Source organism: Neurospora hispaniola, assembly GCF_033458365.1.
Source record: "Neurospora hispaniola strain FGSC 10403 chromosome Unknown B0T23scaffold_7, whole genome shotgun sequence".
Classification (NCBI taxonomy): Eukaryota; Fungi; Ascomycota; class Sordariomycetes; order Sordariales; family Sordariaceae; genus Neurospora; species Neurospora hispaniola.
Genome location: NW_026944412.1, coordinates 1 through 863,425, shown reverse-complemented (window position 1 = coordinate 863,425; position 863,425 = coordinate 1). Strand labels below are relative to the sequence as shown.

Sequence of the window (863,425 nt, the reverse complement as noted above, 5' to 3'; positions counted from 1 at the left end):
GTATATTATAATTCTAAACCAATCGTCGGCCGAATACCCTAATTAAATATCCTTAGTTAATAAATCTATAACCTTCGCGAACCGTAGCGCGCCGCCGCCTTTAATACTCAATTAAAATATACAAAAATATATAAGCTAAATAGCGAAGGTAATCGCCTTAAGGTATATTATATTATATTTCTATACTGATTTATCTATTTTCTTAGCGAAATCGTTATAACGAATAGCTATAGTATAAGAAGGAATATTCTTCGCCTCTACGAAGGTTCGGAAGATATATTTATATATTTTATTATCCGTTGTGTAAGGAATAATATTTCTCTATAATCTTTATAAATTAATTATAGAACTACCCTACAAATCCTTTTTAAACTCCTAAAACGTTTTTAAATATTTTAACGGGCTAAAAATTAAAGAGACTATAATACAGTTAACAAATGTTTAAAGTAAATTTAAATCCTATAGGGGGTAATATAATTCTATTCGAATCCCCCTATAGGATTTAAATAAGGGTTATATTTATAATTGCAATTTAAGTATTGAATTAGGGCTTTAATATTTACGTACCCTAGGATACCGGCTATATAGTTTCCTAGAGGAAGAATACTATAGTTAATCCACTAAATAATCGTCTACCCTAATAATATTATACCTTTACTTTTTTTCTCTACCTACCTCTTCTAATATACGTTACTTATAAATAATATTTCAATTTTAATTCGCTTAAAAACATTATTACTTTTAATTTACTATATTATATTAAGCCCTTCTATTAACTCCCGTACTTCTCGGATATCGTATACCCTTATATAAGAGGGATAATAATATTTGAATAAAATATTATTAGTCTATTCCTCTCTAAGGGTTTTTAATTTTATATTACCTTTTTTATTATTTATAATCTTATATTATTCTAGCGGTAGATAGTATAATCGTTATAAGGTACTTATATTATATTTATCGAAATAAGTATTATCTACCTTAGAATTTGGGTTATATATTGGCTTTGTAATATTAGTCTTTTCTAATACTATTTAAATAAATTAGAAGAATATTTTTTATTAACTAATAAGAGGGCGGGAGATATATTTTACCTTAATTATAATTAGATTTAAATTTAATAGGGGGATAATAAATTACTTTTAATCGAAACTAAACCCGATTTCAGTAAAGATAATCCGGTAAACCGGATCTAAATCCGATAGGGGGGAGTTATAATAAATTATAAAATTAGATATAAATCCTATGGGGTGTAAAAACGATTTGTAAAATTAAATTTAAATTTAATAAGGGTAAAAGAAGGTATAACTAATTTGTAAAAAGAAGGAAGGATAAATTCGTTCTAGAAAAACAAGAATTCTTATACCTTAAAAATATATACTTCTAAATTTAGGGTAGGTTTTAAAATTCTTATTTAAGTTTAGAATAGGTTTTAAAATTCTTATTTAATTATATCATCCCTTATTTACCCTTATAAAATTTAAATAAAAGTATAATAAACTTCGTTTAAATATTCGTCGGGATTCTAAAACGCCTAGTACTTACAATTACCTCTTCCTTTTTTATAATATAGTATTAATTTTCGCCCTTTTAACGGGTAGGCTTATATTTACGTATATACCCGCGGGAAGAGCCGTATACGGGGTTAGACCTATAATATTCAAACTATTACCCGTACCTCCAATTATTTTTAAACGCTATACTTTTTCTAATTTAACTAATCTCCTCTTTCCCGCGCTCGCCTAATTACGAATAATCCGTTTTAAATTAATAGTAAACGCCTCCAACGCAATAGGTATAATACGCATACACTCTACAATTAATATTGATTTGGGGTGGTACATAGGAATATATATATTAGTTTTCAGTAGTGATTTTTTTTCAAAAATTTTCAAAGTATATAGGATTAGGGAAGTACTTTCTAGATTGAGTAAACCTGGATAGTTAGTGTGGAAAAAGAATAGGAAAAAGAAAGAGATTGAATATGAAGAAATAGGAGGGGAGAGAAACGGAATATTAACCTTTTGTTAAGTTGAATGATTAGTTTCTAGCTCTTTAGTAATTTTTAGTTATATAAGATTAGTTTTTGATAGTTGCTAATTATTTGTCTTTATTTGTTTAGTATATTGAGTGATCCTTTATCCTTCTTAGGGAAATGCTTATTCGTATCCCTATTTATATTTGAAAGAAAGATATAAAAAGATTTAATAGTTACCTTTGTTTTCCGGTGAAAATTGAATATTAAGCCATTTAATAAATGTATAATTCTAATAAGTTGTATTTAGTTTAATGTTTCCTATTTCGATTATTTGAAAAGATTTGAAAATTATTTACTATTTTACTTCATTAGATAGTTAAGAATTATAGTCCTTATATATTATATTGGTCGTAGTAGTGTTGGTGTTGTTATTGTGGTTTTTTCGTTATTTTAAATTAGTGATAAGGATGAGATAGGTATTAAAATTTTGCGTTAAATTGGCTAAAACGAATATAGGGAATTTATAATTTCCTATTCTTGTTAAGGTTTGCTTAATATTTATTAATGATATTTAATTAATTGTTATAAAAAGGTTTGAATAGCTTTATTTTAGAAAAGAATAAAGATTTTTAATACCGGATGTTTATTACGGTTTAGGGCCCTCGATAGTAGCCGATATACAATTATATTAGTGGCCGTACTATAATCGGTAATAATATGATTGATTAGTAATTACCTAATTATTGTTCGGATATAACGTTGGAGTACGAATAATAATATGATTAATTAATAAGAAAGATATATAAATGAATATTTAAGCGATAATGATTGAATGTAAGTAAGTATAGACGATAGATAAGTTGTTAAATAGTAGTAGCTTAATTATATAATCCGATAAATGAATGAATATTTAATTGATAGTATTTAAATAATAATAAGAATAAACGATTAATAAGCTATTTGAGCGGTAGTTTAATTAAAAGACTATTTGAGAATAATAAGTAATAAAAAAATCTATTAATAATTAAGGTAGGTATTAATATTAAGCCTTTAAGGATTATTATTTTTAAATTAGTAGTGTATAGCTCCTACCTAAGTGTAAAAAGATTAAATAGCCCTTAGACCCTTTTTTTTAAAAATTTGTAATTAATTCTTTAAAGGGAAGGGTATTAACTATTATTTCCGAATTCCTCCTTCGTAGAATATATTAATTATTACTATTAATAGATTTTTAGAATTGTAATTATTATTATTATTACGTTTTAGAGAACCGAGAGGAAGTAATTAGTTGCTATAAGTCTTTATTAGAAGGGTTTTGACGACGATATTATTAATATAAATAGGAATTGCTTTTTATTAATATTAATAATAGAAGTAGTAAGAAGGAAAAGAATAGAAAATAAGAACCGAAGAAATTCCTTTTACTTAGGAAAAGAAAGAAAAAAGGGATATTAGAAGGATAAGAAGAGGAATGTTGATAAGAGATCTTTAATTAGAAAAGGTATATAAATATTTTATTAGAAGAGAAATAATTAAAAAAGGAATAAAAATCTTTAACCGAGAAAAAGAAATGAAGGAGGAGGGGAGGACGAAAGATATAACGAAGATAAATATGTAAATAGTATAAATAATATTAATAAAATTTAGAATAACCGGAATATTTTTATAGTTTTAACTTCGGATACTAATTAGAGAGTGTTAAATTAGGTTCCTATATTAGTACTAAAATTATTTTTATTATTTTTCCTGAATTTTACTTTTCCTTCCTCTATTCTTATATTAGAAATTACCTTTTTTCCTTTTCTAAAACTTAATTAATTTCCGACGCCTTTACCTATCCTATTAAAAAACTTATCGCTAATCCCTTTAGAAAATCCTTTACCTAGCCTAAATAGAGAAGACTACTATTAGATCCCTTACTATAGGGATAATAGTGGATATAATTAATTTATTATTTAGAACCTACTACTAAATCTATCCGGTTCTATTCGTACCTTATATTTATATATTTTATTTATCCTTCCGCCTAGTATTCGAACCTAGCCTCCGCCTCTTTATATTATTTTTTTACAATTTATCTAATCGCCTTTGGGACTTTATCGTACTAAATTAGAGACTAATTATTCCTAAAGCTTTGAATTTGAATAGTATTTTCCGAACCCCTAAAAGTATTATTCTATTACCCCTATTTCTACCCTTTTTAGTAGTTATTAATATCCTTCTTTAGGATTGTTAGGACTAAGTATTATAATGTTTAAATAGTCCGAATAGCTGTAAGAGCCTAAATATAAATTATAGTAAAATTTAGGTATAAATTTATTTAAAGGTTTATTTAATGCGTATTTAGTATAAATATTAATAAGTAAGATTTTTATAATTTCTTTCGTAAAGGATTGTACGTTTAATATACGATTTAAAGGGAAGAATATATTTATATATTTAGAGGAATTCGATAATAGGGTTTAAAGCTATTGCCTCTCTAACGAAGCTAAGTTGAATGTTTAGTACTAGTAATATATATTGGATGTTCGAAAGATTTGTAGAGAAATAGCGAAGGATGCTATTAATAAGGGTATTTGGATATAGAAAGAATTTTATTATTTTTTAAAACGAGAATTTTTAGTATTGGACCCTAATTAGATAGATAATAAAGTTACTTTGCTAAAAGTCTTCTATAGTAAATTAATTCCTTATAATAGAGAGAAGATTATTAAAGTAGTACTTCGGTATTTAATACTTTTAATAAAATAACCGGATAAAAAAAAGGATTTTGTTTAGTCTATAGTAGTATGTAATTTCTATAAGAAATTTGCGAAGAGGATTAGGCGAATGATTATAATAATTATAGGTTTTAAAGAAAAAGTCTATTAAATAACTTAGTTATAGTTCTATACCGAAGTAACTAAGGCTATTTACAAGTACTTTAATTTCGAAAATAATATTTGTACTAATAATAAAGTAGCTATTTTATTAGACGATAGCCTTAATATAGATTGGACTAAGAAGAAGGTATTAATAATTATTAAAAAGAGAGGTAGCCTAATTAGATTAGATAACGATTCCGACTAACCTTCTTATAAAAAAATTCCTTTAGTAAATTAAATTACTATTTTAGCGCCTACTATTTCCTATTTAATTGAAAAATCGGATATCGATAAGATAATTGAAGAATTTAGTTAAATAAAATTTATATAATCCTAATTCAATAAAAAATTGGTAAAGAAATAAAAGGAGGAAGTTTAAGTTAATTATTTATTAATAATTAATTAGGGAAACGCTACTAATAAAGGAGGAGGATATATAGGCGGCTCCTTTATAAGAGGTAGATGGAGAGGCGGTAAAGGAGGGAATTAAAATTGTAGAGACTCTTACTAGATTTGTTACTATTAGTATGGTAGTAATTATTATTAGAATTAGTATTAAGAGATAATAGATAATATTTAGAAGGGTAAATTAATAGTCTTTTAATTTCGGAATTTTATATATATTTTTTAAATAATTATTGCTATTGGTAATAAAGAGGATTATAACGACTTTATTCCTAATAAGTTATTAATTTTAACTATTAAAGATAGGAAGTTAGGACTTCTAATGTAATTTTGGATGGTAATTTACGGGATATCTCCCGAATATAAGGCTATCTTCGATTATTGGGAGAAGAATATTTAAATATTAAAAAAAAAATGCTATTTCGAATTAGAGTTTTCCTTACTACTTAATAATACCCGCGGCCGATAGTAATAATAGAGTAATAGTATAAATGTTTCTATAAATATAATGGGTATTAATTTGTTAAATTATTATTATATAACTAATAAATTAAATATTACTTAAGGGGTATACCGGAGATCTCCAACCGAGTATGAAATTATTATAATTTATTAAACGCTTGTAGAATATTTTTAAAATTTTAGTAGTTACTTTATAGGCTAATCCTATATTATTAAAGATTATCTAATTTAATTATTATTTAAAGGATAAGTATTTAAGGAAATAGGGAATATATTAGAAGAATTTAATCCTATTATTATAGGGCTATTATTACCTCTAATTAATAATTTACTAAATACGTTCTCTAAAGATATATTAAAATTGGAAAGCGATATTATATTTACTAGATAAATGCTTTCTTCCTTACGCTATATAGAAGTCCTTATAAATTCTTCCGTATAATTTAAATATTGAGATCCTTTTATAATTTTTGTAAAAATACTATGTAAATTTAGGGTAGATTAAATATAATTCCTTTAAAGAATATAATTTTTAAATTATAAAATTAAAAATACCCGTTAGAGGATAATTAATATTATAATTAATTTGAGGCTATTTAATTAAAATATTAATATAAGAGGGTTTAATAAGTAAATTATAAGCCTTACAGGAGAAGTATCCTTCCTTAATTGTTTAATTAAATAGCTATAGTAATTGGATATTATTAATAATAGTACTACTATATTTAAAAATAATCTGCCCTAACCCCCTTCCTTAAAAATTAATTAGATACCTCCGGTAAACCGGTTAATAAAGATTTTTAAGCCGATTGTAGAAGATAAAGTAATTAATTTGCTAACCCCTAATTTTAATAAGAAAAATGTAAAACCTGATGTTTTATTTGTAAAGTTTATTAAAGTGATTGATATTAATACTATTACGAAGGAGGCTATTTAATGGGTGAAAGAGTAATACCCTTTCGTCTTTAAAATTATCGATTATAATATTCTTTATTGAATTGGGGAATTATATTGTATAGATTAATAATTTGTAATTGTATTTATTATTCTAATTTAATATAAAGTTAGTCTAAATAAAGAGAATGTTATTAGAATTTCCTATAAAGGTAGTGCGATAGTTAATTAGTTTAAAGAAGTGAATTAGGTTATTCCTTTAACCTAATACGAAATTAATAATATATTTATTATAAGAAATTTAAATAATAGTATAGAAAATCCGGATTCTACCGAAACCTCTATTTACTACTTAGATTAAAGATTAGATGGTACAATTAAATTTATTTGGAAGGATATATTAAAATTTACTTTTAATTGTATAATAAAAGTAATTACTCTTATATAATTATATATTTATTTATACAAATTCTCCTACCTATTGTATTTAAAGAATGTAATTAGGATATTTATTCTACTAATTTTATTTATTTCCCTATAGTAAAGAGGGTTAAAAATTAAAGCCCTCTTTAATACTGGCGTAGAGGTAAATACAATTATTTATAATTTAGTTAAGGAATATAGATTAATTATTATTAGTACTGGAGTATTAAATATAGATAGTAATAACGGTAGATAGAATTTCGTTAGGGAAGTATATAATTAAGTGTAGTTAATTAATATTCTACAGGAAGTATATTTCTTTATTACTACTATTTGCCTACCGTATTATAATATTATATTTAGGTAGCCCTTCTTTAAAAATGTTTAAGTAAAATTGAATTATTTAATTAATAGTATTAAATTAGTAAATGTATTAATAGAGGAAATAATTATTAAAGTCGCTTTGGTTCCGAAAGAAAGAGTGAGGCTAGGTGTATAGGTATTATTGTATACTTAGGAATTCGCTGAGTAGCCGTTTCCCTTAAATAGGCTCGCTAATTATTTAGGGATTAATTTTAAAATTAATATATTAATTCCTATTTAGTATAATAGCGAAGCTTAAGACGATATCCTTAAATCGATAGATAATTCGATAATTAATAAATTATTAAAATATTTATAGTATATTTAAAAAAGACGTTATTCGTTAAGAAAGGCCGTTTTAGGATTCTTCTAAGAGTTTTTATAGGACGAATTATTTGATATTAAACGATTCGAAAGACTTTTATTTAGGGATTTTAATAATATTAACTATAATGAATTAGGTAATGTATTTAGTATAATAACTATAGGGAGTGCTCCCTAATTTATAATTAAAGAAAAGAAGCTTATAGTGGAGTTTAAAAGGTAAGTATATAATTTTATTTGGTATTAGGCGTCGGTGTAACGGTTAAGGCGTATAGACTAAAGGAAGAAAACTTATAAAAATAATAAATTTATACTTACTAATAGGAAGGCTAATAAATTACTACTAAATAATATAATACCTTCTAAGAATTTTATTACTTATATTATATATAAGCGAAAAGATTAGAAGGTATTATTAATCGATAATGTACTTTCTAATAAATTAAAATTAGAAGGAAACTTAGAATAGAAATTGTAGTGTTTTATAATTTTGAAAAATAGATTAAAATAACGAAAGAAGACTTATTTGTCGCTATAGGATAAAATTATTATACTATATTTTTCGAAAATACTTAAAGGAGAATGGCTAACCCTGGAACGCTTTTAAATTATATTTAATAATTTGTATAATAATTTAATTAAGGAGGAATAAGAAATATTTATTTATATTCTTTATAATTGTAAAGTAGTTCTTATTTAGGATTTTAGCTACGTAGGGAAAATTGAACCCGACGTTTTCCCTCCCCAAAAAATTAGAATAGTCTTATATTTAGTATAGTAATGTAAATTAATTCTAATACTAAAGGCTAATTATTAGAAAGTTTGTAAATTATTAAAGGATTAAATTTAGCGAAGAACGTTAGAAGATAGCTATACTGCTTATTAGAATAATTAGTTCCTAATTTCTAAGAAAGATAGTGGTTTTCAATTGATTAATAATGTTTAATAGATTAATACTATAATTTTACGGGATTTTAATATCCTTCCTAATTATAAAGAATTTAGTAAAAAATTCGGAGAATTTAAAATATTTTCCTTCTTCGACCTTTTTTCTAAATATAATTAAATCCCTTTTAATAAAAAGAGTAGGGATATAATTACTTTCTAAAATATAATAGGTATAAAGAGAATAATTATATTACCTTAAGGAGGAACGAACTTTATTATTTAATTTTTAAAAATAATAATTAGGGTATTGTATAATTTAATTCCAACTATCTATCGGCCCTACCTAAATAATATTTATATTAAATTAATAATTATAGATTATAATGGATTTAAGGTTAGATTTAGACTACGAAAGTATATTTTTAATTATTTAGTTAATATTAATAAAGTTTTAGTTAATATCGAGTTTAGTAGTTATATTATTATAATTAGAAAATTTAAATAGTATTAGCCGGAAATTGAATTCGTAGGATACTTCTATTTAGAGAATAATCGACGACCTTCTCTTTTTAAAATATTTAAAATCTTTTAGTAGGAGGATTGTAAGTTTATTAAATAGAAGGGTAAAGAATTCTAATAATTAAAAATTTTCTTAGGGATTATTAGGTATTATTAAATTTAGATTAAGGATTTTAATACTATCGTTCAATCTTTGTACGCCCTATTTAAAAAAATAATAAATAGTAATAGATTGAGAATAAGTAGTTTACTTTAGAATATTTACAATATAAAGTTTTGTTTACTCTTTATTTTATACCTATTATTTATAATAATGCCTGCTATAGTGAGATTTTCCTTATAGTGGACGTATTATTAATCGGTTGGGGAGTGGTCCTTAAATAAATTAGTCTAAATAGCTAATATTACCCTTATTAATTTGAGAGTAGTATTTAGTTAAATGCTGAGAAAAAATATAATGCTATTAAGCGAGAATTTTGAAGGTTGTTTTATACTTTAAAGCGGTTGAAGCACTATTTATTCGGTATTTACTTTATTATTAAAATTAATATGTAAATTATAGTATATTAATTAAACGGTGCGGCGTTTAATATTTTAATAGTAATAATTATACGTTGGATTACTTAAATTCGATTATTTAATTTCGAAGTTAGATATATCCCTAGGAAAAAGAATATCGTTGCTGATAGCCTTTCCTATATACCTCCTTCGGTAGTAGATTAGTAGGATAAGGCTGATGAAGAAGATATTAATAATTATATAGATTAATAGATTTATATAGTTAAGTTTAATGGAATATTAGATTAAGGGAAGAAAATTTAGGAACCTTTAAAGGGTTATTAAATTTATAATTTTTAATAGATTATTAAATACCTTTAAACGCTAGAATTACTTACTAATTTAACTATTAAATAGGAATAATAATACTTTAAAATAAAAGTTTTAAAATTCTTCTTCTAAGAAAAAACCCTATAATTGTAATTTATATATACTAATTAAATATTATATAGATTTGTAGACGATGATATTAATTGTAATATTGTCTTTTGTAAATATTATAATAAAGTTAGTTATAAGGGAAGAGAAGTAATTTATTGTTGTATTACTAATTTTTATTAGTAGAAGGGTATTTATTCTTACGTAGAAAATTATATTAGGTCCTATTTAGATTGTTAGAAATAGAATTCTAAATAGTTTATTAATACTTTTTAATATATTAATCTGTTACTATAACTATTTTGTAAATAGACGTTGGATATTTAATATATACCGGGTAAGAATGGAAAAAGGATAAGGATTATTGAAATGCGAAATAATTTTACTAGTTATATTGAAATAAATATCCTCCTTATAATAAATTCGAAATGTATTGTTCGTTTTATTAAAGTATAAATTATTTATCGATAGGGCCTTCCCTTATTAATTATTATTAATAGCGGATCCGAATTTTATAAAGATTATAAAGAATTATTAAAGAAATTTAATATTCTTTTTATTAGGATTTTATTCTATAATTTTAAAATAAATAGAGTAAATAAAGTTAGGTATTTCCTAATTGTAGTAGTACTAATAAAGATTATAGGTAGTATAAAATTTAATTAGAAACCCTAGTTGCCTTACGTCCTATTTATAGATCGGACTATAGTTCGGGGAAATTATAATTTTATTCCCTTTTATTTTAGTTACGGATATAATCCTATTTTACTAATTGAATTTAATTTACTTTCCTAGAGAATTATACGATAGGGTAATATACGGGATAATAGATTACTAAAAGCCTAGTTCGATTTAATATTTATTAGAACCCGTTTATTCTAAAATAATAAATACAAATTTACCTTTATAGCCGAACGAATTTCTATAATATAGTAGAAGGCCGTAGAATATTATAATATAATAAATAAAGGAAAGATTAGACCTAATATTATAAAACTATGGGTAGGGGATTTTATATTAATTTACAATTGTATTCGACGAATTAATATAAGCTTAGTCCGAAAATTTATTTATTGTTGGCTTAGCCCGTTTCGTATTAGAAAAATTACTTCTAAATACGAATATTTTTTAAAAACCTTAGATGGTATTAATATTACGAACCTTTACCCGGTTGAGAGAATTAAAAAATACTTTTTATATATTAGTATATAATTGGAATTAGATTGTGATATAATTGAATAGGAGATGCTTCCTTTACTATACCCGAAGGAGACCCTAGAAGAACCTATAATTAATGAAGATACTACTAAAAAAACTATAGATTATATAATTAAATAAAATAGTAGAAGGAAAATATATTAAATAATATAATAGAATAATAGGAAATTTAAAATTATTTTGCTTAAGGGGAAGTTTAAAAATTGGAAACCAATATATAGGTTAAGAAGTAAGGAACTTTAATTAATTTGTTATTTTATATGAAAGGAACCGAGTGGATATTGTTATTCCTTTCGAAAGGAAGAGAAAGATAAAAAGGATTATATATTATTATAATATTAAGAAATATTCCCTGTATACTACTAAATTTACCTTATTCCTAATTAGTAATATACGAGAAATTAAAAAAATTAAAACGTTTAAAGACGTTTGAAATAACTGCCCCTACTGCCCTTAGAGAAAAATTTTTTGCGTATTTCCTATACTAGAATTCCCGTTCTAGAATACTGTGTAAATATATTAGTTGCCTTATTGACTTTTATATACTAGAGGAATTTAACCTTAGACCTTTAATATGCAATTCCCTTTCCTATTGAAGATATTTAATTTAAGGCCCAATTTTACCTTTAAAGAATAGTCTAGTATAAAATTATAAAGGAGGAATATTAATTATAGTTTAAACCTTCCGATTACTATACTATCCAACTTTAAATTCACTAAAATTACCTACTTTGGAAATAAGCTCTAAAAAAATAAAATTTATAGTATATTCTTTAACTATTTTATAATACTATATATAATTATTATAGATGTTATTTTTAAAGTTAGGTAATAGAAGTAAATAATATTCCGTAAAAGGACTTATAATTATAATCTATTTAAATTCGTTAGAAGTACTATAGAATATTAATATGTATTTTTTTTAGTATATTGAGACGTAATAATTATATTATAGCGAATTATTAGTATTTAGAAAAGAAAATTAGTAGAGAATTGATTAAGTGAATGGAAATATGTACTTTTTGCTAAAGATTTAAATAATTAGTGCCTTTAACCGTTTATTTCGTTGAGTTATATAATAGGTATAGCGACTAAACGGTTAACTACCCTTAGTGTTAATCTAAATTAAATTTAATATTATATTAGGGGAAGCTATTATTTATTTAATTTAATTTAGAAGTTATCCCTTAGCTCTAAAATTATTAAATATTTATAAGAATATTTCCTAACGGTTAAAGAATCCCTATAAAAGAATAAAATATAACGTTTTAAGAGGGTAGAGTACGGTATAGACTTTTAAATAAATGATAATTAATTTTATACCTTCTATTAGTATATAAATTCCCTAAATAGCATTTATAAGTAAAAATCCTAGTCTAATCTATTACTAGATTTATAAATAGAGAAATTTATAAGTTTTGGGGCGGTTATTATATTGAATTTAGTAAGAAATAGAATAGGGATAGATTGGTTTGGAAATATTATTGTGTTGCGGCTAATAAATATTATTTTTATAGGCGTTTTAACGAATATTAATTAGCTAATTAATAGTAGCGGGAGGAAGAAGTTGTATAGGATTTGTGCGTTTTTAAAATTAATTAGAATTATAAGTGGATATTTTAATAGTAAGTATTTAATATGGAAAAAAGAAAATTAATAGAATAATAGGGAATTAATTAGAAAAGGAAGGAGGTAAAAAGGGAAACCCGACCGAGGGAAATAAGTTTTTATATTCTAATAGTAAATTATTATTAATATTTAATTTATTATTTATTATTTTAAGAGAAAGTAATTGCTTAGAGAAAGTTTATTGCTTTAGGTAATTATTAAAATTATTATAACCGTTAGAAAAAGAAGAGATAAAAAATTCCTACTACTTTAAACTTTTATAATTTATTATTTTTACTATTTAAGTATTCGCTTTAAAAGAAAGGATGAATTGATTATATTAGAGGTAAATATTATAAGGTTAGGTATTGTATTGTTAGTTAGGCGAGTAGTAGCTTTAAAAAAATACTTTTAATATTTAAATTTAATAATTGGATAATCTACGAATTATTTATATAATACCCTCTTCCTCTAGCCTTTTCCCTACCTTCCTTTTCTTTTCCCTATAATAACGATATTAAAAAGCCTAAAAAACTTTTAGAACTTTTTCTTCTTTATTAAAGTAACCCTAATTTAATATAACCTATATTATTAACTCTTTTACTATATATAATTTAATATATTTTAAAATATTAAATATTAATTTTAGTTTTTTCTTCCTCTAATATTTATAGATTAATTATTTGTAATATTACTTTATTAATATATTTTCTAATAACTATACTTCTTCCTATAATAAGGCTTAGGTTATTTTAAATAATAATAATATAAATAGATCCGATAAGGCTAAAAGTAAAAAGCTTTAGACTATTTTAAACCTAATTAAGGTAATAAAATTTAATAATATTAATAATAGATAACCCTAATAGTTTATTCCTATTCGTAGCTTTTAATTTTTACGAGGGTATAGTAGAGTACTAATTTTTAATTAGTTTGATAAGCGGGTAATTGTATTATTATTAAACTTCCGATTTAAATAGATTTAGGAAATTTTTAGAATAATATTTAATTAGAATATTATTAATCGAATACTTCGATTAAATATTAATATTGCGCCCGAATTACTAAAGACTATATTTTAAGGCTTTATTAATTAATACGTTTAGGATTATTAGGGACCCTTCTTTAATTTATTGAAAATAATTAATGGATGGTTAAATATTATAAAAATAAATTAATTGTGTAGTTGGATACTAAAGTATAATAATAAATATAGGGTTTATAAAATATATTTTAACCCCCTTCGAAATCCGAAATTAAAGAATAGGTATATATTTTTTAATTATCTTTAATTAAGTAGTATTTAATTAAATTAGTATTTTGATTTTAATTTACCTTATAATGAATTGGATATTGACGAGTTATTCGGTAAATTTTTCTATTTTAAATTATAATTTAATTAAGTAGGCGCCTTCCTACTAAATAAGAATAGGTTTTATAATTAGAAGCGATTTGTGGTACGCTTAGTTAATTTTTAGTATAGTATTGATAAATATACTTTTACTTATATTAATAATTTAATTGCCCTATTTCTATAGGTAATTAAAAAGGGGTTAAGAATAATCTTTGTATTAAATGAGTGTATTTAATTAAATAACGTTAATAAGACTTTAAAATATATAATTAATTTGAATGATATTAAGTTACTTATAAGGGAAAAAAGGTTTTAGGTAATCTTTATATACTTATAAAATATATATTTTTTGGTAACTATTTTTAATTAGTTAGTAGGTTAATAGGATTATTATAATTCTAATTTATATAGTTCTATATTAAAAAATATAAAGTTAATTTTGGTTTTGTTATTTTAAAAATTTAGCGTTTGGAGGGTAATAAAGTTTAATTTAGGTTTTTTTATTCGTTAAATTAATTTTATTATTTAAAAATCCGATTGGATTTATAGATTAATAGTAGTAGAAGTTGTACGAATAAGATTGGTAGAATGTGATTTAAATTTTTGGATGTTTGTACCTAAAATTTAGAAGTAGAATATAGTATTAAAGGAATATATAATATTTAAATAAGAATAGAAAGAGAATATTATAGTATAATAGTATTAAAAAATAATTTATAATATTTTATAAATAAAGTAATAATAACTTAAAGGCTTATTTAGGAATCCTTTAGGGGAAGTATTATTTATAGTTAATAATAGATTTAATAATATTCTCTCCTAATAAAATAAATATATATACGGTACTAGAAAAAAGCCTTAGCGTTTTATATAATTTAAGGATTATATTATTTAGATTGAAGAGAACCGATTATAAGGGTTTGGAGGTATAGAGATTTTTCTTTGCTATTAATTATATAATAGTTTTAATGCTATAATTGACTTTCCTTTATTCTAATATATATTAATTAAATTTATTAAGGAAAATAATAGTGAAAGTTCTTTATTATTTAATTCTTTATTATTTAATTCTTCCTTTCCTATTTTTATAGTATAATGAAGAGAGGTTAGAAGATTAATCTCTTTTTTAAGCGATATTTATTTGCCCTTAAATTCTTCCCGAAATTTAATTCTAATCCTAATTCCGCTTTGATAAATTATAATTCGTTCTTAGAATTTAAGGATAATAAATTAGTTATCCTCTACTCCAATTTCGTTTTGTTTAGTAGTATTATTACTTCTCAATCCTTATTCAATTAGGAGATGAAGTGCTTTTATTTAGTTGATTATTGATAATTAAATACGCCGGAATTTAATATTAATTATATTTAACCCTCCTAGGGAAATTAAAACTCTTTCTATTAATATTCTAATAAATTATATATAATTATAAATTCCTCTTCCGCCTAAAAATATAAAAACTTTTAAACTATTATCAAAAAATAGAATTCTATTAATTCTAAGAAGTATTAGCCTACTAAGTGCCTTAGAATTACCTATAAATTTAATATAAATATTTATTTAAATAAAGAAGATTAATTAATTACTAATCCCTTTAAATCTTAGGAGGCCTTCGAATCCGTCTATTCCCTCTAATTCCTCTTAACACAAGCGTATACTATCAAACCCTATACCTATATTGTAATAAGGATTATCCTTAATATTCGGATTTGAGAATTTTTATTTAGTTAGAGAAATATTTATTACTAGTTAAAGCTTAATAATTAATTAGCTATAGGTGGTAATACTACTTAATTTTAATTCTTATAAATTTATAGTAAATTTTTCAATTTATTATATTTGTTATATAGAGCGTAATTTAGATAACCTTCCTAAATATAATTCTAATAACCCTTCTTAAATTATAATAGAATTTGAAGAAAGATTTAATTTAAATATTCATTTAAAACTATAGGGACTTTTATAATTTATTAGAACGACCTAGGACGATATTATTCGGAGAATAAATAATTATCTCTTTATTAAAGGTATTGGAGAAAGATATTTAATTACTAAAGGTGAGAGAAGATATAGGGGTAATAGAAATAATAAAAGAAGGTACTAATTATATATATATATATATATAAAAGTAAGTTTATTTAGGGGATTTATTGTAAATTTAAAGGGAAGATTTAATTTGGGGTGGTATATAGGAATATATATATTAGTTTTTAGTAGTGATTTTTTTTTAAAAATTTTTAAAGTATATAGGATTAGGGAAATACTTTCTAGATTAAATAAACTTAAATAATTAATATAGAAAAAGAATAGGAAAAAGAAGGAGATTAAATATAAAGAAATAAGAGGGGAGAGAAATAGAATATTAATTTTTTATTAAATTGAATAATTAATTTTTAGTTCTTTAGTAATTTTTAATTATATAAGATTAGTTTTTAATAGTTGTTAATTATTTATCTTTGTTTGTTTAGTATGTTGAGTGATCCTTTATCCTTCTTAGGGAAATGTTTATTCGTATCCCTATTTATATCCGAAAGAAAGATGTAGAAAGATCCGATAATTACCCTCGTTTTCCGGCGAAAACTGAATATTAAGCCATTCAATAAATGCGTGATTCCAATGAGTCGTATTTAGTTTAATACCTCCTATTTCGACTATCCGAAAAGACTTGAAAATCATTTACCACTCTACTTAATTAGATAGCTAAGAATTACAGTCCTTATGTATCGTGCTGGTCGTAGTAGTGTTAGTGTTGTTGTTGTGGTTTTCTCGCCATTTCAATATATTGCTATAATCTCCCAATTACTTTTATACCTTAAATTTTAAAATAATAGTAAGGAGATTTTATAATATACGAATAAATATCTATCCGCTAAATTTATATATAAGTACGTATATAAAATCTAAAGATATAAAAGTTTCCTTAGGTAAATTAAAGAGCCTAGAGATATTAGGATAGAGAATTTTAATTATAATAGTTATAAAGCGGTCTAATTAAATTAAAATAAAGCTAGCCTTAAATAGTTTTATTAGATAATTAAAAATAGCTTTAAACTTTTTTTTTAGGACGGGTAGTAGGAGACCTAGGGGGGGGTGGCACTTATTATAATATTACGAAGGATAGACTATAATAGGAGTAGTACTAAGGTATTAAATATCGAAGTTTATTATATAATTATACGACTCCCCTAATATAGAGGTCGGGTACAGCCCAAACTCTTATAGTAACTTTTTAATATATAGTCTAAAGTACAATATATTAATAAAATTGTACATTTCTTTATACTTCTTTATAATTTTAATACGCACCGCTTTTTCTATATTATTCCAAATATAAAACTATTAATAGCTATCGCTTATACCCAAGTCCTATAGGACTTATTTAATAACTATAGCATCTTTGTTTTCCGACGATTCTTTATTAAATAAGCCTTCTTTGTCCGAAGTATTATCTCTATCCAAAGTAGAAGTATCCCTATTTATTGGATTAAATAATTAAATTAATTCCTTAATTAAAATAAAATTTAAAGTAGTATATTATAATACAATATTAATAAATGGAGGAGGTAGTATGTATTAAACTTTAAGTATTAAAATAGCAGGATAGTAGTATAATTTATTACTGCTAAAATATATATTAATCTCCTCCGTAGTAGGTTTATATAATTAATTAAAATAGTTAAATTAATAATAAAAGATAAAATAAATCCCTATACTATATATAGTAGGATCCGTACGGACGGCGCGTCCGAAGCGTTAAATTAAGTCTGTAACGTTATTTAACTTTACTATACCGTACTATATTACGCACTATACATCCGGAATATTTATACTTATACCGAACGAAATAATAGTAAATATTATTTAGTATATAGAATTAAGCCGCTTAAAATCCTTATATATAAACTTTTAATTTATAGAATAGATATTAGTATTGTATTTACGAATTACCTTTATAATATAAAAAAGTTTATAACCGGAGGTTATAAAATACTATAAAAAATACAATCGAATAGAGAAAAGTTATAGTTTATTATTAATATAAATAATAATTTTCAAAATATAATAGATTTTAAGCTGGGGGTCGCTAAGCGTTATCGTACTAAAAATGAATTTAAATTGCCGGTAGTCTTTAAATATATTTAATAGAATTAGCTAAAGTATTATTATAATATTAAATTAATTGATAAAAGTATAAATAATAGAGAATTTACCTAAATTATAACCTTCTAATTAGAAACTACTATATTTATATATATATAATTATATTTCATATATAAGGGTAGCCGTACACCCGAACTAAGGAATATTAAATAGGATAGTAGTCCTAATAGTATAAATATTTATAAATTGCGTCCGAAAGGTATACTATTAGAATATAATATATAATTCGTCTATAATGATAAATATAATATACTAATTAAATAAAGCCGTACGTAATAACTCTATAAACTTTACGTATATAATTTATTCTAAACCGAAGAGAATATATATATAATTTCTAAATTCTAAATCTAACTAGAAGTGAAGGTATTAGTATATAATTAACGTACATTTATTTAAATCTAATAAAGGGAATTTTTAAAAAAACTCCCCCTATCGGATTTAAACTAAGAATAAATAGGTTCTCACCTTTATAGTTAATTAATTAATTAAAATAAATTAAGTACTAGGAAATTTAATAATAGTATCCCGCTATTCTTTGCTAAATTAATTAAATAATATAATTTAAATAGTAATTTAATTAATTAAAATAATAAATATTATTTAAAAGACAATACTCTTACTATATCCTGTACGAGTAATCAAAATCGTATCGCTATATTAGTAGATAATATAATAAATAAACTCAATTTAACTAAATCTTATATAGTATTAATCCGAACCTATAAGTAACCCTTAATTTAATAAATAAATAGTAACTATATTAATAAAATAATATTATATACTTTTATTATTAATAAATACCGTATAATACAATCCCTAAACAATCCAATCTTAAAGAGTTAACTCAAGAGGTAAAAACGTATTAAATTACTAAAAATTAGTAATATAATAAAATAACTCTATCATTTCGTCGGTATTAAATTTATAGCCTTCTATTATATATACGAAGTTTCGCGTATATACAACGTAAAATTATAGAAAAATAATATACAATCCTTCAGAATATAATTCTACGCACAATAAAAACTACCCCTATAGTATTAATAAATAATAAAAATATTATAGAAATATAATTTGAAGTTTAAAGAAATTAATATACTATTCGTCCTATCCTCAAACAATTTATTTAATCGAAATTATAGTTTTTATAGTAGTATAATTATTGAATATTAGTATTGAGATAGGACATTTCTTACATACATTGAGCACTTTCGTCCAAGCTGTGTATAGACGTGATCTTAATATTATACTATTTGGCCCTATAGGTCTAAAATAACTATGTTACGGGGTGGCGGGGAAGTGGATAGGGGCTAACTAAGGTTAAACGTCTGTTATAAGAGACTACTATTAATACCGTTGAGAGGGTATTTGAACGTTGTAATAATAATATGTGTCTTGATTAAGTATGTGTAAAGTGATGCTCCAGGAAGAATCCTGAGTAGGAAGCTTGCGTACAGTTGAATAACTTAAGGCACGCAAGCCTTATCTAATTTATAGGACCTACATATATAGGTGGGCTCCCGTGGGAGTGGTTTATTCAATTGAATGAACCCGACCGACCGGGCTGCGCTATCCAGTTAGGTGATCTGACATGTAATAACGCCAGCGATACCGTTCCGGTATCAACTATAGAATAGTAATAGAATGCTTTAAATTTTGTAATAGGCTTGGACTTATTTTAAAGGGCGGGTTTAGTAGTTAGTGTAGTAATTAGAGGGTTAATTCTAGCCGGGCTAAAATTAGGGGGAATATTTTTAAATATTTGTTAATTGGGTTTAATAGAAGTTAGAACTTTAATAGTAATAAAATTTAGGAATTCTATAGAGTTATTAAATTAATTAATTTTTAAGTTATACTTTCGTAATTAAAGGAGGCCGAAGATTATATTTAGACCGCCGAGTAATTATATAAATAAGGCTAAACGGTTTGTAAATAAATTTAAAAAATAAAATAGGATATAAACGTATAAAATTTTATTACCCTCCCGGCTATTAGTTAAATAAAGAGTATATAACCGAGGGAGTAGCGTAGTAGGAATATTATAGTAGTATACGAATAAAGAATTAATAAAACTTATTGGGGAGTAACTAGAATTAATTATAATAAAATAAAGGACTAACGAACTGGTATTAAAATAAAGGGAGTTCGAAAAAGATAAATTAATATTAAGTCCTATAAAATATAAATATAAATCTTCTAATTCCCTCGAATTTTGCCTCTAATAACGATTTATATTAGAAATTAAACTTTTCCTATATTTTAAGGAAGTATAGAAATAGTAGTGAAGTTAGTAGGCTTCGGCTTAACCTTTATTATATAAGCTATTATATAATAGTTAAGGGTACTATAGTATATATATAAATTAAATTTCCGGCGGCGATCCTTCTCAATTTAGGAAATCGGTCCCTTCTAAGGGGCGCTAACCTTATTAAGAACTATAGGGTCGTTAGTATTACCGGTTAGAAGTAACGGGCGGAATAGGGCCGAAGAATTATTATTCTAATAGCGGTAATTATTAATGTTATTAATTAAAACCCGAAGGAATTTAATCTACGTATTAAAATTGTCGGCCGCTAATTGTATAATAATATTAATTAAAATATTTTAGAGGGCGTTATTAATTTTAAATTTAAAGGTATTAATATAGTGCCGTCTATTAGATTCATACTAATTAGCTAATTCAATAAAAATAGTAATAAAATTAGTGAAGGGGGTATTATCCTATTTAAAACGGTCTATTTCCTATACCGCTTTAATATAAATATTTAAAGTAATATAATAAGGGTCGAAGTAAGTAAAAATATCCTAGAAATCGGAGAGTCCGATTAGTTAAACCGAAATATTATAAAAGTTAAGAATAACGATATCGACTTTAACCCGAATGTATATATAAATATCGTTAGAAAGGTATTAAAAAATATAAAGAATATAGTTGGTTAGAATTAGGTATATAATAAGGTCGAATACTAATTTAGCGATTAATTAGGACTATTAATTAATATATTCTTCCTAATATTTAAATAAGGACGTTTCGGCGCTATTAAATATAGGGGGCTTAGTATTGCGTAGATAGGTAACGTTGGTAATTAGGGTAATTATAGTTAGTACTATTATTATATTAGTATTCTATTACCAAGCCCGGTCTTCAGTTATAATAAATTATTACTATGCTTATTAGGCCTATATAATTGCAATGGCGGCTTCGGCCGTAACCCTAGTGAAATCCTACTATATTTAGAAGGTTATAATAAAGTTCTAGGTAGTAGTTTACTAAGTTTAATTAGCCGCTTATTAGGTATTTAAGGCTTCCTATTGGGTAGTATAAAATTCGTTATAAGCCTGGCTAAAATAGTTTTTAATAATAGTAAAATAGAATTAGAATTAAATAAGGATATTGGGGTCCGCTTCTAAAGTAGAAACGAAATTAAAGAAATCTTCCTATAAACTTTTAATTATTTTATAAATAAAGGGGAGGGTATCCGGGCGGAAAAGAATTTAAATAGTAATTTCGTAGGTAAGTATAATACTAGAGCCGGGGGTAGGTACGCTTAATGAATTTGTAAAATTGTTTATAATTTAACGCGGGGGTTTTAGTAATAGAACGTTAATAATATATTATATAAGGAAAAGGAAGTAAAGTATTATAAGTAGTTAGGGTACGTAGTATAATAATAATAGAATATAGTAGTAAAAATAAAATTATTGGTCTGGGGTGTTTTTTAAGGGGGAGTTTTAGCGAAGTATAATTAGGTTGTATATATAGTATAATAGAATTAGGACTAGGGGATTAGGAAAAATTAGTATTAATTTTAAAGTAAATTGAAGCGAAATAATAAGGAGGTTGTCGGGCCGTTAATTTAATAGAAAAGGTATAATATACTATTATAATATTAATTAGGAAGAATTTAGAGAAGACGTAATATTGTACGAAGAGGAGAAGATTAGAAGAGAGTAGCGAAAATTCTACTCCCAGACTATATATATAAACTAAGTGGAGATTCGATAGAGCTAATTAAAGGACGGTTGGGTTGCGGTAGCGGAACGCCGAGAGGGACGGGACTATGTTATATGGTGCCGTGACACCTACCTTATACTTGGTTCTTCTCCAAATTTTTGAGTTGGGGTAAGGTGGCAATACAAATAGATCCCTCCCCCCCCCCCCCCCCCCCCCTCTCTTCCGGCCTGGGCTAAAAAGAAAAGAAGAAATAGAAAAAGAAAAGAAGATAATAAAGATGAGAAAGGGAAAGAGAGAGAAAAAGGAAGAGGAAAAAGAGAGAAGAGGAAAAAGAGAGAAAAAGGAAAAGAAAGAAGAAAGGAAAGAAGCTAGAAAGGTTGAAAAAGTTCAAGGTCTGGGCATGAGTGTTAAATCTTGTAAGTGAGGTAGAGGCGTTAATATAAAATGGCCGTCACCTGGCTACAGATGGGAGCTTGGACCAGTTTTATAAACGACCTAAGTCACACTTGGGCCACCGTAGTGACCCACGGGTTCAATATATGTACCGATCCATTCCACCACAGTAGTGTATATCGGTTGTCTGATCACTTATAATACTTTTTCGGAGAAAGGTCAGACATTGATAAACTCCCAGGACTTCGTTTAAAGGTAGAGGTACCCCTGTCCCACTCATTGTGTAGCTTCACTAGTATGGTGAAATGGGAACCACAGTACGTATCTTGATTCTGAACGACATTCATTCACTTTCCATTCCTGTTCCCCCCCATGTTTCTTTTCTTGGATATCCTGTGTAGCACAAACCACGATTACTCGGTGTTGTGCTTTTTACTCCATCGGACGGAGACCAGATCGGTTATCGTATCGGTGCCACCACCACGCAGCAACACGCGCGCTGTGGCAGTGCGGTAGCTTGGGTGCATCTGCACAATGCTGCAATGTAACGACATTCAAAGCGGTGCAGATTTCTTCACCGCATTCCGCCGCCCAGACGTCGCATTGACAAGATCAAAGAACACAGCTGGCTATTAATGAGACAGCAGCTGCTGAACGCATAGGAATTGACCGACACTCCGCTGATCAATGACAAGTTTGATGTCGCGGAAGATGCAAGAAGCAAAAATAAAGTGGCGCTAAGTACTACCGTCTCAACATCCCGTATTAACGTTAAGGAAAGCCTGTTGTTGAGTGAGGCCTCGGGTTTTCGGCTGTTAATGCGCTGGACTATAGGTGCCATCAAGAGGCTTGTATGCACATGGCATTATCGAGGCTTTTGTCTAATGGCTATGTGTTTTCTATATGTATTTGTTTAAGATGTTAATCCATCAAGATATGCCACCGGCACCTAATTGGACCCTGTAGTCCAGACCATGTCATAGGGTATGTTCTCCTAAGTGCTGGTTTTGTGGAACGCTAAAACAAAATCGATAAGTGCGTTGTACTGTAATATATAAAAGTTCGTCATCCACAAGTCTCCTTCCAATCGTCTTTACTGTATCATGAAACCCTTGAGGCTCGCCGTAATGGTCATTTAATGAGCAGTCCATCGCCGTCCAGGACTACTACTAAGAGAGCGAAACGTCGCCCAGTGTTGTAGACTGCTGCGACTGCATAGCAATCACGAGCTCCGTCAACCGGTCAATCTTGGCTGCCAAATCTGCAATCCGGACCTCGACATCCGTCGCTCGCTCCGCATAAGTCGAATCCTCTTGGGCTTCCTCGGCCTGCCGCGCCTGATGGGCAGAGATGCGCCGCTCCATCGACGACATACCCAGCCGGCTCTGCGCCGCCTGGTCGCTCTGCAGAGACGTGACCGACCTACGGCCACGCATCTCGCGTCGCGGACCCGCGAGCTTCCTCATCATGGCCGGGCTGGCAATGGGCGCCCCATGCGGCGGCGCCTTGACTGCGCTATATGTGGCGCCCCTGAGAGAGGTTCCCCTAATCCACTCGTACATGGCGATGATGAAGACGATGGGTAGGTGGGTCGCCTTGAGAAGGATGATGCGAGCTCGACGGAACTTATCGTCAGAGGGCAAGAATAGGCGGAGCGGTCGGAAAATGACAAGGGCCAGCAAGTTGAAGGGCGGGTAAAAGTGCGTGAGTCGGTTGCTAGTCGATGCTTCGAGCACGTAGATACTGTAGACGAAGAGGTACTCCTCCCGGGCATGCGTGATGACGCGAGAGAAGCTGTTGGACAGCATGCCGGTAAGGGAACCCATCAGCAAGATGGAGCTGAGCATAACGAAGAGAATCATGAGTGGCGGTCCGAAGACGGGATCGATCTGGCGCATGATGTCGAACCCTATAAAGGTCGAGCCGAAGAAAATCTTGGTGAGAAACCAGGTCATGTCCCTCAGTGGGAACGAGTCGCGCCCGACGAGGGAGAAGGTCGTGAGGAAGCCGAGATAGATAATGACAACCAGAACCATGAACTTGATAAAATCCTTTGCCATCTCCTTGAGGCAAGGGATAAGAGTACCCCAGTACGGGCTCAAGCTGAGGATAGAGCAGACGCGAGGGACCATAAGTAGTGCTTCCAGTGCCAGTACGTCGAACGCCAGATCTATTAGCTCTGCATTTTGCGTTTCGAGGCCAATAATTCCTGTAGCAATGAGTAATAAGCAAGCCGCGTTCAAGGACCTTGGGGGTAATTCGACTTACGCAACACCATAAAAGTGAAACCTATAGCCATGATTGCCATATCGAATATGTTCTGCCAGACACAGTTAGCACATACACGCATACCGAACAAGTCTGAGAGGAAATGACAGAGCATTACACTCACCCAAATATCAGCAGCGTAGAAGATGGATCCAGCGTCAATCCATTCACTCAACTCGTCGTAAGAAAAGGCAGCCAGCCACAGGTAGAGAAAGATTTCGAGGGGGGTGATTCGGGTCGGATTTCGTTCAACAAGGACGGCGTAGTAGAGAAACAGAAAACTGGCAAAGAAGACGACCTCGAAGGACTTGAGATATTTGGGAACCCGAAGACGTGAAAAGGGATCGGCCGTGCGGGGGTTGTAAAACCGCGGCTTCTTTTCGGTGTGAACGGATAAGTTGTCCCAGAATATAATATCGCCATTCCATATGCCGGTGATGATTTTCTGAACGACATTCTGACTAAGGAATCGTTTGGCGTCTGCAATGGCGGCAATCTCCAGGGCGTTCAAGTTGATGAACGGAGCAGTCGGGTCATCCTCTTCCTCGCCGTCGTCGTCGACCTCGCCGGTCATACTCATGGTGAGGCGTGTGAGAGATTGAAGCAAGAGGTTCCTCCGGTTATCACCCGTTGGATTAGGGAACTCATGCTTGCGTCTTGGATTTGCCACAGATTCAGTCCATGCGCGCGCAAGTAGAGGACTATGCTCGTTGACTTGCGATGTTTCCTCTTCATCGCTTTGGCGGTTAGCCTCCAGCGCTGGGTCTGGGATCTCGTAAAGACAATAGTCAACAGCCTCTCGCTCGGAAAGGTGAGTGAGAAGACGCCAAGCAGCAATCTCGCAACCGCTGGCTCTGGCATCATTCAGGCCCTTATCCTCAGTGATGGCGCCATAGTGCCATTTTAGTGCGCTGTAGTGACCATATTAGCTGATGTCCTTGGGTAGATGGGTACCTTGTAGAGGATATCACATACAGTAAAGCATTCACAATGGCTGGATGGTCGCAGTTGAGAACCAAGTGGTCGACAAGGTGCCGCAAACAGTCTCCAGCAGCCGTAGTACGGAGTTGCTCAAACGTTGACGGCAACCGAATATTCTCGGCGATATATCTGAAGACGATCTCCCTGTCAGCTACCCCACCGATGGTGTTCATAAGGCATGTTGGCTCACAAGGAAAGTTTCTTAATGAGGAGCCGAAAACTGTCATCAGGCCCAATATCGGGCATGTCCGGGAGTTCTGGGATCGAGCTTGTCATGGCAAGTGGGCTTTTGAACTTGTACGGCGATGGAGTCCGAATCCCTTCTTCCCCTCCAGGCGGGGCCACGCGCAGCGACCTGACGCGGAGGACGGGCATCTACCACTACCGACAAACGCTCTATTCTAGCAAGCCAAAGAATATGCGCAAAGTTCAAGCCGAGATATCAGGAAGGTATGAGGCAATAAGTACCAAAGGAAGAGAAGAATATACTGAGGGTGTATGAGAGCAAGATAAGAGGACTGAGATCTGAGGAGGGGAAGGTGAGGGACGTTGAGGTTGTGTGGAGGTGAAGACGGAGAGTTCCACCCATTCATGACGATTTAGCGGGAGATGTTCCAGGTCCGCCGAGGTGGGCGAGCCCGGAGGAGGAGAGTTCGAGGGCTGGCTGGGATGGGGAGGCGCCCGACCTGGCGGCTGCCGTGGGGGGATCACGGTTCCAAATAGGCTCTAGAGATAGGTATGTAGAGGTAGGTACCTGATCTGTAACCGAAGTCGCTCCCAAATAGCGGGGTACAGGCCGGGCAGTTCCTTCTGGGCTCTGTACGGCGGCAGCGAACAGCCCTGTAAGCTCCCGTTGTATCGTGGTGCCCTGGTCCCTTGCAGCCCGCTCGCTTCCACTTGCAGTGTCTTCTTTTGTCCTTCCCATCACCTCCGCGTGATTCGACCTTTCTTCGAACAAATCAACGTCGACCGCCGGACACCATGGACAACACCTAACGGAACACACGACGGGCATCAACCAACCTATCTCGATTGGGCGCACCCGTTTCATCGTCATGAAGGAACCGAATCATGACATGATGGACGCCTCCTGACTCAAACAGGACACCAGCTGACTTCTGTGGTCGTACAATGTCATCATGGCACAAAGACATCGACAAGAAAGTCATCTCTGGAGATTCTTGCGAGACCTTTGACGTCGCCCAACGGCATCGATATTGTTTCCCCGCGAAGGATTAGATTGTGCCCGTGAGCATGGCGCAAACGCTGGACGATCGCTTGGCATGGGCATGCCCTGGCTGAACTGTGACCGGCATCATTTGGATCATTAAGCCGCTCTATTACTGCTACCCCTTTATTTGTGTCACGTCACCAGCAGCTTTTGTTTACTTTCGCCCCAACTGAGATCCGGGCATCCCTCCTCCGGCCTCAACGCACCATAACATATGGCGATGATCGACTTTCACCTTGACATCCGTGAATACGCTCGATAGACATCACGTTCCAAGATGATTCGGTGCCACTCCTCAGAAAATATCATGGACCTTGCAGAAAATGATGGATAAAAAAAGACAAAACGTGGTCTGCGGTTGGCACACGTTTCTCAGTTGACGGCGAAACGCGGTCTTCACCGGTACTAAGCTGTACTGTATCGGTTTCCTAACCAACAACGCCGATGTTGACACTATTCTAGACCACATCTCCCCCTCGATTCAAGAACCTGCGCATATAAAGATTCAACGATGTCACTCGCAAGCCAGCTTCCGGCGCTGTGTGGTACCACCTTCTCTCCTCATCCTATCAACAGATCGACAACAGCCCCGATGGCCTGCAGCGCCTGGTCCGCCGAGAAACGAGGGGTTCAAGCTTATCATAAACTTTGTCAACAACTGGAGCGACTACGGTGGCATACCGGTATGCATGACTGCCTTCGGAGGCTCCAGAGACAACTGGTACACCAACAGTTGGGCACAATCGCAGTACAAGGCCTACGAAGCTGCTGTTGTCAATGCTATATCAACGCATGTCTTTGTATGGGAACTGGCGAACGAGCCGTGCTGCAAGGGATGTATTACGGATGTTGTCTAAAAGTGGGCAACTGACATTCCGGCCTATGTCCGGCAGCTTGGAATCACCCTTGGAGATGAAGGGTTTGGACTTCCTGGCGCGACAAGCTACCCGTATCAAACCAGCGAAGGCGTAGATTTCGCCAGAAACCTGGACTTCAATGATTTGGATTTTGGACCTTTCCACTTCTGTCCGCAAAGCTGTTCGTGGCTTTGAACTCGTCTGGTCTGGGAATTAACACTGAATGAGTCTTTTTTTAGAGGATCTGGGCAATTCCGCTGGTGCAGCTTAGATCAAAGACCATACTTTGGCCTGCAAGAAAGCCGGAAAGCCTTATCTCTTCGAGGAGTGTAAGTGGAATGCGACTCTGGCAGTAAGCCTCCTTGCAAGCTGCTACGGAGGGCATGGCAGCTGACCTGTTTTGGCAATGAAGAGATAAGCTGAGCGCCGGGCAGGCGCACATTAAGAAGAACACAATCTACTCTGAATCAGCCGATGCCATCTGCTTGGTCATCGAGTATGTCAGGGCCATCAACTCCTCCTAGACGGGCAGGTGTGGTCGTGCAAAACAGACCAGCCCCTGTTTCTCCGCGAGAATGTTGCGGTTGATGGTAGAGGGGTTTCAAGAAGACGCGCCTTTAGCAGGAAATCAGCCGTGACTACCTCTACCGAGGCTATTCGCTCGCCTTGCTTGGCTGGACCAATGATTAATGGAGGATCGATGAATGAGCATTCCTCAGAGGGTGAGACGGCTGTGAGCCAGGAATGTTGTCAAGATTTGATACTCGTTCTGGCCATCCAATCTATTCTGTGACTGCATTGTTGATAGGCGTAAGCTTATCATCCCACGATGTTGCCCTCACCTGCGTGTGCCTATATAAGCACCAAGTTCGTGATGGGGACGGCCACCTCAACTCAGCAACTCGGACAGATCCAAACCGCCTCGTCCCATATCTCTAACCAGAAAAGTCAACATGGTAGCGACCATCCGACTTCTCAGCGGCCTTGTAGGCTCGCTCAGCTTCCTTTCTCTCGCCTCGGCTGAGCCACAAGTCCGAGATGATGTCCGCATCATGGCCCTGGGTGATTCCATCACTGGCAATCCAGTTAGTTCCCTCCCCTACCTGTGCCATTCTTCAACCACAAACATACTGACCAAAACCCCCAGGGCTGCTGGCGCGCCCTCCTTTCCCGCAAGCTCAACGCCACCAACATCACCCCACCCCTTCCCTACTCCCAAATCCGCTTCGTCGGCACCCAATCCCGCACCTACTGCGGCTACGGCTCCGCCTACGACTGGCCGCACGAAGGGCACGGCGGATATCTCGCAACGGACATTGCCCAAGACACCGTTCCCATTCTCGGCAGTCCAGTCTCGCAGCCTCTCCTCCAGTCCTGGCTCACCGCCCCCGGCGTCGCCCCCGTGGACATCATCCTCATGCACCTAGGCACCAACGACATCTGGCAAAATCGCACCGCCATCCAAATCATCAACGCCTACGGCCAGCTGTTGGATCAGATGCGCGCCGTCAACCCTAACATTCGCCTTCTTGTCGCCCAGATCTTGCCCATGGAGCCGGCGAATTGCCCCGAGTGCGCGGCGAAGGTCAGGATGCTGAATAGGTATATTTCGATCTGGGCGCAGTATGTTACTCGCCAACAGAGTCCGGTGGTGGCAGTTGATCTGTATTCGGGTTTCAATGCGACGAGGTATACCACGGATGGAGTCCACCCGAATGCGAGGGGTGATGAGGCGATTGCGACGGGGTGGGTGGGGGCGGTTATACGGTCTGTTCGGGACGTGTTGGCTCAGAGAGATGTAAGGGTTTGACGGGTTAATATTCGAGAAGTGGCTGATGGAGGATGTGTGAGTTGGGAAGATAGAACAAAGAGAGGAAGGATTTGGTCTAGGGATTTGGCGGTAGCTGGTCTGGTCCGATAACCTAGCTTGTGGAAAATGGCGATTCTGTTCCTTCAGCATCTGATGTTTTTGCTTCTTCGAAGGGGGTGGAAGTATGATCCTTATTTTTTGTTTTGTTTGCACAATAAAGCAGGTTTCGATTTGGGGATAAAGAAGAAGAGGAGATTAAGGCAACCGCCTCCTTCCCAGGGAGCCATTGATATCGCTGTCCAGGTCTCTTAATTCTTGAAAACCCGTTTTGGATGAACGATATTCATTCAAAAGCTCACGGTCATAGTTCATCTGAAGTCTACACCATTGGAACGAAGGAGCGCGCGCGAATGAGGTTGTAGCATGGCCGTCGTTGCGCAGAGAATCCCTGTTATTTTGTTCAAAGCGCAAACGGAGCTTGGCACGACCAAAAGAGCGGCGCGACAGACAGCCGCCAAGCGATTCTCAACATTGCTGGCTGTTGCAACTATTCAGGTGTATTTGCAAAATACCAGGTACAATGGAAGAAAAAATGAGGATTAATCTAAAGAAAGGAAACTGGAAGAAGGGTAGCTAAGTGCTTTGTCCAAGGGTTTGAACTTCCAATGTATTAATCTGATAGAGAAGGATAGCAAGCGATGCGCCGTTGTTAGTGGCTCCTGCATTCAAATGAGTAAGGCACTATCAATTGGTTATCACCTGTCAATCAGCTGGCACACAATTAAAAGATGCAAATTGAATGGGATGTCCAAATTCAGGTTAATTACTCAGCTAATTCTATGTTTGAGCTTTCAATACTGAAATTAATATTTATTAAATATAGATGTTTTTCTGTTATTTCTATAAAACTATTGTACTTTATATTATTATACTCTAATATTTATCTACCTATGATGTTGGATATAAATTAGTAATCTACTTTCTTTTGCAATATAACATAATCTATTTGCTTAATATGATTCATATCTGACGCTCATATGCACGCGCGCAAAGCATAAGCACACAACAATCTTTCTTTATCATCTTTTACTAACATTATATCAAACACTAACGAAAATCACTCACTTCCTATCTCAAATCCGAGCTCAACATTGACAAAATACTACATACGAATACACTATAGTAAACGATCGCCCTACGTCGCAATTGAGAATATACAATAACCCAACTGGGAAGGCAGTATATCTACTATCGCTATGGCTGAAAACTTGCAATCTTCAACCTTTTCTTCTCTGAACGCGGATCCGTCCCAGATCCTGAACTTTAAAGGACTCGAGAACGTCCCTACTAGCGGGCTCGCTTTTATTCCATTATCGCCTTTCAGAGAACGCACGGCATCTTCAAATCCGGCTATTTCGGCCGCTACTACGGCTGTCCAGGCCAGCACGGATGAAAGCCAATCGCACTCGGATTCCAGCTCGGGCACCGACAGTAGTAGTGTGCGGAGCAGTGCCGAGGAGAGCAGCGCCGCCGAGGATAGTGCCGACGACGATGGCGAGGCTCTTGACAGCGAGGCGAACAGCACCGATATCGAGAACTATATACGCGAATCCATGAGCAACAATGTCGAGGGAGGTTATGGAGAACTTGGCAGCGACAGCGACAGCGGCCACGACGACGACGACGACGACGACGACGACGACGACGACGACGACGACGACGACGATAACAACGACAACAACGATGACGATGACGATGACGATGCCGATAGCGATGACATGAACGAGCTGCTGATCTTCGAGTCCGATCACGAGCCCAGTCCTGAGTACGATCGAGTGCCAAATCATGGATTCGGCCACAACACCGACGACAAGGAGCTGGAGCCAGCTCAGATCCTCAGTGACATTGTAGCTGTTCCCCAAGTGGTTGGAGACCTTAGGGTCAATACGCAACCTGCTGCTACTCCTTCCAGACTGGCCACAGCTATCGTCGCTGCTGCGCCTACGTCAATAGTGCCAACGAAACGCAAGGCTGGTGGCGAATGGGATGAAGCTCGAAGAAAACAATTTTCGGCCGTCATGAAACAACGATGGGCAGACGGCAGAATGTCCCACGTTGCAGATACCCTGAGGAAGAACAACGCCCTTAGGTTAAAAGAGGCGAAAAATGCGATACGAGGTGCTCTGGACACGCCGGCAGATCATCCATCGGCATCAAAGGCAGAAGCAAAAGAGAGTATTCCAGACACGCTAACAGGTCATCCAACAGCGTCGGAGGCAAAAGCCAAAGAGGGCGCTTATACGCCAACAGACATAGCTGCTTCAGGTCGATCCTATCGTGAATGGATTGAGAATGGCGTGCCCGGTAGTACGCATGGAGCCCTCTTGCCGGATGGGTACCAACCCGTCGATGGATTCTTCCCTTGGATATGTCCGGTTCGGAAATGTGGGAAGTCTAGTGAAACCTTACACAACCTGGGCCAACATTTTAAGGTTAGTAACATATTCAACGCACTCAAGCGTTACCGTTGCCACCGGCGAAGAATTACTTTTGGGTCGTTTGGCACCAAAACTTTCCTGTCCAGACACTAACACTGTATAGTCCGCCCACCACGGCCATATGTTTTATGACAACCAAGACGGAACCTTAACAGACTTGGGGCCTGGGTTTCAAGAAGCGACGCCCAGAGGAAAGGGCGCCATTGTCGTCTCCATGGCAAATACCTCCACGTCACTCGATGATCCCATGGCCTTGGATAAAGTCCCACGCGCCACTTCATCGTCAGAACCGGTTGGGGACAGAGCCAGTATGTGGGCATACATCGAGCCGCTCCTGGCCAAGCATAGAGGGCGGGAGATGCCCCACGGCGGCTATGTCTGGGAGCTGAGCATCCTCCCTCGGGTGCGAGACCTGAACATCAACTTCGAATGGCAGCGGACGCATCCCTTCACGGATGTTCATCCCAGGGATGTATCGGCGGTCATCATCCAACTGACGGGAGAACCCGCTGCGACACCTTGCAAAAGGTGTCAAGAGGGTAGGGGCCCTTGGAAAGGTTGTATTATGATCTCTTCCAAGGCGGACAACCGTCCTCTGGCAAATATTGTTTCCTGTGCCAATTGCTTCTACCACTTTGGTCAGACGTATTGCAGCCACAAATCTTGGGGCGTAGAGAGGTCCCGACGTATCTTGAGAACGAGGGGCAAGACGACTGACGAGATCCAAGCGTTAACGAGTCCCAACTCTGGCCAAACAAAACCGGATACAAGAACCTCAAAGTCGGTGGTAGGATATACCCCTGAGCTACAAGGCGGCTCTACTATGTCCACCCACAAGCAGGACGAAACATCTTTACAGAAATATGATAACGACAAGCCTGAGTCCGAGAGCCGGCCCCTGCCTCCAAACAACGCCCAAAGGAACTACGAACCCGCGAAATCTACCATCCCTCTGACCGATGATCAAAAGGCTCTTTGGAACTACATCAAGCCACACCTCGCCTTCACCGCAGAGGTTCCTGAAGTAGGCTACATCAAAGAGCTCCTTTCCCTCCCACGGGTTCGCGACCTCGTGCTCACCCCCGATGAGCCCTTCGCGGAGAAGCACACGCGAGACATAGCCGCCCTGATAATCCAGGTTACAGGAGACGAACTGGAGATGCCGTGCACGCGATGCCGCCGGGAGCAGGGACCATTGTTCAAGGGGGGCTGCGTCGCCATCAAGACCGACGCCCACCCGGAAGCCAGGAGGGTTTACCAAAGCTGCGCAAACTGTACCTATGACAGCAAGGGTGGCGCGTGCTCTCGCGGCAAGGGAATTCCTATGCGACCGCAGCCGCCTTTCCCGCCAAAAGTACCTGGAATCACCAAGAGTACGGATGGTGTCTGGTTGAAAAGAAGAGAGGGGGGAGGAGGATTGCCTAGACACACCACAGCAACAGCAGTCTCGCGGCCACAACGGCAGGCGGCCCTGGCTGCGGCTAGGACTTCGCTTATCTCGGCCGGCGAGGTCCAGTCGGCGGATATGTTTGATATGGAAGAGTGGGAGATGGCGCCTGGTCGAATCCTCAAATCAAACACCGACAAACCGATTAGTAAGTGACCCTCATCTCTATGATATATGACCACCCTCCGAATCGCTAACCTCTTCCTCTGCAGGCGTCGCCTATTCCAAACCCTTCCTGTCAACCGGCCATGCAGTCCCAGTCTGGAACGACGTACAGTTCCAGGTCAAGACCATCTCTACAGGCCAGACCATTACTATAGACCCGGATGACTTCCAGACGCGGCTCGTGTCAATTGGAACCGGTAAGCTCTGGGTGAAGCTCGGTGACGAACCTCAGTTCACGATCGGCCAGGACGGCATGTTCAGGGTCGAGCCCGGTATGGCGTGCACGATTGAGAACCGCGTTTATGTGGATGCTACTGTGCATATTACGCATCTTCCATGGTGAGATGGGTACGTAAAACGCGTGGGTCAGGTTGCCGACGATCTCTACTGCGTAGGAGCACCCGGATGGCCATACACTACAGAGCCACGAAACTTTGCTTGTCCTGGTCCGCGTCCGGTATCTGACAAAGCAAGGGGGGTTACCCTGGCTCGCAACCGCAATATCGGCTTCTTTCCGAGGGAGTTAAGGCGGAGTGTACCAAGGAGGCTGAAGAAGACTGAACAAGGGAGCAAAACATGTGAGGATCATGGGAGGTTTCAAGAGTTCGTTATTTGGGTCAATCCTGTTATGTTGTCATCTGATTAATTGGCAGTTTGGGGTTGAGAGCCACGGTGGGGGGAAGGTCTATCACAGGTGTACATGTGGACTCCGTTGTACCTAAAAGATTGAAAAGAAGGGAGAGAAGGCCAATAGTAATATATGTTTCTAGTTTCGTTACTTCAAGCCCTCATAATTGGTGATCGTGCGCCGTCATCGCTAAGAATAATGTCTTGCGGCCGGGAGAGTGAAGAGAGCAGATTCGAATCATGGACTCTCTAAACGCCGGCTTGCGCAGAGACACGAACATCGACCGAAGCGATGAGTCTATGAAATCCGCCAGTCTTCGTTGTTGACTGAGGTCCCGGTGCGTCATTGGGAAGTCGGACCACTGCACTGGCAAGCTTCTCAACATAAACAAACCCTACTCCAACTACATCCAAGATCATCAAGAATACGATCTCGTGATCAAGATCATATACTTACCATCGGCTAAACTCATAAACGTCCCAATAATCTTTCCAGTGATGATATTAGGTGGAGCTGGCCGACCTGGCCAGAACGGAAGTTAGGTCATCCCGCCTGCCCGCTCAGGGGTAAAATGGGGCCCCGCAACACTGGTCGGCCCACCTGCGATGTGTTGGTCAACTCACAACATGACATCATCGAGAATCATAACCTGTCACCACTTTCATTGTAAGTGTAATAGAGTAACCTGCAGAAAATGTCGTCACACACATTCGTGGAAGAAAGAAAAAATCGCCTGTATTTAAAGAGTCCGCTTGCTGCTTACCCTTTTTGAATAGGAAACTTATATTGCAGCACAACCACGTTCAACTTCACACCAAGAATAAGATCATTTGACCAACCTACAACAACAACAACAACAAACCTCAACAACACAATATGTCTTCTCAGCAGCCTACCACCTCTCAAGGCGGCCCCAAGGCCACCGGCGGCATGTCTGGGGCCACCCCCACTCCCGCAAACGCCCACCTCGGAAATCAGACTGGCGAGAAGCCCAAGGCTTTTGACTCTGAAGGTGCTATTGGCAAGCAGTTCACTGGTATGTTTTTTTTGTTTTTTTTTTTTTCTCTTGGTATCCCTTCTTTTCCCATTCCCCTCCCCTCCTTTTCCTACCCCACATTCCTCAACCTCGACCTCAATCAATATCTGATCCAATTTCTTCAAAAACAGCGACCGGCGCAATCGGCCAAATCGGCGAAGCAGTTGGCGGCCCTCTCTCCTCCTCCGGTGTGATTGGCAAGCAGTTCACCGACCAGGGCGCCATTGGCGGTACTGTTCAGGACGCTCTTGGTGGTAAAAAGTAGAGCGGGACATGTCGCTATCTCCAAGTTGGAGTAGATCTATAAAACAGAACTGGAAGAGAAGGAGCAATAATTGGGGGTGGATGCCAAGTCCCGTGAAGGGACGGGGTTGTAACATTATTATGATGATGACTTAATGACTCAATAATATACTGAACATACACACAAGCGTTCCGATGTGCGTAGGCAGGGTGTGTGTTGATGAACTTGGAAATGAATTATAGTATATGAGAAGAGGAAATAGTCACTGATGTGACTTGTGATGTTCGACCAAGAGCGGTGACACTGGAGTGTGCCGTAAAGGTACCGTCTGCTTGGCTGCTGTGTTTGTTTCTGCTTGGATGTTAGCGATGATGGTTTGGATAATGCGGGAGTTCAAACAAAGCATGAATGGTCACAAAGTCCAAGACCATCCAGACCTGACTGGACTTTAAGAACCGTGAAGGGTTGATCGGAATTGATTACAGATTCCCACACCGGCATGGTAGGTAGCCTGCGTGACGTAGGTACAGTAGGTAGTTGTAGTGTAGGGCCGCTTCAGGCCCCACAGCACCTGGTCATAGTTCGATCTGATCTGATAAAAAGTCTCGGCACACCAGGGGAAACATGGGCACGGGCATTTCATCGCATCTCGGCTGACGTTAGCCAGTCTGAGCTCAGTCCGATCTCGGGGCTTCAACCCATGCTCTGCGACCTTGAGGGCCCTGAACAGACCCTGACCAGTGCGGAGCTGTTGCAGAGAATTTGGAGATCAGACGGGCCCGTGGTCAGGCACTAGACCGGCCCAGACAGTCGAGAAGGCGGGAAGAAGCGTATGAAGCTCCGATGCGGCCGGGCCGAAGTGGAAAATCAAACGATTGTGAAAGTCGGGTGTGACCACCAGAGCACTTCTTCTACCTGCTATGTACATAGCTCCATACTCGGTACAATACACCGATATCCAGATGGTCCTCTGCCCATATTCATTCGGAAGCTGAAGTTCATGGACGACGGGAACTGCGGTGAACTGGTTCCGAGTCAACAGCCGGGCCAGCCATAACATTTATCTTGTGCCCTTCTTCTATTTCAGCCACGGTTTCTCCGTTTGTTTGAAGTGAACAATTCCGATCGGGCCCGGATCTCATCTCTTTTATCTTACTTCCCGTTCTCATCTTCAAACCACACATTTCCTACAGTTTGAAACACCTTGTCGGCCATTGTGCTCCATCTCTGCGACCACAACGCTGCTACATACACGCCAAGTTCAGCTCACTGTCGTTATCAGAACTTGAATCCATACCGTCGTCATCCGGCCCTCAACACTTTGCCACCAGTCCAGCATTAGTCATTGAGCTAAAAGTCTTCGATTCCAATTTCTTGGCTTTGTCCTCCGGGGTGTCCAATCGCGCTTCGTCTCCAATCACCAGGCCCTTCCTCGGCCCTTCTTCTCCGCATCCGCTGTCCCCGGCCCCCGCCCCGATCGCATTCGGCATCCCACACCCCGCGATCCCAGAACCTCCCCGAAACAACCCGCTGCCACCGGTGGAGAACCCTGGTTGCCGCCTCCGCCTCCGACATGAAAGAAGGCACCCCGGCCCCGGTCCCGGTCCAAGGCCCGGTCTCGGCCGCCTCGCCGTTAGATACTGCCGCCGGACTCAAGACGTCGCACTCACATCTCGCCGGCCTGGCAACACAATCACAAAAGACTCGCGCCGCACTGCTTGGGGCTGATGGCGGTGATGTCGTCGACACGAAACCAACAGCTTCGACAAGCACAACATCAAAATGGAACACCAAAAACCTCGGCCTACGACTGGGTGCTGACCTCGTCAGTGCCGCTGCGGCAGCTGTGCTTGTTGCGCCTGTTATCTCTATCATTGACCGGTACGTCTTGTTTACCCTTTTTTTTTCCCCTTTTTCTCTCCCTCAGCTCCTCCAAACCTATAACTAACTCCCTCTTCCCTCCTCTACAGCTCAATAATGGAAAATGCCTCCGGCGCCGCCCCCCTCCTCACCTCCCTCCGCCGCTCCCTGCGCTCCCTTCTCTCCTCTCCCCGGTCCACCATCCTCTCCCGTCCCTTCGGCCTCATCTTCCTCTTGTACGGCGGCACCTACCTAACCGCCAACACGCTGGACACGACCGTCGCCACTGTTCAAAACAACCCCAACCCAGCGCACGTCACCTCGGGCAGTTCCAAATTCTTCGCCTCCTCCGCCGCCAACATTGGTCTCTGCATCTACAAAGACCAAGTCTTTGTCCGCCTCTTCGGACCCCCCGGCGCTACACCCAGACCCGTGGGACTGCCAAGCTATCTCCTGTTTGCGGCCAGGGATTGCATGACGATTTTTGCGAGTTTCAATGTTCCCCCTCTGCTTGGGCCGGTGTTGACGGAGAGGTTAAGCAAGGATGCGCAGAAATGGGTCAGCGGACAGACGATGGCGCAGTTTGCGGCGCCGGCGGTGGTGCAGCTTTTCAGCACGCCCGTGCATCTGTTGGGGTTGGACATGTATAATCGCCCCTCGGGTGGTTCGGGAGCTGCGCCGAGTTGGGGAGAGAGGTGGTCGTTGGTGAAAAAGAATTGGGCGGTTAGTGTAGCGGCGAGGATATGTAGGATTGTGCCGGCTTTTGGTGTGGGTGGGGTCGTTAATATGAAGGTTAGGAAGGGTTTGATGGAGAGGTTGAGTTAGACGATGGGGGTGAGGGAGCGTGCCCCGATTGGGGATTTGAGGATGGATGGATGGTTAGATGGGCGTGTATGTGTGTTGCTGTTGCGTTTGTGAAGATGAGTATAAAGCTGCATAGAGCGGCGGCAGGTGTCGGGATAGAGGCTAGGCGTTTGGGAATGCTCTCTGGTGCTTCAATTTCATGGGTTTTGGCGTCGTCTCTTGCTTGTGGGCTTGTGGTCTTAGAAAGCCAGTTTTGGCTGTATCATATGGTGTAGAAAGAAGCGGCAACCTCTAATGGTACACGGAGAGATGACTGAGTTATGTGGAATTATGCTTTTCTGTAACGGCTACTGTCAACTTTATCGGTTCTATCATAATAGCAGACAGATCTAACGTAGAAGCCATTTCGTCATGATGCTAGGAACCCCATGGGCTGAACGGCAACGCACCTACTACTCACCTCACAAAAAGCCGCTCTCCTTCAACGCCTTCATAAGCCTCTCGTTGTCCTCCTTCACCGGATGTGGCCTAGAAGCACCTTCTCCCGTGTCAATAAAGTTTTCCCAGAACTTCAGCCCCTCGATGCCTTCCTCGCGACACAACACGCCACGCTCTTCCGCCATCTCAAGTTCCTCCTCAGCGACACCTATACTCCAACCGAACCTCTCCGCCGCATCTCTCGCGGTGACGCCACGCCCAAACTCGCGCCAGTCCCACGCCACCTCCCGGTCCGGCGGAAAATTGTGCAAATCCTGCATCCAGGCCAGCAACGCCCTGATGGTCGTCTCGTCCGTCCGGTCGCGCCCCTGAACAACCTTCACGCCCGACTTGAACGTGCGCAGCCGGACGGGCAACCCGAGCTTGTCCCACAAGTTAACCGCCTTTTCGAAATCCGCAGGGCTGACCAGCTCCACACCTCCGCGAAGCCGGTTGAACATGGCCCAGAGGTCGACAAGCGAGATGATCCCACCTGCTTTCCTCAGCACGCCTCGCGCATCGTCCGTGAGGAACTCGGCCAATGTACGGGCAAGTTCGGACAGATAGAGCGAGTCGCCGCCGCCGCCACTGCCGACAATGTCCTTGGTAGCAATGAGGCCAAGCTGGCTGGCGGACTCGGCGAGCAGCGCATTTTCGCTGCCAGAGGAGGCGCCTCCTGCACCCTTGACTTGGCGAGCAAAGGTTTCTGCCAGGGCCACAATGTCCTTGGCGGAGGCCATCAGGGCTTCGAGGTCCTCGAATGCGTTTCCGATGACGATCTCGTTATTCTTGCGCATGGATTGGCCGCGCTGTTCGAGGCCTGCGATTCCCGCGATCTTTACCCGTTCGGGCTGGCCTCCACCTGAGCCGACTCCTCCGCCTGCTCCTCCACCAGAACCAGATCCTACCCCTAACCCATTTGAAGAGGTTTTGGGAATCGGAGGTGCGCCCTGAAGCAGCCACTTGCGCTGGGTCATTGATCCCTTGAGCCTTTCGTAGAAGATCTTCTCTCCGCCTCCGCGAAAGGAAATCTTGACGCTTTCGAGGGCCTCGCTTTTGGGAGCCAGACTGCTCAGAACTGGGCCGGGCGAGTCAGTCTCCCGCCTTTGTTGCATGAGTTCAGCAGGCAAGTCGTTGGAGATGAGTGGCCCTCCGCACATCTCGCATGACATCAGCGAGGGATGGTTGAGAAAGGTGCATCTTGGACACTGGAAAGATGCGCTCGCGTCTGCTGCCTGAAAAGGCGATGGAGATGTCTGAGTCGCTGGTGCCGTTGAACCGGAACCTTGCTTGGATCGGTCAGGAAGCGGAGGGTAGATGGCAGGTCCGCCACCGGGCTGTCGACTTGTCGCATTCGAGATGGTCGCCTTGAGAATATGGGTCAAGGTAGGCTTGATACCACAAGCTAAGCAGGGAGGGAGGGACGTATGTTCACTTGCCGTCGTCGGATCGAAATTGGACGGTACTGGGTTGGAGAAGCTGCAGATGGTACATACCCATGTCGCTGAGCTCGCTGGAGGTGTATCAACGGGCGGTGCACGAAAGGGGCTGTCTACACGTTGCGCCGGTGAAGCGTTTCCATTGCGCGATGGCTGGAGGGATGCTCGCTTGTTGGCCTTGGGCACCAAGGTGATTTTGGGCGACGACTTGAGAAATCCGGCCTACATCACATGCTAGCATTTAGTTTTGATCATTCGGCATGTTCCTTGGGAAAGGCGCAATTACGTAGAACTCGTAGCGCTCAATGTCTTTGAGATCCAAAGCGGCAGAGTATTTTCTGGGCTCCGTCTTGTCGACGTAGCATATCCGGTGCGAGGTCAGGTAAACCTGGCCATTTTGTTGGTTGGGCAGCTTGTATTTGCTGATAAAGGCACGGCGAATAAGTCAGTCGAAGGGTTCACACAAACACATGAACTTTCAAGTAAACAAAGTAAAAGGCTTAAGGACTGATGGTGGCGGGAAGGAAGAGGAACTTGGGATCATATGCTCACCCCTCATACAACCCCACATTGTCCTGGACAAAGAGCAAATCTTCATCGGGCAGGTACGACGGCCGCAAGGCAGTGGTGAGGTCGAGATTCTTTAGAAACATTCGTCATAGCTGGGGGAAAGCTGTTTGGGCTTTCGAGGAGTCGGGTTATAGAAGAGTGAAAAGAGGATCGACAACTTGGAACTGAAGTGGTGGTCGGGTTGCTGAATGATGTCGGCGGGGGTTGTTGTCGACTTGGGACTAGATGGCATCTTGGCGGCGATTGCGGTAGATAGCGGCCATGTACACTATGGGGCTACCCACGTGGCTGTGATACAGCTGCACTAACACGGACTCAAGATGACAGACAGCAGGTGTTGACAGGTGCAGCATGCAGCCCGTGCGGTGGCTAGTAAGTGGAATCTGATGGCGGCCGGCTTGGTCCCGTTCACAGAATGCAACGAACCCACGCCCGATCAACTTTTGGGCCACTGCCACCCTATCGAGGTTGAACACTGTCACTTAGGTTCGTTGAAGAGAAGCCTTTTGATCAACGAAACCTTGCACGTTTCTTGTCACCGCCCACTGCATCAATTTCAGCCCATCATTAGTACCATCGGCAACCATCCCCTCACCACCGCCCACGACTATACGCTCAGTTCCATAGCTAGTTTTGAACCTTGGGTTCACACGAGTAGCACGACTTTGTTGTTTGCCAGCGAGTTCTGTTTAATCTGTTGGCATCGTCTTTTCTTGCTCCGTCGTTGTTTGTTTCGTCGTGTGCTTCAACTCTCCCTCGACAACCCCATCGATTCCAGACGAGCAACATGCAGTGGTCATCCGCTCAACCTCCTCCGCCAGGCACGCAGCCGCCGGCGGCTTATCCGTACTCTGGTATGCTTCTGCCGTGTCCTACAGATTTCATCCCATTTCTTGACTTGCGATTCACTCCTGCCGCCCCGTCCCGACACTGCTCGTGGCCGTCGCTGACGTTTGTTTCACCTCTCCTCCCCCAGCTACTACCGCGTTCACTCCAGTTCAGGTCCGCCAAACCTTCGGTCAACCTTATTCCGCCGCACCACCCGCTTCCTATCCTCCCCTACCTGCCTACGGCCCTCTTCCTATAAATCCTCCTCCTGCAACACCACTTCACACTAATCCAGCCGCGCCCTTGACTGCCGCAAGGCCCACCACAACGCAAGAGCCCGCAAAGAAAAAGATCGACTGGCCGGAATCTGTGCGCAACTACGTGCAGCGTTCTTTCCAGATCTCCAACCTAGATCCATCCGTCACCCGCGCCGAAATGGAAGCCAAGCTCAAGGAAACCATCTCGTACGCGAACGACCAGGGCCACATGTACACTGTGAACTGGGAGAAAATGCCCTTGCCGCAAGAGATGATCAAAGAAGAGCGTGCTAGAGCCAGGGCCCTTCAGCAAGCATCTCATTTCTCGGCCCTTTCCATTTCCCCATCCAGTTCCAAGAAGCGCAAGTCTACAGACTTCAGCGAGGGCGCCGCACCCCCTTGGCGGAACGGACAGAATCGCCTTGAGGACCGCATTACATTCAATGCTGATAAACGCCCAGCTCCAGTGGAGGAAGCCCAGTCGAAGACACAAAGTAAGTTCCAGAAGCAGTTGGAGAAACGTCAAAAGCGCTTCGACGGAGGTTACAAGTCGACATATCGCGAGCCGACGCCGCCTCCCAGCGACGGCCCGGTTGTCGGTACATGCGAGACCCTGGAGAAGCGCTATCTCCGTCTGACGGCGCCGCCCGTTCCGTCCGTGGTACGACCAGAGCGGGTTCTGCGCCAGACGCTCGAGCTGCTCAAGAGAAAGTGGAAGAAGGAGCAAAACTACTCGTACATCTGCGATCAGTTCAAATCCATGCGTCAGGACTTGACAGTCCAGCGCATCAAAAATGAGTTTACCGTAGAAGTCTACGAAATTCATGCTCGGATTGCCTTGGAGAAGGGGGACCTCGGTGAGTATAATCAATGTCAGACCCAGCTCAAGGCCCTCTACAAAATGGGTATCAAGGGGAAGTCGATTGAGTTCAAGGCGTATCGTATCTTGTATTTCATCCACACCGCTAACCGCACGGCGTTAAACGACGTCCTGGCGGATCTAACTGCAGCAGAGAAGGAGGAAGAAGCCATAAAGCATGCGCTTGACGTCCGATCCGCTTTGGCACTTGGCAATTACCACCGCTTTTTCCGGCTCTACAACGACACGCCCAACATGGGTGCATATCTTATGGATATGTTCGTTGGCCGTGAACGCCTTGCCGCTCTTTGCAACATCTGTAAGGCGTATGTACTTTCCGTTCCCTCCATGTACTGAGATGTGTTCCTGACTCCAATTAGGTATAAACCTGATGTGCCGCTGCGCTTCGTCACGGAAGAGCTGTACTTTGAGTCGGATGCGGATGCTGCCCAATTCATCCTCGACTACCAGGGCCAGGATCTACTGGAGGATCGCGAGGGAACTGTTATGTTCCTGACCGGAAAAGCTAAAGAGCTATTCGAGGGCCCGAGGAAGGCAGCATTTTCCAGGGTTGACATCAAAGGTCAAATCTAACAGCACTGAGTCCTTATTTCCTATCGTCGCCTCACCCGCCCACATCGTTCCCAACTCTTTCAAGACATGAGCACCGGCTGTCGACCTCATGTTTCTACTTCATCTCCGCCTTCGTAGTTTCTCACCTCGGTCACCGGGATCTGCACCCTTGCGTCGTCATGCAGTAGTTTGATATTATTGATAGCACGCCCTTCGTCGACCTAAGTTTCTGTCCAACCCCACGACATTTGCCACCTGGGCCTCTATCAGCAACACCTTATGGGGGAATTCGGCGATAGAGAATACCGACGGGTTTTCTATCTCCGTTTCTTCGTTGCCAATTCCGATGTTACTCTCTGAATAGTAACGTGGAATGCGTTAGAGGAAGCTCACGTCATGCCTTGTGGAAGAACTATTACATTGACGAAAACCACTTCTTCCTCCGAGTCGTCTCACGACCTCACGATGCGCCAGGTTGCCACTTGCAACGCAGTCCGACTTACCTTTTCAGCTAGTTCCTTCAGGACAGGCGCAGCTCCTGTTCTTCAATGTCATTTGCCGGCATCAGGTCACCCTAATTGACCTCAAACTTGGTTGAGGCGTGCAGTATACGAATCAGCCTACTCTACTCAAAAACGAAGACGTAAAATCCACCGTTTTCGGAACCCATTCTCGGTGGACAGGATGATAGATGGCGTCTTCGCATATCGACCCCCTTCTTTCCCGATCAATGTGTCTTGCCGGAGGATCTCGACGTGTCGGCTCACGGGGTCTCTTATTTTAGCAAGCATTAGGGTCACGCGGAGGTGACCTTTGGCGACGTGGAAGCAGCAGCATTAGTTGCTCTGGTGCTGTAGTGGCACCCTGCTCTCTTTACATGGGTGCTTAAAGGCACCGCTCTCTTATCCAACAATTTTTCAGTATCCCTTGCGTTCCGGTGTTGGCATCTTTGGGTGGTGGTTAGGGTCAGCGAGCATAGGGTTTTGGCGTCTCGGGGTGTCAAAACTGCTTGCATTTGTCCCTTGTCTTTTTTTTGTTCCTTCTTCATCCTAGTATAGGTAACTCAGGTGTTTGGCGTTAAGGGAACAATGTTAAGAGCAACCGGCCGATTCACTTCTGCGCCTAACAAAGTCTTGGGCAGGGAGGTTGAGTGGGCGTGTTTTACAATTAGCAAAATAAGAACGTACTTCATGACCTCCAGCACACAACACAGTCATATTGTGCGCCGTTGATATTGATGCCATTCTTGTTGTTTTTGAGTCAGAGTACGGGGAGCCGTACGCCAACATAATCGGCCGCGCATCATGATCAATGGTGGAAAAGGGTCGGGTCCTTCGACTTCTGCCCGCACTGCAAGCAAATGTTACAAACCTCCACGATACGCGTTTGCTTCTTGATACAGTTACTAACATAACCTTTGGTCGAATGGAAGCGGTGGCTGGTGAGGCGAAAGCTAGACACCATACCATGTGGAAAATCGAAAAATACCACGCTGCCTCATTGCTTACAGGTGCGCCAGCGGGCATCCCGGCCCGTCGTGTGCTCCTCGCGTCACATCCCGATTGGTCAAATCTTGTGCATGTACGCAGAAGTCGTGCATCAATAATTGAAGAGAGGGTTGAAACCATTGGGATGGAAAACATAGCAATTAGCGGCTTTTCTTGGGCGTTGTTCATATCCATATCCAATAGAGAGGATGAGGATGTCGAGTATTCGAAGGACGTCCGTCCACTTGCACTATTCTCGTGTTTATCCTTCCCTCTAGGAGCTCGCATATCATTGTTGTGGCCAGAATGAGATGAACATGATACAAAGGCCGAACACAGAAACCCCGAAATGACAAAAAGTGAGATTTGTTAAGCAAAAGAATAAGAAAAGAAAAAAAAAAAACTGGATCGGTTAATGCCCAGATTCCAAAATCGGGAGCTTTGCGGCAGAGCCCTACCAGGCCGTTACAGTGGTGTCTCTATCGAGTCTAGACACCAATGCTCCTTGTTCGCTGTTGGGTTGTTTTGATTAGTCAGGCACAGGCTACGGAGCTTCATCCGAATTACCCCGAGACCGAGGACCGATATCTACCTTCAAATTGGATCGCGATGCTTTTTGCTGCACCAATGAAGGAGATTCGGACTGTGTAGAATGAATCTACCAAACATAGGTAGATCTGAAAATCCCGAGCTAAGTCGCAATCAGAAGGACATGTCATCGTCAATCCAGTGATGCTAGTACTAGGCTTTTCCTACTATGGTAGGGGTTGCTTGTGAACCGTCTTGGAGGCCTTGCATTCTGTCGAGTCCTTCAGCTTTCAAGTCCACCGACGTTATGATGGAGCCCGATGTCAATGCATTGACAAGGTGTGGGCTTTGAACATCTCATGACGCATCGTATGAGTTGGTGCACTAACAGCAGGCATATTCCTGCCTCACAGCATCGACTTGTTGTCGACGACGACGCCTTTCAAGTCACTTGGATGGGTAGTGACGGAACAGACTCGAGAATGAAGCAATCAATCCTTCAGTTGAGGTTGGAGAAGTGAGAAAAAAATCCTCAGGTACCGTGTCCATAGCACCCTGGTCGTCGACTCGACTCAGCAAACCAACCACAGTTTCCGCTATGACAAGCGCGATCACGATGCATATGCAGTGGCTTCGAAGATATGTACAATATCATGCACACTAGCACGCACACATATCTTAGGCCAGGCAATGACAGCGACAAAGATACCGACGGAGAATACCTGAGGGAGCAGCAATCTTAGCTGTTCAATGGCCTCATTGCGCGCGGCTCATCTTTGATCAGATCTTGTAAGACTAGCAAGCTGGTTGGTTTCAGTTGAGATTTGACGTTGGCCGACTTCTTTCATTCGTTTGTCGCAAAGTTCCTGGTCGTATCGCGGTGGGCACGTCCGGAATCCCAAAGATCGAGAGCGGCCAAGAAAGTGGAGGTAAGAACGAAAGCCAATTCGAACCCACAGCCAGGTCCAGGGAGGGTGGGTCCCTCTGGACGTGAGAACCCTGGCGGCGCTCTCCAATTGCACCAACTGCAGGGCAGCAACTGCGCCAATCAACCAGGCCGGGGTGCCTTCAGGTACCTGCCCGCGCGGCCTCTGCGCTGCTGCAACGCTACAATTCCCCTCTTGAGTCGAGGTCCTTGGCCGTCCATTGTCATGCGGTTGCTAACGGCTAGATAGAGGCAGCCACCCTTTCACGCTCAGGACACGGACATAAACTAGCAGACACTAACAGACACTAGGCGAATAAGCAAGCCTGAGTGGCTGTTTTTCCAACATGTTCCATGCCGTCCGTCTCGGCTAGGCTGGTGACTTGCTTGTGACCTTCATCACACCTACCCGCCCGTCTTCGAGCCATCTCCGGCCACCACCTCCACACCCTGTCGGCTTCCACTCTGCGAGAACACACCTGGACCCGACCCTTGGTGATCACCCTTGCTGCTTCCGTTGCAAGCTTGGCTTTGGGCTGTTGCTATCTCCCTTTTTATTATTTTTTTTTAATGCTATTGCTGCCCGTCCCGAGGACTACCTAGCACGCAAGGCACGCAGGCCATATATCCCACCTGATCCTGATCCTTCCCCGCCACCGTGCAGTTTCCAGTTTCCATTCCCACCTGTTCGCTCGCTTCACAGTCATCAGTTCCAACTCTCGACAACCAACCTTCCTACTGCGACAGTCAAGTCCATCATCGCCGACAACACTCGCAACATCCAACGCAACTCCCGGCGGATTGTCCACCACTGTACTTAGACATTCCAGAAGCGCTCGCAAGACTGGGAATTGCGCATTGAGCATTGGGTCTAGGCAGTCGGCATTGCGGCTGAACAAAGGAACAAGAGAATTGCATCAACACCACACTCCCACACGCCAGGCGGCCCTGATCAGGCTCAGACAAAGACGGAAAGCCAAGATTGAGGCAAACTCGGCCAGACAGCGAACTTGGGGTCAGCTATCCACTTGGGGAACAGAAGTATTGGGGCGCGACCATTTTACACGAAACGGTCGCCGAAATTAGCTGGACAACCGCTGCTCCCAAATTACGTCTCCCTTACGTTCGCACGGTCGCAAACACTAGTGTAGCAGATAACGACCCCGTCCGCGATATCCACTCCCGTCATCGTCGCGCTGCTTTCCCGGCTCCCATCCGACCGATACATACGGCCCATTTGGATCGTTACACAGATTCCACCCAGCAACACCCTCCACGACACACACACACACACCACACACACGAGCAGAACCGCCCAGGACCAACCCCAGAGGGATCCTAGGCAAGACCTCGCGCCGTCCGTCATTTGAGTCGGCGTAACCCCAACCACGATTGCCCGCGCACGCCGACACCAGGACGCCCGCTCCAAAAGTTGTTTGCTGACGCCCCTCACCCCGTCAGCCGTTCCTGTTTCTCTCTGTGTATAGCACAATAGTTCCGGTTTTGGTTTGTGTACACATAGCTTACAAGTCGTCTGAGTATCGCTGTCGGACAAGATGAAGGTACGTCATTCCCCGCTGTTCTGTGCTCTGCCATCCCCTCTCTCTTCCCTCCTCTTTAGTCCGATCGTTTTCGCTCGTTCCCCAAAGAACAGCCCTCGTGATTGTATGGCAGAGGCTTCACTGCTATTGGGGACATGAGAGATAGGATCGGGCTACGGCTCAGGTATTCATACACCATCACATAGGCGTTCTTCTCTTGGCCAATTCGTCACGATGCAATACAGCTTGCGGGAACCGGAAGAATCCTTTTTCTTAGTGTCTGCTCCATCTACACCCACAGCACCTCTTGAATTTTCTTGGCCTAGTCGGACTACTCATTTCAATACTGCGGTTTCGTCGTTCTGGCAACTAACAATGTCACGCGGTTTCAAGGCTTTACGAAGGTCCATCAAGGGTGGAGAGAAGGACTCCAAACCTCATATTACTATTCAACCGAAATCTGCCGTCGCCATCGTCCCTCCAAAGAAGGTATGTCTCGGAACAAGGTGCCAACCACAAGGCACTTAGGCTAAACTTGTTATCACAGGTTATAAAAGCTCTTTACGATTACGAAGCACAAAATGCACAGGAGCTTAGCTTTTCACGCGGCGATTTCTTCCATGTTATCGGTCGTGAAAACGACCCAGAGTGGTACGAGGCATGCAACCCTGCGCTACCAGACGCTCGTGGTCTCGTGCCCGTCGCTTATTTCCAGGCCCTTGGACGTACGGAACGCGATAGCGGCCAGTCACAAACCGGTTCCCTGGGTTTGAAGACCGTAGATAGTGATTCGGGATACGGCGAAGGCTCGGCGGCCTCGCCTCCTGGAGCAAACGCCGCACATCGGATGTCGAAAACGCCTGGCAAGAATGGAGCCATGGTTTATGGTGTCGTTTTGTACGATTTCCAAGCCGAACGGGCAGACGAATTGGAAGCCAAGCAGGGCGAGGCCATCATTGTCATTGCCCAGTCGAACCCCGAATGGTTCGTAGCTAAGCCCATTGGAAGACTTGGCGGCCCGGGTCTAATTCCCGTATCCTTTGTTGAAATCCGGGACATGGCGAGTAACACCCCTGTCCCGAACCCCCATGATGCCGTACGAAAAGCTGGGATTCCAAAGGTCGAGGAGTGGAAGAAGATGGCTGCGGAATATAAGAACTCGAGCATAACGCTCGGCAAGTTCGATGTTGGTGGTGGCGGTGGCGGTCAACAACCACTTGACCAGGCCATGAACCGTTTAACTTTGCAAGGAAGCGCCCGGTTGAGCCAGCAGACTACTCATACCCAGGTACGTGTATTCTGTCCACATACCTTGCGTGCGTGTTTGTACTAACAGGTCTCTGCAGCAACAGATACAGGCTCAAGGACAACCCTATTCGAGGCCAGCCTCGACACTATACGCACCCATCGCAGCCAGGGTGCCGAGGTACTGCTTTGCCGAGGACAAGTACTGGTTTGTTATTGAAGCCGAACTGGAGGATGGTCGATGCTTCGAACTTTCGCGATACTACGAGGATTTCTACGACTTCCAAATCGCGCTCCTAACCGAGTTCCCTCTTGAAGCTGGAACTACAGGCGGCAAGCAGCGGACGCTACCCTACATGCCCGGTCCTGTTAATTACGTGACTGATGCGATTACGGAAGGCCGCCGCCACAACCTTGACTCTTACGTTAAAAGTCTACTGGAACAACCGCCACACATCTCCCGCTGTAACCTGGTCAAGCAGTTCTTTTCTCCTAGAGAGGGTGATTACGAGATCGACCCTAGCGTTGCTCGCGAGGAATACCGATTCTCGGGAGGCTCTGGTCCATCCTCTGACTCACCAGCCGACGGTCTTTCACTACAGAGCACATCCGGCAACAGATATTCTGCCGGCCTCGGTGTTCCTCAGAGGCAGCTGAGCATTGGCAACGGCCAACAGATTCCGGGACCTGGGCAGGCATCACAGACCTCATTGTCACCTGCTATTATGCAGGGTGGTTCACAGATGAAGGTGAAACTGCACTTCAACGGCGACATCATCGCCATCCGCGTACCCACTGATATTCCATTCCAAGCTCTCCATGACAAGATTTTGGATCGTCTCAAGATTCCTCAGGGCGAGCACGTTCAGCTAAGTTACAAGGACGACGCGAGTGGCGAGAAGCCTCCTCTGATGAACGACGAAGATCTGGATATTGCACTGCAACGGAACGAAAAGCTGCTCGTTTACGTGGAATAATGGACTGACGGACTTTGAAACCCCAACCCATACACGTTTGTTGGCCATATCCCGATACGCAGCGCATTCGGATACCATGGTCACATGCGCCATGTTTCACGAACATTTGATTCGAAGGCAGCAACTGGGTAAACTAAGCGCTCGGTCTTCAAAAGCCACGCCAGATGGCTACATACACGAGCAAGGCGAGCAACGTGGAGGGAAATACTCATTTGCGCACTCAGTTACGTACCATCTTTCTCGTCGACGGCTGCCCACAATTTGCTCTTTATCCAACACACAATGCGATATCTATACCCCACGCTATATACCCAAACGCATACGTAAATCATATAGGACTTCGCGGTTCAGTCGTTGTAATACATTTCGAATTGATCGGCTCGTCTCTCTCCACTCATTAAAATATCTGGGACGCAGATGGTCATGGGGCATTTTGGATGCGGCAGGGACTTTGGGATACGGTGATATTTTTTTTTGGAACAGCTCAGGAGAGAGTCAGGCCAAAGGAGTCTGTGACCATGGTGAGAAAAGGAAAGAAGTAGAGTTAGGGGAGGATCTGCGCGCAGTTGGAAGGCTGCGGTGGGGCCAAGTTGGGAGATGGATTCTTGGTTAGGCGTGGGGGAGGAGGGAAGAATTAAATTTGATACCAAACCACGTTGCTACTGGAGGTCGAAGACGGGTGGTGGATTAAGAAGAGGTGGTGGTGGTGGTGGTGGTGGTGGTGGTAGGGCTGAGGGTGATGACAAGGGACAAGAAGAAGAAGGGGCCCTTGTGAATGGATGATGAATGAAATGAATTTACACCCAGAGGCTTTTTGTGTTTCAAGATGTTGACCGAGATGGCGGGTGACACGGGGTATTGTTTCTGCAGTGTTGGTGAGATTCAAGTATATCCATGTGCAGACAAGGTGTTTTTGGTAATCAAAAAAATGAGAGCGAAAGATGACCGGAGAAAAGAGAGTAGTGGTGGTCTACTCGCAGCCAGTTAGTAGCATAAATCCACATTTGAAGATATCGCGACTTTCGATAATTGCATATGTGATATGCTTTACAATGTCATTGGGAGTTGAACAAATACTACATACACTATTACGGGAAATGCCAAGCCCATCAAAAACATACATCGCATACTTGTTTCGGTAAAGGAAGCCATATTAGCCATGACACCCTCACACCAATCAGTCAGAGTTCGTTACATATTTACATAGTTAGGAGTAGCGAAGTCGATGTCGTTTCGCACTACCATTGTAACACTTGTAAGTCCACCAGCCCAAAGGCCAGATCTAGCAAACTCTTTCTGGAAAAGCACATAGAAATGCAATACACGTCCCCAACTAATAACTCCAAGGCTCACGTTTCTCTTATGAAAAGTGAGTTGGGCGTACAACGAACCGTATACCGCTGATTGAAATTGACACCTAAAACGCCAGTTGCAATCCACCAGAGTCCCAAGTAGACATAGCGATACCTGGAATGCCAGGATAAACATGGCTGACTGACTGTTGCCCAACAAGACAGACATATTTAACGATGCAACAAACGAACCGAAAAAAAAGAAATAAAAAGAAGGGGAGAAAAAAAATAAGAAAAGAAAAACCGGGGAACGGGAAAGAAACTCTAAACTAAACCCATTACAAAAACAAAGAAGAAGAAGAAGAAACACGCCTCGACATCGGGAGCGAGGCAGGCATAACGCCAGTCCCAAGCAAGGGTCTCTGTCTCATTCACATCTTCCCTCAAACTACGACATGAGTACTCATATGCTCGACCGCCTCCTTGATAGTCCTCAACATCCTCTGATTCACACAAAACGGGCATCTGACCGGCCGATCCGTCAGAGATACGGGTCCTCCACTCGGAATCGGCGTCAGCGTCAACGGGTCCTCTACCCCCGTAGAACCGGGAACGAACCTCGCCCCTGTAGTAGTCCCATTAGCACCACCACCACGAGCAGGTGTCGACATGGCATTCGCATAAGCCTGTCCGGCAATCGTTCCCAACGGAGGCAGCCCCCGCTCAGCGCGCTCCCGTTCCTCGCGGGCAGCAGCGGCTTCGGCTTCAGCGTCGGCTTCTTCTTGTTGAAGAGCACGCAGGGCATTTTGCAGGACTACCTCCGGGTCGTCGTCGGGGGAAAAGCCGCCCATGGGTGTGTCGCCAACTGCGTTCAGAGCGGGATGCTGTTGCGGCTGCTGGAGTCCGGCCAGGTGTTGCTGATGCTGGTTCTGGTGGGGGTTAGGTTGCTGGTGATGGGGAGCGGGGGAAGGACCCTCCATCTTCCTGACGATTTCATCTCTCACGCGCGCGCACGTGGCTAGCGTAGGCTCGACGCCCACCACGCGCACGACCGTGTCACGGATCACCGTTGGGGAGACGTCGGCTGTGATGCTCATGAACCGGCCCACGGCGTCGACGAGGTAGGGTATGTCGTCGGCTGGGTTGGGCGCCGTGCCGTGGCGCCGCTGGCGGCGGATCAGCAGACCATAGCGCTTCTTGAAGCGATGGATCCATCCCGGACTGAACTCTGGAGCTGTTTCGTCCTTGTAGCGCGGCAATTGGGTGAAGATGTTCTTGGCCTTTTCGGCGAGTTCCTCGTTAGACGGTTGCCGGCCCGAGGCTACCATCTGCTGGTGCCAGAGCAGGACGAGCTTCTCGACGTCGGGCCAGTTGCCAAAGCGCAGGCGCGAGCCGGAGAGCTGCGGGTCGCCATCCAAACGGGCGTATTTTGGAGAAAGAGAGTGAGAGACGGTCGATTGAGAGATGGTCTGATTGTATTGCGTTTGAAACCACTCGATGCAGGCCTTGTGGCTAGGCCGGACGGTTTGCGAGTTGGCCCATCGTCGGAGGGCGCGGCGCTGGTCGAGCGTCAGCGAGTTGCGTTCGCGTTCTTTGGGCGGCGAGAGGCTGCCGTTTTGGCTGCTGTTGTTGTTTTGGTTAGATGTGGTGTTGGCATTGGTGGCAGCCTCGCTTTCGACGGCCGACATGGTCAGGTCCTCAATTAGGCAGTGGCCCGACGTTCTTCTATTAAAGCGGGCGGGCGGGCTCGGCGAACGAGAGTGGCTGCTGTCCTTCCTGACTGTCTTTGGATGGACCGGATTCCCGAATGTCAATGACCCCTACAAGAGAGTATTCGGGGTTTAGTGTAATCCACAGTAATCGGGTGTGGGAAGTGAGCGAGGTTTCGGACGGTGTTGTGATCGCTGTAAAGAGGGTTTGTGGCTGTATTCGTTCCTAAACGTTGGCGGAGGAGTTGAGAGAGTCGGGGAGTTGGCAATTCAGGAGAAGATTTGGGTCGTCTTGTGCATGCTGATAGGCTGGTGCTGCGTTGCATAACCCTAACCCGACCCGCTACCCCCGCTGATTCATCGTCAGACATGCGCGTTTGGAGCATGCTCCTCACTTGTCTCCAATGCATTGTAACGTCAATGAACATCGCCGAGGTATACCTCTACATATTCACCACAACGACGAATTCTTTGCTCGTCATCGCAGATCTTTATGCTATTGACCGGTCAAACACTTTACTTCGCTTATAAGTCCCCTTGCCTGACCCAACTGAGACCTAGAGGCAGCAAGCCAGGTCATGTTTCTTTGCCTGTCATAGCATGCATATCTGACCAACAACAAACGAAGTGAGGATGCTACGTACAACTCGAGACTTCCAAAAATCATATTTTTTGTCAAGTTTGTCCGAATACCTCTATTGTTGCTCAACCACACAATACCGTCTTCACACTTCCATGAGTTGTACCAGAGCTGCGTTGTGTTAGCTGTCAATGCAAAATCCGAATGTTTGTTTTTTTATTCTTTTATCTTTTTCTTCTGACCCGTGAACCGCATGTGTCCACAACGGGTGAACTTGACCGCAAGCACCTATCATTTACGTACACACGCTTTTGTCACCAAGCGTGATATCTCCTCTTTATATCGCGCTTTCTAAAAAGTGTACTCCATTTCCTGTTTAACCTCTAACTTCTTTACTGCAAGTATCATACCTATCATATTCGTCACGGATGTTCATACCTTACTGTTGTTGTCTTTGAGGCGATGTCTTTGTAGCATCCCACACTATTGCATCAATATGCATCAACAAGCCAACTTTCATCACCAGTCACAGAATTCAGATATGGTATCCTGTCTGAGAAATCTGCTCGCAAGTTCTTTCAGGTTTCAAGAAGTCATTGTCACACCTTAAGGCAAGAAAGGGTGCGAACATGCAGGATTTAGCAGTTATGGGCAAGTTAACTCATCCAGATTGACTCAACAGAACGATTTTACATCGATAATCATTAGTTTTAGTAGTCACGTCGCCAGTCATGAATTAAGGTGCTTGACAGTCAATATGTCCTTTTCATTCCTTCATAGAGCTTTAGTGGACGTCTACCAGGTCAGACCAGCCTCATGGTAAACTACAAACCAAGTCGGTTCCTCTTCCTCGAACCCTTCATGAATGACAAGATAAGCAGCTTGACTTTGCAAGGCAATTCTACTTTGTGAACCCTAACCAGCCAAGCGCCCATATCTTTGGACAGTTCACGCACTCCAACCCGTTACAATTGTGAAGGTCCCATGATACTGCCCATAGATCATTCTTAGTAGATCTTCCACTCGCGAGTCTGTGACCAAAGCTGCACCCAACGAATCATCAGCAATCTCACTAAATTTGGTAGAGGGATGCCGGCATACCTTGTGGAAAAATTTACCCTCGTGTCCTCTTTCCAGTACAAAGTGCATGGCGGCATTCAGATCGGCGACTGCCTGACGTGTTGCGTCGAGTTGGACCTTCAAGCCGCCCCCAAACTCATTCATCTCCTCGTATTTTCTCTTGTTCACCTTCTTTTCGGATATGTAATTCTTCTTGGCTCTCTCGGCGTTCTTTGTCATGACATCCAATTTCCTTTTGCTCTCTTCCAAAAGAGCCGCGAGATCCGCATTCTGCTTCATGAGATCCTCATTCTGCTTCATGACATCCCCGTTTTGCTTCACGAGGGCCTTGAGTTGCTCCACTAAAGCTGTGTCTTGTCCCTGACCAGGCTCTTGCTCTAGAACAGGCATGGAAGCTGTGTACTGCTCCTGAACAGGCTCGGAAGGTGGCTGTTGTCAAGTCACGGAATGATCAGCGAGATGTTCTCAACGGCTTGAACCACTGTTGACAACGTCCTTACCTGAATTTTTGCCAGTGAAGGGGCAGAAGAGTCCGCACCCGTCGAGAGCTTGCTTGGGGCCCGATCTACAGTTTTGGGTCTTTTGCGTCCTCGACAAAAACAACGCTTCTTGACGCCATCAGCACTCGATTTGCTACCGCGCCCCATCTTGCTTCAGGTAAAGGCGTCCAAGACAAGGGAGGAAGTAAGTGTGGAGAGGGAGAGCAAGTCGGCCAGAAGACTGGGGTTGGAGTGTCTTCGCGTGACACCGGAATGAAAGTAAGATTTGGCGTGAGGTGGAAAACGGAAGTCCAAGCACAAGAAACTAGACCTGCCCTGCCCTGCCTTCACTAGAATGGTCCCCGACTTCAAGGTGTCTGCGCAGCTGCCTAGACCTTTCCTGCACGGACCAAATACTCAGCGTGCCTGCCAAAAAAGGAGAACGACACGAGCAACCGAGTGAAGGCAACGCGCCCACAACGCAGGTCCCCTTCACCTACTCTCCGTAGCCCACCAACATATCCACAGGTTGACTCAGAAAGATGGGATGAATTCATGAACAAACACCATTCACCGCCCTACACAGCCAAGGTGAGACCCGAGAACCGGCAGGCAAAATCATGGCAAGTAGTCAGGTACCTACCGTATTGAAGTAGTCACTCAGTGATATGTCACTCGACAACTGACAGCCATCCTTGATAGAAAGCTCAACATCGATGTTTACAGTTTGATTTCCATCTCCTGGTCTTCCTTTCATTTATTGCTGCCAGCGTTGGTCAGGTCGTTGTGAGATTGGTTACGGGCCGTGGTTTGCGGACTCCAGTCATCAAGTATACTTCGCGGCTGCTTCATGATTTCCCAAAGACGACTTGTCAAGATTCGACGTCACCGCCTCCTGTAACTATCTCCCGCTCGTCTGATCCTTTTGGCTTGTCACCTGCCACCCTCTTGCCGAGTTGATCCGTTTGCTCCTCTCCGGTTCGGGGGGGTGGTGAAGGCCAGGCTGCCACCTGGGAGATTGCTTTTCAAGCCAGCCCGTCCACCACTCAGAGGACGCGAGAACCTTCTCCATAAGATTCCTTATCTTTCTTTCTACAGTTGAAGTTCAGACGAGACCTTTTACAGCTGAAGTTGCGGGTTGGAGTGGGTCCGCCGGCTGGCCCGACCTTCACCACAGCCCATCAAGACTCCCGTCGTCGTCCCGCCCGTCCGTGAGACCGCAACTGCAGGTGACGCGCAAACAATGCCTACCTACACTTTCATCCCAACTTGAATCTCCATTCACAGAAATTCACAATAGCAACTGGAAATTCCCAGTGGAACTGCAGCCAGAATTTGCACTCCTGCACGGACCAGCAAACTGCCCTCCTCGTCCCTATAAGAACCCCCTCCCCCACTCCTCTCCTCCTCTGATTTTGCTCCTTCTCCTTCTTCCATTTCACCTTCACAGCCACTCGGTCTTCTCGACTCGCCAGACACCTTCAAGCATACATCAGTCCTGGCAACAACGATGGTCGAGTCCCATCAAGACACGGACGTCAAGATGTCCAACACATCTTCGGTAAGTCTTTCGCATCCGGCATCACTTGTCAGCAATGGTTTCAGATTCCTGCAAGAGCTGGAATTCTCTAAGTAAAAATGTCTGCGCTGTCCTATGCACAAGAGCTGCTCCTGTTTTTCCGGGATAACCATTCGCCTGGATGAACCATGTTGAGCGCCTTGTCACTGTTGAGAGCCAGGCCGCGGCCATGGAAGCCGAGGTCCACCTTGGTACTCCCTCCATGATGCTATCGTTGTAGTTGGGGCTCTTTGGGTCCCGTTAAAAGGAGAGCTACCTCAAAAACCCGGGGGACATCAGGGTCAGTCAATGTTGTCGACTCCTGGTGGGTTCCTTCTTCGAGCGCTGGTGGTGACAGCCGCAGCTCGAAGAGATTTATCCCGTTGACGGTCGAGGATGGCGCAATGATATGAGATTCACGCATGACGAGTGATGAGACTTACCATAGTGGGTTCACTTGCTGACGGGTGCACCAGTCCTCTCAAGGCACTACCCCAGCCTTGCCATTCGCAACAGGTCCGCAACCCAAGACATGGTCGCGGTAAGTTTCCTCACACATTCGACATTGACATCTCACCCAGCCTCTTTCCCTTGCTCCCTCAACTTCCACTCACTTTTCACCTTCCATACCAAATACCCCCTTGTGATTGACCAAACATCATCTACCTATCTACCTTATCTCTATCATATACTAACCACTGCAAATATGTCACACAGGCCGACACCCGCTCCTCGAGCACTGCTGCCACGGACGTCATCTTGCACGCTGCCGCCAATGTTGACACTGATATGAGACAACTCGTCCGCGATTTGGCTCACAGCGCTGACCCCGTTGAGCTGGGCTTGACGCAGCTGCGCATCCAAGACGTCGAGGCAGCCAAGGTCGCCACTGCAGCTGCGATCTTGAAGCTCCAGGAAGACGCCGGAGCTGCCAAGCAAGATACCGACACTATCGCCCAGAACGTCGAGCATGTTAACTACGAGAACAATGTTCTTGTGGAGGCACAGCGCAACCAGGAGGGTTGGCACAACAGCGTTCGCCGCAGACACGAGCAACGCCTGGACCGGATCGAGGGCCTGCTTGACATCTTGGTGCAGGAGCATGCCATGCCCGTTATTGAGGAAACTCGGGTCTCCATCAACAAGAAGCTCGATGAGTTCGAGGAGGCCCATAAGGCAAAGTGCGCGGCGGAGGACGCGGAGATTCTGTCTCGCAAGTGATTGAGGTCACTGGGGATTACCACTGGGCTTTTTCTTGTGGAATTGCTGGGTTCTCTAGGGCGCAAGGAGTTTTTATGTTTCGCGATACCCGGGGGGATGATTCAGCATGGAGTTCCAGGAAAGGAGTGGTCACTTTGTGATTGTTGTCATTCAGCGTTGATCATTACCTACCTTGATCCATAACAAAAGACTTGATTTGTCTTGTTCGATTGCAAGCACGAAGACGTTATGATGTTGATGTGTGTTTTTGTCATGTCCCCATGTTGCTCAAAGATCGCATGCCATTCATTGTCCTTGCGAGCTACCTGGGGTCAACATGAGTCATTTCACTACAAAATTGGCCCTTTAGATTCCCGATTGCTATAATGTTTTTTGGTTTATGTTCCCTTTCAGTGTCCCGGCAGTGTTCAATACATCAGACATGTCTCCTCGACCTACCCAGGTAAAGACGCAACTTCGCTTTGCCCATGAATAGAAGATTCACACCAGCTTGGATTATGGAAAACTGTGAGTTTGTGACACTATCACAGTCGCAACACAAATCGAGAGTGTCCGATATTATGGCAGCAAAGAAAGTCCTTTGAAGATCCACAGAAGGTTTATCACAAGAAGACGTTCCAGGACAGACCAGGGATCGGCGTCTTGTCCAGTTGCATCACCAATTCCTTCAGTGCTGTCTCTCCACCCACAATGACACCCCAAATGATTCGATGGAGCTTCCATGCTACCATGACCACAGTTAGAACCACTGGGTCGACTACAACCTACCTTGGTGCGCTGTCAAGTCGGTCCTGTCAGATCCAACGACTGTCAGCTAACCATCAACACAACGTGAAATTCAAATGCTCTCCACCCTGTTAGGTCATCAACACTAAGAGAAACGGCATAGCCCGGCCTGGCCGAATCCCATTGGAAGCCTTCGCTTCTCTCCCTTTCTTAACTCCGATATGGTGCCGTGGAAAATGGTCGGTTGGAGCCGCAATGCGTAGCCGTTGGAGACTGTACCCGCTCCTGTGCCTCGACCCATCAAGACCCTTACATTAGCGCTCCGACTTAAATTCATGGGAAACACCACTCGCATACCCTTGAACACCTTGAGCTTACTCTTTGGAGATGGCAGATCCTTCATCTGAGAGGAGAAATCAACCATGAGAGCGGCCACAATGGTGAGGCACTGGAGGGTCAATTGCTACATCGAAAGTCGGTGAACACGTGAAGGAAGAGGTCATAGAGAAGCTAATCAAGTCTGATGCAACTGCGAGGTCAGGCAAAGGGCTTGCCTTCCCGTATTCATGATGTCTTCACGTCTTATGGTTTCATTATTAGCTGGTTGAGGTAGACGGCAGCCTGTTCCAAGCGAGGAGGCGGGAGTCTCTATAAAGAGGTGAACAATCCTCTTACTTTTGTCACATCACAACATCGGAACAACACCTTCCAACACTCGCCAGTCCTCTCGATTTCCCTTACACCCTCCCATAACACTCATCAACAAGATGGTCAACCTCCTCACTCTGTCCTTCGCCGCGATGGCTCTCACTCCCCTTGCCGGCGCCGTTCCCACCACCCGCGATGTAGCCTCTGCACCTGGGCCCTTCTCCTTCGCCAAATGGGTAGACGATATCATCGCCAAACCCGAAGAGGCAGCCACTCCTCAGCAGGCTCTCGACGCTTATTATGCCTATGTCAACAGCACCTCCACCGACAGTGGTGAGTACTGAGTCTCTCCGCCTCCAAAGGCATTTTGAGAAGAGAATGCGGGCAGTGAAAAAAAAAAAAAAAAACCCCCGGAGCACCGAGCTAACCTCAACCCAACAGTTCTCCCCGGAACAGCGTCCAAGATGCACAAGCGGGCCATGTGCAACACAGTCGTTGGCAAACAAGCACCGGTAAGTTTTTTCCTCACCACATACACAAAACACGTTCAATGTCTAACCGAATATGATGTCTTTTTTTTTCTTTTTTTTTTTTTTTTGAGCAATAGATCCCCGACGCAGTCGAATGCATCAACTACCTCGCCCGCCTTAACACACAGACATGCGAGGTCTACAGGGGCACGGATCACGTCTCGTTCGTCGTGCGTGGCAATGCTGAGATGATTGGCGTCAGGCCGGATACCAATGGTGCTTCGACGATCTGGTAAGTTACCCACCTATCTACCTTCCTACCTACCCAACCTGCAAAATGTGGACAACAAGGAAGAGGAATAAAAAAGAAGAAGGAAGCACGCTGACAGACACATGTCTTACAACAAAACAGCAACAACGTCGCCCGCGCCGGCGGTAAAATCATGGACGCCTGCTCCCGAGCGGACAACACGGTAGAAGGTAAGGAGATCACACCGGATGCTGCGGCGATTGCTGTGCACATTATCAAAAGGGGTGGATATTGAAGAAAGAAGGAACAAAACTCGTCTCCTTTGTTCTCTGGTGCTGTAACCAGAGAATCTGAAGATGCCTGTCATCACCAAGCGGCTGGGCGGCTCAGGTTTACTTAGGTCGTGTCAGATCGGTTGGGATGCTGGGATTGTATAGAGATCGGGGGCGCGAGGTTGCTAGGAAAGCGCAACTTGACGTATCTAGGCCTGATAGGTCCCACTACTTCTGTCGTTGTTGATGCAGAGTTCGTAGAACTAGCTGGCAGAATACAGTTCCCTGGGGCTGTTTCAATCCTTAATATACGTCCATTGATGAACACTGTGAAGAAATGAAAAGGAAAGGGTTGTCCAATGCTCGTCAGCTTCAAGACCATGATGCCCATTGCTGTGCAGTTTGCGTGTTGGCAGAAAGGGATTGAGTGAGTAAGGTAAAAGGTAAAAGCAAAGGTGAAGGTTCTATCTATCTTTTTTTTATAGCGATGTAACACAGGAAGAAGACGGAGCACGGGGAGGATATTAGTGTCCACATGTGGTGATCGATGGGGCTCGTCGTTCAGGGAATTTGTTTACATCTCCAGGGTTAGGGTTGAAGTAACCAACAATGATATTGAGTGGGAAACATCGGGCAGGATGACAAGGGGGTGTAATGGAGTTGTCAATGAGAATGAGCTGGATGAGACAGTGATGTGATGGTCAAATTTAAGCGTGACAGCGGAAATGGGTAGGAATCGATGTATTTATTGATGCTGCCCAAGTTCATTAGCTGATCGGAACTATCCGATAGCATAGGTCTTCCCATGAGATGACTCAATGACGAGAGTTACAACATTGGGCCGAATGGACAGACTCTCCATGGCAGAAAACTGTCCGGGACACGCAATTTCGAGTAAGACGGGTTCCATCTTTGTCCCAACGCTTCATTGAACAGAGCCTGTTGGGGTATGACGAAAACCACCAAACCATGTAACTCCCTCGTAGGAAAGCCTGACAACCGCGAACTATGCAATGTTGGCGTCCAAGAAGGCAAGGAGTTTCCAAGCAAAGGTACCATAAGAAACTCAGTATTTTGGTGAATGGAAGAAGGACGAAAGATAGCCCAGTGATTGTGATATCTCAGGTCACAGGACTTCGTCTTTGTGATTCCGTGCCAACCGCTTGATTGGGCAATTCCTGAAAAGGTGCTGTCGCGACGGTTTGACAATATCGTCGTGGCCACCACCCAGATATGCTGCCTCCGAAGCCATATAGTGAAACATTGTTTGGTAGGCAATGGCGAATTGGCAGGGAAATCCTGGTAAGATCGAGTATGGTCTGTACGGCGCTTCAGATGAACTGCCGAATGCGTCTTAGATACCAGCTCTAGCTTCGGGTCCATCTTTCTCTCAAACTTCGCCCAGAAGGATTGGGATTCGGATGTTGCTGGTGGTATCCGTAAAGGTTAACGATATGTAACGATGTCGGTTCCTTGACGCGATTCTCCCAGGCGAAAACTTTCCATTAACCAGTCGCTATATATGTACACAGGACAAGTCCAGTCCGCAACGCCTCGTGTCCGTTTCGATCATCATAACTGTCGTTTTCGGGCACTTTAGTGCTTGGCGGGGGCAGCAGCGGGAGCCTGCTTCTCGGTGGTCTCGGAGGTCTCGAGGAACTTCCTATCGGGGGGTTAGCGATCGTGGGCACTTGTGGTGATGCGTGATGACAATAACGAAGACGTGGGTGCTGATGCGGCCGGAGGGACGAAGAATGAAGGAGAGTCGAAGGCTTCGTACTTGATGAAGTCGGCCTCATCAGAGCTGGAAGCGTTGATGGGGGGAGTAGCAGGGGTCTTGCTGCTGCCGCCGGAAGCGAGGTAGACACCGCCGAAGAGGGAGCCGAGAACACCCATGGCAAGCTGTAGGAAGCTATTGTTAGTGGAGGCTCTTATCTATGCTATTGTTTGGGAGGGGCACTGACGTATTGGGAGGCGACCTTCTGGCCGAAAAGGTTGTAGTATTGACCCATTGTGACGGAGGCGGTTGGAAGTCCTGGCGGGGTGTTTTCGGAGCTTGGTGGTGATGGGACCGGCGTGGAGGATTCGACGGTTTGGAAAACGACGCAAAGGTGCCAGAGAAGCTCCATCGCGCAACCTGCCGAAAATTTGGCTGCCTGAGGTTGCAGCAGCCGCCAGCCAAGCCCGACCTCCCGCTGCCAAGCCGCTGCCCCGTAGCCGTCCTCGAGCCGCCCTGCACGTCCAGAACGTCAACAGTCGCGGAAGGACACACGGACCACCCACATGCCCGCCAGCCCCATCCCCGTCGCCCCGCCATGCACGCTAAGTAGTGTACTAGGTAGGTAGTAGGTAGTGTTATCGCTCGGTTATCCACTACTTATCGACCGTCGCTACGTCACTGCTCGAATTGCGCCCGGCTTATGGTCCGGAAGTGGAGGAAGCTCATCTGAAGCTCATTGATGTTAGCTTGCCAGCGCATTCTGCTTCTTGCCATCACCACATCCTAGTGTACTCCGGATCTCCTGGTGGTTTTCATTTCTACTTGTAGCTACCTTTGACGCGACATCAAAGACAACGACGACCTTATTGTTTTTATTTTCATCATAAAGATACATCACCGCGCCAGCATCGCGCAATCCGTCGCATCCGAGCAAATTCTACAATCCGCGATAGAAGCAACAATAAACCACAATGTGGCCCTTTGGCAACAGCAATAACCCGGACAAGCCGGCGCAGCCCAAGCAGTCTCCTTCAGAAACCAGCCCTATACAAGACAAGGTGGAGAAGAAGGTTGTCGATGTCAAGAATGCCGTTCATGACGAGCTCAACCCCCAGAAGCTGCCTGCGCGAAGAAAGCTCCCGGACGGTCTACAGAAGTTAGTCGACAAGACTGACAAGGAAGAATTCTATGATGATCTCTACGAGGGCTAGTACGTGTTTTGCACCGGAAAACCAACACACGAAAGAAAAAAAGAAAGGAGTTTAGGCCCAACAGTCTCACGGAGCTAACATTGGTCATGTACTCTACGACAGCATGCCTCCCTCGACCGAGTCCAACGTCCGTTACGCCGCCTACGCCTCCCGCTTCCGCACCATTCTCCTCTCCGCCCACCGCTACGTCGCCTACACCTCCGACATTGGGGAGTCCTTCCGCCCCGTCGCGCACCCGTGGCTCGTTCGTGGTGCCTACGGCGTCTCGTGGGCGTACATCCTGGGCGACGTCAGCTACGAAGGATACAAGGCATACTGGCACAACCGGCGGGTGCTGGACCCCAATGTCGAGCTAACATCGCGCCAGAAGCGCATTCTCGGCTTGATCGATGAAAACGGCACCAAGAAGATGGAAGACGACAAACCGACGCCCGGCAAAATCACGCCGCTGGAGGACTACCGAACCGTGATGCTGCAGCGCCTCATCTTCCAGAGCGTGGCCAGTATGGGACTGCCTGCGTTTACGATTCACAGTGTGGTGCGGTACAGCGGGCGCGCGATGAAGAACGTCAAGAACCAGACGATCCGGACCTGGGGTCCCATTGGTCTCGGTCTGTCGGTCGTTCCCTTCCTGCCTACTTTGTTCGACAAGCCAGTTGAGAATGCGGTCGAATGGGTGTTCCATAAGGCCTTCGAGACATTTGGCGGCAAGGAGGCTGTTGGGCATGCGCCACTTATCGGAAGAGAAAAGACGCTGAGTGAGAAGCCTACTCCTCACAAGGAGAAGAACGAGTGAGCGAAATAGAGAGATGATGGAGAGGACATGGGCTGGCCAAATATGTATGAAGGGATTGTTCCCATGCGCACTTGAAGTGTATTATAGGTACTCTACATTTATATGCTCGCTATTGAATTTATATGCTCACTATTGAATAAATTACTGATAGATTGACAAGTTGCAAAAGATTTCATTACATGCGAAGTCATCTTGGAAATGCCCCAACAACATCCCAGTCCCAGCACTTGGTATCAGGAAGTGTCCTTGAGAAATATCAAAACCCCTGAAAGCCCATCGCAATGCTCTCAGAATATATAGAGTGAAAATGCGAACCAACTCCCACTATCCCACATCCTCCAATTACCAGCCACCCTCCCTCACATCTCAATCAAATCCGGTGGCGGCCCCACCCCCCTCAACAGCACAATCGTATTCCCATTCACCAACACCTTCTCGATCTTCTCATTGAACTCCAACATCCTCCCGCCCTCCACATGAAACACCCTTAGCCGATCCTCCTCCTTGCTCGACTGATTATTGATATTCTGCACCTGCAGACTCCTAGCCGCCGCATCCAACACCCTCCCCACCACCCACTCCTTGTTGTAAAAGAACTCGCCCTTGGGGATCTTCGCCTTGGCCGTTTCGCTTTCCGCCTCCACATACAGATATATCCTCTTCTCGGGGGGATCTTGTCATCGCCCTTGGCCGTCTTCTTCAGCGTGTTGACCGCAATCACCCTTTGCGCAGCCGTGCTCGGTTTCGGTTTCGGTAGCGATCTTGCCGCCTCCTCGCGCTTCGTTTTCCCCCACAGCTTGAACCGTTCGAGCGCACTTTTGGCGCTAGCTTGCATCGCCGCAGCCGTCGCAGCGGACGCTGCTCGCGCCCCGATTGGAACCTTGGATTTACAGTCGTGGTCTTCAGCCAGCCGGTGCTTAAGGCAGTAGTCCCGGTTGCAAGAGGGGCAGTGCACGCCCGGGACTAGGGAAGTGCCAATGATGGTCTTGCAGGCGTCGTCGGCGCAGGGTTTTTGCGAAACGAGCTCGCGCATGCGTTTCCCTTCGCCAGCGGAGGGCCGGGCAAGCTGGGCAAGCCGGCGACGCTCGGCCCAAGCGCCCGCGCAGGCACAGTTGTGCGATGACTCGGACCGATGGTCGAGGCAGAAGGTCTTGTGACAGGATTGGCAGAGGAAAGGGAGAAAGTCGAGCTGATTGCAATATTCGAGCTGACAGTGTTTGCCGACTAGACTGGCGTCGGTGCCGGCGCTGGTGCCAGAGGAGGGGGAGGCAACGTCGGCGGTAGACATTTTGACGTAGCTGGTATCGGAAGAGTCGTTGTTGGACATGGTGAGAAGGAGGGTTGGCGAAGCCGAGCTTCGCGCAGTTTTATATACGGGCTTTCGATGGAGGATTGGTAATAATGAAGTGCCCCTGGATTGTGAAGGCCTCGAGGTTGTAGATGGTCACCCCTGCCAAGTCGTAAGGACGATGCTGCCTTCGCTTGTGACACAATAGCTAAAGATAGCTTAGGCGTGGCAAAGGGGTCGTTGTCGTCTGAAGATTCGCAAGCTGGTGATAGACTTTGGCTGTCACGCGACGTGCTCGTGGATGATGGATGACAAACCAGATCAAAGCAAGTACACCAAAAACGATGCCGAGGGCAAGAAGGTAGAGGTACCCTTTACAGGTAAACAGTGGCTGTCGTGACGTTGTTGTTGCCTTCGGGGGTCCATTGCACATGCATCGCCTGCCTTTCAGCGCCGTAGCGGCCCTCGCGGCCCTGTCAGCCGCCGCTGCCTTCAGCCGCCGCACGGTGGATCTGGAAGGGTCTCGAATGCACCGATGTTGTGGAGAGATCTGGTAATCAACAGGGGCAAAAACAACCCAGATTGCCTGCCGGTTGTTGACCAGAGGCACTGGTAGCGCTCCAAGTCCACTGCGAGTCCACTGCCTGCAATTCGTGGGGTAAAGTCGGGCACCTCTATCCCGTCATATGTAGGTGGTGATGTCAGTCGTTCCCCTGCCCTGAAACAAAACAATCCATCTTCACTTCCTTACCGTCTTCCATCTAGACTTAATCATCCTGCCTTGCGTCTTCTTTGGTGAACATAGTCTCTCTATAGCGAGAACCCCATCGTTGAAGCTGTATCATAATTTTGACTATACGAAGTATTCAAAAGCAACTCAGCAACGACCGATAACAAGCAAGAACCTAATTCACATCCACACAAAATTCAGGGTTAGGGTACTTGAGCTTTGTTTGCCATCCGCAAGGCCGAACGCGTCTTGTGATGACGACATAGAGGCGTTGGATGCGGTTTAATACTTTCTAATACAGCCCAAACGAACTCCAGTGACTCTCGATATGATCTGTCGTCAAGAGACGCAGCTCCTCGCCCATCATGCCTCCCTATGTACCCCGCAAGCGAGTCCGCGATGAACCTCCCCCTCCAGCCAACGACCTGAAGAACGATGCAAAGCGAAGAAAAGGAAAAGAGAACCTCAGCGCCGCCAAATTGACTGCTCCACCTCGGAAGCCGACTCTCTTCGACGCGCTCGACGCAACCGCCAGTCCCGCTTCATCTTCCAAGACCAGTCTCGCAGCATTGGCGCTTGACGAGAGCTCCGATGACGACTCCAGCGCTCTCTCATCCTTGTCCGATGGCGACTTTGAAGACGTTCCAGTCCTCAAGAAACAAAAACACAATGTTCAAGTAGGCGAGGACGAAGATGAGGATGACGACGAAGATCTTGAATTCGAAGACGTCGAACCCTACCAGCCCCAATCAACCACAGCAAACGTTCCCGAAGTACCCGCTGGCGACCTCGAACTGACTTTGATCCGCGACACGCGCATATCCCTAGCCAACGCACTAGGGAAGAAAGGACCGTCCAAGCTAGAGCGGAGGATACGAGTCTCGACTCATTGTGTGCACGTGCAGTTGCTTCTCTGGCACAACGCTGTTCGTAATACTTGGCTGTGCGACCCAGAGTTGCAAGGAATTCTTCTGTCGCATCTTCCTTCGAAACTTTGGGATGAGGTGGATCGATGGAGGCGTAGTAGTGGGTTGGAGGTGGTGGTACCTGATGGAGGTGGTACTGAGGCTTCGACTAAGAAGAAGTCGCCCGCCCAGAAGAAGACGAGGGCGCAAGTGAAAGGAAAGGCGCAGGCGAAAGGGAAAGATGCTGCCAAAGCGGACAGGTCGCGCGACTGGGGTCAAGCAGCGAAACATCTTGAAAAGGGCGCGGTGGATATGAGCCATGGCGATCCACTGTTTCGGTTGATGAAAGTCCTCAGCGCCTGGTGGAAGCAGCGGTTTCAGATCACGGCACCGGGGCTACGAAAATGGGGGTACATGACGTTGGAAAGGCTGGATCGCCTGACGAAAGCGTTCAGTCAGGAGGAACATCAACCGGAACGATTTGGAGAGCGAATTGCCTGTTTGGAAGACTTTCGCGAGTGTGCTTCGGAATGCGCTGGGAGTCGTGATGTTGGCGCTCAACTTTTTACAGCATTGTTGAGGGGACTGGGGTTGGAGGCTAGGTTGGTAGCTAGTCTACAGCCCTTGGGGTTCGGCTGGACTAAAGTGGAAGAGGCAGATCCGGAGAAGGAAGAAGATCTCAAACCGACCCCAAAAAAGAAGATCGGAGCCACTAGTATGGCTGAAGAGACCGTTACAACTCAGGCATCGGGGAGATCTACAAGACGAAGTGCAAGCCGTAAGGTAACGAAGATCCAAAGGTCTAACTCAGAGCTCATAGCAGCAGACAGTGATGACGATCTAGTCATTAGTGATCACGAGCCCGAACCAGCACCGCGAATGAAGAATAAAGTCTACGACAAGGACCTGGAGTTCCCCCATTACTGGACCGAGGTTCTCTCTCCAGTCACCAAAAAGTACCTACCAGTTGACCCCATCGTGAAATCCATCATTGGAACGAATAGGGAGTTGATCGAGTCTCTGGAGCCACGTGGTAGCAAAGCGGACAAGGCCAAGCAGGTCATGTCTTACGTCGTGGGTTACTCGCCAGACGGCACAGCAAAGGATGTCACAGTGCGCTACCTCAAGCGACAAACCTTGCCTGGGCGCACAAAAGGCATGAGGATTCCCATGGAGAAAGTTCCCGTTTACAACAAGCACGGCAAGGTAGCAAGGTACGAAATGCACGACTGGTTCCAGACCGTGATGAAAGGCTACGCTCGAGGCGGCAGGAGCAAGCCCGCCATGACCGACGTCGATCTAGATGAAAACGCGACGGACCTGAAACCAGCCAAGCCCGAGAAGAAGGAAGTCAAAGAGGGCCAAGAGACTCTACAGTACTACAAGCAATCCAAAGAGTTTGTCCTCGAGCGACACCTCAAGCGCGAGGAAGCACTCCTGCCCAACGCGCGACCAGTCAAGATGTTCAGGAACAAAGGCGGCAGCAGCATCGGCAGCAGCAAAAAAGCGGCGACCACAACGGCCGCCACCCAAGACGAGCCCGTCTACTCCCGCAAGGACGTAGTCCACGTCAAGAGCGCCGAAACTTGGCACAAGCAAGGGCGAGCTCCCCTGCCCGGCGAGCAACCGCTCAAGCGCGTCCCTTACCGAGCAGCAACGAACAACCGTCGACGAGAGATTGCGGAAGCCGAGCGGCTTACAGGCCAGAAAGTGCTGCAAGGATTATACAGCTTCGACCAGACGGATTGGATCATCCCGCCGCCCATCGAAAACGGCGTCATCCCCAAGAACGAGTACGGCAACATTGATTTATTTGCTGAGCACATGTGCCCTCAGGGAGCGGTGCACGTCCCATACCGCGGCGCGATGCGGGTGTGCAAGCGGTTGGGCATCGACTACGCGGAGGCGGTGGTGGACTTTGAGTTTGGGCACAGGATGGCGGTGCCGGTGATTCAGGGGGTTGTTATTGCCGAGGAGCATCATGATCAAGTGATGGAGGAGGTAGCCAAGGATGAGGCGGAGAAGAAGAGAAAGGAGGATGAGAAGCGACGGAAGGCGGCGTTGGGAATGTGGAGGAAGCTTTTGATGGGGATGCGGATTGTCGAGAGAATTAAACAGGATTATGGGCATGTGGGTGAGGAGGTGGAGGTCTTTGGTAGGCATGGAAGCGGAGGGGCGGAGATTCGGGAGTTATCTGAAGCCGAAGCGGAAATAGGTGAAGACGAGGAAATGGGCGGCGGTGGGTTTTTGCCCGAAGGCTTTGAGGTGGAGGATGAAGAAAGGGATAGCCATCTGAGGTCCTCTTTCTTCCCGGTGGTAGATGAGGATGATCAAGATGGGGAGGATACACTTGAGGTGGATCACGGCGAGGGAGAGGGCAACCGGGATCAACCGCCAAAGAAGAAAGAGTCCGTGGTGATGAGTACGAAACCCAAGCGCAAGGCGGCTGCTGCCAAGGCGAAGGCGAGTATTCCAGGTTCGCGAAGGAGAACCAGGCGCAATGTCACTCCGAGTGAGGACGATGACGAAGGCGATGATGAAGATTCTGAATTGTCAGATTTGGAGGATGATGAAGAGGATTTCTGAGCGGGAAGGTCATATCGTGCTACCTAGGTAGGTACCGATATGGCAGCGTTCAGAGGTAGTGGCTGAGCTGCCCTTAATGTAGATACCCACTTGTGACGAAGCTGTTAAAACATTGCCATATTAATCCTAGGCAAGTAGTGTCAGACTTTGACCACAGTTGAAATGATACTGGTTAGTGATTTAATGTGGTTCAGATGATTTAACTATGGTGACCTCGGTCTTTGTTCGCATGCAGTGTTATGAAGAGGTGGGTTGGGCGGCCTGGCTCTCAATAGCGAACCAGACCAGAAGATATGGCAATCTAGTTGCTGGTTTGAATATTAACTTGGTACCTGGGTTCTCGCGCCTGGTACACTGCACGACAAGTCTTTCGAATTGTTGGGGACGCAATTAATGACTTACGTATAATTTCGAAAAGCATTAACAAGGAACAATGTGGTGTCTGAGATTTCAGAAAAAAGCATACCCGCAGCATGATTACGCAGAGGGAAGTTGACCCAAGGTCTCGAGCTAACAATCAAACCAGTATTGGATTGTACATTACGTGTGGATTTGGGTGGTGCCCCACCACAAATTCAAGTCTAACCGGCTTGGGGTGTTTTATCTCGGCACTTTGTACGGCCTCTTGAACTGTGACTGTGTTGTTCTACAAGCTAAGGACATATACAAGTATCGATCTTACACCATAATAACAATTGTCTTTGGTCATTAAGCTTTCATCACAATTACGCAAGCTTTTACCCGGAAGCTACAGCCAGTTTAACTCACACTCAACCCAGGTTGATCGACTCCGACCGAAGTCAATGGAGTATTGGGGGTGGGAGGACGATTCTAGCCGACCCCGTTTCGCTGGCGTCCAACAACTGCACAAACTAGGCCAGGCAGCCAGGTGACCCAGGTATTCCTTCCTGGGTATTGACACACATGGACCCTACCTAAAATACTTAAGAAAGAACAGGAGGTCTGATTCTTCAAGCTGAGGGATAAGAGGCGTCAAGCATGGAGAAACGACGAGTTGGGTGGTACGTATTCACGATTTTTTTTTTGTTGGTTTAACCACCTGCAGGATGGAGCATTCAAAGTGAAGGAAGGAACCAATGCAATTCAAAGTAAAATGTGCCTGCCCTGTTCAGTTGCCGAGTCCATGTCCTCACAGGTTCCAGCTTCGCCTGTGTTTTTTTAGGCACTTCGTTGCATTCTTCAATTACTTTTTGTTTGACCCGGCAGCGTTGTATGGATTTCGGTCAATTCAGGTTGCCTTTTCTTGGCTAGCACCGTCGGGCACTTCAGCTTCATAATCTTGTCGCTTCCCGACGGGACGGGGGAGGTTAACTCGTTGGTCACTCGTTTGCCTCGGCAGCCGCATGAACGGGTGACGGTGGCCTGGCAACGTGTCGCTTGCTCACACTGTCCGATCCTGTCATCAAGGTCCACGCTCAGCACGTTCGGCAGGCGGAGACTGGGGAAGGCCTCACTCAACCCGATGTATGGGTTTGTTGGCCGCCTGCCGCTGGCGCATCTACTCCTCTCCACGACTGGCTAGATTCATCATCCATCATTTGCGACACAGCTCGCGTCCAACGCAATTGCCGCCGCATGGTTGATTTGGGCCTCGTTTAATTCCCAACTCATGAGCGACACCGTCCGACGCTTCCAGGCTTTTCAAAAAAATCCGAAGTGCCATGTCGCCTCTCTGGTGCGCCCGCTAACCAAGAGCATTCCATCTGAACCTTCGCTTCATTATATCTCCAAACAGTCGCTTGCATCCTGCTTTCCTGCCCATCATCGGACCATGGGGCTGTGATAGGACTTCGTCAACCTGTATACAAGTGTTCAACTTATGCTTTCCAAAACCTCAAACACCGAACCGGGCGGATCGTACGAGACTAACCTGCAACCTTCGACTCACCCGCCTAATCACAACATTCACGAACACCTCGGACGATCCGAGGCGACACCGACGGGATTCACTCGCAAGCCACAGGCTGGAATACATATTCAGTTCCTCGAGTTCGGGGGAGAAAATAGAACCTGCTCCACGCAAGCTGCCCGGCACATGTTCCGCCTCGCTATTCCTGCAGCTTCGCCAACTTGCGTCTTTTCGTCGTCAGCACGTATCGAACTACCTGGCGAAGCAAAGCCTGAGCCATGAGTGCCTCTAACCCGTGAGTTACTCCAATTTGTGTTCACGGACCACCATGATCTTTCCCCATCACGCCTTGTTCTTTTTCTCGTTCGTGTTCATTCTCTCTTCATGCCTTGATCATGTACCGGTGGTTTACCCACTCTCAGATCTTGGCCATGTCGAACCACCAGATCGACCTGACGTCGCTCCCGACTACCATGCATCTGACCAAGTTTTGAGCCGCATCCCCGATGTTTCATTCTCTTTGCGGGTTGGGTGGACTTCTCAACCAGATACACTTCACTTCGCGCACATTGGGAGATTCTCTCTCAGGCTTCACGTTCCATTACATGCAGAATTGGGTTCCAACGAAGCACCTCGTTGTCCTGTTCTTAGTCGGTATCTGGATCATTTTCGCCTGGTCTACTATCTTTGGGCAAGACTACGACCATCTTCTCTCCTCACCATTCATACAACACAACTTCCACATCTGGTCTCGCTATTCAAAGTGGTCAACACGCCCATCCCCCGCTCACTAATATTACCAAAAGCGCCCTTCTGCTTTCTTTTTCTTTTCTTTTCCTCGTTGTTATCACCACCGTAGGCGTAAACCACCTCGGTGCCCTTTAGCCATGTTCACATTCTTAAATCCCGTTATACTCACTCACTCGAATCAGGGCGAAAGTTCCAAGGAAAAAGCAGACGGGACAGGCTGGAGACAACCTCTTCCACATCATCATTCAGAGACATGGTTTCGTTGCGAGAGATATAAAGATACTAATTTCCTGGGCAGGGTTTTCGTCGACGACGGTTGGCCACCCCCTGCTGTACTACCGGTGCCAGAACAAGGGCCACAACGTGACCAGGACACGTTTCTGGCCACAGTTATAAGCCTTCTACCGGATGTTTGTCCAGATTACGCCAAGCAGCAGGGTCATGCATGCGGATGGGATTCAGAACTGTTCCTTAATCGTATCTTGGAGGAAGAAGGCAACGGCACCAAATATCCAAGACGCGTCAAGAAAAGAAAACGAGACGATGCGGATGTCGGCGACAACGCGAAAGAGTCGAAGCTGCAAAAATTGCACGAAAAATATGAGGGCCGTGTATCCCAACACCATAGAGACCACAATTATAGCCGCGTCTGGTGAGTCTCTCAATCGTCGCTAGACTCTGGAGACAAGTCTGGATTTTACCCATTCACACCCGAAAGTTGAAGCCATAACTAATCCTGGACCAGCCGGCTACTTCTCAGGGAAGCTTTTCCCAAAGCATATGTAGGCGACATCGAGGAAGCAATGTTAACGCACAACTCTTCGGTCTATCAAACGTACTCAGCCCTACATGAGGATTTTTCGAAACCGCATGGTGTCACCTTTCGCAGGAAATTGTATCCCAGACACAAGAACAACATCGAAGAGGTAGCAATCGATAAAGAAGATATCACTCTACCCGGCAGAGAGGCTCAGCAAGAATTTCTCGCAGCGCAGGAGGTATGTTCAGCAAAGTTAGCCAAGGACGCCGCCAAAGAAGCTCAGGAGAGGGAAGACAAGAAAAACTTCGAAAACGCAAAGGCGGAAGGTGCCATCACCGAATGCGGGTGTTGTTTTGACGAACTTCCCTACAATCGCATGGTGCACTGCGATGGTGACACTGCTCACTGGTTCTGCTATGACTGCGCTCGGCGGCAAGCGGAAAATCAGATTGGACAGCAGCGGTATCATCTAGGTTGCATGTCTATGGATGGCTGCGAAGCAACTTTTTCCAGAGATCAAAAAGACCTATTCCTGGATGACCGCCTGAAGCGTACCCTGGACCAGATCGAGCAAAATGACAGCATTCGACGTGCTGGAATCGAGGGCCTGGAGACTTGTCCATTTTGCAACTATGCTGCGGAGTATCCCCCAGTGGAGGTCAACTGGGAGTTCGAGTGCCAACAACCGGAGTGTGGGGTCAAAAGCTGCCGACGTTGCCGTCAAGAAACTCACATCGGCAAGTCTTGCGAGGAGGCCATGGCTGAAGCAGCCCGTAACAAGGGCGAGGACGCGAAGCGGAAACTCGAGGAGGCCAGATCATTGGCTATGATACGGGAGTGCTACAAATGTGAGTCCTCATTGGAATTTCCTCTAATCACCTGATTCAGGCTAACCGGCGTAGGCAATAACCGATTCATCAAAGAAAGCGGTTGCAACAAGATGACTTGTCCCAGATGCAGAGCCATGCAATGCTACGTTTGTAGGCAGCCTTGTGATTATAACCACTTTGACGATGTGAACAGAGGTGGTAGAAAGGGCAACTGCCCTCTCTTTGAACAGCAGTCGTTGGATGATATTCACGACAAGGAGGCTCGGGAAGCTGAGGAAAGGGAACGAAAGAAGCTACTGGAAGCGGACCCCAGCATTGATGCTAAGGAGCTTGAAATCAAGTTTGATGAGAAGCTTTTTCCGAAACGGCAGCAGCATGCTCATCCTAACGGTGTGCGTGTTGCTGTAGCCTACCCCGGTCAGGGTCCGGCTCGTCTTCGGCATGCGCTTGCGGGTGGTATAGTAGCGCAACCCCAAGTGGGTGGACCAAATCAGGCCCAGCCAGGCATGCCAGGAGCTGCACATGCACATGTGCAGCCCGTGGGAGGCGAAGCCGATCTTCTACAGCAGTGTCAGTATTTTGTCCTCTTCGAGACCTTGCTTCCCATCCAGCATGCGAATGCTCGACTGACTTTGCTTCTGCCATAGACGTAAGACTAGGACTGCCGCCGGGACCAGTGCGGGACCGGGTTATGGAGAGGTGGGGACGCCGATACGCACAACTGGCAGCCCAGAGGAACCGAGGACCGGTTCAGCCACAACAGGGTCAAGTGGCCAACGGCTACCCCAACCAAGGAATGAACCCAGGACGTGCAGGCCATGCTGCCCTTGGTATCCATCCCAACCCCCATGCTAATCCTGCCCTCAATCCTGCTCCCAATCCAGGTCAGGCACCACAGGCGTTTCCGGGGGTTGGAAACCAGGTCCTCCATCACAACCACAACGACCATCACTACATGCTTAACGCGCAATTCCCGGCCAATGTTCCACACTGGAATCCCGGCGGACCAGGTCTCCTCGGCCTCGGCCTTGGCCCCCTTCCCCCGAACGATGGATTTGGTCTGCCCCAAATGGCGCAACTCGCTGCGCCAAGGCTGGCCGCCCATCCTCCTCCTGTGGCCGCCAACAATATACCAAACCCGGGCGTCAACGTGCGAAGCCTTGGCCGAGCCCCGGTAGTAGCAGTTCCTTCTAGACAGCAGGTGCCTGTTGTCGATCTTACTGCTGATGAATAGGCGCCAGAGACACCGGATCACCAAGGTCAGGTAGCTGCACGGCCTCCTGAACAGCAAGTACCTGCTGGGGTCATGAACGGGGTTGACTTCGTGGAGGTGGTACATCTAGTCCATGGCATCCTTGGCTTCCGCTTCCACCTCCCCCTAATACGGGTTCGGTCCTCATAGACCCGGTTTCTGACCGGGTTGCGGAACCTAGGCCGCCTGGAATGGAGCCTGATTCCAACCGTGCAGAGGATGTTTGATCGGGTGATGTGATGCTCGCTCCGATCTTCGTAACGCTTCACCATGCCAATGATGCCGCGTTTCAGTCATGGGAAACTAGATATCGGCCTTGGCAAGCCTGATCTGGTGGATGGGGCTGGACGAGAGAAGGTATCTTGTCGGTCCAAGTTATCTTCGTTGATGACTTGTTGGTTCCTGTTTCATGCCATCTTTTTCAGACGTCAGCAATGTCGTTCATATGCTACGGTTTCTGTGAAGTCGTTGAAGCGAAATTTTCTTCCCAGCTTGTGGAAAGGTAACAAAAAGTTAAAGAGGTGGAGAGGAAGATGACGATTCACTAACACACGTTGGCATCAATGGCGTGGCGTGAGCGTTCATCTGGTATTTCCTTCTTTCAAAAGAGGCAAAACCGAAAGAGAAACGCTGGTTACATTCAGCGTCGTTGCATTGTTATTGTTTTATTTCTTTTTTTTTGAGCGAGTATAAAGCGGATTTGTTGGTATCTGATCTGCATTTCCAGACGGGAGCATCGCCAGCCATTTAGTTTGTGCTTTTTCATCTTCTCGCCCTGTAAGACATTGCACATTGCGTGGCGAAGCGTACTTGGCAGTAACATTGTAGATCTCATGATACCCCAAATAGAGTAAGATCATTGTGCGCACATAAATAGCCATGTATATAGTATGCTATATTTCAGTGATATGTCTTGTTTTGTGAGGAACATGGGTGAAAGGACGAAGATAAGTCACTGACATCGCAATCATGGTCTCTGTTAGCCTTCAGTGTATAATGTGTTGGCATTGAGGCATCAGACATACCTTCACAATATTTCGAAATCCCCATAATAGAGAGGTAACGGACAGACATGCCCATCAACTTGAGCAACTGAAGAAGGGCACTTACTAATATTCAACCAGCGTCTTCAACAACCAACCGTTTTCAGCCCTTGACTCGAACCAGAACATCTCGCTCTTGCCCTTTTTTTTAATCCAAAATCTTTTTTTTCTTCCTCCCAGGGTATCACAGGTTCTTCTCAAAACGCACCACTACCACAGCCTCCTCCCAAACGTTACAAAAACATCCACGAAACCATGGACATCACCTGTATTAACGCCCCCGTGCAAACTTCTCATGCCACTTCCCCCTCGCCTTCACAGCCGGCGCACTAGCGCCTTCCGCTTCAGGGACTAACTCGATCGTTTCATGGAGGGTAGTTAATGTTCGGAGGCCTGGGATAGGTATTTCCATCCCTTTTTCTTCTTCTTGTTGGTGTCGTTGTTCTTGTTCTTGTTCTATGTCCATCTCGTCTCCCGGTTCTGTTGTTGTCTGTTCATTATCTGGCTGTGATTGTGGTTGTGGTGCAGTTTGAGTAGTAGTAAATGGGGATAAAAGAATGAGCCCGTTGGAAGTGTTCTTTTGTCGAAGGGAGTAAGTCTTGGGAAGCCCGTTGATGGTGGTTTTGAGGAGGGCGGCGGTGGGGGAGGGGTGGAGGGTTAGACTTTTGTTGTCGGATTTGGTTTTGTTAGTTTGATGTATCTATCTGTTGTTTGGGTGTTTGGTTTTGATTTTTGGGTCTGGTGGTAATGGGGGTGGGGGATAGTTTGGTCGGTTAAAGCCGGAAGGGCGCCGTGGGCGCGAGAGAGGTGTTCAGAATTAAGGAGAAAAAGTAGAGAAGCTTACGTGGGCGGATTTTCCGATTCCAAAAGATCAACTAGCTCTGGGGGAAGTTCGAGGAGTTTGTAGCCTACGCCGTCGGGCGCGTGGGAGAGCGGGATTCCCGCGTTCAATTGGGTGGACATTGGTGCGGTTTTGGTTCTTGTGATGTTTCGACTACAATCGGTGGTGTTGATGGTTGAAAGAGTTGGTGGAAAGTGGTGGAAAGGAGCGTGTCCGGAGTCGCGTATTGGAGGTTGTGGTCTGGATGTCACCGGGAGGTTCGCCGATGACGATGCTGATAAATTGGAGAGACGCGAAAGTGTCTCGCGAATCCACGTGATGGCAGATAACCCTAACCCGCAAGTGAGCGGGTGTCCATGTGCCGCTTCGAGTAGAGAAAAGCCCCGTTTAATGCAAGCCATTTTGGATGAGTTCTCGTTTCCCACAACTATCCATGGGTGGGAAACAGCGATAGGTAGGCTCTCCAATCGTCTGGAAAAGCATGCTCCTAGTAAACATATTCAGGTAAGGAGGTGCATCAATCCTCGCACAGTGGACGGTCCGCTATATCTTAGCGCGTGTCCAATGTGTCACAGCGGCACGTCGAACACGGGCAGCCTGCCTGCCCGTTAAATGGAAGATGCGTTTTGTGGTCTTCTTTGTCGCGTCTGCTTCTGACGCCATGGGTCATCCCAACTTGAAGTTTTACTACCTCTACCTGCTCATATACCTATATCCACGATATCAATCTCCGTCTCGTTTAGTGTAGTCGGCTCAAAAGCGTTGAATTTTTGGAGTGTCTTGGGGAACTTTGATGGAACCAAACAGTGCATGAAGCTCAATCCATTGACAGAAATCGATAGTAGACCATTGCAGTGCTTTTTTTTTTTTTTTTTTTTTTTTTTTTTTTTTTTTTTTTTTTTTTTTTTTTTTTTTCTCTTTTTTTGGGTGGGGGGGGGGGGGGGGGGACGAGTTGAAAGAACAGATTCTTTTCCCATTCATGTTCAAACTGAGAAGACGAGCCAAAAGGAGATTTAAAGCTTGAAAGCGACAAGACAAGGAGATACATTGATGCCAATCTATAGTTGAAAGGAAATGTCCAAACATGAGTGTTTGAAGGATCAGCCAATTTTTCCTTTACCGGATCTTGTCCCATTTTGGCTGTAGCGAGTTATCCAGGTCGAGGTACTTTCCAAGCATCGTTCCGACGCCGACCCTTTCGTAGATATCAGTCTCATCCGTCGCCAATTCCGCGCCGTGTTCCCTCAATCTGACGATCAAGACGTAGTGAGTGCTCTTCATCGGCTTCGGGTCCCTCTGCTTCAGATTCCCGACCACGACACACCTGATGACAGCTTTTTCAATGTCAATCTCGCCAGGGATATCCCAAGTGATGTTGAAGTCTTCCGTCCCCGTTTCGCCCATCCGGAACTTCCTCGTCTTGGCGCTCAGCTCGGCCCTGTTGCTGCCTTGCCCATACCAGTTTCCCCTGATCTCTGCAACTCTCCAATCGACCCTGCCAAAGGGGGGGTCCAGATAGGCGATACCTCCCTTGTACGCCATCCAGGACCAGGTGGGCACCCTAAATAGCACCTGAGGGTGCCGGATCCTCTCTAGGGTGGGAATCGTTTCGCCTCGCTGCCAGAGAAGACTTCTCTGTAGCAGACTGCGTTGGTCATCAAAGACGCCGAATCCGCCAGAGCAGTTGAGATCATGAATAAGCCTCCTTTCGAGTCCGGCGATGGCGATGGGGCGATCACTGCTATTAGTAAGCGTGAGACGGGAGTATTGTGTGTAAAGACCCTCATAGAAGCGGATCTTTTCGCCGCGATCGCTTGTGCCATCTGAGAGTTTGGACGGGAAGTTTGGGTCGCCAAGGAAAGAGATGAGTTTGCTGATTGTCGGCTTTTGTTAGTTTGATTTGATATGCAAAAGTCGGACAGGCCGGGGAAGGAAGGGGGGGGGGGGGGGGGGGGGGGGGGGTCACGAACTTATCCATGCTGGTCAGTGTCTCACATCGTATCCCATGTCCACATTCCCAGTACGTTTGCCACTCAGTGAAGTAGATGGTTCGCCTCGCCAATGCCCTCTCCTGTAATACCCAACCACGCTCACTAAGTGGGGAGTTGACAACGTGCTTCTTGAAGTCGTCTGAGAAGGGGGTTGCGTATACTCCTATGTCGTTTTTCTTTCTCCCCAGGTTGACAACAGTTCTTGACTTTCGTGGGTTGAGAAAGCCTTCCGTCTGGCTGCGTGCGCTACTTGCCGCGAGAACACAGTAGGCGGAACTGAAGACATACTCCATCTTCTTCGCCTCCTTGTCGAAATCACCGTGATCGCCTTGGACGATACAGATGGAATCTATCCAGAGGTACTGGATACCCAGTTCACGTGTTGTTCGGATGGCATCTTGGAATGTTTTCGGGAGCTTGTCCATCGGAATGCTGTTCATGTGGTCTTTAATGTTGGACGTGGTAGTGGTGAAATGTTGGTCTTTTCCCCAACAGTGGGAAAGTGCGATATATCTGAAAGAGTCCCCTGGCCTGGTCCTGTACAGACGAACAATGTGCTCTCTTCCGGCGCCGAGGTCCAAAACTCGAGTTGGCACCGTGCTTTTTGCGTGCGGTTTACATTGATGTTGGTCGTCGCAGTCCTCAAGCCATCGGCGCATGAGCGCAAAGTGCTGATTGCTTGTTACAGTCAGGTTAGGCAGACCAATTTTGATACGGCTGGTGTTCGGCTGATTTTCAGTTGTGGATTTCCCTGCTGGAGACACTGTTAGACTAAGGAACCAATTGTCACTTGGGTAAAGCCGGTTTTTACCTGGGGCACGGCAAATCGACAATGCCGGCTCAGAGTGTTCGTTGAGGTGAAGCATCGAATCCACTCTGCCGAAGCGTATGGGACTTGTCGAGTCAAGTTTTCTATCAAGGCATGCTCGCCATCGTAGTTCGCAAAAGTCACATCTTGCTTGGTTGGTCGCAAGATCTTGCCATGTATCTTGAATGGTGAATTTCGGGGCGAAGAAATCCAGTTCCTGACATTTGACACATAGTCTTGCTTCAGCATGACTTTCGGGGAACAACCCCGCGCTGTCCATTGCTGAAATTGTCTTGTGGGCAAAGGAGTTGTCGATGAAGAATTCGGTGCGATCGAGCTGACGAAAGGAACAATTAGCAGCCATTTAGTCGACGTACGCGGTACTCGCCAACTAGTAGAGTGGCGTAGTAAAACATGCGAGTATCTTGTATGTGATCAATAAACCTTTGGTTGAAAACCGAGTTTGACGACCATCATCAGTAGTCTCGCAAAAGATCGGGAGAGGAAGCAGTATTAAAGAGAGAATTAATTACTTGTGCCTGTTGATGGAAAATGATGAGCAATGTAGCCAAACACAGGAGCCAAGCGGAGTGGAAACTCACGGCCTAGATCAACCCAGAACAGGTAATCAGTGTCTGTGACTCGCATGAACGCTCGCCAGGATCATATAGATGGACTCACATTCTGGCCACGAATATTTAAGTTAGCCTTATTTTTCGGAATATCCATCGGGGATTGGTGTATGGTATTTAGATACTTACTCGCTACAAAAACTTTTAGCAAAGGAGCTGCTTTGTCGTCATCTTGTCACATATTTCAAGGGCGAGGAGGTTACAAACATACATACTGCAGCACTATTGTTAGCCACTGGGCATGATAGCCGCTACCCTAAACTAGGATGGTATTCCGTACTTCCTAACACATTACCATAGGCCCTGTTAGCTTGCTGTCCTCATGAAAATTACTAGGGGGTCCAGAAAAGGCCTAACAAACACTCTTCCCCATTGTACAAGTTAGCATATTGACACGTCCTGTCGTCCAGGGCCACGGGGTGAATGCCTACCTGTAGAGTCACAGTCATTGTCGACGAGCTTGGAGATCCGGAGTTCAAGACGCCAGGACTTGGGGTCCCTTCGACGCCAGAGTAAGCCGGGCGACCGATCGCCTTGGATCTTGCGGCCGCTCTAGGGGACAGATAGCCCGATCCTGCAGCGGTCATGATACGAATCATGTCAAGTCTGATACCGGTGCGGTCTTTCCCAGTGAACCAATACTTCTTGTTTTGTTGGCCTTTCTTGATGATCTGTTGGAGTGCGTCATTAACATCCTTGGATTCGGCGCGTACTTTCGTGGTGCTGTCGCCATCCACTTTGTTCTCTTCGGACGCGGGAACCTGGATGGTAGGTACATGTACCTGTTCCTGTATGCTTGGGTTAGGGGTAGTATCACTGAGACCACTACAGGAACTCGGAATCTTTCGCAAAGATTTCGGAGAGCCAAGTTCAACAACTAGCAATTTGTCTCGCACGAGTTCTACCAACTCGCGTAACGCTGTTTGATCCCGGCACTCTGGATCTTCCTTCAGAATAAAGTTGATTGTGTGTTCGACAATACCATGAAGCTTTGCCGTTTTACCCTTGCCAGGTTCGATAGTTGTTGTGAACCAAGGGCATTGTTCTCCCCAGTCAGCGGTGATGATCTTCTTGTTGAAATCATCTAGTGCGTGCCAGCCATACAACAACCAGATGGAAAACTCCAGAATCACACAGCCCATTGACCAGATATCGTAGCGTCTGGACCGTGCTATCGGTTCAAACTTTTCCAGCGTGTATATCTCGGGCGGCGAATATCTAAACGTCGTTGATCGAGTGCTTGTACGATCGTTTCGAACCTCTGTTGCAACAAAATGACGCTTGGCTAATCCGAGGTCAGACATCATCAAATGACCAATGTCGAGCTGGTCTTCTGATCCGGGCTGTTTGGTGGATTCGTTGACTTTCTTTTTAGATCGGGAGAGAATATTCTGCGGTTTGACATCGCCGTGTCTCCAAGAGCTATTGGTGTCTTCACTATTTCCCCCACAGTAGTGCAATGTATCAAGTGCATCCGCAAGGCCCTGGAGCTGCCGAATTACATCTTCAACGAGCATCGACGAGAGTAAAGGACTTTTGTGTTTCTTCCATAGTGACTCGAGATTGCCTTGGTCCGCCCAACTGAAAAGAAGGTAGCGAGCCGTACCCCTCTCGATTGCGGCAATGAAATCGATAATGTGGGGGTGATGTGTGCGTTGGATTTCGGCGTGCGTTTCCACTTCCCTTGTCCATTGCTGACCCGGATTTCGCTGCGACTGTTCATCTTCGGGATTTGGATCTTTCAAACGCTTGACTGCTATGTATGAGTTCTGTATAGTCAAAGGTCAGTACCTTTCCAGCCTGATGCATGGGTCAAATGCCCGATTGGGGTTGCATGATCTCAAAGACTTCGTACCTGCAGGTGTTCCGTAAGCATGTTTGATGGGCACAGCATAACTTTGTAGACCTCCCCGAACGCGCCATGATCGACGAGTTTCGCTTCAATGAAAGGGAGAATTGTCAAGGCGTCTACCTTTAGCAGAGGTACACCGTCCCTCTCCGGTGGTGGTAGTACAGGTGCCAGAAAGGTCCATTGCTTCTCGCAAAAGTCTGCTACCGTCTGCAGGCTCCAATGTCCTTTTTTCTTGAAGAAAGGGACTTTCTCCATTTTCGTTTCGGTAATTGGCAGGAAGTCATCGGTGATGTTGTGATCTCGAAAGTCCCGGATGGCTTTACACAGCTTGTCTCCCTCAAAGTTCGAGCGAATAAGAGTTGCGAAGATCTTCCGTGCGTGGTGGACAATAAAGGTAACCAAATCATCGACATTGCTTGCAGAGGGATTGTTTTCTTCCAGCTTCTTTCGGATCGACTTCTCCGTAAGGTATTTAACCAAGAGACCCTCGGGCAAAAACTTGCGGATGCCACCACCGTCGAGTGGATTTCCTTCCTGCAAGTTGAGATAAATTAGGTCAGACAGATCCTCGCCCTCACTCTCCGTCGCCAGTTGATCTTTCTGTGTGGTCTTGGGTCCCAGCTGATTGTTAGCCCCGGATTGTGACATCTGTGCGTCACGTCCCGTTCTAAGCTTGGTCTCATCCGTGGTGTCCGCCTCAGCCTCTTTGGTTCTGACCTCTGCGTCTTGTCTATGCGCAGGTTCTGGGGGTGATCCAATGGGGATGCTGAAGAGAGAGAATTCCTGGCCAAAGGTTTTATTGCTTGAACGGGGAGTGAGTCTGGTCCATGACCGCTTTGGGCTGCGATCAGATTGTTGTTCCATCTTAGGCCGTGAATCAAGGGAATGCCGACTCTTGGTCGAGCGGGATTGTGTATTGGGATGAAGCGAGCCTTGCGAGTCCTGGCTAGATGGTGTTTTAGACTTCCGTGAAAAGAAGGATGTGAGCTTTTGCAGGCGACTGCTTGAAGTGTCGGGCTGGGGTGGGTCTGGCGCCATGATAATTGAACGTCTGTCACGACACGGCGGCATGCTCAGGCGTGACCATGGCGAAAGCTTTCGGGGCCGATATATACTGTGAAAATGTGAACTCTTGACTGGGAGACCCCGTTTTGCCGACTATGCCTCCCCTTCCCCCTCTCCTTTCCCCTCTTCCACCCCTTCCCGTTGCTCTCGCTGGAAATTACAATCTGATAGAGGAAGAAAAGGGCAGCTAGGCAACCGGGAGTCTGACAGGGGTGCTCGAGGGGGCGTTGGGTGTCAGTGGCGCATTGTTGGCTGCAGCCCGCAGCCTCACCTCCCAGCCTGCTTCGGCGATGATAGTGAGTGTCTGCCGTGGTTACGCTGGGCTGTCCCGAATGATAGCAACAACGGAAGTCATGCTGGGTGCGTGTGGTGGTCGCTCCAATTCTTGGCAATGCATTCCTGTCACATCCATTCGTTCCGAAATAAACGCCACGGCGCTTGGGCAGCCTCGCGTTGCTTGCTCCAGATAGCTACCTCTATGTATCGAATGCGGAGAATGTGGCAGTGGAAGGTGAGGAGGAAGTGGAAGGAACCCGCAGTTGGTAGGGCGCGCACCAAGGATAGAGGCAATGAATGGGATGGAGGCTCCCTTTTAGCGATCTTCATAGTCTATTTAATCATGCGACAAGCGAAAATGCAACCCAGTCCCAGCCGTGGCGCTACCTCTACTCCCTGCAAAATGCAACGATCACTCTCCGTCCAAGTATCCTCAGTCTTGGCCACCAAGTTCAAGTCCGGACTCAGCCGTAAACAGGCATCGAGGAGGGGAAAAGGCATCGATGAAACGAGAGAGAGTAAGCTGAGGTAAGGATGGAAGGCAAAGGCTGTGACCATGGCTTCATGCATCGAGCAGGTCATAAGCCCCTACAGCGTGAAATTTCTTCGACGGAGAGTTTTCGGGGAGTGCCAACACTGTAAACACTCCGAATCATCTGATTAATTAATGTGAGCTACCATGATCCATACTAATCCCGAGGAGGCAGTCATGCCTTCACAAAGACCAATTGCATGGTGTAGTGTTCATTCCTCTCCTTGGGGTACCTTACTTACCGAGACGTCGAACCTTCCAATCCCAAACTCCATTCTCAACAATGCCACCAGCTTCACGGGGTTCGTTATCCTTGCTGGAAGCTCTTGATAGACAAGATCTTGGTTATCGAGAGTGGGAAGTGAACTATCGACTGGAACCCCGGACTCGTTCACCGCGTTGGTGGCTGATCTCTCCGAGCAATTGTCGTGAATTGTCATTGTTGAAGATGTATATGGTGCTGGTGCTGGTGGTGGTGCTTGCTTCGACTAGTGTCTGGATCTCGTGCCTCGGACGTGTGGATGGGTGACAAGGCTCCTCCTAACGGACGGACTGCCGGTAAGTAAGCCGAACTTGCAATGATAATCCAATGCTCTTCAATCGTTCAACATCAAGATGAGCCCAACAGCTAAGTTCATCAATGCACCCTGTCCCCTATATATCGACACAGTCGCCTTCTGGCTGGGCGTCCTCACAGCCACCCACGGGTAGCACGAGCTGATTGAGTGCACAGACGAGCACGTACTGTACCCCCAAAGATTGGCGTTTCGGCATTTTGAGAAAAGCGTCAGGCTCTCACATGCAAGAAAATGGGGCGTGGTCACCGACAGGCTACCTCCTCTGGTCATATACTTCCACCGGGCATATTTTTACCGCAGGCATTCCGCAGCCTGTCCATGAACAGCTGTCTTCATTGGATGTCATGTCTTCGCTGTCGGGAAAGCCCACAGGTGCGCCTTGTTGGGCCGCGCGACGGGCGTGGCGAGACGAAAATGCTATCAGCCTGTTGTGGCCTCTCTTGACCGACCTGGAAAATGTAACCCACCTCATACACTCCAGGCAGATTATGCCTCCTTTACCGCAATTGCCATACCCTACCCCGGGTTGGTGTGTTGAGTTCAGCAACAGTGCTAAACTAACGTGATGGCTGCGCCTCCGAGGCACTGCGTACTCAGCACGATAGATCAGGTAACAAAGCTCCGACTAACCTTCAATTGCCATAATGTGCCATCTCAGTTGGAATTGCTTATGTATGGCTTTGCTTCATTCCAAAGGATGCTCACTTCTATCCAACTGGCTAGAATAGTGGTCACAGCGCGCTCTGGGAACAGGTTTATGGCCCGCAATAACGGACATCCAAGCAATTACCATGTCTCGCACCCATCCCGGACCAGCCAGAAACCCAATTCCCACCATCAGTATCACTCGAGCCAACAAACTCTCCCAAGCAGAACAGCCTGTCATAAACCAGCAAGGCAGCTCGGCGGATGTGCAAAGCCAAGGTTCACACAGCGTTATTGACTCCGAGGATTACGGCTCCTTTTATACCTCTAGTCCGTCCGATAACCTCAGCCTTTTGGAAGAAAACCACTGTCATCCACTTGATAATGATGGCTGGCCTACTGGCCCAACGGAAAACCTGGAACGGAAGCCAAAAATCGAGGAATCCTTTGAGGAGCTCGTAAGCTTTTCCACGTGTCAATTTCTCATGGTCAAGTTATTGATTGACCTCCCACCCCCCTGAACTGGCTCAAAAGCTAATCCCACTGGGCCTGATAGAGACTGCCAATACATGGCAAAGATGTCAACAATCAAGGCTGTGAACCGGTTGTTGAGATTCCACGTATTCTTCGAGCTTGGCCCATGAGATATCCTGAAGAGACTCTACAGGATCGGATATACAGGGCATTAGAAGGCAATGATCAAATAACCAGAGGCTTCTTCCCGGCCAAATCACTCTCACACATACTCAATGAACAAACGGTTTATATGGAGCTCCTTGGTCGCCTTTCCCTCGATATCTACGATCGAGATGAAATATGGACAACGGCACAGAAGGTCTGCGGGACATCATCTACCAGCATTCCAGGTGTATCATTTCGAAAGATATTTGCCATACTGGTTATGATCGAGAAGACGGCAGCTATCGTCAAGTTCTTGGACCAGGACGTCAATGACTCCGATCTCCCACTTGAAGCATACTATCCGCCGTCCAAGAAACTTGTTTCTGAGCTTCGACGATCGAATGCAAAAGACGGCAGAGTTGAGATCAAATTGTTCCGTGCTGGATGGACGACCGGTCAGATGATCAACTTTGAAGAGAAGCAATGGACAACACTGGCCCCTATCTTCAAGAGATCGGACGAGGACAAAATTGTGTCCCATTACACTTCATCGAGTGGCAAAATTCCCTTGCCGTTCATCAAAGGTGTGTACGGAGAAGGTGTATTTGAGTTTGAGGGTGGGGGCGGTCGTGTCTCCAAAGTCAGGATTCATCCTGATCATCATTCATTCCATTACACATATGTAGGTGGTATCTAGTCTCCCCGTATCTAGGATTTTGGCTGATAACACATGCTCCCTAGTGTCCTCTTAATGCCTCTACACCTGAAGCAAACAGATCTATCGACGCCGCCACCCATTCTATGGACATCTGCCCCTGCCACTTTGCAATCAAAAAGCTGCACTCCTCACCCGCAGTCTTCAAGCAGTTTAAAAATGAGGTTGATGTGCTCAGAAGGTTTAGCAATGAAAAGAACAAGCATCTTATCTCTTTGTTGGCCACTTATGAGCACAGTGGCAACTATTACCTGATTTTTCCACTGGCGAAGGGCAACCTGAGAACTTATTGGCAGGAAATACATCCGAACCCACGAATGAACCGCTCGACCGTATTATGGGTTGCCAAGCAATGCCAGGGAATTGCATATGGAGTATCGGCAATCCATCAGTATCGGTCGGGTAACTGGAGCAACCTTGAGGCAAGGGATTACAAAAACGCTCAGTTTGGTCATCATGGCGACATCAAACCCGAGAACATCTTGTGGTTTCAAGATGGGCACGGGAGCAGCCCTGATCCGTCGGGTTTTCAAGCGGGGACCCTCACGCTAACGGACTTCGGCCTCGCTGCTATCAACACAGACCGCACCATCTCGAGAAACCTGGTCGAGTTTCCTTGCTCGAGAGACTATTCTGCTCCCGAAGCTGACCTCATGAACTGTGGTCCTCCTGGGAGACAATACGACATGTGGACACTGGGTTGTGTTTACCTCGAGATTGTCACTTGGATGATTGGAGGATGGAGCCTTCTAGAGGAATTCACACGCAGCCGAAGTGCGACTGACCACCAACCTTTTTGGACTTCACTCGGAATCAAGACAGCCACATTTTTCGAGCTCCAATTCGAAGGTCTCGGCATAAGTCCAGCACGCATGACGGCCAGAGTAAAGCCACAAGTAACCAAGGTAACTACATCCTATAGTTCACTCATTTCCCGTCCCTCCATTTTCTCGCCAACCCATCATTTCACAAGGCCATGTGCACATGTAGTGCTAACATAACACTAGTTCATCGAAAGACTCCACTGTGACCCGAGATGCACCAGATTTCTCCACGAATTCCTTGAGATGATTCAGGATGGTTTGCTCATAGTCAGGGAGAATGGGAGCAAGGAATTCAGGTATACCAGTGAGCAAGTTCACGTAAAACTGACCAAGATGCTGGAAAGTTGCAAGAATTCAGAGCAGTACGGATGCGAACCATGCCCCTGGAAAAGCAAGTCGAGCCGGAACTGACAAGAGCCGATGCGATAACACCGGGTGGTTTGCTTTCAATCATGAATGGATGATAGATAGAGGTATGAAAAGATTGATGCTAATGTGAACGATTACTCGTGAATTAGTTCACGAGGTAAATCTTCTAAGGAGATGTCCTTGTCAATGCTTGGCTACCTCTACTGGACGTTGGCCAGTTCCTCATCTTAAGACCTTTGTCTCTGTATGAAGACCTACCAAGGGTAAAGATAATGATGAAAGTGAAAGCATATACAACCATTCTTGTATCTTTGGGTGAAGATAGGTAATCATGCGAGACGAGTGAATTTTCAATCAAGCCCTCCTTGCATAGTTGGGGAAGGCTGTCCAGTCTTTACTGGGGTTACGTTGACCTCAAACGATACCCAAAATAAAAAACAAAAGAGAGTTGAAAAGAACATGAAAAAAAGGATCATTACTACGTAAGTGACGCTTCCTTTCATTTGATGTGTCTACAAAGAGCACAATGTGCTTTTTGCTCCAAGATGTCTTTGATCTTCGAATATCCAAGTTCCTACCAGATCCAGGACGGAAAAGTGGTCCGATATATAAATCATCAATCGAACTTTCCCCCAGAACTGCATCTGAGCCTTTACATCTTAACAGCCATCCCTCCGCAAAGAATCAGGTCTGATTCAATCAGAAACGACACCAGCATGAGTGGTCCCCCCGCAGACACTTATACCGTAAAGGTAGACCTTCAAAGATCAAGACACCCCGGTCTAATCACCAACAATGATGATCACCCTCTAACCAACGGCCATCTCACGAATGGCTACCATGGCGATGAAGGCACCATAGTGCAAATGCACTTACCAGCCCACAGAGCCGCAACCAGTAGTTCTGGTCAACCCTCCACCCACACCACAACCCCAGGAGCAGGAGGAGGAACAGGAACAGGAACAGGGGGAGTCACTACCCCAAACCAGACCTACGTCACTGGAACAACCATCAACGGCACCCATATCAGAGACATTACCATAAACGGCACCCACATAACCGGGACCACCATCTCGGGAACTCACATCAGCGAAATCACAATCAACGGTACCAACATCATTCAAACAACCATCAATGGGGTTCCCATCAGCACTAGCGGCACAACCATCAACAGAACTCACAACAACAACAACAACAACAACCTGAACGGTACATCTGCCATCTCGAGAACTGCACCTCCTGTCGTCGACGAACATGAAGCCGAAGCGGAAGCAGCTTTCGCATCCACAGTCGCAGCAAGTGTAATCACCTCCAACTCTAGAGGTAGTAACGAGCGTGAAACTGCGGTTGCCATTGACGGACGAGCTGGATCCACCAGTCTTGACACTGGAATAACCATTGTTTATCCTAGAGCAATGTTCGACATCAATCCGACTAGTCTTGGAGATCTTTTGAGGAGGGAGTTTGGAGATCCTTGGGAAAGAAATCCGCCTGTTTGGGAGATTGAGGTGAGTACCTACCTACCTACCTACCTACCCGGACCTGAGGTTTTGGAGATCAAAGGGGTGGCTAAGATGGAGAGAGAAAAGAGTGAGAGAGCTATCTGAGAGTGGAGGGGAAGGTGCTTCAGAATGGGAATTTCAAGGTCACTGCGCCGAGGGCGTTGACGGGTGAGGAGGTTCTGTCTTGTGAAGGTTTTTGAACAAGTGGCAGTGTTGGACTGTTGGAAATTCGGAGCAATTGGGATAATGGACTGAGGCTGAGAGTCAGTTGAGGCTCTCGTATTCTCGTTCGAGGGAAGGGTCAAGTATCCGGCGGTTTCAAGCACAGGGACTGTAGAATTGGGCATGGATATGATGATTGCGACCGGTGCTGGCCACTAGATAGTAACCACAGCACTTTTCTATCTCTTCATTGAGTCAATTGACACACGTCAAGTGAGGATAGGAACAGGTAAAATAGGCATATTAACCTCTTGAGTAGTGAAACGTCTAGCATATGCTGCGAGATCGGAGGATCGGAGGATCGAAAGTGATGCAGGTATAGGCGACGTCAGATGCATTCCGCTGGATGACTGTTCCACGAACAATCACGGACAAGGGAATCGCCCTATTGCTTCGAGGGCCCAGCGTCTGGGAGGTCAAAAACTTGAGCAGTTTATCTTCGGCCAAGGTCTATCAAATTAACATATTCTTCCTGATATGTGAATTTCTTCGACATCGCTGTCTTTTCGATAACACCATAGAAGCCAAACGCTTCTCCTAAAAACATAACTTTCCACACGAGCATCCCATCCTTCGACGTGTAACTTCCTTCCGTGAAGGACAACAAGAAGATGCGATCGGCATTAGTCAAAACAAAAAGGAAACAACGGTAGTTGTCCTAGCGGCGCAATGAGCATTATTGTGTCGGGAGTGAGCCGTCAAGAAGCGAAGTGAGCTTGATTGGCTGCTTAAGAAAACATCACCGCACCATGAGGGGGAAACGAGTGTAAAAGCGGTAGGTTCAACCGAAGCCACCGACTTGTGCTTAACATCCCATGGCATCCATTCAGATTCTCGGCCCGAGTGCCGATCGAGGAGATGGAAGGTTCATCCCAGTCAAATGCGCTTGCCGCAGGAATCATCGAAAGAGCATAATGCGGTGACGCCAGGCAGGTGCGCGGGTCGTACGCTAAGATAGACTTGGGATACATTTTAGAGGTAAGAACGAAGCCAGTTGGCGAATTGAGCCTTCCGAACAGCGATCGTATTTGGCAGGTTCTGTGGCAAATTTCAATTCGAAAAGGACAGTTATAGAAGGAAAGGTCATTTTCACATTACTCTCAATTTCCTTTGCGCGATTTCAAAAAGAGGATGACGTTTAATACGCCGAGTGACTAACATGAGTTCTGCATGAACAAGAAATCATGTGTTAGGAGTTTAGCGTCCTGCATTGCTACTGCCCCTGAAGCGGAGCGGTAAGGCCCCTCACGCGCCTCTGTACCCAACAGTTAGGTAAGCAGCTGTGCATTGTGTGAACGACACAGTGAAGACGAGGACCGAATCATGTGGAATACGTTTATCCTCTCGTGATCTGCTTGAGATCCAATAGTAGGTAAGTAGATTGATGACGATATTTAGAAGGAGCAAATGTCGGTGGGTAGAGGTCGGTGCATCAGGACACAGATCGGTTTATCTTTGTTCAGTCAGGAGCGGAGTTCCAAGTTCGCAGCGACATGTTCTTGTGGTTGTGATGAGTGTCCTTTGATTAACTTCTTTGGTAAATGAAATCAGAGGAAAGAAAGAGGTCAAAAGGGGTCCCAGTCCTGAGTACTGATGGTTGAGTGTTGGGTGCAAAATGACTGACCACTGCAGGTTGGGGACTTGGAGAGTTGAAGTTGGGATGTCGTTCTTCGGTCCACTCCGAGGAGAAAAGGGTTAGGGTTTAAAAGGGGGGGATTTGTGGTCATCCAATGTCGGCTGGCACCGTGCAGGGCACCGCTCGGGAAGCTCGCCAAAGCCATTTCTGCCATTCAAATCGTTGCTCTCAGGGGTCACCGTTGAAATACTAAATCGAGCGCATTATCGTGGAGAGAAATGTCTCGCGTAGGGTGTTCATCCGATATTTGATGGTGGTTATAAATATCAACCATGTGAGTGCCCCTTAGCCGGTTCCGTAGCCCCTAGCCAGGAGGTCCAAAAAAGACTATGGACTGCAAGAAATACACATCGCACGACAACGATGCAGATGTGGTAGTGGTCTAGTGGATGGCCCATGGATGTCGGATTGCCAGAAATGCAAGGCTGACCAAGGCGGACGTTCCCGAATATTCGGATGGCGGGTGTGATGTCGATCATCGATAAGGAATGGCATGAAGTATCCGGGTTCAGGTTCGGGACGCGACCCAAGAAATCCAAGAATAATTCATGGCAAAGAAGAAGTCGAAGGAGGCTGAGTCGTTGGTACTAGCCCGCGCATCGGTTGATATAAGTACTATACTTCTTGACCTTAACATCGATATTATCGTGCTTGTGAATGATGGTGTTTTTTGCACAATTCCCGAACGAGAGTCAGGGGCCGGAAAATGGCCGGAAAGGAAGGGTTGGAGGTCGCGATGGTCGTCAAAACAAGGACACAATTCAAAGCCCTGGCGTTCATGCGGCGGAGTTGTGTCGTGTGCCTGGATTCGCTGAAGCTTCCATCTTCCCAGGTCTGCTGCCCGGTGTTTTGAGTGGTGGAGTTCAGGCACAAACGACCGACAGGGACCGGGAACGGAAGGGTTAAATGTCTATAATATAAAGGAGCTCGGACCACCTGCCCGACCTTCTCTCCGCCAAACCACAAATGCCAAGGCCTTTTCAGCGGGGAGCGCAATCAAACTGTTCAACAACGTTCACACTTTCAGCTTCCTTCTCTCTCTGTTCGGTGGGGTAAAATGACCCATTGGGAGAGCCAAATGCACGCCATGAGAGCGAAGCCACAAAGTTACGCAAGAGCCAAGAAAGGAATCGGAAGAAATCAAGAGACCAGGGGGATCCACTCCAACGGGCTTGTGGTGTATGTATGTAATATCCCTTTTTGGTGAACCACGGACGCGTGGGTTGACGAGCAGAAAGGCGAGAGTTCGGCGAAAAAAGGTTGACGGCGAGCGTTGGGCGGTGCATTTGCGAAAACCACAACGAAGCTATTACTGCTAATTTCCAGACGTCCGTTTTCCGCATCATTCAGTTATAGAGAGCGTCACCGCCCGGTAGCTCCGATATCTCCCCGACAAAGTGGAAGCGGTAGCGGTCGAAGGAAGCAGGGCAAGCAAGCACCCCCGGAGCCCCGGTACACGGTACATCCCGGCCACCGGCCATCGGTCAAGGAGTCTAGCTCCAGCCCAACTCCACGGCAGCTCTCCAGCTCCAGGGCAGCACCCCATGTCGCATTGCTTGACATGATCCTCCCCCCCGAGCCCGTGGCCCCCCGTTCCCCGTCCGTTCACTCAGGCCAGTTCGTTGTTGTGTCGTTTCGCTCTAATTTCCTTCCTTTTGGTCTTTCCTGTTCAACGAACCAAACTTTCAACCTCACATTCCCTCAGTCCCGACGAACCGGGCTCACGATTACGCTACGTTGCATCGTCGACCTGCGTCGTCCAGTCCAGTGGTAGTGGTACCAGTCCCGTCCATCGCTCTTGCATGTTGGGTTCCCGTCTGTAGAGGAACCATCGTCACTGCCTGCTGCTCTTTTTGCAGCTTGCGCTCGCTTTACCACCAGTCGGTCACTCACCACCAACCAACCAACCAACCAATCAACTAGTCCATCGTTTCTCTTTTCTCCCTTCTTTTGCAAATTACCATGCACCAAGCAGCACCACGTTCTACCCAGCTTTGAGTTCGTTGTACAAATCACGATTACCACAACATACATCATACATTACCTTCTATCTAATCGGCAAATATTTCCAAGACGCCAGCTGCTATATCGACGAGCCGCATACCTTAGTACCTCCACATACACCGTAATATTAGGCCCAAAAAAGGAAGAAGAGGTCCCCTGTCGCGGCTTTTGGTCCAACGCCGCCAGCGCAATCTCTCTTCACTCAACGTCCAGGTACATGGCCCTTATCCCAGCTCCATGCCCGGCCTGCTTCTGCGCTATTGTTGTTTATTTACGATTTCGTCCCCAAAAGGCGGAAATAACTTTGGCGCCACAGCTGCAGTGCAACTCTCTTAAGCTCGACCTTGTCCGCTGCTAAGTCACCGTGTCTGCAGGTCTGCACCGCCAAATCCCAACCACCACCACCACCACCACCACCACCTGCCTACCTACCTTGACCTACCCAGCCAAGGCCAGAGCCGCCAAAGACATACCGTCCCGACCTCTTCACTTAGGATACGTACCGATTCAACCTGCACCGACCCGACTGCACACGGATTAGAGACAGCGCGACCGAGAGCCTTTTCGAGACAATTTGCTCTTCCCAGGGCTTCGCTATAGCTGCCACCAAGTCGTCCTCCCTCCCTGCATACTGCCGCCGTCGATAAGCCTATAGCTCCCTGATTCCGACGACTCGATCCGTCTGTTTACTTTGCGCCTTCCCCCCTACCTCCCTGGGGCTGGTCCCGACGACAGCCTCTCACAGAGTCGACGCCGCCTATACCCCCAACACATCTCCCGCCAAGTCGCAAGTCATCAGTCGTCTGTCGCAAACCTTGTCGCCTACCTCCCCCTTCTTGCGCGACCATCTCTCCACCTTTCCCCCCCAATATCGGCCGCGAGAGCGTCATGAGCACGGCGACCAATTGAGGCCAATATGGTTCGTGTCACGGAGGAACTGGCCATCTCGCCAGAGCATGTCACACTCTACTACACCACCGACCCTTTGCTGGGCCATCTCCCGGTCCTCATCTTCCACGGCCCTTCGACGACAGCAAACTACACCCTCAACAGCTCGCGCATTCAGGTCCATGTCTATAGCCCGGCTGGGTTCATGTCCTTTCACCGTATCACCATCTCTCCCAACTCCCCCTTCTACGATGTTGTCGACTACCTGCCGCGCGAGTTTCAAGGTGACGAGATATGTAGAGGACTGGCCTTTGGCCTGTACAAGTACTTCAGCGAGCTACCAGAAGCCGTCAAAACCTACCTAAAACACCAGTATCCCTCACGAGGCCCGAGGGCTCCCGACACGGCAGCTACGTTATTCAGCCCTCAGCATGCCGCCGATCTCGCCCAGTCGGCCGTTCCCGTCGAAAACACCGCCGACGTGATTCAGACTCTCGAGGTTGCGCTACAAACACAACACATAAATAACGTGGATATCGACTTGGTATTGCCCCCAGGTTCCATCATCCCCCTTGATGACGAGGAACTTGAGGAGGTACCTGAAGACGAAGATGATATTTTGGATCCGACTCTCAGGCAGTACGGCGGCTATACTCCCTTGGTCAAGCTGTTTGGAGAGCCTGTGTTCCTTCCTACATCCAAGTTACGTCGCGCACCTTCGCGGCCCTCTTCATTGCGAAACAGGACCAAGTCGTTTTCAAGGAACCAAAAAGTGGAATTGCGCATGAAGCTGGGCGAGTTGGTCGATACCGAGGAGCGCTATGTGCTCAAGGTGAACGAATTGGTAAACCATGTGGCCGACGAATTCCGCCAAGGAGCAAAGGCACGAGCTACTGGTAGCATCAGCCCGTCAGAGGAGGATCTGGATAAGCTCTTCCCGCCATCGGCGGATGAGATACTGCAGCTCAACACGGCATTTATGCACGAGCTTCGGCGGATTATGGACGATACGGAAGAGGATGCGATTAGAGACATGGAGACCCCATTCCCAATACATAGAGAGGGCTCTGTCAAGGTCAAGGACCCCAGCGGCGCTCTGGCCATGGCCCGCCTCTTCATGGAGTGGTTCCCTAAGTTTACCGAGTGCTATCAGGACTACATCCGGGCCAGTCGGGAATTTCCCCGGCTCCTCAACCTATTTCTAGAGCAACAATCAAGCTTTCGCCAGCGGGTAGCCCAGAAAGGAGAACAAGCCGTCCGATCCCTCCTCATAGAGCCAGTCCAGCGATTGCCACGATACAGTCTTATGATCGACCAGATTGTGAACTGTCTGCCCATTACGCATCCTGCCCTGCAACTGATGCTCCGTGCAAGGGACATAATCACCAACATCTGCTCTCTAGACGAGGGCGCGGGAGACAAGCCCCACATAATCAACAGGTTACGCGCAATGGTGGAATGCTGGCCTCCAGACTTGGAGCCACAGGGAAGGTTAGCCGTGGCTGCCGACTTCATCGAGCTGTCTCCCCCTTTTGATGAGCTGCAAGAATCAGATCTCCATGAGAATGCCGGTATTTTCCTTGTGTTCTCCGACATTATCGTTATTCTCAAGAAGAAGACCGACTCAGGACTTACGGGTCGTGACCTACTGCGCGAGATCGACAAGCCATCACCCGCCGGCCTGCTCGCATCCATGACAAATGTTGCTGGAGGACCAGGAATGTGGGAGTTCGCGCTTACGGGGTGGCATAACCTTGCCGATGTTCGCTTTACAGAATCTGCTGATGGTAGGCTAATCTGGATGGCCTCGACTGCTGATATGAAGGGGTCGCATTCTGGCGAGTATTTCGGTGGCAAGGCGATTACCTCGAGGTGTTTCATACTGCAAGAAATGTATGAGGGTAGGGCTTCCAAATGGAGTGAAGAAATCGCCAAGGCCCGTATCGAGGGTCGATTTTCCGAGCAGGAGAGAGAAGACCCCACTTGGACTTTGCGTTCGGTGAGGATGGAAGACAACAATTTCCGGCTACACGCAGCCGTTTTTCAGGAGGCGGCAGATCAACTCATCGAAGGCCGACGAGAACCAGCACCTATCCGGGTTGTCCTAGATATGGACCTAGGTACCAAGAGCGCCCCAGTCGGTCATTACGGCGTAGAGGTCGTGGTCGAGATCAGTACCGCGGATCTAAGGAGGATATCGATGAATACTCTTGGCTTAAACGGCAAGAAATTCAGCGATGAAGTTGCCCTGGACGACTTTCTACCAACCCTCTCACGCAGAATTATCCAGTTGCTAAGTACCCAAACCTGTGTCGCTAACCTAAGACTCGCCCCCGCCCTTGTTCACTACTATACCAAGATCCTACGCGGCCTCCACATGGGATCAAAAGACATGGAAAAAGGCCACAAGCGCTCACAAAGCGCGTCCCCCGTCAAGTTGTTGTCGAATTTCCTCGGTGGCAGCACGCCCAGTGTTACACTCACAGAAAGTACGCCCAGTGGCTCGATAAGGGGGCACCAGCGGAATCCTAATGGGAGTGCTCCCGCTCTGCTCCCCTCGCAGATGGCCAGGACAAACAGCCGCAACGAATTGCTGTTGCTTGCGGCCCAAATTAAGGAACAACATAGTATCAAGATGGGCACTGCTGAAGACATGCGCCCCGAAAACCCACTGTTCCGTCTTGAACAGACCTTCACTGGTTTCATTGCCAATCTACAGGCTCGTAAAGGCTACTATCATGGCCGAACACTGCTTACTAGATCCATGGCAGACGAACTGTTGGTCAATGACCTCTACAACAGACTGATTGAATTTCCATTCGATTTGGAAGCCTCGGCTGAGGTGGGCACTGACATAGTGTTTGCCGCGTTCGAGAAGTTTGTGCGCATCGCATGGCGCGATCAGATAGGACCCATCATAACCATGCATGCGCTTGATGCCCTCCAGGTCCGGGCTTCCAAGAGAGTGGTGGGAGACTTTGGCGACTTTGTTCGATTCATTTTCCGAGACCTGGCCCCACAAAACCGACGGGCTTTCACCGCACTGATCAAACTACTGGCAGATTTACTAGATGGATGCTCGAATGACGGAGATCGGGGCGCCTTGACACTAGCGTTCGCAGAATTACTTGTCGACGACGGCACCGGTTCCAATTACATCAATCTCCTAGACCGCCTTGTTGAAGACTGCGACCGAATCTTCGAGGACCACAGCTTTGCCGCAACCCTACAGCTCAACAGCTCACACGACGATATTACCGCGAGTAACCGGAGCCAAAAGTCCGTTACGGGGTCAGTGACGTCCAACAGCTCGTCGCTGCGGAGAAAGTTTGGGTTCGACAACCTCCTCCGGCAAAACAGCAAAACAGATTCCGATCGTTCTTCGGTATGGCGGTCCCTCAGCAAGCACACAAGGAGCCCAGGTGAAAGTTCGAGCCTTTCCAAAGCGAGTAGGTCAAAATCAATCGATATAAGCGTTTTCTTCAACCCACCAACACCCAACAGGTCGCGACGCCCAGGGTCGCGAGACAGGCCTCCAATCGCCGGAGCTTTCGATGACATCACGCACCGTCCGTCTAGTTCAAAACGATTAGAGACGATTGGCGAGCCGGAAGATGAAGAAGCGTTTACCGAATCCAACCGGTTAAAGAAGAAACGTCGCAGCTCGTTGTCGGATCTGAAGTCGGTATTGTCGTCCACGACCCTGGTAGAATCGGTTACGAGCCCGCCCCCGGTAGACGACAAAGAGTCGCCGCTAGTCATCGACGTCGACAGCGCTGCCGTCCCTGTTCCCGCTCAGATTAACAGAAAACAGGCCTCCCAGAAGTTTCACACGGCGCCCCGTCTCCCGGCACCGACCAAGATTCCGATCAGTCCGAACTCACCCACCAAGATATCCATAAGTCCCGGTTCGGGCTATAGTGTCAGCTCTGGCGCTGAATTTGTACCACCATTGTACTCATCACGGCAGAAGGAAAGCCCAATTGTCAGTCCCTTGGCATCATCCCCGTGCACCCCACCCGATAAAAAGGCCTTTAGCTCCTCCCTCCCAATTCGGAGTCGGCCCAAGTCCCTTTCGGTCCCCCAAATTCCCACCCTCAAGCCTTCCCGGCTCCCTACGGCCGAACGCCCATCATCCAACAGCAACAGCACCAGCAATGGCGCTGCCGACACTGGCGGCAGCCTCACCAGATCCCCGAGCCGTCCTACCCTGCCCTATAACAACGGGGGGTTGAAAGTTCCAACCTCCTCCAGCGGCCGCCTCGGCCTCCGCTCCCCACAAAAGCTCCGCGAACGTCTGCAAACCGAGCTGAAAGCCGTCGAAGAAGTCGATGCCACCCTTCAGTCCGAGCTCACCCGCATCTCCGAAGACATGACCCGCATCAACGCCACGCTTCCGCGCTCCGCCTCCACGGAAATCCGCCGCCTCTCCAGCGCCGTCCGCGCCCTCGAGGAGCGCGTCCCGCATGCCATGCTCGACCTGCAGGAGCGCCAGGCGGAGATTAATCGGGAGATGGAAGCCACTTTAAGGGTCGCAGAAGCCAAAGTGAAAGCCATCGATCAGCTTTACAAGGAGGCGACGGCGGAGAACGAGTTGTTGTATGAGAAGTTCAATAGCGAATTGGGCAAGATGCTCAAGGCGCTCAAGGGTAAGGGGAGGGAGGATAAGGAGGAATTATTGGCGAAACTGAGGGAGCAGAGTGAGGAGGCTGCAAGAGTCAAGAAGGAGAATGCCAGGTTGAAGAGGGAGATGGCGAGTTTGAGGGCGCTGGTTAAGGCGGGGGTCAGCAGTACGCCGGTGGAGAGAGTGCAAGGTCTTGACGGGGTTGACGGGTCATGATTTTCAGACAGTGCCGTTTGTCTTTGGCGTGTTGATTTAATTCTCGGTCCTGGATGTGTGAAAACAAAAGGGGAGCATGGTGTCATGTTGAGGGTACTTGGCTTTTGATTGGTATGCTCTGTGTCTTCATATATGTTGGTATAGTGTGGTATAGTAGGTCGGTACCTATGTTGTGGTTGTGTTGGGGTTGCATAATAATGGCTGGTTTGCGAGAGGAGAATCGAGCATCGAGCATAAGTACAGCACAGAGCCATATGGAAGATCAAACGTAGCAGATGATGAGCCAATGCTACAGACTCATTAACAAGTCGAATTACTACCACTTTGTTCAAACTCATCATCATCAATGTTCTTCTTTTGTGACTATCGACCTCTTGCATGACCGTCGTTAAGCTATCCAATGCGGAGATGCCTGCTCTCCCCTTACATCCGAAATCGTCTTCCCAAAACTTCATAGTAAAAGATCAGACCCATCATCGTGCATGAAGCAATGAATCTCAACCACCGAGACGTGTTACAAAAATCAGAAATCCTAATTGACTGGACTATCTTGTTAGACATCTCCCCTTTGTTGATTACGCGCTGCAATTTATATAGGAATTTTCTCAATCTTTTCAGGATAAATTTCTTTCTTTTTTCTTCTTTTTCCCACCTCGAGAGTCCTCGAGGGATGACCACCTCAGCGGTCCAACCCTATTCGTCATGATACCACGGTGTGAGTCAGCATTCCCTTGAATTATCTAGATAGAAGTAGGTACCTAATATACATTGAATAGTAGAGGCATTGTTCATGTCATGATGAAAATCACCTATACTACCATGTTGTGGTATTCATAATCATTCGGTTTCCTTGGAGAACAATTTATGCAAAAAACCACCTCCGACGATCGATCTTGTCGTCCGTTGGTTGTATAAGTTATCCCAGTCGAAGAAGCCTTATGAAGATTGCCCCCTAATAAAGGCAAGTGTAAATTGAAGAATATTGAAGTGCCTACATAGATAGTATTGAGCCATGTCTAATGAGCGTGTATAGGAATTATCTCGCTTGTACGATTCATGTTTGTCCCTTTGGAAGTTGGATGTTAAACGTTCCACAAGGGTTATGTCCTAAGCTGCATTCCCTGGCCATGTTATAATTTTTTTTCCGTTCCTGGCCCGAATTTTCCATTGATTAATTATTGATGGTGTTCTGGTGACAAAAAAGCATCAAAGTTGTTCTGGCCTGCGCTAGGACGCATCCACATTTACGTCTATAATCTTCACGTTGTTGTCGAAATAACTGACAGACCTTCAAATCTGCATTGTCGACCCTCCTCATTTCCGAATCCCCTAAAATTCTTCGGTACAAGATAAAAATACCTTGCCATGGGCTCTTTGTGGTTCCGAGCGCCTTCTGGAAACAGCAACGTCTCCTCTTACATGTTTATTTATTATCTCAACCAAGTAACGATGAGTGGTGATATATGTGAATCGACACGTATGTAACTCTTTTTTTGCAATCCCAACGCTAACAGCACGCACCAAACGATCAAGCGATAATCCTCTGGATAAGAATGATAAAAGTCCAGGCGGACTTTCCCCCACTGCGAACAATGCTGCCATATCGCTTGATGCCAAAGACAGGCTAACGCAAAACCGCCGATAAGATCTGTTTCATCATTTCGTTCGTCCATATAACCTCTGTATACCTTATGCTGGCAGACGATGACCCGTTGAACACTTCACTTTGCCACACTTCTGCCTTGCCGTCGAGGACGGACATCGACCAACCTTTTTCTCGTTTATTGAGCGCTGAGTTCCCGCAGCTTCTCCTTCTCTTCCTCGTTAAGGTGCTGGTACCAGCGGTCATTGAAGTTGCCAATGTTCTCAGTTGCGACGCGGACAAAGAACCCAACCAGGTATTGGCGGGTTTCGTCATCACGATCGCGCAGGGCCTGGTTACCCTCCGCCCAGCTCATGAGCTCAGCCTTGGTGGAGCCGAGGCCGAGATCCAGAACATCGGGCTCATCCTCCCAGCCCTCGTCATCCTCATCCTCGTCTTCCTCCTCTACCTCCACGTTCTGCGCCATGGCCGCAGACCGCGCATCAGAGTGGAAACCGGCTGTGGCGCCGAGCTCGTCAACGAGCACCTTGACAATCTTGAGCGGGGCGGGGACCTGGGTGTACTGATCGGGGTCTGGAAGATGGATGGCTCAGTAAAACTGGTGGGCGAAAGTTTCCAAAACAGTAACGGGGGGACTTACTCTGCTTGGCCCTCGATCTAGTCCTAATTCTGGTATCATTGTTGATGATGAGATCACCCTTGACCAGGGTTTCATTTACACGGGCGTCATTAAGCTCATACAGCTTGGAGAGGGCAATGATGCTAGAAAACGCAAAGTCAGTAGTTACTAACAAACGACACGCATAGGGATGAGCTTACTTTTGGCGAATCTCGTCATATCCGGAGAAAATGGCCGAATTCTCGAGCCATTTGCTAAGGACAATCTGGAGTCCGTTCTGGCCGTCAATAGGAGTCTCGCTCAAGAAGTTGATGACATCCCGGGCGCCTTCCACGGTAAGAGAAAGGCGCGCAAAGACAAGGATGAGCGACTGGATGATGGCCACTTCCTGAGCGGTGTGTAGACGTGCGGCAACCGCCCTTAGGAGTTGAGCAAGGTAAGGCCCAAGCCGCTGGGGACCAGCCTTCTCGACCAGCTCTGCCGCGAGACCACCGACGTCTGAAGCAGCATTGTCCTCCATAGAAGGATCCAAAAGACGGTCGATAACCATCAAGCAGACCTCAAGACCCGAACGGCCGCTCTCGTCACTCCATGCAAACACTTGTTGGTGATCATGCATGAGCATGTTCTTGACGGCCTGCGTGCCGGGACGGAGGACCTCACCCTCGGTCGACGACATTAGAAGCCTGGCAAGCTTGGGAAGGGTGTGTTCAACGAAGCCAGCAGGAAGAGGCTCTACGCCAAACTCCACAAGGATTGATAAAAGTTCAACGGCGAGCTGTCAAGTGTCAGTACCTACAGTCAACACGACCGAAAGAAAGTGAAGAAGACAGAACATACAATGACAAGCGGATCGTCTCCAGTGACGTTGGCCACATCAAAAGCACCAGTGATAGATGGCAGGACCTTGGCGCAGAAGGCTGGATAAGCAGTCGCATCCTTCATGGCCTCGGCAATCTCCTCGAACGCCTCGCAGACGCTGATTTCTACATGATAGTTGGCGGCACCGTGCTTGCCAAGCGTGAGAAGCATGTCAAGAGCAGTGCTATCAGGTTGGAGAACTGTGCGCATGTCCACGGCAATGGCTGCCTTGAGTGTCTCAACGATGGTTACCAGAAGGTCATCCGAGTCCTCTAGCGAGGTAAGATCCAGTCCACTCAGGTAACCCTGGATAGCTTGGAGGATATGGCCTTGGTACTGCGGCTCGAGGGTGGACTGGAGGAAGCCATCCATGGCCTTAATGCAGGCGACTTGGATAAGCTCCGAGTCCGAGCTTCCAACAGTCTTGATGGTTTGTTCAAGAAGACCATACGCCGGGCTGCCGGCGGCCTGGCTTAGCGTAGCTCCAGCAAGAAATCCCCGGGCACACAAGACGGGCATATCTTGCCTGTTGACGGCGTACTGAATGATTTCTCCATAGGGTGCGGTAACCTCGACAGGAACGGTCTTCTCGCAGTCCAAAAAGTCGTTCAGGGCGCAGTTAAACAGGTAGAGCGAAGCCTCTTGCTCCCGCCAGTTGTTGGTATTGTTACCAAAGAGAGTCTTGGCAACCTCATAAAGGCCTTGGAAAACCTTGGGTCCGAGCCATTCGCCGAGCTTGACAACCACGTCGCCGCATGCCGTCCTGGCAGTGTAGTTAGCACTGACACTCGTCTCTTCGGCAAGGAACAAGGAAACATCAATGTCCCACAGGCCCTCCTCCTCTTGGGTGACCTGGGAGTACGAGACCAGCAATTGGTTGAGCTTCATGACCCAATCGATCTTGGACATGTCAGGTTGGGCCTTGATGTCGGCCTCGAGGTGCTTTTGTACAGGGCTGGCACGCAAGCACTGGTTGAGGAAGTCAAGCTCGTCCAGCACTAGGAAGTCGAGGGTATAGGGTAGGCCATCGCTGTCTTCCAGGCGGCTCTGAACTTCGTTGTTGATGAACAAGTCCTGGTAAGCGTCCTGGAGTCTCGACAGCTCTTGCCAGACGGCACTGAAGAAGGTGGGACTGTGGGGAAGAAGCAAAGAGGGGAAGACGGTCTTGATCTTGATCAGGGTCTTGACAACCTGGACCTTCAGTGTGATGGGACCGTACCAGCTTTGGGGCTGGGAACCGGCCTCTTCGCGGTCAGGAAGTGGTGAGTTGATGACAAGCTCCATGAAGGGGAGCCAGCCGGCCAAGATTTCCTGGGCGAAGCTGGTGACTTCCTTCTTGTGATCATCCTTGGCCATATCCATCAGATCGAAACAGCTGCGGAACACCACGACGGCCAGGGCACGGTGGTTCTTTTTGCGGTCGTTGTTGAGGGCGACATCGTAGCATGCCTTGATGATTTCGCGCGCGGTGCCGAAGAATTGCTCGTCAGTCAGACTTTCCTCGACGAGGTCTTGAAGAATGCGCAAGGCGCCGTGCAGCTGGTCGTCGGTCCCGGTGGGCATGACACCCAAAACACTGGGTAGCAAGGTAGGCCATCTGTCGGGGAAGTCGGCCTGAGCAATCTTGCTGACGACCAGACTGGTGGCGACCTTGACCTTTCTGTCGCCCTCGCTTCCCAGGCAGAGGGCCAGCAGCACTTCTCTGAGTTCGTGCTTGTAGTGATCGGAGATAGGATAGCGAGGGGCTTCGCCATCGTCTGGGCTCCAGTTGTCCTCGATAAACTGACGCAGGTAGGTCAAGGCAGACTGGCGAATGCTGACGGGGAACGAGGCGTTGATACCAACGCGGGCAATCGCAATTGGGAAATCGGGGTTCGCCTTGGCATGAGAGAGATCGAGCTCGGCCTGCTTGCGAGGGCCCTCGTCGGGAAGCTGCGTGTTGGCAAGCAGCTGCGCCAGTTGTTGCTCCATTTGATCCATTGTGACGGCGTTACAAGATGGGGTATAAGGAAGAGATGGTCGCGTAAAGTTGTGAGTATCGATAACGAGATCAAGGCTGTATGATCAAGTCGAAGTTCCAAAAATTCAGTCGAGGTCAGTATGAGCCTTGGTGGTCCGGTCGGGGGGGGTATATGGTATGCGACGGGATGGGATCGAAATCGGGAAAAATGTCGAGGTGCCCAAAGGACTACACAAGTCGAGAGAAGGGAGAAGTGTTGTCCTTCAAGAAAATATAAAAGGCGAAGCTGCTGAGACGGGTGCCTTTAGTTTGTCGGCAGAGTGAACAACAGGATGCGGTCAGGCACGCCTGCTGAGATACGGCTCTGGTGGTGGAGGTCGTGATAGTCCGGGACGCGAGCGGAAGCTATCTGAAGATCATGGACGAAAAGAGTGGCAGGAGGGGAGAAGCAGCTGGACTTCCAAGGGTCGAGCTTCTTTGCGAAAATGTTACAGAAATATCGGCATCGCTGACGACACTAACAAGAGCGAATGCACATATTCTGTACAGTCATCTCAGAGGGCGGGGCATTGGTGGGGCTCGTCACCTGCTTTGGCGTTGAAAAGGTTCCAGTTCCTGCCAAACGCGGTCATTGTTCTCCGCAAATCTTGCGCGTCTCATCACGCTGTCCAAAGAAATATCTTGACTTTGGGTAGGTGCAAGTGGAGAGAGATGTGATGACAACAGATGACCATCATTCCTGTTTCACACAGGATTCTCTTTTCACAAAGTCCCTTTTCTTTCGCCCCTTCCGTTGGCCTACTCAAAGCAACCTACTCGAACTAATCTAATCTTCCATGATTTTTTGTTCAAGTCATCAAAGTCAAGTGACGAAACATCTTGTCCGTACCAGTTGGATATTAACTACCACTGATAATCATGTCTTCTCCGGTCCCTTCCTCTCCTACCTCTCCCCTTCAGTCTCGGTCTAGTCAGCGACACCAATATCGCCGTCAGGAAATCTACGAAGAACCGCCCTCTCAGCCACTGCCCTATGATTCAAGTATCGTCCTGTTACAATCCTTCAACAACTTCTTCGTTGTCGCCATTCACAACATCCTCTACTACCGGGGAATCTACCCGAAACCTACCTTTCTCTCTGCTCGCGCCTATAACCTCCCGGTGCACCAGAACCGCCATCCCAAGGTCTGCTCCTGGATACGCGATGCTGTCAAAGCCGTGGCCGCTCAGATTGCAGAGGGCCGTGTATCACGCATTGCCGTCGTCATTCACTCCCCTCTCGAAGCAGAAGTGTCGTCTGATCCCACACAATCAGCATCCTCTCAGACCATCCCACCAGGTTCGGTTCTTGAACGCTGGATGTTTGACGTCAGCCGATTCCCCGCGTGGCCTGGTGGTGCCAAGCCAATGCGAGCCTTTGAAAAAGCTTTAGCGAAAGAGCACAGAAACGAAGACAGTCGAGACGACGAATACTATTTCCCCACCGCTCACACAGTGAGCTTGCCCGATCTCGACGAGCAGTTACGTGGTGCACTGCGAAGGATGGCGCATGCTGCCGAGAAGATGGATGCCCTGCCAGAGGGATGTACTTTTACCGTGGCCGTGGAGTTAAGAGATGAGGCCCTTGCTCCCATTGGGGTAGGTTGATTGTCTCCCTTGACTTGACCGACTGAGCGGTTTACGCTGACATCTGCTTATGAAATTCAGCATCCCCAAGCGTGGATTCCCTCCGAACCTAACCTTCAGCCTGCCTCTCGCTCAAAGCCGGAACCAGGCGCAGATGTTGGAGGTGTCAAGACAACTCCAATCCGGTCTGTCGAGGCAGGGGCCTTGTTCTTCGAGTGTTGGCTCGAAGAAGGCAAGGCGAAAGAAATGTTGAAGAAGTAGGCCAGCACAATCTGAACGCAGGTGACTTTATCTGTCGTAAATATGATCCTCGGCGGTGTTCTGGCCAGGCACCGCGCAAGGGGGAGAAACCAACAGAAACGCCTGTATGACCACCGTTTTGCGCTCAAGAGAAGACCGACCTCCCCGAACCTCACAAAAGCCACCTTTTTTCAGACACATTCAATGAACATCACGGAGGCTGTGGAAGCGCCATTTTTTTGTTACGGCATGAGACTGGCACAGCTGGTCCCCACAAAAGAAAATAGAAAGAGGGAAGAAACCCATGGCCGCAGCTGATTTCAAGCCCTCACGCTGTAGGCGCGCATCTGGCCATCACACTGAGGATTGCGTGTCAGTCCAAGTGTGTATGAGCATGGCTTGGCGCATACAGAAGGCAGGAAATAGCCCACTGGGTCCTGGCCCCCCAGCTGGCGCCACTTGTTACTCTCTCAGCACCAATCCTGCTGCCCGACTGGTACGTGTTGATGGGGAGGTTGACTAGGTCTGCGATATTGCTATTACCGACCTTGGTGCCTTGACCGTTTGTGGCCTCGATACCGGATACGCATGAACGCGTGATAACGAGCCTACACCATGGATCGCATCCTGCCTCAAAAACGCTGGCCGAGAGATAGTCACTGTCTCTCTATAGGGGAGGCGACGCTGATCTTATTGACTTGATGGTGTCGTCGCACGTGTTCAAGGTCCTGTAGGAGTAGCAGAGACGCCTACTTTTGTTGGCTGAGACATGTGCCGTGTTGACCAATGGAGCGCTTGAGTGCGGGATGGGTGAGGACAGTGTAGGAGGTTCCATCGGCGTTGGTGATGGTGCCCTCGATACAAGATTCGGTCTCGACCGCGGCCTAGCAGTGGTTGCAGCGTCCTTGGGGATAACGGCTCCGGAGGTGAGGGTGGTGGCGGTGAGGTCGAGAACAATGCTGAGGCGCGCAAGTCGATGGCTTGGGGGGTGGTCTTGGAAGGCTGGAGTTTTCTGGTGAAGGCTAATTGATTTGGAGAGCGACTGAAGTGGTCTTGAAGATGGATGGATGACAATCAGTATGACAGTGAGGAAACCAAAAGAAAAGACTGTGAACAGAGAGAGGCAGTGAGATCTGATGATAATAACAATTCATCAAGATGTACGGCTTGCATAGTTCCATATCCTCAATAACCTTCGCAAAACTGGAAATGCATGTGTACACCCATAGCGAGATCACGTCTAGTGTTTGAAAATTACCAACTGAACCATTTTCATTTTGATATAATACAAATGCTTATCAGTGGTCCTGCATCATACGACCCTCCATATTACCGCCCATTATCAACAGCTTGAGCTTCTCTTTTGTCAGGCCTCACTGTACCTTGTGTGTCTCATAACCGTCTACTCATCTTTCGTAAGGAAAAGGTAGCAGCACAGGATGGATTCAGCCCTGAAAGATTTCCTTGAACTCCCATGGCCACTCTTCAATCAAATGATATCCCCTCCGAAACCACCAAAGCCCCCTCCACCAAAGCCCCTCCCTCCTCCGCGTCCAGGTCTATCCCCCCCAAACCTCGGTAAACCTCCAGGACCCACTGGATCCCACCTGGCCCCCGGCGGCGCTTGGTCATCATAGCCTCCTTCTCCCTCTCCACTTCCTCCTCGCGGACCTTGGAAAAGCGGATCGTCAAAAGTCGGGTGCATACCACCCGTCCCGAACCCACCAGGTCCTCTCCCTCCGGGTCTCGGTAGTCCACCAAGCGGCGGCGCAAACGTTCCCCTGATGGGATCATCCGGTCCCAGACCGGCTGGGTAGAGATCACTTCTCCCGTAATCACTTCTTCCTCCTTGATTCGGTCCGCCCACCAAGCCCGGCAGGCCGCCGCCGCGAGGGTGGCGGTTAATCTCGTATTCGTCCTCAAAGCCCGGAGGCGGGAAGTCTCCAGTCGGAATCGGGCGACGGGCAGGCGGCTCGAGGTCGTCTGGGTAAGGGTACGGTTGAGCAGGCTCAGGCATGAGCGGATGCAAAGGCTGTTGAGGTCCGGGAGGAGGTTGACGAGAGCCGCCTGCGCGACGACCAGCTTCATCCGCATCTTGCCTTGCAGCACGGTGGTCGGGACTCTCCTCGTACCCTTCCTTCTGCAGACTGGGGACGAGGCGCTGGATGATGTTAATCTTGAGCAGCGACGCCAGGTCAGCGATGCGTTCGTCCGAGATGAACACCTTTTTAAGCTTCTCAGGGAGGTCACTCCGGTCCTCTTCGCCAGTCTCTTCAGAAATAGGAATCCGAATGGGCAGAGCAGCAGCCGACACATAATCCCTAGTCGTGATCTCAAACCGCGCAATCCGCTCGTCGCCCACACCAAGCCCGCGGATCTCAATCTTGGAGCCCATGCGGTCGACGCGAATGACGTAGCGCATCGATGATTGTTCGTGTGCGTAGACGAAGCAGTGCGAAGACAGGCTGCGGTTCCATGTGCTGGGCAGGCGCGGGGCGAGAGATTGGCATTCGGCTTGTTCTTCGGGCTTGCTGTCCTCGGAAAAGCCAATCAGGCGGAAGCCGACGGAGGTCATGGCTGCGTGCACAAAGAGGGCGACGGCATCGAGGGAGCTGCTTAGGTCCGAGGTAGTGTCGTCTTTGGCGTGCGTGGGGAGGGCGGCGGCCATGCCGTCTAGGATGGCGGCGGGGCTTAATGGGGGCGCCATCGTGGTGGTTGGCGTGGTTTGTTTCGATTAAGTTGATACGTGAGGTCCTTGAGCAGTTACACTGGATGTTGATGGCGTTGAAATTTGCGACGGATTCTGTCGATGTGGTTTGCAGAAGTGAGGTTGGGGATTTAGCTGCTGGGGTTCACGTCATCCAGCGGGGAGGGAGCTCAGTTCATGTACCCCGAGTTACCCCACACCAACCTTTAGGCAAGCAAGACGCAACGTCAATGTGACACTCCTGGGTAATTATCAACCTTTTGTCGCGTAATTTGATGAGAGGAAAATAGGTAGGTAGGCCTCCTCTCGCTAAAATGATGCCTAAACCGAGGTGGTACAGTGAGGAGAGGTGGAAAGTCGTTGATGTTCAGTATTGGTCAATGTAAATGTCCTGTAATTTATGACGCCACTTCCCCCTTTCAGCCCTACAACGGTGGAGGTGACGATCAGCACTAGGGTCGTGGCACTTCGTTATCTTATCGCACCTCCTCAGTAACCGGATCTGTTAATGGTCCGTTGTCCTTTTCAAGACACTCCTCAATTATGCAATTAAATCCGCACCAAAACACCCAATTTTACTGCGTCATAAAAAACAGTCATAAATCATTTACACAGGCATACTCGGCCCATCACCCATCGCCCTCTTGTACCGTTACATAAGAGTATTTCTGTCGTCATCGACCGACACCCTTTTAAACCACTCGGCATCAACAGGATCATTGACGACCATGGTGATGATTATAATACCCCATAGGCCAGTTCTGATCCACGATATCCGCCCGAATGTACAAAGCCGACGAGTTTAATGCATACTTTGAGTCCTCCGGATGGCGATCCAAGCAGAACTTTTTGTAACCGGGGAAGGCAGTGCTCATAGGTCGTTCGTGAGGTGGGACCGGAATAGGTTGCTGCTGATGCTGGTGTTGATGTTGGTGCTGGTGCTGGTGTTGGTGGTTTCTGCTATCAATAGTGACTGAATGTTAGCTCCACGACGACCAACAAACTTGACTAAATCGCGGAAGAGAGACTGGAAAAAACTCACAGTCCATCATCACCACCCCCTCCTCTCTGCCGACCATGTCCATGACCCCCGTCCCTCGACCCCCTCCTTCTTCCTCCTCCTCCCCCATTGATGTTCCCCTCACCAAACCGACACCCCACATCATGCCACCCATCTGTAACCTGATCCCTCCACAGTATCGCAGCCGGCTGCTTTCCATCAATCCTGACCTGCATGATCGGAATCATCTGATTCGGCGCGATCCAGAGCATCTGATGGCGATCAATCCCCTCGATATCCCTTTCCTCATTGGGAGTGTCGCTGTCAAACACAGCCACAAAAACGGTCTCGTCGTGGAAAAAATCCGACCGGCTGACTAGGTACCGCTTCTCGTCATCCGAGTAATTGGGCGTGTCGTGGAAGACAAGATGCACTTGCGAGACACCGGGCATGGAGGGGATAGGGAAGCCCCAGCCGGGGTAGATGGGGACTTCATGCTCGGGGGGTGGGTTGCCGTTGTTGCTTTCATGACCGTAGCCATGGTTGAGGCGGTGGCCGAGGTTGAGCTGGGGGGAGGTCAGAAAATGGACGAGATCGAAAGCGATTTCGTGCCGGAGCATGGCGCGCTTGTCATGGTCACGCCGGAGGGTGGAGGTGGTGGTGGGCGAGGAGGGGTCTGTGGGCGAGACGTCCCAGAAGGAACCGAGCTTGTAACAGACGATTTCGATAACGCCCCATGTGGAGAGTGGCGGGAGGAGCGGGAGGATGCGGGCGATCTTGCGGGAAATGGAATACTCTTGGAGGAGAGGCGAGTGTTGGATTTTGAGGAACTCGTTGTAGACGATGAGGGAGCGGTCCTCGCTGGACAGAGAGCTTGAGCTGTGTTGATGAGGTGTTAGCATCACTGTGGTTGCTTGGCGGTTTTCAAAGGATCAAAAACCAGGACTCACGAGTCTTCGCTGTCGCTGGACATGGTGATGCCTTTTATTCAGGGGGTCGTCAGAAAAGGTAAGTGAAAAATGATGATGATACTCTGCATGTGGAAAGAAAGAAGCGAGTGCTGATTGGTAAAAGGGAAATGTATATATGTCAACAAACAGACTCGGCTAACAAACAAAAACAAATCAACGTTTCCAAATGAGTGTTCCCACAGCAATAGACCAACGAGACTAGCAGCTAGTACTGCAGCTTCTACTGGTCCTTGTGTACTGATGAGGCTCGTGGGGAAAATGTCCAATCCTTTCCATACTTATACTTTTTTTCCATCTCCTACCCTCCCATGAACAATTACTGAGAGTAAAGCCAGGGATCTCGATCAAACATGTTATTCCCCCATGAACCCTGTATGAACTTCCTCTTCAATGTCGAGTCTGACGAACATATTTAGGCTTATGAGCCCTTGCAAGCTTTGGTTGAATCACCGGTCCTCAAGAGCTTTCCCAAGGGTATCCTCCCTTTCCTTCGCCTTGGGCTTCACCTCTTCTTCGGCTCCAGAAGCAACAGCCTTGTCCCAACCCCAACTCCAGGTCATGGCTTCCGGCATATCCAGCGAGGTATCCGTCGTTTACCTCCCGTACTACCACCGTGGGCATAAAAAATCATGTTATCATCCACAGTGTTTCCTTTTCCCTCTCCATGACCCATGAGCCCCTGGCCTTGAACCCAACAGCCCCCAGGTCATGATGTTCCACAATCCAGTACCGAAGGCGCATCTGTTGGTACCCGTGTAACCGTCGCACCAAGGAGGGAGAGAACTTGAGTGTCTGTCATACACTGTTGACTATTTTCCCCGTTATCAATTGTCCCGTTTGTTGTTGAGGTGTGTACAACGAACGTTGCCTGTGGCACCATGTAAACGTCCCTAACCACCTGCCCTCCAAACCTCGATTCGGTAACCTATTGAAGACGGTGGTCTTGGAGACACGGCAGTTTGGCCATGCATGTAATGTGTTTTGTGTTCCACATACAAATTGGTCGTACATGTTTGACACATGCATACTTGTAGGTAAATGGGTTGCAGTGGTCCATGGGAGGAAGGGGGCCCAGCATCCACCGTTCGGCCAATTTGTGGTTTTGCTGCTAGTTCCAGAAGGCTAAGTGGTCGTGGTGGTGTATTTGTGGGACCAGTCAACTTAACCTTTTATCTTGCCTGCTGGCCTGCCTGCTTGCCTGCCTGCCTGCCGGGACTTGGACAATACGAAGGTTAAGACGGGTTATGACATCTCCTGGAGCCCTTGACTTGACTTCTCCTCTCTGAGACCCTTGTTGGCTGATTCGGATGGGGGCCGTCTGCTGTCTCAAGACCATCGTGTTCACCTTCCTGCTCTACTGCTTTGAGCAGTCGCGCCCTAATGCCTGGAAGTGTTTCAAGGACGTATATAGTATCTCGGTCGATGAGGTTCAAGTCATCGTCGTGGTCAAGACCGCGGATGAGGAAGCAGTCGTTCTGTTGGGTGTTATTATGAGCCACATAGCAGAGAGCGTAGGCGAAGACAGCAAGAACGAGGAAGACAGCATACCCAATCAGACCAGGCCTTGTCCAGGTTCTTACACACATCCGTGTCCTTCAGCTTGCGCCGATTGAATACGAGATTTCCACCCCGGTGATTCCACTTGTAATGTTCTGGCTGGTACCTTTTCCCTTGCTTCGTGTTCTCTTCTGATCTTTCACCTTCTTCGACAGCTGCTTGGCAGCTGCATGGATGGCAAAGTCCAGAGGGGTGATATCCATCGAAACATTGTGCCTGCATGTCGTCGGTCAGGTAGATGGTGTGCATGATATGAGTGAGGTTGGATATCCTGTACTCCTGGTCTCTTCTTGACTCTGACATGCAGACGAGGTCCCAGGTTTGGCTTTGGGGGTCGAAATTCGCACTTTCCAGAAGCCCTGATACGATGTTCTGGTCAGTGATGTCCCAAAAGTGATAATTGCCAAAGGATGCAAAGAAGAACCACTCTTTAGGCTCTGGAATTGGCGCAGAGCATCTTAGAGCAAGGTAGGTGGTTAGGAGCTGCTCATGCTGAGGTGCTATGGTGAGCTAAAGAAAGCGACGAAAGTGAGACATGGCAGCATAAGGGGGGTCCTCACCTCTCTGTACCCTGGATCGTTCTTCTCAGAAGGACTAAATTAGCATTGCCATCACACTGACCATGGGGTACTTTTCTCCCGGTTGAGGGTTCCACAGTACATACCTCTAGAGAGCCTTGAATGTGTCTTCGCTGCAGAAACTCGTTGTCGGAATCCCACATATTTCTCGCAGGCGCTGCCACCTGTTGTGTTTTGCGTATCCAGTGCTTGTTGAACATTTCCAGACTTTCCAAGTACGCAAAGTCTCTTGCTGTGCCTGGCTCCTGATCAACACCCCAAAGGGCCTCCTCGCATAGCCACACACGGCACAGAGTCCAGACGTCCCAAACATCTGCAGCATCAAAGACAGCGCGAAGGTCCCTTTCCAGCTCAGTTCGGTCATTTTTGGGTGATTCTGTACTCGATTCTTCTGAGGGTGTTGCACATGGAATGGCGGAGAAGGCTTCACTCCACCATTCTTCGTAGAAAGGATGTTCGAACAGATCTCGTCGAACGTCCTCGTAGAACCCGGCCTTGGCTGCTGCAAAGTGTACGCCTGGCCAACGAAGGCAAGGACGGTATCTGTCTGTCACTTGGCGCGCCACCAGCCTCCATATCGGGACATCGTCCGGATGCGGAGCGATAGTAATGTCGGCCAACTCTCGACTGAGTTTCCATGGACCTTTTCTCATTCCTTCGAAAAAGTCCTCGTTGAGCTCATCATGGATCAGCTGCTCCACTCTCCTCTCGCGTCTATCACCAGGGAACCTCTCATCATGGCGTATGCTAAGTTCTTCAGCAAGAGCATCAACTTGTCCAGTATCGGCGATAACACATCCTGGAGTGTTGTGGTCAACGAACTCAATCAGGCAGGCAAGGACATTGCGGAGAACCGCATCGGCCCATGACCACCTGAGAAACAAAAGACGGCTGACCTCATCAATTTCTTGTTCGTTGTCTTTGGACAAGTCAATGTAGGGGCTGGGAGTGAGGAGGACGGCCTGGACGAGGTAGCGGTCCAGGTCGGAGAGGCGCACAAAGACGGTGTGGGTGAAACGTTGGCGGATCTCGGAGAATGAGTCAAGACACGAGATCTCATGGTGGACGTTCTGGATGAGACTCGTAATTCTGGGCGTGGTCAGTTGGAGCTGTCGGTGGAGGGAGTCGGCGGTTGTCTTCATGTCTGAGTTCAGGAAGAAGGAAAGTACCTTGACAAAAGACTGACGTTGCAAGAGCGCGGTCGGAGTTCAAGAGAAAGATGCTCCTTCCTACAACACCGTCAGGCCTCCCTTCTTCCAATTGGGCATCAATATGTCACTAAGCAAACAACGCCTAAATGATCCTTCTGTGTTACATACCTAGGTAAGTACCTAAGGACACAGGGCAGGCAGTTTGAAACACCGCGCAACTGTTTTGATTGGGTGAATGTGAATTGGCCGGCAGGCGCGACTGACATTTAGAATGCTAAGATTTAGGTGTGTTTCCCTTCCAATCTCTCCATCCCCCCTTTCCGGCCAGATTTGCTTCCTTCCTCCCAGCATCATGATGTTCATCTCCTCCGCTGGTTTAACCATCGACGCCTGCCTAGCTAGTATCAGCCATCAAGCTCTACGCGCCTTCCAATTCTCCCTATCAGTTCAATTCCATCAATTCAACTCACTGTCATCTTCAAGACGCTCTACCCGTTCGATCAGCAGCAGCCCCCCACAACTAAACTTTAACCCCCAAATCCGTCATCAACATGAAAAAGGTCACGTCATAGTTAACGATGACTTCCACCTCTGGAACGAGATTCCCAACGGTGGTCAGTCCGCGTGCATGTACAACCCTAACGCGCGAGAAGAACTCGTCAACGAGGTTTTGCGGCCCCGAAGACTTTTCCTTTCAAAGAAAATGAAATAAAATAAAGATTACTTATAATGTCCGTGAACGCATTTCTGGTGATACGAGGCTGCTTTTCCACAAGATGATGGGTTTGTGCAAAACGTGGGATGAGGCAAGGGGTTGTGGTTACTCTAATTTACGAGGGGTTGGGCAGCCGATGGTTTTGAAAGAGAAGGGAAGTGAAAGTGGGCATTTTAAGGTGGTTGGACCCGTGTTCGCGTGTTGGTCGACGGGTTTGTATACAGGGCGGGTCCTAAAGGGTTGTATGATCCGGCGAAGATGGGAGGACGTGGAGGGCTTGGAGAGTATCCTGAGTATGAATATCTGTTTTATCGCTGTGTCATGTATCTGCTCTGAGTCTGTAGCAGTGTGAAACACAAAATGCCCTATAATGGAGATGCTTTGAACGGACCTATTTTCAACCGTGTCCGTAACCCTTTCTTGATTATTTGCTCCCGAATCATTCGAATTATGCCCTCCAACCCATCCCTTAGTCTAATTGTCCCAATTCCATTAAATATTCCTCATCCCTCCCACCCCCTCACTCCGACACCTCCGCCGGCTGCCAAATCGCAGGACACAACGCCTCAATCCTCCTCGCATCCGCCACCCCAGCCGGTACACCCCCTATACTCCCTGCGCCCCCTGAACCCCATTCATCCCCCGTCGACTCAACCGGCGCAGCGACCCCATAGGTCCTAATTAACCCCTCCTCTACACTCGAATATAGAGGCCATCCTCTCGCCTCTAGCCCGTCAGCCCCGTTAGCTGCAATAGCCACCCAATCATTCTGAATCGTACGGCTCGTGGCAACTTCCAGTTTTTTGTCCGGCGGCGGCGACTGGGTCGAAGTTTCGGGAAAGATATCGTAGGTGCCAAAGATAAGGGGGAGTTCGGCGCCGTGGTAGGCACCTAGGAAGGGGAGGGGCGAAACATCGGTGAAGTTGCCAAAGTATTCGTAGCGGAAGACGGGGACGGAGGCTAGGAGGCGGTTACTGTGTGTGGTGAGAGGTTAGAGTAGGTTCTGGGCTGGGCTGGGTGATGGATACTGAGGTAAAGGGGTGAGAAATGATGTGCCATGGTTAGCTTACGTGGCCGCTTTGAAGGCTGGGCAAAAGAAGAGATCTAATGTCGCTTCGAAAACTTCGGTTTGGTTGACGGCAGTGCTGAGGATGACGAAGGCGAGGCCGTCCTGGGCGTTACTGCCGAGGATTGTGGGCTGAAACAAGTCCAGTTCTTAGTCTCTTATCCATCGTCTATTTACTTGTCTGGAAACATGATCTTTCAACAGGGAGGGAACAACTTACAACATTGGCAACCTCCCCTGCCAAGGACTTGGCCGTATAATCCGGGAATACCGTTCTATTATTCACCACCGGCGTAAAAAAGACGTACTTGGTGATGTCCGTCCCCGCCGCCTCATTGGTAGTCTGCACAGCCTTGTTGATGGCTTCTGCCGTGACACTGTCAGAGCGCATACACGCCAGCTCCTCTGCCGCCGAGAGGTTGCCGCAACCCAACTGGCCAGCGATACGAGTGAAACCGAAATGGGCAAAGTCGAGGTTTTGAGCAACCGGTGTCAGCTCGCTGCCGGAGTCCATGATGACCGCGTTCACGATTGGGTCCATAGGGTAGGCATATTGGAAGTAACCCGCGGACACGGCACCGGCACTTTGGCCCCAAAGGGTGATGCGTGTCGGGTCACCGCCAAAGGCCTCGATGTTGTCTTGGACCCATTCTACGGCGAGTCTTTGGTCGAGGAGGCCGACATTTTGCTCGTCCAGGGGAATGCCCAGGGCATTGGGGAAGCCAAAAATGTTGAGGCGGTAGTTGAAGGTGACGACGATGTGGCTTTTGGTGCGCTGTACCCAGTCCGTGGGGATCTGGACGGGGACGTCTTGACCTCCTGTGCTAAAGGCGCCGCCGTAGACGAAGACGATGACGGGGAGACTGTCGTCGGTGGTAGTTGGTGGGGCCCAGATGCTGAGAGTTAAGCAGTCCTCGCTGATATCAGGGCTGGTGGTATTGAGACCCTGGACGTTGAATTCGTTCAGGTACTGAGTATAGATGGAGGGCGGGCTTGTGGAAAGGTATTGGATGCAGCTTGGGGGAAGCTTCTTGGCATCGAGTTCACCAAACGGCTCAGCAGGCTGTGGCGGGGCAAAGCGAAGGTCTCCTACAGGGGGTTGAGCAAAAGGGATACCCAGAAACTGGCGTACACACGGATCTTCGGTCTCGTTGACAATTCCGTGAACTACGCCTCCCAGGACTGTCACTGATAGGTCAGACTGGCCCATGCAAGGAGCCAACGACGCTATCGCAGGTGCCACTCCTCCTCGAAAACCAAGGCCCAATATGGACGCTAACCAGACGTAGGATAAGCAAGCCACTCTCATGATTCCTGGATCACAGTTTGACGTGGCATAAAAGTGCGGTGCCGATGAGGTGAAATGAGTAAATGTGGTGTTGGCAAAGAGGCCAGAACCAAACTCCTGTAGAACAGGCATACTGGCGAAGTCTGACATTTTATCATCAGCTTCACTGCTTCCCTCTTACTCCTTGCTCGAGCCGCGTCATGCGAGTACGTACATCGTGAGATCCAAGGCCAAAGGGGGCCATACGGGTAGCGTGAGGCAGTTTCGGACTGCAAGCTGAAGAGTAGCGGCCACATGTTAGGGAGGGGTGCTCACTTGTTTCCCACAAATAACTTGATGATGCCAGCACCGTCCTTGTTGTCGAGTGTCGGCGATCCCCAATCTGCGTCAACTTCCAAGATCAGACACTTCTTGACGCCTCTGCGCAGGCGGATAACAGGAATACGAATACGGTTCTGGCCAAGAAAGGCCAACTTCTCGGTTTCTTGTCGAAGTGTTGGTGTGGTGCGCGGAGTATGACTGTTGCAGGGAAGCCTCCATAACAGGGCCAAGGTCTTGAGTGGCATCCTGGCCATTCTTGTATAGATATCTATTGCTGCCCACTGTTCTACATCAAGTCGACATCATCGCTGAAGGTCCAACAGTGTAAACATGAACGTAAACAAGCAGCATTACTAGTAGAGAAATCCCCGAACACCGAGCAAGCGGGTAAGTAGGGACCTTGGACATCTCAATCGGGAACAAGGGTAAGTGCCTCGCTTGCTGTCGGCTTTCAGGAACTGGAAACAGTAAAGTGCCCATTGGTGGCCCCAACTCCTTCTTTTGGTGTTTTAACACATCACAATTAGTTGGGTTGGCGTAACTACCCGATGCGGGGAACAGTCGATGATGGAGGTTTTTGTCAGTGTCTTCTCTCGTTCTTGTTGTGGGGACATGTCCTCCAACTGCGTGACTCCAACTCTCTCGGGCGAAAAGAAACAAGCAGTGGTGACGCATGGCCAGCCGAGGTACTGCACCACTGCATACCTTGCATGCTCGAAGTGCTTCGTATCGACGCAGAATACGCAGAGCTCCCGTTTTGGTGCGGTCAGAACCACATAAATCTAGGTTTCCCATCCCAGCCTAGAGGTTACTCTGATTTCCAGTGCGCAAATTCGGTCTCAAGGTGCCTCTTGAGCTCGGCAAATTTGTTGCCGAATTCCTGTCCACAGCGCCAACAAACAAATCCCTTGGCCAGGTTTCCATTCTGGAAGGATGTATTGCGTCGTTCGTCATCCTCGGCGAGCGGGCAATCCTCGAGAGGAATGAAAAAGGGCGTGTTGAAGCTGTTGTAGTGTTTCCGATGCTTGAGCTTGTCTGAATGCATGTCGCGCGATATGATGTGCACGTGAAGATGGTCCATGGAAGGATGAGCATGCACGCCGATACGGATGTCTGACAGGTAATCCCGGCCTTGCGGAAGTTGGTCGAAAGGAACTCCTTTGTCCATGGCTTCATTGCGTGCTTTGCTCGATACAGAAAAGGTTGATATATTGCGTTGGAGCTCGGCAGCAGCGAGGCGGGCGGCGCTGGCAGCTTCGTCTCGCATCATGGCAAGAAAGTCCTTATCTTGGAAAGCTTGGAGCGGATGCAGATCGTAATGATCAGGGGACCGGGGGATGAGCAGAAGATGGACGGTGGCCTTGGGGAAGCCGTCACGGATTAGCACCGTCTTGTCCGTCACGCGAATAACCTGCTGGGGAAAGCGGTCGGGATGGTCTATGTACTCGAGCAAGGCACCGCTCCATTTTGACCTTGTTGTTTTACCTCCCGAATTCTTGGTTCTCTTGTGCGCAGGGGAAGGAATGCCGGCTGGTGACCGGCTCGAGGAAGCGTCTGGCCTGGCTGCCTTGGGCTTGGGCGCCATCAGCTCAGCAAAGGCATTGCGTTTTTTGCTTTGAGGTCCGGAGGATATTTCATGCAGGTGACTGCTCGGTGCAGTCGGGGATTTGGCAAAGTCCTGTGGGTCTTCGGCAGCTTCGGCCATGGTGTGCTTGCAGACGGCAGTATTTTTTTCTCCCTCCTTGAATGAAATGGCTTGTAAAATGGACGATATGGAATTGCCAACCGGGAGCGAGCTTGATGTGCGCCGGTGTACGTCAGTGGCAATGGCCTGGAGTAGATAAGGAGACGGACAGCTATGGTTTTTCCTTGTGAGACAATGAAAAGGAAGATGGGCTTCTTCAATACTACGCATGTAGATGGGTCGGGATGACTAAGTACCGTCGAGGTTGGTGATGCTCGTGGCAAACCTCATAAAGTGGAAGTTGATGGAGGTTGGTCGACGAGTCGACGTTGGAATTGGCGGCGTGCTGGGAACGTCCTTTTTTTCGGCAACGATTGAGCGGACAGGAATCCGATATTTGTGATTGGCCAATCGCTTCATTATAGTGGGGCCTTTTCCAGCGTCTACCTGGTGCAAGATCCACCGGCACCTGGCAGCTTCTTTCTGGTGTAAGTGTTAGTGCAGCTCTGCCGGACACTCTTTGAAGGAACCCCTGAGCTACTAACAGGATGAGGAATAGGAAGGTAAACACGACTTGGACAACGGAAGACATCTATGCAGTGGATGATTGAACCTTTTCAAGCCGTGGAGAGGATCTAGACAGTTTGATGTCTCATCCTATCACATGCATAAATACCATCCATGGTGGACAGCGTCAATGGTTCATCAAGAGCATCGAACCATGTGTTCTCGTTCAGCACCTGTTAGTCGAGAGGCCTACTCATGATAGTGACGAGGTCGAGGATGACTATCCCAAATACGACCAACTATCTAGCATAAGAATATGCTGATACTCTAGGTTTTTCTTGTTCCTGTCCCCGAAGGAGTGGACATCTGCGTGCGGCGACGTTATCACAAACACCTTGAACGGAACACTACCACAGGATTTGAGACGACTCTCTGGCAATTTGGAAGAAAGACGAAGTCTACCGAACGTAGTCTTGGTATGAACAGCCTTTTCATTGAATCTCCGGAGGACAATGATGCTAGTCCGTCCACCGAAAGCAGTCTTGTCATTATCGAAGACTACTTTGACCGACCGCCCCCCTTGAGACCAGGGGAGTACTGTGGCAGCCGTGAGTGGGAGATACTCAACTCATCCAGCAAAGGTGCAAGAACAAGCCAGCTAGTCGCTGCGCTAGACATCGTCACAGACATACTCGATAAGGAAAACATCCCTTCCGCTGTCATGGGAGGTTTCTCTCTCCAACTTCGGGGAATGCAGGGTGTTCGTCAGAATGTTGACTTGGCAGTCCCGTTATCCTTGCTCAACATTGACGAGAGCGCATGGCTCGCCGTCTTCAAGGACGAGCTGAGGTAGGCATCAGCTACCCCTTTTCATCTCATCTTTGCTGCCAAGGCTGGTTGATAAGTCATGGGTTCGGACCAGGTTCTCAACAATTCAGTGGGCTCGTGGTCGAGCGGCGTGGTGGACGCATCACACCTCTCAACCCGACCGTAGGGGCTGTCAGACGTCCCCCCGCCCGGGCAATGCCTGGGTTCTGGGGAGTTGCCACCTGTCACGAGCGGGTGAACTGCCTTCTAGTACCATGTGGACTAGGACATGGTACTAGGAGGCTCGTCTGACAGCTAGTGTTACAGCTGGCGTCTTCCGGCTACGCAAATAAGGCTCTCCTACTCCTTTCCAGTTGTCTCACGTCCTACGTTCGATTCACGCCCACTCCTCTTTTTTTCCCCTTTTTTCTTCTTATTTTTTTTTCTGATTTGGGTTTGCCGCTCACTGCCTCCTGACAGGATCCTTCGGCCATCGGTGTTTCTGTCAGGTGTCAAAGATATGACACGCAAGACCCTTTTTGTGCAAGTCGGTGATCTCGATAACGACGACAACGCTGCGCATTGGGTACGAGTCGATCTCCGGTTTGTCGGCCATGAGCACTCACCCGACACGAACCTTGATCAAAGCCTTCTGCCAGTACCCGAGGAGTTTGAACAGGAAAGGGATCTCGTTTCCTCGCCCCTCTCATCCGAGAAGCAGTACAACTGCCTGAAGCTTGGATACCTCTTGCATGACAAGCTTTGCATGATCAAGAGCTCTTCCACCGAGCGAGAGCTTGCCGATGTGACATACATCCTCTCTGGACACCTGGCAGAAGTGGGTGATGTTAGGTGGATTGACATGGGGCTCCGAACAAACTTCTTGGACTGTTATGATGCCTTGTCGCCGAATGACCTCGTGACAGATTACTTTGCAAGAGCACTGTGGTTGGAAGGGGATTACCTTTGGGATAGATGGACCACCGTACAGAAGAGCGAGAAGAGCAAGCCGGTGCCTGAGAACAAGGAATGGTTTTGGACGCGGTTCTTCCGTCGATGGTCAACACCAGCGCCAAGGTAACCGTACCGAGACGTGGTGCCACAGGTAAGAAGCCATTGCTGGGCATCAACGTTGTCTTGAGGAAAGTAAAATAGAGGCTGGCCAAGGAAGGATAGGGGTATCCAGGAAAGGAAAATTCATGGAAGGTATACACAATGCAACTTAAACCCATTGGCATTACTTCATGGAGCTCTGAACAAAATTCTCGATGCGTTTCCTTTGTGCTTTTTGTGTCTTTGGTGTCTTTTGCTTACACACCTCCACCCATGGACCGAAGACAAGTTTCTTGACCAGGAGTAGTCATACTGATGTCCCGGCGATTGTTCATGATGTCTCGATGAGGATTCTACAAATGCTTCCGCCCTAGTCAACCTTACGGCAAAATCGCTACATTGTCATATGACTAAAGTAAACAATCTCCGTCATGCATGATGCAGCTCATGTCGTTGGGTTCTGCTAACTCCAGGTACAGGAAATACTCATCAAGTCGCTATCGGCAAGCTCTCTGTCTGTACGGCAATGCATCTCGGCAGCCAATATCCGAGCCCATTTTCATTTTCCAACAGTCACTTCAAACCATTTCCATCATCCTTGCATGTAATACTCGAAATATCACAACACATCAAGGAAGGTTATCCTGATCACACCGAATGTCGGCGGCGATGATCCAACCTACGCCTAGGTACCTCTACCTACCCAAGATACACTTTGTCAATTATCGATCCTTCGCCCTTTCCCTCAAGCACCCCGCTTCAGCGCGCTCCTTCAATCGCGTTCCAATCTTGAGGCGGCCTTGAATCCCGACAAGACGGCATATCTATATGGAGAGGAAAGGACGAGGGTGACTTGGTTGTCTTGCTGGAAAAAAAAGAAAGCCATGAAGGCATAAAAACCGGGTTGAAATTGATGTCCTGATTTGCAGCGGAAGCCAGACTCAAGAGCGACGGATAAACTACACTACCATGCCTCAGTGGCCACTTATCGCACAAGAGAAATTCCAGGCAATGTTTTCATTTCAACCACCATCGGCGGTACTGTCAGTAGCGAAGCGGATACATGGAATGGACTACTATGATACAAATACCGACGACGTCGAGACGGGCCACAGTTCGGCCATTTCACTACCGAGCGTTCTTTCCAGTTTCCAGAATCTGCGTCTGCTCAGCCGTCTCCCTGAACCATCTGCCTCCTGCCGCCGTTTATTAATCGGTTTCGGTCAACCAATGTCTTTAAATATGTCATCACCCAACGTGCTTACCTCTACATTCATTCCGTCGACGCCACCCAGGCAGTCCTGGCGCTGTAGAACAACCCACTCACTTTCTCTTCTCATCATCAACTAGGCCCTCTATGCGGAGGAACATAGCCGACTCTTAAAGTTCAGCTGCTTTTAGTTGGTTAAACAAGGAGACAAGCAACCCTATACCCATGCTTTGAACTATCATTCGTCGCCATTCCTGTTACTAGCACTGGGGACGAGATGCCCGAGTTCTGGATTGTCCAGTCTCGTCCCTCGTGCGCAACTACCTCTCCAACAATCCTAAGCCTCTCCGTGCTCAGAGCTACGTTATAGTTTCACCAACTGTTAAAAACTTCCATATGCCGATAAACCCACGCAACTGATTCGAAATCCCTCGCGCAGCCGGGAGTATGTTGACACCAGCAAGACCTGGGAAGCCTGTTCCAGACTCAGTGTTCCAGACGGACTCACCTCAACTGCGGTTTCTGGGGTCAATTCACATGCCATATCGTCATCTTCTGATCGTCCTCCGCCGTCTCCATTTTAATTCCTTCTTCTTATTTTTAATTTTTTTTTTTTCCATATATTGGACGTGCTTTTGGCTCCGGATTTCGCCATACCCAAACACCGAGTCCATTCTCGATACCATACATAGCATTACAGCTTAATCTGTACTTTTGATAAAGTAGGATGTACGTTCAAATTCACAATTTCGGACTTCTTCACACTTAATAGTCCACCAGAATTGCCAAAGAAGACATGACACGTTACGGATAGCATGATGCCATGATTTAGTGATCTTGATTTACGTTTCCACCACCATTCTGGCAGATATAAGTATAGGAAGGTATACTCAAATGTCCGTTCCGCCTCCAACTTTCTACCTGCATTCATGAACGTTGGTAAACTGGCCAAAATATTCCGATACATTCTCGAAACCCGACACTCACAGATATATCGCAACAGTTGTCTGCATCACTGCTGCGTATTCGTATGTCTGTCATCTAGAAGAACTTCCAATGTTGCAGACGACGTTGCGTTCTGGCTTCCCGTCACACAGACAGACCAACCATCTGTTTATGTATGTTCATCGAAATATCCTAGCCCGGATCTCCGGGACGGACGTACATTTTTTTTTTCCCCTCCATTTTATGATGATCTCTAATATCTGTAGCGCTACCGCCAGTGCGTCTAGCATATGTAATTAACATTTTTTTATACTTTGGACTCCAAAAAGTGCTTACAAAAACACATACGAGCCCTGATTCGGCTTCACCTCATGCCATCATGTTTTTGGACTTGGGTCAAAAAGGGGGTTTCATTTCGACGGGCATGAAAACTGTAGTCATGCATCAGGAACTCCGGAATATATGAACACATATTTGACCCGAAGATGCACTTATTATTGACAACCTGCGTCAAGAGGAGAACTCTTGAAGTATGGCCCAGGAATTTCCCAATTCCAGGGACCGATATAAATAATACTTAATCCCCCAGTCCTCTGTCCTCTCCTATTATCATTCTTCATCTACCTCAAGAAACATCAGGCAACAACCATACCCTTAAGCCAACAGATCGTCTAAGCTGACGGAATCAAGCCCAAGTACCACACCCTCCAATCTCCGTCTCATAGCCAGTTTATTTTTGACTCTAGCTAACTTTCTCCATCGAAAAGGCTTCGTCTTCGTTACATCCAAGCGAAGAAAACCCAACCACATTACCGACACCAGAACCTCCAGTCCGCGGTCAAGCCTCTGTCCACGCCCAAGTCACGATGGATTCAGATTCATTCTTCCTCGATTTGCTCTTCGTCGCCATAAGCCCGGCGGCTATAGTCGTGGTAATGATCCTTAGTTGCCTCATCATGTTCATCGTCTTTGGAGGTATAGGCATGATTGGGTATGGGATCGTCTCCATCTTTTCCAGCGTGCGTGAATACGTGCGTGGGCGCGGGGTGGTGGCGGCTGGCGGCGGCAACGACTACGAACTCATTGACGCCCTCGACTGGCGTTCGGCGATCAACTCGGTAGAAAACATGGAGGAGCAGCAGCAGCAAAAGTATTTGCAACAGCAAGAGGATGATGAGGAGATGGCGGAACGGCGGCGCAGAAGTAACGCGCCGACCCCGTCTTCGTCACGAGCGTCCAGTCGTACTCTTTCTCTCGCCTGATTATTCTTCTCCTCTGGTTATTCCTCTCCCCGTCAGTCTCATCATTCTTGTCCGCTTTCTTCTTCATGACCTGGGTGTGGGAGGGGTGAGACGGGTGGTACATGCCGGAGGCGGAGGACTGGGGATTTTGCAAACCTCCCACAATCTAGCAGACCGACCTGCTGGTGGTGGTGGGTCTGCGGAGTTACCTACTTGACCGGATTTAGGGAATGGAAAGCAACAATGAGGCTAGGATGGCAATTGCGGCGGAGGGAAAGGAAGACGGATTACCGGCATTCAGAAAGAAGGCAAGGCAATACATACGAGGGACTGTGCGGTTGGTTGTATCATGCGTCTCAACTTGAATGCTTCTTTATGTAGGAAGGAGTGGAAACTGAACTGGAACATCATCGTTCTTCCTCGACCCGGGAGAGATGATGGATTGGATAGATCAGGAACAAAATTGATCACCTCTCACAATCCAATCGTTCGTGAAGTTATTCCCAATCCATACATAATTGTTGTTGGGACGACAGCGTCAACCAAACGAATGTGGGCAGGGATTGAGGCAGTGGCCAGCCAAAAGGATAGGTGACCGCTACGGGGTATGACATCCATCTTCATCTGAGGAAGGTGAAGGTGTTTAACGCGGAAGTAACCAATGTATTTACCCCATAAGCTTAGTCCCGAACTCTGGCCTCCAAAACCCAGGACAGGGAAACCGGGACGTGTCCGAACGTGTCCCCATTAACCGCGTCCCAAATTCGGGGATGAACAAAAACGGGACAGCGACAGGAGGGCCGTATTAAGTAATACATGGCGACTCCTTTTCTAAATTGTGAATAAAGCGTATCGCGAAAGACGCTCTTTGTGCTCGTCGTACTTGATGTGTATCTTGTTGTTTCCATTTCCCTGAGGCTGGTCGGTATCGAGTGGAACTAAGCGGTATTATTTGTAACATTGCATAGCACAACGTTCAGATTGGATGTTTTCTTGTACAGGGGAAGAATACAACTTGATGCCCTTCTTCTTCTTCTGGACAGAAAAGAGGATGTGTCGGAAAATTCGGAAGGGAATTATGGACTCGTGACTATGGGGAGGACCAGGATGAACAGAAGCAGCATGGCTTGCATATCGTGAATTATCAGGAATTCATCTGTGTCAGTCGACCATTCCTTCCATATTGGCATTAAGTAGTTGAATGTCAAGCCCCCATCAGCCTCGCATCTTCAGCCTCGTCATCATCAGACTCCTCTTCCGATGAACTCTCTTCCTCTTCTTCATCGTCTTCCTCCTCCTCCTCCTCCTCCTCTTCTTCTTCATCATCTTCTTCTTCCTCAGTGGTTTCCTCTTCCTCATCCTCCTCTTCACTTTCCTCCACAACCTGCCGTTGCACAGGTGCTGACACTGGCACCGCCTTCTTACTGATATCCTCCTCCTCCGCAAGCCAATCATCAAGTGTCTTGGTGCCTACTCCCTCACCCAGACCATTAGCCTTCGTAGGCACTGATCTAGACGACCCACCGTCCAAAATCTCCAAAGCTGGCACGACTCTCTTCTTGCCGTACGTTGCGGTTGGTGGCACGCCTGTCTCTCTCAGTCTCGGATCCGGCTGCTTGCCCTCCTCGACCCAATCGGGCAAGTCCTCGTAGCCCCTGACGCCGTGAACACCGGCGGCATCGGCGAGGACCAGGGCTGAAGAGCCAAGGGTATACCCACGCCTCATCTCCGAGGGACTTTGCGCTTGGGGCGCAGGCTTAGGCGCGAGCAGCATGAGGGTTGCGAGCTGGGGTACGCCGAGCAAGGCTTTGTAGAGACGAGTGCGATCACGGAGATCATAAGAGGTATCGTATCGAGCCAGGAGGAGCACATAACTCCATAGCTTTGCAATTGGATGGTCGTCGTCTTCGAGAAGCTTGGGTGGAGGACCCGGTTCGCCATCGGCATTTTGTGATGCTTCAATCTGTCGGTTGAGGTAGTGTAGGTAGACTTTGGCGCCGAGAAGGATGATTTGTCGTTTGGCGATTTCGCACTCGGAGGGAAAGTCCTTGAGCAGGATCCGAAGCACATCAGGGGCGATGTTCTCTTCTCCGTTGAGACCAGAGAACTCGCCTACTAGCCAGATAATGGTGGCACGAGCGTGTGGGTCGGTGGCCGAGTCCAAGTTCTTTGCCAGCCTTACGACGGTAGCGACGTGTGCAGTCGGGTCCTGCTGGATTAGATGTCGTATCACTGTCAAGCTCTCTGCGGCCAGCGTGCCGTCCAAGCTAGTGATTTGACTGAGAAGCAACCGCAGACACCTAGGTGCAGCTGCTGTGTCTGTTACCGCGCAGCGGCCAATAGCCCTAACTGCCTCCCTAACCAGCGCCTTATCGGTTCCTCGGCTGAAGTGCTCAAGCTCGTTGAGAATAAGGCTCTTGACATGCAGAGGAGCATGTGGGAAGATGAGAGTCAAAAGCTCCAGCTTAAGTTCCCAAATGGGTTGTGTATCCGTTGCACGCACTAGGAAATGCGAGGCATAGCGCACGAAATCGGCAGGCCGGGTAAGGCAAATGGATACGATGTTGTAGAGTGCAACCTGTTGGATATCCTGAGCGCCTCGTAGCAAGGCTATCAATGGCCCAATGGCTGTCTTGACATACTCGGGCGTGCCTACCGCATCGTAACAGCGTGCTACCGAAACCACAACGCCTGAGTTTCGTGATTGGAGGAGGGGTTTGATGCTGTTGAGGAGCAGCTCAAGATCAGGGTCGAGAACAATCACCTCCTGGCCCTCGGCGTCATCATTCGAGCTGGCGGCGGCGTTATCACCGTAAAAGTCTTGAAGATCGGCCGCCTTGTCCTGGGCTTTCACAATCCGGGTTCGTCGAGGGAAGCATTTTCGCGCATAAACCGTCATAAGTCGCAGTGTCGAGAGCTGGCTCCATTCGTCCATATCCACCACCATCTTGACCAACTGCCTGTAATGCTTGTGTATCAAGTCCAGTCTGTCCGGGCAGATCTCCAGAAAGGCTGTAACGGCGGCACCTGCCACATAATATTGCTTGTCGCCCAAGAGAGTCGAGAGATATTCGAGCAGTGAGGGCATTTGGGATGGGTCGAGTCGGTAACACTTGGGGATTGCCAAGGCAGCGGCTCGGCGCACATAGGGGTTGATGTCTCCGGCGCCCTTCTTGATGGCCAACGACACAATCTGGCTGATGACGGGAACCCGTATGTTGGACATTGTTCGTAGAGCCAAGGCGCGCACTTGGGGGTTGGAATCGGAAAGCGACTTCTGGATGGTGTTGATGGAGAGCAAGGCAAGGTCGGGGTCCTCCTCGGCATGGTGGATCAGGTAGATGTAGACCAGTTTCTTGATCTCGATATTCGGGGAGGCGACGTTCTTGACGACGGAGGAGAACAGAGGGTGTGTCCTTTGCGAGCGGTACATCATCTAGGCGAGCTGTTAGCACTTGGTCCCATGGCCACCAAAGCATATGTATGGGGTGAAAACATACCGAGATGACCCGACGCAGACCGTCCAGCACTTCTCGTTCATTGCGACTGTCGAGGAGTTTCTTAACCTGAACGCGATCGAGAGGCTTGGACGAGCTGCGGGCGCTGCGGGCGGCCGAGGCGGCATCGAGGGTGAGCTCTCGGGCTGGAATCAAGACAGGCGCCGTGGTCAGCAGGAGGACACGGCGATAAGCTGAAGAGGGACTTAAGCTTACCACTTTCTAGCAGCGACGAAATCCTGGCTATCGATTCCATGTTGGGTCAGTGACTGTTATCCAGCGCACTGGGCTCGCTGTTTCGGGGAGCGCGCTTGAGTGTTGCGATGATCAGTTGGAATGGACAAAGTTAGGTAGGATCCCGGTGCCGCGCTGAGCGCCCAGCAGTGGTGAGCTCCTGTGACGTGATGCACGGACGGCCTGGAGCTGTGGTGGATTGGGGAATAGTGGGGAATTCGTAGCAGGCCTACCTCGCAGCTACCTAGGTACCTTGCTGACCACCATATCTCTCACCTACCCTCCACTTATACACCACGAGCGGGACAAACATCATCTACCTCTACGGCCTCACAACACAATGCAATCCAAAGTGGAACATTACCTGACAGACTCACATTCATCGACCCAGGCTTCCGACACGGCGACGGTCACCCAACCGTCGTTGAGCCAGCTGAAAACTCTCGACCGAAACATTTCTTTCTTACCATAGAAGATGTTTGATCCGCCCCTTTCCATATTTGACCAGCATCCGAAAAATCTTCATTCCCCATTGCAGTGTTTTTCTCCGGTAATAAGACAGGATAACGGGAGCATTCAAGTGGTGTCTTCCACGTCGAGAAAGTTCACCGTATGAATGAGGCCGACTTCAGTCTGCGAGTTATAAGATAAAGTTGGGGGGAGTGGACTAACAGTGCTCGAGCTGCTTTAATTATTAGTCGCTATGCAGGTTCCAAGCATATGCATATAGGGGTGTATTCTTTCCAATCGAATCTCCCCAGGTTTTAGCTTCTGCCGTCCGCGGGAGGACCCCTATCATCCCGGGTCCGAACGAACACCTTGACCATATGGACCGGGACGGCCACCACCGCGATACAAGTGGAACTCAGCCCTACCCGGGACTCGCGATGTGATACCTTAAAGTTAGACACAAACCTCACAAGTGGAACGCCTTTTGCAGCGTGCATGAGAGACGACAGCCTATGCATTTTCAATCCTCGAATACCAAAACCTCAAACGGAGCTCACTCCCACCACACGCACATATCTGCTGGTTGCGCAACCGCAAGTCGTGGCCAACGCCTCTTTTTTTCCCTTTTCCCTGTCGTGGAATGTGATGGACTCTTTTCAGTCTCAAGCTCAATTTCAGCCTCTCTTCTGCTCCCCGGCACTTCCCTCTGAGCTGCTCTGGTACATCATCCACCACTGCACTCATCCCACCACCTTGATCGTCTGCTCCAGCCGGGTCGCTTTTCTCACGGCTTTGGCTAGGGATATTAGGCAAAGCCAAGAAGAAGATGAGAAGTCACAAGATCAAGAGCAAGAAGAGCGGCAAAATTCACCCCAACCAGACCAAGACAAGGTACCGACAGATACAAAAAAAGACCAAAAGGAAGCCCACGAGTCGCAACAACTCCTGTGGCCCAGTCATCAACAACAACCGGCAGCAACAGCTCAGTCAACACAAGACGAACCCACCAAAACAACAAGCACCACCCCGGCCAAGATCACCCCTGGCCCCTGGGCCTGCCAACTCCTCGCCTCCCCCCTCTACCAAGTCGCCGTAGCACGACACATCCGCATAGTCTTCATCCCCACCGTGTCCCACCTGCGCGCCTTTCTCTCTGTCTTTAATACCAATAATAACAGTACCAACACCAACAAGGTTCCCACCCCTCCTCCTCCTCATCCGTCGACTTATGACCCCTTACCAAACCTGCAAAAACATCCACAATCTCAACGACTATTATTAGTCTACGGCTTTCTAGCCTCACATCGTGATTCAAGCGAGTGGAGTGTGCAAGGGCTGAACACCACGGCTGCTGTATTGCTGGAGACGGGGAGGAGGACTGGGTTGGGGGTTGTGGTTGTTGAGCCTGTTGAGGATGATGAGAGTCTGAGGAGCCTGGATGATTTGCTTGGGGAGAAGATGCCAGTTGTGAGCGGGAGTGCTTTGAGAGGCGCAGGAGGGGATCTTGAGAGAAGTGTTGGTGGTGGGTTGATTGGGAGGACGGTGGATGTTAGGAGGGTATTGGGTCGATGGTTCCAGTTTGGGGTTGGGAAGTGGGAAACGGAAAGGCAAAGAGATCGTTTGTGCAGTTGAGGATGGTTAGTCATTGCAGGAAAGGGAATATAAGGGTGGTATAGTGTTCAGGACTCAGAGCACGGCAGAAAGGAGTTTGTAATCGTAAGAATTCGTGGTCTCATTCAGTGTTACAACTTTTGATGCCTCCTAAAAGGGTATGAAAGGCAAAGATTACCACACCCAACCTTTCCAGCCTGCTGGGAACTAAACCAAAACGCCACTCCATGGTATCCATGCATGCTCCAGAAACCTCTTATGCCAAACAAAACCTCGATGCTTTACCCGTGAGCCAATGCGGTGCAGTACACTGTACGTTAAACAAGAACAAGTGTGCGAACAAAAGGGTATAAAACATATCCACCAACAAACGCTCGCTCAGATGGCCTGCTCCATCTCGGTAATGTACAGCTTGATGTGTGCCTCCATCTTGAGGTACTCGTCGTGGGCAGCGTGGACTTCGTTTTCAATGTTCTCTTTCAAGTCGAGCATCTAGTTGAGGGCACAACTGGTTAGCATCTCTCCTCATTTCTTTTCTTTCAGTCCAGCTTAAACGTACCTTCTTCTCCGTCTGCTCGATCCTCACCCTCCTTCTCTCAATATCCTTACCCTTCTCCGACCTCTCCTCGGTCAACTTCCTATGCACCGCCCTCAACTCCTCCATCTTCTCCATGGCCTTTTGCGCCTTCTCCTCGCTCTGCGTTCGCAACTGCGCCGTGCGATCAACCCACTTGGCCAATTGCCTCTTGAGCAGCGCCTCGGTACGCTCCACCTCCCTAACATTGTGTCCCCGCTCCGTAAGCGCGTCTCTCTGCCTTGCGTTCTTAACGTTCTCCTCTTCTTCCTTGGCCAGCTCGATCGCGATCTCTTCTAACAGCTTGATGCATGATGCCACGTCCGATGCCACCACGCTGAACGAGTCCGTTGACGTCTGGAGAGCTCTTGACCGCCTGTCCAGCGCATCAATGTGTGCCTTGTCGTTGTTCAACGTGTTGCTCAGCTCCGCCAAACTAGCCTGCAGCGCCGACGGGCTCTGGAGCACATAAGGCCGGAGTTTTGCACTCTCCTGCTTGAGCGCAATCTTGGTAGCCGTCTTTTCCTCCAACTCTGCCGCCAACTCGCCCTTCTTGGTCTTGGCCTCCTCCAACCTCGCGGCCACCTTCTCCTGGCTTCGCCTGAGCTCCAGCAGCCGTTTCTTGAGCTCCTCATTGCGCACCGTCTTCTCCTGAACCAGCACTTCCATTGCCCTACGATTGTGTCTCATCTCCTCCAACTGCGCCTCCATATCCTGGTTCTCAACATACAGCTGCTCGATGCGCGCCTTTGTCTGCTCAGCCTTGTTGCAATGCTCATCAATGACGCTTGTCTGGCTCTCGCGAAACCTGACAAAGTTGATGACATAACTCAACATCCTAACCAACCGGTCATGCGTCGGTTTGTAGAGGTCATTGAAGCTGAAATCATTCACTCCGCAATCCAGCATCAGCCTGCGTAGCGACACGTAAAACCCCAGCAGATTTCGCGTATCCGAAGGCATCATGGCCTCACCCAGTTCGGGCCCGCAAACATCCTCGGCGGCCGCGCGCATCGCCGGGTCGACCGTCTGACGCGTCTTGTTCATCAGCAGCTCGCCGAACCACTCGAAGATCATCTGCACCTGGATCGGATTGGGCTTCTGCAGGTCGGCCAGCGTGAAAGGGATGCCGAGCTCGTTGATGCAGCCGACGATTTCGCGGTCGGGCAGGCGCATGTTGGCATAGGCGGCTTCTTCTTCCTTTTTGCGCTGCCGCGATTGTTGCGGCTGCGGAGGTAGGATGGACATTCGTGGGTTGAAGGCCATGTTTGGCTGTGGTGTGGTGTGCTGGGGCACCAAAACGGACTCGGATGGGTTCGTGGTTCGTGGTTCGCTCGATGATTTCGCGGGTTTCCTTTGTCGTCGTGACTGTCGCGTGGATGATGAAAATCGGTATCGCGTAAGCTGTTCCAAGAAGGGTGGTTCGTTGGCGCGTGTCCAGACGCGTTGATCTCTGTCGCAACTTTTGGATGGACCGTTGGAGGTGTTGATTGAACCCCATGTCATGGTGGGGGTGGTTGCTCCGGAGACGCTACTGTGCGGCACTTACCGTCTAATTGCATATCTGTCTTATGGCGGTAACCCCGCAATGCTCTGACACTTGGTCACGACGATCGTCTCTTTGCATCTCTTCTTTTCCCTTTTCCTTCACAACTCCGGTTAATGATGAAGTGCCGTTTTCTGACTTCCCAGATGACCTTACGCATTGTCATATATTACTCCCTGGAATTGTCGTACCAAAACTCAAAGTTCGTGTGCAATACAACATAAGTCGACCATGCATTTACCGAATCAGGCTCGAACATCGACTTCACAGCTTCATGTCACGAATCTGCTATTTGAACCAGATCTTACAATACCAGACGATGGGAAAACATATCCCACGCAACAGTTACCAGAATCTTTCATTCAGACTCGAAATTGAAGCCGACTATAAAGCCAACCGCCTACCCAAACCTACACTCCCCCAGCCTATTGGGCACCCTCATCGGCCCTATAGGATATTAGACCGAGACGAACCGAACACTATCATCCATCAGGTGACAGATGGCATGTGCTCTTCGCAGCTCGGTTGGTTTGATCTGATAGATTAGAAAACCTGAGAATTTATACCGACCGACTCCGGGCATGGGACAGGATGAACATCGGGATATTACAGTACTGTGGTTGCGAACCAAAGTAAAATGCCCCCTTGTCAAGTACCAAGCACGAACCACCACAGGCAATGGAAGCTTCGTGGCTTTGTATAGGACGCTGTGTGGTCAGCGATCGTCAGCAACCTGGCCTCCCACGGGTTTTACTTACATACCCATCTCACCGTATGCATAATAGGCACGATGATCTACATATTGCATTCACGCATGTAGGAAATACGGATGCTCCCGACCGAATCGTTGGATGTTTCTTGGTGGGTCCGTCATGTACGGAAGGATCTGAAAGGGGACACTGGGGAGAGGCTCGGAAGTTCATGTAAGGTGCTGATCGGAGAACCGTTCGAGCGGGTCTGGGTTTGACCCTTACAATGGCTTTTGGTGGTGATCACAGCTCGTTGTCCGAGTGTTAGGTACCATGCCCACATATCTGGTTCTCTGGTTCACTCCGTTTTCTTCATGCATACTGAGCTCAACTATTTTCGTGACAAATGCTAAAGAGCTCCGAGGACGAATACCTTGTACAACACAATACGCAGTCAGCATGCAAGACCATCTTACTTCCGAGGTCTAGACAGACAACTCCAGGATACAATAACCAACGACCAAGTGGAGTCTATCCGGTTCCTGCATCTCTGTGCAGTAGCAGCAGCCAGTACTTTAGTCTTTCAGGACAGACGTTCAACCTTGGTCCAAAACGACTGCGCCACGGGGTGGCGGGGAAGTGGATGGGGGCTGACTACTAAGGTTGAACGTCTGTCATGAGTGACTACGTAAAACATCAGGGATCATATTTTCTGAAGCCTAAAATTGGGTTTCTGAGCACCACGTAACAACATGGACACCGGCCGGGCTTATAATGCGTCATACGAACTTTCAAATCGAGTTGTGGCGATCTCAAGGAGAACCTCTCGAATCAGGAAGAGACTCAGTTAGCTAGTACACGTCCAGATTCCCTACGCGCAACAAAGATAGTCCCCGTCAGCTTGAGACCGACGCCAGAGCCCGAGGGAGGGTCTGGTAAACGGAACGGCCCGCTCTTGCACAATCTTCTTCATCACCCCAGCGACCTTCTCCTTTTCCTCCTCGCTCCAAGACGCAAATGTCTTCAAAGCAAACTTGGTCAGAAGATCAGCAACCCCGTCGGCTGTCTCGCCGCCCATGTGCACGTCAACCGTAGTGCTGGCGTGCACGTCGAGCCCGGCACCCGACAGCACGGCTTTGGTATGCTCGGGGTCGAGCCAGATGTCCGCGACGGGCCGCTTGAACGGCGTATCGTCGGGGCGGATCTGCGCCTGGACCTCCTGAACGATCTTGAAGGGCGCCCGCATCGCCCAGCCGGTGACGACGGCCACTCCGTCGGGGTGAAGTGTGCGCGCGATCTCTTTGGCGCCCTTGTCAGCGTCGGTGAAGAACATGAGCCCGAGGTTCGTGATGGAGTGGGTGAAGGTGTCGTCGGGGAAGGCGAGTTCCTCGCCGGTCATGACGGCCGGGTGGACGTTGGGGTGGGAGGAGAACCGGCCCCTGGCGATGCTGACCATGTTCTCCGCGCAGTCGACGGCGTGAATCTCGGGCTGGATGCCGGACTGGATGATGATGTCAGTCACGATGCCGGTGCCGCATGCGTTGTCGAGGATCTTGGACTCGGACGTCAGGGGCTTCAGGCCCGCGATAAGGGAGATGGCATGCTGCGCCAGTTCGCGGGGGGCTCCGCCAGTGGTGGCCTCGTAGTTGTCGGCACTCTTGTTGAAGTGCTCGACGGCGGTCAAGTTGGGAGTGGACGGCATGGCGGCGGAGAAAATGGCTAAAGCACGGCTATGAGATGGCACCCTCAGCGTATTGTGACAGGTCCGCAGATATATATTGCACATCAGAAGACTGCACATGTTGGCAAAAGGTAGGGACACAGCCCGGAAAACAAGATCACACCGACGCGTTGGTCGCCGTGATAATCATATTCGGGAAGTCCGAGGAATAATTGTTTACTGATCATCCATTCCCGGTCAACAAGGTACGGTACGACAGAATAATCGCTGCCTTCAGGGCAGATGGGATCTTCTTCATCTCCGGGATAGCTCTGAGCTCCCAAGCGCACAGGTGCGGCAAGCTCCCCTCTTTCAGCCACAAGAGAGGAGAGTGGCACACCAGCACCACCCTGCTTCCACTTGCCCTTGCTCCCTCATCGATGACGGCGAAGGGCGATGACGTGGATATTCTCCCCCTTGGTTTTGTAGACAGTCTCCTAGTTCTTAGACGATTTGTCACTAGGAATAGCCCAATTCCCCCAGGCAATTACCACTTTAGACTTGGAGGACGTAGCCAGCAGTCCCAAAACGGCTGCAGTACCTACCAACCGGATGCCCGCTGACAGCTCGGTCTAGGGGGGTCCGAATCGACAAACATGCGAACCGCAAGGCTCCTGTAGTCGGCTGAATTGTGGTGGGCTCGGAATATCCAGTCATTCCCATCCGCTCACCCAACGCTTACGCACGCCCCCACCGCACGGCTGGTCCCGTTTCCACTCCCTTACCGAAACCCCACCCCCCCTCCCGGATGAAAACATACCGGAGGAAACGTTGCTCCCCCGCCTCCCCGGCCTCCGGAGATGGCTCGCCTCCGACTCAGCAGTACCTCTACCACCCCGACGCCGGAAAATGTGGACCCTCCCTTTTGAAGCGGACCCGGAGCTCCACTGGCTCACGCACCGACCGGCATGCCTGGCCGATCTACCCTGGTATTGGGTCCGTGACGACCAGCGAATCCCAGGTGTTATATGTCTTTTCGTCTCTTTCCATTCTTTTGCTATTCTCCTGCTCCTCTTGTTAGTTCCTTCTGGTCTCCCCTTTCTTTGTTTTTTCTTTTTTCTGTCCCTTTCTGGCCACTGCATACAGTCTGTTACCAGACCATGAGCACGAGAAATGCTGAGACTTTCAGTCAAGAAGGCGAAAAAGAGAAGAGAGGAGGGAATACGCGAGATGGCGTCAAACATGGAAAAAGGATGAAGAAGGATCAGCCACTTTTCTTCCGACACCGACGAAGGGAGGTATCCAGGTAGGCTACCATGAACAACGCTGAGGCCAGGCGATACGCCATTTCAAGCCCAGAAGAGCGTCTTCTAGGCGCCCTCTGAAAGTTTGGGGACACGGGTAACGGCAGTGCAAGCCAGCCCACACGACAAAAGAAGAAACTCGTTTTTTTCTTCCTGTTCTTCGGGCGGTTAGGTATGAAATCTCATCCACACTCGGAAGAATTCGTCCGTAATGCGTAAAAAGATATCTCCGGCATTGACTGTATACTTGTGCGTGGACGGATGTAGGAGGCGTCCAAGGAGCTGAGCACCGTATTGACCTGAATGTGAGGCGGAATGGATGGCGGACGTGGCGTGGACCACCAGGGTTCCGGGCTGCGAAACGAAAAAGAAGAAGGAAGCAAGAAGCGTGCCTCGGTGGTCACGACACCAAATAGTTCCGGGGGAGGCGTCTGCAGAGTTGCGGGAGCTGTGTATGGCGTTCTGCAAGTAAATAGGTAGAAGTATTCATTTAATAATGGAATGGGGGGAGTGGGGTTTTCGTCTTGGCTCCTGTCTCTGGTAATTGTTTGCTGTTGATTAGTCGTTGAATCGATATGATAGCGACGCAGGCATTTGCCATGACATATAAAGTTGGAAAGTTGAGTACTGTATGTACAAACGAGAGAAAGGATCGTTCAACGTGAGGTGTTGAAGAGAGATTTGAGACGGCGGCCGACGGCCCTGGGGATCACCGAGGTGAACAGCAGCAGTTCAGAGTGGAGCAAAAGACCCCTAGAATATGGTCTCTTGGCATTCGATTTTCGGAAGCATCCATCCCAGGCAATGTTTTAAACTTTTTAATACACGGCTGTCCTTCGGGCTCTTCCTTTTCTCTCTCGCTTTAGCAGTAATGTCGCCTAATGCTTCAGGTTGAGCCTGGCCCTCAGCTCAGACTGATAACACACGGCTGTCCTTCGGGCTCTTCCTTTTCTCTCTCGCTTTAGCAGTAATGTCGCCTAATGCTTCAGGTTGAGCCTGGCCCTCAGCTCGGACTGATAACAAGAATCAAAGAATAACAGAAAAGGGCTGTAAGAGTCGAAGACAAAAGGCGAGGATGACCTGGACCCTGAATGTCTGCACTTGCAAGTAATCATTCGTTCATTCAAATTCATTTCCAGGTACCGGATCAGCCCATGGAAGTTTTTTTTTTCCCTTTACCCCTGACTAGTAACATGACTGGATGGTGACACCCAAAGGAACCTAGGAACACCCTTCTCTTCCCAGAGCCCCGTGATTTGTTTGTGGTGTCATTAATCCCGTGTTGGAATGTGATAGGGCCAAAGGCCATGGCATGGTTGTTGAAAGAAAAGATCTCTTCACCATAACGGCGGGATCTTACATCAACTTGTATATTGGAATTCCTGATTCCTGCGGTTTATAAGATGAGATATGCGGTACATAGCCGCCAAAGGTAAGGACCCATCCGTCGTACTGTCGTGGGTTGTGAAGCTGGTGAAATGGCATCATCTCCTGCTTCCCGCGGCAGACGGCAGCCCGCTCTGGGGAAAATGGGCGCGATCTCACTTTTTTTTCTCCTTCTCTCCTAGACGATGACTCGAGCGGGTTGCCATGAGATAGGTACCTCGTGCATGAGCATGAAGTTGGTGGCTCATTAGTCTAGTGATCCATTGTCACTTTGCTTTTGCCTTTCTTCTTTTCTTTTTCTTCGCGCGAAGTCGAACGGCGAACAATCAAACGGCGCTCACCGTTGTCTTCGTTCCATTGCGACCACGGCCCACGGCTGATGCGCCTTATCCATTCCCCGAACCTGGCCTGCATCAATATCCATTCAGGCACGCAACAATTTTGGTGTGTTGTCAGCCAATGAAGCTAGGGTGCTTGCCCGGAATTGGGATCCTTTGTGTGACTGATTGAGTTTTCTTCCTCCTGCCACACATCATGAAATCTTAAAAAGTCGTGTGTGTCTTTCACTGTAGCGTCTTTATCTCTGTTCCCAACACAGACATAGACCTTATTTTACAAGTCAACTACGCCCGTAATCTTGTGCGCAGTCGCCGCAAGCTCCCGGGGAGTCTCTTGTGCTCTCAATTTGGCATGCTGTGGGACTTGGTGGGTGCTTGTTTGGGTCGAGCATGTGCGATGTTGAAGCCGCGGGTGTGAACGGGAAGTGCAATTGCGGTTCTCGGTTGAAATCCAGCAAGCGCCGTTCACGTGTCTATGCTGTCTGCTCCATCATCACGCATCCTGCCCATTTCCTGGATCTCTCTCTGAGATGCAGTGTCTCTTGTGCCTGGTTTGTCAGCTCGTTCGCGCTGGTGGATTCCAAGTCCCACTGTCCTACCGACGGGAGATGGCCAAGCACGGCATCACCTGCAGAATCAGGCATTCAGACTGAGTATCCATCTCGTATACATACGGTAAAGACCACCCCCAAGAGTCGTCCAAGACAGCCAGTTAGCGCACGGGGTGACCCGCTGCTGCGCAACCTACAACAACAACTCCACGCTCGCTTTTGGTGATACTTGTAGCCGCTTGCTGCTTCTGACCCTTATCGCTGTCCCTTGAGGAGAAGGGAGGCTTTTCGAAGAGAGAGACAGTTTCCCACGACCTTTGTGCTCGGACATATGGATGCTGCCGTGACTCTGGGCACTCTGGACATCTCAAGTGCAGCCGACACACGTGTCAAGCTGACAGACACCGGGCCGCGCTGTACATAGCGTAGTGTAGTTGAACGACGCCTTGCCCTGCAGAAACTATCGGCGGCTTTGTGCACTAGTTACTATTCCCAGGATTGGGCCGGCGCTACTGCATGGGGACTGCGTGTGGAACAGTGGAACTAAAGGCCGCAAATCTTTGGGTCCATTGCACTGAACACGAACCAAGCGTGGCGACGGCGACAGCGACGATGATGATGGCGGCGTTACCACCGAAAGTTGGATTCCTTTGGTATCTTCCAAGGGAAGCACTGATAATTGAATGCATCGTATGTCGTTTTTGAGCGAAGCTGGGTTTGTCGGGGCTCGCTTCTACTATGTTACACAAGAAAGACTTTTACCGAAAGACAGGATAACGCCAATTCAGATGGACTCCGATGGGCTGAAGTTTGGGAGAAGAGGGGGTTACTATGACATAATTGGCTCCAGCGCACCCCAGTTCAGCCAGATTGGAGGAGGGAAAATTGGAGTTTTCGGGGTCCGCAACGCATGTCGATACATTGTATCGTCGTTTTGGCGAAAGAACATACGGAACTCCATTTCCTGCAAGCCACGGGCAGCTTCCCGCCATCGCGAGAGGTGGGTCTGATGTTTGGGGTTTGTTACCGATACAAAAAAATACAATACCAGCATGGTACACTATAAGTAAGAGTAAACTGTTGGCCACTCATTGCAAGACCTGATGAGGATGGTAAAAAAAAACACAAAAAAACCGAAAATACCTTGAACATCTCAGTGCTCACCGGGGGGGCTGCGATTATTGTGATGAAGACGGATACGAGCGTTTCGGGCACTGTTTGCAGACGGCCACGGCAACCCCAGACTACTGTTAGTACGCAGTAGGGAGTGGCCGAGACTTTTGCGCCTATCAGTGGCTATAAAAGGCGTGGTCTGCAATGCGCGCCGACGACAGATGTATGTTGGGTGCAAATATTGGCAGCAGACATTTATGCAATGGAAGCTTTCAAGTGCAGAAATGATTGATGGAGAATTGTCAAAGCTTCTTGGACACGAAAGATAGGTACTGACGGGTCGATATCCGGAGCGCCAAGAACTCGTTGCAACCGGCTGGCCTTCGTTGTGAATCTCGATGCCGACCAAAAAAGCCCATACAAAAGCCAAGTAGGTAGGGTCATTGAGCTTTGGTGATGGAGTCTTGTTCTACAGAGAGGCCATTTTCAAAAATGACCAAGCGCATCTTCAAGGTCAGCATGTCCAGCTGATGTTCAGTTTGCCAATATGGCGTTCAAGATGCCCGATGCAAGCGGGGGGACACAGAACATCGATCCGACTCCGGACTGGGTTCCGTCGGGCTGTCTCGACGTCCTGGTCCTGGCAATCCGAGAGATGCCCGTTTCGAACGGCAACCCTTATCATGAGGGGACCTTTAGATGGGCTTTACACCACCACGTTTTCGGGGCAGTCCAATGGTTGCCGCCACTGCTTGGAGCACCTGCCATTTTCATGGCAATGGCCGGTGGGCGTGCTCGACCGTTGAACATTTTCCGTTTTCCATGTTTTCATTGGTAGCATATCGGTCGTGATGCATATGTCCGTCACTTGCGGCGTCCAGTAGGTCGTCGTCCAAGCTATCTCGTGAGAGCCTACGTGAGATGAGAGGAGAAAAGTGCGGAGATGGGTTGCGCCAGACGCAATGCGCAAAAGACAAGTCGAATTTAACAGGAGCAGTGTGGAAAAGGAGGGAGATTATTGATGGCGGGGAAGACCTAAATTTGAGGGAGGACGGGAATGATTATGTAGTTGCATCGCCCAGTGACGCCCGTGATCCACTTCATGTGCAACATTCAAGCTTCCTATAGCGCCAGCACATTACGATACGCCAATGATACGCTTGCGAAATACGGAGTACGGAGTTCCAGTGCCCTGGCTGCATGCCCTAATAGTTTAGCGCAGTCGGTAGAGCTCCACTTCAGACTTCAGACGCACACACGCACCGACGCCCGCTGTCAACTAGCGTAAGAGGGTTGCAACTGGACCTCGCAAGTCGCAGGCCCGGGCAGGACAGAGGGCGGGCAGCAGGGCAAGCACGCATTTTCAACGGCAGGGCATACCTCTATCGATGGTTTCCAGCTTACCGTCCACCCACGGCAGGAACGCCGGGGAAGCTCAGGTCCCCTTTTTTTCAATTTTATTTTTCAGCTAGATGTGATGTCCAGCCCAGGTAAGAACGTCATGGCTTCGGTTGAGGGAGTGAACCAGCTATCACTATCAGATACACAGGGACGCGATGCCCTCCACTTGAAGAGGCAATGCGTGACCTCACTCCAGAGCTGCTCCGTACTAAGTTCAATTCAAACACGAACAAAGTGCGAGGTTGAATCCTGGACGACAATAACTGAACGGTTCCGTACCTTCCAGTTCATTACTTCACCCCCCGGCTGCTCCCAAGGTAGGTACCTACCTACCTTACGTACAGGTAATTTTCTGCGTTACACTATTTTACTTTAGCTAAGCTCTACATTACTCTAGTGGTACTTGCCTCCCAGGGCACTCATTGCTCCCCACTGCGGTTCCTTCCATCCTTTCCTCTCCATGCTTCAGGTTCCTCAGATGGAAGTCACCTTGCAAAAGCGGCACTTGCCGTCTCCTCCTCCCCTCGTTCGTCGGCTGTTGATTGATTTCTTCATTCTTCTTTTCCATTTGCTGCCATTCATAATCATCTCACCTGCACCTCACCTCCAATCTCCATCCATCGTTTTCCTCTTTTCTAGGGGACCGCCCCGTCTCCCCGTCCGGCCCGCAGTCACAGTTCACAAAGGTAAAAACCCATTCTATTCCTTTCCCTAACCGTTCTCTACCTGTCCAACCCAATACACGCAGTGCACCTTCAAGTTGGAGCTGTGCCTCTCGAATACGCAAGCTATCCCCAGATCCCCTCTACCACTCGAGCTGCCAGCAAGGCGCAGGACAGTCGATAATACTTCTCTCATTGCTCCCTTCGTCACACCTTCCTCCAAGTTGATCCCACCCCACCTTATATCCTGCCCTTTTTATTTCAATCCAGCAACAGGGAAAAACTGGGTGTCGATCACTTCTACCTCTGCCCTCGCTCTCACTTTCCCTTGCCCACCACTCCAGCCAACATCCCCCTTATTTGTTGCTTGGGACCTGCTTCCACGTTGCGCTCAAACCTCCTGGTTTTGCCTCCGAGTTCCCTCAAGAGCCGAATGCTACGTCGCTTGGTTGCGTGGTGGAAGTGTGTCCGCGGAACAAAGAGGAAACACCGGGACTGCTTCACTCTCGTGCACTCTCTTCTTCAACAAAGCAAAGACACTCATTGACAATTCTACTGGTAGAACACAATCTCCTTGGCATACCTCCAAACGAATCCAAGCCAGACCCTGCATGGATATCTGAATCAGTACCTGACTACCTCGATCCTTGGAGATACCACCACACTGCCACCCCAGGTCGTCGCGACAAAAGAATCGCCACCTCGCAAACCGTCCTCAGCCGCCCCTTCCTCTGGCTTTCTACTCACTCAATCCTGCGACATATCACCGCGCCTCTCACATTGGCATATATCAAGCATGGTTTGAAAATATTGGCCCCCACATCAGATTCGTAGGCCGTCTGGGTACTCATTTTGCCTTCTTTTGGTCTACCACACCTTGGAATCATGGTCATAATGAACCGGTCGCTTCTACTACAAAACACAGACAATACTAGAAACCAGCCATACGTGCCATCTTACAGCTAGTTGCACACAACCACACAGCTTTTCCGGTTGCACCCCGACGGTTTCTTGCCAAACGTCCGTCCGAGTCATCATGGCAATCTGGCCGTTTCGGCGGAAAAGCCGTAAGAGGCGTTCTCGCCCCGCCACGACGGATTTCGATGGGCACCGAGATGCTACCCAAATAGGCCAAGCTTTGACAGCGGAACAGGCAAAGACAGGGCAGGATCGAGCGGATCCTCACAAGCTTCAACGAAGAGCACGCACCTACAGCTTCTCCCCCGGTCGCCACGATTCGATTAAACTTGGGCGGAAGACGAGCGTTGAAGGAAAATGGAGAGTCACGGGATTAGCAGCCAACTCCCAGGGGCCCACCAACACTGAACTAGGTCGGAACGTTTTCTTTCGCGTGCCCACTCTCCACAACCAACGCGACGGCGATGACCTACTACGAAAAAAATCGACCAAGAAGAGGCGGAGGGAAGATCGTGCGCGGGAGGCAGAGATCAAGGCGATGAGCACATATGTGCCTATTCGAGCAGCAACCGATGACTGGATGGCAGGACGCCCCATGAAGAAGGACAGCAAGAAAATCAAGAACGGTCTCGGATTTCGGGGTCAGAGATCCTCCGACGTGTCCTTACCCGTACGCGAATCCCTCAACTCGGCCTTTTCATCCGACTCCGAACAGATATCATACAAAGTCTCGGCACTCGAAGCACTCGCTCCCAGGCCAACCCTTCGATATGCTACACATCCGCGACAGGGCTCTTCACATGGCGAGGTTGACGCATCAGGGCTTGCCAAGAAACCTTCACAACGCCAGAAGAGGCTCGTAGAACCCATACCAGAGGCGACACTGAAGGCACATAAACGTGTTGACGACCTCGCTAATGATCTAAGCGCGAGTGATCTTCGCGAGTTGATGGAGCGAGATCGGCGACGGCGCGAACGGAGACAGCAGCGAGAACAGGAAAAGGCGCAAACGAAACTAGCCGAACGGGTCGAAAAGCAGCGCGCTGATGAGAATGACGCGCAGAAGGAAGGCAGGGAGTCTCCTCCAAACCTGGAGAGAGGCGTTCTTGGCCGTGAGGCCGTGGGTTTGGGGATCGACCCTGCGTCTGCGGTGGTAACGTCATCAAGGATTCGTAAATCGGACGAGCTTTCAAGATCAGCAAAAAAGCGATCGAGGGAAGAATTCAACGAAGGAAAAGATGAGGAAAATATGCGACCACACCCACTGAGATCTTTCCATCGCACGGAAAGCATCCCGATCGAGACTCCCACTTCCCCCCTCGGGCCAGAAGCCCCTGGTTTAGCCAATTCGCATTCAAGGGGTTTCTTCTTTAACCCGAATGGTCGATCATCTCGACAAGCCTCCTCGGCCAAAACGGAACACTCGGAACAGATGCGAAGAGGGTCGGAGACCAGCGGCTCCAGAGGACCTATATCATGGGCATCCATCTTCAGGTGGGGGAACAGAAACAGACGAAGCTCCGGTGGGCCGTCTTCGTTCTCCAACACGTCGCGCGACTCGATGCAAACGCCGCAACTACAGGTGCCAACACCACCATCCAATTTCACCCCGCGACGGGTTAGCTCGGGAGTACCGAAGCGCACGAAATCGCGCTTCCGTGAAGATCTTCCCGAGCTTCCAATCACGCCACCGGGATCTAGGATACACTTAAATGAGGGTGATTCGATTCCCCCCACGATCGCCGAGGCGTCTCCTAACCCAAACAACGATATCGATCCTCTAGGAGTAACGACATCGGAGAATGGCCCTAGATACGAGACACCAACGTCATCAGAACAGAGATCTGTGGACGCACTCCGTCATACGCCCTCCTCCTTCGGCCACCCCGATGAGCGTAATATGACACCCGAACCGCAAACCATGTCGCTTGCCTCCATAGATTCTGAGGCATCATGGCTATCCGGACGCTTTTCGGCGAAGAGGCGAAAGTCGTCAAGTCTCATGAGGTCATCAACACCATATAGGCAGCTTCCTCGGACATTAGAGCCCGATAACGAGATTCAGGATGGACATTCACCTGAGCATGAACACCTAAATGAGGAATCATCCATCGTGGATGATGATTATCTATCCCGTGTTGCACGTCCTAGTGGAGAACGTCCTGGATGGAACCGGCAGTCCAGTGGGGAGGCTCGCGCATCAAGTGATTGGGAGGATGAACCTCATTGGGGATCTGTCAGGGAAGGGCAGCCCGTTGTCATTCACGGTCATCCTGCCAATGTCCGAACGAAAAGCTTTGAAGGTTATCTCAATTTCTTGGGCGATACGCATACTCCCGAGGCAAGCCCTGAACACTCGGATACCTTGGGGGATGTGAAATACGAGGAAATTCGGCGAGCGACCAGCGTGAATCTGGGCAAGGGACACGCACGACACATCAGCGCCGGCAGCGCTCGGCTACTGTCCCTGTCCCCGCGTTCTTCCACCGATAAACGGAGGAGTCTACCGCCGAAACCCTTGGATGACTCGGCAGCGCAAGCAGCTAGAGTCGAGAAGCAGTGAGTGGGCGATATGTAGTGGTTATGACTGGCTGATCCCGCGAGATACCCCACGCTCGTTTCGATTTGTTTTGTCTTGTTCATAACATTTTGTGAAGGCGCCATCTTCTAACTTACTGATTACCTTTCACTCGTTGGAGGCGCTTTTCCTTTGTTCTTCGCACCACACCACACCACATCATAAAAAGTACCCCATTACCTTTCTGTCATTGACAGAGGAATCACAAAAATCCCAAACATATTCTCGCACAGATCAGCCATCCTCAACCCTACGTTTCGCTCACTCTTTTCTTGCTTGGCTCTGGCTTGCAATGCTTCGGTCACCATGGTGGTTTCTGAGACAAAATTAAGGTCGTGGTCACTCAATCACGCCTGCGCGTGGTCATGTATGCCATTGCTCCCCAACCATGGATGTGTTGGAATAGTCGCTTTTTAATATTGGGCATTGCTTATGTTTCTTCTCAAATACTTTTATTTCACGGAATGCTTTGTTTTTTGTTTTACTTTGATACCAGATAGGATACCCCCAAGGAAGCGCATGGAAGTCAGGCAAGCAAGGAGGGAGACCATGAAGGGAGGATATATGGCAAAACAGAACCATCTAGGAGCGTTGTATATCCAGGGGATATGGTAAGGAAAGACAGATAGATGGATGGATGGATGGATGAATAATCATCTATCGATTGCTTTCCTTGGCTCTACTCCTCCACGGTACAAGAGAGAGCTTGGCTAGATAAATAATAGACGGTCAAAAGAAGAAGCGAATGATGCTTTACTCCCATTCCCTGCTCACAAATTGATGTGATAGATGCTCTCCTTTACTGAACCTTTCGTATCGTGGTACTAGTATGTCTGCAATAACAATACATTCCTCTACTATTATTCTGCCCTCTGCCCGCCAGTCCGTCACGTTACGCTACCACATGAGGACAGGACACAAACATCCTCAATACGAAGGTTACCTTTAGCCCAAGGAAACCCAAACAACCATTAAGTCACCAGTGAGTGAGCGCTTGCTATGTTCATGTTTCTGTGGTACGATGATACCATGGTACAGAAAGAAAACAAACAGACCTGAAAAAAATTGAAAGAACGAAAGAAAGAAAGGGCGGGTTAATAAGCGTTGATGCCTTGCTTAGACTACACTAGACACACAACGGGGCGTTCGGTTCGCTGTTCAACCTGTATCTACACAAGTTTGATGGAATGTAATAAAAATACCGTAACGACGACGACCTACCCTACTGTGTATGGTAAGTTGCTTTCTTCAACCAGTTTATTGTTCTTCCTTTTTAGTCTCCAATTTTCTCTCTTTTTTTTTTTTCTTCTTCTTCTTCTTCCTCTTTTAAAACTTCTTTTAAATTTCTTTTCGATGTTACTTAGTGCATAATGCGTACAGAAGCGGTCTTGAGAACCTAAAGTCCACGACGTTAGAGGTTTCTTGACATGAGTTGATTGGTGTAAAAATGTAAGTCATCATTGTGAGGACATTTGCATTTGTTGGTTCAGTTCATGCGGACTTCGATAATTGATTTGTGACGGGTTGGTATTTGAAGGGTACCTAGATAAACCTCTCTCTATAGAGGTAGGTCGTGCGTCGGTCTGTAGCCTGATGTGATCATATTTGTTGTCTCCGAGGGTTCATCGGTGTGATTAGAGGTAAACTCGTGGTAAAAAAAAAAAAAAAAATAACTGTCCCTCTCACCCACATATCCAATATGGGTAAGGGGGGACAGTATTTTTTGACCATCACTAGGTGTACCTGGAGGTATTCTTGTCTTGAGACAGGTAGGTGTTCCTTCCTGTGGCGGCTGGAGATCTCACGTTTTCGTGGTAGCTCCTTCCTTCATTTTCTTCCTTGCTACCTTCCTTCCTTTCTCAAGGTTTGGAAAGTCTATGAGCTTTCAAATTTGAAATTGCGCATCTGGTTTGTGAGGATATCGTACGATAGGCATCTTGGGCATCACAGTTTGGACATTTGTGTCCACGATTGGAAGCAAGATATTCCCGTGCCCGGCAGATGCAATATTGTATTATGAAAAAGAAGAAAAAATGTTTTGGACGATGGTGCTGCATGAACTCAGCTTAGAGGAAATATGTCACTCCATAACACCCGCCCACCCATTCGCCTACCATCCGACAGCCACATAAACTCCATGGATGAGAAACGCCTGGTAACAACAAGCCCTAATGTAAACACAACAAAGAGGCCCTGCATTCCCTCAACGCCGGGATATGACGGATCAAAAGATAAACATCCGATTTCGTTCAAATTGTGAAGAAAAAGCAAAGAATAAGAAAAAGTAGATGTTTTGTGAGGTTCACCAACGGCGACTATCAAGCATGTTAGCGTTCATTCCCTTATATCGAAAGATATGACTGGAGTTACTCACCCAAAAGCCGCAGCAACCTTGACCCTCGGCGCAACCTTCTTGGGAACCACCTTTGACTTCACGGGCTCATTAGGCTCGTCAGTCAAACCCAGCAGCTCTTTATCCAGCGCCGTAAGGGGGGATTCGCTGCGTTCGCTTCTGCTGCGACTACGGCTCCTACTACGAGTCAAGCTACGACCACGGCTAGCAGAGCGACTGCGCTTTGCAATGCTTCTTGCTGGCGAGAGATAGGACGAAGCCGGACTACGGCTGCGGCTGGGACTGCGGCTACGTGACCGCGTCCTTTTCCTCTGCTGGTATGGCCCTGAAAGCGGTCGGTTGTCTCTGTCTCTGTCCCGATCCCTGTAATCATCGCGATACGAGGATCTCCGGGGTTTGCGCTCCTGCGAGCGGCTACGACTGCTGTGGTAGCCGCTGTCGTGGCGCATGTCCGCATACTGGGATGGTCGCTCTCTCCCTCTCTCCTTGTCTCTGTCGTCTCTGGACGACGAAGACCTATGGTCGTAGTATGTGTCCCTATTATAGCGATGGTCGGTTGATGGGACCTTCGTCTCACCAGCCTGTGGCGACCAGGGATCGGCACTGAAACTATACCTGGGATTTGGAGAGGGTCTGCGAGGAGGTGGTGGATTGGCATCACGGCCACGACCCCGGTCAGGAGTGTCCAGACTCTGTCTGAGCCGCTTTGCATCCCTGGGATCACGATCACGTCCGTCAAAAGTGTCGTCCAGAGGCCGCTTTGGGTGTTGCTGATAACATCGATGTGCTCGGTCAAATCCGGATGGTGGTTGGTCACGAGGGGCGGAACGTTTGGGCGAGAAATTACGGTGCTGGTCAGGTCGTGGGCGGTATCGGTCAATTTCCGGCGTCTCTTTTGGTTGGTTCCGAGAGATTGTGAATTTCGGTGGAAGCTTCAACTTGGCTTCTGGATGAGGAGGCGCAGATATTATATGAGTCGTGTACTCATGCTCGCCGATGCGCTTCCTGATCATCCCCGGGTAGAACTTAAAGACAGGGTCTAGCTTAAGAACAGACCAGAAAGATGTCTCCCGGACCGAGAAGGCAAACTCCTTTTCATTTTGATCGTTGAAATAAAGAGACTTGACGCATTTGGCATTGTATGCAGGCGGAATCGTGGGATCATCCGTGTAAGTCGCAGGTAGAGGAATTCCGACCGGATCCGCCGGCTTGAAGTCAAGTTCAGGAAAAATGCGCTGCAAATCCTTTTCAGATGCTGGATCCCATTCACCGTTTCCTACATCCTCCTTGGGCTCGGGAACCGCTGTCTTGGAATTGGTGGGCTTGGAAGTTCGCTCAGGCTGGACTGTTCGTGGCTCCTTTCGGCGTTCTTGTCGCCCAGGTCCGGCTCGGCCCTCTGAATCATTCACATTTCGACGCCTGTCATTCCTGTCGTTCCTCTCGGCTCTCTCGAACCTCGCGGGCCGGTCGTGCCTCTCAGGACTTTGGTTCCTATCATTTCGCTCAAAGCGATCGATTCTGTCGAGCCGTTCGCCCCTTTCAAAACCGTCATCTCGATCACGTTTGTCAAACCTGTCCGACCTATCATACCGGTCATGGCGGTCAAACCTGTCGACTCTGTCTTTCCCTTCATCTCTGTTGTGCCTGTCGTGTCTATCTCTTTGCGCATTCGAATGCTTCAGGCCTTGATTCTGTCTCTTGCCACGATGCTTGTTTGCGCCAGAATTGGATGGCGGAGGGGGCGGTAAGTGGGGAGGAGCAAATGGCGGTGGTACCCACCCGGTAGGAGGAGGATACGTAGGGTTCTGACCTGGTGAGTAATGGTATTCCGGCTGCGGTGGCCCACTGTAGCTACTAGGATAGGGAGGTGGTACAGGAGGCGGCGGCACGGGAAGCGGTGGACCTGGTTGAGAATAGGGTTGCGGAGGATAAGCCCCAGGCGGGGGAGGGGGAACGCCGTTCGGGTAGTAGTTGGATGGGGGATACGGAGGAGGATATTGCGGCTGTCCGTAAGGAGGCTGCGGTGCGTACTGCGACGGAGGCGGTGGTACAGCCGGCGGAAACTGGCCATACACAGCCGGCGGCGGGGGATGGTAACTCCCGGAATATGTTGGTAGCGGCGGTGGTGGTGGTGGTGGAAAAGAGGCCGGAGGATAAGCTTGGATCGACGGCGGCGGTGGTGCACCAGGGGGATACGCCGGTGGTTGCGGAGGACCGTATCTTGTGATGGTAGGGCCTTGGCTAGGAGGCAACGGATACCGAGTGACAACGGGCCCCTTTTTATCATGGGAGGCAGCGTTGCGATCCGACGAATGACCTTCCTGGTGCTGAGACTGCCATCGTTGAAGCCCGCTGGAAGGACTGTTAGTCACAAGGTGTAGCAAGTGCGTACCCGTTTGTTACAAAGACAGATGGGCCAAAGAGACCCAAGGTTACTCACGCAGGCACATCCCTAGTAGGCTCTGGACAAGCGACAACCCAATGGCCCCGAGTGCCGCAGTTATAACATATTGGTTCTTGTTGGGAGGAGGACTGTCCCGGAGCGGAGTCGACCGCTGCGGCGGAAGACATGGTATATACGGGTTGACCGGGGGGTGAGCAAAGAGAAATAGTGTTGGGTCACTATGATGAAGAGGAAAGATGGAAAAGAAAAAAAGAATCCCCGGCGATGGGCTGAAGGCGAGGAGGAAAAGCCACTTAGGCTGCGTATAACTGCTGAATGGAGTAGGTATTTCAGGAGTAGCCTTGTAGTCCCGTGGGTGTAAATATAAAGAGGACCTTGTAGGCGATGATGACTTGTAGCTTCGCTGATGGATGGCGAATGCCTATGATGGATCAGGTTCGCTGCGAGGACATTAGCCTGGCGAGCGACCACCGGGAAGCAAAGAGAGGGTCTCTAACAGAGAGCAGATGCAGATGTGAGCACTGGGAATGTCGCAACCTTTTGGACATGTATATCAACGGGCGCCTCGAGAGCGATGTATATCCAGGCCCGACGTATGCCAGTTGCGCGTCTGTGCCACACGATCCGATTGACCGGCAGCGGGACACTTGAATGGTTTGGGATATACTGCTGTGGCAGTCACTCTTTGTAGGGTGTCGAGGAAGCCGCCAAAAACTAACAAAGCCGCGGCGTCAAGAGATGCCGGATTGAAGATCAGAATGCAACGAAAAGTCTAGAGGCAAGGCTGCGACAAGTGGCCTGTCTGCCGGCGTGTGGTTGTGGTGTTGTGGAATCGGTCGTGGCTCGACTCTGTGAGGTTCAAATTGCGAACCAGCTGACTTCGGTTGCCCTACTGACTTCCGATGCAAGTCGCATTTTTGGAGGTTGAAGAGCGCCGCCGTCAGAAGTTCAGCCGCCACCCTCTGGGCGCAAGTGAGCGGGGGCTGACACGCACGAATCACGTGAGAAACAGCCCCTTACTGCATCGGGAATTGGGGTTCTGGCCCGGCTCCGACTCGGCAAGCTGCGTTTGCGTCCCATCGCTTTGATATGGTTGATGTTGGCTCCTTTCTTGCTTTCATGATTTGGTTTGGAGATTGATAGGTTCTAGGAGAACTAGAGGTATAGAGAATAGGACGACGCCTGCAAGAGGCAGAAGCACAGGGCTGGCCATCTATGTAATTCGACAATTACATCCACCTCAGAGGGGGTCATATAGTAAACATGGAGGACAAGGGGCCAATTCTGAGAGCTAGAATGAGGAAATGAAACGTGTTACCTTTTGAATCTTCCCGTCCCTAATCTCCCCGGTGACAGAGAAGTTGGTCCGAGTAAGGGGCTGCCAATGTTGACTGTGATCGACCTCAATAAAGATGATCGCATCGAAAGCCCTCCACTGCGTCCTCGATAAAAGCCCATAGAGGACATGACAAAGACATGTTGCGATGATATCACGCAGGATGCCCCGTCATGATCCCCATACACCGTCCCATCGTTGGCTGTCATGGTGGACAGCAAGACCATGAATGCCTTCCTCCCTGTGACCAGATACTACTCGTTGATCAACTCCTGAACTGCGATCCAAGGCAGCCAACTATGGAGCTCGATAAGCTTCAATCGAGCTTAAACGCCAGTGAAAGAGTAGGCATATGAAGCATAAAAAAAGAAATAACCTCGGGCTCAGTCCAACAGAGGCCTCGCCAGAGAGGGCAGAAACAACGCTTTCAAAGGCAGTGAAGCCTCAGACGACGCCAGAGAGCAACACTGGACTTTTGCGTCTTGGTCCTGGGAATCTGGCCAGCAATCAATAGACAGAATGAACAGAAAAAGCAGAAAAAGCCATCAGATACAAAGTGTGGACCGAAAAGCCCGGAACTATTGGCAGAAGAGCACCGAATCAAACCAATGCGTCCGTTGACACAGCTGAATGATGGGGAAATGAGTTCGCCGAGATATCTTCAGAGGTGGCCGTGGACGCAGCAAAGCAGCAGAGGTGCAAGAGAGAGGAACAGGGAAAGGAATTTGTGAGGGTCCAAGTTGGAAGAGAGGAGGGAGACCGCTGGCTTTTGTATGAACCGGCTACCAAGTGGGGCACAAGCACCCAGTCCCTTCCAGCACGTGTGAGGCCGTGAGTGATGGAGAGCCGGGGATTCAGGGCGTCAAGAGCCTGGGCCGCCGGGTGAGCTGCCGCACGGGCCTTTTCAGTGACGGGCCGGGATGACGGGCGGTTTCCAGGTTCCCAGCTGTCTGCTTTCCACTTCCATGTTGCCCAGCTGAGTGTCAAGGAACCGTCAACACTCAGCGCAGCTGGCCCGAATGAGGGCACGTCACATCGTCAGCAGCAGCCCAGGGGCACCTCCACTGCAGCTGGGAGGCAGGTGCAGCGCGTCGAGCCTCCTTGGATTCGCCAGGAAAGGCTTCAGCACTCAGGATTGCGCTTCTCCCTCGGCTTCCTCAGCAACAAAAACACCCGTCGCCTTCATTTCCACCTCAGTACAGACTGTACTGCTACAGTACCAATTTCAGACGGAAAGGTGTATTCCTGTTAGGCCGCTTGCGACTGTTCTCTCAGAATCCGTATACCACATTTCTTCCCTCCCAACTTTCAATTTTGAATTTTTTATTTTTTTTAAGCAAACTGAAGCTGAGCTGTCCCATCATCAAGTGACTGGAGGATTGCGCTCCGTCGTCTGCTGAAGCTCTTTTGCCCCGTTCGATGTGACAATAACCATCTCTCCGAACATGTTGATTCGCATCTATCCAACCACCACCACCACTGACATCGCTCGCGCTGGGAGAAGCACCAGCCTTTACCTACCAACTGCAAACGTGTCCAAGTTGTGTTTCTAGCGCCGTTCCATTGATCCTACTACACGAGAGCATCATCTCTGCCCGTCATGCCTGGCCTTCCCCGTAAGTTGGTCCATTGCACCCTTTGCGCCACCAACGTCGAAAACAGCGGACAGGTCCATGCCCCTCCTCTTCTTGCCCATCCCACGCCCCGCCAAGAAAAAAAAGACACCGACAAACACCCAACATACATCCAACGGCGAAGGCATACGACAACCGCTGATATGTGACGTACCGTATAGCTTCGGTCGACCTCGACGAGTGTATCTCGCGCCTTTACAAAAAGGAACTACTCGCTGAATCGGTTATCGAGGCGATATGCGCCAAAACAAAAGAGCTGCTAATGCGCGAGAGCAATGTCGTGCATGTTCGCGCCCCCGTTACTGTTGTCGGTGACATCCACGGCCAGTTCTATGATCTGATAGAGATATTCAGGATCGGTGGCTACTGTCCAGACACGAATTATCTATTTCTAGGTGGGTGATGATCTTGGTAGTAGTGGTGGAAGCAAGACGCGGGCGGCGCGTGCCCCCCATGCGATTGCTGCTGAAATGATCATGTTTGGCTAACCTTGGGAGAAAAACAACAGGCGACTATGTCGACCGAGGCATGTTCAGCGTCGAAACCATTTCTCTTCTTGTTTGTTTAAAACTGAGATACCCCAACCGCGTCCATTTGATTCGAGGAAACCACGAGTCCCGCGGCGTAACGCAGTCTTACGGCTTTTATACCGAGTGCTCGCGCAAGTACGGCAATGCCAATGTCTGGCATTACTTTACCGACATGTTTGATTTCCTCACATTAAGTGTGGTCATCAACGACCAAATATTCTGTGTACACGGAGGTGCGATACCCCCTTTCTGGGCGCTAGGTGTACAAGCCAGTTGCTAAACCTCTTTTTTTCCGCGCCAGGTCTCTCCCCTTCGATCCACTCTATCGACCAAATCAAAGTAATCGACCGCTTCCGAGAGATTCCTCACGAAGGCCCCATGGCCGACCTAGTATGGTCTGATCCCGATCCCGACCGCGACGAGTTCAGTTTATCACCCCGCGGCGCCGGCTACACTTTCGGAGCGCAGGTGGTCAAGAAGTTCCTGGCGGTGAACAACATGAACCACATTCTGCGCGCGCACCAGCTCTGTCAGGAAGGGTATCAGGTGCTATACGACGACCGGCTGAGCACGGTATGGAGCGCGCCCAACTACTGCTACCGGTGCGGAAACATGGCAAGTGTCTTGGAGGTCAGCGATACCGGAGAGCGCTTCTTCAATGTGTTTGCGGCCGCTCCTGAGAACGACGCCGTTAAGGATCAGCAGATGAATCAGGACAAGTCGGCGGAGGGGGGCGCATTGCCGGATTACTTTTTGTAGTAGTCGGCGAGAGACGGGAACCCCCCCTACATAGTACGCATTCAGGGCGAATGGGGATAGAGGACTGGAACAGAGAGCATGAGCGTTGCGGATGGTCTTGGCTTGAACTTGTTCGCACCAAAGAGTGTGAATACACTGCATATACCCACGCTAGCGACCGCAATGTCATAGATTAGAAGCAGGCATGAATGATAGAGGTACTCGGGACAGTTTTTTTTTTTTTTTTTCTCTACCAACAGCAAGCCCTCCGAACTTTTTCATAGCAGACAAGAGAAACCGCAACACCTGAATTGCGTATGTGAGAGTTATGTGTGTTTATACTACTAAGATAAGATATGTATGTATGTAGATAAATATAAGGAAGTTTTCTCCTCTTCCCCTTCCCTCCTGCCCGGAAAGGGGGGCGTATACCCTAAAAAGACCAAACCATCCTGTGGCTCAGATTCCATTCCGTTCCGTTCGCTTGCCTTTCCAGTCCCATACCTAGATAAGGTGAAACAGACGTCGGTGTGTTTCTACCTGCCTTTCCCTTGTCGAGTCCCGGTAGTGTAGTGTATCTTTCTCCCTGTTTCTTCACTTCCGAAACAGAGAGGAAGCGCGTGTTTAGTCTTCTTTCCTCAGTATGATTGATTCCATCTTCATCCTCTATCGAGTTCGCTCCTCGTTCGCGAATGGCGCATCCCTCTTTGCCCACGAAATCAACCGAGGGCACAGCAGTTCGTCACAGTATGCCAACAGCGAAGTGTATGTGTGTATCCGATGCGGCTGACTAGCTGGACCGAGTGACCGGCTAGCTTAGGGCGAGAAACTAGACGACGATGACGGCGATCTAAACCCGAAAGTAGTTTACCAGTCCTTGGCAATATCGAAGCTCCACTCGAACTCGAGATGGGTCTTGCCATCGTCGTCGACGAAGCGAGAGACGGCGTTGTAGTTGCCACGGGCGAGCATACCAGTGGGGGCCTCCTCCTCGGCGACTAATCGTTGCGTAAACTCGGTCAGCTATTTTCCGCCCCTATTCACAAGGACAAACAAGCGGACAGGATGTCTGTCAAAAAGAAGAAAAGAAAACAGGAAAAAAAACTCACAAGTCTTGGTGTACATGGGATTCTTATCCGTGTTGGGCGCATAACTGCCAATCATCTCACTCGTCTTGCCACCGGGGATCCTGATCTTGCCGCGCTTGACCGTCTGGACGTAGTGCAAGCCGCTCAAAATCTCGTGCTGCACCTTGAATTGGGCCTTCATGGTGAACTTGGCACCCTCCTTGATGGTGAAGGGCTTCTTCTTAAGGTCCTCCAACGACCCGGGTGTGGACAGGTCGATCACGACGGGCTCCCGGCCGGGAGACTCCATGGAGAGCGAGTGGATGATGCACACGCGCGGGTCGTTGGGGTCGGACAGGTCGTTGCCGCCGCCGAGGCCGAGGGACTCCTTGTAGCGCTTGAGGGACTCGTCGTTCTCGTCTAGGGGAGGGGGTTAGTCATGGTGGTTCTTCTTTTCATGAATGGTATCTCTTTTTCTTTGGCATCATGATATATATGTGTGTGTGTGTGTGTGTGGTTGAATGCGGTTGGGTGTTGTGTGGATGACGGTGCTGTGGTCTTCCGGTCTGCGACAGCTCTCGCGCCCCTCGTGTTCAAACCAGGGGCATGCCCTGTTGGAAGTTGTGAACGTCTGCGACGACCTTTGGCTTACTTGGCCGCCAAGTCAACAATTGCAGAGGTAGGTTTCTGCCACAGGGAAACCCACACAAGCTTTACTTTGCGCTTATAGTGGTCGTGATCTTCCCAAAGATTTGGCATGAAAGGTTGCGATGTTGTGAGGTGTTGCCATAGTCCTTTGCGCCGTGAAGCATGGGCGGTGAAAGGGGTCACCATCATGTCGTCACCGCACCCGCAGTTCCCCCTTTTTCCAAAAAGTCCCACGATCCGCACGATGCCGCAGAGAAGATGCGGGTGAAATAAGATGCATGCGATGCTGAAAAGAAAACAAACAGTAAAGACAAAGGTTGGAACATACCCATCTTGTGGTACTCAGCCAAGGACTGCTTGGGCTGAGAGAGCTTGTAGCCCGAGTTGTCCTCGGGCATCAGATCTTCGTCGTGTCCGCCGGCCATTGTGAATTATTGGGGTAGTGGTTGTTGATTAAAATAGATGAAAATCCGTCGGGATATGGAGGATATAAAGTTGCAATGAAGAGTCAAGAAAGACAGGACGGGAGAAGAGAAGAAGTCGACGACGACGGAAGCTATGATGGTATTTACGGCGCCGATCTGATGGAAGGTTTTGGAGGGGTGACGGGACAAAGCGAGGCCGGAGCTTATTTATTTGGGCGACGGGAGCACTGTGCACACCCAATCGACACCCACACAGTTCCAGATTGTCCACCCACGTTCACTGCGAGTCGCCAGGAACCACTCACAATGGAGAGCGGCTGAGCCCAGAGTCAACTGAAGAGAGACGGCGATGGAACTGACTGGCAGCAATTCTGAATGGAGGGGCTCGGCACTCTTTCAGCATGTCTTCTCTTTGGCCACAGCTCTTAAAGCTGGTGGGGCCAAGGGGGAGCTGCATCTGGCGGTTGGGGGTCTCGATGCGAGAGCAACACCAAGACGGGCCCATCATTGGATAACCATGGGCCATCTGGAACGCCGTCGACCTCGAATTTGTCCTCCCTGGTTCCCGCGTGCAGAACATATCAAGTCTGGAATCCCCCTCATCTATTGGGCTGCTGGCTGTTGATGTTTCCTTCTTCTGTGCCTCTTGACTGCCTTGCCCGTTGATGCTGTGAAATACACGGGCCTTGCGGTAGCTCCCCAACTTCTCTCCTCGAGCCTGGAGACTAAACGTACCTACCTACGTACAGTACATGGCAATAGGGAGCTGCCTGGTGGATTACCTCTAGTGTTCAAGCTACGGCGGTGATCTGATGGACTTGGACAAGTCGAGTGGTTGCACGAAACTGGCGATGTGAACAACAAGTGTCTCTGTTGTCACCGCCCCTGGAGAGAAAAGGAAAAAAGGGGTTCAGAGCTTGGAGAGAGTGTAGCGATGGTGGTGAGCGATGGTGCCAAGACCTGAGAGGGCCGATTCCGATCATTGGGGGCCTTTTTTTGGGTCGTTCACCGCTCCTTCTTTCCCCGCCAGGGACCCGTCCGCTCGAGATACTGGGGGGCTCTCTTCACCGTTGAGTCCCGGCATGTCAGATCACGGAACGGCCAGCCTTCCGGTTATTTTGATTTATACGTAGGCACCTTCGGCTAGCTAGGAAGAGCGCGATATCACCGCCCTTCAGCCTTCTTGTCGTTCGTTTCCTTCTCCTCAGCGGCTGAGACCCGTTCTCTGCCGGTTGTCTTACAACTGTTAGCACGGAATGGAGCTTGATCCAACATGAGACAAGCCGTTGAAGCATCCCGGTGTGAAACGCTTGAGGACGCCTCTGCTCTGCTTGGTGATCGCTGGTGAGCATGATGGTTCTGGTGGTGTAGAGGTCTTGGCTACCCCAGATTGACGGGTTGACGGGTTCCTGGGACGGGATGACGGGTTGACAGTTCTGTGTGCGTACCTATGCATCACCAAATCCCCTCCCCACTCGCTCACGTCGAGGCCAGCGTCAGTCCAGCAGACCCGTATGGTATCTTATCAGGAGGCCTTGTGTCGACTTCGTTGACATCCATTCGTCGCCGCATGTTGATTGTGTCCCTTGGCTGCTCCAAACACCACAAGACATCATCTGCAGCAGAGACGTGAAGAGAGTCTCACTGCGTGTGGAACATTGCTCACATTGCATCCGTGGAGGACCCTGTCTCTCCGCTTTCTGTTCTGCTGCACCGCCCGCCGCTACTCCTGCAAAAGGATGCGTCGTCGAGCTGCGGACAGCCGTCTCTGTTTCTGGTGGTATTTTATTGGTGGGGATGTTGGGAATCCAATCGGCTTGTTGAGCACACTGATCGAAGTGATGTGCTGCCACTCACAGTTGAGGTGCTGGACGGGCGCTTGGGCCACCCCACGCCAAACACCCTCCCAGAGTTCAGTTGTGACTGCCGTCACTCCAACGGGAGTCGTCTGCAGTGAGGTGGTGCAGTGGCCGCCTTCTCCGCCCAAGGGAAGCTAGCCCTGAAATAGTGCCCACAATCAAATCGAATCCCACCCAAGCTGCGTGGCCCGTGTCCCATGATCCCGCGACACGCTAAACCCTCCTCAGCGGACGACGTCGCGCTATCCTCTGCACTCTGCTCTGCACTGCTGCACCGAAGCTCTGACCCCGGTCTCCCCGTTGCCCCCATCAACCCGTCATTTGTCTCATCCTGCCTCTCCCCGTTAAGCTTCCAGTGATTCCCCAGAGTCCAATCTGCCAGATTGCGCGCGACCGACCGCACTTTTCGCACCCCCGAGCGGTCTTGATCGTCATCATCCTTCATCACACACACACACACACACACACCTTCAATCCCATCCTCCGCCGTGCTCTCCACGGGATTCCAGCGCACGGGAGCATCCATTGAATCAGCATCAATTCTAGCCAGAATCCTCTTTGGCTCAAATCGCTTTGCTAGTAGCAATTTTAATTTTGTGTTTTGGCTCGTTTTGGTTGCGTTGTCCCACCGACCATTCCGACCAAAAGGACACACTGCGAGCTGCGCGCAAAAGTCTTCGCCGTTCACGACACCAACAGGAGACCACCCATTGTGGCCATCGCCGCCTTCCCCCAATTCATCCCACAACATTTGTATAGCGGCCCAGCCATTCCCCCGCGACATCATGGCGCAAGTAGCTAGGCATCTTCCGGCCCGTCGCAATCCTCTGATGCTCGAGGATGTGCCGTCCCGTAAGCCACCGTTCACAAGTGCGTGAACGAGAACCACAAGCTGACTTGCGCAACTACAGACACAGATCTTGCAAGCCGTCGCCGCTTGGGGCAGACTCAACTGACCCCTCGCATGGTCACTGCTGTTCCGGGCGCTGAGGTTGATCCGTCGTCTCTCCTGGCGTTCGACTACGCCCACCTCAGAGCCCCTTTGCCCAAGGGTATCGTCTCGGGCATCTTCAAGTCCTCTCCTCCCAGCTACTTCCTCATGCGCCGCAGCCAGGATGGTTACATCTCGGCTACCGGCATGTTCAAGGCCACGTTCCCATATGCGTCGCAAGAAGAGGAGGAAGCGGAGCGCAAATACATCAAGTCCATTCCCACCACGAGCTCCGAGGAAACCGCCGGCAATGTCTGGATTCCCCCTGAGCAGGCTTTGATCCTCGCCGAGGAGTATCAGATCACTCCCTGGATCCGAGCCCTTCTCGATCCCTCAGATATCGCCGTCACAGCCACCGACAGCAGTGCGCCCAAGCAGATTGCTCCCCCTCCCAAGTTTTTCGGAGCCCAGCCTCCTCTTGTTGCTCCCACACCGCCTACGACTCGCAGCACGCGCAGCCGTCCTAGCAGTCGCCGTTCCTCCAGCCCCGCCAAGTCTACAACCACCAGCAAACGCGGCACCACCCCCCGCAATACCAAGCGCACGGTTACCACGGAAGCTTCTGCCACTACAGTTACTACTACCGCCACCGCTACCGCTGTCCCTTCCGCTGAAACCCCCGCCACCAGCTTCGCCGACTCCCAGGCCCCCACGCTCATCAATGGCGAGATTCCTACCTCTACCCCGATCAACACAGTTCCAGTTACCAAGATCCAAACTACCGAAGCAGAGCTCAAGGTGGAATCGATCGAGAAGGAGCCTGTCGTCGTGCTGGAACCTATTGAGGAGGAGCCCAAGATCAAGGTGCGAGTCGATGAAGACGTCAAGCTGGATAAGGATGGCGAGGAGGTGAAGCATACCAAGGTTGAGCTTGAGGTGCCTCTAATGGCGGGTGAGCCTCCGTCCAAGGAAGAGGCAAGAAAGATGATCGAGGAGGCCAAGGCGATGGTCGAGGCTGCCGTCAAGGCTGATGCTGAGGCCGCAGCTGCCCTTGTTGAGGCCTCCAAGGCTGGTGCTGAGGATGAAAAGGCTGAAGGCGAGGCCAAGGCCGAGACCGAGGCTACCAAGGAAGAGGAGGCCGATAGCAAGGGCAAGCGCAAGGCGGAGAAGATTAGCGTCGATGGGGATGAAAAGGCTGCAGATGAGGCTGAACAACCTCGGCAAGCCAAGAGGGTGAAGACCGAGGCAGAGTTGCGCAAGGATAGAATCCGGAAGCGCGCCTACCTCGGCCTCACTGCCACGTTTGCCGTAGGAGCTCTTGGGTACGTGCTGCTTTTTTCCGAGTGATGTATTGAGCGTGTGCTAACCCGTTCTGCGCAGTGCCCTTCTTCCCATAATCACACCGTATGTGGCCAACGTACTATAAACCCATGTGGGGACGTAGACACCAAATTTCTTTGTTCTGTTTAAGCCGAGTCGGCACATGACGCGATATTGAAGGAGACATGGGGCGCAGGCCGAGTTCGTTCAAGGAGTCTTCTGTGTACTAGGGATAATGGTCGTTTTGCTCTTGTAACTGGTTAACCTTGGGTCAACTCGAACTTTGTGGTTAGCTTCGGTGTGCAGCATGGTTGGACACCAGGACTTGGACGGAAATAGGATTTTCTTGAATTCAAGGTTGGTTTCATTTTCGGTTTGTTTTACGTTGCACATACCCCCCCACTTCGGCGTCTGTCGCCTGTCAATCAATGATTGAGAGTCCATGGCATGAAGGGCCGTGGCTTTGAATGGAGGTGGACCGGTCGTTTGGATGGAATCTGGTTCTCATGTAGGAACAACATAGGTATATACAATCTCTGAACACAAGGGCAGGCGGCATGCTACTCAAACTCGCTGGGATGGGAAATGAAAGTGTAAACAGCGGAGGAAGACTCCCAAGTTCGTGCCGGGCTGGGAAGCTCCTTTTGTAGATAGTAGAGCCTATTCTAGTGGACTGTGTCATGTAGTGAACAAAGCAGATCTTTCGGCAAGGGATTTTCCAGTGTCTGTCTTCGGGTGTCGGATATTCTTTGTCATGCAAGTTTGTGAGGCTGGAGTCTCGATGAGTGCAACGCCATAGTCACATTGGCAGTTCCTCATCGTTCGGCATCATCCGTTGACAACAACCACTTCCAAATGTCATAAACTCGACTTGAACGGGCCAGATGGTGGAGAGGTACCATATCGTTGAGTGTTTGCACGTTTTCGGCTTATCGCCTGCTTCAGGTGGGGGGATATGGCTGATATGAAGCTATGGGGGCTATTATCGTCGTAAACGAGCAGACTCCAATTTTGGAAGCGCACGAGTCATTTTGTTCCGCTCAACGTATCGCATATCTTTTCTTTTTTTTTTCCTCTCGCTCTCTCTCTCTCATTTTTTTTTTCTTTTCCCTTTCCCTTTCCCTTTCCCACCACACTTCAACACCACAATGATGTTTTGCGGGCTTCATTCCGGCAGTCCTTGATTGGGAACTTGCCAAAAGGGAACGCGACCTTGACGCTCATGCAGCGTCGGCCGTTACCCCTCGACCCCTCTTCTTCCATCGTTTGTTCCGAGGAGTTAGCTTCCATTGGGTTTCGCCTGGCGATCCCATGACCTGCTGCTCCAGGTCTTGGCCAAAGGCGGCAATGGTCGGCTTTACCTCCGGGTAATCACAACCACCTTCCTGTCGTCCGCCAGCATCACCTGCGCGCCTGGCTGGTCACGGTGAACATGCCTACCTACGCCGCCGAACAAGACTACGATCGTATGGTCAATCCTTCAACGATCGTGTTTCTGCGCACAACCGTTCTTCATCGAAGCGCAATACGCACTCTTTTTTACAAATTACCATGAAGGCAAACACGCGGTTGTGCAAGCAGCTGCTTGCTCAACGCCGAACTTTCTCGTCCACCGTGCGCCGGTTGGATAACTACGCCTTCATTGGCCTAGGCCAGATGGTACGTCTCCTACACCCGTGCTTCCACTCGGAATTGGTTGCTAACACTCGGATTATAGGGCTATCAGATGGCTAGAAACCTACAATCCAAGCTTCCACCAAGCGATACTATTCGCCTGTACGACATCAACCGGGGTGCGGCTGAAAAGCTCGCCCAGGAGATGTCAGTACAGCAAGCCGGAGGAGCTTCCACTCACGTGGCGGACAGTGCAGCCGATGCGTCGAGAGAAGCGGTACGTCACACTCTTGTCCTTAGCCTTCATTCCCTCTTCCCAAAAGCTTTTATGATGAGTTTGTTCCAATTCATGAGTTTTTCTAAGTTGGGCCCGGCGTTTTGCTGGGCTTTGAAGTGATTATCGTTATACAACATAAGCCAATCCTCTGAAAAAAGCCATCACCCAATTCTTTGTCATCATTCAATGTCAATGGCGACCCAAGACTAACTGGGATCTTGACATAGGACACGGTTGTAACATGCTTGCCCGAACCTCAGCATGTCAAGGCAACATACGAGTCGATCCTTAAGGATGAGCTACCTCCCCGTCCTGGTCCTCGTCTGTTCATTGACTGCTCGACCATCGACCCCACGTCCTCGCGTGAGGTTGCGGCCGCGGTAGACAAGGCTCTCCCTAACGGACAGGGTCACTTTGTCGATGCCCCCATGTCAGGCGGTGTCGTCGGAGCTACCGCTGGTACATTGACGTTTATGCTTGGTGCCCCTGACTCCCTTGTCGCGAGGTCTGAAATCGTCCTGCAGCGCATGGGCAAGCGGGTGTTGCACTGCGGTCCTCAGGGAGCGGGTCTGGCGGCGAAGCTTGCCAACAATTACCTGCTAGCAATTGAGAATATTGCTACTGCGGAGGCTATGAACCTCGGTGCCCGATGGGGCCTTGATCCGAAGGTGCTCGCCAGCGTAATAAATGTCAGTACTGGAAAGTGCTGGCCTAGTGAAGTCAACAACCCTGTGCCAGGCGTCGTAAAGACTGCCCCGGCGAATCGCGACTACCAAGGCGGTTTTGGAATAGGACTGATGCGCAAGGACCTGAGGCTGGCCATCCTGGCAGCCAAGGAAGCCGATGCTAAGCTTGTGCTAGCAGACAAGGCCTCGGAAGTGTACGAGACTGCCGAGTCTGAAGAGCGATGCAAGGGCAGAGACTTTTCGGTTGTCTACCGGTGGTTGGGCGGAAAGGAGTAGATACTAGAGAATACTAATACCGTCTGACTCTACTTTACTTGGTCTTCGATCAACCTCCGTGATTTGCTGCTTTTGTTTTTTCCCCCCAAAGCCTACCAGTTATCCTATGCAAACTGATCTGCCCTCGCGGACTAGTCATCATTAGCCGTGATCTATCCTTGCTTGTGGTTTGTTCGTGTTTATAAGTCAAGATTGTCTGTGAAGGTGGTGACGGCCAAAACTTCTTAAGAGCAGATGTCACGGAGGTACATTCATTGACCTTGAACCAGAAATAGTTACTACCACACTATTTTCCAAGACCTTCATTATTCATCCAGTAATTCCAACGCTCTAGACTAGAGCTTAGAGCCAAGCTTCAACTCACTCTTAATCTCATCCACCAGCTCCTGCACCCTAAACGCACACCCCCAGCTGCCCTGATATCCCCATCCGCCATGTCCATAGTTATGCACCACCCACGTCCCATTGATGTTCTCCTTCTCGATCCTCACGCCGCCCTCTCTATACGGCCTCAGCCCCACCGCATGCCTAATGACATCCAGCGCCTCGATGCCTTTTCCACCCGTCAACGCCGGACACGCCTCCACGGCGCGCTTCATGATCCTCGTCGCAATGTTCGGATCCGGCACGCCGTCCCAGTTACCCTTCATGTACGTACCTCCAAGAATCGTGCCCCCACCTGCAGCTCGCTGCATGATGTAGCACAACTCGTCGTCGTTCCCGTCGTCCGTGCCGCTCGTGCACACCATGTTCGGCGTCGCCTCGTTGCGGACTAGCACCACCTGTCCGCGCGCGGGCATCACTTTTTGGTCCATGACGCCGCCCAGCCGACAACTCAGCAAGCCCGTGGCGTTGATGATGATATCCGGCTTGCGCCCCGTGTGGCTCAACTTGGCGGCGTCGGAGATATGCTTGAGTACGGCCCGCTTAAACACCACGCCGCGTGCCCGGCACTGGCCCAGCAGCCAGGGCAGGTAGATGGCCGTGTTGATGCAGACCGAAGTAAACGAGGAGGCGGAGGACATGCCCTCTGGCACCTCGGAGGCTGGTAAGTCGACGTAGTCGGGCACCAGGTCTTTGTACCACGGGTTGCGCACGAAGAGGCCGTCGGACAAGGGGCCCGCGAAGCCGGCGGCTTCGTCTTGGGCGCGTCGGTAGAGGACGGCCTTTTGGAAGTGGATGCCGGCTTCGGGACAGGTCTCGGCGAGTTTTTTCAGTTCGGGCCAGGTTTCGCCTTCCCAGCGGTTGTATTCGGGGGCCATGGGCAGGACGTTGGCGCCCGCGAAGGGAGAGGTGTACTCCGGGTCATAGTCGCCGGGCATGTGCTTGGCTACTACGGTGATGGTGTTTCCTCCTTGCTTGGCTAGTTGGAGGGCGCAAGTGAGGCCGCTCACGCCGGCGCTGCGATGGACGTCATTGGGTTAGTGAGGGTGATCACGACGACAAGTGGTAGTGAAACTATTGTGTGTGTGATGTCTCGGGTACTTGAAGCTTTTCAAGCCGATACCGGGGATTGTGTCAGACATACCCTACAACAACAATCGTGGACATTGTGGATAATGTAACCAGAGGCGAAGACAAATCCTGAGGTCAACGGGGAGCATGAAATGTTTACAGAGTCGAACGAAAAGGAAATCCTCGGGTCTAATCAGCCTTTATATGTACCGACTCTTTATGTTCCTTTGGGGGATGAATCATAACATGATCAATCCTCACCTAAACCAGCAATGGGATCCCGATCTTGGTCTCTTATCTTTTCAAGGTGGGATTTACCACAGCGACCGGACGACCAGGGTACCAGAAGTTCCATAGGCCCGGTTCCAACCTTAGGTACCTCTAGCTTCATCGTCATGATAGAAAAGTTGAGACCTGTTCGCCGACATGACACTCGGCTCAAGATCTCAACCTTTTTGTTAACGGCGCGGTTCAGTAGGTATGTCCCCGCATACTGTAGCATTCACTGTACCGTTAGGGGTCTAGCCCCCCGTGGGCCGTTGTCTAAAAGGCGCGCCCTTAGTCTAGCAGATAGAGGTAGTTCTCCCACGCCGCTACGGGCAACTCTAACCGCAGCGCTCGGGTTCCATACCTATCGCTTACGGAACGCTCCCTCCCGTTTAGGTACGGCTCGTCTCAACGCCAATGTACCCGCACTCCGAGCGTGAACCCCGCTAAACTTCAACCTCACTCCTTTACGTTCTTGGCCAGCTTGGTGATACATCATCTCTCGAAGTCTTAACCCTGCTCAACTTCGAATACTATGAGGGACACAGACGGACGACGAGACACCGTAAGATACCCATGTCATCACCTGCATGGGCGACATCGGTGCCTCGACGGTGTGACTCTCACGGCGTAGGGCTGAACACGTTGGCATGTGGGACTGTTTCCCCAGATGGTACTTATTTATCCATCGCTTATTCGGTTGCCCAGCTTCGATACAAGCTCTCGTCCCGACGAACACACATGTCGAAATGATAGCCATCTTCCATTTGACAACCAAAAGCTTGAACTTGCGGCGTTCACCATCTCTGGGATTGGCTCATGAGCGAGATCGTCGGACATTCTCCTGACCAGCCACCCTCCAACAAGAAGACTGGCTCTACACCATCCTCCTCTTCCTCTCTGTGTCACACAGCCACAGTGACAACGATGATCGATATGCCCACCCAACGGCTCGAAGTCCAACTATAGAGACCCGGCCGAAACGGGGCGGCGCAACTATCTCTCAAAGGGGGCCAATGGTCTCATCCTAATATCTGACATACTACCTATGTAGATATTCTATCAATGAGTGGCAGGCCACAGCGGACAAGCCGCGTAACGCCCCGCCGTTCAGCTGGGAACAGTTGTGTGCCCCAGCACAACCACGCTCCCGAAGGCTGACGTGACCAAGCACTGGGTCTCTCTCGTCTCACTCAGTTCCATTGCGCTTCGTTGACATGGAAAAAGCCAGTGCTTACATACATTCCGATGTTTTCATCGCTTCAATGATCGACGGGTCATCATACTATACACGGGTGATCACGGTCGACTCTTCGAGTGTCTATCCTGTCCTTGCCCAACGTTTAATGTGGATTAACACCATGCAGACTAGACTACGATGAGATTTTCACCAGTGGCCCTCGTCTTCAACCGATCAATCCTCTGAAATGCCGAACACACCCGGCCAGGAAGAGGTCCATTCCTTCAGGGATTGGGCTTCTAATCCTCACACACCCACACGAGGCAGTCCCGTTCCCAACGAAACCGGGAATCACTTCTCCCAACACCACGAGCACCGACCAGATAGCGGGCCGACTGCTTACGGGAATACCCAATATCACGCCGGATACGGTGATGGACTCGCTACACCATACAGCATCTACGACGTTTCTCCGCACCCGGATGCCTCAGTTGTCCCTCCTGATTTGATCTATCAGCGGCATGATGATGAGACCAAACTCCTACAGGAAAATCAATGGCAACAGCAGGCCAAAGGCACATCCAAGCCAGTTAATTTATCAACTGTTCTTTTGACTTCACAGAGCCTGGGTTCCCCTCCTGTCATCAGGAGTTCAACAGCGCGACAGTCCCGACAAAGGCCCTCCAGTTGCGCCTGCTGGCTATGGCGATGGAGGAAATCATGGAACATGTACCTATGCCTACTCTTCGGCGTTGCATGTGCTTCTTCCCATCACTTTTATTACTGGTCTCTCGACGGGCGGCCAGCCACGGACCAAAACAAGATGATGCGCTATGGAACGATGTTAGCCTTCGGAGCAAAAGCAGGCCTAAGCGCCGCGGTCATCGTGGCTTTCAGACAGCGGGTATGGACAACGGTTCGAAAACGGTTTATGACTGTGGGCGCCTTGGATGCCTTGTTCTCGGCTACGGAGGACTTACAGGCTGTGACGAGTTGGGAGATGGTCCAAAGCGCAAAAGTGGCGGCGTTGCTAGCGGCATATGCTTGGTAAGCTTACCCCCTTTTCCTTTACCTTTGTGACAGCGTCCGAATATATTCTTACACGTGTGCAAGGCTGGCACCACTCGTGGTAGTCCTTACTTCCAACACGCTTCTTGTCGTTCCCAGGAAGATGACAATCTCAACCTCGTGTCCAGAGGTGCGGACGCTGAACCTTACATTCGAAGAGACCTACGAGTGGCGGCAACCTCCAAAGATTGACCGGCTATTTGAGATTCCCCTGTCTCTATGGAATACCACCAAGGAACCAGAGAAAGACACTCCCGGATGGTTCGACTACTACACCGCACCCAGCCCTAGTTTCCAGAATACAGCCACTATTGGCTCCTTTCTCGAAGAGGCTGTCATGAGAAGGAACGCACCTATTGAAACTTGCGGGACTGGTTGGAACTGCTCTTTCGAGATCCAATTCATTGCCCCAGCCTACAAGTGTACCGAACTGGGCAATGGGGTTGATTCCATTGTCAACAACCTAACTCAAGAGTCCGGAAGTATTGCGCCGCCCTTCAACATGGACGTCCTCCTCCCCAGGGGCAAATTCACCTACTACGCCTTCACCAGCGGCGGCGAATACTCCACCACGCAAATGAAAGAAGCCGGCATTGGCGGCCGACCAACAATGAATCCCCCCTTTCCCAAGCACCTCGGCGCCTTCCGCACCGAGCCCATCATCTGGCTCGGCTACGTCACCCTCGCCGACGCGCTGGCCAAGGCCAACGACACCAGGGGCAACCTTCCGTCGGTGCCTTCCAACCCCTCCGACCCAGCCTGGAACACGTCCTTCGTCCCGCACATCTTCGCCTGCGAGAACTACGAATCCAACTACACGGTGCGTATCAACTACACCGGTGCCGCCCAAACCACCACCGTGACCAACGTGACCTACCTCCGCCCCGTCATCAACACAACTTACACCCCGCACATCGACGCCAACGACGGCACCGCCGACAACGTCACCGCTACGCCCACCGACAACTACATCCTCCCCACTTCGATCCCGCAATACCGGCGCACAGCCGCCTACCACTCGTTGGGGTTCATGCTCCGCGACCAGATCAACGGCACGGTGGGCATCGGCGACGACCGCGACCTCGTCAACCCCATCGCCAACACCAAGGCCATCCAGACAATGCGCCTCCTCGATTTCGGAAACAACTACTTCCCGTACCCGGACATCCAACAGCGGATCCAAAAGTTTTACGAGGATATTATCCTTTCGGTATTGGGACATCCCCAGTTTGCCAGCGTGGTCTGGGCGGCGAAGCCCGGGGAACAGTCTGGCGTGACGTTTAATGCGCCGGACGCCAACCAGCCGTCGCTGTTGACAGACCAGCAGAGAGCTTATTTGTACCCTTGCACCAAGTTTCGCATGGCGCTCGTGTACAAGTTTAATGCAAGGTTGTTGTGGATCGTGTATAGCATCTCGATTGCCCTGGCGGTGATGGGCGTGGTGGTGGGGGCGCTGGCGCTGAGGGAAAATGGAGGGGTGGTGAGAGATACCAAGTTTTCGAGCATCGTGGCGGCGACGAGGGGGAGCGGGTTGGGGAGGGTGAGATGGACTGATAGTATCAATGGCGGTGCTTCGGGTGGGGGTGATACGGTGCCAGAGGAGGTTAGAGGGTGGAGGATGGGGTATGGGGTTGTTGATGCTGGAGCTGGTGATGGTCGGCTGGAGGTGGGAGACGGAGCGGGAGGGGGACGGACGGTGTATGGGTTTGGGTTTGAAGGGGATGTGAGGCAGTTGAGGAGGACGCCGAGTTTAGTACAGTTGACGACGTTGGGGAAGTAGGCTTGATAGGTACGCAAGTGTTTCCAGTACCGTTTCTAGTCTTTCGTTTTTCTCGTATCGGGCCATGAATCGGGGTTGGGTACCGGCAGCAGTCTCCATCGTGGTCGTGCTGCAATGGTAAGTTGCAGTCATGTATGTAACCATGACACTCTAACCACAGCATACCTAGCCAGACAGCCTCCCTTCCCAGCCCTGCTCACTCACATGCGCGCATGTAGGTAGGCGCTCACACAAAGTGCTGTTCCGAATTGCTTAAACTTTGCATTCCCTATCTATTTCTAGGTATCATCCTGTTGTATCTATCCCATATCTCCGCTCTTTATTCAAAGTTGCTTGGTGATGGTGGCCAGGAGAGCAGGGGGGTTGGCACCGACGAACTCGTCAGCCTTGTCGCCGTTCTTGAAGATGACGAAAGTGGGCATGGCGCGGATGCCGAGCTCCTGAGCGAGGTCGGGAAGGGCGTCGACGTCGAACTTGGCGAAATAGACGGTGTCCTTGAACTGAGGCTCCTCGGACCACCTTTTCAAGCAAAAGAGAATTAGTCAGTAAGTGCGTTGTGTTGTTTTCAGGCTAGGCGGGAATGTTTCGCTCGCGCTTGCGCGTCGTAGATCACGGTAGGGTAGAAAGGGAGTATATATGTGTGTGTATGCTGAAAGAGCACAAGGCTGGGGCTGGGGCTGGAACTATTGAAATCGGGAACGGGAACGTACTTGGCGACAGTGGGAGCGATGGCCTTGCAAGGACCGCACCAGGTAGCGAAAGCGTCAAGGACAACAATGGGGTTCTTGGCAATGGCCTCCTTGAACTCGGCGACGCTGTTGTATCGACATATTGTCAGTTCATTGGGTCATATTGGTCGACGGGAACCCATCAAGGCTGGCTAAGCTGGCTGGCGATTTTATGTATCACACAGCCTCGGGAAGGTAAAGCGACAGATAGAACTCACGTAGCAATGTTGTGGACAGTCATCTTGGGCGACGAAGTGGTGAAAAAGCGGGAAGCAATTGAAGGGGTATTGGCGATGATGGGGCGAGGAGTAGCTCTGGTAAAAGTGCTGGCGGCAGGTCTAATGAATCTGGAGGAGAACATGGTGTAGGAGAGTTGAGGGGAAGAGGGGTTTTTTACGGTAAATTCCAACAGATGGAAGGCTGAGCCTCTTTTTTTACGAGACCACCCAAAGCACTGTGACTGCACCGAGAGCCGATGGCTGCCAAAAGAAACGGTACGGTACAATCACGCAACGGCGGCACATGGGAACTGAACTGAAGCTTCCCTTGGCTGCCGCTGCTGCCCTTGTCCCGTCCGTCCACTGCGCAAAAGCTTACGGGAGCAAATCAGCAGTGGTGGAGCCTTCTCGATGTTCCCCGTCGTCCCGTTTTTGATGATGTAAGAAAAGTCTCCATTTGTCAGGTCCCGCCGATGACGCGAACGGCGACTAGGGGTCCTATTGACCCCGCCATCCACCACCATTCAGCTGAATGGATATGGTGACCTCTCGCAAGATCCTTTTCCCTTTTGTTCAGAGACTCTGGAGACTTGCGTCTGATCGTATGACAATCCCCAATGTCAATCCCATATCCTCCTGGTACTCTTCTTACAAATCGTTGTCGCCAACAACAATCAGGTTGATGCGCTTCCAACGTGTCTCAGCCCTTCCATTAATCGACAAGGCTACAACAACAGTGTCTTGGACTTGTGCATCTTGTCAGCCCAACACCAGCGCACGTCATTACACGCCATAAGCACTGTCCGCTGTTCGTTCTAGCTGCTTACTTGCATTCTGTGGCGCAGTCACCAGAACACCATCCACTCCGCTTCAGGGCTGAGGTTCTGGTGTCTTGGATACTTGCGCTTCAATCACACACGTGTATTCAAAGAGCCTTCTCATTGCTCATTTCGTTGTTAGTTGGTGATCTTTAACAAATACGTATTATAGATCGGCCGCGCGGAAATCGTGTTAATTTATACCAACTCGTGGCAGCAACAAGTCAATTGAGACAACATTGAACTTCAACAACACCATGGCCAGTGTGGCTGTACCTTGAGTTGCTGGGTGTGGATCCCTTCAGGGGTAAACAAAACATCGCGACCCATCGCCAGGGCAACCACTTCCTCTGATCCATTTTTATCCAGCCTTGCGCACCATCAACTGAACTTCCCTCAGGATATATTTTTCCGTCCTCTCCGATGATCTTTACGATAGCCATTTCTATGTGGGAACGGCAACCAGTGTCACTTTGATGCAGAATCGGTTCGGATCGGACTCTGTCGTTCATCATGGGTTAATCGATCAGCCATGTCACAGAATATCCGAGACAGAACGGCAATTGGACAGGCCGGAACTTACTTGTGTTTCCCGGAGGATAGTACCGGAACTCATGACTGTTATCGAACGATGGCCGCACACAAATCCAGCCTCCGGCCGGCGCATTCTGCTTTCCCACAAATCGCAACTCAACCTGCAAGCTGTCGGTGTCCGGATTGCAAGCGTACGTCGGCTGGAAGAGAGCTCTCGGATCGCCGCGTTCCGTCATGAACATCTTGACAGTGTCGTCGACATTGGATTCCTGTGTCCGGAGACGTCAACTCGAACTCTTACTTGGACGGACGACTTCTGCATAGGAATTGCGGCAAACTCACCTCGCCGCCAATGACAGCATTGATGGAGACCCAGTTGATCGAACCCTTGATGAGAAGCAGGTTGGTAGTAGTGTCGCCCACTTGGGGTGATCCTCCGACGTACAAGTGCCGGTCACCACCTCCGGAGACCATCAGGTTCATGTACTTGTTGTGGATTTGAGGATAGGAGGCATTTTGGACTTGGACACGGAAGTGGCTGGTGATATTGTTGGACAGTGGTGTGCTTGGGATTGTGCAAGCTGTTGCGACCGCAATGAGGGCCGTAAGGCTGAGCAAAAGCCTCATTTTGAAGCTGGGTAACTGAAGACAGGAACGAAACGAGCAAGGAAGGTACTCAGGCCCAACATCACAGTACCTAGGCGGTCGGATGGCCGGGTGTCGTTTTATAGAGGTTTTCTACAACGGGTGAGCATGTTTGCCAATCTACCCCCTTACTCTGTGTGTTTCCCATGGGGAACACAAAAGCGATATGCCAATCGTCAGCAGCATGACTTTAGTGATCCCGCCCCGGCGATGCAGACAAAACAACCCAAGATAATTCCGGGGTACCTTTGTTTTGCCTCGGATAAGAAAACAAGATTTTCTTTCCTGGCTATCTTGTTCTGTTTGGCTTGTCAACATCGCTCGTCCTGTTCGACTCCAGAGCGATAATTCAAGAGCCAGAAGCGCACCAGTCGCTTTTTCAGGTCTCGTATACATGCATGGAAATTATGCTTGGTCTATGTAAGCGATAGCCTTGTCAAGTCTCGATTGGACACTGGGCGAGAAGTGCGGTAGTAGTATTGGGAAACTAGTAGTTCGGTCTGCGTCTGTTACACCCTCTTGGAGGATTTCCGAAGTTGCAGATCTAGCTGATGGAGGAATATGGACGAGAAGATGGCACAACATGATGCTATCAAATGTTGGCAGATGACTAGCTCTGCAGAAATTGAGGTGTTGACCGGTAAAACGGAAGTGAAGGTCAGCTTTCGGGAGTCGGGTGATCACAGCACTAGTGTTTTTATATCACGCCTAGCCTAGCCACTGGGATGTTTTCTATCATGTGTCACCAGCTAGACATGCGGAGTAACGAGCATTGGTTCGTAAAGCTCCTTCCGCCATATCCAAGAGAACTAACGTGTCCGATCAATTGCAAATTTCTCGCTCTAATAAGGTCACCTGCCCCTATGCGGACGATATCTACCTAAGCCTTCTCCAGTCCGACCAATCTACTCCAATTCATGGATTTGGAGAGCCAAAAGCCGAGGACCCATCAATCGCCGCCCTCTCTTATCTGTCCATGAGAAACAACAGGCAACGACGTCCGTGATACAACATATGTTGCCTTATGCAAGATTTCCTCAGCCTCAGTCAAGGTTCCGAGACCGACAGAGAGCCTTGCGGACTGCCTAGCAACACAACGCCTTCTAATTATGGAGTGGGAGGACAGTTATGACCCATACATCTATTGTCTATAACATTCAGAAGAACAACCGCTTCCTTCTTTTGTCTTCTTCTAAGAGTTCTATCAGGAGGAAAAGTGGCATAAGTAGCCTGCTACTAACCAACCAACCAATCACTCCTGTGCGCCGTCTAGAATAGTGTCCAGAAAAAAAAAAAAAACCCTGAGCGGAAAGAAATAGAAACCAGACTGAACAGACCGACAGACGCTCGGTGGAGGGGTGGCTAGCTCATTTCCTGCCAACAGCAGCCTCCTTGACGGTCACCTTGCCCGCAACAATGTCCTTGACCACAGCGAGGATCTCGGTAAAGTCGTGGAACGTGGTGAAGGGCACGTTCTCCTTTTCGCAGTAGGTGATTAGATCTGTGTGTGTGGTGTGTCAAAGTCAGCAAATACTATGGCAATGGCAATGGCAGTGGGAATGGTAATTCATTCGAATTGCAAAACATACCCTTTCCAGCCTTTGCAAAGAGAAGGTCCGTCTCCTTGGCAGCTGAGAGATCCGAGACGCCATCGCCGGCGTAGAAGAGGACTGGCCTTTGGTCGGCAGGCAGGTTGGCGTAGGGGCGGATTTCGAGGGACTTGTCGTGGCCGAATCCACTTTGGTTTCCATGATGTGAGCGTTTGTCCTGTATCGCCAAAAACAGAAAAAAAGAAAGGGGTGACAAACCTGTCATCGTGGTAAGTGATCATCCACCCTCCCTCCTCATTCAAACTCTGCTTTCCCGGCCTAACAGCCACCTGGTTGCTAACAATCTGCAAGCTATCCGCCTCCTCCTTACCCAAGAAATGGGCCAACAACGCCCTGATGACAGGCTCCATGCCGCCACTAAGAATCACAATCGGCATGTTGATCTCCTTGGCCCAGTGGAAGAACTCCTTGAATCCAGGGTCGAGGGTGATGTTTTTGAGCAGAGTCTCGATGCACTGGTCAAAGGGCGTGCTGATGCTGTCCAGCATCTCCGAGAAGCTGTCGCGGAAGTCGCGGTGGCCGAAGAGGACGCTCTCGTTTCCCTTCTTGCGGAGTGCCGGGCCGAACCCTAGAGTGTCGGTCATGAAGTCATTGCTGTCTTGTTGGGTGATGGTGCCGTCGAAGTCGGTGAAGAAGATGAACTTGGGGTTGGTGGCCAAGGCGGGGAGGGAGGGGGAGTCGTTGGATCCCATCTTGACTGTGTTTAGTGTTTTGGGGTTGTGTTGAAGGTGATTTAGGTGAGAAGTGTACAATGAAAGGTACTAAAGAAAGAGGTGAAGTGAAAAAGTCAAGTGAAGACCGGAGGAAGTCCGAGGTCGACGGGCAACAAAGGAATGAGTCGGCGCGGGGGGGTCCCAACAGAAACGCCCCTCCCCCGGTACCGGGCCCGCGGCGGCCCAACGGCACAGCAAGCGGCGCGGCAGTGGACTGAATCCCACAGGGTTGGACCCCCATCGGCACGGTGCCTGAGACCCCGAAAGAGTTCAAACTTTGGCTTGTCTCGGCCACCGCATCGCCGATGTTAGTGGACCAATTCTGGCGGGTGCTACCCACTGTTGAGTGCTAAGGCGCCGATCCGCGGCTTAGTGAACCGCCGGAGGCGATGGGCATTCTTGGCCGTCATAGAGAAATTCTACAACTGTTGACGTTGTGCTAGGGGAAAGTTAAGTGAATATATATAGAGTATTGAAGAGGGCTATTTACAAGAGAGGTGTCTCTCATAGCCGTTGGCATCTTGAGACTTTACAGATGTCTCGTCAACGTGTAAATGCTGTGGGAGGATATGGAGATCTAAGGTACCTAGACATGATAATTTTCCAATGGACAAAATATGCATCTACCGAGATTACCCCACTTTTCTCCAAATTCCAAAAGTCCCAAAAGTTCCATCCATGATTTCATCAACCGTTGTTTCCTTTAGATTTCTGTGCTCCCCTTTCCTACGCCTGCAATCATTTTTTCTTTAGAGTATTGCGCAATACCAAAAACAACAAACAATCCAAACTATCCGCAACCATGGGCAAGCCAAAACGCCACGTTCACGCCGCCGACCAGGAGTCGCTGACCCCTCCCGACCAACTTACTGATTCGCAATCCATTGCGCGCGTTGTCAAGGCCGAGGGCAACAGCAACTATATCTGCGAGCTGCCCAACAAGAAGACCATTTTAGTCGAGCTCGAGTCTCGTTTCCGCAACACCATCTGGATCAAGCGCGGCGGTTACGTCTTGGTTGACTTGGGTTCCATGGAGGAGCGCAGCAAGACTGGTAGCAAGGTTGTAGGAGAGATCATCAATATCGTAAGGGACGAGAAGGCATGGAGGAAGGAGGCTTATTGGTATGTCATATTGTTACTTCAGTGGATTGAACGGACGAAACTGACAGACGGACGAAAACACAGGCCCAAGCAGTTCGTCAGACAAACTTACGACGAGTCCGAAGACGAGGAATCGACTGTTGGAAAGCTGCCGCCTAGCGACTCGGAAGACGAAGAGTACGGACCTTGACGAGACATTCGGAGAACAGAGATACCCAAAAATCATATTTTATTGCCAGCCAGAAATATTACAGACAGCAAAGCAACTACATCACAACATCGCCGCCTCCTCCTTTTTCGACGACGACTTCATCCCAGGCTCCCACTCCTCCCGTGCGCCGAACCACACTCCTGCGACCGTAACGGCTAATACGCCCACCACCACCGCCGAGCTCGCCGGCGTGCTAGGAAACACGTTCCACGCCCACTCCTGCACCGCCCATAGCAGGTACACCAAGACAGGGTGCAACCCCGCGCGCCAGAGGAGGAACGGAGTCGACCATGCGACATAGGCATAGAACTGGTAGTGGAGGGACCTAGCAAAGAGGAGGCCCACAGCATTGGCAGACAGGATCGTGGTCATGATGTACCTCGGCGTCACATCCCGCGCCGCAGCGCGGTGCTCGGGGACAGTTAGAGGCGGTTTACCCGCCAAGAGGACAGGAGAGATTAGCTGAACAAGAGACTTGCGCGCAGGTTTGATCCAACGGGTGGTGACGAAGATTCCCAAAACGAGAAGGTGCAAAGCGAGCAGTGTGAGCGCGAACCCCTTGCTGAGAAAGATTTCCTCGCCGACGAAGCGCCAGTTGACGGTCCATTTAAAGAAGAACTGCCGGGAGAGCTCGAAGGCCCGGGAGAGGTATTCCGTGGGGTGGTGCGCCAGGAAGGGGACGCCGATGAGGACCTGGACCAGACCCATTGTTGCTGCGAGCTGCAGAGTGGTGACAAAACTGCCACTGCCGAGGAAGAGGACAACGCCTACGGCTGGTAAGGAGAGTAGTAGCGTCATTTTGACGCCGAGGCCGAGGGTGTAGAGTAATGCGCCGGCTTGCCAGTTGCGCCGCTGGAAGAAGAAGATGGCAAGCCAGAGGAACAGGACGGCGAAGCAGTCGTTGAAGCAGCGCAGGACGAAGATGCTGTGTAGCCGTTTCGAGAGGACCAGGAGCGGGAAGAGGTATGGTGGTGCCTGTTTTTGGTTTCACCCTGTCAGCTTCTCCCCCATCCAGCATTGTCGCAAAGCCACTTGTAGAAAGATACCTTGGCCTGCCAGTAACACCCCATAACAACCGCCAGCGTAACCATATAAAGACCCGCAAATAGCTGTTGCGCAAGCAATATGTTCCTCCCCTCATCCGTCAAGTGGTATAGTCCGGTGTAGATGTAGACGTGCGCAGCCGGGTACACGAGCGGACCAGTGCCGCCGCGGATCTTGGTGTAGTTGCGCTCGCCCGAGAGGATTTGGGAGACTTGCTCCATGTAGGCCGTCCAGTCGATTTCGGTGTCTATAGTTTGGGATCGTGAGCATACGGGTAACCGTACTCTATTCCGCGGTACCTGTTACGTACAAGGCACTTTCCAGATGATCAGCCCGCAGAGGAGCGCATCGACCAGGAAGAGGGCGGGCGGGATGAGCTTCGACAGAGCATGGCGACCGTTGGCGACATCTAGGGCGAAATCAAGGGCTTGCTTGTAGAGGGGCGGATTTGATTCTGGCCTACTTGACGAATCGGCCATCTTGTCCAGGGGGGGGTGCTCGGTGAAGATACCTCTACACCTTTGTTTGGTGGAAAGGAAGCTGCTAAGTCGCAAAAGAGGACGCGTTGCGATGACTTCCATCCAATTTCATGTGCCAACAGTCGTCATTAGACAGGGGCAGCAGTGCACTAATGATACCTACGATTACAGGGGGATGATAGTGGAGCCGCTACACTGCCCCAGTTGGAGGGTTGACTGTGCAGGTTTATTTGTTTCTCCTAAGCACACACAACCCTGATGAGTTACTATAAGACTAGGGAAGGGGCAGCGAGGGCATCCAGCTTGAACTTGATATCCAAAGTTGTTTTTTCTCTAAAGGCTAACATGTGATAAATGGTCAATGGAACTTTTCATACCGGGAGATTCCCTATCCAGAAACCGGTACCCAAGAAATGGAAAACACCGACCTATCAGTACCCGTCTTCATCGTCATCCGTCCCGTTACCCTCCATGTCGTTGTCGTCTACTTTATAAGTTTCCTAGCCTTCCTCATCTTCCTTACTATCTTCGCTACGCAATCGTTCTGCGAATTTCTTGGTGGCTAAGCTCACTGTAATGGCAGAGCCAGTATATGATCAGATAACGGAGGAATGTTGTAAGATCCAGCTCGTACGGGTTGCTCTTCTCCAAAACCGAAGCCTCGGCTGACAAGTTGTTTTCACTGTCAGAAAGGCTATCCACTTGATGTGCTCCGTCGTGTTCTATGGACTGAAGTTTCTTGACGAGATAGACAAAGCATCTAGATGGCAAGAGCCGTGTTGCCATTTCAGCTCCTCTTCTCCTCGGACCTAGAGTAATCTCTTTCAGAACTCTTCAACAGGTATTCCTTGACTTGATTTTCAAGGATAAAAGCAACCTTTCTGTCCTGGATCCTGACCAAAAGACTGCACTTATTAAGTGACTGCTGGACGTCATCGATGGTTAATCCTGTGAGAATTGGCAACTCACCCAGAGTGACAGGCTCCTTGGAAAAAAGAAAGAAAAAAAAAAAAAAAAAAAAAAAAAAAAAAAAAAAAAAAAAAACGAGTGCCCGCAACATTTCTTTCACATCTTTGGTGTCAGCATCATTGGAAGCGAGTAGCTTTAATCAGATCGACTCGAGAAGTTGGCTCAAGTTTTTCCGGAATTTTAGCCAGTTCGGCACCTATTTTTTGGGCTTTTTGGTGTTGGGCGGAAGTTGGACCAAACGGAAACAGGTGATATCAATCCAGATGGAGTCCTGGGCTCCGTCTTTGGCCGACCGATAGTATCTGCAGAAAGAGATATGTAAGAGTCAAGCTGGCTGATACTGCAAAGATGAGGGAGAATGCAAGATACAAAGCTTGGAACAAATCCCCTCTTTCAGTCGCAGGTATAAAAGCATTGTGACGGACAGAGTCGCGTGTATGCCCGCTTGGTTGTGTAACCCTTTTAATGCAGGGTGGCAACCAACCGTCCAGTCTTGTCGGCTCCATCGTGAAAAGTACCTCGTCAAGACAGGGAAAACAGTGCCTCTTTGGTCCTGAAATCCCCGAAATGCTGAATGAAAGGTCTGCTCGCGAGAAAAGAGCGGTCGCCATCTCCGAGATGCAACAAATGCAGCAGCTTCCAGCAGATGAAGATGGGTACAGTCGAGGTGCCTGAGTACATTTTACATTGCAGCACTGCACGCAGCTGTCAGATCACATCTGCAAAACAGATGAGATCCCATGACAAAGCGCAATGCTGGTCCTGCAGTGATGAATAATCGAATCCATTACATACTTAGTAGCTTCACGGGTATTTTATTCAATGGGCAGCCTCTCTGGTTTTCGATATGGTCGGATGGATGAAGTAGGAATAAACAAACGTGAGAACAACTGAAGTCGAAAACCATTGGACCCCGTTCAGGGGTACAAAAGCGGAAGTGGAAGGTGCGCCGGCCCGCAAACAGCTGCAACAAAACCGATAAGATACCACTCCAGCTGACGATATGGAAATTTACCCGCAGCCGAAAGTGCAAATAGCGGTAATGCATCTAGTCACATACGAGCCGAGGCGCGTTCACGGTCTAAAGACGCATGTTCAGTGTTGTGTGATCATCCAGAGCATCGAATTGTCTTCATCGAATTGTCCCATCTCACACGATGCCTAGAGGACAGCCCAAGACGGCGGCCATGGGCCAGCACGGGCAGCATCAGCTGCAGATGACTCCTCAGCCGGCCCAACCTCAAATGCAACAGCAAATGCAGCAACAACAGCAACAATTACACCAGTTCCACAATTTCCAACCGCAAAACCCGCCCCAGGGCCAAGCGGCCAGTTCAGCTATCCATCAACACCAGCAGGCTGGATACACTCAGCAACAACTCCAACCTATCCCGAACCAAAGTGCTACTGGCACTCAGCAGGGCCAACAGCAGCAACCACAGTCCCAGCAGCAGCAGCAGCAACAACTTCATGATCAGCAAGCTCAGCAGGGCCAGCCCGGTCCGTCCGGCGGCCAAGGGCAACCACAGCCGGCCCGGCCCAACTTCCAGATGGCCCTCCTGCCCCCTCCCCAGGACCGCTTGTATCCCACCTTTGAAGCGCTCCAGACGGACCTCAAAGCCTTCACGCGGTCGCAGGGCTACGCCTGTGTGATTGTGTCCTCACTCAACCGGGACCCGGACGGCCACTACCGGAGGTACAACCTCTGCTGTTCCAAGGGCGGCAAGACGTACACCTCCCACAGCCGGGGGATTCGACAATCGCGGTCGACCAAGACAGGGTGTCCGATGAAGATGAAGGCCGTTCAGGAGAAAGCGTGGCCGTACGACGACAAGTGGCGCGTGGTCGTCCAGTGCGCCGAGCACAACCACGAACCCTTCACGGGCGAGCAGCCCGGCGTCAACGTCCCTGCCCAGTTCCGCAAGATCGAGCAGGATGGCGCCCGTTGGCTCAAGATCATGCACCGCGACGCCCAGTGCACCCTTAGGCAGCTGACGATTGGGATTCGCATCTCGTTCGGGGACAAGTACCAGTATGTCAAGAAGAGCGATGTGCGCAATATGTTAGCCAAGATCAAGAGGGAGGATGAGAGGAAGGCGGCGGCCGATGCGGCTGCTCAGGGTCTCCCAACCAACTTGCCGTATACGCTTATCCCGCCTGAACATCAGCCACCGCCGCTTCAGCCGACCAATGTGGAAATGATGCCGCCGTTGCCGTCGGACTTACAGGTGCCGGACCCGGACTTGGAGTCGGATGATGATGATGCAGAGCCTTAGTTGAAGCCGCCGTTGCCGTTAGACTTGCAGGTGCCGGACCCGGACTTGGAGTCGGATGATGATGACGATGATGCAGAGCCTTAGTATACCGAGGCCTGGTGCGGAGAACTGAGGAAAGAGCTTTGGGTTGATGTTCAAGCAGCCAAGGCAGAGCTACATGAGTTGGCAATTCTGATCGATTCGCGGTTTGATGCTGTGTTGATCGAGCTTGTGCAGAAGCAAGGACTGCAACCTTCAGTTTTGACAGTTGAGACGTGTGCGGTCTGACTAATGGTACATGACACATATGTATGAGCGCTTATGATTTACCTGTTTTGATGTTGTCCGGTGACCCTGCACCAGGGTCGAGCGGTACTATAATCAGGGTTTGTTTGTCTTGTTCTCTACTAGTTACGAGGACATTCAGGTTGCAAATAATATTTCACAGTTGAGGTGGGTAATAAAGCCTCGAAGACTATCCATGGCAGCGGAAGACCATTCTCAATGGCATTTTACATAAGGGAGGGAACAGGGAAAAGAAACGGATAATCAAATAAGAAAAGAGGTCAAAGGGGAGTCAGACGTCTCTCATCTTGAGTCGGTATAGACTGTTACAAGGCGGTCACTAGATTCTTCTGCCAGCACTTCTTGGTATCAACTTGGGTAACAAAGCCATGGCTTCAACAATTCTCTCATCATATTCATAGCGTGTAACTAACGGCAGAAGCTCCTCGGAGTTGCAACTCAGCCATCTCATGGGTGCCGTTCCGAGCCCCCTTTTAGTTCTAACTGTGCTTTTATATAAATCAAACATGCCATCAACATCACCACATCCTTACACGCTCTACCAACCCCTTCCAGCCATTCTCTCCTCGGGCTTCATACCCGCATTGCTGATACCCTTCATAGCCTCACCGTGCTCAATGCACGCCTCAACCAACGCACCGTAGTCATTCCAGTTAGCCACAGCCTTGACAACCGCCCTCGCCCTCTGCAACGCGTGCTCAGGCGTCTTGGCATCCTTGAAGATACCGCTACCCACAAACACACCATCGCACCCAAACTCCATCATGAGCGCCGCGTCCGCCGGCGTCGCCACACCTCCGGCAGCAAAGTTGACCACCGGCAGCCTTCCGAGCTCAGCAGTCTTCTTGAGGAGCTCAACATCGGCACCGATCTCCCTCGCCATCTTGGCCACCGCCAGCTCACCACCACTGGCCAACGCCGCCTTAGCCTGGGCAATCTCGGCGTTGACGGTCCTGATGTGCTTCACCGCCTCGACGACATCTCCCGTGCCGGCCTCACCCTTGGTCCTGATCATAGCCGCGCCCTCCTTGATTCTCCTGAGCGCCTCACCCAAGTTCCTGCATCCGCAGACAAAGGGGGCCTTGAACTGGTCCTTTTGCACGTGGTACGTGTCATCGGCCGGGGTCAAGACTTCGCTCTCATCGATGTAGTCGACGCCCAGCTGCTCCAGGATGCGGCACTCGACCACGTGGCCGATACGCGCCTTGGCCATGACGGGGATGGTGACCGCGGCCTGGATCTCCTTGATCATGGACGGGTTGGACATGCGCGCTACGCCGCCGGCGGCGCGAATGTCGGAGGGGATGCGCTCGAGAGCCATGACGGCGCAGGCGCCGGCCTCTTCGGCGATGCGAGCCTCGGCGGGGGTGGTGACGTCCATGATGACACCGCCCTTAAGCATCTGGGCGAGACCGGCCTTGACGGTGAAGGAGTCGCCGTTGGTGGTGGATGTGGAGGCCATTTTGAGGGTGGTAATGGTTTCTCTGTGAGGTGAGATGGATGTGTGGATAAAAGGCTCGTAACGTGAGAGAGTGGTAAGGGGAAGAGGGGAGGAGGTTCGTGGAATAGATTCAACCAGAACCACAATTGAGAGCTTAGGTTTGTTTTGTGCTTGGATACTTTTGTTTCTATCACAACAACGGATCACGGGCACAGGTCGTGGAAATAGACTTTTTGAAGCGCAATGACATTACGTGATGACTCAGATCATACCGGAGAGTGTAGGGAGGGGCTCGAGAGGGAAAAAAAGGTACCTCGGTACGTACGTACATACGATCCACTGAATGAGAAAGGAAGGTCTACCCATGTGCGGCGAAATCGGACGATCTGGACCTTCGACACCCTCGCAGTTTCCTCGCCCAGGAAAGACATCCCACATTGTTTCCCCACGGGCACTGCAGTAGTGTGGGCGACATGGCAAGTCCCGTTGTACACTACGAGAAAACAGCGTTGCAGTATGGAATAAAAAAAATGGTGTGGATTCGATCGAGAGGAGGACGTCTGAGAGCCGTTGATCCCGGTGTTGCCCGCGAGTACATAGTATTTCGCTTCGGATCCATATAGGAGTCATACTGTGTGGTATACAAGTATTAGTCATTTCTCTGGCCCAACACTCGACAAACCCGATTCTCTTTTTTGCATTTGTTTTGGCAGTCAACCTTCCAGCGTCGATCGATTTCTGTTTCATTTTGAGCTTGTTGGAAGCCAATCAAAGCGAACGGGATATCCGCTTTGGGTATCTGTCGGCCTCACATCTTCTGTCGTCTCAGCTCTGACTGACTGGCAATTGGGATAGAAGACGCAAAGTGAAGGCACAAACGTTTGAATAAGCATCGTTCCTGCATGATTAGAAAATTTTCTGTAACCCCGCGCTTATCTTCAACCTCGCTTGCTCTTCCTCGATGCTGAATGGATATTTCCCTCGAACATTCCAGGTTCCGTCGCTTATTCCTTGCTTGGAAGCTTGGCAATGGCAAGAAAAGAGCTCGCCTTGGAGGGGCAAGTGCAACCACCACATGAGAACCAGGATACCACAGACTTTCACACTCAAGTCCGATTTATCCCCATGCTTTACAGCCAATTACACCACAGAAGAACTACTAGGCCGGCACTCAACGTAGCATCCAGACACATCGAACAATACAATTCCCGTGGCTTGTAAAGTTGAAGATAAATCCCCGACATGAACGTGATTCAGCGGTATACATTCGCTGAGGCAAGTCCAAAATTTGCAATCAATACCGATCTACGCTCTCACGCAACGAGTCAGTCCCGGTTTACGGACCTCCTCCCGTGCCGATCAGACTCCCCCAGAAAACTTCCGGGTCGGGTTTCGCGTTTACGCGGAAGGTTTGGAGAAGGAGGACGGGAGATCGCGGACAATGATTGATCGGGGATCCGTGTGTGTACGACTGTGACTGCCGTGACTCCCCACCAACAGACCAGGAGATTCTCGCTCGTCCCGCTTCCCCTGGTGCGGATGCCAAACAGGCCCCCGATCATTGCACAGACCCCCCCCGAGTGGCAACACCAATTCCATTATCCCAACGATACGACCATCGCCGCCTACATTCGGCTTTGTCAACCGGGGCCCATAGGTTTGGTACACCTCGGTGATATCAACATTCCCTCGTGGCTTCTCTTTTTGTTCTTAAGTTCATTAGCGACAAAGTTACAGTAGCCGACCCAGGAACGAAGAAGAGTCATCATCAGGAAGTCCACACAAATTTCAGACTTCACTGACAAGGAACTTCCGATATCGCCCGTCTTGTACACTCGTTCACCTGGTGTAACCAAAAGACCTATCGACATCTCTCAGTCGTCACTCATCCCATTGGCCCAGAACAGAACATCACTTCGGACCAAACACCACATTACTTCGGCACACAGACACAATGACCGTCGACGCCGTAAACCCCCAACAAATAACAGTCGGCGTCCTAGCCCTCCAAGGCGGCGTGATCGAGCACATTTCCCTCCTCCAAAAGGCAGCTGCCCAACTATCGTCACGATCATCGACACCAACACCACAATTCAGCTTCATCCAAGTCCGTACCGCCGCCCAACTCTCGCAATGCGACGCTCTCATTATCCCGGGAGGAGAAAGCACAACCATGGCTATCGTGGCCAGACGCCTGGGATTGCTTGATCCGCTCCGGGAATTCGTCAAGTAAGTCTTCTCTACTCGCTCCCTTCTTTTTTTTTTCTCTTTTCCTAACCCGTCTTTCCCAATTCCCATCCCCTGACTCCCCCAATGGAAAACAAACAAACAAACAAACAAACAAACCATAGGGGGAAAAAAAGGGTAAAATCGCTAACCTCTCCCACTACCACCACAGAGTCCAACACAAACCAACATGGGGCACCTGCGCCGGCCTAGTCATGCTCGCCTCCGCTGCCTCAGCAACCAAACAAGGCGGACAAGAACTCATCGGTGGGCTGGACGTCAAAGTCCTCAGAAACCGCTACGGCACACAGCTCCAGAGTTTTGTGGGAGATTTGCGGTTGCCTTTTCTGGAAGAAGGGGAGCCCTTCAGGGGAGTGTTTATCCGCGCACCGGTTGTGGAGGAGATTATCACCACCGCTGGGGATGATGAGGTTACCAAGCTAAAGGGAAAACAGGTGGAGGTAATGGGGACTTACCCAAAGCCACAAGGGACAGGAGAAGGCGAAGACATTGTCGCCGTGCGGCAGGGGAACGTTTTCGGAACGAGTTTCCACCCCGAACTTACGGATGATGTCAGGATACATACTTGGTGGTTGAAGCAAGTTGTTGAGGGGCTGAAGTCAGGGGGAAGGGATGTCCAGGCTCAGTCTTAATAGGGTCGGACTTTCGACGTGGGTGAGCTGGGTGCATAAGGTTGAAATGACATCCTATCGCGACTTTGGAGGTCGCGGTTGGAAAGTTGAACTGCTCTGCAATGGTTTGTGTAGAGCCGAAAGAAAACTACACCAGGAGGATCTACATCATGAACTCGACATGGCAGCGTTAAATCCAGAACCCACAGTCAATGAAGGGAAGACAGACCGCGGACTTGCCTGTTACACCGCTTCACATGTCCGCGCACATCATCTTGACTACAGCAACACACCATCTTTCGACCACTGACAGTTCACACATTGATGTAAAGTAAATGCAGTTCTAATATTGCGACATCCGGCTCTGATAAGATACAACACACACTATTAGACGAAACTCGCTCGAACCAACGACACATAAATTCATTTCCAAATTTTCATCATCCAAAGAAAAACACTACAACTTCAACATCATTTACCAGGAAACTCATTACCCAGAAGCATTTCCACCGAATCCAAGAAAGCGAGCAAGCCTCGAAGCTTGTAGACGTATTGTAACGGTGGGATCCCAGTGAGAATCCATCTCCATCGCCGTCGGGCCCCCCTCCCCTCTGAGCCTTCCCTCATGCGAGACATGGACAACTTCGTGATGCAGCACCGGACTTCCCTCACGCCCAAGTCTCCCTTCATTGGGAACATGAATAAGTTCATGCGAATAGCCGCCACTCATAGGACCATGTCCGGACATCGAGGCCAGGGGCGCGAACCGGTTGGACATGGCCATCAGCCTGCTTTCATTCTTCTTTCGGCGTACTGTCAACTTCTTGCTTGTCCCTTTCCAGTGTGATCCAGCTGATACATTGTATGACCGCTCCCGAAATGAACCCTCGGCAGCTTTCTCATTGACAGTGACAATTCTCCGAAGGTCTTCGCCAAAGTGTGGCAGGCCGTACAAGCTGTCGACGAGCTGCCGAACACCTTGGTCGTCCACTACGCGGTCCGAATCGCCCCTGTCCATGGCTTCGGTGAGAACTTTGACTTTCTGGATGTGTTCTGCCTTGTACTTTTCGAGCATCTCCAGAGTGTCCTTCTTGCCTCCGCTCTTGATCTTGAGGCGTTCCTGGTTGATCAGATGATCGACATACTCAATGGTGGCATCGTTGTAGGGTTCAATGGCGTGGCGCTTGAGAAAGAAGCCGAACTGAATGGCTGCCTCTTGAACTTGAGCATACTCAAGCTTGAACTCTGCCACTGCCTCCTTGCGCATGTCGATGGCCTTTTGCTGAAGCTCAAGTCTCGTGGCCCTCTCAATCAGATCCTGTGCGATGTTTTTGTCCTTGTACTTGTAAGTCATTGATCGATAGTCGTAGTAAATGTGCATGTGATCCATGTAGTTGTGACCGCACATCTTGCAAAAATCATTCTGCATGGCCCAGCACTGCTTGAGCGCAGGATCACCCTTTGTGTTTCTCTTGACGCTGTTCCCAAGGCCACAAGGCTTGTGGCACATTTGCTTATAGACAACCACTGTCTCATCACGTCCTTGGAAGTCGCTTCGTACCTCAACGCAGTCGTGATGGGCACAAATTGTACGAGGCGCATCCACCTCGTAAGACTCGACGCTCTCTCGTTGGATATAGAGACTTTTCTCGAGTTCGTCTCTGGAAAGCTTCGCTGACTGGAGTTGTTTTATTTGATCATTATTGACCGCAATGCTACTTGCAATCTTTTGTGCAATGAGCGCCATTGGCTCTGTCAACTTGATGATCAAGTCACGGGTCTCATTAAGATTGATGGTGCTGCGGACGTTGTGAGGCGCAAGTTCCCCGACGTATTTGACGAGTCGCTTACACTCGGCGACGGAGTATTCCCAGCTTCGCATGTTGTCCTCGAGGAGACCCATGTCAATGCCTTTCTTCTGAGCAGCGAGGTAGCGAAAACTCTCCGAGTCGAAACAGTACACGTTTTGTTCATACAGACCCAGCTGAACCGTGGTGTAGCTGCTTAGAAGGGCTTCCAAAGGCTTGAAAGTGTCGCCTGGCTTGTAGTTGGAGCCACGGGTGTTGGTGAATCCGAAGACAATGTTGGTGGCTGCGTTACGATGCAGCTGGGTTAAGAGTTGTTTGATGCAGAATCGGAACATAACCGTTAGTCGCGAGGCATTTGGCTTGAGAAGAATCAAGATTCCGTGAAGTTTCTTGTATGTGCGAAGGACATGAAGAATGTCAGCCATGTTCTTGTTGTCCTGTTCCAAGCCTCTGGTATCGCCGATACCAGGCGTGTCGATGAGCCGAACTCTTGTGTTGTCAATATCAACCGTGTAGACAGCAGTTGACTGGGTGGCTGACTGCCCGCGAGCTCCGTCATGTTCACTTTTGCTTGACCCAATCTTTATATCCTTCTGAACAAACTTGCCTCTTCCGTCTGAGTCGTCTTTGAGCTGGGTACTGAAGGAGCAAGGTATCACCCACTTCAAGTCATCCGCTTGCAGCGCATCCTCGAGAGTGTCGTAGCTCAGGTAATTGACAAAGGCGTTGATCCATGTCGATTTTCCCACGCCTGTCTCCCCCAGAATCAATATGTTCAGTTCGTTGAAGGGCTTGAGGTTGGTGAGAAGCTGAGATAGCACAGGACGCTCATACCGTGTCCATCTTGGCCCATGTCTTTGATCCTGACACTTGAAGTCCCAATGATCGAAAGGAGTAGCTCCGCAGTCACAGTAAAGGCGGTCATCAACATGGCCGTACTCAACAAGTGAACGGCATAAAGCGCAAATCCACTGGCAATGCAAGGTCTGGTCACAATCTTGGTGGGGACAGGGGACCTTGACAGGACGTCGTTGAACTGGCTTAGTGTTGATGGAGCTGTCCAGCCACTCTTGGTCATATTGCATGATACAGTTGGATGCCAGAATCTTGCGATGCTCCAGTAGATCTTCGATGAAAACACGCCCGCTCCGATATTGGCAGATGTAGACCTTGTCCAAAAGGTGCCCGACAGCATCGGCGTCGACAGCAATCAGTATTGTCTGGTGACCTTTACAGGCAGAAAGTTCCTCGAAAAGGTGGATTGTCTCGTCCCACTCGCGTGAGTTTCGCAGACTACTGTTGAAATTGAGAACAAAAGCGTCGTCGTAACTCCCGCGTGAGAGAATCGTGGTTAGGGAAGTGGAGCCGTAGCCAATATAGGTCGCTCCCAGACTGCTCATCTGGTCCTTGAAATCAAGCGTGCCACGATGGTTTGCCATGGAGCGGAGTTTCTCAGGTGACAGCTCACTGCCCTCTGCCTCTACAAGCAGATTGTGAAGCCTGTCTTCGTTTGCTTTGCCGTAACGAACATCTTTCAGGGCTTCTGCAAAGCTTGCTTTAAAGGCAAACTCATCAGTCTTGACAGGGCGGAGCTTACGCACAATAAGACGTAGATGATCGGGTGGAATAGCCGTGGGGCAATTCTTGCATCGGACAACGTAATTGTTGAACTTCTGTTGTGCATCTGCCCAGTCGTCAAGGAACTGAATAAAGTACGTTAGGTAATCAATGTTGGGTTGGTGAATGACGGGCTGATGTTGGATGTCGACGAGGCGAAGCATAGAGAGCAGCGACACGGGCATAAGAATGTACTGAATAGGCTTTCCCTGGGCATCATTGGTAGCGTAGAGGCGACTGCGAAGGCCGTGGATGAAGCTAGTTGAAGATGGGGCGGCTGGCGGCCGTGGATCACCAGCGAGACCATTGTCCAGAACTGACAAAATACTGTCATGAAGGACGCTGTTACCGTCATCATACTCAAGGGCTATTTCCTTCGATGGGCCGTATTGAACTAGCTCCGTGGAAGAAAACTCGATGGCATGGGAGGCTTCGAGAGCAGCCTGTAGCAGACTTTCAAGCTCCTTGTCGAGGCATTGCTGGAGACGAGCGACATGGGTAGGGTCGTCGGCTTTGGTGCGGGCTGTGACGATGAATTGAGCACCCCAGGTGATGCCGGTGACCACGTGGGTTGCGCTGGTGCTATCAAGAACGTCGGGTATGATGAGGTCTTTCACACCACTAGCAGTGAGGTTGAGCTCCTCCTCAACCGTCGTGACTGTATAGTGCAAGGAAGACTGGGCAACATCGCCGGGGGTTTTGTGATGGTCGGCCAAGTAAAGGCCACAGCCGTCAATGGAAGAAAGCCCCGCAAGAATGCTGGCTCCGAGTTCGGTTCCAACACCCAGATCAGCAAGCTTCTGGCGGAACGTGGTCGCTTTGCTGAGTTTGGCAGTTGAACTGGCCTTTGCCTTAGAGTCAACTGCATTGGCTGGTGTCTCTTTGAAGAGCGAATGAGAGAGGAAGGTATCGCTGCGGGAGTCGTAGAGTGTTCCCAGGGCAACCTCGAAGCCCAGAGCTGGACGTGACACCACGGGCGAGGTCATCTTAGCCGTGGTGGAGATGGAAAGGATGGTGTGAACGAGATTAATGGAAGTAGTAGGTAGGTTTCGAGTAGAAGTCGGCAGGCAGGATGTGATGAAATGTGTCAGTAGAGACTGTATCGAGGCACTTCTTTCCTTGGGAGTTGCACAGCCTTTATAAAACTAAGAGGAAGGTTCAGTTCCTACAACCTTCCAAGAAAACAACCGTCACAACACGAAGGTACCTATCCCACATCCCCCCCAATTCGGTAGTCACTTCCCATCTTGGAGAGACGGATACCATCATGCCATCAACCGTTACTGGTAGGTACCTGACCGTTTCTGCTATCTGACGAGAGAATTGGTATATCTACAAGTTAACGCAGCGTGGCACACAAGCTAAGTAGGCAAGTAGGGCAAGTCGGGGTACAATGTCTTGCCTTGAGCTAGCTTGGCTTCATGTGCCAGGCTGAGTCAATGTACCTCAAGACAGCGATGAGAAGACCAAAGTCGCGTTTTCACCAAGTCCATCATAATTTTGATTTCGTTTTCATAATAGGTCATCTTGCCTTGTCTTCATCGTGTCTTCCTGCAGCAATCCATGAAATGCCGGCAATGTTCCGCTCGGGGCCGTTTGCCGATAACAATGCAAACGAAACCTGGACCACCACGGCTTGACCACGCCTCTCCACGACGGCTAAGTGACTGGGACGCGGATTCCAACCTGTCTTCAAACACTTTGCATGCGAGAGGTCGAGTGGTGGAAGATCAGGGACGTGACAAGAATCATGAGTTCTGACATGCAACATCCACGACGGCGAAGTGGTTACCGATTTGAAGTGGACTATTCAGATTGCCTTCCCAATTGTCCGTCCCGACGACGTCGAGGCATTCGACTCCGTCCTCCCAAACGTCTCCTCTGACTCCAATGTTTCGGCATCGCCCTGTGCCTCCGTCTCCAACCTCTCTATCCTATAGTAGTCTTCGACATTGCTCCATTGGCTGCACAGGCTTTCGCTTCTTTCATGCACATACCGGCGTCGCTGTGCATCCAAAGTCTCGCTCCTCCCAAATCCATCTTGACCGCCCTCACTATAGTAACTTTCCTCGCTGTCCTGGCTGTCGCTCCTCCCGAGTCCGTAACCCTCACTAACCTCTTTCCGAGTTGCCACAGAGGTAGCCATACCGCTCTCGTCCAGAACCATGGGCGCCGCCACAACAGCCAAATGCCCATTGTTCCCGTAGGAACGCTGACTTCCGCTCCCCTGGCTGTCTTCGCTCTCCTCACTGCTCTCGCTAATGGTGCTAATGGTACTGAACAGATTCACAGCTCTTCCATCCATGGGGTTTCCATGCTCCTCAGCCTGGATTTTCCCAACATCCAGCGGGACGTCATGTTCCCTCTCCAATGCTTGCTTCATCTTTTCTTCCACGCTCAGGTTTCTCTTATGCCCCTGTGCTCCGTTTTCTTCCTTCCCTGCACCACCACCCTGAATCCCCCGCGCCAATGCCGCTCGATTCTGCCGCTCCAACCGCGCATTCCGCATCCTCACGTGCCAAAGTACATAGCCAATCACTGTCATGACGGCTAACACCCCGACTACTGAGACGAGTATGATGGCAACTTTTGCTTGGGAGGAGAGGTACTCGTTGGAGGAAGGGGGGTAGGATGCAGTCTTTTCTTGCAATGAGGCGTCAATATCGGCGTTGGAGGCCATTGCAGGTTGATCGGTGGTGGTGGTAGAAGTAGTGGAGGAAAGAGATGAGGAGGGGGTTGGTGATGAGGTTGTGATTGAGGAGGTGAGAGAAGAAGATGCTGATGAGGAGGAGGAGGAGGAGGAGGAGGAGGAGGAGGAGTCCGTGGCTAATACGACAAATCCGCGAGCAGGGTCGGTCGATGATGTGATGACTGAGGAAAAGGTAATTGAAGATGCTGGGATGGCGGTTTCGGTTACTGCCGTATCGGATGGTGAGGTGCTTGTAGAGCTAGGGTTGGCGTCGGATGTTGACGTAGATAGTGATTGTATGTCTGAGACCTGAGACGAGGACTCTGCCACGGCGAGAAGAGCTGCTTCGGTGGCCTCAGTTGGAGATGGAGTTACTGTAGGTGTTTGTGCCGGGTCCTCGACGGGGATGGGAGCGAAATTTTCGTAAAACGTGGGCAGATTAGAAACAACGACGGTTGTTGTACCGATAGTGCTGCTCGGGGAAACCGAGGTGAAGACTCCGGTCGCCTCCATTGGAGGTGACGCAGCCTGCTCCAGAGACTGAACAAGAACTTCCGCAGGTGCTGTCTCTGGAACCGGTTGATTTGACTCCAGAAACTGTGGTGATCCTCCTTCAAACCCTTCATCACCTACCCCTGTAGATCCTACGGGAAGGTCGGCTTCTGGATCGGGTGGGCTAGATGTGTTCGACATAGCCGTTCCTGCTGCTGTGCGCTGGTAGACGGTAGCGGTGGGATCTGTTTTTGAAATTGTGTGCAACGAGCTGTGGTGGGTGCGCAGACTCGAAGGCGTTGTCACTGCAGGTTCTCCTTCCGCTCTTCCAGCCAAGGCATTGCCAGTGCCTCTGCTTGATGTGTCATCATCTCCAGACGCTGGAAGCTGAGCTGCGGCCAACGCGGCTTGCAGCATGAAGAAACGGGTGAACTGCATTCCCTATGTGGAAGTATGAGCAAATATCAAAGGAGAGGTTGAGAGTTCAATGATGTCCGCAAAGAGACGGAAAGGAAAACCGGATGGAAGTTGCCGAAAGAGAATTTTTTTTTCTTTCAAGCCAAGGGAAAATCCATGAGCTTTGGGTCTCTCACGCAGCAATATTGAAAGGAAGAGAAAAGCCATGATGAAGACCTCAACAACCGGGGAGTCAAGGCAGAGAGGGACGGGCGACAACTCCCGGACTACCGGGCGACGGACCCTTGGAGAATTTGAACGAGTGCATCAGACATAGAACGGAAAATGTCATTGCGAGTCGCCTTGGAGTGCAATGTCCGCATGCTGGTGATGCCGGACCCTTCCGGCGGACGAGTGTATCACGTCGACTTGGGCCCCTTGGTCATTGTCAACGACGAGGGATTCAGGGGTTTTGTTTTGGTCGTGATGCCCAAACGGGGATAGTCCCTGGGTGCTAAGGGGAACAACAAGAAAAAGGGTTAGGGTTGTCTAATGACGTTATTCCAAGACTCTCAATGTGCAAGGCGGTGAGGGGGTCTTGAGGGGATATCGAACGGCAGAATAGCCGGCGTGGTGGGGCCGATTGGGTGGAATTGGGATGGAATTGGGAGAAAGTGGGATTGACCAGTTGGAATTGGCTCGACAGCTCTCCTCCGGCTGCCGGTTCCTCCTCAAGTTGCCGGCAATCCCCCCCAAGTCCCCCAAGTCGCGCGATTGTTGGCACCACTCAACCGCAATCAACCGCCAAACATCGTTGCAACTGACCCAGATCTCCATCTCTCTCCGCCCCGTCTGGTCTGGGTTGGGCAACCGACTCTCTCTCTCTCTCTCTCTCTCTCTCTCTCTCTCTCTGACTCTCTCAAACACATACGATAGACAATGTCCTCCACTACAGCTATCCGACTAGCTGCGCGCCCTTCCTCTTGGAGGGGCACCAGCGCATTGTCATCCGGTCGTCCTCTCTCCCAACTCGCTTCCCTACCACGAAGATCGATAAACCCCTCGATAAGCGGTATGCGCCAGGGCACGCTTCGCCTATCCATCCACGACGGCCGTCTGTTCTTCTCGACCCAACCTCCCAAAGACTCCCCCGAGAATAGGAACAATAAGGAGACCGAATCCTCCAATGTCATCTTCATGCCACCACCTCCCCCGGCGCAGACCGAGGCCCCGTCGTCAGGGTCAGCCAAAGAAGACACCACCGATGCCACCAACAAGTCCGAAACAGAAACACCCACAGCTGCTTCCGAGTCCGAAACCTCCAAGTCTTCCGAGTCCGACGTGTCCAGCGCTTCCACCAGCGACAGCGCCAACTCGTCCGAGACTACTACTACATCAGAGGCCACCACAGAAAACGGCAACAATGACACAGCCCAACCCGAGCTCCCCTCCCGTACCGAAGCCCACCGCGCCCGCCTCTCCGCCCGCTTCTCCACCATAATGGACAACTTCCAGACCCGTCTCCTAACCGCCACCCAAACCCTCAACGATCTCACGGGGTACTCAGCCATTGAGCAAATCAAGCGGAAGAACGCCGAGCTCGAAGTCGCCCACGGGCAGGCTCAGTCTCGCTTGCGCGACGCCCGACACAATTACAAGAGCTTGACCATGCATCGCGCATCGACGCAGCGCGAGGTGACCACTCTTTTGGCTCGGAAGGATACGTGGAACCCACTCGACCTGGAACGCTTCACGAGCCTGTACCGCCTCGACCACGAGCTGGAAGCGCAAGTGGCACAAGCAGCGCAGGAGTTGACCGAAGCCGAAACCGAAGAGTCGCGGTTGTCCGCCGACTTGAACGCCGGGATACTCAAGCGGTACCACGAGGAACAGATCTGGAGCGATCGAATCAGGCGGCAGTCGACGTGGGGCACGTGGGGACTGATGGGGGTCAACGTTTTGCTTTTCCTGGTGCTGCAGTTCGTTGCCGAGCCGTGGCGAAGGAAGAGGTTGATGAAGGGCATTGCCGAGAACGAAAAAGGGGTGATTGACGAGGTCAGACATGAGTTGGGCCAAGTAAGGCAGGCGCTGGAGGCGAGTGGGTTGAGAGAGACGGCGCATTTGGCGAGGTTGATGGAGCAGGAGAGGGAGATTCAGGCGTTGGCATCTACTTCGTCTTCTGGGGACCCCCAGAGAGGAGGAGGAAGTGAAGGAGAAACTGAGATGGACATTGGCGCAGAGTTCATGGCCGCCGCCGCCGAGGAGGCTGCGGAAGAGGCCGCCACCGCCCAACAACAACAACACCAAACACCAGAGACACAAGAACCGCAACAACCACCATTCACATGGAAGCAAACCGCCCAAAAATGGCAACAAACGCTCTCGGACCCTCAACAAATCAAGGCTGCCGTCGTCGACCTCTACAGCGACAGGAGGATAGATCTCAAGATGCGGGACGTGTCGCTGCTGGCCCTGGAGAGCGCGGCGACGGGTGCGGCCGTGGTTGCCAGCGTTGCGTTTCTTGTTTTGCGCAGCAGTGGTAGCGGGAAGGCTTGATTTGATGTGTCTTGGTTTTCTATTTTTTTATGTCACCCTTTAACGAATAGATTAGAGCTTTTGGGGGGGTTTTCGTGTTGTCGTGTGTGTGTCTCAAAAAAGAGATTTTAGCTGCATTGGAAGGGAAGCAAGGGAGCGGGCTTTTTACTAGAACGCTGGTTGCTGATTGCGGTTGTATGTTGTTGTATGATGTTGTAAGCTGGTGTTGTTGTTGCAGCATGACTTCTTCTTTTATTTGTTTTATATCTATATGTCATATGATGAATGATGATGTATATAGACATACGTTTCTTCTTGTATACATTGATCCTCACATCGTATTTAATCGACGGCAATTTTGAGAAGACAAAGAAACGAAAAAAAAAAAGTGGTGAGGGTTTAGACTGAAGAGGAAGACAAGCAAAGCTACCACTACCTACTCTTCTAGTGTACAATACACACCGAACAACCCCTTAATAGCAAACTCTTCCATCATGGTATCTCAAACAACGCTGACTTCAAGATCTAAATAAAAGCCCGAACCAGTGTTCAACCAAAGTGAAAAGCAACTAAACCTTCTCTTTCGTGCACCCTCGAGTCTAAACTTCCAAACACCCCCCCCGAATCGAAAGGCTTTATCATTTCGCTTGTTCTTCTTTCTCTTTCTATAGGTTAAGTATTGTTCAATAACTATTAGATCTTTCCAGCCTTCAACCCACACCACAACCATGGTGTCGCCTTGTGGTTTCAATTCTTCTCCTTTTTATAGCATCACCACACTACGTTGCTCGCCACGCACCCGACTTTGGTACGTGTTCATCATCCTCCAACAATACTAGCACACCGCCAATCGACTTGAACAAACGAGCCAATGCTAGGTTGTTTACTCAAAGTCGGCCGTGTACGAGAAGCCTCTGAACTCTTCTTGCATGGCTTGAGAGAGGACTATACAAACGGACAGGGTTAGTTACGAGAAAGTTGCCTAGTTGGGTTCAGATGTGATCAAACTTACCTGACTGAACGGGTGTGAGCACCGGAGTGACACTAGTAAACTCGCTATCGAAGTTGCTCGTATCCGTCGCGCTCTTGATCTGGGGCAGGAAGGGCGGCTGCACCCGCTTGTGGTAGATGTCGTCCCAGTTGATGTTCCTGAAGAAGGGCTGCGACATGATCTCCTGGGCGTCGGTTGGGCCGCTACCCAGACGCTGGTCAGGCTCGCGCGTGAGGAGCTTCTGCAGAATCGACACGCTGTCTCTGGGCATGTGAATAGGGTAAAGCGGCTCGTCGGCCAGAATGGCATCGTAGATTTCGTCCTCGTCTTCACCACGGAATGGGGACTGCTGGAGAAGCATCTGATAGATCAGAACGCCAAATGCCCACCAGTCAACCGCCCTGCCGTACTTCTTGTCCAGGAGAATCTCGGGCGCCATAAATTCGGGAGTACCGCAGAAGGTGCTCGTGGTCGAACCGTACCACATGTCCTCCTTGCACAGACCGTAGTCGGCAATCTTGATGTGTCCGTCAAGAGTCAAGAGAATGTTGTCGAGCTTCAGATCACGATAGATGACACCGTTCTCGTGGAAATACTTGAGTGCCAAGCAGACCTCAGCGGCGTAGAATCTGGAACGAGTTAGTCACTGCTGTAACTCCAAAAGATATACAGAAGAACTTACTGAGCACGCTTGGTGCCAAACATTCCACGCTGAATGTGCAACATCAAATCACCACCGCTGATATACTCCATGACAAAGTAGACCCTTGTCTCAGTCTGGAAGCAGGCATGGAGGTTTGTCAGGAAGGGGTGACGCTCGCGGTTGGCAATCAGGAAGACGCGCTTCTCCGACCTGATGCTTTCCACTTCGTCATTCTCGATGATAAACTCCTTCTTCAACACCTTGATGGCATACAACTTCCGGCTCTTCTTGGTCTCCGCAAGCATGACCTTGCCGAAGTTACCCTTACCAAGCACAGCGAGGAAGTTGAAATGGTCGAGACCGATTCTCATACCCGTGCCGGGGTCAGTGGCCGATGGTAGCGGCTTCTTAGTCGGAACTGGCACTCCGGAGGCGGACGGTACCACCTGGTTATCATAGGATGGCGCCACAGGCTGAGGCTTGCTAATAGGCGTCTGAGGATTCTGCTGATACATTGGTGAGACCTGCTGAGATGTCTGTTGTTGCTGCTGCTGTTGCTGTTGGGGACGAGCCTGAGGTGGGCTTGAGTAGGCGTCGATGTTGGCATAGTCCGCCGGGTTATACTTCCGTTGCTGCGGCGAGCCATATCCCTGCTGCTGCTGGGCGGAGTACTCGTCGTCCCGAGAATCCGGTCGTCCATAGCCCGGGGAACCACCAAAGTCGGGTATCGAACCGGCTTGCGAAGGCTGAGAGCTATGCTTTGGTGCCATGGCCGCAGCCGCAGCCGCCGAGGCGGTTGTTGAGCTGGTAGAGGTCCTGTCGGGGCCACCTGGCCTGGGCGTTGTCTGGCTGTACATGAGCTTGGCAGCCTCAGTTGCCTCAGGCGAAGCGATTGACGTATACGCAGTCGAACCGCTATACGTCGATGTCTGAGCGATCGATCCGGACGAGATGGAAGTTTTGCTTCCCGGCCTAAGAGTACGCTCACTCATCGAGGACGCCTTATCCTTATGAGTCTTCTTCTGCGTTCGCATACCCTCCAAGATCTGGTTGGCGACAGCCATGGACATGCCACAGAAGTCAGGAACAAGATGCACGCATTGCGCGTGGGCTGTAAGAGCACATTCTGTCATAATTGTCAGCATATCAGCCTCCAACACAGGGGCGAACTAAACATACCTGAGCATTTCCTCGAGTTCTTCTTGGATCCAATTGGTAGCATGTAACCGCAATGGCAGCACCAGTTGGCGGTAAGGTTGGAGAAAGGAATGAAGCGATGGGGGATGCGGTGATTGATCTTTTCCTCGTCAGGATCAGTCTCGGCATTACTCTTGCTGATACACTTGGTGACAACGCTGGTGTAGCACTTGGTGTGGCAAGTGTACTTGCAATCCTCGCACTGCATACCAGCGGAGTACTTGAGGAAATCGCCGCATAGCGCACAGCGCATAATGTTGTAGAACTGCTTCTGGACAAACTTGTGTCCATACATCTCGTGGACTTCCTCCTTGCGCTGGCGGACGGCACCCTTGCGACCCAGCCTGTCCATGCCCTGAGGACGAGCCCCCTTGATGAAGTTGAAACTGAGGTGGATCTGGCCATAAGGCTCCAGGTTGAACCAACCGTCTACAGGCTGTGAAACAACTTGGGATGGCGGAGGCGCCTGGGGTGGAATCATGGTGTTTTGCTCCTGTGATCCAGGGGATGTTGGCGGTGCCGCAAACTGAGGACTCTGGGCGCCCATTGGGAATTGCGGCGGAGGAGCTCTGGAGCCAACGCGGTCTGCCGAAACCCAACCTGCGGACGTCATTTCGGCTTCGATCTTCTTTCGGCGAAGTTCCTCAACGATGTCCGAAATTCGGACCCAGAGCATGGCGATAGGCACGGGATGCTCGGCGGGCTTATCATAAACCGTAAACTCGATTTCGTTCGTCTTATCGACCGGGAAAGTGTGGAATTCGGCTTCCCACTTGTCGTTTCGCGAAGGCTTCGTGCGCGCAACAACTATATCTTCGGCCTTAACGGCGATGAATGTTTCGGGGGAGCGAGCGAAACGACCGAGGGGCGCATGGTCGACATCCTTTACAGCCAGAATACGAATAGAAAGAGTACCGCTCAGGGGTTTCCTAAGGGCTGGCAGGTTGATGCTGTCGTCTATAGTTGAAATAAAAATTAGTAAAAGGAGTACTGGTGAAAGCAGCATGGGGGGAAGGATTCTACCATCTGGACCATCAACATCAATGTCGATGTGCAACTCTTCATATCTCTTGAGTGCCTGCTTCAAGAGGACAATCTTTTGTTTACTTTCGACCCGTTTGGCGGCAGCGTCAAGCTTGCTCTTCTTATCACCTTCCATCTGATAGAGCTGCACCATCTTCTCAATGCCCTTTAGGTACTGTTCTTCCACGTTGAGCTTGAACTGAATTTGGGACAACATCAGCTGGATGCGAGGTCCAAGATGTGGGGTATCGAACTTGATTAGATCTGTAGTTCCCTCAACGTCAGTTACACGGAATATATCTAAAAAGGAGACTGGTCCAAGGAAGATGTTCAACTTACCGAGCCTCGTGTAATTAGGACGCGCCCGCGGAACAGTAGAATCAGGAGGACCACCGGGATAAGGAGCAGAGGTGGGCATCAGAGGACCGCTGCCCTGACTCTGGTGAGAGCTGTGGCCGCGTACGTCCTCCTTGGGAGGAGGAGAGGGGGCGCCGTAGCCCTCGAAGTCGTCGACGGACTGTCGGTGGGAGCCGGACATTGGGCTGGCACCGAGCGACATGTTGTCGACGCCATGGCCGAGTCTCCTCATCTGCAGTTCGCGCAGCTTCTCCTCGAAAAACTCGAGATTCCTCCTCCCTTCGCGCATCTGGGTGTCGAGCTTGGAGCGGACCTGCTCATTGTTTGTCTGCTGGCGCATGGCCTGCGCAGCATTGATCAGAGCCTTTTCGCGCTCGATCTTCTTGGAGATGTCGTGGACCTTGTCTTCGTCGTTCATGGTGGCGGTATTGGGCCCGGCGGACCGATGGCGACGGTGGGAGATGGATCACTTGGAGAGGATGAAAGGTAAAGATGCTCCTGGCAATACTAATGTCCGACGGTGACGGTGTCGGAGTCGGTGTCGGCTGTGGGAGAGCGGGGGAGGGGGGGAGGAGGGAGAGGGAGGACGACGGGATGTGATCCGGACGACTAAAATGCTGCTGGCATGCCAGTATGACATGCAACGGATGCGTCGTGGTGGTTGTTGATGGACGGTTGAGCACTTCCCGGGTGGAAGGCGAGGCGAGCCAGGAAGGCAACTTGGCAGCGAGGACGGATAAGGAGGTCCAGCCAGGAGGGATGGATGGAGGTCGAGGGTACCTCTAGGTGCTATGGACACTTTATAAGGCAGACACTGATTGGAGTGCTACGCTGCTGGCCCGGACCTCGGGTAGGTAGGCAGGTAATGGAGGAGAGAGTGGCGGCGGGGCAGCAATTAGCATTAACAGAGAGAAAAGGCGGGTTTTGCCTTTTTCGACTGAACGAGGAGGCTTCAACGTGCAAAGAAGGCTCAGATTAGCAGGTACTGCAGAGAGAGGTATGATGCTAACGATGGCGGGGTTTTGTGTGTTTCGCATAGGTTTGGCGGCGGCGGCCCTTGTCGATTCGACGAGCCAAACAGCCAGTGGGCATCCAGATGGCAGACGACGATGCCTGGTACTGCACGCTGAGCGGTCGAAGTACGCACAGGCAGTTCGGGGCAAAGGCGGGCAGGTCACTTCCTTGTTAGCAACGTCCACTTTTCCCCTTGAAGAGGCGGGGATCGCGTGGTTTTGGTCCAACACTTCAATTTGTCGACTGGACTTCCGGTTCCCAGTCAGGTACCTCGCCCGCTAGGCGTCTTTCATTCTTCAGTATTTCCATTATCAGGTCACCGTTTGTTCTTTGAATTTACGCGCAACGAGCCCATTCCATGCAGTGTTCTTCACCATCCCATCCAAAGGGGGGTGGTTCTTGGGAACTAACAAAAATCTACCATAGCCTCGTCTTGGCATCAGATGGTTCCGAATCGGCGCATTTTCCAACAGTCAACAACACTAACAGCGACGACCCTCTTGGAATGGAACCCTTTTGTTTGCATGTCACGCACAGCTCACACAGACAGACTGTTGGGCAGCCACAGGCAATGACTACCCGAACAGGAGATGGGCACCTCCACACATCGATACCTATACGACACCGTCACGACGGGAGTGGATGGCCTGGTCTGCCTGGTGCGCCGATACCGTACCGTAGGACTGTTGAACTGGTGGTGCAGGGCGCTGGTAGGACTTCCCTTCCGCACTTGGGACATGGGATTGGAAGCCCGGAGACCGAGGGGTGTCAGTGGGCGCAGTATCGAAACGGGTGCGTGCACAAGAGTTCAGTTGGTGGCGCACCTTGAACCGCTTGAGTTTGGAGGGCTGTGATTGGGCATACCGAATCACACTTTGGGGACCTTGATCACGCAGTCGACTTTCTTTCACCACAGTCATTTAAGTGAACGAACATGCTGTTAACAGTTCACCCTCGAAAGGTTTGTTAGCATGGCAATTTCAAAGTCTTTCACCACTTTCAAGATGGCTAGAGGCAGGCGCCATTCCTGCTTATTGCTCGCTACAAGTACAGTTTTCGTTCGATATGTATGGGACACCATTGATTGTTGTTCATAGCTACCTGACTCTAGCTCGGTTTGGACCAATAGAACCGCCGGAAAATCATGTCCTCTTTCTGCCTTGTCAGAAGACGTTGTAAGTTTCGCACTAACAACTCTCAAAGGTTGGTCTGTATATAGGCCTCACATGTTAACCGCCTGACTTTTGAAAACACCATCACCCGAAAAGTCCTGATGTGCAAGTATTTAGGCAATGATGACGGCGACTTGAGACAGAGGAGACAAACCCCATTTGGAGTCTCGACAGGAAAGGCGGTCACGGTGTGCCCATCCATGTCTTAGGATGCATACCTACACTACACTAATGTGATGGGTTGCGGGTTAGGGATAAATAAGCTGGAAATTGTCTAAGCCGAAGAAGCTGGATTTTCGTCCCAAGACCCGACTGGTTTCCTACCCGAATGACACAGTAGAGATTCGATACTTGTAGTGAACGAAGCTTTGGAAAATCATGACTGAAGTCAGGTCTGAGAATGCAGGGATGTAGGACCCTAGGGTTGGGCCAACCAGCCGGTTTATAAACCGGAAAGAGTTGTAGACGAGGAGTTCGAATATCAAGAGTCCCGTCAACTTTCCATCGGCTTCGTCCTCGGTTATCCTCGAGTGGAATCACTTTGAAGACTAGTTGCGCGCGCCAAAGGCATGTCAGTGTCCGTAGGCACATATCGCAGGATGGATGACAGCAAACGAGCGTCAGGTAAGTACTTGTTGCATGTGTTGACGGGTGATAACAGCATTGTGGATGTTGGGTTCGATCAAAGTCCCATGTCTCATGGACATTGCCAGCCAGATCAATGTACGACGGACCATCGCATCTCGCACGGCTCCCAGGTCATGTAAAGAAAACCGAAAAATCAAGAAAATCAGAAAGAAACCGGAATGAGTGACCGAAAAAAAATGGCTTGCTGAATATTCTAGATCATGACAAGGTGCTTCCTGCCCCTTTTGAAATTCGGCATCCCCTTAACTCCATGATATCATAACCAATATGTACATGCACACCCTTATATAACACTACCATCAAAACACACATCGACAGTCAACCCGCTATCTTAAGCAGTGTACTGCTTCTGGAGGGTCTTGGCAATAGTGTTGAGCTGGATGTTGCTGGTACCCTCGTAAATGGCACCGATCTTGCTGTCACGGAAGAACTTTTCAGCAAGACCCTCACGGACGAAGCCCATGCCACCCATCCACTCGACAGCGAGACCGGAGACGCGGCCGGCAACCTGGGAAGCGTAGAGCTTGGCCATAGCGGCATCCATGACGAAATCCTCGCCGGCCTCCTTCTTTCGGGCGGCGTTGTAGACGAGCGCGCGCGCGGCGGCGATCTCGGTGTAGGACTGGGCGATCTGGTGCTGCATGCCCTGGAACTCGCCGACGAGCTGGCCGAACTGCTTGCGGTCGTTCCACACGTACTTGACCGCGTTCTCCCACGCACCGAGCGCGAGACCGGTCATCTGGGCGCCGATGCCGATGCGGCCCTCGTTGAGGATGCCAATGGCGTACTTGTAGCCCTCGCCGACCTTGCCGAGAATGTTCTCCTTGGGGACCTCGACGTCGTCAAAGTTGAGCACGCACGTGCTGGAGGCCTTGATGCCGAGCTTCTTCTCCTTCTTGGCGATGCTGAAGCCCTTCATGCCCTTCTCGACGATGAAGGCGGTAATACCGCGGTAGCCCTTGCTGGGGTCGACATTGGCGAAGACAATAAAGAAGTCGGCCTCCATACTGTTGGTGATCCACATCTTGCTGCCGTTGATCTTGTAGCCGTTCTCGGTCTCGACGGCGCGGGTGGCGAGGGCAAAGGCATCAGAGCCGGAGACGGGCTCGGACAAGCAGAAGGAACCGACGGTGTTGGTGGCCAGCTTGGGGAGGTACTTCTTCTTGAGCGCCTCGCTACCCCAGCGAATGACGGCGGTATTGACAAGGGTGTTGTGGACGTCAACCATGACGGATACCGAGGGGTCGATGCGGGCGAGCTCCTCAATACAAACAATGGCGGCGGTGAAGTTCATGCCGGCACCGCCGTATTCCTCGGGAATCTCGACACCCATAATACCCTGCTCGAAAAGCTGCTCGACAATGGCGGGGTCCATAGCCTCGGCCTCATCCATATCGCGAACCTTGGGGAGAATGACATCGTTGGCAAACTTCTGGACAGTCTCGGCCATGGCGGTCTCAACCTCGGAGAAGTGGGTGATGGGGGTTGGCGGCAGATCGGTCATGTCCCGGCGAGGGGAGGTGGTGGAAAGAGTGCGAGCGCTGTATCGGGAAACCAAGTATTAGCATATCGCCTTCTCCCTCTTCCAGCCCATCTCTTTCGAGACCAGACCAGGCATGAGACGAGATGGCAAAACTTACCATTGGACGACAGGAGTTCTGGAAAGTCTGGGAGCGGAAACAGCCTGAGCCCTGCGGACGGCGGGACGCAAAACCCTAGTGAACGACTTCATTGTGGCTGGTGCGTGTGTGTTTTGATTAAAGAACCGATCGGAAACCTGGCGCGAGTGCTGTCTAAGAAGAACGAAGAGGATAGAAATAATGGAAGAATAGAAGGCGGAAAGGGTATCAAATGCTTGGGGAAGGAGAACTGGAGGTGTGATGGAACGAGCTTCGGGTACTTATAAGTCGCGGGACACGGTACAGCGGAGCTAACACTAACGACCAGATGAAAGATGTACTTATGTAGCTCCGTAACGATGATCCGTGGAGTATTGGATGGAAGGCAACAATGACAGCGTGGGCTCAAAATAAGGTGAAGAGAGTCCCGACTTCTCTTGACCTTTGCATCGTATGCATCTCCTACACCTTCGATGTGTCAAACCTGTCACTATGCATTCAATATACAGAACAGATCATTATCGCAGAAGCCCACGCGGTATTCGAGGAGATAGGTGCGTACACCTTGATAGCAGGATACCTACGGGCAACCGGGACAAGAGCTCTGCTGTTAGCTCTCTCCATCCCTCTCTCTCTCAGTAGTGTAATTCAAAAGCCAAGCCAGCGGGTAACAAAGGTCAATGGCATTGGCCGGCACACGGCCGATATGCTGTGAACAGCTGGGTCAAGTGTCTCCCCTCTGCCGAGGTAAGTTCTCCACCATTCACAAAGCTCCGAACCGGTCCTGCTCAGAGGTCATTTTCCCCACAAAGATTTTCTTGGCCGGGGTAAACGGTGGCCACGACAGGGATGCATTTGGGGGAGACACGGTAGAGACGGGACATCGGAGGAGGGGCACTCTCTCTCTCGAATGGACCTTGATGATGGCCGGGCACGGGGCGCGGCGAGCGGTGACCATTGTTGCTGGATCGTGGATCGTGGATCGTGAATCGCAAATCATGGATCGTGAACGAGAAGGGAAAACAGAGCCAGACGAGCGATACAAATGGAATGACGAGGTGCCAACGAACGAGTTCAATGAAACGAACGGGAATGGAAAACAAATGCCATGTGACTGTCAGTTTGTCGCAGGCTCACAGCTAACCGATGATTGCCGCACACGAGCTTTACCCAATGGCTTCCGTCCCTCCCTCGAGCAGTGCTTACCTCTAGGTACGTACCTTCTTGGTCCAGCTTATCTCCACGTGCCTCATCCCGTGACGCAAAAAAGTTCCCACACTGGTACCGCCCGCCGCCGCCGGCCCTGCGTGCGCCTGCCGGGCCTGGGGAACCGCTATCCCGTACTGTACCGCGTCCTGTTGCGCGCCGCGACCGACCGAACTTGACGATTTCGGAGCCGGGTTCGTTGTTCATCCCGCCATCAGCAAGATCCACAAGATCACAAGATGGCGACGACTTTCTTGCGGAACTTGTTTTCGCAGGCGCAGCCGTCGCTGCTACGGCGGCCGCTGATGCCATCGTCCTCTTCCATCCTTCCTGCTGCTGCGCGGTTGTTCTCCAGCACTCCGGCGCAGAATGCCACTCTTAACCAGGTCATGAGGGTAAGTGATGATGAGGCTATCCCCAACCCGCCTACCTACCTACCTACCTACCTATGTACCTATCACCACTTTGGTTCCCATGCTACTACCACAGCCCTACGTCCTGTGTCCAATTCAATCCGATCAAAAGCTAACCACTCTTATCTTCATTTCTCCAGGGTTGCCGTAAGCCCCAACGTGCCCGCCACGCCGTCTCCCCTGCCCTGTCCTCCATCAAATCTCCCGCGCTCAAGGGTGTGTGTGTCAAAGTCGGCATCACGCGTCCCAAGAAGCCCAACTCGGGCGAACGCAAGACTGCCCGTGTCCGTCTTTCCACGGGTAAGGTCATCACGGCCTACATCCCCGGCGAGGGCCACAACATCTCGCAGCACAGTGTCGTGCTCGTGCGTGGCGGTAGAGCCCAGGATTGTCCTGGTGTGAGGTATCATCTTGTTAGAGGTGCTTTGGATTTGGTAAGTCTTTCCCTGAGAAGAAAAATCCCTAGTATGGAGACCCCTGGATGGAGGGAGGGAGAGAAGGAGGAAAGAAAAGGGGAAGATGGGTGTTTAGTTGGTGAAAATGATGTGCTGACAAAGGATGGTGATAAAACAGGCCGGTGTTGCTACTCGTATGTCTAGTCGTAGCAAGTACGGTACCAAGAAGCCCAAGAAGGCCTCTGTTGGTTAAGCAGCTAGCACAACAGAGCACAATTGAGATGATACCCCCCTGGTTACATGGCAATAGGATGGAGATGATGTGATGTGAGCGTGGTGGAGGTGGTTAAGCTTCATCCATGTAGTTCATCATTCCGCATCCTAAACTATGTGTCCGTGTACTATAAGGAAATAAAAGGTGCATGACAGGATATCGGCTTCCATATTCCTTGTATTACGACTGTCGAAGACTGCCCATATTCAACTTGTTACAACACCGAAGACAAAATAATGGATCGACTGGCAGCTTCGGGGAAGGACGGAGACACTAGACCAACCGTTTTGCTGTCAACTTGCCTTTTCACACCTGGCAATACCAGGGTTATCTCAGCAGTAACAACCTAACACTAAGTGATTGTGTTATGATTTCCTTAACGCCCCTTATAGCCCTTCCCTGTCCATCAAAACGCACAGAAAACGCAGCTTCGTTTTTGCCCAGCCTTTCCCATTTATAGGTCCATGTTTCTAGGCAATTGGGTTGTACCACCAATTGAGAACGAAAAAGTCATTATAACGATAATACATTCTAGGGAATGTCCGCTTTTGTTTTTATTTGCAGACCTGTTTCCCCAACATAAAGCCTTAATCCCCACACCCTCAGAACTGTTTCTTCTTCGCCTCCTTCTAATCTGACTGGTCTTGCCAGCCCTCTGGCTTCGGAAGACCATTAAGCTCGTAGTACCTCGAAGTGCCTGATAAGTGATTGGGGTCAGTCGACGGCTCAGTAAGAGAAGGGAACTTCCGGGTAAGGCTTACAAGAATACCCCTTCCAGTCAAAGTTCTCCTTGGGGTTGCAGTGACACTTGCGGTCGAGACGGAACTGCTCTCCAGTGGGGCAGTGAGTGAAGGGAACGTGATAGTAGGCAATGTCATTGAAGAAGTGAATCTCCTCCTTCTTCAACATCAAGCCGGCGGCAATAGAGTGGACCGGAGCATCACCCCAGCGCTCATAAAAGAAACCACCATCCTGATCCAGAGACTCGAAGTAGTCGGTGTAGGCCTTGGAGCGAAGCCAGTTGAGGCTACCAATCTCGAAGTTGGACCACTATAATGTTGTTAGACTAAACTTGTCACAAGCTGTGAATCCTCACGGAGAATACTTACAAAGTGGCACTTGTTGTAGGTCTTGCCACCATCGTCACTGAGGAAAGCCATGGAGTTGCCCTCAGCAATGTGTTCGGGGTGGTTCTTGATGAACTTGGTAACGCTGTCCCAGAGGGTCGGGATAGTCTCGAAGTACTCGTAAAGGCTGAGCACGAAGCTGTACTTCTTGTTGTTCTCGTGCATGAAGCGGAAAGGATCGTAGTGGATGTCGCAGTGGAACTCGACGCTCGGCTCGACGCGCCAGTAGTAGTCGTAGTTCATCATGAGGGGCTGGCGGAAGAAGAAGCCGGACTCAAAACGGCACATGTGGCGGTAGCTGATACTGTCACCGTAAATGATCTTGCGCTGTCTCATGTCCTCGCGAACCTTTTTGGCCTTCTCCTGGTCGATGTGAGGCGGGAACGACCAGTGCTCGGTCGGAATCTCGCCATAGTACGTCTTGCCGGAGACAAGCGAGGAGGTAACCTTCTTGAAGGTTTCGTCAAACGGCTTGTCGTTGAGGAAGACCCAGTCGTAGTTGTAGCGGCGGTTGAAACGGTCCTCGACTGAGCGGATCGACTTTGCAATTTCCCATACATCGGCGTTGCGAGCCAAGGTGACAAAGGTCGCGTTCATGCGAGGGCCGCCCTTAACGCCAGATAAGTCGTTCCAGCCCGGGTCATTCGGAGTCATGGCCAACGGGTACTGGGCAGGATCGTAGTCGGCGCCATTGCTCTTAGTGGGTGTCTTCTCATCGTGGGCAACTTCGGTGGTGCCTCCGGTGGTACTTCCGGTAGTACTTCCAGTCGATGGCTTCGAGTTTCCGGTGGATTGTTGGAATTTGCCAAAGTTATCTTTTAGGGGGGTCACGACGGATGTCGGGGTAGAGATGAAGTAAAGAACGGCGATAACCTAACGTCATGGTTAGTGGGGTACCGGGAAAGCGAACAGGTACTGTTAAGTGCAGAGCATTGAGCCAAGAAGAGTACCAGAGATGATCAGACTTACAAAAAAGGCAAGGAGGATGTAGCGCACGTAGCGTGCGCTGCCCGCCGCCATGTTGAAGGAATATGGACTAAAACGAGCCCAAAGTTAAAGTTTGTCGAGTGCAGTGGTGATTGTGTTTCCGAACGTTCGTGTTCACAGGTCCTGTGGGACAGGATGGACAACGGCTGAAGGCGAGCCACGGAAGGAAGCGACCCGAATCCCTCGTGAATCGCTGCTGCACGACAAGTCTTGAAATGTCCGGATCCCGGGGAGATGTCCGAGATGGAACTGCAGATGGCGTATACGGCCTCGGTGGTTGAAAGAGACAAATCAACCAGGAGAGAAGATGGCCAGACCTGGATCCTGAAAAAGAAGTGCAGTTGAAGGAGGAAGAAGTTCCCTTGGAGGCGGGACGGGAGCCAAGTGTTGTTAGCTGTCAGGGTTCGAAGGCTCGGGCGCAGTCCTGCTAGGGCAGCCCACTGCAGCTTCGTATTGCCTGGTATTGTATGGATATAATGCGGAGGTTTGCAGGCACACTAATTGGTAGAGGTACCTAGAGGGGTGCCACGTCCGCGTATGCAAAGGGGTACCCGGGCCGTTGGTTGAGAAGAGTCTGGCACTTTTCTAGACTTTCAATACCCCTGGATACTTTTTTCTGATACTTGGGGACTTGGATATTAGAGGAATGTCTAGCATGGAGATGCTGGTATCTCAAGTGTTGTTCATGTTTCGGCCTCTCTAGTTAGGTACGAACCAGCCTGTAATGAAAACATTCCAAAAATGTCGGTATCTACAACATCTTCAGCAACGTCCGCAAGTGGCCTGAATAATGTCTACATACCGGAAGCTATCGCATTCCATCCCCGTTCCTGATGGTCGCTTGCGGTGCATTCCCCTGAGCACCTCAATGTTTCCGTCCGGCCAGGACCAAAAGATTGGCCGCGGGGGTAGGCGGCAGGGAAAGACATTAGGGTGCCCTCGGTGCCCCCACAGCTTCGTCGTCACCTGTATCCGCAGGTACCCCATTATTGCGGGCCGTGACGGTTCTAGCGTGGCCTTGTTAGTAAGGGACAAAAACCCCCTTGAGACGGGAGTCGTCAACTTCCAGGGGCACTGCCCACAACCACTTCAGTTCACATGTCGCATCCGTCAACGGAGGGGTATGTCTTGAGCTGCTTGATCTTTTTACCATGCTGAGAAGTGGCCGATTAGCTCTTACCATGACATTTTGGTTAATATGATCTGCTGCCGGCCTGCTCCTTCCGCATTGCTCCTCCGATCGGAGTAGTTCTTCAAGATGGCGAAGAACACTTGAGTCGTGGCCGGGCATGATACCTCCCTCTCAAAAGGAACAACAGGGAAATACTAGGCCCCTGATACAATTCGACTGCATACTATGTACAGTACAGTCACCTGTCAAGAAAACAGCCTCAAGATAGCCATGCCATGTTTGCCTCCGTCCATGTCCGCGCTTCCGCTTGACCTGCATCGGAATGGCGAATTCGCATAGGTAGAAGCACTGTCTGAACAGCTGCGTTTAGTCGCGGATGTCACGGCAGAAGAATGGATGCCTGAGCTACTGTCCTTGTCCTTCAGCTTTCTTGCCAAAATCGATATCTCGAGCTTGAAATTTGGTTGTCGGCTTGGCGTTAAATTATGATGTTGACCATGAGGTTGCCGTCCCGTCCGGGTCTCATGTTGTAGCCTTCTATCGATCACTGTTACGCATCACCCAGGTCTTCAAATCCAATTAGCGGGCGGGTATCGCCGATTGGCTCATCGGATAAACGACTTGCAAGACTGGAAGGATGGAATGGACGGGCATTCTTGCGGTTGAGGATCCCACAGCCCGGCAGGCAATGGGCCTCTGGTTGCCGCCCAACCGTGGCAATCACTCCCCCGGCCGCGGCCTTGGGAGTCCCATCGTCAGTCAACAGGCACCGGCAAGGCAGGAGGGTGGTGTGTCAAAGCGTCAGGCCTACCGCCGCCCGCCCACCTCGGGCTGTTGGCTCCATTGGCCCTCGGGGGCGATTGGCCCACAGCTCCCTAATCTGGCTTCAGTTCTGAGTTGGAGTTGGCCTGACTTCATCCATCTCCGTTGGTCTCTTGTCGCCTTTTGCGCTGCCATCAAGCTACCACTCCGAGCAACCGCATCCACCTCTTCACCGCGGCGCACCCAGTTGCGCTTTCGGTCGTTAGTTCACAACCTTCTTTGCTTCTCTGTTTTAATATTTCCAGCCTGAGCGCTGAGTGTTTGTTGCCGCCCTGACAAGCTCTGCTCCGCTCCTTTGCACGAGTCGCACCGCCGTCGACACGTCTCCTTTCCCTTCACGTCGCGCATCGCAGCATCATGGTGCTTGACCAAACCGATCATACCAACATCTTTACATATCGTTCTGTATGTTGTTCTTTCTTTCCTCTACAGCGTGCTTGCAGCCTCAGGTTGGCAAGGTCATGGGATGAAAGTTGGGCTCCCATGTCCCAATTCTCGATCTTGTTGTTGTTGTTGCCCCGCGCTTCAAGAGACAGCTCACCACCCTCAGCTAGTGGAACATCCATCGAGTCGCCCCTCTGCTTGGCTCGGGATGTTTGAAGACTAGTGTAGACCTTCAAGCCCTGCCTGTTCCCCCTTTCACCCAGAACTTCGTGAACCTGCGTCACGGCTGTTCCTTCTCTATACTTTTCGTCCCTCTCACCAACCAGGGTCTTGTCTTTTCCCTTGCTTTCTTTGCCCCTCATTTTCCTCTGTGCCCTTGCCAATCAGCCAAAGCTCAACATCGCGCCCCGATTTGCGCCGCAACGATCTTTCTTCGTTCAACGTATACTGACCCTACAATAGTGATACCTCCATAGAATTTCCCCATAAACCCAACAAGCATCGCCAACATGTCCTTCTTCAACTTCGACCAATCTCGCCATAATACCGCCGCTCCCGGCTTCTCCCAGGCTCACGATCCCTTTGCCAGCCTAGCCAACCGGGACGAGGAAGCCGAAGAGATCGATTTCGAGGATACTTATGACGGCTTGGGTGACCAGCTGGATGAGACCGACGATGCCTTCAATGATGATACTTTTGGTGGCGATACTGGCGAGCCGGGTCCTGTAGGCAAAGACTTTGACTTCTTTGGCCAGACCGCCAAGGTCGCGAACGTCATTGAAGAGGAAAATGTTCGTTTCAACCGCCAACAACCAGCTGCCAAGGCTCCCCAGCCTGTCGCGCAGCCATCGGCCTATACGTCCATCGCCGGACCCTCGTACAACTATTTCGCGCAGGCTCCAGGTAGACCTGCCAGGACCGGCTATGAAAAATACCACGAGCAGCCGATTGAGGATCTTCAGGTTGACGCTGCTCTCTGGGGTGTCGCACCCAAGAAGCAACCGCCGCCGCCTGCTCAACCTGCCGTTCCTAGCGCGCCGTCTGGGGGCCGCAAGATGCTGAGTCTCGAGGAGGTTGAGGCTCAGATGCGCGCCCAGGCTAAGGCGGCCACCCCATCTCCCGCTCCTCAGCATCAGCCCCATCAAATTCCACATGAACAGGCTTACCTCTACCAGCACCAAGCTCAGAACCAGCCGCAGGCCCACTTCCAAGCCGGTGTCGTTGAACCTCTGTACCATCAACCGCAAGGACATCCCATGACAATTCTCCAGCGGCCTCACTCGAAACCTCCTACGCCAGCTCAACCCTCTTCCCAACCGCCCGCTATCCAACAGCATCAGCAACCCGCTGTTCCTCAGCAGCCTACTCAGATCCTGCAGAACCCCAACCGTCTTTCAGGCGACGCGGCTAAGATCGGGCTGCCTGTTCACCCTACGCCTCCGTCCGGTCCTCAGTCCGCTCACCAGGGCCACAGGCAACAAGGCTCTCTTCCGCGACAGCCCCCTATGATTCTTCATCCTGCCCAGCTGGCTCAGCTCTCGGAGGAGGAAAAGGCTGCGTATCTTGAACAGGAAGCTAAGCGCGCCAAGCGCAACCACAAGATCTTCCAAATGTCTCGCGACAATGGTATCATGACGCCACAGGACAAGAACTTCATCACCCGGATCCAGCTTCAGCAGCTTGTTGCAGCCACTGGAAATCCCAATGAACACGGCACAGACGAGTCACTCGCCGAGGACTTTTACTATCAAGTTCATAGTCAGATCCAGGCTGGCCATCGTCAGCACCCCAGCCAGCCTCTGAACCAGTTCGCTCAGACCTATCTGTTTCAGACAGGAAGCCGCCAAGGAGGTATGCGCCGCCATAACAGGGGTCCTGAAAACCATATGCAGAGGATGGAACAACAGGTCCAGCGTGCTGTTGAGGCGGCCAAGAACAAGCCCAAGAATAAGCAGCTTGTTATTGAAGGTAGCTTGGGCAAGATATCCTTCAGCAACGCCAAGACCCCGAAGCCGCTTCTCAACATCAAGCGTAACGACAGCGCCAACGATGTGAAGAAGGCACCGCATCCTGTTAATGGCCGGGACAAGAAGGACGAACTGAGGGCCCTCGAGCTGGTATACACTACACTTATGAAGATGGAAGACCACGAACGCAACATGCCTATGGCGCCTGCCGAGGACGATCAAGAAGCGCTTGCCAAGGTCTTTGCATGGAGTAACGAGGGACAAGCATTGAATGAGCAGCTTTGGAAGGCTCTGAGGGTGCAGGATCACGACCAGCCAGGCCGTATCCACCCCTTCATGGCCCTTCTTAGTTACAGCAAGGGCAAGAAAGCCATACCGCGCATCTTCCGTCACACGAACCACGAGCAAAGGATTACCATTTTCACGCGCATTGTCGTGAATCTCGACCAACTCGACGTTGTCCGAGAAGCTCAGGTTACAACTGATGACATCCAGTTCAACGCCGCTATGCGTGAGAACATCGAGCTGTTCTCGGCTGCTATAGTAACCACGTTGTTTACGTTTATGAACGAACTCGGCCTTGATCTTGTTGCCGCCATCCTTGGTCTTGTGTGCACGCGCAACGTGGACGTCATCGCCAAGAGCAGAATTGGCGCGTCGATGCTTACCATGATTCTCAGTCGGGCGGAGCTTATCAAGCATAATGGCGGAGGCAGTGAACAGGATTGGCGTTCTTGGTAAGTTCCTCTATATTCATGGTTTCATGAGAGATGAATCAGATGCTAATCATTTCCACAGGGACATGACCTACACTCAGTTCTTCAACATCCTCGAGCCCACTCTTCCGTACATTTTCCCTGGTAGCATTGCCACCGATCAGGATACCTACGTCTGGCAGCTTCTCGCCGCTATCGGTATTGGTGCCAGCCCTGACCAGCAGCAAAGACTTGTCATTGCTGTCAAGGATCGTGTCATGGACACCGTCAGCCTCGCCAAGACCTTGCCTCCAGCACTCGCAGCCGACCGTCTGCAGAACGTCAACCTCTTCATGCGGTCGATCGGCCTCGACGTTGAGCTGCTCCAGTAAGCAACTCGGCAATAACCCTACACACATTGACTTTGAAAGTCCGTTGCAAAAACTATCTGGGCGGGTGGTTTAAGCAACGACGATCATTATTATCATTATCGAAAAAACGGAAAAGTTGCGTAGATTGCATCGCATTTGGTCAGCGATTGTTCTTGAAGAGTCCCTCGCATATATCGAGAGACTCGCTCATACTTTTGAGGCGGATCAAAAAAGCAGCTTGGTGGAGGAACAGGAACCATGTGTATGGGCCATTTCACAAGGAATTGTTTACCTTAATAAACATTTTGGCTTACCTACTACTGGAAGGTAAACTCCTTGGGCGGGAAGCAGGAGGAGTTTCTTCTTACCTACATTGCATCGCTGGGGAAAAGAAAAGAACTTGGCGGTTGGTTTCTATATAACTCGGCATTGCTGTATGGATGGATGGATGGATGGATGGAGACACCTGTAGAATAGGGACCAAAAGAGCGGTCGGTCAGGTTGGGTTTTGCGAGGTCAAACATCATTGATCATTGTTCGCCACACCTGTCACCATAACGATCTGTTTTCAGGGGCAAGCCTGTGAGGAAGAAGGCGGGAAAGAATGGGAGTCAGTCGTAGGGTATCGTATTTTTCTTAAAGATGAGAAGGGAATCTATCAGTTAACCAAAGGGTAGTAGCCGCTGACCCTCTATAATGGGGCTCCCGCTTCGGAAAGGCTCACATATGATATGTGCTCAGCTTTCGCTCCCACTCCCTTTGCCTTTACCGCTTCAAGCGTGAGGTCCTTCTCTTAGCGCCGACAGTCTCTGACTCCTAGTCAAGCTGCATGGCATTCGACGAAGAAGATGTTGCCGCTGCTACCACCTTTCCCTTTCCCTTGCTGTTAACAACCTTGTTCGCCGCAGCCGTGACGGTGGCCTTTTTCGTGCCAAAAACCGAGGGCACCGAAACCGCCTCCTCACCCGGCTTCTTATCATCCGGCCCCAATCCGTTGATCGACCGCAGGATTTGCTCCTCGCCCCAATCCGACTGCAGCCTATTCACTTTCTCAACCAAATCAGGCGCTCCGCTATCATCTATTGGCTCTGCCGCCGCCTCCTCCCCATCCTTCTCTTCCTTCATCTCCTTCTTCTTCTCTTCATCCACCTCATCCTCTGCAACCGGCGCAGCATTAGCAGCCTCGCTCGACCGCAAAAGCATACACTCATTATACGTGTCCCACGCCTCGCCGTGCTCGTCGTGGTACCACTTGAGGTTGTGCCAGGGTTCTGTCTGCACAGCGCGCAAACGGTCCGCCATGGTCTCGGCTGCCGCTCCCGCCGCTCCCGAATCAGACGACTTGATGGACATGTGGATAGCACGCCCCGCGGCCTGCTTGTCGGCGGGACCACCGGCGCCGCCCGCGGCGGAGGGGCCAAGACGAGCAAGCCGTTCTTGCTCGGTGGCGGCGTCAAGGTAGGGGGCTACAGGTCGGAGTTGGACGAGGGAGGTTACTGGGGTCAGATGGAGGTTGTCTGTTGGAGGAAAAGGTGGAGTGTTAGTGAGGATGAACTGGTAATGGGAATGGAGAAGAGGAGGGAAGTTAAACTGGACTCACTTCCTTGAAACACACCAACCATGTGCTTCACGTAATCCTCGCCTGCACTACGACTACCCGTCAACTTCTGGTCGATAACGGCCTTGCCTTGCGCCACAGCCTCAGGCCAGCTCAGATTTTGCGCCTCATCATCGTCTCCTCCTCCAGAATTACCGCCACGCCGTCCACCCGCACCACCACCAGCTCCAGGACCACCACGTGCCGATCCTCCTTGTCCACCAATGTTGAAACCACCGGCCAGACCAAGACTGCCGCCCTTCTTGGACTCCATCGACTTGGCTAGCGCCACACCCCACGCAATACCCTTGTCCTTGTTGTAGCCATCGCTCGTCTCGAGAGGGATGTCGACCTCGTAGATGCCTGTTTCGGGCTTCACGCGGAAGCCGTTGATCCGTGGCGGCTTAATGGAGGACGGGTCTTGGGCGGTCTTGGTGACGTAGCGGAGGACGACGAGCTTGCGGTCTTGGGGGAGGGGAGGCTTGATGAAGACGTTGTAGGTGGCGACGATGGGGTCGTCTTCTACGTCGGGTTTTGTGGTTGTTGGTTGGGGAGGTGCCATGGCGGGCTTCCTGGCTGGTGTGGAAAAAAAAAGTTGGAGCTTTGTCGCCGTCTGCTCGGCGAGGTGAGGAAGAGGTGATTCCTTCAGAGTGGTTGAAGTTCTTTGGAGACGGTCGCGCTAATGATTGCTGTTGCGATAGTAATGGTCGGTGTCGAGTCCAGATGTACAGTCGGTGCAATAGTGATACTGGATAATCTTTGCCTCGATGATTGGTGTTCAAAGTGTTCCGTGAAAGTCTATCTCGTGACTCTCCGAGATCCAAAAGATGCAAGCACCCTCTTTACCTACACGGCTTCTTTGCCTGCCCCGCGACGGCTGCTGGAAAATTTCCAGTTAGAGGCCATTGATAACGGCCAGGATCCCGGCAGGCACGACTTCACAGGAGCAGGGGCTACTGGCGTGCCCCGAGCCCCCGACGCCCCAATTAGCCTCAAAGCCCCCGCAGCAAGTTCACTGGCCCGAGCACCTGCACCACCTCACCCACCCACTGGGCGTTCGTCCCCAACCCACCTGGAGACGCCCTGTTCACGATTCGCGCAGGACCGTTCCATCCATTCCGTTCTGTGGAACGCCCTGGTGTGAGCGGGCTGATGCACCCCAGGATTTGGCTGCTGGTACCTGGAAGGTGCCCCTGGCGCGTTGCACCTTAACTAGGTCGCTCCCCTCCCGTCGTCCACCAATCCTTACCTGTAAACATCATGTCGGCGGGTTAGTTGGGTGGCATTGGATCTCCCACCAGGTCATCATCCCGATCCGCGATCATCGTCGCCCGTTGCTTTTTATTGTTCATCTTATACACCTCTTTTCTTGGGGATTTAAATCTGTCACATGGTTCTGGGACGATCTCAAGTGATATTACATTTCGGTACCTTTCCACTCCGAACACTCAATAGCGGCCAGTGGCCACTCGAATGAGAATGGACGCGGGAGACTGTGTTACCGAGAAGCCATCACATTCACCCCATTGAGTTATATTCGAGATCCCTCATAATAACCCTCCGATAGCGCAGTGGATCTGCGGTCTTACTCCACCAAGTCGAGCAAAAATATAAACAAAACACTCGCAATCTCGATGGTCCTCTTCGAGAAGCTCATTTCGAAGCCGTGGCTCCTTGTGAACGTTGAGACGTCGTCACAACAGGCGGTGAAACGACTTTGATCAAATTTTGACAGGACACTACGGACTTTTCTCCGTGGGTAGTGTGGTGGGGGGATGACCAGAAAAGTCGATCTCGGTCCAGTCATCTGGCGGCACGATGAGGGAAGACAGGCTCATCAAAAGAAGCCCTCCCCCCCTTTTGTTTTTATCTTGGCACGATCTTATCATCAACTCACTTTACTGCTCAGCTCGCCGCTCTTCATCAGCGTGCTATCTCCAACCCACAGACAATGTCCAAGTTCAGAGTCTGACTCGGATTGCGTCTATGGGCTTCCACAATGGAGTAAATGCAAGCAAACCTATCTGCTCGTTGTTTTCCCTTCAGGGCTGGGTTAATTGTATATCCGCGGGGATCCCCTGTGCGCAACAATTCATATCCAGTCCGCCCAGCCACTGAGAGCCCTTTGTTTATGGAGACCAGGACGACGTGATGTTCCTCTCAAGGCAATCTCCGTCTTCACACTGGCATCAGGCCAGGGGGGTTCGAGGAGGATATCTCAGATATCCAGCCTATGTCGATCCGGGCAAGGTCCTAAGCTCCGCGTTATTGACCACAACCGTTCAACTAGCCGTGCACGTTCTTATATCATCCACGACACTGTGTTCTATCCTACACTATTTGCCATGGCCCTGCGGAAATCAGATGATGATCTCTTCTCCTCCTTGATCTCCCACTACTTCCTCTACACTAATACCACTCCTTGCCCTGTTCACCTCGAGCAGTTCCAAGTTTTATCCGCCTATATTTGTGCCCTTCAATTGTTTTACTTTACGCAGAATCAACCAAGGACACCAGAGGGCGTGGTCTTCAGACAGTTCCAAAGACTGAAAAGACACTATACTCTCGGCAGTCACTGGGACCCAGCGGCCCGGCACTTATGCCCAACCAAACCAGCCCAATTGGACCCATCGCGTACCGTCTGGCTGGAACCGATCTCGTTTCAACAACTCCGAATACGGCCAGGTCGGATTAGACGTCGTCGTCAGTTGCCCACAAGCAGTGTAGCATCATTCGCTTGGCCGAGGGAGCTTGTCAGGCAAAAATCCTTGAGCAAGGTGAGAGTCCCAGAGATTCTACTCTGTCATCTTGCAATGATAATATCATGCCGGGGGAGAAAATGAGGTACAGGAATACAAACTAACAAATGACCGAATCCCAAAGTTAGTTGCCCGGACTCGACCTTTCTCCCACTTTTAGGTCGAGACCACCAACCGGAATTGTCCTCATCCGAGAGTTCTGGTCATCCCAATAGCAAAGCCTGATGACCCTCTTGATTCAGTCACATTTGTTTGCCGACCACCGGTGACCCTATTATGTAGAACTCACAACGTGTCAGGTTTCTTGTTACCTTAACCGGAAGAGGCAGTTAAGTATCATACCACTACTCCGCGGAAAACCAATTTCAGAAAGGCGGTCAGCATTCAACATTCTCGCTTTACCTCAGCAATAACACACCTACAAACGCTACCGATCCCTCGAGGCCCAGTTTTCCATTTGTGATAACCTCGATCAGGTCAACCACATTGAGCGGACCAAATTCCGGTTCGTGTGCTCTCCTAATCGGGAACACTGGGAGCTCGCCCGCTAAAAAGCCAATACATCATCGTCATCTCGTCAGGCCCAAGTTAACACCACTTGCTCGCCCCACCCTCTGATCTTGGGATTACCTCGGCCACATACAGAGATCGCTGCCGGGGTGAAGCCAGGTTTCAGGGGCAGGGTAGGGTACCCCTTTAATACAAACCTCGAGTTCGACCCTTCTACCGACCTGTTAGGGTGACCGTGGCGAGAGGTGTGTATCCTTCGCCTTTACCTACAGCTGTTACAGAGTCTCACTTTTGCTCGATGCACCCGTCGTCCCCGGCATGCATGGGAGCAGGTACGGTTCTGAGGCCTATGTGCTGTACAGGTCTGAAGATGAGAACGCGGCAACGCCACCACCCCGCGGATACCGTGTGGATGAAGATTATGGCCCTTCTATGCTTGGAGCAATCTGGACGACATGGTCTATTGCTGTCATTTTTGTCGCCCTGAGGTTTTGGGCGCGGTCCAGGGCTGTTAACGGGCTTGGGGCATCGGATTGGTGCATTCTGTTTTCTCTGGTTGGTTAGAGGCTAAAGATTTTGCCAACAACTTTCTTACCTGCGTTCTGACATATGTCGACAGATGATGGCAGCGGCAATGTCCAGCAGCCAAAGCATTGGTCTGTCAAACACTCTCTAATATGATATCAAGATCGCAAAGCCTAACGAACTCACAGAAATCGCACATGGAATGGGCAAACACATATGGAACGTCGATTATGAAGCCAATTACGTGTTTTTAATGGCGGTAAGTGTAGTTGTCCTAACCCCATATCACTCAGTTACTCATTGCCGCCGCATTGTCAGTGGATCACACTGACCTAGATGTTATAATCTTCATGATAGGGATTCTGGGCTTCCTCCTTGACTTATTTCCTTTCGCTGGCGATGACCAAAATCTCCATCTGCCTGTTATATCTCACCATCTTCACCGTGGAATCGGCACGGAGGGCTACATATGCTGTCCTCGTCATTGTTTGTATTACCAGTGTCTACACGATTATAGTAATCTGCACAGCTTGTGTACCACTGCGAGATTTCTGGGATCCGGCTCAACCTTGGGGCGTTGGATTACCCAAACCAACTTGTCATACAAACCATTGGTACTGGAGCTGCACAGGGTTAGGCTGATTCTTGACCTTAAACTAGTCCAGACTCCTCAAACTGATAAGCTAACGTTTCTTGCCTTTTGGCTTCCCCAGTTTGACAATCACCACGGATTTTCTCATCTTTCTTCTACCCATCCCAATCGTCGGTCCTTTGAAGTTACCCGCGCGACAAAAGGTTTTCGTTGTCGGCATCTTCGCCGTGGGCTTTGTGTAAGTATAAGCATCCCAACCACCACACACTCATGTCCCCTCGGAGACATCATGTACTCACCACACAATCTTTCCCTACCCTACAGTATCTGCATCGTCTCACTCGTCCGCGTCTCCTATCTCTACGCTTCCCAATACACAGCTGTTCATGATATCACCTTCAGCACCGGCAAACTCACCTATTGGACCGCAATTGAAGTCCATACTGCCATCGTCATCGCCTGCGTTATGACCCTGAAGCCTCTCATCGTCCGCTTCTTCCCCGGCTTCCTCGACCCGCGCGCCAACAACAACAGTAGCGGTGAACAAGGCGCCACAGACGAGCCAACCGCCACCAGTAGCGACCCCCCTCTGACGGTAGGCAGAAGACCATGTCGCAACGCGTTTGGGCAGCGTCTCTCATGGATCGAAGTCCCCGATACTAGTGGACAGCAGCAGCAATCAGGCCCAGGGCTAACAACAACGACGGCGGCGGCGGTTGGGGATGCTGCGCTAAGCGAGATACCAGTGAGCGGGAGGGGGCGATACCAACAGTTTTTGAATTCTCCTTTTCTTCCGGCGGCTGGGAGGACACCGACTGATAGCAGGCCGTCATTTGAAATGAAAACCACAACAACGACGACGACGACGATGACAATAATGACCAACTATAACGTTACGACAACCTCGGCAGATTCGATCAAAGCGAATAGCGATACGACTTCTGTGTCTGCGCTGTATCGAGAGGAGGACGTGGATAGCACGACAAACCTCAAGGGTTGTTGTGCGCATGGACAGAGTGATGCTGGTTCGGTACATGAAGTCAAGACCGACCGCTACAATTCCGCAGCGTAATGACTGAGGCATATGGACACCAGCTGCGCTTGTCGAGGCGAATTGTATATATTCAAGGTGTGTATTGTACATATATCATAATGAGAAGTCGAGGAACAAGTAATGAAGGATAACACCGAAGCATTTTTTTTCTTTCCTGTAACATGGCACGGCACTTCAACTCGAGTGGAAATAGCCACCTCCATGTTTTGGTGAGAATTAATCCTGTGTATGAGGGAGGTGGTTCCAATGGGACATCAACAACGACATCAGTATTTCAATAATCAATTCCTTTGATCAGATAGATCCGTTCGTTTCCTTTCTAATTACCTAGGTATGCTTCACCTCTCACCTAACGAGAAAAGCATTACAAAGACAGACAGACTGTCATTCAACGACACCTAAGAAATAGCTCTTCCACACCTCCCCTAGCTTAGCGAAACACTCGTCTTCACGCAACCCACATGTTCTCCCTTCGGGTTTGGTTGACTTCATGAGCTAGAAGTGAGTTCTACGATTGTGTACCGTGCCTCTCCAGACTCAAATGGTAGCTCATTCCTGGGTTGCTGTTCAGATAAGCTGAAACTAAATGCAGTTGTGGCATTCTATGGAAGTTGTTGGCGTAAATAAATAAACCTTATTTCGGCAAGTGTCACTTGTCGTGCAGTGGAAGGAAGGCGCGCTGCTCTCGGAAAGATGGGAATCGTGTCTGAAAGTTTCAGCTTTTGCAAGTATGTAAGTATCTATCTCACTTCTTTCCCTCCCTTAACTCTTCTTGTTCACACTTGAGACGGTTCTATTTGACAAACACCTTTTTGGTACCAATTTTTTGGGGGGCTTCTTTTTTTTACTCAGTGTATGCAGCATATCTTTGGACCAGAATCGCAGAATTTCCAAGTTGGACGGTGATGAGATAAAAAAGAAAAAGAAAAGAAGAGAAAAGCCACAGAGGCAAAAGAAATATAGAAAAAAAAGGAAAAGAAAAAAAGGAAAAAAAGTGAGGGACGAAAAATGAGAAAGATGTGCATTATCTCTTCTATACACACTTATGAACTTGTTTCAACCCTTTTCTCCACTCACCATCAACATATAACGAATGGTTAGTTGCGAGAACAGAAAATGTAATGATAGGAAAGAAGATGGGTGTGGCCTCAAACCCCTGGTCCCTGATGGTCACCGAAAGCCGCCACCACACTTCTTTCCTCCTCCTATGCTTCCCCTACTCCTTCCTGTTGTCCATCACGAGGAGCGCTTGTCTCGCAATATCCCACATCTGATGAACGGAAGGTACAGGAGATCATTTACTCTCCTGAGTGCCTCACAGGTAGTGCTCACGATCTTGGGCGTCCCTTTGTTCTCCCATCCGGTAGTATGTCAGGTTTAGACATCGAGACTCACTTGAACGTAACTTTGGATATTAGTGTTCCCGGCAGACACGTTGTACTTCTCTTTGAGGAATACGTAGGTGATGGTCTCAGTTTTTGACGTCCTTCTAGAGGTAATTGTGACTCATCATAAATAGCGAACCTTGAGGCCAATGTTGTTTTAGGCAAGGACAAGCAATTTTTCAAGTCTTCAGGCTTTCCAAATCTCTTCGAACCTTCTCTGAACGTTGTTTTCGTCATGTATGCTACGCGAGCTCAGCTCTTGATATAGCGAATAGCCAGTCAGGGGTGATGGTCAAGAAGACGTCGTTTATCTCGGATCGTGCGGCATACTCAATGCACCGCGACAGCTGAGTTCGCCTCACCTGATAAATGCGTCTGCCTGTCAGGACCAATTCTCCATGAACTTCCTCTTTGCGGCGCAGATCAGAAAAACATGGTTTAGAACATGTGGAATGATGCTTGCGCCTCGATGCCCCTGCCAAGATTCAAGGCTGACCGGCGCCGTGTAAGACTGCAAGTGCGTGGTTGGGGGCCACTTGCGCCTCCTAGGTCATGTCATTGGGGGTTTGAAGTCTGAGTGTAGTAAGCGGTGCCACAGCCTTGCTCACTCATATCTGAAGCAAAGATGAGGAGACAACAACACCATACGCTTCGATAGATGGAAGTCCATCACTCACCCAATACACCATGATCGAGTTCCGCCGTAACATCCATTGCAACAATACTCCGTGGCCTTACGGAGTCCCAGGTGCCTGGCGCCATGTTCAGCTCGCCCAGCATCTTTATCTTTCTGCTCACATGAGCCTCCCTATATCGACACCTCGAAGGACACCTTCTTACCGTTCTTCATCTTCACACGAGCAGATGCAGTGTCGATAAACAGGTGAAATAACAACCAGGCCTTGACGACGAAACACTTGATTTGTGAACTACCACGCAGGGTCGGGCAGTTGTCAACTTGACCAGCAACGAACTCAACATGGCCGCTTCCGCAAACTCATTGTCCTTCATACTTCAACATCCAACAACGACGGCAAGCTCATCGTTTATGAGCCCTCAGTATCCAACAACGACAACAAGCACTCTCCGAGCCATCGAAACACTCTTAACAATAGCTCATAGAGGCTCTCCAGAGGTTCTGCTTACAGACAGCAGACCTCCACCAAGCCCCACCTCATTCAATCCATCGGTATTGACTCAAGAGTCATGGACCACCAAGATCTCCGGCCTCCCCACGGCCATCGTACCCCTGTCTTCCACGTCCAGCAGCGCAGTATCAAGCACTCACAATACCGCGTCCCTCAACCACGGAACCAGCATAAGCCTGATTCCGCTGCTCAGCCTGTCCGTCGCTGTCATTACGTGGGTTCTGTTTTACATCCTGATCAGCCGACGATGCAGAGCCGGTAGAAGTGTTCCCCGACTATGGCCCTCCTTCTCCATGTTCGCCTTTTCACGAAAAGGTAGGGCCCATTTCACCTTCCAAACCAAGCGCTCAGACAGCCGAACGTCGCTGCTTCCATGCGATCGCCTCGCCGCCGGGGCAGAGCTGGGATACCAAGTAATTTCTCGGGGTAATGGACGCGGTGTGGGACAGGGACAGACAGCCGTCGTGACTTGGGCGCACCCTCCTCCAGTCGAACTTGACGGTCAGGGCATCGGAGACTCGCCGATCCGACCCAACTGGGTCTCGCGAATATCGAGCTTCTTGGTCACGGAGAGGGAAGGAAAAGGGCTTGGATATGGTCAGATGGATTCATCGCTCAGAGCGACACGATCTATCCGTGAGTCGTTTGGCGAGAAGATTAATGACCCTGGGGTAGCCGTGTTAATTCGGGAGCCGAAGAAGACGCTTTCACGGTATTCGAGGGCTATTTCAGAAAAGCCTCTTCCGGAAATCCCCGAGGCGGAGGAAATCGTGCCGCTTAGACTTGGTAGTCCACGAAGGCATTGAGAGGGATTGCATCACGCAATGCTTTCGGGGTCATTGAAGAGTGGAAAGGCAAGCGCGAGGAGTTTAGGGGTCGTTCCGTAATTGCAATCATGATCAGACATGGTGAGGTTGACCGGGAAAGGGACGGGAACCGTCATCAGCGTCGGGGCCATGGGTTTGTCGGATCTCGATTTTAACCAACGTGTTAGAAGGACAAACCCGCGGGGTGTTTGTTACGTTGCTTGCTCGTATTCATTCACCAATTACACGTTATAGCATCGTTATTCGTCAACAATGATATCAATGAGGTCGGTTTGTAATAAAAATGAGTGTGACAAACACACAACAACAACGTCACAGAACTCCGCTGTTAGGGTCGCCAGTTCCACTGAAGCCACCATTGAAAGGGGACCCCTAGACGATCTTTTAGCGGCCGAAGGCGGGAAGGGTGGGGCCACAATCGACAGCCTTACAGTGAGTGGACCGATAAGTCACAGTCCTCCGGCTACGTTACGTAACGTGATACAACTTGCGGCTTCAGTTGAGAAACTCCCCTCATTTGCATCACCACCCATTATGCAATGACATGAATGCTGTCGATTGATTGGATTTTTGTTGGCGAACGAGTGGCGAGCACAGATGCACAATGAGGTGAGGAAGGCAGAATTGATCGACCACCACTTGTGTGGCTTTCCAACTTTATTTAGCCTTCGAAAGCAACAGCTGTCTACGTCAAACCATTCCTGTGTTTTCAAACGAAGAAGATAAATTAGGTGAGTGTGTGTCGCATCCGGCTGTGTTCCGTTCCCCCCTCCCTCCACATTCCAATCTGGAAGTTACTGTTAACTGCAACTGCGACGTTGAAGCGAAAACATTGGGTAGCGACGATAGTTCTTTTTCCTGCCATTTCTTGATACCCAACACGACGAAAACCTCGAGACCTACTTTGACCACTTCCAAACAACACACACCAAAAACCTCAACTTTCACCACCAACCTACCTTCAGTTGTACAACACACAACGAATCATCAACACGCCTCAAACCACCTCTACCATATCAGAACCAACCAACCAACCTAGTAACAACACAACACCCTAAAAAACCTACAAACAACATGTCTTCAACAAAAACCGCCGCCCCTTCCAGCATCATCACCTCCGCTCCCTACTCGGACCTCACCGAAACCCTAACCAAATCACCCACGTCTTCTACCTCCCCCGCCACCACCAGAAGCAAATCGCACTCGCAAAGCTCAACCTCCTCCTCCTCCTCAGACGCCTACGCCCAAAGAGCCATGGACCACACCTCGACCTGGCAACCCAAGCTCGACCGCCGACAGAGCTGGTCGCAGGAGCAGTACAAGCATGAGATGCAGCTGAGGAGCGGATCAACAGGCGGGAGTGTGAGGAAGGTTGGGGAAGAGGGGTTTACTGAGGGGGGACATGGGTATTGAGACCGAGAGAAATTGAGGATGGTGATGATGATGATGATGATGATGATGATGATTGAGGGTGGAAAACGGAGTCCGTCACGATTGAGGGGGGGAACATGATCTCCGACATACCTCTCTCTCTCTCTTTGACTTCGATATCGAAATTGGACAACAAACTTCATGACAAGATGATCTAAGTTCTCGGCACGCGTCACAGTACGGCACGACACAACAAGACACAACGCAACGGAAGTTCGTGGGATGGAAATGGCATTGGATTCAGCATGTTGGCGCATGGGAAGCAGATTGCGAGCGATGAATCGAAATCTGTTAACATATGCCATTGGTCGTACTTTCTTTCTCCCTTTTTTTCCTTCACTTTTACAAAATGGCGACAGAAGTTGGGAAGCACTAGTCACACGAACGAACCCGAATGGTGAGTTGAAGAGGGGAAAACAGGGGAGTGGGGGTCTTGAAATGACGTACTTTGTCCTACTATCATCAGCTCTAACGGCTTTAGGAGGCGCCTGTCTGTATAGTTATTGTAAGATTAAGCATTCTCTACAACACTTGATTACCCACCAATGACAACCAGAAGATGCATCGCAATTGATTCATATTTTACCACGGTTCGCTATCAACGAGAGACTATTCTACATCAAGTATGTGTAGTATGCATGATCCGCGATCCATAATCTTAATTCATCTATGGGTATTCAGTGACCCCATCTATAATGATGATGATGTTGATAAAAGTTGCCCGTTACGAAAAGGGGCATAAGCGACTGCTAAAAAGCCGTGTTAAGAAAGAGAATCGGCAAGGAAATGCCAAAATAAAGAAACCGATCCCTTCGCATGCAAGTTTGGGGGCTTTCCCTCCGTCAGTCGTGTGTATACGCCCTGTCCTCCCTCCATCAGATTCCCCTAAAAGAAAACGCCACTCATGTCGTGTCATGATCATTTACTCCAACAAAAGAAAAAGAAAAGGAAAAAAGTTTAAAAGAACTTAGAGACCCTTCGATCCCTTTCCATCCACACCACCAGTCTTGAAGAAGTCCCTCACTACACCAACCGAGTAGGCCCCCCCAGCAATCCAGGCCGCGCCCATTACTGCGCGCTTGGTAAGGCTTGCCTTCTTTCTCTGCTGCTGCCCCACCTCCTCCTCCTGCTGCTGCTGTTTCTGTTCCTGCTGCTGCTGGGTCTCAGCAGCAGCCTGTTCATAATGAACCTTTTCACTCGCAGAGGACGGACTCTGACTGGGACTGGGATTGGCCGCAGTAGTAGAGCTAGGCAAGTTATAGTTTACAAATCCCGTCGGGCTAGCGAACCGGCCCGTAGCAACGTGGTAATCTCTCTTCCCGCCGCTCAGGCTTCCGCCCGTCATGTCAACGGGGTTGATGGAGCCGCCGCTGCTGCTTGTTGCGAGGGTACCATCCGCCTGCGCCACCGCTTGTCTCGCGCCGGCGGGCTCATGAACGGTCTGGGATTGAAGAGGGGAAGTGACGCCTTCCCGGACCTTGCGGAAAACAAGAACGTCCCCGGAGCCGGCAACGATCTCAAACCCTTGAGACTCGATGCGGGCAAAGTGTGGGAGAAACTTGGAGATGTTGGTGAGGCGGGTTAGCACGTCGGCGGGAGAGGTAGGGGTGTTGGAGTTGGAGGGGAGGATGCTGGAGGTGGTCTCAGCCTCTTCGACGAATTGAGTGTCGGGGTTGAAGGCGAGGATTTTGTAAACAGTTGGGTTGGTGGTGGTGGGCTTGACTGGTTGTGGCTTCGAGACCGCAGACGATTTGGTGGTCTGGGCATCTTCGTAGGTGAAGGCTTCCAAGGGGTTCTCTTCGCTGAGAGTGTCTTCCTCTGCGGCGTGGGCCTGCCTCTGCCCTTGAGCAGAAGCGGCGTACTTGCCATCGGGCTCATGGCTCCTGAATGCACCATACTGAGACAGTTCCTCGGAAAGCTTGGCCGCGTCGACTGCATCTCCTTCCAGTCCCGCACCAATGGCAGGCTGCTGGCGCTCGCGGAGCTCCTTTAGTACCGAAGGTTCTGACCTAGGCTCAGCGCGCGCCATCTCCGCAGCGTACTTCCCATCGGGCTCATGGCTGAGGAATGGTTTACCGTACGCATCTAGATCTTCGTACTCGGAGTAGTTGGTATATTCCTTCTCCGTTTTGTACATGCCATCAGGTTCGTGGGCGCGGAAGGCACCATACTCAGCCAGCTCGGCAGGATCATACTCGGAATAATTGACAAACTCCTTCTCCTTCTTGTACATGCCATCGGGCTCGTGGGCGCGAACTGCGTCATACTGGGCTAGTTCGGCAGGGTCGTATTCCTGGGTATTGCTGAATGACTTCTGCTTCTTGTACATACCGTCCGGCTCGTGAACACGGACTGCATCGTACTCGGCCAGCTCCGCTGGATCATATTCGTCATAGTTGTTGACTCCCTTTTCTTTCTTGTACATACCGTCCGGCTCGTGAACACGGACTGCGTCGTACTCGGCCAGCTCCGCTGGATCATATTCGTCGTAGTTATTGACTCCCTTTTCCTTCTTGTACATGCCGTCAGGCTCGTGAACACGGACTGCGTCGTACTCGGCCAGCTCCGCTGGATCATATTCGTCGTAGTTATTGACTCCCTTTTCCTTCTTGTACATGCCGTCAGGCTCATGAGTACGGACTGCGTCGTACTCGGCCAGCTCCGCTGGATCATATTCGTCGTAGTTGTTGACTCCCTTTTCCTTCTTATATTTACCGTCAGGCTCGTGAACCCGGACGGAATCGTATTCGGCCAGTTCAGCCGGGTCGTATTCTTGAGTGTTGGTAAATTCTTTCTGCTCCTTGTACTTGCCATCGGGCTCGTGGGCGCGGACTGCGCCATATTCGGCAAGCTCAGTCGGATCGTACTTGTCCTCGGCGGCGACGTTCTTGTACTTGCCATCGGGTTCATGGCTGCGTACTGCGCCATACTTGCCCAATTCTGTCTCGTCGGCAGGCACTTCAGGAGTGTCTTTGTACTTGCCATCAGGTTCGTGTGCCTTGATAGGTCCGTACTTGTTAAGGTCCTCATATGTCGCTTCTTGCTTGTTGATAGCCTCAGATACTTCATTAGCTACCGGTTGCGGTTGGGAACCCAAAGGCGGCACGGCTGTGGTCGCGGCAATTCCCGCGTTAGGGTGCCAAGACACTTTAGCTTGATCCGATGACAGGGCGTTCAACAGGTCAGGAGCAGGTGTGTCCTTGAGGAGCACATCCGAAAGAGACGGGGCAGATGCTGGATCAATCGGGTTCCATGGGGCGTCGTCGACCTTGACCTGGCTGTAGACCTTGAGCTCCGCCTCTGGAGGAGGGCCGTCATAGAAAATGGGTTTGGAGGCATCTAGCTCTGGAGGGTTGAGGTTGGTAAACTGAGATGTATAGGGACTGGATAGCGGGGCCTTGCTATTGAGGCCGAATGTGGCCGATTTGAGGACCTTGCGGTTGGTGATGGGGTCAATCACGTATTCGGAGTCCGCCTTCACCGACTTGGACTTGTTCTTGTTGCCCCGACTGCGCTTTGACTTCTCAAGAGGCGTCTCTGCCTTTGTCTTGATCTGTGTCTTGGCGTCTCCGAATAGCAAGTCCTCCAGGGGTGCACGCTCTGCATCTTCGATGTTTTGACCTGGCCGGATGCCGGTTGGGTTGTTGATGGTGTTGGCAGCAATTTCCTCGTCGAGATGTCGCCGCCCTGCGTTTTCCTGCTCAACGGGGTACCAATAGTCCTTGGACATGCGCTTGATGGTTGACTTGGCATTCTCAGCCAGGGGGTGCTGCTCCCACGAGAGTCGGCGGTTCAAGGTCTGGAAGTATTTGTAGCGAATTCTGCGTTGGCGATGGCAGACATCTTGAGTGTACTCGGGGTCGAGGTAGGAGGACCACGTACGACCGAAGCGAAAGCCTCGTGTTTGCTGTTGTTGATGATGGTGGTGGCGAACTACAGCGGCGCCAGAAGCCAGAGAGGAGGCCTTGGCCCAACCAGCACGGTAAGAGGGAGTGGAAGCGGAAGTCAACGACATGGCGAATACTGCAGTGTTATGAGGGTTGAAACTGAAGTGGCATTTCTTGGCTTAAAGGTAGCCGAAGCGATAGTTAGTTTATTGTCAGTTTCAAAACTCAAGAGGAAAAAGAGTAGGTAGAGGGAGAAGAATGCAATGCAACGCACTGACTGCCATGCATGACGGCAGTCTAAGAAAAAAAGGCAGGTATGCGGCACTAATCCGGATGGCGGGGCACTTACACGACAAAGACGGAAGTGGCCAATGCTACGGATTGGACGTCAAATGATGACGATGACGATGGACTAATTAGTAAACACAGGGCACCCGTGTTTCCAAGTTTCAGTCACGAACTGATTTGGAGAAAGAGGTTGTTGTCAGGGTGGGATGGTTGCGCGGTGCCACCACACTATGTAGGTAGTGTAGGAACGTGAAAAGCCAAGTAGAGGAAGAACAACCAGAAGAGGATATGAGACTGGAAACTGAACCAAGAGAGAAAAAGTACACGATGGACACACAACGATGGGGAGCCATGGTGGGTTTTAATAAGTTCATCCATTCCTTCAACCGCTCCCCGGTTTCAATCCCATGCCAAGGGCAACAGTCCTCGCTCCTCACAGTGAGGGGACTTGTGCATGGGACGTGCAGTCTTGTTGTCCCCGGTGCCTACATCCGCTTACCAAACTCGGAAGCGGCACACGGAGATCAAGAAGACGATCCGCTCACGGAACCAAACATTGTTGCAGCCATGGCGGCCACGAGCTCCACGACGGCTTGGCAGCAGGAGGTAGAAGTGCAGCAAGGTCTGACTTTTGCAGACTGTGTGAGAGGGGAGACGGGATTCGGCATCAAGAGGTTTGGAAAGTCAGCCAATCTGTTGGACGGAAACAAAGGACACAAGGTGAGAAACCGGGGGAGGGGGGGTACACTAGTATCTGGGGATGATCATCTTAAGAGAGGGGGTTACGTAGTACTAGCGTACACAGTAAAAACGAGGGGGGACATTGGAGACCCCAACACCCCAACATTGACTTCTTTTGGACATGGCCAGGGGCTGATGGGGTGGACCCCTTTCTTGTTCTTTGAGCCAAACAGAGATGGCATTGTCCTCCGCCTTTGTCACAAGATATGGCCCGACAGTTACTCAATCCGAAGCCTCTTCCGTGGCTCTCGAGCGTCTGAATGGCTGACGGCAGCAGTACCCTTGCACCATTGCATTCATACGCCAATACACTACTGTGTAGTGTACGCTACGCAAGGTAATGTTCACCCAGATTTGGACCCTTTCGGCGTATCCAAGAACTGTTTGATGTACAGTGGAGGTGTGTGGCATTGTGGCCAGAAAAGTCAGTCGAGCCAAGCGATCTCCTGCTGCTCTGCATAGTGTTGAGCTGAGGAGGGAGACGGGCCGACAGACACCTGCGACGACACAAGGACCATCTCGAATCTCGATGAGAGGGAGGGTCCCCAAACAAAATCCAAGAACCGGTTTGGAACGCTGACGTTCACTGTGGGTTCTCTTATTCCCAGCTCCCACGATGTTAGTCTTGGTGGAGCAAACCCGTGGCATCCGGGGAGCGCCGGGGGGCTGACAGGGTCCACAGGGCATGCATTGGAACATGCATTGGTGTCGATGTGAAGGGGAGAGCGCTAAGGGACAAGGTCACCCTGCTAACCCGCCCTCTCGCCACCAGACTGGGTCGACGCCAAGACAGGAGCAACAGTTGTTTGAAGGAAGTTGGTGATGATCGGTCAGTGTGAGAGAGTGATTGGAGGCACTGGAGGAGGACAACATTCCATGAAATGGAGGGTGACTGATGAATGATGAACACTCACGCCCAACCACCTGGTCAACCGGCCATCTCACCCACTTCTTCATTCGACGATGGCTTCGGCCTTGGTAACTTTTACACAGAGACATGGCAAGGCAAGACCTCCTTGGCTGGCTGTGATGGCTTCATCTATCAATGCTTTGTTTACTTCACAGTATAATGCACGAGCCAACAGCATGAGTCATTGTCCCGGCAACGACAGTGTGGACCTAATATGTATGAGTAATACAACAAGAGCTTCTTAGGGGAGAGGGACAATAATTGTTGCTCGACAACAAGCCAACATCCCAAGAAACTGCTGTCTGACAGATGCTCAAGATCGACTGTTGGCTCTGCCGCCTGTTTGTCATTTGCTATCTGGGCGTCCATCCGCTTTGGGCTGTGCAAAGTGGAAGACTCAAAGAGGTTATCCGACCCGCCGATCACCTTCCGGCTCGTCTTGGGATTTGAGGAGCTTCGGTTTTTCCGGAGCGTCCATGTTTTCCTCTCCCATCATTTGTGACCCAGAGCAGTGAGACATTCGGCAGGCAAAGATCAAAGTGGGCAACCCGGGCCTGCTGGATCGGATTCCAGCAAAGCGACACTGTTCGAGATGTTACATAGTGTAGGGTCTCAGAGTCTGAAAACCAAACCTACTTGCCCTATGTTTGACGATGCCAAAACTGGCCAAGTTGGTTTATGCTGTTAGTGCTCTGTATACTGAGGCCAATGTGAGCACTAACATTACACGTCAAAATGTGCCCCTCATCACGTGCACCGCGATTTTACACTCCAAGCGGGCAGCTACCCCACTACCTATGACCGATGCAGGAACCAGGAAAGGTAGACCGAGAAGGCCGTCATTGAAGCCGAGCATCATCATACCGGGCAGGCTCATCGCCGTAACCACAGCGGTCGTAACAGCCAAGAGTATATCGCGATGGTGGCATGAAGTTTTGCACTAAACACCTAGCAACTTTGTACTCGCTCCTCTGATAGACATCTCGGATTATGAGCGCGACTGAGCTTGGAACAGAGTGTCATTATTTTTCATCCACAGCTCTAAGCTAGGTCTAGTGTTTCTCCAGCTTTGGCATCTCTTCGCCGTGCCTTTTGTACGACTTCTTTTTTATTGCTTCCTCGCCTTTATAGTCGAATCTGGCCTCTGAATCACTCAAGTCCAACGTATTTATAGCCAACGACACACGGCCACCATGAAGAAAGGAGGATTCGGTTCCGGCGGCTTTGGCGCCTTCTCGTCGTCAACAGCTTCGCTATCCTACGTCGCTCCGCCTCCCGACCTCTCCAGCGTCCCCCAAGACGTCATCGTGCCCTTCAAGAACCTCCTCAAGCGAGACAGCACAACAAAGTCCAAGGCTCTCGAAGAGATATTAGCATGCGTCAAAAAGTCCGACCAGCCCGTCGACGACTCCGTCATAGACGTCTGGGCTCAACTCTACCCCCGTGTCGCCATCGACAACAACCGCCGTGTCCGAGAACTCTCCCACAACCTCCTCCTCGAGCTCGTCAAGTCAGCCAAGAAGCGCATTGAAAAGACCCTACCGAAGCTGGTCGGCCCATGGGTTGCTGGCACTTTCGACAAGGACAAGGGCGTCGCCCGCGCTGCCCTCGCCGTCTCGGCTCACATTCTCGACTCAGACCAAAAGAAGGCAAAGTTCTGGATCGCGTTCCAGGGCAAGCTCCTCGAATATGCCAACGAGGCCATCCGAGAAACAGCCGACTCTCTTAGTGACGAGAGGACGACATCCAAGGAGGATATGGAGGCCAAGTACTACCGTGTGCTCGGAAGTAGTATGGCCATGATCCAGCACCTGTTGCCCACAGTCAAAGACGACCAATACCCCGACGAACTGAAGCGCTTCTTTGACGCCGATACTCTTTGGACCTTGGCAGCCTCCGATGATGCGTCCGTACGCCGCGCCTTTTACCAGCTCGTCGCAAGTTACCTCGACAACAAGCCTGGTCTCTTGGAACCCAAACTGAAGGATGTTGGCAAGGTACTGGTGGCGGAAGGCCCCAAGAAGGAACAGAGAGGCTCAGCCGTGGACCTTTTGAGGGCATTGATCAGCGTTACAAAACGTTTTCCCAAGGTTTGGGGCAGCAAGAGTCCCTTGGACCGCTTGCGGCCGTTGGTCCAGAAGGGTTCCCAGGGAGGGTCGGATGAGTACTGGACGGAGTTGGATCAGTTGCTTGCCATTTTGCCAACATCTTCCCCAGATTACGCTGCGAATGCCTCGGCGTTCCTCAAGTCCATGAGAACTGCCATCACGAGCCGTGAGGAGCGGCGTCAAAATGCCGCGTCTGCTTGGGCCTGTTATCTTAACACGGTCGATCGTATTACCGCGGGCTCTACCCCAAGCCCGGATTTTCTTCAGGAAAACCTGTACCCATTAACTCGGGAATACTTGCATCCTTCCACGGAAACATCGACGTGGGCCTATGCGCAGCCTCCACATGTGTTTAAGGCATGGAAGATTGTACCATACACAACAAACGAGCAAGTACGGTCATCAGCAAAGGAAGAATGGCAGAAGCTTGGTGATGACTTTGCTGCGGGTCTTTCCAACTCTCTCCCTGAAGTTTCCCCCGATTATGAAAAGTCTCAGTTAGAGCTGGCAGCCCAAGGTGATCGCTGGTTCACTCTAGTACAAGGCTTCCTGAGGGGGGCACCCAGCCAACAGAGCTTCGATGGCGATGCTGATCTTCCGAGTGTGGTCGCTTCGACCTCAAGAAATTTGTTGGAAAGCGCACAAGATCTGCTTGCCAGGCGAAACTACAAGCCTTTCTGTGCTGCGGCTGTCCTAAAAGCCGCCTTCACCAAGGCTCCAGGCCTGTGCTCCAAGAGCGATCTGATCAAGAAGGTTTTCCCACTCGACGACCAAGAAGCTTTCGAGAAGATCGTCGTTTCTCGATCACTCCCGCTTCTGGCATCTTGCCTTGCCGCCGTTACTCCTGATCAGCCTGATTTCTCCGAGCAGGTCTGGGTAAAGCTTATTGACGCTGCTTTGAGCCATGGCTTCCCTTCCGGCGCGCCAATCGTCAAGGAACTGGTGTCTGTTCCTCTTCCTCAGGCGATTGCGCAGAAGAGCGAGGCACTGCAAAACTTCATCGTCGAAGCCTGGCAGGACTTTTCCAAGGAGGAGCCTTCGTCTCCCGTTGTGGAACAACTTTGCAGAGCCAGCATCTCTCATTCTGTTGTGGATGACAAAACGCTACAGTCTCTTGCTAGCTCGTTTGCGCAGGATATTGGTGTGGCTGGAAAATATGATCCTGAGTTCAAAGCTCTCGATCTGTTACTTCGCAACAAGTCGGCCCTGTTCGCAGATACCCCGGTTGATCTTTTCACGAGGCTCTTATCCCTGGAGGAAATATCGGACTCTGAAAAGGCGACCAAGGTTGCGGCTATAAGATCTCTTATTCAGAAACAATATGGCGGGGACAAGTTGTGGCTTGAAGTCATTCGCCTTAGCTTGGCTGAGGCCGATCCCTCTTCTCTTGATATCGACACCTTGATCCGCCATGCCAAGGAGATCCTGAGCTCTGGTGTTCCTTTGACTGACCTTGTCCCATCGGCGAAAGCATGGAATACTGAGCTTTACAGCTTTTTGCGGGATAACCCAGATCCTTCCCTGTCTATCACCAGCAGTTTTGGCGGTGCCTACTTCCTGGCAACAGAGGGCGAGGGTAGCACCCCAACGACCCAGAAAAGGGATCGTCAGGGCCGGTCAATTCCTGCGAGGATGGCCATCTACACCACCAATCTTTTCACTGACGTAGACCTGGAAAGCGTTCCGGCGGACCTCCTGGAGCTCATCTTCCTGACTGCCGTTCTTGCGAATGACGACTTGACTGTCATGAAGGAGAATGGACTCTGGAGTTTGCCTGCCGCTGAGGATATCAGAACAGAAAGATCTGATGAGATTCAGTCTTTCTTGGATCTAGGCACGTCGCTACTTGCCCGAGTGGCCGGGGCTTCGGCGAGCTGGAAAGAAGGCGACCTCAACGGAACCAGCTTGGTGGAAACGCTGATCCAGTCCTTGCTTCAGCAGGCTGTGGACTTCAGTGTCAAGGCATTGTACGCATCCAAGGCCCTCACCGAACTGTTCCAGGCTCTGGTGAGCGTGCATGGCTACCTTGCCGGCGCCAAATTCGACGAGTGGTTCAACAAGCTTGGTATTATGAAGGCCACACCGCAGACTGTCTTTGCCGCCATCGCCTTCCTTACCGGGTTCGACGAAGGACTTGCTTCTTCCAGAGCTGTCGCAAATCTGTACAACCGTCTTGTGTCTGACATTGTAGGATGCTTCCCGTCATCACCGAAGACCCTGTACAACGTGGTCCTCCTGAACATCTGCCTTTCAGTCTACCCTCCAGCAAAGACACCAGTTGAGCAGCGCAAACTCGTCTTTGCTCTTAAGCAGTTCACTACGTGGGTGCAAACTTCTGACGAGATGACCTTTGGCCTTACCGCCGAGGTATGCAAGGGCGTCCACCGCATCCTGCCCAATGTCGCCCAGGTGTATGGGCCGTACTGGCGGGAAGCCATTGATTACTGCCTCTTGTTGTGGGAGAAGGCCAGAAACGATACCCCTCAGCGATGGCCGACTTATGTTTTGCCCTCCATCAGGCTCATATCAGCAATGGAGGCTTTGGAGGATCCCAATGATGACCTTATCGAGGCCTTGGAAGAGACCGCACTTGACCGGTCCAAGGCACTCATCCGGCTGCTTGAGTTACCACATGATGTAGTCAACACGGCTCGTCAAATACTCGATGAGACTCTCTGCAGGGCAGTCCAGAAAATTCCCCTCAAGCATCTCACATCTGAGAAGGATTTGTTGACCAACCTTTATGGGTTGTTGTCTTCCAGTTCGCGGGACGTTCAGACAGCCGCATTCAGTCTTCTCCACCGGGCCCTGCCCGCTCAGCAAGAAGAGGAAGTCCTGGAGACTCTTCTGGAAGAAAAGGGTATGTACTCTCGACTTTGTTCTACGTACCAATGACCATGTATGCTGACTCTTTTAGCAGTCGCCAAACTCCCCGATGAGCTGCTCTCCATCATTCAAGCTGTCCCGGAATTGGAGAAATACACTGATGAGGAGCTTGCGGGCTTCCCTGTGGATGTTCGCTCTTACCTCCTTGGTTGGCACCTCGTTTTTGATGCGTACAACCAGGCTCCGCTTCAAGTGCGCAAGCAATATACGGACTCCCTCAAAGCTGACAACTCGCTGAATGCTTTGCTCGAGCTGATGTTTGACGTTCTTGGGCACTCCACCGGCCAAGCACTGAACCTCGATAAGAACACGTTCAGCGCGGAGCATATCCGATCCTACGACGTCAGCCAGTCCGAAGAAGGAACCAAAGAGCGCGATATGCAGTGGCTGCTCGTCCACCTCTTCTATCTCTCGCTCAAGTTCCTTCCCGGCCTCGTGAAGTCATGGTATCTTGACCTGCGCAGCAAGCAGACCAAAATTGCCCTCGACTCTTGGATGGCCAAGTACTACGCACCTCTTTTAATCTCGGATGCTCTCGACGAGGTCAACGACTGGGCCTCCTCGCAAGAAGCTCCCCAAGAAGATGAGAAGGAGCTCCGCGTGCGTGTCAACCGCACGGCCAAGGAGGTCTCAGCGGGCTACGAGATCGACGAAGACTTCGCCTCCATCGCCATCAAGATCCCCGCCGGCTACCCTCTCGAGTCAGTCGAAGTCATAGGCGAGAACCGTGTTGCCGTCAACGAGAAGAAGTGGCAGAGCTGGGTGCGCGCCACGCAGGGTGTCATCACTTTCGCCAACGGCAGCATCACGGACGGCCTGGCCGCCTTCCGGCGAAACATCATTGGTGCACTCAAGGGCCATACCGAGTGCCCCATCTGCTACGCGGTTGTGTCGGCGGATAAGAAGCTGCCCGACAAGAGGTGCAGCACGTGCAATAACTTGTTCCACAGGTTGTGTCTGTACAAGTGGTTCCAGAACAGTAACAAGAACACGTGCCCGTTGTGCCGGAACCCGATTGATTATTTGGGGAGTTCGACGAGGAGGGGTGGAGGTGGTGATTAAGGAGAGGGGGGTTAGCAGTTACTGTGTACATGCCACCAGCGCCTTTTTTTGGGTTGTTGAAAGCGCATTTGTTTGTTCTAGGTTAGGTTATAGCTGAATAGCGAATACACAAAAGGTGGTTTTTGAAAACAGGAGAAGGATGAATCGGTCTAGTTCAAGTATATTAGACCCAGTGGTCCCCTATGACCCTATCCCAATCCAGTATACAACTTTTTTTTCCCTCAACGCCCGTTCGAAGAAATCTCAAGCCAATTGCCCGGAGACCCCCCAACCTATTGTTTACATGATACATTGCTCTGGAAGCAGTCTGAAGTTCGAGCTGGCAAAGGTCAAGTGATGCAATGAAGTGGATGGCGCAAAGTGATCCTTGTAAGCACGCCGAAGCCAAGATAGGAATGTCTTCAAAGATGAATGTCTGAACCGTGGTTTACCGTTGCCATGCGAGCTATCCACCCCCAGGTGTTGACGAAGTGCTTATCGTTAGTAACGGTGACAAGGTTACAGTCATCGCTTCCCTAGCGGCCGATGTCGTGATGGTGCTAAGCAATGGTGAGATGCAACAAGTGCCCATCTTTTAGGCTTGGCTTGCTCCACCAACGTTTTTTTTTTGTCCAAACATAAACCTAAACCTTAATAGTACCGCTTCTCCAGACAGATTGCCGAACCGCTAAACCCCTTTTGAGGTTCTTCGCTACCATTACACTACTGTAGTATAGTGTAGTGTATGACAAGTTGACGACACTACCAACGACCACGACTCGCGAAAGACGGTCAGGACGGGGAGGGTATCAATCTCGTTGTATGCCCCCCACACACAATCCGCATCGCGTGGGGATCGTCGACAATTTCCACCTATTTTGACGAATTCTCCGTGCTGGGAACAAGCCAAAAGAGCAAATAAAAACAGCAATCGTAACCGAGGTCGAGGTCGAGGGAGGGCTGTCAAAGTTCTGGCCTCCTCCACTTTCGCGCTTTACTATGTGATGTAGAGTCACACTGCGGTCCCTATGCAATGTGTATGCAAGGCAAGCTAAAAAGGGTCCGCATTCAGCCCAGTCATCTTGGTCGTCGTTATCGCCATGGAAGATGGAGACGCGGAGATATGCCATGTGGAATGTGGGATGTGGAAAAATCACATAAAGACGGGCGAGGTCCCGATGGTTTGGGTGTATGATGAAAGACCGGAATTACCCTCTGGATCTTGTTGTTGTTTGAAACCTTGAGTCCTGCAGCCCATAGGACCAACCACTGGAAGGTACCTAGACAAGATGTCCTCGACAGACAACAAGGAAACGAAGGTCGAGCTCGGCCCCGTCTCGACGGGGTCAGACGCTGACGAGCAAATAACCAAGCCGGTATCGAGGTTCACTCGATGGTACCGCAGCCCTCTGTTTAACGTCATCATGGTCGGCCTCATCTCCTTCACCCAGCCCGGTGTCTGGAATGCCCTCAACAGCACGGGTGCCGGCGGCGCGCAGGAGCCGTACTTGGTCAACGGATCGAACTCGTTGACTTTTGGGTATGTCTCCTTCCCTATTTGTTCCCTCTTCGCCTTTGAGTCAAGCTAACAATCCCCACAGCATCATGGTCTTCGGCTGCTCCCTCTTCTCCATTCTCTCCAACAAGATCGGTATCAAATGGGTTCTCATCATCGGTACCCTCGGCTACGCCCCTTACTCCGCCTCGCTCTACGTCAATAACCGGTACGGAACCGAATGGTTCGTCCTCTTCGGCGGCGCCCTCTGCGGTATCGCCGCCTCCGCCTTATGGGCCTCCGAGGGCGCCATCGCGCTCGGCTACGCCGACATCAAGGACCGCGGCAAGTTCACGGGCATCTGGCTGGGTCTGCGCGAGCTGGGCCAGCTGATTGGCGCCTCGATCCAGCTTTCGCTCAACGTGAAGAAGGAGGGCAGGGGCAAAGTCGGGTATACCACGTACCTGGTGCTGATTGCGCTGCAGTGTCTTGGGTTGCCGTTTGCGTTGCTGGTGTCTTCGCCGCACAAGGTGATCAAGGCTGATGGGACGAGACTCAAAGATCCGACGTTGAATAAGACGGTCAAGGGCGAATTCAAGAAGATTTGGAGTCTGTTCAAGCGCAGGCAGATGTACCTGCTGGTGCCGATCCTGATTGGGTTTCAGTGGAATAGCACTTATCTGGGGATTTATATGACCAAGTAGTATGTCATCTTTTTCCCTTCCCTATCACCTCCCCTCGATCTTACCTGGAGTGGTCAAAACTAACACCCTGCCAACAGCTTCTCAGTCCGCTCCCGCACCCTCGGCTCCCTCGTCTCCGGCATCGTCGCCACGGCCGCCAACGTCTTCTGGGGCTGGTTCTACGACCGACAATCCCTCTCGCGCCCGACCGTCGCCCGACTCACCTGGGCCTTTTTCGTTGTTCTCATGCTGGGAACCTTTGGCTGGCAAACCGCCAACGAGAAGTTATACGGCGACCTGAAAGCGGCAGGGACCCCGATCACGCTCGACTGGGCCACCCCCGGCTTCGGCCGCGGTTTCGCGTCCATGGTCATTCTCAGGTTCCTCAACGAAAGTCACTACATGTTTGTGTACTGGCTTATCGGTGCCTTTTTCGATGATCTCGAGACGTTGGGACTGGCGGTGGGGATTGTGAGAAGTTTTGAGAGTGTGGGCTCGTGCTTGGCGTTTGGGATTGGCGCGGCGCAGGTCGCGCCCATGGTGAACCTGATTATTGCGTTTGCCATGTTTGGGTTTACGATCCCGGCGACGTCGACGGTGGTGTACATGGTGCCGGAGAGGCCGGTAAATTTGAGGAAGTTGGAGGAGGATGATGGCTCCACTTCTACCACCTCTACGTCTGATGGTGAACCACAAGGCGTTATTGCCGTTGCCGCGGCTGCCGCTAAGGAGGCGAGCATCGAGGGCTCTGTGGTGGCTGCCCTTGGTTCTACGGATGAAAAGGAACGGGATGGAGTGCAGCCGCCGGGTTATGAGCTGAAGTAAGATGAGATGAAGTTGGAAGCGATGGGACGGAAGGAACGGGAGGAACGGGATGAGAAGACAGCCAGGAACTAGATACCCAATCTCGAAATGGCCATTTTGGTACATTTGAGGATACCTACCGTAATAATATGAGCATTATAATCAAGCCTTGTTATCGCAAATTGGCAATCGCGATCTCACATCTTGTGAACACTTGTCGATAAGATGAAACAAATGTCGGGCATCCGGCCAGCATTGAGCACAACCGTTCATCCGAACCCAGGCAGCCGTCTTTGTGGGGGAAGAGATTCGAAGTTGCCTATATAGGTTTAGCGTTTGTGTCAAGTGGATATCAACAGCCAGAAATGGTTTAGTGCCGGAGCGGCCACGCGGGTTGCACCTTCCTTGGGTGCTCAACCTCAAGGTCATCCGTTCGATTCTCGTCGAGGGCAACTTTTCGCCAAACCTTACTATGGGAGAGATGTCCGGGCACGTCCTGGGCACTCTCCCATGGTGAGTACTCATCTTAGCGTAGTCTTCCATAGCGAATAAACTTATCTACAGCGAACATCTAGCGAGTATCCTTATCCCAGCGAACGAGCGAACGAGCGAGCATCACTAACCAACAGCGAGCGAGCGAGCATCACTAACTAACCAACAGCGAACGAGCGAGTATCACTAACCAATAGCGAATAGCGAGCATTACTAACCCATAGCGACTAACCAACAGCGACTAACACATAGCGAGTATTACTAACCAACAGCGAATCCCAAGTGGGATCTGGGTTTTCACCAAGCGGTTTCCCAGCGAAGTATATTTTTTTTTGGTGGTTGTTTTGTTCTTGATTTTCTGTTCTTTGTATCTACAGATCTGCCTGGCAGGTCGTGTGGAAACATGAAAGTTCGGATACGCTTCGTTCTACCAAACAAGACCCATCGAGTGTCCGGACCTTTTTCCACATCATCTGCCTTGATACCCTCCCGCAGTTAAAACATGTGCTGGTGTGACCATTGCTGCGGCCTTGATTGCGTGACTGGCCAGCCCAATGTTGACATACCTTGTGTGTCTTGTTTGCCCCCTTTTGACCCTTTGAGGACCGTTCACGCCCAACCACGTTGCTGGAGACGCTGTGGCAGCGAGGCGAAACAGAGACAATCCAGCGGTTCCTGACCTGGCAAATCCGCACAGACAGCACAGACGGGAGCCCCTGAGCGGCCCGGAATTCAGGGAACAACAAGGCAAAAATAGGGGGGAGCATCATCAGGGCAATTTGGGGTGGTGGAATGTACCTTGCCATACATTCCAGGGCGTAGAGGTACATGCCATCGAACATCTTTAGAGCGACGCCGGTCCCCCCTAAAGTGGGTCAGCTAGAAGATCTCGTGGATCCTGTCATCTGGGGGAGGAGGTCTTAACTAGTGCGCCTTGTCACTGGATCGGGCTCCCTTGACCAGGCCGTAACAAGCCGTTGTTCGCTTTGTTCGAGTCACTTTTAGGTTTCTTTGTCCTACCTCTTCTTACTGTTGTGCTTAGACACTTTGCGATGCGAATATCAGAAAGCGAGCACTGCTAGAACTAGAGGCGGGATTGCACCACGAACGAGCGACATCGGGCGACACAGATACCATACCTACCGTAAACAGAACAGCAGCAGCATGGCAGCCGACTCACTACTTCGAGCCGTACTTCGGCGCAAAGTCGAGTTTCTTCGCCATGTCCGCCAGCGCCGGGCGCAATACTCAACCAAACCTCCCACAGCCGGCGAGCAGATCCCGACACCGGGCAATGTCCCTAACCTTCCCTTCTGGCAGCGGCTCGGGCCCTTGACGAGGGCAGCCTTCGCATATGCGCGCGCCCAGCGCAAGAGGCCATACACCACCCAGGTGGCCACGTCGCTGGTCATCTACTTCTTTTCTGATATTTCGGCGCAGAGGATGGGCGGGAAGGACTATGATCCCAAGCGGACGGTGCGGTCGCTGATCATCGGGTCGATATCGTCGATTCCCAGTTTCAAGTGGTAGGCGCAAAGCTCTCCTCCGTACCTTTGTCTTGTCTTATCTTGTCTTGTATATGCGATAATGCGACCCGAGAAGGATCTTGAAGACTGACTTGTTTTGGTTTGCGCCTGCAGGACATTGTGGTTGTCCAACAACTTTAATTACTCGTCGCGCATCCTCTCGCTGGGCACCAAGGTGGTGGTCAACCAGCTCTGCTTCACCCCAATCTTCAACTCGTACTTCTTCGGCATGCAGGCTTTTCTCGCGGGTGAGAGCTGGAAAGATATCGTGGAGCGCATCCGGGTCACGGTACCCGTGAGCTTTGTCAACTCGTGCAAGCTCTGGCCGGCCGTGACGGCATTCAGCTTTACATTCATCCCGATGGAGTACCGGTCGCTGTTTGCGGGTGTGGTCGCGGTTGGGTGGCAGACGTATCTGAGTTTCTTGAATCGGAGGGCCGAGGATGGGAAGGCGATCGAACAAGCGGCGCCGGCGCTGGCGGCAAAAGCGATGGAAGCGGAACCCACACAGTTGAAGGCGCGACAGGTAGAGCTCTCGACGCGACCAGAGATGGCGATGGCGGCTGCGAATTAGCGAATACGGCGGCGATAAGAGGAGAGAGCATTTTCACCGGGGAACTAGAGGAAGGGTGGTTATTTTTGCCAATTCTGGGGTTGCATAGTTGTAGACATCACGGCATTGCATGGGTCGGCGTTCTTGGGGCGGTCTTTTTTGTTGGTTGCATCGACATAGAGATACCTGTATCGTTTCAGTTGAGCGAATACAATTTTGTTGTTGTTTTTCTTTTTAATCTGTTCTTCCCGACTAGAACATGGTAAGGTACCGTAATAAACGAGGAGGAACAGTCAGATGATGCTGTGCCAAGGGAATGTAATGGAACTGTTTTTCAAAAAAGGCGCCCGGGCACTGATGACGGGAACGACCCCCATCGATTCCATCTTCAATCAGCATAGGGGCACATGGCAGTGGGTGGGAATTATAGTGGTGGTGGAGTCAGGTACCCGCCTGTTCTCCAGTTGACATCGGCCCAAAACTGGTGGGGTCTCCGCTCTCGGTGGTCTGAGTCGGGCGGGAAACACCAGACAGCGGCTGGAGTTTCGGTACAAGTGGAACGACAGGGCACCTCATGAGCTTCCGGCTCCGAGTCGTCCCCGTCCCATCTAATCGCCCGTCGCCGTTCAACTCCACCCTTCCCTTGGCTCTCGCTTCTCCTCCCGCTTCGAGTCTCAACGGAGCTAACCTTCCTCTCCCTTCTCCGCCAAAACATTGAGTGTTAGCTTGGTCCAGCAAACACTCGACAGCCCTCACAATGGCCCCCCCCTACCTCAGGACAAGACCTGCCCTCTCAGCGGCCCTCCGCCCTCTTGCGCCCAAGCCAAGATTCCAGTCCTTTCCTCGTCGCCCAAACTCGACAACAACGCCGACGACCACCACCACCACGGCTACTCCCACCGAGCCCACAAAAGCTGCCGTCGTCGATCCCTCGAGCCTTTCCCGCCGTCTAAAGCTCTCCGCCTACGCCACCGCTCTTGCTGCCGTTCTCGGTGTTGGCTACTACTACGCGACAGACACGCGCGCCTCCGTCCACCAGTACCTCGTTCCTCCCCTCCTTCGCACCATCTTCCCCGATGCCGAAGAAGCCCACCATGTTGGAACCGCCGCCCTAAAGGGTCTCTATGAGACTGGCCTCCACATTCGCGAGAGGGTTCCCGAGTATCCCAACGGCCCCTTGTCGGTCAATGTTTTCGGCAAGCAGCTTCTCAACCCTATCGGCATCTCTGCTGGTCTCGACAAGGACGCCGAAATCCCTGATCCCCTGTTCGCCCTCGGTGCCGGTGTCGTCGAGGTGGGCGGCTGCACTCCCTTCCCCCAGGAGGGCAACCCCAAGCCCAGAGTTTTCCGCATTCCCTCGGTCGACGGCCTGATCAACCGCTATGGTCTCAACTCCCGCGGCGCCGACGCCATGGCTACCCGCCTGCGCGAACGCCTTCGCAAATTCGCCCGCTCTGTCGGCCTCACCGACAACGAGGTGCTGAACGAGGAGGGCACTGACGGCATCCCTCCCGGCAGTCTCCACCCCGGTCGTCTTTTGTGTGTTCAGATCGCCAAGAACAAGAAGACGGACGAGAAGGATGTCAATGCGGTTATTCGCGACTACGTCTACTGTGTCGACAAGCTCGCCCCCTATGCCGACGTCCTTGTCGTCAACGTCAGTAGCCCCAACACCCCCGGCCTACGCGACCTACAGGCTACCGAACCTTTGACCAAGCTTCTTTCTGCGGTTGTGGATGCGGCCCAGCAAACCAAGAGGAAGACCAAGCCGAGAGTCATGGTCAAGGTTTCACCCGATGAGGATGATGACACACAGATGGAAGGCGTTGTGGAGGCTGTGTGGAACAGCGGTGTCGACGGTGTTATTGTCGGCAACACCACCAAGCGCCGGACCGGCATCGTTCCCAAGGGGGTCAAGCTGATCGACGACGAGCCCAAAATTCTCCACGAGGAGGGAGGCTTCTCTGGCCCTGCTCTCTTCGATCGCACTGTTAATTTGATTGGGAGGTACCGCAAGATGCTGGACGGCTATGCTCTCAAGTCCCAGTCCGACAAGAGCCCTGCGCAAAAGGTTCTGTTTGCCTCTGGTGGAATCACCAACGGTGAGCAGGCCTTGAGGGTTCTCAATGCTGGCGCTAGTGTGGCCATGGTGTACACCGCCATGGTCTATGGTGGTTCTGGCACCATCACCAGAATCAAGTCCGAGATGAAGGAGAAGCTCGCTGACAAGTCGGCATAAGGCCCCTCAGGTGGGTTTACTCAGGATCCTATGCTGTAAATAAACGTGCGTCTTTCACCAAAAAATACCCTTCTTCGATCTGCCTTGATATATTCACCTCATGAAGCACACTATTTGGGAATGATACCTGGCTAAGATCTCGACTATCTCCCCGGTCGACCCAATATGGTTTCATATGACAACCAACTTCGCGGTGAACTCGGAATGGGCTTCTGTGCCGACCTGAATATCTGGACGGCTAGGTACATTTGTTTGTTCAAAACAAGAGCAGACCGCTACGACCATTCACCATGACAAACATGTGCAACCCTCCCATGACATATGCGTCAATCCGGGAATCGAGTAACAGTTTTGAGGTCGACGATGTGGGCCACGCTCTTCTATCCACCAGTCGCACGTTTCGTTTCCATCCTCTTCGAGTCATAAGGCTGGAATCTGGGTGTCTGTGGCGATGCTTGCCCCTGGCGATATCAGACTGCTACAAGGGTCAAACCCAGACCATGATGCACGTGGCTCTACTTCTAAACTATCCAGACATCCTCGAGCCCTCGTGTCTTGTTTCATCCGCGTCCCTTCCACACACTTTACACATGGCATCATATGGGAATACCCTCCTCCCGCATTGCCCAGGGGTCTCAAACTCAACACACCCACGCAATTTACAAGGCGCGGGTTGGTTTTCAGCATCTCAGAAACTACTTGGTAGTATTGGGGAACCTCAACAGTAATTAGGCATGAAAGCAATGGGCAAGGCGCTGCTACTATGCATCCACCTCAGGGCATGGCCATACTCGCTTGCATATTGGTGGTAACAGAACTGTCATATGGAGGAGGGTCCTCGCGTCCAAGTAGCTTTGATATGTGCTAACCTGGCACGCACCGGGTTACGCATCCTTACAAAGGAACCACTATCAAATTTGTCTGATATCCTCCCGGTTAATTAATAGCCGCTTCTGTCGACTTGCACAAATCCGGGAGACACAAATTCAAGAAGTAAACAAAGCCGAAGCAAGGTATCACAACACGATCTACCTCAAGGAGGCTTTGCCGCGTTGTTCTACGTTCTACATACCTCAATTTCCGGTACTTGGTAGTACCACAGGACTTGGGCAAAGGAAGGACAAAAGGAAGGAAGCCGGATCTCTTTATACACATGTTACACATACATATGCGCTGCTGCTGTGCAAGTGACACAGGTACAGGCACTTCGAGAGATATGGAACGCACCTAGCGAACGACCTAATGGGTGCAATAGATCTGAGAGCCCCAGGAACCCATGTAGCTGGACTTATATGCCCCAAGGGCGATAACCGAGAAGCATGGGGATAGTGATGCCGAATGGCTTTGGTTGTCTATACTGCGTAGGGTGTTCTGGGTGTGTAACCTTCCTTTCTCCTTGCCGATAATTCCCCTTTCATCTCACATACAGATAGATGCTGGATGGCCTTTGTACCTGCTGCCAGTCCTCGCTGCTTGAGGGACAATCAAAGTTGGTTACAGTTACACACGCAAGGAACGCACATACTCAGAGATGCAGAGACGGGTAGCATAGGGACACTGTGCTTCTGACAACATGGCTTCCATGCTTTCATATATGCCTGACATCTATAGAACAGCCATACCGAAGTCGGATGTGGGTAGGCTAGTTACTTTTGATTATACACGATATTATAAAGGCCGGCAGTCGATATAAAGATGTGTGTATGTACGCAGACTACCTCATGTTATGGGAGACTTGGGAGACCAGACACCAGTGACGGTGACACGATTTACCTAGTCCAGTACTACTTCTGCGGCTCTCCGTGTCTCCGTCCGTGTACGCCGTCATCATGGTTTCCTCTGTACTCCATCCTACCTGTACTTCCATGGTTGTGATCATTCTCAAATACCACAGTCTGTCTCCATTGTTCAGATACCTCGACTTTGAATTTCTTGCCTTTTCTCTATCTCTCCACAATGGGACAGCAGCAGCAGCACGTGGGAAATAAGCTTCGTGTTTCACCACATTGTCTCTTTTACTAGCTCTATTCTAGGAGCTGGAGCTGCTGAGCTTGACTTATATCTATCTACTTTACCTCAACGTCAATCCTGATATTAGCCTCTTTTTGTTTTGGTTTTTGGTCTGGTCACACCTATACGAGGGCCAAGAGGCCAAGGAAGAAAGACAATGGGCATTGCTTCAGTCATGAGGCGCTCCTTGTCACTTTGGGATCTTTTTGTTCGAGTTCTTCTGTTCCTGATTCTTCTCTCCCCGCCGGTGAGAGCTTATAATACCTCAAAAACAGTTATCTCAGAGATCTTGGAAGGTTATCCTAGTTGCGCGGTAGGTACACCCCTGAACACTACATTAAGTATCATGATTCTCGAGTCAAGCCACACCACTCTTATCTCAACCATCTTAAACGTCAGACCAGGAAAGCTAACACCCCCTTTTATTCCCAGGACGAGTGTATAACCCCGCTCCTCACGCTTTTTCCCTGCTCCTACAACAACGCCTCAACGTCCTCCGAACTCCTCACCTGTCTATGTTCTCCAGACCCTCACCACCGCCCCTCCCTCACCTCCTGCCTCACCACCTCCTGCCGCCCAATCCCCTTACTGTCCGCCCTCAACCAAACCGCCACCCTCTGCCACGACACGCCCCGCAACCGCTCCTCCCAATTAATAATCTTAACACTCACCCTCGGCACACTCAGTCCTCTCCTCGTCCTCTCCCGTCTTTTCTTTCGGCTGCTCACCCACCCCTCCGGCGGCCGCCGTCTCGGGCTCGACGACTGGGTCATTTTTTTGAGTATCCCCCTGGGAATCCCCTACACGGTGCTCATCGCCCACTCGCTCGCTCGCGCAGGGATCGGGAGGGATGTGTGGACGCTGACGCCCCAAGAGGTGACGTGGTTTCTGAAAGTGTTTTATGTGTTGATTGAGTATTACGTGGCCATCATGACGTATGTGAAGATGCCGTTTTTGTTCATGTATTTGCGGATCTTTGGGGAGAATTGGTCGAAGCGGACGAGGAGGGTGTTGTGGGGCACGATGGGGGTGGTGGTGTTGGTGGGAGGGGTGTTTTTGTTGCCGGTGGGGTGTAAGCCGACTGTCAAGTTTTTTTGGGAGGGGTGGGATGGGGAGCATGAGGGGCGGTGGTGAGTTTCGCCTTTCATTTTTCTTTGGTTTTTGAGTTTTGGTGTGTTGTCTTTGGTATTGAGGAGGGAAAATAGAAGAGAAAAGAAGTCAAAAGGGCGGGGGAAATGGAGGGAAAAGAAAAGGAAGAGGAATAGATTGCTGATCGTGAAAACAAAACATAATAGTGACAACATCAACGCCTCGGCATGGACCCTATCCATCGTCACCATCGTCCTCGACCTCTGGATCATGGCTATCCCGCTGTCTCAGCTCCGAAAACTTAACATGGATTGGAAGAAGAAGTTGGCCGTGGGTTTGATGTTGTGTGTAGGAGTTTTGTGAGTTTCTTCTCTCTGCCTCTTGATTTCCTCACCTTTTGCCCCCACCTTACCCGGGCCCATGTCTAATGTCCTCCCAGCGACACAATGATCTCCATAATCCGCCTCCATTCCCTCCTCGCCTTCCAGCCCTCGACCAACGTTACCTGGGACTACTACCCCGTAGCCGTTTGGTCTGCCGTCGAATACCACGTCGCCGTCATTTGCGCCTGCTTGCCTGCCATGCGCCAGTTGCTGGTCAGGGTATTCCCCATATTGGAGAGTAACGTCGGGAAGAGCAACGGCAGTCACGGTGTCGGTGTCGGTGCCGGTGATGGCGTTGGTAATGGAGCAGGACGGAATGTTCTCAGGCCTGGAACGCATCAATATCAATGGCAGGGACAGTCGAGAGATATAACTGGCCGGAACAGATGGCCATTGACAAGGGCAAGGGCGACAGAAACGGAGAGTGAGAGGGACATTGTACTTGGGAGCTTCCGCAGTAGTGCTAGGAGTACCGATGTGGAGGTTTTGGAAGTGGATGACGTGGAACGGCAGTCTGCGGGTGTGAGGATATTGGCAACTTCTTCGCTGGATAGTACCGAGAAGAGAAATGGGTTCGGGTTGAGTATCGTGGGCTGTAGGATGGAAAGGGATGGTTGTGCAGACACCGAAGTGTTTTCTTCAAGCCGACGATAGCTTTGGGTGTTAAAGTTCATGTTGGGCCTGGGATAATCAGGATGCCCTCGCAACGAGTCCCTGGTTTGTATGTACCACTCAAGTGGTATAGGCAGATGTTGACTATATGAAGTCGAGTTCCCACTTTGCCGTGGCTTGTTATATGTGAAATATTTTCGTTCGATCCGGATAAGTTCTTATGTGCGAGTCTCGGAACGATAGATAAAGATCATCAAGGCTAACTAACATATGAACATTGGTACTCTGAAGTCGACTCCTGCAACTCGCAGAACAAAACAACTTGTTATACAGCCTAATAATGCTGGTGTGGTGATTTGGTCCTTTTGGATGAGCCCTTGCTCAAGTTTCCAGAAGCTAAGACAAATCACAAGGGTTACCCTAAACCAAATACATGTCCTGCGTGTTAATGTTTGCGTACTATTGACCATCTTAAGCACATCCCCTCGAGTAAAATGCGAACCCTTGATATCCAAATGCCTGAAATCAACCAATGGCTCACACCGATAGACCCTTCAAGATGCCACATGAATGCTAAAGGTAGTTACGTCCTGAACTACCAAATTGACCAATACCAAAAGTCAACCACTTGAAACTTTCAATGTGGTGTAGACGCCAGCAAAAAAAAGAGTGAAGTTCAGCATTGGAGCATCACCAAAACAGCAAAAGTGCAAAAAACTATGACAAGAGTGGGATTCGAACCCACGCCCTTTCGGACCACGGATTTGAGTTGTAACTCAGATTAAGGGTTAACCTTAACGTGGCGCCTTAGACCGCTCGGCCATCTTGCCTTCGTTGTTAGAAATGAGTGCTGACAGTGGGCACAAGAACCGACACCAGCTGCAGCCGACACCACGCGATGGATAATAGCACTCCGTAGAAGGGGATTGAAGGTTGAGACCATATTGATATTTGTATAATGTTCGTCGCATTCGTGTATTTACCTGAGGCTATCGCTAGAGTAACCACTTGGTGATGATCATGATGGATCCAAGTGGTGGTGTGCGATGAATAAGGTATGTTTGGCTCTTGCGGTCAGGGGGAAGTTCTGATGAGGGGGGAACAAAGCGTGAGTTTGAGCAGGATTAACGAGGACTACAACTGGCAGAAATAGAAAAAACGATAGTGAAATGCCAACTGAGTAGCAGAGTTAGCAAGTTGGATGGAAGCAAAACCACAGTGGACGTGAAAGAAAGAGAGGGATGAAGTTGGATCGGAGGGTTGGACAAGTGGAAGTTCCATGGAAGGTGAGCCTCTCGACATACGCCGTGTAGGCCAACAAGGGACTCGCAGCTTCTGACCAATGGGAGACTTCAAAGCAGATAGCTCCCCACTGTTAGCCGGGTTCTGCGTTGCTAAACTGCCTGCCGGCGGATCCGGCAGCTGATAAGCCGCAAGCGGTGCTGGCATCGATGCTGGCGCATCGTCACGAGGAACAACACAGACACCTTGCTAGCTGCCTGGACGTCAACTGCTTCTTCGCGTGCTTATCGTTGTTGATTTCGCTAGTTCAGCGGTGTCAAATTCATCCCCCAAACTAACCGAAAGCCATTGAAACTTTAGGGACGATAATGGCAATCTCTAAGCAGCTGAAGCTGTTGCTCACCAGCGGCTCGCTTATCGCAGCCGCGCTGGCCAGTCCCGTACAGAAGCCACTCAACGACGACGACATCGACGACACACCACTGCCGCTGGTCATCTGGCATGGTAAGCCCGGTAGACTTATGCGTCATCTCCAACAACTATTCGCAACTAACCATCTCCCGTTACAGGCCTAGGAGACAGCTACTCGGCCGCCGGCCTGCGTGAAGTCGGCGCCCTTGCCGACGCCATCAACCCCGGCACGCTCGTCTACTTTGTCCGCATGGACGATGACGGCAGCCGCGATCGTTCCGCCACCTTCCTCGGCAACGTGACCGAGCAAGTCGCCAAAGCCTGCGCCGACATCGCTGCGCACCCCATCCTCTCGACCGCGCCCGCCATCGACGCCCTCGGCTTCAGCCAAGGCGGCCAGTTCCTGCGGGGGTACATCGAGCGTTGCAACAACCCGCCTGTCCGCAACCTCGTCACCTTTGGCTCTCAACACAACGGCATCAGCGCCTTCCGCGACTGCCCCTGGTCCGACTGGGTTTGCCGCGGCGCCATGGCGCTGCTCAAGGGTAACGCCTGGACGCAGTTTGTCCAGAGCCGGCTCGTACCCGCGCAGTACTATCGTAACCTGGACGAGTACGAGCAATATCTCGAGCACTCCAATTTCCTAGCAGATATCAACAATGAGCGGATGTTCAAGAATCGGACCTACAGGGAGAACCTGGCCAAGCTGGAGAATCTGGTACTGTACATGTTTGAGGACGACACGACGGTGGTACCCAAGGAGACAGCTTGGTTTGAAGAGGTCAATGGCACCGAGATTACGCCCCTCCGCGCGAGGAAGATGTACTCGGAGGACTGGATCGGGCTGCGTGAGTTGGATCGCAAAGGCGGATTGCACTTCCGCACGGCGCCGGGCGATCATATGCAGCTTACGGACCAGTTGCTGAACGAGACGTTTGCCGAGTTCTTTGGGCCGATAAAGAAGGCCAAGAAGAGTGCTCCGAGGCCGATTATGCTTGGGGCTGGTGACCTCTGACGACGATGCATAGTAGTTTTGGTCAAAGGTGCCTTGTGGAATTCTGAGGGGTGGTTGGCTCCTCAATATATAGCAGCAGCTCTGTTTTAGGGATTTTTTTTCTTAGGGGTTTGGATTTAGGACAAACAATTCGATCATTTCAAGGGTTGGAGTCATGGACATTGGATGATTAATGGTAATGGCAATTGACATTGGGACCTAAAGTAATGGTCAATCGCTGTTGACCATGGCAACTAAGAACCTCGGCTGTTCTTCAACAGTTTAAGTGCTTGCATCACTACCAAGCAAGGGATCGATCTCCGCCTTGACTAATGACGAAAACACAATTATAATGCAAGGTACGGGGTGGGCTTTGAGACAGCGCATGGCATGCTCTTTGAGTGTGAGTCGAACAAGATGGGGGGTTGAAGAGAGCAGTTGACCCGAAATGTTGACTAAGGATTTCGATCGAGATAGTCATCAAGTCACTTTATAGGAAACACCATTTGTATGCATGTGGTGGGTAGAGGTAGTGAGCCTGTATCCAGTCCAAGTAGGAGAGCTGTACTGAAGCCCAAGTGAAAACAGCTCGAGAACTCGAGATGGCGCAAAAGGGAGGTTGTTGTCCGTTCGAGCGGTCATCCATTCCATTGCTCGGCAATATAAAGGCTGGAACAGCTTGACCGAAAACTGAAGGATCGAGGGGTAAGTACTAGTACCTGCTGACCGGGTACGGAGGTGGAGCGAACCAAGCTTTGCACGTTGCGTCGCGGTGTAAACGCGCCAGACTCGGACTTTGGGAAACTGGCAGGTGGTTGGTGAGTTACTATTGTTTGGACATCCCGTTATGGATTGCCGTGGAAGGAAACAAGCTGATATGCAAATATTGTAGAGACCTCGGGTGCCATTGCATTATCAGAAGAGAAGAGCCAAGGGGGGCTCTGCACAATCCGAGCTTTTTCAATGGTGGAAACGCCATCGGTCATGAATTTGATGAATACGACCGTCAAGAGGAGTAGCGGTAATCGTAGAGTAAACAATCCAGCATGTTCGTGGGACCTCTCGTGAATATTTGAATGTTGGAAAAAGCAAGGACGTCATAAGGCAACTGAAATGGATGAACTCTCAACCGGTCGATCAGCTGCCTGAGATCCATGAAAGTGTGAATAAGAAAGCGTCCATTGACCTTGATCTTCCGCTCCACGAATAATGGCTGTTCACCAGAGAATGGCGGATACAATAGAAATAACTGAAAAGGAGTGGGAAAATGACTACAGCCTACCTTAACAAGATACCTAATGGACAAACAGAGGCACGAGTGGAGCTGGAGGTTTGCTGTGATCTGAGAGCAGGGAAAAGGTCCGGGTGTCGGGTGCCGAGCATGCGGGCACCTCCAGGGCAGGGGCAGGTATTCCATCCCCGACCTCCCGCCGTAACTCGGCCCGCCTGTGCCTGCGCTGTAGCTTCCACTTCCGCTGATCGCCTTGCCCAGCAGTGGCATGACAGTGCGGTACAGCCGCTAGCAGACCAGACGGACCCCCAAGAATGCGTGTTCCCTTGCCCGGTTCCCGCCCGTCAGTGGCACTGCTGGACACGCTGCCAGCCCAGGCAGTCCTCCACCCAACGCCAAAGGCGCGATCCAGACACTGTCCTGCGTGGCACGACAGGCACGACTAAAGGCTCAGATGCGCCAGCTTACAGGCTGCTGCCAGCGCCGCGTTGAACGGATGGAACCGCAGGCACGTCCGGGTCTCAGGGCCACAATGGAGAATCGCGTCTTTCTACCTCCAACTTCCGTGGCTGAGAGTTGTCGTCTGGACAGAAAAAAAAAAAAGCCAGGAACGCTCACCCATGCTCCTTTTTGGTGAATGGGTCCCACAGGCACGGGCGCGAAATCCAGATGGTGCATATCGCCTTTTTAAATACTTTACTCATCCCCACTCCCTTCGTTCCGCTACAGTACCTGTTTCCTCTGCCCTGGCGTTGCTTGCCTGGTCCCATCATAGAACTGAAGACAGGCCAGATGTGCAAAGCCTTGTCTTGATTCGCAGAACCCCGTCTTTTGGCTTCTTGACGATTCCCATCCCTTGGCTTTCTCTTCCTTTTCCAGCTCTGTTTTCAGACCCTTTTCCCGTTCCTTGTTGCAGGTAAACAGACCGCGGAGACGGGATAGGAGACCTGGTGGCCCAATCCAAGCCAGGAAGTAGGCAGCTGGACGGCAGTGGACGGCAGCTGTAGCGGAGAGGGGGCAAAGACTTCACATCGGACGCGATCTGGACGTGGAGAACGCGACCTTGGAAGCGCATCCAATCTGAACCTCACCTCAGGTCCTGGGCCACACATACCTCAATATCCCAATCCGAGCAGGCTTCCACCACCCCGGCCTCTTCCAGAGCTCAATTCCTCATCCTGTCCCGCCAATTGTCATGACCAGTACCTGACAGGATCACCACAACATGGATTCATCCCCATCGGCAATGAAGACCCTCGGCGGGATGGAGCCAACCCTGCCCTCGGTAGCAGGCATCAAGCGCCCGGCCCCGTCACTGCTGCCGCCGTTTGAGCCTTTGTCCTCGTCCCCAGGTCTGCCTCGGCCTTCGAAGCGGCAGGCCACGTCCAATGCCTTTCTGAAATACCCAACGCCCATCCCGACATCGAGTACTGGCATTCTGTCGTCAAGCCCTCCACGCGTCGGGTACAACTATGGATATGCCGCCCCATATATGGCCCCCCGCCCCGGCCTTCAAAGGACCTTGTCGACCGTGTCGGAACGCGCGCCCCTTTCCGACGTACGCGCCGTAGTTATGAAAGAGAATGGAGAGACTCTTCTGATGGGAAGGTCCAGCAACTCATCTCACTATCAGCTGTCGTCGAACAGACTGGTCAGCCGAGTTCATGTTCACGCTCGGTATATCCCCGCCACGGAAGCGCTTGAGCCCAACAAGGTCGAGATTACGTGTACGGGTTGGAACGGTTTGAAGCTGCATTGTCAAGGGCAGACATGGGAGCTGGCAAAGGGCGATTCCTTCACTTCGGAAACCGAGGGTGCGGAGATTATGATCGATGTTCATGACACCAGGGTCCTCGTGCAATGGCCGCCGCGGGAGAAGGATCGGGACTCGTCGGCCCCCTTGAGCGACTCTTCGTGGGATGAGACACCGAGGCCAATGCGACGTGGCCGGCGACCAGGCTCCGACTCGGACGAGGGCAGCCCCATTCGACGACCGAGACGTATCAGCAGCCCCGAGTCACCTACACCTGCCAACGGATCGACTTCCAAGGCCGACCTGGACGACTTGTTGTCTGACAATGATGAGGATGGTGCCGCCGTTGAGATCTATGAGGACGAGGAGGAGGATGAGCAGGAACTGCCCAAGTTGACAGATACGGGCAGGGGAGATACTACCTTGATCACCAGCGTGGACCAGAGCTTTTCCATTTCGAGTGACCTGAGCGATCCACAATCAGATGAGGATTACGCCGACCAAGATCCGGATGAGGAGAATGACCCCATCATACCTTCGTTTGGTCCCTGCGGCGAGAACCTGTCTAGCCGTCTCGAATCCTTCACCACCGCCACTTCACCTCCGAGAGCCCGAACTCCCGATCGCGACTACAGTGGCAGCTCCGATGGAGAGCGGGCTGGTAGTGTCACCCCGAAGCCTCTGAAGTCGTCAAGCGAGAACGTAGCAGGCGCCTCTCGGCAGGCCTCTCCCACTCCAGCTCCTCGCTCACCATCGCCCGTCAGCAAGCTCAGCGAGGAACTGACAGCGACGATTTCGAATCATGTCATCAACCAACTCGCCTTCTCCAGACTGTCTTCCACGCCTTTGTCGACCATTATGAACAATCTTCCTGCGGATGATCGGAGACAGGTGACCAAGGATGAATTGCGCAGGCTCATTGAGGCAACAGCTTGCATCGGTATCATTGAACGCCAGGGCAAGGATGCTGCCGGTAAGCCGCTTGAAAGCGAGTATTATTATGTGCCCGAATTCGACACGGATGAGCACCGTCGCCTGGCTGTGACGGACGGCTTGCGGAAGCCTAGCTTGAGGGCCTGCCGCAAGCAGCACAAGGTAAGCGTTTTCCTTCTCTACCGCCTAACCGTTTGCTATGCAAGATCATTCGGTTAACATGTCGTGTCCACCCGTAACAGCAATACTATTGGAAGAAACCTCGCACTCCTTGATGGTATCACCACAGCCGCCCTATCATCATCACATTACCCCATCACCGCACCCCACCTCCCCAACATCCATCCAACATCCACCCAACACCCATCCAACACCCTACCCATACCCATTGTGCCATTTTTTCCCCGAACCCGCTATGGCGTTAGGTTGTCAAGGCGTCTACTACGGGGAATCGCTGTTTGTGTTTTTCGCAAAAGAAAAAAAAAGCCGACGTAAGCCCCTTTCACTGTCCATGTTGACACGTCATGAGGAGTTCATTGTGTCTCCCAAACTCTGTATTTGCATGCTTCGGGGGGCCGCATAGCGCAGGGCGTCGTTTTTTGTTCGATTTATATACATGTTTATCAGGCGTCAGCGTCTGTGTTGTAGTTTTGCGCCCATTGGCCCAGAAGAGAAGGAAGAGAAAGAGGACGATGAGTTTCGAGTCAAGACCTGCTGTGGAGGTCAACCGGTGCTGTTGAGGGAGGGACAGTTATTTGCCGGCACGACATGGAGGAGCATCTTGAAAGAAAAGCAAGAAAGTTGTATCACTGCTTGAAAATCCAAGTAAAGATGATGAGATGAGGGAGGTGTATAACTGGCTGAGGTTGTCTGGCCTGGTGTATGAGGTAGCTGCTAGCATTGTAGATGTGAAGGCATCTACAAACCAAATGAAGATGGCTATCTACACCTACCTAGTCAGGCTGTTTTGCCGGTGATGTTGGAAGAAGACACCGACGCATATGATAATAAAGAAAACCCCAAGCTCTGGTCCCAACAGCGTGGATGGAAGAGCAGCTGCAGTCCGTCTGCCGCCAATAGCGCCAGGCCCAGACAATCACAGGCAACGTATGCCCCACATTCCGTAAACCCACTTTCCACATTTAACCCCTGTTTAGCTTATCGATAAGCTTAATAGCATGGAAAAAAATAAGCGTCAGTGCACCGACCTCCCAAAATTTCCAGAGGGTGCCTTTCTGTCGCCCTGGGAAGAAAAAAAACACCTGGGACTCGTATCGCAATCGTCTCAACTCACACCAACCCCACCCAAAGATATCTTCTTTTCCCAGCCAACGAAGATGTCCAAGTCCACAGCCGTTGTCAAGGCGTCTGACGCCGTCGCCTCTCCCGTTGACCCTAAACAGGTTTGTCTTCTCTTGATCAATGCAATTGGCCTGATCCCCGACTTGCTAACCCTCCAAATCAACAGATCACCAAGGCTTCCAAGGCCCTTCTCGCCCACATCAAGAAGGCTACCGCCGCCTCTACTGCCGTTTCCAAGAACCTTCTCGCCGATGAGGAGTCGACTGTTGCCGAGACCCCGATCTGGCTTACCCTCACCACCAAGAAGCACATCGCCGACACCAACCGTCTGCAGCCCTCCAAGATCGTCCTCCCCAACCCCCTGAACGCCGATAACGAGTCTACGATCTGCATCATTGTCGCCGACCCTCAGCGCCACTACAAGAACGTTGTCGCTTCTGAAGAGTTCCCCGAGGACCTGCGCAACCGCATCACCCGCGTCATCGACGTTACCCACCTCAAGGCCAAGTTCAAGACATACGAGGCCCAGCGCCAGCTGTTCAACGACCATGACATCTTCCTTGCCGACGACAGAATTGTCAACCGTCTTCCCAAGCACCTGGGCAAGACCTTCTTCAAGAGCACCGCCAAGCGCCCCGTTCCTGTTGTGTTCATGAAGCAGAGGGAGAAGGTTGACGGCAAGCGGGTGGCCAAGCCCAAGGGTCCCAAGGCCAAGCGCGACCCCGTGGAGAATGTCAATGCTAGACCTACACCAGAGATTGTGGCTGAGATCCGCAAGGCCATTGGCTCGGCGCTCGTTTCGGTATGTTTCACTGGCTCGACAACTTTGTCCATCAAGGTACTTGTAGTTACACATTGGCTAACACGCATGTTTCTAGCTGAGCCCCTCCACCAACACCGCCATTAAGGTCGGCTATGCCAGCTGGGACGCCGAGAAGCTCGCGGCGAACGTCGAGAAGGTCATCAACGAGCTTGTCGAGCGCTTCGTGCCCCACAAGTGGAGCAACGTCAGGAGTTTCTACCTCAAGGGCCCCGAGACGGCGGCCCTTCCCATCTACCAGACCGACGAGCTCTGGCTCGACGACAGCAAGGTCATCGCCGACGGCGCCGAGCCCGAGAAGGCCAACATTGGCAAGAAGCGCAAGGCCGCCGACGACGAGACCGAGGCCAAGGCCGAGGAGGGTGCTAAGGACGAGAGCAGGCCGAAGAAGAAGGCCAAGAAGGCTGCTGCTGCCGCCGCTTTGCCCGAGAGCAACGACGACAAGCTCGACAAGGAGATTGCCACGCGGAAAGCGACATTGAGGAAGCAGAAGGCTGCGGCGAAGAAGGCTGTTGAGGTTTAATATCTTTTATTTTCTCTAAACTCTGATCTGAAGGGACTGACTTGGACTGGACTGGTTGGACTGGGTTTGATTGGTTGAAAGCGACAGGCAAGAGGAGAAGAATCAATTGTTGCTTGGCATTTGCTTGGCGTTTTGGCGTCCATGGTAAAACACAAAACACACGTTCGGGTTTCGTTGGAGTTGTTGTTGTACAAAGACAAAGACACACACTGTGGAAAGCTGGAAGTTAGGATGGGAGGTAGTATCTACTAGTTCTATGTACTAGAAGGCTGTTGATGAAGCGAAGATATCCTCATTATATTCATGTTTGAGCGGATTGGGTGTGGAAGTTGGCGTAGATGATGAAGACATTTCGATGGCGATGCTCATGGCTCTTGTTCTGCTGATGGCAATTTGGACCATGATATGTCTTTGGCTGTGTAAGTATGGTTGTCTAGTTAAGGGGATTTCAGTGCAAAACAACTTGCTAACGAATCAAGCGGTCAGCCGATGGAAAACGATATCCTTTCAATCAGATCTTCAATCAGATGAACCTCAACAAACAACAACAGACCAACGATCAGTAGGAATCACACAGCTCTCCCGGATTTTGACACTCGATGTGAGGCAACCCTACCCTTCTCGGTAGCATTATTAGACCGCGGAATAACCCGACAGCATTCAGTAACCAGAGAAGTGCCGCTACCTCACAATGAATTAATTGTTGGTGTTCAAAAAAGCATCAATTGACCTTGGAAGAGGTTCAGGACCGGGTTCAGCCACTATACTGAAAAGGGAAAAGTCAGTTCCCCACCCCCGGATTCTCAGTGGCGCTTGCCCAGAACGAACTGTCAGCGCGACTCTGCGGCACTGTGCTGCATAACCTGTCTCCGGCCGGCAGTGACACTTGCCCCACTTTTGCACAGTATGTATCCTCGTCTCTCAAGACTTGCGATTCGACGTCTGTTCTTTTCTCTCTCTCCTCACTCTCTCCTCACACACAGTGTACACCAGTCCATCTTGAGTTGCCTTTCCAGCTCCCATTTCAGCCTGTTTTTGTTGTTAGTGTGAGTACACTACAGAGAGAGGCATCCAGATCAACTGCCGAGAGCCACAAGACACCGATGAACGCCAATTGTCATGTTCTCTAAGCTTCCGCGGAGAAGTTCAAGAGGCTTTGTCAGACAACTCTTCGATTAACGTGGACGACTCGACACTTAGTGTACTCTTTGCTTCTCTTGCCTTCGAAAATACAACTTGAGGATGAAACATGGGAGTGTCTTCGGAATTCGGCATGGAGGAAATACCAAGTTTCAACCACTTCGGCCATCTCGGTGTTGTGGAGAGGCTTTCGCAAAGTCACATTGATAAGCCTTGACTTATAAGGGCGATACTACATCTCTCCACATTCCACGCTCCAAGACCCTGGGCTGAATGTCTCCGACAAGGCTCGCTGTCTACTTTTATTGCCGAGATGCTTTGTGTCGCTGATGAAGCTATCCCAAATCCCCGCCTTTCCTCCTCCTTGTGGCTGATCGACTGACCTCAAATGATATCAAGGCATTCAACGGTCACCAATGGCGATGGACAAAGTGTTCGGTTCGGCGCGGTGGATTCGTCTCATGGTTCGTCCTACCACCCTCCCTTGCCAGAAGCCTCAACCATCTCCTCTTCTCTCTCGGCAGATGTTTTTTCAAGATGTTGGGAGAGAAAGGATGGTTACCGGCTTCCCTATGGCCCATAGGAGCCCTTCTAGACACCTGGGTAGCGGTAATATATGACCTCACCCTACCACTTCCCGTGCAATCAGTCATGTCACCTACCTGTTTACTTGTGATATAAGCTGCCAGAACCAGGAGCAGCAGTCAACTTCAACAGTTGTCATACTACTACTATTATTCCTACAGTCTAGGTGGTGACACCAGAACGAAAAGTCTGTTTCTCGAGCTAGGCAGCAAAGATCGAGAACATTTTCGTTTAAATTTTAAATTTTTTTTAAAATTTTTTTTTAAATTTTCTTTTTTACGACAAGTCCTTCACCATCGGTGGTTAACGATAGTATCCTTACCATGGGTGTCGTGCTAAAAGTCAAAGATGGCAAAGTGTCACCGACACGAGTGCTTGTAGGCACAACCGCTACTGTGCTCGCCAGTTACTGGCTTTACATCCTCCTATTCGCCATCGTCATCCGTGCCGCCCACAAACGCTACGCCTCACCACTACGCAAATATCCCGGTCCCTTCTTGGCCTCCTGTTCGCGTCTATGGAAGGTCCTATCCACAGCAAGTGGCCGAACACACCTCGACCACATCGAGCTTCATCGCAAACACGGTCCTGTCGTGAGGATCGCCCCCAACGAGGTCTCGGTAGCATCACCTGAAGCAGCAAGGACCCTCCTGAGCGCCGGCAAGCGCTTCTTCAAGACTCCCTTTTACAGTGTCTTCCCACCGCCCGAGAACCCCGACATCTTCACCGAGATACGAGAAGATGTCCATGCCCAAAAGAAGCGAGTTTCCAACGTGCCCTACAGCATGGCTGCTATGCAGCAGTTGAGCCCCTTCATCGACGACACCATCGAATTGTTGGCGCGCAAGATCGACGAACACATTGCGCAGCACAAGGGAGTGTTTGACTTGGGCGATTACCTGCACTACTTTGCGTTTGACGTCCTTGGAGAGGTGGCCTTCAGCAGGAGTTTTGGATTTCTCGCACAGGGCCGGGATGTGGACAACGCCATTAAGACGATCGATAAGTCCCAAACATACAACGGCATCGTGGGACAAGTACCCGAGTTGGATCACCTGCTGAGAAGGAACCCACTGTGGCGGTCCATCCCGTGGTTGAGCACCAAGAATGCTCTAATCACACGGATGGCGCTCGAGGAAATGGGTCGGAGACAGCCTTTCAACAAGGACACAGCGGTGTTGCACACTGGCGATACTAGGCAGGATTTGATGGCTAGTTTGATCTTGGGGCATTTGAAATCTCCGGAGAAATTTGGTGTGGGGGATGTCTTTGCTGTTGCGCATGGTGCTATGTGAGTTGTTAACCACCCATCTCCCTCTTCATCTTTTTGAAGACATGATGACTGATCTTTTGTTTCTTTTGTTGCAACAGCTTCGCCGGCTCCGACTCCACCGCCTCAACAATGCAATCCTTCTTCTACCACGTCCTCTCCTCCCCCTCCACCTATCAGTCCATCCTCTACGAGATCCAATCCGCCGTTGCCACGGGTGTCATCCCCGCCATTGGCAACCTAACATGGAACGAAGCCCAGACCTTGCCTTATTTACAAGCGTGCCTCAAGGAAGCCATGCGCCTCCGTCCCGCCGTGGGACTAAACATCACCCGGTTCGTTCCTCCAGAGGGCGCAGAGCTTGATGGTCACTTCTTTCCTGGTGGCACGAGCATTGCTGTTAATGGGTGGGTGCTGCATCGTGATAAATTGACGTTTGGAAAGGATGCGGATGAGTGGAGGCCGGAGAGGTGGTTGGAAAACGAGGAGGAGGCGAGGAGAATGGAGAGGTATATGTTTCAGGTAAGTACCCTACATACCTCCCGAACAGATGTGGATGGAAGAGGCAAGATGCTAACGAACATGAGACAGTTCGGAGGTGGAAGCCATCTGTGCATTGGAAGGAACTTGGCGCTGTTGGAGATCAACAAGGTTGTTCCGAGACTGCTGAGGGATTACAGGTTTGAGCTGGCGCATCCGGGGAGGGAGCTGAAGGCTACTGCGTCCTTCTTTGTGGTGCAGAGTGGGTTGGAGGTTTTTGTGCGCATGGCCTGATTGTGATTTTTGGGTTTTTAGCGAGTCTAGGTTGTCTGTTGGTGTTGGTCAAGGCTTGTTTCCTTTCGCTCTCCGCCCAACAACTTCCCCCGGGCCTTACACACCTGCCAAAACGGCACGCGTCTGGTAACATCTGTGGTAGAAGCAACAAGTACAAGAACGAGAACACTAGCAACGTTCCAGTTAGCGGGATCTTTTGCCCAGGCACAACACTTGCCGTACCTTGGTAACGTACTTGGTGGATTCCAACTCTACGTGAAGTTCCAGACCACTTACCGAACATCTTACCTACTAGGTCGAGCTTTGAAGGGTAACAGATAGTACAACCTTGTATTCGCCTTTGGATGTACAAGTAATCAAGATAAACGAGGGCGGGAGGAAGCGAATGGTGACATCTGCGAATGGAAACCTCCGAAGCTCGAGTTTATCCATATTCCCAGCTTCCGGCCAGCACCACTGTGGCCAAGCTTACTGTGGAACTGAGACCAAAAATATCGATTTGCCAACTCCTGAATTAATGGCGACAGCTCAGTGTAGCAAGGTTCGGTTACCATTTCGACTCAACTCACGGACTTGTGTTTCCCAGCCCACGGAATGGCACCTTTTCTATCGTTCGAGTCTGACGATGGTTACCCAGTTGTTATTTCCTGTTCCATTGGCAGGGGCTGGTACTTCAGGTAGCGAGGAGAGGAAAGATATGGCCCAGAGCCGGTGAATCTAGACCAGGACATCACGGCTTGGTGTACGTTTGGACAAGGAAGACTTCGGGATCGGAACGCGAAGTGATATATAATTGCCAGCCCCCAAGCAAGTATGGTAATGACCATCCGCCCTCCTTTCATATGTGGAGTTTCTTGCGGGCGTATCACCCGCTTCAGATAGAGTGAGGGATCATCACTAACAATCGTGGAACGGAGAGTTAACGGCAATCAACCTACGATACACACCTCGTTCCTTCGACTCTTGCCGCCATGGGTCTCTTCACCTTGTTGCTAAGGGTACTTGTGATAACCTTGGCGACGATCTCCCACCACATTGGTTTTGTTTCCGCTCAAACAGGAACGGGATGCAACCGAACAGTCAAAGCCAAGGCCGGAGACACATGTGCCACCATCGCCGCCGCCAACGGGATAACCGTCTCCCAGTTTCTCCAGTCTAACCCCGACATAACCAGCTGCTCCCAGCTCACGGTGGGTTACGACTACTGCGTGGACGAAACGGCCACTGGCACCGCTGATCCGCCCACGCCGACGGGGCCAGATAAGACAGTCAGTACCGACGGCACATGTGGGAACAGGGTTACTTGTCTCGGATCCCGCTTCGGCAACTGCTGCTCGGAGCACGGGTTCTGCGGCGGGTCGGCTGATTACTGCGGGGCTGGGTGTCAGTCGGATTTTGGGATATGCGGTGTTGAGTCCGGAACTTCTTCGTCGACGAGCTCAGCGCCGCCGGTCACTTCACCACCCACGACCGGGCCCGGGGAGCCTTGTGGAACGGTGACGGTCACGACTACGAGCACTGCCTCGTACATTTCGGTGACTACGAGAACGGCAACGTCGGTTACTACGACGACCGCGACCATCTCGGCGACGGCAACGGCCACGGCTACGATCACGGCTACAGCTACGTCAGTGGTTACAACTACGGCGGATGGGACAACAGCTACGAGGACGGTAACTGCTACGGCTACTTCGACGTTGACAAGGACGGCTACTACAGGGGTTACCCAAACCTCCGTGATCTTGACGACGTCGACGAGTGTGGTTAATGTGACGAATACCGTGCCTATCACAGCTACCGTACCTGTCACGGCCACGGCCACGGCCACTTCCACGTTAACGCTTACAACCGTTACCACATCGACAGCTATAGCTACATCTACGGCGGGGGTTATTCGTACCATAACCTCAGTGATATTGACAACCTCAACAGCTACCGTCAACGTAACCAACACCATCCCGGTGATAGCCACGGTACCCGTCACCGCCACCACATTCATCACAACCACAGCAACAGCAACAGCAACCAACACCATCCCCATCACCGCCACCGCAACGACAACCTCCACTCTCATCGCAACCTCCTACACCGGTATCACCCGCACCTCCGTGATCCTGACCACCTCAACCAACACAATCGACACCACCAACACCATAACTCTCACGAAAATCAACACGCTCACCACCACCGTTCCAATCTACGTAACCAGTACCCAAACACAAACACAAACGCAAACCAAGGCCGTAACCACCACGGTCCCAGTGTACATCACCAACACTAAACAAGTCACAGCCACAGCCACAGCCACAGCCACAGCCACAGTGACAGTGACAGCTACTTCGACGACCTGGACCTACAGCTACAGCATCGCTACTCTAACAACCATCGTCACTGAAACCGAGACGTTGACGAGCGTCAAGACGTTGACGAGCACGAGGGTGACGCAGGTTACTAGTACGAGTACGAGTATTTCCATTGATACTTTGACGAGTATTGTTTATAGTACTGCTACTGCTACGACTATTGCGACTGCTACTAAGACGGTAATGGACACGAAAGCGCCGCCGATTGTGACGATGACTGCTACGGTGACAAAGCCGGGACAGGTAACTACGTATACGTATACGGTTACGAGTACCGTGACGGCGGTCCCGGGTGGTGGTGGGAATGGGAATGGAAATGCGCCGGGGCCGGTGGTGCCGGGGACTCCAAAGACTTGTTAGTTATTTTTTTTCCCCCTTTTTTCCCCTTAGAGTAGCCCCTTTTTTTTTTTTACATCAGTGGTTGTGATTCGCAGTTTGAAGAAGATAAAATTGTGCATGCGCTGACTCGAAACCTACGGTTTGTTGTGAGCGGCGGTAGGCAGGGCATACGATAAGATTACCAATGACGATAGTTGTAGGGATATTGCGAATCGGAATGGGTTGTTGTTGTTGGATTTGTGAGTTTGACCCCCTCCTCTATTTTTTTTTCTTTTTCCTTTTTTCCTTGAGATGAAATAGGACGCTAACGTGGGAATTCTCCTAAAGTTACAAACTCAATCCAGGGGTAAGTAAACAAAACGCCGGCGAGTGGTAGATTGTGTGAATTGTTCCTGTGCTAACCGATGGTTTTGTGAAATAACAGATCGACTGCGATCACTTGTGGCCGGGATACTACGTGTGTACTCGGGCATAGGAAGGGGAGCATGAAGAGTTATGGGAATGAATCGGCAAGAGGTTTGTTAGAGAAGAGAAATGGGTGTTGGAGTCGTACTGCAATGAATGAGTTGACCAAAATTTGGTCCTTGTTAATTACCTATCTGTCAGTGACAAAACGTTGATCTTTGAGTGTCTGAGGATGCCGAACACAATTGCGACTGAGGTGTACCTGCAGTAGGTATCTTGATGGTAGTGTCTTGGGTAGGGAACTGCACATACAGTAACTGAAAGTACAGTTCTTTGGCCGTTCTTTCAGCAAAGCTCCAAGTATTCCCGTTAGTGTATTGACTAGCCGCCTAACGCACCTCTAGCCCGCTCTGGTCCCGTCTGGCCCGCGGCTTAAGGGACATTCCGTTGCATTGATGTCAAGACTTCTCACTAAATAGGCGAATGGATGGTCACAAGAATAAACCAAACACGCCACGGTCAGAACATTACACCTCGGATATACTCTTTTACGCATCCAAGCGTCGTCATTGCACTTTTGAACCCGAACTCGAGGCGGTTCCTGGATGGAAAAACATCCAATGGACTCCGGCTAAAAATGTTTTCTAAAATATGGTAATCCCCATCACAATTTAGCCTTTCAACTACAACGAGCGGTTGATCGGTAACGACGAAAAAAACACCGAACCACTATCGTCAGCAGACACACTCTCCGGCGGAAAGGAGCGAAGAAAACAGACGATTCTTATTCAGACCGACACACACCTCCCGCGGGACCACGCGACAAATTCCTCGATCGGATATTGCAAGCTGCAGTTACCGTTACGTGGATCCAACGTCACCTGATGCACCCCTTCCCGATCTTCCTTTCTCCTTTTTCCTTCCCCTCGCTCTGCTTCCGTCTCCAAACTCCAATCCAACCAGCCGCTTTACCCCAGCTTGCCCAGCCTTTGCCGAGCCGTTGATGGTCGAATCGACGAAAACACCGACAACCCCACAAACGTGACATGGAAACGCCGGGGCCGACGGCTGGACTGAACTAGACTTTCAAATGTCAAGCTAGGTACACTACCATCTCCAGATCAGACCGACATTCCCCAGATGGCTAGACAAAAGAAAATACCCCAAGAAGCGAGGAAGAAAGCGAGCGGGGTATGGGGTATGGGGTAGTATGGGGTAGCCGTTGCCCGCTGGCGGTTTCTCCTCTATATGTGCATACCCGTAACCAACAAGTCAATCATTGTCACCCCATATTGTATCATTCCTTCCATACAGTTGCCTCTTCGACGATGATTTGAGGGGGAGGAGAGAAAGCCCGAGGGAACGCGGAATTTCTCGGTAGCTTGTCCCACCAGGTATCAGCATCAGCACCTCACTCAAATATCAAGGCCTTTCCAGTGTCAAGGCATGATATTAGATTGAACACTCTCTCCCACTCGTCAATGCCGCTCTAAACTATCTACTACTCTTTGCCATCTCTGATCACCAACACTGCAAGCATTGATCGACCTCGGCCGGTGATATCTCCAACAAATGACATTTCAACCCCGTCCATAACACCTGTCAAGGGGCTTGGCATCTTGAAAACATTCAACATCATACAGCAGATCTGAGTAATTCACCTCCATCGATTACATCATCGGTCCAGCATTCCCCAACCCACAAACAACCACCACCACCACCACCACCACGACAAAAAAAACACCAAGAACGCCTAGAGGTACCTACCTATCAACAACTCACCAAAATCCAAAACCATCAACCACTATGCCGAAACAAGCCTCCTCAATAACCACCCTCCTGTCCTCCCTCTCCGTCCTCGCCAAAGCCACCAACCCCTCCCGACCAGCCCGCGCTTCCCTCCGGATCCACTTCCCCGGCTCCCCCTCTCCCACCACCGTCTCCACTCCAGGCACGCCCCTCACCAAAGACGCTGCCGCCCTGCCCCCCTCTTACTCCATCTCCGCCACCGCCCTCTCCAACATTACTTTACCCAACTGCGACCTCAGTCCCGTCTCCAGCCACCACTCTTCTCCCTCTTCTTCTGGCCATTCTAGGAGAGGCTCCGAAGCCAACAACGCCGCCGGCCAGGTTCCTCATTACATGGTCATCTGTCTCGACCTCGACCCGCCGTTCCCAAGTTTTCCTGTCTTGGCACCGATTTTGCATTCCCTCGAAGCAGATCTGAGGTTGGTGACGGAAGAGTTGGATGCTGATGAGGGGTATATCTATCTAACGGCGGATGAGGAGGAGGCCGGGGGAAGTGAGGGGATAAGTCACCCTCCAAGAGGGGAAAGGAGGACAAAGCCGGTGGTGGGATACATGGGGCCGAAACCGCCGGGGGTGAGTAGTCCCCATCGCTATGTTTTCTTGTGCTGGGAGCAACCGGAGGGTGTGACGGGGCAGAAAGTGAGAGAGGTTTTGGGGTTGAATAACGATGAGGGAGGAGAAGAGGGGGAGGATGTGGGATTAGCGAAGAGGGTGAGATGGGACCAGGACGGCTTTGAGAGGATGTTGGGATTAGGGGATGTGGTGGCGGGAAATTATTTTGTTTGTTGATGAGGATGGTCTGATGTTTGGACAAGGAAGGTAGTGAGAGGAACGGATCAGGTTCAGGATTGTAGTAGGATGGGGAGATGAGGAGATTACGAAAGTTGGGTACTTCAATGTCCTACTTCTGGGATTTGCTGATCATGGATTTGGGTCAGGAAGACCGCAACGTTTGGCTACACACCCGAGATTGTACGAAGACTGTAATACTACCATATTCTTCGAACACTGCCCGCATCGGTCTTTTGGACCAAGCATTGATACATTAAATCCACTCTCAAGTTTCACATCCTTCTTCTTCACCTTCAGGATACTCACCACTCACCACTCTATCCTTCCTCAACTCCATCCCCTTCTCTTACCTACAAATGTCCCTTCTGAATTACTGAACTCTTCGAAATCTTCGGCCCCAGAGGCCCAAATGTCGTCGTTTGAGTACGGACACAGACTTTCTTGGACTGACCATCCTGATCATATGCCTTACGATCAATATAACGGTTTAGTTGACTGCGAGAAGACTTTAGTCTGTTTGGCTTCTCTCGCTACTTTGGTTGGGGTGAGTACATGGAGGCATTACGTTGGATAAAGATGGATGGCCGAAGATGACATTGTATTACGACATCACTTCGCTGAACCAGAACATATAATTTCGTTGGTATGCAAGGATCTTGGATTTCTTGACAAGGTGCTAATCCGCTCTCAATAGCTCAGATACACTCTGCTTTCCCATGGCTTCAATGTGCCAGCTTCCATACTAGACAAATTCTTCTTCTTCAGGGTAGTCACTAACAGCCGCTCCCCCCGGTGTTTGCATCCCAGCGTGGCTGCCACATTGAGGTTATGCTCCTGAAGGATAGCCGGCTTTCCAGAGAAATTCATGATGACTAACGCCTTCCTCCTCTTGTCTGCCAGGACACCACTCGCTTCCGAACCTTGATCGTCCTTGACATAAACAAATAGTGTCTCGTCCTCTTGCAGTACAGGCCTGAACGCACCATGCACGAACAGCCCGCTGTATTCCTTTCTCAACTTCAGGATCTTCTTGTAGAACCCCAGGATGGACTCATCATCTCCCTCCTGCTTCTCCACGTTCAGATCTCTAAACCCATCATGCACCCTCATCCACGGCGTCACTCCAGCAGATGTGAAACCGGCATTGGGCGATGCATCCCACTGCATCGGTATCCTCGAGTGATCTCTCGCCAGGATCCTCAAGCCCTCCTCCGTCTTCCTTATCCTCTCTGCATCCCCAGATGCCTTTGCCTCTCTGTAAAAGTTCAAGCTCTCAACATCCTTATACTCGTGCTCAATCGGCCACTCCTTCGGCATATTGACCATACCAATCTCTTGCCCCTGATACAAGAAAATCGTCCCCGTCAGCGTTGCCTGCCACAACGCAATAGTCTTTGCGCTCGCCTCCCACGACTCCACCGTCAAATCATCTCCAAACCTTGACACCGCCCTTCCGTTATCATGATTCTCGCAAAACACCGTATGCCACCCATCCGTACCCTCCAGCCACTGCTGCCACGTCGCCACATACGCTTTCAGCTCCGACAGCGGAAACTCTCTATAAAGATACTTGCCGTGAAACGGCCCGCCCGTGCCCAAGCGGATGGTGCTAAACTCAAACACCATATCCAGCTCCTTGGCCGCAGCAGAGACATACGGCAGGACCTGGCTCGGCAGCGGCGTGTTGGATAGCTCGCCCACCGAGACGGCATTGTACGGCGCCAGCACCTGCTCGTTCATTTCGCGGATGAACTCGTGAATGCGCGGGCCGTTGCACCACATTTCTGCGGCGGGCTGGTCCGTTTCGCCCGGCATGGTGACAGGCGCATCCGGGAATTCGGTGCGCTTGGAGTACTTGTTGACGGTGTCGATGCGAAAGCCGTCGACGCCGCGATCGAGCCAAAAGCGCATGGCCTCGTTGTAAATGGCCTTGCGACACTCCTCGTTCTCCCAGTTCAGGTCGGGTTGGGAAGTGTCGTACAGGTGCAGGTAGTACTCTTGGGTTAGCTCGTCCCAGGTCCAGGTGGGACCGGCAAAGTAGCTGCGCCAGTTGGTGGGCGGTATGCGGTTCCCGTTGGCGTCGTAGCGGGCCGGCTTCCACATGTACCAGTCGCGCTTGGGGTTGGTTTTGGAGGAGCGCGATTCTTGGAACCACGGGTGTTGGTCGGAAGTGTGGTTGACGACCAGGTCGAGGATCAGCTTCATGCCGCGGGCGTGGCAGGCGGCGATCAGGTTGTCGACGTCGGAGAGGGTGCCATAGCGGGAGTAGACGGCTTGGTAATCGGAGATGTCGTAGCCCATGTCTTTCTGGGGAGACTCGAACATGGGGGACAGCCACACGCAATCGATGCCAAGGTCGTGGAGGTAGTCGATTTTGGAAATGAGGCCGGGGATGTCACCCCAGCCGTCGTTGTTGGTGTCTTTGAAGCTGGCTGGGTAGACTTGGTAGAAGACAGCTTCTTTCCACCAAGGAATCTTACCCACGCATAGGGAGGTGTCGTTTACGGAACCCATGATGGATTAGGGCTTGAGCTCAATGTTGATTGAATCCGATACTTCAGTGTTTTGTAAGCCTCGACCCGCTATCAATTTCTGAATCGATGTACTCACAGAATGAGATCAGGCTTTTGTCATCGATCAAAACAGATGAAGTCTGTTGGGGAACACCCAAGTAAGTGAACAAATTTTTCGAGTTGATGAAGTCTCTAGGGGTGTGTTATAAAGGCAGTTTATGAGGATCATCTGACCCCAACTACTGGAGTACAGATGAAGACGAAAGGTTGAAGAGAGGAGATTTCCTGGTACAATCTTCATACAACGTCGTGAGAGAGGGGTACGATCCTACCTCTACACTGTACTTATCCACGAAGAGCATGATGGATCAGATGAGGAGTAAGAAAATCATCATTAGCGAGATCAAAAGCAGACTTTCGGCTAGCCGAGATCCCGCTCGATAGGAAAGTCGGAGTGTCCATATCGGAGTTGGAGCTCAGGTGCTGTAAAGATATCGCCTCGGTTCATCTCCTCATATGGTTGAATGAACTTCCTGGTGTTGGGACTGTGGTTGCCACTGTCTTTGATATCAATGTCTTTCAATCTCCGACCTCCTTGTCGTTTGTGAGATCTTGTGGGGACCGCTTTGGAAGTCCGGAGGTACGAGAACACTAACAATTCATTGCTCGTCGAAGACTGATTAAGTGCGCTATTGATGATACTTGCCAAGTATCCTCGACGTAGCGAAGTCATGACCCGAGAGTCCCATTGGTTCAACCACCCTCAGCCCAAAAAGAGGGTGTCGTTTACACGATCAAAGGGCCAGGAACTCCGACACCCTTGTCCCCAATGCAACCCTCATTCTTTCTGACAGATCCACAGACGTCACTGGCTTGGACTTTTTCCCTCAACTTTATTGGTTTCGAGGCATTCTTTCACAGTCATTCACACCGGCCCAGCACTCTGGCTCATCTGGAAATCGCCATGTGCCATGTGCCATATGCCGGGGCAAAACGCGAGACAGGGAAAACGAGATCCCCCTTACCCCGGATTTGTGAACCTGGGCGACTAAAACGTGGGGTGCGGGGAATGGAGAATGGACCAAAGAACATATGATGTGACCAGACCGTCTAGACTACCTCTAGACTATGCCGCAGAATATTTAATCCCTTTTCGACAGGGTGATGATGTGTGGAATGTGATGTCTCCCTATTCTAGATGGTAATGGTTAAGGTTGAGCGAAGCTACTAATCTTTTTCCAGACCCGGGAAACGTATCATCACTCTCTTCTGGTTAGATTTGGGTACAGAGCAAGACCACGGTTGTCGCACCCGAAGGACGGAGGGCGGAGGCTGGCTTTTTTTTTTCCCCTCCCCGGCGGCAACGTGGCCTGGCCTGGATTCTCGGGACAATGTACGGCAATGCCGATGACGATCCACCTACCGGCGGGCAGACCACTAACACGGTCTATTCGACCCTTTTTGGGAATCTCCCCCCCTCGATACTGGACCACGATGTCTGTGATTGCACACATAAAGGCGCTCGATTTCCTGACCCCGTTTTGCCATTCTTTCCGTTTCTTCTTTTCTTTCTTTCTCCGTTCCCAAGCTCTTTTGGGACTTGGATATTCCTTCATCGCTTCCTCCTGAATTATCTTCCTCATAGTATTTGGCCGAGTTCAGCACTCTTCCACCACCGCAATGGCGGACCAAAACCCCCTTGCCTCTTCGCCTGGAAAGGCCACAGAGGCGGGCACCACCACCGCCATCCCCCAAGCCCAAGCCCAAGCCCAAGCCCAAATCCAAGACGACGACGTCGTCCTCGTTGAAGCCAAACACGCCGCCGACACCGAGCACGAAATGACCCTCCTCCGCGCCATCAAGCTCTACCCCAAAGCCATCGGCTGGTCCGTCCTACTCTCCTCGACCTTGATCATGGAGGGCTATGACCTCGCCCTCCTGGGGGGCTTATACGCCTCCCCCGTCTTCAACAAGAAATTCGGTGAGCTCAACCCGGCCACGGGCAAGTACGCCGTTTCCGCTGCTTGGCAGTCGGGTCTGTCCAACGGGGCAAGAGCCGGGGAGATCTTTGGTTTGATCTTTGCTGGATGGGCAGCTGATCGGATCGGGTACAAGAAGACGACGATTGCGAGTCTGGTGTTGATGATTGCCTTTATTTTTGTCTTGTTTTTTGCGCCGAATGTGAAGGTGTTGGTGGTTGGGGAGATTCTTTGTGGTGAGTTGCATTCCTATGCCTATGCCTATGCCTACACGGTGGAGGTAGGTACCTTTGCAAGGGTCAATACACACATACCTACATATGTATATGTTTGACATGGGAACGTTTTAACGTTGTATGCTTGCTAACAACCTTCGGTCCGAACCAAAACAGGTATCCCCTGGGGTGCCTTTCAGAGCGTTACACCCGCCTATGCCTCCGAGGTTGCGCCGATGGTGCTTCGCCCGTACCTGACAACCTTCATCAACATGTGCTGGGTAATTGGCCAGTTCTTCGCCGCTGCCGTCAACAAGGGCTCCGTGGGCCGGACCGATCAATGGGCGTACAGAATCCCCTTTGGCGTGCAGTGGGTGTGGCCGATTCCCATCCTCGCCGGGCTCGTCTTTGCTCCCGAGTCGCCTTGGTGGTATGTCCGACATAACAGGAGGGAGGAGGCCAAGCAGTCGCTGCTCCGTTTGACCTCGAGGAATCAACCCGGATTCAACGTGGACGAGACGCTGGCTATGATTGAGCATACCAATGAGCTCGAGAAGCAGCTGAAGGAGGGTGTCACTTTCCGCGACTGCTTCAGGGGTATTGATCTTCGTCGTACGGAGATCGTCGTGGGCATCTGGCTTGTCCAGACCCTCGGCGGCCAGAACCTGATGGGTTACTTCTCCTACTTCCTCACGCAAGCCGGCATGGACCCGAGCAACTCGTTCTCGCTCTCCATGGGCCAGTACGCCCTCGGTATGGTCGGCACCGCCGGGTCATGGTTCCTCATGTCGCGCGTCGGCCGTCGACGCATCCATTTTGGCGGTCTCTGCGCGCAGTTCTGTCTGCTCGTCATCGTCGGCTGTCTCACCTTTGGCGGAAACAAGGCCTCTGTGTGGGCCATCGGCGGCGTGCTCATCGCGTTCACGTTCGTCTACGACTTTGCTGTCGGACCGGTGACGTACTGTCTCATCTCCGAGCTGTCGTCAACTCGTCTAAAGGCCAAGACCATCGTGCTTGCCCGTGCAGCGTACAATGCTAGTAACATCTTTGTCAATGTAATGACGAATTACCAGCTGAGCTCGACGGCGTGGAATTGGGGCGCTAGGACGGCGTTCTTCTGGGCGGGTAGCTGCTTGTTGTCGGCTATATGGGTGTTCTTTAGACTGCCGGAGCCGAAGGGGAGGACATATGCCGAAATGGATATTTTGTTTGCGAAGAAGGTGACAGCGAGGAAGTTTAGGAAGACCAAAGTTGATCCTTTTGACTTGCGCAGTCATGGTGAGAAGAAGATGTCGCTTGAGAAGATGGAGAGTCATGAGGGGAAGGAAATCTAGGCTTAAAGGATGAGATTAGAGAGAAAAGTCTGTTGCCTGATTGGAAGCGACACAATGGTACCTTTGCTGCATTTAAAATTGACGGTTCCTGATTACAGTCAGTGAGGAAGTGTGAGTGTCTCGAATTATTCCTCGAGAATGAAGTCAAGTTTGGGGGTCAGTAACCATGGCCGGTCATGGCTTCAGACTCGATGACCGCTTGACGTGAAAAGAATATATCTTGCGAAGCGCAAAGCTGGGATGAGTCCATGTCAACGAACTGAAGTCAACACCGTACGGCTTCACACGTAAACGAATGCTTACCAGACACAATATCTGTTGATGCCGTGGATGATTACTTCAATACCACATTTGCCTCCTTTCTAGGCAGCCGCTCTGTTTCCCTTTTCAGGCGGCTTGGTGACTCTTTAGGGGCTAGTGCCAAGTCAATATAGCCGGTATAATGCCGTAAAACTTGAAACGAAGGGCAGGGTTTCATTGGAGCGACATCTAGGTCATCCCATCATCATGTCCGATTCCAGGCTTGCGAACCTGTGGCCTTCTTCTCCTTTTCCACCACCATTTTTGCCAGTCATAGTGGGACGGACCGTGACGGAGCTCGGCCACACAAAGACACCCTCGCACGTTTCTCGCGTGTGCCTTAAGACCGATCCCAAGAGGCGCGTCTTTGATCCGATTTCCTGGTTTGGGACGGGACGAGAAGAGGGCAGGGACTGGCACCGGCGGCATATTTAAACTCACCATGGGAGAGAAGGACAACGCTTTTGGGCGATAGGCGACGACATGGGTGAGAATGACTATGGCGATAACGCTTTCGTCAACCGACATGTCCCCGAGGAGGGAACCGCTCCTGCGACTGCTGGCCATTCGGCTCAACCCGTACCCGCACCCACAAGCGGCTCGTTTTTCTCGTCCAATGCGGTAGCGTTATTGTCGTCGCATCACGGTGACGTGTCTTCAGTAGCATCAGCAGCAGCTTCCGGTCCAGGTCCAGTACGAACACAGAAGAAGAGAGCCCAGGTGTCCAAGGCCTGTCAACGATGCAGAAGACTGCAAAAGGGGTGTAGCGAATCGAGGCCATGTCAGAGGTGCATCGGTGTCGGATTGGAGGATCAATGTCTCCGGAGCGAGAGGATGATTGGGTGTCATCAAAGTGGAAGTCGACAACATGGACAACACCACCAGACGCAGACACATGTTCTGCTGCCCCGAGCTCATGTCCATGCCGGTGGACTGGCACCAGCTACAGCCACAGTCACAGCTTCAACAGGGACGACAACAACAACAACAACAACAACAACAACGACATGGTCCTTCACCCAGCTCCCAGCCAGCCCTGAAAGTCTGGTCAACTACCCTCTCTCAGGCGGTGCAGCATCAGCCAGCTCTCCTCACCAGGTTCAGCAACATCATCATCAACAACAACAGCAGCAGCAGCAGCAGCACACAACCCCTCTTCCCAAGCCAGTACTCGACCACTGCATCAACCGCTTCTTCTCCCGCCTCTACCCCACCATTCCCATCCTCACCCCTACCTACATCAACCACCTCCTCCACATCTCTTCCTCTCCCCAGCCCAGCCAACCCCTCGGTGACAAAGGCGCCGAAGCCCAGACCCTCCTCCTCTCTCTCTGCGCCCTGACCCTCCTCCAAATCGAGCAGCCTTCCCATTGTCTCTTCACCTCCATCGGCATCCCGCACTCCAACTCCGTCTACGGCCGATTACTCTTTGAAGAAGCACAAGCCAGCCACCATCGTCAACTTTTGGCTTCGGGCACAAATACTGGTACAGGTACAGGTACACCACCAAAGAGGTTTGCCCCGACGTTGGAAAGGGTGTTGATTACCTTTTTCTTGTACGCCTGTCACGCGGTGCTGTTTCATCACTCTCAGGCCTTTTTTTGGTTAAGGGAGGCGACGACGCTGTGGGTTGTTTTGAGAGTTGGTTGTGATGATTCTTCTGGATCTGAAGAAAGAAAACAGGGCGAAGAAGCAGAAGAGGAAGATGGGGAAAGAGGGGGTGAGATGACGCGGACGAGGAAAACCCTGGCGGATCGGTTATTTTGGGTGCTTTTGGTGAGCGAAAGGTCGCATGGAATTAGGTATCGGAGGCCGATAACGCTGCAGATTACGCCCGCCACGCCATCGCTACCTCTGGATATGGGCTGTGCCGATCCGGAGTTGGCAGGGTTGAGTAGCTTGGTGGCGCTGTTCAGGCCGTTGGATACGGGGTTCATGGCGTTGTTGAATCAGGAGGTGACAATGACCTCGAGCGCATTTGGGAGTCCGGCGATGGTGGCGGGGCCGTTGGATGTGGTGGAAAGAGCAATTGCGGAGGCGGTGCCCGGTCCTAGTCCGGGTCCAGTTTCCCTCCCGTCCATGTCGCCAGATGGACACCTGATGGATTCAATGTGTGTTTCTTCCCCTCCACCTCCACCACCACCACCACTTCCTCCCTTTCCTTCTCCTCCTCCTCCTCTTCCGAACACGACAATCCATTCCCTCGTTCCCACCAGCCACCTCCACACAACCCAAATCGCCAACCTGAAAATCACCCAACTCTGGCTGCGTGTGATCCTCTGGCAAATCCGCTTGCGCATCGGGTTATTGATCCCTCCCCCTCCCCGTCCTCCTCTTCCTTCTTCTCCTTCCGAACCCTTGGTAACTTCCCAGCTCCCCATTAAGGAATCCTTAACCTACCACCACCCCCTCTCCATCGCTCACCAGCTCGTCCAAGTCACCAAATCTTTGCCCCTAGAAAGCATCCGCGTGCATGGCGTCGGGTTGACGGAGAAGGTCTTTGATGTCGCTTGTGCCATGGTGGATGTACTTGCCAAGGTGCCTTTGGAGGATCGGAGAAGGTTTTCTGGGTCGATGGGGTCCTTGCTAGAGGTAATGACAAGGGAACGGCAGGAGGAAGAGGAAAGGGAGGATTTGGAGTGGATCAGAGGGTTGATTCATCGGTTACCGGGTGGGAGCGCAATTTATGACGATCTGTTGGGGAAACATATCGCTGGTGTGTTGCCGGATTGGGGGTTGAGGGGTTTTTGAGGGGGATAATGTGGTGGTGTTGATGTTTGTGGACGATTTTGGTTACTTTTGGGAAGAAAATGGGATTTGGATACATACTGGTGTTCACTTGCATTGAGGAAAGATGTGCAAAAACAAGATGGGAATGATGTAATCTTGTATGTATCGACACAGACGCATATATTACGTCGATGGTGAGCTTGACCTACAGAGGAACAAACACTCAAAAGAAATTCAAAGCTGTTAAAGGACAAAAAAAATGGATTGGTGAACACGAGAGAGGAGAACAAAAAAAGGAAATATGGTAACCCTGAAGAAAAAAAAAAAGAAAAAAAAAAAAAAAGGGAAAAGTGCAAAAAGAATCGCCCACGGCGAGACTCGAACTCGCAACATTCAGATGGCTTAGAAGGCCTTGTTACAGGCTTCTTAAAAGTCTGACGCGCTAACCAATTGCGCCACGCGGGCTTTTTTGTGTGATTGGCCGTGCAAAACATCCACCTATAAACTTGGAATGACCTTGTGCTTTTGCTCAAAGATTCATGCAAAGAACACAATGAGCACCATCACCAGCAAAAAGAAACCAAGCCACTCCTTGCACCCACATCAACAACCAGTTCGAACTCCTGTGTGTCAATAAAGAAATATATCCAGCTTTCATTGCATTCCCATTCCCACCTCCACATCCATACTCTCTCCTGGGGTATATGTTCCTAGTACCTTAGTCTGACTAATAATGCACTTTGTTCCATTCCTTCCATCGCCCATTGTCCATTGTCTATCACCCATCTCTTCTCAAGACCTTTTATCCTATCCTAGTCCATCCAGCCATAGCAACCCGTTCTTAGCCCAAGTTGAACTCACTAGCCATATTGCCCATCATCATCTTCATCTTCTCCTTCATCCTCCTGCCCGCATCCTCATCCGCCGCACCAAAGTCCCTCTCATCATCATCATCCTTCTTCGGCCTCCTAGCGGTGCCATCGCCCACAGACTTGCTCGTCTTGTTAGTCTTATCACCCGGCTGCACCGGCCTGTGCGTCCTCCTGGAGACGCCACCGCCAATTCCACCGGGAGCCTCGCGCAACCCGAACGCCTTGGCCATGTGACCGAGATGTAGCGCGGTAATGTCAAAGTAGACGCGCTCCTCGCGAACGTGCGTGGCGTAGGCACGGATGTGTGAGCGGAACGCTTGGCGGGCGGAGACAAGGAGGGGGTTGTCAGGTGTTTTGTTTTCATCCTTCTTGGCGTCCTTCTTGCCCTTCTTGCCCTGCTTGGAGGCGGCGAATTTCTCGCTTTTGGATTCGAAGACGGGCGTGGCGCCGGGCAGGGGAGCGAGGAGACGCTGTTCGAAGTGTAGTTGGAGAGCTTCGGCGCGGGAAGCCCAAGATTGACGATCGGTTTCGAGGATTCCGGACTCGGTGCCAGGCACGTTGATGTTTGTGGCGAAGCCCTTTTGGAGGATAGAATCGTACAGCTGGGGTGCGATGGGGGTCGATTTGGGCAGGATGGAAATGTAGCCTTCTTCGGAACCGGGGAGGAGGAAGAGCACGGCTTTACCGGCGCGACCGGCACGGGCGGTACGACCGATACGGTGGACGTGGTCAGGCACGGCGAAGGCCGGGTCGTACTCGATGACAAGTTCGACGGCCGGAACATCGAGACCACGGGAGGAGATATCGGTGGTGATGAGCACGGCGGGGTCCTTGCATTCGCTGAAGGCCTTAAGGGTAGCGCTACGAACGGGCTGGGCGAGCGAACCGTGGAGCTTGTGTAGCACCACCGTGGGGTTGGCTGGGGAGGTAATGTATGTTGCTGGCGCGACGGTCGACTCGATGTGGATGTTCGGCTTGGTGGTGGGAGCTTCGCCTTCAGGCTTGGGCTCGGGCTCAGCACGCGGTGTGGTAGACTTGAGAAGTTCAAAGTGGTAGTCAACCGAGTCGGCACATGAGATGAAGATGATGGCCTTCATGACTGAACCCTTCCTGGCAAAAGTTGACTTGAGCAGGGCAATAAGCGTGACCAGGCGCAACTTGGCGGGCGTAACGATAGCGGCCTGCTTTAGCTGGGCGGGTGCGGAGAACGCCGTCTCCACGGCACCAGTCTCCGCATCCTTCTCCATATCGCTCTTGGACGCTGTGATGTGAACAGCATCCTCCAAACTGATCTCGCCCAGCTTCTGGACGTTCATTTTCATGGTAGCCGAGCAAAGAACCGTGACTCTCCTCGAAGGGAGAACACCGTCCAAAACCACACCCTCGGCGTTCTTATTCTGTAGTGTACCAGCCCTGATCTTGCCGACGATAGTCTTGATATCATCCTCAAAACCCATTTCCATCATGCGATCACCTTCATCGAGTACCAACCAGCGGACCGTACCAACGTCGAGAACCTTTGTGTTGTCGAGATGATCTGTCAAGCGGCCGGGAGTAGCGATCAGGATGTTGACACCCTTTCTGATGCGCGCCTTCTCTGACTTTTTGCTTTCACCACCTATTACCGTGGTGCAGACTAGCCAGGGAGCGCAGCGCAGCACTTTCTCGAGGACAACGGCGATCTGCTTGCAGAGTTCGCGGGTAGGAGCAAGGATAATAGCGAAGAGTCCCGAGTTGCGGTGCACCTTGGTGGTCTTTGGGGTACCGTCCTCGTTGTGACTGAGGGCCAATATCCTGTGGACGATGGGAAGAAGGTATGCTAGCGTCTTTCCGGAACCCGTCTCGGCTTGGAGGAAGGCATCACTATCCTCCTTGACTAGTTGTGGTATCGTGTTCTTCTGGATGGCGGTCGGGGCCTTCATCTCGAGCTTCGTCGCCAGGTGCTGGGATACACGTCGGGAAAGACCTAATGAGAGGAAATTCTCTGCTTCGGCACTGAGGGGAGCGTTCGAAGGTTGTGCAGGCTCGGCTTCTTCGGCTTGGGGAAGCTCCTCGAAGTCGGTTACGGGAACGGGATTCGAAGTAAACAGTCGCGACGATACGAGGCCAGTCTTCATGGCATGTGTCGGCGGCGGCGGCGGACCTCTCTCGGCGGCATTGCCTGTTCGTGGGGTCTTGGAGAATCTGCCCGAGTCGCCATCTTCTGTCCGTTGACGTTTCGCGGCTCTGTTTGTGTAGTAGTCGGCGCCGGTATCTCGTCGAGCTGTCGAGGCCTGTTTTGTCTGATCTTGTCCACCCTTCTCGCCCTTTTGCGCCTTGACTCTGTCCCTCCACCGGCCACCTGTGTACTTGACCGTCTGCTTGATCGGAGCATCTCCGATCTCAAAGTTGAGAAACATATCACCGTCGTCCGCCATTTTGACTGATTTTGCGGCAAAGAGAGGTGGCGTGTATTGGTGCCGGAAAAGATGGATTGGAAATGGGGAGTTTCAATGGTATCGATGGACTGGAAGACAGGAATATTCTGGGTATTGGCAAGAAAAAAGTTCAACGTCCATGTCGATCCCCGCAACACAGTGGCTCTCAGTGGACTGGCACTCTGGGCCGTTGCACTGAAAGTGGAATTGGGTCCTTGGCCAGATCAAACTGAAGTGGGGCTCTCGCCTCGCTGTGTAAGTGAACCGTGTTGACTCGCACTGTACCTGCATCATTCACTCACCACGCGCCTTCAACATAAAACACAAAACACTACCATTGCATGTGTCTTGGGAATAATCGAGTTGATATAGCTACAAGATTCGTGATAACTTCTCGTTGATTGTTGCTATTAATACATGGGTACTGGTAATTCGACAAAAAACCGCCGTGAACTGCCAACGATGTCAGGGACTGCTGCTCGAAACAGTCGCAAAACATGTACGCATATCATAACATTTCCTTGCCAAAATATTTCGTTGTTCTCTAGTAACACTGAATTCTCCAGAGTCCGAGAATTTCTCACAAGAAGGTTCAGTAAGCGGCTTGGTAGAGTTCCAGAGTCGTCCCATCATAGGCGAATTTCTGGTCTCGACGTTCAGAACGCATTGAGTCCATGACGAAGGTTAAGCTAAGAACATACCCCACCTAGTCAAAAGATACGCGTGTCACACTCGAAATCAGAAGGAGTCTTTCACAAGATCTCTGTGTATCTTGTCAGAGACAGAGCTGGTTCAGATCGGGGATTCGGGAAGGAGGCCGCGAGCGCCCGAACTCGTCTAGGGTGGTATTTTTGGCCAGATCTTGCGCGTATTGGGACTTCTTACGGAGAGTTGGTCCGTAGATATACGTTATATAGATAGCCGCAACAAGAAGAAGGGATATGGCGAATAGAATGGTGTTGGCGATTTCCAAGTGCCTCTTCCCACCAATGTTGCTGACAAAGGGCGTGGCCGGCACCGTTAGGACACCAGCAAGGAAATCGCGAGCCCATCCGTTACCTCCGGTAGCAGAAGCTGAGTAGGGACCGTAAGCGCAGATCATATACTGTTGAGTATGTGGTTAGCATGTCTTTTGTCGGTCAATGAGGTAGAACCTAAGCTTACATCTATGGTGGCCATGTAGATGGAATAGTTCGCAATGCCAATGAAGGTAGACCCGACCATGGTCCCAATCCAATGTATGGGCGGTCCACTGCACGTCCAGGCAAAAATGATCAGACCTATGGGCAAGCATGGCGCAGTCCAGAGAAGCCACCATAGTCGAGATTCATACTGCGCATGCTCGCTGTGCGGTTTCAGATCGCGCGCCCTCTTGTTGCGCTTAAAGACTGGTAAGAAGGACAGCCAGGCGATCAGGTACCCTAAGCCAATTGGGACGAAAGCAAGGCCAATTTGGATCTCGGAAAATTCCCATTGATGGTAGACCAGAACAAAGGACTGGATCTGCATAAAGATGAGGGCATCAGAGAATCCCGACAGTAGTGAGAGAGTGAGGACGATCGGCTCCGTAACAAACATTCGAAAGGGCCGGCCCCAGTTTTTCAACAACTCTTCCCAGCTGAAGCGTTGACGGATGGGACAGAGTTCATTGGGGCCGTAGAGATTGGGCGCCATGCCTGACTCTCTGCGCTTCTTGGCGATTCTGTCGAGATGGATAGTACATCTCGTCTCTGGAACAAAGAGTAGGTGAAGAAGCTGAACGAAACCACCAAAAAGCAGCTGGATCCAGATGCACCACCTCCAGTCTAGATGGGTCTCGACAAATCCGCCGACGATGGGGCCAAGCACTGATCCGCCCACCGAGGAAAAGACAATGTAAGAGACGGCAACCTGCTGGTCAGCAGGCTCGTACATGTCGGCAATCATGCCGAGAGTGACACTGCCACCAGCGCATGATAGGCCTCCTAGGGCGCGGCCAACGAGGATGGTTGCGAAATTGGGAGCGAGAGCGACCGGGATGCACCAAATATTGACCAGAAAGAGAGAGGTCTGCAGAACCTTTTTGCGACCAAACTCCTCTGACCAAGGCGCCCAAAGCTCGCACCCAAAGGCATAGGTGATGAGGAAGATGGCTGCGCCCCAGCGGGCTTCCTGAAGGCTGATACCAAATTCTTCAGAGATGCCGGCCAGACCGTTGGAGTACAGTGACGTGTTGAAGTTCATAGATGTCTGGATGAGAAAGATGGCGGTGAGAATCATCCATTTCGTGGACTTGGAGTACGAAAAGGGGAGTTCGTCGTAGGCATCATTCTTTTCCAGTTCGATCTTGGTGTTCAGCCGAGGTCCCTCATGGACTTGTGCGTGACCATGGAAATTTCTGTTGGAAACCGAATCTGAAGGGTGCAATGTGTCGGCATCTTCTCCCAGATGTGCACCAGTGTCACCTTCCTCCTTTTCTGATACATCGGGCGGTGGTCGGCCACGGGGGGCGTGCATGACGTAATTCTATGGTTCTCTGTTGGAACCAGTTCAGGGTTTTATAATTCGGTCTGTCGATGCGTCTCAAGCAGCGTCGAGGAAGAAGTCGAGATGACTGGTGCCAACTGACAAAGGGACAGCTTGTAGGTGAGTGGTGATATACAGCACACGGCAGAACACTTGACGGGAATCTGGCATCAACCGCGCTTCAGAGTAAGTAGGCTTGGTGCGGATGAATTTGAGCATATGACGATGTCATTATGCGAATACTGAACCGTGTTATATCGAAGGTGGTATAAGGGGGTGAAGAGCTATCCCTGGGGTCTGGGTTTGCCTATATCAACGTAGGCAAGGATGAGGAAGAAAGAGAGGAGGACGAGGACGATGGATACAAGCTCTCCGGGACACGAGATGGTTTTTGATGAGGAGGGGGATACATGGTCGAGCTGCTTGTCTTGACCGCGTGACTTTGTTTTGCTGCGAGCTGCAACTTTCCAGTACGCCGCTATTGAAGAAGTTGGCAGACATGACGCTCGAAGGCCGGAGATGCATCACCGAGGTAACTGGGAGCTTGGGGTGCGGTTTTCTGCGGATGAGAAGTGAAGTTGGAGACTTGGAGTCGAGGCCCGTGGTGGGGAGAGAGAGAGGAAGTGGGTTGATAAAGGGTCCGGGTCCCAGTCCCTTGCTTGGCATTGAGCGAAACTTACATAGGTACCCCGGAGCTTTTACAGTTAGACGCGCATCAGTCATCCGACAGAAAACTGGGGGGAAAAGACGCAATCTTGCTAACAAAGCGAACTGCATGGTACCTAGCCGAGCTTCCAGTCAGGACCGGGAGCATTGCTTCCTCTGCATTACCCCACCACTTTGGCGGATACCACTCGGTACGTACCGTGCCATCTCCTCCAGCAGTGGAAGCTTCACCCACTTCTTTCTCTCTTCTTTTCTTCCAAGCCAGCAATATCCAAGGTTCACCGGTGGAAAGAGGGTGTTTGAACCCCAGCCCTCATCTTCAATCAACCTTCTTTTCTCCTCTTGTGTTAAATCATTACCTGGATCGTTGATGCAATCATCATCCGTCCCCGGTCGGCACACGGCGTTTACATTGGCCGACGCGGTCGTACACTCGAGATGCAACACCAATGTGGAAAAAAAAAACCGGAACACGGCACGGCGGGATGCTTCCCTCTGTTGGATCGGGTGTCGGACGCCCGTCGGGACCGAGTAAGCAGAAAATCAAAGCTCAGCCATTTGCCTGTCGCTGCCACTGCGTCTGACAGCATTGGGGTGCCGGTTTCGGGTCCAAACAGCCGACGTTGATTGTCTCCTCCCTCGCGTGATGTCAGATCATCTTTACTTGAGGTTCTCTGTTGGTTGAGCCTTCCAGGGCAGTATCAAAACGAACGCCATGTCTAGGTACCCTTCCAAAGCTCCCCATCAGGATGGGATGGAAGCCCCCTTGTCCATCCCTTGGGCTCAGTCCCGGACCTTGCCCTTCACTTGGCCTTCGCCCTTCAGCCTGCGCCCCTCCTGGACTTCCCCAGGGCGAGTTCCGGATGCCGTGCACCTCACTTTTTGTGAACCCTTACATCCCGTATTGAGACCTTGTGTACAGCATAACACTATTTACGACGCAGACAAGCTGCTGGTCTCGCCCGGTCGTCTGAAGCTCAAGCAAGCCATCACACGCACCTCTCTGCGCGCCACTCCTGCTTCTACTACGGCTTATTAAAGAACGACAGCACCCCTCCGCGCGCCTGCAAACATGCCTCCCTACAATCCATTCAAAATCAGCGCGAACTTCCCCCGCCCTCCCCTCAAGGCTAGTGTAATGAGTACTCAAGTTGCCGTCGCGGCTGGTGTTGCTGGCCTGGGAATCTACGCCTTCTATCTGAGACGGAACGCAAGCGGGAGCGCAACGGGAACTGCTTTAGCCACGAACATGGACGCCAGCGATCTCAAGCCGGGCAAGCTGCCTCTGTCAGGTTTTGGCTTCCACAGCTTGCGCCTCCACAGCACCGAGCTCATCAACCACAACACCAAGAAGTTGCGTTTCGAACTTCCTGACCGCTCTCAGCCCAGCGGCATGGGCCTCACCTCTGCCCTTCTGACCATTTCCTTCCCCAAGGGACGATGGCTCCCTGTCATCCGCCCGTATACTCCTACAAATGACCTAAGTGAGTTACCAACTCCCAAAGCCATATGATCCCACTAACGACATCCACCCCCAGACGAATCCGGATTCGTCGAGCTCATGGTCAAGCTCTACCCTGGCGGCAAGCAAAGCACCCACCTGCACTCGCTCCAGCCCGGCGACACCCTAACCGTGGCCCCCATCCCCGAGCTCAAGTGGACTCCCAACAAGCACCCGCACGTGGCCATGATCGCCGGCGGCGCCGGCATCACTCCCATGTACCAGCTCGTCCGCGGCATCCTGACCAACCCGGCTGACAAGACCCGTATCACCCTCGTCTGGGGCGTCAACACGGACGAAGACATCTTTCTGCGTGACCAGCTCGCCGAGCTGGAGCAGAACTACCCTGGCCGCTTGAAGACTGTTTACGTCGTTGCTCAACCTGCAGCACAGTCCCCGTATCAGAAGGGGTTTGTGACTAGACAGGTGCTAGAACAGGCCGGGCTCAGTGGTACGACGGAGAAGAGCAAGGGGACCAAGGTGTTGCTTTGTGGACCGCCGGCTATGGAAAAAGCGTTGAAGGGAACAAAGGGATGGGTAGGAGGTGGCAAGAAGGGGGTGTTGCAGGAGTTGGGGTATACCCACGATCAGATTTACAACTTTTAGACGGGTGGACTGGGCTGGGGACGAGCATGTTTGTGTATGGTTTGAGTTTTTGAGGGATGGGGTTGGCGGGAGTTTGTATGACGAGTGGTGAAAATGAAATGGTTGGTACACATTGAGGAGTTGGTCGCTGCGGATAATGCCAGGATTGTGGTTGCGTCCATTGTTCAATATGGTTTTTGTAAGTAAGGGTTTCCAATGCAGTCATTCGAAAGTCAAAAAAGCAATCATCTTCCCCTTTGGTCTGGGTTCTTGGTTCTCCTGGCAGCAAGCCAACGGTTTCAATGCGGAGTTCGTTAACTAACGCAGTCACATGTGATTGCACCTGAGGTTTTCAAGGGTACTTGCTGCAAATGCGTGTCACACCTTGGAAGGGCATGCCCAACAGAGGTAGGTACATGCATAATGTGACTGACTGCACCAAAATATCTCACTCGCATGTGACAGCCGACCCTTAACGTCCCTTTTGCAGCTCTTTCTGCTCCCAGGTCGGCTCATCTCTCTCTTTTCCTCTCATACCTACGTCCAATGTAGGTATGGTACCTGCGTTTCCAAGCTTGTCCGACACCGTCTATCATGCCATTCCGCGTTGACTCCCGTTTGGATCACGGGTGTGCACCAGTGGCCTAACGGGTTTTCACCCGCCCCGCCAAGCAGAGTCAAAGATCCAGGGGTAGTGCCAATTAAAGAGGTTTTATCCGGCATAGAATCCGTGTTTCCTGGAAGCTCATCAATGATGAACATGACATCGGAGAATATCTGGACTTGAATCATCGCTCTGGTCTCCGGCCGGCGATAGTTGTTGCTCGACTGTAGGTGACCAGCTGGGGGACCAAGGAGGAGGATTCTGCTCAAGTGAGCTTCGCCCGTTCTTTGGTGACTTAGGCATTGAGACGTGAATGTAGCAGTTCGTAGTGACCAAGGTCTCGTCCAACAACAACATCAACCCATTTATTCCATTTTCCCAAAAGTGTCCCAGAAATATGATGAGATTATGAGAGGGAAAACTGTCAGAAAAGATCACAGTCAAGACACTACACCATTGACCAAGGTCCTGTTCAACACAATTCAATAATAGGAATAATATAGACACTCTAGGCTGATTGATCACAGCGACTACTTTACCAGCTCAATCACCAATGGCTTGGTTGGTAGGAAGGCTTGATGCCGGACCAAAGTCCACAAAAAGATGGTTGGCGAGGACCTAAAGTTGACTTGTGATGTTTAGAGACCATGGCCTATCTGTCCATCGAAACGGGCACGCGCATGAAAAAAAAAAAAAAAAAAAAAAAAAAAAAAAAAAAAAAAAAAAAAAAACCTAGGAAGTACATTTCCGAAGAAATCTCATGTGGTGATGTGTGGAAGAAAGGCGAAAATCCGGTGCAGTTGGCGAAGATAGAGGAGGATAACTTCTACTTCCCTTTCACATTGTGCTGTACGTTGGCGACTCCGTTCTCCTCTCATCATTTCGTCTACCTCTATTCGGTGCGCCTTGGTATTAGGCAACTTGACTTCGACACAGCTTCGGTTCAATTCAACAATTATTTGTGTAAGCTTTGGATGATCTAGTGTCGACAACTTCGCACCGCCGTTTAATGTGTATGAAGTATTGCGAAATCTGGTGATAAAAATTCAAGTCGTTAACGAAATCTAGACAAACATAATTAAGACCGATTGCCACCGCGAGGTAGAAGCAGAGACACATGTCCCAACCAAGACCAAATCACGCGTACCTCTGCCGTCTACAACTGCGTGGTTTGTCCGTCCGGCCTAGGTAGGTAGGGAGACGGGCGACCCATTACTTGGCGAAGAAAAAAGACAACTACAATAGGTAGGCATTGTCTGACACACACACCGATGCAATGAAGCCAAGGCTGCTGGGTTGCCTGCCCTTCCGAAGCCCACCGTCGCCACGGAAGCAGTAACATCACCTAACGCAACCGTGTCCGTCATCAAGGTGTCTTTCTGGGGAAGGAGCTTACCAAATAGCCGACCAAGACGATGTGTTCCTTCCTGAGAAAGGATGGAAAACTTTGCTTTTACAAGAGATTTTACTGGTGACGACCAGAGAAAAGGCGACTATTGCAACGCACCTACTTTATCCCAATGTGGAATTCCGACAAAAAGCTCGACATAATCCTCGAGTACCCAAACCCTCCATCCTTGGCTGCTCTCAAATCATTACCAGAATTTACCTACGGAGACGAACATGGTTTTGCGGTGCACCTCTTTTACAATACTCTAAAAGCCCAAACAATCGCCTTCGATCTACGTCGGTAGCGGGACAGACAAGAATGTGTCCCTCTGAGGTTCCGTCACTAAGACGAAGACCAAAGTTGTCGAGTTTAACGAAAAGTTCGCACCAAAACGGCTACAAAAGGCCTCAAAGTGGCAGAGAAGAGGAGGAACCACCGCTCAAGCTGGAAGGAAACCATGGACAAGTTCCACCCGCTAGACCATTTGATCAAGGCTCTAGAGACCGTAGCCGCCACCGCAGATGGAGCCGATTTCGTCGTCATGAGGTCGCCACTTGTTCCCACCTTTGGGGCTTTGATTCGCCCTGACGGCACCCGCGCAGAGTTTCTTGACAATGACTGGGCAGCGACCCAAGCCCTCATCCAATTTAAGGCCAAGCAAGGCTTCGACCACAGTCTCCTTTACCAAGAACCTTCTCAGGCTTTGGAAGAGGACCTTGTCTTCCCGCCGGTATAATCAACTACCTCCGATCGCATCCATAAAGTCTTGACGTACCGTGTTTTCGTTAACCATCTTGAGGGCAATACCCATGTTGCACTGTTCCAATTTCTTCAGGCGGTAAGCCGTCTGCTGCTCAGATGTCATGGTATCGTCCCACGTTTGGGCGGGGGCAGGCAGGTTTCGACCTTGAAAGGTCCACGGCGTCGGCATTTTAGCGCGATTTGTAAGGGTAATGTAGACGCCTAGTACTTGTAATGAGAACCTTGGAGAGACGCAAGGAAGACGGCGGGAGAGCAGCGGCGGGGAGCGACAAGGAACAATCGGAGTTGGTTGCGCGATGTCTTGCCAAGATACCTGTCAAGACCGCCAAAACCGAACTTCACAATGAGTCTACGCTTCCAAAATCCGTCAGGGACTTACCGCTCGGAAGAGTCTGAACAAACAGTCTGACTCGCTCAAAGCACACAGACTTAGACTCAGACAGTTTCCGTTATCAATGAACATCATCCATCAAGACTATGACTAGGTCCGACTTGCTGTCGGCCTCTAACCAGGAAGCCGATTTTGACACCGCCGCCAAAGAGGCCTTGTGATAGGCGTTGAAGGTATCGTTTAGAATTTGCGCTTCAAATTCGAGCGTTTCATGGTCTTTATTGATAGCGGTAGAGATTTCGATCATGCGCGCATCGACGGCCTCCTGGATGTGACGTTGGAGGCTGCTCAGGCTGGAGGTGACGTTTCCGCTAATCTCGGGAAGACACAATTGATCCGCCCCTCGACTTGCCTGAGAGAAAAACCACAGTCGGACTCCCGTAGGAATCAACTACACTGGGCCTGATCAACCTGTGGCATGCCAGCAATACAGAGAATTATCTGGAGGGCACATCAATCACAGCAGCCCTGCACTGGATGTTCGAGGGGAAGATGAAGAAGTTGATCTAAGGCCAAATTTGGTACATGAGACGTTCCTCAAAAAACGATGAGAGAAGGCCGAGAAAGAATCATGTCATTTCATCTGATCATATCATTTCCCTCGTCATTCCTTCATCCCATGTCTCAGTTCAAAACTACTTATGCATCAATTCTCATGAGATATGTCTGTGGACAGGACGAAATCATGGATCACCTTTTTGGAAATATGGGTCCCTTTACTTTTTGACTTTTCGAAAAGTCAAAGAAGGAATTTCTCCTTCTCTCCATTGGTTCCGGAACCCTCTGCGCTAGATTGTTGCAGGACTCGAGAAGAACATTACGACATGGATGGGAAAGCACCAGAAAGACAATGGCATGGGGAGTTGTCATCTGAGAGATCGTCTGGGGAACCCATTTCGCCGTAGTCGGTGCTGTCTGTTTCGATCTCTCTTGGGCAACTGTATTGTTGACGGCCACGTCACTATGCTCTCGACGAGTATGGTCGATCCATTGCCCTATGCTGTTGAAATGGGCATTGCAAGTCGGACATCTGAAGTAGGCTGATATGTCTTCTTGATGCTGCGTGATGCATGAGATCCGCGTAGCGAGCAAATGAAGAATGTCTTGATTGATGGTCTGTCTAACTCTGAGTCTGTCTGTTGACTGACTGCCGTCAAGGCTTATATGCTTGAGGCGAGCGAAGGTTGAGGCTTCCCCCAATGGGGCGCCGCTTCCCTCTGCAGACAAGGTGCTCACGGGGAAACCCCGTGTCACTGCGACATCCACAGGTTCAAATCGAGCAGAGGCATAGTAAACCTTATTGTCGGGGGTCGGGGTGTGATACCAGTAGTAGTACTTGTAATGGCCCATCTAGACATCCCCAAGGACTTGTCCATCCGCCAAAGGGGAGTTTGCACGGGTACCGTACGTAGGAGAGCAAGAATCTTCGGTCAATAGTCGGTACTACTGAAGCCCATTGCCATATTGGTAGCGAAACTATCGATTGTGATGGTACACTTTGATAGGTCGAAATCGTTGATAGGGTCGACAGCCCATTGCGGTGTTGGTGGTGTAACGGGCTGTTCATGGTGATGGCGTAATTGGTGCTGCCTGGCGCGGTGTTGGTTGTCGTTGCCCTGAGGTCGCTCTGGTCGTGGCCACTGTCCAAGTGCGTTTATGGGCATCAATTCGTGGCAAAAGTTGCGACCGATGATGAGAGCCTCATGGCCCTCGTCATAACCATTCAGCTGGAAGCCCGCAGGCAGGATTCTCCCATTGTCAACCTGTGGATGCAGTGTCAAGACCCAAACGAGTTTGTCATTCTGTGAAACATGGCGCACCAGTGTGGGCAGGGTAGTGAACGTTCATTTCACTCCATCTTCGAGACAGTACGGGCAAACAAACACTCCGTTCTGCTTTTGTCCCCACTTCCTTTTCCAAACAGCTTCGCCGGTGTATTCCGTCTTCATGTGGACTTCCAGCTTCGCTCTTGTCGGCCACACCTTTGATCTGGCCTTGAGGTCCGCGGTGTCATCGGTCTGACACAACGGACAAGTTACCGAGGAGTTCTTGAAATCGGTTTTTATTGAAAAGGAGTTTTCGAGCAACAACCCCATGAGAGTTTTGGCCACAGTTGTCGTGGCCAGCGTCGCCCTCCACAAGATGCAGACGAATTTCCAGGAGCTGGAGTAGACTGACAGAACGCCAGAGACTTATTTGATAGGGTGGCCATTTTCAACCAAACTCTCCAGGTGGCGGGGGGAGGTCACGGCCAAATGGATCTGGATAGACGCATTAGCACTAACCTCTCAACCTTCCGTCTCAAGGGATCTCTTGTTCCATCACTCAAGTTCCGAGCCATGTGATGACCCTTCAGCACCACCACTCACCCCTTTTATAACTGTGCGGTATCAGAGAGCAAATCTCACAGTCAAAGTCTACTCTAATCAGAGCGAAATGAACAACGTCGCACACTTACTACTACCTTTAATCTCTCTATAGAATATGTGAACTGTGATCGAGTAAACAACCATCGATACACAATAAGCAGACTCTCATCGGAGTAAAATGTACAAAGTTGCAATGTCATATTCGTCCGAATTTACATCACTTCTGATTTCACTATTCTCTTAGAACGACTACCGCGATCATGGTTTTACTCAGGGGGTAGTTCGGTATTGGCGTCGGATTTAAGGTTCGCATGAGGTTGGCTTCGCGGCACCGTCAACGGTTTGGCACACGACAGTCTATAGTAGTGACCGCACGATCGATGTGTCCTGACACTCCAGGCTTCTGCGGACCCGTGTATGCCTCGATGCGCCCATTTGGGGTCGCCGACTGGACCTACCAGTGGGCGTTTACCCCTTTTGGGTTGAAGTGAGAGTCCGGGGGCAGTCTAAACATTGCGACTAGGGTAAAGGCAGCGACGTTCTTAAAAGCCACAGCAGGGAGAACATCCACGGCCACTGGAGACCCGGCTAGGACCGAGAACAAGATGGGGTGTACCTTGGCGATCTCACCATTCATTCCATAACGAAACCCAAGCAGGTCTCTATAATTGGAACTAAGTAACGGCGGGAGGAGATACATTGCACAATCCAGCCTACTACATCTAAACGCTGGTCCCTAACGGCAGGCGTAGGCTTGAAGTACCGCACGATCTCGTTTACCGTAGCGACGTGAGCGGCGCGCACACGGAGATCTTGAAGCTGTGCCCAGATCCAGCGACGAACTAAGCGATGCAGAACAGCGGCGGTGTCTCTGTGGGGAAGAACGAACGCCACAATGAGGTTGACGATGCTGCGCGGCGCTTGCACCATGATCTTATTTCCAAAATCGACGACCACGTGCTCCTTGGCGGCTTCGACAGAGTTGCACGAAAAAAGAGAGAGGAAGATGTGGTGTCTTCGACCAGGGTGTCAAGGAGTTGTCCCATGACTGAAATGGGATTGTGTAGTTGACTAGGCAGACGAGCATTAATCAGTCAGGTGGTTTAATCAGATTGGCACTCACGGACAGTCCTCCGTAAGGATGTAACTCATCAGACTTGGGCATCTCCCATTTCTCATATCGAGTTCACCGAGTCCTCAGAGTACACCACAAGTCGATAGTCAGGCCCTCGAGTGGTCACGCATGAGCAGCAAAACAACGACCGCTCGAGAAACTGAATTGCGATCCTTCTAGTGTGAGATCACATGGCTTTCTCTAGCCATCTGCCTATTGTTTTCATTCGGTGTAAAACAGATGACACCGAGTAAAGTGTTTCAGTACCTGCTAGTCACTCTCTTACCAACATGGCGGGACCAATCACAGCTGTCAAGCAACGTCAGTTGTTGAAAAGTAAAATGCACAATAGGAATACCGAGTATCTTATTGACTTCTATTGTTCTTTTATCTTGAATAGCTTCTTGCTGTGCTCTGAGGTCTTCCCTTCTGGCAAGTTAAAAGGGAATGTTTCTATTTCGGAGTGGAATTCTGTTCCCCTTTTTTTCTCCTTTGCTATCAACAACCTTCGATCACTCAGGTAAGAGCCTCGATTCTCACTTTTAATTCACTACTCCCATCCAGATTCCCCCTGAAAAATTGTCACCGGGACATCCACTTTTGCCGCTTCTCATGAACTTTCCTCTGCACCTGCATTACAACTTCAATTGTCTGAATCTGAACATGCCCTTCACATCTTTTGCATCTGCAGCCATCAGATTTTACCATGTACCTTCAGTCGTTCGTCTAATCCAGCGTTCACATGGTTTGGGTTTGTTACGTCCTCTGTGTTTTGTTCATTTTTCTTCCGTTGTCAACGCTGGTCACATTGAAGACCTCAGCCGTCGTCTTCATCCCAAGCTCCAGCCCAGTGGCCAGCTAGAGGCAATAACAGAGCAGCTCATATTACCCGCCACGAAGAATAGGTAATTCATGACCTTCAATTCCTGCTATCCTTGTAACCGCTATCGTTTTTATGTACCTCCCTATCACCAAGCATCTCTCAAGACAACCCACAAGAGACATCTCTGTAGTTCATTTGAATGTATAAACGGATTATGCCCTGCCATCATTACTGTCCTAGCTGCCTCATTCGAGATTACTTGACGACACCGCCTGTAACAGCCAATTCCTCGTTGCGATGAGCGCCCAGTGGCGTTGCATAACCCTATCCGTGCGGATGTTTCGTAAATTATGGGAGTGTTTTGACTTCACATGAATCATGGCGGACATGTTGCGTAGTCTGCTTTGCCCCTTTCAGCTTGGAGACAATCGTTCAAGATGATGTGGGCAGTCGACTGAGATGACACTGTCAAAGTTGACCTCATTCTCATCTCCTCCACCAGCCAGTGGCCTGGTACAACCCACTGAGAGGGGCCTACATCACCCATCAGTAATGCCATGGAAGCGAACTCCTTTATCACTTTCCACGGCCGTCAAAGTTGACGTCGTTTTCATCTCAAGCCCCAGCCATTGGCCAGTGAGGAGTTGTTGGCATCTCATCTAGGAGAGCCCTCGTCACTCACCAGTAATCCCAATTGAAGGGTTCACGAACGTCGTTTGCATTGGGGCCGTCCCATTTCATCCCAACGCCATCCAAGCTGATCCAATCGGCAAATCACCTAACCCAGCCATTTATCCCCCGATATCAAGGTCCTAAGCTTGCTCTCCCTACTTGGTGTTGGTATTCACCGCAACGCAAACGGTCCCGCCCTTACCCTGGTTGGTCACCGATCCTCACCGGCGGAGAGCCTCCTCTTCCTCGAATACTTAAGGCAGCCAGCGTTTCTGTTCCCCTTCCTCTTTCTTCTCCCTTCCCTTCTACGCAGTAGGGCAGTCCAACAATTTATCAACATCACCCATCAAAGCATCACCTACCACTACCCAATCACCTGCAGGGCAGTGATCGGAATTCCAGCGGCCAGTGATACAGCCCGTTCTAGCTTTCAGTCCCTTCACTCGTCCTCTCCAGCCGGCCAGCCTCCAATGGGGCGTAGGCGGAGAGCCTCTCCTCCTTCGGATACCTAAAGGGCACACTTCCCTCCTCTTCTTCCTGCAACGGAGCAGACAGTCAAGCAAATCTAGCCTCGTGACTGACATTACCACCACCTACCTACCTAGATACCATCAAAAACCACTACCACGTCAGCTCGAACGCAGTAGGTAGACCTCCTTCCCTCAGCTCATCCTCTGTTTGAAAGCCGCCTACCGACATCATCGTATATCGACAACATCATCTCTCACACATGTTCCCTTCTGACCATTGCTGACTGCGGAAACAGAGCACAGTACCACTTACCACCATCGCCTCCAGCATTGCCGGTTATCAAATCACACCACGCAAAACTTTTCACGACGGCTATTATTTACTAGTAAAAGATCAGTCGACATTACCACTGCCCTAGTCAAGATGGCTGCCCCATCTTTATTTCCCTCCTCCCGCGCTGCTGCCAATCTCGCGTGGCTTGCCCCAGAGATCCAGCCCATGTCTGTGCCTCTGGACACCTCCAGGCCCATCGACAACATGGCGACTACCAACTCCACGACCCATAACTCCCACCGCCCTGCCACTCCGGCCGACAAGCGCCGCGTCTACCCTGCTCCGGCCATCACGCCTCCTCGCTCTCCGGCCACCCCGGACCAGCGGAAGCTGGTGACCGTCCGGCGGGTGCAAAAGGTCGACATGGGCAGCCACAAATTTCACGATAAAGTGGTTATTGACGGCTGGACCGTCGCCGCCGCACGCCACTCCGTCCGCGAGGGTCAGCTCGCCATTTTCATCGAGCCCGATGCTCTCCTGCCTGCCGTGGATGAGCACTACTGGCAGTTCTCGCAGGCCGGCAACCGCACTTGGATCAAGGGCAAGGAGTATTTCCGCGTTGCCACAAAGTGTCTTGGTTCACCGAAGGATCCGAGATCGCAGTGGGTTTCGCAGGGACTTGTCCTCAAGCTGGAGGACTTCCCGGAGATCAACGCTGATGTGATCCGGAAGGGGAGGCTGGCAATGTTTGAGGGAGAGGAGATTTCTCAACAATTGGTCGACTACTCGGACATGCTGGGCGTCACGAAGTGGGAGCCCCATGGCACCACCGGTCCCAACGGAAACGGCAATGTTCTCGTCAAGATTCCGTCTTTCATCAAGAGAACGGACACTGAACGTGTCCAAAACTGCCTCAACCTTTTCACCAAGGAAAAGTACAAGCATATCATCTACCAGGAAACCATCAAGCTCGACGGCAGCAGCATGAGCGTCTACTTCATTCCCAAGACGTCCAAGTACTTTGGCAGCCTTCATCGACCTCATCCCGGATCCGAGGCCCAGACCGTTCTTACCTTGGGTCGCTTCGGGGTCTGCAGCAAGAACATCGATTTGCCCTACTCCAAGGACTGCCCGTACTGGAAGGAAGCACTGGCAAACAACTTGCCAGCCATTCTTGAAGGCCTACACCAGAAGAACAAAAACGGCACCATCGCCATCCAGGGCGAACTCGTTGGCCCTGGAATCAATGGTAACCACCACAGCCTGCCGGAGAACTCCGACCCGGAGTTTCACGTCTTTTCGATCTGGGACATCCAGAACCTGAAACGCTGGGATCCCCGCGTTGTCAAGAATTTCTCCGATGCTCACAACCTCAAGCACGTCAAGGTGATGGGATACCACAAACTCCATGACATTGCCGAAAGTCACGAAGACCTGATCTCCTTGGCGGAGGTGAGGGGGGGTGAGGGCATCGTGTTCAAGAGCTGCGTTGATGGTCGCTGGTTCAAGGTCTTGTCACCGCAGTGGATCGTTGAGCAGGGTGATGAGAAGGATGCTCGGGAGGCGAACAAGTCGAAGACTGGAGGAGAGAAGAATAACATTTCGAGCGGCAAGAAGAACAATGCCTCGAGCGGAAACAATGTCAACATAACTGATATCCACGCTACCAGCTCGGGTCAAGTCGAGGAGGGGAAGGCCGAGGTAAAGAGTTTTGGGCAGCAGCAGGCCGACGATTATGACACGCGCGGCAAGGACAGACCAAGATATACAGAGGTTGAGTTGCGCGAAGCCGAGATTCAGGAGGAAAAAATGATGATGATCGAGAATTGGTTGGACAATGCTACGCCTGATGATGCGAAGATGAAGGCCGAAGAGGCTTTGGTTACCGACCATGTGGAACTCAAGGACACGAGCGAAGGAACGGCGGAGGAAGCCCTGGTTACCAATAAGCCCGAGGACATTGGCGAGAGGACGGCGGAGGAAGCTTTGATTGCCGACGAACCCAAGAATGCAGGTGAGGGAGCGGCGGAGGATGCTCTGGTTGCCGACAAACCCGAGGACACTGGCAAAGAAACTTCCGAGTGCGTGACTATCCAAGATGTTGGAGAGAAATCCGCCGAGAAGAAAGCTGGTAAGCTCTCGGACACCCTTCCTCCAAAGGAGTTCGACAACGTGCAAGATTTTCTGGATGCCGCTGTTACCTGGCTCGGACAACCGATGAGCCACAGAGAAGCTATCGAAGAGATCGGTCGCATCATCTTGACCGAGATGGCGATCAACAAAGAGAACATTCAAGCGTCCATGAAAGACTTGGCCGAGGTTGTACTGGATGAGCTGAAGTTTGTCGCAACCGATGAGAGTATCGCTCACCAAGAAATGCCGTCCAAGGACGATGCTCCGACCAATATCGCCCCCACCGTTCCCGACACTCCCAAGAGTCCTACCAGCCCGGACACTCCCACCACTTTCGACGCTCCGATTACTGCCCACGAAACCAATCTGGCAATGGAGCCTGTGATCGTTCCGGAGTTCGTGACGGGACCGGTGCAGCAAAATGCCATGGGCAACCCTACTCCCCCCGCCTCCGAACATACCGACGAGCAGAACGTGTTGGCCGGCGTCAACTGGGATGATTACAAGGTTATCAAGCGGGGAGGCCAGCTGGTGTGCATCAGACGGGAGGACTATGTCCCCAGAAGCCCGCCCTCATTGTACCCGTCGGCTGAGGAGATGGCACGTCGCAGAGAAAAACGTCGCCGTTCTCGTCGTTAGAGGCCAAGAAAGAGGTCTTCCGAGGCAATTCAAGTTATCAGGTTATTGGAGCATGGAAATCGATGGTTGGGTGACTGGATGGATGTTCCTGGAGTTTAGGGGAGACTCGTCGAGAGTCGGTGGCACCGTGATGGGAATTTGGTTCCAATTGCCTTCTTTTTATATTTCTGTTGTCGGGTCAGGTAGCGTTGCTATTGCAGGAAGAAGAGATATTATCCAGAGCAGGACTATGGGCGTTCGGTCACCAAAACATACCTAGGAGATGACTGAGGTGGTTAGGTAGTCATCAGATTGCTGGTTTTCCCTTGAAGTTCATATTCTTCATATCGATCATGAACCCGTGACCTGAACCTCGGTTACAGTAGCCCTGTTGATAATCCATGAATTGTGCGACTGGTGACTGGCGAGTGTCACTGAGGGTGTGAAGCTCAAACGCGGGCCGGTGGCACAACCGCAGTGCCGAAAACATGTGGTGACGATCTCATTGTCATTGGGTAACCAAGAGACACAGCATCGGTGGTGTAAGTCAAGATGGTTGAGCTCGACGCCAGAGCCTTGGCGACAATATTGTGAATCACGATGTCTAGTGAAGTGATGGAGTTGAAGCGTGGATGAGGGAGGACCTGACGAGCACGGGACCTCGACGTCGTCAAAAGAGGATCCCCTGCTCCACCAAACAGTAGGAGCTCAGACCACCGGCAGATCAAGCTGTGGGGCAAGCGGAGCTTCAAGCGAAGAGCTGATCCACCCAGGTGGTCAAAGCTCCCTGTGGTGCCTGGCGCAGCTGAAACCCAATTCGGGTTAGGCTTCGAGATGCTAGCTCAACGGACCAGTCATATCGTCCGAATCCCTTCCAGCGTCTCCCAGCCTCTGGAATTCACCCGTGGGCGGCCGGCCAGTGTCACTGTAACGCGAAGAGCATCCACTGATTTCAAAGTCTGGGTCACCAGGGCATGTCCCTTCATCCATGTCCTGTTCCCCCCGTCCCAAGGTCCTCTTGGGCGCTTGTTCAGCTTGTCAACATTAAATAAAATATCTCGCGATTTTCATCTGGACACCGCTTGTTTTCTTCTTCCATCTCATCCACTCACTAGCTCATAATTTCATCTTGAATAAAAAGAACAAGCAACAGTTCGCTTGAGTCTCAGTTGACGACATAACCGACCCAAATATGCCACCCCCACCGCCCCCAGCGAACCGGACCATGTCTCCGCCAACCAGGCGGCCCGGTGATCGCGACCAACTGTATAACCCGCGTCAGTCTGATGCCAGCTTGCCATACCGACCAGACAACGAGACGGTAACCATTCAGAAGCCCAATGGCTCTGAAACCACTCTCAAGCTTCCTCCATCCAGCCTTAAGGATCTACCATACCGCCCCGCTCCCAATGGCACCTCGGATCCCAAGAGACGGCCATCCGACCCAGCCTACCGCCCCGGCGACCGTGATCGTGATCGTGAACCCCAACCACAACGCAGAGCCTCGTCCCCAGCACCAGGCGCCATTCCGCCAGCCCCAGTGTCTCCCACATCCAAGCCATCCTATGCCCCCAGTCACTCCCCTCCCGGCTCACGGAACCCTTCCCATGGCAACTACCCACCGGCAAGCTCCAATGGGCCCGGCGGCTTTCCCACCGGTGGCCGTCTCAAGACTCAGACTCCTCCCCTGGACCCTCTCGACCCACGCTCGCCTTCCTTCGTCCGTCGTCCACCTCCCGGCCCTGCTCCCATCAACGGCGGCATGAACGGCGACCACAACGGTTCTCTGAACGCCATTGGCGGTGGCAACAACCGCCGTCCCGACGTAGTCGAATCCATTCCCGGCCCTGCGGCCCCGCTTCCTTCCAAGAAAGATGACCGCGACCGGTTTGATCGTGATGGGCGACCTCGGCCCAGCTCTGATTACACCCGTTACGGCTCCGAACGTCCTCCTAGCCCAGGATACACCAAACCGATCCGCCCACCCCCTCCCCGCAACAGCAGCAGCACTGGAAATAGCGATTATGGAGTTCCCACCAGCAGACCGAATGGCAAGGTCCACCCCAACCCCAACCCAGGGGCAACCAACCCGACGACCCGTCCCTCCATCGGCCCGGGCCGCCACGGCTCCATCATTGAAATGATGCCCGGCCCCGCCGCTCACCCCACTCCTCCTGCTCTCAGTCACAGCCACAGCCACGGCCACATCCATCCCTCTCTCGGCCTCACCAAGCCCAGCAAAAACGCCGCAAAGCTCTCCGAACTCGAAGAGGGTCTACTGTACGGCGACACCGAGCGATACCCGCCGCAAATGGAGCTGGGTGACTACCGGCAAGCAACCGAATGTTCTTTGAGGGAGTACATGGCTTTGCAGCGCAAGCGGCGACAAATTAGTTACAAGATTGCCGCAGGAAACAGCGGCAAGGAGGCGGCACAGGTTGAGGAGAAGCTGAGACATCAGGCCAGCACGGCAATCGATGAGTTGATTGAGTTGCGCGGAAGGGTGGCGGAGATCGTGAGGAGGGGGGAGAAGGCAAGGTGGAGGCGGTATTTGTGGAGTGGTGCTTTGTGAGTTTTTCTTCCCTTCTCCTTCATTCTTCCCGTCGTGGTGACCCGCTGCACACGGCTTTTGTTTTTGTTTTTTTTCCTCGCTTCGCTCGATTTTCCCCTTCATTTTCCCGACCAAAGACTAACAAGGAGTCAAACAGCGCAATCTTCATCCCCTTGGTAAAATCTTTTTTCCGCCCCTCGTCCGTCGACAGAGGCGCACATGCCCGTGAGCATCGTGGCGAGCGCTCCCACAACCGAACTGAATATGCCTTCCGCAAATCCAAGTCGTTGATCAACCGGATCCTTTCGCAAGCTCGGCGGCCCGGACTGGCCAGTTTGAGTTTCCTCGTCTTTGCCGTGTTGTACGTCTTCACGAACGAGGTGTCGCTGAGGGCGGCAAGGACGGTGAGCAGAAGACTGAAGAGGTTGACGGCCAAGGTGGAAAGGGGACGGGAGTTGGGCGAGGATGATTTTAGGGGATTGAATGGGTGGAGGTGGGGAGTGCTGGAGTTGACTGCTTAATGGAGGGTTGGTCATGAGGGAGGAAATGGAGCTGGAGATGGAAAACAGAGAGTAAAGACGAGGAATGATGGAGGAAGACATGATATCGATGATTAATGACTGGTGATGACGGAGTTGTTGGCAGGCGTCAGATGACTTTTTTCTTCTTTCTTTTTGGGTTAATGACGAGGTTTTGGAGAGAAGGAGGAATAGGACGAGGAAGGGCAGATTGGGAAGAACCGACGGTTTGTTTTTTGGTGGCTGTTGTCCATGTTAGCTGTTTTCATACCCTCGCTTGTACCATTTCTGTGTTCTAACTGTATGTAGGAAGTAATGTTGAGGTAGATTGACATCCTGAACTCAGTCGGCTGCGATACAATGTAGATGGAAGAGTCTGACACTTACTCATTTGCTAATTGTCCCTACTTGATGCAAAAGTTCCCCGTTCGTCCCTTCAATCACGCGCATCACTAGGTGAGTAAACAGTTTGTGGCATTTTAGTTTGCCTTTTTGACTCACAAACCACTCACTCGCCATTTGCCAACATCCCAGTGGCATTGACACATACGTATCTAGGCCCCTCCGCTATCCATTTATAACATGCGAAACATACCTCCCCACGGCGCAATTGCGTTGCAACATGAACAGTCCTGGTGTAACTGAAACTGACCTCCACGATGGCCACCCCGAACTACACACCCGAGCAAATCTCGGCCCTTCGATCCCTGCGGGACCGCCTCCGCTCCGCACAATATACCTGGGAAGTCCGGCAGCTGTTGAAGAACACAGCTAGCGCTACAGGACTGAAGCAACTACAGCTCGTACAATGGCAGGATGAGGATAACAATAGGAAAAACCTGCTGCATTTCTTAGTGGATGAGAGGCTTGAAAGTAGGTGAATCCCCTAGTGCCTGGGTTTTATGTTGTCGAAGATAAAGTGACGTCTAGACGTTGGATGCGTAAAGTCAAGTGATAGACAATAGCTAAATCCAACACCAACAAAAACCAACAGAAGTAGCCATCCTCCTCATCGAAGTCTTCTGGAGCCGAAAGGAAGAAGACCAAAAACAGCTCATGCGTATCATCAGGTATCCAAAGTGCTACATCGATAGTCCTGAAGGCAGCGGCGGGGAATATACAGTTGAGCGTCTCGCGGAAGGACGAAACTGTGAGCAGCTGGTGGACATGATAAGCCGGTTCCGTGAGCTGTGTCCTCAAGATACCTCTACGGGAGAAGAAGAAGACGAAGAAGAAGAGACAGAAGAGGAGAGAGCAACGGCAATAGAACGTATGAGACGTCTTCAACGAATAAGCACCCCTATACCTCGAACTCCTTCTCCTCCTCCTCCGTCGTCATCAAATGGTTCTCTTCTTCCAATTCCACTGGAACCCGCTAACTTTTCTCCACTGCATGTGTTTACCACAACAAAGAAGAAGAAGAAGAAAACTCCTCTGCATCCTCCTCGTGCTGCGCGACAAGTTAGTTCTAGTCCTCGCAGTACTCCTCCTCGCAGTACTCCTCCTCTAGCTAGAGGCGGTACCCCTGTAGAGATAACAATCTGGAGTTCTCCTCCTTCTTCTCGTGCTGCAATACAGACGCCTATTCTTCTACGTGACGATGCTCACGACCAATCTCAACCTAGTACCCCGCCGCCTTTCATACCTTCTACTACTCCTCCTCCAGCCCCAGGGGCACCAGATACTCCACTTTGGTATCCCCCTTCGGAACACTCAGAGCACTCAGAGCCAGAGCCAGAGTGGGAGGAACAAAGAGTAAGAGAAAGTCAACGGATTCAGAGCCCTTCAACACCACCGCCGCTGGGCAGTTCTGTGCCTGCCTCGTCTGAACGGACACTTGAACCTCTCACTCCGGTTCGTCTTCTTCTAGTACCTGCCAATTTCCTCTCTCTCCCTTATGGACCTATGGGTTGAGACTAATCCTGATGCGTCAATCGGTAGTCTAGAAACAGTAGGGGGAGATGGCGGTAGTCTTGAGGTATGTCAAGGATCCCTCTGCAAGGGTTATAAGCCCTGGCATAAACCTGGCGCTTGGAACACCATAACGACCGCTTGGTAGAGGTATGAATTGTGTGGGTTGGGGTAGGGAAGTGAAGTAGATACATGTAGTGTAGGTACAGGACTTGAGGGGTGTAGACGGATTGATATCCGGGGAGGGGGGGTTAATATGTACGCAGAAGAAGAAGAAACGGTCTTGTTTGTAGCGTGTGGGAAAAAGCGTTGAGTCCGTCCGTACAGGTATGATGATGTTTCTGGGTCCATGTGACACAATGGTCCGTTTGAGACCGAGTCCTTAAGATCTGCGCTCCGAGACTGCGGCCGGTCCCGGTCCTACAGGTGGCTTCAAAACACGCTTTAGCTTCAAAGAGCCATCATCTTCCGCTATTATGTACCACCCGTCACAAACATCACTATAACCTCCTCGCTAAACACTACGCTCAACGTCATCAACCGGCAAAGTAATTCATGTAGTACGATTCGGCCCGCCGCTATCGTATGGTGGAGGGGGGTCAGGGTGCTGTGCATCTGTGTTTGGTGGATTTGCGTTCGGTGGATTCGCGATTGGAAGTGTCTTCGGGAGTCCTTGTTCGTTGCTGGCCGCTTTTATATATAGATAGTACCCAGCAAATGATATAGCCGAGTACATCGATAGGCCATACTCCGAGAAATATGATAGATGCTAGGTAGGCAGATGGTGGTGATGCGAGTTCTTTGTGTATTCTCTGGGACGTTGGTAAAGGCATCAATGGTTCCGTTGCAGCGAACCCAAACTTTGGTTGACCTATGCCAAAACCACAGGTATCCGATAAAAACCCCTCCAACAATAGTTGAAACAAGAGTCTGGGTTGGGAAATTGGCGTTGTCAGCCTCGAGGGCCATCGAGACAGTGGTGTTCATCCTACAATATTAATCAATATATAAGAAAGGAGTTAGAGAAACAGGAAAGTAGAGAGTTGAATAGTAAGCGAAAAACATACTTGGAGGGAAATTTCTCACGAAAGGTGCTCGGGCTGCCAAGCCTCTTATTGTGAAGGCTGCGCGTAGCTAGTCTCGCAAGTACTACGAAAAGCTCGACAAGTGGCTTGCTAAATAGTTGATTTCGACGGGAAATACTGAGTTCAAGTAAGAAGGAAATAACTGATGAGTAGGCCGCTGCCCTATTGACCATGATAGCCGAGTGTGTGCGGAAGATAAGTCTGATGAGCAAAAAATGTGTACAATGATTACTGCCAAAGTTTGGTTGAGTGTTGGGCGAAGAATTTGAGAGGGGGGATACAGTAGTTTAAGTACCTGTTGGGAGGGCCCGGGTTGGGTTTCCTATCTGATTGCTTTCATCCTTTGTGACCAGTCATCCTTTCTGTACGAGTACTGGTAAAGCTCACTTCTGCAGGTACATGGGTAGGTTGGGAGGTCCGAGGTTACGGTTGCCAAGTTTGATGCCTACCGTTTGCCAGACGGGATGAATAACAAGTGGAAGGTGCAGTGGTAATCAATCCTACTTGTTGGAGAGGGGTCCAGGTTCCTGTCGGGTCTCCAACTCTGCTCCACGTCTTAGTCGGAGGTTTGAGAATACGCAGCTGTAGAGTCGCAGAGTTTACAAGCGGGGCAACGTAAAGTCAACAAGTCAACTAAAATGCACGATAGGTCACACAGGAGTGAATTTGTAGCAGAAACAAAGAACCAAGGTGATGTTTGAGTCCAAGGAAATGCTAAAATGGAATGGTAGACTTACCAAGTTATACCAGGACACGCATATTCTTCGCAGTGGGGAATTCGCATTTGTTTGGGAGACAAGATTTGAGTACCTCTATACGTCTTTTGAGTGTCCCGTCAGTCTTCTTCCAAAGCGGACAGGCAAGAACTCGGCCCGTCTTTGCAATCTCCACCTCCGTGAGTAGAAGCTCAATCCCCTGGCTAGCTCCACTGAATAAGGGAAAATGTTAATGTCTCGCTGTCTACCTAGGTAGGTAGCGTGTCAAAGAAGCTCTCGGGAGGAGTTCGGTCGGTCGGTCGCCTTTGCAAAGTCGAGCTCACCGTCGGCGGTCTTTCCTTACATTCCGGATACGCACTCCCGGCTTTGGAAAGCGGGCCACTCGCAGTGTGACTACCTACCTCTAGGTCCACAGAGCCAATGACGTCACCTAGGTTCTAGAGGTACGCTTTTGGGTGTACCTGTCTGTTCCCAGTACCTCTCTTGAACTCACTCATAGGCCACCTCGAGTAGGTACGGATGTGCCCGGTACGAACCTCTACCTACCTTTATGCAGCGGGACTTACTTGTGCGCTTAATCCACTGCACCGTTCATAATTTCCACATAAGTATTCTTCAATTGCGGAGAGAGTTTGCACTTTTCAAGCCCCGTCGATTGCTTTTCGTACATATTCCGCTTGGACTGCCTTGTTGTCTACCTTGTTTGCACCTTCATCTACAATTACATACCAATGGCCAATCACACTCTCCGATAAATGCTTCGATACACATTACATAAAATGGCAAAGAAAGATTCACTGTCCCGTCTCTACACAGCAACCAGCCACCAAGAGGTCAGCCCGCCGCCATTGAAACGAAGAAGACTGACGCAAACACCAAGCCTAGCATTGGATAAACCCCGTGCCTCGTCCACACTTCAAACGGCCGACCAGCCCAGAAGCTCTTCTCCAAGCAAGGATGCGTTCCGTGTGTTTTCGTGGAACATCAACGGCATCAACGCCTTTTTGTCGTCCACTCACTCCGCCCGAAAGATCACATCCTACTTCACAGAATCCACCAAGACGCAAAAGAGCGGGACCTCGAGTATCGATGCACCGCCAAACGCCAATCGACTGCGCACACCTCCTGGACAAGCACTGTCAAGCTCGACACACTCGCTGCGAGCCTTCCTTGCCCGCCATAACTGGCCTGAAATTCTCTTCCTCCAGGAGCTCAAGATCAAGCCGCAAGACGGACCGGCTCGTCTGCCAAAGATACTTTCTGCTCTCAATACCCCGCTCAATGCTGCTGACAGTGTATCCGACCATCGTACCTACACTTTCAATGCAGTGCTTCCACGCGATAAGCATAATGCCAAAGCCTTCGGAGGAAAGTTGTACGGTGTGGGAACAATAATGCGAACAGACTTTGCTCGCAAATGGGTTGCTACTGTGCGGGAGGTTGACTGGGATATCGAGGGAAGAGTCAGCGTCGTTGAGATGAGAGGGGCGCCGGAAGGGCAAGATGAGAATGAGCCAGTCACGAAACCTCTTGCTCTCATCAATGTCTATGCCGTCAACGGCACAACGCAACCGTACCGTAACCCACTGACCGGCGCCGTCCATCCCAACTGCCCGACTCGCCATGACCGAAAGCTCGTCTTCCATTCCCTACTCCGGGACGAGTGCCTTTCCCTGGAAGCACGAGGATTCTCTGTGGCCGTTGCAGGCGACATGAACATAGCCAGAGGACCTGCCGACGGACACCCCAACCTACGAACCTTCCCAGAACAACATTGCGTTAACAGGGTGGATTTCAACACCAAGTTCTTCGGCGAGGAAGACAACAAGCGAGCTGGAGCCTACGTTGGAACACAAGACGAAAAAACCGAAAAGTGTCTTGATGCCGTGGATGTGTTTCGGGCAAAATATGGCATGGAGAAAAGATACACATATTACCCCAACCGCGGGGAGTGGGGGAGCAGTTGCGATAGGGTCGATATGGTGTTTGTTTCCAAGGAGGTGTGGGGTGACGGGCGTGTGATTGATACGGGAATACTCGATACGCCTCAGGAGCGCAGTCCGAGTGATCACGTACCGTTCTGGGTCAAGATCGCTTTGTGATGGCACTAGCTGAGGCACAGAGGGCCTGGTGTGAAGTCCCACTTATCCCTTGCTGTTTCCATTTTCTTATAATCTCTGACCATCCCCCTAGGAGGTTTTTGCGGCCGTACATCTGATTCTTACAAGCTCCCAGCCCTCGATTTTGAACCCCCTGAGTGTCAGACCCTTGAACCCCACAAGAGTAAACAAAGGTTGTCGAGATCCACAGCCACGCGAGTCAGAAAATGGAACCCTGAACAGCCCGCGCAGTCCCACACCTAATCCACACCATTTGATAAACCCTAAATCCTCGAACTATGTTCAACAAAGCGTGGAATTCCATACGGATCGGGTATGGTGTAGCGGTAACATCGTTGACTCTCACTTCTTCAGGAGTGACTGCTTTCTCAACAGCCCCGGGTTCGACTCCCGGTATCCGAGTGATAAAACGATTCAAGTGATCCGGTTCTCCGCGCTTTCTTTTTTTTCATTCATTTTTAATTTTTTTCCCTTTTCATCTCCAGATTCTTTCCCCCCTTCTTTCATTTCTTCACTTTTCTTGTTTTGCGATTTTGCACTCAGCTTCTCAATTTACCTTTTTTCTGACTTCTATGATCCTTTAGTTGAGTCGCGGACCATCCTATGGAGTCCATCGTCTCAAGTTAATAATGGTTTATAGTGTGGATGTTACCATGTGTACTATGTGTGAATCAAGGTAAACAAAGATGTGGTGTGTCTTTTCATTGCCATGTCCTTTCATCATCGTGTTGTCTACATAAACCCACTTTCGTTGATAACAACAAAATTCACCACAGGCTTCCTTCAGCTTGGAAGCGACGGCCGTGGCGATATGGCTTATGCTCTCGAAAGACAAGGAAATTCCAATTTTAAACCACTCCATGTCCTCATCAAATAAATTCCTTCCACTAACCAACCAACCACCCAACCAACTTAAAAACCACCCTCCGGCATGGCTGCTACGTCGCGGTAGAGGAGAGGCAGCCAACTCTTTCCAACATCGTCAATATCCTCTCAAAACCTTTGCTCTCCGCCAACTCCCTGAACGACGTTGCCTCCCCATGAATATAACACGTCGCATCCACCAACTCCTGCAGTGTCTCTTTGTTCTTGGCATCCAACAGGATCTGACAAATCTCCATGGCGACGGCTATATTATCCCTCACACATAACCCCTCGTCAGCATTCATCATCTAGCTGCCAAACCCGCGCATCCTGAGGTGCCTGGACCACAAACAAAAAAGACAAGAAAACATACCTTCCTCCCCTTCATCAATACAATAAAACAAGACATTCCTTTGTTTCTGTCCTTCGTCCTGCCACAAGAGCATAGTGGGAACGTCGAGGTTGATGGCGTCCGAGGTTAGGCTGAGGGTACCCCAGACTTCGTCGTACGAGGGCGAACCGAGGAGGGTTTTGCGCATGATGCAGATACCGTCGATTTGGTAAGTTGTGAGAGTCCCTTCGGGGGGTGGGACGATGTCTGCTGAGGTTGTCATTTTGTTTCTCTTTTCTTTCTGTTTTCCCCTTCGTGCTTTCGGGGCTATACAGGCGTTGTGCTTGGAGTTTGTTTGAATGTGTGTGTGTGTGTGTGTGTGTGTACGTGTGGTGAGTTTAAGAGAGAGAGAGAGAGAGAGAGAGAGAGAAAATAAAGGGAGTGAGTGGGAGAGGAAAAGCGCGTTTATACCTTGCCTACCTTGTGTGTCTGTTGTTGTTGGTCAACAATACCAAGGAATGAGACTGGATGACTCCAGTCAGTCCATGACTCTCTCCTAAGCAAACCAGAATCTTTCCTGTTTGTTGTGCTTGTCTAGTTGGAGCATGCGATCAGATGGAAAAAACTGTGAGCAAGCAAACGTGAGAGGTCCTCTTTTTCGGTGTGTGAATAACAAAGGATTGTAGGAGGAAAGGGAAGTATCGGCATGCTTCTTGGGCAATCTTGACAACGAGATGAAACCTAGGGAAAAGACCAGTGACGAATATCATGATCAGGGCATGTCTAGACATATGAGCAAAGGGCAGTAACCGCTATGGACAAAGGGAAACAAAAATACAATAGGCTTGTCACAAGTGACCAACCGGAACACTTATTGTGAATGAGGTGCTGAGAACAACAGGAAGCTGTGACAATGGATGAGACCTGCAGTTTAGTACAAGTCATTCACTGCATGACCTCTCACTTTCGTCTTTTGTCAAGATGAACAACAAAGAAGAAGGATGAGATGTGATCCTGATATCATTGCATGAGCCATGATAAGAAGACCCCGGAAGTTTTCCGACGTCAAAAGAAGAATGGTTCATAAGACCAGTGACCAGGATTCTCGGGCCGTTCCGAACCAGTTCCCGATTACGAGCCCGAGCTGGAGGGGTTACGTCTCCGGATACAGGTGTAGAACGGCGAACGAACTGGCCATGACAACGTTTCGAGTGAGGATTTCAGACGCTATGTTCTTCAGATGATATTTGGGGGAAGTACAGCCCGCAAAGATGCCACTTTATGTTCCTGGCCTGGCGAGCATCGGTGCGCAAACCCCGGGCATAACAGCCCAAATTCTGGATGACATTTGGGCAGATTTTCTTCGCAGTGGGTGTCAAAATCCAGATTCAACATCAGATCACCCGTAAAGGCTGATTGGAGGTGGTGTCTTCGAAATGGACGACCCAGTGTAATTGAAGTGAAGCGTTGAGGCTCTGAAAGTGTGCGTTTCCGACTGTGATAGGGGCGCTGCCCAAAATGGCCAGAAACAAAACAGTCTTGGCACTGGGCCAGGGCATTGCATTACATAAGCGAGCTTTGCGGGTGCGAGGACCCACCTCTGGCGCTAGGCTGTTTCTAGCTCGCGCGGCATTGCTCAAAGTGCTTGTCGCGTTTTTGACTGCAGGCGATCGCAAGGTGCGCCCACCCACCCAAATTCACCACCCACTTTCACGGGCAACCACCAATTCTCGATAGCGTCCAGTCCACGTCTGCATGACGTCCTCCGACTTCTTCGAGATCCCTTGAGAAACCCGAGATTTGGACTGACTTGATTCGAAGTCGCCGAATACTGCGCCTTGAATTGCTACGAGGAACCACTACTAACTAGTTTGCTGTACCATCAAACAGCTTGCGCTTCCGCTCGCAAACAAGAAGAGGAAGACATCCCTCGGAATCAACCTCGAACGCAGCTTCGTCCAACCTGCATCGCCGAACTCCGCATCATCGCCCTCCCTCGCGTCCACTTGCGACTTCGACTTCAGGTTCCGATTTGCGACCACCAATCGGCAGCGTTAGGAGACCCAAGTACTGGGCCTCTCTTCTTTTCCATCCAAGTCTCCCGGCCGTCATGAGATTACCATAGTCGTCGAAAATCATAAAAACAGCCACACGAAACCACCTTTTACAATGGCGCGCTCCGAATCCCAACAATCCGTTTTTTCCTCTTATGCGCCAAGGTTACGCACCTACAACAACTCCCTCCTAACACCCGTCCTTCCCGGCACTGCTCCCGCGAACCCACTTTCGCGCACAACGAAGCGCGGCACTACCATCATCAACTATGCCGAGGATGGCTACGACGATTACGACGATGACGACGACAATACCCGCAGCCGCCGCCGCCCTACGGGTCTCCGCAGCGTACAGCCCGACGACGGTACTGTCAAGGCCGACCCGGCCGAGAAGGTTGGCAAGGATACACATGAGCCCGTGGAGGTACAGGGCATTTGGCGGGACTGGATGGGAAGGTTTCGCCAGGGTCGATCCGACCAACAGAACTTTGCCCAAGCCAGCCTTCCTCTCACACTGATCCCCATACGGATTGACCTCGATATCCCATCCTACATTCCGCCCCCGTCTCTGCCTCCGCATGCTGCAAGCCTGGACCCCAGCAATCCCCTCTTCAAGCCACAGGAGCCCACCGTCCCATACCGGTTACGCGACACGTTTCTCTGGAACCTGCACGAAACTTTGATTACTACCGATCAGTTTGCGACTGTCCTGGTCCAGGATTTAGATCTTCCTAACAGGAATCAGACCATATCCGAGATCAGCAAGCAAATAAGGACACAATTAGAAGAGTACGCCGGTGTTGCTCTCCATCCTCTCTTCCACTCCCACCGCGACCGTCCAGCAACCGAGGCTCCCAAGCCCACGAACCTGCTCGAAGCCGCGACCTCAACTCCCAATACCCCAGCAATCAACGGCAACGCCGTATCGACACCAACACCCGCCGTCAATGGCACTTCAGCAGTCCAAACATCCACCGGCGAAATTAGCGCCGCCGCAACCCCGATCCCTCCAGACGCCGATGACTTCAGCCCCGACGACACGTACCGATGCATCATTAACCTCAACATCAACCTCTCTTCGCAAGTCTATACCGACAAGTTTGAGTGGTCACTCCTCCATCCTCCAGGCACCGCCGAGGCTTTCGCCAAGCAAACCTGCGCCGACCTCGGCCTACACGGCGAGTGGGTACCCGCCATGACGCACGCCATCTACGAGGCGGTACTCAAGCTCAAGAAGGAAGCATGCGAGTCCGGCGGCCTGGTAGCCGGCTGGGGCACCACCTCACTGGGTGTCGGTGGCGTCGAGTTCCCCAACGACGCGGCCGTCACGGCGGGCGGTGAAGGCGCCGGCTGGCGATACGACCCCGAGCATCTGGCGGAGGACTGGGAGCCCAAGCTGGAGACGCTGTCGAAGGAGGAAATCGAGAAGCGCGAGGGCGATCGCGAGAGGCAGATCCGCAGACTGCGCAGAGAGACGGCGAGGTTCAGCAGCAATACCGGCATGGCGGGCGGCGTGCCCGTGGGCTTCGGATTCGGCGGGCTTATTGAGCAGGAAGAGGAGCGCATGGGACGCGGGGAGAGGAGCAAGAAGAAGAGAAGGTTTAGAAGTTTGTCGCCTACTAGCGGTAGGCACACCCCGGATGTTGGAGGCGGAGGCGGCGGTGGTGGCGGTGGTGGTGGTGGTGGTGGGTATGGGGGTGGTGGAACGCTGGCGGATAACGAACGGAACAACTGGAGGTGCTCTTGCTGTAGGGTGTGGGGCACCAGTGTTTGGGCGGTTCGGGATGGGCCTTATGGACCGAGGGTGAGTGATCTGTTTTACTGTCTATGTCGTGAAAGAGTGATGATGCTAACGAGTCGGTGTTATAGTCGCTCTGCAATAACTGCGGCTTCATTTACGAGCGGGATAGGAAACTGCCGAGATGGGCTAGAAACCTGCACGCCACTGATCCCAAGCCTCTGTGAGGATAGCATGTCTGAAGGCTGGAAAAGTTGGGCGCAAGAAGCCATTGTTTGAGGATGGCATGTCGAAGATGGAAGGTCCTATGGTTCCAAGACGATTTGGAGACAATGTGCATTGTATCCAAGCTATCTGTCTGACATGGACGGTGGAGCTTATTCAAAGTTAGGTGTAGGGGTGTAGAAAAGGAAAGGAAAATCCCAAGCAGAGGAACCGGCGTCAGGCGAGGTTAGGATAGGGTAGGAGATGGTTCAGTTGTTTTAGCTTTGTGTATTAGCTTTATACCAGTTTTGTGCTCCAGCAGTTTGTTTTCTTGTAGCTCCCGCAAGCTCTGGCTTATGTATTACTTGTCTTTTACGCCATTCTTAACCCAAGAACAACCGGTGTCGTGAAAGGTAGCAGGGGCCATGTCATGGCCATGATCGCACGAAATCATGAAAGTGCAAGGTGATAAAAAGCCAAATTTGACTGTGAATCAATATACCCTCTTCAGAGCAGAGGTAGGCAACATCAAGGTGCATTGCCATCCAATTTTAAACCAGTAAACACCAAATTCCTCATTTCAGGCGATCCGATCTCCCATTCAAGATCTCCCATCTGTCAGCGCAACCGCCAGTTGACCTAAGCAGCCCAGCCCGTCACTTAGCGACCCATTAGAAACGGCGAGACTCAACAAATGATCGACAAACTTCAAGAGGGGACAAAATGGGAAGAAAATATTAAATGAAACGTGACAGCCAGCCATCAAGGAAACATTTTGAAGTTGACGATGAATTTTTGCCCCCGCCCCAAGAAAAAAAAAGTCAAAAAGAGTGGACAATACCGGATTCGAACCGGTGACCTTTCACAAAGGTGCATCGAAAGCCAACAATGCGAAGCGAAAATCATACCCCTAGACCAATTGCCCATTATTACTTCATTTCGATATACTTTTCAAATCCGGTCCTTATATATGTCATTGTAAAAACTTGACACATCGCAGCAACTGCACCGCTTCCGTTACTGGTTTACCATTTCGGACTCCCCCTCCTCTCTCCCGTCTGTTGCGAGAAAAAAAATGATGGAACACTTAATTCGCTATTTGGTCAGGCAGTGCCGAGGTTAGCACTTTCAATCATTGAATGGGAAGGATATGTAGGGGGATGATCAAGATGATGATTTGGTTGAGATGAGGGTCGATAAAGGGATGGAGTGAAGCTATCCACGAAGATGAAAGCGGTCATCCGTCCGTGTGGTTGTTGTGGTTCTTGTTCTTGTTGTTGGATTACAGTTTAGAGTAATGGTCACGGTGGCTAATGTGTGATCAATTGCTTTTCCATTTCGGGTTTGTTACTAGTATGGTATGAAGGATCGGACGGATGAAGTGGAAAGATATTTTCGTATTTAGGGTATCTAACTCACGAGCAACAAAGACATCGGGTACCGTCAATCCGTGGGCAAGCGAATTGGACTGGGTACCTCATACTATCTTGACATTGAGACTTTACAACAGCGTATCAGATCCTACGATGAAGTCCTTTGGAGGAATTGTTCAACGTTCCAGCCCAATTGTGATGCTACTATCTGTCGACTGCATGTTCTCGCAATGGGTGATGGCGACTTGCAAATGGGAATGGGAAGGACAAAAGCGCTTCCACTTCGCACCCCATGATGGATGAAGGAAGAAGGGATGGCATGTACCTTGTGCTATTTCTGTGTGCTATTTCTGTACGTATACATAGTTCCCGACACTCTGGAGAGGAGTGCGATTTGCTCGAACCCTTCATGACCAGCATCAACCGAAATTGCTGCGATGATGGATCAAAACGGCAAGTCAAAAGTGAAGGCGTCGCCACATCGTCTTGGCAGGCAATGAATGATTCGAGACCGATGAGATAGGGTTGTTTGCTCGAGTCATGTGCTCAAGGTTGGAGGATATTTCTATATCCTGCATCTGCTGCATTTGGTCGGGTTACCCATTGAAGGAGAATCACGCCCGGTCGCCCGAGGTCTTTGTCACCTTCCTAAAACTGTCGTGACTGCAACCCCGTGAGGGCGCCGATTAATGAGGTCAGTTCTTGGCGGCATTGCAACATGGAAGATGTGGTGGCGGCTTCTCACGTATTCCGTACATATCATTCAGTTGTTTGTGATACCTTTTGATCAAAAAAAGGAAAGAAGAAGAAGAAAAAACCGAAAAAAGAAGATGCCCATTGCGATACATTTGTGGGAAATGAGGGTGCGCACGAGGTTGTGCAGTGGCGGTTTTCTCCTGATTATCCGATTCCCCTATCACGACCGTTGGTGGCTTCCCGTCCTCATCCCGTGTAAGTCGAACCCCTGTCTCTCCAGAACCTTATCTCTATTTGTGGCCAAGGACCCCTAGGTGCTGTGGCCCTCTATTTTAGCCACGACTTCGCTGATACCCTTGGCGGCGGATCATGACTACATATATTCAGTTCAGCAACCTTTGCCCACGCGAGCGGGTAGGAACTCATCAGTACTTCAATCCGGGGAAAGACTCGTGGGAAGATAAGACTGCGCCTTTGATTCGCATCATGATGAACAGCCAAGACGAGAGCGCGTCGTTGTGGTTTGGTGGCCCGATCAATGTTCAAGCTGGTGCAACCCCATAGTCTTGGTTGCTATCGCAGTTATCGACTAGCATCCAATAACCAACATCAAAAGCAAAAGAGCCAAGGTACGCCAAGGGACCGAGAGACACCAACGACGAGAAACAGACCGTAACCTCCTCCCCGCTTGGGTCCTGATATCGTCTTTGTCGTTGGGGGCTAGATGCGCTGAAGAAGACTTAATGCGAGCTAGTTCGGATACAAGTTGGGGACGAAGGTCTGGGTCAGTTGTTTGTCGATATCAAAGGCGGCTGGGCATTTTTGGTTCAGGTAGGTCCAAGACTCCAAGGTGATGATCCGCCATGGCATGCGGTCTTGGCCACGTCCAAGCTGAAATGGCTCCATTTAGACCTTTGTCTTGGCTCCTTCAGGTTGCGGACAGCGCCCCCATGTCGGGGCCCTTGTTTGGTTCGGGTACTCTTATGCAAGTGCAGGCTGCGTGTCGCCGAATCAACGAGGGTGAGAAGTTAAACAATATGTCGTGATACCTTTTATATCTGGCGAGTACGCGATTGGTGGTTTCACTGGCGGCAAAATCCATCAGAATTGATGTTGCCTTCCATGTCTGCTTGGCCTATCAAGCAATGAAAAGGAGTGAATGGATGGAAGGAAATGCAAGGGAGAAAGCGACACCTCGGTCTTGATCGAGATCTCCAGGTGGTCTGGAAGCTAAGAAGTTGGCGTCTGCAGAGGAAAGATCTTCTGGCACCAATATTCCCGCCTCATGAGACTGGACAAGAATCCCACGTCGTTCCTTCCAAACCTAAACAATGAATCCCAGGTACGCAAGTGCAGACCGACCCTACAAGGCAACGTAGTGACGGGAGGACGCCAATGTTCTCCTGAACCACCAGAATATTTGTCCGGACATTGTCACTCCTGAACTGCAGTTTGGTCTAGGCCATCGAGCTAAATTACCTCTACCTAGCTGCCCTTCTCTGTTGAGAATTAGACATCGGGTAAGTTGTGAGCGCTTCTTTTGCAACGTCTTTTCCTCTTCGTGTGACACTTTGGTCTTTTGCACCCTTCAATGCTCTTTCCCCCGCTTCCCCAACATCTTTCACTAAAGTGAACTCAACCTCTTGGCGGGGATCCAGAAGTGGAAGTTGCGAGTGAAGAGCAATGATGTTGAACACGGAACTCCGCTCTTGCGACTGAAGAATTTGAAGTGTGTCTGGTTGCGGAGTGTCTTCCGTCAAAGCTTGGACATCCCCACAGCTCCAAGAGCTCATGCAGTCCCGTCAAGTCGCAGAGCATACCACTACCTCCGTCTACTGAACACATTCTCCCGTCATCTTTGCACTGCACTCTTCGCTTTTATCCTTGCAGCTTCCATTTCCTCTGGCTTGTCACGGTATCTCCACAAAAATCGATCCGGACAATGGGTAGCTAATGTCAGGCAGGCCATTGACAATTATCTCGCTCCCTTACCACCGACCGTGTGAGTGCGAGAACCATGTTTCCAAGACGGCCCTCCCAGCCGCCACCCCACCATGTCAATCCGAGGTCTTATCCTTTTGTCACTGTCTGGGCGTCCATCACTGTGAGCCAAGATGCAGCGCCCAGACGGGCTGATTGCCGCAAGGGTTGACAAGCATGGGATGCCTCCTCCAAAAGTTCAACAGCTACCATAGCTCACGTTATCTTCCTCATTCAGAAGTATCTTGTTCATACATTCTCTTGGCCCGCCCGTCTTGGAAGGTCATTATCACTGGGCACTCACACCATTTGTAGAGAGGCAAGGCCAAGATAAGCCAGTCGGGAGTCTTGCAGCATACAGGAGTACAGCTTCATGTAGGTGCTGTGAGGTTGAGGCATGTGGCGTGCTTCCTCAAGGGGTTTGTGATACCACGTATAGAAAGGAAGATATTAACCTCTTTCCCCCCTCGTCTGTGACATGCAGCCATCCTTCACGTCTTGAGGACCGCCTATCCATACCACATCTTTCAGCAGTACAGCAGCCTCATCGGCGTGTATACCGCACGTCATGGCGACCACCAGAGATGAGAAGGCAGTAAACATCACCCCTGCTGGGAGTGATCAAGCTCCTGCTTCCCCGACAAAGTATAACGAGAAGATCGACGGCATTCATGAAGTCGGTCTTGACCGTATGGACTCAGAGGAAGCACAAGTTCTTGAAGGGTAGGTTGAGTCTCTTCATCTCCCCTTGGACCCGTACCAGAGATTGACTATACAGACATCTTGATGTTACCGAAGAGGACCTCCTCCAAGCCAAGGCCGCGGCCGAGACCCTCAGTCTCGAAGAGGTTGTCAAGTTGATGAAGAATGTAGTCAGCATGCATGGACGCGATCCAAACTTTCCGCACGTGGTTCTTGAAAAGATCCAGGAATTCCTAGGTGAGTGTCTCCTTGTGTAGTCCATAGCCAAGCCGTCCTCTGCTCTGGACTGGTCTGACGCGTCCACAACACAGCCAACGAGCAAAACATTCTCTCGAATCCGGAAAAGTACGATGATATCATCACCGAGATGAAGATTGAAGCTGCTCTCATCCAGAGCAACAGTCCCTACGCCGAAGTGCGCGCCGTTGTCGACAATACCGATGACCCTTCCACACCGTGCTCAACCATTCGTTCGTGGACCATTGGCATCTTGTTCTCTGTCATCCTAGCCTTTGTCAACCAGGTAGGTGCCAATTTCTTCTTTCGAGACCCCGCATGGTTTCTCATGGCTGACCATCATCGCAGCTCTTCAGTGTGCGCCAGCCCAGCATTTCGATCGAATCCAACGTTGCTCAGCTCCTTGCTTTTCCTCTCGGCAAAGCCTGGGAGATGTGGATGCCGTATTACGAGTTCACTCTCTTTGGAACCAAGCATAATCTCAACCCGGGGCGGTTCAGCAAGAAGGAACACATGTTGATCGCCATCATGGCAAACACAGCCAAGTCGCTGCCCTACACGCAGTACATTGTGTGGACTCAGGTGCTGCCGCAATACTTTAACCAACCATATGCGAACAGTTTTGCGTACCAGATTCTGATTGCGTTGAGCACCAACTTCATCGGCTATGGCCTTGCTGGTGAGTGATGGTCTTCCTTATGCGAGATGCCAAAGGGCTCGAGTGACTGACAATAAAAATAGGTATCACTCGCCGGTTCATCGTCTATCCATCTTACTGCGTCTGGCCCGCATCTTTGGTTACCATCGCCCTCAACTCGGCTCTGCACCACGAGGAGAACCACATAGTTCCTGGCCCGTTCAAGAAGCTGTACAGAATGTCGCGCTTCAAGTTCTTCATGTGGGCTTTCGGCGCAATGTTCGTGTACTTCTGGTTCCCCAACTATCTCTTTGAGGCCTTGACATTCTTTTCTTGGATGCAGTGGATTGCTCCCAACGTAAGACTGACCCACTTGCTCCTGTGGCGAGAAGTTGAACTGACTTTGGCAGAATCTGAACCTGAGCATTCTCACTGGATTCCAAAACGGCACTGGCGTGAGTACTTCCTCCCGCCTTCAGCAATGAATATTGCCGCAGTGTCTTGATACTGACTGCGCGTAGATGTTCAACCCCTTCCCCACATTCGACTGGAACGTTTTGCTTTTCGACTCCGTTGACCCTCTCGTAAGTCTTCTTGCAATTCCTATTGTTCGGAGCCATACTAACCACTGCCAGATGGTGCCTGCTTTCACCACGTTCAACAAAACCTTCGGCATGGCGTTTTTTGGCTTCATCATCCTGGGAATTTGGTACACTAATGTTTGGAATACCGGCTACCTCCCAATCAACAGCAACCGTGTGTTTGACCACTACGGTAGTCTGTACAACGTCTCGCGAGCCATTGACGAGAAGGGCATGTTCGACGAGGCGAAGTACATGGATTACAGCGCCGCATATCTTTCAGCAGCCAACGCCATTGTGTATTTCGCTTTCTTCGCCATCTATGCGGCCACCATCAGCCATATCATCCTTTTCCATCGGGCCGAGATTGCCATTGGCTTCAGGAACATCTGGAAAACTGTGAAGCCAAAGAGATGGACAAAGAGAAGCGCTGCCGGAGAGAGTGTCGAGGAAGAGGATGTTGGGTACAAGGACGTGCATAACCGTTTGATGGCTGTTTATCCCGAAGGTGAGGACCCATTCCTGAAAAGAGGACGAGAAAAGGTTACTGACAAGAACCCACAACAGTTTCGGAACTGTGGTACTTGGGCTGCCTCGTGATTGCCATGGCACTTGGCTTTGCTGGTGTTGCCGCCTGGCCCACGTATACCACTGCTGGTGTCGTTCCCTACGGCCTCTTCCTTGCTATAATTTTCGTCATCCCTATTGGCATCATTAAGGCTATGACGGGTATCGAAGTCACCCTGAACGTGTTGGCCGAGTTCATCGGTGGTGCTTGGGTTGAGGGTAACGCCTTGGCCATGAACTTTTTCAAATCCTTTGGGTAAGTCGTGTCCCTACAATTTTCCCGTTATCATCTTTCAAAAGGCTAACCCTCCACAGATATGTGACCTGCGCGCATGCCATCAGCTTCGCCAACGACCTCAAGCTCGCTCACTACATCAAGATTCCTCCTCGCCACACTTTCACAGCCCAGATGGTGGCCACGCTCATTTCCACTTTCATCTGTACCGGTGTGCTCAACTTCCAAGTCAACATTGAGAACATTTGCCAGACCAACGCGCCCATGCGTTTCTTCTGCCCCGGCATCAACACCTTCTTTACTGCCGCCGTCTTGTGGGGAACCATTGGTCCCGTCAAGGTGTTTGGAATTCACGGCCAGTACAAGTGGCTCCTTCTGGGCTTCCCCATCGGTCTCTGCATTCCCGTCATCTTTTGGCTCATCATCCGCAAGTTCCCGCGCAACAAGTTCATTCGTCAATTCCACCCCGTGGCCTTGTTCTATGGCGCACTCAACTGGGCGCCGTACAGCATGAGCTACTGCTGGCCAGCGGTCCCCATTGCCTGGTTGAGCTGGATCTATGTGCGGAACAGATACCTGGCGTTCTGGTCCAAGTACAACTTTGTGTTGAGCGCCGCGTTTAGCGCGGGTATCGCGCTTAGCGGTATCGTGATGCTGTTCTCAGTGCAGTGGGCTAGAGTGAGTGTGGAGTGGTGGGGTAACACCCAGCCGTATAAGGGCTGTGAGGATACCGCTTGCACGATCAAGACGTTGTCCGAGGGAGAGAGGTTCTTTCCCTGGTGGGACGCGAACAAGGTGCCGGCCCCTTAAGCTGATGAAAAAGCTGTGATGTTGTAGATGGGGGGTTCGTAGCTTTTGCTAGCGGCGGATGTGGGAGGAAGGGGTTTTGGGCCTGGCTGGTTGTGTCTGGAGTTTGGTACGCGGAATGACTGATATTATGTTTTTGTTGATGATATCCAGCTGTGCTTTCGTTATCAGATTTATAGTGGTTGGTATACGGTAGCCTATACCTAGTCAATAATACTCGTTGTATTGTTGACATGACCCCCAGTTCCAGTACTGTTGTACCGGTGTCTGTGTATATGCAAAAGGAAGTGACAATATCCAAGGTAGGAAAACCAAGGGAAATAAAAAAAGAAGAAAAAACAACGCCCGCTTATAACTTCAGCACCACCCATACTTTTCATTAGCAACCCACTCGACATCCTCGGTCCGACCACCCTCCATGCCCTCAGCCCCATACCACATCAAGCTGGGAATGCTATCCATATCCCTCTCCACCATCTCGTACCCGCCCTCAATCCCGGCTTTCTCAACCAACCGACTCACCAACGGACTCGGATTCCACATCTGCACATCCTGCACCCTCCACTCCGCCGCCTCTCGTTGCGCCACAGCCAAAATCGCCCGGAATGCTTCCACCAGATATTTTTCTGTTTCTGGGTCCTCTGTCACTTTCTTGAGAGACTCCTCGTTCCCCAGATCCTCTACCCCTTCCATGACGAAACGGAGAATATGCATGTGATTCCCCTCGATACTCTCACTCTCCAAACCCCGGTAATAAGAGCGGGTCCAGACGGCCCAGACTCTTTGCCCATTCCTGTTAGGGCAGCTATAAATAGCCCCCCGCACGGAAGGGGTGCGCTGGAAAATGTGTTGCGTCATGAAATCTTCGCGGAGTAAATGCCAGAGGAGGCAGTCAAGGTCGGGAAGCAAGGCGACGTGGGTTTTGGAGGGGTTGGAGCGGGCAAGTCGGGGGAGGGTTTGGGTGAGGAGGTGGGTGGTGTCGAGGGTGCAGAGGGGAGGGAGGGTGTGGTAGCTTATGGGGGAGAGGTTGGGTGGGAAGGGAGGAGTAGCGGGGGAGAAGGGGGATGGCTTGGAGGAGGAGGATGAGGATGAGGAAGAGGATTTGATGGGTTTGAAAGATACGTGCGCTGAGGGAAAGGCCTTCCATCCGTTTTTGGCATAGAAGGATTTGCCTATGTCGGAGTAGAGGACTGAGAAGAGGGTTGTTGTTGCCTCTTCTTCTTTCCCTAGGGTTTTTCCGTCTTGGGCAAGGGGAGGAGACTCAGGCCGGTCTTTCTTATCCGTGACTTGCCAAGTGCGTAACCGCTTGCCTAATTCCTGCATCATCCTGTTGGCGTATCCCTTGCCGCGGTACTGAGGGTCGGTGAACACGGAGCCGATGCCGTGCGAGATGCCTTCGGTGAGAATGACGCGGTCGGAAGAAGGGTCGTAGCGAGCGGCGACGGCGTGTTTGCGGAGGGTTTCGCAGGAGGAGAGGATGGGTCGTTGGTTGCTGCTTTCTGCCTGAGGGGAGTTGCTGTCGGTCAGGATCCAGTGCGTCAGACCACCGTCTTTGGCGAGCGGGAGCGTCGTCATGAAGTGTTCACGCGCGAGGTACTCGGAGTGAGAGAGAGCGGGTCCCCACATGGGGTGGGTGAGAGACCATGTTTTGGGACGCTCGTCTTCGTGGGCGAGGGTGAGAGTGAGAGAGGGTGAGGAGGCTGAGGGGAGGGAGGTGGTGGGTGTTGTCGAGCCCATTTTTGGTTGTTGAAGTCGTGAAGGTGTTGGTTGGTCTGGGTACTGCTCCCTTTAGGATAGGATGTGCTTTTTTAATGTTGTTCAAGTTTGTCGAGCAGGTTGCCGTCAAGGTCCGCCATATGAAAATGAGGAACGGAACTGAGGTTGTCACGGGTTCCTGACTGAGTAGGTATGTCAAAGAATATGCCGGATGGTGATGCTTGGCGGACGAGGACAAAGAGGAGACCTAATCAAATTAACCTCCCGGAGAGAGATACACGAAGAAACAAACATATAAAAACAGGTAATCCCAAAGGGGAGGAGGGTATCAAGATAAATGTAAAAGTCCGGGGTCCAAAGTGGAAACACTTTTGTTTGGAAGCTTCCACGAGAAAAACGAAGGTGTGGGGTCTTTCTTTGGACAAGATCGATCGTTGGCATGGTGACCTCGAACTGTGAAGGGACGGGAATGACCCCAAGTGCAACCAAGCGGGTCCATTCCGCCGTGAGAGCCCCCAGTGAAACCCCTGTCGCAGCCCTAAAACCTGCCCCTACAGCAGGAACACTAACACGCTATTGGTCACTCGCCAGGTCACGATCGACTCTTCTCCGCAGTAGGCAGGTCCCTTGGCGGGCAGTCCACAGTGAGCTGAACCATCATGCCATGCCTACCAGTGCTGGTGCAATATGGTGTCCAGGGATCCCCTAACAGTGCGTTAACAGTGGGCTCGTACACAATTGGACAAATCCACGTATTCGCCAGCAAGCAGCGACATGGAAGCAAGAGGGCAGCGTCACATTCTAGAGATATGTACATAATGGCGGTAAGCAAAACATGTCGTAAAGCTGCACTTCTTTCGCCTAGTATCGGCTTTTTTTCTTTCTCAAGGGAGACAGTGACAGTTCCGACGCCCGGAATCCACTCCGGGGTGTACTCTGAACATCTCATGTGACCGACCATCTTAGGTAACAGCCTTCCTGCTGTGCAAGGGTGTTCGTCAATTGATCAATGGGGAGGCCTTCTGACACGGCATGACTGTGATTGTGCTCTGATTGCTTGTCCAATTGAGGCCTGGGTCTAGATTGTGGCATCAACTATGTGTCGCGATACTTGTGGTCGAGTTGAGGGACAGCGGCTGATGGGTGATAACGAGCAGATAAGGGAAACGGTGACGGTGGGCCTGTACGACCCACCTTTTTTTCAACGACATCTCATGGATAATGGTTATCTCCCTCCCGTCATGCCTTCCGTTGCTCCTCGGCTCACTTCACTTGGCCACATCATGAGCTTCCGTGGTGGTCGTGGCCGACCCTACTCCAAAACTTGAAGTTCTTTACTCATTACCATCAAGGCGGGGCATTTCTTCTCTTTCAAGGTCTTTCTTCTGAACTAGCATCGAACGAAGTCAACCACCACCATGCTTTCCCCTTGCGTTAAAATTTTTTTTCTTTTTTTTTTTTTTTCTTTTTTTCGCTTTCCACCGACGAACTGTCACAGTGAACCCGCTCTCCATGGTATTTCTTCGTCCTGATGTACTCAGTTTCAGCCCTCAAACTACTGCTCTAGAACCTTTTTTTCCTACTTACCGATCTCCGTGTTTCCCTCCTGTTCCCTCTCATTTGCTACCTCTAGCAAGACATGGACAGTATCTCCATGTCACGTAACATCCCTTCCGGGTTCACAACCCGGACTCGAAACGGCCGCGGGGAAATGATATCTGCATTTGTCTATCTCCACCTTCGTCAAACATAGTACCCGCCAGTACCTAGGCACCGGACCGCTTGTGGAGCCGGGCCGGTTGGTATGTCGGCCTGGGATCCCGATTCTTTTTTTTTTTTCAGAAGGAACGGAGTCAACGATCGTGGTGTTGCGTATGCCAATCTGCTAGGATGAAAATAATCCCAACCAAAGACTCGTCATAAAACCAAGCATTTGCGAATACTGACGCTATCAGAAAGTTGATTAGCCGTGCTCCAAGTAGCGGGCTTCTCAGTTCAATTTGCTGGCTGCCTGCGGTTACATATGCGCATGCTTGTGCCTGGTTTGGTGGTGCTTGTCGAGATGGGTGGAAAAGACAACTTCTTGGCATCATGGCCAGCCTGTTGATTGATGGTCCAGTGGCCAAATTTTTCGTTCTTTCTAAGCGCAAAATGGCAGACGATGTGCTATTTCTCAAATTTTGAACATCCTCATTTCAGTGTCACTAGTTTTAGGCGACTGTTGATGCTCAAACTTGCACAAATTGCGAGTGTCCTCTGCGTCACGAACCTTGACCACTTGGACAAACTGTCATGCTTCAGTTCCTAGGGAGTTCCAGGTATGACTGTATGACTGGCGTCACCGTTAAAGTTGTTTGGCTCTTAATTAGGGACTCCAGATCCAGGTTTAAGCCTCGAGTGGTCATATGTATAAAAACCCGTCCTCCCATTCACCTATCCCAAGATGCTGGAGATTCTCTCTTCTTCCACTCAACGTCAACAGTTCTGATTGCCTTTGCGATAGTAAACCTTGGCTCCCAAGAACCTTTGGACAGCGCTGGCATATTTCCATCCCAATGCCACGAAGGTGTTGTTGCTATAGTGACGGGCCACTGGCCCGAACTCCGTTACCATATCGTCATCTCCGAGCTGCGGTAGCGTATATCTCTTTCCTCCTCACTGGTTTAACTCGTGTCTCGTCTAGCTTAGAAGACGTTGATACAATCGTTACATTTGCTACAGCTGCTGGTCTATGAGCTTATTTTCTTTGTCTATGTTATCTCTGCTTCAGTGGCAGCTTGGAGTCATAAAAAGTTGTCCCTGGTTGATGTCGCGAACTGTCTCTGGTGAAGGTGCCAACCCAGGCTCGCATTAGCTCAAGGTTTCGTCAACGTCCAGGCCCCTTCACTCGCGTAGCATTTGGCGTCCTATCATATATTCTGTGGCTCAACGGCCATTCACCGTACACTACCAGCGGTGACCCAGGCCAAACCTGAGGCTGTCATGGCCAAGCTTTTAGGTGGAGGGTTCCAGGCTCAGGGTGGATTAAGCCCTTATAAATATCTCTTGTATCCATGAACTTTCTTCCAGTTTGTCCTTCTTCCTCCATCGAACATCAATCTCGCAATTTCGGTCAACTCATCAACCTCAGTCACTCGTCGCAAGCTAGCTACTACCGAGCTACGCCATTGCAACTTGATCGTCAACTCAATTATTCTCCTTCCATCGCCCAATTCCACAACAAGACCACCATGTCGTCACACAATGCCGTCAACCAGACCACCGCCAACCGTTACGAGATATCGGTCTGGCACGAGATAAAGGATTACATAGATGCTTCGTTGTCTCCCACCACCGAATGTTCTCCTAGTCCCATCCCCTTTGCCCTTTGTCCACTTTGCCGCGAGGAGCTTGACATACAGGGCATTCCCCCCACCAGTAAGACCGTGGTCAGGCACCCAGGATGCGTCCTACCTTGTGGGCATTTCTTTGGAATAACATGCTGGAAGGCTTGGGTGCGTGATTACCAGGCCGAACCCACGAAGCATTACATTGGGCCCAACAACCCAATTCCTGTTGCCGGCATTCGAGGTACGTTTAATCCTGTTGGGTTTCCTCTTCTCTAGTTTTCTTTTCATTTCCTCTTGTTGGTGGTGAGAACTGAGCTTGGATCTAACATTTTCCTTTCCTAATTCACACAGAGGGTCGCCGTCTCACGACAATGGATCTGGCGGAATGCCACAAGTACGGCCAATCAAAGCCGTACCGCAAATTTGAATGCCCCGTCTGTCGTACCGATCTTCACTACACCGGATGCTGCTGTGAAGTCCGGCCTGCTATTATCCCTACCAACAAGTCCACATGTTCTATTGCCTGTCTTCTCGCGCTTCCGAAAACCTTTTTGGAGGTTTCCAGGGATGCACCTACTGCTCGCCTCGACCAGGACACGACTGTGGACGGGACGGACGTCAGACAAGATACAACGGACGCCAGCCAGGACTCTTCAGACGAAGAGAAGGACTGTTCGGACAGCGATGAGAACGTCGCCGACAAGGTGAACGACATGGAGGACGACGAGATCATCGCCAATTACCGTCATAACATCACACCTGCGGCCAACAACGACAACTACATCGAGAGAAAGACCGCCGGCTCTCCTCGGTTCAGCCAGCAAGGGCCTAACGGAGCCATCCGCATTCTCACCCCTCGGCCCGTCATATACGACATCAACTCAATCCGTCAACCTGGCTTCTACCCGGTTATGCGCCTTCGCGCTCAGTACCCCGACCTGAACAACCCCAAGGGCTGGGACTGCCGCATTGTAGGCGGCCGTCTCTCCGATGTCGTCGACCCCGTGTGCGGTCAACGCATGTACGACTTGACTCGATACCGCTGGCTGAAGAACAAATACGACGAAATTGAGCCACAATGGAGGGACTACGAGGCCCCAGGAGCCACCGTTCCTGCGAATCTGCCCGGCGCGGGCCTCAACCAATTTCCTGGTGTGTCCTGGAAGCTCGCCGTCTCGGCCGTCTACCTCTCTGCAGGGCAAGACGCCAACGGCGGTCTCAAGCTATCTGACATGGAAGGAATGGGGGAGTATCCCGACTGGGATGAGCGTCTCGAGCAGCCGGAATGGCAGGCTCGCGGGGTTAGCAAGATTCCCCGCGATCATTGGGGCCATGGCCCTAGACATGTCATGGGACGCTGGATGCCGGGACATGGCAAGATTATTTTCCAGACTGACAAGTTCAGCTATTGTGCTTTGCACTAGCTGAGGAGAACGAAGCTGGAGGAGATGCAGCCTGAAGAGACGAGCGGGTTTTGTGAAGGGTTTTGGAGGATAAGAGGATATGGGAGACCTAAGCATGGAGTGGACATGTAATGTACAATACTGGTTGTCTGACTCTGAGTAACACCACTCGAAGCCTTTCTAACTGCCTTGACTGACTAGGCCAGTGCATACTTGGGCTGCGCTCAGCTGAATCCGGCCGAGCCAACCCAGACACAGAACAGGGTAGTCAACTTGGTAGATAGTCGTCGCAAGATTGTCTGACGATCGCAGTAGAGAACATACACTCGGTAGAAGAGATACATCGAGACTAAAAACCCAAAACCCTCAAAAAACGTATTGCGCCTACATGTAGCCCCTCCAACTTGCTCAAATGATGGTGATGATAGTTATAATACGCAATGACATGATTGCCTGTATGTGGTTTTGAAGTTTCCTTCGACAGTCGATACAAGAATCGCAGCGGGATGGAAACGTCAGCCAGTTGAAGCTATACATAAACCACTCCAGAGCTGCCCTGTACGATCTCAGGTTCCGTGATATCTTGGTAGTGCCCGTTCTTGGGATTACTTTCCCAAACTGAAGGAGGTTGGTAACTTGCCGGTGGTTGATTTGCTAGCTATCAACATTTATGAAATCATGTATCTGGATGTGTCTTGACGTTCCGTGACTGTTTTGGGATGCCTCAGGAGTTAACTGACAATCCACAGCAATAGATTTGATGGATAGATAGTGTATATTTACCAGGCACTTTCGAGTCGAGGCTTGAACAGGAAGAAGCTTGAAGTGAAGATGGTGATTCACGGATGAAGTTGCATTATTGAAAGAAAGGAGGGGTAAACGCGTTATGCATCTGCAGCTGTCAAACAAACGCCAGCCAATCGGGGCGACAACCGACCACAAAAAGTCCAACAGCAGATATTCCTTCCTTCCTTCCTTCCTTCCTTCCTTCATCCTTCCTTCCATGTATGCGGGTGGGCAATAACATGATGAAATTGGAGGTTTCTCTTGTTAGTGCACGGCAACCTCAACCCAAGCATCTTCTTTCCCCTTGACAGCCTGTCCCATCATGATACCGTTCACGCAACAGTCGCCCACCCAAGTAACATGGTGCCGGTTTGGCCCTTCGCCTTCCTGATCCTCGGACTTCAAATGCTTAAGCACAACTGGGAGTCTGCACAATTCGAGAATCCAGACTTCATCGCCAGGCTCAGACGTCACGGGCCCGAACCCGGCCTTGGCTCCTTCGGTGACGAACAAAACATGGTGTTGGAGATATGTGGACGCCCAGCTGCCCTCGTCCCCGTCAAAGGGACAGGTTTGGCCTGGGTTTGCTGCGTCAAGCTTGCCCGTCACCACGCCGAGATACTCCTGCATCCAGCGACCACTCAACCACCGCCTGCGTGATTCCTCACTTGCCGACGAGAAATATTCATGGCATCGCCCCATAAGCTCCCCATATCGCGCAGCGCTCGCTGCCAGAACCTGGTCGTCCGGAACCCTTTGTCTCCCCAGAACTTCGCGCTGCTCCACCACCGCGATCCTGTCAACCAAGAACCCGTCCAATCCAAGTACCCGTCCACTTTCGTCCAAAAGCCTCGGACCGCCCCCCACCATAACAGGCCCATCAGCGCAGTAGTGATAGTAGAGTGGCTTATGGGCCCAATAATCGGCTTCTGGCACTTGGACAGGTACCTTGTGTTCTTCCGTATCGAAGTAGAAGAAGCCATCCGACCATCTGTCTTGCGACCAGTCTATCACCCACGACGGGAGGCCCTCCAACTTGGCCCCTTCTCCCCGTCGGCCCATGAGCGGTTCAAGACTGTTGGATTGCTTGACACCAGGGCGTTCTAAAGAGCTTGTAGAACGCTTCAGTCGCCCTCAGTCGCAACTCGCCATTCAGTCCCTCCTTTCCGTCATCTTCACCATCCTGAAACCAATCCGGCAGAGCCGCGTTAGGTACATCAATACCACCGAACCTGGCGTCCATCGCTTCGCCTGCCGCGCTGATCCAAACGATAGTGTCGAAAGCCGCTTGTGCGTCTTCCTCGGAGACACCTACATCTCGTGGATATCCTAGCCAGATATTACACTGCGTACATGAGGCGTAGATGCGGCGCATAAGATTGACTTGTTGGGTCTTTTCGACGTTGTCGGATTGATTGATGCAAACTGCGTCTATCCATATCGTCCTTATACGGTCGGGAAATCGAAGCCGCCGCAGCGCTCGTAGGAGGCTCGCTGAGACTGGGAAAGAGGTATGGTCGATGAGGATTTGAGGCGCCTCTGTTTCTGGGTCGCTGCCGGCATCTTGCCACGCATAAGACAAAGTCTCGTAAAAAGGTATTTGTTGCCCTTCGCTAGGCTTCAGACTAATGACGCGGTAACTGCATACTATCGGGGAAGATTGGTTTTCGGATGGAAAGATGTCGAGAAGTCGAATCTCATCAGCCGATGAATTGACCGGCGGACGAAGTATTTGATCCGGCGATGATTCCTCCGGAGTTTCCATGCCTGCTAATTATTCATGAGGATTTTGTGTGTTGTGTGGGATGACATATTGGTCAAACGATGGTTGAGCCCAACCTTGAGGCTTTTTGCCCCCACGAATTGATCATTTCACTGGGTCTCTATGCGTCAAGTCAGCCTAGAATCATCACCCTTTCCCCAGTTTGTCCTAGAGACGCAGTAGCGTGTGGAGGAGCAAGCGCTTATCACTGCCCCAAAAGTTGACCCATAGCATTGCTGATTTGCAATTGGCATGTCCTACATTGTCAGTTGCAAGCCCTCTTCATCACTGGGGACTGGCAGAAATGTGGCAAGTGGAAAACACAATCGATGTTCGAATGCCGGTAGGAGACGGGGCCATGATAAATACACCGGTACAGTACGGAGGAGTGGATCACCAAACTCGGAGGTCGGCCGGCATCCGGGTCTCTACGTGGGTGTCGGTCGGACCCGGTGATTATCTGCGGACGGACCAGCCAAACTGATTGATTTTACAGTTTCAGAAGCCAACATTGGGAAATCATCCCGAAGTACTCACCATAGCGGCTTTTCGGGAGCAGTTTCCTGGTATCTTCCCTTCTGTTAACCACTTTTTCTTATTGTTCACGTCAATACCAAGACTCTTGACGGGAACTTGATCCGATATGGACTACAACTGGACTATTCACCACGCATGTGAGTGCAACGTCGACGCTCTCCCCTCACCATCATTACGATGCGCATTCTCGACAATATGGTAGTTTCTCCAAACACACAATCCTTGAAACCCCCCCCCCCCCCCCCCCGGCGCGCTCTCGGTGTTATACCATTGGTGGGTCAATTCTTGTTGTAATTCCAGCAGCAAAGCAACAGCTCGGAAGATGGTGCCCCGTTTGTCAATAGAGTATGCCTCTATCAAGCTAGATACCTTAAACTTGGCCTGTCACCACCATCACCATATGTTTCTATCAAGGCCCATTGACGCGCGTCTTTTTTCTTGGCGGATCAACCCAAGATTGCCCATTCTGCCCTGTCGGTATCATCTTCCCCAACGACTTTGGAGAACTTATCCTCAAGGGTAAGGGTGGATCGTGCAGCCTCCGTCCCCTCTCCAGCTACCAGATACAGTATGGTGAAACGTAGGAGAGCGGGATCGCCAAGTCCATCTGCTATCTGAACCTGGTTTAACGGGTCTTTTGGTTCGATGCCACACCCGGATCGAGACGTCGGAATATCCGAACGTCTGGTTTGAGTCCACATGGCTAGGTGCGATGAAACGGGTTCACAAGTTATGACTTGGGTCTAGGTCAAAGGAAGAGCCGCATATAGGAACAGTATATATACTGGAGTTGAGACCCGGATGGAAAAGGAAAGAGGCTCGCTTGTTGTCAGACAGAGGTTGGACAGTCAGCTCAAACTTGAACTCGACAAAGACCAAGATGAAGACCTTTGCGACTCTTTTGGCTTCCATCGGCCTGGTGGCCGCCCACGGCTTTGTTGATAACGCTACCATTGGTGGTCAGTTTTATCAGGTATGAATACCTTCATTTTGGGCTATACTGGGGAAAACTTGCTAACAACCTCACAGTTTTACCAGGTAACACCATCACTATGACCTCCGACTTGTATCCCAAAAGCTCACACTCCATACAATATGTAGCCGTACCAGGACCCCTACATGGGCAGCGTAAGTTTTCTTCTCCCCTCCCCTTACACCCATCATTCCAAACCTTCTCATCCGCTCCTAACTTTTTCCCCCTCCCTCTCCTATAGCCGCCCGATCGAATCTCCCGTAAGATTCCCGGCAACGGCCCCGTCGAAGACGTAACTTCCCTCGCCATCCAGTGCAACGCCGACTCCGCCCCGGCCAAGCTTCATGCGTCCGCCGCCGCCGGATCGACCGTCACTTTGCGCTGGACCATCTGGCCCGACTCGCACGTGGGACCCGTCATCACCTACATGGCCCGCTGTCCCGACACGGGGTGCCAGGACTGGACCCCTAGCGCCAGTGATAAGGTTTGGTTCAAGATTAAGGAAGGTGGGAGGGAGGGGACGAGTAACGTTTGGGCTGCTGTGAGTTTTTCTTTCTTTTCTTTTCATTTTTGACCTTGCTCGCTTCGCTCAATCTTACCTATCCTTGGTATGGAAAACGTTTACTAATACTAACGACAAAACACAGACCCCCCTCATGACCGCCCCCGCCAACTACGAGTACACCATCCCGTCCTGCCTCAAGCCCGGTTACTATCTGGTTAGGCACGAGATCATTGCGCTGCACAGCGCCTACTCTTATCCTGGTGCTCAGTTTTACCCGGGATGCCATCAGTTGCAGGTGACGGGTTCGGGAACCAAGACGCCCAGCTCGGGACTGGTCAGTTTCCCGGGCGCGTACAAGAGTACTGATCCTGGGGTTACTTATGATGCTTACCAGGGTGAGTTCTTTTTTCTTCTTTTTTGTCTATTTGGGGAAGGGGAGAGGAAATATGAAAACTATTGCTAACGGTCATGGAAACAGCTGCCACTTATACCATCCCTGGTCCTGCTGTGTTTACTTGCTAAGTAGGCAGCCAATCCCCAAAGGAGGCAAGGGAGGCTTACTTGCCACATTAACTTGTTTCAATTTGAATTCCCTTGCACGGAGGTACTTCTACTTTCTACAGAGTCGCTTAAGGCCTGGTTGAATCAAACGGGTCGCCCTTCAAGTACATATCTACACCTTTTCTTATATGAAATGTGCAACTGTCGATGCTTGTACATAGGAAACTCAGTTAGCAATACGAATATGCACACAACTCTATATTACCTGCCCGCAATATAAATCCGCGTGTCAATATTACCATGCTTACATTATCCCACCGTAGACAATTACCTGATTTTTGGTCGAAGAACGATAACTTCTCCAAGTCATCTAATCATAAGACCCTCCAATTTTAGTGACGACAGTTGGTAATGAGGTTCAATCTCGGCAGCACTGAGGAGATACCTAAATTACGGAGCGCTCAAAGTCCATGACACATCCTGCTATGTCCAAGTCAGTGCCGATTAGAGAGCCACAAAACACTTTCAGACTCAAACTCTCTCTACTAATGGTGTTCCCGTTGTGCTTCATAATGCCCGCTCCAACAGCATACCATCACATACGACCATAGATGGTAGAAAACTCGGGATCCCGTCCGCTCTCCCATAGATAAACTACCAATCGCCTGACTAGTAGTTGGGTCGGTGACGACCAGCGAATCCCAGGTGTTGTATGTCTTTTTTGGGCTGGTTTTCTCTTTTTTTTTTTTTTTTTTTTTTTCCCCGGGGATCTTGACCGCGAAGATGATAAGTTTGGCGTCTGATGCCAACTCCTTGCGGGCCGAGAAAGGCGCAGATAGCAAGGGATCTATCTAGATGTACTCACAATCTGAAAAGCAGACTCTCGCCGACTTCTCCCTCGGGTTAGCCGATTCTCAGCGGAGTCTTCCTCCGCAAAACGATCAAAAGCCACGACATGACTGCATCCAACCCTAAGTACTCTCTTGTAAGTAATTCGTGATTGCCTCCAGCTTCCTACATCACCCCATTACTGATAGGGCGACTGTAAAATGGATATCTGTATGACATTGATTTTGTGCATATCAGCCTCAATGATCTGCACCTTGGCCTCTATGTGCAGTAGCTACCCTCCTGCCTAACTCCGCGGTGTTATCCCAAGAGGTGGGTAGCCCCTCTCGTGGGGACGGCTATTTAAATATACAAGCTCAAAAACCAAATGACATGGTCCGTCCAGATCATTGTAGTGTGCAATTGTTTTTCCCATTTACAAGGAATCGACAAGATCAAAGTTATTTATCTAGGTAATCTTATACATAGGTACAATGCAAAATAGGTGAAAATAATCAAGAATGACAAAGTACATAACTGCGATGAGGCGTTCCTGCTTGAGTCCCGATCCTAAAAAGTGGGCAGCTGCGCCGGCCTTTGAAGGGTACGCATACTTAGGTAGTTAACGGTCCAGAAGTAAATATAGAAGCAAGACATCCATAGCAAAAGTCCCTGTGTCTGCTTTAGGTACCTAAATAGACAGACAATATCTCGATAGGGACCGTATCGATGCCTGCGTATTGGTCGACCCCGAGAACTAGGACGATGAAGATGATCTTCCTCCACCTGGCTTAGAAGCTGGTGCTGGTGGTGTTCCCTCGAGATTCTTTTTGACGTTCTCCAGTTCGCTGACTGCTTGCGCTTGACGGTCGATGGTGCTTGGCAGAGTCCAATGTCAGAAGTTGGTTGTCCTTACAAGACACAAGAAAAGAAAAACAAAAGAAAAAAAAAACAGGTCAAGGCTCATTGAAAGCGAGATGCAAATGACAACTTATGTTTGAGATGAATGAGATGGGTAGGTAGGTACCTAGGTATAGATTACCTTTGTAGCTGCAGTATTTTGAGCCCCTGTATAAGCAAGATGTGCGAGTCCACATCAGCCACGATGGAAGACACTGGTGATAGTTCTATCAGTCATGAGCTCTGTACTTCAATTTTGGACGGCATTTCTTTTCTCTCTTTTATTGTTTTCCTTTATATTTTGGTCTTTCTCTTTTTCCCCCTGAGCAAAAAGACAACACACACGTGCACTTACACTCCTGGTAATTTTCCTCCAGTTTGCCCGCAGCCTCTCGCGCTTCTCTCCGATTGTAAAGTTGTCTCCAGACCGACATTGACGCCTCGTAAAAGCCCTCCACATCCCATTGCGATATCAATCGTCTCGTAGCTCTTGCGTAGCCAGCAGGGCTAATCTGTTCGGCGAGATGGTTCTCAATAGCTTCTGTTTCGTTGACGTTGACCTTTCCCTGGTCGTAGCAATTCTGAACATCCTTGAAAATTTCGCTTAACCGTTCTTCTGGCTGCTTGTCTTCCAGGCCGGACCTTTCTCCGGAAGCATGGCCGGCATGGATTTGATCTCTTCCAAAGCCGACGAAAGATGGATTAAAGAGCCGAATGTAACGTATCTTCTGTTCCAAGGCGTTGAGAGAATTCCTCCACCCCCTTTTCCGAAGTTGGTTGACTATGCTTCTTTCGTTTTGTAGAACTCGGACAATCACAAGATTGAGCGCCGCGAGAGTGAAAGTGAGGAGGCCGACGATGTTTGCGGCTGTGGAAAGTTTGCTGTCCTGAGGCTCAGAGTCGTCAGCCATATCGCGATCCTGGAGAGATGGTACCCATGCATGCAAATGATGTAATGATATGAAGAAACGGGTTAGTGAAGGGTCCTGGACAATTGACAACGTTAGGAGGCAGGTCTCGTTGCGTTGTGATCTATATACGGCTATCGCTGAACAAGGTTACAAGGACATGCGCCGGAACTAACAGTCCACCACCACGGGTCAACCTCAGTCCACACGGACCGCAGCCTGCACGGGCCCTTTAGAGTCACAAGCCATAATGACCCGAGCAGCCACTCAAGCCAATGGCAAAATGCCGGAAAGACGGGGAGGCGGACAACCATGCGCTGCTGTCTGAGTACATTGGTAACGGATCGTGACCTGTTGTGCGTATAGTCGGCAGAAATAGGCACGAAGAGGCTCGACAATTCTTGATTCTTTTCGAGAGGGGTGTTGTGGAAGTTGCGGCGTTGGAAGAATGATGCCGGACTGAGTGGGTGAAGACGAAGAACAGGTTTCGGGTTGCGAGAGGCCTGTCGTTCGAAGGGGTCAGTTGCGGGCCGTTGATGCTTGAGGTTCAGTCGGTGCTATATATCTGACGGGTTGTCGCTCGATATGCGGTTGATGTGTGGTTGCTGCATGGCCGATGATATTGGACTGGGGCCTCTGCTTGTCCCAGCTAGGCTACAGGAATCCAGTCCAACCTGAGGTTCAAAGAGGATGTCGTGCATCTTTGAGGATCCCATTCGACGGCGGCGGTGACGTATACAACGGGGTACTGCCCTTGATCGTACGCAAACGACCGGACACATGGCTGTCTGTCCGAACATGACCTGATGCCTGTGCCAAGGACATTTTAATGCCCCAATTTCATCCACCGTCAACGTGAAGGCTTGTGAAGCCAGATCCAGATGCGCTCAGTTTGATGTGTTGTAGTCCAAAGAAACCGAAATTAGCAGACAGAGAAAACCGAGAGATGCCTACAGAGATAAAAACACAACTTGCCGAACCCTCCTGATGCGGCAGAAAGAATTTGTCCCTTCCATAACGCCACAAGCCATAGCCATTTTGAGGACCATGTTTAACAAAACCCAAGAACCTGGTAAAGCAACAAGTCTTTCTTCCGCTCCCTTTCCTTTCCAAGCAGCGCCAGCAGCAGCAGCAGCACCACTGGTTGGCGTCTTCGTCGTCGTCGTCATCGTCACTCCTTCGCAACCGCTTAGTAGCCACCACGACCACCGCGGCCGCCACCGCGGGAGAAACCGCCGCCACCACGGCCACCACCACCCCTCGAGAAGCCGCCGCTGCCACCGCGACCGCCGCCCCTGCTGAAACCACCACCGCCGCCGCGGGAGAAGCCACCACCACCACCACGGGAGAAGCCACCACCGCCGCCGCGAGAGGAGAAGCCGCCACGGCCGCCACCGCGAGCACCGCCTCTGGGACCGCCACGACCACCAGCACCACCACGGCCAGCCTTCTTCACCTTGGGGGCGCCGAGAACCTTGGGCTTGGGGAGGAAACGCTCGAGAGGGAGGAGCTTCTCGGAGCCGACGAAGACCTTGTCGCCGGGCTTGAAGGAAGTAGCGACGATGCCGGTTTGGGGCTTGACGGTGAAGTAGACCTGAAAGAAGGAGGAGTGTTAGTTCGATGTGCTCTGATTCATGTTTCGGAGGGAAGTGCGCACCTGGTTGAGAGGACCGAGGACCTCATCGATCTTGCCGATGGGGGTCTTGTTCTCGAGGAAGACCTGAGCGTTGAAATGGGGGATCTTGGGGTTGGTGGACTTGTAGAACATCTCGCCCTCGACGGCGTGCTCGAAGGTGCCGAGCTCGAGAACCTGGGCGGGGGGACCATCGTCGCGCTGGCCGAAACCACCACGGCCGCCTGTTGTAGGATAACCATGTTAGTTATCATTGAACATTGTAGAAGAAGTATGGGTGATAAGGTACGTCGCCTTGAGTGGCGCCAATGGTTGACGGCAAAAGTGCGACCAAGGCGACGACATCAAGGTGTGCGATAACGGTTGATAATAGAAGAATAATGCGGCGTACCTCTGAAGCCGCCACGGCCACCGCGGTCACCACCTCCTCCACGACCTCTGAAAGACATGATTTGTTGGTTGGATTGGGTTGTTTGTTGAAATGGGAATACGGCAAGGGTGCGTCTTGCGTCTCCTCGCGCGTCAGTGAACTGGAGGACCGTCGGTTCGGAGTGAGATGTTGACAATCGTTCGTTTCGCCGGCGCAGACAATTGAAATTTTTCCGTGTTCCTGGAAGACTGAAAGAGTAGCAATTTTTCCCGGCCGGCAATCGTCTGCAGACCCGTCGTCCACCACCCCACCTGGGCCAGCCCACTTTCAAACGGTTCCTGGCGGCGCATTGGCTCAATGCGAATTGTGGATGGACCGGGGTCAGTGGCTGCTGTGGACTGTGGGTCTGTGCACAGGGCCCTAACAAACGTGAATGTGGGGATTTCGACATCACTTTTGTGACAACTTTTGACGGGAACACTTTCCGACTTCTCATCGATGCATTTTCACAGCTTCAAGTACAGCAGCTTTTCGCCTCATTACACTACACGACGCTCTCAAATTACCGTAATCGTATGGACATACTTGACCTCACCGTCCTCAACCCGGATCTCATGGCTATCCGGCATATTCCCCAGCGCATCAAACGAGTACAGCACGTCAACCGAACCCATCACCTCATCGATGACATATCGCCGGTTTCCGTTGCGCTTTGAACTGCCTCCTCTCGGTAACTGAACACCACACGGTCTGGTATACTGCGACCCTTCAACACGCTCACAGTCGGCCCCCCATGGAATACTATCAGCCGCCTTTGCATCCGTCCACATGTCGAGATAAGCATCCCCAACCTTTCTCAGCAGTTCTCGACTTGGCCGATTCGCCGCCGTCTCGATGATCATGGTGTAGCTGGCGCAGGCAATGGTATCGGCCGTTGATCGGTTGAGGCTGATGTTGTGCGACTGGCTGAGGATGCCGCGCTTGATGTCGGCTGCCTTGTTGTTTTCCTGGTAGGTAAAGTTGCTCGAGGCGAGTTGGAGGCCGTCAAGTCTGCCGGCGGAGAAGGCGTCTACATAAATGTTGGCTGCTGCTAGCAGTCTCTCCCGGGTGCATTCCGCGAAAACAGAAGTAATGAGTGCAAGGAAGCAGACAACGGTGAACCAGACCGTGTCTTTGGCAGATCTGGACAGCATCGTCATGTGAAGGTAGGTGCTTGGCTGTGATTAGAGTAGCTGTTTTGGGCATGGACAGCTTTGGTTCAAGATGCCCGGCTGAGTGCTCAAGTACTCACTTCCAGGAGCCGATAGCTTTTTCCGAGTCTTCATCCTCGACCCCGTTTCATGAGTAGGCCTGCCGTGGATAAACGGAGGGCATTGATTAATTCGGCGGGGGGCACTTTACCCCAGAGATATCACTTGCTGTTTCCCTCTTGCGATTTCCTGATATTGGCTGGCTTTAGGCTTTGTATCCTGCTCTAGCCTACCTACCATCATTCCAGCATGCTTTCAACGCAACATTTTCAAAGATAGCCGGATATTGGATAAGGTAGGTGAAATGAAAGAAGGGACTGAGCCAATACGACCCTAACCCTTGAACTGCATGGTTTCACAAGCCTCGGCATCTCTCCGACTTTGTTAGCGGGGCAATTCACCCAAACAAAGCGAAAGCCCAGTCCTCAAATCCAGATCTCACCACCATTCCACATCAACATCATATCAGTCAGAAGCCGAAATGACTGGCCCTCTACCTGGACAAAAGACCGTCTTGATCACTGGGTGAGTTTATTGCGCTGTCGATTTGCTTTGCCGGAGTGCCCGTGACATGCCCTCTATTCTAGGCGCTCCAACTGTCCAATACATCAATCATTCCTTGATAGCAAATCGCTGACATTATCTTATAACAGCTGCACGCCAGGCGGCATCGGTCATGCCCTCTGCCTCGAGTTTCACAAGCAAGGTGTGTACTGGCAGCTGCCCGTTTCCGGAGCTACAAAGCATCCCGCCCATTGCTTTCAGTTCGCATTCACCAAACAAAATACTAACAATCTCACCATGAAGGCGTCCATGTCATCGCAACGGCCCGCAACCCAGCCGTCTTGGCCGAGATGGCCGACATGGGCATGAGCACCCTCGCCCTCGACGTCACCAACGCCGAGAGCATCAAGACCTGCCACGAGGAGGTTGCCCAGATCACCGGCGGGAAGCTTGACATTCTCGTCAACAACGCGTACGTTCTGTTCCTCATGCTGCCACACGGTCCCCATTGTTTACTTTCCCCCTTTTCCCTTTGATGTTTATCCATCCACCATCTATCCCTACTAACCCTCACCCCCCTTTCCAAAAGCGGCCGCACCCACACCCACCCCGCCACCGACATCGACCTCGACGACGTCCGCGAGACCTTCGAGACCAACGTCTTCGGCGTCATGGCCATGTGCCAAGCCTTCGCCGACCAACTCATTGCCGCCCGCGGGTTAATCATCAACATTGCCTCTCTCGCCGCCATCACCCCTTACGTCTTTGGGAGCGTCTACTGCGCCACCAAGGGCGCCGTGGTCTCGTACTCGCGCACCTTGCGGCTGGAACTCAAGCCCTTTGGCGTGCGCGTCATGACCACCATGACGGGCACCGTCCGGTCCCAAATCGCCTCCAAGACGCACCGCACCTTACCCGAGAACAGCCTCTACATGCGCGTCAAGGAGTTCTTTGAGCGCCGCTTGACGTTTTCGCAGAATAACGCGACGGTGGGCACGGAGGAGTATGCGAGAAAGCTGGTGAGGAATGCGCTGAAGGGAGAAGCCCCGCTGATTTTGAGGAGCTGGTTTGGCAGGGCGGATTACTTCTGGGCGGGTGGATGGGCGAGACTCGTTTGGGCTGGTACCTTCTTTGGGGACTGGTTGTTGGATCTGGTCATGTATCGCATGTTCAAGATGAACGTGTTGGAGAGGGTGTTGGCGCAGGAGGAGGCGCAGAAGAAGCTGAATTGAGCGAAAGGGGGGATGAGAAAGTGGAGGCTCTACTTTGGTTGGTTATGGTCAATGGCTTGATGTCTGCACAAGTCGTGTTGGACAGGTACCAATGGGCGAGTACTCTGGCTAACCTGTGATGGGCTGATTCAGCCTTACAGCGAGCGATTTTCGTCTCAAAGGTGTATTCATATGCGCTCAGCTGCCGGAGCCTTTATCCCATCATTTATTCCATGACCGTGAACCATGGTATATCGTTAGACATGACTGTTACCTTGATCAAACTTATGTTTGCAGTCTTTCAACGGCCTAGTACCTGCCATACTCAACGATAACCACAAGCATATCAGACACTTTGCAGGACAGTGGTTTGTCCACGGCCGCAAACATCATTGGCTTCATCACCTCAGCTCTTTCGGCCCTTGACCTCTTCATAGTTCGGCTTCTTCAGCGCGAAAGATTGATGTTCGAGGAGCAAAGGATCAGGGAGCGGGGGGGCTTGCGCGTGTACTTCAAGTTTTTCGATGGAAGTGACGTTCTCGAAAGAAAACGAGTCATGCCTGGAACTCCAGCAAGTCCACCCAAAGACGTAGTGGGCAAAGTATCGGAGGATGTCCACCAATGTTATGACAGGCCCTCTCGTTCAAGACTTGTGCTTGGTCACCTCTAAATTATCATCACAAGAAACCGGACAACCTGGACTTTACCGAGCCAAAGTCAAAACCCGCCTCAAAGCATCGACAAACCTTCGCCATCTCGAACTCCGCTCACTTTTTAGCTCCTCTCGCTTCTCAGCCATGATCCCCACCCCACCTCGCTTCCGTTGTTCACGCCTCTTTTTCTTCATACGTATGTCATTCATCAAACCCCGTGGCTGATTTTCGGCCTCTCCCCAAAGCACCTGGAACCCTCTTGCATCGCCATCCTCTCCTCCATCGTCCGTCTCCTGGCTGCCCTGCTCCCGCTCTCCCATCGACCCCTCCGCCGAATCTACCGGCGACTCCGGCGACTCCCCATTTCCATCATCGCTCAGCTCCATCTCCATAGGCGATCTGATATCCTGTCTCAACCCATCCGGATCTGTAACAACCGGCGCGAGAGCTCGAAAGGTTCGTGTAGGCGGGTTCGGCACCTCGCTGTAGTTTCCACCAGGTCCGGTTCCACGAATACGCATCCCTCCTACAGCTGTTTCTTTTGGTTCTTCCAGATTCTGCAGGTGTTTTGGCAGGTGTCGCGGGTCGTCGACGATCTTGAACTTGAGTATCACGGTTTCGTCATCAATCCGTTTGGGGTGTTTGTCCGGGCAGACGATTTGCTCGATTAGACCGCCAGTTCCAACGACCATCTGGTGCGGAAGCATGTCCTCTTCGCGGTCAGAGTAGATGCTTTCTTGATCGCCGGCGGATTGTGGTGCGGCTACTGTAACTAATGTGTGTCCATATACTGGTGTCCCTGATACCGTTGATGATGGTTCTGATCCTAATGATTCTACTGGCGATGGTGGTCGTAGTACTAATGCGTCTCCTACTGGTGATGGTGGGGTTGGTGGTGGGCTGGGTGAACAGTGGCCGGGTTCATCGGAAGTAAGCTCTTCACTGATTAGTTGTGGCTGTGAGCTACTTGAACTAACATTGCTGGATAAAGGAATGACAACATCTGTGGGGTCCGCGGAAGATGGCGGCCCAGACATATCGATTAGGGGCGATCGCAAACGATTATATCGCGGCAACCACATGCGGTGCGGTCGGCCCACGTGTATGTAAGCTAATTAATCCTCGTCAGCCAAGAAGTCCCGGAATCCAGTTCGTGTGAGGCTGTTAGTGGTGGTGATGCATGCGGTATCATGTCATAGTTGTAGGGGGTTGATGAGCCCGTGTCGTAGCAAGGAAGTTCTTGAATTATAACCAGTGATGACAGTGCCGAATCGTCGTAGGAGAAGGGGTTAAACGAAGATGGCGGTGGTGTTGAGTGATAAGCTTGCTGTGGCATGATATCAGGAATATACGTGGTGGACACACCCAGACCGTCCGAAGTCATACCTGTAGGGGGCGGCGGCAAATAACTGCACGGGCCGAATGGTTCATCTAGATGCCGTGAAGTGATTTCAATCTCGACTTCTTTCTTGATGTTGTTATTCCGGAGCTGGTATCGGAGAGACAGCCTGCAGAGGGCCACCAACATGTCAGAGGAGAACTTGAATGGAGCGTGACGGGCAATGATACATACCTCTCCCTTTCACGACGAAAAACACGAAATTGACGTGCAGTATCCTTGCCGACTTGCTTTCCCCAGACCCATTTCTGCTCGGAGACAACGAAGTAGTCCTGACTCTTCCTCCCATGCGTGGTGTGCTGGAGGACATTCACACCACCCACTCTGATTTTTACCTTGAAAGCAGACTCGTTGCAGTCTCCGACCATGCGAATTGCAAAAGCCTTGTCATCTGTACATCAAGGTGTTCTTTAGCACAGTGCCTATGGATCGATCCCTATCAGCGTTAACCGAAGGGGGTAACTTACCTTTGATGGCAAGGAAGTGGCTTCTACTTCCCTGCTTTTGCTTCATCTTGTCTTTGGCATTATTCTCTGTTGGAGAACCATATATTGTGAAGCGAACGTTATGGGGCCCTGGAGTGTCTTCTATGGTTTCATTCACGTCTGTCCGGGGCTTGCGAACACGTTGAAAGCGACGTTCTGCATTGTCGCTAACCCTGGGGACTTCGAAGAAGGCAATTGTCAAAGTATCGGTTCCAGAAGTGACAGTGATTGACTGGTCATCACTTCGGATTAGTTTGATCGCCTTGTCGACAGACATCATGGGCTTTGAGGAGGTGTAATAGACACGAGGACGGGGATTTGCTCGCTACCAAGCAATGATAGATCAGCTGGGGGTGCGCTGGGGAGATTGAATCCATATAGGTCGAGCCCCCTCATACACGGGCTGCCCATAGCTGAGCCTTTTTGGTGGTCACACCGTGGAGATGGGTGTGGAACATCATAGCTGAATCACTCAGTGGCGTAGTATTGAGGCTGATATGCATGGTAGTGTGTCACAGAAGAGGCGAAGTGTTGGGCAGACTGCCGTAATTGGATAATTGTCAGGAAGAACAATAGGGAAAGGGAGATAACCCATCAGGCTGGAGTAAATACAGGACTATGATAGTGGTGGGGGACGACTGCGCCGCCTCAATTACACAGCCATTCGATCTGTGAGCGTATAAAGCAGCCACCAATGGCGATACTACCACTCAATCCTCGTGGCTTGAAGCTCAGTTGGACGTTGACACCTCCTATTTTGACGCTTTTCATGATCATGGTCTAACCATTCCTTGTTCCGCCCATCACCTGAAATACTAGACCCTTCGTTTTCGTCGCACTTCCGCGGCTCTTGCCGTCTTCCAAACTTTGAAACTGGTTTGGCCGTACAATGCTTATCTTCTCAACCCTACCGAACCCGCCTAAACTTCAAGCAAGGCATCGTCTTTGTCAGAAAGCAGGATGTCCGATGACCAAGGCGACAGTCCTTTGTCCACTATCAGCAATGTGGTTGGTCTGTTGACATTCACTCTGGGACTTCTCACACTCGTTGTTACCTTTCTGTCCATCACACACAGCGCGGAAAGGGAAATCGAAGACATACGCGAAAAGTTACAGGCGAGAGAAAGTCACATTCGTGAGATAGAATGCCACTTCAAGAAACTCGACACAGAGGCACACTCAGACTGGGAAGGCAGTCAGAGTAAAATCGACTTTCTCATGACCCTTAGAAAGATCAAACACCATCATCAAAAAGCAACAGCTGCGCTTGACATGAACAGCAAAAAGCATTACTGGTGGTGGTATAATCGACCTGACGGTAATACAACCTATCGTACTTTCCACTTCCTCCCCTTAGTGGAGGGACTGAGTGCTAATCGAAGCTTGCAGTAATGGGTGCCGTGGCCGCGATTGAGACACAGTTCCAACATCTGAACACCATCCAGTTGACATTTCTCCTCACGTAATACTCCTTCCTCATTTACCTATTTTGTCGAATGGGGCCCTCTGTTAACGCTGACTCTCAACATCAGTACCACGAGAACCCAGCAAGACCATATTGACGGACTTGAAGCGTCCTTTGGCGAAGTAAAACGGGAACTAAGGTCCGACAAACCTCTACCATCTTCAAGATCCCAAGCTGACAGTTCCGCACCGACCCAGAAACCGCTCAGACTCTTAGTTCGCTAAAGAAAGCGCATCTCGTCCCAAATCATACCAATATCAAACCCTTTCCATCACGCCTTCCCAACATGGTCGACCACACTCAAACCCTCCTCCCCTCACAAACCAAGAACGGAAACTCCATCACCGGTCCCCTCTCCATATCCCCCTTCCCCGGCTCACTCTCCACCCTTTTCTGCAGTACAAACCCCCTCTCAACTTTAACCTCCTCAAACCCCACCCCCTTCAATATCTCCTCCATTTCCTCCTTGGTAATCCCATGCCTCTCCACTCCATCCATCTTAGCCTCCGGATGAAACCTCCTCGCTTCCGGTCCGAAATTCTCAAAGTCCGTCGTCACCACCCTACCAGTGCCAGGTTTTAGGGTACCATAGATGGTCTTGAACAGCGCCGTCAGATCAGCAACGTGGTGCAACACCAGATGCGAAATAACCAAATTGAACTTGCCCTCCCACGCCTCCCCTGTGACGGGATCGATCTTGATGATAGGGTCTTCCGGCTCCTCAAGCAGTGCTGTAACTGGCCGAACGTTCTTCACTTGCTCATAGGTACCGCCAGGCGATAACTTGTGAGTGAGCACGTCAATCATACCCTCCGCCGCGTCGACGGCTGCGAGGGAGCGGACGTGGGGTGCGAGAAGGAGAGATAGCAAGCCAGTGCCGCAGCCGATTTCGAGGACGTTGAAAGACGATAGTTCTGAGGGAGGGGGCAAGCGGGAGAGGTAGGATTCGAAGGCTAAGGAGGTGGCGAGTTGGATGGATGGGTTGGAGTCCCAGTTGGCAGCGTCGGCGTTGAAACGGGCGTTACCGGTGCCGGTGGTGGAAATTGGGTCTGTGGTTGTGTTGGCGGTTGAGGATGCCATGGTGGGTAGGTGAGTGGTTTGTGTGTGGGTCTGAGGCTGAAATTGAAGTTGAAAGTTATGGCTGTGGTTAAGTTTGGGATTGAGGATGATAAGTGTTATTGAGTGGTCAAGATGAAAGGAGGGGAAGTTGGGGAAGAAGAGATATTACTAAGCGATCTATTGGGTAGCATGTAACTAGCGCATCAAACCCCCTCTCCTGCCTCCATGGATGAAAGTTTCCTAGAATAAGCGTCATTGGGAGTTTCTTTCTTCGAATTTGAAGATGCTGAGCAGTTGGTACCATGATATAAAGCCCAGGCACTAGATAAGGGATGCCATAATAAATCAGATGGCGTAATATACGATCCTCTGTACGGTATTCTTGGTCGGTAGCTGTCCAGGGGAGGCAGCTGTAAGACAAAGTATCACCAAAATCGTTGTAGAAGAAACACCCAGAAAAGATAATTCCCTATTCCACCAAACGGGTGTACCTCTGGCTGCCTCAAGGTAACACCACACATTCAAAATAGATCATCAGCCTCTCAAGGACACCACTCCACCAGCGTCCACACATCACCATTACTTTCTGTGACCGTGTCCCCAACTTCGTTCGTCTTTCCTAGCTCTCCCACGCTGATCATCTCAGGAATGAGCGCCTTCGGAAACGCCAGTGGCTCATCCAAGTACCTCCCATCCTTCTCATCCACTTTCCGTTTCTCCTCACCACCCACATAGCCCTTAACTCTCGCCTCCAACCTCCATCTACTCTGCTCATTCTCACCGCTCACCCACTTCCACCGCTCACACAACAACTCATTTCCCCTCCTCAAAATCCCCTGAGCCCACCTTCCCACCTTCACAATCCTCCCCTTCTTATTCTTCAACTTATCATCCAACTCCCAAACAACACAATTCACATACGGAGGCTCTGCCACCCCTTCCTCATCCGGTACCCAAACCTCCTCATAGTCCTCTTCTTGCCCACTCTCGGGGTTAACCATCCTCCCCTTTTCCAATGCAAGCTTCTCATTCCCCTCGCCAGGAATCCGGTACATATCCCCCTCATCAGCAGCCGCCTCGTCGGGACTTGGCCCACCCCCCGCCTCAGTGTACAAAACCCTAGAATCAACCCAATGCGTCCACCTCCCCCTCATATACGGGTGCTTCCCGCTCTTCAAATCCGCGGTCGTCCCACTGACCGTGCGCCCATCAGGCAGAATCAGTTTTTGCCCATAATAACCGATGGTAGGGCGGGTGGAGGTGTGCGTGGAGGTGCCGGCTATGGCCCAGTCCAGGCGCGAGAGGGGGAGAGTTCTGGCTTCTTCGGCTTTAGTTTCGGACCCGGTGTGGGAGTTGGGGCTGATGAAAACGCAGGTGTGGTTGGGCGAGAGAGGATCTTCTTTGAAAATGCGCAGGTCGACGAAGCGGCCGCTGGGAGAGGTGAGGACAATGGTTGAGGTTGGCTCCGCAGGTGGGGGAGTGTCGCTGCTGGAGGAGGGGGAGGAGCTGGGGATCCAGCGGATGGAGTGGCGGATTGAGATGTCACCTTTTTGTTCGGTGGCCATGGTTGCGGTTTTTCTTTTTCTGATCAGCTTTGATGTTCAGGCTCTCGATTGAGAGCGTTTGAGAGTGAAATGAACGTAGTGGTGGGATGTTTGGTGCGAGTTGATGACTTTGGGTGAGATGCATGAGGGGTTGCCGAGCTGATCCCTCCGATATGCGGCGCGAGCCGGCCTCCGCCATCACACATTCAGTCATTTACCCTAACCCTCGTGATGATTGTTTACCAAGCCCCTGAATCCTTCACCAGTTTGTAAAGCTTGGTGATCCAAGAGATGGCTCGATTGCAAAGATAAAGTTTCTGAGAAATATGACAACGGTCACTACCGCTCAGCCATAATATGATTTGCCAATACCGGCGTTGGATCAATGCGAATGCAAGAGTGACTGCGGGAGGAGGAGGAGGAGGAGGGATATGTTTTTTTGCCCGTCACGACGGGTACTGTACTTAACTACTTAACTTCCACTTTCATACAAAACATTACACACTCTTATACCTCCCATCAACATCTAGCGCTTTACATCCCTTTCGTTGTCAACCACTCAGGCAATACAAGAGAGAACAGGCGGTAATTTTCGATCAAAGAGAAAAACCCTCCTACATTCATTACTTTCCGCCCACGACCCCAGATCCCGGACGGTTGGAATCTATATCGTTGTTGTGGATACTTCAAATGTATCGACTGGTGACCAAGGGGCGCCATTGTCTGAGTGATGAATAGGTTCTCTTGGCACAGTCCCGGCAACTTGATATGCCGAGCGCTCAGTAGGCAACTCGGGTGTTGTGTGAGCCCCAAGAACGTGAACCTCGTGGATCTCATGGTAGATGGGCAACTCGATAACGAGTGGCTCCCAGAGGATTGGTGGTCTGCAATCGAGTCAGAAAGACGGACTTGTATGTGTGCGTTTGTTTGACGCATGGGAGAATCCTGAAGTGTTGTCAGAGATTGTCACCTTTGTTGCAAAGCTGAACCTTTGAGATCTCTTCCTTATCACTGATTACAGCGGTGGATGAAGGAACATCTAGGCTGTAGTCTGACGGAAGCGGGAGCGAGACTGCCCATCAGCGAGAACTTTCCCTTGTTCCAAGTTGTGGCTCCCCGCTCCGTGACCCCAGTTCGCTCCGGCTTGGAGACACCTGCCGTCTGCTACCAGTCTTCCCAATGAACCTTCCCTTCTTGAAAAAGACAACGGACCCGACAGAGCATAAACTTGAAGAAGGCGCCAAGCCAATACTCTTTCCGAATGATGTTTCCCTCCCTTGCTCAAATCCAAGTTAAACCGATTGCTTTGGACGAACTCCTCTTCTACATTTTCATCCATCACGTCTGAATTCCTCGTCTTGTCTTTGATACGATCATTGTGTCCAAACTTCCTATAACGGCCGCCACCTTACCCAATCATCGATAGATCGACCACTTATCTGCTTCAATATTCCCTAGTACGCCCTGATCTTGCCTCCTAAACCCATATCTATATGTCCCGGATTCAAGCACCCCTTTGTGACCCTCTTCGCTGACCTCCGAGTCCAGCTATTTGCCATCTAACCGATCACGACTCACCCCGCTCACATCTTGCAAAGGGAAACCGAAGAGCTTACCCCCATCGGAGAGAAACAACTCTGCAAACGCCTCATGTTCCTTCACTCCCAATCTCGCACTCCTCATCGTTCTCCTGCTCTGCAACGAAGACCCTCGGACACCGAGCCTCTCGTCATCGCCTCTGGCTCCGGGACCCAGGATCACACCCAGAGCAGCCCTGCTCGCACCAGCCTCGTGAACGACCTCAACAGCAACGGCTCCTGCACCTACTCTGACGACGACGGTGACTACGACCAGCAGCAATCCTCCTCTTCGTGTCCAGACAACATGAACCACAAACATCCTCACAACCTCTTGAACAGCAACAGCAACAAACTCTGCCACAAACGCTCAACAACTTCCACATTCAATACCTACTCCACGGCTCCCACGGCTCCCATCGCCTCCTCCAGCAAAGTAAACGTGACCAACCCCTTCGAAGATCCCTCCCACATCGTCAACGAACCCTCACCCTCTGGTTCTTCCACCCCCTCCACAATCCCCTCCGATTCATCTACACCCCAACCTCATTCTCTCTACCGAATCAATCCCAACTCGAATTCCTTTCACCCTCATCCTCACCCTCCCCATGCCCTGCATAGCAACCACGGCCTAGACGGCACGGTCTCCGCCAACGCCGGTTTCACCGCCGGCACCACCGGCCATGGCGTGCCCGTCCCGGTAATCAACAAGCGAGCCCATACTAGTACTACGATCTCGTCAAGGAGATCGGGCAGGTCGACTTCTTCCAAACTCTCGAAGAGGGTGAAGAAGTTGCCACGGGCGGTGAGGCGGGCGATTAGGAGGTTTCTGAGACGAGTGACGGGGAAGAGCCGGAAGAAGGACAAGATGAAGGTGACTTGGACTGCGCCGCAGGATTGAGGCCGAGAAGCCTCAGAGGGAGGACATGTCAGGATGGAGAGGAGTGCGGGTTATTGATGGGGAATGATATGGTTACTGGTGAGATTAATTGGTCGCCTTGTTATGGCCACATGCGATTCGTGTGAAGACATGGGGAAATGGGGCATGTGACGATTGTTGCTTGTTTATGAATTGAGACAGATGCACGAAAAGGTCTTGGTGTTGGGTATCTTTTGTCGACCTGCGGGAGGCTATTATCCCTGGGGAGCTACCCTTTTTCGTGCTTCTGTGGGCGAAGCTACCTAAGAATATGCGAATGGTTTAGTGCATGGATCGTCATGGTAAGAAAAAAGACAGAAAGAGATGCATGACTCACGTTAAGCAGCTAAAAAATAGATTGATACCCCCAAAGAGACCTTTGGCAAAAGCAAACCTTAAACGAACCAGTCATAAAAATCATGCAGACAACAGAGAAACAAGAGAACGCGGAACAGTTTGGTGACAATTCAAGACATCGATCGCATTGCGACAATGTCCAGCTCTAGTTGTATTCCCTTTGCCTCTTCCACCACCACCTGGTCCAGCCCTTCCCAATATCCTATCCTATCCTATTCTAGCTCCCTTCGACACGCTTGCATTACCAAATTGGACATTACGACTAGTACAGTACACAGACAAAGAGTTTTTGTTAGATCCCCCCAACCTTCCTGTCTCTAAACAAAAAATCAATCGACTATTGGACAAAATTACCCCCGGGGAGCTGAAATATGCCAGTACCTTGAAAAGATGATGAGGTGGATATCAAGTGATAAGAATGAAAGAGGAGACGAAAAAGAAAAATGAAAGAAAAACCATAAGAAGGGCATCATGATATATATAGGTGTGTGAAAGTGCTGCTGACGTTGCGTGACAGTCGTATGATGATGATGATGATCGAGAAAAGAAAAGAAAAAGAAAAGAAAAAGCCGTTAATGCAAGAAGATGGAGAAGATCGCCCCCCAAGCCCAATGATGATCCAAAAAAAAAAAAAAAATAAGCAAAAAAAAAACAACAACAACGAAATCCCGGCCATATGACCATATGACCATATGACCATCCCCTCTTTCCAGCAGATATTCAACCGGAACTAAACCAACCAAAAAAGGTGTTGGGAAACAAAATGGAGCTCAGCGGGCTCGCTCACTCACTACTACGTATCCTTCGGACCTCCTCCTCCTCCCAGTCCAAAACTCATCCCCATACTCATCCCCAACCGATCCATCGTGCCCCTCCTATGTCCATGCCCATGTTTACCGCCATTGGCCCCACTCCCATCCCCTTTCCCCGTCCCCGTCGCCCCTCCCCGCTCACTCAACACCCCCGGGTTCTGCCCCGTCACCCGCCCCCAGTCCTCCCACTCTTTACTGATCTCCATCAACACGCCAGCCATCACCTGCGCGCTAGCCATGAGCCCGTGCCCTTCCCCTTCCAAGATGCGTACCTCGCACCTCCTCATCATCTTGCCCAACCACTTGACGTTTTCGACAGGTACTCTCGTATCGCGACTACCGTGGTGGATCACGACAGGGCGGGTAATGTCCACGTAGCGAAACCCAATGGTGTGCCGACGCTCCAAGCAGACCAAGAGGTCCACGGCCGGGTTGGCGCCCGTGGTAGCTAATTGCCAGATAGCGTGCGTGAGGCGGTGGTCGTATTGTTGTTGGCGTTCGCGCTCGGCTAGCGCCAAAGCGGCAGCGACGTCGGCGTCTGAGAGGCCACCCGAGGTGGAGTGGCGGGAGTGGTTGTTGTGTTCGTCGACGCCGGCGAGGTTGGAGGATTTGGAGCGGGTGTGCCGGTGGCGGTGGCTGCCGCCGCCGATGCCCTTGTTGCTGTTGGTTATGGTGGGGCGGATGCGGTCCATGTCTTCGTCTGCGCCGGTTGGTTCGGTACTGATGATGCCGGAGGAGGTGGCGGGGCGGTCGGAGTCTTTATTTTCTATTATGCCTAACGAGGAAGATTTGTCCTTCTTCTTGTCGCGCTTGGCGCGTTTTTGTTTGGGTAGGGAGGAGGTGATGCTGGAGCTGGTGGCGGCCATGAAGTTGCTGTTGGCGACTTTGAGGATGGGTGTTGGTAGTGCTCTTAGAATTTTTTGGCTGGTAGGGATGGCGTTGGTCGGTGGTAGGGGGTTTTGAGAACCACCTCCGATGACGTTTATTTGGGATGGGGGGATCCAAGGCGCGAGTAGATGGATCTTTCCTCTGATGTGTTGAGGCATGCGTAGCGCGGTTGCCAAGGCGTAGATGGCGCCAGCGGAGTGGGCGAGGATGGAGAACTTTGTGATTTTGAGAGCTTGACATATGGCATAGACGTCGTCTGTTGAGAATTAGCATTTGACACTCGAATAGCATGAGAGGGCAAAACATACCAGGCCAGCCCAGTGGCGTCGTGTTACCATCACTATACGGCTCACTATCACCCACTCCAGGTCTATCAGGGGTGATCATCCGGAGCTTCAACGTCAAAGCCAGCTCGTCGTAAAACGCGGTAATGTACCTCGTCAGACCCATGCCCACACAGCAGAAAACGGCACTCCCGTTGGGATCGCCCACTTCGCTGAAGCTGATTACGCGACCTGTCTGCGGATGCCGGATCTTCTGGCTCAGTCGGGGACTACATAGGTAAGCCTCGACCGTGTCGTCGATGCTGTCTGCGCTTTTTGGCCTTTCGTATGTAACATGCGGTCCAATTCCCTCTGTCGAAGAAGATTTGTCAGGATTTCCAGGTATAATAGCGTCGGAGAGTCGTTTAAGCTTACTGCTAGCCCGCTTGTTCTTATTATCAGAATTCCCGTTGCTATCACCGTTGCCTGCCAAAGAATCTGAGTTCAAAAAGGCTGATCTTCGTTTCGATTTTGGATCTGCATCGCGATCCTGTGGGCGTGACTGGGCGATAGCGGGAGAGGGTGCAACTTGGTCGGTTTCGGTTTCTGGGAACATGTTGACTGTAGGTGTGGATAATACTGGTTTCATGTGTAAGTCTGCAGAGAGGCGTAAGGGGTCCAGCATCTTTCTTTGGCGTCGTTGCGGTTTTTCGGTGCGTGGCTCGGGGAGCTCGCTGGGGTGCTCTTCGAGTTCGTGAATGGTGTCGTTTGCGCCAGTGTCGCTTTCCCGTATCGACTTGCGCGACGTCCTGGTAGACGACCGCTTGTGTTTCTGTGACCTCCTCAACGATGACTCCCTGGTTGGAATACCTGGCGGGGAGCTCCCAAAGCCGCTTGGAGGTTCCCAGTCCGTCGGCAACTTGGGTGTAGAAGGGATATCGCTGCCTGGTTCCTCGCTGATAATACTCTCCACCGACAACGGATCGAGACGGGGGGTCGAGCTGCCGCTTGCTGTGCCCGTTCCAACCAGTCCTGTGAATGAACTTGCAACTAGTGCCGAAATACCAATAACGCTCGTCCTCTTTTCGATTTCTTGTTCGCGCAATCTCTCCTTGCTGCTCATGTACATCAACCCGCGCTGACTGCGGCCTGCTGTCCTCCAATTCCAGCTATCGGCGGATTTCTGTCGGCGCAACGGTTTGGGGTCAGTGCCCACGGGCGAAACTGGTTCGCTTCCTCGTTCGATGCTCAGCTTGCCAATGCTTTCGACGCCGGATGCAAGGGATGCCTTGCTCGATGATCGCGACAGTGCGCTGCTGCTACCGCGCGAGAGCAAGCTCCTAAAGCCGGAGGGTTCGCGAGTGTGTGCGGGGCTCTTTGGTGATTTTGGGCCCTTGGAGGACACGGATATCTTGGAGGTGGGACGAGATCTGCCAGTCCGGACAACGGGAGGGCTTGCAGTGGCCTGGTCTACGGGGACATCTTGGTGCTGCCACTGAGTTTCGGAGGGCTTGGAGAATGCGCCGTAGTCGACACCGAACGAACCCGATTTGGCGGTTGGGGAGGAGTTGAAGGACAGGTCGATGGGGCTGTTGGGGCCTATGGACTCGAGATAGAAGGGCGACTCGAAATGGGTGCTCAGCGGGCGTGATATGGAGGAGAGGGATGTGATGAGGGACGAGATGACCTCAGGAGAGGCGGTTTGAATTGGTTGGTTGGGATCCCTGTCTCGGTTGTGGTTGGCGTTGTTGGCGCTGGCTGCTAAGCTGGCGGACGCGTGGTCGGTGCGTGGGTCTTTGTCTTTTCGTTCGGGCGTTCGGTTGGGATCTCTCCGGTGGTTTTCCAAAGTTTGCCTCCAAGTCTGTCCACTTGTTTTCTTTTCCGTCTCGACTTTCTTATTCTCGTCCTGCTGATCAGCGAGGTTTCGAATGCGGTCTCGTTCGCGGGATCGTCGGGGGATGGGAGGTGCTGCTGCCAGGTAGGCAGCCGGCTCGGGCAATTGCTGCTGCTCCATTATTCTAGGTAGTTTAAGTTACTGAAAGGTTGACGACGACGACGAGAATGGCGGTTCCCAAGTTTGCCTAAGTTATGGCGGGCGGCTGGGGACGTCGGGCCTCCAAGCTAACTTCTCCTAGCTGGGGAGCGGCCGTGTGTACCGAGTCGTGCGTTATATTGGAATGTCTTAGAGTCGTTGTATGCTTCGTCGATCTTGGCAACCAGTCCCTCTCGTAGTTGCGGTTGTGCTTGTACTCCCGGCTTTCTGGACCATGACCTTCTCCCGCTGCACGTCGCTGGGCGGCATAAGCTGCAAGCAATCAACTTTGCGTCTGCAGGTACGTCCAAGCAATTATTGGGTTGGACCGATGAGGTGGGATGGGATGGAATGGCAAACTTCTTGTTGGCTGGCTATGGTAGGGACCAATCGAGATTGAGTCGTCGCAAAAGTCACAAGTTGAATGCTGATGCTGCCACCGAGAGGGTATTAGGTGAATAAATATTAAAAGTTAGAAAAGTGTTGCTGTCTCGTAAAGCCAAGTCGGAAGCACCGAGCGAGTATCGTAGCGAGATATGATATTAGGTAGACTGGCTGTGGTAGTTACGTCGATATGGTTGGTACAGTATGTCGAACGGGCAAAGCGGAAGTGAGAGCGAGGAAAAGGTAGGTAGGTAGATCGGTAGGCGCAAAATCTCTGGATTCGTTCCTCCTCAGACCACCTCGATATCGACAGACGGCGTTAGAAGGGCGGGAAAAAAGAGGCTGGAAAAAGAAATGAGATGAGACGCGGCAAGATGGAGGGAAAAAAAAAAAAAAAAGAAACCAAAGTGCCGGACCCCAAGGCCGACAAGGAAGGCCAAAAAAGAGAGGAGTTCGAGTCTCGCCGAATCTGAACAACGACCCCGGACACATGTAGAAATCTATGAACCCTAATCCCGGACTGGTCACTTCCCTCGCACAAGGGGGAAAAGGTGCAAAAAGAGGACTGGTACGTCTTGGGCGCAATTCGCGATATGTATCTGGGATTGTGACCAGGAGGGTCCTGTACAAAAAGATGATCCAAGGTGGCATTGGTGCTTGTCATGTCCCCGTTGTGACCCTCCAAACTCTTTCATGCGCTCCAATGCGCTCCAATGATTTTGAGTGCTTCTCGGTTCCAGGATTCCCAAGATTTCCAAGGTTACTCCAGATGCCCCAGTTGCTGCAATGCTGCTGCAGGTACCGCTGATAGCGCCAGTGATGGTGGGGACCTGGAAATGGAATGATTGTGCCCGTGCTTGTGCTCGCAACTCCCGTCAACTTGGGAACAAGGACATCAGTCGTCCATCAAACGGGATGTCTGGATGAAAAGAGAGGGAAAAAAAAATGCAAGATGAGGATCTGTGGTCTTCAAGGGAACCATGCTAGGGCGGTTAACTGGGATGATAAGTTGGCAGCTCAGATTAACGGAAGTGATGAAAAGAGGCTGGCACGGAGGACTCTTCACAGCACGGGCATGCAGGTTCGGTTGAGTGGAGGTGGTGCAGCAAGAGCTCCCACTCTACAAGTCCCCAAAAGGTTCAGCACCAAAACAACCTGGAGAAACATGAGGCCAAGGAACCTAAGCTCCGATCTCCTTTGCCCCAGTTGTCACCACTCTGTTAGTGCTGCCACCAACTCACCATTCAATTCCCTAACAACCACCATGGAAATTGGATCTGGAATCACCACCGGGGAAGATTCCCATCTGGGAAAAAAAAGAGATGCAGGGACTGGCACAGTCTTAAGTTGCGTTCCATATCTTAGTAGCGCACCGACCCCTCATCACCTGCATCCATTTTCAATGTCTTCCTCTCCCTGTCTCTTTTGGCTGCCCTGCCCTGCCCTGATCCCTCCACCGAACAACGTGCTGCCCCTGAATAGTCCCTTTTTTGGTCAACCAGCAACCTCCGATTACCTAGCCAAGTACCTCTATCCATCCGTCCGTTTTGTGCCCAAATCCACTTTCCCAACCCTTTGGATCCTAGACTTTACATACCTAGGCTTTGAGATGCGTCGGGCTGACGACGGTCTGGTTTTCCCCCGCGATCATGGAGCTACTACCAATTGCGTCAAAGGACTGTGACCGGGCTGTACCCTCTTAGACGTCAGACCTACCTTTTCCTCGTAAGACGTCTATCATCCGGCATATTTGAACAAGGAAGAGAAACAAGCGGGAAATTTGTTCTACCCGCCCTTCTAGAAGCTTTTCTCCCTCGTTTCGTTTCTTTAGGGATGAACGGGTTCGGGTCCGGTCCGGTACGTACGCTGAAAAGCTCAAGCCACATTTTTGCCAGGGTCCTGGTCACTACCGAGAGGAGTAAGAAAAGAGGTTGCACCTCATTTTATTTGCCTTACATACTGTACCTGTACCTCGTACATAAATCGTGCCGTTCGTTCCTTGATGTTGCATCCCGACTAACCGAGGAAACAATTGTCAATGAGGCTTGGGCGGAGAATGATCTCTTTCTGTATCCCAATAAAGATATACAGTAGATAGGAAGTTCAGTGTCGCCGTTGGAAAACCAGGCGAAATAACTAGACGCGCTACTACACTACCATTCAAAGCCTCATTATTTTCCCGCTTACGTACTTCGGACGGTAAAAAGAAAACAACATTTCAAAAAAGCAATAAGAAAAACGGAACGGAACGACATGCGCCCAACCAGGAAACCCCTTGCTGGCCACCCCATACTGCATAGTAGATCAACCCAGATCATTCCCGCTTCCGTCCATTATCACCGGCCTGTGCTCCAACGGCCGCGGGACCGGGAACTAGGACCGAGACAAGACGAGACGACTAATGAGGTCGGGAAGGCTACCCGAGATTGATTTCTTATCATCGTTTCGGTTGATGGGGGGGGGAAGGGGGGGTTCTCGGGTTTGAGGACGAGAGCGTGCACGCATGCGCCACGGGAAGCTATTGTGATGTGCTTTTTTGATTCCTTGATTGACCCCTTTGGCAAGAGAGCGGGCTATGAAGTTCAGCGTCTGCGAGGTTCTTGAATATCGCTGATATCATCGCGATATCTACCTACGTAAGAAGCCGTTTATCTCGTCAAGCCTTTGGGGAAGAAGTGGCGTGAGGAAAAAAAACGAAAGCCGAAGAAAATTCATGACAGCCCTCGGATATCCAAAGAGGAAATGAGATGTCAAGTTTTGAAGAAAACAATACCTCCCATTCGTAAAATTCATCCATCATCCACTATCATACAAATCATATCTTTATCCATCCCCACATCCAAAATCCCTCGGTTCACCTCATCACCGACCCCGCCCTACTACTCCTCTCCCTAATCCTCCCACTCCTCCTCACCCCCATCCCCTCCCCAAACTCCTTGATCCCATCCACAAACCCCTCACCAACCTCCCTCAATCCCTCAGCCACCTGCTTAATCTCCTCCTCCAACGACTTGCTCAAATCCTCTCTCTGTCTCCTCGCGCTCATCCTCGTCTGCCTCCCACCTCCACTTCCACTTCCACCTTCACCAGCCTTACTTCTACCCTTCCTAGCACCACCACCACCACCACCACTGCTCCCCCGATTCTCAGCCCCCTCAACAACAACCGCCCCATCCTGCCTACTCTCATCCCTCAACAGCCTCGTGCCCAATACCCAATCCACTAACCCCCAAGCCCCAAAATTCCCACTTGTTCTTCCTTTTCCTTGCTTAGTCCCTCCTTGCACGCCCATGCCTTCAAGCGTCCCAAAATGCCGACCCTGCCTCTTCGCGATCCCGCCCACCAACACCCCCGGAATCGGCACCAGCGTCAACAGCGTCGTGTACCCCGCCAGCGACAAGGTCTCTTCCAGCGTCACCAGCACCGTAAACAAGTGCATCGTCAAGAGATGTAAGTGATGCGTGGAGCTGGGGATGGCGGAAATAGGGAGGTAGGGGACGAGTAAGGGGGAGATGTGGAAGGAGAGGGACAACAAAAGGGGAGGCAGGTAAAGAGGGAGGAAACGGTGGAGGAGGGAGGGGATGGGGTGGTCGGTGAAGAGGGTGAGGGGGGTTGGTTGCGTTGGTTGGAGAAGAGATGAAGAAGGTTTGCTGCGCCAGGAAGACGAGGTTGTAGAAGAAGAAGAAGAAGAAGGGGGGTTGTTGCCGGCGTGGGCGTAGCGGATGTGCAAGTTTGTTAGTCGGTTGGTTAAGCTGGAGCCAGAGCCGGAGCCGCGCTTCGAGGTTTCATGGTGAGCGTGTAGGACGAAGCGGTGGATGTAGTAGGTTAAGAGTTCCCTTCCCAAATACAAAATGGCGATGTGCTTGGCCATCTGCCATGGTAACGGCAGGGTAGTCGTTGTCCGAAAAACCGGCACTCCAAAAAGGGTGCTGACGCCCAAGGAAATAAGAACCTGAACGACGGTCGAAGTCAAGAGGTTGAGTAACCCTAGACCTAGAAGGCGGGCGTGCGTACGGACATTGCGATCTTGCAAATCGACGGCGCCTTTGTACTTGAGCGAGACCGAAATGCCCGGGCAGAGCGTGTCGAAAAGGAGAAAGACCAGAGAAGGTAGCAGCCAGAAAACGAGGCGGATGCCCAAAGTTCCGAGGATCTCGAGCTTGAAGGGCGACTGGCTGAGGACCAAGGTTGTCCAGGTCATGTAGAAAAACAAAAGGTTGAGCGAGGTGGACCAGGCTGTCATCGACGAGGGGAGGAAGTAGGAGACGAAGGGGAGGTTTAAAAGGGAGGCCATCTTGACATTGGTCTCCAGGGCCTGGAGATAGTGTGAGACCAGATGAGGCTTGTTTACATTCGGTGATGTTTTGGGTTTTAAATCCCAGAGGGGCCTCTACTTTTCAAATTCCAACAGTCCATTCAAAATGTGTGGGCTGAGAAGAGGGGCTGTTGACCTTTGGGTCAAAATACGAGTATGCGCTGTAACTGGCCTGACCATTCAACGTGTCGCGTGGAGACTGGAGCCGCCCATGTTACAAGTCAGATTTACACTGATTCTTATGAGGATATTGTTAGCTGAAAATATGAAGAGATCCGCTCTCCCAGCTTGGGGACCTTTTCAAACACCAAGAATTGTGTATACGACGTTGGTTGCCCGTGCTACACGAGTGAACAAACTCTGACAACTCTCATTCCATCGCTGAATTATCGTACCCTATGACGTCGAGCCGGGGTTGTTGCCGTCCTAGCCGCCCGTCCTGCTGCCGCCGGCAACTGTGTCGTGTACACTAAGGTATACATATAGGGCCAAGATAGCGGTCATTACTGGCAGGACCACTTGCCGGCCGGTGATGCCATTTTCGCCTGGTGCGAAGTGTCTTGATAAATTCCGAACGCTTCAAGCTCAGTCTCCTCAACGCCGTTGAGTAGATCGTAAACTTCTTTTGATCTTTTGATCCATATATTGCGTCCATACAATCATATAAAGTACCTCTATGTATAAACCTCGATACCGTACCCAAACCATCCGAGACCGAAAACAGAAAACATGAACCAACGGAATTACGTGCACACAAACAAAACACCAAAACTCGCTGTGCAATGCACATCGCGGTCTAGCATCCAAGGAGCCAAGTTCCTTGTATAACTGATAGAAACCGAAGAAAAACACAATAACCGCCCGGCCTGCGTTAACCCTTTACACGCCGCCCCTGTCTATGCCAACCCGTAGTAAACACCTAGTATCATAACTTGGCTTGTAACATCTGTTCACACATCCTCTGAGATCAAGGTAGGTAGGTACCTTGGGTACTGCATCACATCCAGCCCTTCTTGCTCTTCAGCCACTTCACACTGTCGATGCCAGCCTGAACTCTCATGCCGAACCGAGCATCCAAAACGAACCCATCCCATTTGGACACCTTGTCCAGATGCAGCTGGCACTCGTCTGTCTTTTGCTTGCGGAAGGATTCGACCTCTTCGGCGGCTGATGGCCAGGCCTCGGGGCTGCAGGCCTCCATCCACGCAACGGCCGCGACTTCATAATGGGCTGCGGCGCCACAGTAGTCGTCTCTAGTAGGGCCTTTGAAGACGGATCTGCAGAAAAAAAGGTTAACAGGTTAGCACAAATGTTCGGTATCAGGTCAAGTGAGAGGGAAAAGAGAGACAACAACATACTTGTCAACACCCAAAAGAGGCTCCACCAACTTCCTCGCCTCCACGCTCTTGCCCAGCTGTCTCAAAAACGACGACTCGGCCAACAATCCAATAGCCACCTCATCCTGCTCCAGCTTCTTGATCTTCGGAATCACATCCTTGTCCGCCGGCGCCGTGCACCGCTCCCAAGGTAGATACGTCCGCGCCTTCTCCAGCAAGTGAGGCGGCATACGCTTGCTGCCGTTCCACAAGTAAATCATCTCCATGGCGGGACTGACGCAGATCACATCGGCGAGATCCAACCCGTACGCCTTGACGCGCTCCTCCCACTTCTGCAGCTTGCGCAGCACAAACACCTCAAAGGGCATCGCCTTGGCCATGAAGCGTTTCTTGCCGGCCACGGTGGGGGCCTTGCGGAAGTACTCCTCCGCGAGCTTCTTGTGCTTGAGCGCCGCAGAGCTGGTAGCTTCGCCGCTGTGGAACAGATCGCGGTACAGCTCCAGCTCGGCGCAAGCGGCGAGGTAGTAGTATAGCGCGTGGCTCCAGCTGTTGAGCTCAACGCACCGCAAAAAGTGGACGGGCGCGGACTTGAAGTCAAGGGCATAAATGGAGTTCATGCTCAGCTCGAAACTGTTGAGCGCGGCAATCTGGCGCATCTTGCTGTCGTTATTGTCAGCCAGCATGGCCAGGGCCTCCTCGATACGGCGACCGTTGGCCAAGACGCGGGCTTCTTCGAGCCTCCAGAGGCGCGAGTCCGGATACCGCTGGCGCATCTGGGCAAGCAGAGCGGTGCACTCGTTGCGGGGGTAGCCGACGGCTTCGAACTTGGCACCCCCCGTGGAAGGCTTGGAGAGTTGCTGGATGTCGAGCTCGCTGGGGAGGATGTCGGCAATTCCGAAGAAGAGGTTATAGTACTGGAGGAGGACGAGTCCGGCCATGGCGCCGTTGACGTTGTCGTACTTGGTTGACTGCCAGAGCATCTGGACTCCCCTGTCGCGATCGCCCTTGAAACCAATGACGGAGAGAAGGCGGGAGAATGCTGGGGGAACCATGGAGATGATGAGCAGGAGAATACCAAAACACATGCTTGCGCCGCTGTGGACGAAGATGTCAACGGGTGACTTGAAAAGTGACCTATCGGCGCCGAACTTGTTCAGCTGGTCGAGGTGAGAGAACTGGGGTGTCGATGGCGTCGTATCTTCTGGGGAGGCATCTGGGAGTACACTCTGCTCGCTCGTCGCATCGGTGTCAAGTTGTAGATGGCCTAACTTCTCGTCGAGTATCTCTACATCTGCGGCCGTCTTCGCTTCGTTGGAAGCCGATGCGGACGCTGGTGTCTGAGGGCCAGAGGGGTCTTTGGCGACACTGGCAGAGTCTGCGGCGGCGCCGTTTTGCGAAGGAGTGTTTGCGCCTTTGGTGTTTTCGAGGGTAGCGAATTCCGAGTCGCTGAATGCACCAGGCATCTTGTCGAGACTCGTTTTGGTGGAGCTTGCGTTCGTGATGATACCCTTCTTTTCCAATGTCTGCAGATACAGCAACTCAGAGGCCATGATACCATCCAAGGTCGCGTACGCCTTTCTCAGCTTGTAAAATCCCTTGATTCCTTCCGTCAGACTTTCGTGCATCACAGCCACCACGGCGCCCATGAGTTGCGCCTCTGCGTTCACGAGCGCAAACTCAGAACCCGGAGGGTAGATGTGGCTTCCTCCTGACGGATGCCCCTGGGGGTATACCGAACCACCGTACACCCCATGCTTTTCCGCCTCTTTCTGGGCCTTCTTCATGTCATTCCATGCCCGTGTTTCCGTCTCCCCCAACCTGGTTGTCGCCTCGTTCATGATGTCCTTTTCGAATCCCAAGATACTCCTCAAAAATGTCGAGACACCCACACCAAGCTGGTGGAATGTCGAGGCATCTTCGCGCGCACGCAACATTGCTTCGGCTCCGTCGATATCGTCGTTCATAATCAACGCTACTGCTGCCATGGCATCTTCAATGTTGCTCGCCTCCTGCTGGGCAGCGCTAACTGAGGCGGTACTGGAACGTCCATGTTTGTTGAACTGGTCGCGCAAGGAAGTAGAACTGGCGGCCGGGCTCGGCGCAGCACTCGGCGCTTTGGACGACTGGTTCGAGGCGGCGGACTGTCCGCGCAACCAAAAGCGCAATGCAGCAGACATTTTGGCAAGTTCCAGGTGGTTGTGTGACCCTGCGTTTTGCGGCCGGGTCGTGTACTGTAACGGTAGCCGTTTGAAGTGGTGTTGCACGCCGCCGAGGACGGAAAGCGGGTTGGCGCGGAGGGGATGGGCGCCGGATGCCCGAGTCGCCAAGCAAAGATCCGAGGTCCGGGATCACTTATATAGTGCCACCGGCGTCACGACTTTTTGGTGTGAAAAATAGCGACAAGAGGACCTGCCTTTTCGCAGGCTGAGGCAAAAAAAAAAGTAAGACAGCGAAATCCAGACCCCGCTCTGCCAGGATCAAAAGAAAAAAAAAATATGAAAAAAATTTAAGAAAAAAAAGAAACCAGAGGCAAGACCTGGATATATACAGGGGTGCCGAGCGGCAAGGCCGGTGAAACCGGATCTAAGACGGCACTGCAGACCTGGCGAAACCTACCAACAAGGAAACCTGGGGTTCGGGGCGTAACGCTTGTTTGGGACTGGCACTGACGGGGGCGCTGACTAGGAGCGGCGCTGCGGCCCAAGCCGAGTGGGCGGACTGAGTGCCCGGTCGGTTCGTGGTGGAGATCCTTTTCAGCGCAATCCAGCTTGTCCAGGCATTCAGCGCCGGCCGGGACTGGAATCGAGGTTTCCGGCAATGTTTTGCCCCAGCGAGGTATGTATGGTGCCCGTGTGCAATTTGTTCGTTCAGCGCAGCGGGCGTACCGTGAGCGGGCGTGCAGACGCGAGCGAACCAGATCGGAAAGTGGGGTTTTATCTAGTTGATCACCGGGGAAGGACTCCAATGGAGCGAGGTCGTCGATGTCTCGAGATACGGTATGCCTGCCGATATCAAGCAAGTCCCTGTCGTTGGTTCTCTTGACTCGATGAACGGGTGGAGTTTTGCGCTGAAAGGGAGGAGAAATGCGAGTAAGATCGGGTTAGTAGGTTCGTGTGTACCGTAGGTTTGTTGTCAGGTTTTCGTTCTTGTACTGAGCTGCGGCTCGTTCTTGAAAGGGCTTCGTGGTCAGCAGCGGGGCTGGTCTTTAAGTATTCGCCCAAGTACGTGAAGGAACTAGTAGCATTGCCCCAGAGAAAAGAAAAAAGAGAAAAAGGAAAAAAAGGAACGAGGGGAAAGAGGCGACGAGGCGTCCAAGAGACAGTGCCTTTTCCAAGAGAGACAATCGAAAAAGGGTCCCCGATGCCGTCCCCGGTTTTCACACCTTGTTCCATTCCAAGGTTGCTGCCCTGGAACTTGGGACAAACTGTGGCATGAACTGTCATAGGTCCTTCGTTTGATACTGTGTTGTGTCAGTATCCAATTCAAGGTATACTGGAGATAGGTAATATCCAATGCAGCCGGCACGTCTACGCCGCGCGCTTCTGCACACCGTACGGTACAATCTACATCTCGAACCGTAGCCCTCGGTCTTGCATCATCCAAGAATATGGTGTGGGTTCTGAGAGCCGGCTTCCAGCCATGACGGAATGGCCGATTTCCATCAGATCTCCATATAGTCTCTGGGGTATCATCCATTTCTCTCATCTCGCGAATGGCTAGGGCAAAGGCCAATCGAGTCTCAATGGGACTTCTAGGTCAGATTCGATATAAGCACTGCAGATATCGGCATACCATGTCGTGTAACCACTTGCTAGAGGTAACATTGGAGTCCTGAACTGGTTACCGCGATGGCTCAGTTGGGCAGATATGTATTAGGTTCAGTTTGCAACGAGAGGGGAAAAGACGAAAGAACAAAGGTTTCAGAAGATTGGTTTGATGCCGCACCATAGAGCTACCAAAACAACTGAAGTGTTTGCAACTGAACCAGCAGGGAATTCTTCTTGTTAGGCGTTTGTCAGTCTCTATACCCAAGATTTCCTGGTGGGCTGATTCCCGGTCTGCGTGTTGAACTAGAAATGTTAACTGCAGGCAGGATATCAAATGCAAGAAATGAGAAGTCATCTGCAATTGTCAGTGATGGTTCGGACGAATGCAATGCCTGAACAGTGCAGCGTTGATCTTCCAATATGTACAGACAAGACATCAATGACGATGCCAAACAGAAAGACACACCAAGAGCACAATCACAACTCGGCGGGGTACATACCAAAGTGGGTCCAAGAGCTTTCTGCCAAGACCTGCAAAATGGCCCGTGCTCTTTCTTGCCGCCCCTGGCTCGCCCAGGCCAAGTGGGCGGAGGAAGCCGAATTGGCACGTCGTCTCGCTGCCGCCTTGGGTTGGGGACCCGTCACTCGGCAGCTGCAGTTGACGGAACAAACGACAAGATCACGAGCTGTCACGACTGACGGACTAAAAGCTACCTAGAGCTATCAACCACCGCAGTAACCAGCATCTTTCCGCGAAACCGACGATTTCGATTTTACTCCGTGCGCATAATACCAAACAACAAAAGCGCAACCATCATCACCACGACGTGACTAAAAGTACGCCCGACAAGTTTGCCCGCCTTTCCAACAATTCGTCGATACAATCCATCCGTCTAGCGTCATCAGCTTCAGTCCAGCTGCTTCCATCCCTCTATATATCTACACACAAAACACAAGATTCACAATGGCCTCAACACAACCCAAGAACGACGCCAAGTCGACCGAGCCCAAGCCCGAGCAGCCCGTTACCGAGAAGAAGACGGCCGTGTTGGAGGAGGACGACGAGTTTGAGGACTTCCCCGTCGATGGTTAGTCTGCCTGCCTGCCTGCTATGGCTAAGAAGCACCTTTTGCTGGACGCCGCATCGCATCCCAAACACCACCGCATCACGACCTGCTTCCATATATCATATCATTCAACAACCTCCCTTCTTGTACCCTTCATCATTGGCACGGACACTACATACCAAACCTCCTTCGACTTGCGCAACTGCGGAGGCTAGCTTCCCAGCTGTTGTACTGCACCATCTTCACCACTTACACTACCTTTCCCCCTCTCCTCCTCCTCCTCCTCCTCCTCCTCCTCCTCCTCCTCCTCCTTCCTACCTGTATCACCAATCGCAAACTTCCCAAAGCTCCCACTAGAAACAACAAGCCAGTTTGAAGTCAAGATCACATGTAACTAACAAAACAAACAAACAGACTGGGAAGCCGAAGACACAGAAGCCGCCAAGGGCAACAACGAGGCCAAGCACCTATGGGAAGAGTCATGGGACGACGATGACACGAGCGACGACTTTTCCGCGCAGCTAAAGTACGTCTTTTTTTTTCTTTTCGTACTCCTTCCTTCCTCCCTCCCGCCCTTTTTACCTGCGTCCCTCCCTCCCTTTTCCTCTTCCTCTTCCTCTTCCTCTCCCTCTCCCTCCTCCTGCTCCTTTACCATGGGCTTCCACTTCATCTAGCTAGCTTTGCGCTAGGGGGTTGGGACTGAAAATCCTATATCCGGTGGGCTGGTACTGCGCTGGGCCAGTCAATCAGGCGTTAAAATAAATCACACCATCTTGGAATTTTGGAGGAAACAAAAAGCAAAGTCGAAGAAAGCAGATCAGTTACTGACTTGTCTTTTTCAAACCATTAGGGAGGAGCTGAAGAAGGTTGAGGCTGCCAAGAAGCGGTAATCGGAGGACTTTCGAAGCTTGTACGAAGTATGATATGAGGGGAGGACAGGCGCATCAATACAATATTGATCAAAATTTCAGTCCGGGATCTTGCGGTGACATTGCTGTGCGAGGCTTCGATATGCGAGTGAAAGGTGAAGAAGACCCTCCGACTATAAAGAGACAATATCCGGAGACGTGCCGACTTGTCTAGTCATTGGGTATCAACACAGGGTCGAGATGGGTTGCATAGACTTCATCTTGAACTTGATGCATAGACTTGAAAAATATCTTGGGACGAACCAGATTCATCAAGCTTATCCGCACATCACACTTCGAATCATAAAAAAACTGGACTTTGAACTGTTTTGTTCTATTTACCGAATTGGACTAAAGTGCCTATCATAGACTGGCCCTGCTCATCCTTCCAAGGACCCTTTATCATCATATGTTTTTTTGATCCATCAGTCATGATCTCTCATTCAATATCAGAGAGGTTTCATAACATCGTCACATCTCCTCCCAACTCCTTTGAAAGCCGAGGACAAACTTACTGACGCTCGCTAAGAGCAACAACACCAGGGAGAGCCTTGCCCTCAAGGAGCTCAAGGGAAGCACCACCGCCAGTGGAGACGTGGCTGAGCTTGTCCTCAACACCGTACTTGGCAGCGACGGTAGCGGTGTCACCACCGCCAATGATGACGGTGCGGCCTTCCTCGGCAGCCTTGACGCAAGCGTCGAGGGTGGCCTTGGTGCCCTTGGCGAACTTGTCGAACTCGAAGACACCGGCGGGGCCGTTCCAGAGGATGGTCTGGGACTCGTTGATGGCCTGGGTGAAGAGCTTGACCGACTCCTCGCCGCAGTCAAGACCCATCCAGCCGTCGGGAATGCCGTCCTTGTCCGTGGCGTAGCCAGTGTTGGCGTCCTTGTCAAACTTGTCGGCAATGGTGAAATCGACGGGGAGGACGAGCTTGACGTTGTTCTTCTCGGCCTTCTTGACAAGGTCCGGGACAATCTTGGCGCCGGCCTCATCGAAGAGCGAGTTGCCGATGGGCATGTTCTGGAGGGTCTTCTTGAAGGTGAAGGCCATGCCACCGCAGACGATGAGGGTGTTGACCTTGTCGAGCAGGTTGTCGATCAGCTGGATCTTGTCGGAAACCTTGGCACCGCCGAGGATGGAGAGGAAGGGGCGCTGGGGCGACTCGAGAACCTTGGCAAAGTACTGGAGCTCCTTCTTCATGAGGAAACCGGCGGCCTTCACGGGGAGGTCAATGCCGACCATGGAGGAGTGGGCGCGGTGGGCAGTGCCGAAAGCATCGTCTGTGGAATATGGTGTTAGCTACTGTGCCCAATCTTGAAGCCAAGGGGACTGGAAAACTCACTGATGTACACATCACCGAGCTTGGTGAGGTTCTTGCGGAACTCCTCAACCTTGGCCTTGTCGGCCTTGACCTTGTTGCCCTCGGCATCGGTGCCCTTGCCCTCCTCCTCAATGTGGAAGCGGAGGTTCTCAAGGAGAATGACTTCGCCGTTGTCGGCCTTGTTGACAATCTCCTCAACCTCGGGACCAACGCAGTCGGGGGCGAAGGTAACCTTCTTGCCGAGGAGCTTCTCGAGCTCAGGAACAACGGGCTTCAGGGAGTACTTGGGGTTGGGCTTGCCGTCGGGACGGCCAAGGTGAGACATGAGGACAACGGCCTTGGCGCCATGGTCGAGCGCATACTTGATGGTGGGGATGGCACCGGCGATGCGCTGGGGGTTGGTGACCTTCTTTTCGGCGTCAAGGGGGACGTTGAAGTCGACCTAGAGAAGGGTGGCATGTTAGAACTTTTGTCTGGTCACCCATCCATCCACCTATATGAATCACACAGCGACACAAGGAGCTAGCTAGCGCTAGAAGAAACTTACACGGATGAGGACGCGCTTGCCCTTGAGGTCGACGTCCTCGATGGAGAGCTTGTTGGAGAGAGACATGATGGCGATTTGTATGTGACTAGGTATCACGAACTGGAGCGACGATGAGAAGGAAGATCAAGAGAGAGAAAGGATCAAACACAAGACTACGAGAGGATGTCTTATCAACAGAATGAAAGCGAAGGGTGAGAATCAGGTGGATATGCGACAACACGCGATGATGATAGGTCAGCTTCTATTCTTGTGTTAATCCCGTTTGCTTTGCCAATCCTTTTGCAAAGCTCAACAAGACGCAAATTCTCTGTCAACGCCGGGCGCTTCCCCCGAAGCGGTCGCAATGGCCCGGGGGCAGGAGAGAGAGTGGCTATGATGGAGGGGCAGAAGGGGGTAAGCGAATTGAGAATGGAGGGGTAACACCGAGCTCCTGTGGAGCCAATTCGCAAAGAGGGGGCCAGTGACGTCGAGGCGCTGAGGGTCTGCTGTTGCGGATGGGGTGATCCTTCCATTGAAGACCCTCTGGGCCTCTGGGATCATTCTACAAGGAACAACGGCAATAGCATCCCGGCGGGCAGTATATGCAAATTAGTGCCAAAGGGCTCCGATTGTCGCTATTGAACATGTTGTTAAATCGGTCCGATATGCCTAGAGGCAAAGTCTGGACGGGGACTATTAGACGATCTTAAATTGTTATCACTTATACCGGTGAAAAATTCGATTATACAACGATATGTCTTGAGACGACAGCAAGCAAAGCACTGCAGAAACTCCCATCGCGACATTGACAACTTTGACAAGGCAGGCACCACGAACCAACATGCCTCACGCTGCCTGCACATGGCGGTCACGCATTCGCTGCCATTTCCACACGACTTTTACCTATTCGGGAACATGATTTGGCAACATAACCTCGGAACCGGACAAGTCGAGAATATGTCGGCTTCCTTCGACCAGTTTGACCCTGGTAGGAGTCGTACCACCCTTTCCATTAATCCGGATTTCGGCTTACCGGGGAGGAATGGAGGGACAACGTGATCATCTTTCTGGGCGTGGTATATAATCTAACCATTTCATACGATCTCTCATGTTCGGAAGACTTTTATGTAGATCTCCCGACCGCTTCTTACCGTCTCACACGTTACGCCTTTGAGTATCGCACCAGGTACATCACAAGTAGTGAGAATTAACGTCAGATGGTTCTGTGTTTTAATTGAGACTGGGTCTAGCTAGATACAACGAACGGAACGAAGGAAAAGGGCAATGTTACCCTCGGTCAAAACTCCAAGACGCCTTGAGGTCGGTCAGCTGTATAAAAGAAGTGCCGTGGTATAGTATCCTCCGAACCCCTTCCATGAACTCTTTTACAATTCCCCTCTCCGCGAGAAAAAGCAGGGACAAAGGCAACCCGGCAGGTGTATAGTACTGTTCATGTCGTTGCGCGGATATTCTTTAGGTAGGTATTTGCCCCAGTTGGCAACTTGTGATCATCGAATGCATGAGGAGAAAGAACCTTGATGGTTAACGTCGCAACCATTTAGGATAGACGAATGTCGGGAGAGCCAGGTGCCCGATGAGGGGTGGTGTGCTGCACATCCTCAGCGGCATTGGTGAGTGAAAGGTAGGCTGTCCAAGCGATACCAACAGTGGAAACGAATGGCTATGTGATCATGACTTTGTTAGCGACATCTTCTTTCCATACAATCAGAACAAAGCAACTCACCAGCTGGAGCGACACGGGCATCAACCGAAAGTTAATAACCTGGACCGCCGGCCAAAGAACGTAGTTGGCCTTGAGCGTCGGCACGTACAGGTCCCTCATCTTCTCATACACGCCTCTCTTTCCACCGCCCTCGGCCAGCGTCATGGCCGTGAAGAAGCAGGCCAGACCAAAGGGCGCAAAGATGAGCTGGTCGAAAGCCACTCTCTTCAAAGCCGACTGGTAGGCGTTCTTCTTGGTGATGGGGAAGCATCGCTCGAGAAAGCCGAACCACTTGAACTGCAAGGGCGCCATGCAGAAGCCGAACGCCATGAAGCGGGTCAGCCGCTCAAAGTCGAACGGGGGCGGCAGGTCCCGCGACTCGGGGATCAGCTCTTGTTCGTTGAGGGGGTTCTTCCGGTCGAGCTCGTGAATCTCGTAGGCAACAAAGTCGTCGCGCGCGTTCGGGCCTCGGCCGGGTGGGTACTTGCGGACGGCACGTTGCCGGACCGCCGTGATGGACTGGGCTACTGTATCGGCGACACCAGCCAGGACCGCATTGGTCACCATCATCGTGAGCACTGCCATGGCACTTTTGTTAGCCATGGTTGCGCAGGGCAACGAAAGCGTACGTGACGTGTGAAAACATGGCCGCGACTCGAACCGCCGCGTTAGGAGAATGGGACTTGGAAAACGCACCAGGTCGTTCATTGTAGAACTGGTTGAACCGGCTCGTGAGCCGGGCGATGATGGTCATTTCGATTATGAAGACGATGGCATGCAATAAGGGCTAGAGCAGGCAATTCAGGTCATTGTTCGGTCAGCACTCGGCCGTTGTACTTGAGTCGTTTTGAAGATGAGTTGAGTGGTTCTGTGTACGCGAAACAGAACGACCAGCAATACGGCAGAAACAAAATAGCAAAGATCAGATCAACTGCTGCTCGAAGGTATGTAGTTGTGTGGATTATTTTTTTGCCAAGTGTTGAAAGTCGAGGTGGAATCTCGATGTTCGGCGTTGTGTCGGTTGAAAGAGGTGTGGGCATGCGAATCTTCCAGAACTTGGCTTTTGTTGAAGGGGGAAAAAAGGAAGAGGAAGAGATCAGACGAAGCCAAAACAGAAAGCATCACCTACAAAGCGGTCAAAGATATATTTGCTGTTCAACCGTCGCATCCATCGACGGCGGGTGAGGTCCCAGGACATGATGACGATCAAGGAGAAGTATTAGTGTAGTCAAGAGGCGTCGGCAGAGTAGGCGCGCACTAGGTGGCAGCAGGAAAGGATGACAGCGGAGATGAGTGACAGGTTCAGGGTCCGAGTAGAGAAAGGATCTGAATCAAGGTTTCCGCAATGACACGGGTTCCTGTCAAATAGTGCGAGTACGACCAGCCTGGACCAACAACACAACGAACAACCCGTGTTGCCGTGTGGTTCTTCTGTCTCGTTGGACTGGAAACCAAGAACTGATGATCGATGCGAAATGGGAAGAGAGGGTCGATGACGTCGCCACTGGCTTCTTATCGTTAACGTAGCGCCCAGCGATAAGCGGACAATGAAGCGGACCCGGCCCCGTCGCAGTCCCGTCAGGTCGCAGTCCCCAGTTGACGACCCAATCAATTCAGTTGGCGCTGGGGTTATTGCGGTGGTGTAAGCCTAGAGGTAGGACGGTTGGAAAACTTGAAGATGACGAAGAGGGGTCGTCGCGAGCCGCTGAATTTGGCAATCTATTTTCAATCTGGTGATCTCAAAGCGCATTCCACAGGCAGGTTGCGTCGTGATGCCGATTGTTGTGTCGCGCAAGTCGGTGGTAACAGGTTGATCTTGTTTGAGGAAAGATCATGATGTTGAGGTCAGAAAAAGAGTGAGCATTCGGGATGGAAGTTGACACTTTTGCCTTTCAATTCCATCCGTGTCAAAACTGCCCGGTCCTTCACCAGCCGCGTTGCTGACATTCATGTGCCCGCGGGCGGCAGTGTCAAGACTCCAAAATTGGCCGTTATCTCTCATATGCTAATGCACATGCTTCCTCGCGTTCGGCAGGTCCAACACGCAACCAGCAGCAGGGCAAGCAGCAGCAGCAGCAGATGGTTGGCGGTGGACTGTGCTTGTGGCATGTCATCTGCTTCAACCCTAACCCTGATCATCTCAACACCTTCCAACTGACTCGACTTGGTTGTGCCCGCCTTGGATCACCAACATCAAACTAAGGCTGGCCATGTCTCTACTTATTTTGACAGCATACCCAGCTCGTTGAAGTACTTCCCAACCCCTTCAAAGTCATCCACATCAAGCACCGCACCAATATACCCATCCGGCCTCACCACCAACGTCCTCCCCTTCTCCGGATCAGTCTCCAGCCGCTCATACACCCTCCCATGTCCTTCATGCACACTCTCAGCGTCCGCCAACACCCGCCAGTAATCATATCCGTCATTATCGCTCCAAGGTCTAAAGACTTCTGGCAATTCGAGCAGTTCAACCTTTTCACGATTAGCACTATGCACCATGAGCACCTCCACCGGCGCCGCCTCTCCGCCTGCTGTCAATTGTCCTAATCCATTCTCTGGGTCTGCGAGGTACTCCCCCAGCTTCTGCACATTCGTCGACAAGTGTTGGTGAGCAGCAAGGTCTCCAGCAAAGACAATCACCCGAAAGCAACCCGTGGCCTGTAGCCGTTTATGAATCCAAGTCGTGATCCCATCCGCTTGGTAAACCGCTTGAAAATCCGGCAAGCGCTTTCCGGGCACTAGATCAGCTTTGAGAAGACTTGGACCCAGCTTTTCAGCTGTTTGCACAACCTTTGGGAGCTGCACCGCGCATGAGGGCGGGTAGCGGATGGACAGGCCGGTGGTGAATTTGATTGCCTGCAAGAACTCGGTGTCGAATTGGGATGAGGGAGCAGCGAAGAGCTTGAGGTAACCACGGTCAAAGGAGATGAGGTCTTGGGCTACGGGTCTGCGCTCGGATTCGTACGTCGCTAACAGCCTCCTCGACGCGTCCGAGTCGAGTTTGTGGTGAGGCTGCAGAACCAACCTCAGCTTCCACCCCAAATTATACGCATCCTGGATACTCGTGTTCATCCCCTGTCCGGCCTTGGGCGAGTGCGTATGCACCGCGTCTCCTACCAGGAACGCCCTTTCATTGTGTCTTGAAAAATGACTGCCGACGCGCTGGCCAACGCGGTAGGCCGACCACCACGAGACTGCGCCGACTTCCAGAGTGTAAGGGGACATGATTTTGCGTGCGGCATCGATGATGCGGTCGAAAGTGAGCTCTTTGGGGTCTGAAAGTGAACTGCCGCTCTCGACGGGGATGTACAGCCGGACTTCCTTGTTGCTCCGCGGGACGAGGAGGATGGTACCCGTGGAGGCGCGGAGGTAGCAGACACGGCGAAGGTCGGGGAAGTTGGATTTGGGGATTAGGTCGACGACGCCGAAAACAGAGTCTGTTAGGTCGCCTTCGAGTTGGACTTGAAGTTGCTTTCGAAGCCAACTGTGAGCTCCGTCACAGCCTACAATGTATCTGGCTCGGATTCGTTCTTCCACCTCTTTGGCAGCACCATCTGCGGTCTGTTAACGCCTGTTAGCATTACCAGCTGACAGTGCTGGTGACATTGGAGTTCTCACATATGGTGTTGAGTTCTCGAGAATATTCGAGGACGCTTCTGGGTGCACCTGGGTCTTGACCAAGAGCACTTCAACGGGATAAACTTCATCCTCATGCAGCAAGGACTCATCGACATTGACGTCGACAGGCTGGGTGTTGTACTGGATCGTAATGTTCCTGTGGCTTAGCAGGTTTTGCTGCATGTGGTATTCGACTCTCGCTATACGGCTCAACAATCAGCAAGTGGTGGGAAAATCATAAAGTCAGTACTCACATTGCTGCAACATGGTCTCCCGCACCTTGCCCAACTCCTCCACCTTATCCTGTATCAGCTGCTCCCTCTCGATCCCGCTTTTGCCATCCTTCTTTTGGCCCCAGATGGCTATTTCTTCTAGTCTCCATGATTCTGTTGCAATTTGAGGCCCGATACCGTACGAGTCAAAGATCTCGTTTGTCGTTGACTTCAGCCCTTCAGCTTTCCCTCGCCGTGTAGGCCCGGGTTTCTTGTCAACCAGCAGGACATTGATGCTGGAGTTTCGGAACCAGTTGGCTAAGGCCAGCCCTGTGAGCAGAGTGTCAGCCTATGTTCCGGCCTTCTTGGACTTTGGACTTGCTTACCAGCTGGTCCAGCACCGATAATGAGTATATCCACTGTTTTGACTTCCATCATCTCGAAAAAGCCTCTGGTGGTTGAATGCAAGGAATGGTGTGAGGATCTCAGAAATACAACTCAAAAGCCGGCCGATACTTGATGAGAGTACATAGTGAAGTAGAGCAGTTCCTCTCATGCTCTTCAGCCCCAAGCACGTCTGTTTACTCCGAGCATCTGCAGAGACCACGACATAAACGCGGTGTACAATTCCGGCTCCGTCAGCCGCTTCGAGTCGGCTGGCACCTTGATGGCTGGCTGGGACAAGTCTAGACGGATCATATTCCCAGATCTATTTACCTCTATACGGTTGGGAAAAATGCGGAAGCATCCATCTCAGCCATGTGCAGTTCCTCGTGTCTGGAAGTCTTGGATTCCGAGCCAAGTTCCAGATATCTGTTTTGACCCCGGTGATCGTCATCGTCATCGATCTTTTGGGAGTGTCTTTGATAAGTACCTTTGCGCTACTCCAATCGGAAACTCTTTGTCACTGCGTTGATGCGGGAGAGTCAAAGGAATCCGATATTGGAGTGGAATGTCCATGCTGTGACGGGAGAGGTGCATGGGTTTACAGGACATGGGCGGGACTAACCTGCTTCTCTTAGGTGCCCAATGTTGTACAAGAAAGGACAAACAAGCCACACAGTTGAAGTGCAGGTAACCCCTCATTTTTGTAGTTGCACAGAAGGACCCTGTCCACAGCAACTATCATGGCAGCTTCCCCAAATGGGTAGCAACCTCCATCATCTTGTCTCATCTCACTGCATTCCCTCGCCTCCCGCTTCTTCAACGAACTCACCAGCACACGCAGCAAACAACCTGTTACCTCGATCTAGGATTCACATCGTGATGGCGCTGACTCTTCAAGCTGAAGACTGCCGTCCCCCTCGCCGGGCAGCGGCATATTGAACGGACATGTCCGGTTCCGATTTGCTGCCTCGGATTCATTGATTGTTGAACCTGCTGATTCGGATGTACCTCAAAAGAACCTGATGGCCTACAAGAAACCAAGGTACCTACCTCTACTGATTATCCCTGCTCATAGGAGCTTTCTTCTGCACACCACATGTCTCCTATTTCTCCCATCGGTACAGTGTACTGTGTACCTACTCATCCATCACCAACATCCAAAGTCTGAATATCCGATCAACTGCTTTCCATCATGGACAGCATAGGCATGGGGGGTCAACGATACATACGCGATCTCTGTCTGCATTACCCCTGGGCCAGGAACCAAACAATCGGCACTGAATGTCGATTACATCACTTCTTGGGATGGACTATTTGTTCCTGGTCAGAAGTCATTGCAGCAAGCACATTACGAATCTTCCCGCTAATGTGCCATCATGGGCCGTGGCTAAAGGTCTTACTGTACATACGGACTTGGGAAGTCGACTGAGGGAAAAATACTCCCACGTATGGCTACAAGAGAGCATAACTGGGCTGAGGCTGATCGGACCTTGTGCCTTCCGGTACCTAGGAAGTACTATCTCCATGACGCCTTTCACTCGCATAAGTCCTTGTGCTGTCCATGACAATGCAATAGCTTTCTGCTATTAACGGATAGGCAGTCGGGAATTTCCAGTCATCAAAAATGACAAAATGGCCATCAGCTAGCTCACAAGTCCAAGATGTTGAACAAAAGGCTGCCATGGTCGACCATGTATTCTGGGTTGAAGGTGGTTTATAACATACGTCTCCTCCATCAAGAAAGACACATCAACGCCAATTTCTAGGTCAAGTCGACTTCAACACGACAAACCTGAGCACTACTCGTTACACCCTTATCACGTTCAACGACTCAAATAGCCATTTCATATCCGTTGTCTCACCACATCAACCCAGTACAACCTACCATGGCCCAAGTCCTACCTTCTCCCGGTGTTGAATCACACTCTTTTCACCACAATACCGAAGACAGAGATGTCACCACCTTCAGCCCAGGGACACCACCCTCTCGTTCCGGAGCCCTTCCATCCATGCTCTACCACCACCACCGCTCCACCCCCTCTCCCGACATGATCGACATCCGCTCCTCCTCCACCTCCCTCCTTGACACCCTCGACACCCAAACCCTCTCCTCCCTCCTGCAACCCCCCAGCCGCAAATTTCTCCCCTCCCTCCTGCTCTGGGACGAAAAGGGTCAATCCCTTTACGACTCCATCCTCGCCACGCCTTCTTATTATCCCTACCGGGTCGAGAACACTCTACTACAAAAACAAATTTCCGACATCGCTTCCACCATCGCTTCTTCGACCACCGACATTCTCGTCGAGCTGGGCGCAGGCAATCTCTCCAAGACCGCTTTGCTGCTTACGGCGCTAGATAGTTGTCTGGACTCTTCTTCAAGTTCAAGTTCAAGAGCGGGAAATGGGAAAGTAGTCTACTACGCTCTCGACGTCGACCGCTCCCTGCTCGAGTCTTCCCTCGCACAACTCCGCAAACGTACTGCAAACCTCCAACACATCGAACTCCGCTCGCTTTTGGGTACCTACGAGGATGGTGCCTGCTGGCTAAGCCAGCCCGATCTGGCGCCGTACAGGAAGACGATGGTCTGGTTGGGGAACAGCATTGCCAATCTCGAGAGGGAGGAAGCTTCGGACCTGTTGGCCAAGTTCACTAGTAGCCAAAACAACGGGATGATGCAAAACTTGGCGGGGTTCCTGTTGGGTGTAGATGGGTGTTTGGATGAAGAGAAAGTGGAGAGGGCGTATAATGCCCCTGGGGGAGAGAATAGGAGGTGGGTGTTGCATGCACTGGAGGCTGCTGGAGAGCAATTACAGCTGCATCTTTGCGAGTCGGAGATGTTTGATGAAAAGAACTGGAGGTTTGAAGGCAGGTGGGATGCAGGAAGGCAGCGGTATGAGAATTATTTGGTTCCCCTGAAAAGAATGGAGGCGGTGGTTAAGAAGGGGGAGAAGAAAGTGGTGCTGGAGGAAGGGGAGAAGGTGTTTGTGTTGGGAAGCGGAAAGTGGACGGCGAGGGATGTACGGGGAATTTGTGAGGGGCCGGGACTGGGGTTGAGGAGGAGTTGGCATTCCGAGGGGGATGATTATGGTGAGTTTCTGCTGTGAATTCTACGTGTTGTTGATTGATGTTGATTGCTAATAATAATTCGAACAGGCATTTACTGGCTGCAGCCGGGGAAGAAGAGACTTGACAGTGGGATTGACATGAAGAATGATGAAGAGTGTTAGCCAGACTAAGGTCTAGACATCGGGCATCACGGCTTTCCATGATTGGGATGAGTGTTAGATGATATGGTAGATGTATACATCACATAACAACGAAGGCGTAGAACTAGTTTCTGGGTACAAGGATAAGGCATTGGTGATACATAGGAGCTACGGAGTTGTTGTCTAAATTTCTATCTTTTATTTCTAGACATTTCGTTCAAATGTGAAACCACACATATCGTTCAAACGAACGCAACCTGTGCAATTACTCGCCTACCAGGCCTGGGTCTTCCTTCCATTATGACCCTATAAGGTCCCGCTTCCGTAGCCACCGATAACTCCAAATTCCCTCGTGGTCAAGCGGTATGTGGCGAAGCCAGATAAAGATTGCTCATTGCGTGGTAACGGTGGTGCAATTTTCGTAGGCCGCAGCTTGAGTGAACGGGTTCGACCCTGCTCATGGGCCGCTGAGTTTTGTATGTCTTTTAATCTTCTTTCTAGATTGCGAATCGCTTCATGTCTGTTGGTGTTCGAAGATCCGAACTACCTCTAGGCTTGCCTAAGTTCTTCATTTGTACATAGTCTAGCAACTATTATTCTCTACCGGACTCTTCTAATTATTACGCGTATTAGATCCTGTAAAAATTCGACCTTCGTCTTCCTTCCTTCGTCGTATCGTACCAGCCCAATTATAGATATCCGTTTACCTACACGCCTTCAGCCCGATTGAACAACATGTGGCTGTTCCTCGGTGCCCCTGTTTTCACCGCTTCCAAAGGTGTTGTATCCAATCCTTTGCTCTCGCTCTTCCTGCCTTCCCGTCCTAGGACGACTGACTCTCTTCTTTTTGACAGAAGACGGACCACTCAACTGACTAGAGGTATCCTTCAACTGGCCCTCCTTCATGATAAAGCTAGCCCCGAGCGCCAAACACCCAGCCACGAGCGCATACAACCACACATACACAAAGCTCCTCGTATATGCCCCTTTCACCACTTCCTTCAACCAATCCGGCAACTCTCCAATCTTGTCTATATTCGACATGACCTCCTTGATGATGTGCCTTCTGTCGGGCCGCCCATCCAACTCTTTTCTGAGTGTCTTTTCCACTACCGAACTGATGATCAAGCTCGCTCCGCTCACCCCAAACAGACTTCCCAAGTTCAAACTGAGATAAAATCCCGAAGTAGCCACGGCGATCTGACTCCCACCCCCCTCACCAGGCTTCTTCTTCTTCTTATCCCCTTCCAAAGCAGCAGTCAACCCAATAAACGCCGCCGACAAACTTACCCCAAACCCAACACCCACCGGGAACCCGTATCCCGTTTCCCACCAGTTTGTTGTTGTGCCCCCTTCCCCTCCTCTCCACCTCAGCCAAATGGCAGTAAAACTCAAATCCGACAGCACCACAGCCACCACAATCACCCACTTGTACAGCCCCGTCCGTTTGATCACCAGCCCACTGCCCAGCCCACCCAACACCGTCCCGACCGTGATAAACAGCAGTCGCATTGAGACTTTGATTGACGAGTCCCCGTTTACCAGCCGGAAATACAGTGGTACGGAAGTGAACAGCGCCATCTGCGCCACTGTTTGCAGGAACTGGATGGCGTAGGACGATAGGACGTTTCTGGTCAAAAACAAGAGGCGTAGAGGGAGGATGGGTTCCTCCGCGTGGAGAGATTCAACGAGTAAGAAGGAGGTGAGGAATAAGAGCCAGAGAAAAAGGGTGGTTACTGTGTAAGGGTCTTGAAGGAAGGTGATTAGAGAGAGATTATTATCATCTTCTTGCGAAGGCAGATGTTGGATTCGGTCGAGGAGGAGGAGCAAGGAGACGTTGGAGAGACCGAGGGTGAGGGAGCCGGGGAAGTCGATTCTTTTGAGTTTGGATTTCGCGCTTGAGGTTGAGGAGGAGGGGGGAGAGGGAAAGGACATGGTCCACCAGACGAAGACGAGGCCAAAAGTGTTGAGGGGTACTTGGCAGAGTAGAGACCAGCGCCAGTTGAAGGTGTCGGAGATGATGCCGCCTAGGGAGGGGCCAATGGCCCGGCCGACTTGGTTGATGGCGTAGACATAACCGCGCCAGACGGCGACTTCGCGGATTGGAACGAGGTCTGTTTGGTGTCAGTTAGGTACCTAGCTACCTCTACGAACTTTCTAGGTTCGGTGACGGCGTCAGTGAACATACCAACAATCAAGGTAGAAATCAACACTGTAATCCCAGCATTGCCCACACCACACAATCCCCTCCCCAGCAAAACACCCCAAAAGGCAAACCCAGCCCCGGCCAAAATACCACCGAGGATGTAAAACACGTACGCGATGAGAAGCATGGGCTTCCTCCCGTAAATGTCGCTCAACTTTCCAAACAGCGGCTGAGTGACAATGACACCGATGACGTACGAGGAAATAATCCAGCTCGCTGAAGTCAACTTGTCAAAATCACTGGCGATCTGGCGGAACATGGCCAGGAGGATGGCGCTGTCGGAGTTGACGAGGAAGACGGCCAGGAGGAGGACCAGGTTATTCCTCCATTGCCCGCCTGAGAGGTGGTGAGGATGGTGGTTATTGTGGTTTCCATCGGTATGGGTAAGTGTTAAGTCGGAAGATGGGGACAGGTCGCGGCGATAGAGGGAGTCGTCGCCGGTGAGGATGGTGGCCTGGCTTTCTTCATCTTGACGGGGGGGAAAGTTGTAGGGTTTGACGATGCTCGAGATGGCTTCTACTGTGCTGGTCGATAGTGAGGAGGAGGAAGAGGAGGATGAGGATGAGGAATATTCCGGTCTCAGTAGTGGTGATGGGGGAGGGTGGAGGAGCGAGGTGTACTCGTCGATGGGCTCAATCGTGTCGAGCGTATCAGCTTCATGCCGCTGTTCGTCGAAGTCAGATACGTTCATCTTGCTGGCTTGAGCTATAACCCATCCAAAGACAGACTGTCCGGAACTCCAAATCTCGGGGGTTGAGATCTCTCTATTCTTCCTACCCGTTTGTCTGACACGCTTTAACCCCGTGGATAATGGGTTTCCATGTCCTCTTGTGTCTCCCAATTTCTGGCTGAGACATTTGATCGTAATCTCCCGCCACTCCCTCCAGTTCTTCGGTGCTGGTCGGCTCATCGAAGAGCTGATCGTCATCCATACCTAATTTCTTGCAGAGACAATGGCTGCGGAGGCTTTCTCCCCACCTGTCCACCTAGCAACTATCAGCTTTGATAAAACGATGTTCTTTGACAAAACGATGTTTTCCATCGCTCCTATTCTATTTGGCAGCCTTTGTTTCCTGAAAGTGACTGCGAATGCTATTTCCACGCTTTTTGCCAGCCAGCCTGCCAGCCAATACGATGGGAAGAGCGTCTCATAGCTGAACAGACCCGGCTGTGTTGAACTTGACAGGCCATTGGACAGGACCGGTTGGAGGAGGCGATGAGTTCCATCGATGTCAGAATTTCATAAGAAAGCAAGGGGGCCATCATCGGCACCTCCACTCCTTGGTCCTCACCGTGCCCGGCCTTTGGCCTGTTAGGTACACAGTCTGAACCCTCCCTCTTCACACTCGTATGGTCGAATTTGGTGGCCAACACACAGCTTGAAGAAGCAATCCTTCGAAACTGGGAATATCCATTCAACAGAAGCAAATGGAGTGGGGGTTTTCACCACTGTGGCTTGGAATTGCCCAAGACCGATACTTGTGTACCGTAGCATGATACCAATAATCTGGAAGGTTTATGGGCAGCAGGTCTCGGAAGGACACCCAGATTGCGGAAACGAAGGGTTTCAGGCTGAACACATTCAAAAGGAAACCGAAGGAGGAAAATGGTGACGTTGGTTGACCAAGCAATTGTTGGCTTCCTTTTCAGCGATCACCGCCTGTAAGTGGAGATTGGCCAATGAGATTTGGCGAGACCAAATAAGTGGGGTTACGGTGGGTACGTATCTAGGTACCTAGGTACCATTTCGTCCCCGCTTTCCTTTCTCGGCCTCAACTTCCACTTCCAACCGCCAAGTCCATTCTTCGGCTTCATCTGTTTCCTCCCGACCACTCAACATGCCAGATGCCTTTCATCTACCTCCTACCGACGATTATCGACTGTCCGTTCCCGTCATGTCACGACTGCTGTCCTGTCAAGTGCGTGCTAATATCCATGTACAGCCGTCACAACCAATGACAGAGAAAATCTGACATCTTCCCTCGTGCTATGGAAGACAGCGAAAGGCCGTATCTCGATGCCACGCATTCGGGCTCAACCTCAGGAAGATGGCCATCAAGACGCTCGGCAGGAACACTGCCCGCCCTACTTCGTATCTAGGGTCAGCATCCCGGGGCTGGACGGAGAGCTACCGAGATGGTATCTTCGCCCAGTCGTTTGCTTCGTTTAGGAATGTGGCTGCACTCCTCCGCGCTGACTATCACATGAAGGACTCCGTGTTGCGTACAGCACATCAGTGCTGCTCCAAGGAACGTACAAGTGTACCGCAGAAGTCGCGGGACGAGATTGGTTAAAAGTCCGCGCTCTGTGTCATGCACCTATTCGGACTATCGTGTGTCCTACTCTGACATCTATCTCTACAAATCCGCTCCATCTCCCCATCCAAGTGTTAAGACACTTTCACCTAACCAAGTACGGAACAAAAGCAAAAGTCTCATCGGTTACACAGAACAAGAAGCCATCTTATCATGGAGACTTCAGAACTCGATCGCTCAAAGATCTACAAGAGCTGGGAGGTGGACGGCAAGTTCGTCAGTAGCCATGATTTGTTCAGTCTTTCCCCGTGACCAGTTGCTAACATGAGCATTACAGCATAGTGATGGCCGCGAAGTTACCCTACTTGAGTATGTCTACAGCCGTCCGGACATTGACCAGCTGCGCGGGAGCCCACAAAAGGTTCTGGAGGCCATCGACGACTTTGCCCGCTCTGTGACCGGCTTGATCAACATTGGCGAGGCAAAAGGTGCTGTGGTCACGAAACTCATTGCCCATTACAAACCAGCCACCATCCTCGAGCTGGGTGGCTATGTCGGCTACTCCGCCATCTTGTTTGGCGATGCACTGAGAAAGGCTGGCGGAAAGCAATACCATAGTGTCGAAAAGAGCCCCCTTTTTGCTGCTGTTGCCGCAAGCCTTGTCGACTTGGCTGGCCTCAGGGATGTCGTCAGAATCACTGTCGGCACCGGCGCCAAGGGCATTCAACGCCTCTACGATTCAGGCGTGCTAAAGTCTCAGCTTGCCATGGCCTTCTTTGACCATCACAAGCCAAGCTATACCAGTGATCTCAAGCGATGTGAGAGACTCGGCCTTGTCGGCCCAGGCACCGTCTTGGTTGCCGACAACATGATTCTACCGGGAAACCCGCCATATGCCGAGTGGGTCGGAGCCAGTGTGGCCGAGAAGCAGGAGCTTGACAAGAATGCCGAAGAAAAGGGAAATCCGAATCTGCAATACAAGAGCAGGTCTATCAAGAGCTGGGAGCCGAGTGGCCATGAAGATGCTCTGGAGATTACTGAGTGCGTGGGCATCCAAGCTTGAATCAAGTTTTCTTATACATTCATTTGTCGTTGACACCTGTGGTCTCTGAAAAAATCTGTAGTTGATTATTGCAGAAACCTGTGAAGGGGGAAAGAGACCTGCTAGCCAGCCACAACTCCCAGATTATCCACAATGGGACATCACACTGCAGAAATCTGTGAAGGAGGTGAGAGACTCGCCAGCCAGCCACAACCCCTAGGTTCGTTTACAATGGGATCAATATCACACCGCAGACAGCATGAGGTGGTTCAGCCCGCTTCATCATCGAGCTGCCGCTCAATAGAGCTGTGGCTGCTTCCTTAGTAAGTCAATGACTGGGTCGGCTCATGCTAGAGCCCAAGACACTCTGGCACAAGGTTCCAAGACACAAGATAATTCATTGTTAGTGCAGAGTATACGAGAACTTGTGTTGTGTTTTCAAGCTTCATTGGTTGACGATTGAAACCGCGAGGATCATGGCTTGCCATGAGAGCTGCGAAACTCACACCACCCCACGCTGGCCCATTACTTCTGAGGCACACCGACGGTTAGCTACATACGGCGGGGAAGCTGAGCGAGTAGCTTAGTTTACCTTATATCGCAGATCACACTGTGACCCTTCTGCCTCCTCATACCCCACAAGCACCATGCTAACGTTTGAGGCTTTACAAGCCCACGGGCGAGACCGCCATGTTATGTATGGATGAGACATTGCTTAACGAAAGGTTGAAAGCTTATAAAAAGCTTCAAGGTTGAGCTCTTCAGTATGGACATGATTGTTCGCTTCGTATGCACCTTTTCCCTTAAGCCAAACTGAACATTCCTCCTCCCCGTCGTATTGTGCCTTGACTGATACATCTCCAAACCTCATCGACGCCCACCATGAGGCTCACCTCAGTGTGGACCAGCGTCGTGCAGGTCTTTAGTTTCCTCACCTTTTCTTCCCCCGAGGACGGCAACGATCTCTCATCACAGCGTCCCCAATTCCCCATCCCCTTGGAAAACGTTCACCATCACCCACCTTCCCCCCACCACCCTATTCCCCCGATCTCTAACCATGCCGCCGAGGATGTAGTACCCCTCTATACCGGCGGCAAGGAACATTCCTACATGGTGAATGACCACCCCGTTGTCGGAACACCCAAAAGTCCCCAAGAAGGAGGTCCCGGCGGAGGGCTCAACTGTCATTATCCCGAAATGCAGGACTGGGAGCCTTGCTATAGCCCCGAGAACAGGACATGCTGGTTGAAGCATAAGCATAATGATAAGCGGATTGATGTTATGACTGATTATGAGAATGAGTGGGAAATCCCAAAGGGGAAGGTTAGAAAGGTTGGTAAATTATCCATTCTCCACACTCAATTGTTTTGGCGATGTACATTGTGACTGACATTAGGTAAACTCTTTAGTTCTACCTGGAAGTCTCAGAGCAACCCATTGCCCCAGATGGTACAACGATGGAACATGGCAAGGTGTTCAACCGCACTTATCCGGGACCTTGGCTTGGTAAGTGGTACTCCTCTCGAATGTCCTCCGAAGACGGTTAGAGTGTTGATCCTAACGGTTGTTTTTGACAGAGGCTTGCTGGGGTGACTGGATTGGTGCGTATTCACATTACAATTCATCACGCAGAAATTTTCACTGACAGAGCTATAGAGGTAACTGTAAAGAACAATCTCCGCTGGAACGGCACATCCGTAAGATTCTCCAAGACATTTACAATTCCCATCATCCCTTCCCACACTCATGCCCTTCATTCCACTAACACATCCCGTCAGGTTCATTGGCACGGCTTCCGCCAATTTGAGTCCTTCCACATGGACGGCGTCAACGGAATAACCGAATGCCCCATCGCCCCTGGCGACACCTTCACCTACCGGTTCCGTGCCATGCAATATGGTTCCGCCTGGTACCACAGCCACTACTCCTTACAATACGGCGACGGGCTCTTGGGTCCCATTACCATCTACGGCCCCTCAACAGCAAACTTTGAGGCGGACGAGGCGTTTCGTCCCTTGCTGCTCACAGACTGGAACCACCGGAGTGTGTTCGAAGACTGGCCGCTCATGCTTAAATCGGGCGTGGCGCCGTCGATGACGAATATCCTGATCAACGGGGTGGGACAGTTTGGTTCTGGTGGGAAGCAAAAGGAGAAGTACACGCTTTATTTGGACGAGGGGAAGAAGCATTTGCTGATTTTGATCAACACGGCCGTTGATACGACGTTTGTGTTCTCGATTGACAACCATACCATGGAGGTTATTGAGATGGATTTTGTGCCGATTGTGCCGTATAATACGACAAATCTGAAGATTGGGATTGGTGAGTTATCCCCTCCCTTCCTTTCATAGGTATAGGTTCAACATACTGACTTGACGCAAAACACAGGTCAAAGATACCACGTCCTCGTCCACGGCCTAGAAAACCCGTATGAAGCCGAGAGATACGGCAACTACTGGATGCGGGTAATTCCGGCAAGAAAGTGCAGCAAGTTCCCCTACGGTCCTGACGAGCAGATGGGTATCTTCAGGTACAACACGACTTACCAGACCATGGCGTCGGCACCTGATCCCATGTCGGAACCGCCTCTGTATGAGACCAACTGTGCAGATGAGCCGCTGGATAAGCTGGTGCCGAAGATACCATGGACCGTTGGCAATCCGGTGAATATTGGTGAGTCCATGCAAGGTGTCATCAGAATCTATGATAGTGAAAAGAGAGCTGACTGAAGGTGCAAGACCCCAACGTCGACCCCAAAAAACTCCCAGCCAACGAGAGCTACATTTTCAACGTCGGCCTGACCATGTCCGGCGGTCCCAACACCAGCACACCTTATATCCCCGATGACCAACCTTATGTACGTACATTATTACATTTCCCTTCCATCCCTCTCTCCTCACTAACGTTGATCCCACCACCAGGCCCGCTGGGACATGCACATTGCCCCCTTCCGCATCAACTTCTCCGACCCCACGCTCCTCTCCCTCTCGTCCCTCGATTCCCTTATTACCAAACCACACCTAGACATCGTCACCCTCCCCATCTCCAACCCCGACGACGACAAATGGATCTGGATGGTGATCACCGCTCCCGATAAAGTTCCCACCGAGGGAGCCCGGATCTTCTTCCCTGCTGCACACCCGATTCACCTACACGGCCACGACTTTGCGGTGCTAAGACAGAGTAGCAAGAACTGGTATGATGATCCGGACATTGGTCACATTGGGGAGGGCAAGAGGTGGTTTACCCCCGACAAGTTGAATTGCGACAATGAGAGGCTGGATTGCGAGAATCCGACTAGGAGGGATGTGGTGCTGTTGCCGGCGAGTGGCTATGTGGTGATTGCTTTCAAGGCGGATAATCCTGGGTAAGTTTTCCCCTCTTTTCTTTCTTTCTTGGTCCTACTACTTTTCTTCTTTCTCTTTTTGCATTTAGTTCCTCGCTACATCGCTTAATCTTTCCTTTCTCTCTCTCTCTCCAGAACTTGAACCTTGCAATGTCAGGATGGCTGGCTGGCTGACAACATAACAAAACAGAGCCTGGATCCTCCACTGCCACATCGCCTTCCATGCCTCGTCGGGTTTGGCTATGCAAATCATCGAGAACAAGGACTTGATTCCGGCCATCATGGAGAAAGATAAGCCGGTTATTGAGGAGAAGTGTAGGAAGTGGAGGGAGTGGTATGGGGAGCCGAAGAACCTGTGGGACTGGCACGAGCCGAAGCATTTCCAAGATGATTCGGGTGTGTGATTCTGAGCTCTTGTGATCGTTGGGGAAATTCCCGGGAGGAAAGTGTTGTTGTGTATTTCAACAATACCTAGTTGGGTCGCTGTTGTTTGTCGGGAGCGCCTGTCTACCACTCTACTTCTACCCACCCGGGCTACCTCCTCTCGAGACCTCTGAATGGCAGGAGATTGAGAGAGACCCGAGTTCGGGATAGCGAAGGACGGACTCTAGATCTAGATGGTGATAACTCGTCGATGAAAAGTTGTTACGTCCCATGCTGATTCACCCCTTTTGTGCGCCGATTAAACATCCAAACACAAGCAAAGCTCATGATCTCAAATTCGATATGGATCATATTACCAATTTGACATGGCAACAATTTAAATGTGCACGCTCCTAATTAAGCGCAATAATGCCGTTATATAGCTAACAGCAGAGAGCCTCAGGGGTCCTGCAGTTGTAGTGTAGTTGCAGAAGACGGGATCGATGCCGTAGAGGTACCCATGACGTCAGCGGATCGACGTCATCATTAGACCCTTTTACAGCTACAAAACACCATCCTCTTCCCAATTATACACAATCCTCCTCTTCCAAAGTTCGTCAAAGTAAACAGTCAAGGCTGCCAAAACAATACTCCAAGATACATCCAGTCAACAACAAAAGCGAAACCCACCGCCCAAGATGTCTTCTTCCAACCCTTCTTCCAACACCAACCCTTCTTCTTCTTCCAGCAACAACCCCAACGAGTCCCAGCCTAGCATGATCGCCGGACACGCCGAGTACATCAAGGGCGCAGCTGAGGTTCGTCTTTCCCTTTCCCTTTTCCTTTTTTCTTCCCCTACCCTACCCTCCCTTACTTCCTGCCTTGGGGATACTAACAACCCATCTCTGTGTAACAGGCCGCAATCGGCAACATCACCGGCTCCCACGCCTGGACCTCGTCAGGCGAGCAAGACAAGGCGCACGCCAAGGCCTCTCTACGAGCGGCGTCCGAGGGCCGCGACCCGGCCACGTCGGGGTACGGATCGGTCGAGGAGACGGCGGGCAAGTTGACGGGCTGCGAGTGGATGAAGAAGGAAGGGGCGGCTAGTAAGAGCCATCAGGAGTAAAAAGGGGGCTTGAGTCTTTGGATGCATGAATGTCTTTTGGCTTTGGTTCGAGGAAGTCCTGGAAGGAAAGTCAAGAAGGTTTAATGACGATATGAGATGATTGATGGTGCGAATATGGGCTGTAATGATAGAAGGAAGAGGGAGGGATGGGGTGTACGATATGAAGAGGTTGAGTATGATACCTAGGTACCCTTTTGGAAAGGGGTTGAATAATGATTGAAGATGTACAAGTTACACCACAGCCCTGAGACGACATGTTTTTATGTTTTATATGTGTTTGTGGCCATCCCCATATTGTTACTGGGTAGGAATGCGACAACCTTGGAACCCCGGAAGGCAGACGTTCCTGAGGATGCCATGGACAAACCGTTCTACAGAGAAAGTATATAAATCGAATTTGTTTCCTTTCTTTTCTTATGGTAACTCGTGAATGATCGCAAGTGTCTACCTAGCCCACGCACTGCGTCCGTGATGGTCGCCGCAATAGACCATCCTTGATCCAGTTCTCAATTGAAGATGTCTAAGGCATTGCCTCCTGTGCATGGCAGCAAGAAAATGGGAACAATTGTCAGATATACCGACCCGTAGGTCGCGGCACCATATGGGTCTATGTAGGACGCTGGTGGCAGACGCCAGCATCGTAGCGTACCAAGCAGTTGTCCGGGTCGTGATGGATGAAACGAGCACAAACCGAGGTACACGAGCTTCGGAGGGCGAAGAGGGTGAGCAACTTGGGTAGACTGACAGAAGAGATAAACAAAGTGATGGTGGGCCTAGTAACTCTTCAGGCACTCGAGGTAGAGGCCGCTGGTAGGTAGACACTTTGTTGCTGCTGTCATTTGAGGACCTTGATGGCTGATTACGTTATGAGTTTACTAGCTTTGATAACCTTTCATATTTGCTATGCAGACTCGGTCGGGTTCCGTATAATCTCGGGGCAAACTGATGAAGGGTTTTAGGTTCCTACCGGTAGGTTCCCTAGAAAGCAGACATAATCTACAAGCATACTGCACCATTGGAGCCCACCAGAAATTGTACACTACATATGCAAGACGGTGATTTTCGATATCTCCACCCTCCAGGGCCATAAAAGGATAGGCAGGAAAAGGTAGGACATTCGAAGAATCGACTTCATGGTGCTCCGGGGCGGCAACACGTCTCTCCCACTTATTTTGGTGGGCATATAATGCACATTTCCGGGCAGTATACTTTACGGTTTATGCCTGATTCCTGGGAACCTAGACTAAACCCCTTGCCCCGAGATTAGACGGTAGACTGAGACACCTCAGTCGAGATGCGTATCAAGGCAACAGAAACAAAAAGAGGTGAACAGACAAACTTTGCCATGGCTCTTCGGATGAGAAGTCCTCTTGACGGTTCACGGGACCGCAACTCGCGGGCCCGGCGCAGCCACCGACATGATCGGCCAGACTGGATGCTCGTCGGGCAAATGCCTGGTAAAAGCCGGAGGGCGTCGTTGTCGGCCGGAGCGGGGATGGTACCCGCATCCCGCGCGCTGCGGGCGTAGTGGCGAAACTTTCAGATGCCGGACGGGCGGCTTCAGACGGGTAACGAAGGAAGACTGGAAGAGAAAGTTCCGAAAGAAAATTAACGTTTGCTTTTGGGGGGTCGAGACAAAGGCCCGTTGGGGCCAAAGTTTCAACAAGGCTTTGCCAAGACATTCTCGAGGTCGGATCCCATCTCGTCCATTTGGGCCAATGCATCTTTTTTTCAAGGTCTTGGCACTTGTCCCGCACACACACGCGCACAAACAAAAGGCCTGGCCGCCCGAAGCGCAAGTTGCCTGCCACAACTCACAGTCACAAGCCTTCAGTTTGCCAGGGATAACATGATATGTGCAAAGTGACCCTCAGGACCGTAGGGCGACGAGAACCGCTGTGAGCACCGAGCAGTGAGAAGCGAACCAGGCCTTGTCTGAGGTCAGCATGCCCGCAGTGGTGTAGAGATGCAACACGCAGCAGCAAAAGAAATCTTCCGACCCCCTCCCCCCTTCCCCACAGCTGCCGTAGTGCCTTAACAGGGACCCATAGGAAAGTTGATGCAGCATTGTTTGTCTAAGCTAGCAGGCATCCTTTGCCGTGGCGGGGATCCCGACATGCCCCGGATTTTTGGCAGACGGGAACGGAGGGGCCAGACCCAAGGTGTAGTGTAAGAGAGAGGGATACCGTATTGTACGTGTTCACTATGAGCATGACCATGTAAATATTCACGATGTTAATAAAGGGAACCATGTTTGGAAAGCAGGCAAAGTAGGACGACGAAGAGATGCGGTGAGAGGCGCCAGGTTGCACAGCCAGAATCCAGCAAAGGGAAGCAGGTGTGCTGTAATGGGAAATTGGGGTTGGAGGACAAATGGACCTCAGAAAGTGTAGGTCGGTATGTACCTATCGCAGTCGCAACGCGCAGCTGGGCTGGTACACAGACAGCAGGAAGCGGGTACCGTAGAACATGTGGGATGCGAGCTGAGCTTTGATAGGCAGGAGGTACCAGAAAGTAGAGTAGGTACACTACCTGATAAACGGACGAGGCCCGTCTCCTAACAAGGAACTTGACAGCGAGTGTTCGTCCAAGTTTTCCCCTTTGGCCTTTCTTTGTCAGAATCCGTCTCAATAGGCACCAGAGACCTGGCCTCGGTGGCAACGTTTTGTCAATGACTATACGACATAAGCTATGTGTGATTAGACATGAGGGAGGCAAAGATATCTTCCACCAAGATGGCTCGAGCGGATTTACAAATCTCAACAGGTACACTAGTTATAAGCTGGATCATGGTCGTCGACAAGGCAACGAGCTCTGGGTGGCAAAGAAAGAATAAGAGAAGGACTGGAGACATGATAAACGGTTACTGATAGGTCCTTGCTCAACTCAGAATAAATCTGGTAATGGGTACCAAATGGTACCCTCACAGGTGATTAGTGTGGGGGAAGGACACGGCAGAAGAACAGCATGTGTCGCAGCCGGATCTGGTGTAGTGTATAGCCTATCCTATCGAGAAATGCTCAATCTCACCCACCATCCCACGCTCACTGTTTCATGTCGCCTTGATTGATGTGTTGCTTGTGATTCCCCAACCTCTTGTGAGGCTTATCCCCGAGATTGCTTTGTACAGTCAGCCACGCCTACAGAGCAACTGTCCTGGTCCGAGGTACACACACAAAAACTGTACGGACAGAAGGGGGTTTGTTTGTTGCAAGGGGTTATTTGGCTTCCGCTCAGATATCAAGAGACTTGGTGAACTCCATCCGAGTGGTACCCGTATGGAATCGCATTGAAAAAAAAAAAAAAAAAAAGACAGGGAAGACACTTGTCATTGCTTGTTTTTCCCATTCAGTGCCATCCTACCTAATGCTCAACCGCTGCCCCACCAAGGCGGCCATGGCAATGGATTGCGCATTCAAACAAGCCCATCAACTTGCCACACACGTTAGTTTGCTCGGGTGCTGGGAGTCTAGGACTCGAGTTGCGAGGGACTGGCCCCCTCTGCCGAGGACGAGTCTCCGACGGTGATGATGGAGGAAAACGAAAACGCTGTCAATGCAGGGGCGACTGGGCGACTGTGAATTCGGGCCAGCACTCGACTTTTTGCATAACGCTCCAGCTCACCGCCCTCCTCTGCGGCCAAATCAGGAATGGCGCGGGTGTTTGATAAAGAGATAAGCAGGGATCGTCAAGGAAAAGCAGGGATGTCTGGCCCTCCAGCGTGTTTGGGCCTGAAGCCCATCAATGGAGGGGCAAAGAGAAGGGAGTCGTGAAATTCTCGTCAACCACCAACGCTTGTTGTCATTTTGCGTACGGTCAGTTGGCAGAGTGCTTAGTACCATGACGGAGTACCCGAGTTTGGACCATAGATCTGGGATTGCTCTAGAGACTTCAAGTAGCAGAACCGACGAGAGGTGCAAGAAAAGCTTCGAGTGAATGACAAAAACGACCACAAAATGCAGACAGGCAAAGATCCCAAATCTGGCCATGCCAATTCGTCAAAACGCTCAGTGACTTGGACCCGGTTGCGTGGGCTGGGGATTTGTAAAACCCTGGCCACGTTGCCAGGTTCCCGTTCTTGAGGTTGCCTGGCGGGGTCGTTCGCCAGCCAGTGAAGGAGTGCAGGGAAAGAGAGAAAAAAAAAAAAACTTTTTCGGCCACGACGCCTCCCACGCCCTGCCACCTAGAGTCAGACCCCCCCTTCGTTAGCCTCTCTACCCCCCCTCCACCGGCGCCATCTTGGTGGATCCCTCAACCACTTACCACACCGGACCCAAACCTTTTTTTTTTTTTTGCTGCACAAGCGGACGACCGAAAAAAAAAAGCCTGTGCGCACATCCGTCGCCGCCTGCAGCAAAATCCGCCGCCCAGCAAAAACCACCCACAGGGACCTGGTTAAATATTTTGCTCCGTCCCCCGGCCCCATCCACTGCCCTCCTCTCTTTTCTCTTTTTCTTCAGGTTTGACCTCCATTCTTTTCTACTCGACTGTTTCGTTCTCCGCGAACGCCCTCCACTCAGTCTCTTACCTTTTCTTCGCGCGACTTCTTCAGAAGAGCCGATCTCGAGTCAGGAATCCTTTTCGACCCTCCATCGAAAACCTCCACGACTCTTTCATTCAAGTCGCTTGCTTCGATCAGACCGACGGCACTTGTTCATTTTTGATCTCCGACCTAGACAACAGCTTTTTCAGTCGACTCCACGACCACATCAGTCATCATGTCCGCCAAGGAGAACGCCCAGAGCCTCAAGGTTCTTGATGAGCTCATGCAGAAGCTCACCATCGCCAACGAGGCCGATGCCGTCAAGCAGGCTTCCATCGAGGTTGCCTCTTTCATCAACGGTCGCACCCAGGACCTTGATACCCCCGTCAAGTAAGAATTCCTCACATCACAATTTTCAGTTTTGCTGGGTCGCATCAGCCGCTCCACTGCCTTCCCCTGGCGTCTGTCTGCCTTGGCGCTGGGAAAAAAATTGAGCATCGCAGTTGGCGGTCGAAGCGTACCTACCCCGCCAAAAGTGGAGTGGGGGCGTACTGAAGGACATGGACCACAAATGCCTCTCCGAAGGATCGGTCACCGATATGGTGGTCTCAGCAGGACGGTGTCAAATTTGAGGTCCGACTTTTCTTGTTGGGGGTCGGATCCATCGAATGAGCATTGTGCATCGCTGCAGGCACCAGTGTCCCAGTCGGGCAATCTCCCTGCCACGCACAAACACAGACATCAAAAAATTTGGAGAACGCTGTGCTAACATGTGAATCACCAATAGGACTGTCGAGGCGCTCAAGAAGCAGCTCGCCAACAAGAAGGATGCCACCGCTCGCGAGAAGGCTCTTTCTGCCATCCAGGCCATCGCTCAGCACAGCGAGGTTTCCGCCCATGTTGAGCCCTACCTGGTCGCCCTCCTCCCCAGCGTCTTCACTGCCGCTGGTGACAAGATCACCGCTGTCAAGAACGCTGCCATTGCTGCCGCTCTTGCCATCGCCGAGGCCATCAACCCCAACGCTGTCAAGGCCACCCTCAACCCTCTCATCGACACCATCCGCAACGCCCAGAAGTGGCCCGAGAAGATGACCGCCCTTGACTTCATTGACACCCTCATCCGCACCGCCCCCGTCCAGCTCGGTCTCCTCGTCCCCGACCTCATCCCCGTCATTTCTGAGGCCATGTGGGATACCAAGAAGGAGGTCAAGGAGCGTGCCTACCAGACCATGGAGAAGCTCTGCCAGCTTATTGTCAACCGTGATATCGAGCGCTTCATTCCTGAGCTCATCAAGTGTATCGCCAAGCCCGAGAACGTCCCCGAGACCGTTCACTTGCTCGGTGCCACCACTTTCGTCACTGAGGTCACTGAGCCCACTCTTGCCCTCATGGTTCCTCTCCTTGATCGTGGTCTCAACGAGCGCGACACCGCCATCAAGCGTAAGGCCGCTGTTATTGTCGACAACATGTGCAAGCTCGTCGACGACCCCAACATTGTTGCTCCTTTCTTGCCCAAGATGATGCCCGCTCTCCAGAAGAACTACGACAACCTCGCTGATCCCGAGGCCCGTGAGAAGACCAAGCAGGCTCTCGACACCCTCGTCCGCGTCGGTAATGTTGTTGACGGCAAGATCCCCGAGGCTCAGAACCCCGGTGATATCAACATCGTCCTTGGCCACCTCAAGGAGGTTCTCGGCAGCAAGTACGCCTCTGCTTTCGAGAAGTCCGCCGCCATTGTCGAGTACATCGCCGCCGTTGCTGGTCAGCTCGTTGCCGAGAAGGCCACTGAGTCCTCCATCTGGGCTGAGGCCGTCAAGCCCTACCTCACCGTCATCGTTGGTGACGCTGAGTCCGAGGCTGTCACTGATGCCCTCCGCAAGAAGGCCACCCCCGGTGCCGCTGAGGCCGATGAGGCTGAGGCTGACGATGAGGAGGGTGAGGATCTCTGCAACTGCACCTTCTCTCTTGCCTACGGTGCCAAGATTCTTCTCAACCAGACCCACCTTCGTCTCAAGCGTGGCCAGCGCTACGGTCTTTGCGGTCCCAACGGTTCCGGCAAGTCCACCCTCATGCGCGCCATCAACAACGAGCAGGTCGAGGGTTTCCCCAAGCAGTCCGAGGTCAAGACCGTCTTCGTTGAGCACGACCTTGACTCCGAGGACACTGAGATGACCACCATTGACTGGACCATGAAGAAGCTCAAGGAGGCTGGTGTCGAGACCTCCCGCGAGGATGTCGAGGCCAAGCTCGCCGAGTTCGGCTTCAGCCCTGACATGATCAAGAACGACATCTCTGCTCTTTCCGGTGGTTGGAAGATGAAGCTCGCCCTGTGCCGTGCCGTCTTCGAGGCTCCCGATATTCTTCTCCTCGACGAGCCCACTAACCATTTGGATGTCAAGAACGTTAAGTGGCTCGAGGATTATCTCAAGAGCTCTCCTTGCACTTCCATCATCGTCTCTCACGACTCTGGTTTCCTCGACAACGTCTGCCAGCACATTATCCACTACGAGCGCTTCAAGCTTAAGCGTTACCGTGGTAACCTCAAGGACTTCGTCGCTCGTGTCCCCTCTGCCAAGTCCTACTACGAGCTCGGTGCCTCCGAGATGGAGTTCTCCTTCCCCGAGCCCGGTTTCCTCGAGGGTGTCAAGACCAAGGCCAAGGCCATTCTCCGTGCCACCAAGATGTCCTTCCAGTACCCCGGTACCGCCAAGCCCCAGATCTCCGACATCTCCTTCCAGTGCTCGCTCGGCTCCCGTATTGCCGTCATTGGCCCCAACGGTGCCGGCAAGTCCACCCTCATCAACGTCCTCACTGGTGAGCTCATCCCCACCCAGGGTGAGATCTACCAGCACGAGAACATCCGTATCGCCTACATTAAGCAGCACGCTTTCGCCCATATCGATAACCACCTCGACAAGACTCCCTCCGAGTACATCCAGTGGCGTTTCCAGACTGGTGAGGATCGTGAGACCATGGATCGTGCCAACAAGATCATCACCGAGGCCGATGAGGAGGCCATGAACAAGGTCTTCAAGATCGAGGGCACTGCCCGTCGTGTCATTGGCATTCACAGCCGTAGAAAGTTCAAGAACTCCTACGAGTACGAGTGCTCTTTCGCCCTCGGCGAGAACATTGGCATGAAGAACGAGCGCTGGGTCCCCATGATGACCGCTGACAACGCTTGGTTGCCCCGTAACGAGCTTCTCGCTTCTCACCAGAAGATGGTTGCCGATGTCGATATGAAGGAGGCCCTCGCTTCCGGTCAGTTCCGTCCCCTTGTCCGCAAGGAGATCGAGTCTCACTGCGCCAACTTCGGTCTCGATGCCGAGCTTGTTTCTCACTCCCGCATGCGCGGTCTCTCCGGTGGTCAGCGTGTCAAGGTCGTCCTTGCCGCCTGCTCTTGGCAGCGTCCTCACTTGATCGTCCTTGACGAGCCTACCAACTATCTCGACCGTGACTCTCTTGGTGCCCTTTCCAAGGCCCTCAAGAAGTTCGAGGGTGGTGTCATCATCATTACCCACTCTGCCGAGTTCACCAAGGACTTGACTGAGGAAGTCTGGGCTGTCATGGACGGCAAGATGACTCCTTCCGGCCACAACTGGGTCCAGGGTCAGGGCTCTGGTCCTCGTCTCAAGGAGGACGATGGTGAGGAGGAGGAGAAGTTCGATGCCATGGGCAACAAGATCGTCTCCACCAAGAAGAAGGCTAAGCTTTCTTCTGCCGAGCTCCGCAAGAAGAAGAAGGAGCGTATGGCCCGCCGCAAGCGTGGTGAGGAGGTACGTTTAATAATCCACACTCCCTTATTGTTCTGTCAGCAGGTTCACTAACTTTTTCTCAACAGGTCTTCTCTGACGAGGACGACTTCTAAATCACTCGTTGCTGATGGGTGGTGCGTTCAAGACTGATTTCACTTTGTCAATGGAGATCAAAAGTTGCTTTTTCTGGGTCCGGTTTGCATGGTCAGGCATCGTGGGTTTTGCGTCTACTTTGGTGTTATGAGCTTTTAGATCATAATTTCTCTTGCGAGACAACCGTCGCAGCGTATCGTTCTACTGGGTGGCCGGGAGGCAAGGATTCGGGACACTTGGGGACTGGAGACCCCCGAGATGGTCATGTTTATCCTAATGTCTTCATGGTGTGCCCGTCTGGAGGGGAAAAAAGGAGGATACCCAACGTGGATATAACGAAAGAGATGCATGACATTCTAGATGATAGACGACTTAAAAAGTCACACTTGATTACAACAACTCATGTGTATTTGTGCAATGTGCTTAGTTTTGCTGCTTGAAATCGAACTATTCTGTCATATCTGGAGGTATATTTCCCTGGTATATTTAAAGCCGCTCTGAATACGTCACGTGACCAACACAACAAGTCAAAACGGGCAGATCTTTGGCGATACGACAGTTGCAACATCGCATCTTCAACATTGGCAATCCCATATGTTCAGACCCTCATGAACAATGCATGGCAGCGCAAGTGCGGCGCAGTGAAGCAGCAATGCTCGTTTCTCGTATCTAGTGATACATCGAGCTACCTCATTGTTTGTTTACACTTGACAACAACGGGCAAGCTTGCATCAAACACGCTATTCGTTTACATCTTTGGGTATCATTCGGTTATGTACGCAATTCGCTTTATACAAAACAAGTACTCCCATCTTCCTTCAGTACAATACCACCACCCTTTCCTTTCCCACACTTTCATCCAAAACATGTTATTCCGTTCAAGGAATGACCTCCAATCGGTAAACAGCCTCCCAATCCTCAATTTGCTGTTGTGTCTTGCCTCCGTCTCCACCAAATCTCGAAATACCAAATTTGGCCTTCTTCTCCTCCTCCTCCTCTCTCACAATCTCCGACAGTCTCTTACCTCCATCCCCATTGCCCTTACCCGCACCGGGTCTACCAGCAGCAGCAGCAGCAGCAGTACCGACATGACCGGGCTTAGGTCCCTTACCCTTAGCCGACTTTTTGATGGCACCCACATTACACTTGCCCTTATTAAAGGCCACATCCGCCGCCCGCTTCCACACGGCGCTCACATCCTTGACCATGTCCAGCGTCCAAAACAAGCGACAATCGGCCTCCTCCACCACAAACTGGGCAGGGGTGCCGTCGTTGACGTTATCCCGCAGGATCTGGTCGCGCACGTTGACGGCGGCTGCGGCGCTGCGGTTGATGGGGAGCATACTGAACTTGGAGAGAGCCTTCTTCTGGGACTCCGTCTTGGCGAAGGGGAGGTATTTTTGGACGGATGAGTAGATGTTGCGGTACTGCAGGACTTGGGCACCTTTGACGCCGCCGACGCCTTGGATGGGGTTGTGGTTGGGACGACCGCCCATGGCGATGGATTGGACGCCGCCTTGGATCCTCAGAAATTCCGAGGCCAAGGTGCAGGTGGAGGCGCACGCGCCGTCGTAGAGGATGACGATGTTGTCTGCGTCGAAGGGCTGTTGGACGACCGAGGGGTTGAGAGAACCGTAGCCGGTGATCTCGATGCCCATCCCGTAGGTCTCGTTGGTGGTGGTCAGGTTGTCGTTGAGGTTCCAGCGCATCAGGTTGGTGTACTTGGTTCCCTGGTAGACGTGGGGAGCGAACTTGGCGTCAAAAGAGCGGAAGGGTTGGTTGGTCAGGTTGAGATCGTAGCGGTAGTTGAACCAGGACTCGTAGTCCTCTACCAGCTCATCGTCGGGGGTGGTGTACGGGTTTACCCCGGAGACGCGGTCGCTGACGATCTGGGCCATGGCGTTGTACGAGTCGGTTTCCTTCCACCGCGAAAACCCGTCCTGGACGATGGAGGGGAACAACTGGCGGAAGAAGTCGTAACCGAGGAGGATGTAGCCGCCGCCGTTGTTCTGGAAGTCAACGATCAGTTTTGTCTTGCCGGCTGCGACGGCTTCGGCGATGAAATCCTGCACAACGGCTTGGAACTCGGCGATGGAGTCGGAGGAGAAGGCGAGCAGGGCGATGACGGCTACGTCTTCGTATCCGGCGCCCTCGAGGAAGTAGCCGGATACGACGGCGTCAGAGGTGATGATGACTGGCTTGGGGTAGCCGGGAACGTTCTCTGCGGGACCGTCCTCGGCGGCCTCGGTGGAGCTGTTAAGGGTCGCGCCGTGGGGGTTGCAGAACTTGGCGTAGTAGGCTGCGCCCGAGGTGACGTTCGTCATGTCGGCCTTGACAGCGGCTTGGTTCTCGAGAGTCACACTTGTGCCGTTGGCAAAGGTCAGGGTGGTGTTGGCGCCCTGGTAGATGTACCGGATACGGCCGCCGTTGGCGAAGAAGCCGGTCGACTTGCTGCTGGCGAAGGTGGCTTTCTGGTAGAACATGGTGTTGTAGTTGGCATCGGGGTCCTGGCTGATGCCGGCGACGTCGATGGTCTTGGCCAGATAGGTGGCGGCGTCGATGCCGTTGATCAGCTTGACCACGGAAGCGTTCTTGGGGTTGGCGAGGACGTCCTCGTACACCTTGATAACGGGGAGGGACTTGCTGTCCTCGCTGATGGACACCAGGGAGCGCTGGCGACGCCACTCGAAGACGCGGGTCAGGGCGTCCGGATAGAAGACGAAATGGCCATCGTGGCCGGGACCGAAGACGGTGGTGTACAGCTCCTGTTGGAACTGGTACTCGTTGGCGTACTTGTCCGCCTGCAGCTTGGCCTTGACGTTGTCAAGAGCGCCAAAGACGTCGTAAGCTGGGTAAGGGTATTCCTTGGGCGGCTTGGCCTTGTAGGCCGAGTCACTTTGCCAGTCGATGTAGGGCCTGATCGCATCCACAAGCTCGATGGCGGCATCTTTCCCTAGAGGGATCGAGTTAAGACACTCGTAAGCAAGAGCGGCTGCCACAGTCGGGGTAGCTTGATGTCTGTCAGCTTACGTTCTCGAATATCGTCTGTCAACATTACAACTCACCTGATGGGTTGGCAGCCTTCTGGGAAGCCCATGAGCTGCTCACAATGGCACACGGCTCACTGGTAGGGACAGTTGGACTGGCCGTTGTGGTGATGACTGGCTTAGAAGCGGCCGAGTCAATGACGGCAGCCAGTACGGCCGGGACGGCCCAGAAGTGTCCACGCATATCGATACTTGGAAAAGGCTTGACGGCGCGTACACAAGAAACCCAAGAGCCAAAGCTCCCTCTGAAGGCATCATGACTCTTTTATACTTTGCCATCTGCCACTCCCTATATATACAAACTGGATTTATCTTGCACATTCCCCTTGCGGTCTAGCAGATCCGGGAAGCAGCTGCATGCAAGACGGCCAGCGGGGCCGGGAAGCTGAAGAAACCATTCAGAGCGGCTGGCAAGTCTGCCATGCCCAATCGACAGCTCATGTACTAGACTATGTTGAGCCTAGTCCGGTGTTCAGACAAATCCGGTTTGAAGGAGAATAGGGTGTAAACAGCATTCCCCCTCTCACTTATCAGTTGTCATTATCACGCAATAGTGAAGGTTTCCCTGCTCGAGGCCGGCCAGCCAGGATAGAATCCGTCAACTACGAACCATTTCGAGGACTTGTGCCTGGCAGTCCCGGCCATGATGCCTAGCTCCCGGGAAGTTGAAGAGGAATCGGAACTCGGACGGTGAGAGAGAAAAGAAAGAGGCTTGAAGACAGGGGACACCAGAGTCACCTTCTCGTTGCGGAAGGTGGAGTTGCATCTGCTAGCGGGAAAATCCAGAGATGGACCATGGTCAGTCGATGCAGAGAGCGGATGCCGACCCTGGGAACCTTGGGAAAAGACCAATACGAGAGCACGTAATCCGGAAGGTCGCAGAGACGATATTGGATTCATCAATCTTTATTAATCTCTATACATGCCGCCGTGTGTTACCCATTGCACAGACGGCAAGGACATGTCATGTTGATGCGTGGTTCTCGAGCGTTGCCGTATCGGCTATTAGGAGATCCTGGTGGTGAATAACATGACAGGGAGCTTCACGAAAAGCTGCATTAACACTAAGAGTAGCACACTCTTGAAGTCTAGTCGTGGACGTCAGAATTATGCGCACACCGACAACCAGTTTACCACGTTTTGCCGCGCCCTTGGCGAACATCACCACTCGTGGCAACGTTGATGAAAATGCGTTCACTTCAGGGACGCATACCCGAAGTTTGAGACAACGTATCGTTCTAGAAGAAGCATTGACTGCTCATGAATTTGCAGTGAGAACCAAGTTCTTTGGTGAGACATCGGCCGAGTTTTTGATCATGAAATCTGTGGTGGGCCCGGGCGCGGTGCGCTTAATTCTGTCAGGAGCGAGGTACCCGCCGCTACTTGGCAACCTACATAGTACACTGCGTAGTACAGTGCGTGCATGAACCATACAGGGCATGACCGTACCTGACAGCTGACAGCTGCAGGCTGCCAAACTTGGCACCGACTGGTGCTGGGCTGGCTCCACATTCGACGACAACATGGGGAGGTACGTACCCCTCTCTCTCTCTCTCTCTCTCTTCTCTTTTCCTCTCCTTCGCATCTTTGTGTCCCGAACTCAAGATCACGTATCCAAAGACGATGGGTACAAGGATACCACATAGATCCAGATGCGTTGAGTCTCTCTCACCATTGTCTTCATTCATGGCTCGTTTCCCAAAGAGTGCCGGAAGCGGAATCGAACAAGGAAAGGAATGGCCCTCTTCACCACGCTGGAACAACCTCTTTGTGTCGAAAGTTTACTTGTTATGTACATGATATACTCAATATACGTCTATCGTTTGCTCACCATCATGTTCTTCCCTCTCCTTGCTATTGCTACCATCGGATTACGCAAACATGAACGCCGACGAGTCCGACGACGACATTCGTGACTGGAAGTGGGAACCGTTCTCCTCAACTATCAACACCATCAAGCAGAACACCTATGACACAGTCCTTGAGGCAACGCAGGATCCAGATGCCGCCTTTCTTATCCCACGATGGACACGTCCCAACTGGCCTCAAGAGGGCGTCACACTTCTCCCAGAAGAAGTCGTCCCGCAGGACGGTGCAACGGCCGTCATCAAGGGTGATGTGACGTCTCGGCTGCGGCCAGCTCTCCTGCCCGAGGACAGAGCGCAGAACCCCACCAGATACGCCCTCCGATATGGAATTTTCCCCGATGATGACTTCCGTGGTCCTCGACACGGCCGGTCACGCATGTCCCCTATAGCCGAAGCCTTCGAGCACGAATTCCAGAATCTGGATCAGGATCCGGCATCGTACTCGCATGCAAACATCGCTCTTTTCAAGAGCAAATTTGGGGAAGAAGAGGTCTATGCTGATGATGAGGATTATCAAAGGGCCTTGTTCTATGGGTTCACGACTAAAGAGGTATTCTTCCACCGGATTTAGTACTGAAATCCAGAGATCGGAAAAGCTGACGTCCACCAATTTAGAGAATCGATTGGAAAGCTGAGCCTTTGCACCCGGACTTTGAGCCTCAAGAGAGCAACCTCAGTGGGAACCTTCACGAGTACGCATCACTTCCTGACTTTCGGTTGACACTAGTAGCAGAGCTGACTTGTCTATAGTTTACTCGTCAGAGACCAAAAATGGCTCAATATGGACGAGGGCGGCCGGCCGAGATACAATCTTTGCGGTAAAATAGGTGAATACTCTGTGGTACGTTATTGGCACATGGGCCATATCCCTGTCGTCAACCTCCGTTCTACTCGTTATGGACCATGAATACTACATAGCTGACATCTTTCACAGAACGACGAAGAACTGTGGACAGCCCTCCAACCAGCCCTCCAGCTCGTCACCCGGGTTTTACAGATGGATCATCCCTTCTGGCGAGCATGCTTGGACTCCCTCTGTGGAATTGAAGTCCCACCTCACCGCAAGAGCAGGAAACACAAGGACAAAAAGCTCATCTACATCGACCCCAACGAGCCCAAGGACTGGTTCGCAAAGCAGGGCACTCACATGAGAGCAAACCTCGCCCTCAGCTATATCCAGGAAAGAATAAGCCTCAGCATCAAGTCAAATCGTCAATTCGTGGCTGGACAAGGACCAGGCCGAGACGACATGACCGGTGAGACGCAGCCATACCATCGAAACGACGCTGTCAATTTTCGTCTAGAAGTCGCAATTGCAGCCGAGATCATGTGGCCTCTGCTTGTCCCGCAGTACACCATTGTCGAAAAGCAAAACTGTTCACTCGTGATTGCAACTGTCATTCTTCACGAACTAGCTGTATGTTTTTATTTATCCCGTTGCCTTCTAATAGCCTGCCATGTTGTAGCTGACTCAGGAACCGCCGTCCGTCGTTGATGAATAGCATGCCGCTCATTTTGCCATGTATGGCCACGTCGCAGACACTCTAAACCCAGAAGTCCGCCGAGCATGGGACGATCCCTTCTGGGCTAATGAGGGAAAAGCTGAGATCGGATTTGCATTCGAGAACCAGGTAAGCATATCCACACCCGTCGTGACCATTAGTCTAGTCACTTAACCACTGAGACGATAATCCCGCATTCGTAACGCTAACAAGATAATAATAACCACAGCTATGGGGCGGCACCCTCAAACCGCCTCACAAAACCGACATCGCCAGATTTTATCCCTACCGCACATGGCCCATTGACATCTGCCTCTGGCAGTGGCCCGACCCACCCGACCACAAAGACCATGAAAACAGGGCAGACTACCTCCGTAATGCTATTCTGCCCACAGCACGCGTCGGAACTCTTATTCAGCTCAAGGATGTCCACCGATTATTTCAGCAGAGTTTCTGGGATGCCAATGTTCCGATCTACGGCCACAGGGCCCTGAGATTCACCACCGCCGGAAGACCTTCTTTTGCCGTCCCGCACGACGCAGAACTGAGGAAACAGGACTGGTACGAAACTTTCGGGTTTTCCAAGGGTAGATGGCTGCACTTGGCAGTGCGAGCGTTCAGGGCCGCTGGATATGGGATGGTGGCTGAGTACCTGGGCCATCTCGTTGACGAAGAGCTAGTCGGCGTGCGAACCAAGAGCCGCTGGGACGAGGAGAAAAAGCGGTGGTCTGGCCGTGACGCAGACGTAAAGGCACACATGGAAAAGATCAGAAACAACGCGTTGTCCAGCATGCCTGGAGATGCAGCAGTCAGCGTCACCCAGCTCAACGCACGCTCTACCACCCAGGAGCTGCTATCCGCCTTGCAAGACTTTTGCAGCTCCGTGTTGGCCGAACTCCAGCACTCCCAGCGCATGGCGGTCGAATACCTCCAGCTTTCGGATTTCGACAAGAGCTACCTCCAAGTTCAGCTCTGGAAGCTTCAGCAACGGATCGAGTCCTACGGGCGCAAGGTGCACAGAATCATGAGCCTGTCTCTTCCGGCCAAGATAACCCGCTGGATGTCAATCGTGTTTCTCGATAACCAGCTCCTCTCTTCTATCAGCGAGAGTATAACAAGCATCACGTTACTCTTCCAATCTCTGAAACAAACCAGAACTTACCTGGAAAAGAACACCATCTCTCAGCGTGAATTTGACGAGATCGCAAAGACAATGCCTTCCATCGCGGATACCGTCTTACGCACCCGGTCCCAGCGCCTGCAAAAGATTGCGCAGCGAGAGTTATTCAACATGCCACTCCTGTTCCGTCAACTGTGGGAGAAGTTCCATGTGATCTTTGGAAGAATCAGCACCAAACTCCGCACAGGGACATTACGAGTGAGACCATACATCATGAAGAAGAAGAGGAAGAAGCAAAAGAAGAAGAATGCAAGGAGACAATCAAGCCCTGGCACCGACTATGACTCGGAGCTATCATTATCACGACTCTCCCTCCGAAGCCCCCAGTCAAGAATCTCACCAAGATCAGCTTACCCACAGGCGCTGCTGGCATCGGCACCGGCTCCAAGGCCAACGACGAGAGTCATGTCCGCTAATGATCCGGAGCAGGAAGCAATCTTGTCAGGACACGCTTTTGCAGGCTTGCAGATTAGACCACAGGCAGAAGGACCAGGAACCACCTTTTCAGGCCACAATTTTGAGAACCTGGAAATCAGATCACGTCCATCAACAGCAGCGGCCGGCGCTAAGCGCGGACGGGATGATGATGATGAAGATGAACCACAACTACCAGCTAACAAGCGACAACTGCGCCCAAATCAGGTACTTCCGCCACAAAGATTCGCTCGTGCTCCTGCTGCTGCTGCTGTTCCGTCTTCGTCCCCGGCAGCTGGTGCTTCCCGTTCTGCTACCGGTTCTGCTTGGACTTCTTCTTCTAGTTCTGGGTCTGATGATGATGTAAGTGATAGTTCTAGTGACGAGTCCAGTGGTGGGTCTGGCGGCCCTAAGAGTGATTCTGGTGGTAGATCTGGTGGTTCACCAAGTGCTGGTGCGGAAGGTACTCCTGAAGACGAAGAGTTGATACCCGAAGGGAGCTACAGCGTAGGCAGCACCAGGAGCCCTGGGATGCCCGAAGGCCCCGGTACTGGCTACAGCCCCGGAGATCCCATGGAGATCAGCGACAGCGACAACCGAGGGGGCAGGAGAGGAAGACAAGCAGCGCCTTCTTCCTCTACCCACCACCGCCACCATCGTCATTCCCATTCCCACTCCTATTCCTCTTCTTCTTCTTCTTCTTCTTCTTCTTCCTCCTCCTACTGCCCAACTTGCTACTCCTCTTCCGAATCCGAAACCGGTATCGTAACCAACGACCCTAACCTCGCCGACCCCTTCATGGACGCTCCCCCTCAACCCAACACCACTATCCCCCCTCAACCTGACACCACCACCACTCCCACCACTCCCCAACGTAACCTCCCTCCTCGCACAAGCCCCCTCCGCACTCCCCACATGCGCGCCCCCTCCCGCTCCCCCTACCGGACCCCTCCCCCTGCCTACCAGAAGACTCCTCCCGTGCACTCCCAAACTCCTCGTCACCCCATCGAAGGCCCTCGTCCCCGTCGCCGATCCCCCGGTCACTCCCCTCTCGAAGGACCCCGCGGCCGTCGACCCCGTCGTCAAGTCCAACCCAACGAAACTCCTCCCCCCTCTTTCCTCAACGCAGTCGGCAGTATCTTCGGCCTCAGCCTCGGCCCGGGCAGTGGCGGACGCGCTGCCACCGACGCTGACATTCGCAATGCTCGCAGCCCTTCTACGCCTGAATTTCGCGCTCCGAGGGGTAGAGATTCTCCCACGCAAATCAGGACTCCAACGTCTGGCATGCGGGGGTTGCTTGCACCGTTGGGTCGGTTGAACTTTTTCGGTGGTGATGGTGGTGGTGATGGTGGTTCTCCACCTGCGGCACCTAGGCGGAATGTGGATGCTAGAGGGCCGCCCGGCCGTAGAGGCATGGAGATCTATGAACGTCGTAGAGCTCCTTTCGCTGAGATGAATGTTCCGAATGCTCCAAGAGGTAGAGCGGGCGCTCCGGGCGCTCCGAGTGGTGCTCAGGGTGCTCGGGGTGGTAGGGGCGCTCGGGGTCCTGATGCGAATGCTGGAGAACCAAGTGTCGGGTGGGGTGGTCTGGGAGGTGTTTTTGGTGATGAGGGGAGTCAAACAGCAGGGCAGAGGGAGAATGCGGGTGATGATGATATGGATATGGACGACGGGATAATGTAGGTCGCGGTTTTCAGGGGGATGTGGACTAAACAAAGGGCTGGTGTTGTGAAGGTTGAAGCGGGTGGACAGAGATGGAGGATAGGGTGTGATATCAAGTTGTCCAAGGTAAATCGGGAGGGCCGACTACTTTGGGTGGCGGAACAGGAACAGGTTAGTGGATTAGTTTGGGTTTGTGGTATACTCTGCGTTTTATACTTGGTTATCTGGTTAGATACAATAACTTTTCTTTCATTTTTGGATCGACTTCTGCTTGTAATTGTCAGCTAGTGTGTGGTTTTCTTATACCCTGGAGCCAGTCGTTTGCATAACGAACCGAGCATTGAGTACTACTGTCGTCCACTGGCATTTCTGATTCACCCTGACGTGAATGTTTGCTAATATACGGACGCAAACATCTCGACAGATCTTACAATCTCATTGTCGATTGCAGCTACTGAGGCCTGTCGATGTCCTCCTCGGCCACTCGCCACTTTTGCAGAGCCACCTGAGCGTCCATCCGCGTTCAGACTATTTTCTCTCTGATTGCTGTCCGGAACTGTTCTGGCACTGCCTCCAGCTCTTGATTCGCTTTTCTGAAGCCATTCCATGTTTTGTTCTTCGATTATGGCACGATTATGGGATCGAGAAAAGGAACATAGTCCTCCAACATGCAAGCAAAGGGTTGTTGCGAATACCAGCGGGTCAAAGCAGGGACAACGCACCTCTTGGCCGTCAGAACTGGAAGTTCATTGATACTTTGCCCTCTTCACATTTCGCTTTCAGCACGCTTGGAGGTTCGCCACCCCTGACATGAATGGGAAAACTTCCTCCCAGGTTTTCAAATTGAGGGAGGGAAGTACGTCCTAGAGGTAATTTGTTAGCCCACTTACGTCTCTGACACTGAACTTGGTGGCTTCACACTAGGAGTGTTGGAAATAGGTGGGGATGGGCGACTCACGGTAGCCATTTGTGGTAGGCACGCGTATCCTGGGGGGCGAAAGTGACAATAATGACCTTTGTGATTGTGGCCGGTGTCTTGGGATCTAGCAGGAAATGACGAATGGCACCAAGGGCTGCTTGAGCTGCATATGTGCTCGGATAACCGTAGATGCCGGTGCTGATGGCGGGGAAAGCGATGGTGGTGAGTCCAGCCTCTGCTGCTATCTGCAGAGAGCGTAGATAGCAGGAGATGAGGAGTTTCTCGCACTCCTGGTGGTTCCCCGATGAATAGACAGGACCGACCGTGTGGATGACCTTTTTGCAAGGCAAGTCATAGGCGTCAGTCATGACAGCGTCACCCGTGTCACATCCACCCTTGGTGCGGCACTCGCGAACCAGCTGGGAGCCGGCGGCACAATGGATGGCACCATCTACGCCTCCGCCACCAAGAAGGGAGTTGTTTGCGGCGTTGACAATGGCATCGACCTGAAGTTTGGTGATGTCTCCGTGGTGGATGGCAATGCGCTTGTTGAGCTCAGACGAGGGGGTTGGGAAAGCATTAGAGTCGCCGTCGACGACAACGGGGAGCGTTTGCTTATAGGAGTCTGTCACGCCGAAGCCCTCCTCGGGGAGTACGCCCTCGTCGTAGAGGTCATGGATGCTGGGGATCTCGTGGGACTCTACACGGCGGGCCGAGGACGCCATACTTCTCGTTGCTTGCGAGGCAGCTGCAGTTGTGATGGCTGGAATGGCTCGGGCTGGAATGAATCGAGCTGTGAGTGGACGTCGACTTTGATTGCGTAGAGACACTTGGAGAACGCGGGACAAAAGTCGAACTGAGGACATGAATGGCAAACGAATGGTCTCTAGTAGTTGTGCAGGAAATAGTGAAGTTGGAGAAGAGTGAGTTCAGTTGAGAAACAGACACCCGAGGGCCTCTGGGCGCCAAGCTTCCTTTATGAGTGAAGCCGAAAAGAGAGGCAGGACCGATGACGTTAGTAAACACCTTTCATGACCGCGACAGGCCCTAAGGAGGGAAACCGCCATGGCTCTGGAAGGCACGACCAATTCTAACCCAACTGAAGAGATGCCGCCCCTGAGTCAAGCATTTCGTGCAGTTACTTGCTTGCCGATTTCACTAGATTTTGTTATAAAACCAACGCTTGATGGTTTGGCACATGAGCAACAACCTGAACTCGTCGGTCATTCCACTTGTACATTGCTGATGTTCCCATGGACGGGATGACGAAAGGTCGACAGGAAGGACAGGAAAGATACCTAAACCAAAGTACCTGTCCTTATCTTACCTTATCTTCCATTCGTGTCACCGCCCCTAGGTAGTTTAGAGGTAGCTGGGGCGGGCTGAGGCGGGGCACAGCGCTAGGGACGCCCTCAAACCCCTTGTAAGTTCCTGGACGTTCTGGCCCGTACCCCTCCCTCGTCGTGTGTGCCCCCCCGTCTCCGACAATTTTGCCAGACACTTATCGCGGCGGTTCCAACTCGTCGCCGTTTGATTCGAGTCTTGCTACCTGACTCACCCCCGTCACCGCACATCACCGCCCGTACAGCCATCCTCTGTCCGACCGACAACCTCTCCGGTTGACTCTAGCCCGTCGTCGCGATAGCAGGTCCTGTCGCCCTCTCCCATATACATACCTAGCCTCCACCTCAGAGAGCCCGCCCGCTTTTCTGCGCAACGCAATCGCATATCGAGACGTTTGAGAGACTTTGCGACAGCCCACCATCACCACCACCACACACACCACCCAGTCGCAAACCGCACACCACACACAAACACATCATGACCGACGCCGTCGTGGATGCCGCTGCCAAGATGCAGCTGGCCGACGCCCCCGTCGACCCCAATGCCCCCAAGCTCGTTCTCGACGAGGAGACCGGCGAGATGGTCTCCAAGGGAGAGCTCAAGAAGCGTCTGGCCAAGCGCGCAAAGAAGGCCATCAAGGAGAAGAACAAGGACGACAAGAAGAACGTCGCCGCTACGATCGCCGCTGCCCAAGACGGTGCCACCCCCAAGAAGCAGACTCCTAAGCCCGAAGAGGCCCCCATCGACACCCAGGCCATGTTCAAGCAGGGCTTCCTCAACGACGTCTACAACGAGCGACCCGTCAAGCCCGTCTTCACCCGTTTCCCTCCCGAGCCCAACGGCTTCCTCCATATCGGCCACGCCAAGGCCATTGCCATCAACTTTGGCTTTGCCAAATACCACGGTGGCAACTGCTACCTCCGATTCGACGACACCAACCCCGAGGCCGAGGAGGAAATCTACTTCACCGCCATCGAGGACACGGTCCGCTGGCTCGGCTTCACCCCCTATAAGATCACGTACTCGTCCGACAACTTCCAGAAGCTGTACGACCTGGCCGAAAAGCTGATTGGCCTCGACAAGGCCTACGTCTGCCACTGCAACGATGACGAGATCAAGCTCCAGCGTGGAGGTGAGAAGGGCTCCAGCCCCCGTTTCCGCTGCAAGCACGCCGACCAGTCCGTCGAGGAGAACCTCCAAAAGTTCCGCGACATGCGCGACGGGAAATACAAGCCCAGGGAAGCTTTCCTTCGCATGAAGCAGGATATCACCGACGGCAACCCCCAGATGTGGGATCTTGCCGCTTACAGAGTCCTTGACAAGCCTCACCACAGGACCGGAAGCCAGTGGAAGATCTACCCTACCTATGACTTCACCCACTGTCTTTGCGATAGCTTTGAGGGCATCACCCACTCCCTCTGCACCACCGAGTTCGTGCTCAGCCGTGTCTCGTACGAGTGGCTCAACAAGTCTCTCGAGGTCTACGAGCCCATGCAGCGCGAGTACGGCCGTCTTAGCTTGTCCGGCACCGTGCTCTCCAAGCGCAAGCTCAAGGAGCTGGTCGACCGCAAGATTGTCCGCGGCTGGGACGACCCCCGTCTGTACACCCTGATCGCCGTTCGCCGCAGAGGTGTTCCTCCCGGCGCCATCCTCGAGTTCGTCAACGAGCTCGGCGTCACCACCTCCAACAGCATCATCCAGATTGTCCGTTTTGAGCAGACCATCCGCCGCTACCTCGAGCGCACCGTGCCCCGCCTGATGCTCGTGCTTGACCCCGTTCCCGTCGTGATCGAGGACGCTGACGAGTTCGACGGTTCCGAGCTTACCGTGCCTTTCTCGTCCAAGAACGCCGCTATGGGCGACCACAAGATCAAGTTCACCAAGACCGTTTACATTGACCGCTCCGACTTCCGTGAGGTCGACTCCAAGGACTACTTCCGCCTCGCCCCCGGCAAGACCGTCGGCCTTCTCCAGGCCCCCTTCCCCATCAAGGCCACCAGCTTCACCAAGGACGAGACCACGGGCAAGGTCACCGAGATCCGCGCCGTCTTTGACCGTGAGACCAAGAAGCCCAAGACCTTTATCCAGTGGGTTGGCACCGACGGCTCTCGCAAGTGTGAGGTCCGCGTTTACAACCAACTGTTCAAGTCGGAGAACCCCGCTGCTGCCGAGGGCGGCTGGTTGAGCGACATTAACCCCGAGAGCGAGGTTGTCTACCCTGATGCCCTTATCGAGTCTGGCTTCGACGAGGTCAAGCGCCGCGCTCCTTGGCCTGAGGCGGCTGGTGAGAGCGAGCTTGGCAAGGGCGGTCCTGAGAGTGTCCGCTTCCAGGCTATGCGTGTTGCTTACTTTGTAAGTTCCCCCCTTTCCCTGACACTATCTCTGAATTGTAACTAACCGATAGTTTTGCAGGCCCTGGACAAGGAAAGCACAGATGACAAGATCGTTCTTAACCGCATTGTCTCGCTCAAGGAGGATAAGGAGAAGAACTAAGCCGTTGTCAGCGAATTAACAAAGAAAAAATTGTGGAAAAATATAGAATAGAATGATTATGAGTGTATGAGCAAATTTTGGCCCCCGAGATATCACTTTTTTTTAGGTTTACGGTGTCCAGATGGAGTAGCGGAGTTGAAAATGGACATGGCATCATGAATGCTTATTTACAAAACTACTTGGCTTTCCGTGTGTCGCCGTTTTGATACCTTTGTGTCTGACTAATATGGTGTTCTTTTTTTTTCCTTTTTTTTTTTTTTCTTTTTTACCCTTTTTCTTTTTCCGTCTTCCTCATAAACGTGCCGAGCTAATGCTTTGGCCACACCCTCCATGGTTGTCACAGCTCATCTTGCCCTGTCACACTGACATAGAGGCAGCTGAAAATAAGATGAGCAATGGAAGTGAGATCTTCGTCAGAGAGTCGCCCACCAAAAATGGCGTATGCGAGTGCTATATACATCATGATGCATTTTGCAGATATCAAACCATTGATAGTCGCTATACATAGGTAGGTAGTAAATACCCTCAGTATTTCTTGGTAGATATTCAATTTTACTAGTAACACCTTGCTCTCTAAAATTTGGAGGTGGTTGGTGTCTTTTATTGCTGCTTTGTGCTCGTCTTTTTTTCTCGTGGTGCTGCTTGTGAAGGCCCAAGACTGACGACCAATGTACATCGTGTACCCCAAGAAGAAGAACCTGGGTGTTAGAGCTCCCTCCGCCGCAATTGCTCGGAAGCAGAGTCAGGACATGATAAAGTCCAGATCGGTGCTCCAATTCAACCTTTGGCAACCCAAGATCATGCAAGAATGATTTATTTACCACTGATCTACAATTATGTGGTGTTCACTGCCATTCTCTATCTCTTCCACTAACACTTACACGAAAACAAGCGCTTTCCCCTTTCGGCTGACTCAGCGCAGTCTCGACCTCCAAAACGGCTCAAGGCCTATGATGATGTCATCGAACCGATTGACGATCCCATCGCCATGGTCCCCTTTTTGCATCGATCTAGTGTAGTGTATGTATGACGGATTTTGATCCCATCAATGCAGATTTCGGGACGGGCCTAGATTGCATGGTTGGTCTCTTTCATCTCATTTCATACTAATCTTGCACGTGCGTGTGTCTCTCCATTTGTTATACAGAGCCGCAGCCACGCGTTCGTACCTTTCTGAATAGTACTTCTGTGGTTCTCGTCCAACTAGGTTACTTTGCTGCCTCACCTTATCTCACCTCACCTCACCTCATATTTAGAAAGGCTGAGTGAACCATTGAAGCAGATATGGGCGACAGTGCCGCGCATCAGGTGCTAATCGTAAGTGTTCACCCTCTCTTTCACCCATCTCCAGTTTACATACAGTCTCACTCACTTCATACAACCAGGCCGGCTCAATAGCAGCCTTCACCGTCGACCTCCTCGTCTACCCCCTCGACACAATCAAGACCCGTATCCAAAGTCAAGATTACCAGGATGTCTACGCTTCCCAGAAACAACACTCTACCATAAAGGGAACACTGGGAATCCAGCCTCCCAAGGCAGCCTTATTCAGAGGGCTGTACCAGGGAATAGGCAGTGTGATCTTTGCTACTTTGCCTGCTGGTGAGTTTTCTCTTTACCTTTCATTTTCATTCAGACAGTATACTCCTCACATCCCTTCGAATGCTGTGGCGGTCGGGGTCATCCCGATCAACCTACCTTGGAGGAACCTGGACTTAAGATCCCCTTACTTACTTACTTACTTACTTACTTACCTCCTTCTCCTCCTCCTGCTCCTCTACACAGCCGGCGTCTTCTTCTATACCTACGAATCCGCCAAATCCTTTCTCTCCAAGACCCTCCCCACATCCATCCCGACACCCTTCACCCACTCCCTCGCCTCTGCGGGAGCCGAATTAGCCTCCTGCCTCGTCCTCACGCCCGCCGAAGTAATCAAGCAAAACGCACAAGTGCTTCAACGGTCCACTACTAGCGGCAGGAAACCCAAATCAACCTCCCTCGAAGCCCTCAACATGCTTCGCCACAGCCCAGATGGCGTATGGAGACGACTGTTCTCGGGCTACACAGCGCTGGTAGCGAGAAATCTGCCGTTTACGGCGTTGCAGTTTCCCTTGTTTGAAAGGGTTCGAAGAAGGATATGGGAGGTTCGGGATCGGGATCGAGGGAAGGGGTCTGAACAAGAAAGAAGTCTGGTCGAAACGGGATTGGTCACCGGACTCTCGGCCGCCATGTCAGGGTCGCTGGCAGCGTTTGTGACGACGCCTACGGATGTTGTCAAGACGCGGATGATGCTTGCGGCGGGGGGGAAACAACAGCCGGAGTCGTCTGGGGAAGTGCTCGACAAAGGTCGCCAGCACAAGAGCAGCAAGAGTACGAGCGGGTTGCAGGTCGCAAAGGAGATTGTGCGGGAGCGAGGGATCCGAGGGTTGTTTCGGGGCGGCGCGCTGCGCACGGCGTGGGCGGCCTTCGGCAGCGGCCTTTATCTCGGGTCGTATGAGGTCGCCAAGGTGTGGTTGAAAAAGGAATGATAGATGCTCTCCAGATGGCAGGCTGGTAAACTCGCTGGAGAGTGATCTGTTGCGGGCAGGGGAAAGCGAGTGTTCGAGAACGTCATCCGCGTGGAATTGCGCCTTGTATGGTTCCAAATACCATGAGCAAGAGGGGGATTAACGCTGGAAGATATGCCCGACAAGGTTTGACTTCTCCAGTATCGATCATCCCGGCTCAGTCTCGTCTCATCTGATGTCCATACATAGCCGGTCCCAATTCCGAATTGGCCATTAGCCGCGCAGTGCAGCGCTGCAGAGATGAACAAGGCTTAATTGATATCTGATGGGCAGAAGTGAGGTATCAAGCCGCTGTCGGAGGTTTTCATGACTCGAAAATCGCCCTTGTCGACTGATTGTGTTTTAGAGGGTTCCAGATTCTATCGACCACTTGCGCATTGCGATGAGTGACATGGAAAGTCCTGTCATGATAACTGGCAGCCTTTGGCTTGAGTTTGGACTCGAATCGGCACTACAAAGGCTTTCATTGAGAGTTCGGATGAAGAACAAGCCAAAAATCACAGCGGGACCGCCACGTTTTGGATTTTGTGTACCTGATTCTTGTTGACGAATGCGCTGCTGTCAGATCCGCAATTACGATTCCCATCATGGCCCAAAAAAAAAAAAAAAAAAAAAAAAAAAAAAAAAAGCGACATCTTCGGACCAAATCAGCCGTGAAGCGCCAAACTGAATAATGGAAAAGACACCTACCCTTCCCGTACAATTCCATCGTCCCTTCCAGACCTTCCAAACAGCAGTATCCGAAAGTGATGTGCAATTTGTTTCACTCCGAGTTTTCTTGGGTTTGATGACCAAGGATCCGCCTGGGTCGGCTTGGGGTCTTTGATATGGCACCACCCTTGTGACCGATTGCGCGATCAGCAATTGTGCATGCACATTGTCGCAATAACTGGCAGGCGCGGTTGCCCGCATCCTTCGAGTATGTCATCCATATGAACTCGCGATTTGAGAGCGGTATGTCACCACAATTCGTACCCGTTCGTCCCTGTTCATCCCTATTAGTCCATTCTTTTGCAATCTCAAAGACTACTTCACCCTGGGCGCCCATCCTTCCAAGACCTCAGCCATCATATCTCGAAATCATTGCGCACCAGCCGAGTCGGGCGACCAAGCAGTACATAGGCCACGTTGAGTCCAACGTGGTAAACTCCAGTCAACCCTTCTCCTCCGCAACCGACAGTCCTTGTCCTCACGCGATCGCCGTCGCAATATTTTGTCCCTCTTCTGCTGCCTTAGCCTAGCATCTCCTTTTCTCGACAATATGGCCATATCCCAAGGTCCCGTCGGCGTAGCTATGGCCAGCCATAGTACTCCGGTCCATCCTGAAAAGACTTCCAGTATCGTCTCTGAGAATAACATTCAGACCACACCCACGGAGCTACCGGACAAGGAGCGATACATTGTAGTATCACCCTATACCGAGCAACAACACCTTCTCGACCTCACAACCCTTGACCCTGAGAACCAGATTTTGGCACTTGCCCTAACTCAGTTGACGTGCCTCCGCGAGGACTACGCAACTGCGCCATACCGCGACACCTTCAACTGGGACCAGATCATTGAACACGTTCGCGCACTCGCACGAAAACGTAACTACACATGGAAGGAGACTTCCTTCTTTGTTGTTGCTTTCCGATCACAAGTATTCGAGTCGACGGTCGAGAACTATGCGGACCTGGGTGAGCTGGACAAGGCTGCCCATGCTGAAGCCACCGCAAGTGGAGGGTTCTTGAAGTGAGTGAGAGCCATATTCCTCCGCAGGAACCAGCATGCTGACATTGACGGTTCAGGTACTGGTTCGGCACGCCAAATGATGAGCGTCGCAACCTTGCAACCTGCATCTGGAGATCCCCAGAAGATGCGAAGAAGGGGGGCACTGGCCCTGCGCACCGAAAAGCGGCCGGGGCAACCAGGTCGCTGTATTCCTTCTGGCATATAGATCGCCATCGGTTGACCATCCGAGACAATGTTGAGAGCTGGGATCTCACCGAGTGGAATTGACGTTGAGGAGCTACTTGTCTCCGGTGCTGGACACTGGGCACGACGATTTGGACTTGTAACGGCTTGGGCATCGAGGTTGGCGTTTTGATGAAAATTGACGGTGACAAGGCGATATGGTCACCATGCATCGAAGGGAGTTATGATGATTGTAATGACCATAGGAATATCCTTAGAGGCATCGATACTCAGTAGAATAGACTCGTGCTTTGTCTTTCAAGTTGCGAGCTGAAGTGAACTTGAAGTCGTGATGGGAATACTCGCAGGGTGTGAAAGTTAAGAGGAAAGAGGGGTATGAAGACGTGTCCAGTGAAGACGTCGGAGTCGCATATTTAAAGATGGCGTGAACCTTGAAGACGAGGAGCGAAACTAGGTTCGGCGTGGGGGGGGGGGGGGGGGCCCGGGGAAGCGTGGGATGCTGCTTGTTGCGGATGTCAAATCACGGCGAGTTGGCGACCGCCACCAAAAGTCCGAGTCCCGTTGTGGAAGTGGTGATCTCTCGCGGGACTTTGAGTGAGGGGTTGTCAAGGTAGCTCGAGTGCTCTCACGAACTTGACCCCCATCAATTGGTGGGAAGCTGCAATTTCAATATCTGAAGTGCTGCCGTTCGACGATCTCCGCATCGTGAGGAAATTCCTCAGTCAAGACGGAGTGGATGCCCTCCCCAGACTCCATCGTTGCAGCAACAAGTCGACGAGATCAAGTGGGACCAAACTTCGTCAGTGGGGTTGGGCTGTGGGAGACCACACAGTCAGCAGTGCGACCGTCATCGAGTGAGCACTGTTCCTCGCAGCTGGAAAGTGGAAGGTACTTGTGCGGTACTTCTCTGAGCTAAAATCATAGTCACGGCCAAACACCTGCAAAGCACAGGCCATTGCCCATTTTCTTTGTTTCTGGACCGCCCGCCCGCCACCTGCCAGCTGCCGGCAAACGGTCTTTGCTGGCTGGCAGTCTGTTTCCGGCAGGACACCCCAGTGCGGCCGGTTGGTCGCCAGCAGTGCCCACAAACGCAAGCGAGAGAATTCAGTTGCGAAAAGTTGAAGTCCTCCACGACTGACGAATTCGACTCCCCCAGCAGCAGCCTGACCACCGCAACGGCATACAGTACCCAACCACACCGTCGCGTCTTCACGTGAGAATCGAGTCCCGTCAATCCGCAATCATGGCCGAAGTTCAGAAGGATGCGCCGATCAAGTCGGTCCAGGTCGAGGCCCTTGTAAGTTGGAGATAGCTCTCGTTCCATGTCGTCCGTCGTCTTCTCCTGCCGCCGGAGCCCCGCCATGCCTGCCCGGCCCCAAGCCGCCCGCCATAAGGCCCCCTTTGTTAACCAGCGTCGGCACCATAGGTGGTCATGAAGATCGTGAAGCACTGCTCGACCAGCTTCCCTACCGTTGCCACCGGCTCCATTGTTGGCATGGACAACAACGGTGCCATCGAGGTCACCAACTCCTTCCAGTTCCCCTCCGTCGACGTTTCCAGCAGCGACAGCCACAGCGATGCCTCGTCCCTCGCCGCCGCCGCTCCCCGCGCCAAGGCCAACATTGTCTACCAGAACGAGATGATCAGACACCTCAAGGAGGTCAACGTCGATGCTAACAACGTCGGCTGGTACACCAGCGCCACCATGGGCAACTTCATCAACATGAGCTTCATCGAGAACCAGTACCACTACCAGAAGGAGAACGAGAAGACCGTCGCCCTCGTTCACGATGTTAGCAGGAGCTCCCAGGGCGCCCTCAGCCTTCGCGCCTTCAAGCTCTCCCCCGAGTTCATGACTGCCTACAAGGAGGCCAAGTTCACCACCGAGAGGTTAGCACACCGCCGAGATCGTGCCGTCGCCCATATTTTGGGGCGCAGGTCGCATATCGCATGTCGCATAGAGCACACCACTGACCTTACCTGATACAGCCTTCGGAACTCCAAGCTCACCTACAAGGACATCTTCGTCGAGCTTCCCGTCAACGTTCACAACTCTCACCTCCTTACCTCCTTCCTCCACCAAATACCCGCTCCCCCCAAGAGCGCCGAGATCCCCATGCCCGCCTCTCTCGACGACATCCGCCGCGATCCCGTCCAGATCCCCGCCCACCCTGGCTTCGAGTCTCTCGACCTCTCCATCGACCCCTTCCTCGAGAAGACCTGCGACCTGCTCCTCGACAGCATCGAGTCGCACTACACCGACCTCAACAACCACCAGTACTACCAGAGACAGCTCACTCGTGAGCAGTTCAAGATTACCCAATGGCAGGCGAAGCGCAAGGCTGAGAACGCCGCGCGTTTGGCGGCTAAGCAGTCGCCCCTTCCCGAGGATGAGTGGCAGAGGCTGTTCAAGCTCCCCCAGGAGCCCAGCAGACTCGAGGGTATGCTCAACGCCCGCCAGGTCGACCAGTACGCAAGGCAAGTGGATGCCTTCACGGCCAACATCACGGCCAAGATGTTCGCCGTTCGCGGCAACCTTCTCCCTGAGTAAAGGGGATACCAGGGGTTGTGGTGGTGTTTTTTTTGATGGGACGATAGAGGACGGTGGCCACGATATCTCAGCCGCATTTGGTTTTGGCGTTCCGGGTTGTCGGCGTGTTATTTACCTTGCAAGGTCTAGGGCAGGGTCGGCCATGCAGCCTACGTAAAGCGGGACGGGAGGGAGAGCTGCAATCACATCCAGTATCTTGTGGTGGCCTCGCTGATCTGACGTGGGGGGAGGCATTGAGGCACTAGAGAAAACAAAAGGGATGCGTCCAAAAAGGCGACGAGGGACGCGTTGGATGAATTATCAGACATGAGATCCCCGTCAATCAAGCGATAAGCCGTTATCTTCTACTATGTCTAAGGGGCCAGCCTTTTTTTCAGCTTTCCGTATATGTAATGAATTGCCTATAATCATAGAGAGATGCCACGGCCCGGGATGGGAGGGGTTTGGAGAAAGTCCGAAACTGAATTGTTATAACATGGGTCTCATCAATTCGGGGATGTGTCTATCTGGACATCTCAACGCCATGTCCGCGCTTCCCCCCGTTTGCTGCTGCAGACGCTGACCAGGTGCTTTGCTTCCGTTGAGGTTGGCTTTGGGCACCAGACCTCATTCGGGTCTAGAGACGATGATAACCGATAACAATTGTTGAACTCCCCAACCTTACCCAATGTCTTGGAAACGTCCAGTTCGGCCGAAACGAAAAGTGAATGAATGTCCGTCCTTGCCCATCCGCCTGCAAAACCCCACTATTTAGGCCGACGGCATCAGCGCTAAAAAGGCAAGCTGAAAGAGAACAACGTGGTGTCGACTCGGTGGCAGAAAGCACATTGCCATTTGCCGCGTCGACGAGAACGGCTGGCAGGCAAAGGAGGGGCAAGCACTCACATTGTGGTGGGGAATAAAGCTAAATTGGGACTAGCTTGCTTGTCTGATGCACACCGACAGAGCTGCTGGTTCGACAGATTTGCCCGCGGGGTTCTCATTTTTTTTTTCCCTAGTGTAAACCCCGTCGACCCTTCCCCACTTCCTGCACGAAGCAGTTTTGGCTTTTGCTTGCCCGTGTCTGCCCTGCTGTTCCTCTCCGCCGCCGGCTGCCACTCTCAGTCAGTCAGGCAGTCAGGCTCTGCACATTCTGCTTGTGAGCTGTGTCATTGGATTCCGGGCCCTTTGATTTCCCCTTCGTTTCCCCTGCTCCCCCAGGGCCGTGTCCTCTTTTCTGCCGTGTGCCATCCGATATCCACTTTTCACCCCATCCCCTCAGTCCCTTCCTTTTAAATAAATCCATTGCTGTCCCCTTGCCAGGAAGAGTATTCTCACTTTTTGTCCATTCATCCCTCTCATTGTGAGTGCTCCTGCCTTCCTCCATCTGTCTCTCTCCTCTAAAATATCACCACCAATTCTAACCTGTACCCTCCATCCACAGATACCCCCATATCCACCCAACATGTCTGCCCCCGCCCACAAGTTCAAGGTCGCCGACCTTTCCCTCGCCGCCTTCGGCCGCAAGGAGATCGAGCTCGCTGAGAACGAGATGCCCGGTCTTATGGCTACTCGCAAGAAGTATGCCGCTGACCAGCCCCTCAAGGGCGCCCGCATTGCTGGCTGCCTTCACATGACCATCCAGACTGCCGTCCTCATCGAGACCCTCACTGCTCTCGGTGCTGAGGTCACCTGGTCTTCCTGCAACATCTTCTCCACCCAGGACCACGCCGCCGCTGCCATCGCCGCTGCCGGTGTCCCCGTCTTCGCCTGGAAGGGTGAGACCGAGGAGGAGTACCAGTGGTGCTTGGAGCAGCAGCTCATTGCCTTCAAGGACAACAAGAAGCTCAACCTCATCCTCGACGACGGTGGTGACCTCACCCACCTCGTCCACACCAAGTACCCCGAGATGCTCGAGGACTGCTTCGGTGTCTCTGAGGAGACCACCACCGGTGTCCACCACCTGTACCGCATGCTCAAGGAGGGCAAGCTCCTTGTCCCCGCCATCAACGTCAACGACTCCGTCACCAAGTCCAAGTTCGACAACCTCTACGGCTGCCGTGAGTCCCTCGTCGACGGTATCAAGCGCGCCACCGATGTTATGATTGCTGGCAAGATCGCTGTCGTCGCCGGTTTCGGTGATGTCGGCAAGGGCTGCGCCATGGCCCTCTCCGGCATGGGTGCCCGCGTCATTGTCACTGAGGTCGACCCCATCAACGCCCTCCAGGCTGCCATGGCCGGCTACCAGGTCACCACCATGGAGAAGGCTGCTCCTCTTGGTCAGATCTTCGTCACCACCACCGGCTGCCGTGACATTCTCGTCGGCAAGCACTTCGAGGTCATGCCCAACGACGCCATTGTCTGCAACATTGGTCACTTCGATGTCGAGATCGACGTCGCGTGGCTCAAGGCCAACGCTGCTTCCGTCCAGAACATCAAGCCCCAGGTTGACCGCTTCCTCATGAAGAACGGCCGCCACATCATCCTCCTTGCTGAGGGTCGTCTTGTCAACCTTGGCTGCGCCACTGGCCACTCCTCTTTCGTCATGTCCTGCTCCTTCACCAACCAGGTCCTTGCTCAGATCATGCTTTACAAGGCCAACGACGAGGCTTTCTCCAACAAGTACGTCGAGTTCGGCAAGTCCGGCAAGCTCGAGAAGAAGGTCTACGTTCTTCCCAAGATCCTCGACGAGGAGGTTGCTCGTCTCCACCTCGACCACTGCAACGTCGAGCTTACCCAGCTCTCTGACGTCCAGGCTGAGTACCTCGGCCTCGCCACTGAGGGTCCCTACAAGAGCGACCAGTAAGTTATTTCCTGTCCTTTCTGGTGTCCAATGAATGATATGCTGATCAAGTCACAGCTACCGCTACTAATTTCCCTTTCAATACCATATATCCACCCTCTCCTGCCGTATTTGGCTAGGACAGGGGAGGTAATTTACTGAGGATCTCCTTCAACACTTTGGGTTATGGACAAAACATCTCTCAGCGGCATGTTTGGGATTTCCACAAAGCATCGTTTTCAACAGGCATGATTTGCATGACAAAACCGGGTTCAATATGGGGGTCTTTCACTAGGGGTTTTCAAAACGGAATATTAGGGATGGTTCGGGTACAAATTTTCAACAAAAGTACGGCGTTGGCTTTGGCACATGATATCCCATGACACACCCTCGAGGCATTTGAGACGGGTGTGTTTTCGAAACGTAAGTAGCTGGTTGCTGCACCTGATAAAGTGCAAGAAGATGATAAAGAGAAGAAGGCTATACCCAAAGGCCCGTCAACCGAGGCCTGGGAACGATTAGACTACGGAATAGAGAAAGACAAAGTCTTTTTGGGCATGTCTTTTGTGGTACACCAAAGAAGCCACCGAAGTTAATAATACGTGGTTATGGCTCACACTTTCCCTTCCTGTTACACGATTCATGTTCATTTTGTGCGTCTCTTGTGTTGTATTTGTCACTCTCAGGGGAGTATTGGTACGACGAACGGCCGCAAAAGCCACACGAGTAAGTCTGGCTCTCCAATCATCCAAGTAGCATCACGTCTCGTCTTCTTTTCGCCCGCCCGCGAACGGACGCTTCCTAATCCGACATATCGTGATCTTGCATATCGTAGTTGGTTTGGTTCAGCCATTCGGCGTCCGTTCCGTTCCATTGCACGGAAACTGCATTGCCGCCTTTCATATACCTATCTACTAGTTGCCTGCAACGGGACCAGGCAGCGTGCCTCCCTACTAAGAATGTGTTCTGCACACAACTTCTTTCCAACCTGTGTCTACAGAACTTGCTATCAGCCCAGCCATTGGGTTATGATGTCGCCTACGACCCCACTAGGCCTCTCTCGGTAGCAGTCACGTAGTTTCATAGTACACTTCACCGGTCGAAGATAACCCCGCGATCATTATTACTTCTTTTTGTCGAACTCGATTTCGTAAACTAGTCCGGGAAACCTAGGTTGTTAGTTATATTATATAAAGTGAGCTTTTATTGAGTGAATGGGTTTCAGTAACCCCCTCTAAAACGTTCATGTTCTTTCCCTATTGAAAGACGGTTATCGAACCTCAAGACCAGGTTGAGTCACCACGAGCGAGTGAGTCCCACACTCGAAAGCTTTCGTTTCGTCTTCCGTAACACCCACCATTTTCAAACGAACAGAACGTCACAAACGGTATCTACGTCACCCACCAACTTTTGGTCCTACACACCCCGACGCCTTCATATACCTCCGGTTTGAAGCCTTCGTTGTACGACGACGAACGGTCCCCAAAGTAGTTCATTGCCGGGTTTTGTTGTGTCACGGCACAGCTAGCAAGAGCCAACACTTCCGGATAACGAAATCCGGGGATACTCACTCATCTGGGAATCTCATCTGACGACAGGTAAACTCTCTTGAGCGGGTATTTTGACGACCGAGCAAGACAAGACAACATCAGACAAAAACGAACCAGACCAAGAGACTAGATTATTTGTGAAAAGACATTCAACATGGGTTCCGAAGAGCATCAAAAGCCCAAGATCTTGTTGCTGGGCACTATTGAGCAGTAAGTCCAAGTTGACAACTCTTTTTTCCATCTTGAATAGCACAGCACCGAACTTCACTTCACTTCCACCCTCTCTTCCCAGAATCCCCTTACTCCTCTCTCCCCTCATCCTAATCCCCCAATTTCCCTGCTCTTCACCATCAAACAAACTAACCAACGCGACACAGTGCCCACGACGCCTGGTCCCGCATCACCTCAATCGCCGACATCATCCAACCCACCTCCACAGACCGCACCTCCTTCCTCTCCGAATGCGCCTCGGGCGCCTTCTCCTCCTGCCTCCTCGCCTACCGGACCTTTGACTCCACCACCCTCACCGGGCCCCTAGACCAAGACCTCATCTCCGCTCTACCCTCCTCCATCAAATACATCTGCCACGTCGGCGCCGGTTACGATGCCATTTCCATCCCCGCCTGCACCGCGCGCGGCATCCGGGTGTCCAACACCCCCGGCGCTGTAGACGAGGCCACGGCCGATTGTGCTCTATTTCTTTTGTTGGGGGCCATGCGGAATTTCAATGCGGGCATGACGGCTCTTCGCCGGAATGAATGGCGAGGGGGCACCGAGGACCAAGTCAAAGAAGAAGAAGAAGAAGAAAAAAAGACAACAAAGAAGACGATCAAGATGCCACCGCTGGGAAGGGATCCCAGGGGCAAGACACTGGGGATCTTGGGCATGGGAGGGATTGGCAAGTGTTTGGCGCGCAAGGTGGCGGGGGCGTTTGGGATGAAGGTGCAATATCTGAATCGAAGGAGGGATTGGGAGGGGGAGAAAGAGTTGAGGGAGCAAGGCTCTCCGAGGGTGGAAGTTGAGTGGGTTGAGACCATGGAGGAACTTTTGGGGACGAGTGATGTTTTGAGTTTGAATTTGCCGCTTAATGTGAGTTTTTTTGTTTTGCCCCCTTTTTTCTTTTTCCATAACCGCTGCTGGTGATTCGGAAGGAGGACTGAGGAGATGAGTGGGATACGAAAAGAAAGGAAAGGAAAGAAAGAAAAGAGGCTAACGGAAAACACGATGGACAACAAAACAGGCCGAAACGAGACATATCATTTCCACCAAAGAATTCGCCATGATGAAGCCGGGGATAGTCATCATCAACACTGCTCGCGGAGCGGTGATGGACGAGGCGGCGCTGGTGGAAGCGCTGGAGTCTGGACAGGTGCAATCGGTTGGCTTGGACGTGTATGAGAACGAGCCGGAGATTCACCCTGGCTTACTGGCGAATCCGAACGTCATGCTGGTGCCGCACATGGGGACATGGACGGTCGAAACGGAGACCAAGATGGAGGAGTGGGCGATTAGTAACGTACAGATGGCGATTGAGGAAGGGAAGTTGAGGAGTATTGTGCCGGAGCAGAGGAACATGCAATGAGTAGTTGTTATGTGTAGGAAATGGCTCGTTAGTCAAGTCAACTCAAGTTAAATGCAACACATCAAAGACAAAGTTCACACTACCGTCTGTCAGCAGGGGTATCAGCAGGTTAGACTAAGTGGTGTTGAATTTGTATATAAGCCGCGCCCCAATTTTAGTCGCTCTCATAATGCTGCAAGAAGGAAAGAATGCCACTTGATACAAACGGTTGGGGGAAAAAAAATCGAAGAGCAACCAAATTTTGGAATCAAGAAAACCATAACGAAGCCTCCCATATGCTTTATAATGAGTGAACAGAAGAAAAACTGTTGAGGAAAAAGAACTTATAAAAACGCCGTCTATCCGATGCAAGTATAGATATGAGAGGGAAAAACAAGAACAGAAAGACCACAGAAAGATGAGAGAAACGCGCACGAGCGGGCTATCTATCTAACTTGGCACCAACCCCCAGCGAGAGTGGTTTGCCTAACTCTATCACCAACAAAAGAGACCTCCAAAGCCGACGACCATGCTGACCATTTCTCCGACTTGCAATCACTTAATCGCTTTCCTGTTGGTAGCGCCAAGCCGCGTTCGCGGGCAAACTGGCTCCCGGATGGACGTACGCACGATACGCAAGCTGAGCAAACCGCCTCACCACGTTCGTGGTTCCCTCTTCCATGGTGGTGCGAATAAACCTGGCCGCCACCGCAAGTCTGCAGCGCGGGTCCGACTCGGCCAACTGCGGCGGCAACTGTTGCTCGATGTTGGCAGGATTCCAATGATACGAATATTCGCGAAGCACAGCAAGGCTATACAGAAAATCACGGTTCTCCTGACCGTCCAGTAGGCGTCGCAGATTCTGGAGGTCACAGCTGGGCTTTCGAATGGCCAAATCGGCCAAATGCCACCAGAACTCAAATTCATTGCGCCGGGAGGTGTGGAGATTTCCAAGCACTATAGGATTATAGAGCGGATTCTCCGTTAACGTAGAGTGATAACCTAACAGAAGCGCCTCGAACACTTGCAGACGACCAAACGCTTCGTGTGGGTCATCCAAGGGCGGGATCTGGTATGGAGAAATTGACATTCCAGGGAGAGCCCAACCTCTACCTCTAGTAGAGAGGGGCAGCTTTGCTAATCCCCAGACAATACACTCCTCCAGCTGGGAAGCATACTTGTGGTCCGCCCGGGGCTGGGAGATGTGTTCGACAAAGGAACCAAAAAGACCCATCAATGGCTGATTATTCAGTAAGAGTTGGATGGGATGGTGAGTCAGGATGCCCCTGTCAGGTTTCAAATCGTACCACTGCGTCTCAAAGAAATACGACAGCCCCGTAACGTATACATCGCCATAAAGTTTGTTGATCTCCTGGATGACGGCCTGTGATGGCGGAGAGTTCATAATGGGAGGTTCTGCGCCCCCCAGCGCGATAAGATCATCGACGGTTTTCTTGTTGGTGGGTAAGCCAGTCATGTTGGGCAAGATAGTCGTACAGCTCTGAACCGGATCCCTCGACACCGCAAGACGTCGGTTATCTATGTTGGGCAAACGAGGTCGCCGGCAAAGGGGAGCCAGCAGGAGTTCCGCCTTGATAATGACCCACAGTGCCAAAATTCCTGTCGTCAGGCCTAGCCAGCTGCGAATTTGGTGTAGGCGTTCCTGAAGCGCTTGGCGTGTCGGTGCCTGAGAGGGCCGGGTCAATGGCACTCCCGTAATCGAAGCCCGGGGAAGTGGACGACACTGGAGACTCGTAGGGTGTATTGGAGGAATGAGATGATGGGTACGAGGTAGGATGTGGTTGGTGTTGGTAAGCAGGATGCTGTTGCTGGTGATAGTGATGAGGCGGCGGAGACTGCTGCTGCTGTTGCTGGTAAGGTTGAGCCTGTGACTGGTATGGGCTTGGCGGGACACTGGAAGATGGGACAGTCGGAGTCGACGTGAGAGAAGCGGGAGCAGAGTGCTGAGACTTGGGCGTCGACTGAGCAGTCAAATTTTGCTGTTGCTGTTGTTGCTGCTGTTGCTGCTTGAAGATGGGGTCGTATCCCAGACAATCACGCTTCGACTTTTTGCAATTGTTGCAGGTGGGATGGGCTTCGTCGCACTAGAGAGAAATACAAGTTAGGCGACGTCGAGTACATAATTGCTGGTGAGAAAAAAAAAGAATGGGAAGATGATTGTTTCTGCAACTTGTGTGTAACGCGGTACGCAAAGTGGAAGATAGAGCAATCCATGTGATGATGGAGCTCAGAGTGTTGCAGGGATTGAGGTTTTAGGTGCTTTCGTGGTGGATAGGATAGCATGGAGATAGCTGGAGCCCAGGCCAGTTGTTAGCGGCGGGGCCTAACAACCGCCGGCGGGTGCGTTGATCGCTCGCTCGCCGCGGGGACTTTGTGTCGGCGTCGACCGAAATGGGAAAGTTGCGGTTGCTTCCCGTCGCTTGCGCTTGCTGTGGCAGGCAAGGGAAGCGGAGGTAGGCGAGGGCAACCGAAGCGGGCAGTGAGTAACAGGCGGGCAGGCAACTGGCGGGTTGGCCGCAGTTGGGTGTCACTGTGAACAACTGGGCTTAGGTTGCTCGCTTCAGCAGTCCAGTGCAGTCAAGCGAGCAAACCTAGGTACCCAGCCGTTCGTGGGCCAAGGCAACACAACGTAACCAAGGCATACAACCACAACCCAAACTGCCCTGCTCCCCCAGCTGCACTTGCAACAACCCCCAACGAACGATCGAGACCGACCACAAGCGAGCAAGCGAGCGAACGAGCGCGCCATTTTTGACACACCCGTTGTCGTCATATCGAACCATGGCGCTTCTTCAACCGAATGCCCCAACTGCAACATGACGACCCACTCCCTCCGCGCGTCGCTTCCATGGCTCGACACCGTCCGGCCCGATCCCCATCCTACCCCATCCCCCGCTTCGTTGCAGTAGGTCCGAAAAGGCATCCATGATGGGAGGAACCGGATAGAATACGAAAAAAAAGAGGCAAATTAGGAAATGGATCCGAAGGAGAAAGTAACGCACCTTTATCCTGCGCTTGCGGCACGTTAGGCACCCCGTCTTGGTTCGGCGCTTGATCTCCTGTCAGCAACACAACAAACAACATCGGTCAGCACTCTAGTGTGTTGCGCGAGCGAGCATGGGTCCCAGGAAACAGAGGAGGAGGGAGGGGAGAGGGGAGATGGAAGAGGGGGAGGGTCGCATGTGAGGGCTATAGCAGTGCAATGTATTAGTACCTTCTTGTGCCTTCCTCCGCTCAGAGCGATGCGCGGGTCCGGCGTGAGGCCTGTCAAGGCATAGTGCACCACGCTCTGCCCCGGGTGCATCTGGTATGCTGCGTGCATCGGCGCATAGTAGCTCATCTGGTTTGGGGCCATCGAGACGGCCATGTGGTTCGGCAGGGGCATCTGGTGTTGAGCGTGCTGTTGCTGCACATGGTCAAACGTTCGCATGCTCGGGAGCGCCGTCTGGTTCGTTCGGTAGGGGTCAACATGGGCAACCGCTTGCGCTCCATATGCGTACTGCGCACCCGGGGACATGCCCGCAGGCGGATATGGACTCGGCGCGGGATAGTTCATGGTCGGTGTTTGGCGAGGTGTAGGTGGGCCAGTTGGTTGTTGCGGATGGGACATGGGCGTGGGCACTAGGACACGGGGTGCACTGCCGTTGTGCGGTGCTCCGATCTGTTGCTGGTTATATCCGGATACTGTATCGGCCAAAGGAGGAGCGATTTCTGAGGGCGCGCGGGGATCTTGGTGAGTGCTGGCGGTGCAGGCAGTGGCACCGGTGGTGGTTGTGATGGTGGAAGCACTGTCCGTAGCTATCCCTTGGTCACCACTTCTGACGGAGCTCTGTCCAGCCCCTGTTTCGACTATCTCAACCGGAGGCGTACAAGTGGTAGCCGAGCTCGCCTCTTCGCCTGGTTGCTGTAGATCCGGAGTAGGTGTTGATGTTGTTGATGTTGATGTTGTTGTTGTTGTTGTTGTTGTTGTTGTTGTTGTTGTTGTTGCTGCCGTTGATATAGCTATTGTGGCTGTCCCTGGAGTGGATGGCAACGTCTGTGCCTGTGCTGATCCGGCGGAGGAGGGTTGTGGTACTAGTAGTGTCGGTGCTGGTGCTGGTGACGCTGAAGTTGAGGGACCTGAAAGTGGTTGAGGGTTGTCTTGATCAGGTTGGGGTGCAGGCGATCGGAGCTTTAGTTGTAGATGATGTCGATGCTTCCCTTCGTGGTCGGGGTGCGGCTCGCTCAGACTGGAGTGCTGAGGCTGGGGGATAGACGGTCGAGACTGGATCGACTCTACAGTCCTCCGTTGAGCCATACTGGGAATTTAATTAGAATTCTAATGGAGACCGATTCCTAGCAAGGGCCAGGAGAACAAGCGACCGGGGGGGACGGAGTGGGAGGGAGTGCCAGGAGGGCTAGGGGCAGACGCGACCCTGGCTCTCCTGGCCCGGCTTTCCTAAGCGGATTGCGGATTGGTAGTCCACCTACTTGACGAGCCCTTTTACTACCAGGTAGCCGTACTGTGGTATGTAATGTATGTAGCTATGTAGGTACGAGGTGTAGTGTGTGTAGGGTGTAAGCGTGTAGGAGGTGGTGGTGTAAGATGGCAAGGTGGTATGGTACCTTGCCGTCCGACAGAAAAAAAGGCTCCTGTTGCGGTCGAAAGTGAATGGTCAATGAGAGGTCAATGGGTTGGTAAATGGGGGTGCTCTTCCTAGAGTCATCCAAGGTTCTCTTGGGAATGGGCCGAATCTGTGGAAACATGCAATGCGCGCTTCTCAGCGAATACAGCCGATACGACGACAGCCAGACAGACTGCTGCAGCGCCCAAGCATCCAAGCAGAAGCTGCATATTCCAGACTCAAAAAGGTACAAAAAAAGCTCTAATAATGCATGTGTATGTTATGTACGTACTGTGTGTAGGTGTGGGTTTTGTATTTTGAATTTCTTTTTTCCTTTCCTCCCTCACTCTGTCCCTGTCCTCTTCTCTCTCTGTCTCTCTCCTTCACGTTCTTCTGCTCTTCAGTTCCTGTCAACTGCAGTGTTCGAAAGAGAGGGAATTGCTTGGCTTGTTCCCCCTGACCCCTGGGGCTAGTCGATGATATGCCGGTCTGTAAGCCAAGAGAGTGAGAGACAAGTGGTGGAAAGACAATATGTAGGTCCCCTTGTTTCTGGAGTGTAGTTCAAGTGGTGTTAGGTTCGTCGTCCAGGGGTGGGAGGTCAATGTCAGTGGCAGATGCTCCAAACGAGGCGTACCTTTACGGGGGTGGTGGGATTTTGGTGTGGGTTCTTGAAGAGAGGGGTGAATCTGCCTGTGATGGTGACTGGATTGGTCCCTTGCGCTGCATCCTGGCTCCGCTGAAATAGGAATCCAGACCGTAGGCGGGCCCCAGTTTGGATTTTACGCTAGGTGCACATGGGACTTGATGGGATCAGATGGGACTGTGAGGGGGGACCTAAGGATGGAGACAAAATGTGCAAAAGAAGCTTAACGCAATCTTTTATAGCCCCGTTCAAGACATCGTCAGCGATGCTGTTATTGATATTCAGTTAAGCGAGCTGCCAAGGGGGGTATCCTAGAGCATACGGGCTGCTGATTCCGCCTTTTTTAGACCTCGTCGTTTTGGCGGAGGAAGAAGGAGGGTGGACGCCGTACGACAGCATGTAGCCCCTGTCCAGGGTCGAGGAGCCTTTGGAGAGAACAATGTGGATCTTCCAGTCTTCCATGATCCTCGTCGTCGAGGCGGGAGAGAGACGCGAGTTGAACGGGGCGGGACTTGCGATGCGGAGAGAAGATGGGAGCCAGTCCAATGTGCAATCTCCAATGTCCACGCAAATGCATGCAAGTCGACTAGTCGAGTAAAAGAGACGCGGCAAGTCATTACTCTAACCAGTGTAGGCTAGCGATGGGCATCATCAGCAACAAGTAAAAATTCAATGTTTTGCTTCTTAACGTCTATCGATCTATCTTCCGTCTCCCGTCTCCTTCCTTCCTTCCTTCATGGCACAAACGAACTGTCATGTACCTTTCTGTCAGGTGCTTTGCGTCTTTTGGAGCCGACCACGGGCACAAGCGAGTGGGAATTTAAGCCGAGTGGACTGGTGGGTCAGTGGGTCTTTCTCCTTGTCCGCCAAAATCAAATGCCCAGACGGCCGCAGACGGCTCTTTAGAGCACTCACAGGGACTTGTGCCAGGGGGGGCTCAGGAACGGTGAAGTGTGTCAGGTACGATGCACGCACGGTACTGTATGCCTGCCCCATCTGAGCGACGGAGTTGAAAGTGAGGTGACAAAATGAGTTAGACCTGGTAGTTAGTCAGCATGGTCTGAGTAGCCAAAAGACGTACGCGGGCAAGGGAAGCTCGTCCCGCCGTTCAAAGGAGGCGCAGTCGCGCGCAAATCCACATGTCAATTGACACCAATGAAGGGAAATAGGAGAAGAGTAATTTCATGAGTATTTATGGCACTTATCAATTTCAGACACTGCACTCCCGGATCAATGGGTAGAAGGCCGCGGCACTGTTCCAACCGTTTTCCTCCCCCCCTTGAGAAAGCCACTTGGCTGTCATCTACCCTACCTACGGATCGACCCAATACGGGTTGGACGGGTTGGAAGGACGCCGGTCTGTGTGTGAGGGTGGTGCTCGCAGTCTCAGATCCACTCGAGCGAGACCGTCATCAATCTGAGGCTTTCCGATTAGCGAGCGCCCAGCCAGGAACCTCGCCAGAACTCGCCAGGAACCTCTGTCGAATCTTCGCTCGCCTGTGCTATGTACCGTGCTCCTCGAGCTCCCCCATCGTCCTCCTCCCCCAAAGCGACCCCCCTTCTGTCCAAGTGCCCTTATGATCCCCCCCCCCCCCCATGATCGTCCGTATAGCGAGTCCCCGGGATTAATATCGTCAAATCGTTGCCAGATAAAGACTGACTCTGCAAGATTTGATGGAGAAACTAGCCCGGATGTTCACCATGAAGATTCGCTCTTGTCGACCGCCCTACCTAGTAATTCTAGGGCAACGGTCAGTCCCGTCACTCGCAGCTTGACAGGCCGGGGCTACTGGGGCCGAGATGATTGTCTGGCTGTCTGTCTGTGTCGAGTGAGTGCTTTTCTCAGTTGGAGTTGACAGGAAACGGACTGGCTGTTGCTACTACATACTACACAGTGATGTGATCTTGATCACTCGATATCAAAACATCATTGATACAGCGGCCAAGAGACCGCTCAAAGACTCAAGAGGCAGGTGCTGTTCTGATCTTGACCTGGGTGTACGATGGGGAAGGAAGGAGCCATCGAGGGTACCTAATTCTAGGGCACCAGGCAGGGGGGCACACAACCCACTCGGACTAAGGTTGGTTCGTTCAAATCACAACCTTCCACTCAAGTTCCACACAGCTTCCATTTCCACTCCGACTCTTCCTCCCGTGACCCCTCCCCGATCTCCTTCTCTTCAACGGCTCATCGGAGCAACAATTGCAGTTCCCTGCTACCTTCAAACGACGACGATCACTTTGTCGAGCACAAACCCTTCTCTATGTCGTGTGTGCGGTTGTGCGTCTAAGCGCCGTGCAACGCGGCAAAACATCGTATACTTTACTTACCTCTTCTCTGCACGCCGACGGTATCCGTCATGCAGTCCTTGTTGGATCCATGTTCCCTTTGTCCCAGATGAGGCACCACGTCGTGCAGCTTCGCTTCCGTCCCGTCTGTCCAGGGGCGTCTGTCGTCGGTTGTTACTGTGTCCGTCCGGCAGAACCAGCCTCGGTCAGTTTAGTTCTGACAGGTGCAGGTGCACTGCAAGCGGAGATCGGGACTATTACTGCCTACGCATGTAGGTACTTCCTTACTCCATCCCAAGCAAGGTATCTGTCTCGCTTGGGGCTCGCGATCAAGGATGCAGAAAGACTGTATTGCGGTACAATATTCAAGGTCAGGGCTTCTTCACCATGATCCCTTCATCGTCTCGCAGTTATCTTGCGGCCCTCTTTCTTATTTCGGCTTGATGGAAACTAACCTGGTAAATAGACACGCAAAATGCAGCTGCATACAGAGTTCCAGGTTCCGGATCCGCCGCGGGGAACTGAACTCACATGCTTTCTCTCTCGTAAACAGATTGCAACACCAAATTTTACGGGCAATCTGCTCCAACCGCCGTCGATTCCCACTGGCCCAAAGTCCAAACCCACATGCGCAGGTCGGACCACACGGAACGGGGAGTTCTGCAGTCTCTGTCCTCATGCCTGCTCGAGTCTCCGTCTTGAACCCCTTCACGATGACGAGAGCTACGGTAGCAATGACTGTCAACGTTAAGATGTTGATTTTTAGAAACGACAGCGGCTACGCCCCACGTCGAGCAAAATTGTGCCGTCTCTAGCTATCTTCAGGACGTGGTTCTCGCCTAGAGATTGATTATGGAGACGATGATGGTGGTTGCATCTCGGACCGCCAATGGTTTTCCTTGCCTTCACACCTCTTTCTTTCATCTGGACGGGATTATGGCGGTACCAGCTATTTGTCCTTTGTCTTCTCGTCCCCCATCCTCAAGACAGAGAAAGCTGTCCCAAGTGGTTACATTTCAACATCCCAACCGGTCCGTCACATATTTTCGGCGGACGGCTGCTCTGTATCTTCTACGCTTCTGTCAAGATATACTGAGTAAGGCTGTACCCTGGACACAGGTATCATCTCCTCTTATCTTCCCCCCGGTTTGTATTGCTTACTTTCCGTGATCAAAGAGGCCACGCACATTGTCTTTGGTCAAATTGCTGGGTTTTGGCTGAACTCAATGTAGCATATAACCTTTTCGATGCCTCTCGTGTACCTCTCTTGATGCCCTTGGCCGGTTAGTACCCATCAAGGTGTGTGTGCCGACTTGTTCCGTTTTCTGTGCTTTTGCATATGCGGCCCCCAGAATATTGGATGCGGAGAACATGATCTGATCGAAGAATTGATCTCAACACACAAACCCCCATTTCTGTGGCCTGGCTTTTCCATCCGTCATCCATGGATCCGCGAAGCTGAGCTCTACGAGGCAGTTCGGAGCGTCTGTTATCGAGATGCTAGCTGGGTGTTCTGTGGGTCAATCTACCGTAGGGCCGGTAAAGGCGGGAGTCAGCCGGGCACGGAAAGTACATATGCTTTATACTTCGTGTGGTCGGTTCGGCTGTGCGGCCCGTCTGAAGCCGACGAGCATACCGCGGTTACCTGGCGCCTAGCGGCTACTCATCCCGTCCGTGTAGCCCCCCTTCGCTATATACAGCCATATTTGAGCTCATGGTTTTCGCTTGTTCCTGCTCAAATGTTACCGACGACATGTCTGCTTCTCCCGGCAGTGCTTAACCGATGGCTTGGGGGTGTGGTCGCGGCGGCCAAGGATTACCCTGTTAACAAAGACACATCCAATATCTGTTTCACCTTCTTCAACTATTTACCGGTACCGTGGCGCCGGCCAATATTTCTCTCTTATACCGGTGCTCACCAAAGCGGCACAGATGGTTCCTTGTGTGCTCCTATTTGCTTTGGCTATGCATCACGGCCCGGGCTGCCATTTGTATTCCTTCCACCTGGAGCATCCAGAAGCCAGCACTATGGATAAGACGAGTGTCGACGGGAACACCCGTTGTCCCTTGTTAGGCGAGTGCTTGACGATGTACGGAGTTGCGTTTGTGTCCATCAGGTTTGGGAAGGATGCGACATGTTCCCGTGATGAGAGAATGTTGTTCACTCTGTGTCCTTTATTGGCCAATATTCCCCGAAGCTCCCGCTTCACATATCCACAGACATAATATCAACGAGCGGCATATCACTTTTCGTCTCTATCACCTTTGCGAAAAACGCGTGAGCAAGCTGAACGAAGACCACCACATCAAAGGGGCATCTACACCGTAGGGCTCAAAGCTTTACCGGTAGTGACTACCGATGATCTGTTAGAGGGAAGCAGGGATTACCATATCCGAACTGATGCTTTGACTATGCGCTGAACCACATGCGCTTACTGACCGCGGCCCCAAGTCACCGAGAAACCCTTTGTTACCGCCAGCCTTCTATCATCTCCGCGATCTTGTCATGTCCTTTTTGTCTGGCAATTCCAGCCGGTGTTCCTTGTCGGTATGTACCTCCTTTCCTCCCTGCCAAATCATCATAAACCTCATGAGCAGCAAACTGTTTTGCCCCTTTCCTCAGCAGTATCCTCACATCTTCTAGCTGAGCCGCGGCGGCTGCAGCATGAAGAACCGTTGCTCCTCCATGATCTCTATGGTTCAAGTCAAATCCTTCTCCTCCCAATATCCCCTCTTCGTTGATGCGCCCAAAGTTCACCAGCCTTAGCCGCTTGCGGACACTTCCCGTTCTCTCAACCCCTTGTTCTTGCAAAGGCTTCAGGGTTAAGAGGTAGCGTAATATATGTGGGTGACCGACAGCCGCCCATAGCAGGGTTGCGTTAACCGCTGTTCGGGTGTTGATATCCGCATGGTGTTTCTCGATTAGGAGCTTGGTTGTGGTCAAGTGACCACCTTCAACGGCGAAGAAGAGGGGAGTGTGGCCTGACCATAGCTGTGTTTCGATAATACCACCATTGCCATGCTTCTCGCTGTAAAACGGAGCGGATACGTAGGCATCTCGTGGCGTTGAGAGCATCATCTCAACGATAGAGTCCAGCCCTAGTCGGCAAGCCTGATGCAGCGGACTGATCCCAAGCTCATCCTGTGGAGCAGTGACATCGGCACCGGACGATATCAGGAGATGAATGATCCTCTCCATCGCAGTCACCGTCACGTACTTGGCATGGGCTACCGCTGTCGGCATCCCCGGGCTGCTTGTATTCCTGGAGGCGCGAGTGGTAGCAGCAGTCAGTCCCTTCAAAGCCCTCCAGAGCAGAGACTGCCCTTCATACGCATGATTCGCATCCGCACGGCCATGCATCAACAGCATCTTCACAATCTCATCATGAACACCCTCAACGGCCAGCGCGAGCGGCGTCAGTCCGTCTTTATTTACACCGTCCACTGGCATTCCAGCTCTGATCAACATGCCCACGATCCCCTCGTGCCCGCCCTGGCATGCCACGTGCAACGGTGTCATCCCGGTCGAGCTGCTCGCCACATGCACATCAGCACCACGTGCCAATAGCAGTTCAACTAGCTCTTCATTCCCCAATGCCGATGCCATGAGCAAGGGAAAGTTTCCCTTCCCTCCAGACAAGTTGGGGTCAGCAGCGCCCGCCTGGATCAACACCCGAGCAATATCGGTACAGCCCGCCGTGATGGCGGCCAGCAAGGGTGTGGAATCACCAACGCGGCGGTTGATAACAGCACCGCGCTCGCAGAGAACGGAGACAATGTCCGTGCTGCGCTTAGCGATGGCCAAGTAAAGAGGAGTCCGTCCGCTCTTGGTTGCGGCGTTGATGTCGGCACCGCAGTCAAGGAGTTGTCTGGCTGCGGCTAGGTGCACGCTGTGGACCGCTTGGTGGAGAGGCATGTGGCCTGTTTCGTCCGGCAGGTTTGGGTTGGCACCGTGGGAGCATAGGATCTTGACCGTTTCTACCTTGGCATCCTCGATGGACTTCCCAGACGAAGAGGAAGGGGGAGATGAAGCTGAGCCGTGGCTGCTTGCTGCGTAGTGAAGCGCTGATCGGCCGAATATGTCAACGGCGTCTAGCTTGGCGCCAAGTTCGCAGAGTAAGGTGATGGAGGCACTGGGGAACCCGTTCTTGGTGGCAGTAATGATGGCTGTCTCTTTCGTCCTGTTAGTTGCTTCCAAGTCTGCGCCTGAGAGGGCGAGGAAGTTGGTGGCATCGACGGAACGAGCGCCGAGGGCCTCATGAAGGGGGGGTAGGCTTGATCCTGGTCTTTGGATGTTGGGGTCAATTCGGCCCTCTTTGATGAGCTCCAGGATTGTGCCGGTATCGTTCTTATCAATGGCGTGGTGAAGCTGCTCGGCGAGTTGGGTGGTGCTTTGGCGGTGCTTCTTTGGTATGGGACCAAGTTTGAGTGATAATGTCCTTGTTACCCGGGGGTCTGCTGTGAGGAGGGGAGTGGTGTGTGGCTGAGGTTCAGTTTTTGGTGTGGGTGGGTGAGTGAGTTCCCTCGATGGGGTGCTGGGTTCTGGCACTGGTGATGGTTCGCTCCTCTCGCCAGGAAAGAGGTCGCCTAGACCGGTGGCGGCATCATCGCTGAATGGATTGGTGCTAACCACTTGTTTAGTAAAAATCTTGAGAACCAAAGCGCAACTTTTTGACTTACGGCGACAGGCGCCTTGTTATATACTCGAAAGACGCGAGATGCTTTGGGGTTATGGGCGAGGATGGCTGAGACGCCATACCCAGACCGCTATCGAGACTGAGGCCATCGTCTAGCTGAATCCTTGAAGGTCTGACGTGATGAAACATGGCTTTTGTTGTTGACTCCAGACATAGACGTTGAACTTATATGAATTGGACAAACATACGTACGAAGGGTAAACAACTTTTAATAAATGAAGCTGGGAAAGCGAAAAGGGGAAGGACATATGTAGATCGACGACGTGTCGTACAATTGTGTAGCTTATAAACAATCCACATGCGCCTTCGCCGAGCAACCAGAACAAGGAGTCTGACCAAGGAAGAAGATCAAACCAAGCGATCAACCACGCTAGAGGGATCACAAGAAGAAAGGTAAGACATGGTTAACCTCGTGTACACGACTAGTCAGGTACCAATCCTACCAAATGTTCGGCACTCAGCACTAGTGTCGAGGTACTAGTTCAACTTGGTCTCAACAGCAAAGCAAGCACCGACAAGAACATTGCGATTCGTCCCTTGAACCAAAGAAACTAAGGGAAATTGGTCGGCGGCGCCTCTTTCCCTTTTGCTAGACTAGTAACAGCAATGAGGAAGAGACCACCGAGGAAAACGTGGTACGCTGTAAATGACTTGGGCTTGTTCCGGCCGGGCAAGCAATCTCTTGAGGAGGATTTTCCCAATAGAGACCAATCGAGGCGTTGGTGAGGCGCTTGCTAAATGACACCCAGACACAAAAAAAAAAGATGGCTGGCTGAGACTTGGCCTATATACTAGTACAGCGTACTAGTTTTGTAGAAAGTGTTATACATGGCCTGATAGCTTCTGCAAGTAATTTCCAATCTCATCATCATGTCCGTCCATTGTGAAGAAAAAAAGACAAAAGGGGGGTGCAGTTCAGAAGAGGCTTTCATGGACAAGGATAGGGGTATTTTCTTCCTTCCTTTCTTCTTTTTCTTTTTTTTTTTCTTCTCCTTTCTGGAGGGGGCGAATGGCTAGATGACTGGGCAAGAGGCTTGAACAAGAGGGAACCTGAGATTCCCAGGGAGGATGTGTGGGAAAGACAAATGACGAAAATGTGGGGGGGAGATCGGAAGAAATCAACACAGGACGCAGGTGGCAAGACAGGAGATCCAGATGGTCGGTGTTCGTTTCAAAACGGCGAGCGGCGTCGGTTTCGCGTCTCGGAGTAGAATCGGAATTTTTTTGTCACCCTTTCTTTCTTTTTTTTTGGGGCTTTGGGGTTTACATGCAGAACCTGGCGTCTTTTGGGATTCCGATGAGGGAGGGTCGTGGTAGTAGTGTAGATAGGTAGGAGGTAGCTACTTGATGACTTGAAGTTTGGGGATGACGATCGATTTTGATTGAATGATCATAAGTAGATAGAATGGGAGATTTATAATGGTTAACCACCAATCCCATTCGCGCGCGCGCGTTAAAACAATGGGTTGGGTAGTCTCTCAGGAGATTCGAGACTCTTCAGCCGTACACCAGAAATACGATGTGGTTGATGGACGACGCCGGAAGTTCTCTTCCAGTATGCCGGACGAGCCTGATATGTATCGCTATAGTGACAGGATGGTGTGCACATAACAAGATATCTCCCTTGGCAGCTGGCAGCTTGCTTGGCACCGGCTTCAATGAAAGCTAAGTACCCCAGCTTACTCCACAGTAGCTCCCCCCACCCGCCGCTTCCATGATCGTCACCAGTTGCTTCCATCGTCATTGCCCTGAGACTTTTGACAGATCGTTAAACGTACGATACCTTATTACCATATCAACGATTATCAGCGCGTTTCAACTTTGAAGGGCTCAGCTTTCGTGATACCCTCAGTAACCACAATCAGACAAAAAGCGACAAAGTGGCGAACCTTCTTTGGACAACGCAGAAGAAGGGGGAAGCTGCTGCAACGGCTGGCCAAAGTGCAGCGCCTCCAGCTGAAAAGCCCAAGCCCAAGAACACCATGGTCCAGCCAACAAGCGCGCCGTCCGCACCAGCGCTCACTCCCCAGTTTTGCTTTTCGACAGCAGCCCTACGAGGTGGGATTCCTTTACCTTGTAGACACAAATATTTGGGAGTCTTTCACAATTTACTGACCCAAACCCCACAGACTTTCTACGAGTCTCCCGCTCCGCCATCGACGACACCATAACCCAAAACCTCAACGCCCTCGTCACTCCCTCCCGCGCTGGCTTCGACCCGTCCTCCACCACCCAGCGCAGCCCCCGGCCCTTATCCCGGCAAATCGACCCCGCCGCCTGCCAGGAATTTAAAGACCAAGTGTTGTTCCCCTCGTGGCAAGCGCGGTCGCAGGTGCTGAGCTACTGCGCGCTGGTGGCCACCTCGCCGGATCCGGACGACCCGGAGGCGGCGATCCGGGAGGCCGAGAAGCAGAAGGATCGGGAGAGGGTAGTGAATGAACGGCTGGACCCCTACTCGGCGAGGTTTTTCCCGCGAGAGCCGAGGACGGAACAGCTGGCGAGCGTGATCAGAATGGAGCAGGGCGTGGAGAATATTGTGAGGACGAGGACGTGGGGGATTGTGGGGGAGAGGTGTGGGAGTGATGGGAAGACGTGGGAGCAGGCTTTGGGAGAGTGGAGGAGGGATAAGCATTTGCCGTTGGCGTGAAGATGATTTTTTTGTGCTTGCTGATGGCTGTGGGTGATGTGGTCGCTTATGAAGAGATGAAGGTAAGGGAGGGAAGGGGTGTAAGTGAAAAAGTGTCTGCTAAGCATTGGGTATGGCGTATTAGGATGTGTGACCATATAAATAGTTGTAATTGTAGGGCAGTGGGATCTTTTGTCAATATATCTGAAGAAAGAAGCGAAAATATCTACATCAAATCAAGCTTTCGTCCATCGCCGGGAGGAATATGGAAATCTTTCATTGTCTCGGGAGGAGTTGTCGCGGGATCTGGCGGGAGGCTTCCGTGTCTTCGGTGTTGTTACCGAGAGGGCCGAGCCGGAGGTCTAGGTAGCTAAAGATTGACCCCACTTATAGGGAGGTAGGTGAGTGGGAGAGCTTCGCCGGCTGTTGGCCAATCGGCAGGGAGCAACTCTTTGTTCAATGCGCCCATCTCGCCAAATTGTCAGCTGTAGAATTTCACTTTGCAGTTTGGGGAAAGTGCATCGTCAACGTCGACAAGAACTGGGATAGTCACGTCTGTCAAGCACACAAGGCCGTCATAGGTATTTGGTTTTTTTTCTTTCATTTTGGCTGTAGAATGTAAGTATACACATTCCCCAAGTTTAGGTGGTTCAGGTACTTGTGTGGTGCAAACCCTCTCGCTGTGTCCCAATGTTGTTGGCTGTGGTAGCAAGAGTTGTCCCACCAGGCTCCGCTCATCCCCGACACCGAAACAACGACATCCACTTCCACCAAAACCAGCCCACTCTCGGCCGGCCCCTCGTCCCCCTCCCCCACGAACTGATCCCTGACCTGACATAGTGGCAGTGTCCGACTCGATTCGAGAGAGTCTTCATCCTCCCGAGTTTAACAACAACAACAACGACAACAACCCACTCCGCGACAACCGTCCTTCCGCCGCAACCCAACCCCGCGGCCGTCTTTGACATCGAAACACCAGCCTTTCCTCATCGTCCCACCCCGCAGTCCATTCCTCGATGCCGCAAACCCTGAGCACGAGAGAGGCCAACCTCTTTCGTACCGTCATCCGCCACTATGAGGACAAGCAGTACAAGCGCGGCTTGAAGGCCGCCGAGCAGATCCTCAAGAAAAACCCCAGGCACGGCGACACCATGTCCATGAAGGCTCTGATCATGAACTCCCAGGGCAAGACGGAGGAGGCTTTTGCCCTCGCCAAGGAGGCTCTCACCGTCGACATGAAGTCCCACATCTGCTGGCACGTCTACGGCATCCTCTACCGCCAGCACAAGAACTTCGACGAGGCCATCAAGGCCTACAAGTTTGCCCTCAAGCTCGAGCCCGAGTCCCAACAGATCCAGCGTGACCTCGCCGTCCTCCAGGTCCAGATCCGCGACTACCAGGGCTACGTCCAGAGCAGGTTCGCCATGCTCAAGGCCAAGCCCCATCTCCGCCAGAACTGGACCGCCCTTGCGATTGCCTATCAGCTCGAAGGCAGCCTCGAACAGGCCGAGAACATCCTCACCACCTACGAGAAGTCCATGACCAACGTTCCCCTCAAGACCGACCAGGAGCACTCCGAGGCTCTCCTTTACAAGAACACCATTATTGCCGAGCGAGGCGATATCAAGCGTGCGCTCGAGCACCTCGAGTCCGACTGCAAGAACTGCCTGGACAGGTTGGCTGTTATGGAAATGCGGGCGCGCTACTTGGGTCAGCTCAACAGGAAAGAGGAGGCGGCAAAGGCGTGGCGGGCACTGCTGGACAGGAACCCCGAGCACCCCGAGTACTACAAGGGTCTGATCGAGGCTTTGGAGATTGACGAGAAGGACGAGGCTGCCCTCAAGGCCATTTATGACGAGTATGCTGCCAAGTACCCTCGCTCGGATGCTGCCAAGAGGTTGCCTCTCAACTTCCTCACCGGCGACAGCTTCAAGGCTGCTGCCAAGAGCTATCTCACCAACATGTTGGACAGGGGTGTGCCTTCGGTGTTTGCCAACCTCAAGCACCTCTACTCTGAGGTTGCCAAGAAGGAGGCCATCCTCGCCCTTGCCGAGGAGTATCTGAAGGAGCATAAGGGGTCTGAGCAAGCGAACGGCGACAGCTCCAAGGGTGTCGGTGCTGCTCTTTACTTCCTGGCGCAACATTACAACTACCACCTCAGCCGCGACCTTGCCAAGGCCATGGAGTATGTTGAGCAGGCTATCGAGCTCGATCCCAAGAACGTTGACTTCCACATGACCAAGGCCAGGATATTCAAGCACCAGGGCGATACCGCCAAGGCCTCGGAAACCATGGACCGTGCCCGTTCGCTCGACACCAAGGATCGTTACATCAACTCCAAGGCCGCCAAGTACCAACTACGGAACAACGAGAACGAGAAGGCTCTCGAGACCATGGGTCTTTTCACGAGGGCTGAAACTGTCGGCGGACCCCTCGCTGACTTGACCGACATGCAGTGCATGTGGTTCTTGACTGAAGATGGTGAGGCCTGGCAACGGCGTGGCAACACCGGCTTGGCTCTCAAGCGTTTCACCACCATCCACAACATTTTCGATATCTGGCAGGAGGACCAATTCGACTTCCACAGCTTCTCCCTCCGTAAGGGTCAGATCCGTGCCTATGTCGACATGATCCGCTGGGAGGACAGCATTCGCGAGCACCCCTTTTACTTCCGTGCTGCTCTTGACGCCGTCAAGCTGTACCTTGATATGTTTGAGAAGCAGCAGGCTTCTGCCAACGGCACCAACGGCACTGGCGAGGCCACCAACGGAGAGGACGCCGCTGAGAAGAAGAAGGCCGCCAAGAAGGCCCGCAAGGAAGCCCAGAAGGCCGAGCGCGAGGCCGCTGAGAAGGCTGCTAAACAGGATCCCAACAAGGCGACGGCCAAGAAGGACGAGGAACCTAAGAAGAAAGACGACGACCCGAACGGCCTCAAGCTCGCTGCCACGACGGATCCTTTGGGTGATGCCATGAAGTTCCTCACCAACATCTTGCAGTTTAGCCCCAAGAACATTGAGGGCCAAATTGCCGGTTTCGATGTTTACATCCGCAGGAGTAAGTTCTGATGCAGCCCCTGTACATGCTTTCCCACTAATAAATCCACAGAGAAGTATCTTCTTGCGCTGCGCTGCCTGAACGCGGCTCAGGCGCTCGACCCCGAGCACCCCCGTGTCAAGGAGCAGTTCGCTGAGCTCCAGAAGGCGGTTGAGTCTCTTGACGATGCTCAGTCGGCCAAGGTCAAAGAAGTGCTCAAGGCCAAGTTCAGTTCTTAGAAGGATCCGAATCGAGCTGTTTTGGGCATGTTGTCAGAGTCGGACTTGAACGCGTTGCAAGCTCCATCGGCTGAACCCTTTTCAATGCCGTCGCAATTCTTGAGCGAGCGCTACCGCGCCTTGCTATTTGAAGTCCAGCGTCCGCCAGCCTAGAAGCCAACGAACCGCAGAGTCGAAGCTTGGGGAGTAGAACTAGGTCATCATCAGAGGTTCTAAGGTATCTCTATTTACCACTTCATATGTGCCGGGAGATGGACCGAGGTAGATGGGTGTGAGTGGCTGATGAGCTAGCGGGGACTGCCTGAGTTGACTGATCGACAAAAAAGGATGATATTTTTACTAGCAGGAGGGTTATCCGGCCGGGGCAAAGAAAGGTATTCCAAAAGTTAGGTTGATTTGCATACTTCGTTGCCTACAGGAAGGTATGTAGACGGGGCGAGGCGAGGGAGCATGGACTCTTTTGGACGCCGGAGTTTTCATCAACTTTTTCTTTGTGCAGATACATACACAACTGAAACCGCATCATCTGTTTAGCGGTGCTTCCTCTGAATACCCAGCCGTGATGGGTTACGTAAAGGTACAAGGGTTTCTAATGTGTTGGAGGTTGTCGTCTGATGCTGGGCACTTGTGGCCAACGAAGTCCAGCTGAGTAGAGGCAGCTCTGGAAGCTTCATTGGCACGGTTAAATCGCCTATATTTCCGGCGTATCCGGCACCGGATGTGCCCCCCCGCCAGGTATGCAACGGCAGTCAGTGTATCGCGTGCGCCTCGGTGGAAGTGGAAGCGGGCACATGCTTCCTGCTGCAGTTGATGGATGCACGATTTTTAGGTGCAGCATCAGCAGCCAGCAGCAGCAATGGGACAGGACGGGAGCTATGACGGGGTCCGCAGTTGACCCCTGAACAGAAACTGCAACCATACCAAACAACAGAACGGTTGAGGAGACAACGACGACGGCTTCAGCAGGGATTTGTGGTCAGCCAGTGAGGGCCGACGTTGCCCCTGTCTCAACAAGTGCCATCCATGATCCAAGACAACAATGCCAAGCACCGATTTTGGCGAGACTGTCAACGGTACGGTGCTTTCTTAGAGTCCGAGAGTGCGACCCGAGTCAGCAACAACTTAAGCCGAGCTTCGTTTCATCCGATCTCTCTCTTGAACTGTCTGTTTGCTTCTTACTTCTCAGCATCTTCAGTGTTTTAGTCTGGAGTCTTTTGATTTGTCGGGTTGTCTTCTTTGTGGCACATCAGTCTCATCATCAGCTCCGTTGCCGGTATTCGCGCGTGCCGTTAAGCTTAAAAAGCCACTCGCATCCATCCATCCATTCCACTTGTACACTCTTCCCCGCATAGCTCGGCACCGGGATCCATTGAGGTTCTTGCCTTGACCGACACCGTGATACAAACGGAACCATAGACACCAAAGAACGTCAAAAGAGAATCGAAACACACGGGAAAATATGGGCGACGTTCGACAACTACAGGATGAACACGCGGCAGCCATTGCGAAGGCGAGCGCACAAGAGCCGTCCATTCAGGCCGTGACATTGCAAGCCACTACTTCTGCTTCCGGAAAGAATGTCACTATTCTCGAACTGCCCACGGTCACACTCACTTGCGAGAAGGATAACTTGGTTATTCAAGGTAAGTGAAGCCTCCATATACATGGCACATCTCATCCCTCCCACAAGCACATTTTCTTTGGACTGGACATCTCTTCTTCCTCATAAGACCTACGTTCGTCCTTAGACTAACCGCAACGCATGCACAGAACATGCCGCTGCCACCAAGAAGTCACGTTCGTGCTGCTCAGGTATATAAAAAGCATCAAGTTTCTCTTACACACAAATCCTCTTTGCAGTGACACAAAACACCCGATGTGGAAGAAAGAGGCCCAACATTCAAGCTCAACCGGATTTATAAACCACATTTCTCTCGATAGTATACTAACACCGTTTCCCTCCCTCCCTCCTCCACAGTCACCCCTTCGCGCCGTCTCGCTCCCGGGTCCGTACCATTCTACAACATCCTCTGGGCCTACATCACCCCCGACCGCAACTACCTCCGTATCGACTTCGCCGAAGAGACCTCTCCCAAGAAACATCAGCTCATCGTCCGCCAACTCGAGTTCCCCCTCCCCTCAGCCTCTCTCCAAGGTCCCCGAGAGCGCGAGCCACTTCTCTCACCACCCTCCATCCCTCCAGTCTCCGCCGCCACCTTAGACGCCTTTGTCGCCCACGTCCTTGACCTCGCCTACCCTGCCCCCATCCAGCGCCGCAAGCGCGCCTGGGTGCTTGTCAACCCGCATGCCGGCCCCGGCGGCGCCGACAAGATTTTTGAAAAGAAGGTCCGCCCCATCTTCGAAGCGGCGCGCATGCCATTGACCGTCGTGCGCACCACCTACTCCGGCGAAGCCGTCACCCTCGCGCAGGACCTGGATATTTCACAGTACGACATCGCAATCCCCTGCTCCGGCGACGGTCTACCGCACGAAGTCTTCAATGGGCTCTCCAAGCGGCCCGATGCCCGCAAGGCGCTTTCAAAGCTGGCAGTGTGCCACATACCCTGCGGCTCGGGCAACGCCATGAGCTGCAACCTCTACGGTACCCACCGCCCTTCGCTGGCGGCGCTAGCTATCGTCAAGGGCGTCCCCACGAAGCTGGACCTGTGCAGCGTCACGCTGCAAGATGGAGAGCGCCTGACGAGCTTTCTGAGCCAGGCGTACGGCTTGATTGCCGATTTGGATATCACTACCGAGCATCTGAGGTGGATGGGTGCGGCAAGGTTTACGTATGGCTTTCTGACGCTGGCCATCAGGAAGAAGACGTATCCGTGTGATGTGGCGATGAAGGTGGAAATGGGCGGGAAGGAGGAGATTAGGGGGCATTATGCGAGGGGAGTGAAGGGGGCGAAGAGTGAGGTTGGGAATGGGGAGGCTAGCGGGGATGGGGAGGAGGGTGGTAGTAACGATGGGGAAGGAGAGGGAGAGGGAGAGGCAATGCCGGGTTTGAAGTATGGAACGGTGAATGATAAGTTGCCGGAGGATTGGGAGGTGGTTCCGCATGAAAAGTTGGGGAGCTTTTACTGCGGTAATGTATGTTTCCCCCTTGCCCCCTTTGCTCTACCAGTCACGTTAACAACCTCGACAGATGGCCTACATGGCCCCAGACGCCAACTTCTTCTCCGCCGCCCTCGCCAACGATGGTTTGTTGGACCTCATCACCACCGACGGCGACATCTCTCTCTGGAAGAACATCAACCTCCAACTCTCGGTCGAATCAGGCCACTTCTTCGACAACCCCTTGGTTTCCTATCGCAAGGTCTCCGCTTTCCGCTTGACACCCCGATACCAGGACCCGAATGGAGTCATCAGCATCGATGGCGAAGCGCGACCGTTCGCTCCCTTCCAGGTGGAGGTACACAAGGGCCTGGGGCTGACCCTCAGTAAGAGGGGTGTGTTCGAAGCGCCTGGACCACATGGATGGGACAAGGTTACAACGACGGAAAGGTTGATGGCCTAGGCGGCTTGAATAGCCGTGAGGATGAGTGTTTGGAAGGTTTTCACCGATGAGAAATTGAGTGTTCCGGGTAAAGGGTTGGAGCAGTGTGAGATTAAGGACTCGGGGAACGTGACGCTGGGGGATGGGTCATATCGAGCACTAGGAACAAAGGTAATGGGAAAAGGGAAAATTTCATGGTAATGGAGGAGGTTAGGATGGGGACATATGAGCGGGATGGGATGGATGGTTATGAGAAAAGGTGGCTGATATTGAATGAGGAGGGCTGCGGTTTTGGGTTGGGGGGCTGAACTGGAAGAGTGGACAACTGAAGATATAGGTTCAAGTACATAATATTGATGATACCCTTTGTTGATAAGCGAAGATGGTAGATAGAGAGCGAAAGACATTGTGTTGCGTTTTGTTTCGTTTGAGAAGACAGTACTTACGCAGTTTCGATAGTAATCGGTTACCTTGTCAAAAAAAAAAAAAAAAAAAAATGGAGAGCTGGATGTTTGTCTGACGGTCAGAATTCCGTAACCTCTAGCTTTCGGTATCTAACAGGACTCAACACTACCAGCCACGTGGGCAGAAACACAGCAAACGGCGCTGGAGGAGGATACTAGACCCAACGCCTTGAATGACCAGACGAAAGTCTCTGAAACCTTACCAGCTGGCATCACCACCGGCCGCCAGCCAGCCGGAACAAGCACTTCACCACCACCACCAACCCAGGCAAACGCGGCACCTACCCGTCACTTGCTGTACCAAGCAACGCCGTTTTATAAGCAACCGGATATCCGACACCTCATAACAACAACATAGAAGGAAGAAGAAGAAGAAGAGAAAAAAAAGTTAGAGTGGAGTAGTAGTTTAACTCGTCGCCCTCCCAAACTGATCCCGAAAAAAAGGGTGAGGCAAGGAGATTCAGGCGGAGACCCGGGTGCGAATCCCGGCTCTAGCACAACTCTTTTTCATTTTTGCATGTCGATTTTCGGGCTCAGAGAGTATTTAACATGTCCAGATTGTTGCCCGCTTTTTCCACTTTGTGTTCTTACTTTTTTTTACATGTATATCATCATCTTTTATATATTTCTTTTGGGGCGGATTCCGAGTCGACAATGGCAGGTCGCAAGACACTTGTCGAGCTAAGCTACATGTTGCACTGAGACTGACTTTCAGATATAGAGAGTAACAATGTTGATGGGTAACTATCTGGCATTACGACATTAAGACTGATCATAACGGTGATGCTAAAGCTGTGGGTGACGATGGTCACTTGCCCGTCGAATCTATATGCGTATCTTCATGCTTCATCTGCCTAACGATCCCTCCCCGTCCATCGTTCAGTAGCATTCATCGCCCATGAATAATCCCTTTCTATCCACCAAGACCATAAAGTATCTATGTTCCGTGGTATCATCAACGTGGGCGATAAGGTCAAAAAACGTGAATAAAGGCAAAACATCACAACACTGAAAATACCACAAAGGGGAACCTAGCTGCTCAAGCCTTGCCCTTTCTTCGCTTCGATCACGAATATCCCATCCACAATCCTCTTCTCACCATCACCCTCCTCCGTCTTTTCAATACTCGCTGAAGAGTTGTCCGAACTTTCTAAACTCTCCTCGTTAGCCGATCTCTCCTTTTGCTCTCTCCTCTCCCTTTCCCTCTGGAACCTCGCCTTCCTCTGCGCCCTCCACCCCGGTCCCCTTGTCATCAACAGATAGATAATCGGACTAAACACCACCAGCACCAGCGGCCAAAACGTAAACGTCCAGCCCACGCCCATCTTCTGCAACATGGCCTCGATAAACGCCGTCGCCCCTGCGCCGCACAAGCACCTGACCAAGTTCGTTGCCGCCACTGCCGTCGCCGGCGCCTCCGGGTACAGGTCCACCACCAGGGTATTCACCAGACTGAAGCTGCCCGTGACACACAATCCGACAACGAACAACAACACCAACGGGCCGGCTACATGTGTCGTAGTCTCCAGCGCCCAGGCGTACCCGATCGTCGCTACCACACCGACTCCCAAGATGGGAATGACAGGCTGCAGTCGGGCCCTCTCGATGGGAAACTTGGACAAGTCGTCGCCGCGCTTGTAGTCGATCGTCATACCCATCTCCTTGGCCAAACGACGGTAGTTCCAGTCCAGGATCCTGCCTTGCACGACAGCGGCCACGGTGCAGCCGATGCCATACGGTAAATAGCAAAGACCGGTCTCAAGCTGGTTATACCCGTACCTATCGGCGAACTGGGTGCCTAGCGTAGCGCAGATTAGGATAAAAACCAGGTAAACCATCGTGCCGTACGAAATCAGCAATCCCAAGTCCGGGTTGAAAACCACCTTCAAGGTATTGAACGGATTCGGAAACCTCAGCTTCGGTCTCGTCCTCTCCGCCTGCCGTTTCGCCTCCTCCTCCTCCTCTTTGGAGCCGGGATGTCTTCTCCTCCTCTTTCCCTTCACATAATCCACCACCGTCATATTCCACCACACCTGCGGCTTCGTCGACCCATTGCCCACCACGTTTCTGCACGTCTCCGGCACCAACAGAATATACGGCACCAACCAGACCCCCGTGTAGATAAGACAAAACCAAAAGATGGCGTGCCAGCCCAGGTACTGCCCGATCACGCCACCGATGACGGGCGAAAGAGAAGGACCGATGTTGATCCCCGCCGAAACAAAACCCATGTATTTTCCCCTCTCGGCGGAAACAGCGACGTCTGCCACTACTGCGTAACAGAGCGCCAAGCTCCCGGAACTTCCAAAGCTCTGCAACATCCTCAACACCAACAGTGCCGCATAGTTCTTTTGCAGCGCCAGTCCCAAGTTGGCGCAAATGTAAACGATAAAACTGATAATAAAGGCCGGTCTACGACCAGCCGCGTCGCCAAAGTCGCCGTAGAGCGTCGGGGAAAAGGCCTGCATGATCATGTAGGTTGTCAAAGTCAGGTTGGCTTTGCTAATAGAGACGTTGAGGTCGTGGGCGACGGCGTCGAGAACGGGAAAGTAGATGTTGGCGGTCATGGGACTGATGAAGCCGGCGAAGGTGATCATGGTCACGATCCATTTGCGGGTGGAGGGGGGAAAGACGGTGTAGGCGGGTCCGGAGGAGAGGCGGGTGAGGTTGGCTTCGGGGTCTTGGGAGGCGTTGATGCCTGAAGGGTCTAGGTCCGGGTCCGGATCCGGGTTCGGGACGGGTACGGGGCCCGGCTGGTAGGTAGTAGGGTCACTGCTGGGTGATATTGTTGAGATGACGTCCTCCTTTTCTTGGGCGGGTGCTCTTGTTGGCTGCTGCTCTTGCAGTGGTGAGTTTGGAGGGTCGATGCCTCGACCTACTGAGGCCTCAGAGGTGAGAGATAACGGACGGGAACCACTCATGTTGGGTGGCTCCGGTCTTGATCCAGGAGCGGTTTTGTTCAGGTTGGATAAAAGAAGTACGATGCTTCTATGTAACCGGTAGCAAACGAAAAATCCAGAATTACTTATGCTGGAGATTTGACCTCACCGCCACTAAGATATCTGGCGGCAAGCACCAATCGGTATTTGAAAGGGACAAAAAAGAGGAAGGGTAGTGGGGGTGGATAGATGGTCATACGAGAAATCCCAACTGCCGCTTGGACGGCGATACATGAAAGGCTTTTTATTTCCGGAGCTCATTGCATGACTTGTATCCCCAGTTCGCAAGGGGTGGTGGCCTTACCTCAGGGTCTGGCTTCCGTTGGCTCTTTCTTTGAACAAACAAGAATCATGGAGGATTGTTAAGCCTGACCGACGAGGAAGGTGGTTAAGCTTATCACTAACAACTTGTCCAATCACGTCAATCCGTACTGTAGAACAGATAGGTAGTGTACAGAAGGCAGGCTTCTGGTCAAAGTGTCCGGAGGCCATCGAATGATGCTGAACGTAGAGAGCGGATGGGTCACGTTTATGTCTTTTGCTTTGACCAGGCATCATTTGCAGTTGAGCCGAAGACAATGTGAATCTCGGCAATGTTTTTACTAGTAGTTTGACTTGAGGGCTCACAACGATCTGTGTCAAGGGAGATGTCATGTTTACTTACACTGTGCTCGTGATCAACCGATCAACTCAACGTCCGTTCATCACCATCCGAATTCCTCGATACGAACAACTCCCGTCACTATCATTAGAGGTACGTAGCCACGTAGCTTTGTGCCACTACTTTTTCCAACCCGATATCGGTTCCGTCAATGTTCGAATTCCAGATTCCATTCGAGCTTGTCTGTGTGAATGACAAGGGGAAAAAAAAAAAACAGGAAGAAAAAGGGAGAAACTATGGTTGCCGAAATGGCGAGAATAACACCGAGCTGGACGACATCGGCGCCGTTTTTGCCGCTTTCCGCTCCGGTCGGGGCAACAAACGCTCCACAACGGCAGGGCGCGCATCTTGGCATCTTGGCATCTTGGCGAGCTTGGCAGGCACCGGATGCCAAAGCCACATCGCCTTCGAACCCCAAGCACCAGCCACTGATCGATACACTCCGTCATCGCTTGGCATCATTTCAGCCACGTTGAGCTACACTACAGCATGCGGCAGCACTCAGCAATGGGATCATCCCGTCTCCAACCTCAACTTTCCCTTTGACATCGTGACACCTTGATGGCCTCGGACACTGATTCGAGACCTGGACGACAAGGTGGTCCTCAAGATAACCATTACATAAGTCATAATCCTTAATAAACATCATGGCGGACCTCACTTCCACCTTCAACGGGCTCCTCAAAGGCCACGATGCACCTCCCACAAAACCCTTTACCACTGATACCGCCGACGAGTTCCTAAAGGAGGCTTACAGAATTGTAGGCCATCTCCCCCACTCCTGGCGCCCTCTTGGAACAAATTCCTAACGTACATTATCAGACCTCTCTTGTTGCCCAATTACACTCCGAGCTTCGCAATCTCCGTCAAGCCTACCTCTCGACTGCCGCTCCGCGCAAGACACACCTCCACACTTCGGCTCGTAACGGCTCCTCCCAGCCAGTCTACCTTACCGATCGTGACCGCGAAGAAATTGACGCCAATGCCAAAGCGACGCTGCGCGACCTCAATGCCCGCATTCGCGCCCTCGAGGACGCCGAGCAGCTGCGCCAGAGCACCGAGACCGCCTTGATCCAGAAGAAGTACGCCCGCGGCCTTGGCGCATTGGGGTCCTGGGCTGCTGGCGGCGGCCCGCTAGGAAGCTCAAAGAGCAAAGAACATGCTGCTGCCGAGGCCGTTGCCCGTCAGCTGGGCGCACATCGCGAGAGTGTTATTTGGTACCTAAGGCAACGCCTGCAGGAGACAGCAAGAACGCAGCAGGCCATGATGGAGACCAGGCTGACGCGGGAGATGGAAAAGAATAGGAGCGTGTTGGCCAAGGCAAGGAGCAGTACTGGATTGGATACTGGAAATCACTTTGGTTCACGGAGACGGTCCGGAAGCACGGTCCAGGGGAACACCTCTCATCTGCCTGTGGATGAGTATGAGAGAAGATCGGCGGTGCCTACACAAGACCTGACGGATGAACAAATACAAATGTTCGAAAAGGGGAATCAAGATATGGTGAAGCACTTTGAGAGTACGCTGGACAAAGTCAGGTATGGAACATGTCTAGGACGACTTTCGAGGTCCACATCAGGGACTAATTGTGTCACAGGGCCGCCGAACAATCACTGCTCGAGATTTCCGAACTGCAAAATATGCTGGTTAGCAATCTCACAACTCAATCGGCGCATATTGACCAGCTTGTGGCCGAGTCTTTCGAGACCACCGAGGGCGTCGACAGGGGTAACAAGGAGCTCAAGAAGAGCACTAACAGGGCCAGTCCAGCTCGGTATACCTTCTTCGCTGCTACGGGGCTCTGCGCCTTCCTTGTCATATGGGATCTGATCATTTAAGACGGTTGGCGTCCGCAATTCGACTTATAGGCGGCAAGCGCTTGATCAAAAATCAAGCCAATCAGCCACTTGCTAATTTTACTCCAACGCTTCTTCTCCCACTGATCGCATCCTTCTGCGTCAAACTCGGCTGTCTCGTCGGTTGTTGCGTCTAGTTTGTTGTACCCTCAACCTGCAAAGTGCAGGAGCTTCTCGTATTGTCATCACCAAAATCCACATCGATGTCCCCTTCCTTCCTCAAATGCTTGCCAGCCTTGTGTTCATCAACTTGGTCGGGCAAACCATTTCTTCTTCCCCTCCATCACATTCTGACAGCTTTGACTTGGTCAAATATCACAAGTAACAATCTAGATTACACGTCGATATCGGCACTATCATCATCACCAGTAACGTTTGTTATATCGGGACTCATTGGTTTTTCCTCATCCGGGGCTCCTTCTATCCTCCGTTTTGGGTATTGTTCGCCATTTCGCTGCCGCCGCCGTCAAATTGCCTGCTGTGGTACATCAAGTTCTTCGAGAATTTGACCCCAACATTCGGAGCATCCTGAACGGAAGTGAAAGGGACCTGTAGGTGTCTTCCAACATAATCTCTACCGACCAAAAGCTGACCGATTACAAGCAGGTGCCCACGAATGTGATACCCTCGTCATTATCAAAACTCTGCTCCTGACCGCCCACGCACGTGTTGCTTCTACAGGAAGGCCAGCTTTATCTCTTTGTTCAGCTTCCCACAACGGTCGTGTCGACATCCCCGTTCAACATGTCGCTTGGTCAATTATCCTCAAACATCGTCCACCATGTATTCTCGACGGTAAATGGTGCATTTGCCTGGCCACCATCATCGAAAGTAGCCGGCACTGCTTTCTTCACTGCCGCTCAGGTTCTGGCGTTTTACCTCTTTGCAACAGTGGACAATTTCAGCTTTCCGATAACTACGAGCTACCTTTCCCTACGCGGGCGCGTCCAAGTAGAGAACCCGGACATCCAGCTCATTGAACAGATATTTTTCAACGCGTTACTTCGGACGGAGCTGGCAATCGACGACAGAATTCGAGGAAATCGAGATCGCCCTGAACGTCATACTCATTATCACAATATGAGAGACATAATCCCATGCCCCCCCTGCTCCGGCTATCCCCGTCTTGGGATATTCCCATGCTATCCACTCTTTATCAGGTTGATCAAACCCACGCTTCAGTTCGGCTATCAACTATACAGATCCGTCAAAGATCTTGTTTTCAATTATTTTGAGGTAGAGAGCACAGGGAGAATCGACGACATCGCGGTGTTTGACCTTGGCCAGATCATAGGTGCAGGATTTATCGAAGGGCCACGGCATGGTGCGGCGCTGCAATGGCTCTTGTCGGACGCCTTGGTCTGGCGTTGGCAAGCCAAAGGCAAGAGGCTGTTTTTTGATATCAAAATCAATGACCTTCCCGCGAATTCCCTTCGAGTGGTTTTTCGTGGAGGAAGGGTCGAGAGATTCGACAACTAATTATCAAAAAGTTTATGTCAGTAAACCACAGACAGACACAGTACACGTTGGATCAAGCGATGATGTCTACCCTCAACAGGGTGATGGGGGCCCACGTCCTTGTATCGAGCAAGAGGATAGTTGATAAGTGGCTCTGTCTCATTTGCTGCCGTCATTGAACTTCCTCCCCTGTTCTGATACCTCACAAAGTCTCTTTTGTATCGTCCTCGGAATCTCGCTAACATATACAGCAGCATGATCATTAAAGTACCCGACGTGGATCCTTTCAACTATGGAGCGTATTAGGGGTATGGCATCCGGGTGGATGGGCTAGATCACTTTGGAAAACACGATGGGTTAGTGGGGAGTATTTGGATCTTTGTGTCACGACAGTATGGGAGGGTGGAGAAGTCACTCACTGTGCGGAAGGGATTGCGGATAGGTTACAAGGTGGAAAAGTAAACGAAAAGGCGGCAGACGTTGCAGGATAGCCGATGATGTATGCCTTGGGGGTTCGTTGGTGGTAACTTACTGAGGAACCATGGTAACGAGTTGCAAGCGATAACAGCGGGTTTTGTGCAGCACTTTAGATACAGTCTATACCGTATTAACTACTTGTCGAACTTGTCTGTCCATTTTGTGCTTCTGGGGCTAAGTGATACTCGTATAGACAGTCCCAGGATTTTCTTGTATACTGTAAAATACTTCTCAGGACGATATTTACATGAACCTGATCCATAGATCAGTCTGAGGCGGCAAGACCATCTCTCCAGGATGACTTGAAACCCCTTTCTAAGACCAAGATATCCAGATTACTTTAGCAAAATCACCTCCTTTGAAAATGTTCTTGAAAAGAATCCGTCAAGTAAGATACTGCTATCAGAAAGTCATTCAAGAAAAGGACTATCATCGAGGTCGTAGTACTTGATAAAAATATCCCTCATCGTTGATACTCAGGATAGAACTAATCTATGAATAAGTCCAAATCGAACACCATACACTTGATAGCAGCTTTTACAATTATGTATCATCCCTGGAGATCCTTTTTCGACCACCCAGATGGACCGCGCTATGGTGGTAATACCTGCCCCGTTCTCAGTTGTGGATATCGTCGAGTGCGTTTTGTTTACTTTCTATCAGGGGCTGGCGGAGTGGAGAACCCCAAACGCTTTGCCAGTCACATCCAATACGAAGAATATCACACAAGGAAAATCGGAAGAAAAGGGACAAGAGTTTGGGGGGGGATTCAGAAAGTCCAACAAGGACCAAACAAAGAGAACAAGTTTTTTTGATTAACCATTCGGGCACGTGAATTAGTGTGTGCCTCTATCCCATCAATGTTGTTCCCCATTGATGGTTAGTTTTCCCGGTTGCTGTTCCCATCCATTCAGCAGCAAAGTAGTACCCATGGGGAGGCATCTTAGGCCTCGACCTCGTTACCATATAACACCCCAATAACAGACCAGCAAATAAACCCGTTACTGATGATAAGAGAGGATCGCTGTAATCTTGCTAATCCCCATTCAGACATACAGCATGACCACCTGATAACCGCTTATTCGTCAAAGAAAAGGGAATAGCAGAAAACAAGAAAGAGTAAGAGTAATGACCAAGAAACAGTAAAGAACTAGAGCAGAAAGGAAAGCAAAGACTGAGGCGTCCTCTATTGCACTTCCCTGACAACCTTGTCCACCGCCCTGGCAACGTAATCTACGTTCTTTTTATTTAGACCGGCCATGCTGATGCGGCCGTTCTTGGTCATGTAGATGTGGAACTCCTCCCTGAGCTTAGCCACCTGCTTCTCGTTCAACCCGGTAAATGAGAACATGCCGATTTGGTCGGTAATGTGGTTCCACGGTCCCGGGGTGCCCAGCTCCTCGAGCTTTGCCCGCAGAGCTTTCCTCATGTCGATGATGCGGCCCGACATGGTGCGCAGGTTCTCCTTCCACTCGGCGAAGAGCGCGGGGTCGTTGAGTACGATCGAAGCCACCTTGGCGCCGTATATGGGCGGGTTGGAAATCTCGGAGCGCTGGAGTAGGGTGAGCTGCGAGGCCACGCGGGTGGTTATGGACGCAGCATCCGGCGAAGGGGCGGAGATGAAGTGGAAGCAGCCAGCGCGTTGCCCGTAGAGACCAAAGTTCTTGGCGAAGGACTGTGCGACTACGAGCTCGAAACCGAGCTCGACGAAGAGCCGGATGGCGGAGGCGTCCCGGTCGAGGTCGCCCGAAGCGAAACCCTGGTAGGCGGTGTCGAAGAAGGGGAAGTGGCCCTTGGCGGCCATGATCTCGGCGATCTCGCGCCACTGGGCGAGCGTAGGGTCGACGCCGGTGGGGTTGTGGGCGCAGGCGTGGAGGAGGATGATAGAGCGCTCGGGGGCGTCAGAGAGGGCCTTCTTCATGCCGTCAATGTCGAGGCCCTTGGTCTTCTGGTCGAAGTAAGGGTACTGGGCGATGGGGAGGCCGACGTTGGAGAAGATTTGGTTGTGGTTGGCCCATGTTGGATTGCTGAGGTAGACGGTGGGCTTCTTGGAGGCGTCGCCGTACGGGTTGTAGAAGCGCGAGAGGAAGAGACCGCCGAGATGGCAGGCGCCAGTGCCGGAGATGGTCTGGATCGAGGCGACGCGCCCCTCGGCGATGGCGGGAGCAGAGGCACCGACAACGAGCTCGGCGGCTTTGCTGGTTAGGGAAGCGAGACCGGCGATGGGGAGGTATTCGTGGTTGGCTTCAGGGTCGTTTCGTATGATTTCATCCGCCTGTTTTGTGGGAAAGTAATTAGTTACCTAGCGTTCTGTTTGCTGCATCTTGATGGCTTCTTCTCGATGGTCACTATGGCGACAGTGCAGGGAGAGCTGTAAGTGCCCCTGGAAGGTGGAAGGGGGGCTCTTAGGGAGGGGTTCTGTAGGCCGCACGAGGTGCCTAGCTCCAGGGGCTACCCTATCCCGCCCAGGGCAATCGCCTACAGGCTTCCCCGGATTGCCCGACACAGTGAGGCTCTTGAGGCCCTCGCGATGGAACTGCAGTGACGGGGACTCCAGTGTGCCGCATGGCCAGATGAAATGGAAATAAACATAAAGCGACACTCACCTTCTTGACAACTGGTAATACCCACGGCTTCGCATTCTCATCTCTGTACGCGCCGATGCCCTGGAAACAGCAAATTAGCAATTGCTGTGTTATTTGCACCACACGGCGCATGTGGGTGGCCGTGAGAAAGCAACATACCAAATCAACTTTTTGGGGACTTGGGTCCGCCTTGAACGCTCTCGCCAACCCAAAGAGAGGATCCTCGGGAGCTTGAGGTACCACCTCGGCGGGGAAACTTGTTGTTTGTGGCAGCGCCATGTGTTTGGCGATGGTCTGGATTCGGTGGAGGGGAGTAGAAGAGGTGGAGTTGGCACTAGGGTTGGTGTTGGTGATGGTTGTGCGATTTGGCGATGACGTTGGGGTGTGGTGGGAGGGGAAGGAAGTGTGGGCGTGAGGAGCGGGAGCGGCAGCGCGCAATAAAGTCGAGGCAGGCGCCATCTTGTCTGTTTTGTATCTGAGGCGGTTTCGGTAGAGGTATGTCAAAATTCTTTGCGGCGAGGCCTGGAACGGACTCTCTTCGGTTGATTTGATGCAGCCTTGCAATCCGCTGTCTGGGTACACCGACAACGGACGGGGATTTGGACAGGCCAAAGTTTCGGGGGGTTACAGTCAGCGGACTCGGTCGGATCTAGCCAGAAGTTCGGATCGAGCAGCGGTCCGTAAGCGGTTCTCTTTTTAGCTCTTCAGCCTGTACGGAAGGGCGGGGAAGATGGCTGGTATCTTGCTGGCTAGAAGTTGGGGATCGTAGCACTCTCTTGGTTCAGGTTTGCAAGTCGTGACCAATACGGACTGTGCGATTGGTCTTCTGGGCAGGTTGTTGTGTAATGCCGTAATGGTAGGATAACAAAAGACACAGTTTACATGGGAAAGGAGGAATCTACGGGAACAGGCAGAGCAAACAGCCCGTAGGACTACATATGACCTTAAGTACTTGGAGAATCAGTGTTGCTATGAGGTCAGATTCACAGTTGTATACAGGCCACTTGAGGGCGGCATGTGAACCCATAACAGGGCTGGCCGATTTGCGACCGAGGCATCATGAATCGCATAAGAAGGGCCGTCACTTGACAGCTTCCTAAGACGGAAATTGCTCACCGAAACGCGGCCATGACAGCCCATCTAGCGTGATACCTTGTTCTTATACGGATAAACGTGGATTTTCACCGATCCTGGAACGCTTGGAAGCATCGTGAAGACGGCTCGTGTAAGTCAGACGGACTAGTAAACGGGACCACAATTCGTGACTAAGTGTTGGAGGATGCCCTACCCACTGCAGTCCACACCAAGATCCCCATCTGGTCCACTTGGAACCCAATGACACTGGAGTTTGCTCGGAATTTGAAATAGCTGAGCTTCCCCTTGGGGCCCTTGTGAAATTTGCCGACCGTTCTTGTGACTTGAAGAAACTGTCGGGCATGGTTTCTCTGATCCATAATAGGGAGACGGTGAGTTAATCTTTGTCATTGACCCCAAGTTTCCATGCATTGTCATGCCAGGGGGCAAATGATGAATATTTCGACAGGTCAGAGACAGTCACAGTTTCCACTGCCCAGACGCCAAGCAAGGCACACAGAGCCTCGAGGCCGAATGCGGAAGGCCTTCACTGCACACAAAAGAGCTTGCAGCACTTGCAGCACTTGCACCATGGCGGGGACATGGCCGGCGTCCCGTTCCACTGCCCGTGGAGACCAGCTTTTGCGATTTTACAGGCTGTGCTTGGCACGTGTGAGATACCTGTGGAGCTGCTTGCTAGAGCGGGCTTCTCCCGACGGGAATCGGCTATTTTGGGACCGGACAATCGTCTGGTACCTTGATCTGGCCGTGGACTAGAGAAAAACAATGAAGCGATTCACGACGGTCAAAATGTCCGAAAAGAACTCGATCCTGGAAGCAAACCAGGGTTGTCGGAAGCTGTAGGAAATTCCTGTATTAGGATCCGAAGTGATAACCGCTCCACTAACCAAGCTGATATCGTCGAAAGCCCGGGTTTTGGACGTTTCCCCTAAAAGTTCCGATTCCAACCACAAGACGACAATCTCGTATCAGATAGAGTGCCTCAAGGTATCGTCAAGATAACCATTCAGTGTGTCCGTATCAACCCCGATAGTCAAAACTACAAGGGACGCCAAATCGTTAGATAGGTCAAACACATCTAGAGATTACATGCTTGAGAGAGTTTATTTTATCATTTAGATACGACTCAGATGAGGTGGCATGTTCAAGGCGCATTTTCACCTGCGTAAGCGCTCCAATAAGATGGTACATGTTAAATACGTCCCCGCGCTTCATTCCTTTTTGTCACATGTCTCTTTTTCCAGCTCTTCTCCCTTCCCCGCCCCAGACAGAACGCAATCCGGGGTAAAGGCCCAATGGTCTCCGCGGGGTTAGGGCGTAGATCTACCCCTGACTGTCACTGGATCCTGTTTTTGTTGCATTGGTCAACGGTTCACAGCCCTGACAGCTTCTTCCTCTGTGGTCGGAGTACGACACTAGTTGGTCCTCAGTTCCCCTTTTGCTTCCCCCAACTGAACGAAGAAAGTCCGAAGATTTTCACTTGCTTTCTGGCCAGGCGCAAGCTTCCTCTTTGGTGCTAACCTCCCCATAAAAGATACACTACTCTCGAGTCTGCATGGCTGTCGGACTTCATGTCACGGTGAATCTGATAGGCTTGATGGCCCGCCGGTATACGTTATCTACACTACCTACACTAGGTAGACACTACACTAGACAAAGATAACACCAAGTTCACATGACCGTTTGCAGGGCTGAGAAAAATTGAGTGTTTGAGCGTATCAAAGTGCCTAGCAAGACCGCCAGTTTTTCAATCAAAGTAAATCCTTCAATGAAATCACAGTCTCTGGACCACATGACAGTTGATGCGGTGAGGATGTCGTTAGGCCCGGTGCCTGGACAAAAGAAGCAGGATTCCAGAAGAAGTCCGGACAGAGTGGCATGGATGCCAAGTTAGGGGAGAGTATGGGGATCAGGGGAAACAGCAAGCGGGAAGAAGGAGATCCCGAATCGATAGCGGAATGCGGATGGGCGGGCAAGGCGGGGAAGCGGGACGGAGGAGAATGGATGGAGCCGAATTCTACATGGACGGACCATCGAAATTTCGTGATGCACCTTCCGTCCTGCCGACGATGTCGCTGGTGACTGAATGCCATGCCTCACGCTGCCGGCATCGACTCAGCTGTCACCTGTGACCACCGCAGAGGTTGCTGGGGAACGGGTGCGGCCGGGATGGAATTCGACTGCTGTCGGGTTCCTGCTGATCATAGCCGAATCCACAATTACTAGCATGTACCAATCACATAGCGAGCGCAAAACTCCCCGCATCTTGGCGATAGCTGGACAAGCCAAATGCCTGCCGCGAAGTCTTATCAGCTGTTTATCTCCAATTGTGAACTCTCGGAAGCTTGGTCCACCAGTTTTTTCTGCCGGGCGGACAAGATTTCGTTTCAATCGGCTTGAACTCCATCCACCATCATCTCCAGCCCAGCCTGCAGCAGCATCTCGTCGCCTCTAGGAAACCGATCCCAGTACTTCGTCTTTTTACACAGCGTATACCCAATTTGCGTTTTGGCCCTACTACAACACAACGACACAGTCGAAACAATCAAGTTGAGTGAAAACACCACCAAAAAAAAACCAGTCAAGATGGCGTCGCAAAATATGCCATTCATCAAGAACCTCGCCTCGAGCGGTACGTTTGCATCCCACCTTTCAGTACATACACTGCCATGTGATGGAAGTACAAGCTACATCATTACTTGGGATACCTACTTACCTTATACCTCTTGACTACTACCACCTCTACATCCAATCACGTTCTATCTAAACTCAAAATGTCTACCCAATTCCCATTCCATAAACCCTTCATTACTGACATTTCTCCCTTCTCGACAGACAGCAAAATTCGCAAATCGGCCCTCGCCTCCCTGCACACCTTCCTCTCCGCCAAGCACATTGCCACCACGCTCTCGCCCATCGACATTCTCAAGCTGTGGAAGGGTCTCTTCTACGCCATGTGGATGTGCGACCGCGCCATCCCCCAGCAGACCCTTGCCCAGGAGCTCGCCGATCTCATCTACATCCTCCCTCGGGAGTCCGTCGTCCCCTGGCTCAGGGGTTTCTGGGCGACCATGTCGCGCGAGTGGACGTCGATCGACGTGCTGCGCATGGAAAAGTTTTTGTTGCTGGTCAGACGGGTGGTGGGTGCTTCCTTTAGGTGGATGAAGGGTGCGCAGGATGGGAAGGCGGATGTCAGTGCTGCTACTGCTACCAAATCCAAAAAGGCCGGGAAGAAGGGAAGCGGAAAGGAAAAGAGCGCGTGGGACGCCAAAAGAGTCGATCAGGTTCTCGATATGCTCGCCGAGTGGCCGTTTGCGCTGGACGAGGACGTCAAGGAGGACAGCGATTCCGAAGAAGAAGAAGAACCCGAAGCCGACGAGGACGACGAAGATGCCAAGCCCCAACACGAATCCCTCAGGAAAGAGAAACCCGAGAAGAAGGAAAACAAGGACCCGCTTCACCTCCTCGCCAAGAAGATACCAGCGGGACTCAAGATCCACGTGCTAGATATCTGGGTGGACGAGGCCGAGAAGGTTGGCATGCTGGACTTTGAGAGCGACGAAGAGGCGCTCAAGATTGTGCAGCGGATTATCGAGAAGATCGAGGAGCTGGAGCAGCGCACGGTTAGCCCCGCGATAAGGGTTCGATCCAAGGACTCGTTGTCGGATGACAGGCTACCGGGGAATGACAAGAAGCCTGTGGAGAAGGAGGATGAGGGATGGGGCGGGTTTGATAACTGATTTCGTTTTATGAACAATGATCTTTGTTGAGATATCATGGCTGCTGGCGTAATAGAGTTGCTTTGTTTGATTTCGTTCCATTGTTCGCTGAAGAACTGTTTGGAATACATTGTATTGTTGACCAATGTCTTGAATCGTGAACCTCCTCATCGGTGTTTCACAATGTTACCCAGGACACTGCGAGTTTATAACTAGGTAGTGAGTCGAAAAGTAACTGATACATACAACAACCTTGGTTTAATTGTGACTCAACCACCATTCCACCAAATTCTAACAAGATATCTGATTGGTATCAACCAGATGCGTTTTAGGTATTTTATACTCTATCTGATCGTTCGTCTATCTTCACAAAATAAGCCTAATGTGTGGCTCCACAGAGCTCGTCCCCGACACCGGGCGAATCACTTCCGGATACTCATCTACGGTGCGCAATCTTGCCGGCAAGCCGCGTGTAAGCCTGCTCAACCTCATCGGGAATATCCACATGGACGATGGAGCCATTGCCCTTGGGACCGTAGCCGTTTTCGTCATCTCTCAATCGCGGAATCTCGCCCATGACCAGCTCCAAGAAACGGTCCATCTTCCACATCAATGCTTCGTTGACTGGCGGTGATTCGTATACCAGTTGTCCGCTAGTGCCGCCGGGCTTTACGCGAGGAACAAAGATCGGACAGCCGAGGATGGTCGGGGGCTGCGCCATGTCCGAGTAGACACGATCGAAGCATGCCACCGTCCGTCGAACCATGGTCGGATCTTGAATGACCACAATGGAGCGCGGCGCGCTTGCTTCGAGCAGCTTGCGCGCTTCCGTCGCGTTGGTAGCGCAGGTCGTGGAGCGATCTTCGATAAGGATTCGAGGTGCAGCGCTGGGGTCGACCTGGCTTGCGTAGAACGAGTTCCAGATAGCATAGAGGACTTGGGCTTCGGGCAGCCCACAGATCTCGACAGCTATGCTCTTGAATGTCGGGTGAAGGGCGACGGCATTGTGAACGAGCTCGGTTGAGTGGCCAAGGCCGCCGCAAAGCACAAGGGTTTTGGTGAGGCTAGGCTGCTGCACGAGGGTGTCGAAGACTGTTTGGGCGCTGTACAGGACGGAGCTGACGCATAGCACAATGCAATCTACCTGTCCGACAGACGAGAGAGAGGCGACATCCGGTCTAGACAGATACTGTGATAGGATATTGACGTCTGCTGAAATATCATCATCCATCTTGAGACAACGGCAGCAACGTTGGCAGCGATGAAATTCTACATGGCGGAAGGGGCCTGGACGATTTTGTAGTCCGTATGCCAAAGTCCGTATGTGCTGATTGTCGGCGTATGAGTTGCCACGCTCAACGCAGTCGGGACGAAGAACGATCCGAATCGACTGGTGTTCCGATTGGTGGCGTCCGATGTCCGGTGTGCCGGAGCGGGCGTCGACGCTGTGGTCGCAAGTTCCGGTGGAAGTTTATACTGCAATCGGCTTAGCGTCGAGTTGCCAGGTACCTTGTGCAAACCACCACAGCCAAAGCTTCGTGGGCACCATGTGTTCAACGACCTGGCCCACAGGTTTCAACTTACCCACAGCATCATAGTATACAGTTCCGCCGGAACTTGCGATCACAGTAGCTTGGACAAAGAAACAGCGACCGGGATGGCTTCTGTGTCGGGAGGAGTGTGATGTGATCTAGGGGGAAGAGAGGCTCGCGCTTGGAGTATATAAGTCTAGGTTCGTTCGCGATGTAAACGACACCGATATCCTGAGTCTCAATCCCTATATCAATCATACTTGCCTCTTTTTCCAGATTACAAACCTCGCGTCCAAAGAAGCCTCTCGCTTCTGCAATCTATTCCTCTCCCCCGCGACCATGGCCGACACCACTTCCCCCAATTCCATTTCCGTCACTCTGAAGGACGTTGCCAAGATGATCGACCACTCGCTGCTGCATCCGACCATGACCGATGCTGACATCGACGCTGGCCTCGAAATCGCAAAGAAGTATGGCGTTGCTACCGCGTGCGTGAAGCCTTACCTCATATCGCGGGCGAAAGAAGCGTTGGCCGGGTCGGACGTCCTGGTCTGCCCCGTCGTTGGCTTCCCGCATGGCAACAGCACCACTGAAGTCAAAGTCTTTGAGGCTACCAGAGCTGCATCAGAGGGCGGCAAAGAGATAGACATGGTCATCAACATCGGCAAGGCCCTGGGCGGCGACTGGGAGTACGTGGCTGACGAGATCAAGCAGATCAACGAAGCCGTTGTGCAGCACGGTGCCGTCCTCAAGGTCATCTTCGAAAACGACTATCTCGAGGAGCGTCATATCATCCGGCTGTGCCAGATCTGCTCTGACGTTGGCGTTGCCTTTGTCAAGACGTCAACTGGGTACGGCTTCGTCAAGCAGTCGAACGGACTGTATACATATGCGGGGGCTACTGTCCCGCATCTTAAGCTGATGAGACAGCACTCGAAGCCCGAGGTTCAAGTGAAGGCAGCTGGTGGCGTTCGCACACTGGACGATGTGCTACATGTTATGTCGCTCGGCGTCACTCGGATCGGAGCGACTGCTACTGTGGCGATCATGGAAGAGGCGGCGTCGAGGGGCATTACGGACGAGCCATCGCGCGTCCACTTTAAGCCCATGGCCGACTCATCATTGGGAGGATACTAGAGAGGTGTTGGGTGACTGTCGCTGGGTGACTGTAGCTCGGGGGTCTCGCATATGTGGCGCACGCGTAAGGTTGCCGGACTTGGTTGCGCAGGCGAGACTGCTGCGGGTGCCCGTGATGTTGGCAATGTTTGTACGGGTTAGCTAGTTCTGAGTAAGGTCGGTAGACAGAGCGAGCTTGAATACGCAGAGATCCTTGTATAGAGATTCTCCTATATATGCGTGTATGTATATATATGGTATATGTGTGTGTATATATACGTAGACTTGTATCTCTCGTAGAAGTTGCTTTCTACTTCCATCTAGCTGCGAGATACATCGATGTAACGGATCTTGGAACGTGCAATGGGGCGCATGAATTCTGGTGCGCAATATTTAACCGTTGGTCACGGTAGTAAACCGTCAGTTACCTAGCCTGATCAACCAACCATCTCCTTTGCCCACAACCATCGAACCTTGTATAGCGATTCCATCACGGATTGCAACCTGTGGAGGGACTACCTATTTGTTCATCTGCCGGTATTAGTCGTCTGCTTGCTTGTAGGCTCCACTCAACGACAAGAACGAACGACATAAGCTGACGCCAGATTCATTGTTAGGTATTTGGGTGTTCAGTCCGTCATTGTGCTATTCTCGGATTGACCCACAGTGGTGCCTCCTGTCAAACTGTCGCAAGTTCGCAACGTCATCCACTCCAGCAGCTTCCGCCGGGAAAAGCCCCTCGGACACAACTTGAACACGCTCCTCGCCGTACATATATCCGCTCACTGTAGCCGGCGCGATGCAGCGACCAACCTTGAGGAACGATTCCGGAAGAGTGCCACGCGCCTGTCAACGCTGCCGCCAACAGAAGCTGAAGGCATGACCCCCCTCACACGGGCAATGAGTACACTGCCTATTAACCATGTGAGCCAAGTTCCGTAGTGCGATATTCGCCGCCCTTGCACACTCTGTATCCGAGCAAATGTAACCTGTGCCACTCCCGTCAAGCCAACGACGTGGAAAACCCACGAAGCCGGCCGACCAGCGAAGAAGGCTTGTCGTAGGAATGATTCAGCAGAAGTCTCGGCGGCTCACGGGCGACCATCCGAAGCCGTCTCCTCTGCGTCGTCAATGTACCTGGACGAGGTGAGAACTACGACCAGTCTTCTGTAGCTTGTCACGCTAACGTGCGCCCAAGGCTTTCCAGCAGCATAACACGACCTCGCCAGATGCCGCAGAAGTCTCGGCATTTTCGGCCCCTCGCCATGATCTGGAAGACGGTACATCTCAAAGCTCAGCATCGGACACGTCTGGGGGACAGCGCCGAGGTCAGACGCATGCTGCCAACAATAACGCTACAAGACAGGGGATGCTGTCCGCTTTGCCCGCCCGCGACATCGCTACTATGCTCGTGAACAACTACTTTGACCGGATCCACTGGTTCGTGCTTGTGTTCCACCAGAGCGACTTTCGACTCCAAGCTCAGCAACTGTACGATGAGACCAGAACGGCGTCTCAATGTCGAAGCATCCCAACGGCTTTCTTGGGTGTTTACCTCGCCGTCTGTATTCTTAGCCTGAGCTACCTGGATCCCAGTCAGACGGCGACGCTGTCACGTCTTGGCGAAGAAACTGTTTCGCTTCAGGAGCGCCTGCTTGGACCGCTACGTGCAGGACTTCTGGACATCGCGGCTGAGGGCTCGTTAGAGGCGGTCCAAACTTGCGTCCTCCTAGGCAGCTACTATCTATACCATGGACAGCCTCAGCTAGCTTGGCCTGTCTGCGGGTGGGCTCTGCGTATCGCTCAGGCATTAAAATTGCATCGCAGATCGAGCCAGCAAACAGTGGCAGTTCCCAACCTGGACGACCCCAAGCAACGCGCAGAGGAATCGAGGAAGCGATGCTGGTGGGCTGTATACGAGATCGAAACCTTCTGCTCTATGCTGTATGGCTACCCGCTGAGTATCAACGACGACGATTGCGATATCGAGCTGCTCCACCAATATCCTGTCAGATCCGCAGACCCGACGTGGGATGCAAATGAGCGGCGTATCACGGGCCAGGCAACCTTGCTTTCGTACAAGGTCGCCATAGTACAACTATCCATCATCGTGCGGACGGCATTACTGAAGCTGTATAGCCTGGGTGACCGAAGTCGTCCACAGAAACCAGCTCGCCGCACAAACACCTCGGATCGCATGCGCACACTGGTCGAAAGTGTAGCCGTTCTCGACCGGAAGCTAGATGCATGGCGTTCGGAGCTTCCTCAGCAGCTACATTTGGACCAAATGCCAGTGGGTGCGGTGGCGCCTTGCAGAGACTATCTTGCTGGCGCCGCCGGGCCATGTTCAAGAGCATGCTTCCACTACCTTTTCCCCCTACAGACACTCTCTCTGAAGCTTGCTTTCGAGAACGCAAGGATCCTCATTCACAGACCTTTATTGAAATATAGGTTAGCACTGCCAGACAGTCATCAGGCTAACGCGCCTCCTCCGCCAGACTTTTCAGACCCGTGCCAAGCCTCCGTCCGAGCATGCCAGGCTGCTGCATTACAGATCTCCGACATTTGCTCCCTGCCTCTTGTGCACGACGCCGGAGCTACGTATGCTGTCGCGTTTATCTGCCTGCATCTTCTGACGGCTGCCATCACACTGTCCATCTTAGCTAGCCTCAATACGATGAGCCAAGCATCCCATGACTGTAAAATGGGACTTCGACGGTTGATGGAGATGCAGTCCCGACTCACCGGCAAGAGCATCGTCACTTCACAAGGCCTGATTGTCTCGAAGAGACTGATGTCACTTGTGTTGCAGAAGGAGAGGGATGAGATGTTGAACGTGCCGCTTCTTCCAGACCCGCCGCGTGTTGAGATCGAGGCTAGACAGGAGGTTGCCGCAGCCTCTCGTGCGTCTGCTGGGTGCGACGAACACGACGCGCCACAGAGTGGCTCCTCTTGTGCTTCAGCATTGATGCAAAGAGGTCAAGCACAAGCGGTAGATATGCTCGTAACGCAGGACCCCCTTGTTACGCCCGAGGATCCCTATCTCGGCTTCTACGAAGATCTTGCAACCACGCAGGCACTCTTTGATTTTGAACAGGGCAAGTTGATATGACGCCGATTCGAAGTGAGACTTGTCTAACATGAACACAGCTTTTCTTGAATCGCACAGCGAATCTGTCACCGATGGGCGTGTAGTTGCTGGCAGTCTTGGACAGCAAACTAGCGGTTCGCAGGACTATAGCTGGATATGGAGCTCGAATGTCGATCCGGCCTTGTCATGGCACTAGGGCCTAGCAACTGAGCTGATGCAAGCACGATGGAAGGCTATCATCAGTGGTTGCTTATTCTTTTGCATACAAGCGAGCGCGCTGTTTTACCCACAGCAAAAGCTCATAGTAGCAGACTCTGAGCATAACAACCACTTACGACCATACCCATTGGAAGACCCGGGATCCCGCCCGCTCTCGCATGAATAAGCCAGTGAGGGACACAAGCTACGTGAGGGTCAGCTTATGTCTGGGAGTTGAAAGGATATAAATTGGGTCTATTTATCACGTGGTAGGGTCAAAAAACTGAACAACCACCTTCCATATCACCAGACGTCCTGCGACAAACGACCCTGACAGATGGAAGCACCTTGCCCCGGTTATATGAAGACTTTGTCCCGCAAGAAGTACGACATTATTGGCCCAGGGTAAACCAACAACAACTCGCGAACACGAACACCAGTCGAAAATTCCAAATCCATAACCACCACACCCAATCCCCCAAATGACACTGCTTACTCAGATGTGTGGGAAGATCTGCAGCCAGTCCGGAACAAAGTAAACACCATAAGCCATATAGCGAACACTGATAAACGATTCCACAATGAGATATCCCCGCACGGTAACCAAAACCACTATGGATGTTATAATTAAAAAGAAATACCATGCGGCGAGGAACCCAACGAGCCGAACACGGAATGTCTCATAACCCAGCCGGAAATGCTGGAAGTTATACCGCTGGATATAGATAATTTGAAAGCGATAGACTAGACCAACAGGAACGGTAGCCATCATCAGGAGACTCGCTATCCTCCATATGATACTCTCCACTCTTGTAGGAAAGACGGAGTCCCAGGCTGCTAGGTGGATAGCGCCAATGGAGGCACCGACCATGGCGCAGACGAAGTAGCTTGTTTTGCTGAAGCCACTGAAGGTGGCGTCTAGGAAGGCGGCGTACTGTACGATGAGTCTGGGAGTGACTTTCTCGAGTAGTTCCTGGCGATTGGCATCAATGGTTTTCGGGTTGGAGTTTTCGCTGTCACGTTGGGCACCACCCTTCTGGCTGACAGCAAGTGGATTGAGTTTGTGGACCTCAAACCTGAGTGTTTGGAACGCCCGCCTGTATCCAAGGTTGGTATACCGACAATGTTGGCCTGACGATCCATGTCTTTTGTAAGCGTAGGGCTCTGGTTGCTCGACTAGTTTGAAGCCGTACAGTTCATCAACAACCTTGATGTGTCTCGCTGCTCTTTCTGCGCGGCAACGGTCGGCCCGGGTGAGACGGATTGGAAAATTGTCTTCGTCTCTGCGCTTGAAGCCGGACGCCTTCCTCAAGTCAACTCGCCAGTTATCCGCACCAGTCCAGATACATTTCCAGTTCGGCTCCTGGGACACGGGCATGTGGCCGAATCCACATGGAAGATACTTGTTAATACCCAGATCGAAGGTTTCCGGGTTCCCGAACGGTACGTCTACTTCCTCGATTGGAATTGATAGGACTGAATCCTGTGAGCCTGTTGTTGACTTTCCGGGTCCCAAGTATCGATCAGGTTCGTCTGCTGGAGTAGGCTGAGGCGTCGATTCTTGGGCCACTTGATTGATGACAATTTGGGATGTCTTTTGCTTGACAGAGTCCCGACCATCCTCTTCCCTAGGAGCCTTCGATTTGTCCAGCTTTTCTTGTTTCCACTTCAAATTCAGGAAGCCAGTGAGATTCTGTAGGTCACAGAACTGTTCCTGAACCATCAGTGCTAATGCATCTTGAAAGCCTTTTCTAGTTGGCTCGTCGTTGAAGTCGGCAGGGTTAACGAAGACTGGTTGTCGCACGTCAAGGGGTTTCTGTGGACGTGTTAGTCAGTCACGAATCAGCGGGGATGCCTGTCGCGAAAAAGGGACGAAAATCACGTATGATGGAGAGGCAAACTCACTTTTAACCAACACAGGTATAGTAACATCGCAACCAGAACATGGCCAAAGGTGTGCAATTCCAAAAGAGAAACGGGGTACCCCGCAGCTTTTCTGGCAATGCACTGAATCCCCATCCAAGTGACTTGGACGAGAACCACGCACTTTTGCACCAATGCCCCTTTACTCTTGTCTTCTATCACGGTGGGCTCAACCAGGAGTTTTTCCAGGTACCCGGACCCCAGCTTGGCAAGCTCAATCACTCCGTCGGCCGAGAGAGGAAGCGTTTCGGGCATGTTGTGGCCATGGAAGTAAAATTGGACATGGTCTGACGGTTTGATGTCGGAGATGTCGACCTGCAGGCCACCCATGACAACGAAGTAACAGAACTTCATATCGACCATGGCCAGAGCCTCCTACACGAAGGGTTAGCATCTTTACTCATATTAAGTAGGTCTTTCCGTTTGCATACCTCATTGCCTTTCTCTTTGCTCTGTTTGATTTTATCGACTATGGCCAGGGCCTCCTACACGAAGGGTTAGCATTTTTACTCGTATCAAGTAAGTCTTTCTGTTCGCATACCTTATTACCATCCTTGATAATTTCCTTGAGCTTCTTCTTAAGTCTTCGGGCGTCAAGATACTCCTGGAAAGCGAGTGCGAATACGGCCTCGGGACACATTAATGCCACCAACACCAGGGCGGCTTTGATGAGCGTGAAGCTCCTCTTGCCAGAGCCTCCAGGTGGTACAGTCGGATGAATAGCAGTATAGGCGCAGGCAATCAAGGTTACCAAGCATGATATGATGATATCACCGGTACCCCGGACGGTTGGCGAACTCACCCATGGCGGAGCGGGTTTCTCGTTCAGTACGGTTTGATTATCGCGATTATCGTAGATGAACTCACGGACCTCGTCGGTGTTTTTGGCCGCCCACGCGCAGATGACGAAGAGGAAGGTAACGAAGAGGTGACGAATATCCATGGCCGGTCGACATGGGTTGTGTCTGTTAGATCATCCGAGTGAAAAAGTCGGACAAAGTCAAGAATGCCGTCTTGGGAGATCTTGGACAAGCAGGGAGGATGGTGATATAGAAGTATATTTCGCCCATCACATCCCAAGTCAAAGTCGCCTTCCTCGCTGGGCTGTTCCCCTTGCCCTCCGGACGGTCCCCAAATTTTCCTGAAAGCCTGCCATTCAGTTTGGTTAACCCCCTCTTTTCTCATCGAGCCTCATCGCTAATCGCAGTCGAAGATTGGTCTGTTGGAATATTCAATCAATCTGATGATCGTCCCCATATTCGGCTGGCATTGCTTTATATTGAATTGCCACGGAGCCTATCATCTCCAACACAAAGTGAGATAAGCACCTTTGACAGGTCTCGAACCGGAGGGCAGTCCTTTTCACCTTCAATAGGCGTCGAATAGAATTTCTCGCAGATCGACCGCGCATATGCAGCTAGGATTTTACAGATTTTTCCCAGGTTACATACATTCAGGCGCGGGAATGCCAGTGGATGCCGGGATGCCTAAAAGACACACATAAGGCTTCCAATCCCAAGGGGACACGGATGACCCGTTTCGCAGCTCGCCTTTAGACCTAGGTAGGCTCTCGGGGAAGCGTTTCATTCACTCCTACAGCCTTTCTTTCTGTGCTTCTTGCCCAGTCCCTGCCGGACCTGCGCCGTCACAGACATGTTGTTATCAGAGAGAGCTGTTTGGTATAGGCCAGTACTCCGGAATGTGGTCGGCCTGACACCGGAAGAGAGTCTTTTTGGGAAATCCACGTTCCCATGAGGCTCTCATTCGGCCACCATCTCCTGGTTTGGTCTGGTGTAATTTTTTATCCAACCTGGTTACTATTTACACTGGGAACGATGGTCCGGAAGGACGCCAGTGACAATGGAAAAAAGATAGATAAAGATAGGGAATGACGCTTAATGGATTGTATCATAGTACACTCTCGAGCGGCGGAAAGGTGGAAGGGTCTTCGTAGCGCCGCACCTAGCATCAAGCCTGGTGTCAGCGTGCCACATCAGCGTTTCGTCTTTCAAGGATCAAATGCAGCTTTGATGCTGCAATGGAGGACATGCCGAAAAGGCCAACCAGAGGGTTCACTTCGGGTAGCAGGCAGATGAAGAAGGTACAGTTAAGGCAGGTACGTACATAAAAGGAGACCTCTATCGTGATCAGTTTCAAGCCGTAATCCGATAAGACAAGAGCGAGAGATTGATTCCCTTGCCACGCTCTCATCAGACTCGGCAACTATCTGCATATACTAGGAACCTTCTAGAAATAGTCTTCTTACCCAGTGCAATCTTGGTATTGCCAGTGTAAAAGATCTAGAGGCAGTGTCAGGACGGTCAACTTTTCTCGTAATCTACCGGTCGGTGACGACCAGCGTATCCCTGGTGTTGTATTTCTGGTTTCTTTCTCTCTCTTCAACAACCGTTGTAACATTATGTTCCTCTCCCTTGCCTTGAGTTCCTTTTTTTGTTTCGAGTTTAGAATTGTGGCGATGCCTTGAACCAACAAACTTCAACCTGTGCACCTCGCCGTCCTGTGGTCCTGCTCAATCACCATTGTCTCTTCAGCACCTAAGCAACTCAGACAGCTACGAGCACACTTCGACCACACTCCAGATACATCATCAGTCATTATATTCATATTCACTAACAGTATTACACTTAGGAATGATAATAATACCCTCACGCGCCATCCAACCCATCTTTTCCCGTTGACCATTCCATTCATTCGTCGTCATGAGAAACCTGTCTCTCGAAAGATATTACTTATTACAACATACCTCCTTAAGCGTCCCCCCTTCTATATACCGCAGTACTCAAACATACATCCTCTCTGTCCAATCAATAAGCCTCAATCGCACCCACCGTGGCACGCCCACCTAGGTATAAACACTTTCGGTCCACGAGTTCACCTGAAGCCCGCGCTCTGCCATGTCCGCATCCTTGAGGAAGTCGAGCGGCATCCATACTAGATGCCCCTTCACTTGACCCAGCTTCTTCCGGGCATCTTCGGGCGGCATGTATCGGTCAAAGATGTGACCTGGTTTGACGCCCTTGGCGGGGAGGAAGGCATTGTATTCGTCGAAGGTTTTTACTTTTTGTTGATGGTTAGTTGAGTCATTACGAGAAGAAAAAAAAAAGGAAAAAAAAAAAAAGGGGGGGGGGGGGGGGGGGGGCTTATAGGTAGGGGAAAAGCTTACCGTGATCATCAGGATCAGCATGGAACAAGTGCCGGAACACTTCGGTATTCTTGGTCGCTCTACTCGTCCACATTTCCCACAGCTCATCGCTCAGAGGATCCTCCACCAGCTTCCAGCTCTCATGCCGCTCCCACGCATCATTGGGCGAGTCATCGCCCGGTGGTTGCGCATTTGGATCACCACTAGCGTCCAGATCCTGCGGCGGCAGGAGACCGAGATGCTCCCGCCACAAGTACCGACGTAGCGAGGTAGCGTGCCACCCGGCCTCGAACGGCTGGCCGTCCATGGTAGTCTGGACTGTCTTCTTGTCCTCCATAATGATGCTCAGCTCGCTGTCGTGATAGCCCAGCTGGCTGCGATCGTTGAGGTTGCTGGAGCCGCAGATGACGATGCGGTCGTCCGCGATGAGCACCTTGGCATGCACGTAGAGCTCCTCCTGGATCCAGTTGTTGATTTCGTCCTCCGGGTCGCCGTTCCAAGTGACATCGGCCACGGATCCTGTGTGGGCCATGGCGTGGTGGGCGACGGTAAAATTGGACTGGGTGCGGGTATTGTCTTTAGCCCTCGACGGGCTACTGGTTTCCGAGGCGTTCGGGTTGCTGCCGTTGAAGTGGCCTCCGTTGATGTTGCCGTCCAGCTCGCCGTCGGCGTTGGCGTATGCGCTCACCTTTTCATCCCCGCCGGTCCCTTCCTTTTCTACCTTGCTCCTAGCTTCCTCGAACCGCTTCTTCGCATCGTGGCTGTGCTTCTGCTCTTCGGAATCCTGCAGGGTGTCTTTCTGATCTCTTCGGCTGCCCATGTGGGAATCACGGCCACCTTGGGGGTCGTAGGTGCCGTGGATTCCTTCACTCATGACTTCCTCCGCCTGGGCTCGCTGGAGTTCCTGGTACGACACTTCAGCTATTTGTTCCATTCTTTTCTCGGCAGCGGTCCTATTAAGTCGATCGTAACTTCGCAAGTTGAAGAAGAAGATGTGCTGGTTGGGATCCACTCCTTCCTTGCGGATCTGTTCAAAGATGCTGTGCTCTCCACGGCAGATGGACTTGTACTGATAGTCCATGATGGCACGGGTACCCAAAGCGGCATTATCGCGAAGGTCACCCGCAAAGCCAGGAATAGCAGGGATGAGAATGATAACGCGAAACTTTCTGCCTTCCTTGGCAGCACGGACTACGGCGTCTACTATGGCGCGGCCTATCGTGTTGTGGATGGGTGATTGTTCTTTTCCAGTGGCCGTGATGAAGAATTGGTTCTCGATGTAGACGTAGTGCTGTGCGTTGCGAATGATGTCGCTATAAGCGTTCTGGATCGAGTGTTCGGTAAGGATTCCGCTCGACCAGTCAGCACTGGAGCGGACGAGTTGGGCGTGTATGGTGCCTCGGTCGACGATAGGTTTGCTGGCGAGGGGAGTGAGTGGATGAACGACGTACTCGCCCACGGGAAATCTGGGCCTCTGGACTCCAACTAGATCTTCATCCTCGCCTTGCCGGCCTTGTAGCTCAATCCAGTCATAGCGCTTGTCACGCTTGTACTTGTCTCGCTTGATGAAATTCCAGCGAAGAACGAAGTGTTCAGCAATGTCGTAGACACAGGGACCCACCACTCCCATGGCGACATCATGCCACGGCATACGGCCATGCTCTGCCTTGGACAGCTCGTTCTGCTTCCAATCCTTGACGTTTTTGAAGTCCATGATACGATTGTTGTTGAAGTCTTGACCGGGCCAGATCTCGTTGGCAATACCTTCAGGGTGCATGTCAGACAAGCTGTGCTGATGGTAGTCCCAGCGGCCAAAGCAGAGATCGAGGCCGCCAATGAAGGCCATCTCGTAGTCAATGACAATGAACTTTTCGTGATGGGCCCAGTAAAAAGTCATGTCGGCAACGTTCTCCAGGACATTGTGGTCGGGATGGCGCATGACCGTGATGTTTCCGTACCCCGGTGAGCCTTCTGGGCAGAGTGCCTGTAGGGCATGCTTGGTATGGGCAGAATTGCAAGTAATTGCGGCTTCGACTTCGCGGTATACAATGACATAGATCTTGACGCCGGCTTCAGCACGACGTTTGAGAATTTGGTCAAGCCTCCATTCTTGGTTATAGGCGGGAGGACGACGCAGGAAGAGTTCGGGGGAAAGCCACCAATCGGCAATATAGATGGTCTCTTTTGCCTTTTCGAGAGCTACAGAGACAGCCTAGCATGGCTGTAAGCTGGAATTATCTGCATGATCAGAGGAAGTCAACTTACCCAAAAGTAGTCTCTGCCGTCGACATACCACTTGATGTTGTTGCCATCCCGCTCGGGAAAGAAGGACTCGAAACGATGGGAGGTGCAGATGCTTGTTCGCTTTTCGTCGCAGGCTATCTCGTGTTCCTCGTCATGGCGATGCTGGGGGTTGACCAAGTTTTTGAACTTTCCGATTTTGTGCTTCTCATGGACCAGATGTTCGTGTAAACTGCTATTGGCCAGCTTTTCGCGGAGCTCGCGAAAGGGATGCTTGAGCTTTTCGCTGGTGCTCCTTTTCTGTTCGTGTTTAGGGTTCTGAGCAGGACCACCACCTGCAGCCAGATCGGTAGCCATTGTCGTGGCAGTGCTTGATCCTCGGGAGCACAATCTGGCGAAACAGTGTGATGTTGACTTTTGTAAAGAATTGGAGGGGTATCTGGGAATTCTAGGCCAGCAAGGCGGAGGCGCTAAAGTACGTAGGGTGCTTGCTACTCTAGATAAACGACGGAAGCCTGTTCTTTAAGAAGCAGAAGGGTAAGCGCAACAAGGATGCTGAGTGGAAGGAAGGGAAGCCCGCTTGGACTAGGGGGGGAGGATGACGAGAATGCCGTCGAGAAAGAAAAGTTGGCTCGGAGAATAAACAAGGTTCGTTCGAGAATAGGTTGAATACTACATACGTGTGCCTAGGGTGTTCGGGTGGTTCCAAGAAACATGGAGAGGGCGGTTTAGGGCGGAATAACGTGCGAGTGATGCGACTTCCCCAACCCTCGGCATCTCTGGTCCGCCTTGGTCATCACCGTTTCTTGCTCCGCGTAATTCTGGTTGGCCGAGGGAAGAAGTCTCTGCAATTACACAAGAGGCGCAAAGGTCCAGCCGTCAAGTGGAAGACCGGGTTAGGTGAAAGAAATTGAAGGGAAAAAAACATTGAACACCAAAGGGAAGCGGCTATGTAAACCATCATCACTAACATGGCTTCGGAATGACGTCATGCTAAATAACAGTTCTTGTGTTGCCGCATTGCATTGCATTGATGCGACCGCGTGGCCTGTGTGTTTGCACCGCATGCTGTTCCGTTAATTGAAGGTTTGTCTCAAATTGACAAAGTCGATTATAGAAACTGCCATGTTCTGAAGTCGGAGGCCTTGAGGTTCAATTGATACAAGACAGCAGCTGCGCCTCGGTCAAATGGGCTTTCAGTCGTGGAGGGAAGTCGGTCCTCAATCATGGACGAGTTCGAGACTTTCAGGAACGCGAATCCACCGGGGAGCTCCAAGCGCAGAATAGTAGTGGGTCTTGAGCTTCCTTCTGACCAATACTTGGCTACAATTCCGCGGTATCCTCGTCATGTTGAGAAGCATCGTCCTGTTCCTTCGTTCCTACCGCGGCCTGAACCACAAAGGTACTCTTCCCTAATCGATAAGGGGTACTTACCTAGCTAGGTAGCGTAGCAAGGCAAGGGGAAGCTTTCCCTGTCGCAACATCAAGGGTTCACAGTGTGTCCTCGTGTTTGAAATAACTTGAAGTCAATTAGAATATTGAATCTTCTTTTTCCACACCTGCGTTTGGTAACTAACCCCCTCAACACCGTGCATTACAAAGGGACCACCGGCTTCAGTGGACGAGCTAGGGACACAGCAGATTTGCGGGGGAGGGGGCACCTTCTTGGTTGCCGCGTGTCAGGACATGTACTCTTTGCCCTAGCGAGCCTAGCACAGCCGCCTTCAGGTACTTGTCCCCTAGCTCTGGGCGGGGCACGGTCGAATGATTGGGGATGGTGACAGTTTCAAGTTCCACTGTTCCACTCCGCCATGGAGTGACCGACCCCCTTTCCCACCACGTTCCGTCGAGTCCGTTGCTGCTTCTAAACATCTGACTTGTCTTTCTTCATCTCTCTCGTTTTTCAAACTAACCATCTTCATCGTCATCACCACCAATCCACACAACAACCACCACCACCACTACCACCATCATGTCTACCGGCCAGATCCCCCCCGGAGGTACCTACCTCAACACCCTCAAGCGTTCCTTCACCGACGTCCCCGTCCAGGCCGACAATGGGAATGCCATTCCCACCACCGAGTTCCTCGAGGCTGCCGAGTCGCTAGTCTCCATCTTCGATGTGCTCGGCTCTGCCGCCTTCTCCCCCGTCAAGAGCGACATGCTCGGCAATGTCGAGGTGCGTTAGCTGTCCAGCCCAGCCCAGCACTGACCGAGGGGCCTTACATACGCCGAGTGCAGCTAGCTAACAATGTGCTTCCATCTGTTCTAGAAAATCCGCCAGCGTTTTCTTGCCGCCCCTACCGAGTCCGAGACTCTCCAGGACCTTGTTAACAATGAGCAAAAGGCCAAGGAAAACAAGGCCGGCCAGGCCCTGCTCTGGCTCGTCAGGTAAGAGAACATTAGACTGGACGGCTCCAGAAGAAGAAGGAGGAACGGTATACTGACAAGCAAACCTCCAGGGGTCTCGAGTTCACTTGCAAAGGTCTTGCCAACAATGTCGCCGCTGCTGACCAGGAGCTTTCTACCTCGTTCCGCGCTGCCTACGATGTCACCCTCAAGCCCCACCACAGCTTCCTCATCAAGCCCATCTTCAGCGCCGCCATGAGCGCTTGCCCTTACCGCAAGGACTTCTACACCAAGCTCGGTGACGACCAGGACAAGGTCAACGCTCAGCTCAAGGAGTACCTCGCAGCTCTCGAGAACTTTGTCAACATCCTCAAGGCCTTCCTCGACAGCAAGGGCATCAAGAAATAGACGAATCATGCCAAGACGACATACACACGACGCGGCGGCAAGGCGGCACCACATATCATTTTATTACGAGCCAGCATTCATATCCATACCGAGAGGCGGAACTGGTTTCCCGTCCGACTCAGAGACGGGACGATCACGGGCTAGAGGGGACTGGAGCACCATAGCACCGCAGGCCTTTTTGTCTGTCAGTTGTCTTTATCATTAGTAGTAGTTAGTCCGCATCGCGTTGCGTGGTGTCTGATATTGTTAATGCCTATTCTTGAATATCCATTATCCGGTGCTCTTATGCCGCCAAGACCTGCTTCAAGGGAACCCTAGACCTCAATGTGTCTGTCTAAAGCTGACTACAGCCGAGGCTCTCCATCCCGAGTATTTCTCCTCTGGCAATCTGGTTCCATGTCATAAACCGGCCATATCCTTCCGTCAGTATGTCTCTTTCCTCTTCACTTGAAACTGAGCTGGAGCTGACTATGACTCCGGACAGTGTCTCCATCTTTGACTTGGGCTTTGTCCTTGTTGGTAGTCATGCCATCCTGAACTTCTCAGCCCACCCAATCCGCAGGTCGGAAAGGTTTCGGTAACTTCCCTACTATTGTCGCGTTTGACTGATTCCATGCTTGTCTTTGGCAGGGCGATATACCAATATTTCATAAGTGGTCTCATAGGAGATTACTATTCTACCCTAAAGCCCTGCCTCCAGTACTTCCTTTTCTTTTTGGCCAAAGACAACTGCACCACGGGAACCGTTATTGACACACGTATCTTGGCATTCACTGTCTTGAGCCCTACAGCTGCAGCCACGGCCACTTCCGCCAGGGCCAACGAAGCCACGGTCCCAATTAAGAGTCAAAGCCATCTATCAGCATCGACATCCTGTATCGCGATAAAAGCACAATGGATTCAAGTGAGAAGGGCCACAACTCCCATGACTCAACCACAATACCGAGCATCCTCCCCTTGAAGTATGGACCGAGAGTGTCAGTGCCGGAGAAAGAACCGGCAGCAGCAATCCTCGTCCTCATTGTCGGCGGCTTGGAAAGGTGAACCAAAGACTCTCACGATTTTTGTTGCGCCTGTCTTGGGTGGACCTCAATATCGTGTCAAAAAAGAAAGCCGGACCAAGTTTGATGGTCTGTACTACATCTTGTCCTGACGGAGTAATCTCACTAGCACATGCTTCCCACTTGATTCACAGGCGAAGAGGGACATGACAGATAAGAAACTGGAGACCGAACAGGTCTTAGTACTAGGGAAACTAGTGTACGCCGAGTTTAGTGCTCGGACCGAAGTAAGCAGTGAAATCCGGGAGATATTCACGGCCCGCCATTATAGCTAGGTCTCGAAGTGAACCAAGTCAAGCTTCTCAAAGCCGCGATCGAAGTTGAGAGTCTCAGGGTCAATGAAACCAGTCTGAGTAGCTGCCCTAATAGAATGTTTCGATCAGTTTTGAGTTGAGACAACAATCTTATGGCAAAGCCGTTACTATTTCACGCATTTCGCTCCGCAGGAACAAAGTATCGCTTCACCTTCCATTTCTTACAGCGAAAATCCCAAAGTAGTCAAACCCGCCTCCGAAAGAAAATATTGGGGCTGAGAACGAGATTCGACATTTCGGCCATGCCATTCATTCAGCTTACCACCTTACCAACCTCATGCCTCCATAGGTCTCCATTCAGGGTCGATTCAGGTGGTTCCCCAGCACGCCTCTAGCAAGCCAACACTAGCCAATAGGGGGACTCGGCTTACACCAGTGCTCTTGGCTCTCCTGAACTGTCACCGGACCGTCACTAAAAAGATCCACGGATCGACAAAGCTAAGAGCGGGACCACAAGAGACTACAAAAGACTAAAAGGGAACCCTCAGTTCAGCTCAGTGCCGAACTCATGCAGGGACACGTCGAGATTTTCCTTCTTTCTGTCTCGTGATCTTCAGGTCTTTGGGGCCAGAAAACTCTGAACTGGGAGAGATTGAGAAATGCACATTTCGGTGCCAACCATAGAATATCTGCCAGAAAGATATAGGGCCAATGACAAGGGGAAGGCAGGTCTCACAACGGGACATCATGAAGTACGAAGAACGAACAGTGCAGGTAAGGTAAGCATGTCTCAAAGCCATTGGCGGCTCTCGTTCGTTGTACCACCTGCAAAGTATGTCGACCGAGTCGAGTGTCAATCTCCCTTCCGACGCGGGGTGCAACCGAGTCAAGCCTCGCATTAGCCGGTGAAAAGTTCACAGGCCAGCTTCGAATTTTATACTACACCAGCCATTCTTGGCCAGGTACGTACAAGGAGGGGGATGTGATCCGCGATGGGACCGGGGAAATGCATCTGAGTGGACTTGACAAGGGGTGTTTATTTCTCAGTTTACGCAGAAAAATAAAGAGAACGCGGTGTGGAATTCTCGAGGCGGTAACTCCGCCAATACTCACAGGGCCATGGAGGGAAGGGGGCACATCCCAGATCAGATCCGGCATGGATCCATGGATCTGAGCCGGCCGGGCTCCACGGTTCAAGGGCACCACGAACCGGCCGGGGATACAGGTACGGAGTAAATATGTACGGAGTGTATGTTGATCACTCAGATGGCTGGTAACTCTACCTTGTCTGTTCTCGGTCGTGGAGATATATAAACTCTCACGATGTCCTCCCCCTTTGCTGTTTGTGTGTCTTCCTCAGCCATCACCACCAGTTCTACCCCCCCAGGCCACCCTACCAGCCCCGGCATTCGCCTCGAGAGGATTCCAGGACGAACTTCACATACCCTTAATACTTACTTCATATAACTCCCATCAACAACAACCGAATCCAACCCTCTCACCAACCGCCAAAATGAAGTTCACCCTCCTCTCTACCGCCGTCGCCCTCTTGACCAGCACCGCCGTCGCCCTTCCCGCCGGCTCCTCCTCCTCTGGAAGCCTCAGCGAGCGCTCCTACGTCAACGCCTCCTCCACCGCCACCACCTGCCCCTACAGCAGGCGCTCCCCGGCCTACTGCGCCGGCACCGCGCAAAACCGGACGCTCTCCGCGACCTACATCTGCGGCGACTCGCGCCTGGGGCCCGTCGTGCTGCCCCAGTTCTTTTTACCGTTGGATCCCATCCTCGACATCTACGACCGCTTCGGCGGACTGTGCCCGGGCGCCTTCTTGGAGAAGTGGTTCAACCAGACGGGCAGCGGCTGGTGGGACTACCCTCCCCAGGACGGCTTCAGTGTGGATGACGAGGGCAACATCATCGCGGCCAACTTGACGCTGCAGACGGGCACGTTTGTGGACCGGTTCGGCAGCGAGTATGGAAGTTTCCTGGCGCCGGCGGCGGCGCCGTATCTGCAGAGGAGTTTGCCGCCTAGTAATTTGAATGGGGATGCCAAGTGAGTCTTTTTTTTTTTTTTTTTTTATCTCTCTCCTTTTGTTGTTACCCCTCTCTTCAAGGGGAAGTGTAATGGGGAAAGGAAAAGGGGAAAAAAAAAGAGAAAAGGAAGAAGAGACTAACAGGAGATATCATGATAGGTTCCCATGGAACTACCACGTTTACAGCGTCATCAAGCCCTTTGCTGTCCTTGCTGGACCCATCGCTCCGTGGTTCGGCCAGCCTGGCCAGGGCGTGCAGTACCAGACTTATGAGAACGTCGCGACGCTCATTGCTGATGGGTATCTGAGGGCTGAGGATCCCCAGAGGCTGGTTCCTAGAAACTACTAAGTGGGTCGGTGAAGATGGTGGAAAAGGGGATTCGATTCGTGAATGAGAAATGTCTTTGTTTGACATGCTTAACGTTATATAATGGATAATGTCTGGTACACAGTATATACCCAGGGGGTACAATGGAAAGGGGGATTCTAGATAATGATGAGCTGTTTTGGAATGTTTTCTTCGCAGTACATGGTGACGGTAACAGCCTAAAGAGTGATCAGTGGGTGAAAACCTCGGAAAGAACAGACACGAGACGAACCGCTCAATATGTACCAACCTCTCGGCACAGGAACCATCGCACAGGCAAAGATAACGATGAGCACACAATGACACAACGACACAGATAACTCAACAGCTGTCTGTAGCAATATCTCCGTGCCACAACGAGACCAGAGATTGTACTCTACTCCGACAAACTCAAACCCCCCCCCATTCTTACACTAACTTTAACATCCACATTGTAACCATAAAGGTACGTTGTTAAAACAGTGTCATTATTATCTCCGTCATCATCCGTGTATATCATCAAATCATAAACGAGCTCATAAACAAGAAATGTAACAAGCGACCGGATGGGGGGCAGATATCATGCTCCGCCGAACCGACCCAAGAGAAAACCACAATCATATGTCCCTTGAACTCCATGCCGCCTGATTCCCACATCCCACATCCATATATGGTGGTGGCCCAAACCACGAAATCATACAACAATAACTCCCCCAAACACAAAACTCCAGCCGAACCAATTTCGTTACATGAGCAAACAAGCAACTTCAAAAAACACTGGGAGAATATCACTAGCCAAACCTAGCAATCTTCTTCCACCAACTACTCCTCGGCGTAGTACCCTGATCCCCAGGCCCACCACCGCCACTCTTCCTGTTCTCCCTCCCATCACTGCCGGAGCCGGATCCAGTCCGGTCCCCCCCGCGGTCTCCTCTGTCTCCTCTGTCTCCCCTCTCCGCGCGGGGATCACGGTCGTCGTAATCGGCCGCCCGTTCCCCACGCTTCCGCTCCCGAGGCCGAGGAAGCTGTTCCCGGTCGTCGCGAGCGCTGTAGTACTCGCGTTGGTCTCGATCGCGCTGACTGCGTTCGGCACGGTCTCGGGGGTCGCGATCCCTGTGATCTCGCTGCTGCTGTCGAGCATGGTCACGCTCACGCTCACGCTCACGTACAGCGCGCTCAGGTCGTTCTTCATCACCTCTTCTCCTTCTCGTCCGTCTCCTCTCATCATCATGCGCACTAATGTACGCCGCATCTCCCCTTTCACGGTCTCGCTCGCGCTCGGCTTCCTCGGCGGCCGCTTGAGCCGCGTGGTACTTTTGCTCCCTGCGCGCTCTTCGTTCTCTCCTTGCATGCCGAGCAGCCTCTTCCTCATCTAGCTCGTGACGCATAATAGGAGGAGGTGGCGGTGGTGGCGCACCACCGTTGGCGTGTCCGTTGGCATGATCGTCGACAGAGGCACCCAAAGGTCCGGGCGGCGATGGGGGAGCAGGAGCGTCAGCATGGTCCTTGACCCACGACGTGGTTCCCGAATGTGGCCATCCATCATGCTGTCCTTGCCCCTGCTTCCGAGCCTTGGATTGCTGTCTTGAGGTTGGATAGACGTATTCATCTGGCGGCGCGTCTCTCGGTGGTTCGGGTCTGGCCGTGCTCTTTTCTCTCGGCCTCCGCTCCCTCCTGGCCCTGTCCATCTCATCGGCAGCAGCTTCAGCAGCAAGCTGAGCGGCCTTGGCAGCACGGCGGGCCTCTTTTCTCCTTCGCCGTTCGTCGTCATCTTCGCGGTCGCGGTCGTGCTCACGGTCAGACTCAGGAGGCATACGCCGGGTGGCTCGTCGCCGCTCATCTTGTTGTCTACCGCCATTGACGTCACGATGTCCGGCTTCGGCCTCGGCAGCAGCTCGTTCGGCCCGTGTCCTCCTCCGCTCGGCGCGCTCCGCTTCTCTTTGGTCTTCAGCTCGGCGTTCTTCCTCTTCTCTGGCACGGCGATCTTCTTCCTCTCTCGCTTTACGGGCTCTTCGTTCGGCACGACGGGCTTCCTTCTCTTCTAGCCTCCGAGCCTCTTCCTCCTCCTCCTGTTTTCTGCGACGTTCGCGACGGGCTTCGTCCTTTTGGCGACGAGCCTCTTCAGCGGAATGTACGGCGGCGCCTCTCTCGGCTGCCTCTTTCTCTGCACGGCGTGCGCGACGGGCGGCTCTGCGGGCTTCGCGCTCGGCGTCGGTCTCGGGGACGAATGCGGCTGCGGGGTGCCGGCCACCTTCATCATCTGTAGTCTGATATGTAGGAACTGTTCGGCTTCGACGAGGAGGTTCGGGGCGCGGCGGCGGTTCGTGCTGTTGCTTCGAGCCAAAGACGCCAAACAGGCTGAAGCCCGACTTCTTGTTGGCGTTGCTGGTGCTAACGCGGCGAACCGGGGGACGAGCAGGGGGTGCAGCATCGGGCATCTCGAACATGACGTGGTCGTCTTCGGACATGTATTGCTGTTGTTGCGACTCGTAATTAGTAACTGACTGATTCGATTGCGACGCGGCGAATGTTGGGCTGTCGCATACCTTTGCCCTGCGGCGTTCTGACTTGGTCGGGCTGAAATCAGGATCATTAGCACCGGACACAGGCGTGTCATCATTCAAGTCTGCGTTGTCGCACAAACATGTGTTAGCAACATCGTTGTCTTGCAACAAACGGCAACACAAAAACTTACTCGGCTTGTTGCGTGTAGGCGCAGCAGCAGCACCTCGCCCAAAGCCATGGGAAAGAATTCCATTCGCAAGGCCGAGACCAACTCCGAGACCGCGGGCACCGACGCCCAAGATCTTTGCCGCCTTCGATGAGATATCTTCTGGCGGAGGGGAAGCAGCAGCAGGAGGAGCAGGAGGATTGGCGACGGCATTAGTGCTATCCGAGTATCTGCGTGCGATGGGCTTGCCGTTGGGACCAAGTCGCTTCTCGCGCTGGGACATGGATCGCGACAGTGGAGGGGTACTGGTGAAGACGCTAGCGAAGCGCGCTTGCATTGGAGCTGGCGCTGCTGCTACGGCCGCCGCCGCATCCTTCTCTCTGAACCGTGAGGGCTTCTCGGGCGTTTCGATGTGCGCCGTCCTTTTCTTTGCGCTTGGCTCTCGTTCGATCTTAGGTCTCGAAGATGGCTTCTTCCCTTCCATACCCCAAGCTGTACCTTGGCGGTTGATCTTGGGCCTTTCCTTTCGAGGCGATCTTGACTCTGCCATTTCGTCGTCAATTGGCGCATCGGGCGCGACAGGTGGGGGCGAGGGCGGCGCAGGCGGCAAGTCGAACTCGACACCTTCAGGTGAGATCCTTTTGGATCGTCTCTTTGCTCTCCGTTCGGCTGCAGAATCGACAAGTTCAGGTTCTCGGTGGTTTTCGGGGTTGTTGTCATGATGGTCACCATGCATGTCGCGACTGGGTCGGTGATCGTCGTCGTCGTCGTCGATCGGAAATCCGCCGGGGAAACCCCCAGGTGGTGCGCCTGACGGCGCAACAAAAGGCGGCGGCGGAGGCGGAGGCGGAGGGACTGATAGATAATAGTCGTTATCGTCGTCGCGCGAATAGCCTCTGTCTTTGTCTCTGCTCCTTCTTGATGACTTTCGTCGTTCCTCTCTCTGCGCTGGCGGAGATACGGCAACTGCGACAACGGGTGAGATGGCAGGTGACGGTGGCGAGCGCACCAGATATGGCGCGGGCGGGGGAGGGGGATAGCCAGCGTGCTGTGGTGGTGGTGTCGATGGTGCGGCTGGCGGCGGGCCACCATCGGTATCAGCAGGTGTCGCGGCCCCGGCGTCAAGTGACTCGAAGACGCGCAGGCGATCGGCAATCTTGCTCTTGCTCTTGCTCCCCGCAGCCTTCTTGGACTTGGTGGGCTTGGCGGGGTAGGCCACTGGCTCAGCGGTTGGTTCAGGCGACGGTGAGACGGCCTTGGGGGTTGCATCCCATAGCTCAGGAGGAACGCCTCCAATCACACCACCAGCAGCCATGGCTGCCTCGTTATCTTCGGCCGACGGCTCAGGTTCCGGAGCACCAGGCTGCTGCTCATTGTGGTCTTCCCATCCTCCGCCTCCTCCAAACCCAAAGATGCCCCTCTTGGCAGCTCCCCAAAGGCTGAACCCGCCAGGCGCGTGGTTGTTGGTATCAGGCTTATCCTCCTTAGGTTGGCTGTCCACACTCTTGTCCCGTTTCGATGAGTCTCCGAGCAACTCGTCCACCTGCTCGGGAGTGAGCTGCATGTCATCGAGTGGATCAGCCTTGGATTTGCCCTTGGCTCTGCTCGACTTCTTTGTCTGCTTGGCTTCGGCCTCCTCCTCCGCTTGACGAATGGCCCTCTCTGTTGCTTCCTTGAGAGCAGCTGCTTCGGGGTCTTCGCCGTTGCTTTGACCTTGGCCTTCATCTGCATCTTGCCATTCGTCTCCGGGCTGGTCTGCAGCCTCTGGCGAAGCCTCCTCCGCAGCCTTCTTCGCAGCCTCTCGAGCAGCCTTCTCGTCTCGTCGCCGGTTGACATCCTTGGTAAGGACGTCGAGCCTCCGTCCGTCCATGAGAGTAAACCGGCGAGGCGTTTTTGCCTTCTTGTTTGTAAGGGTCTGAAGTTCGGCCTCATCCTTCGCGAGTAGTGCTTCTTCCTCCGCAATCCTCGCTTCCTCCTCTGCGATCCTCGCTTCTTCCGCAAGCCTGGCCTCCTCATCTTTCCGCGCTTGTTCTTCAGCAGCAAGACGGGCTTCTTCTTCAGCCTGCCGCTGCCTCTCCTCTTCCTCCTCTCGTTGCTTGCGTTCCTCTTCCTCTTGCTTGAGGCGTTTCCTCTCTCTGCGTTGCTTGATGATCTGCTGAAGCCTCTGTTGGTCTTTTGTTGTAAACCTCCTCGGTGAGTTGGCCTTTTTGAACCTGAGTGCCTGAAATTCAGCCTCCTCCTCTTCAAGCTCTGCTACTTCTCTGGCAATTCTCTCTTCTTCCTTCTTCCGAGCCTGTTCTTCAGCAGCAATGCGAGCCTCTTCTTCGGCAATACGGGCTGCTTCTTCTTCTGCTCGCTGCCGCTCATCTTCCTCTTCTTGCCGCTTGCGCGCAATCTCCTCGAATTTGCTAGCAAGGATGTCGAGCCGGCGCTGCTCTCTCATCGTGAATCTTCGAGGCGTTTTCTCCTTCTTGAGCCTAAGTGTTTCAAGCTCCGCTGCTTCTTCATCGAGCTTGGCCTTCTCTTTTGCAAGTTTCTTTTCCTCCTCCTGGCGTGCTTGCTCCTCGGCAGCAATGCGAGCCTCTTCTTCGGCGATCCGAGCTTGCTCTTCGGCCTCCCGTTGTCGACACTCCTCCTCTTCTTGGTGTCGACGCTCTTCTTCTTCCCGTTGTTTCTGCTCTTCTTCCTCCTGCAGTCTTCGCTCCTCTTCCTCACGGGCTGCTTGCTCTTCGGCTTCACGCTGAGCTTGCTCCTCCAACTCCCTCTCCCTTTCAGCCTTACGCCTCAAGGCCTCATCCAACTCCTTTGCTTCTCTAGCATTACGTTTCAATTCTTCCTCCAGCTCCTTGGCCTCCTTGAGTCTGCGCCTCGCTTCCTCTTTCTCGGCCTTCTTCTTTTCCTTCTCTAGCTTCTTCAGCTCTTTCTCGCTGAGTTTGGGCTCCTTGTCCTTCGACTTCTTATCCTTGGACTTTTTCTTGTCCTCTTTCTCGGCCTTGACAACCGGCTGAGGTTCGTCATCGTCATCAGCCCAAATGTCGAGCTCTGGTTCGTCTAGTGGAGGTGTTGGTGCCGGTGGTGGTGGCGGAGGTGGTGCTGGCTCGTCATGAAGCGACGACTCCTTATTGGATGATTTGCTGCTGCTCTTGGCGAAGCCGCCCCATCCCCAGAAACTGCTGCCATAGCTGTTGCTTTCTGGTTTGCTGTCATCCTGGTTGTATTTGTCGTCCCTGCTTCCCTCCACAGAGCCCGGCTGGATGGGGTCCGGTACATGGTCCACCACAACCTCCACCGGTGCGTTGTCGGTGCCGGCATTAGCCTTCTTCTTGCGCTTGCTGGACATGGTAGCGCCCCAGACGTCGTCTAAAGTAGGCTCCTCGATGCTGTAAGGCTTTTGTGAACTGTCCTTGGACCGCTTTCTGTGTTTATGGTGGTCGTCATGGTCACTGTCGGTTTCCCAGGATTCGAAGAAGCCACCGGGACGGTGAGAAGGGCTTGGCGGTGATTGCCGAGCTGAGTCAGCTAGTGGATCTCCCGATTTGTTTAGCCCCATGAGGACATCTACGGCGTTTTTGCCCTTCTTCTTATCCTTGTTCGAGTAATTAGCCCATGCGTCTGAGATGGCGCTTTTCTTCTTCTGGTCCTGATAGTCGTCGTCCCAGACATCAGGCGGATCAGGTGCAGGTGAAGCTAACGGCTTGCTGTCCTCATCCAACTCGCCTCTCCTCTTCTTTTTGTCCTTCTTTGGGTCACTAGACAAGCTCCAAATGCTGTCTTTCGCTTTCTTCCGTTTAGAGTCGGGCTCGGGTTCTGGCTCCGGCTTTCGACTTGACCTGGACTCAGTTTTAGACTTGACTTCTATTTCAATGCCCTTCTTCTTCTTTTTCTTGTCCTTGTCTCTCTTAGAGTAGCCCCATTCGTCATGTGATGGTCTGTCTTCGCGATCCGACACAGCAGCGTCTTCAGGTTGTGCTTCCAGCTCGGGTTCCGCATCAAACTCGGGCTCTGGATCCTCCAGTTCGGAGATGACCTCCTCCACTGGTTCAGAGACATATGGCTCCGGGGACGGTGCACGTTCGGCATACCCCTTCTTATCCCTCTTGCTTTTCTTTGATGATGAAGCACTGTACAAGTCGTATTCATCCTCCTTGTCATACTTTGATGATTTGGATCTCTGGGAAAGTTCAGGAGGCGGCGGTGGCGGCGGTGATATGGGCTCACTGGTCTTTCCCTTCTTCTTTCTCTTGTCCTTTTTTGAGATGGGATAATCCCAATGGTCGTCTTCCACCTTTTTCTCCGGTTCCGGTTGCGGCTCTGGCTCCGGCTCTGGTACTGGTTGGACCGGCTCTGGCTCTTCAAGAGGTAGATGCATGGGAGATGTATGCCTACTCTTCTTCTTATCCGTCTTGTGAAGAAAAGAGGAAAACCAGCCGCCGGGATGCTCACCCTCCTCATCTGATTCAGGAAACTGGGGCGGACCAGAAACTGGCTCTGGCTCCGGCTCGGGCTCCGGCTCCGGCTCAGCTACCGGTTCAAATTCGACTGGTGGTGGCGGTGGTGGCTCAGGCTCCGTCTGTCCCCTTCTCCCCTTCTTGTTCTTCTTGATCGGGACATCATCCCACGGAAAAGTCTCAACTGGTTCTACCGGAGGTGGCGGCGGCGGTGGCGGCGGTACAGCTTCTTCTGAAAGTTCCGCTCTTTTACTCTTCTTCTTGTCCTTCTTGGCTGTGGTTTGGTAATGGTTCCATAAGTTGTCCTCCTCCACTGGCTTATCGGTCTCGAACTTGAACTCTTCTGTGGGTCCCACTTCCAGATCTGGCTCCCTGGGAGGTTCGTCAGCAGTATCATACTTACCTTTCTTCTTTTTGCTCTTCACAGGGCTCGGGAGACCTGGGGGCTCGTCCCACCAAGCCTTTTTCGTTGGCGGCTTGTAGGGCAAGATTGGCTCCAGCTTTTCATCGTCTATTGGGTCAATCTCCAGTTCGGGTTCGGCAATGGGAGACGATCGTTCTGCCGGTAACAGTTCCGGATCGGCCTTCCGTGTCCTAATCATAGGCTCTTCAGCGGCGCCGATCCTCGTCTTTTTCTTCTTGGCGCCGAAGACTTCCCACGGATCTGGATTCGCCTTTTTGAGCGTGGGTGCAAATGCGTCGAGTCTCGATGATTGTCCCAACCGGGTCGAGCTTTTCTCAATCTTCTTCTTCACAGCAGGGAAGGTTTCGAAGAAATCATCCTCAGGCTCGAGGTCAGTGGTTTTTGTTAGCTCCGGCTTTGGCTCTATTTTCGGTTCCACTACTGGCTCTTGCCATGCATCTGGTTCCACATCCCATGCGCTAGTGTTGTTCTTTGACTTTTTGCTCTTCTTCGTGGAAACCACGAAGCCTTCATCGTGATCATCTTTGCGCTCATCCTTCTTTACCCCCTTGGCATACATGTTGTCAACCCGGTACTTGTCATCGTCGCTGTCTTGTTTTTTCTCGTTTGCCGAGTACTTCCCATTCATGCCGGTTTGCTTGTCGTCCAGGTCGCCCTTTGTGTCCAACTTTGGCTCAGTCACAGCAGGCTCCTCTCTTGTCTCCTCAGCGGCATCAAAAGAGCCTGGGAAGGTTTTGGTGTTCTTGGACTTGGCCCACGGGTCGTTTTCGAGCTTGTCTTCATGCTTCACCTGCGTCTTTGGCTGTTCCTTGTGGCTGCCCGCTCCCCATTTGAGACCGCCGCCCCAAAGAGCGCTCCACGGAAATCCCGAAGGTTTGCTATCTGAAGATGTTCGCTCCCCGGAAGATCTGTTCTCTTCAATCCTGCTGTTACCCGAAGACCGGTTGTCGATGGACGCGTTGTCTGTAGAGACGCGATTGGCGTTTACTGAGGTTGCAGTGTCGAGTTTGATCTCGTCAAGGTCATTGGATTTGTCCGAGTTGCCATGGCTCTTCGCCTTGTCATCCAATGACCGCGGGGTAGGCTTATCTTGGGTGACAGAACCAATAGCATCACCTCGCTTTCCTTTTTGCCTTATCTTGCCGGTTGCTTGATTCCAGTCATCGTCGAGTGGCGATTTATTTGTACTTTCTGCTTCCTTCTCTTCGTCATCCTTCTTTTGGCCCTCATCATCGTCGGCTTCTTTCTTGGGCTTGTCATCCTTTTTGTCACCGTCGCCTTTGTCTCCTTCATTGCCTGACTTGCCTGGACCTCCTCCAGCACCATTGCTGGCATCCCCGCCGTTGGATTTGCCGTCATAACCACCATCGTCGCCTTCCTTCTGTGAACCTTTGCCACCATCGTTATTTGTTTGCTTTGGTTGCTGTGCACCGCCACCACCGCCGGTCTTCTTTTTCTGTTTACTCTTCTTTGCAACTTGTCGAAATTCGTCATCTTGGTCGGGGTCAAGCCAAGGCCATGGACTCGAGTCGGGATATGAATCACCGTCTTTCCCACGCTGCTTCGGATCGGATCGGGGTATTGTCGCAACCGGTCGGGGTATACTGCTGGAAACAGGTCTAGGAAGGCTGCTCCGGGAGGGCTGTGACTTTTGCGCCCGCTGAGCGGTTGCTGTCGGGTCGCGGGGAGTATAAGAAGACCATCTCGAGTCCTCTTCTTGTGGCGCATGCAATGCTGATGGGAGTCGGGATCGTCTTGACATTCCGTCGAGCGTGGAGACTGGATAGGAACGTGAGGGAGACGTTGCAGCTCGCTGTGACGCGCCCTGTTAGCATATATAACCCAGAGTTCGGACGATCTAATGACCAGACGATCTGGTGACTTTCCAGATTGAGCGGGCTGACATGGATCAAGCATGCAACGATGAGGTGCCAGTGGATTTTTGGAGCACCCCAGGCCCCCATTTCCCGCTTGCCACTATGGAAGCACGCCAGTGTTTTAAGAGGCGATCCCCTGGGGCAGTTCCACAAAGGTAAAGACGAGAACAAGCAGGGTTGGGACGAAAGTTGAAGATATACAAAACTCACAGTTCTTGGACCGCGCAATTCTACCCAGCGTTGCGCAACTATGTTCAATCTTGACTTAATCACATCACCCCTCACAGCCTCTTCCAATTTTTCTTCGTTCCACTCATACCGCCATGTTGGCCCCGCCGGACAAGGCCCCGTATTCGACCCATATGTGTCGCATATTGCCCAGCTTTCGCGGAATGTCCAAACTTGAGCGGCGGCCATATCGGCACTTGGGTTTACTGATCTGGATCGTCGGAGAAAATTACCAGTTCAAGAGGCATTGGGGTGGATGCGCTGAGGCCAGTGTCGAGTAGAGAAGGTGGATAGTGATGGTGGGAGTTGTCAGGTGAGGTTCGAGGAAGGCGCGTAACGAAAGAGGCTGCGGTCCGGAGAGAAAGTCACTATCGGCTCGATTTCCAAGTAGCTCAAGGAAACAAACCACCAGTCAAACCGAAGCTGGTATAGTGTTCCGAAAGAGGGACATCTGTTTCTTGGGATTCCCGTCTTCTCCTTCAGTCTCTGTAGTACCCAGAACTTCCTTCTCCTTTGAGTTGCACAAACTTTTTCTTCTTTGGAGGAATGAGATTCGTTGCCTGGCTGTAATTGGAGTTGCAAATTGAGCCAATGGTCTGCTCGGATCGTGAAGAGAAGACGGGTTGAACGAGGGAAGATGCGTCTTTCAGGTTGTGCTGTGCGACCATAGCGCAGTTAATCTTATTTTCGGATTGCCTCCTACGCTGGCGCAGCTGGGAGTCAAGGGAGGCAAAGAAGCCGTGCTGAACAGCTTGATGGTTGAGGGGCAATGGCCAAACAGAGGCCAACCGTCGGTCAGGCAAGACAAGACGGTCAAGTAGTCATGCAGGACATCAAGTACACTGAGGTACCGTTTGCTCCTGTGTTGATGATGATGGCGTGGGCATCGACCTTGGTTCATTCTCTTCTGTGTCGTTCCCCAGCTTCTGAACACACCGTTGAAGTGGCAAGAGCAGACCACTCTTTTTGGCTTGGAAGCGACAATCTGCGATTCCCAGCCAGCTCCAATTGATCCCTTCTCCCCTCCTCATAGGAGGAGGGGATGGCAGGTCGACCAGCGCGGCCGAGTCACCGGAGTTGGCAGCAAGGTGGGCCATCAGAGGCTCCGTCCGGCACTATCAGTCTGGAGGTGCGGTTTACCCCGGTTGACACCTTCATGGCACCAATACTTTCCTGTTTCACCAGGTGGGAATGGTGTGCCGGGCTGTTTGTTGAATGGCTGGGGAGAAGCATTATTGGCTGCTGTATCTGGAGGGGTGCTTTTGGTTCCAGTCCAGTTGAAGGGCGGGATGATCCAGTTGACCCAGGCTGCAGCTTGTCCATCTGTTTTCTCATTTTGTTGCCGAGCTTTCCCCTCCAGATTTTGAAATGTTAGAGGTATTTTATTCACCTTCAAGTTGGCCAAGAAATGGAACATGGGGACTTTTGGTTCCCCCGCCTATGGTAGGCCACCAAAATGTTCCGCATCGACAAGCAGCCAGGCCGACCAGTTGCCCACTCACTGAATCGGACCCTACCTGCATCTCGCTCGATTGTTGGACGCTACCCACCTACTTGATGCGTCTCACGCTACCTGCTGACCTGATGGCGCACACACCATTGCCATGCTGAGCGTTGACGAGTCAAGTCGAATAGCCAATGGGTTTCGGTCTAGGGGAGAAATTGGCTTTGAGGAGGTGGAAAACAACTAAAGGTATCGCAATGCTCAACGACCCCTCCCTTGTCCTCCCTCAATCGCTGTGCGCCTATCGCGCCGTGGGCGGCTCCCCGTGGCTTCTTCCATCCCGTCTGTTTGTTGTTGGCTGGACCCACTTAGCCGCTAACTTTTAGGGCCAGTTTTAGTTCTGGTGGGTCTGTTTATCATCCGAGAACTGCGAGACAAGCCATGTGTGCTAGAGTGTAGTGTAGGATGGCGTCATGATCCCAGAACAGACGATAAAGAGGAGCTTTGCAAAACACCTTGAAATAACGGTTCCTTGACCTTCCTCTACGGCAAAGTTGCAATTGGAGTTTCCAATGTGTATCGAAATTGACCTTTGCAGTTTGCAGTTTGCAGCACGCATCATGCGAGCCATGCGGCAGTGACAGCGCCTACCCGTACCCAACTACATACTGCACATGGCCGAGCAGCGACAACGAGTGGTGTTTGCGAGGGACAAGAGAGGGCCTGTTTCTTGACGGCTGGTGAATGGCTGCTTTGGCGGGTAGCGCAGGGAGCTATTCCTGACCTGGTAGCCATTGGGCTGCATCAGGACGCTGTGCGACATCTTGCGGCGGGCTCCATTTTGATATTGGCCCTGTGGCCGTGGAGTGGAGGGACGATGGAGGAGTCGTTCGTCCTGTTGTTTGCTCGGATGAACTTCTGCCATGTACCCGACAAACCCTCTTCGGCACAATTCGACGGAAGCCGTCAACAACATGTCGGCGTCGTGAATGGTGGATAGCGAGACGAAGACGGATCGAGGAACTTTTGGAGATACTTCAGTTCCATGTCCCTTCGATGTTGCTGCCTCCGCCTTGTCGATACCTCCAGCGATCCACTGCATGAAGAAGGCCTGGAGCTTCAGTGGGCTCGGCGGGATTGGATCCCGTCATTGGGGCCTCACCGCCCCAACTTTCCCGTCCTTGTTCTGGAATCGAGCGTCAGATGAACGCTTCTTTGGCTGGCAGTTGGTCGAGCAACCCGAAGAGGCGAAGAGTTATGTCTGGGAAGTTGCAATTTCTGTACCAAAGTCATAGAATATGGGATTCCGAAAGGTTGATGGAGTTGCTTGTGATCATGATCAATAGAGGTACAAAGAACTGCCTGGACATCCAAGACAGGGGCACCAGACGACTTATTGGCCGACACCCAAGACCTGACATAAGATAGGTAGTGCACTAACGCATTGAGCAGTCTTTGACAGTATCAAAGTGTTAGTTTTTCTATAGCCATGCCTCGGCCGCCTGAACCACACAGCGTACCTACCTCACCGATCATGCGATGATGGCGCAGCAACAACAGCTGACTGTTCCGTACCACAATAGCAAATCAAGACACGATCTGTTAGACCTTCCAGCTACGGGCCGGTTGGGGAGTGTATACCAGGCGCTGTATACTACATACTCTCGTCGCTTGTCCTGCCCCTGCTACATCTCATACGATCGGACGTCAAGGTAAAGCGTCCACTTCAGCCGCTAAAATTGGGTCGCGATGGCTGTGAGCTGTGCTTATATTCCGGAGTTCGGACTGTCAGCCAAGATTAAAACAGAGCATATCGGTCTTTTTTTCTACTGTCATCTGGATTTCCTGCTATTGTTTGCTTACAATCCTCCATAACACAAAATCTCAACTCTCAGAGACAGTAACAGACTTGCGGTCATCAGTTCGTGATACACGCTTGTCGGCATCGCAGATCAGGAATCGCCCACACCACTCAACCCAGCTCAACCGCCTGATATCAACCCTTTGTGTGTGAGACGGACATCCTTCATTAAAATTAACATAAACCGGACGTTTTCATCAACACCTATCGGGAGTCATCGGGCCTTGGCAACGACGCCCGGCCCCGTTCACCTCCTCCCGTCGGGTCTCCGCATCGGCCTCCCCATGTCCCATACGGACTTGGCACTCTCATCACTACAACAACAAACCTACCACCGCACCGTCAACCATCAACAGCAACAACAACTACTAAAACAAAGTCTCATCGCCACCGAGCGACTCCTAACTCAAACATGTCCCATTCCCACCCTTTGAAAATAATAACCCGCATTCCCCTACCACCACCGACCCCCCCCTCCGCCCTCCTCTCCGCCCTCCACGCCTACGTCCCCCTCATAACCGCCAACCCCTACCTAAAATCCTACATCTCCCTTCCCCTTCCTCTCCCCACTTCCTCTTCATGTTCCTCACCCGCTCCTCCCCCCTCCTCTACCTCTCCCCACCCCCTCCCTCCATCCCTCACCGACGACCCATCCTTCTTCCACCCCCCGGGCCCAGACGGCTTCAACCCTCAATCGTTCCTCATCACCGACTCCGTTCCCCTTCTTCCCCTCCCGGACTGGCTAGGCGGTGGCTCCTTACTAGGAAGCAAAGAAGTTTCCGTGCCTTGTACCTTTCAGAGCTTTGGCTACGGAGTTCGGTGTAAGGCAGTAGCGCCGGCGGCAGGGGCGGGGGCGGTGGTGGTGAGGAGCAGTTATGAGGTTCGGCATCGCTATCGGGCCAAGGGGCGGCCACAGGAACATGGACAGAAAGGAGGAAACGAAGAAGGGCAAGGACAAGGACAAGGACAAGGACAGCAGGAAGGCGAACAAGGACTAGGATTGGGACTGGGACAAGGACTGAGAGCTGGTCTACGAAAAGTGGATAGCGATGATGTTGCGAACACAAACATCAAGTCCAAACAACCAACAGCAGACGACAACAGAAAACTAATCAACAAAGTCACCGGCACCTCCATCGACAACTACGAGTACGAACTAGTCGAGATCGCCACCATTGAGTGTCCAGCCATCGTGCGCCCTTTTGTCAAAGCAAAGTTCGAAAAGGGCCACCACGAGGTTTTACAAAGGGTGGTGGACCAGGTCGTGGCCAAGTGGATGCAAGAGTTGAGGTCGTCCAAGGGGTCTGGCGCAGCGTCGGGAGCGGGAAGGGGGAGGACTTTGTTACAGGAGATACAACAGACTTGAAATATCTATGTACATGGAGAAATGGGTGGGGTTGAGGAGGGATGACGAGAGATATGGTAATGGTGATGGTGATGTGATATTAATGTTGCGGTTGCGTGGGGCGGGTTTTCGATCAATCCGAATGATGAGATTACGAGGCGGCTCAATGCATAGCCATCAGAATAAGACTTGTAGCTGTTACGGGTTCAATAGCTGTATCATATGCTGACTTGCGAGGGATTTGATGATATCAACTGTGATCAGCTTATTCAACAACTCTATATAAGTAACATGGAGTACATCGTCATACATGTAGCATTTATGTGTCCTCATCAGACATTATTTCTATGTTCGCTCAACGTCCGCGCATGCAAGCGCTACGCAAACGGGTCTTTCAGCCAAAAAAAAAAAAAATCCCAGTCAAATACAAAGAAAGAAGAATTGCAACAACGCTGGGGGATAAGTGTATCCAAACAGAGAAGTAAATGTATAAGACAACAATAACCATAACCGCGCACCACCGTATAATCTCATCTGATCCAAACAGTGACCGATAATCATCTGTAAACAATAAATAAATAGAGTATACCACCCAACGCCCTCCCTTTCCCCGAAGGGTTGTTCGCCTAAAATGTCATGACACTATGCCTAACGGCCGCCGTAGTCACTCGCATATCCCAACTCCCCGTACCCTTCTTGCATGCTTCCGGGGCCGAACCCTGTCCCTGGACCACTTACATAGCCTCCCTCCTCGACATCATCGTAGTCGCTAGCTTCGTAATTACTTCCCAAATCCTCTTCTAAGCCGGCTCCATCACCCATAGCCGCAGGCCCAGCGGGTAGGAGGGCCAAGGCAGGATACTGTGCCAACAGCGCCTGTGGGAGCACAAAGGGGTCCATTTGGAACTCGCCATTGGGGTCCATGCCGGGCGACATCATCATGCCGCCCTGCTGTTGCATCATGCCTTGGGCTGCATTCTGCATTGCCTCAGCATACTGCCGTTGCCGTTCACGGTTCTCCGCTTCCAGAAGAGGTCTGATGCAGATTCTTCCTGCCTCCGACCGGAAATGGCGACCCAGAGCATCCGCCCGCGCAAATCTTCGGCCGCAGCCCCATTGTTGACCAGCAACAGGAAGTTCACCTTTACATACGAACTTCTTCTCGCCCGAGTGTAAACCTTCGTGACGCTTGCGATCGTGCTGGCGCGCGAAAGCCTTGTCGCAGACGGTACATTTGAAGGGCCTCTCGTCGGTGTGTGTACGCAAGTGGGAGCGCAGGTTATATGCCCTGGTAAAGCGCTTTGGACATACTTTGCATTGGAAAGTAGCGGGGTGCTTCTGAGCCCTTCTCGGGCCACCTCCATTTTCCCCAGAACCATTATAATTGGGGTCGGCAAGCCGAAGTGCTATCACGTTGTTGGGTACTGACGACGTAGACTGGCGTCTCCTGCTATTAATAGAGCCGGCTCCTGAGCGGTCCATGGGCGAAAGTGAACGTGCGCTTGACGGTCTGAGGTCCGCAGCCGAGCTCGGCGAAAGACTTCCCGAGGGAGAAGGAGATCGGTAACCGCTATTGTTGAAAGGGTCCGTGACCGCTCGTGGTCGCATCCGCCCTCGAGCTAGCACCAAATTGTTAGCTAATGTCCCATTTTCCATCGCATTATCTCAAGGCTACATACCTCTGTTTGGTAGGGCTAGTGAATTATTGTCCAGGTTAGTGGGCTGATCCAGCCCGCTCTTAGCGGGCGCTGGAGCGAAATCGATGTTGATTGCCGGAGGAGCTGGCATGTTCTGCTGGGCCTGCATACCAGATGGGTCATCCAGTGACAGTTGCGGGAAAGCCTCCTGTTGCGGCTGCATGTATGTCGCTGGCGGCCCGAAACTGTTTGCTGGTGTGTGTAGCATAAAATGGTTGGGTTGGTTCGGATCGATCTCGTCCGGTGATTGCTGGGGATGGATCCGAGGGGAGACCGCTGGACTATGCGACGGACTCCTGCCGATGTGGTCGTCCGACAGACTGAAGTTGCTGATCCCGTTCAACTGACTGTATAGGGCATCGGCCTGCGGCCCTTGAAGAGGCGAGTGGTTGTTCTCGATCGGGTCGAAGCTGTCCAATCCCCCAAGGTTGGGCGAATGGGCTACCGAAGAGACATCACTAAGCTCCGAGGCTGAGCGTCGGTGGCCCTGAAACTGAGGCATATGGCTCCAGTCCTGCCCTGGAAGAAGAGCAGCCTCTGGGCCCAGAGACGCATTGCGCGAATGCCTTCCTGTTGTCATGGGGAAACGGCCCTGGGCAAAAGCTGGAGAGTTTATCTCTGGACTGAGCAGATGAGGCGGCTCTGGGCTGTGAGAGCCTTGGGCCATCATATTTGGATCCGGATTGTTGATGGACTGATTATCGGTTATGAACAGCGATCCGTTGAACTGGCCCGCGGTCGTGGTCGTGGGGAAAAGGCCGTAGTCGGCGTCGCCAAAGTTGGATGCCATGAGATTCGGAGAATAGGCGGGTTGCGACAAGCCACCAAACGAATTGTCCTGACTTTCTAACTGGTTTGTATAACCTTGGTTGAAATCCAAACCAGGCTGTGAGAAGGGCGAATGTTGCTGGAACGGGTTCGGGCCGCCGTAGGAAAATTCAGGCTGAAAATGCTGCGAGGCAGAGGGATCGATAAGGCCAAGTCCCAAACCGTTGTTGACGCCATCGTTTGGATTAGGAAAGGGAGTTGGAGACGGCGAGTGGTTTCTTATGTGAGACTGTTGCTGTTGATCGTGGACCTGTCCTCCGCCGGTGGACGCGGCCGACAGCGATCGGCCACGGGCGTCGGTGTACTGTTGGTCCATAGGAATCGCGTGGTAGTCGGCAAGCGGACGGGATTGAGAGTGCGTGGTGTTTCTGTCTTTAGAAGCGCTGCGAGTTGCGAGGCAGTCTCCCTCGAGTCAGCCTTCCGGGACACAGTGGCAGTGCGTGGGTGCGTTTAGGTGCGTGGGTGCGTTGGGGCTGTGCTTACATGCTTGCGACAGCCAGTGATGGGACTGACACCGGCAAACCGAACCCGACTGATAGCTTGGTGACCGGTGCGGGACCGGACGAGCAGGACCAAATAATGGAACCCAGGTCCTATGTATGGGTTCAAGTGCTGGGCTGTGGAAGGTTCAAATTGAAAGCTGTACTCGATGGTTGTGCAGTGTTGGGACTTGGTTGATTTGATTGAGACGGGGCACGTCTCGGTGATCGGGATGACGAAAAGAGTAGTGGATAGATACAGTACGGTAGATTGCCGTGTTAAGCGCCTGTGTGCCTAGCTAGCTAGGACTGAGGACGGGAAGTATGAGTGGTTGTGTGGAAGATTGGACTGCCCGGCTGACTGGAGTGGATTGGACCCTTTGACCCGACGACGAAAGGGGATCACAAGTTAATTGCATTTGGACTTTGGAGGGCGAACAGATGGTATGTATATGATCTCCATGAATGGTGGAGTGAATGGATGCCCGGGGATGCGATGGAGATTAGGTATGTTTGGATGAATGTCGTCGTTGGTCCGTCCTCTGCTTCGTTTGCCCCGACGACGACACCGTGACGGAGACCTTCTCGGGAAGAGTCGAGATTGAAGGGGAGATCGGGAATCGAAGGCTTTCTCGGCTTCCACTTCAGGCACGAACTGAAGCCACCCAAAGGGCAATCGCGGGGTCGTACGGTCAGGGCAGGGCATGGCAGGGACAGACGGGCAGTTGGGGTGATCCATTCATTGGGGTTCAGACGCTGTCAGTTCTGTGAATGGTTGGGTTCGCTCGTAAGGCTGCTGCTGCTGAGTAGACCCACTTCGCTTTCGGTGGGGCTACCGTTCGGGGTTGGCATCTTAAAGAGGTAGAGAACTCATAAAAGTCAATTCATTGATGCCCAAATTTGTGAGAGATCCTCATTCCCGTCTTCTCTTTGCAACACTGGATGCCACCAGATAAATGCTGGATGGAATCCCTGAGTAAGCGACGGGAACAATGTCAACTTCCCTTGATCTTCCTGGGCACGCAGACCTGTTTCTGAACTTCTTCTGCCGGTTCGCATCCCGTCCACTCACTCACAGGCATAGAGCCTGGAAGGTGTCAACAGCACTGTCCATGGAGGCCGGGGCCTGTCCTGGCATGTCTGGCAAGCCTGGGTCTCGCTACCATCGTTCTGGACGTGAAATTGCACCACCCTTTCTTACCTCTAGTGAAGAGATATCTTCTCGTCAGCGAACCACTCATATGTCGAGAATGGTGCCCTCCATCTCCAAGACCAGTTTGCCACTGCACCTAGTTGTGAGAACCAGATACGTGGTATCAATCCAGGGGCAAAATAGAGTGTTGTGGTATTTGTTCGGGCTGGTGCCGCGGACAGGTACCTACCTCTTGCCTTGGACAAGCAAGCAACAGGCTGGCTATCGTGATTGTGACATGCCGTTGCCAGGGTACATGACAAAACAGCTCTCTGAAACACGCCGTCAAGACGTGCTGCGGGTCAGAATGCAGTATCCATCGAGACATATCACATCCATCGCGGTGCTCAGCCTCAGTCTTCGGTTCCTGGAAGTGTTCCTATTCTGGTTCATCTGTTCCTGTTGGTACCTTGCAGTCGCATCCCCGTCATCCTGTCGGTTCTATCCTCTGGTGGGTCCGGTCCTCGGCGCTATCAGCTTATGGTGAGATCTCCGGCAAAATCTGTTACCCAAAGTTCACCACGCTAACAAATTGCACTTCAGTGGCTTGTACACAGCCACAGCCCTGTAATTTCGTTCGACCAACATTTCTTCTTCGAGCCATTATTTAACTTTGATATATCGCTGCATAATACCATTGTTTCATCATTCTCCGCTTGCTTTCGAGGATGCCTACACTAGACGTGTGTAAATATAGACACTCTAATGGACGTCTTGAGCGATAATCCTGGGTATACGTCAGCAAACCACGGGAAGGTCCAGAACTCGCCTTCACGATATATTCGGTTGATCATGGCTGAGCACATAATTTAATCATTGATAGAATTCGAGTGAGCACGATCGACTACCTTGGTTTTCCATGCGTTGAGTAGAAGTTGCAGTGTGAACTCGAGCCGGATACTTACCCGGGTAACAAATCGAAGAAGCTTAACATATCAGGTTTGTTATTGCTAGATATAGTTGATCATTGAGAGATCAACGACCTTCGGAGTGAAGATCCGAAACAAGTACACACTTTGAAACAGTGAACTGCTGCACAGAGAGAAGAACCCAGTGTCTTTTTACCAAAACGCCAGAAACAGCAAAGAGAGTGGGGGGTATCTAGTGTAACACGCATAATACAACTTGGTCCAAAAACGCCTGGCTTCATGAACCCAAACCACAACCATCTGTCAAGACCTTCCGCCCAAGATCAACCGATGACCTCCGCCCTTTCAAATCCCGTCGGCTTCAACGCCGGATTGACCGGTCTCCTCCCGCCCTCGCCCTCCTTATAGTCGCTCACAAACGGATTCGGATCCTCCTTCTGGTCCAAATTGCTCAGTGTATGATTAACGCCCCTATGCACTGCCTCGTCCGCGCGAATATAATGAATCAAGTCCTTCATCGTCCGCTTTCCCTCCGGCATGCGCCAGTACCTCACCGCCATCTCCGGGATCTCAAACTTTTCATCGCTCCACTTTGGCAAGTGACCTTCCTCAATCTCCCTGATGCACCGCGTATAGGTATGTACGGCCTCCTCCTCGAGGTAACCGACAAACCGGTGGGTGATTTTGGGGGAGATCAGGTAGCTGAGAAACATGGCGTTGAAGAAGACGCCCTGCGCTCCCAAGATGAGCGTCTTCATGAGGAGGCCGGGTTCGCACATCTTCATGAAGGTGAGGAGGTGCATGCGCTCGTTGTACGACTCTTCGAGTAAAGTCTCGATCCAGCCGTTGTCTCGTTTGAGCCGGCGGAGGGAGTGCAGGTGGCGGAGCATGCCGGCTACCATGCCGGGAACGCCGGCGATGGATTCGAGGAAGATGAAGCGGACGAGCTATATGGATTCGCGACATTTGGTTAGCATGTGTTGCCATTCCGTCCTCGTAGGGCTCCATAGAACGTACCCATTGGGCTTCGGTCAGAGGTTTATCCGCACTGGTGGCGGTCGTCGGGTGGTGTTTATCAACTTGCTGCTCTGGACGTATGCCCGTCGCTATATCCGTGGCCCATCTGTTTGATATTAGAACACTTTGATTCTACGTCTGCATCCGCGTCCGCACGATACTTGAGGGGCAGTATGGGAACACTCCTTGGGATTTACCTACCGACAGATTCGTACGAGTTTCCATGCGAGCCAATCGCCCACAGTCTCGGGTTTCCGGTGCTCGGGAACAACCGAGGTCATCTCTTCCTCTGTCCATCCATGATGAGGCCACGCGGGTGGTGTCTGCCGGATATAGGCGGTCTCTTTGGCCGGGAAGAAATCCTTCAGTCGAGTGACGCTAGTTGTCGAGAAATTACGAGGTGATGGGGAAGAGAGGTTTGTCTGTGTTGGATGCAAGGAAGTGGCCACTCGAAGGCCCCCAAACAGGAGAGGCCGGGTGTGGCAGGTCGATATCAGGGCACGGCTTAGTTGGGCCGCTTGTCCTGGAGCGTGGAGTATGTTTACTTTGGGGGTGTTCATCGAGAGTTTAGAGAATGATGTAAAGTTGTAATGGAACTCGCTTGAGGTTTGTGATGATGGTCCATATGTGTCAGACAGCAGACACAGGACGTTTATATCGTCCTTTCCTACCCCCAGTTGCAACTTCTTTCAGGGAAAATCTGGAATACGAGAGCTGACTGAAAACACCGAGTTTGTCCGTCCCTGGTCTCAAAGCAGCAATAGAGTTCCGACACTGCCCAAGCAATCTCCATTTTTTTAGCATCAAGACAATCCAGGAACAAGCAAATGGCGGCCGCTAGCGAAAGGGACCCGGAAAGCTCCAGATCTTCAACCAGGACAAAATCTCATTTTGAATCCTCAAAGTGGCAACCGGGCATCTATTGTGGTGGTCAGCTGGATGTCGTCGTTTGGCGGTGTCGGGACCTCCCGGGTGACAAGCCATAGGGCGCAGTTCCACTTCCGCAACATTTTCGGGATTAGCCTTGTATCTCGAAGGACGGCAAGCCCCTGAGCAGTCAGACTGAGCGATTGTGACTCAACACAAAGACAGCCACATTAGATTTCGAGAACAGTGATAGTTGGTTGGTTGGTTGACAGGGCACTTGGTCGAATTATGTGTTGGATGTCCTGCTGACAGTAATAGCGAGCGGAGGGAAACGGAACACCAGTCGAACTTGTTCTCATAGGACACTCAGCATAACTGAGCGTTGGCTTGAGTGATTCCGAATCTGCGAATGTACAAACAAATCTCTTTGGACATAAGTTGCGAATGGCTTCAGGTTAAACTTCTAACTTTGCTGTGACGTCAGTGGTAGTTATCGGTATGCAGAGTGTAGGATCGAGGGAACAATTGTAAGTGTATAAATATTATGCCGTGTCGGAAGCGGGGCAAAAGTGGTGTACGAAATATTGACGATGCAGAGCATTTTCGGGTGACTCCTGGTCCAGGAAATTTGGTGAAAGGGCAGAGCTTTAGGATCCACCTAGTTGTTTATGAATCCTTCTCTTCACATGCGTTAACAGACTTCTCCAAAAAGCCATCCTTCTAGGCTGCACCTAGCACATGCTGCTTGACCGAGGCCGTACATATATGGTGCATGCATCGTGCATATACAAGATGTCCGAAAAGATAAGAGAAAGAAGAGAAAAGAAAAAGGGATATAAGGACGGGCATGTTGGTGAACTGATGGTTTTTGTGAGGACTCGGCACCGACCCCTGACCGACGGGCCCGTGCGACACAACACTTACCCGGCATAAAGCCCTCTGGAGGGAAGGCATTGATATATATACCAAAGATGGGAAGGCAGAGGTTATTCAGAAGGGAAGGTAGCAAGGCGTACGAGGAAGTCAGGTACTTGGTAAAACCTAAACGGGAGGAATAGTTGGGGACAATTCCTGTATATTTAAGACTAGCCGCTCCAGGCGTCTGGAGGTTCTGGTTTTCCTCCTCATCTTCATCATCTTCTCAATAAAATCCAATTGGTCACAAAGCCTTTTCCTTGACAGTTTTGGCATAGTATTAAAATCCTAGACGGAGAAGAACCTTGAGGAACCTGTGAAACGCCGTTGCTGTTTCACTGTTGGTCTTCGAACCCCGCTAACAATTATTTTGCCCACTGCGAACGGAACCACACTCAAGGTGCCTGACCCCTGCTCGCTTTTTCAACTTCTCAAGACTGCGATCGGCTTCTCTTTTGCAGTTTGTACACAACCAACCACAGCACGCAAACTTTTCCTCGTCGCGCCAGACATCGTTGTCGCAAAGACCCGTTCGGTTTTCTAGATCGTCACTACCAAATCGCAAACATGTCTGGAAAGAAGTGGGGTAAGTCTTCCTCGCTCTCCTTGCCTTTTCCCTCTTTGCGCAAGACGAACCCCGCGAACAGTGTATGTCGGCGAAAGTGGGCGACCCCGATCGCCGTGACAAGGCTGCCTGATGCCTGCGCCGGCTTGCGATAGTCGCTGTCAACATCGCCATATGCCTCGAGACTTCCATATTTGAGGTGAATTGGACTTCAGCGACGCGGCCTATATATACAGATCAACCAGAACCAACTCTTGCCTCGACTTTCCTGTTGCGCCACCACAACCTGTCTGAAACCCAGACTAACTAACCCCTCATCACCACAGACGAGGAAGAGGAGGAGTCTTCCGCCCCCAACTCGCCCGTCCTTGCCCCCGGCCGCCGCCGCTTCGACGATGAGGAGGGAAACGAGAGCGACGTTCTCGACTCGTGGGATGCCGCCGAGGACTCCGAGGTAGAGCGCGAGAAGGCGAAGAAGGCCGCCGAGGCCAAGGCCAAGGCTGAGGCCGAAGCCGCCGCCAACAAGAAGTCCAAGGCGCAGCGCATCGCCGAGCGTCAGGCCGAGCGCGCCCGCCAGCTGGCCGAGGATTCGGACGCGGAGGAGGAGACCGAGGCCGAGCGCCGCGAGCGCCTCCGTCGCGAGCAGAAGGAGTCCGATCTCAAGCACGCTGAGGACCTGTTTGCCGGCATCGGCATCAGCAACGACCGCAAGGTCGTCAGCAAGGGCACCATTGTCCAGATCGACCCCAAGGACCCCAACAACACCATCGACATCTCGACCTTGGCCTTGTTCAACCCTACCACCAAGACCCAGTTTGAGACCCTCCGCACCACTCTTGGCCCCATGATCGGCAAGCTCTCGCCCAAGCCGCACTACACTCTCTTCCTCCAGGAGTTCTCCAAGCAGCTCGCCAAGGACCTCAAGAGCGACGAGATCAAGAAGATTGCTAGCACCTTGACTGCTCTCAGCAACGAGAAGCTCAAGGAGGAGAAGGCTGCCGAAAAGGGTGGCAAGAAGAGCAAGGCTGCCAAGACCAAGACCTCACTCGCTGGTGTTGGTCGTGGTGGTGCCATTGCTGAGGCCCACGACACTTATGATGATGATGCTTTCGGAGAGTAAGTTGGCTTGAGGTGGAGTGAGAAAAGATACGCGTGGGGAACGATTGCTAACGTTTGGCTCTAGTGATGACTTCATGTGAAAGATTTCTACCGATAAATCACGATCGTCCGCTTCGTGAGGAAGAGAGGCCTCGAGTCCCTTTTCCCATCAAGGGATGTAGAATCATCCCCTTCACCGGGTATAATCCTCATCCCTACCCGGGAAGCATTCGGAGCGAAGCAAAATGTAGCGGTTGCGTGTGTTTTAATGGCGTAAAAAAGAAAGCGTAGACTACCACGACACCCGCGCAACGGTCACGGCACGTCCGCCGTCCGGACGTAAGGTTCAGTGGCATGATGTCTTGGATGGATGCATGAGGGATCAGAGTCGTCATCAGTGCCAGACTGGACGAAAAAAGGAGGATGGCCTCTTGGGGCACTGATCGAGTCGCGACTTGGGGGTGACGGGAAAAGGCAGCGGATACCATATAGCATGGGGGAAAGTAGATTTAGAGTGCATTCAATAATGAAGGCGAGCATTACGTTTCGAAAGTCCAGGTTGCATATTATCCTGGTGTGAGGTTCTCTTATCGATGCCATGGTTAGAAATACAACCAACACTCTATTTCAGTCACCATCTCGGAACCTTACACCAGTGAATAGGTGATATTCCCAATCATGAACACCACGTGAACTTTTCAGACAAGGTTGCTGTACCCTAATCAAAACACTTAAAACTCCGATCGCGATGTTGATCTGCCCTGAGCAACCATCATCACTGATAATAAAACCAGGGCACACAAAACACCTCGCCTCCCGCATTCATATGATTCCAGCCAGTAATTCTTTCCGTCCGGGTCATTAAGAGCGTAAACCAGTTTCAGATTCCCTCCCTCCTGTTCATAACCATAACCTGCCTGCCTGCCTGCTTGCCTGTCTGCCTGTCTGCTCCTTCGAGCTCCTGTTTTTCAGAGCCATATAAGTATGTTTGATGTATGTATAGTACAGTGAAATACCGCTTGGAAAGGTATGATAACCCCCAACAGTAAAGTAGAGAAGAGAGAGAAAAAAAAAAAAGGATAGTACAACACAACCCCGTATCGTCACAAAACAAGACTTTTCCTCTACCCGCCTGATGTAATATGGGCAAAAGTCTATACTGGTGAGTGTCATATTCAATGACTGCTCACATCAAATCTCCCGCTACGCCAGCCAGCAACGCATGTACCACGAGACTGACCGTCCACAGTCCCACACGCTTGAATCTCCTTACTCTGCTTTGTTGATCCTCTACGTTTCTTGCAAAGGCACGGTACACTTCGGCGCTCATGTCGTCCATGAGCCCACAGTCCCAAACGGTCCAAGCTCCGTCAAAGTCCGTCAGCCGCTTTACGATCCGGCAGCTGATGGGGATGTAGGTGCGCTTGGCGTTAATGTAGGCGACGATGGGCCGCACTAGGGCTTGGTTCACGTAGCTCATGTGTGGGTTGTTGAACAGAGGGACAGCGGCGCGGACGTCGTTGAGGTGGATGCGAAGGTCCATGACTAGGTAAGAGGGGGTTTCTTCAATGGGGGCTGGCTCTTTGGGGGTCGCGGGAGGGATCAAGGGGGGGAAGTGCTGCTCCGAGGTGGGGAGCTCGTCGTGGTGGCCGGTGAGGTCGATGTCAGAGGCAGATTCCGGAATTGGCCCGCTTTCGAGGGTGGGGCTGTTGGTGTTGTTTCGGCTGTTGGGAGAAATGTTGCCGTCTAGAATTTTGAGGTAGCGGTTGCTGGTTACGGCTTCTTCCATTTTGTCGTAAAATTCGGCGACAACCTTGCTTAGACCCTCCTCAGGGTCCGCAGGGAACATGATGTCGGCAATCATATCGACATTGCCTTCGTAAATCCAGCCAAACGGTCCTTCCACCCCGCGGTTCAGGTGGTCAATCTTCAGCCCATCAATCCGTAGTCTGGAGAACTTCTTCCAGGCCGAGGGAGAACCGAACTCGTCTTGGTGGTGACGGCCGTTATCTGCTGCGGACACACCGTGGATCTGTCTGGGATGAATGGTGAATAGTGATCCATCGAATGATCCGGACATGTGATTTGCTGACAAAAAGTCGTAGAACAGCCATTGTTTTCGTAGCTGAGGAAGCTCGCAGGAGAAGATGGAAACGGAAAAGGGCCGGAAACCGCCCGGTTGGTGGACGGTGACCAGCAAGTCTTCCATCTTGAAGTGATCCAGTTCAAAGTCGCCGGGGTTATGTTCCTGTCTGAAGTCAAGGGGGTTGAGGTCCTCATTGCCCCAGACAACCGAAGTCCTGTCAACAACACCTCGGACACCCTTTATTTCGACGTCCTTGAGAAGACCCTTTCCGTTCCACCATTTAAGGAAAGACAAAGCCACGTTCACGGTGTCTATAGTGACATCAAACTGGGTGTAATTGCCATCGTCCTCTTCCACGGCAGTGCCTTCTTGCTCGGCGGCTTGTTTAGCAGCAGCTGCTTCGGCCGCAGCTTCGGAAGAACCCTTCTTGACGGAAGACTTGGGCTGACCAGGTCTCCGAGAAACGAAGACATTGCGGAAAGTGATGACACCATCTCCCCATTTGGGCACAATAGCCGACTCGAAGACAACAGTAAGGCCAGCAGATTGGGTTAGGTAGTCTCCGATCCACTTGGCCAGCGTTTCCTGGGCAAACACCGTGTTGATAAAGAGGATGATGAGGGAGAAGAAGGTGGTCGTGCCAACAAGAATCCAGACCAAATGACCGAATAAGAAAAAGGACACAAACGCTCCCCATTCGTCGGCGTTCCAGGGGCGCATGCTCCTGATGGAGAACCACTTGAATCGGACCTTGAGACGCGACCAGAACCCGCTTGCTGCCGCCAGAAGCTCTTCTTTTGTGGGCCGATGAGGCAGATGGGGGAGGTGAGGAAGGTGAAGGTATTTAGACATGGAATCTGCTATTGATTCATGTGCGGGAGTCGGCTGGGGACCAGAACCGGAAGCCGTCTCGGTATGCGGTGGTTGCTGTGGTTGCTCGGACTTTTGCTGAGGAGAAATTGTAGAAGACTTGGCTTCGGCCTTGGTCTCGTCATGATCACCCTTGGTCTCTTTGCCCGAACTTTGATATCGCTTTCCTGCCATGCATAACGTTGTGGTCGTGGTATTCTGTCGTATCCTTCGCAAGAGTAAAGCCTGCCGAGCCAGGTGGCTCATTTTTGCCTTTTGCGCGGCATTGCCGGATAGTGCGGATGCCTCTACCGTACTTGTTGGAGAGGGGCTGGTGATGAGCCCAAGAAGGAGTAGACCTCCGGAGGTACAGCTTCGTAGGACATTATGGGATGGTTGTGACTGTTGATAGTGTAGTCTTTGCGATTTTGTTGCTGAGGAGAAAAAGCGACTTGCGGAAGAGGTAAATTGTCGCGTGCTCTGCTGCTGTCCGTATCGCTGATGGGTCCCCAGCGAATTCGAGGGGCCAAGTCCAAGACTGTGACGGCTAAGTAATGGCTGACAAGTTGGAAGCAGTATCGTGGCTATGAAGAGATTCGAGGTGGTGTGAGGATCTCGTACTGAAGACCATAGCTGGCGGCCCAGCTGGGTCGTCGTAGCGCTAGTAGACATTGTTGAAATTCATACTGTCGACCGAGGAAGGGTCCTATTTCTTTTTTGTGTTTTTGTTTTCAGCGACGATGGTGATGACGACAGCTAGGTGCCGTATCCATGGTCGGTTCTCGAGGCTGAAAATCAGATGTTGTTGCTTGGTGGTGGGCCGAGTCTAGAATGACATATGATGGTGCTCCTGCTCTGACCAAGAACCTGGAGTTTGAAAAAGCTGCCGGTCCAGGTCCCGTCAAAAGTGCGTCAATGACGCTAACCTTGGGATTACAGGGATTCCTCGGTAACTGTTAGTGCATGGGCGTTGCGATTGGCAAGGGTCCTAGCCCACATCCAGCCAACCGATAAGCTTCACTTGTGTGCTCTTTTGTGGATCCACTGCTTTTTGTCAAGAATTTCCCCTCTGCGCTATCAAAATCGATAAACATCAAAATTCTAAGAGACCGACGGCGCAAAAAGGCAGAACTTCGACTCCCAGATCTCCGCAATTCACGACTGTAACCCAGCATCCCGACACCTCTTTTCGTCGCCCGTCACCAGTCTCTCCTCCACCCGATCTTCGATAAATCTGCCATTACTCTTGGCCGGCGATTCCCCAGAATACTACCGCCGACTTTGATCAACAAACAACTCGACTCGGCCCCTTGACGATCACCCACCGATAAACAACACATCTCGCCCAACATGCCTGCGCCAACAGCACTTCGTCAGCCTGTCGAGGCTCCCACCGCCCAGATTCCTATCCAGACCGAGCAAGAGGACGAGCTCATTCTCGATGTCAACGAGGCCGTCAACCTCACCGATCCCAGCGCCGCCGCTCCCCCTTCCAATGACCAAGATGCGCAGATGGCTGTCGACGAGGAGGGTCGCCCCCGCTTCGCCCCCGGCCAGGACGTCCAGATCATTCGCCGCGCAGAGACCAGGAAAATTGGTATCCCGCCAAACCGCATGTCGGCCCTCAAGGCCAATTGGACCAAGATGTGAGACGGAAACTACGGAAACATGGGCGAATGTTTGGGCAAGGAAGACTGACTGTTTTCCAATCAGCTACCCCCCACTTGTAGAGCACTGCAAGCTCCAGGTCCGCATGAACATCAAGGAGAAGCGCGTCGAGCTCCGCTCCAGCAGACACACCACCACCCCCGAATCCCTGCAGATGGGTGCTGATTTCGTCTCCGCCTTTGCCATGGGCTTTGACATTGACGACGCCATTGCCCTGCTCCGTCTCGATTCGCTCTATATCCAGTCCTTCGATGTCAAGGATGTCCGTCAGACCCTCGGCCCCGATGCTCTGGGACGTGCGATTGGTCGTATTGCAGGCAAGGATGGAAAGACCAAGTTTGCGATCGAGAATGGTACGTTCGCCCTAACGGGAGAATTGAAGAGATAACGCGGAAGTACTGACAAGATGAAAACAGCCACAAAAACCAGAATCGTCCTCGCCGGCTCCCGCGTTCATATCCTCGGTGCCTTCGAAAACATTGGCATGGCCCGCGAGTCCGTCGTCTCCCTCATTCTCGGACACCAGCCCGGCAAGGTGTACAACAACCTCCGGATCATTGCCTCGAGGCAAAAGGAGAGATTCTAAGCTCTCTCTTTGACGAAAAACGGCAATAATGTGTTACACTTCTATTGCCGCTATTCTCACCTAATGAATGGTTCACGCGTGGGGCTGCATGGTTCAGTCAACAAAAAATCGACGGTTTTCATCACATAAGGGGCGAAGGTGGCATTTCGGGAGCTACGCTTAAAAAGGGTTCTGGCGTTTAGGAGTCCATTATGCTTTTGCTTTGAGTCTGGAGAATTTGAAATGGGCGATTCAGTCAGTCATGTTGGGGATACCTACGAAGGTGTGTAGAAACGGGAGGAAGAGGACGGGATATTGGGGAGCTACCGCCTTGCGAATTTTATCAATGTGTGGTTATGATCTATACCCGGAGGACGAGAAGAGAAGACAATGAAGAGAGATATTCACCAAAAGGCTGTTTAGTGCATATTGGCTGGCAAGATCGATTATGGTGCAGAGAAAGTGAGGTGAGAAATGGATATCGTGCGCTCATTTGGTTGAGATTCGATCCATAGTGACGGCAAAGCAAGCAGAATGTAAGGAGCTGATGTGATGGGCATCAATGTAGCCAGGCGAGCCACGATAGATTGGTTTCTTCGAGTCATACAAGAAGTAATCAGTGTACTTTCATTCATTCTCTCATCTCGCTTGATCCACATAAGTAAGCTGTCTTGTTTCTTTTACAGTCCAGATGGCGAACCGTATATCGAAATAGCAAATAGAGCATAGTCAAACCCCTCGATATTCACTCATGATAGGCGGGATGAGACCATCTTAACCCGAAGAGGCTCTTTTTGTGCTCTGACTGACCAACTCCCATGAGTCATCACGCTTGTTGAAATAAAGTGAAGGCAAGACGTAGCAAAAAGTGATATACGTATGGGTATCTGCTGAAGAGCTAGGGTACCACCTCCGCACCATGAACCATGTCCTGGATGGACTTGCAACACTCCAAACTCCGTAATCATCTGTCACAACATCAAGCAAAAGCAATAATCCACAAGTCACCGCCGATTTCGTAAGCCTGACGAATAAGCGCGGTAAAACTCCAATCATCCAACCCCATAACAGCTAAAGAAATGTGCGAATAAAGCCTCCCAAAACCCGGTCTCCATGTTTATTCTCCCGGTCATACACTACTTGATGTAGACCTCAAACTGATTGGTCTCGTCCCTCTCAATGTCCATCGCCCCAACCAGCATGTTCTCGTTCAGCTCCTCGCCATCGAACTGTATCACAACAGCCTGCTCCGGCTTGATATCTCTCTGCTTCTGGAAAACCTGCACCATGGTACTGACCGGCGTATCCTCATAGACGGCGATCTTGAGCGGTTGGAGGTCTTTGGCCTTGAGCACCACTTTGATCTTGGTCTTCTTGACCTCAGCAGCCTCACTGCCACCCCTGGACCATCCATTGGCACCAGACGCACCGATTCCGCTTTGCTGGTCCTCGTCATCGTCATCGTCAATCAGCCCCAACTCCCTCTCCCTCCGCCTCTTCTCCTTCGCAAGCTCTTCCTCGTAAAACTCCTCGTGCCAAACCTCCAGCACCAGTCCAATTTTCCCCCCCTGGATGACATACCCCTCCATGGCCTCTCGGCTCGTCATGGCACCAGGAGGCAGCTGCAGCACGCCATTGGCATCCACCTTGACTCCCAACGAAGCAATGGTGCTGTTGCCGTAAATTCGGTTCCCTTTAAACGTCAAGAACAGCTTGCCCACCATGTCCTCGGGGATTTCGCAACCGTGGAGCACCTGCTGTCGGATCCACGTGTCTAAAATCAGCTTGAGACCTTGCTTCATCCGTCGCCGCGCAGTAAGCGGCTTGGTGTGTGGCATTCGGGAAGTGACGAGAACGTCGATTGTCCAGTTAGCCTGGTCGGCTTCTAGCGCGGCAGCTTTGGTGACCCATTTGGCGAAATCATCGTCGTCGTCGGCCTTATCGGCGACGGTGGTGGTTTCATGGTCTGGGTCGGTTGCGGATGGTGCTGGTGGTGGAGAGGACGAGAAAGAAGCGGAGCGCTTCTTGGGGCGAACTTCGGAGACTTCGAGGTCCGAGTCCTTGTCGGAGTCGAGGGCAGCGGATTCCAAAGGTTTCCTCTTGGAGGTGGAGGATGCGCCGGGGAGGTTGAAGGAGGTCTCAAACCCTTCCAGCGGCGAGCTGCCGCGCTGAGTGGCCCGGGTGCTGCGGCCGAGTGCGGTAGGTTTTGGAGAGAAGCGGTCGGGGTTGCGGCGCTTTGAGTGTGGGGAGTACAGGTCGTCCTTCCCATGGTCGTCTTCGTCGTCGCTAAAGGCGAAGCGTTTCTTGGATGGCGTCCCCGACTTTCTTGGTGTGGTTGAAAGAGGCTTTCGGGGAGTCGGTACCCGGGCTTTGTCGGGTCGTACGATCTCTTTCCCTTTGCCCTTGACGTCCATGATCAGGTCGTCATCGTCGGAGTCGATGCGCGATGCAGACGTCCTACTCAGTGCCGATACGCTCGAAGAGCTGGCGCCGAGAGGTGCTTCATTGTCACCTTCAGCATTGGACGACACCCTCCTTTTCTTGTTGACATGCCCTTCCTTTGGCGACTCGGAAGGCTTCACCTTTTCCTCTGATGATGCCCGCTGCAGGTCCTCCAGGACCATGGGGAAAACGTCCTTTGATCGCCGAAAGAGGGCGAGAGGGTCATCCTGGTCAGAATTGTGCTCTGGCGCATGGCTTGGGGGTGGCTCGTTGGCTGGTGTGCGTGCAACGGTGCGCTTGAAGGGCAGCGCTCTCCTTTTCTTTGGTACGTCAGTTGCCGTGTCCATGGCGGGCAAATGGTGATGTGCTACGTTTGAGAGATTGGTGTGTGCAAAGAAATGTGACAGTGAGGTGGTGCGCAGTGATGAATCGCAAACCTAGTATGTAGATGCGGTTCGGATGCGCAGAGAAAACGAGAAAGTGGGATGACCAACAGGGTGGTGGTGATGGATTGATTGTTGTTCGAGGGAGAAGTGGGAGATCGGTTGTTGCTTGTTTTCAAAGTTTGTTTATAGTCGCGTCGAAAATTCGGACGTGCAGGTCCGTACAATTGTCCATGTAGAGACGAAGGGCGGCTGTTAGGTTGAAGATATCGTGAATCAAAGAAGACGAGGCTGGACAAAAAAAGACGGCGTTGATGCAACCCGGCGCAAAATGCGATCCGCTAACGGCAGACCATCCGAACTACGCTGGGCGGCGCACAGTGTGGTCACTAAACAAACAGTGCTGCGGGGCGTGTGGGGGACTGCAAGGCTGGGCCAGTCCCGTCTGGAGAAACCTAGGAAAAAAAAGGTGGGTCCTAGCCGAGGTAAACCGCGTACTGTGAAGGGAGGCACCGCCGGCAACTGAAGCTGCCCCGAACGAATCCTGAGCGAGCGCCGAAGCTTCAGTTGATCAGGAAGTGACAGCGCCGGTAACTGACACTGCCCCTGCCGAGTGACCACCATCGAGTCCACCACCACCCGCGGACGGGGCAAAGATGGAGATCCCTTCTCTGACACCCGTCTGACCCCATGCACTAAGTCTAGTTCGCAACTCGCCAAAGGATGGAACGAATGAAACGGTGTACGTGGTGTTGAAGGTCCTCCTTGGAGTCTCAACTCGATAATTTGGTTGTCTTATATACCCCATCTGTTTCTGTCTTCTACCTCTATCCTGCTTGACTGCTTCCATCAGCAACATCAACAACCATTATTTGTTAGTGATTATATTTTCCATCGGCGGTCAATATCACCCAACATGAGTGTCCCAAAGTCAGAATATCTCAGCTCCGTATGGGCACCCGGCATCTTTGGTAAGTCTCGGGTGAATTTGTGCAGAGATCACAGTGTCGCTAACAATCATCATCACAGCCAACCGGGTTCTCTTCGTCACCGGTGGTGCCGGCACCATCTGCAGTGCGCAAACTCGCGCCATGGTCCATCTGGGAGCTGACGCATGCATCATTGGTCGCAACCCAGAAAAGACTGAAAAAGCGGCCAAAGACATCGCCAAGGTCCGCTCTGGAGCTCGTGTCATTGGCATTGGCAATGTCGATGTCAGGAACGTGAGTGTTGTTGCTTGGATGAACCGCAGTTGGAAAAGTCTCGCTGACCGAGTTCACAGTTTGACAACCTCAAGGCGGCCGCCGAGCGGTGCGTCAAGGAGCTGGGAGCCATCGACTTTGTCATCGCTGGTGCCGCTGGAAACTTCATTGCTCCTATTTCCGGTTTGAGCCCCAACGCCTTCAAGGCTGTCATCGACATCGACACCATTGGTACTTTCAACACCGTCAAGGCCACTATCCCTTATCTCATCGAGTCGGCTGCCAGGAACCCGAACCCCAACCCGAATGGCCTCACTGGCGGTCGCATCATCTCGGTTTCCGCTACCTTCCACTACACAGGCATGCCCCTGCAGGCCCATGTGTCCGCTGCCAAGGCCGCCGTGGATTCCCTCATGGCCAGCGTCTCTCTTGAATACGGCCCCTACGGTGTTACTGCCAACGTCATTGCTCCCGGTGCCATTGAAGGTACGGAGGGTATGGAGCGCCTGGCCAGCAGCGCTGCCGACAAGCAGAAGATGACCAAGGCTGTTCCCAGCGGCAGATGGGGAAGCCGCCGTGATATCGCTGACGCTACTGTTTACCTATTCAGTGATGCTGGTAACTATGTCAATGGTACCACTCTCGTCGTTGATGGCGCTGGCTGGAGGCGACAGGGAGGAAACGACATTGGCATTGACGAAGGCATGGAGTATCCCGACTTCCTGCTTACTGGCCAGATCAGCAAAAACCTGAAAGACGGGAGAAAGCAAAAGTCCAAGCTTTAAAACATGGGATTCCAAAAAATGTTATCAGTTTGTCACACCGGAGCGTTTGTGATACCATCGGGCCATGCCACGGCAGCATGGTTGCAAGGCGTTCGGGTCGGAGCAGGCGTGCTAAATGATTGCATATTTCTCTGCTACTGGTGACGAGTTCGGTGTTGTATCAGTCAAATCAAACAAAGATCCTCGATGAAGATTTCCAGACGAACCACGGGCATCTACAATGACGGGCATCGGTCGAGTTTGTGAGGTGTGAGTCCCAGGTGTCTCCGGGCCGAGCCAAATTCATGATCCACCGTCTCTTATCGCTGCCGGCAGTTCGGCCGGGGGTGGCCGGGGGTGGCCGGGGGTGGCCGGGAGGGGCGGTAGGTACCCTGCCATCAAAAATCTTAACGGGCGAGCGCGATCACATACCCCACCACCAGAGCGTACCTCTTAGTCAGGGCCGTTGACAAGATTTATAGGGCTTATCTACTGGGATTCTACGTTTGCGGCTCAGAAATGATGTGGATGTTGTCGAGTGTCTTTTGTTTACTTTCAGATCTGCTAATGTCTGGTTTAGATAACAGACGAATCCTTTCTCCGCGGTACTTTATTGTTCTATACTTGTAGTGTAGTGTATTTTGCTACCATCAAAGTGATGATTCATCGCTGTTTACACCACCACACACATCCCGAGCTAGCCAGCTTCCAAGGTCGTATGAACACCTCGATAGCTCCAGCGGAGAAACACAGCATGCCCCGAGGAAGTCCGCCATCGTTGGCCACCCCCTGCCAGCACCTGCATCTCCAGACTCCTCCTCAATGGCACCTGCTGTCCACTCTGTCTTTTTCTCGTCCACTGGCACTTGACAAAAGAAAGAAGCCAAATCCGTGTTCGATGCCCAAAACATAGAAGCTTTCCAAGTGGGGTTGGCCATGCTTACCATGCTGTGTTTCCATCCCCCACTGTGTCGATCATTGGTTGAACATGAGGGGCAAGAACATGATAATATCTCTTTCTTATTATGGGTTGAAGTCCCTAGGATAGCTTAAATAAAACTTCTCTGCCCTTGGCTTCAAGAAACTGTTCCTCTCCTTTTCTTGTCCAAGCCTTTCACTAGGGGTTTCATCGATCCATCGCATAGGTCATCACATCTCGGAAGTTCGGGACAATACCACCCGTCAGTCACCATGCACACCAAGGCTCTTCTTCTCGCCTCCATCCCCACGGCTACGGCTGCCGAGACCATCCTCGGTGCCTACATCTTCAGCCGTCACGGTGACCGCACCACCAAGGCCTACTCTCCAACGAAGCTCACTGCTCTCGGTGCTGAGCAAGTCTACCTCTCCGGCTCTTGGTATCGCTCCCGCTACATCGACGAGAAGTCCTCCACTCGCATCAACGGCATCTCGTCCGACCTCGCCGATCTCACTGAGCTCGCCGTCACTGCCCCCGCCGACAATGTTCTCCAGGGTAGTGCTGGCTTTTTCCTCCAGGGCTTGTACCCTCCTGCTGGCTCTGTTAACTCTCAGAAGCTCGCCAATGGCACCACGATCGAAGCTCCTCTGAGCGGGTACCAGTATATTCCCGTCAACTCTGCGACAGTGACGAGCCGCGGCAGCAACCAGGCCGAGTCTAGTGCCTGGCTGCAGGGAAACAGCGGGTGTCCAGCTGCCGTGAACAGCAGCCAGGCGTATTTCCAGAGCAAGGAGTACCTCGAGCTTCTGGGGAGCACCAAGGAGTTCTACCAGAGCTTGTTGCCTGTTTATGAGTCAACCTTCCCCAGCGAGAGTGCCACCTTCAAGAACGCTTATAGCAGTACGTACTCATTTTACTCCTCCCCTCAGCCTGTTCGCTTGAAGCTAACCGTCAACAGTCTTCGACTACATCCACGTCTCCACCATCCACAACGCCTCCATCCCTTCCTCCAACCTTCTCACCCCTTCTAACCTCCAAACCCTCTCCGACCTCGCCAACATCCACGAGTTCGGTCTCGGCTACAACGCCTCCTCGCCCATCCGCGCCGTCGCCGGCTCCGTCCTGGCCTCGCACATTGTCTCCACCCTCAACTCCTCCATCTCTTCTTCTTCTTCTCAAAAGCTCAACATCCAATTCGGCCCCTACGGCACTTTTGGCTCCTTCTTCGGCCTCTCTCAGCTCCCTGCCGTGTCGCCGGACTTCACCGCCATTGTCGACTATGCCAGCTCCATGACCTTTGAGCTTTTTACTACTTCATCTTCCTCTTCTCCTTCGGAGAACGAGGTCTTTGTCCGTTTCTTGTTCGCCAATGGTACTGCCTCGGACAGCAACCCCGCCAAGGTATACCCCTTGTTCGGCCAGGACAAGACGGAGTTGCCGTGGACGACTTTTGTGAGCGAGATGAACAAGATTGCGCTCGAGGGAGGCAGCAAGGAATGGTGCGATGCTTGTGGAGAGAAGACGGGACAGTGCGCTGATTACTACCCTGCCGAGTCCGCTGGTGTTGCTGCTGCTGCTAAGAGTGGCAGTGGAATGAGCAATGCTGTTGCTGGTGTTATTGGTGCTATGGTTACCCTGGGTGTGGTGCTTGGTCTGCAGGCTCTGATCTTGGGCGTAGGTGGACTGAGGTTGACTAAGAGGAGAAAGCAGGATCCCAGTGAAGTTTTCCAGGTTCCGGCTGGCAAGACTAGCTTTTCGGATACTTCGTCTACTCAGAAGGCTTAAATCGGAGGGGACGGTTGGGGTGGTCGTCGACGTTGATGCTGGTATGATGACATGATATGTTATGAGAAAATAGCGAGCAAAAGGGGGGAGTTCAGGGAGTGAACAGCAGCTACTCGCTTGGGACGAAATCAAATAAAGATTTTTAAATAATGTTGATGGCCGTAAGGGATGGAGTGATTGTGTATTTAATTCCTGCGAGTGTCTCTTACCCAGAAAATCCTTCGTGAACACTTCTCCACATCTGCTCTTCCATCACTGTGTACAACACAAAAAACAAGGGTATCATATTAAAGATTAAATCGTATACTATAATGGTGCCGCCAGCCGGCTATCGCAAACGGCAAAGCTCCAGGATGTCATGGCGATATGAGAAGCTGCGCAAGCGCTTTCCGTAGATATCTGAGCATCAAAAAGTCAGTAAGCGGTCCATTTTGTTCTTGAATGATTCAATCAACTTACACAGCGGAATAGTAAGCAAGCAAACAACAAGCTGCACACTTCCCAAGGCATTGAAGATCTTCGCAGCTTTAACACTGCTCTGGATGAGCCAAGGCCACGCTTTGAACGTCAACGCGAAGCTGAAGAAGTTCTTGAAGATGATCATAGCCGTAAAGCCTTCAATCACGATGTCACCTGTTTTTTGAAAGTCAAGTCAGTCAGCAATCAGTACACCAGCCAAAAAAAGTCTCGCCACCAAATAACCACCACTCCAGCAGCACAAGAAGAAGAAGAGATACTCACGATACGCATCAACAATATAAAGACTCCCCGCCACCGCACCAATTACCATCCCCGCGACCTCCAGCCCAAAGAAAGTCAACGGCACCGCATAATGATACTTGCCGTACAACATCCCATCCAACGTAATCCCAAACCCATACAGCCCCGCACAGCCCAGCACCATCTGGGGAATCACCAAAACCAGCCTAAATTCCGGCTCATAGACACCCCCGTTCCACTTGGTCATCAACCGCGCCGACCAATCCGATAGTCCACCAGCGATAGCGAAGCCGATCAATGCCCCGACGAAGGCACCGGTGTAGGCGTACCCCGTTTGTACTTCGTCCCACCACAAGGGAACAGAGATGAAGAAGAAGGCCATGAGCACACCGATGAAGACGGTCCAGCCGATGAGAAGGCCTTGGATTAGGCAGGCCCAGAGGAAGGCCGGGTGCAGGAGGAGGGGGAGGGGCCGGAGGGTGAGTTTCCAGAAGGAGTCGGAGGATTTACGGCCGTTGAAGAGGGCGAGGGATTGGAGGAATGTGGCTTTTGGTGGGGTGGTGGTGGTGGGAGCGCCAGTTGTGGAAGCAGGGGCTTCGGTTGCGGTATGGATGTGTTCTTCGTCCTTGGGGGCGGTGGTGCTGTCGGTGGAGGTTTGGTGGGAGGGAGCTGGGTATCGTTTGAGTTCCTGCTCCTGCTCCTGGTCAAGCCCACGATCTTGGGGGGCATCATCGTCTTTCTTCGTTGCCGAGAAGCGCGGTGTCGGGTCACGACGGTAAGCGGTCTCGGGACAGAACAAGTAGACAGCCGGGAGACACACGCCAGAGAAGATGGCGACAAACCAAAAGGTCCATTGCCAGCCCATGTCGTTGCTGATCTTGCCGACTAGAATGGGAGTGAAGAAGGCACCGCCAAAGACAGCCAGGTTGGTGAAGGCCATGCGCTTGCCACGCTCATGGACAAAGTACAGGTCGCCGACGGCCGCGTTGACGAGAGATTCGAAGGGGGCGGCCGCAACGCCTTGGAAGATCCTCGACCATAGAAAGTTCGTGTAGCTCTTATTGCCCGAAGCAGCTGTCCAAATGCTGGTGACGATCAATAGAATCGTGCCTAGGACAAACAAATGTCTTTTGCCCCATATACGACTGGATGGGACAAAGAGGAAGGCGCTCGCGCCGCAACCAAGGAGAAAGTAACCAGTGAGGAGGGAAGCTTTGACAAAGGTGACATCTTTGAGAGTGCTGACAAGGAGAACAGTGTCGGCCGCGAGGATAGGGCCTAAGGCGGTGGCGAAGACCGAAGTGATGGAGAGGACGAGGGTGATGAGGTCGCGGCGCCAGAGCGGCCAGTTCAAAGGATCATTTGGATCATCTGTTGGTTGAGGGACCAGGACGATGGGCACTGGGCCGCTTCGGTCGCACTTGAGATGTTCATGGGCGCCGTCGGTGGCATATTGTGGTCTCTCTGGGTCATCGAAATACTGTGTTGTCCCTGACAGATTGGCTAGTCAGTACACAGGTCGTCCGAGTTGCTGAAGGCTCGAGAACTATGAACAACTTCACACACCAGGGACATGTTCAAGGACTCGGTCCTCGAGAATTCCCAATCCCATCTTGTGCCTCGGTATCTGAATCCTCTACGGGTAGGATTCAGTGTGTGTAGCAAATTGGATGAAGAGCTCAAGAAGCTTTCAAGGTGTGAGTGGCATCGCGATCAAGACCGACTGATTCTTTTGGTCGCGGCTCGTGCCGTCAAGGTAGCTGAACTGAAGCAATGAAACCCGCAAAAAATCACAATGAGATAAGCAAGTGCGATAATGAATGTCGACAGTGCCTCGTCTACCTGCACGTAAGCAAGTGTTGATCTGGCTTTGACAAGTGGATGGTGACCAACGAGTTGGGCGCAGTCAAGAGGCAGTGGAAATTTCGAGGAGATGAGAACTGCCTCTGACTGGTCGTCCAGCTAGCTGTTGAAACCCAAGGTTACCTTTTCCAGGGCTTTTCACACGCCTGCTTCGGAGCTTACTGGCCAATATCACCGAGTGTCTGTGTGTCTTGGCGGGAAAAGTATCGCCGATGTCAGCCACCAAAATCTCATGAGAGTGCCGGATCTGGTGATGGTTCCCAACGCCATGATTTTGGGTTTACTTTTCGAGATACCGCTCTTCTCCCATTATGGCAGCTATGTGTTCGCCCTGTCAATACCCATAAAGTGCTAGACAGCCAAGTGAACCAACCCACCGCCATCTTGACCGACTGCGGTTTCTCAACATATTTGATTCAGCCTCAGATGATCAGCAACCCGCGACGAAGAATCTGGGGACTGCACCGACCCCGGAACCAGCCCCTGAAAGCTTGACTTTGGTCTGTTGTGGGCTCTCGCCACCGTTCTATTGGCGCTGTGTGCAGCGGAGTTGGTGTCCATCATCTTCCCCGATGGTGAACAGGGCATAACCCGGCACGTGGGCACCCTGGTAGTAGTGTAGTGGTGATGTTGATGGTTGCTTGTAAGCTTTTCAACAGATAGTTTTTGAAGTCCTTTGCGGATAGTTGCGATTCTCGAGGTTTGAAAAGAACGGGGAACAAACTGCGCCGAGGTTTATGCGTAGAGACAACCCTTTTGGCTTCGAGGAACCTGCGGCCAAGTAGACACAGCCAAGCTCAGATACCGAAGATCGGATGCCAGCTGGTCTCCTATCAAAGAGTAAGATCCCTACGAGGTGAGACGTACGAGGGAGTAACTCCGGGCCCGATCAGCAGTTCCAGTGGTCATTGTGGGTTCGCTTTCCTGTTTTCCATCACAACACTGTCGGATATACACAGTTATGGTTTCCAGGCAACACGGCTCACGTCCTTCGTTCTAGTGTACAGAGTTTAAGGGGCGCGTAAATACACATACCACAGTAAACACATTTTAACCTTTCTGAAAAGGAAACGAACAAGTTCCAACATAACGGCTGCCTGATCTCTCACCACGTTGCTTAGCTCAATTCAAGCTTCTCATTGGCTTCCACTAGTGCTACCACTATGGTCAGGTACCTCCTCCATCCTGGCTTGGATCGAGTGGCCAGGCGAGCTGCCAGGGGTTCGCGGCCATCGCTACCACTCTAGGGGCGTTGATTGGCGTCTCTTCAATGGACATCGCCAATTGGAGGAGAGAGAGTGACATATATGACGAGAATGCCCATTCCCGATCGTGTTGTACATTCTGCTTCTTCTTCTTTCTTGTCTCTCTTCTTGTGATTCATCCAGCTCCGTTTCCTCTTTTCATAACAACGTCCAATCCAACCACCAAAACACCATCACAAACACCGCAAATATGAAGTTCACCGCTGCCCTTTTCTCCCTCGCTTTCGCCAGCTTCGCTGCTGCCCAGGACCTTGGTAACCTCCCACCTTGCGCTGTAAGTTTACCAATTTCCACCTTCTTCGCCTCCAGTCATTTGATCTTGGTCCGTTGAAGAACGGAATGAACATTACTAACAACCCATAAACAAACAGACCGAATGTGCCACCCCTTACCTCACCAACGGCATCGGTAACTGCGGTCGCGATCCCAAGTGCATCTGCACGGACGAGACCTTCATCAAGGACATCCAATGCTGCCTTCTGGAGAAGTGCTCGGCCAGCGATATTGATGCTGCCGCCGGTTTCGCTTCCACTGTAAGTTTTTGACGTCCTCCATATACAGATCGTCGCGAAGCAAGTCAGATCAGGCTTCTAACATCACCTTGAAATAGTTCTGCAAGAACAACGGTGCCACAAACTTCCCTACCAAGGCCACCTGCGCGACCGTCGCTGCCACCGCCACCACCGGTGGCAGCGCTTCCGCTACCGCCGTAGTCACCACTGGTACCGGTACCGCTGCTGCCACTACTGTCACTGGTTCCAACAGCGCCGCCGTGTCCTCGGCCGTTAGCAGCATTGAGAGCGCTGCCAGCAGCGCGGCTACCAGCACTCACACCAGCAACCCCGGCCCCAGACAGACTGCCGCTGCCGGTCTTGGTGCCATTGGTGGCCTCGTGGCTGCCGTTGCCCTTCTTTAAGGGGTGATTATGGTTTTGGAAATACTGTATAATGTAATGGTCATGGTGAAGTGACGGGCCTTTGATATGCATGAAGCAAAAGATACGATATAATGAAATGTTAATACCACGGCAACTTCGATCAAGTACCGCTATACAATGCTTGTGTGACCCCTCACTCATCGAGCGAGCAAGCTTAAAGTCAGCCCCCTCCCCACGGGTGCTGTCGGATAAATCAGCTGCTTGTCTTCGTAGGATCGTAGGACGGCAACTGATACGAAGAAACCAATGGTGACTGGCAACAAGAATACACCAGGAGCTCAGTGCAGTCGCACAACCAACAGCCCTGCACCTCGACTTGTACGAAGCCTCAGACGAAATAGCAAATAAAAAGGGGTATCAAGTAAATGTAGCGCACCATAAAGAAAGCACGCTCGCCAACTCGCAACCTCTCCCGAGCCGTGATCCACTTCTTATCCCATCCTCGGGCTTTCACCACCCACGACTTCACACCCGTTTGTGTCCTGGCCACAACCCTCCCATTACTTCAACCACCACTACCACCCAAACTACCTCCCACCTCACTGCGTCTTCCCCCCAATCTTCCTAATCACCACCCGTCCATTGTTCAACTCCCACCCGACCCCAAACCGCTCCACCATGTCCTCCCACTTCATCCCCATCGTCTCCTCCAAATACTCCACCCCCACACTCAAATACGCCCTCCCAAACGCCTTCAGGACATGTCCTCTCATCCCCGGCTCCGCAAACTCCATCAACTTGACTCTGTACCCATCCACAGCTCTCTTGGTCCGTCTCCAACTCACCCAGTCATCCGTCACCAGCGCTTTGAGTGTAGCATCCACTTTGGGTTCTCTCAATTTATACCGATTCCTCAGCGCATATGCCTCGGCCAGGTCCCCCCGGCGACAGGCTGTGTCCAACACAAGATAGGACACAACCTCGTGGTATTCGACGGACGTCAAGGGGTGCGTGGGGGAGCGGTGAATGACGCGCAGGAGGTAGAGAAGAGAAGGGAGGTAGGTTTCGAAGGAGGAGGAGAGAATGCCGAGGCGCACGGCGAAAAGGTAGACTTGTGTGGTGAAGTCGTCGAGGCGTGAGGAGGCGACGAGGGCTTCACGGAGCTTGCGGAGGGCGGAGAGGATTTGGGAGAGGTCGGAGGGTGGGGGAAGTTGGGGTGTGGAAGCTTCGTGGGAGTGGGACGAGGAGGAGGATGGCGGTGTTGATGTTGAGCCGGCTGGGAGAAGCGGTGTTGACGTGTTAGTGCTGGTGGTCTCGCCGATGGCTAGACGGGAGAACTGCTTTTGGAGAGAGTCGCGGTCGCCGGCGTCGGTGCAGAAGGCGAGATAGCGCTCGGCAATTTTGGAGTAGTAGGCTTCTTGGGTCTTGTGGTTGAGAAGTCTGTTTGGTTTGAGGTTGATGATGTCAGCATTGTAAGAGCAAGGTGAGCTAGAGCGAGAGATGGGGTAGAGCAGGTATCATCACCTCTTCTCTCCCTTTGAGGGGAGGCCGTATTCGGCCAGAGGATCGATCTCTGCGGGCTTAAGCCGTGAGAACTGATGCCCCGAGGACGTTCTTCCGGCCTTATTTCTCTGCATCTCTGTCGATGTTTCTTGTGGTGTTTTGTTGGTTTTGGATGTCGAGAGCTAAATCCAGTATTGTTTATCGCGAATTCCGCTTGTGTCACTGTCACAAGGGAATCAGATGGAGTCGCTGCTGGAAGGCATGTCCCGCAGTGGGTTGCGGGGCAGCACAGCGGCTTCCCCACGCTGTGGCAGGGGTGCTGTTGCGTGCCGGGTCGTGCCTTGACACCCTGATGGCCTCTGGGAAACCATTTCCACGGCAACAACTGCCGTGATCCGGTCATGTTTGATTTATCTATTGTATTGTCGTCTTCAGACAAGCGAAGTATCTGGTGGATGATGGTAATTCGTTTCGAATCTGAACAGTATTTCATCTTGAGTCCGCAAACAGTTGAAGAAGAATATTTGAAACCAATGCTCAGTCCCTTCCTCTTCCATCCAACAACGAACAACAAGACGGGAAGGGTTAAGCGTCGATGAGATGACATTTGCAACCTTCAGTTCAATATGCGGGGTATTAGGTAAGTAGGGGATAATAAGAAGCCGATTGGGATGGTCGACTGGAGATGTACCTCGGCTGGGTTCTGTCCTTCCTGGATGATGTTGGAGTAGTACACATATTCATGGTGATCCTGTGGTCCTCGCACCAGAGCTTCAGTTTTTTCACGCGTTCCTGTCACTAGCACAACCTCATCGGGCAAGTATAGTAGGATACTCGACCATCACTTCACCATGGCGGACAGGATAAAGCAACTCGCCAGCCACCTCAACTACCCCCAAGGCCTTCTCGCCGGCCAAGTAGTCATCATCACCGGTGCCGCCCAGGGCATCGGCGCCGAGTGTGCCAGACTCTTTGCCAACGAAGGAGCCAAGGTTGTTGTTTCTGACATCGACGCCGCCAAAGCCCAAGCTACTGTGGATAGGATCAATGCCAACGGAGGCAAGGCCATCTCTGTTCCCGGTGACCTTCTCAAGGACGACTACATCAAGAAGCTGGTGAAGATGGCTGCGGAGTTCGGCAATGGCAAGATTCACATAATCGTGAACAATGCTGGTTTCACATGGGATGCCGTCATTCACAAGGTAGTACAATATCTCTGGTCGGGAAAAAGGTGCTGTTGATGCTAACACAGAAACAGATGACCGATAAGCAGTGGGAGACCATCATCGCCCTCCACGGTACTGCCCCCTTCAAGCTCATCCGTGAAGCAGCTCCCTTCTTCCGCGTCAAGGACGGCGAGCCACGCAACATCATCAACATCTCTTCCACCTCGGGCCTGCACGGCAACGCTGGCCAGCTCAACTACGCCATGGCCAAGGCCGGTGTGGTTGGCCTTAGCAAAACGATAGCCAAGGAGTGGGGTCCGGCTTTCGGTGTCAGGGCGAACACCATTGCCTTTGGACATATCGAGACTCGGTTGACGGCCAACAAGGAGGCTGGTGCGTTTGTGGAGGTTGATGGTCAAAAGGTTGCTTTGGGTATTCCTCAGAAGCAGAATGCCCAGAAGGCTGGAGGACCGGTCCCCTTTGCAGATATTCCCCTCAGGAGGCCCGGTTCAGCAACTGAGGCTGCCAGTGCTGTCTTGGCCATTGCCTCGCCCCTGAGCTCGTACATTTCTGGACAGACTATCAGTGTGACGGGCGGCAGGAATTGCTAAGCGGGTTGAGGCTGTGGGTTGTTGTAGCGTAGAGCGCAAGATATCCAGAATGATTCATGCCCAAAAACTCAACGTAATCATCAGTCAATTAGCGAAGCCATCCAGAAAGATATGTACGCGGAACAAGAACGAAAACGCCATGCAACCCAGATCCCAGCCTTACTTGTACATCGGCCCAGCCCGACCATTAGCTTTTATATATTTCGAAAGAAAGACCGTTACCCTCTTGTTCTTCTTGTGGTATTCCTCGTCCGGTTTACGTGGACCACCAAAGCTGCAGAACGCCCTTGGCATATTCCACAATCTCCTCGCCGCCGAGCTTGCTGTCGCCATACACTCTGTCGACGAAGGAGATGGGCACCTCAGCGATCGAGAAGCCTTGGGACTTGGCCGTAACAGCCAGAGCCATCTGCATGGTGAAACCACGGATGTCCGTGCTCTGGAACAGCTTCTCCAGCACGTCCCTCTTGTACAACCGGAAGGAACCGGTCAAGTCGCTCACGCCGGGGCGCAGCACGGTATCGGCAAAGATGTTGGCGCCCTTGGAGGTAAGCTTGCGCTTGAGGTCCCAGCCGTAAACACCACCGTCGCCGGCATAGCGGGTGCCCGTGACAATGTCGTAGTTGCCGGCCTTCTGCTTGGCGATCATCTGGGGGATGAACTTGGGGTGGTGGCTGAAGTCGGCGTCCATGATAATGATGTAGTTGCCCTTGGCGAACTGGAGGCCGTGGACGTAGGCGGTGCCGAGTCCGAGCTTGCCTGTGCGGGTCTGCAGTTGCACGTGGGGAGCGTAGAGCTTGACGAGCTGGGCGGCGACATCTTGGGTGCCGTCGGGGGAGCCGTCGTCGACAATTACGAGTTCCCAGTCGATGTTTCTGGTTTTGAGAGCAAGTCAGTGCCTGGAAACCAAGGATATTACCAACGCCAATTGGGATGAGGTAAGGCAATAGACTGGACTGGTAGTGACATACTGCTCGCTAAAGGTGCGGTTGAGCAGCCAGGTGATGATGGGGAGGTTCTGGCGTTCATTGAAGGTCGGCAGGATGACCGAGTACACATCGTTGCCGGTGGTCTTGGTGGGAGCCATGGTGACTGATTATTACGAGATTATCGAAGTTGTAGAAAACGAGCGGCTGTCGACGAAGGAATGGATGGAATTGAATTGTCGAGATAACCCTAAGGAATGGAGGAAGGTGTCTACCGTCGATGATGGAAGATGGCTCGCGTACGGTTCATGCAGTCAGTCAGTGGAGGTTCGAGGTGTCCTTTACGCGGGCTGGCTCAGGGGACCCGGTCGCTGTTACGCTGGAAAAGCGCTAGGCTACGTGGTGCCTGCCCTGTAATTAATGCCTGCCAGGGCCAGGGCTGCACTGAAATCTACCAAGGTACCTCTACCCCTGGAGTGATGCCGATTTCCTTATCGATAAGCTCCCGACGTCTGAACGGGCCCCCTTTTTTTTCTATACTGGCGGAGAAACACCACCAAGAAAGAGACGTGAACTAGGCAATCTGATCAATCCCATGGAGCATCACGCTCTTCGGCTAGTAAAGACATAGAACTCTGTATTGGACCAATTACCTCCAGGCAGGCACAAGGTGAGCATAGAAGAAGTACACATCACACCACCGGTCATCTCAAGGTCACAACGACGGAAGCTCCATGTTTTTGGACGACTCGTTCAATTTCATAGCACGGCATGAAGTATCCTCACTTCACCACCTCTTCGCTATATACAGAAAAACAACACTTAGAGCAACAAGGCCCCGAAGGTCGTGGTATCAAAGCTGAATCACATCAAAATTTCATACACTCGTTTTTGGCCCTCGTTAATCCTCCCCTCATTTTTGTCTTCGCTCATCTTCGTCAACATCGAACTGTTAAAAGAAAAAAAAGAAAAAAAAAAGCATAACAATGTCTAACCACCACGACGTCAGGCATCCACTGGTTAGCCAGGTGCTCGCAAGTCGAGCCGAGGCCGGGTATCTGTCGCAAACACAACGACAACAGCAAAAGAAAACTCAAAATCAACACAACAAGGTTAAAAAGAGACATCATCAACATGCGCCCTTTAGACCCGTAGATCATCGGCAGCAGGGTTTCCTGCCGTCGAGCTCGTCATGGTCCTGGCCAAGAAGCTCTTGGTCCTCCCGAAGCTCCTAGAAAGTGAGAAACTCATGGTCCGCTCTCTCTTTCCGCCATCGTCACCCTGGCTCCAGGCGCTCTTGGGCACCTTGTGGTCATCCAGGATGCCAGTGTGGCGCTTGACGGCCTTCCAGCACTCAATACCAACCACATACACGATGGACATGCCGATGATGACGCCCCACTCCCAGCTGATGTTGGTGTGCTTGAACACGTTCCTGTTCAGGCCGGGGATGTAAACGGTGGGGAAAACACTAACGAGGCCGATCAGGACGGCCCAGAACAAAAACTTGTTGGACCAGAGGTCGTGGAACACGGCAAACTTTTTGTGGTTGTCCGGGTCGAGGCGGAACATGCTTCGGCGGATGCTCTTGAACTCCCAGGCGCTGAGCAGGATCAGCCAGGTCAGCAGGGCGAACACGGCGGCTCGGGCCCGGAACACCGGGATGCACGTGTCGTTGTACCCGCGGTTACAGTCCTTGCCCAGATCTCCGCCGTACTTGCCGTAGACGACGATGATAAAGGTCATGAGCGTGCAGGTCCCCATAAGAATGCCGTACACGATCATGTCCCACAAGATCTGGTTCGAGAACACACCCCTCTTGCGGTCGTGCGGGGGCTTCCTCATCACTTCCCGAGAGGCGGGCTCTTTGCTCAAGCCGAAGGCCGGGAAGGAGGAGGTAACCATGTTGATCCACAGAATGGCGAGAGGCGAGATGGGGAAGACGGAGAATCCGTCCTGGTCGCGGAACCCGAGACCAGCAATGAGCAAGATGACTTCGCCGACGTTGCTGCTCAACAAGTGGAGGATAAACTTTTGGATGTTCTCAAACATGCGGCGACCCTCCTGGATAGCAGCAACGATACTGTTGAACTTGTCATCAGTCAGCACGATTTTGGCGGCAGACTTGGCAACATCCGAACCAGATCCCATGGCAATACCAACGTCCGCTCTGCTGAGCGATGGCGCATCGTTAACACCGTCACCCGTCATGGCCATGAAGGCTCCCCTCCGTCTCAAGGCCTCGATCATTTTCGTCTTGGTTTCAGGGGCGCAACGAGCAATAACCAGGGGAAGCTCTTGTAAATTGTCGATCTCTTCGTCTGACAGCTTGTCGAAATCAGTGGCTTTCATGACGGCACTCTCAGCCACGCCCGCCGGCAGCACGCCAAGGTTGCGAGGAATGATGCCGATTTCCCTAGCGATGGCTTTGGCCGTTTCCGGGTGGTCTCCCGTGAGCATGTGAACCTTGATGCCAGCTTCGGCGCACGTGCTGATGGAACCAGTCGTCTCACGGCGGGGCGGGTCGTAGATGCCGACCAGACCAAGCAGTACCAGGTTGTCCTCAACTTGAGCACGGACGGAATCATCGCCTTTGTGGGCTTCATCCGGAGCAGAGTACTCTCCATCCCACGGCTTGTACGCCACGGCAAGGACACGTTGGCCTTGGGAGGCAAAGTCAGTCATCTGGTCCAGAATGCGATCCCTAACCTCTTCGGACATGGGCTGCTGGGCGTCGCCGGTTCCAATGTGGGAGCACAGATCCAGGACACGCTCAACGGCACCCTTGGTGAATACGATGCTGTTCTCGGGAGAATACCCGAGCTCGTTGTCCTTGGGCGCGTTGTAGACGACTGACATGCGCTTGATGCTGCTGTCGAAGGGGAACTCGGCAACCTGCTTCCAGCCCTTGCCCTCGATGGACTTCTTTCCATGGTCAAACCGGTGGGCGAAAACTTGAATGGCAATTTCTGTGGGTTCTCCGGTTGTCTTCCAGCCCTCAGCCTCTTCGTCATACCGGACCGTGGCAAGGTTGCAGAGCGCGGTCGCATGAAGGAACAACCTGAGGTCGGGAGTGACCTCGGCATCCATCTCCGATGCCTTGGGCTGCATCGGCTTTTCCTTCTCACCTTCCGGTACATCAAACTTGATGGCCTGGGTAGTTCTCTCCTGGTCGTAGTCACGTTCCTTTTCCTCCTTCTTCACCTTGGTGTCATCCGGAGAGAAAGTTACCTTGCCCTCGGTTGGGTTGTTGGGGTTGGTGGAATCGCGGACGGTATAAACGCTGGACGGGGGAAGCCATGCCTTTTTGACGATCATGGCTCCCTGTGTTAGCGTGCCCGTTTTGTCGGAGCAAATGTTGGTCACGCCTCCGAGGGCCTCGAGAGCAGAGAGATCTCGAACCACCACATTGGCTTTTCTCATGACAGCGGTGGCCACGACCATGGTCATGGTCAGGACAGCAACCAGGGACTCCGGGATGATGGCAATACCAGTTGAAATGGCGTACAGGATAACCTCCGTGGGGATGTTGAACTTGTTGACGGCAAAGACGATGATGGCCAGGAAGATGGCGCAGAAGAACAGGATATACGCAAGCTTGGACAGCTTGATCTGGAGCGGCGTGCCTTCGGTCAAACCGAGGAATTTGCCGATGAAATCCCACGTACGCAAGCCAGCGCCCTTGACCGGCTGGAGGTGGCCATGCTTGGTGCTCATCGACCTACCTGCCTTGCGTTGCTTCTTGTTGGTGGAAGCAGCAATCTTACCAACTTCGGTCTTCATGCCAGTTGCAATAACGATTCCGCGACCACGGCCCTTGCGAACAATGGTGGTAGCGTACGCAATGTTGATACGATCACCGATGCCAAGATCGCCTTCGGAGAGTGCTGGCTTCTCGGTGCCCGGAACCACAATGTCATTGGTCGTGATCTTCTCGACAGGTTCGGCTTCACCTGTCAACGAGGACTCATCACAGGTCAGGTTCATGGCCTCGAAGATGCGGAGATCGGCAGGAACGGTGTCGCCCATCTTGAGAAGGATGATATCACCGGGAACTACCTGAGCGCTGTGGTACGGTTATAGGTCAGCGGGCCGTTCGGTTCTTCTTTCGGCGGATATTTTGGCAACTTACTTTGGAATCACAGAAGTCTTGCCATCACGGAGTACGCTAGCACTGGGGGAGGAGAGGGCGCGAAGGGCGTCCATCTTCTTTTCGGCGCGGTATTCTTGCCAGAATCCGATTCCGACATTGAGGATGATGACAGCCGCGAGAACGCCAGCTTCGACCCAATCCTTGACACCAAAACTCAGGGCCATGGCAAAAATCAAGACCTAGCAATCACGTTCAGATGTCAGCATTGAGCTCTCCCGTCATGAAATGCTTGGGGAATGGGGTACGAACCAAAACCATGGCATTGCATAGCTGTCTGATGAAGATGGTATACCAGGCAATGGTGTTGCCTACGTCCAACTCGTTCTCGCCATACTGCTCCTGCAGCTTCGGCACCTGGTTCGTTGAGAGACCATTGTCGATGTGTGTGTCGAGGGCCTTCTCAACCTCTGGTACAGAGAGAAGGAAGGGATGTTTGGGGTATTGGGGTTCTGCCATTATGGCATGGGGGTTGATGGTGTTTGGAACAGTACTCTGGGTCGTCGCCAAGGTCGTTGAGATGGTAACGCAACAAATCAATGTTTACAGTCTGAGCTGAGACGGCTCACAGATGTGTTGCCTCGTTGGGAGGACGAGGAGTCTTTGCAGGAACTTGGAGGTCTGAGCACCAGTCTGCTGAAATGCAGAGTTATGGACTGGGATTGTTGGTTCTTCTGTTCCTGTTCCCGAGCGGCAGGAAGTTGAGATTTGGGGTACATCAACAAGTGTTTTCGAAAAGTTGGGCACATGACTTTCTTAAGTACATACGCGGCTCCATCGGTTTTCCCCAGTGCCGTCAAGCTGGGTCCAGTTTCTCCAACATCTTCAACCACCCACCCGTCAACCCTCGCAGCAATATGTCTGGGCATAACGACAGCCAAGCAAACACCAAGAGGTTTATCCTAGCCGGCCAAGAAGGGTTTGGGCGCGGCAGAGCAGTTCCTCCAGTGAGCTTCAGGGCTGGGCTTGATAAGACCCTGTTGGGAGTGGCGATCGTGATGAGCTCAACTTCGGATGATATGGTCTCGAAGTTCCCAAAGGTGCGGGCACTCGACAAAGAGAAGCCTCTCCCGCAACCGGCTGTGATAGGACCAACATATTGCGGCCGAGCATTGGCATAGATATTCTCAGAAGCAATGGGCCTTGGCACCCAGGCTTGGCGTCGACTTGGACGGTGTGACAGACTTGACGTTCTGGAAGGCCGGACAGAGCATGAGGTTGTTTGTTTACTTGGACTACATATCACGCAAGAGTGGGGTTTCCGTGCCTGTAGTCGACGGTAGCCGCGCCGCATGGTGGAACTGTATTCGATGGAATGTGATGGCCGAGAACGCCCAGCACCGACCAAGGATGTACACAGCCCCCTTTTGATAGGACCCTTGGTGTTGTCGGAAGGATCTCATCCACGCAATGCTTCACGTGGCGATCAAGATGACGGCAATCTCTCTTGGCGCCTATCTTGGCCCGACTTGGCCCATCTTGGTCTTGTGCTTGGCTGCCGCAATGGGATGGAAACTATTTGGTTGGCAGGTGGAATCGCGGGGTTGGGGTAAGGTTAATAGGCGGCCGGGGGCAACTCTCGAACTTTACATGTACACGTGTACCTTGTGGAGTAAACACCGACAGAAGAACGAGCAAGACGACATCACAGACAACATAAGGAATTCTGAATTAGTGCTCTGAGACCCGTGTGATGAGTCACATATAGTGGATGGAAGACGGACACTCAACTTTGAGTTATTGATGGTGGTGGTCGGGAAGCTAGTATGGTCCGGTTTCAAGTTTGAAACATCCAAGGCTTGTAGCCTTTTCTACTATGGTGAGATGGGTAAGTTTAACCCCCATGTCATGTCGATGAACACACAGTGCTCACGAAGCTTTCTCTGTAGTGGTCCGTGCAAGATACCTGACATGGGGGTTAAACTTTTGCTCCCAACCACAGTATATGTAAGTGCTTCAACTTGGCCCTGGGTGATGAGGCTCAGTTTTTGTGGGGATGCTTTGCTTTTCTGATGTCTGATCCAAACATTGATCACATTACCTAGTGTACTTATACAATCGGCAACCGCGGTTATAGGTTTATCAGATGTGCAGGAATATCGTGTATTCCCCAACTGTCGCTTGGAAGATGAAGCCGTCACGAAGCCGTTGGATGTGTAGTGTAGAGGTAGATAGTAGTGGTAAACGGATAAGTGCTAGTAGTCACTGGTGCATTTTCCCATTGCGTAACTGGGGAGGGGTTCAGTTCTCCAGTAGGTAAGGTTTGTGGTGGTGATCAATGCTCCACAACCCAGCCCAACTAGGCAGGCAAAAGCATGTGGACTTTGAATAGGTAGGTACCTAGCAACAAGCTCTCGGGCCTCGTATTGTTCCGGCTATTCTGGCCCTTGCAATGCGTTATGCACCGCTACTCACGGTTCTTTTGGGGTAGAAACAAAGGTTGTGATTGGTCTAACGTGCTAGTTAACGGTTTGTAACCGCGACTCCTAACTAAATACTACGAGAGCTGGTCCGTGCGCCGGAGCGCGCCTTCCACCCTCTGATTCGTCGAGGGAACAGCAACCGCCTTGGATGAACGAATGGGGGATCTCGCAGTTGATCAGTGCACATCAGCAGCCCACAACGGGAACCGTGGAAGCCACCGCGGTCCTGGTCCATCTTGCTGTTCCTGACCACGGCACCACGAACTGTCTTCACCTTGCTCCTGCAACTGAATTCCATCTTGGACTTTCAAGACACTCATCTCCAACCTTGCAATCATCCATCGTTTTTGCCTACTGTTCATCATCGACTACACTATCACCATTTGTTATCATAACATCTCAACGTCGCACGCACCCCTGCGCATTTCCCCAGATTCTAGACCCGCCCAAGCCTTCCCTCTACCACTCAAATTGCACAGCGCACCCACTGTTACTGTCTACGCGGTATCCTCCCGAACTACGTCATCGCCGCCTTTCAACCATCACAATGTCCGCCCAAGTCAACGAAGGTGAGTTGGAGATACCCTCGCGACACGAGCCCAATATTCTGCATAAAAACAATTGGATTCAGGCTTTAAACTGGTGCTTCGAGTTCTTGATTAAAAAGACGGATCTATACGGTTGCGCGCCATCTTACTCGTTACACGGAGCGCATTGGCGAACCCTTGTGCGCTCCTCTTCTGATTCGCCCGCGCGATATCATCGCCTTCACCACCACCATCGCCCTTGACAATAACCACCTATCCAACATCAACATCAGCATTCGATTTACCAGTGCCCTTCCGAAGCTGATTATCAATCAAACCCCCGGAATTGCCCCTAAACACAAAGCTACATTCAAACTGACAACTCGCCTCTTCCTCTTGGCGTTCATCACACAGTTGAGCAGCAACCCACCGTTCCCTCCACCACCGCCACCACCAAGCCAGACGACACCGGCTCCGCCTCAGCCGCCGCCCCCGTCCCAATGGAAAAGGAAGCCGCCACCACCACCGCCGAAAGTAAGCCTTCTGCGGCAACCGACAATCTCAAGCCCGCTACCGACGCTCATCCCGACGACAAGAAGGATGCCGAGAAACCCAAAAGCTTCCCCACCGTAGACGAGGTCGTCTCCCAAAAGATGGCTCTACAGCCCACCGCTGCTGGCTCCGAGTTCCATGGCCTCGAGTCCGCCACTCCCTCCGCCCCGACGCACACCATCTTCGACCCGTCTCCCGAAAAATACCACGACAACCCTCGCGATGATGCCGTGCCTCCCATGGACGGCGTGCCGGAGTCGTTGGTAGAAGAGTACATCTCGGGCGATGATGACTGTGAGGGCCCCGGGACGGGCCCGTCTATGGGGATGAAGGCTCCGGACCCAGACAAGGCTGCCAAGAAGGAGTCAACCGAAGACAAGACCGAGAAGAAAGTCGACGAAGCAAAGGAGGCTGCGGTGACCAACCCCGATGAAGCTGCTGCGCCATCGGGAGAGAACGGCACGAACGGAGTAGCTGGAGCAGCAAAAAAGGATATCGAGGGCGATAAGGAGACCAAGACCATTCCCTCGGAAACCGCACAAGCCAAGGAAGACGCCAAGGCTGCTCCTTCCCCTGCCCTTGCTGCTAGTAAAAAGAGAAAGGCGGACGATTTCGAGGAGGACTATGATGACAACGAGGCGGAGAAACATGATGCGAAGAAGGCCAAGACCGAGCAGGCGAATGGTAATGGCGTCGGCGCTGATGGTGCAGCATCACCAGTGAAGAGGGCCCCGGGGAGACCCAAGAAGACGGCGGCAGCCAAGGTTGATAAGGCGGCAAGAAAGATACTGAAGCCCGTGGGGATGACGCAAAGAAAAACGAGGAGTCAGGGGCCTCCTTGATTACAGGTTCTGTGCTGTTTGTCCAAGGGTTGACATGAGGAGGGAGCGAGATACACAAAATGTGAGTTAATGGGATTTGTCGTTGATTTGTACGATGATGTAGTGCAAGTGGGAAACAGTGATTAGACGTATATCTTGGTTACATGGAAAAGGTATATGGTATGGCGGAAGCGTCGCAGTTTGACCTAGGGCACTTGGCATTTTCTGGAAATGGTGTACAAAGCTTACTTGGGGATATGATGTGAACCAATTAGTCATTGCAACTTTAGTTTCTCTCTTTGCTTCTTTCCAGGCTTTCATCTTTCTTGCTATTTTTGAGGAGAAGGGATGATATAGTACTGTCTTTACAGGTCGACGCTTTCCGTTGGACAAGCGAGATCCGGATGATGGCTGGGCCACTCCCCCATTCTTTCCACCTTGAATCCTGTTCATGTTCATGTTGTAATCTCTGCTTCCTCTGATACTTTTATTGTAGGCAACAGCAATTAGTATGTAAAGTCTCTGTGGCAATGCATGTAACATATCTTCTCTTCCTTACTCAGCTCGCTCGGCGTCGAAACAACAACAGAGTCTCGAGACAGTAACGAAATTGACCTTAATTTTTTTTTATTTTAATTTTTTATTTTTTTTTTATTTTTTTTGTTTTTTTTTTTGGGGGTCGGGGACTTTAATTGCTCCAATATCACGCTCAAGCACAGGCAGGCTCTTCACGGGATCTTCTTACCTTCGGGAAGCTACTTGGTTTGCGCCAAAATAAATACATGAGTGTCACGGTGCATAAAGCTTAGAGGTATTTGCGATGCCAACACTAGAAGCGTAAAATTTATATCATCATGTTTTTATCTGCTTACGGTACACAATCTAATCATCCTCCAGATTCACAGTTGCAGATTCCAGCTTGTCCCAAAGCGCCAGAAGACTCGCATCTGCCTGCGTGGTTTTGGACGCGGCGGGCTTTGAGGGCGCTGCCATGCTGCTGAGCACTGAAAAGTCACCCCCCCCCGGTTCCGGCTCCGGCTCCCAGCATTGCCGGCGTAGCGGGCATAGCCATGAGCATGCTGAACCTGTTCTGCTCGTTGTCGTGTTCAGGGCACACCCGGGGGATCTTCTGCCCTTGCGACTCATGGAAAAATCTGGACAACTCAAACTGGTGGTATGGGGCAGGCGCCCTACAAACCTCCATTTCTGTGGTCGATTCTAACTGTGGAAAGCACATCCCACACCACTGGTATCCTGGGTATTTTTCTGTCACTTTAATGTCTGCGCGGCGCAAAATCTTGCCACAGAGCTTGTTAGAGCAGCATAGCGTATCGGGTAAGCTGGGCCAGTCACTCCTAAAGTCGTAGCTACCGGACACAACCATCCAGCCACTGCTCTTGAGGCCCAGCTTTCGACAGATATCGTTGCACTCATGTGTGGATTAAAACCAAGGTCGCCAACGCAACTCAGACTCCAAAAAATGGAAGAAATCAAGAGAATGGCAGAGGAGTTTGTCATTGAGGAGCTCAAAAAGAAGAAAATTCCCGTATTCTTGCCCGGCGAGACCGAGTATGAGCGCTCCGTTGCGAATGCAAATCTCCTCTACCGCTTCACGAGACCGCTCTGCGTTGTCCAGCCCAAGAATGTCGGTCATGTTCAGACTATTGTAAAGGAGGCCAAGAACAGGGGCGTCCCCATTACAATCAAGTGCGGCGGCCATTCTTATGCAGGGTTTTCGACCACTGACAAAGGCATCTCGTTGGACTTGCTGAATATGAATCGCGTCAAGATTGACGTACAGTCCAATACCGTTACGTTACAGGGCGGTGCCCTGTGGGGTCATGCCTACAAGCAACTTGTCAACAATCGCATGAATGGCTTCATCATCAATGGCGGACGGTGTCCCACCGTAGGTGTGGGTGGTTTCCTCTTGGGCGGCGGTCTTGGTCCGTTCACGAGGAGCTTCGGGATGGGCTGTGACACACTGAAGGAAATCACCATTGTCACCGCTGACGGCAAGAAGGTCACTGTCAAAGACACCGACAATCCTGACTCACCAGAGGGGAAACTGTTCTGGGCCCTCTGCGGTGCGGGGGGCGGCAATTTCGGTGTCGTGGTCGAGTTCAAGATGTATTTGCAAAAGCTGAGCAACAAGAATGGGTCTGTGGTAGCTGGGAGGTACACCTGGTTTCCCAAATCCGATAAAGAACGCTCGAACAAGACCAAAGACAAACTCATGGATAAGTTTATGGACACGATGAACGATTTCTATGCGACCAGATGGCCAGATCAAGTTACCATTGACACATCCTGGATCTGCGATCTCAAGGAGACAAGCAGCGAACTGGCTGTTCGCTTCCTTGTTTATTACGACGGTACCAAGGGGGATTTTGAAAAGCTCATTGCCGACAAACTTGGTGCTGACAAGGCGGAGAACGGAGGGGGAAAGTTAGCAGAACAACTTGCGCGGCGAACCATGTCAGAGAAGTCAACCCGTTTCCTTCATGAAACACTTGTCTCCCAGTGGTCAGAAGAAACCATCAAGGCTTTCCCAACCGACCCAACCTTCAAGCTTTACTCCTCGTTTGTATTCAAGAACGATCCCGAGAGGATCAAGAAGATCACGTCAATCATCCGGGAAGAGATGGCCATGTTCAAGACCCGGTTCGCGGGTGAATCAGGTCTTTTGCAAGTCACTTGGATACACTCTGGCGGGAAAGCGAGCAGAAAGGATCGTTCAGCCTCCGCCTTCCGCTGGCGTGATGGTGTCTACCAGACATATATCATGCTAGATTGGAGAGAAAAGTGGATGGAAGGGGAAATGAGGGACTTCATGAAAGCCTTCAAGAATAAGCTGAGGCCCTTCTCCATCATGTCGCGCGCTGCCTTTATCAATTTCCCCGACGAAGTTCTGTCGTCAGGCACCGCGGAGAGGACGTACTACGGCAATAATACCAAGAACCTGCGGCTCGTGAAGCAGCAATGGGATCCTGACAACTTCTTCGAATGGAAGCAGGGAATCAAGTTGCCGCAAACAGCTGAGAAAACACCCGTGAAGGCGAAGCGAAGATCAAAAACATCTGCCGCGTCTCAGATACCTGCGGAAGCATTCAATGCATTTAATTTGAGTCCAGGCGCATCTTCTGCATCATTAGGGGCAGAAAATGCTTTCAATATCAATGCATTTGGGGCCCCCGAAAGGGATTACGATCGTAAGGACGGGCTCATGGATGGGGATGCAGTGTCCAGTGACGATGAATCTCCGGTGAATGAGCAGGACTTGACGGATGAGCTGGCAACAAAACAATGGGAGACCTTTACCCTCCCCCCGGCACGGAGCTTGATGAACCTTGGCTCCAGAGGTGTTCTTGGATTGACTGACTTGGGATTCTGATATCCAATGTTTAGTAAGTATTAGAATACTGGGCGAGGGACGTTGGGCAGAGTTCAGTTCTCTTCATGTCTCTAGGTAGCTGATATCATAGAGGGGAAGAAGAGGAGGTTTACATTCTTTGACGGCAGGAACGATCAATGAGGGGTAAATCAAGATCGATGATCACCAGCAACCACCACTCATGATGGGGAAAGAAGGAACGGACAGGCGAACAAATGTGCCTTCCTTTTCCTGGCTCCAACTGGAAGCAATGATGTGCTGTATCCATAGAGTAGGCAGTTCCAACTGAACTGAATCAAACTTGACATCGAGTTGCTGGAGCTTTTTTGAGGTATACGTAATTACCACGCGGCCTCATGGGTCTGTCTGTCCGTACCGAACTTCAAGGTTGCTGGGTGGGACATCGCCACCGAGTTTTCAACTGATAGGCCGAATCCTGTCTGTACGCAACCACACTGAATCGGGGAAGACGTTGTCTCTGTTTCTCAATGCATAGCATTCCAAGTCGAGGTAGGGGTAGATTAACCAGCGGCTAGCTGAAATACCACTTCGACAAAAAATGAGACTCTGTCGATGAAGTGTTACCAAACTGTTTTTTGACTTCACAAATTCGTTTCAAAGTTGCTCGAGGGTTGTCACTGAGGAGCTGGCGGAAATGTATATCTTCTGCCCGCCCCTAGCGCCCCCAGTTCGCTACCCAGCGCTTGAGTACGTCGCGATGGACATGGAGATCCGGACGGCCCTTAAGCCCGAACTTGACGGGGATCGGCTCTCGACCGCTAGGGTGGATGCGGTCAGTGATAGGTATCTCAAAGACTGTGCGTTTACTTTTATTCCGTCCGTATTAATACACCTGAAATTGACGGGTTTTCGCTGTCGTTAGAGCGATCCCTAGCTCTGATCAGAATGTCTTATGAAACGGCAACGATATCAGATATTTGTTGGGGTTATAGTCGCCCCTTCGTCTAGGCCGAGAACAAGTGCCAAAGCTTCGTATATGCCATAATTCAGACCCAGAAAGCTCAAACCAATTCCAGGTGCCAGGGTTACGGGTCGTGAACTAAAGCCGAAACGAGTCAACGACCCTGCTTAATTTTGCGCCGATCTCTTCGATGGGATGGGATGGGTCTCTGTTGATGTCCTGAGGAACTGTTTGTGGAGGCGACCAATCTTGTAGGGGATAGAGTCCCATGCGGAGACGTTCGAGACTTGAAGAATGGAAAGAAGCATAGACTACCTCGAAAGGGAGGCAGCCGATGGAAGGTCTTGTAAAAGTTCAGTCTCGTGTGCATATTGTAACCTTGCATTGGTACCTGAACAGTGAAGAGGCTTGTTGCATCGCGATCTGAGTCGGATCTTCATGTACGAAATCGTCAAAGGGCATCGAACTCTCGTATTTCTGTCTATAGACGCGAGCCAAATGGCCCTTTTTCAGCATGCGAATGGAATGTGGTGGGACATGCTGACATGCTCAAGTGGACACTGACACCCTTGACAGCGGCCAATTGGCAGCCTGTGACAAGCCGTGGTCTGGCCGGTGATTGGCCAACTTGGATCCAGATTGACCCATCTGCTTGTTACAGGCTGATGCCAAAACCCTCCCCAGCTTCCACTTCCATGCCTGGCGACGGCCGGACGGCAAGCTTGCGGTGCGGCCAGTCTTGGGTGAGGTCTTGGAGTCATGAAGTGTCCATTCCAGGTCCATTCTTGAGCCGCCTTGCTGCCCGTTTGGTGGATCATATCATGTCAGGGGCAGCCAATAACGACATGAGCGTGACGGGATCCCTTGATCAAGAGAGGAACCCCTTCGAAGACGGACGACGGAGAAGTAAAACCTGCAAGTCTGCAAAAAGAAAGCGTTGAATATGGGGTGAAGATGTGGGGCGTAAGTGAAAAGGTGACTGAAGAGTGAACGAGACATGATGAGCACTGGATGGGCTCGGTTGCTTGCCCGTGGGACGGCGTCAAGACCCTGAAGAACTCCATTTGGGGACCGGTGGACGGGAAGCAGAAACAGAGTTCCAAGTTCCATTCCATTCTTAGCACACTGCGGGCAGCTGCTGCAACACACACTGCCAATCTGACAATCCGGCCCCACGGAAGGTCACAGATCCAACGGCATGTGGATGTGGGCAGGGTGGAGGAACCACCACACGAGCCTCTCAGCGGCCCCGAAGCCTCCCCGGCGTCCCCATGATTGATGCACAAAAGACGGGCAAAAGCAGTCATTGGCCCGTCCATCCCTCCTTCCAGAACCCGTCCATCCCCAATTGTTTGGCTATCACTTGCCTGATGCTTGCCTGTACTTTGTCTGTGGCTGTCCATCATCTTTTTGGCGATCTTCCGACACGCGTGCACAAGAAAAGTGGCCGAATTGATATCATCACCTATCCCCATCGATCAATCGACATGGTTGACCAACTCAACTCCTCCATCCCATCCATCCACCACCACCACCACCACCACCACCTTCGTTTTTTTCCCACTGTACCAAACCCTCGATCATAGCAACAACTGAACCCTCAGGACCTTGCTAGGGACCCTCTTTGCGCACCCTACTAGAATACCCTCACTAATACCGACTCTTGTCGCCCCTCTCGCTTACTGACTGGGCTCTCCCTCCTCCTATTCAGCACTGGCGGCAGGGTCCCGGTCGGCCACGCATTTTTCTGAACCAATTTGTTAGCCCTGGGACTTGGCATTCACCATACGTCACATACGTTCCAGATCGTGGTGCTCATTTTCCCTATTGACCCTATTCAGTCCGAGTGCCCCGGCACGAGTTACACACGACGACGATCGTTCAGTTCCAATTGTTATGCGCACAGCATACAACAAAACTATTCTCTTTGATCGTCGGCGCCAAAGAGAGTCCTGATCTCTTTGTTTGTGGTTGCGCGACACGCCTTTGAAACAGGGCCGGTCACGTTCCCCTTCAACCGGCATTCGACGCCTTCTGCGATACGACCAAACGCCTACATACAACAAACATCGTTTCTTTGGCGATACCGGTGTCTTTCGAATTCGCCGAACCAACGGAAAGCAGTGGGACGAAGACCAGTTCATCCCAACTCGAGCTTTGCCGACCAGACGACTCACGGGCCTGCGCTAACACGCAAATACCGACGAACCACAACCCACCTCTCCCCTCGATCGCTGTCGCTCTGATCACAACTTCTGCTTTGACTGCCCTGGTTGGGCTCGTTACTGGGAAACAACATGGTGGATATGCTGGGCACAAAAGCCAACGTGCTCCAAAGCCGTGATCCCATCAGTGAATTCCTCCAACTTTTACAGGATCCCTTTGCCGCCCAGGTAGGTGTCGTGCATCTATCCATACAAAGAAAGAAGCAGAAAAAAACTACGTCTTCACGTCATACTCGTCCCTACAGATTGCTGATGTAATTACGCTCCCAGCTCTCTTCCAACTCCATCTACGCTGCCCTTGGTTCTTCCGTGAGCATCACCGTAGCCGTCGCCTTGGGCTTCTCCCTGGTTAGGCCACTCAACACTGTCGTATACGCACCCAAACTCAAACATGCCGACGACAAGCACGCCCCGCCCCAGCTCGGGAAGGGCTTCTTCTCCTGGATCAAGCCGCTGTGGACGACCACGGAGCAGGATTTGGTGAGGCTGGTCGGCATGGACGCCACCATCTTCATGCGCTTCACCAGGATGTGTCGCAACATCTTTTTGTGCCTAGCCGTCCTGTGTTGTTGCATTCAAATTCCCATAAACTGGTATAAGAACGCTGCACCCGAGTCGCCTTGGCTGCAAAAAGTTACGCCCATGAACGTGTGGAACCAGTGGCAGTGGGCCACAGTTGTCATGTCCTGGGTAACTACCCTGATTGTGTGCTTCTTTCTCTGGTGGAACTATAGAAAGGTTTGTGAGTTGAGAATCCAATACCTCAGGAGCGAGGAGTACCAGCAGAGCCTCCACGCCCGTACGCTCATGGTATGTTACACCCGTCCCCCATCGCATTGTTTCTTTGTCCTAACCAAACGACTACCAGTTGTACGATATTCCCAAAAATTTGACTTCGGATGAAGGTATCGCTCGAATCATTGATAGCGTAGCACCGAGTTCATCCTTCTCGAGGACTGCTGTCGCACGCGACGTCAAAATTCTGCCCACCTTGATCGAGGAGCACGAAAAGACCGTCCGGAAGCTGGAACAGGTGCTAGCCAAGTACCTCAAGGACCCCAAGAACCTTCCCGTTACTAGGCCAGTATGCCGGCCCTCCAAGAAAGACCCTTCATTCTCAACCTATCCGAAGGACAAGAAACTGGATGCTATCGACTATCTCACGCAACGAATCAAGTTGCTGGAGCTCGAGATCAAGGAGGTTCGCCAACGGATAGACAAGAGAGGTTCCATGCCGTACGGCTTTGCGTCTTATTCTGATATAAGCGAAGCGCATGCGATTGCCTATCTCTGCCGAAGCAAAAAACCACAAGGCGCAAGGGTTACTCTCGCTCCCAAGCCTAATGACATCGTCTGGGAAAACATGCCACTCAGCTCAGCCTCTCGTGCCACGAGGAGACTGTGGAACAATTTATGGATCACTGTTCTCACCGTGGTATGGGTTGCTCCCAACGCCATGATCGCCATCTTCTTGGTCAACCTGAGCAATCTCGCACGCGTTTGGCCTGACTTTCAGAAGTCTCTAGAAACGAACAGAAACTTTTGGGCCATTGTACAGGGTATTGCTTCTCCAGCCTTGACTTCCTTGGTTTATATGGTTCTCCCCATCATTTTCCGGCGGCTATCCATGAAGGCCGGCGACATGACCAAGACCGGTCGAGAACGCCATGTTGTCGCCAAACTATACTCCTTCTTCGTCTTCAATAATCTCTTTGTGTTCTCTCTGTTCAGCGCTCTTTGGTCTTTCGGGGCCACGGTGATCAAGAACACTGCCACGGATGATGACGCGTGGCAAGCTATCCTTGATGCGGACTTTGGGACCACCGTCTTCGTCTCGCTTTGCGGGATTTCTCCCTTTTGGGTTGTTTGGCTCATTCAGCGTCAACTAGGTGCTGCCATCGATCTGTCGCAGCTTTGGAAGCTGATTTACGGCTCTATCATGCGAAAGTTCACGAATCCGACTCCCAGGGAGCTGATCGAGCTCACGGCACCGCCGCCTTTTGATTACGCTAGCTACTACAATTATTTCCTTTTCTACGCCACCGCCGCCCTTTGTTACGCTCCCATCATGCCGCTTGTTCTCCCGGCGGCAGGGATGTACTTCGCCATTGACGTTGCGCTCAAAAAGTATTTGCTGATGTACGTCTTTGTCACGAAGACGGAGAGCGGAGGAATGTTTTGGCGCATCTTGTTCAACCGCATCCTCTTTGGACTGATGTTATCTCACCTGATCGTATTCCTTGTAGTGTGGGTAAGAGGCTTTGGGTACAAAACCCAAGCGTACGCCGTCGTCCCGCTGCCAATTTTGATCATCATCTTCAAGTTTGTCTGCTCATGGATATACGATAATAAGATCACCTACTATTCGACACGCATCATCAAGCACCGCAATGCTGAGGAAGGTTTCGGCCTAAAAGAACAAGGCCCTAGAAACGATCGTCTTGCCTCGCGCTTCGGCCACCCTGCCCTATACAAGCCGCTGATTACCCCCATGGTACACGCCAAAGCTCAGAATATACTGGCAAGCGTTTACCAAGGTCGGCTATCTGATGGCCGTGATGCAGGCCTTGGCGACTCAATGTCTGTGAGCGGGTATAGCGACACATACGCCCTGGACAGTATGGCTTCTGGAAAGATTGGGAAACTGTCGTCTGCTGTGCCCGGGTTCGAGGTCGTCCCGGAATCCCGACTGGACTTTGAATTCTACAAGAATCGCGACGAATTTGCTGCTGACCATGGTGCTGGCGAGTTGTTCGGACGCGCATCTGATATCGTCCGGCCAGACACACCAGGAACCATGGCTACGGGATCCGACAACAATTCTCGACCAGGTACACCAGTAGGAGGAATGGGCTTCAGCCACAACCGCAGATTCTTTTCGAACCAGTCTGATATGGGCAACACTGCTTATGTTGGGGGATACATGTCTCCATCGCAACAATACTCGTCCAATAACCAGGCGCCCTATTCGCCACCCATTCTAGGTCCCGGCGAAGCGCCCGTTCGATGCCGGAGCCCCCTGTATCACATGGGTGACAACGGCAACGACAGCTCGAGCAACCTCGTTTATAACGCGGCAGGCATGCCGACTTCAACACCAGCAAGTTTCGATATCCCAGACGATGGCCTGCATCGGGAAAGGAGTTTCGATAGCACCAGGTCTCGTGGTGCACTGGGCGGGTTTAGTATCCCCAACCCACGCGCGCCAGGCGTGCTGGGTGCTTCTCGATATGGTTATGGCAACGTGCCACAAACGGACGACGACATGATGCAGACGCCACCTAATGCAATTCAAAGCCCTCATTTCCAGCCCAACCAGGGCCAGAACGACCCGATGCAGTATGACTATTTTAGGGGTAATAGGAGGCAGGGACCTCCGCCTGGCGCGCCAGGTAGAGGTGCGAATGGAAACGTGAGTGGGAATAGTGTATGGGGCGGGAATTAGAAGATCTGTATCCCTGGAAGAGGAAAGCCGAGAAGGACGGTCAACGAAGTTTTCGAGTCGTCTACATTGAACAAGGGAAAGAAGAGGGATATCCTTAAGTTTTGGGTGCGGAAGACAACTGCCGAGTCGGAGCATGAACGGCTGGCTTCCTCAGCTCCTGGAGACGGGGAGAACTAACAGAGACACGGGACGGGCAAGTTGCATTTATGGGCACTTTGGGCCCCTTACCAAGCATTGTTTCGGCGTTTTTATACGGGTGTGTGTGAAATGATAGATTACGAGAATCAGGGCCCTAGAAGGGTTATTTGGGTTTTGGATGGCAAAGGCACAGATGGGCTGGTGCTTGTATCATGAAGTCCATGTTTCACATGGAGACACGAGCAGCAGGTCCAGGAAGACGTCCTTTTGACGTCTATATATACAGTATGTCTTTCCAGCCACGTTATTTATAGCGTACCGATTGTATAGTAGTTCATGAATGGGCATTGAGTGTTCCTCTACGTAACTGAAAAGAGGATGGATCAAGGCCGGATTGAGCGGGGAAAACAAAAACATGTCGTTCCTCTCAGTGTGAACACTCAACACCGCCAACATCGTATTGATCAACTGCGTGGACATGTCCAAAACTGTACGTGCCATTCATATATATTCCCATTTGGTGGTATCCCATCTTTTGAAGCTCCTCGCTACATGCTTTAATTCATCAATCAACGGAAGACTGCGTTCTGGAGGGCACGCATAAAATATCCAGTAAACCTTTTGCTCTGTAAAAACGCCGTTGTGCGACACTGCTGCACTTTCCTTTATGCTCCTCCATGTCCGTCCATCCATGCATCTTATCCGTCCGTTCCGATTGTGTAGCCGGTTCGGTTCGTAGTATAATACGAAAGATGGATTTTATTTACTTCTTGCCGGACTTCTTGATGCCCTGGGCACCGGTGTTGAGGGGACCCTTGCCGCCGGCCTTGGCGGCGAGATCCTTGCGGGCCTTCTCCTCTGTTGTCGGGGGGTGAAATGTTAGTTTCGTGTGTTTCTTTGTGTATTTGTTCATCGGTTTTGGGGCTTTTATGGTAGTGTAAACGGTGTAATGCGTGATATGGTGGTGTAATGCAAGTCCGTGGTGTAGGGGAGGGAAATGCGTACCGGCTCTCTTTTTCTCGAGGAAAGCCTTGTCATCCTCGTCGAGCTCCTTCTTATCCTTCTTAGGAGCCTGTTCGCAAACCAGAGTCAGTCTTGGATTCTGCGTCATCGAAGTTCGTCGTGTTTCCGCCAAGCTAGGCCGCGACTACTAGGGAGGGTTGAACGCCGTGGGGAAGGTTTTCGCGACTGCTGTGGTGAATGTCCGCAAAGGGCCGCCAGCCAGTGGTTAATCCCTCCCATAGTCGTGGCTCAGCGATGCCAAGTGTCGTCGTCGCTCTCGTCCGTAACACGTCATATTAAATCGATGCATAGAGAAACGCACCTTGAGGGGCTTGGCCTTGCCACCTAAAGAGGATATACTGTCAGCATGAGGCTATCACCATATTTTCGTTGATCCCCCACTGTGAGCGCCGTCGCACAGCACAGCGAGCGACAACGAATAAGCGACTAGGAAGAAAACATACCAGCTCTGTCAGCGCCACCCATTTTGCCGGTTTATGGTTGGTATAAAGAGTAGAAACGGTGTTGTTGGTGGGACGTCAAGTTCTGCGACAACAAAAAGAGAGAAGAATTGGCGATTTGGGGAAATGGCTTCAGGCGAGAAAGACAAAGTGCCCCACCGATCAGCAGGTGAAAGCGGCCGCCGATAAGAAAGGCTAGAACAGCAATGGCACCCTTGCGACTGGGCGGTGGCACGGCTGAACTTCGGCCACGTTTGGCGCTAACAGTTAAGCACTGCAGGGGATAGGATCCGCTGTTAGTGCAGCATGCGGTAAGGCTCTGTGTAACCCCTGAAGCGCGACTGACTTCCGGTGCAGCAGCGTCGTTCCGTCATTACCAGGTATCTCCCGCTCTATCGTTCCATTGCCAGGCTGCAGCCCTGATACTGGGGTCCAAAATCTCCATCCAGCACCGTCTTAGCCTTCAGTCAGGCCACTCCAACCAACTCTCGTACAACACACTGCTAAATCCATCTTCAACGCTACCACTCTCGGCGGTAGAACTGACGAAGTTGAAAAGCTAAACTGGTTGGGCTCTGCTCTCCGTCTCACGAAATCATTGCTTATCGATCACGAAGCTGACGCTCTCTCCCATCTGCCCATTTCCCCAAAACAGCCAGCAGCGGAACCACTTCCTTGTTCAGTTCTCTCGGTTTTTCAACCTTGGCAAAGCTGGCACAACCAGACGGGCTATTTTCGCGTTAGTTCTCTAAGTCGGACGTTCACATTCAAGCGGTCGGTTTGCACACAATGGCATTTCCCGATGTTAGCTCGGATGAAGGGGAAATCGCAGAGGCAACTCCCCTGCCTCACTCTAAGTTGAACGGTGATATTGACCGGACCGGCAGACCAAGAGCTAGACTCGAGCGCACTCCCGAACCCTCCAAGCTCCCTGACCATCGTCAGTCACCCAGAGTCGGACACGCCCGCCAAGGCTCCTTCAGTCGTCACAGCAGGTCGCCACGCTCGCCTCCCCCTCCGCGTTCGCCCAGGGGCTTCAAGCGTTCGCGCGATGATGATCGCCATGACCGAGACCGAGACCGGGACCGTCGCGATCCCCGACACTTCCGCGTTCACTACGACGATGATAGAGGTAGTAGCCGATACCGCGACCTAGATCGTCCGCCCTCGCGCGGCTCGATTAATTATAATGACGATTGGTCATCTTCGGCCCGCAACCGGTACGGCTCATCCAGGGACGCCCCTCCACCCACTCGTCCGTCCGCCGACCGTGTAGATGACCGTGGCCGTGACCGCGAGCTACTGGATTACGACCGCGAGCGCGACCATGATTCATATTCCGCCAAGAGGCCTCGCAATAACAGAAGCAGATCTCCAAGGGGCGGTCGCCGCGACAACAATAACAGAGGACGGCGTGACAACAGGGGTCGTGTCGTTACGTTTCAGCCAGAAGGAACCTACCAAGATGGCAAGGATGACAGGCGTGGGCAAGAGATGTCTAAAGGAAATACTCACACGGCGGCTGCTTATTCTACCAAGGAAAATGCTAAATCTGGTCAGGGTGTTCCGGTTGAACGAGGTGTCAAGGAACTAGCTATCGCACAGGATGGGTAGGTTATTCGGTCATTATATGCGCTACGAGTCGAGAATATCTTGCTAATATTTCTTACAGTCCACCTCAACAGGAGGCATCCAAAGAGCCCGAACCCGACATGGACTGGGACCCGTCTGAGGCGATGGACGAGGAAGCTCGTGTCCAGGCCGAGATCGAGCGGCGGAGACGCGCCAGACAGGCAGCTCTTCAGCGCGGTCTGGGTGCGGCAAGCCCCAGTGTCCAGTCATTACAAGGTGATAAGCCATCGCCCACCCCCTCGTCGAGCCGTTTCAATACCCCCGCTCCCCAGAAGACAGAGCCCAGCAGTCCCAAGTCGAGTAAGTCTATAGTCCTTCTTGTACCTGTCCACTCCAGCCGCTAACTATCCTTAGGGAATGTTACCATGTCGCCTACCCAGTCACCCGCCCAGGTGCCGGACACCATGTCTCCTTCTGCGTTCAACTTCTTCCTGGCAGAGCAAGATCTTGCGAGAGCCAATGGAAACGATAAAGTGGAAGTTGATGGTCCCTCTGCCGCTGATTATGATCCTACCGCTGATATGAAGGAAGACGAGCGCCGTGACGAGCTGCGTCACGGACATGTTGGCTTGCATGGAGAAGCTAAACATCCTGCTCTGGCAGATGTTGCCAAAGAAGAGCAAAATGATGAGGAAAAGCAGCCTGAGAAAGGAGACGACGACGACGATGAGTTTGACATGTTCGCAGACGATTTCGACGAAGAGAAGCTTGTGGCTCCTGCAGCTTCGAAGAAAGCTGGAAACGATGGCCAGGCTAATGTCGGCGGCGGTAAGCTCGAAGGTGACGATAAAGACGGTTACTACAAGATTAGGCCCGGCGAGCTGTTGGATGGACGATACCAGTTGTCGACGGCTCTTGGTCGTGGAATGTTCTCGGGAGTCGCCCGCGCTTTGGACCTCACGACGCAGCAGACAGTTGCCATCAAGATCATGCGTAACAACGACGCTTTGCGGAAGGGCGGTTTCACTGAAATTGCCATCCTACAGAAGCTGAACGAAGCTGATCCTGAGGACAAGAAGCATATCGTCAAGTTTGAGCGGTCCTTTGAGTATAAGGGTCATCTGTGCATGGTTTTCGAAAATTTGAGCATGAACCTCCGCGAGGTGCTGAAGAAGTTCGGAAACAACGTTGGCATCAACTTGCGTGCCACACGCGTTTACGCTTACCAGATCTTCCTCGCTCTTGCCCATATGCGCAAGTGCAGCATTATCCATGCTGACCTGAAGCCTGACAATATCTTGGTAGGTCTCCTCAAACACACTGTGATGGAGACACGATGCTAATTTTTCCGATGTAGGTAAATGAGGCACGCAATCTTTTGAAGATTTGTGACCTGGGTACGGCGATCGACCGGTCTGACGCGGCCACGGCCTCGACGGAGGTGACACCGTATCTCGTCAGTCGATTCTACCGCGCGCCAGAAGTCATCCTAGGCATACCATATGACTACTCCGTAGACATGTGGTCCATTGGCTGCACCTTATATGAGCTGTACACGGGCAAGATTCTATTTACGGGCGACAGCAACAACCAGATGTTGAAGACCATCATGGAGATTCGTGGCAGACTGAACGCCAAGTTGTACCGCCGTGGTGAATTATGGGGCATGCACTGGGACGACATGGGCAACTTCCTCAGCGTCGAGCGGGACAAGGTCCTTGGAAAGGTACGTTGTTTTCTATTCTTTTTGTCTGTTTTCATTTTCCCGAGCGCTTCCGTTCTGCATGTGCGAGGCAATCACATTGCAATCAATCCATGAGATATTCCCCGATCGTCACCCTCCGAGTTTACCATCTTTTCTTCTTTTTATGGAGGAGGGTTGTACGGAAGATGATGTCTGACTGGAGATGCCCCTGGCGTCAGGTTGGCCTTTCTAGCCGATTCCCTTCAACCCCCCCCCCCCCCCCCCCCCCCTTTTTTTTCTTTTTCCTTCATTTTTACAAAGAAAAACTTTATTCATTTATTTATGGAGAGGAGAGGGAGGCGCCTTGGACGGGGAGGCCGGTTGAGTGGGACGGCGCTTGTGTGCGGCCCGGCATGATGTCTCCCATTCCCATCTGCGGTGTCGTCTGAGTATCACCTCATCCTCTCCAGCCCTTGTTGGTCCGGTCTTTTGGCATGATGAGGATCTGATGTGACAGGGTTATGAGGCCAGGCGGCTTGCATCCTAGATCCGATGTGGACATCCCGCGTGGTTGGTCTGCCTAGCAATCTTCCGACGTGCATGAGAGAAGGGACAGACAGAGAAGATTTGATGACATCCCCAGTGGGCGTCGTGCTGTGCCTCGCCTGCACATTGACCGCTTGGCAATGTCACCGCAACCGCATAACCCCCGGGGCATCGTGGCGTTTCTTCCCCTATCCTAACTGGAGAGCATGCAGTCCTTCCCGTTGTCGTTTTTTGTGACGGCGGCACGCGGGAGACGCCTGTTACTCTTTGCTTCTTCAACACGCTCTCTCCATCCCTTCACTCCGCAACCACACTTCCCCTTCCGCTTCCTTCCTTCTTCCAACAATATTTGCCAAATATACCTACCCGAATTGGGAATCAAACTAACTTACTGCTCCTTTTTGTACAGACCACTGTCAAGACCCTGGCCACTGTTAAGCCGACCCGCGATTTGCGGGCCCGTCTCGTGGCCGCCTCCAGCGGCATGAGTGATGCGGAAACCAAGGAGCTCAATCACTTTATTGATCTCCTCGAACGCTGCCTGGCGCTCAATCCGGACAAGAGACTCACGCCATTGGAGGCCCTCAAGCATCCCTTCTTCGGGCAAGCGGTGGCGGCAACGGCGGCAGGTCCGTCGGCCTCAAGTCACTTCTCACATGGCCACGCTCATGCGCATGCGCAGCGCACGGCAGGTCATGCTAGAGCTTAGGTAGTAGGCGGATTGTGAGGCATACGGGCAGCTGGCAACGAGTAGTGTGTCGGTATACTATATCATTTACATATTAATTTTGTATATGGCGAGGCTCATGCTGTGAGGCACGGCTTAGCATAGATACTTTAGTGTGCGCCAAGTACGATAGGGGAATTTCATAAAGCTGTTACAATGAGGTGAATCAAAAAAGCCATCAGCGGCAGGTGAACAGCGTTAATTGACGGCTTAACTGCATTCATAACCACTTTTTCTATGCGACCTGTTCCGCACATCAACCCAAACTGAATCTTTCATACAGTCCAACAGCGTTGTCGTTGTCTGTTGGTTCTGCCTTTGCCCACTGGGTATAAGGCACCTATTTGCTGTGCCATGCCATACTGTGATATGCTTTGGCATCTCGTTGCGTATTCCGTCCATACATTTGTTTGAATTTCTTTCCAAATTCCCCTTGCCGCTTCCCACCATGCAGCAGCGGCAGCAGCAGCATCTCGCTCGCCTTGCCGGGAAGCCGCATAGAGCGTACCCCGATGGACGTCTCGTCACATCACACATCCACTCGGTTTCGTTTCTTCCAACTTGTGTTGTTAGTGCCTATTTGGATCTGCGGGAAGCCGAGAGCAAGCAGGTGCGAAAAAAATGACAGGTCAACAGAATTATCACATAGTCGGGCCATATATTTCCAACATTGCGTAGTTTCATAACTCACACGAGATTAGGACCAACACCAACAAGCCGACTGATGAGAACATAAGCAAGCACGGCAGGGACAGTTGAACAGGAGTGGAGGACGAAGGAGTGAAGGGCGGTAGTGGTGGATCATGTGCCCCTCGTTGATAGTGTGGTTGGCGGTGGTTGACTGACTACGTATTGACTGGTTCAGGTATCTACGCTTTAGTAACTTTGCCTTCTGCATTGACGGTTGCGTAGCTGGCTGGCTAGACTAGAATCACAACGACTAGTTCCGTTGGTAATGTTTGACATGGTTGACAGAAGCCAACCCCGATTCTCCGAAAGGGACGGGAGTCGATTTGGATTCAAGAGGCCGTAAAAGTCATCAAGGCTTTTATTCATGGTGGTGTATGGACTTCTGTTTGTCGCCATCTTGATGTCCTTGAGGCTCATCTGGGGTTGGTTGTTGGTGATCTTGATCTCTCTGTTGTGAAAGCAGCGTGGGCAGCAGGATGGGTGAGGTTGATTTCACAGTGGAAGTACGGAATATAGCATCTGCGATCGCCGAACTTGGACGGCAAAATGCATGATCACTGCTATAGCGACTGAACTGGACTTGATTTCTGTTAGTCGCTCTTTAGCTGGGACCGGATGGCCATCGCGGTGTGGCGATGGTGAAGTAATCTCCAAACTTGCGAGGACCTGATACAGATTCCACAAGTAGGTACTCATGGAAGGTACGAAGTGCGCAATGAGATATTATTCGTCCGTGAATAATATTTTCACGGAAGGCGCGCCTCACACCAAAAAAATCCAACTGGGGAAAACTACTTCAAGAGGTCGCGTGTTCACCTCCTCACCCCTTCACCGTGTCGTCCTTCCTTCCCTCCCTTTCATGTTCTACGTTTCTACATCTGTTGAAACATGGTCATGAAATTGCCAATATCCCGCCAAACGGATGACCTGAATCTGATACAGCTTTTTCCTTGCCCTTCTAACCTAGTAGAGCCTCTGAAGTGGAGGTTTCATCACATCCCTCGGGTTTGACTTCAAACTTGCACACACCAAAGAAACGTGATCAATCACAACTTCGAATGTGTACAGTTGGGATGCTTCCCGGTGTCTCGCGCCTCATTCACTTACTCACTCACTTAAAACAGCCTGGAAAGCCTGGTGAGTTGCGCGCGCCCCGGCTGAGGCTACCGGACCAGCAGCCTGCCGCCCTTGCTACGTATTTCATGTCTCTCATGTGGTGTAAGCAAAATGTAGTGACCCGCCCCAGACATCTTCGAAGACGGGCGCGCCACTCGCTCGCTTCACTTCCAGTTGCTATACTGACCCCTACTGAAATCAGGACCCGTGTTTCGGTATTGGTCACTTACCCGCTCCAGTGTTCACTCACTCACTCATTCACTCACCCACTCATTAGGTGGTTAACTTCTAATGTGCAACATCACTCCTTCCATCTACTGACCAGCCAACCAACCAACCGCACTGAGACCGTACTGTACGACTAACACATCTCAATCTATTCTCCGTAGCACTTGTACGCTCTTCGTAGAACTTCAAGTGATGCCCTACTCTCTTCTGTTGAGCGCTTCCTGTTTCGGATATCGGTGTGTGTCTGTCGGTTCGGCTCGCTAGGTATGTATGAACTTCTTGGTGAATGAGGAAGTAGTGCTGAAGCAATGGCCCAGGTCCGATTCATATATTCAAGGATGTATGTCTTGACGTATGTCTATCTGTCGTCAAACAGAAACGAGCGCCAGACCTTCTTTCGGTGTCTCCTGCGGGATATCTGTGGTTTGGCTTTGACCCGAGTTTTGGTTCGGGGGCAATGGTGTGTTTGACGCTGTGTTGGTCTCGGTGATCCAGGTTGGTTAGCTACCTAGGTAGATGTGTGTTCGGGGTTTGCTATACGGAATAGATACCCGTCCTCTCCATCCTCTTTACTTTGCGAGATGTCGTGCTTGGTTGGTAACATTCAACCATGGAAAGCGACGAGTGGCTAGGCGAGTTCATGAGCACGGAGTTACGGTCTAGTGCGAGCCCCCGCTATATCAAGTGTTACTTACGGTAGATCCTCGTCGTCATCCCAGCATATCCAAGTCTTGGAGATCGAGTGGTGTACAAAGCTGGCTCATCACCATATTATCGAGCGGAATGTTTCTTAGTGGGAAGAGGAGTCTGTGGTTGGTCACAGTAATAGACCCAATCTGAGCGCAATCGATTCTCTAGTAGCGCGTCCTCTTCATCCAGTCCTGAGTTTGATTGTGTTTCCTGTGCACAGCAGCACACTACGGGATTGTATATTCGCCTTGCCATTGCTGGTATCGTGGTGCTTGTACGATCACGCTGTCCGGGTGAAACAAGCTATAAAGCCGGGTTTTGGTGTTTCTGTCAACGCAGCCAATGAATGAGTGACCTGGATGTCTATCCTTTTGTAAATCGGACGGACCGTACTCGAAAGTTGATGATGAGCTCTGCGTGGGGGGGTTTTTTTTTTTTTTTTATTATTATTATTATTATTATTATTAATTTTTTTATTTTTTTTAATTTTTTTTTTTGCCTTCCCTGAAAAGAAAAATGCAATTGACGTTGGCTGGTTAGGATTAGCCAACCAACCAACCACTGACCATACCTCATTATATGTCAGCCACCAACATCGTCAGCCACAGGCAATCCTCCGTGGTGGTGTTGTGGTGATCAACCGCCTATCCGCCTGCTTGTCCGTTGTTGATGTGGTTCGCCGTACACATAATGTCTGGTCCGTATGTGTAGACTCGACTTGCGGACAACTATAACGTTGGTGAAATGCTCAATAGCAGTAAAGTGAGACCGGATGTGACATGCATAAGTGAGGCGGCGATTCGTCTGCTTTGTCCTTGAGTGTGATGCCCCATGATGAGAAGTGACATACCTAATACTATTCGTAAGCTGTAACTCCTGAGTGGGCAAACATTGTAGCTATAAGAAGTTCATTGCTTGCACATGGTGTTACATTCTACGATGGACGACAGGCAGAGCTGGAGATCCATGAGATAAGGCGCCGCCACACGGCTTTTACATTGCATAGCCAGACTATTAAACTCATGCTAATGAACGCTGAAATGTGTGCCAACGGTAAACGTGCCCGGTTTTGAGGCGTGTTTCAAGGGTCCAAGGCCGGTGGCAAGACCCCAGGGTATGTACTGTTTACTACCGAAACTTGCCCCTTCTTGCGGGGAACGAGTCATCCATTAGAGGTGGGATTTCCATGAGGCTAAATCAATACATGTATGGGTCAAAGAGTGAGTGATTCTTGCAGTGGTAAAAAAAAAAAAAAAAAAAAAAAAAGAAAAGTGTTTGTTAACAGGTCATGAACCAAAGACTCCTGTTCGATAGAGGTATGTGACACGAACTTGCCCCTCTCCACGAGGGCTCTCCTCATAGAGTTATGTGACTGTTATAACCTATTCTACGAGTACGGGACACGTAAATGACTTCCCTATAGACCGTTATGGAGAGCAAAGTAGGTAATGGCAACTGTGGCCAAGACTTTACTCACATCCTGTGATAAAGTTGGTCATCTAGCTGAACATGACACTGAGAAGATGACTCAGCCACTGAGCCAGACAACGTCCAGCGTCTAACCTATAGACATGGCTTTTGTCTCATCCTGCGTCGGACCCGGCCGATAAGTGGGTAATAGTGTTGCCGTCCATTCTTCCTAGAAAGGAGCAAGGGCGTAGGGCTCACAAGTACAGAGCTGGCCTCCGTACGGAGCTTACTGCGTTGTACAGACCTACGGATTTAAGTCAGTTGGCTGATAAGGCGGATGACAGGCCCGACAAAGCTGAGAAGTTCGCGGACCCAACGGTTGTCCAGATCTGGGGAGATACAAGTGCGCAGGCAGTCAGTATTGTACATCTGGCAGAAACCGAGTTGGGCAGGACAAATAGCAAATTTGTGTATATGTGGTGCGTAGATGTGCATGTACAACAACAACAACAACATCGGGACACCCTTGGAAATAGGGTGCCTGCTAAGGGGGATGATGGCAGATCAATGACTCCATGTTACCGGCTACTTCTCCCCCGGCATGTCATTCAGGTCGACACCTGCTGGCGGGAACTGTTTATACCTTGATTGAGCGCAAAGGCGGTAGGTCTACATATGTCAGTACTGTATGCGATTTCGGATTCGCATGCTTTGTCACAAGTTGGTTGTCAGCCCTGCTTTCAAATGCTGCTACTGCTGTAACAACAGCACACTATTACCCCGGAACGGCGTATAGCTTGTGAGCGGGTAGCTACCTCTACGTAATGGGTGCTGTGCTACAAGGATTGTCCCGGTATCTCTGGAGACGTGCGTTGAGAATATACACTATTATCGTAAACCTCTACGCAGTAAAAGTAGGAGAGTGCTGTCTTTGAGGAATATTCGTTTGGCTTGAAATTGTCAAGTTGAGTATAGACCACTATAAATGTCGACAAATCGAAAATTGAATATTCACTCCCCTTTCTTGTGCACTCATTTCTCCTCCCTGAGTGTGGATAGCAAGTTGGGCTCGTCCGGCTCGATGGCTAAGTCAAGGGGTCATCAGTTGACGTTTTCCTGACAGGCTTGAATCAACGAACTGACAACCGCCAGCAACTTGGTTTCCCACTTACCTAGGGCCACAGCACCGAAGTCAGTGAAGAGGGCTATTTGCTGTCTCGACTCTGAAGACCATCCAGCCGATTTCGCATTTTCAACTGTGAAGTTATTTGGTCTATATGTCCAGTTTCTTCGACCCTCGGAGGGAATGTCGTGTATCACGACAGACTCTTGCGGCGGCCTCAAACGTTCCACCGCGTTTCCATAAGCTCCCTGCTGTCTGCCGTGCATGCTGCTGTTGGTTCAGAGCCAGTTCTTGGTAAGGATCGGACATGTTGAATTGACGCTGCCCTTTCCGACTGTACCACGAGCCAAAATGTGCCAGTGTTGTTGTCGTTGCAGGGTAAATACAAACGCCGGTTTGAGGCATTCGTACCTCTAGGTACGTGCGTAGCGCAACAGGCCCGATGAAGCCTTACTAACACTTCAGACAGGAAGAGCCGCCTTTATCAATAACACCGACGAAGTCGTACAGTTGCAAGGCACCTCAGTAGGGGATCTCCGACAGAATTATTGTATACGGTATATAAGGCATGGTACATTCATCCGGTTTGTTGTGACGCTACTGCGAATGTTAGCCGGTTTCGATGGAGACTTGACAGGCACAGTTGTGGCATAGCGCAGATAGCGATATCCATTTGGCATCGTACAGTGCTCCTCCCTTGACTGATTGAGTTCGCTACATTCTTCCGAGTGTACTGCTGATGCTATATTTAAAATCATGTGGAAGAGGTATTGAGAGCATTATTGTGGACATATTGCTGTCGATTTTTGTCACTGGTTTGGGACTTTCGTAAATTAACGAGCCTCTCTTTCTTATTGGCAAGTTGTGTATATCGGAAATGGCCACCGGCCCAGGAAGCACAAGAAATACACTACCATGGTACTTATCACCCACGATTCAGTTCTTACGCCCCAGATCGAAGACGAGACGGGTGTGCTAGGTGACGGTAGGCGGCGATCATTGTTTCGCATTAGCTCTCGCGGAGATGACATTTCGAACTCTGCAAAATGCGGCTATGTTGATCTGCATGTTCTGTAAGTCACGGGGTTGCACATACCTGGTATCGTGATTCTGGAGAGAGGGGGGCTTGGCCATTCACTAGACCTAGTGGCTTGTCCGACACTACATCGAATCTAATGCTGCATTTGGCAACCGAGACATGAGCATACAGCCAACCCATTCCCAAGCCCGGGCCACTTGAATGGTTGGGTTTTGGAGAAGGAGGGAGTAGTGGAAGTGAGCTTTGCATTTCACGGAATCCACCTTGGGCCAGCCCGAAACACGTGCGAATACAGACATTGTTGTGTTGTGCGTTGTGTTGTGCGAGAGACATATGCCGCGCACATCCTCATGGATCCTCATCCATTCATGCCTGACATAATGCCTGACCGTGTAAAGTTGGAGGTTGATGGGGTTTATTTCGTTTCTTTGGAGGTTTAGGAGGCAACATGGCTATTCATGGACCATAGCTGATAGAGCGTTGCTAACAGTCACGGTGACGCCGGTTGGCGTAGCTGAAAGTCGGTCATGGCTGGCTTAATCGGGAGTATATATGGAGTTGTACCAACGCTTTGGCTGGAAGCTGGCACGATTAGTTGTAGTTTTCCAAAAAAAAAAAAAAAAAAAAAAAAAAAATTCAAATTTTTTTTTTATCATTATTATAGGATCGCTGCCATGCAGTGTCAGTGAATGGTCACAGATCGGCCGTTGCCGATGACGTGCGGCTGTAGTTCCCCTCCGAGGGAGCAACTTGTGTGGTTGCAAATGATGTAAATGTCCAGGATGGCAATTTGCCCCGCCTTGTCCGTTCCTGACGACAGTGACGAGCTTCCATCGAGATCTCCGACCGCGGTGCGTCAACAAAACGTTGTAAACGTGTGCTTGGCGAAAACCCGTTGATGTTTGCGGATCCTTCGGCCAGGGCTCTAGAAGCAAGCGTACACTACACTAGTGCAGTGTAGTGTACTTGAGTAATATCAAGGCGGGACTGATGTCTCACCCAGCGGCCCATGGGCTCGCCAGCATGATGTTGTGAGCCGTGACTGACGAGTGCTTTGCGGGGAGATCTTCATAAGGCCATGCTTGTCGCCGTGCCCGTCGTCGTCGTCGTTCATGAGCCGCTCAGACTAGGCTGTGTTGGCCCGGGATTCAAAACGGGATCCGGCCTTCTGGAACCAGATGATCAGGTTTTCTAGTCTCTGCCAAGGTACCGTTACCATGCCGCCGGAGTGGTTCTGAACTTCTGGGACCGTCTTATGTAGTTAGCGCCCGTCACAACGCCGTCACCTGTGGGACCGTGGGCGTGGGCGTGGTTATGGCCGTCGAAGAAAAAGGAGGGGATGACTTCAGCTGACGAGAAGGTATGTTGGCCCACCATTTGTTGTGCCGTCAGTGTGATGAGTGCATCCTGCCAACTCCTCCAAGCCATGTATGTATATACCCATGGTGTGGGAGCCGAATCGCACTCGAATGGAAGGAATTGCAGGGAGGCGGCCAATAATGAAACCCTATACCGCAGACGTGGATCACCATTCTGCTTCTTTCTGCTCGTCCCCAGTGCTTCCTTCAGTCCTGAAATAGGCGGGGCCTGAAATGAGAACCTGTTGACGATCTTACAGATATCAGACCCGTTGTTCTTCTGGTTAAAGCCCACCATAGCAGGCCTGTCCTGTTGAGATGCGGCCACGGCAAGTCACAGCTTCGGTGGACTGGGTGGCCATGTTGCAAGCGGTTCGATGTCAAAACGGGAGAGTCTGGTGAAATTGCCTAGACGCCCGCCCAGCTGGAGAGCATCCAACAAATGTCAAAGTGAAGCTTGAGAATGGTTGAGAGTTGAGAAGGATCCGTCATATGTGAGGGATGCAGGAAGACCTATGCGCATCATTTGCTGCAAGTGGAAGAGCGAGCGTAATTGCATAATCCCATCGCTTGGTTCAAGAAGGAATCGAGATGGGACTTCCACGTTACCTAGTCCTGCTAGCGGGGCGATGGAAAAGAACAACTGACTGCCTAGAGGTACTGCCCGCGTACTGTGTATGTATGGCTGACTGGCCAATCAAACATTACAACTGAACAGACACTTCAGGTTTGCAGTTGTGCACGGCAGGAGCGAACATCACGAATGCGAGGGCACTGGGGCGTCTGACAAGCTCGGATCTGCCTGCAGCTTCTGCCACCATCTAACAGATTGTTACGTAAATACATAGCGAAATTGTTATTGACCCGCACCTCGCTTACACTAACGCCACTCACAATACAAGGCTTGAGACGACGACGAGAAACACAGCCTTCTTCACCCGTCCTGACTCTTTTGACCAATCCAGTTAGTTTCCTTCTCCCAACTTCCAATCCGCAATCGTCACAATGTGCCAACCGATAATTTTCCACTTGATTGCCTTCATTTCCGGCCATCGATCATCTCCATCCACTGCCCGCCGTCTAATGTCCGCAAATCGATAGATGGATGGAGGAATTGCAACCCTCCTCTTCTGTAACCAGCCCATGGTCCATGTCCTCCCATCTTACCCCCTCTCCGTAAACTCTGGAAGCCAGCCGCAACTGACTGCGCTAACTTCAGGCCCGTCCAGGAAGCCTGAAGATCCGCCGCGCTAAAACACTGCACCCATCAGACCCTCCGTCAGATTCGACTTTGGCTCGACTTCAGAACACTACTCTGACGGAGCTTGGACATGCCCCGACAAACCTGACTCGCCCTTTTCACTTACTTAGCAACATATGACGGCCCACATACGTTTCGATACAGCAACACCTGGACATAGTGCCCAAAGCACCAGGCAAGAGCGAGTCCAGCCATCAAATCAGGACTGGCCTACCACTTATACCCAATATGGAAGCCCCGAGCCTCACTACCTGAATTCCGTATGAGCACAGAGCTCTTGACGCACACGCCTCGCCCACTAAGTCGTCCGATATCTAGGCAAGCTAGGTATCTACTTGAGCGCCTCCGCGTGAAAATATCGGAATTGGCTCTCGCCCTGCTTCGACGGGATGCCTGTAAGAGACTATACACCCTACTCGTAGGCATATAACAAGTTGAGCTACCTGCTCATCCAATGTGTCAAGCACGCACAACACCACTATCCTGAACTCCCCCGAAACGGTCATTGTAGCGGGGTGTGCCAGTACCAGTACCATTCAGTGCCTATACACTACATGCACTTTGCTGATAGTTCATAATCTTACAAAGAGCCCTGACGTTGTAGTTATGCACACTAACGAGTCCAACAGTGATTAATGCTGGTTTTTCAGCGGGCGTTATCACAGCCGATCTGCTCAATGCAGCACTTGCACTTCAGCCGAGATACATAATGGCCATGGATCAAGGTTTCGAATCAGGGCCGCGAAGGCTGCATGGCCAATCAGGCATGGATCCGTAACCTTCTCACGAAGTCTTGGTCGAATCAAACAGGGCAAAACAGGCTCGGCATGGATGATGACCGCCGTAAGGCCGCCCACCTTGCTTTAACGGTGCCTGCCATAGGGGCGTTGGGGCGTCCAGGTGACTGCGGTGAGCGAGAGGAGTTGACGCGCAATACGGTACGGCTTCTTTCTACCTCTACGGGAAGGCGAGGAATTCGTCAGCATACACTTTTCCACCAGCCCCCCGCGAGCCCCGACATCATCGGAATCCTGGAGCCGCTTGGCCGCATTGTGTTGCGGCTTCAGAAACCGTCAGAAACATGCCGCATGCCAATCACAAACTTCCTTCCCGTTGTTCAACTTTTGCCACTTCCTATCAGCACCACACGTATCGGTAACAGTACCGTTCAATCCTTCTTATCCGCCAGAACCACCAACGCCAGCTTGCAGCTATGTTAAGGAACATATCCTAGGTCAATACACGAGTGTTCACAATACGGACAGGCGGATCAAACTAGGCTTTGGCCTGCTGAACAGTACCTCATCAACCTCACACGACCAAAAAAAGCGCCAGTCCCGTTGACAATGAATACCGACACGTTTTCCGGTCTATTTGAACGACGATGCCTTGCTGGCGAGTACTGAATCAGCGCGGCTACGGGTGGAAGGCATTGGATGACAGGTAACAAGCAGGCGGTCTCGTTCAGGGACTGAGATTCACGTGCAGTCTGTAAGTGTCTGCGTCTGCGTTCATGGCTGTGTGCGTGTGTTCCCGCTGTAAGAACCTCTCCTGTGGGTAAACGGACATACAACACGTTTTCCTCACCTGAACGGTGAAGACATGAAAATCGGCAAAAGCCACGGGCCCACCAAGCATTGCTCTCAGCAACAAGGACACTTCATTCATCAGCGGGAATGGGCATCGCAGAGTGCGTCACACGCTGTCACGCGCGCTGGGCTGTGGCTCTTCTGCTTTTCAGTTTTCGCCCTCTCCCTGTTGTGAACGAAACGATGCGGTTCGGTGGATGCCGCTCTGATCCTTCAGTCTTGCACTCAGTGCTGGTCTTCATACTAGCAGCTCGGCTCACCCCCCTCCTTTTCTGACAGGGACAGCATCCCATTATCCTGCACATCCCATTCGCTTCTTTGATGAGCAATCAACGGCCTGGGGGCGCATGGCAAGGATAAGAGGGGGTGTGTGTGTATGATCAAGCATTGGACGTTAGTCCGCATGGGCAAGATGGAGAGGCAGTGACACAGGGCGTTTGAATGATCTGTGTCGGACAACCCCTGTCCTCATTATTGCTCGTCGTCACAATTCACTCTGCTGCGCATTAGCGGACGCCCCAAGCAGGCAGGCCCATTCCTTGGTGCTCCATGGACCTTCGCGACCTTCCAAGACGCCCCACACGCCTCTAATCCCTCAACCTCATCTACCCTCATTCCCGCCCAGGTGGTGCCAAAAAGTAAGAAAAAAAAAGAAAAACTACACACCGGCTCACCAAAAAGTAGTAGCGGTGTATGTACTGTTCTTGAAAACCATCTACCGCCATGCTCGTTCCGCTCTAGTGCCATCCACCCCAAGATTAAGAATAGGATGGTGCATTGTGGTCCCATGAGACTCGACGGCAAGGATGTGCTGGTTTGAGCCGACCGGTGGTCACAGCGTCCGGCAACAGAGAGGCAGAGGCAGAAGAGGGTACCGACAGCGAGGAGAGAGGGAGGTGAGTGGGTGTGGGTAATTCGGCGCTTCTCACAGAGTCCCCCAAGTCTCACACCCTCCGTGCCTTAGTACCTTCCATCGTACCGTCGTACCGACCGCACCCTGCATGTACCGCGGTATCCTCGTTACTCACCCACCCTTGCACACAGTCTTGGGGACGACTTCGGGTGGATGAATGGCCAGCCTGACATGGGGCACTTGAAGACCAATCAAGCCACCCAGACACGCAAGCCGAAGAGGGTCGCATTGCACCATGCCATCCTTTGACAGAGAACGGGGCGGCAGGGTAAGCACGCCCGCCAGCCAGTGAAAGAGAGTATCGTCAAATATCTATGATCTCCGGTCCGCATCTTGTTACCTACGCTCTTGCCTCGTGCTGTTAGCTTCCTTCACCATCGTCACCTTTCTCTACACTCACTTCACTTGGCATCGTCTTTTCACCTCCTACTCCCCCGTCCTTCTTCCAGGCCCAGTGTCCGTGAAGACTATCCTTTTCTACAACAACTTCGTCAACGACTCCATGATATCCCGCCCTTGTTAACTCAACAACCTTCAACCAACGACTTACATACACATACCTCCTTCGCCCAATACTTGTTGACCCGTTCACTCGAAGTCAACATTTGGATTGTTTGCGACCCAGAGCCTGGACGTTCAGGATCTACAACCAACCCACTCAGGACAAAACTCGAGCCAGTGCCATTCCATCCATTCCAGAGGAGCAAAAGGACGTGACCCGGACTTTCATTTTCTTTGGTCTTCTTGAGGATATACCCAACCAGGAGCAGGATCTAATCCAGTCTTTCTGTTCTCTTCCTGTCTGCTGTTTCCATCATTTCTTCTCCTTCCCGGACTTAAATTTGCGCCCATTCACCGTCGGCTTAGCCTAAACCAGGCCCGAAAGGAGTTAGTATCAGGAGTCAAGGAGCAAGGACAGATCATGCATCATGTGTCAGAGCTTGGATATCTCACTCCGCCGGCATCACCAGCACCATTCGACCAGCAGTATATTTTCCCCCCACCTCACCAGCTACAGCAACATCACTATGTCCCGATGCCAGCGGAAGACCGACTAGGCATGTTTATCACCAACTCGCTCCAACTCTCAGGGATCTTGGGGTCTGGTGCATATGGTGTGGTTTATTCAGCCGTCGACTTGAAGGATAATGTTCGTTATGCCGTCAAGTGCCTCAGCAAGTTCAACCCCGATGGGACCCCGCTGGATGCTCGCCAGATTACGTTTCAACGCCAGGAGATACGTTTGCACCACCAGGCCTCGGGACACCCCAATGTAGTCTCGATGGTCAAGATCATCGAACAACATGACTGCATCTACGTTGTCTTGGAGTACTGCCCGGAGGGTGATCTGTTCTATAACATCACCGAACGTGGGCAATATGTTGGTAAGGATGAGCTCGCCAAGAGTGTCTTCCTCCAGATCCTGGATGCCGTAGGACACTGCCACAGCCGTGGAATTTACCACCGGGACTTGAAGCCAGAGAACATCCTCGTCTCTGACAACGGCGAAACTGTCAAGTTGGCAGATTTCGGCCTCGCAATTCAACAGGCAACATCTATGGATTACGGGTGTGGCTCAACATTTTATATGTCGCCAGGTAGGTTTTCAAGTTTTTGCGAACTCTTTGATGTCAATCTCCCCCTAACCCATCTTGGCCATGCGATTTCTCGTTCTCATTTCTCATCTTCCATCCGATCCCCCCTAGACAACGAACTGACTTGTTCCTTTTCTTGTTCATTTAGAGTGCCTGGATCAAACAGCAAGGAGGCCTTTCTATTATTGCGCTCCGAATGACGTTTGGAGCCTTGGAGTCATCCTGGTGAATCTCACCTGTGGACGTAACCCATGGAAGCAAGCGTCTTTTGAGGACTCCACCTACCGGGCCTTCGTTAAAAGCAAGGATTTCCTCAAGACCATTCTCCCGGTGTCGGACGAACTGAACGACATCTTGGGAAGGATTTTTACGCCCAATCCTAACCATAGGATCACCTTACCCGAGCTGCGAACCCGGATTCTTGCTTGCTCCAGGTTCACCCAGTCGCCCGCATCACTTGAGCACCAAGTTACATATGTTGACGCCGAGGAATACCCATCGCCCATGTCACCCTCTTCGTCGGACTCCATGTCTGATGAGGGCTCTACTTGCTCCTCGGATGATGGGTCGCTTACCTCGGCATGCTCGAGTCTTGAGGACCTGGAAGAGGACGATGATGGTGACTTGGTCTCGGATCTTCCCGAGATCAAGACACCTCCGCCTCAGCAGCTATTGCAGGGAAGAGAGCCGGTGATATTTGAACCTTTGGAGGATCCCAACGTAATGACGCAGTACAAACACGACTACTTCCAGCAGCCTTACCCAACAACAGTCTCACAGCCTATCCAGCAGCCGATGATGCCCATTTCGGTCCAGCCGAACTATGCGCCATCCAAGTACCCGTCTGGAAACCTTTGGGAAACCATCAAGTACTATACGCATTCACACCACGCTCCCTTCCACCAGGTACCATTCTTTGCGCATATCCAAGGCTGCTATTAGTCGGTCGCAAGATTCTGCAATACGTTTTCTGGGTTGGCCAGAAGGCTACACCTCATTCAGCTTCTCATGTCTCCCTGCTACAGCCGATGGCCAATTCGGACGCCGGAGATATTTCATTTTACTTCTTCCTTCTCGATTAAACTAATATCCCACCACATAGATGATGGTCTTTGTCCGGATTATGATACCCAGGAGCCCGGGATAAAGAGAAGCGGCAAGTTTTCCCAGTGGGAATGATTTCCGTTTTTTCTGTACGTTTTTCATTGAAAGAGATTGTGTGGTTGTACACATACGAAGATGGGGTGGGATGGCTCCTGTGCTTTTCGATACACTGTTTGGAGTTTGGGGTTTGTCAACCGCACTTTTCACCTGCGGGGAAAGGTTGGGAAGGAAAACTGGGTCGATTTTTTTGGTCGACCATCATCATTTGCATGTTTTTTTTTCTTTTTTCTTCTGGGGTGGAAAACTTGTCATTTTACGTTTTCGGCGCAACAAAAACAAAACCCGGGGGAGGAATGTAAAGATCTGGAGGTTTCACGACGCAACGTTACGCTCTATTTGGGGTCTAGAAGACATGTGTTTTTCATTCCCTTATTTGTCATATCAGCGGCTTATGTTTCGATAAGCGCTGTTGTCGGCCACTCTTGGTTTTTTTTCGGCAGGCAGAAAGTCTGTTTTCCGTCTGGCGCGACATAGAGTAACGGAGTTCGGGAAAGAAACGGAGTGGTGTTTAGCGAGCGTTGTTATGAGTTTGAGGCGCAGGCTCCTTGCGACATACGCTTCTTTTTGCTGAATGATACCACTTCCCGTTGTTCATCTATTTAAAATCTTGACAGAGTCGGTTTGGCAAGTGGGCTTCTGATTTCTCACATGTTCTTTCTTCTTTTTTTCTTTTTTCTTTGCTGGGTCATGATGGAGTTGATGAAAAGACACGGATGAACGACATAAATGATGGAACACGAGCATGTTTTATTGCGCCACCTCGGAGAAGGTTCTGACGCGCAAAGACGAAATACGTTTTTTTTTTCTCCCTTTTTTTTTGCATACACTCTTGCTTGGAGAAAACCTCCGTGCGCCTGGAACGGAGGGAAGACAAAGATAGTACAAGAGTGAATAGGGAATGGGCTGTCTTGATCAAGAAATGTGCTTAGTAGAGCTGCTTTGATTGCTGTAACCGCGCTTAACTCGGTTGCTTGGGAGGAGAGAAATACAAATGATGGTCGAGACAAACCAACGGACACACAGATTTGGGCACTTTTGCAGTGAGATGGCACTGGTGATAGTTGCATGTCGGGAGTTCCGCCGATGTTTAGCACTCCTGAATTGCCCTCTTAGTACCGTAGGCTTACTGGGCACCCGGGCAACAAGTGCCGGTGGGCCAAAAGGGCCGGTTGTGCGCCGGGCTGGCCCATTCAGGGGTTCGTGTGGACGCCGAGATGCATGACGCAGACGACTTTGTGAATTTTTACTACACCCAGTGACACATGCAATCTTTCACAAGGTCACAAATCACTCACTAACAAATACCCACACCACCCACTGTCACTCCACTATCAGATGTTCCCAGCGTTTCCAACAGCGCCCAGCAGTTGCCAGAAGAAACAAGGTACCTAGCTACCTAATCTAGAGAGATCGTTGCAAGCGACAACAAACAGATGGACGTCGAGACGGATGGCTCGGAGAGTCCGGTACTATGGTAGATGTCTCAACACGTCAATTATTCCATGTAACCGCTTGTTATATTGCCCCTGCGCCCTTCAAATGTGGAGTTAACATGACCCTACCAGTCAGTTCCTATGCGGCTACCACACTCCCTGCCTGTTACCGCTCGGTAGAACCTATGCGTACCGCCCGATGGCAATCGAGCGGGCGCCTGCCAGTCTTGTCTATCTGCCTGGCTGCATCATGATATGTTCACGGGCACACTCTCACTGTCGTGCGAGAAAGGATACCAAGATCAAGCAAGAACGATGCCACATTCCTGTAGGCATTATGCAGTAGCGTTGCAGGATATAGCCAAAACAGGTGTAGAACGAACTCCCAAGTGTGTGAGTGAGTGTTGTCTCAACCTTGGACCATGCACGATATCGAAAACAGAGAAAGAAAAAAAAGAAACAAAAAGAAAAGAAAAAAAAAAAAAAAAAAGAGGGGACTTGAACTGAAGCAATACATGGAATGAAACGGCTACCAGTCGCCATAACCAGAAACTGAAGGGTCTGGTCGAAGGAAGGAGGAAGGACCCCTCTGTCTCTCCTCTCACTGTCGGTAGTCTCGGGTAGTTTTTTGTTGGTGGTTGGGAAGAATGGTATCAAGCAAGCAAGCAAGCAAGCAAGCCGCAAGAAAGCGAGGACGACGATTGAGCATCAGAAGAGAGATGAGACATTGACCTGTTTGAGAGATGTGAAGGATGGTGATTGGTTGATTCGTGTTGGTGCCACCTCGCCCTGCTTTTTTTTTTCGTTCTCTGTTTCCTGGGCCCGAGCTCAAAACGAGAGGGACGAAAAAGTGCTGTGTGTGGTGGGCAGTGGTGGGGGGATGCGAGTCTGTGCTGCTGCTGCTCAGCCGGGCGGGCACCTGCATTTCACCCTGGCTTTGCGCCTGATCGCCTGTGTGAGTAAGTCGAGAATTGAGATGAAATGGGAGCGACCAATCAGAAGGAAAAGTGAGGCTTGCTTCACATGCTGACTGTCTGCATTTGGGCGGATGATTGGTTGGAGGGGGTTACTTTCTTTGGGCCCAAGTAGACATTTGGGAGTGTGGGAGGGGCGACGGAAAGGATTCCATTCAGAGAAAAGGCTGGAGGCAAGCGAAAGGGCCTCATCATCGTTGCAAGAAGGGATCGATATACCTATGTACAGATAATCATGGCTTCCCGACTCCCATACAAGGCTTTAAAGCAGAAGCCAAGCTAGAACAGGGCCAAGGCAACAAGGCATGGAAGGAAGCAGGTGACATCCTCGACGACGAGCGTCCCATCTGCCCCTCCATCCATCCATCCCAATAGGGAAGTCATGCCTCCCTCTATGGAGGGCGATCCATCGTTTTATCCGACTTGTTTATTACAGCGGGATCAACAACAATCAATTTCCGGAGCTGGTGATGACGGTCGACGGTCGTCATTCATCATCATCATCATCATCATCATTGCTGCGGCACAGTGCATCCAGCGGGCAATATCCGTTGGGAAGATCCCCATGGCCCCTTCATTCCAACATTATCAATATCAAATCACTCTCAGCACTTTACAAGCTAGACAAAGCACCACACGGTAATCTTTGACGAATATGGCTGTTAAGCTCCGACCACTATACCATTCCCGGGAGTCATTCTGCGTGTTTCTAACCAACAGATTCATTTCCCACGTTGTGATATTGTCCTTTATTCAAATCATCACACTTGATACAAGACGTGGATATCCTTGTTCGGGAAATCAAGATCGTGCCCGCGTACAACTGCACTACACTACAACAAAAGACTCTGAGTCTGGGGCCCGGAAAGTTGCCCAAATGTGGAGACTCGCTTCTGATATGTACCTCTGCCCTGGAGCTGGAACACGACGGCGTGGGCCGGCAAGCGGGAAGGATTTACAGTGGGGAGCAAGCCTACACTAAAAACACGATGATACAGTGGGGTTCATTTTCTCTGTCTTTCACTTTTCTCCATTTCCATGGCCCATTATGAGATACGAAAAATAGCCCAAAAAGAGCAATCACAAGAGACATCATATGCTGCCGACGCCGGCCGGTCGGCTCCTCTGGCTGGGCCTCTCGGTTGATGAATGTGGATCGTGGACTGTTGATTGTCACAACGACAAGGTCAGGGGCATCAACAAGAGCCAGGGGTCCCCGATCCAATTCCCGCCCAAGAGAAAAACATCAAAACAAGAAGGAAGAATGGAATGAATGGCATGGGCAGAGCCGCAGCCCGAGGAGGAGCTGGAGGTGGTTGCCGAAACAGAGCGAAAAAATGGAGGAGCAAGAACGCAAGAGAGTTCCAGAAGCACCCCACTGGGCACTCTGCCCAATAGTGAGAATCCACTCCTATCTCACAAAGTGGAATGCCCCTGTCATTGGTCTGATCGATCAACGGTTTCCGACTTGTCTCGTTCCTCCGGGACGGAGACGGAGAATCTCTGGGGGCTCCAGTTTTGTTGATGCCTTCTCCAACGCCCAACTTCTAAAGCCATCCACTGAGATCACTGCAGTACCCCTCCAGCTTGGGCCCAAACAAGCTGCTGCTGCATCGACTTTGGGCTGGCAGCTGGCACTACTGCTGGCTAGCAAGAAGCTCCAGAAGCCAGCAGCTGTTGCAGCAACAGCACAGAAAGTCGGTGAAGCGTTCACGGTAGCCACTCACACAGGCCTTTCAGAAAATAGCTCTTGTCTCTGGCCAATCGACTTTGCTAGTTGCCAACGTGTTTGTTTTCTCATTACCAAATCAGGCATTGTGTTGTCTTTTGCATCCATGTCTCCATTCAAACAAAGAGCTCTCACTAGAAACTCCTTCAATCCTTGTAATCAGTACACTCTAGACAGCTGATGAGCTGTTCCGTCGTCCATTCTCCTCCACTAGCTCACTCCCATACTCACCGCAAGAGTCAGCATTGCAGGTCGTTTGCAGCGCAGTGGACAGTTGTCTTCAGCTGATTCAGTACCCGAGTTCCACGCCGTGTCGACGGCGTCGTAGGCTCGTAGCTGTTTGCCGGCACTACAGTCGGGCATTCCTTGGACTTCCGGGTGTTCGGTTGCGGAGCTGTGTAACCTTCGCTCTTGAGATCGGCAACAAGCACACTCCACGGCTTAGTCTATCGAGACTACAGTGTGCACTTCACAAGTATCGATAACAGTTACATGTACTTTGTGTTAGTGTGCATACGAAGATACCAGCTTCATGCTAACAACAGCACCTGATTTCAGCAGTTAGAACTACGCAGTATACCACATATGTAAGTCAGGCTCTCATTATGTATCAAACATCTCGACCTGGAATCTACCAAGCAAAATCGCACATCTCACTCCTCAAAGCCACCAGCAACCGATGGGTTACCCAGATAAGTGGACATCCCGCGCCTCTCCCATTCCCAGTGTCACAGTGTAGGTATGTCTGTCTCTTTAGCCATACACGTCAACTTGGGCCGAAACTTTCGGCTGTGTCAGTAACTTGATCGGCCGGAAGTCCGTCACGACATTTCGAAGGACCGTACGTGCGGCGGCTTCTGCTACCGGACCGGGAATTATCACCAAGTCCTGCCCCAGGCCTGGATGTTTGGGTGTTTGGGCAATCTCCAAGGCATTGTTCCCGCTTTGGCGTCGCTCTACGATCACCGGTCTCATACTGTATTGCTACGCTGTCCTGCATTCCCCGTACATGCTACGCAGTACTGCAGTTCTGTGCAGTCATGCCCGAGCGGCATGATTTGATGGAGACTCCGGAAGGGGAACGGACGAAACGGATCGCCATCTCTCAAACACACAAAAAAAAACGCCGACATCTGCCGCCATGTTACTAATATAGCATAGATCTCGGAGTCCTAATGGATCCCAATGGGTCCCAATGGGTCATCCCACTGAACATCATTGATCGGCAGTGGTCTAGACGAGACGAAAGACCAGAAAAGCTGGGAAAGCGCCTGAAAATATGATACCTCGGACGACAAAACCTAGCAAACTGGGCCGACGTACATTGGTTAGTTTTACAGTTGGAGCTTGGACGGCATCAGGAGAATGGGGTAAGAAAGCAACTGCCCTAGCTCCGCGCGTTCATGGGTCAAGCTATTTAAGTGTTTGCATTAGCGCATTATCTTGGGGCTTGGGAAGGGCTTGGGGCTGGGGCCGGTGGCAGAGGGATTGATGAGACGGCGTCTGTTTTCGCTCCTCTCGTCCAGTCAATAAGGGAGACTGCACTGGCTGGAATCTGGATCGGACCCTTCCTTGTCTCAGCGTCATCGCCATCATCGTCGTTGCCGGCCGTTCTCTGATCTCTACTTCTTGCTGGGTGCTACGTACTTTACCAAGCAGTCAGCTACACCTGGCTTCATCGTGCCTCTCGGAGCTGTTTACCAATCGTGATGCGGCACCTTCCGCGAATTCAGTGTCATGGGCGTGCGTGGGTGTGAAGGTACTCTGAGTGATGGTTGGGTGGGATAGCCGACAAGCGGCATGAACAACAGTTGTTGTCGTGCATAAAGCTGGGACTGGATAACATACCCTACCACCAGCCACTATCGTCGACACCACTACTACCACCACCACAATACGTACACCACATACCAACCGTCCATTCCAAGATGCATCTCGCATATGACCCCACTGGCCCGGGCGTACCGTGAAGCGTGAACGAGAGGGAAAGAGAGGGTGGGGGAAGAGAGAGAGAAATGGCCGCGCGCTCTCAGCCTCCGGTCGGTGATCCATCAACACCCCATCGCATCTCATCGGTGCTACTACCTATCTGGCAGGATTGGCTGGAGCCCTGTCTCCTGCTGCTGGGTACTCGGCCGCTAACTCCCCATCATCTGTCACAGGAAGAGGGGAAATGCTCCCTCACTTGGCGGTGAAGGAGGCAAAGGGCAGTCTAGCCTTTCGGGCCCCGTCTCATGAAGTTACTGACTGCAGATACCATGATGTTACTGGTGCTTTCGTCGTCGTTGGCCTGTAGCCTCACGATGTTTGTGTCTGTGTCTCACCCCTCCATCTATCCCCATATGGGGCTCACGAGAGCTGTTACTGGGGAAGTAGACCATGATGGACTCGGGCAAGGGCCTCTTTCACCCCGGAAGATGTGGGTTGGGTGATCTATCGTATCAATCATCCTCCCCCCCCCCCCCCAATTCACCTGGGGAATTCTTATCTCGGCTCCCGGCTTATGAGGGCTGTCTTCAGTCAGTCTCAACCGTTTCCGGTCATGTGCAGTTTAGATGAACAGCGGGGAAGGGACGGAAGGGCCTGGCTGCCGTTGAGTTGGGTGTGCCGGGTTGTCCGTTTCTCGGTCTCTTCCTCCACCTCCTCACCGTTTGCTTCTGGCTAAAAGGTGTAGTCACGGCATAAGGAAGCACATGCACTGGCGCTATGCACACAGGCTCTTTGTGTGGACTGTACCGCCTGTCAGCAGCACAACAATGCACAAGCAATATCAGCCCTCCCACCGAGGCATGACAGCGAGGCATAGCAGCTAGACTAGGTGGACACTAAGGTCTGGTTTTGAAACTTCAGCTGTCTTGTGGTGGTTTAGTTGATAGTAAGACACATGTACTGATTGCAGCACATGATGCTGATTGGTTTGAGGTGATCTTACTCTCTAGGTATCTACACCGATTGTTAGCAACGTGCACACTCAGTTTGTTTACCTTCATGGAGTAACCATATGATGATGTTTCAGTGGTCAGATATTGTATGTTTGCGTGTCTGTTATTCTCTACGTCCACCAATGACATGATTCCCCTACGCCATATGGAGCGACACGCTCGGCTTCCATGTAGGGTTCACTGAATTCCTAGACAATAGTGAAAACCATATAGCCAGGCAAGGCCGTGGTACCCGTCCATGAAACAAAACAAGCATAGGCTTGCAGCTTACCGTTGTCTCGGAGGCTCCGGGAGAAAGGGGGGCAGGAAGGCCCACCTTCAGCCGCGCCGTGTCTTAGCAGACGGCACCTGCAGCCGACTTAGACTACACTACTGTGCGGTACTTGCACATCCCATATACGGAGCTACCAAAATGTTAAAGCAGGGCAAAGGCAAGGCATAAACAATAACATTTTCGAGCTTGGGCCGTCTTAGATGACGGTAGGTGAGGCTGAAGCCACCGAGCCGTGAGACGGGAAAGTGAACACAGTTGAAACTCGATCGAAGTGGCTCAATCATGGCTTTGGGCTCCTCTTTCATGTCTTTGTTTAAAGACTACAAGATGGAATGGTGGTGTGTCTCGAGGCTCGGAGGTAGTACGCGTTTGAAGTATAGTTGGTGAATAGTCTTGTACTCGCTCGATAATTTAAGTAGTCTCGGACTCGAGATGAGTAGTCTCTTAACTCTATTGTGTGATCCTCGGTTCTGCTGATCATGTTCTGTCTTAGACTTGGCTAACACGCGTGACGCGATGAACGAGGCTCTTTCGCCTCAATGGCAGAGTCCGAGCCATTGGTGGTGGCTTTCGGAACAAGCGAAAAAAGACAAAGAAGGACGAAGGGCACACGGGTAGAGCCACTCTTGTTCGACTTGTGTCTTGTCAATCAGCCACTCCAACAGTCAACTTTCGGCAGTTACCACTGCAACTAAGAACAAAGAGAAGCAGGAAAATATGACCGAGGTGGCGCACCGAAAGGCACGGAAACGATACGGGGACACGATGATTACCAAAAGTCAGGTTTTCATCCAGCCCGGACAAGTCAACCGCGCCCGTCCGGCACAAGCGACTTTAAGCGCCATACCTGATGTTATAAGTCATATATGTGCAGTGGGCAGGACAGAACTCCTTCAATCGGTCGGCCAAGTGAGACAATTATAGACGGTCACTGCCGAAGCCAAACCTCCTCTTTGTGAACACACGGCAAGTATTGCTCCCTCGGCGAGTAATGAGTTGCAGTTGATGATTACGACAGTTTAAGTTTTGATTCTGTGAAGGCACAGATACCTAGAGGTATTCATGGCGGTAGTCATCGATCTACCAGCGCTAGGAAACCGTGTCTGTATGCCGTCTTTTATACGAGTGTCCGTACCCGTATCCGTAGCTTAAATTATACGTCACTTGTTCTGATGAAAGAACACGAGTCAGGTTAGATGCTTTGGGATACGTAACATGATAGCTCAGCCATATCAATAGCGGCCATCAATTTCTGCCGCATGTCTTCGGTATGGAAAAATGCACACTGCGACATTACGGGTTCAGTGTTTCCTATGATAATCAAGCTGATATCACATCTGACTCGAGCCTTACCGGGCCAAAAGACATCTTTGGGGGTCCGTGTCTGGGAAGGGAACATAGCAGTTACACCATCGGATGACTGATTCACATTCTATCCTATGCGCTACCATTGTTACTTTAGTAAGCGCTTCGGGGTTTAGGTTCACCTGAAAGGTACCGACACCCAGCTTAGCAAAGGCGGTAGCCGTAGCTATAAGCGGACAGTGAACCTGAACGAATGTTGGCGATTCCGATTATCTCTGAGTAGAATAAGCAGCCGTGTATGTGCATTGACCGTGTGGTGGTGTGGGAGTACGTAGCAGGTAGGTTGCTGGGTCTCTTGACTCAATGTTAAGGGTCAACCATTCGATGTTTTCCTCGAAGGTTCGGGAGCGAATGTAGACGGTCAACTCTCCTGGTGGATATCGTCGTAACTGGAATGGCACTTCATACATTAGCCAAGATGCTCTGAGCGTCCGAAGGAGGGCGCTTTGAGTAATCTAATGTGGCCTACCGTTAAATAGAGAATTATTTTTCTCAGTCATGAACAGCTGCTGGGTAAGGTTGGCTGGTGAATTGCGGCGATGCTGTCCATCGGACGACAGCGCTGACTTGACCTTCCGCACCTCAAATTGTAGCATTTCGTTTCTACGAGAGTATGTACATCTGTGATCGCATGGCTTCATGCATGAACGCAGAGTTGATTATCATGTATGAAATTTGACCTCAAATTCTCGGATACTAACCGCCGTCAGATCATATGTCATGGGCTATAAGCGCGCGTGTTGCGACTTTTTATGGTGACAGTGGAGTGAATTGCTGGGACACATAACCTTTGACTTATCCGACGGGTAGAGATGAACATCAAATGCTCCTGGATTGATGAGGCACTTGGCGCAAATTTCAATGTTCATATGACGGGGGGGCTGAATTCAGCTGGAGACCATCTCTGGTCCGGAGACTTACCGTCGTGGACTAGATTGATATCTTGAATGGGATCGATCTTGACAGTCTACGGGGGCTGAGGCACGTGCTCTCGAGGCGCAGCGATTTGGGTCAGGATGTAAGAGATCAATCAAACCTTTGATGATACTCTCAAGAACAAGAAGAAAAAGAAAAAAAAAAGGAAAAAAAAAAAAAGAGGATCGTGTAAAACTTTTGGACTTGAGAAAAGAAAGGATGGAACAAATAGTAGTAGATTCCGGCCTTGAAACATCGAGAAGGGATGGCCAAGGTCTTCTTCTCCATCTACACCCAGGTTATCAGCGGTAAACACCGACAGGCACACCGTCCTTTCCATGAGCTGCTGTTGTGAGCCGCTCCGATTGTTGGCGCTTCGCCATTGCCCACTGCGTCCGATTCATCGGCAACCTCTTTTCCCGCGGGCACCAACGTTGTACGCCTCTTCTGCAATAACCCCTTTATCGAACTCCATCCCATTCATTAATGACATCCTGGTCCCAAGTGGAAGGGGTCAAAACAACAGGTCCTTGTCCCAAGACAGGCCATCTCTTTATAGTCACAACATACAGCTCCTGGAGGATGGTCACCAAGCTGAACATGATCAAGAATAGCGGCACAGGGATAGTTACAAACTCGTAGCTTTCGTAATGCGTCTCGAGAGCCTGCAACGCATCCAGCAAAGTCGTAGGATCATCACGCGCGCCAGCTTGTTAGCGGCCTGGCCCAATGAGCCCGCCAGGAACATACGGATCGGGCTTGATGGGTTCCCCAGGAACAGTTGGGTCGGGAGCAAGCGGACCGCCGAGGATGGGGTTACCGGGGGCGAGTGTAGTCCAGCCAGGAGCACCTTGACCACAAAGCTGTATGGCCGTAACGAGGATCTGCTCAATGTGGAAGATGTTGGTCGGCGCCTTGGCGGGGCCCCCATAGGCGGTTGTCAGAGCGGCGAGTGCAGCCTTGAGACCGAGAATGTCCAGGAGCTGGCAGCTGCCTGTACCGATGGTGATCTGGCGCTTGGAGGAGGCAAAACCAGAGGAGACGGCGCCATCAACAGGAGCACCGTACAGCTCGAGCAAATCAGCCATCTGTCGGAGGACAAGCCAGGTGATGGAAGAGGGTTGACCGCCTTGGCTAGACCCAAGGAGCAGGTGATATGACTTTTCCAGTCCGGCAAGGTCAAAGTCTGCGGCAGGCTGAGGAGTGGCAACGGCTTCGGTATCAACACCTCGCTTCTTGTCGGAGGGCTTGATGACGGTCCATGTGCCATCGGGAGATTTGACGATGGCGATGCCACATCCGGCAAGGAAGCTGGTCAACTTCTGGATAATGATGTACTCCTGCACTGTTGGCTTGGGTTTGTGCAAAAGAGTCTCGAGAGCAATCTCGGCACCTTCCAGCCCCGGGCAGACTGAACCGTAAGCGCCAACAGAGGGCGCATCACGCTTTCCGGGGACGAAACCAGTCTCAGTTCCCGAGGGTGCAGAGATCTGGTCAATACCGGCTAGATACTTGAGTGCAGACTTGATGGCTTGGATATCGGCCAAATCTTCATCAGTCTTGTTCTTTTTGTTCTGGAGGGAAATCAACTGCTTCTCAAGTTGTAGGATAACCTTCTTAGTGTCGGTCGCGTAATCGCCAGGCAGGAAGAATGACCGCTTGCCGGGAGTGAAGCCAGTCTCAGATCCAGGCGGTGCGGAGATCTGATCGATATTCGCCAGGTACTTAAGGGCAGTATTGATGGCGCGAATATCAGCGATGTCCTCAGACGTCTTGTTGTTCTTGTTTTGGAGAGCCACCAGCTGGTTCTCAAGCTGAAGGATCACTTGCTTGGCATTGGTGGCATACTCCGCCGGGAGGCTGAATGATCGCTTTCCTGGCGTAATCTCTCCCGGAATTGGGAAGAATATACACGGGGGTTGTTCGCTGATGGGAAGAGAAATCTCGCAGGTAGGGATCTCATCACCATCACCGGGATGAAAGTCGCTGTAGCCAGGTCCCAAAACTTGTCGTTTTTCTTTGCCGGGTCTGATGATACCCGGAATGGGGAAGAAGATGCAGGGGGCTTGCTGAGAGATGGGGATGTTGATGGAGCAGGTTGGAGGGGCTTTGCCGTCATCGGGAAAATCGCTCCAGCCACCTCCTACGGAGGTCTGACGCTCCTCTACCTTCTTGGAAGCTGGCAAGGCATGGACGACATCAAAGCCGAGCAGTGACAGAATGAGGCTTGATCCGACCATGATGGCGGAGGAATGGGAGGACTGCCGGTGCTAGTTGTTGTTGGTATTCATCAAATCTGGGCAAAGTCCATGTCTGTAGAGAACAACTCTAAGCGTGATCGAAGTACTGTATGGATCTTGGCCTTGTTGATATAGACATGGCATTGTCGGTTGCTCATCGTTCGATGCATGCCAAGTACGCTTGCTGCCTTCATTAACCTCCGCTTGAAGCCAAGTAATATTAATAGCATTTCGATATCGATATTTTGGATTAGATCCGTCCGATACTCCGGGCGGAACAGCATACGACGTGGGTGATGTTGCGATATGGCGACATGGTGATATAAGTTTGGTGGCGACAATATCGAGGTAATATGGAATAAATGATATCCAAGGTATTGAAGGCCTGGTGGTGATATAAACCGCTTGATTTACCCGACCGGCCGGCATCATCACCCAAGGACCCAAGGTCCCAAGCTCTCTTGACCCGTGGCCCGGACTCGTGTGGCCAACCGAAATGTGCTCTGGTTGGGATTTAGACGCAGATGTGGGTGAGGACAAGGGGACGGGCTATTTTCGGACTGACATAGTGTTTTCACCCACCTTGACCAACTTGGCGTGGGCGACGTGCTGCTTCCCATCCGTGGTTCATGTATGAATGGTGGTAGATATCGCAGCGCACACTCCCGGCGACCCGTAACATTTGTCGCAGGAGTTGGGAGATGGAAACTGCGTCACATTCGGGGCGCTTTTGCTCTGTAAGAGATTGATGATGCCGAGGTGGTGAAGCGGTGAGAGTCGGCGACCTGTCTGTCTGCTTTTCACGAACAGCCCTCAGCTTTATCTCGTCGCTTAGACACAGACTGTCTCAACGCTTAATTAGTAGATCTTCCGCACCCTCGTAATTTGGGTGTTTGTGGGCGCATGGCATCTCTGAACCGAACATGAAGGTGCCTTTGAACTTTGCTCAAACACTTGTCCTTGTCGAACATAAAATCACCACCTCAATGGGGGATGGACAGACACAGACCAACCAGACCATTGTGATAACGAAGGCGTATATTGAAGAAGGGTCGAGACTGAGAAACACACAAGGTTGGTTTCCAAGAATAGAGAAGAGGTTACTCCGTGTGGGTTGTCTTCTCGACCTTATCCAGGTAACCCGAGAGAGTCTGGACGGGCCATGACCGGAGTCGGTGGTTGTCATTCCCCTTCGGATGTCATCTGGGAGCCTTGGCTTTTTTTTCTTCTTCTTTTTTTTTTTTTTTTTTCTTCCCCGGGGGGGAAAGAAGCTGTTTGTGCGGCACAGCACATGGGAGTCTGTCAGGAATACAATGGTGGGTTGCTTTAGGTTCTCACCTCGTGTCTCCGTTAGTTTTTTCGTGCCTCTCTTTGACCTGGGGAATATCATGCTCCCGTCGGCACTTGAGCTGACTGCAGAAGTTTGGGCGAAGAGGCAAGAAATGTGACATGTATCGTTGGTGAATGGATTTATGCACTTGCATTGACGAGCTTGAGGCCAATCGCACACCTGGTCCATTCTTTTGAGAAGCAGTTGAACAGGTGGTAGCTAGATGAGTAGGTAGGGAGCGGCGACGGAGCGCTGTCCGCTTGGAGCTGAATGGGCGGTTTGTGTCTGTCTTTGGTAGAGGGACTGCGAAGTGAAGCCAGTGTGGTTGGTGGTGGGACAGGACCTGAACCATCGATGAGGATGAGCTGGCGAGAGGAAAAAGGGTCAGGTTTCGTAAAAGGTGACATATGATGAAAGCTGCATCCATGCTATGGAGGACATTTTAGGCAGGAGGGCAGATATCAATCGCTTCCATTGAATCGATCCTTCCTCTTCACTTCGTCGGAGAGTGTCATGGTTTTCAGTGAAGTCGTATTTACCCGATATGCGTTCCTTCCTCCACACTACAGCGCCCAGGCACCATCGTGCCAGGCGATCACCAGGCGGCAATCAGCTGTCACACAGCTCCGGAGAACCGTGCCTCAACTCCTGACACAGCAAGTGTCCACCCAACAAAAAGATGGGGAAAGCGGCCAACACAAAATGACGGCATCAAAAGCATTACACGACGGACACAAAACAACGCTACCTCTTCCCAACAAGCGCTTCTTCCTTCAAAGCAAGTGATTCGTATTGGTACAATACCACTCGCTACATACCTACCTAGTCTGGTAGCAGCTTTTACAATACACGAAGCTTGTAACGCCATTGCTTCCTTTGGAAAGTGATGTATGTCGCCGAGTGTACCTACCTCGTTTCTTGTAGTGGCTACTGCAAGCTTCCTCTGGAGTAACACCGCGGTTCGGAGGGCCGGTGGGGACACATGGGCTTTGAAGTGGAAATCCGTCCGGATCTCTGATTGTGGGAACAGTCGAGGATCATGAAAACATGACAGCCCACCAAAGCCACCATGAGCTCAACAGAAAGCTGGAATTTGCCTTTGACATGTGCATACAACGTTGTCTACAAGTATAGCTGTGCTAGTAAATTGATTCTCATCTACATCTTGATACTTGACAACCACTGTCTCTAAACAAGCCACAACACCAACACCAAACGAACACCGCGAAACCGCAAACTCTCTAAGGGGAATAATAATAATAAAAAAAAATAAAATAAAAAAAAAGACATTATGCCGGCCGGAGACGCGGACTCCGACCCTCGGCAGCCTGGCGTCTCACTCCGGGAACGTCGCCGGCCCTCGACCGCCTCGATCGCTTCCGCCTCCAGAGTCTTTTCCTCCGCCGCCGACTCCCTTTTGGAAAGCGCCAAGGATGTCGAACATCGGATCGAGGACGCCTTGCTGGTGCTGTGGGATGAACTCCCCCACTGGCGCCGCGATAACCACTTCATCCACTCGGGCTACCGCCGCACCTCCAACAGCTTTCGGAAATCCTTCTGGTCCATCTTCTACCTCCACAATGAGTTTGTCAACATCTGGACTCATCTCCTAGGCGCCATTTCGTTTACCTTTGGCGGCTTCTTTCTCTACAATGCCATTGCCCCGAGATATGAGTCCGCCTCCGAGTCGGACGTCCTCGTCTTCACCTGTTTCTTCTTGGGCGCTTTCTGCTGCCTGGGTATGAGCGCTACGTACCATACCCTGTCCAACCACAGCCCCGAGGTGGCCAAGTGGGGAAACAAGCTGGATTACACTGGAATCGTCTTTCTCATTGTGGGGAGCTATGTGCCAACCATGTACTATGGCTTCTTTTGCTATCCTGCCTTGTTGACTTTTTACCTGAGCATGGTAAGTTGAAAAGAAAATGAGACACTTGTCAAACTGGTGTTGACAAAACATCCAATGCTTACAGATCTGTCTCTTGGGTCTTGGGTGCATCACCATCTCCTGGTTTGAACACTTCCGCACTCCCGCCTGGCGTCCTTACCGTGCCATGATGTTTGTCGGTCTCGGCGCATCCGGAGTCGTCCCCATCCTGCACGCCTTGACTTTCACCTCCTTCACCCAACTAGATGAGCTCATGGGACTCAGATGGGTCATGCTTCAAGGGGCCATGTATATCTTCGGCGCCCTCCTGTATGCTGTAAGCCCTCAACTCTTATGTCTTTTTATCCTCACTGCCGGGTTCTGACTAGAGCAAACACCAGGTTCGATGGCCTGAATGTCGGTATCCCGGTCGTTTTGACATTTGGGGCAGCTCCCATCAGATCTTCCATGTCTTTGTCGTCCTGGCGGCAGCCACTCATTTACATGGTATGGCCAAGGCTTTCGACCACCTTCATGCCGTCTTGGGAGGCACCTGCTGAGACCCGATACAAGTACTATGGCATGTTGACTGCGTACTAGAAGGTAGAATGTGTGGAGATAGATAGATAGATAGATAGATGAATAGATGGATGGATGGATGGTAAAAGTGATTGACTCAATCATTTTTTCGAAACTGATGCTGCTCAGGGCAAATGAGGTCAATTGACCAATGTAACAAGAAGCGACTCGTTATATTGGTACACTTGGCGCTGTTATGTATCAGGGTTAACTATGGGCTTGACACGTATTATTCAGTCCATGTGCTTACCCTATTTCGCCGTCCGGTGGATTGTCGTATAGTGATCATGCTTCGCTTTGGATCGTGAGATAGTCATTTCCCGCTTTTGTATATTGGGCATTACTCCCTCCGTGGCTCGGCAAAGTCAACAAATCCTTAGTTTACTGCACTCCAAGATCCATCACCCTGATAATACCCGAAGCCATTGCACACGCCGCCCAGCAGCTGTATTGCATGTTCGGGTTCCATACAATCGTCGTTAGCCTGGTCAGCGGCTCATGGGTGACCACGCGCGATGCAAGCTTGTCGTCGAGCTCGGCCTCCCGATGCAGATCCTCTACGGTGCCTCCATTCTTCCTTGGTCGGCCCTTTTTCTTTCCAGACGCCGTTTTCATTCTTTCTAGCTTTTTCTTCCGGTCCAGCTCCTTGCGCTTCTCCGTCCTGGGATCGTCATTGGGCTCCGGTAGGAAACCTTGCAAGATCCGGACCGCGCCTCTGACGGGACGACTGCTGTCTTTTCCCTGAAGTTCAGGACGTCTAATCGGCCTGTATTCGTGTTCCATTACCTTGATTTTTTGTAAAGGCTCCCCCTTCTGCTTGAAAAGCTTCTGCAGAGCGTTGCAAGAGAACAACGAGCCATCTGCACAGCCGGCCAGCACAAACGGGTGCGTAGCTCCGGCAGAAATGCAAGTGATAGTGTTCGGACCCGTGCAGATACTACGAGCTTGGCAAAAGAAGCGATGGTGTAGGAACGCAATCGTCGTGTTGGGCGTGGAAGATGGGTAGAGAGCCATGAAACCCTGCATGGACTCGTTCCAGCAAAGCATGTTCGGCTGGAAGCTGATAGCGGGAACAGGGAAGTATGTGAGTTCGGAGCTTGGCTGCGACAGGTCGGTCAAGGTTGCACATCCGCCAACGGGAATCGAGGCCACCAAGTAGGGATTTGACGGGTAGGCTGAGCAGATATCGATCACATACGTGGTGTGTACTCCGACTCTTTGTAGCATCTTTCGGGGGAAAATGGACCACAGTGTGACAGACCCATCCGAGTGACCGAGGGCGATGCGGTTGATATTCACCCAGCTTAGACAAGTCACCTTGTTGTTGTAGTCATCATCGATGCCAAGGGTGACAACAGGCGATTGTACCCATTCTAAATAAGCACTCTATTAGCCAGGAAGTCCTCAGAATATCGGGTGGAGGAAACATCTAACTACGTCTGACTTACCGTAAACGGGAGCGCTCCCTTCTTCAACCTTCTTGACGTCAATAATCCGGGCCTTTCCATCTCCTGTAAGTATAGCTAGTAGCCCATAACTACCGACTGACTCAAAAGGCACGGGGCACCACTGCAGTCGCTTTGGCCGGCCCCAGCTGAAACACAATGTCCTGATCAGCCGCGCTGGAGTGGTGGAAGGTCGAGCCAGCGTTTTGCCTGCCTCTTTTGGTGTGAACTCCCAAAGCTGGACGCAGCCTTCAGCCATAGCACCGGGGTCTTGGTGCTTATCTGCACCGTCTTCTTGTCGCCTAGGTTCTTGATCCGCGAAGGGTATGCTTGCGATGGCGAGAACTTGCTTGGCATTGACGAGAGATGGAACCCAGCCCATGGCAAGCGGAATACTTCCAATGTCGAGCATCCAGCCTGTTGAGCTCTTGTCTTGGTCTTCGGATGTGCTCGTTGGGAGACCAGAAGCCGTTATCGGTAAACTCTGGCCTTGGGCAAATCGGAACTCTCCCTGGCGATCCCAGGGCCCAATGAAGGTAACAAGATCACCTCCGGCTTGAGGAATTAGATGCTCCCCCTCATGACTAGAAAGCAAATGGCATTGCTGTACCTCGGGACTCTTGGCGTAGTAGTTATTGTACCATCGAGCAGCGTTTTGTTCCTGTGTCCGCTCGAAGGCAGGCGCGAGCCATGGACTGGGACAGATGCCTTGGGGTTCATGAGGCAAGTACCTGGGTGGCAGAGCGGGAAATTCGGCCCATCGCATCTCCAAGTCCCATATGATCTTGATGCGGTTGTACTCGGGCCCGTACATGGAGTCGCGCAGGGCACTATACCGCGCATATCGCCTCAAGGGACCTGCGTAGACACGGGTCACAATGCGTGTCTCGAGGGGGTAATGAGGAATGTCATGGAAGCCTTTGCGGCTCTGGATCATGCCAGCGCCCGTATTACGGTGTTTTTTGGGCTGGGAGGACGCATCGTTCTTTTTACCGTCAGCATCGCCATCATCTTCATCGTCCTCGGCCTCGTCTTCTTCACTGGTAGGATCGGCCATGTCGGCTTCTTCATCCTTGTCATCCTCTTCCTCCTGAGCGGGCTCCGGGGCAGCGAAATCCTCATCGTCGGAGTCCTTGGATGTGACGGGGATTGGCTCGTCCTCATCATCGAAAACAATAGGTGCCTCAACGTAGCTCTTTTTTATGCCTCTTGTGGTTCGGCGAGCCATTTCGGATGAGCAGAAGCCGTCGCTTGGCCTCAGGTGTGTCCCCCTTTCGTCTCCGTCGCTGCCCGGACCCCTTGGGTATTCGGTTTGTCGTCGAGACGCTTTGGTGCAGTTGTGAGACACACACAAGCCAGGAAAACAAAAATTAAACAATGCCGGCCAAAATCAGCCCGTCTGCATGCAGCTCATGAAAAACGATGCTGATATTGATGTCGGGACGATTGGTGCTTCTTCCTTTGGTCTACTATCTCGGGACTCAAATATTCCCGGGTCCAAAGGTTCAGACTTTTTTGAAGTTGAAGATAGTCCATAGTATATTTATTCAATCTGGGGAAACCGCAAACTGCTACTGGTGGAGTAACTTGTACATAGTAAAGCACACGCCACGCCAGTGAATTTCAGTGGGGTTATCTCCTGGAACAGTGGATATCAAGCTCGCCGGGTTCCTGATCGCCAAACCGCAACCCCGCAATTGACCATTAACAGTCACGTCACGGACGCAGATCAGATCAACAACATCTTGTGCAACCTTTTAAAAGAATTAAAAATAAAACTCCACTACGCCGCCCTATGTTGCCATGTCAAGCTTTGCACCAGCAAGCCGTGATTATTGTCTTCTCGATATAAGGCAATCGACTGAGTTAAGCACGATATGTGGCTATTTATATCAGGATCTAACTGCGTCACAGATCCCAACACCAGTGTATGTATGTGCATCCATGGTGCGCTCACAGCCGTGGCCCATGACGACAATTCAGACCTTGCCCACAATGCCTTCAGGAGTGGCCAGCTTGGTCGCAAGCGCAACAAAACCTTCTAGCAAACAGATGGCACCACGAAACATGGACACTTCGAGAAGCCCTCATGTTGGCTGATGTTGCGGACCGATCAGGCCTCCAAGCGCGCTGATGGCCATGCCCATTTCCATAAATGGTTCCTATGTCTTGCTGGCTCTTGGTGCTCATGGAGAAGGCGGCCGATGTCCCGGAGATGATGGTGCCAGATCCGAAATTAGACGCGACCGAATAGACACTAAGCGCTGCGCCACTTACAGCCGAGTTCGTGCAGAAGATAATGACCCTCGTGGAGATGGCCTAAAGGGCGTAAAGGTTGAGTCGTCCTTACTTGTCGGCCGAGATACCAGGGATGACATGGCTAAACGTCGAGACGGCGCTAAGGATAGCGAGCAGGTGTTTCGGCGTGAGTATAAAGAAGAGCGGAGTGAACATACCAATGAAGATGAAGAACAGAGATGCGATAAGGAGAATGCATCCGGTGTCCTTGCAAGCGGCCGGGATATAGAAGTCCGTGGCTCTCGGGGGCAGACGGGCCTTAACGACCATGCAAGGGAAGAGCATGAAAGGCATCACGAGGAAGCCTGTGATGCCTACGGACAACCCGAAGCTGGAGTTGTTGAGCAGCGGGGACAAAGCAATGGGATGACGATATCGCCAACAGAGGATCCGGAAACCACCACTCTCAGTGCGGCTGTTCGCTTCTTGTCAAACTCTTTGAATACCGCACCCATTGCGATGCCCATTAGCACCCCTTGGACGAGCATGACTTGCCAGTACTTGTCACAAAGACTCAACAGCATGACGCACAACAGGTGAAGAATGGCGGCGGGATGGATAACCTGATGATGGGCATTTGTGCTTACCAGAAGCGATGCGAAGACCGAGACGAAGAGGTCTGTCAGGATGGAGCACTTGTGGCAGCCAAATTGGTCGAACAGTGAATAAGCCGCAGAGGCCAGCTGAGTGCGTCCCCAAGGCGGTGGGAATCACTGGCGAGACAGACTTCTCATGACAGTTTTTACTCATCATTTTCATCCCTTCTTTTTATCCCATATGGGTTGTGCACACGACCTTAGGCTGCCGAGGAAGGTTGGGTGTTAAAATCGCTGCTGTCTCGACAACTGGCCGGGCACGGGTACCAGTCGGCAACCCGGGGATGACGGATGACAAAGGATGGAGGCCGCCCGTTCACCACCATCGTTCGTTTCTTGCGGCTCTTTCCTCTCCAGAACGGAAACCCGCATCGACCTCAACATATGTTCAGTCAACAGGCCCGAAGCGCAGCAGTGTGAGTGGTATTCCAGACGGTCGTACTGTACGCAGGCCATGAGCTGGCAGTGTGCACTGTCGCATGGGACCAAAGGTGCTTGGAGTTTGACTGGCGGCGAGGTCCGCGGGGGGCGGCGAGCGGGCGAGGCGAACAGACAAGGGACGTCAAGGTGGAAACGTGGAGGTTTGGACAACATGATGGAACAGACGGCAATCTGCATGATCACCCTTCATCAAACTTTCAATCAAGCAAGCACATCCAGGCGCTCAGGGAAGGAGGCCCCCTTCAGTCCAGTCTGGCCGCCTTTTCTTCTAGGCCTCGCCTGCCCAATGCGTCCTCTTGTCCACCTCCCTCACTTCCCTTGTTTCCTTCCTCGCACCTTCTTTCCGTTTCCACTGCAATACTGGATAGAGTATGGCGACGTGAAATTGCAACGCTTGACAGAATCGAACTCGAATTGCTGTCGGCCCAGATTGACGAGCCCATCAATCATCCTCGCCACTCTCCTCGACCTTACCCGGATCTCCGACTTCATTTTTCATTTGTGCTCCTGCTATCTTTCACAGCAGTCCCCGTCGTTCTGCCGGCCCTGCTTACCACTGCATCACAGAGTATCCAGGGGCAACTGCCTGGATTGCAATGGCCAGCCTTCGCCTTCTTCCTCGCAACCTCGGCGGCCCCATCGACGGCTTTGACCCGAACATCAGCAACGGCACCTGTTACAGGAAGACTTCTTCGAAGACTATCGCCCTTCCAAACCACTATGTCGCCTGTGGCAATGCGGCTCTTGGCCACGTCGGGTGCTGCCAGCTCGGCGACATGTGCCTCGAGGAAGGTGCATGTTTCGATGCAGACTTCGTCACCACCTACGTCGCTGGTTGCACAGACAAAGATTATGAAGATCCCATTTGCCCTCAAAAGTTTTATGATGCCACTGTCTGGTCCGGCCTTATCTACTGTGACGATGACTTCAAGTGGATGCCGTGCATCCAGAACAACGACTATCCGGATTACATCACGAAACCCCCAGCCAAATGTGACAAGGACAAAGTTTGTCCCAACACTGACGTCTCCGCTGCCTTCCAAACCTTCACTGCCAGCATCATCCCCAATGTCGTCAAACTTCCTTCACATCTGGACGAGAGCAGCCTCAACTGGCTCGTATCCGACCCATCCTTGGTATACCACAAGCCCAGGACCACCTCAGTCCAGACAATCACCTCCTCTCTAGATTCAGCAAGCTCCCAGGCAACCTTCACGGCTGGTACGGGTTCTTCCACGTCTACTCCATCTGCTGTTCCACCTAGACCCACAACAGCTTCCTCGACCGATGACTCCTCGAACCTCAGTACCGGTGCCATTGTGGGCATAGTCAGCGTTGCTTCGGTTGTTTTGGCACTGGTGGGCCTTGCCATCTTCTTCGTAGTCCGCCGACGAAGAGCAGAGGATGAACACAGCCCGTCTGGTGCCGACGGGTCTGCGAACACGGCCGATGATGTGCTAGGAAAGGAGTCCAAGTCGCCAATCTCGCCAAATGGGAACTCGGAAGATCTACATGCGTCCCCGATTATCAGTGAACTCGACCCCCAGACTGACCGCCCATGGTCTTTGCGTTCAGAGTTACATGGACAGACGGTATCACCCTCTGCCTTCTCTCCAGCCACCACAAGTCCTGCCTCGTTCCAGCCATCCCCATTAATATCCGAGGCTTCGGAAGGTCAGGGTTATGCTGTGGGACATGCACACAAACCGTACGGTGGAAAACATCTTCAGTACATCAATGAGTTGCCTGGTTAACGGCTCGACTGATTAGCGGCGTGTGGGGGTACCTTAGCAAGGGACCCAAGGGATTCCATTTTTCCAAGAGGAAGGCAGATGTGAAATGGATATAGGCGGAAATCTTGGGCGTAATACAAGCGGTCTTTTTATGGTGGACGAGTGTCAAGATCGGCGACTCAAACTTTTAAGCTACCAGTTCTTTTTCCCGTTGTTTTGAGTATAAGTACACACACGTCGAGTAGAAAGCAAGTCAGAGTTTTCGACCAAACCTTCAAGTTTCCCTGTTTTCTATCGGCATACACTTTTGTGATGTGCCAGACCGCACTCATGACAGTGCTAGGTGACGGGACAGTGAGCAAGGTTGACGTAAATTTAGAGAGGACGAGATAAACGCCAGAAAACCAATCGAGTGTCGAAACACGCTCCTGCCTTATGAATCACGGATCCAACATGATGGAAGGTTGAATTAGTCCGCAACAGTAGAAGCGCTGGAAGCGAGGGGACGTTGGGTCATTCATCATTTCCCGTTATACCCCCCCTCTCCGCCCCTTTCCCGGGGCCAGGACCAAGCCTTTCGCAAAGCCCAACTTGAGCTCAATCGGAGGGATGCTACCAGGCAATCTATGCATGGTATGCCTGATAGCAGCTGGCTTTAGGATCATTTTATGATTCTCAGTAACAGATTGCAGAAGATTTAGGGGGATCTCATGATGAGTCTGGCATTTGCTTCCATCAATATCCTCCGTAATATGGTATAGGTCCATGAATGATACATGATGCCAGCTGTCCCACATAACCGTCACTCAGTTCAAGAGGTCATTGTTCCCCGATCTTTCTCGTCGACAACTAATTACCCGATGTCGGCTTCGCGGGCATTCTCGACTCTTGATAAATGCATCTTTGCCTATTCTCACGTATTGACTACCGTTAGAGGCCGTGATGGGCTCCCTACTCCAATCACCACTATACGCAATCACATATTCACTCCGCGTCTCACATCACCTGCTTATAACAATGCTTAATGATACACACACCTATAACACGCGACATTTACTCCCCAGAGGCTCTGATTGACAACGCATACCTTGCCGGCTTGGTAAGACGGCTAAACGGTCTGTGAATACACTTCCTCGGTTGACTTCTGGAGGCCTAGACAACAGCCCCTCTTACACCCTTATACCACTTAACAGCCGTTTATGTCCTCCGACAAGGTACCGGATCGGCACCGGTTCGCATAGAGTTGAAAGCAATAGGCCATAATCCCGAGCCCTATTTGCATTACTCATATTGGGCAACAATCTTGAATTGAACATAACTTGCTCACGCAATATCATCCATAGCCTTCATCATGGGCATCTCCTATCAAACCCGCGGACGATGAACCCATTTCGTTTCGATCAACAGCTCGAGGAGGTGGGTTCAATGCCATGCACTTTTTTAGAGGAGGAAACAGGCACCCGTCCTGACTGGTAGGAGGAAACTGCTCACTGCAGCCTATACCAGGGTGAACCCCGTGAAGCTCAAGTTTGTGCATCACAGAGGCGTCTATGAAGAACTCCCCCTTGTTGCCTTCAACAAAGAAGCTGAGTGGTCTGACAAAAGAAGTTTCCAGGCCGCTAAGGTGCAACTTACCAAGCCCTGCAAATGGAGAGGGTGGACATATTTTGCTGTTCCATGGAGCCAATACCGACTTGATCGTCCTCTGCAGTATTCCCATTACCCCTCTACCTGGAAGCCAGGGTAAAAGCCCCCCCCCTCCCCCATTGGAGCCTTTCGAGCACTGCGAGCACGGCAAGAATGCCGACACCTCGTACAAGAACCTTCTCCCAGAGGGCACCACCGTAACTCACCTCACCCCCACTCTTGGTACTAAGGTAAAAAGGAAGTCAGCTCAGCGCCTTGGCCAGCGCCGGCATGGACGAGCTTGCTCGGTTCGTGGCGGAGCGCAAGGCTGTCGCCTTCCATGGTCAAGATTTCGCCAACTCTGCCCGTCGAGGAAGCTCTAAAGTTTGGCGAATACTTTGGCCGGTAAGACTTCGAAATCTTTTGATCATGCTTCAACCCGGGGAATAATGTGGCTGATAGTGGGAAATGCAGTCATCACATCCACTGGTGTTTTAGAGAAACGGTATCTCGTGCAATGAGGTGGCACTTTGGCTGTCCTCCGTCTTGACCTCGATTTTGATAACCGGAGAGCCGGGTCTTCGTCGCTGGGCTGCCCTGCGGGAACGAACTCGGGAGAACAAATCAACGTCGTCTTCCTCTTCATCCTGGTCGCTAGAAGTATACTTCTTGTTGAGCCTGTTGGTCTGTTTATGAGAAGGAGTAATGGGATACGAAGTCCTGTCTAACCGCGTGCCTTGATCACTGGAGGCGCGCGAAGCATGCGCCGATGTCTGAAATGGTCTACTTTCGGTGGTATTTCGGGCAGAGAGCATTGAGACTGATGGCATTTCGGTAACTCGAGCCCTATGGAGCTTTGGGGACCACGATGTGTGCCCATCCAAAGCCGAGTCATCATCCTCGCTGTCGTCGCCCTTGTCTTCACTTGGTGGCTTTCGGTTGCCTAGTCTCCCTTGCATATGCACGGCCAGGTCCAGTGACGGATTCGAACGGGTTGCGGCTCGGAACCCAGCTGAAGCGCTCAGGGAACTCAATGAGCGGTGTAATGGGACCTTCTTCTTCCTTGGGCTATCCATTAGGCCCTGCAGCGAGGTGCCTGTCCAGGGCTTGTCTTCGGAGTCCGAGTTGTGATCAACCCGTTTCCCTAAGACCTTGGCTAAACCTCTCGGTTGTCTGGCAGCCGTTTCAAGTCTGGCATGCCTTCGTTTTACAGCACTCGTTGGTGCGCCCGTGACAGGACGTGAGATATCATCAATGGTCTCAGCATTCCTGGAACTCGCAAGGTTCCTCAGCCGCTGGTACTCGGCGGCGTGCAAATGGCGAGTAAACTCGCCGGCCACGGAGAGAAACTCGTCCTCCACCATGCGATACCTATCATCGTAGCGAAGGCCTTCAATCATAAACTCCTCTCTCGGAGGCTCAGGTGGCGGCGATGTCGATGGAAACCGGGGCAGATGTGGACGACGGCTAGTGTCTGAGCCTCGTGCTGTATTGCCAGGTACAATATTGAGCCCATCTGCGCTCGTGCTCAGCTTCAGCTTCGCTTTGCTTGATGATTGCGCGGCGCGAGCCGAAGGTGATGATGCGCTGGGTTCTGAGGCGGGAGCAGCAGCAGTCTTTTTTTGACTTGGTATAACTTTCCAGGGCAGTTGTCGTGGCATGGCCGGTGACGTGCAGGGAGCTGCGCGTGTTAAGTTAGGTATATCAGCCCCATCAAGGATGCATCTGAATGCTTGTATACAACAGTGCTGATCAGTTAAATGGATGACGGAGTGTCAGTCGGTGCCCTGTATACCTACGGACCGTACTGTGCAGGTGCTGGTGTTCAGAGTTGCAAGCAGGCGCCGCCTGCAGCTTTATGGGTTAGGGTTAGGGCAAGGTCTCCAGTATCTGATCAATGATAAAGCACAGCAGATGAGACATCAGGTGGGTGGCTAAATGATAGAGGTAAGGAAAGTACCGTACTTTCGTGTAATAGTATTTAAACATTATAGTTAGCTAGCTCCATAGTAGAGGTAGCAGTTGTATGTTTTGTGTAAGGGCGGCAGGCGTTTTCTAGGAAATGGTACATGAGTCCTCTCGCCTCTCAACGCTTTAACACAGCAATCGCGTGTACAACCTCATCCATTACTGATGATCCTCAGCGTCCGTCATCCGTCACACTCTATCTACTCATCCTTCTTGTTCTTCTGGGGAATTGGATTTCCCTTTTCGTCTACCAGCCCCTTTTCTCTCATAACCTTGAGTGCATCATGAAGCGGATCCAAATCAGGACGAGGCGCCCGATGCGACTGGAAGTAGTTGTCGGCCCATGTGAAATACTGCCCGTAATTGACGGTAAAATACATGTGATGCAGTGTGTGGTGGGCCGGGCTGTTGATATACTTTTCAAGCCAGTGGCCCGAGATCATGTCACCATCATGGATGAGAATTGTCCACACCTGCACCAGAACGAAAAGAACCATATACAAGTACTTTTGCACCGGGCAAATAAAGACAAACACACTATCACCACGTTAAAAGGTCGCCCACAATAGAGCCCAGAGGACACAAGAAACTCACTGATAAGGGAGGGACTGAACATATCCATCGAGTGGGTGAAAAGCCAGAGCTGCCCACGGAGTCGGCACTATGTCGTGTTAGCTGGAAAACGCTGGGATTCCGTCCAGGGGGTGTGCGCCTACCAATCCACTTGTGGTGTGGCTTGTGAATGTACTTGTAGACACTGGGGTGGTGCTCAAGCCGATGAATCCAGTAAATCATGAGGTCATTCCAGATCATGAAGAGCACTGTTGAGATGGCCATCCATGCCCAGCCGTACTCGTCCACGCGAGTGTAGAGCAAGCTCTTTCCGCGCACCTCCGCCAGGAAAAATGGCAGGGTCATGATGTTGATCCAAGGGACGGCGGTCATGGATGAGATGATCTCTTGGCGTACCTGGTTCTGGAGGAAGCGCGGGTGGTACTCGAGACGGCGGTCAAAAATGAAGTAGTACGAGAAGGCGCTAAACACCCAGTATAGGAGCGTAGCACCGACCTGGGTGATCAACAGGATGGAAGCGCATTGTCGAAGAATGTTGTCCCGTGGCCATGCCGACTCGCAAGAAGTTTGCAATGGCGATTTTGAAAATGCAGACGTGCTGTTGTCGAAGCCATTGCCCAGCGCGCTATCGTCGGCTGGCAACAAGTATGCGTATAGTCTGTCCAGCACAAGAGGATCGAGAATCTCCAAAGCTGCGTCCATCTTTCCAAACCCGTGCGATGCATGCAGCGGAATGTCAACAACAGAACGTGCGGCTACACACGAATAAAAGAATATATAGAATGGGGAAAGGGGTAGCTCGAATCAGCAGATCCCGGATCCTTGACTTCCGGTAGCTTGCTGGTGGCGTGTTATGCAAAGCAGGTACCGACGACACAGCAGGGGTCCCCGTCTATCTCATCTTGGCCTGCTTGGCAGGCACGCACGCCTGTTGCCGAGTTGCTCCCAGTGGACCCCGAGTGCCTGAGCACGTGCACTCCTCCGGTCTGCAATAATGCAACTGATAGTGACTTCCTGCCTGAGATTAGTAAGTTCTATGGCATCACAATTGGAAACCTATGATCCTGGGTATATATACCTCTACACAGCAACATGATGTGGCTGAAACATCAGAGAACAGTTATTGTGACTGTACCCCTCTGCAGGTAGGTATATAGATGGTGAGTTTCTGTGCAAGATTCCACAAATCAGAGGGCCGCTGGTCTAGTGGTATGATTCTCGCTTAGGGTTCAATCCTGAGCATCGTTGCGAGAGGTCCCGGGTTCAATCCCCGGGTGGCCCCTACTTTTTTCAAATTTTTAAAGAAACTCTATCGACACGTTAGGAAAACTCTATCCACACGTTAATAGGTAAGTAAGTTTTAATTATCCCTTTTTATATATAAGGAAGTTTTTTATAATATTTGAAAATATATTATATATTTTAAAATTCTTATTTTAATCCAATATTTTCTTACTAGTAACTAGACCTACTTTGTAACTTGAGAAAACTACTAATTATAAAATATTTATAAAACTTATACCTAAGTAGGTTCTAAAGAGAGTTTGAATTAACTAATAAAGAGGAAGAGGAAAGTTTATACTAATAAGGTATAGAACTTCTAATTAAATATATAAAGTACGGTAGGTAATAAAGATTGTAAGAGGCGCTAGACTAAGAATATATTACAATATCAACTAGAAGGGACTCGGAAAAGATGTAATCTCGAACCGCAGTCCTATTGACTCCGTTAGCATTATTTAACCCGGTTCGGCCCTTGATCATAACAAGGTCTTCATATCAACCTAGCTGAGCCACTCATATCACCACAGCCTTCAGTCTAGGAGGAACTCACCATCCCTTGCGCTGCCAAGTAAAGTAACCCTATGACCAGTCGATGGGTATACCCCGGAGAAACGGTAGGAGTGCTCTGTGGGTATGGCCTGGTAAGTCCGAGGTCTGCGAGTGCGCCAGCTCAAGTGTCGTCATGTGCATACGGTGCGTAGGCATAAGCCATAAATCTAGGTCGCATCCCATCAGTCATTCCGCAATACGCGCATCGGCAGCGGCACCGACGCCGGCTTCTGACTCTTACTATCAGGCCCCCTCTTAATAGGTTTCCTCTCCCTCGTATCTGCCTTTACTTTTGCAGCCGCTCCCGCCGCCTTGGTCTTTTTCTACTACGTACTATACACCAGGTACGGACCCGGTTGGGCAGCATCCCCAGTCGAAGTGCGAAGCGACGGCTGTTAGCGGAAATATATAAGTTTATTATACGAAGAGGAGTAAATTAAAAGAGAGTAGTAAAAATTATACTCTTGAACTATATATATAGACTAATAATAGGGTAATACTACGATACTTATTACAATCTATAATATTGTCATAGGGTTAGCCTGTGTGCTATCACGGCACTAGCGGACAGGCCTTGGCATGGGGTGCAGCCGTGCAGCTAGGCATGTGACCGACCCGTTGCCGGGCCGGCGCACAGGCTCAGGGTCAAAACCCTAGACCCCACGTGCACCTTTACACGTTTTCCTCTTTTCTTCTTCATTTTGTAATTCTATAATAGACCTAGTATCAACGTATTAACTTACCTCTCGTAACCACATCGCTCGTAACAATCACAAGATCAATCTATATACTTCCAGGGAGGAAATTAAATATCCTATTACATTCAAGCAATTGTGCCGTATTATTGTAATAGCGCATACCCTAGAAGAAAAGGTAGGCTAGGCTTCGCTTAAGAAATAATTTATATAGTCCAAAGTAATTGCTGATGTCAGCGCTTAAGTAAGTAAGGCTTAAAAGCAAGTCGTTAAGGCCTAAAAAAAAAAGTTACTCTTAAGTAAGTTATTTTTAATATTAACAATATACCTATTACCCTCGAATCGGTAATAGAGTAGGATAATACTTTTTATTATTAATCAATTAATATTATTACTATTAAAGATAAATAGAAGGGAACAGAATATTAACAACACTAGAACAATTGGACAAGGGAACGAGGAGGGGATAATTGTACTAACTACGGGTGCTACCTAAATTACAACTACAGTAAGAACCGAAGCACTACCCAACGAAGCGCCTAATTGTGCTTAAGAAGCTGCTCGAGCAGCGCCATTATACAGGCTTAGTTCGTAGCTGTTATGGGACTGGCGCCCGACAAGGCATCTGGCTCTGACTAGCCAGACCTGAGTGCTAAGACGGCAGCCCGCATTGAGACCGACTCGGACTGCGACACAACAGCGCCCCGGTCTTCTAGAGCATTCTCTAGCAGCCTCAAACTACAAAGTATCACCCCAAAGCATATAACTATTTAAGCTCTAGTACTCTAACCACCTGGAGGGTAGCGTTTTCTCCTTTCTTTCTTCGTAGAACTCTAATATATATATATAAAGTCAATACCTACGTATCGCTTTACTATCCCCTTATATTAGGTTCTACCCTCCTATTAATCAATTAATTAGAAGGAAGGACTGCCTACAATTAATAGTACGGCATATACTAGCATTGGAATGGTTTCTTTTTCTTTACCGAATAATAATAATAATACTAATACCGATTTAGAGATTTCCTACGATTCTCTAACGATTGGGAGTTTTGGAATTCCCCCCAATACTATTAATTTATTCGGTAATTTATTCCGAACTTTATAGGCTAGCTTACAGCTAAAAGGGAAGGTTAAATTTATAATCCCCTTTTCTATTTACTCCCAATCTACCCTAAAGCCTAAATTTATATACCTTACTAAGTAGGATTCCCTTAATAGTAGTAACAAGGATGAAGGAAAATTCTAAAAAGATAATAAAGAATCCGACGGCGATTCTAATAAATTATACTAATAGAAGCCGCTCGAATTCCCTAAATAGGATAGCAAGCCTACTAGTTTTCTCTTCTACTATAATAAGTGGGTTAAAACGTATAATATAATTTTAAGGCCAATCTATATACCGATTCGAATACTATATAGATCGAAATCCTTAATACCCTACTAATTAATAAGTAGTAGTAGTTAGAAGGATATTGGACCGCCCGTACCCTCTCCGGTAATAAAGATCCAATTGAATTATTCGATTAGATCTAGTAAGTTTTTGATACCTATTATACTTAGGACTACACCCTTAATAACTTCGTGAAGATAAAATAGAAAAATAGTAAATTATTCTCTAAATTCTTTATTAATTTTAATGATAAATTTTCAAAAATTAAAGGTTATAACTAGGATAGCCGTATTAAATTAGGGTTCCTTCGCTATACTATTAATGAAAAGTTTAATAATTACTTCTTTATTGTAGAATTTTTTAACGATTACTTTATTTACATAGAGTAATTCTAAAATATTATTTATAAATATAAAAAGACTATAGAATTCTAAGCCCTTTACTAAAATTATTTATAGAACGGTAACCGAAATAACCGGCGGTTTAGAATATATATTCCTATTATTATTAGTTCGGATTACTCTAACTCCCAATATTGAATTCGCAATTCGCCCTCTACTTCGCTCTCTAAGACTCAATATAATACCAACGGTAATATCCTTATAGGTACAACTAATATTTATAATATTTAAAATAAGGGTTTTTCCGCTACCTAACTAATGGGGCGTACTAAATAAATATCCTAGGAAGAAAGGGATAAACGCTATATCAAAGGATAGTATATTTATCATAGTACTAATAATTATATTATTATTAAATACCCGTACCTCCCGGCTATGAACCTTTAAAGTAAGGAAATACGTATCTAAGCTATTTAAATAGCCCTATTGCTTGATAATAAATTTCGAGTAACCGAAGTCTCGGATTCCGAATTGGATTAGGGAAAAGAGTAATTCTAGTACGAAATCGGGTACTAGAGCCTACCCCCGAAGTATTAAGTAAAGTAGAAAAATTCAAAACCTAGATAGAAATAGGATTAATTTTAATATTAATCATTATTAATTCCACTAATCTATTTTATGCTTTTGTTAATAAAGGTTATTAGTACTATATTGCTATTATTAAAAATATTATTCGAAAACTCTCAATCCCTATTATCCCGATCCTAGCCTGGTAAATCCGAAGCGTTATAGCTACTATAAAGGGTGCCGCTATTGAAGGTATTACCTACTTCCTTATAAAACTCTAAGGCTGTATTTCTCTAATCTATGCTTATATAATACTAGAATTCGAATACTTTATTATTTTCGGGAAGCCGTAATTAACGGCTAATTAAGCGTATTTAGTTCCTTATAAGAAGAGGTCCTAGTATAGTATTATATATTTTTAAGTAAATTATATTGACGAGTCTAAGGCTAAGACCCTATTCCTTAAAGAATTTAAAGGAGCTATATACGTTTTCGCTACTATCTTTATCGGGTACGTCCGCCGGATTACGAAACTTAAAGGCCGGGCTATTATAAAAACCGCTATATTTATTATATAGTTTAAGGATATTAAGAAGGCTTTAGCCCTTGAGTGGGTTCGGACTAACGAAGAGTTTTAATAAATTATTTTGAAGGATTTCTAGGGCTTTATCCCTTTATTTAGAAAGTAAGAAGTAGATTACTGTAATAATTATAAATTCAGTATCGATTTGAAAATTGAATTAAGGAAAGGGTTGGATAGTAAGGACCTTCCCCTCTTTTTCGGTCCATTATATAATATATTTTAAGAAGAATTTGTAATATTTAAAAAGATACTCCAGGATTTAATAGATAAAGGATTCATCCGGGCTAATGATTCTATTACTAAAGTTCCTATCCTATTTGTTTAGAAGCCGGGTAAGGGCCCTTATTTCTATTATAATTACCGAATATTTAATATAATTATTCGAGTAGATTAATACTTTCTTCTATTTATCTGGGAGATATTCCGAATATTTAAGAGGATAAAGTGGTTCTTAAAAGTAGATATAATTCAAGTATTCTTTAAGATATAGATAGTAGAAGGAGAAGAATATAAAATAGTATTCCGGACGCGCTATAATCTTTTGAAATAGTTAATAATCCCCTTCGGGTTATACAGAACTCTAACTACTTCTTAATAGTATATTAACTAAGTTTTACGGGAATTTTTCAATAATTTTTACTTAGTATATATAGACGATATCCTAATTTTTATAGATGAGTTTCGAGAAGATTATATATAGAAGGTCTGTATAGTATTCGAACGCTTCTGAAATGCTGGTCTACATTTAAACCCTAATAAGTACGAATTCGTAGTTAAGAAGGTTAAATATTTCAATTTTATTATTTACGCCGGCGTTGGCATTTAAACTGATCCCGAAAGAGTTAAAACTATTTTAGAATAAGTAGCGTTAATATTTTGAAAGGGAGTCCGGAGCTTTCTAGGGTTTGTAAATTACTATTCAATATTTATACCGGAATTTACTATACTAGTAATACTATTCATAGTATCTATTAGTAAAGGAATCCTATTCGAATAGTTTGTAATTTACGAAGAGGCTTTCTAATTATTAAAGATATTATTTATTCGAGTACCTATATTGACCGAGTAGGATTCCGAGCGCCCGATTTTCCTTAAGACCGATTATAGTAAATTTGTATTAGGGGGCTACTTAATTTAGGAGGTAGATAGTTAAAGGTATATAATAGTATTCTATTTAAGGAAATTAAAATTAGTAGAATATAATTACCCTATTTATAATAAGGAGATATTAGCGATTATTAATCATCTATAGGAATAGTAGGCGGAATTGTATAATTATAATAGTTTTACAATCTTAATAGACTACTATAACTTAAAATATTTTATAATACAGCAATATTTATTAGAATAGTAAACTCGCTAGGCTAAATACTTCTCCCGGTTTACCTTTGAATTCTAATACTAATTGGGCAAAGAAATAATAGTATTGGATATATTATCTTAGTAGGATTAAAACTAGCCTACGGAGGATAATAGGGAAGTTTGAAATTTTTAGTTCATTCTCAAGTCCGCTTTATATAATTATATTTATATTTCGGTAATAAGCTTTCGGGGCTTTCGAGCGGCCCGGGGGAAGGGTATAAAGGTTTTTGAAAATCCGGATTTATAATGATTCTAGGATTCTACTTTAGGGAAGGGTGTTATATACTAATAAATTATCAAGGCGGTAAAGGACAATATAAGAAATTTACCCCTTTTTTTAAATTTAAAGTTTAAATTGCTGATTATTTTATTAATAACTTTGGACGTTTGAGATATTAGGGGAGGTTATAAATTTTTGGGTGTCCGGTAATTATGAAAGTAGAGGTAATAAAATTATTCAATTTCAACTGGGAATTTAATACTCTCTGTACCTATATTATTTAAATTATATATAATTCCTAAATATTCGAGTACCCCGGTAGAGAAGGTACTATTGTAGCTTTAGTCTATTATTTCTACTAATCATTACTAGGGATCTATATAAGGTAGTTCCTATATAATTACTATATATATAACTCTATTAAGTACTAGAGAACTTAGAGAAAAGGATTACTCTAATTAATGCTGGTATTGGACTAGTTCTTCCGAGAAGTATAAATGGACTTTATTACGGACCTTCTGCTAATTAGAAGGAATATTTGCTTGTTTATTATTAAGGACCGGCTTAGTAAGAACGTTATATTAGAACTTATACCGTCGATGAATATTAAAGTTTGTATTGAAAGATTTATAAATTGCTTTATATAGTACTATAGTTGGCCGCGGTTTATAATTAGTAACCAGGGTTCCAATTGAACCGGACGGTTTTAGAATAGACTTTGTAAATTATTTAGGATTAAACAGTTTCTTAGTATTACTTATTACCCTCAAACCAATAACGGTTTGGAATATATAAATTAGGAAGTATAAGCCTTTTTAAGGGTATATATTAATTAGGCGTAAAATGATTAGTATAAGTAGTATCCCCTAATATAGTTAATTATTAGTAATTATATTAATATTTCTATTAATATATTTCCCTTTTTCGCCATTTACGGATTCGATTTAGAATTAGTAGTCCTAATAGTCCCAAAGGCTATTAGAAATTCCTATACTCCTATAGATGTTCGGGCTTAATAGTTCGTTAAAAAGTTATTATAAATTACAGATTTATATTAAATGACAATAGCTATAGCGGCCTAGGAGTAAGAGAGATTTATTAACTATATTCGCTAGCCCGTAGGAAGGTTTTAAATAGGTAATAAAGTATAATTCAATTTTGAAAATTATATTTTATTAAAATCTAAGAAGAAATTAGATTAGCTATATACGAAGTATACTATTTTGAAGGTATTTTTTCCTTTAGTGGTAGAGTTCTTTAAGTTCCCGAATAATATTATAATATTTTTAATATTAACCTCCTCTAATAGGCTATTAAAAACCCCCTACCTAGTTAAATTCTAGTTAATAAATAACTTTTACCGGTAATAGTAGAAGGAGAGGAAACGTACTACGTAGAAAAGATCTTGTATATTAAAGAGAGCCTAATTAATTGTAAGGTTTTTATGTGTAAAAGGGATATTATAAACTATTATAGTACCCATTTAAGGACTTCTAGAATATTAAAGCGCTTAAATTCTTTAAAAAGTAATATAGGAACGTTCAAATCAATAATAGACCTATAAATTAATTTACATAAGGGAATATATTAGTAGAATAGGAAAAGTAAGTAAAATTAGTGCCTAGAGGTAAAAAATACGGCCGCCGACCTAAAACGCCGCCCCTATTACTTTGCTATACTTATGAATTTTCAATATATAATACTGCCCTAATATTCGATCCGACTATATTATTTAAAAATAATAATATTATAGTTGTATTGCCGCGGAGAATCTATAATTTTCTTTTCATTTTTAGAGGAGAAGTAATTTCTTCTACTAAATTTAAGAATTAAATTACCTTCTTTAATCAAATTTTCTCCTTGGAAATATCCCCCTCCTATTATATTATTTCTATTAACGCTGTTAAATCCTCCTTTAATACCTGAATATTTACTAACCTTTTTCTTAATTCCTTCTCCTCCCCTAACCCCTCTTCCTCCTCTAATTCCTTAATACTTACTACTTCTTTCCTACTAAATAATAAATTAAAACGAGTACGTAATTCCTCCTCCCCCGGTAATATTATATCCCCTTTTATTACTCCCTACTATTCCTCTAATTTCCTAATACGAATTTCTAATTCTATAGCTACTTTACTAAAAAGAGTCCCCGCTGTTATAGTTCCTATTTTATTTTAGAAAGTTTATATTATTCTAATTATCCGGGGTTCGAACCCGGCTATAAGAGCATTTAAGTAAATAACGGCCGTAGCAGTAATATATTTAATATCCTAGGTAGATTCTATAATAGCGTTTACTGAAGCGACCGAAGTATGGCTAATTTAAAATAATTCGACGAATAATAACGATTACGAAGCTACTAAATTACTCCGATCCGTACGAAAAGCGTGAAAACTCTCTTTTAGAGCCTCCAATCTTTTGAATATTACGACCGAAGCTAGGGCTAAGGCTATAGGAGCGTCCGGAATTATAATTGGAAGTGTTATAGCGGTAGGAAGGGGGGTTAGTAGCGTTTTATTAACGGGGTAATTAAATATAAAGTAAATAGTATCGTCAAATTTGAATTAGTAATTATATAGAACGAAAAGTATTCGAGATATATTTATAGTACAATATAGTTATCGGCCATTAGTTATCCAAAATTACGAACTATAATTACCGTTGAATAAAAGGATTGGTAAGACGGAACCTTACTATTTAGGTAGCCCTTTACTAATTAAATATAATATTGCTCCTAGATGGTAGAGGATTACTACTGGTAGGTAGCGGAATTCTTAGAGTATGTATAAAGTATATAATAACCCTTACTTTCGTTGGGTATATAAGTGTTATAATCCCCTAATATTATATACTAAGAATAATAAGTAATTATAGTACTTTCGATAGGGGCCTTAGTAAATTTATAGTAGTTACCGCCGCTACCGCTATTATTAGGGGTCTAGGGTACCGGAGAGATTAGTATAGTAGGAGTTAAAATAGGCGTAGTAATAAGAAATAGAGTAAATGTTGGAATAGTAGTAGTAATAAATATAGGAACGGGTATAAGCGTAGGTATAACGATAGGTGCGGGCGTAGGGACGGGTGCGGGTGTAAGAATAGTTATAGCCGGGTAGTAACGAGTTAGAGTAGTAGGCCGGAGCTCGAAAGGATTTTATTTGGAATTGGTATTGGGAAGAAAATTAGTAATAATTATTTAAAGGTATTTTGAATTAGGATTGAGGGTATACGTACAATATAGTTGAAATTGTTCGTTGAAGGAGTAAGAAGGAGGGTAAGAGCTATAGAGGGGTGAGATAGGGGTAATATAAATACTAATTGTAGTGCGCGATTATAGTTGGAGGGAGAAGGGGGAGGTTAATATTATAGGACTAGCGCCCGATAAGGTATCTAGCTCTGATTGGCCAGACCTGAGTATTAAGACGGCAATCCGTATTAAAACCGATTCGGACTGCGGTACAGTAGCGCCCCGGTCTTCTAGAGTATTTTCTGGCGGCCTTAGGCCATAAGGTATTACCCTAGAGCGTATAGCCATTTAAACTCTAGCACTCTAGCCACCCGGAGGGTAGCGTTTTCTCCTTTCTTTCTTCGTAGAACCTTAATATACACACATAAGGCCAGCACCTGCGTATCGCTCTGCTGTCCCCTTACAGTAGTAACCTCGCGGCGCTATTGAGCCCAATCCTTATTTATGGCGGGGCGGCCGGGAGTATTAACGGCTATTAGACTACTAAAGGTAGAACTACTACGATTAATACTGGAGACTATACGAGTAAAAGTAGTAATATTGCTACTACCGGATATAATACGCGTAGGAGTAATAGCGCCGCCGCTAAAGCCGGAGGCGATCCGGACCGGGTTTATAGCGTTATATTAGGAACGTAGGGGAAAGGTAGGCTGAGGTGACTACGGTCGTAGCCACACGTAGGGGACGGCGAGTTAGGAGTTAATTTAAAGATATATTGATAGCTACAGACTACAATAAATAACGCTTTGTTGAGCCTCTTTTCTACTAATACAAACTCTACTTCCTTACAATTGAGTATTATAGAATTTAATACTAGTGTGCTGTCCTAGCGCGGCGCCGGATTATCCTTCTTGTACGCCTAGCTTATTATATACCTTAATATTATTAATCTAATATTTTGTTAGGAGGAGGAGGGTACTAGCCGCTACGATCCTATTAGGTATAAATTTAGTAAAACGGAATAATATATTAGTATTATAGACCTATAATATCCCTTCTTTAAACATCGTCTTCCGGGTAGCCCGGCAGAATTTACTGAAGCGGAGCTGTTAGAGGTCTAGAGCTGGATTATTCTAAGTAAATTTCAACAATTTAGCAGCCTACAATAAATACAAAGCTAGATTATTCCAAGCAAAAACTTAATAATCTGGCTTCCTACTATAAATACAAGGCTGGATTATTCTATATTATAAATGTATAGCTAAATTACTCTAAGTAAAAGCTCAACAATTTGGCAGCCTACTATAAATGCAAGGCTGGATTACTCTAAGTAAAAGCTCAACAATTTGGCAGCTTACTATAAATGCAAGGCTGGATTACTCTAAGTAAAAGCCTAATAATTTAGCAGCCTACTATAAATCCAAGGCTGGATTACTCCAAGTAAAAACTTAATAATTTAGCAGCTTACTATAAATGTAAAGCTAGACTATTCTATATTATAAATGTAAAGCTGGAAAACTATAAGTAAAAACTCTATATTTTAACTACTTATTTGAGTATAATATTAACTATTTGTTAATTGAGCTTTATTATTATTATTATTATTATTATTATTATTATTATTATTACTATTATTATTATTATTATTATCATTATTATTATGATTATTAGAATTTTTATTATTAATTTTCTTATTCTTATTATTATTCTTTTTATTATTAGAACTTTTTTTCTTAACTAATTTTTTTTCTAATTCTTTTAGTAGTTTTTTTCTAATATTTTATTCATTCTAACTAGGGGGCTCTACTCTCCGGGACCCCCTATTGAAAGGGTTAGAGTTAGAAGATAAAAACCCGGGGGACACCCCCGGGGACCCCCATTGGAAGGGTTAGGGTTGAAGAAAGAAATCCGGGGGACACCCCCGGGGACCCCCGTCGGCTGCACGGACCGAAGTAACTCTAGCTAATTAAAGGAACGGACGTAATAGGCTTTAATTAATTAAAAGAACGAATTATAGCGGGAAGGATTTTAATTAATTTAAGGAGCGAATTACCCAACGACTAGGCCACTCACAGGACAGAGAACTTACAGGGATTAATAACAGGGGTATCGCCCTATTAGAAAGAAGCTCCGCTATATTCGCTCACTTCGTATTAACACACTTCTTTCTCTGACCATAACAGCTGCGCTTCAATTAGGTTGGATAGCTAATACTAATATTTAGTTATATACTAATATGAATACTATGCTTAATTACGTAGCTAAATACATTTCGAAAGCCGAAAAGCGGATAAAGTCTTATAATAAGATTGCTACGGAGATTATTCTTTAAATTACGGTTAGAAATTTAGTCAAATAATTTATAGCTAAATTCATAAATAAATTTATTATTATAGGACTAGTCTATCTAAAAAGTTTATTATTTACTATTCAACCTTCCTCTCTATGGAAATTCTCGTATAATTATAATAGTAGATTACTAATATTATAATAACCGAGGTACTATTATCCCCGATCCCCAGGTAGATATGTGGCCTGATTTTAGAAGAGCGGTATTAGAGGTTGTTAGTAGTAATAATAATAATAATAATAATAATAGTATTATTGGTGTTTATATTAATATTGCTAACGAAATTTAATAGATTCGGTAAATTTATTAAAAGTATATAAATTGTGAAGAGCGCTATTTTTATGTATTATACTTCAAATTTATTATTAAATTCAATTATATTAGTTTGCGCCCTAGACCCCTAATAGACCGTACTAAATAGAGGGTCATTAATTATTTCCCTATATATAAGTAGGATAATGAATATAGCCGTTAGAATTTTAAATAAATTCAATTAATATTATATTACCTTTATCGACGGCCTAATGACCTTTATGTTATGAATAATATTCGATATAATGATTTTAATAATGTTTATATAGTATATATTAAAATTTATATTAATGAGTTTGAGTACCCCGAAGATTACTATAGTAAATTTCCAAATCTTAAGTTAGAAGAAGAATATAAACCCCTTAATTAGAAAGAGGAATCGGCTGAATTTAGTTGGGAAGATATTGCTAGAGATAACCCCCGTCGTATTGATAATAATAATAATCTTAAAGGCGAAGTTCTTGGCCGTTGTAATATCAATTTCAATTATAATTAGTATAATAATTATACTAGGTTCTAGGAATTCCTTCTTTTGGTTGTAGATTAATGGAAATCTCGTTGTAATACCTTTAATCTACCGGATTTAGAACTTATTATTTAATGTATATATAGTAAATTCAATGCCGAGTAACGTATAGTGTTTAATTAGTTTATTAATTACTATTAGGTAATATTCGACGGTTAAGCCCTAAATTAATTACTTCTTTAAATTGACGGCCGTAGTAGTACTAGTAAATCTTACTTTTCTCGATTACTATTTTATAAATTTACTGAAATAGTTTTTATATATAACCTTCTAACTTTTATTATTCGTACTACCCCTATTAGTATTATTATTAATAATATCGACGGTTATACCTTCTATTCTCTTTTATGGTTTCCTTTCGGTAGTAGTAATTCAATTAATTTATAAAACGCTAGCTTAATTAATATTTAAAATAAATTAAAACTTTATAAATAGTTTATTATTAATGACAAATCTATATTGGATATATATACTTTATATTGTATTAATAGCCGCCTTTATTAGGCTTTTATTAAGACTAGGGTAAGATATTTGGTAGTACTAATATTCTTTTATTAGGAGATTTCTTCTAATTAGCACCTATTAACAAAAGGCTCTCTTTTATTAAAAACCCCTAGAATTTGCTAATAATTCTAATACCCCCTTTAAAGTTATTAGAAATAATAATAATATAGATTATTTTCTTAATAAGATAGAGGAATAACGAAGAAAGTAGTTAGTAGGGAAATTAAATTGTATTTAGTATAGGGAAAGCCTACCCGCACCCCAACGGTTCCTACACGCACCCCATATCAGCCGACATAGAAATTATCGGGTTTTGGCAGTAAATTTCCATATTTTTGATATTTAGTAATATTCGTAGCTGGGTTACCCACCTATAATTCAAATCTCATCATATTTCTATGGAGTTGAGGGTTCTAAATCTATTAATAATATAATCTACTCTACTCTAATTTAAATACTGATATCTAATAGTTCAGAAAGCTCGTTAAATGAGCCAATTAATAATACCTCAATAGCCTCCTCTTGTTACTGTATATCCTCTCGCCGCTGTACTTCCCGTACCCTCTCTACCCAATATTGACCTAACTTATTATCCTCATCCTCGTTATTATTAGCTACCTTAATACAATTACGTACCTCGTCTTAAGTATTTAATTGTTTAATATTAGGCCTAATTTCGTATCGGGAATAATTACGCCGCACAGAAGTTCATATGGAGTATATATTCTTAAATTTACTACAGGGTCCCTTTAGTTTAGGAAGGATAGCCTTATTACTAAAAGGACCGCTCTAACTAGGAGGGCGACCTTTGCGCACCGCTATAGTAGTTGGACGAAGGCGTAAACACTTATTTACTATATCCTATTATATAAATTAGTATAGGGATAATTGGATTAGTAATTGAAGCGTACTTCAACTGTTCAGAGGTGGATAACATTCACTGTCCTAGAGGGGTTTATGCTTCTATAACCCACATCCACCGAACGGATTATTAAGGGACGGTTCGTTTAAAGCCGGATTTTCTAGTAAAATTCTCAAGCCTCCTATTGGTCAATTCAAATATACATCCCAACAGCTAGTTAGGGCGTTTACCAAGCCTATTTCTAATTAGTCAACTCACGGACAATATTTCTAACAGTCTACGCCACAACGTACTAGGTCTTTCCTTTTCTTAATAATAGTTGGCTAACGGGTCCGGCAAACAATTAATAAATACCTATTACTACCGTTAATCGGTCTAGCACCTTCTCTAATTAACCGTTTACGTTACAAACCTCCCGCCATTTAACCTCAACTTTCAACCTTCTATACTAATACTATTACTAATACTATTACCGCAATTCAATTTTAATACCTAGCTCACTGCCAAATAAGTTATTATAACGGTTGTAAACGCTTATTATTAAAAGGTAATAATTTTCCTATCCGGCAAGCAACTAGCGACCGACCAGTAAGGCAGCTAGCGCAGAATATAAGAATCTTACTTCCTTAATTTCGAATTTTAAATTCTCTCTTCTATTTATTACTAACCCAAAATTCTACTTTTAAAATAGGTATTAGGTAAACTATCCTACTAATTACCAATTTATAATTCTACCTTCGAAAGAATTACCTTCGAAAGAAAGGAGCGTTGGCCCTCGCAAGACCATTAAAGCTAATAATAAACCAAGCACTCTAAAATTAATCGAGGTTTATATTTATAACGAAACAAATTATTATATTCTCAAACTCTAAAGCGACCAAATTATCTCGGTACGTATATAGACTATTAGACAAACTATTTTATTAATTACTAACCTAAATTCTACCCTCGTACGAAAGGTAACAAAAACCTACAATTAAATATTACTTTAAATTTAATAGTAAATATAGATCCCTCTTTCCAAATCCCGTTTATTAAATTAATTATCCCCTTTCTATCCATCTACTTACTATATTACTAATACCCAACATTATAAATACAGAGGATTTCCTTTCGTTTCTAGGGGTTTCTTTTTCTTTAAGGGTTTCTTTCTTTCTAAGGTCCTCCCTTATATATCTTTCTTTTTGTCGTCGTTATTATAAATATACGTACTAAATATTATAAAACGTATTATTAATATAAACCTGATATTGAATTTATTAATAAACGAAATCCTACTAAATTTATATAAAATTATAAAGAATATTATAATAAGTAAGCGGAGGTAAGTATCTATTAGGTCCCTATTTATTACTATCCCTAATATTCCCTTTATTAATTAACTGGTATTATTTATTTAATAATAAATCCTTCAAAATATATAAATCCTACTAATAGAATTCTAATACGCTGTATCGTTTTACTACCTACGGGTAAATAGAATATTTAATAATAAGTAATACTATAATCCGAATTGTAGGGGATTGCGGGTATAATTCGGATAGTATTAGTTAGTTAACCTATTAAATAACTAACATCCTATTATTAATAAACTATTCGTTATAAAAAGAGAAATACTATTAAATTATCCCCTCCTCCCAACCGACTATAATCGGTATAACGACCGGTATAATAATTAATATAATAACCGCCAGCTCCTCCCTAATTAAGACCGTTACTATTTCGACTTTAATATAAATATTGTAAGGAAGAATTTAATAAGCTATTAAAGCGAGAACCTTAGTTATTTCTACTTATAGTACTACTAATAGTACTACTACTAATAGCACCCCCTATACTAATACCGTATTAAAAACCCCTAGCCCCGGCCCCGGCATTTACCCCGGCACTAATCCTAGTACCGGTCCTAGTACCGGTCCTAATACTAATACTACTTTAACTAGTACAATAATCTCGAAGAATTATTAATATTAATAGATAGCTTTAAAATCGAAATCGTATTATATATTTAATTACACCTTTCTTTCCTACGGGAAAGAACTTACAAATATATTTATTTACAATTATAAATATAAATATAGCTAATTATACTTTTTGTATAGGATTCTCCTAATACCGCTGTAGCCCGCCGCTAAATTAATTAAATTTAGTGTAATTATTATCGTTATCGTTGTAATAGTCAATTAATCTCAGTTACTCCTTCTTTCGATAATTAAAAATAATATAATACTAGTATTTACAATAGGGATAATAATAAGGATAATAATCTGGATAATAATATAAATAACGATATAGAAGATAATAATTTCAATTTTAGCCAAGACCCCGACCCAAATTCAAATCTAGATTTAGACCCTAATAATAACTATTTCTTTTACCTACTATATAATATTACTTGGGCTATAGTAAATAAGTATATCGAATTTAGCATTTATAAATATTACCGGTTAGGTACCTTATATAATAATACCGACCTCGAGAATAAGTTCTGTATACGTTGTCGAACGGTATTTATACGGGGGTTATTCTTTAATTTTAATAATAGGGAAGAGAGGGAATATTATAATTAGTATTATTGTAATAATAATTCCCCCGAACGCACACAATCTACAAATCCCTTTAATATACCGGTACATATACTTTAACGTAATATTCGATAATAGTTTCCCGCTTTACTACTATTTTATTATAATCCTAGACCTCCCAATATAGTAGTAAACAGACTTAAACAACTTACGCTACTATCCCCCCCTCGGTTTCGCTAATTCCCCAAACTTCCTAGTATTAAATTTAAAAGGGATCCTCTATATTACGAATTCGATAATCTTCTAGTAAAGGCCATATTTAATATTGATTTTAATATAATTAAAGCGTTTTAAGCAGCCGAGAAAGAAGATAATATAGAATAGTATCCATAATATAAAGAGAGATAGTTTAATATATATATTACTATTAAATATTATTATTAATATTATAACTATAATAACTGAAGAATCCCTAATAACCCTAAATATTTCAACGCTAATAACAACCTAGATTTTAATAATATTCCCAATTTATTAGCGCTTAACTAAATTGAAGAATAATTCATCGTTCGGGTATATATATTCATTAATATCTAAATTATTAAGGGTTCCCAATATAAATACTCTAGCCATATTATTAACTTCCTTTGTAATATTAATTACATTTATTACCAACTACCTTTATTACCCTACGATCTCGATATTATTATCCTTCGACTTCGTAAAACTAGGGATAAACCTTATATTACTAGAAGAATCAAATAGACTATAACAATCAACCCTAATAAGCTTCGTATCTAACTTAATTATTTAAAAGCCAACTACCTTAAATATTGGGATATTGAAATTATTGAAGTTTAATTTAAAGAATTAGAACAACTTCCTAATAGTAATATATATAACAACTTAGTAGTCTATAAAATCGACCCCGATAATTTCCCTAAGGATAATAATCTTAATTTCGATAAATAACTAGAGGATAATAAAGAGGAGGATAATACTTTCGAACTAGAAGTCGCCGCCTTCCCTAACCTTATAACCAATTAGGTAGATATAGAATAACTTTATTAATAATTAGATAGAGGACAGCCTACTCAAATTAGTACTTAAGTTAGTAATATACTAATTCAATTTACTCCCAGCTAATACCCTCCAACTTAACTATTCTTTAAACCCGGTCCGTTATACAATACCCCTATAAAGGAATAGGATAAATTTTAGCCTATCTTATTATAAGTATTCCTAACCTTTTATCCCTAAAGTAAAGCCGACTTTATTAAACCCCGAATATAGTCTATTAATTTTGAGGATTATATTAAATATACCTTTAAATAATATAATATTCGCTTTGTACAATACTACCGGTTCCCTTTCATCGTTTTTAATACGTTAATATATAAATAAATTAATTTAAAGAGTTAATTTTTTGTCCGCTTAGGTCGTAGTAAAGCAAATAACGAAGGGTTGGCTAGTATTGAGTAATTAAGGGAAGTAGTTAAATCTAATATTCTTGAAGCACGTTGGTTATTCGATTCGGTTATTCGGTTTTCTAATACTATATAGGGTATATAATTATATTAAATATGCAAAAATTGTAAATTTCGTACTCATATTTAAGCTTTAGGTATACTGGTTATATTTATAATATTTAGTATAGCCGATACTTATTAGGACAGCCTTGCTCGGTATATGCCTAATTACGAAGAGTAGAAGGTTGCTTCTACCGAAGATTATAATAAAATTATAAGAAAGAACCTTAAGGAAAACCCTTATATCGCCGTATATTATTTAGAACGTTGCTTTAAATTATTTAAAAAATACATTTTAATATTAAAATTTAAAATCGAAGATTGGTAGTACTGTATTAAATTCTAAGTAAGAGGTAATAGCTATAATTATAGTATTTATTAGGTACTACACATCGAGGTACTTAAATTAACTAATGAAAATGCACGGCGGGAGTTTATTGAATTATAGGGTTATTATATAACCGTTTTCAACCCCAAATTTAAGAGAGTTAATTAATAGGGCGAAGGAGATCCCCTATCTATTATTATTAGGGATAACCTAAAAGAAGAAGGTATATACCTGCCTATTTTCGACCTTCTTTCCTATATAATCAACTGGATATAATAATATAATTAGTATACTAATAATTATTACCTTCGTATTAAATAGTTTAATTAAAGTATTTTATATCTTAAAGATCTAATTTTAAAGGTATACCGGTTTTACTTTCCTAAGAATTACTACTTAGAAGCCCACTTTATACGCAGTCTCAACCCAAAGTATTAATTATATAATAGGGTAAGAAATAATAACCGTATAAATAACTATAACCGGACTATTACCCTAATATAGCATGCTAATATAGATATCCAGCTATATACTAATTATAATACCGTTATTAATTATATTACTAAATACTATTTAAAGGTAAAGAAGTAGTTAAGGCCTTTTAAAGAGATTGCCTAATAGATTACCCCTTAAGTTACTTCTAACAACCCTATTATTTCTTTTACTATAAAGATGATAAATTAATTAGTTATTAAAAGAGATTAATCCGTTTAAGAGATTAGTTATTTTCTTTTTAATTTATAATTTAGCTAAAATATACGTAAAGTTATTAATATAGATTATTATTATCCTAATAGAATCCTTAGACCCGGAATACTTATTAAATAAAGTTAGTTAATTTAAATTTGTAATTAATACTCTAAATACTTATCTCGCCCAAATAACCTCGAAAATATTAATTATTTCAAATAACTTACCTAATTTAATAATAATCGCTATTTAGGTAATTGTATTAAAAAGAGGGTACTTAACTACTATCCTATATATAAATCCGATATAGAGGATTAAGCCTAGTATAAAGATTAGTATAGAATTAAACTAATATTACATTATCCCTATCGTATTTAATTAGACTTATTTAATATTTATAGTACAAATAGAGTCCAAAAATTAAAAACATACTCTAATACATATCTTATTTACATAGAAATTCATACCGGTAATATAGATTACCCTTATAATTACTATAGTAACCTCCCTAATAGAGAACCTAATAACGAATTTAAATTTCCTACTAAAGAAGAAAAGTAATAAGAATTATAGTAAATATTGGCTAGAAAGTTTCCTATTTACTAACGAATTAAAAATAATATAGATTTCGGGATGTTTAGCTTTAAGGATTAAGATATTTTATATAATTAGTATAACCACCTAGATTATTAGGATTTATTACTATTGGCTCGGGATTATTAGTGTAATATAAAAGCCGATAATACCTATTTAAGAGCCGATACTAATATTGTCACTACCTCTACTATCGATAATCTTAACCTTACTTAGAAGGTTATCTTTAATTAATTTATAGCTTATTACTAATTTATCCTAAACTATAATAATAATAATAAATAAATTAGGGCTATCCCACCTCTATTTCTATAAATTAATAGCCGTAAAGGTATTAGTAAATTATATTTTATTAAATTTCTATCTTTTAAATTGGAGTAAATGGCTATAGGTCGTAGGAAGAATAATCCTATTATTCGTAATACTCTTACTAGAGTAGCTGCTAATAATATTAACGGCCAAACCCTACACTCTTTATTTAAATTATTTATCGTACTTAAAAATATTAATTAGAATAATCTAGAAGTAGCCGTTATAGTATTGTAGGGTATTAATTTTACTAATTTATAGCGAAGATTATAATTATATTAATATTTCATTATAAATGAAAAGTTAATACTAAGCCTTCGAATACTTAATTTTATTAATTAAAAATTTTGCTAGGTATTTCCTAAATATTAGAATCAATTATTTAGTAGGCGGAGCGTTCTTCTACTTAGTAATTTCTACTAATTACCGCCAATTAAATAAAAGTTATTATTTTATAATCAATAAATATTACCCGCTATTAAAGCTATTAGTTGTATTTATTACTATATATTTAATAAAACTATAGAATTATAATAGATTATTTAATAATAAAATAATAACCAAGCTCTATTTAAAGATATATTCGAAGGACTATACAATAATCTACCTACCCGTTAATACTAGTAATTATTATATTTTTGGATTAAAGTATAATTGCTTGTTAAAGAAATAGACCGGTTTCGACAGGCTCTACGTATTTATCCTAAATATAATAATATAAGGGTTTACAATATCGAGTATATAGAAGCGTTAAATGAGCTATACCTTATACTTCCTACTACTTACGAGGGTGCTAGTGTTAAGGATGTAAATACTAGGAAGTTAATAATCTATAGATTGAAATACTATTAATAATCTATAGTAGAATTATACTTACCAAGAATCTCTAGATTGAGGCTAGGCTAGTTAATAGTATATTAGGTACTATCTTTAATATTACTTAGAATGCTAATTTTCCCGACTAAGAGATGTACGATAAGGCACATCCTTATAGAACCCCCTTTATTATCTTAGTTAAATTCGATCGGTATATTAGGCTATACTACTTTTTTAATTAAAAAGATTAAGAACGATTTTAAAATATTATCCTAGTATTCAAAATAATACGGGATTTTATATCGCATTAGAATACCCAATATTAAAGAATATAATTCCCCTTAATAATTATATATACTATTACAGTATATAAATTACAGGGTTCAATACTAAATATAGTAGTACTTAATATTTCAAAGAAAGATTTCTAAGTAGGACTTATATATATAGTTTGCTCGAGAGTTAAGATATTATAAAGGTTTATATTTAATATACTATTTAATTTGAACGCTCTTTGGGTAACCTTTAACCGTACTTTTATTATAAGAGTAATTAATGAAGTAAGAAGGTTGCTTAAAAAACTACCAATCCCGGATATTTAAATACTAAAACCCCGGGTACCCGGCATTACCACTTCCATTCCAATACTAGCCTCAAATATATATATAAATATAATAATAATTAAAATTCCCTAGTATACTTTCTTCTACAAATTAATAATGTTTGCAATTGCTCCTTTCATTTCATTTCATATCTAGCATTTCCAACACTATTAATTTCTCTCTCTCCCTCTCCTCTCCCTCTCCCTCTCGCTCTTTCTTTAACATTCAACTCTTTATTACTTTTATTAACTACTAATTACCAACCCCTAACTCCTAGCGCTACTATATTAATTATCTTCGAAAATAATAATCTCGAATTTAAGTAGCGTTTTAATAATATATTAAAAGAATAAGAAGAGTAATACAATTTACTTATTCTTAAATATTAACGAACTTTTATTAAATAGGTCGGTACTAAAATAGTATTACTAACCAAAAATCAACTTCTTTATAAAAAGAAAATTATTTCTATTAAACTTTCTCTCCCTATTCGGCCAAAGTAATATATCTCCTTCGTTGTTAATTACAATTTAGATTATTCTAACTCGGGATTTAGGTAATTGAATTTTATTATTGGTTTAGATATATACAAAAAAAAAAAAAAAGAAAAAAAAAAGAAAGGAATTCAATTCGACTTATTCCGCGTACCCTAATCGAATACCTTATAGTTACTCTTTTTCAAAATAACCGTTAACGGTACCGAGAGATAGTACATTTTACGGCAGTCTTACGTCTCCTATTCTCCAAATCGGCCATATACGCAATCAATAACAAAATTTGAAGATAAGGATATTCTGAGAGAGATTAGCAGTTTACTAACTAAACGTTTATAAAAAACAGTTATAGTAGAGAATTAAACGCGAGAGCTCTCTAGAACTTATATTAGTAGTAATTATAGGCGTCCCCTTAACTGTTATACTACGGGCGTCCCTATAGCACCCCCAGTAGGGCTAGTAATAGTAAGGTAGTTGGAAGTAGATTATATTATTTAATTGGAGCGTTCTAGAGGGTATTTATTAGTTTATAGGTAAGATAATAGAAAGATTCGCGGAAGGGGTCAGATCTGGTGATGTTTTGGCTGGTGTTGTGCCCCTAGGTACGAATTCGAATTACTAAGAGCCTTCCCGTGCTCCCGTCTTGGCATTTCGACATCTGACCTGCTTACGTAATGTGGATCCAAAGCACGTTTCAATATATACCGGGTATTATTTGAGCTGAGGATCCAGCATCGCACCGGTGTTTGAGAACTATTTTATATAAACCTTACCCAACGTTAAATGAAATATTAAAAGGGGTAATAATTAATTTTATTAATTAAGATTGCCTTACTAGTATTGTAAGCCGCTTCTATCTCGTAAGTATAAGGGAGCCTATACTAGGCTTGAAAATTGTATAAATATAATTCTAAACGCTTACTACGAAAGTATTAGATATTCAGGAATATTGCTTTTAATTATTAGTATTATTTATTAAATAGATTAACCCCCTATAAGGTTATTTCTAAGGGGGTAGAACTAAGTTATAAATAATTGGGTCCCATCTATATAGTACGTACCCGGGTTATTAACAAGGTTAATTTTTAGTTAAAGAGTTTGTAATGAATAGTAATATATATAGTTACGGCTTTATAAAGATTAATTAACCCCCTACGAGCCAATAACTTATACGATTTTGATAATTTATTATTAAATTTATTTAGTAATATAGTATACTGCCTATAATTAAAGTAGTACCTTATATAGGAACTAGTCTACTCTAACTAATATAGTATAAATTCGAGCCGGATCTATTTGATAATAGCCTCTTATATATTCTTAAATTAATAATAAAGGAGAGACTATACTTTTTTAAAATTTAATTTAAACGAAGAGTAGATTATATACTATTATAAATAAAAAAGGCTAATTCTAATATTAATAACCCTTATAAAGACCGGACCTAATTTAACCTACGTCCTAATAATAGTCTTAACCTTATTGTATATATAGTGTAACCGTTTAATATTATCCTCGTTAAACGGACTGCGTACCTTTTTTTATTAATTAAATAATGAAGTATTAGAATTAGAATTACTACTACAGGAATCCTTTTTATTAAACTAATCCTCAATATTAATATCGTTAGTTAAAGACTCGTTATCTCTAGGCATTATAGTCCAATCATCTTTGAGGTACTTAATAATATTATGATTAATATACTATATACAACATTAGTACTGAATATTAAGTAAAAGCCAGTTAATAGTAAAAGTAAACTAAGTATTACTATTAATAATAATTATAGTAGGGTAAAGGATTTTAAATTCCCTAATAGCCCTATCGAATATATCAACTAACTATATAAATCCCTCTTCCCTCTCATTATTAATAACCGCTTGGAATATTAGTATAAATGATCTCTCTAATATAATAACTACCCTTTATACTAGAGGCGTATAATACCGGTTGGTCTTATATATAGTATTGATAAGAAGGGTATATAGGAACCGCTCCTAAATAAACTATGAGGAGTTAGTAACCCAAAAGGTATACCGCAGTATAGTACCCTCCCTATTTCCCTCGTCCTTATAACGGTCAAAGTCCTTGATTTTAAATACTATTACTTTATTAAAGTCTAGCTTCTCAATAAAACCTTATATATCAGTGTAACTATCCCGGTTTACTTATCGAAGGGATTACCGTTAATTATCTAAATCTTTGAAAGTTAATATAAATAGGGATACCATCGCTTAATAATAGTATACATAAACCGAATAATTAAATTACGTTATTAAAATAAATTATTAATGAATACTATTTATTTTATAATAATAATTTATAAACGAAGGATGAGGTAGCTATATAAATACTCTAACGGACTATAACCTTAATAAATAAGGTTTAACGGCCGTACAGTCCATTTACGACCGTCCCTCGCGAATATTTATAAGGTAATTCGAAATAGGCAATCTAATACAATCTTTCGTAATATAGTACATTGTATCTTGTATAGTTATTGAGGGTAGTTTTCACGCTGGGCGTGGTCATACTAGTATACAACCCTCCTATATTCGCCTTTATTAGGTCCTTCTTCGTACTTGTACGACCGTTGTACTATAATACCAAATCGGTAGCGGCGGTATAACTCAATAAATTGCGTAAGGATATTGAAGAAATTGGAGTTAAGTAATAGTTTAAAGAAGGGATTGTCGATTAGTATAGTCTATTTTTATTCGTTGGGTAGGATCGATGGCGCCGGTAAGGAGGAGGAAGCGCGACGACGGCGGCGTAATTGCTGGTCGTTTGAAGGTATTTAAATTAATTGTCAGTATTCAAAAGTACTTAAAATTAATTAATTTGAGTTAGAATACGTACATTGATTATATAGAGTGTAAATGGGTGAAGTACAAATAGGTGTAGTAACATCGTCTTCCGGGTAGCCCGGCAGAATTTACTGAAGCGCAGCTGTTAGAGGTCTAGAGCTGGATTACTCCAAGTAAACTTTAAAATTTGGCGGTCTAGTATAAGTGCAATGCTGGATTACTCTAAGTAAAAGCCCAAATTTGGCGGTCTAGCACGAGTGCAATGCTGGATTACTCTAAGTTAAGAAAAAAAAAAAATTGGAGGTTAGGATTTATAGAATAGACCCTACCCTAATGCCTTATGGAAGCCGAACTTGAGGCTTTCCGTCTATAGTACCCGAAGGATAGCCCGAGATTTATATATGCCTGAATTTCATACTAATACGAGTATTACTGGCGATTCTATTTAGAACTCGGCTATATACTAATACTACTTAGATTTTTGTAGGTAGTTTACCCCTAGTATAGTTTGATTGGATAATCCTCCGCTTATTTCCTTATCGGCTTAATTTTATAGTCTTGGGTCTTATAGTACAGTACAGTACGGCATTTTATTTTAGGTTACGCGGCTATTTTATTTTAGGGTACGATTAGTCGGTCGGTCAGTTAGTCGGTCGGTCGGTCGGGTTACTCTATAATTAGATTAGTAAGGTTATTAAATTTAAGTTTAGAAGTAGTATTCGAATTAGTAATTTTTTTCTTTTTCTATTTATCCAAATGCGAATCTAGAGGGTCGAAGAGCGATCCAAAGAGTCGAACATTAAGTCTAGGGAATTAAAGATTTCGAGGAAGGGAGGCCAATCCGGACCGGTCCTATAGGTAGAGGTATAATTCACCCCCACCTAAGCCATAGAACTATTATAGCTAATCGTTACCCAAGACCAGTAATAGAGCTTACGGGAGTATAGTTTATATAATAGAATTCACGGTTATAGCTATAGCGAGAGAATAAGAAGAAGAAGCGGAGATAGTATTGCGAATGGTATGAAAATATAAGTAAGAGTAGTAATATTGCAAATGATGTTAAGATATAAGTAAGAGTAGTAATATTGCAAATAATATAAAGATATGAGCAAGAGTAGTAATATTACAAATAATATTGAGATATGAACAAGAGTAGTAATATTATAAATAATATTAAGATGTAAATACGAGTAGTATTGAAATATAAATAAAAGTAGTAATGTTGGAAGTGGTGTTGAGGTATCTATTCTATCCTATTCTATACCCAGTATTTCCTATATCTATAACATTTATCCTATTGATTATTCATACTTTCTATTAATCTATTTATTGTATATCTATTATCTTTAATATTTTCCTTTAATATTTTTATTTACTATCGACAATCTACTACTTATACTAACGCTAATATATCTATTATATTTAAAGATAATAATTTGGAATTCGAAGAGCGTTTGAAGGATATATTGAAGGAAGAGGAAGAGCGCCGAGACTTGATCGCTATAAAGCAATAACGAATTATAATTAGTTGAATCGGTACTAAAATAATTATATTAAATAAAAATAAATTTATTTATAAAAAAATAAGAATAAATGTAGTAAGTCTCTCTAATGTCCCTATTCGTTCGAAGTAATATACGAAACTATATACTTTAAAAAATATACCGATTAATGGAACTTTAGTGATAAATAATATATTTCTATCCGATTCCCGTTAGTAATACGTTTATTAAAATCTTTATATTATTTAAGGTTAATATAGATAATTAGTAATTAAGTATTTAAACGGTTATTCGTAGATAAAGGCATGGAAGTTAAAAAGTATATAATTATATATAGTATTAGGGTTTATTAATACTATAGAGTAAAATATATAAATAGGTTGCGAGTAAGATAGTAAGTATTAGTATTTATACCCGAAGGTAAAAGGAAAAAAAGAAAAGTAAAGATAGGGTATTATCGATATACTAGTAATTAAATAAATATCTTTATTATTATCCTCCTTATCCTCTTTGAAAAGGTTAGTTAGGTTATTTAAACGAATAAGGGCCGAAAGGCCGAGGAACCTTTAATTTACTAATAATAGCGTTATTTATCTCCTTCTTCTTCTTTTCCTATTCTTAGAATTATTGTTGGTGGGTCCCGGCATTCACTGGGCCCAGTCCCCACTCCGTGCCCTGCCCAGACCGCACCACATCTAGCCTTCCAGACTCCGCCAGTCTCTCTCTCTCTCTCTCTCTCTCAATAGCACACACTCAATCAATCGTATCCAACCGCTTAATCTCGTTAGTGATCTCACAAGTTATAAACCCTCTCTAACCTTCCTTGTGATTGTATTTGACGAGCGTATTATCAAGCGCATCGCTAGCTTCATTAAGGCGCTGTAGCACCGGGTCTATCAAGCCATTGCAACCTTTGTCTATTTGACGATTCGCCAACTCGCCCGCAAGCCAACCTCGCTATATAAAAATTCTCACTAATACTTATCATTCAGCGACCCCGCTATTGAATTAATTATCGATTCATTCATCGAACTAACTATTAATTCTATCAAATCTATTATCGAATTAAGCGATTCTATTATTAAATTAATTAGTAGCTAGTTGAGTAACTCCTACCCCTCTTTTCTTTTAGACACGCGATTTCGATTTGATAATTACTAATATATTAAACCCTCCTATACTAATTATAATTACTAGTTCGTCGCTAATTCCCCTTCTTAGTAATTAAAATATCGCTAATTAATATTAAAGACTTATAACCGAACTTAATTACTTTCAATTCGCTGAGTACGTTTTCGAGATAATTCTAGAACCTAATAAGGCAACGGATCCCGAGAAGTACAATACTTAGTAGACTAGACGTACCAATACTAATAAGATTCTACTTTCTATTTTCAAGACTCCTACTATTATTATAACTCTAACTATTAATAAATAGGACAGAATTAGTAGAGACCTTAAGGTTACGTATAATCTTATTTAGTCTTATATTGCCCGTATTACTAACGAGGCTTACAATAAAGTCCTCGCCGAATACTTAGCTATCAAACGCACCAACTTAAATACTATAGTTTCTTTCCTTATTCATTATACTTTACTCCGTAAGCGTATTAAAGATATTAAATTTAAAATTAATAATAATTTTAAAGTTATTTTTCTTTACAATACTGTAAAGATTACCTACCCCATTAATGTTAGATACTAGGTAGCCGCTTTGGAGGTTAACGAGCTGGACGTCGGTACTTTCTTAGCTAAATTTAGTAATATTAGCAACGTCGAGTCCCGTACTAGTATTAACATTAATATCCAAAAGTCCGCCAACAATAATGCTAATAAGAATAATAATAATAATAATAATAGTAGTTCAATTAATAAGAAGAAGGATGATAAGAGAATTAACTATATTAGTTGTATTAGAAAGATCTATACTAGTTAGAAGTACGTTTTTTGCGGTTACTATATCAATAAACAAGCGGACGTCTGCTGGGTCTATTTCCCTAAGAAGGCGCTTAATACTTGGAAGCCTAAGAAGGAGATGTTAGCTAAGAAGATAGCCGCTACCAACGCTAGTACTAGTACTTTCGCCAATAATACTTCGACTAATCTAATTACTCCCGCCACTATAGTTAATTTTACTTTGTTATATAGAAGTGGAATATTTATAGGCTTAAGCGGTTTAGGTGGTGGCAATATAGATTTTTGCTAGAGCCCCTAGCCGACGCTGTTGAGCGTATTGACTGTATTTAGAATAGTTAATTAATCGATTCTTTTTAATATTAACTTTAATTTTAATATACCTATAGTAATTCCGCTGAAGTTTAATAAGTTCTAAGGTAATTTCAATAACTAAATAGTATTCGAGATCTAGTTATTTACAATTCTAATTGTACAAGCAATATCTTTAACTACCTTAAATAGTTTACAGACATATAATTACTTCCCTATCCAATAATTCATACGGTCGGTAATAGAACTTCAATTTATGCCTACTATATTGGCACTGTTGAGTTAACTATAGCTACTTTGAATAATATAACCGTTAAAGTTAGAATTAAAGATTGTATTTATAGTCCTTCTACCCTAGCGAATCTATTAATAATAACAGGTTTTTTTAATAATAGTATAGTTTAGGATATAAAGATTAATCAGATCTCGGTATACGGTAAAGTTATAATATAGTATAAATGGATTAACGGCCTTTTAATTCTTCTAGTATTTACCTAGCTAGACTTCCCTTAAAACGTCCGCTATACTATAATGGCATTAACTAATTATTTAATAATATACCGCCGCTTTATATATATAGGTAAAGACCAGGTTCTTAAAGTTTACGAAGCGGCCGGTATTAAATTAAATAATACTTAAGATTACTTTTGTAAAATTTGTATTAAAGTAAAAGTATACAATATAATCCCTAAGATTGCTAATAAAGTAGCGATTTAATTAATAGTTTATATCTACGTTAATATTGTCTCCTATACTCTCCTTAGTTATAAAGGCTATGAATATATAATCTATTTTATTAATTAGGTTACCGGCTTCTACTAGGCAAGGTTTATAGTTAATAAGGGTAATGCCTTTGTATAAATTAAAGAGTTTAAAAAGTAGACTGAGTTTTAAAGTAGTAGGTTTAAAATTAGGGTATTTGGTTTTAATAGTAATCTAGAGTTTGGTTTTAGTACTAAAGAATTTTAATATAGTAAAATCGTCGATTAAGTACGTACCGAGGGTGTGGAACTTCTAAAGTAAATACCCTATACCCTATAGATATAAGGAAAGATCGAGAGAGCTGGTACTATTATTATATAACGAGCTAGAGCGTTAATAATAAATTTCAATATCCTAGAGTATTTATAGCCGTTTATAGTAAACTATATTGTTAGAGTATTTAACCTCCTTCCTTTAAAGGCTTATAATAGACGAAGCCTATAGGAGCTGCTTATTGAGGCAGCTAACTTCCTAGATGAAATTAAGTAGTTATATTTTAAGTATTTGAGGTTTTACTTCTATACGGTTTACTATTTTATTAAGTTAGAAAAGCGATTATAAGGCGATAAATTTCGTATTAGAGTTTAGAACGGTTATTTTATCGGTTTTAACGATATTTACGGTAGTATTATATTTATTTGGAATCCCTATACTGGCGAAATCGTTAGAGCTAGCGCGGTAACCTTTCTTGAGGAGGATCCCATTAATTATAAAGATCTAGTCTATAATAGTTATAGTAATATTATTGAACACTAAAGTATCTTCTCAAATTAAATAGTAGATAAAATTAATAAAATTATAGATAGCGGTTACTAGATTTAGGTTAAAGTAGACAGTACAATTCTATAGCTATATCTATAGAAAGTAATCGAGCAACCCTAGTAAAAAGGTAAAAAGATGTAGGAGATAATAATTATACTACCATTCTCGCTAGAGGTTATATTAGTACCCTTAACCGTTCTAGCTGCGACTGTTCTAATTAATGCGATTGCTCTAGTTAACCCGACTACTCCAGTAATTATAACGGTTCCTTCTATTATACCGGTCAATACGGCGCTATTAGTATCCCCGTTACCGATACCGACTCCGGCACTAGAAACCTTATTAGTACGCTCATCGCTAGATCTACTATAGTACTAGCTATTAGATTCTACGATTAGAGATACTATCGAATATAATCACGACCTTTTTAATCTTGAAGATCTTGATAAAGAAGACCCTATACCCTGCGATTAACGTAATAGTGATTTTGATGAGCTAACCGTATATACTACTCCAAGTACCCCGCTGCCTAATAGTCTTTAATAATCCGCTTTAACTATTCGATTACCGCCAATAGGTATACTAAACCCTTCTCGTACGCAATAATACACCCTATCACTAGCATTGCAAATTAATAAATTACAATTATAACCGAAGACGAATTTAGAGTAATAAATTTCGAATTCGGACCTTCCGAACCCGAATTCAGGCCTTCCGACCTCGAATTCAGGGCCTATAATAAACTAGTTAAACCCTATAGGTTAACCGTCTATTTAGGTATAGTTAGGATAGGGAAGCCAACCCTCTAGGACTAATATATAAGTATTAAACTTAGAAGTAAGTAAAAGCAAACCTCGTCGTTCTACGGCTAAACTACCAGACTTCAAATACGGTATTCAACGAATAAAAAATAGTAATAGTAATATTATCTAAAACTCGGTAAAATTACCTAATAATTTCTATAATATAGTAGAGGGTTGTTTAATAAGACAGATAATACCCGTATACTACTTTACTATTATTAAAGTCAACTACAATATAGTAACTATCGCCGCCGGTAAAGCTTAACAATTTATCCCTAAGAATTATCGAATTGTACGAAAGTAGGATAACTTTGAATTATACTAATTACTAGTAATGAAAAAATGAATAAAGTATTCGAAGATAGGGGAGTCTATACCTTAATCCCTAGATCTCTAGAAATAAAAGTACTACCTAGAAAATAGGTATATAACGAGAAATATGATATTAATACTAAAGATTAAAAAGCTAGAGCCAAATAGGTAATTTGTAGTAATTTCGAATAAAGTAACTGGGCAATATAAAAAATCTATACAATGGTAGTATACTCTATTAATATTAGACTACTCTTAACTATTATAATTATAAATAATTATAAGTATTACTAATTCAATTTTAATACTACCTTCTTAAACGCCTCTATTCCCAACAATACCCAATCTTATATTGAATAACTAATAATACTTAAAAAGCCTATTCCTAGTTACAATAAAGAAAACGTAGTCTACTAGCTTACTAAGGCTCTTTATTGAAACGCCCATACTTTCAGAGCTTGCCCGGCCGTTATCGTGGGCCCGAAAGGTGACATGGAAGATCCACACCAAAGGTCGTGGTCCATAGGCCCACTCCAACGCCGCAAGCGAGGACGGCGCGGCGTATCTATCTATAATAGGCTAGAATGCAGAAAATTACCCGTCTTGGCAGTCCCAAATAGGAAAACTTGGCGCCAAGCAAGACACGGTTTAAATAGCAGAATAAAAAAGCTACTTTTTCCTTTGCAACGGAGATTCCTCCTCTATGATTGCGTGCATCGAAATACATATAGTGTTAGAATGATGAGAAAGAAAAGGCGGTCATTTTGGTACCGGTTGCATTGTGGTGTACGCGATGGTTGTTGAGAAAAAAGCAAAAGAAATCAAAAATGAAGATTTTAGTTGCGACCGTAGTAAATGACAAAGTCCCAGAAATGACCAAGTCCTAGAAATGACTAAGTTCCAAACTATACTATTAACCCTAAAGAGCTAGGGAGGGGGTTAGGGTTAGGGTCCAAAATGGAAAATTCTGGAAAAGAGAAAAAAATGAAAAAAAAAAAAATTGAAAATTTTGCCTTCGAGTTTTAGTTTTTTTTTTCTTTTTTCTTTTTTTTTCTTTTTTTCATTACCCTTTTTTTTTCAAAGGTCAATAATATAAGGAAAGAAACTCGACAATTAATTTAAATAACTATTAAAGCTTTGTAGCTTAGTGGTTATTCTTACTACTACCTTTTTGAAAGGTTACCTGTTCAGTTCAGTTTTGAGTTTTTTTTTTTTTTTTTTTTTTTTTTTTTTTTTTTTTCAATTATATATTAAGTAATTTCTAGGGACGTCTCTCTGTTTCCCCTGGACATTGGCTCCGCCCAGGGGAACTGTATTTTAGTCTTAAACATTTACTACTTTACTAGTTTAATACTCTTATTCCAATACTTAAAGAAACCGGATTTATCCCTATCTCTACAAACTCTTACTTACTTACCAACAAAACACTAAGAGCACTACTAGTTCTCTACGTTAATGACCTTTTTGTTGCTGCGCCAACCGTAGCTGTTAATTAAGTTAAAGATTAATTAGCCAACCATTTCAAACTCAAAGAACTAGAACAAGTACGTACATTTCTAAGCTACGACATCGTAAGGGACCGCCAAATTCGTATAGTCTTTATATCCTAATAATAGTATACTAAATCGGTCATCGCTAAATTCAATAACGGTAAACTCCACAGCATTAAAACACTATGGCTACTGGACTATAAGATCCATAGGGGTAACGATATATCGCTAGAAGAAGCCAAGTTTTACCCTAAGAAGACTAGCTTATTAAATTAGATTTCAATAAATACCCGGCCTAACATCTCCTTTACTATTAATAAACTATTAGAGGGTATTAAGAACCCAACCGACTGTTATTTTATCGTTATAAAGCATTTATAACGATATTTATTTAAATACCCCGACTTAAGCATTAAATTAGGAGGTATACTTTCACTATTAATAACCCTATCCTTCTATATATATATAAACGCCTCCTTTACCGATAACATACCTTTAAGGAAGAGTATAATTGGCTATATTATATTCTTTACCTATAGCCCCATTGTGAGATCACCAACGAAATCAAGCAGTTGAATGTGGTTGATTGAGTGTGCTATGGAGAGAGAGGGAGACTGGCAGAGTCTGGAAGGCTAGATATAGTGCGGTCTGGGCAGGGCACAGAGTGGGGACTGGGTTGTGCCCAGTCCAGTGAATGGCTCAGCCCAGTGAATGCCCGGGACCCACCAACACCCATCCTTTAGAAGACTAAATAATAGGATCTCGTTACAACTAGTACGATTAAGGTAGAATTTACCAACCTAATTCCCATAGTAAAGGCGCTCGACTAGGTTAGTAGTATGCTGGATAATTTGAACGTGAATTTGGGTCTTTATAAGATTAATAGGATTCTTTATACGGACAGCAACAATACTAAAGACCGGGTTCTTAACCCCAATCTCCTAACTAGAAATAGATATATTAATATACAATATAAATGGTTGATTTAAGAGGTAGATAGGAAAGTATTTGTAATAGAATATTTGCTGGGTGATGAAATGCTAGCTAACGGTCTAACGAAGCCGTTAAAGCTAAATAAGTACGCGAGATTCATTAAATTAATTAGTATAGTCTAGAAGAAGGTTCCCTAGGCTTAAAATATTATTAATACTATAAAAGATATTACAATGTAAATAGTATATAGAGGTTTAGACACTCTGTGACGGTCTTCCAATCTATAGGGGTGTGTTGGTGGGTCCCGGCATTCACTGGGCCTAGTCCCCACTCTGTGCCCTGCCCAGACTGTACTACATCTAGCCTTCCAGACTCCGCTAGTCTCTCTCTCTCTCTCTCTCTCTCAATAGCACACACTCAATCAATCGTATCCAACCGCTTGATCTCGTTGGTGATCTTACAATTATTTTAGTATTTTAAAATAGTATTTTATATTCCTTTTTAGCACAGTAAAATAATTTTCGACGATAGATTAATCAGAGTAGTCAATTAGGGCGGAAATAGGAAGGGTTGGGGGGATAATATAATTAATAAAGGAGGGAAGGGGAATAGGGAGAGAATAATTAGAAGGGAGGTTTTTCTAGCGGGCGAAGGCCGGAGGGGTAGTAAAAATTTTAAAAGCCGGAGGGATAGGGCCGGGGATAGAACAAATAGGATAATAAGCTTTACTATTACGGATGCGAGGGACGATAGGAATTTCGCGCTCGAAGGTAAAGTCGATAGAGTCCTTATAGTATTATATTAATTATTATTACTAATAAAAAAAAGCCGAAAAAATTTTTTAGGGGAATAATTCTAGCTTTCTCTAAATAAATTATAGGGCCGATAATATTAAAGATATTATTATAATACTTACATATAGTACTATCGTTACTAATATCTGTAATTTCCTATAGCGGCTAATATATTATATATATTTTAGGACGTTTAGGATTGTAATTAACCTTTTTCTAAATATAAATATGATACTTCTTTCCTTTAGCCGTCTTAGGTTCGATACAATAATACCTATTCTATATATAATATTAATATAGAGCGTTATATGGATAATTGTACGCAAGGTTATTATTGTTACTATTATCCTTGTCCTCATTACTGTTAATTTAGTAAATATAATAATAAGTATTATAATTGGATAAGAAAGGAAAAAAGAAAAAAAAAGAATTTATAATTTTCTTTTTCTTTGTAGAGGGGGGAGTAACTATGGACTCCTCAGCCTTCTCTTTTTTTATTTTTTTAGTACGGTGGGGGAGGAATTTATTAGTAGGATATTAGGGTAATTAAAATAGGCGATTAGAGGTGGCGGTTGGAGTATTGGGGGAAGTATCTTTACGGCGGCGGCGGTAGCTGGCGGGTGTAGCGAATTTGGGAGGGCGGGTAAGGGTTTCGGGAACGGGCGGCTAGGTTGAGTCGGGCGTAGATTTAAAAGAATTAGTAGGGAGAGATATATTGGAAGATATCATATTTATATACTAATTATTGGCTAGATTAGTAAAATGAAAGGGAATAAATAGCTATAATACTAGTAGTTATTTACGTGGTTGTGTGTAGTGTAGTCTGGGGAAGAAAAGAGAGAGGAGGGGAGTAAAATAATTCTAAATAATATATAAAACCTAGTACTAGCGAGGGTACAAATGGACGGACGGGTAGGTAGGTAGGCAATTATATAAATAATATTTACTAAGTAGGTTATAATAGTAATAGAAATTAAACGATAAATTTAATAACTACCTATTTCTATTACGTAGACCGCTAAGTCGGGTATATATAATCGAATTATTTATATATATTCAAATATATTAACTATACTACCATAAAACGGCCTTTATATTTAAACCGGTCGACCTTTTACCTATCGATTTACCTTCCAATATATTATATAAAAATAGCAGTATAAATTTATTAGAAACACTCTATTAATAATATAAATAAAATTCTACTTTACTATAACCTTTCGTTATAATTAATAACGAAGAAGACCATAATTAAAGCCTCCTCTTATTCTTTTCCTAATATAGGACCTTTCTTTCGAAGAGAAAGAGAAAATGCTAAATTAGATTCATTTAATTTTAATAAACTTCCAAATAATTTAATTCTAATAAATATATTTTTAATAATTAAACTAAATAAATGGGAATTAATAACAAAGTATAGAAGGTTAATACCTTCTGAAGAATATAGTACGTATTTTCTATGATAAGGAATTCTTATTCGGAATTGTTAACCTACTTTCGGTAGACTTCTAAGTAATTTAATCCCGGTAAATTTATAGGTAATTACTATTTCGTATTGGGGAGGTCTAGGAATGGCCGGTTCTTATTGTAATTAAAACGAAGTTTACCTCCGCTTATACAATAAGGGTATATATACTAAGGAGTTAATATTATAGTTATATATTAATTATATAACGCGCCTACGTCTCCTATTCGAATAAATCGGCGATTTTAGCCTTTATTTAGACTATATCTATAGCTACTACTTTATTAAGCGTAAAGTATTTGGCGGTTTTAGCCTTCGTTTAAACTATACCTATAGTTACTACCTTATTAGGCGTAAAGTATCCTTAACGGGTAATTTTAACCTTTATTTAAGCTATTAGTATTAATTTAATAGGTTAGCAATTAATTCGTACTATAGTAGTAATAGGGACCCGCTAGTAGTAGGATTATTGGATATTCTTATAAAAATACTATTAGCAGTTAATTCGTACTATATTAGTAATAGGAATCGGTTAGCGGTAGGACTATTGGATATTCTTATAAAGGCGCTTTAGCAATTAATTCGCACTATATCAATAATAGAGACCGGCTAGCGGCGGAATTATTGGATATTCTTATAAAAGCGCTATCGGCAATTAATTCGCATTATAATAGTAATAAGGACTATTAGTATGGATAGTATTAATATAGCGGTATTATAATTAATAGCGAGCAATGTCGATAATCATATTAGAAGAAATAAAGCGATGTATAAAATAAAGAGGCGGTCGTTTTACGAATATAAGGAACCGGGAGATAGAAAAGGGGTAATGTCCGTATAGGAACGTATATTGACTATATACTATCGAGGTCTTTTAAATATAGCCGAAGTGCCTAGAATCTATAATAGAATTATATTACCGGTACTAGTATTATAGGTGCTAATATAAGAGGTAATATCTACTAAGGCTACTTCCGAATAATATTAGTATAGCGTTCAAATTAGGCCTTACTACCTTTTATACGTATAGCATTAATACTAAAAGGGCAATGTTATATTCCATAATATTTTAACTCTCATTATAATTATATATATTAAACTAAGTATAAAATCCTTTTTCGAAATATCTAGAATAGTAGTATTAATTATTGTACCCTACAATTTATATACCGTAATAGTATAAGCGATAGTGATAAGGAATTATTTTCTAATATAATAAATAGACCCTTTTATAAAATCCTGAATAGAACGGAAAATAAATACAATATTAGTATTTGACCCTCCTATTTAAAATAAGGAGGACCGGTATAACCAGGAAAATACAATAATAGGATATAAAACGGTACTTCCCTAAACTAATCGCTATAATACTAAATAATATTATAAATAGTATTAATAATACTATTAATTAAACCCTTTTTAGTTTAAATATTTTCCGTAAATATAATTTTAGTACTAATAGGTAGGGGCAATTATTTATAGAGGTTACTAGTATATATAGATTCTACCTCGATAGCGCTAGTATTAATATAATTAGTATATATTAAATAATTAGGGCGCTAAGGCGTTTAAGGTGGTCTTAGTTGTACTCTCTAATTTAATTATTAATTGGGTATATATGTAAGGTATCCTTGAAAATACTAAGATTATACCCTTCCTACTATAGTCTAATATTTACCTATATAAATAAAAGTTCTTAATATTCTAAAATAGGTTATAAATATTATAAACCTTCAAATACACTTCGAAATACCGTTTATTCATTACTACCCTACCGGACAATCTACTTTAATTCGATAATATAATTAAATACTTAGTACGCCAACTTCCTAATTATATTTTTAGGCGATAATTATATATATAACTATATATTAATTAATGACTTTTCTATTACAAGAGGTAATTAGTAGAAATCCCCTATTAAAAGAATACTCCTACTATTAAAGAAAATATTATTATAATTAGAAAACGCCTACTTTAATCGCTAATCTAAATAGTACATTATTTTAAAATCGATTATCGATTTCTTATCTACAATCAAATAATATAAATAGCGAAACCTCAATTGCAAAAACGCTAGATCATTAGGGCTCAAATCTAGTAATATAATACTAGATTTCAATATAAATAGCTAGAAAAGCGAATATAGTATAGAACTATTAATATTATTAACCGCCACACCAATAAAAACAACTCGTATAATAATAGGAAACTTCTATTCGTTTATATAATGAAAATTATTGGGAACCAGCTCTTCCAATTAAACCGAAAGTAATTGGATAATATATAACTTACTAATACTACCCTTACTATCCAATTATATCCTTAGGGGCGGAGGATTATTATTACGAAGAAATACCTAATAATATCCGACGAATATATTATAAATAAAGCGTTATTCGGGATTAAGACTGTCTATTATGGTACTAGTAATTATTTTAACTTTAAATATATTAAAATAATTAACCTTTATACTTTTCTAATAATTTAAAATATTCGCTATAATATTATTGTATAACCTATAATAGGACTACTAATTATATTCGAAGTTAATAGGATAATAGTTAAATAGATTAATATCTTCGTTGGTGTTTATAAGCCGGCCCGGGGCTTCTTAGACTATATACATTTAATTGTCCTACTATATATCCTCCTAAAGCGGTACAACTTCAATATTATCTTTAAATGGTAATTCGAATAATTCTCTATAATGATTATATTTATAATAGTTATGAATTTCTCAATAACAGTCATATACCTCGGATTAAATAATATACTCTACCCCATCGACTAACTTCAAATTTATATTTAAATAATAAGGGTAATAAAATGTTACTTTAACCCGACATAAGTCCTAATAAATATTAAATATAATATTCCCTTTATATTTTAGTATATATTTTAATATATAGGGCTATTTATAAAAACGCTATAGCCGAATAGCCTAACTAATATAAATATAGAATTAAAAGTAGATTAATTCGGCGAACTAATTATTATATTAAAAATATTTATTATACTAAGTAATATAGCCTCGCACTTCATTATTAATACTAATAATAAAACGGTTCTAGTCTTCCTTAAACTAATAATCTACGGACCGGATTACTCTTATACCCTCGTAGAGAGGTAAATAGAAAAAATAATAACAAACCTCCTAAATAAACTAATCTCTTTCCAATAGTAATTTATTTATAAATTTAATAATAAATAAAAGTAATAATTTATAACTAGAAATACGAGGCAAAACCTAAACCGCAAATTATTAGTAGGATGGGGATTCCGTCTCTACCTTCGAATAATATTTAATAATATAGTAGGGGACGGTTTAAACGCTAATATATAGGGAAATATCAATATTAACCAACTAGCCCAATAATATAGTAGGGTTCCAACTATTAATATTAATAATATTACGAATAATATCAAATATATTGTATAACGGGTTAAATCTACAAATAATATATAGACGGTCGTATATTTACTAAGGAAAATCAAAACGGTATATAAACTCTAAAGGTATCGAACTATGGGAGAATTTACAACGCTATAAATAATATATTATATTATACTAATACTAATTTATATAATTAATAATCTAAAATGATATAACGAAGATTAATTATTTGTACTCCTCTATACGGATAGCCAATATATCGCCTTCGGCTATATTAATTGTTCGGTAAGGCTTTAAATTAATAATTATAATATAAATATCCTAAAAGGCAGTAAATACATTTTAATTAGGAGTTTTTTCAAACTCTACTTCGGGTATACCCTTATATTAGTAAAGACTATAATTATAAAGACTACCGTAGGTTTACTACTTATAACGGTCCTAATAATTAATAATACGAAATTTGAATATAAGGATATACTCCCGGAATACCTCGTACCTCTTCTAAAAATACTATATACTAATTACTAAATTATTATAAGAATTCTCCTAAATAAACCTACTATATTTATGCTTACTAACTCCTAACTATTTACTATACTAAAGTATAAATTTAGTTAAAGACCTCCAATATAAATCGGCGGGTATAAAGGTTATAAAAAGGGAGGGTATACTAAATCTATAAATAAATCTTTCTAATATCTACCTTTTAACCCCCTAATATAGTCGGATACTATATAAAATATCTATATACTTTATAATAGACCGGAGGATTTACTCTCCCTAATCCGTACGACCTTTAAGAACGGCCCTAAAATCTTCAGTTTATAAATTACTATAGCTTAAATTACAACGATTATAGAAAGAGCTCTTTTAATTTACTTAGCTGCGTATTAGAGTATTAAAAGCAACGAAATAGAATCGGGGGTAGTAAATAAAGCAATTATCCTTCTACTTTATAATATATTTAATATAATCGCAATATATCACTTTATAGAGATATTAAGCTACAAAATCGGCCTAGTTTCGAAGGTAGAGGGTTGGAAATACCTACGAAAATAATGGTTATAACCGGTTAAATTCGCTAATTAGAGTAGCCCTAACAATCCTAATATTTATATAAAACTATAGATTCGTCCCTATTAATCCGGCCCCAACAATTATAATTCTAAGTCTGGTTCTAGCTCTGGGTCTGGTTCTAGCTCTGGGTCTGGTTCTGGCTCTAGCTCTGGCGCTAGGGGCATAAATAGAAGATTGGGACTGGAAGCACGGGCAGGCTGAGTAGCCGGGATAGGTTGAGTGGCCGGGATAGGTTAAATAGCTGGGACAACGGAAGGATTCGAAGCAGCCGGGACGGAATTCAACGCTAGAACAAGATACAGAGGAAGCTCAGGGCTATATACGGGACCGATATTAATATATTAAAGAGGTGGATACTCTAATCGTTACCCCTATCCTTACCCCTAACTATTTAATTAATTAATAAATTAATTAAATTAAATTTAATTAGCTATTAGGTTCGGCATAGCAACTACCTTTTCATTATCGACTTTAACTATATCATCCTCGTTAATCTCAATATTTTCTTTAAAAATATAAAGAGTAAATCGGTCAAAAACGTTAGTCTCCTCCGGGAATTAAAAAAAAATAAATCTAATCAATAATAATATTACAATACCCGGGGTAATTCGCCTTCAAATAATCCAACTATATTTAAACGTTCCGCTAATTAATATAATAATTATATTAAAATTATCGTTTAATTTATTCCTAATTATCAACATTCCGTAGGTAAAACATAATAATATCAAATTCTTCTAATAAAAAAAGTAGATAATTATATACTAAACTAATATTTTAAAGAAAATTAATAACATAACTATAGTACCGATATTCAACTCCCCTAATAAGGCAAACGTTAATATAAATATAGATTTATATAATTAATTATTCTTCGACGGGGGAAAGTTTAGGCAAGGCCGGATCTATATCTCCAAAATCTATAAAATTCTCGGCGGAGTAAAATAGTATATCTCTAAGTCTTTACTTTTTCCATTTATCAATATAATATTTATATATACCGCGCCTAAAATACAAATCTAACTATCGCGTATAGTATAATATATATTCCTCCTAATTAATATTAAATATAATATCGTTAAATATATTTATATAGCCCTCATTACAATTAGGGATTACCTAATTTTAGAGATAATAATTAGGAAGAAAAGGGGGGTGCCACTCGAGAAGGGGGGGGTTAGAATAAAGTATATATTTTCGGTTTACCGGATCTTCTAACTCGGGTTAGGGGATTACGAATTCTATATACTATATATCTATATTTATACCTATATTATTAAATATAATAGGCATTCTTAGAATAACCGTTCGTAGGCGAGAGGGGCTAGGGGGTACCGGTATCCCTAAAATAGAACCCTATAAACGAAGGGGGGTTAATACTTAGGAAAACGAAAAGGGAAATAGGCTAAATGAAAAGGGGAAAGATAATTGAAAAAACAATATATTCTATAATTATAATAGTAGAAAATTACTAAAATTATAATAGTTATTATTTTGTTTATTTTCTTCCTAATCGTTCTAAAGATACCTTAAATATTAAATTATTGAAACGCCCATTCCTTCACAGATTCGTTGTCGGGCCCAAAACTCGTGGCAGAAATCCACACCAGAGGTCGTGGTGCCATAGGCCCACTTCGAAGCGAGGAAGGAGCGGCGGTTCTATTTATAGCGGTCCAAATACCATTAAGTGCGGAGCCCTCTGTCCTAAAGAGGAAATTCGAACATCGAATTGAATTCGAGGCCCGTGCTTTTAGCTGCAAAAAGCCACTTTTTCCTTTACAATTAAAATTGCTCATTAACCGTCGCGTACATTAAAGTATATAGGGTATTAAAATAACGAGAAAAATAAGGCGGTTATTTTAGTATTGGTTGTATTATAGTATACGTTCTAGTTATTGAAAAAAGGCAAAAGAAGATAAAAAGAAGGATTTTAGTTATAATAATACCTTTAACCCTAATTATTGAAGGGGAGGGTTAGGGTTAGGGTTGAAAATGAAATATTGAAAATTTTGTAAAAGAAAAAAAAAACTTTTAAATTTTTCTATTTAAGGTTTTTTTTTCTTTTTTCTTTTAACCTTTTAATAATATAAACAAAGAAAAAGATATCCCTTTTTAATAATTTGAGTTAGTTACCCAATAAGCTTAGTAGTTTAATGGTTATTATATTGCTCCAACGTTATAGAGGTCGTCTGTTCAATCCAGTTTAGAATTAAATTTTTATTTTATAAAAGAATAAAAAAGTTATTTAAAAATAGAAAATCGATATAAATATATAAAGAAAATATATATAAATATATAAGTATTAGAATAATAATAGTATCAAAATCTTTTTATTACTTTACTATTTATTAAGTTAAGATAATAGGCATTTCACTGTCTTCGTTAGCCACATCTAGCTCCGGCCAAGGAATGACTATTTTATTACAATTATCTACGTTAATAAATTTACTCTAACGTTATTTATATTAATATTATTAATAAAAAACCTATTCTACTAATATAATTAATAAGAAGGGTAATAATACTTTTTATTTATATTGATTTATTGGAATCCTTATTTAGCTCGATTATTATATTTATATAATAGATATGAAAATTAGTAAAATTTAGGCTTTAATAATGGATATTTATTAAATGTATAAAATAATACTCTTTCTAGTCAAATTAGGCCGGATTATTACTGAAATAATTTCTAATAATATTATTATTACCCCTTATATCTATTTAATTCCCTAATGGCCCGGCTAGACTACTATCCAATACTAATATATTTAGAAATAATAATTAGGGGTTATATAACGTTCGGAGGGAGGGTATACGTAATATATTTTTATTTTAACGCCGATATCAACAATATTCCCTATAGATAACTTTATACACTCGGCGGACTTCCGCTATAAAGGGTAAATTTTATGAATCTATACCTCTCTTAAGAAATAAAAGCCCTATTATTTATAGTACGGGTATTTATAGTACTACCGTCTAAATACGGCTATTAATAGTAATATTCTATATTAATTATTAAACCGGGATGATAGAAGTAGGGATAGGGGCTAAGGACTATAAACAGTATACTATAAGTACTATAGGAACTTCTTAAAGAAAAACCGGAAGAGCCGGGGGAATTAGAATTAGGGGAACCGTAGGAGCTAGAATAATAAATATACCAAGTACGGAAATAGCCGGGTCCAAAATACCGGTACAATTACGAATAAAATTTATAGCCCGGGATAAACTCGCTTTATACCTTCCCTAGAAATTACAATCCTGAAAATACTATTAGACTAATCTATTTAAATCCCTCTTCTTAACGAACTTAAATAAAGGGAGGTTCCTCTTATAATTTCTATTTTACTTCAATTCAACCTCTTCTTCTTCTCTATTATTTTAAAAACCCTACTTAAAGAGAGGTAATTATATAAATAAGGGAGGTACGGGGCTAAATAGATTAAGGGAGGCTATATTCTACAATAATATATACTATAATATTTATATTTATAATACCGATTAGTATAGGGAATATAGTTATAATAAATACTATAATACAGATAACGAACTTAATTAGAAATACTATATAAATAAATATTAGTATTAATTACTACAAGAAAGTATAATAATTATTAGGAATTAGGCGTTTTAGGGGTAGTCGCGAATATATAAAGGAAGTCGGGTATATATAATCGATTATCGATCGCGGATTATCGTTCGAACGCTACTTAATATTTATATTAAAAGTACGTTGGTTATTGGACTATATGTTAATCGAACGCGGTCGCTAATCGAACGCGGTCGCTTACATACAAAGGAAGTCGGGTGCAAGCAGTCGATTAGCGTATAAATAGTTAAGGATACTATTAATAGAATATCCGGATTGGAATATTATATTTATAAATTGTAAAGATTATTTAATTTAGGGTAGAGAAAAAAAAATAGTCCATTATAGGTAGTATAGAAATTCATTATATAGAAGTAAATATGTATATATATATAAATTAGGAAAGAATTTATAGGTTCTAAATTACTAGGGGGCTACCGCCCCTAGGACCTCCGATTATAGGGGTTAGGGTTAGAAGAGACGAACTTAGGGAAAACTCCCGGGGACCCCTCTTAAATATACTATATTAAAAAAGATAAATCCGGAGGATACCCCCGGGGACCCCCGTTAAATATATTAAAAGGAGAGATAGAGATAAACCCTAGGGAGACCCCCGGGGACCCCCCTTAAAAATATTATACTAAGAGAGAAATAAACCCGGGGGACACCCCCGGGGACCCCCGTTAGACTTACTAGTACGAATTGGCACTAGCACGAACTAGCACGAACCCCAAATACCCATACACTAATACAAATACCAAATACTCATATACCGCTACTAAATGGCTCATTCCAGAATTTACAAAGATCTACGATATATAGTCAACCTACGAAATCAAATATAGAACTTTATTTTATATTGTTTAGAAAAACGGACTCTAATTCATTAATAACGGGCATAGGCCCGATAGACTCTGACTAATTGAAGGAACGGATCCGATAGATTTTAACTCATTATAAGAGCGGATTGCAACGGGAAAGATTCTGACCAATCTAAGGAACGGATTGCCCGACGACTAGGCTACTTATAGGATAGAGAATTTATAGGGATTAATAATAGGGGTGTCGCCCTATTAGAAAGAAGTTCCGCTATGCTCGCTTACTTCGTATTAACACACTTCTTTCTCTAGACTATAACAGCTGCGCTTCAATAAATAGGTGCAGTATGTGGGTGTAGTATTGGTGCGACTGGCCGTGTGAAAAAGAGTGAAAGAAATTGACCAAGTTAGGGGAATGTTGGCTGTATTGAAAACACGAAGTTTTGCGGGTAAAAACGGGATTTACAATGTCAGGTGTCATCAGCTGGACCGCCCCATTTTTCTGGGTGGGGGAGGGTGCGGGTAGGAACCGTTGGAGTGCGGGTAGGCTTTCCCTTAGTATAGTAGCTGAGCCTATTACTTTAATTTTAATTAAAGTATTGAATTAAAGTAAATCCTTTGTTAATAAGGCGTTGAGTAAGAAGAGTTTCGTATAGTTTTAAAAGGATTATAAAATAATAATCCTACTATTTAGGACTAGGAGGTGTTATTTAATTATATTAAAATTAAATTATCTATATTCGATTAAGGCGACCCGGGATGACGTAATTGAAGAAAGATAGGATGAAAGGCCACCGACTATAAAAAAGTAACGGCGGGAGGACGGAAGGAGGGCGGCGACTAGTCGGGGTAGGGTCGGCCACGCATATAACAAAAGTTTATAGCCTCGGTTATGACGGTGAGGTCATACCGAGAGGAAGGAAAACGGGACGGCGCGGAGCCGATACGGCGCCGTAACGATAGCGAAGCGGAGGGTTTTCATCCGGCTATTATAGTACGGTTTTTCCCACCGACTACGAGCGAAGTAGCACCGTATGCCTATAGGGCGAACTATGTAAATAGTTAGCGTGTATAAGACTAATAATAATATATTCGATTAAGCTGAAATCGATAATGCTCTTTGTATTTACCTAGTTAATACTATAATTAATAAATATAACTTTAAGTATCTAGAAGAATTTTAAAATTTAACTTTTACTATTAATATTACTAATAACCCCGATAGTACCAAAATGTTAAGTATACTGATATTAGTAATTTATATAGTAAAGTTTACTTATATTAAGGGTAGTGGAGTTATATTTATTAAGAATCTTTGGACTGAAGTTGGCTTTGTTAATAGTTTAATTAGAGTAAACCTCGGTGCACCCACCCCAAAACCTAGGCGCACCCAGAAACTAGGAAATATAGGACCGTGCAACTAATGATACTTGATATTGTAAACCCTGTTTTTACTAGCTAAATTTGTTTTTTCAATGTACGAAATATTCCTTCTAATTTAATTATTTCTTTCGCGCTTTTTCACACGGCCATTTACACCAGTACTACACTTTACATATATCGCACTTTGTACGCTACATTTATATATCGTACTACTATATCCATCCCCAACGTATATAATATTATTCAAATTAATCGCCCTTAATTGTATATAAATAGTATTAATTAAAACGCCCATACCCTTACGAGAAAGCGATATCCGGGGCCCAAAAGTGTTATGGCTATCGAAGACCCCACACCAGAGGTCGTGGTGCCATAGGTCCCATATCGTCGCGAGGAAGGCACGGCGGTTCTATCTATAATAGGCCAGAATATAGAAAAATACCCGTCTTAATATATACTTTTAGCGCTAAGTAGGATACTATTTACCTAAAATATATAGACTATACTACATTTCTAATTTCTTTTAACTATTATAACTTAACCCCTATTACGTATATTAGAAAAGTAAAAATATTATTTAATTAAGTAAAATCGCGCGATTATTTACTTTTATTTTTATTAAAATATATTATAAAATAGTATTATAATTTATATTATAATATTTTTTATAATACGACCGTAGTTATATGTAATCCCTATCTCCTATTTATATTCTATTATTATAGGTCTAATACCGGCCCGTTAACTCGGTTATAATCCGAACACCCGGCAATTCTACCAATCCCGGCATCTTTGCTACTCCCGGCAAATTGGTATATTAGTACTACTATTTATATTATTGCCAAATCTACTACTTTTAATTAATAATACTAATATTCTTTGATGAATATTAATACCCTTTTATCGTTGTAACTATCGTACAATACTAGGAATCGTTTGGAATTATCGATATCAATTAATTTGAAATCTTTATACAATTATACACCTATTTGTACAATTATCGGTAAAGTATATTCAATTACCCGTTACTTCCTTATTTATAGGCCCCACCGCAAAAGGTGCAATACCTACTAACGACCGCTATTCTAAATCATCCTACTACCTTCTACTAATAACCTTCTACCTTCTATCTTTTAATATTAATAAAGTAATTATAAGACTATTTACTTACTATTAATCCTACTATAAACCCGACTATTAGCTAAATCGATAGAAATTTCTATTATTTATTAATTCCTTCTTAGAAGGGTATAAAAAATTAGTTCCCTCTGCCTTTTAATTTTTAAATTCTCTCCTCTTTATTATATTTAATATTTTATATTTAAGATCAATTTTAATACTTAATATTACATATTTTTTAAAATAATTTTGATACTATCCTATAGTAATTTGGATTTAATTATTCGCCTATTAACAACCCACCACTCTTTTAAATTAATTATTAAAGCGGTTCAATTAAAATAACCGTATAAGTAGGTAAGTCCCCTCCTCTTATTTCCTCTCCTATGTACTATTAATATTATTATAGTAAAATATTTCAGTATTTTTCATTACCTAGGGTAAAATATATTAGTTATTTAACCGGTTAGTAATAAATCCCCCCCCCCCCTTCTCCCTCCTCCTAAATACTTATTTAATTTAACTTATATAGATTTACTCGTATTTTCGATTTTATTAATACAATATCCTTATACACTATTATTACCCAATATCCTTACCGACTCTTTAGAGTAACCGGCGGGTATTAGGAATACTAAGACGAAAATTCGAATATTACCCTATAGGGCGCCCAATCGGCCACCCGTAGATTAGTAGGACGAAGTTGGAAGGGTGAAACTAGCAATAAGCCCCCCCCCTAATACTTATATAACCATTTGCTAATATTATTTCTATAAATTTACCCGCCTTTTTAATCTCCTTAATATAATATTCTTATAGACTGTCGCTCTCCAATAATATTACCCAATATTAATATCCTATATTAATATCCGATATCGCTACTATCCTATATTACCCTACAGAGTACCTAATCGGCTACCTATAAATTAATAAGACGTAGTTAGAAGGGTAAAGTAATTAATCTAACTCACTCTATTGGGTTTGGGAATATTATTATAAACTCTTAAAAATAGATTATCGATATGGATTAGAATGATGAATACGAAAGCAATTAGGTTAGAGTAATAAGATTAACAATTCCTATTAAAATTACGACTCGTACTTAAAATTAGTTATTTAATTAATTTATTATTTAATTAATTTATTATTCAATTAATCTATTAAATAATTCAGTTATTTAATTATTTAATTAATTAATTAATAGCCGCCTCCCGGCAATTAAAAGTAGAGCTAAATTTGGTAATATACTAATTACAGTAAAAAGAAATTAATATTAATATTTATTAATAAGAATGATCCTAACTTCATTATAATTACTTATAATATTTACTATAATAAACGTACTCTAATAAATTATCTTTTCCTTTTATTCTTATCCAATCTATCATCTCCTTTCCTATTGGTTATTCAATTAACTAATATTATTTATTTAATAGTAAATCCTTTAAATATATAAATCCTACTATAAACCCAATATACCACATCAATCTACTACCTACAAGTAAATAATACCTTTGAAAATTAAAATCCGAGCTGCGGAGGGTTGTAAGTACGATTTAAACAATATTAATTGGCTATTTGGGGATAAGTTATATTTTAAATAATTAACTTCTTTATTTTAGAACCGATTTCAATAACGTTAAATAATATTAAATTTATAATTTACTACTAATTTTAATACTACTAATCCCGCCGTCCCTAATCCCTCTACCGGTAATAAACGAAGTCCTAAAACCGCTTTAATATTATTATTAAAAAATAGCTAAATCTATATTTATTAGCAGCCCGCTTTTTTAAAAGTTATAGAGTATTTTAATAATACCCTTTATTAATAAATCTAGGAGAATCTACCCCCTTAGCAAATTTAGTAATTTAAATTTTAATAACCTATATAATTTTAATAACCGCAACCCCCTATATTTTAATATTTTAATTCCTATTAATATTTTAATAGTAAGGATATTAATATTTCTATATAAGAATTATTAGATTTTGAATAGTAGTAATAATAGTAGTAAAGGGAATTCAGACCCTATATAATTATACGTTAAAAATTTGAGGTTAGATAGCGGTAGTAATTATATTAACTATAATAACTATAATAACTATAGTAAATATTATAACCTCCCCTACTATAAATTTAATAATTTTAACAGTAAATAGTCTAACCCTAACCGGTTTAGAAAATTAATTTAAAACAGCCTATTAATTATTTAATTTAATCTTTACAATCTTAACCTTAAATTAATACCCAATCTACTACTACTAATATTTCCCGCTTTAAAACTTATATTCCCTAATATTAATTTATTAAATTTAAGGCTAGTATTATTTAATAGGATACTTAATATAAAATAGGTAGGTTATATTTATAAGTACGTTTTCCATTCCTAAATTACTTTCTTATTTACTAATACCCTTCTTCAATAGGATAATAAAGAGATTGTTCGAACCCGCTACGAGAGAGATTAAATTTAATATAATTACCGCCTTCGTAAATATAATTAAAAATAAGATATTATACCTACTCCCTTATTAGCTATATTAATTGTTCAAAAACATCCTAGTTTATAGGAGTCTAATACCGGTTAATAGGTATAGTAAAATCTACCTAGTAATAATAATAAATTTATATATCTAACCTACCTTATTATTCGCTCTATTAGATAATGAAACCTAATTATAAGTATTTATTATATTTATAAGATTGAAGATGATCGATTTATATATCCTAATTATTATATTTCTCGTTACATTAACGACCGCAATTCTAATATTAGTAATTATTTATTTTATTAACTAACTATATAAATTAATATTTATAATTAAAAAAAGGTTTATACTATTTATAGTAATACTAATTTCCGATCCAACTATATTTATATTAGTAATTATTAGGAAAAGGATTCTTATTTTCTTTATTAAGGTAGGATTCGAAATAAAGGTAGAGATTTTAATTAAGAACGGTTAGGCTATTATCTTCCAATTCTACTTCAGTAATAGGACGCCTATTTATTATATTTTATTTACCTAGCCTATAGATTAGCACGCCGTCCTATTAATAAAGATCTTATTACCGGGTTCTGTATGATATACGTTTATACTAATCTATACTATAATATTCGATAAGAAAATAAAATCTATATAAATTATTATTAAGACTATAAGCGTAGCGATTTCTTCGATAGAAATAACTTTGAACGGAATTATTATAAATAGTGCTAAGCGTTGATAAATCAAGACGAGGACGATAATAATTCGGATGACTTCTTTCTCTTTAATAATAATAATAATAATCTATTTTAAAATAAATAATTACCCTATTTATAAATATGCGATAATCCTCTTAATAGTTCAAATGCAATTTTCAATATTGACGATTTTATTTAAGATTACGGCCTTTTCGAAACCTAATCCTAATCCTAGCCAGAACCTTCCTAGTGGCGAAGAGGTTACTTACCCGGCCTAAGACCCTTATAGCCACCCCGGCTATCCGGCCTCCAATTTCCTAGCCTGCCCGGTATTGAATTTGAACGGGACCCTGTATTTAATAGCGATATAAATACCCGGGTTATTACTAATTTGGATTATTAATATTTTTTTAATTACTAGGCTATATTTAATACCAAAACTATAGAAAAATGCCATTATTATAAAGAAAAATAGTTTAATTTTAAGGTTTATTAGAATTAGCGATTAGAATATTTATAAATAATATTGCTATATTAATACGGATTTCTAACCGGATAAGCCTTTTAAATATATTATAACTAATAATATAAACTTTAACACTTTCAATCCTAATACTAAGGAATATTAATTATTACTTTTTAATTTAATAGAGGAAATATTAATTATACAAATCTATATTTATATTAATATTTATACTTTCGGTCGTTAGTAATAAAAATATAAGGGTTATTATATTAATTTCCTTTGTAATATTTCTTACGTTTATTACTAATTACCTAAATTACCTAAAGAAATCGATATCGTTTTATTATAGCTATAAAATATTCAATATTACCCCAATTTTAACTATATATATAAAGAATTTAAAGTTAACCACTATAAGATAAATATATAACTTCGGTTTTTAAAAGACAATTACCCTAGGTATTCAAATATTAAAATTATATAAGAGCGGCTTAATATTTTACTAGAAGATAGGGATATAATAGATAATATAATTAATATTCTAATAAATAATATTATTATTAAAGATTTTAATATATTATAAAAAGAGAGATTCGAAGAGATTTTATAAAAAGCTAATAAAATAGAGGTTAGTATAACCTTTAATATATTAAATAGTACTTTTAAGGATATTAATTAACTAAGGGTATAATTTCGTAGGGATTAAATGCTAAACCCTAATTTTCTACCAATTAAATTTATAAATATATTAGATAATTAGTAACTACTACCTTTAAGTTAAGTATTACAACCTATAGGGTTTGAAGGATAACCTATAGGTTAGTAAGAGGAATCTATAGGTTAATAAGAAGAACCTATAGGTTAGTAGGAAGAATATTTAGGTCCCGTTCCGCCTCCGGCTTCGGAACCCCCAATTACCGACCCGGCTACGGCCCCAGCTCCGGCTCCCCCGCTTAGATGCTACTATATTTAATAAGGCCCTTTGTATAGCTAACCAATTAATAAATTCCGGCGTAATTAAGTATTATTATTTTAAGTATTTTCTAATCTTTACCCTTATAACTAAACTGAATATTTTAACCCTTATATAAGGAAGGTTAAATATAATGTATATATCCGCTATATAATATAGTAATATAATGATCGATTCATTTAGTATAAAAGATTTTAATATATTACCTTCAATTTATTGATACGTAGCTAAGTATATAGTAAAAGCGCCTTTTACATTCGGAATACTAAATTTAATCCCGAAGCTTTCGTTAACTAATAATAATTCGAAGAATATTTCGAAGTTTAATTTAAAGAAGTATAGAGTCTTTTCAATTTGATTATATAATTTACTAATACTATTCGAAGTATAAGATCCTACTAGATTCAACGTTCCCGTAAACTAACCGTACATATTAATTTCTTAGGTATACTAGTTATATTTTTAACCTTTAGTATTGCTAATTTATACTAGGAAAGTTTAGTAAAGTATATGTCTAATTATAAGTAATAGCTGGCCTCTAACGATAATAATCGTCGTTATATATCTAAAACCAATATTTTTAATAATTTGTATATTGCTATATATTATTTTATTCGCCGTTTTAAATTATTTAAAAAGTATATATTAATATTCAAATTTAAATTTAATAATTTCTAGTAGTAGTTAGAATTTTAAATTCGAGGTACTAGCTATACTTATAGGGTATATTAGATTAATAATATTAATACCCTAGACTTAAGAAATCCCGAAATTCAAAAATAGATTGCTGAAATGTGGGGTTTATATATTATTATATAGAATTTAATGTTCGAAGGTATTAAGTAATTAATTAAAATTCAATTTAGCGAGAGTAAAGATCTAGAAGGTCCCCCTCCTAGTATTACTACTATCGCTGCTAGTAGTTAATAAAATAATGCCCTAAATGTACTAATACCTATTAACCGCCTTCCAACCGACTATAATAAACGTAGCGATACTTTAAATAAAAGGATGGATATTATTAAGCCTACTTTCGAAGAATTTACGGCTATAATCAACCGTATATAAAGGCACGTATACAATAATACTTACTATCTTCGAACACGCTGGTAAGTCCGTGCCCTTCCCGGAGACTGGCAAATCCCGGACTTCGAATTTCCGGTTTTTAAATAAAAGGTTTATTACTTTCACTTTACTAGGAAGTTATATAAATACCCCCTTCTAATAACCCGTATTAATCCCGGATTCTAGTTTTTCGACGGCCGAAGAAATAATAGTATTTTCAATTAGTACAACCCCCTTATTATATTAGGTTAGATAGCCAATACGGATATTCAGCTATATACTAGTATAAATACTGTACTTAATTATATAGTTAAATACGTTTCGAAGGCCGAAAAGCGAATAAAGTCTTATAATAAGATTATAATAGAAATTATCCCTCAAATCACAGCTAGAAATCCAATTAAATAATTTACTATAAAGTTTATAAATAAGCTTATTATTAAAAGGAATTAGTCTATTTAAAAAGTCTACTACCTATTTCTTAACCTTCCTCTTTATAAAAGCTCTTATATCGTTGTTATAGTAGACTACCGTCCCTAGAATAATAGAGGTATTATTATCTATAATCCCAAGGGAGGAAGAGTAATAGTAACCGTAGTTAGTAGTATTAATAATAGTAATAATAATAAAGGGCAGGGTAATATTTATATTAATGCGGCCAATAAAGCTCGGCAAACCTGGTCAATCTACTAAAAATATATAAATTGAAAAGAACGTTATATTCAAATATCCTTCTTCGAATTTATTACTAAATTCGATTATACTAGTTTATATCTTAGGCCTTTAATAGATCGTATTAGATAAAGGATAATTAATTACTTCCCTATCTATAAATATAAAGATAATTAGCGAAATTTCATCCGGGTTAAACTAATACTATATTATCCTTATCGCTATTTAATTAATATTTATATTATTAATAGTCTTTACTATAAATTTCTGGAGAATGCTTATCTAGCTTGCTATAAACAATATATTAACGAATTAGATTACCTTAATAATTATTATAGTAAACTACTTAATATTAAACCTGAAAAAGAATTTAAATTACCTAATTAAAAAAAAGAGCTTAATAAATTTAATTAGGAGGAAATTACTAAAAATAACCCTAACCGTTATATCGACCCTAATAATAATAATTTTAATAGCGAAATTCTTAACCGCCGTAATATTAATTTCGACTATAATTAATATAATAATTATATTAGGTTCTAGGAATTCCTCCCTTTAACTATAAATTACTAGAAATTTTAGTATAATACTTTCAACCTTCCTAACCTAGAACTTATTACTTAATATATATAATACCTTTAATAACGAATAATAAATAGTATTCGATTAGTTTGTTAACTACTATTAAGCTATTCTTAATAGAGAAGGCCCTAAATAATTATTTATCTAAATAAATAGCAGTAGTAGTATTAGAAAATCCCATCTTATTTATTTACTCTTTTATAAATTTACTGAAATAGTATTTATATATAACCTTTTAACTCCTATTATTCATACTATTCCTATTAATATTACTATTAAAAATATTAATAATTATACCCTTTATTCTCTTTTACGATTTCCTTTCAATATTAGAGGCTTAGCTAATTTATAAAGTGCTAATTTTATTAATATTCAAAATAAATTGAGGCCTTATAAGTACTTTATTATTAATAAAAAGTCTATATTGGGTATAAGAATTATATATTATATTAACGCCCGCCTTCGTTAGGCTTTCGTTGAAAATTAAGGGAAATGGTTTAGCGGTGCTAATATACTTCTTCTTAGGGATTTCTTCTAATTGGCGCCTATTAAATAGAAGGCCCTATTTTACTAAGAACCCCTCAAATTCGCTAACGATTCTAATACTTTTTTTAAAGTGCTTAGGGAAGATAATAATCTAGACCGGCTTTCTAATGAGATTGAAAAATAGAAAAGGAAGCGCTTAGAGGGTAAGTTAGATTTAGTTTAATATAATAGTTAAACTTATTATTTTAATTTTAATTGGAGTATCGAATTAAAGTAAATCCTCTATCAATAAGGCGCTAAGTAAGAATAATTCCGTATTGTATTGGAAGGATTACGAAATAATAATCCTACTATTTAGGATTAGTAAATATTAGCCGACTATATTAAATTTAAATTATTTATACCCGAATAAATAGAATTCAACAATACTCTACAAATTTACCTAACGAATATTATAGTTAATGGATATAACCTTAGGCATTTGGAATAGTTTGATAGTCTAACTTTTATTATTAAAACTATTAATAAACCTAATAATACTAAAAATATTAAATATATTAATATTGGTAATTTATATAGTAAATTTATATACGTTAAGGGTAGTAGAGTTATATTTACCGAGAATCTCTAGATTAAAGCTGGCCTTATTAACAGCTCGATTAGTATAATTATTCATATTGTATAGGATGGTGATTAAATGTATAATATATAGTAAATTATTTAATATTTATATATTTTACCTTCCTTTTACTAATATTATTTGTATCTATAGTCCTAAAGCTGGCGACCCCCCTTTCGTTATTATAGTGGATTTTAATTGTTACCGAGGATTTAATTGTTTTAAGGACTTAAATTACTCTAATATTGAAGACCCCGAGTATATTGTACTTATATTCCAGTTTATACGAAAATTCTTAAAAGGGGTTCGAGTTTATAGGAAAATACAATTCCCTTTAATTATTGCCTATGCTATTACTATATATAAAGTATAAGGCTAAATATTGGATAAGGTTATTTACGATATTTTAAAGAAGGACTTTATAATTGGACTATTATATATAGTTATATCCTATGCCCGTACAATTAAGGGTATTATATTTAATGAGAGTTTCAAGATTAATATTTTATACGTAAGAAACACTAAGACTTATATATATAGAACTATAAATATAATTAGATATGTACTTTAATAGTTATAGCCCGGCTAACCGCTACTGCTATATTATATCCGCGATTTAGGTAATCCTCTAATTACGAATTAAAGGTTCTAGCTCCCTCCTAGGCCGGGGGACGTTAATAATGATAATAATATTAATAATAGCCGGCCGCCCTATAGAGTACGTAGTAGACCCCGTAGTAGACCCCGTAGTAGATTTGGATTAAAATTTCGTAGAAGACCGCCCGGTAGTAGAGTTGGTAGTATACCGGGTAGAATTGGATTAAGAATTAGTTTAAGAATTAGTAGTATTATTCCCTCTGGTAGAGGTGGTTTAGGAAGGCCTTGTGGAAGACTTTGTAAGAATATTGGTAGTGACGGTAATAGACTGCCGCGATTGAGAGGAGGATAAATTAGCAAGAGTATTATAAATTAGTAAGAGTATTATGAATTAGTAAGAGTAGGATAAATTACTAAAAGTAATTATTACTATAGTAAAGAAATATAATAATAGATACTTTTAAACGTACTTTTTATATTTATAATTATTATAAATTAAAGTTTTTACTACTTTCAATTTCCCTCTCTCTCTCTCTCTCTCTCTCTTATATCCAATTTTTCGTTACTTTTATTAACTATTAACCCCCAATACTACTATATTAGTCATCTTTAAAGACGATAATTTCGAGTTCGAGTAGTACTTTTATAATATATTAAAAGAGGAAGAAGAATGCTGTAACTTGTTTATTATTAAACGCTAACGTATTATTACTACTAGAGGTTGGGTTGGTACAAAGATAGTATTATTAGCTAAAAATAAACTTATTTATAAAAAGACTATTATTATTGAACTTTCTCTCCCTATCCAATTAAAATAATATATTTCCCTCGTTATTAATTATAATTTAGCTTATTCTAACTTGGGATTTAAATAACTAAATCTCACTACCGGCTTAAATATATTAAAAAGAAAAAAAAAAGAAAGGAGTTCAGCTCGATTTATTCCGCGTACCCTAATCGAATACCTTATAGTATACCCTTTTTCAAAATAACTGTTAATAGTACTAAGAGATAGTACGTTTTACAATGGTCTTATATCTCCTATTTCCCCGGAAACGGCCTATATACAATTAATACTAGAAGATTGGAAGATAAGAAAGATTTAAGAAAAGTTAGTAATATAATAATTAATTATGTAAAGAAGAAATAAAGTACAAATAGGGAATTGAACGCGCAAACTCTCTAGACTTACACTAATAGTAATTATAGGCGTCCCCTTAACCGCTATACTACGGGCGTTCCTATAGTACCCCTAGTAGGGCTGGTAATAGTAAAGTAATTAGAAGTAAACTATATTATTTAATTGGAACATTTTGAACGTATTTACTAAATCTAATCGGATTTATAGGTAAAATAATAGAAAAATTCGCGGAAGGGGTCAGATCTGGTGATGTTTTGGCTGGTGTTGTGCCCCTAAGTGCGAATTCGAGTTGCCAAGAGCCTTCCCGTACTTCCCGTACTTCCCGTCTTGGTAAAGGGATTTGATTGGGTGCATCCAAACTTAATATGGATCCAATATTTCGCTTCCTAAATATCTACAAACATGGGCGTTTCTCTGTCTTCCTTAGCCATATCCAGGCTCCGGCCAAGGAAACTGTATTTTTATATTTAATTACTAATATTTAATAAATATTTTCTTAAACTCTCTACAATACCCCTACGTCGACGCAACCTCATTAGCGTTACAATTCTACTACTTCGTCGGCCTCCTTCGCAAATAACTATACCTTACTCAACGTCGATACCAAATAGTCTATACTTACTAACAATATATTATTTAACTTCCCCCCCAACGATATTAATACAATTATGCGCGAGGTCGTTAAGATGTGTCGGCGTCACAGGTTCGGCATTATAACCGTACATAATAATTATTTTAAGATAAGGCCTATAGTTAAGGAAGTATATCGTAAAATCTTTAAATGCGACTGTGTTAAATCGCGACCGTAAGAACCTAAAAATCCGTATACGAAATAGCGTTCGACAATTAGAAAGACCGTACGTAAATACCCGTTTAATATTATCGTCCAAATATTCAAGAAGAATAATTATAATTATATTATACGGGTAATCAACTATATATATTATTATTATCCTCCGTTTCGTAACCTCTCTTACTATTTAATCTTCCGATAATAGACTAATATAGAGAGTTAGCTGTATATCCAAGGTCTTTTCCAATAACGTAAGTTGATTATATACAGTATATATATAATAGTCAAGACTAAATTCCGCAAATTATTATTCATATACAAAGACCTTAATAATTAGCGCTAATAGTTATAATAAATCAATAATAGTAAATATACCGATATATAAACGTTCGTACGTACTATCGAGAATAATAAGCTTGTATTACTCAGATACTATTACTTTGACTACGGTATTAATAATAGTAGTTTTAAAGATAAAGAAGCTAATATATTGCGCTACGGTCTGTAGGTTCTATATAAGTAAAGGAAAATGTAGAAACAATACCTAAATACCCTATTATTCAATACTACGTATAAGACCAACCAGTATTATATACTAATTATATAAAGTGTTATAGTTATACTAGAGAAATTATTTATACTAATTCTTTCAATAATTATTAATGACGAGAGGAATAAGGGATTTGGCTAGCTCGTAGAGCATATTAAGAGAATAATAGATGACCTCTCGATACCCGATCTAATAGTTATTATAATTAACGGTAATAGTTAGTTAATTAGAGCTATTAATTAAATCTTTCTAAATATTTAACATTAGTATTGCGTATAGTATATTAATTGTAATGTCGTTAAGCACCTCAAAGATAATTAGTAACGTATAGATTAAGACGATATAGTATAGAACGAGGCCAATAAGTAATAATTTAGTAATAAGGAGGAGGATAAGGAGGAGGTTGATAAGGAGGATAGCGGTAGAGATAATTCTAATAGTAATAAAGCGGTAATATAATAATTGTAATAAAAGGTAATAGACTAATGTAATTAACATCATCTTCCGGGTAGCCCGGCAGAATTTACTGAAGCGCAGCTGTTAGAGGTCTAGAGCTGGATTATTCTAAGTAAATTTCAACAATTTGGCAGCCTACAATAAATACAAAGCTGGATTATTCCAAGCAAAAACTTAATAATTTGGTAGCCTACTATAAATGTAAGGTTGGATTATTCTATACTATAAATGTATAGCTGGATTACTCTAAGTAAAAGCTCAACAATTTGGCAGCCTACTATAAATGCAAGGCTGGATTACTCTAAGTAAAAGCTCAACAATTTGGCAACTTACTATAAATGCAAGGCTGGACTATTCTATATTATGAATATAAAGCTGGAAAACTCTAGGTAAAAACTCTATATTTTAACTACTTATTTGATAATATTAACTATTTGTTTATTGAGCTTTATTGAGCTTTATTGAGCTTTATTATTATTATTATTATTATTATTATTATTATTATTATTATTATTATTATTATTATTATTATTATTATTATTATTATTATTATTATTATTATTATTATTATTATTATTATTATTATTATTATTATTATTATTATTATTATTATTATTATTATTATTATTATTATTATTAGAATAGGTATTATTAACGATTTTACTCTCTATGTTTTTTTAATTCTTTTTTTTTTTTTTTCATTTATTCTATTTATTCCAACCAGGGGGCTTCGCCCCCCGGGACCCCCCATTGAAAGAGTTAGAGTTAAGAGAAAGAAACCCGGGGGACACCCCCGGGGACCCCCATTGGAAGGGTTAGGGTTAAATAAAACCCGGGGGACACCCCCGGGGACCCCCGTCGAGTGCACGGGCTGCAATAATTCTAACCAATCCAAGGACCGGATAGCTCAAATAACTGACCAATCCAAGAAAAGGATTACAGGATTGACGGACCACTTACAGGACGAAGAACTTACAGGGGTCTCGCACCATTAGAAAGAAGCTCCGCTATGCTCGCTCACTTCGTGTAAACACTTCATTCTCTGACTATAACAGCTGCGCTTCAAAAATAATATTGTTAGAGTACGTTGTATATATAAGAAGGTTAAGACAATTATTAGAATATATGCTAGGCTAAGCCTACTTCCTAATAAGGTTGCTAATATTAGAGTAGGGTTCTTTTACGTATAGTAGTATATAATCTACGCGCTGTCGATACCGGAGTTTAAAAGTATTTTATTACTTCTATATTATTGATTTAAGGGGGTATAGGGAGCTATTATTAGATACATTACAACCGATTTACTCTCTTATAAGATAGAGTAGGCTAGTTACTATATTAGAAGGGGGGGGGATAGCTCAGTTGGGAAGATCTGAGCTTAGCCCCCTTTCGGTTTCATCTAAAAGGTTGTAGGTTCGAATCCCGCTCCCCCCCCCTCTTTCATCCGGTTTTTTACTACCGGATCGGATAAAAGATCTTCCCCGCTATTACTCCACTAAACGTTACAGCGTAATTAAATATAGGGGCCCACCCTAGTCTAGAACCCTAGGTACACGTAACTGGACATGTATTAAAAATCTCATCCTACTCGAAGAAGCACCGGCCGCCTCCGCCCCGCTCCCGCTCCAATAGGGTTTAAGAATTGGAACCCTACCTCCGAAATCCATTCCAGAGCCACGGTTCCGCTCGGATAGAACCCGTCCGGTCCTACAATATTAGACCAATCAACGTCATCTCACCAAAAATCCCGGCTAATTAAAATAAAACGATAAGATTCCGATTAAGAAAGTAAGACTCCACTTCCCTACCCCTACCCTAAAGATAGGATAAAAGAAGAATACCCGCTTCCGGAATAAAGAGTACTACCGAAGCGTTGGGTAGGGAAGTAGAGCTTTAAGGAACCAACCAATTAAAAGCCGCGAAGTCTACCGGAATTAAGAGATAACGTACTGAGAGAAAATAAGACGAGAAGCAACTACGGCTCCCCGGGCCCCCTACGGTGAAGTGGGACGAAGGGTTCGGGTTAGGGTTAAGGTTGGATATAGAGAAGCTAAAGGTTTTCATCCGGATTTCAACAACACGGTTTTTCCCTTAGACTACGAACGAAGCAGCACCGCATACCCCCCTAGGTAGACTAGTATAGCTAGTTAGCGTGTATAAGACCAATATATATATTAGAAGGGATTTTAATTGTAAATAAAGAATTACGTCGCCTAGTAAATGTAATAACGGCTCCCTTAAATTATACGGGTTATTTATACGTAGTAGTTTAATTAATTTATACTATATTAATAAATAGTATATTCTCCGCCGCTATACCTACTTTAAAGAGATTATTACTAAGTTATCCTCCTGTATATATATAAATATAATTGGACTCCTATAGGTAGGTAATACTCTGTTTAGTATTACGATTTAGGTATATAATATACTTACTAGTTAGTATAATTAATTAAAGGGTAACCTCCCTATTTTGAATTACCTTAATAAAGCCCTCTATCCGTATACCTAATACTTTAAAGTGTAATTTGGTCTGCCTTATACCTACGAAATAGAGGTTAAGAAGGAAGTTAGCAAAATAACCTTAATTACTAAAGATAACTACTATTTATTTTAGTACCTTACTTAACGATAAGTAAAATTATGATTATCCCCTCTTTAGGTTAATTATATACTAATAATTATACTAGAATATAGTAAATAAATATTTATATTTTTACCCGGCTGCTAAGGCTATGTTTAAGGGTCGCCCCCTTAAATAGGGTAGTTTGTTTAGTAATGAGGTTATTCTATTAGATTAAATTGAAAAGGCTAGTAAGAAAGTTGTAGTATTGCGTAGTAGATTAAAGAATATTTAACCTATTCGAGTAGTAGGGCGGTATAATTATTTACTATACAAAGCTAGTCATACACTTGAAGAGATAGATAATAATAATATTCGTAGTTGTATTTAGAATAAAGTATGTAGTTGTATTAATATAGCTAACGATAGGGAGGAGGAGGATGAGGACGATAAATTAGGTAGATATTGGGAGGCGAGGGCTCGAGAATAGATAGTTCGTTAAAAGAGCGATAAAGTTATTGAAATATTATTATTAGGCTCGTTTGACGAGTTCTCCGAGCTGCTAGAGTTGTTAGACGTTAGTATTTAGAGTAGATTTGAGTCAATTAGCCTTGATTGTCTGCAAATAGCATTGATTGAATAGAGTAGTCGATTCCTAGCATTTTACACTCAATACTATAAAAGTATTACGAAATTTGGATAACTGGGGGTTATTGAATTATATGGGGGCTTATATAGCTGGGCGACCCAGCTGGTAAATCTGACTAAGGTGCTAGACATATAAAACGACCAAAAACACAGTAAAAATACGATAATTTCAATGTCGGCTGCCTGGAGGGTTTTTGGGTGCGCCTAGGTTTTGGGGTGGGTGCACCGAGGTTTACTCTTTAATTAGTATAGTTATTAATATTATATAGGATAGTAATTAATTGTATAATATATAGTAGATTATATTTCTCCCTATAATTCTATATATACTAACCCTTTCAAAGTTTAAAAGCCGGCGACCCCCCTTTCGTTATTATAGTATATTTCAATTACTACCGAGGATCTAATTGCTTTAAGGATTTAAATTATCCTGATATTGAAGACCTAAAGTACGTTATTCTAATCTTTCGCTCTATTCGAAAATTCTTAAAGAAACTTTATTTTGATTAAAGAACCTAATTTTCCTTTAATTATTATACATATTATTATTATATACAAAGCGTAGGGTTAAAATTGGATAAGGTCGTTTACGATATTTCGAAGAAAGATTTTGCAGTTGGGCTCTTATATATAGCTGTCTCCCGTATGCGTATTATTAATAGTATTATATTTAATAAGAGTTTCGATATAAATGTTTTACGGTCTACAAATATTAAGATTTATATTTATCGAATTATAGATATTGTTAGACGTATACTATAGTAATTACGGTTAAGCTACTTACTCCCGTTATATTATATTTGTAATAATGATTTCAGTATTTTTCTAGTTTCTAATTGGGCGTTTTAATGACCCCCGGGACCGGGTGATGTTTATAACGATAGTATTCATAATAATAATACCGATGATAACCGGCTGCCCCGGGGAAAAGGAGTATATAGTAGACCCTACGGTAAATTTTGATTAAAATGCGGTAGATTGTCCGGTAATAGAATTAGTAGTATACTGCGTAGAGGTACCTTAGGAATTGAATTAAGGATTAGTTTAAAAGTTGGTAGTATAGCTCCCTCTAGTAGAGTTGATTTAAGAGGAAAATCCTGTAGAAGATTTTGTAAGAGTATTAGTGTTAGTGATAGATTGTTGTAGTTGAGAGGAAGATAGATTGGTAAAAGTAGTTATTATTATAGTAGATAGACATAATAATAAATACGAAGCGTACCTTCAATATTAATAATTATTATATATTATTAAAGTTTTTACTACTCTTAATTTCTCTCGTTCTATGTCTTTTATTACTTTTATTAACTATTAACTATTAATTATCAATTATATTAATTATTTTTAAAAATAATAATTTTGAATTTCAGTAGTGCTTGAATAATATATTAAAAGAAGAAGAGAAATGTTATAATTTATTTATTATTAAGCGCTAACGGGTTTCTATTGGTTAGATTAGTATTAAAATTTTACTATTAGTTAAAAATAAACTTCTTTATAAAAAGAAGAATATAATTGTATGATTCGTTAGCCTTTTTCTCTCTATTTGGTTAAAGTGATATATTATCCTTATTATTAATTATAATTTATATTATTCTAATTAAGAAATTAGGTAGTTGAAAAGAAGGAAAAAAAAGAAAGGAGTTCGATTCGATTTATTCTGCGTACCCTGATCGAATACCTTATAGTATACCCTTTTTTAGGGTAATTGTTAATGGTACTAAGAGATAGTACGTTTTACGGCGGTTTTATATTTCCTGTTCCCCTAGTTAATGGATACCTATAATGGATAGATTGGAAGATGAGAAGTATTTGAGAGAGATTAGTAGTTTAATAATTAAACGTTTATAAAAGATAGTTATAGTATGGAATTGAATGCGAGAGCTCTTTATATACTTATATTAATAGCGGTAGGAGCGTTCTTTATACTACTATACTACGGGCGTTCCTATAGTACTCCGGGGGGGGGGGGGGGGGCTAGGGGGAGGGGTTGGTGATAGTAGGGTAGTTGGAAGTAGATTATATAGGTTGATCAGAGTATTTTAGGAGTATTTGCTGCTTATAGGTAAGATAATAGAAAGTTTCGCGGAAAGGGTTAAATTTGGTAATATTTTAGTTGGTGTTGTGCCCCTAAGTGTGAGTTCGAATTGCTAAGAGCCTTCCCGTACTTCCTGTGCTTCCCGTTTTAGTAAATGGATTTGATTGGGTGTATTTAGCTACTATATGTGGGTTTAGCTTTTCGCTTTAAATGTTTATACCCATGGGCGTTTCTCTGTCTTCCTTGGCCATATTTAGGCTCCGGCTAAGGAAAATGTATTTTTCCTTAATTTAAATAAGGGAGATATATACTAAATATATTCGTAGTATTATTAGATACGGAGTTTTAATATTCTATTAATTAATTAAAACTTATAGGAAATTGTAAACGATAGTAATTGGGTTAGTAAAATATTGAATTAAGTATTTGAAAGTTATTACTTGGGTATATAAGGTTATACCGGTATAAAATTTAAAGACGGAAACCTTTTATTTACTATTCGACTTCTATTTTAATAAAAGGGTCTGAATCTTCAAAGAAAGGTTCGTTAAGACGGATTATGTTAAATTCGTCTAGGGGACTATAGTTTAGATTATTAATTATATTTAGACTTAATAGGCTAGAACTTAGCTACCTACTAATGAATTAGAAAAAAATATAATTAAAATTCGATAGGCCAAGGTATAGATATTAATGGAGAAATTGTTAGCGATAGTAGCCGGTCCCCCCTCGGAGTTAGGGACCTTACTACTATTATTATAAGTCCCAGAACCCATAGCCGCCGACTAAGAGGAATAATAAGAGGATATAATAAATTAAAAATAGGTATTACATTATAACTATTATTTGACAACGGGAATAACTAAATTAAATCCATAATATGAGTTTACTATTGTTAATCTTATCTCTAAATTTAATGGAGAGGCTATTTAATAATATATAGTCGGTACAAAAAAGAAGAAGGGAAAATAATAGATATTAGAGGACAAAAAAAACGAATTATACCTATAAATTAAAGCGAAGAACTCCCTCCTAATTTAAGCTAGAATGGAGGTCATTAGCCTTCGGGCTTTCTTCTACTAGAGGAAAGTGCCGAACGTCCTAATACTTATTTATATATACACGCTCGAAGAGGAGACCTTTATTTATATAGTTTTGAATTGTTTTAATACGGATACTTTCTTTTAATTAAACCCCGAAAATTGGCTACTAATAAGGGAGGAATTCTAGGAAGATTTGGACGACGGAGTTAAAGTAGAGAGGATTCTTCCTTAGGCGTTGAGGTTAGGAAGGTTGAGAGAATACTATTTAGTAATCGAATTAGAAGAGGAGTAACGCGAGGAATTTGCAAGATACTCTTAAGAAGGGAACAAAATATCAGCAATACTAGAACAATTAGATACAGGAATGAGGAGGATCCTATTCCTATTGTTTTTATTGTTCTAGTGTTGGGATAACGTAGCGGTAGGGGAGACGAAATTAGTTCGCTATAGCGGTGGGTGAGAACCGTTATAGCTGTAAGCAAAGTAGGAGTGGTGCGAAATCTACGACCGAAACGTAGGGGTTTTCATCCGGCGGCGCTTAACGCCGTACGGTTTTCCCCTCTAGGGAACTGGAGGAGGACCGTATACTAATAAGGCACTATAGTTATATAGTACAGAGAATAAAATTATTATTATTATTAATAATTAGTTTTGCGGTAGGGTATTAACGGTTCTAATTATTCTATATATAATTTATGAAAATTTTTAAAAATACTTACACTTCCTAATTGATATATTTTAGCCCGCCATCGGTTGAAGGGTAGAATACCGTATTTAATTATTATTCTATACTAAGGAGGTTGTAAAGGTATTTTCAAAAATTATTAGTCCAATTAGGACTTTTATTACTAATAATAAACTGGGGCTAGCCGTAATAGTATATAAAGTATTGTAGGAAAGCTTTAGCGACCGCTCTTATTTCTATAGTAGGTATAAACTCTAAAATAATTATTTTACTAAACCGGTCCTTAATAAAAATAGTCATTCCTTGGCCGGAGCCAGATGTGGCCAATAAAGACAGTGAAACGCCTATTATCTTAACTTAATAAATATTGAAGTAATAAACAGAATTTAAAATTAATATTTTTATCCTAATCCTCATATATTTATATATATATTTTTTTATATATTTATATTGACTTTCTATTTTTAAATAACTTTTTTATTCTTTTATAAAATAAAAACTTAACTCTAAGCTGGATTGAACAAACGACCTTTATAACATTGGAGCAATATAATAACCATTAAGCTACTAAGCTTATTGGGTGACTAACTCAGATTATAGGAAAGGAATATCTTTTTCTTTACTTATATTATTAAAAGGTGAAAGAAAAAAGAAAAGAAAAAAAAACCTTGAATAGAAAAATTTAAAAGTTTTTTTTCTTTTACAGAATTTTCGATATTTAATTTTCAACCCTAACCCTAACCCTCTTTCTAGAGGGTTAAAGGCGTTGTTGTAACTAAAATCCTTCTTCTTATCTTCTTTTGCCTTTTTTCGATAATTAGAGCGTACACTATAATACAACTAGTACCAAAATGACCGTTTTATTTTTCTCGTTATTTTAATACCCTATATACTTTAATGCACGCGACGGTTGATGAGCAATTTCAATTATAAAGGAAAAAGTAGCTTTTTGCAATTGAAAGCACGGGCCTCGAATTCAGCTCGATGTTCGAATTTCCTCTTTGGGACAGAGGGCTCCGCAATTAATAGTATTTGGACCGCTATAGACAGAACCGCCGCTCCTTCCTTGCTTCGAAGTGGGCCTATAGCACTACGACCTCTGGTGTGGATTTCTGCTACGAGTTTTGGGCCCGACAACGAATCTGTGAAGGAATGGGCGTTTTAATTAAGACGTTAATACAGCCCCTTAAGGGTAATAAATTAGTAATAAAATCTATTTAAATATTTCTAAAGAGTAACCCTCCGCACACCCACCCCATTCCCTACATACACCCAAAACCCAAAAATTGTAGGACTATACAGCCAATGACACCTGATATTATAAATCCCGTTTTTGGGTTATTTCTTTTACGCTTTTTCATACGGTCAATTACACCCATCACCGCCAGCCATTTACACGTCGCATACCAATAACGTCGCATACCAATAACGTCGCATACCAATAACGTCGCATACTAATAACGTTGTATACTAATAACGTCGTATACCAATAACGTCGTATTCTAATAGTGAACGTTATATATTAATAACGAATATTGTATACTAATAACGAACGTTGTATACTAATAACGAACGTTGTATACGAACACCTATTACTATTTCTACCGTATTTAATCTCGTTTAAATTATTCCCCCTTTGCTTTAAATCGTCTACAGAAGGCCTTAACTGCGTATAGAGAGCTAGAAACTTGATTAAAATCCCTAAGGTAACCTACAATACGAGTAAGATTACACCTAAAATACGGTTATTTACATGCCAGCTGCCTTGGGGATTTTTGGGTGTATGTAGGGAATAGGGTGGGTGTGCGGAGGGTTACTCTTTCTAAAGAATTAGTCTAGGATCGGCAATAGTCTAAATAAACCTCTCTTTCATTCTTTCTAATATTTCACCTTTTTATAAATATTATAATTCCTTATAAACCGACGAATATAAATATTTATTAATATCACGGTACTAGCGGACGTGCCTGCCGGGCAGGCACAGAGACGGCACTACCGTAATAGCGTACCAGCAACCGAACACGGGCACTAAGACTCTAGGTCAAAACCCCAAACCCCGCATACACCGTTACACAATTTCCTCTTTTCTTCTTCATCTTATAATTCTGTAATAGACCTGAAATTAACGTATTTAATTTATCTCTCGTAACTATATCGCTTGTAATAATTACAAGATTAAACTATACACTTCCAAAGAGGAAATCAAACATCCTATCTCCATAAAAAAATAATTATATTGTAGCGCAAACAACTTTCAATTGTATTACAATGGCACACACCCCGGAAGAAAAGGCAAACTAAGCCTCGTTAAAAAAGTAAGCTTTACTAAAGAAGTAAGGATGATCTATATTGTAATTAATATCGAAAATAATTACCGCCGTAAGTATTTCAACTAGTAAGATTCAAAAATAGGCTATTAAGGTTTAGAAGGATAAGGTTACTATTGAATAAATTACCTTCGAAATTGATAATATACTTATTACCCTAAAGTCCGTAATAGAATAGAATAACATTTTTCGTTATTAATCTATTAATATTATTACTATTAAGGATAAGTAGGATACTTAATTTCGTACTTTCAATATATCTAACTTCAATAATAAAAATACCCTAAATAATATTAATAAAGCTATTATATTTTTTAATTGGGAAATTACTACTAAAGTAGCTAATATTCGTTATACTTCTAAGAAAGAAGACCTATATATACTTCTATATATAAAGCTTAGTATAATTGCTAAATACTATTCGAAGAAGGGACATGGACCTAATTTTACCTTTAGGCCCCTCATTAAGGCCGGTAAGGACTATTAATTATATTATCTCTAATGCGACGAATTGTGTATAAGTCCCCTCCTTATTGACTTCGTTGTTTTTAAAAATATTTATAAAAGTAATAAGGTTAATATAGAAATTATATTTTAAAAGGTTAAATTACGTACTATTCTAGTTAAGGTAATCCTAACCTAATAGTAAAGTTATTAAATTATTACTATGAATTTAAATACTAACCTAAGTAAAATATATAAATATACTTTAAACCTCCTTAATTACTAAAAAGTAACCGAAGATAAGAATTTCGAATTTAAAAATAGGATAACCGTTCTCGAAAACACTACCATTAACTCTTGATATAATTTTATTATCCCTTATAAGGATATTACTAAAGAATTAAATTAATTATAATATAAAAATACGATTTTATGTAAGAAGAATTATAATTTACGGGAGGAGGTCGCTTTTGGTATAGTTAACTTAAGCGCTGCTATAGGTATACGAATTTAAATTAAAAATAAATAATTAAATAGTAATAATACGGACAATTATAATACTTCTAAAGAAAATAGAAATTACTACGAAGATTCCTATCCTAATTATTAAAGTTTATATAATAACTAGAATAATAATAGTAAAAATATACCCAAATACAATAGAGCCCCTACCCTACCGGACGGATATTCTAATTATCTAAAATTATTAATTAAAATAAATAAGGTTTAGGATAATCTATTTTAAACCTAGTATAAATTAAATTGAATACGAAATTCTCTAATTATTATTATTATTTAAACTAAAAAATTAGGAATGGAGGTCGCTTTAAAGGAGAGCGAAATTATTAATTAGAGTACTATAATTACTTACCTTATTAAGGAAAATATAAACCTCCGGAAATTTAAAAAGAAAATTACTATTTATTTAATCCTATAGAATATAACCCTATAAAACCTAACTTGATACTATTGTAAGTATATAAATAATTCGGAGGATAATACTAATTTTAATTATAAAAGTACGCTTAATATAATTATATTGGCCGATAATTTTAGTTGCTTGTTAATTAAGGAAAAAGACCCTTTATACTTCTATAATAAGAAGGATAAAAATATAATATCCTTTGATATTTAGTACCGCCGTATTTAGAATAAATTGAAACTTAATACCGACTATTTTTCTAATAATAAAGTTAAAAAGATATATATTAAAAACTGTATTACCGGTAAGGCTACCTGAAATTTAGAATTTTATTTTAATAATGAACCCTATTATATTAGAATGTTTTAAAAGTTACTAAATTATTTTAAGAATGAATATTATAATTATAACTGTAAGGAAAAGGCTATTCTCGAATTTAACGAATTATAATTCCGGATAAATTATAATTTCGAAGAGTTTTGTAATACCTTCGTATATTTAGCCGGCGAATATAACAGATTAGCCGATATTTAGAAATAGAAATTCAATTGGAAGTTCCCTACCGATATTTAAGATACTTTACTATTTAATTATAAGGAAGATACAATCGATTTTATTACCTTCGTTCGTATAGCTAAAAAAATAGTAGAAAATAGTTAATAGTTATAGAAGTCTAAGTAGAAGGATAAGGGTAAGGATAAGGAGGGTAAAAATAAGTATTTTTCTTTATTTTCTTTAATCTCCTCTAATAAGGTTAGAAATTTCTTTTTTTCGTTATCCGGAATTAAGGGTTCGGGTAATAATTATTGTCCCCTTAATATATTGAAGGATGAAGTTTATAAATTCCTAAAGGAAAATAAACATTTTATTTATAAATAAACCGGTTATTACTTCCGGAATTACCCGAATTAGAGTAATAATTCTAATTGTATTAATAAATTTATTGAATAATTTATTCGTAAGGAAATTACGAAGTCGGAAGTAAAAAAATAATTACCTTAAGAATTGTAAATTCCCTCCTAGAGAATAAATTAATAAATACCTATTTAAAAGACCTAAAAGAAGTAATTATTACAGAAATAGTAGAAATAAAAGTAGAAAAAGATTTCGTAAAGGATTATTTTAGCGGAGAGGTACTACTAACCTACTATATTATAATAAGTAATAGTAAATTATTATCTATATTCAATATACTTATTAATTCGCAAATAAATAATAATAACAATAATAATGTTGTTCCCTATACTATATAACTATAGTGCCTTTTTGGCATGGGGTCCTTCTCTAGTTCCCTGGAGGGGAAAACCGTACGGCGTTAAGCGCCACCGGATAAAAACCCCTAACTATATTTCGGTTGTGGATTTTACGCTGCTCCTACTTTACTTATAACTATAATAGTTCTCACCTACTGTTATAGCGAACTAATTTCGTCTCTCCCACTACTATATTATTCTAATACTAAAATAATAAAAATAATAGGAATAAAATCTAGATCTAGAACGCTACTTCCCTTTACTATCCCTCCGTTCTAATATCCACCGCCCCTTCCTCTACCTTCTCCCTACTACCTTATCCTATCTTCCCGTTTATTATTCTATTTCCCTATTTCTTTATTCTATTTATAATTACCTCCGCCCCGGCCCTTTATTTCCTACTTTATAGTTTTACTTCTATTTATAATAATATAAGGGCCTTCTTTTTTCCTTTATATAATCCTTCCTCTAGCGTCCCTTCCTAATTCCTATTTTCCTTCTTCCCTATTGTAATTCTTACCCAAAATATTTTTTTCTAGCCGTTATTACCCTAGTCCGATCAATTTGACCTCCGACGTAGAAGTTTCCTTCTTTAAACCGTCCCCCGGCCTTACATCCCCAACGTATTTAGAACTTATAGCCCTCGCCCGCTTCCTTTATAATCTTTTTTAGTTTTATAGTTTTTTAAAACCGGTATAGTTTCCTCCTTATCTTTTTAATCTATATATTAACCCAATTAATATTATTCGTAAAATTCCTTACTTATATTATACTTTAAATTCAATTACCTACCCGAAGATTAGTAATAAGTTTGCCTCCGTCGACGCCTTCCGTACGGTTATCGTTAATAAAGTCTACTATATTTCGGCGTTTAGTAGGTTCTTTATCCTCCTATTCCTTTCCTCGTTATTATCTAACTCCTATATTATAGCTTCCGGCGCTTAGAACGCGGCCTGTGTCCACACCGCTAATAAGTATATATTGGACGTTCCCGCTGGTCTCTTAGGTAGCGCTTCGGTTCTTACTATAATTGTAATTCAAGTAGTACCCGTAATTAGTATAATTATCCCCTCCTCGTCCCTATATCTTATTGTTCTAATATTACTAATATTTTATTCCCTTCTTAAGAGTATTTTGCGAATTCCTCGCACTACTCTTCTTCTAATTCGATTACTAAATAGTATTCCTTTAACCTTTTTAATTTTAATACCTAAGAAAGAATCCTTTCGGCTTTAATCCCGTTATCCAAATATTCTTAAAATTCTTCCTTTATTAATGGCCAATTTTCGGGGTCCGATTAAAAGAGAATATCCGTATTAAGGCAATTCAGAACTATATAGGTAGAAGTCTCCTTCTCGAACCCGTACGCGCAAATAGGTATTAGGACGTCCGGTACTTTCCTCCGGTAGAAGAAAGCCCGAAGGTTAATAACTTCTATTCTAACTTAGACTAGGAGGGAGCTCTTCGCTTTAGTTAGTAAATACGGCTCATTATCTTCGTCCTCCAGCGTCCGTTACTTCCCCTTCTTTTTCTTCGTACCAACTATATATTATTAAATAACCTCTCCGCTAAACTTGGGGGTAAGGTCGGCGATAGTAAATTCATACCGCCGACCTAATCTAGCTACCGCCGTCGCTAGGTAGTAGTTGTAGCGCGACACCTATTTTCGATTCGTTGCGTCCTCCAGCCATTCCTCTCGGTCGGCGGCTGTCAATTCCGGGACTTCCGCAAATAAATAGAAATATTTTTATAAGAGTAACCCTCCGCACACCCACCCTATTCCCTACATACACCCAAAAATCCCCAAGGCAGCTGACATGTAAATAACTACATTTTGGGTATAATCTTACTTGTTTTGTATATTAGAGACCTTGGTCAAATTTCTAAATTATATAATTATTTTAAATATTATAATATTTCTATAGTATTTACTACAAATTAATAATAATTAAATACTCTATTCAATCAATATTAATTATAAATAATTAAACTTAATTGAACTCTACTATTAAATACTAACGTCTAACAGCTTAGATAGCTCAAAAAGCTCGTCAAACGAGGAAATTAATAATACTTCGATAACTCGCTACTCTTTTACTCTCTATTCTCTCGCCCTCGCCACCCAATACCTTCCCAACTCAATATTACTATTATTATTATTAGTAACCTTAATACAACTATATACTTCGTCTTAGGTATCGAACTACTTAATATTAGGCCCCTCCTTATATTAGGAATAATTATACCGCGCCGATACTTATATAGGTTAAGTATTCTTTCATTTACTATAGAGCGCTATTACCTTTTTACTAACTCTTTTACCCTAGGCTATCCTAATTAATAATAAACTCAATAGAATAGGTTCATTACTAAACGGACTACCCTATTTAAAGGAGCGACCTTTAAATATACCCTTAGCGGCCGGACGAAGATATAAATATTTATTTACCGTATCCTAATATAATAATTAATATAGGGTTACTCTAGGGGAAGGATAATAATAATTTTACCTATTATTATACTAAATATAAAAATAGATAATAATTATCCTTTATAACTAAGACCGTTTTACCAACTTCCTTCTTTACCGCCATCTCATAGGCATACGGGAAGCTATATTGCGCTCTAAATTACTTAATATAAAGTTTAAGAAGTATACTAGGATAATTCGTAATAGAGAAGGTAGCTTTCAACTAATTATATTAACGTATAAGTAATTTATATACTTATAATATAATATTAAGAGGAATATTACCTACCTATAGGCGCCCGATCTAATCTATATATATATAAAATAACAATTTAATAATAACCTCTTTAAAGTAAGTATAATAACGGATAATATACTAATTACTAATTCAATAAAAATCAACTAGACCGCTACGAACTAATAACCTATACAATTTTAAAGAGCTATTATTGGATTTACTTAAAAATAGTTCTCAGACACCGGTGCGATGCTGGATCCTCAGCTCAAGCAATGCCCGGTGTATATTGAAGCGTGCTTTGGATCCACCTACTAAGAAATACTAAGCCGGGAAGCACGGGAAAATTCTTGGCACCCAATTTTAATTCGAGGGTACAATACTAACCAAAGCATCACCAGATCTGACTCTTTTGAAGGGATTTCTATTATTTTGACTATAAACTCAGCTGCAAATATAGTAAACACGCTCAAAACGCTCCAATCAACCCATATAGTCTACTTCCAACTACCCTACTATCACCAGCCCCCCCGGAGTGCTATAGGAACGCCCGTAGTATAGTAGTATAAAGGACGCTCTTACTATTATTAGTATAAGTATATAAAGAGTTCTCGTATTTAACTCCCTATTAGTAACTAATTTTTTATTTAAATACTTAATTATTATACTACTAACCTTTCTCAAATTATTCTCATTTTCCAATTTGTCCGTTATAGGTATCCGTTAATTGGGGGAATAGGAGATGTAAAACCGCTATAAGACGTACTATCTCTCGGTACCGTTAACGGTTGTTCTAAAAAAGGGTATATTATAAGGTATTCGATTAGGGTACGCGGAATAAATCGAATTGAACTCCTTTCTTTTTTTTTTTTTGGAAGCTAGTAGTAAAATTCAATTACTTAAATACCGAATTAGAATAATCTAAATTATAATTAATAATAAGGGTAACATACTACTTTAGCCGGATAGAGAGAGAAAATTGCTTAATAGTAGCAGTCTTTTTATAAAGAAGTTTATTTATAGTTAATAATACTATTTTAATACCAATTTAACTTTTAGTAGTAATAATATACTAACGTTTAATAGCAATTAAATTATAGCGTTCTTTTTCTTCTTTTAATATATTGTTAAAACGCTCCTTAAATTCGAAATTATTATTTTTAAAAATAATAGATATAATTAGTAGTAATTAATAAAAATAATAAAAAATTGAATATAAGAGAAAGAGGGAGAGGGAGGGGGAGAGGGAAAAAAAGAGAAAGAAGTATTAGATATAAAATGAAATAGAAGGAGCAATTATAAATATTATTAATAGAAGGAATATTTAAAAGTATTATTTATATTATATTTATTTAAGGTCGGTATTAAATTGGAAGTAGTAATATTAGGTACCCGGAGTCTTGGTATTTAGATATCCGGAATTGGAAGTTTCTTTAGTAATTTCCTTACTTTATTAGTAATTCGTATAATAAAAGTACGGTTTAAAATAATCTATAGAACATTTAAATTAAAAGGTTTATTAAATATAAGGCTTTGTAAAGTTTTAACCCGAGAGTAAACTATATATATAAACCCAATTTAAAAGTCCTTCTTAGAAATATCTAATACTGCTATATTAAGTGTAAATCCCTATAATTTATATACTATAATAGTATATACTATTATTAAGGGAAATTGTATCCTTTTATATTGGGTATTCCTATATAAAATAAAGTTTCGTATAATACAGAAGATAGGTACTATATTTTCGAACCTTTCTTAATTTAAATCAGGAAAGTAATATAGATTAATATACTAATTAAATTTAACTAGTATAATAAAAGGGGTTTTATAAGGATGTTCTTCATTAGGTATATTTTAATTAGGAAAAGTACTATCCTAAGTAATATTAAAAATAGTATTTAATATATTATTAATTAAATTAATTTTAGTTTAAAGATTCTTAATAAATATTACCTAACTTCCTATTATTAAGGGGAAGTTAAATTGTAAATTATTAATTTTAATAGAATTAATGTTTTTAGCATTAGTTCCCTCGTAGTTAGTAGGAAGTATAAAGCATAGTTAATATAAGGCTTCTATATACTTAATATTATATATAGCTACATCACTACGTTTTAGGTAAATTCGAAGAGTATATTCGAATTGAGCGGCCTCCTTATTAAGTAATCGTATCTTTATCCAAATATATAAAAATTCCTAATATTAATAAGTAGGTTAATTATTCCGTAATCCTTCGAATATATTCTTAAATGGGGCTTGATTATTACCCTATTATTATATAATTTATTATAGTTTATTAGTTTTATTGAAAGCGTAGTAATAATTATAACTACCGGCTTCGATTATTAGCAAGACTGCCTGATTATAAAAAAGGGATTTCTACATTACGGGCGCTAGTTAGTAGAAATTACTAAGCAGTAGAATGCTTCTACTACCAAAAAATATATTCTAGTATTTAAGAAAAGTTTATTAAAGCTTTTAATTAATAAAATTAATAATTTAAAGTCCTAATATCGATTTTTTATTAATAATAAAATATTAATATAACTATAGTTTAGTTTAGAGTTGAGTAAGATTAACACCTTCTAAAATTGTAATAGCTACTTTAGGATTATTAGGGTTAATATTCTTAAGTATAATAGAAAGTTTGAATAAGGAATATAAAGTCTGCCTATTGATATTATTAGCTACTATACTAGTAAGAGTACTACGGATAATAGGATTACCTTTCCTTCGATTTATAATTATTTATTCTAATTTAAAAAATAGAAGTTTAATAAGATGTAACTTACTAGTACCTCTACGGCTATTAATTTGTAAAAGTAGAGGTAGGATACGACGACGGTATTCTATATTATTATTACAATCTAGAATGGACTAATAATAAGTAATAAACTTATTAAAAATAACCTTTTAAATTAGATTAAAATTATTAATAGTCGAAGTAATAATAGTAGGCGCATTTACTATTAAATAAACATTATCGACTTTTATATTACACTAATAATCCTATACCAGTAGGAGCAGATCTTAATAATCTAAGTGGTTATATTAATTATATAAAATATTTTAATCCTAGAATCTAAGTATTTTAAAGTCCCTATTATCCTTAGTTCGTTAATAAGCTGGAAATTCTCTAACTAATACCTACTATAATTCTTATTATTTCTCTTCTTTAATAGGAAATTTAAATTTATTATTAGGTTCTCTATTTAATAAATTACTATAATAATTATGAGAATAATCTATATTACCGGTAAAAATTTTTATATAAATAAAATATATATTAGAGTACGTCTTTAATTCTTAAATCCTATCTATACTATAAATATTAAATAAATTTAATTAAGTACGATAAGGATAATACAATATTAATTTAACTCTATACCAATCTTTATATTAAGTTTAATCCTCTATATCGGATTTATATATAGGATAATAGTTGAATACCCTCTTTTTAATATAATTACTTAAACAGCGATTATTATTAAATCGGGTAAGCTACTTAAAATAACTGATATTTTCAAAGTTATTTGGGCGAAATAAGTCTTTAAAATATTAATTGAAAATTTAAATTAATTAACTTTATTTAATAAGTATTCTGGGTCTAGGAATTCTATTAGGATAATAATAATTTATATTAATAATTTTATAAGTATTTTAATTAAATTGTAGATTAAAAAGAAAATGATTAATTTCTTAAGCAGACCAATCTCTTTTAATAATTAATTAATTTATTATTTTTATAGTAAAAGAAATAATAGGGTTATTAAGAGTAACTTAGGGGGTAATCTATTAAGCGATCTCTTTAAAAGGCCTTAACTATTTCTCTACCTTTAAATAGTATTTAGCAATATAATTAACAACAGCATTATAGCTAGTATATAACTAAATATCTATATTAGCACGCTATATTAGGGTAACGGTTCGATTATAATTATTTATACGGTTATTATTCCTTATCTTATCGTATAACTAATACTTTAGGTTAAGACTATATATAAAATATACTTCTAAATAGTAATTTTTAGGAAAGTAAAACCGGTATACTTTAAATATTAAATCCTCGGGACGAAGAGTACTTTAATTAAACTATTTAATACGAAAGTAATAATCGTCGGTATACCGGCTATAATATTATATTCTATTAACTATACAAAATAGAAGGTTAAAGGTAGGGGGATATATACCTTCCTCTTCCGGGCTATTACCTACAATAATAAATAATAAATCTCTTTTATTCTATTAATTAAGTTTTTCTACCTCCGGGTTAAAAGTAATTATATAATAACCCTATAGTTCTACAAACTCCCGCCGTACATTCTCATCGGTTAATTTAAGTGCCTTAATATATAATACCTAATAAATATTATAATTATAGCCACTACCCCTTACCTAAAATTCAATATAGTACTACCAATCTTCGATTTTAAACTTTAATATTAAAATATATTATTTGAATAATTCAAAGCGTCGTTCCAAATAGTATATAGTAATATAAAGGTTTTCCTTAAGGTTCTTTCTTACAATTCTATTACGATCTTAGATAGAAGCAACCTTCTATTCCTTATAGTTAGATATATACCGAATAAGGCTATCCCAATACGTATTGGCTGCACTAAATATTATAAATATAGTTAATATATTTAAAGTTTAAATATAGGTATAAAGTTCACAACTCTTTCGAATCTAATATAATTATATACCCTATATAATATTAGAAAACCGTATAACCGAATTAAGCAGCCGATATACCTTAGGAATATCAGTTTCAATTACTTTCCTTAATTATTTAATATTAATTAAACCCTTGTTATTTGTATTACTACGATTAGAGTAGACGAAGAATTAATTCTCTAAATTAATTTATTTACGTATTAATATATTAAAGATAACGAAAGGGAATTAGTAGTATCGTGCAAAATAATTATTATACTACTTAAGAGTATATTTAATATAATCCTTAAAATTAATAAATTATACTCGGGGTTTAATAAAATTAGCTTTACTTTAAGGATAGAAGGTTAGAAATATCTATAATAGAATAGGCTAAGATCTATTCCATTCCCTTATAAGAGTATTGCGTAAGGGACTGGATTTAAGGAATAATTGAACTAGAGGGTATTAGCCGGAAGTAAATTAAATTAGTATATTATTAACTTAAATACTAATTTAAGCAGGTTGTCCTCTACCCAATTATTAACGAAATTATTCTATATCTACCTAATTAACTATAAGGTTGGGGAGGGCGGCGACTTCTAGCTCGAAAATATTATCCTCCTCTTTATTATCCTTTAATTATTTATCGAAATTAAGATTATTATCTTCAGGGAAATTATTAGGGTCGATTTTATAGACTACTGAATCGTTATATATATTACTATTAAGAAATCGTTCCAACTCTTTAAACCGGGCCTTAATAATTTTAATATCCCTATATCCAGGGTAATTGGTTTTTAAATAGTCGAGCCAGACACGAAACTTATTAGAATTAACTATTATAGCCTATCTAATTCTTTTAGTAATATAAAGTTCATCCCTAGCCCTATAAGGTCGAAGGATAATAATATCGAAATTATAGGGTAATAAAGGTAATTAGTAATAAGTATAACTAATATTACAAAGGAAATTAATAATATAGCCGGAATATTTATACTAGGAATCCTTAATAACTTAGACACTAATAAAAATATATACCCGGGCAATAAGTTATTCTTCGACTTAGTTAAATGCTAGTAAATCGGGAATATTACCAAAATTTAGGTTATTTTCGACATTAAAGTAAAAAGGGTCGTCGGGAACTCTTCGGTTATTACAGTTATAATACTAATAATAATATCCGGTAGTAATATATATATTAAACTATCTCTCTTTATATTGTAGATACTATTCTATATTATCTTCTTTTTTAATTATTTAAAATGCTTTAATTATATCGAAATCGATTTTAGAGATGGCTATTGCTAATAGATTTTTAGGTCTATAATATAAGAGATCCTTTTTAAATTTAATACCGGGAAGTCCGGGGAATTAGTAAGGCCGGAGGGGAAATAGTAGTACTAATTATTTAAAGGTAAGTTTAAGAATAAGTAATATATTAGGCTACTATCGTAGATTTCGATATTAGCGAGGTGGTAGAGGCTAGGATATTAGTAGTTTAGGAGCAAGATTATAATTATAATATAAATTATAAATTTCAAATTCTTCTTTATTATCAGGATTGAAAAATAACTTATATATAAATACTCTTCGGCAATGTAAATAGAATTTGTTTTTAAAGTTAGTATTCCTATATAGTAGATCTAGTCGGTAATACTTACAAAATCTAAATTCAATATGCCTATTTACTATAACACAAGTAATATTATATATTAGGTAAAAGAAATAGTCGTCCGGGTTTAGATTTAAATTTAAATTTAAATTTAGGTTAGGGTTCTAATTAAGGTTAAAATTATTATCTTCTATATTATTTTCCTAATTATTATCCCTATTATAAATATTAATATTATATTGTCTTTAATTACTAAGGGAAGGTATAAGTAAAATTTATTTATTATTACAACGATAATAACGATAATTACGCCGGATTTGATTAATTTAGCGGCGGGCTACGGCAGTATTAGGCAAATCCTATACAAAGTAAGTAAGATTAGCTATATTTATAATTTAAGGTATTTATTATTTTAGATATATTTGTGAATTCTTACTTATAGGAAAGAAAGGAGTGATTGAATATATAATACGGTTTCGATTTTGAAATTATTTATTAATATTAATAATTCTTCGAGATTATTGTATTAGTTAGGCTAGTGCCGGTATTAGTGCCGGTACTATCAATAGCGGTACTTAGGCTAGTACCGGGGCCGGTACTAAGGGTCTTTAGCACGGCATTAGTATAAGCAGTACTATCGGTAGTAGTACTATTGGTAGTACTATAGGCAGAAATAATTATAGTTCCCGCTCTAGTAACTTATTAAATTCTTCCTTATAATATTTATATTAAAGTCGAAGTAGTAACAATCTTAATTAAAGAGGAGCTAGCGGTTACTATACTAGCCGCAATACTAGTAGAAGTCGATTAGGAGGAGGAAATAGTTCGGTAATATCTCTCTTCTTATAATATATAGCCTATTAATAATATTAATTATTCAATAGGCCGGCTAACTAATATTACCCGAATCGTACCCGCAACCCCCCGCGGCTCGGATCTTAATTTTTAAGGGTACTATTTACCCGTAAATAGTAGATTAATATAGTATACTAAGTTTATAGTAGGATTTACGTATTTTGAAAGATTTACTATTAAGTAGATAATATTAATTGGCTAGTAAAAGGAACGTTAGGGATAATAATAAACGACCTAATAGAAATTTACTTCTATTTATTTATTATAATATTCTTTATAATTTTATACGAACTTAATAGGATCTCGCTTATTAACAAACTCAACATCGGGTTTATATTAATAATACGTCTTATAATATTTAGTACGTACATTTATAATAATAATAATAAAAGGAAAGATATATAAACCCCTAAAATAAATAAATAAATATTAAAAAGGTAATCCCTAGAGAAAAGGAAATCCTCTATACTTACAATAATATATTAGTAAAAATAAATAAATAAATAAGAAGGGGAGAATTAATTCAATAAACGGGATTTAGAAAATAGGATCCATATTTACTATTAAATTTAGGGCAGTACTTATACCGATTTAGAAAATCGGGATCTACATTTACTATCGAATTTAGGGTAATACCGACCTAATAGTAGGTTTTTATTAATTTTCTTTCGAAGGTAGAATTTAGGTTAGTAATTAGTAAGATAATCTATCCAACAGTCTATATACATACCGAAATAATTCAGTTATTCTAGAGTTTGAGAATATGATAAATTATTTCGTTATATTTCGTTATAAATATAAACTTCGATTAATTCTAAAGTACTTAATTATTAGCCTTAATAGTCTTATAAGGGCCAATACTCCTTTCTTTCGAAAGTAAAATTGTAGGTTAGTAATAAATAGAAGAATTTAAAATTCGAAATGGGGGGGAAGCGAAATTCTTATACTCCTCGCAAGCTAATTTACCGATTACTTATCGCTTACTAATCGTTTACCAAATAGGGAGATTATTACTTTATAATAATAGGCGTTTATAGTCGTTATAATAATTTATCTAACGGTAAACTAGGTATTAAGATTGAATTGCAGTAATAATATTAGTATCGTTATTAGTAGAAGGTTAAAAATCGAAGTTAAATAGTGGAAAGTTAAAAATCGAGGTTGAATGGTAGGAGGGTTGCGACGTAAATAGCTGGCTAGTACGGGTATTAGACCGATTAATAGCGTTGGTATTAGGTATTTACTAGCCGTCTACTAGACTTATTAGTTAATTGTTATTTAGAAATAGAAAGACCTAGTATATTTTGGCGCGGACTATTAGAAATACTATCCCTGAGTTGACTAATTAAAAGCTGGTTTGGTAAGATGCTTAAGCTAACGGTAGGGCCGTGCTACGGATCTGACCAATGAGAGCCCAGGAAACTTTTTGCATAGAGACCTAATTTAGACGAACCGTCCCTCAATAGTCCGTTCGGTGGATGCGGGTCATGAACCATGAGCCCCTCTGAGACAGTGAATATCATCCACCTCTGAACAATTGAAGCACGCTTCAATAATATAATCTATTACCCACAATTAAAGTAATACCTAGTATAGCATCCAACCCACTCTCTCTTATAAGGAAGTAAATCAATTATAATCTACTTAATAATAATTTCCTAGTCCTCTCCAAATTAATATTATAGAAGAAACATAATACTTTTGAACTCTATTATTAATAGGATATAAATTATATACTACTATATATAAAAGAACTCTACCCTTGTATTAGCAACCTTATTAGGAAGCGGACCAAACCTAACCCACATCCTAATAACTATTTTAACCTTCTAATATATATAATATAATTATTAAAATCATTTTAATTATCCTAATTAATTAATTCTCGATATAGCTATTATATAAATAAAAATAAACTATCAAAATTATTACTACTATCCTCCTCCTCTATAGATTCGTCGTAATTCTCCTTATCATCCTTATCGTACTCGTACTCGCCATTTAAATCCATACGCTACCAATCATTTTTAAGGTGCTTAACTATATTATAATTAATATACTATACGCAACGTTAACGTTAAATATTTAGGAAAATTCAATTAATCGCTCTAATAAATTAATTATTACCGTCAATAATAATAACCAACAGCTCAAGGATTAACAACTCCTCTATTATCTTCCTAATATAGTCAATAAGTTAGCTAAATCCTTCGTCCTTTTTATTATTAATAACTATTTAAAAGATTAGTATAAATAACTTTTCAAGGGTAATTGCAATACCCTACACAACTAGCATATAGTAACAGTTCGTCTTATATATAATATTAAATAGTAAAGTGTATAGATATCATTTCTATATTTTTTATTACTTCTTTAAATACTAAAAACTATAGCGTAATATACTAGGGTCTTCCTCCTATTACCCTTCGTCGCCTATATAGTAATTAAAGAAATAGTATTTAAATATAATAAATTTATTATTTTCGAAAGTATATACAAATCCTTATATATCAACATACCCCCCATTATCTTATCGGCGTATCCTTTATCGCATATTCTCAAGGTCCTTATACGTAAAAAGCAATTTAGAATATCGCTTTTTAATAATTATATATATAATTTATATACTTAACTCCTATTAACGAAGGAAATTCGCAATATCCTTATAACTATCCATATCAAAAAACCATTATCTAAAGATTAAATAACTTAACAGGTCGCGTAATAGAGGATAGCCTTTATATATATAATCGATTGCCCGGATAATATATTTATAACTATTCTTCTTCAAATATTATACTATAATATAGAAGGGACATTTATTAACAATCTTTCGAATAATTATACATTGTTTCTTATAAGGGTTAATATTTATATTGGGTATAAGTTCGGTGTAATTACATTGAAAGACTTTATAATAGAGTTCGTTAATATATAGTCCCTTCTTAAAATAATCGGTACGAAGTATAAATACCCTAAATCTATACCGGCGATATATTTCAATAACCTTAAGTATTATAAAATTTAAATCGGTAGGTAGTAAAATAAAAGCGCTATCATTAGGAAGAATAATCTACTCAATATCACTATTAAAAAAGGTATAATTACTTATAAAAATAAACGATAAAGAAGTCGAATCGCAACGACGGCGAGGTTGCATTGAAAAGGGGGCATTCCGGGAAGTTTGAAACGGCATCTATTAACTATTAGCAATTACACACAATCAAAAGCAATTGCAAATAATCGAAATTAATGAATTTAGGTGAAATTACATACATTAAGGGTATTGAGGGTATAACAGAGGTAGTATAGTTGGTACGCGACGTACAAATAGCTAGCGGTGTGGATGGGGTGTAAATGGCCGTGTGAAAAAGAGTAAAAAAAATGACTAAGTTAGAGGAAATGTTACGTGCATTGAAAAAACGAAATTTTGCGGGTAAAAACGGGATTTACGATGTCAGGTGTTATCGGCTATTTGGGCCCACTATTTTAGGTTTTTGGGTATATATAGGGAATGGGGTGGGTGTGCGGAGGGTTACTCTTTTGTAAACCGAAAATTCGCTAATCGTCTTACCGACCTACCGGTCGAATAACTCTATAAATTTAAATTATATACTATAGGCGGGTACAACGGATAATATAGCGAAACTATTAATTTATACTTCTATAGTATATTATAGGTTTAGAGTAGGATTCTTCCTAACGAAGTAATAATAGTTATCAATTTAGAATACAATCTTATCCTTAATGAATATTGAATACAACGTTATAGGATTCTAATAGATATTTATAATTAATGTCTAATTTTTCCTAAAATTAAGGAGGAGGAATTAGTAGTAAAGGAAATTGAATTAAAGGAGTTTAGAATATTAGTAGAAATTAATTGTCGTATTACGGAATTCGAAGTGGCCGGATAAGAAATTTAATAGCTAAAATCGGAATTAGAAACTCCTACAGCTTTAAACCGTCCTATAAAATTATTCGAAGAATTGAAGATTTGGTTAATTGTCACAGGCATTGCTGCCATGTTCCTGTATATAGATGGGTGCTGCACTGTAGTGGTGCAGCCAGCTTGCAGCTGTCTGAGTACAGTACAGCAGTTACGTACACGCACGCTGTGTGGTCCGTGTGCTGGGCTCTACAGCGTGCCCTATATAGTTCTCGTACGCGTATAGGATTCTCTTCCTATTCCTCGCACAATAATTAAAGTCTTAGTTTAGTGCTTACTCGCGCTCCGTAATACTTTATTATATTTAACTATCGTATTAATACGTAATAAATAATTTCGAATAGATTAAGAATAGTATAAAAATATTACGGTAATTTGGTCTTCGCAAGATTATATTTAGCTAATTAGAGTAATCGTTAGTAATTAATTAAAATATATCGATATTAGCCAATACGAAACGAGAATTTTAATTAAGTACTACAATAATATTAGAATTGTAAACGCAATTATTAGTAATTTACCTATTTTTTAGTAATTACTAATTAGAACTATGATAAGATATTTAATTCCGGTAGCTAATAATAATCCTAGTAGGATTAAATTGATTTACATAAAGTATTTTTAATATTATTAAAAGGCTTCGATTTATTTTGATATATTTATAAGAAAGAGGCGATAAACCTCTTAATCCCTAAGGATTTCGTTGAAATGGTTAAGGATTCTTCCGAAATTAGAAAATTACTTTATTACTTCGATACTAAATTTAGGGATTTCAACAATAAAATTAATATTATTATTAAAGTAAAGGATAAATTAGTGGCTATTGCTAAGAAGGAAACTAAAAGATTTAAAATCCGAATTACTATATTCGAGAACCTTAAAGTTTAATAAATAATATAAGTTAATTAATAGTAGTAGAAGTATAACGGTATTATTAAAGAGAACATAGTCTTATAGAAGAACGTTTTTTCCTTATAATTAAATAACGATTCTTTGCGTACTATTATTAATTAGAAAGAGCGCAATATCGCTTCGGTAAAATAGTAATATACCGACTTATTAATTATATCCTAATCCTAGAACAATACTTTTAAGGACATAAATATTAATTTTAAGGAAGTATTCGCTAAAATTAGCCGGGCTAAAATCCTTTACAAAGAATTTGATTATACTAAATAGAGGTTTAGAAATATTTAAATCGAAATTTAATTTAGTATAATTAAAATAACCGAAGTAATTAGGGATTTAACGGAATTAACCCCTAAATCTTTCGTATACGTAGATAATAGCGATAATTCGAACGTATATAATATTTAAGAGGGTAATTCCAGAGGAAGGATTGGGGGATTTGGATGTAATAGTATAAGCTATATTAATAGTAGTAGTATAGGAGGAATTACTACTAACAGTATTAATATTAGTAGATTCAATATTAGTAGTATAGAAGGAGCCGACGAACTTACCGGCTAGGAGCCCAGAAGAAACAGAGGTTATAGTGGAGGATTTAGCAGATTTAGAGGTCTTAGTAGTTTTAAAGGATTAAATAAAAGTAACAATTTCGGTAATTATTTTATTAGTCCCGGAAAATACTACTACTTCGTCGCCGCCCTAGTTACTAATATTTATATTCATCGTTGCAATTTAATTAAAGACCCCGAATAATTTACGGGCGAAGAAAAGGATATATTTAAAGACTATAATTAATTTATTGCCTAATTTATAATTATTCGTACCCGTTCGGAGATTAATAATTATAATTTTATGGATGAAAAGATCAAGCTCCTTTATACAAGAGGTTATTTAAGCGGCGAGGCTAGAATTACTATTATAGTAAATATAAAAAAGATTTTAAATAACCCTTACTATTTAGCAGTTTAGAATTAGTTTATTGATTAGAGACTTTTAAATTATTTAATTTTTTATTTTTAGTAGGGTAATATTATTACTATTTTTAAGAAAACTATAGCCTAGTTGAAGTAGGGTATAGGTTCTAATAGTAAGTTCGTTAATTTTCTTGATTTTAAAGTATAGTTTACTATATTAGCGGATGAATACAGTTATAATACGGTTATAAAAATTTATATATTGGAGGATAAGGTTAATAAGGACTTCCATACTATAATATTCTATTAGTATAATATCCTTAGTTGCGATAATTGGGAGGGTTGGGTAAAATTGTGCTGTAGCTTATCTAAGTCCTTCGATAATATTACTTTCTATAATAGTGGTAGTTAGTTTAATAATAGCGGTAATAATAGCGGCGGCGGCGGTAATAGCGGTGGTAGATAGAAGGACCCTAAGGCTATAGAAATTAATTATATTAAGATAAATAAGATTAACCCGGAGATTATCTAAGCCCGTTTTGCGGCTAAATAGTGTATTAAGTACGGTAAGCCCGGTTATTAAATTTATAAATACTATAATTAAATTAATTACGGTAGTAAGCTTAAGGTTACTAATAACGCTAATATTGATAAAGGTAATAGAATTTAGGGTGGAAATTCTAATTAATAAACTATTAGAATTATAGCAAACTCTATAACCCCCTCAAAGAATATAGTTGAAATAGCAATCCCTAAGATTAATGCGGCCTAGGGAAATGGCGAACCCTCGGATTAAGACGCATTCGAAGGCCTAGAAGGAATTAAGGAAGGGATAGGAAAGAGGAAGTTACGAATAGACCTATTGAGAATATAAGTATTTAGTAGGCTTTAGTTTATTAGAAAGGTCAGCTTTTATTTATAGAAAGTTTAGATATTTATAAATAAAATACTACTTTTTTATTTACTTACTTTTAGTATCCCTAGTACAACGGTAACATTGATTGTATATTATTAATGGATTTTAGTTATATAGCGAAGGCTTTTATTAATAGAGTTTTTATAAAAAGAATTTATTTTGAAATATACTAATTCAATAAAGTAAGACCCCTATATTTAGCGGACGGCGGGTTTAAGGAATAGGTTAAATATAGTATAAGAATTACTATATAGATTGGTTACTATAAAGAAGTAATTGAGTTCTTCGTAGTAGATTTAGTATAAGAATATCCTATTATCTTCGGATAGCTATGGCTATAGTTCTATAACCTAGAAGTTAATTGGGTGGTTAATAAGGTCATATGGAATAAAGGATATATTGGAAGTTGTATTGATAAAATAAAAATCGTTAAAGTAATGAAGATATTAATATTCCTAACCCTGGGGTTAGTACTAAACCCGATTTTGGAAGGGAAAAGGGTAATTAAAGTATTAAAGTAGAAAGTAGTTATTAATTCTAAAAAAAACCTTAGTTAATAGAGTGGGTAATAGTCAATCGGGTATTTATATGTCCTACGGTAGTATTAAAGGGTTATTAAACGTCAATAATAGAAGTCCCTTTATAGTTAACGGTAGTTAGAAAGTTCGAAGAATTATTTAGACCCGATAGGAAGGTAAATAAAGTTAGAATAATAGTAAAAATTAAAAATAGTTATAGAATATAAATAATAGTAAAGTTAGAACGGGTTAAATATATTTATTTAAACTATTTCGAATTAATAAATATGGAAATAAACCCCTTAGATATAATAGACTTTAGGCTAGTTAATGCCGAAATTTTTATAATAATGATATAGTTATAAGGCGTATATATTAATTTAATTATTTAGGCTAGATTAGAGGAATTTTAAAAGGATAAAATATATATAGCTATGCTAACGTTGTCCGAGGACGCTTGGAGGGATATTATATAAAGAAGAGGAGAGTGATATAAGAAGTATTTCGAGGATTTTAAAATCTACAATTTTATTAACGTTTGTAAGGCCGAAGTTACGGGAGATTAATTCTTAATTATATCTTTTAGACTAGGGGAAACTATCTATATTTTTGTTAATAGAGTATGTAGATTAGGTAAAGAGATAGAGCCCCTAGAGCGAAAACTAGTACTATTTATAGAAATTAACTATATTTGTAGTATTATAGAGAAAAATATATAAAAGTTTATAGATAAGTTTATGAAGTTGAAATAAACTCTTGAGGAAGTAAGGGAACGTTTTTTAATGCATATAAGGACCTATTTAGGGTAACTAACTTTATAAATATAAAAGTATTATTAAAATATTATTCTTACAATTATAAAATTAAACTGATTTTAGGTAACAAATTATTATATTTAAGGGCGAGGTTTATATTACTTTAGGAGTTTAGAATTATTAAGTAATAGTTTAATAATAATTTTGTAAAAGGATTTATATAGCTATATATATCCGATATTACTTCTTTAGTATTACTTATACGGAAGCCGGGGGGTAGTGTGAGAATTTGCGTTGATTATTGGGGTATTAATAATATTTTATTGAAAAACTGGTATTTATTGCCGTCGATTAGAGAAATTGTGGACGCTATTTGTAAAGTAAAGTTGTTTATAAAGGTAGATATTATTATAATATTCAATGGATTGTATATAACGGAAGGCTACGAATGGTTGATAATTTTTATTATACGATTAGGATTGTATAAGTTACTAGTATACCCCTTTGGGTTATGTAGAGTACTAGCTTCCTTTTAGAACTTTATTAATAATATCCTATATAATATTTTAGATATATACGCTACGGTATACTTTAATAATGTCCTGACTTTCTTAGAAATATACGAGGAATACGTTAAATATATTCGGGAGGTACTCTAATACTGAATAGATGTAGGGTTGTAGATAAATATTGATAAGTATAAATTCTATATTTACTAAATAAAATATTTAGGGTTAATTATTATTCTAAGAAGTATAGAAATAGATTTAGATAAAGTGGAAGTAGTCGTTTGTTAGGAGGCGCTAATATTTAAAAGATAGCTATAGTAGTTCTTAGGATTTGCGAACTTTTGCCGATAATTTATAATTTAATTCTCATTAATAGTAAAACTATTATATAAGTTTATAAAGAAGAACGCCGATTGGTAGTAGGAAGTTAAGTATAAAATTATTTTTAAATTATTAAAGAAAGTTTTTATAATAGTCCTAGTATTAAAAATTTATAATTAGGAAAAGTTAATAATAGTAGAACTCGACGTCTCTAATTGGTTATTTGGAGGGACTTTATTTTAAATATATAACGATGGCTAATTATACTTAATCGGTTACTTTTCGGTTAAGTATCTAGTAATTGAATATAATTACGATATTTATAATAAAGAATTCTTTGTAGTAGTAAAAGTATTAGAAGAATGGCGACCGGAGTTAGAAGGGGCGGTTAGACCTCTTAAAATTATTATAGACTATGAGAACCTAAAAATATTCGGTACTATAAGGAAGTTTATATTTAGATATATACGTTGGTTGGAATTCCTATTATAATTTAATTTCACGATCAAATATAAGTTAGATTTAATTAATGAACGATTAAATATATTAAGTAGGAAGCCGGAGTATATTTTTAAGGGCGCTTCTAATAATAAATTGTAAGTTAAGGAGAAGTTACTAATCGATCTTTACTATCTTAATAAATCGTTTAAAAACGAATTTTATATTAATATTATATCGGAAAAAGGGGAACTATCAGTTATTTATATATTCGAAGGGGAGGGCGAGGATACGGGAGAAGAGGGTAGCTTAGCGGTATATACCAATAATTTAATATTAAAATTATATAGTAATTTAATAATAATAATTGAGATTTTAGTAGCTATTCAGGAAAGTAAACGTTAATTAAAGTATTTAGAGAAGTTTATATATATTCCCTTCGCAGAAGATTACTTCGTTAATAATAGAATTATATTTAAGGACCGAATTATGGTACCTTTAAATAATAATAAAATTTAATTGGAATTTATTTATAGAATATACATATTAGTTCTAAGTGGGCACCTAGGGCGAGATAAGACCCTTAATATAATAAATTGAATATATTGGTAGTTAGGTCTAATTATTACCGTTAATATATATTATAAGGGGTACCTTTCGTACTTAAATATTAAACTATTGAGAACGGTACTAATAGGTTTCTTAAAGCCGTTACTACTGCCCTACGTACTATAGCGTAATATATCTATTAATTATATTACTCTATTATTTAAATCTATACAGAGCGGGAGGGGACTAGTATATTAGTACATTATAGTTGTAATTGACCGGCTAATAAAGATATAGTATTTTATCCCTTATAAGACTTTATTGATAGATGAGTGGGTGGAGAAGTTTATTAATTGTATTTATACGTTATACGGCCTATTTGATATTATTGTTTTAAATAAAGGTATATAGTTTGTATTTATATTTTGGAAATAATTGTTTAATAGGTTGGGTATTAAATTAAAATTATTAACCCTATACTATAAAGAGATCAACGGTTAAATAAAGAGAATTAATACTAAAATGGAGTAATATTTCCGAACCTTTATTAATTAGGCCCAAAATAATTAAGTAAATTAGCTAGTATTAGCCAAATTTTAGGGCAATAACCTCTAATCAGTAATTATAGGAATATTACTATTCTTTGCTAATTATAGTTTTTACCCCCGAATAGGAATAAAACTTACGAAGCTACTATTATTAGATGTAATTTTAGAATAATAATAATAAATACTTAAGGTAAATAAAATTATAGAACGTTTTAAAATAATTTAGAATAAGTTAATTGCTTTATTATAATAAGTTTAGGACTAATGTAAAATAATAGCGAATGTAAAGAGGATAGATATTCTTAAATATAAGCCGGGCGATATGGTAATGTTTAATATGGAGAATTATGCTACGGGTTGGCCTACGGTGAAATTATTACTACGATTCGAAGGCCCTTTTAGAGTGATAAAAGTAAATTTTTATTCCCTTGAGTTATCTTTACTAATTAATATAAAAATTACTTATATTATTAATATTTTAAAGGTGAACCCCTACGAGGTAGGTTTACCAAGTTAATTTTAATTTATTATAGATATTAAAGTAAATGAGGGAATAGTGGTAATTCGAATTAACGATTTTGTGGAAGAAAGACATTGGGAATTCGAATTTTTCTTAAACTATTAGAAGGTTGGGAGTAATTAGTACTATTAAGTAAAATAGATTTAGTATCCCCTTAATTAGTAATTAATTGCTAATTTGGAAGGTTGTGATGAGTTGGTATGGGAATTTTATAATAATTGTCCGGAGTTGGGCCCTCTTTATTTAATTTTTAGAAAGGGATTTAAAGTATAGTAAAAGACGAAGAATTCTTCCTAAATTAAAGAGTTATAGGTAACCTCCGATATTATTTTATTATTATTAGGGTAATTATTATTGGAGCCGGCTTTGGTTCGACTGGTATAGTAGAGTACAAGATTAAATAATAGATAAAAAAGTTAAAAGGAATAAAAAGAAAGGAATTTAATTTAATTTATTCTATGTATTTTAGTTGAATACTTTATAGTCTACCCTTTTTTAAAATGACCATTAATAGTGTTGAAAGATAGTACGTCTTATAGTGGTCTTACGTCTCCTATTTCACCGGAATAGCCTATATATAATCAATATTAAAATTAGAAGATAAGAAGGATTTAAGAGATATTAGTAGTATAATAATTGAGCGTTTAAGAAGAAAAACGAATTATAAGTAGGGAATTGAATATACGAGCTCCCTAATTTATATTAGTAACGGTTATAGGCGTCCTACGTAAATCGTTATACTATAGGCGTCCCTATAGTACCTCTATTGGGGTTAGTAATAGTGAGAGTTATTAAGGTCCTTTATGTATATTAATTGGGTTGGTTTCCGGCGTGTAGATGGATTGTTGGGTGTAATGATAGTTTTCTCGGTGGAAGGTTTAGATTTGGTGATGTTTTAGTTGGTATTTCGCCCTTAAGCGGGAATTGGGCTTGGGAAGACGTTAAGCGGCTTCTTATCTTAGTAAAAGATTTTATTAGTATTTAATTGGACATAGTTAGGGAAGGCCGCGGGAGACCTACTCTATTAAACATCGTCTTCCGGGTAGCCCGGCAGAATTTACTGAAGCGCAGCTGTTAGAGGTCTAGAGCTGGATTATTGAAAGTGAAAGCTCAACAATTTGGCGGCCTACTACAAATACAAAGCTGGATTATTCCAAGTAAAAACTCAACAATTTGGCAGGCTACTATATAGTCTTACTATTATTATTTTCATTATTATTATTACTATTATTATTATTATTATTATTATTATTATTATTATTATTATTATTATTATTATTATTTTTCTTCTTCTTCTCCTATTTCTTCTTCTTCTTTTTATTCTTATTACTATTATTATTAGAATAGGTTTTTTTTTAACAATTTTACTCCCTATTCTTTTTAATTCTTTTTTTTTTTTTTTCTATTTATTCTATTTCTTCCAACCAGGGGGCTCTGCCCCCTAGGAGCCCCCATTAAAAGAGTTGGAATTAAAAGAAAGAAACCCGGGGGACACCCCCGGGGACCCCTATTGGATAGTCTCTATTATATGACCTCCATCGATAACCCTTAGCGGACCCGCCCCACAAATATGTGGGTCTCCTCTCTTCGAACTTTTAAATGGGTGGGGTGGGGTGGTTTTGGAGGTGTGGGTCTGACTGAGACTACTATTGGAAGGGTTAGAACTGAAGAAGGAAACCCGGGGGACACCCCCAGGGACCCCTATTGGAAGGGTTAGGGTTGAAGAAGGAAACCCGGGGGACACCCCCGGGGACCCCCGTCGGATGCACGGACCAAAGTAACTCTAACTACCTAATTAATGGAGCGGACGCAACGGGCTCTAACTAATTAAAAGAACAAATTACAGCGGGAAGGATTCTGACCAATCCAAGGAACGGATTACCCAACGACCAAGCCACTCACAGGACAGAGAACTTACAGGGATTAATGACAGGGGTGTCGCCCCATTAGAAAGAAGCTCCGCTATGCTCGCTCACTTCGTGTAAACAATTCATTCTCTGACTATATCAGCTGCGCTTTAATAATAATAGACTTTCGAATAGGAGCTTTGTTTTGAGGGAGGGTAGTATTATAGGTATTACTGCTATATTCTTGTATATAGATGGGTATTATATTATAGTAGTATAGCTAGTTTGCAGTTGTCTGAGTGTAGTATAGTTAGTAGTTACGTATACGCGCGCTGTGTGGTCCGTGTGCTGGGCTCTATAGTATGCCCTATATAGTTCTCGTGCGCGTATAGGATTCTCTTCCTGTTCCTCGTACAACAATTAAAGTCTTAGTTTAGTGCTTGCTCGCGCCCCTTGATATTAATCTAGTAGGGAGAAAATAAAAATTTAATTAAAATAGAATGTAAATTTTATAATTAATAGGTACTAATTAGAGAAGAAGGATAATTACCTATTTAATATAAATATATTGCTATACTCGATTAAGAATGAGAATAGAATACTTATTTAAGGAAGGATTCGCAAGGTCGCTATTGCTTAAAAAAGGATAGAATAGGCTAGTATAAATACTATAATAACCTTACCGTCGTTGGAATAGAAGCTTTCCTAAAATTTGTAGAATAAGGATATGTTAGAGTAATTAACCTTTAAAAATTAAACCGCTTTATTAATAACCAACGGCGAAAAGACTAATTATTAGTAAAAAATAAAGAGGAACTTCGGGAGAAAATTAGAAAAGAAGTACCTAAATATACCTATAAATACTTTAATGTTTTTAATAAGAAGTAGTCGGATATACTCCCGGAATACTACCCCAATAATTATAAAATTGAATTTAAGAGTAACGCCCGACCTAAAGATTTGGGTTATAGTTTATTCTATAAAATAATGATTAGCGAATTAAAGGCCTACCGGAAATATATTAATAAAATTCTCGTAAAAGGATTTATCAAAAGTAATTTAACGCCCTAGGCAATACCTATTCCCTCTATATTAAAAGTTAATAGTAGTCTCCAATTTTATATCAATTACCGGATATTAAATACTGTTACTAAGAAAAATTAGTATCCCTTACTATTAATTAAAGAAACGATCGCCCGTATTAGCTAAACGAAAATCTTTATAAAAATTAACATTAAATAAATATTCTACTATATCTATATATACCCGAATGTTAAAGAATTAACGACCTTCCGTACCCAGTATAGTACATACAAATACAAAATACTACTATTTAATCTTACTAACGGCCTATTAATATTCCAGGAGTATATAAACACACTTTAATAGGATATTCAAATACTTTCTACAATACACACATCAGTGAGATCCTTATCTTCTCGAATAGCCTAAAAAAATAACGTCTATATTAAGAAAGTCTTAACCCGCCTAGAAGTAACTAAACTATAAACTTATTAAAATAAATATAAATTCTATATTAAAAAACCGAAATTCTTTAAATTTATTATTAGAAAAGATAGTATAGCCGTAAACCCCTAAAAGATTATGATCGTTAAGGATTAGTAAATTCTAATAAATATAAAGGGCGTACAATCTTTCCTCGGGTTTTACAACTTCTATCGGAAATTCATTAAAATTTATAGTAAAATAGTAAAACCTTTAATAGTATTAATAAAGAAGAGTAATAAATATAATTAGAATAAGGAATATTAGGAGGTGTTTAATAACTTCAAACAACGCTTACTAAATACTCTTATTTTAGGGTATTTCAAATATAATCGGCTAATTAGGGTAGAAACCAACGCTTCGGGTAGGGTAGTAGCTAGTATTCTTTTGTAAGAGATAAAGGGAGATTAGATACTAATAACCTTCTTTTTAGAAATAATATATAGAGCGGAATATAATCACTCAATCTATAATAAAGAATTAATAGCTATTATCCGCGCTTTATAATATTAGAGAATGGAATTCGTAGGCTTATAAATACCGTTCCTAATTATTACTAATTATAAGGCCCTAAAATATTTTAATACTAAAAGGCTATTAAGTTTCTATTAAATTACTTGGGCTAAATTCCTAGCCTAATATTATTTTATAATTTTATACCGGCCCGGAAAAAATAATAATACCGCTAATATACTATTTAAAAAAGTTTAAAGACTTAAAAATCCAAAAGGTAAAGCAGGAAGCCTACCGTACAGTATATATCTTCTAGACGCTTAAAAACAAATTAATAATCTATTTAAATAAGAACCCTCCTTTAGTAATTATAATTATTTTTAAATTACCTTCGATAATTATAATTATTAATATTATAATTATAAAATTAAATACGGGAGAGGTTAGAAACGTATTTTTATTTATAGATAAGCAATTAAAGGGCTATATCCTAATAGATCGCCTAGCTTTAGAAAATAAAATAAATATCGAATTCGAAATCTATTGAAATATAATTCGTCGAGGGGAAAATGGATACTAATTTATTATATATAATAAAATACTAATATAATATAATAAACTAATAGTACCGCTAAGGATATTACGGACCCAAGTAATTTATAAACTATACGCGAAAATTACGACCGTCTACTTTAGCCGTAATAAAATAAAACGTCTAGTCGCCGTCTAATTCTAATAGCCTAGAATAATTAGAAATATAAATTAATATGTAGTAAATTGTTTAATATATTATATTTTGAAGGTTCCTTGCAATAAAACCCCTAACGAACTTTACCCCCTATTACCGGCCAATCGGATATAGTAATACTTAGTAATAAATTTTAAATTTATATTAAAAGACTGTTAAGGATTCGATAATATATTAGTAATAATTAATCGCCTAAGTAAAGTAACTTAGATAATACTATATTATATAAGTATAATTATAAGGAATACGGCTAAAATATACTATAAAGGTCCTTACTATATATATAAATTATCGAAAGAAATAATCTCTAACTATAATTTATAATATATTATTAATTTTATAAATGAATTCGTAAAGATCCTAAATATTCAATAGAAGCTAGTTTCGGCGGGCTATAGCTAAATAGCCGGCTAAACGGAAATTATAAACGAATATTTCAATTAAAAACTACGCCCCTTTATAAATTACTTCTAAAATAATTAATTAAATATTATACTTACTATAAATACCGTCCAAATAAATATACTATATAAGAATTTAAATAGTATATAACCCTATAAAATTTTAAGGGGATTCCCTATACTTAGTACCTTAAATTAAAAAGCGTATTCTAATTTAATTCGAATAATAGTAAAAGAGTAATTTAATTGTAAAAAAGTTTAAGATATAATAAAAAAGATATATAATTATATTAAGAAAGTAAAAGAATTTATTATAGCTGCTTAAGAACGAATAATAAAATAAATTAATTAATATTAGCGAATTCTAAATTTTAGGGTTGGAAATAAAATTATTATTATTAAAAGAAGCGAATTAACGGACCTGCCGAGTTACAAACTAGATTTCCTAATAGCCAACTAATAATTTAAAGTTGAGGAGGAATACAACTATTCCTACTATTTAGAAGTACTAAAGGGATAAAGGGGATCTAATATCTTTTATACCGACCATTTTGAAAAATACCTAAATAATTTATTATTAGAATAACAAATAGAAAAATCCGCGGGGGAATATATAAGGGATAATATCAAATAGGAAGTTAAAGAAGTTTTAGCGTTTAAAGTATATTAGGGATAATTATAATATAGGGCGAATTAGCAGGGCTATAACCTAGACCCAAAGTATTGTAACGTACAAAATTTTGAACATTCGCTATCCTCTATTTAAGACTTCTATAACCGATATCTAGGATAATTAGGACCCCTAAAGCGCTTCGAAGAATAATTATAAATAATAGAAATAGACGAATTAAATCCGGATTATAATGATAATAATATACCCGTACAAAGGAGAATGGGAATAATAAAGTAATACACCGGGGTAAAAAAGTAATTTAGTAAAAAGGAAAGGTATAAATATACTAATTAATTTAAATAGATTATTAAAATAAATTATTTAATATACTATAAAAGATGGTTCATGCAATTAGCAATAGCGCGGAAGCCTAAAACCAATTAATTAATTAGAACCCTAAAGACGCCCCCCCTCTATTTAAAAAGTGATTATATTTGAACTAAAGTGATAGCGACTTTTTTTTATTTTTTATTTTTTTATACGTTTTTTAAAGGAAATAGTAGGCTACAGCCCTACTTTACATATATAATAGCCTTTTCAATATTTTTACACGATTCGGGACAAATCTTTTTCCACCGGGGGGGTAATATTATAGCACTAGCGGACGTACTTGCCGGGCAGGTATAGAAACGGCACTACCGTAACGGCGTACTAGCGACCGAGTACAGGCACTAGGACTCTAGGTGAAAACCCCAGACCCCGCATACACCTTTATACAGTTTCCTCTTTTCTTCTTCATCTTATAATTCTACAATAGACCTAGAATCAACGTGTTTAGCTTGTCTCTCGTAACCACGTCGCTCGTAACAATTAGTAGCTAATAGAAATTTCTATTAATAGTATATATTATTCCCTCTCTCTTAGTGTAATTGAGGGTATTCGACTCGTATATCCCTTAAATAATGTGTATATGTAGCTTATTCTTTTTAGAATCCTCTAGAAGTATATCGAGGGCGGCTATTTCTATAATAATTAAAGTTCCGGGGATTGAAATATAGCCTTAATAATATAACCTCCCTAGGCTATCGATTGAATATTCTCCCAATCTTACCCTTAAATTTTAAATTATAGTAGGTATGTTGGTGGGTCCCGGGCATTCACTGGGCTGGGCACAGCCCAGTTCCCACTCTGTGCCCTGCCCAGACCGCACTACATCTAGCCTTCCAGACTCCGCCAGTCTCCCTCTCTCTTCTTCTCCATAGCACACACTCAATCAATCGTATTCAACCGCTTGATCTCGTTGGTGATCCCACAAGGTAGGCTTTGATTACTATTAGTAACTACTTAGAGAATATTTTAATAAATTGTATTTTATTAGGCTACTTTCTTGTAGAGTTGTTATAAATCCAGATTCCTCAATACCTTTACGCCCTCCCCCGCCGTAAGTAAGGAGGCGACTATACATATATAATTCTAGAGAGTCTCTTGGGGAATTAGCTACATTTCCTTTACCTTTATATCTTCTTTATTAAGTTTATTTTAGTCCTACTATATTAGAGTACTAGGAATTATGATAAATTTACCCGGACGGTACTAAATTTAAAAATTAAACTTCAAAAGGAATTTAACCTAATGTACTTACCGCTTGGAGAATCTTTACCTTTCTATAAAATATTTAAGGTTCCGGTAGTTAGTAATAATAATAAATTTTTTATAATGCATAAATTCTACTAACTATTCTTTTAGATACCGAATAATCGTTAATATTTCCTTATTGTAGATTAGGTAGTTACGTTCCGCGGATATAAATTTTTATAAGTAATATACGACCGTAATCTTCTTACTATCCCTTTTCTATGCAGCCGTTCCGGCAGGCCATGGCGTGTCTCGCATCCGCCAGCCTCCGATTCGGACATTTCCCACAGCGGTTCAAGGATGCGAAGGTGGTTGTCCTTAAAAAACCGGGAAAAAGCGCCGCCTAGCAAAGGCTGGCGGGCGTATGGAGGCCTATATCGCTATTTAATAATATTAGAAAGATCCTCGAAATATTTATAGTTAAGAGATTAACGTAGGCAGCCGAAGAGTTTAATCTCCTACCGGAGGGCTAAATAGGCAACCAGGTAGGCCGTTTAATAAAGTTTGTAATCCGGGTAGTTACCGATGCGGTGTACACGGCTTGGAAGCTCGGGGCTGTAATATCCCTTATACTCTTCGATTTGAAGGGAGCGTTTAATAGAGTTAATTATAGGTAGTTATTGTATACCCTATAGGAAATATGGCTCCCAATGTAGATTATTAAATGGGTAGCTAATTTTATTACTAGTAGAAGAGGTTCCCTCTTCTTTGATAACGAAATATCCCGCCCTTATACTATTATTATAAATATATTTTAAGGTTTCCCCCTCTCCCCTATCCTAATTATTCTCTTTATTACCCTACTATACTAAAAGTTAATTACAATCCCGAATATAATTATAGTCGGCTTTATAAACGATATTAATATTATTATAGTAGTATATATTATAGAAAAGAATTGCCGGACTTTATAAGTAGTATAAGAAATATATTTAAAATAAGTAGGAATGAGAGGTATAGAATTCGAAGCGAATAAAATAGAGCTAATATATTTTATACGAATAAAGGTACTAAGGATAGAAATTCTCTAATTTAGGGATGTAATACTTTAATCGATAGAATTTACGAAATTCCTAGGGGTGTAACTAAATTATAAACTTAATTATAAAATTTATATAAAAGTAGTAAAATAAAAAATAAAGACTTAAACCAACGTATTAATAAGATTAATAGCGAAGATATAGGGTTGCTCCTTCATTTAGATAAGGGAAATATATACTAAATATATTCGTAATGCTATTACGTACGGAGCCTTAATATTTTATTAACCGACCGAAATTTATAAGAAACTACGAAGAATAATAATTAGGTTAGCGAAATACTAAATTAAATATTTAAGAATTATCGCCGGGGTGTACAAGGCTATACTAGTACGGAATTTAGAAATAGAAACCTTTTATCCGGTATTTGATTTTTATTTTAATAAAAGGGTCCGGGTTTTTAAAGAGAGGTTCGCTAGGATAGATTAAGTTAGGTTCGTCCGGGGAATTATAATTTAGATTATTAATTATATTTAGATTTAATAGATTAGGGGTTGGCTATTTACTAATAAATTAAAAAGTAGTATAGTTAAAGTTCGGTAGGCCGAAGTGTAGGTACTAATAGAAAAATTATTAATAATAGTAATTAGTCTCCCCTCGGAACTAGGGACTTAACTGCTATTATTGTAAATCCTGGAACTGATAACCGTTAACCGAGAGGAATAATTAGAGGACGGAATAAATTGAAAATAGGTATTGTACTATAATTACTACCTAACGATAGCGGTAATTAAATTAAATTAGCGGTATAAATTTACTATTGCTAATTTTACCCCTAAATATAATAGAGAGGCTATTCAACGATATATAATTAGTATAAAGAAAAAGAAGGGGAAGTAACGGATATTGAAGGACGAAAATAATAAATTGTATTTATTAATTAAAACAAAGAACTCCCTCTTATATTAAATTAGGATAGAGGTTATTAACCTTCGGGTTTTCCTTTATTGGAGGAAAATACCGGATATTCTAATACTTATTTACGCGTTTAGGTTTAAAAAGGAGACCTTTACTTATATAATTCTAAATTACTTTAATATAAGTATTCTCTTTTATTTAAATTCTAAAAATTAACTACTAATAAAGGAAGAATTCTAAGATTATTTAAATAATAGGATTAAAGCTGAAAGGATTCTTTTTTAAATATTAAAGTTAGGAAAGTTAAAAGAATACCGTTTAATAATTAGGTTGAAAGAGAAATAGCGTAAAGAATTTGTAAAATACTTTTAAAAAGGAATGAAATATTAATAATATTAGAATAATAAAATATAAGAACGAGGAGGGGATAATTATATTAACTACGGGTGCTATTTAAATATAATTATAATAAGAATTGAAGTACTATTTAATAAAATGTTTAATTATATTTAAGGTGCTATTTGAATAGTGCTATTAATAATACGGATTTAGTTCGTAGTAACCTTATAGCGCTACTAAGCCTAATCCTTATTTAAAGTATAGCGATCGGGGGTATCGACGGCTATTAGATTACTAAGAGTAGAATTATTACTACTAATACCGGAAACTATACGAATAAAAATAGTAATAATACTACTACGAGATATAATATACGTAAGAGTAATAATATTACTATTAGAATTAAAGATAATCCGAATTAGGTTTATAGCGTTACTACTAGGGAGGGAGGGGGTGTAGCTATAACGGATATCCCTTACAATTAATTTATAATAACCCTTTAATAAAAGGTTGGCAATATTAGAATATAAGGAGTAGGGAAGAGTATAAATATTAGTAGGAAGATTATTATATTCTAGGCGTATATATATATAATTAGTGAAATTATTAATAGTACGAACGAAGGATTTGAATTTCTAATTGAAATTAGGGTAGCCACCCGATAGTATAGTAATAGCTACCGTCTAAATAATGTTATAAGCGTTATAAAGACTAGTAAGGACGTTTGATATATATTTATTAGTAGTATAGATATAGGTTACGTTCTAAATACTAAAAATTATGATATAAGAGTTAGATAATAATAAGGAAAGGAATAAAAGGATAAAGAACCTATCGGACGCTAAAATATAATAGACTTTACTAATAATAATTATATAAAAGGTATTAATAGAACTAAATTTATTACTAGTTTTCGGGTAAGTAGCTAAATTTAAGGTATAATATAAGTAAAGAATCTTACGAATAATATTAATTAGGTTAATAAATAAATTAGAAGGATAGGGAGGAAATTATATTAATTTTAAAGGACTACGAGGCTAAAAAGATTATAAAAGAAATAGGTAAAGGCTACAAGTTCTATATATATTAGAAATGTAGGGTTAAGGGATAATTTAATGGAAGAGACCTCTATATCGGAAATGAAATTAATTAGACTAGGGTAATAATAATTAAAAGAAACTATTTTAAATAAGAATTATAATAGGGAAGAAGGAGGATAGGAATTAGGAAGGGACGCTATAGGGAGGATTATATAGAAGAAGGAAAAGGCCTCTATATTATTATAAATAAAAGTAAAACTATAGGGTAAGAAGTAAAGGGCCGGGGTAAAAGTAATTGTAAATGGGATAAGGAAGTAGGAAAGTAGAATAATAAATAGGAAGTTGGGATAGGGTAGCGAGGAGAAGGTAGAGGAAAGGGCGGTAAATATTAGAACGGAGGGGCGGTAAAGGGAAGCAGTACTTTAAATTTGGATCCTATTCCTATTATTCTTATTATTTTAATATTAGGATAATATAGCGGTAGGAGAGATGAAATTAATTCGTTGTAGCGGTGGGTGAGAATTATTATAATTATAAATAAAATAGGAGCGGTGTGAAATCTACGACCGAAATATAATTAAGGGTTTTTATCCGGCGGTGCTTAACGCCGTACGGTTTTCCCCTCTAGGGAACTGGAGAAGGACCCTATGCTAAAAAGGCACTATAGTTATATAGTATAGGGAACAAGATTATTATTATTATTATCCCTTTTCTATATAAGGATATTACTTAGTTTATAATTGTTATAATCAATTTTTAAGAACGTAGGTAAATTAAGATCCTATTATATAAGGATAGGGGCTTTTATAAAGAGTGCCTTTAGTTGTTAGAATACCGAGTCGTACTTAATAGTTTATTTTAAGGGGACCCCCTTCCCTATAAGCGTATTTAACGGTCCTACTACGGAGGAGAAATTTCTAATAAATATATAATAATAATTAGTAAAGCCTAGGAAGTTCCTTACTCCCTTCTATAACGTCCGGGCTTCCTAGTCTACGATCGCCTTAATTTACTTAGGGTCTACTTAAATATTTATATTTATAATAACGATAAAATTAAAGTATTTTATATTCTTAATAGTAAATTTATATTTCTTAGGGTTTAAATAGAATTCAATTATAATTAAATACTTTATTACTTTATAAACTTTTTTAAAATAACTTTCTTCGACCTTGATAAGAAGATTAGTATATTACTTATATAGGTTAAGGCGAAATTGTTAAGGTAGTTGCTAAGAATACTATTAATATACTATTAGAAGGTCGCTAGAGTTTTTAATAATCCGAATAGTATTACGAACTATTTAAATAGGCTATAACGCGTATGGAAGGCCGTTTTCCTTTCTTTTCCCTCGGCTATACGAATTTTATAGAACGCTTATATTATATTTACTTGAGCAAACTATTTTACTTTAACTATTATACGAAATATCTTTTTTATTAAGGGTAAGGGGTATTAGTCAGCTTTTATAATAACGTTTAACGTTCGGTAATTGTAATAGATTTGTAGGCTATTACTTAATTTCCGGATGAAGAGAATAGGTATTATAGCTATAGAATTATTAATACAGATAAACCCTTTATTAAGGAGGTTTTTGAACGACTTTTTTAAGATAAGAAGTTTTTTTCGAAATATATTGTAAAGTAGTTTATAAGGGAGTTATCACGGGGCGAGAGGGCACCGTTGGGGGTAGGGTAGGATATGCGTTATTATACGAGGGAGGACAAGGGAAGTATGCGTAGAGGACTGGCTATATAGGCGAGAGCCTAATCTAAGCTAGACCGTACGCATACATACGCGTAGGACTATACATAACTAGAGCCGTCAATAGCTCTAGACTGGAGGCGTACAATATAACCATATTATAAGCTAACCCTATAATACTATCCCCCCTCAAAAGAAGCTCGCAAAGCTAAAAGAAAAAATCTATATATATATATATATTATAATAGATCCTCTTTTAAAAACAATCGTAATCCACCAACTACATTAGAGGTAACTTTCCGGACTAAATATCCATTAACCTTCGTATAACTTTACTAAGTACTAGATACAACTTATCCTTTACATTTCTATTAATCGTTATATTAATTAGTTCCATTATTACCGTACTTAGGAGAGGCCTCGCATTCATTACAAAAACCATTTCCTATTAGAAAGATACAAAGCAACGGCGCGGGAGTTCTAATATAGGAGCGGGGGCAGCCGAGGAATTGAAAATAGAATACTAAAGGATTCTCTAGACTCCTAGCAACACCGGCTTATCCGGGTTCTTATAATAAAAACGCGAGAAATAATATTCGCAATCAATGACATTAGTAATAGGTTCCTAAATAGGATTTCCAATCTTCTATTTAATATAGTAGTACTAATATACATTGCCACCTAATTAAACGCAATTAGTAAATTTCTTAAAAACCTATTCTTTATATTCCTCCTAATTATTTATTCGAATTATTATTCGTCCCTTATTCGCCTTTACATCCATCGCGGTATTCTAACCGGACAATCCCATACCCAACCAGGGCTATACTATAGAAATATAGAATATAGGTAAGTATTTTATATTAGTGGGTAGAGAGAGGTAAACTATATACGAATCAGTACGGACGACTCTAAAGGGACCCTCCTATCGGGGGGAAAACTTCATATATAGTCGACCATTAACAAAGTTTATAATATTCAAAAAAGCTATATTATTAATGAAGTATTTAAAAGAATCGAGGCGTTTTTTATTAGTATTATCTTTATAATATTCCTAAATACAATAAGTCTATTAGATAGCGAAGTTTTATATCTTTTAGAAATAGTCTACTAATTTATTAACTTTATAGTATTCTTTAAATTAAACCGGTCAAAAATCTAGGGGTAGCGGGGTTCGGGGTTCTATACCTATACCAGGGTAATATCCGTAATTAGCGAAGAATAGTAAAATCCCTATTTATAAGGAAATAGCATTATTACCGGCAAATTCTACAAATAGAAGCTACTTAGCCCAATCTATCTAAGCCCAATTGATATATATCTATAAAAATTACTCTATTTCCACGTTGATACACTTAATTTAAATATTAATCTAGGGGTAGAAGGTGGAGATTGACTCCTTAATAATAGATAGTCTTTTATAAAGAATAAACCAAAATTATAATATAACTTAAATACCTCTATCAGATAGGACACACCTAGCAAACTGTAAATAGAATAAATATAATTAATAAACCGATTAATTAGTTCCTCAGCCTCTAAAACCTTTATTAAAATTTAATAACGTATCTTCGTAAATTAATCGACGATAATAATAATATACTTAAAAGTTTAGTTAAACTAAATACTCTCCAGCAATAGAGTAATGTAATCGACCGAAATTACCGTCCATAGTACTAGGGAGATAACTATAGGTTTAAAGTAACTAGTAGAACCGCACTTAAATAATTTAATTTTGGTATAAGGGAAATATCTTCTATAGAAGAGCCTTATATTATTATACATCCCTTCCTAATAAAAATTATATTATAAAAGTTCGTACGTAGCATTACAGTTAAGGTAGCCCGCGCCGGGAATATTATATTAGCAGTTAATTAATTGGAATCAAAGGCCTTTATTGTAGGGGTTAATAATAATTCTATTTCCTCTATTTTATAATACTATTTATAATAAGATATTCTGAAAAACCTTTATAGAATACCTTCCTAATAGTCGATAATTATTACTAGCGTAATACGTCTATTAAATAAGATACTAACTCTTAAAGAAAAACCGAAGTTTTATAATTCGTACGGATACAATCGTTAATGAATTAAATATTGAAATTCTCGGGGCCGAGTAAATATAGCGACAAACTACTAATAGGGTCCTTAAAACAATTATCTTCAAACTACAAAAGATCGAACAACAGTTTCTTATAGGTAATAAAGCGGCTATCCTCTTTACTATCGGAGCGGTCGTTAGCTTGACAATTTAGGGTATTAGGACGTAAATTTTTAGAACCCGCGGTATACTTTATTAGGAAAGTAAATCGAAATAAGAATCAAAATTAACGTATATACTGTTAAGTCAATTACTTATTCGTTATAAAGGTCTAAAAGTTCTTATAGTCTGTTAGAATATTAAAAGGCTACCAAGTACCTTCGAACTCCGGCCGCCACTCCTTAAATACTTTGAAAATAACTAGCAACTCCTTATTATAAATATTATAATTATACTCCTACAAAGTATATTTAGCTGAGAAGTAGGCTATAGGGTAGACGATCCTCCTAGTCCAAGCCAGGATAGAGGTTATTAGCCTTCGGGCTTTCCTCCATCGGAGGAAAGTGCCGGACGTCCTAACACATATCTACACATACGCATTCGAAAAGGAGACCTTTGCCCATATAGTTCTCAATTACTTTAATATAGATACTCTCTTTTAATCGGACCCCGAAAATTAGCTACTAACAAAGGAAGAACTCCAAAAATATTTGGACAATAGAATCAAAGCTAAGAGGATTCTTTCTTAAACGTTAAGGTTAGGGAAGTTAAAGGAATACCGTCTAATAATCGAATTAGAAGAGGAGTGGCGCGAGGAATTTATAAAATACTCCTAAAAAGGGAATAAAATATTAGTAATACTAGAATTATAAAATATAAGGACGAAGAAGGGATAATTACGCTAACTACGGGTCCAACCTAAATTATAACTATAGTAAAAACTAAAATACTACTTAATAAAACGCTTAATTACATTTAAGGAGCTACTCGAGTAGCGCTATTATACAGGTTTAGTTCGTAGTAACCTTATAATACTACTAAATTTAATCCTTATTTAGGGCGGGGCGGCCGGGGGGATCGATAACTATTGGGTTACTAGGAATAGAACTACTACTATTAATACCGGAAATTATATAAGTAAGAATAGTAGTAATATTATTATTAAATATAATATGTATAAGAATAATAGTACTACTACTAGAGTTAAAAATGATCTAGACCGGGTTTATAATATTACTACTAAGGAAGGAGGGGGTACAATTATAATACATATTCCTTATAACTAATTTATAATAACCCTTCCGCTAGAAATTAGCAATATTAAAGTATAGGGAGCGGGGAAGAGTACGAATATTAATAGGCAGGTCGTTATACTTTAAATGTATATATATAAAATCGGCGAAATTATTAGCAATACGAACAAAGGATTCTAATTTCTAATTGAAACTAAACTAGCTACCTAATAGTATAGTAATAACTACCGTCTAAATAGTATTATAGGTATTATAAAGGCCGGCGGGGACGTTTAATATATATTTACTAGTAATATAAATATAAATCGTATTCTAAGAGCTATTAATTATAATACGGAAATTGAATAATAATAAAGAAAGGAATAGGAAAATAAAGAATTTACTAAATACCCAAATATAATACACATTGATAATAATTGTATACAAGGCGTTGGGGGAGGTAGGCCTATCGCTAATCTTCGGGTAGGTAGTTAAATTTAGGGTATAGTACAAATAAAGAATTTTACGAATAATATTAATTGGGTTAGTATATAAATTAGAAGGACGGGGGAGGAAATTGTACTAGTTCTAGAGAATTATAAAATTAGAAAGATTATAAAAGAAACGGGTAAAAACTGCGGGCTTTAAATATATTGGGAACGTTGGGTTAAAGAATAGTTTAAGGGAAGAGATTTTTATATTAGAAGTTAAATCGATTAGGTTAGGGTAATAATAATTAAAGGAAACTATTTTAAGTAAAATTACAATAGGGAAGAAGGAAAATAAAAATTAGAAAGGGGTATTATAGAAAAGATTATATAAAAAAAGAGAGGGTCCTTATACTATTATAAATAGAGGTAGGGTTAAGGGTAGGAAGTAAAATATTAGGGTAAAAGTAATTATAAGTAGGAAAAGGATATAGGGAAGTAAAATAACGGATAGAGAAGATAGGATAGGGAAATAGGGAGAGGGTAGAGGAAAGAACGGTAAATATTAGGACGGAAGGATAGTAAAAGGAGGCAACGCTCTAAATTTGGATCCTATTCCTACTATTCTTATTTTTCTAGTATTGGAATAATATAATAGTAGGAGAAATGAAATTAATTCGCTAGAGCAGTAGGTAAGAACCGTTAAAATTATAAATAAAGTAAGAGCGGTACAAAATCTACGACTGAGATATAGTTAGGGGTTTTTATCCGGCGGCGTTTAACGCCGTACGGTTTTCCCTTCTAAGGAACTAGAGAAGGACCCTATGCCAAAAAGGCACTATAGTTATATAGTATAGGGAATAAGATTATTATTATATTTATATAATAAATATAAAAATTAATAAAATCTAGGCTTCAATGACGGATATCTATTAAACGTATAAAACGAAACCCTTTATATTCAAATTAGGCCGGATTATTACTACGATAATTTTTAATAGTATTATTATTGTCCCCTATATTTATTTACTTCCCTAATAGCCCGGCCGGACCATTCCCTAATATTAATATATCCGGGAATAATAATTAGAAGTTATATAATATTCGGAGGGAAGGTATAAATAATACGTTTTTATTTTAGCGCCAGTATTAGTAATATTCCCTACGGATAATTTTACATATTCGGCGGGCTTCTACTACAAGGGGTGAATTTTATAAATTTATACCTCTACTAAGAAATAAAGGTCCTATTATTCGTAGTACGGGTATTTCTAATACCGCCGTCTAGGTACGGCTATTAATAGTATTCTATACTAATTATTAAGCCGGAATAGTAAAGGTAGGGGTAGGGGCTAAGGATTGTAAACGGCGTACTATAGGCGTTATAGGAACTTCCTAAAGAGAGACTGGGGGAACCGGGGTAGTTAGAACTAAGGGAGCTATAGGAGTTAAAATAACAAATATACTGGGTATAGAAACGGTTAGGTCTAAAATACTAGTACGATTACAAGTAAAATTTATAGTCTAGGGTAAACTTACTTTACTCCTTCCCTAGAAATTCCAATATTAAAAGTACTATTGAATTAATTTACTTAGGTCCCTCTTCCTAGCGGATTTAAGTATAGGAAAGTTCCTTTTATAGTTTCTATTTTACTTCAATTTAATTTCTTCTTCTTCTCCGTTACTCTAAGCACCCTATTTAGAAGGAGGTAATTATATAAATAAAGGAGGTTCGGAGTTAAATAGATCAAGGGAAGCTATATTTTATAACGATATATATTTTAATATTTATATTGATAATACCGATCAATATGGGGAATATAATTATAATAAGTATTATGATATAAATGACGAGCTTGATTGGAAATACTACATGAATAAATGTTAGTATCAATTACTATAAGAACGTAGAATAGTTATCAGGAATTAGGTGTTTTTGGGGTAGTTGCGGGTATATAAAGGAAGTTGGGTATATATAATCGATTATCGATCGTAGATTATTGTTCGAACGCTACCTAGTATTTGTATTAAAAGTATATTAGTTATTAGACTATATGATAATCGAATGTAGTCGTTTATATATAAAGGAAGTCGGGTGTAAGTAATCGATTAGTATATAAATAATTAAAAATGCCGTTAATAGAATATCCGGATTGGAATTAAGGGAGAAATACCTAGGGGATACCCCCGGAGACCCCCGTTAGACTCACTAGCACGAACTAGCACGAACCCTAAATACCTATATACCGCCACTAAATAACCTATTCCAAAATTCACAAAGATCTATAATATATAATCAACTTACAAAATCAAATGTAGAGCTTTATCTTGTATTCCGACTCTAACTAAATAATAACGGGTACGGGCCCGATAGACTCTAATTGATTAAGGGAACGGACCCGACAGACTCTAACCAATTATAGGAACGGATTGCGACGGGAAGGATTCTAACTAATCCAAGGAACGGATTGTCCGACAACTAGGCCACTTATAGGATAAAGAGTTTACAGGGATTAATAATAGGGCTATCGCCCTATTAGAAAGAAGCTCCGCTATACTCGCTCACTTCGTATAAATACTTCATTCTCTAGACTATAATAGCTGCGCTTCAATAATATTAGCATTAATAATTGTTAGTAGTTATAACTACAGTTTATACAACAGCCTACCAAATTTACTACTCCTATCTAATTCTAATATCTAATTACTAATTATCTATAGGTCCTACCCCAAACTTATTAAATAAGCTACCTAATCTAAATTAAATCTACTATATAAATTAATATTTATTTAAATAACACTATACTTCTTCTCCCTAAATTCGAGCGCCTAATTACGATTAAGAAGCTGCTCGAGCAGCGCCATCATGCGGATTTGGTTCGCGGTGACCTCGCGACGCCACTGAACCCAGTCCTCGTTCATGGAGGGGCGACCGGGAGTATCGATAGCCATAGGGCTGCCAAGAACGGAACTACTACTATTAGAACTGGAGACTATACGAGTAGGAGTAGCGATACTACTACCACTGGATACAATACGCGTAGGAATAATAGCGCCGCCGCTAGAACTAAATACAACCCGGACCGGGCTTATAACGTTACTTCTAAGGAGGGAGGGGTTGCGACTATAATAAATATCCCTTACAGTTAGTTTATAACAACCCTTCCGCTAGAAGTCGGCGACGTTATAGTTCGGAAAATAGGGTAAACTATAGATATTAGTAGGTAGGCCGTCCCGCTCTAAATATATATATATATATAATTAATAAAGTTATTAATAATACAAATAAAGGAATTTAATTTCTAATCGAATTTAGCCTAGCCATCCGATAATATTATAGTAGTTGCCGCTTGAATAGTGTTGCGGGCGTTATAGAGATTAGTAGGGACGTTTAATATATATTTACTGACGGTATAAAGATAAGTTGCGTTTTGGGAGTTAGCGGTTAGGTACGAAAGGTTAAATAATTGTAAAGTAAAATAGAAAAGAAAAATAAAAAACTTACCGGAAATTAAAATGAAATGAACTTTATTAATAATAACCTTATAAAAAGCGTTAGGAAAAGTAAGCCTTATATTAATCCTTAGGAAAGTAGTAAGGTTTAGGATATAGTAAAGAGTAACCCTCCGCACACCCACCCCATTCCCTACATACACCCAAAACCTAAAAATTGTAGGACCATACAACTAATGACACCTAATATTGTAAATCCCGTTTTCGGGTTATTTCTTTCACGTTTTTTTATACGGTTAATTATACCTATTACCGCCAGCCATTTACACGTCGCATACCAATAACATCGCATACCAATAACGTCGTATACTCTAAACGTCGTATACTAATAACGTCGTATACTAATAGCGAACGTCGTATACTAACACTTATTACTATCCCTACCGTATCTAATCTCGCTTAAATTATTCCCCCTCTACTTTAAATCGTCTATAGAAGGCTTTGACTATATATAGAGAGCTAGAAATCTAACTAAAATCCCTAAGGTAACCTACAATACGAGTAAGATTACACCCAAAATACGGTTATTTACATGCCAGCTACCTTGGGGATCTTTGAGTATATATAGGGAATAGGGTGGGTGTGCGGAGGGTTACTCATAGTAAAGGTAAGGGATTTTACGAATAATATTAGGTGGGTTAGTATATAATTTAAGCAAGATGGGGAAGGAGATTATACCGGTTTTAGGGAACTATAAAACTAGGAATAGTATAGAGGATATAAATAAGAATTATAAACTCTGAATAAATTAAGGACGTAGGGCTTAGGGACGGATTAGAGGAGGAAATTTTTATATTAGAAGTTAGATTAATCGGATTAGGGCGATAACGGCCGGAGGAAATTATTTTAAGTAAGGTTGCAATAGGGAAGAAGGGAGAGGGAAATTAGGAAGGAATACCGTAGGGAGGATTATATAAATAGAAGAAAGTGTTTTTATATTACTCTAAATAGGGATAGAGTTATAAGGTAGCAAGTAAAAGGTCGGGGCGGAGGTAATTATAAATAGAGTAAGGGGACAGAAGGGTAGGGAAGTAAATAGGAAAATAGGACGAAGAAGCGGAAAATAGGCGGAGGAAGGACCGGTAGGAAATAAAATAGAAAAGCGGTGAAAGAAGGCGGCGCTTTAGGCTTGGGTTCTATTCCTATTATTATTATTATTCTAATATTAGGATAATACAACGGTAGAAGAGACGAAATTAATTCATTGTAGCAGTGGGTGAGAATTCTTATAATTACAAGTAAAATAGGAGCGGTATAGAGATTTACGATTGAAATGAAGCTGGGGGTTTTTATCCGGCGGCGCTTAACGCTGCACAGTTTTCCCCTCTAGAGAATTAGAGAAGAACCCCGTGCTAATAAGGCTCTATAATTACATAGAATAGGGAACAAGATTATTATTATTATTCTCCCTAAATTCCTGGTACGACGGTTAAGGAAGAGATTGCACTTTATACTTTATTTATTATAACTATATTGATAGATCCCCTTTAAGAGGAGTCTTAGAAGGCAATTAATCGCCTAGGCCTATCTAATATAATATTAAATCGCCATTACCCTCCGTTTGATACTAGTAGTCTAATACTTCTATACCCGGCTATACCTAATAATACTCCCGGTATATTTAGCAATATAGTTCCTAGTACCCAAATACCTATATTAATTCCCTTAGACTTTCCTCTAGAATAATGGTTATACTTAACCTCCATTTTAGCTATATATAGGACAATATCCCCAGTTATTCCCTCTACAATTCAAATAAAATTAATATTAAGGTTAATATCAATAAGGCCCTCAAGGATACTAAAATTATTAACCCCACAGTAAACGGTATAAGTAGAAGGGAAAAAGGGATAAAACTTTATAATATAATAAGAGTATACCTTTGATAGACCTAAAAATAGTAATTATATTCGAGAAAATTGATTAAAACAACGGCGGCTCAATAAAATAAACCTCCCGTCCCCCCTTTCGAATTAACCCCTGTTATGGGGCTAGCGCCCAGGATTAAAGACTCGGCTTTGCCAAGTCTGCCAAGGCGGGTCGGTCGTATCGATAAGGATGCGAGCCTCCTGATTGGTCGGATCCACATGTTTGCCTAGCCCGTACGCCCGGCTATAAAACCTTCTTTCGATTGTACCCTTCTAGTATAGTCTTCCCTTATTCTCTTTATTAAATATAGTATTTCAATTTTATACGACTATTCGCTATATAATACTCTAGTAGACCCGTTATATTATATTTAACCCTCTTTTCAAGTTAATACTGTTACCAATCTCTTGCAAGTACGTCCGAAGAGTCTTCCCTATCTACAATAATAATACCGTCCGCCTTCCCTACAATCCCTTAATCCTAAAACCCCTAAGAATATTTCTAATAATTTACGGCCGCCTTCTAAATATTATTAATTGAGGTTATTTTAAGGCCCGCTATTGTACCTAAGTAGGTACTTCCCTAGCTTAAAAAGTCCTTAGGGAGTAAGGAAGAGTTCGAAACCTAGATTTTAAGCGCGTAAACGAAATTCTATATAAATAAATCCGCTATTAGCGATATAAAAGCGTAGTTCTATTACCTATTCGCTTATTTATTGCCCGCTATTAAGAAGTTGTTTATTGCCTTCGCCGCTACGCTATAATTTCCCTAAAAGCTTATTAAAAAGTTTAGGCTTATAAATAGGGACTCTAATGCAATTAGAAGGGCTAACTAAAAGTTCTACCAATTTTATTAAAAATTAAGCGAATTAATAATAACTTTCCTTACCCGCTTTAAAGAAGTATTTTACTATACTCGTACTAATTCTTAGTTAGAAGTAGCTAAAACTAACTAATTTACCGTAACTTTGAATAACGATTGGAAATAATAATTCTTTAAAAGAATTAACGTACTTAAATAATATTCTTGATTATTTAATTACCTTTACTAATTTAATAGTAATTCCTTTCTTTTCACTTCGATATTGAGTTCGAGGTAATTAGTTAAAAATAATAATACTAATAATCCTATAGATACTTTTATTAATTTTATTATATTAATAAAAATAAAGGGGAGTAATAACATTTCTTAAAAATAAAAGAATAAATAGAAGAAAGAAGGTAAGTATATTAATTATAGTAGTAAATTATAGTAGTTTAAGAAGTACCTTCGAATTTCGAAAATGAATATAGTTTAATTGTAACCTAATAGGGGCTTAAACGGCTATAGTAGCGATATTAGAAGAGAAGAAGATTCGGACTAAATAAGACCCCGATAAAATTATAATAAAGGGAGGTTTATTAAGTCCGTAAAGGAGGGACTATTGATAATTATTTTAAGCGTATAACCTATTAACTAAACGTATAATTAGTTTTAATTCTACCCCTTTATACGTAGTTAATTTAATATTAGTATTTATTATAATATATAATAATTAAAGGATAATAAATGTAATATTTCGTAGGTATAAGGATTATTAAGCTACCTTTATAGTAATGAAGGTAAAGTTCCTATTAGTAGGAGAAGTAGAGTAATATAAAGTATTAAGTAACGGCTGTAATTCTAATTACTTCTATTATAGATTTAGCCGGTAAGAGAAGTCTTTAAATAAATATAGTCTAAATATATTCCTTAATTTAATTTTAGTACCCTAGCCGGGGTATAATTTTATAAGGGTAGTAGTGGGCGTATTATTACTAATCCGGGTAGAAGGTAAGAGTTGTGCAGCGTTTGTTTGGGGGTTTAGATAGGGAGATCTTTCTTTTTTAGTATTGTTAATATTTCGTACCTATTTAGTTAGGCATTTAGTAAGGAGCGGTTATAGGGGATTTTAATTATTTCTTTATATATTTAGTAGAATATTTTTTAGTACGGTAGAGCGTACTCTCTAAGGGGGAGTAGGGGGGTAATATTATAGGGTTAACGCTTAGGATTAAAGATTCGGCTTTGCTAAGTCTGCTAAGGCGGGTCGGTTGTATTGATAAGGATGCGAGCCTCCTAATTGGTCGGATCTATATGTTTGCCTGGCCTGTGCGCCCGGCTACAAAACCTTCTTTCGATTGCACCCTTCTGGTGCAATCTTCCCTTGCTCTCTTTGTCAAATATAGCATTTCAACCTTACACGACTGCTCGCTGTGCAATACTCTGGCAGACCCGTTACAACCCCTAATTGTAAATCTAGTAATAATAGATTTTCTACGACTATTAGTACTACCCTTACTCCAACCCCCCTATTTGTAATATATACTCCTAGCCAAAGATCGATTTCAAATACTCAATTCAACAATGTATATTCGGGCTTCGATTTTAAATCTGATTCTAAGACTGATTTTCAATAGCGATTCAATAACTTACAATCTGGTCGCATTAACAACTCTAGCCGTAACAACTCTAGCCGTAACAATTCTAATCGTAACGCCTCTAATCGTAACGCCTCTAATCATAACACTTCTAATTATAACGCATCTAATCGTAGCACATCTAATCGTAGTAACTCTAATAATAATTATTTATAGGAGGGATTTCTTCAAATTTTCAAACTAATTAATAAGGCTTCTAACATCTACTTAACTTCCTATAATAGGGCCTATATACCCTTTAAAATTAATAGTTCTAGGGCCCCTAAGGTTAATAATTCTAAACTCCATATACTCCCTCAAACCTATTTATACCGGGCTATATATACTACCTTATAGCTTCTAAAACTTTAAAACCCCAACGTCTAATAACCTTAATTTAATTAATAGGATTTAGAAAGGGAAACCCTACCCGCACCCCAAGCAATCCTACTGGCACCCCATATCAGCCGACATATAAATATCGGGTTTTGGCGGTAAATTTCCCTGTTTTTAATATCTAATAACATTTGTAGCTAAATTACCCACCTGTATTTCGAATATCATAACATATTCATAGTACTAAGAGGTCTAGAATAGTTGATATAATAGTCTATTCTACAGTTTGAATACTAATATCTGACAATTTAGAGAGTTTATTAGATAAATTAGTTAATAATACCTTAATAGCCTCAATAGCCTCCTCCCGTTGCCGTACCTCCTCTCGCCGCCGTACCTCCCGTACCCTCTTCACCTAATATCGACCTAGCTTATTATCCTTATCCTTATCCTCATTGTTAGCTACTTCGATACAACTACGTACCTCGTTTTAAGCATCCAATTCTTCAATACTAGGCCCAGCCTTATATCTAGAATAGTTACACTGCGCTGAAGCTCGTATAGGGTATATATTCTTAGAATTACTATAGGGTCCCTTCGGCCTCCTAAGGAGGATAGTCTCATTACTAAAGGGACTGCTCTAATTAGGGGAACGACCCTTACGTACTACTATAGCGGCTGGGCGAAATCGTAAATATCTATTTACTACGTTCTATTATATAAATTAATATAGGGATAATTAAATTAATAATAAATGAACTTTAATTAATATCAAAGAAAATACTCAAAAGGGTAATAGTCAACCTTATTAGCTAAAACTATTTTACTAGTATTGTAAGCCGCTTTTATTTCATAAGCACAAGGGAATTTATACTAGGCTTAAAAATTCTTTAAACATAATTACAAATAACTACTACGAAGGTATCGAATCTTAGGGAAGGTTACCTTCAATTATTAGTACTACTTTTCAAATAAATTAACCCCCTATAAAATTATTTCTAAAGGCAGAATAGAACCGAACTATAAATAATCAAGTCCTATCTACGTAGTACGCATACAGATTGCTAACGAGGCTAACTTCCAATTAAAGAGCTTATAACGAGTAGTAATATATAAAATTACAGCCTTATAGAGGTTAATTAACCCCCTACGAACCGATAACCTATACGACTTTAATAACCTATTATTAAATTCATTGGGTAATATAGTAGGCTACCCACAATTGAAGTAGTATTTCGTATAGTAACTAGCCCACTCTAATTAGTAAAGTGTAAACTCAAACCTAATCTATTTAACAATAGCGTCCTATATTCCTTTAAATTAATAATAAAGGAAAAACTATACCTCATTCAAATCTAATTTAGACGAAGAGTAGATTATATACTACTATAAGTAAAAGAAACTAATTCTAGTATCAATAATCCTCCTAGGGATCGGGCCCAGCCCAGCCTATATTCTAATAGCTATTTTAAGCTTACTATATATACGGTACAACTGTTCAATATCTTCCTCATCCTATTAATTACATACCTCTCTTTATTAATTCTAATTAAATAATAAAGTATCAAAATTACTACTACGGGACTCTTCGTTAAACTCATCCTTATTAATCTTAAGACTCGCTATTTGGAAATATTATAACCCAGTTATTCTTAAGGTACATAACAATATTATAATCAATATACTAAATATAGCGCTAACGTTAAACGTTAAGTAATAATCGGTCGATAGTAAAAATAAATTAGGTATCGCCGTCAATAATAAATATAGTAGGTAACGGGATTTTGAGCTCTTTAACAGCATTATCAAATACTTTAATTTACTATATAAATCCCTCCTCCCTTTCATTATTAATAACCGGTTAAAATATTAGTACAGATAATTTCTCTAATATAACGATTATACCTTGTAACATCGTCTTCCGGGTAGCCCGGCAGAACCTACTGAAGCGCAGCTGTTATTTAAGTCTAAAGCTGGATTACTCTAAGTAAAAGCCTAATAATTTAGCAGTCTAGTATAAGTACAATACTGGATTCCTCTGAGTTGACTAAAAAGAAAAAAAAAATTGGGGGTTAGGACTTATAGAGCAAACCCCACCCTAATACCTCATAGAAGCCGAACCTGAAGCTTTCCGTCCACAGCACCCGAGGGATAACCCGAGATTTATATACGCTTCAATTTCACGCTAATACGAATATTACTAGCGATTCTATTTAAAGTTCGGCTATATACTAATACTACTCAAACTTTTATAGGTAGTTTACCCCCAATATAGTCTAATTGGATGGTCATCCTTCGCTTACTTCCTTATCGGCTTATCTCAAATCTTATAATACAATACAGCGTTTTATCTTAACTTACGCGGCTATCTTATCTTAGGGTACAATTAATCGGTCGGTCAGTCGGTCGATCGGATCACTCTATAATTGAATTAGTAGAATTATTAAATTTAAATTTAGAAATAGTATTTTAAATTAGTAGTTTTCTTTTTCTACTTATCCAAATACGAGTCCAAAGGGTCGAAAAGTAGTCTAGAAAGTCGAATATTAAATCTAAAGAATCGAAGATTTCTAAAAAGGGAGGCTAATCCGGACCAGTCCTATAGGTAGAAGTATAGTTTACCCCCACTTAAACTATAGAACTATTATAGCTAACTGTTACCTAGGACCGGTAATAGAGCTTATAGGAATATAATTTATATAGTAGAATTTACAATTATAACTATAATAATAATCTTGTTCTCTATACTATATAACTGAAGTGCCTTTTTGGCATCGGGTCCTTCTCCAGTTCCCTAGAGGGGAAAACCGTACGGCGTTAAGCGCCGCTAGATAAAAACCCCTAATTATATTTCGGTCGTAGATTCTACGCCGCTCCTATTTTATTTATAACTATAACGGTTTTTATTTACCGTTATAGCGAATTAATTTCATCTCTCCTACTACTATATTATTTTAGTATTAAAATAATAAGAATAATAGGAATAGGATCTAAATTTAAAGTACTACTTCCCTTTACTATCCCTCCGTCCTAATATTTACCGCTCCTTCCTCTATCCTTTCCCCGCTACCCTATCCTATCTCCCTATCCGTTATTCTACTTCCCCGCTTCCTTATTCCGTTTACAATTACCTCCGCCCCGGCCCTTTATTTCCTATTTTACAATTCTATTTCTATTTATAATAGTATAAGGGCCTTCTCCTTCTTTTATATAATCTTCCCTGCGGCGCCCCTTCCTAACTCCTATCCTCCTTCTTCCTTATTGTAATTTTTATTTAAAATAATTTCCTTTAATTATTATTACTCTAATTTAATCGATTTAACCTCTAACGTAGAAATTTCCTCCCTTAAACCGTCCTTTAACTTTATATTCCCAATATATTTAAAGCCCGTAGCCCTCGCCCGCTTCTTTTATAATTTTCTTAATGTTATAATTCTTTAGAACCGGTATAATTTCCTCCCTATTCTTTTAATTTATATACTAATCCGAATAATATTATTTATGAAATTCTTTACTTATACTATACTTTAGATTTGGTTACTTATTCGAAGATTAGCGATAAATTTACTTTTATTAATGCTTTTTGTATAATTATCATTAGTAAGGTTTATTATATTTTAGCGTCCGGTAGGTTCTTTATTTTCCTATTCCTTCCTTTATTATTATTTAATTCCTATATTATAGTTATTAATATTTAAAATGTAATTTATATCTATATTACTAATAAATATATATTAAACGTCCTTACTAATCTTTATAACGTTTATAATACTATTTAGGCAATAGTTATTATTATATTATTGGGTAGTTAACTTAATTTTAATTAGAGATTCGAATTCTTTATTCGTATTATTAATATTTTTACTAATTGTATACATATACGCTTAGAGTATAACGACCTCCCTATTAATATTTATACTTTTCCCTACCCCTTATATTCTAATATTACCGACCTCCTACTAAAAGGTTACTATAAATTAATTATAAGGGATATTTATTATAGTTATACCTCTTTCCTCCTTAGCGGCGGCGCTATAAACCCGGTCCGGATTATTTTTAACTTTAGTAGTGGTACTATTATTCTTATACGTATTATATCTAGTAGTAGCGTTATTACTATTTTTATTCGTATAGTTTCCAGTATTAATAGTAGTAATTCTATTCCTAATAGTCCGATGGCCGTCGATACCTCCGGTTACTATGGTCTAAATAAAGATCAGGTTTAGTAGTACTATAAAATTACTACGAATTAAATTTATATAATAGTACTACTCAAATAATTCTTTAAATGGAATTAGGTATTTCGTTAAATAGCGCTTTAGTTAATTATAATTATAATTTAAATAGTACCCGTAGTTAGTATAATTATTTCTTCCTCGTCCCTATATTTTATTATTTTAATATTACCAATATTTTATATCTTTCTTAAAAGTATTTTACGAATTCTTTACGCTATTCCTCTTTTAATTTAATTACTAGATAGTATTCTTTTAATTTTGTTAATTTTAATACCTAAAAAAGAATCCTCTCGGCTTTAATTCTATCATTTAGATATTTTTAAAATTCTTCCTTTATAGGTAACCAATTTTCGGGGTCCGATTAAAAGAGAGTATTTATATTAAAGTAATTTAGAACTATATAAGTAAAGGTCTCTTTTTTAAATCCGTATATATAAATAAGTATTAGGACGTCCGGTATTTTCTTCCAGTAGAAGAAAGCCTAAAAGTTAATAACCTTTATTTTAATTCAGATTAGGAGGGAATTCTTTATTTTAGTTAGTAAATACAGTTTATTATTTTTATCCTTTAGCGTCCGTTATTTCCCCTTTTTTTTATATTAATTATATATTATTAGATAGCTTTTTTATTAAACTTAGGGGTAAGGTTAGCGATAGTGAATTTATATTACCGATTTAATTTGGTTATTATTATTACTAAATAGTAATTGTAGTATAATATCTATTTTTAATTTATTGTATCCTCTAATTACTTTTCTCGGTTGGCGGCTATTAGTTCTAGGATTTATAATAGTAGTAGTTAAATCCTTAGTTCCGAGGCGGGGCCGGCTACTATTATTAATAATTTTTCTATTAGTATTTATACTTCGGCCTACCGAATTTTAGTTGTACTATTTTTTAGTTTGTTAGCGGGTGGCCGACCCCTAGTCCGTTGGGTTTGGATATAGTTAGTAATTTAGGTTGTAGTCCTTCGGATAAATTTAATTTAATTTATTTTAGTGAATTTTTTCTAAAAATTCGGACCTTTTTATTAAGGTACAGGTCGAGCGGCGGATAAAAGGTTTCTGTTTTTAAGTTCCGTACTAGCGTAGTTTTATACGCCCTAGTAATAATTCTTAAATATTTAGTTTAGTACTTCACTAATTTAATTCCTATCCTTTACAGCTTTTTATACATTTCAGTCGGTTGGTGGAATATTGAGGTTCTGTATATAATAGTATTATGAATATATTTAGTATATATTTCTTTGGCCCGAATTAAGGAGTAACTTTATATTTTTATTACTAATTTTATAAGTATATTTATTTGGGTTTTTATTTTTTATTTTACTACTTCTATATAAATTTTATAATTAAGTTTACGGTCTAACTAGACCCTTAGGAATTTTATAGATTCTATTAGTTGAAATACTACGTCCCTAAGTTAGAAAATTTCCGTCCTTAGTACCTTCGTCCGTGTAAAATGTATTAGTTCCGTCTTATTCGTTTCGAATTTTATATTTCTTATTTCTATTTATTCCGAATATATTTCCTATATTGCTTATAAGGTCCGGCAATTCTTTTTTGTAGTACGTACTACTATAATAATATTAATATTATTTATGAAATCAATTATAATTATATTTGGGATTGTAGTTGATTTTGGCATTTACTCTGGGGGCACCCGGGTCGTCTTACGGGGGCACCCAACCTTATTGGGGCACCCATCGGGTTAGGGTTAAACGTGCAGATTCTTTATTACCAACCTTTAATACAATTAAACAGTAGTTATACAACAGCATTTCCATACAAACGGTGCCTAGCCCAGTCAGCTAATAGAACCCCTATTTATAAATACTCAATACTAGATTTTAAATGGTAACCTTCTATTTCCTCCCTCTTTATAACTAGACTACCTTCTACTACTAGTACAGGCTAAAATCAACCGCACGTATATAAATATCAATCGTACTTATATCCATCACCAACATCATTTACTAACTGCTCCTTTTTGAAATCTTTCAGTATACTGCTAAGAATATAGCGCTACCCCAAGAACCTAACGTACCTATCGACCTTACTTACATCGAAGAGGAGGAAGAGTAGGAAGGCTTCTCTAATAATAATACCCTCAATTCTAGTGTATAACCACCCAATTCCAGTCCGCCTTCCTCAATACAACTCCCAGCTAGTAGTAATAATAATAATAGCGAAAGCGAATTGGAAGATAAATTCTTTAATAAAAGAAATACAATTTTAAATCCACCCTCTAGCGCTATACCTCCCGTAGCTACAATTAAAACTCCTTATAAAGCAATAAATAAATAGGCAAAGTCTTATAGCTTTGTAATTAATCGTACTTAGGGACATAGTAAGCCTAAAGCGCCCGTCAAAAACCATGTACAATATGACATTATCTAGAACCGTTTTAATTAACTATGGGAATTTAAAGTAATTATTCGAAAAACAGCCTTACGTAAGTATAATTATTAATAGAAGGCACTTACAAATAAAGATACTAAAGGTAATAATCTTTAGCACTTTCATTTACACTCCAACCTAAACTTCCAAATCTATAACTACGGGTAGTCCTAACACCTATCTATACACCCCCAATACTATAAAATAAAGCTAGAGATATTTAGAAAGATCGATAACACTTCTAAACTTGATACTATCCAAATTCGAGAGATTAGTACTATAGTACGGGAAGACTTTCCAAGCTCTATATATACAAGAACCGATTCATATAACCCACGCGCACGTATTCGCCACCGCAATCTCAATAACAATACTCCAACTAATACTTTAATCAAGTCTTTTAACAATAATAATATTAAATATATCAAAAAAATAGATCTAGAAGATAACGAACGACTATTGGGACTTATCTTTACCTTCCCAACTTATATAAATATAGCCAGAATATTCCCCGAAGTTATAATTATTAATAATATGTACAATACTAACCACTTTTATTACCCCTTTTACTAAATTTCAAGCGTTTTATCTATTAATTTAGTATTCAAATATATCTTTAGCATTATTAATAACGAAAAGGAAGAAACCTTTCACTTTTTAATTAAAATAACTAAAAAGCTAAGATCACGCTACAATCTACCCCCTCCCGCTATTATTATTATAAATAAATATAAAGAAATAAAGTGATCTTTAGGAAAGATATTTCCTAATACCTAATAATAGTTTTATTTATTCTATATTGTTAAAAACATACTATTTAATACTAAAAAGAAATAGAAGAGGCAAAAGGGGACTGGCAGTAAACACGAAGATAGCGATAACTCTAAGGATAAAGAAGGCAAAGACGATTAGGAGAATCCAATTTCTTTTAATTTAGCTAATTAAGGAGTCTACTCCTTTATACGAACCAGCGGTACTCCTAATAAAGCAACTACTAGCTCTCAACCTATTACTAAAATTATTAATAACCCTTATAGTATTATGGCCATATTCAAACTCATAATATATATTAGTACTAAATTAGAATTCTAGGCTATTTAGAAAAGTTTAAGGAAGTAATTCGAGGGTTAAATACTAGTTCTTCAATATATCCAAAAGAATTAACTTCCCATTAGGGATCAATAAGTATACTATTATATTAAGAAATATAGAAACTTTAGTATTAGGATTACTTCGCTAATCGAATTAAACAACCTTAGTATTCAAAATTACCTTCTCAATAGTAACAATAATATCCACAAGCTCATTACAGCCAGTATAGAAATAACTACTAATTAATACTAGATTTTCAAAGAAAAAAATATAAAATAGCAAACCCGCTAATAATAATAGTATATCGACCGTATATATCTAAGGAAACTACTACTATAAATTAACCATATTACTCTTAAATTAATCAGCTACGAATACCGCCAATTAGAAAAGTATATACCAATTAATTAACGAAGAGATCCGCCTACTTTAGAGCCTTATAATAAGGAATATAATATTACTACCCAATATAGACTACTATACCGCTATATTATTTTTAATAGGGTAACTACAAAAAAGGCACTAAAACTTACTTATATATACCCTCATTAGCACTACAAAGAGCTACTCGTACATTAAATCCATTTATCTATCTATATATAGAGGTAATCAGGTACTAACTAGTCTAATTTAACAAAATACTTATAACTTCTACCTTCAACTTCAAAACCCCTATATTGTACTTATAAAGAAAGGCCGCCCCAAGAACTCTACTAGATTTATCCCTAACGAATATACCCTTCCTATAAAGTAGAAAATTTCCAAATAAGCTATACTAACTTTAAAAAGAAGAGGTAAGAAGGTTAAGCCTATTAAATAGAATAACCGCAATAATATCCTTTATTTATAGCCCAATATACAATGTAAATTATTTTATTAAGAAAGTAATAATAGTAACGAACTTACTCCTAGCTCTATTAATAAAGTCACTCAACGCAAGTATATACGTAAGCCGATTAATTCTAATATTTCTAATTATAGTAAGGAATCGGGTATAATATCTAAAAGCGATTTGAAGTTAGAGCTAGTACTAAATTATATTCAAGTAACTATACTAAATACAGAGTCAAAATTAGAATTAGAATTAGAATTAATATAACTCCCGCTTCTAGAATTCCCGCCTCTAAGATTCCTATTCTTTAAACTCTCTCCAATATTCAATTTTAGTCCCTCTTTAGAATTAAAATTATAATTAGAATTCTTACCCTCTCCAGAACCAACCCCTTCCCTAAAGTATACGCTAAAGCCCGCGCCAAAGCTAGAGCCGTAGTTATCTCTAGAACGATAGTAATCGTTTCTAAAGTTAGTACTAGATTCTATTTAAGTAGCTATACTAAATTCGAACTCCCTAATTAAACAAACGATTAAACGTAAAAGGGATAGACCTTCAATAAACTCCCCAACTACTAGGGTTATACGTACGAAGTAGGTAGAGGTAATTAAGTAGAAAATAGTAGTATAGCTATTTAAAGTATATAGATAAGTACTTTAATCTAGACTTTACTATACTTAAGACATTAGATCCTATTGAAATCTCGGTGTAAAATTATGTTACTGGATATTGCTATTATTTTTTTATTTACTTGTAATATAATGGAATTTAAAGTGTAAATGCTATTTTACTTAAAGATTTTAGTAAATGCGGATGCCTATATAAGGTCGGGTGCCCCCGTAAGACGACCCGGGTGCCCCCAGAGTAAATGCCTTAATTTTCGGTATAGTGGGGTAATAAAGAGAATAAATAGAATAGGGGAGAGGGGGGAACTTTGAAGTATATTTGCGGTAATAGCGTAGGGGCGGGATATTTTGATATTGAAGAAGAGGGAACTTCTTCTATTAGTAATGAAATCAATTACTTATTTAATAATTTATATTAGGAGTTATATTTACTATAGGGTATATAGTAATTACCTATAATTAATTCTATTGAACGTTCTCTTTAAATTGAAGAGTATAAGGGACGTTATAGCCCTAAGCTTCTAAGCTGTATATACTGTATTAGTAATTACCTAGATTGTAAACTCTCTCAAATAGTTTGCCTAGTTACTTATTTAGCCCTCCGGTAAGAAATTAAATTCTTCGGCTATTTATGTTAATCTTTTAATTATAAGTATTTCGAGGATTTTTCTAATGTTGTTAAGTAGTGATATAGGCTTCTATATACTTGCTAGCCTTTGTTAGGCGGTGGTTTTTTTAGGTTTTTTTGAATAATTATTTTTATATTTTTAAACCGTTATAGGAAATACCCGAATTAGAAGTTGATGGATACGAAATATACTATAATTTACCGGAATAATTGTTTATACAATTTTAGAAACCTATTTGAGTATTAATTAACCCCGGGGGTTCATTAGCGGTATCCGGGAAAATACGTTCTAAATGTCCTTTTTAGTAACTAATTCGTTAATAATTATTAGGTTAGTACCCTCTAATAACTTAATTTAATCCGGTAAATAGCCCGTAGGGACGTTTACCTTCGGGAAAAAGCGGTCGGTGAAAATCTCAGCCTTATTATCATAGTCTCCGATTTCTATTGCCCCTTCGTAAGTTTAAAGGGCTAGTAATCTGGGCGGATCTATTAATTAATAATTTCGGGTCTAGGTTTACCTCTCTAATAGCTAGAATTAATTCGGGTTTTTTGAAGCCTCCGCAACGCCCTTACACTATATAGCCCGCTATGTTTTCGCTATTATCTTTTTCTTCCTTATTGTAGCTTTGATAAAATCCCTCTAGTTCGATATTGTCCAGTATCCGAACTACGTCCAATATATCCGCCGCGCTTCCTTTATCGCCGTTTTATATCCTAATATCTATTAATTTACTCTTCTCCCTCGACCTTTCTTCCTGTATAGGACGAATTCCTCCGCAATGCTTGTGAGTTCCCCATCGAGCCTGCGAAAGGCGAGCTCGATAGTATTGTAAATAGTATTGAAATATAAGTAAGAATAGTAATATTATAAATAATGTTAAAATAGAATACGAGTAGTATTATTACGAAGAATATTAAAATATAAATACGAATAGTATTGAGAAACGAAAAAGAGTAGTAATATTAGGAATAGTATTAAAATATGAAAGTAGTATTATCGGAAGTAGTATCAAAGTATCCATTCTATCCTATTTTATATTTAATATTTCCTATATCTATAGGATTTATCTCATTAACTATTTATACTTTCTATTAATTTACTTATTGTATATCTATTATTTTCGGCACTTTCTTTCAATACTTTCGCCTATTATTAACAATCTACTACTTATACTAATGTTAGTATATTAATTATATTTGAAGATAATAATTTAGAATTTAAGGAACATTTACAGGATATATTAAAAGAAGAGGAAGAGTGCCGAAACTTAGTCGCTATAAAGCGATAACGAATTATAACTAATTGGGTCAATGTTACAGGGCTGGCGCCCAGGGGTATTGTTTGCCTGGCGTGTAAGCTAGGCGTGCCCTCTGGTTGGGTGCATAGGCTAGTCGGCTATCGGCAGCCGTCTTGGCGCTCAGATGCACTGTGTACTATTGGGGGCATCCCTCGGGAGCCGCACGGACTACATTTCTGGCCTTAGCATTTCTAGTACCTTCGATGCCTACGCTTTCTTCGTGTATTTAGCTGGAAGCTCTGTACTAGTAGGGTAAAGACTTCCCTCTTCCTCTTTATCGATTATTATAAGCTTTTTTTAGAGCCTATCTACGTATATACTTCGTAGATCCCTTACAGTCAGCACTAAAATAGCTACACTAAGCAAAGATGAACTTATTTATAAGAAAAAGAGAATAAATATTGCGAATTTCTCTAATCTCCCTATTCGCTCGAAATAATATACAAGACTACGTACTTTTAGAAATATACTAACTAATAGAATTTCAAGGATAAATGATATATTTCTACCCAATTCTTGTTAATAATATATTTATTGAAATCTTTAAATTATTTAGGGTCAGTATAGATAACTAATAGTTAAGTATCTAGGCGGTTGCTTATAAATAAAAGTATAGAAGTTAAGAAAGACATAGTTATATATAGTACTAGGGTTCATTAATAGTATAGAATGAAATATATAAATGGGTTGCGAGTAAGATAGTAAGTATTAGTATTTATACCCGAAGGTAAAAAGAAAAAAGAAAAGTAAAGATAGGGTATTATCGATATACTAGTAATTAAATAAATATTTCTATTATTATCCTCTTTATCTTCCTTAAAAAGGTTAATTAAGCCGTTTGAACGAATGAGGGCCGAAAGGCCGAGGAACTTTTAATTTGCTAGTAATAGTAATATTTATTTCCTTCTTCTTCTTTTCCTACTCTTGGAATTACTTTAATATTTCGAAGTAGTATTTAACATTCCTCTCTGGTGTAGTACAACGATGTTCGATAATGGATTAAGTAGGGTAATTAGCCGGGGTAGAAATAAGGAGGGCCGGGGGGATAATATAATTAGCGAAGGGGGGAGGGGGGGTAGGGAGAGAGTAATTGGGAGGGAGGTTTTTTTAACGGGCGAGGGCCGGGGGGGTAGTAAAAGTCTTAAAAGCCGGAGGGAGAGGGCTAGGGATAGGAGAAGTAGGACGATAAACTTTACTATTACGGATATAAGAGATAACAGGAATTTCGCGTCCGAAGGTAAACTTTATAGAGTTATTATAGTATTATATTAGCTATTATTATTAGTAAAAATAAAAAACTAAAAAAAAGAGAAATATAAGAAAATTTATAAGTGTATAACTCTAGTTTTCTCTAAATGAACTATAGGGCTAATAGTATCAAAGATATTATTATAGTGCTTATATATAGCACTATCGTCGCTAATATTTCCAATCTCCCATAGCGGCTAGTATATTGTATATATCTTAGGATATTTAGGGTCGTAATTAATCCTCTTCTAAGTACAAATATAGTACTTTTTTCTTCTACCTATTTTAAACTCGATATAATAGTATTTATTCTATATATAATATTAATACGGAGTATTATACGAATAACTATATAGAAGGCTACTATTATTATTATTTATTTATTTATTGTCTTATTACGCTAACTAGTTATACTAGTCTACCCAATGGGTATGCGGTACTGCTTCGTTCGTAGTCTAAGGGAAAAACCGTATTATTAAAATCCGGATAAAAACCCTCAGCTTCTCCATATCCAACCCTAACCCAACCCGAACCCTTTATCCCACCTTACTATAGGGGGCCCGGAGAGCCGTAGTTACTTCTTTTCGTCTTATCTTCTCTCAGTATATTATTTCTTTTAATCCCGGTAGACTTCATTACTTCTAATTAATCCTTCAAACCCTACTCCCTACCCAACGTTTCGATAGTATTTTCATTCTAGAAGCGGGTATTCTTCTTTCATCCTATTTTTAGAGTAGGAATAGGGAAATAGGGTCTTACTTTTATAATTGGAATCTTTAATTTTTATTAAGATTGGTAAAATAATATAATTAATTAATTATTATATTACTAGACGGGTTCTATCCGAACGGAACCGTAGTTTTAGAATAGATTTCGGAAGTAGGGTTCTAATTCCTAAACCCTATTAACGGAACGGGGGAGGCCGGCGCATCTTCGATTGGGATAAGATTTTTAATATATACCTAATTACGTATACCTAGGGTTTTCGACCAGGGTGGGCCCCCACATTTGATTTCGCTATAAATACTCTTCTTCTTCTAAGAGTACTCAATGGAACGATAGCGGAGAAGATCTTTCATCCGATCCGGCCGAAAAACCGGATGAAAGGGGGGGGGAGCGGGATTCGAACCTACGACCTTCCGGATGAAACCGAAAGGGGGCCAAGCTCAAATCTTCCTAACTAAGCTATCCCCCCTATTATTATTATTATCTTTGTCCTTGTTGTTAATATTCTAATAGATATAATAATAAATAATATAATAGATAGGAAAGGAAAAAAGAAAAAAAGAATTTATAATCTTCCTCTTCTTTATAAAGGGGGGAGTAATTATAGACTCCTCGACCTTCTCCTTCTCTAATAGCCTAGTGTAGCGGAGGAGGAATTTACTAGTAGGATATTGGAGTAATTAAGACGGGCGATTAAGAGTATTAGGGGAAATATCTTTATAGCGGCGGTAATAATTAGCGGGCGCGGTAAATTTGGGAGGGCGGGTGGGGGTTTCGGGGGCGGACGGTTAGGCTAAATTAGGTATAAACTTGAAAAAATTGATAGGGAGAAATATATTAGAAGATATCATATTTATAGAAGGATTATTAGCGAAATTAGTAAAATAAAGGGAATAAATAGCTATAATATTAGTAACTATTTATATAGTTGTATATAATATAGTTTGGAGAAGAAAAGAAGAGAGAGGAGGGGAGTAAATAATTTTAAGTAATATATAAGAATTAGCGTTAGCGAGGGTACGAATAGGCTAGCGGGTAGGTAAATAATTATATAAATAGTATTTACCAGGTAGGTTATAATAGTAAAAGAAATCAGACAATGGATTAGAGGACTACTTATTTCTACTATATAAATTACTAAATCGGGTATATATAGTCGAATTATTTATATATATTTGGATATATCGAATATATTATTATCAAACGAACTTCGTATTTAAGCCGGTCGACCTTCTATATATTTACCCTCAAGTATATTATTTAAAAATAGCTAGTGAAATTTATTAGAGACCCCCTATTAATAATGATAATGGAATTCCGCTTCGTTATAACCTTTCGCTATAATTAACAATAAAGAAGACTTTGGTTAAAGCCTCTATTCATTTTTTTCCCGGTATAGGGCCGCTTTATTATAGTTTTTCGCCATAATTAATAATAAAGAAAATTCTAGTTAAAGCTTCCTTTTATTTTTTTCCTAGTATAGGACCTCCTTTTCGAGGGGGGAGAGAGGATGCCGAATTAAAAATATCTAGTCCCGATAAACCTCTAGGTAATTTAAATTAAATAAATATATTTTTAATAGTTCAACTAAATAAACGGAGATTAATAACGAAGTGTAGAAGGTCAATACTTCCTAAAAAATATAGTACGTATTTTCTATAATGAGGAATTCTTACTCGGGATTGCCGATTTACTTTCGGTAAATTTACAAATAATTGCCGCTTTGTATTAGGGAGGTTTGGGAACGGCCGGTTTTATTATAATTAAAACGAAGCCTCCCTCTACCTATATAATAAGGGTATATATACTAGGAAGTCGAAGTTATAATTATACGCTGGTTATATAATATGCCCACGTCTCTTATTCGAATAAATCAGCGATTTTAACCTTTATTTAAACTATACCTATTGAAACTACCTTCTTAGTGGTGAAGTGTCCCGAATAGGTAGTTTTAACCTTTCTAAACTATACTCCATAATTATTACTTTATTAGGCGTGAGGTATCCGGCGATCTTGGCCTTCCTTTGGGCTATACCTATAGTTACTACCTTATTAGGCATAAAGTATTCGGCGGTCTTAGCCTTCTTCTAAATTATACCTATAGCTATTACTTCTTTAGGCGTGAGGTGTTCGGCGATAGCTTGCATTTAGGCCATTAGTAATACTCTAATATATTAATAATTAAATCGCGTTATAGTAGTGATAGGGATTATTAGATATTTTTATAAAGGCGTTTCGGCGCTTAATTCGCGTTATAGTAGTAATAAGGACCGGCTAGCGGCGGGATTGTTGGATATTTTTATAAAAGCGCTATCGGCGATTGATTTGTATTATAATAGTAATAGGGACTAGTTAGTGGCGGGATTGTTGGATATTCTTGTAAATGTACTATCGGCGATTAATTTACGCTATAGTAGTAATAGGGACTATTAGTAAGGATAGTATTAATATAGTATTATTACTATTAGTAGCGAATAATTTTACCGTTTATTTTAGAAGAGACGCGGCGATATATAAGATAAAAAGGCAGTCGTTTTACGAGTATAAAGAGATAGGAAATAGAAAAGGGGTAACGTCCGTGCGGGAATGTGTCAGGAGGCTAAGAGCTCGTGCACAGAGGCACCTCAGCGGCTGCTACTCCCCTTCGTTAACGGAAGCGTAGGATTATTTACGATAACGCCTATTTCGGGTCGGACCCGCGGGAAGGATAATCCGGCACCGCGCCGAGGCGCTAGACTAGTATAAGGCTCTATAATATTCGTTAGCGGAGGAATAGAGTTTGTATAGGTATAAAAGAGGTTCAACAGAGTATATCTTATTATAATCGGTAATTATTAATATATCTTTAGATTAACCCCTAACTTGCCGTCCCCTACGTACGGCCACGACCGTAGTTACTTCAACCTACCTTTCGCCTACGTTCTTAATAAGTTGATAATTCTTCTTCTGGGAATTGAGCCGATACTATTAAAATATATATACGTAGCGGCCGGTCTATCTCTCGTACTACCGAGGCTACTCCTCGTCCCTTTCGTACTACTACCTCCGTAGTTATTATAATTAAAACGATCCAACCCCCTCCGCCCTTATTGTAATAATATTAATTTATTATAGAGTCTATTAAAGAAGATAATAACAAAGACTACTTCCCTATACTACCCCGGGCTCCCTATTCGTACCCCTAAACCTTAGAAATTAATAAATTCGTACGTAAATAATAATTATTCGAATTTCAATTTACCGTAATTAAATTCCTCCTTAATTACCTCCCTTTATATATATCCTAGCAGGAATAGCTTATATTCGTAGGCTTCGCTAAATAAAATTTAGTAGGAAATTACCCCCCTATTTCTACTAGGTTCCGTTATTAGGATTACTTCTTTTATAATTAAATTTATATTTCTACTATATCTCCCTTTACTACCCTTTCGTTAATAACCATCGCTATAGCTACCCTTTTACTAACCGCGGCCACGCTAGCCCGTATTAAATACCGTCCCAAATATAATATTATTAAATTTATTAGCGAAAATTTCTCGTAATTGCAGAATTACCTCTACGACGTCGATATATACTTTTAAGAATACCCCTATATTTCCCTCTCGTTCGCCGTTAATTATATTAAAGGTAATTTTAAAAATATATAAATTAAATATATATTAATTCTCCGTAGTAAGCCCGGTTATAATACTATTTATAATATATTTACGTAAAATAACCTCCGTACCTTCTTAGAGACTAAATATAATAGCAATACCTAAACCATTAAATAATCCGCTTTCAACAAACTCGAACGTATATAGTAAAGTACTTTAGAAACCGTTTGTACTTTCTATAATCGCTATTATATTAAAGAATTTAATTTATTATACGATTAATTAAAATATATTCGGGTTATTATTTAGGTTAACCAATTATACCCCCTCTTTAAATAAAGTGTCCTCTTAATAGTTAATATTAATATAATAAATAAAGTAGTAGCGTATACAGAACGGCTAGAAGGTTTAGAGAATATTGAACCGTCCGTATTATATTACTAATACTAAATATCTTTAAAGTATAATCCGTCGTCTTCTTCGTTTTCGCACCCTCTTACCCCCTCTTCGAATATCCCTTCTTAATTATTCTATAGTAATAACCCCTCTGATTTTCCCTATCGCCCCCCTATTACTTTTTAAATAAATCCCAATTTTATTTACTCCCTTTATTATTAGAAAAACTATACGTATAATTAATATACTTAATTGAAATTACCGAATATTTACTATAAATATAATATAATAGGCTATTTTATAGCGGTATACCCGAACCGAACCTATTATAATTGTAATTAGGTTGGCTATTTAATATAGAATTGCCCTATCCCTATAGGTGCCCCCTTATATAGAGCGAACGCTAAACCGATCGCGGTTAGAATAATAATTACAATCATTTAGAACAATATAAGTAAATTATAAATATATTTAGAAACGAAATTATTAGTAAGGATTTATAGAGATTGGCAAAGTACGCGAGGGTTAATAAATTCAGGCGTAGAATTAAACCTAATTAGCAGGCATCTATTCCCGTCGAATATAAAAATTAATCTAATACCCCATTATTTTATTAATTTCTCCTTCTAACCTATTCCTATATACAGTACAATTACCCATCTTATTAAAATACGTAATTCCTATAGTACTAAATGGACGAAGCGAATTATATTTACTATAATTAAATCCCCGGCCGTAGAAATTATCTTCGGTTATTCTTAATTTTATAAGTAGAACCCCGATATTAATTAGTAGCGATAGTTATTTCGATTTTATATTGAGGCCGGCGATTTTATATTAAGTATAGTACCGGCGAAGGAAATATATAATATTGCAACCGTCCTAGCGGGGCTATAGTAGGACTCAATTCTACTATTAAACCCTTAGGAAATAGTAAGGGTAAAGGAGGGTTTCCGCCTTCCTATATATACGAATATCCCATTCGAAATCTCCTCTTCCTTAGCGTTAAAGTTTATAACCCTACCCATCGTAGCGGAGTCGGCCGAATTGCCTCCGGTCCCTACCCCCCCAGTAAAAGTTTTTCGAATAGTATTTAATAGTATTTACCCCACCCTAGTACCCCCCGCGGAACTAGCACTACCGCAACCCCTAGAATTATTAAAGGGAATAAAAAACGAACCCGCCATCCCTAAACCGATTATCCTACTAGAATATAAAGAGTTCCGATTAGTATTCGAAACCTCGGTTATATTCCTATTCTAATACAATTAGTTAAAGTATTATATTAATTTAATTAAAGGGGAATTAGTACTTTAGGGACTAATTTATATATTAAACGTTAAAGAATTAGAGGTATTACGTAAATAATTAGCGGAAATATTCTAAAAGGAATAGATTCGTCCCTTTATTAACCTAGTAAGCGCTCCTATTATCTTTATTCTAAAAAAGGGTAGAAAGTTAAAGTTCTACGTCGATTTTAGAATATTAAATAAAGTTATAAAGAAGAATCGGATAGTATTACCCTTTATTTAAAAGATTTTAGATCGGTTATTGTTGGTTAAGGTCTTTATAAAATTAGATTTAAAGGATGCGTACTATAGGATTCGGATTCGAGAGGGAGACGAAAAAAAAACGGCGTTTCGTACGAAGTATAAGTACTATAAATTCTTAATTATACTAATAGGATTAGCGAACACGCCGATAATATTTTAGGCGTATATTAATAATACGTTAGTAGGGCTAATAAATACAATATACATTATTTACCTTAATAATATTCTAATTTATAATAAAAATAAAGAAGACTATATTAACTATATTAAGGAAATCCTTCAACGGCTATAAAATCGGGACCTCTATATAAACCTAAGTAAATATAAATTTTATATAAAATAAATATCATTCCTAAAATATATTATCTCCCCGGAAGGCGTAGCGATAAATTTAAAGAGGGTTATAGTAATTGTAGAATAAGAGGCTCCGGCAAATATTTATAATATTTAAATCTTTTTAGAATTTATAGGATTCTATCGACGTTTTATAATATTATATTCTAAAATAATTACGCTTCTAACGGAATTATTAAAAGGGGATAAACGGAGGCCGTTCGAACTCCCAAAGAAAGCGGAAGAAATATTCGCAGAATTTAAAAAACTATTCCAAAAAATTCTTATACTATGCTACTTTAACCCGGTATTATAAATCCGAATAGAAATGGACGCGTCGGATTTCGCAATTAGGGTAGTTCTTATATAATTATATAATAATAAGTAATACTTAATAATTTTCTTTTCGAGGAAGAAGTCGCTAGAGGAAATTAAGTATAGGGTTAGGGATAGAGAGCTATTAATAATCGTAGGAATATTAAAAACGTAAAGGTAATACCTATTATATATAAATAAACTATTCCTAATAATTACGGATTATTTAAACCTATAATATTTTCGAGAGAAGGAATAGGTTAATACGAAGCAAAATTGGTAGGTATTAGAATTAGTAGTGTATAACTTTAGGATTGAATATCGTCTAGGAAAATTAAATCTAGTAGATAGGCTATCGAAGAAACTATAATTATAAGGAAAGGAATAGGAGGCGGAGGGCGACTACCTATTAATAAAAGTTATTAAAGGGGGTAAGGAAAAGGGTTGGGCGATAAAGGAAAATCGAATAGTAAGGGCGCTAATAAAATAAGTAATTTTAATTAAAAAGGAAGCTTAAAGAATAATAATAAAAGAAAAGGAATAGCAATAGGATATAGGCGAAATAGAAGAGGGTTAGACGTTGGAGGATAAAGGAGTCGAATTATAAGAAGAAAAGCGGAGTTTATAGAAGGAGGATAAATTAAATAGAAAGGAGAAGAAGCGAAAGGAAGTTGAAAGTAAGAGTAGAAAAGATAGGGTAGTAAGGAAGAAGGTAAAATTTGTAAGCGAAGTTACTATTAAATTAAAAAAGGAAAACGAAGGTATTGTTATAAGAAATATAAGCGGGTATATAGTAATAGCAAAGGTATAGAAGGATAAAGAATAATTACTATTATTAGAATAATAATTATTAAAAGCGTAAAAGGAAGACCTATTTATTATCGAAAAAATATAGAAGAATAATAAAAGGGAAAGATAGGTAAAAAATTAAAAAATAGGGAAAAACGGAACTCTACAGTATCGATACTAAATCTATATCCCGGAATAAATACGGGCTAAACTACTCTACGCCTACTATAATATAGTAATAATAGGATACCCGGGCTAAAGGAAAACGTTAAAGTATATTAATTAATTCTATTACTAATTTACTATTATAATCGACGTCGAATTATATATTTATAAATATCCAACGTATTAAAAGGTTAAACTTTATAACTACCGACTATATAGGCTATTAAAATTATTACTTATCCCTACTATCCCTTAGTAGAATATTTCGTATAACTTCATTACCGGAATACTAAAATTATTCAACTCTATATTTAATTAGACCTACAATATAATCCTTATTATTATTAACCGCTTTACTAAGTACGCCTTATATATCCCTACGTAAAAGACGATTAATGCCTAGTAATTTATATTCCTCTTCTAACGAAACGTCTTCTAGTAATTTGGCCTCCCGGATTCAATTATATCGGATAGAGGCAACCTTTTTATAAACTAATTTTAGAAGATTTATTACAAATTCTTAAATATTCGTAAACGCCTCAATACGGCCTAATACCCCCAAACGGACGGATAAATAGAAAGGTAAAATTAGAATTTAAAATTATACTTTCGAATTTTCTATGATATAGAATAAGTCGATTAGGCCAAAAAAATTATACTAGCGCAATGGACGTACAATAATTATTTCTATACCGCCATCAAAAAATCCCCCTTGGAATTACTCTTCGAATATTATTTTCGGGGACTAATAGACCCGGAGCGAGGGCGGAGGACGGTCCTTCCGATAATAATTATTAATTAGATTAATAAATTACTTTGTAGATAATTAGAAGTCGTAGTAACTTTAGAGGTTATTAATTAGGGGTACGTGAAATAGTATAATAAAGTTCGGAAATTAAAGGAATTCGACGTTGGAAGCTAAGTTTTATTTAATACGAAGTATATTAAATAATGCCGCTTAAGTGCTAAATTAGTAAATAAATTTTTAAGATCTTTCTAAATTACTAAAATTATTAAAAAAAAGAAGATAGTATACTAACTTGTATTCCCTACGTATTACTAGATCTACCTAATATTCCTTATTATTCTACTAGAATTGTACTATAGGGATCCTATTGTAGTAGCACTACGAAAGGAAATTGTAGATATTGAGGAGGATAATATTTAATATAAAATCGAAATAATTATAAAGTATTATAAATCTAACCGCCAATATTAATTTTAAATTAAATAAAAGGGGTATCTAGATAATAAAAATTCGTAGATTTTATAAAAGGATATAAATTACCCAAACCTTCTTAAGGAGTACGAAACTAGGGAAATATAGCAATGGTATACTAGCGGTAAACCAACTACTAAATTAATAAAGGTTAATTAAATAATAGGAGGAAAATAGTAATTATTTAGAAATCTAAAGTAAAAATATAAAATATAAATATAAAATATAAAATATAAATGTAAGATATAAATATAAAATATAAAATACAAATATAAAATATAAATATAAAATATAAAATATAAATGTAAAATGTAAAATACAAATGTAAAACATAAATATAAAATATAAAATATAAATATAAAATATAAATATAAAATGTACGTATAAAATACAAGCGTAAAACGCAAAATATAAATATAAAATATAAATGTAAAATGTAAAATGCAAATATAAAATACAAATATAAAATATAAAACGTAAATATAAAATATAAATGTAAGACGTAGATGTAAGGTGTAAAATAAGGATACGAAAATAGAAATATAAAGCGGAGATATAAAATAAAAATATTAGAGGGGACGAGAAATAGGAAGGGAAGGTAGTTTAATTTAACGTAGGATATTAATAAAGCGTTAGGTAGAATATAGCCCGCATTTTCTATTATCGCCCTAAACAAAAAAATCTTCGGTAGCGTCCGTTATTGTTGATATAGGATTAGAACCTACGATTTTAAGAGGAATATTCCTGTGCACTACTATACCTATTAATAATATTCGTAAATATTACTTTATATTATTTATTTATAATCTTCCTTTGTAAACTTTAATAATTCGTCTAATTTCCTATTTATAAACGCTAGCCTCCTATTAATCGTTTAATATTAGGGACTCTAATTGCGACTAGGGGAGGGGGTAATACGAATAAGAGAATTCAGCGTAAAAATATTTATAGGAGAGCCGCTATTATTAGTAATAGGACCGCTAATAGGGGCTACCGGATCGATATTAGCATTAATATTATTAATACTATAGTAATTAAATTTTAAATAGCCCTTATAATCGAAGTTCCTAATTCAGAATATACTAAGTAACGTTGTAGGGAGACTATTATTAATAAGGCGCGCCTATATTATAGCCTAAAATACCATTGTAAACCGATATAGCTGCTATAGGAAGGGGGTAGGTAAGGGGCTACTAATATTAATAAAGTATATAATTTCGGCTACTATATTCTATATATCGTTCTAGAGGTTATAAATACCGCGGGGGACCTCGAGTATGTAGTAGCGTAGCGATAGCGAATATTGCGATCTCTCGTTAAACTTTAGAAGGGGAAGACGTTAGTAAAAAAAAAAAAAAAAAAAAAAAAAAAAAAAAAAAAAAAAAAAAAAAAAAAAAAAAAAAAAAAAAAAATAGGGGAGATAGTGAAGGGTAAATAACGTACCTTTAGTCTAGTAGGTATACATATTAATTAAATAAAGTACTTCGCGTAAATTCAGAATTAAAGTACTAGCGAACATTTAAATTAAAACGATATTATATCCTAAATAGGCGAGGGGGCGGATATTATTAAAGGATAAAAAAAGAATAACTAATTAAAAGTTAATTACGGGCGTAAAGTAAGAGGAAGGAAAGGATAGAACGAAAAGAAAAAGAATAGGGAGGAAAAGTAAATATATTAATCGGACTTATAAAAGAAATAGGGATTAGTATATAGGTACATAGTAAAAATACGTACGTCCATAGCGGAGGGCGGTTTAAGTAAGGGGGTAAGCGAAGCGGCCGTAGAATTAGGGGAAGGGATAATAGATATAATTATAAAAGTAAGGATAGAAGGAAGAAGAAAGGAGAGGCGAAGAGGGTAGGCGGAAGGGACGTTATATAAATAAGGGAGGAGGTCCCTATATAAATATAAATTGAAGTAAACGAATATAATTTAAAGCAGGCGAATATAAAATAATATAAAGTAAGTAGAATATTAAATAATTATATAAATAGTAAGAGGAAATAAATAGAAGGATAGGACGAAGGTAATAATTAAAAGGGGAAGAATAGGATAAATAAATAGTAACGGCAGTTATAAGAAAGTAGGAAGGAAAGGCGGAAAATAGGAAAGTATATACTTCGGACTATAGTAGGGAAAGCGGGGGAAGTAATTAAGAATTATACTATTAAAAAGAAGGGAATAATACGAAGAACAAAGCGAAGGTAATAAAAAAATAATTAGGAAGGAATAATATAAGTAAGGGAAATTTATGAAGGAAATAATATATAGAGTTACAGGAGGTAAAGGATAGAAATGAAAGTCCTAAGGATAGAACCTATAGGGGGGGGATCGTATCTAAATATTATAATAAATTATAGTAAATGTAAATAATAGAGAATAGCCTATAAGAGGAGCTTCGGGTTTCAATTATATAAGTATTTTAAAGTAAGTATATATAACGGAGGGTACCCTACGAAAGTATTAAACCGTATTGCGAATGCGGATAATAGAGAATATTCGGGGGGAGGAATTATAGGGTATAATTATATTAATATCCTAAAGTATTTATTAATACTTTTAAATTCGGAGTAGCACTCCTCGTTAAACAAAATAAGGCTTACTATCTTATACGCTTATAGAATAATAGTCTTAATAATAGTCGGGAACCCTACTAATACTTTAAATCTAATAACAATTTTATATCCGTATTTAAAGTTTATAAAAATAAATATTATAATATTAATATTCTAGCGGGCGGTATATTATAAAAATAGATATTACAATACTAATATTCTAGCGGGCAGTATATTATAAGAATAAATATTATAATGCCGATATTCTAGCGGACGGAATACTAGCGCTTTATATTTAATAATAGTTTCGTATCTATATTTAGAATTTACGAAAATAAATATTACAATACTAATATTCTAACGGGTAGCACATTATAAAAATAAACGTTATAATACTAATATCCTAGCGGGCGGAACGCTAAACGTTTAAACCTAATATTAGTTTCGTATCCGTATTTAGAATTATAAGAATAGATATTATAATACTAATATTCTAATAGGTAGTACATTAGTACTTTAAATTTAATACCGGGTTCGTACTTATATTTAGAATCTATAAGAATAGACATTATAGCGCCAATATACTAGTAGACGGAACGTTAGCTCTTTAAATCTAATACCGGCTTTATAACCGTATTTAGAATTTACGAAAACGGATATTACAATACTAATACTCTAATAGATAATTCGCCGGTAATAAAGCGGCTACAATCCAGAATATAGTATCGGCGGTTATAGTAAGTAACGTCCGATAATACTATAGTACCCAATATTTATTATAAAAATTCCGAGGACGGAACCTATAAGGGGGGGGATCGTATTAGGAGGCTAAGAGTTCGTATATAGAGGTACTTTAGCGGCTGCTACTCCCCTTTATTAATAGAAGTATAGGATTATTTATAACAATACCTATTTCGGGTCGGACCCGCGGGAAGGATAATCCGGCACCGCGCCGAAGCGCTAAATTAGTATAAAGTTCTATAATGCTCGTTAGCGGAGGAATAGAGTTTGTATAGGTATAAAAGAGGTTCAACGGAGCGTATCTCATTATAGTCGGTAACTATCAATACATCTTTGGATTAACCCCTAACTTACCGTCCCCTACGTACGGCCACGACCGTAGTCACCTCAACCTACCTTTCGCCTACGTTCCTGACAGAATGTGTGTCGATTCTATATTATTATAGTTGGTTGAATATAGTCGAAGTGCGTAGAATCCGTAGTAGAATTATATTACTAGTATTAGAGTAGGAGGTAATATTTACTTAGGCCGCCTCCGAATAACGTTAGTATATTATTTAAATTGAGCCTTACTACCTCTTATCCGTATAATATTAATACTAAGAGGCCAATTAAATATTATACCTTATAGTGTTTTTATTCTCAAAACGGCGATGTATATTAAGCTAGGGGTAAAGTCGGTTTTCGATATATTTAGCATAGTAGTATTAATAGTCGTATTTTAAAATTTATATACTATAATAGTATAAGTGATGGTGACGGGGAACTGCTTTTCTATATAATAAGTAGACCCTTTTATAAAATCCTAAGTAGAGTAGAAAATAGGTATAATATTAGTATTAAGACCTTCCTGTTAAAAAATATAGAGGATTGGTATAATTAGGGAAATATAATAATAGGGTATAAGGCGCTATTTCTTTAGGCTGGTTACTATAGTGCTAAGCGATATTGTAAATAGTACTAATAGTATTATTAAGGGTAAACCTCCGCACACGTACCCCAAACCTATATACACCCAAAAACTAGGGAAATGTGGGACCGTGCAGCTGATGACACCTGACATTGTAAATCACGTTTTTACCTGCAAAATTTGGTCTTTCAAGTGCACGCAACATCCCTTCTAACTTGGTTATTTCTTTCGCTCTTTGTTACACGGCCAATTACACCAGCACCAACACTCTACACGCCATTATACCAACACTTTACGTATATCTATAATAGTACTATATTTACACCCTCAACGTACATAATTTTACTTAAATTCATTAATCTTAATTATTTACAATTACTCTTAATTGCGTACAATTACTAATAGTTGATAAATATCACTTTTTTTGTACAACAATCTTATTACCGTCGCGATTTAACTACCTCGTCGTCTATATTTGTAAATAATTATACTTCCTTCGATAGCGATATTAAATAGACTATCCTATCCGATAATAGCGCCTTTATTTTCATACCTACCAATTTAAATACTACTATATAAGAGGTTATTGAAGTGTGCCACTATTATAAATTTAGGGTATTTATACTTCGTACCGACTATTTTATAACGGGGCTATATAAGTGCGAGCTCTATTACAAAGTCTATTATTATAACTATACCGAAGCTACACCTAACGTGAAGGCGAATCCCTATAAGAAACGTCGTACGATTATTAGAAAAATTACCAACAAGTATCCATTTTATATTGTAGTTTAGTATTTAAAGAAGAACGGCTATAAATATTCGATATGGGCGATCGATTTTATCTACTAAAGCTATCCCCCATTGCGAGACTTATCTTATTATTTAATCTTCCAATAATAGTCCCTCGATATAGAGAGTTACGAATATATTACGGGTCTCCTTCGCGAACGAAAATTAATTATATATAATATATATATAACGGTTCAAAAGTAATACCCTAAATTGTTCCTTACATATAAAGACCTTAATAATATATATTGAAAGTTACGCTAATAAAATAATGGAGGTTACACTAATATACAAATATTTATATACGCTATCGATAATAAAAAGGTTATTATACTTAAATATTATTAATTTAATTACTATCGTAACAATAAGGATTAATGAAAGGAGGAGCCTACTATATTCTACTATAGTCTTTAGTATATAATTGAGCAAAGAAAGATATAGAGGCGATATTTATACACTCTATTACTCGATGCTACGTATAAGATAAATCGATATTATATACCAGTAATATAGGGTATTATAGTTATCCCCGAGCGTTTATTAATACCAGTTTTTCAAGCGGCTATTAATAACGAGAAGGATGAGGTAATAGTAGTAATTAAATTAGGTTAGCGGTATAAATTTACTATTGCTGACCTTACTCCTAAATTTAGTAGAAAAACTATTTAATAATATATAGTCTGTATAAAGAAAAAAAGGGGAGGTAATAGACGTTAGAGGATGAAGATAACGAATTATACTTATTAATTAAAGCGAAAAATTCCTTTTTAATTTAAATTAAAATAGAGGTTATTAGCCTTCAGGCTTTCTTCTACCGGAGGAAAGTACTAAATATTCTAATACCTATCTACGTATATAGGTTCGAAAAAGAAACCTTGACTTATATAATTTCGAATTACTTTAATACGGATATTCTTTTTTAATCGGACCTTAAAAATTAATCATTAATAAAGGAAGAATTCTAGGAATATTTGGATAATAGAATTAAAATTAAGAGGATTCTTTCTTAGGCGTTAAAATTAGGAAGGTTAAAAGAATATTATTTAGTAGTCGAATTGGAAGAGGAATAGCGCGAAGAATTTATAAAATATTTTTAAAAAAGGAATAAAATATTAGTAATATTAGAATAATAAATTATAGGAATAAGGAGGGGATAATTATATTAATTACGGGTACTATTTAAATTATAATTATAATAAGAATTAAAATGCTATTTAATAAGATATTTAATTATATTTAAAGAATTATTCGAATAGCGTTATTATATAGGTTTAGTTTATAATAATTTTATAATATTATAAAACCTAATTTTCGTTTAGGGCGTAATAACCGGGGGTATTAATAGTTATTGAATTATTAAGAGTAGAATTATTACTATTAATATTAGAAATTATACGAATAAGAGTAGTAATAATACTACTATTAGAAATAATATACGTAGGAGTATAAGTACTACCGTTAGAGTTGGAAATAATCTGGACTAAATTTATGAGTTAACCTCCCCGCACGCACCCAAAACCTCCAGGTACGGACCCCCACCAAAAAATTGGGGCGGTTCAGTTAATAACACCTAATATTGAAATTCCCGTTTTTACCCGCAAAATTTCGTCTTTTCAATGCACGCAACATCGCTCTAACTTAGCTATTTCTTTTCACCCTTTTTCATACGGCCAATTATACGTATTTATACTACTAATAATACTAGTACTAGCACTCTATACGTATCTACAATAATACTCTATACTATACTCAACGTATGTAAAGTTATCGCATTCAAATAATTTCTAAACTGATCAATTACTATAAATACCTTCTACTCCAATAATTGTACTATTGAAGCGCCTTCGTCGTACATCGCAATCTTCTAACAATACTTTTACTTCTAATACCTCATTCAACCCCAATACAATATAGACTATACCAACCAACGACCCCCTCTTTTCTCTCGAACTAACCGACAATTATAATAAAATATACGCCTATTTCATTGCCTTTTACCGTTACCATCGCTTTAGTATTTTAATTTAATATAATTAAAAGTACAATAAACTAAAGTATTTAGAATATAGTTCTATTATTAAAGTTGTATTTCAATACGACCACACAGAACATCGACTTCAAGCCCCTTCTAATAACAATAATAATTTAAAAAAACAATCTACATTACAAAAGAAGGCTCGCCACTATCCGTTTAAAATTATACTTCAACTCAAAAAAAATATAAACTAGGGATAAACTACCCGGGCTATAAATTTAATATACGAAGGCCATCCCCTATCGTATATATTAGAAGGCCACCTTATATTTCGTATTAAGGTATACGAGCGTAAGGTTAACCCAAAAACTAATTACTTTATTAAAGAATTTCTACTACAACGAGATTTTACTATACGAACCATTCTCGCTATAATTAAGGAAAAATATCCTATTATTCCCTAAATTTACAAAGACCTCAATAATATACGCTAATACGCCCGCCGTACTCAATGACAAGGTTATAATAATACTTAGATTTTTATTAAACGACTTCATAATAATTACTATAATAATAGTAGGGTTATTGTATTCAAATTTAAAGTCTTTAATAAATATAATAATAATATACTCCGCTATATATTTTAAATAATTAACTATCAACGTCGGATATAGAAGAAGTTCCTATATACTCTTTTATTTAATATAATATACAAGACCAACCGCTACCACCTCCCCTTAATATAAGGAATAATTCTCATACTAGAAAGGACATTTATATTAATCTTTTAAATAATTATTAATAATAAAAGGGAGGAAGGTTTTACCTTTTTAACCTAATATATTAAAAACGCAACTAACGAACTTAAAATCCCTTACCCCTTAATAATTATAATTAACAACAACCCCCAGCTTACTAATACTATTAATTAGACCTTCCCTAATATATAGAGATAATACTATATGTGGCATATTAATTAAAATATTATTAACTATCTTAAAAAGGATTAAGTAGATAATCCCTCGCCCTTATCGTCTACTAGATCTACCCCCAACCACGACATATAAGAGTAACGTAATAAAAAAAATCTTAAAAAATTAAAACAACAATATACCCGAATCTTAATAACTACTAAAGCCAAAACTAGACTAGATCCCTTACCTAATAAAATTACCAATACATAATCAATACTATTCTTTATATAACAATATATAATTTACTCCTCGGATATAACAGAATTCGAATATATTTAATCTATTCTACAATATTAATTTAATTATACTTAGAAGGATATTATCTTATAAATTAAAGAGAAGCTATTACCCTACAAAAAAGAGTAGGCAAACTACTATACTAAGAACTATTTCAATTAGGGACAAAGGATAACGTCTCCTAATAAAACCAATAATAATTCTCTTAAAAATTATAGATTATTAGCTCATAGCAATCTAATTAAATTATATAAGGCTTATCTTCAATATATAAACTACTGTTATAAAATTTATATAAATCTATTAATTAAATTAAATATTTATATACGTATAAAGTAGGTCAACTGTAAATAAATAGGTAAATACCTATACGAATTATCTACGTAAGTACTTAATTTTATAAATTATTAGCAAATCAAACTCAAATCGACACTACCCTCCCAACAATTCCCTAATACTCCTCTTAAACCTTACTCAAAGAACTTCAAAGCCCAGTACAATCTCCCTTATACTTATAAAATAGAAGTATTATTAAATAAGGGTAAAACAATATTAATAACCAAAGTAATTTATTACCCCTTCTAATATTTACACTAATATCGTATAGATTATAATTACAATTTATAATCCGGTTACTCCCTATACTAACCTGTATACTAGGACGTAGTAAATAAATACTTTAAATATAAACTAACCGCCAGAATATTACCTAAAGGGCGCCCGCGTAAATAAGAAGGACTATTTAACAATAAACCTATATTCGTAATACCACCAACTAATAGTAAACCTACCCTATTAGCGCCAAAGGGTAAATCACATAACCTAAGCACTATTCGAACCTTAGCGCACTATAACTATTCCTAATACGAGAAGGGGCCTAATATTAATAAATTTAATAAGCTTAATGCCTAGGAGGATGAGGTTCGCAACTATATTAAGGTAGTTAATAATAATAAGGATAATAAACTTAGAAAATATTAGGAAGCGAAAGTTTAAGAGCAGATAGTAAAAGAGAGAGAGAAAAGGGAGGAGGTTATTGAAATATCATTAATTAACTTATTTAACGAGTTCTCTAAACTATTAGATATAAGTATTTAGTATAGAGTAGAGTAGAATAGAATTAACACTATAAAGAATATTACTAGATTAGCGCTATCAAATTTGCTTGCCTACTGAAGAGCAAGACTTACAGGGCATTTACAGGGCATTTACTAGGTTAGCCCACTTCAAGACATTGAAAATCCCGATTTTTACAACCAAAATAACATATTTTACATATCAGCTATCAAATCCCAAAAAGTGCGTACCTGGAGGTTTTAGGTGCGTGCGGGGAGGTTAACTCAAATTTATAGTACTATTGCCGGAGAGGGAGGGGGTGCGGCTATAACGGATATCCTTTATAATTAATTTATAGTAACCCTTTAATAAAAGGTTAGTAATATTAAAATATTAAAGGTAAAGAAAAATATAAATATTACCAGTCATAACCCCACAGCTAGCCACCCCCCTCAACTGGCCACCTCCACACCGCTGTTTCCCCTCATATAACATTACCACCCTACTTCTCTCAACAACCACAATTAAATCAAATCAAGCCCAATCGCATTCGTTTCTACTACAATAAGCTCGTCTTTAATTGAAGAAGCGCTTAAGGATATTCACAACGGTCTTTCCTAACATATAGTAACGAAGAAGTATAGGATTCTACGGTCTACCCTCGGCAACTGCATTCAAGGCGTCCCTACTAAGCGCAACGTTAAAATCCCCTATTAGAAGCTATCGCTAATATAAAAATCCTTTATTTATAATTGGATATTAAATAAGAGGAAGGTTGGCCGTACTCCCAACCATTATTAAATTACTAATTTTACTATATCTATACTCAAACGCAGCTATAATTATAATAAGCTAGGCGCCCATTGGATTAATCGATTCTTAAAGTATAATCCCAATATTAAGACTAAACTTTCCAAGCTATTCGAATTAGCGAAAATTAGAGGGTCTACCCAAGAAGCCTTTACAAAATTCTTTGACCTTCTAAAAGTCTAAATTTATAATAAGGGTATTATTCCTACTAATATTTCGAATATAGATGAGTATAGTTTTTAAAAATTAGAATTAAAGGATAGTAAAGTACTTAGGACTGCCCTAATAAAAAAGGCATATTTAATAATAATTAATATAATAGCTTAAGTATTTATTATCGAATATAGGACTGCTGTTAGTAAACAGTTAATTCCTATTATTATTTTTCCTAATATTAACCTTTAAAGGTAATAGTTTCCTAATAATATAAATAATAAATTTAAGAATTAGAAGTTCGATAATATATTAATTAGATAGAGTAATTTAGAGATTGTTCTGCGGTGGTTAAAGGAGGTTTATTTACTAAAAACAAAGCCGGCTAACGATAATTAGCGTCTCTTAATCCTCAATAAATATTCAAGTTATTTATTTAATAATTTTATTATTAAAGTATTTTAATGTAACGTTTAATTACTCTTTTTACCTCCCTATACCTTTTATAAGACCTAGCTACTCGATCGATCTATATTTACCGCTATTAAATTGTATTTTAAAGATTTAACTAAAGATTATACTTCCTTTCTAGTATTTATATTAATAAATAAATAATAATTTCTCTATTATTACTAGGAAGCTTTACAATTAAGAATAAATATTAAAAACCTTAGATTAGGGTTTAAAAAAATAAGGATATAGCTAATAAATAGATTTATTGTCCTTAATAACCTAAAGGCTATTTTCAATAATAATACCTTACCCGCCGTCTCTAATAAATTAATCCAGGCTATAACGCCGCTGTAAATAGCCCTTATTAACCGGGATATTATTTTCTAAACCCCTTAGAAATCTAAGTATATCTATAAAGGTATTAAGAAAGAGATATCTAATCTTACATATAACATTAGAAGGGTATTTACTAAGTCGGTTAAAATGCTTGATATTAAAAACGCTAAACTTATTACAAAAGACTACTAAATTCAATATTTACAAACCCAATTAGAATCACAAAAGCCTAAGGGTAAAAGGAAGGTTAAAGAAGGGGGTAATAATAAATTTGCTCGTATAGAAAGTATTATAGAAGTTCGTAAAGCTTTAAAGCAAGCCCCCAAGCGCTAGTGGGTTGCTATAGTAATAATAATATTATCGTTACTATAACCTATTGAGAGAGTTATTGAGTTAATACTCTAGACTATTTACGAGTATTAGGATTAGTTAATAAACATCTCAAATGGTTGAAATCGCTGCAAAAATGGCCAATTTTCAATATTATCTAATTATTGGTCATGTATGTGGAGGTGGCCAGTTGAGGGGGGTGGCCAGCTGTGGGGTCATGACTGGTAGTAAGGAGGTTATTATATTTTAGGTACGTATATATATAATTAATAAAATTATTAATAGTACAAACGAAGGATTCGAATTTCTAATTAAAATTAAACTAATTACCCGATAGTATAATAATAGTTATTACTTAAATAGTATTATAAGCGTTGTAAAGATTCGTAGGGATGTTTAATATATATTTATTAGCGGTATAAATATAGGTTGTATTTTAAATACTAATAGTTATAATATAGGAATTAAATAATAATAAGGAAAGGAATAGGAAAATAAAGAACCTATTAAATATTGAAATATAATAAATTTTATTAATAATAATTATATAGAAGGCGTTAATAGAAGTAGGCTTATTGCCGGTCTTCGGGTAAGTAATTAAATTGAAAGTATAGTATAGGTAAAGAATTCTATAAATAATATTAGTCGTGTTAGTATAAAAATTAGAAAGATAGGGAAGAAATTATACCGGTTTTAAAGCATTACGAAATTAAAAAAATTATAAAGAAAATAGGCGAAGGCCGCGGACTCTAAATATATTAGAAATATAGGGTTAGGGGATAGTTTAAGGGAGGAAATTTCTATATCGAAAGTTAAATTACTTGGGCTAGGGTAATGATAATTAAAAAAAATTATTTTAAATAAAAATTATAATAGGGAAGAAGGAGGATAGGATTTAAAAAGGGGCGTTATAGGGAGGATTATATAGAAGAAGGAAAAAACTCTTATATTATTATAAATAGAAGTAGAATTATAGGGTAGAAAGTAAAAGGTTAAAGTAGAAGTAATTATAAATAAAATAAAGAGGTAGGGAAGTAAAATAATAGGAAGATAGAATAGAGTAGCGGAGAAAAGGCGGAGGAAGGGGCGGTAAATATTAGAACGGAGGGACGGTAAAGGGAAGCGGCGCTCTAAATTTAGATTTTATTCCTATTATTTTTATTATTTTAGTATTAGAATAATATAGTAGTAGGAGGAATAAAATTAATTTACTATAACAGTAGGTAAGAATTATTATAATTATAAATAAAGTAGGAATAGTATAAAATCTACAACCGAAATATAATTAAGGGTTCTTATCCGGCGGCGTTTAACGCCGTACGGCTTTCCTTTCTAAAGAATTGGAAAAAGACCCTATACTGAAAAGGTACTATAGTTATATAGTATAGGGAATAAGATTATTATTATTATGAAATAATTCAATTTTTTAATTATTTAATTAATTAATTAATTTACTAAACATTTAATTAAATATTTAATTAAAATAGATTCCAATTAACAACTGCCTTTTAATAATTAAGAGTAGAATTAAATTCGGTAATATATTAATTATAGTAAAAAGAAGCCAATATTAACTTTTATTAGTAAAAATAATTCCAACTTTATTATAATTACTTATAATATTTACTATAATAAATGTATTCTAATAGGTTATCTCTCCTATTTATTATTATTATCCAATTTATTATCTCCCTTCCCATTAACTAACTAATTAATTAGTACTATCTATTTAATAATAAATCCGTTAAAATATATAAATTCTACCAATAGAATTCTAATATACTATATCGTCTTACTACCTACGAATAAATAAAATACTTACTTATAGGTAATATTACAATTTAAACCGTAGGGGGTTATGAATATAATTCAAATAATACTAACTAGCTAACTATTAATAATAAACTATATTTTAAATAATTAACTTCATAAAGTTCGCGAAAACGTTGAAACGCGGGTACTTAGTCGACGATAACGACAAAATCATTTTTAATATTAGAATTATATTTAGGATATCCGATTACTCCCTTTTATAATATCGTATTAATTGTGTATTGAAAGCGCGGGTATTGGGGCGACTGGAAGCGTTAGGGGCGGGTTAATATCGAGCCGATACGTACCCGGGGCGGCCGGAACCGATATAATAATAATAATACTCCGAACTGGTATAGAGCCGGTAGAAGCCTTAGAAATTTTAGGTCTATTTTAGGAAGAATGAGAGAAGTTTATAAAGGAGGCTATAAATTTTCCCGGCATTAATAATCCGCTTACTACCTAGGCGGTATAAATTGAAAAACTTTTTAAAATTGCGGCGGTTACCTTATATATCCGAAGTTAGAACCTTTAAACTATTAATAACGATATAAAACAATTCCGGAACGACGTTAATAAATTAAAAAAGATAATTGCTAAAATTATAAAAATTTAGAAATCCCCCCCTCCGAAGTCCTAAACCGCAATCGCTATAAGCCCGAATACCCCCCCTACGAATATAAAAAAACCCTATCTTATATTAATAAATACCTAAATTATTGTCCCCCTCCGGGCTAAACGGTACCTAATAGTAAAATTGAATAGAAAACCCCTACTAGCCGATAAAGAACGATGAATAATAATAGAAATCATTAATATAATTAATAAAAAATACCCTAAGGCCGAAGTTAAAATAGTAATAAAATTATACTTTAGTGGAAATTATATAGTAACATTCAATAAGGAAGGTAGATACTAGAATTTTAAAAATTAAATTTAAATAATATATATCTTCTATTAAAACGCTATAGTTACTTTTAGGACGGTTTTAATAATAGCCTACGGTATACTATAGGCGTTTATTAATAATTTAAAGTCCGAAGTATTAGCGAAGGGTTTATTTAAAAAGAATAGTATTAATATTATCCGAATAAAAGTATAGCGAAGGAAGTACGGAAGTAAAAGGGGCTCCCTACTATTCGAAATACTAATAGTAAATGAAGGAATACGCTTAACGAAGGACTTTTTCTTTTAAATAGGTAACGCCTTCTACTATAAGCCCTTCGAACGAAATATAATTCCCTAATAGTATTATAACTATTAGGAATTTAATTATTTAGGCCGGTTCTACCCTAATAAAAAAGAAACGTAGTATTTCCGCTATATTAAGAAGAGATACCCTAGTATAATTATAGTAAAATCCGAAGTTAATTACCCTTTTAATTAATAATCCGAATTTAAAAAGTACCTCCCTTATAATTATAAAGGCTATACTATAATATTGAATGAATACCTATTTGTAAGAACTATAAAAAGCCGTACCTTAATAGCGTTTATAGAATAACCGAAAGAGTACGCCCTACGATTTATATTAATTATTATTAATAATATACCGGCTTTGAGTTAAGACCGCTGAAAAATTATTTAAATTGTCCTTATAACCCCTAATAAATCTATTCCAATATAGAAGATAGTAACGTCGATATCCCCAACGCCTTATTTAAAAACCTAGAAATTTAATAATAGGAGGTTCGCTCCTCTAAGAAGCGTAGCACCTATAAAAAGGAATATAGGATACTTAAAGCCCAATTCGATAGAGTATGTACGAAACGGTAATAGTAAATTATTAGTATAATTAATATTGTGCGGAGAGCGAGTCCCTAATTATATTAAAAGTCTACCGAACCCTGTCTATCTACCTAATAAATTTAAAAATCCTCTACTAGAATATAATAAAGTTATATAATAAAATAAAAATCGTATTCAAAATAGAAGACCGCTACAATATTATAGTAATATAAGAGCCGGACTAAAGTATAGCTACGGGTAATATATTTAATACTAGAGCGTTTCGCTATTGGGCATTAAATAGCATTAATTAGGGACGTATAGCGATATATATTAATAAATAATTTACGACCGAATAATAGAATTATAAATAAGGAAATAATTAAATAATAATATAATTAAGAAAAAGTACTAAGGAAATACGAATATAATTAATATACTTATTAATTTAAAATACTAAACCCGAGGCGTACTAATAGACCCCTCTTAAAGAGATTGCATCGAGGTTGAAGAGAAGAGATATTATAATAGGCGATATAAACCTCTATTACCCAAATTAGGATATTTATAGGAGGAAGAATTAAAGTAATAAAATATTTCTAACGCTAGTAGTTAACTACCGACTAATTCTCGTAACGCTACGTAATAAATTAATAAAATTAAGAAATATAATAAGAAGCAAACTCTATAGTACGATTAATTACGTTTAAGTTATAGAATCGCTATGTACTATATATTGAATAATAGAAAACGGAATATTTATTAGGTTAGACTACTAAATACAATTGGTAATTATTTATATTAAAATTGTAAAGGAATTAAAAGAGGGCGATATAAAATATAATTAAGTACTTATAAATATTAGGAAGATTAAGGAATTTACTAATAAATATATTATAATCCTATAAATAATTTTGATAATAGAGGAATTAGAGGGAGCGGCGGATTAATTAATATCCTGATTAATTAAAATTATAAATAAAATAATTCCGAAATAAAAAAGAAATGTTAATAAAAGAGCCGATTAATAGGATAGGGACGTAAAGGAAACGGTCAAACACACAAGAAGGGTAGCCCGCGTATAGAAATTAAAGATAATACTAATAAAGAGACGGGAATTAAACGAAGTAAAATAGAAATAGAATAAAATTATATAATTTATATAAATAAAATAATAGTGTATATTCGTAGAAGATACGTTTAGGGATTCGAGAAAATTATAAATATTAGAACGATAGGGAAGGATATGTAGTTACTTACTGTCCGAACTATTTAAAATACCGGTACTATACTATAAAGGCAATAATAAAGAGTTGAAGAACTATAAAAATAAGGTAGAAATCTTAGTAGAGAGGTTCTTCCCGGCAGTTAATATACCGATGGATTACCTACCGGATTAATATATAGAATAAGAAACCTAGCTAATAATAAACTATATAATTAGTACTAATAATATAGTAAAGATAATATAATAAATAATACCTAATAGAACGCTAAGGAGTAACTAGATTTCTAATAAACTTTTTAAAATATATGGATATAGGTTAATAAAAGCTCTAATAATAGTAGTAATAGGGAGTTTTATATTTGGATTATTCCTAGTATAATAGTAATATACTAAAATAATAATCCTAAAGAAGCCTAGCAAAATAGCAGTACAATAAAAGACTACGGGCGTATAAAGGCCTATCGCCCTACTAAATTATATAAGTAAAATATTAGAAATTATAATTGTAGAATAATTTATATTCGTAGCGGAGGAGTATAGGCTCCTACCTAAAGGTTAAATAGGAAATTAGAAAGGGAGGTCAATTAAATTCGTAATAAAAGTCGTAATAGAAACAGTATATACAACGTAAAAATTAAGAGCAGTTACATTACTACTTCTCCTTAACCTTAAAGGGATATTCGATTGGGTAAATTATAAATAGTTCCTATATATACTCTAAGAAAAAGGATTATTAATATAACTTTTATATTAAATAGTAAATTTCTTATTAAATAGAATAGGTAGCTTCTATTTTAATAGAATAATATTAAAGGAATTCTATATAACTATAAGGGTATTATAAAACTCCCCCCTCTCTCTAATTTTATTCCTCCTCTTTATTACAATACTATATAAGGTATTAAAAAAGTTTAAAGGCACTATTATAATAAGATTTACTAACGATACTAATATTCTAACCTTCTTAAAATTAATAAGGGAGAATTATAAAAAATTTATAATTATATAGAAAATCTACTATAAATAAGTAATAGAAAAGGGAATAGAATTTAAAGCGGCAAAATCGGAACTTATCTACTTCATACGGATATAATAGCCCAAGTAAGAAACAGTCAACCTAAGAAACTACTAATTAGTACCTACAGAGACGGCACGGTTCTTAAATATATAGTTCGACTATAAATTCACCTATAAAACACACTTCTAAATAATAAAAAAGAAGATATTAACGTAAGTATACGCCCTAGTACGAATTATAATAAAAATATAGGGGTATAGCCTTGTACGAACGTAAAAGGTCTATACTAAAGTAATTAAAATAATAATAACTTATAATATATTAACCTACTATACTCTAACAGAACCGATAAAGGAACCCTACAGATTAGTGCGAAACTTAGCCACAATTTAAAATAATTATTTATAAGTAATTTCTAGTATATATAAAGTAGTATCAACGTTCAACCTCGAAATAGAGACCTTCTACCCCCCCTTAATTTTTACTTTAATAAGAGAATCCGGGTATTCGAAGAACCGCTAATTTACTCTCTAATTATAACTTTTATACGGAGTATATTAGTATAGGTAGTAACCGAAATTTAGGATCGAAGGATATAATATCTATTAAATTTAATACTAATTAGCAATAGAGTAAAGGCCGAATAGGCCGTACAATAAATACTATTTAAAAATATATTAATACTATAAAGAAAAGTAAGAAAACTTACGTTAGGGGAAAAAGAAAAATAATTAAAAAAGGCAATAAGGAGGAAGTAAATAGTAAAATAGTATATAAAAATAGTAGAAACTATAAGGAAGAGAAAATACCTCAATATTATAGAAGTACGAATATAATTTAATAAAACTACACTATAGTATTATATATAGCCTAATATAAACGAAAATCCTACACTATACTACCTATTAAAAGTAATAAATTCCCTACTAATATAGGCGAGAATTGGGAAGATAGGCCTATAAACGTTCCTCTTCGAAAAAAAAATACCGGAAATAACAATACTATATTACTAATACAATATAAGGAAAGAAACGTTCGAATATTTAATATTAGAATACCAGGAAATAGAATAAACTTAACTTTAAAGCGAAAATATATTTATATAATTAATAAATAAAGAGGAATTCTATAATGAATTTAAAACGAATATAGAACGGATCCTAAAATAGGCCCTACAATTAAGGAAACTATAAGAATATAAATTAATAATTAAAATTAAAAAGGCAAAGGAAATAAAAAAAATACTTAAGGATATAAACTAATATATTTAATTATATATATAAAAGACCCGGCTAAAGCTAGTAGCTATTAAATTAGAATAGAATTATATTAGAACCGATAAGAAATTAATTAAATATATATTAAATATATTGAAGGCAGCCTTAAAAGAAAATTAAACTATAATTAAATTAGGAAAATCGGAGAATTAATTACTTTATATCACTACTATCTAATATTATATTAGTATCGCTATAAACCTCAACCTCCTCAAAATTATAATTATCCTCCAAATTAGAACCTCTATTATTATCCTTATTAAAATCTTCGGTAATAATACTAATAAGTACCGTCTTTATATTATAATAGGGCCGGATAGAAGCCGAATTATTAATCGAACCTATAATTAAAATACAATTATAAATATTATAGATAATTTACTTAATATTAGTAAATTATATAAAGGAGGTTAGTAGAGGTACTAATATAGGAATAATATAGGGTATTTACAATAGAAAAGTAAATATCAAAGCTATTTTACTTAGTACGGACCGCTATTATTCCTTTACTAATGCGTATAATATTAATAATAGCTATATTAACTTTATTAGAAAGAAGGCGGATAGATTCCTCGATTTTCGTAATATAGAGATAAATTATAATAATATTATTACAAAGTATAATAAAATTTATAAAAATATCGATAGTAGTATAAGTAAACTTTCTCTTCTTAATAAGAAATTTAATTACAATTATTAAATTAAAAGCCGGGAAGTTACCAATAGAGGAGGGTTTAATACTAATATAATCTACTACAACCTATACAGCAGCTATAGCCTCTACCTTACCGATAAAAACCTTAAAATCGCCCTTAATAATATCGTAACTATATAGAACTATAATGGTTTTAATAAAAGTATGTACTAGAAGAGTAAATTTAACGTTCGGGTACTCCTTAGTCCTCTTCTACGATTAATACTTATAATAAGAAATAAAAGGATAAATTACTTTGCGAATTAAAAATAAAAATACTATAGTAATAGTATAGATACTTATAGGGATCCTAGAGATACTAAACTTAATTAAAAATAATTCTAAAAACAGCTATATCCTAATAAATTAAAAGGAGGGTGTACTAGAGCCTATAGGTACAAGCTTTATATTATTTATAATTCGTAGGAGTCTGGAAATACCCTATAATAACGCCTTTCTTCTCTAATATCTCCTTTAATAAATACTTCCGAATTTTCTTAAGGGTAATAGGTTTAATAAGAATATTATTATATAGCGAATTAACAGGGTTAATATTAGGAGGTACTATATCCGAAGTAGTATTACCCTTTAAATTATTAGGGGAAGTTGTAGCCTTTATAACCTTAATTACTATTAAAATAAGTATTTTCTTAATAACGTTATTAGATTTCTTATATAGTATTATAAAGTAGTAATAATATTAATTCGGGTTAAATACGGGCGAATAGTAGCGGTAGATTTAATTAAAATACGGATACAATATAGTAAAGGCGGTAATATAGTATAAAGAAGAAATAAAGGAAAGAAAGAGAGAGCCGGGTCGAAATTTCCTTTATAGAAATATTTAGGCGGCTTAGGATAATATAATTGAAGAAAGATGGGATGAAAGACCGCTAACCGTAGAGAAATTACGGTAGAAAAACGAAGGAAGGACGGCTATAGGCCGAAGCCGGGTCGGTTACGTATATAATACAAATTTATAGCCTCGGTTATAATAGTAAGGTTATACCGAGAGGAAGGAAATTAGGAAGGTACGGAGCTAATATAACGTTATTACAATAGCGAAGCGGAGGGTTTTTACCCGGCTATTACAGTACGGTTTTTCCTATTAATTACGAGCGAAGCAGCACCGCGTGCCCATTGGGCGGACTATGTATATAGTTAGCGTGTATAAGACTAATAATAATAATAATAATTAACTTCTTTATTTTAGAATTAATTTAAATAATATTATTATTATTATTATTATTATTATCTTATTACGCTAACTAGTTATACTAGTCTACCCAATGGGTATACGGTACTGCTTCGTTCGTAATCTAAGGGAAAAACCGTATTATTGAAATCCGGATAAAAACCCTCAGCTTCTCTATATCTAACCCTAACCCTAACCCGAACCCTTCGTCCCACCTTACCGTAGGGGGCCCGGGGAGCCTTAGCTACTTCAATTTATCTTCTTTCGGTATATCTCTTTCAATCCCGGGGACTTTTCGTCGCTTCTAATTAATCCTTTAAACCCCATTTCCCTACCCAACACTTCGGTAGCATTCTTCGTTCCGGAAATAAGTATTCTTCTTTTATCCTATCTTTAGGGTAGGGGTAGAGAAGTAGGGTTTTACTTTTCTTAATCGGAATTTTCAATATTTTTCTTATTAGGATTAGTAAAATAATATAATTAATTAATTATCGTATTACCGGACGGGTTCCATCCGAGCGGAACCGTAGCTCTAAAATAAATTTTAGAAGTAGGGTTCCAATTCCTAAACCCTATTGGCAGAGCGGAGCGGGGGAGGCCGGCGCGTCTTCGATTGGGATGAGATTTTTAACACGTGCCCAGTCACGTGCACCTAGGGTTTTGGACCAGGGTAGACCCCCACATTTAATTTCGCTGTAAATACTCTTCTTCTTAAGAGCGCTCAGTGGAGCGACAGCGGGGAAGATCTTTCATCCGATCCGGCCGAAAAACCGGATGAAAGAGGGGGGGGAGCGGGATTCGAACCCACGGCCTTTCGGATGAAACCGAAAGGGGGGCCAAGCTCAGATCTTCCCAACTGAGCTATCCCTCCTTTAAATAATATTAAATAGTATTAAATTTATAATTTACTATTAATTTTAATACCTCTAATAATCCTACTATCTTTAATCCCTTTATTAATAATAAACAAAGTTCCGAAACTACCTTAATATTATTATTAGAAAATAATTAAATTTATATTAACCGGCGGCCCGCCCTCTTAGAAATTATAGAATATTTTAATAATACCCCCCGGCAATAAATCCTTAAAAATTTACCCCTTTAATAAATCTAGTAACCTAAACCTTAATAATTAGTATAACCTCAATAATTATAACCCGTAGCATTTTAATATTTAAATCCCTATTAATTTCCTAATAGCGAGTATATTAATATTTCCACTTAAGAATTATTAGACTTTAAATGGTAATAATAATGATAATAAGGGGAATTCGGACTTTATATAATTATATATTGAAAATTCGAGGCTAAATAGTAGTAATAAATATAATAACCTCCTCAATTACAAATTTAACAATTTTAATATTAATAGACAATCCAACCCTAACTAATTTAGAAAATTGGTCTAAATTTATAATAGCCTATTAATTATTTAGTTTAATTTTTATAACTTCCTTAGGTTAATATTCAATTTATTATTATTAATACTTCCTACTTTAAAATATATACTCTCCAATACTAATCTATTAAATTTAAAGCTAGTTTTACTTAATAGGATATTTAATATAAAATAGGTAAGCTATATTTATAAATATATCTTCTATTCTTAATTTACTTTCTTATTTACTAATATATACCCTTCTTTAATAAAATAATAAAGAGATTACTCGAACCCGCCGAAATAGAAACCGGATTTAATATAATTATTACCTTTGTAAGCGTAATTGAGAATAAAATATTATACCTACTCCCTTATCAGCTACCTTAATTGCCTAGTAATATTCTAATTTAGAATCGGGTACCAACGAGCTAGATCCTATTCGATTTATATTTTACTATTATCATTTTATACTCCCTATTGCTAACTACAACCCTACTATAAGATTTTATTAATTTTATAATAGCGATAACTAATTTACTTACCTAATTTATTATATTATTCAACTAATTATAAACCGGAACCTAATTATAGGTAATTATATTATATATAATAAAAATATAGTTCCCATGGGCGGAGCCAATGTCTAGGGGAGATAGAGAGACGCCCCGAGAAGTTATTTGATATATAATTTGAAAAAAAAAAAAACTCAAAGCTGAACTGAACAGATAACCTTCTTAAAAAGTAACACTAATAATAACCATTAAGCTATAAAGCACAAATAGTTTCTTAAATAAGTAGATGGATTTTCTTCTTAATATTACTAACCCTAAGAAGGAAAAAAGAAAAAAAAAAAAAAACTCAAGGGCAAAATTCTGAATTTTTTTTTTATTTTTTTCTCTTTACTTAAATTTTCGATTTTCGACCCTAACCCTAACCCCCCTGGATTTCCAGGGTTGGGACTTGGTCATTTCTGGGACTTAGTTATTTTTAGGACTTCACGGTTGCAACTAAAATCTTCATTTTCAATTTCTTTTACTCTATTCTCAATAACCATCGCGTACACTACAATGCGACTGGTACCAAAATAACCGCCTTTTCTTTCTCGTTATCCTAATACTATATATATTTCGATATACGTAATAATAGAAGAGGAATCTCCGTTGCAAAGGAAAAAGTGGCTTTTTCGTTCTACTATTCAAACCGTATCTTGTTTGGCGCCAAATTTTCCTATTTGGGACTGCCAAAACGGGTAATTTTCTACATTCTAGCCTATTGTAGACAGATACGCCGCGCCTTCCTCGCTTGCGGCGTTGGAGTAGGCCCATAGACCACAACCTTTGGTATAAATCTTCTATATTACCTTTTGGGCCCACGACAACGGCCGGGCAAGCTCTGAAAGTATGGGCGTCTCAATAATCAACGATTTATCTATCCTAATTATTGCTTCTCTTAATATATTAACGAATACAATCCTAGTACTAGTAATTATATACTTTATTAATTATCTATACGATATAACCTTAATTCTTAGTATAAAATCTATTTTCTTTACAATAGTATAGCCGACCGGCTGGATTATATAACTTATAATTTTCTAGAATGGGACTACTATTTATTATACTTAGGAAGAACTAGGGATCAAAATCGCCTAATTACTCTTAATCCCTTAATGTAATTTACTAATAATAATAATATTAATACTTAATTTAATAAAGAAATACCCTACTTCTTTTATCCGGTATATAAATTAGTACGGCGCCCTACTAATAAGGATCCTATTACTAGATTTTATATAGTATATGTATATGTTAGTCCCTATTATAATATTTGAGAAGAAAATAAAATCTATTTCGGTTATTATTAAAACTTTCCCTGCTATTATTCTTTTAATAAATACAATATTAAACGTAATTATTATTAATACTATTAAGTACTACTTGATAAAGACTAAGAGGAGAACGACGAGAAATATTATAATTCCTATCGTTTTGTTAATAATTAGGATAATAATAACCTATTCTAAATTAAACCCTACTTATAAATATGGAATATCAACCCTCTTAATAATCCTGATAATATATTTAATCTTAACGATTTTATTCAAAACTATAGCCTTCTAGAAACTTAGTCTTAATCCTAATTTTAGCCTTCCCAATTACGAAGGAGAGGTTAGCGTAGTCCCGGACGCCCCTAACTACCCTTAGGCTTATAGCAACCAACCGGGCCTCAATTCCCGGGCTTACCTAGTATCGAATTTGAATAGGACCTAGTCTTTACAAATAACTTAAATATACGAGCAATCCCAGACTCCTATTATAAATAGCTTCGCAATTACTAGGCAATACTAAATATAGAGACTATAGAATATTATAATTGCTATGAAAAGAAATAGTTTTAATTGAGGGTTATAACTGTTAATAACTAAAATATCTATAATTAATATATCTATACTAATACAAACTTGCGCCCAGGTAAACCTTTTAAGTACAACGCGGCTAATAATATAAATTTTAATACTTTTAACCCCAATAATATTGGAGGTAAATACTATCTCTTCCCTTTTGACCCTATAGAAAAAATACTTATTATACAAATCTATATTTATATTAATATTTATACCTTTAGCCAACAACAACGAAAATACAAAAGTTATTGTATTAATTTTCTTTATAATATTTCCTATATCTATATTCAATTATTTAGACTACTAGAAGAAATTAATATTATTTTATTATAATTACAGAACTACCGGAATTATCCACATTTTAATCGAATGCAAAAGGAATTCAAAATTAATCGCTAAAAAAACGCTATCTAGCTCAACTTCTTAAAAACCTATTACCCTAGATACTAAAATATCGAAATTATAGAAGAACATTTTAATATATTACTAGAAGATAGTAATATTATAAATAATATAGTTCGTATTAATATAAATAATATTATTATCGAGAAATTTGATAAATCACAAAAGTAAAGACTTAAAGAGATTCTAACCGAGGCTAAATTTAAAATCGGCGCAACGCCTAATATTATCGGTAATATACTTGAGGATATTAACCAACTCAAAGTGTAATTTCGTAGGGACCCTATACCCAACCCGAACTTTCCCCTAATTCAATTTAGAAATATACCGGACAAGTAATAACCTCCAAATTAAATACTATAACCTATAAGTTAAGAAGGATAGCCTATAGGTCAATAATTACAATTTATAGGTCCGGCTTTGATTTAAGCCCTAATTTAGGATCTAGCCCCCGGCGATACCCTAGCCCCCGGCAATGCTCTAGCCCCCAACCGGCTATCCCAACATTGCTATTATATTTAACAAGGTCCCTTTCGTAGTTAACCTATTAATAAATTTAAATACAACTAAATACTACCATTTTAGGCATTCCCTTCTCTTTACCCCTATAGGCAAAAAGAATATCTCAACCCCCGTATAAGGAAGGTAAATTATAATAAATATATTCGATATACTATATAGTAGTATAATAACTATTTTACCTAGTATAAAAAATTCTAATATATTACTTTTAATTCTTTGATACATAATTAAATCCACAATAAAAACTTATTCTATATCTGTACTATATAATTTAATCCAAAGTTTTTTACTAATACTAACTAATTTAAAGAATAATTTAGAAACCGCTCTAATAAAGTAAGAAAATTACTTAATTCTATTATTCGATTTTTTAATATTCTTCGTAACACTCGGTTATACTAAATTAAGAAATCTCGTAGATTATCGTTATATATTAATTTCTTAGAGATACTAATCATATTTATAACATTCAACACGGCCAATCTTTATTAGGAAAGCCTAGTAAAATATATCCCCAATCATAACCTTTAATTAACTTCTAATAATAATAATAAATATGATATCTCGAAGTAGAATATTCTTTAAAACCCTTATATTGCTATATACTACTTTCTTCGAAGGTTTGAGCTTTTTAAGGAGTATATCCTAATTCTAAAGTTCAAGTTCGATAACTATTAGTAGTAGTTGGAATTTCAAATTCGAGGAATTGGCTATACCCATAGTGTATATTAGGTAAATAATATTAATATACCTAACTTATCTAATCTAAAAATCCGCTGGCAATTCGTTAAAATGTAAGGTCTATATTTTACCGTATAAAATCCAATACTTAAAGGTATTGAATAGTTTAAAGCCCAATTTAGTAAGGGTGAAGATCCGGAAAGTCTACCTCCTAATATTATTAGTAATTAATATAATGCCCTATTAACCAGCTTCTAGCTAATTATAATGAACGTAGCGATATCTTAAATGAAAGGATAAGCGCAATAGAACCTATATTTCAAGAGGTTTTGAACATAATTAACTGTATATGAAAACATATTTATAATAATATTTATTTTTTTCGAACCCGCTGTCAAATCCGAACCCTTCCCGGAGACCGGCAAATCCTAGACCTCGAATTCCCGATTCCCGAATAAAAGGTATACCGTTTTTACTTTACTAGGAAACTCTATAAACATTTTTTATTTACTACCCGTATTAATCCTAGTTTCTAGTTTTTCGACGGCCGAAGAAATAATAGTATTCTTAACTAATATAATCCACTTATTACCCTAAGTTAAATAACCAACACAGATATTCAACTATAGACCAGTATAAATACTATATTTAATTACGTAGCCAAGTACGTTTTAAAGGCCGAGAAGAAAATACGGTCTTACAACGATATTACCACCGAATTGATACCCCAAATTACGGCCAGAAACCCAATTAAGCAATTTATAGTAAAATTTATAAATAAACTTATTATTAAACGGGACTAATCTATTTAAAAAGTCTATTATCTACTATTCAACCTTCCTTTATCAGAAAGCACATGTATAGTAATTATAATAGATTATCGCTATCGAAATAACTAAAGTACTATTATCCCCGATCCTGAAGTAAATATATAGCTTAATTTTAGAAGAGCCGTATTAGGAGCTACTAATAGTAATAATAATAATAATAATAATAATAATAATACTAATAATAATAATAATCATATTGAGGGTATTTATATTAATATTGCTAACGAAATTCGTCAAAGCTATTCAATTTACCAAAAGTATATAAATTGACAGGAACGCTACTCTTAAATCTTATACTTCGAATTTATCACTACCTTTAATTATATAAAATTAAAACCCAAACCTTTATTTAACCATACTAAAAAGAAGGTTATTAATTATTTTTCTATATATAAGCAGGATAATGAATACAACCGTTAAAATTTCAAGAGAATTAAACTCATATTGCACCACCCTTACTGAAAGCCTAATAATCTTTACGTTGTTAATAATATCCGATATAATAACTTCGATAACGCTTATACAGTATGCCTTGAAACCTACATTAACGAACTCCAATACCCCGAAGACCACTACAATAAATTTCCGGATCCTAAACCAAAAGAAGAATTTAAACCCCCTAATTAAAAAGAAAAAGCGGATAAGCCTAATTAGAAAAATATTATAAAGGAAAACCCTAACCGTTATATCGACCCCGATAATAATAATTTTGAAGGCGAGGTTTTAGGCTGCTATAATATCGATATTAATTATAATTAGTATAAACACTATACTTAGTTCCAGGAATTCCTTCTACTAGCAGGAGAATTCTAAAAATCTCACCGCAATACCTTTAACCTTCCTAATCTAAAGCCTATTATTTAATGCTTATATAATACTCTTAATACTAAGTAATGTATAGTATTTAATTAATTTATTAACTATTACTATGCCATTTTAAATAGAGATAGTCCTAAATAATTACTTATTCAAATCGACGGCTATAGTAGTACTAGGAAATACCACCTTATTCGACTACTATTTTACAAATTTACTAAAACAGTTTTTATATATAACCTTCCAACCTTTATTATTCGTACTACTCCTACTAGCGTTGCAGTTAACAATATTAATAGCTATACTATCTATTCCCTTTTATAATTTCCTTTTAGTAATAGAGGATTAGCTAACTTACAAGGTACTAATCTTACCTATATATAGAATAAACTCAGACTGTACAAGTATTTCATCATTAATAAAAAATCTATATTAGATATAAGAATTATATATCATATTAACGCCCGTCTACCCAACGAAGCACCTAATTACGCTTAGAAAATTACTCGAATAGTACTATTATATAAGCTTAATTCGTAGTAACCTTATAACGCTATTAAGCTTAATCCTTATTTAGGGTAGGGTAGTTAGGAGTATTAACAATTATTAAACAATTAAAAGTAGGATTACTATTGCTAATACCGGAGACTATATAAATAAGAATAATAGTAATATTACTACAGGATATAATACGTATAAGAATAATGATATTACTATTAAAACCGGAAACAATTTAAACCGGGTTTATAGTACTACTATTATGGAGGAAGGGGGTATAATTATAATAAATATCTCTTACAATTAACTTATAATAATTCTTCCGCTCAAAATTAACGATATTAGAATATAAGGGGCGGGGAAGAATATAAATATTAGTAAGTAGGTTGTTATATTCTAAATATATATATATATAATTAGTAAAATTATCAATAATACGAACGAAGGATTCTGATTCTAATTAAACCCAAGCTAGCCATTTAATAGTATAATAATAGCTACTATTTAAATAGTATTACGGGTATTATAAAGGCCGGCGGGGATGTCCAATATATATATACTAATAGTATAAATATAGGTTGCATTCTAAGAACCGGCAATTATAATACGGGAGTTAGATAATAATAAGAAAAGGAATAGGAGAATAAAGAACCTATTAAATACTAAAATATAGTAAATTTTACTAATAATTGTTATACGGAAGGCGTTGGGGGAGGTAGGCCTATCGCCGGTCTTCGGGAAGGTAACTAAACTTAAAGTATAGTATAAGTAAGGAACTTGACGAATACTATTAATTGGGTTAATATATAAATTGGAAGGACGGAGGAGGAAATTATACCGGTTCTAAGAAATTATAAAATTAAGAAGACTATAGAGAAAGCGGGCGAGGGCCGTAGGCTTTAAATATATTAGGAATATAAGGTTAAGGAATAATTTAAGGGAAGAGACTTTTACGTTAGAAGTTATATTGATTGGGTTAGGGTAATAATAGTTAAAGGAATTTATTTTAAGTAAAATTATGATAGGAAAAAAGAGGATAGGAATTAAGAAAGGGTATTATAAGGAGGATTATAAAGAAGAAGGAAAAGGTCTTTATATTATTATAAATAGAAGTAGAATTATAAGGTAGGAAATAAAAGACCGGGATAGAAGTAATTGTAAATAAGATAAAGAAGTAAGGAAGTAGAGTAATGGATAGGAAAATAGGATAGGGAAGTAAGGAGAGGGTAGAAGAAGGAGCGGTAAATATTAGGATAGAAGGACGGTGAAGGGAGGCGGCGCTCTAAATTTGGATCCTATTTCTATTTTTCTTATTATTCTAATATTGGAATAACGTAGTAGTAGGAGAGACGAAATCAATTCGCTATAATAGTAGGTAAGAACCATTATAGCTATAAGTAAAGTAAGAGTAGCGTAAGATCTATAACTAAAATAACTAAAATATAATTAGGGGTTTTTATCCGGCGGCGCTTAACGCCGTACGGTTTTCCCCTCCAGGGAATTAGAGAAGGACCCCACGCCAATAAGGCACTATAGTTATATAGTATAGGGAACAAGATTATTATTATTCTCTCCCTTTAATTTCCTCTATTCCTCTTATAATTCCTCCCCTCTATTTTCTACTACCTATTCTTCTTCTACTTCGCTTATATTTTACTACTATTCTCTTTCCTCTACCGCTACTCTTTAACCTTCCTTCTTAATTATCATTATTTACTTTACTAATACCTTTAATATTCAACCTCCCTTTATCGCCCAACTTTTCTCTTTACCCTCTTTAAGAATTCTAATTAATAAATATTCGCCCCCTCTCTTCAATTCTTCCCCTTGCAACTATAACTTCCTTAATAACCTATCTGCTAAACTCAATTTTCCAGGCCAATATTCTATTCCGAAATTATATATTGCTAATTCCAATACCCACCGGTTTTACCTTATATTAGCCCGCTCCTAATCCTAAAAATATTATAAATTTAAATAGTTTGTAATTATTAAAAATAATTTATTTATATATAATAAATATTACCTCCATACTTTTATGGCCCTGATAATTGTTAATGATTCCCCGTCCTTAACTCCATACTTTATTTCTTCTAGCGACTTTTTCTTCGAAAGAATATTACTAAGTACTATTTATTACTATATAATTATATAAGACCTACTCTATTTATAAAATTTGATACATTTATTTCTACTTAAATTTATAACGCTAGGTCGAAATATTATAATATAAACACTTTTTAAAATAACCTTTTTAATTTTATAAATACTTTGTCCGCTTTTATTATAAATTCGAACAACCTCTATTTATCCCTCTTCAATAATTCGGTTAAGGGCGCGGTTAGTTTCGAATATAATGTTATAAAGCGTTAACAGAACCCTATAAACTTTAAGAAAATTTAGATATCATAAATACTTTTAAGGGCTTCCTAATCTGCAATTATTATAACCCTCTCTAAATCTATTGAAATACCCTCCGGAGAAATAATATATTTTAAAAATAATACCCTCTTCGTATAAAATTCACATTTACCTAAATTTATATCAAAGTCCTAGTCTTATAAATATTAAAGGACTTCCTTAATATAATTGGTATAATCTTCTTTATTCTTACTATAAATTAGAATATTATTAAAATAAGCGATATATATTGTATTTATTAACCCTACTAATATCTTATTAATATACGTTTAAAATATTACCGGCGTATTCACTAACCCCATTAGCATAATCAAAAATTCGTAATACCCGTACTTCGTACAAAAAACTGTCTTTTTCTCATTTCCTGCCCAAATTCGAATCCTATAATATACGTTTTTCAAATCCAATTTTATAAAAACTTTAATTAATTAATAACCAATCTAAAACCTTTTAAATAAAAAGTAATACTATCCGATTCTCCTTCGTTACTTTATTTAATATCCTAAAATTAATATAAAGCTTTAATTTCCCTCCCTTCTTTAAAATAAAAATAATCCGAATACCCGTTAGGCTAATAGAAGGGCGAATATACCCCTTCTAAAATACTTCTAATAATCATTCGTATAATACTTCTAATTCCTTAATATTTAATATATAAATTAATCCCTAAAACGCTAATTCCCTTTCAATTAAATTAATATAGTAATCTAATCGATGGTATTAGGGTAAGGGTATAACCAAAGCTTCGGATACTAATTAGAACTCTTCGTACTCTAATGGAATTATCGGTTCAAAAATAATAACTTCGTTCTTTAATTCTTTTAATAATTCTAAAAATTGTAATAGTACTAATTCTATAGGGGTTACTAAAGTAGAATAAATACTATTAAATACTATTCGAAAAACCTTTACTAAAGGGGTAGAGGCTTAAAAAATTTCGGCTAACTCCAATATAATAAATAGGATTATAAACTCTACTACTAAGGAAGGGGGAATTTCGAATAGAGTATTTATATACGTAGGAAGGCAAAAGCCCTCTTTTATCCTTACTATTTCCTAAAGGTCCAATAACGGGATTAAATCCTACTATAGCTTTACTAAAATAATTACAATATCATATACCTCCTTCGCTAGTATTATATTCAATTTAAAATCGCCGGCTTTAATATAGAACCGAAACGACCGCTATTGCTAATCAATATTAGAATTCTATTTACAAAATTAAGAATACCCGAGAATAACTTTTATAATTGAGAATTTAATAATAATAAATATAATTCGCTTTATCCGCTAAGTACTATAAGAATTATATATTTTAATAAAATGAACAACCGAATTGTATTTTCAAATAGACCGAAGAGAGAAATGGATAAAGTAATAAAATATAAAATTAATTTTCGTATTCGATAGGAGTAAATACTTACTAATTAAGTTCAACTCCGCGCCCGAATTTATTAACCTTCGCGTACTCTACAAATTTCCATAAATCCTTATTAATAACCTCGTTTCTGAATATAACTATAATTTATCCGTATCATTTTAAATAGATATAATTACCGACCTAATTATAACTAGCGTAGTATTTATACTATATAAGGAGGCGCCCGTTGTGAGAGCGCACACAATCACGAGAGTAAGCCAGCTCAAGGAGGTTGTGGTGCAATTCAATATAATATTAAAGTTAAAGAGTAAAAAGGGAAGAAGTGTAAAGGTGGGCTGGCTATACGAGGTTTTGTAGTGTGTGCGCTAAGTTCCGTTAGGTTGTAGTGAAGCGTGCTGGGAAGGCGCGCAATTATGTAACTCCTAGCACCTCCTGGATGGTTATAGCTTTGGGCTATAATATTACCCCCCCCCCCCCCCCCCCCCCCCCTTCTAATTAAAATTCAGCCCTAGAGCCGAAGGTAATTAAAAATATATAAAAATATAAAAAAAAAATCAAAATTTTTAACGCAAACCTATTTTAAACCTACGACGCTTCGTTTTCTAAATACGTCTATCTTTAGAGTAGGGACAATAGTTCTAATTGCATTATCTAGCCAATTTTGCGATCGCCGCCAGTTTATTAATAGTATAGCTTATCCTTTTATTTATAAGCGTCCTCTCCCGTTTCCTCCCTTTCCTAAAGCAAAATTTTATTGTACCCGTTAAATCCGTCTCCTCCTTATTATCCTTCTTATTTAAATTAGTATATTATTATTCTAATAGTTATTGTAAGCGCCTTATGACTATTACTATAAACGTTTTAGTAGGTTAGGCTTTTTTAGGTACTCTTTATAGAATTGCTTCAATTCCTCCGCTATATTCTTAAAGCCTTCTACTAGGTACTATTCGGGGTCCGGATCTTAGTTTCTCTATTCTACTTAATATTATAGTTTGCCGTTTACTATTTTCGACGATAAAACCTAGTATATTTCCTACTCTTCTTCGTTACTATTGTTAACCTCCCCTTCTAAATTTACTTTAGTTTATTCCGGTAGTATGTTAGTACTATCCTTCCTTAATCTCTTAGTATAAAATACTTTATAGTTATATTATAATACCGGTAATTCTAATTTATAGGAGTATCCCTTTATTACTTTAATTTTATATAGGATATATGTTAATGGGACGTTGAGTTTATTGTTAGGTTGATCCGTCGATTAATTCTTTTTAATAATAAAGACTTTATTTCCGATTATAAAATTAGGATTTCGACAATGGCGATTTGCCTGTACTATTTGTCTCTCCTACGCTTTATTAATCGCTTTTAGCGTTGTTTCTTTGTAGGTTTGAAAAGTTTCTGCCGCCCTTTAGGCCTTTACTCGGTTTATATACTCTTTTGTAAGTAAATTGGTAAGTTTAGTTCGACTTTGCTAGTTAAAAGACATTAGTATTGGATATTCTATAATTATTTTATAGGGAGATAAGCCGTCTAAATTCTTATATAGAAGCTTTATTTATATTGAGTTTAGTGCTAGTAGTATTATAGATTAATTATTTTAATTATAATTAATAAAGGGACGAAATCTTTAATTTAGATAGTAATTTATTATTTCCGCCTAGTTTACTATTTCGGAATAGCCTAGACTATTAAGTTTCCAGGTAATTCCTAGTATTTTAGTTAATTTCTATACAAAATTAAAGATAAAGTGAGGGCCCCTATTGTTAGTGATTTTGTTCGGGTACCCGAAAATTCGATATAGATTATAGTAGTATATTTCGGCCGTCTACCTAATTGTAACGGTATCTTTATAAGGAATATACTATAATATTTTCGAAAACTAGTCTACGATTACAAATATATTATTATATCCCTTCTTATTAATAGGTATAGATTTAAAATTTATTACGATACTCCTTTATAATCGGCCGTTGTAGATTGGAATAACGTAAAGCTTTCCCTGTGTTTTATTCCTTAGATATTTAAAAGCCTTATAATTCTAATAGTTAGTCATATACTAATCGGCGTCGGAAGTTAGAGCCGGCTACTAATATTATTTCTATATTAATTTACGGGTTTTTACCTTGCCCGGGTAGAAATAAGTAATTAATCATAAATATTCTATAATAGATAGGTATAGTAATCCTCTTCTTCGGGTACTATTAATTTATATAATAAAATAATTTATTATTTAGGGTAAAAGAGGTATTTTACTAAGCTGTCTTTGCCCTGTATACCGATAGTAAAGTGGTTATATAATTTAGGTATAGTATTTTATTAATTAGAACCGTCCTGGATAGTATTTCTAAGGCTATAATTAATGTTACTATTGTATTAGGTTAATTTATAATTACCGTACTAATAGATAGAATAATATATAATTCTGCAATTCTAATATCCTTCTTATTGCTATTAAATACTAAGTATTCCTTATTATCCAGCTTTGAAAACCGTAGAATATATTAATCCTCTTTCTTGATTTTAATCGTTTTTAAATTTTTTAATTGCTAGAATAGCGTATTAGTTACAATATTCTCTTTTCTTAGTCGGTATATTATCCGGAATTGATATTCCGATAATAATTCTAATTAGCGAATTTATTAATTATTCAATACTTATTTGCTACTAAAGAATTCTAGTATCTAATAATCGGTAATGATTATAAATAGTTTGATACCCTTTAATTCTAGTCTCTATTACTCTATCGCTTTAACAATTACTAATGGTTCTTCATTATATATTAGGTAATTGAATTTAGTTGGACCTATAATTTCGGAGTAGAAGGTTATAGGGTATTACTCCCTATTGGACTACTTCTGGTTTATAACCCCTATATATACCTTATTAGAGGCATTAGTTTCTAAATTTAATTTCTAATTTATAATCAAAGTAGGTTGATATTAGCGCTATTAACAGAGAATATTTTAATACGTTAAATATTTTTATATACCTTTTAAACTATTAAAAAGAAAGGTCCTTCTTAATAAGATTGGATAACGGTTGTACTATATAATTAAAGTTTTTAATAAATTTCCGGTAGAAGTTGTAGAAGCCTAGAAATGTTTGTACTCTTTTGATGGTGGTTGGTTGTTTTTAGTTCTCTATTACCGTTACCTTTTTTAGATTTATTGTAATATTATCGATGCTAATAATAAATTTTAGAAATTTGGTTTAGACTATACTAAATTTATACTTCTTAATATCGGCCTAGAATCCGGTTTTTTGCAATCTGGTAAAGACCTTACGAATATAGTGCTTATGATTTTCGAGATTATTTAAATAAATTAATATATTATCAATATAGGCGCTATAGAATGTATTAAGGTAATTGATTAAAATATTATTGATAAAGTATTAAAAGGATGAGGGTCCTCTAGTTAAACTGAATAGTAGTATTTCATATTTATAGGACCCGTACTTAGTCTAGAAAGTAGTTAAGTCCTTATAGTTTGGGTGCACCCGTATCTAGTGGAATATTTATTATATATCGATTTTAGAAAATATTTTAGCCTATCTAATTCGGGCTAGAGTTTCGTTAATTAATAGTAACGGGTATTTGTCCTTTTTTAATAAGGCGTTTAATTTTCGATAATTAATATAAAATCTCAATTTTCTATTCGCTTTAGGGACGAATAGAATGGGCGCTGCCTAAAAGGCGAAATTAATCTCGATAAATCCTTTTTAAAGGTTTTTTGTAATATATTTTTGATATTCCTCTAATTCCTCCAAGGCTATTTTATATAACGAATTATATTTTAAATTATTTAGAGACTTATTTTCTTCGATAATAATCCAGTGATTTACCCTCTCTTAGTAGTTTAGGAGGGTATTTAAATTGTGTTTGTTTAACATATTGATATAGTTATAGTATTGTACTAGGAGCTTTTCTAATACTAGAGCGCGATATTTATCATTATTTAGAGGTAATATTCAGTTGTATAAATTATTAAAAAAAGCTGTTAATTTTATATAATAATAATAATAATAATAATCTTGTTCCCTATACTATATAACTATAGTGCCTTTTTAGCATGGGGTCCTTCTCTAGTTCCCTAGAGGGGAAAACCGTACGGCGTTAAACGCCGCCGGATGAAAACCCCTAGCTATATTTCGGTCGTAAATTTTACACCGCTCCTACTTTACTTATAATTATAACGGTTCTCACCCACCGCTATAATAAACTAATTTCGTCTCTCCTACCGTTATATTATTCCAATATTAGAATAATAGGAATAATAGGAATAAAATCCAAATTTAAAGCGCTACTTCCCTTTACTATCCTTCTATTTTAAAATCTACCGCCCCTTCCTCTACTTTCTTTTTACTACCCTATCCTATTTTCCTATCTATTATTCTAATTCCCTACCTCTTTATCCTATTTATAATTACCTCTACCCCGGCCCTTTACTTCCTACCCTATAGTTCTACTTCTATTTATAATAATATAAAGGCCTTTTCCTTCTTTTATATAATCCTCCTTGCGGTACCCCTTCTTAATTCCTATCCTTTTTCTTCCTTATTATAATTTTTATTTAAAATAATTTCCTTTAACCGTTATTATCCTAGCCCAATCAATTTAACTTCTAATATAGAAGTCTCCTCTCCTAAATCGTCCCCTAACTTTATATTTCTAATATATTTAGAGTCCATAGCCCTCGCCCATTTCCTTCGCAATCTTCCTAACTTTATAATTCCTTAAAATGAATATAATTTCCTCTCTGTCCTTCCAATCTATATATTAACCCAATTAATATTATTCGTAAAATTTCTTACTTATATTATACTTTAAATTTAGTTATTTACCTAAAAATCAATAATAAAGTTACTTCTATCAATACTTTCCGTATAATTATTATTAGTAAGGTTTATTATATTTTAGCGTCCGGTAAATTCTTTATTTTCTTATTCCTTTCCTTATTATTATTTAATTTCTATATTATAATTATTAGTTCTTAGAACGTAATTTATATTTATACTGCTAATAAATATATATTAAACGTCCCTGTTAATTTTTATAATATTCGTAATACTATTTAAGCGGTAATTATTACTATATTGTCGGATATTTAGCCTAATTTTAATTAGAAATTTAAATCCTTCGTTCGTACTACTAATAATTTTACTAATTATATATATATGCGTTTAGAGTATAATAACCTCCCTACTAATATTGGCACTCTTCTTTACCCTTTATATTTCAATATTACCGACCTTCAATAGAAAAGTTATTATAAATTAATTATAAGGAATATCTATTATAGCCGTACCCCCTCCTTTTCCGGTAGTAGCGTTATAAACCCGGTTTAGATCGTTTCTAATTTTAATAGTAGTATTATTACCCTTATATATATTATATCTAGTAGCAGTATTATTATTATTCTTATTTATATAATTTCCGGTATTAGTAGTAGTAGTTTTATTCTTAGTAGTCTAATAGTTATCGATACCTCCGGCTGCTATACCCTAAATAAAGATTAGGTTTAGTAGCGCTATACGGTTATTACGAATTAAGCCTGTATAATAATATTATTCGAATAGTTCCTTAAATATAATTAAGCGCTTCGTTGGGTAATACTTCGGTTTTTACTATAATTGTAATTTAAATAATACCCGTAGTTAGCGTAATTATCCCTTCTTCGTCCCTATATTTTATTATTTTAATATTACTAATATTTTATTTCCTTTTTAAAAATATTTTACGAATTCCTCGTACTACTCTTCTTCTAATTCAATTACTAAATAGTATTCCTTTAACCTTCCTAATTTTAATATTCAAAAAGGAATCTTCTCGATTCTAATTCTATTATCCAAATATTATTAGAATTCTTCCTTTATTAGTAGCTAATTTTCCGGGGCCGATTAAAAGAAAGTATTTATATTAAGGTAATTTAAAATTATATAGGTAAAGGTCTCCTTTTTGAATTTGTACGCGTAAATAGGTATTAGGACGTTTAGTACTTTCCTCTAGTAGAGGAAAATCCGAAGGCCGATAACTTCTATCCTAATTTAAATTAGGAGGGAGTTCTTCGCTTTAATTAGTAAGTATAATTTATTATTTTCATTTTCCAGCGTCCGTTGCCTCCCCTTTTTCTTCTTTATACTGACTATATATTATTAAATAACCTTTCTACTAAATTTAAGAGTAAAGTCGGCGATAGTAAACTTATACTGCCGACCTAATTTGGTTACCGCCGTCGTTAGGTAGTAGTTATAGTATAATACCTATTTTTAATTTATTACGTCCTTCAACTATTCCTTTTAGTTGGCGGCTATTAGTTCCGGGACTTACGATGGTAGTGGTTGGGTCCTTAGTTCCGAGGGGGGACTGGCTGCTATCGCTAGCAACTTTTCTGTTGGTGCCCACGCCTCGGCCCACCGAGCTTTGGCTGTACCGCTTTCTAGTTTGTTAGCGGGTGGCCGACCCCTAGCCCGTTGGGTCTGGATGCAGCTGGCAACCTGTTGATTTTATATAGATTAGTGGATTCTACTTTTATTCCTTACTAAAATAGTCATTCCTTGGCCGGAGCTAGATGTGGCCAACGAAGACAGTGAAACGCCTATTATCTTAACTTAATAAATAGTAAAGTAATAAAAAGAATTCGATACTATTATTATTCTCATACTTATATATTTATATATATTTTCTTTTATATATATTTATATTAACTTTCCATTTTTAAATAACTTTTTTATTCTTTTATAAAATAAAAATTTAATTCTAAACTAGATTGAATAGACGACTTCTATAACATTAGAGTAATATAATAACTATTAAACTACTAAGCTTATTGGGTGACTAACGCAGATTATTAAAAAGGGATATCTTTTTCTTTGTTTATATTATTAAAAGGTTAAAAGAAAAAAGAAAAAAAAAACCTTAAATAGAAAAATTTAAAAGTTTTTTTTTTTCTTTTACAGAATTTTCAATATTTTATTTTCAACCCTAAACCTAACCCTCTCTCTAAAAATTAGGGTTAAAAGTGTTATTATAACTAAAATCCTTCTTTTTATCTTCTTTTGCCTTTTTTCGACAATTAGAGCGTGTACTATAATACAACCGGTACCAAAATAACCGCCTTATTTTTCTCGTTATTTTGATACCCTATATACTTTAATACACGCGACGGTTGATGAGTAATTTCAATTGTAAAGGAAAAAGTAGCTTTTTGCAGTTGAAAGTACGGGCTTCGAGTTTAGCTCGATGTTCGAATTTCCTCTTTAGGATAGAGGGCTCCGCAATTAATAGTATTTGGACCGCTATAGATAGAACCGCCGCTCCTTCCTCGCTTCGAAGTAGGCCCATAGCACCACGACCTCTAGTGTGGATTTCTGCCACGAGTTTTGGGCCCGACAGCGAATCTGTGAAGGAATGGGCGTTTCAATAAATCATATTCGAATATAATTAAATTAATTACTACTATATCCCCATGTCTCTCTTTTATTTAATTAAATATTTTCTTTAGTTAGTAAGGTCTTTATTCGTTAGGTAATAGATAGGGCGTTTATTATTAATTTTCTATCCTATTCTTTTGGATAGTATATTCAATTTGGGTCATTTCGGTATTGGAGGTATATTTGTATTTAATTCCGTTAAATAAGTCCTACTGTATTTAATTAATTTGTAAAATCTCGGTATTGTAGGTTTAATACTTAGCCGTATATAGTTCTTTTGGACGCTAGTCGGCGGGAAAATAGTTATTTAAGAATATTTTCTTCCTTTCTTACTTCGGCTATAGTAAGGCTATTAATTCTAATTCGGTAATATAGTTCTACAATAATTATTCTTCGGGAGATGTATTACGTAGTCCGAATTCTATTATTCCTTCTTCTATATACGCCTCTTCTTCTACCCGAATAATTGTTAGTCTTCCTCTTATTTCTTTTATAATTTTTTTAAAAGTTAGTATATTTTCTTCCTCCTTTTTTCCTATCTAGAAAAATATTCTATTAATTTATTATTTATTTTCCCGGGCTATAAGTATGTTACAACGGGCTATATCCTTCCAATAGTCTAGGTAATTTAATAATTCGGACTATTTCATTAGGATATTGTAGGTATTAAGTATTAGAATTAAAAAGTCGGGAAATTATAGTAGGTAATCATAATAGTTAAGTAGAATTCGGTATTTCTCTAACTATATTTGTCCGATTATTATATTTTAATTCAAATTTAATAGGATGATTATTTATTTATTAAAAGATTTATAGCCCTAGATATATAAATAACACTTTAATATATAATTAATAATATTTAGAATAGCTTGCTTATAGGGAATAATATATCCGGATTCGAAGTCGCTATATATTTCTAACTATAAATATTATAGTCCTTTTGTAAAGGTATCGTTTATAATAAAATAAACTTTTATTCCTATATTAATTAGGGCTTTTGTAATAAAAATAAATGATCTATTTTGTATTATATTCTATTTGGCTAGAAAAAGGCTTCCTTTATTTGAATCAATATTTAGTTAGAAGGCGGATTCCATCTCTATTATATTTACGGAAGGCGGAATTATATTAGTCTTCTCTTTTTTCTTATTTATCAATACTTTTCTTAGGAAGGAGGTTAATTTCCTTAGGGGTATTGATTTTTTAGGTCTTTATCGACTTTTACTTCGGATATTTCTTCTCCTAAGGATTCCTCCTAATTAGAGTTTTTAATTATAATTTTATTAGGAATATTAGGTAGTATAAATATTATAGTATTAAAGTAAAAAACTTTATATTTTTCGAAGGTTCGGTTAATACAGGGTTTTTCTAGATATTCTACAATTCGATATTCCTTTTTTTTATGAATAAAGTATTTACCCTCCGTCTAGAATCGATAATACTCTTCAATATTAAATTTCTAATACAAGAAGGATAATCCTAGTAGTTAATTTCGGGTTAGATTGGACGTTATAGTAATTGCGGTCTTCATTCCCAAACTATCGTATTTAGATCGTTTAGAATAGTAGGACGGGGCTTCCAATTAATAGCTCTTATCGATAAATTAAATAATAGTATAATAATCTTTAAAGCTCCTACCCTTATTTAAAAAAATTACTATTATAGGGTCCCTAAATCTCTTAAGTATTTTGTACTTTAAGGTAAACTTCTAATAATAGATAGGAATATATATTTAGCTGGTTAGGCGTACGAATTCTACTTTAAAGTCTTGGAAGCGATCGCTATCTTTTATAGTTAACTATTCGAATTCTATATTAGCCTTCTTCTCGGTATTCTTATCTAAATAGCTTTCTTTTAAATAGTTTATAAGGCCGTTAATAATTATTAATTGTAGGGGGCTACTATTATACTTATAAACGAAAAGTAGGATAGTTTTGCCCGTTTTTCGTTTTAATCGACCTACGATAATATTAAATACTACTCGTTCGGATGCGAAATAATCGGTATTAACTTCTAATATTCCGCAGATTTAAAACGATTATATTTCGAAAAATACTTTATCTTTATTTAGTTCGCTATAAAATAACAGAATATTAAGTACTTTAGTAGATTTCTTACTTCAATTACTAAAAGAATAAAATAGTTATTCCGAATTAGGACGCGGCGATATATTTAAGGAGGGACGATAGGGGTAGCTAAATTTTTTATTAGGACGTGTATTACTGGAATAGTTAGATTAATCGGAATTTAATTTATTGTCCGAAAAGTCGGGGTTACTTCTACCGGCTATAGTCTTATTATTTTTACCTAAAATTCGGCTTATTTATAAGGACCTGCGATAGTTCAAAGAATTTTTGACTTTATAAGGGATCTAATTAATTGTTTCCAAAGTTTGTTAGGCTAAAGAAATATAGATTTTACGCTTCTTCTAGAAACTCTCTATTATAGACTTAGTAAATTATTTAGCGAAGTTTTGTTTAGACTCTTTTTCAATAGATATCCGCAGGGGTAGTACACTTTCTAATAATTTTTTAAGAAATCCGTTACTCTTTTCTAGTATAATAACTTTATCTTCGGCGTCCTAGAGTTTTATACGAAGAATATCAATTAAAACTTTAATTGCCTCCTTCTTTTCGTATAGGAGAATTAATTCCACTTTTAGGTCGTTGATAGTTTATTCGAATTTAATAATTTAAATTCTTAATTCTTTGGCCCCCGTTAGGAGAAGTAAATCTTTTAACCTTACTCGGACCTTTTTATTATTGAATTATATTATTAGGGTGTTAACTTTACTTTTAAAATGGGCGATCTCCGTTTCATTCGTAGTTCGTTCGACCGATAGGCCGTTTATATATAATTTAACGGCTTTATCTATGCGAAGGTCGTAGTTAACGGCTAATTCCGTTAGTAATTTATTACAGGAAGTATAATATTATTCAACCTTTTTACGGGCTTTGTATAATTTTTCCTCTAATTAACGACGGTTAGTTTCCGTCTTAATAAATTGTTTTTACTAATTAATATTACTACGGGTAATTTAGGTTGCTAAATCTCTTTTATCCTTAACCCGGGTAATTATAGTATCCTAGTCTTTAGTTTTTTAGATAAAGTATATAAATAAAGGAATGTATTTTATAAACTATAATATTCATATATTCTATTATTTCTATTAAATTATTAATAGAGGCGTAGAATATTTATAGAGATAAAAAGTATATACAAATCTCATTCTATATAGTAGCGGGGTCTTAGTTAAATATAGTCGTAAATTGGATTAAAGTTATTACCCCCTTTAAAGGCCCTAAAACAGCCGACTTCTAGTTATTTTCGGTAAAGGGTTGGAAATAGATATAGCTAAACCCTCTACAATTAATAAATACGTTAGTTATATAGTTCGTACGGTCAATAATATTGCTTATTAAATTATTAAAAGAGGGGGTAAAATATTTACCGCCCATGTTAGGCACTATATTCGTATAATAGAAAGTCCCGTATTTCCTATAAAGTATAATTAGAAAATCTTCCAAATTTAAATCTTTATTTTACAGGATTATTAGGACTATTCAATTATATTTACGGGCATTAAATAATATCCGCTTAATAGATAAGCGGCTGGAGGGAATTTTATCTTCAATATTACGAATAAATTCCATACTAAAATGTATCTTCTAATATTATAATGGCTAGGCGGAGTCTAGCGGACTATCCAAATTATTTTTAATTTTTAATAGTCGTAAATAATTAGGAGTGCCTTATTGCGTAGGGATACGAATATATAATACGGATAAATCGTATATCGCTAAGGAATTGGAAGGGTTATAATTTTAATTATAATTACTAATAAAGGGGGTTATCGGTTATTTCTCTACTTAAAGTAAATTTAAACATACCTTCGTAGGTATAGGCATTTTGGATCCTTTAATATTAATATTAATATTATTATTAGGATAATTTAGAGTATAACTATTAACCATTAGACTATCTTTAGGCTAACCGCTAGGATTATTTACTATATCGGAATTTATTATTTCAATACGAGATTGTAATTAATACGGCTCTCAAAGTAGTATATTTTTATATCAGGTTTTTGCTACGACAATTGTAATTTATTGGGTTTTCGCAATTTAATCGGTCGGTTATAGCGATTTCAAGTATTCTTCGGGTTTTTATTACAATAGGCGACTGCGGGTATTGGGTTTAGGATATTATAGTTACTATCCCTAGTTGAATAATGGTTTTAGTTTTAATATTATGTGAGAGTGTATATAATTACGAAAGTAAGCCAGTTTAAGGAGGTTATAGTGCAATTTAATATAATATTAAAGTTAAAGAGTAAAAAGGGAAGAAATATAAAGGTAGGCTGGCTGTACGAGGTTTTGTAATATACGCGCCAAACTCTGTTAGGTTATAGTGGAGCGTGCCGGGAAGGCGCGCAACTACGTGACTCCTAGCACCTCCTGGGCGGTCATGGCTCTGGGCTATAACACCCGTAGGGAGAAGGCAATTATATATTTAATAACCAACCCCGTTATAATTAAAATAAGCTCGGTTCGGGCATATCGCTACAAAATAGCTCATTATACTATACTTATGATAAATCTTCAATAATTTCAATTAAATATGATAATTATATATATAGCCTTTCGATTGATAGAAGGAATAAATGAAATTGGAATTCATTTAAAAAGCTAGAAGGAAATAATTAAATAAATCGGAGGGATTAATATTATAAAATAAATAGGAAGGAATATTCAATAAAGAATTAGGAGGGGGTTAAAACGAAGAAAATAATTAAATATACCCTAAAGACGTTTAATTTTAATAACGTAATACGGACGGCTCAATACTTTCTAAACCCTCTAGCCGTTCTATATACGCTACTACTTCGTTCATTATATTAACATTAACTATTAAGAGGACGCCTTACTAAAAAAAAGGACGCAACCGATTAATTTAAGCGACGATCTAAATATATTCCGGCTAATTATAGGATAGGTTAAATTCTTTAGTATAATAGCCATTATAAAAATTATCAATGGTTTCGGAGGCGCCCTAATATATATATTCAAATTTATCGAGAACGGACCGTTCAATAATTCAAATATTACTATTATATTCAATTTCTAAGAAGATACGGAGGTTATTCCACGTAAATATATTGTAAATAATATTATACCCGGGTTCATTATAAAGGGCTAGTACATATTCAATCTTCATATTCTTAGAATTACCTTCAATATAATCAATAATAAATAAAAGGGAAATATAGGGGTATTTTTAAAAATTTATATTAATATTGTAAAAGTAATTCCGGAATTGCAAGAAGCTTTCGCCTATAAGTTTAGTAATATTATATTTAGAGCGGTACTTAATACGAATTAGTAAGGCCGTTAATAGTAAAGGGGTAGTTATAATAATAACTGTGGAAAAGGGGGTAGTAAGGGGAAGTATAGTAGAAATATAAATTTAATTATAAAAGTAGTAATCCTAATAACAAAACCTAGCGGAGACAGGAGGGTAATTTCTAACCGAATACTATCCAATAAAGCCTACGAAGGCGAATTATTTTTACTAAAATATATATAAAAGGAAAAAATTTAGGAGGAGTTTAATTATAGCGAACTGGAATTCGAAGAATCATTATTTATACGCAAATTCGTTGGTTTTAAATAGATAAAGGTACATATAAAAAGTCCGAAGCGGTATAGAAGGATAGTCTTCGTCGCTATCTAATTTAGTAGACTCTATAATAAATTAGTATTATTATAATAAAGGTAGAGGAGGTAGTACAGCTTCGACAGTAATAACTAAGGGAGTCGTAGTCTGCGAGGGACGAAGGGTAACCTCGGTAATACAAAAAATAGACCGGCTACTATATATATGTATTTTAATAGTTTTAATTTAATTCCTGGAGGAAGAGTTATTAATTTATTAAGAACGTAGGAAAAAAGTAGGTTAAAGTAACTACGGTCGTAGCTATACGTAGGGGACGGCGAATTAGGAGTTAATTCAAAAATATATCAATAGGTACCGACTATAATAAACTACGCTCCATTAAACCCCTTTTATACTACTATAAATGCTATTTCCTTATAATTAGGTATTATAGAGTTTAATACTAATGTAATACCCTAGCGCGGCGCCGGATTATCCCTCTCGCAAGCCCAGCTCGTTGCGTGCCCTAATGTCGTTAGTCCAACGCTTCGTTAGTGTCAGGAGGCTCAGAGCTCGTGTACGGAAGCACCTCAGCGGCTGCTGCTCCCCTTCGTTAATCGACGCGTGGGATTACTAACGATAACGCTCATATTGGGTCGGGCTCGCGGGAAGGATAATCCGGCACTACGCTGAAGCGTTAGACTAGTATAGGGCTCTATAATACTTGTTAATAAATAAATAGAGTTTATATAGGTATAAAAGAGGCTTAATAGAGTATAATTTATTATAATCGGTAATTATTAATATATTTTTAAATTAACCCCTAATTTACCGTCCCCTACGTATAGCTACGACCGTAGTCACCTCAGCCTACTTTTTACCTATATTTTTAATAAATCAATAGTTCTTCCTCCGGGAATTGAGCTAATACCGTTAAGATATACACACATAGCGGCTAATCTATCTTTCGTACTACCGAGGCTACTCTTTATCCCTCTTATATTACTACCCCTATAATTATTATAATTAAAACGACCTAACTTCCTCTACTTTTATTATAATAATACTAGCCTACTATAAAATCCGTTGAAGAAGATAGTAATAAAGATTACCCTCCTACGCTGCCCCGGGCTCCCTATTTATATCTTTAAACTTTGGAAGCCGATAAGCTCGCGCGTAAATAATAATTATTCGAATTTTAATTCGCCGCAATTAAATTCCTCCTTAATTACTTCCCTTCATATATATCCTAATAAGAATAATTCGTATTCGTAGGCCTTACTAAACAAAATTTAATAAGAAATTACCCCTTTATTTTTACTAAGTTCTATTACTAAAATTACCTCTTTTATAATTAAATTTATATTTCTACTATATCTCCCCTTACTACCCCTTTATTAACGGCCATCGCTATAATTACCCTTTTACTAATTGCAGCTATACTAGTCTATATTAAATACTATTCTAAATATAATATTACTAAATTTATTAGCGAAAGTTTCTTATAATTGCGGAATTACTTTTATAACGTCGATATATATTTTTAAAAATACCCCTATATTTCCCTCTTATTCGCTGTTAGCTATATTAAAGGTAATCTTAAGAACGTATAAATTAAATATATATTAGCTCTCTATAGTAAACCTAGGTATAATACTATTCGTAATATATTTATATAGAACGACCTCCGTACTTTTTTAGAGATTGAATATAATAGTAATACTTAGGCTATTAAACGATCCGCTCTTAATAAATTCGAATATATATAATAAAATACCTTAGAAACCGTTTATAACTTCTATAACTACTATTATACCGAAAAATTTAATTTATTATATAATTAACCGGAATATATTCGGATTATTACTTAAATTAACCGGTTATACCCCCTCTTTAAATAAAGTATCCTCTTAACGGTTAGTATTAATATAATAAATAAAGTAGTAGCGTATACAAAACGGTTAAAAGGTTTAGAGAGTATTGAACCGTCCGTATTATATTATTAATATTAAATATCTTTAAGGTATAATCTATCGTCTTCTTTATTTTTATACCCTTTTACCTCCTTTTCGAATATCCCTTTTCAATTATCCTATAATAATAACCCTTTTAATTTTCTCCGTCGCCCCCCTACCGTTTTTTAAATAAATTCCAATCTTATTTATTCCCTTTATTATTAAAAAGGCTATATATATAATTAATATACCTAGCCGAAGCTATTAAATACCTATTACGAGTATAGTATAATAGGTTATTTCGTAACGGCGTACCCGAACCGAGCCTATTATAATTATAATTAAATCGGCCATTTAGTACGGAATTGTCCTATCCTTATAAGTACCCCCTTATATAGAATAAACGCCGAACCAATCGCGGTTAAAACGGTAATTATAACCGCTTAAAATAATATAAATAGATTATAAATATATTTAGAGATGAAATTATTAATAAGGATTTATAGAAATTAGCGGAGTACGTAAGGGTTAATAAATTCGGGCGCGGAATTAAACCTAACTAATAAATATTTATTTCTATTAAATACGAAAATTAATTTAATACCCTATTATTTTATTAATTTCTCCCTTCGGCCTATTCCTATATATAGTATAATTATTTATTTTATTAGAATATATAATTCCTATAATACTAAATAGACGAAGCGAATTACTTTTATTATAATTAAATCCCTAGCCGTAAAAGTTATCCTTAGTTACCCTTAGCTTTATAAATAAAACCCTAATATTAATTAATAGCGATAGTTATTTCGGTTTTATATTAGGGCCGGCGATTTTATATTAAATATAGTATTAGCAAAGGAAATATATAACGCTATAACCGTCCTAACAAAACTATAATAGAATTTAATTTTACTATTAGACCCTTGGGAAATAATAAGGGTAGAGGAGGGTTTCCGCCCTTTCGTATATATAAATATCTTATTCGAAATCCCCCCTTCCTTAGTATTAAAATTCGTAATCCTACCTATTATAATAGAATCGGCTAAATCGCTTCCAGCCCCTACCCCCCCGGTTAAAATTTTTTAAATAGTATTTAATAACGTTTATTCTATTTTAGTACCCCCTATAAAATTAACGCTACTATAACTTTTAGAATTATTAGAGGAAATAGAAAGTAAGCCCGCTATCCCTAAACTAATTATCCTATTAGAATATAAAGAATTTTAATTAGTATTTAAAACCTCGGTTATACTCCTACTTTAATATAATTGGTTAGAGTATTATATTAATCTAATCGAAGGGGAATTAGCGCCTTAAGGACCGATTTATATATTAAACGTTAAGGAGCTAGAAATATTATACGAATAATTAATAGAAATATTCTAAAAGGGGTAGATTCATTCTTTTATCAACTTAGCGGACGCTCCTATTATTTTTATTTTAAAGAAGGGTAGAAAATTAAAATTCTATATCGATTTTAAAGTATTAAATAAAGTTATAAAGAAGAATTGGACAGTATTATTCTTTATTTAAAAAATTCTAGATCGGTTATTATCGGCTAAAGTCTTTATAAAGTTGGATTTGAAGAATGTATATTATAAAATTCGGATTCGAGAGGGAAATAAAGAGAAGACGGTGTTTTATACGAAGTATAGGTACTATAAATTCTTAATTATACTAATAGGATTAACGAACGTACTAGTAATATTTTAAGTGTATATTAATAATATATTAGTAGGGTTAATAAATACTATATATATTACTTACTTTAATAATATCCTAATTTATAGTAAAAATAAAGAAGACTATATTAATTATATTAAGGAAGTCCTTTAACGGCTATAAGATTGTAACCTCTATATAAATCTAAGTAAGTACGAATTTTATATAAAGCGAATATTATTTTTAAGATATATTATTTTTTTAGAAGGCGTAGTAATAGATTTAGAGAGAGTGGTAATAATCGTAGAATAGGAGGCTCCGGCGAGTATTTATAATATCCAAATTTTCCTAAGGTTTATGAAATTCTATTAACATTTTATAATATTATACTCCAAAATAATTATACCCCTAATAAAATTATTAAAGGGGAATAAACGGAGGCTATTCGAATTTACAAAGGAAGTAGAAGAAGCGTTCGCGGAATTTAAAAAATTATTTTAGGAGGTTTTTATATTATATTACTTCAACCCGGTATTATAAATTTAAATAGAAATAAATATATTGGACTTTGTAATTGGGGTAGTTTTTATATAGCTATATAATAATAAATAATACCCGGTAATTTTCTTTTTAAAAAAGAAATCGCCGGAAGAAACTAGGTATAAGGTTGGGGATAGAGAGTTATTAATAATCGTAGGAGCGCTAAAAGCGTAGAAGTAATATTTATTATATATAAATAAACCATTCTTAATAATTATAAATTATTTAAATTTATAATATTTTTAAAAAAAGGAACGGGCTAATACGAGGTAGAATTGGTAAATATTAGAATTAATAGTATATAATTTTAGAATTGAATATTATCCAGGAAAATTAAATCCGGCGGATAAGTTATTAAGGAAATTATAATTATAAGGAGAAGAATAGGAAATAAAGGGTAATTATTTATTAATAAAAATTATTAAAGGGAGTAAAGAAAAGGATCGGGCGATAAAGGAAAGTTGAATAGTAAGGGTACTAATAAAATAAATAATTTTAATTAGAAGGGAAATTTAGAAAATAGTAATAAAAGAGAAGGAATAATAATAGAATATAAGCGAAATAAAAGAAGGTTGGGTATTAGAAGATAAAAGGGTTGAATTATAGGAAGAAAAATAGAATTTATAGGAAGAGGGCGAATTAAATAAGGAAGGAAGGAAGCGAAAGGAAATTGAGAGCGATAGTAGAGAGGATAGGGTAGTAAGGAAGAGGGTAAGGTTTACGGGCGAGGCCGCCGTTAAATTAAAGAGGGAGGATAAAAGTATCGTTATAGGAAATATAGGCGGGTATACAGTAGTAGTAAGGGTATAAAAGGACGAAAAATAGCTATTACTATTAAAATAGTAATTATTAGAAGCGTAGAAGGAGGATTTATTTATTATTGAAGAAATATAAAAGAATAGTAAAAGGAGGAGACGGGTAAAGAATTAAAAGATAAGGGAAGATAGAATTCTATAGTATTAATACTAAATTTACGTCCTGGAATAAATATAGGCCGAGCTATTCTACGCCTACTATAATATAATAATAATTAAATACTTAAACTAAAGGAAAATATTAAAGTATATTAATTAATTCTATTACTAGCTTATTATTATAACCGACATCGAATTATATATCTGCGAATATCTAATATATTAAAAGGCTAAGCTTTGTAATTACCGATTATATAAATTATTAAGGTCGTTACTTATCTTTACTATCCCCTAATAAAATATTTCGTATAATTTTATTACTAGAATACTAAAATTATTCGACTTTATATTTAATCGGATTTACAATACAATCTTCATTATTATCGACCGCTTTACTAAATACGCTTCATATATCCTTATATAAAAGACGATTAATATTCGGCAATTTATATTCCTTTTCTAATAAAATATTTTCTAATAATTTAACTTCCCGGATTCTATTATATCGGACTAAAATAGCTTTTTTATAAATTAATTTTAAAAGACTTACTACGAATTCTTAAATATCCGTAAATACTTTAATATAACCTAATACCCTTAAATAGACGGATAAATAGAAAGGTAAAACTAAAATTTAGAATTATACCTCCAAATCTTTTATAATATAAAATAAATCGATTAAACCGAAAAAATTATACTAGTATAATAAATATACAATAATCATTTCTATACCGCTATTAGAAAATCCCCTTCGGAATTACTCTTTAGGTATTATCCTTAGGGATTAGTAGACCTAGAGCGAAGGCGGAGGACGGTCCTTCCAATAGTAATTACTAATTAAATTAATAAATTATTTCGTAGATAGTTAAAAATCGTAGCGGCTTTAGAAGTTATTAATTAAAGGTATACGAAATAATATAATAAAATTCGGAAGTTAAAAGAATTTAATATTAGAAGTTAGGTTTTACTTAATACGAAGTATATTAAATAATACCGTCCAAACGCTAAATTAATAAATAAATTTTTAGGACCCTTCTAAATTACTAAGGTTATTAGAAAAAAGAAGATAATATACCAACTTATACTCCCCGCGTATTATTAAATTTATTTAATATTCTTTATTATTTTACTAAAACTATACTATAGGGATCCTATTATAGTAATATTGCGAGGGGAAATCGTAAATATTAAGGAGAATAATATTTAATACGAAATCGAGGCGATTATAAAGTATTATAAATCCGGCTACTAATATTAATTTTAGATTAAATAGAAGGGGTATCCGGACAATAAGAATTCGTAGGTTTTATAAAAGGATATAAATTATCCGGACTTTCTTAAAGAATATAAGGCTAGGGAAACGCAGCGGCGGCGTACTAATAGCAGGCTAACTACTAGGTCGATAAGGGTTAGCTAGGTAATAGGAAGAGAATAGTAATTATTTGGAGATCTAGAGTAGAAATGTAAAATATAGATGTAAAATATAAGATATAAATATAAAATGTAAATATAAGACGTAAAATATAAGACGCAAACGTAAGACGCAAAATGTAAATATAAAATATAAATATAAAAATGTAAAATATAAATGTAAAATGTAAATATAAAATATAAATATAAAATGTAAATATGAGACGTAAATGTAAAATATAAATATAAAGACGTAAGACGCAAACGTAAGACGTAAATGTAAGACGTAGATGTAAGATATAAATATGAAGATATAAGATGTAAATGTAAAATGTAAATATAAAATACAAATGTGGGGCGTAAAGTAGAGATATAATAATAGAGACGTAAAGTAGAGATATAAAGTAGAAATACTAAATAGAATAAGAAATAGGAACAGAAGGTAATTTAATTTAATATAAAATATTAATAAAATATTAAATAGAATATAACCCGTATTTTCCATTATTACTCTAAATAAAAAAATCCTTAGCAGCGTCTATTATTATTAATATAGGATTAGAACCTATAACTTTAAAAGGAATATTCCCGTATATTATTATACCTATTAATAATATTTATAAATATTATTTTATACTATTTATTTATAATCCTCCCTTATAAATTTTAATAATTCGTTTAATTTCCTATTTATAAACGTTAACCTCCTATTAACTATTTAATACTAGGGACCCTAACCGCGATTAAGGGAGGGGGTAATACGAATAGGAAAATTCGGCGTAGAAATATTTATAGGAGAGCCGCCATTATTAGTAATAAGACCGTTAATAGGGGCTACCGGATTAATATTAATATTAGTATTGCTAATACTATAGTAGCTAAATTTTAAATAGCCCTTACAATTAAAGTTCCTAATTTAGAATATATTAAGTAATATTATAGGGAGATTATTATTAATAAAGCGTACCTATATTGTAGCCTAAAATGCCACCGTAGACCGATATAATTATTATAAAAGGGGGTAGGTAGGGGGCTACTAACATTAATAAAACGTATAATTTCGGCCACTATATCCTATATATCGTTCTAGAGGTTGTGAATACTGCGGGGGACTTCGAGTATATAGCGGTATAACGATAGCGAATACTACGATCTCTCGTTGAATTCTGGAAGGAGAAGACGTTAGCAAAAAAAAAAAAAAAAAAAAAAAAAAAAAAAAAAAAAAATGGGAGAGGTAATGAGGGGAAGATAGCGTACCTTTAATTTGGCAGGTATATGTATTAATTAGACGGAATATTTCGTACAGGCTTAAAGCTAGAATATTAGTAAACGCCTAGGGTAAAATAACGCTATATTTTAAATAAGCGAAAGGATAGATATTGTTAAAGGATAGGAAAGGAGTAGTCGATTAAAGGTTAATTACGGGTGTAAAGCGAAAGGAAGGAGAGGATAGAGCGAAAAAGAAAAAAACGGAGAGAATAAACGAATATATTAATTGGACTTATAGGGGAGATAGGGATTCATACGTAAATATATAATAGAAATATATATATTTATAGTAGGGGGTAATTTAAATAAGGGGGTAAACGAAGCGGCTATAGAGTTAGGGGAGGGGGTAATAGATATAATTATAAAAGTAAAAATAGAAGGAAAAAAAGAAGAAAAGCGAAGAGGGTAGGCGGAAGGGACGTTATATAAATAAAGGAGGAGGTCCCTATATAAATATAAATCGAAGTAAGCGAATACAATTTAAAATAGGTAAATATAAAATAACATAAAGTAAATAAAATATTAAATAATTATATAAGTAGTAAAAAGGGGTAAATAGAAGGATAAAATAAAGGTAATAGCTAAAAGGGAAAAGATAGGATAAGTAAGTAATAGGATGGTCGTAAGAAGGTAAAAAAAAAAGGCGGAAAATAGGAAGGTATATAATTCGGATAATAGTAGAGAAAGCGGAGGAAAGTAATTAAAAATTATATTATTAGAATAAAAAGAATAATACGAAGAATAAAGCGAAGGTAATAAGAGGGCGATTAGGAAGGAATAATATAAGTAAGGGAGGTTTATGGAAGAAGTAGTATATAGAATTAGGAAGTGGAGGAAAAAAATAAAAGTCCTAAGGACGGAATTTATAAGGAGGGGAATTATATTTAAGTATTATAATAAATTGTAATTACTTATTAATACTCTTAAAATTCGGTATAGCACTCTTTAGTAGGTAAAATGAGGCTTACTACTTCGTACGCCTACGGGATAATAGTTTTAATAATAAATAGGAATTTAATTAATTTTTTAAATTTAATACTAGTTTTATATTTATATTAGAATTTATAAGAATAGATATTACAATACTGATGTTCTAGCGGGCGGTACGCTAGTGCTTTAAATTTAATACTAGTTTCGTATTTATATTAGAATTTATAAAAATAAATATTATAATATTAATATTCTAGCGGGTAATACGCTAATATTTTAAATTTAATACCGGTTTTATATCCGTGCTAGAGTTTATAAGAATGGATATTATAATACTAATATTCTAATAAGCGGCTTTATATCTATATTTAGAGCTTATAAGAATGGATATTATAATGTCGATATTCTAATGGGCGGCTTGCCGTATTTAAAGCTTATAAGAATAGATATTATAATACCAATATTCTAACGGCCGGCTTCGTATTTATATTTAGAGTTTATAAAAATAGATACTATAATATTAATATTCTAACGAGCGGTTCGCTATATTAAGGGTTTATAAGAATAGATATTATAGTGCCGATATTTTGGCGGCCGGCTTCGTATCCGTATTTGGAATTGGGGAGAATAAATATTATAATACCGATATTCTAGCGGGCGGTTTCGTATCTATATTTAGAACTTAGGAGAAGGAATATTATAAGGCTAATATTCTAGCGGGTAGTTCGCTAATAGCGAAATAGTTATAATATCCGGAATATAGCGTCGGTGGCTATTATAAATAATAATTCGTCCGAACTAAGGGGCGAAAATATCGTACCTTCGCCGGTAATATAGCCCGATAATACTATAATAGTACAATACCAACGCCCTCCACTATTTAACCGGGATTTACTACGAATTGCGAAGGTTCCGAGGATAGAACTTATAAGGGGGGGGGGATCGTATTAGGAGGCTTAAAGCTTATATACGGAAGTACTTTAATGATTACTATTCCCCTTCGTTAACTAACGTGTAGGATTACTAACGATAACGCTTATATCGGGTCGGACTTGTAGGAAGGATAATCCGGTACTGTGTTAAAGCGCTAAATTAGTATAGGGCTCTATAATACTTATTAGCGGATAAATAGAGTTTGTATAGGTATAAAAGAGGTTTAATAGAGTATAATTTATTATAGTTAGTGACTATTAATATATTTTTAGATTAACCCCTAACTTGCCGTCCCCTACGTATAGCCACGACCGTAGTCACCTCAGCCTACCTTTCGCCTACGTTCCTAACAGTTAGGAGGAGGAAGGTACTAGCCACTACGATCCTATTAGGTATAAACTTAATAAGATAAGATAGTGCGTTAGCGTTGTAGACCCGTAGGATCCCTTCTCTAGCGGTCGCCCCTTGGCCGCCTAATATTAGACCTATTTTTTATAATAGTATTAATAAAGTATTCGATAGTTCAAATATATAGTACGTTTTCTAGTGTAATTAAATGGACGTCTTTATTTATTAGCGGGTTAGAATTTTCGGATTTACTATCCTAAGGAGTATTTGGGACGTCGATATCTTTATTTAATATTTTTAGGAAGGTACCTTCGTTAGTAATAATAATATTATTATCAAAATTTATAAGCTTTATTAGATTTGGTAGGTTGCGGGATTTTTAGCGATTAACGGCGTTGTAGAATAGTATTAAAATATATACTTCCTCCTTATAGTAAAGTATATTTATAGTATAGTAGTAAAATATAATTAATTATTATAGGTTAAGGCAATACTAAATATATAGAGTGGAATATAATTTGTATAATGATATAAGGAAGAAGGGAAATTATAGAATTTATATATAGCGGTTTATCCTATATAGGCGAGGATGAGCCGTATCCTTAGTATATATAACTGGAGCCTCCGGGAGTGTGTGGTTAATTAGGGGGCCTGCGTGGGCCTAGTAGCTGTTGTGGCGGTAGTGAGGCTGAACGGATTAGCTAATTAGAGAGCGTGTATCAACCGGCAACTATAGTTGTAGTAATGCCGCGACTAGATAACAGTCACAGGCTAGCCCTGTAATAAGTGTAGGCTAGTTAGCTGCTATTAGTAGACGGCTACTAGGAAGTAGGGCGCCTGCTCTACAAGCTAGGGTAGGCCTTGTTCAGACTAGGGACCTTGTATAAAAGGATCCCTGACTGGGCCGGCCAACGGCCGCCCACTTTCCTTCTGCATCTCGCTTTTTTATTTTAATATTATTGATTATATTAAGGATATTTGGAGTTCTGAGCAAACCCAGCGAACCGTAAGAGGGAGGGTAGTATTATAAGTAATACTACTATATTCTTATATATAGATACTAGTGTTCGGGGCAGCGGAGCTGCGACCCTTCCGTATAGGTACAAGGCTGGATACTAGGTTGCGGCCCGTGCACAGCTGGATTCTGGGTTGTGGCCTGTGTACAGCTGGATTCAAATAAACGAAAATACTCTGTCCCATATTTCAAATCCTTGCCTTTCTTACTGTAATTACTACCCTAATTACCACCCCAGTCCCTATATACCGCTCCGCACGCCCCTACTAGTCCGTTTTTGCAAATGCGGATATTAATAACGATTTTAATCAATCTAATAAGTACTTTATATGAACGCGCGCGTATTTTTTTCGGTATCTATAATACGCAAGTCCTAAAAAGAGCAGGGCCCGGGTATGTTTATTAAGAATAAATATAAGAAATATTGTTTACTAACGATAGGAGGAATATGATAAATCCGGCCAATAGTAATACCTTTTTAACGTAGCCGCTACGTACAAATATTATCCTTCTAAATGTATTTAGAGGGAAAATCTATATATAGAATATCACGATTCGGGCTATTAAGATATATCGTATTATACTTAAAGAAGGATTTGAATATAATTTATATAGCCTGCTCGGCCTATTGGGCTGCTTAATCCGGATTTAAACTAGTACGTAAAATAATAGTCGGATTATCTTCTAAGTGGATAGGGAGTAGTATAATAATTAGATATTCCTCGTATAATAATTATTTTATAATATATATAAATATTTCTACGGGATTAATATATTATAGAAATATATACCGTTTTATCTTATCCGGCTCCGTAAACTCCAAAATAATCTAATTAATACCCTTGTAAATATATTTATAAATGTATTTTATAATATTTACAATAAAGTAAACCTCTACGTTAATATAACACTAATACTTTAAAATTAAGTACGGATTATATAGGATAATCATATTATTATATATAGGAATATCCCGCCTATTAGATCTTTTCGTAATATAAATACTATTATTATAGTATTTATAAAAAGGGTAACCGGTATATTTGATAGTAGTTTATTTAGTATACGGCTTGGGGTAGCGCTTTTTATACTACGGAATAACTCTCTTATCCTTCTTACTTGTAATTATATATAAGGCGCTTAGGTTATTCCTACTATAAAGACTATTATTTATAAAAGTCTTTAACAATTTTATGAGCCGTCCGTCCGGGTTTTCCTTAAGTAGTAGAAATTCTATTCGAATAATATAATTTATTACTTACAGTTCTAAATAAACCCGCTAAGAATCTATATTTAAAAATATTAATATATGCCGGTATAGAAGGCTACGTTTTTAAAACTCTAAAGTCTATATAATACTTATATACGTACTAAAAAAACTATCCTTTAGGTCCCTTATAAGTATATTCGCTTTTAAATTAAATATTCGGCCTATAATATCCGGACGCTCTATATAATTAAGGTTATTCAATTTAATTTATACTTCTAGCTAATATAGGTTCGTAATTATAGTAATAAAGAATGTAGGTTTCCCGAATTTACAAGTAATAATTATGAAGTTCTAATAATATTTAATTTAATAATAGGTACTATTAATATAATTTATAGGAAGGATAACCCTCTAACTAATATTTAAAGTAGTACAGTTATCGGCTTTTTAGATATTTATAATATGAATCTAGTTTATTAAATACTAGTACAATTCTACGCGGATCTTAGTCTAGTAGTGCTGGAACTAATCTAATTTATTCTAATTATTTATAGTATATATATTTATTAATTATTATTAAAATAGATATTTGAATAGAAAGGGAATATGCTCCTAACTTACGTATAGAAATAAATAATATTAATATTATTTATTCCACTTTATTCGAAGGTCCTTATATAGATTATTGATAATCCTTCTTGATATAAGGTGAAAGCCGTAATTCCTATAAGGAAATATTGATAGGTATGTTAAAAGAAAATATATACTACAGGTTATTAGAATATATTAAAACTAGTTAGAATTATATTTACTGAATATAATAAACCGTATAGAATTAATCGTACTATCCTCCTATATCCTATCCTACTCGTCAAATATATTAAAAAAGATTATAATTACTTCGCTTACTATAGGAAGGTTTTTACGCCTCCATTTAATACCTTACAAGATTACTAGCTATAAATATATTTATATATTAACTTTAATTTAATGTGAGACGTTGACCCTGCCTCGGTCGGGACGACCAATAACCGGCAGGCAAGTTTAACATACCAGTGGACCCAGGCAGGGCATAAAACCGAACCTAGGGAAAACCTCGAAGTAGTCAGATTCTTACCTCAATAATACAATCATATTATTTGCATGCCTGTAAGCCGTTCATCTTATAATAGTCCCCAATCAATAGGAGATTTGAACCGTTATTATCCTATACTATACCACTCTTTAGATTTCTTGGAATCTATTTACTTATTGCATTAATCGCGCTACGCCCGGCCATTGTACTTCACGTGGCGAGCTATATGCCGGCTCCCGTACCACTAATAACTAACTAATTAGTTATTATTATTCATTAATATTATATTTAAAATAGATTTAGCCAACCCGGCGACCGTTGGAAATCTATACTATATATTAAATTTTATTTATTTGAACCTACATTTCCGATTGGTCGGACAGCTAAATTAATTAAAATACGAAGTATCTAATTGAGTTATTACGACTCTACCTCCTCCCGATAAGAACGCGTCGATTATTTCATTATTTATAATATAATTAATCCGTCAATTATAATAAATTCTTCTAGCTTCTTACTTAAAAAATTGGACTTTTAATTATTATATTCCTAAATAACTCTTTAATATAAATATTAAATTTGTACTACTACTCTAAATAAACCTTTCTATAATTAAACAAAATAGTAAATATTAAAATAATTAACCGCTTAGCGAATAGCGACCGATTGTTATACTTCTCCATACTATAGTAGAAGAAGACGATAATCGATTATCCGACCCCTCCGATAACAAATTAGCTAATAATTAAAATTATATTAATAATAAATTAACTATCCCCTAATATAATAATTAAAACGATTAAACGCCTAAAATTATTTGCGAACTATTCTTTTGATATAAAATTAGTAATGATTGTCTAGTTGAATAATAATAACCCCCGGAAACCGAAGTAGAACTACTAATTTCAATTATACTAGTAGAATTACCTTCCTTATATCTATAATTCGAGTAGTTACTAATGATTAATTTTAAGGAAGATACACGAGTAATTAATAGAGGATAAATACTAATAATATTATTTATATTTAATAACTATAATTTTTTCGATTCTACCGACGAGTCCTTCTCTTTACCGGAGATCGACTCCTTCTCTTCCCTAAAGATTAATTCTATTATTAATAATAAAAATTCCTAATACCTTAACATTAATATAGAAATAATAGAAAATAGTATTATCGGTACCGAGTTATGGAATGTCCTGTAAAATGTTAGTATATTAGATATTAGTAACCCGCTAATACTATTTAATTTATATAGGTTGAATTTAATTTAATATCCCTATAATTATTAACCGTCGGCTGAATTAGATATTTTTGTACCCGACGTACTACCTAATATAATGACGAATTTAATTAACTGTATAGTTTAATATTTAGTAAATGTCGGATTCCGATAGACTTCCCCGGCGGCGATATTAAAATAACCTTTAACGTACTTATTGTTACGAGCGACGTAGTCACGAGAGACAGACTAAACACGTTGATTCCCAGGTCTATACTAAAATTACAAGATAGAGAGAAAAAGAGGAAACGTACAAAGGTTCGCCTAGCGTTCGGGGTTTTAACCCTGTAGTCCCGGCGACCCGTGTATGTAGGTGAATGGCACCCGAGCCGGTGCCCTGCCCTATACCTACCGGAATCCCACCGCCAGTACTATTATATTACCCCCCCGGTAGGAAAAAGACTCGTCCCGAATCGTATAAAAATCACTAGTAACTACTATATACGTAAAGTAGGTCTACTATTTAATCCTTCTAATTAAAACGTACAAAAAAAAAAGTCGTTATTACTTTAATTCGAACACAATCGCTTTCCAAATAGAGGAGGGGTATCCTCAGGCTTCTAATTAGTTTAATTAGCTCTAGGCCACCGCGCCGTTACTAATTGCGCCAACCTTCCGCTATAATATATTAAATAACCCCTTCTACAACCTCACTTAGATTAATTAGCGATACTTTCACCTACCTCCTCCGTATAGCTAACTTATTTTCGTATATTATTATTATTATTAGTCTTATACACGCTAACTATATACATAGTCCGCCCAGTAGGCACGCGGTGCTACTTCGTTCGTAGTCGGTGGGAAAAACCGTACTGTAATGGCCGGGTAAAAACCCTCCGCTTCACTATCGTAACGGCGCCGTGTTGGCTCCGTGCCTTCCCGATTTCCTTCCTCTCAGTATAACTTTACCGTTATAACCGAAGCTATAAACTTATATTATATACGTAGCTAACCCGGCTCCGGCTTATAATTATCTTTCCTTTATTCTTCTACTATAATTTTTCTATAGTTAATAGTCTTTTATTCTATTTTTCCTTAATTATATTATTCTAGGCCGCCCAAATATTTCTATAAAGGAAACTTCAACCCGGCTCTCTCTTTCCTTCCCTTCTTTTTTCCTTATATTATACTACCGCTTTCGCCGTATTATATCTATATCCTAACCGAATCCGCCGCCGCTATTCGCCTATACCTAATCTAAATTAATATTATTACTACTTTATAATACTATATAAGAAATCTAATAGCGCTACTAAGAAAATACTTACTTTAAAAGTAGCTAAGGCCGTAAAAATTGCAACTTCCCCTAATAATTCGAAGGGCAACGCCGCTTCGGATATAATACCTCCTAATATCGGCCCCGTTAATTCGCTGTACAATAATACCCCCATTAAGCCTGTTACCCTCGAAAAAGTTCGGAAATACTTATTAAAGAAGATATTAAAGAAGAAAAGTATTATTATAAAGTACTTCCGGATTTTTACGAATTATAAATAATATAAAATTTATATCCGTAAATTCTAATGTACCTTCCCTTTAATTTATTAGGATATAGCCGCCTTTAAAATTACTTTCGATTAGGCTTAATATTTCTAGGATCCTTATAAATATTTGTACTATTACTATAGTATTTTTGTTTTTAATCTATAAAATAGTCTATCCCTTTACTCCCTATTGTAAATATTAATTGCAAAAGAGGACTAAGGAGTACCTGGACGCTGAATTTATTCTTTTAATATATACCTTTATTAAGGCCGCTATGGTTCTATGCAATTATAATACTACTAAGGGCGATTTTAAGGTTTTTATTAATAAAGTAGAAATTATAACCGCTACGTAAATTACAACGGACTATATTAGCATTAAACCCTCCTCTATTAGTAATTTCCTAACTTCTAATTTAATAATTATAATTAAATTTCCTATTAAGAAGAAAAAATTCACCTATACTATTATTAATACTTCTATAGACCTTACTATACTTTATAATAATAGTATTATAATTCGTTTTTATATTATAAAGGTTAAAGAATCCGTCCGCCTTCTTTCTAATAAGATTAATATAACTACTATTAATATTATATATATTAGCGAAGGAATAATAATAATCTATACTAGGTAGGATAGTTTTAATACTTATTTCTCTACTATAAATAACCTATATCGCTCCTATATTGGTACCTCTACTAACCTCCCTTATATAACTTTCTAATATCGAACAAATTATTTATAATATTTATAATTATATTTTAACTATAGGTCTAATCGACGATTCGACTTCTATTTAATTCTACTATAATATAAAAATAATATTTACTAATATTATTACTAAGGATTTTAATAAGAATAATAATAGAAGTTCTAATTTAGAGGATAATTATAATTTTGAAGAGGTTAAGGCTTATAGTAATACCGATATAATATTAGATAGTAGCGATACGGAATAATTAATTCCCCAATTCCCCTAATTTAATTATAATTTAATTTTCTTCCGGGACTACCTTCGATACATTTAATATATATTTAATCGGCTTCTTATCGATTCTAATACGGTTCCGTTCCGGTTTGGTAATTACCGGCTTCGGCCGGATCTTTTATATATATAATTAAATATATTAATCTATATCCCTGAACGTCTCTTTTATTTCCTTCGCCTTTTTAATTTTAATTATTAATTCGTATTTTTATAGCTTCCCTAACCGTAAGGCCTATTTCAAAATCCGTTCTATATTTATTTCAAATTTATTATAGAATTTTTCTTTATTTATTAATTATATAAATACGCCTTCGCCCTAAAATTAGGTTTATTCTATTTTCTAGTATTCTAATATTAAATATTCGAATATTTCTTTTTTTACGCTATATTAACAATATAGTATTATTACTTCTAGTATTTTTCTTTCGAAGAGGAATATTTGTAAGCCTATTTTCCTAATTCTCGCCTATATTAGTAAGAAACTTATTACTTTCGATAGGTAGTATAATACGGGATTTTTATCTATACTAGGCCGTATATAATACTATAGTATAGTTCTATTAAATTATATTCGTACTTCTATCGTACTAAAGCGTTTTCTTTTCCTTATAGTTTCTATTACTTTTATATACTACCTTGCCACCTACTCCCTCCTTATCGCCTCTTCTAATTATTTCTCCTTCTCCCTTAGCGTAGGTTCTTTCGCTTCTTCCTACAATACTAATATATTTTCGAGTAGCGCTTATTATACAACTTATTCGGCCTTCACTCTATTATTAATTAATATAGGATTTAGTAAATATTATATCCTTCAGTCCTAGACTTCGACTATTACCTATATTAGTATACCCCGTATAAAGGCCGTAGTTAGGGAGCGGGCTAACCGTTCTTCGAATACCCAAACTCTTTTATTAAAATAAAGGTTAAAGGGGGGGTAGAAGATCTCCATTTCGAAGCTAAATATTAATACCGCCTTATATATACTAGAAATTACCTATAGGTAATTATTTTAAGTTATAGCTAAATTCCGCGCTAATTTATAGGGTTCTTCTATTAATTCTATTAGGGTATAGTAAATTAATATATTATAGGTTACTACTACCCTAATTATTTTAGTATAGACTTTTCGCGTTTATATAAAGTTATACCCCTACGTCTTCGCTATAATTTGTATTAAGGCGTATACCTACGTCGATATCTTCTTCTTTACTATTTAGAAGTATATTCTATAAGTAAATTTACAATTAAATTATACGCTTAAGAACCGTACTATCTCTATAAATACTAATTAGTAGCTTCCTAAGTTGATTATCTCTTACTTAAACTATTATATCCATATAAAATAAATAAATTCCAATTTTACTATTTTAAATTCTATTCCCCTTTCTATTACCTATTCGTAGTAGACCCTCTATACTATTACAAATTTTTCGCAATTCTCCCTTATCGATTTTAAGAAAGCTAAGATATTAGTATCGTCGGCGAATCTTACTATAATAGTACCTTTAAACCTTTTTAATACTTCGTATAGCATTGTAATAAAGAGGAAGAATAAGATTAGAGAGAGGGGGGAACTTTATAATACCCCCGTAACTATATAGAATTCCCTTAATATTATCTTATTGAAGTAGAAACTATTTATTTTATCCAATAAAAAATTTACTACTTAGTATAAAAATTATATTAGTAATCCTTTTTCCTAGAGTATATATAGGAATTATTCATAGTTTACTCAATCGAATACCCCTTTAAAGTTGAGGAAAAGTAGTAATATAACCGTTCTTAACTCCTATACTATATATACTGTCTCTATTATAATTTTTATTATAAATTTAATTAACCTCCTTTTTTAATTTCCTATTTAACCCTTAAGTAGGAGCTTATACTCTTCTATTACGAGCGTAAACCATTTTACAATTATAGTTTCTAATACTTTACTTATATAATTTAATAGGGCGATAGGCCTCTATACGCCCGCAATCTTTTATTATACTACTATCTTACTAAACTTCTTTAGGACTATTACTTTAATATATCGCTATTATACTAGGAATAATCCGAATATAAAATTCCCTATTATTATTACCGTTAAAACTTTTATTAATTTATGTCTGTATGCTTTAAAAAGTTTATTAGAAATCCAATCGTTCCCTAACGTTTTATTAAGTACTATCTACCGTATTGTCTTCGTTATATTATTAGTATTAATTATATAGTTTATTATTAATTAGATTTCTTATTTTATATACTAATCCGGTAAGTAATTTATTAATATATTAACCGCCGGGAAAAACCTCTCCGCTAAAACTTCTACCTTATTTTTGTAACTCTTTAATTCCTTATTATTACCTTTGTAGTATAGTATTGGTATTTTAAATAATTCGAATGGTAAGTGGCTGTGTATCCTTCCCTATTGTTCCAATACCTATAATTTTTTCGAATCCTTAAACGTATCTTTTATAAATATACGCTACCGCTTCGTTTATATAAATTATATAGCCTCGTCTTATTTTTATTTTACTTTATTTAATTCTTATTTCTTTATTAATATTCTCTTTAATTTCTATATGCGGACTATCCTTTTCATATATTTAACCGCTTCCCTTATATCCCTATCCTACTAATTAGCTCTTCTATTAATACCTCTTTTCTATTTCGGAATTACCTTATTTATAATTTTAATTAATTAAAATATTAGCTAGTTCGCTACTCCCTTTAATTCTTCTACTATTAAAACTATTTATAGGATTATAATATATTTATTAATGAATTCCTTAATTTTCCTAATATTTATAGATATTTGATTATATTCTATATCGCCCTCCTTTAGTTTTTTTATAATTCTAGTATAGATAATTACCGATTATACTTAATAATCCAATTTAATAAATACTCTATTTGCTATTGTTTAGTATATAGTATATAGCGATTCTATAATTTAAGTGTAATCGATTGTGCTATAGAATTCGTTTTTTATTGTATTTCTTAATTTTATTAATTCGTTATATAGCGTTACGAAAGTTAGTCGGTAATTAGCCGCTAGCGTTAGGAATATTCTACTACCTCGACTCTCCCTCCTATAAATATTCTAATTTAAATAATAAAGGTTTATATTACCTATTATAATATTTCTTCCCTTTAACTTCAATACAATCTCTTTAAAAGGGGTCCGCTAATACGCCTCGGGTTTAACGTCCTAAATCGGTAAATATACTAATTATATTCGTACTTCTTTAATACTTTTTCCTAACTATATTATTATTTAATTATTTCCTTATTTATAATCCTATTATTCGATTGCGAATTATTTATTAATATATATTATTATACGTCCCTAATTAGTACTATTTAATACCTAATAACGAAATACTCTAATATTAAATATATTACCTATAGTTATACTTCGGCCCAACTCCTATATTACTATAATATTATAGCGGTCTTCTATTTTAAATACAATTTTTATTCTATTATATAACCTTATTATATTCTAATAAAGGATCTTTAAATTTATTAAATAAATAAATAGAATTCAATAGACTTTTAATATAATTAAGGACTTGCTCTCCGTATAATATTAATTATATTGGTAATTTACTATTACTATCTCGCGTACGCTTTATTAAATTGTGCTTTAAATATTTTATATTCCTTTTTATAAGTACCGCGCCTCTTAAAAGAACGAACCTCCTATTATTAAACTTTTAAATTTTTAAATAAAGTATTGGGGACGTTAATATTACTATTTTCCGTATTAGGGCGGATTTATTAGAGGGTTGTAGGGACGGCCTAAATAGCTTCTCAGCAATTTTAACTCAATACTAATATATCGTTAATAATAATTAATATAAATTGTAGGGCGTACTCTCTTAGTCGTTCTATAAATGCTATTAAAGCGTAGCCTTTCGTAATTCTTATAAATAAATACTCGTTCGATACTATAGTATAGCCTTTATAATTATAAGGGAGGTATTTCCTAAATTTAAATTACTAATTAAAAGGGTAATTAATTTTAAATTCTATTATAGTCGTACTAAAATATCTCTTTTTAGCGCAATGGGGGTACTACGCCTCTTTTTTATTAGGGCAAAACCAGCCTAGGTAATTAAATTCTTAATAATTATAATACTATTAGAGAATTATATTTTATTCGAAGGGCTTACAATAGAAAATATTATTTATTTAGAGGAGGGAATCCTTCGTTAAGCGCGCTTTATTATTTATTATTAGTATTTTGAATAGTAGGGAGCCCCTTTCACTCCCGTATTTCCTTTACTATATTTTCGCCCAAATAATATTAATACTATTCTTTTTAAATAAACCCTTTATTAATATTTTAGATTCTAGGTTATTAATAAGTGCCTATAATATACCGTAGGCTATTACTAAAACCGTCCTAAAAGTAATTATAGTATTTTAATAGAAGATATATATCGTTTAAACTTAGTTTTTAAAATTCTAGCGTCTACCTTCCTTACTAAATATTATTATATAGTCTCTATTGAAATGTAGTTTTATTACCGCCCTAACCTCAATTTTAGAATATTTTTTATTAATTATATTATCAATTTCTACTACTATTCATCGTTCTTTATCGGCCGGTAAGGGTTTTCTATTTAATTTTATTATTAAACACCGCTTAATTTAGAAAAAAATAATAATTTAAATACCTATTAATATAAGATAGGGTTTCTTCGTACTTGTAAGGGGGGTATTCGGGCCTGTAACGATTACGGCCTAGAATTTCGGAGGGGGGACTTCTAAATCTTTATAATTTCGGCAACTATTTTTTTCAATTTATTAATATCGTTTTAAAACTATTTCGTATCGTTATTAATAGCCTAAAAACTCTAACTTCGGATACGTAAAATAGTTATTGTAATTTTAAAAAATTTTTTAACCTATACCGCCCGGGTAGTAAGCGGGCTATCGATATTAGGAAAATTTATAACTTCCTTTATAAATTCCTCTTGTTCTTGTTAAAATAAATCCGAAATTTCTAAAACTTTTATTAACTCTATATTAGCTTAAAGTATTATTATCGTCGTATCGGCTCCGGCCGCCCTAGGTACGTATCGGCTTGATGCTAACCCGCCCCTAACGCTTCCGGTCGCCCCGATACCCGCGCTTTCAATACGTAATTAATACGATATTATAGAGGGGGGTAATCGGACGTTTTAAATACGAATTTAATGTTAAAAACGATTTTGTCGTTATCGTCGACCAAGTACCCGCATTTCAACGTTTTCGCGAGCTTTTATTATTATTTTCGTATATTAATATATCGTTTTATTAGCCGCATCCCCTTCCTAACGGGTATATTATCGTTGGGGTAGTCGGAATCTAAGTCTTTTATTTCCGCAGCCTTCAACCAAATATTAAAGCGCTTAGGAGGACTTAGCCGGTCTAAGTACTCCTTATAGAATACTTTAATTAAGTATATTAAATTCTTAAAATTCTAAGTATTATAGTATTCCAAATCCGGATCGCACCCCCGCTAGTTTATTTAGTATTGCAACCTCCCTCAATAAACTTTTAAAATTAAAATTCCCTTTACCTTCTACTTAATATTATCTCCTATATACTCCCCAACTAACTCTTCTATACGTTATCCTAATAGTAGATTATCGGGGTATTTCTGTAAATAGTCCGTATAAAAAATATTAAATCCGTACTAACCTTCTAGAACTTTAAAATAACAGGAAAAACCCTCTTTTCCTTTAATTGTAAACTAACGATTTATTGATAGGAAGTCTAATTTATAGTTAGGTTTATTAAATAATTTATTCCTCTTAATAATAAATATTTTATTTCCGATATTAAAGTTAGAAATCCTTCGGTATTAATTAATTTATTTAATTATTCTTTTTAAACGGCCGTAATAAATTCCCTTACTTTTATAATATAACTTTAAATCTTTTTTACTATATTTTAGGCCTCTTTACAATTACATTTTTCCTTCGCTGATATTTATTTTAAATCAGATTGTACTTCTTAATCGATAATACCTAATATAGAAAATCCTCTCAATACCTTATATAATTATAAACCTCCTAGGCTATTATAAAGTGTACCTATTTATATAGTATATATAGCCGGTATCGCTTCTAACCAATTATTCTAAAAGTAATTAACGAACAATTATAACCGCTAATTTAAATATTTATTTATAATTTCTATTTAGCCCGCCGTTTAACTATAGCCGGCTAACGCCAACTTCTACTTAATATTCAAAATCTTTGCAAATTCGTCCGTAAAATCGGTAATAAATTAGAAACCTCAACCCGAAACTACTTCCTAAAGTAGGCCGTATATTTAATATAGGCCTTTATAATATATTTAGACGGCGTTGCAAGCCGTAATATTTATAAAGTAGGGTATCGTCCAAATTACTTTATTTAGGTAATTAACTATTACTAATATATTATCGAATCTTTAGCGGTCTTTTAATATTAATTTAAAGTCTATTATTAAGTAATACTATAATCTATCGGCTAGTAATAATAAATATAGTTCGCTGGGCGTCTTATCGCGGGGGACCTTCGAAGTATACTATATTAAATAATTAGTAATATATTAATCGACGTCTTCTATTATCCCTAATTATTAATATTAGGCAGCGATTAAACGTCTTGTTTTATTTTAACCTAGGTATATAATTGTAATTTTGGTATAGAGTTCGTATATTATATTCGTATAAAGAATACCCGGGGGCACTACTAATTTACCTTACCTTATTAGTATTTTATCGCTAGTGACGAATTACTATTTATTTTCCCCCCAATAAATTATATTTCAATAAATCTCGAATTCAATATTAGTCTTATTCTCAAGGAGGTGGCAATCCATCAAAATATACCCTTCCAACAACTCCTTATAAAACGCTAATTCTCGAATCGCCGGGTCTACTTCTTTAATTATAATTCCTATAATTATAAACGTCCGTAGAATATAAATATTAATAACTAATACTAAAGGAATATTATTAAAGTAAATTATAGTACTGTTTTTAAGGGTCTTAAAAATATAAATTATATAATATACTTCTTATTTAGCTTTTTATATTTTTAAATCCTCTATCTTATAGAAAAAAATATCGGCCGTCCTATTGTCCTTCCCTAGCCGGTATAAAATTATAAAATAATATTAAATTAAGAACTCTACCTATCCTACCTATCGAAAATTAAATAACTACTTCGTATTAAAGTACTTCAAAGCCTTGTAATCTATAATAACTAAAAACAGGGTTTATAACCCTACAAACTCCGACCATTAATACTATAGGGCGCGAATAATCGCTATTAATTCTTTATTATAAATAGAATAGTTATATTCTACCCTATATATTATCTCCGAGAAGAATACTACCGGCTTCTAATTACTATTTACTTTTTAAAATAATACCCCAATAACTACCCTATTAGAGGTATCCGTCTCTACGTAAATAGGGCGGTCGAACTTGAAGTAGGCCAATATAAGTGTGTTTAAAAGTTATAATTTAAATTCTTTAAAAGCTATTCAATAGTTTTTATTCCAATTATATTCTTTATTTTTCTTTATTAAAATTATTAATAATTTTATAATCCGGTTATAGTCTTTTACAAACTTCCCGTAGAAATTATAGAAGTTTAAAAAGGATTATATACTTCGGATATTAGTAGGGACCTTCCAATCTTTTACGACTATAATTTTTTAAAGGTCGACTACAACGCCGTCCTTTCCAATAATAAACCCTAAAAACTTTATTCGTTCTACATAGAATTCGCATTTATCGAAGTCAACCTATAAACCGGCTACTTCCAAACGGGCTAGAGTTTTCTTAATATAGGTTCTATATTCTTCCTTATTCGAGAAAATTAGAATATTATTAATATATATACTATAAAAATCGTCCAAATAGCCTATTAAAATATTATTAATATACTGTTAGAATATAGAAGGTCTATTTATTAATCCGAAAAGAAGTACTTTATTTTTATAGGCCCTGTATTAGGTCCGGAATATTATTAATTCTTTATTATTAAGATATATTTATATATAGTAGAATACTTACCTAATATTAATCTTCGTAAAAATTATTATTTAATTAATTTAAATTATTATTTCTTTAATAAAAGGTAGTAGGTACTAATCTTTCCTAATAATAATATTTAACTTTCTATAATCTACGCAGAAACGTAGGCCACTATTAACCTTAAGTGTAAAAAGAATAGGCGCCGCCTAGGGTACTAAATTACTTTCAATAAAACCTTTCGCAAGGGTTTCGTTTATATATTTCCAATAAGCCTCCAGCTTATTAATCGTCATTTTATATAATAGATTATAGCTAAATTCCTCCGCCCTTATTCCTTCTTCTAATTTCATTTTATAATTACTAGGGTAATTATTAAATAATATATTTAATTACTTCTTACTAAAAATACTAAAATATTAATAAATATATTCTAGCACCTCCTTCCTAATTTATTCTCTTAATTCCTCTTCGTCTTTAAATAATATTTAATCCTAGCGCTACTAATCTTCGATAAACCGGTTTAATTTATATAAAATTATAATGTTTATATATTTGCGTTTAATGAACTTTAGGAAGGCCTTTACTCTAATGATAACAAGATTATTATAATATTTATATTAGCCAATACTATCCCTCTTCAATTAGTAATAGCCCCAATTATCCTCGCCTTAATAGGGATCTTTCTACCGTTCTTTATCTAATATAATAATATATTCCCGTTGTAATAATAGTTTTAATTCTTCTTACTCGAAGGGCGTATACTAATTATAAAGTTCCCGTTCTATTTTAACCAAATTTTCGTTTTTACCCTTTCGGATAAAGTAAATTTTTAAATCCTCAAATAATTCTATAAATTAGGTTATTAGTACTTTATCATCTTTCGGGGCTTTTTAAGTAACTAGTTCCAATTCTTTGATATAGCGGGTAATTTTCCTTAATATCGAAGGTTTCGCCTTCTCTACCTTTTCCTCCGCTTCTTCCTCTTCCTTAATTTAGGGAAAAATCAAATATCGATTAGCCGTATTTATTAATACTCTATACCTTTATATTTAATATTTACTTAAAATTAAATTGTAATTAAAATTAATAGTTATTAATACTTCGTTAGAGAATATTTAATTTTAAATTTAAAAAGTTCCTTTCAAATACAAATTAATCGTTTTACTATACTAACTATTATATCCTCCAATAGCATAGGGTTTAAAACCTTATAGCTATTCGATTTATATTTAATTAATAAATTAATCGGCGAATATCTTATTTATAAAGATATTCCTATTTATTTCTAAATTAATAAATATATTAATTATAATTAAAGATTTACTATTACTTACTATAGTATAGGAAGTAAGCAATACTTTTCCGCTTAAATACCTGTTTAAGAAATCTTTTCCTATTTGTATTACCCTTATTTCTACTACCTCTATCTTTAATATATTAAAATAAATATTGGTTAATTTAATCCCTAGGAGGGAATTTACAATACCTAAAGTAATTAATTTCTTGCCTCTTTAACCTCAATTTTGCGAACGAACTAATCTGTAAATTTATTAATACGATTAGAATTATTATACTTACTAGGACAATCCTGGAAATAGTAATTAATCTACTTATAAATAAAGCACTTATTTTCCTCTAATAATTTATACATCTCCTTTTTAAATATATTAGGGGGATAACGACTATGCGAATTTTTAATTATAAATAAAAAAGTAAATAATAATAATCCTTTAGCTTTATTAAAAGAATTTAATTAAAATAAAGAATTTTTATTATCCTTATCCTTACCCTTATCCTTCTATTTAACCTTCTATAAACGTTAGCTATTCTCTACGTATTTCTTAGCTATACGTATAAAAATTGAAAAATCAATTGTATTCTTACTATATCTGAATAAAAATGCGTTCTAAATATTAATTGGGAATTTCCAATTAAATTCCTATTTCCAAATATTAACCGGGCAGTTACATTCACCTACTAGATAGACGAAGGTATTTCGGAATTCTTAGAAGTCTTAGTTCATCTGGAACTATAATTTATTAAATTCGAAGATCGCCTTCTCCTTTTAATTATAATTGTAATACTTATTTTTTAAATAGTCTAATAGCTCTTAGGACGTTTTAATATAATACGGACTATCGTCTAAGTAAGGTTTTAGGTCTTAGACTACCTTACTAATAGTATGATTTTTAATATATATTTTCTTTACTTTATTATTAAGAAAGTAGTTAGTATTAAACTTCAATTTATTCTAAATATAATAATACTATATATTGAATAATACTATATCTTTATCCTTTTTATTATAGAAGTACAGCGGATCTTTCTCTTTTATAGATAATTGATTACTATTATATATAAAAATATTAATAGTTAAAGTTCCTTCGTAGTCGGATAGTTCTCCTTCTAAACCATTATTCTAGTAATAGTGCGCCTACTTTTCCAAATTCTAAATATTAAAGTCAATAGTAATTTTCTTCTATTATTTATATAAAGCTATATTATCTTTAGTAAGGCGGGTAATAACGGTATTAAAATTAATAATTTCGCCTTCTTTAGTAGCAACTTTAATACCTAATTCCCCAGTTTATATAATAATTGTATTAAGGGTATTGTAAATTTAGATTAATTTATTTTCAATTATATTTATTTTAATTAATAATTTAGGGTAATTATAGTATCCTTCGGTGGGAGTAGGGGACTATTTATAGTTGTAATTATCTACCGGAGAGGGGGTTCGGTATTTATTATCGGGCGGACTTTAAGGGTCGTTCTTATAATCCTTATTATTATAATTCTTATTAATAGTCTCTTTTTCGAAGTATTTATTTTCGGTTTGTGTATAGCCACTTAAAATAGTACTTAATTTAATAAATCCCAATTATAATTCCTTTTATAAATTGTCGATTGTTTTACGTAGGGATACGTTCTTATAGTGTAGTTTCTATAGTTTATCTATATAGTCGGTAGTCGGAGGACGCTAGTTAGAATTAGCTAAAGTATTCTTAAAGAGGACGGTCTTCTTTCTTAATTCAATATTTTCGTTCTCTATTACCTTCTAATAATTAAGGAAGTTTATAATATATTCGTACATCTTACCCAAATTAGTATTTAAATTAATAGTAATAACCTAATATCCGCATTATTATATTAGTATAGTTTCGGCGAGGATCGTATATAATTTAATTTCTTAAAAGATTGCTTTAAAGCCGGTAAAGTCTTTACGAATATTCTAGAAAGTAAGGAGGTCTACCAATAAAGATCCTATACAGGACTTATTATAGTATAGGTACTCTAACTAATATTCCTTTCTAATAACCGTTAAAGGTCGAAAAGTAAAAAATAGACTATCTCCCTTCTTCGAATAATACTTCGCAATCGTACTAATCTTCGTATATAAAAATATATATAAATCTTCCTTCTTAAAAGTATACTGTATATTAACTATCTTATTAGTAACTTCCTAATTAAAAAATATAATTACTTTATTAATATTATCGGGTACCTCCTTATTATCTAGATTCGATATATCTAGAGTCCGGGATTGGGCGTCCTATTTATCCTTAATAGTAATAATATTCAACGAATATCGATAGAAGGTATTATCCTATTCCACTACGGACTCGGGGGTAATTAGGATATCCTTAATATTAGAAATAACCTACTCTATAGTAACCTTATTTTTCTAAACCTTTATAATTTATTTCTAAACCTTATTAACTCAAATGCTTATAGCGGTAAACAATATCAACGTAATAATCTATTCCTATTTCTTAGGCAAGGCCTGGGGCGACGCTTTCTCTTCGGAGGTATATACTATCGCGCGATTAACTAAGGTCGAAATATACAATGCGATACGACTAGCTAGGTACTTTTCTAAAAATCGTAAAGTAATAGGATATTTGATTTCCTCCCTAGAAGTATAGAATTAATCTTATAATTATTACGAATAACGTAGTTACGAAAGACAAACTAAACACATTAATTCCCAAGTCTATACTAAAATCATAAGATAAAGAGAAAAAGAGGAAACGTATAAAGGTTCGCCTGGCGTTCGGGGTTTTAACCCCGCAATCCCGGCGACCCGTATACGTAGGTGAATGGCACCCGAGCCGGTGCCCTGCCCTGTGCCTGCCGGGATCCCACCGCCAGTGCCGTTACACTTATCGTTATAGAAAATTTAGAGTAGGGCGATAATTATAATTTCTTTTAATTCAAATTCAACCTCCTTTAGTAAATTAAATAGTATTCTAAAAATTATACCGGTAAATTAAATATTAAGGCAATTATTCCCTATAAAAAGTAGAAGGAGTAAATTAATCGACCCGCCGGTTATTAGCGTAGCGAATTTAAATTTATTAGCGGCCCGCTATTAACTACCCCTAGTCGATAATAGGCGATTATTTTCAAATTGAATAGTATTCCTAGAGCTTCCTAGGAAGGTATCAAAGTAAAAGAATTACTAAACTCCTTCCCCGCTATTATATAAGGAATAAAAAGACTTTTAATTAATAATGCTATCAAGGCCGTTAAAGTAATAGAAAGGGAAAGTGTTAATTAGAATTAGATTGTTATTTAACGCATTTAAATCTATTAAAACCCTATTCCTAAATATTAATTTTCCCTATCTTTATACCTTCTAATATAAATTGCGAAGTCTTTCCGGTATTATATTTGTACCCTTACTAAAAACCCTAAAACCCTACTTATTAGTCCAACCCTCGTTCTTACCCAATATTATTAATTTGCCCCTTAGAAATTAATATATAATTGAACTACTATTTAATTCTAAACTATTTATCGGAAAATAGAAAGTATTATAAAGATTATTAGGTATACTTTATAAGCTCTAAATAATTATTTAACACTAATATTAATTAATTAAATAGATAGTTAGTAATATAAACTCTATATAAATAGATTTTAGTAGTAATCTTGCTACTAAAGATAATAATTATAATGAAAATACTAGTAACGATAATAACGCTACCGCTACCGAAGAGCCGGATATATTGAACGGTAATAATGAGTTTCGTTATATTATATATATTATTAAAATTATAAGTAAAATGAATAATAATAAATTGGAAGTTATAGCCAATCGTTTCGTTAATTCCCTTTAATTTACTATATTTAGCGGTTAGAAAATTTTAATAATCGGCTATTTTTAGCCGGACGCTAAGGAAAAAGACGGTAATACTAGAGGCGACTATTTTTAGAAGAAAGATAAAGTCTATATTACTTCGCCCTATTTTTTCGTTAAGATTATTCGAAATAATACTGTTAATAATAATTTAAAGGTAGATATTCTTCGGAAAAATCTATATTAATTATTTATAGGTAGAGCGAAGGTATAGTATATAAATTAATTCGATATAAAGACCTATATAATTATAAAATAGAATTTAGATAATCAGTATATTACGATTCTTATATATTGGAAGATGCCCCGCGCCTAGGCATTAGTTAAATTCAATATATTAGAATATTTATAGAAAGATTATTGCGTTAGCAAATTACTCTATAATATTATAAAGGAAATTATCCGCTATTCGAAGTAGTTTAGTAAGAAAAATTGTAGTACGTATATAGTTCGAATTTACGATTATTTATACCCCGGCCTAAAAGATTTTATTGTTAAACCCGCCGATAATATAACTCTAGATGAATAGTTAACCTATTTAGATCGCCGTACTAAAACGTATTATTTTAAGATTATTAACGATTTAGGAGGATATAATAGCAATTTTGATAAATAAATATTATATATTGTCTTATCACGCTAACTAGTTATACTAGTCTACCCAAGGGGTATGCGGTACTGCGTCGTTCGTAGTCTAAGGGAAAAACCGTGTTGTTGAAATCCGGATGAAAACCCTCAGCTTTTTTATATCTAACCCTAACCCTAACCCGAACCCTTCGTCCCACTTCACTATAGGGGGTCCGGGGAGCCTTGGCTACTTTAGTTTTATTTTCTTTCGGTATATCTCTTTTAGTCCTGGGGACTTTCGTCGCTTCTAATTAATCCTTTTAAACCCTACTTCCCTACTTAACGTTTCGGTAGCGTTCTTTGTTCCGGAAACGGGTACAGTAAGGTGCCCTGTTAATGCAAATAATATAGGCAGGCGAAATTTTTTGCAAAAGGGGGGCATTTGCATTAAGGGGTACGCTATATCAAAAGTATTAAAATCCTATACATTTTTACTCTTTTCTACATTCCAATATCCCCTCAATCGTCATTTGAGTTTTTCTGTTAGCTTTCCAGCCCTCTATTCGTTATTTTAACCGTCTTAACTACTATACCTTCTCAAATTTAAAATAGTCCTTCTCAAGAGCCCAGTCCAATATATCGCTAATATATTGTACTACCTCCTTGCTTAGAATTGTAATTAGAATCTAAGCGTTATAATCGTCTTCTTCTATTATTATTTTATTCTTACTATTTTCTATTTCCTAGTTTGCAATGATAGACTTAAGTACCTTGTCCGCTGTTTTTGGCTCTGCAGGTACTTCGTCCTCGTCTTTAGGGTTAAAAAAGTTAGATAAAATTATTCGATCCTGTATAGGGACGGAATTATTAATTCGTTTAAAGACGGTATTAATATTTTAAAGTAATAGTTTAATAATTATAATTATTTCTAAATTATTATTAATTATAATAGATTTAACTTAGTAACTACAAATAGTATTATGTTTTACCTCTAAGAATTAGATTTGTAAGATCTATTTAAGAATAATTTTTAAATTTATTTTATTAATATAATCCTTAGTAGTAGAGGTATTAGTAAATTGTTGGTATATTTAATATAAAAAGTAATAATAATAATAAATTTTAAAAGTACTAATAATATTCTAATCTATTAATTAATATAAAGAAGTAACGTTGGCGGGTAGGAATTTAATAGTAATATAAGAAGGGGGAAGCGTTAGTTTAACGCTAAGTTTGTAAGTAGAGAAGTTATTGAGTAATAAAAGTATTAATTATTTAGGTTTTTTATAATTAATATACGTATAAAAAGATTGGAGCTATTTTTTTATAACTTTCCTAATTATCTACGCTTTATCGTTACTTCGCTAGACGATTCGTATATTATTGAAATTGAACCTACGTAGAGTGTAAGGTTCTTTGAACCTTCCGATTACCTAAATATCGAAATATTTATTGCTAGTATTATTAATTGTAAATATAAGCAATATACGTGATTTATCTTTCTTTATACCTGGCTGTATCTTTAAAGCTAATTAGTAAGAAGTAGTACGCCGCTAGTATAACCTAATTTTATTTATATTGTATTAGTTGCTTTTAGGAATAGTAGTAGTAAGTATTTGTATTTCTTCTATTGTTTAACGCGTTTCGTTATTATCTTTGGGCGTTTTAGCTACTTCGTTATAGAAGGTACGTTCGCGAATATAATACTACTTTCTAAAGAAATAGTACTACTTCTCCCTAAAAATAGGATATGCCGCTTCGTCGGCTAGTTTGTGATTGCGGGCTTCTAAGTACCCTAATTAAATTTCACAGGCTTTTTATTATAAAAATTCAACGGAAGTACCTATACTCTGCGTTTTTAAATTAATCTACCAACGGAATAAGATAATTTTGAGAATTGGTTAGTTGCCAACCTTTATACGTGTTGATTGGAGTTGCGATTTGCGCTTTTGAATTTGAATAAAATTGGTAAGGTTCTTTATTTTATTAAAGTATTATAAAATTGAGTAGAGGGGGATATTGTAACCCTATTTCGCTTGAATTTAATGGGTAGTATGAGCGAGGGATAGGCGGGTATTGTAACGGTCAGCCTAGTCTTGCAATTGTAAATATTACTCCTAGGTTAGGGAGGGGTATTTCCGCTTGGGTATTGTACTATTATTTCGTTAGGAATAGGATTATTAATAAAAATGTATAGGGAGCTGGTCTTTTATAAATAGGGTGGGTAAAAGAGGGCGGTTAAGCGTAGGTAGTAGGGTGGGTAAAAGGGTGGGTAGTAGGGTGGGTAAAAGGGTGGGCAAATAAAAGTGGGTAAAAGAGCTATAAAATTAGGGTATTTTAAATGTAATTTAGGCTAATTAAGTATAGGATTTAGAAGTTTCTAAGACCCTAACCTTGAGTTTGGCGGGCCGTCTATAATTGTTAGATGCCCGTATTGACTAATTAGCAGCCCCCCTAATATAAATCCGGGCTGTTAATATTGCAATTAGCAGTTAGCAGTCCTACTTACTAGAGGGAATGCGGGCAGCCGAAATCTTTAGCAAAAGGGGGGCTTTTTGCATTAAGGGGGCTTAGCATTAACAGGGTACTCTACTGTATTCTTCTTTCATCCTATCTTTAGAGTAGGGGTAGAAAAATAGGGCCTTACTTTCTTAATTAGAGTCTTCGATTTTTATTAGGATTAGTGAGATAATGTAATTAGTTAATTGTTGTATTACCGGACGGGTTTTATCCGAATAGAATTGTAGCTCTGGAATGGATTTTGGAAGTAGGGTTCCAATTCTTAAAACCCTATTAGCGGAGCGGGGGAGGCCGGTGCGTTTTCGATTGGAATAAGATTTTTAATACGTGCCTAGTTATGTGCACCTAGGGTTTTAGACTAGGGTGGGCCCCCATATTTAATTTCGCTATAAATACTCTTTATCTTCTAAGAGCGCTTAGTAGAGCAATAGCGGGGAAGATCTTTCATCCGATCCGGCCGAAAAAACCGGATGAAAGAGGGGGGGGGGGAGCGGGATTCAAACCCACGACCTTTCGGATGAAACCGAAAGGGGGCCAAGCCCAAATCTTCCCAACTGAGCTATCCCCCCTAAATAAATATTGAGGGCCGAACTTAATAATAAACTCCTAAATATTAAAATTATTAAAGCCGCTAATTTTATCAAATAGGAGGAAGTTGAAGAGGATTTAAATATAGTATTGTAGGGAAAGGAGGATCGCTAGTATTATTACCCTAATTTATCCTTTAATTGTAATATTATTTATTAATAGTTATTTTTAGTCCTATTAAACTATACTAATAGCAGATATTATAGATCCTTATTTAGCGGATATTGGGGTAGTCTATAATTATATTAGGGAGGCTCATTTTTATATGGATATTACAATTCTTCATTAGGAAATAGATATTAAGGTTTATTCCGTAAGTATAATAGCCTATTATCCGGATAGCGTAGCGGCTTATTTAGCCGAGGTTAGCATTATCAAAATCGTCTGTATTAATATATTTATTATTGATATATTAAATTTAGGTTAGAATATAACGGTATTTATTCTATTGAAGATAAGTATAAGATTTGTTGGGAAATAGATAAATTAAATTTCGCAGGAGAATATTTTAAAGAATAAGGATTCGAAGAAATTAATTAAAATTATAATTCGGGGGAGGAAGAAATTTTCTTAACTATTAATTTATCGACTAGAGGTAATATATTAATAAACATCCCTACTAATACTATTAAATCTAATATTAATCTTAGTTTTATTTATTTATTATTATACAATATAAGTTAGTAAATATATAGAAAGTATTACGAGGTTTTCTTTATACGTAGTAAAATATATACCTACGTCTATACTAATTTACATACCGAACTAAGGCTATTAAGTTCGGGACCCGAACCTAACTAACCGGAACCTAGTAAATTAAGTCAACTACCGCCGCAATCTAACTATTAAAACTATAATTCGGTAGGCTTCGCGATAAACAGTATTTAATACAATAAAACAACTAAAACTTTTAGAACAATAGAGTAAATCAATAAAAATTCCGCAAACCTATTTAATAACCCTATACAATATAGTTATTTCTAAATAAATATTCGCCTAAAATTAAATAGTAATAAATATACTATTTACGTAGATACCGGTTATTCCAATATTTTAATTAATAAATAATAAATTAATAAAAGTCTAAACATAAAGTTTAACAATTCAAAAACGACATTATTCGACGTTATTAATAATTGAGTAGTTCTTATTAGATAAGTAACGTTCGACCTATTTATTGAAGGTACTATCGATAATCGCCCTATACACTAGGTCTTCATATTAACTACGTAGGTTACTAAAGGATTGGCCGCTAGACTATTATTAGGAATTTAATAGACCTAATTAAACTAAACCATTATTAATTCGTTAATAAATACTATACGAATTCTAATATATAGTAATATAATTGTACTAATTAATTATATAACTAAGTTAATTCGACGAAGAGTATTAGTAATATATAATATAGTTATTCCACTATACTTTAAGCGTTTTATTCCTATTAATTTTATGAATATCGTTAATAAGTTACTAGTAAGCGTTCTAAAAGAATATATTTTTAAGGCTAAGTATCCCTACACCTGAAATTATTTTTTCGATACGAAAACCCTCAAATTTGTAAATATTATTAATACTACTAATAAACTAATTTATATTCATTAATCTTAACGAATAAGTACTATTAAGAATTTCAATAGTAATAGCTACCGGGCTATTTCGTTTAAATAAGCCTAAATGCTATTAACCGTAGCAAAAATTTAACTTAGTAAAGAATTCGTATTTACTATAGATTTTAAGAATATTACGTTAACCTTTAATATAACGATTATACCTAATAAAACAATTATTCGAACGACCAATAATATCCCTAATTACGAATTTACTAAAGAAGATACGTTAAAACTCCCCCGTAAATTATTAAAATAATATCCATCCCTTAATAATAATCTTGTTCCCTATACTATATAACTATAGTGCCTTTTTAGCATAGGGTCCTTCTCCAGTTCCCTAGAGGGGAAAACCGTACGGCGTTAAGCGCCGCCGGATAAAAACCCCCAATTATATCTCGGTCGTAGATTTCATACCGCTCCTACTTTGTTTATAATTATAACGGTTCTTACTTACCGCTATAGTAAATTAATTTTATCTCTCCTACTACTACGTTATCCTAATATTAAAATAATAAAAATAATAGGAATAGGATCTAGATTTAGAGCGCCGCTTCCCTTCACTATCCCTCCGTCCTAATATCTACTACCTCCGCCTTCTCCCTACTACCCTATTTTATTTTCCCGTTTATTATTCTACTTCCCCGCCTCTTTATTCTATTTATAATTACCTCCGCCCCGGCCCTTTACTTCCTACCCTATAATTCTACCTCTATTTATAATAATATAAAGGCCTTCTCTTTCTTTTATATAATCCTCCTTATAGTGCTCTTTCCTAATTCCTATCCTCCTTCTTCCCTATTGTAATTCTTACTTAAAATAGTTTCCTCTAACTATTATTACCCTAGTCCGATTAATTTAACCTCTAATATAGAAATCTCCTCCACTAAACCATCCCTTAATTTTATATCCCTAGTATATTTAGAATTTATAGCCTTCGCCTACTTCCTTTATAGTCTTCCTAGCTTTATAATTCCTTAGAACTAATATAGTTTCCTCTCTATCCTTCTAATTTATATATTAACCCGACTAATATTATTTATCAAATTCCTTACCTATATTATACTTTAAATTTAATTACCTACCCGAAGACCGGCGATAAGCCTACTTCTATTAACGCCTTCTATATTATTATTATTAATAAAGTCTACTATATTTTAACGTCTAGTAAATTCTTTATCCTCCTATTCCTTTCCTTATTATTATCTAACTCCCGTATTATAATTTCCGGCGTTTAAAATGCGACTTATATTTATATTACTAATAAATATATATTGAATATCCCCGCTAATCTTTATAATATCTGTAATATTATTTAGATAATAATTATTACTATATTATTAAGTAATTAGCCTAATTTTAATTAGAGATTCGAATCCTTTATTTATACTACTAAGAGTTTTATTAATCATATATATACGTGCTTGGAATATAATAACCTCCCTATTAATATTTGTACTCTTCTTTACTCTCTATATTTTAATATCGTTAACTTTTTATTAAAGGGTTATTATAAATTAATTGTAAGGAATGTCCGTTATAGCTGTACCCCCTCCCTCTCCGGCGGCAATGTTATAAATCCGGTCTAGATTATTTCCGGCTTTAACGGCGGTACTATTACCCTATACGTATTATATCCGGTAATAATTTTATTATTACTCTTATTTATATAGTTTCTAGTATTAATAATAGTAGTTCTACTCTTAGTAATTTAATAGTTGTCGATACCCCCGGTCGTTATACCCTAAACGAAGATTAGGCTTAATAGCGCTATAAAATTACTATAAATCAAGCCTATATAATGACTTCATTTAAATAACAATTTAAATGTAATTAAATACTTCGTTAGGTAGTATTTTAATTCTTACTATAATTATAATTTAAATAGTACCTATAATTAATACAATTATCCCCTCTTTATTCCTATATTTTATTATTCTAATATTATTAATATTTTATTTCCTTTTTAAAAATATTTTACAAATTCCTTATACTATTCCTCTTTTAATTCGATTATTAAATAGTATTCCTTTAACCTTCTTAACCTTAATATCTAAGAAAAAATCCTCTTAATTTTAATTCTATTATCTAAATATTTTTAAAATTCTTTTTTTATTAGTAATTAATTTTCGGGGTCCGATTAAAAGAGAATATCCGTATTAAGGTAATTTGGAATTATATAGGCAAAGGTCTCTTTCTTAAGCCTATATGTATAGACAGGTGTTAGAACGTCTAATATTTTCCTCTAGTAGAGGAAAGCCCGAAGGTTAATAATTTTTATTTTAATTTAAATTAGGAGGGAGTTCTTCATTTTAATTAATAAATACAGTTTATTATATTTATCTTCCGGCGTCTATTACCTCCCCTTCTTTTTCTTTATATTAATTATATATTATTAAATAGCCTTTCTATTAAATTTAGGGGTAAGGTCGGTAATAATAAATTTATACTACCGATTTAATGTAATTACCGCTATTACTAAATAATAATTATAGTATAATACCTATTCTCGATTTATTATATCTTCTAATTATTTTTTTTAGTTAGTAATTATTAGTTCCGGGATTTATAATAATAGCAGTTAAATCCCTAATTTTAAAGGGGGACTGGCTACTATTATTAATAACTTTTCTATTAATACCTATACCTTAATTTATTAAGCCTTAATTATATTGTTTTTTAATTTATTGGCGGGTAGCCGACTTTTAGTCCGTTGGATTTAAATATAACTAATAACCTAAATTATAGTCCCTTAGACGAATTTAGTTTGGTTTATCCTAGCGAATTTCTTTTTAAAGGTTCGGACCCTTTTATTAAAGTAGAAATTGAATAGCGGATAAAAGGTTTCTATTTTTAAATTCTGTACTAGTATAATTTTATATATTTTAATAATAATTTTTAAATATTTAATTTAATACTTTACTAATTTAATTATTATCCTTTATAATTTCCTATAAATTTTAGTCGGTTAATAGAATATTAAAGCTCTATATATAATAGTATTATAAACATATTTAATATATATTTTCTTTGTTTAAATAAAGGAGTAACCCTATATCTTCGCTATTAATTTTATAAATATATTCGTTTAAGTTTTTATTTTTTATTTTACTACTTCCGTATAAATTTTATAATTAAATTTATAATCTAGCCAAACCCTTAGAAATCTTGTAAATTCTATTAATTAAAATATTACGTCCCTGAATTAGAGAGTTTCCATCCTGAATACCCTTATTTATATAAAATATATTAATTCCGTCTTATTCGCTTCGAATTTTATACCTCTTATTCCTACCTACTCCGAATATATTTCCTATACTACCTATAAAGTCTAATGATTCTCTTCCATAGTATACGCTACTATAATAATATTAGTATCGTTTATAAAGCTAATTATAATTATATTTGGGATTATAATTAATTTTTGGTATAATAGGGTAATAAAGAGAATAAATAGGATAGGGGAGAGGAGGGAGCCTTAGGGTATATTTATAGTAATAATGTAGGGGTGGGATATTTTATTATTAAAGAAGAGGGAACTTCTTTTACTAGTAATAAAATTAACTATTTATTCAATAATCTATATTAGGAGTTATATTTCCTATAGAGTATATAGTAATTATCTATAATTAATGCTATTAAATACTCCCTTCAAATCGAAGAGTATAAAGGATATTACAACTTTAAACTTTTAAATTATATATATTATATTAATAATTACCCGGATTATAAATTCTATTAAATAATTTACTTAATTACTTATTTAACTTTCTAATAGGAAATTAAATTTTTTACTTACCTATATTGATTTCTTAATTATAAATATTTTAAGGATTTTTCTAACGTTATTAAATAGTAATATAGGTTTTTATACGCCCGCTAGCCTTTATTAAGCAATGTTTTTTCAAGTTTTTCAAGAATAATTACTTTTGTATCTTTAAATTACTATAAAAAATACCCGAATTGGAGGCTAGCAGATACGAAACACGCTATAATTTACTAGAATATTTACTTATATAATTTTAAAAACTTATTTAAATATTAATTAACCCTGGGGGTTTTATTAAATATTATCCGGGAAAGTATATCCTAAATATCCTTTTTAGTAATTAATTCGCTAATAATTATCGGATTAGCGCTTTCTAATAATTTAATTTAATTTAGTAAATAATTTATAGGGACGTTTACTTTTAGGAAAAAATATTTAGTAAGAATCTCGGCCTTACTATTATAATCTCTAATTTCTATTATCCCTTTGTAAATTTAAAGGGTTAATAATTTAAATAGATTTATTAATTAATAATTTCAGGTCCGGACTTACCTCTCTAATAATTAAAATTAATTTAGGTTCTTTAAAGTTTCTATAATGCCCTTATACTATATAGCCTACTATATTTTTATTATTATCTTCTTCTTCCTTATTATAGTTTTAATAAAATCCTTTTAATTTAATATTATCTAGCATCTAAATCATATTTAATATATTTACTATACTTCTTTTATCGCCGTCTTATATCTTAACGTCTACTAATTTACTCTTTTCCCTCGACCTTTCTTCCAATATAAAATAAATTCTTCTATAATATTTATAGATTTCCTATTGAATTTACGAAAGGCGAATTCGATATTTTCTACTATATTAATCCTTTCTAAAACCGAAATCCATTTCTCTGCCGCCTCTTTTACTTTTATTATATTTATAAGCTTTTAATTATATCCTTCTTTTTTTTCTACTTTTCTATTCCTTTTTCCTAATTAAATTTAAATTTCCTAAAGATAATAGTCCGAACTAGTTTATTCGTACTGTTATACTCTCTAATATTTAGCTTCGACCCCGGGTAATAATTATATATAATTAATTATCCTATTCTTTTCTCCTTGTATTGTATTCCCGAATTTCATTAGTTCGTTATAGGGGGTAAATAAATTAAATTTCTAACGTTATACCTATATAAGGAGGCGAATAGTTCCTAGGCTAATCTTATTTTCTAAATTCTAATTAGGATAATAGAAGTTAAAATCCCCAATTATAATTCAATTTCCTACTAGGTATGACGGCGCGGCTCAGCTGCTGGTCACGGGATTGGTCACGGGATTAGTTACGGGATTGAATACCGAGTTATATTCGCTATTTACTTAATGGGTCTACTACTAGACCTTGGTAGTACCGGTACTATATATTCCTTCCGTATGTCAGATCTATTTTGTATTTTAGTTTTCCTTTTCTCTTTATCTTTCGATCTTTATTCAATAGTAGGGTCATTGTCGCTTTGTCGCATTCCTTCCCTCTGTTCGCCGTGACACTAGGGGGTTAATTTTAAGGAATTTAAAAAGTAGTGACCCTTATTAATATTCTAATATTCTTTATATTAAAATAGGGGAATAAATAGAATAAATAGTTATTAAGTCCTTCTAATTCTTAAACATTATTACGGTTTAGTTTTTCCCGGATTAGAAGTTTAGGTCTTTTAAATCCTATTTTTTATTTATATATATTACCGCCCTTCCCCCTTTTAAATGATTAACCCTAAAATACCTTCTACTTTTCGGACGGTAAATATTCTTATTCAAATTCTTATTTAACACTTACATTATTATAATATTGTAAATTTCCTTTTATTCGAATAAAAATTTCCCTTTTTTATACAATTTCCCTATATTCTAATAGAATATTTTTAATTAAATTATTAATTACCCTAAAATAGGGTTCTTCCTAATTTTATAGCAGAGGATAAAGGTATTACTTCCCTAGGGGTGGCTGCGGCCGTATAGGAATTATTACCGCTATACGTCTAATTCCCCCCTATATTCTATAAATGTAAATAATAAATATTAATTGGGCTTTATAGGACTAAAGGTTTCGGTCGGGAAATCTAACCGACGATCTTCCTCGGCCGTCCTTTCTTCGTGCCTCCTACGAATTGTCTCTCTAGGGTAGTAATAGTACGGGAGTTAGGGGGGGCGTCCGGCAGGACGCCTTTATCCATAGACTCTATCGTCGGCTCCAACACCTTCCTAATAGGGTTCTTACAGGGGGCGAATGCCCGCGGCCTCTCGGCGTATACGACGGACGCCTTCGCAATAGCCTTCCGAAGAATAGGGCACTCTTTACGGCTATAAGCGAAGTGTCCCTTCTTCCTACACGGCTTACAATAGACGAGTGACTGATCCTCGTTGGACGGGCAATTTACTTCGCCGAAATATCCATCCCTTAGTATTAATAAAGACAAAGATATTCCAAAAATTGAATTTATCTACGGAATTAAGATTTATAATTATAACCCAGTCTACGTATAATACATTAAAGTTTTGCTCGATAAATACAATGTTTATAATAGACGCAATATAGTGAAAATAGACGAGGACAATATATTTCGGATTAACTTCGTCGAAAACTGGTATAAGTAAAAAATCTTATTTAAACCTTATTAATTTAGTATTTAAAATTATCAATTATTCGATAAAATATTAGATAAAATATACGAAGATAGTAAATTCGAATAGATATATAGGGTAATACTATTCAATTATCCCTACTTTATTATCTAGCGTATTATAAACAGCGTCCGAAAGGGGTACATTATTATCGATCTATAACCGTTAAACCGTATAACTATTAGCAATTCGTACCTACTACCGACCTAAAATTCTATAATCGCTAAAATAAAAAATAAGAACTTCGCTAATTACTTTAACAGTTTAATATTCTTTTATTAAATTAGCATTTACCTACCCTATTGAAATAGATTAATCCTAATTAGTCCGAAGGGATTAGAACAATCGAACATCGTATTAACAGGCTATAAAAATTCACTAACTTATATATAACAATTCATCGACCGAAAACTCTATCTATACTATACATTCGTAATAGAATATATCAATACTATCATTGTATTTAGCAATATAGCCGAAGATTACTTAAAGTACTTGGAGAATTTCTCAAACTATTTCGAAAAATCAATTTTAATATAGTAGTAAAGAAGTCCTTCGTCGTATATTTATCGGTACGCCTACTGGGTTACCGCGTAAATAAATTAGATATAACTACTACGACCAACCGTATTATTACTATACGGAACATCTAATAACCAACCGACCTAGTATTGCTAAAGTATTATATTAGCCTAGCCAACTTCCTAAAAAGGTTTATTCCTTAGTTTGCTCAAAAAATCGGTCCTTTAGAAGAGAAGAAAGCCAAATTTATTAAAACTAACAAAAAGGACGGTAAAATACTAGAGAAGAAATCCCTAGTATCAAGAAAAACATTTACTAATACATTAAGCTTCACGCCAACGGACCTCGAAAAAAAAGCCTTTACTATCCTACAAGATTAAATAACGAAAGAAATAGTAGTTTTCTACTATTATCCAAGTAGAGTTATATTTTTCAAAATTAATACTTTAAAAAAATGGGGTTTCGGTATTATAGTCTTCCATATCGATAGCGATTAGTAGGACGGCAAATCCATTCCTATTTATAAAATCTAGCCCATTCTCCTTTATAGTAAACGATTGTCCGCCGCCGAAAAGAACTATTAGTTGTTAGAACTAGAAATAGCCTATTTAATTTAGGCGTACTAATCTCTCCGCTAATTGGTATAGTCCTACACTAAACCTATTATTATTTTAATAGACTATTGCACCCTTATTAGTATAATTAAATAAACTAACCTAAATATTACCGACCTTATAAAATTAAATTCGAAGCTTATTTTTATCTCTATGTATTTATTTTAATTCAACTTTAATATCCATTATATATTAGGAAAAATCAATATTATCCCGGACGTTTTATTTAAATTGCCCGGCGCTAAAATTGAACTACGGTTAAACGTTAGCGAATTCGATAATATTTAGAAAGACGCCGCCTATACGATCTATATTTATATAAACGAAGATACGAGAATAAAGTTCATTGCCGGCTATAAAAAGGATAAGTATTATACTACTATCGTACGTAAATTAAAGGAATATAATAATTATAATATAAAGTTCGGTCTTAATACTAATAAACGATTTCCTTTTTGATTAGAAGATAGGTTATTATACTACTTCCTTCGTATTGGGAAATCAAAATTGTACATTCCCGCTAATACTTTATATAATATACTCGCCCTCGTATACAATAAACGCTATTACTTCAGCCCTATAAAAATAATATAAGAATTAGAAGGATTTTACTTTCCCTATATAATAAAAGCCTTAAAGCGATATATAGAGTATTACCTATAATATTTAAAGTCTAGGATAGATCGTAAATGTAACGGGGACAGCACGGTTAATACGGGTGCTGGTCGTATAGTTTGATTAAGGTTCTATAAAGGAGGAAAAGTCTATTTGAGATGCGGATCTACCGGCGCTAAGAGGTTTTTATTAGGGCTGCGCGTTCTACGCTATTATAGTTAATAATAGCTTTAATCTTAGAGACCAAAGTCTATAACCCGGGCGCTAGCCCTATAATATTACCCCCCTCCTTTCCCCCCCTTCTCTACCCCTCTCCTACCTACCCTGTGGGATTACCAACGAGATCAAGCGGTTGGATACGATTGATTGAGTGCTATGGAGGAGAAAGAGGGAGACGGGCAAAGTCTGGAAGGCTAGATATGGTGCGGTCTGGGTAGGGCATAGAGTGGGGTCTGGGCCCAGTGAATGCTGTGCTCAGTGAATGCCAGAGACCCACCAACATACCCTTATAGTCGGTCTCCAATACGTTCGCAACTTCTATTTCAATTATAAATTTATTTCCTATACTACTAATTAACGTACTCGTACTTTCTATTTAATATAATAATTATTATACTAGATGGTAATTAACGGTAAGTAGTAATAAATAATAAATAATAGTTTTAATATCCGCATTTTCTAAATTTGTATATATAATCCTCCTCCCCTCCGCTTCCTAATTTCTCCCTCTTTTCTTCTTTTTTCTAATAGTAATTTAATTCCCTAAAATAAATAGTATCTTCTACTTCTCTACCTAATACTAATCCATCTCCCCCGATTCTCTTAATACTTTTAAATACCTTACGTTATATTATTCCCTTCCGCTAACTCCTCGCCCCCGGGCTCCGGCCCCTAAACCCTTTACACTCCTATAAATAACCTGCTAACCCCCCCCTCCGCCCGCCCTAATACTTTACCCCCCGGCCTTCCCTCCTACCGTTCCTCCCTATTAATGCTGTCCCCCCTAATTCCCCTTTTGTAAACTCCGGTATACCCCCCTCCCCCGACTGCTACCCCTAATCCCCGCCACCCGGTGGCTATCATTACTATAATTCCTTTAAATTCGTACCTAATTAAGAAATACTAGCGCGAAGTAAATTTTTCTTTTCCTTTTTTTTTTATATTCCGTTGTCCTAAAATCTCCCCTCCGATATTATTCTATTACTAACCTTCTTATCATAATCTAATTACAAAAAATCCATTATATTTTATATTATTTACTTAAATATAGAGCGGACGTACCTTATAGTATTTAATTATACTATATACGCTAACTATTATAATAATAGTAAATAGTATAATTAGGTATTACCTATAACCCTACGTACGACCGTTATTTAGGAGGTAGTAACCAATACTACGGTTAAGGCTATAATAAAAAAGAATTTTAATTAATATATAAATATTTAAAGGAATACTACCGAACTATATAATAAGGGATTTATTAACTAGTATATTGCTCTTACTTTTTTTTTCCATTTTTCTACTTATTTAAGAACCTTAATATTAATTCCTTCTCTTTTTTTTCATTAACTCTAAATACTTATACTATATTGAAATAGTTTCCCCCCTCCCCTCTTCCCCCCTGTCGGCGGCGCCCCTTCCCTACGAATCAAAAATAATTTAGGATCAAGTAGCGGTTTTAAAGGTAAGAATAAATATAATAAAAGTAGGTAATAATTATAAGAGAAAGATTTAAAAAAAAATAGAAAGATTTAGAATTAATATTACCCCCTTCCTCCCCTTTTATAGCCAATGTTATTACTTTTCGTATTTAATAATAAAATATTTAATTAGGCTATTATTAATGGTATTTAAGCTATATTTAATTTTAAAACGGTCTAATACTATAATATTAACTACTATTTATAAGGGTTCCTAAAACTATTTTACCTATCCTACCTACTTTACTAACGCTTCTCTACGCCCTTTCTTTATTTAATAATATAAAATTTCTTTTATAAAATACTCCTTCTTACTATCGATTATAATAGTTAGGGGTTGGGGGTTAGTAATAACCTATCCTAGTAGGGGATTATTTCGAGTATATTATAGGAAATCTATATAAAATTTATTAAAGACTCTAATAATAAACATAGTAAACTCTACAATGTATAGGTTAAGAACCTTCAAAATTATATATTTAATATAGACCTAATTTAATTTCTTTTTAAAATATTCGATTCTAAAGTTTTTAAAATTTAATTATACTTTATCCCCCTCTTTAAAAACTTCGGCTAATTATTTTTTACAATTTATAAAGCACTCTTACTCCTATACCGAAACGGCTATCGTCGCTTAGTAAAAATCTGTAATTTATTATAGCCGTATAACGAAACCTTTAATTCTCTTCCATAAGTTAATAAACCCGGTTTCTATTAACTAAATTATGATAGTTATAAGGGATTATAGGTAGTAGCCGTAAGTGGCGAGAAACGGGGATATTCTAATTGCGGTATTAATTCTACTATTAATAACTAATTATATAGCGGGGTACTAATAATCCTAATTATTCTATATATAATTTATAAAGATTTTTAAAAATACTTACACCTCTTAATTTATATATTCTAGCCTACCGTCGGTTTAGGGGTAAAATACTATATTCAATTATTACTCTATATTAAAGAGGTTATAAAAGTATTTTTAGAAGCTATTAATTTAGTTAGGGCCTCTATTATTAATAATAGACCGGGGTTAATTATAATAATATACGAAGTATTATAGGAAAATTTCAATAACCGCTCCTACTTCTATAGTAGGTATAGGCTCTAAAATAACCGTTTTACTAAGCCGGTCTTTAATAACTAGGAGATTTATATAGCCCCTTAAGGGTAGAAGGTTAATAATAAAATTCATTTAAGTATTTTTAAAGAATTAATTTAGGATTGGTAGCGGTCTAAATAATCCTCTCTTTCATTCTTTCTAATTCTTTACCCTTCTATAAATATCGTAATTCCCCATAAACTAACGAATATAAGTACCTGTTAATAATTAATAAAAATCTTTATTAATAATGTATATTATTCCTTCTCTCCTAAAATAGTTAAAGGTAATCGAATTATATATCCTTTAAATAACGTACATATATAGGGTATTCTTTTCTAAATCCTTTAAAAATATATAGAGGGCGGCTATTTCTATAATAATTAAAATTCCGGGGATCTAAATATAACTTCAATAATATAACCTCTTTAAATTATTAATTGAATATTCTCCTAATTATATTTTCAAACTTTAAATTACAGCAAGTAAGTTTCAGTTACTATTAGTAATTACTTAGAGAATACTTTAATAGATTATATTTTATTAGGCTACTTTTTTATAGAACTACTATAAATCCGGATTTTCAAATATTCTCACACCCTTCCCCGCCGTAACTAAGGAAGCGACTATATAAATATAATTTTAAAGAGTTTTTTGGGGAATTAATTGTATTTCCTTCACTTCCGTATCCTTTTCATTAAATTTATCTTAATCCCGCTATAATAGAACGTTCAATACTATAACGAACTTATTTAGGTAGTATTAGATTTTAAAATTAAATTTTAAGAGGAATTTAACTTAATATATTTACTATTTAAAGAATTTTTACTTTTCTATAAAATATTCGAAGTTTTAATAGTTAATAACGATAACAAACTTCCTATAACTTTTAAACTCTATTAATTATTTTTTATTATAGATTAGGTAATTATATTCTACGGGTATAAATTTCTATAAATAATATACAACCGCAATCTTTTCACTATCCCTCTCTTATATAAAGATACTACCTAGCCTATAACTATTATAATTAATTTTTAGGAATATGAATAAATCGGAATCCTACTATATAAAGATAGGGGCTTTTATAAAAAGCGCCTTCAACCGTTAAAATACCGAATTATGTTTAATAATTTATTTAAAAAGGACCCCCTTCCCTATAAATATAGTTAATAGTCCTACTACAAAGGAAAAATCTTTAATAAATATATAATAATAGTTAATAAAACTTAAGAAACTCCTTACTCCCTTCTACAACGTTAAAGCTTCCTAATCTATAATCGCCTTAATCTTCTCAGGGTCCGTTTAAATACCTACGCTTGCAATAACGATAAAACTAAAATATTTAACGCTTTCAATAGTAAATTTGTACTTTTTAGGGTCTAAATAGAGCTTAATTATAATTAAATACTCTACTACCTTACGGACTTTCTTAAAATTGTTTTTCTTCAACCCTAACGAGAAGACTAATATATTATTTATATAAATTAAAGCGAAATTATTAAAGTAATTATCGAAAATACTATTAATATATTGTTAGAAGGTTGTTAAAATTCCTAATAGCCCGAACGGTATTATAAATTATTTAAATAGACTATAATACGTATAGAAGGCCGTCTTCCCTTCTTCTCCCTCGGCTATACGAATTTTATAGAACGCCTATACTATTTCTATTTTAATAAACTATTTTATTTTAACTCTTATATAAAATATTTCCTTTATTAAAGGTAAAGGGTATTAATCGGCTTTCGTAATAGTATTTAACGTTCGGTAATTGTAATAGAACCGTAGGCCACCGCCTAGTTTCCGGACGAAGAAAACGGGTACTACGGCTATAGAATTATTAATACGGATAAACCCCTTATTAAGGAGGTTTCTAAGCAAATTTTAAAATGAGAAGTTCTTCGCAGGATATATTATATAGCAATCTATAGGGGAATAGCATTTTATTACTATTTTTATATCTTTTAACCTTTACTTTATAATTAATATTAGGCCGGTATAGGTTTACTTTATCTACCTCCAACTATCTCTAAACGTAGAATAAATTATATATATTAGTAGGAATCTTCTTCTTTAATTCTTTATTGGTTATATCGATTTTAGGTTTAAGGGCCTTCTTGATATTTTATAGGTTATTTATAAATATTACTACTTCTATAATCACTTTGCTACTCTTTTTCTTAATTCTATTTAATATAGCTACAAAAGTAGTCACTAAATAATAGACGGCTTCTTTAATTTCTTTTGTACGAGGGGAAGATCCTTTAAGCGTATATTCCAAATGCGGGACTTAATACCCAACTACCCTATATTAGAATCTATATTTATATAGTACTAAATAGGCTTTTATTACAATTAACTATAATTTTCCTAATTTTATAAGGAATTCTAATTTAAGGACTACGTACGTATAAATAATTAATTCGTAACCATAAATATTTACCTCAAAATAAACAATACCTTTAATCTTTATACTTTCTATTTCAATAGAGGCGCCTCTAATTTATTTCTAGGGAATCGGAATTATTAGAATTTTCAACTTTTTAATAATTTTCTTATTAATAGCGGTATAATATTAGTAACCTTTATTAACGAAGGTATAGAATCGATCTTTATTATTAATAGCGATAAGGATCTTAGTAACTTCTATTTCTATAGGACTTAGGAAGTTTGAAACTCCCGCCTCCTTACTTAATATTCCTATCTATTCCTATACCCGGCTTTATATAGGAGTTATTCTTTTCCCGACTCTTCTAAGGACGAATCTTCTATATCTTCTAATAGCAATTCAATTTTGAATTTAATCTTGATACTTCTAATACTAATACTATCAAAATTCTAAACTAACTGATATATATAACTACTAATTATATATCTATTAATTTTATAATGTAGGTAAAGTCCGGCCGTATACCGCTTATTATATCCTTTTTAGGAGATCTATTTAGCGTATTTAGCGTCCTTATTATAACTATTACTCTTAATTTTAATAGCGCCTATTATTATAGGAGTATTACTATTAATATTTTTCGAGGGCGGGTTTATAATTTATTCTTATTGGGGGAAGGGCCTCCAGCGGCGGTTAGCAACTCCCTTACTACTCCTATTAATCTTACAAAAGGTTCGGCTTACTTTAAAATATTATACAATATCCTTTAAATCTTCTATATATTTATTATAAATTTTTGGTATATAGACCGAAATTAATTAATTATACAAAATATTAAATATAGAAGTGTCTAACTATACGAATTGAAACTCGTTTTCCTATATTAAACTTCCCGCTTTTATTAAATTCTCTTTAAAGACTAAGAAGAAATTAACGAAGCTCTAATTCTTATATTAGTAGATAGTTCGTAGGCGAATCAATACGAATTACTTTTCATTCTTACTACTAAAGACTAATTCTAAATAATTAAATTAATTAACAAACTAATAAGAATCGTCAATGTATCTTCGACGTTAGAAAGTTTCTATTTTAATTGTTTTATTGCTAGGGAATATATTAAATAGTATTAACTATCCCGATCGGTCGCTAGAAATTATTCTAATTTTCCTCTCTTTTTTATAAGTAAAATATAACTACGTAAAGACTAGGAAGAAGGTCGAGGTAAATCCGTCCTACTTTAGCTACCGGATATTCTTACGTTTTATATTAAGAATAATAATAAGGGCAATTTCTTAAGTAATACCAATTATAATATTAGGGGTAGTAATAACTATTTAAGTAATTACTTAGGTAGGCGTTTAGGGGTTACCCTATACTCCTTAAGTAGTAGGCGGTACGCTAATGGCAGTTCTAATAGCATTAACGAACGTTATATTTGTAAAAATGTTCCTAATAAAATTATCTCTCTCTATTCGCTAGGCTTCTACCTATAGCGCTACTTCTTCTTCTATACTCGACATAGCGTACTACTACCTTTATTATTATAGCGGCGGTATATTTTAATTTATCGGTTCTATTAATTAATAGAACTTAATATAACGGGGACAATACAGTCAATACGGGTATTAGTTGTATAGTTTAATTAAGGTTCTATAAAGGAGGAAAAGTCTATTTGAGATGCGGATCCACCGGTGTTAAGAGGTTTTTATTAGGGCTGCGCGCTCTGCGCTGCTATAGCTAATAATAACTCTGGTCTTAGAGACCAGAGTCTATAACCCGGGCGCTAGCCCCATGACAGTAAAACTACTTCCGGATAGATAAGATTTATAAAATTATAACTAATACTTTTCTATACAATTTATATAGACTTCGTTATTAGTCTTCCTAATTAAGTTGATTAATTAATAATATAGGGCGGAAAATATTACGATATACTTATAGTCATTATATACAACTTTAATAAAAAGACTTTATTAATCCCTGGTTAAATAAATTATATTATAAAATAATAGGCCGAATACTTTATTATTATACTTCTATTATACGATTAGGGTCTATTCCGGGTGTCGATTACTGACCGGGACTCTAAATTTTTATTTATAGTTTAGAAGGAGGTCTTCCTAAAGTTCAATACAATAATCTATTATATTACCGTATAAAATTTAAAATCTAATAGCCAAATTGAAAAGTACAATTAGGAGGTTAAAATCGCTATCCGGTATTATATTATAGAAAATTCTAATATTCTTTAACTAAATATTCTCCCTATCCTATAGTATAATTTTAATAATCGTCTATTAATACTATTAGGCCGTACCTCTAATAAAATTGTAATAGGTTTTAAACTAAATACAGCGCTCGACCTACTTAACTTAATAGATTAGTAAAACGCCGATTTTAATACGGTTCAACATTTGTACTATTACAAGGCGGTTAAAACTACCGATTAAGTAGCAATGAAATATAAATTAATATTTAATAAAAGTTATTAACTTTTCTAATTCGCCGAAAGAAATAAGGTAATATTGCAATTATATAAAGGCTATACTCAACCAAGTACTAAATTGTATAAATACACCGATTAATAAACTAGGCCATTTAAAGTTAAATGGAAAATCGACGACTTAATATACAAATTCGAATTACTACCTATATAAAGGATTTATTTAATTATTTCCGTAAATTACATAAAAGAATACCCTTACAGTAAAGACCTATTTCGCTACGAAGAATAACTAAGCGAATATATTATAGTTAAAGGTAATACCGACGATTAATAATTATATAAGGTAGAGAAAATTATAGACCGAAAGATTTTATAATATAGGGGCAAGCCGTTAATTAAATATTAGGTGAAATATAAAGGCTATAGTATAAAATATAATAAATAGTACCCGTAAGGTAGCCTATATATTAACGGGTTAATAGAAAATACTTAAAATTTCGTATAGGACTACGAGAAATTATATCCTATTAATCCCAAACTATTTACCCGTACAAATAAACTATACATAGTACTAAACGAAATAGTAGAAATTAATTAGATTCCTAAATCCAACATTATTATCGCTATCCCATTAAAAAAAAAACGGGGCGAAACGTTAGATACTATATTATTAATAATATCAATTCAACCCTCAATTATTTCAGAGAAAATAAAAAGGCGTATTACCGCTATTAAATCCTTTTTTTTACTTCCTTATCCCTCATCCTAAATTTCTACTCCCCAATTAATACCAACTTCAATATTACTATTACCCACTTAACGCTCCTTTAACCGGTACTATACATACTAATTCAATAGTTAATCAATTATATTTCAAACTATTACTACTATCCACCGCTATAACTAACACTATAAACCTTAAATCAACACCTAATTAATCGTATTTTAACCTACTACTACTATAGCCTTAACTACTTATAATATAATATATATAAATCCAATCGCCTACTTTATAATAATATAGAATAAAGCCGGCGCTGTTTAGAATAAACCGCTTTTTAATAAACGTATAGATAAGCCTAAAACCACGGGCGCTAATAATACCTTAATCTATTGTATAGAGTAAACTATCGGTAATATACTTTCGGATAGCGAAAAGGCCGATAGTATAATAATATTAAATAAATATAGCGTTTATAAGCGTATTTCGGACAATAATTATTATAGCCGCAATCGTCGAACCTTTAATACAATTACTAAGGTTAAAGGTATCGATAAAGTAATCGCAATTACTAAAAGCTTCTATACAATTAATTATATAATAATAAAAGCCGTATACTTTACTATCGCCGCTATCGACCCTAATAAGAAGGTAGATTGGCGTACGTATATAAGAAACGTAGGATTAGAATCGATAATCCGTAAAAATAGCGAACGTTTCTACTAATTAAATCTATTTATAATCATCGTATTGTAGGACGGCGGAATAATCGCCCCCGTCCGGGAAGCTATAAGACGAATATTCAACTATATTATTAATAAGGTAATTAAATTACTAAACGAACGCAAGCCCTACGCAATTATCGGCCAAAATAAGTTGAAGTTTAAAATATATAGAGTAATAGCGGTATATATAAGAAGTATAGGGTTCCTTAATAACTAGTATATAAATATCTCTAAACTACACTACAATTAGTTTAGATAGTACCGGCCAAATTTACCGGCTAACGTTGCCTAAGTTATATTATTAATTATTACTACTACGCCCCTAATTACTTTAACTATATTATCGATTACTACTGCTACGCCCTTAATTACCCTAGCTATATTATCGATTATAGCCGCCTCGCCCTCGATTATAATAGCTATACCGTTAACTACTATAGTTATACCCGAGGCCAACCAAATAATTATTATTATAAATAATAGTAATCACAATATTAATATACCAGTCAACCCCCTAACTATCCCTATATAAATCCCACCGAATTTATTCGCCCCTAATATATTTAAATAATTCAAAACCGCTACTTTAACCATCCCTAAACGTATACCCAAAACTCCTACCGAAGGATCGACTAAAAAATAGAAAAAACGCGAAATATTTTAAAAATAGTTGCATATAATGACGGCTAAATTTAATAAAGTTATAGAAAAACTTAATACAATAATAACCAAAATAACTAAATAGTCTAACTAATATAACGCTCTATCCGTAAAGTACAATAACCTAAAAGGTACCGTAGCTATATTATAAGCGTCGAATTATCACTACATTTAATTTTTTAGGTTAATTTATAATATACCCGCTAGCGACCCAGACGGAGTAAACGCGTAAATGAATATTAGGGTAATAATAGTTAAACCCTTCTAATAACTAATATTAGAATTAATATTCTAATTACTATAGGCCATAAAAACCGCCTAGGACAACCTCTACCTCTTCGAATTAGATAGTACAATTAGCCCTATTAATAATAAATAATATGTTTATAATATTTATCATTAGGGATTATAGTAATTTATACATATTAAGGAAGGCCCGTAGAGCAAGTTTAAAAAACCTATTAATATAGGAAGCGCTCTTATTATTTATAATAATAACTATAACGAATTAATAACTTATTGAAATACACTTAAAGATAATATAAACGAATAGGAATCCTTATTACAAGAGTAATACCCGCCGGGTACCAATAAACAAGGGTTTTGCACTATATATTCAACGTTACAATTATTTTTTTTATTTCCTTTCCTTCTTTCTAGCTTTTAACTATATAGGGTAGATTAAGACTAATTAAGACGGCGATAAATCTCTATTAAGGAGGAATTGCAAATTAATTAATAAAGTAATTCTAAATTAGTTTAAACCGTTTATTACCTATACTACTATTTTATTATTTTCTTTCTTATTCTACTACAATACTAGGTAAGGCTGTTAGTTGTATGCCCCGACCATTTTTCATTTTTCATTTGTATGTACCTAGCATAATAATCGTAACGATTATTAATTGGGGAGGGGGTATTATAAGACGTTAACCCTGCCTTAGTCGGGACGACTAATAACCGGCAAGCAAGTTTGACATACCAGCGGACCCAGGCAGGGCATAAAACCCAACCTAGGGAAAACCTCGAAGTAGTTAGATTCTTACCTCAACAATACAATCATATCATTTACATGCCTGCAAGCCGTTCATCTCACATTTAAGTATTATTTATTTAATAAGTATTTAAATACTTTTTAGCGGTATTATACCGCTCTACGTATAGATTATTATAATGTAGAAAAGAGGTAAAATGCTCTACGAATTTAAAATTTAAATTCATAAAAGCCTATAAATAATAATTAGTTTAAATTTACGTAGTATCCAGGATCATTAGGTTGTAGATATATAATTAGGTATATTTAAGAAATTAATCCGGTTTAAATTATAAAGGATTATAATAATAGTATAAAATACTTTATATTTAAAAGTCTCTAAGCCCGCTACTACTACCGTACGGTCTCTTAATATACTATACGGATATAAAAGTAAGGGTATTATTATAATACTATAATTTGTCTTAGAAGTTTTAGGCCCGTTAATTATTTCCTTTCAATGACGAATATAAAAAAATAAGTAATAGTCTTTATAGTTCCAAATTAATATCCCCCTATATATAATAATTACCGAATTTGGGATTTTCTATAGAAGTACCCTTGTTAAGGGTTAATAGGAATTTTATAGCCGAAAGGGGGGTATACGGATAATAAACCGTTTATCTAATTGATATCTTATATTGTAAAGTTTATATATAATATTTATAGGGCCTAAATTTATATAAGGGGTAGTTTAAATACTATTAAGAGGGATCCAATCATTTAATTCCCCTTATTGTAACCTTTATATATTTATTAAAATTAAATTAGGTAGTCCTTATATAATTACTACTTAGTCCGTTTTTATTTAAACTTTTTACTATTTAGTTCGTTATTATATACGTATAGTCCTTATAAACCCCGAATATAATATATATATTCTATAAGACATTCTACGGGTACTAAAACGGAAGTCCGAAATCGGTTTATTCTCGTAGTAAATAGTATTATATAATATCTAGGCATTATTTACAACTCTCCGCGGCCTTCCTCTAGTATATAATAGGGGGTTTATAGGGTTCATAGCGGTTGTACAGCTACGTTAGGGAGGTATATTGAATGTGTTACTATTAATATTATAGATTAATAATGATACGAAAAGTATACGAAAGTGCGAAAAATAGTTATACGGGAACGTACTAATAGAAAAAGCGCGAAATTCAGATAGTGTTAATAATTCTTTTGCGAGTGAAAAGTAGGATTTCGGTCCGTGCGTTACCAGTCGGGTAGTGCGGATAGGATTTTACGTGGAGATTGCCCGCAAAAGGCACTAATACCCTACCCTTGCAGTTGACCCGCCCAGCTGCTGTAAGTATATAGAGAGGTGCTGTATTGTATTGGTGTAGTTAGTTGTACAGCTGCCTAAGTATAGTATAGTTACGTGTTTACGTAGCTCGGCTAGGTTGTGGTCTGTGTACTGGATCCACAGCGTGCCTTATATATATTACGGGACAAGGGCACCGTTATAGGTAAGCTACGATATTCGTTGTTGTACGAAGGAAGCAAGAAGAGAGTGTACGCTAGCCTGGGTTTATAGGTAGGGTTGTGTAGCCCAGTAGAGTGGGTCATATAGAGCCTCAATACCCGGGCCGGCACCAGTGCTATAGTAAGGCATAGAGTACGTAATCTGCTATACTATAGCCTGGCACAGGGTATATAATCTAGCCCTGTAATACTACCTCCCTCTAAAACGCTCCTGCTATGAAAAATACTATTTAAATACAATCTTTTACTTAAAGTGGGTCTCTCGAACTCTTTTATCGATACATCTAATTATTTCACAGTAAAAATCTTTAGTACCTGTGCCAAGGCGGGAAGCTGTTTAGTGCCGGTTAGTATCTTAATTCTTACTTAAGGGTAGAATACTAGCTAAAATATCGCCAAATCCGACCCTTCTACTATAAAAGCTATTATTTCCCTTAATAATCTATTTATACGTTTAAAAATTAGTCTAATCGCTATATATAGAGAACCTCGATAATTCTCACTATTATTAGCCTTACTAGGGGTACTATAGGAATACTTATAGTATAGCGGTATATAGGGACGCCCATAATTACTACTAGTATAAATCTAGAGAGTTCGCGCGTTTAATTCCTTATTTATACCTTATTTCTTCTTTAAATACTTAGTTATTATATTACTAACCTCTCTTAAATCCTTTTTATCTTTAAATCTTAGTATTAACTGCGTAGGGCCACTCTAGGGAATAGGAGATATAAGACCGCCGTAAAACGTACTATTTTTTAGTACCGTTAATAATTATTTTATAAAAGGGTATATTATAAGGCATTTAATTAGAGTATACGGAATAAATTATATTAAATTCCTTTCTTTTTATTTTTACCGAATTTCATCCTTTTTACTAAACGACCCGAGTACTCGCCGAAGTAGCCGATATAAATTTAAATTGTAAATAATATCTTATACTAATAGTGGTATGTATATTAATAGGTCTAAAGGTAATAAAGATTTTTTTTTAGTTTGTTTCTAATTTGTTTTTTCTTTACTTATATTGGTAGCGGTAGTATATTAGGGTAGGAATTATAATATTTCTAAATAGTATTATTATATCTTTTTAAATCTTTAATAGGTTACTATATTAATTTATCGATATCCCTCTATTTAATTTAGTATATCCAATAGTTATTATCTATTTTACTATATTTAATAATATTTTTTAATTTCTATTCCTACTATTCGCTATCGTCGTTATTATTAGTCCTAGTTATAGACCTCCCTTAATTAGTTAGAATATCTTATTTAATATTATACTACCTTAGGAATTTTATTACCTCCTAGAATTTGACTATTAATATATAAAATATTAAATTAATTTTTATATTCTTAGGTAGTTGGAGCTTTACCTAGTAAGAATTATATTCGAGTACTATAAATAGGCCTTCGAATTTAGGGATTAGTTTTATTTATAATTGTCCGGTAATAAGATTTTTAGTATTAAATAATATTCTATTACTTACTTTATACTTAGGGGTATTTATATAGTATTCGTTTGCCTACGCTTTATACCGGTCTTAGGTTTGTTTAAATAGGGCGATAATGCCTTTTAATATAATTTAAAATTGGTTAATTACCTTTAAAGTCTTAAAGAATTCCTTCTTTTAAGCTTTTATAAAGTTTAGGGGGTAGGGTTTTAATAACTCTACGCCTATTCGGGGTAGAAATTATAATTAGCGTAGAAGGGATTAACGCCCGTTATTTTAGAAATAGTATTATTATAGGTAAATTTAATTAAAGGTATTTAGTCTACTTAATTATTTTACGCCTAATTAATATAGAGTTTTAAATATTATTCTATTTTTATAATAATTCTCTTAATTTGGTTATTAATTTAAAAATAAAAGGCTAATAAAAGTTTTATAGTAATGCTTAGTTTTTTGTATAGCGTCTTTTAGAATATTAAAATAAATCAAAAGCCTTTATTTAATATAATTTCGTTGGGTAATTTATAAATATTATACATTTTTTTGATAAATTTCTCAATTAGTTCGTCCGTTTCTAGTATTTCTATTAGAATATAGTACTTTATTTTCGTTAAATAGTCGATTATTATTATAATATAGCGATAGGTATATTCCTACTTAGTATAGGGTATTATAAGGGTTATATAGTTTATTAAAATTTATAATTATAATATAAAAGGGATTAGGAAAGGTTTTAAGTAATTTATTAGTAAGTATTTCAATAATTTGGTCTTTATGTAAGTTAAATAGGTTTTATAGAATTCTTTAACGGATTAGTATATCCCTAGCTAATAGTAGAAACAATTAAATATTTTATATATTTTTTCACAGCCGGGGTGCCTACCTAGTTTCGCCGTATATATCCTATAGATAAATTGGAGTTGGGTTTCCTTATCTTTAAAATTAATAAGAATTTACTCCTCCGTATCCTTTTATTAGTATATTCGTTCCTACTTAGTAGTATATTCTACAAATATAATTTTAAAGTATTTTTTAATTTCTAGGGTCTAGCCTCTCTAATCTTTTTTCTATAGGTATAAAATTATTTCCTATATTAAATTCAACTTCGAGTAGCTATTATTAATTAAGTTATTTATTCATTTTATAATTTCTAATTCGTAGAGTTTAACATCCCCTAAATCTAAATCCTTTTAATTTTAGTAAATGTTTTCTATCGTTCCTAAGTATAAATAAATAGCGTTTAATATTTCCTTATCTTCGAAGAAAGTAGGGTCGAAGTAGTTTGGGTTAATAAGGGGCTTTTTTCTAACGAATAACCGTTCGTCCTCTATATTCCTAAATCTATTTTTCGGTTTCTTACTTAGCGCGTCGGGTTTTATATTTTCAGGCCCCTTTTTATAAATAATATAAAAATTAAAACGGTTAAGGAACTTTAATTAATATATATATTTTAGGGTAAATTACTTCGTAATTGCGAATATTTTGAAGTTCTTATAGTCGGTTATAATTTCTACTTATTTTTGGGCCCCCTTTAGTTTTGGTAACTATTCTTCTAAAGTTTTAATAATAATTAGTAATTTTTTATTATAAATATTATAATTATATTCTACTATTATATATCTTATTAAAAAATATATTATTGGGTATAAAATGCTATTGTCCTCTTATTGTAAGAGGGTGCTACTAGAGGCCTAAATAGAGGCGTCCGTTTCAATTACTATCTTTTTTATTTAATTATATATCTTTAGTACTAGTACTATAGTAAATATAACCTTAAGGTTATCGAACGTAGCTTAGTACTTAATATTCCAATACTAATTAGCGGCCTTCTTTATTAATTCGTATAGTGGTTTGGCTATATTCGAAAATTTTTTAATAAAATAGCGATAGAAGTTCGCGAATTTAAAGAAAGATTGGAATAACTTTTTGGATTTTAGGGCCTCCTATTCCGTTATTACCTTTATTTCATCTATATTTATTTCTATCCTCCTTAGCGTAATAATTAGCCCTAAGTATTTTATTCTAGTAGTATAGAATTCGCATTTATTTATATCGATTTAAAAATTTAAGCGTTTAAAGCGATTGAGGATGTTAGATATATACTTAATATACTTATCCTTATTATCCGAATAGATTAGGATATTATCCAAGTAGGTTGTAGTGAATTTGTTTAAAGTATTATATAGGATATTGTTAATAAAGTTTTAAAATATGATTAGGGCGCCCTATAGGCCGAACAGGTATATTAAAGATTCGTATAGACCGAATTGAGTAATGAACGCCATTAACTATTCGTAGCCCTTGTAAATTCGGATCCGGTTGAATACTATAATAATATTAAGTTTAATAAATATTTTAGTTTTATAAATAGCGTTTAGGGTTTCTTTAATTAATAGTAGTAAGTATTATATTATTAAAGTAGCGTTATTAATATCGCGGTAATTAATATAAATACGTACGCCTCCGCCAGGCTTCTTTATTAATAAGATTAGCGAAGTTATTAGTAATTAGGATAGCCAAATAAAACCTTACTTAATATTATTGTCCAATTATTTTTTAATAATATTTAATTCTACGGAGGAAAATAGTCGTAACTAGGCATTAGGAAGTTTTGTATTAGGGATTAATTTAATTTTATAATTGTAGGAATAGTATTACGGGATAACCTTCGCCTGCTTAGAATTTACTATATTCTAATACTTATAGTAGTATGCTAGTATTTTTACTTTAATCTCCTATTCGGTAGCCGGGGGCTTGTTTACCTTCTTATGAAATTTTTTAGCGTTTTCTTTTATAATTTGTACTATAACCTCCCTTACCTTGCTCTAGAGTATTTTAAAAAAATGGTTTATAAATTGGTCTTTGTATTTTGTACTATTGCCTACGTAGATTTTATTATATATTTCTTCTATAATATTTATTTTAGAGTCTCATTATTTATTTATTACTTTTATATTTAATTTCTTTAATATTTCGTCAATTTCTCTCTTAATTATTATTATAACTTCGAGGTTTTTTATTTTAATTATAAAGTTAAAATTGGCCGCATTAAGTACTACGATATTATTAGGATTAATAGGGGTTTTATTAATATTTATAAGTCTTACGAATAATAGTACTAATAGTCGCCTTTCGGGGTCTAATACTCGAACTCGCTTATTACCAATAGTTTTATATAGGGTAGGTCTTTTTATAGGGAGTTATAGCGTATTGGGAATTATAATTACTTGACTATCTACGGTTAAATTAGTAAATTAGAGTTGGTTAGGGTTTATTTTATAAGTTTTAGCGATCCTATGTAGTAGTTCAATTTTTTTACGCTTTAGGGCTTTATAAATTAACAATTGATATTCGATTTTAAATATTTACTCCTCTTCGGTTACTTTAACGATTTACTCCTCTTCGGCCGCTCTAATAATTTATTCCTCCTTAACTGCCTTAACAGCTTACTCTTCCTCGGCTACTTTAATAGCTTACTCCTCCTCGGCCGCTTTAATAGTTTACTTTTCTTTAATAATACTCCCGATAGTTGTATCCTTTAGAGCTTTGGGGGTTTGTATTAGGAAATTTGGGGTGGTTGCCGGTATGCAAGTGCCTTTATACTTACGATTGAATTTAAATTCTCCCTTCTCTTAATTTATTAAAACGCCTATAACTTCAGAGAGCGATGTCCGGGGCCCAAAAGTGTTATAGCAGTCGAAGATTCCACACCAGAGGTCGTAGTGCCATAGGCCCCACATCGTCGCGAGGAAGGCGCGGCGGTTCTATCTATAGTAGTCCAAATACTATTAATTGCGGAACCCCAAATCCGAAAGAGGAAATTCGAGATATTTGCCAAACTCGAGGCCCGTGCTTTTAGCTGCAAAAAGCCACTTTTTCCTTTGCAATTGAAATTGCTCCTCGACCATCGCGTGCATCAAAGTGTACAGAGTATCAAAATGACGAGAAAAATAAGGCGGTCATTTTGGTACCGGTCGCATTGTAGTGCACGCTCTGGTCATTGAAAAAAAAGCAAAAGAAAATAAAAGGGAAGATTTTGGTTGCAACAACACCTCTAACCCTAATATTCTGAGGGGGGTTAGGGTTAGGGTTGAAAATTGAAGAACCTAAAGAAAACGAAAATCGAAAAAAAAATTTTTGAATTTTGTATTTGAGTTTTTTTCTTTTTTTTTCTTTTTTTTTTTAAAATATTTAAAGGGGAGGGAGGAGGAAGGAGGAGGTGGGCTTTTTACCCTATATAATAAAGGGAAAAGGCAATCTTTTCTAATAATCTAAGTTAGTTATTTAAAAAGTTTAGTAGCTTAATAGTTATTATATTGTACTACTTTTGTAGAGGTTGTCTGTTCAATCCAGCTTAGAGTTAAGTTTTTATTTGATAAAAGAAGTAAAAAATTACCTATTTAAAAATAGAAAGTTAAGGTAAATATTAAATAAAAATAATAACGGTAATTAAAATATTAAATATAAAGAATAAAGAATATTAGAGTAAATATTCTTGATATATTATTATAATAAAAAAGAAGTTTCAAAAACCTTTTTTTTTTGGATTAGTAAGAGGAAATAAATTCTTAAATACTAAGAAGAGAATATTTAATTTAAATTCTTAAACATTTTTTGTTCTTTAAAGTAGGGTATATCTATAGGCGTTTCACTGTCTTCGTTGGCTACATCTAGCTCCGGCCAAGGAACGACTATTTTTAATAGGTTATAGCGTTGTAGCTATAGTAGACTTAGGATAATAGGATTTTTTAGGGATAGGGTAAAAATAAGTAGTTCGATCTCTTCTTTATAGAGTCCAATTCATATAATAATTCTTATAAAATTGGTTACATAGGTATTAACATTACTATTAGTTAATTGAAGTAGCCTTAGGCGGTTGAACTTTATTATAAGTATTTAATATCTTTTAATAAATTTAATATTAATAAAGCTTTTGCCCGTATAATTATTATTAATTAAGGCTAGGTATTATACTTTGTGTTTACTATGGAGAAGGTAATTTAAAAGGAAGATAGATTTTTTTAGTTTAATTATTATTAAATTAATAAATAATAATTCCAATATTTTTTTTTGGTCTTGGTATAATTCCCTATTTGATTAAGTTGGGTGTCTTTCTACTTCTAAGTCCTTACTTTCCTTCTCTTCTTTTTGTAGTAATAGTTTCCATTTATAATTTAGTACGGAGGTTCGATATTTTCCGATTTGTTGGCCTCCTTCGCGGTTTCGGTATTAGTATTGGTAGCGTTGGCAGCGTTGAGGTTATTAGTGTTATTGCTATAATTATTCTAACTAGCTTTCTTTCTCTTAATACTATTTAGAATAGGGTTGATTCTTATACTTTTAATACCTCCTTTACCATTTCCAATATCGATAAGGTTCTAGTACTTCTTTTAATTATAGCCAATTTTACCATACTATTAATATTTACCTAGCTCTTAATATTTTTTCTATAGAATTTAGGGTATTAAGTATTTATTAATAATTTCGAACTTATTTAAATTTATAAGATTACCCCCTTAGGAAACGGTTTTGTTTTTAAAATTAATTCCCTTATTGCCGCTATCATTATTGTTCGAACTATTGTTGGAGGACGGGTTAGTTATTCTTTTTTAAAAAGCTTCTTCTTTTTAACGTTTGGTTAATTTATTGAATAATATAAATTATCCTTAGAAGTCCTTATTATTTAGAACGTCGAATTGATAGGTTATTAAAATTTTAAACTAATTTGTAACTTTTTAGTAAAATAAGAAAATATATATAGTATTACCTATACTATAGCGGTTAGTACTTAGAACGAATTTATTAGTGAAATTTTAGAACAACAATTTTATTTAAAATTTTTATAAAATACGGTCGACTTCTACCTTTATATTTATAGTATTATACTAGTTATTAAAGTATTTAATTAATTCTTCGGCCGTTTTCTACTTTTATAGTTCGGGGTATTCGTTAGCGAGAAGTATTTATATATCCGGTTTAATAATAGATATAGGGGTTTTATTTAGGTATATAAAGATGTGTATGAGTTTGTTGCGTTCGGTAAGGAAATACTATTTATTATAAGCTTAATATAGGCGAATTTTAGTATATTAAGTAGTATAAATAGTATTGCAATCCTTAAGGTTGGAATTAGAGGCGTCGAATACTTCTAGGTCGGTAGATATACGACGGCGTATTTTATTAGTAGGTTCGATATAGCTAGTACTAAAAGAGAATTTATTACCGCTAATACTTCTACTACTTATACTATTGCCGTTAATACCTCCGCTATTAAATTTTCTACCGCCGCTATTACTTAAATTACCCTAATTATTAGTATTTAAATTTTTAATTATAGTATTAAGGCTATTATTAACCATCTTGAGTATAACGATTTTATTTGATAATAAATATATTTAGGCCTTAAGGATAGTATTATTATTAAGAAGCTTTATTATTTCGATATTATAATCAATATAGAATACCTCCTTAGTTTTAAATTTATTAAATTAATTTTAGGCTTCGGTTCTTTAATAAATAACGCTATTTTGGAAGTCCTTTTACGTTTAGATATAAATTTATTTATTAACCTCCTTATAAAGTATCTCTTAATAATAGTTAGTACGAATTATATTAAAAGTTTTTGTAATAGCGTTAATAATAGCGTTAAAAATTAGAAATAGTGTAATATTGGAAGTATATTAATAGAAAACAATAGGGTATATATTAATTAGTTTACTAGTTCGGAATTTATTATAAAGGTAAGCCTAAGTAATACTATAATTGTTATTATTATTATAGAGATATAGAACTAGTATTGCTATTTTATTGTTAGTGATCCTTCTTTTAGGGTTAGTATAAAATAGGATTCTTATTCTTAGGAATACGAAGTCTAGACTATAGAAATTAAAGCCCGGTAGATAATTAGGAGGGGGAATTTACAAATTTTATTCGGTAGGAATAGGTTAATTATTAATTATATTGTAATTAAATACCGTTATTTAATTAATAATAGGTATTTTATTTAGAAGGTTGGGATAATTATTGAGGATTGGAGATTCGGTTTCGTTGTTAGTGTAGTTATTAATAACCGATTCGGTATTATTATCGTTCTCAGGGTAATTAAAGTAGCTTTAGCCGTTAATTATAATAATTGAATTTGTACGGTGGCTACGATAATTATTAAAGTCGTTTATAATATTATTCTTTTATCCTATAAGGGCTGGACTTTTAGTTTAATTAATTACTAGTCCGTTGGCTGCGATAATAGTTATTTATTGTACGCGTGTAGCGCAATTTTAAAGATATAATAAATTATTACGGGGTAAAGGTACTGTTATGGGTAAGCTACGATATTTGTTGTTGTACGAAGGAAGTAAGAAGAGAGTGTGCGTTAGCTTGGGTTTATGGGTAGGGTTGTGTGGCCCGGTAGAGTGGGTCACACAGAGCCTCAATACCCGGGCCGGCACTAGTGCCATAGCAAGGCACAGAACAGAGCACGTGATCTGCTGTGCCATGGCCTGGCACAGGGTATGTGATCTAGCCCTGTGACAATATACTTCTCTTGCGCGTATAGAATTCTCTTCCTATTCTTTGCACAATAATTAAAGTCTTAACTTAGTGCTTACTCGCGCCCTGTAACAGATATTGTAATGTGGAGCGCCCAGATTACTATTCACTAGCATGCCCAAATGGCTTGGTTATATGTGGGGCCTATTAGGGCGCCACTACTATATATTTTAGCCCTCCACAATTCTTTCCCTTTCTAGTTCTTAGCTGAGTACAATTATTACGCTTCTTGTGCCCACGAGTCCAAGACATTTGGGTTGGGAGGGTGCCAGTAGGAAAGCATAGGGTGCGGGGAGGGTTCCTCTAAATTATATTGTCTATCTGAAATAAAATCCTGCTCGCGTGGTAAGTCTCGTTATTAATTACATTCAACCGCTATAAACAAAACCGCCACTCCCTCCTCGCTTCGATAAAAGCTCATAACACTACAATCTTCAGTATAGATTTCTACCTTAACATTTCTAGGCCCGACGACGTAACTCTGTAAAGGAACGAGCGATTCAACTGAAGATAACATCTCATTATATGTACTTAAAAGCAGCCGCCACGCATATATTCTGTAGTCTTCTTCTCTATAAATTGTACCCGTCCTAGTCTATCCTACACGTTCGGTACCGTCTTGGCCCGGGACATGCCCAAGGTTCCCGCTACTAGTCTTATAGCTATTTCTTCATGACGAGATACATTGTACAGTATCACTATATCCTTTTCTGCCCGCAGCTCTCTGAAACCTCATACACAGATCCAAATTATCTCAAGCTGCCTCTTCAGTGATATCAACAACTGGATCCCTTACTTTCTTTTCCTCCCGGATCTCCCGGAAAGTGATAGTCGGCACCCAACCAATACTCTTCCTGGCATCCGACACCTCTTCATATAGCTCGTCAACTTGCTCCAGTGTGAGACCTTTTGTCTCATAGATCATGAAGTAAACGAATGCGATGCAGATGAAGCAGCATCCGCCCCAAACGAAGAAAATCTTGGACTGTAGGTTCGCATTGCCAGGGCCGTAGTTGACAAGGTAAGGTGTGCTGTAAGCAATGGCCCAGTTGAGCAGCCAATTCGACGCTGTAGTTATGGAGAGCGACTTGGCGCGGACTTTAAGGGGGAAGATCTCGCCTGTGACGACCCTGGAACCTAACAGTTAGCTGCTGGTAGAACTTGGCGTGATGAGGAGAGTGGGATCACTTACCAGGCAACTGGACCCCAAGATGCAGCGAAGAAAAAGATGTAGAAGCAGATAAATGCAATAGCTGCTTTCTGTGCGGCGAGATTATGCACAATGATCATTCCGCTCGCATCTTGACTTGTCGTTGTTGTACCAAGAATAGCAACGATGAACTGGCAGACACACATCCCAACAGCTCCCCAGAGCAAAACAGGCCTCCGGCCCCATTTGTCGATGGCGTAGAGTCCGGGAAGGGTCGACACGACATTGACAAGATTGGTGATCAAGGATATCAGAAACGAGTCTGAGAATCCGGAGTTCTTGAAGAATTGTGTGCCGTAGTAGAAGATAAAGTTGATGCCAGTCAACTGCTGCAGGCTCTGGAGAAAACAGCCAGTAAGAAGCCGCTTGAGTAGATTTCCCTTGAGGCAGTCTAAGTAGGTCGCCTTCCCGAGGCTCTTCTCAAATTCATGATTGGCTTGGATCTCGGAAAGCTCTTCGATGATCGCTGGATGGTTCTGCTCCAGACGGCGGAGGATAGCTAGAGACTTAGTGGCGGCTGGGAGATTGTCTCTCTTGATATGAAAGCGTGGAGTTTCGGGAAGAATGATCATGCCAACGATCAGGATAATCGCCCATGCAAATTGAACAGCTATGGGGATGCGATAGCAGCCGGTGTTCTGCATGTTATGCGTGGCATTGTTGACAATGGAGGCAAGAAGAAGACCGATGGTGATGGCTAGCTGATAGGACCCGACGATGACACCACGAATCCATTTTGGGGCAGTCTCGGATTGATAGAGGGGGACTTTAAATATGTGTTAGTCAATGCCACATGCACGAACCACTCTTTCAAAATCGCAGTTGCGGGCAGGATAGCCTCTAGCAATACCGTTGAACAGGGTTATCGAGTTGACTTACTGGTTGCCGATATGAGACCAACCCCCAATCCAGCAAAGAATCGGCCAGCCAGAAAAAGAGGAATGCTGACGGCCGCGGTCTGTAGGATAACACCGAAAATAAACACAAACGACGACAGAATAAGGCCCAAGCGCCGTCCAGCCCAGTCGGCAAGGGGAGCGGCACCAAGAGCGCCAAAGAAGGTTCCAGCGGACAGGATGGAGACGATAGTGGCAGATTGCGACGCGGTAACGTCCAAGTGGTGCTCTGGGTTTCTGTAACCTGTCGAAAACAAATCTTGCCAATAGGGCATAGCAAGGATACCGCCAATAGTGCCAGTGTCATACCTACATGGATGTTAGTTACGGCAACACGAGCAATCGTTGTTTGAGGGTCTTGAGTGTGGGAACACACCCAAAGAGTACACCACCAAAGGCGACAAACAAGCCAATGACAATGGCGGGCCATGACTTGCCCGGCACACCTTCAGGCTTCTTGAGTGACAAGCCCATCTTGTCCGGAGGTATATCGGTCCTGAGTGGTGAAAGACAGGAGATTGAGGAAGGAAAGACTCAAAGGGGCAGCGACTTGAACATGAGAGAGCTCATTCCGCGTAGTACTGGAGGCTTTGCCCTCGCCTTATATAAAGATGAAGCTCGAGGTGACATTGGGATACTTGGATAGCCAGGCCATGATGGTCCGATCTGTCTTCACGGGTAACGCCATGAAGATACTTGGAAATCAGTAGAATGAAGCATCAACATACCCGATAAGGGAAGCGACAAGGTCTCATTGATGCAACGCACATGCAAGCCACTATGGGGAGGAATGGCCGAGATTCTGCTGCAGTCAGCTGTCAGGGGTATCATTGGCTGATGACATATCTGCAACTGGCTGATTTACAGGGGTCAGTTCCCCCATCTGGGGTTGTTTTCTGGGGGAGCGGGGAGATTCCTGGGGTCGGGCAGGGCTAGGTTGTGTGCGGGGAGAAGTTGGAGAAGGCTTTGGGGACCACCCCTACTCTTCTGTTCCTACCTGGTTGGTGGTATCCACCCTCGAGCCACCCTCTGGAGGACCTCGCTTACAGACAACCCAAACTAACCTAGAACCGACCATTCCCATCGTCAGCTGAGAACGTAAGCCGGCCCCAAAAGGAGGCCCTATGCCCTGATGCGGTGCACTACTTACGAGTAACGCCGAGTCTGTGGCCGAGATGCGTGCACCAAAGTGGACACACTTCCTTCCATGACTGTACAATACCTTCGGGCTTCGTTAGCGCTTGTTGCGTTCTAGACCAATGGACCACCATCTCAACACCCTCCGTAGCCTCCGACATGGCAGCAGTTACCGAACCACTGGTATCGGGTACCCGTGCTAGATCCAATAGCCCCCGGACTTGCTGTCTCCTCCACAAAAACCCTTCTTGTCCTCCTCCCAGGGTGTGACGAATGAGGAATATTGGCCGAGATGCAGGTAGGTTTTGGTCCGTATGCTGGTACGTGAACAACTAGCCTCCTCACTGACTCCACAATGTACAGAGGCAAACAAACCGAAGCTATACCAACATGCCAGGTCCAGGTCACGAGGTGCTGGAAGTAGACGTCTCGAGGTAGGTAGCTATACGAGAGAAGCGGGATGCTCGCGGTCTTCGGACGAACGGAGAGGTAGGCAGCGGCAACCACAAAGCAATCCGGCTGCCCATATTATCGAGGCGAAGACACGTCCACGACCTCACCGTACACCTTCCCAGCCCCACTCACGCTGTCTGTACGATCTGCTGGCTATTGGCGATAATGAACCTCCGCAGAGTCTGGGAGATTCACGTCCCTCCAAGCCCACCGTGATTGTGGCCGTGACCGTCGTCGTGGGCGTGGTGTTGATAGCGTAGAAGCCGCCTACTTTGGTATGGAAAACTGGGATAGAAGAATTAGGACGAAGACCCCAGGTGTTGCCTAGGGCTTCTATGGTCCTTGAGCTTGCACTCTTCGTCTTCTTTCTCATCCCCGTCTCTGCGGACTACAAGTTTGTGTAATGACGAACTGTCAGGGCGCACAACACCGGCCGATTCCACATCGTTTCACCGAGTAGCTTTATCAGAGCCCGAGTTATCGTCATTAGCAGATACCTTACCGTGTGTCCTGTAGCAGATATTGAGAACTCGGCCACATGGACAATGATTTCTTTAGCAACCACTTCAGCCCCAAACGGCGGCTCGTAGTCCTCATTTTTATCTTTCGGAGTCGCTTCGTCACCTGCTTGAGCTCCAGTCTAGCCTTTAGCGGGACTCTTGACTTGACGGTCTTGAGAGTGGCTGTTGGAGAAGACAAGGTGACTGGCAGGAACTTAAACTTCCCACGGTAGAAGCTGAAGTTCGAAAAGTTGCGGCTGGACATGGCGACGAGAGTTCAGTACCCCCGCCCTTGTCAAACCTCATATGAAAGGCGCTGCTAATGTCAACCTCGGCGTCAAGTTCGATGATCATATCAGTGACAACCGCAAGGCCCGCTGTGATATCATCTCCCTTGCAGAAACCATGACTCGGATCCTTGGAAGAAACGACGTTCAATTCATGTCGACGCTGTGTTCATCTTTATGTTGAGCTTCAGATACAGCTCTAAGTCGTCCTCGAACGCAATCCCGATTTTGACCTCTGGTAGAGGAATCAGATTCGACATCAAAGTCCAGGTCCAGGGCTGGCCAATCTGTATCCGTGCAGTCAGTATCTCTCTCGTATATCAGCTCTTTGACTTGGTTGATGATCCGCTACTTTCATCACCTCTTCGATTTCTCTCCCGATTTCGGTCGAGGGTGTGGTTCCGGAAGACGTCGGTGACGTTGTGGTTGAGAGTGAATCAGCATGTTGCAGCCCCCTGGTGTAGCACTCCTCACGGGTTTCCTCGATATCGAGGCTGGCACTCAGGCTCTGGTCCATGGAATCGAGGAAAGAGCAGATGCTTAGCAATATGACAACTGGCGTTTCATAGTACCTTAGTGTGGCTCCCTCCAACGCCAGTCAAATTCCATTCTCCCGGTCGCTCGGTACTTGGCTCTTCCCTCCTACTTGACAGCATTCAAGCTTCTTACAAGACGCTTTAATGTGTCTTGGACGTCAAACCCGGCACATTTCGAATTTGGTAAGCTTACTGGACTGGCGGAAACGGTAAAAGTACTCAAGCCCACAAATGCCCAGACAAGGACCGTTGCGGCGCTTCCGAGTACCATGGTCATGAAAAAAACAAGTATGCTGCTCGTTGAGTGGTGATAGGAGATAGGAACAATGGATGCGTACAAGGGAAAAGCAGGTTGGATAGGTTTGCACTATGGTAGGCGGGGAATGGGCTTCATATGAAGGTACATATGCCTGGACCATGGGAATTTATCGTACTACAGTAGCGCTAGCAGGCTCTTGGTCTCCTCCTTGGAAAGACGCCAAGGCAAAGTGTCCATTTTGTCGTTGGTGCCCAAACGATAGTAATCCAGGAACCCGGATGTGGTGTAGGGGACAAGCTCCTTAGCTCTGTCAGACGCTACGGCAAGGTACATTAGTTTCATGCAATTAGTACCTCTACATACCGAGATTCGAGAAGGAACAGCACCTAGCATTTTGTGGCTTGGAAAGAGCTATATGCAGCTCGCCTTGGCAATGGCGATCCGTCAAATCTCCTATCTCGAATAATGCGTGCGGAGATAACCAGCTTTGGCAGTCCTATCTCATGGTACGGCAAGCTGTATCATGCCCCTGCAGGTCTGTTTGTCTGTCGTTGAAGCAGGAAGGCGGAAGTTGCGCCGATGCGATGTGTATCCATTGCTTCGGTGTCAAGAGGTGGAGGGGTATGCTCTCTTTTTCAGCTAAACGCCGGCATGGTGTAATTGAAGTACATACGGTATTATTGACCTTGACCAAGAAATCTTGTCGCGTTTGCAGTGGTACGTCACCTGGAGAATGGTCACGACATACATTCGAATGAACCAAGGTCACAGTGCAAGGACGACGGGCGACATAACGCTGGAGACCAGGTCTCCGTCAATCTCTCTCATGCATCTCGGGTACCCTTCCCTTCCTACCTCTCTCTACCTATCTCTCTTTCCGTTCACATGTTTTCTTTTCATCAGACCTCCTACCTAATTCCGTGTACTGTCTGCGTACAGTACCTTCCTTTTCGACCATCGAATGTCTTCACCAACCTTTCCCGACAGATCATCGATCTGCCAATACTGTCTTTCGCATGGCTAACATGTACTTCTGGGAATCATTACCTATCTTGAGAGCGACAACACTCTGAGCTCTTGGTGTTAACCTGATAGGAAGCCTCGCAATGGTTAAATGCGAGTAAGAGTTAGTCCTACTTCAACGTGAATGGTGATTCTAGGAGCCAGTGTCTAACAAGCATCTCTAGCAGCTTCCCCGGCTCATACCCACTCCTGTCAATGGCCCAGTACCTATTTTGAGGCTACGGGTCGTCTCAAGCGACAGCACAACATCAACACCACAAGATCGAGATCACAGCAGCTTGAGCACTGTGAATGACAGGTACCCTACCATTGGGTAATTACCTAATCTTCAGATCTGGCGTAACACAGAATATCACCATGCTCTCTAACGTTGCAAACCAGAACAGTAGCATCTGGCCACGTCAACAGCAAGGCCGCACTCCAGTAACCGGGTAGCTAATGTTGTATCTTAAGCCACTGACGTCTTTTTGAAGAGCAGTCTGGATGTTCCTTCGCTCGACGGACGCCATGCCCGAGGATCTGGCCTTATCCAGAACTCACGCTCCTCTCGCGACCAGTTTGCCGATTCCCGTGATTGGGCTATGAGGCAGTTGTGGTACCATCTACCCAGTGACAGCAGCACCGCATGGCAATACTGCACTGTACACCTCCCACAGGAAAGCCCCTCTGATGTTGCCGCCTTTTGGGGGGTACGTAGCTCGGACGCTGTCTGCCCTGTACTGCTAGATCATAGGATGCCTTGTGCATTACGGGCTCTTCGAGTCGTTAGTGACAGCAAGGCATATCCAGGATAAAAGATTGGGGCGGTCATTCCAGTTTCCTGATATGAAGCCGTCCGTTCGAGCTCGGAGAGGTACCAGGACGTGGCATGTAGAGAGAGAAACTGTCGTCATAATACCACCTCGGACACGCCCAATCTCGACAAGATCCCGCCGGTAAAGGAGAGGATTACTGCATATGGTTTTACACGCCGATAAATTGGATTCTTGGCTTCCCGCTAGTGGCACGCCGACGCCGAGGTAGATAAACCCCTCGATATCTCATTGCTTAAGGGATTCCTTGCCTTGATGGGCGGCCAGTGAAGCATAAAGTTTAAAAAAACGCCCCTTTTTTAATCTTGTTTTTTTCCACATAAGCCTTTTCCGCGCATGAGGATGTGGTAGCGTACACTCGTGCCATTAGATGGCAAACCTATGTTTACCGAAAAAGAAAAAGAAAAAAAAAAGATCTTTTGGTCAGCTTCGAGCGATAGGCGTTGCACAAGGGGGCAATTGTCAACACGCCGGTTACATTAGGTACATGTAGGGGTTGACGGGAAGATGGACCCCTTCCTGCCTCGTGGCCCACTGAGGCCTTATTCAAGTATGACTATTTCTGGGCGCGCCTTCTCGTAGCTTCATTAAGGACTTATTGCGAGCCATCAAGGATGTGGATATCTCTTTGCATCAATTTCCAGTCGTTAAGTTCATCGAGGACATCTCAAGCCCAAATCAAGCCCAGTTCCAAGACGTATGGCCAGAGCGCACTATGCCTGGCTTACAACACAGGATGTGGTACTGGAGTTATAGTCGGGCATGGACGCAGAGTATATTAGAAAGGCGGGAGGACACGTCTAGTCTTCACTTGCTCATCACTCTTCTAGGGTGGTGGTGAACCTTTATTGCAACTCACGAGACCAGGATGATCGGCAGATGTGATGACCAACGGAGCTACTTGGTATCCAATGGCACTTCCGACTTTCCCATTCACAAGCAATGACCGTCGCACCCATCATGCCACAGGAGGGAACATTGATGGTGCTGCTGTGGTACCCGTACATACAAGTCATCAACCACTAACCTATCGGGGCCATCGGCTTGACATCTGGTTGATGTTCATGAATTTCTGGGACCAATGATGCTGCCGATAGTCCGGGGACAGGACGGAATATTGGACGTACTCACTACTACCGGATCAGTCTTCCCTACGTGCCGGCCTGCCACCATCGGAAATTCAGGCTTTACATATTGGGTTTCCAGTGTGCCATCTACTTCTTTCGCGGATAACCGCAACATCTTGGCAAGGCGAAACTGGATCTTTGTCGGTTACCTGTATGCCTTTATCACTATGAGCCCAATTGTCACGAAACCGATATAAAATGCCTCCCTCTGGCACGAAGTTACCAACAACAAGAGATGTTCTTTTTTTCTTGACTTCAATGCATTTTCCATTTGCTGCAGAGAAGAGATCTCGACACATTTGAATTCTATTACTCCGGTCCAGAACAGGAGCCGAAGGCCAGACCTTAGCTGAGCAGGTGCATACCCGTCAACATTTTCACCCGTCTTTAAAATAAACCCCCGAGCTCTCTCACGGAGAGATTTATTTAGTTTATTTCCTCTCACCAAAACTCATGCCGGTGAGTGAGAGTGCACAAGGGTATTCCACAGGACAGCACAAAGTGTGGGAAAGTGATCAACTGATGACCATGTTTTTCCAGTATCAGATTGGCGATGTTGTCTGCATCCGGGGCGCAAGTCTCCGCTACAAGGTCATTGCCGTTACTGGCTCAACGATTACGATCATTGTCGTGAATCCACAACCAGACGGCCAATACTTGCCATTCAATTCCATGTCCCTCCAAAGTGTCGACGAATCAAGGTTAGAAAAGGTTGAGACCTAGCTAAGCCATGCTCAAGGCTGATTGTGATCAGGGAGGTACGGGGTCGTTTAGACATGAGGGATAGTTATGTTTATGTTGGAAGTCAAATTTCACCATATGCAGCGTTCCAGGTCCAGCGAGGAAAAGTGCTGAGTCTAGTAGAGGTATGAGCGACAGACAGAGGAGGCAAACAATGCGTATACCGTCTGACTTTTGTCGGTTGATCACCGGTCGCCAGGCCAACTATACTCTGCAGTGACTTCAGAGTGAAGGGGACTGAGACGGGAAGCCCCTTCACCCCCATCGTAAGGCTGCCAGGCAACAATACCTTCCGCCCTGTCGCGAAATTACAAAACCACCCCCTCTCCTCCTGTTGCCGTCTTCATCTCTTGGTATACCTTTTCCACGGGTTGCCATCCCATTCTTTATCAACCTCAACAAATTTGCATACAAACAGCATCTTGCCGACATAGCCCTCTCTCTTCTCCCACTCTTCACGTGGCTTGTGCTACATCCACCTCGATTTGATATTTGGCCATCTTCCGTCGCGCTCCTACGATTGGGATACCACTCGCAGCAACACTTGACAACAATTTCGGCATTATGGAGCAGCCTCAGGTCAAAATCATTGGTGGCCGCGAGTACGCTGCCACGGGCTCCAAGTTTGGACCCTCTTACCTGCCCGTCGACGTTATGGCCCGCATGAATAATTCGGCGCATCAGGCTCTCGCCATGTCCGCCGTCGTCCACGTACTGATCCCTTCGCCGCGCGTCTTTGACAACATGGGAATAACTAACATGGCGCTCAAAAGGACAAACGATCTTTGAATTTCGAGGCACCAGCCAGAGAGCCCCTCTCCGGCGTTGATGCTCGCAAGCGCTTGACAATGCCTAGCCCGGAACGTGGCCCCGTCGCATCAACATTCCGCCCGCTGCCCAAGATTCCCAAGGCCAACGGTAAGCTTCCTGTTCGCGCGCTTTTTGTCCCACGTCCGTACCCGATGGCGCGCGCCGAGACTCCCCCCATCATCCTTTCTTCTCCACGTCTGTCGAAGGCATACGTGACCTCGAATACCCTGAAGTTTGACAGACCCGAGTCCACCGGAAACCTGAGCGCAAGTTACTACAGCTCGGCGTCGTGGAAAGAAGAACTCGCAAAGATTACCAGCAAGTGATGCCGGCGTGGGTCAGTCTCCAGACGGGAGATAATGCATGCGGAAGACCAAAAAAGGGGGAAAAAAGATACAGCACAAGAATACACAAAGCCTAGTACACTAATAGGCAGATTCTCATTCTTTCTCCCGATTATACCTCCCTTTGCTCTCTCTCCTCATCCCTTGGTAGTTCCGCTCTTACTTGGGTTATCGCATGAAAAGATCTGCCAGCGCAGTGATATTTGCCGCGTCTTTGTTGATGATCAGGATAGGAAGCTAACTATCTGACCACATCATGTGTGAATTATCACAGATCAAGGATCTGTCAACTCTTTTGTTTTGCCCATCCGTATTGCCAACAACCCCATGGAGGCGGCCATGGTCTGCTTCTTCAACTCCATTACCGATAGCACCAGAACCAGATTTGAGGATCTGCTTGCCAACATGGTCGGCCAAGCTTCTATTACGGTCAAGTCGGGCTCCGACTCTAGTACTGCTGACAACGGCAACGGCGACGGCAGCGGTGACGGCGCAGCCTCTTCATCCGCCACCACCACCGCAGCCGACACCACGTCCACCACCAGTTCTAACATCGGAACTCCTCGCCGTCGTCGCGCTGCCGGTGGCGGCTCGGGTGGTTCAGGCCGTAAGCCCGGCGGTACTCCCCGCAAGAAGCCCGCCTCCCGTGCCGACGTCATTGAGAAGCGCGGCTCTTGCGAGCGCTGCAAGAAGTCCAAGGCAAAGTGCGAGCCCATCCCCGAGTGCATCCGTTGCGCCAAAGACGGAGTTGAATGCTCACTCAAGGAGACAATTTTGCAGGAGACTGGTCGTCGTCTGGGTGCCTGCCAGCGCTGCAAGAAGAACAAGGTCGGCTGCAAGAAGATTGAGAGCTGCGGTCGTTGCCACAAGGCCGAGCAGCCTTGCTCTTGGGCCGTCAAGGCTTAGGTTGACACCGGTAGGGCCGTTGAAGATACATGGGGAGTTCTGGGTCTGCGGGTCGAAGGAGTATCCGACGTTTGACCTGGAGATAACCGACTTTATGAGCTTGGATCTCGGTGCAGCTTGCCTGGCTGAGGGGTTCTTTGCATTGTTCCGGAATGGCGGCTGTTATATGGCTCGGGATTGAGGAGTGTCGTTTGCGTGCATGGGCTGATCAGCAAAGAGGTATTGGAGAAGGGGAGGAGTTTACCTATCTTGGACTGCTCATTGTCCGTTGCTTGAGCAAAGGATACCATGTCTCACAAAGTACTGCAAAGAGAGCCGAATTCCAGAGTCCAACACTTTCAGTGGCTAGTTGTCAACTGTCCCAAAGTAAAAATATTGGGAGTGAATGATGTGTGCTCTCTACATGTAATCGGGACGATGTGCGCAGAGAAAGGAAATCCACTTGTTGATGATGCATTGTGCATGCATGCATATCTCATTATTTATGCGGGACGTACCTGCATGTCACTCCTTTAAGTTCCCTGTTCACACTTTCTCCACGCCCCCGACTTCTGCTCAACTTCACGAAAGCGTAATCGCCAAAAAAATCAAGTGTGTTAAGCATCTGTAACTGGCTTCGTCTACTCGATCCCCGTCTTTCAGATACTGCCTATTTCAGGTACTGAAGACAGCCACATATCTCACTTCCATCGCCGACCCCTCCCCTCCAACCGTCGCATTATTTGGCGTCCTCTCCAAGCTCGGATTCGCCAAGACATCTGGAAACGAGCCTCCCACAGCAACGTTGAGCAAAATGTACTTGGGAGTTCGCGTAAGCGCCGTCCAAGCCTTCTCGTCATCCACCCGGCTCCCCTTTACAGTGAACACGACCTTCCCATCAATCCTCCACACGATCTGCTCCTCCCTCCAACTCCCGCCGGGGTTCGTTCGATCAATGTCCACCGAGAACCTATGGAACCCACTCCAGCGGTGCGCCGCCTTATTGGTGATCCCCGTATACTCATTGCACGGGCCCGGCGCAGTTTTCCCGCAGTGTATTGTCTGCCACGCTGCCGACGCGCCGTTGACGTTCTCTAGAATGTCAATTTCGCCAACCATCGGCCAGTTCCAGTAGTTGCCTCGGTACGCTGAACTCATCATCCAGAATGCAGGCCAGATACCAAGCTGCTTGCTGACAGGGAGGTCGCCGAGCTTGATCCAGGCCTCGATTCGGATCGCCTGGCCAGGAGGACAGACAATATCTCTAGCTGCGACAGTCTCGATCCGGGAGGATGTCCAATTACCCGTTACTGGGTCCTTGACCGGTGTGATTTGGAGTGTTCCGGAAGTAGTGATGACTATGTTGTCGGTGGAGGCGGTGTAGGTCTGGACTTCGCCGGTGCCCCAGTTCTCCGGACCCCCGGGATAGGATGTGCCCAAGTCAAAGGCCCATTTGGAGGTAGAAGGAAGGGAACCGGGCAGGTACAGGGCGAAGTTCTCAACAAAAAGTGCCTTCTTGAATCCCTTGGGAAGGTGGACGTGATACCCGGTTCCGTGACCCCATTCTTGGACCGGTGTTTCTGCAGCATGCGCTCCGCTGAGGAGAGCAAGACCAGTGGCCAAGACCAGACAGAAAGCACCCATTTTGAAAGAATGGACGCTCGGCAGGGAGGACGAGCTAGCTCACGGAGAATGTAACGAGAGAATGTTCGGTCGAAGCCGGAAAGCGTAACAGCACTCACTACAGCGAGCCGCCTGGTATTAGCCGAATCGAGAAAGGGAGAGAGCTAACATCCTGGAGCTAGCTTCCTTCTGGTCCATCTTATATGCCAGTCATCCAGGTACTTCTCATATCCTCGGCGGAGGCTGGTCTATTACAGCCACTATCGTCGCCGCGCCGGCATGCTTCACGTTCGGGAACGCTAGCATTCCTGTTTATCCCTGGCTTTACCAACAAGGCTGGTCGAAACATGGAGGCTGAGAAGGAGTAATTCTCCGCACACCCACCTGAAGTCAAAAACTCAGGTACGTACACTCAAAATAGTGGGCCCGTGCACCTACTTATGTCTGACTGCAAATCTAGTTTTTACCTGCTATATTCTGTCTTTTTCAATACATGCCAACATTACCGCTACTGTTTACCCTTTTTCTCTCACGATTCAATGCATATTATTGCTTAGCTCGGTGATCTATTAATCAGAAAGATGACCAGGGTGCTCGACAGTTGATTCGTGTAAAATACAATTAAAACACAGTTATTTACATGATGACTGGCTTGGTTGCCGCGCACAGGCCATCCCGAATTTGATGATCCAGAACTCTACCCCCATTACACTGAGAAAATTGGTTCTATTTCAGAGGCTCTGCAAAGTCTTGGAATTGATGGTCGTATTAATAATGCATCTTCATCAAGGGAACCAAAAGTGGTACATGTTTTGCCAAGGATGTATCAACAGGGGTAAGACCTCTTGACGGTAACCATGATTTTGTCATGAACGAGCGTGGGCATACGGAGGATTACTCCTGAGAAGCACGTGTAATGTGTCTTAGATCCCGCTAGCCACGCTGCCGCCCCTTTTCTTGGAGATAGGCAGCCCCGAGACCGATCCACTCCGGGACATTCCACGGTGGTTCTAGATCCAAGACAGGACATACCTGTCCATGGTCTAGATCGACTGGAGGCAAAGATTGCAATCCCACGGTCTCATCCAGCTGAATACCATGCGAGAACGATAGCGAGCATATCGGAAAGCGAAGACTCATACATCATGTTTGTTGAACCATACAGAGGAGGTGACTACCAATGCGAAAGAGGGACTACGGGGAAGAAGGAGGACACAGTCCTTATATACACTTTGAAATAGCCCAGCATGTGTACTATGTACATCGTATCCACTTGTGCCAAGAATGCCAAGACGTGGTGATGGCTTCAAGACCATTCACCGGAAGATATAGCTGGGCTGCGTCGTGCAGTTGTTCATCAGACCTGTTTCTCTGGACACGATATAAGGAGTGAATGGCCCCAGAGTGTCGCTGCCTAGATATTTTTGCGCAAATTGCCAAGGCGTTGTGAAGCATCGCCAGTTGTGGGTGCAACCTGAGTTTCATGCCTCTCGGATCACAAAAGGCATAAATATCGGGACGCAATAGCTTTCAGCGTATTTGGAAAGTAGCCAAAACGTCACCCTTGCGCAGAACATCACAGTCAAAAGTACTACATGCCTCCATCAGCAAGCAGGTCTTAAGCAGTCAATATCCAGCTCCGCATACAGCCGTCCAGCCAGTTCAGGGGTCACGGCCATGTGTATCCGCCGATTTGCCGAAAAGAAATGCTGGGAATGCAAGAACGTCATTTGGAGCGACATCAAGGAGGAAAAGTGCTGGCCGATGGTTCTGGAAACAGAGGAGGAGGCTAAGCAAAAGGGTCGAACCCGAGGACAGTTCGGAGGATGCACACAAGGGGTGACCAAAAAGACTGATACGGACTGGAGCACTTGCTCCGACTGTGCCAGAAAGTCATACCTATAGGAGCATTGATGGCAATCTGAAGGTTTCGAATCAGGCCGATATGCCGTGGTCACAATGGAAGTTTGATGAACGAATGGGGCTTACAGCTCACGCTCTGAGCAATGGCAACTTCAAATTACCGCAACCATGATACTCGCGTCCACTCACAAGAAAAATCCGGCCTCGATAACCCCGAGGATGGCAGTTTCCAATACGTAAACTCAGAGATGGTATTGATCTATGGAGCACAGAGTGAATCATCTGTGCATGCCGCTCGAGAAGTAACAGCAGCATCCACTTGGGTAGCATAATAACCCTTTTTGTCCCTCACCTTGATTCTAGACAACAAGTATCGGAGGAGAGTGCACCACCATCCTCGATAGCGGCCATTCAGGCTTGTCTCCAGCTATATAATGACACATTTTTCGTGTTACCAGTCTAAGAATAGAATGGGATGGATCTCGTCAGTGTGTAAGACCATCCCAACTCTGCTCTCTGGGCGCTGAATCCTATAAAAGGCTGGCTATAGGGAGGCAGATTTCTCCCATCTCGGACCCCATAACCAGGTCCAACGAAGTTCCAAACAAAACTGCTTCAACCTTTATGCCCCCCTTTGACAGTCAAAGGCAACCAAGAAAAACCCATCAAGTATTATCGATCAAGATGTGCAGAACAACCGTGTACAGAATCTACTGCGCCGACTGCAACAAATTCATGCGCGAGCACAGGGGCAGAGAGTACTGTGAAGAGGTTGAAAAATACTATAGAAAAGGCTACCAACCAGGATTGGACGCTTCTTGGCCTGACGAGTATGGCAGGTGCGAGGTTGGAGAGATGATTAGTGTATTCACAGACATGAACACGCAGCGATGCTTTGCTTGCAAGAGAAAGAAGGATGAGAGAGGGGAGTCACTTAAGAGGAAGAGAGACGAAAGAGGGGAGTTACTGGGTAGTAGGAACAAAATGAGGCGCCAGGGGTTATGAAGTATCATGAATCATATCAGCGGCCGAGAGGGAGATGCGTCCAATCCTGAGGAATACTAGGCAAAGGGGAGAAGGACATGGGTCAGAAAGAACTCTCGGTCGCTATTCGAGCCCTCTCCGCCTTGGCGGGCAGGTGCCATCAGTCGGAAGGGAAGGAAGAACAGAGAAGGCACGAGAATAGATGGCCGCGCATGCATATGTTTGTAGGTAAAGGAAGGTGAAGTCGCGAGCGTTTATCTACTGGTGGTCTGTTTTCGACATCCAGTTTCTTCTTCCTTGGCATCATCTCGGCTTCATTGAAGTCCCGGAGTCGATCGTTTCTTGCACGTGAATTTACTTCCAATTGGGACAACCAACATATCCGCTCTGTGCCGTTCCGTAAGGTATCTTCGCCAACGCCCTAACCGGCCTTTGCAAAGAGATCCACAAGTATCTCGCACATCATTATATACCCAACCACCCTGTAGATATCCTCTCTGACGAACCCCATGTATCATCCCCAACAGGTCTAGTCTAACAGCTCACTTTCCCATTTCTGCAAAAAATTGAAGCTTCTGACGCATTAAAATTGTAGAATTGGAGTAATGACAGTGGCGTTGGATACCTACTCGCTCGAGATGATGACGATGGGGGTGTTCAAGGCCTGAAGGCTGCTTTCTGATTCGATTTGATCTGACTCTTGGACCGTCATGGCACTGGTGAATTGGCACAATGAAGCAGTGCAGTGCCCATTCCATGTGTGCCGTTTGCGTGTGAAGTAGAGCCCAGATATAGAGGTATGTCTTCGCAAAATGCGGCTTTCACACAACCTTCTAGGTTACTAGCTAACGAACGAGGTCGTCCCAAGTAAACAGAGACCATCGCGTTCGTACTTCTCATATGGCTCTGACGCAGATCGCTCTCGAACATATACCTCTAGTAACGTACAAACGAGTCGTGATATACGACAATTAGCAATCCACAAGATAAATACCTCCTCTATCCCCCCCGTCTATCGTTCTGTCCACCCCTCTACCTTACCATCCTCAAAAACAAAGCAGGTCAAGCCTACCTCTACAGTGCAAACCAACAACCGTCGTTAACCAATACTACCACCACCAACAATTGCTCGCTGCTTCACCATCTACAGCCCAAGAAGATGTGTCTCCACGCCATTACCCGCACCAAGTGTCCCGGTTGCGCCAGGGAACTGAAGACCAAGACCAAGGAGACCAAATGCAGCGATGCCATAACCAACAACAAGAGCTGGGGCAAGTGCAGGAGCGGAGGTAGAACCACGGAATCGAGCACATGGGGGCGGTATTGCTATAGTTGCAAGGGTAAGAGCAACTACAAGGAATACGACTGCTAGACTATAGTGGTACGTTGGCTGCTGGAGTTGCTTGTGATGGAACAGTTGGGACAGTTGGGACAGTTGGCAGACAGTTGGGTGATGGAAGATGGTGAAAAGTAGGCCTTACAGATTACCTCGAGGTCAGGAATAGGGAAATAACAATAACACTCCGTTCGTCTTCAATTTGCCTCTTGTCGATGGTACTTTCGCGTCCCAGCCCTCGCTACCTCCACTGTATAGACGTCCCCTTTTCCACTGATGTACAATGGAAGGTAGCATCTTCAACGCAAAACTTGGGAATTTCCCCGTGAACAACACCAAAAAGTCGCCCTCGTCACTCCTCGATTCAACCGCAACATCAACCCGGAAACAATGCATTTTGTATTCTAGAAGAAATCAAACTCGTATTGTGAAATCTGCCTACCTTAGTCTGAATTTATCAAGGTTTTAGAGTGTTGGTGAAGTCGTTGATTCCCAACCTCAAAAGAACGTGTTTTGAGTAAGAATGACCAGCTGTGCGTTTTGAAATGTTACCCACAGTAGCTCTTCATGGTGTCCACTTGTCAGGCTTGTCAAGTGGCGGTAGAAGTAAGCCAAACAGGTCACGGTCAAATATATCACGCTTTCGATATACTCTTGCCAGCATCCACTCGTCTCTATCAACATCCCTTTTGATCGAGATTCAGAACTTCTTCCTGATTGAAACGGCACGATAGAGTTTTGGCCCACGTGCTAGCTGAGAAGTGCTTGCACAGTCAAGTGGAAGAGCGGTTTCGAGGCACAAGTAGGACAAGGAAAGAAAATGAATAGAGAGCCTGAACAAGAGCTTCCTTGAATCATAATTTGATCAATGCCAAATGAAAGAGTGAATATTGTCAACGAAAGCAGTGAGTCGAAGCGGCAGGGAGGGATGAAGAAGGCAGTGTAGCAGGGAGGGATGAAGAAGGCAGTGTACCGTCATTGACTGAATGTATGTAGTAGGAGTAAGAATATCTGGTCGGCCTTCAACCATCCGTTCACCTGAATCAGATCCAGCCCTGCGGATGACAAAGTAGTACGTGATGTAGATGGACCCAGCGATGTGCAGACGACGAGAAAATAACCGAAGCATTCAATATATCGCCTCGGGCATGAACTGCCACGGACGGAGGGATTGAGAATAGATAGCGGGTATAGATATCGAAGGTACCTCGGCCTCCAAAAGGTCAACGAGGTCAGTACCAACATCGACCACCCTCAAACACACAAGACACCCAAGATAGCCGTTACTACCCCGAATAGCCCACCTAGTTCCAATGTGCACAAGACACGTTTGCATAACATATTGCCAGCATTGCGCCGTCGTGATGCGCAGAAGATCCTACCAGGTCAAATGCAACTACGTGATAAGTCGCCAGCGGATATGGGGCGGTTGCGGGCACAGGTTTCATCAGGAGCATGTCAGCTTCAGAGAGTGCTCGAGGTGCGCACGCGAATGAAGGCGGTGAAGAGGAGGAGGAGGAGTGAGGGAAACAAAGGATTGAAGAGTGGACAGCAAGGAGAATGAAGGTTATTCGACCTGTTTGGATTGAGCTAATGATGGGCTGTCACGCAGCTGATTAGTGACGGGTAAGGGAAGGAAAAAGAAGAAGCCGAAAGAAGTAAAGAGGGAAGTCTGGAAATGAAGCAAGGAAAGGGGTGTGTTGTTCTGGTATATCCACTGAACTCCTACCCAGTCCCAGGTATACTTTTCAACCAAACCATTGTACAAAACAATGGCCAGGTGATGTACCCAAACCAAAACCAAAAAAAAAAAAAAAAAAAAAAAAAAAAAAAAAAAAAAAAAAAAAAAAACCCTCCTAACAAACGCCCAAGCCCCAGAACTGAAGCCGCCCTTTGACCGTGATCATTTCCGTCTTAGCGAGAAGCACAGCTCCCTTACTATTCACCTCATCCCCATATTCCTTTTCTGCCATTACCCATATGATTCCGATATCCCCTCTCCATCTATACCTCATCGATCCCTGTATTGTTCACAGTCTTTACCATCTTCGTGGTCTTGGTGTTCCTTGCCCACCACCCCTGGAACCTCTTGGTTTTCCCGCCTGTAGTGGCCTTCAGACAGTCCTTAGCCTCCTTCAGCAAAGCTTCGAGTTCCTCGTCCGTGGCATTTCTCGTCAGGAGAGGCTGCATGGAGGCAGTTAGGCGGTCCAGTCGTGCTTGGTCGAAGCCGTGGATGAGTCCTTCGGTTACTGTGGGTTTGGTAATCTTTTTGAGGGGCATCGAGTAATACTTCTGGGGGTTCGACGAATCTGCTCGTGGGTATGTCAATTTATTTGTGGATATGATGATGCGACTGGTGATTCTTGTGGGTAATTGATAACGATTACAAAAGTAAGACAACGGATATTACATATGAATTCTTGTGACTGAAGTGCGTTATGGTTGCGAAATTCAACTCGACATTCGTGGTCGGAGGAACGGCATATTAAGGGGTCCGAGACGTCTTCTGGAAGTAGACTCTTCCTGTTGTCTCCGACACACAGTTGGCCTTGCCAACAAGGGGACTATTGTCGAGTCTTTGTCCACTGGGAAACAACTCGGCAAGAGAACCATACAGGAAGCCAGGCATGCGCCAGGCTGGCTGAAAGGCTTTAAAGATGAGCGGGCTGGAACAAAGACCGACCGTGGAGAGAAACCACGTCCGCGCCTTCGGGAACTGTAACGGTCCTCGGGTCCCATCGTGGGTGACCAACCGCAAAGCCCTCTGAGGTAGCGATTTCCACGTTAGGCTGTCTACCCCTCGGTGGCTTGATGCTTACCCAAAAGTCGGGTGGAAGGAGATGCGGAAAACTGTGAGGCGCCGGCAGTTGATGGATCTATTTGCCGGAACACAGAGCAACGGGACGGGACAAAAAAACAAGTAGCGAATCATCAAGTGGTATGTCATAGAAATGAACGATATGGCAAGAAAGCACTGGTTGCTAGATGTCCAATGGGACCGAGTTGACGTCAATTTTGCACCACATGAATTGACAGAGCGAAACAGCAATACAGGGGAACGAATCATGAGCCCGGCCATGACTGTAAAACCAAGAACGCAAAGCACAATGTAAGCCCCTAGGCAATACTCGCCGTCAATGGGGATATTCAGAAAGGAAGGTTCTCTGGTATCACTCGCTCAAACCAACCCGCTGGCCGACGTAAACAAAACAGAAACTGCTTGACCGGACAATATCCATCCAGGAGGCATGTTTTCCCATACCAAAAAAAAAAAAAAAAAAAAAAAAAAAAAGCCGGAACGCCTTTATATCCACCAGGCCCAAGAACGCCAACATGCAGAACCAACAGGATAGATAGAAGAAGGACTGAAACAGGCTAGAAGAGAACAGCCTATTCCTCAGACCACTGCTTGGGTGCTTGTGTCTGTGAGTGAGAAGCAACCACCGTGTTCACCTAGATACTCCTGTTGTGTGCTTCCCTCAGACGCTTAATCCAATGTTTGCGCACGTGGTTGGGCATCTTGCAAAACACCATGGCCTTGTTCTCGTCCGTGAGGGCCTTTTCGGCCACCTTGAGCTGAAAGTCCATATCCTCCTGGGCGAAGTCTCGGAAGAAGATCTCGACGGCTTGCTCTGCCCAACTCAACTTGGGCTTGGGAAAACGAAGAACCTCTGCCAAAGCTGTCACCGCATCGGGAGTAGATAGACTGCTGACTGCGGAAGAGCTGGCAATACCCGAGGGCTGAGAAGCGTGGTCAACAGAGTTTGAGGCAGTACGGCGGCGTTTTTCAGCGTTAGTAGAGCCGCTGGAGCCACTGCTGTCAGGCATGTGAGGCCTTCTTCGGTTCTGGACAGGATTCTCCTCGGGTGGCGTGAGGGCGGACGTGCTCGGGTTATTTCGGGGCTGATGTGCGCTCAGGTTGGGCCGGGAATGTGATGGTGGTTGAGACGACGGCAAGGTTGGTGGAGTGGGAATGGGGGCCAACACGGGGGCGGGGATGGGAGAGGGAAGAGGGGCGGAAGCCGAATGGACTGGCGGCGGCGGAGGAGGCATGTGGGCCTGTGGATGAGGGTTCGCGTAGGATTGATCGGCAAGGAGGTTCATGATGGTCGTATTAGGGGCATCCTGGTCGGCGTGGCCGGGACCGTGACCGGGACCAGAGCCGGAGCTGGAGCCGGGACCGAGGCCGGGGCCGGAAGGGTTGAGGTTGTCGTTCGTCTTGCGGGGGCGTTGTTTGGTCAGTCGTTTGGGGGCACCGCCAGAGCCGATGACATCGGGAAACAAGATCTCGTAAAGTTCTTCATGTTCGAAAGGTCTTCCACGAAGGGAGCGAGAGAGTGGTTCCATCTGATATAACAGCAAACATGAGGTTAGCGGGAGTCGCTGAATCAAGATGCGACGAGGCAACGCGATGCCGACGTGACATGACGCACCTGCAAATGTCTGGCCCATGCTTCCTCGGAGGCATTCACAGTCCTGGTCATGACATCGTAGTGGAAGTCGGGATCCTCGCGCAGACCACGCCACAGACGGAACTTTTTCCGAGCATTGTCGCTCTTGTTGATGAGGTGGCCCTTGTTGGCATAGGCGTTGTGGTGGGTGATGAGGGCCTGCAATGCGCGGTCCCAGGCCTCGGGCTTGAACGTGTTGCCCTCGCGTAGACCGAGATGGACCGACTCGCAGAGGGAGGTGAAGAAGGTGGTCTCATAGGCACTGTTCCAGCTGAAGCGGGGGCCGCGGTGCTTACCGGGAGCCAAGGCGGGAGGGCCGGCACCGGGAGCGGAGGCCGGGAAGGGGTCGTCGGACATTGGGGGCCGTCCGTGTGGTCCGTGGTCCGTGGTCCGTCCGCGGTTCCGTCCGGGATCCGTACGGGTCCGTTGACCTCTGCAAGGTATAGCTAAGTACAGACCGCAGTAAGTACGGTACCGTTAAGGTGCCGCGTTGTCGGGATGGGTGGAGCCCCCTTTCTGGTCGGCTGTTGACGCCGTTTGTTGACGCCGTTCGAGTAGGTGTCCGACGGAGGCTACTACTTGGACAGTGGCCCCGTCCGCCAGTTGAGTTGTTTGTTGTCCGTCTAGCAACGGGACTGACGGATGGTCAAAAAGAGGGAAAAGGGAATCGAAGACGGAAACCAAGCCGCCCGAGGGTTGGTCGGGAGGGTGCGAAAATACCCCAGAAACGGAGGCAGAGATGGGTCGATTGCACTGCAGTCAGTGGTGGGTCAAGGCGGCGGGGCCGGGACTGTAAACGAAGCCAACTTGAAGCGTCAACACACGACGGCGCAGCACGCGCAGCTGCCAGGGCAGAGCGCGAGACGGTCAAGCCGACAAGGTGAAGAATTGTAATTGCGACGGCGACGGCGGGAACTGAGCGCGCCTCGGCGTTTCAACGGGAGAGAGAAGAAGAAAGGTTTCGTTTCAATCGCGCTTCCGTTTCATGGCAATCATGGGAATCCCGTCATCAAGCGCGTGCGTAGATGAATGGATGTTCTCGATGGTCATAGACTGTGTGAGTGAGTGCGTGAGTGGCAATCGGGGGTTGGTGCAGGTCTTGCTTGCGAGGAGGAAACTGTTAAAGCCGTGCACTGCAGTCCAGATCCCGTCACCGTTTCGCCGAATGATCGATTGCCACTGCAGCGACCTAACTGAACTTCAAGTTGGAGAGAAGGCTGCAGTGACAGTACACTACAGTATGTACTGTGTAGGAGACGAAGACGGAAGAGCGGGGCCTGTTGGACCGCAGATAAGAGAAGTGGACCAACGCTGCCAGCTGGCGTACTCGTCTCCACTGTCAGAGAGGTACAAGGCTACAACTGAAGCAGACTGCTTGCGGTCAAAGCGCAAAATTCAAAGTCGCTAAAAGTGAAACGGACCAAGTCCAGACCTTTTTTTGCTTCCTCTTCTGCCAAGCCAGGTCACGGGATCTTGTGGACCCTGCTGCTCGCTCAAACCATTTGCATTCGACATGTCTGTCCCCTTCAGCTCCAGACTCCGCTCATCCCATTCACCAATCGAGTAGGTACCTCACTCCGTCTCAACAGCTTTCTGATCAGCCACAGGGCAATGGATGGCGTATAGTGTACGCGTTATTGGATCATCGGCCCATGTGTGTCAGGACAGAGTTAGCTCCAGGTGCAAGTGCCAGTCCCCGGAATCTGGGAGTCGTCCACTTCCGTGATCCGGGGATAGCTTCGCCCACAACTCCACGACCGGACAGCAACATCTGACGAATCGTTCAAGGCTGATCACAGTCCACAGGGTTTCATCGGCCGCGCTCAGCCAATCATACATGACCGAGAATTGGTGTGCTCCCAGGCCACTTACACGCCCAGTTTCAGAATGCCAAGCCCTTTGTTTCAACTGTTTCGAAAATTACCGAGTTCATGAGTCGTCAACACCAACACCACAAGTGTCACAGCCATCCATAGCTACCCATGCCCACAATGCTGGCCCAAGAGAAGTATGTCGGCCCCTTGGAGTTTCGATGCTCGTCTCTTCCGAGTCTCCTGACGAGGCCTCCTCGTCGGCGTCAACGGTCTAGATGGCGAACCAGTCTAGTGATTCTGGTAATCACACCTCCTGAGGTCCAAGCGGTCCTGGGTTCGAATAGATATTGCCTCTTTCCTGTCCCTATAACAACATAAAAGATTGATGCAGCACTGAGCTTACTTTGTGTTCTTCTTAGCTACCTTTGTCTGTATCTTCTATTCTTCCCATTCGCTTCTGCTAAACTCTACCACCTGGCGTGGTAGTTGTTGCCTTGTTATTCTGTCTTTTGACTTTTCATCACTCCCTCACAATGCCTGTCTTATTCAAGCTCTTCATTTTTAGCGTCTTGCTTTCCCTGGTGGTGGCTGTGCCACTCACCAAACGCTCGTTCAAAGTCGAACGGGTCAGGAATCCGAACTTCAAGGGACGCAATGGCCCCAGGGAGCTGTTGAAGGCGTATCGGAAATACCGAATGCCAGTTCCACAACCCCTACTTGATGCCATGAACAACCAGAGCAACGGCACCACACCAACAATCACATCAATTACCCAGGCAGACACCTCCGAGAGCGAAAGCCTGCGGCTAGACGCTACCGGTGGCAGCAGTACAGCAGCGGCGGCAGGAACGGCTACTGGTGCTGTCACGGCCACCCCTGAACAGGACGACGTCGAATATCTTGCTCCAGTCACCATTGGCGGTCAAACCATCAACCTCGACTTCGACTCGGGCTCATCCGATCTGTGGGTCTTCAACACACAACTTAGCCCCCAGTTAACAGCTGGCCATCAAGTCTACAACCCTGCTGCATCCAAGACCTTCAAATTGCTACCGGGACATACCTTTGAAATCAGCTATGGAGATGGCTCTGCTGCTGCCGGGAATGTCGGTACCGACGTGGTGGAGATTGGCGGTGTTTCTGTCCAGAACCAGGCTGTCGAGCTTGCCACCAAAGTTACCCAGACATTCATCCAAGATACCCAGAACAATGGCTTGCTCGGCCTTGCCTTCTCCAAGCTCAATACCGTCCAGCCTCAGCAGCAAAAGACCTTCTTCGACAACGTTCTCCCCTCTCTCGCCGAGCCCGTCTTCACTGCCGATCTCCGCCATAATGCTGTCGGTGCTTATGAATTTGGCCGCATTGATAACACAAAGTTCACGGGACAGTTGGCATGGATTCCCGTCAACACAGCTATGGGCTTCTGGCAGTTCACGACATCTGCCTTCTCCGTTGGAAACGGCCAGTCTGTGAAAGTGAAACCGGCACAGGCTATTGCCGATACGGGCACCACTCTGATGCTCGTTTCCCAATCAGTGGCCAACGCCTATTATAGCCAGGTCCAAGGAGCGAAGAACGATCCAAACGCGGGAGGAATTACATTCCCCTGCAACACAAACCTTCCGGATCTCTTTGTGGATGTGGGTGGGCGGTATATGGCCCGCATCAAGGGCGATGACATCAGATTCTCCCAAATCGATGCCACCAGTAAGTCTACACCATTTCCCTTTCACTACAAGTCAACCACTAGATGCTAACATCGATGCTCTTTTAGCTTGCTTTGGCGGTGTTCAGCCCACGACATCTGCGTTGGAAATCTGGGGAGACATCTTCTTCAAGTCTCAATTTGTCGTTTTCAACGGCGGTAACAATACGCTCGGCATGGCCCAACATGTGTAGTAGCACATGCTTTATGTCGACTAGTTTTGACCGCCATGACTGTTCTGCGCCGGAATGATTGATATAGTATACCTAATAATATTATTTTGAAGAACAGACCCTCAGGATCTATTGGCCTGCTTTAGCTTGGCCGGTGTAAGTTATGTGATCACTCAGCTTGACTTGTGACCAATGTCAAGTGGACAACTGATCTTTCACGACCTGTCTCTCAGCTACATGAACCTTGGTGTTTTCTTTCTCGGAAGCACGGTATATGAATGATTGGTGGGAACGTTTACACGCAGTGCACCAAGATCTCTGGTTGATCGTTTCCGCGAACCATTTCCCATCTCCTCACAAAGTTGCATTTGCCTTGCGGCTATAACCCGGTCCCGCATTCGATCCGACACCACAACCAAAAAAAAAAAAAAAAAACATCCCGGTCCTCAGAACATCACGCGAGCTTCAAAGGCACCATCCCCCGCATTCCAACTTCAGCACTGACGACTGTGGCTTCGGCATGACCTTCTCTTGGTATCATTTCCAGTCCCGAAAACACGATGGGAGCTCCGCCATTCCCAGGGGGGCGGGGTGTTGCACAGCGCGAGAAGAGGCTACATGTAGCCTAATTAATATATGGGAATGCGGCCCGGCTGTTGTCGGTGGTCACAACCGCTCGGGATGTTTCCTTGGCCAGTTGAAGAACATAGTATTCGCTCGCCTCGTGTCCTTCCGAACGCCACAACATCTCGTCCGCTGCCGGAGCTGCCCCCGCCATTTATTTCGCACATGAAGCATGACCCCACTGCATCACGATGATCCTTCGGGGCCTCAGCGCCCGATGTTTTCCAGTCTAAATCCAGGTCTTACATGCCCGGAAAATGATACTGAAGATGGAATTAGGTAAAGTGGCGGTAGCTATCCGTTCGGGAAACTCGCCGTGGTTCCGACTAGGCATTTCTTGAACTTCAGTATAAGAGAAGGACGTTTCTCGGTCTGGTGGGAAGGGAGGGAGAGGTTGACCTTATGAGAGGAATTCAACCCTGGCTGAAGGACCACCAAGAAGAACCGGGACCGTCACAACAATCAACGAAGCGCCCCGACATGCACCTTCGAATATTTGCGGTGTTGGCCGCGACTTCCCTCGCCTGGGCCGAGACTAGCGAGAAACAAGCTCGTCAAGCCGGCTCAGGTTTTGCGGCGTGGGACGCAGCCTATTCTCAGGCAAGCACTGCTCTCTCCAAGCTTTCACAACAAGACAAGGTCAACATCGTCACCGGAGTCGGTTGGAATAAGGGCCCATGTGTTGGCAACACCCCAGCTATTGCATCAATCGGTTATCCCCAGCTCTGTTTACAAGACGGCCCTCTCGGCATTCGGTTTGGAGGAAGTGTCACCGCGTTCACGCCAGGTATCCAGGCGGCTTCAACATGGGACGTCGAATTGATTCGACAGCGCGGCGTCTACCTCGGTGCGGAAGCCAGAGGGGTTGGCGTACATGTCCTTCTTGGACCCGTGGCCGGAGCGCTTGGCAAGATCCCCAATGGTGGACGTAACTGGGAGGGCTTTGGTCCGGATCCCTACCTCACAGGTATTGCCATGAGCGAAACAATTGAAGGGATCCAGAGCAATGGTGTACAAGCTTGCGCCAAGCACTTCATTCTCAACGAGCAGGAGACGAACCGCGAGACTATCAGCAGTGTCGTCGACGACCGCACCATGCATGAACTGTACCTCTTCCCTTTTGCCGATGCTGTACACTCAAACGTTGCAAGTGTAATGTGCAGCTATAATAAGGTATGCTCATCCTTGCCTTCTTGTATGTAACCTGAAGGATCTGAGTGGCTGACAGGCGTCTAGGTCAATGGTACATGGGCATGTGAGAATGACAAAATCCAGAATGGCCTTCTCAAGAAAGAGCTAGGTTTTAAAGGATATGTCATGAGTGACTGGAACGCCCAGCACACCACAAACGGCGCTGCAAACAGTGGTATGGATATGACGATGCCCGGCAGCGACTTTAATGGCAAGACGATCCTGTGGGGACCACAGCTCAACACCGCCGTCAACAATGGTCAGGTCTCCAAAGCAAGACTGGACGACATGGCCAAGCGCATTCTCGCATCGTGGTATTTACTCGAGCAGAACTCAGGCTACCCTGCGACCAACCTCAAGACCAATGTTCAGGGAAACCACAAGGAGAACGTTCGCGCAGTGGCAAGAGACGGCATTGTTCTGCTCAAGAACGACGATAACATCCTCCCGCTCAAGAAGCCTAGCAAGCTGGCAGTCATTGGGTCATCGTCCGTTGTCAACCCTGCGGGAAGGAACGCCTGCACCGATCGAGGATGCAACACCGGTGCGCTCGGCATGGGTTGGGGCTCCGGCACGGCCGATTACCCTTACTTCGTAGCACCCTATGATGCTCTCAAGACGCGTGCTCAGTCCGACGGAACAACCATCAACCTACTCAGCTCTGACAGCACCAGCGGCGTAGCCAACGCTGCCTCCGGAGCCGACGCCGCACTAGTCTTCATCACAGCCGATTCCGGCGAAGGCTACATCACGGTCGAGGGCGTGACCGGCGACCGTCCCAACCTCGATCCCTGGCACAACGGCAACCAGCTAGTCCAAGCCGTGGCTCAAGCCAACAAAAACACCATTGTCGTCGTCCACAGTACCGGTCCCATCATCCTGGAGACTATCCTCGCGCAGCCGGGCGTCAAGGCGGTCGTGTGGGCCGGTCTTCCCAGCCAAGAGAACGGCAATGCCCTCGTCGATGTCTTGTACGGCTTGGTCTCTCCCTCGGGTAAGCTGCCGTATACTATCGCCAAGAGCGAAAGCGATTACGGCACTGCCGTGCAAAGGGGAGGGACGGATCTGTTCACTGAGGGTCTGTTCATTGATTACCGCCACTTTGACAAGAACGGTATCGCTCCCCGGTATGAGTTCGGTTTCGGTCTTTGTAAGTTTTTCCCTTCCCCCTTCCACAGTAGGTAGGCAACAGTTCACTCACCTCTTCTGTACCTCAAAACATGCAGCCTACACGAACTTCACATACTCCTCCCTCTCCATCACCTCCACCGCCTCTTCCGGTCCCGCCTCGGGTGACACCATCCCCGGAGGCCGCTCCGACCTCTGGGAAACCGTGGCGACCGTTACCGCCGTCGTCAAAAACACGGGTGATGTGCAGGGCGCCGAGGTACCCCAGCTGTACATCAGTTTACCCTCTTCCGCGCCATCGAGCCCGCCGAAACAGCTCAGGGGATTTGCGAAGCTGAAGCTGGCGCCCGGAGAGAGCAATACAGCTACGTTTATTTTGCGGAGGAGGGATTTGAGTTATTGGGATACGGGCAGGCAGAATTGGGTGGTGCCTAGTGGCAGCTTTGGGGTGGTGGTGGGTGCTAGTTCGAGGGATTTGAGGTTGAATGGGAAGCTTGATGTTGATTGAGTCAGCTGTAGGGAGTAGGGCTGGTGCTGGCTTTCCTGAGAATTAGCTGCCTCTTTCTTTTTCCTTCTTTCTTTCTTTCTTTCTTTCTTTCTTTCCTTCTTTCTTTCTTTGTGTGGCTTTTGTTTTCTTGGACAAGACCTCTTCCTTGGATCAATATTTGGAATGTCCAGCACGTGTGTTCATTTGAGCGTGGGCTCGGATATTGAAGACCAAGCCGCTAGCCAGACTATGTGGTCTCATATCGATGAGTAGCGCTACAGCGAAAAAGCTTCAGGGAGCATCTCGAGTAGCAACAGATTAGGTCGAAGTGCCCCCCATGCTCTTTTGTGTTCTCTTTCCATGGGTATCATGCTTATGTGCAGCTACCTGTGCAGGTTGTCGGACTTGGGACCAGTACTGTCTCCGACTCTTTGATCCCAGCCCTCTATGTCATAACTGACTCCCATCCAACGCCACCGGGTGTCTGGCAGTAAGATCATCATCCTTCCAACTCTCGGTAGCCGGGCATTAGAGGCAGCCAGCAACGACAAAAACCGAAATAACCGACCGCCATCCATTCCCCGGATTCCCTCCCACTTGTTGTTGACTTGAAAACCATGGATCATGCTCAACAACCCCCATTCGCCCATGGTGCCGGGATCAAGGGGCGATGGTAACTTATCATGTCACACAATGACACGCTTGTCTCCGGACTTCGGTTGTGGTACCATGCATGCTCCGAATATGGGATGTTAAAAGTCACGCACGGCAACTGTCCTCCTCTCCTTTAGTGCCCAGAAGCCAGATACCGTGCTTGCCGCGCGAACCC

At 45.1% G+C, this 863,425-nt stretch overlaps 202 protein-coding genes, 6 non-coding genes and 3 pseudogenes across 211 annotated transcripts; 115 read left to right on the top strand and 96 right to left on the bottom strand.

The window, feature by feature from the left end:
- Positions 1-23,584: 23,584 nt before the first annotated feature.
- Positions 23,585-26,718, bottom strand: B0T23DRAFT_386243 (uncharacterized protein). Its single transcript, XM_062837600.1, has 5 exons — positions 26,188-26,718; positions 25,992-26,126; positions 25,141-25,927; positions 25,017-25,068; positions 23,585-24,957 (listed from the first exon to the last, which is right to left on the bottom strand). The coding sequence occupies exons 1-5, from the start codon at positions 26,370-26,372 to the stop codon at positions 23,918-23,920; spliced, it is 2,199 nt and encodes a 732-aa protein (XP_062689722.1). The 5' UTR covers positions 26,373-26,718; the 3' UTR covers positions 23,585-23,917.
- A 1,021-nt stretch (positions 26,719-27,739) lies between these two features.
- Positions 27,740-28,085, top strand: B0T23DRAFT_398301 (uncharacterized protein; the record flags this gene model as incomplete). Its single annotated transcript, XM_062838353.1, has 2 exons — positions 27,740-27,773; positions 27,805-28,085. 2 exons carry the CDS (start codon positions 27,740-27,742, stop codon positions 28,083-28,085), a joined length of 315 nt encoding a protein of 104 aa, XP_062689721.1.
- A 525-nt stretch (positions 28,086-28,610) lies between these two features.
- On the top strand, positions 28,611-30,260 carry B0T23DRAFT_209985 (SGNH hydrolase-type esterase domain-containing protein). The gene is made up of 2 exons (XM_062833536.1): positions 28,611-29,170; positions 29,233-30,260. The coding sequence occupies exons 1-2, from the start codon at positions 29,039-29,041 to the stop codon at positions 29,893-29,895; spliced, it is 795 nt and encodes a 264-aa protein (XP_062689720.1). The 5' UTR covers positions 28,611-29,038; the 3' UTR covers positions 29,896-30,260.
- A 736-nt stretch (positions 30,261-30,996) lies between these two features.
- Positions 30,997-34,783, top strand: B0T23DRAFT_455753 (uncharacterized protein). Its single transcript, XM_062841253.1, has 3 exons — positions 30,997-32,387; positions 32,497-33,988; positions 34,053-34,783. The coding sequence occupies exons 1-3, from the start codon at positions 31,152-31,154 to the stop codon at positions 34,346-34,348; spliced, it is 3,024 nt and encodes a 1,007-aa protein (XP_062689719.1). The 5' UTR covers positions 30,997-31,151; the 3' UTR covers positions 34,349-34,783.
- Positions 34,784-35,299: 516 nt separating this feature from the next.
- On the top strand, positions 35,300-38,886 carry B0T23DRAFT_455752 (uncharacterized protein). The gene is made up of 4 exons (XM_062841252.1): positions 35,300-35,669; positions 35,801-35,923; positions 37,338-37,794; positions 37,884-38,886. The coding sequence occupies exons 1-4, from the start codon at positions 35,510-35,512 to the stop codon at positions 38,596-38,598; spliced, it is 1,455 nt and encodes a 484-aa protein (XP_062689718.1). The 5' UTR covers positions 35,300-35,509; the 3' UTR covers positions 38,599-38,886.
- On the bottom strand, positions 38,887-41,271 carry B0T23DRAFT_386229 (EAP30/Vps36 family-domain-containing protein). The gene is made up of 4 exons (XM_062837599.1): positions 41,046-41,271; positions 40,780-40,915; positions 39,038-40,715; positions 38,887-38,915 (listed from the first exon to the last, which is right to left on the bottom strand). The coding sequence occupies exons 1-3, from the start codon at positions 41,144-41,146 to the stop codon at positions 39,039-39,041; spliced, it is 1,914 nt and encodes a 637-aa protein (XP_062689717.1). The 5' UTR covers positions 41,147-41,271; the 3' UTR covers positions 38,887-38,915; position 39,038.
- Positions 41,272-41,633: 362 nt separating this feature from the next.
- B0T23DRAFT_209923 (SAC3/GANP/Nin1/mts3/eIF-3 p25 family-domain-containing protein) lies at positions 41,634-43,789 on the top strand. Its single transcript, XM_062833535.1, has 3 exons — positions 41,634-41,917; positions 42,040-43,333; positions 43,388-43,789. Exons 1-3 carry the CDS (start codon positions 41,851-41,853, stop codon positions 43,599-43,601), a joined length of 1,575 nt encoding a protein of 524 aa, XP_062689716.1. The 5' UTR covers positions 41,634-41,850; the 3' UTR covers positions 43,602-43,789.
- A 3,920-nt stretch (positions 43,790-47,709) lies between these two features.
- B0T23DRAFT_209862 (uncharacterized protein) lies at positions 47,710-50,365 on the top strand. Its single transcript, XM_062833534.1, has 4 exons — positions 47,710-48,082; positions 48,455-48,550; positions 48,609-49,349; positions 49,408-50,365. The coding sequence occupies exons 1-4, from the start codon at positions 48,077-48,079 to the stop codon at positions 50,281-50,283; spliced, it is 1,719 nt and encodes a 572-aa protein (XP_062689715.1). The 5' UTR covers positions 47,710-48,076; the 3' UTR covers positions 50,284-50,365.
- A 958-nt stretch (positions 50,366-51,323) lies between these two features.
- Positions 51,324-51,911, bottom strand: B0T23DRAFT_209851 (uncharacterized protein). The gene has a single exon (XM_062833532.1). The coding sequence runs from the start codon at positions 51,802-51,804 to the stop codon at positions 51,475-51,477; it is 330 nt and encodes a 109-aa protein (XP_062689714.1). The 5' UTR covers positions 51,805-51,911; the 3' UTR covers positions 51,324-51,474.
- A 2,960-nt stretch (positions 51,912-54,871) lies between these two features.
- Positions 54,872-55,754, bottom strand: B0T23DRAFT_446426 (uncharacterized protein; the record flags this gene model as incomplete). The annotated part of the gene is made up of 3 exons (XM_062840963.1): positions 55,445-55,754; positions 54,966-55,373; positions 54,872-54,907 (listed from the first exon to the last, which is right to left on the bottom strand). Exons 1-3 carry the CDS (start codon positions 55,589-55,591, stop codon positions 54,872-54,874), a joined length of 591 nt encoding a protein of 196 aa, XP_062689713.1. The 5' UTR covers positions 55,592-55,754.
- Positions 55,755-56,933: 1,179 nt separating this feature from the next.
- Positions 56,934-58,296, top strand: B0T23DRAFT_446424 (uncharacterized protein; the record flags this gene model as incomplete). The annotated part of the gene is made up of 3 exons (XM_062840962.1): positions 56,934-56,984; positions 57,430-57,522; positions 57,699-58,296. 3 exons carry the CDS (start codon positions 56,934-56,936, stop codon positions 58,200-58,202), a joined length of 648 nt encoding a protein of 215 aa, XP_062689712.1. The 3' UTR covers positions 58,203-58,296.
- Positions 58,297-59,509: 1,213 nt separating this feature from the next.
- Positions 59,510-61,030, top strand: B0T23DRAFT_209801 (uncharacterized protein). The gene is made up of 4 exons (XM_062833531.1): positions 59,510-59,909; positions 60,018-60,088; positions 60,184-60,338; positions 60,459-61,030. Exons 1-4 carry the CDS (start codon positions 59,696-59,698, stop codon positions 60,589-60,591), a joined length of 573 nt encoding a protein of 190 aa, XP_062689711.1. The 5' UTR covers positions 59,510-59,695; the 3' UTR covers positions 60,592-61,030.
- A 1,134-nt stretch (positions 61,031-62,164) lies between these two features.
- B0T23DRAFT_431241 (uncharacterized protein) lies at positions 62,165-62,697 on the bottom strand (the record flags this gene model as incomplete). The annotated part of the gene is made up of 3 exons (XM_062840307.1): positions 62,165-62,231; positions 62,286-62,470; positions 62,533-62,697. 3 exons carry the CDS (start codon positions 62,695-62,697, stop codon positions 62,165-62,167), a joined length of 417 nt encoding a protein of 138 aa, XP_062689710.1.
- Positions 62,698-62,876: 179 nt separating this feature from the next.
- B0T23DRAFT_386214 (mitochondrial 18 KDa protein-domain-containing protein) lies at positions 62,877-64,445 on the top strand. The gene is made up of 2 exons (XM_062837598.1): positions 62,877-63,498; positions 63,602-64,445. The coding sequence occupies exons 1-2, from the start codon at positions 63,260-63,262 to the stop codon at positions 64,293-64,295; spliced, it is 933 nt and encodes a 310-aa protein (XP_062689709.1). The 5' UTR covers positions 62,877-63,259; the 3' UTR covers positions 64,296-64,445.
- On the bottom strand, positions 64,446-65,980 carry B0T23DRAFT_386213 (uncharacterized protein). Its single transcript, XM_062837597.1, has 2 exons — positions 65,008-65,980; positions 64,446-64,957 (listed from the first exon to the last, which is right to left on the bottom strand). The coding sequence occupies exons 1-2, from the start codon at positions 65,620-65,622 to the stop codon at positions 64,655-64,657; spliced, it is 918 nt and encodes a 305-aa protein (XP_062689708.1). The 5' UTR covers positions 65,623-65,980; the 3' UTR covers positions 64,446-64,654.
- A 278-nt stretch (positions 65,981-66,258) lies between these two features.
- Positions 66,259-69,988, top strand: B0T23DRAFT_386211 (Rad4 transglutaminase-like domain-containing protein). Its single transcript, XM_062837596.1, has one exon. It carries the CDS (start codon positions 66,679-66,681, stop codon positions 69,802-69,804), a length of 3,126 nt encoding a protein of 1,041 aa, XP_062689707.1. The 5' UTR covers positions 66,259-66,678; the 3' UTR covers positions 69,805-69,988.
- A 2,573-nt stretch (positions 69,989-72,561) lies between these two features.
- Positions 72,562-75,248, top strand: B0T23DRAFT_323086 (uncharacterized protein; the record flags this gene model as incomplete). The annotated part of the gene is made up of 4 exons (XM_062835334.1): positions 72,562-73,076; positions 73,170-74,032; positions 74,087-74,584; positions 74,662-75,248. The coding sequence occupies 4 exons, from the start codon at positions 72,562-72,564 to the stop codon at positions 75,246-75,248; spliced, it is 2,463 nt and encodes an 820-aa protein (XP_062689706.1).
- A 1,150-nt stretch (positions 75,249-76,398) lies between these two features.
- Positions 76,399-77,701, bottom strand: B0T23DRAFT_209707 (uncharacterized protein). The gene is made up of 2 exons (XM_062833530.1): positions 77,154-77,701; positions 76,399-76,971 (listed from the first exon to the last, which is right to left on the bottom strand). Exons 1-2 carry the CDS (start codon positions 77,549-77,551, stop codon positions 76,581-76,583), a joined length of 789 nt encoding a protein of 262 aa, XP_062689705.1. The 5' UTR covers positions 77,552-77,701; the 3' UTR covers positions 76,399-76,580.
- A 565-nt stretch (positions 77,702-78,266) lies between these two features.
- On the bottom strand, positions 78,267-83,081 carry B0T23DRAFT_322736 (uncharacterized protein; the record flags this gene model as incomplete). The annotated part of the gene is made up of 5 exons (XM_062835318.1): positions 78,267-79,023; positions 79,121-79,892; positions 80,037-80,221; positions 81,143-82,350; positions 82,437-83,081. The coding sequence occupies 5 exons, from the start codon at positions 83,079-83,081 to the stop codon at positions 78,267-78,269; spliced, it is 3,567 nt and encodes a 1,188-aa protein (XP_062689704.1).
- Positions 83,082-84,419: 1,338 nt separating this feature from the next.
- Positions 84,420-84,868, bottom strand: B0T23DRAFT_209544 (uncharacterized protein). The gene is made up of 2 exons (XM_062833528.1): positions 84,488-84,868; positions 84,420-84,430 (listed from the first exon to the last, which is right to left on the bottom strand). The coding sequence occupies exon 1, from the start codon at positions 84,744-84,746 to the stop codon at positions 84,519-84,521; it is 228 nt and encodes a 75-aa protein (XP_062689703.1). The 5' UTR covers positions 84,747-84,868; the 3' UTR covers positions 84,420-84,430; positions 84,488-84,518.
- Positions 84,869-85,343: 475 nt separating this feature from the next.
- On the top strand, positions 85,344-88,332 carry B0T23DRAFT_209483 (uncharacterized protein). The gene is made up of 4 exons (XM_062833527.1): positions 85,344-85,987; positions 86,086-86,832; positions 86,892-87,770; positions 87,873-88,332. Exons 1-4 carry the CDS (start codon positions 85,676-85,678, stop codon positions 88,098-88,100), a joined length of 2,166 nt encoding a protein of 721 aa, XP_062689702.1. The 5' UTR covers positions 85,344-85,675; the 3' UTR covers positions 88,101-88,332.
- Positions 88,333-88,774: 442 nt separating this feature from the next.
- B0T23DRAFT_422437 (uncharacterized protein) lies at positions 88,775-89,806 on the top strand (the record flags this gene model as incomplete). The annotated part of the gene is made up of 1 exon (XM_062839799.1): positions 88,775-89,806. One exon carries the CDS (start codon positions 88,775-88,777, stop codon positions 89,663-89,665), a length of 891 nt encoding a protein of 296 aa, XP_062689701.1. The 3' UTR covers positions 89,666-89,806.
- Positions 89,807-94,338: 4,532 nt separating this feature from the next.
- Positions 94,339-99,150, top strand: B0T23DRAFT_323237 (uncharacterized protein; the record flags this gene model as incomplete). Its single annotated transcript, XM_062835342.1, has 1 exon — positions 94,339-99,150. The coding sequence occupies one exon, from the start codon at positions 94,339-94,341 to the stop codon at positions 99,148-99,150; it is 4,812 nt and encodes a 1,603-aa protein (XP_062689700.1).
- A 1,691-nt stretch (positions 99,151-100,841) lies between these two features.
- On the bottom strand, positions 100,842-104,412 carry B0T23DRAFT_209290 (armadillo-type protein). The gene is made up of 4 exons (XM_062833524.1): positions 102,213-104,412; positions 101,573-102,150; positions 101,394-101,515; positions 100,842-101,326 (listed from the first exon to the last, which is right to left on the bottom strand). Exons 1-4 carry the CDS (start codon positions 104,211-104,213, stop codon positions 100,932-100,934), a joined length of 3,096 nt encoding a protein of 1,031 aa, XP_062689699.1. The 5' UTR covers positions 104,214-104,412; the 3' UTR covers positions 100,842-100,931.
- Positions 104,413-104,825: 413 nt separating this feature from the next.
- On the top strand, positions 104,826-106,222 carry B0T23DRAFT_209198 (DNA-binding protein). Its single transcript, XM_062833523.1, has 2 exons — positions 104,826-105,831; positions 105,901-106,222. The coding sequence occupies exons 1-2, from the start codon at positions 105,112-105,114 to the stop codon at positions 106,078-106,080; spliced, it is 900 nt and encodes a 299-aa protein (XP_062689698.1). The 5' UTR covers positions 104,826-105,111; the 3' UTR covers positions 106,081-106,222.
- Positions 106,223-107,394: 1,172 nt separating this feature from the next.
- Positions 107,395-109,124, bottom strand: B0T23DRAFT_209185 (PI31 proteasome regulator N-terminal-domain-containing protein). The gene has a single exon (XM_062833522.1). The coding sequence runs from the start codon at positions 108,764-108,766 to the stop codon at positions 107,549-107,551; it is 1,218 nt and encodes a 405-aa protein (XP_062689697.1). The 5' UTR covers positions 108,767-109,124; the 3' UTR covers positions 107,395-107,548.
- A 358-nt stretch (positions 109,125-109,482) lies between these two features.
- On the bottom strand, positions 109,483-110,668 carry B0T23DRAFT_323252 (uncharacterized protein; the record flags this gene model as incomplete). The annotated part of the gene is made up of 2 exons (XM_062835343.1): positions 109,483-109,726; positions 109,809-110,668. 2 exons carry the CDS (start codon positions 110,666-110,668, stop codon positions 109,483-109,485), a joined length of 1,104 nt encoding a protein of 367 aa, XP_062689696.1.
- Positions 110,669-112,332: 1,664 nt separating this feature from the next.
- Positions 112,333-114,014, bottom strand: B0T23DRAFT_406859 (uncharacterized protein; the record flags this gene model as incomplete). Its single annotated transcript, XM_062839143.1, has 2 exons — positions 112,333-112,510; positions 112,912-114,014. The coding sequence occupies 2 exons, from the start codon at positions 114,012-114,014 to the stop codon at positions 112,333-112,335; spliced, it is 1,281 nt and encodes a 426-aa protein (XP_062689695.1).
- A 1,244-nt stretch (positions 114,015-115,258) lies between these two features.
- B0T23DRAFT_406858 (alpha/beta-hydrolase) lies at positions 115,259-117,113 on the bottom strand (the record flags this gene model as incomplete). The annotated part of the gene is made up of 3 exons (XM_062839142.1): positions 115,259-115,712; positions 115,809-115,936; positions 116,025-117,113. The coding sequence occupies 3 exons, from the start codon at positions 117,111-117,113 to the stop codon at positions 115,259-115,261; spliced, it is 1,671 nt and encodes a 556-aa protein (XP_062689694.1).
- Positions 117,114-117,322: 209 nt separating this feature from the next.
- B0T23DRAFT_209164 (uncharacterized protein) lies at positions 117,323-117,822 on the bottom strand. The gene has a single exon (XM_062833521.1). The coding sequence runs from the start codon at positions 117,665-117,667 to the stop codon at positions 117,404-117,406; it is 264 nt and encodes an 87-aa protein (XP_062689693.1). The 5' UTR covers positions 117,668-117,822; the 3' UTR covers positions 117,323-117,403.
- A 399-nt stretch (positions 117,823-118,221) lies between these two features.
- B0T23DRAFT_431226 (HIT-like domain-containing protein) lies at positions 118,222-119,118 on the bottom strand (the record flags this gene model as incomplete). The annotated part of the gene is made up of 1 exon (XM_062840306.1): positions 118,222-119,118. One exon carries the CDS (start codon positions 119,116-119,118, stop codon positions 118,222-118,224), a length of 897 nt encoding a protein of 298 aa, XP_062689692.1.
- Positions 119,119-120,082: 964 nt separating this feature from the next.
- Positions 120,083-121,492, top strand: B0T23DRAFT_446358 (uncharacterized protein; the record flags this gene model as incomplete). Its single annotated transcript, XM_062840961.1, has 2 exons — positions 120,083-120,453; positions 120,892-121,492. 2 exons carry the CDS (start codon positions 120,083-120,085, stop codon positions 121,490-121,492), a joined length of 972 nt encoding a protein of 323 aa, XP_062689691.1.
- Positions 121,493-124,342: 2,850 nt separating this feature from the next.
- On the top strand, positions 124,343-125,045 carry B0T23DRAFT_209132 (uncharacterized protein). The gene has a single exon (XM_062833520.1). It carries the CDS (start codon positions 124,486-124,488, stop codon positions 124,879-124,881), a length of 396 nt encoding a protein of 131 aa, XP_062689690.1. The 5' UTR covers positions 124,343-124,485; the 3' UTR covers positions 124,882-125,045.
- Positions 125,046-126,064: 1,019 nt separating this feature from the next.
- Positions 126,065-128,613, bottom strand: B0T23DRAFT_398270 (adaptin N terminal region-domain-containing protein; the record flags this gene model as incomplete). Its single annotated transcript, XM_062838352.1, has 3 exons — positions 126,065-128,296; positions 128,361-128,503; positions 128,574-128,613. The coding sequence occupies 3 exons, from the start codon at positions 128,611-128,613 to the stop codon at positions 126,065-126,067; spliced, it is 2,415 nt and encodes an 804-aa protein (XP_062689689.1).
- A 1,073-nt stretch (positions 128,614-129,686) lies between these two features.
- B0T23DRAFT_414610 (uncharacterized protein) lies at positions 129,687-130,746 on the top strand (the record flags this gene model as incomplete). Its single annotated transcript, XM_062839570.1, has 2 exons — positions 129,687-129,932; positions 130,077-130,746. 2 exons carry the CDS (start codon positions 129,687-129,689, stop codon positions 130,671-130,673), a joined length of 843 nt encoding a protein of 280 aa, XP_062689688.1. The 3' UTR covers positions 130,674-130,746.
- A 1-nt stretch (position 130,747) lies between these two features.
- Positions 130,748-132,702, bottom strand: B0T23DRAFT_386165 (Nuf2 family-domain-containing protein). Its single transcript, XM_062837595.1, has 2 exons — positions 131,212-132,702; positions 130,748-131,144 (listed from the first exon to the last, which is right to left on the bottom strand). The coding sequence occupies exons 1-2, from the start codon at positions 132,490-132,492 to the stop codon at positions 131,031-131,033; spliced, it is 1,395 nt and encodes a 464-aa protein (XP_062689687.1). The 5' UTR covers positions 132,493-132,702; the 3' UTR covers positions 130,748-131,030.
- A 1,602-nt stretch (positions 132,703-134,304) lies between these two features.
- B0T23DRAFT_406851 (S-adenosyl-L-methionine-dependent methyltransferase) lies at positions 134,305-135,163 on the bottom strand (the record flags this gene model as incomplete). The annotated part of the gene is made up of 2 exons (XM_062839141.1): positions 134,305-134,361; positions 134,408-135,163. 2 exons carry the CDS (start codon positions 135,161-135,163, stop codon positions 134,305-134,307), a joined length of 813 nt encoding a protein of 270 aa, XP_062689686.1.
- Positions 135,164-136,110: 947 nt separating this feature from the next.
- B0T23DRAFT_386162 (uncharacterized protein) lies at positions 136,111-138,114 on the top strand. Its single transcript, XM_062837594.1, has one exon. It carries the CDS (start codon positions 136,150-136,152, stop codon positions 136,429-136,431), a length of 282 nt encoding a protein of 93 aa, XP_062689685.1. The 5' UTR covers positions 136,111-136,149; the 3' UTR covers positions 136,432-138,114.
- A 1,992-nt stretch (positions 138,115-140,106) lies between these two features.
- Positions 140,107-140,812, top strand: B0T23DRAFT_386159 (uncharacterized protein). The gene has a single exon (XM_062837593.1). It carries the CDS (start codon positions 140,361-140,363, stop codon positions 140,649-140,651), a length of 291 nt encoding a protein of 96 aa, XP_062689684.1. The 5' UTR covers positions 140,107-140,360; the 3' UTR covers positions 140,652-140,812.
- A 1,889-nt stretch (positions 140,813-142,701) lies between these two features.
- Positions 142,702-145,546, top strand: B0T23DRAFT_209060 (uncharacterized protein). The gene has a single exon (XM_062833519.1). It carries the CDS (start codon positions 142,913-142,915, stop codon positions 145,355-145,357), a length of 2,445 nt encoding a protein of 814 aa, XP_062689683.1. The 5' UTR covers positions 142,702-142,912; the 3' UTR covers positions 145,358-145,546.
- A 1,987-nt stretch (positions 145,547-147,533) lies between these two features.
- B0T23DRAFT_209019 (uncharacterized protein) lies at positions 147,534-150,404 on the bottom strand. Its single transcript, XM_062833518.1, has 3 exons — positions 150,166-150,404; positions 147,747-150,077; positions 147,534-147,687 (listed from the first exon to the last, which is right to left on the bottom strand). The coding sequence occupies exons 1-3, from the start codon at positions 150,294-150,296 to the stop codon at positions 147,675-147,677; spliced, it is 2,475 nt and encodes an 824-aa protein (XP_062689682.1). The 5' UTR covers positions 150,297-150,404; the 3' UTR covers positions 147,534-147,674.
- Positions 150,405-152,623: 2,219 nt separating this feature from the next.
- On the top strand, positions 152,624-154,615 carry B0T23DRAFT_386152 (serine/threonine-protein phosphatase PP2A catalytic subunit). The gene is made up of 4 exons (XM_062837592.1): positions 152,624-153,081; positions 153,261-153,494; positions 153,608-153,862; positions 153,931-154,615. The coding sequence occupies exons 1-4, from the start codon at positions 153,066-153,068 to the stop codon at positions 154,386-154,388; spliced, it is 963 nt and encodes a 320-aa protein (XP_062689681.1). The 5' UTR covers positions 152,624-153,065; the 3' UTR covers positions 154,389-154,615.
- Positions 154,616-155,234: 619 nt separating this feature from the next.
- On the bottom strand, positions 155,235-155,858 carry B0T23DRAFT_322767 (putative rho GDP dissociation inhibitor G6G8.3; the record flags this gene model as incomplete). Its single annotated transcript, XM_062835322.1, has 2 exons — positions 155,235-155,365; positions 155,477-155,858. Coding segments are annotated over 2 exons (513 nt in total), but the record flags the coding sequence as incomplete, so codon positions are not given.
- Positions 155,859-155,862: 4 nt separating this feature from the next.
- Positions 155,863-156,482, bottom strand: B0T23DRAFT_386150 (uncharacterized protein; the record flags this gene model as incomplete). Its single annotated transcript, XM_062837591.1, has 1 exon — positions 155,863-156,482. A coding segment is annotated over one exon (215 nt), but the record flags the coding sequence as incomplete, so codon positions are not given.
- Positions 156,483-158,828: 2,346 nt separating this feature from the next.
- Positions 158,829-160,881, top strand: B0T23DRAFT_208887 (uncharacterized protein). The gene is made up of 3 exons (XM_062833517.1): positions 158,829-159,218; positions 159,278-160,619; positions 160,678-160,881. The coding sequence occupies exons 1-3, from the start codon at positions 159,152-159,154 to the stop codon at positions 160,721-160,723; spliced, it is 1,455 nt and encodes a 484-aa protein (XP_062689678.1). The 5' UTR covers positions 158,829-159,151; the 3' UTR covers positions 160,724-160,881.
- An 801-nt stretch (positions 160,882-161,682) lies between these two features.
- Positions 161,683-163,502, top strand: B0T23DRAFT_386145 (putative 3-hydroxyisobutyrate dehydrogenase G6G8.5). Its single transcript, XM_062837590.1, has 3 exons — positions 161,683-162,276; positions 162,335-162,508; positions 162,736-163,502. The coding sequence occupies exons 1-3, from the start codon at positions 162,169-162,171 to the stop codon at positions 163,468-163,470; spliced, it is 1,017 nt and encodes a 338-aa protein (XP_062689677.1). The 5' UTR covers positions 161,683-162,168; the 3' UTR covers positions 163,471-163,502.
- A 142-nt stretch (positions 163,503-163,644) lies between these two features.
- Positions 163,645-165,342, bottom strand: B0T23DRAFT_386143 (FAD dependent oxidoreductase). Its single transcript, XM_062837589.1, has 2 exons — positions 164,999-165,342; positions 163,645-164,871 (listed from the first exon to the last, which is right to left on the bottom strand). Exons 1-2 carry the CDS (start codon positions 165,019-165,021, stop codon positions 163,806-163,808), a joined length of 1,089 nt encoding a protein of 362 aa, XP_062689676.1. The 5' UTR covers positions 165,022-165,342; the 3' UTR covers positions 163,645-163,805.
- Positions 165,343-166,619: 1,277 nt separating this feature from the next.
- On the top strand, positions 166,620-169,220 carry B0T23DRAFT_323503 (uncharacterized protein; the record flags this gene model as incomplete). Its single annotated transcript, XM_062835362.1, has 4 exons — positions 166,620-166,961; positions 166,997-167,419; positions 167,486-167,501; positions 167,569-169,220. The coding sequence occupies 4 exons, from the start codon at positions 166,620-166,622 to the stop codon at positions 169,218-169,220; spliced, it is 2,433 nt and encodes an 810-aa protein (XP_062689675.1).
- A 323-nt stretch (positions 169,221-169,543) lies between these two features.
- B0T23DRAFT_406844 (thioredoxin-like protein) lies at positions 169,544-170,189 on the bottom strand (the record flags this gene model as incomplete). The annotated part of the gene is made up of 3 exons (XM_062839140.1): positions 169,544-169,739; positions 169,931-170,035; positions 170,167-170,189. The coding sequence occupies 3 exons, from the start codon at positions 170,187-170,189 to the stop codon at positions 169,544-169,546; spliced, it is 324 nt and encodes a 107-aa protein (XP_062689674.1).
- Positions 170,190-171,429: 1,240 nt separating this feature from the next.
- On the bottom strand, positions 171,430-172,145 carry B0T23DRAFT_398256 (uncharacterized protein; the record flags this gene model as incomplete). Its single annotated transcript, XM_062838351.1, has 3 exons — positions 171,430-171,485; positions 171,568-171,787; positions 171,861-172,145. The coding sequence occupies 3 exons, from the start codon at positions 172,143-172,145 to the stop codon at positions 171,430-171,432; spliced, it is 561 nt and encodes a 186-aa protein (XP_062689673.1).
- Positions 172,146-173,530: 1,385 nt separating this feature from the next.
- On the bottom strand, positions 173,531-174,465 carry B0T23DRAFT_431209 (HAD-like domain-containing protein; the record flags this gene model as incomplete). Its single annotated transcript, XM_062840305.1, has 3 exons — positions 173,531-173,664; positions 173,753-173,901; positions 173,972-174,465. The coding sequence occupies 3 exons, from the start codon at positions 174,463-174,465 to the stop codon at positions 173,531-173,533; spliced, it is 777 nt and encodes a 258-aa protein (XP_062689672.1).
- Positions 174,466-175,188: 723 nt separating this feature from the next.
- Positions 175,189-175,818, top strand: B0T23DRAFT_208724 (uncharacterized protein). The gene is made up of 2 exons (XM_062833516.1): positions 175,189-175,608; positions 175,672-175,818. The coding sequence occupies exons 1-2, from the start codon at positions 175,289-175,291 to the stop codon at positions 175,775-175,777; spliced, it is 426 nt and encodes a 141-aa protein (XP_062689671.1). The 5' UTR covers positions 175,189-175,288; the 3' UTR covers positions 175,778-175,818.
- Positions 175,819-175,858: 40 nt separating this feature from the next.
- On the bottom strand, positions 175,859-177,321 carry B0T23DRAFT_322291 (Dolichyl-P-Man:Man(5)GlcNAc(2)-PP-dolichyl mannosyltransferase; the record flags this gene model as incomplete). The annotated part of the gene is made up of 3 exons (XM_062835287.1): positions 175,859-176,773; positions 176,845-177,089; positions 177,153-177,321. 3 exons carry the CDS (start codon positions 177,319-177,321, stop codon positions 175,859-175,861), a joined length of 1,329 nt encoding a protein of 442 aa, XP_062689670.1.
- A 284-nt stretch (positions 177,322-177,605) lies between these two features.
- On the bottom strand, positions 177,606-178,330 carry B0T23DRAFT_386132 (uncharacterized protein). Its single transcript, XM_062837588.1, has one exon. It carries the CDS (start codon positions 178,105-178,107, stop codon positions 177,853-177,855), a length of 255 nt encoding a protein of 84 aa, XP_062689669.1. The 5' UTR covers positions 178,108-178,330; the 3' UTR covers positions 177,606-177,852.
- An 860-nt stretch (positions 178,331-179,190) lies between these two features.
- On the top strand, positions 179,191-180,978 carry B0T23DRAFT_208703 (uncharacterized protein). The gene is made up of 2 exons (XM_062833515.1): positions 179,191-179,234; positions 179,312-180,978. The coding sequence occupies exon 2, from the start codon at positions 179,448-179,450 to the stop codon at positions 180,564-180,566; it is 1,119 nt and encodes a 372-aa protein (XP_062689668.1). The 5' UTR covers positions 179,191-179,234; positions 179,312-179,447; the 3' UTR covers positions 180,567-180,978.
- Positions 180,979-182,433, bottom strand: B0T23DRAFT_208700 (putative pyridoxine biosynthesis protein pdx-1). Its single transcript, XM_062833514.1, has one exon. It carries the CDS (start codon positions 182,311-182,313, stop codon positions 181,390-181,392), a length of 924 nt encoding a protein of 307 aa, XP_062689667.1. The 5' UTR covers positions 182,314-182,433; the 3' UTR covers positions 180,979-181,389.
- A 1,561-nt stretch (positions 182,434-183,994) lies between these two features.
- B0T23DRAFT_208686 (Sno-type pyridoxine vitamin B6 SNO1) lies at positions 183,995-185,534 on the top strand. Its single transcript, XM_062833513.1, has 2 exons — positions 183,995-184,521; positions 184,691-185,534. Exons 1-2 carry the CDS (start codon positions 184,247-184,249, stop codon positions 185,169-185,171), a joined length of 756 nt encoding a protein of 251 aa, XP_062689666.1. The 5' UTR covers positions 183,995-184,246; the 3' UTR covers positions 185,172-185,534.
- A 106-nt stretch (positions 185,535-185,640) lies between these two features.
- B0T23DRAFT_363533 (uncharacterized protein) lies at positions 185,641-189,561 on the bottom strand (the record flags this gene model as incomplete). The annotated part of the gene is made up of 2 exons (XM_062836325.1): positions 185,641-188,934; positions 188,971-189,561. The coding sequence occupies 2 exons, from the start codon at positions 189,559-189,561 to the stop codon at positions 185,641-185,643; spliced, it is 3,885 nt and encodes a 1,294-aa protein (XP_062689665.1).
- Positions 189,562-190,120: 559 nt separating this feature from the next.
- B0T23DRAFT_386128 (uncharacterized protein) lies at positions 190,121-192,590 on the bottom strand. The gene has a single exon (XM_062837587.1). It carries the CDS (start codon positions 192,192-192,194, stop codon positions 190,386-190,388), a length of 1,809 nt encoding a protein of 602 aa, XP_062689664.1. The 5' UTR covers positions 192,195-192,590; the 3' UTR covers positions 190,121-190,385.
- Positions 192,591-192,842: 252 nt separating this feature from the next.
- B0T23DRAFT_208628 (Mdm33 family-domain-containing protein) lies at positions 192,843-194,718 on the top strand. Its single transcript, XM_062833511.1, has one exon. The coding sequence runs from the start codon at positions 193,092-193,094 to the stop codon at positions 194,706-194,708; it is 1,617 nt and encodes a 538-aa protein (XP_062689663.1). The 5' UTR covers positions 192,843-193,091; the 3' UTR covers positions 194,709-194,718.
- A 4,889-nt stretch (positions 194,719-199,607) lies between these two features.
- B0T23DRAFT_208671 (uncharacterized protein) lies at positions 199,608-201,027 on the top strand. Its single transcript, XM_062833512.1, has 2 exons — positions 199,608-200,178; positions 200,339-201,027. Exons 1-2 carry the CDS (start codon positions 199,898-199,900, stop codon positions 200,739-200,741), a joined length of 684 nt encoding a protein of 227 aa, XP_062689662.1. The 5' UTR covers positions 199,608-199,897; the 3' UTR covers positions 200,742-201,027.
- Positions 201,028-201,869: 842 nt separating this feature from the next.
- On the bottom strand, positions 201,870-203,689 carry B0T23DRAFT_208620 (acyl-CoA dehydrogenase mitochondrial precursor). The gene is made up of 2 exons (XM_062833510.1): positions 203,373-203,689; positions 201,870-203,273 (listed from the first exon to the last, which is right to left on the bottom strand). The coding sequence occupies exons 1-2, from the start codon at positions 203,462-203,464 to the stop codon at positions 202,064-202,066; spliced, it is 1,302 nt and encodes a 433-aa protein (XP_062689661.1). The 5' UTR covers positions 203,465-203,689; the 3' UTR covers positions 201,870-202,063.
- Positions 203,690-204,526: 837 nt separating this feature from the next.
- Positions 204,527-205,856, top strand: B0T23DRAFT_208557 (uncharacterized protein). The gene is made up of 3 exons (XM_062833508.1): positions 204,527-204,952; positions 205,111-205,404; positions 205,544-205,856. The coding sequence occupies exons 1-3, from the start codon at positions 204,797-204,799 to the stop codon at positions 205,616-205,618; spliced, it is 525 nt and encodes a 174-aa protein (XP_062689660.1). The 5' UTR covers positions 204,527-204,796; the 3' UTR covers positions 205,619-205,856.
- Positions 205,857-206,268: 412 nt separating this feature from the next.
- Positions 206,269-207,786, bottom strand: B0T23DRAFT_398243 (alpha-1,2 mannosyltransferase KTR1; the record flags this gene model as incomplete). Its single annotated transcript, XM_062838350.1, has 4 exons — positions 206,269-206,336; positions 206,401-206,689; positions 206,749-207,639; positions 207,736-207,786. 4 exons carry the CDS (start codon positions 207,784-207,786, stop codon positions 206,269-206,271), a joined length of 1,299 nt encoding a protein of 432 aa, XP_062689659.1.
- A 2,493-nt stretch (positions 207,787-210,279) lies between these two features.
- On the top strand, positions 210,280-213,584 carry B0T23DRAFT_455704 (topoisomerase II-associated protein PAT1). The gene is made up of 2 exons (XM_062841251.1): positions 210,280-212,795; positions 212,857-213,584. Exons 1-2 carry the CDS (start codon positions 210,601-210,603, stop codon positions 213,143-213,145), a joined length of 2,484 nt encoding a protein of 827 aa, XP_062689658.1. The 5' UTR covers positions 210,280-210,600; the 3' UTR covers positions 213,146-213,584.
- B0T23DRAFT_386121 (Sin-like protein conserved region-domain-containing protein) lies at positions 213,571-215,723 on the bottom strand. The gene is made up of 2 exons (XM_062837586.1): positions 214,725-215,723; positions 213,571-214,641 (listed from the first exon to the last, which is right to left on the bottom strand). Exons 1-2 carry the CDS (start codon positions 215,281-215,283, stop codon positions 213,941-213,943), a joined length of 1,260 nt encoding a protein of 419 aa, XP_062689657.1. The 5' UTR covers positions 215,284-215,723; the 3' UTR covers positions 213,571-213,940.
- A 1,230-nt stretch (positions 215,724-216,953) lies between these two features.
- Positions 216,954-217,938, top strand: B0T23DRAFT_208503 (uncharacterized protein). Its single transcript, XM_062833507.1, has 2 exons — positions 216,954-217,498; positions 217,605-217,938. Exons 1-2 carry the CDS (start codon positions 217,067-217,069, stop codon positions 217,638-217,640), a joined length of 468 nt encoding a protein of 155 aa, XP_062689656.1. The 5' UTR covers positions 216,954-217,066; the 3' UTR covers positions 217,641-217,938.
- A 370-nt stretch (positions 217,939-218,308) lies between these two features.
- On the top strand, positions 218,309-220,179 carry B0T23DRAFT_406825 (uncharacterized protein; the record flags this gene model as incomplete). Its single annotated transcript, XM_062839139.1, has 5 exons — positions 218,309-218,545; positions 218,679-218,774; positions 218,873-219,147; positions 219,229-219,345; positions 219,432-220,179. 5 exons carry the CDS (start codon positions 218,309-218,311, stop codon positions 220,177-220,179), a joined length of 1,473 nt encoding a protein of 490 aa, XP_062689655.1.
- A 2,346-nt stretch (positions 220,180-222,525) lies between these two features.
- B0T23DRAFT_446326 (uncharacterized protein) lies at positions 222,526-224,412 on the top strand (the record flags this gene model as incomplete). Its single annotated transcript, XM_062840960.1, has 3 exons — positions 222,526-223,480; positions 223,598-223,602; positions 223,810-224,412. The coding sequence occupies 3 exons, from the start codon at positions 222,526-222,528 to the stop codon at positions 224,062-224,064; spliced, it is 1,215 nt and encodes a 404-aa protein (XP_062689654.1). The 3' UTR covers positions 224,065-224,412.
- Positions 224,385-225,084, top strand: B0T23DRAFT_208446 (uncharacterized protein). The gene is made up of 2 exons (XM_062833506.1): positions 224,385-224,970; positions 225,030-225,084. The coding sequence occupies exon 1, from the start codon at positions 224,596-224,598 to the stop codon at positions 224,932-224,934; it is 339 nt and encodes a 112-aa protein (XP_062689653.1). The 5' UTR covers positions 224,385-224,595; the 3' UTR covers positions 224,935-224,970; positions 225,030-225,084.
- B0T23DRAFT_386113 (uncharacterized protein) lies at positions 224,957-225,558 on the top strand. Its single transcript, XM_062837585.1, has one exon. It carries the CDS (start codon positions 225,175-225,177, stop codon positions 225,499-225,501), a length of 327 nt encoding a protein of 108 aa, XP_062689652.1. The 5' UTR covers positions 224,957-225,174; the 3' UTR covers positions 225,502-225,558.
- On the bottom strand, positions 225,513-229,450 carry B0T23DRAFT_386110 (uncharacterized protein). The gene is made up of 2 exons (XM_062837584.1): positions 229,189-229,450; positions 225,513-229,017 (listed from the first exon to the last, which is right to left on the bottom strand). Exon 2 carries the CDS (start codon positions 228,965-228,967, stop codon positions 225,920-225,922), a length of 3,048 nt encoding a protein of 1,015 aa, XP_062689651.1. The 5' UTR covers positions 228,968-229,017; positions 229,189-229,450; the 3' UTR covers positions 225,513-225,919.
- A 2,521-nt stretch (positions 229,451-231,971) lies between these two features.
- B0T23DRAFT_431190 (uncharacterized protein) lies at positions 231,972-236,834 on the top strand (the record flags this gene model as incomplete). Its single annotated transcript, XM_062840304.1, has 2 exons — positions 231,972-235,746; positions 235,807-236,834. 2 exons carry the CDS (start codon positions 231,972-231,974, stop codon positions 236,832-236,834), a joined length of 4,803 nt encoding a protein of 1,600 aa, XP_062689650.1.
- Positions 236,835-238,102: 1,268 nt separating this feature from the next.
- B0T23DRAFT_431189 (major facilitator superfamily domain-containing protein) lies at positions 238,103-239,816 on the top strand (the record flags this gene model as incomplete). Its single annotated transcript, XM_062840303.1, has 3 exons — positions 238,103-238,353; positions 238,415-239,011; positions 239,090-239,816. 3 exons carry the CDS (start codon positions 238,103-238,105, stop codon positions 239,814-239,816), a joined length of 1,575 nt encoding a protein of 524 aa, XP_062689649.1.
- A 1,635-nt stretch (positions 239,817-241,451) lies between these two features.
- Positions 241,452-244,605, top strand: B0T23DRAFT_323283 (uncharacterized protein; the record flags this gene model as incomplete). Its single annotated transcript, XM_062835344.1, has 3 exons — positions 241,452-241,813; positions 241,928-242,323; positions 243,102-244,605. 3 exons carry the CDS (start codon positions 241,452-241,454, stop codon positions 244,603-244,605), a joined length of 2,262 nt encoding a protein of 753 aa, XP_062689648.1.
- A 2,185-nt stretch (positions 244,606-246,790) lies between these two features.
- B0T23DRAFT_446287 (uncharacterized protein) lies at positions 246,791-248,741 on the top strand (the record flags this gene model as incomplete). The annotated part of the gene is made up of 4 exons (XM_062840959.1): positions 246,791-246,928; positions 247,048-247,745; positions 247,911-248,063; positions 248,144-248,741. The coding sequence occupies 4 exons, from the start codon at positions 246,791-246,793 to the stop codon at positions 248,739-248,741; spliced, it is 1,587 nt and encodes a 528-aa protein (XP_062689647.1).
- Positions 248,742-249,419: 678 nt separating this feature from the next.
- On the bottom strand, positions 249,420-249,529 carry B0T23DRAFT_t294. The gene has a single exon. It is a non-coding gene; the product is annotated as a tRNA-Leu (tRNA).
- A 628-nt stretch (positions 249,530-250,157) lies between these two features.
- B0T23DRAFT_208266 (Alpha/Beta hydrolase protein) lies at positions 250,158-251,506 on the top strand. Its single transcript, XM_062833505.1, has 2 exons — positions 250,158-250,445; positions 250,511-251,506. The coding sequence occupies exons 1-2, from the start codon at positions 250,310-250,312 to the stop codon at positions 251,365-251,367; spliced, it is 993 nt and encodes a 330-aa protein (XP_062689646.1). The 5' UTR covers positions 250,158-250,309; the 3' UTR covers positions 251,368-251,506.
- Positions 251,507-253,650: 2,144 nt separating this feature from the next.
- On the top strand, positions 253,651-255,663 carry B0T23DRAFT_208254 (uncharacterized protein). The gene is made up of 2 exons (XM_062833504.1): positions 253,651-255,425; positions 255,506-255,663. Exons 1-2 carry the CDS (start codon positions 253,803-253,805, stop codon positions 255,536-255,538), a joined length of 1,656 nt encoding a protein of 551 aa, XP_062689645.1. The 5' UTR covers positions 253,651-253,802; the 3' UTR covers positions 255,539-255,663.
- A 793-nt stretch (positions 255,664-256,456) lies between these two features.
- On the top strand, positions 256,457-258,363 carry B0T23DRAFT_386093 (ribosomal protein L1p/L10e family-domain-containing protein). The gene is made up of 3 exons (XM_062837583.1): positions 256,457-256,666; positions 256,732-257,367; positions 257,444-258,363. Exons 1-3 carry the CDS (start codon positions 256,601-256,603, stop codon positions 257,906-257,908), a joined length of 1,167 nt encoding a protein of 388 aa, XP_062689644.1. The 5' UTR covers positions 256,457-256,600; the 3' UTR covers positions 257,909-258,363.
- Positions 258,364-259,829: 1,466 nt separating this feature from the next.
- On the top strand, positions 259,830-261,944 carry B0T23DRAFT_208228 (cytochrome P450). Its single transcript, XM_062833503.1, has 3 exons — positions 259,830-260,924; positions 261,005-261,425; positions 261,495-261,944. Exons 1-3 carry the CDS (start codon positions 259,957-259,959, stop codon positions 261,675-261,677), a joined length of 1,572 nt encoding a protein of 523 aa, XP_062689643.1. The 5' UTR covers positions 259,830-259,956; the 3' UTR covers positions 261,678-261,944.
- A 534-nt stretch (positions 261,945-262,478) lies between these two features.
- B0T23DRAFT_455690 (uncharacterized protein) lies at positions 262,479-265,273 on the top strand. Its single transcript, XM_062841250.1, has 7 exons — positions 262,479-262,493; positions 262,597-262,945; positions 263,116-263,440; positions 263,610-264,395; positions 264,540-264,618; positions 264,707-264,725; positions 264,804-265,273. The coding sequence occupies exons 2-7, from the start codon at positions 262,649-262,651 to the stop codon at positions 264,852-264,854; spliced, it is 1,557 nt and encodes a 518-aa protein (XP_062689642.1). The 5' UTR covers positions 262,479-262,493; positions 262,597-262,648; the 3' UTR covers positions 264,855-265,273.
- Positions 265,274-266,590: 1,317 nt separating this feature from the next.
- Positions 266,591-267,382, top strand: B0T23DRAFT_431181 (phosphatidylethanolamine-binding protein; the record flags this gene model as incomplete). Its single annotated transcript, XM_062840302.1, has 1 exon — positions 266,591-267,382. One exon carries the CDS (start codon positions 266,591-266,593, stop codon positions 267,380-267,382), a length of 792 nt encoding a protein of 263 aa, XP_062689641.1.
- Positions 267,383-268,027: 645 nt separating this feature from the next.
- On the bottom strand, positions 268,028-269,899 carry B0T23DRAFT_343404 (alpha-glucosidase; the record flags this gene model as incomplete). Its single annotated transcript, XM_062835921.1, has 1 exon — positions 268,028-269,899. The coding sequence occupies one exon, from the start codon at positions 269,897-269,899 to the stop codon at positions 268,073-268,075; it is 1,827 nt and encodes a 608-aa protein (XP_062689640.1). The 3' UTR covers positions 268,028-268,072.
- Positions 269,900-271,141: 1,242 nt separating this feature from the next.
- Positions 271,142-273,426, top strand: B0T23DRAFT_446263 (general substrate transporter; the record flags this gene model as incomplete). Its single annotated transcript, XM_062840958.1, has 2 exons — positions 271,142-272,161; positions 272,270-273,426. Exons 1-2 carry the CDS (start codon positions 271,579-271,581, stop codon positions 273,424-273,426), a joined length of 1,740 nt encoding a protein of 579 aa, XP_062689639.1. The 5' UTR covers positions 271,142-271,578.
- Positions 273,427-274,209: 783 nt separating this feature from the next.
- On the top strand, positions 274,210-276,477 carry B0T23DRAFT_406811 (uncharacterized protein; the record flags this gene model as incomplete). The annotated part of the gene is made up of 2 exons (XM_062839138.1): positions 274,210-275,224; positions 275,399-276,477. The coding sequence occupies 2 exons, from the start codon at positions 274,210-274,212 to the stop codon at positions 276,475-276,477; spliced, it is 2,094 nt and encodes a 697-aa protein (XP_062689638.1).
- A 333-nt stretch (positions 276,478-276,810) lies between these two features.
- On the bottom strand, positions 276,811-279,849 carry B0T23DRAFT_386075 (P-loop containing nucleoside triphosphate hydrolase protein). Its single transcript, XM_062837582.1, has one exon. The coding sequence runs from the start codon at positions 279,743-279,745 to the stop codon at positions 277,298-277,300; it is 2,448 nt and encodes an 815-aa protein (XP_062689637.1). The 5' UTR covers positions 279,746-279,849; the 3' UTR covers positions 276,811-277,297.
- On the bottom strand, positions 276,820-276,921 carry B0T23DRAFT_t293. The gene has a single exon. It is a non-coding gene; the product is annotated as a tRNA-Lys (tRNA).
- A 622-nt stretch (positions 279,850-280,471) lies between the features above and the next one.
- B0T23DRAFT_208131 (major facilitator superfamily domain-containing protein) lies at positions 280,472-282,401 on the bottom strand. Its single transcript, XM_062833502.1, has 2 exons — positions 280,910-282,401; positions 280,472-280,850 (listed from the first exon to the last, which is right to left on the bottom strand). The coding sequence occupies exons 1-2, from the start codon at positions 282,239-282,241 to the stop codon at positions 280,521-280,523; spliced, it is 1,662 nt and encodes a 553-aa protein (XP_062689636.1). The 5' UTR covers positions 282,242-282,401; the 3' UTR covers positions 280,472-280,520.
- Positions 282,402-283,766: 1,365 nt separating this feature from the next.
- Positions 283,767-285,324, top strand: B0T23DRAFT_208119 (ferredoxin reductase-like protein). The gene is made up of 2 exons (XM_062833501.1): positions 283,767-284,400; positions 284,455-285,324. The coding sequence occupies exons 1-2, from the start codon at positions 283,989-283,991 to the stop codon at positions 285,021-285,023; spliced, it is 981 nt and encodes a 326-aa protein (XP_062689635.1). The 5' UTR covers positions 283,767-283,988; the 3' UTR covers positions 285,024-285,324.
- A 4,255-nt stretch (positions 285,325-289,579) lies between these two features.
- B0T23DRAFT_398219 (uncharacterized protein) lies at positions 289,580-290,490 on the bottom strand (the record flags this gene model as incomplete). The annotated part of the gene is made up of 3 exons (XM_062838349.1): positions 289,580-289,912; positions 290,030-290,312; positions 290,435-290,490. 3 exons carry the CDS (start codon positions 290,488-290,490, stop codon positions 289,580-289,582), a joined length of 672 nt encoding a protein of 223 aa, XP_062689634.1.
- Positions 290,491-293,866: 3,376 nt separating this feature from the next.
- B0T23DRAFT_208081 (uncharacterized protein) lies at positions 293,867-296,808 on the top strand. Its single transcript, XM_062833500.1, has one exon. The coding sequence runs from the start codon at positions 294,022-294,024 to the stop codon at positions 296,641-296,643; it is 2,622 nt and encodes an 873-aa protein (XP_062689633.1). The 5' UTR covers positions 293,867-294,021; the 3' UTR covers positions 296,644-296,808.
- An 806-nt stretch (positions 296,809-297,614) lies between these two features.
- Positions 297,615-300,095, top strand: B0T23DRAFT_455681 (uncharacterized protein). The gene is made up of 2 exons (XM_062841249.1): positions 297,615-299,190; positions 299,331-300,095. Exons 1-2 carry the CDS (start codon positions 297,815-297,817, stop codon positions 299,692-299,694), a joined length of 1,740 nt encoding a protein of 579 aa, XP_062689632.1. The 5' UTR covers positions 297,615-297,814; the 3' UTR covers positions 299,695-300,095.
- Positions 300,096-300,350: 255 nt separating this feature from the next.
- On the top strand, positions 300,351-301,605 carry B0T23DRAFT_398216 (uncharacterized protein; the record flags this gene model as incomplete). Its single annotated transcript, XM_062838348.1, has 2 exons — positions 300,351-300,564; positions 300,686-301,605. The coding sequence occupies 2 exons, from the start codon at positions 300,351-300,353 to the stop codon at positions 301,603-301,605; spliced, it is 1,134 nt and encodes a 377-aa protein (XP_062689631.1).
- A 550-nt stretch (positions 301,606-302,155) lies between these two features.
- On the bottom strand, positions 302,156-303,471 carry B0T23DRAFT_406805 (uncharacterized protein; the record flags this gene model as incomplete). The annotated part of the gene is made up of 4 exons (XM_062839137.1): positions 302,156-302,217; positions 302,352-302,590; positions 303,075-303,132; positions 303,435-303,471. The coding sequence occupies 4 exons, from the start codon at positions 303,469-303,471 to the stop codon at positions 302,156-302,158; spliced, it is 396 nt and encodes a 131-aa protein (XP_062689630.1).
- Positions 303,472-303,985: 514 nt separating this feature from the next.
- On the top strand, positions 303,986-305,853 carry B0T23DRAFT_386062 (Endonuclease/exonuclease/phosphatase). Its single transcript, XM_062837581.1, has one exon. It carries the CDS (start codon positions 304,159-304,161, stop codon positions 305,503-305,505), a length of 1,347 nt encoding a protein of 448 aa, XP_062689629.1. The 5' UTR covers positions 303,986-304,158; the 3' UTR covers positions 305,506-305,853.
- On the top strand, positions 305,833-305,925 carry B0T23DRAFT_t320. Its single transcript has one exon. It is a non-coding gene; the product is annotated as a tRNA-Glu (tRNA).
- Positions 305,926-306,461: 536 nt separating this feature from the next.
- Positions 306,462-307,001, bottom strand: B0T23DRAFT_398214 (uncharacterized protein; the record flags this gene model as incomplete). Its single annotated transcript, XM_062838347.1, has 2 exons — positions 306,462-306,652; positions 306,761-307,001. 2 exons carry the CDS (start codon positions 306,999-307,001, stop codon positions 306,462-306,464), a joined length of 432 nt encoding a protein of 143 aa, XP_062689628.1.
- Positions 307,002-308,402: 1,401 nt separating this feature from the next.
- On the top strand, positions 308,403-311,117 carry B0T23DRAFT_343376 (uncharacterized protein). The gene is made up of 2 exons (XM_062835920.1): positions 308,403-310,576; positions 310,642-311,117. Exons 1-2 carry the CDS (start codon positions 308,888-308,890, stop codon positions 310,735-310,737), a joined length of 1,785 nt encoding a protein of 594 aa, XP_062689627.1. The 5' UTR covers positions 308,403-308,887; the 3' UTR covers positions 310,738-311,117.
- Positions 311,118-311,545: 428 nt separating this feature from the next.
- B0T23DRAFT_t292 lies at positions 311,546-311,639 on the bottom strand. Its single transcript has one exon. It is a non-coding gene; the product is annotated as a tRNA-Ala (tRNA).
- Positions 311,640-315,247: 3,608 nt separating this feature from the next.
- Positions 315,248-318,709, top strand: B0T23DRAFT_207929 (OPT oligopeptide transporter protein-domain-containing protein). The gene is made up of 10 exons (XM_062833498.1): positions 315,248-315,486; positions 315,542-315,702; positions 315,777-315,988; positions 316,051-316,381; positions 316,444-316,697; positions 316,750-316,794; positions 316,861-316,923; positions 316,975-317,428; positions 317,488-317,743; positions 317,803-318,709. The coding sequence occupies exons 1-10, from the start codon at positions 315,332-315,334 to the stop codon at positions 318,530-318,532; spliced, it is 2,661 nt and encodes an 886-aa protein (XP_062689626.1). The 5' UTR covers positions 315,248-315,331; the 3' UTR covers positions 318,533-318,709.
- On the bottom strand, positions 318,459-320,475 carry B0T23DRAFT_207950 (uncharacterized protein). Its single transcript, XM_062833499.1, has one exon. It carries the CDS (start codon positions 320,264-320,266, stop codon positions 318,887-318,889), a length of 1,380 nt encoding a protein of 459 aa, XP_062689625.1. The 5' UTR covers positions 320,267-320,475; the 3' UTR covers positions 318,459-318,886.
- A 3,000-nt stretch (positions 320,476-323,475) lies between these two features.
- B0T23DRAFT_431165 (uncharacterized protein) lies at positions 323,476-324,998 on the top strand (the record flags this gene model as incomplete). The annotated part of the gene is made up of 2 exons (XM_062840301.1): positions 323,476-323,815; positions 323,926-324,998. The coding sequence occupies 2 exons, from the start codon at positions 323,476-323,478 to the stop codon at positions 324,996-324,998; spliced, it is 1,413 nt and encodes a 470-aa protein (XP_062689624.1).
- An 890-nt stretch (positions 324,999-325,888) lies between these two features.
- Positions 325,889-327,050, bottom strand: B0T23DRAFT_207907 (uncharacterized protein). Its single transcript, XM_062833497.1, has one exon. The coding sequence runs from the start codon at positions 326,823-326,825 to the stop codon at positions 326,028-326,030; it is 798 nt and encodes a 265-aa protein (XP_062689623.1). The 5' UTR covers positions 326,826-327,050; the 3' UTR covers positions 325,889-326,027.
- On the bottom strand, positions 326,857-327,625 carry B0T23DRAFT_446247 (heterokaryon incompatibility protein-domain-containing protein; the record flags this gene model as incomplete). Its single annotated transcript, XM_062840957.1, has 1 exon — positions 326,857-327,625. A coding segment is annotated over exon 1 (672 nt), but the record flags the coding sequence as incomplete, so codon positions are not given.
- Positions 327,626-328,883: 1,258 nt separating this feature from the next.
- B0T23DRAFT_386046 (glycoside hydrolase) lies at positions 328,884-330,305 on the top strand. Its single transcript, XM_062837580.1, has 6 exons — positions 328,884-329,035; positions 329,092-329,100; positions 329,164-329,190; positions 329,277-329,576; positions 329,683-329,935; positions 330,019-330,305. Exons 1-6 carry the CDS (start codon positions 328,943-328,945, stop codon positions 330,060-330,062), a joined length of 726 nt encoding a protein of 241 aa, XP_062689621.1. The 5' UTR covers positions 328,884-328,942; the 3' UTR covers positions 330,063-330,305.
- Positions 330,306-331,626: 1,321 nt separating this feature from the next.
- Positions 331,627-333,047, bottom strand: B0T23DRAFT_446245 (uncharacterized protein; the record flags this gene model as incomplete). Its single annotated transcript, XM_062840956.1, has 3 exons — positions 332,125-333,047; positions 331,912-331,984; positions 331,627-331,747 (listed from the first exon to the last, which is right to left on the bottom strand). Exons 1-3 carry the CDS (start codon positions 332,678-332,680, stop codon positions 331,627-331,629), a joined length of 750 nt encoding a protein of 249 aa, XP_062689620.1. The 5' UTR covers positions 332,681-333,047.
- An 819-nt stretch (positions 333,048-333,866) lies between these two features.
- On the bottom strand, positions 333,867-335,873 carry B0T23DRAFT_431161 (Gar1/Naf1 RNA binding region-domain-containing protein; the record flags this gene model as incomplete). Its single annotated transcript, XM_062840300.1, has 4 exons — positions 333,867-334,271; positions 334,335-334,534; positions 334,702-334,748; positions 335,266-335,873. The coding sequence occupies 4 exons, from the start codon at positions 335,871-335,873 to the stop codon at positions 333,867-333,869; spliced, it is 1,260 nt and encodes a 419-aa protein (XP_062689619.1).
- Positions 335,874-336,145: 272 nt separating this feature from the next.
- On the top strand, positions 336,146-337,887 carry B0T23DRAFT_207829 (uncharacterized protein). The gene is made up of 4 exons (XM_062833496.1): positions 336,146-336,455; positions 336,584-336,636; positions 336,738-336,906; positions 337,024-337,887. The coding sequence occupies exons 1-4, from the start codon at positions 336,412-336,414 to the stop codon at positions 337,664-337,666; spliced, it is 909 nt and encodes a 302-aa protein (XP_062689618.1). The 5' UTR covers positions 336,146-336,411; the 3' UTR covers positions 337,667-337,887.
- Positions 337,888-338,051: 164 nt separating this feature from the next.
- Positions 338,052-340,459, bottom strand: B0T23DRAFT_398204 (uncharacterized protein; the record flags this gene model as incomplete). Its single annotated transcript, XM_062838346.1, has 5 exons — positions 338,052-338,205; positions 338,392-339,409; positions 339,685-339,806; positions 339,872-340,088; positions 340,165-340,459. 5 exons carry the CDS (start codon positions 340,457-340,459, stop codon positions 338,052-338,054), a joined length of 1,806 nt encoding a protein of 601 aa, XP_062689617.1.
- Positions 340,460-340,911: 452 nt separating this feature from the next.
- On the top strand, positions 340,912-341,648 carry B0T23DRAFT_422367 (uncharacterized protein; the record flags this gene model as incomplete). Its single annotated transcript, XM_062839798.1, has 2 exons — positions 340,912-341,500; positions 341,572-341,648. The coding sequence occupies exons 1-2, from the start codon at positions 341,143-341,145 to the stop codon at positions 341,646-341,648; spliced, it is 435 nt and encodes a 144-aa protein (XP_062689616.1). The 5' UTR covers positions 340,912-341,142.
- A 112-nt stretch (positions 341,649-341,760) lies between these two features.
- Positions 341,761-342,987, bottom strand: B0T23DRAFT_207816 (S-adenosyl-L-methionine-dependent methyltransferase). The gene has a single exon (XM_062833495.1). The coding sequence runs from the start codon at positions 342,725-342,727 to the stop codon at positions 341,948-341,950; it is 780 nt and encodes a 259-aa protein (XP_062689615.1). The 5' UTR covers positions 342,728-342,987; the 3' UTR covers positions 341,761-341,947.
- On the bottom strand, positions 342,988-344,375 carry B0T23DRAFT_207798 (uncharacterized protein). Its single transcript, XM_062833494.1, has one exon. The coding sequence runs from the start codon at positions 344,269-344,271 to the stop codon at positions 343,249-343,251; it is 1,023 nt and encodes a 340-aa protein (XP_062689614.1). The 5' UTR covers positions 344,272-344,375; the 3' UTR covers positions 342,988-343,248.
- Positions 344,376-345,536: 1,161 nt separating this feature from the next.
- B0T23DRAFT_207795 (uncharacterized protein) lies at positions 345,537-346,770 on the top strand. Its single transcript, XM_062833493.1, has one exon. The coding sequence runs from the start codon at positions 345,901-345,903 to the stop codon at positions 346,726-346,728; it is 828 nt and encodes a 275-aa protein (XP_062689613.1). The 5' UTR covers positions 345,537-345,900; the 3' UTR covers positions 346,729-346,770.
- A 1,126-nt stretch (positions 346,771-347,896) lies between these two features.
- B0T23DRAFT_363433 (Alpha/Beta hydrolase protein) lies at positions 347,897-351,080 on the bottom strand (the record flags this gene model as incomplete). Its single annotated transcript, XM_062836323.1, has 4 exons — positions 347,897-349,059; positions 349,112-349,438; positions 349,502-349,705; positions 350,132-351,080. The coding sequence occupies 4 exons, from the start codon at positions 351,078-351,080 to the stop codon at positions 347,897-347,899; spliced, it is 2,643 nt and encodes an 880-aa protein (XP_062689612.1).
- Positions 351,081-353,079: 1,999 nt separating this feature from the next.
- On the bottom strand, positions 353,080-356,035 carry B0T23DRAFT_455667 (uncharacterized protein; the record flags this gene model as incomplete). The annotated part of the gene is made up of 2 exons (XM_062841248.1): positions 354,363-356,035; positions 353,080-353,171 (listed from the first exon to the last, which is right to left on the bottom strand). The coding sequence occupies exons 1-2, from the start codon at positions 355,774-355,776 to the stop codon at positions 353,080-353,082; spliced, it is 1,506 nt and encodes a 501-aa protein (XP_062689611.1). The 5' UTR covers positions 355,777-356,035.
- A 655-nt stretch (positions 356,036-356,690) lies between these two features.
- On the bottom strand, positions 356,691-359,728 carry B0T23DRAFT_207753 (mitochondrial outer membrane protein iml-2). The gene is made up of 2 exons (XM_062833492.1): positions 357,156-359,728; positions 356,691-357,074 (listed from the first exon to the last, which is right to left on the bottom strand). Exons 1-2 carry the CDS (start codon positions 359,309-359,311, stop codon positions 356,795-356,797), a joined length of 2,436 nt encoding a protein of 811 aa, XP_062689610.1. The 5' UTR covers positions 359,312-359,728; the 3' UTR covers positions 356,691-356,794.
- Positions 359,729-361,377: 1,649 nt separating this feature from the next.
- Positions 361,378-363,200, top strand: B0T23DRAFT_386031 (putative 26S proteasome complex subunit sem-1). The gene is made up of 3 exons (XM_062837579.1): positions 361,378-361,989; positions 362,383-362,494; positions 362,819-363,200. Exons 1-3 carry the CDS (start codon positions 361,866-361,868, stop codon positions 362,856-362,858), a joined length of 276 nt encoding a protein of 91 aa, XP_062689609.1. The 5' UTR covers positions 361,378-361,865; the 3' UTR covers positions 362,859-363,200.
- B0T23DRAFT_343343 (phosphoglycerate kinase) lies at positions 363,190-365,224 on the bottom strand. The gene is made up of 3 exons (XM_062835919.1): positions 364,746-365,224; positions 364,220-364,640; positions 363,190-364,157 (listed from the first exon to the last, which is right to left on the bottom strand). Exons 1-3 carry the CDS (start codon positions 364,809-364,811, stop codon positions 363,388-363,390), a joined length of 1,257 nt encoding a protein of 418 aa, XP_062689608.1. The 5' UTR covers positions 364,812-365,224; the 3' UTR covers positions 363,190-363,387.
- Positions 365,225-366,282: 1,058 nt separating this feature from the next.
- On the bottom strand, positions 366,283-367,645 carry B0T23DRAFT_406790 (uncharacterized protein; the record flags this gene model as incomplete). Its single annotated transcript, XM_062839136.1, has 4 exons — positions 366,283-366,405; positions 366,469-367,036; positions 367,092-367,234; positions 367,577-367,645. 4 exons carry the CDS (start codon positions 367,643-367,645, stop codon positions 366,283-366,285), a joined length of 903 nt encoding a protein of 300 aa, XP_062689607.1.
- A 1,022-nt stretch (positions 367,646-368,667) lies between these two features.
- On the bottom strand, positions 368,668-370,718 carry B0T23DRAFT_323186 (FAD binding domain-containing protein; the record flags this gene model as incomplete). The annotated part of the gene is made up of 4 exons (XM_062835339.1): positions 368,668-370,011; positions 370,069-370,268; positions 370,323-370,610; positions 370,667-370,718. 4 exons carry the CDS (start codon positions 370,716-370,718, stop codon positions 368,668-368,670), a joined length of 1,884 nt encoding a protein of 627 aa, XP_062689606.1.
- Positions 370,719-372,382: 1,664 nt separating this feature from the next.
- B0T23DRAFT_207642 (histidine-specific methyltransferase) lies at positions 372,383-374,120 on the top strand. Its single transcript, XM_062833491.1, has 2 exons — positions 372,383-373,754; positions 373,821-374,120. The coding sequence occupies exons 1-2, from the start codon at positions 372,554-372,556 to the stop codon at positions 373,892-373,894; spliced, it is 1,275 nt and encodes a 424-aa protein (XP_062689605.1). The 5' UTR covers positions 372,383-372,553; the 3' UTR covers positions 373,895-374,120.
- Positions 374,121-374,427: 307 nt separating this feature from the next.
- B0T23DRAFT_446207 (MFS general substrate transporter) lies at positions 374,428-377,894 on the bottom strand (the record flags this gene model as incomplete). Its single annotated transcript, XM_062840955.1, has 6 exons — positions 374,428-375,987; positions 376,062-376,784; positions 376,870-377,013; positions 377,058-377,233; positions 377,281-377,480; positions 377,823-377,894. The coding sequence occupies 6 exons, from the start codon at positions 377,892-377,894 to the stop codon at positions 374,591-374,593; spliced, it is 2,712 nt and encodes a 903-aa protein (XP_062689604.1). The 3' UTR covers positions 374,428-374,590.
- A 504-nt stretch (positions 377,895-378,398) lies between these two features.
- Positions 378,399-379,828, top strand: B0T23DRAFT_207462 (S-adenosyl-L-methionine-dependent methyltransferase). Its single transcript, XM_062833489.1, has 2 exons — positions 378,399-378,610; positions 378,672-379,828. The coding sequence occupies exons 1-2, from the start codon at positions 378,548-378,550 to the stop codon at positions 379,395-379,397; spliced, it is 789 nt and encodes a 262-aa protein (XP_062689603.1). The 5' UTR covers positions 378,399-378,547; the 3' UTR covers positions 379,398-379,828.
- On the top strand, positions 379,829-383,439 carry B0T23DRAFT_207463 (multicopper oxidase-domain-containing protein). Its single transcript, XM_062833490.1, has 9 exons — positions 379,829-380,708; positions 380,786-380,882; positions 380,954-380,977; positions 381,033-381,073; positions 381,155-381,698; positions 381,765-382,049; positions 382,115-382,233; positions 382,298-382,743; positions 382,913-383,439. The coding sequence occupies exons 1-9, from the start codon at positions 380,259-380,261 to the stop codon at positions 383,124-383,126; spliced, it is 2,220 nt and encodes a 739-aa protein (XP_062689602.1). The 5' UTR covers positions 379,829-380,258; the 3' UTR covers positions 383,127-383,439.
- Positions 383,440-383,662: 223 nt separating this feature from the next.
- Positions 383,663-384,460, top strand: B0T23DRAFT_455657 (uncharacterized protein). The gene is made up of 2 exons (XM_062841247.1): positions 383,663-383,903; positions 384,002-384,460. Exons 1-2 carry the CDS (start codon positions 383,784-383,786, stop codon positions 384,209-384,211), a joined length of 330 nt encoding a protein of 109 aa, XP_062689601.1. The 5' UTR covers positions 383,663-383,783; the 3' UTR covers positions 384,212-384,460.
- Positions 384,461-387,526: 3,066 nt separating this feature from the next.
- B0T23DRAFT_386013 (uncharacterized protein) lies at positions 387,527-388,325 on the bottom strand. The gene has a single exon (XM_062837578.1). It carries the CDS (start codon positions 388,198-388,200, stop codon positions 387,856-387,858), a length of 345 nt encoding a protein of 114 aa, XP_062689600.1. The 5' UTR covers positions 388,201-388,325; the 3' UTR covers positions 387,527-387,855.
- Positions 388,326-388,522: 197 nt separating this feature from the next.
- On the top strand, positions 388,523-392,941 carry B0T23DRAFT_386012 (elongation factor 3). The gene is made up of 3 exons (XM_062837577.1): positions 388,523-389,084; positions 389,482-392,470; positions 392,536-392,941. Exons 1-3 carry the CDS (start codon positions 388,930-388,932, stop codon positions 392,560-392,562), a joined length of 3,171 nt encoding a protein of 1,056 aa, XP_062689599.1. The 5' UTR covers positions 388,523-388,929; the 3' UTR covers positions 392,563-392,941.
- A 376-nt stretch (positions 392,942-393,317) lies between these two features.
- B0T23DRAFT_207388 (uncharacterized protein) lies at positions 393,318-395,952 on the bottom strand. The gene is made up of 2 exons (XM_062833488.1): positions 395,608-395,952; positions 393,318-395,552 (listed from the first exon to the last, which is right to left on the bottom strand). Exons 1-2 carry the CDS (start codon positions 395,771-395,773, stop codon positions 393,421-393,423), a joined length of 2,298 nt encoding a protein of 765 aa, XP_062689598.1. The 5' UTR covers positions 395,774-395,952; the 3' UTR covers positions 393,318-393,420.
- A 1,518-nt stretch (positions 395,953-397,470) lies between these two features.
- B0T23DRAFT_446201 (uncharacterized protein) lies at positions 397,471-402,420 on the top strand (the record flags this gene model as incomplete). Its single annotated transcript, XM_062840954.1, has 6 exons — positions 397,471-398,007; positions 398,073-398,149; positions 398,208-398,298; positions 398,392-398,874; positions 398,960-399,088; positions 399,189-402,420. 6 exons carry the CDS (start codon positions 397,471-397,473, stop codon positions 402,234-402,236), a joined length of 4,365 nt encoding a protein of 1,454 aa, XP_062689597.1. The 3' UTR covers positions 402,237-402,420.
- Positions 402,421-403,041: 621 nt separating this feature from the next.
- B0T23DRAFT_207329 (uncharacterized protein) lies at positions 403,042-404,099 on the bottom strand. Its single transcript, XM_062833487.1, has 2 exons — positions 403,174-404,099; positions 403,042-403,078 (listed from the first exon to the last, which is right to left on the bottom strand). Exons 1-2 carry the CDS (start codon positions 403,998-404,000, stop codon positions 403,054-403,056), a joined length of 852 nt encoding a protein of 283 aa, XP_062689596.1. The 5' UTR covers positions 404,001-404,099; the 3' UTR covers positions 403,042-403,053.
- A 458-nt stretch (positions 404,100-404,557) lies between these two features.
- B0T23DRAFT_386003 (glutaminyl-tRNA synthetase) lies at positions 404,558-407,238 on the top strand. Its single transcript, XM_062837576.1, has 2 exons — positions 404,558-406,830; positions 406,891-407,238. Exons 1-2 carry the CDS (start codon positions 404,956-404,958, stop codon positions 406,969-406,971), a joined length of 1,956 nt encoding a protein of 651 aa, XP_062689595.1. The 5' UTR covers positions 404,558-404,955; the 3' UTR covers positions 406,972-407,238.
- Positions 407,239-407,990: 752 nt separating this feature from the next.
- Positions 407,991-409,690, top strand: B0T23DRAFT_207284 (mitochondrial carrier domain-containing protein). Its single transcript, XM_062833486.1, has 3 exons — positions 407,991-408,288; positions 408,357-408,573; positions 408,757-409,690. Exons 1-3 carry the CDS (start codon positions 408,256-408,258, stop codon positions 409,497-409,499), a joined length of 993 nt encoding a protein of 330 aa, XP_062689594.1. The 5' UTR covers positions 407,991-408,255; the 3' UTR covers positions 409,500-409,690.
- A 1,109-nt stretch (positions 409,691-410,799) lies between these two features.
- Positions 410,800-411,930, top strand: B0T23DRAFT_455650 (uncharacterized protein; the record flags this gene model as incomplete). Its single annotated transcript, XM_062841246.1, has 2 exons — positions 410,800-411,272; positions 411,329-411,930. 2 exons carry the CDS (start codon positions 410,800-410,802, stop codon positions 411,537-411,539), a joined length of 684 nt encoding a protein of 227 aa, XP_062689593.1. The 3' UTR covers positions 411,540-411,930.
- A 768-nt stretch (positions 411,931-412,698) lies between these two features.
- Positions 412,699-414,006, top strand: B0T23DRAFT_323111 (eukaryotic translation initiation factor 3 subunit 3; the record flags this gene model as incomplete). The annotated part of the gene is made up of 3 exons (XM_062835337.1): positions 412,699-412,752; positions 412,882-413,345; positions 413,445-414,006. The coding sequence occupies 3 exons, from the start codon at positions 412,699-412,701 to the stop codon at positions 414,004-414,006; spliced, it is 1,080 nt and encodes a 359-aa protein (XP_062689592.1).
- A 1,444-nt stretch (positions 414,007-415,450) lies between these two features.
- Positions 415,451-416,858, top strand: B0T23DRAFT_431135 (adenosylhomocysteinase; the record flags this gene model as incomplete). Its single annotated transcript, XM_062840299.1, has 2 exons — positions 415,451-416,787; positions 416,846-416,858. 2 exons carry the CDS (start codon positions 415,451-415,453, stop codon positions 416,856-416,858), a joined length of 1,350 nt encoding a protein of 449 aa, XP_062689591.1.
- Positions 416,859-418,191: 1,333 nt separating this feature from the next.
- B0T23DRAFT_207133 (D-isomer specific 2-hydroxyacid dehydrogenase) lies at positions 418,192-420,001 on the top strand. Its single transcript, XM_062833485.1, has 3 exons — positions 418,192-418,527; positions 418,695-419,406; positions 419,558-420,001. Exons 1-3 carry the CDS (start codon positions 418,472-418,474, stop codon positions 419,897-419,899), a joined length of 1,110 nt encoding a protein of 369 aa, XP_062689590.1. The 5' UTR covers positions 418,192-418,471; the 3' UTR covers positions 419,900-420,001.
- Positions 420,002-420,437: 436 nt separating this feature from the next.
- B0T23DRAFT_406775 (uncharacterized protein) lies at positions 420,438-424,196 on the bottom strand (the record flags this gene model as incomplete). Its single annotated transcript, XM_062839135.1, has 5 exons — positions 420,438-420,835; positions 420,986-421,331; positions 421,486-421,983; positions 422,902-422,958; positions 423,114-424,196. The coding sequence occupies 5 exons, from the start codon at positions 424,194-424,196 to the stop codon at positions 420,438-420,440; spliced, it is 2,382 nt and encodes a 793-aa protein (XP_062689589.1).
- Positions 424,197-429,905: 5,709 nt separating this feature from the next.
- On the bottom strand, positions 429,906-432,261 carry B0T23DRAFT_431131 (ankyrin repeat-containing domain protein; the record flags this gene model as incomplete). The annotated part of the gene is made up of 2 exons (XM_062840298.1): positions 429,906-432,060; positions 432,116-432,261. 2 exons carry the CDS (start codon positions 432,259-432,261, stop codon positions 429,906-429,908), a joined length of 2,301 nt encoding a protein of 766 aa, XP_062689588.1.
- A 1,587-nt stretch (positions 432,262-433,848) lies between these two features.
- B0T23DRAFT_385945 (caffeine-induced death protein 2) lies at positions 433,849-435,097 on the top strand. Its single transcript, XM_062837575.1, has 2 exons — positions 433,849-434,190; positions 434,262-435,097. The coding sequence occupies exons 1-2, from the start codon at positions 434,115-434,117 to the stop codon at positions 434,777-434,779; spliced, it is 594 nt and encodes a 197-aa protein (XP_062689587.1). The 5' UTR covers positions 433,849-434,114; the 3' UTR covers positions 434,780-435,097.
- A 582-nt stretch (positions 435,098-435,679) lies between these two features.
- On the top strand, positions 435,680-438,376 carry B0T23DRAFT_206989 (NMDA receptor-regulated protein 1-domain-containing protein). The gene is made up of 2 exons (XM_062833484.1): positions 435,680-437,812; positions 437,864-438,376. Exons 1-2 carry the CDS (start codon positions 435,775-435,777, stop codon positions 438,028-438,030), a joined length of 2,205 nt encoding a protein of 734 aa, XP_062689586.1. The 5' UTR covers positions 435,680-435,774; the 3' UTR covers positions 438,031-438,376.
- A 1,113-nt stretch (positions 438,377-439,489) lies between these two features.
- B0T23DRAFT_431128 (ATP-NAD kinase-like domain-containing protein) lies at positions 439,490-441,550 on the top strand (the record flags this gene model as incomplete). The annotated part of the gene is made up of 4 exons (XM_062840297.1): positions 439,490-439,673; positions 439,801-439,827; positions 440,009-441,123; positions 441,179-441,550. The coding sequence occupies 4 exons, from the start codon at positions 439,490-439,492 to the stop codon at positions 441,548-441,550; spliced, it is 1,698 nt and encodes a 565-aa protein (XP_062689585.1).
- Positions 441,551-442,380: 830 nt separating this feature from the next.
- Positions 442,381-442,490, top strand: B0T23DRAFT_t321. The gene has a single exon. It is a non-coding gene; the product is annotated as a tRNA-Gly (tRNA).
- Positions 442,491-442,778: 288 nt separating this feature from the next.
- B0T23DRAFT_385935 (major facilitator superfamily domain-containing protein) lies at positions 442,779-445,237 on the bottom strand. The gene has a single exon (XM_062837574.1). The coding sequence runs from the start codon at positions 444,912-444,914 to the stop codon at positions 443,025-443,027; it is 1,890 nt and encodes a 629-aa protein (XP_062689584.1). The 5' UTR covers positions 444,915-445,237; the 3' UTR covers positions 442,779-443,024.
- Positions 445,238-446,106: 869 nt separating this feature from the next.
- On the top strand, positions 446,107-447,542 carry B0T23DRAFT_206917 (snare-complex protein syntaxin-18 N-terminus-domain-containing protein). The gene is made up of 3 exons (XM_062833482.1): positions 446,107-446,354; positions 446,416-447,131; positions 447,191-447,542. The coding sequence occupies exons 1-3, from the start codon at positions 446,241-446,243 to the stop codon at positions 447,429-447,431; spliced, it is 1,071 nt and encodes a 356-aa protein (XP_062689583.1). The 5' UTR covers positions 446,107-446,240; the 3' UTR covers positions 447,432-447,542.
- Positions 447,543-448,102: 560 nt separating this feature from the next.
- On the top strand, positions 448,103-448,937 carry B0T23DRAFT_206919 (uncharacterized protein). The gene has a single exon (XM_062833483.1). The coding sequence runs from the start codon at positions 448,194-448,196 to the stop codon at positions 448,926-448,928; it is 735 nt and encodes a 244-aa protein (XP_062689582.1). The 5' UTR covers positions 448,103-448,193; the 3' UTR covers positions 448,929-448,937.
- A 1,447-nt stretch (positions 448,938-450,384) lies between these two features.
- B0T23DRAFT_206902 (aspartate aminotransferase) lies at positions 450,385-452,667 on the bottom strand. Its single transcript, XM_062833481.1, has 3 exons — positions 452,129-452,667; positions 451,991-452,050; positions 450,385-451,659 (listed from the first exon to the last, which is right to left on the bottom strand). Exons 1-3 carry the CDS (start codon positions 452,426-452,428, stop codon positions 450,571-450,573), a joined length of 1,449 nt encoding a protein of 482 aa, XP_062689581.1. The 5' UTR covers positions 452,429-452,667; the 3' UTR covers positions 450,385-450,570.
- A 2,755-nt stretch (positions 452,668-455,422) lies between these two features.
- B0T23DRAFT_206806 (nucleolar protein,Nop52-domain-containing protein) lies at positions 455,423-457,005 on the top strand. The gene is made up of 2 exons (XM_062833479.1): positions 455,423-455,696; positions 455,900-457,005. The coding sequence occupies exons 1-2, from the start codon at positions 455,651-455,653 to the stop codon at positions 456,802-456,804; spliced, it is 951 nt and encodes a 316-aa protein (XP_062689580.1). The 5' UTR covers positions 455,423-455,650; the 3' UTR covers positions 456,805-457,005.
- Positions 457,006-457,011: 6 nt separating this feature from the next.
- B0T23DRAFT_206641 (uncharacterized protein) lies at positions 457,012-458,435 on the bottom strand. Its single transcript, XM_062833477.1, has 2 exons — positions 458,368-458,435; positions 457,012-458,259 (listed from the first exon to the last, which is right to left on the bottom strand). Exon 2 carries the CDS (start codon positions 458,012-458,014, stop codon positions 457,220-457,222), a length of 795 nt encoding a protein of 264 aa, XP_062689579.1. The 5' UTR covers positions 458,015-458,259; positions 458,368-458,435; the 3' UTR covers positions 457,012-457,219.
- Positions 458,436-458,654: 219 nt separating this feature from the next.
- Positions 458,655-459,452, top strand: B0T23DRAFT_323546 (deoxyribose-phosphate aldolase; the record flags this gene model as incomplete). The annotated part of the gene is made up of 1 exon (XM_062835364.1): positions 458,655-459,452. The coding sequence occupies one exon, from the start codon at positions 458,655-458,657 to the stop codon at positions 459,450-459,452; it is 798 nt and encodes a 265-aa protein (XP_062689578.1).
- Positions 459,453-459,884: 432 nt separating this feature from the next.
- Positions 459,885-462,967, top strand: B0T23DRAFT_206529 (fungal-specific transcription factor domain-containing protein). Its single transcript, XM_062833476.1, has 5 exons — positions 459,885-459,989; positions 460,049-460,308; positions 460,374-460,577; positions 460,630-462,529; positions 462,582-462,967. The coding sequence occupies exons 2-5, from the start codon at positions 460,231-460,233 to the stop codon at positions 462,716-462,718; spliced, it is 2,319 nt and encodes a 772-aa protein (XP_062689577.1). The 5' UTR covers positions 459,885-459,989; positions 460,049-460,230; the 3' UTR covers positions 462,719-462,967.
- B0T23DRAFT_206802 (uncharacterized protein) lies at positions 462,880-465,730 on the bottom strand. The gene is made up of 4 exons (XM_062833478.1): positions 465,185-465,730; positions 465,075-465,128; positions 464,626-465,018; positions 462,880-464,536 (listed from the first exon to the last, which is right to left on the bottom strand). Exons 1-4 carry the CDS (start codon positions 465,584-465,586, stop codon positions 463,217-463,219), a joined length of 2,169 nt encoding a protein of 722 aa, XP_062689576.1. The 5' UTR covers positions 465,587-465,730; the 3' UTR covers positions 462,880-463,216.
- Positions 465,731-467,424: 1,694 nt separating this feature from the next.
- On the bottom strand, positions 467,425-470,543 carry B0T23DRAFT_206372 (uncharacterized protein). The gene is made up of 3 exons (XM_062833474.1): positions 470,072-470,543; positions 467,828-470,018; positions 467,425-467,721 (listed from the first exon to the last, which is right to left on the bottom strand). The coding sequence occupies exons 1-3, from the start codon at positions 470,402-470,404 to the stop codon at positions 467,507-467,509; spliced, it is 2,739 nt and encodes a 912-aa protein (XP_062689575.1). The 5' UTR covers positions 470,405-470,543; the 3' UTR covers positions 467,425-467,506.
- A 993-nt stretch (positions 470,544-471,536) lies between these two features.
- On the top strand, positions 471,537-473,076 carry B0T23DRAFT_414525 (glycolipid transfer protein domain-containing protein). The gene is made up of 3 exons (XM_062839569.1): positions 471,537-472,226; positions 472,320-472,438; positions 472,510-473,076. The coding sequence occupies exons 1-3, from the start codon at positions 472,020-472,022 to the stop codon at positions 472,802-472,804; spliced, it is 621 nt and encodes a 206-aa protein (XP_062689574.1). The 5' UTR covers positions 471,537-472,019; the 3' UTR covers positions 472,805-473,076.
- A 2,249-nt stretch (positions 473,077-475,325) lies between these two features.
- B0T23DRAFT_206343 (uncharacterized protein) lies at positions 475,326-476,653 on the top strand. The gene is made up of 2 exons (XM_062833473.1): positions 475,326-476,171; positions 476,311-476,653. The coding sequence occupies exons 1-2, from the start codon at positions 475,633-475,635 to the stop codon at positions 476,498-476,500; spliced, it is 729 nt and encodes a 242-aa protein (XP_062689573.1). The 5' UTR covers positions 475,326-475,632; the 3' UTR covers positions 476,501-476,653.
- A 635-nt stretch (positions 476,654-477,288) lies between these two features.
- On the bottom strand, positions 477,289-485,802 carry B0T23DRAFT_322397 (uncharacterized protein; the record flags this gene model as incomplete). The annotated part of the gene is made up of 3 exons (XM_062835294.1): positions 477,289-478,971; positions 479,044-479,123; positions 479,193-485,802. 3 exons carry the CDS (start codon positions 485,800-485,802, stop codon positions 477,289-477,291), a joined length of 8,373 nt encoding a protein of 2,790 aa, XP_062689572.1.
- A 3,825-nt stretch (positions 485,803-489,627) lies between these two features.
- B0T23DRAFT_206292 (uncharacterized protein) lies at positions 489,628-491,034 on the top strand. The gene has a single exon (XM_062833472.1). It carries the CDS (start codon positions 489,863-489,865, stop codon positions 490,814-490,816), a length of 954 nt encoding a protein of 317 aa, XP_062689571.1. The 5' UTR covers positions 489,628-489,862; the 3' UTR covers positions 490,817-491,034.
- Positions 491,035-491,195: 161 nt separating this feature from the next.
- Positions 491,196-493,750, bottom strand: B0T23DRAFT_385912 (uncharacterized protein). Its single transcript, XM_062837573.1, has 2 exons — positions 492,475-493,750; positions 491,196-492,414 (listed from the first exon to the last, which is right to left on the bottom strand). Exons 1-2 carry the CDS (start codon positions 493,634-493,636, stop codon positions 491,444-491,446), a joined length of 2,133 nt encoding a protein of 710 aa, XP_062689570.1. The 5' UTR covers positions 493,637-493,750; the 3' UTR covers positions 491,196-491,443.
- Positions 493,751-495,205: 1,455 nt separating this feature from the next.
- B0T23DRAFT_385909 (uncharacterized protein) lies at positions 495,206-495,674 on the top strand. Its single transcript, XM_062837572.1, has 2 exons — positions 495,206-495,474; positions 495,535-495,674. Exons 1-2 carry the CDS (start codon positions 495,230-495,232, stop codon positions 495,560-495,562), a joined length of 273 nt encoding a protein of 90 aa, XP_062689569.1. The 5' UTR covers positions 495,206-495,229; the 3' UTR covers positions 495,563-495,674.
- A 256-nt stretch (positions 495,675-495,930) lies between these two features.
- Positions 495,931-497,570, bottom strand: B0T23DRAFT_206243 (mitochondrial alternative oxidase). The gene is made up of 3 exons (XM_062833471.1): positions 497,079-497,570; positions 496,878-496,983; positions 495,931-496,807 (listed from the first exon to the last, which is right to left on the bottom strand). Exons 1-3 carry the CDS (start codon positions 497,435-497,437, stop codon positions 496,184-496,186), a joined length of 1,089 nt encoding a protein of 362 aa, XP_062689568.1. The 5' UTR covers positions 497,438-497,570; the 3' UTR covers positions 495,931-496,183.
- Positions 497,571-498,881: 1,311 nt separating this feature from the next.
- B0T23DRAFT_385906 (translation initiation factor eIF3 subunit) lies at positions 498,882-500,905 on the top strand. The gene is made up of 3 exons (XM_062837571.1): positions 498,882-499,245; positions 499,551-500,340; positions 500,408-500,905. The coding sequence occupies exons 1-3, from the start codon at positions 499,227-499,229 to the stop codon at positions 500,421-500,423; spliced, it is 825 nt and encodes a 274-aa protein (XP_062689567.1). The 5' UTR covers positions 498,882-499,226; the 3' UTR covers positions 500,424-500,905.
- A 603-nt stretch (positions 500,906-501,508) lies between these two features.
- On the bottom strand, positions 501,509-504,153 carry B0T23DRAFT_414519 (mitochondrial distribution and morphology proteins-domain-containing protein; the record flags this gene model as incomplete). The annotated part of the gene is made up of 2 exons (XM_062839568.1): positions 503,879-504,153; positions 501,509-503,659 (listed from the first exon to the last, which is right to left on the bottom strand). Exons 1-2 carry the CDS (start codon positions 503,927-503,929, stop codon positions 501,509-501,511), a joined length of 2,202 nt encoding a protein of 733 aa, XP_062689566.1. The 5' UTR covers positions 503,930-504,153.
- A 324-nt stretch (positions 504,154-504,477) lies between these two features.
- B0T23DRAFT_206188 (uncharacterized protein) lies at positions 504,478-505,777 on the top strand. Its single transcript, XM_062833470.1, has 3 exons — positions 504,478-504,903; positions 504,971-505,278; positions 505,342-505,777. Exons 1-3 carry the CDS (start codon positions 504,608-504,610, stop codon positions 505,509-505,511), a joined length of 774 nt encoding a protein of 257 aa, XP_062689565.1. The 5' UTR covers positions 504,478-504,607; the 3' UTR covers positions 505,512-505,777.
- Positions 505,778-506,251: 474 nt separating this feature from the next.
- On the bottom strand, positions 506,252-508,620 carry B0T23DRAFT_385902 (ubiquitin-2 like Rad60 SUMO-like-domain-containing protein). The gene has a single exon (XM_062837570.1). The coding sequence runs from the start codon at positions 508,277-508,279 to the stop codon at positions 506,627-506,629; it is 1,653 nt and encodes a 550-aa protein (XP_062689564.1). The 5' UTR covers positions 508,280-508,620; the 3' UTR covers positions 506,252-506,626.
- A 465-nt stretch (positions 508,621-509,085) lies between these two features.
- B0T23DRAFT_206077 (sporulation protein SPS19) lies at positions 509,086-510,444 on the top strand. The gene is made up of 3 exons (XM_062833468.1): positions 509,086-509,286; positions 509,345-509,538; positions 509,598-510,444. The coding sequence occupies exons 1-3, from the start codon at positions 509,232-509,234 to the stop codon at positions 510,300-510,302; spliced, it is 954 nt and encodes a 317-aa protein (XP_062689563.1). The 5' UTR covers positions 509,086-509,231; the 3' UTR covers positions 510,303-510,444.
- Positions 510,445-511,333: 889 nt separating this feature from the next.
- B0T23DRAFT_206079 (phosphoglycerate mutase-like protein) lies at positions 511,334-513,282 on the top strand. The gene is made up of 2 exons (XM_062833469.1): positions 511,334-512,100; positions 512,159-513,282. Exons 1-2 carry the CDS (start codon positions 511,473-511,475, stop codon positions 512,983-512,985), a joined length of 1,455 nt encoding a protein of 484 aa, XP_062689562.1. The 5' UTR covers positions 511,334-511,472; the 3' UTR covers positions 512,986-513,282.
- Positions 513,283-513,313: 31 nt separating this feature from the next.
- Positions 513,314-515,317, bottom strand: B0T23DRAFT_406750 (major facilitator superfamily domain-containing protein; the record flags this gene model as incomplete). Its single annotated transcript, XM_062839134.1, has 4 exons — positions 513,314-513,384; positions 513,445-513,618; positions 513,727-515,208; positions 515,272-515,317. The coding sequence occupies 4 exons, from the start codon at positions 515,315-515,317 to the stop codon at positions 513,314-513,316; spliced, it is 1,773 nt and encodes a 590-aa protein (XP_062689561.1).
- Positions 515,318-516,867: 1,550 nt separating this feature from the next.
- On the top strand, positions 516,868-517,872 carry B0T23DRAFT_385894 (uncharacterized protein). The gene is made up of 3 exons (XM_062837569.1): positions 516,868-517,107; positions 517,205-517,366; positions 517,444-517,872. The coding sequence occupies exons 1-3, from the start codon at positions 517,024-517,026 to the stop codon at positions 517,747-517,749; spliced, it is 552 nt and encodes a 183-aa protein (XP_062689560.1). The 5' UTR covers positions 516,868-517,023; the 3' UTR covers positions 517,750-517,872.
- Positions 517,873-519,628, bottom strand: B0T23DRAFT_385893 (uncharacterized protein). The gene is made up of 3 exons (XM_062837568.1): positions 519,235-519,628; positions 518,147-519,150; positions 517,873-517,951 (listed from the first exon to the last, which is right to left on the bottom strand). The coding sequence occupies exons 1-2, from the start codon at positions 519,345-519,347 to the stop codon at positions 518,310-518,312; spliced, it is 954 nt and encodes a 317-aa protein (XP_062689559.1). The 5' UTR covers positions 519,348-519,628; the 3' UTR covers positions 517,873-517,951; positions 518,147-518,309.
- A 293-nt stretch (positions 519,629-519,921) lies between these two features.
- B0T23DRAFT_446164 (uncharacterized protein) lies at positions 519,922-520,990 on the top strand (the record flags this gene model as incomplete). Its single annotated transcript, XM_062840953.1, has 2 exons — positions 519,922-520,415; positions 520,472-520,990. Exons 1-2 carry the CDS (start codon positions 520,065-520,067, stop codon positions 520,988-520,990), a joined length of 870 nt encoding a protein of 289 aa, XP_062689558.1. The 5' UTR covers positions 519,922-520,064.
- On the bottom strand, positions 520,747-522,276 carry B0T23DRAFT_205995 (dolichol-phosphate mannosyltransferase). The gene is made up of 2 exons (XM_062833467.1): positions 521,962-522,276; positions 520,747-521,865 (listed from the first exon to the last, which is right to left on the bottom strand). Exons 1-2 carry the CDS (start codon positions 522,075-522,077, stop codon positions 521,247-521,249), a joined length of 735 nt encoding a protein of 244 aa, XP_062689557.1. The 5' UTR covers positions 522,078-522,276; the 3' UTR covers positions 520,747-521,246.
- A 703-nt stretch (positions 522,277-522,979) lies between these two features.
- On the bottom strand, positions 522,980-526,616 carry B0T23DRAFT_205982 (uncharacterized protein). Its single transcript, XM_062833466.1, has 3 exons — positions 526,319-526,616; positions 526,049-526,248; positions 522,980-525,982 (listed from the first exon to the last, which is right to left on the bottom strand). The coding sequence occupies exons 1-3, from the start codon at positions 526,523-526,525 to the stop codon at positions 523,060-523,062; spliced, it is 3,330 nt and encodes a 1,109-aa protein (XP_062689556.1). The 5' UTR covers positions 526,526-526,616; the 3' UTR covers positions 522,980-523,059.
- Positions 526,617-529,036: 2,420 nt separating this feature from the next.
- On the top strand, positions 529,037-530,410 carry B0T23DRAFT_406745 (uncharacterized protein; the record flags this gene model as incomplete). The annotated part of the gene is made up of 2 exons (XM_062839133.1): positions 529,037-529,058; positions 529,431-530,410. 2 exons carry the CDS (start codon positions 529,037-529,039, stop codon positions 530,408-530,410), a joined length of 1,002 nt encoding a protein of 333 aa, XP_062689555.1.
- Positions 530,411-531,869: 1,459 nt separating this feature from the next.
- On the top strand, positions 531,870-533,783 carry B0T23DRAFT_431099 (uncharacterized protein; the record flags this gene model as incomplete). Its single annotated transcript, XM_062840296.1, has 1 exon — positions 531,870-533,783. The coding sequence occupies one exon, from the start codon at positions 531,870-531,872 to the stop codon at positions 533,781-533,783; it is 1,914 nt and encodes a 637-aa protein (XP_062689554.1).
- Positions 533,784-537,002: 3,219 nt separating this feature from the next.
- Positions 537,003-540,782, top strand: B0T23DRAFT_446156 (uncharacterized protein; the record flags this gene model as incomplete). The annotated part of the gene is made up of 3 exons (XM_062840952.1): positions 537,003-537,098; positions 537,201-537,740; positions 537,799-540,782. The coding sequence occupies 3 exons, from the start codon at positions 537,003-537,005 to the stop codon at positions 540,373-540,375; spliced, it is 3,213 nt and encodes a 1,070-aa protein (XP_062689553.1). The 3' UTR covers positions 540,376-540,782.
- A 494-nt stretch (positions 540,783-541,276) lies between these two features.
- B0T23DRAFT_431097 (translation machinery associated TMA7) lies at positions 541,277-542,001 on the bottom strand (the record flags this gene model as incomplete). Its single annotated transcript, XM_062840295.1, has 4 exons — positions 541,277-541,371; positions 541,519-541,585; positions 541,838-541,860; positions 541,980-542,001. The coding sequence occupies 4 exons, from the start codon at positions 541,999-542,001 to the stop codon at positions 541,277-541,279; spliced, it is 207 nt and encodes a 68-aa protein (XP_062689552.1).
- Positions 542,002-542,373: 372 nt separating this feature from the next.
- Positions 542,374-545,505, top strand: B0T23DRAFT_205808 (kinase-like domain-containing protein). Its single transcript, XM_062833465.1, has 4 exons — positions 542,374-543,586; positions 543,649-543,908; positions 543,963-544,849; positions 544,906-545,505. Exons 1-4 carry the CDS (start codon positions 542,766-542,768, stop codon positions 545,365-545,367), a joined length of 2,430 nt encoding a protein of 809 aa, XP_062689551.1. The 5' UTR covers positions 542,374-542,765; the 3' UTR covers positions 545,368-545,505.
- Positions 545,506-550,437: 4,932 nt separating this feature from the next.
- Positions 550,438-551,287, top strand: B0T23DRAFT_398139 (uncharacterized protein; the record flags this gene model as incomplete). Its single annotated transcript, XM_062838345.1, has 4 exons — positions 550,438-550,449; positions 550,515-550,545; positions 550,653-550,670; positions 550,851-551,287. 4 exons carry the CDS (start codon positions 550,438-550,440, stop codon positions 551,285-551,287), a joined length of 498 nt encoding a protein of 165 aa, XP_062689550.1.
- Positions 551,288-551,532: 245 nt separating this feature from the next.
- B0T23DRAFT_205733 (uncharacterized protein) lies at positions 551,533-552,322 on the bottom strand. Its single transcript, XM_062833464.1, has 2 exons — positions 551,812-552,322; positions 551,533-551,724 (listed from the first exon to the last, which is right to left on the bottom strand). The coding sequence occupies exons 1-2, from the start codon at positions 552,026-552,028 to the stop codon at positions 551,672-551,674; spliced, it is 270 nt and encodes an 89-aa protein (XP_062689549.1). The 5' UTR covers positions 552,029-552,322; the 3' UTR covers positions 551,533-551,671.
- Positions 552,323-558,844: 6,522 nt separating this feature from the next.
- On the top strand, positions 558,845-562,159 carry B0T23DRAFT_431094 (kinase-like domain-containing protein; the record flags this gene model as incomplete). The annotated part of the gene is made up of 3 exons (XM_062840294.1): positions 558,845-559,520; positions 559,666-560,423; positions 562,115-562,159. 3 exons carry the CDS (start codon positions 558,845-558,847, stop codon positions 562,157-562,159), a joined length of 1,479 nt encoding a protein of 492 aa, XP_062689548.1.
- A 5,124-nt stretch (positions 562,160-567,283) lies between these two features.
- Positions 567,284-567,838, bottom strand: B0T23DRAFT_385846 (uncharacterized protein). Its single transcript, XM_062837566.1, has one exon. The coding sequence runs from the start codon at positions 567,619-567,621 to the stop codon at positions 567,358-567,360; it is 264 nt and encodes an 87-aa protein (XP_062689547.1). The 5' UTR covers positions 567,622-567,838; the 3' UTR covers positions 567,284-567,357.
- A 3,002-nt stretch (positions 567,839-570,840) lies between these two features.
- B0T23DRAFT_205445 (uncharacterized protein) lies at positions 570,841-572,769 on the bottom strand. The gene has a single exon (XM_062833463.1). The coding sequence runs from the start codon at positions 572,551-572,553 to the stop codon at positions 571,027-571,029; it is 1,527 nt and encodes a 508-aa protein (XP_062689546.1). The 5' UTR covers positions 572,554-572,769; the 3' UTR covers positions 570,841-571,026.
- A 1,016-nt stretch (positions 572,770-573,785) lies between these two features.
- B0T23DRAFT_385840 (uncharacterized protein) lies at positions 573,786-574,355 on the bottom strand. The gene has a single exon (XM_062837565.1). It carries the CDS (start codon positions 574,308-574,310, stop codon positions 573,888-573,890), a length of 423 nt encoding a protein of 140 aa, XP_062689545.1. The 5' UTR covers positions 574,311-574,355; the 3' UTR covers positions 573,786-573,887.
- An 819-nt stretch (positions 574,356-575,174) lies between these two features.
- B0T23DRAFT_446148 (hemolysin-III related-domain-containing protein) lies at positions 575,175-576,503 on the top strand (the record flags this gene model as incomplete). Its single annotated transcript, XM_062840951.1, has 3 exons — positions 575,175-575,792; positions 575,857-576,087; positions 576,152-576,503. The coding sequence occupies 3 exons, from the start codon at positions 575,175-575,177 to the stop codon at positions 576,308-576,310; spliced, it is 1,008 nt and encodes a 335-aa protein (XP_062689544.1). The 3' UTR covers positions 576,311-576,503.
- A 98-nt stretch (positions 576,504-576,601) lies between these two features.
- Positions 576,602-579,099, bottom strand: B0T23DRAFT_205420 (uncharacterized protein). Its single transcript, XM_062833462.1, has 2 exons — positions 577,778-579,099; positions 576,602-577,702 (listed from the first exon to the last, which is right to left on the bottom strand). Exons 1-2 carry the CDS (start codon positions 579,000-579,002, stop codon positions 576,711-576,713), a joined length of 2,217 nt encoding a protein of 738 aa, XP_062689543.1. The 5' UTR covers positions 579,003-579,099; the 3' UTR covers positions 576,602-576,710.
- A 366-nt stretch (positions 579,100-579,465) lies between these two features.
- On the bottom strand, positions 579,466-580,596 carry B0T23DRAFT_446146 (putative monocarboxylate transporter protein; the record flags this gene model as incomplete). Its single annotated transcript, XM_062840950.1, has 4 exons — positions 579,466-579,815; positions 579,885-580,079; positions 580,125-580,386; positions 580,428-580,596. 4 exons carry the CDS (start codon positions 580,594-580,596, stop codon positions 579,776-579,778), a joined length of 666 nt encoding a protein of 221 aa, XP_062689542.1. The 3' UTR covers positions 579,466-579,775.
- A 1,001-nt stretch (positions 580,597-581,597) lies between these two features.
- B0T23DRAFT_323100 (uncharacterized protein) lies at positions 581,598-582,781 on the bottom strand (the record flags this gene model as incomplete). Its single annotated transcript, XM_062835335.1, has 2 exons — positions 581,598-582,192; positions 582,252-582,781. Coding segments are annotated over 2 exons (1,125 nt in total), but the record flags the coding sequence as incomplete, so codon positions are not given.
- Positions 582,782-584,285: 1,504 nt separating this feature from the next.
- On the top strand, positions 584,286-584,906 carry B0T23DRAFT_205326 (uncharacterized protein). The gene has a single exon (XM_062833459.1). The coding sequence runs from the start codon at positions 584,393-584,395 to the stop codon at positions 584,849-584,851; it is 459 nt and encodes a 152-aa protein (XP_062689540.1). The 5' UTR covers positions 584,286-584,392; the 3' UTR covers positions 584,852-584,906.
- A 56-nt stretch (positions 584,907-584,962) lies between these two features.
- Positions 584,963-586,129, bottom strand: B0T23DRAFT_323363 (uncharacterized protein; the record flags this gene model as incomplete). The annotated part of the gene is made up of 2 exons (XM_062835351.1): positions 584,963-585,154; positions 585,290-586,129. 2 exons carry the CDS (start codon positions 586,127-586,129, stop codon positions 584,963-584,965), a joined length of 1,032 nt encoding a protein of 343 aa, XP_062689539.1.
- Positions 586,130-586,379: 250 nt separating this feature from the next.
- Positions 586,380-587,806, bottom strand: B0T23DRAFT_205330 (lathosterol oxidase). The gene is made up of 3 exons (XM_062833460.1): positions 587,153-587,806; positions 587,031-587,097; positions 586,380-586,973 (listed from the first exon to the last, which is right to left on the bottom strand). The coding sequence occupies exons 1-3, from the start codon at positions 587,709-587,711 to the stop codon at positions 586,637-586,639; spliced, it is 963 nt and encodes a 320-aa protein (XP_062689538.1). The 5' UTR covers positions 587,712-587,806; the 3' UTR covers positions 586,380-586,636.
- Positions 587,807-588,201: 395 nt separating this feature from the next.
- B0T23DRAFT_t322 lies at positions 588,202-588,291 on the top strand. Its single transcript has one exon. It is a non-coding gene; the product is annotated as a tRNA-Pro (tRNA).
- Positions 588,292-647,819: 59,528 nt separating this feature from the next.
- B0T23DRAFT_t323 lies at positions 647,820-647,906 on the top strand (annotated as a pseudogene). Its single transcript has one exon. The product of its transcript is annotated as a tRNA-OTHER (tRNA).
- A 23,704-nt stretch (positions 647,907-671,610) lies between these two features.
- B0T23DRAFT_322717 (uncharacterized protein) lies at positions 671,611-671,775 on the top strand (the record flags this gene model as incomplete). Its single annotated transcript, XM_062835317.1, has 1 exon — positions 671,611-671,775. One exon carries the CDS (start codon positions 671,611-671,613, stop codon positions 671,773-671,775), a length of 165 nt encoding a protein of 54 aa, XP_062689537.1.
- A 38,177-nt stretch (positions 671,776-709,952) lies between these two features.
- B0T23DRAFT_323515 (uncharacterized protein) lies at positions 709,953-710,324 on the top strand (the record flags this gene model as incomplete). The annotated part of the gene is made up of 1 exon (XM_062835363.1): positions 709,953-710,324. A coding segment is annotated over one exon (372 nt), but the record flags the coding sequence as incomplete, so codon positions are not given.
- Positions 710,325-745,633: 35,309 nt separating this feature from the next.
- Positions 745,634-745,721, bottom strand: B0T23DRAFT_t290 (annotated as a pseudogene). Its single transcript has one exon. The product of its transcript is annotated as a tRNA-OTHER (tRNA).
- A 1,624-nt stretch (positions 745,722-747,345) lies between these two features.
- On the top strand, positions 747,346-747,558 carry B0T23DRAFT_323670 (uncharacterized protein; the record flags this gene model as incomplete). Its single annotated transcript, XM_062835369.1, has 1 exon — positions 747,346-747,558. A coding segment is annotated over one exon (213 nt), but the record flags the coding sequence as incomplete, so codon positions are not given.
- A 3,311-nt stretch (positions 747,559-750,869) lies between these two features.
- On the top strand, positions 750,870-751,043 carry B0T23DRAFT_324007 (uncharacterized protein; the record flags this gene model as incomplete). Its single annotated transcript, XM_062835384.1, has 1 exon — positions 750,870-751,043. A coding segment is annotated over one exon (174 nt), but the record flags the coding sequence as incomplete, so codon positions are not given.
- Positions 751,044-752,030: 987 nt separating this feature from the next.
- B0T23DRAFT_323302 (uncharacterized protein) lies at positions 752,031-752,210 on the top strand (the record flags this gene model as incomplete). The annotated part of the gene is made up of 1 exon (XM_062835348.1): positions 752,031-752,210. A coding segment is annotated over one exon (180 nt), but the record flags the coding sequence as incomplete, so codon positions are not given.
- Positions 752,211-803,020: 50,810 nt separating this feature from the next.
- B0T23DRAFT_t289 lies at positions 803,021-803,107 on the bottom strand (annotated as a pseudogene). Its single transcript has one exon. The product of its transcript is annotated as a tRNA-OTHER (tRNA).
- Positions 803,108-834,696: 31,589 nt separating this feature from the next.
- On the bottom strand, positions 834,697-837,184 carry B0T23DRAFT_385830 (general substrate transporter). Its single transcript, XM_062837564.1, has 4 exons — positions 836,680-837,184; positions 836,287-836,612; positions 835,390-836,173; positions 834,697-835,327 (listed from the first exon to the last, which is right to left on the bottom strand). The coding sequence occupies exons 1-4, from the start codon at positions 836,775-836,777 to the stop codon at positions 834,952-834,954; spliced, it is 1,584 nt and encodes a 527-aa protein (XP_062689532.1). The 5' UTR covers positions 836,778-837,184; the 3' UTR covers positions 834,697-834,951.
- An 812-nt stretch (positions 837,185-837,996) lies between these two features.
- Positions 837,997-838,658, bottom strand: B0T23DRAFT_406733 (uncharacterized protein; the record flags this gene model as incomplete). The annotated part of the gene is made up of 2 exons (XM_062839132.1): positions 837,997-838,261; positions 838,396-838,658. The coding sequence occupies 2 exons, from the start codon at positions 838,656-838,658 to the stop codon at positions 837,997-837,999; spliced, it is 528 nt and encodes a 175-aa protein (XP_062689531.1).
- Positions 838,659-838,745: 87 nt separating this feature from the next.
- On the bottom strand, positions 838,746-839,479 carry B0T23DRAFT_205267 (uncharacterized protein). Its single transcript, XM_062833458.1, has 3 exons — positions 839,410-839,479; positions 839,253-839,341; positions 838,746-838,967 (listed from the first exon to the last, which is right to left on the bottom strand). The coding sequence occupies exons 2-3, from the start codon at positions 839,334-839,336 to the stop codon at positions 838,833-838,835; spliced, it is 219 nt and encodes a 72-aa protein (XP_062689530.1). The 5' UTR covers positions 839,337-839,341; positions 839,410-839,479; the 3' UTR covers positions 838,746-838,832.
- A 3,211-nt stretch (positions 839,480-842,690) lies between these two features.
- B0T23DRAFT_343188 (uncharacterized protein) lies at positions 842,691-843,254 on the top strand. Its single transcript, XM_062835918.1, has 2 exons — positions 842,691-842,896; positions 842,984-843,254. The coding sequence occupies exons 1-2, from the start codon at positions 842,891-842,893 to the stop codon at positions 843,158-843,160; spliced, it is 183 nt and encodes a 60-aa protein (XP_062689529.1). The 5' UTR covers positions 842,691-842,890; the 3' UTR covers positions 843,161-843,254.
- A 488-nt stretch (positions 843,255-843,742) lies between these two features.
- B0T23DRAFT_323466 (uncharacterized protein) lies at positions 843,743-845,238 on the top strand (the record flags this gene model as incomplete). The annotated part of the gene is made up of 3 exons (XM_062835359.1): positions 843,743-843,889; positions 843,952-844,096; positions 844,607-845,238. The coding sequence occupies 3 exons, from the start codon at positions 843,743-843,745 to the stop codon at positions 845,236-845,238; spliced, it is 924 nt and encodes a 307-aa protein (XP_062689528.1).
- A 632-nt stretch (positions 845,239-845,870) lies between these two features.
- Positions 845,871-846,952, bottom strand: B0T23DRAFT_205199 (concanavalin A-like lectin/glucanase domain-containing protein). Its single transcript, XM_062833457.1, has one exon. It carries the CDS (start codon positions 846,859-846,861, stop codon positions 845,893-845,895), a length of 969 nt encoding a protein of 322 aa, XP_062689527.1. The 5' UTR covers positions 846,862-846,952; the 3' UTR covers positions 845,871-845,892.
- A 69-nt stretch (positions 846,953-847,021) lies between these two features.
- Positions 847,022-847,198, top strand: B0T23DRAFT_323174 (uncharacterized protein; the record flags this gene model as incomplete). Its single annotated transcript, XM_062835338.1, has 1 exon — positions 847,022-847,198. A coding segment is annotated over one exon (177 nt), but the record flags the coding sequence as incomplete, so codon positions are not given.
- A 2,189-nt stretch (positions 847,199-849,387) lies between these two features.
- Positions 849,388-851,059, top strand: B0T23DRAFT_322606 (uncharacterized protein; the record flags this gene model as incomplete). Its single annotated transcript, XM_062835308.1, has 3 exons — positions 849,388-849,542; positions 850,472-850,484; positions 850,838-851,059. The coding sequence occupies 3 exons, from the start codon at positions 849,388-849,390 to the stop codon at positions 851,057-851,059; spliced, it is 390 nt and encodes a 129-aa protein (XP_062689525.1).
- Positions 851,060-853,027: 1,968 nt separating this feature from the next.
- Positions 853,028-853,751, bottom strand: B0T23DRAFT_322696 (uncharacterized protein; the record flags this gene model as incomplete). Its single annotated transcript, XM_062835314.1, has 2 exons — positions 853,028-853,335; positions 853,565-853,751. Coding segments are annotated over 2 exons (495 nt in total), but the record flags the coding sequence as incomplete, so codon positions are not given.
- Positions 853,752-854,476: 725 nt separating this feature from the next.
- Positions 854,477-855,831, bottom strand: B0T23DRAFT_322279 (Myb/SANT-like DNA-binding domain-containing protein; the record flags this gene model as incomplete). Its single annotated transcript, XM_062835286.1, has 2 exons — positions 854,477-855,370; positions 855,457-855,831. 2 exons carry the CDS (start codon positions 855,829-855,831, stop codon positions 854,477-854,479), a joined length of 1,269 nt encoding a protein of 422 aa, XP_062689523.1.
- Positions 855,832-857,821: 1,990 nt separating this feature from the next.
- On the top strand, positions 857,822-859,187 carry B0T23DRAFT_406724 (penicillopepsin; the record flags this gene model as incomplete). The annotated part of the gene is made up of 2 exons (XM_062839131.1): positions 857,822-858,995; positions 859,063-859,187. The coding sequence occupies 2 exons, from the start codon at positions 857,822-857,824 to the stop codon at positions 859,185-859,187; spliced, it is 1,299 nt and encodes a 432-aa protein (XP_062689522.1).
- Positions 859,188-860,270: 1,083 nt separating this feature from the next.
- Positions 860,271-862,753, top strand: B0T23DRAFT_363258 (glycoside hydrolase superfamily; the record flags this gene model as incomplete). The annotated part of the gene is made up of 3 exons (XM_062836322.1): positions 860,271-860,963; positions 861,027-862,131; positions 862,208-862,753. The coding sequence occupies 3 exons, from the start codon at positions 860,271-860,273 to the stop codon at positions 862,615-862,617; spliced, it is 2,208 nt and encodes a 735-aa protein (XP_062689521.1). The 3' UTR covers positions 862,618-862,753.
- Between the last annotated feature and the right edge of the window lie 672 nt (positions 862,754-863,425).

What these genes read in the sequence shown, in the direction of transcription:
- B0T23DRAFT_208671 (XM_062833512.1), top strand. Translation starts at nt 199,898, where the DNA reads ATGATGCTAACGATGGCGGGGTTTTGTGTGTTTCGCATAGGTTTGGCG. An exon ending in GACTTCCGGTTCCCAGTCAG is followed by an intron (nt 200,179 to 200,338) that starts GTACCTCGCCCG and finishes AATCTACCATAG; the next exon opens with CCTCGTCTTGGCATCAGATG.
- B0T23DRAFT_207329 (XM_062833487.1), bottom strand. Translation starts at nt 404,000, where the DNA reads ATGTCCTCAGTTCGACTTTTGTCCCGCGTTCTCCAAGTGTCTCTACGC. An exon ending in GCCTACCACAAATGGCTACC is followed by an intron (nt 403,079 to 403,173) that starts GTGAGTCGCCCA and finishes AATTACCTCTAG; the next exon opens with GACGTACTTCCCTCCCTCAA.
- B0T23DRAFT_209060 (XM_062833519.1), top strand. Translation starts at nt 142,913, where the DNA reads ATGGCAATCTGGCCGTTTCGGCGGAAAAGCCGTAAGAGGCGTTCTCGC.
- B0T23DRAFT_386075 (XM_062837582.1), bottom strand. Translation starts at nt 279,745, where the DNA reads ATGGCGGACGACGGTGATATGTTTCTCAACTTTGAGATCGGAGATGCT.
- B0T23DRAFT_208503 (XM_062833507.1), top strand. Translation starts at nt 217,067, where the DNA reads ATGGCCCTGCGGAAATCAGATGATGATCTCTTCTCCTCCTTGATCTCC. An exon ending in GGCAAAAATCCTTGAGCAAG is followed by an intron (nt 217,499 to 217,604) that starts GTGAGAGTCCCA and finishes CGAATCCCAAAG; the next exon opens with TTAGTTGCCCGGACTCGACC.
- B0T23DRAFT_206917 (XM_062833482.1), top strand. Translation starts at nt 446,241, where the DNA reads ATGGCGGACCTCACTTCCACCTTCAACGGGCTCCTCAAAGGCCACGAT. An exon ending in TAAAGGAGGCTTACAGAATT is followed by an intron (nt 446,355 to 446,415) that starts GTAGGCCATCTC and finishes GTACATTATCAG; the next exon opens with ACCTCTCTTGTTGCCCAATT. An exon ending in AGTACGCTGGACAAAGTCAG is followed by an intron (nt 447,132 to 447,190) that starts GTATGGAACATG and finishes ATTGTGTCACAG; the next exon opens with GGCCGCCGAACAATCACTGC.
- B0T23DRAFT_208119 (XM_062833501.1), top strand. Translation starts at nt 283,989, where the DNA reads ATGCCTCCCTACAATCCATTCAAAATCAGCGCGAACTTCCCCCGCCCT. An exon ending in TACTCCTACAAATGACCTAA is followed by an intron (nt 284,401 to 284,454) that starts GTGAGTTACCAA and finishes ATCCACCCCCAG; the next exon opens with ACGAATCCGGATTCGTCGAG.
- B0T23DRAFT_209132 (XM_062833520.1), top strand. Translation starts at nt 124,486, where the DNA reads ATGGATTCAGATTCATTCTTCCTCGATTTGCTCTTCGTCGCCATAAGC.
- B0T23DRAFT_209198 (XM_062833523.1), top strand. Translation starts at nt 105,112, where the DNA reads ATGTCTTCTCCGGTCCCTTCCTCTCCTACCTCTCCCCTTCAGTCTCGG. An exon ending in AGGCCCTTGCTCCCATTGGG is followed by an intron (nt 105,832 to 105,900) that starts GTAGGTTGATTG and finishes TATGAAATTCAG; the next exon opens with CATCCCCAAGCGTGGATTCC.
- B0T23DRAFT_209985 (XM_062833536.1), top strand. Translation starts at nt 29,039, where the DNA reads ATGGTAGCGACCATCCGACTTCTCAGCGGCCTTGTAGGCTCGCTCAGC. An exon ending in ATTCCATCACTGGCAATCCA is followed by an intron (nt 29,171 to 29,232) that starts GTTAGTTCCCTC and finishes CAAAACCCCCAG; the next exon opens with GGCTGCTGGCGCGCCCTCCT.
- B0T23DRAFT_207463 (XM_062833490.1), top strand. Translation starts at nt 380,259, where the DNA reads ATGAGGCTCACCTCAGTGTGGACCAGCGTCGTGCAGGTCTTTAGTTTC. An exon ending in AAATCTGAAGATTGGGATTG is followed by an intron (nt 381,699 to 381,764) that starts GTGAGTTATCCC and finishes CGCAAAACACAG; the next exon opens with GTCAAAGATACCACGTCCTC. An exon ending in TTCAAGGCGGATAATCCTGG is followed by an intron (nt 382,744 to 382,912) that starts GTAAGTTTTCCC and finishes ATAACAAAACAG; the next exon opens with AGCCTGGATCCTCCACTGCC.
- B0T23DRAFT_207642 (XM_062833491.1), top strand. Translation starts at nt 372,554, where the DNA reads ATGGCCCAAGTCCTACCTTCTCCCGGTGTTGAATCACACTCTTTTCAC. An exon ending in TTCCGAGGGGGATGATTATG is followed by an intron (nt 373,755 to 373,820) that starts GTGAGTTTCTGC and finishes TAATTCGAACAG; the next exon opens with GCATTTACTGGCTGCAGCCG.
- B0T23DRAFT_205982 (XM_062833466.1), bottom strand. Translation starts at nt 526,525, where the DNA reads ATGGCAGAACCCCAATACCCCAAACATCCCTTCCTTCTCTCTGTACCA. An exon ending in TATGCAATGCCATGGTTTTG is followed by an intron (nt 526,249 to 526,318) that starts GTTCGTACCCCA and finishes CGTGATTGCTAG; the next exon opens with GTCTTGATTTTTGCCATGGC. An exon ending in AAGACTTCTGTGATTCCAAA is followed by an intron (nt 525,983 to 526,048) that starts GTAAGTTGCCAA and finishes ACCGTACCACAG; the next exon opens with CGCTCAGGTAGTTCCCGGTG.
- B0T23DRAFT_209290 (XM_062833524.1), bottom strand. Translation starts at nt 104,213, where the DNA reads ATGGATCAAATGGAGCAACAACTGGCGCAGCTGCTTGCCAACACGCAG. An exon ending in GAGACGATCCGCTTGTCATT is followed by an intron (nt 102,151 to 102,212) that starts GTATGTTCTGTC and finishes GACACTTGACAG; the next exon opens with CTCGCCGTTGAACTTTTATC. An exon ending in TAGATCGAGGGCCAAGCAGA is followed by an intron (nt 101,327 to 101,393) that starts GTAAGTCCCCCC and finishes TCCATCTTCCAG; the next exon opens with ACCCCGATCAGTACACCCAG.
- B0T23DRAFT_207798 (XM_062833494.1), bottom strand. Translation starts at nt 344,271, where the DNA reads ATGGCCACCGAACAAAAAGGTGACATCTCAATCCGCCACTCCATCCGC.
- B0T23DRAFT_207950 (XM_062833499.1), bottom strand. Translation starts at nt 320,266, where the DNA reads ATGGGCTCGACAACACCCACCACCTCCCTCCCCTCAGCCTCCTCACCC.
- B0T23DRAFT_208887 (XM_062833517.1), top strand. Translation starts at nt 159,152, where the DNA reads ATGGCGCAAGTAGCTAGGCATCTTCCGGCCCGTCGCAATCCTCTGATG. An exon ending in GCTCGAGGATGTGCCGTCCC is followed by an intron (nt 159,219 to 159,277) that starts GTAAGCCACCGT and finishes GCGCAACTACAG; the next exon opens with ACACAGATCTTGCAAGCCGT. An exon ending in TTTGCCGTAGGAGCTCTTGG is followed by an intron (nt 160,620 to 160,677) that starts GTACGTGCTGCT and finishes CGTTCTGCGCAG; the next exon opens with TGCCCTTCTTCCCATAATCA.
- B0T23DRAFT_386162 (XM_062837594.1), top strand. Translation starts at nt 136,150, where the DNA reads ATGTCTTTTCGTCTCTTTCCATTCTTTTGCTATTCTCCTGCTCCTCTT.
- B0T23DRAFT_207753 (XM_062833492.1), bottom strand. Translation starts at nt 359,311, where the DNA reads ATGTCTGCTGCATTGCGCTTTTGGTTGCGCGGACAGTCCGCCGCCTCG. An exon ending in CCTCTTTTGGGTGTTGACAA is followed by an intron (nt 357,075 to 357,155) that starts GTATGTTGTTGT and finishes TTTTTTCTGCAG; the next exon opens with ATCCGTCTTCAAAGGCCCTA.
- B0T23DRAFT_206641 (XM_062833477.1), bottom strand. Translation starts at nt 458,014, where the DNA reads ATGGATGATGATATTTCAGCAGACGTCAATATCCTATCACAGTATCTG.
- B0T23DRAFT_206902 (XM_062833481.1), bottom strand. Translation starts at nt 452,428, where the DNA reads ATGGCGCCTGCCTCGACTTTATTGCGCGCTGCCGCTCCCGCTCCTCAC. An exon ending in GTCCCCAAAAAGTTGATTTG is followed by an intron (nt 452,051 to 452,128) that starts GTATGTTGCTTT and finishes TGCTGTTTCCAG; the next exon opens with GGCATCGGCGCGTACAGAGA. An exon ending in TATTACCAGTTGTCAAGAAG is followed by an intron (nt 451,660 to 451,990) that starts GTGAGTGTCGCT and finishes CCCACAAAACAG; the next exon opens with GCGGATGAAATCATACGAAA.
- B0T23DRAFT_386128 (XM_062837587.1), bottom strand. Translation starts at nt 192,194, where the DNA reads ATGCAGTTCACCCGTTTCTTCATGCTGCAAGCCGCGTTGGCCGCAGCT.
- B0T23DRAFT_208557 (XM_062833508.1), top strand. Translation starts at nt 204,797, where the DNA reads ATGGCGACGACTTTCTTGCGGAACTTGTTTTCGCAGGCGCAGCCGTCG. An exon ending in CTCTTAACCAGGTCATGAGG is followed by an intron (nt 204,953 to 205,110) that starts GTAAGTGATGAT and finishes TCATTTCTCCAG; the next exon opens with GGTTGCCGTAAGCCCCAACG. An exon ending in TTAGAGGTGCTTTGGATTTG is followed by an intron (nt 205,405 to 205,543) that starts GTAAGTCTTTCC and finishes GTGATAAAACAG; the next exon opens with GCCGGTGTTGCTACTCGTAT.
- B0T23DRAFT_206529 (XM_062833476.1), top strand. Translation starts at nt 460,231, where the DNA reads ATGCAGCGACCAACCTTGAGGAACGATTCCGGAAGAGTGCCACGCGCC. An exon ending in GCCGCCAACAGAAGCTGAAG is followed by an intron (nt 460,309 to 460,373) that starts GCATGACCCCCC and finishes CAAGTTCCGTAG; the next exon opens with TGCGATATTCGCCGCCCTTG. An exon ending in ACTCTTTGATTTTGAACAGG is followed by an intron (nt 462,530 to 462,581) that starts GCAAGTTGATAT and finishes ACATGAACACAG; the next exon opens with CTTTTCTTGAATCGCACAGC.
- B0T23DRAFT_206292 (XM_062833472.1), top strand. Translation starts at nt 489,863, where the DNA reads ATGTCCCATTCCCACCCTTTGAAAATAATAACCCGCATTCCCCTACCA.
- B0T23DRAFT_207907 (XM_062833497.1), bottom strand. Translation starts at nt 326,825, where the DNA reads ATGGGCCGACGGGGAGAAGGGGCCAAGTTGGAGGGCCTCCCGTCGTGG.
- B0T23DRAFT_206243 (XM_062833471.1), bottom strand. Translation starts at nt 497,437, where the DNA reads ATGAACACCCCCAAAGTAAACATACTCCACGCTCCAGGACAAGCGGCC. An exon ending in AAACTCGTACGAATCTGTCG is followed by an intron (nt 496,984 to 497,078) that starts GTAGGTAAATCC and finishes AATATCAAACAG; the next exon opens with ATGGGCCACGGATATAGCGA. An exon ending in CTCTGACCGAAGCCCAATGG is followed by an intron (nt 496,808 to 496,877) that starts GTACGTTCTATG and finishes GAATCCATATAG; the next exon opens with CTCGTCCGCTTCATCTTCCT.
- B0T23DRAFT_208446 (XM_062833506.1), top strand. Translation starts at nt 224,596, where the DNA reads ATGTCTTCAACAAAAACCGCCGCCCCTTCCAGCATCATCACCTCCGCT.
- B0T23DRAFT_207816 (XM_062833495.1), bottom strand. Translation starts at nt 342,727, where the DNA reads ATGGCATCCTCAACCGCCAACACAACCACAGACCCAATTTCCACCACC.
- B0T23DRAFT_206989 (XM_062833484.1), top strand. Translation starts at nt 435,775, where the DNA reads ATGCCGCAAACCCTGAGCACGAGAGAGGCCAACCTCTTTCGTACCGTC. An exon ending in CGATGTTTACATCCGCAGGA is followed by an intron (nt 437,813 to 437,863) that starts GTAAGTTCTGAT and finishes ATAAATCCACAG; the next exon opens with AGAAGTATCTTCTTGCGCTG.
- B0T23DRAFT_386046 (XM_062837580.1), top strand. Translation starts at nt 328,943, where the DNA reads ATGAAGACCTTTGCGACTCTTTTGGCTTCCATCGGCCTGGTGGCCGCC. An exon ending in CGAGTAACGTTTGGGCTGCT is followed by an intron (nt 329,577 to 329,682) that starts GTGAGTTTTTCT and finishes GACAAAACACAG; the next exon opens with ACCCCCCTCATGACCGCCCC. An exon ending in TACTTATGATGCTTACCAGG is followed by an intron (nt 329,936 to 330,018) that starts GTGAGTTCTTTT and finishes TCATGGAAACAG; the next exon opens with CTGCCACTTATACCATCCCT.
- B0T23DRAFT_207284 (XM_062833486.1), top strand. Translation starts at nt 408,256, where the DNA reads ATGGGCGACAGTGCCGCGCATCAGGTGCTAATC. An exon ending in CCGCGCATCAGGTGCTAATC is followed by an intron (nt 408,289 to 408,356) that starts GTAAGTGTTCAC and finishes TCATACAACCAG; the next exon opens with GCCGGCTCAATAGCAGCCTT. An exon ending in CTTTGCTACTTTGCCTGCTG is followed by an intron (nt 408,574 to 408,756) that starts GTGAGTTTTCTC and finishes TCCTCTACACAG; the next exon opens with CCGGCGTCTTCTTCTATACC.
- B0T23DRAFT_386145 (XM_062837590.1), top strand. Translation starts at nt 162,169, where the DNA reads ATGAAGGCAAACACGCGGTTGTGCAAGCAGCTGCTTGCTCAACGCCGA. An exon ending in TCATTGGCCTAGGCCAGATG is followed by an intron (nt 162,277 to 162,334) that starts GTACGTCTCCTA and finishes CTCGGATTATAG; the next exon opens with GGCTATCAGATGGCTAGAAA. An exon ending in CCGATGCGTCGAGAGAAGCG is followed by an intron (nt 162,509 to 162,735) that starts GTACGTCACACT and finishes ATCTTGACATAG; the next exon opens with GACACGGTTGTAACATGCTT.
- B0T23DRAFT_455752 (XM_062841252.1), top strand. Translation starts at nt 35,510, where the DNA reads ATGTCTTCTCAGCAGCCTACCACCTCTCAAGGCGGCCCCAAGGCCACC. An exon ending in TATTGGCAAGCAGTTCACTG is followed by an intron (nt 35,670 to 35,800) that starts GTATGTTTTTTT and finishes CTTCAAAAACAG; the next exon opens with CGACCGGCGCAATCGGCCAA. An exon ending in TGTTCAGGACGCTCTTGGTG is followed by an intron (nt 35,924 to 37,337) that starts GTAAAAAGTAGA and finishes TCCAATCACCAG; the next exon opens with GCCCTTCCTCGGCCCTTCTT.
- B0T23DRAFT_455681 (XM_062841249.1), top strand. Translation starts at nt 297,815, where the DNA reads ATGCCACCCCCACCGCCCCCAGCGAACCGGACCATGTCTCCGCCAACC. An exon ending in TATTTGTGGAGTGGTGCTTT is followed by an intron (nt 299,191 to 299,330) that starts GTGAGTTTTTCT and finishes GGAGTCAAACAG; the next exon opens with CGCAATCTTCATCCCCTTGG.
- B0T23DRAFT_208620 (XM_062833510.1), bottom strand. Translation starts at nt 203,464, where the DNA reads ATGAAGTCGTTCACTAGGGTTTTGCGTCCCGCCGTCCGCAGGGCTCAG. An exon ending in AGAACTCCTGTCGTCCAATG is followed by an intron (nt 203,274 to 203,372) that starts GTAAGTTTTGCC and finishes TTCCCGATACAG; the next exon opens with CGCTCGCACTCTTTCCACCA.
- B0T23DRAFT_206372 (XM_062833474.1), bottom strand. Translation starts at nt 470,404, where the DNA reads ATGGCTACCGATCTGGCTGCAGGTGGTGGTCCTGCTCAGAACCCTAAA. An exon ending in ACGGCAGAGACTACTTTTGG is followed by an intron (nt 470,019 to 470,071) that starts GTAAGTTGACTT and finishes CAGCCATGCTAG; the next exon opens with GCTGTCTCTGTAGCTCTCGA. An exon ending in TGCTGATCCTGATGATCACG is followed by an intron (nt 467,722 to 467,827) that starts GTAAGCTTTTCC and finishes ATCAACAAAAAG; the next exon opens with TAAAAACCTTCGACGAATAC.
- B0T23DRAFT_208266 (XM_062833505.1), top strand. Translation starts at nt 250,310, where the DNA reads ATGGCAATCTCTAAGCAGCTGAAGCTGTTGCTCACCAGCGGCTCGCTT. An exon ending in GCCGCTGGTCATCTGGCATG is followed by an intron (nt 250,446 to 250,510) that starts GTAAGCCCGGTA and finishes CTCCCGTTACAG; the next exon opens with GCCTAGGAGACAGCTACTCG.
- B0T23DRAFT_209707 (XM_062833530.1), bottom strand. Translation starts at nt 77,551, where the DNA reads ATGGCTTGCATTAAACGGGGCTTTTCTCTACTCGAAGCGGCACATGGA. An exon ending in GAATCGGAAAATCCGCCCAC is followed by an intron (nt 76,972 to 77,153) that starts GTAAGCTTCTCT and finishes CGACAACAAAAG; the next exon opens with TCTAACCCTCCACCCCTCCC.
- B0T23DRAFT_385945 (XM_062837575.1), top strand. Translation starts at nt 434,115, where the DNA reads ATGGTCCAGCCAACAAGCGCGCCGTCCGCACCAGCGCTCACTCCCCAG. An exon ending in TTCGACAGCAGCCCTACGAG is followed by an intron (nt 434,191 to 434,261) that starts GTGGGATTCCTT and finishes CAAACCCCACAG; the next exon opens with ACTTTCTACGAGTCTCCCGC.
- B0T23DRAFT_205733 (XM_062833464.1), bottom strand. Translation starts at nt 552,028, where the DNA reads ATGCACGGCAGACAGCAGGGAGCTTATGGAAACGCGGTGGAACGTTTG. An exon ending in CTTCGGTGCTGTGGCCCTAG is followed by an intron (nt 551,725 to 551,811) that starts GTAAGTGGGAAA and finishes CCCTTGACTTAG; the next exon opens with CCATCGAGCCGGACGAGCCC.
- B0T23DRAFT_386152 (XM_062837592.1), top strand. An exon ending in CACGAATTATCTATTTCTAG is followed by an intron (nt 153,495 to 153,607) that starts GTGGGTGATGAT and finishes GAAAAACAACAG; the next exon opens with GCGACTATGTCGACCGAGGC. An exon ending in AATATTCTGTGTACACGGAG is followed by an intron (nt 153,863 to 153,930) that starts GTGCGATACCCC and finishes TTTCCGCGCCAG; the next exon opens with GTCTCTCCCCTTCGATCCAC.
- B0T23DRAFT_205995 (XM_062833467.1), bottom strand. Translation starts at nt 522,077, where the DNA reads ATGGCTCCCACCAAGACCACCGGCAACGATGTGTACTCGGTCATCCTG. An exon ending in AACCGCACCTTTAGCGAGCA is followed by an intron (nt 521,866 to 521,961) that starts GTATGTCACTAC and finishes TCTCAAAACCAG; the next exon opens with AAACATCGACTGGGAACTCG.
- B0T23DRAFT_209019 (XM_062833518.1), bottom strand. Translation starts at nt 150,296, where the DNA reads ATGTCTTCCGCCGCAGCGGTCGACTCCGCTCCGGGACAGTCCTCCTCC. An exon ending in CCTACTAGGGATGTGCCTGC is followed by an intron (nt 150,078 to 150,165) that starts GTGAGTAACCTT and finishes CAGTCCTTCCAG; the next exon opens with CGGGCTTCAACGATGGCAGT.
- B0T23DRAFT_208228 (XM_062833503.1), top strand. Translation starts at nt 259,957, where the DNA reads ATGGGTGTCGTGCTAAAAGTCAAAGATGGCAAAGTGTCACCGACACGA. An exon ending in GCTGTTGCGCATGGTGCTAT is followed by an intron (nt 260,925 to 261,004) that starts GTGAGTTGTTAA and finishes TTGTTGCAACAG; the next exon opens with CTTCGCCGGCTCCGACTCCA. An exon ending in TGGAGAGGTATATGTTTCAG is followed by an intron (nt 261,426 to 261,494) that starts GTAAGTACCCTA and finishes AACATGAGACAG; the next exon opens with TTCGGAGGTGGAAGCCATCT.
- B0T23DRAFT_205808 (XM_062833465.1), top strand. Translation starts at nt 542,766, where the DNA reads ATGGCATTTCCCGATGTTAGCTCGGATGAAGGGGAAATCGCAGAGGCA. An exon ending in GCCCAGCAGTCCCAAGTCGA is followed by an intron (nt 543,909 to 543,962) that starts GTAAGTCTATAG and finishes AACTATCCTTAG; the next exon opens with GGAATGTTACCATGTCGCCT. An exon ending in TGAAGCCTGACAATATCTTG is followed by an intron (nt 544,850 to 544,905) that starts GTAGGTCTCCTC and finishes TTTCCGATGTAG; the next exon opens with GTAAATGAGGCACGCAATCT.
- B0T23DRAFT_386229 (XM_062837599.1), bottom strand. Translation starts at nt 41,146, where the DNA reads ATGTTTCTAAAGAATCTCGACCTCACCACTGCCTTGCGGCCGTCGTAC. An exon ending in AATGTGGGGTTGTATGAGGG is followed by an intron (nt 40,916 to 41,045) that starts GTGAGCATATGA and finishes TGCCTTTATCAG; the next exon opens with CAAATACAAGCTGCCCAACC. An exon ending in TTGAGCGCTACGAGTTCTAC is followed by an intron (nt 40,716 to 40,779) that starts GTAATTGCGCCT and finishes CATGTGATGTAG; the next exon opens with GCCGGATTTCTCAAGTCGTC.
- B0T23DRAFT_207795 (XM_062833493.1), top strand. Translation starts at nt 345,901, where the DNA reads ATGTTCCTTCACTCCCAATCTCGCACTCCTCATCGTTCTCCTGCTCTG.
- B0T23DRAFT_455704 (XM_062841251.1), top strand. Translation starts at nt 210,601, where the DNA reads ATGTCCTTCTTCAACTTCGACCAATCTCGCCATAATACCGCCGCTCCC. An exon ending in GAACAGGATTGGCGTTCTTG is followed by an intron (nt 212,796 to 212,856) that starts GTAAGTTCCTCT and finishes TCATTTCCACAG; the next exon opens with GGACATGACCTACACTCAGT.
- B0T23DRAFT_386093 (XM_062837583.1), top strand. Translation starts at nt 256,601, where the DNA reads ATGTCCAAGTCCACAGCCGTTGTCAAGGCGTCTGACGCCGTCGCCTCT. An exon ending in CTCCCGTTGACCCTAAACAG is followed by an intron (nt 256,667 to 256,731) that starts GTTTGTCTTCTC and finishes CCAAATCAACAG; the next exon opens with ATCACCAAGGCTTCCAAGGC. An exon ending in TTGGCTCGGCGCTCGTTTCG is followed by an intron (nt 257,368 to 257,443) that starts GTATGTTTCACT and finishes GCATGTTTCTAG; the next exon opens with CTGAGCCCCTCCACCAACAC.
- B0T23DRAFT_209923 (XM_062833535.1), top strand. Translation starts at nt 41,851, where the DNA reads ATGCAGTGGTCATCCGCTCAACCTCCTCCGCCAGGCACGCAGCCGCCG. An exon ending in GGCGGCTTATCCGTACTCTG is followed by an intron (nt 41,918 to 42,039) that starts GTATGCTTCTGC and finishes CTCCTCCCCCAG; the next exon opens with CTACTACCGCGTTCACTCCA. An exon ending in CTTTGCAACATCTGTAAGGC is followed by an intron (nt 43,334 to 43,387) that starts GTATGTACTTTC and finishes GACTCCAATTAG; the next exon opens with GTATAAACCTGATGTGCCGC.
- B0T23DRAFT_209185 (XM_062833522.1), bottom strand. Translation starts at nt 108,766, where the DNA reads ATGGCGCCCCCATTAAGCCCCGCCGCCATCCTAGACGGCATGGCCGCC.
- B0T23DRAFT_209801 (XM_062833531.1), top strand. Translation starts at nt 59,696, where the DNA reads ATGGTCAACCTCCTCACTCTGTCCTTCGCCGCGATGGCTCTCACTCCC. An exon ending in CAGCACCTCCACCGACAGTG is followed by an intron (nt 59,910 to 60,017) that starts GTGAGTACTGAG and finishes TCAACCCAACAG; the next exon opens with TTCTCCCCGGAACAGCGTCC. An exon ending in TCGTTGGCAAACAAGCACCG is followed by an intron (nt 60,089 to 60,183) that starts GTAAGTTTTTTC and finishes TTTGAGCAATAG; the next exon opens with ATCCCCGACGCAGTCGAATG.
- B0T23DRAFT_385846 (XM_062837566.1), bottom strand. Translation starts at nt 567,621, where the DNA reads ATGCCTCGCTGTCATGCCTCGGTGGGAGGGCTGATATTGCTTGTGCAT.
- B0T23DRAFT_206188 (XM_062833470.1), top strand. Translation starts at nt 504,608, where the DNA reads ATGCCTGCGCCAACAGCACTTCGTCAGCCTGTCGAGGCTCCCACCGCC. An exon ending in AAGGCCAATTGGACCAAGAT is followed by an intron (nt 504,904 to 504,970) that starts GTGAGACGGAAA and finishes TTTTCCAATCAG; the next exon opens with CTACCCCCCACTTGTAGAGC. An exon ending in CAAGTTTGCGATCGAGAATG is followed by an intron (nt 505,279 to 505,341) that starts GTACGTTCGCCC and finishes AGATGAAAACAG; the next exon opens with CCACAAAAACCAGAATCGTC.
- B0T23DRAFT_209862 (XM_062833534.1), top strand. An exon ending in CCATCGTCCCTCCAAAGAAG is followed by an intron (nt 48,551 to 48,608) that starts GTATGTCTCGGA and finishes TTGTTATCACAG; the next exon opens with GTTATAAAAGCTCTTTACGA. An exon ending in AGCAGACTACTCATACCCAG is followed by an intron (nt 49,350 to 49,407) that starts GTACGTGTATTC and finishes AGGTCTCTGCAG; the next exon opens with CAACAGATACAGGCTCAAGG.
- B0T23DRAFT_207462 (XM_062833489.1), top strand. Translation starts at nt 378,548, where the DNA reads ATGGAGACTTCAGAACTCGATCGCTCAAAGATCTACAAGAGCTGGGAG. An exon ending in GGGAGGTGGACGGCAAGTTC is followed by an intron (nt 378,611 to 378,671) that starts GTCAGTAGCCAT and finishes TGAGCATTACAG; the next exon opens with CATAGTGATGGCCGCGAAGT.
- B0T23DRAFT_209164 (XM_062833521.1), bottom strand. Translation starts at nt 117,667, where the DNA reads ATGGCCAGGATGCCACTCAAGACCTTGGCCCTGTTATGGAGGCTTCCC.
- B0T23DRAFT_207929 (XM_062833498.1), top strand. Translation starts at nt 315,332, where the DNA reads ATGGCGACCACCAGAGATGAGAAGGCAGTAAACATCACCCCTGCTGGG. An exon ending in GAAGCACAAGTTCTTGAAGG is followed by an intron (nt 315,487 to 315,541) that starts GTAGGTTGAGTC and finishes TTGACTATACAG; the next exon opens with ACATCTTGATGTTACCGAAG. An exon ending in TCCTAGCCTTTGTCAACCAG is followed by an intron (nt 315,989 to 316,050) that starts GTAGGTGCCAAT and finishes CCATCATCGCAG; the next exon opens with CTCTTCAGTGTGCGCCAGCC.
- B0T23DRAFT_208700 (XM_062833514.1), bottom strand. Translation starts at nt 182,313, where the DNA reads ATGGCCTCCACATCCACCACCAACGGCGACTCCTTCACCGTCAAGGCC.
- B0T23DRAFT_385902 (XM_062837570.1), bottom strand. Translation starts at nt 508,279, where the DNA reads ATGGACACGGCAACTGACGTACCAAAGAAAAGGAGAGCGCTGCCCTTC.
- B0T23DRAFT_386113 (XM_062837585.1), top strand. Translation starts at nt 225,175, where the DNA reads ATGGAAATGGCATTGGATTCAGCATGTTGGCGCATGGGAAGCAGATTG.
- B0T23DRAFT_386031 (XM_062837579.1), top strand. Translation starts at nt 361,866, where the DNA reads ATGGCCTCAACACAACCCAAGAACGACGCCAAGTCGACCGAGCCCAAG. An exon ending in TGAGGACTTCCCCGTCGATG is followed by an intron (nt 361,990 to 362,382) that starts GTTAGTCTGCCT and finishes ACAAACAAACAG; the next exon opens with ACTGGGAAGCCGAAGACACA. An exon ending in GACTTTTCCGCGCAGCTAAA is followed by an intron (nt 362,495 to 362,818) that starts GTACGTCTTTTT and finishes TCAAACCATTAG; the next exon opens with GGAGGAGCTGAAGAAGGTTG.
- B0T23DRAFT_207133 (XM_062833485.1), top strand. Translation starts at nt 418,472, where the DNA reads ATGGGTTCCGAAGAGCATCAAAAGCCCAAGATCTTGTTGCTGGGCACT. An exon ending in TTGCTGGGCACTATTGAGCA is followed by an intron (nt 418,528 to 418,694) that starts GTAAGTCCAAGT and finishes AACGCGACACAG; the next exon opens with TGCCCACGACGCCTGGTCCC. An exon ending in GTTTGAATTTGCCGCTTAAT is followed by an intron (nt 419,407 to 419,557) that starts GTGAGTTTTTTT and finishes ACAACAAAACAG; the next exon opens with GCCGAAACGAGACATATCAT.
- B0T23DRAFT_385893 (XM_062837568.1), bottom strand. Translation starts at nt 519,347, where the DNA reads ATGCAGAGAAATAAGGCCGGAAGAACGTCCTCGGGGCATCAGTTCTCA. An exon ending in CCCTCAAAGGGAGAGAAGAG is followed by an intron (nt 519,151 to 519,234) that starts GTGATGATACCT and finishes CAAACCAAACAG; the next exon opens with ACTTCTCAACCACAAGACCC.
- B0T23DRAFT_386013 (XM_062837578.1), bottom strand. Translation starts at nt 388,200, where the DNA reads ATGGCCAGATTTGGGATCTTTGCCTGTCTGCATTTTGTGGTCGTTTTT.
- B0T23DRAFT_386110 (XM_062837584.1), bottom strand. Translation starts at nt 228,967, where the DNA reads ATGTCGTTGACTTCCGCTTCCACTCCCTCTTACCGTGCTGGTTGGGCC.
- B0T23DRAFT_386165 (XM_062837595.1), bottom strand. Translation starts at nt 132,492, where the DNA reads ATGGCCTTCAACCCACGAATGTCCATCCTACCTCCGCAGCCGCAACAA. An exon ending in TCGAGCAGACGGAGAAGAAG is followed by an intron (nt 131,145 to 131,211) that starts GTACGTTTAAGC and finishes GCCCTCAACTAG; the next exon opens with ATGCTCGACTTGAAAGAGAA.
- B0T23DRAFT_207388 (XM_062833488.1), bottom strand. Translation starts at nt 395,773, where the DNA reads ATGCGTGGACACTTCTGGGCCGTCCCGGCCGTACTGGCTGCCGTCATT. An exon ending in GAAGGCTGCCAACCCATCAG is followed by an intron (nt 395,553 to 395,607) that starts GTGAGTTGTAAT and finishes ACAGACATCAAG; the next exon opens with CTACCCCGACTGTGGCAGCC.
- B0T23DRAFT_208081 (XM_062833500.1), top strand. Translation starts at nt 294,022, where the DNA reads ATGGCTGCCCCATCTTTATTTCCCTCCTCCCGCGCTGCTGCCAATCTC.
- B0T23DRAFT_206806 (XM_062833479.1), top strand. Translation starts at nt 455,651, where the DNA reads ATGGCGTCGCAAAATATGCCATTCATCAAGAACCTCGCCTCGAGCG. An exon ending in CAAGAACCTCGCCTCGAGCG is followed by an intron (nt 455,697 to 455,899) that starts GTACGTTTGCAT and finishes CCTTCTCGACAG; the next exon opens with ACAGCAAAATTCGCAAATCG.
- B0T23DRAFT_205330 (XM_062833460.1), bottom strand. Translation starts at nt 587,711, where the DNA reads ATGGACGCAGCTTTGGAGATTCTCGATCCTCTTGTGCTGGACAGACTA. An exon ending in GCCACACCACAAGTGGATTG is followed by an intron (nt 587,098 to 587,152) that starts GTAGGCGCACAC and finishes AACACGACATAG; the next exon opens with TGCCGACTCCGTGGGCAGCT. An exon ending in GTTCAGTCCCTCCCTTATCA is followed by an intron (nt 586,974 to 587,030) that starts GTGAGTTTCTTG and finishes ACGTGGTGATAG; the next exon opens with TGTGTTTGTCTTTATTTGCC.
- B0T23DRAFT_343343 (XM_062835919.1), bottom strand. Translation starts at nt 364,811, where the DNA reads ATGTCTCTCTCCAACAAGCTCTCCATCGAGGACGTCGACCTCAAGGGC. An exon ending in GCAAGCGCGTCCTCATCCGT is followed by an intron (nt 364,641 to 364,745) that starts GTAAGTTTCTTC and finishes ACCCTTCTCTAG; the next exon opens with GTCGACTTCAACGTCCCCCT. An exon ending in GCTCGGTGATGTGTACATCA is followed by an intron (nt 364,158 to 364,219) that starts GTGAGTTTTCCA and finishes CATATTCCACAG; the next exon opens with ACGATGCTTTCGGCACTGCC.
- B0T23DRAFT_386214 (XM_062837598.1), top strand. Translation starts at nt 63,260, where the DNA reads ATGTGGCCCTTTGGCAACAGCAATAACCCGGACAAGCCGGCGCAGCCC. An exon ending in GATGATCTCTACGAGGGCTA is followed by an intron (nt 63,499 to 63,601) that starts GTACGTGTTTTG and finishes ACTCTACGACAG; the next exon opens with CATGCCTCCCTCGACCGAGT.
- B0T23DRAFT_208628 (XM_062833511.1), top strand. Translation starts at nt 193,092, where the DNA reads ATGTCCTCCACTACAGCTATCCGACTAGCTGCGCGCCCTTCCTCTTGG.
- B0T23DRAFT_206079 (XM_062833469.1), top strand. Translation starts at nt 511,473, where the DNA reads ATGCACACCAAGGCTCTTCTTCTCGCCTCCATCCCCACGGCTACGGCT. An exon ending in CTTCAAGAACGCTTATAGCA is followed by an intron (nt 512,101 to 512,158) that starts GTACGTACTCAT and finishes AACCGTCAACAG; the next exon opens with TCTTCGACTACATCCACGTC.
- B0T23DRAFT_386132 (XM_062837588.1), bottom strand. Translation starts at nt 178,107, where the DNA reads ATGGCAACACGGCTCTTGCCATCTAGATGCTTTGTCTATCTCGTCAAG.
- B0T23DRAFT_205326 (XM_062833459.1), top strand. Translation starts at nt 584,393, where the DNA reads ATGAAGAACTCCCCCTTGTTGCCTTCAACAAAGAAGCTGAGTGGTCTG.
- B0T23DRAFT_386062 (XM_062837581.1), top strand. Translation starts at nt 304,159, where the DNA reads ATGCTTCGATACACATTACATAAAATGGCAAAGAAAGATTCACTGTCC.
- B0T23DRAFT_386211 (XM_062837596.1), top strand. Translation starts at nt 66,679, where the DNA reads ATGCCTCCCTATGTACCCCGCAAGCGAGTCCGCGATGAACCTCCCCCT.
- B0T23DRAFT_385894 (XM_062837569.1), top strand. Translation starts at nt 517,024, where the DNA reads ATGAAGTTCACCGCTGCCCTTTTCTCCCTCGCTTTCGCCAGCTTCGCT. An exon ending in GTAACCTCCCACCTTGCGCT is followed by an intron (nt 517,108 to 517,204) that starts GTAAGTTTACCA and finishes ATAAACAAACAG; the next exon opens with ACCGAATGTGCCACCCCTTA. An exon ending in CCGCCGGTTTCGCTTCCACT is followed by an intron (nt 517,367 to 517,443) that starts GTAAGTTTTTGA and finishes ACCTTGAAATAG; the next exon opens with TTCTGCAAGAACAACGGTGC.
- B0T23DRAFT_385909 (XM_062837572.1), top strand. Translation starts at nt 495,230, where the DNA reads ATGCCGTTGCCAGGGTACATGACAAAACAGCTCTCTGAAACACGCCGT. An exon ending in CTCGGCGCTATCAGCTTATG is followed by an intron (nt 495,475 to 495,534) that starts GTGAGATCTCCG and finishes ATTGCACTTCAG; the next exon opens with TGGCTTGTACACAGCCACAG.
- B0T23DRAFT_205420 (XM_062833462.1), bottom strand. Translation starts at nt 579,002, where the DNA reads ATGGCTCGCCGAACCACAAGAGGCATAAAAAAGAGCTACGTTGAGGCA. An exon ending in AGGGAGCGCTCCCGTTTACG is followed by an intron (nt 577,703 to 577,777) that starts GTAAGTCAGACG and finishes GTGCTTATTTAG; the next exon opens with AATGGGTACAATCGCCTGTT.
- B0T23DRAFT_206802 (XM_062833478.1), bottom strand. Translation starts at nt 465,586, where the DNA reads ATGGATATTCGTCACCTCTTCGTTACCTTCCTCTTCGTCATCTGCGCG. An exon ending in GCAAAGAGAAAGGCAATGAG is followed by an intron (nt 465,019 to 465,074) that starts GTATGCAAACGG and finishes CCCTTCGTGTAG; the next exon opens with GAGGCTCTGGCCATGGTCGA. An exon ending in TATACCTGTGTTGGTTAAAA is followed by an intron (nt 464,537 to 464,625) that starts GTGAGTTTGCCT and finishes ACACGTCCACAG; the next exon opens with AAACCCCTTGACGTGCGACA.
- B0T23DRAFT_205199 (XM_062833457.1), bottom strand. Translation starts at nt 846,861, where the DNA reads ATGGGTGCTTTCTGTCTGGTCTTGGCCACTGGTCTTGCTCTCCTCAGC.
- B0T23DRAFT_385935 (XM_062837574.1), bottom strand. Translation starts at nt 444,914, where the DNA reads ATGAGTGGTTCCCGTCCGTTATCTCTCACCTCTGAGGCCTCAGTAGGT.
- B0T23DRAFT_208686 (XM_062833513.1), top strand. Translation starts at nt 184,247, where the DNA reads ATGACCGTCGACGCCGTAAACCCCCAACAAATAACAGTCGGCGTCCTA. An exon ending in CCGCTCCGGGAATTCGTCAA is followed by an intron (nt 184,522 to 184,690) that starts GTAAGTCTTCTC and finishes CTACCACCACAG; the next exon opens with AGTCCAACACAAACCAACAT.
- B0T23DRAFT_455753 (XM_062841253.1), top strand. Translation starts at nt 31,152, where the DNA reads ATGGCTGAAAACTTGCAATCTTCAACCTTTTCTTCTCTGAACGCGGAT. An exon ending in ACCTGGGCCAACATTTTAAG is followed by an intron (nt 32,388 to 32,496) that starts GTTAGTAACATA and finishes AACACTGTATAG; the next exon opens with TCCGCCCACCACGGCCATAT. An exon ending in AAACACCGACAAACCGATTA is followed by an intron (nt 33,989 to 34,052) that starts GTAAGTGACCCT and finishes CTTCCTCTGCAG; the next exon opens with GCGTCGCCTATTCCAAACCC.
- B0T23DRAFT_206919 (XM_062833483.1), top strand. Translation starts at nt 448,194, where the DNA reads ATGTCGCTTGGTCAATTATCCTCAAACATCGTCCACCATGTATTCTCG.
- B0T23DRAFT_386012 (XM_062837577.1), top strand. Translation starts at nt 388,930, where the DNA reads ATGTCCGCCAAGGAGAACGCCCAGAGCCTCAAGGTTCTTGATGAGCTC. An exon ending in GACCTTGATACCCCCGTCAA is followed by an intron (nt 389,085 to 389,481) that starts GTAAGAATTCCT and finishes AATCACCAATAG; the next exon opens with GACTGTCGAGGCGCTCAAGA. An exon ending in GCCGCAAGCGTGGTGAGGAG is followed by an intron (nt 392,471 to 392,535) that starts GTACGTTTAATA and finishes TTTTCTCAACAG; the next exon opens with GTCTTCTCTGACGAGGACGA.
- B0T23DRAFT_455690 (XM_062841250.1), top strand. Translation starts at nt 262,649, where the DNA reads ATGGGTCTCTTCACCTTGTTGCTAAGGGTACTTGTGATAACCTTGGCG. An exon ending in TGACGACGTCGACGAGTGTG is followed by an intron (nt 263,441 to 263,609) that starts GTTAATGTGACG and finishes CAACCTCAACAG; the next exon opens with CTACCGTCAACGTAACCAAC. An exon ending in GCCGGGGACTCCAAAGACTT is followed by an intron (nt 264,396 to 264,539) that starts GTTAGTTATTTT and finishes GAGCGGCGGTAG; the next exon opens with GCAGGGCATACGATAAGATT.
- B0T23DRAFT_206343 (XM_062833473.1), top strand. Translation starts at nt 475,633, where the DNA reads ATGAAGTTCACCCTCCTCTCTACCGCCGTCGCCCTCTTGACCAGCACC. An exon ending in AATTTGAATGGGGATGCCAA is followed by an intron (nt 476,172 to 476,310) that starts GTGAGTCTTTTT and finishes ATATCATGATAG; the next exon opens with GTTCCCATGGAACTACCACG.
- B0T23DRAFT_208703 (XM_062833515.1), top strand. Translation starts at nt 179,448, where the DNA reads ATGCCTAGAGGACAGCCCAAGACGGCGGCCATGGGCCAGCACGGGCAG.
- B0T23DRAFT_386121 (XM_062837586.1), bottom strand. Translation starts at nt 215,283, where the DNA reads ATGGCACCTCCCCAACCAACAACCACAAAACCCGACGTAGAAGACGAC. An exon ending in GGTTGGTGTGTTTCAAGGAA is followed by an intron (nt 214,642 to 214,724) that starts GTGAGTCCAGTT and finishes TTCCTCCAACAG; the next exon opens with ACAACCTCCATCTGACCCCA.
- B0T23DRAFT_208131 (XM_062833502.1), bottom strand. Translation starts at nt 282,241, where the DNA reads ATGCACGCCCCCCGTGGCCGACCACCGCCCGATGTATCAGAAAAGGAG. An exon ending in TCTACATGGCCACCATAGAT is followed by an intron (nt 280,851 to 280,909) that starts GTAAGCTTAGGT and finishes CATACTCAACAG; the next exon opens with TATATGATCTGCGCTTACGG.
- B0T23DRAFT_209544 (XM_062833528.1), bottom strand. Translation starts at nt 84,746, where the DNA reads ATGACAATTCACGACAATTGCTCGGAGAGATCAGCCACCAACGCGGTG.
- B0T23DRAFT_208254 (XM_062833504.1), top strand. Translation starts at nt 253,803, where the DNA reads ATGGATTCATCCCCATCGGCAATGAAGACCCTCGGCGGGATGGAGCCA. An exon ending in CCTGCCGCAAGCAGCACAAG is followed by an intron (nt 255,426 to 255,505) that starts GTAAGCGTTTTC and finishes CACCCGTAACAG; the next exon opens with CAATACTATTGGAAGAAACC.
- B0T23DRAFT_385840 (XM_062837565.1), bottom strand. Translation starts at nt 574,310, where the DNA reads ATGGATGCAGCTTTCATCATATGTCACCTTTTACGAAACCTGACCCTT.
- B0T23DRAFT_385912 (XM_062837573.1), bottom strand. Translation starts at nt 493,636, where the DNA reads ATGGACCAACAGTACACCGACGCCCGTGGCCGATCGCTGTCGGCCGCG. An exon ending in ACTAGCCCTACCAAACAGAG is followed by an intron (nt 492,415 to 492,474) that starts GTATGTAGCCTT and finishes ATTTGGTGCTAG; the next exon opens with CTCGAGGGCGGATGCGACCA.
- B0T23DRAFT_414525 (XM_062839569.1), top strand. Translation starts at nt 472,020, where the DNA reads ATGTCTACCGGCCAGATCCCCCCCGGAGGTACCTACCTCAACACCCTC. An exon ending in ACATGCTCGGCAATGTCGAG is followed by an intron (nt 472,227 to 472,319) that starts GTGCGTTAGCTG and finishes CATCTGTTCTAG; the next exon opens with AAAATCCGCCAGCGTTTTCT. An exon ending in GCCCTGCTCTGGCTCGTCAG is followed by an intron (nt 472,439 to 472,509) that starts GTAAGAGAACAT and finishes GCAAACCTCCAG; the next exon opens with GGGTCTCGAGTTCACTTGCA.
- B0T23DRAFT_386213 (XM_062837597.1), bottom strand. Translation starts at nt 65,622, where the DNA reads ATGTCCAACAACGACTCTTCCGATACCAGCTACGTCAAAATGTCTACC. An exon ending in CTGCGCAAAGGGTGATTGCG is followed by an intron (nt 64,958 to 65,007) that starts GTCAACACGCTG and finishes GATCCCCCCGAG; the next exon opens with AAGAGGATATATCTGTATGT.
- B0T23DRAFT_208724 (XM_062833516.1), top strand. Translation starts at nt 175,289, where the DNA reads ATGGGCAAGCCAAAACGCCACGTTCACGCCGCCGACCAGGAGTCGCTG. An exon ending in TGGAGGAAGGAGGCTTATTG is followed by an intron (nt 175,609 to 175,671) that starts GTATGTCATATT and finishes ACGAAAACACAG; the next exon opens with GCCCAAGCAGTTCGTCAGAC.
- B0T23DRAFT_207829 (XM_062833496.1), top strand. Translation starts at nt 336,412, where the DNA reads ATGACTGGCCCTCTACCTGGACAAAAGACCGTCTTGATCACTGG. An exon ending in AAGACCGTCTTGATCACTGG is followed by an intron (nt 336,456 to 336,583) that starts GTGAGTTTATTG and finishes ATCTTATAACAG; the next exon opens with CTGCACGCCAGGCGGCATCG. An exon ending in CCTCGAGTTTCACAAGCAAG is followed by an intron (nt 336,637 to 336,737) that starts GTGTGTACTGGC and finishes CTCACCATGAAG; the next exon opens with GCGTCCATGTCATCGCAACG.
- B0T23DRAFT_386159 (XM_062837593.1), top strand. Translation starts at nt 140,361, where the DNA reads ATGGCGTTCAAGATGCCCGATGCAAGCGGGGGGACACAGAACATCGAT.
- B0T23DRAFT_385830 (XM_062837564.1), bottom strand. Translation starts at nt 836,777, where the DNA reads ATGGGCTTGTCACTCAAGAAGCCTGAAGGTGTGCCGGGCAAGTCATGG. An exon ending in TGGTCTCATATCGGCAACCA is followed by an intron (nt 836,174 to 836,286) that starts GTAAGTCAACTC and finishes ACATATTTAAAG; the next exon opens with TCCCCCTCTATCAATCCGAG. An exon ending in TCTTGGGGTCCAGTTGCCTG is followed by an intron (nt 835,328 to 835,389) that starts GTAAGTGATCCC and finishes GTTAGGTTCCAG; the next exon opens with GGTCGTCACAGGCGAGATCT.
- B0T23DRAFT_343376 (XM_062835920.1), top strand. Translation starts at nt 308,888, where the DNA reads ATGGCGCGCTCCGAATCCCAACAATCCGTTTTTTCCTCTTATGCGCCA. An exon ending in ATGGGCCTTATGGACCGAGG is followed by an intron (nt 310,577 to 310,641) that starts GTGAGTGATCTG and finishes TCGGTGTTATAG; the next exon opens with TCGCTCTGCAATAACTGCGG.
- B0T23DRAFT_209483 (XM_062833527.1), top strand. Translation starts at nt 85,676, where the DNA reads ATGTCTCGCACCCATCCCGGACCAGCCAGAAACCCAATTCCCACCATC. An exon ending in AGGAATCCTTTGAGGAGCTC is followed by an intron (nt 85,988 to 86,085) that starts GTAAGCTTTTCC and finishes TGGGCCTGATAG; the next exon opens with AGACTGCCAATACATGGCAA. An exon ending in TAAAGCCACAAGTAACCAAG is followed by an intron (nt 87,771 to 87,872) that starts GTAACTACATCC and finishes ACATAACACTAG; the next exon opens with TTCATCGAAAGACTCCACTG.
- B0T23DRAFT_386243 (XM_062837600.1), bottom strand. Translation starts at nt 26,372, where the DNA reads ATGCCCGTCCTCCGCGTCAGGTCGCTGCGCGTGGCCCCGCCTGGAGGG. An exon ending in CTCATTAAGAAACTTTCCTT is followed by an intron (nt 26,127 to 26,187) that starts GTGAGCCAACAT and finishes GATCGTCTTCAG; the next exon opens with ATATATCGCCGAGAATATTC. An exon ending in TTTCACTTTTATGGTGTTGC is followed by an intron (nt 24,958 to 25,016) that starts GTAAGTCGAATT and finishes TCATTGCTACAG; the next exon opens with GAATTATTGGCCTCGAAACG.
- B0T23DRAFT_205445 (XM_062833463.1), bottom strand. Translation starts at nt 572,553, where the DNA reads ATGGTCGGATCAAGCCTCATTCTGTCACTGCTCGGCTTTGATGTCGTC.
- B0T23DRAFT_386143 (XM_062837589.1), bottom strand. Translation starts at nt 165,021, where the DNA reads ATGTCCACGATTGTTGTTGTAGG. An exon ending in TCCACGATTGTTGTTGTAGG is followed by an intron (nt 164,872 to 164,998) that starts GTATGTCTGACA and finishes CGTCCATCGCAG; the next exon opens with CGCCGGCGTGAGCGGCCTCA.
- B0T23DRAFT_386003 (XM_062837576.1), top strand. Translation starts at nt 404,956, where the DNA reads ATGACCGACGCCGTCGTGGATGCCGCTGCCAAGATGCAGCTGGCCGAC. An exon ending in CTATGCGTGTTGCTTACTTT is followed by an intron (nt 406,831 to 406,890) that starts GTAAGTTCCCCC and finishes ATAGTTTTGCAG; the next exon opens with GCCCTGGACAAGGAAAGCAC.
- B0T23DRAFT_206077 (XM_062833468.1), top strand. Translation starts at nt 509,232, where the DNA reads ATGAGTGTCCCAAAGTCAGAATATCTCAGCTCCGTATGGGCACCCGGC. An exon ending in ATGGGCACCCGGCATCTTTG is followed by an intron (nt 509,287 to 509,344) that starts GTAAGTCTCGGG and finishes TCATCATCACAG; the next exon opens with CCAACCGGGTTCTCTTCGTC. An exon ending in GCAATGTCGATGTCAGGAAC is followed by an intron (nt 509,539 to 509,597) that starts GTGAGTGTTGTT and finishes CCGAGTTCACAG; the next exon opens with TTTGACAACCTCAAGGCGGC.
- B0T23DRAFT_455657 (XM_062841247.1), top strand. Translation starts at nt 383,784, where the DNA reads ATGTCTTCTTCCAACCCTTCTTCCAACACCAACCCTTCTTCTTCTTCC. An exon ending in ACATCAAGGGCGCAGCTGAG is followed by an intron (nt 383,904 to 384,001) that starts GTTCGTCTTTCC and finishes TCTGTGTAACAG; the next exon opens with GCCGCAATCGGCAACATCAC.
- B0T23DRAFT_209851 (XM_062833532.1), bottom strand. Translation starts at nt 51,804, where the DNA reads ATGTCTGTCTTGTTGGGCAACAGTCAGTCAGCCATGTTTATCCTGGCA.
- B0T23DRAFT_205267 (XM_062833458.1), bottom strand. Translation starts at nt 839,336, where the DNA reads ATGCTGTCAAGTAGGAGGGAAGAGCCAAGTACCGAGCGACCGGGAGAA. An exon ending in TTGGAGGGAGCCACACTAAG is followed by an intron (nt 838,968 to 839,252) that starts GTACTATGAAAC and finishes GCACGGATACAG; the next exon opens with ATTGGCCAGCCCTGGACCTG.